A 1,153,433-nucleotide genomic window follows, 5' to 3' on the forward strand; every position below is an offset into this window, starting at 1 on the left:
GTGTGCAATGTTGGTTTCCCGCCTCATGAACTGCCTTTATTTAAAATGTATAACTATCTCCTGATTGCCACCCACCAGGTGGTTCCTGCTATTGTCTTTTTCTCAGCATCCTAGTTATTCTTGGAAGAAAATTTGGATTTTCTACCAACAGAGTCATTTAGGCTCTCAGAGGCATGGGTGAAGTTTAAGCTACCAGCCTATGTGTAATTTATTGCCTCAGAAGGTGCTATAATGTTTGAGATCAAGAAATTCAAATGTTGATAGGATTCATCAATCAAGGAATTACAGTAAGTCATTAGAGGCATCTGCATTTCTATACAACAGCTAGTTCACCTATACCCTCTAACCAGTGTTATCAGTGTAATCAGAAAAAATACATTGTACCTCCCTCTCTCCTATGTGGTGCCATCTCATGAAGCATGCATGATGATTGGTTCATTCTTCGGTACTCTTGCTAAAGAGCAAATTCACTCAGAGGCTTCTGGCAGGGCCTTTGGCACCTGTATAAGTGTGTGAGAGGGAGGGATATGTAGTGGGAATGTGGGCACGTTATTGCAGCTATTGTGTCCATAGCCTACCTCTATCCTACCCCTTGAGTCAGACCCACTTGGTGCTTTGTAAGCCTATGGCTTAAATTATAAAAGGTTTGGTCTGAATATGGGGGAAGGTTATGAAGAATATTCTTATAACCTTGAATTGCATCAAGGTGCTTCTTTGAGTTCCTAACTGCTGAAGGGAAGTATTTATTTATTTATTTGTTTATTTATTTATCTATCTATCTATTTATTTATTTATTCTTGTGCTATGTGTTTTTAAACATCAATTATTGGTTTTAATTTAACTTTTATGGTTCACAAGTAGCTATTGCATTTAAGCAAACAAATGAAAAACACCTTGAACACCTAAAATTTAGGCTTAGCTTATAATAGGGTGACCATGTCAGAGGACTGGCCACTGAGCTAGGAAGAGTGGCCCACGTAGTAGACTTTAAGAGGAATGACTCCATCCTCTCACTTACAAGATGGAAACTTGGAATTTTAAAGCTAAAAGGATCTTTAGCAGAAATCTAGATTAGTTCTCTTATTTTCAGAGACCTGTAACTGAGGCCCAAAGATGTTAAAAGACTATTGCAATGAGTTTAGGAGGTTGGGTTGAGGTGGTATGGTATATATGGAATTTCTATTTGTCCTACAATATAAAAAAATAAAAGACCAAGGAAAAAAGAAACTATTGGACATTTTGAACTATATGTCTGTAACCTTCTTAAACTCAACATGCCCCAAACAGATGCCATTATCTTTTCTCCCTAAATAATTTCCTCTTCTGAACTTCCCTATTTCTTTCAAGGGTACCACTGTTCTTTTAGCCATCCATTTCAAAACCTGAGTATTGTCCTCAGTTGCTTGCTTAACATCACTAAATTCTCTGCAGTTTGGCTTTGGCTACATCATTTGGCAGAAGCTACTCTCTATAAAATTACCAATAATCTCTTAATTGCCAAATCTAATGGCTTTTTCTCAATCTTCATCCATCTTGACCTCTCTGAAGAATTTGACATTGTCAAGTAACTTCCCCTCCTGGATACACTTACCCTTATGGGTTTTTGTGACACTGTTCTCTCTTGGTTTTCCTCTTATCTGTTTGACCACTCCTCAGTCTACTTTGCTGTATCTTCATTCTTCCCTAACACATTAACTGTGGTTATCTCCTAAAGCTCTGTCCTAAATCTAGTTTTCTTTTTTCTCTATACTTTCTCACTTAGTGATCTCATTAATTTGATGGGTTAAGTGATCATCTTTTTGCACACACACACACACACACACACACACAGATGTGATTTTTCTCCTGAATTCTGTTCAGCATCATACCTACCCATTGGACATTTTGCACTGAATATCCTAAAAGCACTTCAAATTCAATATATCCAAATAAGAATTTGTCTTTCCCTCCCAACCCACCTCTCTTCTGAACTTTTCTATTACTGTCTAGGGCCTAACTTCTTAAACTATGGTTTCTGACCCCATATGGGGTGCCATAACTGAATGTGGGGGATGTGAAAAATTTGGCAACAGTAAAAGGTTATGTATACCTATTTATATACTTATATACCCAGGGCTGCATAAAATTTTCACAGGTGAAAAGGGGTCAAGAGTGGAAAAAAGTTTAAGAAGCCCTAGTCTAGGGCATCACCATCCTTTTAGTCACTCAGGTTCACAATATCAATGTCAGCTCCTCACACTTGCTTACCCCATATATCCAATCAAGCTGTTAGTGCCTTCATCTCTAAGACGAGCTTCCTGTCTTGTTATGTACCAGTTTGTGTTTATCTTGTCCTCCCCACTACAATGTATGCTTCTTTAGGACAGTTATTGTTTTTGCTCTTTTTTCTTTGTATCTCCAACACTTAGCATGGTCCCAACAAATGATAAATGTTTAATAAATTCTTGATGATTGATTGAGGGTCAGGAGTAAAATTTAGGTTTCTTTATTTTTGCTCTAATGCTTTTTTCCACTATTCTATTCCTGCTTATGAAAAATTGGGTTTTGAAAGAAAAAGAAAGTTATTATTTAAAAAATCAGTTTTCATCACCTATCTTTTTTTTTAATATGAGCATAAGTGGGGGAAAGAAGGATGGAGAAAAGAATGGGAAAGGTTTACTAGGAGATGCCAGCTGGTCCACAACAGCTAATGTGACTTCAAAAGTTATCTCACTCTTCCCAACAAAACTCTTAACCTGATAATTGGACACATGGGATTATTTATTGGATTTTGATACCTTTTTCTTTATTTCAATTTTATTAAAATAAAACAATAATTTACAAGTAAATGAAGGAAAAAGTGTCCAGGCATGAAAACCTTTCTCCTTTCAAGAAAGGCCTGACTTCAAAATGTGTGTGTTTTTCTTCCTCCATAATGATAAAAATATCAAAAAGCCCAAGTTTTGAGGCCAGACAAAAGGGAAAAACATTCCAGAGTACCATGTCTTCTAAGGAAAAAGTTATTTGCTGATCCCAATGGCCCTTTGATAAATAGCAAGGATGCTTTGGATAAGCAATAGTAGCTGGGCACATTTGATGAAGAAAACTTAAAAATAACCAGGTTTAGTAAGTAGGACAAGAGGTTAAGGATGATCAGACTTTTGTTCAATTATTCACCATGATTGTAACACCAACTGGATGTGTGTCCTTCTTGAGGAAGTCACTCCATCTCCGTAACTAAATCTGACATTATTATAGTAGAAACTTTACATATATATATATATATATATGAATATATATATGACTCATTAAATGGATTCAGAAATATCAGGAGCCAAATTGTAGCTCCCCAAATGTAACACTTGACACAATTAGAAATATGATTTAATAAGATTTAATATAAGGTAGATGCTAGCTTTAACTTCTGACATCAGCAACATTAAGGGTATTTTAAACTATTGGGCCTTCTGTCTTATATATTGTGAGTAATACTCATGGTTCTTTAGCTAGATCTTTAAAAATCTTTACTAATCCTTTATGTCCTTATTTCCTCTGGTTTTACAAATAGGAAATCATCCAAGTAACAAAGTACTGCCACTTCCTCTATTGTCAACCTTACTAATTTACTGCATCTGTAGGTAGCCATGTTGAAGGTTCAAGATTGATTTTTACAGATGAAATACTACCATTTTTTAGCATAGATTGGATCAATTTCAGTGATAGATTCATTTTTTAAAGGAGAAAGTGGCTTTCATACATATTGGGATTTTCCTTGCCTGTATTCTAGGATTGGTATTTCGATAGGGAATCTAACTTATACATCACTATGCTGTGTGCTACAATTGTTCCTGACCATCAGTTTTGATTGAATGAATCAGACTTATATAGGATTGTGTAAATAAAGTGATGAATTTTTCCAGGTTTCTTCATACTCTACCAACATCTATAGAGGGCCATAAAATGTTGGACTGACAGAAAGTTACAGCTGAAATAGTTTAGGAAGGGTTCTTTTTTTAAATTAAATTAATTTTTTAAAATTAACATTTTTTTCCTCTCCCACCCCCTGTAAGCAATTTGAACAAAGAAAACGAAAAGGGAAAGTAAAAGAAAACTCTTGTAATAAATATGAAATCAAGCAAAGTAAATCCTCACATTGGATATGTTCAAAAATGTATATTTTATTTGGCATCTTGAGCTCATTACTTCTCTGACAAGTTGTTGGTATGTTTCTTCACTCTTCTAGAATAATGGTATATTTTTGCATTTATCAGAATCCTCAAGTGTTCCCATTTTTTATAATGCGGTTAAAGTGTTCTGCTCTCTTCATTCTGCATCAATTCATGGAGGTCTCAGATTTCTCTAAATCCATCAATTTCATAATCTCTTTTGACACAATATTATATTACATTCATATACCACAATTTATTTAGTCATTCCCCAATACATGGGAACCTTTTTGTTTCTAATTTTTGATACTTCAAAAAGAGCTACTATACATATTTTTGTATATATGAGTCCTTTTTTCTTTCTCTTATCTCTTTAAAATATAGGGCTAGTAACAGTATTGCTAGGTCAAAAGGTATGCACAGATTAATGGGTTTTGAGACATAGTTGCCAAATACTTTCCAGAATGGCTGAACTAGTTCACAACTCCAACCAACTATTCACTAATATGCCTATGTTGTCACATCCACTCCAACAATGGTAATTTTCCTTTTTTGTCATCTTTGCCAATCTGATGAGTGTGGGATGGAACCTTAGAGGTGCTTTAATTTTTATTTCCCCAAGTAATAGTAATTTGGAGAATTGTCATAAGGCTATTGATTGCTTAGATCCTTCTTTTAAAAACTTTCTGTTTGATCATTTATCTGTTAGATAATAGTTCATGTTCTTATAAATTATAATCAGTTCCTTATAAATCTTAGATATAAGGCTCTTGTCACAGAAACTTGCTGCAAAAGTTTTTTCCAGTTACTTTATCCCTTTTAATTTTAAATATATTAGTTTTTAAAAGAAAAACCTTTAAATGTTATGTAATCAATCCATCCATTTTATCATCTTTGATCTCCTTCATCCCTTATTTTTAGCAATAAACTTTTCTTGGGAAAGATTCTAATATCAAACATATATAAATAATCTTAGACAAATGCTTCCTTATTCCGGCAAGCAACCCAGGGATATACTGATAAACATTTAAAAACTAGCCTTCCAGAGCTGGAGACAAGATGGTAGAGTAGAAAAGCACTCATCTCCCACATTCACCTCCAAAGAACTATTAAACAATACCTCAAATTGAATTCTGGAGTGTTAGAACCAATAAAGGGTCAGGTAAAAAAAATTTCCATCCCAAGACAATTTAGGAGATTGGCAGTGTAAGGAATTAATTGTGATTTGGGGTTTCTATGACCCCATCTTTGCTTCATTATGGTCAGACTGAAAGGGTATAACCTTGAAAAAGCCCCACCTAGGAGTTGCCCCATGCCCACATGGGCCTGGCCAAATTATAATGAGGACAGCCCAGGGGGTATGTTGAACCAATTGGATACTCAGCATAGCTAAGAACCTGCCTTCTGGTGGAGGAGGCAGGAAGGAAGGAGGAGAGATGCTGGTGTGGTGGACCTTCAGACCAAGCCAGGGGACACTGCATAGCTGATTCTCCTTGAAACGGAGAATTCTGGGTGGTGGTGAGTTTTTGTTGTTGAAGCCCTTTGGGCTAGCCAAGCTGGAGGCAAGTTTAAGGTTTGAGTTGGTTTTTGTTCTAGCCAGGCTTGTTCGGGGTGCCTGAGGCCTTTTTGCCCTAGAGATTTAGATTATAATCATCTGGGAAATGGGTCGTATCTTTCCTTTGTCTATCTCCTTTTTCATTGTCCCTGGCTCTATTAAACTTCACCTGTGTAGTAGATTTGTTCCCATTAATAAAACCTGATTTGTTTGTGGAAAAGAGGCTGTTAATCTTCTTTCTTACCCCAATATTACAGCAAGCCACCCAATTAACTCTCCCCATACTAAATTTGGCCCTTACAGAAGTAAAGATTTGTCTTGCCAGGGTGTAGGGGACCCTTGGGAGCTTTAGCACAAGGAGCACAGGCCCCACATTAGAAGTGACTGCAGTATCTTTGGGAGCTCTCAGCCCAGTGATGGTATAGGGATCAGACAACTGGTTGGAAGGAGATTTAAGAGGACCCTTTTCTGGTACTGAGTTCAACACCTTGTTACACTGCCAATATGTAGCTTGTAGGGGATAAAGGGCTGTGGTTGAAAGGAGTGCTTGTTGTCATTCACAGGTGAATAGGGCCCCCAATCTCAATTCCAAGGTAGAACAGAACACTAGCAATTGTGGCTACAGGAGAGTGGGGACCTGGTCACAGTCCCAGGTCTAAGAAGACTGTTAGCACTGGTGGCTACAGGGGAATAAAATCTCATCCTGGGTAAAGAACAGGGCACAGGCCAGGAAAACAGTGACAACACTTTTCCTTAGAGCATACAACCTTGGAAGCACTGAAAACCTACAGACTCCTAGAGCTAGCTTTGAAAACAGCAGCAAGAAAGGCCTGAAACTTGGAACAGTGCCTAGGTAGTATGCAGAATGAAATGATCAGTAGTGCCAGGAAAACAATTTTTAGGACAACAATATTATAAGGAAAAACAACTTTGAAAGACCTAAGAACTCTGATCAGCTCAATGACCAACCATGTCTACAGAAACCATATGATAAAGCATGTTACCCACCTCCAGACAGTTGGATATACGGTGCATTTTTAGAAATGGCTACTGTGTGGACTTATTTTCCTGGATCACTCTTTTTTTTGAGGGCTTCGATCACTCTTATTTGTTTCAAGTGTTCTCCTCCTCCTTTTCCTCTTCCTCTCCTCCTCCTTCTTCTTCTCCTTCTCTCTTTGTCTGTTTTTCTTGTCTGCCAGTCTCTCTGTCTTTGTCTCTCTGTGTCACTGTCTTTTTGTCTGTCTCCCTCTCTCCCTTAGTTGTGTTTTTTTAGTGAGGCAATTGGGGTTAAATGACTTGCCCAGTGTCACACAGCTAGTAAATGTTAGGTGTCTGAGGCTGAATTTGAACTCAAGTACTCCTGAATCCAGGGACAGTGCTCTATCCACTGCACCACCTAGCTGCCCCTCTCCCTTAGTTTTTAATGGGGGAAAATTTTGGAAAGAGTTGTCAGTTTTAATGACCCTCTCCCATCCCCCAAAAAAGAAGACCACTGAAACATTTTTGGACAGCACACAAAGATAATCTAACAGAGTTTATTCGAGGTTTTGTTTAGGTTTCATTTTTTTAAAATAAATGACTGGGATATGAAAAAAAGTCACCATATTGAAGGTTCAGACTAAATTGTCTCAGAAAAACATAATCATTACAGATTTATTTGTATCAGATGCTGCTCATTCCTCACCTTTCCTCCTCCAGCCAATAGGAAGGTATTAGACCTAGAGCCAACATGGAGATACCCAGAAAAAGGTAAAACAGAACATGTAGGTCCCTTGGCAATCCCCACCACCATGGGTAAACATAAGACACAAAGAAACATACCTATATCAGGGAAGCTTCCCAAAAATACAAAAGAGGGAAGTTGTACCCTTCCCTCACCTGTATATTTACTTCGGTTAGAATTACACTCTGTGAAGAACTTTATCTCTCAAAACTCTTCTTTTTTTCTTTTGAATACCTTTTTTTTCCAATTACATATGAAAAAAATGATGTTTGTTTTTTAAACTTTTGAGTTCCAAATTCTCTTCCTCCCTACCCTACCCCCCCCATAGAGAAGGCAAACAATTTGATATAGGCCAAACTCTTCTTAATACCACCCAGGCTCTTCTCTCTTAAATTTCCCCTGTTAAATGCTGCCACTACCATTACCATCACCCTTAATAGTAGACATCTTCTCATATACCTTATTTATGAGAAATAGTAAGTTGCACCTTCTTCCTCCTTTCAGTGTAGCCCAACTTCAATGATTTCCTTAGCTGCAGTGTTAAGTAAGCTAGCTTTCCGTCAGGTCACTGCTAACCCCTAGCCATTGTGCTGATGGGGTGAGTGCAGTACTCACTGACAGAATTCCAGAATTTATCCCTTCAAGGAAACATGAGTCTCTATCTATTTGCAATTAGGAAAGATACTGTTATATCCTTTGGAAAGAAATTGTGACAAAAACAAAGGCTTAAATTATTACTTTTAGATGGAATCAACAAGATCTAAGAACCTAGATTTCTAATTATAGTTGATGAAAGGAGCTAACTCACCCCTAATGTTGAATAATATTTCATCAACATTTCTTAAAGCTCTCCAAAGCAGAGGTGCATGTCTGCAACATTTTTCCATGCGGTGAATCTTTTTACCTTCTTTTTTGTAGGTGTGTGTGGAGGGGATAGGGTATGGTTTTGTATGTGTGTGTATATATATATTTGTGATTAGCCCATATTGCAGAATCTTGTCCCATTTTTCAACCTTGTTTGGGTCACATAATGGTCTATACTCAGTAAGATACTGCTGATGACTATTATTAGTACACAATTCTCTTTGACTACCCCTGTGACTTTGGCTCAGAATATATTCTTTATTCTCCAAGCTAAAATCTGGCAACTCTCAGCTACATACTCATTTCCTTTACTCAAGTCTTGCTGCTTTTTAGCACTTACCAGAAAATAATAAATGTAAGAACAAAAGTAAGAATGTTTTGTATAGAGACATCTATATATAATATAAATAGCCTGATTGCAGATAATCATCCAATCATCAGGATTGCAAATGGAGGACCTTTTTTCTTTTTTAAAAAATACTGCCATCTGCTGTATTAGACACAAATTGCAAAGACTGTGCTATTCTCATTTTATTGTAAAAGTAGGAATCAGAAAAATTCTCTTATCACTGCTGTTATTAAATTGTTGGAAATAGCTTTAAATAAAAATGAAATACTCTCTTCCAACAGGAGCGACATAGTTCAAGATAAAATTTAATTTCCATTTTAACAGCCATATTTTACATGCATTAATAAGACAGAAATGGTCTATGTTTTTTTGTTCAAGTTGTTGAGTTAATTAGTGTTTATGTCTCCCGACTTAGAATTGACTTTTCTGACATAGGTATTCTTCTACTTTAGAAGAAAAAGTATCCTTAGTGTATTGTTTCAGTAAGAACTTCAATGTCGTGATTCACTAAGGAGTAATTATCTTGAGAGGTATAGCTAAACTCAATTTAAAGTGGGAGAACATAAAGATTTAGTTAAGGTAAGTGATCTGTTTTCTGGCTTTCAGAGTACTTGATATTCTCAGTTCCAAGGAGGCAGAATAGTAATAATGCATGAAGTTAGTTTATCTCTACCCATAGATCTGTATTAAGGAAGAATGTGCCTTTTAAAAGAAACATCTAATTCACTGACTCTTAACACTCTTTTCACATTTTGTTTCAATTCGTGTTTTTGGCAAAGAAAATTTTATGAGAGTATTATCTTCAGATCCTCTATTACTCTTGGATCATAAAGAAGTGACCTTGGCTGAATAAATGAAATAAAATGAATGTATTTTCTCTGTTGAATCTCCATCTTTCTAAGAATAAATGCTTCTGAAACCTCTTTCATATTAATGTTTGTCTTTCACTGTAGTAAGATATGTTAATTTAAAATTTCAGTTATTGTCCAAAAATATACAATAACTGAAAGATTTCAGAATTCACATTCATAAAAAAGTATAAGAATAGCTAACAATAGCTTTGCATGTATTATCTCATTTGAACCTCACAATAATCCTGTTAGGTGAGTATTATATGTTGTATCATCCTTATTTTACAAATAAACTGAGACTCAAGTTGTGTCTTGCCCATTGTTGCACAGCTACTAAATGTCAGAAATGATGTTTAATTCCAGGTCTCTTCTAACTCTAAGCATTGCATTCAGAGAGTCACAGAATCTCAGTGTTCAAGACACCTGAAACATCTAATGCAACCTTTACCTAAGCAAAAATCTCCCTTATAACATATGGGAATAAGAGTAGCAACCTCCCAAGACTAACTATTCCATTTTTAGATAGCTCTCATTGCTAAGAAGTTTTTCCTCTGGTCAATTCTAATTTTGTCTATGTGTAATTTTAGCTAATCAACATTTATTAAGCACCTAACATGTGCTAGTCATGAGGAATACCAAAAACAAGAAAACAAAATAATATCTTCTCTCCCAGTGGTTGTTTTGTCTCAGGGGAGACAACATACACACATAAAAATATATGCAATGTATATGTGTATGTATGTGTAATGTATGTATGTATATGTTTTGTGTATATATACATGTACATGCATACATACATACATAAACACCTACATATTCAAATATACAAGGTGATTTCAGGGGTAGAGGACTAGCAGCTAGGGAATTCAGGAAATATTTCAAAGAGGAGGTGATATTTGAGCTGACTTTGAAGACAAGTACAATTCAAAAAGATAGATGTTAGGAGAAAATATTTTCCAAGAAAATTTGGAGAGAAGAGATGAAATGTATGTGAAGAATAGTAAGAGAGTCAATTTGGCTAGACTAAAAAGTTCATAAATGGGGGCAAATGTATAATATGGCCAGAAAGGTAAGTTGGAGTCAGATTGTGAAGAGTTTTAAACATCAAACATAGAAGTTTTTATTTGATCCTAAAGATAATAGAAAGTGACTAGACTTTGTTGAAAAGTTCCACTGGGGAGTCAATAGAGATTTTTGAGCAAGGGAGTGACATGATCAAATCCATGCTTTGGGAATAACACCTTAATAGCTGTGTGAGGGTTGTATTGGAAAGTAGAGAGAAAAGGCAGGGAGAGCAATTAGGAGTATATCGCAAAAGTCTAGGCAAGAAGTGGTAAGATCTTGAAGTAGGATGGTGACTGTGTGAGTTGTTGGGGTGACAAAATGAAATAGACTCTTTCCTCACAGTAGTTGTATTCTCAGGAGAGAGAATGTATATACATAAAAGTATATACAGAATATACACATATTTTGTATGTATATATGGCTTACATATACATATTTGTATGTGTATACAACTATGTGTACTATTTATTTTGTTTACGTTTATGTGTATATGTATATATGTGTGTGTATATATATATATGTGTGTGTGTGTGTTTGTATACACTCAAATGTACAATGTGATGTCACGTAGGGACTAGCAGTTAAGGAGATCAGGAAAAACTTCAAAAGGAAAGTGATGTTTGAGCTGAACTTTGAAGGCAAATAGTGTTCTTAAGTGGTAGAGGTTAGGAAGGAGCATTTTCCTGGAAAAGCATAGATGAGATGGAGAGATGAAATGTTTTGACTTAATAGTTGCTTACCTATGTAGGGTAAGTGAGAATGAAGTCAGAGATGACTCCAAAGTTGCAAACCTAGATTACAAAAGCATATTAGTGACCTTGATAAAAATTAATGAGTTAATAGGAGGGGGTCGGTTTTACAGAAAATACAATGAATTTTGTTTTAGATATGTTGATGAATATGGAACAACCAGTCAAAAAAGTCTAATAAGTAATTTGCAATGTAGACAACCTTGGGCTGGCTATATGGATATGTGAGTCATCTGCATAGAGATGACAACTAAACTCATGTGAGCTGTTTAGATCACTGCGAGAGGTCATAGGGGAGAAAAATGGAAAAGCTGATTATGTCCCTAAGTTACCCATTTCCATTGATGATACTGCCATTCACCTATTCTCCCAGACCAAAACTTTGGAGCTGCAGCTGACTCTTTCACTTTCTTTTACTGTTCATATTCAATCATCTGTCAATCATATTTCTGTTTCTGAAATATCTCTACATGCTCTCTCCTCTTTTCAGCTCTTCTTACTACCACCTTAGTTGAAGTCATCATTACCTCTATTCTAGACTATTATAATAGCTTTCTAACTGTAGGAATACTTCCAGTATCTCTTCTCCAAACCAACTTTCTCATGACTGCCAAAGAAATCTTAAGGCCTGACCATGTCTCCCCCTTGCTAAAAAACTTTCAAGGGCTTCCCATTATTTACTGCATAAAATATAAATTCCTTTATCTGACCTTCAAAGCCTTCTACACTGACTCCCATACAACCTTCCAAATATTTCATATTGTTCTCTCCTAAATTCAACAACTTACTGTACCCTAATCTTGTCCTGCCCTCTTCTTCCTCTGAATTTATACATTCTATGACATACTTTAAATGAATTTTCCTCCCAACTATGTAAGTGCTTCTCTCATTCCAAGATTTCTCTCTTCTACTTCCCACCCCATGCTGGAAATGACTGCCTCCCTCTTAGAATCTCTGAAGCTATTATTTTTTTTATCTTTCTTATTTACTTAATATTGTAACTTTAATTATTAGAACTATTTGCATACATGACTTATTACCACAGCAGAGTAAATTGTAAGTTCCTCGAAGGCCAAAACTTCACAGTTTTTCATCCTCAATGTCTAGCACAATGTCTTGCATATAGTGGGTATCTAATAAGTGTTTGTTGAGTTTGACCTTGATATTGAAGGTAAGAGAGTCCCTTGATATTGAAAGTAAGGGAGATTCACTGAAGTTGATAATTGAATAATGAGATTATGGTGCTTTGAAAGTATTTCTATATTTTAAAGTAATTTTATATTTGGGAGGTATCATGATATAGTGAGCAAAAACTCTGGATTTAAAGCCAAAGAACTTGTGTCCATGTCATGATTGCCACTTTCTACTTATACGACCATGGGAAAATCACTTCTCCTTCTGGGCATAAGTTTCCTCACTTATAAAATAAGAACTAATATCTTTCTAAATCTATGTTCCTATGATGTGTGGGAAAAGAAATCTGGTCATTACCTTCTTTGACAATTCTCTGGTCTCTAAGTTTCTTTATTTTAATCAAAGGTATCAGATTTCATAGTCTGAATCAAAAGTGAAAAGTTTGTAAGTAAATAATTTATAATTCATCATAATAAGTGGAGAGTGGCAAAACCTTTCTTATTCCCTAGGAAAACAAATTATTTTTCAGTTCCCTAAAAATTCAAATTTTTGTTGCCAAATGCATAAGCTTTGATCCTGTTAATAGGTTCTTATAGCTGACCTTAATATAATTCCCCTGGAAATTCAGCTGACTTTCATCTAGAAGCAGAAGATTAAGGTGAGTGGTTTCACTTGCCATGGTTGAGAGCTCATAGAGAAACTTGAAAAATGTAATGCAACCATTATGAGATCTGTGCTTTGGGTGGGAGGAAAGCCATAGGTATGTGAAAGGATTTCCTGCAGACTGATGCTGCTGGAATAACTAAGCAACAGAAAACGGCTACATGGAAAGGATCTGAAACAATACCAGGGAACAAAAGGTTAGAGAAAGCAGAAAATGAAAAATGTTTGAAGCAAGAAAACAAATCTATTATATAGATAATGTGACTGGGTTCCTGGTGTCAGGAGGAAGAATCTACAAATGACCCAAGATTTATGAATTGTCTTCAACAAGGGCTCCGTAATATCTGAGTAAAATCATGACATAGTTGAACAGAATCGATGTGGATCCCAGGCATAGGACTGTATGATGGGAACCAGATGTTTTGGTCAGGGACAGACTAATACATGCAAGGAGTGGTTTCTGTTTCTTTGGGCATTTAAGAACGTCAATTAATCAAGAAGCACAAGCTGTGGTGAGTTTCAACAACAAAATCCAGAAAAGAAAAGAATCAGGGTAGTGTAGGAGCTAGAATGTTAGACTTGGTATCAGGAACATGTGGGTTCAAATCCTGTTTCAAATGTGTACTCTAGACAAGTCATTTAACTTCTCTGAGCCACAGTTTTCTTATCTATAAAATGAGGAGGTTAGACTCAATGAGCTCTAAGGACACTTCAAGTTCTATACCTGTGAACTTAGGAGGAAACCAAAGTGGTCTTGCTAATCCAAACACTATAACTTAAAAGATCAGAATATCCTTTTAAATGAATTCAGCACCGTTTTGGATATCTCTTTATTTAGACATGTTGAGTTATCCTTGATCATTCCTGGTCAGGGAATCTTATGTCTTTCAATCCAGATGCTACCAATCTGATGACTATGTTGGACAGGAATCTTACCTCTGGCACCTGAATGCTTTCTAGTTTCATGAAAATTGAACCTTTGATTTTGTAGGACTTAATCTATTCTGGGATCCTACTAATTGATATGTCAAAGTCAAGCTATTCCAGTCTTCAGACCTTAGACAATACAAATCCTGGCTTTACCCATGGATGGGGGTAAGAGGAAGACTACATGTGGGTGGTGTTTGTTCCATTTTTCATGTAAACATCAATGTCAGAGACAGAGTCAATGAAAATTTATAAAGCAACTGTTATGTTCTACCTATGCTACCATGTACTACCTATGCTAAGTGTTGAGGACACAGGAAAAAAGACATTAGAGCCTCAGCCCTCAAGGGGCTTACAATCTACAGGGGGAAGAGAACACATTAAAAGAAGCTGAAAAGTAGGTGGCAAGGGAAGTACAGATAAAGGGGCATTATGAAGATCTGTAGAGCCAAAGTAGGAAATGATGAGGTCAATGCCCTGAGAAATGATGGAGGATCTAAGAGGTACTCTCTAATGTCTACTCCATACCCTCGCCAATCAGAGGGAGGGAGCAAGGGGTCCTAGGGGCAAGGAGTATTGAAGATGTGTGAATTTCAGAGTTGATTTCATCTCAAAAAATGATAAGTTTCTAGAGATCATGAAATCTAGGATTCAATGAAAAATAAATTGACTTGATTCCCTAAAGAGACATACAATGATCATATTAGGGTGACCATTTGACTTTGAAGTGGTCCCTGTTGATGAGCCTGAAAGATTTTTTTCCTTCACTTTTATAAATTGGCACGTCTGATTAATTTGACAGATTTTACTTTCACCATGATCTCATGAATACCCAACAACCTGTCTGGTCACTTCCATAATCATTTACATATCCCTCCCAAATCATGGTTTCCATATATTGCATATAAGCATAAGAAACTAATGTAAATGGGAATTTGGGGGGATTTTTGTGGAAGCCACAGTATTTTTACTTCACATTGACCTACATATAGCCAATGTCCAAATGCTTAACCCAAATTTTACAATAAGGTATTGTAAATACCCCATAAAAGATAAAGAAAAAAATTCAGATTACTTTGGTATAAAGGGATGGCTGAAAAATTTTACACAGACTTTCCAGATCACAGGGGGCCCATAGCCCTAATCCCCATGATATGGAGGGGATAACTATATCGGTTTATGTAGGTAAAGCCAAGTCAATAGGCATTTATTAAGCACCTATTGCATGCCAAGCACCATATGTTAAGTTTTGAGTTTACAAAAGGCAAGGTTGGGGGGAGGCAAAAATAGTGCCCACGTTCAAGGAACTCAGTCTAATAAGAAAGCCAACATATAGACAACTATGTACAAACAGTATATATACAGATAATGTAGAACTAATTTTAGAGGGAAGACACATGTAACTTGTCTGAAGTCATACATGTAGAACATAGAGCCAGTAGTAATCAATGCAGGTCCAGTGATTTAAAATACAATACTTCTATACCAATAGTATGACTGAGCCTTATGCATAATTAAAGTTAGTCAATCAATAAGTTATTAATTAAGTATATACTATATGCCAGGTACTGTGCTAAGTGCTGGAGATGCAAAAAAAAATTCCATGTTCTCAAGATACTCATAATAAAATTGGGGAGACAACATGCAAAACCCCTGCATACAAATAAGATATATACAGGATAAATTAGAAATAATCACAGAGAGGAGCCACTGCCATTAAAGGGGAATGAGAAAGGCTTCTTGTAGGAGGTGGGATTTTAGCTGAGGCTTAAAGGAAGCCAGGGAGATCAGTAGGAAGAAAATTCTATGCATGGGAGACAGTGAAACTCTACAGAATCAGAAGATTAAATGCCCTGTCCAAAAGGCTTAGAAATTATGATTTTGACCCATTGCTTGAATTGCCAAGATAGTTTAATTGAATGCAAACTTTAACAAGTAGGTAGCTTGGTATAATCAATACAGCATTGGAGTTGGAACCAAGAATACTTGAATTCAAATTATACCCCACATATTTACTAGATACATGGCCCTGGGCAAGTCATTTAAGCTTTCTTTAACCTCCATTTCCCTATTTTTAAAATTTCTACTCACATGTGATAAGATGAGATTATATACATATATAAATAAATATCTACATCTATATAGCTAAATATGGCTCCACAAACCATAATATGGTAGCTATCATTATTATTGTGAGATTGCTTTAATTGTGTTTTCCTTTGCCCAAGGAACCTTAGCTTTCATGTATCTTCTACTTCAAAAGAAAGTCCACTTATATCTAGAGGTCTGTGAATGAATCCAGCATTCTTTCCATATTAAACTTTGGCATTTTCACTGAGAAACCAGCAAATGGTATTTTACTTAATGCTTCAATTTATATCCTGAAAGATATTAGTTCTTGCATGTGCTGTGGATAGTAAATGGTTGAGTTATAAATAGAAGAAAATGTAAATGAATATATAAAATCTTTGTGGTACAAAGTCTTATTTTATTAAGAGCATTGTAGTTATAGCTTCATAACATTTTTCAGGCCACAATAATATGGCTGCACACATCCTGGGAGAGTCAGTTGGATTTTATATAGTAGCTGTAATAATCAGTAATATTTTATAACTATATGATGCATGTTATGAATATTAACTACTCTAACCAAACCTTCTTGGACTGCTACTTCTGCTAACTCACCATTCTTTTGGTTACGTAATAAACATTTTACATGGAAGTTTATGTTATTTATATAAAGGAAATATTTAGCCTCATTTATAATGGCTCATAATTACAAAGCACTTTAAAGTTTACAAAATTCCCTCTTCACCATAGTCCCAAGAGAAAGAGAGCAAGTATGATTATCTATTTTACAGGTGTGGAAACAGTCTCAATGTGTTTTCCCCTAGTTAAAGACCTGAAAATATCAAGTCTTTGGGCACTAGATCAATGCTGGTTCCACTATACCACACTGCCTCTAGGAAACTTTTGGCTTTACTGTAATTCTTTCTTTTTTTCAAATGAATGGAAATAATTGGAGGTAATTGTTTTAGAGATAGAAGCCTAATTTTTGTCAATGCAAAATTCATGTATTCTTTAAATAGGCCAATTTTTGAATATACAGTCTAAATATTTGTTTGCAGGAATTTTCAAAGAAAAAATATTTTAGTAGAAAAGAGGCTCGTCCATAAAATAAACTGGCTCAGATATTTTTGGCAGACAAAATGAAACTATAAAATGAAAATTTTTTTTAAATTAATGTCTAAAGTGTGATGTGCTAGAATTCTAGTTATTTAAGCAATCACATTTATTGAGGAACCTATTATACTTTGAGGTAAAACCTCTATTAATAAACATGCTACAATAGCATGCTTTATTGTCAGAAATTTTCTTTTCAGAGAGAGAAATAGGATCAGAGACATAGGCATGCATAAGCAACAAGGTGGCAGCAGAACCAGACCTGGAGTCAGGAACACCTGAGTTAAAATTTTGCCTCAGATGCTTACTAGTTGTATGACCTTGGAAAAGTCACTTAAACACTCCCTGCCTCAGTTTCCTCATCTGTAAAATGAGGATAATAATAGAACCTACCTCTCAGGACTTTTGTGAAGATAAAATGAGATAATTGTAAAGCATTTTGCAAACCTTAAAGTGTTATATAAATGCTAGCTATTTTACTTATTTTTCCCAAGTTATCAGATGGGGAAAGAGAGAAAGGTTTTAAGTTCATGAATGAAATACTAATTAAGAATATGAAGGGGCAGCTAGATGGCAAAGTGGATAGAGCACTGGCCCTGGAGTCAGGAGTACCTGAGTTCAAATCTGGCCTCAGACATTTAACACTAGCTATGTGACCCTGGGCAAGTCACTTAACCCCAATTGCCTCACTTAAAAAAAAAGAATATGAAATTATGTGTGTGAGAAGAGTATAAACATCTGGGAGCCTTCTAGCTCTAGGTAGAGAAGGAAGAAACATGAAAAGAATAGTGTTAGAGTATTTTTTCTTTAGTAGCAGAAATTGAGTAGGGAAAATGGTGTGATGGATAGGTTTGTAAAGAAAGGAAGAAGGAAGGAAGAGAGGGAGGGAGGGAGGGAGGAAAAATGGAAGGAAGGCTAGAAGGAATCAAAGATAAGCAAGAATACTTTGAAAATAACTTGTTAAGGGGCAGCTAGGTGGTGCAGTAGATAAAGCACCAGCCCTGGATTCAGGAGGACCTGAATTCAAATACGACCTCAGACACTTAACACTTACTAGCTGTGTGACCCTGGGCAAGTCACTTAAACCCAATTGCCTCACCCAAAAAAAAAGATTAAAAAAAATAACTTGTTAAATGTATTAGATACTTGAAAGAAAAAGTAAATTGTATATGATATGATTTGCCATTTCACATGAAGCATTCTCTGTTCTGTGTATACAGAAATGCTTACTTTAGTTGATGTTTGTTAAGTTCAAATTTTTTAAATATGAAAAGTAATTTAAAATAAGTTTAGAAAAGAGTAGAGGATTATTTTGGTAAAAATATAATTTATTGAAAACTTTTGTTTTATAGCACCCTCATTTTCCAACATATACTTTACCCCCCCTCCCTCCTAGAAAACCATATCTTATAATAAAGAATAACATAATGGAAAACACTAAATAACATATGGGGGAAAGTCTTACATTAAATGCAATGTTCCATACCCCCAAACCTCCATCTCTCAAAAGGAATAAGAAGAGGTGGCTTCTCATTCTCTTCTTTTTGGGCCAACTTGGTCATTATAATTTCACTGCATTGAGCTTCAATTATTTTTCTTGTTCTTTCACCTATATTGTTGTAGTCATTTTCCTGGTTTCATTTACTTCACTTTATATCAATTCACATAAATCTTCTTATGCTTCTCTGTATTCATCATATTCATCATGCAAAGGAATATGTCATCATATTGAGCTATTCCTCAATCAATGGAAATTTGCTTTGTTTCCAGTTCTGTGCTACTATAAAAAAGAGTTCTTTCATGAACAATTTGTTGCATGTGAAGCCTTTTTATTGTGCTTGACCACTTTGGCATATATGACTAGAAAGGATATCTTAGGGTCAAAGATTTTACCTACTTTGCACAATTCCAAATCGCTTTTCAAACAAATGCATTATTGTATCAGTCTTTCCACAACATGCCCCCACCACTGACTGTTTATATATTTTTGTCATCTTTTCCAGTTTTCTTTTATTAGTCATTTGAAGAATTCTTCATTAATAACCTGCAATTCTTCTTTTGAGAACTGTTTATTCACATCTTTTGACCACATGGGTATGGGGATAGGCTTTAAGACACACAGATCCCTGTCAATCCCTATACATACATATATACATACACACACACACACACACACACACACATATATACATACACATATGAACATACACAAATATATATATTAGACCTTTATCAGAGAAGTTTGATGCAAATATTTTTCCCAGTTGATCTCTTTTCTTCTTATCCTAGTTGCATTAATTTTTTATTCATGCTAAAGCCTTTCAAATTCATGTAATCAAAATATCTCTTTATCTTTGGTAATTGACTCTATCCTTCATTTGGTTAACAATTCACGGGTGATAGGCAGTTCTATGTTAGTTGATTCAGTTCTCTAGACCTTTAGAAGACCACTCTTGATAGGCCCTATCAATTATCCTGGATTCAGGATTTAAAAAATAATCCTAAATGTAATGACCTTATCTGCTAGAAAGCCATCAGTACTTCAGAATGAAGTTTATGGAATTTTTAGGAAGCTCTTATCATAAAGTATTCTTGTGTTGGGACACAGAAAGAGTGAGTGATGCTTTGATAGTTTCCATAAAAGTGTTCCTCCAATCAGATGAATTAGTGCTAATTAAAATATTTTAAAAGGGACTGAATGAAATAAGTATAAGTACATAGCATTTTAAGGTTTGCAAATTGCTTTACATATATTATCTCATTTGATCTTTATAACAAATTCGAAAGGTAGGTACTATTGTTATCCACATTTCATAGATGAAGAAACTAATAAGGGAGGAACACTGACTTGTCTGAGATTATGCAGATAGCATCAGAGGCATGATTTGAATCCAGGTCTTCATGACTCTGAGTCCAGTGCTTTACCAACTATGCCATATAACAACCTCTTAAAAGATCACTTTATTCCTTTTTTAAAGAGTCTATTAAGGGGGGCAGCTAGGTGGTGCAGTGGATAGAGCACTGGCTCTGGATTCAGGAGTACCTGAGTTCAAATCCGACCTCAGACACTTAACACTTACTAGCTGTGTGACTGTGGGCAAGTCACTTAACCCCTATTGCCTCACTAAAAAAAAAAAAAGTCTATTAAGTATTTTTTCCTCTTTCTTTCACCCCCATTGGACAAAAGAGAAAAATATCTTAAACAAATATGAATAGTTAAAGCAAATTTCTATATTTTCCATGTTCAGAATTCTGCATATTAGTCTCTCACCTCTGTCAGGAGATGGGTAGCAATCTTCATAAATTATGGTCTCTGGAATAATGGCTGATATTTGCATTGATCAGAGTTTTAAAGTCTTTTCAAGTTGATGACTGTTACAATTTTGTTGTCAGTACAAGTTGCTCTCCTGGTTCTGCACACTTCACTGTGCATTAGTTCAGACAAGTCTTTTCAAACTTCTGTGATACCATTTTCACCATTCTTCACAGCACAATAATTTTTCAGAATTTTTTAAAGCTATTCCCCAATTAATGGGTACCCCTTAGCTTCTTGTTAACTGCCCCCACAAAGAAAGAGGTAGTCTGTGAAATACAGGTCATATTAAACAAATGATATCAAAAAAAATTTTAAACAATTAAAATTAAAACTATTTTCTGTTAACTATATCATTTATGTGACTCAGCATGTGATCAATTTGTGTATTCTTGGAATGTTTGAAAAAATATTGATTATTTGACTTTATGTTCCCATAGTATATATTTTTTATCTAGTTTGTTTAGCACTCCACTCAACTCTGTAATTTCTTTTTGTTTGATTCATCAAATTCTGAGAGTTGAGTATTAAAATCTTCCATCACAATTGATTTTTTTATAATTTTTTCTTGTCATATAATGGGTTTATTTAGTGAATTTTATTGCAGAATTATACATACCTACATTTTAATAAATATAGTATCATCTAATAGAATTTTTACCACAATAGGACATCTTTAACTCATTTAGTATTTTCTTGTTAAAATCCAACTTTGATCAAAATAATCAGAGCTACTCATTCTTTTCATGGATTTTTTTCTGAAATTTAATAGATTTAAACTGAAAACTGGTCTAAAATGTCTTATGACAAGATCAAGTCATTAAAAGCATGAGTGAAAAAAAGAAAAAAATTTTAAAAATTTTTAAAAAGAAAAGCAGGAGTGGCACTATTTATTTTGGGCAAAGTTGGTTGGATTTTCTATTTTATCCAATCTATAATTATTTTTTCTATCATATAGTTTAGTCTATATATATTTTAAATATGGTTTATATTTTAATCTATCCATATTTTAGAAGGTAAAAAATATATTATGATTATGATTTCTATGTACAATAATTATTATTTCTATGAACTATCTTTAATTCTGTCTTCCCTAAGTAATGATGTCATTTTCTTTAATTTTGCCTTCTCTTTTCATCAAAAGTGGTTACATTGATTTGGAATTACTCTGTCCCCAACTCTTTCCCTTCTTTGTTCACTCTCCATCTCTAGTCCCACCCTTTTTTGTGCTTATTCATCTTCACACCTTTTTGAAATCTCATATGCTTTAAAAAAAGACAATAATGGATTTCTGACATATGGTTAGCAAACAATTTGTCTTGATTTCAAAAGTATGAATTATTTTAAATACTTAGATTTTTTACTTTGAAGACTGACTATTTTTTGAAGACTTCCTTGAAGTACTCTGTATCTTAAAAACTTTTTAAAGCTTAAATACTTTCACTCATCTCTTGGTTCAACTTAGCAAAATTTGGTGGCTCATGAAATATTACTTAATTTTTTCATATATTATATTCCAATTGTTACCTTCTTTGTGTCAGCTATGATAACTCATTTTTCTTTCTTTTTTTTCTTTTTTTTTTTTTGAGTTGAGGCAATTAGAGTTAAGTAACTTGCCCAGGGTCACACAGCTAGTAAGTGTTAAATGTCTGAGGTCAGATTTGAACTCGGGTCCTCCTGACTCGAGGGCTGGTGCTTTATCCACTGCGCCACCTAGCTGCCCCTATTTTTTATTTCTTAATAATTTATTACTGCCTTTAATTTTGCAACATGAAGCATTGTTCTTTACCCCCTTGTCCTCATAGCACTAGAATTTAACTAATTATTTGTCTGTAAGAGTTCAATATTGGGTTCTTCCTTCTTGGAATTCTGTGGTTTCTTTCTATCTCTATTTTTTGTTATGTGAGTGAGATTTTCCCCATCCCTTAGTTATAAGAGATTTACTATAGTTATAAGTGATTTGATTAAGATAATAATCAATATATTAACTAAAAAATGTGATTTATTCTATTTCATATAGATTGCATAAGGTTAAAAGGTTAAGTCTTTTCCCATATTTCTTAATTTTCCAATGACAAGCATTAGGTAATATCACAAGATATAGTAGTCAGCAATACTATATTTTAATAATCACGAGTGCCTATAAGAGTTCATGCTGTTGACTAGTGGCCTAACAATGATCCACCCTATTGTTATCATAATGCTGTCATTTATAGTCATTTAGATAGTTCCTTATATTTCCTAAGAATATGTTTTAATTTTAGAATGTAACTAATGATATAATACTGTACAAGTGTAACTTTGGAAGGGTATATAAACCCATGAATTTTGTAATTCTTGGTCTTTCAGGCCCAATGCCTGAATGACCGGATTTATTGGGAGGCTAAAACCCTCTTAATAAACCTATTGGTTTTGTTGGGGGACGAACCCTCTCTCAATAAACCTATTTGCTTCAGCCTGGAAACTTTGTTATTTTCGTTCTTCCGTCGGACTTAAAAATTTTTCCTGACAGTTAACTCTAACATGTTTTCTTTGTCAATTTCATGTCATATATCAAGTTCTTTTGCTTTTCTATACTTTCTGAGATGTCAATAGTACTGAGATTATTATATCTTAACATTCTCCAAGTCTGTCATTGAAATCTGCATATTTTCCAATGTTTTGACAATTCAGTAATTTTCTGAAGCTCTCTTTCCCAGTTTATCTGCATTGTCTGTAATTCTGTTTTCCACTGGAGTAAGTCTGTTATTGATTGGTTCTATTGATTCTTTCAGGTTTCTATTATTATATGTTCTATATTAGTTATTTTTTTAAAAATTCTTCCTGAACTTACTGATGGTTTTTAATTCTAGCTTTAGTCCTTCTATGGTTTTTTCAACTTACTACAAATTCTTCTTTCATTTGACCTTGTAAATTTCTTCCCTGTGTAATTTCTTATATAATTTTTAAAATGTACATTGTCCATTTAAGAATATTTCTTGAGATGTCTTGCATGATCTCACTTTCTATAGTCGTTGCTTTTGCACACTATCTATATTAAATTTTTTCTGTGTATGTTTATATGTTTTAATGGTTTCAGGGTTGTCTTTAAGCTATTTAATCTCAATGTTTAAATTTCATATTTTGGGTTTTTTTAAAAGGTATATGTGAGAAAGCTCACTTTCTTCAAGTCTCTCCTTTCACCAATGTGATTAGAAAAGTTCTCTACTTTTTTCTTACCTCCCCAATGCCATTGAACAATATTTTTGTAGGTAGATAATTTTGGATTCTTGGATAGTACTTTCCTTCTCAAACTACCTGTTTTGAACTACTTTGTTTTATATGTATATATATATATATATATATATACACACACACACACATACACACATATATAATATATGTATGTGTGAGTATGTATGTATATGCACACACATACATATATACATAGGTCTTCTGACTCCAAGCCCATGTTCTTTACCCTATATTCTTCTTTTTAACCAGAAGGGAGAGGAGACTTTCTTTTCTCTTCTAGCATTTTAAATCTTCCTTCCTCTAGTCTAAGAACATAATCAACATTGTTTCTATGGGAATTAATGGTTGAGGGAAAAGGAATGTAAAAGCATTTATTAAGTACCTACCATGTAAAAAGCATTGGGTTAAATGTTGAAGATGTTGTTATTTATTTTGTTCTTCATTCTGGAAGAGGACTATGACATTCAGGTGATGTCATAACTTGCAGTCAACTGGATTTAAGTGAGGTTAAAGTATACAAGATCACCAACCTCACTTCTCCAGAGCCATTTGGGTTCAGTGGCAAGATAAATATCAGGACAACAAGAGATGGCCCCAGATATTTAAAGCAATTGGGGTTAAGTGACTTGCCCAGGGTCACACAGGTACCTGAGATTTGAACGCAAGTCCTCCCAACTTCAGGGCCAGTGCTCTATCCACTGTGCCATTTAGCTGCCCCATGAAAGTATTAATACAAAAGCAAGATAGTTTCTCCTCTCAGGGAGCTCATATTCCAGTAGAAAAATGGGTTCTAAATTCTAGCTTATTGTCTTAAAGAATTCCAGGAGCGCAACCCATTTGAACATAATAGACTGATGCAATTAATGTCTATATACTAACTAGTATTGTCTTTTCTGCTTTGTTGTTTTGTAGCTCTTGAGAAAGAAGGATGACCATTCAAAGAGTACTTATGAGGCATTTTTTAAACAAATAAATGCATATTTTTCATTTTTTGTGTGTGTTTCATTCAAAAGTTGTAAATTTTTTGGTGATTCCTAAACAAGCATGTGGTGGTATTTAATTAAATGTAAAAATCTATGCATTGTGTCAGGACTCCTACATCCAAAGCTTCCAAGAAAAATATGAATTGATCTCAGGCCACAGAGGCACTCAAAAAGGATTTTAAAGATAAAGTAAGAGAGGCAGAGGAAGAAATGGAAAGATAAATGAGAGTGAGGTAGGAAAGTCATGAGAAAAAAGTCAACAGTTTGAAAAGCAAAATGGAAAAGGAGATAAAAAAGCTCTCTGAAGAAAATAATTGCCTAAAAATTAGGATTGAACAAATGGAAGCTAGTGACTTTATGAGAAACCAAGACACAATAAATCAAATCCAAATGAATAAAAAATAGGGGGTGAGCTGAAATATATTCTTGGAGAAATTGCTGACATGGAAAATAGATCAAGGAGAGATAGTTTGAAAATTATTGGACTACCTGAAAATCATCATCAAAATAAGAGCTTAGACATCATCTTCCAAGAGATTGTCAGGGAAATTTGCCCTGTTATTCTAGAATCAGAAGGTAAAATAGAAATTGAACGAATCCACCTCCTGATCACCTGCTGAAAGAGATCCCAAAATGATAACTTCCAGGAATATTATAGCCAACTTACAAAGCTCCCAGGTCAAAGAGAAAATAATGCAAACAGCCAAAAAGAAATAATTAAAATACTGTGGAGCCATGGTAAGAATAGCACAGTATCTAGCAGCTTCTACATTAAAGAATCAGTGAGTATAGAATACGATATTCTGGAGGGCAAAGGAATTGGGATTACAACCAAAAATCATCTATCCAGCAAAACTGAGTATAATCTTTCAGGGGAGAAAATGAGACTTCAATGTATGAGATGACTTTCAGGTATTCATGATGAAAAGACATGAACTGAATAGAAAATTTGACTTTCAAATACAAGATCCTACAGAAGCATAAAAATGAACCAGGAAAAATAAATTAAGAGGGATTTTAAAAGTTAAACCATTTACATTCCTACATGGGAAGATGATACTTCTAACTCATAAGAACTTTCTTAGTATTAGGGCAGATAATAGTAATAAATTTAGACAGAGGGCACAATTGTGAATTGATTATGATGGGATGATGCCTATAAAACATTTATTTTTTGTTTATCTTTTTTGTGGGATGGCCAGGGCTGGTGAGTGTCTTGTGTCTGAGGCAGGATTTGGACTTGGGTCCTCCTGAGTCCAGGGAAGGTGCTTTGTCCATTGTGTCACCTAGCTCCCCCATGATGACATGTTTAGGGTAAAATTGAGGGGGGGAGAGGAATGCACTGGGAGAGGGGAAAGGGGTGAGGTAGAATGGGGTAAAATCTCACTTGAAAGAAGCAAGAAAGGCCTTAAAGAGTGGGGGGAAAGATGGGGGAGAAGTGGGGAAGTGAATGAGCCTTCCACTCATCAGAATTAACTCAAAGACCTTAATCTCATCAGAGTTGGCTCAAGGAGGGAATAACATACACACTTGATGGGGTGGAATAATATATCTAAACCTGTAGGAAAGTAGGAGGGTAAGGGTATAAAGATAGATGTGTGAAAGAAGGGAAGACAGAGCAGGGGAGAGGGCAGTCAGAAGCAAAACACTTTTGAGGAGGGATAGGGTAAAGGAATATAGAAAATAGAGTAAATATCATGGGAAGGGAATAGAATGGAGGGAAACAGTTAAAATAGTAATTGTGAAAAAAATTTTGTAGCAGAGGTAAGAGTAATATAAGATTATGATGAATGATTGATGATGATGGATTGATTGATGGATTGATGATGATTGGAGGAAGATGAGGATTGATTGATGAGGAAGACTGATGAGGAGGATTGAATGAAGATGAGGATTGATTTACAATGATGAGGATTGACTGAGGATAATGATGAGGATTAATGGATAATGGTTGATGGATTGATGATTGGTTATTGATGATGGCAAAATGCATTATATTTTTCTGTGATTTTGTGAAGAAAATTCTTTGTCAAATTTAAGATACTATGTAAAAGTTATCTATTACTGTGGTCACAATAATCAACCTCATGAGTTTATTGAAAGAATTCTCTCTTTACAGTACCATATAAATGTAGATTACTATAAAAATAATGATGAGCAGGATGCAATCCATCTACAAATAGAACTGATGGTACTTGAATACATATTGAAACACTTTTTTGTTAGTTCCTTTATCAAAAACAAAACAAAAAAATGATGAGCAGGATTCGACTAGAAAAACCTGGAAAGACCTACATGAACTGATGCAGAGTGAAATGTACTGTATACAAAATAACAGCAATATTGCAAGATGATCTGCTGTGAATGACTTGGTTATTTTCAGCAATGCAACAATCCAAAATATCTCTGAAGGACTTATGAAAATTGCAATCCATCCATTGAGAAAGAACTGATGGTATCATAAAACAGATTGAAGCATAATTTTTGATAGTTCCTTAATCTGAAGTTTTGTTTTTGTCTGTTTTCTTTCACAACCTGGCTAATGTGGAGATGTTTTGTATGACTACTCATGTATAACTTATATTGAATTGCTTGAGTTCTTGGGGAGGGGGAGGGAGGAAGAGAAGTTGGAACACAAAGTTTTAAAAAATTGATGTCAAAATTTGTTTTTACATCTATTTGGAAAATAAAATTCTAAATAAACAGAAAAAATAAATAAATGAACAAATTAATGAATTAATAGATAGATAGATAATAGATAAATAAATGAAACTATTTCTTTAGGTGAACATCCATATGATAGTCAATTTGTTAATACTAGCTATTATAGTTATCTTTCATCAAAGCAGTGCTGTAGGGAAATTTAAAGGGAATAAAAGACACTTCTGTTATCAAAGCATATGGCAGGATAATATCAAAAAAAGAAATACAGAAATACTTTGTAAAAATGTAGGTGACATATATAGAGTGTTTTAAGGCTTATAAATCGCTTTCTTTAGTACTATATTATATTAAAAGTAATTAATGAAAAGAATAGGAAGATTATTCCATGTGGGCAGAAGGTATAGCTCATAAGTGGGAGTGGAAGTGAGTGGTTTGTGCAAGGCAAATGGCAAATATGTTTGTCTGGTTAGACTGAAGTGCTTGCATTAGTATATAGAAGATGAAAGTAAGTGAATAAGACCTATAAACTGGTGGCAGAGATTTGAATCTCATCATTTGTAGTGTTAATAGAATTTCAGAATCAAGTAAGAGCTATGTAAGATAATGTTATGCATAGAATGATGCTTTGAGGAAACAAATTAAAATTAAGTTTAGCAGCTCAAAACAGAGAGGTCAGCAAGGAACTACTTGTAATCAAGTATAATCCCAACTGAGTTCTTACTTTTATTTCTCTTCTATCTCTACCCCTTCTCAGTTCTTGGTTCCTCCCCATTTTGCCATGCTCTTTACTCATCCTTAATGAGATATTTTTTCCAACTTCTGATTCATGAACTCATAGAACTTTAGAACCAGAAGTCACTTTTCTATCATGTATCCCACCTTCAGCCCTTATCTTATATTTAAGAAAATCAAGCCCTGGAAATTTCAGGTGATTTTCCCAAGGTCAAATGACTGTAAGCAGTAGAACTGGGGTTTGATTCAAAATCTTGAATCCAGGTATCTTGTCTCCGAGTCTTGTTTTCTTTTTTAATTGATTAATTGATTGATTGATTGATTTACAATTTTTCCCACCTTACATGGAAAAACAAATTGTAACATCGATTTTTAACACTTTGTGTTCCAAATCCTCTTCCTTCCTCCCTATCCCACTTAAGAACTCAAGCAATTCCATATGTTATACATGTGCAGTCATACAAACCATAGGAGACAAAAAAATCTTTAGAAAAAGGAGCTAACAGCAGCAACAACAAAATATATTTCCATTTGTGTTCAAATACCATCAGTTCTTTCTTTGTAGATGGACTGCATTTTTCATAAGTCCTCCAGACTGGTCTTGGATCATTGTATTGCTGAAAATAACTAAGTCAATCACAACAGATCATCTTAAAATATTGTTATTATTTTGTATATAGTGCATTTCACTTTGCATCAGCTCATGTAAATCTTTACAGGTTTTCCTGGTAGCATCCTCCTCATTTTTTTTTTCTTAAATAGTAAACTACATTTATATAGTGCTTTAAAGGGATATTTCCTTACAGAACATCCATGAGGTTGATTATTGCAACAACAATAATAGCTAACATTTATCTAGTACCTTATACCTGACAAAGCATTTTCTTCATAATAGCCCAGCAAAGTAAGCACCACCACACCATCATCCTCATCATCCTCATTTATATTGCTCTTGCCTCACTTCAAAGTTTTCCCCAGTTACTATTGCCATGTTTCCTTCTATCCTATTCACTCCCCATAGAATTTACTCTATATTCTTTCTTTTTTTACCCCTTCCCTCTTCAAAAGTGTTTTGCTTCTGACTGTCCCTCCCTTCCTTCACCTCTCCCTCCTTATCTCCTTCCCCTCCCACTTTCCTACAGGGCAAAATATATTAGTCTACCCACTTGAGGGTATATGTTATTCCCTCTTTGAGCCAATTCTGATGAGAATAAGGCTCATTCACTCCTCTGCTCCTCCCCCATCTTCCCTTCTACTCCATAAGCTTTTTCTTGCTTCTTTTATGTGAGATACTTTACTCCATTCAACCTTTCCCTTTACCTTTCTCCCAGAGCAATTCTCTCACCACTTAATTTTATTTTAAAGATGTCATCATGGGACAGCTATGTGACACAGTGAACAAAGCATCCGCCCAGGACCCAGGAGCATCCAAGCCCAAATCTGGCCTCAGACACAAGACACTCACCAGCTGCTCAACCCTGGGCAGGCCATCCCACCCTAACTACCTGCCCCAAAAGATAAACAACAAATAAATGCTTTACAGATATCATCCCTTCATAATCAACTTCCACCTGTGCCCTCTGTCTAAATTTATTCCTTTTAGCTGCTCTAATACTGAGAAAATTCTTGAGTTAAAATTATCATCTTCCCATGTAGGAATGTAACCTTTTAACCTCACTCATGATTTCTTTTTCCTGTTTACCTTTTTATGCTCTCTAGGGTCTTGTATTTGAAAATCAAATCTTCTATTCAGTTCAGGTCTTTTCATCATGAATGCCTGAAAGTCCTCTTTTTCATTGAAGTCCCATTTTCCCCCCTGAAAGATTATACTCAAATTTTCAGGGTAGGTGATTTTTGGTTATAGTCCCAATTCCTTTGCCCTCCAGAATATCATATTCCATGCCCTCCAATCCTCTAATGTAGAAGCTGCCAGATATTGTGTTATCCTGACTGTGGCTCCACAGTACTTCAATTGTTTCTTTTTGGCTGCTTGCAATATTTCTCCTTGACCTAGGAGCTCCGGAATTTGTCTATAATATTCCTGGAAGTTTTCATTTGGGGATCTCTTTAAGGAGGTGATCAGGAGGTAGATTCTTTCAATTTCTATTTTACCTTCTGCTTCTAGAATATCAGGGTAATTTTCCCTGATAATCTCTTGGAAGATGATATCTAAGCTCTTATTTTGATCATGGTTTTCAGGTAGTCCAATAATTTTCAAGTTATCTCCTCTGGATCTATTTTCCAGGTCAGCTGTTTTTCCAAGGAGATATTTCATATTTCCCTCTATTTTTTCATTCATTTGGCCTGTGCTCTGGTCTGTAAATAACCCCAGGCCTACTTGCTCTTTAATTGAGAAACAAAAATCTGTTTTGCTGTGGTTTCAAGCTCTGGGTGACCCTGTGCCCCTCCCTTACCTGGGCCCACCACTCAAGACTACTTCCTGGTTCCTAGCATAGGTAAAACAACAGAGTTCTGCCTCAACACAAGCAGAGACCCCTGTTATCTCCCCCTGTTCAGCCTCTCAACCCTCTCACCAGACCATGAGCTGAATTCCAGAAGAAGCCAGCACTGCAGCTGATTCAGAGATTCTGGGGGGCCTCTTTCTCTGGCATGGCCAGCCTGAGGCTGGATTTACATGTGTGGCCACAGGGCTGTGCTTCACTCTCACCCAGGTACAATAGACCCTTCCTGCTGACCATCTAAGCTATCTTTGGCTGGAAAATGATCCCCTTTTGTGGGTTCTGCTGCTCCAGGAATTGTCTTATAACATTATTTGAAGGTTTTTGGAGTGATCATGTGGGGAGTTCTGAGAAGTTACGGCCTTTCCTCTACCATGTTGGCTTCCCAAGTCTAGTTTTCTTTCTGCATCACCATACTTGCCCGCTACAATAGGTAGTTTGTTAATTTTTTAAAAATTTCTTTTAGCATAACTTCCTCTTCATATATGGTGGCTGAGATGCTTTCAAAGGGAGAGTTAGTGCAAGTCTCTTAGGCTGACTAGTGAAGATATTTTTCCCAGGTTTCTGAGTGGAGGCCAAAACCAATAGAAGTATGACACTCCTGAAAGGTAACTCAGATCCTTCATGTTATAGAGTCAGTTTTAAATTAATTCAATTCAACAAACTAGTAGTAACCATCTACAGTATGCAAGTATTACCTAAGCAATGTATATATAGAGACAAATAAAACACTCCTTACCTTCAAGTTTATATTCTACCGAAGGGAAATTACATGTACTCAAGTGAATACAAAGTATATGCAGAATTATACAGAGTAATTTCAAAAGGAAGAAAACATTAATAGTCAGGAAAGACCTTGTACAAGAGGCAGCACCTGAGTTCTATGAGGAAGGAGAGGAAAGAATACATTCCTGACATGAGGGACCACTTTTTCAAAAGGCACAGAGCCATGAGCTGGAATGTCTTATACAGGGAACAACTAGCAAACTAGAACAATTCTGACACAAGAGTTGCACAGAGCTTTGGAGTCATCATAAAGAACACATTTTTGTATTATCCTTTTGTAAGTGAAATTAACATTATTTGAAGTAAAATGTTATAGTGCTAACAGGGTCTCTGGGGTATTGTATTTTAAGCTCTATTTATTTATTATTTAAAGCCATAGTCATACTTTATATAATTAGGGATTGGCTCCCACCTGAACTTCCATGGTTGCCTCTGTACTTTAATGTGGAGTGATGAGTGAACACTCATTAGAGCAGGGAACAGAATAGGAGCTCTCAATCTGTTACTTCAGTGATCATAAAATAAAGAAGAAAGTCATATATGTGCCTAAAGATCCTGTACTCTAGTTAATAAAAACAGTTGTCAACACCAAAATTTTATAATCTTAATATCTGATGCTTCCATTGGGTCTCATGTTTTTTTAAATATATGTGTGTGTGTGTGTGTGTGTGTGTGTGTGTATGTATGTATATTCATTAGACACAGAGAAGTAGGTTTTGTATTCGAAGGTCACATCTATTTGTGGCTGATTAATAGTACTTTTTGAAATCATTTGGTCTATCTTGACCTAATTTTTCCAGATCTCTCACTTTTTTTAGTTAGATGTTACATCCTAGATAAAAAATGAAAGGAAGAGGAGAGACAGAAATATAGAGGAGTAAATTCACTGCATTTTGCTTTATTGTGTAAAAAACATTAACAGCTATTTCTGTTTCCCAGGACTATCCTTGTGTCCTAAAAATCATTCTAGCCAGGTAACTGGATGAAAATGTTTTTCTTTCTTTGGATTCTTTTTCTTCATTTTTTTATTTGATGAAAATAAAGGGAGACTTCTATTTCTGTTTTGTGTTTTTTCAAGTCCCAGGACTGGCCATGTAATCAGTTATTCTGACCATGTGTCTTTATTAGAATTCAGCATGTCAGTCTGAGCTCCTATAAATCTGAGTCAGATGCCAGCAGGCAGCTGCATCAAACGGCTTCTCCTATTTACTCAATAAATGATAAAGAATGTGCCCCTTCAAATAGCCCCATAATTCACAAAGAAAATATCATTTGCTCTCCTATGTGCTTTTATGGGAAGAAGGTTTCTCATTTCCGAAATTGTGATGCAGTAAACATTCTGATGCTGCACATATTAATCTATCAGCTTCTTTGACAATGAGCTACCTTGCTGCTTAGACTGATAAACTAGGTTTATTCATAAGCAGAAAATGGATCCCAACTATACTCTACAGATCCTGCAAAAACACTTTTATTCATGATCCTGTGGGTGTAAAAGTCAAAATGGATGTGACTATCACTTTATCTGGTTAGTTAATAGTCAGAAATGCTGTTGAGCTTTTCTTCATTTAATCTGCCCTCCAATGCTAGAGCTTTTTTAAAACAACCAGCTTTTCCTTCATCTAGACTACTGTAAAGCAAAGTGTATGGTGTTAAGGATGACAGAAATTTTTCTCATATCATGGACATTCAAGTATACTATAGAGCTTGTGCACCGTGCCTGAGTGTATGTTCTGACTTCATTAACCTTTTCTCTTCGATGGTTGTTGCAGTGTCACTGTTTGAGGTATCTTTAACTGAGACATATTTTATATTTCTCTAATTACAGCACTATCTTGACAATGACAGTTGCTGACTGTAATTACTCACACCAGTTTCCCTCAGTATCTAAAAAAACACATTATCAAGGCTGACAGTCTATTCTAACATTTTTTTAAAATCATTGGTTCACCTGAAAAATTTCCTCTTTTTTTTAACCTCTCTTCACCTCCCTGACCCCCTGACTCTGAAGAACCTCTTTGCCCAAACATTTCCACTTCCAGAGCAAATACTACTATACATTAGCTTTCCTATGTGTTCCACCATTCTCCAGATTATAGAGCTGAGTTTGTCTTACAGTCTTGCATATATATTTATATATTTGAAGCCATCCTTCAAGTCAAAATGCATTCTATGAGAGGCTGGGACAAGGAGAACAGGTTGGAAATTTACCAAGACTTTAGACTCTGAGACAAAAGATTTCTGTTCTGTAAGATTCGATAGTGTTCCTGTGAAAATTAATTAACAGACTAATTAATTGTCTGTGAAGCACACTCAAGAGAAAAAGTAAAATGCTTAGGAGTGATGATTATTGTATTTTGTGGGTCTCTGTAGGAGAAAAAAAAATTTCTTACATATAAATAAGCAATTGGATCAAAAATTTTAAAACCCACTCATGAAAAAAACTACTGAAGTTAGTGAATTCTTTATCAGCTTTGACTTAGACTTTGAATAAAAGAGAAGATAGAGATCTGTTGCCAAAAGTTTTGGAAATATTTGTAATTCTCAGTTCATATGGGGTACTAAAGCAAGGAATTCAATCATCAGTCATCTTTCTTGTGCAATTTCTCTTTGTTCTTAAAATTTTCTGCGTCCTTAAAATATTTCTGATTTTTTGTTTGCTTCAACATGGCATAATTTCAATCACAACCAATATGTGGGATACAGATTGGACCTGTGATTTACATAGATATAGGAACTACTAATGCAAGTTGACACTTTCTTGTCAAGCTATAGTTTTAGAGAATCACTTAGGTCACTGATTAATTCATGGATTTGTCCAGGGTCACATAGTCAGTATGTATTAGAAATAAGACTTGAGACCTAGATATAAAGAGAAATATTGCAAGAAAATTTGAAGAACATGGAACATATTACCTATCAGACTTATGGATAGAAAATTTATGACTAAACAAGAGATAGAGACCAGTACAAAGTGCAAAATGGAAAATTTTACATTAAATTTACATTAAATTTAAAAGATTTGTACAAATAAAACAAATGTTGCTAGGATCAGAAGGAAAGCAGAAAATGGGGGCGGGAATTTTATAGACAGTTTCTCATATATCTCAATATATAATATCTCAAATATATAAAGAACTGTCAAATCTATAAGAATACAAACCATTCCCCACTTGATAAATAGTCAAAGGATATGAACAGGAAGTTTTCTAATGAAAAATAAAAATAATTTATAGTCAAATGAAAAAATGTTCTAAATCATTGATTAGAGAAATGCAACTTCAAACAACCTTGAGATGTCATTTTAAACTGATCAGATTGACTAAAATGATTGAAGAGGAAAGCTACAAATGTTAGGAAGGATATGGAAAAATTAAGACACTAATTCACTGTTGATCAAACTGTGAAGTGACCCATCTCTCCCAATTTTGGAGAACAATATAAAATTAGGTCCAAAGAGTTATTAAATCACCTATACCCTTTGACCTAGCAATGCTACCACAAGGTCTGTTTCCAAAGATGACTGGAAAAAAGGAAAAGAAGCTGTGTTTGCACAAACAAAACCAATGTAACCAAGATTACAAGGGAAGCAGAAAATGTGGAAAGAATTTTTGAAATAAATATCTCTGATAAAGGCCTCATTTCTCCATATAGAGAAGTGAGTCAAATTTATAAAAATACAAGTCATTCCCCCATTGACAAATGGTCAAAAGATATGAACAGACAGTTTTCAGACAAAGAAATTAAAGCTTTCTATAATCATATGAAAAAATCTTCTGGATCACTATTAATTAGGGAAATACAGGAGCCAAGATGGCAGAGGAAAGGCAGTGAGCTCCCAAACTCATGACATGATCTCTCCAAAAAATATCCAAATGATGCCATAGGAAAATGCCTGGAGCAACAAAATTCACAGAAGAATGCGCTGAAATCATCTTCTAACCAAGAATGGCTTGGAAGGTCAGAAGGAGGGAGCCACTGTGCTGATACAGGAATCAAGCCCAATCCCACAGTCACCCTGACACAGTTCCAGTCCCAGGAAGGCCTCACCAGAGAAGGAGACCCACAGAGCCTCTAAATCAGCTGAAGCACCAGTGTCATCTGGAACTAAGCTCAGTCTGGTGAGAGGGCTGAACCCTGGGCAGGGGGGAGACTACAGGGGTCTATGCTGGTGCTAAGGCAGAACTTGGATTTTACACTCCTGCTGAGAACCAGGAGGTAGGCTCGAGTAGCAGTGGCCCAGGTGGGGGAGAGGCACAGGCTCGTTGGATCCAATAACCACAACACACAAAGCTGGTTGATTAGCAAGTTGGTCTGGGGTCATCTAGGACCACGAAACAGGACAGGTGAGAGAAGAACCTGATTCTCCTTAAATCATACCACCTGAGACTTCTTAAGCTTGGGATACTGCAGCCTGGAAACAGTGCCCCAGTTTAAGGAGCTAAAAGTCAAGTAAAAGAAAGGCAAGATGAGCCAACAGAGAAAGGTGAGGACCATAGAAAGTTTCTTCAGTAACGAGGAAGACTGAGGGGCACCCTCAGAGGAAGATGTCAACATCAGGGCCCCTATATCTAAAGCTTCCAAGAAAAATATGAATTGGTCTCAGGCCATAGAGGTGCTCAAAAAGGACTTTGAAGATAAAATTAGAGAGGTAGAGAAAAAATGGAAAGAGAAAGGAGGGTGATGCAGGAAAGACATGAGAAAAAACTCAACAGCTTGAAAAGTCAAATTGGCCAAATGGAAAATGAGGTACAAAAGCTCTCTGATGAAAACAATTGCCTAAGAATTAGGATTGAACAAATGGAAGCCAGTAACTTTATGAAAAACCCAGACACAATAAAGCAAGTCCAAATGAATACAAAAAATAGAGGGCGGGGCAGCTAGGTGGCACAGTGGATAGAGCACCGGCCCTGGAGTCAGGAATACCTGAGTTCAAATCCGGCCTCAGACACTTAACACTTACTAGCTGTGTGACTGTGGGCAAGTCACTTAACCCCACTTGCCTCACTAAAAAAAAAAAAAAAATAGAGGGCAATGTGAAATATCTTCTGGGAAAAACTGCTGACCTGGAAAATAGGTCCAGAAGAGATAATTTGAAAATTATTGGTTTACCTGAAAACCATGATCAAGGAAAGAGCTTAGACACCATCTTCTATTCTCAGGGAAAATTGCCCTGAAATTCTAGAAGAAGAAGCTAAAATAGAAATTGAAAGAATCCACTGATCATCTCCAGAAAGAGATTCCAAAAGGAAAACTCCTAGGAATATTATAGCCAAATTCCAGAGCTCTCAGGTCAAGGAGAAAATATTGCAAGCTGCCAAAAAGAAAGAATTCAAGTACTGTGGAGCCCCAGTCAGGATAGCACAAGATCTAGCCGCTTCTACATTAAAGGACTGGGGGACATGGAATATGATATTCCAAAGGGCAAAGGAAATGGGATTACAACCAAGAATCACCTACCCAGCAAAGCTCAACATAATCTTTCAGTGGAAAAAATGGGACTTTAATGAAAAAGAAGACTTTCAGATATTTGTGATGAAAAGACCTGAACTGAATGGCAAATTTGACTTTCAAATACAAGACCCTAGAGAACCATAAAAAATTGGAGCTGGGAGACATACCTGGGGTCATACAGCAGGTGACTGTGTTGTGTCTAAGGCCGGGTTTTGGCTGGGATACCCCTGGGTCCAGGGGGGATGCTTTGTCCACTGTGTCACTTAGCTAGGTAATGACATCTTTAGGGTTAAATTGAGGGGTGAAGGTAATTCACTGGGGGAGGGGGAAGCGCAGAGGTGAAATCCTACATGAAAGAAACAGGAAAAGGCTTATTATAGAGTGGGGGAAGAGATGGGAGAGGATCAGGGCAGTAAATGAATTTTACACTCATCAGAAAAGGCTCAAAGACCTTAAACTCATCAGAGCTGCCTCAAGGAGGGACTAACAGACACACCCAACTGGGTAGAGTAATCTATTTAATCTGGGCAGTAAATGAGCCTAACACTCATCAGAATTGGCTCAAAGACCTCAATATCATTAGAATTGGCTCAAGGAGGGAATAATGTACACACTCATTTAGGTGGAGTCAACTCTCTAACCCTGCAGGAAAATAGGAGGGGAAGGGGATAAAGAGAAAGGGGCAACAGAAGGAAGGACAGAGTGGGAGAGGGGACAGACAGAAGCAATCTCTTTTGAAGAGTGATAGGATGAAAGAAGATGGATAATAGAATAAATATCATGGGGAAGGGAATAGGAAGGAAGGGAAACAGTTTACAATAGTAATCATGAAAAAGAGAAAAGGGGGGAAAATTGTACAAGAAATATTTGTAGCAACTTTTGGTGGAGGCTGAGAATTTAGAATCAAGGGAATGTCCATCAATTGAGGAATGATGGGAAAAGCTGTGCTATATGATTGCAGTGGAATGGTCTTGTGCTACAGGAAATGGCAAACAGGATGATCCCCGAAAAACCTGGAAAGACTAATGAACATCGATGTATAGTGAAGTCAGCAGAGTTGGGAGGACATTGTGCATGGTGACAGCAGTATTGTTCAATGATCAGTTGTGAATGACTTAACTACTCTCAGCAATGAAATGATCCAAGACAATCCCAAGGAACTAATGAGGAAGCTTGCTATGCACCCCTATAGAAAGAACTGATAAAAAGAACACTTGTGGATTGTACATATATAACCTGGTTGCATTCTTGTGGAGAGAGGAGGAAAGGGAGGAAGGGAGAAAAATTTGGAACTCTAAATCTTATGAAAATGAATGTTGAAAACTACCCTTACATGTAACTGGACAATAAAATAAATAAATTATTTTAAATTTAAAAATCAAAATTAATTCATTTGATCATAAATATATTTGTAAAGATTCAATTACAAAATGCTCCTTTAAAAAAAAACAAACAAAAAAATTAGGGAAATACAAATTAAAACAACTCTGAGGAATCACCTCATACCTATCAGAGTGGCAAATATAACAAAAATGGAAAATATTGGATATTGGAGGGGATGTGGGAAAGCTGGGACGCTAATCCACCCTTGGTGGAATTGTGAAAAGGTCCAACCATCCTGGAGAGCAATTTGGAACTATGCCCAAGGGGATATAGAACTGTGCATACCCCTTGATCCAACAATACCACTGCTAGGTTTATATCCCAAAGACATCCCCCCAAAAAGAAAAAGACCACAATTTGTACGAAAGTATTTATAGCATCTCTTTCTGTGGTGACTTAGAATTGGAAATCAAAAGAATGCCCATCAATTGGGGAATGGCTAAACAAGCTGTGGTATGTGATGGTGATGGAATATTATAGTGCTATAAGAAATGACAAGCAGGACGATTTCAGAAAGGCCTGGAAAGACTTGTATGAACTGATGTATAATAAAGTGAGCAGAACAAAGAGAACATTGTGCACAGAGACAGCAATATTGTTTGATGAAGAACTGTGAATGACTTAACTATTCTTAACAATACAATGATCCAAGACAATCCCAAAGGACTATTGATGAAATATACTATCCAACTCCAAAGAAAGAAATGATATTGATGGGACACAGACTGAAGCATCCTATTTTTCACTTTCTTTCATTTTTTTCTTTTATTCAAGTTTTCTTATACAAAATGACTAATATGGCAATGTTTTATATAATTGTACATGCATAATGCATATCTGATTGCTTGCCAGCTCAGGGAGGGGATGGAGGGAGAGGGAAGGAGGGATAAAAATTGGAACCCAAAACTATAAATAAAAATATTTATTACTAAAAGAAAAACACCAAAATTTGGCTCAATTCATTTTTCAAAATGCTATCCATTGAGTATACTGGAGATGAAGCATTAGAAATTAGTTCCTATAAATTAATTTATTTGATAAATTTAATAAATTTAAATAAATATTTTTAAAAGAAGCTATATGTTCTAAAACATTTATAGCAGCTCTCTTTGTGGTGTCAAAGAACTGGAAATTGTGGATACCCTTTAATTGGGAATGGCTGAACAAGTTGTGGTATATTATTGAGATGGAATACTACTATGTTATAAGAAATGATGATCTCAATGATCTTAGAAAAACATGGATAGACTTGCATGAAATAATGAAGAATAAAATGAGTAGATCCAAGAGATCATATATAGTAATAGCAATATTATTTTAAGAACAACTTTGAGTAACTGTCATTTTGACTGTTATAAATACCCAAATTAACTACAAAGGATCTATGAAGGAAGACCCTATCTGCATCCAGAGAAAGAACTGATAAATAGAAGTATGCATAGAATGATTTTACATATATGTATGTACATATACACATATGTATATGTTTATATGTGTATGTCACTCAGGGAGGGGGGAAAGAACAAAAGGGAAAAAAGAAAGATAACTTTAACATATATATATACATATACATATACATATACATGTATTTAAAAGGAATAGCAAGTTGTACATAATAGAGTTGTAATTTCCTTGCATTTGTTTTTTTCTATTCAATTATTTTATGGAAATACTTGTTTTATTTCTTAAGTTCAGAATAAAATGAAAAGAGAGGGGGAAATCAGTCATAGGTTCTTGGAATTTAAATCTGAAAGGGGCCATAGAGATCATTCAGTCCAATCCCTAAGACCCAGAGCAGGGAAGGATTTTGTCCAAAATCCACATAGTTGCAAGCACCAGATCCAGGATGAGGTCTTCCTAAAACCCTGTAATATGTATTCCTTCTTTTCTTGTACATAGTAGAACTTTAATAAATTTTTGTTTCCATGGGGGAAAAAAAATAAGATTTGAACCTAAGTTTTTCTTGCTCCTAGATAGCCATTTCTTTTTTTTAATTAATAAAGTATTTTATTTTTTCCTATTACATGTAAAGATAGTTCTCAACTTTTGTTTATATAGGCTTTCCATAGATAGCCATTTCTGTTACCACAATTGTCATAACTGCAATTAAAGAAAAAAATGTAAATGTTTTGGTACAGACACATTTGAAATATAATGTATGTAAAGCTTAACCCAATCAATCAAGTGACTACTGTGTACTAAGCCTGTGGATACAAAAACAAAAATTAAAGGTCCTTGATCTCAAGGAACTTGCATTCAATTAGAGGAGAAAATATGTATATAAGTATATACAGGGGCAGCTAGATGGCGCAGTGGATAGAGCACCAGCCCTGGAGTCAGGAGTACCTGAGTTCAAATCCAGCCTCAGACACTTAACACTTACTAGCTGTGTGACCCTGGGCAAGTCACTTAACCCCAATGGCCTCAGTAAAAAAACAAACAAACAAACAAAAAAACAAGTATATACAAAATAAATAAAGTTAATGAGGGGGAGACATTTATCATTTATTCATTTGACACTCATTCATCACCTACCCCATTCAAGGCACTATGTAGAATCTCTAAGTAAGGAATTCTTAACCTATTTTGCATCGTGGACTTAACAACAATCTAATGATGTCTGTGGATCCTTTCTCAGAATGATGTTTTTAAATGCATAAAATAAAATACATACAAATTACAAAGGAAGCCAATTATGTTGAATTGTTTTCTTTTAAAATGTCACAGACCCCCCAGGTTAGGAACTTCTGCTTTAGTTTTTAAAATAACTAAAATACAGTACTGGATTACAAAATGAGAGAGGGCAGGAGGTGGGAGGGAGGGAAGAAAGGAGAGGAATAATAGGAAGTATATGCAACTAGATAGAAGTTGAATGTCAAAGTGTGTTAGAAAACTACAACCAAGGGCAGCTAGGTGGCGCAGTGGATAAAGCACCAGACCTGGATTGAGGAGGACCTGAGCTCAAATGCAGCCTCAGACACTTGACACATACTAGCTGTGTGACCCTGAGCAACTCACTTAACCCTCATTGCCCTGCAAAAACAAAAACAAACAAAAAAGAACGAAAAAGAAAACTACAACCAAAATGATACAAGAGGTTAGAAGTAACTTCTAGCTACAGGCAGAAAGCCAAAGAAAGTTTCATGGAGGAGATGGCATTTGAGATGGTCTTAAAAGATAGAGAGTATTTCAATAGACAAAAATTGAGATGAAGGTCTCCGGGCATATGGAATGATATGGGAAAGAGTATAATACCTTACACTGATGTGTCACATTACCATTTGCAAAGTACTTTACTCACTACAAATGTGTGAGATAGATTATTACTTTTATTTAATGACAAGGGAATAATGGCTAAGAAATATTGGTGACCAAAAAAAAAATATATTGGTGAGTTACCTAAAGTTATATGGCTAGTAAGTTAGAAAAGAGAGATACAAATTCAAGTCATCCAAACTGGACCTAACTCAGGCCAGTTTAGTGGTTCAGAATCAGATATGGAATGAAACAAAACACTTAAAACTACATGTTATTTAACTATCTAATACTTAATATTAAATATTTAAAGGAAACTTACTCAATAATAGCATGGAAAGAACATTAAGTAAAGCTATAATGTTGGCTTATATGGGCATAACTCACCTTGGCATTTAATGTAATGGTATGCTGGATTAGAGGGTTGATTGACTCAGTGGGAAGTCTGTCCAGCCTAAAAAAGATTTATGGGACTGTGATTTTATATCTTAAGTAATTGGGAAGCTGTATCAACAATTCAAGTCTTAGTCTCCTTGCCCAGTTAAATCTAGAGGACAGAAAGTTTCATTTCATTTTTACGGAAAAACTAGCCTAAGTAGCAGGGACTTTCCAATCTTACTGCCATGGGTCCTATTCAGATTAGTAGTAGATGTTGTTCCTACTACACCAGTCTTCTCACTCCAAATCAATGCTCTTTCTATTATGCCATACTGTTTAGAGTACATGAAGTAGAGTACAAGGTCTGAAGTAATGCTGTAAAGATTGGTTACGCCAGATTGTGTAGGGCTTTAGGAAATTGTTTTGATTTTATTTCAAACATGTTATGTATTCCTCCTCTTCAGTTATTCTGTGGACAGACCAAAAAGGTCTTCTTGTTCCAGGTGGCATAAATGCTGATAGAGATATTGGGCCAGCCTCAGACTCCGAATCATATTTTACATTCCATCTGATCATCCATCTTGCCATCTACCTACCGTTGTTTTTTTCAAACCACAGGACTTCCTGAGACCATGCCCAGAGTGATTCAGTCCTTTAAGCTTTATAACCACTCTCCTCAGACCTTGATGGCCTGATGTGAGTTAACCAGCACCAATGCATACAGGCCTCTCTATCTAGCTGGTTTCAGACCCTTGACCATGATCCACATTTCAAAATACAATCCACTCTGGCCATCTGCTTTCCACCTGTAGGACTACCATATTCTTACCACCATCTATTGCTCTGCTTTGCACCTATTTCTCTGACAACAGTAATCAAATCAAATCAACACTTTATTAGAAAGGGCAAGTAAGTCCATAGGCACCCATGTTTCCATTCACTATACCTGTGCCTTCCCATACCCAAATGCCTTTTCCTGTACTCCACTCCCTTATATGTATTTTCTCCTCCTCCTACTACATATGTTTCTTGAGGGCAGGAATTGTGATGCTTTTGTATTTGTATTTCCAAAATTTAGCTCAGTGCTTAAACATATAGTAAGCACATAAATGATTTTTATTCATGTCTTCATCCATTCTCACACCAAACATTCAATGTCCTGCCTCTGTGCCTTGGCACAGCCCATCTCCTATGGCTAGAATGCTCTCCTCACCACTGCCCCTCAGTATTCCTAGTATCCCTTAAAAGCTTAGCTTAAGTGCCACATTCTAAATGAAACCTTTCCAGATTTCCCACCCTCCCAACTAGTTCCTTTGTCTCATATATTGCTTTGCATTTATTTTGTACATAAGTTGTATATATTTATCAATGTACATATTGTCTCGCCACTTAAAATGTGAGTTCCTTGAAGGCTGAGGCTGTTTCTTTTTTTCTTTTTAGTCTTTGTATGTCCAGGCCCTAGTATAGCACCTGTCACTGTAGGTGCTTAAGAAGTGTTTCTTGAATGATTGATATTCAGTGAGGAACCAAAGGTATGGAAAAGGGAGACTTCATAATTAAAAGTTGTGCAATAGGAATATTACTATAGGATGATATGTAGGATGGTTTGAAAAAACAAAACCTAAAGGTGGGGAAAACTAGTTAGGAGAATAAAACAAGAACAAACACTCTCCTCTTTTTCTCTTTGTAATTCAGTGATGAAGGTTGCCTAGATGAAAATTCCTGATACTGTGCCATTCACTGTTCCTATATCAACAACCACCTCAGCCCAGTCTCTCCTACAATTTGTGCCTGCCTTTACATTGTGTGCTATGGAACTCCCATTCTCTTTCTTTAACAAATTACCCTTCATGTTGGACATTATCCTCTCACACTTCTACCATCTCTTTGTAAACACAGACACTTGACTCCCCTCAGAAGATACTGCATTTCTTTACATTCCTCCACCCACTGCCTATGCTTACCTCTAACCTGACTCAGCTCCTGACTCTCCAAAATACTTTTCCATTGGCCTTCTCATCCTGAAGTTCCTTCCACTCCTCTGGCTTCTTCTTCCAATTGGTGAGTTGAATTCCTCTTCAAAACCTCTGTTTGAGAAAGTATACATACCATCCATGCTCACCTCTAACCCAGCTCAGCTCCTGACTCTGTAGACAACTTTTTTTTTTATTTTGACACTACATGGGCATCTTTCTCCATATCCCTGACTCTTCAGCTCCCTTTTATGTGATGCCATCCCCCATTAGAATGTAAGCTCCTTAAAAGCAGGAACTATCTTTTTGTCCATCACATAGTTAGTACTTATTGCTTTATCTATCTCCATCTTTCTATTTGTTTGCCCTCTTCAGTAATGAAAGCACCTTCTCTTATAATCTCTAAAAATGGGCTAGAAGGAATAGACCTACTTCTCATTCATCCCTGCTTAATCCAGATTCTCATTACCATTACTCAGCAACCTTTCCTTTGAGGATCATTCCATCCCTCTCCATCATCCTATACAAATTCTTTTGCAGTAATCTACCAATTCCTATCCCAGGTCATGATCTGTACTTTCTCAAAAAAATCAATACTTTTTCATGATCTTCTATTTTACCTAAATCTCTGTTCTTATATTTGAGTAATTTAATATTTATTGTGATATCCCCTCACCTCCATTCTATCTTAGCCTCACACAAGGGTGTTGATACTGTGGTAAAAAGTTTTAACAGTAGGTTAGATAATGGAGAGATGCCAGTTTTTTTTTTTAGGACCACCCTTTTGGGGAGGAGACCAACAGCATGAGCTACGCACACCAGTCCGCCTGCGACGCACGCCAGATCGCCTGCTGAACACTTGACTTCCGGGGTGCGAGCTTAAAAGGCAAGGAGAGAACAGAAGTGGGGCCTTTTTTTCCTGCTCCGCTGATCTCCTGGCTGTGCTGCTCAGACAGACGCTGACTGAAGTTCGACTCAGCCCGGTTCTTGGTTAACAGCACGCGCTTGACTCGGTCTCTCTCTCTCTCCCCAAAGGTGGCCTTGGGTTTTGGTGAGTTTTATACGGAATATAGACTAAGCCTAGACTTAAGACGATTTGTATTGTATTTCTACTTTCCTATCCTTCTAATCAACATCACCTTGTGACTACCATACAATAAAAGCTCTAACTAGAAAACCAGAAGCTTCTTCCATTTACTAGTCTGGGAGATAAATTAAGGGAAAGGTTAAGTAGGGGAGATTTATGATCTAATATCCAATTTTAAATCTCACAATACCTTGAATTCATTGTCATACACATGTTCTATCTCAGTGATCTCAAACCTTGAAATTTCTCTATCTGACCATAAGATTCTGTCCTTCATCTTTCCCTATGTCCCATCCTTCCTAAATGTGTCAGTTTACAATTTGGAGGTTGCCAGTGCAACCTCCATTTAATTAGTCTTTCTCTGTTTTTCAAAGTTATCACAATTGTTTTGGCTTCATTTTCCTTCCTTTGAAATCTTGATACAACAATAGTTAACCAAATCAATTTTATTCTGTCCTATGATGGACAAACTCTGACCCCTGCTAAATCCAAAGGCTTTTCTCAGTTCTCATCCTTCATGACCGCTCTGTATCTTTTGATATTGCTGAACATTTCCTCCTCCCAGGCACTCTCTTCAACCTGTTTTTTATGACATTGTACTCCCTAGGTCCTCTTCCTGAATATCTGACTGATCCTTCTCAAAGAATCTTTTGCTCCATCAGCATCTACATTGAATTCCCTATTAGTGCGTGAACCACCAGTATTCTTTCCTGGGCCCACTTATTTTTACTCTCTACATTTTTTCTCTTGATCATCTCATGAGCTCCCATAGGTTTAATCATCATCTCTGTGAATATGATTCTTCAAATATAAAAATACAGTCTTCAGGGAGGTAGCTAGGTGGTGCGGTGGATAAAGCACCAGACCTGGATTCAGGAGGACCTAAGTTCAAATCCAGCCTCAGACACTTGAGCAGTGTGACCTTGGAAAAGTCACCTTACCCTCATTGCCCCACAAAAACATCCAGTATTTATCTCTTTCCTGAGCTTCAAGTCTCATCTCCAATGGCCTTCTGGATATCTGCACCTTACTGTCCTTTGAGGTACCTCAAAATTAACATGTCAAAAATAGTTCTTATCATTCTATTTCAACCCACTTCTTTTTCCTAGTTTCACTATTTCTGTCAAGGTATTACTATTCATCTAGAACCCAAGTTCACAGCCTGGGAGTCCTCCTTGACTCTCCCCTCATCTCATATCTCCATATCCATCAGTGCCAAGTTCTCCACAACATCTTTAATATCTACCCTCTTCTTTTTTCAATTCGTATAACCACTACCATAGCTCAAGTCCTCATCACCTCTTACCTAGATAATTGGAACAGCCTTCCAATTTATCTCCCTGCAGACAGCCTCTGCTCTAACCCCAATCCCCCATCCATACAATTGCAAAATTGGTATACCTTAAATATAGATATGAACATATTACTCTCTTGCTCAAGAAGTTCTAATTTTTTTGCCTCTAGGATAAAAGACACACTGTTTTGTTTGGCAATTAAAGCCCTTCAAAGTCCAGCTCCAATTTATATTTCCATACTAATCTTACATTTTCTAGTTCATGAATTATATGTTGCAGCCAAATCACCTTACTTTACCATATACAGCATTCTGTCTTCCACATCTCTCTTTTTGCTTTCTGCATAGACTCTATCCTATTCTTGGAATACTCTTCCTCCTCACCTCTGCCTTAGGATCATATAATCAGAGAGATTCAGAGATGAAAGAGCCCTTAGGAGGTATCTACTCCACCTCTTTCATTTTACAGATAAGTAAATTGCATCTTGAGAGGTTCAATATTTTGCCCAAAGTCACGCATTTATTAAGTATCAGAGATGAGATTTGAACCCAAGTGCTCAGGCTTCAGAGCCAATGTTTTTCTACTCTACAATGACTTGTACGATCCTGGCCTTCCTTCAGAGCACAACTCAGGTGTCATACTCAACAGGGCCTTTTCTTATAATCCTTGATTGTTGGTGCTGTTCTTTCACTGTAAAATTACTTTTTATCTGCTTTGTCGATGCTTTGTATATAATTATCTCTGGTGTATTGTTTTTCCATGATAGAATGTAAGTATCTTGAGGACAGAATTTGTTTCAATCTTATCATTTTGTCCTCTGAAATTAGCATAATATCTGGCAAATAATAGGTGCTCAGTAGAAATTTAATGAATAGAAGCCTCCTGCGGTGGTACAAGATAAGACAATGAATGTCTGAATTAGTATGATGACAATGGAAATGCAAAATACAGCATAGGTATTATAGACCTATAGAATCAATAGGATTTGTCTACAGGGCCAACTTTTACTTAAAGAAGTATTTACTAAGTATGTATCATTTAGATAGAGGGGTGGAGCCAAGATGGTGGAGAAAAGACTGACTCTCTGAGCTCCCAACAAACCCATCCACAAACCTCCAAAAAAAAATGCTATAAGACAACTCCTGGAGCAGCAAAACCCAAAAAAGAACAGAGTGAGGCTATTTTCCAGCAGAAATTGCTTAAATAGGCAGCAGGGGTATTCTGCTGAATGAGGTAAAAGAGGAGTATAGCTTGTGGAATAGATCCAGCCCCAGGCAGGCCACACCTCTGGAGGCTCATAATCTTCAGCGTCAGCTGATGCTTCTGAAACTTGGCTCACAGACCAGTGAGGGGGTTCAGCAGTTAGCCAGGGAGAAATAGTAGGGGGTCTCTACTGAAGCAGAGGTGGGAGCACCGTGGGGTTACTCAGGAAGCAGACTTGAGTGGCAGTCACCCAGTGGGGGAAGGGCACAGGCAAGCCAAGCTTTTGACCATAGAGAATCAGATTTCAATAATATTTCTGCTTCTGGGTTAAAGAGCAAGCAGACCCATGGTTACTTACAGGCCAGGCAGGCTGAGAATGAGCCTAAATAGTACCACCTGGAAGCCCCTGTAACTTGGGACAGTGCAATCTGGAAGGAGCACTACATGTTAAGAAGGAGTTAAAAGCCAAGATATAGGCAGCCAAGATGAGCAGGCAGAGAAAGCAGCAGACCATTGAAAGTTTCTTTGGTGGAAAGGTAGATAAAAATACACCCTCAGAAGAAGATAACAAAGTCAAAGCTTCTACATCCAAAGCGTCCAGACCATGGAAGTGAACTTTGAAGATAAAATAAGAGAGGTAGAGGGAAAAGTTAGAGAAGTACAGGAAAAAATGGAAAGAGAAATGAGAGTGATGCAGGAGGGTCATGAAAAAAAAGTCAACAGTTTGAAAAGCCAAATTGACCAAATGGAAAAGGAGATACATAAACTTTCTGAAGAAAATCATTGCTTAAGAATTAGGATAGAGCAAATAGAAGCTAATGACTTTATAAGAAAGCAAGACAAAATAAAGCAAATCTAAATGAGTTTTTAAAATAGAGGGCAATATGAAATATCTCCTTGAAAAAAACAGCTGACCTGGAATATATATCCAGGAGAGATAATTTGAAAATCATTGGACTACCTGAAAACCATGATCAGAATAAGAGCTTAGACATCATCTTCCAAGAAACTGTCAGGGAAAATTTCCCTGTTATTCTAGAATCAGAAGGCAAAATAGAAATTGAAGAATACACCCTCCAGAAAGAAATCCCAAAATGAAACTTCCAAGAATATTATAGCCAAATTCCAGAGATCCCAGGTCAAGGAGAAAATATAACAAGCAGCTAGGAAAAAAAAGAATTCAAATACTGTGGAGCTACAGTCAGGATAACACAAGATCTAATAGCTTCTATATTATAGGATTGGAGGGCATGGATTATGATACTCCAGAGGGCAAAGGAACTGCAATTACAACCAAAAATCACCTACCCAGCAAAACCGAGTATAATCTTGCAGGGGGGAAATGAGACTGCAATGAAAAAGAGGACTTTCAGGCATTTATATTGAAAAGACTTGAACTGAATAGAAAATTTGACTCTCAAATACAAGACCCTAGAGAAGCATAAAAAGATAAACAGGAAAACAGAAATCATGAGGGATATTAAAATTTTAAACTGTTCGTTTACATTCCTACGTGGGAAGATGATGCTTCTAACTCATAAGAACTTTCTCAGTATTAGGGCAGCTAAAAGGAATATACTTAGACAGAGGGCACAGGTGTGAATTGAATATGAAGGGATGGTATCTGTAAAGCATTTATTTTTTTGTTTATCCTTGTTTTTTTATGGGGCAGGCAGGGTGAGGTGGCTTATGTCTGGGGCTGCATTTGGGCTCAGAGCCTCCTGGGTCCAGAGCTGGTGCTTCATCCACTGTGCCACCGAGCTGACCCATGATGACATCTTTAAAATAAAGTTAAGGGGTAAGAGGAATGCACTGGAAGAAAGGGAAAGGGAGAGGTGGAATGTGGTAAAGTAGCTCACATAAAAGAAACAAGAAAAAGCTTATGGAGTGGAGGGGAAGATGGGGAAGGAGCAGGGGAGTGAGTGAACCTTACTCTCATCAAAATTGGCTCAAAGAGGGAATAACATATACACTCAATTGGGTATAGTAATATATTTTTGCCCTGAAGGAAAGTGGGAGGGGAAAGGGATAAGGGGGGAGAGGCTAAAGAAGGGAGGACAGATTGCAGGAGTGGGTCATAAAAAGCAAAACAATTTTGAGGAGGGATAGGGTGGAAGAAGATAGAAAATAGAGTAAATATCAAGTGGAAGGAATAGGATGGAAGGTAATATATTTAGCAATAGTAATTGTGAAATAAATGATGAGAAGGATGTATGAAAAATGCAAGCCATCAATAGAGAAAGAATTGATGGTATCTGAATACAGATTGAAGTATAATTTTATTTGTTACTTCCTCTTTCTAAAGTTATTTTGTCTGTTTTCTTTCACAAACTGAATAATGTAAAGATGTTTTGCATAACTGAACATGTATGACTTATATTGAATTGCTGGATTTCTTAGGGAGGGGTGAGGAGAGAGGAAGGAAGAAAATTTGGAACACAAAGTTTCAAATCAATGTGAGGGGGCAGCCAGGTGGTGCAGTGGATAAAGCACTGGCCCTGGATTCAGGAGGACCTGAGTTCAAATCTGGCCTCAGACACTTGACACTTACTAGCTGTGACCCTGGGAAAGTCACTTAACCTTCATTGCCCCACAAAACAAAAAACAAAACAAAAACAAAACAGAAAAAAATCAATGTGAAAAAATCTGTTGTTTTTTTTTTTACATGTAACTTGGGGAAATTTTCTAAATAAATAAATAAAATTTTTAAAGTATGTATCATATGCCCAGTCTTTATTCTATACATTTTAGGGAATACTAACAAAAGTATGCTATTCTCCAAATATTTTCAATCTTTTGGGGGTGAGAGAAAAACAAGATTTAAATTTATGAAATAATTAGGAGACAATATATACTAAAAATATAATTAAATGCTTGAATGTGAGGTGATTAATATGTATCACAGGAGATAAGGAAGAGTAGGACTAACTTTAGGCTGGACCAATCAGTGAAAACTTCCTGAAGCAAGTGGGTCTTTAGCTGACCTTTACAGGACAGGTCAGTTTCAGATAGATAGAGAAAAGGGAGGAGAGTATTCTGAGTGGAAAAGCATAGCAGAAATAAGTTGCAAAGATTTCCAAAATAACCAGACTGACCATTTTATGGTCTGTTTATTTTCATCATCTTAAGCTACTCAATTGAATCAACTGTGTGGCAGTCTGATGGAGTGCTTGATGATTGACCTGCTATCAGATGATTCAGCTGGTTGACTATATTGATCCAGACCATTTTTTTCTTCTTTTTTTTCTTTCCTCTTCTTTTTATAAACTTGCTATTTATGTACAATCAAATAATTGTAGCCCTTCATTAAAGAACTGATGATCCTTGGGAAAAGGAAAATTGAAAATGGCTCCTTGTCCCATACTTTGTTATCTTGGAAACCTCAAATTGGACCCCTTTCAAAGTGATAGCTTATACCTCCTTCCTGCCCAGTTGTTAGTACATCCCTACATATTTTAGAGGAATGGAAAACTTTTCTAATCCAAATTCTCACTTTATGTACTGAATGAGTAAGCCTTGGCATTCCATGTTTCTTTGGTTATTCCCAAAGCTTTGGCTACATATTGCCTTGTCGTTGCCACCACTTATACTAACTTCCATCGAAGCTGATCTCATGTGCTACCTTCTACATAAAGGCTTTCTTGGTATCCCTAATTGTTAGTGGTGTCTTTGTCCTTAAATAAAAAATGGATGTGTTTATCTGTATAGTTTTTTTCCCTCCTAATAGACTGTACATTCCTTAAGAAGAGGAAATGTTTTAAATTTTGTTTTTGAATCCTCAGTGCCTAACATAGAACCCTGCATATTGGCCTAATAAATGCTTGTTGGATTGTACTGGATTAATAACTCTTCCCAATCTACTTCACAAGAATTTAAATTACAATTTGAATATTCTAGTAATAAATATTTTTACAAGAGAATATCCGACAAAATATTTTCAAACCCCAACAACAGGGTTACTGTATTGCAAATAACATTTGCTAGAAGGTTCCAGTAGAACCAAAGTATTTGAGTCAACTTGTTGAGTTCAACATCACAGCACTTGATCTGTCAATAGACAAGAAAAGCACAAGGAGTGTGTTGGCCTTAAAATACTATATAAATATAGAGTTATCCCTAATTTCTTAGGATAGCTTCACTGGAGAATTGAGGTAAACCATATTCTTATCCATTAAGGATGCTACTTCAAACCTCATTTTTGAAGTTCATAGCTTTAAACTATAGCTTTAGTGCAAACCTAGAGATTGTCTTTAAATCCAACTTCAACTCTTTTTAAAGACAATGGGGTGGTTGTTGTTTTTTATGATCAACGAATGAAAATTTGCTGAATTCCTGAAATCCTCACTAATACTAAGCATAAACTATCATGAAGACTTAGCTGGAGGTGAAAAAATAGTTCTGAATATTTAAGAGAGGAAAGAATGTCTGTTTTGCTAGACTTTTTTGCCAGCAGAGTCTTAGCAAAAATCTGTCATGTCTTTAAAGATGCAACTAAGAATTTTAGTAATTCTAGCAATGGGGTCAATTCAGCTGGGGGAGGGGGGGTTGCAATTGGGGCAGTTTCTAAGCTATGACTATACTTCTGACTAATTCAGGTAGACCAATCATGGAGTTAAAGTTAAGGAACTGGGAAGCCAGGGGAGTTGAAGGCAAGCAAGAGCTGGTGGGGAGAAGACTATGAGCTACATGTTTACCTTACTGGGGAGAAGGGAGAATGACATAGGGAACCACAGAAGACATAAGAAAGGTTTGGACAAGATGAAATGCATTTTAAAGAACTAGTTTCTGAGTGATAGTTGTAGGAAGGGAAAAGTTTGAAAGTCACAGTGGGAATTAAGAAGCATGCTAATGTTTTTCCCTTGCCCTGTATGTCAGGGGTTATGAGAGAAGGAAGAGCAAGCCTTAAAATGGATGCCAAGAAATGTTGCATCCTCAAGAGAAAGATGAGTTTTATCAAAAATTAGAAGGAAGATGAGAGGAGAAAGTCTATGATGAAAGATATTTTCCAGTTCTTATATTTAAACAATAGAGGAGGGTCTTAAAAGACATAATGGAAAGGGAGGGAAGAATAGGATAAGGACAAAGGAGAGGTTGGAATGAGCTGACCAGGGATGAGAATGTGGAGAGAAGTAGCAAGAGGAAGAGGCTTTTATTTAGATAGACTGCAATTCTGAATCATAGGAATTAGACGAGCAGAAGATAGGAATTTGCTAGCCCAAATACATGAGAAGTACTCTATATAGAGCAGTTAAATTACTTTCAAGGTGGCTTCCCCTCAGCTGATTACAAGGAGACTGGATGTGTAGTTCATTTGTTTGACAGGAAGCAAATGATAAGTCATAATACTTGACAAACATTTTGAGTTCTCCCTCTACACAGGGCATTACACTTGGTTCTAGGGACACCAAGGGAGAGGTGAGAGACAAAGTCTCCACTCTTGAAGAATTTACAGTTGAGAAAGAGAGTGGAAACCAGCATTTGCCACTCTTGCCACTGACCTCTCCATTGATCCTGTGCTAATCCTGGGCAGCCCATGGGGCATGAGCCCCAAAGCCAAGGGGATTCATAGGAAGGCAAACCATCAGAGAGGATCATATCTGCCATGGGACCCACAATTAGCAGTGTGGGCCTGGATGAAGAAGCAAGGATATTTATGTGGGCTGGAAGGTATTCCACTGGGGGAATAAAGTATGCCCCCCAGATATTGATAATGTATGGCAAAAGTCAAGTTGCATTATACTAATTCTGGTTCTTTATTTTAAAAAAATACTAAGTTTGGCACATTGACTTATTCTTTAGTGTCTCTGAACAGTATTTTCTAGTCAACAGTTTTTCTCTTGAATTATAATAATATTTTATTGATTTATTTTTAACTGTTGTTTGATTTTTTTTAAGTTATATATATATTATAGGTTTTTGTTTGATCTTTTCAGTAATTCAAAGTCCTTGGTGTTCCAGATCCAAAACAAACAGAATTAAAGAAGATAATATAATCATTCTGATATGAAGTCACAATTTGATTCAACTCAGTTTCTCCCAAGAATTTTGAGGTTTTCAAGAAGAAATAATATTTAAGAATCAAATACATCTTAGGAAAATAGAAGTTGTCTTACTAATGATCAAAGTTTTGATTCTCAATTATAGCCTTGGAAAATGCTCAACTTTAGTTTTAGAATTATTTCTCTGGTTTATAATTGAAGATTTTGGTGACTAACCACATCAAGGAAGTTGTTAAAAATTAAAGACTGACATGGATCAGAGGTGCTGGCTTGCTTTGTTTTTATTCAATACTTGCAATGTATTGGGATGGTTTAAACTCTCTTTAACACATGAGTAGCTAAATTTATGTTTTAGTGATTATTACATTTAGGAATTATTGTATTAGTTTGTAATCTTATAAGTTTAACAACTGAATTCAATTCAGTATGGTACCTGAACTTTAATTAGATTCATATTCAGAGAACTAACACAAAGAAATTCTCTGGTTTTAATTGGAGTCTTAAAAGGTAAAGAATTAATTTTGAGATTTTAATTCTTATGTAATGATGAAAAACAAGCTATTCCTCTCCACACAACACACACACATACACATACACACACACACACACACACGTACAAAATCTAATATTCTATTTGAGGAAACATAGTGATGGATCTCGGTAAAAATTGGGAAGGAGTAAGCAGCACTTCAGGGTTCATTTCATTCAACAGACATTTATTAGCCTGGAGCTATGTACTAAGAATTGGAGAAGATAGAAAGTTCCTTTACTCATGAAATTTCTAGACTAGTAAGGGAATGTGGCATGTGTATGATAACCATAGATAACCAGCATACAAGTTCCTTAGAGAGGTGTAAATAAAATCAGTTGAAAGGTGGGAAAAAGTCCTTACTAACTTGGGAGGGAGAATATCTGGGAAGATATCTTGAAAGAGTTAGTATTTGGGAGGGGATTTCAAGAATAAGTAAGAATTCAGGTCAGGAGGACAGTATCATAGGTTTAAAGCTGGCAGAGATGTTAGAGATGAAACTCGACAATCTTGTATTAAAATCGTGGAGTGTATGGGGTGTTCAGGGAGGACTAGTACCTCTGATGTGAGGGCTTTCAAGGCTACTCATCCACCTTTGGTGTCCACCTGTGACCCAGTTCTCACCAGTGTCTCCAAGAAGTTGTAACATTTGTAGCAGCAACACCCTGGGACAACTGCCTTAGCAGCTGGGCTAAAACAGATTGAGGAGGGGCAGCTAGGTGGCACAGTGGATAGAGCACTGGCCCTGGATTCAGGAGAACCTGAGTTCAAATCCGGCCTCAGACACTTGACACTTACCAGCTGTGTGATCCTGGGCAAGTCACTTAACCCCAATTGCCTCACCAACCCTCCCCCCCACCAAAAAAGCAATAAAACAGGTTGAGGGTAACTGATGAGCCTCAAACCCATCGATAAATATCGGGGGGGGGTGTAGCTATCTATCCAAAGCAAGTGAAGACTTCCCCCAGCAGAATGGGTAGATGAGAACAATTTGTTCCAAGGGCTATAAATGCCACTGAGGCAGGTGCTGCAGAGCTCTTAGAGCTTGGTCAGAAATTTAAGATGCCAAAGTCATCCACTGCATCCCAGGCCATAGCTACTCATCCTGACATTTGTCTTGCCACTGGGCTTTGGTGATTCCAAAAGAGAGTCCAATTCACACGCAAGTCAAAACATAGCCCCCATTGGTCCTCTTCAAAAATGAAGGACCAACAACAACATTGTACTAGGTTTTATGGATACAGACACAAAAATAAATTATCCCCTACCTTCCCATGGCTTCCACATACCCCCCCATTAATAGAAGTTAGAGGAGCTAGCTTGTAAGTAACAGTTTGTTCTCCATCCATCTCAGGGTTAGGGCAACTCCCTAGGAGATCAAAATTGGAGACACTAGTTTTTTGCCAGTGTACATTGTCTCCAGTGGTATATTTCTAAGTTATATGAATTTAAAGAAAAAAATATAACACCTAACCCTGAAATATGGTATTCTCTACCTTACATAACTAGTCTCTACCCTCAGATAACACATTCTTCTATTGTTTTGTGTCTGTCAACACATTAAATTAGTGGGCACAGTAAACTCCCCAAAGCAAAAAGTTGTAAAGAAGGTATCAACCTTGTTGGGAAGAACATGTTGCCTTGATCTGTAGTTTTCTGTACCAATAATGTCAAATTGAAATAGAAAGGTATATTGACTTAGAAAACCATAAATTCACATTATCTTATGTTTTATTGTGTTTTCCCAATTATGTTTTAATCTGCTTCTGGCCCCACTGGAGTTTTTTGGTTTTGGGGGTTTTTTTGTTTGGTTTTGGTTTGGGGTTTTTTGTTTGTTTGTTTTTTTGTTTTGTTGTTTTGTTTTGTTTTGGGTTTTTTTTTTTTTGCAACATTGGGGCCTGCTGGCTGGGAGTTTGACACCTTTGCTCTATACCAATGAAATCGTAGGTCCAATCCCTATTTCTATCCCTGTAGAAATACCAGGTCATCACTTTATTTAGCAGCTATAATGTCCAGGGAGGAATTCAGGAGGTCAAACAGAAAGTCAACACCAGATTTTCTCATTCACTAAACAAATCTTTTAATCTGAATGACAGAAGGGAATCCTAATATGTGTCAAGAGGTTGGAAGGTAGAAAAGTAAGAATAGAAGAATAATGATGATATGAATCAGCAAAAACCAGTTGTCAAACTGTTATGGCATCAGCCTCCCACCTTATGCTAACACTAATAAACTCAGGGACTAGCATTTTATTGGATGGCACAGAGTTAAGTTCCTTTTGTCCCTGCCCTTCATTCTTGATTACTCATTCCAGGGCAGTGAGGTGGTGCAGTGGATAGAGCACCAGGCCTGGAATCAGGAAGACCTGAGTTCAAATCCAGCTTCATACACTTAGTAGCTGTGTGATCCTGGACAAATCACTTAACCCTGTTTGCTTCAGTTTCCTCATCAGTGAAATGAGCTGGAGCAGGAAATGGCAAACCACTCCAGTATCTTTGCCAAGAAAACGCCAAATAGGATTATGAGGAGTCATATACCACTAAAACAACTGAACAATAATAACAACAACAAAATGAAATGCAATTAAAATTCCTCATTCCTTATAAGGCAATTTAGAAAATATCCTCATTTTTCTGGTCTCTTCTCTACTACTATCTTCCTTTATGGGGCAGTATCCTGTTAGTGACCGTTAGCTCTTTGTCTAAAACTCTGTGTAAGTTTGAATCCTGAAGAGCTCTGGGCCTTTGACTACAGTTCAAAAATTATTGCACTGTTCCATGTCAGGAGTCACCCCACTGTGTGCTCCCCTTGCAATGAGAGCAAAGGGACCACACACTGTTACCCACTGGCATCTCCTCCTCCCTAGTGAATAGCAATAAATCCTTAACTGTCAGCCATATGTGGTGCTGCTGCTCTTCTTCTGAACTCTCCTGCACCACACTGAGTTCTTTTATTTACCTACTACCTGTGTGACCCAGAAAGTTACTTCTCTTCTGTGGGTCTCATTGTATTCCTCTAAAAGAATGGAATTAGAGTAAATCTCTAAGGTCTCTTGCAGCTCTAAATCTTTGATCCTATGATCATGTTATTGTACAACACACAGTGGCTCAGCTTAGACATTTACAGGAGCTGCCCACCTAAAGTAACTCTTCACAGAACCCTCACCCCATATACATCCCAAACAAGATGTCAGAAATGTTGAATCATTTAACCAAATAAATTCCAGATTTACCAGTATCTCTATTTGATACATCTCATTGCACAAACTAAATTGATATTTTATATACATACACATTTTTCCCCATCAATGTCCCTGCACAATGAGAAAGGAACAGATATTCTACTCATTCAAGCTGCTGGAGGGTACCCTCATATAGGTTAAGAATAATCTCTCAGGGAAAGAGATGGGGGGAGAGAAGAGGGGAAGGAAGGGCAGCTTGGGGGAGGGAGCAATAAAAAGTAAAACACTTTCAAGGAAGGTGAAGATGTTCTGCATAACTGCCCATGTATGACATATTTTTTTTAAGTGAGGCAATTAGGGTTAAGTGACTTGCCCAGGGTCACACAGCTAGTAAGTGTTAAGTGTCTGAAGCCGGATTTGAACTCAGGTACTCCTGACTCCAGGGCCGGTGCTCTATCCACTGTGCCACCTAGCTGCCCCACATGTATGACATATTGAATTGCTTGATTTCATAGGGAGGGTTGAGGAGGGAGAGAGGAAAAAAGATTAGAACAAAGAATTAGCTCAAAGACCTTAATCTCATCAGAGTAGGCTCAAGGAGGGAATAACATACGCACCCAATTGGGAGGAGTAATCTATTTAATCCTATGGGAAAGTAGGAAGGGAAGAGGATAAAGATGGAAGGGTAAAATAAGGGAGGGCAGAGCAGGGGAGGGGGAAGTCAGAAGCAAAACACTTTTGAAAAGGAATAGGGTAAAAGAACATAGTAAATAGAGTAAATATCATGGGAAGGGAATAGGATGGAGGGAAATAGTTATGATGATTGACTATAATGGCAAAACATATGGTACCTATTTTGCTGGGCTATTGTGAAGAAAATTCTTTGTCAAGTTTAAGGTACTATATAAAAGTTATGATGAAAAACCTGCAAAAACCCACATGAACTGAAGCAGAGTGAAATGTACTGTATACAAAATAACAGCACTAGTTTAAGATGATCTGGTGGGAAGGATGTGGTTATTTTCAGCAATGCAATGATATCCAATATAACTCTGAAGGACTTATGAAAATTGCAGTCCATTTACAGAGAAGGAACTGATGGTATCTGAAAACAGATTGAAGCATATTTTTTGGCAGTTCCTTAATCTGAAGTTTTGTTTTCATCTGTTTTCTCTCATAACCTAGGTAAAGTGGGGATGTTTTCCATGACTACTCATGTATAACTTATATTGAATTGCTTGAGTTCTTGGGGGTAGGGGGTGAGAAGGGAGGAAGGAAGAGAAGTTGGAACACAAAGTTTTTAAAAATTGATGTCAAAATTTGTTTTTACATGTATTTTGGAAAATAAAATTCTAAACAGAAAAAAAGAATAATCTCTCACTTTGTGGTTCATCTTGCAGTAGTCATCATTAACTTAAATTTGAACAGTCAAATAGAGTTCCATTTCCCTTGGGAAGAAGCATCATCTTGGAAAGTGTCACATAAAACATTTTTTTTCCTTTTGTCAAATTTTAGAAATGTGTACCCTGGCACCTCCAATATCCAAATCCTCAAATAATATATACAAACCCTAATACCATTAGATATTTCCCTGCTTATTCTTTAATTTGTCTAGGAAGTTCCTGGAAAATAGAGTTGTTGGAACAGCCATTTAATCTTTTTTTGACTAATAATTTCATCTTGATACTTCCTGATTTCCTTTAAGGTCCAAAGTAGAAATATTTTTCTCTATGAGTAAAAACTTGAGCCCTATAGGAATAGATTTTTCCCTTACCAGACTGATTTCCCTGACCTGTAATTTCCCTTGTCCTCATGTTCCCATAGATAGCACTTGGGATCCCTTTGCCCTTATTTTGACAGACAGTTCTTTCTGCTTAGTCATTACCCATTATTGAAATTTCTCCCAATCTCAGATTGAGACTAATGTTTCTTTAGCAGATACTGGAAATTTCCTTTTTCTCCCTTCTCCCATTTAAGGTGGGGGAGAATAAGTTGTTCTGGGGGAATGTATGGTAATTTGTGAAACTGATACCTGGTGGGCATTGAAAGGGGAAAAAAAGTTGAAGAAAGAGGAGAGTAGGAGCACCTAGAGAGAGGGAAAAGGTACTATATGTTTTTGTCTCAACCTGCATAGGGGTAATTGAACTAAAAGTTTGGAGAACTCAAGAGCCTGCTCATAACCCTCCTTATAAAACTGCGCAGAAAATTTGGAAGAATAAGAAAGAAAGGGCTACCTTCCCATCTCTGTCACCTCCTCCTTGGACCAGGAGAGCATATCAAGTGAAGACAGGACTTATGGGAGGCCTCTACCAGAAAAACCTCATATTATAGACTGGAAATGATCCTAAGTCCCCTGTCCCTGTTTACTTAACTGAACTGAATGATTATTTGCTCAAGGGTCTCTATTTTGCCTGCTTCCTTCCTTTAACAAATCTTTCCCCTAATCCTATGAACTATATGACTTCAAATGGGGGATCAGTTTCATCTTACATTTCCCTAGTTTCCTGGTTGAGTGCTACAAGGCAAAATCAATGAAAAATTTCCTTAATAAGGAGTTCTTAACCTTCTTTGTGTCATGGATTCCTTTGGCAGTCTGGTGAAATTTATGAAATTCTTCTCAGAAGAGAATTTTAAATGAATAAAAGAAAGATCATTAAAAAGAGACCAATTAATTGAAATATAGTTATCACAATATTTTAAAATAACAAATTCATGGAACCAAACTTAAGAATCCTTATTCTAAAGATTATTTAGTTCTCATTTTGAGCCTCTATATACTGATTGTGAGGTTTTGTTTGTTTGGGATTTGGGGGGGGGGCATGTTTTCAGTTTTACTTTACTAGATGTACAAGAAGGCTTTTGCAAAAATGAGAACCTTTCTTCCCACTGCCTGTAGAGAAATAGGCCAAGGCCCTCCCAAATGACTGGTCCTAGATTGAACTGGTATTCCATAGTATTGACAACATACTGGTCAAGTAACGTGATCATGCTTTTTTCTTGTCACTTATATCCCTCTTTTAGTAAACCAGATTTGCATGCATCGTAGTGAAAAGTAAGAAAATAACATTTAGGTAGTTGGTCTCTGAAAGCATAAGGAGAACAGATATTGTCAAAAGCCAGAGTATAAGCCTAGTAATTCAAGGTCACCTGTAGGTGGTATATTAAAGCAGGGAGAAAGTGGGCCTATAGGCTAGTGTTCCTAAACAAATTCTTATCCTATGGCCACTGAGCAGCATGTGTTGACAGGAGGCAGAGCAAGAGAGCCAGGTAAGACCTCATTATTATAGAACCATGTAACTCTGGGGTGTCTGATTACCTGAGTATCTGTTCTTGTGTTCCTCTAGGTTATCTGTGACCCTGGAAAATTCTTGTACATTGGGCAGTGCAACAAAGCATCTGAAGTCTTAGATATAGCATACAACAAAGGACTAGGCAATGTCACAGAATCTGTGGTAATGGCTATATGCTTGACAATACTTCCTAAATCCCTTTCTCATTCACTTATGTTTGCATGCATCAGTGGTCATGGGACTCTAACAAGAATTAAAATTTTATTCCTTCAGTAGTGATTATGGGCCAATAGGACCCCAGAAAGATATCCTTTCCTCCTAGATAAATAGAATACATAATATACCACCATGGGCTATCAGTAGCTATTTCAGCTCCAGGGTAGGACACATAGGACTCATAATAATAGGAATGAAGAACAGCATAACCAGACATTTGGGAAGTAGAGATATGACAGTTAACAAATCCTGAAATGATCTTTTCTCAGGAAATATAAAGATATAAATTCTGAAATAACCTGTAGCATGCTATGGTTGTTCTAGTATATATAATCAGCAGTGGTTGATGCTTCCCTACTAGTTTGTATGATTTGCAACTGTTTGTACCATGACTTGGTTAGATGGGCCCACCAACTTGTCTCAGGAGTCTTCAGAAGCAACAGCTTGGTCTCTAAAAGTGTTTCTCTTCTTGCAGCTTCAGTTTCTGGGGGTGAGGATGGGGATGGGGGTAGGGGCAGGATGAGGAAGAAGCAATGGTATCATTATCAACACCATGATCAGACACCTGATTCTATCAATGACATTAAGCTCCAGATACCTGTAGCTGACCCAGAGTAATCTTTGAATAAGGACAGTGGGAAAAGTATATCATTGGCTGTACTCATTAATCAAAATACTCATTTTTCAATTCTACTCACCAACTATACAAAGGTTTTTGTTTGATTTCAGTCAAATTCCATCTTTTTATGTCAACTTTTTATGTTCTTGCTAATTAATCAGAAAGTGTTGCATTCTTATATTTTTTAACAAATGAATTTTTAAGTCATTGAAACTCTTTGGAAAAATTTTAAACAGGTTAGAAAATTGTTTCCATGTCAGTAAAGTGTGCAGATATGAGTTTTTAAACATGATATGTTGGTTGTTTTCAGAAGCCCAGAGAGGAGAAAGCATACAGGTTAAGGTTAATTTGAATGGACAACTTTCAGTTGAATGAAGAGTCAAGGATAATGAGGAATTTGAGAACTTAGGGGACTAGACAGTATCCTCTACAAGAAAAGAGAATTTTATAATGGCAGGAGAGAGTCAAAAAGAAAAATAATGTAATGAGATTTGCAATGCAGATACCAATCTATCCTGTGTCTTCTCATCCTGTTGTTTACTCTGTTCCACTGAAATAAAAAGGGTAAGGATTAGGACTCCTGCTCATCAGTCGCTGTCCAGGGTATAGATCCCTTCACTAGTGGCATCTACATCAGTTACATAGTGATCTAGTGGGAACGTAGGGGTATACTGAGAAGGGGAGCATTTTACCTTTGAAGTTGCTGTTGGTGGGTACCCAGCTCATGGGTAAATTGTAACCACCCTCAGCCAAAGCCTGTTATAGAAAGGGAAAGATTTTACAACCATGTAAGGATAGTAACAGAAGGAGGTAGAGTGAGGGAATGTTGCTTATTAACAGGTGAAGAGGGTGGTGCAGTTGTGTTAAGAGAAGCCCTATCTTTGGCTAACCATCTCAGCAAGGGTAGAATGACCTATTTTCTGACATTTTGATTGATTACCCTTGTGGTCATGCCATGCCTATTGGGAAGTTCCAGATACCACTATGGAGACCTTCCCTCCAAATCTAGATGATACTTGGTCTTAATTAAATCCAAAGAACCCTTCTTTCTTACTTACATATTCCTTGAAAAACTTATTTATCTCCCAATTGTGAAACATTCCTTTTATATCTTAGGAATCCCATTTCAGTTGTTTAGGCTAAACACAACTCTGCATTTTCTGAAGTTACCCTATTCAGAGAACCAAAATATTGGTGACTCTGTTTAAATTAAGGCAACTAACATCACAGAAAATACTTAGTGACTGGCTAAGTTTTTCAATTATGGCCCTCGAGCCTATATAAAAATCAAGGTATCTAGAACTAAGTAGTCCATTAATTCAATCCAGAATTGGAGAAGGAACACAACCCTCCAGAGGAGGTTGTTCTTGGGAGGAAGGAGGGAGTTTCTGTGTCTTCTCTATTCCCCTAGGGAGGAGGGAATTTATACTTTCTCCTTATTTCCCATTAGTCAGATAGCGTCAAAGAGAAGCTACTTAACCAGTAAAAAACACCACATTCAACAGGAAGCAGAAACAGCAAATACAAAGAGGTATTCACTCCAGGGCAGAAGCAGTTTCCAGGAGTAGAACCTTTAGAAAGAGAGACAAGAGCTGGCAATTGAGAATTAGGTTGTATTTCTGAGTCATGTGACCAATAAAATGAAGACTAGATGTTTTCTCCAGTCCACACTAACTCTCAAAAAATAAAATAAAATAAAAGGAATTATGTGCCAGAGATAGAACAATTACAGCTCTTCCCAAAGGACAAGAAAGCAAGAAGCTCAACAAACTAACAGCCTTATGAATTTTCAGTGAATGGTAATAATCCCTGCCTTTATCACTAAGTACACTCCTCCTCACTAGTCTACAGCCTCTGGCAGAGCATCCAAACTGTCCCAATAGTTTTGGTTTGGGGATCCACTCAAGGAATTCTCTCTTGTTGTACTTTCTGCTAACATTTTCCACCCCTAATGTTCCCTCAGCATCCAGTTACAACAGAGTCCTTCAACTTTGTCCAGCCATGTGCAGAGGTGGACTATGTTTTGCATGGCAACCACAAGGAGGCAAAAACTCTGTCCTGAAACACACATTCCACCTTCCTCAAAGCCTGTAAAAAGGGGCAGATATTGACTCAGTCCATTTAGAGAAATAAAGAAAAGAGGAATCTGAGACAGAGGCCAGCATGAAGGGTCACACAAGGTCTGAAGGGGAGCTAGCACCCAGAATGGGATAGCCCCATTTTCCCATTAGTTACTTGGGATAAGGACTAAGCCCTATGAAAAGTAGATTCATCAATTTGAGAAGAAGTTGAAACAACCTTCAGGTCTAGCTCTGGGGATAAACCCAATATCAAAGGAGGAAAAGTCAGAAAGTGAGCAACAGGGACACATAATAAAAAAGTCCAAAACCATCAGGTGGTTTCTTCAGGGGGAAATTTAGTTTAAAACCTAGAGCATAGAGACATGGTCAAAGGATATGAACAGGCAGTTTTCTGATGAAGAAATCAAAGCTATCTATTCCCATATGAAAAAATGCTCTAAGTCACTATTGATAAGAGAAATGAAAATTAAAACAACTCTGAGGTACCACCTGACACCTATCAGATTGGCTAAAATGACAAAAAAGGAAAATAAATGTTGGAGAAGCTGTGGAAAAATTGGAACACTGATGCATTGTTGGTAGAACTGTGAACTGATCCAACCATTCTGGAGAGCAATTTGGAATTATGCCCAAAGGGCTATAAAGCTGTGCATACCCTTTGACCCAGCAATACCACTTTTGGGTCTTTTTCCCAAAGAGATCACGGAAAAGGAAAAAGGACCCACATGTACAAAAATATTTATAGCTGCTCTTTTTGTGGTGGCAAGGAATTGGAAGTTGAGGGGATGCCCATCAATTGGGGAATGGCTGGACAAGTTGTGGTATATGAATGTAATGGAATACTATTGTGCTGTAAGAAATGATGAGCAGGAGGAGTTCTGAGAAACCCGAAGGGTCTTGCATAGACTGATGATGAGTGAGATGAGCAGAACCAGGAGAACACTGTGCACAGTATCATCAACATTGTGTGTTGATCAACTGTGATAGACTAGATTCTTCTCACCAATCCAATGGTACAAGAAAGTTCCAAAGGACTCATGATGAAAAAGGCTCTCCAAATCCAGAAAAAAAAAGAAACCGTGGAATATGGACACTGATTGGACCATACTATCTCTTTTGTTTCTGGTGCTGTTGTTTTTCTTTTTTTGAGGTTTTCCTTCTTGCTCTGATTCTTCTTGAATAACATGACTAATGCAGAAATATGTTTAATGTTATATATCAGATTACCTGCTGTCTAGGGGAGGGGGCCAGGGAGGGGAGGGAGGGAGAAAAATTTGAAATTGTAAATCTTATCTAAACAAAGGTTGAAAACTTAAATTAAAAAAAAAAACCTAGAGCATAGGTAGATATATCAACAAAACAGATCCTAAAAATAGGAAGGAAAGTGAGTAATGACATCTAAAAAAATTTTAATGTCCCTAAACAGATACTGAAAGACAAAGGAAATTGAACCAACACAGAATCACAGCACCCTTTAGATATCCAAGAGGGCATGTAATTTAATATGGATGTTCCAGAATTTGTTAAGAGAGAATCGTAATCTTGACAGAAGTAGTTATCTAGGAACAAATGACAGGATTTATAGCCTGTACAGAAGAAATGAATAGCAAAACAGAAAACAATAATACTAGAATCAATGGGATAAATTTCTCCAAAGAAGTGAGAGGGAAAACAACAGCTTTGGAAAATATATTACTAAAGTGAAGGACAATTTAGAAGAAAAGAAGCAAAAGGTAATAACATATATATGATCTCAATACAAGCAATGAAGATTGATCTCAAAGACATAGTGATATTGTTGTTGTTTGTTCTTCATTCTCAAAGAAGATTGTAACATTGGGAGGTGATGTCATAACTTGCACTGAACTGGATTTAAGTGAGGGACAGCTGCGCAAGGTCACCAACCTCACTCTTTCCTCCACAGTCATCTGGGTCCAGTAGCAAAATGTATATCAGGACAACAGAATATGGCCCTGGATATTTAATGTAATTGGGGTTGTGATTTGCCCAAGGCCAAAGCTAGTAACTGTCTGAGGTGAGATTTGAACTCAGGTCCTCTTAACTTCAGGGCCAGTGCTCTACAGTGCCACCTAGCTGCCCCTGCATATTGATAACGTAAGGATCATAGGCCTACCAGAAGAAAATGACAAATCAAAAAACTTGAACACTTATAACACAAGAAATAATATAAGAAAACTGCCTAGAACATGTAAGTGAAAGAAAAAGAAACAATCAAAATAATTGATAGATCACCTCCAGAAAAAAAATTATCTTCAAGTTGTAAATGGTTAAATATAATGATCCAATGAAAACAAGAAATTCTGTAAGGAACCAGGGAAAGATTTTCAAATATAAAAGAAAGAAATTTTTACTATGAGACTATTCTGCACCAACCAGAAACCACATAAGGAAGTAGAATAACATATTTTTTAAAGGCAAAAAAGAATCAAGATACAGCCTAAAATGATATACCCTGAAAACCTGAGGCTAATCATCAATGAAAATAATAAGGATGCTCAATAAGAGAGGCTTTTGAAGCATCCCTGCCCCAAGACCCAGATGTGAGCACATTATTTGATTTGCAAACACCCCCAAAAAGTAGAAACACAAGAAAAGTAAATAAATACAACTAGCAAAGAAAGCACAATTAAATAAGTCATTATATCTCTAGAGCATATGGAAAAAAATTTTAAGCCATCCATTGGATTAAAGAGATAATAGCAGATAACAAGGATATTTTCTGAGTACTACTTGTGAGTTTTATTTTATTCTAAATTTACCTCTACTTTTCCCACAGATGCCATGTATATTTTTGAAGAGAGTACCTGAGATTTCAGCAGTGGAGGGAGGAGGAAATGTTTTGTTTCATTATTCTTACTATGCCAATATAGCAACTTTTTTTGCAAAGAGGTAATTGTGTCTGGTTGAGTATGAATAACAAGTACATTGTTGGGGGCTTGTGAGTTATAATGTTAGGAATACATCCCTAAACCTAAGAGTACTAGCCACATTTGGGGGGATATAACCCACTGTTTATACCTAAACATATATATATATATATATATATTTACATATATACATGTGTGCATAGATATGCATGTGCAAACACATGTGTATATGTATATATAAGTATGCGTGCATTCAAATACATATATGCAAATGTGAATAAATATGCCTAAATCCATGGTATGCATGTCTATGAGTGTGTGTGTGTACACACACATTTATACATATATACACACATAAATGTGTATGTATATGGTATATATTGTGATGTTTAAAATCTAAATGTGTGGTCGCCTTAAATTAGAAGCTTTAGCACCAGTCTTCGGGCATTAAGCATTTATTAAAGCACACCAGGTATTCACATGGAGTTCAGAAAGTTAAGAAAAGGTCTATCTAGCCTAGAGTTCCAGCCTGGTCAGGTTCTTCCTCAAGTCCTCTGCCACAAGCCTGCTTCAATCACGAATGCCCTCAAACTGAGTAAGGAAGCTTTTTTATAGGTCTGGAGCAGAGGCAATCCTTACACACTGCTTCAAGTTGATTAGCTAGCATTATCCAAATCCATTGGTTCACTGTATTTGAAGGGGGTCTTGAGTTGAGTTCAAAGTCCTTTGCTTCTGAGAACAATACCTTTCTTAAGGGCTAGCCAGGTATGGTTATAATCTAGTTAACTTGAAGTAGGCTAATCAGCAGTCAATCACTCTCACTTAATTCAATCAGTTTAGATTAATCTCTAGGTGGACCTTTGAGTATCTGCCAAATCCCATTATTTTCTCACTATGTGTGTGTGTGTGTGTGTGTGTATTTATGATAGACTTTTTCCTCTCCAACTGGCCCTAAATTGGACCAGTATCCCTACAGTATCTTTGTATTATGTTATTGGTACAACATAACCAAACTGACTTCTATCTTGCACTCATGATTATTTATAAGTACTGTGACACATGCTAAAGCATGCTAAGTTCTCTTTCCCCCAATGCTGATTTCATGCTACCACATAGTATGAACTTCTGTGGACTTTATTTGCATGAGTTTGGAATGGTATTTTCAAAGAAGATGGTCTTTCTTAAGGAACCTGTAATCAGCACCCTGAAAATCATAGCTGGAACCTTTATAACCTCAATAAGTCTAAATTATCTACATGTATTGGAGAATATATACTATGCTCTCCAAACCCTGTATAGGCAGTACATTTAGAATTTCTTCCTTTAATTTCTGTGACACATGGTGATCTCACCCCAGTAGTAAGATCTTATATTGGTTCATTAAAAATATCAAATATAGTTCAGTCCAAAAATACCATAGAAAGACTATCACAAAGTCAACACACTCTAATTCTGCAATGTCTCATCTAAAAAATCCAAAAATTGTAGTGTTGAAAAATATAGTGCAGCTCTGTAATAGGAGGAATAATGCTCTCATTAGTCTGTTCGGGAAAGTACTTGGTGAACCTTAATGAACTATATGATTTTATTGTTATAATTATTAATTCTGCTTATAAAAGTCAAATCTTTGAATTCCTGATGGTCCTAAGTAAGAAGTACATTATTAACAATAATTCAGGGGGGCAGCTAGGTGGTGCAGTGGATAAAGCACCAGCCCTGGAGTCAGGAGTACCTGAGTTCAAATCCGGCCTCAGACACTTGACACTTACTGGCTATGTGACCCTAGGCAAGTCACTTAACCCCCCATAGCCCTTGCAAAACAAAACAAAACAAAACAAAAAACAAACAAAAAAATCAATAATTCAGGCTCTTTAAACATGTTAGGCTTCAATTCAATTTAGTTTAAGAAATTTCATTAAGCACTTGACATAATAGGTAGATTACTATACCTTGACACAGAAAGACCTGGATTCATATTCTTCCTCTACCAATCACAAGCTATGTGATCATGAAAAGCCATTTAGATGCCTCAATTAGGTCATGGGGGGAAAACTTTTTTCTTCCTCTTTCATTTTCTAGGTAGGAAAAGGAGAGGACTATATTTGGAAATTATGATAATGTAAAAACAAAAAATGTCAATTTTTTTTTTTTAAAGAGAGGTCCAGCAAAGTGTTCTAAGAAAATTTGAGAATGGAAAGATCATTTCAATGGGTTAGGGAGTGGGAGGAGGGAAATTAGGGGAAGAGTGTCACCAAAGTTTTATAGAGGAGATGGCATTTGAATCGAGCCTCAAAAAAGAGAAAGATTTCAACTTGAAAGAAGAGAATGATTTTGAGAGTTGAAGATTCAAAGGGAGTCTCTTTTAGAGACACATAATAAGCTACGTGAATACAAGATGAAACCAAATGGGTGAATTTTGCCTAGGACAGCAGAAGGAAAATGTGATAGAGTTAAAATAGCATCAGACTTGAAGCCAGGGGAGATCTTCGGTTAGTTCAATAACTTTGGGCAGTTTATGCATGAATAGGAATAGGGCTACTTGTATTGCTTTACCTTACAGAGTTGTTGCAAGAAAAGTGTTATATCAATTTGAGTTAACACTTTTATGAGAACATAATAAAATAAGGCTGGGAAGTCAGGTTGAGGGACAGATGGTGAGAGAGGGGGACATTAAATGCCAGATTAAAAGGCATGTATTTAATCCTATAGGCAATAAAGAGCCACTGAATTTTTTTTGTTGTTTTTTGTTTTTTGTTTTTTTTTAGCATAGTCATTACATTGAGAGTTCTAGGAGAGCAAAAACCAGTTTTGCCTTTCTTGGTATAGGCATATCTCATTTTATTGTGCTTTGCTTTATTGCTTTTTAAAAAATGAAGGTAGGGGGCAGCTAGGTGGCACAGTGGATAAAGCACTGGCCCTGAATTCAGGAGGACCTGAATTCAAATCTGGCCTCAGACACTTGACACTAGCTGTGTGACCTTGGGCAAGTCACTTAACCCTCATTGCCCCACAAACAAAAAACAAAAACAAACAAATAAAAAAATGAAGGTTTGTGACAACCCTAAGTCAAGCAAGTCTATTGGTGTCATTTTTGTTTTTTGCAGGGCAATGAGGGTTAAGTGACTTTCACAGGGTCACAAAGCTAGTAAGTGTTAAGTGTCTGAGGCTGTATTTGAATTTAGGTCCTCCTGAATCCAGGGCCAGTGCTTTATCCACTGTGCCACCTAGCTGCCCCGCATTGGTGTTATTTTTAAAATACCACGTACTTATATCATGTCTCTTTGTCACACTTTGGTCATTCTCGCAATATTTCAAACTTTTTCATCATTATTAAATCTGTTATGGTGATCTGTGAACAATGATCTTTGACGTTACTATTTGTAATTGTTTTAGGGCACCACAAACCACACCAATATAAAGCAGCAAACTTAATTGATAAACTAATTTATTAATTGTTGCATATGTTCTGGCTGCTCCACTAGCAGTCCCCTTATTTCTCTCCCTTTCTTCCAACCTCCCTGTTCCCTGAGACAGCAATATTGACATTAGGCAATTTAATAACTCTACAATGGCCTCTAAGTGTTCAGGTGAAAGGAAGAGTAAATCAATATAGCAAACTTCATTGCTGTCTTATTTTAAGAAATTGCCACACCCAACTTTCAGTAAACACCCCCTCAATCAGTCAGCCACTATCAATATCAGGGTAAAACCAGGCAGACTTCAGAAAAACCTGGAAAGACTTAAGTGTACTGATGCTAAGTGAAGTGAGCAGAACCAGGAGAACATTGTACATAGTAACAGTAACATTGTGTGATGATCAACTGTGATAGACTTAGCTCTTCTCAGCAATAGTGATCCAAGATAGTTCCAAAGGATTCATGATAAAAAATGTTCTCCACATCCAGAAAAAGGAATTGTTGAAGCTGAATGTAGATTGAACCATACTCTTTCTACTTTTAATTTTTTTTAATTTTAAAAAAAATTTTTGAGGTTTTTCCTTTTTGTTCTGATACTTCTATCACACCATGACTAATGCAGAAATATGCTTAATGTGATTGATTGTACATATATAACATATTGTTTTCTGTCTTGGCAGGGAGGGAAGGGAAGGAGGGAGAAAAATTTGGAATACAAAATCTTATAAAGACAAATGTTAAAAACTATCTTTACATGTAACTGGAAAATAAAATACTTTTAAGGCATTGTTTTCTTCAGTGAGATTATGCACCTTTTTTTCCATTTGGCCAGATGAATTTTTTAAGGAATTGTTTTCTTCACTCAATCTTCGTGCTTCCTTTTCCAAGCTGCTAATTCTTTTTTCATAATTTTCTTGTGTTGCTTTCATTTCTCTCCTCATTTTTTCTTCTACCTCTTTCAATTGATTTTGAAAATCCTTTTTGAGCTCCCTTCCAATTTTTTCTTCTACCTCTCTCAATTGATTTTTTTTTCTTTTGCAGGGCAATGAGGATTAGGTGACTTACCCAGGGTCACACAGCTAGTAAGTGTCAAATGTCTGAGGCCAGATTTGAATTCAGATACTCCTGAATCCAGGGCCGGTGCTTTATCTACTGTGCCAACTAGCTGCCCCCTCAATTGATTTTTTCTTTTTGGTGGGGCAATGGGGGTTAAGTGACTTGCCCAGGGTCACATAGCTAGTAAGTGTTAAGTGTCTGATGCTGGATTTGAACTCAGGTACTCCTGAATCCAGGGCCAGCGCTTTAACCACTGCGCCATCTAGCTGCCCCCCTCAATTGATTTTTAAAATCATTTTTGAGCTCTTCCAAGAAGTCTTTTTGTTCTTGAGACCAATTCATCTTCCCTCTTGAAGCTTCACATGTAGGCAATTTGAGAGTATTGTCCTCATCTGAGTTTGTGTTTGCCTCTTCCCTGTTGACACAGAAGCTCTCAATGGTAAGAGCTCTTTCTTTTTTGTTTCTTACTCATATTGCAGCTTATTTTTTTTTTAAGTTGAGGTCTGCTCTGGGGGCACTAGGGTCCCTGTTTCAAGCTTCTTGTGCTGGGGTATAGGGACTGTGTCACTAGCTTTCTACACTGAGGCCTCTGTGGCCTGTGGATTTCTCACTGCCCTGGGCTTGTTCCCAGCTAGCTGGAATGGCCCAGCCTGGTCACACCTATCCTGTGGGTGGCCCTCCAGCTGGCGGCCTGCCTTCTCGGCTGGTGCTGGTGGGTTTCATCACTGGCCTGTTGCACCACCAGCTTGTTGAGCCAGGATTCAGGGGCCTCAGTTGCTTGGCTGTGGCCTTCAGCTTCCTGCTGACTTGACCCAACCCCCTCCATGCTGTTCTGCGCCTCCCTTTTGCCCGAGTGAGACCAACCTTTCCCGAAGTCTTCTAAATTATCTCTGGTTGGGAAGACTGTGTCTCTCTGTCTCTTTGCAGGTTCTGTAGTTTCAGAATCCATCCAGAGGCTTGATTTAATGTTTTGAGGGAACTGAGGGAGAGCTCAGGCAACTCCCTGGCTTCTCTCTGACATCTTGGCTCTGCCCCACCTGAAAATAAAATACTTTTAAGATTAATAAAATATCAAGGCAAGGCCATCAGCAAAAAGACTATGACTTGCTGAAGGCTCATATGATGATTAGCACTTTTAGTAATAAAATGTTTTAAAATTAAGTTATGTATGTTTTTTCACATAATACTACTACATACTTAGACTACAGTATAATATAAACATAACTCTTGTACACACTGGAAAACAAACAAAAAAATAATAATGTGACTGCTTTATTGCAATGGCTCCTTTATTCTGGTGACCTGGAACCAAACCTACAATATCTACAAGGTATGCTTATATGCCCATAACTTAGCACAGTGCCTGGTACAAACTAGGTGCTTAATAAAATTTTTGATAATTTGATTTGGTCAGATTTATGCTTTATGAAGATTATTTTGTCAGCTAAATGAAGGATGAATCAGAGGAGAATGTGGAGACAAAGAGATGGACCAGGAAACTTACAATAATGTAGTAAATAAGTTGGTGAGGGCTATACCTACTATTCTAATAGTGTCAGTGGAAAAGAAAGAGATGTCAGAGACATTGAGACACTAGAATTAACAAGATTTGACTAATTTCAGATAAAGAAGGGGCTAACACAGAAATAAGATCTTTCATGACAGGTTCGGGTCCCACAAACTGTCAGGAACATAGCACCCATCTGTTTTACAGTGATCTATTTTTTGTTTGCTTTAGGACAAAAAGAAAGCCTCTCAGTATATGAAAGACAGCGCCTGGCACACATAAACTTTTCAATATATGCCAAGGCTACATTAATCAAAGGGTCTTCTCAGATTCTAAGATGGAGGGAATTATTTACAACCGGAAAAAAAAAACTGAGTGTGGAATTATACTACCTGTGATGAATAGCACGTCATCCTCATTAGTAGGCAGGATGTTGTGTTAAATAGCAATAAAAATAGGCAAGGGACAAACTGTTAAACACGAGAATACTTTATTTCTGCAAGACTATTTTGGGTTAGCTCCACTTTGAATAACTACAATATATAGACTATAGGAACTCAAAGACTACAAAGCTTACATTGAACCACAGTGCCCCCTGGCCTTCATAACAGAAAAGCCAAATCTTCCTATGGTTACTTCTCTCATCTTCAGAAGTTTTCTGCTCATTTAGTCTTATTTCTGTAATAGCAATTTGTAGTTTCGATGATGGATATGGTGAATGACAAAAAAGATGATGTCTTTTATATAAATTAAGCTTTTAAAAATGTAGTGCTTGGAGATCCTTAGATCATTTCTTCTATCCTGACTTGAAGAATGTTCTGACATTTGAAAAGCAATATCATGTAGTGGATGAGGCAGTCAGGAAGATATATGCTTTGGCTCACTCTTCAGGAGTTGAGCAATATGCTAAACATCTCCCCCTCAAGAGTTCTAGGATAACCTGAAGAATTTAGGCTTCTCTATTTCCATCAGCTAAGCCCACCATGATTGTGTCCTTCCCATTGTTAGTTACCAATAACATGTGACTAATTTGATTTAATCATGTAACATCAATTAGCTTTTACAAAGTGATATTTGCTTCCAAAAAAGAAATTACAGACATTTCCCTTTAACATCTCCAATGAACTTTCTTCCATATATTGCCCCAGTCTCTGGGGAGAGTAGGCTCACCTTAGCTCAGTTGCTACATAGCATTGGTATCATTAAAGTTTGTGTCCAAAGAAAGCATCTCTGCCAAATGAGTCCTTGTCTAAGTTATTTCTAGGCTAGAATCCCAAAGGTCACTCCTTGATCCTGAGGGCACCACAGATGTCCTGGTTCTGGAACTCAGACTCTGGTATCCCAGGATGCCCATGTCCTCCTGACTTTTCAAACTTAGAAAGTTGGAGGCTTCAACACTCTTCACTTAAGAGGAAGAAAGAATAGATACAGAGATATCAGATAGAGATGCCTTTTTACAGGGTTATATTGCCTCAGAAAGAAGAAGGCACTATTGCCTCACTGATAGCACTAGCTTCACTAAAGACTATGAGCAAGAGTCACCAAATGAGGCCAAGAGCCTGAGTCAAAAACTAACAGGACTTTTGAATATATTTGCAGTTAATTAACAAGCCTCCTCTTCATCATGTGGTTGGCCAACCAGAACCAGTTACACATTGACCATGCATGCTTCAGTCTCTCCAAGGCACTTTAATTCCACATCATTATGGCTCTCCCACAGGCAATCTGCCTAGGTTACAGATTCCCTTAAGATGTCAGCTGAAGTACTCTGGGTGTTTGTCAGATCTCCATTACAACAACCAAGGTTCAGATCATACTTCAAATATTGACTAGGAGTTGACTGTGGGCTAGTCACTGTACCTCTCTGGGCTTCGGCTTGCCCCTAATTTCCTGTCCAGTTATAAACATGTGATCCCAAGCTTGAATTTTTTTTTGTCATTGTTCCAGATTGTTTTAGTATAGGGAAGCTGTGTTAAGATACCTCCTATCAGTGTAGATTAGTAACTTTTCTGCAATTTATAGACTCCGAGAGCTGCCTGGAGAACCAAGTAATTAAGTGACTTGCCTATGATTACATGATCAGAAGTAATATTTGAGGGGCAACTAGGTGGTGCAGTGGATAGAACTATGGCCCTGGAGTCAGGAGGACCTGGGTTCAAATCTGGCATCAGACTCTTGACACTTACTTAGCTGTGTGACCCTGGGCGGGTCACTTGACCCCAATTGTCTCACCAAAAATAAAAAAAGAAATAAAAATTTAAAAAAGAAGTAATATTTGAACTTAGGTCTGCCTACTTCTGTGGCTGGCCTTCTATTAACTCTGTCATGTTGCCTTTTATTGACATTCTTAAGTATAAAGACTTCACTTAGGATTATAATGGTGACTACCACATTCCTATCCATGGCATATAACTGATTAGTTATCCAGAGGTATGGCAAAACAAAAACAAACAAACCCAACACTTTAGAGCTAGAAGGGACATGGGATTATTTAGTTAAAGTATATCATTTTAAAGATAAAAGGCTGAGATTTGGAAGGGGAAAATAATTTACTCAACCATTGCTATAAAGTGTTAGGGTCATGGCCTAGGACCAGGTCTCATGATTCACAATCCAGGGTTCTTTCAATTGCAACATGCTGATACTCAAGTTCTTCCTTAAAGTTGATTTCTTGAGGGTGAGATTTAATTTAGTAAATTATATATTTCTTTATCCCTTCAGTAATGATTATCAATATAGTTAGCTTCTTTCTTGATAGATTTTTTGGAAAAATAGGACTATGACATATGAAACATTCAAGTTTGCTATACAATAAAAAAGAGGAAATTTCAAAATACCTTACTACTATCATTGCCTTTTATTGGCAAAAAAATTTGGTCAAGTGGAGTTCAAGAGTTTTGGGAAATAATAATTAAATGAATGCCTCGTATAATTTATAAATATGCAAAAATCAGTAACTAAGCATAGCTATAACTTGCTTATGAAACGAAAGCGTTCCTAAACCAACTTTGAATAAATCAAGTTTGAAACTCAATCATATTTTATATACATTAGCAAAGTCTTCTATTTGAAAGAATCTATAGTGAAAACTTTCTTCAAGTAGAGACAAAAGAAATAATACAATAACCAACTAAAATCAATTTATCTTGTAAATATGTATAACTGGGCATGTGCAGAGAGCCCTTCCTTCTTCTGGCTTACCATGTGTTAGCTCAGCACATGGGAGCTTTGAGATGATGAATACCCTGGCTACTTCCAGCCAGGCCATGAGTGAATGGATTCCGAAAGACTGATACTTTTGGAATGATGAAGCAATCCCCTTATCAGTAACTGAGCAGAAAAGAGAGCCACTGATTCAGTGGAAAGCTAAATGGAAGTGCCTTGCCCTCACTTGTCTCTTCTCTACTTGGCTGGAAATCATGTGAGTTCTCTTCCATTATACTGCTGGAGGAGGGAAAGGAGAAGGCAGTTATCTTCTCCCAACTCTAGCAGAGATGGGGACTGTTCTTTTGTGGCAATGAAAGTAGGCCCTGCCTGCCTTTTCTTCTTTCCTTTCCTGAGCATAGATGACTGAACACAGTTCCTGAGATAGATAATTACAATCTAGAGAGGTGGGAGATTCTGGATCCCTTGGTCAGAGTTGAGGCAGTTTCTGCATCAAAGAGGATAGCACCAAAAGTGAAGGAGCTCAGTCCCTGGCCTGGCTTGACAAAAGAAAGGTACTTTGAGGGATTCAGTGGAGGGTAACAAGAGATATGAAATGCTTATTCAGCAGTCAAGTAAATTGCTTTGTATCTTGATGTTTAAAGCCTCAAACTCCTAGGAAATAGAACAGTAGTTAACAGTTCTGCTTGTTTAAAGTTTTTCTTGTCAGTGTACACTTGGAAAAGCCTTTTTGTGTTTGTTTGTTTTTTCATAAAAATCTTTTATTATTTTCCAGTTACATGTAGAGATAGTTTTCAAAATTTGTTTTTATAAGATTTCTAGTTTAAAATTTTCTCCCTCCCTCCACTCCCTCACCCGTCCCCAAGACAGCAAGCAATCTGATATAGGTTATATATGTACAATCACATTAAACATATTTATAAAAGCCTTTTGTTTTCAGCATTTCATTTGTGTAGAGAAAATAAATACCTGTCCCATACTTGGTTTATATTGTATATTGCATACCTTTCTACACTACACCTTGGGGAGACCTTAGACAGGAGCCAAATCTAAGTCATTTCCCCCTAAAGCACTGGGAGAAAGTCTCATGATCCAAAGAGGGAGAAAACATTACTCTAGCATTTATATGTGTTCCATCTTGACCCCTGGTGCACAACATTCATGAATGCAGAGGTAAGAGAACCCCACCATGGAAAGGAAGAGGGCATATAGTGCCCTGGTCCCTTGTGACCAGTAACAATCCTAATGTGAACAATGATAACAGCAACAACAGTAACAATAATATTTATATGGTGCTTTACAAATGTTATCTCATTGTATCCTGTTATGGTAATAACCCTAGGAGGTAGATATTATTATTATCCCAGTTTCACAGCTGAAGAAGCTAAAGCAGAGAGAGGTAAAATGACTTGCCCAGATTTACAAAGCTAATGAGTGTCAGAGTCTGGATTTGAACTCAGATCTTCTTATTCCAGCCTTCTTCTACCTACTGTGCCACCTCATTGCCTCTTGATATGGTACCTTGTTAGATATGAATACTGTTATCTGTATCTGCACATTTGTGTTGCCATGATCAAATATTTAGAGCTATAAGGAATCTTAGAAGCCATCTAGACGAGTAAACTGAAGCATACAGAGGCAAGGTAACTTTCCCAGGGTCACAGAGCTAGTAAGTATCTGAAGCTGGATTTGAACTCAGATGACTCCAAGTCATCCATTGACTGACATCCAAGTCAGACTCGATCTACTATGCCATGATGTCTTTCAATAATTTGTGTATGTGTGTATAACACATGTGTATCCATATGTATGAGTTTACACACGTGTGTACATATGCCTGCATATACACATATAAGACCATGTATATGTGTGTGTATATCATATATGTCTATATGTGATCACAGAATTTGAGAAAGGACCTTAAAAGCCAATTAGTCTAATCTATGCCTGAAGAGAAATCCTCTCCACAATACCTCTGACAAGTAGCTATATACTATTACAATATGCTCTGCCTGGAATCAACCCCTGTGGAGGCTTGGGGAGCCTTCTTTCAGAAATATATGATGAAAAGGCCCTTCCCCTACCGACTTTAGATGATGTTCCTTTAGGAACGAGTAACCTACAAACTTTGCCAATATGATTCTGTTGCCTTCTCACCCTGGAATATCTTCCTGCTACACTGGCCCCCTTTTCCCATTCTAGTGCCTTTATTTTGGGGAGAGAAAACCAACATTTACTCTTCCTCGCCTTGTTTCTGACTCTACAGACTTTGCCACCACACCCATTCCAAAAGGTTTATTTTCTCCCCCACCTTGTTACCCTTTTATATGTTGTCTTTCCCCTTTAGAATGAAGGCTCCTTGAGGGAGGACACTATCTTTGCTTGGATCTTTATTTCCAGAGCTTAGCACAATGCCTTGCACATAGTAAATGCTCCAAAAATACTTTTTATTAGGTCTGCCTTCCTACCTGCCTACCTAAGAGAGAACCTACTGCTTCTTGGGTCAGCTCATCCTATTTTGGTATAGTTCCAATTGGTAACAATAACTTTTTCATTTGTACTCATCCCACCTATCCAATCTTCTATCACATCTTGTCATTTCTACCTTCCCAACCTTTCCTGTATAAGTTCCCTTCCCTCCACTCACACAGGACCGTGCTGGTAGAGGCTCTCATCGTCTCACACTTGTACTCCTGCAATAATTTTCTATTTGGTCTCCCTGTCTCAAGTCTCTCTTCAATCCAATCCATCCTTTATTCAACCACCAAAGTGATTTTCCTAAAGTAAAGTTTTGGCCATGTAAGTTCTGCCTTTCCATTCACACACACACACACACACACACACACACACACACACACACACACACACCACCCCCAATAAATACCAAAAGCTTCCTATTATTTCCAGGATCAAATATAAACTCCTCTCTTTGGCATCTGAAATTCCTGACAACTTGGTACTTTCCTATCTTTCTAAGTTTCTTACTGTTTATTCCTTTCTGCAGCACTATACTAAGCAACTAAGCAGTTCTCAAACTTTTTGGACTTAAGACCACTTTAGACTCTTTTCCCTTGTTTTTTATTCATTTTAAACTTAAATACAAAATGGGAAAAGAAAAAAGAACATTTCCACGTACACAACAGAACATAAAGATTCAATAGAAACAATAAGTTTCCATTTCAAACTGTTTACTTTTTTTCAAACCTATATAATAAATACTACACATTGTTTTCAAAGTTTTTCTGGGCTTCCTAAGTTTTCTTTTGTCCTCTGTTGTGCATTTCTTATTTTTTTTCTCTCTCCCTCCACCCCACTCTAGAAAAGGCTACAATTAAACATGTTTACATATATATAATGTATATATACACATATATACATATATGTAAGACCATGCTGTACATATTTCTATTTGTTAGTTCTTACTCTGGAGATGGATAGCATCTTCCTTCACAGCTGCAAGTCTTTCAATGTTTTTCTAAAATCAATCAGTTCATTATTTCTTATATCACAGTAGTACTCCATCATAATCATATACTATATTTTGTTTAGCCATTGACTAAATCTAACAAAGTTGCTTATGTGTTTGAGAAATGAGACCTTTATCTGAGAGATTGTCTCTGAAAGCTTTTCCCAATTTTCTTATTTCCTTCTCATCTTGGCTAACTTGGTCTTATTTGTACAAGAATTTTAAAATTTAATATAATCTAAAGTATCTATTTTATACCTCAAATGCTCTTATCTCTTGTTTCTTTATATGTTGTTCTCCTAACCATGAGTCTGATAGGTAAATGTTCCATGTTCTAATTTTCTTGTGATATCTCCCTTTACATTTAGGTCATGTCTCCAAGTTGATCTTATCTTGGTACATTGTTTAATATATTGGCCTATGCCCTATTTCTGCCAGACTGCTTTCCAGCTTTCCCAACAATTTTTCCAAATAATTAATTCTTATTCCCTAAAACTCAAATCTTTACATTTGTCAAACATAAGGTTTCTATAGCCCTTTACTACTATGAATTATATGTCTACCCTGTTCTACTCATCCACCTTTCTAGTTTTTAGTTGGTACCAGATAGCTTTGATATTTACTGCCTTATAATTTAGTTTAAGGTCTGATACTGCTGGATCTCCTTCCTTTACATTTTTTCACTAGTTTCTCTGAAATTCTTTAACTTTTGTTGTTTCAAATGAATTCTGTTATTATTTTTCTCAGTAAAATACCCTTTTAGTAATTTAATTGGATGTATTGAATAAGTATATTACTTAGATAAAATTGCCATTTTTATTATATTGGCTTTGTTTACCCATGAACAATTAATATTTCTCCAGTTATTTAAATCTTACTTTATTTGTATAAAATGTTTTATAATTATGGTCATATGCTTTCTGGGTTTGTTTTGTCAGGTATCCTCTCTAGTATTTTATACTGCCTATAATTATTTCATGTGTACTAAAAAATATTGAATAATATTGGAGACATAAATGTAGTTTCTCTGTTTATCTCTTTTAATTAAATCTATTTTACCTTTAACTTTGTCTGAGATCATGATTGCTACCCCTGCTTTTTTACATTAGTTGAAGTATAATAAATTCTACTTTTTTATTGTTTTTCTTGTAAGCAGCATATTGTCAAATTCAGAGTTTTAATCCATTCTGCTGTTATCATTTTATGGGTAAATTAATCTAATTATCATTCAAAGTTATAATTACTCATCGTGTATTTCTCTCTATCCTATTTTTCCTCACTATCCTTCTTGCCCTATTTATCCTATTCCTCATTCCTCATCTAATTAACTTCTACCCACTACCTTGCACTCCTATTTCCTAATCTACCTACTCTTCTAAGAGTCCCTCCTTTATGCTATCCCTTCACTTCCTTATTTCTTTCTAAATTTAAAAGACTTTTCTACCCTTCTAGATGTATATGTTCCAGTACTACCAGCCCTTTCCCCACTAGCTTCTTCTGTATCAGTTTCTTTCACACCTCATTTATGAGATAATTGCTCCTTTTTACCTCTCCCTACCCAGTTTTATTTTTTAGAATCACCCCTTCATACTCAGTTCATCCAAAGCCTTTCTTTCAACTACCCAAGTAATGACAGTCATAAGAGTGCTATAACATTTTCACATATAAGAAGCAAATAGTTTGACCTTATTGAATCCCTTTTAATTGGTCTTTAGAGTTTGCCTTATATTTCTTCTGGATCTTATATGTTGAATTTTCCATTAAGTTCTGGTCTTTTTGTCACAAATACCTGAATGTCTTTCAGTTTGTTAAATGTTGTAGGGACCAATTTTTAATAGGGGAGTGTTAGCTAGGTGGCTCACCTCAATATTGGTCCAAGGAAGGAGACCAACAGCCTCCCTCAAGACCGAGCAGGATTTATTTAACAAGAATGAATTTAGGGGCAGCTAGGTAGCACAGTGGATAGAGCACCAGCCCTGGAGTCATGAGTACCTGAGTTCAAATCCGGCCTCAGACACTTGACACTTACTAGCTGTGTGACCCTGGGCAAGTCACTTAACCCCAACTGCCTCATTAAAAAAAAAAAAAAAGAATGAACTTAAAAAAAAACACAAACAGGATCAGTAGGATTAAGGGAAAGGAAATAAAATGGGGAAAGGGAAATAATACAACCTGAATCACACCACCGCCCAGGAATCAGCTGAGAATACAAAGCAGCAACCTGTCACCTTCCAGCTTCAAGCTAGAATGGCAAAAAAAACTCCCTTCTTCCCAGCAGACCCCAGGCTGACCACATACAGCCCCAAGCCAATTGGCTGGCTGCTCTGACAGTCACATGACTGCTCTCACTGGGCTTACAGTCATTATAATTTTGCCAGGCCCATGTAGGTGTCAGCAAATAGTGATGACGTGAGGTGCCAGCACCATGGCAACTTGGCTACAACCAGTGGGTGGAGCACCATGCAGTTTGTAGAGGTGCTGAGTCTGAGCCCCAGGCCAATGTGCATGCTAGGGTTTTAAAAATTCTAACCAAAAGATGGGGTCATAAAAACTTCAAATAACAATTAATTCTTTACATCCCCCCCTCTTTGTTTCATTAAGAAACATACAGTGTTTCCTTGATGGAACAATAAATAATAAACAATAAATAAATTAAAAAAAATAACAGAATATCATAACCCATGCTAGCAAACAATATACTAATAACAATATAGGAAAGGGAAAATACATATTACAGATGATGTATATAGTAACAGAATGAAAAACAAAAAACAAAATGTCCATTTAAAGTCCTTAAAATCTTGTCTTCAAAGGAGGGTTGAGATGTCATCAGGGGAACTGGACTCTGGTCTGGATTCTGGCTGTCTCTGGATTCTGGTTGTCTCTGGAACTGCTGGATTTTCATTGATCCTTAGCATAGCATTGTCCAAAAATGTTCAAATTAAATAATGAAAGTTCTTCAAAATATACAAAACAAATTTCGACTTGATATATACAGCATATCGGAGCCCCCCCCCTTTGGAGCATACTCATATCCATATGCAATACAAAATTGACACAATTATGACATTACTAACACAATTATAATACAATGTCCCCATGAAGTGGAGGCCCTCTTACTATGCCATAGAACACAAACCTTTTCAGATCAAAGGCTGGCTAAGTATGAAGTAACCCTGCTAGGTCATGAGAATATCACTTTAAAACACTGTACAGTCCTTAACCCAGCAACACTGCTCCCTAACTTACCACTCTTGGGGGAGCCATTGCATGACTGTACCTCTTTAGTTGATATGGCTGAGAAATCCCATGATGATCTTTTGGATACACCTTTAGAGAACCCTGATATTGTCCTCTATATGGATGGTTCTTCGTTTATGAAAGATGGGACCCATTTCACTGGGGCCGCTGTAGTTCCTGATTATGATATTATCTGGGCAGCTTCTTTGCCTTCACATTTTAGTGCACAAGCTACTGAACTTGTGGCTCTTACACAAGCCTGTAACATAGCCAAAGGGGGGAATGTAAAGAAATTCGCTAGGTTAATCAACTCCTAGCTGGCTTGCCAAAACTGTATTTTGTTGTTGTTGTTGTTCAGGATTATACCTGACTTTGCTGGGTAAGTCACCCTTGGTTGCAACCCCAGCTCGTTTGCTCTTTGAAATACATTGTTCTAAGACATACAGTCCTTCAATGTAAAAGCTGCTAAGTCTTGTATGATCCTGATTGTAGTTCCACCATATTTACATTTTTTTTTCTTGCAACATTTTCTCCTCAATTTGGGACCTTTGAAACTTGACTATGATATTCCTGTAGGTTTTCTTCCTGGTAACTCTTTCAGGCAGTGATTGGTGGGTTTTTTCTACTTCTGTTTTACCTTCTTGTTCTAGAACTTCAGGACAATTTTCCTTAATAATTTCTTGCACTAATATATCAAGATTCTTTTTTTTATTATAACTTTCAGGTAGTCCAATAATTCTTATATAGTCTCTCCTCAAACTGTTCTCCAGATCTAATGTTTTTCTATTCTATTTTTTATTCTTTTAATTTTGTTTTATTATTTTTGGCATCTCATAATATCATTAGCTTCACTTTGCTCAATTCTAGTTTTCAAGGAGATATTTTTACTTAAATTTTTAAATCTCTTTTCCATTGGTCAATTTTCTTTTCATAATTTTCTTGGATTGCTCTTTTTCCCCATAATTTTTCCTCAATAACTCTTATTTGATTTTCGAAGTCCTTTTTGAGGTCTTCCTGTGATGGGCCTCTGCCATCTTCCCAGAATCTTTAGACTCTTAAAAATTATTGGACTCCTCACCCCAAAGCTTTTGTTTATGTAGTTTATCTATTGATATTTACCTTATTAGGAATGAAAATGTTCTAATATTATGATGAAAACAAGTCTGACCTCATGGATTCCCTGAAAGGGTCTGGGAGTACCCCCAGGCATGCCCAGACCACATTTTGTGAACTTACAATCCAGCTACACTGGCCAAACTTGCTGTTTTTCTCCTGATTCTGTGACTTTGTATTGATAATGTCATCTAGAACATTCTCACTCTTTACCTCTACCTCTCAACTTCTTTGGTTTCATTCAAGAGAGTTCAAATTTCATTGTCTTCAGTAGGCCTTTCTCAGTCCTCCCCTCTCCAGTGTCCTTAATTTGAGAGTACCTTCCATCTACTCTCTCTATATTTTATGTACATTGTTATTTACATGTTGTCTCCTTGACATTCCTTGAGAGCAGGGACTGTGCTTTATTTATTTCTTTATATCCCCAATATTTGGCATAATGCCTGGCATATACTTAGTACTTAATAAATATCCTGAGATGGTCTTGGTGCCAGGAAGACTTGGGTTCAAGTACTACCTACTGAAACATTCTGACTGTGTAACCATGCATAACTCACTCTCAGTGCTCTAAGCAATTAAGAGTATACGTTAAAGAGAATCTGTAAACCTGTACTGGTTGAGTTCCTTCATCTATGAGTTACCTATATCAAACCTAGGATTGCAACTGAAATCTGTTTATACTATATCTATTCATTCAACAATAACTTACTGAAAGTTTACTGTGATACAAGAAGTTTTGCTATTGAGAACCTACATTGAGGAAATAAGATATAATACATATGTGAAAAAAATATGTAAGAATTCTGAAGCATCATCTAAGGAAATCTGAGGTTTTGTATATATGTATATGCAAAAGAATTTAGATAGATTATTATGAGTATAGGAAATGTACCAGTATTTCTGCAGCTAATGAGATGATGGAGCACAAATATCAGTTAACATACCTTCACAAGAAATTTTTAAACTTTACCATGTGAAATATTTTTACCATATGGCATAAAACACTTTCTTTCCTTCACATTCCTTTACCTGTTAATTCAAAATAATATTCAATTGTTAAATCAAATAATCAACGAATATTTATTAAAGCAGCCGGGTGACTTGAAGTCAGGAGAGCCCAAGTGAAAATCCTGCCTCAGGCACTTAACTAGCTCTGTGTGTGTGACCCTGGACAAGTCACTTAACCTGTTTGACTTAGTTTCCTCATTTCTAAAATGGGGATAATAATAGCACCTAATTCTCAGGGTCATTGTCTAGATGAAATGAGATAATATTTACAAGGTGTGTTGCAAACCTTAAATTGTTATGAAAATGCCATTATTAATAACCTTCTGTTATATGTCAGATATTGCACCTTAAATATTATTTATCTGACTGTGAATAAACTCATGAATATATACTGCTCTAAGTATTATGTCTTCTTAAAAGTTTATTCAATTAACCTTTAATATGTTTTTTCTAAAAATGTCATTTTGAAAACTTAAAAAGAATTGAGAAAATAATCCAGCTAGCCATTGAAGTGGAAAACTTAACAAAATTATATTTTTTAACCTAATACAATCTTAATTTCATTCTTGTATTGAATATTTTCTATTTCACCATATGAATCACTTCACTGGAAATATTTTTATTATATTTCATTATTACTTCATCATTCCTTTCTAGTATGCCTTTTTAAAACAACTCTACCTTATTTTATTTTCTGAAATAATTTTAATTGAGCTATCTTAAAATATTAGTGTACTTCAAAGTTGCATTTCAAAAATTTTCTACATTTTTTTCATGTAGTGAAGATTGGTAGAGACAGATGTTCTACAGGCAGAGAGAAAAAAGTTCCCAAGGTTTTATTGCATGGGCTTCTGGGAAATGTAGTCTCAAAGAGATTTGTTTAGGAGATATAAAGGGAAACACAGAAAGAGAAGAAATGTTGAATGTAATTCAAAGGGAGTCATGTAAGCAAAGGTGAGGTACAGGGATGCAGTCTGGAGAGAAAGAGTAAAATACATATGACCATGTGGCTATTGTTCAGACTACTGTTAGCACAGCCACCATCACCCAGTAGGGTCTAGTAAAAAGACAGAGGATTCATACCCAAAGCATCTGACTCTTTCCCTTCACCCTTACCCTTCAGCAAGGACAGATACACAATTTTGTTGTTCTTTAAGTAGTTTACTTGTTGTTTTAACCAGTACCAAAGCTAACTGATTAGGTGTAATTGTTCCTGGTTGTATGGTTCATTATCATGAGCCTCAAGGCCCATTTGATGAGGCTTTCCTCATTGGTAGTGATTGATGGATCAGTGTTCAAAGCCTGTGTGAGAGATGGAGTTGATGAGAACTGAAGAAGAGAGATCTTAGTCTTCTGGCTTTCATCTTCAAAAAAGATGTGACATTCCAATCTCCCTTCAACCTAAAGGCAGGGAAAGACTCTGGGAAGAAGCTGCCCTGTAGAGGAGGCAACACTTAGATCTTGTCCCAATTTCCAGTTACACTAGAGACTTTGGGGAATTTCCCCTTGGATAAGATCTGGGACTCCTCTTGGATGAGTTGATACCTCACTCCCAATGAGAGAGTTCCTTCATTCAGTGTATTGTATGTCTCATACGATATATAGTCTCATTTCTCTGATTTCTGTTTCTTTCAATAAATGGGCTTATTTGCTATTTGCTATCTATGTTCATTGTGGAACTGACATCTGATGAGAATGGGGTCACTTTGAGCACAGCTTGATCTTAAAAATTACATCACCCAAACTAGCAATATTTAAGGGAGCAGATATAATTCTAGACTGGTACCCCGTCTCGCTGAGGAGAGTAGGGAGGTTAGTCACTGACCCCCAATCTCCTGCTTCCCCTCTTTACAGGGATCAAAGTATCTCCTGGAGAAGGAAAAGGGGAGAAAACTCCATAGATATCTATTCTTGCCTCCTGGAGAGCCACATCTAGACAAACCCAGGTGGGCAAAACAAAACAGTGCACTTACACATATCCTCTACATGAGTAAGAGTGGGGAAAAGAAAAAGGAGGCAGTGAATGGCTTATGTACCCCCCTACATAGTACTGGACAAGCGGTCATCCAATATATGGTTGAATATCTCCAGTGAGTTATAATAACTCAACTATCTCTCAAGGTAGCCCATTCCACCTGTGTATAGCTTTAATTGCCAGGAAGTTGTTTTTCTTTAAACTTAAATTGAAATGAAATCTTACTTTCTGGAACTTTCAATCAGTTACCCACCAGGGCCAAGCAAAAGAAGATTAATATATCTTTTCCATAAACAGCCCTACTTGAATTGAATCATTTTGTTCCACTATGTTCTATAGGTTAAATTACTCCCAGTTCCTCAGTCTATGGATGACATAGTCATAAGCACCTTCATTGTCTTATGGATAACTTTCTAAAGTTCCCAAGAAATACTTGATGCCTTTCCTAAATCTGCTACTCAGAGCTGAATACAATACTCCAAAGGTCAACTGAATAGGGGAAACTATAGCAGGATTCTCACCTCCCATGTTCTGTCCAAAATTTCCCTTGGCAATAAATGCAGCTTAAATTTTCTTCAGTGTTTTTGGCTGCCATGTCACACTGTTGACTCATATTAACTTTGTGGTCCACTAAAATTATTCAGATCTTTTATCCTCACACACCAATTGTTTTCCAGTGATGTCTCCTTTATATTGTGTTTATCAGATTGACTATTTTTTAACACAAGTGTGGGAATTTACATTTGTCACTATTAAATTTAATTTTATTTTATTTGGTACATCTTCATAGCCTATCAAGATCTTTTGGGGATCCTGTAACTTTTTTCCCCTCTTTTTAAAGTGCATGTAATTAATTACATAAGCCCCCATCCAGTGTGTTCTTCTCCCTTCAATATTGATCAATTAGTTGATATTGATTAGATTTTACAATGGGATATTTTCTGAGAAGATAAAGCAAGTGGGAAGGATTTCTGGGAGCTCTCAGTGATGGGGAGGGAGGGACAGCAGCAAGCTCTTTTCCTTCACCCATCTGCTCCATGTGCATCAATACATGGAGCATCAGTTCCTGTTCTGTTTTGTTTTTCTTCATCTTTGGTGAAGGAGTATCCTGATATGGATAGTTTTCTCCTGTTTGCATTCCTGACTCTCAAGACTTTTCTACCTCTTCTTTCATCGTCTTTCTGAACATGGGGATGCCTGAACCCTTGCAGTGCCCTTCTCTGATTGGTGAGCTCCTGCCTGGAATCATCATTTAAGGAAGTGTCCAATCCATTCATGATCACTTACCCCCTGGCTCCACTCCTGACTCTCTAGACCTTTTCACCTTGCCCTCACATATGTATCCTTTCCCCCACCTCACCCACCCTGATTTCCAACTTTCTTTTATGTATTACATTTCTTCATTAGAATGTAAGCTCTTGGGGCAGCTAGGTGGTGCAGTGGATAAAGCACTGGCCCTGGATTCAGGAGGACCTGAGTTCAAATGTGGCCTCAGACACTTGACACTTACTAGCTGTGTGACCCTGGGCAAGTCACTTAACCCACATTGCCCTGCCAAAAAAAATGTAAGCTCCTTAAGAGAAGGAGCTGTAACCTTTTTTTTTTGGTTTATATTTGTATTTCTAGTACTAGGCACATTGCCTGATGTTTAGTAAACACTTAATAAATCTTCTTTCTTTTCTTTCTTCTTTTCCTTCTTTTTTCCTCCCTTTCAGTCCAGCAAACTGGTGAGACTAGGAAATCTACCAAAGTATCCAAAGTCCCAAAAACAAGAGGTCACTTCAGCATAGCAGCCAAGCAACCTACTTGACCCAGCCAACAATGGATTGACCAGTCAGCGGAGATACCTTGTGAAGTGGCCTTTGGTTCTACATGTTATCTATATGTGTTCCTCAATACTCTTGTGCTTCAAGTTTGTCCTGACTCTTCCTATGGAAGAATGAGCCATTGGTTTGAGAGATAATCTAAAAATTCTCTCCTTGCTATATCTTCTCAGAAAATATCCGTTTGTAAATTCTAATCAATATCAATTAACTGATCAATATTGAAGGGAAAAGAATACATTGCATGGGGGCTCATGAGCAAGAACATTAGAAGCCACAACCTTTCAGGGTTATTCATACATGGGGGGGGGGGGGGTGGAGTGGAGAGTAATCAGTCATCATCAGGGAATCCAGCATGTCAGTATGAGGGAGTGGGGGATTGGAAGAATGAGTACAGAGGGGGTGCTACAATTAGTTTTGTGCAGTAGAAAAAATAGACATTAAAATTCAATAAAATTCATATGCAAAGTCACTTGGTCAGCTATTAAGGGCGCCAAAAATGCCCTGTGGTATAATTACCTGTATAAGGCCCTTATAACTAACATCCAGGTATTATTCCAGTCCAAGGTCAGATATGCTGCTGCTCTTGTCATTGGAATAGGAAAAGAATGCCCTGCAAGACTGGTCCAAAGCTTTATACAACAAGCAGCTAGTTACATTGTGGCATCTGAAGAATGACACAAAGTATGACACTTAGTAACCTTCCAGAAAGCCTAAAATAGCATTTGATAGTTACTATTTTGTGTTAAGGTATTATCTCTGGGAGGCAGGCCACTGGTAAAATGGCAATGTAGTAAACAGGAAAGAGGGCCTAGCCCTCTCCAGATAACAATGCATTTTATCAGAGTAGCTATCTACAACCATGGAAATCAAAGAAGAGAACCCTGATTTGAACATGTCAGCTACAAAATAAATACTTAATGGATACTTGTTGATTGATAAACTGATGGAATGTGACACAAATCAGGGGACGACTAGGAAGAAATGAAGAGGCTCTAGAAGTTGAAATGTTACCTGAGGAGGCCAGGAACAGATGAGGAACTACGGTGGTAGGCCATGTCTGCTAGTTGGGGTAATAGTACTTCAAAAATAATACAAGCAGAAAGGAGCCTTAAAAAAGTGATTCCAATTTCCTCATGGCCAGAGGAGGAACCAAAATCGAGAATCATTATGTGACTTGCTCATTTAGCTGGTTATTAACATGAGCCAGCACTTAAGCTCAAGTCTCTTGATGCCAAATCAAACATTTCCCCCGCTAAATCATGAGGTAAGATGAGGGCACGTAGAATTCTGGTAGAGAACAATGAAGATGGATTCTGCCTATTTCATTGTTTTTCCAATGGCTAGCTCTGTATACTGTTGAAGCATTAGATTATATTTCTACTTCTAAAATTATAAGATCTTAGATAAATGTAGGATTCCAAATTGAGAGCAGGAAAAGGCCTATGAGGCCATCTTGTCTGACCCCTTCATTTTACAGATGGAGACTGAGGCCCAGAGAAGTTAAGAGAACTGGCTAAGGTAACCCAAATAATGAGTGGCAAAACTGGGATTCAAGCCCAGGCACTGTCTCCAAATCCAGCCCTCCTTCCTTGGCACTGTGCTGCCACTTGCCATTCTCATATGTGCTGAGGAATTTGTTATTACAAGCCCACACTGCAACAGAAGTGTGGAGAGCTCCACCTCAGTCAGGAGTAAACCAAAGAGTGTATGAGGACAGTCCTCCCATGGCCATGTTGCTACTGCAGCTGCAGCACTGCCATCACCACTGCAGAGGCACATGGGGAGGAGTCTTACAACTGACAGGTTGGGAAAAAATACTAACTAGGGGCCGGAGGAGATGACATACTCACATTTCATGGTTCAGCCAGGACAGAGCATAGGATTTAACACACTTTTGTAGGACTTCACTATATTAAGATTATAAAAATAACTTATATAGATAACTAGCACTTTTCAAATTACTAAAATTCTGGATTTTAAGCTAAGTTCTTTTTTTGCATCATCAAAAGAGTAGACTATTTATTTTGCTTATTTTGTCCTTAAAAAGAAACAAACAGGGGCAGCTAGATGGCGCAGTGGTTAAGCACCGGCCCTGGATTCAGGAGTACCTGAGTTCAAATCCGGCCTCAGACACTTGACACTTACTAGTTGTGTGACCGTGGGCAAGTCACTTTACCTCCGTTGCCTGCAAAAAAAAAAAAAAGAAAATTAAAAAAAAAAAAGAAACAAACAAACAAATCAATTCCTTAGAAGACATACAAGGTGTCACCTAGGTGGTGCAGTGGATAAAGCACTGACCTTGGATTCAAGAGGACCTGAGTTCAAATCCAGCCTCAAACACTTGACACTTACTAGCTGTGTGACCTTGAGCAAGTCACTTAACCCTCATTGCCCCACAAAAGTAAAAAAAAAAGAAGACATACTAAACCAAAACTGCTTTTTAGTTAGAAATGTCACTAATGCTTTCATTTAGCTAGAATGAAATTGAATTTCATTTAGGGAAGGAGAAGGGAATAAGCTTTTGCACTGTGTCTACTATGAGCAAGGCCATGTGCTAAGCACTCTACAATATCATCTTATTTCATTTATAGAGAAAAATGTGAAGCTTTTTATACTTTACTTATTCTGGTAGCATATCTACTCATCTTACTGGATATCATATTTTAAATACCAATAAATTAAATTAATATTTATAGAAAACCTAAAAACAGTGATTGTAGCAACCCCCACAGTAGAAATAAAAGAGCAACAATGAGGACCAGGCCACTTTTAAATTTTCTTTGATTCACTGACTGTCATTGCCTATTGGTGAGGAGTCTCTATTCTTAGTGAGGCTCATGCTCTGAAAGTGGACAGTGTCTTTGCTGGTACCATGCTTGAGAACTCCCTAGCATGGAAAAAAAAAACTGCCAAACCTAATGATGTTCCACTGGGGTAGTTATGTCCATGCCAGAATGAGACATTCTCTGTTACAGATAAAGACACAATAAAAAAGTAAACCAGTCACAATAAAATTAATCAGTTTAGTAATCTAGATAGTGATCTATAGGATCTATTTTAAAAAGATGTAGACCTAGATTGAGACTTTAACATTTTAAATTAATAAACTTAATATTCATCAACAAAAAACAAAAAATAAAATCTTACATAAAACACGCAACATAGAATATCACACATTATAACAAAACAAAAACAAAAGCACCAAACGAAAACTTTTACTCAATCTCCTCTTCTAAGCCTATCTGAAAATTCCAGACCCTTTGGCTTTTTTCTTTTTTTATATAAATGAAGTTTTGTGTATACTGTTCGGGTTTTGTTCATCTTGCTTTGCCTCATTTTATAGGGGTCTTTCCATATTGACTTGTCTTCTTCATATTTATCATTTTATGGTATTATAATATTTACCTAATTTAATTACCATAATTTAGTTAGCTGTGATTCAATTGTTTGATATATAGGTTGTTTCTTGGTTTTTACTGTTGCAAATAAAATAGCTATGAATATTGTGCATAGGTAGGTACCTTTTAACTTTTTATGATTCTTTTAGGACTGAGTCCTAGCAACTGAAACACTAGGTCAGGGGGAAGAATCATTTTGGGGACACATATTGCTCTGCAAAGTTTTTCACCAGTTTAGAGTCTGACTAAAAATTTAACAGAATAAGCTTTTTCCTCAGGCCTCCACCAATAATGAATTTTATCCATTTGCTGTAACAAACTAAATGCCTTTAAATAAACCAACATATAATAAGCACAGTAGGATCTTGTACTCACTACATCATTCAACTGGTTATATGGTCATAAAGATGTAATATGCTATGTAATATTGCTTATAAAAGCCATCCTGGTCCCTTTTCATCACGGATACCCTTGCTGTATGGGTATATACATTAATTTCATAACCATATATATAGGAAATGCAAGGAAGTCAAGAATTGTTTTCTCATGTGGCTTTTTCTTGGGGAGAAGTAATAAGGTCTGAGATGTTTTCCATGTCTTTAATATCTTCCCCTCCTTCAATTGCCTTGAGAATCACTCAATTGGTGCCCTCACAACCACATGAAATTACTGTAATTGGTGTTGATGCTTTTTCTTTCATTGGAAACTTCTTTAAATTGGTTAGATTAGAGTTAATTGCATACCATATATTTTTTCTTATTTTATTCATTTTCTTAACTCTCATTAATTTTGACCTTTTCTCTAATATATCTTACACAGATGATTCACAAATGACTCCTACATCAAGAATAAGTAATCTCCTGTCTATTAAAATATGATATGATAAATATTTATTAAATGCTTACTAGTTGTCAGGCACTGGGTATGCAATTGAGAAAAAGACAGTCCTTGCCCTCAAGGAACTTACAGTCTAATGAAGACAATACATAAAAGGAAGATGAAAAGGGGAAGCTGGGGGAGGGCATGAGAAGGTACCTGGTAAGGGACATGATTAAGATAATGTAGAATAGAAACCAAACGGAACAGCTGGTGGCAGATGAAAAGATATCTGGGATTTTGAGCCCCCTATCAAGAATGGCTATTGAAAGAGTTTTTTATTCCATCCTCCAATCAAAGGGGCAGAAGTAACTGAGGATACCGATGGGGTGTGATTACCAAAGCTGAAGCAATCTCTATGATGATGAAATTCCTGGGGATGATCCTGGTGGAGTCAAAACAAGAGCACCTAGTGGCAGATGAAGGATAATATAAAATAGAATCAATTTAATTTTTGTGCTGTTATTCAGTGATTGCCACGTCTAGTGCCTTCTGATTATTGAAATAAGTAATCATGATGTATAGGCATGAAATATCCATATAGTATTCTATCTATAAGTCTTCATCTCTTTAATTTCTTATTCCTGATTCATATTTTCTAATGTTTGTCATCATTATTGTTATACTCACCTTTGCACAAAATATATTTTGCACAGAAGTATATTTTGATTTAACTTGTATATTTTTATTGAGTTCTTCAGGGAATTTTACTTCCTCTTCATTCTTTTCAACAGATTTTGGTGCATAAGCTTCAATTATTTCAATTGTGGTCTTTTTGCAAGTGCTTATCATGAGTAAATGTCTGATGAAATAATGTTTCTTATTGTCATTGCATGCACAATAAAACCAACTCTAATTCTTCTTAGCTATAATTATTTTTATTTTGTTTCACTTCTAGAAAAAATGTCAAGATTGACATCATTCAGTTCCTATAGTACACAGATATTTGACCTGGGTTCCATGGATAGGGAATCCATGAACTTGGATAGGAAAAACTACATTTTCATTTTTGTCAACCTTTAACTTATCTAACATTTCATTCAATCATTCTGAGAAAGTTTCCATAGACTTTACCAGACTGTCAGAGTCCTTGACACAAAAACAGTTAAGGAGACTTCTTCAAGTAGTTTGTCCATTCACTAGTCACCACTGTTCAAGTATCTCACATTTGGGGCAGGTAGGAGGCACAATAAATAGACCACTGGCCCTGGAGTCAAGAGAACTGAGTTCAAATCTCACCTCAGATACTAGCTGTGTGAACCTGGGCAAGTCACTTAACCTCAATTACCTTAAACATCTCCATTTGCCCTGATATATATCTTGCCACTGGTCCTGGATGACTCTGGAGGAGAGAGTGAGATTGGTGATGCTGCACAGCCATCCCTCACTTAAATTAAATTCATAGAATGTCATGACATCATCCAGATGTCATGTTCCTCTTCAAGAATGAAGGACAGACAACAATCTCACATTTAGAGTAACAACAGCTAAATTTCTGTTGATAGATAATCCAAAAAATGTGTGATTCTTGGAGCTCTCTGTCCCCCTCTTTTATTACTCTGCTAATTACTAAAGAAGCAAAAAAGGCCCACACAGTCCTGAAAACCATTTTGTATTTGTTTCAAGATTGTCAAAAGAAGTCATCATCAAGTGGACAAACTAGTGGTAATAAACCTTACTGAATTTAACTATGTTTCTTTCTGGAAAAGAAGAAGCAGTCCATTACCTGTTACCTATTTAAAGGTTTAAAAGTTACCTTTTAAAGGCTACTAGGTAGTGAAGTAGATAAGAGTACTGGATCTGAAGTCAGGAAAACCTCAGTGCAAATCTGGTCTCAGACACTTACTAGTTGTGTGGTCTTGGACAAGTCACTTAATTTCTGTTTGCTTCAGTTCCCTCAACTGTAAAACGGGGAGCCACCTGCCTATCTAGCACCTACCTCCCAAGATTGTTGTGAGGATCAAATAATATAATATTTGTAAACCACCTGGTACATATTGCTATATAAGTGTTAAAAATAATATTAGTTATTATCATTACCTTTGAACAAAATAGAACCAAGTAGAACTTATGTTTTGCTGGAAAATTCTTCAAAAACCAATAAACATTCAAAACATGACAAGGTAACTCTTAAATGTCTAAAACTCTAACTAAAAAAAAAGAAAAAGAAAGGAAAAAAAAACCTTTTTCAAGTTGAAGTTTTCTTTGGAAATTTGCAGTGTTTTCAATAATTCCAAGTTGCCTGCTACCACAAAACTCATCTCTTTGATGCCAATTTTCTCCCAAGGATGATATATATAGCCATGTAAGAATCGATTGGGATTCGGGACCCCATCTTTGGATGAAATTAGAAAGCCTTGGGCATGCCCCACAAGGCTCCCTTCCCCCCCAGGCACACAAGCCTCAGGCACCCCTGCACTGCTCCCTCTGCCCAATGGGGATGTACACAGAAAACCCTGTTCCCCAGCCGGCCTTGGGTGCCACCCCAAGGGGTGCCAACAAATTAGCTTGAGGTGTGTGGGTGGTCGGTCCAGGATTCCTGTGAGAGAAGGGTTTTTTATTCTGGGGGGGTCGAGAGAGTGAGGGAGGAGCCATGTAGAGAGTAGAGACAAGGAGAGGAGATGTAGTGAGCAACCAAGGAGACAGGAAGGAGACATGGAGAGTAAAGGAGGAGGAGACAAGACAAGAGAGAAGGGCTCATGGTGGCAGGCGAGAAAGTTAAACACAGACAGGTCGTATGTCCTACTTTGTTCTTATTTCTAAATTTGTTCACACATCAATAAACCTTATTTTCGTTGTTTATTTGAAAAGAGGTGGGGGGTTTTTTGTTTTTTAGTGAGGCAATTGAGGTTAAGTGACTTGACTAGGATCACACAGCTAGTAAGTGTTAAGTGTCTGAGGCCAGATTTGAACTCAGGTCCTCCTGACTCCAGGGCCTATCCTCCATCTACTGTGCCACCTAGCTTCCCCAAAAAGAGGTTTTTTAATCTTGTTTCTTATCAGTCTGGGAGGAACAGTTGGGGAGGGGGCAGCTCTTCCCATATTAAATTTGGCCCTTACAGATAAATAGCCTATATGGGACTTAATGAACCTGGGGGATCTTTTAAACTGCCCCCCTTACATTCCCCAAATAATTAAAAATTTTTAAAAATATTAAAATTACAAATGACTTAAAGCTAATGGTGGATACACACAGTATATGTAGCTTGTTACTTGTCAGTGAGAAAGTAGAGGAAAGACAATATCAAGGATGTATATGACTAGAAAAGGAACTGGAAGGGTAATAAGAAGGACACTGTGCTATTATGTAAAGAACACTGGCTTAGAAATATGGATATGTGAACTCTAGGCCCAACTGTATTATTATTGCCATGATGATAAGAGCAAGTCATTTAACACCAGTTCTTATTTCACACTGAATCTCCATGAACACATATAGCCAGATTTGGCCACATAACTATTCCTTTAACAGGATTCTATCAGGGGCATATATTTATATTGTCAACAAATAGTTTGCATTTGGGTGGCTCTTTAGGATCATCAAATGGACCAGGGATTTATATTTCAAATTAGCAACATGATTCAGGTAGAATTCACCTTCTGTTCCCAACCTTATGGTATGTTTATTGCTCAATTAAGTTAGGAGCTTATTAGTCCCAGGATACTAATACATTAAAATAGCTTTTCCACTGGCATTTAATTATTTTCAAATAAACAATTAGTTCCCAAGCCCATTTTAATTCACTATCACCTAATAATTTAAGACTAAAGCCATTAAGTTTGGAAGAAGAGGTTAACACATCAGAGTATCTAGGAAATACTACTATAGTGACATTAACAATTAAAATAACTAAATAAGTCAATTTAACTTACTTTTTTGTAATTAGTTTCCTTTTTGGTGCTTGAGTACTATTATATCCAATTCAATTCAACAAATATTTATTAAGCACTTATGTGCAGGACACTGTGGTGGCTAGAGATACAACAATAATACATGTTTTCTACTCACAAATAGTTAGGGTATAAGCCACAAACAAGGATAGATATGACCTACAATATTAAATGATGAGTATACCAAAGAGTTGCAAAAACAACAAACTATTTTGCAAAGTCTGTAGGAGGTCATTGCCAACTTGAGGGATAGAAGTCTTCACAGAAGAGGAAACAGTATTTGAGCTGGCCTTTAAAGGATACATATCAATCAACAGATGAATGGTTTCTATATATTGTGGGGAGTAGGGGAAGAAAGGATTCCCTCTATGAACAAAGCGATGGATGTAGGAAGAATATGTTTTGGGTGAAAGAACAGACTGATTTAACTGGAGTATGGGGAAGAATAATATGTGATAAAGATGGAAGGTTAATGTGACAGTAGCTTGTGAAGGATATTTAGTGCTAAGCAAAGACATTTTAACTTTATTCAGAAAGAAATACAGTGCTGCTGAAGATTTTTGGAACTGATTTATGGACAAGAAGGATTATTCTGAGTAACATGAAGCATGAATCAGAAAAGGAAGAGAAAGGAATCCAAAAAACCTAGTAGGAAGCTATGATAATGGTCCATGTGGGTGATAGTAGAGGGAATGGAGAGGAGATTGAGGGCAAGAAATGCTACAGAGGTGAAATGGGCAGGATTTAGTAATTGAATGGACCTGAAAGGTAATAGAGAAGAGCTGGCATTTATTGAGTAGGAGGCTGATATGGTTAGATCTACACTTTAGAAAATTTACTTGGGCAGCTGAATGGAGGATACATTCTAGTAGAGAGACACATGAAGCAGAGATATCAATTAAAAAGCTATTGTAATAGTCTGGGTAAGAGGTGATAAGAAGTTGAACTAGAATGGTAGCAATGTGATTAGAAAGAAGAGGAGGTACATAAAAATAATAGTAATAACTGACATTTATGTAGGGCTTTAAGGTTTACGAATTGTTTTATATATGTTGAAGCATTTGACTCTCATAAGAATCCTGGGAAGTAGGTTATATTATTACTCCCATTTTACAGAGAATCAAATTGATATACACAGAGGTGTGGCTTGCCCAGGGTCACAAAGATTTATCTTTGAGGCAGGATTTGAAGTTATGTCTTCCTGACTCCAAGTCCTGGGTTCTACCAAATCTCACACTTAGTGGTCTATATGAGAGATTTTATGAAGTTCTGGTAGTTCTGGTAGTTGATTGGATATGTGGGAAAAGAACATGAGCTAAGGATGAAACGAAGATGGCAAGCCTAGGTGACTGACAGCAGTAGTGCCCTTGACAGAAAAAGGGGAGAGTTTGGTGGTGAGGAGGGAGATAATGAGTTCTATTTTGGATATGTTGAATTTGAGATATCTGTGAGACATTCCATTTGAGATGTCCACGGGACAATTGAGGATGTAGGACTAGAACTCAGGAGGAGGATTAAGGCCAGCTATATAGATCTGAGAACCATCTACACAGAGATAACAGAATCTGTGGGACCTGATGAGATCAACAAATGAGAGAATAGAGAGAAAAGAGGGGGCCAATGCAGAGTCCTGAGAGACAGCAATGGTTAATGACCATGACCGACATGAAGAACCAGAATAAGAGTTTGAGGAATAGTCAAATAGGTAGAAGAAAGGAAAAAGCAGTGTGATTTTTAAAAGGCAGTTTTAGAAAAACCTAATAAGGGTGTCTAGGGGAATCAGATGGGATCAATAATATAAAATGTAAAAGGTTAAAAAGGATGAGATTTGATAAATGGTCATTAAAGTGACAATTAAGATATCATCAGTAATTTTGGAGAAGTCATTTTCATTTGAATGATTAGGTCAGAAGCCAGATAGCAGAATGCTATCTGTGAAGTGAGTGAGAGGAGAAAAGACATCCAAGAAAAAAGGAAAAGGACCTATTTGTACAAAAATATTTATAGCAGCTCTTTTTGTGGTGGCTAAGAATTGGAAATCAAAGGGATGCCCATCAATTGGGGAATGGCTAAACAAGCTGTGGTATATGATTGTAATGGAATAATTGTGCTATAAGAAATGACAAATAGGATGATTTCAGAAAAACTTGGAAAGACAACATGAACTGATATATAGTGATATGAATAGAACCAGGACATTGTACACAGTAAGAGCAATATTGTAAAATGAAGTGCTGTGAGTTACTTAGCTATTCCCAGCAATACAATGATCTAAAACAATCCCAAAAGGACTAATGATGAAGCATACTATCCACCTCCAGAGAAAGAACAGATATTGTTTGAATAAACTGAAGCATGCTACTTTTCACTCTTTCTTTTTCTTTTTTTTTGTCTTACTGTACAAAATGACTAATATGGAAATGTTACATAATCGTACATGTATAACCTATATATGATTGCTTACTATCTCAAGGAGGGGGGATGAAAGGGAGAGATAGAATTTGCAACTCAAAACTTTAAATAAAATATTTTAAAATTTAAAAAAAGAAGTGAGGGGAGAGGAAAGAGAGGCACCTAGTATAGAAAAATTTCTAAGGTTAGCGGAGAAGGGAAGAAGAGATATAGAATAATTGCTAGTAGGAACAATCAAATGAAAATTTGTTAAGAATGTGGAGACATGGGCCTATTTGTATGCATTAAGAGCAAGTAGATAGGGAAAGAATGAAATTAAAGAGAATAGAGATAATAGTGGAGGCAATTTACTGGAAAATGGATAATCCCCCTAACTTTAGCCAAAACCTGTACAATCCCCAATCTCGCTTCCAGCTCAGCTAATTCAAAAGAGTTGGGCTTGTTTATTAATTCACCATCTGGGGTCCATAGCTTCAATGGGAAACAGCTATGCAGCCAGGGCCTACAGGACAAACTTCCAAGAAAAACCTCTCTCTCTCTCTGGCTTCCGCCAGCTCACTTGACTGGAAAGAGACCGAGACTCCCCTCAGCGAGGGTTTACTCTCCCTCCCCTAAAAGGGGAGGTCCTTCAAACTGCCTGTGAAGAGTGGTTTCTCCTGCTGACATCAGCAGCATATATCACTCAGGACAGGACAGGTGTGGCCCATCCCAATCCATCTGCCAAATTCCATTATTTTACCACATTCTCCCCTCTGTTTCTTCAAGGAACAGGGAGTGTTTCATTGATGAAACAAGACTATAGGGGATGAGAATCTAGGGTGCTTATAGAGAGGCACTGGCCTTGGCAAGAAGGGCCACCTCTTCATTTGAGATCAAGGTAAACAACATAGTAGGTGAAGATGATGTGACAAGAGGAAGAGAGAAGAAGGAGGGGCATTCCTTGATTGGTCTTCTTTTTTCAGTGAAGCATGAGGGAAGGTCAGCTGAGTGGCTGTGAGGAAAGGCTCACAAGGGGAGCTTAAGGTTTGGAACAGATTCTGTAGAGACAGTGAAAGGGATATTAAAGGAAATAGAATCTTTAAAAAATATGTGCAAACTGCTTGAATAAATTACTTGCTTTTCCAAAGGATTATACTTTTTTGTTTGGGGATCATTAATATATCTAAATTGTCAATATAAATCTAAACAGATTTCACCCATTTTAGCAGTTAAGAAGCACACCAGTAAGAAGTTAAATAACTTTGACATAATGTATTAAATAAGAGTCTAATAGCCATAAAATATTGTCAGTAATAAAGTTTGATTCCACAATATTCCTTTTTGTAAAATTTTTTACCAGGCTGGTGGTATAGGGGCTGTGCAGGAGCTTAGTCCCACTGTGACTAGCACAAGAACTTTAACCTGCTCAGTTTCCACCCTAGCATAGTTTACTTCTCCTTCTGCAATCCTTCCCTTTATGGAAAGCTTACCACATTAATGCCAAACTTAACCCCATGGCTTAGCTTACTGTAGCTCAAAAAAATCAACAGTCCCAGCCTCCTGGGAACTAGAATTTATAGGAATTTGCCACCTCCCTCAAGTTAGTCATACCATTCTTTTTTTTTTCAGTCATACCATTCTTTAAAAAAAAATTCATTCATTTTATCATCAGCTCCAAATTATTTTACTTCAATTTCCCTTCTCCTTCTTGTTGGGAAGACATGGAAAATAAAGCCCATGACAAAGATGTATGTTTGTTATGAAAAACAAACATGGTTATATAGTGTAACAATTGGAGTGACGCCACCTGCTGGAGAGTTACTGTAGGAAAGCCCTCAGACGCCTTCTCCTCATGGTGGAGCTTTCCTACAGTAACTCTCCAGCAGGTGGCGTCACTCCAATTGTTACAATAGCAATGCACTATGCCTCTTCAAAAAAAAAGAAAAGAAAAGAAAAGAAAATATGCTTCAATCTACCCGAGTCAAAGATCTCTTGCTCTCTGTAGGTGGATAGCATGCATGTTTCATCAGGAGTCCTTTGGAATTCTGGTTGGTCATTGTATTAAGCTCCTAAATTGACTATCTTTATAATATTGTTGTTATCACATAATTTGTTCTGGTTCTGCTCACTTCACTTTGCATCAGCTCATACAAGTCTTCCTCTTCATCATTTCTTACAAAACAGTAGTATACCATCCTATTCATATACCCTTAAGTTGTTTAGGCATTCCCCAATTGTTAGGCAATTTCTCAGTTTCCAATTCTTTGATAGAACAAAAAGACCTAAAATAAATATATTTATACACATAGGTCCATTTTCTTTTTGATTTCTTGGGGGTACATGGTTATTCATTTAAAGGTGATACTAATGACTCATCATCACTAAAACATATACTTCAGATGAAATGAGTGTTTCTAGAAAGCAGGGGCTGTTTCTTTCTTTTTTTTTTTCCCCTTCATCTTCTGTATCTCCAGTATCTAGCATAGTGTTTGACATTAGAACTTAATAAATACTTATTGACTGATTGAAGTGATTTTTAGCAATTTTAGTGGACTGACTATAATTTTAGGCATGCTAATACTTGCTTTTATAATCAAGAAAACACTACAAATCAATATTAACATACTTTTGCTATTGCAAAGAACAAATTATACTCAAATTAAAGCTCATGTTATTTACCGAAACTGGGGTATAGAGAAATTAGGTTTGAAATAAGGGAACCTGGTATTGAATTGTGTCTGTGCTAGAATGTGAGACATTTAAGTAATTAACTCTTCTCAGTCATGACAATTTGGAAAAAAACACAACTGGAGCCAAGTTTCCTTGAAAATGAAATATATAGGGTCTGCCAAAAGTCATGATGTTTTAATAACATTTTGAAAATTATATTTTCTCTATTTTTCACCACTTATGAGATTTGAATTGTCACATGTAAGGTAAATTCATTTCATATATATAATGTATATGATGCTATGATATTGTAAATGAAAAGCAAAACATAAAGGAGTTATTGAATATTGAAACTCCTTTGTGACTTTTGGCCCATCCTATAGTTATCCCTCTATTTTATCTTCTTTTGGGATTAGCTATCCCATCCCTAAATTTAGCTGTTTTACAAGCTCTTTAATGTCTGCTTTGCATGCTTACATCAATGATAATGATAGCTATCACATAATATTTTAAGGTTTGCAAAGAGCTTTCCATATCTTCTCTCATTTGATTCCCATCACAATCCTTTTAGGTGCTATCATCTCCATTTTACAGATGGGGAAGCTAAGGCTCAGTGTTTTACCCTGGGTCACATAATCTGTTACAGACAAGCAGTGAAGCTATGCCACTTAATATGGTCATTCAAATTTGAGTCCTCTGAACTACTGCTAGACTTTTATAAATGATGCCAACAGCTTTCTTCACCTTGATCCATAAAATTGATATTTTACCAGTCTTAGTAAGCTATCTACTTTTTTTTTTCAGAGCAACAGGGGTTAAGTGACTTGCCCAGGGTCACACAGCTAGTAAGTGTCAAGTGTCTGAGGCCGGATTTGAACTCAAGTACTCCTGAATCCAGGGCTAGTGCTTTATCCACTGTGCCATCTAGCTGCCCCCAGCTATCTACTTGTTGACAGAAATGATGGGCTCAAAATGAAGAATGAGAGGTATTTTGGCCAAGGAGAGAATCTGCATTGCTTTACAATGAACACATAACAAGGGTTGTTTTTTGTTTGTTTTTGGCTGGCTTTCTAAAATTTCTTGCAGTGTAACTGGACAGGGGTAGAGGGATTAAAATGAATGCCCTACGTTTTTCACTGGTGGTTCCCCCATGCCTAGAATTCTCTCTTTCCTCACTACCTATTACAGTATTGCCTTCCTTATGTTCCATCAAGTCCAAATCCCACCCAGCTTCTTCAAGGCGGCCTCCCTCCCCCTCCCTCAACATTAACCTACCATTATCTAGATATCTTGTATAACCATAGATTTTTTGTTTTTGCATGTTTTCTCCCTCATTTAAATGTGAGTTCCTTAAGGGCTGAGACCACCTTTCTTTATATCCCCAGCTCTAAGAACGGTACCAGGTACATGTTAAGCCTTATTGTTTGTGTACTGACCTGCTAATTGGGAAAATAATACAATTACATTTAAAAATAAAGGAATGAAACATACATTTAAATGCTACCTATATGCCAGGCACTGTGCTACACAGACGTATACAATTTAATATATAATTTACTAGCCCTTCAGGATGGTGTGTGTGTATAGATATTTAGGTATCTGTGTGTACACAGGAGTCTGAGATTCCATTCAAGCCCGAGTCGTCACTCTATTTCCTGGGGAAGATCTACCCTCTTTGACACCTGGCTGTCTACATGTAACAGGTCCACCTCGCAGGATTCCCGCCCCCGCCTCCTCCTATCCAGAGGCTGCGAGGCCCAGGAGGGACTGGGCGTGGCCCGAGGCTGCCGGATTCAGTGAAGGCCCACCTAAGGGGTGCCCCCACCAGGTACCCTTAACTCTCTCCCCGACCAGCCTCCAGAGGGCCAGGGAAGGCTCTCGGCACCCTCTCTTTTCTCTCCTCCCCTCCCTATCTCCTCTTTCTCCCACTGTTACAAAGAGATAATCAAACACCTCTGGAGGCGGAGTCTGAAGTGGTTCCCGCCCCGCGCGCCCTCCCTAAGGACGCTGGACGGCGACGACGCCGGCGCGATGGCGTCACGACCCCGACGTGCTGGCGTCAGGCCGTAGAGGCTGCTGAAGTCGTGGGAGGTTGGACCGGGGCTTTTAAGTGTCGAGCTGGTGCCCGATAGCTTTTAAGCTTTCGGGTCTGTGCCGCGGGTTTTGGGGCAACCGGTTAAAGGCCCTCAAAACAGTCCGCTGGTTCCCCCACCCCGCCCTTGGCTTATCTTCACCCTCAGCCGCGATGCTTCCTCTGGAGAACGTGGTGCTTTGTCGCGAAGCCCAAGTGTCTGCTTTGATGGCCTTGTTCGGAGAGGTATTGTTCGATAAATGTTTTCCTTCAAACTTTAATTTTCAGACTTTTCTTTTGCTTTTTTATCAGGCGAAATGGATAGAGCGCCGGACTCAGGGTTAGGAGGACACGAGTTCGAATTTTGCCCAAGGCATCCATTAGCTTTGTGACCCTGGGCTCTCAGCCTTAGTTTCCTCATCTGCCAAAAAAGTGGGGATAACAGTAGCAGCTACGTCACAAGGTCGTTGTGAGATCAACCGCAGAGAGCTTTGCAAACTTTAGAGCTCTGTATAAATGCTGTTATTTTCTCCTCTCCCTTCATCCCCATATCCACCAGCTTCCCAAATTGAACATATACCTAAGAGATTCTGGGGGGAGTCATGCCATAGTTGGGCTAGGTTAAGGAAGGAAATAGCCCTTGTGAAAGTTTATTTGTAGAGCACTTAGAAGCCTTGACTGCTTCCCCCCCCCAATCTTAATAGTATTTTATTTGTTTTCCAGTTACATATAGAGATCGTTTTCAACATTTATTTTTATAAGATTTCTAGTTCCAAATTTTTCTCCCTCCCTTCCTTCCCTCTCCCCTCCCCAGGACAGCAAGCAATCTGATATAGGTTATATATGTACGATAACATTAAACATTTCTTCATTTAGTCATGTTGTGAAAAAAAGGATCAGAACAAAAGGGAAAAACCTCAAAAAAAGAAAAAAAAAGTAGGAGTCGTGTGGTTCTATCTGTATTCAGAATCCACAGTTCTTTTTTTCTGGATGTGGAGAGCATTTTCCATTATGAGTCCTTTGGAATTGTCTTGGACCATTGTATTAACTGAGAAGAGTTAAGTCTATCATCCCACAATGTTGCTGTTACTGTGTACAATGTTCTCCTTATTCTGCTCACTTCACTCAGCATCAGTCCACTTAAGTCTTTCCAGGTTTTTCTGAAATCTGCCTGCTCATCATTTCTTACAGCACACTAGTACTCCATTACATTCATATACCACAGCTTGTTCAGCCATTCCCAAATTGATGAGCATCTCCTCGATTTCCAATTCTTTGCCACCACAAAGAGAGCTTCTATAAATAATTTTGTACATGTGGGTCCGGTTCTCTTTTTTATGATCCCTTTGGGATACAGACCTAGCAGTGGTATTACTGGGTCAAAGGGTATGCACAGCCTCATAGCCCTTTGGGCATAGTTCCAAATTGCTCTTCAGAATAGAAGCTTTGATTTCTAACCTTTATCCCAAAGTAAAAAGCCTGCAGGGAACAGCAGTTTTGCAAAGCACTTTGATGACTGGGGGTTTCAGCTGGAAACTCTAGTTGCAATTTATCATTATCAAGAATCTCTGAAAAGTTGAATTAACTTATTGGGGTTGGATTCATTTATCAGCATGTAGCACAAAACTGTTTGTCCAATAAACATCATTTGTGTAATGGGTGCCTTTGTGAGGTGTTGTGTATTTGTTTATTCAGGTTTCAATGAGATCAGCAGTGGTATTAAGCATAAGGAAACTGAGGTGTTGGGAAATAGTGCTTCAAGCATAGGACTCCTGAAACTTGCTCTCTAAAATACTTAATTTCCCACTAGAACAGTTACTTGAAAGGCCCAATGGCCAGGAGAAGACTCTTAGGGAGCATGGAAACATTCCATCACCTCCATTTTCCACCCTGCCCCAACCCTAGCAAATCTTGATAAATGAAATAATAGTGCAAATAAATGAAATAATAGTGCAAAGTGAGATGCTAATATCTCAAATAATTTTCTACCCATAGTGTTGTGTTTTTGTTTTTGTTTTTTGTTTGTTTGTTTTTTTAGTGAGGCAGTTGGGGTCAAGTGACTTGCCCAGGGTCACACAGCTATTAAGTGTTAAGTGTCTGAGGCCGGATTTGAACTCAGGTCCTCCTGACTCCAGGGCCAGTGCTCTATCCACTGTGCCACCTAGCTGCCCCCATAGTGTTGTTTTTACTCAAAATGTAGTCATCCTACTTGGTTCATAGAAAGTCATATTTGAAAGGGACACTTAGAGACCCAGTATATACAATTTCCACTATACAACATCCATTCTGAATACCAATTAGGTATAGTGATGTGATGTTTAAAATCTAATGAGTGGTCGCCATAAATTATAAGCTTTAGCAAGAGTTTAAACTTCTAAGTATTTATTAAGGAGCATAAGAATTTGGTGAGGAGAGAGAAAGAGGCCAAGATGCCTTCATCTATCTATCTAAGGGAGCCAGCATCTCTGCTCCACTCCACACGAGGTCCAGGAGAAAGAGAGAGCCAACTCGCCCTTCCTCCTCCCAGAAACCTCTCCAACAGGAAACAGGGCCGTCCACACACCCATAGCTCCAAGCTAATTGGCTGGTAGCTCTAATTGACAAGTCCCACAGGTGGTTCTGTAGATGTAACTTCTGGATGCTAAAGTTGCATGGTCTCTAAATCATATGCTTTCTCCTCATGGTGGAGCTTCCCTACAGTATCTCTCCAGCAGGGGTGCCATTCCAATTCTCACAGTGGAAAGAATATTGGATTGAAAGCCAAGGAGACATGGGTTTCAGTCCCAGCCCTGCCACCAATATGTATGATACTGGTCATCCTTTAGCCTCGTGGGGCCTCTGTTTCTTTAGCTGCAGAAATGGAGTTCAATTTAGATGATTCCCCAAGGTACCCTTTCATCTGACATTCAGTTTAGCATATGGTGATGGGGAATTCACTGTATCACAAGGCAGCTCATTCTATCTTTGGATATCTCTAACTGTTCGTCCTCGTTTTTAGACAAAGTTTTCCTCTCTTTAACATCTACCCAATTGGTCCAAGATCTGCCATGTGGAGCCACACAGAGTAAGTCTGGTCGTTTTCTGCATGGCAGCGTATTATAATTTTGCGAACCACCATCCTATCTTCTTTTCTCTAGCCTAGTCTTGACATATATTTCCTTCAACTTTTCCTCATGTGCCATCATCACCTCACTGCCACCATCCTGTAGATCTGTTCTAGCTTGTCCAGGGTCACAGAGTTAATATACCAGAGACAGGATTTGTGTAAGGAGTAGCTCTTTGCGTAGAGGATAGAGAAAACATAATGAGTTCATTTGTTCAGTAAACATTTATTAAGTATGTGCTAGACACTGTGCTAAATTTGGGGATTACAAAAACAGGCCACAGACAGTTCCTGCCTTTAAGGAGCTCCCAATCCAATGACAACATGCAAACAAATAGACAAAACAAGCTATATACAGGATAAATAGGAAATAATTAAAAGAGGGAAACACTGGAGTTAAGGGAAGACTTCCTGGAGAAGGTGGGATTTTAGCTGGAACTTAAAGGAAGCCAGTTTGCTGGTTTAGAAGTTAAATCCTAATTGATGAGGATGCAGGCCCTTATCCCCCAAAACAAACAAACAAAAAAATGAAAAGGCCCCTGCCCTTCTAGGAGTTCACTTTCTGCTCAGATGCATCACTTCTGTGGTTCTCATTTAACTAGGATACTAGCTGAATTACTTGGAAAGCAAGTAGTAAAGTTATATATGGTAAGTAGGTGATAACTGTCACCATTTTAACTAATAGTGATGCCAAAGGACTCTGACATCTCTTTCCTCCTTAACAGAAAATGAGAATAAAAGAAAAATAAGAGGTAAAGTAGCTTCCTGGGGCAACCTAGGGCAATCCTAGGTAGACCTAGGATACAACACCTGGGAAAATGAACTGGCTATATTGGGGTGGGGGCCAAAGGAAGACAGCCATAGTTTACTATTCAGTCACCATATGGTATGGTTGATCAGTATGGTGAAGGTTTTACTGTGCCTCATTGGAATAAATTATCTTGAGTAACCATGGCAGGCCTTTCTAGCCTCTATTCATCACTTAGCTTCCCACATATTATGGTCTAGCCAAAGTGTCCTTGCTGTTTCTCACAATCAGCATTTCATTTCCCATTGTCTTTGCACTAGCTTTCCCATATGCCTAGAGTGCATGCCCTCTGCACCTCCACATCTTAGGCTACTTAATTTCAGAGTTCAGCTCAGGTGCCAACTTCTACAAGAAACCTTTCTGATCACCCTAGCTATTGATGGGCTCTTCCTTCAATTAAGTACACTTATTAGTGTATATCTTGTATTCCTTGGTAAGCTCTTTGAGGGCAGTGACTTTTAAAATTTTTGTCTTTCCTTCCCTCTTGTCTTGGTCATAGTAGGTATTTTAACAATTGACTTGTTGAATTGAAATTATGGCTCCAGTGCAGTACTACAAGGTAATATATGATTATGCCAAATTAATTATATAAACAGTAAGTGCTTTAGGGTTTCAGAGAATGAGATCAACCTGGTCTGCTATGATAAGGGTCTTAAGGAGTAGATAGAATTTGAATGTGGAGGAGCTGATCAGTATGAGTGCATTATTGGTTCTACTCTAAAATCCTTAAGCAAACATTCAGAACATATCCTTGTCTATATTTAGAAACACATGTATTGAAATATCTGATATAGTTTTCATTTCATTAAAAATCAATTCATGATGTGAGATTTTAATATTTAAGCAGTTATCTTGATTATGTTATTGTTCTAATAATTAGCACATGTAGTTTATATAGAATGTGGCACAGTAGATGGAGTGGAGTTGGGGACCTGAAATCTGGAAGACTCATCTTCCTGAGTTCAAATCTGTTCTCAGACACTTAATAACTGTGTGACCCTGGGCAAGTCACTTAACCCTGTTTGTCTCAGTTTCCTCATCTATAAAATGAGCTGGAGAAGGAAACAACAAACCACTTCAGTATCTTTGCCAAGAAAACCCCAAATGGGGTCATGAAAAATTGGACATCACTGAAATGTTTGAACACCAACAAAAATCTAGCTATAAAACAGGTATAAATTTTTTATTTTTTCTGAAGAACAACTTCATTTCAACTTAGATGTAGGGTAACTTATCCTGGGACATGGTTGTTGCTTGTTTGTTTGTTTGTTTATTTTGTGGGGCAGTGAGGGTTAAGTGACTTGCCCTGGGTCACACAGCTAGTACATGTCAAGTGTCTGAGGCTGTATTTGAACTCGGGTCCTCCTGAATACAGGGCCAGTGCTTTAACTACTGCCATCTAGCTGCCTCGGGACATGTTTTTGATTTAACAACAATTTAACAATCATTAAATGTTTCTTGATGATTGTAATGATAATAACAAAGATATTCTAAGTGCCTAATTTCTCACTAGAATAATATTTATGTGTTGATTGAATGAATAGGAATCTCTGAAAATATTTTTTTCTAAGCTACTGCTGATTCTATGAACTGTAAGAGGAACACATAGACATTTAAAATATATATATTTGTTGAATTGAATAACATAGACAAATCTTATCACTGATTTGCTTTAATAAGTGTCTGGGATGACTGACTAGTACTCTTTCTGTTGGTCGGAGCCTTGAACCTAGCACACTTTTGAAATCCCTCTGAGTCTTGCAGTCATTTTTATTCAGCAACAAAGCATTGCTCTTTTTGTTGTAATGTTTTGGATTGATTAGAAAAAAACAGGCTAAATAAAGTTTGGTAAAGTTGAAGTTTAGTACATTTGTAAATTTTGTAAATGTAAATTGATCACTGCTTTTCTCCCTTAGCGTCATCATTTCAGCTTCCCATCCATCTTTATCTATGGACATAGAGCTAGTGGAAAGACCTATGTAATGGAAACTTTGTTGAAAACTTCAGAGGTAAGAGTAATATTAAACTCATTGTAAGTTGATTTAAAATGTTAATGGTGTGTGTGTGGGGGAAATACATCCAGTAGGAAATCATGTTAGAAATACTAAAAAGAACTATTGGGATTTTTTAAAAAAATCCTATATTTGGTGTTATAACTGAAAATTTTGTAACCACTCCAGTAACTAGATTAAGAATTTATTAAACACTTCTGTAGCAGATTTACCGTTGTGACTTTTTCTGGAGGCAAGAATATATTCCAGTACCTTTACTAAGTCTCTCTTAGAATGTGCTAGTAGCAAAATGTGTAAATAAAATCATTGTAGTTTAGGATATATAGAAGGCCTTGGAAAGTAGGCTACATCCCATTACTGCCTGTACTTCTGTTATGAGAAAATGTCAATTTGACCATTTATGAAATCGGTAGCACTATGTAAATAACAATGTAATCCTATCATTGTTGCCCTATATTTCAAGAGGCAGAGAGCTTTTTTTTAGGAGGAAGTAGCTTGGCTATGAAAGCCATAGGAGGCTGGTGCCTCAAGTATTAATGATTCTTATATCTGCAGGTTATATTTATAACCTAGCACTTCTTGAAGTATGTGTAGGGAATGCAACTATATGGTTACTTTCTTATTAAACTAAGGGGATCTAAATTCTTTGTAAGTAGCTCATTCAAGATAAGAATTTTAAAGTAGACTTTTTCAGGCTTGTGTCAGATACTTCATTTTTATATATTCTAAGTAGTCTATATAAAATATACAGGAAAATTTAAATATAAATGTTTTCTGTAACAATGTAGATATAAACTGTGTAGTCATTGGGTTTCTATGTTCTTAATACAGTTTTGAATTGTCTAAAATAAAAATTAAACTATCAGAATTTACCTTTTAAATTCTAATTATATAATACAGAATTAGTTTAAATGTATCAAAACTATCTTTAGAAATGCTAAATGTGTGTAACTTTAATATCTGATGATCTATGGAAGCAGTTTGGCACAGTGGATCGTGTTCTGGGTTTGGAGTCAAAAAGACAGGTTCAGCTTCTACTTTTTTTTTTTTTTAAGTGAGGCAATTGGGGTTAAGTGACTTGCCCAGGGTCACACAGCTAGTAAGTGTGAAGTGTCTGAGGCCAGATTTGAACTCAGGTACTCCTGACTCCAGGGCTGGTGCTCTATCCACTGTGCCACCTAGCTGCCCCAGCTTCTACTTCTTATAGTGGCTATGTGACCTTGGACAAGTCCTTCAAGCTCCATGTTCCTATAGATTCTCCTGTTAAGGGCTAAAATTCTAGCTAGTCTGTCTAAAATATCTAATGAGTGGTCGCCAATAAATTATAAGCTTTAGCAAGAGTTAGACTTTTTTAAGCATTTATTAAGGAGAATAAGAATTTGGTAAAGAGAGAAGAAAAGGCCTAGATTCCTATCTATTAAAGGGAGAGGACATTTCTAGCTCTGCTCTCCACCAGAGTCCAAAGGAAAGAGAGAGAAACAGAGCACCCGGCTCCCCCTTCCTCCTCCCATCAGCAAACATCACTTCCTGACGCCAAAGAAAAGACACATGTTCTTGCCCTCAAAGACCTTCACTTCATGGGCGGAACTCTTCTACAGTAAGTCTCCAGCAGGTGGCATCATTCCAATCGTTACACTCCCTAGGACTTACTACTATGCATATGATCATGTTGATCTGTATTGGTCTAGAGAATTTTTTTACTTTCAAAAGAACAGATTATTTGCATAGTAACATCTTCTCATATACAGTATTCATATCACAGGTTGCTAGTGTTATTATTAGTTATTATTAGTATTCATCAGGGTATTCATAAGTGCATTTCCAAAAGCCTGGTTAATAGGATAGGTAGAAGAATTTTAAATGATTTAAGTATAAAATGTTCTAAGTTCAACTATTTCAACCTTCTAAATTCTGCCCTTTTTTCTAATTAGAGTACTTTTGCATTTTTTCACTTGTTTTATTGCTTCCTTTCCAAAGTTTTTACTTTTAAATAATTAATATTCATCATTGTAATTGATCGTATCTCCTGCTTTTCATAAAAGCCCTAATATAAATGCTTCTTCTTAATATATATTTTTATAAGTATTCCTGAATTTATATTTAGAATTTTCCCCCAAAGAACTACTGTTGATGCCTTATAGCTACATAGAGGAAATCTGTGCCAGAAGACTACAAGCTTTGGAAGGTCCAACCAAACTGGGAAGCCTTTAACTTTAGTTAAGCAGTGGGTTATATACCCGTCCTCCAAGGACTAATTCAGGGAGGAGGCTCAAGTTGGCTATAGGGTGGTGAATTTCTTAGCCACAGCAACTCTTTTTTTTTTTTTAAGTGAGGCAATTGGGGTTAAGTGACTTGCCCAGGGTCACACAGCTAGTAAGTCTTAAGTGTCTGAGGCCGGATTTGAACTCAGATACTCCTGACTCCAGGGCCAGTGCTCTATCCACTGTGCCACCTAGCTGCCCCACAGCAACTCTTTCAGAATGGAGGCTTCTGATCTGTTGGGTGAAATAAATCCTGAAATAGCAGATGCTTAAAATGTCGACTTACATTAGACATTAAAATACAACATTCTACTTTTTAATTAAATTGTCCTTTATCTTTTTCTTATTTGAAAAAAAAATCATTTCTGGATAAATTCCCCTCTTGCCCACTAGAATTAAGTAAAACCACATGACAGACAGAAGCCTCCTCTACATAATTCTACATCAGTGAGTGTTCCCTTCACCCCCCCTTCCAAGGATGGCACCTTTCATCACTTATTCTTTGAAACTAGACATTTTACTATTGTGTTCCACCATGAGAAACTTTTCCAATGGTAGGTGCCAAATACAGTCAAATATATGGTCTTGTGTTTATTTCCAAACCTATGACATATGGTCTGTTGCTTTTAGAATTATAGCATGTTAGAACAGAAAGGGATAATGGAGTCTATCTCAAACTCATTTTATAAATAAGGCGGTTTATTTAATAAAGTGACTTAACCAAGGCCACACTGCAAATTACTGTCAAACCTGGGACTAGAGCTCAAGCTTTCACTTGGCCCCAAATTTTAAAAATAATAATAATTATTATTATTGTTATTGTTATTATTATTGTTTTGGTTTGGTTTTTTGTGGGGCAGTGAGGGTTAGGCGACTTGCCCAGGGTCACACAGCTAGTGTCAAGTGTCAAGTGTCAAGTGTCTGAGGTCAGATTTAACTCAGGCCTTCCTGAATCCATTGCTGGTGCTTTATCCTCTGTACTACCTAGCTGCCCCTAAAATTATTAATATTTTTAAAGAAATTGGGTGTTTCAACAACCATACAGATTGTTAAATAAACAAGACTGGGGGTGGCTAGGTGGCACAGAGGATAGAGCACCGGCCCTGGAGTCAGAAGTACCTGAGTTCAAATCCAGCCTCAGACACTTAACGCTTACTAGCTGTGTGACCCTGGACAAGTCACTTAACCCCAATTGCCTCACTAAAAAAAACAAAAAAAACCAAGACTGATGATTGGTTTTGTAACAGCTTTTAGGAAAAAAAGTCAAATTTGATATGTGTATTTTCTTTCTTTTTAGCTTCCACATGTTATTGTGAACTGTATCGAATGTTTTACCTCAAGGATACTGTTGGAGCAAATTTTAAACCACTTGAATTGTCTCAACTCTTCAAAAGATGAAAGCACTTCTCATATAGCCTGTGATTCATTTAATGATTTTGTTCGTTTGTTTAAGAAAGTAACTCAAGACCAGGGTGTGGATGATCAGACTGTATATATTGTAAGTAATTTAACGATGTTCTTTTTTTTAAGACCCATTTATTAGATTCATTACTTCTTAGTGTTCCAGGTTGCTTTTATATGTAATCTATATAGATTTATAAGTTACACTTATAAATACACTTCTTCATGGATATCTCAATATTTACATATGCATAGAGAAACCCTCTCCTCTTTCTAAATTCTTTATTATTGACTGGGGCAGGCTTCTTAAACTTCTTCCATTTGCGACTCCTTTTCACTGGAGAAATTTTTATGCAACCCTGGGTATATAGGTATATAAAATAGGTGTACAAATCAAACATTTACTGCCAAATTTTTTGCTACCCCCACATTCATTTACATGGTCTCATATGGGGTCATGACCCACAGTGTAAGAAGCTTTGGTCTAGGGTAGCACTATCCTCCCATTCCACTCAGGCTCACAGCCTAGGTTTCTCCTCATTCTTTGTATTTGTTTCTGTCTCTCTCTTGCACATGCATGCATGCATGCACAACCTGCCCTCATAGTCAGTCTCTTGCCAAGGCCTGTTAGTGTTACTTTTGCAACCTCTCAATCCCCTTCTCTCCTTTAAGGCTGCCACCAACCTGTTGGCCAAGAAAGGGGTATTTTAGTTTGGAAAGTTCTAGAAGTGATGAGTGAAGTCATAGAAAGGTAGATTGATGAATAATGGAGGACATCCCTAAACTGATGAGATTATAGATCTTTGACATATATGAGTCAACATGGTAAGAGCTTTTAGGAGCATTCAGGATTCTCCGATTCTGGAGTCAGAGGACATGCATTCAGATCCTGTCTTTTTGTGATCCTGTACCTCTGTGACCTTGGGCAAGTCATTTAAACTCCTGGGTCTGTTTCCTCACCTGTAACATGAGAGACTTGGAGCAGATGATCTTTGAGGCCCCTTCTGGTTCTAAATCTATACTCCTAGCATTAAAAGGTATCTGGGTTCATAACTAATATAAATTTAATATTTTATAGCCTTATCATAAATTTGACCCTTTTAATACAAGTGGTTATAGTATGATGCTAATGAAGCTTAAGTTACAAGTGTAGTCTTTGAATAAGATAATTAATGTGGAGAACTTGATTCAAACTTGCCTTTTTTCTCACAAGGGCTATTGGTTACGTGAAAAATGGATCCATCAGTCCATTTGGTTTTCATTACTGAAAAGAGAAATCACATATGATAACAAACACTTTGTGACTGAATGTTTTTCTGACAATAGATAGGTATTCATAAATGAAGAACTACACATATGCACACTCAAGTTGTGAGATTTAAAATTGGATATATGAGCATTAAACTCCCCCTTTTAACTTTTCCCTTATATATCTCCCAGACCACTAGGAAAAAGAAGCCTCTGAGCTTTAATCAATGAGGGATTAGTTTTTATTGTTTGGGAATTAATTAGACAACAAAAGGTGATATCAATTAGGGAAATAGGAAAGTAGAAATACAAATGAATAATCTTAGATCTAAGATTAGTCTATATTTCTTTAGAAAACTCACCGAATCACAAACTGCCTGCCAGGCTGAGAACCAGCATCAAACACCAAAAGTGTGCGCCGCCAGGGCTAAGCTGAAACACCAGAGAGAGAGCCCGAACTTTGTTCCACCCTCAGTTTTTGGGGTTTTCTTGTTGTTGTTTTTGTTTTTGGCAGGGCAATAGGGGTTAAGTGACTTGCCCAGGGTCACACAGTTTAGTAAGTGTCAAGTGTCTGAGGCCGGATTTGAACTGAGCTACTCCTGAATCCAGGGCCAGTGCTTTATCCACTGCACCACCTAGCTGCCCCTCCACCCTCAGTTTTAAGCTGATGTCCTGGAAGTTCATCGCAGTCTCCACCCCAAAAGGGCGGTCCTTCAAAAGCCGCTTCAGTAGCATGCGCTCAACTTTCAAATGATTCAGCTAAAACTTCCATTTTTTACCACATTATTTAACATTGGGAGATACGGATGCCCTTAAATTCACTTTCAAGATAATTAAAACTTTTCTCTAAGTACCCAGAATGGTTTATTGTAACTAAATTAATAGAGATCTTTTAAATATTTATTGCTTAAATAGAGGATACTGAATGTAATAAAATTTCAGTGACTTTGTATTGTTATCTTGAACATCCATTTTTGCATTGTTTCAGCTTTTTCATTTTTCCTCTCCTTCCCTTGCTGTCATTTGATATTTCCCTCTAATATTCCCCTGCTGTCCTTTTGGTTTCCTGGTTCTAAGTTGCTGTGGGGTAGGGAACCAGATCCTCTCCTCTCTTGCCCTTTTTTACTGTCTTATTTTCTACTACCCCATCCTGTCTTCCCTCCCTTCCTAGGCAGATTCTTCTCTCCACTAATAGAGAACATAACCTCTTTGTTGTAAAGTAGGCCTGACCTATGCTTGTCTGGTGACTCAGACTTGTATTGAAGAAAATAAGGCATCTGGAGACAAGCCAACATTTAATGGCAGAGAACTTTACTTATTAAGAAGAGCAGAGAAAGTATATAGAACTGGTTCAAGTAGACTCTACCCCCTTCATCTTAATGTGGAAACATTCAAGTAGAGATAGTTGTGGTGACTTGAGAATACATGACATTCTTTAAGTCGGAGGGCCAGTGACTTTTGGTATGTTGGCCAGTGCCCCAGAGTTTCAGTGGCCCAAGCCCTGGTTCCCTGGACCAGTCAATTCTTTGAGAATACCTTCCCTGACTTTGGGATCCTAGTAGATGTTATTTCTACCATACCTGCTATATCTTTCTATCCTATGTGATTCTCTTCCATGTTCTGTAAATTTTCTGTATATGACCCTCACAATTCTGAGATCTTCCTCTCATTCTTTTAATATCTCAAGGTATTTTAAACTGAATTATAGCAGGGTGAAATCCTGATTGTGCTATACTTTTGTTTTTATTGAGCCATTGGTGGACTTGTGGAATAAAGGTCTAAAGATAGTAAGAAATATGGTGTAGGAGTGATTAAATATGAAGGTTTGAAAAGTCAGAGTTGTTTATACATTTTAAAAGCTTGTTTTAAATGACAAGATCTTTAGGGAAAATTAGTTTAACTGATATTGAAAACATGTGAAATTGAGAGTATAGAATCAGTAGATAAAAAGTCATGCAGGTTTCATATTCAGTGAAAGAAAAAAACATGAATAAACCGAAAATTCAAATAAGGAGTGTGCTTAATTTAAAAAAAAACCTGATAAAATAAGTTTGTGAGTAAAATAAGTAATGTAAAAGCTGAATAACAGAGAATTTGGGCAATTTTATTAGGTGTTTGTTCATCATAATGACATAGACTGAATTTCTAGGCAGATGATTTTCTCTTTTATTTGTATTAATGTATATTGTTGGATTTAATTTAATAAGTGAAGAGTTTTTCTTACCTGGCATTAATTTTTTGGTTGTTATTCAGTCTTTTCAGTTGTGTCCAACTCTTTGTGATCCCATTTGGGTTTTCTTGGCAAAGGTACTGGAATAGTTTAACATTTCCTTCTCCAGCTCATTTTACAGATGAGGAAACTAAGGCAAATAGGGTTAGGTGACTTCCCAGGTTGACACAGCCTAGTAAGTGTTTGGGGCCAGATTTGAACTGACAAAGAGGAGTCTTCCTGATTCCAGGCCCAGCACTCTATCCACCGCACCACCTAACTACACCATGCTATTATTATTTACCTACCTATATACACACACATATACACAGACACCTATATACACACACACATACATATACATACACCTATATCTATATGTATACCTATACCTATATATATATAGTTCTTTCTTTTTTTAAACTTAAAAGTTAATATCCAAAAAAACTTAATGGGACAAGTAGCTACTGAATGTATGCTTTTCAGTACATTAATATAAATTCACAGGACCCTCAAACATTGTCTATAAATTGGTGATTTTGCAAAACAGTTAAGGATTATTAATTAAAAATCTGGTCAGAAGTGTATTAAGAGGGGGACAGCTAGGTGGTGCAGTGGAGAGAGCACCGGCCCTGGATTCAGGAGGACCTGAGTTCAAATCCGGCCTCAGACACTTAACAATTACTAACTGTGTGACCCTAGGCAAGTCACTTAACCCCAATTGCCTCAACGCCCCCTCCCCCCCCAAAAAAAGTGTATTAAGAGTTAACAGATTAGCTTTCAAATTGTAAAGTGAAGAATAATTTCTAAGGGGACATGATAAAAAGAACATGTGTGTTTGTTAATGTTTCTACCTTTCTGGATATTAATTATTTATCAGTTGGTTATAAAGGAATACAAGGCATTAAATACTACACTATTGTCAATTGTACCACACAGATTAAAATACTTGTGTTAAATGAGTGTTCCAGTGCTGTTCTACATAATAATGGGTGTAAAGAAAACCATCAGTTTATTTGAGGTAACCTGTGTTTTCTGGGTGAGAGGCTTTAAATTTAGATTGAAAGGGAAAATATACCTTGCCAATATAGTTGAAAAAGTAATTAATTTCATTTTGAGCAGTAAATTACTTAAAATATTTCATTCCTAATTAGTTTAGATAAGATTGAGACAAATGGCTACTGTTGTTCATTGACTTTTACATGTTTTTAAATTATAAAACAAGTATGAAACATTTAAAAATAAAAGGAAACACTTTTTAACCTATATTTAATTGTACCATACATTTAGTTTATTAAAGTTTATAAACTTATTCATACAAATTTCAAGTTTTTCTTTTTTCTTTTAATTTTTTTTAAAGAATGATAGGAAATAGGGGCAGCTAGGTGGCGCAGTGTATAGAGCACCGGCCCTGGAGTCAGGAGTACCTGGGTTCAAATCCGGCCTCAGACACTTAACACTTACTAGCTGTGTGACCCTGGGCAAGTCACTTAACCCCAATTGTCTCACTTAAAAAAAAAAAAAGAATGATAGGAAATACTGTTGCTCCTTGAGCAGTAAATTATCCAAAGATTTTCATTATTGCTTTGAAAAAAGCAAAATTATCTTAGGGATTTTTTTGTTGGTTTATTTTGGAGATTATCACCCTTATTGGAAAGGCCTTTGTCTGAAAGACCGTATGATGTCATAGGACATTTTAAGAACTTATATTTTTCCATAATTGTAGGTGATCACCTTGAACTTTTTCACTATTCAGTAAAATAATTAAAGCTAGATAAATTGCATGTGATTAAATGCAGAAGTTTTATATTTGAACTTTTCATGGGTGAAGAGTGCATTATTTTTTTTTATTTGTACTATCTGAAGATATTTTATTTTATTTTATTTTTTGAGCTTTTATTTATTTATTTATTTTTAATGTATGAGGTATTTTATTTTTTCCATTACATGTAAAGATAGTTCTCAACTTTTGTTTATACATGCTTTACAATTTCAGATTTTTCTCCCTCCCTCCCCTCCCGCCCCTCCCTCCCCCCTCCCCTAGACAGCAGGTAATCTGACATAGGTTATATCTATATATCTCTATACATATACATATAGATATATATATATACACACACACATATATATACACACACACATATATATACACATAATAACATTAATCCTATTTCTGCATTAATCCTGTTACAAGAGAAAGAATCAGAGCAGTGATGCAAAACCTCAAAATAGAAAAAAAAAAAACCAACGGCACCCAAAACAAAAGAAATAATATGGTTCAATCAGCATCTATACTCCACAGTTCTTTCTTTCTTTTTTTTTTCTTGGATTTGGAGATCCTCTTCTATCATGAGTTCCCTGGAACTCTTCTGTACCATTGCATTGGTGAGAAGAATATAGTCCATCACAGTAGGTCAACACTCAATGTTGATGATACTGTGTACAATGTTCTTCTGGTTCTGCTCATCTCACTCATCATCAGTTCACGTAAGACCCTCCAGGTTTCTCTGAACTCTTCCTGCTCATCATTTCTTACAGCACAATAGTATTCCATTGTATTCATATACCACAACTTGTCCAGCCATTCCCCAATTGATGGGCACCCCCTCAACTTCCAATTCCTTGCTACCACGTAAAGAGCAGCTATAAATATTTTTGTACATGTGGGTCCCTTTCCCCCTTCCATGATTTCTTTGGGCAAAAGACCTAAAAGTGGGATTGCTGGGTCAAAGGGTATGCAGAGTGCATTATTTTTAAACATTTGAAATATAGAGACTTCAGAGAAGCAATACAAATTGTACATTTCCATGTTTATTTTTCCAACTAAGCACATGTTTACTCATATAGCATCTAGAAAAGTAATCTTTTTGGAAAGAGGTGCTATGTTTTTATGTTAACACCATTACCTTTCTTCAGAGAAGTTGGATTGAGCATGACTAGTAGAATGCCTTCATTTACTTGAATATCTCTGTGATAGTAGTGATATGATTATTCAGTTTGCTATTCCAGACAGTTCTTCCTTTCTTTCCCATATCCTGTGTCATTCCTTTCTTTAGCCTTCAGGAAATCTAGTCAGTCTTTTGAGGACTTCTGGTTCTTTTAATTATCTTAAGGTTACCAGTAAATTATTCAGTCTGTGCATCTATTGTCCTTTGTTCTCACTGTATGATTGACCCACCTCCTTTCCTAGATATTTATGTTTTTTATGATGATCTTTACATCATTTATTTCATGTAGGTCTTGATTTAAAATGTGTCCTGTCCTAGATCCAGGCTGATTCCACCCTGACCTAGAAGTCAGGATAGCCTGCCACTGGCACATACTAGCCAGGTGAGCCCAGAAGAGTCACTCAACATCTCAGTAGCCCAGGTAGTTTTCTAGAGAGTCGTGTTGCCTCACAGTTGTTGAACTCTATTGGCAGAGGGAGTTTGCTCACAAAGGGACAATTCCTATCAGTTAAATTATAGCTCTATAGCCCTCCCCCCCTCCCCCCCAAAAAAGGCACTGAACTCTGTGCCCTAGCATATTGGAAGGCAGGCCTAGCCCTTAAGGAATTTATACGGACAACTAAGGTGGGGCTCAGGAGTGATTTTCTGAAGCAGGTGTTACTGGAGGTGAGGAGGGTATGAATTCTAGGGATATGGAATAGTTTGTGCAAAATAATAAATACAGGATTTGGAATACTGTCTAGAGAATAGAGTTGGCCAGTTTGACTGGAACATAGCTTCAAAAGGGGAGAAATATGAAATAATCCTGGAAAAGTAGATGACAGTTTGTGAAAAGCTATAAATGCTGAGCCGAGTTTTATATTTTGTTTAGGAGGTTAGTAGGGAGCTAATGAAGATTCGCGAATAGGGAGTGACATGGTTAGGGTTGTGCTTTAATAAGAAAGCTTTGTGAGCTGTGCAAAGCCTAGATTGGAATAGGATATTTGAAGTTGAACTAGAACCCAAGATTTAATAGAGGTTTTGAAAATGAAAACATCAGGTCTCTCTCTATACTATAGCGTTTTGATTGACTAAGTTGATTTTTACTCCGTTCAAATTTATTACCTTTTTTTTTTTTTTAAAGGTGCTGGATAAAGCAGAATATCTAAGGGAAATGGAAGCAAATCTATTGCCTGCGTTTCTTAGGTTACAGGAACTGGTGAGTGATTAAGTAAAATAGTAGAGGGCCTTCTTTCAGGAAAATGAGATAAAAACTTAGATTTACAAAATAGGAAAATTGGTGTAATAACAAAAAAAATCGGTCCAGTTTCACTTGTTCTTACATATAGTTTTTCAAGTACATGTTAGCTGTATACAGAAAAGTATAGTTATAACATTTTGGATTTGTGTCTGCTTAGAAACATTTTACTTTTATTTAACATATTGACATAAATTCTTCCCTTATCCTTCTTACCCTTATTTCTGCCAGCATTGATTTTCTATAAAGCAAGCAGCACATGTTAACTGAATGCAATATTTTATCACTTTGAATTCTTTTAAATACTATCTCATGAAACAAAGTACTTAGGGGATCACGATAAATGCAGCAGCTAGTTTGAAAGTGAAATAGACAGTATTGTTGAACAAAGAGCCTCTTGAGACACTTAGGTATATATGAAAATAGAACCACTAAAGTGTGGCAAATGGTTGAGTTGGATATTCAGGCCATGACTGTCATTCAGAGTTGGCCAGAGTAACTGAAAGCTTTTCTCAGAAATCTCTTGTGGAGGGGGAAAGTAATTTCTACAGAGCTGGCTTATTCAGAAAATCTCAGAAAAATATCTTGATCCCTGTACGCGTCAATGTTTCCTCCAATTTTTTATATTCATATATGGAATGAATTTCATAACCTACTATTTTTACTTATTGTATCAAAAATATTAACATAGTTTTTCTTCAGTGTGTCTAGCCTGCCCTTTCTGTTCCCTGTTGCCTTTATAGTATGCCCATTGATTTCCTGCTTTCAAAACATTTTCCTATATAAAAAAATTATCTCTCGTATTATCATCTACACTTTGACTAAAATTTATTTCACATTATTGTGTTACCTCTCCAAATTATATTTGTATTTTAAAATAACTTAAATCTAATTATATAATGACAAGTATTTTTTTCTGGTAAACAATAATAGGTAGGTGAGGGGAGGTTTTGGGAATGAGATAAGTGACTACAGATAGACAGCACAGGCATCTGTTTAGACTGCAAAATGAAAGGGAACCAGATTTTCACATCTGTCTAGGGTATAAATGTATGGTTGGGGAATTTTCAATGTCTATAAAATGTTCCTATGGCTAAGGTTGGGCATGTAGGTTGTTAACCTATTTTAATTGTTTCAGAGGTTGGGTTGATTTCAAAGAACAATAGTTGACCTAACTCTTTTTACTTCCAGCCCTGTTCTGCTTATGAATAGAAACCTAGACACGGTTGCTAGAATTCTTTTTTGTCCAAGTTACTGTATAGGGGAGATTTCCCATCATCACTGGCTTCTTGTAGCATTGAGATTTGAAGTCTGATCTGCCTGAACATAGGTCTTCTTAACTAGCTGACATTTCCTTTTGCCTTTCTCAGCCTTTAAAACACTCTTCTTCCACTAGATTTTCAGATGCTAGGATCCAGACTCCATTATCAGTAAATCTTCTTTCCAGTATCTTTAATTTTCCAGTGCTTCTGTGTTATGGTGTTCCTGCTATTCCTCTCTCTGCCCTCTCTTCATACCAATGTTTACTAAACAGGCTATTGATAGATTCATGGCCCAAACGTTGTATTGCATTGAGGCTTTTGGCATTCAGGTATGAAAGCAGCTGGATGTACTACTTAAAAACCTTTTTGGAAAGCAAAAAATAAAGGCACTAGGACACAGGAGCCCCAGGTTTTCAGGGAGTCAAATTTGGGGGAAAAGAAGACTATTCCCCTCCATGCCAACAAAGAAAATATATTTCCTAGGACTTTCCATAAAGCAAGAAAAATATATTAGGCCTGAGAAAACTTCCTCCTGAAGTAGGGATGGATATTAATTGATCAAATTGATCGTGAGGCATCCCAAAGAATTGCAAGACTCAGTGACTCAGTTTCCTAAGTTTTATTAGAATACTGTGATGCCACAGGGAGCATACCAAAGGAAAAAAGGGAAAGCTATCCCGAATAGGAAGAGGAAAATGGTTATATTTATAGTGAAAAAAGTAGGTTATTTCCTCATCTTAATCTCCTCCTTGTGGAAGGTTCACATTCTATTTTGGTCTTCCTGGGTCCAGACATCCTCAAAGGTGGGTCATTTTTTCCCTGGGGATGTGTTTTTGGGGTTTAAACATGATAAGGTGAACCTAAGGACACATTTGGTCTTTCTGCACATGTTTGTAAAGACATGCCTAAACTTTTCAGAGCCAGAGTGTCTCTCTGTTTATGATATCTTTTTTTTGGCAACAAATAAGTTTTCAACATTCATTTTCATAAGATTTAGAGTTTATGTTATCTGTTTACTTTAAGATCTCATTTCTAGGTGTCCTGTCATCCAGGAATATTAATGGCTATGTTAAGGGCTAAAATTCTAGCTGAACTGTCTAAAATATCTAATGAGTGGTCGCCAATAAATTATAAGCTTTAGCAAGAGTTAGACTTTTAAGCATTTATTAAGGAGAATAAGAATTTGGTAAAGAGAGAAAGAAAGGCCTAGATTCCTATCTATTAAAGGGAGAGCACATTTCTAGCTCCGCTCTCCACCAGAGTCCAAAGGAAAGACAGTGAGACCGAGAGCGAGCGCCAGTCTCTTCCTTCCTCCTCCCACTAGCCCGCGTCACTTCCTGACTCCTGGTCTTGCCCTCAAAGACCTTCGCTTCATGGGCAGAACTCTTCTACAGTAAGTCTCCAGCAGGTGGCGTCATTCCAATCGTTACAGCTAGTAACAATTAATGATCCCTGGTTACCTTCCCTATGCTTCTGTTGATAGTATTGGTTGATAGAGACTGGAGCGCTCTAGTTACAGTTGATAAAAACTCAAACTTTAATTTCTCTGTTAACCCTTTTAGCTACTGTTGATAAGGTTATTTGTTAACGCCTTTTCACCTCCTCCATCACTCCCAAGTGAACCCTCCACCATTCTTTTTTGTATTAATATTTTATCTTTGCTCTTCTCATGAGACTACAAATAAGAATTTCAGTAATGATAAAATAATTTTATACCGGATACTCTGCCAGATAAATAGATGGATGTTTTCCAATTATAAATCATTTTTAGACAAGAAATATATTTTACTGTTCTTTCAAGGTACTGCCCCCCCAATAGCTTTTTAATCCGATTTTAATAAGTCCTCTTTTTTTAAAAAACTCATTAATCATTTTTAAATGCTAAAAGCTTAGTGCTTTTTAATTAGGACTGCTTTCAGAATTTACATATACCTTTCTTCCCTAAAAGAATAAATTCAGACTTTTTTGTAAACCACTTGATGGAGGAGGTAAAGAAGGGGTTAACAGACACACCTAAGACCTAAGCTCTAATTTAGATCTGAGTTCTGAAAGCAGTTAATGAATATCTTAAGACTTGGGCCCTCATCAAAGTTAGGGCCTAGGTTCTTGTTAACTGGTACCTGGAAGTCTGGTTGCTATTAATTACCCCCATTAATCACCACTCATAACAAAAACATAAAGAGGCAGGTCACAGAGACCCTAACTGATCAATGTTAATACCCAGAAATTAAGCCTGAAAAAGAAAGAGATCAAAAACACCAAGACATTCTGACCTTGACAAGTTGAAGTATGTTTTTTATGAACATGTGCAGAAAAGGCCAAATTTGTCCCCAGATTCACCTTATGACATGTAAACTCCCAAAACCTCCATGGGAAAAAAGGTACGCACCTCAGGGGTTGGCTTAGGACCCCAGGAAGTCCAAATTAGGATAAACCCTTCCCTGTACTTCCCTAAGGTGGAGATTATTATGAGACTGATAATCAATTTGTCCATAATATAAATAAAAACAAATATAACTTTTCTTTCCATATGCGAGAGATACCTTTCCATTTTTCTGGCATTCTCCCTGTGGTCAGCAGTCTTTCAATAAAACTTAGGAAACAGAGTCACTGAGTCTTGTAATTCTTTGGAATGCCTCATGATCAGTGAGATCACCTTAATCCCATACCACTTCACACTGAGTTTCTAGGATAGATGGAAAGAGGCATTGGGAGGTGATTATCTTTTTCTTTATATGATGCATCCAATAGGCCCTTTATGAAATGATTACTAATTTTTTGAAATGTGTTGTCTTTGTCTTGCAAGAGAATTATGAAGACTTATCATTAAAATAGGGCTAGAATCCTTTGAAAATTTCATCTTTTTTTACTTAATGCTTCTAAAGTTGGATGAACTGTAATTCTTATATGTAATCTGACTTTGTAATCTTCCTGGGTTTTCTATTTTACTTTAAAAGAAGAAAAATTGTAGAAAGTAACATTTTTCACATTATTCATAACTAAAACATCGTTTTTTAAAAAATAATCAGTTTTGTTATAGAAAGATGCATTTGTTTTTGGAGGGGGACATTCTTTCCTAAGAACATTTTTATAAAAAGCTCTAATCTTAGTCAAGGGATGTATTTTCTTAATTTAGTGTAAAATAATACTTTTTGTGAGATACATGTTTCATTACAAGTAACTGAATAACAAAATGACTAGAGTTTTATAGAAATTCTGGATAATTATGAAAATCTGCAAATGTATGAGTTCCTTGATTAGAATGTCTAAAGATATCTTATTAATATGTAAATACTTTATAATAAGTTGGAAATTTGATAATTTTCTGAATGAAAAATCCAAATGGAATCACCATTCTGATTACAGCTTCAATATACAAGGTCACCTTTTATCCCTTTTTCTTTTATAGACCAAGAGAAATGTGACTGTTATCTTTCTCAGTCAGATTGTTTGGGAAAAATTTCGACCAAATACTGGGTGTTTTGAACCATTCATCATGTATTTCCCTGATTATAGCATAGGTAAATCTTCATTTTTTTAAAAAAAATTTCTTTCATAAGTGAGGTTTTTAAATGGAAACATTTATAATTATCTGTGTTTGAAAGATGGTATTAACATGTTTGAATGAGGACATAATTTTAAAAGTAACCTTTTAAAGGGAAATGAAATATCACTGTGGAGTGTAGAAATCTGGCAGTAGTGGAAGCATTTCAAGTGATACAAGATCCTTGTATCAATACTTATATATGTCCAGATGTGGAAAGTGTGTTCTTTGCAAACATTTAAATGTCATTTTTTAATCTTTGAGATTCTTCTCTGTTAGTGAAAATAATTATTAATAATCAATTTCTTGGGAGACCCAGGGATCAGTCCTTTCTCTCCCCACCCCCCACCGCCGCCCCCATCAGATCTCATCTGGGATACACCCAAGGGAACAAAAGGAATGGAGATAGATTCTTTTGTCTAGATTGTTAAAGGGATGGGATTAAACCACACCTAGATAATGGACTTTACCTTTATAAATTAGGAGCTTCAGCAACAGTTTAGGCATTAAGCATTTATTAAAGAGTAAAGAGAGAACATGTGTCTCTGAAAGAGTGGAAAAATCCAGCTCTGATCTATGCTCAAGAGAGAGAAAAAGCACTCTCTCAAAGAGCAAGAGCCTCACTCAATTCCACTGGAAGTTCCCGGTGGGACTGGAAGAGGCACAGTCCTCACACGCAGCTCCAAGATAATTGGCTGATAGCATTCAAGTCCATTGATTGACAAGACTTAAAGGTGGTCCATGAATTGTGAGGCAACTTCCCAGTAGCCAATTCGACCTCAGAAAGGTTACCTCATGCTTTCTCCGCAGGGGGCCCTGAAGAGTAATATTCTCACAACTTTTAAACAGATAATCAGGGTTTTTCTTTTTCTTTTTTTTAACCTAATTATGTCTACTTAGAATACCTAACATGATAGAAAAATCAACCCTCCAGTTCTTTAGATTTTTTTAAGTTGATAAATACTTTTCCAAGATAAACAAGGCTTTTGAGATCTACCTTAGAAGTAATTCTTGGTGCTTTTTTTTTCATGCTTACCACTTAATTAATTTTGTAGCACTAAGGCAAAGACACAGCTCTACCTCCCATGATCCCCCATCTAGGTTTCAAAATTTAATGTTTCTTTCCTATTCTAATTAGTTTACAATTATAATTTTTCATGACTGTGTGTTGTTTCAAAGTTGTATAATAAATTGTTATATAAAATGCATGTCTTATGTGCTTTATGAATCATTAAAAAACAAATTTGTTTTTATGGACCAGGACATCTTCAAAAGATTTTGTCCCATGATCATCCTCCAGAATATTCCGCTGATTTCTATGCTGCCTACATTAATATTCTTCTTGGTGTTTTCTACACTGTCTGCAGAGACCTGAAAGAGCTCAGATATCTGGTGAGTGATCTTGTTATTTTGTTGGAAATTTTATTTCACCAAAAATATTAAAAATATAACATAGTCTATGGGCTAAGGATTTATTCTTGTATCACATTATTTTCATTTATTTAAATATTTCTATCTTTTTGTGTGTGCTAAAACCTATGACCCATAGGTTATTGGTCAGTAAATATTAAGTGCCTATTATCTGTAAAGTACTGTGCAAAGTGTTAGGGATACAAAGACAAAATGAAATAGTCCCTCCCCTCAGTGAACTTCCATGCTTTTGGAGGAAACCTGTACATAAATAAATCTACTCTATTTCTGTATACATACACAAATCAATGTATGTTATATATGCCCAATCATACATATACACATATACACACGTATGTGTATATAAATACAAAATAGGGAGGAGAGGGTAAAAGTAGTTGGTGGAATCAGCAAAGGCTTTGTGTAGAAGGTGGTGCTTGTGTTAAGGAAGTAAGTAATTCTTTAAAGAGGGAGTGCATTCTAGGCACAAGGGATGGCCAGTACAGAGACATACAGGTGGTAAATGGAGTATTATATGTGATGAGTGGCAAGAAGACCAGTTTGGTGGGACAGTAGTGTGGGAAGGAGACTAATATACAGTGACACTAAAGAAGGATCAGGTTGTAAAAGGCCTTTAAAAACCAGTTTATATTTGATCATAGAGGCAATATGAAGTCATTGAAATTTATTAAGGAGGGGAGTGGCATGGTTAGAAAAATCATTTTGTCAGCTGTGTGGAAGATAAATTGAAGCAGGAAGAGACTTAATAGGGAGAGCAATTTGGAAGCCATTGCAGTAATTTAGGTTAGAGTTTACCAGGGCCTTAACAAAGGTGTGACTGACTAGTGGGAAGGGAATGGTTGTGAGAAATGTCATAGAGAATGTATCTGTGTGATCTGAATCTATGGTTTAGTAAATATTTTGACTTGATCTCTTAACTTTCAACTTTACTCAATTTTCCATAGATCATTCCAAGAATAAGTTTTTTGTTTTCTTTTGTTTGTTTTTTTAACTAATTTCTGCCTATCTACCTGTAGAGAATGATAGAAAGATGATATATAATTTAGTAACTACAAGTTTAGGTTTTCTTCTTGGTTTATTTTGTGTTTCTTTAGTATATGCTAACTTTTTAATCTAAATAGAAGGAAACATACTTAAATCAGAAGCTCTGAATTCCAGTTCTCTTTAGTCATTGCTTATATTCCTTGAATATGTCAGTTTCTGTTTTAAAACACTTTTTAAAGAAAAAGTATCTGTATCCTTCATAAATTTTTGGAAATTTATATATTAAATATTTAGAACCCAATTAAACCCCAAATTGGAAATGCTAAAAGGCAAATAGAGGTAACAAAATTTGAAGTATAAAAATATTGAATTTAAAAATAGAAACTGATTTTGGGAGTCAATAAAATAGATAAGCCAGTGGGTTTTTTGACTTATAAAAAAAAGAGGAAAATCAGTATCAAAAATTTAAAAGGAAAATTAATAACATGAAAAAATAAGGAAAATTATTTGAAACTTTTGTCCAATTACATGTCAATAGAATTGACAAACTAAATGAAATGGATGATTATTTACCAAAAAATAAATAAAACACCCAGATTGAAGAATAAGAAGGATACTGTAAATAATCCAATCTCAGAAAAGGAAATTGTAATGAGCCACAAATGAATTAAAAGAAGGAAAAAAAACAATTGCTATACCTTTAGCTCACTTGAGGTCATCTCTCCATGGAATTGGAGGCATACTAGGGTATGCCCTTTACTAAATTTCTGAAATTACTATATCACCTCCTCTGGAAAACAAAAAACAATAACAACAACAAAAACTTGGATGCAGGTCTGTATTCATGTATATCTTTATTAAATTATCTCAAAATTTTCTGCCCTTTTCCTAAAATGATATGGTGGGAGGGAGACATAGCTTCCTTGATTTTTCTCAGAATAACTAAGGGAGGGGGCAGCTAGGTGGCACAGTGAATAAATCACCAGCCCTGGATTCAGGAGGACTTGAATTCAAATCTGGTCTTAGGTACTTGACACTTACTAGTCGTGTGACCCTGGGCAAGTCACTTAATCCTCATTGCCCTCAAAACAAAACAAAGTAAAATAACTAAGGGAGACTAGGTAAGGGAAACAGAGAAACAATTAAATAAATTACCTCATAAAGTATTTTTATTTCTGGAGAAAGGAAGTTTTACTTAGATCTAGATCATAACGTCTTTGGTATATAACTTCAAAGTATATTTTCATGTCAGTGATACTAATAATATTCAGAAGTTCCATTAGTGAATGAAAAAGGTATTTTTAAAAAGGAAGAGGTATTATAGGTTAATTATCATTTTTGAATTATCATCACAGACCATAAGAGAGAAAAGATATCTTTATCCTTTCTTTTTTTCTTTCTCCTTCAAAGGGATACTTTGGGGGGGGGGGGCAATGGGGGTTAAGTGACTTGCCCAGGGTCACACAGCTAGTAAGTGTCAAGTGTCTGAGGCCGGATTTGAACTCAGGTACTCCTGAATCCAAGACCAGTGCCTTATCCACTGTGCCACCTAGCTGCCCCCCACAAAGGGATACTTTTGATGAAAGGAAAAATCTTTTTGTCAAAATTATTTCATTAGCTTTATAAAATTGCAAATGGAAAATTTTGGGATAATTTAATAAAGATATATATGAATATAGACCTGCATCTAGGTTTTTGTTGTTGTTGTTTTTTGTTTTCCAGAGGAGGTGATTTAGTAAGTTGGGGTAGTGTAGGATTATAGTACAGTTCCTCTATGTATTTGTCAAGGGTTACCAATTCTTTTATTATTAAATTGTTTAACTGTATGGAGTCCTTTAGGATTACTCTCTTGAGTCTTATGTTTGAACGTTATATTTTCTATCCATCTCTGGTCTTTTCATCAGGAATGCTTGAAAGACTTCTATTTCATTAAATATCCATTCCCCCCCCCCCGAAATATTATATTCAGTTTTTCTGGGTAGGTTATTCTTGGTTGTAATCCCTGCTCTTTTGCCTTCTGGAATATCATATTCCAAGCCTTCCACTACTTTAATGTGGTAGCTATTAGATCTTGTATGATCTGACTGTGGTTCAACAATATTTGAATAGTTGCTCTCTTCCTGCTTGACCTCGGAGCTCTGGAATTTGACTATAATATTCATTGGGAGTTTTCATTTTGGGATCTCTGAGTTGGTGATAAGTGGATTCTTTCAGTTTTTACTTTACCCTTTTATTGTAGTATATTGGAACAGTTTTCACTGATGATTTTTTTAAATATGATCTCTAGGCTCTTTCTTTGGTCATGGCTTTTAGATAGTCCAGTAATTCTTTAATTATCTCTCCTTGATTTATTTTTTATTTTTTTTCAGATCAGTTACTTTTTCCAGTGATATAGTTCACATTTTTCTTCTATTTTTTTCATTCTTTTGACTTTGATTGTTTCTTGATTTCTCATGGAGTTATTATCTTCACATTTTAATTTGAGGCTTTGCTTGCAGAAGTTTTGACTAAATATTGTCTTCTGAATTTGTGGCTTGATCTTCCCCATTACCATAGTAGCTTTGTATGGTCACCTTCCTTTTTTTGTTGTTTGCTCATTTTTCCACCTGTTTTCTTGATTTGGAACTTTATGTTAGGCCCTGTTCCTGGCACAGGTTAGGGGTGGGAGATGGGGGAGGAACTCATGCTTGAAGCTTTTTCTGCACTGCTGTTTTCAGAGCTAGTTCTATGGGGTTGGAAGTTTTCAGTGTTTCCAAGGTGGTGTGATCTGGGGAGAGATGTTATAGTCATTCCTCTCTTGATCTACACTCTGGTCCTGATCCATTGGAATTGCAATCTGTACTGCTCCTCATGGTTCCTCTCCGCTTTGAGACCAGAAATGGTACTGTTCTAAGGGTTCCTGATCAGTTGGGGCCAGAAGATAACTCCTTAAGATTTATTGCTCCTTAGGGCTTCCATTCCTGCTTGGCTGAAAGTGTTCCTTTCTACCTTTGAACTATGACACAGAAGTGGGCATAGGCAATGGAATTGCCAAATAGTGTCTGGTCTTATGTGCAGTTCTATCATAAGTATACCCTATAATCTCTTTCTGACCATTGCTAGGTTATCTTACCATCTCTGGTTTGAGAGCTCCTGAAGCTACTGCTGATTGTGATTTCATCCATGTGGGCTCTGAGACAGCCTCTTTCTTCTGGGTCACAGATCTCTTTTTCCACCTCCTAAGTTGTCTTGGGCTGATAGTATGTCTCACTCTGACCTTTTGTTGACTCTGCCACTTCAGAGTTCAAGGAGGAGTTACTGTAAAGTTGTTTGGAGGGGAATTTTGGGAAGGCTCTGCTTTCTCTGCTTTGCTGTCCTAGCTCCACCCCAGAAGTCCCTCCTAGATGACCTCTGAGATTTTTTCTAACTTAAGTTTCTATTATTCTAATTAGGTTGTTATATTGAGTAGGGTAACAATACCCATTGAATGTGAAAGAGGAAATTAGAGGGATTTAGATGAAAGATTATTATACATAAAATTGAATTACCAACAGAATTTATAATCTCTGAAGATTTTACAAAACAAGATAGCTTTTAATCTGTTTGGAATGGTTTAGGTATTGTCCTACCTGAAGAAACATGATTTTTCAAGGTTTCCTCTGGCCCACAGGTCTTATTAGCAGTCAATTAGTCAATATTTTAAAAAATCCTACTATGTGCTAGACATTGTATTAAGCACCAAAGATATAGAAAGAGGCAAAAGACTGTCTCTGCCCCCAAGGAGCTCCCAATATGATGGGTTAGACAACCAACCAAGTATTGTTGGCTCCTCTAGTACCAGCTCTGCAACTGCCTGCATGACTTGGTAGCAAGCATTACCTGCCATATTTCTGATGTTTCAACTAAAATTTTTTTTTTAATTTTAAGAATTCACTAGTTACTATTCACATTCAGACAATTGTTTATTAATGAGTCCATTTCTTAGACCTAAAGATAAAAAGCCTAGCCAGGGTTGCTCCAGGAATATCCTCTGGGGGGAATATTAGTATTAGATATTGTCGAAACATGTTTTACCCTAAACAGGTACTTAAAAAAAATTTAGTCCAGATATTTTATTGAAGTATGACTGGAGATATGGAGTCAATATATTTATTTTGTCATTATGTTTATTTTCAGTGCTAGTTCATCATATTCATTTTGTCATACATTTGACTAACATGTTGACTTTCCACATATTTTTCTTCATATCACTAGTACCGGGCATGTAGTCTGCACTTGATAAAGGCTTCTTGGTTGATTGATGTATGTAGGCCACATTATTTCGTTATTTCAACGTGAAATTTCTGAAAGCAAATTAGCATTATTATACATACCTGACATCCAACTAAAGGAATTTTTAAATTCCTTTCCTTTTAAATGAGAATCATGTTTATCAATGGTGTAATTATCCATTGATTAACAATAGCTAGTTTGACAGATTTTATGGATTTTGCTACTGTAAATTACTTTGTAAAATTGTTCAATATTTGGGACTATGAAGAAGTGTTTTACAAATCACCGTTTCAAAGTGCTAGATCTATTCTGTAGTCTAAAAATCTTTGTTTTCCCTAAAAGTACTTGTTTTTGAAAGTATAGCTAAGGAACAATCTTCTAACAGGATTTGGCTTATTAAAAATTTCCTTGAGCATTTAAAAATATATGATAATTAATGAATTTTCTTTACCTTAGCTTTTTATAATAAATAACTTTTCTTTCTTTTTTTTTTAACTATAGGCAGCTCTTAACTTTTCTAAATATTGCGAACCTGTGGTAAAAGGAGAAGGTAAATGTCTTATTTTTATGTTAATTGTATTATTGTGTAGCAGTTTTCTAGGATTTATGTTACTAAAGTTTGGGTTTTTGTTGTATGTGTGTGTTTATGTATTTTTTCTTGATGTAGCTAATGAACGTGATACCCGTAAATTGTGGAGAAATATTGAACCTCATTTGAAGAAGGCTATGCATACTGTTTATCTCAGGGAGATATCAAGGTAAGGTAACTTTTTGCCAAAGTGCTAGGGAGTATTCAGTATGAATTATCTAGATATTTATTATGCTAAAATATGTATCTTATTCTTCACTTTCATATTAGGAGTAAGCTAATATTTGTAACCTGCTGGAAAGAAAGAGAAATTATTATTAAGTAACCTATTCCAAAATTATTAGATAGGAATGTGATATTCAGAGAAATTAGAGGATGTTTTTAAACAAGATTTGCTTTTCATACTCTTTAAAACATTTTAATTTTACATTAAAAAACAAACACACAGTATACCATATAAATCAAGAGGAAAAAGTTTGTTATTCTTCTGTTAAAATGGTTATATGACCTAGAGCACCTAGGTAGTAAAAACCACAATTAGGAATTTTCTTTAATCAATTTTATCCAAAAAGCTTTCTCAAATTCATTTCTTTACCCAAAAGATTGGTTAAAATATGAAAATTAATAAGTCTGGGGATATACTTAGAAATATTTCCTTACATTTAAACGTGTAAAAGAAAAGTGACTATTTTATTTGGGGAAGTGGCACAAAATTGTTTTTTTAAATTTTTATATTATGCTTTTACCAGTTAGTGTTCTTATCACATTAGTTTTAATTAATTTAAACTATTCATCTAATGTAATCTGATGATTATAACAACGAAGTGTTAATCATTATGTCAACTAAATGAAATTCTGAATCATAAGATGCTTTCAGAGAATAAAATAAGGTAAGCCACATTAGCTAAACTTTTAATTTACTAGCAACTGGTCCTCTCTGAGTTGAAAAATGAGATGAAAGTGTTTGCATTTTAAATTTAATCAGATTGAGATGGATAAGTTTCATTTGTCTATAACAGTATATATTAAGATGAATTACATAAACTACTTTGAGATGTATCTATTTTCCCAGTAAACACAACCCAGTGATTTATCTAAAGAAATATTCCTGAAATCTCAAATGAAAAAAGGAGAAATAAGTACTAATGAAATTAATATAGAGAATAAATAATTCTCTACAAACATACATTACTCAAACTGATTGTTATTCAGTTGTTTTTAGTCGTGTCCAATTTTTTGTCACCTCATTTGGTGTTTTCTTGGCAAAATTACTAGAGTTGGTTTGCCATTTCCTTCTCCAACTTATTTTACAGATGAGGAAACTAAGTCAAACAGGGCTAAATGCCTTACTAAAGGTCACAGCTAGTAAGTGTCTGAAGCCAAATTTGAACTCAGGAAGATGAGTCTTCCACTACTCTATTCATTGCATTACCTCACTGCTCACTCAAACTGATAGAACAAGGGGAAAAAAATTGGAAGAAGAAATTAATTGCCCTCCCTTCAAAAGAGGGAGACCCTCTTCAATGCGGAGACAGAAGTACCCACTCTCACTGCTTATGTTTGGTACGGTTTGCTACTAACAATTTACATTGTCAGAAAAAAAAAGGATCTGGAACTGGAAGAGACCTCAGAGGCCATCTACTTCAGCCCTCTCTTTTTCACTGTTGAGGAAACTGAGGTCTAGAAAAGTTAATTGACTTGCTAGTAAGTGTCTAAGGTGAAATTTGAACTCAGGTCCTCTCAACTTCAGGGTCAGTGCACTGCGCCACCTAGCTGCCCTACTTACCGGGTTATTGTGAAGATCAAATGTTAATGATATTTGTAAAACACTTTGCACACTCTAAAGTGCTGTATAAAATGCAAACTGTTCATAACAGTAATACCAATAATAATTTAAATTCCTTTGAAAAAATTGATTTGAAAAGCCTGTAGAACATTGTTTCGAATATGCTGAGGTGGGAAATCTTTGTCTTTTGAGGAGGAGATTTGTTTTTGTAAATAGGGTGAGGAAGCTGGATAATGTCCCTAGTACTTAGCACAATTCCTTGAATATAGGAGTAGTATTTCAATAAATATTTGTTCAATTGAATGAATGTAAGTTTTGAGTCAAAAACAAAGTGTGACTAAAAGTACCAAAATCATTTTTTAATATTTGGCTTTTAAACTGCTTATAATAATGTATTGATTTTAAAATCTCTTATTCATAGACTAATTGACATTGTATACATCTGTATTCCTCTAGAATTGTACAGTTTTCTTAAGGATATTTTTTCAAGTACATTGAGCTAATTTATCATATTCTTTTCTTGAACTTTTAGTTCACAATGGGAAAAATTACAGCAAGATGACACAGAAATGGGACAATTGAAAGGTAGCAAAAGCAATAAAATAAGTTATCAGAAATGTTTATAACTAAGTCCAAATGTTTAATTAAAATGTGGATATTAATTATTAAGAAACTATGTGGAATAGTTAATGGACTTTTCCTGCTATTCAGGTACCTCAGTGAATTTTTTGAGAAAAGATTGTTTATGAAATCCTGTTTTCCTTCATTTTTTTCCACTGGCTTTGCTGTTAACTGCCAGGCTCTGGGGGCATGGTGCTTGTGGTTTTCACTAACATACATTGATCCATGTGTTGGTCCACCCTAGGAGAAAGCTGTGGAGAGCTGAAAGATGCAACAAACATTTATTAAGCATTTGCTTTGTGCCAGGCACTTTGCTAAATGTTGAAATAGTTCTTGGTGGGATGGAAATATATTGAAATGGGCAGAGAATTTCTAATTTTCTTACTTTAGACATAGAATATTGGAAAGGGAAATAGCTTCTTTTGGTAATAAAGTGTAGAGTCATAATGACTTTTTTTTTTTGGATAGAGGTATAACTTGGTATAGCAATTTGTCTTTTCAATGCCTGATTTTGTTAGATTTTAACTTCATCATTTCACTAGGTGAATACTCATGTCATGGTCCATACTTTACATAAAGTAAGAGATGTTCATGTGATCCCTTATCGAAATGAAGCTGACCAGTCATCCTTAGCCTGATATTTTCCTGATAGTCCTGCTCTACCATATTTCCCATCAACAAAAGTGACCAAAACTTGATGTTACTATTTTAGAAAATGATTCTGTGTGCAACTTAGAAGGATAAATCTTAAGAGTCTAGGTAGGGTGATTTTGGGAAGTTGATGTTCTATTTAAACTAAAATTTAGTTGTTGTCAAAACACAATGGTTATAATTGAATGAACAAATAAATGCTTTGTCACTTAAACAGGCCTATTTTTACATGTCAGCAGGAAATACAGTCTTCACCAGCTACGGCTAAAGTTAGCATTTGGGTAGAAGATAGACTGTTCTGAATTTGTCCTTATTAATTTAAACAAATTATAAACTGAACATACTATCTTTAAGTGTGATGTGTAGGCTGATGCCATTTCTGCTAGTTTTCATTGACACTTAAAAGTACAAAGTCAATATTACCTAAAATCCTATTTTATTATACATGATAGTACTTTATAATTTACTTTATATTTTATGCATGTATTTTCACTTCTTTTTTCATTAAAAATGTTATTGGTAATCCATACCCTTTGGCAATAGTCATTTATGAGAGGAATAGCCCTTATCCTAATATCCCTCAATGCCGGTACCTTCTGTCTGTCTATTATCTTCAGCATATCTTGTATATATTTGGTGGTATATAGTTGTTTGCATGTTGTCTCCACCATTAGACTATGAGCTCCTTGAGAGCAGGAATTGTTTTTTGCAGTTCTTTGTATTCCTAGCACTTAGCACAGTGCTTGGCACTTAACAGGTACCTAATAAATGCTTTTTGACTGACTGACATCCATATTTAACTTGAAGAAAAGTAGATACTTAATAAATGTTTGTTGGTTAATTGAAAATTTATTTGTAAAAATGTGTCAGAACAGAGCTGTTTTTCTATGGTGATGCTTAAGAATACAATATTGTATATATTCCAGTTTACCTTGTTTCATATAACTCCCCTAAAGAAAGCAAATAGCTGCTGCTAGTTAAAACAGGCAATAATGCATTTAAAATAATAGTTACCCTTTAAAAAATAAAATTTGTTTTAGTAATAAGAAATTTTAAAATTAAGTAACTAAGAATTCAGTATGAGTGGGGAAAATATTTTCAACATTATCATTTTCATAATCAGGTCATAGTTTAAACGCAACACATTTTGTGAGTATTTGTAAAAAATGACAATTTTGTCAATTTTTATTCAATTTTATCCAAAAATTTAGTGAGTATAATAATACTGTGGAACAAAAAAGAAAAAAATGCATAACCTCTTCCACAAAATCCACAGTTTTGTGATGATAATAGGGTTTTAGCCTAACTTGACAATTTTTTTTTCATTTTCATATTTTTTAAAATAAAATACAGATTTTCATGTTTGGAGTAATTTTTAAATGATAAGAATTCTTATATTTCTTTTATTACGTTGTTATTATCGTCCCAAGAAAAACACTACCTTGTCAAATGGAAAAACTCTTAATCTGGGATTTCACTAGCCTGAGAAGTCCTAGATAAGTGGACTCACTCTACCAATGCATGTTGTCACCTTCTCTGTGGCTTGTAGTCCTTAGAAAGTTGCCTGCAATACAGAGTTTCAAGTGACCTCAAGGTCACATGGCCAGTATATTATGTGTCAGAGGCTGGACTTGAATTCAGATCTTCTTGAGTCTGAGGGCCAGATTTCTGTCACTCCCCGACATTGCTTCTATTCTAGCTCTTTCCCCCTCCCATGGAATTACAGTTTCATTTAAAATTTCTTATTAACTAGAAAACTGATATGGGAATCAGTTCTGCCTTCCAAGAATGTGGGTTTTGAAACATACTTGAGTCATAATGTTAGATTAAATTAAGATGATGAGAAGACTTGAAATCAGTCATCCATGTATTCCCATTGAAGAAGTTGGACTGCTTTGGCTTAGGGAAGAAAAGGATTGGAGGGGGAATGATAGGGATTTTTAAATATATGAAGAGTAGTAACAGTGACAATATAGTAGACATATTTTACTGGGCCCTAGAAGGTGGCACTAAAACCAGTGGATGCAGAGAGGTTCAACATAAAGAAACAATTCCCAGTAGTTATCCAAAAGTGGCAATAGATTCTCTATTACTGAAAGTCTTCAAACAAAAGCTGGATTACCAGTCTTCAGGAATGTTTTTAGTCAGGTTGGGTGAATTGACTTCTAAGGACCTTTTCATCTCTGAGGCATAGAATCTGACACTTGTTTTATCAATTGCACAGGTTTGTGGTAAGAAAAAGGATTTGTTTACTGCAAAGTGCTAAGTCAGTGTTACTTGTTTTATTATTAATGAGCTTTTTTATAAAAAAATATTTTCCATAGGTCTTTCTGCACATGCTCACGTAGAACTTCCATATTATTCCAAATTTATTCTAATTGCTGCATACTTGGCTTCATACAATCCAACGAGAACAGATAAAAGATTTTTCCTAAAGGTAATTTCTACATGCTTCCTATACTTCATTTTGAGCTATTTTTTCCTAAAGATTACAAGTGTGTTAATAGAATTAAATACTTTTGCAAAAGCTGTAAATTATTGAGAGAAGTAGGGTAAAGTGAAGAAAGTAGAATTCTTTTTTGTATGTATTTTGATTTTCTCCCATTAACGTTTTGCATTAAAGTTACAGTCTGGAATTTTGGTGCATTATATGGAAGCCAGTTAAGATCTAGGTGGTAATTCAGCACGTAATGTATTAACTCTGAATTTTTTGTAAATCAAATCTTGATTGACATGTGGTACATCAGAAGCTTCTCAAGTGCAGTAGCTGTTTTTCTGGCTTTTTTGCCTTGGTAAAATTCTTCTTATAATATATCCTGTATCTTGTGGATTATGAACCAGAACTCTTATTTTTTTTCCTGTTGAAATAATAACCTAAAATATCCCATTTTTAGACTCTTCTAGAAAGAAAAAATATGCATCTTTGATTTACCAGTAAAGACATTCCTCTAACTGAGGAATATTTAGTTAGAAACTCTGGATTTATTGTGAAGTCTAGAAAAGCTACCCTCTGGGAAGGAATTAAAAATAGTTTTTTAATTTTTATAAAATTCAAATATGAGACTGAATTGAAAATTAAGAAAGAATCCCTTGGGAAGGATAGTGTCAATCAAAAGTTATATTCTTTCATAATCTAGTATTCACTAGTTTTATCATGAGATAATGATAAAATTATTTTTCAATGAATATAAAAGAAAGCAGTGCCATGTCCTTTCTGTATTAAAAGAATTGCAGAATAGTTTTACTAGAACTGTCAACAAATCTGTGTTCTTGTCATCACATTTCAGCTATCGTGTATGGGTATTGTTGGGGTATGACTGTTAAATAAGTAACACAGCAAAATTATATTGGGGGAAAATTATATGGATTATTCCTTAAGGGTTTTTTTTTTTTATTTGAGCCCAAGGAACATAAAGAAATGGTCTGTAGTAGAATTTTGCCAAGGCTCATGAATAAATAGGTATATAAAATAAAATTGAGTCACATAGGTTTACTTTTAGTCTCAATATAAACTGTCACATTCAGAGTTAAAACACAATTATTCCCAACCTTAAATCTTTTTTTTTCTATTTTTTTTTCTTTTTATGCAGCCTAGATCTCATAACTGAATGTTTAACTCAGAGTTAGGAGAATAATGAAAGGGAGATAGTGAAGGCCACCAGAAATGTTTATCAGCCTAGTAGTATTCCATAAGTAGAGCTTTGGAGAATATTACTTTATAAAATAAATTATAGAGCATTTAGTCCTCTGGCTCTAATTTACCCTCATCATATTCATGAACATTTTAGAAAATTTAGGAAAATTAGGATTATGCCTTAAGATTCCAGACAGGTTAAGAAAAATAAGTGGTTTTAAGTGAAATGTCTCCTATACCAAGCTTGATAGAGGGCCAGCTTCAGTCAGAAAGGCCTTCCTTCAAATTCTGCCTTGGACACGTACTGGCTTATTCGGGCAACTTTGCATTTCTCTGAGCATGATGCTCTAGGTACACACTAGACACTTAATAAAGGTCTTTGTTGTTAAACGAATATAGAAAAGTTAGGTTTTCTCCAATTTCAGTATCATCACCTTTATCTTAAAAGTTTGAGGGTCATATTTTTCTTTTGCTAATCTGTTCTTAACCATTTATTCCTTTTCTACCCTTGATCTGGGCTCTAAGCTGTTAGCCAGGAATGAGTCGGAGCCTGAAAAGAAGGGGCATGTTTTTGAGAGTGTTTATCGATACAAATACTTGTACTTTAGATCATTCATTGCTTTGTACTGTACTTATCTTTGGTCCTCCGTATTGCATTGTTTTACAACTGAGAGACAGTAGCAGTGAATAAAATTGGCAAGAGTATTGGGTAAGTGATTTTTGGTTTTTTTAATGTGTGAATGCCAGATATGTATTTTGCTAAATGAGGAATCAAAACCAGACTACTTTGTAAATATGCCAAGGGTCATTTATACAGCACAGCTGAACAAATACAATTAATTTTAAAAGTATGAAATCTCAAATGCTTAAATGTATTTGTGATCTCATCAGTTCAGGAGTTCCTTCAGTGATACAGATCAGAACCCGTTCTGTGACTTTTTCCCATGTCCTCACAACATTTCACCACAAGGGGTCTTCTTTGCCTTTCTTTTGCTTTTCTTCCCTTCTCCTTTCCTCCTTTCCCTTCCTGTCCCTTCCTTCTTTCTTCCTCCTCTCCCCTCCCATCTTACCCCATCACCTACCCTATCACCCAGGCATCAGAACCATACACATAGCTGAATGGTCTCTCATATACAAGTCAAGAAATGCAAATGCAAAGGACACACACAGGGAATCTAAGAGATGGAAACTAGGATGTGGCAAACTATCTCTCTAAGAAATACCTCTTTATAAGTAAATGCCTCTATATAAATACAATAGAACAAAGATAATTGAATATAAAATTGAATGAGAATAGATCCCAGGTTTCCTATAAACAAATGAGCAGCCATCTTTTTATAATCCTACAGTTCATTTGTGTGTATATAAAATATATGAGAAAAAAATTCCTATTCAATTTTATCTCCTACCAGTGTCTAATACACTGGCCAAATTGTTCTCCTTTTTGTTCCCATATCATTTAAGTAACTTTGCTATGTTCTTCCTGAATATGGAATGTTATCTTTCTAACCAAATTCAGGGATCACTTTAAGTGGGCCCTGAAGAATTTTAGAACTGAAGAGAAATTTAGGGTTTTTGTTGATTCTCATTACTATAATCTCCTATAACATTTAGTGTCTTGTTATTTGTTGTCATCTACTTTTTTTTAAAGACTTACTTTGCCAGTAAAATTATGTATAATATACTCTTTGAGGTCAGAGATTGTGCCAAATTTGTTTAGTATCCCCCTTGATATTAAGTACATAATAGGCCTTGGATATTTGTTTTAAATTTAACTGAAAACTGCTTTTCCTTGTTTTATGGAAATTCATATTCAGTGTGTGCTGGATTTTGAAACATTGTTGAGAGTAGTAATAAAATTTGTTAAATTAGTATTCTTATGATCAGAGTAAAGAATTAAGTCTGAGTTTGGCCAATTTCCACTGTTTTCCTAAGTATAAATATGTAATATATTCGTTTCATTGCCTTTTTTCTTCCATTTATTTAGCTGTTTACACCATTAAAATAGAAGCCTATTATTTGAAAGTATCTTTTTGGCATTGCAATTTGCAGGAGAGCAGTTAATAGCCATAATTTTATGTTTTGTGAAATTCCTTTTGTCTAGTCATAAAATCAATTACAATATAATAGTACAGAATTTCATCTATGACTGACTTGTCACTATTGTAAATGCTGTTAGATATATTCTTATTTAACTTTTTAAAGCAAAGATTATTTGAATAGACAGCAAAATTACAAGTAACAGATACTCATAGCATCCATACACTAATAATAATAATTTGATTATTGCAACCTTTATAACAGTGTAATTACAAATAATACACATATTCTAATGACTGTAATCCTCCATGCACTAAAATAATTTGATTATTATAACATTAACGATGAATAATCTTAATATAATCACTGAGTTCCCTGATTCCGATTTTGCTTAATGAAATCACTTTGGAAAATTGTTGTTTTTATTCTTTTAAATCAACTTATTCAGTTAAGAGATCTGTGAAAATCATTTTAGGAATAGTATTTTTCACATTTCAATTTCACATGTGATTCAAGTTTTTAGTGAGCTTCAAAACAGCAATTTGACTTTAGGGTTTATTGAAATGGCCATTGTATGTAAATAGGTTTTTAATGAATTTTAAAATTTGTCCTTTGTTGAATTAGCTGTTCTCTTTACCTCACGGAACATGTGACTTCTTGGCTAGTTTGTTATGAACTCAAGCTTTTGTTTACAAATGCATGTTAATATCATATTGTAGTTACATTTTCAAAATTGCTTTAAAAGAGTGGATGGTGCAGTGGATAGAGCACCGGCCCTGAATTAAGGAGTGCCTGAGTTCAAATCCGGCCTCAGACGCTTAACACTTACTAGCTGTGTGACCCTGGGCAAGTCACTTAACCCCAAGTGCCCTGCAAAAAAAAAAAAAAAAAGAGTAAATCAGTAAGCAGATTTTTTTGTGGAGATGGAGGAAAAACTTAACCTACAAAGCTACATAAGGATTACTTTTGTTAGAGGTATTCTGCAAGCTTGAAAAGAGCTGTTACTTGATCAGGGTGGGTACATTCTCTTCTGATGCAGATCACAAACCATTCGTGCCTTAATTGAAAATCTATGTGAGGTATTGGAACCAAAAATTAAGCTGAAAACAGACCTTTTGGTGATAAGCTCTTCCAAACTAGACTGGCCATTAAATGACAGATGATTCCATTTCTAGTTTTTGAAACATTTCTAGCTTGGTCTCAGCAGTAGGCTGGACATTGATAATTTTTTTGGTCGTGACAGCCAATGAAATTTATAAAAGTACAAACTAGCCCCTTGCTATTAGTAAATTTCCTTCAGCTTCTAAAGTGACATATCACAGTAGTGGAAAAAGGGAAGCAGAAAATGCTAGGAATCTCATAGTTTTTAAAGCAGTTATAAACTTTAACTTAGCATTTGGCACTTTAACTGTGAGGTACTTGTACAGCGACCAGTAAGTAGAGATATTACTGATTGAACTGAATCATTTCAGTCTTAACATTCTCACTGTAAAGGAAACTAGAATATAGAGGAAGTGGTAGCTAAATGGAGACATGAATAGGCTGCAATCCCTTGGAAAGAAGTAGTTAAAAATGAGAACTTGAATAAAGGATGTCCTTAAATAATTGTATGAGTAATAAAGAAAACAGGTTGGTTGTGTTGAAAGAGTAATAAATAACCATTGGACAGCCTGTGTGTTTTTCTGGAATCCTTATGCTATCAAATGGCAAGAAAGTTTTCAGCACCATGGATGGACTCCCTGTCTTGAGTTTATATTGGAGAATGTGGACAAGAATTACAGAGGTTATGCAGGCATGGATTGGTTGTCATTTGCTTTATTGGAAGAAAAAAAACATATCAATGAGATTATTAGTTGCTTTGAATGTTAGTGTTCTAACTTTGTGGGACCTGTTAATGCCTTTATCTTATTGGCATTTCCTATAAGAAACCAAGGGGACATCCTTACCATAATAAAGTATTTGAGTAGGATTTTGGTAGAGGTTGTTAAATGCTCAGTGGGGGAAAAAAAAGGGCTTCCAAGTTGAGATGATGGAATAAGAGGTTTAAAAAGGAATCAGACTTTTTGCATACCCATCAAAAACAATCAAAAGAATTACCAATAAGGAAAAATAGTATTTAAAAACTACATAAATAAAAATTAGCTGATTGCAGCTGATGATAAAAAACTCTCTGAAGGGGCAATGAAATAACTAAAGTACCAGGAGCTTCACAGATAGAAAAACCACGTAAGACTTCCGGAGAGACATGCTCAGATGGAAAAGTGATAAATTAATTAAAATAATGAATTAAATTATGCAAATTAAATAATAATTGAACCTGGTAAAAATCACAGGAACAAATAAAACCTTTTCAGAAACAAACAAAAAAGCATAAGGGGAATGATGAGCTGGAGTTAGAATAAACTATGCTTTAAAAAAAGATAAAGAAGAAATATTTAAAAAATAATTATATTACTAATGTAATAGAAAATGAGTCCCACAGGACACGATATAGGATTCAGCAACCTGGGTCCCTGCCCTGAATAACCTCAGAGGGGAAAGAACTGTCTTAGCTGGGTTTCAGCTTCCTTTCCCTCAGGCTACGTGCAGCAGTCCTATCTGGCAACCCCTCCTGCTACCTCCCTCAGCTCTCTTTCTTTCTTTCACATGACTGAGCCAAATCGGCATCTGCCAGTGCTTGCAGAATGTAGGTTGGTATGGATGATTACTCAGTTGTTTCAATAGTAGAGTCCCTCTCCTAGAGCCATGTTCTGCACAGTCGTAGTATCAAGAGTTCTCTATTTTTAATTTATAAAGAATTTTTACCTACTTTTGTCTTCTATGGATTTAGTTGTAATCATTCTACATCTAGCACATAGTTCCTTTTTTGGTTTGTTAGAGAGCTCTGAAGGACACAGGTTGATGAATCTTGTCTCTCAATGTTAGGAATCTAAAAGAGCCTTACAGCCCAGCTTCAGTAGTCTACTTACCAGTAAAGCAGAGGGGTCAAAAAATAAGTGGCAGGAGAATTAAAGGGGAAAAAACCCCAACAACACAACAACTAAAACCAAGAACCTCAAAGATATAAAGAGTAAAAGACTCAATAAAGATCCAGAACCCAGATAGCTAAAACAGGAGAGAAGATCCTAAAAGCAGAAGGAAGAATGAGGTAGACCTCAGAGAGAATACAAAGAAAACAAAAACTAAAAAGAAAAATGAACCAGTAGTGCTTGATGGAAAATAGACTCCTAAAGATTCCCTAGAAAGTATGGAAGAATAAAATAGTTCAAAAGTTTAATAAAGCTTATTAACAGAAGGAACGAACCAAGTCAGAAATTGTAACTTTGAAAGCAAAATTAAACACATATTTGAAAACAAATTAAATCCTTGTTGGAGAATCTAAAGGGAAAGAAATGAACAGATATAGAACACATCTAGAAGGAAGCAAAGAAAAGCTGGGTAGCTTTGAAAACAGTGCATCGTATTTATTAAATAGGTTTTCTTGAAATGGAAATTCATTGTTTTATATTGAATCCTGTCTTGTTTTGTTGTGTACCTGGAAATGTTCTTTTTCTTTTCTTGTTTTGAAGTTAAGTTGAAAATTAATAAAAAATTTACAAAAAAAAAGAACACATATTAAAATGGAAGACAATTTAGAACAAAATGAAAATGCAACAGTATTAAAAGAACACATGAATTCTGTAGAGGTCAAGGTAAATTATTTTGATGATAGTATGTGAGTAATCAATCAAAAAAATGAATATCATAATGCAGGAAAGGAAATATAAGAAAACTTTTGAGAGCTTCTGAATACATGCAATGAATGATTTATTGAAGGAGTCCATATATCAGTGGTGGGGAGAAAAAAACATGCTTCATATTTCCAAGGTACCTAATGGTTAAATTAATAATTTCATTGACAGTATATGTTGCATGAAAGTAGAACAAAGATCTTCAAGTATGAAGAAAAGGTCGTTTGAATAATGCAAGTTTGTTTTATTATTCTAAAGTATATATATATATATATTTTTTTTTCTTTACCACGCCCCAGTATTTTTACTCCTTCGTTTCTTTGTTTAGGCTGTGGTACAGAAGTCAAAATCCTCTTCACAGGTACAATCTTCTTAACCAGTTTTTCCCTTAAATTTTTTTTTTTCACTAAAGCTCTCATTTTCAACAAACTGCAGAAGTAGAAAAAGACATCATCCTTCCTCTCCTCACTACCAAGGTGTTTAGATTTCTGTGTATGTATTTTTACAAGCCTTAACTTGACCACAGTAGGGAAGGAATTTCCTTCCATGAGGGCATAGACATCAGGTCCAAGAGTACTATTCCTGGCCCTGGTCAGAGGCTCATGGATCTAAGGGCAAACAGGAAGGGAATTCCATCACCAAGGCAAGGGTTCAAACCCTAGCCCCTGTTCTTTTTGGTGAAGGCAGGAAATCCTTCTCAAAAAAATGAGGCTCCTAGGCAAGCCCTCCAGGACTCAAACAGCTAAATCAGCAGAGAATAGCAGAAGGAGAAAAGAGCAAGATTTGGACCAGGGGAGGGCAGGAGTTCCTAATCACTGGGCCTCTGGGCTGAAACTCTCAAGGTCTTCATTAAAACTGCATTACAGGGGCAGCTAGGTGGTGCAGTAGATAGAGCACCGGCCCTGGAGTCAGGAGTACCTGAATTTAAATCTGACCTCAGACACTTAACACTTCCTAGCTGTGTGACCCTGGGCAAGTCACTTAACCCCAATTGCCTCACTAAAAAAAAACAACAAAAAAACTGCATTACAAGTCAGAATTATGAAATGGAGTTTAAGAAACACTGAAGAGGGGCAGCTAGGTGGCACAGTGGATAGAGCACCGGCCCTGGAGTCAGGAGTACCTGAGGTTCAAATTCAGCCTCAGACACTTGACACTTACTAGCCGTGTGACCTTGGGCAAGTCACTTCACCCCAATTGCCTTATAAACAAAAAAAAGAAAAGAAACACTGAAGGATCAAACATCAATGCATATTTCCACTATAACCCAAGACTTCATCATCATTATTAAAGTTTGACAAGTTATTTCTAACAGTGACACCTCCCCACCCCAAATAGGATCATAGATATAGAGTTAGAAGGGACATTAGAGGCTATCTAGTTCAACTCTTTTTCACATGAGGATACTGAGACCAAGGGAAATGTTTCCATATGAATCACTAGGAGTGGTACAGGTCGTCAGATTTGATCATTTGTTAGAAATGTTGTAGAGGGCATTCTTGGTCATTTATAGATTGGACCAAATGGCCTTTAATATCCTTTTCAGCTCTTAATATCTGTGATTTTTGAATATTTAACTTCTTGATGGATTTTATCTGAGAAATGTTTTAAGGTAGGGGAAAAAGCCATTTAACATACACAGTCGTTAGAGTTGGACAATTAGCTGCAACAAATATTTCTAAGCAAGAGTTCATCAGTCTACTTCAAGAACTAGATGAGATTAATTTGAAATTAGCAGCATCCACCTTAATTTTCATATAAATAGATTGCTTTAAGTATTTAAAAGTATTTCATGCTCCATTACTTAGAGAATCCTTTGTTCATACGTAATATAAAAATAAATTTCAACCTTTTCCAGGTTCTAATTCAGATCTATTCAATTCACATCAACAAGATTTAAAATATACAAATCAAGTCAACAAATACTTAATAAGTGTTTATTGACTGACTAACACACATTTGGAAAAGGCTTTTCACCAAAAGGCTGGTCAACAAGCAATGAAATATTATGGTCATTGCAACTCAAAATTCTACCAAGGTGTATAAGGGTTGTGCTCTTGCATCAAACTAGATAATACCGACACTGATTTTGATGTATTGAAATATAGGAATAAAGTAAAGCAAACAAAATTAGAAGAGGATACCACAAATGATACAAATAACATAACATATGATTTAACAGTTAAAATCAGTGAAACATCCTTTTCGTTTGGAACTCTTTTATAATTAGTCAAGTTCTGCGTTTCCTTTTAATCCTCTTTTTAGCCTCCTTGTACATTACTCCCCCTCTCCCACTTTGAGATCCATCCAAACTGGCCTTCTCTTTATTACATTACACTGCTATCTCCTATCACTTACCTTTGCAACAGTTTTCTCCTATGGTGGGAATGCACTCCTGCCTTTACTCTCTACCTTGTAGAATCCCTCTCTTTCTTCAAGGCCTAACTCAAATACCACCTTCCATATGAAACCTTTCCTCTTTAACTGCTAGTGTCCTTCCTCCAGGGTTGTGCTGGTCAATGTTTAACTGACTGGAAAAAAAATGCTTAGACACTTTTAAATTTAGTCTGCATTACTAAGATTTTCTATATCACTTAAGTCTAAGCAATTAACAAAACAATAAATCAAACTGTGCTTTGTCATTTGCTGATTTCCAAGGTACAAATGCTTACACTGAAAATTTAACAGTTGGATGGTTTGAGAAGGCACTATCACACCCTTGCTTTCTTCTCAAACTACCTTATAGTTAATTAATTTTATATTTATTCTATGTATGCACACATGTAATAGACACATTGCATTCTTTCTAATTGTGTCCCCATTGCCTAGTACATCATGGGTACTTAAGTGTTGGTTGGTTGATTGATTATTGATCTTTTTTTCAGCTTTATTTTTTTAATTCATTTTCAGCATCATGGAAAAATCAAGAAAGCTAGTTTTATGAAAAAACATGAAAAGGTATTTACATTTTCCTTATTTTCCTTAGAAAAATATTGCTGTGTGCTTCATAGGAGAGACATCTATTAATAGTTTAGATTTCTATTTCTTTTTTTTTAATTAATAAAGTATTTTATTTTTTTTCCCATTACATGTAAAGATAGTTCTCAACTTTTGTTTATACAAGCTTTCCAATTTCAGATTTTTCTCCCTCCCTCCCCCCTCCCCTAGACAGCAGGTAATCTGATATGGGATATATGTGTGTGTACACATAATAACATTATGCATATTTCTGCATTAGTCATGTTATAAGAGAAAAATCAGAGCAATGACAAAAAACCTCAAAATAGAAAAACATCAGCACCAAAAACAAAAGAAATAGTATGATTCATTCAGCATCTATACTCCACAGTTGTTTCCCCCCCCCCCCCCCCTGGATTTGGAGATCCTCTTCTATCCTTCTGTACCATTGCACTGGTGAGAAGAATATAGTCCATCACAGTAGATCAACACTCAATGTTGATGATACTGTGTACAGTGTTCTGGTTCTGCTCATCTCACTCATCATCAGCCCATGCAAGACTCTCCAGGTTTCTCTGAACTCCTCCTGCTCATCGTTTCCTACAGCACAATAGTATTCCATTGTATTCATATACCACAACTTGTCCAGCCATTCCCCAATTGATGGGCATCTCCTCAACTTCCAATTCCTTGCCACCACATAAAGAGCAGCTATAAATATTTTTGTACATGTGGGTCCCTTTCCCCTTTCCATGATTTCTTGGGCAGAAGACCCAAAAGTGGTATTCCTGGGTCAAAGGGTATGCACAGCTTTATTGTCCTTTGGGCATAATTCCAAATTGCTCTCCAGAATGGTTGGATCAGTTCACAGCTGCACCAACAATGCATTAGTGTTCCAATTTTTCCACAGCTTCTCCAACATTTATTATTTTCCTTTTTTGTCATTTTAGCCAATCTGATAGGTGTCAGGTGGTACCTCAGATTTGTCTTAATTTGCATCTCTCTAATCATTAGAGATTTAGAGCATTTTTTCATATGGGAATAGATAGCTTTGGTTTCTTCATCAGAAAACTGCCTGTTCATATCCTTTGACTATTTCTCAATTGGGGAATGACTTGTATTCTTATAAATTTGATTTAGTTCCCTATATATTTTAGAAATGAGGCCTTTATCAGAAGTACTGGCCATAAAAATTGTTTCCAAGCTTTCTGCCTCCCTTCTAATTTTGGATGCATTGCTTCTGTTTGTACACAAATTTTTTAATTTAATGTAATCAAAATCATCCATTTTGCATTTTATAATATACTCTATCTCTTGTTTGGTTATAAACTGTTTTCCTTTCCAAAGATCTGATAGGTAGACTATTCCTTTCTCTCCTAATTTACCTATGATATCACCTCTTATGTCTAAATCATGTATCCATTTTGACCTTATTTTAGTATAAGGTGTAAGATGTTGGTCTATGCCTAATTTCTGCCATATTATCTTAGATTTGTATTTCACTGAAGTGATGGGCCTAGAAAGTTTTTTGAAAACCTTATTCCATTGCCTAAAAAGAATGTGATTGAGTTCTTAAAGGCTTTAATCAGAAGAGTTCTGATAATGCCAGGTGCTTCCAAGAGTGGAAATGATGGGGCAGCTAGGTGGCGCAGTGGATAAAGCACCGGCCCTGGATTCAGGAGTACCTGAGTTCAAATCCAGCCTCAGACACTTGGCACTTACTAGCTGTGTGACTCTGGGCAAGTCACTTAACCCCCATTGCCCTGCAAAAAGAAAAAGAAAAAAAGAGTGGAAATGCTTTGTTTATGGTCCCATACAGATTGTAAATCTCTTTCTTGAATTAGGACCATTCTAATTAAGTACAGGGAAGTTCTTCACCAGAAAGCTTGCTTCATATAACTTTTTTTGACCAGAGCAACTTATTATACTTTAAGTTACAAAAGGTTTGACTTTTGTGAGGCAGTACCCCAGTACCCTGAGAGGGTATATACCCAGCTAGCTTTCTGTTCTCTTGGATTGTTCCACAACATCACAGAATCCAAGTTACTCTTATACCTCAAATGTAGGAGGTTGGGAGTTTATATTTAAAATACACATGGCTGGTGATCAAAGTATCAAGTATAAAGAAAAACAAAAGACATACCATTTAGATGACATTTATATTTTCATTTTGACATTAGAAGTGTGTTTTATGTCAGAGTTTGGAGTTTTACATAAAATCAAATCACATTTCTGAATGTACAAAACCTTTTAAGTTCACATTTAGAAGAATAGAAAAATGTGAGAAATTATTTTTGCAACCAAACATTACCAAAATTACTTTAATAATATTCAACAAAGCTAAAAATAAAAATGCTGAATAGAAAAGTATTACTGTGATAAAAATTCTTCAAAGCATGATCATTTCCCCTACTGCTTTGTTCCCTCAAAAAATACCTGTCAACAAAATACAAATATTTTGAACGTCTTTTTTACTAACTTCAAAGCACCCTAATGTCTCCAGATCTAAAGATAACTCATGAATTACAGGTTTACTTCCCCATCTGCCTCATCAAATCGTTGGAACCTTTAAGCCTGATATACTAGCTTGATATACTATCATATTTTGTGGATGGCCTGAGCTCAAGGAACTCACATTCTAATGAGGGAAACAACGTGCAAACAACTATGTGTATATATAATATAAACAGGATAAATTCAAGACAATCAACAGAGAGAAGATATTGGAATTAAGTGGCATTAGGAATAGTAGAAGGTGGAATTTTAACTGGGATTTGAAGGAAGCTGAGGAAGCCTGGAAGTGGAGATGAGAAAGAACATTCCAGACCCAGGTGACTGCCAGTGGTGATACCTGGAGTGGGGACATAGAGTATCTGGTGGGAGGAGCAGCGAGGAGGCCACCGTCACTGGAGAGCAGAGTGTAAAGGTAGAGAGGGGTGAAAGGTACAAGAAGATTGGAAAAGTAAGGAGAGGAACCAAGTTAGGAAGGACTGAATGCTGTAGGATTTTGTATTTGATCCTGGAGGTGTTAGGGAGTCACTGGAGTTTATTAAGTAGGGGAGTGGGGAATGACATGGTTAGACCTCTGATTTAGGTAAGCCACTTTTTCAACTGAACGGAGAGTAGGCTGGAGTGGGGAGAGACCTATGGCAGGGAGACCAGCTACCAAGTTATTGCAATAGTCCAGGCACGGTTGATAAGGATCTACATCGGGGTAGTGGAAGCATAAAAGGCTAAAGGGGGCGTATTTCAGAGAGGGGGAAATCAATAGGTCTCGGTAACAGATTGGATGTGGAGAGTAAGAGTAAGGAGTTGAGGGTGATGCCTAGGTTGTATGCCTGTGAGCCTGGGAGGACAGGGATACCTTTGACTGCAATAGGGAAGTTAGGAAGACAGAAGGGTTTTTACTGGAAAGATGATGAGTTTATTTTGGATTGTGTTAAATTTGAGATATCCAAGAGGCAATTAAAGATGCAAGACTGGCGGTTAGCAGAGAGGTTAGGACTAAGTAGTATGTTTGAGAATCATCAGCAGAGAGATGATAATTGAATCCAGGGATGCTGCTGAAGATCATAAAAACTAATATTCAAAGTCTTTTCAGGTTACAAAAATCATTCAGAGCTTATCAAATCAAATTTGATGTCCTGGGACAGAGCCTTAGGAAAACAGTATTCCCTCCATACCATAATGAAGGCTTCATCAAGAAGTAGCTTTAAAGATCTGGGAGCCCAGGTGGCATAATGTATAGACAGCTGGGCCTGAAGTCAAGAAGACTCATCTTCCTGAGTTCAAATGTAGCCTCAGACACTTCCTAACAGTGTGACCCTGGGCAAGTCAATTTTAGTTTCCTTTATATATAAATTGAGCTGGAGAAGGAAATGGTATGCTACTCTAGTATCTTTGCCAAGAAAACCCCAGAGGAGGTCACGAAGAGTTGGACATGACTGAACATGAGCTTTAAAGATCATCTAAGTTTGGTCGACTCGTTTTTCAAATAAGGAAAAAGATCTGAAGAGATTCTGAAAAAAGATCTGGAGAAGAAAAAAAAAATCTGAAGCTTTTCCCTGTAGTAAGTTTGAGCTAGGACTCAAATCCAGATCCTTCTAATCCATATCTTTCCACTGTAGCAAGTTACTTCTCCTTATCTTAACTTTTTTGGGGGGGCGGGGAGGGGGTGGGCAATGAGAGTTAAATAACTTGCCCAGGGTCACACAGCTAGTAAGTGGCAAGTGTCTGAGGTCGGATTTGAAGGCAGGTCCTCCTGAATCCAGTCCTGGTGCTTTCTCTACTGTGCCACCTAGCTGCCCCCTTAACTTTCTAAAAAATATTAATCTTTATACATTAAATTATCTTCTAATTACTGACAAATGTATTGGGTAAAAAGCTCTTTTTCTCAAAGCGATGAAATTTGTATGTTTTTTACTTGTAAATAAATACAGTTTTCCAGGCCATGGCTCAAGATTTTTACAAATCTGCCATCACCATATTTTCAGGCCGCTAGCATCTTCTCCACAGATCATAAAATATTCATTATAATTTATTTTAGGTGAGCCGTCTCTAAGCTGCTAACTGATATCTGAGAACAATATGATCACCCCTGATGTTTATTATCATTGAATTTGAGAAATAGTGAAGAAAAATAGCTTATTTTCCTGTCAATATGCTAGTATCGAAAGAGGGAATAGAAGGAAATTCAGAAAATGTTAGGTGAAAACATATTTTGAAAAATCTTGACCATAAAGACTCTTGCAAAGTTTTGACTTACCGTCCTTAGTCATATTTGTTAGAGATTTTAAGTTGAATAGTTTTTAGGGTTTTCCTTCAGGGACTATGTAAAGTATAAATATATTGCTTTTAGGATTTTACAGTGCAATCAATAAGAACGCTCAGTTCCTAGGAAAAATCTATTTAATTGATCTTTCTTACAGACTAGCAATCATCTTCTTGGACCAAAGCCATTTCCTCTGGACAGATTATTAGCAATATTATACAGTATTGTGGACAGCAGAGTTGCTCCAACTGCAAATATCTTCTCCCAGGTGAGTAAAGATTTTATATTATCTCACTTTCCCATCTTCTTTTGGGAGCTTCTCAAAATGTTACACTTTATCTGATAAAAATCACACTTTTAAAAAGGTATGGTGTTAATTAATGTGAAGGAAGAAAATGTCTTATGTGTGTGTTTAAAAAAAAAATGAACTGCTTCTCACCAGTTTAAAGTTTTAGGTCTAGACTGGGAGAGGGGGTATTGTAATTGATCCAATACAACAAGCATTTATTAAGTGACTACTGTGTTCCAGGAACTGTGTTAAGTAATAGAGATACAATTAATAAAAAGAAAAACAGTCCCAGCCAACATGTAGCTTTATAGTCTAAAGGGAGAAACAACAGACAAAAGGAGGCAGAAAATGTCAAAGGGAAAGAACAGATACCAGGGCATATTTTATTCTGTGCAGTTGAACCCAGGTAGGGGAGCACATGTGAAGTGGATGTACAGCTTTTATAATATCTTTCATTGTAGTGCAAAGAAAATTCTGGGCCATATATATTGGGAAATTTTTATTTCTGTTTTGAGAACATAGTACAAGGGCTTCTGTATGCCAAAATTCTTCTGTTTGGGTATTTTTTTTTTTGTTGTTGAAAAAAATGTGGTTTGGTTTTAACTGCTATTATTAGAATAATAAGAAAGATGTTCTTTTCCTGTCAGTGTCTCAGAATTAAGAAGTCAAAATTCAGGAAAAGTTAATCATGTTGAGAAAAATTGTGAACACAAGCAGGAAAATTGTTAACCTTTAAGCCAAATAAGTATTTATTAAAGGCTTTAGCTTGATTAATTTTCAATTTTTTACATGATGGGACTTTATTTCTAAAGTTTAAATAATTCAGATCAGAAATAATCATGTTCATCAGAAACAATGACCATAGTGAAGTTTGGGAATTTTAAGATCCTAGAGCTGGACTCGGAAGGCCTAGATCTAGAATTCAGAGGCCATCTAGTCCAGCACCCTCATTTTACAGAAGGAAATGGAGGCCAAAGGTCATTTATTTAGTCGTTTTCAAAGGTAAAATTTGAATCCAGGTTCTCTGACTCCAGAGATTTTTTTCCATTGTATAAATTATTGAGTTTCAATGTGACCAATTAATAAGTTTATCAACAAGCGTTCCTTAAAAACTTGACTGTGTGCCAGATACTGTGCTATGCCCTAAAGATACAAATACCAGCAAAACTGCCCCTGTGCCCTCAAGGGGCTCATCCTAATTGGGGAGAGAACATACAAACAACTATGAACAGACGATGGAGGTAATCCTAGAAGGATAGCAGTAGTGTTAAGTTGTGTAGAAGGTAGGATTTTATCTGGGACTTGAAGGGAGCCAGAAAGTAGAGATGAGGAAAAACATGCTAGGGATGGGGGACATCTGGTGAAAGGGCAGAGCTGGGATAGCATGTCTTGTGTTCAGAACATCCTGTGTTGTCAGTGTTGCTAGGTCATAGAATATGTGGAGGGGAATAAAAAGTAAACTTTTGGAATGGTATGAAAAACTTGGGTTTTGAAGGGGTTTAATGCCAAACTGATTGTTTTTTATTTGATTCTAGAGGTAATAGGGAGCCCCTGGATTTTTAATAGCGAGGTGGCTTGGTCAGAACTACATAAGAGGAGGATCACTTTGATGGCAGAGTGAAGGGTGAACTGCAGTGAGGAAGGACTTGATGCAGGGAAGTTATTTTTTCTGTAACATTGTTTGGGGAAAATGAATATATATATATTTCCCCAGTAATTATAGAGAGTGTTATCCATTATGTTTTGCCTAATGGAAGTTCTATTAGAAAGTCAGCCATTCTCAAATTTTTTAGTTAATTTCTGTTTCAAAAATAATTCACTAGGTGGCAGCAGTTCTATAGAAATAAAGACATATATGTGCCTTAACAAGTGAGGCTATATATTTTTTTAAGTGACCTTCATTTTTAGGAGGAATATTAGTATCATAATCTGGTTGCTTTTATAAATGGATACCTGAAGAGACCAGGGGTAGGGGGTGACTTTTTAGCTCTCAGTTACTGAAGGGAAACTTCCAGTCAGAAATTTCATTTCATTTATGTAATCGGGATAAGAATTACATAAATAGGTTGCAAATTTTAATTAGTAAGCTAGATCTAAAAGATGGATACAGAAACCACCTCAGACTAAGTTGTTTATGATCACACAGCTAGATAAATGTTGGGAATCAGAACTCAAAACTAAGTGTCATGATGCAAAAGCCCCTTCAAATACACACATATTGTCTCTCACATACTGTTAATGTGACAGGGTAAATCTATTAAGTTTACATGTACCTTAAGGCCTGTCCTTCAATAAGGATAAAATTAGTTGGTAATATGTGAGCCATTTCTCGAATTATCCACGCTATCCATTACGTACATACATGCATATATACACACATGGGTACGCCTGCACACAAGGGGCAAAGATAATTTTAAATTTTTATTATTTTATAAAATGTTTATATAATGATTTTAAATTATTTTAAAAAGTTATGTTCCATTTTGGAAAGTGTTACAGTTTGGGGGTTTCTATTTATCAGAATTGACTTTTTTTAGACCAATATTAAAAAAAACAAATCTGTGCTCCCAGAACCTACAACTGATAACATCCTAACGGATCTGGATTCAAACAACCAGGGTTTGAATCCTAGCCCTGCCACTTACTATTTGTTGTGACCTTTAGCTAAGAGGTCACACAGGTGGTAGACTTCAACTTATAGTCATCTCTGAAATGAAAGAATTGGACTAGACCTCAGAGTTCTTTTCTAGCTTAAAATATAAGCTGATACTATGATATCAAGAGAGTACTGGGGGGCAGCTAGGTGGCGCAGTGGGTAGAGCCCCGGCCCTGGAGTCAGGAGGACCTGAGTTCAAATCCAGCCTCAGACACTTGACAACTTACTAGCTGTGTGACCCTGGGCAAGTCACTTAACTCCAATTGCCTTACCAAAAAAAAAAGAGAGAGAGAGTACTGTACAAGAAATTAGTCCATGTGCTGTGGTATATTGGAGGTAAGATACATGGTTTCTGCTTTCAAGGAACTACTTGGAGGAGAAAAGAAACTAAAAAAGGCTATAAATAAATAAGTCTCAATTTCACAGTAGAAATTTCAGAGGATAGAGTTCCATATTGGAACAAGGAGGGGCACCTTTGAGGTGGATGGGCTAAAGGTTAGCGAATTACATCAGGGAGGCATCTGGAGATGTGGTGGAACTGAGCAAAGGCATAGAGAAAATCAGGAAAGTGATAGGGTATGTGTTGTGGGGAATTAAGACTAGGTCATCTTCTTTAGAATGGAGAGTTTATATGAGTTAAAGATAGAGAGGCAGATAGAGATCAACTTGAAAAGATCTTTAAATGCTAAATTAAGAGCTTTGGCATTTTACTGATAGCAGTAGGGGAATTGCTTTTGTTTTGTTTTTAAGAGCTACTTTGAGAAGAGTTCCTAGAAGTAAACTTTAGTAGTGGTTCTGAGGTATTTGCTTCTCATAGCATTTATCTCTGGACTTGGATTATTGTAGATAAAATGTAAAATTGGTAGTGTCCTTGAAGATCTTTTAGTAAGTCAAATAATTTGAGTAAAACATTTCTGTTTTAAAATTGAGGCTCTCCTCCTCCCCCTCCCCCTCGCCAGTTCAGCCTTTTCAGGAAATAGTTTTCAGTAATGACCAACTTTGTTAGTTTGGAAATCTAAAAAAGTACATACAAATGAATTTTTGAAGGTATATATGAAGTTTAAAAGTTTTTTGAAGCATATTTTCATAAATACTTCTGGATAGCTTTTACCACTTCTTGGTAGATCTAGTTTCTTTTTTTTTTTTTTTTAGTAAGGCAATTGGGGTTAAGTGACCTGCCCAGGGTCACACAGCTAGCAAGTGCCAAGTGTCTGAGGCCGGACCCGAACTGAGGTACTGCTGACTCCAGGACCGGTGCTCTATCCACTGTGCCATCTAGCTGCCCCCTAGATCTAGTTTCAATGAAAGCTATCCAGTCATTTTTATTCTTCCTAACTAACAAGATCAAGCAAATATTTTTTGTGCCAGGACAAAAAGAGAGAGCCCCAGTCTCTTCCCTGAGCACTGGGTACTTCATCTTCAGTTGCCCATTGTACATCACAGACTGGAAGTCCCTGGGACATTTTGTATATGGTCAGTCAAATAATATTCCATGATCCAGCCAAGCTAGATCTCATAGCTGGCATTCCATCTTCCCTCTTTTTGCCTCATGCCTGGATTCCTTCCTCACCTCCTCCTCAGAGAGTCCCTCACTTTCTACAAGACAACTCAGATATCACCTTCTACATGAAGCCTTTCCAACAACTGCTAATGCCCTTGCTTCCTAACTACTATATTTGTTCTCTTTTTGATTCTTTGTATTTATTTACCTGGTGCCTAACATATAGTGGGTGCTTGGTAAAGGCCTGTTCATTCAGTGAGTGGTGGTGGTGGTGGTGGTGGTGATCTTGGTTATCGTTGTCATTGCTGTCATTATCGTCATAGTAGTACAAGGCCTGTGAGTAATTAGCATGTACCTTCTTACTTTCCAGTGTCAAAGGAGACATTAAGGAAAAAGTAGAAAACAAAAGAAACAAATCAGAAATCCTGAAACAAATTCAGAAATCACTTGAAAATGTTTTAAAGGTTTTCTTAGCTTAGACTTATATGGTATGGCTTAATTAGCAGAATGAGTATACTTAGTCTGTGTATACTTTCTAATCTCTTGAACACTCAATAGGGATAAAGAATGCACCTGTGATTTTACGGGAGATGCTCCTTTTTTCCTAGTGAAGAACTCAATCTCTTTTGTAGGTCAGGACCTTTTTTGAAATTTCTCATCTTAGCAAGTTGCCTAAAGCCTTGTAAGATTAAGTAATTTTCCCAGGATCAAAAAGCAAGTATGTGTCAGAAGTATGACTTGAACCCAGATAGTTCTGGTTCCTGGGGCCAACTCATTATCCCTTACTCATGGTAGCCTCTCTTGGAAAAGAATGCTTAATACATTTAAAAATAATAACTATGTGCACTAGGTGGCAGCATTGTTACAGTAATGATTTAAAACATTCACATTCTCACTATTACCAATCTTTGTTCATCAAATCTACTGTATTTAGAAAAAGGCCTTATTTGGTTTAGAAAATATAATTTGACTGAGGAAAGAACATTAATATTGATATAAATCATCTTTCATGATATTCATTTCTTATGCCAAAAAAATTTATGCCCAAAAAAACCCCTGGAGACCATCTTTGCAGAGATGTTAAATGTATTCTCTACCTTAAAGTAAATCGTACGCCTTTTTAAAAAGTTTATAGCAACAATAATTTGACTTCCTCTAATTCATATGTGTGTGTGTATGTGTACATATATATTAAAAAACTCACTATTTACCTTTAGGAAAAGGTGAAGAGTAGTAAAAAAAAAAATTAGTTGGCTTTAAATCTGCCTTCTAATGATGTGTTTTATATATAATATATTAAGACATTATAATTTAGTGCATTATCTGCTTTTAGGCTTTATTTTACATTCTTTACCCTGCATTTTTTTTCAGGTTCTAGTCTCTAATTTCTTTGCCTTCTATGTTTCAAATTTACTATTTTATTTTTCCCCAATTACATGTTAAAAACAATTTAAACATTTTTTTTCATATTTTGAATTCCAAATTCTCTCTCTCCCTTTCTTCCCTCTCCCCTTGTTGGGAAGGCAAGTAATTTGAAATATACCCTAAATTTTTTCAACTTTCTATATGGAATTTACATAGAAATTCTCTTGTTTTTAGAATTTCTTCGGCAAGTAATGAGAAGAGATTTTGATTTTTGGTTATTTTTTTACATTTATTAAGCCTCTTATTTTTTTTTTAAACATTTGTACCTTTGAGCTACAATTAGAGGATTCATCTCATCATCAACAATTACCAACACTGGTAATTTTTTTTAAAATTTAGATAAAAATGAATATATGTTTCCTCATTGTTTGTCTTTGTAGTTGACAAGGCTTTAATTCTTGGAGCTGTTGTTTTTCTTCTTTTCATTTTCTTCTCCATCCACAAAATGTAAACTGTATAAATTGTATAAATTAAATATCTCCTAAGTGCCATCTACTATAATTACCTTTTAAAGTTTGTCTCTTTTGTTTGTATTTTTACAGGCATAGTTCTAGTTATGTGACTTTTTTTAAAAGGGAATTAGTATCAGGTTTTTTCAGGGTAGTATTGAAGTAGACTACTATACCTCAGCATTCAAGTATAATGTCTACAAGGATATTGGAAGTCCTATTATGATTCTAAATTATCTTGTAAACTTACTTAAAGTTCCTATTTCCTCTCCAGTTGTAAACTGTTTATAATTAAAAGAAGGTTATTACCAAAAGAAGAAATATCAATGTTTTAGAATTAACAAGTATTATTCTTGAAGGCTTCATGTTTTCATGGGGAAAAAGAACTTCTGAAAGTTTTAATTTTTAAATTATGATAAGTCAAGCTTCTGAAGAAAATTATGAGAAGCAACTTTTGGGGGGAAATTATATTATCTTAGAGGAAGAATGTTATTCTTGAACAATTATGCAAAATACACTCAGGTATACAGGTATGTTGAATAAGTTTTTCTGATCATTTTGGTATCACTTGATAAGTAGCATTTTGAATAATTAACAGTTAAAGAAGAAATGTTGTTTATATTTCTTTCATTTTAGTAGTATACTTAAAAAACTCTAAAATATCACAGCCATGAGGTATGATAAGCAGTTTTTGGAAAGCGTAATTTTTTTAGTGACTTAAATACAGTGAGCAGAGCCCTTTTAAATAGTTAACATTGAAGCATTACAATTATATTAGTGTTTTCTGCAGTGATTTTTAAATAATTTATAATATATGATTTTATGAATCAATACTCTATTTATCTGATCTAATGCTTTTCTGTACCTAATTACCATTTTGAATATATCTACATTATGTAGGCATTAGTTTAAATCCCAAATTTAAACTATTATTTCAATCCATTTAAATTGCTTTCATGAATAATCAATACTGTTTTGTCCTACCAACGCAATATTATTTTCTATAACATTGAGATACATTCTTTAACAATTCAGAAGTAGAGATTCATGACAGTGAATCTATTGAAAAATAAATTGTAGCTTAAATACCACAGAATCATCAAAGTAAAATAATCAGTTTCTTTTTATATTTTTTGTTACTTAGAAAATAAGCATTTGTAGTCTGGTGTATTATGAAATTAGGAGCTTATGACAATATTTTAGGGTTCAATTATAATTCATTAAATTCATACACCATATTTGTTCAGCCGTTCTCCAACTAATGGGTACCTAGTTTATTTCTGGTTTTGGTTAATATAAATAGTGTTCCTAGAATTCTTTTATGGGAGTAAGGGGAGGGAATAGGCTTTTTTATTCCTTTTCATTAATGTCTCTGGAGGTTAGAAGGTAAAAGAGTATGTACATATTCTTTACTTATTATCTAATTAATTCTATATTGGTTTCTAAAAAATGTTATACAAACTTACAATTGTTAAACAGTTTTTTACCTATTTTATCATAGCCACATGAGCACTGGATTTTTTTGTCTTATGTCATCTTTAACAATTTAATGGATATTAGGTGGAATCAGCTATTTTTATGTACGTTTCCTTGGTGGTTAAAAATTTTGACAGTTTTAGAAATGTGATTCTTGTTCATGCTTATATTTTCTATTGAGACCTGCCTTTTCATATCCTTTCACCACTTATATGTTGCAATGTAGTTCTTTTACACATTTGTATCCATTTGATATACATTTTGGATGTCAAATTTTTTCATAGTTATTTGCTGCAAAAGATTTATTTTCCAAGTTTTTATAAGTAATCTTCCATATTTTTCTGTGTAAGGGGTTTGGAGATTGACTAATCATGTGAAAATGAATCAGGATACCACTGAAAGTGTTGGTAGTGGGGGGGTTTCTTAGTTGTTTGTAAACAGTCAATCATTATATATTGCCTTCAATTATGCCGTTAAAAAAAACACCTACACCTATCTATTCTTTGCAGTACTTGTCTATTTTTTTTTTTTATGGGGCAATGGGGATTAAGTGACTTGCCCAGGGTCACACAGCTAGCAAGTGTCAAGTGTCTGAGGTCGGATTTGAACTCAGGTACTCCTGAATCCAGGGCCGGTGCTTTATCCACTGCGCCACCTAGCTGCCCCCTTGTCTATTTCTTCCTATAACTTTACTACAAGGTATCCACCCAATTTTCTCGGGACCTTCCTTACTTTCTTTTGGCAAGGTGAGAATAATAGAGTAACACACTTGATGAGCTCATCCTTTCAATTATATATTTCATTGATGAAACCCTTTATCTTAATTATCCAGAGTAACTCCTTATTTGTAATGTGTTTTATCCTGACCACATGTAGCATTTCCCTTTCTATTGTCCTATGAGATCCTTACTTTTAATTCCTTGGAGATTGTGGTAATTTAGAACTTGGAGCCCTATAAAATACTGGAAGACTTTTGGTTTTAAAAAGATGAATTTTTGTTTAAGGTCATTAAAAGAACTGTTTAAAATTTCTCAAATTCCAACTCATTTCCCTCCTTCTGTTCAACACGTGATTCAGCTTAATGTCTATTTGAAACATCTGCATGTCTGTGTGTGTGTGTGTGTGTGTGTGTGTGTGTGTGTGTGTGTGTGTGTGTGTGTACACGTTGGTGGGAAGGTATTTATGATGTTCATCCATTTGTTTGTCACAGTCTAAACAATAGGCATTCTTCATCCTCTTGGGTTTTCCTGTGTGAATGGTCAGGTCATATTTTTTTTTTGAATGGTTATGGTTTTTATCCAGATTTTTTCATTCTGATGTGACCAGATCAATGTTATCTGCACATTGGACCATCTGGATAATGTCACCATCTATAAGGGAACATCCCTTCACTGTATCTCTTCCATGACAGTGAGTAGACACTGTTGCCAAGCACACATATTGGTTTAATTCTTCACCTGCTGGTAATGATCTGAGGACCAGCAAACAAGGTGACCTTGTTGTTTGGGGGTATACACACATACGTATGTGTATATGTACCATGCATATGTGTATATATGTTTGTATGGACAGGAGGAATCTTAGTTTATGTGTACACAGGCTTATTTATACACATCTACATGCATATATGCATGCAAACAAATTATCTAAGATTGTTTATATATTACTATGATTTCAGTATTATTGAGAAATTCTTCTGTAGGAAATATTTCCAATGATACAGATCAGCAACTCATCATGCATGTATATTCCATGTATTCTATGTTTGTATGTACTCCTTGTATGTATATATGTTTATATGGAATCACACATAATTCAATGTTTGCATGGTATATTCTTTGTTGAAAGAGACCCTTTAGGGGAGTAATTTGCTCTCTGTGATCATATACATTTTTATATTTAAAAAACAAACAGCACAGCATCTTGTATTTTCTACATCTTTTAGGCAGTTATATGACCATAAAGCTGTGGTATACTTTAGAATATCACTTTCATAATCCTGCTTTTTCCTTATATTATGCCCTAGATAGAAAATTATTTTGGGTATAACCTATGTACCTTTATAAATTTTCTTGGTGTCTCTAGAGTTTCCTCACACTGTGTCAGGATGATTTGATCTGATATTTCTCTGGAGGTGTCCTGTAAATTCTATTGATTTGTAGTTTGTCTCTTGTTCTTATTAGACCTGAGAAATTTTCTTGAAAATTTGTGATTATTCTCTTTATTTGAGTTTTTTGGTAATCTAAAGATTCTTGGATCACTCCAACCCTGATCTTCTACTAGTGTATGTTAACCTTTTTATACCTTTTTCCATTGAATTGTCTTATTATCATGTTTTGCTGCATGTTCTACCACTTTAGATTTGGTTTCCAATAAATTTTACTTCATTTTGACTTTATTTCTTTATTCAGATTTTCCCATCTTTCTTTAACAATTTGTCTTCTTCTGTTTTGAATGATGATCAACGTTTCATTCCAGATGTTTGATCTTTCTTCATGAACACTAGATCCCTCATTTTATTTTACTTTTTATTATATAATATTATGTGCCTTGTGTTAAATTCAGCTGTTGCTGAAGTTAATTTGCTCCTTTTTTCCTTCTGATGACTTCTTCCAGACCTTTTGGTGCAGTGGATAGATTGCTGGGCCTGGAGTCAGGAAGATTTAAGTTCACATTCAGCTTCAGACACTTATATGTGTGTCCCTGGGCAAGTCACATAACCTCAATTTGCCTCAGTTTCCTCATCTGTAATATGGGGGTCATTCTAGTACCCTTGCAGGGTTGTTATGATGATAAAATAAGATAATGATTGTGAAGCACTTAACACAGTGCCTAGCACTTAATAAGCACTATATAAATGTTACCTATGATTATTATTTTACTCTCTTGCCTGCTCATTTCCTTGTTTGTTTATTTTTATTAACTGTGAGGCTCTTCTCTCTTTTTAGGTTGTATTGAGACTGTTTGATTTTAGTGCCATAATCATTTCCTGATGTACCCTGCTTCATTAAACTCTTCCTTCTAAGGAGGAATAACAGTTAAGCAGCTGAGACCAACAAAACAACTGACAATATGTACAACACTCTATTCATAAAGTGTTTTGTTTTTAATACTTTAATACATCTATTTAAGTAAGAATTTAAGAAAAATAAATCTTTATCATCAAATCATGTAACTTAGGCGATGTGGTATAATGAATGCATAGAAGGCTAATATTAGAGTCAGAAAGGACCTGGATGAAAAGCCTACTTCTGATACTTAGCTCTATGATTTATGCAAGTCACTTACCCTCTCGGTGTCTAGGAAACTTCTGAGGACTATGTCTGATAGATGAATTGATGCTCTGTATCAGTGGAAGAATTTTCCACATAAGAATTTCTCTACACCACTGAAATCATAGGTTTGGAACAGGAGGAAGATGATTTTTAATGCCTTTTTTACCCTTGACACTTACTAGCTGTGTGACCCTGGGCAATTCACTTAACCCCCTGCCCCCCCCCCAAAAAAAATGCAAGAACTCACTTTCATGAACTAAAAAAGAAATTGCTGTTAAAAATTATACTCCCAAACAGGGTTGTTATGAAAATCAAGTGAGACAACATATCAAAAGTTGGGTAAATTGTAAAATTCTTAGCAATATATAACATAGCATGTTATCATTCTTATGTGAATTGATTTGCATTTAAATATTACATTAACATGTTTATTCAATTATCATCAGCTTGGAGGAAGCTTTCTCTCCAAACCAATCCCATATTTAATGTCATTTTTAAATCGTATCGTTGTCACTGTTCTTTTTCTTTGTGGATCTTTAGACTTCTTTTTATTTATATACATACACACCCACATGCATGCAGTATTTCTGCGTCTCCAAAATACCCAGCCAAAAACTTGATTCTGTTAAAAATATAAATCTTAGAAGGTTATGATATTTTCCAGTCACTTGATCATTTTTGCCCCTTTACCATAACTGAGGTTATTAGGGGGGGTTCCATTTCAAAAACATAAAAGGAATCTGATCTTCATTGATGAGCAGATAAAAATGAATGCTACTTGATAGACACACACTTTCTTCAGTATGTAAAGAGCATCACCAAAACAATGCTGTCTCCAGTGGTGCAGTAAATTAAATTTCCAAATTTCTGAACTACACCTGGTTTTGCTCTATATTACTGTGCTACTACTAGAACAATCCTGCTAGGTAAAGTGCCTGTTTCCAGTTTTTTTTTAGCTCATTTTAGAATGCTTTATGAGTAAGAGTACAAAGGATTGACCTGTCTCCCTACATGGTATCACTATTTTAAGGAATACTTAGAATACTGATATCAACTATTCCAACAAATCATTTAGTATCACCATTTATTGTATCCCATTAGCTAAGGGGAAAAAAAGGTTTTTGTTTTGTTTTAAAGAATATTTATACCCATTTTTATAGCCTTTTCTGAATTAAATGTTAAGATCCTTCAGGTATAGCAGCTTTCCCTTTGCGATTGTGATAGTGCATCAAGGCTTTTTCCAGTGTTGTTTTTTGCTTGAGTCTAGAAAATGGACCCATAACTCAAAGGTGACATGTAAGATAATGCCTTAGGGATGGAAAAAAAGTTACATAAATTATGCTTTCAGCTTCACTGTAACAATACTATATCAGTAACTATTCTTTCCCTTAGGCAGTATTTTATAGCTGCCACTCTCAAAGCCAAGGATTGTTTCTAACAAATATACCAAATATATTGTTCACATATATAAATATACATTCGTTACTTTATGGGAAATGTATTCAGTGCTAGTAAATTTTATTTTGCTTGGCACATTTTGTCTTGCAAGCATATGATAGAGTTTAAAAATAAGAGATTTGGCTGTAGTAAGATGGTGATGTGTTCTGCAGATATGTAATGTAAGCCATTACAGTAAATATAACATTAACATCAAACTGTTTAAATGATTAATATATACTGGAAAATCAGTAATTTTAAGTAAAGGTGCGACTAAAAAAATCTGTACTGTTGCCATAGGTAAGATTCAGAAGCCTTAAGAATGCAGGAAAATACAAGATACATTTTTTTTTTTTTTGGTGAGGCAATTGGGGTTAAGTGATTTGCCCAGGGTCACACAGCTAGTAAGTGTCAAGCTTCTGAGGCCAGATTTGAACTGAGGTCCTCCTGACTCCAGGGCCGGTGCTCTATCCACTGTGCTCCCTAGCTGCCCCACATTTTATTTTTTAAAGATAACTTTCCCAGATTTTATAAATAAGTTTTGCTACATAATGTGAATTTGTCTAGAAAGTTCCAGATAGTTTATTTATAGTACTTTATATCCCAGCAGTGCTAGATCACATTAGTATCTCTTTGAGAAACAATCAGGACTTGAAATTTAATGTTGAAATTTAATAGGGAAATTAGCAAAAAAAAAAAAAAAAAGACAAAAAACATTCAAAAAGGAAAATAAACAGGGACATTTTACCATTTTATATTTACTATACTCCTTAAAAAGCTGTAACAAGGGCAGCTAGATGACACAGTGGATAGAGCACCAGCCCTGGATTCAGGAAGACCTGAGTTCAAATCCGACCTCAGACACTTAACACTTAGTAGCTGTGTGACTTTGGGCAAGTCACTTAATCCCAATTGCCTCATCCAAAAAAAAAAAAAAGCTATAACAAAACTTACAGTTCCATATACAATTCCTTTTTTGTTCATTGTATACTCAAATGCCAGTGCTTGGTTAAGAAAAAATTGGGAAACGTCTGCAATCACATCATTACTTAGTTGTACCAGAGTGCAGAGGACATGCCAGAAGGCATGCCTAATAGATTCCTATGGGATGGAACAGCTAGGGGAACAAAAAGGTTTTTGTTTTGTTTTACAGAATATTTGTACCCATTTTTATAGCATTTTCTGAAGTAGATGTTAAGATCCTTCAGGTATAGCAGCTTTCTCTTTGTGATTGTGATAGTGCATCATAAATGCATCAGAAGAACAAACATTCCTCCTTGTTTTCCTTTTTTGTTGTTGTTGTTGTTTGCAGGACAGTGAGGGTTAAGTGACTTGCCCAGGGTCACACAGCTAATAAATGTCAAGTGTCTGAGGCCAGATTTGAACTCAGGTCCTCCTGACTCCAGGGCCAGTGCTCTATCCACTGAGCTACCTAGCTGCCCCTTTCTGATTTTTTTTCTCTTTTTTTGGTGAGGCAATTGGGGTTAAAGTGACTTGCCCAGGGTCACACAGCTAGTAAGTGCCAAGTGTCTGAGGCTGGATTTGAACTCAGGTCCTCCAGAATCCAGGACCGGTGCTGTATCCACTGTGCCACCTAGCTGCCCCCTTTCTGATCATTTTTAATCAATTTAGGAGATCCCTGGAGTCTGATCTTTCCTTCAGAACCTTAAGCCAACCCTCTCTCTAGGATCACTCTATATACTTATGTGTGTTTGTAGGCAGCAAAGAAAGAACCAGTAGATGGGGAAAACTGAGGATCAGAAGACAGGGAGGGAATGGAATCAAAGATGGAAGGAAAGAAGTTAGCACTGACAAACAAGAGAGACTACCTTTTCTTCCAGCGCTATATGAAAAGACGAGGAGATGGATGATGAGATTGAGAAGTTTCAGTGCCTAAAATCAGGATGAAGAGAGACCTCAGGGAAGACAGCTTCAATTTTATCAATAAATTAGGAAGTGAGATCCTCTCCTAAGATACAGAGGTGAAGGGTACGTTAGGGGCTGTACGAAAGAAGTTTAGAACCAACATTGTAGAGGACATGATTGAGGATCAATTAGAGTAAAAGTCTTATCCTGTAGCAGTGGAGAGCCAAGTGCATTTAAATAACATGGATTTATAGTGCATTCCATTTGTACAGTTGTGTGACTTTCCCAGAAGCTTGTGGGAAAGCAGAAGCAGCAGATGTGGATGAAAAGTAGAGTTAAACCTGGTGGAGAATTTGTACTATGTGTGAATGACAAAGGACAAGAGGCCAAAGGTGGAAGAGTTCCACAGCATAGTCAAACTAGTTAACAATAAAGCCAAGGCAGAAGGAAGGGCTTTAAAGTCAGAGCAGAGGACACGGACTAGGAGAGCACTCAAAAATGCAGACAAGTGATAGGTTTGGGACCAGTGAGGTGAATGAGAACTTCATAGGTGATATTGAGGTCTGGCATGTGACCAAACCTGTGATTGACTAAGGTACAGTGGAATTGGAGGTCATTGGAGTTGTGGAGTTTGATGGACCATTAAGCCAGAATGTTTGATGCAACATGAGCATGAGAATTAAGTCCCTCAATTATGAGAGCAGGAGGAGGCAAGGAGTGACCAGCATTGAAGCGGGGAGTATAGGGAAGAAAGGAGAAGTGATCTTCCAGAAAAAGTTAGGTTTCCTAAGTACAAGAGATTATATGAGAACAGTAGCAGGGTTGATGGTAATGTTTGTGGGCAGGGTATGTGATGGAGGCCACTAATCTGAGTTAGGAGGGTCATATGGTTAAAGAAACCTCTGGTTCTGGGCAGCACATGGCCTTTTCACCATTCCTCTCTGTCACAGTTCCAGTGAGGAGCCAGCGTTTTGGCAGAAACCTGGGCTGCTTTGGTGTTAGCAGTAACTCCTCACTTCTCTGTGTGGATGGCCTCCACAAACTTGGACCTATATGGTGATAAAGGACTGAGAGGAGAGGAGCTTGATTGTTGGTAAATACAGAGAGATGGCTTTTGTTAATGAAAAATGTAACTTCCACTTCCACAGTGGCTCACCAGTATAGCCACCTCCTGAGGGTGGCTGAGGCTGGAGCTATCACCCATCTGATTCTACTGTGCCAGTGGGTAATTAAGTGCACCTTGAGCTCCCTACATCAGTGACCCCGACATACAATATCTTCCTACTCACTTCCCTCCACCACCAGTTGTTGATAAGTCTCTATGGATAGGTATGATATGCTGTCAGATGCTGAAATTAGATCAGGTGTAGTTTCTTTGGGTTATGTAGATTTTTATAAAATACTGTATTTTATTTAAATCATACAACATAGGAATTTTCTACGTATTTCAGAGTTTAGTATATGGTAAGTATACATGGTTATGATGAAAAAACTTGTCTTAACATACTAACATGAAAATACAGAAATGAGTGTATAAAAAATTAATTACAGTTGAAAATTGATTTGCTTCTGTTAACAGAAGGAGCATCATTTATTAGTCCAGGAGCAGGTTCACACTGTGTTTACAACAAGCATTTCCAGCTGAAGCTTGTTAGTGATTGCCTCTCAGATTAAGGGGGAAAAAATCCTCACTGTGGCACATGAACTCCTATTGTTTAGAGATAACTAATCAGCTCATCCCCTACTTAGATGAGAACAAAGAACATAATAGTACATCTGGTATATCTGTTAATAGAGCAAAGATTAATTAAGCAAATATTGCATAGCATTTAAACATTGACTGTAAAAATATTCTGCATAGAAGAAGAGTTTTGATTTATTTATAAATCATTGAATAGTGACATCAAGGTCACTTTTCACAGAAAAATGTATTGTTTGAATTAATGTTAAATAAAGTGCATTTGATTAAACATACATATACATCTATCCGTCCATACATATATATGCATACATAAATACATACATACATACATACATACACACACACACACACACACACACACACACACACACACACACCCCTTCTGTAGAGTCAAAGTTGTTTTTCAGTTCTTTTTTGCCATGCAAAAATATAGAGTTCCTATCCTGAAAATTGCATAGAAATATGACTGGAAAAAATGGAATGAAAGAAAATGAAATTCAGGATATAAGTAATTTTTTTTTACTTGCTTCTTGTTTAGTCCTGCTTCTAGATTCCTACTTTGAACAAGATAATCCACCCCCCCTGCATTGCTTTTCAGTCATTTGAATTGGAAGCAGCAGAGCCTGGCATAGATTAATAGGCAAGTAAAGCAGCTGTGGAAAGCAGTGTTCACTCCCTTAAAATTTGAAAATTATTGACAAAAGAATAAATTTTCATAGGATAAAAATACTAAAGAAAGAATATCATAATGGATTTCCAGCAAAATTAGAAAACTTGCATTTATTTCTGATAGTCCTAATTCTTCAATAAATAGGCACAGAACATTTTGACAATTATGCTTTTTGTTTTTTAGTATTGGATTCTTTAATAGTTCAATTATTAGAGGGGTTTTTTTAGTATTTATGCTAAAGAATTTTCAGAAAATTCTCTTTTATCTCATAGGTTGTGAATATTTCCTTGGTATACACTATTTATTGCAAGTATGTTAAAGCATAACTTTTTAAATTCTAAAAAAAATTCCTCAATTTAGAAGTCAGAGAGGTTTTTTGTAATCTTTTTTTTAATAGTATTTTTCCAGTTACATGTAAAGATAGTTTTTAACATTTATTTTATAAGATTTTGAGTTCCAAATTTTTCTCCCTCCCTCCCCATTTAATATCTTTTTTTTTTTTTTTAAGTGAGGCAATTGGGGTTAAGTGACTTGCCCAGGGTCACAGAGCTAGTAAGTATCAAGTGTCTGAGACCGGATTTGAACTCAGGTACTCCTGACTCCAGGGCCAGTGCTCTATCCACTGCGCCACCTAGCTGCCCCTAATGTCTTTTAAATTGAAACTTTAGAAATTCCTTTAAAAGTTACCTTTCAGGGGGCAGCTAGGTGGTGCAGTAGATAAAGCACTGGTCCTGGATTCAGGAGGACCTCAGTTCAAATTTGGCCTACACTTGACACTTACTAGCTTTGTGACCCTGGGCAAGTCACTTAACCCTCATTGCCCTGCCCACTTATTTTCACCAAATGTTTCTGATAAAAGTTTTATATCCATGTTATATATGACCAAGAGTGAGTCCCCAATGGATGTGGTCAAAAGATATGAATGGTTTTCAGAAGACATGCAGATGAGCAATCATCATATAAAAATGCTACAAATCACTAATGAGAGACATGAAAATTAAAACTTGGGTTCCATTAGCTTAGCAAAGATGATAAAATATGGGAATAGTTGATGTTGGGAGAGGTTGTGGGGAGATGGACACTGACACACTGTTGCTAGAGCTGTGAATTAGTCCAGCCATTCTGGGAAAAATTTTGGAACAAAAAGTCTCTAAACTGTTTATAACTTTTGGCCCAGCAATCCCACTATATATACACCAAGGAGGTCAAAGGAAAAAAAAAAGTCTTTTTTTCTAACATTTTTTCTGTTAGCAAAACACTGGAAACAAAGTGAGCATCCATCAATGGGTGAGTGACTGAACAAACTTTGGTATATTCCTATAATAGAATTCAGAAAAATTTGGGAAGATTTGTTTTTTTAATGCAGAACTAGGAAAACAATATGTACAATGGCTATGATAAATGAAAATAACAATAAAAGGCAATCAGAGTTAAATTAATTTCTCTGACCAGTATAGGCCCCAGAGACCAGATGATGAAACACACTTTACTCACTTCATTAAAAAGGTGGGGGACAGTGGTATGGAAAGTTGCTTACAACTCAGTCATTGCTTTGTCAGTTTTTCTTTGTTACCAGGGAGTTGCCTTAAAATGACTAAATCTGAAGTTCTATGATTAATTATTTAAGTAATTCAAACTTGATAAAAGTTGATGTGAAGTTTTAAGTGCTACTAAAATTCTACTTTTGTCAGTTTCTGCATCAAGAGTTGGATCTCTACTTAGAAGAATTAAATCTGTCCCAGATTTTGATATTTGTATTATTTTTTAATTCCAAAGGTTGAACTGATCCATACATAGATAATAGCAGTCAAGCTTTTGTAATGTGAACATAATTCTTTAGTCTTTATCAAGTCACCTGTCTCTAAAGCTTTTCAAGATGCTCAAATTTCAACTTAAGTTCAATATGGTGAAGTTAAAATTATGTTTTCCCCCCATGATTCTTCCTTAGAGTTAGTTAGCTTCCCTGTTGTAGGTGCATCTGTTGAATGCTAATTAACACTCTTTTTCTCTCTCTCCTCCCCCCCCCCATTCTGTTTCTTTGTATAGCAGATGTTGGACAGCTAGACAAAATTTACCTAGTGCACTAAAAGAGTGCACTACTCACCACATCAGATCAGGCCTCCCAACTCAGGTCTCCAAAGAACTCTTTGCCATTATATTCATGAGTCAGATTCCTTAGTCCTCTGATTTTTTTTTACTCTGTCCATCAGTTAACTAAATAGTCTTCTGGTGTTTTTCAGTCTGTTCACTTGACCAGACCATTCTCTATACCAGTCACTATCACTTGTTTTATTTTGTATGTGTAGCATGTAGAGTGATATGTTTGTTGAGTCAGCCTAGTAACATTAAAAATACTCTAATATACTAACATTAGCAGAAATGAAAGGGAGAGCTACTACACACAGGGATAAAAATGTGCCTAATGCTACAGAGTAGCCAGGGCCTTTGAAGGAGACAACTAGGTAGAGCTAACTCAATAGCAGAAGAGAGTTCTTATTCTCAAAGCTAGGATTCTGGGACATAGTTTGCTATTTGCTACTCCCTTAAGGATATTATCATCTGCTCTTATTAGTCTCACCCTAACAACAAATTCCCATTGTGTCTCTACCTTGAAATGCCATCATCATAGACAATATTCTCATTCTGGCAAAAGTGTATAAAAAGTATTCCCCTTCTTCCTAACACCTTACTGTAATATAGTAGAAAGAGTACTTAATTTGGTCAAAGAACCTGGCTTTGATTTCACATTCTGCCAGTTCATACCTATTAGTTACTTTGGACGAGTCACAAGCCTTTGAATCTCATTGCCTGTAAAATGAACAGTTTTGAATAGATGGCTTCTGGGGTTCTTCCAGCTCCGAATCTATGATTCCTTAATCCTTTTCCCCATTCAGCCCCCTCAGAAACTCTATGTTGTGGGTCATGAGAGGACTTTAGAGAGATGCTTGGGCTTATATTAAACCCAAGCTCACCCCTTAGAAAAACAGTTCCAGTTCTGTTACTACCATGACGACATTGGTAAAGACTCTTTCTACTTTTTTTTTTGGCTACATGTCCAATCTATCTTTTTCCTTTTATTGATAGAACTATTTAGAAATATATTTTCCCCCTAAAGATTGTTTCAGTTATGTCTCCGAAGTTTTGAAATATTACCTTATTGGCATCATATTCTCTAGAATGGAATTCTCTATCATTTCTGTGGTTTCCTCTTTGACCCATATTCTTTAATATCCATTTAAATTTGAATCTTTTCTTCAACTTCCCCTTATTGGTTATAATTTTATTATAAAGGATGTGTGTATCATTTCTGTTTTTCTGCATTTGTGAGGTTTTATTTATATGCTCTAACACATGGTCAGTTTTTATAACAGTTTGATGCAAAATTTTGAAAAAATGGATACTCCCTTTGATTTCTATTCAGTAATTACCAGAGAGGAATTATATCTAGTTTTCTAAAATTCTTTTTAGATACTAAATATCTTTCTGGTTTATCTTTTTGTTATATTTAGTTAGATGTAAAAGGGGCGGGCGGCTAGGTGGCGCAGTGGATAAAGCACCGGCCCTGGATTCAGGAGTACCTGAGTTCAAATCCGGCCTCAGACACTTGACACTTAGTAGCTGTGTGACCCTGGGCAAGTCACTTAACCCCCATTGCCCCGCAAAAAAAAAAAAAAAAAAAAAAAAAGATGTAAAAGGGGCATATTAAGGTTCCAATCTTTAATAATTTGATGTTTCTTTGTCCCTGTAATTCACTTAGCTTTTCCTTTAGTTAGACACTAGGTCATTAGGTATGTGTGTGTATACACACACACACATATATATATATATATTTATATGTAGTATTAGTATTATGTCCCTGCTTGTCTTTTTTTTTTTACAGTTTTTGTAATGGTTTCATACACAATTTTAAAACTATGTACACTTCCTCTAATTTCCATTCAGTAATTACCAGATATTTTGCCTTATCTGAGATCATTATTGCCATCTCTGCTTTTTTTTAACTTAACTGAAGCATAATAATTTCTGCTCCATACCCTCATTTTTTAACACTGTGAGTCTTGGGGTTTCAAATGTATTTCCTTATAGATAGCATATTGTTGGATTCTGTTTTCTAATGCCTTCTGCTCTTCTCTTTTTTTATGAGTGAATTCATCCTGTTCACATGAATTGATATGATTATTGTGAGGTTTTTTCTCTAACTTTTTTTGCCTTTTTTTCTCTCCTTATTCCCCTCCCCCAACTTATTACAAAGAAAAACAAGGTGGTGAACAAACAAGAATAGTATAATCACTACTTGTCTATAAAAGATCCTATCCTCTTTACCCAATCAAGATCCATCTTTTAAACTTTCTTTCCTTTTAAATCTGCCCTCTGAATATGAAGTTTGTTTTTCTTGGGACTATTCCCTCCCTAATTTTATTATCTACTTTTCTTGTCCTAGCCTTTATCTTCGCAGGGGTGTGTGTGTGTGTGTGTGTGTGTGTGTGTGTGTGTGTGTGTGTGTGTGTGTGTGTGTGTGTGTCCATTCGTCTGTTGGTCCTTTGTTCAGATTGAAGTGAAGTTAATGAGATACCTATTTCTCTCCTCCTTCCCCTCTATTTTTTAAATATTCTTTTCTAATGTACTCCTTTTTATTAAAACCATCTGAAAAGAACAAAACCGCCCCAGGCCCTGTGTTTGTCTTTCTTAACTCTGTCTAGCAGTTGAATACTAGGATTCTGAAGAAACAACTGTGTCTTTCCTGCTTATTAGAATCTAAGCATTAGATTGTCATTTGCATTCACCTTTCTAGGTTTCTCTTCCTTGTTTGCATTTCAGAAATTCTATCTAGCTTTCATCTTTGCATCAAGAGTGCTTGAAAATCCTTTATTCTCTTAAAGGTCTATTTTTTTCTGGCCTTTTATCTTTTTCTTTTGGGAATATTGTATTCATATCACTGCTCTACACAAAATCCTTCAGTGGTTTCCTATAAGGTCCTTTTCCTGGCATTCAAGGCCTTCCACACTCTGGCACCATTCTTCCTTTCTGGCCTTCTCACATTACGCATCACTATGTAGTCTACAATTCATCTAAACTGGACTACAACTATACATGTTCTACATATTCTCTTATACCTTTGCTCAAATTCCTCTTTGCAAAGAATGCCCTCCTTTGCTCCAATGAATTGCTGGACATTCTTTTAAAGACATTTCATATGTTTTTTTCTCCAAGAAGACTTTGTTGATGTGCCTCTTTCCCTTGTAGTTTTCACTTTTTCTAATGAACTTTTCATTTATTTTAAACTGTAGTTATACATGCCATATTCCCCTTACATTCTATGAAGACATGGTCTGTGATTTATTTAAACTTTATAATTCAGTAAATAGCAATGCCATAAGTGCTTAATGTTTGTTGAGTTGGACTGACAACCACGCTCTGCCTCATCTTTTTAGAATTTGCTTTCCCAACCTTTTGCTATGGGTATAGGACTTCATAGCTTTGGACAGATACATTTCCTACATTTCCTCCACTCTTTCTTTATATTTTACAATCTTGTCCTATTCTGCTAGCTATAAACCTAGAGTTTCCCTTCTAGTTCCCAGGCAACCTTTACAAGACAGCGTGGATTCATTAGAATAAGTCATACTAGACTAATCTCAGTTCTTTATTTTTAATGCAATAAACATGGTGTACCTGAAGTTCACTTTCTTGATCTATCATGTTATTGATTATTCACTTTTTGAGAAATAGGCTCTTGAAATTCCTCCCCAAAAATGGTTAGAAAAATATATTTATTGTTTCTACAATGGTGGTTATTCTCATTTTTATTGTTCATTTTAAATTTTGGCATTAAATTGATTCTGAAAGTTTGCATATATGTGCATATATGAGTAAATACAAAATATATACACAGTAATTGAGGAGAATACTAACATTTTATTCTGATTAGATATTCATGACTGAATCCCATACATGTCCATTTTCTTATATTTATACAACATGTATTTGTAAAACTGAAAAATCTTGAGCTGTAAATTAGAATAGAAAATGGGTCTGTGATTTCAGTGGTATAGGGAACTCCTGAATGAGGAAACCCTTTACCAAAGGAGATTGCTACTTGCTCAGCAGATTACATTCTTAGTTGTCTAGAATATTGAAAGGTTAAGTGACTTGCCCAGGCATTCATACTTAACTGAGGAAAATATGCTTTCCTGATTCACTTAATCCTCCTTTTCTTTGTGAATAGCCATTTTCTTGCCTTGAACTAAATGGGAAGTAAAATCTACAAAGGAAAAGTTCAGTGAAAAGAATTAATCTGTAAAGTGAAAATGCAATTTTCATTCAAGAAAAATTGCCAGTAGAGCAATAGAGAAGATAGCAATAAAGTGACCACATGTTAGCTGTTACATGTTGGTTTTATTTACAGTTTGATTAATAAACTGTTGTCAACTTCAGTAATTAATATCTTAGTTATAATTTGATTTACAAAACTCTTTAAAGTAGATGTTAAACTTAGCTATGTTAAACTGGCATTTTAATTTCTGAGCTGCAGTTCTCATGAGGAAGCTCATCAAACTTTTCTCATATTCTTGATCCTATAATAAACATTTTGGCCCCAACTTAATGGAGTTCAGATGCTACATTAAGCCAAAACCAGTTTTTTTAAATCAATTTTACATGTAAAATGAAATAAAAAATATTTTGTTTGAGGAACAGTATCAAAATAGAGAACAGAAGGCATCAACAAAAAGAAACCAAAAAAAATCAAGTGATCTTGTTCATGTTTAGTTTAATCTACTGTTTAAGCACAAAAGTGACTTTAGTATTCCAAATTATCTTAGAAATAAAAGTTTTGGAAGGGAGCCAAGATGGTGGAGAGAAGCCAGGAAGTTGCTTGAGCTCTCCTAAGTTTCCCTCAGAAACAACATTAAACGGATTCTGGAGCTACAGAACCTGAAAAAAGACAGAAACACAATATTCCAACTGGATATTATTTAGAAGACTTCAGGAAAGGTCTGTCTCACTTGGTCAAAAGGGGAGTGCAGCGCAGTTCATTGCAGCCTAGAGGAAGGCTGGACAAGTCAGTAGGAGACTCTTATCCACAACACATATCAGCAGCTGAAGCCCCTTGGCCCTGGCTTAGCAGGCTGGTGGTGCATCAGGCCAGTTGTGAGACCTGCCAGCCCCAGCTGAGAGGACAATCTGCCAGCTAGATAACCACCCACAGGACAGGCTCAACTAGGCCAAGCCATCCCACTGCAGGGAGCAAGCATAGGGAGTAAGCCTAGGGTGGTGAAGTATCCATGAGCCACTGGGTTCTCAGAGCAGAAACTCAGTGACCAGGCCCCTATCTCCCAGCACATGAATCTTGCAGTAGTGGCCCCTGTGCCCCAAGAGCAGCCCTCAATGTTAGAAGTCAAAAATAGTCTAAAATATGAGTAAGAAACAAAAAAGGACCCTTACCATTGAGAACTTATATGGCGGGGCAGCTAGGTGGCGCAGTGGATAAAGCACCAGCCCTGGATTCAGGAGGACCTGAGTTCAAATCCGGCCTCAGACACTTTACACTTACTAGCAGTGTGAACCTCGGCAAGTCACCTAACCCTCATTGCCCTGGAGAAAAGAGAGAGAAACAGAGACAGAGAGAGAAGGAACTTCTATGGTGACAGGGAACACCTGAAAACAATCTGAGATGAGGACAATACTGTCAAAATGCCTATATGTGAAGCTGAGGCTTGAGAGGGGGAAGATGAATTGGTCTCAAGACCAAAAAGCCTTCTTGGAAGTGCTCAGAAAGGATTTTAAAAATCAAATAAGAGGGGCAGCTAGGTGGCACAGTGGATAGAGCACTGGCCCTGGAGTCAGGAGTACCTGAGTTCAAATCCGGCCTCAGACACTTAACACTTACTAGCTATGTGACCCTGGGCAAGTCACTTAACCCCAATTGCCTCACTTAAAAAAAAAAAATCAAATAAGAGAGGTGGAAGAAAAAATGGGAAAAGAAACAAGAGAAATGAACGTTATGCAAGAAAATTATGAAAAAACAATCAACGGCTTGGAAAAGTAAGCACAAAAATTAACTGAAGAAAGCAGTTACTTAAAAAAAAAAATACAATTGACCAGGGGGTAGCTAAAGCACCAGCCCCGGATTCAAGAGGACCCAAGTTCATATCTTGCCTCAAACACTTGATACTTACTAGCTGTGTGAAAAAATAAATAAATACAGTTGGCCAAATTGCGGGGGGGGGGGGGGGCATCCACTGAAGAAGTCAATTCATTCCTTCAAAAGTAAAGTGGGCCAAATGGGAAAGGAGGTGCTTTTGCTTATTGAGGAAAATAATGCCTTAAAATTAGAATTGGGTAAATGGAAGCTAGTTGCTCCATGTGAGACACCTGGAATTAGTCAAACAGAATCAAAAAATAAAAAATAGAAGATAACGTGAAATACCTTGTCGTAAAAACAACTGACCTGAAAAAAGAGATACAGGAGAGATAATTTAAGAATTATTGGACTACTTGAAAGCCATGATCAAAAAAAGAGTAAACACCATATTCCAGGAAATTATCAAGGAGAATTTCCCTGATACAGAATCAGAGTATAAAATAGTCATTGAAAGAATCCACTGATCACCTCCTGAAAGAGACCCCAGAAGGAAAACTCCAAGGAATATTGTAGCCAAATTTCAGAATTTTCAGGGGAAGGAGAAAATATTGTAGACAGAGAGAAACAATTTAAATATGGAGTCACACTCAGGATTACACAGCACCTGACACTTGAACTTGGAAGACTTGCAGTGTGATATTCTGGAAGGCAAAGTATCTTGGATTGCAACCAAAAATCAACTGCCCAGCAAAATTGAGTTATTATCTTTCAGAGGAAAATATGGTCATTCAGTGAAATAGGGGACTTTCAGAGTGTCCTGATAAAAAGACCAGAACTGAACAGAAAATTTGATCTTCAAATACAGGACTCAAGAGAAGTATAAAAAGGTAAACGGGAAAAAAAGCTATTCAATAAGGTTAAACTGTTTATATCCCTATATGGGAATATAATACTTGTAACTCTTGAGAACTATATCTCTATTTGGGCAGATAGATATGTAGAGGGTATAGGTATAAATTGACTTTGATGTGATGATATACAGAAAATTAAGGGGCGAAAAAAGGAGTATCCAGAGAGAAGAGGAAAGGGGAGGTGGAATGGGGTAAATTACATCACATGAAGAAGTGCCAAAACCCTGTTATAAAAGAGAGAAGATGTGAGCATTGTTTTCATTTTCACCCTTACACTCACCAGATTTGGCTCAGAGGGAATAACATATATACTCATTTGGATAAAGAAATTTAGTTTACCCTTTGGGAAAGTAAAAAGCTAAGGGAAAAGGAAGGGCACTGATAGAAGGGAGGGCAAAAGCAGGTGAGGAGAGGGTAAAGAAAAGGGAGGGCAGACTGAGGGAGGTTGTGGTCAGAAATAAAATGCTAGTGAGAAGCAATAGGGTGAAAGAAGAAAAAATACAAAGGGGAAAATAGGATAGAGGGAAATACACAGTTAGTAATCATAACTGTGAATGTGAATGAGATCAACTCTCCCATAAAACAGAAGCAAATAACAGAGTGGATTAAACACTAGAATCCTACAATATGTTGCTTACAAGAAGCACATTTGAAGCAGAAAGATACATACAGAGTAAAGATAAAAGCTTGAAGTGTAAATGCTTCAGCTGAAGTTAAAAAAAAAAAAAGCAGGGTTAGCTATTCTTATTTTGGACAAAACAAGCAAAAATAGATTTAATTGAAAGAAATAAGGAAGGAAACTACATCTTGCTAAAAGGTACCATAGACAATGAAATAATATCAATACTAAACATATTTGTACCAAGCGGTGTAGCATCCAAATTCTTTTTTTTTTTTTTTTTTTTGCAGGCAGTGGGGGTTAAGTGACTTGCCCAGGGTCACACAGCTAGTAAGTGTCAAGTGTCTGAAGCCGGATTTGAACTCAGGTACTCCTGAATCCAGGGCTGGTGCTTTAACCACTGCGCCATCTAGCTGCCCCACAGCATCCAAATTCTTAGAGAAATTAAATGAGTTACAAGAGGAAATAGCAAAGCTATACTATACTAGTAGGAGATCTTAACCTTCCCCTCTCAGAACTAGATAAATCTAACCACAAAATAAGAAAGAAATTAAAGAGGTGAATAGAAACAAAAGTGATGCTCATATTTTCTCATTTTAGTTTACCCATTGGTTTCTAACTTCATCTTTCAGCAGAGTCAATAATGTATCACAGGGGCAGCTTGGTGGCACAGTGGATAGAGCACCAGCCCTGGAGTCAGGAGGACCTGAGTTCAAATCCAACCTCAGACACTTAACACTTACCAGCTGTGTGACCCTGGGCAAGTCACTTAACCCCAATTGCCTCACTAAAAATAAAAAACAACAACAAAAAATAATGTATCACATATTTTAAATATGATTTAAATATTTGCTATCATATGTACAATAGGTGGTGCTTATTTAGGAAATACTACTCAGCAACACAGAGCTGTAATGCAGTCATCATATTCGTTTTCCAAATCCTGGTGATATTGGAATTTGTGAACCAGAATCTTATTAAAAATAAATACTACCCTCAGAGAAAAAAGTTAACTCAATAATCTAAATTTTCTGTATTAACTAACTAGGTGAATATTACCTTTTGCATTTAAAGGAAGATCACAGAAACCAAATTAAAATGTCCTATTATGGGGGCAGCAAGGTGTTGAAGTGGACTAAGCACCAGCCCTGGATTCAGGAAGACCTGAGTTCAAATATGACCTCAGACACTTAACACTTGCTAGCTGTGTGACCCTGGGCAAGTCACTTAATCCCCATTGCCCCCCCCCCAAAAAAAATGTCCTATTATGTTTGAAGAATAGCATTTTTCCCCCTAAAATACTGTTTTTTTGATGATTTATCTAACAGTAGACTCATTTTAAAACAATGAAATGATTATAAGTTCTGTAACAACTAGCCATTGTTAATTATTTATTATGTTCTGGCCTAATTAAAGTCATATACTGTTATATAAAGACCAGATTTAAAGGGGGAAAATTCAAAAAAGAGAATTCTGAATACATATTTATGTATTATATGTATTAATATTTTATCATCATTTTAATGTTGGTGTCTTCCCCCCCCAAGTAAATATATAGTAAACTTTGTGAAACAATTTTCAGTTAAGACCAATATAAGTGTATGTTGCTTAACATAATAAATGTTTTCCTAAAATTGTGTTTAGGTTTTATGTCTGTTCATTGTATCATGCTTTAAGTGCCATAAGGGAATTCAGTTTTTAAAGAATTCTTAAAGAGAATCATTTTTATCATGTGAATGGATACCCCCTTAATTTATCTTCTTTTGTTAAATTTATATTTTCATACATTGGCTATTCCTAACTTAGGGCTTATTTATTTATTTGTTTGCTTGCTTGTTTATTTATTTACTTGCTTATTTGCCAGGGTGTCACGAAAAGAAAAACATTTATTCCTAAGAACTTTGTAACTTGTTTTGGGAGTTACTGAGACTCATGAAATGAGACTTGAAAAAATTAAATGATCACTCATCCAAACAGTTTTATATTTTTGCAGCATTATTCTGCTCTCTACCATTGTTTGTTCCAAAATATTTTATGACTTCAAAATAGTTTGTACTAATTTATCTGCCAAGTTTTCTCCATTTTCTTATTCAAAACTTATATTACTTTTCATTTTGTGTAAAACAGTGATGTAAGACTAATATAGAAAAGGATTCTTGCTGGCTTAGAAAACCACAAATTAACATTCTTTGTGTTGTATTGTATAACTTAGGGGTGTTGTATATTTTCCAATTACATTTTACTCTGGTTTGGGCTGCACTCAGAAATTTTAGTGTAAAAGACCTTCCCTTTCAGTAATTAATTGAATCCATGAGTTTATTGATGTACTTCCTCCATTGATTAGTTCTAGTAGAGCCTTCAACCCAGGTCTTCACATCTTGTGTGGTTCTAGTCCATAAACTTCTATAAATATTCCACAGACAATCTACCCAACTTCTTTGAGGTCTTTCTCTGGGTCTTTTAAAGATACTCATTCCCTGTCAAATAATTTTTCCTGCTTAGAGTGGTAGATGAATAGCTTTTGAATTACCATCACTTCATTGAGAATTCCTTGTAATCTTCAAACTGGAATATCTGGAGGATCTCACTGTTTATGGGTAATTCTTTTTCTTTAGATTCTGTATCAGAAACCTTCCCCGTCCCGCCCCCCCCCCCCACCGCCATGACGGTGTTATACCCTTTGGTAAGTATGTTGCTTTCTTTGCTTTTATTGATAATAGAGATCCATCGACCAAAGTTAACTCTGGCCACATATAACCAGGACTTTTGTGTAAGTTTAATACATGTGTGGTAAACACACTGAAGGAGAGTTAACTTAAAGGTTGTATTCTGCTCTACTGAGTGAATCTTTTTTTTTTTTTAAACAAACAGAATCTTTTATTTTCCCCATATTTCATTCAGTGTGATTGTAGAGTTGTCTACAAAAGCCTATCAGTTTGCTTATGCATTCCTCTAGGAATCCCTAAATGTGTACATAGAACATTCTTATAAAGAAATTATAGGAATGAAAAAGCAAGCATATGAGTCAGTATTTGCTGTTTTTTTCTCAATTCTATATTTTGAGTTATATATCATCTGTGATTCCCCCCCCTCCACAATTCGTTCAGTATCTTCCCTTTGAAATATTAAAAACTGAGCACCAAGTGCTTGCAAAATTGTATCATGAAATATATAAAGTGCATATTTTTTTGCATGTGTTTAATCTAATCCAGCTTCTCTTCACAATTTTATCTTCTTAAGTGCCATTTGCGTTTCCTCATGTTTGATTCCAAGTGTGATAACTCCATTCTCTTCAATTATGAGAATATCACTATAGAAACTCTGCCAAAGCTGTTTTCCTTCCAGTTTTATCTATAAATACTCTGGATAATATGATTTATTTGAGTCTCTTATCAAACTTTCCGTACCATTGTCCTTCTTGCCTTCACCCCTTTCAGTCTAGAGCCAGAAACTAGGGCTGGGATATAGGACTTTGTTTTAGGGCTGAAATTTGCCCCAGTGCTGAAAAAGTCTTGATGACAGCATTTGGATTCTTTTAAAAAAGGAAATGGTAGTGTGTGATTTCAGAACAGAACTGATGAAAAGATGGCGGACTGGAGCGGGGGCAGTCTTTCATTGAAGTTCTTGTTGCTATGCCTTTCTTCAGCTTGCAGGGTTCCACTAGCAAAAGGGGAGAGAGAATAAAGGCTGTGGCTGACAGACCCTGGCCCTGGCTCAGGCACCAGTTGCATCTTCAGTGAGTGCCTACCTTCCAGCTGGGGAGAGAGGGCAGAATAGCTGCTGAGACTGTCAATGACCAGTGCTCAAAAATGGCTCTGCCTATGATTAGCATAAAGAGAAGAGGACCATTCAAGCCCATACAGCTGCCTGCTTGGCCCCTGCTGGTGGAGGGTCCTGCCTTTCTGGGAAGTTTCTTCCACCTCCTCCAACCTGGGAACCCTTTTTTCCCTAAATTTTCCCTAAATCTACACACACACACACACACACACATACACACACAAACCTCAGTTATATATAACCTAGAATCCCAAAAGAGGATTTATGCATAAAACACTGGATATTTTTTCTCCATTATCACTTGATTATATGCATAATGTTTTAGTGGTCCCCTTGACTTCTTCTTTCTGTTGTTTTTTTTCTTTCCTTCAAAAGGCTCCCCACTGCTTCTCAAACTTTCTTACAAACAAGACCCTGGGGTACAAACAACTAAGAGCAGCTGAGGTAGAAACAAAGGTGTGCCTGAAAGCATCTTGCCAGTGAAAGATTTGGTTAGCTAGGTGGCAGAGTGGATAGAACTATGGGCTTAAAACCAAGAAGACTCGTCTCCCTAAATTAAAATCTGGCCTCAGACATTTATTAGCTGGGCAAGTCACTTAAGCCTGTTTGCCTTCGTTTCTTCAGCTACAAAATGAGCTGAAGAAATGTAAAACTACTCCAATATCTTTGCCCCCAAAATACCCCAAAATGGAATCACATAGAGCCAGACATGACTGAAACAACTCAATAACAACAAAAGTGAAAGATTGGCAATTAAGATATCCCTGGTGACTTTGGAGAAAGCAATTTCCCTTGAAACATGAAGTTATTTTTCCAGGTGGTATAAGATAATTAAAATAATGAAAGTACCTGTGGACCCATCTGGTCAATATCACCTTTCTTAAACTCAGAGGTTTATAGCAATTTATCTATGCTGTTTCCACTGCCATAATCCAAGGCAGATACAAATTTACCAGGTGGTGGGAATCTAGAGGTATTTGTAGAGCCACTGAGCTAACAGGCCTGGCACACACTTTTATTTCACACCACAGAACTCTAACCTTATGAGACATTGGGTGGCTATTTAATGTTTACTCTAGAACAATTTCAGAAAAGGTCTGCAGATGAAACATTTCCATTAAAATGATATAATGGGGGGGCAGCTAGGTGGCGCAGTGGATAGAGCACCGGCCCTGGAGTCAGGAGTACCTGAGTTCAAATCCGGCCTCAGACACTTAACACCTGGGCAAGTCACTTAACCCCAATTGCCTCACTAAAAAAAAAAAAAAAAGATATAATGGGGATGCGTAGATTATGATTATTCTTTACGACTTTAACATTCACAAACTCTTATTTTGATCTGCTTTGCCATTGTAACTTATTTTAAAGCTGCCCTGCCATCTTTATGCCTTTGGCCAAATGCTATATAATTGTGACCCCAGAGTTTCAACTAAATTCCCTTTCATTCATTACTTACTATTATTTGTCACAAGATAAAAACAAACAGTGCTTATATTTTACAAGTATCTATTCTCTCAAATTCTCCAACAGGATTCCAGCTTCACATACTACTTTTAAGACATTAATAGTTGTCCTAAATGTACAGTGTTTATTTTGAATGTAAGCTCCCTAAGAACAGGGACTTTGGCATTTTTGTCTTTGTATACAGGTACTAGCAGAGTGTCTAGCACATAATAATTGATTGATTAAGCATAAAAAGAATTAGCTTCTAGTAGTCATTTTAAAGGACATTTAATTCATGAACTTACCAATTAATGTTCCTTGCTTGAGGACAGTAGCCCCAGTTCAGTCATTAATCATGACATATTTATGTTATAAATCTGGAAACAAGATCACATTGGGTACAAAGACTTTAAAACTGTGTGACTTTTTCTTTTTTCTTTTTTTAAGAGGAAGGGGATATGTTAAGTTTGTTACCAAGAATCAGAAGTTAAAATAACATATTGTCTATGGGGTTTTCTTGACAAAGATAGTGGAATGGTTTACACTTTCTCCTGTGGGTTAAGGCAAACAGTGATTAAATGAGTTGCCCAGCATCACACAACTAGTAAGTGTCTAAGGCCGGATTTGAACTCTGGTCTTCCTCATTCTAAGCCTAGTGCTCTATTCACCGTGCCATCTAACTGTGCCCAATAGTATATTAGACTGTACAAAGCAACTTGTTACTTTTTTCTTTTTCATTTATCTGACATCAACAGATATGAACATTTCAGTATACAAAGAGAAGGATTGAACTGTGCATGTTACATTCAGCACTATAGTAACAAAACTGTTCTGTTTATGTCTCCTTTGGAACTTTTTCATATTTTTCTGCACATTTAATATTTTAATAATTGTCTTTTCTTTCTTTTGCATCTCTGCCATCACCTACTAACTCCCACCTTCTCTTTCAGTCCTCCCTTTGAACAAATAAGTTAAACAAAACAAATGATCATGTTGGCAGTGTCTGCAAATGTATCTCCTTTGCAGCTCTAGTCCATTGCCTCTGTGTAGGTATGGGTGGCATGCTTCATCATCTATCTTCTGAAATCACTACTGGTTACTGCATTGATCATAATTCTATAGTTTTTTAAAGTTATCTTTACATTATGGTTTTTGTCTAAGTTGCTATCCTGCCTCTGTCCCTTTTTATTATACATTAGTTTATACACGTATTCTCAGGTTTCTCTGAATCTATCGGTCATTATTTCTTATAGAAAATAATATTCCCTTCTGTTTGTATACTACAGTTTGTTCAGCCATGTCACAGTTGCTGGGCACCTGCTTTGTTTCCAGTTCTTTGCTACAACAAAAAGAGCTGCTGTAAACATTTTTGTGGACATGTGTTCTGTGATCCCTTTGAAGACTATACTCTGTAGAAGTATCACTGAGTTGAAAGATGCACACTGTTTAGTGACTTGAGATATCATTACGAATTTCTTTATAGTTCACTTGGACCAATTGGAAGCTCTACCAACAGCGCATCTCTGTGCCTGACTTTCTATAGCATCTCTAATAGTTGCCATTTTCATCTTTGTATATGTGGCTGTTCCACTGCACATAACGATGTGAAGGGAGCGGAATAAATTCACTTTTATACTCAAGTTTGAGTGGCTTATTCCTTCCTCATTGGGAAGATTGGTCCTACCATTCTGTTAATTTTGAGCAAATATCTGTGAGATTGAGTAATTTTAATAATTTTAATAATCTCACGTAATTTTGCATTCAGGGCAAAGCCAAATATTAGAACCTAGGCTTTCTGTTACAGTTCTATGAACTTTGTGGGCAATTAATTAGTAAATACATGTGGAATGACCAATTTTTGTCAAATGCTAATTTACTAATAAAATATTGAGGTCAGAGTTCCAGTCTGGGTTCTTTCTTTAGCTGTGTAGTTGTTGGATGTTAGGTAAGTCATTTTACCTTAATGTAAAATTTTCTTAACTAATGTCAGGGGCCCTAGACTTAGATGATTTCTAAGCTCCCTTCCATTCAACATGATCACATCATGGATCCTTGTTATTTTTCCTCATGGATGACAAGAGATAAAGGCACAACTAAAGATAGTACACATGAAGGATTTCTGCTTTATCTTCAATCTCTAGCTTAGAGAAGACCCTCTAAATTCAGGGATATACAAGGAAGCTTTAAGTAACTTATATTCAAAATTTCCATGATTTTCATGGCAAAGTAAATATGGAAACAAGAACAGGATGATTAAAAATGGGGAGGAAAAACCTCTTACTATGAAATCGCTAGATAAGAATGACTCGGTTTCAATAACTGGCCCCATTGGTAAGTAGTCAGTTAAAAGCTTTATCATGGGTTCATATGGTTCACATGAATTAACCTGGTCAGAAGGAGCACCACTTTTTCTTCTTTTGTCTTTACTGATTTCTCAAAGAGTAAAATATAAAGAATTTATTTCTCTCAGGACAGCTTTTTTTTTTAATGTTAACATAATTTGTTCTGGGGTCATTGAATTTAACTCCATGAGATTAGTCCTGGATGGTAATTTTGCACAAAATGTGTTTTCTAAATGACATCTGGTTTTCAGACTGCCCTTGGTTACATTGCTGTGTAACATCTGTACGCATTTAACTACCAGTAGCAGAGGGCTTTAGACAAGTGTAGGCAACTAAGTTAAATTTGTGTGCAAATGTTTCATATGGTGCTGCTTGTTTGTTATAAATTAATAAAACAGCAAGAGGATTTACCTAGTATTTAACTCAATTAAAATATGGAGATTCACACTCTGCATTTAATTTCAAGACTTATGTTGTGATATTAAAGCATAGAAATCAAAATATTGATCTACTATTGAAAATGTAATATAAACATTAATAATCAGACTTATAGTATACATTTTTCTAAATATAAAAACTGCTTCAGAATTTAGCAAGTATGGAATGTTATGGATATGGAACACTACAATGATATATACCTTCTATTTGTCTGCAGATTCGTCAGTAAAATTTTGCAAGTTGGTAAAAGCATTTTACCTTTTTTTTTTTTCTTTCTTTCTTTGGGGGGGGGAGTGGGTGGGGCAATGCAGATTAAGTGACTTGCCCAGGGTCACACAGTAAGTGTCAAATGTCTGAGGCCATATTTGAACTTGAGTCTTCCTGAATCCAGGGCCAGTGCTTTATCCATTGTGCCACCTAACTGCCTCAGCATTTCACCTTTTTAACAGTAAATTTATAGTGAAATTACTACTATACATAGGATGTTGTGAGAAGTTCGAATCCAAAAATACTCCACAGATAAAGAGTGCTGGAAATGTTAAACACTATATTTTAGTATTTAATCAAGAATAAGATAGATATCCTGGGAATCAGCCCATAACCTACTTATGCCAAGAATAGTTCAACGATTCTGAATATTTGTATTCTTATTTTTAAACGTATGCATTGATGATTTATTGTAACTTATATGGAAGTTTAACCTCAGTTCAAAATTTTTTTTCTTAAAATGATTGCAGAGCAATTTCAAAAATAGTGCTCGGGGCAGCTAGGTGGCCCAGTGGATAGAGCACCGGCCCTGGAGTCAGGAGTACCTGAGTTCAAATTCGGCCTCAGACACTTAACACTTACTAGCTGTGTGACCCTGGGCAAGTCACTTAACCCCAACTGCCGCACTAAAAAAATTAAATAAATAAATAAAATTTTAAAAAAAAATAGTGCTCAATGTATTTGGAGGAAGAAAGTATAATTAGTTATAATCTAGTATATGTAATTAGGTGTTTACTCTAATAAAATTTACTTCTCATCAATGACTTCCAATTGCTAACTAACCATGTAAGGTCCTCCATCATCTGGTTCAGTCTACTTTTCCAGCATTATTTCATAGTACTCTCTCTCCTTTGTGCACTCTTTGTTTTAGTCAGTCTGGACTATTGGAAAGCACTTAGCACAGTACCTGGCATGTAGTAGGCTCTTCATAAATGCTTGTTCCCTTCCCTGTCCTCCACCATTTTTAAATTTCTTGATCTTTCTTTCTTCTTCCTGCTGTACCTCTGCTTACACTATCAGTAGGTCTTGGAGGGACATCTTTCCCTCCCCCTCCCTTCTCACCTCATTTCTAGCTTTTGAAATCATCTTCCTTCATAGCATATCTCAGGGGTCACCTCCATGTCAAGATGTAGGATTCCCTTACTGGATGTGATCATTGGCTCTAAGAATCTGTTTATGTTTGATAGAGTTTAGCTAGAAATGTTTATTACGATGATGATTAGTTTGTATATCCAAAGTTGCTGGTAGGTAAAAATGCCTGTTCTGAAAAAGAACATTTATAATCAGTCACTTGGTTAAGAATCAGAAGACCTAAAGTGTAGAAAGTCTCACTCGTGCCACTAATTTGCTGCGTGACCTTGGACGAGTCATTTAATTCCTAGGCTTTAATTTACTTGGCTTTAAAATGAAGATGAACTAGATAATCCAAAGTCCTTTCCAGATTTGATGCAGAAATTTATGATTTCATTTTCTCATCAATATAAAAATAATTTTGATGGAATACTATATTGCATATTAAATTAAAACTACTTTCTGCCTCTCTTTAAAATAGTCTTAGTCTTATAGCTCTTAAATGCTGAATATTCATTGTTTTTACCTTTTGTTTGATATATATTTTTTGTTTTGTTTTGTTTTTGCAGGGCAATGAGGGTTAAGTGACTTGCCTAGGGTCATACAGCTAGTAAGTGTCAAGTGTCTGAGGCCAAATTTGAACTCAGGTCCTCCTGAATCCTGTGCTGGTGCTTTATCTACTGTGCCACATAGCTTCCCCCATATATGTATATGTTAACACAATAACAAAACATTTATAATGGAACAAGGTGTTAAAAATTATGTATTCTGTTTAGATGAGGCCTCACTAAGAGCCATCTAAACTTATGATGTTTTCATTGGAAGCTTTTATGAACCTCATACCCATTTTTTCTAGGGGATACAACTTTGTTTCATTGGTAGTTCCTGAATATAAGAAGTCAGCCCAGCAGTAAGCACATCCAGCAGAATGATTAGCCAGCAATGGTATAAAAGAGCAGCAGTAATAACAAATTATTGTGCTTCTTCATTGGCTGAATAGAGATTTCATTTAATAGAGATCATATAGGTCATATTTCCCTCTTATAAAACTAAATTGAATAAAAAGACAAGTGAATTTGTTGTTGTTAAATCAAAACTAAAGAAAGTTCAAAATAGAACTTAGTAGGGTTGGTAAGTTGTTAAAACTCCTAAATTCCTTTAACTAAAACAAGTTGCTCTGTTAATTGTTCCTGAACATCTATCTCTAAAATGTTAGTGCTGGGCTACTAAGTGAGTAGTATTAGTTCCCAATTTAGATGAATAGGCTAATGGAATTTTTACCAGTTCTTTCCTGTGCTGAATTGTTTGTTATAGGGAGGTCTTGGAGGAGATCACATGGCAGATCATCAAAGTTATGCATTCCCACTTCTTTCCACTGCCTTTTTCTATCTCCTGCTGTTCCACAGCATGGTAACATTGGGCGTGAGTATAGAATGAGCCTGAGCTAAGCCTTTTAGTGCTTGGAGCACCTATCATTCCTAGATTTTTAATCCTGGAGTCTTAATCCTTCAGATGATGGTCCTGTGAGATGGGAGTTGTTATACTACTTGGTTTTGACTTGACAAACTTTAATCTGTCTTGGCAAATCCAGGCCTCCAGCTATTTTCCTGACTCATTGGTCAGTGTTTAGTTTTAAAGCAACACCAACCCAGGGAAAAGGGACAGAACAGGTTACTTAGCTATTGCTGCTTTTTTCACTTCCCTGCCTGTTTCTAGCTCTGAATCTGAGAGAGAAAAAAAAAATTCAAAGACCACACATTGCTTGATTCCCAAGGAGTGTAGATTTTTCATCTTTTGCTGTATTTGGATAAGAACTTCAAAAAACATTTCTGTGTTTTGGGAAAGTGTTTTGATTACTCTTATTTTAAAAGGGCAGAGCTTGTACTTCTGAGTCATTAGTGAAACAAAGAATTTTGTTCAGTGGAAAAGAAAGAGTATTCTCCAAGGATAAAATCCTTAAAGACGCTTGTTGTTATGTTGGTTAAATAGGTCTCTGGATGTATGTCTTATACAAATTTCAAAGCACTTGTATTCTCTTTGTAATTCCCTTTGCAGTTTTAGATTCTTTATTAAAGGATCTTTAAAATTATTATATTGGATTATGAGTGTAAATTATGACATAATGCATCTTTGCATAAGCAGTTTAAACTTTTATGCTTTCTCATTTCTAGATTACTTCTCTTGTGACCCTTCAGCTGTTAACATTGGTTGGCCACGATGACCAGCTTGATGGACCAAAGTACAAATGCACTGTGTCTTTAGACTTCGTCAGAGCTATTGCAAGGTCAGCCCAAAATAGACTTTAATGTAGTAGTCTGTAAGTTATGTAAGTGGTGTGATAAATTTAAAAGTAATAGTATTTGTTACTCAGGAAGAAATGTTCATTTGACTCCCAGGAATGGAAAAGAACCACTCAAGTGGGAGTCCATTCCTCTTTTGGAAATGCCCTCAGAGTCCATAGTACATTCTTTTTTCTTTTGGCTCTCCTCAGATTGGTGAATCCATTCATCCTTTGGAAGTTGAGAGATTGTATTTGATTTATATTTGATTTTTGAAAATAGCTAAAAGCTAAGTCATTCAGAGCCAACTTTAATGAACAAGGTGAGCAATCAAGATGGGTAATGCTGGTTTAATTGGAAATGAAATGTGATTCTAAAATAGTTTTTGTTTGTGTTTGGCTTGCAAATTGCTCCCGAAAGCATTTCCAAAAGAGAAGCACAAGGATATTTTGACTAATGCCAGCATCACTGGAATATATTATAGGTCACAGTTTTTTGTTTTTTTTAATTAGTTTCCCCCCTTCCCCCAACCCTTCAGTTATAAGTGCTGGTACAGGGGCAGCTAGGTGGCACAGTGGATAAAGCACCAGCCCTGGATTCAGGAGGACCTGAGTTCAAATCCGGCCTCAGACACTTGACACTTACTAGCTGTATGACCCTGTGCAAGTCGCTTAACCCTCATTTTGCCCCCCCCCCCCAAAAAAAAAGTGCTGGTACATTTCTTTTTAAAAAATTGTACTTACTTTAAAATCACTCTATCTTTTAATTTGTGGCATGTCATATAAGAAGATGATTCTACCACTGACCTCAGTATAAAACAAATTAGTCCTTATAAGCATTTTTTATACTTTACATAGCCATGCTTTTTTTTTGGGGGGGGGGTAGTAGCATCTTATTTTAAAAGTTGTAAAAAACATTCCTCTTGCCCAATTCCCTTTCCATTCTTTCAACATTTTTACATATCTTGCGGCTTAATTTATTACTTAGGTTTCATGGTATGTTCCAACTTTAAATTGAAATTCATGGTATAGGAATATATTAGCTAGGATTTGCATAATTTTAAGCTGCATTAATCAGTATTTATCAGTTATATACCTGCCCATAACAATGAAATACATTTTTTTTTATGAAAATGTGATAGGATTTCAGAATTAGGGTCTTATGACCAGAAGAAAGAAATTAACAATTATATAATTATAAAAATATCTAATTTATGTAGCTGTAGCACTTTAAGTTTTGCAAACATCATCTTATTGGATCCTCACAAATTCTCTATAATAGATGTTGTTACTCCCATTTTACAGATGAGTAAACTGAGGAAACATGCCCAAGGTCACATAGTTAATAAGTGCAGATTTTGAACCCAGGTCTTTCTGACTCCAGGTTTCAACGTTGTCCACTGTGCTACAATGCCTTATTTTAGATACTTGTCACTGCCAGAATCAGACCCTTGTTTCTAAACCTTTATTGTTAAGGCCATTCAGTTCTTCAAAGGACACTTTCTATATCAACTTCTTTAAACTTAAAAAAAAAAAAAACCCTGCAAATCTCACCATTAAATAAGTGAAATGGAATGTCTTTTCTTTTTAACTGGTTTCTCATATAGTCTTAGAATCTCACTTATTTGGCCAGGGAAAGTATTAATCTCTGTGAAGTAAGTCATTCTTCTTCATCCTGTAATCATTGGAAAGGGGGGAGGGGAGATTGAAAATACTCAGTAAGGTGCAACAGAGCAATTAAGTATTAGAGCTATAATTGATCTTAGAAATTATCCCCTCCTTGTTCCCTTCATTAGAGATAAGGAAACAGTCTTATAGAAGCTAAATGACTTGGCCAAGGTCACAGAGAACTAGCCAGTGACCAATTTAGAACTAAAATCCTAGGTTCTTCATAATCTTGTAGTTTTTCCATTACACATATTCCCTGATTGAACTGGAAGTCTTTTTGTATATATTTTTTTCTGACTTTTATACATTGTTAGGTGTACAGTCGCCCTTTTTAAAAATTGTTAATATCCTAAGTCCTCTTCACCACACACCCCCCAAAAGGAGAATACTTTAATTGAAATTATTTTTTTAGATCTGCTTTGTAAATGTTTTTTAATGGATTCAAAAATTTTGACAGCTCTTTTTCTAACTTTAGCAATGGTGTGACTTTGTATAGTATTAAAGTTCTGTTTGTATTTGCTTCCATTAAGAGTTCATTTAGTTAAACAGTTTTCAAAATTTTCCCTAATTAGGGAAAGAGAATCTTTTTTTAAAAAAATTTTAAGGGGAAAGTTACATCACAGGAAAACTTTAAAGTTTTTACATAGACTTAACGTAGGAAGATAGTAGAATAGAGATTATTTAGTAATGTTGGATTGCCTCTGCATAATTATGGTTATGAAAAAAAAGAAAAACATTATTGTTATTTGAAAATTAACAGCTTATAACCCATTATACATACAACTATAAATTAGCCACCAAAATGTTTACCTAGAATATAAGACACATAAATGAATGAAATTATGATGCTATCCTTAAAGCAGTCTATAGGACCTACAGTCCTTTCAGACATATGATAAGTGGCAATGGAAGAATTTGATTCAGTATTATTTTCACAGTTAGAAAGTTTCAGATTAATAACAGATGAACCATTTTTTTAAAACTTGATAATCTGCATATAGAGGAAAAAAGAAATAAAACAAGAGATCCTGGGAGGAAGACATTACTTTTAAAAAGAAAAAAAGACACAAAGAGGTTTGGAGTATAAAGAAAAAATACTAAATTAATATCCCAAAACTTTATATTCAGCTCATCTTAAAGTCATTTAAATTCTGGTTTTGAAAATTGTACTCGGCAAATCAACAATAAAACTGTTTGCCTTTTTTTCTCTATCATACTCATGCCCTGTTTCTTTTATGATGTTTGCTTTAAAAAAGAAATCAATCATTAAAAAAATCAATATGTGTTGCGTTCTTCAGGGGAGAAACAGTTGTGCTTAGTGAATTTGATAGATGTGAAAAGCTAAGAAGTTAGAGAAAGTACTTGCAAAGCACATTTTCTCCTTTACAAATCAAAACTTTCTCCAAGAATAAATTGATCTAAGGTTTGTTAATCCAGCATTCTTATAAGAGTAAAGTCGTTATAGCGTGCTATGATTTTGACTGCCTTATATCATCCTTGATGCTGCCAAGGTGGCATACTATTAAATTCTCCTATAGTTGCCAATACCCTGGAAGATGATCTGCTGGGATCAATTGGCAGATCGCCTGCAGTAGAGGAAATTAGGAATTTCAGTTACCTTGACAAATGTGTGTTTCTTAAGGGAATGGATTTAGCTGCTCATTCTCTGCTAACATTTATTTTCTGTTAACATTCAAACATTTCCTTAAGATTTAAATTGTTTTCACCAATTAATACATTAAAATTGGTTTTCTTTCTTTTTTTATCATCTGAAGATTGTTTTGCTCAACATGTATTTAAAAGCACATAAACCTAAAATTAATTCCACTTTACTACTGGTTCTTGAAACTGGAAATTAGTTTATAATTTTACGGATCCGAATGTGCTAACATGAATTCCCTTTCTGTTTATAATAAAAAAGCACCTGCCATGCCCTGGATATCTCAGAAAACCATTCTTTCTCACTCTACCAAAAAGAGTAATTCAGTTATTACCTGAATCTTTTCTATCCATACTCTTCTTTCCAACTTTTCTGGGTTCTAAAAGCTATAGAGAAGAAGATATATCTAAAAAGGGGGTGAAAATTTAAGTTGCATAATCAAATTTTTTATTCCTATATCATTAAAATATTTTATTTGTTAACTTTTTTAACAACTGTTTTAGTGTCAGTTTTACGAGAATTATTTTTGGTCATGATTCTTCTTTTTGGTAAGGTTCAAATTCCTTAGAGTAGCAGCATTGTAGTCAGATGATTAAGGTACTTTTGTTCTTCCTTGTCCCCCATCAGATGCCACTGTCACCCTGACCCCTCACTTAAGCTATTGCTAAATAGTTTTTCACAAATAGTTTTTATTATTGGCTATTTTAAGAATTTTAAACTATCTTTTGTGTTAATAATGTGCCAGAAACTTTTTTTTTAAGTTACAAAATGATGGCCAAAAACATCCAATGATGATGGTTTAATAAATAAGAGATGCAATTAGAAAATCTTTAACATGCCGCTCTCATATGGATGATTATTTTTGCAGCATTCAATGTTAGGCCTTTCATTTTATACTTATTGCTAGATCATTATATCTAATTATTTTGATCATTTATTCAAATAATAAAACTCTAAGTCTGAATATGTGTAGTGAAGAATGAGTTTAGAGAAAAGAAAATAATTATATGTCTCTCTCCACTGCTATTTTATTCTGCCTACCATCAGAGTACAAAAATACACATTCACATCATCTATCTGTTGAATCTCATTCTTGGATTTTACAGATTTAGCTACAATGCATACACAGGTCAACTAGTGTTAAAAGACTGAAAGAATGAACACCATAAATGAGGACAGATGAGCTATGCAGTATGTAATGCTTAAACAGGTGGTTGGGATGATAAACAATGTTCAGCAACACAAAAGATTGAAATACTTTTGCATCTCTAATTACTTTATCCTGTTTATTAGACAAAAAGCAAGTAGCTGGCAAACTAAATTTCAACTTTCTATGGCAGAGTTGAATTAGAGTCTTTACACAGTTAGAGCTAACTTTATTTCTTTAAATAACTCCAAAAAACTTAATGCCTGGCAAAAACTTTATCCAGATATTGTTTTGCTAATAGCATTTCAAAGAATTGGCATCAAGCTTGTCAGTGTTATGTGCAGTCATAGCACCAGCGGATTGTGAAGTATTAATTATAAGTATTCCAATGTGCTTTTCCCCCAAACACACATTGCTCTGAGCAGTCCAGGAGTGGTGATACTAACAGGTTTTGTGTTTTTGTTTATAGGACGGTGAACTTCGACATCATAAAATACTTGTATGATTTCTTGTGAAAACAAGCTTCCCAGCTTCACATATGGACACTGTGACAGTGACTAAGCCAAGCTGTGTTCATCCATCACTTAGCTGGCCAGGGAGAGGAGTGTTTTGGCTCTATTGGATTTGTCCAAACAGGTGCTGGCCCAGCATGGCATCCGATGAAAATACTCTGATTGGTCTGGGTGGATCTGAGCAGAGGACTATTTACCAGAGACCCTGGAGTATTTGGAAGCAATGTGTTAATTATAAACAGCAGGGTTTGAGCACAATCTGTTCTACTCTTAATGATGTTATCTTAACACTGAAATTGCCTGAAACCCATTTACTTAGGACTGCATTTTGCTCTGTGAACTATCCCCTGCGCTTTGAACGTGCCAGCAGCCCTTGTTTATATGCCCAGTTTTTTCACTTCCTCTCTGCAGGAGTCTTTGCAATTGCCTGCCAAAGCAGCTTTTTCCTAAGGCCACCATTTTAAGAGATTGGAATTGTGAAATGTAATAAATATAAGGTTATATCTAAATCCAAATGGGTATACATATATATATACATATATATATGTATATGTATATGTGTGTGTGTATGTATGTATGTATGTTTATTTGTATAGATCGTAACTTCCTCAAAATAGAAGGTAATTTTGATCAGACATAGATCAATCCTGCATCTCTGACCAGTTGTGGTAACTGCCAACCTGGAAAGTGCTTATGTGATACTTATGTGGACACGCACTTGCAATTAACTGTCCGAACTAGAGCTTTATTAATGTGATTAACTTTTGTTTTTAACCACTAGCTATTAACATTTTTATAATTAAAACTGTGCCTGTTATGTCAACTTTAGACCTTGGTTCTAATTTTCTTGTCTAACTTGGTTTTCTGAAGGTACTTCCAGGTTAACATTTGAATATTTGAAAATTGTTTTAAACTCATTTAGAATGCTTAATAAAAGGGCCTAGTTTAAATTTCAGTACAAATGGAATTTTCATATACTTCATTTTGAAGAAAAACTCAAATTATGCACTCCCAGATAAGAAATCCTGGTGTACAATAATTGCTTGTCACATAGGAACTATAACTTAACTAACACAAAGTACAGATTAAATAAGTAATTATTTATTTGATACATACCCTGTATTTAGCAGGTAAGGAGAAAGAAGAGGAAAATAAATTATACCCTGCTCTTGGTGGAAGAGAATAAGGAAAGATTTTCCTCTCCAAAAAAGAGTTCTATTCACAGTGAGTGTTAGTATATTCCTTCTATAATGGCCTCACCCCAACCATTAGTAGGGGTACACTGGTAATGTCAAGGCAGGATCAATGTTCTACACATGGAGAAAATCATGAGATTCCCATGCCAGAATTCCCAAGCTTCAACAAAAATGAAGGCATTTTTATACAGCCACTTCAATTAAGAGAAACACCAAGTGGCAGGGCTTCTTAATCCTTAATAGTCTGACTTAATCTAATAGATTGGTATTGGTACTAACATGTAAGAGATGGAACTAGTAACAGAGTATGTTTTTCAGTGCCTGCCTCCTCCTCTCCCCCTACACAAATTTTGCCATCATTATACCCAATAGTGTTGGGTGCCCACAGTTTTATTGTATTTTCATTTATTTTATTCAATATTTCGATTACATTTTTTTTGGTGGGGCAACTGGGGTTAAGTGATTTGCCCAGGGTCACACAGCTAGTAAGTGTCAAGTGTCTGAGGCCGGATTTGAACTCAGGTCTTTCTGAATCCAGGGCCACTTTATCCACTGCACCACCTTGTTTAGATCACACATAGGAGTGTTGTGAGCCACATAATTGACACCTGTGATCTAGGTCATCCACTCTTCTTCAGGCCTACCCAATTATGCCTGTCTTTAGTCTCCTTTCCGGGTTTTGACAAGTTATAAGTCTTGTGATTTAAAGTTAATGAGTATTTAATGTGTTCCCCTTCATGGGATATTTACAGATAGCAATAATAAGATTTTCTACTACTGGGAATTTTAAACACTTGTGGCAGGTCAGTAATTAAGATTTCTTTTAAGGAGTTGGGCCTTTGTACTATAATAGAAAGAGTTCTGGTTCTGGAGTCAGAGGACTTGAGTTCAAATCCCACCCCTCATATTAATTACCTTGTGACCTTGGAAATCTCTGTGTTTTACTACATGGTTAGTTTTTGTATAAATATATATGTATACGTATATATTCTTTAGCAGTACTATTTAGAAGATGCCATGTCTTTTAGCTTTAGTTCCCCCAGCAATTTGTTCAGTTCTTTATTTTCCTTTTTGTTTATCTTTCTATTATAATTATCCAAAACTGAAAGACATTGAATAATCTGCCACTATTGTATTGCTGCTTATGTCTTCTCCTAATTCCGTTAAATGCAAAAGAATTTAGAGCACACAAGTTTAATCTTGATGCTGGTCTCTTTATGTTTTCTTTCAACATAGGGCAGTTTCCTGTTTATCTCTTTTTCTTATGAATTTTTTTTTGCTTTGTCTGAAAGCATGATGGCAGTGCTTGCCTTTTGAGATTCACCTAATGCTCTTCCATCTCATTTTTATTCTGGGAATGTCTTTGTATTTTAGGTATATTTCTTCTAAGCAATAGATTGTGGAGTTTTGTTTTCATATTCCATCTGGAACTCTTTTTTATTTTGTTGGATTGCTTAATCCATTCACTCCCTACCCCCCTTCCTAACCCCCCCCCCCGGGGGGCAATGATGGTTAAGTGACTTTCCCAGGGTCACACAACTAGTAGGTGTCAAGGGTCTGAGGCTGGATTTTAACTCAGGTCCTCCTGAATCCGGGGCCAGTGCTTTATCCACTGCACCACCTAGCTGCCCCATATCCATTCACATTTAAGTTGAACAGTGAGGCTCATATTTTCCTTTTGTGACCCTGGGGAAGTCACTGAATCTCCCTGGGCTTTGTTTTTTTCATTTGTAAAATGAAGAATTTTAATTGGAAAACCTCTGAGGTCCCTTTCAGTGCCAAATTTTTTCTTAGGGTAAAGAAAGATTTCAAATCACACCTGAAATATGACCTGAATTCTGCAAACATTTATGAAACACCTACTATGTGTCATTCACTGTTATAGACTTTAGGGAATACAAAGACAAAAATGAAATCGTCTCTGACCCCAAGAACTTTGCCTAAAAGTACATCTGATTATGTGTCAGAGTATTAAAGAAAATTGGATGGTAATGTTGCTGATCTGTAGGGTGAGAGATTAATGACTTGTTAGTCACTTTTGGGGAAGTCAGTTTCTTCCTAATATCACGGCTTAGCCTAAGGAAATATGAACAGCCAAGTATGGTCTCATTGAATCTGGTACCCATAGCTCAAACAGACAACAACTGGAAGTGGTGCCATGTAGCTAAGTATTGGACTTTGATTTTTATAAAACACGAGGAAATCGAAGCTATGGCCACAACTAGAAGGCCATAAGAATTGCTTGCATAAATGGGTCTTTTTTTCTTCTCAGGGAACCATCTGTGTAATTGCCATTACTGAGTTTCAACCCATACAAAAAATAAATTAATCTTTTGATTCCCAAGTGGCATATATGCCAGTCTCATGTGAGACAGTCAACAAGGTGAGCAGAAGAGCCGAACAATAACTGGAGAACACATACAGTACCTGAGAACTCACATCTTTCACTTAGGCTATTTGTTCTGAGTCTTCACCTAATCTTCTAAGATAGCTACGGCACAGGCATTATTATCCCATTTTACAGATGAGGAGACTGAGGGCCAGAAGGATTATGACTTGCCCACAGTCACACAGCTTATAGGATTTAGAGGCAAAATCACTTTCCTGATTCTAGGCCCAGCACTCCATTTACTGTGCCAGGCTGCTTCAGGATGTCATTAGTTAGCATCCTCTCACCAGGTAACTCCAACTATTTGAAATAGTCATAGTTTTATGGGCAAGATATGCATAAATCATGGGGTGAGAGCAAGTCTCACCAAAGAAAGAAAAGGAGTAAATGGGTTTTAGTGACACCACCAACTATATAAGACTAGTATTTTCTAAGTAGATGGCATACCCAGTAGGCTCAAGCAGCAGTGGATATAGCTCAGAAATAGTTCTAATTATGTAAACTAGAGAATTGTTATAATGTTACCTGAAAGCTCCCTAATCTAACCTTTTTTTTTCCCCTCCATATTTTAGATCATTTGAAGTAATTAAACTGGAGGTTGGTACTCAGCCATCTCCTAGCTTTTGAATGCTTCATCTACCCCTGAATATGACTGCCTATCTTATGAGCATAAATTTAGCTAATTTTGTATGTAATTTTAATCTGCTGACACAATTTTCTTTAGAAATGCTTAGTAGAGCTCAAAGACATCTTTCATATTGAGATATCAAATTTTCAATCAAATTTCCAGTTAAATACATTGAATATACAGTTGATGTTCACTTTCCAGCAGGGACATTCATGAAGCACAGTATGAGGAAAGAATAATTCAGTAGAGCAGAGAAAATCATCATCAAGACATTCATTCCTTTAACCTGAAAGCTCTCCTGCAACAACATTCCCCAGCATGTTGATGCACAATAATGATGGGAAAGTTAGGAAGGCATTCGACTCTCAGTAAATATCAGGTACAACAGCTGCATTATCTGACATCAACTCTCTAGGTTTTGGGGACACTCCCCTGCCTCAGATTATCCATAAGATGATCTATGATTCTCAATACCTTCACTGGTCTGTCTTTAAAGGAATTTAGGAACCTATTCATAGGCACTAAATATTATCATTACCTTTTTTTTTTTTTTTTTTTTTTTTTTTTTAGGCAATGGGGGTTAAGTGACTTGCCCAGAGTCACACAGCTAGCAAGTGTCAAGTGTCTGAGGCCGGATTTGAACTCAGGTACTCCTGAATCCAGGGCCGGTGCTTTAACCACTATGCCATCTAGCTGCCCCCATCATTACCTTTTGATCCTCACTAAAAGTACAAATAATTACTTGTTATTACAAAAAAGTTCTCTCCACTAAAAGTACAAGTGTTACCATTTTGGGTTTTAAGAGGCACCGTAGATCTCTTTTTCAAATGTTCATTTAAATATAGGGAGTTTTCTAGGTCCAAATTTAGTAAAAAACAAAAACAAAAATAAAACCCCTGAAATTGACTTAACTGGGTGATTCTGTCACTTGAAGGATTTTTATAGGTATAGCACAAATGGAATCCTTAAGTGGGAAACAGAACAGGAAAACCTAGGAGGCCCAGTGTAAAATGTAGCTTGGAGGGAGTACACATTAGGTCATGTGATAACAGTTATAAGTTGGATGGGGCAACCAAAGGGTGCCAAAATCTTCAATTATTATATAGAAAATTCACTTTTGACAGCCTTTGTATTCCTTCAGTAGTACAGAAGCAGTTGAGCTTAGCACCTGACTAAGAGTATTAATTAGTTAAAATGGAAAGCTACAGGGCAGCTAGGTGATGCAGTGGATACAGCACTGGCCCTCGATTCAGGAGGACCTAAGTTCAAATCTGGCCTCAGACACTTGACACTTACTAGCTGTGTGACCCTGGGTAAGTCACTTAACCCTCATTGCCCCACAAAACACACACACACACACACACACACACACACACACACACACAAGGAAAGCTACCAAATCCTGTGTCTTTCCAACTCACAGCTAAACCACAGGTGAACCTTTTTCTGGGTCTGCTCAGCTGACAGCCACCCCACCCTGCCCATGTATTTCACACACCTCATGTCCAACAACATGCTATCCTGCCTTGGATCGGCCTAGTACCCCTGTCCAACTGAATTTGTCTTACATGTTTCTTGTATTCTCACATTTTTAATTATATAAATTGATTTGAGTATGTATTATATGCTACTTTCTTTGAATGCCAAAAATTCTATCCAACTCCATATAGTAGGAATGCCTAAGGTAGTGCTAAAAGTCTTTCACAGATCCAAGGCATAAAGAAATGATTCTGGGTCGTCCAGCAAAGACTCCATTATGAAAAATTATGACAAAGCCCTACTTCCTTTAGAGTGGGTGTTCTTTAGCCTTTTTGTGTCATGGAATCCTTTGGCAATCTAGAGAAGTAAAACAACATTTTTAAATTCACAAAATTAAATATGTAAGGCTACAAAGGAAATCAGTTACATTGGAATACAGTTATCAAAATATAAAATAGCTCCAGTGACCTCATAAAAAAGCAGAAATATTAAAAGTAGGAATATTAAACGTCCTTTACAGACTTCAGTGTAATAAAAGTGAAAATTAAAGGATGCTTGAAGAAAGGTTCCCGACTTACATAGAAACAGAATAATACAATATTCAAGAATGAGTAGGTCAAAGAACAAATCGTAGAAACATTTTATCAAAATTTTAAACCAAAACCACATATCAAAACTTTAGGGATATAGCTAAAGTGGTGCTTTAAAATGTATGTGTTGAAATACTATCAGCAATTACTATAAGAAAAAAATATCAATAAACTGGGTGTGCAAGTAAAAAACTTTCACAAATCAAGAAATTAGAAGCCCCCCATACCATAAAAAGAAAAGTTATAAAAATCAAAAAGGATAAAATTGAAAAAACTATTATTATAAATAAAAGGTTGTTCAGTCACATCTGATTGTTGACCATAGCCTGCTAACACTTGTCCATGGAGTTTTCTTGGCAAAGAATACAGTGGTTTGTCATTTCCTTCTCCATGGATTAAAGCAAACAGGTTAAGTGACTTGCCCAGAGTCACACAGCTAGAGTGTCTGAGACCAAATTTTAACCCAGTTCTTCCTCACCCCGGGCCTAGCTGATCCACCTAGCAATCCCCACTAGCAAAACTAGGAACTGGCTAAAAATAAAATAAAACTAAAAAAATAAACTAGTAGTTAATTTGATTAAGATGACAATCAAAATACCAAAATCAAAAGGTGAAATCAAAACAAAGGAGTAATTATCAGAATTTATCAGAAATCCCCAACTACAATTACATGCTAATAAAACCCAGAATTTAAAAGAAGGGAGAGTACATACAAATAAATAAATAAATGGTACAATGAAATGCAATGTGTCAAATCCCTACATAAGTCTTTCAAAGTATTTAGGAGAGGGGGCAGCTAGATGGCGCAGTTGATAAAGCACCGGCCCTGGATTCAGGAGGACCTGAGTTCAAATTTGGCCTCAGACACTTGACACTTACTAGCTGTGTGACCTTGGGCAAGTTACTTAACCCTCATTGCCCTGCCCCCCCCCAAAAAAAAAGGTATTTAGGAGAATACTTAGAGAATGGAGTTTATGGAGGAAGGACCCCCATAAGCCAAATGATGAATAAAGCATTCAGCTGTTAAATTTGTGTCTGAATAGGAAAGACTGTCTGAAAATCTGTGTGTGTGTGTGTGTGTGTGTGTGTGTGTGTGTGTGTGTGTGTGTGTGTGTGTGTAGTTGCATCTGTTCTCACTTTGAGCAGACGAAAAACAAGTGAAACTTTTTAGAGAGGTACCTGCCTATTTCATGTTTGACTATGCCAGGTACAGTGTTATGAACGGGGAATACAAAGACAAAAGACAATCCCTGCTCTCAAGTACTTAGTTCATCGTGAGAGAGAGAACATGCAAATAACTATTCACCAAAAAAGATATATACAGTATAAATTGAAGACAATCAACAGAAGGAAGCACTAGCATTAAAGGGTGTCAGGAAAGACTTCCCTCTAGAAGGAGGAATTATAGCTGGGGCTAGAAGAAAGCCAGGGATGCCAACAGTTGGAGATCAGGAGGAAGAGAATACCAGGCATGGGGATGGCCAGTGAAAATACTGTGAGTCAGAAGATGGAATTTGTTGGAGGAAGTCAGTGTCACCGGATAGCAGAGTATGGGGGGGCTGGGATGCGTAGAAGGAATATAAGATACAAGGAGAATGGAAATGGAGGGAAAGGACAGGTTATAAAGGGCTTTGAATGCCAAACAAAAGATTTTATATTTGATCAGAGAAATTATAGGGAGCTACAATACTACAGGGATTATGTAACAGTAGGAAATCAGTGTCCAACTATAGTTCTCTGGACAATAAGGAGATGGACCTGAGTTATTTCTGTAATAAAGTTCTGTGGATGGGTCAAAGAAGCCAAGATGGACAATTTGATAAGAAAGAAGGCTGAGGGAAAGATGCTTGTTTGCAGAGGGTGGAAAAAGCTTTAAATCCATATTGTATTATTGGAGAAAGGGCACTAGTAGCTGGGGGGAATGTGAAAGGCAATTGTCACTTGAGCTGTTCTTTGAAGAAAGTGAAGGATTCTAAGAGATCAGGGTAAGAGAAACATTCTGTGGTTGGGACAGCATAAGCAAAGGCACAGAGATGGGGGGAACTGGAATGTGGTGGATGGGGAAGAATAAGAATCATGATTTGTCTGGTGTCAGGGCTAGTGGGGTATAATAAGCCTAGAAGAATAGGCTACATTTTTTTGGTTTTTTTGCGGGGCAGTGAGGGTTAAGTGACTTGCCCAGGGTCACACAGCTAGTAAGTGTCAAGTATCTGAGGCCAGATTTGAACTCAGGTCCTCCTGAATCCAGGGATGGTGCTTTATCCACTGTGCCACCTAGCTGCCCCAGTAGGCTACATTTTGAAAGGCTTCAGATGCCTTTCAGAGAACAGATTAAGTACACAACATACAGAAGTAAGCAAAGCTAGTGACCTAGTGTTCAGCCAAAGACCCCCAGCTACTAAGGTTAAGACTCACTATTTGACGACTGCTGCTGGAAACACTGGAAAGCAGACTGACAAAAAAAAAAAAATGACTTAGACCAACACCATCCGCCATTTATTAAGATTAGCTCCAAATCAATACGTGCAGATATAAACGATCGCATAAGAAACAAATAGAAGAACAAGGAAGAAATTGCCTTTCAGATCTATGGATGGGAAAGAGTTCTTGACTAAATAAGGGATAGATAGGATCACAGAAAATAAAATAGACAATTTCTTTTCCATATAATTTAAGTTTTCATACAAACAAAACCAGTTAAGATTTGAAGGAAAACCTTTAACTTAGGGGATGATTTGCAGTTTACTCTGATAAAGATCTGATTTCCAAGATGTATAAAATTGATTCACATGTAAAAAGTGAGTTCTTTCTCAATCAATAGTCAAAAAATATGAGCAAGTAGTTCTCAAAGGAAGACATCCAAGCTATCTCCAATCATATGAAAAAAAAAATATTTCAGATCACTAATTAGAGAAATGCAAATTAAAACAACTCTTAGATTCCATCTCCCACTGATTAGATTGGCAAAGTTGACAAAAAAGGAAAATGACAAATGCTGGAGGATCTGTAGGAAAAGATACATTGTGCTGTTGATGAATCTGTGAACTGATCCAGCCCTTCTGGAAAACAGATTGGAATTGTGACCCAAAGGATAGTAAACTATGAATAAATACTCTGGCTCATCAATACCGCTAGAGGCTTCTAGATCTTTACCCACAAAGACATGAAAGAAAGTGGGAAAGGATACATGTACAAAAAAATATTGCAACTCTTTCTAATGTCTGTGACTAGGGGGAGCAATTAATATGAAAACAGCTGGACAAATTAAGATCTGCATGATATAATACTACTGTACTTTAAGGAATGATAAAGGGGATGGTTTCAGAGAAAACTGGAAATACTTATATGACCAGATATAAATGCATTGAGTAGAACCCAAACCATTTATACAGTAAAGACATTGTAAAGATTTTGAAAGACTTAAGTACCCCAATGAACAAAATGACCAAACATGATTTTAGAGGATTCATGAGGAATCGTGCTACCCTGCTTCTGAGACTCATGACAGACTCATGATCCAAATTGAGGAATATTTTTTGGATATAACCAATGCAAGAATTTTTTTTCACTTGATTGTGCATATTTGTTATAAGGGTATTATTTCTCTTTTTCAATGGGGAAGGAGAGGTGGAAAATAGAGGTTGATTTTCATTAATTATTTTTTAAAAGCTTTATACCTTTGCGAAAATCAAAGGTAGTAAAGTTTTGGGGTTTTTTAAGATAAATAAAATCATAAGGCTTATCTATAGGACATTGGGCAGAGCTACCAAAAAAGGAAATGGAAAGTGAATGGAGTGGGAAAGAGAATTAGAAAGAAGTTCTGACTACAGCTGTGCTTGGGGTCTGGTCTTGACTTCTGCCCTCAACTCTGTGAAGTCATGGTAACCCATCCCTGGCAAGAGCCCTTAGCACAAAACAAGCATAACTCTTACCACTGTACTTGAAAAAACATTGGTTAGAATATAGAAATCACAACAGGAAGATTCTAGCTACAACACATCTGGCTGTTTGAAGGCACTACTTAGAGTTCATATTAGAGAAGTCGCTCATTTTGAACATATTAATCTGCTAAAGAGAGTGACCAGTACACTCATGGAATTGGATAGTCGTTTTAGGTTATAAGTCACCCCTAAAAATAGCAATGATATCTATCAATCAGTCTGTCTATTGAAAGACATGTTCGGTCATTTCAGTCATGTCTAACTCTTCATGGCCCCATTTGAGGTTATCTTGGCAAAGATCCTGGAGTGGTTTGTCATTTCTTTCTCCAGTTAATTTTACAGATGAGGAAACTGAGGCAAACAGGGTTAAATGACTTGCCCAAGGTCACTTAGCTAGTAAGTATCTGAGGTCAGATTTAAATTCAAGTCTTTCTGACTCCAGGCCTGGCACTCTATCCCCTGCACTACCTAGTTACCCATATATAGACAGAGAAAGGAATATATCGGCTAATAAAACAACTAGGATAAACATTCAAAATGACAGGAAAACCCCATTATAATGCGCAGACTACTTATAGTGAGGATCAAGTCATGATGTCTCCCGTGTACAGACTGATGTGTTATGAATCTCTTGCAGGTGTAATCCTTGTTCCCTAAATCCAGCATGATAATGAGGTTATGCTGAATATATATTGGAGGGGGGGGGGAAATCCATGGAAAACACTAATGCCAGAAGATAGGATGGTGATAATGATAGCAAATTGGTCTTAAGAATATAAAATACTATGACAGCAGGCCAAGAGAAAGTTGCCATGCAGAGCGAGAAGATGGGAATACATCTGGGTGTGGACTACAATGGGCTAAGGGAATTGGTATCCCACACACCCACGTGAATGGAAGAAGCCATGCCAAATAAAACCATGCATTGCTTGCTTACTCTCAGGTCCCATAATTTCTTTTATGATACAGGGATGTCCCTAAAAGATGCTTTGAATTTGCAAGAACTGTGGGCCAAAATTCCAGGGAAGTAAACCAGAAGATATTGTCTCTATTTCCTAGAGGCTAGTTAGCAAGGCCTTTCTGGGTTTATTACTGCCTTAAATAAACCTTTTACTGCCTTTCTTAGGCCAAATGCTTGCAAAGGATTTAGCTGAGGCCTAGCTAGATTCTGATGTTTATAGAAATGACTGTAGGTGGGACTGGGTTGGGGGGAAGTAGGAGTTGAGCCTTCAAGATTATTATTTGTGAAAGATCCTGGAGATTGGACCTGATTTGTGATGTCAAAGATCAGAATCTGACAAATTACTTTACAAAAGCATTCCATTCTGTTAATGTATCACATATTTTTGTTTCTTTGTTTTTGGTTTTTTACCTATTCTCTAATTGTTGGACCATTTTGATTGTTTTTAGTGCAGGTTTTTTATTGTAAATTTGAAAGGTAATGTTGCTATAAATATCTTTGAATAGATGGCCTTTTTCTTTCTGATAATGTTCTTAAGGTATGTGCCAAATCATGTGATTATTGAATTAGAGTATGATTATTTTTGCTACAAATCACTTTACAAGAAAAGATTCCATCAGTTTTCTAACATTTCACCCACCACCCACCCCCAGTTGCTAGTGCTTTCCCCTCCAGGGCTACTTTCCATCAACTCTATTTATCTTGTATATTCTGATTTATGTATATATTTTCTCCCCCATCACAATGATGGCAAGGTTTCAGCACACTGCCTGGCACATGGTAAGTACTGTTGATTGATTTTCTCTTGCTTTTCAATGACAATTTAAAATATTATTACATATAATCCTTTTGTTGCATCTAGTTGTTTTTCTTCCATGTGCCTAAAACTTTCCATCTTAGCTAAGCCACCTTAGCTTTTTCAGGGCCTGGAACAAAAGCAGTTTGTGAAACAATATTTTATGATATTTCAGCCTTATATACTATAAATAACCTATTCTGCTTGGCCTACATGTCATGTTTCTGCATGATGGTCCCTGACTATGGGACATTTTCATTTATGGGTTTCTTTCCTATCAAAGATATTAAAATATATTAAAATTTAAAGACCCAAGAGTGGTTAGGGTATTCATATGTTCTTGTATCTATCTGAATCTTCTAAGTTTGGATATCAGAGAACAAAAAGTAGCTAAAATGTTCATGAAGGATTCACCATCAGGCAAGTACTTCTCTTTTCCTCTTTCCTTAATGCCTCCCTCCTCCCCAATCAACATCTTGAAATTTTACCCCCTACGGGTTTTCTAGAAGTTTGCTATCTTTCTTGCTACAAAATATCCAAGGCTGAGGAAACCCTAGCCTATGCCACTCTCAGAGTCCCTGTCTCTAGACAGCATTTAAAAGTTTCAAATCTGTTTTTCCCCACTGTTTACATTATTAAAATCTGTGTGCTTTTATTCTCTTCCCTTGTCTTCCACAGAAGTCCTTGATTCTACCCCCTAGCCAGCAAGTCCAAAGCTGCCTTCATAAGATAACCCCAGACTGAGATTTCCTTAGCCTCATTTTCAAGGGGTTCTTTCAGTCTGCCCCATGTAAACCTCTTCTTTGATTTCTTATTATTATTTCTCTTGACCCTGTGGTTCCTTTTACTCTTCTCCATTGATTTTTTTTTCTGTTTCAGTTTTGCTTTTTCTCCACCATGCTCATAGGAGAGAATCTTCCCAAGCAACTTCCTCAAAACTCAATACTCCTAATTATTCAAACTGTTCTACTGATTGTCCTTGAATGTATATTTCTCAGCATTTATTCTATTGCAACCATCTTAACACCCCCCCCTTTTTTTTTGAGAGATGGCTACTGACCTGTAATTTAATGGATGTGAAGAACTCCCAATTGTGGTATTCCTCGCTACTGATGTGCTTATGCTGCAGTCTTAGAGAAGTGGATTGTTTGGGAGTTTGGGGGCTTGCATTCATTCATTCATTCATTCATTCATTCATTCATTCATTCATTCATTCATTCATTCATTCATTTTGCTTAACACAAAGTGCTTTCCCAGTTCTTAGCGTAGTTCTTGGCAGCTAGCAGGTGCTTAATAAATGCTAGTTGGCTGAATGACTGAGAATTACTTGGGGCATCGAGAGGCCAAATGATTTGCCAGTAGCCACAAAGTCAGTATGTGTCAGAGGCAGAACTATTCCCAAGTCTTTCTGAGTCTAATGCAGACCTCTAATGGTCAGACCATTTTGATTTTATCTCGTGCAGGATTTTTTGTTGTTCTTTTGTTTTGTTGTAAATTTTAGAGACAATATTGCTGTAAATGTCTTTGAATAGATGGCTCTTTTTTCTGTTTGATAATGTTCTGAAGGAATATATCATATGATGAGATTATCAAATTAGAATGTGATTATTTTTGCTATGTCATTTTCCCCAAAAAAGGTTCCATCAACTTTCTAGCACTCTACCCCCAGCTGCTAGTGCTTTCTTCTCTAAGGCTACTTTCCATCTATCCTGTATGTATCTTGTACATTCTGATTTATGTATATATTTTTCCCCCATCACAGTGATGAGCAGGACAAGGAAGGTTTAAACACATACTTCCTGGCAAATGGTAAGCACTAAATAAATGACTGTTGAAGGATTGATTGATTAATTAATCAATTAATTTTTCTCTCACTTTTCAATGATAATTTAAAAGGTTATGTACAATCCTTTTGTTGAATCCAGTTACATACTACAAAATGCTACATCTCTGCAACACTTCCAGTCAATCAGTAAACATTAGGTACTAAGTGCTAAGCACTGAGGATATAGTAAGAGGCAAAAGATAATCCCTGTCCTGACGGAGCTAACAATCCAATGGGGCAAAAAAACAAGTGAACAAATATGTACTAACTATATACAGCTATATAACAAGCTATATACACTGACAACTAATGATAATAGGGAAATGAGGTCGAATGGTCCTCTCACAATAATTTTTCTAGCATAGAGCATTCAAATCTGGACCTCAGAAAACTAGAGATGGCTATACCTCATCAATGAAAGAGAGGGATGATCCAGAACACTAGAAGAAAGTAAATGTCTAGGTCTTATCTCTCATTCAAATTGGGTTTAGGATGGCACAATGGAAGAAGTTCACTGTTGCTTATAATAGATTCTGTTATGGCTGATATCATTATCACATGTATTCATGTATACAGTAAATTCAGTTGAGTCCCCAAAATAAAATTATGAGTAAAAGCCTTCCTATATTAGGTTAGCCCAGCCAGTTAGCCCATCTGAAGGTGTTTAATATTTAAAGTATTTAAATAAACAAAAGCAAATAGATTTTTTTAAAATGCCCTAACATAAAATGAGATTGAGCAAGAAGTAGAGAAATGTAATGAAGACTGATTTTTTTTTCCAGAAATTATTATTATTGGTCTTCTCTTCAAGGTCTCTAGAATTATCTCAGAATTCTCAAGCAAAGTGCTGGAATAGCTGAGCTTTTAGGGAGGCACCGAGAACCCCTGAGACCTACATGCTATAGTGAAAACAAACCAAGTAAATAATTTTCTAGAAATTTGATCTGAAAAAAAACCACATTGATATCTGTTATTATTACCACCTTGCTCCTTTGCTTTTCTTGGGTTAAACACCCGATTTTTAGATCTGCCTGTTCCTCCAGGAATTTACAGATGCCATGGAAAAAGCTTTCTTTTGTAATATATTGACTCCTAGTAACATTCTGATAGTTTTCTTTCTGTTTACAACCTGCAGTTCCCTACAGAGGCCATTCTCCACCAACTGTCTTTGCCAAGTTGTTGTCATAGCATTAATTAAATTGGAAGAATAAAGGCATTGCATGTCATTTTCTATATTGGATGCCTTCATATTACAGACATATCTCCATGGAGAAGTTCTCTACATAAACAGAAAATAAATGCCTAGTAACATTACCAAAGCTCAATCAAGGTATTGTTTAAAAAAAGGGGATGGGAGGGAATAATGGAGCGCATGGCATTTATCATATTGGGTAAGAACTTTCCAAGGGCCTGAGTTTTGTTTTTTAACTTTTATATTTCTAGGAATTCCACCCCATCCCTCCAAAAATCTAGAAATCAAGATGGTATTGCTACTCCCTTTTTGCAGTTTTACAAATTACATTATGCCATACTCTAAAATAAATATTAGGTACAGTTGGAAAATTCTTGTATATAAATTAAATGTCTTTCCTCTGTATAAAATCTGTTGTGCAGTATGAAAATGCATTTTTAGATTTGTATTAAGCATTCCCATGTGTTGTGCATAAAAATTGTATTGTACGTATCACAGTTTTCAAAATGCTTTTTGTCTGCTTTGGGTTTGTTTTGTTTTGTTTTGTTTTAGTGAGGCAATTGAGGTTAAGAGACTTGCCCAGGGTCACACAGCTAGTAAGTGTTAAGTGTCTGAGGCCGGATTTGAACTCAGGTACTCCTGACTCCAGGGCCGGTGCTCTATCCACTGCGCCATCTAGCTGCCCGTCTGCTTTGTTTTAAAAGCAGAGAGTAAAATTATTTTTTACAAACAGGGATAGGGATGAGATCTATGATTCATTGGTTTGGAAAATTCTCCGAAGAGGAAACTCTCTGCCAATTCAAGTTGGCACCTGGTTTAAGTGACTTATGGCTCGTCTGGGGTAACACAAGCAAGTATTGGTCAGAGGCCAGATGTGACAACCAGGTTTTCCTGACTCTGAGGTCAGCTAGTTATCCACTAGTGCAAGGATCTTAACTTTTTTATGTGTGCCCTTGAGCTTTTGGGCATCCTGGTGAAGTCTTAAGGACCTCTGGAATGCACCCATTAAAATACATAAGATTACAAGTTAAACCAATTAAATTGAAGTTCACTTATCAAGTTGCCTTGCCTTTTAGCTCCTTAGAGAATCTTTCCACCACAGAAGAGCAAGGGAATTGTCTTGTGCCATGCCCCCATATCACTAAAGTGGCTTATGTCAAACTATTGCCTGTCCAATTTCTAAAGAGGACCCCTGTTTCCAATTGCTTGAAGTGTACCAAGTGCTCTCACACTAGTTAATCAGGCCAAGCTGGAGAATAAAGGACAAGGGAGAATGTAGTAACATGAACTCCAAAAAGCATTGTTCCTCTTTGTCCTTAATTTCCCTCTACCCACGCCCCATTTCCTTCTCCAGCTCATTTTACAAATGAAGAGCTGAGGCAAACAGGGTTAAGTGAGTTGTCCAGGGTCACACAGCAAATAAGTGTCTGAGGCTAAAGAAACTCAGGTCTTTTTCTGACTCCAGCCCCAGCACTCTATCCACTGAGCCACCTAGCTGCCCCTCAATCAGTTTCTAAGTCCTGTCAAATGGACCTCCAAGACATCTCTATCATATACCCTTTCTCACACCTATATAGCCTTTCCTAAGCTACTAGAATACTCTCCTAATTGATCTCCCCACTTCTAGTTTTTGCTGGACTCCAATCCACACAACCAGCAAAAAAAAAAATCTTCCTAAGGCACAGGCCCGATTCTATCACTCTCCTATTGAAACCTGGAGTGGTTCCCTATTGCCTCTACTGAAAACACAGGTACTTAACCTGGCATTCAAGGCCTTTCATTATCAATCACTTACCTAACTTTCTTCCTTATTTCACAGTTTTCCATCTCATGAGCTCTTTGTTCTAGCCCAATTAAAATATTAGCTGTTCCCTGAATTGGACATCACAGAATCATGAAATTCCAATTTCTGCTTCTACTCATATCCAAGTAATTCTTCCATTACTGAGATATATTACCCGAGGCAGCCAGGTGGAAGACCTGAATTCAAATCGAGCCTCTACCGACTAGTTGTGTGAACTTGGGCAAGTCACTTAACCATGTCTGCTTCAGTTTCCTCAACTGTAAAATACAAATAATAATAGCACCTACTTCTCAGGTTGTTGGGAGAATCAAATGGTATAATATTTGTGAAGCATTTGGTACCTAAGTGCTTATTTCCTTCCTTTCTATAAGAGGCTTTGCCTGAAGCCCCCTCTCAATGATTTATATGTGGACATGGTGTCTCCCACCGCATGTAAGCTCCTTGAGAACAAGGCTCATTTCATCTTTGCCTTTGTGTCTGTGTCGATTGACTGATTCTCATTTCGACATTTCAGGAAGATCTTCCTTCAAGGCGTGGCCCAGGTTACACCACCTTTGGGAAGACTTCTCAGATCCCTCCCTAGATCTTAAGTGTTCTCAAATTGCCTTGTATTTTCTTTCATCTGTCCATGCTTTATCATCCTGCTCCGCAAGAATGAAAGCTTCTGCAGGGCAGGGACTGTTTTGGTTTTGTCTTTGTAATGTGGCAGGAGAACAGTGCCATTTTTAAAATGTTTTATGTGACTATTAGGACCTTCATTCTGACCATGGAATGCTGACAACGTCACCCACCCCAAATCAGCCTGGTTTGGACTTTCCATCACTAAGCAATATCCCCGTGACCCCTAGATGTGGAAGGTGCTATAGCTTCAAGTAATAACTCTTCCAAATACTAAATGCCAATGATTGCCTATGTATTCCAAGTGAGTCACAAAAGGTAGAGAAACCAAATCTATAACCTAAGAAAAGTAATGACTTTCCCCCCTTTTATTGTGACCCCTCACTTTATCTGACCTCCAGTCTTGGAGATTGGCTGGTGGGAAATACTTCCAGGAGGACCAGCTCCCTGCTGACTGAGATATTCCCCAATGGTATTCCTAACATCTTAACATGCTGTTTGGCACATAAAAACAGATGCCTGTGATTTCATCAGGAACCTTAGTCTGTGAGAGTGGCCTGAGAGGTTGTGACTTACCCAGGGTCACACAGCCGGCATGTGTCAAAGGTTAGACTTAAGTCCATGTCTTCCTGACCATAGGAGGCACTTTAAAATGCTTGTCCATTTGACCCATGCAATTAATTCTGTCCTACAATTCCTGCAAGAAATTAGCCAAAAAGACAGATAACCCACATGATATGTCATATATAAAAACATACGTTCTGTATATTTCATTCAAAGATAGCATATATTTAATAGTTTGCACCTTCTCCACGAGTGCTTATACCAGTAATCCAGGTGTTTATCAGAACTCCCCAGGTAGCAGTCACAAGGAGAAAGTTTTTAATCGGACATTTAAACATGCCCTTACCTGCAGTTAGCAATACAGATGTTAAAGCTCTTTTAGAACCTGCAGTTGGGCCCTCCTGTGTCCTCCTTCCCCCCATCAGGCTAGTGGATGCAAGCAACTGACTAATTAATAACAAAATATTCTAACACCTCTTACCTGAGACTTGCAAGTGTTGACATAGCCAGCAGGCTATTGGCAGCCAGCAACATCAAGCTTTATCCAATATGGAAATCAGAGCACCACCTGCTTTAGTTTTATGTTAAATGAGCATACAGCTAAGTGAGGTTGACCTATTTAACACGTTACTGCCATTGATGTCAATTACAAGTTGCAGCATCTTAGAGCACAGCCCCACCTACGGTACATTGCAAAAATCTACCCTGAGGATGGCTTTCTAAGCAAGAGGGGTGAGAGGGAGGGAAGGGGGGGTGGGAACCACAACCTGTGCTAAATTGATTGTCTGAATTGAGCTTCAGCCAGTTTACTCTCATACATGACTTCCATTTAGCCAAGTGGTTGGTGGGTAAGATACAGAAACTACCTTGTCAGAATCAGATAAAAAAGAAATACAGTATGGATTATTCTTGGCATATCGATGAGGCTGGAAGCCAAGTGCTCTGGCTGGTGTTTTGAATTGTCTCTTATTTATCCTGAATATAATGGGGGCCTCTGGCATCCTCTGAGTGGACAGGCAATCACCACAAACCACCTTTTAGGGTTTTTTTCTAGGAAGGAAGGGAGCTCCTCCAGATAAGACAAAACCTGACCTCTATCCTCTCCAGCATAACACCTCTGACTGATCAGTGCTTAGCTCCATAAATAAATTAACCAGACTCAATTAGATCACAGACATGGCTTGATACAACTGGAAAAAAATAAGAAATGAAAAATAATGTTAAATTAAGATTAAATAAATGAAAAAGAAGAAATTAGGCTGCTCTTCTTTGGTTACCATCCCATCCCAGCCAACTCTTATTCTCTTTTATAATGCTAGACATCTCCCACTACTCCCCTCCCCCCAATCCCACCCTTTCTGTCATATTTCCAAACCCTAATGATAACCAGTGGGCAGTTAGGTGGTACCATGAATAGAGGGCTTGGTCTGAAGTCAGGAAAACTCATCTCCCAGAGTTCAAATGTGGCCTCAGGGTCTTACTAGCTGTGTGACCCTACGCAAGTCGCTTCACCCTGTTTGCCTCAATTTCCTTATCTGTTAAATGAGATGGAGAAGGAAATGTCAAACCACTTCAATATCTCTGCCACAAAAACCCCAAATGGGGTCACGAAGAGTCAAACACGACTGAAATGACTGGACATCAACAATAACAATGATAACCATATACACTAGCGCTGCCTGCTCTAGACTAATGTGCCTTGTGACCTTGCACAAATTATTTAATTTTCTTCAGCTTTGTAGGAACCTAGATTTGGAGCTGGCCAACCCCCTTGTTTTATACATAAAGTCAAGAGAGTTGCCCAGGCTCATATGGCACAAGTGTCAGAGGCTAGATTGGAAATTTCATCCATTACACCAGGAATGTCAGACTCAGAAATGGTGTTTACCAATTTGTAAATCAGGATCCCTATGGGCTATCTACTGACTTAGTTTTAAAAGATCATTTTTTTTGTTTTTTTGTTTTGTTTTGTTTTGTTTTTAATTTTTTGCAGGGCAATGGGGGTTAAGTGACTTGCCCAGGGTCACACAGCTAGTAAGTGTTTGAGGCCGGATTTGAACTCAGGTACTCCTGAATCCAGGGCCGGTGCTTTATCCACTTCACCACCTAGCTGCCCCCTTAAAAGATCATTTTAAACTAATAGACAGCAAGGTGGTACAGTGGAGAGAGCACTGGCCCTAGAGTCAGGAGGACCTGTGTTCAGACCTGGCCTCAGATACTTACTAGCTGTGTGACCTTGGGCAAGTCACTTAACCCTGATTGTCTCTCCCTGCCATAAATAATAAGATGTATTATTATCTCTGTTCTACTGTATTTTAAAAATTTTGTTAAATATTTCCCAATTATGTTATAATCTGGATCTGGCAGTATTCAGGAGTATTGTGGGCCCATGTAGCCAGCAGGTTTGATCTTCCTGAACTATATTATAATGCTGTTTCTAAATGGTATTAGTCAGAAAATTAAGCCTTCTAATAATGATGATGATCATTTTTAAATGTTAGTTGACACTTAACCCTCATTGCCCCACCAAAAAAAAAAATGTTAGTTGAATTAGTTGAAATGTTAGTGGAGGCAATTGATAAAGCCCAGGGCCTGGAGTCAGGAAGACCTGAGTTCAGATTTTGCTTCAGACTCTTACTAGCTGTATGACCCTGAGCAAGTCATTTAACCTCTGCCTCAGATTTCTTAAATGTAGGGGGCAGGGGCGGCTAGGTGGCGCAGTGGATAAAGCACCAGCCCTGAATTCAGGAGTACCTGAGTTCAAGTCCGGCCTCAGACACTTAACACTTACTAGCTGTGTGACCCTGGGCAAGTCACTTAACCCCAATTGCCTCACTAAAAAAAAAAATAATAATAAATGTAGGGGGCAACTAGGTAGCTCAGTGGATAAAGCACTGGCCCTGGATTCAGGAGGACCTGAGTTCAAATCTGACCTCAGACACTTGACACTTACTAGCTGTATGACCCTGGGCAAGTCACTTCACCTCTGTTTACTTCAGATTTCTTAAATGTAAAATTGTAATAACAATACCTACCTCCCAGGGCAGCTAGGTGACTCAGTAGATAGAGTGCATGGGGCCTAGAATCAGGAAGATCTAAGTTCAAATCCAGCCTCAGACATAAAGTCACTTCAGTTCCACATCTATAATATGGGCACACACTGGAGAAAGAAATGACAAACTCTTCAGTATCTTTTCCAAGAAAGCCCCATAGATTTGTCCACTGGGGTCACAAAGAGTCAGACCCAATGGAACAACAGCCTTTCAGGGGCATTAGGAGGATGTTACTCAGAAGCAAGACAAAATGGAAGTCTCTCAAAAGACTGGTGACACCTTTTTTTTTCCTTGTTCTGCCTTTTCTATAGCTCAACAGACACTGGAAATATTTTACTATCTCAATAAAAAAATGAAACGTACTAACAAAGATAGCTTCTTTTCTGCTTCATCCTGAAGGGATGGTGACTGGACCTGTGACTTTCCTTGGATAGAGAACTCCCAGCGAAGGAAATGCCCTCCTTTACCAGTGCAGGTCAGCACCTTGGCTGGAGTCACCCAGGGTGACATGCAGAACTTGAACCCAGGTTTTGCTGGTTTTAAGGCCAGTGTCAATGACCTCTATGCCATACTGCTCCATGGGCTAAGAGCATAGAAAAACACCCCCAGTGCTGAGATTCTAATCATATTTAGAATTGCTTCCCAGTAACCCTTTCCTTTGTCTTAATTTTTCTTTTTGTTAATGTTTAATTAAAATACCTCCCAAATTATTTACATATCCTCTATGCCAGCCTTCCTTTAAAAACAAATCTAATTGCTTGGGTAGCTTAGCTAATCAAAGCATTCTATGCTCTTACTAATGGGCTGAAGGAAGGAGGCATTCAGCCTTCATTTCTGCCTGTGAGCTGGAATCTCATTCAAGTTGCCAGTAGTGTACTACATGAGTGACATTTCCACATTATTGACACCCTAAAATGTTGCCACACTAACTATGGAGAAAAAAAAATAATTCTGTCTTCCATCACTGGGCTTGAGGCCTGCCAGAGACTGAAAAGTGATTTGTGTGTCTGATTAATTGACTTTAATAATAATAATTTTATTTATATAGAGCCCCTGCCAAGGCATTCAGGGAGCTGTAGTGTGACTCATAATCCATGATTAAAGCATTATAAAAGCAATATATAACAAACCTCCCTCCCTACCCTAAGACAAAGGGACTAAATGAATAGGGCTGAGAAGTTAGGCATTAGAGAGCAGGGCTCTGGGTATAGTGCTGGTAGGGATGATAAAATGCATCTCTAGGGAAAGAGGGAGTTTTCTAGGGACAGAAAATGACATATAATTTAACAAGGTTAGATGGAAACAGGAAATTGTTGGGGGAGGAATGCTGCCTGACACAGCAAAGATTACACTCATTTGCTCCACCCCATGACCTAATGGTGAGGAGAATATAATGGGATCAAAGATGTAGAACTGGAAAGGACCCTAAAGGTCATTTTGGCTAACCACCTGCATTTTAAAGATAAGGTAATTGAGGCCCAGAGAGATCATGAGTTGCCCAAGGCCACACAAGTAGCAACAGACCTGAACTTCAAGTCCATTTCTGTTTCCATGTGTCCCACAGGCTACCTTCCAGTCATGACATTTTTCAAAAGAGCCCAAACAACAGATGTAGAATGTAGAGTTTTATTTTTTTTAATTTAATAGTATTTTATTTTTTCCAATTACATATGAAAACATTTTTTTTAATTTTTATTTTTTGTGGGGCAATGAGGGTTAAATGACTTGCCCAGGGTCACCGAGCTAGTAAGTGTCAAGTGTCTGATGTGGGATTTGAACTCAGGTCCTCTTGAATCAAGGGCCGGTGCTTTATCCACTGCGCCACCTAGCTGCCCCCTAAAGACAATTTTCAACATTTTTTTTAATAATAAACGTTTTTATTTAAAGTTTTAAATTCCAAATTTTATCCCTCCTTTCCCTCCCTGTCCCCTAGCTGAGGCAGTAAGCAGATATAGGTTATACAAATGCAGTTATGTAAAGCATTACCATGTTAGTCCTTTTGCATAAGAAAACTTGAATAAAAGAAAAAAATGAAAGAAATAGCATGCTTCAGTCTTTGTTCAATCAATATCAGTTCTTTCTTTGAAGGTGGATAGTATGCTTCATCTTTAGTCCTTTGGGGTTGTCTTGAGTCATTGTATTCATCATTCTTTTTTGAAAGATTTTGAGTTCCAAATTTTCCTCCTTTCCTCTTCCCACCCCACCCAAGACAGCAAGCAATCTGATATAGGTTATACATGTGAAATCATGTAAAACATATTTCCACATTAGTCATGTTGTGAAAGAAGAAATAGGACAAAAGGGGAAAACCAGATGTAGAAACTTAACTAAGAAAATATAAATTATTCTTTATTTCTTACCAATGTCAAAGCTATAGGCAATGTTTCGTATGATTTTAGTGAAATCTGGAGAATAAAACTGTTTATCTGGTAGCAGTGCACACAAATAGAAACTTTGTAGAGGACAGCAACACAGATAAAGGTGGTGGAAACCATGGACAGCTTCCAATTCAGCATAACTCCTCAGCTACCTTATTGACCTTTCAAAGTATGGGTGATTTGGCCCCTGCCAACACACTCTTCTCACCAGCATAGAATCATACTCGTTATCTTGAAGATGGTTAGAGTTCTAAAGTACCTTAGACATCATGTAGTCTACACTAGGGAAACTGAGACCCAAAAGGAATGAGGAAGTAAATTACTCAAATCAGTAAGCAAGACAGCAGCAGACCAGGGATTAGAACCTAGGGCTCTGGGATTTCCCACAACAGGGTATTGTACGATTTACATTTTTCAATGCTTTTTTTGATCATTTCCTCCATGTTCCTTTCCTATGTGGTTCATTCAATAGGCAAAATACACTGCCCTGTTGCACCTTACCTCTCTTTGAACCCCATTCTTTGATTACAAATGTAGTACATATAAGGTTGGCTATATACTTTCTTGTTCTCTCCATTTAATTTTCCTTCCTTTGTCTAAAATAAAGGTACCATTTCTCTTCATTATTTCCTATCTATCTTTCAGTCTTAGTTCTTGAGTAGTCCAAAGAAATTTCCTTCAATCAATCAACAAGCATTGAATTAGTCATTGTACTCAAAGAGTTTATTTTTGTGAGGTAAACAAGAAGTATACATGTATATATATGAAATATAATATATTCCTATAAATATATAATTGCTATAAATATAATAAATAATGTATATTTATATGTGTACAACATGTTTATGGGGAAACGACAGGTACACATATAATATGCAAAATACATTCATATAATATGACATACATGTAATACGATTTGTATAACACGATATTCATGTAATATGATTCATATAATAGAAATGTATTTTATACATTATTATGTGTACCTGTTGTTTCTCCCATAAGCATGTAGTGTGTATATATACGTTATATACTTATATGTTATATAAATAATTTATATATTCACATAAACAGTCATAATGAATATATAAATAATTTATAAGATCTGTTTAGAGTAAATGCAAAGTAATTTCTGCAGCAGTGCAGAGCTTTACTGCTGTAACCCAAGGCGCAAGTGTAAGCATTTGTCTCCTCGTTGATAGAAAGAATGATTACTGCCTGCTTGAGGGTGAAGGGTGGAACTGGTGAGAACTTGGCAAATGAGATTCTCTTTTCTTTTTTTCTGGCTTCCAGCTTTGAGAGAAGACACATATGGTACAAGATTCTCCTAAGAGAGGGAAAGAGGTCCACAAAGAGACTCTAGGAAGAATCTGACAACACCCTAAAGCTTAAGCCTGACTTTTGACCCAAAGATGTTGGTCAGAAACCTCAATTCTCAACTTATGATAAACATTTCTTATACTGTGAGGTTTAAATTGATGAGGGTTTGATTGTACCTAATCATTGTCCATATAGGGGCTACTCATGGAATCATGGATCTAGAAGAAAATTGAGAGATCATCTCCTCCAACTCTCTTATTTTATAGATGAGAAAATCAGACCAGATAGGTTGAATGAATTACTTAATGTAGGATTTGAACCCAGCCGTTCTGACTTCAAATTCAGTGTTTTTTAAAACTATGCCAGGATTCCAGGATGTCCCATTTCTCAATTTCAAATCCTCTCCATTTTCTCATGTAGATGAATGAGCAGGGGAAAGGAACTGAGAGGAAAGTAGTCTCAAGGGGAAGAGTTTCTGAAACTGCCTAGCTGATCACATTCTTGGCCTTTCACATAAATAGACAGTCATTCAAAGCCTGAAAAATACTTTGAATTCACCTTTATATCTAATTTTGTAGGTTTTATCCAATGACTCAATGGCAGCTTTGGAATGGTGGAAAGAAAAGCGAGAAAATGTGGCTTTGGGCAAGTTACTTACTTTTCAATGTCCTAGGCTACCTCTCACTAACACTAAAAATTGCAGAGTAGGTGCCAACCTGCCTTGGTAGAGACAATTTCCCTATTTTGAAGTTCCTTATGATAAGCCTAAGGCTTTCCTAATCTCAGCCCAAAGGTAGGGTCCCCAAATCAAAATAAATTTCCACAGTATTAAGTACCTTTATCCTCACTTGGGCCAACTGAGACTATCTTCCTTCGCTTATGAACAACCACAGCCTCTTTGCAAGGAAGAATTCCTTTTATGCAATGTTCTGCAGTGTTCTAGAATATTCTGGACTTTCCTTCTCAAGGACATCTGCTATTGCTATTGCCTGACGTGACAAGATACAATTTCCCACTAAGGCTTGTATTGTATCCCAACAGTTACACACAGGATCATAGGTTCCTTATCTATAAATACTTGGGCAAATATATGTGTATACACACACATATATTTACATACATATATATTCTTAATATATAGACATTATATACTTAGACATATTATATATATATATATTATATATTTACATAGTACTTTTCCCCTTTTTTACATTAATACATATTTATGGAGTAAAACAAGCATTTCCATAACATAGTACAATAAAAATGATTGTAAATGAAACTGTAAATCTACTAAGCACAACTTGCTATTTCTTTCAAATATACAACACAATTATCATGCAAATTTCTTTTTTCTACCCTGCCCCCACCCACCCTAGAGATGGCTACCATTAGACACAAATAGATGTGTAAAATTATTCTATCCATTCTTCTATTTATCACTTCTTTCTCTGGATGCAGATCACATCTTTCTTCATCTGTCCTTTAGTTAATCTGGGTATTTATAATAGCCAAAATAACTTATTCACTCAAAGTTGTTCTTAAAGCAATATTGTTGTTACTGTATACAATGTTCTCTTAGTTCTGCTCATTTCACTCTTCATTATTTCATGCAAGTCTTTCCATGGTTTTTTTCCCCAAAAAATCATTGAGTTCATCATTTCTTAAAGCAAAATGATATTCCATCACAATCATATACCACAACTTTTTCAGCCATTCCCCAATTGATGGGCATCCCTGTGATTTCCAGTTCTTTGCCACCACAAAGAGAGCTGCTAAAAACATTTTAGAACATAGAGGTTCTTTTCCTTTTTCCCAAATCACCTTTGGAAATAGACCTTTAAGGTCTGCAAAGTGCTCTCTCTCTCTCTCTCTCTCTCTCTCTCTCTCTCTCTCTCTCTCTTCTTGCTCTAGTTCTCTCTCTCTCCAATATATAACATATTTTAATAAAATATCTATTTATTTACATGGCAATTTAAGTTTTCCAAAACTCTTTCTATATAGATTATACATAATATATCTATCTATAGAGAGAGAGCTTTACACACAAAGCACCATGTAAATCCTAACTTGTATATATATATAAACTTGATCTTCACAACAACCCTGGGATATAGGGGTTATTATTCTTTTCATTTTACAGTTGAGGAAATTGCGGTTGAGAGAGGTTAAGTGATTTGTATAGGGTTAAACAGCTAGTAAATATCTGAGACTGAATTTGAACTCAGGTCTTCCTGACCACAAGTCCCATACTGTTATCCACTTTTTCAATTTACTGCCTCAGTATTTGCCCTACAGAATACAGAGTACATATTTACACTTATTAATTATACACATAGAGTCAACTCTTAAAAAGTGGCATGAGAGATGGAGATAATGGTACAGGTAATCCAAACAGCAGCTAATACAAAAATCCCCATGTAGATCACAAGGTTGCTGAGAGGAAACCACTTTGTACATTGTAGCGTGATACATAATGGGAGTTATTCTCATCATTGAGTTTGGAATATATTATTTGATTTGGGGAAAGTACCCTGTTTACTTCAGCACTTAGGGATTTCACTTTAATCATGTTTTGCCTGGGCTCATATTAAAATGTGTTCATTCTCTTAACACAAACTAGCTGAAGGAGAAGGGAGAGGTCCCCGAAGTATCTTGAGTGACAGAAATAAAGGAGTTTAGGATTAAAACTTTCTTCAAGTAATTCACAGAATCAGAGCTCAACAAATGGGCATTGAATTGCATGCAATAATTAAATCATACACAAATGATCAGCAGCAGACTGTCCATACTTATGACACTTACCCAGGAATATTGCTATTTTTATAAAGGAGTATTGACTATGTAATGGAATTCAGTTTAAATACAATCTACTTAGTCTTTACCCAAGGTGATTTAGTCATTACAGTAGCATATTAGCAAAAAAGACCACACTGTTAGTCAAGGTCACTTCTAAACCTATATTAACATGTAAGCTGTTTGTCAGTAGTTCTGCTTTGTACTTCTATTTCTAGGACTTAGACCAATGACTAACACATAGGAGGTATTTAATAATTATTTGATTGGTTGATCCTGAAGCCACTGGCCTCTCATCAGGCTATTTCTATAGCTATGCATACATGCATGCATGTTTATGATATGTGGAGATATGTACATGTGTGTATGCATATGTGTGTACATAAACACATCCATCCATTTATTTATTTGAAATTTATCCAAGAATTTCCATTGCCCTTTGAGGGGTTAACAGAAGCTAATTTTCTAACATTTAAAAATATTTATTATTTTTATTTTATTATTTTTCAAGTAAGAAGTATGTTATATTAAAATGTCCATCCCACTCTCCCCCAGAAACCCCTGTTGAACAAAAACAACAAAAAAAACCCCACAAAAAACCCAAACCCTCAATTTATAGCTACATATAATGTAAAAAAAAATCCCCACATTAACCATGTCTGAAAATGTGTCTCTTTCTGTTTTTTAAGTTCATTGCTTCTCAGAAAAGCAAGTAGCAAATTTAATCTTCATTCTTTTGAACTTGTGGTACATCACTGGGCTGATCTGAGTTCTAAAGTCTTTCAAAGTTGTTTTTCACTATAATGATGTTATCATTGTATAAATTGTTCCCCAAGTTCTTGCTTTACTCTGCATAAATTCATTAAGGTCCTCCCAGTTTACCCTAAAGATGTCTATTTCATCATTTTTTATGGCACAATACTATTCCATTACACATATATGTCACAAATTGTTTAGTCATTCCCCAATTGATATACTTATGTTTTTTAATGAATTTAAGAACTCGGTAAAGGATGGCTAGGGAGCAGCAATTATATATTGATCAGTTATTTAAACGAAGACATGGCATTCAAGCAATTTTCATTTTATTGAAGAAACCAGAAATCACAGAATTTGAGAAGTGTAAGGGAGCTCAGTGGTTATCTAGGCCAAAGCTTCTTAAACTGTATGGGTCAGGACCCCATATGTGGTTGCATAATTGAATGTAGGGGTCATGAAAAATTGGGCAACACTGAAAGGTTATGTATACCTTTTTATATACATATGTACCTGGGGTTGTGTAAAAATTTCTTGGGTGAAAAGGGGTCATGAGTGGAAAAAGTTTAAGAAGCCCTGATCTAGTCCAGCCCATACACCAAAGAAATCCCTACTATATTATACTAGACAAGTGGTCTGATAATTCCATTTTTGAAGTCTAGGCAAGCATTATGAAAACAATGTTATCTCTATGTGGCAGGACAATTATAGGTCTAAAATAACATGTATTATATATTACATTATAATGTAGGCACACATGTGTGAGCATACGCACACACAGATGAGAACCGAACCTGTGATTTCGGTTTTATTAGGAGCTCCTAGATGAAAAACCTCAAGGTACAAGTTGACACTTTCTCTGTACCTTATTGTGTTTAAATTGATAAGATACCCAGCCCACACTACTACCAAGGGCAGGCTGAAACAAATCAAAATGTAATTATGAAATATCTAACAAAAATTAAAATATGATAAAACATTCTGCTCATCTGTTTTTCTAAGTCAATATGTGGACTGCAGGAATCTTTACATAAAGTTTAGTGGCCCCATTTCTATTGGAATTTGATCCCACTGGCTTAGAGCAGGAGGTTAAATGACTTGACCAGGGTCACAGTCAGTATTTGTGAGAGGCAGGTACTGAACCCTAGCTTTCCTAGCTTATAGAATTCTTCTCTATCCATTATACCATGCTGTTGATTGTATGCATATACATACACACATATGTATTCCATAAATATATATGTTCCAAGAGTTGAGTTTGCAAAATTCCTCCTTTTTCTGCAGTGATCATTTACTGAATTCCTTAAGCAATCAGACTCTCATAAAAGCTCTCCTAAAGAAGAATTTTAAGATTATATTCAAGGAGCACAGATTGAGTGGTTGTTGCCTTCTGAATTTCCATTGGCCAGAAACTCACCTTTCAGTCTCTTCCTTACCTTCTGACTTGCTTGAGCTATGTAGTACTCTTTAATAATCAGCAATCAAATTTCTTTAAAAAGAAAAAAAAGGATACTCGCAAGATTATCCCTTTTTTATTTAAACTGCTGATTAAAAAGCATTAGATGCTGATATGAAGAGCAGTGCAGATTACTTAGAAACAAACATCTTTATTCATGAACATCTTTTGAAATTCAGCCTTGCGTGTGTTTCATTTCTCTTCCCCACTACTGAAGTTCCTGAAGGAGAAGAATGAATGTGCTGCATCTTCAGTCCTTTGGAAAGACTTACATAGCATCATTTAAAAATGACTGCCCATGGAGGAGTCACTGGGTAGTGAAGAGTCTTCTTCAATGGGCACTTGCCAATCTCCCTCTTTGGGAAACAAAAGAAGGCTGGGAACACAACTCCACTCACCTAAAAGTCTCATCATTTTCCAGGATGTGATGAAAAACCACTGCTCATTTGTAGTGCTCAGAGTGTTCATCGCTAGCAGTTTGTAATAAGTGAAAAAAGAACCCTTTGTTTTGTTTTGTTTTGTTTTCCCAGAAAGTTAGAAAGGGTTTTCCCCCCCTACCCTAATTCTTTCATTTCAAAAGCCTGCTTCAGTTTTGCCAAGTTTTCTTTTGCTTTTTCATTTCAGAAAATCCCAAGGCCACTTAGGCCTTGAGATGAAGAGTTAGCTCCTAGGGCCTTCAGAGATGTCAGTTTTCTGTACTGTTGAAACAATACCTTTGAAGAGTCTATATTTCCAAACATGACTAATAGGTTGGTTTTTCTTAACTACACTTATTTATTACAAGGGGAAGTTGTTTTTCAGGGCAGGAGATTAGTTGATAATTATAGAGATGCAAAGAAAGAATAAAGAACATCAACAAAACATTTTAAAATGAACAGAAGAAAACAAAGTTCAGAAGGGAATAGGGCAATTTTGTGACTAACTTGTTATACTTAATACATGTATCTTTGAAAGCTTGTACCCGCTAGATTGCACTGGGCAGCTAGGTGGCAGAGTGAATAGAGTTCTGGGCCTGGAGTTGAAAAGACTTGTCTTTCTGAATTCAAATCTGGTCTCAGACACTTATTAGCTATACAACTGTGGGCAAGTCACTGTACCCTTTTTGGCTCAGTTTCATCTGTAAAATGAGCTGGAGAAGGATATGGCAAACCATTCTATTATCTCTACCAAGAAAATTCCAAATGGGGACATGACTCAACAACATAATAACAAGTTCACGGTTCACACAATCTTTTTAAAAAGGTTTTATACTGAAATATTTGTGTGTGCTGATGTTTATGTTCATAATACAAAATATTTTTAAAGCATCTCCAGAAAATAAAATCTGAATCATAAAACATAGCTGATAAGTCATCCCTTTGGCTTTTGAGGAATAGCTAATATGTATGTGACACACATTCTAAAAAATACTAGCATTGAAATTGTTACTAGACCAGTAGTTAACAAGAACAGGACCTTGATGAATACAATTGCTATAGATATTGGCAGCCTCTGATTCAGTTTATCCAATGCCCTTATGCCTTAGAGTACTTCCCGCTTAGTTCTTGGTAGAAAACGCTTTGAGTACCACAATGTATTTTCTATTTACCTTTCCTCATACGAATGCAAGTCAAGACAACAAGCGTTTATTAAGCACATGGGGACACAAATGGCAGCAGAAAGAACGCATCTCTTGCCACTAAGGAGCTAACAGTCTAACAGGAAAGACAACCCATAAAAGGAAGTTGAAGGGATGGGAGGAGATGGTGCCTCTACTCTGGGGCATGGTGGAGGAAGGAAGAGTGGAGAGGCAGATGTGGATCCTGGAGAGGAATAAAGACTGTCTGGCTGAAAGCTTTTCTGTAAATGGAGTTTCTAGGAAGAATCAACCAATCAGACTGAGCTTCCAGGGTGAGAAATGAACTTCAGGGTGAGAAATCTGCTGTGACAGACTTTCCTTTGTAATCCTATATGTTTTACTTTGTGTATTTAAAACATTATTAGAAGAAGGGTCCATAAGCTTCATCATGCTATCAAAGGGGTCTATGACACAAAAAGTTTAAGAATCCCAGTTCAAGACTTATTCTTTGTCTTTATCATGACCTTCAGGACCTCTTTGTCTTCCCCATTTTATGACTTCACTTTTCCTCTTTCAAGGTCTCCATTATATAGTTGCCTAGTTTAAATATCTACTATTTTCTGACCTTGTTGTCCTACCATTGCTCATACCTTGCCAAACCTCAACCCTCTTTACTCACATAATTCCTACTACTCTGTAGTTAAATGTTGATGGGAGGGGCAGCTAGGTGGCACAGTGGATAGAGCACCAGCCCTGGATTCAGGAGGACCTGAGTTCAAATCCAGCTTTAGAGACTTAACACGTACTAACTGCATGACCCTGGGCAAGTCACTTAACCCCAATTGCCTCACCAAAAAAAATGTTGATGGGAAAAGTCATACAACAATAACAATTGGGTCACTAAAAATTCATGTTTTTAGTCTCAATGAGATGGCTACTCTTTTCTCCTTCCCTAAAACATTACCATGTTTCCCAGGGAAACTCTCCAAACCTTCTGTCTTCTCAGGCCCTTTATGCCATCCATCACAATTCCCTGTCTCTCAGAAAATGACCTCTACTTCTACTTAAATAAGAAAACAGAGGCCATCCTCTCTGAGTTCCCTCTGTTCCACATATCAGAACTCCATTACACATTTACTCATTCTCTGACCCTTCGTCCCAGCCTCTGAACAAGAAGCCAATCTCTCTATTTGAAGCTTAGATCCCATCTCCTCCTTTGTCAGCTTGCCACGTCTATCACTCTCCGTATCTGTCTCAGTTTCTCAGTTTCTCTCTGTTGCTTTCTCTATTTTTAATCTCTCCTTTAAAAAAACACACAACCTGACCCTGACCCTGCCATGCCCTCAAGATACCATCCTATATCTCTTCCTTTCCAAGATAAAGCCATCTATCTACACTTACTATCCCCTCTTGATCACTGCCTGCTTACATTTCACTCCTCACAATCTGGCTTCGTAACCACCATACTAAATAGAAATCAAGCTCATTAGTCTATAGCATGAGAAATCTATCTTCTTACCCCTTTAAAAACCAGGGCAGTGTTTGCCTCTTGTCAGTTCAAATGCAGCTCTACCAATCCTCTGGTCATCTGTGCAAGTTCTTTCAGTATCCTTCCAGTTGTAATCCATTAGGACCAGGTGATTTGAGTTCATTTCCAACTGATCAGTGCTTTGACTATCTACTCACTTGTTTTAGGTTTCAGTTTCCTGTTAACCATTTTGGGTCTATTGTTTCCAACCTGAAGGAATATTGGATAAAGGAGCTAGCCAGATTTTAAGCTCCTTAAGGATTGAGAACATATCTTATTTATCTTTTGTATCTCAGTTTAGTGTTTGCCACAAGTTGTTCTATGTACCAAGTATTTAATGTTTGATGAATGAATCAATGGATGGATGGATGGGTGGTAGCTTCAGATTGCATAGGTCCTCATAGAGACGAAAGATAGTCAACAAGCCTTTATTATTCAATAGTGAATATTTAGTAAACTCTACTTGTGTGCCAGATACAAGTAAGAAAAAGAAAGACAGTCCCTGCCCTCAAGAAGTTTACATTCTAATGGAGTAGGGCAACATACAAAGGCAAGTTAAGGTGAATAGGGTTAGCCAGAGGAGGGGGACAATGATTCTTGGGGAGTCTATACAAAGCAGAGCAACTGATGGAAAATGAAGTTAGCTGGAGTAGCTCTCTATGAATAGGGAGGAGTTATTGGTCCTCCGATCAGAGGGGAGAGGCTACTAAGGGTACTGAGGAGGTGTTGAGTGCCAAAGCTGAATCAAAATGAGTCAAAATCTATGTTGATTACAGTGCAATTAAACACCTACTCTGTGGCAGGAACTGTGCTAAGCAATAGGAATATAAAGCAAGACAAAATCATTGTCTGTGTGCTACAGGATCTCATAATCTAATGGAGGACACAGCATGCAAAGAACATATACACACAGCATATATACAGTGTGAATTGAAGGGTAATTCAGAGGGAAGGCACTGGGAGAGGAAAGGAACCAGAAAAGGTAGCTACTACAAAGGCCTGTAAGTCTCCCCTCTTTACTGGAGACCTATCAGTATCTGGGTGTAGGTTGTTAATACTTATAGTCCATTCTATCTATACATATTTATAGTTTTGAGTAAGACTGTAGGTAGAGAAGTGACAGTGAAAGTAGGCTCTAGGTTGGGGTAACCAAGTAAGGCATTCTTTTTTCTTTTCTTTTTTTTTTTTTTGCAGGGCAATGAGGGTCAAGTGACTTGCCCAGGGTCACACAGCTAATTAAGTATCAAATGTCTGAGTCTGGATTTGAACTCAGGTCCTCCTGAATCCAAGGCTGGTGCTTTATCCACTGGTAACTCTTAAGAACTGAAATTCACAACTGGGTAAGTAAAAATGGACTCTTTTTAAATTACAGTTGAGATGACTCAGTTTATTGACAATCTGCCTCTAAGAGTTAGGGTTATTGGACAAAATACCCACACAAGGCACACATAACCAAAATCTATCCTCATGGATTGATCTATGAGTGATAGTGAAGAAACTGCCCATTGAGGATGTCCTTAACCAACCTACTGCCCTATGTCCATAAACTCTTTTAAACAACTCAAACTTCTTTGTTTCAAGAAGCTTCCTCTGATGTACCTTTCCTTGGTCTGATAGCTGTGCTTTTCCTGGGCACCTAAGGAGCTGGGAGGCAATAATGATACAGCATTAGCTAAGAAAAAAGGTCTTGCTTCAAATCCTACCTGTGACCTACCTTTGTGACTTGTGGACTACCATCATGACCGGGGCCTATCGCTTTAACCTCCATCATTGGTAAAATGAGAAAATGGGATTAACTGGCTTCTGAGGTTTCTTCCAGCTCTGAATAGATGATTCTTCTTAGATCAGGGCTTTTAATATGGGGGTCTATGAAGTTTTAAAGAATATTTTGATAACAGCATTTCACTGTAATTAGTTTCTTCTCTAGTTGATTTTTATGGTCAGGTCCTTATTTTTAAAAGGAGGGGTTTAGACTAAATTATCTCTGTGTGTCCATGCATGTGGAATGTATATGTGGGAGTAATAAAAAGCAAAATAAATTTATACTAAGGACAGTTTCTGTTGCCAAAAGGGTATAATCTATTCAGAGAAATATAATGCATGTATTGATAACAAAATGTAAAGCATGGAGGCAGCTAGGTGGCTCAGTGGATAAAGCACCGGCCCTAGATTCATGAAGAACCTGAGTTCAAATACAGTCAAAAGATTTAGAACTGGGAAGGCTTACAGAGATAATTTAGTCTAAACCCCTCCTTTTAAAAATAAGGAAACTGAGTCCTACAGAAATGAAATGTACAACTCTTCAACCATCCCTTCCTCATCCCACCCCTCCCCCCACTCTTGTCCTCCCTTCCGCTTGTCTTTGCTCATATCATTCTCCATGTCTAGAATGAACTCTTTCACCTTCTCCATTGTCTCATCTGTTGAAGTGTTCTTTCAAGGATGGCTTTGGGCAACCTGTCCCCCAATAATCCTTCCATGAACCTCTTTCCCTTCCCATTCCCCATTCCCAACACCTTTCAGGTGAAAGTGATCTGTGCCTTCTAAAATGTATCATAAATTGCCTGGATTTCTACTAGTCTCAGTTCACTCTGACCTAATAATTTCTATACTTGTCCTTCTCTCTACTAGATCATAAACTATTTGAGTTTAAGTCCTCTGTTGGAACTATATTTTTCTATGTCCAAGGCTTGGTACAGAACACAAAACATAGTACATGATTATTAGTTAATAATCATTTAATTTACTTAAATTGATTTGCCTTCATTTAATTGACTTGTGCAAATTCACATACTAGAAAAATCAGTCAGTGCTCTTTCTACTATACCAGCAGCATTATAGTGTCGTGGACTCCTTCCCTTTCTTTTTGGATTTCGCCCATGACTCTGGTGTTGATCCCTTTGTGCTTTGTTCCATATTAAGAAGTCAATCTCCTCTCCTTCCTGGAGGATAGCTCGAGGGGCTCTGGCTGACAATAAATCATTATTTATTATTAATTATTAATTATTAATTATTAATTATTATTATATGGTGCTAAAGCAGACAAGTTTCCTGGCTAGATGCTGACCAGAAGAAAATTTCTAGAGAATATAAGGCTATGGGTAGAGCAGGATTAGGCAAAGTTAGGAAGGAAGTAAAAGTAAGCTTGTCTTTAGTACCCCCATTCTTCTGCTCTATAGCTATCTTTTGGGATTCTAGTTCCTCTTCCCTTAACGGTTAGAGTGGATAGAGTCTTGGACCAGAAATAAGGAAGAACTGAGTTCAACCTTTTAAGATACTTACTAGCTATATGACCTGGGCAAGTCATTCAAATTTTCACAACTTTAGTTTCCTTATCTGCAAAATAGGGATAGTAATAGCACCTATCCCATGAAGTTGTTGTAAACATCAAATAAAATAAAAAACAAAAATGCTATATAACTACTCATTATTATTGTTAACATCTAATAATAGTGGTGGCCTCTCCTTGACTTTTGAGCATCACTACCCTTGAGCCCTCTCTTCTTTCCACTAGAAAAACTTGATCCCAGAACACTATCTGTGAGATAAAGGAAAGAGCACTGGTTTTAAAATCAGAGGATTGGGGCAGCTAGGTGGTGCAGTGGATAGAGCACTGGCACTGGATTCAGGAGGACCTGAGTCCAAATCCTGCCTCAGACACTTGACACTTACTAACTGTGTGACCCTGAGCAAGTCACTTAACCCTCATTACCCTGCAAAAAAAAATCTTAAAAAAAAAAATTTAAAAATCAGGGGATCTCAGTTCACATTGGACTTCTGCTAACTAGTTGCCCATAATATTTTTAAATATTATTTATTTATTTTCAACATTCTTTTAAAATACAATTCCTAATGACTCATGATGAAAAATGCTATCCACTTCCAGAGAGAGAACAGATGAACTCTACCATATTGAAGCATATTTTTTCACTTTTAAAAGCTTTTTCTTGCTTATTTTTTGCAACATGGCTAAAGTAAAAATATATTTTTCATGGTTTCACATGTATAATTGATATATTGTTTGGCTTCTTAATGAGTGGAGGAGGGGCTTGAGAGGGGGAGAGAATTTTCTTAGAGGCTTTGATTTTAGCTATCTTCACATTGTTGTCTTCTGTTGAATTTATGTCTTGATTTTCCCTGTTACCATAGTTGATTTTTATGGTCAGGTTCTTTTTTGTTGTTTTCTGATTTCTCCAACCTATTTCTTGACTTTTAACTTTACGTTAAGCTTTGTGAGCTCTGCTAATATGGGTGCTATAGCAATCACCTCCAAAGCCAACCACTGTTGTGGTTTCCACAAGTATTCCAGGTTATCCCCTATCCTGGTGTCACAGACCTTTCTTTCCAACCTTCTAAGTTATCTTAGATTGGAAAAATGCCATATCCCAACCTTTTATTGGCTATGCTGCTCCAGAATTCAACTTGACATATTATTTAAAGTTGTTTAGAAGGGAATGTTGTTAGAATTAATCTGGGTTGCTGCCTCTACTCTGCCATCTTGCTTTTGCCCACTGTCTATATAATCGTGCTGTTGTTGTAACCAGCAAGGTACCAAAAGCTCACAGTGAATAAAAAATGAGGGTGGAAGAGACTTCCATTCTTTCTTCAAAGACCTTTGCCTCTATGAACCTTAGTTTTCTCATCTGTAAAACAAAAGGACTGGACTAAATTCAGTTCAACTCAAAAGTAGTCAAGGGTTTCTAGTACCAGGCATATCATGGATAAAAAGAAAAAAATGAAAAGCCTCTGCCGTCAAGGAGCGTACATTCTATGGGAGGTACAATTATAAATTCTCTCTAAATCCTATGATTTTGAATTCATCCCAACAAAGGTATAATTAATAATGGCTATTCCCAAAGGTGTTTGCATTTTAGTGGGCCAGCCCTAGAATGAAGGTCACAGAATGAAAGTCCTAAGAATCATGAATTTCAGATTTGATCGGGATTCCAGAAACCATCTATTCCAATCCCTTCAAGCTTTAGCCAGCAGTGAGATAAAATATTGTATGGGTATTGGGGGCTTCCACTGTCCCCTGAAATCAAACCAACCAGGTCATGGCCTACTCTATTTATGTGTAACTCTACTCCCCTTCATGGAGACCACTAACTGAAACCCAGTCCAAATCAATGTCAGCAGGGATAGTGGCTGCCTGCTATCTCTTTGGTCTTATTGTAGATGAGGGGGTGATTTATTTCATTTCCTATTTCTTGTGCAAGGATGCCCAAGTCACAAACTCCCCATGGCAGTTCTGTCACTAATTAACACCCCTGTTGGAACTCAGACACAAAGGACTGAATAGGACAAGGAGAAAAGCCTCTCCCTCCTGAGTGGTCCTTTTACAGAAATGTTGACACATCCTGGGGGGGTAAGATAAAAGAGATTTGAAATAGAACCCTTAAAGCCATGTCCCTCTGCTGGAGATTAATAGGGTAAGTATTTAAATTCACTGGAATTTTTTTAGCATATCTAGAAAGCTGGGTATTGAACATAACATGAACTTAGAGATACAATTCCAAGGAGAGCCTGTCGGCTCCAGTGTCATCCTTTTGATTTACAGTTGCAATAGCAGGAGCTGCATGAATTTCAAATGATGTGATCATATTCTATCAATTCCTTGGGCTCTAGGACAAGTGAATCCCGGGTAGATCATTTGCAGTGTCTTACAATGATGAACACTCCAGCTTGTGAGAGATGCTGAGTGTCACACTAAAGGCTTCTGACCTGTCATCCTGCCCTGAATCAACCATAATCACCTATACCATGGTGAGTGTTCATTTGGTTTCAGGTAATAACTAGAGATATCTGCAGCTAGTGAACAGGAACTAGAGGCTAAATGTACCAAGTCCCTTACATATGCCTAAAGAGTTCCTAATATAGAACATTATTTAAAAGGAAACTTTAAGGCTATTTACTCTGGGCAGAATTTCAATAAATAAAGCCTCTATTCAAACAAAGAATTTCATATTAATGTCCTCTCATTCTGTCCTATTTAATGGTGATCTCTACCCAGTTCATTTTGTTCTGTACCTCAGCTCATGCTGAGTTTTAAGGCTGTTTGCTTTCCACAAATACCCAAGATATCCTCCCTCCTAGCCCTGCACCTGCAGCAGCTGAGGCTGATTAATTTATCTCACCTATAGGCTCAGCCTTCTCCTAGGCTCTCAGATCAATTCTAGCATCCCAACCTAGAAATGCTGATGATTTTGCCCTACCCTTGTTCAATACTTCCTTCTCCATATCTTCACTGCATGTCTTCAACCCTCTTTCCACAAAAGCCCTGTCCTTGGCAGCCTGTTACTGGAGGTCTAAAATGGAACTGATCTCCTTTCTAGTGACTCAATCCTTGATTTCTCTTATGCTGGCTGCCCTTGAGACAGCTGTCATACAGAAGAAAAAAGCACTAAATTTGGTGCCAAAGGACCTGGCTTCAAATCCTGTCTTTGACCTTGGGAAAGTCACTTTATCTTTCTGAGTCTTAGATCTCTTACTCTAATCTTTGCTAATCACTTACCTCTTGTGAGAATGTCTAAGGTTAGAGGCTGAACCAAGCTGTTCACATATTCAGAGGATCATATATATCTCACAAGAGGTCAGTTTCATACTGGGACACAATAGGGAGGTGGAAGCAGACAGAAATTAGCATTCACAAGTGATCAAGGGGCATGGCCATGGGAAGAGTAGGAGGTGGAGCCAGGGGAGGGGGAGGAGGTGGGGTCCTGAGAGGAGGGGCAGGACCATCTCTCCCATGTGCTGCACAGTCACAGCACTTACATTCAAACATGTCAGCTTAGCTGGGGAGGGATCAGGGCAATTTGATGTTCTAGCCTGTGAAGCAGACTCGGATTTGAGCTCAGGTTTGGATTCCCCTCTGCCCCCCCCCCCAGCTGCTAGGGAGATAAAGAGTTCTAGAAGAGAAACCCTTAGTGTTAGAATTTGAAAAAAGCTGGCATCTCCTCCTGTATAAACTCCTTGCTCGCTTTATTCCATAGTTCCCAATAAATTAAATCTTCGGTGGGACTTAAAGTACAGGATTATTTGCAGAGTTTTCAATGTTAAGTAGTTAAAAGATCCATTCTCTAACCATTTGTTTTCCAGTAAGCTAAAATATTTTTTATGCCACATAAAACACAGTTTGATAAGCCTTGCTTTTTTCATACCTAGCTGAATCAATAGCTGATGAGAGTCCCATTCTGTGATTATTTTCTCTAGGGGAGACCCCTGTATTATATGGTATGTCCTGGTATTTATAGGGCTTTTGGTGTTTTTAATCTCTATAGTATAGTATAATATAGTATAGTATAGTACCTTTTATATTAAAAAATTTCCTCACTATAACACAAAGAAAAGTAAGAATAAAATTAAAATAGGAATAGGATATTCAAATTCATAAGGACCAAGGGTTAACACGATTTCAATCCTGGCCTGGGTGAATAACCAGGAAAATACCTCAAGAGGCTAAGATCCATTGGAAAAAGTAAAGGGAGAGACATGTGGAAATCGGAGGCTAAAATTATAAAAAGGGTACTTAGAAGGTACTTAGCTGCTAACTTGGAATTAAATGGGACAGCACATAGAAAATAGGGGAAAATTTCTTACCCAATTGGAAGATTGGAAGATCAGAAGATCAGGGTTCAACATTCTATTTCATGGTGGCCAAACTGTGAAGCTTTAAAAACCTAACTGTGATATCTAAAAATCTAATGTGTGGTCACCTTAAATTAGAAACATATAACACCAATATTTGGGCATTAAGTATTTATTAAAGTATATTAAGGGTTAGTAAAGAGAACACATGGAGAAAGAAATAAAAGACCCTCGCTCCCTGCACCTACAGCCGCTCCTCTCGCCACCTCCAAAAGAAAGGCATGATCCCCCATTCTCTCAAGCAGATGCCCCCCACGGGCCTGGTAGCAGTGATTGACATGACTAACAAGTGTTTCTATGAAGAGATGTAACTGTTCAGATGCTAATCACATGCTTTTTCCTCAGGGCGGAGCTACCCTGGTTCTCACAATGTCTTTCTCAGCAGGGTGGTGGCATTCTGATTCTCCCACTAGCTGCAAAGTATGGTTAGGTTTGAAGGTGGTTTGGGGCTTGGTATGGTTTCTTAGTTGTCCAACATTTTATAGTCTAATTATAAAAAAGGTGGAATTTTCCTAAGATCAGCCAAGATTGCACTGTTATTCACTCATTTCAGTCATGTCCAACTCTTTGCGACCCCATTTGGCATTTTCCTGGCAAAGATACTGGAATGGGTTATGTGTCTTGCCCAGGGTCATACAGCTACTGTCTGAGGCCAGATTTGAACTCAAGGAGATGAGTCTTCCTGATTCCAAGCCCAGTGCTCTATCTACTGCCCCATCTAGTTGCCTCTAAGGTTGCACTAAAACATCTCAGGGACAGAAATCTACCCTATTTCAAAGTCTCCAGAGATGGAGCTTCCCTGCCCTGGAGCAAATTAATTATCATACTTACACTGAGCAGGTATGATTGAGATATACCTTTGTGAAGTACACAGAGTTCTGGGAAAACCTGAGTTCAAATCCTCTCTCAAAAATGTACCAAATTCATGACCCTGGGCAAGTCATTTGTGTTATCTGATCCTTAGTTTCTTCTTATAAAATGATGGGATTGGACCAAATGACCTCAAAGGTACCTTCCTGACCTAAATGTATGATCCGATGATTGTTTTGGTTCAATTAATCAAATATTTAGTCAGCATTTATGAGTCAGTTGAACAAACATTTATTAAATTCCTACTGTGTTCAAGGTAGATACTGTGTTAAACACTGGGAAACAAACAAATTAACAATCCCTGACCTTTAGGGATAAATATTCTACTGTATCTACAGGATACTGTAAGAATTGTGGGAGGTGTCTAAGAAACTGCCTTCAAGGAACTTACTATTTGGGAAGATGAGACCTATACACAGAAAAAGACAACAGTACAATGTAGCCCATTTCCCCCCTCTGTAGGACTGTCAAAGCCTATGCCTCCTGATATAGTCTCCCTTTGCTCAAGCAGAGGACACTGTGAAAAAGGAAGTTCTGGGGGCGGCTAGGTGGCGCAGTGGATAAAGCACCGACCCTGGATTCAGGAGTACCTGAGTTCAAATCCGGCCTCAGATACTTGACACTTACTAGCTGTGTGACCCTGGGCAAGTCACTTAACCCCCATTGCCCCACAAAAAAACAAAAAACAAAAAAAAAAGAAAGAAAGAAAAAGGAAGTTCTGAGAGCTTCTATCTGGGCTCAGATATTATGAGGAATGCAATGAGATGGATAGGTCAGATGTAAAGAATATCAATGGTACAGATGTAGAAGGTCTAATAGTGGAGAGATGATGGAAAGTTGCAGTGGTCATTGAAGGATTCAGGGAGGAAGCAGGATGTGAAATTTGTCTTGAAGCTTCAGGTAATGAATGGCATACTCAGTGGAACACAGTTGCCTGATGCTTCCCTGAGTTACCAAGTAGAGCTATTGCTGCTCACTGTGTCTCAAGGTCAAGGTGCTGCAATACCAGATTATGTTGCTTGTGTGGGTCGAAGAATTCACCTTCTAGCACATCCTTGAAAGCAAAGGAATGCAGCTATCTTGCTTTTTCCCTGTGAGGAGAGGAAGAATTTCCAAGAGGAAAATTGAGCTAAATATGTATGGGGAAGGGTGGTCTCCAGTAAGCTCAAATAAGCTTTGAATAGCTGCTATCTCTCTGGAGAGAGGTGGGCCAGTTGATCATTTTTCATCTTTTCTGCTAAAGTAATTTGCACAGCAGCTCATGGTATATCACCAGTTAAATGAAATAGGAACTCATCAGAACTCCAGGCTAGTGTAAATATCACTTTACAATTGCAATAGAAGATGGAGGGGATAAATGGAACAAAATTTTCAACAAAGGCATTGGTACATTCATTCATTCACTTACATATGTGTTGAATTCATTAACCCGACTTTTTAAAAAATCGATGTTTTTTTAAAAATACATTAAGTTAATGCAATTAGGAGATAAAGGCTTTCTTTTTTCTTTTTTAAAAACATTTTTGTTGCCTTTTGTTTTTACAACACTGTTGTTTCACCTTAAATTATCCTCACATTGGACCCTTTCTTATAACAAAAGAAGATATTCAAATAAAATCAAGCATTGCAGCAATTGATATTATATGCTACATTCTATACCTACAGTCTTCCTCCTTTCTGCTGATAAGAGAGAGTTGTATTTTGTGATCATTTCTAAGGGGAATCATGGATTTAAATCTGTATTAGGCAAGTCATTCCTCAGTTGATAAATGATCAAAGGATATGAACAGGTAGTTTTCAGACAAAGAAATCAAAACTATCTATAATCATATAAAAATGATATAAATCACTATTGATGAGAGAAATGTACATTAAAACAATTCTGGGATGCCATCTCATAGCAGAAGGTTGGCTAATATGAGAAAAAGGAAAATATTGGATGTTGGAGCAAATGTGGGAAAGCTGGTATACTAACGCATTGTTGGTGGAGTTGTGAATTGAGTCAACTACTCTGGAGAGCAATTTGGAACTATGCCCAAAGGGCTATAAAATTGTGCATACTCTTTGACCCAGCAGTACCACTGCTAGGTATATTTCCCAATGACATCCAAAAAAGGGGAAATGACCTATTTATATAAAAAATATTTACAGCAGCTTTTTTTGGTGGCTAAGAATTAGAAATTGAGGGGGTTTCCATCAATTGGAAAATGGCTAAACAAACTATGCTATATAATTGCAATGGAATATTATTGAGCTATAAGAAATGACAAGCAGGGTAATTTCAGAAAAAAACCTGGAAAGATTTACATGAACTGGTGCATAGTGAAGTAACCAGAACCAGGAGAATACTGTACATAATGTGAGAATTGGAGTGACGCCCCCTGCTGGAGAGATACTGTAGGAAAGCTCTGTCATGAGGAGAAGGCATCTGAGGGCAAGCTATGTGGCTTGGAAGGTCAGTTCCTTGGCATCAGGAAGTGACATTTGCTCATGGGTACTGTCGATCAAAGCTACCAGCCAATTAGCTTGGAGCTGTGTGTGTGTGTGTGTGTGTGTGTGTGTGTGTGTGTGTGTGTGTGTGTATGGGCTGTTTCTGGTTTTCACAGGAAGCTTGTGGGACAAAGAAGGAGCGAGGTGCGCTCTCTCTCGCGCTCTCTCTCTCTCTCTCTCTCTCTCTCTCTCTCTCTCTCTCTCTCTCTCTGTTTTCACTGGGCACCTTGGGGAGAGTGGAGTTGGAAATGCTAGCTCCCTTAGATAGATAAATGAAGGCAATCTAGGCATCTTTCTCTCTTCTCACTAAATTCTTTTTTTATTTTTGGTGAGGCAATGAGGGTTAAGTGACTTGCCCAGGGTCACACTGCTAGTAAATGTCAAGTGTCTGAGGCTGGATTTGAACTCAGGTCCTCCTGAATCCAGGGCCAGCGCTTTATCCACTGCGCCTCCTCACCAAATTCTTATGCTCCTTAATAAATGCTTAAAAGTCTAAACTCTTGCTAAAGCTTCTAATTTATTGGCGACCACTCATTAGAATTTTAGCCACATTACAGACAGCAACTATTCACATAGTAATACCATTTGTTTTTATGAAGAACTGTGAATGACTTAGCTATTCTTAGCAATACAGTGATGCAAGACAATCACAAAGGACTAATGGTGAAGCATGTTATCCACCTCCAGAGGAAGAACTGATATTGCTTGGATAGAGACTGAATGAAGCATTCTATTTTTCACTTTTATTTGAGTCTTCTTGTACAAAATGACTAATATGGAAATGTTTTACATAATTACACATATATAACCTATATCTGATTGCTTACTATCTGAGGGAGGGCTGAAGGGAAGAAGAGAGGAATGTATAGAATTTGGAACTCAAAAGTTTAAATAAAAATGTTTTGTAAAAGTTGTGTTAGGACTTCTAAGGTCATTAATTGAATCCCACAGAGGTTAAGTGACTTGCTTAAGACCACATATGTAATAAATATTAGGGTCAAGATTTCATCCCACTTCCTCCAATTTTAAATCTAGAATTATTTTTATTGAATCATATTTCCTGGATGGAGACTCTTTGGGATTTTAACTGGAATTTAGCATTTGTATAATTTACATTATTGTAGTCCTTGTACATACTATTCTCTTAGTTCAGCTTTTTCTTTTTCACCATTCCATATAAGTTTAACTTTGTATCCTGCTTGACCCAAAGGACAGAAGCAGTGCACACATTCCTCCCTGAGAGACTCTTCTATTCTGGGCTGGGTTCCATCTGAAGGTGCCTAACTACCTGGAAAAGGAGCCAGGCTACTTTTTTCTTATAATCTTTGACTCATTAGGTCCCCTATATCTTGAGCATTGTTTTATGTCTAGGCTATGCCTAAAGCAGTGAGTAGAGAGGTACTCAGTGCATAATATAATCCAGGTATTGGAAGATATTTATTTCCTACACACAAAAGAAATGCTAACGGTACAAAACACCCACATCTATTCAAGTTCAAAGCAAGGAAGGAAGGAAGGAAGGAAGGAAGGAAGGAAGGAAGGAAGGAAGGAAGGAAGGAAGGAAGGAAGGGACAAGGAAAGAAAGAGACAAAGAAAGAAAAGGAAAGAAGGAAAGAAAGGAAAGGAAAGAAGAAAAGTAAAAAGGGAAAGAAGAAAAGAAAGCAAGAAGGAAAGAAAGAACAAAATCCTTAAAATGGCAGTAGTAACTCCACTGAGAAACTGATACTTAAAACCATCTATGCATGAGAAAATCTTCAGGACTCCTGATAACACATTTATATTTCATTTTGGTTCTGCATTGTCTCTCTCCAGTTCATGTCTTCTGGCAAAAAAAGGCCAAGTTGGGACCCATCCTCTTGTTGGTGTATAATTCCTCTGAGAGGGCTGGAGTGGTTTCTGGGGACTCCTTTCCTGGAGTAAGTCTGAACAAAAAGGCACAGGACCTCTGAGCCTCTACAACTCACAAGGTCACCTCCAAATCTAGACATGTCCATCTTGGGACAGATATCCTTTAACTTAAGATCAGGGAAGAACAAAAACAAAAGATGTAGTACAAAACCCAGACAGAATAAACCAGAAAGGACGTGCTATGTTTGCCATGTGTTCACCGCCACATGACAGTTGGAGTCTAGATGGCACAAGCTATCCTTCTACCCTGAAATCAGTAACTTGAAACATTTCTGACACTGTAACTAAGGGGGGAAAAGAACTCTAAGGGTATAGTTATTCCTTTGAATGTATCTATTGAGTCATCAGTTCTTCCTGTTCAGAGAACAATAAGAGATCTATTTTATCATCTCAAAGCACCATCTCCCTGACAGGTATATATGGTCAGCAAAAGACAGGAAGGTCAAGTTTGTACATGCTCTGTTCCACAGTCTTCCATGTTCCTCTGGATTCTTCATATTTGTACTATCATTTTTAGACTGGACCTTTGATTTCATCAATGTAGAGAGCTCTGGGTGATGAACCCTCTTTACCATATTAAGACCTGATTTGCTGCTTATAGTCTCAGAGAGTTAACTGGGGTGCTGAAAGACAATCAGTATATGTCAAAAGCTAGACTAGAATCCAAGTCTTTCTGACTAAGGCCACCTTTCTATCTACATGTCACGATGCCTCTCCCATTCTTTATAGTACCATAATGTTCCATAACTAATTCCCACACTTCATTCCCCTATCAATGAGCAACCATTTAAAAAATGCTTTTCTCTCCAATAGTCTTAACCTTTTTTGTTTGTTTGGACGGGGCAGTGAGGGTTAAGTGACTTGCCCAGGGTCACACAACTAGTAAATGTCAAGTGTCTGAGAACATATTTGAACTCAGGTCCTTCTGAATCCGGGGCCAGTGCTCTATCCACTGCGCCACCTAGCTGCCCCCAGTCTTAACCTTTTATAAAAAGGAGAGGGGAAATTACACAGTGTATAAAGAATGGGCCTCAGAATCAGGAAGATTTGGGTTCGTTTGCCTCTAATTTCTCCGAGCTGTGTGACCCTAGGCAAGTCACTTTTCCTGTGACTCCAAGAAATTCTCTAAGGCTGAGTAAATTTCAGAATAGTTGAAGATTTTGCATTGGCAGAATTTCCTTCCTGCAAACTCCCTACACTGATGAAATCACAAGTTCAGATCAGTCCTATCGACCAAAATAAAAACCAAGTAAACACAAAATAAAAAGGGATAAAACTCTTCATTCAGGGAATCTGTATTCTCCCTTCCTTTTTTTTTTTTTTGTCCATACAGATACATGCACATGATCTTTTGGTGCTTTTAGCAAGAGTTCATAGTATTCCCATTAGCCCTGCAGATAGGCTGCATTTCCCAGTGCATTTCTTTCTCCAACCAGAGAGGGGAAAACAAGCACTAAGCTACCCTGTGTATACCTTTTATGTAATGGGGAATGAAACCACTGGTGGTCTTGCTCACAGATTGTAATATGCTAGGTTGGAACTCACTTGGATGATGCTTTGAGCACTGAGCTTTTTCAAACATGGGGCAATTTGTTGATCCAAAGAATTCCCTGAGGTGAATGACTTTAAAGATGATTATTCTTCCGGCAATACCTGCAACTGTCATTCATCTGAGCCCTGACATGGGATCAAAGTCCTGTTTCCTCCAGGATTAATAATTTTCTCCTTTATCTGGATCAAAGCCCTCTGACAAGGCAAAACTTCCTTTTCAGTTAAACTTACTGTATGTTTAGAAGATGGTGACTTGAGATTCTGGTCAGTATTGGTAAATATTGACTAGAAAGGTATTGCATACCCAAGGGAAAGGGGTTATTTTAGTAAAATCCTTATATGTAGATTTCTAACAACACCCCCACTTATAGGGAAAAGAAAAAGAAAAGCAGTAGTCTCCAAACTGAAAGGGAAATTAGTCCAAAATGTCTTCATTTTACTTTCCTCCTATCCCCATTAAAAATATTGTAAAAATTTCTCTGTTCTAATATATATTAACATATATGTAACATGTGGGTATAGTAAGTCTATAATCCATATAAAATCTGAAAAATAAAAAACACAGTGAAATGAAACTGGGGTCAAATAAAGATCAATAGGTTGCTTCCTTCAGCAGCAATTTCAAACACCATTGTTTAATACTACATACACACATATCTACCCTAACCTTATGTAGTACACATGATAAATATATTTCCAAACCACAGTTCAAATATTTACAGTCTCAATGGAGTGAATACATTTTGTCTATATGTAAAACCTTCCTAATTAAAATAAAAAGGACCCCCAGTTTAAGAACTTCATATATTTATAACAGGATAATAAATCAAAGTTACCTGGTTATCCTTTCCTTCCACACCTTGGGTGAAGGATTTTGTTTTTTAAACACAAAGAATAGGGCTAAGGTGGGTGTGGGTTTATATCCTGTTCATAGCAGACTGCCAAGTGAGGCAGTAGAAACAAGGATGATTTTTTTTCTACACTACCTACATGGCAGATAGGATAAGAACAGAGTAGGTGGAATTGTCTACTGTTTGCAAGATTCTCTGAAAATCTCTACATGCCCGAAAATATTTCTTCTGCCATCCTGCTGAACATTTCTATAGCTTGGTCATACAACAAATAACAATAGCTTACATTTATATAGTGCTTTAAGCTCCACAAAGGACTATCCATATCTTATAGGATGGGATGTTACAATGAAAAAAACATTGGCTGTGGAGTTAGAAGACAATGCTGTATAATAAACATTTGTCAAGTGCCTACTATGTGCCAGATACTGTGCTAAGTCCTAGGGATACAAATAAAAAAGGAATAGCCCCCAGCTTCAAAGAACTTACACTCTAATTTGGGAAGACAGCACACAAAATAGAAACTGAAATGGTAGAGGGAGGAGGCGGGAGATGGTACCCATTGTAGGGCCATAATGATTATAGAGTAGAATCCAAGAATAGAGCTTATGGGAAATGAATGATACACTAGGTTCCCAAGGGTTCTTTATATGGAGGCTTTGGAAAGAGGTTTTTGGTCATCCCTCCAGTCAGAGGGGCAGAGACTACTGAGGGTACTACTGAGGTGTGAGTAACAAAGGACCTTGGTTCAAATCCCTACCCTCATACTTAATACCTGTGTAATCTTGAGCAAGTCATTTAATTTTCCTAAGGGTAACTAGGGGGCACAGTGGATAGAGTTTCAGTCCTGAATTCAAGAAGACTTATCTTCCTGAATTCAAATCTGGCCTCCAACACTTAATGGTTGTGTTATCCTGGGCAAGTTGCTTAACCCCGTTTGCTTCACTTTCCTCATCTGTAAAATGAACTGAAGAAGGAAATGTCAAATCGCTCCAGTATATTTGCCAAGAAAACCCCAAATGGGGTTACAAAGAGTGGGAAATGACTGAAAAATAACTGAACAGTAACACAATCTTGGTTTCCTTGAGCATAAAAAGAGAGTTGAAAGAAATGTCCTATGAAGTCCCTTTCAGGCTTTGATCTATAATTTCATTTGATACTAACAACCCTGTAAGATAGGTGCTATTATAATCCAATTTTAGGCATAAAGTAAATGTGTTCTGGGAGGTTCAGTAATTTTACCAGCATTATTCAGTAAGCATCAGAAATTCGCACCCATAATTTTCTGACACCAAATTCAGCATATCTATACCATGAATCTTTAAAAGAATGAGGGTGGACAAAGAAAGAGAATTGGCTCCAAAGTCATTATCAGGATTTGCCAGGTCGATACTAATGGCAGAGAAAGTGATGGACTTGAAATCAGAAGATGTGAGGTTGAATTTTGCCTCAGATATGATGTGGCCCTGGGCAAGTCACTTAACCTCTCTTTGCCTCAGTTTCTCCCTCTGTAATATGGGGATAATAATGGCACCTACTTCATAGGATTCTTGTAAGGTTCAAATGAGATAATATATACATATATTATGTGTAAATATATTATAAATGAGGTAATATAGTAAATATGTAATATATGTTTGTCAAACCTTAAAGTGGCCATAGAAATGTTAGTAATTATTATTATTTCTTAGGTAACACCTTAGGCCCTGAAGTTGAGACAACAGACCACTGAAGAATTGGTGCAGATATGAGTAAGTGGTTCAGAAATTACCCTTGGGATGCTCCAGGGGCTCCATTGGTTATAGGAAACAGATGAAGATGTGTACACTAATTACAATGGCATTTCTGCAAATATATTTAGGGAATCCAGATAGTAAGAATGAATCTGCTGTGTTTCATGTCAGTCCAACCTATCTGGGGTATTGAGCAAAAGATAGAATGATGAAAATGGCCCAAGAGCAGGCAGAGAAGCATAGGGGTGCATATAAAGTGTGCCTGGTTTTTCCTTATCCCCTAATGTCTCAAAAATGGTGTTTTGTTTCTCACTTTTGTTTGAATTTTTTAAATTAAAATTTAGTAGTTTCTAAATGAAGCTGTTTTAGTTTCCTGAAAATAAAAATATCATCTTTGTAAGTGAGTAATAAATATGTACTTGCCTTAAAATAAAATATCTTTAGTGAACTCTAATGACATCTGGAATCTGAGAAGAGAGGTACAGTTATAGTACCTCTCTAAGTTATTTCACCAAGTCCAAGCCATTGGAAGTTGGCAAGAGAGGTGCAGGTATGGCACCTGTGTCATATGGTCCTGGGTCTTTATTGTATATGATCTTTGGTCCTCCTATGAATTTATAATAGTGAATAGTGATGTTGATCAGTCCACTGATCATGAGAAACATATTGCTCCAAAGTCTATATACTTTGGCATGCAGCAGGAATGGAGGGGTGAGGTCACAAATATTAACTTCATCCAAAGTTTAGGCAATAAACAAAAGGAACTAAAGGAGACAAATCTGACTTAATGGGTATCACTGAGACTTGGTGGGGTAAAACCCTTGACATTGTTCTGAATGGGAATAACTTATTCAAATATCTTTATAATTCCCTAATATTAATTCAACCCTGAATTCCTAATATAATTTCAACCTGGTTTTAATACATAAGCTTTGTGTTATGTTGCTGTAGCCTCTTTGGTAATGTATTCAAAAAATTACATCGATGTTCTTTAGATTCATTAGTTAACAGTTTTCTTTTTCTATTTTGACTCTCCTTGGTTTAGGTTTCAAGACCTTATTTTTATCACAGAAAGTGTATCTTATTAAAAGGAAACAGGTGTGATAAAATAATGAGATTTAGCAGATACTCAAAGACCCACCTGGAGATTAATCTAGACTGATTGAATCAAGTGAGAGTGATTAGCTGCTGATTAGCCTACTTCAAGTTAACTGGATTGTAATCACACCTTGAGAACACCTTCAGAACCAATGGATTTGGATGATGCCAACCAATCTGCTTGAAGCAGTGTGTAAGGACCGCCTCTGTTCCAGACCTATAAAAAGCTTCCACAATCAGTTTGCTGGAGAGAGTTCCTGATTTAAGCAGGCTTGTGGAGGAGGACTTGAGGAAGAACCCAACCAGGCTGGAACTCTAGGCTAGGTAGGACTTCTTTTTCTTAACTTTCTGAACTCCTTGTAAATATCTGTATGCTTTAATAAATGTTTAATGCCCAAAGACTGGTACTGAAGCTTTTTAATTTAAGGTGACCACAATTTAGATTTTAAACATCACACAGGATAGGCAAAAGGTGGGTGGGTGGTACTGCATATTAAGAAAGTATACTTGTGAAGAAATCCAGAAACCAGAGAAGGCAAACATGATGTAAAGCATTTGGGTAAAAATAAATGGAAGAAGAAATAAAAGATTTTGTCCTTGGAATATACTATAGACTAGTGGTGTCAAGCTCAAATAGAAACAAGGACCACTAAACTGTGCATGAGGATCCTCATGAGCCACACATTGACTCAGAAAACCCTTTTTAACATTATCTATGTTCTATTATATTTCAAATTATTTTCATAACATCTCCTGTGAACAGAAATGCCCCAGGGAGAAATGGGAAATAGTCAAGACTCAAATTCTCAAAACAAAGGAAAACAATTCCAATGCACAGAAAAAAAGGTATATTTTTCTGAAGTGACCATGTGAATACACAAGGAACTCAATTTAGATTTTTAAAAGGAATGTACAAAAGATGAAACATGCTAGGAAAAAGAGAGAAACTAAGGTACCGTTCTGTAAAACGTGTCAGGAATGCTAATGTTCAAAATGAGCCAAAGCTGGCTAGGGAAACAAATATAGGGACTAGACCTGGGATGTCTGTCATTGGAATGGGGAACTCCTAGATGTGAAAACTCCTTCCAATAATGCAGCACCTGCTACTTCTAGTTTTGAATAGTCAACTAAAGTGCTGATTAAATTAATTGCCCAAGGTCACAGAGCTAGTGTGTGTCAGAGGCAGAATTTGAACCAAGGTCTTCCTCATTCTGAGGCAGGGTTTTCTTTTTAATCTGCTATGTTAAGTTTCCTCTCAGGTAAGGAAAGCTAAGATAACAAAAGGACTGAAAGTGGGGGTGCTGTTATATTGGGAGAAAGGGCTAGGACCCTTACTTGGGATGGAAGGAACAACGCTAATTGACAATAGAAAGAAGGTGGAGCTGTTCACCCCTTAATTTGCTTCTTTTTTCTTTGCCAAGGAGAATAAATTTTAGCGTAGAAGGTTCACACCAAAAATGCCTAAAAAGGAACTGAAATTTAACTTAAGTAAGGAGATAAGAGAGAACTGAATTGCCCCAGAGGAATTCAAGTCACCCTGCCAAAATGAACTACATCCTAGGTTATATGAAGAATGGCCAAATGTTATTTCTATATCATGGTCATTGCTATTTGAAAAGCCTTCAACAGTGGGAGGGGTACCAAAAAACTGGAGAAGGGGCAAATAATGTCCTGATTTTAAGAAAGGAAAGACAGGGGACTTCATTTTAATCCCTGGGAAAATTCTTGAAAGAATGATTAAAGAGATGGTGGGTTGATGTTTAGAAAGGGAAGCAGTGATTCTTACAAAGAGCTTGGATAACTTCAAAAAGAAAGTTAATGAACAAAACAAACCAGTAAAAACTTAGACTATTCCAGTATAACTTCATTTCTTTTTTTGACAGCATTACTTTATTAATAGATTAAGGGAATCCTGTGGATATAGTTTATCTAGATTTCATTAAAATTGAAAATAAAGAAATGTGGATTTTGTTTGTTATTGTTGTTGTTGTTTTCCTGACATCAATTAGATGCCAAATTGGCTACATGGACAGACTCAAAATGTAGTTTCTAGTGCTTAAATGTCAACATGTAAGAGGTCTCCAGTGGAATACCCCATGGATCTGTGCTTGCTCCTCTGCTGTTAAATATATATATTTTTTTATCAAACACATGGATAAAGGCAGAGATGGTGTGCTTGTCAAGTTTTCATATAATAAACTGTGGGAAGGACAGATATAGAATCAGGAGTAAAAAGGATTAGAGCTAGAGAGGCTAGAGCAGTGGGTTGAAAGAAAGAATATGAAATTCAATAGGGATAAATTTAAAGTCTTACATTTGGGCATAAGAAATAAACTTCACAAGTACAAGATGGGGGAGCCTGGTTTGCCAGAAATTGTTTTAAAAATCTGGGGGTTTTTAATGGAATGCAAGTTCATATGATTCAGCATTGTGACATAATAGCCAAAAAAGCTCTTGCAACCAAAGGAGTGCATTAAGAGAGACAAAGATTCCAGGAATAAGTGATAATCCCATTGCATTGTGCCCTCAGCAGACTTTGTTTGAAATACTGTGTTCAATCCTGAGTTCCTGAGTGTAAGAAGGGCCTTGATAAATTAGAGAATGTTCAGCAGAGAGCAACCAGAATGGTAAAGAGTCTTTAGTTCATTGCACATGAGGATGGGTTAAAGGAATCAGCTGTTTAGTTTAAAGAAGAGAAGTCTGGGTGAAGGGGAGAGGAACTGGAGATGGGAAAGTGATAGCTCTGGAATTATTTATTTGAAGGGCTATCCTATGGAGGAGGAGCTAGCCAAACTTTAATTTGGCCCTAGAGTGAAAAACCAGGAGTATTGGATGGAAGTTGCAAAAAGTTCAATTTAAGTTTGATGTCAGGAAAACAACAACAACAATAACAAACAAAAGCAAAGACAACACCCTCCCCTCACAACTTGCTAACAATTAGAGTTGTCCAAAATTTAAACAGGAGACAATGAGAGGAGGTAGGTTCCTCCTGTCCTGGGCCAGCTAGGTGGTATAATGCATAGAGTGATGGGCCCAGAGTCAAGGAGACCTGAATTCAAATCTAGCCTTAGATACCTCCTAGTTATATGACCCTGGGCAAGTCTGACCTATGACTGCCTCAGTTTTCTCAGCTTTAAAATGGGGATAATAGTGCCTACCTTGAAGGATTTTTGTGAGGATTAAATGAAATAATATTTATAAAGTACTTAGCACAGTGCCTAGCACACAGTAGGCTCTATATAAAAGTTTCCTTTCTTCTTCCTTATAGATCTTCAAGAAGAATCTGAAAAGTTGCTTAAATCTGTTTTAGTGGTTTATTCTTTTTTTCATATGGGTTGGAGTATATGCTAACTGAGGGTCTTTCCAGCTCTGGATCTGTGATTCTGTGGAAGTAAGAGATTGGCCAGGTTGTCAATTCCAGTAGGCTAACAGGGGAAAGGAGCATACCATTCATTTCCTGGGTGAACTAGTCCAGCAAGGTGAATTGGAGACTAAGAAATATGTCATTCATTACCAGATGTCATGATGAAATAGATGGTCTGGAAGCCAAGAAAACAAGACAGGTGTTAAATGTCACATCCTTAACCCTATTGTGGGCATTTGTCAGGGAATAACTAATGAATAACGGGAAGAGAAATTCAAGAAGCTTGTGGAAATAGGGCAGGAAGTATGGTCCAAATACAGTGCTCCATTCAAGGGACCAAAGGTGCAATCCAAGGTCAAGTCCAGGATGAAAAAGGGGATCAGTGCTTTCTATCTCTGCATAGAGATAGCAGAGTCAGTATAAAGCACTGTAACAACTAGGGCTTCAGCAGCAATAGGATGCACCAGACTGGGAAAAGACAAGACAGTGAGTGGCAAGAGATCATAAGGTCAAGTGGCCTACAAGGTCTAAACATGGATGCATGCTGAGGAAGTTGTTCATCTAGGGATGAGCATCCAAGGGTGTGTCCAGAAAGTAGATACAAGACTAAGAGGCTTATCAATGGAGAAAGGACAGGAAGCTGAAGCCAAAGTCCATTTAAAAATCTGGGTTGGTTCTCATTTGGGGGAGGAGATCTACCAAGGTCCAAATGGCTGGTATTTGTCATTCATTAAGAAAATATGGCAGGGGCAGCTAGGTGGTGCAGTGGATAGAGCACTGGCTCTGGAGTGAGGAGGACCTGAGTTCAAATCCAGCCTCAGACACTCAACAATTACTAGCTGTGTGACCCTGGACAAGTCACTTAACCCCAGTTGCCTCACCAAAAAAATAAACTAAAAAAATTTTTTTAAATGAAAGAAAATATGGCAGTCATTAAAAAATATGGTGTCAGGGGTCCAAACCTAGGGAAAAAAGGCTAATGGGACAACAATAAAGGACAAGACAAAGAACCACAGGGTGATGAGGGATTAAAGATATGATTTTAATTTCTAGAAGATTGGATTGCCAAAGTAAGAAAAGGAAGCAAAGAAATGCTAACTAGATTCTGAGTCACAGAAAAACCATGGTAGCTCTCTCTACATTCTCCTATTTATAATCAAGATTAGTCCCAGATTAAGGTGTGGGATTAAACCTGCAGATGGGGGTGCCTCCTCTTTGCTATTCTCCTATGGGTATCCCCTAAGATTTCTCTTCCTTATAATGATTTTATGAAGAAAACTTTGTCATTTCAAGTAATTGGTTTCCAAAGATAACTCATAGAAGGAAGAGGTGAGCTGACAATTGTCTGTCATATCCCTTTGAATATCATATCATAAAATATATAATTTAAAAAAATGAAATATCTAAAGGAACAAGTTGATTAAAATGTGTTGCATGTATTTATTCCTTTTCCTGAGGAGGGGAAAAAACCTGTATGACTTTGGGTTTCACCGCTCATAAATTATCAAGTCATTTCACACTTGTGGAATAAATACCAGCCTAGGACACACACCTACACATCAGCTGAGTCTGAAGAGAGCTAAATTTACAAAACATTAAATCAATAAGCATGTGTAAATGGGTAAACTGTGTGATATACAATAGGTTAAGTAAGGCAGCAGAATTGCTGCTAATCATCTGTTTTTCAACTTTTCCATAAGCCCAGGTGAGGGTCTTCTGTAAATCAATAGAAAAGGGTTGAGACATACTATGCCATATTGGAGGGCCTAATCTTTCTCCAATATGCTGTCTTTGCCCTAGCCCTGTCTTCTCCCCCTGCATACTACTCCATCTTTCTTTTCTTGCCTCTTTTCTGGGATCTTTTATGCTTGGAACCATCTAAACTAGATATCGCCAGTTTCATAGCTATTTGGTTCTCCCCCTACCTGTGACATTAGAAGCAGGAAATCAATCAGACATACCTGTCTGTGTAGGACCCCATTTCTCCCTATAAAATCTTCACCCTCTTCAGTTTTCCTGAGCTGGATATAATAATTATAGATCCAGGAGGCCCACTTATGCCACTGCTAAGACTATTTGGTACTATATTTTACTAATAAACAAATTAACTTTAGTAATTTTTTAAACAATAATTATTTTTTGAGACTGATTCTCCTCTCACCCAAGGTTAATGGCTCTAATCCCACTATTTTACATGTGCTGGTTTACCCCCATCTTAGGTAATATGGTACCCCACTCCCTTCTCCCAGGGCAGGAGAGAAGTGTTCATCATTTTGGTACTGGACTTAGTATGGATGCTGAATCAATTTTATTTATTTATTTGTTTTTATTTATTCATTGATCCTTCTATCTAGCTACCTATCTACCCATCCATTCATCCATCCATCCATTAAAATGGACACTGGATCAGTTTTACTTATTTATTGATTTATTTGTTTGTTTTTATTCATTCATTGATCCATCCATCTACTCACCCACCCACTCATCCATCCATCCATTTATCTATCATCTATCTATTTAACTATCTATTAGTTTTAAGCTTTCTGCAGTTCAAAACTCTAGAACCCAAGTGATACACACCCCACGCCCAGTCTCCCTGGCAGCATGGATTACTGGTGTAGACCACTATTCATGACCAACCCCAGTCACCCTAAGGAAGAAAAGCAAATGAAAAATTCCTGAGAGTTTTAGTAAATTACAAGCTCAATATGAGTCAGCAATATGACATGATAGCCAAATTAAAAAAAAAAACAACTAATGCAAGCTTAGACCTCTTTAGCAGAAGTCTAGCATGCAGAGCAAGGAGGGTGGAGATGGCCTTCTATACTCTGCCCTACTTAGACCCACATTTGGAGTGCTAGATCTAGTTCTGAGCTGGGATGATTTCAGAGGTGGGTGAACACTCATGAAGGGCCCAGAGAAGATGCCATAAAAGGATCGGTTGAAAGAACCTAGACTCTTTATTCTAGATAATCAATCAATCAATCAATCAACAAGTCTTTACCAAGGACCTAATTTACTCCAGAAGAGAAGCTTTAGAAAGAGGAGGATTGATCACTATCTATAAATATCTGAAGGCTTGTTATATAGCAGAAGGTTTACTCTTGCTCTGCTAGAACCATGACTTCCGAGGTCACTCTAAGGCTCTGTGATCACAAAACTTCCTAAGTTACAAGAACCCGAGCTGCAACTTCATTTTCCAAAGAAATGTAGGGACCCCAGTGTGTTCTTTTAATGCTGAGATGAAGACTGAGGACTTCCTACTGTGTACAGCTGCTCAGATCTAGAAGTGCCATTGAAATTCACGTAAGTTCTCTGCAGGCACAGGAATTGCTAATGCATTTAGTAATCATCAGAACAATGGTTCATACTTTACTTTCAATGACATCCCAGCACTTCACAAATAAGACTTCACTTGGCCTTCAGGAAAGTTCAATATTTTTTTCTGCCTTTCGCATGCTGTTGTCTGAGTGTCTGAGAACTAATTCATGTTTGATCATTTATAATAAGTGAGGAATAATTTTTTTAAAAGCATATTGGCTGAAGTGATCATCAGTAATTCTGTGAGTAAAGAGTAAAGATCTTGGCATCCCAGGATCATTGTGCATTCTCTTAAGATGGCTCCCAGGCCAACATTTTCTTTCCAGCTCATCTAAAGAGCTCCATCCTATCCAATCATATCAATCTGGAATGCCAAATTCCATTCCATCTAGCAAAATAGGTTTCCCACCCAAGTTTCCACTGAGGCAATAATGGGACATATGATCCATCGCCCCTGAATGTTAGCATTAGAAGGGAACTGATACAAATTCACTCTTACTGGCGTTACATCATTCCCAGTGCACATTCTTTTAAACAATAATTTTACAGGACTGCTGATTCTACTGAATGGAAGTTAATACTAATGAATTTTTAAGTTCCTGCTGTACATGTGGACATGTGGATTGATTATGTCTTTTGTTGTTCATTTGTTTCAGTCATGTCTGACTCTTTATGACCCCATTTGGGGTTTTCTTGGCAGAGATAGTGGAGTGGTTTGCCATTTCCTTCTCTAACTCTTTTTACAGATGAGGAAAATGAGGCAAGCGGGGTTAAGTAACTTGCCTCGGGTTATACAACTAGTATATATATGAATCTGGATTTGATCTTAGATCTGCCTGACTTCTGGCAATTTATCCACTGAGCCACCTAGTTGGTATGTCTTCATGAGACCAAATCAACAAGTTAATTGATTGATACAAGGATGGAAACTTTGTCAACTATTTTGCTATCTGTATAGGCACAACCTTAATCCATTTATGAAGAACATAGAATAATGTCTTAATTGCTGAACACTGATCTTCCTAAGGTCATAGATTTAGAGAAAAATGAATTTAAAGGCATTTATCTTGTCCAGGAGTCTGCAGACTACTCTCACTTAGTCTACTACCTGTTTTTTGTACTACCAGTGCAGCTGAGATTTTTTTTTTTCATTTTTGAGTATCACAAAACTTTATTTAAAAAATAATTAAAAAGAAACATTCTGGGGGCAGCTAGGTGGTGCTGTGGATAGAGCACTGGCTCTGGATTCAGAAGGACCTGAGTTCAAATCTGGACTCAGACCCTTGACATTTACTAGCTGTGTGACCCTGGGCAAGTCACTTAACCCCAATTGCCTCACCAAAAAAACCAAAACAAAACAAAATAAAACCTATTCTGAGTTGGGGCCCAAGGGTGGGATATAGTTTGCTGACCTTGATAGTACAACCTCCTCAGCTTAATCAATCAAAATGCATTTATTTAGTATTTAATATCTGCCAATTAGTGACCCTCAGCATGCAAAGGTAAAAACCATTCTGCTTTAGAGAGTTCACATTATAATGGGGGAAGTCACATGTAAATCAGAGACATTAAGAGATTTGCCCAAGATGGAACCCGAAGTAAATTTACAGGGTCAGAATTTGAACACAGAGCCTCTTTCCATTGTGTCTCACAAATCCCCCTTTTGGTTATTATAGAATCACCAGACTGACTGGAAACACAAGTCATCACTGAGTTCATTCCACTGCCTACCTTCACTCAGTCTGTAAAAACATTTATTAAATGCTACAAGCAAATTCATACATTGGAAAAGGGGGTTGGATCTCTTTGCTTTCGATTCTAAGATTATACAATGCTCCCTCTCTTTAAGTTTGAGATGGACACAAGCAGTGGTATCCTGATAAATGTTTAACAACCAGCTCTCTGAAAAAAATGTATGACACAATTAAGTTTAATCTGCAATATTGATGCTTTCTCCATTACTTTCTCAAGTTTACCCAACTAATAAAACAATATTTCAAGCCTTGATTTCTAGCTTTTGCCAATTTCTAAGGTATAAATGGTCACATTGAAAATTTTGGGAGCATCTGGCTCCAGTACCATTCTGGCTGTTTTTCTTTTCACAGATGGTGCTAATCTATAACACTTTCCCCCCTTTTCTTTTCTTTCTTTTTTTTTTTTTGCCACTGGACATCTTATAAAATAATAGGGTATTAGAACTTGAAAGGACCTTTGAGGTCATGCAGTCTAATGTAACTTTATCTACTACTCCCATTTTACAAATCTAAAGGAATGAAGAGACTTGCCTAGAGTACAACTCTTCAGAATGATGAGAAAGAAACAGGGCCAGTTTTTTTTTTTTTTTTTGGTTTTGGTGGGGCAATGAAGGTTGAGTGACTTGCCCAAAGTCACAGAGCTAGTAAGTGTCAAGTGACTGAGGCCGGATTTGAACTCAGGTCCTCCTGAATCCAGGGCCGGTGCTTTATCCACTGCACCACCTAGCTGCCCCCACAGGGCCACTTTTATGAGGGGGCAAAGTAGTCATGTGGCGTGTGATATGGGGGATCTTTGGCAGAGAATACTTGGCCAAAATATAAATTCACTTCTACTACCTGTCATTCTTCCACCAGAGATTCATTCCTTCAAATCTTGAAAGCTTTTTACCTGCCAAAATCACTTAGGAGTATGTAAATATTCTTGAGAGTCTTCCTGTCTCTAGCTTCTCACAACTCAAATCATCCTTTATGCTGCTGCCCAATTAATCTTCTAATGCGCTATTCTGATCTTACCATTCTTATGCTCAAAAACCTTCAGTGGCTGCCCATTGCCAACTGATCCAAGCAAGAACTCCTTATTGTAGTATTCAAGATTGTCCACAATCTCTCTCTAATATTCCTTCCACATGACTTTGTTTCACATGTTCTCTTTTCTAGTCAAACTGGATTATTCACTCTTCTCACTTTCTATTCTTCTGCTTGTTATTGTTGTTGAGTCATTCAGTCGTGTCTGACTCTTCATGACCTCAGAAACCATGCCTGGCCCTTGACCTAAGGTGCTCATCTTGTGATGCTATACATTTTAATACTGTTGTAAGGGCCTATAATTCTAGCTGCGATGTCTAATATCTAATGAGTGGTTGCCTTAAATTAGAAAATGTATAGCACCAAGTAAGTATTTATTAAAGTATATTAGGGGTTAGTAAAGAGAAACATGTGGATAAAGTATGAGATTTGACAACTCTCCCTATCCTGCCTGTCTCTGCTGCCAAGCCCTTGTCTGGAAATGAAAAGGCCTCTTTCCTCCCGCACTTCTCCCAGAAGCCTCCTATGAAACAGGAAACAGGGCTGTCTACACACACACACACACACACACACACACACACACACACACACACACAACTCCAACTCCAAGTTAATTGGCTGGTATCACTGATTGACAGGACCCACGGGCATCAGACATCACTTCCTGATGCTGATCTGACCTTCAAAACCCCAGAAAGGTCACTTCTGGATGCCAAAGTCACATGGTTTCTTTTCAGGCCAGAGCTCACAATGTCCCTCCCAGCAGGGGTTGTCATTCCAATTCTCACACTGTCCATTAGATTTTATTTTTAATAGTATTTTATTTTTCCAATTACCAATCTTCCAATTTCTAATAAAGACAATTTTTAACATTCATTTAAAAAATTCTAGTTCAATTTTTTTTCTCCCTCTCTCCCCCCTGCCTAATATGGTAAGCAATTTGATATAGGTTATATATGTGCAATCATGTAAAACATGATTTCCATATTAGTCATGGTGTGAAAAAAGAAACAAACCAAAAGAAAAAACAAACAGGAAAAAATAAAGACATTGGAAATAGTATGCTTCAAAGTACATCCAGACTCTTAGTTTTTTCTATGGATGTGGATAGCATTTTTCATCATGAGCCTTTCAGAAATGTCTCAGATCATTGTATTGCTAAGAATACCAAGTCATTGATAGTTGATCACTGTACAATGTTGTTGTTATCATGTACAATGTTCTGGTTCTGCCCACTTCACTTTGGATCAGTTCATGAAAGCCTTTCCAGGTTTTTCTGAAATCTGCCTGCTCAGCAATATTCCAGTATATTCATGTGCCACATTCTGTTTGGTCATTCCCCACCTGATGAACATCCTCTGTGAGGTTTTCTTGGCAAATATACTAGAGTGTATTGCCATTTTCTTATCCAGTGGATCCCTTTTTGTCAGAACTCTCCACTATGACCTGTCTGTCTTGGGTAACTGCAGGACATAGTGTGTTAAAAAAAGTTCTCATCCTACCCTCTCTCATTTCCATGCTTTTGTGATCACCTTCCTATATATCTAGAAAAGAAGTTTGATGTTTGTAGGGACTTTTTGTTTGAATCTTCAATGCTAGTAATGATAATTAGCATTTATATAGAGTTGTAAGGCTTATAAGGTGCTTTACAAACATCTCATTTGCTTTTTACATCGGGTGTTTTTATATCCTTATTTTACAAATGATGAAACTGAATCTGACTCTATCCAATGTGTCACCCACCTGCCCCACATAGCAAGGGCTTAATCAGATGTATGTTGAAGGAATGACATTCCCTCCCACTAACCACTTTCACCTGTTTAAATCCCTCCCTTCCTTGAAGACTCAACTCAGACTCAGATGCCACCTGGGCCAAGTTGTACTCCATATCCCCAACTGAAAGTGATCTCTCACTCCTCCAATTTCTCATAACACTTTCTTTGAACTTTTGCTTTGCCCTTCTCACATTCTGCTTACACTGTAATTATTTTTGTACTTGCCTTATCTCCCCTATTATACTGTAACCTCTTTAAACAGCGACTGTGTCAGTTTTCACTTCTCTCTTCCTAAGCCCTGGCAGCACAGTGCCTTGTACATAGTTAGCACTTTAAAAATGACTTTGAATTGGGTTGCATTGAGCCTCAGCCAGCAGAGATGATATTCTGGATGAGAACAAAACTCCACAATGCGCGGTACAAGTTCTTCCCAAATTTTCTTGCACATAGCTATTACTCACTCAATACTTTTGGAAAGTTTTGAGAGACAGAGGAATTTCATCAAAAGTTTGGAAAAGGTAACTAAGAGTTTCTTCACACTATATGCTTTTACAATTTTCAGGGTCTACCCTGAAAGCAGAGAGCAGATTGTCAGAAAACATTCTCATACAATTTTTTTCTTCAAAAATCAACCAAAATTATGCAGGAAACATAGGTCTGCATTTTCTATTTCAGATGTATTTGTGTCTACCCAATTTTAAAATATTTTCAGAAGACTTTATATCTTCCTTTGGTAAACTGACTCCAGTGTTCCATGACTTGGCAGGGTGAACCTACTCTGCCATTTACCTAGGTAACTCTAGCCAATCAGCTAATCAATCAGCAAGCAGTTATTAATTGCCTCGGATGTGCCAGGCACTGTCCTAGATGCTGATGAAATAAGCACAAAGAACTAAACAATTGATACACACAAGGAACTTACATTCTAATGGGAGAGGCAACAAGCGAATGTATAAATATATGCAGAATAAATATGTCACATGGTCTCTCAGTATCTCAACTTCCTTATTTGTAAAGTGAGGGAGTTGGACTGAAACTTCTAAGATCCTTTCCAACTCTAAATCTACAAAGCTATGACTCTTCTGAATGGTAAGTTTTTTATGTCTAATATAAAAAAAAATCTTCTTGTTGCCATTTAAGCCCATTTCATCTTGTTTCCATGTGAATGAAATTAAAGGGCATAGATGGCTCCAAGGATGTAGGACCAGTGAGGCTTGATGCATCTTAAGGAATGTAATTATTGTTAGTTGATAATGAGGGATTCATATCATCCTATTAGTATTGACTCCAAATGATTATCACATCAACTTTTTAGATAATTGAAATATAATGAGACTGTTCTATTTCCCAAGGTTTCATATCATGAGTGCTCCTACGAATTTTGATGTCTTTTTTGGGGTTAATTAGGTATACTGTGATTGTAATCCTTATGTGAAGATTTGCTAGTGGAAAGACATTACCAAGGGTGAAGTTGTAGATGCACAGATTTGTATAAAGAACCACAAAAAATTATCCCAAGGAAATGTAGCATCATACCTCATAGTTACAGTGACCTCTGAGATCTGATAGTTGATAGACGATGATCAACTACCAAAGTAGGCATCATCTAGGTTAGACCTATGGAAAGGCATATACTGTGTGCCCTAGGCAAGGTTTGAAACTTGCATTAAAGATAGAATATGATTTTATCTATTTGGTATCCTCTATCCCTATAACTCCCCCCTCATTGTTATTCAGGCATTTAGTTATATCCAACTCTTAGTGACCCTGGGGACCGTATTGTCCATGGGGTTTTCTTGCAAAGATACTGCAGTGGTTTGTTATTTCCTTCTCCAATGGATTATGGATATCTATAGCTATACATACATATATGTATACATATATGTGTGTATGCATTTAAAATACAAGATGTACCAAAATTCTTTAATAGCTTAATACTCTGGAGATTTTATATATATTTATATATATATATATGCGTCTCTCTCCACACACACATACACACATATATACATATACACATATATAAATATATGAGTGTGTGAGAGTCTGTATATGTGTGTGTGTGTGTGTCTCTAGAGAGAAAGACACATATACATACACACATATGTGTATATGGACTTGAATATATGTCTTCCTGATTTGAAAGTGGACTCTCCACCCAGTATACCATCTTGCCTCTTAAAATATATATGTGCATTTTTTAATGATAACTGATGTTACTCTTTATATAACCTAGCAGGCTGTATCTTGAGGCAGCTAGGTAAATAGAGCACTGGACCTGGAATCAGAAATACTGAGTTCACATCTGGTTTCAGACAACTACTAGCTTTATAGTAACCTTAAAGACCAGTCCAACTTCCTGCCTTATCTCATGGAAAAAAAACTTTAGTTCTCTCTTTTAGAATTATTTCATGGATTCTTAAATGAAGTTGAGAGACAATATATCTAGATGGCCATCTTTATATCCCTTTCTTGCTATCTAACTTTCCATTAGGATATTAGAATAGATTGATGAATTAGTTAACAACTATTTACAGTAAGACAAAAAAAAAACCATGTTTGAGGGACTTACTGTGTGCCAGGCTCCACTGTGAAAGTAGAAGTGTGCTACATAGCCTCAGCCCTCAAATTGCTTAGCTTTATCTAGGGAGACCATATAAAATCCCTGAAACAATGAGAAAGTCAATTAAGGATAAAACTGTGTGATTCTAATGCTAAATGAAATGAGTTCAGAGTATCGAGAGAGTAAGCAGGACATATAAGATAGGTGAGAGAATGCAAGTAAGGAGACAAGTCAGACTCTGATGGAGTTGTTCAAGTGCAAAATGATAAGAAACTATCGTGGTGGTGATAGTATGGAGGGAAGAAGGACCTACTATGTTCCAAGCATGGTGCTAGGCACTGAGACTACAAAAATAAAAAAAGCAAGACAATCCCTGTCCAAAAGGAGTTTATATTTCACTGGAGGAAGGGGAAAATGTGCACAGATGAGTAAAGCACACAAAATAAATATGAAGTAATTTTGCAGGGGAGTGTTGAGGGAGCAGGAAAAGCCTCTTCTAGAAGGTATCATTTGATCAGAGCCTTGAAAGGAGAAAGGAATTCCTGGAGGTGAACATGAGGAGTGAGAGCATTCCAAGCATTGGGGATAAACTGAGCAAAGGAGCAGAGATAAGAGAAGGAACAGCAAATAAGTCGGTATGGCTGGAGTGAGAGTACATAAAAGGGAATAATGAGGGGTCGATATAGAAAATGAGGTGGGAGCCAGACTGTGAAGGACTTTAAATATCAAGCAGGTGAGTTTGTATTTTATCACAGAGGTAAAAGGTAGCCATAGAAGCTTGTTACTCAGGGAAGTGATGTAGTTAGACATCAGATAGATACATATTTTAGGGAATATCATTTGGGGAGCTATGTGGAGGATGTTTTTCAGAGAGAAGAAACTTGGGAATTAGGTTTTACTGGGGTTGGGCATAACCTTAATAAGCCCTGGATGATCATAGGGTTTAGAACTAAGAGTTTCAAGGTACCTTAAAGAGATCATCTAGTCCACCCCACTTATACAAAAGACAACTAGGACAAGGCAGGGTCACAAGTAGAAAATTACAGAACAAGGATTCAAACCCAGTTCCTCTGGGTCCAAATTCAGAACTCTTTCTACTAGCAGACTGCTTAAGTGACTCTCCTACAGTGAAGCTCTTGCACGCGTATCACTTGGTTGGTTGGTTGTCCTTCATCTAATATCCTAATGACATCATTATGTTGCAGTCAAGGTACAGTGAGTCCAACTGTGGCTGATCAGACCAATAGAAGCTCAGATGGCTCTGCCACAAGTGGGGCACAAATAGTCCACATGAACATTTGGGGTGAAGATGATTCTAAATTTATACATCTCACATTTCTTTTGTTATTTTATTTATTTATTTATTTTGGTCAGGGCAATGAGGGTTAAGTGATTTGCCCAGGGTCACACAGCTAGTAAGTGTCAAGTGTGTGAGGCCGTATTTGAACTCAGGTCCTCCTGAATCCAGGGCCGGTGCTTTATCTACTGTGCCACCTAGCTGCTCCTCACATTTCTTTTTTTTCTTTTCTTTTTTTTTTTTTTTGCGGGGCAATGGGGATTAAGTGACTTGCCCAGGGTCACACAGCCAGTAAGTGTCAAGTATCTGAGGCGGGATTTGAACTCAGGAACTCCTGAATCCAGGGCCGGTGCTTTATCCACTGCGCCACCTAGCCGCCCCCCACATTTCTTTTGAGCTACTACAATTCTGCTTAGTTTATAGAGTACAGGGCTTTTTTGATGTGGGCATGCCATGCTGGGTGGTCCTTTGCCAGTCAAAATCAATTCCAAAGCTTTTCAGAGAGATCTTGAGAGTTTCCTTGTATAAGCTTCTTCTGGCCATCATGTGACCAATTATTCAACAAGTGTTTATTAAGTACCTACTATGTGCCAGGCATTGTACTAACTGTTAGAGATACAAAGAAGAAAAGAAATAGTCTCTGATCTCAAAGTTCTTAGAGTTTATCAGGTGAGAAAATGTAAATAAGAAGATATCATCCATATGCAATAAACACTATGTGCTAGCCACTGTGCTAAGTGCTGGGGATACCAAAAAAAAAAAAAAAAGACAATTCCTGCCTTCAAGGACCTCACAATCTAATAAGGGAGGGGAGAAAACAACCCAACAAATATTTACAAACAAGCTATAGATAAGATAAATAAATACAGGATGGGGATTGGCCTGGTGATTTCATTGGCATTGGGGGACTTCCAGATAAGGAAATCTCCTCTACTAAATGGAGGCCAAGAGACCAGTACCTTCTCTGCATCTTAGTCATATAGAATTGATTAGAGCACTCACAAGTTAAGTGACTTGCCCAGGGTCAAACAGCAAGCATGTATCAGAGGTAAGCATTGCACCTGTGTGGCTTCAAGACCAGCTTTCGATCCCTCTATCCATTATACCACATTGTCTTTTTCATGTAAGATAAGTGAGCATATTATATAATATACATGTACGTGTATATATACACACATATAAGTGAGCATATACCATACACACACACACACACACACACACACACACATCAAACATCAGGAAAATGTGAAGTGTTTTGCAAATATTTCATTTCATCCTCACCACAACCCGGGGGGTGGGGAGGTGGGGTGTTTTTATTGTTGTTCAGTTGTTCCAGTTGTGTCCAACTCTTTATGACCCCATTTGGTATTTTCTTGGCAGAGATACTGGAGTGGTTTGCCATTTTCTTCTCCAATTCATTTTACAGATGAGGAACTGAGGCAAGCAGGGTTAAGTGACTTGCCCAGGGCTACACGGCTAATAAGTGTCTGAGGCTGGATTTGAACTCAGAAGGATGATTCTTCCTGACTTCAGGCCTGGTGCTCCATGCACTGCACCACCCAACTGCCCCAAAGCTTTGTAAATCTAAAGTACTTTACAGATATCTCATATATCCTCAGTTATCTTACATATCTCACATATCCTCACAACAACCCTGGAGGGGTGGGTTCTATTAGTTCCCAATGTACAGTTGAGGAAACTGAGGTAGAGGTAGAAGACCTGCCCAGGGTCACAAGCTAGTGTCTGTGGCTGAATTTGAATTCAAGCCTTCCTGACTCTAGACCTAGTGCTTAATCTACTGTGCCAGCTACCTCTCAATAAATTTTCTACTATAGACTGAAAGCTGCAAGGGACCTCAGGGACAACTGTTGCTTTGTGGTTGAGGAAACTTAAGCTGAGTGAGGTTAATAGTACTTTTACTGTTTACTTTCTGACCTGGTTCCAGATCCCCTTTGGAACAAATATGCCAGCACAGAATAAAAATGAAGGTTTCATTTGGACACCAAAGAGAAAGGAATTGATTGCAGAAAGGATTTTTGAACACAAACTCATAATACAAAGAATTTTGCTTGAATTCCTGAGAAATAGGTAAATCTAAATTCTACTTATGAAATAGAAGAGTTTCACACTTAAGGTTGGAAGACCTTGAGAGTAAATTTCCCAGAAAAGGAATAGTCAATTCTCTTGCTGCTGCCATCTGGTGGCCGTTGTGTGACAGTAAGATCAGTTGTGAGAACAACCTTCAAAGAAACATGTTGAATTGATTACATTTTTTTTTAAAGAAGAAAGTTGTATGTAACAGAGATTCATGGTTTCATATATAGCCCTCCTTAACTGTTCTAATTTATATATGGAAAAAATTCTCTCACTTTTGGTGTTAGAATCAGAATAAAAAATAATTTAAAAGAGATCCATTATAAAAACAATGGCTCATGTCCCTGTTTTTGAATGATAAATCTTCTTTCTTCTAACTGCAGTCTTTGATGAGATTTTCCTGGTTAAAATATTCAGACATACCCCTAAATTGGATTTGGCCAAGTGCCAAATTAATAAGTATTTTTATGAGGCTGTGCAAAAAAAAAAGATTCCTATGCTAAAATAATTGAAGGCTGAAAGAGATGGGGCTGCTCAAGAAATAAGAAAAATGTGGAAATGCATCATAAAACAAATACTTAGCTGTCAGATTCTTTGCTTACCTCTTTCCCCTCAATCCCTTGCCTATCATTACAGAGAGCTGTTAAGGACCACTAGTCAACAATAAGCCAGAAATACAAAAGGAACAAAAGAAGATGACTCAGTAGCTAAAGGAGCATATGAGCAGCTTCTCAGGAATCAAAGAATTTTTCCAGCTTGTAGTTAAGTCACCTTAGAGATCCCAGGCTAGATGTTTCCCAGGTTGTAGAAAGAGCACATGGTACTGGATCAGAAAATGTTTGGAATTCTCCTTTGAGTGACCCTATTGCTGATGCTTTAGAGGTAGAGGAATCTTTGGAAGTTATCGAACTCAAACTCCTTATAGTTTGCAGATGAGGAAACTGAGGTCCTGAAATGTTAGATGACTTGTTCAAGGTCAAACAGGTTTCAAGTAGTACAGCTAGGATTCAGACATAGTCCTTCTAATTTCAAATCAAGGAATCTTTCCCATTTTGTCATTCAGTTGTTTCATTCATGTCCAACTCTTTGTGACCCTATTTGCAGTTTTCTTGGCAAAAGATACTGGAGTAGTTTGCCATTTCCTTCTCCTGCTCTTTTTGCAAATGAGGAAACTGAGGCAAACAGGGTTAAGTGACTTTCCTAGGGTCACACAGTTAGTGTCTGAGGCCAGATTTGAACTCAGGAAGTGAGTCTTCCTGACTTCAAGCTCAGTGCTCTATCTATTGTGCCACCTAACTGCCTGTTATCTTTCCTATATCATGCTGTTTTCAGTTGCAAACCTATAATGAAATCTCCCGAAGGTACCTTCAGCTTCTTATTTCAGTTTCTTGTCCATTAAAAGTATGCTATGGTACTCACTAACCCTTCACAGAGGACTATTGTCATTAGGGGGAAATTCCCACCATCTGGTAATAATTTAATAGATAAGGTCAAAGGCAATAGAGGCTAAGTTGGGGGCACAGAGCCAGTTCATGTCAGAGGTGTGATCTGAACTAAGATCTTCCTGTTTCCAAGCCCACACATTATTCACTGTGCCAAATTGCCTCAATTATTTTACTATTAATGTGAGAGGGAGCATTTAAAAAATGTCAACAACAAATGGCAATTTCTATAAATCAGAAATAATGAAATGATACATGGGGACGGAATATCATGTAACATGAGGACTGTTCTCACATTGTTACATGAGTAGTCAGTCTGTCAATTAGCAGTATAAATCTGTAGAAGGTTTACTCCCTGCCTATCTTCTCACTCCTTGATTTGCTACTAAGACCAGAACCCATGCCCTTGAGGCATCAACCCTTTCCAGAATGCTTTCCCTACCCCACCTTTTTTTTTTCTTTTTTTGGTGACTGTTTTTTAACCTGCCTCCCTATTTCAGGGGGTTCTGAACCATACATACTTCACTTTGTTCCTCAGATATCTTCTTGGAATGTGAACCTCCCATTATCCCCCTCAACGAGTTCTGGAACCATAACCAAGTCATTATTGCCATGTCTCCATTCAATATCTCCACAATGTTCCAAATCAAAACAATGCTCCTTATTCTCTTATAGGTGTCTTCTCCATTAGAATTTCAGCTCTATGGGCAGCTAGGTGGCACAGTGGATAATGCACCAACCCTGGATTCAGGAGTACCTGAGTTCAAATCCGACCTCAGACACTTGACACTTACTAACTGTGTGACCCTGGGCAAGTCACTTAACCTTCGTTGCCCCATAAAAAGAAAAAAGGAAGGAAGGAAGGAAGGAAGGAAGGAAGGAAGGAAGGAAGGAAGGAAGAAAGAAAGAATTTCAGCTCCTTAGGATCAGGGACTGTTTTACTTTTGTAATTTTAATCCCAGGTATTAGCATAGTGCTTGGTAGCTGTTAAGAGGCTAATAAGTACTTCCTTCCTTCCTTCCTTCCTTCTTTCATTCATTCATTCATTCATTCATTCATTCATTCATTCATTCATTCATTCATAGTTTTGAGCTCTTCTCAAGCATTATATTCTAATAGTGAGACCCCTGGTTCCTAGTCTGACCCCCTAAACTGTGCTGGTTCATGTCCCTCTCCTCAACCAGGTTATATTCTCAGGTGCTTTGCTACTCATTGAAGTGTTTTTAGTTCAAAAAAGAAATCTTCGGGGCAGCTAGGTGGCGCAGTGGATAAAGCACCAACCCTGGATTCAGGAGTACCTGAGTTCAAATGCGGCCTCAGACTCTTAGCATTTACTAGCTGTGTGACCCAGGGCAAGTCACTTAACCCCCATTGCCCCACAAAAAAAAAAAAAACAACCCCAAAAAACTCACGAAAAAAGAAATCTTCAAGATGACAGATCACTATTGGTGTTGAAAAGAACCTTAGTGGTGAGTTTTCTCCCAATTAAAGATTCTCCTTTATTATATCCCAGACAAGACAGTCATTCAATCTGCTTGAACTCTTTTTATGACAGGGATCTTATTATTTCCTTAACAACCAATTTTCATCCCACAACTGGATTATACTAATTATTAGAACATCCTTCCTTACACTAAGCCAAAATCTGCAGCTAGATCTCCCCTTTAGAATAGCAGTTTCCTACATTGAGGAGGTCTTGACTTGACTCAAGGTTTGTGATCAACTAATAAGATAGATGGGAGAGATGGGCCACAATTCACTCCTGTCCTCCCCCTCCATTCATAGCTTGTTTATAACACTACTACATATCCCCTAAAACACTCCTCATTCTGTCCCTCCCATGTCCCTTTCCTTCTCCTCTTCTGGGGCTGCCCCGGACATGGGGTATTTCTGTAGGCACCCACATCAGTTCAGGCTAAATCCCAGCCCCCCTTCCCAGTGTCCCCACTTGTCCCTCATCACTATTGCAGTGTCCAAAGAGGAAGGCCTTCTCTTTCCATTTTTTGGCTAAGAGAAAAGAAAGATTGAGTACCATGGTATGAGCAGGCATGAACAGGTTTTAGTTACACTATTTTCCCTAGTAAATTTACTCTTCCTCTGAACTTTCCTATTCCCATTCCCAAGGACATCATCCTTTCAGTCTCCCAGGTCATCAGTCTTTGTATTTCCCTTGATTCTTCATTCAACTGAAATGACTTTCTTCAAAATTACCAGTTTTCTCTTAATTCCTAAATCTAACAGCCTTTTCTTAATCTTTCTCCTTCTTGACATCTCTGCAGCATTTGATACTACCCATCATCTTTTCTTCTCTCCTCTCTCCTCTCTCGGCTGTCTTGATATTTGTCTTTCCTGGTTCTTGTCCAATATGCTTGATGACTCTATCAGTTTCCTTTGATGAATCATCATTCATAACATGCTCTCCAACTGTGTGGGTAGTTCTTTTCTTCCTTTTTTATACTATCTTACTTAGTGATTTCATCAACTCCCATGGCCTCATTATCAATCCTCCCTTTTTATAGGCTGGCTCTAATGCCTGAATGCCTTTCCTGCCTCTTAGAATCATTTTCAGAACACAGCTCAGGCACCAATTTCTGCTTGCAACCTCTCTTGGTTTGTCCAGCAGCTAGTGGCTTCTTCCAGATGGTTACTTTATCTATGTTTTACATATATTTTATATAAACAAAACATGTTGTCTTCCCTTTCCAGATAGAAGTACCTTGAGGGAAGAACAGTATTACTTTTGTCTTTGTATCCTCAGCACCTTGTACCAAGACCTGGAACATAGTAGGTGCTTAAAAATGCCTGTTGATTGATTGTTTAGGAACATGTTTCTATTTTTGCCCAGTTGGCCACATCCTCCAGATTCTTCTTATTTTTTTGAAGGTGAGGTAATTGGGGTTAAGTAACTTGTCCAGGGTCAAACAGCTAGTAAGTGTTAAGTGTCTGAGGCTGGATTTGAAATCAGTTTCTCCTGACTCCAGGGTCGGTGCTTTATCCACTGTGCCACCTAGCTGCCCCCCCCATTACATTTAAATCCACTTTGGGGAACACTCAGCATGTTTGACACCTTTGAACTCAAAGATAATACAATTAAGTGGAGTCAAAATTAGTTAAATGACTGGCAAATAGTAATCAATAATGGTTTGGTGTCAAGGTGAAGTCAGTGTCTCCATAGAATACCCCAGGAATCTGTGCTTTGTCTGTTGCTACTTAACATATTTTATCACTGATTTGAGTGAAGACATTATGCTTAGCAAATATGTATCTGACACAAAACTGGGAAAGATGCTTGTCATATTGGATGATTGGATTCCAAACATCTGAACATGGTAGAGGAAGGTGGCCAAATCAAAAAAGATAAATTTTAAGGAGAATATTCAAGACATAAGGAAAAATAGAGGCAAGAGAGTTCTGGGATTGATTTGGGGATTTTAGATGAATCAGTTTGGAAAATTGTTGACTACATGGAGAGGAATAATATGCTTCAAGGCTGGAAAAGTAAGGACTTTGAAAATTATGCTAAGTTGTTTGAACTTTATTTGGTAAGAAATAGGAAATGACTGAAATACAGGAATGACATGACCATATCTGAACATAAAGATTAGTTTGGCAGTGAATGGACAGATGGATTAGAGGGGGGAGATAGTGGAGTTAGGAAGGCCTGTGAGGTGGCTATTATAGAAGACCAGATCAGGGATTAATGAAAGCATTTACTAAACTAAGGTGGTATGAATGAGGAAACAGAGTGGGAGCCAAATGTGAGAAAGATTTCAAAGGCAGAATTTTCAGGACATGATAATTAAATAGATATGACAGCTGAAGGAGAGGGAGACTGGTCAAAGATAAAAAGCCAAGGCATGGGAGATGAGTTGAATGATGATATCATCCAAGTCAGAGTCACAGAGATAATAGTTTGGAGCATATTGAGTTCAAGGTGCTAGTCAGATGGAGCAGCTATGTAGTGTAGTGGAAAGAGCGCTAGCGCTGTAGTTGGGAGAACCTGAGTTCAAATCTCACCTCAGACACATACTAGCTATGTGACCCTGGGCACGTCACTTAATCCAATTGCCTTAAACATCTGGGGCCATGTCCAGTCATCCTGATGCATGTCTTGACACTGGACCCGGATGGCTCTGGAGGAGAAAGTGAGGCTGGTGACTTTGCACAACCCTGGCTCACTTAATTGAAGTCAAGACATCACCAGATGTCATGGTCCTCTTCGAGAATAAAGGACCACCGGGGCAGCTAGATGGTGCAGTGGATAGAGCACCGGCCCTGGAGTCAGGAGTACCTGAGTTCAAATCTGGCCTCACACACTTAACACTTACTAGCTGTGTGACCCTGGGCAAGTCACTTAACCCCAATTGCCTCACTAAAAAAAAAGAAAAAAAGGAAAGAGAATAAAGGACCACCACCAGATATCTGTGAGGACATATCTTAAAGGCAGTTGGAAATATGGGTGAAGAACTCAGAGGTCAGGGATGGAGAAACATATTTGGACATCTTCTGGTTAGAGGTGGTAACTGAAGTTGGAGAAGCATGGTAGAATAATTGACGGTGTTTTTAATTTGGAATCAGGTCCTGGGTTTGAATCCTAGTTCTACCCCAGCTGTGTGACCTTGGGCAAGTCTCTTCAGTTCTCTTAGCTTTAGTTTCCTCACTATAAAATAAAGGAGTTGGAATAGATTACTTCTCAGTTCCTTTCCAGCTGAAAATGGATGACTGTACAACCCCGAACATGATGAGAGTGAATGAGAATGACAGTATCAAGAGAGAAAAGAGAGGGGGCAGCTAGGTGTTGCAGTGGATAAAGCACTGAGTTCAAATCCGGCTTCAGACACTTTATACTTACTATCTGTACGACCCTGGGCAAGTCAATTAACCCTCATTGCCCTGAAAAAGAGAGACAGACAGACAGACAAAGGAATATAAACATTAAGAGGTCAGGAAGAGAACAAAAAGTCAGTAAGAAACAAAAAAAAAGAGCAATTAGAGCAGTAGGAGACTACCAGGAAAGTAGAGTCGCAGAAGCCAATGGGAGAGAGTATCCAGTAATAAGGGATGGCCAGTAGTGTTAAAATAAATTACAGAGCTAGCAAGAAAGACCAAAAAAAAAAGACATATGAATTCGTGTAATAAAATATCATTGATCATCTTTATGACCGCAGTTTCAGTAAAATGGAGATCACAGAAATCTGACTACAAAAGGATAGGGAGAGATTAGGCTATAAGGAAATGGAGGCATTCAAGATAAACAACATTTTAAATACATGTAGCAATGAAAGGAAAGAAGGGAGATGGGACGGTAGTTGGATGGAATGGAAGGGTCAAAGGCAAGGTTGTTTTGGCATTAGGAAGACAGAAGAAAATGAGCCAGTGAAGAAGGAATGAATTCAGAAGAGAGTTCAATGGTCAGCCAGTCTGTCTCCTACCTGTACAAGAATCTATGACATACCAGACCAGTGCTCATTCATTTTTTCCTAGAAGAGCTGCGGTAAGAGATAATCTATCACCTCCATTAGCAGCTCATTCCACTTTTGAATGGCTTATTTGGAACTTTTCCTTTCCATGAAACATCTATTTTTCTTCAATTCCTATCAATTCATGGCTATTGATACCCATTCTATTATGTTACCTATCACGGTTGTCATTAACTGGTCATTCTCTTATCAGTGACCTTCCTAAAATATGGTGCTGAACAATGAGTCACAACACTTCATATGAAGTCTTATGAAGGCGAAGTAAAGAGGGACTTTCACCTCCAAACTCTTGGAAACTATTCTTCTCTTAATATAACCCATGATTGCATTAGATTTATTTGATATCATATAGTATCACCAAATCATACTTAGCTCCCAGTCCACTAAAAACCCCAGAGATTTTTTTGGATAACTGCATTTTGTATGGCCATGCCTCTTCCATCTTATACTTAGAAAGCCAATCTTTAAGAATTCACTTATATGGTATTATTTTTATTCCCCCTAAATTTTACTATTTTTGATTTGATTCCCCCATACTCTGCTATGTTCAGATCTTTGGGACCCTGTTATCTAATATGATACCTATTTTTCCCAGCTTTGTGTCATCTGCATATTTCATAAGCATGCCATCAATGATTTCATTCAAACTAATGATAAAATAATTAAAGAGTAGAGGGCTAAGCATAGATCCCCAGGATACTCCACTAGACATTACCTTTCAATTTGACACTAAATCATTAATAATCACTCATTGGACCAGTCATTTAACCCTTTTTTCTTCACTTAACCCACCTAGCCCACACCACTACATCCTTCCCACAAGAATAGTCAGGGTAACCCTGTAAAATGCTTTGATAAAATCAGGATAAGATATGTCTGCAACCAAAAAGGAAATGAGTTTAGTTAAATGTGGCTCATTTTTATAATGCCGTAGTTGTTCCTCAGTATCATTCTTTCCTTTTTTTCAGTTTTCACTAATCATCCTTTATAATCTCTAGAATTGTTGCCAGGATTTAAGTCAAGCTTGGTGGCCTACAGAGTCTGTGCTCTTCCTTTTTTAAAAAATCAGGACAATAATTACTCTTCTTCATTCTTTTGTATCCTTTTTTTTTTTTTTTAAGTGAGGCAATAGGGGTTAAGTGACTTGCCCAGGGTCACACAGCTAGTAAGTGTTAAGTGTCTGAGGCCGGATTTGAACTCAGGTACTCCTGACTCCAGGGTCAGGGCTCTCTTCACTGTGCCATCTAGCTGCCCCTCTTTTGTATCCTTTTTATTTTGCATGAACGTTTAAAGATTAATTCCAATGAGTGGCTCACCCATCAGTTCTATCAGTACGCGAATATAGTTCATATGTGCCTTGTGACTTGATTTCACTAACCTTCCTCCTAGCTCCTTATCCCCTACTGTGTGCCCTCAACCCTCTAGAACCAAAACAAACCCTTAACCACTTCACTACACCCCTATCCAGCCCTCAAACAGTGCCATATTAACCATTAGCCATTCTGATTAAGAAACAGCATGCATAGTGGATAGAGAATTGGCCTTGAAACCAGAAAGATCTGGATTCAAATTCTGCCTTTGACACATACTGGTTGTATAACCCTGGGCAAGTCCCTTGATCCCCAGTGCTCTATATTCAGTAATCTCTAAACCTTTAAGTTACAGAGGAGGCACTTTCTGACCTACATTGGAAAAGGGAGTTTCCTAGCCTAGAAGTTCCCTGTACCAATGAAATCATGGGCTAAATTGCTCTCCAAATTGCTAAATTGCAATCCAAAGATTGTTCTCCTAGTCCAAGAAAACAGAAGCCAAAAAAGACTTGATCGGTTTTCTTTTCTTTTTCTTATTGCACCATACACCTTAAGAAGTAGTCTTATCCATTCTTTGACCTTGCTTTTGTCCTCAATATAGCTTTTAAAAAATGATCCTTTTCCCCTTATCCTTTTGTTTCCTTACCAGCCCCAGTTAATTCTGAGCTATGGCACTCCCTACTCTTTAAGAGATCAGGCCGGATTGCATTTGTGAAGCTGCACATCACTTTTAATGATCCCAGACTGCTCTTTGCTGCCAAACCCCATATTTTTTAACACAGATATTCTCTATTTGTGGCTGTGAATCACCTCCATGATCTCAGAAGACTCAGATTTTCAGATGACCCACAGGGCAGAGTAAGACGCACAGTGAGTACAAGCAGGCCGAAACTTATTACCAGGAAGTGGTACGCAGGTTCTCATCAGGGACATGGAAAGCACATGGGCTAGGCAATATAGTGGAGAAAAAGGAATAACAAATGTACTGCTCAATTGTTGCAATGGTATCCTTGAAATATTAAAGAACTAGTACATCCTCTAGGTAAATGTCGAGTAGATTCTCTTTGATGCATTTTTGTAAGGCCAAAGGCTTGAAATGCCTAGGATGCAAAGATAATGCCAGAGTTAGATGTAGTTTATACTCGAAGGGAGAGTGCCTATATTGATGAGAACCCTCAAAGCATCAACACACATACTTACACCTCTATATTCTAGTCATTATTTGAATTTCTTTCTTTTCTTTTCTTTCTTTTTTTTTTTTTGCTAGGCAATTGGGGTTAAGTGACTTGCCCAGGGTCACACAGCTAGTAAGTGTCAAATATCTGAGGCCGAATTTGAACTCGGGTCCTCCTGACTCCAGGGCCGGTGCTCTATCCACTGCACCACCTAGCTGCCCCCCATTATTTGAAATTCACTAAGTCTTGGAGATACCTATAAATTGGTGTTAAAGTTTCCACTTCACTTTTTACTTCCATACTTTGGGCCTTGTTGTCTAGACCTCTGAGCCTGAAGGGACTGCTCCTTACTGTGTTCCCTACCCTTTCTTTCTGGGAATTATTGGGAACCCCCTCCACTTTGATAATTGTTTTTGTTTCATACCAGTCACCCTCCATAGTATTCAGCTTTACAGTTTTAGCTGAGTAATTTTTTCCTTCTTTTTCAAATTTCAGTTTAAGACTTTTTGATAAGGTAAAAAAAAATCTCCTAAAACACATTTTTCTTAGTCTTCATGAGAAACAGTTCCTCCCTTGCACATCATTCAAATAGAAGAAAGAATGAAAACACAACCTATGCTAAGGCCTTCAAAGAGGCAATGTGGAATAGTGGATGGGGTGCTAGACTTGACACCAGTATGACCTGGGTTCAAATTCTGTCTGACACTTACTAGCTGTGCATACATGGACAATTCATTTCAACCAATCAACAAATATTTCTTAAGTGCTTACTATATGCCAAACAATGTGCTAAGTGTGGGGGAATAAAAAGAAAAGCAGGGGCAGCTAGGTGGCAAATGGATAAAGCACCAGCCCTGGAGTCAGGAGGACCTGAATTCAAATCCTGCCTCAGACGCTTGACATTAACTAGCTGTGTGACCCTGGGAAAGTCACTTAACCCCAATTGCCTCACCAAAAAAAATAGAAGCAAAAATAGTCTCTCATCTGAAGGATCCGACATTATAATGGGGTTGTTGTTGTTCAGCCATTTCAGTCACGTCCAAATCTTCATGACTATATTTGGGGGGTTTTTGGTAAAGATACTGGAGTAGTTTGTCATTTCTTTCTCCAGCTCATTCTACAGATGAGGAACCTGAGGCCAAGAGGGTTAAGTGACTTGCCCAGGGTCACACAGAGGCCAGATTTGAAATCAGGTCCTTCAGACTCCAAGCTTGGCACTCTATCCACTTTACTCTATCCACCTAGCTGTCCTATAATGGGGTAGATAGTATATAAATTATTAAGTATATACTAGATATGTGCAAGAAGGTTCAAGTGACTAAGGGGAAGAGGAAAAGCCTCCTGTTGAAGATGATGTTTGAGATAAGTCTTGAAGCAAGCCAGGAATGCTTGATTCCTTTGAACCTCAGTTTCCCTGTCTGTAAAGTGGAGATAATAATCCCTGTGAGTCCTCAAAGGGTTGTTGCAAGGGCCAAATGAAATATTACTTAAACAAAATGTGAAGTAATGTATAAAGTTTCCTATCAGGATTTTGAATAACTAGAAATCCAGTCCAGATTTCTAATGACTGTCATTTAATCGTGATCAGAGGTAGTTGGTGCTTCATGGATTTGCTGAATCCTGAAAGACTCTTTGTCCTTGTCTCAGATACATGCTGCAGTCCAGAAGCTCATCTTTCAAATAGCTATGTCAGTTCTACATATGTCTACCTATGTACTCCTCAGTAGGGAGGTAGCATTCCACAAGGATGCCTCTCATTACTTTTGACTGTGTTGGGATGACTGTGAGATGCTGCTGTTTCTGTAGAAGGTCCAAATTACTGCTTCATGGTCAGGACTTCATGTGGGGAAGATAATTTCTTCTCTTCTTCCTACCTACCAGTCTTTCAATCACTAACCTTTTGACACCAACTTTGATTTTTCTCTCCTTTCTTGTGTTGTTTTTTTTTTCTTTCTGGCTTCTTTTTTCATGGATTAATTCTTCTCTCCAGCCTAGCTGGTCTTTATTTTCTCTTTGAAACTATAGGGGATTAGACCTGTAAAATGTGAGAGCTACAAGGGAACTTAGTGGTAATTATTCTTCTATAAGTAGTGGCCTAGGAAATGACAAAATGGATGGTTTCAAAGGAAACTGAGAAGACTTTTGCGAACTGATGCAAGTGTGAAGTGAGCAGAATGAGGAAACCAATTTTTACAAAGAGAGAAAAATGAATGTGGGAGATTTTAGAACTTAGATGAACAAAATAAAAAAAACAGGAGTCCAAAAGATGAAAGTTATAACATTTCTCTCACCTCCTGTCAGAGAGGTGGTAAATTTACAAGTAAGAAACATACATTTTCAGATACAGCCAATGTGGAAATTTGTTTTTTCTGGGCTACTAATCTATGCAACAAGGGATATTTTAAGTTGTTAATTTGCTTGGTGGCCAGGGGTGGAAGAGATGGGGTGGAATGAGAGGGAGAGATTAATAAAACAACAAAAAAAGGAATGTTCTGTAAGAAGGTGTGTTAGCCTGGTTCCAAAATTCAAGGAACAGAAACATAGGCTCAATCTTTTTGAATTTACCTGTGTGGTACACACAGACCACAAAGGCTATAAGGATGTACATGCTAATCAGCCTTATTGGCCACTCAATTTCTTAACTATCCATTCTGGCCTCAGAGGCAAAATAACTGATAAGGCAATTTTGAGAAAATAAATTTGGTCCAGAAGTTCAGACAGGGTCCAAGTGGCCATTTAGCTAGGATGCAGCACTGGAGTGTCCAGGGAGCACTGGCACATCTGGCATGAAGGCTACTCATCCACCTTTGGTGTCCACTTTTTACCCAACTCTCACCTGTAGTTCCAACAAGTTGTAGTATGCACGGTGGCTACACCCTGGCAAAACCATCTCAGCAGACAGACTAAACTAGGTTAAGGGTATCCAAGAGTCCTCAAACCCTTTGGTGAGTTAAGGGGATTGGAGACTTTCCCTAGAAGAACAGGTGGGTGAGAACAATTTGTTTCAATGTTCATGAAGGCGGCTAAAGTAGGTGCTGTGGAGATCTTAGATCTTGGTCAGGCATCAAAGACACCACGGTCATTGCATTCTGACCATCACCAGTGGTCCTGACTTTTGTGCTGCCACTGGACTTCCATGACACAGGAAGAGAGAGTGAGGCTGACGACCTTGTGCAACTCTGCCTCACTTAAATCCAATTCATGTGCACTTCAGGACATCACCCCGTGATGTCATCTGTCCTCTATGGAAAGGAAGGATGAACAACAAGAGCAGCACAACATTTTTAAACTTGGGGAACAAAAGGAGCTGATATCTTTTTCAAATATAGCAATCTAGCTAGGATGAGCATCTTTTAAGAATGCCAGTCTTAAGCTACATAAGGATATACCCCCAAATTGGTAAAATTACTTGTCATTTAGGGGCAGCACTAATCATTCATTCTAATTGTCTGCTTCTCCCTTCCTCTTTATGGGTGATATATAAGTAGGGACAGATTCCTTAAGAAGGTCTGGGCCTGGCTTTGAGTTTTGATGCTATCACTTATTAGCTGTGTGACTTTGGGAAAATCACTCGAGCTCTCTGAGCCTCATTTATAAAATGGGGATGATACTTGTATTACTTAGCTCACAGGATTGATCTGAGAATCAAATGAGATTTCTATAGGTAAAAGGGATACTTTATTGTCACCTATTATTATCTAGCTCAAATTCCTCCCACTCCCCACCCTTCATTTTATAGATGAGGTTTGGTGTTTTGCCCAAGATCACATGGCTAGTCAGTAGCAGGGCCAGCACTTGAACCCAGACCTTCCTGACTCCTGGTGCGGTGTTTTCCACTGTTCTTGGATATTCCTCAAACCCTTTTAGCATCTCCTTTAGCAGGGAAATCAGATTACATCTGCTGCACACATAATGCGTAATCACATCAGGCAGGATGACCTATATAATACATTCCCTAAAGATCAGTGCAACACATTTCTACATAGTATTACTTTTTTTCCCCCACATATTAGGATGAATTGCTTCATTTGTGGCCTTCTCCTAGAAATCCACTCTGAAAACTGCTCCTGAGTGGTGACTCCCTCCAGGAAAAGCAACTTTTATATTCAGTGGACCTCATGCAGCCCACTCACTATTAGCTGTGTGTTACCCATCAATAAGATGTCAGTGTTTCCTTCCTATGGACTCAAAACAGAAAATTATTTTCCTATAGAACTATACCTTAATGACATCCTGATTGTGAAACCATTAGCTACCACTTTGTCAATGAACATTATTTGAAAAGGATTCTGATTAGAGAAGGAAGAGTTCAATATTTCCACCTAAGACAAATGGTAACATATTGGGAGCCTTCTTAGTTATGTGTTTGGAGTGATGATAATATTCAAGAAAAAAAAAGTCTTTCATACCCAGTTCATACTGAGCATTGTCACCCAGGCAAGGCCGGCTTTTCACATAGGCAGAGTAGGCAAACACCAATGTGGTTTGATTTCTGTGACAGCAAGAACCTGTCAGTCACTCAGTCACTCAGTCACTCAGTCAATGAGCGTTTACTACAGTATAGGGGAGAGTGTTAGGGAACAAGAGAGAAGAGAATACATGTATATGTGATGCCAAACCTGTCCTCAAAAAGTTTTAGACTCAGAGATATCACTTGTAATCTGACCTGCTGTTATATGCAGGTGTGAGGTCTTCCATAACCCCAGAGGAATTTTCAGGTGTGACTACTCTCCAATTTTCTTCTAAAGGCTGACTTGATGGTAGATTATCAAATGAATAACATGATGACAGGCAAATAACCTGTTTCTGCTCCAGTAAGTTTTTTTAGCTTCCTGATTTGTATCTAATCTTATGTTCAAATTGGATTCTTTCTTTGAACCTGACATCCAATGTTCCCTAAACTAGGCAATAATTCTATTTTGCAGCCAATACTGACATTTTCTGGCTTATTAGTCATCTGGTCTGGGGTATAATTCTACCAGATAAAACACTATTATTACCAATTATGTCACTCCATTTCCTAATTCAACATTTGCACTTGAAAGCATCCCAATACCACCACTAATATTTTTTAATGTTTTTAGAAGACTGGCCTATATCGTAGTTTTTCTACCTTTGATTTATTTTCCCCCTTCCCACCAATCTAATCGGACATCCACACTAACTCTGGTAGTAGTTTGCTTAGGTATATAGAGAAGACATCAGATTTATGACTAGAAGAGATTTTAGAGGCCTCCTAGGCCAGCCCCCTCATTTTGTGTATGAAAAATTAAGGTCAAGAGAGGTTAAATGACTTGTGTGATATATAACAGGTAGTAAGTGGCAGAGGTAAGATTTGAGCCCAGATCCTCTGACTCTTATCCAGGGTCCATCCACGTTGTGCCATGGTAGCTTTTGTTTGTATTTTGTTTGTTTATGACCTAGATCTAAATGACCCTTGCCTGTGGTCATATGGAAAGGCAAGCTTCTTTTCAGATCAGCTTGGCAGAGCACCTGTAAAGCTGTGTATACCAGTGACCCAGAACTGAACACTGGCATGATAACTGATGATGGAAATCTGGCATAGGCATCCACAGTGACTACAGAGCCTGCCCTTCCATAAATAGATGGTGAGCTCTGTTGTGTCTCAGAAGAAAAAGCGATCATAAATTATCTCACTAGTGGTAGCGCATCAAATTCAATCCCTACTTTTCTTTAGATAGAAATAACTCATCACTGCTATTGTGTACTTTTAGTACGGCTTCCCGCATATTGGTAAGGCACTTTTACACTTGGTTATATCCACTGTTTCCCATAACGGCCCAATAAAATCTGGCTCATGTAATGGTTCATGTCTTTCTTTGTATCACACTCCTGGACTTTGCCACCCATTAATAATGACCCTTCTTTCTTGCCATTGTCCCTCGAGCTCCTCAGAGTTGTGAGGCTATCCATCTCCACCAAAGTACAGAAACTCATCATTATCATCACGGCCACCACCATCACCATCACTCTCTGGAAGAGGAGGAGGAGGATGACAATGACCATAGTGGTGAGCCATCATAGTTAGAATTTGATGATGCATGAGAAGAAGGGTGGAAAGAGTGCTGGGTCTGGAGTCAGGCTAGACCTGGGTTAAAATTAACTCTGTGATCCTAGCCAAGCCACTTACCTGCCTCATTGGGTTGCTGTGAGGATAAGTAAAGCATGTTGCAAAGCTCAAAGTGCTGTGTAAAGTGAGCTGAAATCATCATTATTGGGGGCAGCTAGGTGGTGCAGAGGATGAAGCACTGGCCCTGGATTCAGGAGGACCTGAGTTCAAATCTGGCCTCAGACACTTGACACTTACTAGCTGTGTGACCCTGAGCAAATCACTTAACCCTCATTGCTCTGCTAAAAAAAAACAATCATCGTTATTATAATTAGGGCCTTACAGGAGGAGGATGGGCTACCTTGATTGTACTGGAAAGGATATTTTTGCTCAGATTGTGTTGAATTACCTGTCCCCTTGGAGAACTGTCTCTCCTTTTAAAGTCATTTTAAAGTGTTTCCCCCCAAATCCCACCATGATTTTACGGTTGTAGGGAGGGGGACCAAAGGACCACATGCGTATATACATACATACATACATACATACATACATACATACACACATATACACACGTACACACACATATATAATACTGACATTGTTTCATTGAGTTTTTTCATCATAAAACTATATTACTTTCCAGTTACATATAGAGATAGTTTTCAACATTTATTTTCATAAGATGTTTAATTCCAAATTTTTCTCCTCCCTCCCTTCCCTCCCCCCTCCCCAAGACAGCAAGCAATCTGATATGTTATACATGTACAATCACATTAAGCATATTTATGTATTAGTCACTTTGTGACAGAAGAATCAGACATTGTTTCATTGTTAATGAAACTTTTTAGTATATTATGGTTTCCCTCCTTATCTCTTATAGCACCTTCCACTTTTGATTCAGTTTTGTCCCAAATCATGTCAACTGGTTTTGTGGGATCCATATGTTATATCTACTACAGGTGTGGTATGTTTTATTCTGGCCTCTGTTTCTAAATTTGTACATATATGTTTTATGTAAACAGTCTGTGGTTGGATCATGCTTTATACTTTAATCAGTCATTAAGCAATTTTAAAGCATCTTTTATGTGCAAGGCACAAAGACCAAAGTCAGATAGCCCCTGCCTTTAAGGAAGTTATATACTACTTTGTAGATAAAATAATTCCAACATAAGAAAGTAGAGATTATATAAAAATATAGACACAGTGATCTTGGGAGTGGGCACTAATCACTGGGAGAATCTGGAAAGTTCTTTTGAAAGGGGTGGCACATGAAGACAGGTAGAGATTCTGAGGACCAAAGAGGGAGAACATCCCAATCATAGGAGACAGCCTATGTAAGGCTGCAGATGGAATGCCATAAATAGAACATAGAGCACAGCAAGAATGATCATTTGAGGGGGCAGCTAGGTGGTGCAGTGGATAAAGCACCGGCCCTGGATTCAGGAGGACCTGAGTTCAAATCCGGCCTCAGACATTTGACACTTTCTAGCTGTGTTCCTGGGCAAGTCACTTAACCCTCATTGCCCTGGGGAAAACAAAACAAAAAAAAAATGACCATTTGCCTGGAACATAGACTGTACACAGGGGAGTAATACACAATCAACTCAAAAAGTTAAGCTGAAGCCCGATTTTGAAGATTAAGTGCCCAAAATACTCTGACCTTCTCATCCTGGGCAGCTAGGTGCCATGGTGGATAGGGTGTTGGCTATCCACATGACCACTTGCTGTCTTGCTGTCACATATATCTAGGGTGTTCTTACCTTCATATCTTTCTTTGTGCCTTTTCTTATTCCTGTTCCTTCCTCTGTCCTAGCCTAAACTTCTACATCACTTTTGATCTAATTTTATTTGTAGCACCTGATAACCTTCTCACATATAGGCACCCAGAAAATTATCCCAGTTTAGAGGTAACTCTATGAGCTAGTACCCACTCAAAACTATAGCTCAAGAGCCCCAACCAGTGTTTACTTTTGTAAAACATGTGTGAAGGAACATGTGTAAAGGGAGTGTGTATATATGTGTGCATATGTGCAAGAAATAAATAAGGAGAGCACACAGGGAAAACATGTAGCTCAGGCACATGCATGGAGGGCATGCACATAGGGATCTAAGTGGCCAAGGCATACCCATAGTGACTCACACCACTGATACCATAGAGCCACTGATGACCTCTGGTCATAGGAGCATTTGGTTCTCTGCTGGACATTATGTATCTCTTCTCCATTGGGTATCATGCAGTCGTTTTTATCTGTTTCCATGATTCTTTTGCTGTAGTATTCTTTAAGTCGCTCTTCACTACCATGAACCTAGAATTCAGCTATTTAGTAGTTGAAAAATGGCTCTCTCTGAACCATCTGCTATACTCTGCTACCATCTGCTGGAGTAAGGCAGCTAGTAAGCCATTCCTTTGAAAAGGAGAATCAAAAGTTTTTTGGGTTTTTTTTTTTCTTTTTCTCCAACCAGTACCACCTAAGGCTATGACAGCAGCACCCAACCTGGTACCTGAACAAGTCAGTTGATGTCCTCAGAGCAACAATATCTTTTTCTTGGGCTACCTTTCTGATGCTTTTATTCAAAGTCTCTAACTCCAGCTGATTTTCAGACAGTGTTCAACAAATTCCTTTCATTTTTTCGCAAATCCTTGATTGTTCCTCTATAGCTCCTTTGGGTACTCCACCTGAGGAAAACATCTAAGAGTTGAAAGGACAACTATAAAGTGGTTCCCAAGGGATGTTGTTCTTTTTTTGTTTTGTTTTGTTTTTTTCAAAGAGGAACAATGACATCACTATCATGGGTGATGTTTTGACTTACACATAGGTTGTATTTAAGTGAGGCAGAGTTACATTGAGTTGTCAGCTTCACTCTCTCTTCCTAAATCATGGAAGTCCAGTGGCAGGACAAAATTCAAAATGACTGTAGATGGTCCAGGATTAGCATAGAAATAAATCTGGAGCAGGGAACAAAAGAGTTAGGTGAAGTCCTCTAGGTTTTTGCTTGAAGCATTTGTTCCTTTGTTTTACATTCCTCACTTTTTTATTTGTATTTTCTCTAGATTTTTTCATCTGGCCCCTTCCCCAACTCAAAACCTTCTTCCTTCTCCCCCTTTCAACTTATCTTTATGTATTGTCTTCCCCATTTAGAACATAGGCTCCTGGAGGGAAGGAGCTGTCTTTCTACCCATATTTGTATTCTATTGAGGATGATTTTATGGAAAACACAGTGATCAGGAGTTAGAGAACTTGAATTTGTATCCTGATTCTTTTGTTTATTACCTATGTGATCACAGGCAAGCCACTTCATCTCACTGATCCTCAATTTCTTCATTAAAAAAGGAAAAGAAAAGAAAATTCTTATTTGTAAAGTAAGAAGGTTGGACTAAGTTATATCTAAGGTTCCTTCCAAATCTAAATCATATGATCCTCTGTCCTTCCTTTCCCTCTTGTTTTCACATCCATCCATTAGATAAATATCCCATGGATTCCAGCTATCCCCCCTTTTCAGCTTCTTATATATCTTTTTTTTGAGGGGGTGAGGCAATTGGGGTTAAGTGACTTGCCCAGGGTCACACAGCTAGTAAGTGTCAAGTGTCTGAGGAAGGATTTGAACTCAGGTCCTCCTGAACCCAGGGCCGGTGCTTTATCCACTGTGCCACCTAGCTGCCCCTCAGCTTCTTGAGTGCAGGGATTTTTAAATTTTTTGTATTTGTAGCTTAGCATAGTGCCTGGCAGTGGTAGTAGGTGCTTACTGACTATTCACCATTAAAGTTCAACTCAAATTTCATCTCTTCCATGAAGTCTTTCCTGATCATTTCAATCCATAGGGATGTATCTACCTTCTCTCCCTCCACCATTCCCAGTGTATTCTCACAAAACATTTTGGTTCACAATCTAATTTAATTATCATGTAATATTGTTTTATAGTTCTCTGTGTTGGTCTTATCCCTCTACTAGAATTCAACTTCCATAAGTTTTCTCTAATTTCTGTTCCTCTTACAATCTCACATAGTTTTCTGCACACCATAGATGTTTACTTAACAATGAATGAGTAAATGAATGAATGTTCAAAGGAGAATAAAGGCAATGTATTGTCTTTCAACAGTGCCCTAGGTTCAAAGAATCTTGGATTCTGTTCCTGTCTGAGGACAGCATAATCTTGGGTCATGACTCCCTTAGGTTCTTTGTGACTTATTTCTGCCCACTTCATAAATTGGACCTGTGAACTTGAGGTAAGAATGACTGCTTAGCATATTCTATCCTAAGATAAATGTCTTAAAAAACACCCCACATGTCACTTAATAAACTCCACTTGCCAAAATAAATGCACAAAGTACGATTTGTAAAGCTGTCTGCTTGATTTTTAGAAATCGATTTTGCCTGCTTGCTATCTAATCCATCATATTCAGTCTCACAGTAAGCTGTCCATCATTAGTGAGAATTAGTTCAAGTCTAGTCAGAAGTGCATTTCAGGAGAAAAAGAAAGAAAAACAGAGAGAGAGAGAGAGAGAGAGGAGAGAGAGAGAAATGGGGGTGGGCTGGGGTAGTTACCTCTATTACAATATAAACCACTTTTAAAACTAAGGCATAAACTGAATTTTAGTTGCTAAGGGCCCTTGAAAAGTTTTCAAATGAGACATATCCTCCTTCTCTGCCTTGGGCCATAGAATGAAAGAGCTGCATGATCCCTTTAATTTTCACCTAAATCCTGAAGTCCAAATCTTACATTCTCTCAGACCCCCAAAGGCAAGGGACAGCCTGGTGTTCATAAAAGCCTCTTGGAACCAGTCTTCTAAGGGCTTTAAAAGTTAAAAGCAAAAATCCCCACAACAACAAAAAACAAACTAAAGCTTAAAGTGTTCCTCATAGAAACCTAGCCAGGCCCCTCTGTGCTTCCCCAGTGGCTGAACCTTCCCCTTTCTCCACTAACTCCCTATGGCAGATCTGTACCTTCTAGAAAACATCCCCCTACCACCCCATCCCACCCCCACAAGTCCTTGCTATTAATCTTCTCTTCATACCCTTGAGCCAGATGCAACATTTCTAATCAGTATGGTATTTTGCTAAATTCATCTCTTTCTTAGTCTTCCAATTTGTTAACATTTTTATATAATTGTTCATACCTGGTGACAGGTGGTGAGGCCATAGGTCTTGTGAAGGTTGATACCAAGTTGGATCTCATTATTGAGGGCAACCTGGGCCTAAGAGAGGTCTATACAAACCTAGGCTTCAAGATGATTACCAGAGCTTTCAGAATCATAGTAGTATAACACTGGCCTTCCCAAAATAAGAATCATAGAATGTTAAGGCTGGATAGGCTCTTGGAGCATGAAAGAGGAGGAGGAGGAGAAGGAAAAAGAGAAGAGAAGGGAGAAAAGGAAGAGGAGTAGAAGGAGGAGAAAGAGAAAGAAGAGGAGGAGAAGCAGGAGGAAGAAGAGAAGGAGGAGGAAGAGGAGAAGAACTTATATAGCACTTTAATGTTTGTAAATGCATTGCAAGTATCTCATTTGATGCTCACAATAGTCCTGTCTTTATTATCCCCATTTCACACTTGAGGACACGGATGCGGATAGAGATAAGGTGACTTGCTAGTGTGCCTAGAGTGCCTGAGACTGAATTTGAACTCAGGTCCAGTGGTCTATTCACTTAGTGTATCTCCTCTTACTCACCTTCATGCACTCTAGGATCCCAGTACACTGGTCTACTTTCAGTTCTTCAAATACTATACTCCATCTCATGTCCCATAACTGTTCCCTATGCCTGAAATGTGCTGCCTGTTAGTTTCCTTGCCTTCCTTCAAGAGCCAGCTCAAATCTCACTTTCTTCAGGGAGGCCTTTTCCTACCTAACCACTTATAGTACTTCCCTTTCTCAAAGCATCTCCCATTTAATGAGTATATTTTGTTGTACCTAGCACAATAGAGACCAGATTTTAAGAGGAACTTGATGGACCAACCTGCATCTTTTATACTTTTTTTGGCCTGTGCCCCCAAATAGCAGAAATATCTAGTACATTGCTAGACACCTTGTTGCAGAATAAGTATTTTTGTTTTGATTTGTTAATGCTTTTACTGGCCCTGTGATTTCATTCGTGTAAGCAACTCCCTCTACGTACAATGTACTCTTGGTTCTACTCTCTTCACTATATATCATTTCATACAAGTCTTTCCAGGCCTTTCTGAAGTCATCCTGCTTGTCATTTCTTATAGCACAATAATATTCCATCGCCATCATATACCACAGCTTGTGTAGCCATTCCCCAATTGATGGACATTCCTTTGGTTTCCAATTCTTAGCCACCACAAAAAGAGCTGCTAGAAATATTTTTGTACAAATAGGTCTTTTTTTCTCTTTTGGGGGATGTCTTTGGGATATAAACCTAGCACTGGTATTGCTGGATCAAAAAGTATGCACATTTCTATAGCCCTTTGGGCATAGTTCGAAATTGCTCTCCAGAATGGTTGAATCTTTTTATAACTCAACCAACAGTGGATTAGCATTCCAGCCTTTCCACATCCTCTCCAACATCCAATATTTTCTATTCCTATTATATTTGCCACTCTTATAGGTGTGAGGTGATACCTCAGAGTTGTTTTAATTTGCATTTTTCTGATCAATAGTGATCTCTATAGAGCATTGTTTTTTCACATGATTATAGATAGCTTTGATTTCTTTGTCTGAAAACTGTCTGTTCATATCATCTCACCATTTATCAATTGGGGAATGACTTGTATTTTAATAAATTTGACTCAGTTCTCTCTATATTTGAGAAATGAGCCCTTTATCAGAGATATTTGTTTCAAAAATTCTTTCCCAGTTTTCTGCTTCCCTTATAATCTTGGTTACATTAGTTTTCTTTGAGCAAAACCTTTTAAATTTTATATAATAAAAATTATATATTTTATATTTTGTTTTACTCTCTATATCTTCTCTGGTCCTAAATTCTTCCTCTGCCCATAAATCTGACAGATAAATGATTCCATACCCTCTTTGTCAAATTTATTGGCATACAGTTGAGCAAAATAGCTTCTAATTACTGCTTTAATTTCCACTTCATTGGTGGTGAATTCACCCCTTTTCATTTTTTGATATGGGTAATTTGGTTTTCTTCTTTCTTTTTTTTAAAAATGAAATTAACCAAAGGTTTATCTATTTTATTGATTTTTTTCATAAAACCAGCTCTTAGTTTTATTAATTCTATAGTTTTCTTTCTTTCAATTTTATTAATTTCTCCTTTGATTTTCAGTATTTCTAATTTACTATTTAATTGGGGATTTTTAATTTGTCCTTTTTCTAGCTTTTTTAGTTACATGCCCAATTCATTGTTCTCCTCTTTCTCTTTTTTATTTATGTAAGTACTTAGAAATTTAAAATTTCCCCTTGGCACTGCTTTGGCTGCATCCCATATGTTTTGGTATGTTGTCTCATTATTGTCATTTTCTTTGATGGTTGTTTCTATAATTTGTTGTTTGACCCACTCATTCTTTAGGATGAGATTATTTAGTTTCCAATTAATGTTCAGTCTACCTTTCCATGGCTATTTATTACATGTAATTTTTATTGCATCATAACCTGAGAAGGACACATTTACTATTTCTGCCTTTCTACATTTGCCTATGAGGTTTTTGTGCCCTAATACATGGTCAATTTTTGAGTATGTTCCATGTACCACTGAGAAAAAGGTATATTCCTTTCTATCTCCATTCAGTTTTCTTCAGATATCTATCATATCTCACTTTTCTAACATTCTATTCACCTCTTTAACTTCTTTTTTATTTATTTTGTGGTTAGATTTATCTGGTTCTGAGAGGGGAAGGTTAGGATCCCCCACCAGTATAGTTTTGCTGTCTATTTCCTCTTGTAAGTCACTTAACTTCTCCTCTATGAATTTGGATGCTATACTACTTAGTACATATATGTTTAGGATTGATATTACTTCATTGTCTATACTTCCTTTTAGCAAGATGTAGTTTCCTTCCTTATCTCTTTTAATTAGATCTATTTTTGTTTTTGCTTTATCTGAGATAAGGATTGCTACCCCTGCTTCTTTTACTTTAGCTGAAGCATAATATATTCTGCTCCAACTTAATACCTTTATTCTGTGTGTATCTTTCTGCTTCAAATGTATTTTTGTAAACAACATATTGTAGGATTCTGTTTTTTAATCTACTCTACTATTCACTTCTGCTTTACTGGAGAGTTCATGCCATTCACATTCACAGTTATGATTACTAACTGTCTTTTTCCCTCCATCCCATTTCCCCCTTTGTACTTTTTCCCCTCTTTCACTCTATTCCTCCTCACCAGGGTTTTATTTATGACCACTGCCTCTCTCAATCTACCCTCCCTTTTATCAGCCACCCTCCTTTTTCTTTCCCCTTTCATCCCCTGTTTCTGTCCTCCCTTCTATCCTTCCCCCTTTTTCCCCTTGACCTTTTACTTCTCTAAAGGTTAAGCTAAATTTCTTTATACAAATGAGTGTAGATGTTTCTCCCTCTTTGAACCAAATGCTCAACCCTCCCTTCTTTCCCTCTATTGTAATAGGTTTTTTGCACCTCTTCATATGATGTAATTAACCCTATTCCACCTCCCTTTTCCTCTTCTCCCCATGCACTCCTTTTTTCACCCCTTAATTTTCTGTATATCATCACATCAAAGTCAATTTATACCTATACCCTCTACATATACTCTTTCTATCTGCCCAAATAGAGATATAGTTCTCAAGAGTTACAAGTATTATATTCCCATATAGGGATATAAACAGTTTAACCTTATTGAATAACTTTTTTTCCTGTTTACCTTTTTATACTTCTTTTGAGTCTTGTATTTGAAGATCAAATTTTCTGTTCAGTTCTGGACTTTTCATCAGGAAATGATGAAAGTCCCCTATTTCATTGAATGTCCCATCTTTTCCCCTGAAAGATAATGATCAATTTTGCTGGGTAGTTGATTCTTCACTGCAATTCAAGCTCCTTTGCCTTCTGGAATATCATATTCCAAGCCTTCTGATTCTTTAGTATTGAAGCTGCCAGGACCTGTGTACTCCTGATTGTGGTTTCATGATATTTAAATTGTTTCTTTCGGACTGTTTGCAGTAGTTTCTCCTTTACTCAATAATTCTGGAATGTGGCTACAATATTCCTTAGAGTTTTCCTAGGTTAGACCAGATGGTGAATAGATGAGGGTATAAGATGGTATGTATACATGTTAGTTGACCTAGGATAAACATCCCTCCCAGCCTGGGCTATTTTGCCTGTCATTTGATTTTTTAAATCCTTTTTGAGCACTTCCAAGAAGGCTTTTTGGTCTTGAGACCAATTCATCTTCCCCCCTGAGGCTTCACATCTGAGTTTTTGTTTTGATCTTTCCTGTCGCCATAGAAGTTGTCAATGGTAAGGACCCTTTTCTGTTTCTTACTTGTGTGGTAGCCTATTTTTTGACATAAAATTGAGGTCTGATCCTGGAGCACAGGGACTACTGTTGCAAGCTTCTTGTGCTGGAGGATAGGGGTCTGGTCACTTTCTTTCTGTTCTGTGCCCTCTGTGGCTTATGGATTCCTCACCCCCTAGGCTTGCTCCCTGTACTGGAATGGCTTGGACAAGTCATGCCTGTCCTGTGGGTGGGTCTCTAGCTGGCAGTTTACCCTCTCAGCTGGGACTGGTAAGTCTCACAACTGGCCTATTGCACCACTAGCCTTCTGAGCCAGGACTAAGGGGCCTCAGCTGTTGATCTTTTCTGTGACCAAGAGCCTCCTGCTGACTTGCCCAGATCCCCTCAGTGCTATGCTGAACTGCACTACACTCCCCTTTCACCCAAGTGAGACTGACCTTTCCTGAAGTCTTCTAAATTATCTCAATTTGGAAGATTGTGTCTCTCTGTCTTTTTGAGGGTTCTGTAGCTCCAGAATCTGTTTAAAGGCTTGATTTAATTTTGTTTTTGAGGGAAACTTGGGAGACCTAAGATAACTTCCTGGCTTTTCTCCACCATCCAATTCCATACTCTCTTAATTTGCTTAGGGTGACACCCTTTATGTGTAAATCATGCACCCATTTTGACCTTATTTTATTTATTTTTTGAAATTGTTTTAGTATGTGGTGTGAGATGTTGGTCTACACCTAGTTTCTGCCATAATGTTTTCCAGTTTTTCCAGAAGTTTTTGTCAAATAATGAGTTTTGTTCCAAACACTGGATCTTTGGGTTTATCATATATTAGATTACTTGAAGAAGACCTGTGAAAGACTTAACTATTCGCAACAATACAATGATCCAAGACAATCCCAAAGGACTTTCAATGAAACATACTATACACCTCCTAAGAAAGAACTGATATTGATGGAACACAGACTGAAGCATGCTATTTTTCACTTTCATTTTTTTCTTTTATTCAAGTTTCTTGTATAAAGATGACTAATATGGTAATGTTTTACATAATCGTACTTGTATAGCATATATCTGATTGCTTGCTGCCTCAGGGAGGGGGAAGAGAGGGAAGGAAGGATAAAAATTGGAACCCAAAACTATAAATAAAAATGTTTATTACTTTAAACAAACAACAACAACAAAAAAGAAACTCATTCTATCAAATGCAAAGGCAGGTTGGCATCTGCTCTGAAACTTATTGTCTTAGAGAGATACCTGGGGAACAAAAAGGATAAATAACATGGAGTCAATAACTGTCAGGGTTAGAAAATGAACCAAATTCTTCTAGACTCCCTGTCCACAAAGCCAAACTGCATTGCAGAATAAAAGTGAACTAAATAAATTAATTAACCCTGCTAACCCACATTAAGTCAGCTTAGGAATAGACTCATGTTTTTAGGTAATTAGGTACCTTCTCTCTCTGAATTTTGTAGATGTAATATTCGAAATGAAAATAAAATATAAGTATCAACCTTTCTATTCACATTACTGCATTCTAGATGTGGTTTTATAATGTCTGTTGTGCTTAACATTTATGATAAGTGAGGTTTCATCCTTACAAACAAATATTTCTCCAAAGAAGCAACTTGTGACTCAAGAAAACCAAGGCCAGGATAATAAACATGAATCCTTGAATTTCTGGTCTATTTCTAAATGTACTGATCCATTTCCACTGCCCCATAACAGAACAAAGAGGATGAGGTACTGTGAAAAAAAATCATTGCCATAAAATTCTAAAACTTCTTTGTCAGAAGTTTTGGCTACAAATTGAAATTAAGCGTGAACACTTATTTAAGCCTATGGTGAAATATGTTATCTAAATATAAATATTTGGAAAACAGTAGAAGACATAACCACTCATTGACTGCACAGAGATAGAGCATATAATAAACAATAGGCCACACTGGAACATATTAGTACTCCCTATGGGAAAGATCTCACTGCTCATATCCTGAATTACTAGATATTTCCTCAGGAAGAGGAGTAATATATTTGACTACAGTTATCTATTGTCTCTCCAGTGAATGTTCTGTTTATCCAAGTTCTACAGTACATAAACAGTCTTTTTTAAAAAAGTTACAATGGACTCATTAAGAATGTCTCACAGTTGTTTTTTCCTTATTTTTCTATCTTTTAAATTTTTTTGATGATTATGCATTTTTTGTAAAGAAAAGAAAATGGAAAAGTAAAGAAAAATGTTATGATTTCACTAGAAAATGCCTTCAGTGATGATAGTTTTATACTTCTCTTTCTTGATCTTTCTGTTACTTTTTATGAACAAGTTTTCAGTCCAAGACATTTTACCCTGAGATCAATGTATGTGCTGAAAGGAATTACTTAAAATTTTTTTTTAATTTTATTTGTGATATATAATTATATTTTATACAAATATCAAACATAGATATACTATACACAGACACATATGACATACATAATGTAAATTCTCTACATTGTTACATTTAGATATACCTAGATATATTCTAATACATATAACTTAGTATTTTAATTACTTAAATAACTGTTTTATAAATCACAAATACATATCAACTTATATAAATAATTTATATGACAAATTTGTTTAAATATAATTACTATATAAGTAATACCTAAATAACCCATAAGTGCACAATATGTATGTGTATAAATACATATATACCCCCTGTATCCTTCCCAGCACACCCCTCTCTCACCTTTGCAGATTAAACACTTTTATTTATATTTTTCCATTCCAATCTCTATCCTTCCCTTGCCCCCTCCCTTCACCCCTCCTGAGGTGGTAAATAATCCAATATGGGTTATACATATATGATCATGGAAAACATCGTCATATTTGTCACTTAATGAAAGAATGTGAAAAATAGCATGCCCCAATCTGTTCCATCAATATCAGTTCTTTCCCTGGAGGTGGATAGGATGTTTCATCAATATTCCTTTGGGATTGACTTAGGTCATCAAGTCATTCACAGTTCTTTTTGTTTGTTTGGTTTTTGCTGGGCAATGAGGGTTAAGTGACTTGCCCAAGGTCACGCAGCTAGTGAGTGTCAAGTGTCTGAGAACGGATTTGAACTCAGGTCCTCCTCAATCCAAGGCCAGTGCTTTATCCACTGTACTACCTAGCTGCTCTCCCCCCCCCCCCAGCGTTTAAATTTATTCCTATCATCTGCCCTAATACTCAGAAAGCTCTAATGATTTAGACATATCATCTTCCCATGTAGGAATGTAAACAGTTTAACCTTTTAACATCTCTCATGATTTCTTTTTCCTGTTTACCTTCTTATGCTTCTCTAGGGCCCTGTGTTTGAAACCCAAATTTTCTATTCAGTTCAAGTCGTTGCATCACGAATGTCTGAAAGTCCTCTTTTTCATTGAAGTCCCATTGTTTCCTCCTGAAAGATTATACTCAATTTTGCTGGGTAGGTGATTTTTGGTTGTAATCCCAGTTCCTTTGCCCTCTGAAATATCATATTCCATGCCCTCTGATCCTTTAGTGTAGAAGCTGGTAGATCCTTTGCTATCCTTGACCTGGGAGATCTGGAATTTAGCTATAATATTCCTGGGAGTTTTCATTTTGGAATCTCTTTAAAGAGGTAATCGATGCATTCTTTCAATTTCTATTTTACCTTCTGCTTCTAGAATATCATAAGAGCAATTTTTCCTGTCAATCTCTTGGAAGATGATATATAAGCTCTTATTTTGATAATGGTTTTCAGGTAGTCCAATAATTTTCAAATTATCTCTCCTGGATCTATTTTCCAAGTCAGCCATTTTTCCAAGAAGATATTTCACATTGCCCTCTATATTTTTTTATTCATTTGGATTTGCTTTACTGTGTCTTGGTTTCTCAAAAGTCACTAGCTTCCATTTATTCACTCCTAATTAGGCAATTATTTTTTTCAGAGAGCTTTTGTATCTCCTTTTCCATTTGGGTTTTCAAGCTGTTGACTTTTTTCCTATGACTTTCCTGCATCACTCTCATTCCTCTTTCCATTTTTTCCTCTACCTCTCTTACTTTGCCTTCAAAGTCCTTTTTGAGTGCCCCTATGGCCCAAGACCAAGTCATATTTTTCTTGGAAGCTTTGGATGTAGGAGCCCTGATGTTGCTATACTCTTGTGAGGGTGCACCTCAATCATCCTTGTCATTAAAGAAACTTTCTATGGTTCTCAGCTTTCTCTGTCTGCTCATCTTGCCTGCCTATTTCTTGACTTTAATTCCTTAAAGTGGGGCTCTGCTTCCAGACTGCACTGCCCCAAGCTTCAGGGGGTCCCAGGTAGTACAATTTAAGGAGGGGCAGGTTCTTCACTTGCCTCACCTATGCTCTGGTCTGTAAATAACCCCAGGCCAACTTGCTAATTAACCAGGCAACAACATTTTGTTTGCTGTGGTTGTTAGCTCTTATGAGCCTGCCCTGCTCCCCAACCTGGGCCTCTGCCACTCAAGATTTCTTCCTGGTTCCTGGCTGGGGTAGAACAACTGAATTCCTCCTCAGCTTCCACAGACAACCCTGTATTTTCCCCCTGGCCAGCCATTCAGCCCTTTCACCAGACTGTGAACTTAGTTCCAGAAGACACCAGAGTTGCAGCTGATTCAGAGGCTTGGGGGTAAGTTTCTCTGGTGCAGCCTGCATGGAGCTGGATCTGTGTCAGCAAGATTACAGGGTTGGACTCCACTCCCAGCCTGGGACAGCAGACCTTCCTGCCAAACTTCTAAGATGGCTTTGACTGGAAAATAATTTCAGCCCACGTTTTTGTATGTTCTGCTGCTTCAGGGGTTGTCTTATGGCTGTGTTTGGAATTTTTTGAAATAATTGTGTCAGGAGCTCTGATTGCTTAATGCTTTTCCTCCACCATCTTGGCCTTCCCCCCCCCACCACCCCCCTGACCTGGTATGCTGATAATTTCTTGAAAGATATTGTTCAGGATTTTTTTTTGGTCATATCTTTCAGGTAGTCCAATAATTCTTATATTATCTTTCCTGGATCTATTCTCTAGGTCCATTGTTTTTTCAATGAGAAATTCTACATTTTCTTCTATTTATTTATTTATTTATTTGCTTTTTTAATTTTAAAGAATTATTTTCTTCATTTACTTTTTTTGTAATTCCCTTTCCATTTAGCCAAATCTGTTCCTTAGGGAATTATTTCCCTCAGTATTTTTTTTTATATTTTTATATTATTATTTGTATTCCTTTTTTTGTGGTTCTGCTGCATCACTTCCAATCTTTCCTCAAGCTCTTTAATTCAACTTTTTTTTGTTTTTTTGTGGAGCTATGAGGGGTTAAGTGACTTGCCCAGGGTCACACAGCTAGTAAGTGTCAAATGTCCAAGTCTGGTTTTGAACTCAGGTCCTCCTGAATCCAGGGCCAGTGCTTTATCCACTGCACCACCTAGCTGCCCCCTCTAATTAAATTTTCAAAGTCCTTTTTAAGCTTTTCCAGGAATTTATTTTGGGCCTGAGACCAATTTGTACTTCTCTTTGAAGGTTCACCTGTAGTCATTTTGTTACTGTCCTCTTCTATATTTATGTCTTGAGATTTCCTTTTATTGAAGTAGCTGTCAATAGTCAATTTTTTTCATTATTATTTTTCATTGTTTTTTTACTCATTTTGTGTCAGCCAGGCCCTGGAGGAGTAATCCCTTTTATCTTCAGGCCCTGTGTGGCAACCTGCTGCTGGGTTGTTATGGTAACCTGTTAGTCTGTTAGCAAGCTTTTGAACAGTAATTTTGTTGTGATCTGCTAAATCCCTGGTGCTGGTTTTGCTCTTGAAATAGTATCTCTTCTGGGAGGTCACACAGGTGGGAATCTGTTGCTGACCTGCTCGGGTGGGGCTTCACTACTGTTCATCAGGCTCAGAGGTCTGTCGTAGGCCTCTACTGTGAGCCCAGAAGCTGTTTCTGTTGCTGCTGCTCCTGGACCTCACTTCCCTCCCACCCAGGTAAGACAGACCTTTCCTGCTGGACTGGTAGATTGTTTCCCTGTTCCTTGATGAGTTCAAAGGAAGTTTTATTTGGTTTAGAGGGGAAATCTGGAAGAGCTGCAGTGGGTTGCTTCCTCACTCAGCTATCTTGGCTAAGAACCCCCTAGGAATTTTCAAGAATGTGTTTAATTCAAATTTTAGATTTTTTCTTTAAAGTTCTTTGAAAAATATTTAACTCTGACTTTTTTTCTTTTTCTATATTTTATAAAGATGGATATTATGATGAAGAAGATCCATCAGAGAGACCAAAATGAAGACAGATTCCCTGTGGACATGAAGATTCTTCAGATGCTCCTATTTTGGGGTGATACAACATTGGTTTCACCAAGCAGAACACTACAGAACCTACTGGAAGAGATAAGTAACCACTGAAAAAAGTTCCCTGAAAATCCATACAGGAAAGACCTCATGGGTGAAAAGTGAAGAGAATTAGGAGGTCCAAGCAAGAACACTGGCCCTGAAGTTGAGAGAAGCTGAGTTCAAATCTCACCTCAGACACTTACTAGCTGTGTGACCTTGGGCAAGTCACTAAAGCCCAGTTGATTTAAAGATTCATGGCCATCTTCAGTAGTCCTGATATTATATCTTGCCATTGGACCAGATGGCTCTGGAGGAGAGAGTGAAGCTGGTGACTTTGCACAGTGCTTCCTCACTTAAATCAAATTTACTGCAAGTCATGACATCACCCTGATTTCATGGTCCTCTTCAAGAATGAAGGACAAACAAAAACAAGAAGTTGATCCCATAATTTAACAAGAAAAGAAAGCTTTTCCCAGAAGAAAAAGGTCTATTTTTTATTACCAACTTTGTCAGTATTGTTGGATGGCTTCAGGACATGGGACACAAACATCTCCAAAATATTGAAAATGAAAATCATACTCAGAGCAATGGAGAGATAGATGATGGGTGTGAGCAGGCTATAACATATAATCCAATGAAGAACTTCAAAGAACAAAAGTAAAAAGTCATTAAGGCAATGTATGATAGGAAAAGAAAGATGGGCTAGTCATATGGTAAGGGCAAAGGATAATAGGTGGACAGAATACTCTACTAGTATTCTCATGTAAGGAGAAAGTGAGGAAGCCCCTCCACCCCCAACAATGGATGGATCCTCGGTGGCAAATTTATAGAAGAGGTGGACAAGAATAACACAGGATGAGCAAGCAGTGTTGTTTGAGATCTACATAGTTTAAAGAACATCCAAATGGATGACATCATAGATCCATTTAGCACTGAATCATTATGTATATAGTACTTTTGATTCTTTATTCACTGTGCATCAGTCCACACAAATATTCCCTTTCCCCCTAAATTTCTTACATTCACCATTTCTTTTAGCACAATAATATTCTGTTATAACCACATCCCAGAATTTATTCATACACTCATTCTCCAATTGATGGGCACCCAGATTTTTGCTACTATAAAACATGTACTGATTATTTTGCCATATAAGAGACCTTTTTTTTCTGTCTTTGACCTTCTTGGGATATGTACTCGGTAGTAAAATTTCTGGGCTATTAGATCATTTTTTTTCAGATATTAACTCTCTAAGAAGCAGTGCAGTATAGTGCATATATACTGAACTTAGAGTCAGGAAGAACTAAGTTCAAATCCTGCCCCCAGGCACTTATTATATATGTGATCTTGAGCAAGTCATTTGACCTATCTGTCCCTCAATTTCATCATCTGTAAAAAAATGAGGGATTGGATTCAAAGATCTCTGATATTACTTCCCAGTCTAAATCTATGATCTATGAGTGAGACATAGAACAAGTGAGTGCTGATAGGAATAAAGATGGGGACCATTAGTAAAAGGGACTCACCCTAATGAATGTTAACACAGTATGTCTTCTAATAATCCTAGTTTTCCATTTCCTTACCCTTCCTGTACTTCAATAGTATCATTCTTAAAACCACCCCCAGCTTAATGTTCTTTTTAATTTTTTTTTTTTTTAGTGAGGCAATTGGGGTTAAGTGACTTGCCCAGGGTCACACAACTAGTAAGTGTTAAGTGCCTGAGGCCGGATTTGAACTCAGGTACTCCTGACTCCAGGGCCGGTGCTCTATCCACTGCGCCCCAGCTTAATGTTCTTTATATTCTTTTTACTTTCCCTTTATCAAAAACTTTCTCCAGGAAAGATACAAAGAATTAATGATATATTAATGATCCATCAGCAAATGGGTAGTTAACACTCAGACTTAAGGTAAATGTTTTAGAAGATACAGAAGTATACAAATCATGGTTCCCATTCCCAAGAAAGTTGAGATGTAGCTAGAAAATACAAATGAAAGTGAAGCAATATTTAACTATCACAAACACTATAGCACTTTGGGCTAAATTATGAAGTGCTATATTATGGAATTTTGATGCTGTAAGAATTTTGGATGTGAAGCACATGTCAGCACTGAAATAGTCATGGAACCTAGAATAAGTCTTTGAAGACTTGGATAATATTCTCAAAATGGAAAAGCTAAGGGCATTTTAGGCAAGATAATTATAATTTATTTTAAACATTTTCCTTTTCTTTATACAAAATACATTAATCCATTAAATTTGATATGGTACAAACATAATCCTAATTCAACAAATTCATATAATGCTATTTACCTATTTCCACAATGCTATTTTTTTACCTTTTTCTTGTTTTAATTTCTTTTTTTTTCTTTTCTTTTCTTTCTTTCTTTTTTTTTTTGCAGGGCAATGGGGGTTAAGTGACTTGCCCGGGGTCACACAGCTAGTGTCAAGTGTCCAAGGCCTTTGAACTCAGGTACTCCTGAATCCAGGACCGGTGCTTAATCCACTGCACTGCTTAGCTGCCCCTTAATTTCTTAATAATAATAGGAAAAAGAGATTGGGAGCTGATATTTATCTACTGCTAAGTATATCAGGTGAATATACTCCATTTTGTCAATGTCTTTCCTAAAGTATGGTGCCTAGAACTAAATATACTACTCTAATATGGTCTGTTCAAGGCAGAGTTTGGTGGTACTATCATTTCTTTTATTCTGCATGCCATGACTCTTAATCCATTCTAAAATGATAACTTATATTGCTGTTATATAATATTGTTGACACATATTGAGTTTATACTTAAAGAAAACTCTAAGATCTTTGTCCTCACATATGATGTTGTCTAGGACATATGGACCATCCCCATATACGTTGTTGTCTTGGATGCCTCCTCCAAATTTCTTTTGTTTTTACTGAGAAATATTTACTTTAAAGGTATAGCAAGAAGAAATATATAAGCCTTTCTCCCCAACATCAGATGGGGCATAATTTCTTCTACACAGTCCTCATCTTAAGTCAGTTTCTATTTAGCCTTGGTCTCACCAAGTTGTGTATACAAAGTACATCTGTCTTCACTCTAGGCTTATGACTAGAGGCCCTGGTTCCTTAGGACTGCCATGCTAGGTTTGTTGCAGCAATCTGGCTTGGAATGTTCCTGTCTTCAAGTCTCTTACCTCAAGATTTGTTTTTTGGGTTTTTTTTGTTTGTTTGTTTGTTTTTTGGTGAGGCAATTGGGGTTAAGTGACTTGCTCAGGGTCACACAGCTGGTGAGTGTTAAGTGTCTGAGGCCGGATTTGAACTCAGGTACTCCTGACTCCAGGGCCGGTGCTCTATCCACTGCACCATCTAGCTGCCCCCTCGTACCTCAAGATTTGAACTCCCAGACTGGGGATTCCACTTTGTGGACCTAGAACTCAAAAAAATAAATAAAACAAGGCTAAAACCCCAAGCCTTTTATTCAGCCCCACCTGACATAGGGGAAAGAGGAAGATGACCCTCAGGTTCTTTCCCAGCTAATTGTATGGTGTTACTCAGGGAGTAAATGAATGAGTCTTTCACCTTAGGACACCATAGGAAAGAGAAAGTGGTGGTACCTCAATTAGGTGTATTTAAAGATTAAGGCTACTCTGGAAACAGTCAATGGAAAGAGAAGCTGGACTAGGCCAAGTATAAAATTAGGAGGTCCAAGCAAGATACAACTTTACAAGATTACATTTACAAGATATTTGAAAGAGGGGAGGATAACCAAAATTTGGGTAAAAAAATATAAGAACTTAAATTTTTTTTAAAAAGATTTGAAAAATATAGCTACCAATTCATATCTCTACTTTTCCGTCTCTATACATTTCTTTTTTTCTTTTTTGGGGGGTGGGCAGGGCAATGGGGGTTAAGCGACTTACACATGGTCACACAGCTAGTAAGTGTCAAGTGTCTGAGGTTGGATTTAAACTCAGGTCCTCCTGAATCCAGGGTTGATGCTTTATCCACTGTGCCACCTAGCTGCCACCTCTCTACACATTTCTTACAAAAATAACCTACACATGTATTGAAGGAACCCACGATGAATAGAAACAGGCAGGCTTTCCCAAGTGATAGTTTACCATAGACCACATCTTAACAATTACACTGTCTAAAAGATTCAGAGAATATTTGAAACCCTACTGTCATAATTTGTTGACTATTAAAAAGCATTTGAATTGGTAGAACAAAATTCTGTATAAAATGTTCCCTTCTAGTAAAGTGTCTCTTGACAAGCAAGCCTCCTTGGAAGATGGAAAAAGAAAAAAGACTTTATTTAATAACCTTCAAATTATTTATATCATGTGAGATAGAAAACAGGGGGCAGGAGGCATATGTGTACCAAAGTGTTTGCCATTTTCACATGGAGTATGTCTAGCACAGGGCTAGGTGGTGAAGTGGATGGAGTGCCAGGCCTGGAGTCAGGAAAACTAATCTACCTGAGTTCAAATGTGAACTCAGACATTTACTAGAAGTGTGACCCTAGGCAAGTCACTTAAATCTATTTAACTTAGTTTCTTCATTGGCAAAATGACCTGGAGAAAAAAATGGCAAACCACTCCAGTGTCTTTGCCAAGAAAACCCCAAATGGGATCACAAAGAGTCGGGCATGACAGAACAACAAAACCTCGATGTCTAGTACAAATTCCAAATGGAAGAAGGATTTCATGTATGTAAAATATTCTATTTGCTGATATTGTGCTGATTTCATCAAGCTCCAGAACACTGTAGAGCCTCCTAAGTAAGATCCATAATTACTCAAAAGTTCAACCTAATTTCTCCACAGGGAAAAAAAGTGGACAAAGAATGCCTGTTGGCTAGACTAACTGAATTAACTAGCCCTAGAACTGGTCCATTAGCATTTATATCTTGGACAAACCCAATGGGTAGGTCATTAGGTGGGTTCGAATGGAATAGGAGAAGGAGGGTACTTTTCAGATCTTTTTACAGTGCTTTCAATGAGCCCAAGCTTCTCCCTGAACCAAAGGCTCATCTTTTTAAAAATTATTTTAATGATCCTGAGTGGATATGAGTCATGGAATAACAGAGTCTCCAAAGAACTAACATGGCAGATCATCCAAAGGACAGTGAAAGACCCAAATAGGCTTCAATGCATTACCAACAAGGAATGGCATAGAAGTAGTCTCACAAAGATTATCAGAGAGATATGGGAAGAAAAAAGATGCCATAAATGTATTAGAGGCAAGGAATGACAAGAATAGCTTATATGCTCCCCCAGTAGTTGTAGAAAGGTTGATAGATCTTGAGGAAAGCACTCAACATATTGCGTGGATCACTTGTGGAAGAAAGATAGGAGGATGGGAATAAGAGTCACATCGGGCAAGAAGGCCCAGATGGGTCTCAACATGCCCTATTGAAGTGAGGATCTACATTCATGAACTCCCAAATAAATCAAAGGAATGAAGTAAGTCTCATTTTACTAGATTTGGCCCAACGTTCGATCTTTTTAATATCTGTCTGGATACTAACTCAGTCAATCCAATATGGTAAGTAATCTCTTCCCAGCTGTGTGTCATCTGCAAATCTGATAAGCATCTCAACATCATCAACAGAAAAGTTGAACAGACCTCAAGGTTGAAGAGGCTCAGGAAGACTTTTTAGAACAGTTCTTTAGAGACATTCCTCCAGTTTGATGTTGAGCTATCAATAACCACTTTTTGTGTCTAGTGATTTAATTAATTCCAAATCTTCTTAAATAAACTATCATCCAGTCTCATCTCTACATCTTGACAAGGAGGATAAATGAGAGATTAATCTGATGATAAGTGGGTTATAACACCATAGCACAGGCTTTGGAGCCACTCTCAGTCCCCATAGCCCAGTTGCCTTGTCTCCACTCAGCTTTTTAGGGCTGGACCTGAGGGGTTGTAAGGAGAAGGGTTTCTTATACTATAGCCAGGGTTGTTGTGTGGACCAAATGAGATATTATAGGTATGGTGTAAACCTTATTATAAAAGCCTATTATAAAGATGCTGGATTCTATTATTATTATAGTTAAGCTAGAAAGCACTGAGTATGGCTCCAGTGATGTGTCTGTTGTCTGAAGGCCAGTATAGTTCAGCTTGGTGAATCTTATCATGACAATGCAGTTCACCACAAGATAAATATTTCTAGGCATGGTAACATGAAACTACCTTATAACTTACCAAGAGGCCAGAACTGGCATCTGCAGAGGAAATACTTATCCTGATAAAATCACAGATCCTTTAGGAATTGAGGCATAATCAAATATTTACCTTTCAAAAAACTCAGATTAAGATATTCAGCCCTCAGGGCAGCTAGATGCAGTGGATAGAGCACAGGCCCTGGAGTCAGGAGTACCTGAGTTCAAATCTGGCCTCAGACACTTAACACTTACTAGCTGTGTGACCCTGGGCAAATCACTTAACCCCAATTGCCTCACTAAAAAAAAAAAAAAAGAAACAAAAATATTCAGCCCTCATTCACATCTCTTAAAATTATTCTTGTGAGGATGACAATTATTATAGATTTAATTTTTTAATAAAAATCTGAATTGTCTTCAGCGTAATTTTTCTTGTTTCTGATCTAGCTTTTGGGGGAGGGGGAAGAATCTATTTGGCCCTGTTCCCATTCCCTTCTAATTCCCTAATTCACTTCTGAAATACTATTTCACTGTCCGAAATTATTAGAAGAAAGCAAATATTACTGATTCTTCTGATTTTATTTTTTGTGAATATTTATGTAACAGACACCATTACACAATGGTATTAAAGCAAATGTTTCCAAGATGAGAGAGGATTTATACCTCATATGTTTTGATATAATAGACAAACCTCTCTGGTACTTAGTTATTCCAAATGTAAAATAAAGGGGTTAGGCTAATTGCTAAATTTCCTTCCAGTTCTCACCTTCTGTGACTCTTTAAATCTTGGTGACCCAAAGGCTTCTAAGACAAAAGAGCTGGTGGATGTGAGGATACTATCATACTATGTGATTGTGTATTGATTGGTTGGCCATCTACAACCAACAACAGTTAAGCATGTTGTGAAATGAAAACAAGAACCCACGTGTTATTTTTAAAATATCATGCCCTAACCAAAGGCCATCTTTTGCCTCGAGGAAGACAAACTTTTAGTTCCTTAAGGTTATTTTTGCATCAAAATGCGTTTTAATAGTTTCTAATAATCAAATTGTTTGTGGCTCTCCCTTCTTCATTCCCCCCTTTTTTTCCCATTCCCTTTTGACCTGGAAACCATGGGGCATTCATTCCATCGAGGTGAGACCTCTATTTAGTCTGCTCAAGAGACTGAGTTGCTTCTCTCTCAAAATCAGAAAAAGAAGGCTCAATGATTAACCAAATCCAAAAGAGGGGACAGTGCTGCTGTCTGTTGACATGCAAATAGAGTTTAGGGCTTTAGCTTCAACCTGCAAAGCTCTTGATCCCTCCTAACCCGCCAAGGTTCTGACATCCTAATATATGAATCAGTTTGTCTTTTCAGGTCAGAGAGCGTGGATCCTTTAGTTAAAGGGGTGTGTCAGGCTAGGCCCCATCTTTAGAGTTTAGGGTCCTGGCCTCTGGGGTCACTTGCCTTCTGAACTGTAAGACATTTCAGACTTCGGGTAATTTCAAAGAGGTTTTCACACTGCCTTATTCTCTTAGGACAAATCATCACTTGGGTGCTTTACAGGACCCTTTGTGGGGGACAGCTGGAGTTTTCTTGGGTGATATCAAATGGAGTTTGGCAGAAAAGAGATTCTCCTCCAAGTTACAGGTTTAGGAAATCAGCTTAAAGATTATTATATAGACTTTATATTTGAGGGGTAGGCCTTAAGTTCACTGAGAGCTGGTTTTCTAAAAGTACTTAAGTGTCTTCAAGAACTCTTTCACTGCCATAGAAATTTGAAGGCATGCAACAAAAGTCACTTTGTTGACTTCCTAGCCTGAGGGCATTCAATCAACAACTTAATTCAGCAGAAAGGACAATTTTTGCATACTTGGTATTTGAATGTTGCCTTCCATGAAAAACAATTAAAATCATCCTAAACTCTTAACTACTTGCAATTTAAGGTTATTCTAGGAGAGATTGTGATGTGATGAGACAGATTTGTTTGTAAAATGGATTGGGTATTTTTGTAGCCACCAGTATTTGCTAGATAGAGGCTATCCAGTATAAATATTTGCAAGTTCATACAAACTGGAAGCTTCAGTTTGTAGGCAAACAGCTCTGGCCAGCAGCTATTAATTTTACCCAGAAATGGGGAGGGCTATCATAATTCTGAGACTAGACTGATAATCCTGATTTCAAAGTAAAAACAAAATGAAGGCAGACATGCAAGGTTCAGTATTATTAGAGTTCACTACAGCTCTGAATAAATGCATGGGAATAAAGGACGTTGATTTGGAAACAGATAAATTGGTATTATTCCCATTAGCTATAGATTGAGTAGAACTGTTCTTGGTACATGTATTATTTTTCATGAAACAGTATTCGGAAACACTCTGAACTAATCAGAACAACATAGTTAGAGTAGTCTTTATTTTAATTTACTTATTTATTTTAAGTATATCTTATTGCTGCCTCTTTTTTTCTTTTAAATTTCAAAATCATATGCCCTATCCCCACTGGACCATCTCTGGTAGCAAAGAACTATTAAGCAAAAACTTAAGTCAAACACTGACTCCATCTGACAGGTCTGCAGGATTCTGCTCTTCAAGCTCCCACCTCTCTAAAGAAAGGGAGGTGCCTTTCATTATTTGTTCTCCTGGACAAAGATTCCTCACTGCAATTATTCAGCATTCTTTTCCAACACTTCAGTTTTTTAAAGCTGTGGCTTTTTTTCTCTCAGAGGATATATTATATTCACATTATTTAGAGTGACACTTTTTGAACTAGTGGATTTTTTAAAACTGTTAAATGATAACACACTCACTCACAATTCCTAACTTATCTACATTTCATAATAATGTAGCTGTAGAATTAATCTTGTCATAAAAGCCTTAAGGTCTCACTTTTTAATGTAAAACTTGTGATATTTAGCACCTCCATTACTAAGCCATATAGTTCATGGTATATCTTAGTTGAATTTATTTTTTTCTTTAGTTTCTGTGACATCAGTAACAAATCTGTGAAACCAATTCTTAACACTGATCAATTTTATAACTCTTAGTGTGTTAGGCTCAACATCACAAGAAATATCTTGTTGATATTCCTTCCTACAGTTTTAGCTCTTTAATGTTAATTTATGACAGTAAAATATTAAGGAGATATAGTATGTATTAGTGAATGCGAAATGCTGAGAAAACTATATCTTCAAATCTAATTGTCCGATCTGTTACAGACATTGAGTAATAATCACATTATATCCAGCCACTCAAAAATGAAAGACAAAAAAAATTCCATCGTATTCACTGTGCAAAAATTAAAATCTCGTAATACCATAGGCATGGAATTTGCTTATCATTTCACATTTGGGACTTTGTTTGAAAATGGCTTATGACCCATTTGAAATCAAAGTTCATGTAACTGGCAAGGAATGATTGCATTATTGTGTGCCTCTGGCACACAAAAAAGGAATTCATAAAGACAGATTACATGGCATGAAAAAACTCTTCTACGTCTTAAAAATATTTGAAATAAAAAAGAGTCTATGGTGAGTGAGAAAAATAAATGGTGAAAGGAACCCAGTTCTATTTTTTTAAAAAAGAGATCTCTTGCTCTCCTTCATCTTTCTTATTTTCAAGGTAAGTTTCATATCTTGTGACCAAAGCTGTGTCCCATAGGGGATTTTTCACAAGGAAAACTTGAAAGAAACTCTCTTACAGCCATAGAATTGGCTTTGGAATCAGAGGACCTGAGTTCAAATTCTGTTTCTGTCACTTATTACCTTTGTAACCTTGGGCAAGTCAATTAACTTTTCTGGTAATCAGGTTCCTTAACTATAAAATGATGGTGTCAGACTAGATCAACTCTAAAGTCCCATCTGGTTCCATCTAATTCTAAACTTCTATGAGGATTCTAGTTTGCTAAGTTTGGACTGTTTGCACTGTTATCCAACATGATGGGGTGCAGAATTGGAAGTCATGGATGCTTGTTTCTATTTCCAAAAATCACCTTGTTTTTATTGTCGTCTTCAACAATTCTTTTCTCTGGCTTGTTCCAGTTTCCTTTTTTTTCCTTTTAATATTTTTTCTCCAATTACATGCAAAACCAATTTTTCACATTGATTGGCATTTTTTTTTAAGTTCTGAGTTTCAAATTCTACACCTCCCTCCTTTCCCCACTCACTGAGAAGGTAAGCAGTTTCCTTGAAACCATGAAATGCTATTACATTCAGTTTCTTTTCAATGTCTATATTAAATTTAACAAATTATCCTGTTTATGTACCCCCTTGACCTTTTTGTTTTCCTCTGTGTATTTTCAATGTCATTTTCTTTCACAAAAACCTGTTTAATAATCTCTTATAAAATTGTTTTTCTGGGAAAATGTGTTTGGGAGTTGGTACTAAGGATGTTGAAAATTAGAGACCCCTGTAAGCTCTGCACAATTAGAATTGCTTCTGATTCACACCTGTTTGTTATATACAACTAACAAGGGGAAACTGGAGGAGAGATCTCTCACAGAGTAAATTCAATCAGTATCAAGATTCAAATCCATGAACAGATTATCTCTGTGTTTAACCCCTTTCACCTGACCCCCAGGCCTTCAGACCAGAAAAAGAAAGTAGGGAGGGCAAGGGACTACGTCTTGGACCTTATTGCAAGGTAAGGATACAATGAAGATGTGTCTTTTAAAGAAAGAGAGGGCAGAGCTGGCCTAGGTAAAATTTCAACCTAATCAAAATTTATTCTTGGTGCTGTTCCATCTTCTTTTCCTGAATCCTCCCTCTGAGCCCCCAAGGCACCTACAATCTTCATACTGACCTCTGACCTACCCAACCCTACTCTCACTGAGTGTTTTACCTAAATCTGCTTTCTCCTAAGGTTCTCAAGGCTCCAAAATTGTCCTTTCTTTCTAAGACCTGCACACACATCTCTACCCCCATCCAGTCAAAACTTCAATTGCCTTAATGCCTCTCATCCTAATTTAGGAAATCAATCTGTAGCACTAGGATATAAATGACTGACTCCCTTAATTTCCCTAGAGCACCTAGGTGGCTGAGAAGGTTGAGGGCTGGACCTAGAATCAGAAAGCCGAGTTCAAATTTGGCCTGAGACACTAACTATGTGACCCTGGGCAGATCGCTTTAACCCGGTTTGCCTCAGTTTCCTCATCTGTATAATGAGTTGGAGAAGGAAATAGCAAACCACTCCAGTATCTCTGCAAAGAAAAAATGGATTCATGGAGAGTTGGAGATGACTGGATAACAACAAAATTTCTCCTAGAGTATTTTTTATTTTTTTAAGGGAACATGAATTATATTCTTTTAGGATTTCAGGTAGTTTAAAGGGGAGAGGGTTTTTGTTTTGTTTTGTTTTGGGTATTGTTGTGGTTGTTTTGTTTTGTTTTTAGGGGAATGGATTCTTAGGCACTACAAGGAAACAAATGGGTTCCATTGTCTGATTCCCTTTGATTTATCGAGCTCAAAGTTTTCAGCACAATCTCAGAGGATCTTCCTGTCATATCTTGTTTTTCCTTGCCCTCCTCCCCACTGAGCCCAACAATGTTCTGAAAATCTCAATTTTTACTGACTTCTAAACTTGCACTCAGGGGCTCAGCCCCTGCTTTGTCTTTTATTCCTTTGGTGGTGATGGTCTGTGACTTGAATATAGTAGATGCTCAATAAATGTTTCTTAGAAATAATAATGAGAAAGAGAATGATGAAGACTCCAGTTTTCTGATCCTGATCTACTGTGAGTCTAATAAAACCTGTTAGAAGGTTGGATAGAGTCAGAGGACCTTATTTGTTAATATAGCTTGTCCCTCCACCACTCTACTAATTCTTGAGTATGTTTACTCCCTTTGAGCTTCATTTTTCTCTCTTCTAAAACAGGGATAATAATTTTTATATTGCCAGCTCAGGACAATGGATAGACTTGGAGTTGGGAAAACCTGGGTTCAATTTCCATTTCTACCATTGGTGAGACCACCTTAGCCTCTCTGAGTCCCAGTGTGTTCATTTTAAAAATGGAGAAATAATGCTTATAGGTACATCCTTCACAGGCTTCTTGTTAGGCTCATATGAATCTTAAATGTAAAGCATTTTCTATACATACTATTATAATTAACAATTTTAAGGCTGTTGTAAGGATCAAATTAGAAAATATGCTTGTGAAGTACTTTGTAACTAGAATATGCTACGGAAATCTGACATTATTAGTAGTAATTAGTGTTTATTAATAGCTTGTTGTACTGTGGGAGGAAATGGATGATAGCATCTATAACTTTTGTGTTTTCCTGTTGCAGGAAAATTTCCTTTCTGAACAGCATTAATAGGAGTTGCTATCTGATATAGTTGAAAGACCTACATTTATAGAAGATCCTCAGTGGATCCATCGGAGTTCTCAAACGACATGATGCAAAAGGTACCACAGGAAATGTTTTTTGAGACTCAGAGGTTGGGATACAAATGTTTGCTTCATGTACAGAACATTTATATATGTATATACACATATATATGTGTATATATATGTATACATACACACACACACACACACACACACACACATATATGTGTATGCGCCATGGGGTGATGAAATACTAGGACTGGTTAAAAAGTCTTCCTTGATCTTTCTTGGAGACCCTGAACATTAGTTATTTATTGACAGAGATCCCCGCTGCCTATATACATCCATAACTCTCCTATGTCATTACAGGATTATGGAGGGGGGGGGTCTTAATAAACTTTTTCTACCTCCTTCCTATGTCAGGAAAGTTCTCAGCTCCTGCTCTCCTTATCCCTAAATAGAGAAGCTCGCTCATGTCTTGAATGTGTGTGTATGTATGGAGAGGGGCAGAGCTGGGGTGAGAGAGGGAGGAGGAGGAGGAGTCCTCAGGTTAGCACTTTAGGGAACACCCATGTTGAATAGACCGAATGATTGTTAAGGGAAGGACATTGAAAAGCGAAACAGCTTGTTGTCATCATGAAAGAGGGGCCCAGAACTGCAGCGGTTTGCCAGATGCAATATGTTCTGCAGGGAACCAGGTGCTGTTATTACCAGAAGAGAGAAAGGCTGTGAGGATGAGCTCAAGTGTTTTTTTTATTGACAATCAAGCAGGAATTCCAAATGGCACAATGGAAGGAGAGGGCAGAGGAGCTTGTGAACATTTGGGATGGGGTAGGAATGAGATGGCTAAGGAAGAGAGTGCGGTAAAAGCAGGGAGAAAAAGAAAAGATTTTCCTCTTAGCAGATGTTGATTCTGAATCACGGATGTGCACAAAATGAGGCTATCTATACGGAAAGCTTGAGTTTGGGTTGATATAACCCTAGGAATATAAGTATCATTGATAAATACGGAGTGTATTTTCTGAAGGATGAAACATCTCGAATTTATTTTCTAATGTCTCCGAACAATAGCGCTCCTCCTCCCCACTTCTTTCTAAATCCACATATCACAATCTTCTCTGACTTCTGAACTCCACTTCTGTCACCAACTGCCTGCTGGGATACCTTCACCCAGAAGTCCATAGGCATCTCCAATTCAACATGTCCAAAATGGTACTAATTATCTTTCCCTTCCCCGATAAGCTTTCCCCTCCAAACTAGTGAGCAAGGTGCTCAACTATGATTTTCTCTTTGACTCTTCCCTTTCCCTTACTACTTACATACAATTAGCTTCAAATCAGATAAAATCTGTAATCCATTCATTTATTTAGCCACTTTCTTAGTTCAAGTCCTTATCCCATCTCACCTAGACTATTACAAAGGCCTTCAAATTGGTCACTTGTTTAGGTTTGAATCACCAGAACTCAGCCCAGTGCCTGGCATATAGTAAGCATGTAATAAATGTTTAATCTGTAACTCTCTCTAATCCATCTTCTGCACAATTGCCAAATTAATATATTCTGAGATTTTACTAAAAAAAATCTCTAGGACAAAATATTCCCTTCTTGGTTTGACCTTTAAATCCCCATACAATCTAGCTCTCATTCACTTTTCCTAACTTATTCCATATTATGTTGCAGCCAAACTGGCCTCAGCCACTTTGTGAACAGCTTTTTATTTCTCATTTTCCCTTCTATGCACAGGCTGTCCCTCATGTCTAAAATATATTCCCTCATCTGCTTCAACTCTTAGAATCCATAGCTTCCCATGAACTATGAAACTACTTTGAATTTAAAAAAATAACCTATCAGGGTATGTGCATGGATAGCTTGAGTTGTAGTTTATGAAAGTCCAGGAACATAAACATTATTGATGACATGCAGTCTATCTTCTCAGGGATTACATTTCTTGAATAATTTTTCTAATGTCTCACAACATGGCTACAAGGCCCAATCCATCCATATTAAGCAAATCCTTCTTTAATTTTTCCTATAAACATTTATAGAATGATGTGTTCTAATGTCTATTTGGTGCTTCATTGTTTACATAATAAGTGCAATACCTGAATAGAAAATATACAACAATATTTGAGCTTCAAGAATCTCCATGCCACAACTGTGTTTATTCAATCCTCTCCTTCCCTCTGCTGCATTCAGGAATGAAATGCACAGCTTACCCATCAATAAGCAATGAATATTGATCAACACTTTGCCAGACTTAACAAATAGAACAGTCAATTCAGGGAAATCTAATAATTTACTCATGTTTACTTAATGGTACCTGGCTATCAGAAAATTACATGTTCCATTAGTCATTGGCATGAAATTCTATTGCTAAGCAATGATTAGAAATTTGAGTACTTACCTTTTATGTACTGTTAGCTTTTCTAATCAACATATATTACTGCAATACTACTATAGAGAACTAAACAGGTGCAATCTATAGAAATGTCTGGGAAATAAGTCAACAATGGAGGCTTCCTGGTATAGCAGAAAGAGCACTAGCTCTGGAGTAGGAAGACATGGATTTAAATCCTACCTCTTTCACTTTATAATTATGTGACATTGCAGAAGTCTTTGAAGCTCCCTGGGCCTCAGTTTCCTCAACTGTTAGATGAGGGAGTTTGGAATACATAGCCTATAAGATTTCTCTCCACTTCTATATCTTTGATCTTAAGTTCAAACAGTAATAGGAAAAGTACACCAAAACATATAATGATAGGTTTTAGAGCTGAAAGTGGTTGTAGTTCAGTTCTAATTATTGCTCTGAGTGACCTAAGAAAGGACCTCAGTATGTAAAGACTCCAATATGGTGAAGTTATACAAGGATGTGGACAAGAGTGATATAGGATAGATATGAGTTGGAATTTATATCACCGGACATAATATTCACATTGAGATAACAGATCCATTGGATTATATTTCCAAGGCATTGTATTAGGTAATAGTGATAGGGTAATAAGGAGAATTATAGGACGGGCCTGACTCGGGCCAGTCCACTAGTAGCTTACTTAGGGTCTGTTTAACAATTAACAGAAGGTTTATTTAGCCATAATATGGAAGGATATTCAGTGAGCCCATAGTCCTGATTCATCTGAGCTCAGTTTCTCAATACTATTCATGCTGTTGGATTAGTCAAGCCGACAAGCCTTTATTAAGTGCTTGCCTTGTGCCATGCACTGTGCTAAGAGATGGGGATTCAAATATAAACACAATGAAAGACATTATCTGCTTTCAAGGCACTTACCTTATTATGGGAGAAGACGACACATAAATAAGAACTGAAAAATATGTTTGTGTATGTGATGGGAAGGGAGACTAGGAAAGGTACCTGTGCATGGGCGATGGCGTAAAATCCTGGAGAATCAGGAAGGTTCTTCCCCCAAATGGAGGTTCTCTGAAGGAACCCCTCCCCCACCCCTGCAATGGGAGAGGGGACCCGCAGGAGCAGCTGAGGAAAGGTGGCCAAGTCAGGAGAATTAGGGCTGACTGGTCTGGGGCCCTTTCCCCAAAATAGAGTGGTCAGGTACCTCCTCAAGGGAGTTGAAATTTCCTTTTGACCTTTTGCACTCAGGAAACAAGAAAGCCACACCAGGGGCCAGAGCTTTAATCCCCTGAGCCAATCAGTTCTCAAGGACAATTTTAATATCTTTTAATGAAAAGAAATAGCACTCACTAAATTTCATGGGATAGGGCCTAAAGAGAAACTAGCTTAACCTAGGTGGTAAGGCCCTAGGAAATATGGTTCCTATATCATAGATAGTCAGACTGGCATAATGAAATTATCTTCTGGTTGATTTCCTCCTGTACAATCAATCAGGAAACATTTATTAAATACCTACTATGTGCCAGGCACTGTGCTAAGTTCTGGGCACTGAGTCAGAAGAGTCTTAGTTGGAATCCATTCTCTGACATAAACAAACTATTTGTGTGATCATGGTCAAGTTACTTAATTTCACCAAACCTCAGCAATAATATTTTTTTCATACCGACTTCATAAGGCTATGGTGAGGATCAAATGAGGTGAAAAAGTAAAGTGTTTTGCAAATCTTAAATGGCAGATGGAACATTTATTAAACACTTACAATGTGCCAGGCACTGTGCTAAGAGATTGGAATACAAATTTAATCAAGCAAGCCAGTCCCCAAATTCTAGAAATTCAAAAGAAGATAAAGGTGACCTGAAAGGGCTATGTGGGGAGGCCAGCATGTGGTATAGTAGAGGCTTGATTACCAGCCAGATAAGAAGAAAACTCACCTATCATAACCAGGCCAGTCCAAGGTTATAATAGGGAAGAAATGAGGATAATTAATGGCCAAGACACAGGCATTGTTGTAAGGATATAGCCAGGAAATTATTACAAAAACAGATACTAGAAAAACCCTGTTTTATTAAGGATCTTACAGTCTAATGGAGTAAAGATAACATATAGACAAGTAACTAAGCAGGAGTCTAAGAAGTGAATAGATAGTGAGGAAGCATAGCAAGTCAGAATATTTTACTGTTTTCAAAGTTTGTCAGTGAAGGGAAGGAGAGAAATAGGTATATAATTAAGGAATTTTTGTTTTGTTTGTTTTTTGTCTCACAATTCTACTGAAATTTTTATCACAAGAGTCATCAATAACCTCTTTTTTTGTGGAACAATGAGAGTTAAGTGACTTGCCCAGCATCACACAGCTAGTAAGTGTCAAGTGTCTGAGGCTGGATTTGAACTCAGGTCCTACTGAATCCAGAGCCGGTGCTTTATCCACTGTGCCACCTAGCTGCCCCCAATCAATAACCTCTTGATTGTCAGATCCAATGACCTCTATTCAGTCTTCCTCATTCTTAACCCCCTAAAGTATAGCTGAAGGACATATATTTTATTCTTGAGGCATGGAGCCCCTGAAGACAAATGAATAGGAAAGTGACATAGTTAGACCTATTTCTTAAGAATATTAATTTGGCAACTGTATGAAGGATCAATTGGAGAGGAGAGAACCTGGAAGCAGAGAGACAAATTAGGAGACTTGAAATAATCCATCTGAGAGATGATGAAGATCTAAAGTAACATTGTGACCAAGTGAGAGGAAGGAAGGTGATGGATATGAGAGATGCTGGGGTGGTAGACTTAGCAACTGATTGACTATAGGAACAAGGGAGAGGGAAGAGTCAAAGATAACTTGAGGATTGGGAACCAGAGTGAATGGATGGATGGCAGTTCTCCTCTTAGCTGTCTGACTATACCTTCTCAATTTATTTGCAGGATTATCATGTGCTTTCCAATAACTAAACATGGGCTTCCCTTGAGACTGTCCTGGAACCACTTCTTTCTTTATATGTTCCCTATTTTAGTTATCTCATTTTATATTTATAGTAAATATATATTTATATTAAATATACACTATATTTATAACATTTTATATTTTAGTCATCTCTGTGGCTCACACATGTATAAATTCATTTATCTTTATCATAAATTCCAGGTCCCTATTATCAACTACCTGCTGGATATCTCTACCAGGATTCCTATTGATGTCTCAAATTAAACATGCCCCAAACTGTACTTTTAATCTTCTTCCCCAAAAAAATACCCCTTCTCCAAACTTTCCTATTTCTATTGAGCACAATTATTTGTCATAGGCACCACGAGAAGAGGAAGTATCTAGAAGGAGACTAGTTGTGTTTAAAGTTGCAGAAAGATGAAGTAATGTATAGATGGAGAAAGGGCCATTGAATTTAACAGTTAAGAGATCATTGGTAACCTTGGGGAAAGAAGTTTCAGTTGAGAGGTAGGGTTGGAAGCTCAAGTACTCATGTGTGTGTGTGTGTGTGGGGGCAATTGGGGTTAAGTGACTTGCCCAGGGTCACACAGCTAGTAAGTGTTAAGTGACTGAGGCTGGATTTGAATTCAGGTCCTCCTGACTCCAGGGCCAGTGCTCTATCCACTGCACCACCTAGCTGCTCCCCAAGTACTCTTTACACCTACCACTTTAATGAGGATATGCCCTAGCTGTATCTCACACCAAAGTCTACTTTCTGCTTAGTATGAGAGCCAGTGTTTTAAAGGGAAAGATGCCATTTCTGGCAAGCTCATCTGAATGGTTTCTCATATTTGATGTCCCATGAAGGGAAACACTAATTAGCAATTTTGGCTATAAAGGTTGTATTTATTTATTTTTTTTAAAGGCTAAAATAAGAGCTTCAAGAGAAGGGAGAGATGGATTTCAGTCAGAAGCGAATGTACTTAAGAGAAGAGACAGATTGTTATAAGAAAAAGTTAGATATCCCAAAACAGAGAGTTTTTTTGGACTACTAGACTACCAAATCTTTATCTCCAGCATTGACTTTATTCCTGAGTCTTATAATTCCATTTCTAATTGGCTACTGGATATCTCTACTCAGATGTGCCCCAGTTCTGTTAACAATATAAGCTCACCATTTCCAAGACTGAAATAATAATCTTTCATACTGTTCCTCTACCTGACTCTCTTATGTAATCACATGGGTAATTGCCATTCTCCCACTCATGTTTGATTGCAACTTTGAAGTCATCTTTATTCCTTGTCCCATAGCTACTGTTAGTTACTACTAAGTCTTATACGTCTATCTCTTTAGTACTCTTATTAGCCTCATAGCCACTATCCTACTTCATTCATTTATTACCTGTCAGCTGAGCTTCTTCAATAGTGTTCTAACTTGTTCATGAAAGGTTGGCTGTATGTGGAGAAACTGAAAGTTAGAGGTACTTATTCCCTCCTCTGGCTCCCACCTTTGGAATGTAGGTATGTTTATTCTTTCCAAATTCTTCTTTTATTTGACCCTTAGTAGTGACTTTTCTTGTTCCTTACGAGGGACAGATCATCTTCAAAAGAAAAAGAGGGATTAGGGGTGTGAGTTTGCCTGAGGCTAATTGCTTCTGAGGAGAGTGTCTTGCCTTTACCAAGCTCCTTATATATTTACTCATGACTCCTACATAATTTAGGGTAATGGTGAGTCCTGAGGTCCGTGGTTCAATTTTTTTTGGTACTAGGAAGATTATGAGTTATTCAAAACATCTCATCCCACAAAAATCTTCTGCATATGGTTCACTGTTAAGGTATGTTTAGAATCTTCTTCCCTACCACCCACCCAAATTAAGACAGAGCACGTGTTCTTTGCCTTCTCTGTATTCTAATCATGACCCATTGACTGACTTTTTCCCTTGAAGCCTTTCAGTTTGCACTTAGGAATATATATAAATCATAAAGAAGTTATGACCAGTTATAATTTTATATCAGTGGTAAGACAGCTTTTAAGTCACTATGAAAAACAGAATCATGAACAACTTAAAGAACAGAAAAATCTGTTGGTTATGTCTGCCATCTGCAGGCAGAGGGGGGAGGGTAATTAAAATTTTCAGATCTCCCATAGCAAGGCAGAGGCAGCAGCTGATGTTGAGGGGTTATCTCTTTTGTTCATGGAACATAGCTAAGAATTCTTATCTAACCTGCAGCTGCCATTCTCCATATTTATTTCTCCTTTGTAGGGGAGGCAACAAAAGTTACTTTGGCATTCAAGGTCATCCACATTTTATCTCTAACCTATATTTCCAGTATACTTTTTTTTTTTAAATTTGCAGGGCTATGGGGGTTAAGTGACTTGCCCAGGGTCACACAGCTAGTAAATGTCAAGAGTCTGAGGCCGGCTTTGAACTCGGTACTCCTGAATCCAGGGCTGGTGTTATATCTACTATATGTTATATCTACTGCGCCACCTATCTGCCCCTTCTAACCTATATTTCCAGCATAATTTCACAAAATCACAGAAGTTCAGAGTTGGAAACTATCTCAGAATCTACTTCTTTCAATCTATGTATAGAGAGAAGTTTATCCTCATCAAATGGTTATCCAGGTTTTACTTGAAGATCTCTAGTGAGGAGGAACTCCCTGCTTCATGAAAAAGGCCCTTCCATTATTATTTTTTTTTCCGTATAGCTCAGATTTTGAGGAAGTTTCTGTTTACATTGAACTTAGCTATGCCTTTCTGCAACTTCCTCATATTGCTCCTAATTGTGCCCTATAGGGCTAAGCAGAACTAGTTTAATCACCCTTCCATTTAATAACCTTTCAAATGTTTGAAGAAAACTATTATATCACCCCTAAGTCTTCTCCAGCATAAATACCCATAAGCCCTTTACTTATCCTTGTATGTTAGGCTTTCTATTCCTCCCACCATTATAGTCTCTTTCTCCTAAGTTTTCTTCAGTTTGTCAAAAGTTTTCCTCCCCCCCCCCTCAAAAAGTTGTGGTTCCCCAAACAACAAAATATTATAGATTTGGATTAAATAGGACTGATTACATTTCTCCAATACTTCCTATATTCTGGACACTACCACTCTTCATGCTGTAAGATACTTCTCTTCATAAAGTAAGATTGCATTACCTTTCTTAGTGCAATGCTGGGTTATATTGAACTTCCAATTCATTAAACTCTAGATTTTTTCCATATTGATTTGTGGAATAGCCACACCTTGCCTGATGTGTACTTGTGAAACTAATTTGTTTTATCTCTATATAGGATTTTACATTTATCTCTATTGAATTTAATCTGATTATGTCTAACTCTGAGATATTTTTGAATCTTGATTCTGTCATCTAGTGTGCTAACTTCTAGAAATTCGAAAACCCAAAGAGCATATTATCTATGCCTTCATTTGTCATTTATAAGCATAGCACCAAAGACAGATTCCTGAGGCACTCAACTTGAGACCTTTCTCCAGTGACATCAGCCTGATTATGACTACTTTACCACACTTTGGGTCTGATTCACTAAACCACATTTGAATATAGCTATACCATTTTATAGCCCACGCCTGTCTATCTTGTCTACTATGATAACATTCAAGACTTTGTCAAATGCTTTCCTAAAATGTATGTAAACTATGTGTAGGGCATTCTCTTAATCTAGCAGCCTATGCATTCTGGAAAATAAAAAGGAAATGTATTGGGGACAGCTAGGTGGCACAGTGGATAAAGCACCAGCCCTGGATTCAGAAGGACTTGAGTTCAAATCCGGGCTCAGACACTGGACACTTAGTAGCTGTGTGACCCTGGGCAAGTCACTTAACCCTCAGTGCCCTGCAAAAAAAAATGTGGTTAGCAATCCATTCTTTATGAAGCTATCCCAACTCTTGGTGATAATAGCTTTTCTATTTAAATTTTCATAACGCATCCCCTTCATTATCAGTCCTACAATGTTTGCAGGGAATTATTTGATCCCATGCTCTCTTCCCTTAAGAAAAAGAGGACATCACTTATGCTTCTTCAGCTTTGTAGCCTCTCCTATTTTCCATGATCTTTCTCACTTACAACAAATCAGGAATTAGATCCATCATTTTTTTTAAAATTATTATTATGGTCATCTAGGACTGGTGACTTAAAACGTAGGAGCTTTCTTACTACTTTTCACTTAACTTGAGTTTCATCTCCCTATTAACTGTTTTTATTCTGCCTTTTCCAGTTTACAGATCATATACCCAGACAGAGAAAAACCAAAGTGAAATATAAATGGAACACATTTGCCTTCTCTTTATTGCCCCTTATTATTGCTTCACTCATCCTGAACAGTGATCCTATCACCAATGTGATCCTCCTCTTTTTGTCAACATAGATTTCTAAAAAAAATTCCCTTTGTGTTTATCATATTTGCTGCCAACCTCTGAGCTTCAGTGCTTCTGCCCTGTTCTTAAAGGATTAAGCCACACCTTCATAGTTATCCTTCATTATTTGCTCTTGCTGCCATCTATCACACAATTTTAAAATTCCTAGATTTTTCATAGTTTCTCTGTGCTCCCACACTAATGTCATATTCCATTGCATTTATTCTGCTCTCAATTCAATATCAGACTCAGCATTGTATCTATAACATATCCCACATTTTCCCACCTCTTCCCCTTCCTTAACTTATATCTTTCACTAAACCTACAGTACTCCTTTCCCTCTACCCCTTCCTTTTTGTCCTCTTGCCATTTCTTTCATGAGCCTTTTCCTTATTTTCCTCTATCCTCTCATTATCTCTCCCTTATATTATCATATAGTACTTTTTATATTAATACATAGTCTATAGCATCTTTATCTGTGTTCATATATAATCTCCAAAAGATTATAAGCTTCCTGAGAGCAGTGGTCATGGCATTCTTTTCATCACTTGTGCAACTGCTACTTGAAAACTGCAAATAATAGATGGTTAATAAATATTTATAGGCTGAAAAACTACTCATGTGATTTACCTGATTTCATAGACTATATGTTTGACTTTGTATAGAAATAGGAAGTGATGAAACTTGTCTCTCATATATTTCACAACTTCAAATAATACCCTCTTCAAAAAGAGTAGGTAAGGATTCACACAGGATATTTTTAAATTAAATTTTATTTTGACTATCTTTTAATTTTCTAACACACAATCTCTCATAGATCTAAAGGTATAGATATAATGTGTGAATAAGTCAAATGTTCTTCAAATCATTTCATAATTTTTGAGTCCATGCTAAAAAACATTGGGTAATTTGTTGACTACTTGTCTTTCGTGTGTGTGTGTGTGTGTGTGTGTGTGTGTGTGTGTGTGTGTATGTATGTATGTATTTGTATTCAGGAAGAAATGAGTTTATAGTCAGAATATGAGATCAGAAAACTTCTAATTGTTTAATTACCTGTTGATCTCAACAGATTTTTCTCCCCCTCCCTTCCATAAATTTGATCATTCATCTCTTTTTTTTTCTTTTTGGAAATGTCATTTTAAAGAAAGCCATTTGACAATCATTTCTGTTTAGTTTGTTTTAAAAATCAGACCACAATAGCCTTGTCAGTTCTGACAAACAGAAAATGCTTTTTCAAAAGGTGTTTATCATGGTACATTGAGTGGAAAGGAAGGTCTAAAGGTTAGCCCAGTAGATTGCTACTTGGGAGTCTTATATTTTAACCTAGCTTTGTCATTAACTATTTTTGTGTGTGACTTCAACCTTAATGGGCAAGGTGGTACTACCTATATCTTATCAATTCTCCAGTTTTTAATAAAGTATTTTAAACAAATTCATTAATTAGATTGGATTAAACAGAGCTTTACCTTGATTTTGAGTCAGCATCTCTATCGGAGTTTAGATTAAAATTAAAAGGAAATAACACTGATGTTATTAAGCCAAAGGGCTTGAAAATGAGGTATAGCAACTCCTCCACCCCCCATCCAGTCCAGTTCAACACAACTCAGGGGTGCTATTTAAACATTCTTTATACTTGTTAATGAAAAACTCTGTATGGCTGCAAAAACAATTGGAAACAGTAGTCCAGAAGTGAACCTCAATTTATCAGTCCTCTGAGAACTATTTATTTCCCAGAACACTTTCTCCTCCCTATACGCATTTTCTTCTCATAAGCAATTAAGGTACTGTGAGCAATAACATAAGAAGTTCAGTCTCGTGATGTCTTATAAAGCTCTTTCTGATTACAAAATACTTGACGTATATTTTCTTATTTGATTTTTAAAATCAGTCCTGTGTAAAGGGTACAGTTATTCCTTCCACATTGTGGGAGTTAGGGGCACAACACACCCTCTATCGGGAAAATTGGCATAAAAGTTTTTGGCCCTCCCTTCATAGCAGAGAAGAAGTCTGAATTATTATGGCACTGGAAGATTATATATATATATATATACATATATATATATATATATATATATATATATATATTTTTTTTTTTTGGCGGGGCAATGAGGGTTAAGTGACTTGCCTAGGGCCACACAGCTAGTAAGTGTCAAGTGTCTGAAGTCATATTTGAACTCAGGTCCTCCTGAATCCAGGGCCGGTGCTTAATCCACTGTGCCACGTAGCTGCCCCCCTAAAATATATTTATACTATACAATGCCAGACACATTTTATGAATTTCCGAGTTTCTCAACTTTTTCTGTGTCATCTGTGCCTTCTTAAAAACTTCCCACAATTGCAACTGAATTTCTTACACTGAGCCCTGATAAATCTAAATTATGATGGGGAAAGTCCCAAAGTGGAAGGGATAACTGTAATGCATTTTTACCCCCATTTTAGAAATGGGGCAAGTGAAGTGTAGGAATGTTGAATGCCATAACCAAGGTCATTCAGTTAGCAAGTGAGAGGATCACTTGAACCCAGGTTTTCTGACTCCTCGATATGGTGTGGTGTTTTGTTTTGGTTTTGTGGGGCAATGAGGGTTAAGTGACTTGCCCAGGGCCACACAGCTAGTAAGTGTCAAGTGTCTGAGACTGGATTTGATCTCTGGTCCTCCTGAATCCAGGGCTGGTGCTTTATCCACTGTACTACCTAGCTGCCGCCAACATGATGTTTTTATTACATTGTGGTCTTTATGTGTTTAAAGATTAATTTCTATCCTTTACTAATGTTAGGGTTTGTAAATGTAACATAGTATTATATATTTAGAGTTAAAAAAAGGGCCTTAAAGACCATATGGTCAAGAGCTCAGAAGAGAGGAAATGACTGAAATGATAACTTCAGGAATCATCTCTCTAGAAGTGGTAGTTGAAAATCTGTGCGTCTCCAACTACCACAATGAAAAGTGTGCTGGATTTGGAGTCAAAGGACCTGGGTTCAAATTCCAATGCTGTAATTTACTACCTGTATGGTCTTGGGTAAGTCACTAAATCTGAATCTCTTTTAGCTACCGATGTATGGTCTTATATCATGTTCCAAAAATCAACCCACAAATGAATGATAGGGGATCAAGAAATGACTTACAAACACCGTTAAACTCAGCATGATATTTAATAATAATAAAAAACCCAGATAGATCTATTTTGACCAGCACTAAAGTCGGCACCACCAACCTTAAATCAATACTCAGGCTAAAAAGTAAACATGAAAATCAATGTCCCTTTGAAAATAGCTCTGCAGTTTGGTTGAACTGATTAGAAAGACTATGCAGTAGTAGACAAATAGAAGGATTACAGAAATCCACACAGCCGACTGTTTCAAGGATTAGATCACAGAAGGGAATTCTGGACCATTCTAAGTTCATATCACTAAACCATCAGGCACACACAAGCTGGCACAGTTAGGCATAGCTGGCAGTATCTATATATGAAAGACTATGCATAAAAACTATAAGGCTATGGGAAGTCGGGAATATGCACTATCCTGGCAGAGATTCATGAGGGAGCTTGCACATTATTTGGTGAGAATGGCTTTTCCAGCAGTCAGGGATGTGCCTTAATCATAAGAGCTAAAATTCATGCAAACAAACAATTCTTCTAAAAGGCATGGGAACTTAAGAAGGATAAAGTGGAAAACCAAAGTGATCGCACATGTGCATGGTTTAAGAGGATTGGAGAGCTCACACACCTCCTCTGTATCAAGCTCCCCCATTTTTGTAGTCTTTTAAGATGGAATTTTATAAAATTCAGGTTCTTCTTACCTGCAGCCTAAAATTACATGGGTTTTATGCCCAACAAACCAGACAGGAGATGGTAATGAGTTTATTAGTAGTAACAGGTAAGTTTCTTTTAGGTCTAGTTTGCCTAGCTTAAGAAAAAGTTTAGCTAAGGCATAGTCTCTCCTCTATGACACTTCTCCTGATTTCTTCTTTCTCCCTCAGCTGCTAGTGACTCCCTGGCCTCCAGCCCCCAGAAACTACCTTCTATCTACTTGATGGATATTGTATATTTACTTATGTGTGTGAGACTGTATGCCCTCTCCCTATACCTCACTCTCCCCCCCCCCCCACCCCCAGTAGAGTTTAAGGTCCTTGGGAACCATGACTTTTGTTTTTCTCTTTGTAACTCCAGCATGTGGTACAGGGCCTGAGACATAGTAGGTACTTAATAAATGCACATTTTTTTTCATTGAAATACTGATAAATTAATTTGATGCAGGAAATTCATCTAACTATGTATATGAGCAGTGAGCTGCAGAGGCTTGAAGGATGGTGAAGGTGTTAAAGATGGGTCTCTTTCTCCTTGTTTTGTTTTTATTTTTCTGCCTGAAAAGGGCAGGAGGGATGAGAAAGGAAAAAGCCCTTCCCTTTGGCAAAGATATAAATATAAAAGGCTCCCCTTGGATCATGCCTTTTGCACTTCAAAAAACCCCGAAAAAAACAAAAAACAAAAAACCCCACTACTAGGTATGGCATCCCTTCCAATTTCAGCATTTACTAATTTTTGTGGTGGGTTTATATGGGTTTGGTGCCAAGCCAAATGGGGGTGGGGAGAGGCATTAACATCTAGCAATTCAGCTCCCCCCCACCCTTCTCTCTTGATACTGCAGTCAGTGCTCCTGCCAGCCATCCTCTGTTAAAAACGTGTTTTATGAATTATTCCACTTCCCCACGGCTTCGCGTTCAGCTGCTCATTACCACCCCTTTCAATCACTGTTGCCAGCTCCTTTCCCTGAATGGGCTCCTCACCCCCACCCCCACTTCAGTGACATTTGTCAGAACTGATACGCTACTTAAAGGAAAATAAACACTAATAATCATAAACAAAAACCCACCACCCTCCTCTTTAAAAAATAAAAACAAGAAACAGTAAATTTCAGTCCAAAGAAGTCATTGCTACATTCTAGCTACATCCTCCCCTAACCACACATTTCCCCTCCACCGTGGAATCACAAATCATCATTTCCAGGCAACACTTGAAGCTGCCAATTCTACTTTCGTTTAATCTCATTTTTAATCTGGATACAGATGAGGTTCTGGATCTACAGAGAAGAGTGGGGTGGGGATGCTAGAGATAATGAGAGGACTGCGAGGAAAGGAAGCTCAAGTGAACCCTGAGAAGGCTCTAGGTGTCTCCTCTCAGGTTGAGGTTCCGCGGGCAGTTTATCAGAACAAGTCTTAGCTAACAGCCTGAGAGTCTGGGAGGCTGGAAGAGCAACCAATACAGACAAAGAAAGCGAAGCGGGGCCCGAGTGTCCCAACCAGCTTTCTCCCCGTCTCCAGTGCATGCATGCATCCATTTCTCCCTTTCTCTTCCCTGCTCCTCAACCCCCTTTTTCAGCTGAAAGAGATAAGATATTTTATGATCTCTTCTTTTGCCAAGACACCTGGGGAAAAATAAATCATCATATCTAGCACTGTTTCTCTTTCTCCCGATCTCTCCCTCCCGCCCCCCCCCCCCCATATCCCCAATCAGCAAGCACAGCCTTGCTTTGCAGCCCCTCCCTCCACCACTCCGCTCCCTCTTTTCTCGCAATCTCGGACCCCTGAACCCAGCTGAGCGTCTGCCCAGTTCCTCCCAAGTTGCCAGAAAGAGACCGAGAGAGGGAGAGAGGGAGGGACCGACAAGAGGAGGGAGGGGAGGGGAGGAGGGAGGGAACGAGAGCCCGGAGAGCTGGGAGGAAGCGAGGGCGGGCACAGCCGGGCCGGGGACACGTGTGGTGTTGGGGGGGAGGACTCGCTGCCCGGGGCTTTAAGAAGGTGTGGAGAGGAGGCGGGAGCTTTTCCCACTCCTGGACCTGGGTGTCCGCACCGAGGCAGCCGAGACGCAGCCGTCCGCTGCCTGCCTTCCCCAGCAGCTCGCTGTCCCCCAGCCCCACGAGCGACCGCAAACTTCGGATCCTCGCTGCCTTCTCCTGCTGCTGCTCTTCCTCCATCGGCGGCGGCGGGGGCCGCCTGAACTTTCCGGGAGAGGGGCTTGCCCCGGCCCCCCTCACCTCCTTCCCTTCATCCCAGCATCTCCTGTCTCCCCAACTGAATGAGCTCGGCGCGGGGCCGGCGACCACGGGAGCAGCAGCAGCGGCAGCGGCAGCATGGAGCGGAGTTGCGCTAAGCGGTGGACTTTTCTCCTGGCCCTGTGGCTGGGGGCGATGCTGAGGGTGAGGGGGGCGGTGGGCTACTACCCCCGCTTCTCGCCCTTCTTTTTCCTGTGCACCCACCATGGGGAGCTGGAAGGGGATGGGGAGCAGGGCGAAGTTCTCATTTCCCTGCACATTGCGGGAAACCCAAGCTACTATGTACCTGGACAAGAATACCATGGTAGGTACCAAAGCGTGCGCACGTTCACAGACCGTATGTGTTCTAGGACCAGCACCTATTTTTTTTCTTTCCTGGTTAATTCCCCGAATAGTTTTTGTGTGTTTATTTTTGTAAATTACAGCTGCCACCTTCCCGTGCCCTCCCCCAACTCCCAAAGCGCACATCTCAGTCTAAGGGGAAAGAACAAAGTTAGTCGAGAACAAAGTAGGGAACTGGGATTTAGTTCTAAAGAGGGGGAAGCAATCCCGAACAGCTCCCTATCTCCTCACCCCCCCAGCTCTCTTCAGCCAGCGGGTCCTCCGCTCCAAATGTCCGCTCATTCTGCCAGTTAGGGTAGCAGTTCTTCTCGGCACCCTCCCCTTTCTTCCCTCGCCTTTTGCCTCCTGGCTTGTTGAAATGACCAGGAGCGTGCTGTCTCCTTCACCTCAGTCCTTAGCTTTTCAGACCTTTGTGTCGCTAGCTCCCAGCCACCCCGGAAAGGTCTCCCTCGGTAGCCGTAGGGGTAGGCTGCTAACATGGCCTTTTAATGTTTTACATAGAGTGGGGCTGACAGGCTGAGCCACATCAGTTTGCATATGCCCGGCGCTGCAAAGTTCCCGCTGTGAACTAGCCAGGGGTCCGTCATATTTCCCATTCGCTATCAACCAACCCTAATTCATACAGTCTGACTGCCTCCCAGAGCTGCTTAGTGATATTGTGTATCTCTGCCAATGCTCTTTTATTCTTTTCTCAGGCTAATTATTTTTTCCAGTTTCATAAATAAAAGATTGATTTTTAAAAGACCAATTCTTCTGACGTTTCCTATATTGTTTTAGGCTAATCTATTAGTGCCATTGCCTGTTATGTATCTACACAGCTTCCAAAACCAGGTGGGAGCTTGAGTACTTTATAATATAAACCTACCTTTTTAAGGGTAATAATTTCCTATGGTCTCTAATCACAGCTATGTGTTATAGCACTAAATAACATTTAGCCATAATGTTTATAATGTCATCAAAAGTTCCTTTCGAATACATTAAGCCCTCAAATTCAGCAATATGAAAAAAGTATAACATTGCCTTTCTTTTCTGTACTCCTGCTGGGACTTTTGAATATTTCACTGCCATAGAGCCTGCAAGTCTTTGACAGACTCTATTATATTGATTTAATTATCATTTTTAACGATATGAAAATACTGGTGCCCAATCTGATTGCAACTGTTTTCTGATAAGACCTCTTTATGCTTTCATTTTCTAATATCACTTTGATGTCTGAAATGTCAGGATGATAAACTACGGGGGATGTCATGTGGGATAGAAATGCAAATAAACAAAGAAAAAATTATTAAAATCCTTGGGAGTTTTCCTTTAGAAAACACCCTTCTTTTCAGCTTTACAATGACGAGTGTAAAGAAAGGCCTTTAAAAAATACTTAAAACAATGCTGTGACAACTTCTCTGGGGCACAGTTGGTAGCTTTCTCTATGAAGCTCAATGCTCCTTTGGTAGAATTTCAGACTTCTGAAAATTCATTTTCCTATATGGAGCCTATTCTATGATAAACACTCCAATTGCTATATGGTTCTATTCAGAGATCACCAATACTTTAAGTAGACTTTAATTGGATCAACCAATAACACTGTAACAGACCTGGAGGAAGGAGTGATTGACTTTTGCCAGACCCTTAGAGGTGTTTGCTTACAACATCTGAAAGTGAGGGTGTCAAGTCAAATATATCCGCAGCTTTGCTAAAAGGTAGATTTGTCTTGCTGTCTGTAATAGAAAAGATCTGAGCTTGATTCCCAACAATAATTTCAAAAGTGAATGAGTATAATGGGAAATTAAAATGTTATCCCTGAACAAAAAAAAAAAAAAAAGGATTGGCATTCTCATTGAAGGAACTGAGGTATTTGGAACAATGTAAAATCTCTGTTCCCAATTCTTCTTTTAAGAAGAATGTGAATGAGCAAAACCTTAATATTTGCTAAATGTTATCATGACTGCCTTAATACCATGTAGGAGAGTGGTTTTAAACTTATCATACTATTGACCTTTTCCCTCATTTCTCCTTTTCTTTGTTTCTTTGGGGTTAGGGGTGTTGGCAGCTTTGAGCCTGGGACATTGAGAGCCTAATAAAAATACTATCTGCTTCTCTCTTGTAATGGCAATTTAGCCAATGTCAGCTCAAGGCTGATATCCTATAGTCAAGTTCCTGTGTGTGAAATGGAGCTAAGCACAGGCAAAGGGTTAGAATGGAGTTGAATACTTAAAGTATGACATTTTAGAAGACAGCTGAATTGACACACAACTTTATTGCTGGGAAATTTCCTCAATTGTTTTAATTTCCAATTACCTAAATAAAGTAATTTCATTATGGAGAATTGCAAAATATTGAATTGGTGTGGAGTTTGAGGTCAGCTTATCATTTGAACTGTCTTTAGATAAATATGGTTTTCTTTTAGGATTTTGGAGCTGCTTACTAATAAGTCTAATAAGTAAACATATTTTCTCAGTCATTACAAATGATGTGTTCATGAAATAAGTCTGAAAAAGAGGCAACAGGTATATTTTTGTTGTCCCCTCCCCCAACACCTGAATCATATGATAGTTAATAGAGGGTAACTCCACCAAAATCCTCTGAAGCTGAGAGGCCATTTTCTAAATTCTCATATTGACTTATTTCTAATGTATAAATCTTTAAAACATAGCATTTGTAACGGGAAAAACCACTCAGATGACTGGTTAAGGCTAACCTGAAGTTATTTAACTAAAAAAGGAGGTGTGGTAATCTAAACTTGCTCTTTTAAAGATCTTCATGATAGAGGTAACTAAATCTACCTGAAACCAATGGTATTTGACCTATTTAAGGGAGAAAAATAGCTATGAAAATATGTTCTGAAGTTTATGACTCACTGGGGCTTGTTTTTATAACCCTATTATTTATTTATTTTTTACCAAAAGATAAATGAGACTTGAAAACCTGGAGAAATTTTAGGACTCCAAAATTTTAAACCCTGCCCATCTCTTCCCAACATTTGTACCTCTTTGACTATTAACAAATGTAGCTATGGACAATGCATCAAGCTGCATGGCTTATCTCAAGGATATTAATGTTCTCTCAAACTATTTATACTGAATCGACCACTTTGTGCTCTTGTCACATTGTGTTGAGGACTATATATAGGACCATAGACCAGAGCTGAAATGGTTTGTAATGGTCTTTTAGTTCAACCTAATTTTGTAGAAGAAAATAAGGCTCAGATTGGGTGTGCTTGATTGGGGTTACATAGATAGTAAGTAACATAGACAAGGTTGAAACCCAGGTCTTCTGATTCCCAATCTCGCCATCTTTTTTGCAAAACCATACTGCTGTTTGTAGTTTTGTCGTACTTATTTTTAATGGACCTGTGGTTTTATCTATGTAGGGAGAACCAATGCAGATGAGTAACTTCTCAAAAATAGAGTCTTAGAGTTGTTTGGTCACCTAGAAATATCAAGTTACCCAGGCTCACACAACCAGTGCTTGTTAAAAACATGATTTGCTGTCATCTTTGCAACTCTCAGAGCAGTTCTCTAACTACTAAACCTTACTGCCTCCCTGTTAGTAGCAAAGAGTATACTACCTTCAGGAAGATTGTTAGTAAATAGTGTATTGAGATAGAAGGGTTAAAAATATGACAAAAGAAACTGTTTCTGAATATTCTTCTTGACCAGATTCCATTAGCTCTCTTTTAAAAAAATGTCACATATTGTTCTCATACTTCCTTCACCATCCATTCCCTTCAACCCCATCACCATAGTAGTTTTATTGGTGATGTCATAGGAAATAGAAGTTTGGCTGCTGCTATCAATTTGGTTCCATGTAGTATTTCATCTCTTTGTGTCAGGGACACTCCTAGGCAAAACTGGTGAACTAGATGAAGGTTGCTTTTGTTGCTCCTAGCATATTTTTATTTCTCTCTATGACTTCCACTTATTTTTCCCCTGTCATACTCCCTGTCCCTACATTTTCTTCTCATCTAAGCATAATGTCAGGAAGGGGCCTTCTGACAGAATTAATTTATGTCACAAGGTGAATTGAAATCAGTTACCTCTCGTATGGGCTATTTATAGTTTTGAGTTTCATTTCAGATTCTGGTTTTGTTCTTTATTAAAAGAATTTTAGATTGTTGAATTAAATGGGGAACATATATTGAGATTGTAGGAGGTACTCTTGACATTTCTGAAATTACAAAAATGGGTAACTGCCTGCTCTTCCTACTCATAAATATGGCTTTACTCAGGCATACAAACATAAGTTTGTTATGAATGTTTGAGTTGAATTCAGTCAATGAAAAAACCCGTTAGATATTGAAGAGGTTCTGATGAGAGATCCCACTTTGCAGTTTTCAAATGACAGTTTTGTCTAATTTCTAAATACACTAAACTTTGTTGCAACCCTTGTCTTAGAAGGCTTAACATGTTACAATGAAAGATTTTCTATCACTGTGTATATGACAGATTTTTCCCCCATAGGATAGATGAATTCTGACATCTTATGCTCTGTATTAGGGTTGTAGTGTATGTATTTAATGATGCAACAATTGCCAGTTATTTCCAAGGAAATTTTGTTCCATTTTTAATCTAGTTATAAGGGAGACATGGGGTAATGGACAGATGACTGTCCTTGAAATAAGGAAGACCTGTTTCAAGTTCTGCTCTGACACATACTAGCTGTACAAGCATGAGCAAGTCACATAATCTCTCTCAGTATCCCTTACAGTTAAGTTACTGATCTGTGGAGGGAAATTCCACACTGTGAGTTCTCTACAAATATAGTCACAGGTTTGTGAGTAACAAAGGGTATTAACATATATGTGAGTGTATATGTGTGTTTATATATGTGTGTGTATAATTTACATATTATTTTATATGTATGTACATAATATATAGGAAAACAAAATGAATTTCCCATAAAAAATGTCATTTAAACCCAAAGGGGAGGATAATTTAATGTTCTTCTAGTTATATCAGTTGTTATTGTCACATATACAAACACTCTAGAATCAACTGGTTGGTAAGAGTCAGAAGCAAAGGTAATGCAAAATAAGGAGCTTTTAAAATACAGGATTGATAAATATCATAGGTCTAATTTCTAAAGACATATATTAGGAACTAAATTATTCTCTGATGGAAAGACAGTTATTTAAGCTAGAATAATATGCAATTAATAAATTAACCCATCTATTGAACAGGTCATGGATTAATTAGTTCATTATATGACTACAGCATTTCCAATTTCTGAAAACAGCACATTTGAACCTCCCAAATAATTTGTCAAATAAATTCTGCAAATGACTTGCCGCTCTGTTCCAACAGTATGTGACTATGAAAGATGAATACTTTTTAGGAATTTTACTCTATTTGCCATATATTTCATCTTTTTTTTCTTGAAAAATTTTTTCAAATATCCTTAACTGGTTTTCTCCAAGCTCATTGCTTAAATGATATAACTCCTACATTGTATAATTTATATTCTCCTTGTGATTTCCAATTCCAGATATAAACTGGTTAATTATATCTTCAGAATTATAATTTGAAACAGTGCCTTTAAACAGAAATTCTTTCATTAGTTATGGTAGTCCTTTATTAATAATTCCTTTTGTCAATTTTTGACATTCTTTTTAATTATAGAGAAAAAGAAATGTTGATGTAGTAATATTTAGAGGTTTCTAACAAATATAGTTATTTGAAATATACTTTAAATTCCTTTTGATAATGAAAAATATGGCAGCCTTGCAATGAACATTTCAACTCAATGTTTGAAAGTCTGATTTTCTTCTCAAATTTGTTTGATTCAGAAGAAAATATTTCCTTTCCATTAGAAATTTTTGAAGTTGATCAGGCTTCATGAATTTTCTAAATGCTGCCAAAAGGCTAATACCTGATAACATCAGTTCTTGGTAGTAATTTTTTCCTTGGATGTTACATATTATGTTAGAATTGATGCTTTACTCAAAGCTGTTTTTGTCACTTATTCTTGAATTTTCACATATAATCTAAGAGCTAACCACTTTACTTTAAATTTATACAATTGTAAATAAAATAAATAATATCTGACATTTCTCACTAAATAAAATGGCTTCTACTTTTAATTCCTCGAGGCTTTTAAAAGCAGAGTAATTTTCATTACATGTAAAACAGAAATATTATATTTAATATATTATGTAATATTACACATTATATATTATGTTATATATTTTTAAATATAAAATGCATATACGTATAGGTATCAGTAGACAAAAATATTGTGTAGACATAAATGAAAAGATCACTTTTTTAAAATATCAAAGGATTGAAGAAATAGAAATACTATATATTCTCAAATCCCAATATGTGTGTATGTATTCTTCATTTCCAGATATTTGATTTCCTCAATATAAGACCTGCTACTGTAGAATTTCTGTCCACTGATTCAGATAGGCAGGTGGTCTATAACTTATAGTCTTAAGGGGTAGCCTTGGGTATTGAGAGATAAAGTGAGTCATCCATTATCATATAGTTAGTATATTTCAGAAGCAATGCTTGAATCCACATCTTCTCAGTTCCAAGGCCAACCTTATGTCCACTGTTCCATGATGCCTCTCAAATCTATATCTCTCTATCTCTTCCTATATACACACCCACATATCATGCATATATGCACACACATGTATATACACATATATGTACACACACAAAATTTATAGATATACAAACATATATGTAAACAAACATAAATGCACATGTATAGATATACAAACATACATATACACGTGTATATATAAACAAACATATATGCACACATATATACAGATACAAATATCTATTTTAAAATCCTAGGGTCAAATGGAAAAATATACTAAGTTTTTACCTGAGACAAAAAAAAAACAACAACAACAAACAAAAGGAAGAGAATGCATAGGTATGAAAGAATTTCTTTATATATTTAGGGTGTCTATGATGGACTTAATCTATATTATGCTAAAACAAACAAATGAAAAGTGAAAAAACCTCAATAGATTATCCACATTTTAAAAAATTTATGAAGCACCGGCATGACTATTATTATACAAATAATATATTTCAACCAATTGGAATTGAGTTTAACTTGATGTAAATGGTCAAATCAATAGTTTGTCAAGCGTGTAAGTCAACCTTGGCTCTCAACAAATAGCCTATGAGTTGTTGATAATTCAACAGATGATAGGATCATAAATGTCAAACTGGAAGGGGATTCAGAGACCTTCTAAACCAATTTCTTTATTTTACAGATAAGGAAACTGAGACTTGGAGAAGTTAAGTGACTTGCCCATGATGTTCTTAGTGATAGCAAGGGTGTGCAAGGCAGAGAATAATTTCCACTTTGGTGTGCTGCTGGCTTGTACTAATTATAGCAGATCATCTGAAGACTTGACAAAAACAACCAAAGAGTTATGCAAAGTGGTGAACTCTGCTATTCCTGAAGTTATTTTTAGTCAGCTTTTTGGGGGTCTGTTTCTCATTAATTATTATTTCCACTATGACCGAAGTGAAGAAAATATCTGGATTTTTTTTGGGGGGTGGCGGGATGGGGAGAGAGGGTATAGTACTGATGGTGATAAGGAAAGACTCAGAACAATGAAATAATTGCATCCAAATATAGCCTTTAGGCCTCATGGAATAATTGAAATAATCTCTCAAAGTCTGAGTCACTAAACATTTATTAAGCACCCACAATGTGCCAGGTACTGTGCTAAGTGCTAGACAGAGGCAGAGTAATCAGATAGGTTTTAAATATAAAACAAAAGTTCTCAACCTTTTTGTGTATGCCATGGACTCTCTTGGTAGTCTGCTGAAGCCTGTGAACTCTTTCTTCGAAGGATGTTTTTAAAATACACAAGACTGCAAAGAAAACCAATTGCATTGAAGTGTATTTATCAAAATATTTTAAAAATCCAAATTCCTGGACCCCAGGTTAAGAAGCCTGTTGTAAAATAATTACCTTCTTGAGTTCCAGAGTAAATTTCTAAAAGTGATTTCCTGGTGGCATGATGAAAAGAGGTCACCTGCCTTTTAGTTCCACTTCTACTACTAACTCTTAACGTGACCTTGAATAAGTCCTATTGCTTCTTCTGATCTCAGTTTTCCTATCTATAACTTGGATGAATCTGGATTAGATAATCTCTCTCTCTCTCTCTCTCTCTCTCTCTCTCTCTCTCTCTCTCTCTCTCTCTCTCTCTCTCTCTCTCTCTCTCTTTCTCTTTTTTGGCAGGGCAATAAGAGTTAAATGACCTGCCCAGGGTCACACAACTAGTAAGTGTTAAGTGTCTGAGGTTGGATTTGATCTCAGGTCCTCCTGAATCCAGGGCCAGTGCTTTATCCACTGTGCCACCTGGCTGCCCCCTGGATTAGATAATCTCTTAAAATTCCCTTTAGTTCTAATTTCCTAAACTGCAAAACTTTAAGATTTACATTGAAAAGAAATATTAAATATAAACTTTGAAAATCAAAACCTTTTCTTTTTTTCTTTTTCTTTTTTTGTGAGGCAATGGGAATTAAGTGACTTGCCCAGGACCACACAGCTAGTAAGTGTCAAGTGTTTGAGGTCAGATTTGAACTCAGGTCTTCCTGAATCTGGGGACAGTGTTCTATCCACTGAGCCACCTAGCTGCCCCTCAAATTCTTTTCTACTGCAAAAGGACTATTTTAAAAGACAAATTGCTGATCAGTATTTCAAATGCTGTAATAAAAAAGGGGAGGAGGGTAACTCATATTGCCAGCCAAATGAATTAAAGAAAAGGACAAAAGCAGTTAAGCAGTTTGCCTCTAGCTAAACCATTCACCGTAAGACCTACTTTAACATTCTGTGATTTCCTTTCCCACTTTTTCCTATTGCTGTCCTCTTCCCTTCTCCCTTGTTTCCTCACCTGATCTTTTCCTCTTTTCTCCTCTCTTCCCTCCTTACCTCATCCCTATCATTCCAATATTGATCATTCTCCCTTCCTATTTCCCTCTTTTCCTCTTTACTTAGCTTCCTCTGTCATCTTTTCATTTCTCCTCTGCTTGTGTCATTGCCTTTTCTTTCTTTTCTCATCATTTTTCTTTACCACTCCATTTTTCTTATCTCCATCTCATCCCTTAGTCATCTCCCCTTTTCCTTTCTCCTTTTTGTTTTTCTTTCACCCATTCCATTTGCAATTTTACTCTTCTAAAATTTATTTTGCTTCTGTGTAGGCTTAATTCCCTCCCCTCCCCTTCCATAAATTATTGTCTCCTCCCCCTTGGAAAAAATTCCCAACTCACAGACTAGAAAATCTTTTGACATTAGTGCCATGTCCATAAATCATTTCATGGCTGTGTGTTAGCAGTTTGGTCTTTTATAGATATGGGAAAACAATACAAAAACTGTGATTAAAAGAAGTGCAGAAGTATATATAATTGATATAGAAGTAGTAGCAAATTATAAAACTGTTATATTGAATGGTTTGAATTTACTAGGTGTCTCATGTTTGCCTTCTTTAAAAAGTTTTTTTTTAATTTTTGTTGATATATTTTACTTTCATGTCATCTTCATTTTCTATTATCTCTTCTGGAGGCAGAAGATGGTCCAGTGGCCAGAGCACTGGTCCTACAATCAGGTAGACCTGAGTTCAGATACAGCCTCAGACATTTACTAACTGTGCCACCTTGAGCAAGTCACTTCTGTTTGCCTCAGTTTCCTCAACTGTAAAATGGAAAAACAATCAGCACTAACCTCACAGGGTTGTTGTGATGATTGAATGAGGTAATATTTGTAAAAGCACTTAGCACAGTGCCTGGTATATAGCAGGCACTAGATAAATGCCAGTCTCCCACCACCACCATCACTAGTGAGCCAGCCTATTTAACAAAAAAAAAAAGTAAAAAAGAGAGAGAAAAAGATATTCAGTTCAGCAAAATTAATCAACACATCAACCAATCAACACATCAACTGATTCTTCTGTGACTTCTAAAATAGAGTGTTATTTGCAGATGCCTTATAACATTTCTCAAGGTGCAGAAATACTCTTCCTTTTGAGCATCATATTTATTACTATCATTAACTCGTTTGCATACTGTTTTCTTTAAATAAAACTTTGTATACGTTTATATCATGTGTGTGTGTGTATGCGCGTGCGTGCGTGTGCATGTGTGTGTGTAACACGCCTACATATCTCTATATGGTAATATGATCTTTCAGGAGTAGGAGACTTTGCCTAGAGGCAGAGACTGTGACAGGAGAAACAGCATGATGTAGTGGGAAGAGCACCAAGATGGGAGACGGGACACCAGGGTCTAGTTCCACCTCAGTGACAAAATAACTATGTAACTAAGTTTGGGCAAATGTCTTCCTACCTCTGGGCCTCCTCATTTTATCCTTGTGGAGTCGGATTAGATAATCTCTAAAATCCCTTTGATCTGAAATATTCATGTCTTTAAGACAGTAAAGCCCAGCTACAACTTTCCTACAAAGGAAACCTATCTAGTCCATTCTCTTGTTTCGAGGTATGGATTACAATTACATAATAAATAGGAGTAATTCATTTACCTAGACATTTGCTTTCAGGCCCTATCAACGTGTAGCATATTTTAGGAGGAACTCTCAACAGAATTTGTTGAGGTAGAGGTGGCTAGCATGTTTAAGATGAAACACTATGCATGTGTGTGTCTGCATATATATAGTAGGTTTATGTACCTATATGGGACAATGCATGCCTCAACACAAAAGATTGTTCAAGACCAAAAAAAAAATTGTCCCTCATATAGACACGTCTTACTTATGCCTCAGGATTGATTGTTTTAATAACTGATAATGTAATAACAATTAGTTAATTCCATCAAAAACCAAACTCAATTTTAAAAATATTTTGCTATATTGAATGGTTATTTGAAGCCTGATCTTTTAAAAACAATTTGTCTAGGTAACAGTTATCTGATGATGTGTTTAGATATAGCTCTAGTAGGCCCCCATAGTAATAAATATTGGCATGAGCTTAATGACTTTTCTCTTGTCTATTACCATCATGTGTATGTCTGAACCTCCAATGAGAATAATTGCTAAATAAAATCGCCTACTTAGTTACTTTCGCTGAACTGTTTATCTTACAAGTCCATTCTTTAAAATGCCATTTTAATATATGAAAATCCTGTTGATGGGTTAAAATACCTGCATATAAAACAGGGACATAAATGTGAAATATGCCCAACTTTAACCTTATTAATTATATCTGGCTCATGCACTAGGACCAATTCCAGATTTGTCATTTCTCTTGCTGGTTATATAGTTAGCAAAGGAAACAGGCAGCTCAATTTTACTTCCAGGAACACATTACCTTCCTTTAGTGATAAAGCCACATTTGTTATGTGTTGAAATATCCTATGATCCTAGTTCCACTCTTTTTCATACTTCCTTTCTTTGCATAAACACTTCCTGCTTTCTCATCCTGCCAAAAAAAAAAAGCATATACCCAGTGCTTGAAGTGAAAGAACATAAAGAAATTCTCTTCATTTTAGGCTTTTTAAGACAGAAGGATATAATTCCATTGTATTTATCTAAAATACAAATAACTCAACAAATAACTAAAAACACGGATTATAAATAAATATCAATAAGTATTAAGAATAGATATTACTAGAGGACATAGAACACAGTAACTTGAGGGGGGAAAGCTATTTTTGTTTTTGAAATAAATATTTAGAAATTGATTTCAAAGGCTGAGAAGTCCTAGACATGAACTCAGTAGGATAATATGTTCTCTTTTATGGATTTACACTTTTAGATAATGTATTCAACAAATGATTTCATACAATACACTGTTAGACTGAAAAATCAAAAGACTACCAAGATAAACATATTTAAAAAATCAAGTAAAGACTGTTGAGACTTTTTAATCAAACTAAAATTATTGGAAGTCACAGTGCTAGAAGAAATCAAGGGGGAAATAATTCTTCAATAGATTTGTGATCTCATTAAAGTGGGTATGCCCTCTAATAAGTAGAGGTCACAGTCCCTCCATGCCTAGATGTTCTCCATAACTTATAGGAGCCACTAAACATGCTGGAGGTCTTTTTTTATGTCTGTTAATATTGTGAACATACCTGTACAGTACTCGGGCTGTTCATTTGTATGTATATCTTATTCTCATTACATTTGAGGCTCCATTTTTCTGATCACACTTCACCTGGAAAATTTCTGACAGCACTTTTTGCATTGAGGCCATTATTGTTAAAAAGCTACCCCTTTCTTACTTCTACCATACATCTCTGCATTGACCTTTGGGTCACTGACAATTTTCAAAACTTGCAGACTGGAGGCTGCCATGACGTGGAGCTTTATAACATCTCTGGAAGAATATTGATCATTCAAAAAAATGTTTTCTTTCAAGAAAACCCCAAAGGTCATTATAGCCTCTATGTAGTTCCCCAAGTGCAGTTGAGACCATTCTCTTCTTGTTCAATTCTGGGCCCTACTCATCATACATGTACAAAATAGATACGCTGACAAGCATAGCCCAATAGCTGTCTGTCCAATTATAAATCCTAGACTCATCAGTAGACATTCTTTATGAATTATTAGGCTGAATTCTTTGGGAGTCGTTGTTACAGAGGTTACGGAATATTCTAGGGTTTGAAGCAATGGGTATAATTCAATATGCAAACAAGAGCATCCGGAAGACCCTTACCATTTTTAGAGACTGTCTTTCATTTGGACTTTTCTCAGGACATACCCCATATCAGAGGTGAGAGCCTTTGACAAGCATACACCAAGATGCCTTGTTTGATATTAATGAGAGACTTGTAACAAGCTATCTCTGTAGTTATATGCATCAAGGAATCTTGTATGGCAATTTGTAATTTGGAGATAATTTGCTGGAGGGGAAACTTTAAGGCTATATTTTATTCTGCTGAATAAAATGTCTTTTTATAAGTAAAAGTATAGTGAGATCATGCATTCTTTTTTTTTTTTTGCGGGGCAATGAGGGTCAAGTGACTTGCCCAGGGTCACACAACTAGTATCTAGTGTCTGAAGTCGGGTTTGAACTCAGGTCCTCCTGAATCCAGGGCCTTTGCTTTATCCACCGTGCCACCTAGCTGCCTTGAGATCACATATTCTTTAAAATTCTCAATCAGTTGTGTTATTTCAAAGCCATATGCCTACCTTTTCTCTTCTCATTATCATCAAGGATACCCTCAGTGTGTCTGTAGATAATTTTATAAGGATCCTCTAACTACAAGAAATTAATCATATAGGTTAGTAGTTATTGATATCCTATTGATTGCTCTTGTTGTTTGATATGGATGGGGATAGGCATAGAGATAAGGACCAGACCTGTGATTCCGCTGTTCCAGGGAAATCCTTAATGAAGAAATTATCAGTGCAAGTCACAACCTTCTCTGAAAATTATAGTGTTAGCTAACTAGAGTACTATAAATTAAGCGATTTACACAGAATCATACAGCCGGTTTGTGACTTAAGCTGGAACTGAACCCAGGTCTTCCTAGCTCTGGGACTCGCTCTCAGAGGGAAGCATACCATGCTCTCTCTTTCAGTAGAGGTACTACACATTATTTCCCCAATTCCTTGGTATCTTCCCATTTTCAAAAATCTTAAGGATTATCCCTCAACAATCTCTAAATTGTGTCCCCTCTCAGATGGATTAATCTATGAAGACTCAGTCTGTTCCAATTGCTCTTTCAGTCTTCTGTAGTGCCATTTCCCCCTCCTCACATGATCACATCAAGAGTCCACTGTCACTGATGAAGAAAATAGTTTATTATATGAAGGCTAACAGACCTTTTCCATTTGGGGATGATGGGGATATTTGTTGTCCTTCCACCAGTTTCATCTTTAAATGATCTTAGGTTGATCTTGTTTAAGCGATCTACATGTCAAGATTTATGCAAATTCCTTTTTTCTCTTCTGTTTCCTAATGTGTTGTGAGGCTAGCCTGGTATCAGTTTTCCTCATTTCCACATTGTACCCTTATCCAAAAAGTTTTCAATTTGTTGATAAATTTGGTTTTAAATTACCTTCATTTCTCTATGTATACTTCTCCCTTTCTCTACCCAAAGAACCATTCCCTTTAACAAGGAATGTAGAAAACCAGCAATTCAGTAAAACTTAACCAACCCATCCAGTGTATATTGCATCTATGCAAGGAAGGCAGGGAGGTCAATTTTTTCATTTCTTTCTTAGGACCAAGCATGGGTTTCATAATTTCACTGGAGTCAGGGTTATTTGCTGTTGTTTGGTCTATTCACATTGATACAGCTATTGTGAATCTCATTTTTCTGACACTGCTTATATGATGTGGTGTCAGTTTATATGTCCTTCCATACTTCCCTGTATTTGTTATCCTCATGTTTTCTTAAAGCACAGTAACATCCCATTAGATTCAAATCCTATAATTTTTCTTAGCTATCTCCCTATTGATGGGTATTGATTTTGTTTCTATTTCTTTCCTACTATAAATATTTGGTGTATAAGGGGGCCTTTCTGTCTTTGACCTCTATGGAATATATGCTTAGCAGTGAAATCTTTAGGTCAGAAGGATTGAACATTTTATTGACTTTCTTATCATAATTACAAATTTCTTTCCAGAATTATTATACCTTCTCCCAGCTCCAGAAATTATGTGTTAGTGTGCCTGTATTTCCATAACTGTTTCCATCTGTAGGGTGTTGGAAATAACTTTTTGTTATATACTAATTTTGCAGTTATCTGCCTTGTCTCTCTGTTAGCCAAGGAGATAATGGATTTTCTGGCTAATCTTGTTTCTGCACTCTTGTTGCCTCCTTGTGGTGACTGTGCTACATCAATTAAATTTCTTTAGGAAATGGTGATAGTATTTGCCATTGTCTTTTCCTTTATCCGTTTTCCATTCTCTCCATAGTATTCTTATTTGGTGTTAATTTTTAATTGTGTTCTAATGAATCAGTGTTTGACTGCATACTGGCAGATGATTCAGAAATGAAACCTACATTAGTAGCTGGTCCTTGGACATTTTGCTTTTTGTTTATGTTTATTGTTTATCACACCTTGTACCTTCTTGAAAAAAAGTCTTTGTGAGGTTTTTGTGTATTCAATAAAGTTTTGGTCTTCTTCATTTTTTAATCCTGAAACATACTTTCTAATATTTCTCGCCATCCTCTCCGACAACTATTAATAAAGTCACTAAATATCATAGTATGTATTAACTTAGTTTTGAGGTTCTTATCTAGTGCTTCAAGAAATTTCTTTATTCAATACTTGGCAGCTAGAGTGTTTGTAAAAGTCCCAATTATTTTTATGGTTATCTTTTTGCTTATGCTTATCATGAACATTATCAAGTGAGATGATCAATTGTCCCATCAAATGATATGTGACACATAATGGACACATAATGAAACCAACCCTGCCACTTGTTAATTTTTTTTCTATGTTAGTGTCTAAGTCATTCCTCTATTTAGTTCCACCTTCCATATACTTTCTGGCATCGTTTCTAGTGAGAATATAAATTATAAGATGGTTTGGTTATTCAACCAATGTGGCTTTTTGTTGGTCTTTGGGAAAGGATTTGAAATTTTGAGTACCAACAGTTAAATGAAAATTTATAGGTTCTTCAAAAACAGTGATTCTAAAGCCCTTTGCCCCCTTTTCTGCCACTCTACTACTGTCACCATGGAAATGGAAGGGAACTGCACAGGACTGAGAGTTGTTTTGCATTTTTCTCTGCCTTATGGGTTCCCCTGGCCAATGAATTCAACATTTGGTAGTCAGCCTCCTGATAATGAGACTCTCCATACTTTGGCAGGCTGGTTCTCAGAGAGTAGACACAGTATGCTACCAGGTCATACTTGAAGACTTTTCTAGCCAGGAAAACCTTTCAGGTGAACTCTGGCAGCTTAGCCTTTGAAAATTCAAGGCTAACTTTATGCTGAAATGAAACATAGGAGCACAATTTATGTGGGGGGAATAATGCAATTAAAAAAAAATTCATGATAATGTCTTTTGTAAGGAGGTCGGCTGGTCATGAATAAAAGCATGATAATAGACACCCTACATGTTGTAAGGGTGGTCATGGTATGTTAAAAAGGTATAGAAGAGTGTTGCTAGAATATAAGGCAAATTTTTATAAAGACTTTATCGGACATTGACCAGAATAATGGAGGGCAAGAAGGCATGGATAGATTATTCTTTGTATGCTGGAAGGAGTACCTACACTGATGAGCTCCTTGATGCAAAGAAATATTAAATAAAGGTCCATTTATCTTGATATTTTTTTTTTGTGGGGCAGTGAGGGTTAAGTGACTACCCCAGTGTCACACAGCTAGTAAGTGTCAAGTGTCTGAGGCCGGATTTCAACTCAGGTCCTTCTGAATCCAGGGCCAGTGCTTTATCCACTGTGCCACCTAGCTGCTCCCTAGATTTTTTAATCAAAGAATTTTTCCAAATATCAATCAATCAATCAGTCCTTTGGTAAAATTAATAAAATGTCTTAATAATGATGATTATACTTATAACTAGTATTTAGCACTTTAAGGTCTGCAAAACACTTTAAATATATTATCTCATTTGATCCTCACATCAACCTCATGCTATTATTATCCCTATTTTATTGATAAGGAAATTGAGGTTAAGAAAGGTTAAGCAGGGGGTGGCGCAGTGGATAGAGCACTGGCCCTGGATTTAGGAGGACCTGAGTTCAAATCAGGCCTCAGACACTTGACACTTACTAGCTGTGTGACCCTGGGCAAGTCACTTAACCCTCACTGCCCTGCAAAAAAAAAGAAAGAAAGAAAGAAAGGTTAAGCAACTTGCCCTGGGTCACTCAACTAGTTAAGTGGTCACAGCTAGGATTTTAATACAGGTCTTCCTTGCCAACCTTGTCCAACATCTGAGTCTGAAGAGGACCATATGGAACATAATGCTCTTAACTATTTTTCTCCCATTTATTAACAATGACCTACTAAAAAGTATGGAGCAGCTAGTTGGTTCAGCGGACAAAGTACCAGGCCTGGAGTCATGAAAGCTCATCTTTCTGAGTTCAAATCTCTCTTAGATACTTATTAGCTGTGTGATCCTGGGCAATTTGCTTAACCCTATTTGCCTTAGCTCCTCATCTGTAAAATGAGCTGGAGAAGAAAATGGCAAACCATTCCAGTATCTTGGCCAAGAAAACTCAAAAACTAAAAAGAATAGTTAGACACCAGTACCTTTCCTCTGAAAGTGAAACTGCTTTGTGTTTTCCATACTTCCTGGTATATTCATGATCATTACACAAATTAGCCCCTTATAAAGGCCGGTTTTTTTTTTTTTTTGGCAGGTCAAGTGACTTGCCCAGTGTCACACAGCTAGTAAGTGCCAAGTGTCTGAGGCCCGATTTGAACTCAGTTCATTCTGAATCCAAGGCTGGTGCTTTATCCACTACACCACCTAGCTGCTCCCCAAATGTCCTTTTTATAATATTATTAACTAACGAAGACATTTGAAGGATGAAATAAGTTTTAAAGGACAGACACGTTGATTCCAGTGATCCACTGAGTCCCAATCATCTCTGAAACTATAAACTAGTTCACCATTCTTAAACATATCTCAAGTATTCTTTGTATCTTACAGCAAACTTTTCAAGGAAAAATTGATTCTTGATTTATTTCCAAGGGACATTATTTATCACCTTCAATTTTCTAGTTGCTACCTTGAGATACTGATGTGTGTACTGGTGACATACCATGTTTCACCTCCTGTGTACTTCCACAGGAAGAAGGAATCTACTTTCAGTTAGGCTTAATCTCTACAAATGTAATCAGCCAATATTCCACAACATGGCAGATGTACAATATAGTAAGATTAAGAAAATATATAGCATAGCCATTAAGAGTATCAAAGTCTTTGTCACTGAGTTCTTCCAGACTATATCTTTTTCTTTTTCTTCTTTGGTGAGGCAATTGGGATTAAGTGACTTGTCCAGGTTCACATGGCTAGTAAGTGTTAACCATCAGAGGTCGGATTTGAACTCAGGTCCTCCTGAATCCAGGGCCAGTGTTCTATGCACTGTGCCACCTAGCTGCCCCTCCCAGACTATATTTTTAAGTAGAACTATACTATGAAACCTAAAGATAGCTGACCATCTCCCAATATTTAACATGATTTTCTCCCACAGTGCTTTCTGGATAATTTTGCCAAAATTTATTATGATCTGTAAAAAATAAAATATTTCTCCAAATATCATACACACATATGTGTGTACATATATATACACCCCCACCCCCCCACCCCCAAACCCCCACCCCCCCACATATAAATATGTATATATATATATATATATATGTGTATATATATATATATATATATAACTTTAGAAAATGTACCATCTCACAATTTTGAGTAGGGAACAAAAGGAAACCCGTTTGCTTTCTTCTTTATGGTAACTACTTTCATTCTGGTTCATCTTCTCTGTAACACTGCTTGACTTAGACCACTATTATCAGCTGTGGTAGAAACATTTAGCTCTGGGTAAGGAGGAACTGGTTAGGCTGAGGTGGGTGTAGGTGGAGAGGGATATTTGTTTCCCTGCTGCATGACTTATATTTAGAAAATTTTTGTTATGGGACATTTTCCCATTCATTGTGGGAGGGCACAGAGCTTGTACCTTTGTGAATGCAAAAAAGAGAATGGGTCATGTAGAGATCAGCTCTTTTTCTATGCTACTTGCAGCCACCATGTAAGATTACATCTATTTGATGGTGTGTTGATCCAATACAATTTTCACATAATCAAAAAATCTAGGACTTGGGAGGGAACTCAGTCCAATCCATACAAGAACCCCCTTTAAATAATCTCAACAAGTGGTCATCCAGCCTTTTCTTGAAAACCTCTAATGAAGGAAAATACACTACTGACCACAGTAGTCTAGTTCACTTTGGAAATCTCTACAAGGAGTTTTTTCTTACATCAAACCAAAATCAAGCAGAAAGTCTAATCTTTCTTTTATAACATAGAGATCCAAATACCAAAAACAGATATCACATGGCCCATAAGTCTTCTTTCTACTGAAAACAAATATCTCCAATTTCTTCAACCAATATTCATATACTATGACCTTAAGACTTGTGACCATATTTGTATCTTACCAATGTCCTTTCTAAAATGTAGAGTCTAGCACTAAAAGTAATACTTGAGATGTTCTGAACAGAGGGGAGTACAGTAGATATGTTGTTTCATTTGATCTGAACACTATTCTCTCTTAACATAGTCTAAGTATGATAACTTTTTTGGCTGCCATATTTTACATTCTACTAAAACTCATAGCTCTTTTCCAGGAAAATTGTTATCTTACCATGCCTTCCCCACGTTATACTTATGAAAGTGCATTTTGAAACCAAATGTAAGATTACATTCATCCTTATTAAATGACATCTTGTTAAATTTGGCCCAATGTTTTAGCCTGTCAATATATTTTTGAATGCCAGATCTGTCATCCAATGTGTTACCAATCTCTGCTAGTTTTGAGTTTTCCAAAAATGTAATAAGCACGTGATGAATATCTTTTTTCAAGTCGTTTATAATAACTTTTAATAGTACAGGGCCAAATACATATTCCTGGGGTCCTCCTGTAAGTATCTCTTTCCAAGTTGACATTGAACAATTAATGGCTATTCTTTGAGTTTGGACATTCAATCAATCCTCAGTTGACTTAACTATGAATTCATCTTGACCACATCTCTCTATCTTGTCCAGAGGAATAGCATAAAATGCTTCTTTAAATGCTTTGACAAAAATGACAAATGACATCTACAACAGTCCTCTGTTATATATGTTGAATAACCCTGTCAGAAAAGGAAATGGGGTTAGTTTGGTATGACTATTCCTTTGTTTTTATAGATGTCCATTTAATCATCTTTTTGATAATATTATTTATAATTTTATTAGGACTCGAAGTCAAACTCACTGGCTGCTATTTTTCAGATGGGGCTCAAAGAAGCAAAATAATTTGCCCATGGTTACAACACTAGTGTCATATGAAACACTCAAACCCAACTTTTTACTGACTCACCACTATAACATTTTGCCATATGTCAGTGAGTGAAATATATAAATGTTTTTGCTTGGGAATGTTTTTCATGAAACAAATATTTACAGTTAGAATTTCAGGATGGTTGTTGGAATTCCACCAAATTAAAAGGAATTACTAACCATTTGAGTATTGTAATGTCTTATTTAATAACATTGGAAAAATTGATTCAGTGCAATGTTGTGATGGGTTCCATTGACAGTCACAAATCTGTATTGCTTTGGAATATTGGGGAATCGGCAGGGTTCTGTGTTGTCTTCATAAGGCATGCTAGATCCATCACATAATCTTTTCAGACTAAGCCTATCATTGTGTGTATTGTAAAGAATAAGTCTACACTGAAATTTTCAAATTTTTATAAAATTATGTCAAATTTATAATTCTATTCTGCAAGCATCACAGACTTAGAGATGTATGGTGCTGTGGGGATTCCAAAATTAGACTCATTATAAACATCCATAAGATAATGCTTGCCTTCCCTTCCCACCTATTCTTAATGGTCTGGAATGAACTTTCATAGGTAAAATAACGATTCTCTTCCTGTGCCCTTAGGTAGGAATACAAGAACATCATCATTACTGTGGACACATTCATATAGAAAAAAGAATGGTAGGGATGAAAAGGACCCTACAGGTCCTCAAATCTAACTCCCTCATTTTAATGTGAAGAAACTGACAAAGAAATCAGGTGACTTACCTACCATAATACAATTAGTGGCAAAGATGGAATTTTATCCAAAGTTCACCTGATTTCTAGTTTAGGGTTCCTTCACCTCCATTGCAGAGTCTCCGATGATGTCTTTGGTGTGACTTGCTATTGCTAAAACATTTATGAACTGATGACTCATTTTTTGGTTATGAGTTTTTCCATGTATAAATAGGTTGGTCCTCTGCTGACTAATACACAGCCCATATGCAAAGCCTTTTCAACAAGGTAGCTTTCATTCTATCATTCATTGTATTTAAATCTCTGCAACCTATCACAAAACTTGGCATTAAGTAGGCACTTAAAAATACTTGATTGTTGATTGACTAGTTGATCTTGCAGACAAATGCTCTGAAAATGCAGGATTACCTCTACACCATAAAAAGGTGCCAGAATAAGGCTTTAGTGGAGAAATATTCTATCATTTTAAGAAAAAAAAATAAAAGATATTTCAAAAATGGAAGTGGGGATACCTATATGATCTCTTATTATGCTAAAATTAAATGTCTAAAAATGTCAATTCCCAAATGATTCAGAGTTATTTATGATCATATACTTAAAATGAGAATTTTTCCAAGGGAAAAATGATAGGAAAAAAGTCTAAATTCTATGCTTCCATTTTCCCACCCTCTAAACTTTCAAAGTTCTCATATGTCTTCTAGGATACTCTAAAAATCTATTTATAGTAGTTTATTAGGTTATCTGCATTTTTGCAATGTGGAAGGGTGCCAACAAAAGTTCGCATAGCAATTAGTGACTGTAATTATTAATAGTAGTAATAATACATTTTATTTTAAGTTACAGTTCCCAGGAGTCACTTGATGCTGTACCATAAATAAATTTTAAGCAATCATAAGAAAGGGGCAGCCAATTTCTTTCTTTCTTTCTTTTCTTTCTTTCTTTTTTTTTTTTTAAGTGAGGCAATTGGGGTTAAGTGACTTGCCCAGGGTCACACAGCTACTAAGTGTTAAGTGTGTGAGGCCGGATTTGAACTCAGGTTCTCCTGACTCCAGGGTAGGTGCTCTATCCACTGCGCCATCTAACTGCCCCAAAACAGGAAGAATTCTAATCAAATTAGCTTATTTTTCAATTTTTAACGTTTTTATTTAAAGTTTTGAGTTCCAAGTTCTGTCCCTTCTTTCCCTCCATCCCCATGACTCTCCCTGAGACAGTAAGCAATCAGATATAGGTTATACATATGCAATCAATGATGTAAAACATTTCCAAATTAGCCATTTTGTAAAAGAAGACTCCAATAACAAATGAAAAAAAGTTGAAAAATTGCACGCTTCCACCTGTATTCAGTCAATATCAATTCTTCCTCTGGAGGTGGATCTTTCAGCACTAGGAATAGCCCTTTGGTATTGTCTTGGATCATTTAATTGCTGAGAATAGCTAAGTCACCCAGTTCTTCATTGAACAATATTGCTGTTAATTGTGTACAACATTCTCCTGGGTCAGTTCACAACACCATGTATCAGTCTATGTAAGTCCAGATTTTTCTGAAATGATCTTGCTTGTCATTGCTTATAGCACAATATATTTTTTTTTCATTATAATCCTATACCACAGCTTGTTTAGTCATTCCCCAATTGATGGGCATCCCTTTGATTCCCAATTCTTAGCTACCACAAAAAGAGCTACTATAAATATTTATGTACAAATAGGTCTTCCCCCCTTTTGGGGATGTCTTTGGGATATATACCTAGCAGTGGTGTTTCCAGATCAAAGAGTATGCACAATTTTATAGTCCTTTGCCCGTAGTTCCACACTATTCTCTAGAATGGATGGATCAATTCACAACTCCACCAACAGTGCATTAGTGTCTCAGTTTTCCCATACCTCCTCCAACATCCAACATTTTCCTTTTTGGTCACATTAGCCACTCCGATAGGTGTGAGGCAGTACCTTAGAATTATTTAAATCTGCATTTCTCTGATCAATAGTAATTTAGAGCAAAATAGCCTATTTAAAAAACTCAGTACTAGATAGGTAGAGCATTTATTAAGTACTTAATGTGTAGTAGGCGCAGCGAATATAAATATAAGCAAAAAGATAATCCTTGCCTGAAAAGAATTTATATTCTAATGGGGAAGACAGCAAAAGGGAGATGAAAACTTGGTAGAGATGGGAGTGCAAAGTCAAAAAGTAATCTAAAGAGTCATGAGCTGAACTAGGTTTGGAGTAAGGATGGCTTTGATGGATGCTTTCTCCTTTTTTTCTTGGTAGTATTTTATTTTATTTTCCAATTATATATAAAGATTGTTTTCAACATTCATTTTTGTAATATTTTGAGTTCCAAATTTTTCTCTCTCCCTCCCTTCCCTCCCCCTTCTCCAAGACACCAAGCAATCAGATATAGATTATTTATATACAATCATGTTATACATATTTATATATTAGTCATGTTGTAAAAGAAGAATCAGAATGAAAGGGAAACACGAGAAAGAAAAAATAACAAAGGGAAAATGGTATACTTTGACCTGCATTCAGACTCCAGTTCTTTTTCTGGATGTGGAGAGCATTTTCTATCATAAGTCTTTTGAAGTTACCTTGAATCATTGTATTTCTGAGAAGAGCTAAGTCTTCACAGTTAATCATTACACAATGTTGCTGTTATTGTAAAGGATGTTATCCTGGTTCTGCTCACTTCACTCAGCATCAGTTCATGTCTTTCCAGGTTTTTCTGAAATCTGCCTGCTCATCATTTCTTATAGCACAATAGTATTCCATTACATTCATATACCATAATTGTTCAGCCTTTCCCCAATTGATGGGCATCCCCTCAATTTCCAATTCTTTGCCATCACAAAAAGAGCGGCTGTAAATATTTTTGTACATATGGGTCCTTTTCCCCTTCCTGGATCTCTTTTGGATACAGAACTAGTAGTGTTATTGCTGGTTCAAAGGGTATGTACAGTTTTATTTCCCTTTGGGCATGGTTCCAGATTGCTCTCAGTTCACGACTCCACCAACAATATATTAGTGTTCTAATTTTCCCATATCTTCTTCAATACTTATCATTTTCCCTTTTTTGTCATATTAGCTAACTGGTAGGTGTGAGGTGGTACCTCAGAGTTGTTTTAATTTGCATTTCTCTAATCAATATTGATTTAGAGTAATTTTTTCATATGAGTATATTTAGCTTTAATTTTTTCATCTGAAAACTGCCCATTCATATCCTTTCACCATTTCTCAATTGGAGAATCACTTGTATTCCTCTAAATTGGATTCAATTCTCTATATATTTTAGAAATGAGATCTTTATCAGACACACTGGCTGTAAAAATATCTATCTCCCAGCTTTCTGCTTTCTTTCTAAACCTAATTGCCTTGGTTTTCTTTGTGCAAAAACTTTTTAAATTTATTGTAATCAAATCGATCCATTTTGCATTTCATAATTGTCAGAAAAATATTGATTCGAAAATGATGGACATTAGTTTAAGTAGAAGCTTGGGATATCAAAAGAATTCTGTAGTTTCCTAAAGGAAAACTAAACCACTCTGTCCTTTCTGCTTATATCTAGCTCTATGTACTCATGAATGAAAATTACTGGTTGTCAAACCAATTACATATCATAGCCAAGACAATAAGCCTTCTTCATCCACTTATTTTTTTCCCTGTGGGGATAGTTGGGCCAAACTTTTCTGAGTGATTACAAATCTTATTTAGGAGGTTCTACAATGTACTGGGTACAGTGTCCCTGGCAAATAGGAGAATGTGTAGAAGCTTACCCATCAATATAAAATTCCCCTTTGATTAGCACTCCAAATTATACGAGTCACAAAATAATTAGGAGCAACTGTCCATTTCACCTTCCTGCTGTTGTGATTGGAAAGCCCATGATATTGGTTTCTTATCTAAATTTATCTCCATTTTGATGGGCAAATTTCAGTGTTTTTTTTTTGTTGTTGTTGTTTTTTGCAGGGCAATGAGGGTTAAATGACCTGTCCAGGGTCACACAGCTAGTAAGTGTCAAGTGTCTGAGGTCAGATTTGAACTCGGGTCCTCCTGAATCCAGGGCCAGTGCTTTATCCACTGCACCACCTAGGTGCCCCTAAATTTCAGTTTTCTTTAAGAACATGATACTAGGGGGGCAGCTAGGTGGCACAGTAGATAAAGCACCGGCTTTGGATTCAGGAGGACCCAAGTTCAAATCCAGCCTCAGACACTTGACGCTAGCTAGCTGTGTGACCCTGGGCAAGTCACTTAACCCTCATTGCCCTGCAAAAAAACCAAAAACAAACAAACAAAAATAACATGAGACTAAAGTATTGTTAACACATGCAAAACACAAGTATATTCTAGTCTGTGACAGTTTTGTCCCTATAGATCTATGTATCTTTATTTGTGAAACTTCAAAATAAGGAAACAATTTATTATGTAGTACAGAGATTAAATAGATGTCAGTTACTTTGTGTCATATAGAGAGCTCAACAGAATTCCAGTTAGGTTTGTTGTTGTTGTTGTTATAGATTTACAGAAACTAGATCATATTTTATACACATTAACAGGCATCCAAGTTATGCATCTTTTGATGTGAAAGAATTTTCACATGGGAGTCACAAAGCTGCTCACTGTTGTTACACTGAAACTGTCAGTTTTGGCACTTGTTTTGTGCTCTTTTTTCTTGGCTAGTTGGGTACATACAATATCCTTTAAGAGTTGTGTCATAGCACATCATGCACCATATGGAGCACATTAATCAGACTGACTTCCATGGCAGATGCCACCACATGCCTTTAAATTTGACTGTAGAGAACCTTTATTTTTTTAATGAAACATATAGTGGCTCATTTTGCATAGCAGATTTTATTGTGGAAAACTTTTTTTGGGAGATCCACATCTTCACTTTGTGAGTTGTGAATGGTCCAGAGAGACCACTGCTGTCATCATGGTCTTTATTCATTCTACTGATGATGCATTTTTGAAATCCTGCCTTTATCACATCTATGTGATTTGGAGCAAGCACATACACAAATAGTATACAAAGCATTCACCTTATTTCTTATTTTTTTAAATTTTATTTATTTTTTGTGGGGCAATGAGGTTTAAGTGACTTGCCCGGGGTCACACCACTAGTAAGTGTTGAGTGGCCAAGGCAGGATTTGAACTCAGGTCCTCCTGAATCCAGGGCCATCTCGTGTAGTTTCAGTAGATTAACTCTAGGGATGATTGCTATAGAGAATTGCACTGGTTGAGAAGACACTGGAGCGTTGTGATCTTTCTGAATTCATGCGATCAGGGAGAATACTCACAATTTTACTTCATTACGTTGTTTTAAGGTTTGGCTAATCAGAAAAAAAATATCAAGATAAAAAAGTTATTTCATGAAGCTGTCCCATTACAGATGCCCCCACACCTAGCTGCTTCACACCATGGCCAGCCTCAGGCCTGTGCTGACATCCTGCATCTGGAGTGACTCAGATATTCCATCCCTACCAAAGGAGGGGGGTGTCTTCTGTAACTGAATTATGGTCTCCTCAGAACTGGGGGCTGTGGGGGGGCGAGGGGGCAGGAGAGCCTGTGGAAACGGAACATGGGGCCAGCCCAGAGAGGGCTCAGAAGCGGTGAGTCACCCAGGAGTCTCCACTCCACCTTTGATTTCTACCTTGTTTGGAGCTTAGGCTATTCTTTTGGATGTTTGCCTTCTGATCTTCAGCTGATTTTAACCTCCCTAGGTCTCAATTTCTTCATCTCTAAAATCACAGGGTTGAATTAGACGACATCTTAGGTCCTTTCTGGCTCTGGCTCCATCTTATTACAACAATAATCATACAAGTCCTCCCTCTAACTTTCTTGTCCTAATCATATCAATTACTGATTTATCCTTTCTCAGTCTAATGTGCTTGAACCTTTAAATCACTGAAAATCTGAAGAATAACACACTTTCCCCCAAACTGAATTCCCTTGATTAAACCCAATAATCGCCACTTGAAACATTATGTCTGCAAATTTTATGTGCCCCACATTTTCTTCTCTAGATTCTCCAGAAAAAAAAAAAAAAGATTTGAGTTGGAAAAAAATGTTGATATGTGAAGTCTTATGGGATGCCAAATAATTTAAGCCCTAGAAATTGGTTCTTTCATCCTATTTATACAGTGTCATAATGGAAATTATGGTTAAAGACCTAAATATTGTGTTCTTTCCTTTTGTCGATACTCTGGGATATTGTCTGATTTTTCTCATATGCATTGATAGCATTTTGATATTCCTAAAGATTAACTTGGTTGAGCAGGAGAAAGATACGGGTCTCCACAGGAGAAATATTTCTAAAGGATAAATCAATTCCATTTCAAAATTTATCAAATATGTTATTTTTAAAGTCACAACAGTGGCTTTTACTATACTCTGGAATTATAGCATGTTCCATGTCATCTATTACTGTTTTGTTCTAGCACCATTATTGCCATACTTTTTACTATTATCTCAGTTTGATCTTTTTTGATGGACTACAGATAAGTCTTCTTGGGGCACATGACTATCTTGATATTTTTCTTTTATATATAATAACTCATGTATTACTCTATAGATGGATAAAACAATTGTTTTTGGTAGTAGAATTAAAATATTAGACAAAAACTCATTCTCTTTAGGTTCCCTGAAAGCATCTTTAGTAAAAATCTATTAGCAGTCAGGAAAATTGGGATGATGAGTATTTTCATTTTGTTCTCATATGATTTTTATTTCCTTTCCTAGGTAATGCTGCTGTTTTTGTCATCTGTTTTGCTATGACATGTAATTTCTGGAGTTTGGGTTATGAATATTTTCAATGACCTCAGTGTCTTTAGCTTTTCCTTCTTCAGATTTTAGTAACTATTCAGTTTCAACTCATTTCATCTAATCAAGTTTAGTGGTAAAGCTGGGTTTTTTTTTGTGGTTTCCTTGCATTGGTCAACAGAATATTGTATGTGCTTTGGAGTTGAGAATATCACTGACAAAAATCTATATAGGGCTGCTGCCTCTAATTGGTGAAAACTCCAATTTTGGTTTGATACTGACATATAATGAATATTTCCTGGTCTTCAGTTCATTTTACTTGTACTTATGATCTGTCTTTTATGGCTGGTGATATTTGTACTGAAGGTAGAATATCGGTATTTTTGTTATGTTCCAATATATCATGATTTCTTGTGGTACCAGAACATAATGGAGTGACATTCTCTTTACTGTCCTTTGTATTAAGTTGATTTTCATGATGATTTCAAGTAAGACTAACTGACCTGAAATCCTGTGACAAAAATTTGCTTATTACATTTTTCAGGATCAATTTCTCTTTCTTTCTTTCTTTCTTTCTTTCTTTCTTTCTTTCTTTCTTTCTTTCTTTCTTTCTTTCTTTCTTTCTTTCTTTCTTTCTTCCTTCCTTCCTTCCTTCCTTCCTTCCTTCCTTCCTTCCTTCCTTCCTTCCTTCCTTCCTTCCTTCCTTCCTTCCTTCCTTCCTTCCTTCCTTCCTTCCTTCCTTCCTTCCTTCCTTCCTTCCTTCCTTCCTTTCTTTCTTTCTTTCTTTCTTTCTTTCTTTCTTTCTTTCTTTCTTTCTTCTTTCCTTCCTTTCTTCCTTTCTTCCTTCCTTTTAAAAATAAAAGTATTTTATTTTTTTCCAGTTACATGTAGAGATAGTTCTCAACATTTGTTTATATAAGATTTCCAATTTCAAATTTTTCTCCCTCCCTCCCCTCCCTCCCCCACTTCCCTAGACAACAGGTAATCTGATATAGGTTATATATACATAATAACATTAAACATATTTCTGCATTAGTCATATTATAAGAGAAGAATCAGAGCAAAAATTAAAAACCTCAAAAAAGAAAAACAATAGCACCAAAACCAAAAGAAATACTATGGTCCAATCAGCATCCATATTCGACAGTTCCTTTTTTTTTTCTGGATTTGGAGAGCCTTTTCCATCATGAGTCCTTTGGAACTTTCTTGTACCGTTGGATTGGTGAGAAGAATTTAGTCTATCACAGTTGATCAACACATAATGTTGATGATACTTTGTATAATGTTCTTCTGGTTCTGCTCATCTCACTCATTATCAGTTTATGCAATCAGGACCAATTTCTTCACACTGGCCAGGATGCTGTGCCAATCAGTACTCTTGTTTGTTGTTGTCATTGTTATCATTGTCATTAGGTCCTGAAAGCACTAGACCATTATGCCTACCTTGATCCCCTACAAAACAAAGGGAATTAAGTACTCTAAACAACGTTGTTTGCCAGAACAGTGGAAATGCAGAGAACTTAGTTCTTCTAGCATACCATGCCACTGAATAGGTCACTTCTCTCCCAAATTGGGCAATAGAGTTTTGAATGAACAGACAGTATGCAACTGTAATTAGGAAAATGATTATTTTAGCTAAAGTGGTTTGGGTGCATGGAGCTTTATAACAGGAGAAATTTTATTTGCTATAAGCTGAAATTTATATTTGGAAGTAAATAATGAGTCTGTTGATTTAGGAGTTGAATAGTATGTATTTCACTGTGGAGATTTTATGTCAAGAGCTAGGCTTATTATTTTTATTTTTTAAGTTAAGAACATTATGCCCAAATTAAATGAATTTTAAAAGATGAATTTAGGAAAGAAAATAAATATTTGTCATTTCTTGGGGGCAATTTTTAGTTTCAAAGGGAAGAAAGCATTGTTATGATCCCATTGGAACTGTATATGATGAGTATTGTATTTTCCATTTTTTGCTGGGCTAGTATACCAAATGATGCTCATATTGGTTTGATTCATGAGGTGCAAAGGGATTTGTAATTCTGTCCTTCAGATTGCCTTAAAGGACTTTAGAAATGTACTTTCAAAATCCCCACAGAAGTGTTTTTCCTAAAACTGGGATATGATTGATTAGAAACTGCAATATTATACTTGAGGTTAATGATTCATTATTAAAAATTTCAATTGATGCTTTAGTTTTTAATAGGAATGAAGCTGATACAAAATTGGATATAATATGAAACTGGATATAGATGCGCCATAAAATGAGGATGAATCTTCCCTTTTGTCATCACAATATCTGCTGAAGATTTAATATACCTGCTATTTTTATTTAGAAAATAATCATTGTTTCATATTAAATTCTTTTGAATTTTATAGTACTCAGGTTCACAAATGCAAGTAATTTTTGTTTTGTATATAAATATAATTTGATTAATAACATTTCTAACTATTTTAGATAACCAATTAAAATGTCCATTTTCGAATTCTCCATTTTCTTTTTTGACATTCTCCATTTAATGATATAGTTTCAGATAATTATGCTTATAAACTGATTTCAGTGGGATGAAAAGCTAACTAGGTTAAATTAGATTTGAAAATGGATACATTAAGACCTATTACCTCTCTGATTGTAAGCTCCCTTACTTCTTTCTTTTCCTCTTCTTTTTTTTTTTTGGCAACCTCCTTATTTTTTAAAGTTCTCCATGTTCCTTTTATCACCTTCCTTTTCTCTTATTTTCTCTCAACATCTCACTTTATTTATTTTTAAAAATTTTCCTTCCACTTCATACTATTTGGGTCCTTTTCTTACCTTATGAAAACAAACTTTTGGATCAACTAAATTGGGAAGGAAAATCTTCCATCTGCACATAAAGAAAGGGCACAAGAAATGCAAACTCTCTTCACAATATCTTCTTACTATGCCATTATCATATATAGCAGGCAGTTTTTAGTGGAACAGAATGGTTTTCTTTTGTGGTTTACTCTGAGGTTATTTTCTCCTGGGACACGACAATGATGCCTATAAGGATTGCTTCTATTGTACTTCTTGCTTTGTCATACAAGAGATCGCTTTGCTATTCATTTGATTCACATGGACCACTGACCCATGTGAACAATCTCTGGTGATTACTGACCTGGTTGTCAAACTAATTGATAATAAGGTACTGAGTGTTCCCATAAACATCTTTTGAATTACCCATGGCATTTGACTTCTAGTTCTTTTATTTCTTGACTCGTTACAAATATAATTTCTGTCTAATCCCTTTATTTACATCTTTGCTTGAAAACATATATTATTATGAGTAACATTTAACTTTTTTCATTTTGTGGGAAAGGATTTTTGTCAATCAGCCAATAAATATTTATTATGAGTCCATTATATGTTGGGTCGAATGCTTGGTTCTGTGGGAGAAATAAAGAGTGTTAAATGTGGTTGTTTTATTCAAGAAGTTTACAGTCTAGCTGGGGAAGATAAAAATATGTACACAGGAAAAGAAAACTAATAAAAGAATAAATGATAAGCACCTGGTGAGTGGTATTTTCGCACACAAAACTAATAATACAAACCCATAACATAAACCTAATATGTGGCATGTTTTTCTTTAGGAAAATTAGAAGGGGAATCTAACCCAGTGCCCAGTACATTAGACATTGAATAAATGTTGGTTGGATTGAATGGATTTGGATGGTTGTAATCAGGGAGAGTTTCATAAGCTACTTGGGATTTGCCATGGGTAATTCACTATGAGTAGGATTTTTTTGTTTTGCAGGGCAATGAGGGTTAAATGACTTGCCCAGGGTCACACAGCTAGTAAGTGTCAAGTGTCTGAGACAAAACTTGAACTCAGGCCCTCCTGAATCCAGTGCTGGTGCTTTATCCACTGTGCCACCTAGCTGCCCCCATGAGTAGGATTTTGATAAATGGAAAGGAAGGGCATACTAGGAAGGTAGAGGTGGTTAGTGCACATGGGAATGTGCGAGGTGTCTACAGGGAACGTTAAATAGAGGAGGTTAGACTAGAATACTTCTGCAGAAGGACTAATTAGGGAAAAGACTAAAATGATAGTTTGCGGACTGAATACAGAGGTATTAAATTCAGATTTTATCCTGTAGGCACTGAAGAAGATTTGAAGGGTTTGTTTTTGGTGGTCTGGGGGGTGGGAGGTAAAATGATGGCATAGTAGTAATATTTTCAAAAGATTAAGTTGGCATTGATATGAAGGAAGAATTGGAATTGGGAACATTCTATAAAGGTTTAGAATCCAGAAGAAGAAGAGACTTAAAAGATCACCATATATTTTATATCTCTTACATTTGAAATGAAACTTAAAAGGTTAGTGACTTATTTTTTAATTGTTTTTTTTCTTAGTGAGGCAATTGAGGTTAAGTGACTTGCCCAGGGTCACACAGCTAGTAAGTGTTAAGTGTCTGAGGCTGGATTTGAACTCAGGTACTCATGAATCCAGGGCCGGCCATCTAGCTGCCCCAGGTTAGTGACTTATTAAAGGTCATACAGCTTGTAAAGTGTAAGAGTCATGATGGAAACCAAGTCTTCTAGGTCATAGAGTTGCTAGAGCACTGGGCCTAAAGTTAGGAAAATTTGCACTCAAATCTGGCCTCAGATATTTCCTAGGTGTGTGACTGGGCAAGTCATTTAACCTGATTGCCTCAGCTTCCTCACCTGCAAGTTAGAAATAAAAATAGCACCTGCCTCCCAGGATTGTTGTGAGAAAGAAATGAGATAATATATGTAAAATACTTAGCACAGTGCAGGAGCTTAATTAATTGTTCCTTTCTTTTCTCTTCTGATACTAAGAGTAGTAGTCATTTCACTACCTCTTGCCCTGTTTCTTCACTATATACTACGCTATGTGTTATGGTAAGGGCCAGAATTATCGGGAAGCCTGTGAAAATGAATGGGTATGAGCACTTGATCAGTACATTGTAGAATGAATTGGGGGGAATATAGGTTGGATTAAATAGCTACTGAAACCCCTCCCAATTATGAAATTTTGTGATTTTTGTGAATCGAGAGATGTAAGAGGAATTAGAAAAAATAGATGAGACTAAGAGTAAGCCAAGACTCGGAGGCAGCTAGGTGGCGCCATGGATAAAGCACCGGCCTTGGATTCAGGAAGACCTGAGTTTAAATCTAGACTCAGATACTTGACACTTAATAGCTGTGTGACCCTGGGCAAGTCACTCAACCCTCATTGCCCTGCAAAAAGAAAAAGAGCAAGGCAAGACTCAAACATAATACCAAGGTTTGGAAAAGGTAGCATGAGAGGGAAAATGATGGTAAGAGTAAGATAAATATGGGGATCATGATGACATTTTAGAGGGATAAAAAGACATTTAATTTTCCCCTTTAGATTCTAATTTCAGTCTGTTTTTCATACTTAAGAAGGCATGGAAGGGGGCAGCTAGGTGGCGCAGTGGATAGAGCACTGGCCCTGAAGTCAGGAGTACCTGAGTTCAAATCCGGCCTCAGACACTTAACACTTACTAGCTGTGTGACCCTGGGCAAGTCACTTAACCCCAACTGCCTCACTAAAAAAAAAAAAAAAAAAAAAAGAAGGCATGGAAGGATTGCATTACTTGTTCATAGAGTGTCTGTGTCCATTAAATTGTAGATCTACTAAAGTGTGTCTGAATTAAGAATCACCCATAGTTTTGCACAATTATCTTTGTAACTCGATATCTCAGAAAAGTGCTTATTTTGTTACTTTGATGCTTCTCTTTGGAGATATGAGAAAACAAAGGAAAATTCTAGAGTATTATTTCAGGTCTGTGCTTTTACTAGATTCATCACAGATTTAGATGTAAATCATTCTTGCTTATTTTGTTCAAGCATTAGATGATTTAATCTATTTTATATTCACATTGTCATCACTGTGTGATGAAATTAAATAACTTGTTTATGTCTAAGAGCTAATGTATCTTTAGGGAAATTTTAGTTCTAAGGTTGTGAACTGATAAGCATATTACATAAATGTTAATATAGACTTAACAGTTGATATTAAGGGTTAGAAAGGAAAGTCTAGTAATCTTGATCAAATGAGTTTTCATGTTGGTATTTGAAATAAAAATTATTGTTAACTGCTTTTATTATCAAATATGTGTGTAAGAAATAAGAGAGATTATTGAGTGGTAAATAACATTTGCATTAATCCTTTAGATTTATAATGTAATTTATGTCTTAAAACAGAGGATGTTGCTTTGTTGGCTAAAAAAAAATGAGTTAAGAATGAGTTTTATCTAACCAGGTGAATAGGAGAGATATGTGAAATAAAAAGCAAATTTATGGCCATTAATGTCATGATTATTTTTTCTTAGCACAAACCCATTAGAATAAAGGCTCAATTCTAGCTCAAAGATAATGGTAGACTTAGAATCAAAACAAGGAGATGGATTCATCAAGTATGGATTCAATACTATAAATTTCTCACAGAAGACATAATTTTGTTAGTATATTATCTATATTTTAAAAGTTATTAATTTTTTCCCTAAAATTTGGAATAATTTGGCATTTTGTTCATGTGGGAAAAGGCACTCATGTATCTCCTAAGTTATTAGACTTTTCCAGGATTTGCTTTGATTTATTAATTTTAAATATTATGTTCATTTATTTATCATTCTTGAGTACACCCAGTGCCTGTTGTACTATCAGCATATTTGCAAGTATAACAGCAGCAACAACAAAACAAAATAAAATTCCCTGTCATTTTGATTTATAATCTTGTAGATTTTATAAGCCCAGAATAATAACATGTTTAACATACATTAGAGAAACAAGATAAATGCAAACACTTCAGTTCTTCAAGGATATGTCATTTCATCTCTGTGGTAATCCTTAAATGCATGTATCTTGCAACAATTTTCTCATTTAAAATAAGGTTTTAAAAGTTGCTCTGGGGGCAGCTAGGTGAAGCAGTGGATAAAGCACTGGCCCTGGATTCACAAGGACCTGAGTTCAAAGCCATCCTCAGACACTTGACATTTACTAGCTGTGTGACCCTGGGCAAGTCACTTAACCCTCATTGGCCCGCAAAAACATTGATCTTTTTGTGGCCAACCTGGTTGTGATTCTAAATTAGGCTTGTAATTGCCATTGTCACTTTCACTCCATCAAAAGATCCATACTTAAAGCTGGTCCAGCTTGAGATAACCCAGCAGAGATTTCACTATGCTGGTACCGCTCTCAGAAATTTGTGGTAGTTACCTATATACTACAAAAAATAAGACTTTAGTGGAGAAAAAGACAAATAGTACAATAAAATATGTTCAAGTTCCTAAAAATCTACAAAAGGAAATAGAGGATTGTTGCCAACTATTTCAAACAGCTCTTTATCTTTCCAGAATATGGCCCTCACTACATCCCCACGTTTTATGTTACTATTGTGAGAGCCAGACACAATTGAAAATGACCGAACAACAGCAAAAATTGTATTATCTATATTTTAAAGTTGAGGAAGCTGAAGCTCACAGGTGAAACCACTTGTCTATCAAGGAATTTTTCAGAGGAAAGATTAAATTTATGAGGTCCTTACACTTAAACTCATAGCAACATACTTATTTACTTAAAGTATGAAAAGCTACCATGGTGCTGCAGTCTCCTGTAGAGGAAGGATGAAATATATTGGATATAAATGAAAAATATGATCTTGAAAATTTGATGCACAGAAAGGAAATTAAGTATGAAAAATTCTATATTTTCTTTCTTTTTTTTTTTTTTTGGCCATATTTTGCTCTTGGTGGCTCCTATGGAAAGAACTCTAGGCTTGGAGTCAGAAAACCTGAGTTTGCATCATGACCTTGCTACTTCCCAGATATGACCTATTAGACAAATCACTTAACTTTTCTGAGCCTCAGTTTCCTCATCTCTAAAGCCCTATCTTATAGGGTTGTTGTGAAGATCAAATGAGAATATATGCATGTAAAGTGTTTTATAACCCCAAAACACTATGGAAGTATAAGCTGTGACCTGTCATTAGTGTAGGTACTTACACAGTAGATCACATTATAACTTCACGTCATGATTATTGGTCTAAGCAGCCAATGTTCTAGCAATATGCCACTGCACACTTAGCTAGAATGGTCCTCAGATGGCACAAGCTGTCTCCTCCCATACCACACTCCACCTCTGGTCTCTGTACCTTTGCAGGGTGCCAGCCCCTACCCTGGCAATACATTTCCTCTCCACCTCTGCCTCACAAAATCACTATCTTCCCATATGATGCAGCTCAGGTACCACCTGAGGTGATTTCTTTTTCTTTAGAATATAAACTCCTTATACACTGAGCAAGGAACATTTCATTTATTGCAGTTGTGTGCCCAGTACCTGGGACAGTTCCTGATACATAGAAAGTGCTTAATAAATATTTCCTTAACACATATTATAAAAAATAAAAATGTGTTGATTGTAGAAAAATTTCAAGTTTAGAGCTAACAGGATCTATAAAAGATTTTCACTCTGTCAGAATCATATTCAAGAATCCTGGGTCTATAATATTTATGGAGCATTAGAGTCAGTGGGACTTTTATTTCAGTCCATTATATGCTGTACTTTAGTATGAATTGTTGTTATCACTACTAATAATCTTTTCCTTATTTTAGTAATGTTCAGATATAAATAGCCTTGGGACAAGTAACTATCCAACTATTATTCTTTTGTATTTAATGTTATGTGTACTATTGCATGGATGGATAAAAATGATTGCCTTTTGTAAATGAATAAAAGTGTTAGGATGTAATCTCATCTTCTGTAAGTACACTGAAGTTATATTGGAACTAAAATCAGTTGCAGATAGGTTGATTGATTATTTATCTAATTTTATTCCCATATTACTTTGATTTCTTCTCCTAGGTATCTGTATTTTGAAAACTTTAGAGTTTGGAGATTGAGTACTGGTATTCCAAGATCTATTAACAACATTTTATTATTATTCCTAAATTTTTGTGTATTTCTGTTGTGTTTTGGAGATCGTGGGAAATAGGCTTTTGTGTGATAGTAGCCTGATTTCAGTGCAATTTATTTGCAGTTGAATTTTCAAATATATCTTGAAGTTTCTGTTTATAGTATGAAGAGTTTCCATTTGTTAGTTTATTTAGCAGAGTAAGTCTCTTATAATTATATTTGCCAGGTAATGTCTCACTAGGTATTTGGTAGGTGCTAAATTTCTGTAGCCTGCAGTGATGTGTTGCATAGTTTCTACCATTTACTTTTCTAATGTGTATTTATCTATAAACCTCAGATTCTGAAGGATTTCTGGTAATGTTGACACGGTTCCCAATTACCATCATAATCCTTATCTTTTAAAAATCAGTTCTTATACTCAGCCATTCTTATATTTCCTTGAAATCATATTGTTAATTTACTTTATGTGTCCTGAGTCTGAATCCTTCTATAAACATTTACTGGCTGTGTGACCATGGACTAGTCACAACCTCTCTCATAGAAACAGAAATAATAACACCTTCCTTACAATGTCTTTATAACAACCAAGTGATATAACATATGTAAGGTGCTTTGCAAGACTTAAAGTACTCTAAAAATATTACCTATTACTATATCAACACCATCATCATCAATTTAAAAAATATGGTTATTATCCATTAAAAGGACTTCTCATTCTTATCTTAGATTTTAACAGTTCCATGAGTACCATCTATCAAAAAACCACTTTTGGCTACATTGAACAAATCTAATAGCAAGCACCTATCATCAACACTTATTATTACTCAGTGATGTGCTGTCTACTTGTTATAAAAGTAATTAAGTTTTAAACACATTTATCCTCTGAGGACATCTCTTGTTATTATTCATCTTTAAGAGATGAGTCTTTGACAGTTATTGTATGTTATTGAACCAGAATCAAAGTTTCATGGAAATATAAACTAATACCAGTCTCATTTTTTTTGCTGTAATATGGAATATGGTGAAACAATCTGTTACTGTATCTGAGGCTTAAAATATTAGTTTTTCCACTGGCTACAAAATAGTCTCAACAGTCTGTTAGTTTACATAATTGTATGAGACTTACTCATTCTTGTGATTGGCACAGATGATACAGATAAGCTGATGTTATACCAGATTGTAGAATTTAGAAAATGTGGCTGACTATCCCTGTCAGAAAGCTTTCTTCAAGGAGGAATGATATTACTATATCACATGGGTTCTTTCATCCCTTTTGCCTATCTGTAGTTCATATGGATGAATTGGGTCTGGTTTTCCTACCAGGCAGTTTGGTGAAATTAGGGGATTTTTTGTTTTGCCATCAGAAAGATGACTGTTGGTTTTATTTGGTTCTCACTCTAACGTTCCCTGTCTCCCTTGGATGAAGGCTTAGTACTCAAGCCAGAATAGACTCCCCAAAATGGTTAACTTTGCTGCATAGACACAGTCACCCAACTTTCTTCTGTCACCCCAGAAAACCTCCATAACTGGAGTGGAATAGATGTGTGAAGATAAAGTCCCCTTTGAAAGGTAGAATGGAGTCAGAAGAGTTTTTACTTTGCATCATACATATGATATTCATTAACTATGTGACCATGGTCAAATCACTTAAACTCAGTTTCCTGAACTGGAAAATGAGAATAATACTACATGTCTACCTCAATGGGCTGAAAGAATCAAACACATGACTGTATATAAAGCAGATTGTATACTTGAAAGCAGTATATATAGGCCAACTATTGTTCTATAGGATTTAATGCCCATATATACCTACTTTTTATGTTTCTATATTTATACAAAGTAATATGATATAGAATTGGCATAGCATAGTGAATAGAGGCCAAGGTTGGAGTCAGTCAAGTCTTGCCTCTGACCACATATTGGGTGGTTGACCTTGGACAAGTTAGCTTAACCTTTTAGCATTCCTAATCTCTTATATATGCCTCCTTCTCTCTACTCATATAGCCACCTCCTATTTTAGATCATCACTTCCCACCCTTCTAATTTCTTTCCCTGCCTCAAACATCTTCTTACTCCAATCCATCTTTTACACAAATGACAAAATTATTTTCCTAAAGCATGGGTCTGATCATGCCATCTTCTTGGCTTTAGGATCAATTGTAAACTCCTTTGTTTGACATTTAAAACTCATTACAACCTAGCACCTTCCTACCTTTCTGACTGTACACATTATACTCTATGATCCACACTCTATGGTACAGCCATATTGACCTACTTGCTGCTTTCAGTATAGATCTTTCCATCTCCCATTTTCATATACTCACAGTGGCTATTTATTATGTCTAGAATTCTCTCCCTATTCACCTCACCATCTTGGAATCCCTGGCTTCCTTCAAGACTCAGTTCAGATGTCATGTTTGCTATGTGGCTTTTTTTGGATGCCCAGCTTCTAGTGTATTCCATCTATTTTGCATGTAGCTTAAGTTTACCCAGATATATACATTTTTTTTCCTCATTAGAAGGCATACTCGTTGAAGGCAGGGATAATTTTTTTTCCTTTGGGTCCTTAGTAGTTAACATTATGACTGTCACATGGCAAGAGCTTAATAAGTGCTTGTTGACTGATAAGTTAGAGAGCACACGACAATCTGAATTTGAAGTTTCCTCATTAGGAGGAAAGTAATCACAGGTCTATGTCTACATCTTCATCTACTTTCTAACTCAAAGCATCTGCTGGGTACATTATAGCAAAGACAGCATTTTTTTCTTTTAAAATATGGAGGCAAGTTATCCTATAGGAAGAATATTTACCTTCTAATTATCATCATTCCTACCTTCCCTGAGTCTTCCATTTGTGATCCCTTCAGCCTTTGGCATGCAAAAGAACACCATCCCCCTCATCTGCTCATCTCTATTGCTTATATAGGGGAAAATGACCTGACCTCCAAATCCTAAGAACATCAAGACAGGACTAACTCTTCCCTTTTCTAGATAAAGCTGTGAGGGTAAGACTGTTTTCCCCAACAATTATTACTTCTTTCCTTCAATAAAAAAGCATTTATTACATCTCCAGTATGTACCAGGCATTGTGTTGAAGGGTTAGAGATACAAAGGCAAAAGTAAAACAGCTCCTAGAAGGAGTTATCATTAAATTAGGAGAAAATGCACACACCTACATAGGCACATACAAAATATGTACCAGCTATTGGGGGATACTAGCAGTTGGGGGGAGAAGGAAAAGCTTTCCAAAGAAAGTGGCCCTTGAACTAAGGTTTGAAAGAAATGAAGGGTTCTGAATGGTATAGGTGAAGAGAGAGTGCATTCCAGTCAGGATGGGATAGGGCAGTAGGCAGAGGAATGTCTTGAATGAAGAATAGTTAGAAAGCCATTTTGACCTCTTCCAAGCTCATGAAGGGGAGGATAGTATCTTCAACCTAGAAAGCTCAGTTGGGGCCCCATTGTGAAGGGTTTCACCTGTCAGAGTTTTTATTTGATCTTTGAAGTAATAAGAATACAATGGACTTGATAGAGTAGGGGAAGGACATGATAAGACATGATTGGTTTAGGAAAATTATTTTGACAGCTACATGGAGGATTGATTAGAATGTGAAAGACTTCAAGCAAGGCAGACAGTTAGGATATGACATTAGTCCAGGTGAGGTATGAGGAGGGCCAGAGTTTTAGTGCTGACTACCATTTGAGTGGAGAGTAGGGGCTTGCACAAGAATTCTTGTGGAAATGGATATGATGGATTTTAACATCTTGGATAAATGGGCTAAGAGAGATGGAGGATTTATGGATAATATTGAGGCTGTGAACCTGGATGACAGAAAAAGGCATGTTTTAAATAGAGGTGGCTTGGGTGAGGGGAAATCATAAGTTTTGTTTTGGACATGTTGAGTTCAAGATCCCTTTGAGACATTCAGTTCAAAATGTCTAATACCCAATTGTAATGAGGGACTGAAGTTCAGGAGAAGGACTAGGACATCTCCCTCTCTCTCCCCCTCCCTCTCCCTCCCTCTCCCTCCCCCCCCTCTCTCTCTCTTTGCAAGTCATCAACATAGAGATGATAATTAAACCTATTAGAATTGATGTCATCAAGGAAAAGGTAGCAAGTAAGAAAAATAAGACTCTGGATAGAGTCCTTGTTTTATTATAGAGCTAATAATTACCGATAAATAAATCAAATAAAAAACCCACAAAGGGTAAAATCTTCCTCCAATCTCCAAGACATCACAAAGAAGAGCCAGAAGAATTAACAAAGGACAAATAAACAAGTGGTTTGCTTCATACCATAAAGCTTTCTGATTTTTGAAGGTTTTTCACTGTCAAATGAATTAGACATAATGATTTACCTTATAATCATATTGAAAGCATGATAGGTTTTACTCCAGCATATTTCCTGAATGCTTTGATTTTCTCAAAAATATTCCTTAACAATTAAACTCATTTTGCTAGACTGATATATTTTAGTAGTAACAGTTTTTTGTAGGTAATCAATGCCACTTACTTCCTTTACTCTTTCTTTATGAGTTCTGATAACAGTTTTCCAAAGAAGTTGTGGGGTGCTTTTTTTTCCTGAAATACCTTTCAGGTTACTCCTTTGGGAGTTGTCCTGTTTTCTTCTTTAATATTCTTTGTATTCCTTTGCAGTTTGTGCATTCTCCAGGGCTGAACACTCCTAGTTAGGTGCCTCCGGGCAGCTCCTTTATGTGCAGGCCACCTGTATGTGGCACAAATCTGTCTGTGCAGCCACCTAACTCATTCATCCTGGTAGGGGTTGGGAAGGCAAACAAGAAGCATGAATATCAAAAAGAGAATAGGTAGAGGGGAAAGCAAGGAGAAGATGTCAGAAAGGAGGAAAGGGATAATGAGGTAAGAGGATGAAAGAGAGCAGATGAGAGGAAAATAGATATATCAAGTAAAAGAAGACACTATTATATAGCTAAAGTAGTTCAGTGAGATGAAGGTGCTGCACAGTCCTGAGACAGTGTGATAGAGATGAATTTATGGGGTTTCCCAAAGTCTTAGTGCCCTTTCCAGCTATTAAAGCTTATGCAAGCTATTCAAGCTGAAAATTGCACTGAGACCCTTGGGATGCCTATATTACTTGGTATATGTGAAATGTTGTTGACTAGATGGTTTACTTAAAATAATTCCAAAAAGAGGGAAAGAAAACCAAACAACAATAAAGGGAGAACAACTGGGAAAATTAACATTTTTAAAGTCACAGGGACTAAAGATTCAGAAGGTACCCCAAAGGCCATCTTGTCTAACCTGTATCTGTTTAGGAATTCCCTCCAAAACAAGTCTCATGAGCCATCAGGTAGTTTTAATTTAAAAGAAATCCAGTGAAGGAGAACTTACTGACTCCCTAGCCAGCTGAGCCCACATTTGTCCTGTTCTTATTTTTAGGACTTTTTCCTTATACTGGACTTGAATATTCTTCTATCCCATCCATTGCTTCTGGGTCTTCCCTCTGAGGTCAAATAGAACAAATCCAATCCCTCTTCCACACAACAGTAGTTCAAACACAAAGACAGCTACTTATGTACTCTCTAAGTATTTTCTTTTCTTTCTTCCTTTCTTCCTTTCTTCCTTTCTTCCTTCCTTCCTTTCTTTCTTTCTTTCTTTCTTTCTTTCTTTCTTTCTTTCTTTCTTTCTTCTTTCTTTCTTTCTTTCTTTCTTTCTTTCTTTCTTTCTTTCTTTCTTTCTTTCTTTCTTTCTTTCTTTCTTTCTTTCTTTCTTTCTTTCTTTCTTTCTTTCTTTCTTTCTTTCTTTCTTTCTTTCTTTCTTTCTTTCTTTCTTTCTTTCTTTCTTTCTTTCTTTCTTTCTTTCTTTCTTTCTTTCTTTCTTTCTTTCTGGCAATTGGGGTTAAGTGACTTGCCCAGGGTTGCACAGCTAGTAAGTGTTAAGTGTCTGAGGCTGGATTTGAACTCAGTTCCTCCTGAATCCAGGGCCATTACTTTATCTACTGTGCCACCTAGCTGCCCCCTTAAGTCTTTTCTTTTCTAGGCCAAACATCCCCAGTTGCTTTAACTCATACTCACATGGCATGGTCTCCAGTTCTCTCCTAGTCTTAGAAGACATTCCCTGGATTTCCTCAGGTTTCTCAGTATCCTTCCTAAAATGAGGGGGGAAACTGGCTCCTGGCCCTGCAACCTGCTTCTGGACACTATCCCTCTATTAATACAGTCCAAGACTGTTGGGTTTTTGTTTTTGGCTGCCTTGGCATATTGTTGAGTCATAGTAAGCTTGAAGTTCACTGAAAGTCTCAGCTCTTTCTTTTACTGATTAGCAACATTTCCCTTTTGCTATGTAGCTAACTTTTTCTTCTTAGTTTACATGTAGAACATGGCATTTTTCTTTGTTTTTTCTTCTTCCAAGATTTAGTCCAGTATTCTAGCCTGTCAAGATTTTTCATTGATTTGGAATACATGAAATATTAAAAGTAATTCTCCATAAAAGGTTATAAAACCTTTACCTGAGATGTTATATGACCCCCATTTTTCTCTCCTCCCCACCTTTCCCTTCCTCTCCTCCCCCTTTTCCTCCTTCCCACTCTTCCCTCCCCTCCCTTTCCTTTCTTCCTTCTCACTTTCTTTTCCCCTTCCCTCTCTCCTCTCCCTTCCCCACATCTCCCCTCCCTGCCCCATCCTTCCCCTTTCCTTTTCTCCCTTCCCCATGTCTCCTCTATCCTCCTCTCACTTTCTGCCCTTCCCCACCTCCCCTCCTCTCCTCCACCTTTCATTTTCTCCCTTTTCCACCTCTCCCTTGCCCACTTCTCTTCTCCCTTTCCCATCCTTCCCTTTTCCTCCACAGTCTCTTCCCTTCCCCATCTTCCTTCCACTCTCCTCCTCTCCCTCCTTTATTCTTCTCCTCTGTCCTCTCCTCTCTTCTTCTATTCTTTCTTCTATGCCATTCCAGATCCTTATAGGTCCTAGACGCCATCTTAAGAATTCATATTGAGGGGCAGCTAGGTGGTGCAGTGGATAGAGCACCAGCCCTGGAGTCAGGAGTACCTGAGTTCAAATCCGGCCTCAGACACTTAACACTTACTAGCTGTGTGACCCTAGGCAAGTCACTTAACCCCAATTGCCTCACCAAAATAAAAAAAAAAGCAAAAAAAAAAAAGAATTAATATTGAGACCAAAGCCTCTCTAGTGATTTCTTTCTAGATCAGGGCCTCTATTTCAGATTATACTTAGGTAGGCAGGTTGGTTCTAGAGTACCCCTAGAGCAGTGGTCTCCCCACAAAGTGTGGGCTGTGGCCTGACCTCAAGGGGTGTGTTATCAAACAATTGGCGAGTAAGGAGATAGGTCGCACCTGCTGATGATCTTAGTCTTTCTACCTTCCTTATTATTGCCAATCATGGGGCATGTCCAACACAAACATACTTACCCTTATCTCCTCTTTATTGTGGGGCAATGAGGGTTAAGTGACTTGCCCAGGGTCACACAGCTAGTAAGTGTCAAGTGTCTGAGGCCGGATTTGAACTCAGGTACTCCTGATTCCGGGGCCGGTGCTCTATCCACTGCACCATCTAGCTGCCCCGTCATTTGCTTTTTATAGAACTAATCTAGAACCCAAAGGGCTCCTTAGTTTATTTGATAATCATCAATTGTGTGATATGGTGTCAGCTTTCTAAACAAGGTGCAAACTGGGAATTTTCTGAAATCATTAGAGCCCAAAGGAAAGTTGCTTGGAGGTTAAGAATGAAAACTTACACCTCTGTATTTCTTTCTGAATACTTTATTTTTGAAAGAACAGCTTTAACTAGGATCAGTAGCAACAAATTATATATTTGCTCCAATTTCAATCTGCTTTGCTCCTTAGCTTCTTAGCATATGTAGCCAACTCTTAATTATTTAGAAATGAATTACCATTTAGTAGATTATCCCTAGGTCTAGTTTCTCCTCACTTGTTTGGGAATACTCTTGGCCATTCCATTATTTATCAGCACTGCTATTAAGGCAGATGGCTCAAGAAAAAAATGAAATTAAAATTAGTAATTTTCTAATATTATTTCTAAGTTTTAATTTAATCTCTATATGGATAAAAAGAAAACAGATTGAACTATTTTTCAGATTATTATAAAGAGTAAATATCAAATGATTTTTGAATCCTTTAAAATGTTGGATATATTTTTCTTGTTATTTATCTAGTGACATAAAAACTGAATTCCAAAGACTTGAAGCAAAAAACAGTTTAGGTCTTCATTGGGATTTGGGAGAGTAAATGTAGAGCATCATTTAAATTTTTTTTCTTTCTGTCACAGTTGCCTATTCATCCACTTTTACATGAGCACTTACCCAGGGGGATATGGTCCTGTAACAGACATGTCCTATATTCTTCTGTTTCTTGCACAAGCAACATTTTCAATTCCCCCTTCCCATTAGCACTTTGCTGACAGACCATATAGTCCACATTCATGCTTAACAAAACTCATCTGCCCAAGAATTTACATATCCCTCTTGTCCGCACAACACCAGTTATTCATCACCACTTGCTGGGGCTTGTTAAGGATGTCTGAATTGGGGAGTTACCTTTTGGCTGGGGAAAATATATTGAAGCAATATTCTTCCTTTATGATGAAGCGAGTTAGCCATTGTGCTTCTTTATATTTGGGGCTTTATTTCTCTCCCTAGAATAGGGGTTCTTAACCTCCGGTCTGCAAACTTATCTTTTAAAAATAATTTGTCAAATATATTTCAAAATCATTGGTTTCCTTTGTAACTCCATGTATTTTATTTAATGAATGTAAAACTATGATTTGGGGAATGGTTCCATAGACTTTACCAGGTTGCCACAGGGCTCCACAACACAAGAGAGATTAAGAAGCCCTGCTGCAGGAGAGCTAGCTTTAGCCAAATGGTTAATTTTTGCTTATGGTTCTTTTTGAAAAAGAAAATGTAAAAAATCAAGGTAAGAGCAATTTAACATTGTGTTCAACTTTTTACAGTTAGCACATTTGGTTGTCTTTAGAGAGGCTATGCATGGGTTTCTTCCTTTTCTAGGTAAAACGGCATTGTTTGAATAGGTCTATACTACCAGGAAAAACAGAATTTAAAACATTCTCTGGCTAGTTCAGGAAAAGAAATCGGATCAGAGAAGCAATGCATTATAGTGGAAAGGAATCAAGACATTGATTCTGCCATTTAACTAGCTACATGACCTTGCCAAATCATTTATCCTACTTGGACTTCACTTTCCTCACCTATAAAATGAAAGGGTTAGATTTGATAAGCTCTAAGGTCCCGTCCACCTATAAAATGCTAAGCCTACTACTTGATTTTTCCGCATTCTCTTTCAGGAAAATACAGGCACTTTTTTTCTTTTTATCTTTTAAAAAAATATGGAATGCTTCATGAATTTGTGTGTCATCCTTGCACAGGGGCCATGCTAATCTTTTCTGTATCGTTCCAATTTTAGTAGATGTGCTGCCGAAGCAAGCTCAAGCAAAGACTGTTTTACTGCGATTCCAAGTTTTATGCTGCCTAGACTAAAGGGTGCTTCCCTAGCTACAATTCCTCACTCATCATACCCATCCATGTCCCCATTCGTCCCACATCCATGATCCATTCTTAACTGCCTTTCCATTGTGCCCCCGGAAACTCCTTTCTGTTGTTAACAAATTTTTCTTCATATTATAGATGAGCCTTCTCCACGGAAGTTCCTTGGCATATAGTTAATGTTTAATTGGGGGTAAATGTTGTTTACCTTTAATGGAATGTAAATTACTTGAGGTTTAGGACTGCTTTGTTTTTGCCTTTGTATCTCAAAGCACCTACTAGTGCCTGTCTCATAGCAGGCACTTATTAAATACCGGTTGAATCATGTTGCATTGCATTGAATCAAATCATTGACATTTTTTTTGTAAATGAACTGCTAATAGCCTGTAACACTTACCCTCTAACATCGTTTGCATTTGTTGTAAGACTGAAATAATGATCTTGATATGGAACTAGAATGGGTTTCAGAGGACACCTTGGGCACTCCCCCCCCCATCTTATAGATGAGAAACTGAGGACCAAGGAGGTTAAGTAACTTGTCTAAGGTCACACAGTTAGCAAATATCAGAAGTACAGTTTGAATTCACATTACATACCCGTTTTTGTGTCAGGAAGAAATGCCTCAGATACATACTAGCTATGTGACCCTGGACAAGTCATCTCACTTCTGTCAATCTCAGGTTTCTTATATGTAAGATAGAAATAACAATAGTACCTATGCCACAGAGATGTTATAAGAATGTGAAATGATGTATGTAAAGCACTTTACAAACCTTTAAGTGCTATATTCATACTTACTATTATTACTGCTGTGGTTGGAGAAAAAGTCATGTAGAAAACAATGAGCATAGGCTATTTACATTCTTTTTTTAGATTTTTTTTTGTGGGACTTGCCCAAGGTCACACAGCTATTAAGCGTCAAGTGTCTGAGGTAGGATTTGAACTCAGGTCCTCCTGAATCCAGGGCCAGTGCTTTATCCACTGTGCCACCTGGTTGCTCCCCAGTTTACATTCTTGTTGGAAGCAACACAAGTGTCATGAGGTCATGGGTAAGGTCTATGAATTTTTCTCAGTTTTACAGACAATCTGTGGCAAACCAAATCTAAATTCTTTCTTCAGGAACTTTTTTAGTCACTGATCTGATGACATTTTTCTGAAATCATTGAAAACTCCACACCTAGTCTGCACCAAGACTGACAAGGTTTAAGATGCCATAAGGAATGCTATTCCCTGTTTGTGTCTGGAACACCAATGCATTATGTGTAGGGTTAACAACATCTAAAGGAGCCAACAATAGCAGTGTCAAGCTTTCAGAGCTGTCAGAACTGTGAACTTTGCCTGAAGTATGTGCTGTTTTTAAACTTGCCTAATATTTTACTTGGAGAGAAATGATCTATATGTTATTATCTTCCAATACATTCCTAATGCATTTTCAAATCTGGCATTAAATTAGTGATTTTTTCCTTCATGTGGATTTTCTGTGAATTTAATCCTCTTTCTGTGGCATACAAACATGTGAATATTAGCCAGTGACCCATTAATAAATGACTGCAAGCTAACAGAGTTCAAAAATATTTAAATCAATTCAAAAGATCACATACACATTTACTTTAGTTGGTAGTTCTTGGTACAATTTGGGGAGCTCTCAACAGAAGCAGAAAAATAGTTTATTTTTCCTAGTGGACCTGTAAGACAGTCTTTTAAAAGTTCCATAAAATAGACCAATTTAGTGCTTATTATATTGAAAATCTACCAATATATCATAAATAAAAATAAGTTTATTTGAACTTACATAAAAATTTAATGATGATCTCCAAATTTTGGGAAATGTTCTCAGGACATTCTCATGGGGGGGGGAACAAATGTTAATCATTAGTTATCCCTCTTTTTTAATATGAAGAAAATAAGTCATAGAAAGATTAAGTAACGTAGCTGAAATTTATACATTGAGAGAACTCTAATGCCCTGGCTATTCATCTTCAACATCTTTATCTAAGTCTTTTCTGTATACTATCATTTAACTTTCTCATTTTAGAATTCTTGGCCTTCTCTTGCCTGAATTTAGAATCCTGGTACCAGATATGAAGTGTTAATCTTGTCCTTGGCTAAGAGAGTTCCAAGACACCAAAATATCCATTCATCTCTTTTCTCTTTTCTTCTTCTTTGACTATCAGTTCTAAACAGAAGTTGTAAAGTTGCCAGGACAGTGCTTTCATCAATAAAAGCTCCACTGACTCTATCCTTAAGTACTTTTATTCAGGCTAACAATAGTTGTAATCAACAGCTTCATCCTTAATGTATTTACATCATTTTGGAGCCCACGCTAATATTTTTTTCTTTTAAGCCTCCAACTTCCTTGCTAATAAACTCTATTGGGAGAAGATATATTCAGAGCTCTTCAATCCAAACACATGTTCAGAGATTTTTTTTTTCTATTTGACTAGGTTTTTGTCCAAGAATCAGAGTATGATTTTTCATCTTCTACAATTGACTGAAATCTGAACCAATGGAGAAATGTTCCATTTCATAAAATTATCTTTTCACTTCTGAAATTAGTCAGTAAGAGTACACCTTACTGTTTTGATAATTCAAAATCATAGCTATTCTTAAATCTTTCTGGTAGGCTTTATCTTAAGGAGTAGTTTTTTTCCATAAAATTATTTTACTATTTTCCAGTTACATGAAGAGATAGTTTTCAACATTTGGTTTTTATAAGATTTCTAGGTTCAAATTATTCTCCTTTCCTCCCCTCCCTTCCCCCTCCTCAAGAAAGCAAGTAATCTGATAGGTTATATATGTACAATTACATTAAACATATTTCTGCATTAGTCATGCTGTGAAAGAAGAATCAGAGCAAAAAAGAAAAACAACAACAAAAACAATAGAAATAGTATGGTTCAATCTTCATCTAGATTCCATAAATTTTTTCTGTATTTGGAGAGCATTTTCCTTCATGAGTTCCTTGGAACTATCTTGGACCATTGTATTGCTGAGAAGAGTCAAATCTATCACAGTTGATCAACACACAATGTTGTTGACACTGTGTACAATGTTCTCCTGCTTCTGCTCATCTCACTCAGCATCATTAAGGAGCAGTTTAACAAAAAATTTCTCCATTATTACAAGAATTTTATTTTTTATACTTAGTGAAATATTTTTATAGAAAATATCATTTTACTGTTGTCCTGATGTCATTGACATTTATTCTAGTTGTTGAGGTATGTTTCGGTCATAGTCCTCAATGGAGGTACTAAAGAAAATATGAAGTATTTTGAATAAAAAGAGTTAATGCCATGCAATGGTAAGAGTTCTGGGTTGGCAGTCACTTGAGTTGATATTGTGGATCTGAGATATGCTACCTTCATGACTTTGTACAAGTCACTTAACCTCTCTAGGCATTAGTTTTTTCATCTGTAAAATGAGAATGTTAGACTAGATGGCTTCTAAGATTTTTCACTTGTCTCATTCTATGGACCCATCATTTTATGCACTAAGAGAGTGTTATTTCTACAGTATGGTGTTGTAAATAGAGAGAGGCCTTGAATCAAGGAACATATGAATTTAAGTCTTCTCTCTAACATCTTAAATTACCATAGGCAGCTGCATGACCCTGGACAAGTCACTTAACCCCCATGGCCCCACAAAAAAAAAATTACCTTAGGCAATGGTTTTCCAAGACCGAAAGTTGTAGAAGAATTATTCATCAGATGATGGAGTTTCCAATCTACGGGTTTACAATACTTTCCCAAAGGTAGCATGCTAAGGTAAATATATTCAACATCACCTTTTCCACAAAATATAGTGTATATACTATATTTGCTTTACAAAATTTAAGTGACATTATCATATAAATATAAAGCTAGGAGCAATTCCAGGACCAGCTGACTATGGGATTGAGTTTTAATTCTGTGACACTGATTTAAGCAATTATTAAATTATTATTAAAATCAGCTCACTTTTCTATCTCTGAGATTGATGCATTGGGTACTTAGTCTCTAGGTCATGGAGTTGTGGGACAACACAAGTTCCTTTAATAAACAGAATTGGCTAACAGATGTTAACTGTTCTTCAAGGAAGAACTTTTTCACCTGAAAATCTGAGTTCATATTTTCCCTTTATATATTCAAGTGTCATATTTGGTCTCATAAACACTTAAAAATAGTGCCTGCTTTTATTGTTGTTCTGTTCTTTTTGGGGGGGGCATGGCAATTGGGGTTAAGTGACTTGCCCAAGGTCACACAGCTAGTAAGTGTCAAGAGTCTGAGGCCGAATTTGAACTCAAGTCCTCCTGACTCCAGGGCCAGTGCTCTATCCACCACGCCACCTAGCTGCCTTAGTGCCTGCTTTTATTAATCCTAAGACACGTGAAAACATTTGTTTCTGTCTTTGTGCCTTTGACATATTGAGGATTTATCTTTTATTTCAGATGGATAACTGTTCATCTTTTCTGTTTGAGGCTCCATAAAACAAACTTAGAGACCATAAACTTTGATATTTAACTCAGTTGTCATCTAATTATATAATCATTTACTCATGTCTGAATTTTACATACAGATTTGTCATATTCTATATTAGCATTGGTTCACAAAGACTTTGACATTGTAGCATATCATTCATGCTTTGTTATATAGTGCTATCAATTAGACCTTTATTTCCAACCATTGTATACTGTTGGAATATGATTGATCCTCACTGTGAATGGGCAGAGGGAATGGATGAAGAAAAGCTGTGGAAGTTTGATAGCAATAAAAAAAAGTGAGAAAGAAGCATATGCCACAAATATACTTCATTTAAAAAGTATGTATACAGCAATTCATCACAAGGATAATACACTATGAGTATGTGGGATTTATACTAAGAATGCAAGGCTGGTTAAACATTAGGAAAATTATCAATATAATCAACCACATCAATAATAAAACTAAACAAAATCATAAGATTATCTCAATAGATGCAGAGAATTTTTTTTGACAAAATACAGCACTCATTCCTATTAAAAACACTAGCGAGCATAGGAATAAGTGGAGCTTTCCTTAAAATAATAAGCAGTATCTACCTAAAACCATCAGCAAACACTATATGTGATGGGGTTAAGTTAGAGGCATTCCCAATAAGATCAGGGATGAAACAGGGATGTCCATTATCTCCTATTTAATATTGTACTAGAAATGTTAGCTTTAGCAATCAGAGAAGAAAAAGGAAATAGAATAGGCAATGAGGAAACAAAACTATCACACTTTGCAGATGATATGATGGTATACTTATAGAATAAACTAAAAAAACCTACTTGAAACAATTAATAACTTTAGCAAAGTTGCAGGATATAAAATAAATCCACATAAATCATCAGCATTTCTATACATGACCAACAAAGCTCAGTAGCAAGTGATAGAAAGAGAAATTCCATTTAAAGTGACTGTAGATAATATAAAATACTTGGGAGTCTACCTGACAAGAAAAACCCAGGAACTCTATGAACACAATTACAAAACACTTTTCATACAAATAAAATCAGATATTAATAATTGGAAAAATATCAATTGTTCATGGATAGGCCAAGCTAATACAATAAAAATGACAATTCTATCTAAATTAATTTACTTTATTCAGCGCCATACCAAGCAGTCTACCTAAAAAATTTTATAGAGATAGAAAAAAATAACAAAATTCATCTGGAAGAACAAAAGGTCAAGAATATGAAGGGAACTAATGAAAAAATGCCCACGAAGGTGGGCTAGCTGTATGAAATCTGAAGTTATACTATAAAGCAGCAGTCATCAAAACTATTTGGTACTGGCTAAGAAATAGAGTGGAGGATCAATGTAATAGGATAGGCACAGGAGACACAGTAGTAAATGACTATAGTAATGTACTGTTTGATAAACCCAAAGACTACAACTTCTGGGATAGGAACTCAGTATTTGACAAAAACTTCTGGGAAAACTGAAAGATAGTATGGCAGAAACTAGGCATAGACCAACATCTTACACCGTATTTTAAAATAAGGTCAAAATGGGTACATGATTTGGACATAAAGGGTAATACCATAGGTAAATTAGGAGAGGAAGGAATAGTTTACCTCTCAGATCTATGGAGAGGAGAACAATTTATGACCAAACAAGAGATAGAGAATATTATAAAATGCAAAATGGTTGATTTTTATTAAATTAAATTAGAAAGGTTTTGTACAAACAGAAGCAGTGCAGCCAAAATTAGAAGAGAAGCAGAAAGGTGGGAAACAATTTTTACAGCCAGTGTTCCTGATAAAGACCTCATTTCTAAAATATATAGGGAACTAAATAAAATTTATGAGAATGCAAATTATTCCCCAATTGAGAAATGGTCAAAGGATATGAACAGGCAGTTTTCAGATGAAGAAATCAAAGCTATCTCTTGACTTATGAAAAAATGCTCTAAATCACTATTGATTAAATAAATGCAAATTACAACAACTCTGAGGGACCACCTCACACCTATCAGATTGGCTAATATGACAAAAAAGGGAAAAATAATAAATGTTGGAGAAGCTGTGGAAAAAATTGGAACACTAATGCATTGTTTGTAGAGTTGTGAACTGATCCAGCCATCTGGAGAACAATTTTGAATTATGCCCAAAGGGCTATGGGACTGTGCATACCCTTTGATCCAGTAATACCACTACTAAGTCTGTATCCCAAAGAGATCATAAAAATGGAAAAGGATACACATGTGCAAAAATATTTATAGTAGCTCTCTTTGTGGTGGCAAAGAATTGGAAATTGAGGGAATGCCCATCTATTGGGGAATGGCTGAACAAGTTGTGGTATATGAATGTGATAGAATACTATTGTAGGCTATAAGAAATGATAAGCAGGCAGATTTCAGAAAAATCTGGACTTAAGGAGACTGATGCTAAGTGAAGTGAGCAGAACCAGGAGAACCAGTAACAGCAACATTGAGTGATGATCAATTGTTATAGACTTAGCTCTTCTCAGCAGTGCAAAGATCCAAGACAATTCCAAAGGACTTATGATGGAAAATGTTATCCACACCCAGAATAAAGAACTGTGGATTCTGAATGCAGATTGAACAATACTTTTTCTACTTTTGTTTTTGTTTGTTGTTGGTTTTTTTTGATGTTTTTTCCTTTTGTTCTGATTCTTCTTTCACAACATGACTAATGCAGAAATATGTTTAATGTGATTGTACATATATAACTTATATCAGATTGCTTTCTGTCTTGGGGAATGGGGAGGAAAGAGAGAGGGGGAAGAAAAATTTTGAACTAAAAATCTTATGAAAACAAATGTTGTGGAAAAAGTATGTAGTTGGTTTCTTATTATACCTAGTAGATACCTGCAAGGGAGAGACAAAAGGAGAATAAAAATCAAGATAATTAATTTGCCTGCTAATTTTCCCCCTGGGAAATTGGAATTCCATAAAATTCCAAATAAAGTGGAATTCATATATATGTATATATATAATACATATATATGCACACATATATTCCTATATACCTACATATACATGAATGTACATCCATGTATATGTACTTTGTATCTTTAACTTCCTTGGGGTATATATTAGTGGTGAAATCACTGGATTAAGCAATATGGATGGAAAATGTAGTCAATTTCCTTACAAAATTCTATGTTGCTATATAGAACAGATGGACCAAGTCATAGCTCTATCAACAATCCACTAATTTTTTTAAAAGCTTTTAAAAACAGGATGTCATTATACTTCCAAGAGTTCTTCAAGTGCAAACCTATCTCTTGCCTTGGCCTGTGCTCCTGTGGCAGCTATCTGCAAGCAAATATTGCTTTGAAATCTGTAGGAAGCTTCAAGCTGAGATCAACACCACAGGGTATGGAGGAAGAAGGAAAATTGGTCCTTGATGATTAATCCCCATCAGAAGTCACGATTGGTGGTGGTTGTAGTGATTATGACATCACAGAGAAGTATGACTTCATCTAAAGACTGATCAGCAGGGGTAGATGAGCTCTTTTTATAAGCCAAGATCCAGTTTTCATATTAAGATAACTGGGGTTTTTTCCTGACTGTTGAAAATGTAGGAAGAAGGAAGTGCTAGAGTATTTTAAGAGTGGAATTTTTGAAAGATATATTGAGATGATTTCCTTTTCCTTTCTAAGTTTGGTGTTAGAGAGACTTCACTATTGCTTAATATCCTTAGCAATTCTTAAAACAGTCTAATGATTTGTTTCTAATCTTCCAAGCACATTTTAATTGGAAATCAGCTTCTAAATATACCTTTGTTATATACATTTTCATAATCTTTTGAGTAAAGACACCAAGCTCCATTTCCCTTGCTTCTTTATTGGGACTTACATTCTTCTGAGTCATTTCAAGAGTATTATTTTCTGTCTCCAGAGACATTCCAATAATATCAAGATTACATCATGAGTATATATGTGTAAAGTGGGATTTTATGGAAATATTATTATATCATGAGAAATATCATTATATCAGTAGGAGACTAGGAAGTGATAAAGCTGAGCTGTTAACCTGTGATTGGCTTAGGGGCCAAACTTGAAAAAATGAAAACTACATTAATTTACGAATGAGACAGGGAAGTAGAACAATAAAATGAAGATTTTAGGTTTCACCTAGTTCTTTAACTGAAATTTTACAGTGTAGGAAACTAACCTATTTAGACTAAGGTATATACTATTTAATACAATTTTATTTTCCCCTTCAAAATATCAAATTCTAATTTAGCAAAAATGTGTCTTATTCTTTTGATAGCTGGATAATTCATCAGGTTTGTTTTTTTAAATAAATGGAATTACATTACTATTTTCAGAATGGAAACTTTTAAAATATGCCACTACATAATCAGATTTACCTAAAATTTGAGGTTAATTGGAAAAAGGTTGCTAAACAGGTTAATCACTTAGCTAGCTGTAGAAAGTTTTAGGGTTTTACTAGATTTGATAGCCATGAGAAAAAATATAAAACACAAAAACATTGCAAGGAAAAAAGCTATAATTATTATGGAAGAATGTTAGGAATTTGCATTTGCTTGACAGTGTGTCTACCATTTTTCTTTCCAAAATTATTTACATTCATATTTTGAGTAATATTTCAATAACCCCTGAAGTAGAAGTAGAAAGAGGAATAGATAGCCATGTCTCTGTATTTAGTGGAGGAAGAGTTTTAATCACCAAATCTTCATTTTTAGATACACATAACATTAAAAGCACACTTTCAGGAGATGGATTTTTAAATTTCTTTTTTCATTTATTAAATATTCAATTCAAAGCCCTCTTTGGGGAGATGTAAGAGAAGGTATTTCAGGTTGTCAACTGATTGCCAAGACTGGGGGAGGGGACAGGGGGACAGGGGGACAGGGGGATGGGGACAATGGAATGAAGAGAAGAGAGCTACTTATTTTTAAACTTTTTATGAAACTTTGTGACCAGAACAATTTTAATACATACCCTAATAAGATAATTCTGGAAAACATCTTTTAAAACTGTATAAGATGGGCAGTTAAGTGGCGCAGTGGATACAGCACTGGTCCTGGATTCAGGAGTACCTGAGTTCAAATCCGGTCTCAGATGCTTGACACTTACTAGCTGTGTGACCCTGGAAAAGTCACTTAGCCCCAATTACCTCACCAAAAAAACCAAAACAAACCAAAACAAAAAAAAAACCTGTATAAGATAATCAGGTACTATTCAACATATCTAAACTTGAAAAAACTGATTTTAGAAACAAGAAAATTCATTTTGGATTAATTTTTTTTTTGCAGGGCAATGGGGGTTAAGTGACTTGCCCAGGGTCACACAGCTAGTAAGTGTCAAGTGTCTGAGGCCGGATTTGAACTCAGGTACTCCTGAATCCAGGGCCGGTGTTTTATCCACTGCGCCACCTAGTTGCCCCCAGATTAATTTATTATTAAGAACATGTTCTTCCATACCAAGACTTCTTAATACTTTATAAGTAACAGATTTCTATAACATCATAGAAACCCATTTAAACACAATTAACATAAATTTAACTACAAAAGAGAAAATAAAATTGTCTGAAACATGTAATATCTATCTTATATGTATATGCATACACAGTAGCATGTAGTTTGATTATAATATACATGTTATATACAGTCAACAAACATTTATTAAGCACTCAGTAATTTCTAGAAATTATGCTAAGTTCTGGGGATACAAAGAAAGACAAAAACAGTCCCTGTCCTTAAGGAGTTTATAATCTAATGGTAGATATGATATGCAAATAACTATTTACAAATAATTTATTTGTTCAGTCATTTTTCAGTCATGTCTTACTCTTCTTGACCCCAATTAGGGTTTTCTTGTTCAAATTACTGGAGCAGTTTGTCCCTTCCTTCTCCAGCACATTTTATAGATGAGAAAACTGAAGCATACAGGGTTGTGACTTGCTCAAGGTCACACAGTTAGTAAATATCTGAGGCCAGATTTGAGCAGTCTTCCTGACTCCAGGACCAGTGCTCTATCCATTGTGCCACCTAGCCAGGTTAAATTGGATGCAATTTTGAAAAAAATGTAGGGAAAAGTTTCTTTAAGAAGATGGGTTTTTAGCAGAAACTTGAAGGAAACCAGTGAAGTCAGGAATGAGAGATGGGGAGGGAGAACTTTCCAAGCATGGGAAGAGAGAGTGAAAATACCTGCAGCCTGGAAATAGTGTCATGTGCAAGGACAGTGTCAGTGTATCATAGAGTATGTGGGGGAAAGATGGAGTAAAGCATAAGAAGGCTGGAAAGTGAGTCAGTAAGCCAATAAACATCCTTTTGCTTCTTTGATTACACTAATGCCTTTGTGCGGGTCACAACAAATTGTGGCAAGTCCTCAAAACCATCGTCTTACTTGTCTCCTGAGGAACTTTTATGTAGGTTAAGAAGCAACTAATAGAACCAAATATTGAACTCATTGGATCAAGATTGGGAAAGGAGTATGACAATACTATATATTGTCAGCTTATTTATTTAAATTATCTGAAGCCAGAATTAAGAAATATCAACAATCTCAGATACGCAGATGGTACCACTCTGATGGCAGAAAGTGAAGAATCAAGAAGCCTCTTGATGAAGGCGAAAGAGAGTGAGAAAACTGCCTTCAAGTTTAACATAAAAAACTAAGATCATGGCATCTGGTCCCATTACTTTCTGGCAAAATAGAGGGAAAAGAAATGGAAGTAGTGTCAGATTTTATATTCTTGGGCTCAAAGATCACTGCAGATGGTGACTGCAGCCATGAAATCAAAAGATGCTCCTTGGAAGGAAAACTATGGCAAATCTAGAGAGCACAATAAAAAGCAGAGACATCACCTTTCCAACAAAGGTCCACATAGTCAAAGGGATGGTTTTCCCATCCCATTCCAGTAGTAATGTATGGCTGAGAGAGTTGGATTTTAAGGAAATCTGAGTGCTACAGAATTAATGCTTTCAAATCGTGCTGCTAAAGAAGACTTCTGAGAGTTCCTTGGACAGCAAGGAGATCAAATCAATCAATACTTAAAGAGATTAACTGTGACTATTCATTGGAAGGACAAATACTGAAACTGAAGCTTAAATACTTTAGCCACATAATAAGAATACAGGACTCATGGGAAAAGACTGCTAGGAAAGATTGAAGGCAAAATAAGAAGAGGACGGCAGAGTATGAAAGAGATAGTGTCATGGGAACAATGAACATGAGCTTGGACAGACTTTGGGATATAGTGGAGGATAGAAGGACATGGCATTCTATAGTCCATGGGGTCACAAAGAGTCAGAAACAACTGAAATACTGAAGAGCAACAGCAAGTGTTCCAAACATTGTACTGTGTATGAGGAATTCAAAGAAAGACAAGAGACATTTCTTCCTCTCTAGGAAGTCACATGGGGAATAAAATAGGCAAACTACTACATACAAACAGGGTACATACACAATGTTTTGGAAATAATAAACAGATGGAAAGCACTAAAATTAAGTGACTCTAGGAAAAACTTCTGGTAGAAGATAGAATGTTAGTGCAGATTTTCCTTTAACTAGAGAAGCCGGGAGATAGCGATGAGAAGGGGGGGGGGGCTTTCAGGGCATGAGGGACAGCCAGCAAAAACTTTTGATGTTGGGAGATGGAATAACTTTTTCAAGGAACAGCAAGGAAGCCAAGGTTTCTGGGTCACAGACTATGTGGAAAAGAGTAAAGTGTAAGAACATTGGAAAGGTAGGAAGAGATACATTGTAAATGCTTTGAGTAACAAAAAGGATTTTATATTTGGTATGTGATGTGACAGCCAGTCACTGGAGTTTGAGTAGGGGGATGGGGTGGTCAGACCTGCATTTTGGTGTTGCTAGATCATAAGGTTAAGAGAGGGAATTAAGTGTAAGAATAATGGAAAGATAGAAACAAGCAAAGTTGTGAAGGGATTTAAAAGGCAAACTTGATTTTATGTTTGATCCTGGAAGTAATGGAAAGTTGCTGGAGTTTATTGAATAGGGAGGTGCGATATGGTCAGACCTGTGCTTTAGGAAAATCATTTTCCCAAATGGTGAAATACTTGAGGAAGGAAAACAAGCCGGAAGGCTATACAAATCTGGATGTGAGGTGATAATAGCCTACACTAGAGTAGTATCTGTGCTGTTGGAGAAGATACACATATGAAAGATTTGGGGAAATAGAAAAAGCAAGACTTAGCAACAGACTTAGATATATGGAGTGAGTGCAAGTGAAATGTTGAAGATGATAATCCAAGTTGTGAGCCTGGGTATTGGGAGAATATTGGTCCCTTATACAACAATAAGGGAGTTTAGAAAAGAGAAGGGATTGGAGGAGGGAAAGATCATGAATTCTATTTGGCCATGCTGAATTTGAATTTGAAGTGTCTAAAAGCTAGCTGGGAATGTGGGAATGGAAGTCAGTATGGTAAAAAAAAAAACAGTTATCCAAACTGAGGGACTTGAAATGGATAATTAATAAGAAGGATAGTAAGTATGAATATTGAGGTTCTTGTATATGATGGCCAGGGTGGGAGGGGTAGAGAAAAGATTGCAAGCTAGGTATGGAAGCCTAGAGGGTAGATTATGATGGCAACAATGATTCAGTTCAATCCAACTAATTCCAATCCCCTTTTATTAGGTCATAAGCTTCCGTGAAGGCAGAAAATATGCCATGTTGTATTTTTTTCTGTGTACCTCTGTCCCTATTGAGGGAAATTAGGAAGGAAAGGAGAATCATTGATTTTGTAAGGAATTTTCTTCATTTTATTAGAATTATTTGCAGGATTTCATTAAGTTCTCCTAAAACATCTAAAATATGGTTCTAATCACAATAATTATCATTTAAGAATAAGTGTCACTTCTGTGTAAAGTTTTATATTGTATACTTAAAATTTTAATATATGCTAGTTATCTATAATATTTTCATTCCATGATATAATTAATAGCATGGTGATCAAAACCATATGACCAAGGCTAGTGTGAGATTCAAAATTGAACATACGGAGCATTAAACTCCCCCTTTTAACTTTTCCCTTTTATATATATATATATATATATATATCTCCTAGACCACTAAGAAAAAGAAGCCTCTGAGCTTTAATCTGTGAGGAATTAGTTTTTATTGCTTGGGAATTAATTAGACAACAAAAGGTGATACCAATTAGGGAAATAGGGAAGTAGAAATACAGATGAATGACCTTAGATCTAAACTTAGTCTATTTTCCTTTATAAAACTCACCGAATCGCAAACTGCCCACGAGGCCGAGAACCATCACACCCACAGCCGAACAGCAACCACGTGTTTCTCAACTCTTCTCACCCTCGTGCACTGCCACGGCTAAGTTTAGCAGCCAGAGAATGCCAACTTCCATTCTTCCCCTCACTTTTAAGTCCGCATACAGGAAGTTCCTCACATTCTCCTCCCCCAAAAAAGAGGTCCTTCAAAAGCCGCTTCAGTATCATGCGCAATCTCTCAAATGATTCAGCTAAAACTTCCGATATATATCTTTACCACAAATAATTTTTACCACACTAGAAACATAGTGGACACCTAATGAGTAATTGCTGATCAATTAAAATATATTTATATCGTCCTCTGTGTGTGTATATATATATATACTTTAAAAAGCCTGTGATTTCTATGTAGTTTTCAGTCTCTCAGTGTCTTAGTACAATAGTTTCAAATTCAAATAGAAATAGAGACAACTAAACCATACATAAGGATCTCTGTAGGCCACATATTGACTTAAAAACCACATATAATTACATATTTCTTTTTATTAATAGGCAAATGCATTAAAATCTTATAGGAATTGCTTTTTTGATCTGGCTTGGAATATACCTGGGAGTGTCATGGGCTTTGTCCAGCCTGCAGGCCATATGTTTGACACCTCTGCCTAAGTCATAGATTGATGGAACCACCTGGTGATCAACTTTCTGGGACAAACCCTTTTGGAATTAAATTGGCTGGTCCTGCAGTTTAGTCTTTCAGCCCATGTGAAACATCTTTTCACCTTGAGAAGATTCACTAGGTCATATATTGGCATAGTCTTTAAGTATTTAAAGGCATCTCCATTCTGTGATAGGGAACAGAATAAGGTGTTAGTGAATAGTGTGTATCTATATTATATTAAAATCCTGAGCTCTAGTTATTCACCTGGTGGGAATAAATTTTTATGTGTTATTTAGGTTGTATATGTGCTGTATGTAGACAGGAAATTCTACATTGTATCTGGAAAAATAAAGCTACTTTAACATATTGTCACATAGAGAAGTCTGAAATTTCAAAACAATGGAGTCTACAGTAACCATAAGTCAGCCATGTTACACGGACTGTATAGTGAATAAAATTTAACAATGTGAAGTATACAATAATGGCACACATCAATAATTTATGCACACCATATTCAAACTACAGTTGCACCGAGAAAATAGCATTTCCTTTTTTTTTTGTTTGGGATATTTCTATTAGAAAGTACAATATTGAATTTATATCATATTATTATTTTAGTTTTCATACAAAAATGTTTACTTTTTTGATGGAGGTAAATTAATTTCACATTTCACAAGAAATAATGAATTATCGTTAATTTCCTTGATATTCTTATGATAATAGAGTCTATATAAGAATGAAACATTATTGCTATTATTATATTTTTAAGTGCCAACATCGCTTTTTTAAAAAGTCTGCAATGATTTTCAATGAATTAATTGGTTGACAGGGATATTATTCTGTTTCCACAGCTGGTGTTTTGAAGATTTCCTATGCTAACATGCAAGCACTAATATGCTGTGATGTACAAAATGCCTTTAGCATACCACTTCCATTTGTCTAGGAGATTTTGTGAAAGCCTGGTTTTGAGTAAGCCTGCATAAGTAATCCATCATGAAGGAAAGACTCACACACTGCAAATACTTACTTTTGCTTAATATGATGGTGGTTGATGCTGTTATACATTTGGCATCTGAGTTAAGTAGGTGTTGAGAATTTTCATCAGCACTCTAATGCACTACAATCACGGTTCCCTGCAAAGTATAGGTCACCACAGATTCAATAACTACAATTCTTAGCTATTATCTGTCATCAGCTCTATTGTTATTAATTTGGTTAGAGACATTGTAAAGTTTCATAATTCTAGGGGACTGTGGAAGCACTCCTATTAAATATTAAACATTTAAATGAGCAGGCACTGATTAATTCATAATATTTTAGAATAGCTCATGAATGTTTCATATCTATATTTTGCCTTGATTGGATATAATTTAACTGGGCTCTTTATCTCTCTGTGTCTGTGACTACCGTATTGCCATTCACTTACCTTTTATTTCCAGGCCTCATTTAAAATAGGATTCTTTTTATTGTAGGTTAATCAATCTTTGAACTTCTCATGGTTTTTGGTTCATTGTTTCATAAACTACAGTACAGAATGAATAATTAAAGGAAGGCTGACAACAGCTGTTAGACATTTCTTCAAACCATTATTATCCTTAAAGGAAATAGCTGAGGTTAAGTTTTCACTGGATTAACAAAGTAATAATAACTTCATGGTAATATGAATAGTTTCATTTCCAGATATTCTTCACACAAATAACTCCCAACACATTCCATTCATTTAAAAAAGTAAAGATGACAGGATTAAAAAGTCAAAGAAACCTATTAGTTTTCTTAATAGACTGTTTTTGCTCTGTTTTCACCTGTAACTTACAATCCATAATTGATTATTGAGTTATTATTATCCAGGCAATAAGTACTGATTGATGTCAAAAATATAATAAAGGAATAGGTTCTAATAATCAAATTTCAACTGATAATTAAATTCTAAAGCCTAGTGTTATTGTTGCTGATTACCAAAACTAACCTCAAGCAGATTCATGAAGTGCAGTTTATCTGCATTCTATATCTGCTTCTCTTCTCTGAACCCCTCAATTGTCCCATGCCCAAATGTTCTTTCCACCCTATTGAAACCTGATATGAGTAATGAAACCAATAAATTAAGGTTTAAATGACTCAGAATGCTTAATGTCATATTTCTCCAAGGAGTGTTTCCAGGGCCCTTGGAGTCAAACTAGGTAGGTGGCTACTGAATCTACTTACTTATGAATCCTTTCTCTTTGATGGGGATTTTGTATTAACAAATATATATATTTTTTTAATTTTAGAATTTATTTATAATTTTGCCAAACATAAATTGTAATTGAACAGACATTAAGCAACTATTATGTACAATACCATTTCTATTGCTCGTTTTTCTCATCAGTTTACTTTTTACAATAATCCACTAATTGTGTTGGTTGTATATTATAGCTTTTTCTCATTATTATTTTTTGATCTTTACTATTACTAAATTACTAATGAAGGTGACTTCAGTAGTAATGATTTCATGCAGAATTTAAACCAATATATATATATATATATATATATATATATATATATATATATATATATATATATATATATATATATATATATATATATTGTTAAGAGAACTAAAGGAGCATGGAAATTGCTCTCATCAGGAAACACCAGATTTACCTGCCAAATGGAGAGAGATGGCTGCCAAAGGCACCACCATAGTGAGAATACAAACTCATTTGTAAAAATCTTATGAAGATGGATTATGGGTGATTTTGAGCAGTATTGCCTCATAAAACAGAGAGAAGCAGTAAAGCATAAGATCAGTTTAAAGGAAGCTTGGCAAGGCATCCAGATAAGTAAAGCCATCCAAAGTGCATTTAAAGACTAAAATGAAGAGGGAACAGTTGCATTCAGAAGAAAAATCTAAAAGATCTGGAAGGATAATTATAACATAATTTTTCCCCACCAATGATTGTGGAAACATCACACTTGGATCTTAACATAACGGTTCTGGTTGTGTTTGTAGGAGAGAACAAAGAAAGATGAAAAAAGCTACTGCATTGATCTAAATATATAGAGAGGAGATCCATGATTGATATGAAACCATTTTGAGGAAGGTGAGGAATTGATATAAAATGTACCTGAAGTAAGGAAAGGTACCAAAGACTTGAGAAAATTTTCATACCTTATTAGTCCCAAGAAAAGGAATCAGAGAGAACATCACGGATTTCTCTGTCTATTCTTCTGTATGTACAAAACTTTTTATGAGTAATGAATACATTAATTGAGAGCATACTCGATGAGGTTATTAGAAGGGAACACAAGTTCTTTTAAGTGGCATTTAATAACAGACAACATCATTAGCATTTCACAGTTGACTGATAAATGTAGACAACAAAAGATTCCACTCTGGGCAGCTAAGTAGCACAGTGGATAGAGTGCCCAGCCTGAAGTTAGGAAGACTCATCCTCCTGAGTTCAAATCTGGCCAAAGACACTTACTAGCTGTGTGACTTTGGGCAAGTCACTTAACCCTGTTTGCCTCAGTTCCTCATCTGTAAAATGAGTTGAAGAAGGAAATGACAAGCTATTCCAATACCTTTGCTAAGAAAACCGCAAATGGGGTCACAAAGAGTCTGACCCCACTGAAACAAATGAACAAAAAAGATTCCACTCAGATTACTATGTGTTAATTGTATAATTATATCTAAAAATACATTAGATCCCATAGGGTAAAACATGACTCTGTAGGCTCTTTTACAGCAAGGTATGTCCCACACAAGCATCAAAATCATTCAAGATTCCTTGAAAGATAAAACAACAGAAATCACTGTTCAGTGACCCTCTAAAAATAAACATCAGTTGAAGCATAAAACAAGGAAATGTGTGCATGCCAAGAGTTTGACACTGTGATGGAAGAGATCCAGGGAAGAATCCAAGTTAGAGAAGGATCCTTTGTGGATGTTGAGATACTGCAAACACTCCTGTTTGCAGATGACATTGTGCTGACTTGAAAATGAATGTCATATGGGGGCACTGGAAAGGCTCAGGGTGGGTGTGAACAAGCTGCATTACATAAACAAAAGGAACTCTGAAAAACAAGAATAAAAGCTGTCATCAAGGAATTGTATGATAGGAAGAGAAGATGTCCTGGTCAAGGAATGAAAGGTTGACAGCTAAAGTGCTCCACTGGCATTCTTTCAATGTAAAGAGAAGTCAAGGAAGGCCTCCAGCATGTAGGATGAACCTTCTATGTTGAACTTATGGGAAAACATTGACCAGAGTTGCACAGGATGGGCACTTTGGAGGGACTTTCTAAATCAATGTGATTACAGATACACTTAAAAAGGTGCCATGTTAAAGGCACTGTGCTAGATACCAAGGAAAAAGAGAAAATTGGGATAGTTCCTGTTCTCAGGGTGCTTACATTCTCCAAGGAGAGCAAAATATGTCCACAAGGAAGTAAATACAAAGTATACACAAAGCAAGCAAAGTAATTTTAAGAAGCAAAATGCATGGGGGGGGAGGGGCAGCTAGGTGGTGCTGTGGATAAAGCACCAGCCTTGCATTCTGGAGGACCTGAGTTCAAATAGGGCCTCAGACACTTACTAGCTGCGTGACCCTGGGCAAGTCACTTAACCCTCATTGCCCCACAAAAAAAAAATAAATAGAATAAAATTAAATTTAAAAAAATAAGCGAAAATGCATTAACAGCTAAGGGAATGATTAGAAAAAGCCTCAAGAATGTCACTTTAGTTGTCCTTGTGTGATAATAAAAATGTAAACTTGAAAATTTCCAGCAAACATGCCACATTGAAGTGAGGAAATGAGTTATTCTGTTAAAGCAACATCAACCTGACACTTCTTATTTAGACACAAAATAAAGTGAAAATTTTAAGCAATCATCCAGATGATTAAATTGCAAAAAAAAGCTTCTTACTGAGCAAAAATACAATTGATTTTTTGTGAATTAACATTTAACATTTAATAAAGTTCCTTTATTGAGTTAATTGGGTAATAATGTCACTTTTTTCATTTTGCCTTAATCATTCGAGTTGAAAATAGGATAAATGGCCTGACATCATTACCTCCCATATACTTAACTGACTGCTTGTTTGATAAATTTGGCTAAGTTAAAGAGCATCTTTTGAACTAGATAGGAATAGCCACTGACAATATCCACACTGTAACAAGTGTCAGTTTATAGGATACATAGAGTTCATTGTATATAATTTAGAAGAACAGCATTATCACCAACAAATTGTTTTTATTTAGTATCAACCCGCGAAGTATTAAATTAATCCAGTGATTCTGAGTAATTTAGATACATAAAAGCTGTGATACTTTGATTTTAGATTCCTTGTTTAAGGAATGATAGCTAAAGACATAGGTAATATAGGGTATACATAACTTTACACAATGGATATACTGGAAAGTTTATGTAAGTCAAATCATATTTAAAATACATGAGGAGAATTGGACATTTAATGGGACTTTATGGTCAGCTTTTTAAAAATTAAGAATCCTTTCACAAAATGATTTATCTGTTTTTATTAACACATTTTTCATGTATTCAGTTTATTTTACTGGGTATGCCTCTATGGCACAAGGGCTTCTCCATCCTTGCTCCTCCAATTTACTGATCTATTCATCTTTGAACCTACTGGCTCACTTCCTGTTGTTCTGAGTAAATTAGCATGTAAAAAAGGTATAAAGAAATTTTCTTGTCCACTCTGAAAGCAAAAGCAATTAAAGGAAGGAATTAGAGGTATCAGGAGAAGACCAGAACTATAAATAACTCTCACCCAGCAAGCTGCTCCAGATTCTTAGCCTTAGCTTTTCGCCTGCTCCAAAATATAACCATCTAAAACAGGGGTAAATTAAGCTGAAGGGGCATTAGTTTCTTATTCCTGTTTTCTCTTTTCTTTTATTACTATATATAGTCTTTCCTCCTGCATAGCTTCCAGAACTTTGTGCAAACCAAGATAGTGAAAGAGCCTTATGTTACTATGACAGTGGTCCTATTTCCTGAGAAACACATGTTGGTGATTAAAGTCTACAAGGGATTCACACTTCGAGACAATGAGGCTATCTCATTTTTGACCAGTGAGCAAGATGGGCTAATCACCCACCTGTGGTTTGACAGAAGTAGGCAGAGAACAGTTTTGGAGAGAAATACTTTTTTATGGATAGAACAGAAATTAGGCATATGGTCTGTGCAATTCCCATTACACTAACACAATGCAGCATCACTACCCTGGGTTTCAAAAGATCCTGAAACACCAGGTACACTGGAATTCTACTTGAGGTAGCTGTAGGTGGTGTGCAGCATGGCACAGTGCAAAGAGCACTGGCTTTAGTCTCCCCGACTTCCACCTCAGAAATGTGGCTCTGATTACTGATATTCTTTTCTGTTAGCAAAGCCAACCTGCCAGCACTCTTAAAAACTACCAGAAGATGACATGATTAGATGAGATTCATCTAAAAGACTGTCAAAAATACAGGTCAGACTTTTTTTATCACTCCAAAAGACAAACAATATGACCAATGGGTAGAAGTTACAGAGAGACAGAGTTTTGATTCAGTGTGAGGAAGAATTTATTCCTAGTTGGAACTGTCTTAGAAGAGAAAGGCTATCTGAGGTGATGGTGAATTCTCGACTACTACTGATATTTGTTTGGCTGTTAGATGACTATTTGTTGTAGAAGAGATTCATATTTCCACTAGGAGCTAGACTAGAATGGAATTGGTTTAAAAGAGTGGAAGTGATTTAAAGTAAAAACAAAGAAAGGAATCTAAAGAGCCAGGAAACCTTGGTTTCTATTAGAAGGATAAAAAATGGGACACAAGAGGAAAGGAAGAACAATTGAACAATTAGAGTGAAATGAAGGAGTGTGTGTGTGTGGATTATATTTTTAGAGTAAGAAGCAATTGCTTAAACTCCAAGAGATGATGAAATAGATCCCTAGGAGCCATCATGGATGAGATCATGGAAAGGGAGATGAGTATTGTGAAGTCTCTGCTTTTGGTTTCTTAATTTTATTTGTTAACTATTGTTAATTAACAATAGAGCTGCCTGCTGTCTTTTTAGAGTATATATGGGGGCAGCTAAGTGGTGCAGTGGATAAAGCATTGGCCCTGGATTCAGGAGGACCTGAGTTCAAAGCTGGCCTCAGAAACTTAACACTTACTAGCTGTGTGACCCTGGGCAAGTCACTTAATCCCCACTGCCTCTCAAAAACAAACAAAAAAAAATAGAGTATATATGTAAGATGTCATAGACTCTTGAAGGCTCTAGAAATTAATAATTCTAGAATATGTATTATATAAATGATGCTTAGTGAACATCTGGAGAAGAAAGTAATAATCATGAAGAGCCACCATAGATTCATCAAAAACTGGTTATGCAAGACTATCATTTTTATAGTTATTAGACTACCAGATCAAGGGGATGTTGTTGATATACTTTACCTAGATTTTAGCAAAATAACAGTTGAATTTTTCCACGTTGTTCTTGTGGATAATTTGGATAAATATGGGCTAGACAGTAGTAGAATTATATGGATTCAGGACTGGTTGAATAGTTACATCCAAAGGGTGTTTTTTTATTGATCAATATCATCTGTGAAAACTGTTTAGTGGAGGGCCCTAGGAATGTCAAGATATTGGATCTTCACCATTCTGATTGCTTTCCTGCAGCCATTCTCAAGCTTGTTAAAGCTTTCTAAAATGTGGTTCCCAGAACTGAACACAACATTCCACATATGCTATGAGCAGGAAAGAGTAGAACAACATCACCACCCTTGTCCTGGGCATTAAGCCCCCTTTAATACTGTCGAAAATCCCAATGGAGTTGTGGGCTGCCATATCATATTCTGGTGAGTCTGCAGTCCTTTAAAACCTCTACATCTTTTTCACACAAAGGTGATGTCAACCCATCCCCTCTCCTCATGTACTTTGAAGTTGACTTTTAGATCCTTTTAATACTTTATCCCCTTTAAAATTCATCTTATTAAACCAACAGTTTAGCCTATCAAGACCTTTTAGAATTCAATCTGTCATCCAATGCATTATGTATCTTTCCTACTTTTGAGTCAATTGCAAATTTGATGAATGTGTCAATAATGCTTTTTTCCAAGTCACTGATAAAAATGTTAAATGGTACAGGGCAAAGGATACATCTCCAGGGCCCTCCACTAAACAGTTTTCAAAGATTATATTGACCGATAAAAAACTACCAGATCAAGGGAATGTTGTTGATATACTTTACCTAGATTTTAGCAAAATAAGTCGGATTTTTCCATGTTGTTCTTGTGGATAATTTGGATAAATAGGGTGCAGGGTGAGGAGAGAATATTTAACCTGGAAAAGAGAAGACTTGATGGATATAAGACAGCTACCTTCTGGGTAGGGATGGGGTCTGTGAAATTGAATGAGAAAAGTTATCTTCATTCAAATTAGTTAGTTTTCCTTGTGTTCTTATGCATTTTTGGTGCATGTTCAAACATTGTTCTGAAAAGGGGTCCATAGGTTTCACCAGACTGCCTAAACTGTCCATGGCACAGAAAAATAGTTAAGAAGCCCAGATTTATACTGATACTTTCCCTATGCTCTTCTTTTCTCTAAATAATTGCCGTATTGTGGATCTTTGAGGGTCTTAATCTGACTCCATTACACTTTGCCATCTAAAACTTTTTTGATACAATTCAATATCATGAGTTTAGTGTTGCCCATTATGCACTTGTCTTTTGAAAATCTTTCCTTACAATACTGGTAAAGCTGTGGGTTTTTTTCATGGAATGGAGAAATTGTTAAGTATTCCTTCAGATTTACTTTAGAAAGAATAGTTTGCTTTGGGCACCTTTGGGATATGTGGGCTTGATTCTGACTACATTTAGACAAAGCATACATCTTTCCTGCTGACTTGGAAATAAAATAATTATTAGATACCAAATCCCATTCAAGTTGTGGTATTGCTTTAAAGCAAGTGGCCTCCCAGGACCATTTCTATACTTATAGAACAAGAAAATATAAGAGATCCCTGAGGGCTGCCAGAGGTAGAGAGAGAATGGAAGGAAGACATTGAATGAATTGTTCTTCCTCTACCCTTCCTACCCCAATCAATCAATAATTCAATCAACAAACATTTATTACATTCCTACTGTGTGACAGGACATATTGTAGACACTGGGGAATACAAAGACAAGTGCTTCAAGGAGATTACATTTGAATGGGAGAAGAGGTTGACTGGAATACTACAGATGAATGCAAAGTAAAGGTAACCTTTGGGGTTGGGGGAAGGTACTAGTGGCTGGGGGAACCTAGGAAATCTTTGTGTTTGACTGAACTGAATTTTTTAGGAAACCGTAATTCTGAGAGGCAGTGATGAGTAGCGTGAGTATACTAGGAATAGGAAACTGCCAGGGAACAATGGTAGGAAATGGATAGTCTGGTATTACAACCAACAAAGTAGATAGACATGAAATTTGACAAGTGGTTGGATATTTGGAGTAAATAAGAGTGAGGAGGGGATGATAACAATGAACCTAGAAGGTTATTAGAAGGATGGTGGTGCTATTTGCAGAAATGGGGAAATTTGGAAAAAGTGAAATGTTTTAGGGGGGAAATAGTGAGTTCATTTTCAGACATAATGAGTTTAAGATGCCTTTGATATGTCCAGTCCAAAATATACAAGAGGTTATTGGTGATCTAGAACTGCAGCCCAAAAGAGAAACTAAGGCTGTGTGTTTATGTATGTATAAAATCTCTATGCATATGATTCCAAGAGATACATATATTTATCACTTGGAGTCATCTGCATAGAGATGAATCCATGGGAGTTGATGAGGTCATCAAGTGAGAGAAAATAGATAGTGGGTGGATTGGGGAAAGGCTATGCCAGGAGAGATGTGGGGCACACATACTGTTAGGAGTGACATGGAATATTCTCTACCCAAGGTGGTTGAGGGGAAGTCAGGAAGGTGGGAGGAGAATCAAAAAAGAACAAAGCAACAATAACTCAGAGAGAAGAGGTTATCTAGAAAGAAAGTATTTTAGCGTCACCTGCTACAGAGAGGTCAGAAGGAAGATGACTGAAAAAAGCTAGTTGATTTAATGATTAAAGGCTCATTGGAAACTGGAGAGAAGAAACTTCAGTTTTATTAAAGTAAAATAAGTACCCAATGGGAAATTTTTAAAAATCCCTAGCTATTTATAATCTTATACAAAGATTACATGAGAAGCTAAGATTTTAAGTGATATCACATCATCCAAAAATCTTACTAGCAAAGCTTAGTCATGAAGAAATATTTAGTAAGGCTGTTTTAATGATCAAATTAGAAGTATTGTGATTGAATGTTGCTTAAATTGAACACAGTTTTAAAAAATATGAAATTGAATTTTTTTCAAGAAAGTAAATCTTCTTCTTAGGGAGCCAGCACAACTTTTTCTGTTGCAAGGTTTTTAGAGCCTAGGATCATGAAGTAAGCACATTATTACCCTTTGGAAGCATCATGGTATGTCTAAGGAACCACTGGAATGACAGGAGACCTTTCTCATTGTGGTTCTGTCCTTAATTAGATATATTTCCTTGGGCAAGTCATTCCACCTTTTTGGACCTCAGTTTCCTCAACTATAAAAGGAAGCATCTAGACTATCAATATTGTCATTGATACTGACATAACATGACAATCAACTACCTTTTGGCTCTGTTCAAAATCCTTAAAACTCCTCAGACCAAAATTCTCTGGTTCTTTTTATCCCAATATGTTGCCACGTATTCAAATGCCCTTCTTTTCTGAGGACTGCTCAACTTCAGTTTGAAAGATGAATCGAAAGCATTTTCACTCTTTTTCCTTCTTTGCTTTGTCAAGCTTGCCCCTATTTGGATCTGCTATTCCAGTCTTGGGTGACTCCAGAGCAGAGGCTGCCAGTGGTGACAGATTGTCTTGTGTTTTGCATGAAATGGACAAATGTCTGCAAGCTGTGAGCCTATTAGGATGAGACCATCAGATTGATTTTAACATGTGAGGCTTAATCCGTGTGTTAGAATCCAGATCTCCAGATGTGATAGGCATTAGTATATCCATCAACTTCCTTTCTACTGTGCAGATAAATTCTCTATTTATCAGAATAATCTCTTCACCTCATAGTGCCCAGATACTTATAAGAGGCATGAATTGTGAGCTTTAACATGCTGGACATGTCAACCAGTAAAATTTTAACATGAATCAAATATGACTTACTTTTTCCCCCTTCATAATGTTATTTGATAAAGGAATGTATTTTCATTCATTGCCTTGGTTAGGTAGGATGATGAAGGCTAGGATTTCCATGTGATAAGGAATCTGATCTCAATCTTTCTCTCTCCTTACTATCTTATATCTTTTTTTTTTAGTGAGGCAATTGGGGTTAAGTGACTTGCCCAGGGTCACACAGCTAGTAAGTGTTAAGTGTCTGAGGCCGGATTTGAACTCAGGTACTCCTAACTCCAGGGCCAGTGCTCTCTCCACTGTGCCACCTAGCTCCCCCTATCTTATATCTTTTAATAAACCCTTAAAGCCTAAACTCTTGGTGAATTTATCAATGATTTTAGCCAGTTTTCCTCCCCCGCCCAAAACTGGGGGGACAGATTGGAACCCACATTTAGAATTTTAAAATACACAAGGAAAAGACTTCTTAAAGGAAATGTCTTGTAATTGGCACAAAACAGCAAACTACTTGGAGCCAATGAGTCAACTGAAAGGGGGTTCTAGATTCTAGAGCTTAGAATTCCAGAATCCTGAGGGGTAATAGCTCTTGAAGGGAGAAGATACTACATCCTTCTTCTTCTTCTAGCCTCTCCATTGGCCCTCTTTGACAGAGTGACTGAATTAATAAGATAACTACATCCAACTCAGGAGTAGAGAGAGACAAATCAAGGGTAAACAGAAGATCTGAGAAAAACTGATTATGTAGAAAAGGAATTGACCAAGTAAAGATCTTGTGATCTTTGAACAATGGTGTGCTAGTAAATGTTTAGTAAGCAGATCTCTTAAAAATGCCTATAACATAGTTTTAATCTTAATCTACATGATTAAGTTTTCTTCATAACTTTCATAAGTCTAAACAATCAATGAAACAATAAATCAAGCTCTTTGGCCTCCTAACTAACTGATTGCTGTCATTATGGTGCTGACAGGCGGTTAGTGTCCTTGGTTTCCCTTTGAACCTCTAATTCAGAGGTTCCAGTGTAGAGGAGTGTCCGCTGCTATAGTTGTTTCTCCTACAGAGGCTAGTTAGGCTTTATAAGTGATGAAAGAGACTACTGTATTCACCACTATTGGCATTGTGCTTAACTTGTTCTCCCTAGAAAACACAAGCTGACATGCTGTCTCAGCAGAAGAGCTCATCTAAGCCTGATGATGGTGCTACTATGTTCACTTCTGTTATTGGGGTGATTGGCAGAAGTGGCAGCAGCAGTGCCAGTGTATGCTTTTGAAGCTACGGGTACTTGGCACCAAAAGGAGTCTGTTAGTGCTAATCATTAACTGGTAGCAGTTCCTGGCCTAGGAGTAGTTACATTATCAAAGCTGAATTGTTGTAGTGGGTGCTGGCTACTTTTTCCTTGGAGTAAGATTTGTTAAGGACCTGCTGCTATCACTTGATCTGTCCATCCATCTGCACATAAGTTTTAAATGTGAATATTCAGTGCCTGGAGAAGACCCAGAAGATATTAGGAATGAATGATATGCCAAAAGGTATATGCAGAGTCTGGAGGGGAAGTGAAATTCTTGGCACATTCCATATGCATGGGGACTTCCATATCCCTTCTGGAAGCTGTGACTTGGAGGTTGGGGAGATGACATTGGCAAAGAAAGGAGGATATGGGAAGTAAACAACTGTCAACTTGGATGGCATCAAAGAATAGGATTTGCTTTTCTAGAACACGTTTTATGATACCAGAACTCCTGGCAAGGGCCAAGAATGTATTTTGTAAAGATAGCAAAGAATGAGTTTGACATGAAATTTCCTGATCTGATTAAGAGGGCTTTAAGCTACAATTTTGGGTGTAGGTAGTGAAATCCTCTGATAAAATTAGATGATATGGAAAATTATATGTGTGTGTTATTTAGATTGCAGAACAATAGTGGAAGTGGGGTCTAATAATTCTCAGAATGAATTCATAGACAAGAGGGACAGAAATAATACACAGACACTAATATTTGTATAACAGTATAAATATAATCTAGCAAACTTAAAATGATGACAAAACAAAATAAATGTGATTTTGAGAGATATCATAAAGACATGTTGAGATGGGACTCACTATTGGAATATGAGTTAGATATGCCTTGTTTAAAAGATATACCTTGCTTAAAAATATAACAAAGGTAAATGGAGGTAAGTTTTCCAGGCAAGATAACAGTGTTAACAGTAAGTCATATAACTTGATAAAATGGGTCAAACTGAACCCCTTTTAGTGAGTCAGTGACTAGAATGGAATTGAAAAGACATATTTATTGAGACCCCCAAAGTGGTGGCAGGGTTGGATAGTAGAAAAGCTTTATGATTATCTGCAGCTGTTGATACCAAAATGCCATCATCCCTCTATCCATGTTCATATATGTATTCACAGGTTTTAAAAAATGATTATTTTTTTTTCCTTTTTTTGGGGGGGGAGGGCAGGGCAATGAGAGTTAATTGACTTGCCCAGGGTCACACAGCTAGTAAGTGACAAGTGTCTGAGCCCGGATTTGAACTCGAGTCCTCTTCAATCCAGGGCTGGTGCACTATCCACTTTGCCACCTAGCTGCTCCCTCTCTAGTGGTCTTAACGAGGAAAACAGAACCACCCCAATCACTATCCCCATTCTTCCCTTTCTAAGGGAAATAAACCCTAACTTTTTATTGTTTTGTGTTTTTTTTTTTTTAGTGAGGCAATTGGGGTTAAGTGACTTGCCCAGGGTCACACAGCTAGTAAGTGTTAAATGTCTGAGGCCGGATTTGAACTCAGGTACTCCTGACTCCAGGGCTGGTGCTCTATCCACTGCACCACCTAGCTGCCCCTATTGTATTTTATTATTTTTATTTTCTAGTTACATGTAGAGATAGTTTTCAACACTTGTGTTTATAAGATTTCTAATTCCAAATTTTTCTCCCTCCCTCCCCTTCCTCTCCCATCCCCAAAACAGCAAGCAATCTGATATAGGTTATAAGTGTTCAATAACACTAAACATATTTCTGTGTATCATCCTGTGAAAGAAGAACCAGAACAAAAGGGGAAAAAAAACCCTCAAAAAAGAAAAACAAAAAAGTAGAAATAGTATGGTTCAATCTGCATCTAGATTCCATAGTTCTTTTTGGGGGATGTGGAGAGCATTTTCCATCATGAGTCCTTTGGAACTATCATGGACCATTGTATTGCTGAGAAGTCATAAATTACAGTTGATCAACACACAATAATCAACCCTAACTTTGACCAAATCGACCCTACCTTTGAGGAAGAAGGTCAAGGACAAAAAAGCCATCCCCTAAGAAGGGTCCTAGCCCAAGCCATTTCTCTCTTTATGGGGTAAACAGAATTGAGGGTCCCGCTGTACACTGGTTAGCAAGCAAATGCCTTGGGAGTCTAGGAGTGATCTTATTCCTTAACTGTGCCTTTAGTTTGGACTGGGAGAAATTTCATTTTGACCTAAGCTGAAAAAATGGGATTTGACAAAATGGGGAATAGAATAGGATACAGAGTAATACTGGATATTAAATAATATAGCATAATATTAATTTTCCTGAGAAATAGATCACCTATTGCCCTCTATCTGAACTCTTAGTCACTCATCTCTTTATTTGGAGGTGGGAGGTATGTTTCATAATGAATCCTCTGGAATCGTGTTTGGTCATTGTTTTGATCTGAGTTCCTAAGACTTTCAAAGTTATTTTCTAAACTTGTTTTTAAAATCCTTTTGATATCTGTATTTTAATACATTTGTAATCCTTTATGTTTTATTTTATGTGTTTAAAAACATTATCCTGAGAAGGGATTCATATGATTCACTAGAAGACTAAAGGGGTCTATGACCCCAAAAAGGTTAAGAACACTTGCCTACGGCAGAGGGGTCAAATACCCAGCCTATGGGTCATATGGCCCACAGTATTCCTAGGTTCACCCAAACAAGATTATAATTTAATCGGAAAATATTTAACAAAATAAAGAAAAATACAATAAACAAATAAATTTCATTTTAAAATTAAGTCACTTTGTGGCCTGCAAGAATCCTTATGAACAATTTAGAGACTCCTGTTTCAATTTGTTTGACACCACTGGCCTAAAGGAAAGTCAAAATAGTGAAGGGTCTGAAAACTCTATTATATGAGGAACGAGTGAAGAATCTGAAGATATTTCATTTGGAGAAATGGAGATTTTAGGGAGATTAGGGATGATGGTTGTCCGGGTTCTTTAAATAGGGAGATCTCCTAGGGCATTTTAAGTAGGGCTTGATTTGTCATCATTTTATTTACCCTTAATAGTGGAGAGACATGTTGATTGCATCAAGGAAGGTTTAGCCATACTAGAAGTGCAAGGTCCTAGACCAGGATTCTGAAACACAGTCATTACTTTATTACTCACTTCATTTGATTTGTGACTAATGGTCATGATAAACTCTTTTTTAAAAATTTATTTAGGGGCAGCTAGGTGGCACAGTGGATAGAGCACCGGCCCTGGAGTCAAGAGTACCTGAGTTCAAATCCGGCCTCAGACACTTAACACTTACTAGCTGTGTGACCCTGGGCAAGTCACTTAACCCCAATTGCCTCATTAAAAAAAATTTATTTAAAATTTTGAGTTCCAAATTCTATCCTTCCCTCCCTCCCTTGGCCCCTTCCTACAATGGTAAGTAATCAGATATAGGTTACACATGTACAATTATGTAAAACATTTTCATAACAGTCATTTTGCATAAGGAGATGGGGGGAGGGAGAGGGAGGGAGGGAGGGAGGGAGAGAGAAATGTCATGCTTCTGTCTGTATTCAATCAATATCAGTTCTGTCTCTGGAGGTTGATAGCATACTCCATTGTTAGTTCTTTATGATTGTCTTGGGTCCTTGTATTGCTGAGAATAGCTAAGTCATTCACAGTTCTTCATCGAATTGTATTTCTGTTACAGTGTAAGACATTCTCTTGGTCTTATTCACTTCACCACACATCAGTTCATGTAAATATTTCCAGGTTTTTCTGAAATCATCCTGCTTGTCATTTCTTATAGCACAATAATATTCCATTACAATCATATACCACAGCCATTCCCCAATTGATGGGCATCCCTTTGATCTCCAGTTCTTAACCACCACAAAGAGAGCTACTATAAATATTTTAATATACTCTTTTTAACAATAAAATTAGGTTGCAAAATTGGACTGAACAAAGATTAAAATATAATCAAATTTAGAGACTATATGTTGAATTTGCTTTTAAGGTTATAAGTAAATACAAACACATATACCATCGGAATCCTTCTCTGATGGGAATATTAGTTTTAGTAAAATTGCCTTTGTAGGGATTTAAGGTATTAGCAAAATATTTAAGAAATAGAATATGTTAGTATATTAATTACATGTCATTTTAGTTCTGTATCCATAATTGTTGTTATGATCATGAGCACATTTCTCATGGTATTAGTGTCAAGGTGCTGGATCACTGATGTATTTAATACCAGTTTGGGCTATTAAGAGACATTTGCCAAAATCAGTAAATGTTTGACACTTTACTTGATATTAGTTCACAGCTAGGACATACGGTGCTCTCTACCTACCTTGCCAATGACTTCCCAATTGGGCTTTGACATCTCTTTAATATTTACCCTTGTATCCATTTCAACTTTGGCATGCTGATCCTGATTCCAGATTTGCTTTATTCCTTGTCAGAACAAAATTGTTGGCATACCCGAGGTTTCCTAAGAACAGGTGTCCCATTATATTCTCGTTTTGTTAAGCTTCATTTGCACTGGGAAGAAACTGAAAGTATAGAAAGAGAGAGAAAGAAATCTTTCCCTCTACTTGGATTCATAAATTAGTTTTTAATCTAAGGGACAGCCTTTGTTGATTTTCATTTGTTTGTTTTATTATATGTATGTATGTATGAATTAAATGAATGAATGAATGAAAAAGCATCTATTAAGTACTTAGTAAGTATCAGGCACTATGCCAAGGACTAGGGATACAAATGAAAAAGTGAGATATTCCCTGTTATCAAAAAACTTCCATTCTAATTGGGGGATAAAACATTTTTGTGGGAGTCATAACCAAAGAAGAGAATATCTGGGGAGTCACAGGAATTCTTACTTGATCCAAAGGAAATCAAAGGATACACCTTTTCAAGTAACTATGGTATTATTGATTTCATTACTGAAGCTTGAAGAGGAAGATGGTAATTGGGAAGGAAAGGCAAGGTACACTAACTAATAAGGGAGGCTAGATAAGTCAGTCAATCAACTGACAATTATTACTTACCTAAGCACTCTGCTGGTCACTAAGATAGAACAAGTGTCTAGTTCTCAACATAAGCATGTAAAGGCAAAACCAGTTTCTATTTTTTCCAGTTCCTGAAAAAAACTTTTAAACTAATTTTAATCATTTATGTACCAACTTGAACCTGACATTTGAAAGCAATAAGTCAGAAAATAAGAAATTGCACAGTAGTGAAGTACAATTAGCCCTCAGTAACTTACCCTCATTTGAAAACTATTTAATAATTAACTAACAACTTAAAACCTTTTCTCATCCTATATTATAAAATTTTCCTAGTAATTAGTCATTCCCGAGGTTTTTATTTGTACTTACCATTCTTGTAATCATATTTTTGTGGTTATAGTAAAAAAAATGCAGTTTTATATCTCACTGAAAAAAACTATTATGTTAATATGATTTTTTAAGGTTCACATTTCTTAGTACAAGGTTGAATTATATAACTAATATAAAATAAATGAAGTGTGTCCCATGTTACATCTAGGAGAAATTATGGTCATCTTGTAATACGAATTAGCTTTGCAATTATTCCTTGCAGAACAATTTTCTGAATGAGTCCCAGGTGCCATCTCTCAATGTAAGGGTTAGTTCAGGTTACCTTTTTATTTAGTGATTATTTTAATCTCAAAAGAAACTAAATTGACTGTAACTTGTTAAAGCGATAGTACCTGGAAAGCTCACTGATGTATCTTTTATTAGACTGCCTCATGGGTTGTCAATATTTTCATTCTGGATTTTTATTCTGGATTGGTGTTAATTTTTGAAGTTTTTTATGTCTTTTAAAAAAATTTAAATCCTAGTCTTTTAAAATATAAATACTCTTTACCTGTCCCCCTCCATTGCCCTTTCCCTCTTGTATCAATAAAAGCAACAACAATTAAGCAAAATGGACAGAACATGCAACGAGAATATCTGTATCTTTAGTCCTCCAATTCTTTAATGAAGAAGAGAGGTGCATTTCATCTTCCCTAGATCTGAGATAGTGCATTGCAGAAACACAGCTTTCAATTTTATTTTAGTGTTCTTTTCTTTTGTGGGGGCTGGGGCAGGGCAATGTGGGTTAAGTGACTTGCCCAGGGTCACACAGCCAGTAAGTTTCAAGTGTCTGAGGCTGGATTTGAACTCAGGTCCTCCTGAATCCAGGGCTGGTGCCTTATCTACTGCGCCACCTAGCTGACCTGTTCTTTTCAATTATCATATTTATGTATATACATACATATATTTGTTCAAATCTCCTCATGTTTTTTCTACATTTTGCATAATATCACATTATAGTCACATATTATTAGTTGGGCCATTCATGAAGAGTGGGACATGACTGAACAACAACAATAACAAGTTTTTTACCTGTTGATTCCCCATTAAAATGTGAACCCCATGAGGACTACTTTTGTTTTGCTTTGTATCCCCAAAGCCCAGCAAAATGCTGGGCACATAGTAAATGGTTTTTTGTTGTGGGTTTCTTTTTTTTGTTTTTTGTAAATATTTTTTAAGTGACTGATAGGACTTGAATATTTTAACAAAGTGTCTTACTGCAAGTATGGAATGAAAAGAATGTTTGTTTACAAACATAGACTGTGAATATGTGCATCTATAAAGCACTCATGTACAGTATGCATGGTTTAATGTGATATTGGATGGATATGTAAATACATAGCTAGATGTATAAAGATGGTATTAATATAGGAAAGAAGCAAATAAAAACATAATGGAACATTCATCTTTAAATGGTAATATATTTAGTGGCCTATTCCATTTACCTTTTGTATCCTTGAGAGTTCTGTCAATCCTGGATGCATGTAAACAATTTCCATCCAATGAAGTTCCCTCATAATACTAACTGACCACACTACCATGTTACATAACTGATCTTCCAAATGAATAGTCTCTGCATATATTTTGGGGAGAATTTTTAATAAACTTTTCAATTATGAACTTTAACTGGGAAATTTATAGTGATTATATTATAAAATATTGGTTGAAATGGAAGAAAATATTTCTTACTCTTCAGCACATTGGGATCCCATTGATAGCTGTCATCTGTGAAGTTTGAGGTCAAAGTTTTTATGTCTCCTGAGTCAATATTATCTTTTTTTGTTTGTTTTACTTAAAAACAAAAAAAAAATTTACTGAAAAAAATCAGTCCTTTTTCATTTGAGTAACATCTTCAGCCATCTGAAAAATTGCCACAGGCAGTATTCTCTTTTGTAAATTTTCATGTTGATCCATATTACATATTTCTACCTTTATGTTTACGGATCAGAATCACTATTCATGGATGCATTCTTTTAACCTGAGGAAGCCTATTCAAGAATAATGCCCTTACCACAAAATTTTCTTTAAAATGCATGTAAATAATGGACTCTTAAAATCCTTATAAGGGTTGTCCTTAATATTTTAAAAGTTGTAATGAGTTACAGTAAGGTAGACTTCTTGAAAAACAATACTGTAAAATAAAAGGATAAGAATTGCTGAAAATTCTGAATCCTACATTCCTATTCATATCTCTTTAATAATTTATTTAGTGCAGGGCCAACAATATGAAATTTTCATGTATGAGTATCATCCAGCCTCATATAAAGCTAAAAGACATGAAAAATAAGGTTAGACTTAACGTTTAGAGGTCAGTATCTCTGGGCTATGGTTCTCTAGATTATAATAATGAAATGTCATTTATAATAATGAGGAAATGAAGCTTTTTTTTTCTTTGAGAAACTAAATCTTGTCATTGTCTTTAGAACTTAAACTCCCTAAATTTAATATTGTGAAAAACAAAAGAGGGATGTGATTAAAAATTCATCCCTGTCTTACTGCTTTAGGGAAGAGAAAGAGTGTAAAGCATTGTATAAAGGTGTTTATACAGATCCTTGTTTGAGAAGATCTGGTTGGAAGGAAGCTAGCTAGCATTGTGTTGCTTTTACTCCTAATTGGAACCCACTTTCATGCTATTTATGTCAACGTGATTTTCATTGTCTTTGATAAAAATTTCACTCGCATAAAAATTCTGAAGTTTTTTTTTCCTAGGGAGTTTCTCTCTTTGTCAAAGTGTGTGTGTGTGTGTGTGTGTGTGTGTGTGTGTGTGTGTGTGTGTGTGTGTGTAAAATTGAGAATGGGAGAAAAAGAAGAGAGAAGGGGAACGAAGGACAGGGAAAAAGGTAGTAGTAAATTTAGTTTTCAATCACTTAAGTTTGAAATTTGGTGGTATTATGAAAGAATTTAATTTTAAAATGTAGTCACATTGACTTGAATTTGGTCCATTTATTTACTCAGTACTTTAATGGCTAAAACAATTTAGTAGACCCACTTTATGTAACTGCTATCAGTAGGTATCACCAATACTAACCTTGGCATATTTGAAGGTGTAATAAATGCCTATGAGTGGTTCACATATATGCTGAATCCCTCTTTTTGCCAGCAAAGATCAGTTTTCCCAGCACTTAGGAAATGTTTTGATACGTAATTAAAATGTTCATGTAATGACATCTCCTAATCTGTCATAATTATTTTGAGTTCACTTTATGCCTGGATCGTGGCCCAGCTTTTCTTTTTCTTTTTCCAGTTTTCTACTGCTTATTAGAACTGACAGTGGAAGAAAATAGGCAGGAGGGCACTTATCCAGTGCTCTTTCCCTACTCTCAGGAATGGACAGATAGTATGAGTCTTTGATCTTTTTATCTTTGATCTCTAGGTCAATCCTCCATCACATTGCATTTGGTGCTTTCTCCCAAGAGGTCATCCCTTTTGCCTCTTTTGTGCCCCCAAGGAATGGTGCTGATTTGTGTGAAGTTCAAAATAATAATTTTAAAGGGTTATAATAATAATTGTCAAAATTGATACTGTAAATGCAGTCTACACTGAGGTGTAATCAGCATGAATGACATTCTCAGAAGGATGCTAGCAACCTACCTTCTCCAATATGACAGGAATCACTTTACTCTGTGCCATGTTCTCATTTTCTGCCAGACCAATGTCCCATTGAAGAAAAGAGTGATTCTTAGACCACTGGGGAGAAATATTAGTAAATTTAGACGAATCCTATCGAGGGCAAGGGTTACCTCTCTCTTCTGATACATTTATTCATTAAGCAAGTATTTATTTCTTTAAGGGATATATTGATGCCTTCTTACCACTTCAGTCCTTTCCTGAGATAGAGCCACTGCCCACCCCAGACCTCCCTTGTAACAAACTAAAAATGGTTAAACAGAGTTTACCTTCTGTGAGAATTGGAATGACACTCCCTGCTGGGAGGGACATTGTGAGCTCTGGCCTGAAAAGAGACCATGTGACTTTAGCATCTGGAAGTGACCCTTTCTGGGGTTTTGAAGGTCAGATCAGCATCAGGAAGTGATGTTTCCCGCCCTGTGGGTCCTTTCAATCAATGCTACTAACCAATTAGCTTGGAGCTGTGTGTTTGGACAGCTCTGTTTCCTGTTTCACAGGAGGCTTCTGGGAGGAGCAAGCCTTTTTGTTTCGGGACCTCAGCTTGGCAGGAGGAAAGATGCTGGGCTCTCTTAGATAGTTAGATGAAGTTTGCTTTTTACCTCTCTCTTTCTCTTCACTAACTTCTGATGCACTGTAATAAATACTAAAAAGTCTAAACTCTTGCTAAAGCTCTTAATTTAAGGCGACCACTCATTAGATTTTAGACATCATAGCTAGAATTTTAGGCTCGTACACTACAAAAAGACTTCAATTGACAATTACGTGTGATATTCTACACCTGTGGTTTCTCACTGCTACTGACAGGAATGAAGTACAACAGATTCTTAAATTTCCCTTTTTCTATTCTGAATTTGATTAATACCAGCCCCACACCATTCCTTCATACAAAGTAGAAAATAACAATAGCATCTTAGGCAAAACCACAAATCTCTATTATGTACAGCTTTTTTAAAAATAAAAATATGGTAAATTGAATATGATACTTTGAATGATATCTTGCTTACAACAAGCATTTATTAAGTACCTTTTATGTTCCAGCTAAGGCAGCTAGGTGGTGTAGTCAGGAAGACATCTTTATGAGTTCAAATCCAGCCATAGGGCACTTACTAGTTAGTTGTGTGACCCTGGGCAAGTCACTTAATCCTGTTTGCTTGAGTTGTTGTTGTTCAGTCATTTCAGTTGTGTCCATCTCTTTGTGACCCCATTTGGGGTTTTCTTGAAAAAATACTGGAGTAGTTTGCTGTCTCCTTCTCCAGCTCATTTTACAGATGAGGGAACCGAGGCAAATGGGGGGAAGTGTCTTGTCCAGCTTCACACAGCTAGTAAGCCATATTTGAACTCAGGAAAAAAGAGTTTTCCTAACCACAGGCCCAGCACTCTATCAACTGCATCACCTAGATGCCTTTACCTCAGTTACTCATCTGTAAAATCAACTGGAGAAGAAAATGGCAAACCACTCCAGCATCTTTGCCAAAAGAAACAGGGGTCACAGAGTTGGACAGGACTGAAAAATTACTGAATGATAACATGTACCAGCTACTGAGCTAGACACTGAAGAAACAAAGACAGAAAAAAAAATATTCTTTTCCCCTAAGGGGCTTATATTCAAATTCTTTTGGGCTTCAGTGTGCCAAGAGTAGCAATACACATGTAGTAACTACTCAAAAAATGCTTGCTGCACGAGGGCCTAGTGACTCCCGAGGACTAATAGGATATCCAGCCATGTGGAAAGTAAACTGTTCAAATGCCTACCTGCCCATTCCTTCCTGCCCCATCTCCTCTGTCCTTCTGGCTATGCCTGCTTTATCAATGCTTGACTTTAAAAAGGGAAGGAATGATCCTTTCTAAACGAATTACTAGACACTGTTCATAGTCTTTTTTTGTGTGTGTGGGGGGCAATGGGAGTTAAGTGACTTGCCCAGGGGCACACAGCTAGTAGGTGTCAAGTGTCTGAGGCCAGATTTGAACTCAGGTACTCCTGAATCCAGGGTTGGTGCTTTATCCACTACACCACCTAGCTGCCCCCATAGTCTATTGATTTAAAGTCATTGGGTCCACACGAGTAGTAAAGATTCATGTCTTTTCTCAGTGGTTTTTGGTTTCAGGTCTTTTCTGTTGTTGTTAACTTGGATGATTTCCTCTCTTGCTGCTGAGATTCTATTACTAAAACACTTAAACTCACATTTGAAAACTACATAAACACAAATGTTAACCGTAATAATGCCTGTAATGAGAAATAGTTGAGGGGTCATGATTTTCCGTGGTTTGAAAATGTGAATTGTAATGGACTTCAGTTTGTGTTCTGGCTGCTGGCGCTTGTGGCAATTTGACTGACTGGTGGCAGTGGCAGGCCTACCTTTTGTGGAGTAAATCTGGCAGTAAATAAATTCAGTTTATTTCATTTCCACAGTAATATGTTTATTCCTCAGGCTATTTAAACTTCTTGCTATTCAAAAGGCAGATAAGATTCAGCATTCAGAAGGCAAACAAAGTACAGTAAGGGTTGGTTGGTTTGTTTTTTGTTTTTGTCTTTTTTACATTGACAATCTGGAATTGTGCTAATGGTTTTCAGATTCAAAATTCCAAGTTCTGGATTGAAAATCGATCAATGGAAAGTTGTGATAGTCAAAGCACTATTGAAGTAAAACTTATTTGAACTACTATTTTTACTTCCATCTTGTCATCAGATATGCAGACACACACTTGTGTGTGTAATTCTACATATTGTATCAGCACATTCTATTATTTTTTTTGTTGTTTTTTTGTGGGGCAATGAGGGTTAAGTGACTTGCCCAGGGTCACTCAGCTAGTAAGTGTCAAGTGTCTGAGGCCACATTTGAACTCAGGTCCTCCTGAATCCAGGACCAATGCTTTATCCACTGTGCCACCTAGCTGCCCCCACACATTCTATTATTTAAAGAAACATCATCATGCCATGCCATCACTCAGAGTTTTCAATTTTGTAGTGTTTCTATACGTGTTAATGGCCTTTTCTGCAAAGCAATATAGAAATATCCTTGAAATGATTTCAATTTGTTAGAAAATATAGTTTTCATGAGCAAGAAGCCATAGAGCAAAATACAAACTTTAAATATCTAAATTATTTTCCCACTAAATTTTCATCTTATGGTGTTCCCCACCCCCATACTCACTGCCCCAGAATGCTACCAGTGCCTTGTTGTGAACATTAAATAGAAATTAAAATGGATAATACTGGCTTTATAATTAGTCATTTCCAGACAAAGATGACTCTTCTCTTTGCACCACTGAAAAGAATTGAATTGTGTCTCTACATCATGTTTCTGGTTTGCTGTCACAACCCGGCAATCTATATTCATAATCTTCCAGTGTTAAGCTCATTGGCAGCTTAACATAGACACTGAAAAAAATACATGCAATAAGCTCAGCTTTTTGATACTTTCCTATTTTTCTATTTGAATAACTGATAGAATGACTTCATAGAGTGGATAATAGTCTAAGGTGTCTATATGACTAGTTTATTAAAAGAGAAAGGCAGGGTTTCGCTATATGTATACCATTCTGTCACTATAGGTACGGAGACATATGCATTATTTATACAAACACCCATGATCATGTTAGAAGACAAAACAGGCCCATTTTCCCCTAATGCCTTTAGAGCTTTGTAGCTTTATGAACAAAATAATAGTCAAGTCAGCTGAAGACATCTCAGAAAATCAACATTGTTTTCAGCAGCAATATATAAAATTCTGCATGCTATTTTTCCATGCACCATTTCACAGGAAACCTTTCCGTTCCACAAATTCACCACCCCTAACATACCATTTTTTTCTGAGAAGAAAAATTCAATTTCAAGAATTCATGTTACATTTCTGAGACTTCTAACAAGTACTTGTATTTTAAGTCCTTGCTTCTGCATAAGTCTGACTTCTATTTCTTAAACCCCAAAACCAGGTATTTCCATGTAGTTAAGATAGTTTTGCCTCCTGGTTGTAACACACATGCCATTTAAGCATTTGATACTATTTTTTTTTCCCACGGGGCAATGGGGGTTAAGTGACTTGCCCAGGGTCACACAGCTAGTAAGTGTCAAGTGTCTGAGGCTGGATTTGAACTCAGGTACTCCTGAATCCAGGGCCGGTGCTCTATCCACTGCGCCACCTAGCCGCCCCCTGCATTTGACACTATTGATCAATGCCTCCTCCCCATCATAGCTTTTGTCATTTTGAATTCTGTTACTACACGCTGTTGGTTTTCCCTATGTTCCTGTTTTCTCTTCCTTTGTCTCCCATTTTCATATTCCGAACTGCCTATGTATTTTCAAAAGATTCAGTCTTTATCCCTTGCCTTTCTTTATATCTTTTTCCTAAGCTCTAGATTTTTATATCTATTGGACATTTTCATCTGTAGGTCTCACCAACACCTTAAGTCCAATATGTCTAAAATAGAATGTATCATATTTCCTTCTAACCCTGATAGTCTTTTTGACTTTCCTATGTGGGTCAATAGCAGTATCATTTTGCCAGTTAATCAGGTTTCCAAAGTCATGGTCATCTTTGACATTTTCCTCTTTGTTTCTTCTAACATCTAGTCAGCAAACAAGTTTGCTTGTTTCTATCTTTGCAATATTTCTCACATTCCTTGCTATTTTCACAGCTACTCCCTAATCTAAGTCCTTGCTACTTCTCACTTTTATTATTGCAACCAATCCCCCTGACTTTAGGCTCTCTGCCTAAATGTGGCGTTTTCATCACGTCATTTCCCTGAACAAAAGGCTTTAAAAGATGCCCAATGCCTACTGCATCAAGTTAAAATGACTATCCACAATCTAAGTCTAATATATATATATATGTGTGTGTGTGTGTGTGTGTGACATATATTATCTATATTAGCCTTATACAATAGTACTCTTCTGTAGCTCCTCTCCACTGTAGTCGATCTGTGATATTTGCTCCCTAAGCACAGTCTACACTTTCTTCTTGTCAATTTCTGCCTGTTGACATTTTATTCATTTTTTAAGGCTGAGATCACCTGCCACATCAGTTGACCAGTTATTTAACAAGTTTTTCTTAAGCATTCACTATTGGCCAGGAATTGCACTAGACAATGGGGAGTTAGATATAAAAATGTGACTCTTCTTGTTCCCAAGGAGCTTACATCCTATTGGGTAGAGTCAACATGTTCACAGATGAATAAATGCAGAATATATACCCCCCAAAAAATGGTTGGGGAGACACTAATAACTGGGGGATTTTGATTCAGAAATGCAAAAAATATAAATCTTGAATATGAAAAAATGAACTCCTTAGACATATTGTAATAAAAACTTAGAAATCAAGACTGGAAATTTTCTTATAGTAGTAGGGTTACTTATTTCTGGCTTTTTAGCATTTGTATTTTTTAACTTATCATTTAACTTATTATTTATTATTATTATTATTAACTTATTATTAACTTTATCATTTTTTATCATTTAACTTATTATTAGTTGACTTTACATAAAACTTTGAGGCAAGATCATAATCTGCATATATTACAATTTGTCCACTGCTGCTAACAAAAAAAAAAAAAAAGACTGTGCATAGGGACATGGGAAGCAAAAATGCTGTTGTTGTTTAGTATCCAGCCATGAGAAAGTCAGTGAAAGCTTAAAAAGTAGGCTGACTGCTCATGGCCAACCTTAGTAAACTCATGGAACTCTGAGTGCAAGCAGACAGTTTGTTTCCCCTGAGCTTAATCCTCTGTTTCAGGTATATTTAGATAGAGATATTTATAGCTATCATAGTTGGTAAACATTTATTAAGTGCCTGCTACATACCAGGTACTGTGCTAAATGTTGGGTATATGGTGAAAGGCAAAAGGTAGTCCTAACCCTCAAGGAACTCACAATGTACTGGGAAGAGACACATAAAAAAAGAAGCTGAAAAGTCAAGGGGAGCTGGAAGGGGTAAGAGCAACCACCCTAGAGTCATCATGGAGTCCATAAGAGTGAATATAGGGAAGAAATGAGGAGCTGGGGGCAACTAGGTGGCACAGTGGATAAAGCACTGGCCTTGGATTCAGGAGGACCTGAGTTCAAATCCAGCCTCAGACACTTGACACTTACTAGCTGTGTGACCCTGGGCAAGTCACTTAACCCTCATTGCCCCTCCCCAAAAAAATTTTTAAAAAATAAAAAGAAATGAGGAGCTGAATCCTGGGTGTACTTTTTAAATGAAGATCTGAGAGGGGCTCTCTATTCTCTTCCCTCCACCCTCTAGGCCTCTTTAAAATTGATTGACCCTTTGGTTGTTTCAGAAAACTATGTTTAATATTTGCTTCTCCAAATCTTTTTAAGGATAATTTTTTAGCAGATCCTCATTTGACTTGTAACACAACATATACCCAAATATACATACACACATATACATTTATAATACATGTACATATATTTGTGTGTGTGTGTGTGTGTGATGCTAAGTGTGGCGGGGGCATTAAGTTAGTGTTGTTTAAACTGAGATCTCTAACTCAGAGTTTGGGAAATGTCAAGGAAAATATGAACATTCTTCCTTATCCCTAGGGAATCCTGTACTACCCTGACCCAGGCCCTGATACTGACAGAAACTCTGGGAACATATTACCCTCTGAGAACATCTTACATCAGAAAACATGGTCCTACCCATCTGACATAGATACAAAAGGATTCTGGGCAGATAAGAATGAGCCTTTTCCCTAAGAAAGTCATATTCTGTAATAACAAAGCAAAGAAACTTTAAACTCTAGGTAGTTTTACTTGGGAATAGCACCACATAGGCAGACCTCCTGCTCTAGGAATAAAAGGAACTTTTAAATAATGACTTTGCTACCAGGGAGCTGTCCAGTGTTCTGGCATCTGAAATCATATGATCATTATACCTGGCTCTCATTTCCAGAATTCCTGCCCCTGTGTCCTGACTACTTTAAACCTTAAGCACCTTTACTTATCTGCCTACTCTATTGCAGGCTTTTATGGGTTGTCTTATACTCTCCTGAAAGGGTGTTTTTATATTTATCATTCATCAGTTTATATAAACATTTGGGAAAATGAATTACGTCTGCTATCTACTTATCAGGGAAAAAATGCTTTCATTTACCCTAAAACTTCCTTCAAGCTTCAGCAATCAATCTTTATCTAGGTTATCTTTTTTCCCTTGTTCTTTTATCCAGATTCCTTGGGATCCTGCTTGAAATAATCAATTAGCAACATATATAACATTGTGCTTCTACTGTTTTTTTTCTTATTCCCATTAATCGGTTTTCTCCCTTTGGCATAATTATTTTCACTCTTCTGCCATGCCCTTTTCTCTCTGGGGATAACAGCTTTTTGAATATATATGATGAGGTTAATGCCAAACTCAAATTCATGTTAAAACTACCTGTTTAATATTAACATTAGGTGGTGAGATCTAGATGTCTATCAAGGACACTAACTGGGTTAAGAGAGAGGTCATATAAACACTTTAAATGATAATAATGACCAAACTTTTATGGTATTAGTTCGATAATAACACTATGATAAATTTCATTTCTTTCAAAATTAAAAATTAAAAAATGTTAACAATAACATCTACTTATCCAAAGATGGTTATGTTACAGGGATACTATAAAAGGAAGTATTTATTCAGATAGGGAGTATACTACATGGTATTTAATGTTCCCTCCAATTCCAAGATTCTCTAGTTTTTTAATCCTGTGAAAATTAATTATAACTTTTTGAAGGAGATAAACATGATAATTATTACTCATATTTATATAGTGATTTAATGTTTACAAAGCACGTTCCTTAAAATAACTCTACAATATAGGAGGTTATATTATTATTACTATTATTTTCTTTTTTGGTGGAATATAAATTGAAACAAGCCTGGGAGAAGTCATTCTTTTAGTAGGATTCTTTTGCAGTCAGTATTTCTGTAGATGATCACACAGGTATATAAAATAACATCTTTTCAAAACTGAATAAAAGTATTAGGACATGAGTCCATTTTCTGTAGGCTTGCTGAATGCATCTTCAGTAAGACAACTTCAGTAGCTGACATTCTGATAACCTTGTCCTATTCCCATATGATTTTGACTTCCTTCATTCAATATCTCAATCTTTTGAAACCTTTCCATTCCACATAGTTTATAGACTAATAATGTATGTTATCACAGCAACTATTAATACTTTTCTCAAATTTTTAAGGATCAACATTATATCAGGCAATTGTGAGCAACTCTTTTATTTGCAATAATCCTCTAGTTCTTTCAGTGCAGTTTATTTGTTGAATTCTCAAGAAAAATTTGGAGTATTTATTTGTACTACTGAGATTTTTGTTTTGTTACTTTATGAAGGAGAATAACTTTCTATTGTAGAAGTCTTTCCACTTGATCATGTCTTTCTAGGTATTTGGTAGGTGTCAAATGTTTGTGACCTACAGTGATTCATAGCATAACTTTTGTTTCCTTGCACAATGTGATAATGATGATGGTAATGGTGGTGGTGGCAGTGGTATTGGTGATATTGATGATAATGATGAAGATCGAGACCTATAATTTCATTTATATTGAAAGCTCCTTCTATCACTTGAGATTGGCAATTTGTAACATGTGCCTAGGGCTTTGAGAAGTTAATTGTCTATGGTCACACAGCGAGTGAATCTGACTCTACTATACACTGCTGCATTTTCATTTTATTGTTATCACCATTTATAGATGATTAAATAATTTACCCCAGGTCAGAATGCTGGTGAATGTCAGAGTTGGGACTTGAAGACAGATCTTCTGAACTCTAGGACCAATAGTCTTACCACTACATCATACTGATTCTCCTAGCTTTGTGATATTTATTTTAGAAATGAAAAGTACTAAAGTATCATTAGACATTCATAAAAGGAATAATAAAATCATTATAAATATTTCCTGAAATAAATTAAATAACTGACTTACTTTAACCAATGTTGTGTCTCTTGGTACAACTAGTTTTATGTGCCCTGTGATACAAAAAATCTCTATTTCTTTTGTAAATTGGTTTGCTTGCTGGATAAAATATTGTAGTTACCTTGTTACTTATGTTTTTAACCCATTTTATAACCTTGAGCATTTTAAATCTTACTTCCTGGGCATTCGGAAATATGGACCTTGAATTATTTGATATTCATTTGTTTTGTCAATGCATCAGTGAGCCATATATTCATAATGTATAGTAAACCTTTCTCAGTTGATTTTTTTAAAAAAGTTTATTTATTTATTTATTTATTTAAAGTTTTGAGTTCCAGATTCTATCCCTCTCTCATTCCCTCCCTCCCTGCCCATACCACTCCCTGGGGTGGTAAGCAATCAGATATTGGTTATACATGTGCAATTATGTAAAACATTACCATATTAGTCATTTAATATAAAAAGACTAAAAAAAAAAGAAAATGAAAAATAGCATGCTTGAGTATGTGTTCATTCAATATCAGTTCTTTCTCTGGAGTTGGATAGTATGCTTTATCATTAGTCCTTAGGGATTTTCTTGGATCATTGTATTACTGAAAATAGTTAAGTCATTCACAATTGCTCATAGAACAATAATGCTGTCACTGTACACAACGTTCTCCTGGTTCTGCTCACTTCACTATACATCAGTTCATATAAATCTTTCCAGGTTTTTCTGAAATGATCCTGCTTGTTATTTATTATAGCTCAATAATATTCCATTATAATCATACCACAGTTTGTTTAGTCATTCCCCATTTGATGGGCATTCCTTTGATTTTCAATTCTTAGCAACCACAAAGAGTTACTATAAATATTTTTATATGATTTTTTTCCTTTTCTCCTTTTCACAGTTCCTATTGTTAACTGTTTCCCTCCATCCTATTCCCTTCTCCATGATATTTACTCTTCTTTTGATCTTCTTTCACTCTATCCCTTCTTAAAGGGGATTTGCTTCTGACTGCACCCTTCCCGAATCTGACCTGCCTTCTTTCACCCCTCCCTCCTTATACCCTTCCCCTCCTACTTTACTAAAAGGTTAGATAGATTACTCCACCCAGTTGAGTGTATATGTTATTCCCTCCTAAATCAATTCTGATGAGATTAAGGTATTTAAGCCAATTCTGATGAGTCTAAGGCACATTTACTGCCCATTTTAGATAGATTACTCCACCCAATTGAGTGTGTATGTTAATCCCTCCTTCAGTCAACTCTCATGAGATTAAGGCCTTTGAATCAATTCAGATGTCTGTAAGGTTCACTGCCCTGCTCCTCCCCCATCACTCCCCCAACTCCATAAGCCCTTTCCTGTTTCTTTCATGTGGGATTTCACCCCATTCTACCTCTCCCCTTTCTCCTCCTCCAGTGCAGTGCTCTCACCCCTCAATTTTACCCTAAAGATGGCATTACGGGGAAGCTAGGTGACACAGTGGACAAAGCACCCACCCTGGACCGAGGAGGATCCAAGCCCAAATCTGACCCCAGTCACAAGACACTCACCCACTGCTTGTCCCCAGACATGTCACCCAAATCCAACCACCCCACAAAAAAGATAAAAAATAAATGCTTTTTCATCATCAACTCCCACCTGTGCCCTCTGTCTAAATTTATCTCTTTCATCTGCCCTAATACTGAGAAATTTCTTATGAGTTAGATGTATCATCTTCTCGTGTAGGAATGTAAGCAGTTTAGCTTTTTAACATCCTTCTTAATTTCTTTTTCCTGTTTACCTTTTTATGCTAGGGTCTTGTATTTGAAAGTCAAATTTTCTATTCAATTAATGTCTTTTCATCATGAATACCTGAAAGTCCTCTTTTTCACTGAAGTCCCATTTTTCCCCTGAAAGATTATGAACAGTTTTGCTGGGTGGGTGATTTTTGGTTGTAATCCCAATTTCTTTGCCCTCTGTAATATCATATTCCATGCCCTATGATCCTTTAATGTAGAAGTTACTAGATCTTATGCTATCCTGGCTGTGGCTCCACAGTATTTGAATTATTTCTTTCTGGCTGCTTTCAATATTTTCTCCATGACCTATGATATTCCTGGGAGTTTTCATTTTGGGATCTCTTTCAGGAGGTGATGGGTGGATTCTTTCAATTTCAATTTCAATTTTACCTTCTGCTTCTAGAATATCAGGGCAATTTTCCCTGACAATTTCCTAGAAGATGATGCCTATGCTCTTTCCTTGATGATGGTTTTCAGGTAGTCCAATAATTTTCAAATTATTTCTCCTGGATCTATTTTCCAGGTCAGCTTTTTTTCCCAAGGAGATATTTCACATTTCCCTCTATTTTTTATTCATTTGTATTTGCTTTATTCTGTCTTGATTTCTCATAAAGTCATTAACTTCTATTTGCTCTATACTAATTCTCAAGCATTAATTTTCTTCAGAGAGTTTATGTATCTTCTTTTCCATTTGGCCAATTTGGCTTTTCAAGCTGTTGACTTTTTTCATGACCTTCCTGCTTCACTCTAATTTCTCTTTCCATTTTTCCTCTACCTCCCTTACATTATCTTCAAAGTGTTTTTTGAGCACTTCTATGGTATGAGCCCCAATACACATTTTTCTCAGAAGCTTTGTACAAAGGAATCCTGATGTTGCCATCTTTTTCTGAGGGTGTACCTCAATCTTCCTTGTCACTAAAGAAACTTTCTATGGTCCTCATCTTTCTCTGTCTGCTCATCTTGACAGTCTTTTACTTGTTTTTTAACTCCTTCTTAAAGTGGAGCACCACTTCCAAGATGTACTGTCCTAAGGTCCGGGGGGTCTAAGGTGGTTAAGGAGGGACAGGTTCTTCACTTGCCTGGCCTGTTCCCTGGTCTGTCGATAACTCCAGGTCAACTTTCTAATTAACCAGGCAGCAAAACTTTGTGTGCTGTGGTTGTTAGCTCAAATGAGCCTGCTCCCCTCCCCCATCTGGGCCTATGCCACTCAAGCCTACTCCCTGGTTCCCAGTAGGAGTGAAACACCCAAGTTCCACCTCATTGCCAGAAGAGACCCCCTATAATCTCCCCCAGGCCTTCTGCTCAGCTCTCTCACCAGACTGTGAGCTTAGTTCCATACAACACTGGCAATGCAGCTGATTCAGAGGCTCTGGGGTGGGTGTGGGGGGAGGGAATCTCTTTCTCTGGTGAGGGCTGCGCAGGACTGGATCTATGTCAACGTGACTTTAGGGTTGGGCTCCACTCCTGCCCCAGCACAGCAGCCCCCTTCTGTGAACTTCTAAGTTGTCTTTGGCTGGAAAATTATCTGAGCCCATTCTTTTGTGGGTTCTGCTGCTCCAGGAATTGTCCGATGGCATTATTTGGAGGTTTTTTGGAGAGAACATGTCATGAATTATGAGAGCTTACTGCCTTTCCCCATGCTTTTTGGGTAGAGGTTATATCAGGTAACATTAGAGATCTTTTCCATCTCTTCTCAGTTTTAATCAGCATTAGGGTATGACTATTTCTGGTAAATGTTTAGGTTGCAAAGTAGGACTGGACACAAAACTGTGGAAATTTTTGTGTGTGAGGCAATTGGGGTTAAGTGACTTGCCCAGGGTCACACAGCTAGTAAGTATTAAGTATCTGAGGCCGGATTTGAACTCAGGTCCTCCTGATTCCAGGGCCAGTGCTCTACCCACTGCACCACCTAGCTGCCCCAAAATTGTGGAAATTAAAGGAAGGTCTAAAGGGCATGCCGGCTATCATGGGATCAAAGGAAGTTATAAGTGGATTGACAAGTCAAATTGAAGATCAGAGCAAACTATGGATTAGAAGTCAAGTAGATAGACAAAGAATAGAAGCATACACATGCTGGCACAGAGGGCAAAACAGCAGATATTCAGTTAGAAACTAGAAGAGCTGTGGGAATCACAGGTTTGGAGAGATTTCTAGACCAATGGTAAGAGAAAGGAACCACAGTAGTTGAAGAGATGAATCAAAGGGATGAGGTCAAACAGGTAGGAGAACAGATGAGAGCTGCCTTAATAAGTGCTGCAAACTTTTATTTTGATTAAGTATTTTATATAGGCTTCCTGCTTAGGTCAGTAGACAGTCTCTAAGTGCAACCTAGCTTATTGCCTACAGATAGAATCATGTGAATGGAATGAGGAGGAAGGAGAGAGAGAGAGAGAGAGAGAGAGAGAGAGAGAGAGAGAGAGAGAGCATGAGCTAGCACACGCAAACAAAAGAGCATGAGCAAGGGGCAGCTAGGTGGTGCAGTGGATAAAGCACCAGCCCTGGATTCAGGAGTACCTGAGTTCAAATCCAGCCTCAGATACTTGACACTTACTAGCTGTGTGACCCTGGGCAAGTCACTTAACCCCCATTGCCCCGCCTAAAAAAAAAAATTCATGAGCAAGTGAGAGAGCCAGAAAGAAGCAAATTGTGATATAGATTAGGAATTTAAAATGTCATGATTTCTTATGCTATGAATAAATATGCAGTGGTGGACTGGGACTGAGGGCTCTATTGGTGGAAAAGAACTTAAGGCATTGGGAAGCTTCCCATGGACTTGATGAGAACTCCACAATTATCTTGAATGTTCTTCTTTGTTAAATATGAATCTATTAGATACTCATATAAAAGGAAGATTGGTGATCAGAAAGATTTATCCTAAATTCAGTTTGATGATTTGCAATATTCCTTCTTCCCCCACAAGAAATTAAGTTGTTCACAGCTGGGTTTTGTAGTATATGTTTTTTGTTTGTTTTTGTTTTGTTTTGTTTTTGCCAGGCAATGAGGGTTAAGTGACTAGCCCAGGGTCACACAGCTAGTAAGTATCAAGTTGTTAATTATCTGAGGCCAAATTTGAACTCAGGTCCTCCTGAATCTAGGGCTAGTGCTTCATCTACTGTGCCACCTAGCTGCTCCTGTAGTATGTGTATTTAAGAAAGAAAAAGGTGTAAATGTCCCTCAGAGCAAGAAATGAAAATAGTGGTAGATACTTAGTATGAGGCTCTCTCACTCAATATCTTTTTTTATATTTCATTAAATATTTTACTTACAAAAAACGTTTAACATTTCTAATTGGCACACCATAATAGATCTTTAGCCATTTAACATAAAACAAAAGGACTTTTGAAATTGCAACAGGTTCAACAAATACTTGTTAGGTGCCTGCTTTGCAAGGTATTGTGTTAGATTATTATGGACATATAAATTTTACAAATTCATGGACCTTGAATAGATAACACTCTAATAAAATTTTACAGAAGATGAACAAATGGCAAAGTACAGATCTAGGCAAAATGATATGAAAAAAATCTCAAAAGACAAAAATCCCTAACTAAAGTGTTGGGAGAGGGGGAATAAATCAAGCGAATCTTCCTGGAAGAGGTGGTACCTGAGTTGGGCTTTAGAATGTTGAAGGAATATCTTGAACAGATCCATGGTGGTGGATAAATGTGCAAAAATACTGGGGAACAATTAGTAATTAATCCGCTTTTGGTGACAAGTATGAGTGTGTGGAAATTAGTAGTGTGAAAAAAGTCTGGAAAGTTAGGTTGTAGTCAGATGGGAAAAACTTAAATGCTGGGCTAGGGAATGGGGATTTCATGCTAGAGGAAGTTTCAAAGCACTGAAGGGTTTTGAGTCAGGGAACGACCTAGTCAGAAATGTGCCTTAAGTTGTTCGTTCTAAGTCTATCTATAAAAGTTAGATTAGGGAAAAGACTGGAAGATGAAAGGTCATTGCCATTGCCTAGGTGATGATTTGAATTAGGCTGGTGGCAGTCTGATTTGTAAGTAGGAGATGGCTATAAGATCTATTGTATCAAATTTGACAGCTGATTGGCTGTGGAGAGCAGAGGAGAGGAGAAGGAAAAAAGACTTTAGAGAAGACTAAGATTGAAGGGGCGAGTGACAGGAAGAAAGGTGGTACCCTTAACAGAAATGGGGAAAATAGAAGGGAGTTTATGGGAGAAAAATGATATGGTTGATTCTGATGAGTTGGTTGAGTTTGAGGTTCTGGGGAGAGGTGGGCATCCAGGTGGAGATGTTTAGCAGGAAGTTAGAAATAAGTCAGTACTAGACTTAAATGGAAAGATTGGAGATAATGATATAGTGGAAAGATCATTGGATTTGAAGTTGGAAAGACATAACTTTTAATTTAACTCTTAATCAAGCATATTATATTTGCTAGTTGTGTAGCCATGGGTAAGACACCTTACCTCTCTGAGTCTCAGTTTCTTTATCTGTAAAATGGCTATAACAGTATATGTAGTATCTAACTCAGGCTTTGTGTGGATCAAATTGTATATTGTTAATGGGAGCTTGAAAGGGATGTGTATAAAGCTGCCCTTTATAATTTTGTCAAGTATACTAGTTGGACACTTGGGCCCTTTGAATAAGAATATCTTAAGGACATCTAAGCCATCTTTTACTAATAATTCTTGGGCCTTTCAGGTGACAAAGCTTCCCTTTATTGGCTACTGAGCAGGACCTTCAGTGGTGTGACTTCAAAAAAGGAGTGGCTTCATGAGTTCAATTTGGACATGTTGAATTTTAGATATTCATGGAATATACAAGTACAAATGTCGTGTAGGCTGCTGCTGATGTAAGACTGGATATCAGGAGATAGATTATGGGTAGATTTGGAAATCATCTGCATAGAAATAATGGTTGGACTCAAGGGAGCTGATGAAACCTCCAATAAAGATTATATAGAAAAAGAAAATGGAAGGCTTAGGGAAGGATTCAGGTGTACAACCATGCATAGCTGTAATTGGATCGCAAGTTTTTAACTCAAAGAGATCTTACAGGTAATCTCTTATCTTACAAATGAGGAATCTTAGGCATAGATACATTAAGCAGCATGTCCAAGGTTGTACAAGTAATAAGTAGAAGCACCAGGATATAAACTCATATACACTGGTTCTAAATCCATGATGCTTTCTGTTTGTACCACACTACCTCTTAGGGGTTGGGACATGAATGATCCCAGAAAGGCAACTGAAAGGGATTGATCAGACACCTGTGAAGAGAGTCATGGCAGAGCAATATCTCCAAAATATAGGGAGGAAAGAGTATACAGAAAGGAAGAAGCGGAAGTTGACTCTGTCAAATGTTACAGAGATGTCAGAATAGTTCACATTTATATGGTACTTAATAGTCATAAAATGCTTTCCTCACGATATCCTGAGGAAGGAAAGTTTTGCCAATATCATTATTCCCATTTTACTGAGGCTGAGGAATGAATCCACATGCTCAGGACCATAAAGGTCATAAATAGTGGGATTAGAAAACAAATCCATGAGCTCTGGCTAGAAGTCCAGTGCTCTTTAGACTGCATATGCTATTTTCCTCCTTGAGTTGAATACACCATGTCACGTTAGTTTATTGGGATCCTGGGTTTATCTGGATGTGGAGCAATATGGATACTTCTGACTGTTCTGATAGATCCAATGGGCATCCTGGAGTTTAATTTACAAAGTCTCATCCAAGCTGCCAGTGTGACACTTGCCTTCATCCATGCATTTTTTGTTGCTTTTGCCAAAAATAATGACAAGCCCTCATTGTATACTGCTAAGTGAACATTAGAACCTTTTGTTCAATTTATGTACCATGGCACCTTTTACCTTTCATCATGAGGTGGGAAATTTGAAGCCTAATGGAGTAGAAAACATTGTAATTTAATAGAGGAAGTCCTTCATAATTACTTGCTGCAATAGCAAGTAAAAAGGACACTTCAGGTAGCAAAACATGAATAATTAAGGAATAAATGTAATTAGCTCTATTTCCTGACTACAGTATTATTGAGGTCTTGGTAACAGGACTTTCTATTCAATGCCTTTCAGGTGACAAAGCTTCCCTTTATTGGCTACTGAGATACCACATACAGGCTATACGCATATACATACATATACACACACATATGTGTAATTAATACTTACATAATTTATCACATTATGTATATGTGTATACATTTATGAGACGTTATTTAAGGACATTACAAGTAATGAGTTGATCTTTTTTTGTCTTTGCTCACAAGAGGAAAAGGCCTAGCCATCGTCATCCGAATTAATTTGCCTTGGTTGAAAAATGTCAGGAAGCACTGCTGCAAACTGTAGACTCGCGTAAAGAAATCCAGGACGTATTGCCCTCCTTCCTTGTGTCAGTGAAGGGTTGTTTCTCGCCGTTTGGAGTGCTTTAAAAAAGTGTACTCATTACAATGCCAGATCTCCAGCAATGCTTTTGAAATCGTGGCTCAGAGGGGGGAACTTTTTCTCTTGAACACTATATTGTTTTCAGTTGATTTTTCACATAGAGATTGAATTTGTGTATGAATGGAGAAAGGCAGAAGTGGTTGTCTTAACCATAGAACAAAGCATCATAAACTTTGAAGTTTGGTCTTTCTTAGATGGTCTTGACCTAACAATTTATCATCTCATCTCCATAATAAGGGTAATATTGATATCAATAATGGACATAGTAAAATGATTATTGAAGGAGTAATAAATATGTCATGTTGACAGATACTTAGCATGTCATAATAAATAGGTATAAAATTAAATGTTTTAATGACTAGCATTTATTTTTTATTTTATTTCAGTAACTATTTCCACAAGTACCTTTTTCGATGGCTTGCTGGTTACAGGACTCTACACATCTACTAGTGTCCAGGCTTCACAAAGCATTGGAGGTGCTAATGCTTTTGGATTTGGTAAGTTCAGTGTGGTCAAAAACCCAATTAATATGTATGTTTTCTAGAGTTCTTATCATTGCTTTAAAAATCTATTTAAGAACTCTTCCATATTCTTCTTTATTCAAGATTCTAATGTGACTTACTTAATTTTTTTTAATTTTAAGAGGAATGGAAGAATGTAGGGGTTGGGGAGGGGAGGTGGCTAGGGTAGGAGAATGAAAGTAATTGGTATAAGCATGTCATGCCCAGCATGATATCTTATCTAATATCTGTTTAATGGAGCTATCATACTTTGTTCTGGGGCCTGCATGCAGATATTTCATTTTCTGTCATTTAGGTTGCTGAAATGCATTTTAATTTTCATGCATCAATCAGGAGCCAATCTTATAACCATTTTAAAGTATCATCAAATATTTGATATGTGAAAACTGGCCCTTTAAATTTGACCTGGATGAACAAATAAAGTCCATCAAACAACTAGGTCATTGCATAAACAACCTGCCCAAAATAGGGGCCCCCAATTCTGGCATGGCAGAATATCTTTTTGACAAGCACACCCATGGAGACAATGACAAGGAGAGCTAAGCCACACCTGTCTTCCCCCACACTGGGGAACTGTGGGCGTGACTCCTACTGTCTTTCATTGCATGCATATTTTAGTTATTTGCCCTTTTCATAATATGTATCAAAAAACTACTACCATTTACATTCCGATAAAGTAACTTGGTACTGATTGAGAGGAAAAGGTACAAAAACAGTAATTTTGCAAAATTTTGTGAAATTATTTTGCTCAATTGATTTTTTTATAGATTCAACTGCATGTTGAAAATAAAATTAGAAAGTCATTTATTTTAAATCATAGGAACAGTTAATCTACTAAGTGACATTACAAAGCCATCACATTAGATTATTAGTCAGTCACTAATGCAGAGGCGACAAGATGTAAAAAATCTCTTCATTCCCTATTCTCTTAAATATTCCAAACTCAGTATTATTTTAGTATACAATAGAAAGAACAAAAGTAAATTAATATCTCCTAAAATATTAATAGATTTTCCATGGTGAGTGAAGTGGGGTTGTTTTATTATATAGATTGTAATAGTTTACATTTACATAGTACGTTACAGACCTTATAATTTCATACTTTGAAAACAGCTAATATAGGTAGTGCATATTTTAGAAAGAGGTAGTGGAGTGGAGTGACATGTTCCTGAGCTTATATCTGGCTTCAGACATGGATTTGCTGTGTGGCCCTGGGTAAGTCACTTAATGCTGTTTGCCTCAGTTTTCTCATCTGTAAAATGAGCTGGAGAAGGAAATGGAAAACCAGTCTAGTATTTATGCCAAGAAAATGACAAATAGGGCCAGAAAGAGTTGGATACAACTGAAATCATCTGAACAACAAAAACAACAATGTGGTATGTTGTATAGAGTACTGGCCTTGGAGTTAGTAAGACACGAATTCAAATCCAGCCTCATATACGTACTGGTTGTATAACCTTGGACAAGTCCCTTACTGGTTGCCTGCCTCATTTTCTTTATCTGTAAAAGGGTGGTAATAATAGCACTTACCTCCTAGGGTTGTTGTGAGGATAAAATGATATAATATTTGTAAAGCACTTTACAAACTTTAAAGTGTCATTAAGGGATCTATGATCTAATTACTGAGCACGTTACCTCCATCAATCCAGATGATATACAAGTCTTTTCATCCTATATGATTCTTGTCTATGTTTCCTCATAAACCCACCAGAGGAGAACTGACTTAATATGCTTCCATTTAGGGCACTTTAATTTTCATGGGTGCTACTGAAACAATTGGACTATGTATCCATCTGACCTTGTGTGTCATTTTTCACCTCTCCCTTTTTTATTTACATGTTTCCCTGATAAGAAGTGACCCCTTTATATGCCTCATCTCATTCAAGTATTGTTATTTTTGCATGTGTTTATTTATTGACAGAATTGCCTTTTTCAAAAAGGGAGCAAGTTTTATCAGCATGATTTTTATGTAGCAAGGCTTTCTGTTTGGATTCACATTGTTACTGTCAGACAAAATGCCAAAATGGCACGGCAAATGGAAGGATGCTAAGCCTCAGGAAGCAGTTGGAGCAGTCAAGAGTTATAATCAATCTGGTGAGCTTGAGTCAGGATTTTCACATATGTCAAGGGCAAAGATAGCTACAGAAGCCAAGCACATAGAGGAAACAAGAAGAACATAGTTACTAAAGGAATAGACAAAGTGAATGATCAGAAATTAAGGCAAATAGTCAAGAATCAGGAACGGTAAAGAATCTAAAGATGAAAGGCATGGCAAGTAAGATAAGATAAGCAAGGAGTCAGAAATTAAGTCAATCTTAATAACTGAGAGGATTCTAACTCATTCCATGGACTCATTTTATTTTTCCTGTAAATGAAGAAAACAATTCCTAAGTGAATTTAACAAGGCGATAGCATCTGGCTATTAGTGCTGAGTGAGGAACTGGAAATTAAAAAAAAAATGTTATTTACCCATTCAACTGTTGAATCTGGAACAAAACCCATATATTTATGTAGTTTTACAGTTTGCAAATTTATTTTCTCATAACAACGATGCAAGTTAACTATTACAAATATGTAATTTTTCTCATTTCCCCTTGAATATCTCATTGGGTATTTGCTTACTTTTGTTCAGACATACATTGTAAAGAATCCTGGTTTGTCAAAAAATGATGGAATTAGTTCTATTTGTGTAATAGTCTAAGAATAATCATGCTTCTTAATTTGAGACTCAGAGGCTTTAAGTGGTTTACCCATGACCACACAGGAAATGTTACAAACAGGACATGAATATGAATTTGGAGGTTTTTGAGTGCTAATTCTGTGCTCTTTTTCCTATATGAGGCTACTCCTGGAGGAAGAGAGGGGGGAGCCATTGAGACTTCCAAAGAAAGAACTGATATTGATTGAACACAGACTGAAGCATGCTATTTTTCACTTTCTTTCTTTTTTACTTTTTCTTTAGTTTTAAACAAACTTACTAATATGGTAATATTTTACATAATTGCACATGTATAACCTGTATTTGATTGCTTACCACCTCAGGGAGGGGGTAGAGAGGAAGAGAGAGAGAGAGAATTTGGAACTGAAAGCTTTAAATAAAAATGTTTACTAAAAAAAAGAATAAAAAGAATTGAAAAATCCTAAAGTTTAAATAAAACATTATGGGTCATTCAAAACAAACTATGTTTATAGATCGATAATTTTGTAGAGGACTGATAGTAACATGAATGGCAAATTACCTCTGACTTAAGCTTTTTTAAAAAAAAGAAACACAAAAATAAATCCATTAATTAAAATCATTTCAATCAAGCAAACATTATAAGGACCTACTATGGATAGAGCACTGTGATGATATTGTGGTTATTTTCAAATAGTATTAGATAGCACTTTAGTATTGGAATGGCCCATCCAGGCATCCACGGGTACATCTCTCTAACATTCAGCAGGTAGATTTCGATTTATAACTTTGTACTTACACCTCTCCCATACATGATTCTTCTACAGACATCAAGATTCCTTTATACTAAGGTCTAATTATATTCTAATACTGCTCTCCTATGCTTTTTACAAGTCAATATGTACACATGACAGAAAAAAAAACACAAAAGAAAAACATCAGAATCTTATAATGGCTCAATAGTGTCAGAAAAGATTATTTCTTTTTTCTTAAAGTATTTTGAAAATTATCAATATCTTTTGTTTCCTATCACCTTAATTTCAAAACATATCTCTCTCCTTTTCCAATTACTAGAGAGCCAGCCCCTGGAACAAAGACTAATAAATAAATAGGAAAAAAAAAGCACTTCTGCAAAACTAAGCAACACATTAACCAAGTCAGTTAGTATATTCAGTGTCCGACATTAGGTAGTTCTCACTTTCTGCAAATAAGGGAGAAAATTTATTTTCTCCTCTTTTGTGGGGGGATTAAACTTGATCATTGGAATATTATAAACCATCTATTTAATTATTTTTCCTATTTAAAAATAAGGAAACTAAGTGTTTTAATGTGAAATATTTCTATCACTTTTAGAGATATATTAAATTATTTGTTTGGGATCTCCATTTAATTTACTCTTTGTGATCAAGAGACATCAGAGAGAATTTGTGTGGCTGAGGATGGGAAAGAAAAGGGGGGAAAAGACAGAGAAGAGGGAGGGGAGGACTGGAAAGGGAGGGAATTTTTGCAAAATAAAGTATATTATCACCTTTACAATATGTTTGTCACAATCAGCATAACATTTTATAAACTAAGCAATAGTTACTACATCTTCATGATCTTAAGAGGTTATGGGTAATGAAGATCATGCCAAGATTATGCGGCATGCCTTGCCTATTGAATGGAAGATGCCTTGAATATTTAATTTACTCTGAGGCTTTGACTTTTCAATGAAGTGTTAAGCAAACAGAAGGCTCTTGGCATTTTTCTAACATGTTCTAGTGGTACATAGCATATGCTATGTTTAACTAGCTCTGATAAATGAGGGCTAAGTAAAGCATTTAATTCCATCTGAAGAGGTGATTTTATTTATGAAAGTTTGTGCATGGCCTCTCTATAGTTCGTCTCATTGTATTAATTGCCTTAAAGCTGTAGAAACTGTACCATGACCATAAACTAGACAAATGAGTAATCAAAATAAGGATTGTGATTATCCTTCAAGTATTATTTTATAAGTAATTGTGCCACAATAACATGAGCCTTTTATGAAAAACGAAGATTCGTTAAAATGCATGAATGGCCATTGTCATATTCAATGGCCAGAATTAAATGATAACAAGAGATATGCAAAGGATGACTGAAGCCAGAAATATAGAGCTTGGAATACTTCATTTTACTGGTCAATATGAAAACATATTTACTTGTGAATATGAAAACATGAAGCCCTAGAGAGGTCTGATATTTAATTATAGATTGTCCTATTGTTCTATTTTTACACTCCAACATCTACCCTTACCTTTGAGTAGCAATTTAGTCATGAAGTCTTCAAGTCTCATTGGAATAGCTATTTAAACTATATATTTTTCCAAGGGATGCTTAATCATGTGAAGTAATATGCACTTGCTTTAATTTGAAATATTTAGTACATATTTTAAGTTAAAGTCTATACTGTACATGTCATGTTGAAGATACTAGTTTATTAATCCATAAACTCATAGTTTGAAGAAACTTCAGATACCACCTAGTTCTTCCTCTCCATATTGAAGATGTAGAAACTGAGGATTGGAGAGGTTAAATAACTTGTTACTGATCTCACAGGTTGAAAGTCTCTGAGAGAATTTGAATCCCGGAGTGCAGACAGACTCTCGGTCTTTAGTGTCTCTAGAGGGGAAAACCAATTAGACTTTCAATGATGTCTGTGGACATGTTTCTTTACAGAGATAATCATGTAAATTTTAAGGAATAATACTTTTTCATTAAGTCATGAGTAGTCATTAGTGGATAAAGAATACAAATGGCTGGCAGGTCTCCCCAAACTATAAAGGCTTTGGATATCAACCTGTCAATTGGCTTCCTTCCTATGGCTTCCTACAAGCAAATGACCTGTCAGGGGCTAAATTTGGGGATGTTCATGAAAGTCATAGATTAAGGTAGGGCAGAGAACAGTGTTGAAAGTCTGTCTTAGTGAATCAAGTCCCCATCATCCATGTAATTAGAGCTCCTTTATGCACTGAAGTATAGTAAGTGACACTTGTTCAGATTCAACTGTTTTTTACATGCTTGAATTTCATAGTAGGGGCTTTAGGTTCATTTGACAATTTCCTCTAATAACACTTGCACTCAAGGAGCAGGTACTTTATTAAGCCAACAAATGATTAGTCTCTAGAGATAGAAGATTAAATAGAACTATGATTTGTGGATTTGCTACTAGGATATTAGCCAGTGTTCATTTGAGGTACACTATCTGAATATGGAGATATACCTATTTTTTCAAATTTACATATATGTATACATATATATGTGTGTGTGTATACACACTCACACACACACACACACACACACACACACACACATATATATATATATATATATATATATATATATATATATATATATATATATATATATTTCGGGCAGGTGGGGCCTAGGGGAAGGAAAACCCTGATTTTAATCCTCCGCTGCCTTGTGGCTATAACCATATATGGGAAAGGCTTCGGGAGTTAACCCCGAGGAAAAATCAGGAGTCAGAGTCCCTTAGGCAGTTGGATGTTGGACACCACATCCCTCTGGCAACTCCTGTGGTGGCACTGGTGCCAAACTGTATTGACTCTGCCTTTCCTTTGGATCCACCAATGTCACGGTGAGGGAAAACCTGCTGCATAGGCAACAGCTTGTTTTCCATATTGATCTGCCCAGGCCAGCGCCCTGGAGAGGACACTCCAGCTATTCCTCACGGGGCAGATACAACACACAGCCACACTGTGGTCTGTGGCTCTTCAAGGCACTAATCCATGGTTGTCAGCGACTGGTGGAGGCCTACTACACACACACACACACACACACACACACACACACACACACACACACACACATACATGCATGTGTGTCATACCCATTAGGTGGTGCAGTAGATAGAGCACTGGCCCTGAAGTTGGGAGGACCTGAGTTCGTATCTGACCTCAGACACTTACTAGTTGTGTGACCCTGGGCAAGTCACTTAACCCCAATTGTCTTAAACATCCAGGGCTATCTCCAGTGATCCTAATCTATACCTTGCCACTGGACCCAGATGGCTTTGGAGGAAAGGGTGAGTTGGTGATTTTGCACAGCTCTCCCCCACTTACATCCAATTCACTGCAAGTCATAACATCACCCCAATGTCATGGTCCTCTTTGAGAACGAAGGACAAACAATAGCAAAGCCTGTCATATGTATCTATATGCATATGTACATATTTATGGCTAAAGATTTGGACTGATATATAAACAAAAGAAAGTTTTTAATAAATTTATTGCTTAGCAGCTTGTTTATAATGCTGTGGTAAAATACTCATTTATTAGCTTAAATGGGGCCATGTGATTTGCAGAGAACATTCATTATGTGAAAACATTGATTTTTGGGGGTCTCTACTAAGAAATGCATCTATTAAATTCACATGTGAAACACAAATATCATCCTACTCACAGATAACAAATTATTGTAATTAACTGAAGAAAACTTGTTTTGAACAAATCTTTTTAGTTAACAGTAAAAGTGTAAACTATTCACCAGTTTATAAAATTGCTAATGGATACTCGCTTTTTAATTTTTTCATTACTTCAATGGATTCAACTGCAAAATCTCCATACCTTGATGGATGTGTGACCAAAATAAGTCTCTGGACAAAATAAATTCAATAAAAATGTAGCCTACATTTTAGTGTTGTATCTTTTCAAATTTAGCTTGTCTTGTCTTTGGAGGCCAGTGTATGGAGGGCCCATAATCAGACCCAGATTGGTGGGACCTCTCTGAGCTTTCACTATACTGATATAACCTCTGAGAACCCAGTGTCTCAAAAAGAAGCAGAACTTGCTAGAAAAATCATTTACTGTTTACAGTATATTTACTCAAAGCTGTTATTTTATTCTAAACCCAACTATTTATTCAACAAATATCTCTTACATGAAAAGCATTGTTCAAGGAGACACAACTTTGCCCTGAGGAGTTTATAGTCTAGTCTACTAGAGAAGAAAAAATGTACACAAATAACTATAATATAAATAGAATTTATGTGCCTGAGAGAATCAAACAAAGGACTACGGGAGTTCATAGGATTTAGAGTTGAAATGGACCTTAGAGATAATGTAGCCCAACCCCATCATTTTATGAGGACAGTGTGATATACAGATTTGAACCTAGGTCTTCTAATTCCAAATCACTGTTCATCCTATACTATATCATACTCTCTCATTTTGAAAGAAAGAGGGAGGGGGGTGCAGCTAGTTGGTGCAGTGGATAAAGCATCAGCCCTGGATTCAGGAAGACCTGAGTTCAAATCTGGCCTCAGACCTGGACAAGTCACTTAACCCTCATTGCCCCATAAAAAAAGGAAAGAAGAGGAAAAAGAAAGAAAGAGGGAGGTGAGAGAGAGAGAGAGAGAGAGAGAGAGAGAGAGAGAGAGAGAGAGAGAGAGAGAGAGATCTATTCTAGTAATGTATGCTATTATTCACTTACGGGAAAACTTTTTAAAAAATATTTTTTAATCATTTGTTCTCTCTCTCTTCCTAATCTTCCAAATGAACAATTAAAAATAAATCTATCAAAACAAATATGCATAGTCCAGCAAAACAAATTCCCACATTGGCCATGTCTAAAAACATATGTCCCATTATTCACTTTAATTTCATCCCTATTTTGTCAGGATGATGAGTATTGTGCTTTATCTTTGGTTCTCTGGAATCATTGTTTACCATCATATGGATCAGATTCCTTATCTTTCAATGTTGCTTTTCTTTAAAATGTTGTTGTCATTATGTAAATTGTTCTCCTGCTCACTTCACTTCATATCAGTTCATAGAGGTCTTTATAGAAGAACTTCTATTTATAATATTGAGAGAGGATCAAGGCACATTTCTTAACTGCCCAATAAAATCTCTCAAAGAGATCATAGAATTTTCAATTAAAATGTTTATGGCATTACAACAGACTATATAATACTTGTATTGTATCAACAACAATATGATAAATGTGGAGTATAGTATTCATTATTGGAGGAGATCTATAAAAACTAAGAATGATAATAGACATAGTCATAAAATCTCAGATTTGGGAGGGAACTTCAGAGGTCATCCTGAACAGTAATATCTTCTATAACATTCCTGAAAAGAACCATATGTCTTTCATTTGAATGCTTCCAATGATGAGAAACTTCCTGATTCCTGAAGGATGTTATAAATTACCTAACAATATTAACTCTCTGTTTTTCAGTTATCTTGATGTAAATTTTCCCTTTCTGCAGCTGACATCTTTTGCATCTAACTCAACTTAATCCCCCTTATATCTGATAGCCTTTAAAATTCTTGAAGACACTAACCATATTCCCTCTAAGTTTTCCTTAATCTAGACCGAACATCCCTGGTTCCTTCAGTCAGTTTTTGTATGACATGGTATAATATCCCCTTGAAATTCTGCTAATCCTTTTCTCCCATAGAACTGTGGTACCTAGAACTGCACCTAATACTTTAGATGTAATATTACCAAAGCAGGGTAATAGTTCCCTAGTTCTGGAAACTGTACTTTTTAAAACACAACCTAAATTTTTATTAACTTTTAGTTTGTTGACTCATATTTAACTGCCAATAGATTCAAATATTTTTGATACAGATTGTTTTTTAATCTAACTCAGTGCCTGTTATAAGAAACACTTAACAATAAATATTAATTGTCTAACATGGACACTTAATAAATACTAATTAATATTTGCCTGCCTAGCATTATGCAATTGAATTTTAAAACCCAAATGCAGCATTTTATATTTATTGGTACCATTTTTTCCAATGGGATTAATGCATAATTGGTTTTAGTAGACATTACCAATAAAAATTATAATGCTGTAAAAGAAAGGATACTATTAGAGAGATATGAATATAAAAGGAAGTGAATTGGTCATATTTTGAGAGGAAGAGATGATTGGTAGGCAATTCAGGTGATTTATTGGTACCTGTTTGATGTCAAGAAATCTAAAGGAAGGCTTCAAGGACATAAGGATGGGATGTACACTACTGGAAAGAGTGACCCCATCTATGAGATCACTGGTCCAGCAGAATACAGAACTTCCATTGTACTAAGCTTAACCCATTATTATAACTTACCAAAATTTTTCAAGTTCAAGATTTTATAATTTTTAAAGTTACCTGTCTTTCCCATCTTTACATTATCCAAATATTTAATAAGCATTTCATCTATGTCTTCATTTAAAACATTTGTGAAATGTTGATCTGATTAGATCTAAGAAGGTATTCCTAGAATACTGCATGGAATCAGATTTACATTTGTGTTTTCCTGTCCAGCCCATATCTCTCTGCTTCATGCACAATGGTATTATAAATTGTCATTAAATGACTTTTTAAATACAAGTGTATGGTGTATTGCAGTAGTGGTATATGACATTTGAGATATTGAAACATAATATATTACTGACATTCTTCTAATCTACTTTGCTAAAACCTGTCAGAAACAGAAATGAAGCTAGTTTGGGTTGGTTTATTCAAAACAAAATCATTCTGGTTCATAGTGATGGTCATTTTCCTGGACAGTTAACTCTTATCCTTCATTTCAGTTTTTCCTCTATCTCTCTAACTTTATCTTCAAAGTCCTGTTTGAGTGTTTCTATGGCCTGAGACCAATCCATATTTTTCTTAGAAGCTTTAGATGGAGGGAAACAGTTAATAATAGAACACTTGTGGAGTATACATATATAATCTATATGAGATTGGTTGATGTTTTGTGGAGGGGAGAGGAAAGAGAGGGAGGAAGAAAAATTTGGAACTCTAAATCTTATGAAAATGAATGTTGAAAACTACCTTTACATGTGACTGGAAAAAAATAAAATAAATGTTTGTTGCAAAGAAAAGTTTGAAGAGGAAAGAAAATTTGAGATATCATTTAATCCTACACCTCTATTTTACTTAGAGGGAAATTGAGTCCTAGAGAAGTTAAGCTACTTGTTCAAGGGAGCACAGCTGTTGTTGAGTTGTTTCAATCATGTCCATTTCTTCATGACCCTATTTGCAGTTTTTTTTTGCCAAGATCCTGGAGTGGCTTGCCATTTCTGTCTCCAGCTCATTTTAAAGATAAGGAAACTGAGGCAAATGGGGCTAAGTGACTTGTTCAGGTTTGCATGGCTAGTAAGTGTCTGAGGCTGGATTTGAAATCAGGAAGACGAGTCTTCCTAATTCCAGGCCTTGTGCTCTATCCACTGCACTACAGAGAGAGTACCAGGCACCACGAACCCTTAGTCCTTGGACAGTAATCTGATTTTTAAAAGGAATCAGTCAACAAGTAACCATTTATTAAGTTGTTACTATGTTTCAGGCACTAGGGGGTACAAAGAAAGGGAAACAAACCCCCTCTCCCCTCAAGGAGCTTAAATTCCAATGGAAGAGACAATATGCACACAACTATGTAAATAAAAGATACCTGCAAAGTAGGGAAAGGGGGGAGGCGTTAGGGGAGGAAGGACCAAGGAAAAGCCTCCTGCAGAAAGTGGGATTTAAACTGAATCTGTAAGAAAGCCAAGAGAGGCAGGTAGCAAATGTGAGAAGGAAGAACATTCCATGCATGCCGGTTAGTATCCTAGGACAGAGAAAAAGAAAGGATATGAAACCACAAGACTCTTGTATCTATTCACCAGCAACTCCAGAATCACTGGAGACCAAAGGAGTTTATCCTTATCTACTCCTATCTCACACCAGGTCAGCTTTAAAATGGAAACCCTGGGGGGCAGCTAGGAAGCACAGTGGATAAAGCACCAGCCCTAAATTCAGGAGGACCTGAGTTTAAATGCGGCCTCTGACACTTGACACTTACTAGCTGTGTGACCCTGAGCAAGTAACTTAACCCTCATTGCCCCGCAAAAACATAAAATAAATTTTTTAAAAAGTAAAATGGAAACTCTGGGTCAAATCCCTGTAATGATTGTGTTCTATCTCCTCTTTTCCCCTCTTCTCTCTTTTGCCAAAATAAGGTGACTCCTACAAATAAATAACTCATTCAAATAATGACAAACTGTCCCAAGCCTATGGTTGAACTGCTACCCCAGGGGGCATTTGGCCAGTTGCCCAGTAGGCTGAGTAGTCTGTGGTTTTCAGGAAAAAGAGATTCCATTGGGAGCATCTGCCAGGCTCCACCTCCACCCTTGTTCTCTCATGACATTATGGATGTGATTGTTTATCCTCTCGGTATCCTTGGAAGCTTTATCCCCAGAAGCCTGGCTCCCTGGAAACTTCAGGCAATGGCCAGGCTTCATGGGAATCAGCCTGACCTACTGGCTAGAAGCTGGCCGATACATAGACACTGTCGTCCCTTTCCAGGTCTGCTAGATCTCTCAAGCCATTCTGTTTTCTCTTTCTAATTTCCCTGGAAAGGCCTCAACATTTGTGGGGTTAGGAATGTAGTGTTTAGGAAATCCTGGGGGGAGGAGTGGGGGAGAAGTAAAGCCAAGAATAAAAGCAAGGAGAGGCATTAAAAGCAGACACAGAATGGGACCGAGAAGCATTAGGGAAAGAAATCGGCTTTTTTGTGTATATTGCTTTAGCTAGCTATTGTTGGAAGATGAACTTGAATTCCACCCTAAATCCTAATTAGCTGTGTGACTCTTGCTTGACAAATCCCTTAACTTCTAGCAGTCTCAGTTTGCTTATCTATAAAATGAAGATAATAATAGCTCTTCTTCAAAGAGTTATTATAAGATGATATAAATAAAACCCTTTGCCCACTAAAAAGTACTACATACATATTATATACACACACTCATGCACACTCATATATACATACACATATACATATGTGTGTATACATATATATATATATATATATCAGAAGCAGCATTATTATGACTTGAAAATATAAAATAGAAGTCACATATATGCTTCTGTTTCAATGGGTCTTGGATCTTATCTGGGCAGATGACAACTCTTCAACATCATTTCAACCTGTCAGAATTTTGTTCAAGTCTTTCCAGACTGGGAAGGGGAAGGTGTTCTTGATTCGCTAATGGAATGATAGCTAATGGTGGCTAAAATGTATGGGCAGCTAGCTGGTGCAGTGGATGGAGCACGGGCTTAGAATCAGGCAGTCTAATTTTCCTGAGTTCAAATCCATCCTCAGACAGGCACCAGCTGTGTGACTTCAAGCAAGTCACTTAACCATGTCTGCCTCAGTTTTCTCATTTCTAAAATGATCTGGAGAAGGAAATGATGAACCACTCCAGGATCTTTGCCAAGAAAATCCCAAAATGGGCTCATGGAGAGTCAGACGTGACTAAACAACAACAAGCTAGGGCAGCTAGGTGGTGCAGTGGATAAGCCATCGGCCCTGGATTCAGGAGGACCTGAGTTCAAATGTGGCCTCAGACACTTGACACTTAGTAGCTGTGTGGCTCTGGGCAAGTCCCTTAACCCTCATTGCCCCCCCCCAAGCTAAAATTTATTTTGCATTTTAAAATTCTCAAAGTACTTTACTTACAGTATCCTATATTTAGGATTTTAAAGATAACAATGTACTTAACTCCCAACAATCCTATGAGGTTGTGAGTACAAGCATTATTATCTTCTTTTACAGATGAGGTACTCTGAGAAATAACTTGGCAAAGGTCATACAAGTAATAAGTTTCATTTATTATTATTATTATTATCATTTTAAAATTTTATTTATTTTCTATTTAAAAAAATTATAGAGGCAGCTAGGTGGTGCAGTGGATGGAGCACCGGCTCTGGAGTCAGGAGTGCCTGAGTTTAGATCCGGCCTCAGACGATTGACACTTACTAGCTGTGTGACCCTGGGCAAGTCACTTGACCCCAATTGCCTCATCAAAAAAAAAAAAAAACAATTTTAGCTAATAAGTTTGAAGGACAAGAGTTGAACCCAGGATTCCTGACTGCAATTATTGTGTTCTTTTTACTATACCACATTTCCTCTTAGTTATTTTCCATAAGAATGAATCTGGGGGCAGCTAGGTGGCGCAGTGGATAGAGCACCGGCCCTGGAGTCAGGAGTACCTGAGTTCAAATCCGGCCTCAGACACTTAACACTTAGTAGCTGTGTGACCCTGGGCAAGTCACTTAACCCCAATTGCCTCACTAAAAAAAAAAAAAAAAAAAAAAAGAATGAATCTGACCATGTAACTTTTTACTCAACTAACTCCAGTGTCTTCCTATTGTCTCTAGAAGAAAAGAAAAGAAAAGAAGCTTCTTTGTTTAGATTTTAAAGCCCTTAACAACCTGGCCCTTAAGTGCCTTTCTAGCCTCATTAGGCATTAATCAATCCTTTTTCCCATAATCTGTGATTCATCCTAACTGGTCCCTCTGTTCCATACTCCCCATATTCTTTTTCTATGCCTTTGCAATGGTGGTCCTGCCTGGTTGGAACACAGTCCCTCCTTTGCTGTGCCTCATAGAGTTCCTCTCTTAGCTTCAGATGCAGCTCAGACACTGTGTTCTGAATAAAGCCTTTCCTATTCCCCCCTCCCCCAATTGCTAGTGCCCTCCCACTCATTATCATGGGAGTACCTTGAATTGTACTACTTTGTGTGTGTATGGTAAATCTTCAACTAAGTTGTTACAGATATGCTACATATTATATATCTACTTTGCTACATATATATATCTATATTACAGAGATGTATTTAACTATTTTGTATACACACATACAGCTACTTTGTATATGTATATGTGTGTTTTAACTGTATTTATTCTATTTTTACCTGTGCTTTTTGACTTCTTCAGTAGAATATAAGCTCATTGTAAGTAAGGATCATTTCATTTGTTCTTTTTGTATCCTAAAAGCCTAGCACGGTCCCTGGAACATATTAGGAGCTTAATAAATATTTGTTGCTTTGTTAATTATACATGAAGAAAGTATGTGATAGTTCTGCTTCTCACTATGGGTATTCCTGTGAAAAGCTGAGTGATAGCTGGTAGGAACAAGGTCATAGCAAGCAGGGATTAAACTTGACGGAAACCTCAGAGCTTCTGCCGGATAATTTGGGCCTAGCTAAAGGGATTGGGTTGAATCTTCATGAGTGCTAAGAATTTTAGGTGAATTGTGGTTAGGCATTTCCTGTTAATGAAGGCTTATCCTTCACTAGACGTAATTGGAATCAGGAATACTTTCCCTCTGTGTGTTTGAATTAAAGAAAGCTTAGGAATGGTGGGTCTCTGCTGATAAGAAATCCTGTTTTCTAGGAATGTGACACTTTCACAGTATGCCAGGTAGTAGTCCAGTGTGACAAGATACAGCATAGAAGGATATGCTTAAGGGAGAGAACATCAAAGGTTGACTCAAACCTTAACAGTCATTTCACCTGTGGTGTGCTTTTTCTTGAGGTTTTCAGTTCCTTTTTGATTGCCAGGCAAATGAAATATGGGTTAATATATTTGATCCACATGGTGAATGATTTATAAATATTATTGGATGAAGTTGGAATTCCTTTTACTTGCAGTAGTCAGGCAATAGCTTAATGCAGAATGATCTAAAATTATTGTATGGAAAATCATTAGTTGCTCTTGAAGCAGATTTTTTTCTGTCCAAAAATAGCAATAAAATACTTTTCAAATAAAGATAGGGGGGAAAATCCCTTCTGTTCACCTGCTACAAAGCTTTGTTTTTCTCTTTAAATGTAGAATGCATATATTTTAAAGTGGGTAGAAGGGTCATAGACAGAAGGACATTTTTACCAAAGATAGCATTGCTTTTTCAACAATGTGTGCTGTGTGCATGTGTGTAAACTGCTGCTACTGATTTTTATATTTAGTTTAATAGATGTAGGAGTTGCCTCATGAGGCAAGAGAACACAGCTAAATACTGTTTTCAGATCTCTGGATGTCTGGGTGAAAAGATACTTGTTGATGTGGGAGTCACATTTTTTGAAAACAGAATACCCAAATCTGTTAATACTCTTGTAAAAGTTGATGTTGCACCATACTCCTCCCTGCTATCCTGCCCACCACAGTTCTCCATTTATCTTCCTACATGTTCTCTGGGGTCAAAACAGCAGGACTATTTCTAGGCAATTATGTTATTTTGAGGAGCCCACTTCAGGAAAGCCCCTGTATTGTCATTGCAATAAACAACACATTTAAAGGAGGGAGTATAACTATCAGAGATCAGAGATTGGCAAAATATTGTAGAATTAGAAGACAACTGGTTCTTTAACTTGTTTTTCAACCTCTTTGATAATAGTTCTAATAGGAATAACAATATCAGCTAAGAAAGAAATGTAAATTACCCCACCCTATCCCTACCCCCACCCCCAAAACTTATAATAGAACTGATCCAGTAACCTTTAGAAGACTGGATGTGGCACAGGAATGAAAGCATTTGACATTGCTGGAACTGGAAAATCACCAAGCATTTATTAATGATTGTTACATGACAAGCACTGTGCTAAGCCAAGGGTAAGGCCAAACAAAAAGTCAGAAGGAACCTCTGGAATCATCTAATCCAAGGGTTCTTAACCTAGAGTCTGGGAATATATTAATACGTGTGTATGTGTGTGTGTTTATGTTTGCATGTATGCATGTCAACATATGCATATATGTATATCAATAGTGTGTATATGTATGTGTGTAGCTTGCCTCATCAGGCAACCTTTGATTCTATTAAACTATATGTGAAAATCAGATCAGTAAGAGCAGCTTCCACACAAAACAAAATTGTGAAAAGAAAAATGGTATCTTTGGTATGTATATATGTATACATATGTATGTGTGGATATGTATTATATGTGTGTATATTTTTCATTACAATTGGTTTCCTTTGCAATTCTATGCATTTAAAAACATTCCATCGGCAGTTAGGTGGCACAGTGGATAAAGCACCAGCCCTAGGTTCGGGGAGACCTGAGTTCAAATATGACTTCAGACACTTGATACTTACTAGCTGTGTGAGCCTGGGCAAGTCACTTAACCCTCATTGCCCTGCAAAATAAATAGATAGATAGATAGATTAAAATATAAATAAATAGATAAATGAATGAATGAATGAATAAATAAAAACATTCCAAAAAGAGAACCACCAGCTTCACCAGAAGGGTCCCCGATAAGAACGTCAGATACAATTCAACCTATTTATTTTACAGATAAGGAAACTGAGGGCCTGACTCAGGTTAAATTGTTTGCTTGAGGTCACATTATAGGCTTGAATAGAGTGTGGACCTCGATCTAGTGTGTGGCAAACATTAGCCTTTGTTCTCTGAGGTAAAGGACATAGTTGTCATGATCTCTTTCTAAGGGGAACATGGTTATATGGAAACCAAATTTCCTTGGGATTCCAGCACTGAGAAAAATGGTGAAGTGGTGAAAATCAATCTCTGTCTCACTGTCTCTGTCTCTCTCTATCTCTGCTTCTCTATGTATGTGTGTCTCTCTCTGCCTCTTTCTCTTGTCTCTGCCTCTCTGTGTATGTGTATCTCTGTCTGAAATTCTGTCTGTTTCTGTCTGTCTCTGTCTCCCTCTGACTCTCTGTGTATGTGTGTCTCTCTCTGCCTCTCTCTCTGTCTCTGTCCCTCTGTCTGTTTCTGTCTCTGTCTCTCTATCTCTCTCGTTTTCCTTCCACTTGGTTTCTTTTATTACTTCTGCAGGGGAAAAGCTACTATCAGTCACTGATAACCCTAGTGTGAATAGTACTGAACTTTGCTCATGTATTTGTGTTTTAATCTTCATTTCTGATTGTGGATCTGATTTTGAAATAAAAGGCTTTGTTTGCTGTTAAAGAATGTTAAGAATCGGAGAACAACTGTGGAAGTGTATTTTGTTTGTTTTCTTTTGTTTTGTTTGATGGAGAAATAACATTGCCTAATGGTTACTTATTGCATCTCTGCAGAAGTCTGTCCCTGTTGAATGGTGCCATATTATAATGATAGACACTTGGCTTGGTTTTTATATACTGTGACAACTTGTAGGTACCCATGTGATAAAGATTTTCTGTTTCTAAAGAATGAAATACTCAAAGGACCTTGGTTCTAATCCTGAAGTTCAGGAACCTCATCTGTAAAATAAGGGAGTTGGTTTAGATGATCTCAAATATTCCTTTCAATTTTAACATTCTGTAAGATGCAGTCAAGGTCATGTAGGATCTGTTTTTATAGTTGCTTTAAGTGTAGAAGCTAAGGGAAATATAGAATTCTTAATCACCACAAGAAATAGGGTAGGGGGAATAATTTTCTATATTCCATGGATGTTTTCTTTAAATTTTCTTATAAGACATTTATTCTTTAATGATTATTACAGCCTTAAAAAGACAAAATCCACAAAGCTTTCCATTGGACACTACATTTTTGGACTTAAAAGTTTTCAATTCTGTATGTGTGACCTTTTGATTCTAATGTGCTGTTTTATAAACTAGTGAAATTGCTTCAGATCCCTGGATTACTCTGTGATAAGCCAAATGGGCTTCAGGACACTCCCTTCACACTACAGACCCATGCCAGAAACCAAACAGATGGTAAACTAGGAAGAAATGACCCTCGGCATTCTCATTAGAACAGTCGGCGAAATTTTAATGGGCCCCCATTTGCCTTGTGCTGTATCTAATACCCTTTGAACTGCCACTTTTTTTTTCTGTTACAAGTCAACAACCACCATGTATATTTTAATAGGGATTATCAAACACAATTTGCCCAGAAGATGTACCAGCCCTCCACTGCTAATTAGCCAAGTTTAAATAATCACTGAGTTCTGGAATAATTGGAAAGAAACACTGTTTTTCTTGCCAGTGCATAATTACTAATTAACAGGAAGATAAAATATCTGTGTAGCAGTCATATCTAGAAGAATCTGTTAACAGTTAATTAACTTGTGAATTAGTGCCAAGTTGATTTTGGTCAAGAAAGTTTATAGAAAAGCCTCATCTATTTAAAAAAACTCTTGACTATAAATAGAAAGAACTTTTGTGGATCAAATAAGGTAGTGGTGGCTTCTGTTTAGTATCATAGAGCCAAAGCTCACATTTATGATACTGAAAGTATTGATGTATGCTTTGAGTGTTAAAGACATATGATGGTGGCCTTGCCACGCTGTGGGCTTCACAGGAGACGTGAAGCTTCATTAATTGGCTGGTCTCTTGATCCTGATAATTGTATGGGCTTTCTCAACCTTAAAATTTCCACATGAAATTGGGCCATAGATTCCTCTGTGTTTTCTGCTTATTGACATTTAGAACTTAAGTGCAGCTGGTGACTTAAAAAGAAGCAAAAATTAACTGTCATTTTTACTTTGTTTTTGTTACTGGGAGACCTTGCCATTACATTCTTTCCCTGTCAATATTTGTAAACATACAAAGTCAGACACTGAAAACAGTTGTTAAGAAATGACCTTTTTCAAAAAAGTAACATTTTATTTATAATTTTGTGTTTCAATTTTTATCCCTCCTTCCCTCCCTCCCCTCCCCCTTCCCTGAAGCAGTAAGCAGATATAGGTTATAAGTGTATGATTATGTAAAATATTACAATATTAGTTATTTTGTACAAGAAAACTTGAATAAAAGAAAAAATGAAAGAAAGTGAAAAGTAGCATGCTTCAGTCTGTGTTCAATTGATATCAGTTCTTCCTTTGGAGGTGGATAGTATATTTCATCAATAGACCTTTGGGATTGTCTTGGATTGTTGTATTGTTGAGAATTGTTAAGTCATTCACAGTTCTTCATCAAACAATATTGCTGTCTCTGTTCTCTTGGTTCTGTTCACTTCACTATACATCAGTTCACAGAAGTTGTTATAGGCCTTTCTGAAATCATCCTGCTTGTCATTTCTTAGAGCACAATAATATTCCATCACCATCATATACCACACCTTGTTTAGCCATTCCCCACTTGATGGACATTCCTTTGATTTTCAATTCTTAGCCACCACAAAAGGAGCTGCTAGGGCAGCTGGGTGGCGCAGTGGGTAGAGCACTGGCCCTGGAGTCAGGAGGACCTGATATCAAACCCTGCACCAGACACTTAACACTTACTAGCTGTGTGACCCTGGGCAAGTCACTTAACCCCAATTGCCTCACCAAAAAAATAATAAATAAATAAAAAGAAAAGAAAAAAGAAAATATATAAAAATATATAAAATATACAAAAAGAGCTGTTAGAAATATTTTTGTATAAATAGGTTTTTTTCTCTTCTTGGGGATGTCTTTGGGATATAAACCTAGCAGTTGTATTGCTGGACTAAAGGGTATACACAGTTTTATAACCCTTTGGGTGTATTTCCAAATTGCTTTCCAGAATGGTTAGATCTTTTCACAACTCCACCAGTAGTGGATTAGCATCTCAGCTTTCCCACATCCCCTCCAAAACCCAATGTTTTCTGTTTTTGTTATATTTGCCACTCTGATAGGTGTGAAGTGATACTTCAGAGTTGTTTTCATTTGCATTTCTCTGATCAATAGTGATCTAGAGCATTGTTTTTTCAGATGATTATAGATAGCTTTGATTTCTTTGTCTGAAAACTGCCTGTTCATATCCTTTGACCATTTATCAATTGGTTAATGAATTGTATTTTTTATAAATTTGACTCAATTCTCTATATAATTGAGAAATGAGAATCAATGAGAAAGTACAAAAGAAGGTGGTCTAGTAGTACCAGATCGCAAACTGTATTATGAAGTGGTAATTATCAAAACAATCTGGTACTGGCTAAGAAATAGAGAGCTGGATCAGTGGTATAAAAGAGGTACAAATTACACTATAGTAAACGACTATAGTAATCTAGTATGTGATAAACCCAAAGATCCAAGTTTTTGGAATAAAAAACTCATTATTTGACAAAGACTGCTGGGAAAACTGGAAAACAGTATGGCAGAAACTAGATATGGACCAACTTCTCATACCATACACCAAATTAAGGTCAAAATGGGTGCCTGACTTATACATAAAGGATGATACCATAAGAAAATTAAGGGAACATGGAATCATTTATCTGTCAGATTTATGGGCAGAGGAAGAATTTAGGACTAAAGAAGAAATAGAGAGTAAAACAAAATGTAAAATAGATCATTTTGATTATATAAAATTAAAACATTTTTGCACAAACAAAACTCATGTAACCAAGATTACAAGTGAAGCAGAAAACTGGGAAAGACTTTTTGAAACAACCTTTGAAAAATATAGTGGCAAGATGTCAACATGGTAAGCACTGAACAAAAGTAATGAGTAGCTCATATTGCAGAACCAGGAGAACATTGTACATAGTAACAGCAACATTGTGTAATGAACAATGGTGATAGACTTGGCTCTTCTCGGCAGTGCAATGATCCAAAACAGTTTCAAAGAACTCATGATAGAAACTGTTCGTGATATCCAGAAAAAAGAACTGTGAATTATGAACACAGATTGAACCATACTGTTTCTGCTTTTGGACTGTTTTTCCTTCTTCTTTGAGGTTTTTCCCTTGTGTTCTGATTCTTCTTTCACAAGATGACTAATGTAGAAATATATTTAATGTGATTGTACATATACAACCTATATCAGACTGCATTCCATCTTGGGGAGGAGGGAGAGAAGGAAGGGTGGAAGAAAACAATTTGGAACTAAAAATCCTGTGAAAACAATTGTTGAAAACTATCCTTATATGTAACTGGAAATAATAAAATACTTTTAAAAAGAATAGCCCATATTTACATGGTGCTTTCAGATTTACAAATACTTTACATATATTCTGACTAACTCAGGGTCACACCAGCTAATAATTATCTGAGGCTGGATTCAAAGTTAGTCTCTCTAACTCCACATCTAGTGATCTATTCACTACTTCTCAAATTGCCTACATCTTTTCAGACTGAGCATAATGTTTAGAATCATCTCCCTGGGTATTTTTAGACCACTGACTTTTTGGAACAGAACTTAAAAGCAACACCAAATTTGAGAAAAGGATAAGTACATAATGTTCCTTTAATTATAAAAACTACAGCCTGACATTGTGGCTTTGGAAATGGGAAATTAATAAAGAAAATATTGATTCTAATTATCAATATATCCCACAGATACTGAACATAGATAGATCAATGGGTACAAAGAAGAAACCAAAAGAAGTTGAAAATTTTCTCAGTGAGCAAGCCCTTGATCTTCAAATGAAATCATAATTGTAAAGCACTTAGCACCATGCCTGTCATATAGGAACTTATTAAGGCTTGTTTTTGCTCCCCCTCCCTTTTTCAACCAGACATTGTATTCAAAGGTCCAACTGGTTTAAAATCAAAATTTGTAAAATGTTACAGGTTGGAGAATGGTAGAATTTAGCCATATGGGCATAGTCAATAAACTTTTATTGTGCCAAGTGTTGGGGATACAGATATGAAAAAAAAGGAGATAGTACCTGCCCTTAAGGAGCTTACAAATTCCTGGAGGAAGACAGCACACACGAGAAACATGGAAGGGGAGTAGGAGGGAGAGTCAAAGAAATCCAAAATGACTGCAACCCAGTGGGAAATGAGGAGATATCTGAGATTTCTGTGCTATCTCCCCTTATTAAATGGAGATTTTAGAGTTCATTAGCTCCACTCTCCAGTCAAAGGGGCAGAGGTATTACTGACGTGTGATTATATGTTGCAAGATGATGAGATTTCCCAAAGATGAGTTTACTGGTGGCATAGTGGAGGTCAGAGGCCTAATGTGAGTGTAGCCAGGTAGGAATTGAAATGTCTGAGGAGGACATATTGGAGCACGTTTTTGTTCAACAAAACATCAAAGATCAATGGTGGTGAAAATAAGTTTGCAGATATGAGACCTAATTAAGCTAGACCATCTCAATAGAATTTATAAATTAACCTGGGAGGGAGACAACAAATACAAAAATAGGGAAGAGATTTGTCAGCATTTCTATAATGAATTTTTTCTCATCACTGATGATAATGGTAACACCATGGACTACTAACACCTTAGAATTCAATGTGTTAAATGAGGAAATGAAAATAACATGAGAAAAGATAGATCTAGTAAGAGTAACTAGGCTAGACCAAGTACACACAGAAGAAATTTCCCCTGGAGAAGGCACAATTTTGAAAACATTAATGGATTGTCAATATTTCTTAAAGAAGGAAACATATCAAACCTGAGGAGGGATGAAGAGACAATCCCAATGATGATGATGGTGGTGGTGGTGGTGCTGGTGATGGTGGTGGAGAAGGAGGAAGGAGGAAGGAGTTTAAGGGCTTTGTTGAACTGCCCTCCTTGGCCCTCTTTTCATTTGTCTATAGGAAATTGCCAAGCTGAATTGAGCCTAGAGAGTGAGAAACAACATAGGCTAGAGTTGTACTCCTGTAGTTTTATACAGTACAGTCAAAACTATTCAGAAGCAACAGTAGAGACTGGAGGCAACTGCATGTTTTTACATAGTGCCACACTGTGTCACTGGATGGAGGTGAGCAGATGGTTCCTGCCTCTGTGGCTAAATTAATTAACTCAAAGGGTGGTAAGATATAATACCAAAAAGTAAATAGGATGTCTGAACAAAACATAGTGACTTTTCTGTTTTTGTTTTTCCCCCTGTGGAATTTTGAGGAAGAGAAAATAGTTAATTGAGTAAAGGTAAAGAGGAGCTAGCTAGGCAGGATTCTCAAAAAAGTATACAGAGTATCATAAACTCACACTGTGGGGTTGCAGAGTGTGAGAATGACAATGATTTGAGTGACGAATTTCCTTCCAAGAAAATCAGGACTTAGGTGGAATTTCAAAGTTTTAAAGCCAATTTTTGCTTTAGAGTGGAGCTTCTTAATGTTGGTTTTGTTTTTTTGTTTTTGTTTTTGTAATATGGACTCATTTGGCACTGAGCTAAAGTCTGTGGATTCTTTCTCAGAATGTGTAAAATCAAATATATAGGCTTACAAAGGAAACATTTTATTGAAATACAGTTACCAAAATATTAGTAAAAAATAAGTTTATGGGTCTCAGGGTAAGAATTCCTGCTTTAAAGAGACAAGGAACATTGGGATCTCATGTATACCCCTATTCCCTATAGAGGATTCAACCCTTATAGGATTAAATATTTGAGATTTTTTAGATCCTATAAGAGAGGGTTTAGTTAATGAAGTTAACAAAAGGAATCCAGTCTAAAATTCCGCTCCAGTGTTGTGTGTTATATCTCTGCTTCTTGAACTGCTTGATTAGAGGGTCTTGCTTGACTGGAAAGATAAGAGAAAGAAACAGAAACTCCACTTCTAAATTCCACTGGTAAGCATGAATAGGAGCAAAGGAAAGCATGAAAAGAGGAAGAAAGACAAATGCATATGGAAGGAAAGAGAAAAAAAATAAAGAAAGGTAGTTTTAGAGGGTCACAAATAATGGCGAAAGGGGCCAGAGATTCCTTGGGCTAGATCTAAGGTAAAGAAAAGACTACAATGACATCATGGCAATCTGAGAAAAGGGACATGCATTAAACAAAGGATGTAATGAGGTAATTTCTTTGTCTGAGTTATATGATAGTAAAATTAAAATTTCTAGTAGTATTAGTTTAGAAAGATTAAATCCTGACCTAGTTTAATTCAAGGTTGGACTATGATGGGGACAAATGGTCCTAGCATCAGGCCACTAGACATTTTAGGGGTAACATTTTCAAAGTAAAATATATTATGAAATATACAATTTGATAGTTTAAGCCTTGTTGATAGTTTCAGGAAACCTACTAACCCAGCAAAGCCATTACTAACCAATCTTCATATAGTTATCTTCCTTCTTAGTTTCTGTGTCTCTATTTTCTATGTTTTGTTTTTGCCTTGATCTGTGTTGGGCAGAACACAAAGATTTTGTGTCTGTTGATGAAATATGATTCTACCCTAGCTTTTCTGTTCTCATTTGTTTTGGAACTGTCAATGACAAAATAATTGGGGTTCCCAGAGTGAAGATCTCCTTATTGTTTCAAGTCTAATTTCTTTTTCACTAAGCAATCTAGTTTCTCACCAGCATGAGTTTGTATATAGCTTCACATTATCCCTGTGAGCTATATAGGTAGTTCTGCTGATGGATAAGCTATGAATGAGTTTATAAGGTTATATACAGAATTCATGGATAGAGTTCTCCAAAAAGGAGATAGGAAACCTTTAAGTACTATTGGTACTTAAAGTGAATTATATAGTGTGTAAATCTACTGAGGTAAAAGGAATAGATAAACGGTTTTATGTTCTCTTTCTAGTACTGTTTCTTGTAATTCAACTGCCTGTGGAAGCTTTCTAAAGGTCAGAATTTCTAATGGTATTTTGTCTGAAAATTCCCAGTATTTTACATATGTATACTACATGAGTTATAACAAATTCTGTTTATTTTAGAACTTCTTTTCAGTCTCTGATTTCCATGCTTAGAACATGTTGAAAGGGAGTTTATGCTAGCAGTGAGAAATATAAAAGTCTGATGCATACCAAGCATCAATGGTGATTTGGGTACTAGTAGGACAAACATGAACATCAGAAATTCAGGACTTCCGTAGGCATCAGAGTTCTCAAAAGACACTACAGCAAGAGGGAGGTAGGAACAAAAGAGATCAACAAACCCCAAGATGAAATGGAGGAGACAAAGAATGAGCAAATAATAATGTTCAATACTTTATCTGATACTGATGAAAACATAGTGGCTTGGTCATAAGATTTAATGATGGCATGAAGCGGGGAGGGATAAACTATTTGATGATAAACATGGGATGAAAAAATATCTCAACAAATTGGGAGTGTGGGCTGGATTTAATTTTTAAAGAAATTTAATAGGGTTAAAAAGTCAAGTCTACAAGTATATAACAGTTCTTGTGAAGAGTACCTGATGGGTTTTTAGTGAACCTCATTGCGTCAACAGTGTGATGCAGCCTTCAATTCAGTTCAATACGGGTCTATGTATATTACCATGGTACTAGGGATATAAAAACAAAAGTAAGTAGTCTGTCCATTTAAGAAGCATGCATTTTATTAGGGGAATACAACAATTACACAAATGAGTAAAAACATATGAAGATTGGAGAAGGGAGAGAGTGCTAACAGATGTGGTCAATAAGAACAATTCATGGGGGAGTTGGTACCCAAGCCTTACCTTGGAAGCAAGATGTTGGACTGAGCTACATTGACAGAAGTATACTGTAAATAATGAGGGAGATCAAAGTCCCATTGCTCTCTATCCTGTTTGAGAGTACCACATTTTAGGAAAAAGATTGAAAACCTATAACAATCCAGAAGAAGAAGCCTAGGATGATGAGGAGCCTCAGTGTTTAGCCTGGAGAAGAGACTTGATGGGGGGAAAGGAATAAGATGGGATAACTATCTTCTATTATTGGAAGGTCTGTCCAGTAGAAGAGAAATGTTTTGTTAGATCTCAGATGGATTCCTTTGGGGCAATGAATGAACATAGATATGCAGATTTCAGCTTGATATAATGAACAAACAAATGAAAAAAAAATGATAAAGTGGCTACTCTGTGCCTAGCACTGTGTTAAGTGCTAGGGATGCCAAGACAAAAATAAAGACCGCTTCTATCCTGAAGGAGCCTGCATTTTAATATGGGGAGATAAGACATTTCAGATAATGGTGGCCTAGGAAGGATACTTTGTTTTGGAAAGTTTTAGGGCTGATAAGTGGAGTCAGAGTGTAATAGATGGATTTATGCTATCAAGGTACAAATTACAGAGTTGGTTTGATTATATCTTCAGAACTAGCAAGAGGTGGGGCGAGTTGGGAAGAGAGGATATTGTATTTAGGTAAAGAGGATCAGCAGGAGCTTGTTTCTGACTATACAATTTTATAACATTAGTGTTTTCTCTCTTCATGGTCTTATTTTCTACAGCCACATACATTTTCTTCCTCATGTAGGCTGGAAGTAAGGCCTACATGTTGGGCTGGAAATTTTAGTTTCAATATACCTAGGTGGGAAATTTTAGGATCAGGAGGAACAGCTTGATATGTACCATATGCTTGAAGTCAGAAGTGTCCTCTAAGAGAGGATCAGGGTGTCAGTTTAGTAGTTAGACAGGATATGTGTTCTGAGATGGTCATTTCCTTTTTGAGAGACTGAAAAGCAGGTTCAGTCATTTTAGTCAGGTCCAACTCTTTGTGATCACTGGAATGGATTCCATTTCCTTCTCTAGCTCATTTTTAAAGACGAGGAAACTGAGGTAAGTAGGGTTAAATGACTTGCCCAGGGTCACACAGTTAGTACACATCTGAGGACCAGATTTTAATTAAGGAAGATGAGTCTTCCTGACTCCAAGTTCATTGCTCTATCCACTGTACCACCATATGCCATTAAACTAATGTCCTGATTATGGAGGACTTTGCCCTTTTATGTTTATGTGTAAAACCTGAGGGAAGCTATTATGCAGCTGCCTAATGGATCAGATAGGTAAGAAAACAAACTTGGTAGAAGCATTATGCAAATAATAATAATAAAGCAAGAACAAGAAAAAAGAAAGTGAGCCTCGAGTGCTGGAAGTAACAAATGTAGTAAACCATCAAAATGCTCATTCCTTTGTGTACCAAAAAAAGAAACAACAAAATAACAACATTTCAATCTGGGTTGAGTGAATTCTCCACACACTTCCACACCCCAACCACCCCCCCCACACACACACACAATGAAACATCCTTTTGATATGGATCCTTCCCAGACCAGAATGTGATTGATTTTTTCAACCTCTTCCTCCAAGAACCCCCTACTTCCAACATCCCTCCCTTTCTATCCATCCTATATTCTGGAGCCAGATTCATGTCACATCCCTCTATGAGTTCCTTCTGTGACTCTATCTTGCCAATGGATCAAGTTCAAACATCTCTCTTTTGGGTTTAGGGACATTTTGTTTTACTAAATGCTCCCAGCTTTAAAAATAACATTATCTTTACTCAAACTAGTCATGAATATTCCACACTTCCCCTCTTCAACATCCATTTTTCTTCACAATACTAATGGGAAGTTCTATCCTGCCCATCAAATTATACTTTTCTAGACTTTTTGAATCAAGTGTGAAAATCCAGGAAACCTCTTAATCTAAACTTACCATGCTATCACATTGCATTTGATTAACCTATGTCCTTCTATGTATTTGTGAAAACAAGGATAGTGTTAACATGAATATAAGTTCCTATGCTTCATAGGGTTGAAAGTTATTGAAAGGACCAAATGTGGAGCCTGGTAGTAGGTTCCAAACTCTGAATCTCTTACTTTTACTAATGTTTTTCACTCTGGCACTCTCCGTGCCATCTTGTATCAATTCTAAATAGACATCCTTTTGATGTGTCATTGTTACATTCTGGAGTTGGAAGGGTGAGTAGAGAAACAGGAATAAAAGTCAACTATAGAGATTAGTTATAAGAATTATGATGGCAAAATGCAGCTCTTCTGCCTCCCCTTGTAGTAATCTGGATATTAATAGGGCTTGCGCAGAATAGAAAACATCTTATGTTGGTCCTGATGTCAGTGTATATCTGTTATTTACATTTTGTGTTATTCATGTATAATCCTGTCTATAGTGATATATTTATGTATATGTGTGTGTTTATTTGCACATTTGCCTATTTTGTATCTATAGTAAGTTGTTAGCTTTTGAGGTCAAGAATAATAGCATCCTAAAACTATCTAAATCCATATAACAATTTCAGGTATATGTCCAGTGCTAAATTAATATTGGCAATGAAATATATCTATATGATAATGCGTAAATATGACATTTCATTAGGAATTGGTAAATTTGGCAGACTCTTTTGCTATTGTTCATTCCTTTTCCTAAAGCTGTTTTCCAGATAAGATTATAGCATTTTAGGGTGAGTTCAACTGGAATTAATTCTTTTCTGTCTGAAATATCGGAATGTTTTTCATGTTCCTATGAAACTGATAATTCACCATAGCACAATGTGAATTAATTTTTACATGAAAGGTAATCCTTTGTTTGAAGAAGGCTAATTGAGGTTAACTTCTGTTAATATAAAGCCAGGAAATCAACTTTGATAGATTTTAGCACATGGATGCCCCTACCTCCCCAAACTTCCCATGATGCAGAATATCTTCTAAATGCATATCCTTTAAAGAATTTAGATGTATAAAGGAAAATCTTATCAGGAATAAATACTCTGTCCTTTCCCCCCTTCATATGGGCAGTAAACTCCCTATCCTATTAACAGAAGTTGAACCTCTGTATATTGAAGAAAAGATAAGGCTCCAATTTACTTTCCCATGCCTCCCCTGCTATCCTTTGGTGTATCTACTCAATTCATTTGAAGATATTTTTGTTTCCTGAGACAGAAACTAGAATTTCATAATGTTTACCTAAAAGAATATTCTAAGCATATGACTATAGACATTATTTATCATATTTCTTGTACAGATTACCTAAAACAAAATATTCAAACAAAAGAGCTTTTGAGTTGGCCAATTATAAGCAATTAATTTTAAAATCTATTCAACTCCATTCTTAAAAAACACACTTTCTCTTTCCAAATAACATATTGAAATAAGTATTCTCCTTTCTAAAAGAATTCCTAAACTTTATTGTAATTTCTGTGTGTTTATTGCAAATATCTAGAATTTTAGAACTGCATCAATAGGCTACACAATAAGGCTACAGATAGGACACACTCAGCATATTTTAAATGGAAAATTTAAGGGTTTTTTGACAGCATTAACTCGTCCATATTAGAAGTAAAAGAATTTGGAAAGTTTTTTCAACACTGCATGTATAAGACAGAGTGCCTAGACTACAGTGATGACAATGAGAATAGAAGGGAAAAGATGCATGGCAAGTACGTTTTTAAAGCAAAAATTACTAAGATAGAACCTTTGAACTAAGACTTGGTGACTAACTGAATATGAGGAATAGGGAAAATGGAAATATCCAAAGATGATGGGGGAAATGATGAGATCAGAAAGCCAGGAGGGATTATTCTCTAAAACTCTTCTACTCTATTATGGAAATGTTTGTTTCATTTAAGTTCAGAATAAAATAAATACTTAAAAAAGAGATGAGTCATACACAGAGTGATAATGGATAAACTCCTGGACTTAGAGTCAAATCATGTTGTCAACACTTTCTAGCTGGCTATGGGAAATTGGGAAGGCTATCCCTCTGAATCCCAGTTTCCTCATATGTAAAATAGAAAGTTGTTTTCCTGACTAGTGTTCCCTCCTGACTTTTTATCTCATCATTTCCCTCATCATCTCTGGATATTTCCATTTTCCCTATTCATCTTATTCAGTCACCAAGTCTTAGTTCAAAAGTTCTATCTTGGTAATTCTTGCTTAAAAATACACTTGCATTTATCTGTTCCCTTCTGTCCTCAATGTTATTGTTAAAAAAGCTTTCCAAATTTTTTAGTTCTAATTCGAATGAGATAATGCTGTCAAAAGAGCCTTAAACTTTTCATTTCAAATCATAGGTGTGTCCTGGTGGTGGGATTTTTTTCCCGAACTGTCACAGAATCTCAAAAGGGAAGGAATCCAAGTTTTTGTTTCTAGTAAAAGATAATGTAACTCCCTTTGCATTCTATTTTTGGACAGCTCTAATTTTTGGAACTTTTCACCTACAACAAGCCTAAATTTGCAATTTCTACTCATTCCTCCTAAATTTGACCTCTGCTACCATAGAATTATTCTATCAAAAGCTTCTTAAACTGTGGTTTGCAACCCATATGGAGTCACATAACTGCATGTTGGGGTCATGAAAAATTTGGTAACAGTAAAAGGTCATGTATATCTATTTGATATACCTTAGCTAACTGGGGTCATATAAAAATTTCTCGGGCAAAAAAGGAGTTGTGAGAGGAAAAAGTTTAAGAAGTTCTGGTCTAATCCTCTTTCCACATGACAGCCCTTCAAATACTTGTAGACATTTAGAGTAGAAATATACACCACAGAATAGGTTTCATGAAATTACCCAAGAGAGGTTGATGGGAGATACTTGGCAAAAAGAAAATGATCTGTAAATGTTTTATAACCAGAAAGTTTGCTGACAGTCTTTTCAAATAAAAAAGCTCTTCTAAATTACACTTAGAATGCGTGAGCATCCTTCTTAGATGTGTTATATCACACTTTGGCTCATCAGGTAGATGTTAAAATCACCTGCTTTAGAGCCATCTGTTTGCAGGCTAGAAGTAACACTGATATAGAACAAATGAATACTTTGCATTAACTTGGGAACTTCTAAAAAAATAGCAAATTGCTGAATTTTAGGGAGTTTTAAATTTCAGATTGTTCTTTATACTTGAATTGTAAAACCTCCCATCATGATTTAAACTAATTTTAAAAACATAATGACATATTCCTCATGCAGCCAAAAGCATATTTACTAGTGTTTTATCTTTGTACCTATAAAAAGGTATCTAATATTTAAAGCTTGATGTCACTATAATCACGTCCTTTTAAAGCTGGAAGGAACTAATCCAAGTCCCTCATCTATTCAATGTTTTCTTATGTTTTAAATACATCCTTCTTGGTATATCTGAGTAAACAAATTTTCATCAAAGTCCCACCGCAAAATTTGATTCCTCCTAATTATAAATCAAATGAAAGAAAAATCAAAGTTAATAGAATTATCCCAACTAGCCTACCTAATGATTTTAAGCTTCTGATCTTTTATTCTTGGTTAAACAAAGAACATTTATTTAGTCACTAAAATAGGACAGAGATGCCTATAATGTTTTTAGCGCAAACTTTACTATGTTTAAAAATGATTATACATTTATAATTACTACAGAAAAGGGTGTGAACATCTTATTTGAAACTAATTATAGATTTAAAACCCAGCTTCTAAAAACTGTATAAAACATGTCATTTCTTTGCTAAACACAGCCCTGATATCTAAGAGAGTAGAGAAGAAAAAAACAGCTCAAGGGAAAAGGAGTAAATAGAATTTGGGAGGAAGCCAGCTATATGATTACATTTGTGTGGGAGAATACTCTTTAGACAAGAATTCTTTTTTTCCCACAAATGGCCAAAACATCATTTAAAAAAATTAGAAATATATTTAAGAGAAAATACAATTGGCCTACAGAAGAAGTAACAGAAAAGGTTATCATAACATTAGCAAACATTCAGCTCTCCCACCTACCTTCAGCACCTGTGATAAGCAACAAAGTGATGAAAATGCATATGGTCTTCAGCCCTGCCATCTGTCAGGGCTAGAATTGGCCTGGTCAGTGTTTGAAAGGGAAAGACCTTTCAGAGAAATTCAGGTGTTTCAGGAAGCATCGTTGGTGGTGTTTTGGCAGGTCGCCCTCCTCCTCAATCAAAATGAAACTAATGTCCTACCGTAGTGCTGGTATCTGGCATAGTGTGCCAAGCTATGTTGGGAACTTTTGGATGAGATGTGGCAGTGGTATTGAGGATGTGTATTTGTGTTGAGTGAACCTGGAGCAATTTTCCCAATAATAGCTATAAAATTATTGGCAGTGTTGATATCTTACAGCCTGGGAAAATTGTTTTCCCTTTGCTGAAAGCCAGTGATCTCAGTGATACTTATTCAGGTTCTTAGGTATATTCAAAATTCACCAAACATATATTAAGTGTTTACCATGTGGAAAATGTTATTCTAGGCAAGAGGGATGTTAGGATGACAAATGATAAAAGCTTTCTCTCTCTCTCTCTCTCTCTCTCTCTCTCTCTCTATATATATATATATACATATGTAAAACTATACATATATATATTATTTTATTGATATTGGAAGCTCCTTAATGAATACTATCTGACAATACAGGTTAATACCTTGTCTGCAACTTATCGTGTTAAAGAATTTCTGACTTTAAGAGTAGAGATGAGACAGGATGCTAGCTAGATGGAAGGGAGTATAAGGATCCAGGGAAGATTTTTTTTAAGTTAGGAAAATTCAGCACATTGTTAGGAAAATGAGGGAGAGAAGGAGGGAGGGAGAGGAAGAGAGAACACAGTACATAGACAGAGAAGTTAACCTTGACCAGGAAGAAGGCCATCCTATTTCCAAAACTGGATAGGAGAATAAGGAAATGGTTGAATATAGAGGGATTTTTATATATGAAAGTGGGGAGTTGAATCAGCTCATGATTCAATCATGAGCCTCAATCTTTTCATTAAAGTAGGATGTGAGGTCATTTGCTGGCAGAGATGTGACTAGGGATAGATTTGGGGGTTTAAGGAAAAAGGAGATTTTGTAATAGCATTGGTGGGGAGTTAGTGAGGATTTTGTGTTCTGACCTATGCTTTGGTCTTTTGGTCTTTAATAACTTCAGTTCAAACTTGATTGTGGTCTGCCTATAGTCAGCAATATGAGTAAATAACACATTTAAAAAAATAAAGATCATAAGGTTATATCCCATGATGAAAAATGCTACCTATCTCCAGGGAATTGATGAACTCTGAGTGTAGATTAAAGCATAATTTTTCCACTTTATTTTTCATGCTTTTTTTTTTGCTTCCCCTCCTCCAATATTACTGATATGGCCATAAAAATAAATAAATAAATAAAGGAAGCCTGATTAAAGACTTAAAAAAAACAAATTGTAGGGTCACAGATTTGGAGCTTAAAGGGACCTCAGGTAGATAATCTGGTCAAAATTCCTCATTTTACAAAAGAAGACACTGAGCCCTAAGAAGATTAAAGAACTTGCCCATGGCCCCACAGTTAGGAAATCTCAAAAGGGGAATTTGAATCAATGTCCTTTGGATCTAGAATCAATACTGTTTCTCTTGTATAAGTTTGTCTTTCTAGATCATAAAGATGTTTCATATTTTGGTCAAATATGCTATATAGGGATGTGTGCCTTTAGTATTTGATGGTTCTTACAAGATTTATCCTTTTGTTACTAATGCCTAGGGCCTTCTCTGTTCAGGCAAAAATTTATCATACTAATGCATACCATCTGTGAGGTAAGTATATCTTTACCTATAATTATCATCCATCCATCTAATCTAATCTAATCTATCTATCCATCATCCATCCATCTATCTATCTATCTATCTATCCATCCATCCATCTATCCATCCATCCATCCATCCATCCATCCATCCATCCATCCATCCATCCATCCATCCATCCATCCATCTATCTATCTATCTATCTATCTATCTATCTATCTATCTATCTATCTATCTATCTATCTATCTATCTAATTTTTCATTGACATCTAAAGCCTAATAGCATTAGTGAACACTTATCTAGAGTACTGTTCTGTCAGATGTACAGCAAGGGTGAAGGGAAGAGAATAAGTATTAACATAGTATCTACCATGTGCTATGCAGTATGCTAAGGGCTTTGCAACAACAAACTAATTACAATACCTATAATTTATATAAAATTTTAAACTTTGCAAAGCACTTTACATACATTTTCTCCTTTCACAACAACCCTTAGAGGCAGATGCTATTGTTATTCCTATTTTAATGATTAGGAAATTGAGGCTGAGAGGTTAAGCAAGCATCACAGAGCTAGTAAAAGACCAAGGAAGGATTTGAATTCAAATGTTCCTGACTCCAACCCCAGTGCTCCGATCAAAAAAATAATATAGTTGGGAAGACAAATTATACACACTCGAAATGACCTTAGGGTTGCAAAGCAAAGCGTTAACAAGTAGAGAGTTTTATAAAATTTGAATATGTAGGTGTTGAGCCAGTAAAATACTAAAGGGGAAGAATTAATTAGGAAAAGCTTCCTGTTGTAGGTAAATTAAGAGCCACATCTTGAAAGAGGTTATAGGGTATAATTTATCAGAGATTAAGTAGCAAAAAATGGGCTCAGTAAAACAAACCATGCACAGGGAAATTGTCCACTAGTGTGCTGAGAAAGTCAGGTTCATAAAGCCCTATGGCTTTATTTATTTTTGAGCTGGGGGACACCTTTGAAGTCATCTAGTGCAAACCCTACCATATTCTAATATCTTTAGCGTCATCTACTGCAATTTTGGAGTTTAAAACAGTACAGCACATGTAACTAATATATACATCTCTAGGCCAATAAGAAGGACAGGATAATCCACTGGTTCCTTAAAGAATCTGAAACAGTTTCTAGAAATCCATCAATGTCACTCAATTTTTTTCAGCCTCACCAGATACAACCTGAGGAATTTTCCTATTTCTGTTTTAACCAGTCATATGAATTGTCTTTATATTGGCAAGATGTATTTGTTTGAGAGATGAAAAAAATTATTTTCAGGATCTTAGACTGTTCTTTTTGTTTTTTAAATTTAGAATATTTTAGGGGTAGCTAGGTGGTGTAGTGGATAAAGCACTGGCCCTGGATTCAAGAGGACCTGAGTTCAAATCCAGCCTCAGACACTTGACTCTTACTAGCTGTGTGACCCTGAGCAAGTCATTTAATCCTCATTGCCCTACCACAAACAAACAAACAAACATAAATTTAAAATATTTTAAAGTGGTTTGGGAGGTGTATTTGGGAAGAAGGGGAATATGAGAGTCATTTCAGTCTCTTTTTTAAAATAAACTCTAGTGAATTTTTAAAATGTCTGTCATATACACAGGCATAACTTGAATGTGTCAAATTCAGAGCCACATTTTTTGAAACTGGAATTTTAAAACTATGTTCTGATCCAAGCTTTCCTCTTGGACAAGAAGTAGTTTGCATTGTTCAGCTTGAATAGTTCTACTGAACCAAATCATGGCCATCCCTAGTTTCCTTGTCTACCCCATATGGAAGATCTGAGCCCTCAGTGATGACAATGTAGGTGTATGTACCTTAACTACACCTTTTTCTTACTACTCCCAGCTTATTTTTAGTTCAGGAAGGTGAGGAACAGGCTAAGTTCATTCAGTTCTCTTGGACAGGCTAAATAAGACTCCTAATCTAATTGCCTTTTAACTTTACTCAGTCTAAGACAGATCTTGTTTCTGATTCCTAAACAGTTAAAGGAAACAGATGGTTATAATAAGCATTACTACTTCAAATCCATGTCTTATAACTCTCAGACCATGTTGGTTCTGCACAGTGAATGGTTTGATATTATATACTTAGTAGTAGTAATTGATATTATTGAATTATTATTGTATATTTCAAGCAAAAATTTACATTGTTGTGTGTGAGTGGGTGGGAGACAAGATAGTTATATTCAAATATTTGAAAGATTGTGACATGAAAGAGTGATAAAGTTTATTCTTTTTTTTACCCCAGAGGTATTTTAGTAGACTTCAAGCTTATCATAAGCTACTGTTGTATTAAAATTAGCAGAGACGACAAGAAATATAGTTGTGAGAGCCTCACTGTACTCTGTCCTTATTCAGACCTTATCTGTAGTATTGAGTTCAGATTGAGTTCAGTTCTAGGCACCACAGTTTAGTAAAGATATTGATAAGCTAGAAGTTGTCCAAAGAAAGGAAGTCAGAATGGTAAAGGACCTTGAGTCCATAACATATGAAGATCAATTGAAAGAACTAGGTGTGTTTGCCATTACAGTGTTGCTGTTATTGTATGAATTGTTCTCTTGGTTCTCATCTGCATCTCATTCTGCATCAGTTCATTCAAATCTTCCCATGTTTCTCTGAAAACCTTTCCTTCATCATTTCTTACAGCACAGTGGTAGAATTCAGCATGCTTATCCTGTAGAAGATAAGACAATAGCTTTGTTCACCTTTTGAAGAAAATAATTAGACTAGTTTTATTTGGTCCCGTAGGACAAAGCAAAGTTAGTGGCTAGAAGTGGCAAAAGGCCAATGCAGGCTGGATGTCAGGAAAAACTTGATAACAATTAGATCTATTGAGAAACAGAATGGTTTGTTTTTGAATTAAAAAGTGGTGCTCCCCTCTCTCTAACCCTCCCTCCACCCACCTCCAACCCTCCAGAGGTCTTCAGCCAGAGGCTAGACAACTACTTGTTGGATATTCTGTACTATAAACTCTGTTCATGTCTTTACTGGATGAGATGACCTCTAGGGTTCCTTCCAGTTGTCAAATTCTGCAAGTCTGTGAGAGCAAGATTAGAAGCAATAGTTAGAATTTGTAGGGGAAAACGGATTTAATTAAACATAAGGAAAAACTTGAAATGATTACATTTCCCAGCTTTTTTAGATAGGATTCCTCTTCAGCTACAAAATGCCCTAGGTGACCTCTGAGTTCCCTTGAAATTCAGAGGTCTTTTCATTCTGGGAATTTGATTCTGGACATAACATCCTCCCATAAAGAGAACTGCATTTGGAAAATCATCAGATTGAAGGGCACCATAATTTTCTCTCTGATATCCACTGAGAAGATACATGACTGAAAAAGGAGAACCAGTTACCTACTAAGAGCATCAGATACTGATACAGACTGAATGCTCCTTTAGTAGACATATAGTGTCAAAAGATGTAAAGGAAGGTGGATCCCCTGTGGAGAATTTATTGGAGAATATGGATGAGTTCCACAGGAAGGGCAGATCTGGAGGTGTTGCCATCTGCATTCTTGGAGCGAAGACAAATATCAGTTAGATCACAGATCCATTGATGTGTCAAAATCTATTATGGTAAATTCATTAATCTTTGACCTTGTTCCTTTGATCTTTACATTTTAAAAAGTATTTGCAAGTAAAGGTGAATGTACTAAGATCCTATCAGTCTTTTTTAGTATATTTTCAAAAAGAAAAAAACTTTAATAAAATCATAAGATTTTTGAGCTGTAGGAGACCTTTGACATAAGCCAGGCCATTTTACAGATGATAAAACTGAATCCCAATGAGGTTGTTACTTGACCAATATTTAGTTATTGACAGCTTCTTAAAATTTTGACCACTATATTGATTTCTTTAAGTTTAGATTATCTTTAGTCATTAAACTAGCAATTATTAAGGACCTACTATATACCAGTCAGTCACTCTACTAGCAGTAGGGATACACCCCCCCCCAAAAAAAATTCCCCGTTCTCAATAAGCTCAAAATCTAATGGACAACATGTAAGCAGTTATGTACAAACTATCCCTATCCCTATCCCTATCCTTATCCATCCACCAGCCAGCCAGCCATCTCTCTCTCTCTCTCTCTCTCTCTCTCTCTCTCTCTCTCTCTCTCTCTCTCTCTCTCTCTCTCTCTTTCTATCTATCTATCTATCATCTATCTCCCTACACACACATGAAATAAATGGAGGTAGTCTCAATGAGAAGGCACTGAGACTAAGGAGGATTGTATGTGGCAGACAGGTATTTATATTACTTTCTCACCTCTTTTGTAGGCAAGGAAACAAAGGCAAGAGAAAGATCAAGTGAATTATTGAAGATCACACAATAGTTAATGATAGGGTCAGAACTGGAACCTGTGCCTCTTGACTCCCATCCTAGGTATTTTTCAGAGACCCATCCAAGGGGACTACTTGAGGAAATCACTGAGGAAGCATAATTTAAAGAAAAAACACTATCAGATTAAAGGATCATTTAAAGCAGCACAGCTCAGAGTGATCACTATAAAACAAAGAAGATTGAGAAAAGGGAACTAAGCATGCCTAAGTATGGAAATTGAGGAAAGCAAGAAGCTTCAGTCCAGTATTTGGGGGGATAACTAGCTAATTGGTGACCTCTCACACATAAATTCACATAATTGTTGAATTGGAAGGGACTTTAAGGTTAATCTCATTTACTCTGGGGCATAATTATTTCTCTTTACAAAAAGAACCCTCTATTTAGAAGATATATATATATATATATATATATATATACACATGTATGTATGTATGTATGTATGTATGAATGAGCTGAAATCTAATTTGCCAGAACGTTCACCTGTTGTTCTAGCTCTCCCTTCTAATAGGAGTAAAATTAATCTAATCTCTCTTCTGTATGAGAGTCACTGAAATATTTGAAAGCCAGGATCATGTTCGCCTTAAATCTTCTCTTCCTTGTTAAACATCCCAGCTTCACTAAAGACAAATCCTTGTATGACATGATTTTGAGTCTTATCACTCTCTAGCTTGCCCTCCTCTAGAAGGAATCCACTTGTCAATATGTCCCCCAAAGTATGAGTCCTAATGTTTAATATAACATTCCATATAGGTAAGAATATATAGTAACTTTTATCTCCTTTATTCTGGGGTAAGGTGGAGAAGGAAATAAGCATTTATATAGCACGGACTGTGTACCAATCATGGTGTTAAGTAGTTTACAAACATTATCTCTCTTGATACTCTTAATCAGCCTTGGAGGTAGTTGCTATTAGCATGTCTATTTTAAGGTTGAAGAAAATGAGGCTTATAGAGGTTAAGTGACTTTCCCAGGGTCATACAGCTAGTGAGCATCTGAGGCCCAGTTTGAGCTCAGATCTTCTTGACTCCAGGCCTGGTGCTCTACCCATTGTACCACCTAGATGCCTCTATTCTAAACACTATATTTCTACTAATGTTGGAAAAAAATAATTAGTTTTTTTAGGTTTCTGTATAATAGCATTGGCTCATATGGAACTTGCTATGTAGTAAAACTCTTCTTTCACTTTTAATTTTTTTTCCAAATTAACCACAATCCAGCTATTGGCATTTTTGAACCTGTTGTGTTTATCTCTGTTAAATTCTATCTTAATAGATTTAGCTGTTCTAGTTTGTCGATTCAAAATTCCATAATGCAGGATCTTCAGTCTCTCGTCTTCTATTAGCACTTCCTATGCTACCTATCAACATGTCCAAGTGTCCTTTGTCCTAGAAACAAACAAAAGGACCATCCTCTCTTGACTCTACCATGCCTTAAACCTGTCCTTCTATATATTTCCTACTTTTCATAGCAAATCTGGTAGAAAAAACTATTCATACTCATTACCTCTTCATTTGTCTATCACATGTATCAATTCCTTCCCAGGTGACTTCATCACTCAACTTTTAGTTACCAAAAATTATGGCCTTTTTCTTTTCTTTTTTTTTTTGTGGGGGCAATGGGGGTTAAGTGACTTGTCCAAGGTCACACAGCTAGTAAGTGTCAAGTGTCTGAGGCCGGATGTGAACTCAAGTCTTCCTGAAAACTGGGCCAGTGCTTTATCCACTGTGCCACCTAGCTGCCCCTAATGATGGACTTTTTCAATGTTTTCATCCTCATTGACTTTTCTGCCACATTTGACACTGTTGACCATTCTTTCTTCCTTGATACTGTCTTTCCTAGAATTTTATATTACTTTCTCACAGTCATCTCCTCCTCCTCCTTTCTCCTTCTCTCTCCTTCTCCCTCTCTCACTAACCCTTTCTCCCTCTCTCCTCTCCATCTCTCCCTCTCTCCCTCCCTCCCTTCTTCTTCCCATTCTTCCTCTCCCTCTTTCCTCTCCTCCTCTTTCCTTCCCTCCTCTCCACTCTCTTTTCTATCTCCCATTCTCCCTCTCTATTTCTTTCTTTCCCTTCCTCCCTCCCTACTTCTGTCTACTTCACAGGGTTGTTGTGAAGAAAACATTTAAAGTGTCATGTAAATATGAGTTGTAATCATACAAAAATTGGAAAAAGAAGATAGAATCAGTGAAATTTAGGTCAATGAACCCTTAATAATTCCTTTCAGGGGGCAGCTAGGTAGCGCAGAAGATAGAGCACTGGCCCTGGAGTCAGGATTACCTGAGTTCAAATCCAGCCTCAGATACTTAACATGCACTTACTAGCTGTGTGACCCTGGGCAAGTCACTTAACCCCAATTGCCTCACTAAAAAAATAAAAAATAATAATAATTCCTTTCAGATAAACTAAGAACTAGTTATTTTTCATCAAGAGCATAGTCATATTTTTGTGGAATTCATGTTTTTATAGCATTATTAAATTGTTACTTAAGAGTAGGAGTAGGCAATCCAACTGTGGCATTTACATTTTGGTTTATTGAATTTGGGAGGTGGTTTCTCCTATATGTATATATCTGAATTCCTACCTAGATCTCTAGTGAATGGCTTGGAAATCACTTTACTTAGAAAAATGTTCATTTTCCAAGTCACATGGTCAATCATGACAGACAGACATAGAATTGAGAATCCTACTGATTTAAATTTCCTGACCTTATTGGGGTGGGGAGGAGATCTCAAATCCAGTGTCTATTTTCTCTAATTATAAAGGAATAATTCCATTTTCTTTGGAGTTTTAATGAGAGATCTTAATAAAACAGGTTTAACTTCCATCATTGTGATGGATGTCTACACTCATCTTTTGAGGGTGATACACAATAATTAATTCTCTATGAAGCCTACAGTACAGGTACAATATAGGATGGTATCTAAAAATGTAGTTTGCCGATTCTTTGTTTTTTTGTGTGAGGCAATTGGGGTTATGTGACTTGCCCAGGGTCACACAGCTAGTAAGTGTTAAGTGTCTGAGGCCGGATTTGAACTCAGGTCGTCCTGACTCCAGGGCTGGTGCTCTATCTACTGCACCACCTAGCTGCCCCTTGCCAACTCTTTTGAAAGGTATTGTGTTCTTCTGCAATATCTCACTTGATAGTCTGATGAGACCATTTCGACAGGCTTCCTTTTTTCCTCCTCATGCTCCCCAACACAGACAACCCCTATCACAAGTGAATACATAAATCACTATTTGCTACACAAAAGGAAGGCAAATCTAGCTTTAAATTAGAAAATGTATATGTGTTTAAACAATTTTAGTATTTTGAGGTATGTGTTATATGGATGGTAAGTGAATTGTTGCCTTAGAACCTAAATTCCATGAAATCCCTCCCTTCTCCCTCCCCCACCTTACCCCAGGGTTTTCAATAAATATTAATCGAGAATAATCAGTTTAAAGGATGTGGCTGGGGTTTGGAACAGAACTGACCTTACATAGATCAGAGTAGAGAATTACCTATGTAATGTAATTTGGGAGGTGGACATCCCCTGAGCCTCTATGTAAGGGAAAGTGCTATGGTGGAAAGAGAGTATGTGCCCAGAAAACCTAGGTTCCAATATTACCTCTGATATTTACTAAGCTGTATGACTATGAACAACTCATTTAACCAGACATATCTACTTCACAACATTGTTATGAGATTCAAGTTTATCATATTTTGCACGCCTTAAAGCAATTGTGACTCCAATGATTTTCAAGCACCCTGCCTATCCCTGATGTCTGAAATCCCACCTTTCTTTTGGACATATTTGCTTCCGTGTTCCGTTCCATGGTCCCACACTTTCTCCAACCCTGATCATCATTAAATAAATAAATGGATGCCACTTTCAAAAGGATGCTAAGGGATTATATTTTACTCCAATGCCCCTAGGAAGGATAATAGATCAGGCTACTTTTAATCATTAATGCTACAGTGTGAATTTATTTATTGGACTCCATTCAACTAGAGCCTATTGAACATTTTGACAAATGGGGAAAACAAAAAGAACCTGGACACATGATTGAGGAGGAATCCAAAAGATACTGAAATGGGAAGTGGAAAAAGCACAGAATGTAAAATTTAGATTACTTCAGATTTTGTCTAGGAACTTCCTAGTATTGAATGAGAATCAGATGGTATTACAGTAAATGTAGAATTTCTTTTAAAAATCATATAAAGATAATTGTTATATTTCTATATTCAGTTTTCCTAAAGAAAACTCTATATCCCCTTCAGTATTCAGGATTTAGAGTTGGAAAGAAACATAAAATCCAGCCCAACTCACTAATTTTGTTTCATTTTAGAATTTATTGGTGGTTTTTTATTTTTATTTTTGTAGCAGTCAATTCCCCATATACCCCATTCCTTCCCTGAATCCCCATGTTGATCCCTCCATTTTAACAAAGGAAAACAGCACAAGAATGGAATCTGACAGCTTATGCAGCCTTCATCACCTAGAAAGCACCATCTTTTTTCTGATGAAGGAGGTTTGTTTCCTAGTCTGTTTCTGTAACTGAGATTTGTACATCCTAATTTTGTCAACACAGAGACTGAAGTCCAGAGACTCAAGTGCTTTGCCCTAGGACATCTACGGAGTGAGTAGCAAAGGCTGCTTGTCTGGGACTGTAATGCCAGGACCCTTTACACTCAGCTGGATGAAGCCATACCAAGTGGAGATCCTCCTGAACTCAAATAAAGATCAATTATGGGCTGATGGCAGTGAAAAATGTAGACTAGGAGCAATAATAAAAAAAATGGAATGCATGTCTAAAAGGTCTCATCTATAAAATACCAGAGGGTAGATTTTGGGGTGCAAGGCCTACTGCTACCTATGAACAGAATGAATTAGAAATTTTAATTAAAGCAGTTTGTATTTCTCCCTTCCCTCCCTTGGAAATGCCAATGACATTTGAAACTTAGGTTTCTGATGGCATTCTCTTCCTGACGCTTTTCTTATAAAAAATAATCTAAGTCCTACATGAGGCTAAACAACTTTCATACAGTAGATTTTAAATGGTATATAAAATATAATCTGAAACAAAAAAGTTGCTTAGAGTCTTCTCAGACTTCATATTTCCATGCCCAAAGGAAACATAACAAATCCTGTTTTGTTTCGTTTTTTCAGTAAGGCAATATAATGAAGTAATCTTTCTCTTAAGGGTTGACATTTGGGGAAATATTATCAAACTGGGAAATATAAATGGTCTGGATGATGGAGTTTCCCTTTTAAATGAAAGCACTGTATCATGGCTTGTCTGCATTGCATGCAAAAAAAAGGACTGCATAAATAACATTTACATGGTCACAAGATCCACATAGAAATTTTTGTTTAGTTGTTTTAAGTAAATATTAACTGACACTTGTTAATGTATTGAAATTCTCAGTATATGGTATGTTTTTCGGGAGTGTTTGGGATGTATATTTTGAGTTTTAATTGGGAAATGGAAGAAATATACTTTCAATTTCAATTCAATTTGTCATTTATCATGTACCTGCTATGAGCAAGATGGTGCTAGAATTTCTCATTTTGGGCCAGAGCTATAATTAAATTGATTCACTAAAAAATTTTATGCTTCCCTTAAAATCTACTAGATGGAATTAGTTCATCCTTATTTAAGGCAGAAATTAGTGAGTGTTAATTATTCCTTCCTTAATTGTTGCTTATGAGTAATGCATAAAGTACTATCTGGATTATGACACTGTCCCTTTGGAGATAAAATATGAAAAAGTGGTGATCTGCTGATGCCTGTTTTTGATTCTCTAAGCCTTCTATAGAGACTGAAAGTATTGTCACAAGAATGTTCCCATAGTACTGGGATTTTTTTCCTGTATTAGGTCCTCAAAACTTGGGTCACTTGGGCTGCATTCTTCTGTAGAAAGGAAACTAGTTATGCATTGCTATTAAGCACTCTTTATAGCAATTCTTGGAAATACACACCTTAAATCTGACCTGTGAAAGTCATTAAGGAAATGTAATTCTTTTTTTTAATGAACTAATTGTGTTAGGCATGCAATAAATGTCTCAGCATTTCCTTACCAATTTTTTAACATTTATTTTTAATTCAGTTCCAAATTCTCTCCCTCCCTCCAGCCCCACCCCCACCCATTAAAGAAGGCAAGTGGTTTGGTACCCACTATATATGTAAAGTCATCAGACAAAGTAAATTTTTAAAAAATAAAAATAAGCAGGAATGTTTAAAACTGAGAATTAAGCTTATTTCAATACATATTGGTTGGAGGGAATAACATCATACACAAGAGAGCTGGTTCATTATTTTACTTCCATTGACAGGCTGAGAAATCCAAACTGGTTTCTAGGATCAAAGCTTCAAAAGAGATTCATTAAAATGCTCAATATCAAATATCAAAGGGGCATCACAACCTTCATTATATCAACTTTTCCCTTTTATAAGACTGAAACAAAGCACATTTTCAAGTGAAGCAGCATAGCATTTTCTTTTTTTTACTATTTAAGCCTTCAACCTCTGGGCTGTATGGCACTTAAGACATTGCTGATGTTCCATCTGAGATTTCTTTCTGTAGTATTTACAAAGATAAAAGCTCCACTGACTATTTAAAAGCCAAGAGAAAAACAAGCTCCACCTTCAAAACTTTCTGGGGTGAGAGCTGTGTTGTCATTTGGAGCATGGAGACAGATGATGCTGTTGAGGATATCAAGGTTGTGTGGGTGTTTGAAAAGTACAGTCACTGTACTGTCAATGATCGAAAGCAGTGGATACATTAAGATTGTCATTCATTTTGAGGGGATAGCAACTATTTTTAGCACCTGTCACTCTTTGTGACTCTGCCTTTCAGATTCCTGTCCTTTTTGACACCTTTGCTCAAAATGAACCACCTCATGTTTAATCGTTGGGGTTTGATTGTTGCTGGCTGTTCAATCTATTAAGTCTTCTCAGTACCTGGTGCTATGCTTGAGTATATGAAAGTTCACTATATTCATAAAACATTTTTTTTTGTTTTTTTATTCATCCTGTTTGGATCATTTCAGGTCAGTAACTGCCTAGCAAATTATAGTTACAAGGGGCTTTTACATTGATTTGTGAGAGCAAGCAAGAGTTAATGGAAAGAGTGCTCAATTTGGTATTAGGAGACCTCAGATTGTGTCCTGACTCCAACACTTATTATGTATGTGGAAGGGAGGAAGGAACACAGTAGGCACCAGGCACTGTGCTAAACACTTTACAAATATCACCTCATACAACAACCATGGGAGGTAGATGCTATTGTTATCCCATCCACACAGTTTCAAAAAGCTGAGGCAGAAAGAGATGAAGTTGGTGTCACGCAACTAATAAGTGTCTGAGGTTGGATTTCAGCTCAGGTCTTCTTGACTCTAGGCCCATATCTATATGCCTCTCTCTGAGCACAAGCAAGTCAGCAACCATTCTCAGCTTCAGTTTCCTCATCTATAAAATGGGGGTGATATTTTTTTTGTGAAGAAAGCATAAAGTAACTTTAAAGCACTATCAAAATGCAAGATATTACTTCAAACTCAGGTCTTGGTAATTCAAAGTATAATGTTCTTCCTTTTATGAAATATTTCTCTGTGTGTGGTTTTTTTTACCATATTTTCCTACATATAACATTCATTTTGGGTGCCATCCAAGGACCCATAAAACAGCAGGAGCACATTTACTGACTTACTGCATCTAATAATTGACTTCCTGCACATAATAATTAAAATAAAACCTTAAATGCTTTAATCCCCTAGGGGGTGTTGTAAGAAGGGTTAATGTACTTGCCTCTAGAATTCCCTAAGATGGTGAATATAAAGTGTTCTAAGTTCCTATATATAAAGGGCAATGAATACAAATTCAAAAGTACAATGGTAGTTATTATAAAGGGGCAGTTTTTTCAGTTATATCATCATTAATTACATGACATTATTGATGGAAGCAGCTGGAGAATATTAAGGTTTTTCTTTTTGTGGTCTTGATATAATATACAGCTTATACCCACTTCAGATTTAATACAACTGTGCTTGCAATGCTTATACTAGTAAAGAAGGCAACCATAGTGATCTAACTTTGAGGAAGTTAGTGTTTTGCCTTTGTTGTTTTCCCAGGAGGGTTTTTTTTTCCTATTTTGCTCTTCAGGTATTGAGGAATATAACAATTATTTTTGAAAATTCTTATTTAGTTGTCATTCTGACTAAATTTCTACCTATCAATCATCTCTCTGTCAATTTATCTATTGTTTATATATTTTGCCTTGGTTATTACTTTGTAGTTGCTCTAGTGTATTATATTGTGGGAATTTCTCTTCCTTGTGAAATATTCTTTTTTCAGTGGCCATGTTGATAATAGCTGCAAATTATATTCTATGATCTGATTATTTAAGATATAGTCCTGATTAAAACAAAAACAATGTGATGTATCAGACTTTCTATGGCAGAAGTTCATATGTGAAAGTGCTGCTTCATCATTGCTATGTAAGGAAATCAGAGACTTGATCCTTGTCACACATTATAGTGCTGCTACATGTGTGTATATATATATATATATATATATATATATATATATATATATATATATATATTAGTGAGGCAATTGAGGTTAAGTGACTTGCCCAGGGTCACACAGCTAGTAAGTGTCAAGTGTCTGAGGCCGGATTTGAACTCAGGTACTCCTGACTCCAGGGCCGGTACTCTATCCACTGCGCCACCTAGCTGCCCCCACACACACCTAATTTTTAATGACAAAAAAAATCCCATCACCTAGTGTCGCAACTTTTGCTTTTGAGCCTCTCTGAACTTATTAGCCTAAGGTAGCCCCCATTTCTCAGTCTGCCACAAGGCACTAGGGACTTGGTAGCTTGGTAGGATTTGTCAAAGCTTTTTCTTCACTAGCATGAACTTTGAAAACCTTGGATTGTCTACGTGTAATGTTGAGTAGCTTGTGTTGAATTTTACCAGTTAAAACATTGTTTCTAGTTTTATTATTATGGCCACAATGTTTTTTAGGTTGACTATCCTTATTTCATAGAACTACTACTCTTTGCAATAGTTCACATAAGATAAAAGTGAGTAGCTTTGCTACTGCTAGAATTATACCTCAAGAAAACCATTGATAAGAAGGAAGACCCATGAATATAAAACAATTTACTTTTTATATTAGCTAAGAGTAAAAAATAAAGTAGACACCCATAGATTGGGAAATGGTTAAACAAATGGAGGTAGCTGAATGTAATATTACAGAATTGTAAGAAACAGTGAATATGATAAATGCTTATGTGACAAGTAATCTAATGTGTGTGTCCTTACCTGTCCCCCCTTCCCTCCCTGCCCCCAGTGTGGGGGAAAACTAGCTAAGATTTACTTATAAGTTAGAAATGTCAGCACCAGTTTTTGACATTAAGCATTTATTAAAGAGTAAAGACAACACATGGAGTATAGTAAAGCAAGAAAAGCCTATCTCCTTTCCTCTCTCTCTGCCATCAACCTGAAGCCCAGGAACAAAAAAGGCTGACCCAGGTAGCCAGCCTCACCTTCTTACTTCCTGTCTCCCTCCCCAGAAGGGAAGGTCCTTCAAACTGATTGGTTGAGGGTGGTCTAGTGTTGATGTTGTAGTCCACAGCCTCTGAGAACAACACCCCACTCAGGGCCAACCAGGTGTGGTCTCAATTTAATCAACCTTAAGTATTTTCTCAATGAGTCTCTGTCTCACCCAATTCAATCAATTCCAAATCAATCTTCCTGTGAGGTCCATGGGCATCTGCCAAATCCCATTATTTTCTCACACTGAGAAGCATGGAAAGTTCTATCCATATGAACTGATGAAGAGCCAAGAAAACAATACATACGACTATAACAATGGAAATGGGGAAAAAACCTCAAAAATTAAAAGTGAATGTTTAAAAATTACAAAGGACATTCTACCACGCCCCTTTGTAAAGGTAGGAAGTCAACTGGTGTGGTGCATTGCACATATTTTCAGACTTTTGATGTATTGCTCAGTTTTGTTGACTTTTCTTTTTTGTCTCTAAAAAGATTTGTTACATGGTATGGGATCTTATATGGAAGTGGGCAAGGGAGAGGTACTGAAGAAATTTTTGATCATATAAAAAATTTCAGACAGTAATAAAAATTTATTTTTTAAAAAAGAAAGTAAGTAGCTAGTTGGAAATTTTTGTACCTGTGCAAATAGATTCAGAGTGGAAGCTACAGAAATAATTTGAAATGAGTGAAGTATTTGTAGAACTAGCGTAAGAAATGTTACTATGGCCTTACAATCATATTTTATCTATTATGAGAGCCACATTTTAGAAAAGGACTTGCACAAGTGAATTTATAGGCTCTTAGGATGCATTAAGAGACTCTCAATGTCCAGAATGTGAAAAGCTAGACTCCCTCCACATTTTGCCTTTGTCAAACCCATCTGTACTACTGGGTCATTTATGGTGGCCTCATTTTGGAAAGAATATGGATGATCCAGAGAAGATCCAGTATACAACCAGGATGGCGAGGGGCCTAAATACCACTTCATATAAGAAACTGGGGGCATTTACCCACTGAAGACTTAAGGAGTGCCCTGTGAACCATCTTAAAGTTTTTAAAGCATTGGCCTGTGGAAAAGGGGATTCAGCTTTTGCTTTTTTTTTTTTTTACCCCCAAGGGACAGAATAAATAGCAATGGGTAGAAATTACAAAGACGTAGACTAAAATTTCAGGAAAGAGAAAAATTAAGAAGTAAAGCAATCCCAAAGTGCAGTGTTCTGTCTTTGGGTCAGTCAACGGTCAGTTAATTAGCTTTTATTAGGTACTAATGTGTGCTAGTCACAGGGCTTAAATGCTAGAAATACAAAGAAAGGCAGAAAAAAAAATTCCTGCCCTCAAGGAGTTCACCATCTAATGGATACCTTCACACAGTGGCCAGATTTTCTGGAGTGCTCTCAAGGGTTCACTTTGTCATCTGCGGGTTAGATTAGATGACTTCTGAGGTCACTCTATATGTGGGATTCTGTCATTTGTATATATACTGAATGAGAGTTGTGAAATGTATAAAGTACTACATTAACTCTCTGTCTGTATCTGTCTGCCAGCTTGCCTGTCTGTCTGTCTGTCTATATATCTATCATGTATCAATCTATCAATCTATTATCTATCATCTATCTATCAATCTATTATCATCATCACCTGTCATCTATCTACCTATCTATCAGCTATCAAGCTGTCATAATCACCTATCTGTCATCTATCTACCTATCATCAATCTATCATCTATCTATCAAATAATGTAATCTTGACTATTCTGCCCCCTCCTATTTGAGGGCCAGGTATGTTACATTTCATCCCTCCCAAGTGGTTCCCAGGTCACCTCAGGATGTGGGGGAGTCTAGTCTCTGCCATTGGCTCAAGCCCCTACTGATTGTATTCTTTCAGTTTTAGGTGCCCTAGCATGAATTAACCAGTTAACAGATTAGCTTTTACAAACGTATATTGACAAAACAAAACAAATGTACGTTGACTCCAAATACATAGCAAGAACATATAAACATTCCCCTCATCATATGCTTCAATCTGGTGATACTGACTACTTTGCTATTGCACAAACACCATCTCTAGGCTCTGGCAATTTTTATCTCCATCTCCTGGCTTCCTCCACATCCGAACAAAAATACCATTTTCTAAAAGAAAGCCTTGCCCCACTCCTCTTCATTGTAGTGCTCCCCTCTGTTAATTATGTCCGATTTATCCTGTGTCCAGGTTGTTTGTACATATCTGTTCACTTGTTGCTTCACCATTTGATTGTAAGTTCCTTAAGGGCAAGGGCTGTCTTTTGGGTCTATTTGTATCTTCAGCCCTTAATACAATGGCTTGGGGTTTAATAAATGCTTACTGACTGACTGATTGAAAAGCTGGTTTCCTGATTTCCAGTCCAGTGCTGTTTCTATATCAACCTTCTTGTTGGCTGAAATACAGTACAGACATTTATTAATAGCACCACCATTGAGTATTTGGTTTTAGTTTCTGATTTTTGCTTTACGCTTTGATTTTCTGCTTGTTTTTTAAACTTCTAATTCAAACTAATTGCCTTGCCACTTACTACTCCCCATTATCCCTAGGTCTGGAAGAAAGCTGTCTATTAGGTTAGCTTGATATTCTTTTAACAAAGACTGTTGGCTCATGAAACACACTTTCAGTGTATGTTTTCTCTGACAAATAGACATCCTTATCCTAAAGTTTTTGAATGTAAATGTAAAAGATTTTGAATTAGGAAGGATTTTGGAAAAATTAAAGAATTAGAAAAAGTACAAAGATTGAAACAAAAAAGGGAAGGGAAATTCTGGGTGTTGCTTTAAAGAGATGAGTGTAGATCTGGAAAAATAAAATTCAAGTGAGGACTTTAGAAGAACTATAGCTAAAAATGGGATGGAAAGGTACCAATAAGGTAGGTGGTAGAAATAAATGTGAATAAGAAAAATGAATGAAAGCCTCTCTGGAAAGACTCAAAGTCTAATTTTCCTTAGCCTCTCATGGCTTGCTTTTCTGGGGTAGAACAACTTATTAGCATTTTGTATTTCTGTTGTTAAATGCCAGGCCTGTTTCCTATTACTAAATTTGCTTGATTTGAGGCATTTAGACCAGTGCTTGGCTGTTCTCTAAGGATCACTTAGACATCAGCTGTAAATCATCTGTTCATCGTCACTGACAATGAATACCCTTAAACTGCCTAGTGCATTGTGCCCCAACCACTGTGCACAAACCGTATTGTGGGAAGAATTGTGTTTCAGCCTCTAGGGGAAAGATGCAAATTGGAGGGTGGATTCCCATCTCCCTGTGCAAGACCTTACATGTGTTCATTCTATTATGAGTAATTGAAATTGTGTTAATAAATCTCCATACATTCAGGTAAAACTAGGCTTTATTCCTCTATGTAAAGGAGGGGCAAAGAAAGCCTATATATGCCAGATCAATTTCATCTAATTTAAATAAAGGTTGTGGGTAAAATTGTGAATAGTATGTTAGTAAATACAATGTTTAATAAAATGTAAACATGGTTTTTAGGGGAAAAAGTCCTTTTTATTAGATAAAATAACTCATGTGAATCTAGATTATAATTCTGCCTCTAGTTTGGTAACCTATGTGATCTTGGGCCTTAGTTTATTCAACAGTAAAATGAATAATCTCAACTTAATGATTTCTAATTTCTCATCTAGTCCAAATCCTATCTTATGATCCTAGTTCTACCTAACTTTGGCTGACTAATCTTAAATGTTTTGGTAATTGTAGATTTTGAAAAAAAATCCTCAAAGTTTGATATGTTGATATTCATCTACTTGATGATAGTGATAATTTGGGGATAGTGATATTACAAATTTCTACTCTTCTAAGGTTTATAGTAGATAGGGATTTTGAAGCCATATTAAGAATTTCAGGGGGCAGCTAGGTGGCATAGTGCATAAAGCAGCGGCCCAGAATTCAGGAGGACCTGAGTTCAAATCCAGCCTCAGACACTTGACACTTACTAGCTGTGTAACCCTGGGCAAGTCACTTAACCCTCATTGCCCCGCAAATAAAAAAAAATCAGTGTCTCTATTAATGATATTGTTAATGAAAAAATACTAGTAGATTCAAAATTTCATGAAAAACTTTGAGGAAAGACTATTGGAGTCAATAAATTTCCTTTAGCAGAATGCACAATGTTCAGAACAATCTTGAAAGTCAGGTGGTATTATTGTCATGGTTTCAGTTGAGGAAACTGAGGCAGATAGAGGCTAAATGACTATCCAAAGGGTCACACAGCTAGTAAACGTCTGAGAACCAACTGGCATTCAGGAAATGGAGTCCTCCTGACTTCAGGTCCTGGATTCAATCCACTATGCACTAAGCTGCTAGGTATTTAAAAACAAACAAACAAAAACATTACCACCACCAATAAAATGCTACAGTTCCTGCCATGAAATGTGCATTTGATTACATGTAAGGATCTCCTTCAAAGGTTGTATGCCTTCTTCCGGTCTTTGTAAAATATCTCATCTAATAAAATATTTAAAACATAATAGAATGCACTTAGCCAGTGATCCATGATTTTATTAGAGTAGGCATTCCCTTCACCAATGAAAGTGACCAACCTTCTCCACATTAATTGATGCTCATCATGAGTTTCTGCAGCTGAAAAATTCATTACCTGTTTTGGGGAGGTTCTAAGCCCAGGTATTAGGGTGGCACAAATGACTGATGTCCCATAAAAGCAGAATAAAAAGTTACTGTGCTTATAAGACTGCACTGGCCAGACAGTGGGAAATGATACGTGTTGATTGTTCTGGTTCTGGTTCTGTTGAACTCCAAACCTCCATTTTATCTCCCATTTTCTCCATGGAGATGATACTTGAGTAGTGGTGAGTAGAACTTATAAAGAGTAGAAAAATTGGGGAAGCTAGGTGGCGCAGTGGATAGAGCACTGGCCCTGGATTCAGGAGGACCTGAGTTCAAATACAGCATCAGACACTTAACACTTACTAGCTGTGTGACCCTGGGCAAGTTACTTAACCCCAATTGCCTCACAAAAAAAAAAATAGAAAAATCTTTCAGTTCTGAGGAAGCAGAGTGCCCTTCTCCCTGTGCTTTTAATTTGTTCAATTAACAAGCATTTATTGTCTTTCATTCCTGCCCACTCAATCCTTTGATTAAAAAAAAACACTTTATAACAAATGTACAATATCAAGCAAAACACAATCACAAATTGACCAAGTCCAAAGCCATATTTCTCATTCTGCATTTTGAGTGTATTCCCTCTGGGTCAGGAGATGGGTAGTATGCATTGTCATTTGGTCCTCTGGGATTGTGGTTGGTCATTTTATATGCTCATGCCTAGAATGATAAAGGTCATGTTACTAGTGAAAATCCTTCTGTGTTATGCATGAAACAAAAACATCTTTGTGCTTTAGCTGCCTAGGTGACAGGAATTACTAGTCAACAATACCCCTCTTATTTCAACATTTTGTAATCTTATCTGTTATACAACCAAGAGACCTCTTCCTTGAAATTCTATTTACATCATAGGGTCTGCTCAGACTCGGGTAATGTTTAGTCTAACATAACCACAGCTCTGGGCGTAGCTTGTCAGCTTCACAGGTACTAGGTTTATTGTTCATCACCAATTGAGTACTTTGAGGCCTTTTCAACATGGTAGAACTCATTCCTTGTCTTTCATGGGCATAGTGTCAAGTAGGTATATTTTTTTTAAATGGCCATTGTTCATCTTGGAAATTCCCCCTTAGCTATACCTTATTTTATCCTACTATGTGCAAGATACTTTTATGTGCTATATTTTCACTTTACTATTTATCTCCCAATACTCAGGAAAGGGTTAGATTAAAAAGTGCAGATAGACTACTCCTTACAGGTCAGTGATTCAGCCTCCAGGCAGATCCATGCTGGGGCCTTCAATAGAATCTCAGATGAGCTGTGAAAATGGCTTCTATTTCCTTTTAGATAGGAAAGAATTAGACTCCTGATATAACCTTAAAAAAACATGCTTGCTCTATGTGTGACTTGCTATCAAAGAAACACTTCAAGAAATAGCTTCTAACTTTAGGTCCTAATTTACGCAAAGTAACTGCTAATAGGTTGAATTTTTGTCTACAGTAATTCATAGGAACAAAGAAAATATCAGTGTACAAGTGCAAATACTTTCCTTTGAAAATGTTTTTAGCCAGTGATCCATTTAATCCTTATTTTTTCTTATTTTCCTCACTTTACTTTTCCCTGACCTCACACATTCACTGGATAGAGATACAGCAACATCAGCCAATTTTCTTGGCTTCTTCCCATCTCTCATTCTGGGAGAGAGAAAGAGGTTAATCAAGAAAATGAGATCAGTGAGACATTCACATAGCTCACTTAAACATTATTTTCTCAGAAGGTTAGAAAGAATGAGACTGTAGTATGTCAGGCAAACTGAATAGAACACTGCTAAAGCCAAATTGGGTAGATGAGGATGGCCCAAAGCAGTGACTTCAGTGCTGTTTGAGCAAATGAGTGTCAGTGTCTTTCTTAGGATGAATAAGGATCTCAATAATATTGTTTTTCTTTGTAAATATGCATGTGAGTAAAGTTCCATTATTGATAACAGTTTAAATGAATTCTGCAAAAAGTTCTACTTTGATGTCTCATTGATTTAGAGATATGATCCTTGATCTGAGAGAAGACTATATCATTGGAGCACAAGTTTTGGCAAGTGCTAGCAAGTCAGATAAATTTTTAGCCTAGACCCAATGATAAGCTAGGTTGGCTGCTTGATAACCAGCTAGATAACTATAGATTCATCATTAGAAGATTGATCCCAGATGATTATTTTTTTTTGGCCTTTCATGGCAGCCTATAAAACATTGAAATGCAAAATTTTTGTTTGCAAACCTTTTTTGCTTTTGCATCAACAATGATAGATTAGTGGGAAAGAAGTAAGGACATGCTATGAATCATATAGATTTTAGTCCATATTAATTTGATTATTGGTCTATTTATTGAGGAATCATTGTTCAACAATCAATAAGTTGACAGTCAGGAAGACCTAAGTTCAAATCTAGCTTCAGACACTCACTAGCTGTATGACCCTGGACAAGTGACATAACTTTCGCTTCTGGAGAAGGAAATGGCACTCCAGTTTATTTCCCAAGAAAACCCCAAGGAAAATATTGGTGTGATATAGCTCATGGGGTCACAAGAGTCAGACATGACTGAACAACAAAATAGGCAAAAAATAACTGGTTCTTGAGTAATTTTTCAATCAGTCATCTGTACAATCAGATTATCAATTAGTTGGAGCAAAGTCAAAATCAACACCAAATTCTGAGAAAGAATAGAGAAGCATATAATTACAAACTGACATATTTAAACAAGCTATTAAGTCAGGAAAAGGGGAAATATATAAAAGTAACCACACTGAGTATGTTTCTCCCCCATTTCTTAGGGAAGTTTAAGAGTAGTACATACCATAACATCACTGAAAATGCCTTCATCACCAAACACATCAGCTCTTTGATGAGAGAAGAAATGGGGAGAATAAAGAAACAGCTTTTGTTTGGAGTTCAAACTCATTTGCAAAATATTATGAATGACTGGGTATAGTAGCATCCACCTACAATCCCTGCAATGCGGAAGTTGAGGCTGATGGAGTTCTGAAATGTTGTAGTAATAAGTTGATTGTGTCTCTTTTTGGCACCATTTGGCACCATCTGGCACTGTTTGGCATTATTACGGTGAGCCCCTGGGAGCAGAGGACCAGCACACTGACTAAGAAGAAGCAAAATAACTACAGTCAGAAACAGAGCTGGTCAAAGTTTCTGTGCTGATGAATGGGGCTGTGCGCATGAGTAGCCCCTGCCCTTCTAACCTTGATGAGAAGGGGAGACCCTGTCTTAAAAAAATGGAGGAGGAAGAGGATAGAAGATTACAGTGTCATCTCATAAAACAGTGAAGAGCAGTGGAATCAAAAACAGTTTGCAGAATGTTTCATACGAGACCCAACTAAACCAGATAATCCCACAAACATTATGTGTGAAACTAGAAAGAAGACAACAAATGAACGTAAAATGAAGTTGATAGACAACATTTCTCTAGCTCTTTCCTCACTGTTAATGACAGCGGAACAACCACCTTTAGTTGTAGCCTCAGTATCCAGTGTGCTATATATGTATATTTGCACACATAGCCTTTAAGATTGGGAAGAGCTGGACTTGGGCACCTAAGTTCATACCTTGAAATTCACTAACTGTTGCCTTGAGTAAGTTACTTAACCTTGATTATTTTCATTTGTAAAATAAGGGCATTGAACTAGTTAACTGTGGCATCTTCTTCCAACTAGAAACTAAGGTACACATGGAAGAAATCTTTATTGGAAGTTTCTGATCTCTATAAAATCAAAAGAAGTGGTTCATGTCTCTTTTGTGCCCTTTGTTTGACTTTTTGCTCTTGGACACATTTGTCTCTGTACTTCTGCATCCTGTAGATGAGTCAGGGCAAACTTTTGGAACCTGTCTGGGAAACTAGGTTGTGTATCTGGGATATAACCAAAGCCAGTCACAGGAGCAGGCAGGGAGCAAAGTTAAATCCAGCCACTGGTTTTAAAGGCAAATTAGATTCAGGAAAAACATTGGGTGGGACTAGCATCTGGTATCGGATGGGAAGAGAGTTGAAGACAAGCATAGGCAAGAGGCCAGGTACACTGTGTCAGAGAAAATCAGCAGAAACAGTACAGTTCTCTGGATAGCCCCCAGGGAGAGAAGTTGTTAAAACAAAGTCTAACACCCTTCTGAGATCTCTCATCCTCAAAGTCCTCAGGTCTAACTAATTGGCTACTCCTCAAAGAGGGAAGGAAGAAAGGAGAGAGAGAGAAACAAGCATTTATTAAGTGCTTAATATATGCCAGGCATTCTGCCAAGCAATTTACAAATATCTTATTTGAGCCTCATAACCCTGAGTGGTAGGTGCTATTATCCCATTCTTGGGGGTATTTTTACAGTTAGGGAAACTGAGGCTGAGAGAGGTTAATTTACTTGTCACACAGTAAGTGTCTGAGGTCAGATTTGACTTCAAGTCTTCCTGACCCTAGGACAAGAACTTTATACTCTGCATCATATAAGCCAGACACTATTAATAGGATGAATTTCAGGCTTTATGTAGGTAGGTCCTTTCCACATAGGGAATGATATAGGTAGACATGAAATAGGCCCCCCAAACATTTTGTCTATTACTTTCATATCTGAATTTTTTTTTGAGCAGGGGTCATTTAAACCTATGATTTCATTAACAAGAAGTCCAAACGAGCTACTAAAAGCACTAAAACATGATTTGTCTGACATTTTTGCCCCTTAATGTTTTTAGATCTGAGACCACTTATCCCCAAACCAAAGCTTTAGGAAACCAAAAGCAACACAGAGAAGGAGAGGGAGATAGTTACTCATAATCATGTTATATTACTTGGGAGCTGCTTTTTCATAACCATTACCACTAGCACAGTACTTCAAGAGATAAGCTGAAACAGGGATGTTTTCTATGATTACTTTTCAACGCAAAAAATGTGGTTGGTTTTGTGCAATGTTTGAGTACACTAACCTGCCAGAGGCCACATTCTCTGAGTAAATAGAAGACATTCACTTTAGATTTCAATGAGAAGCTTAGAATAGAATAGAAAATATGGACCTCATTTCTCCTGTCCACTTAGAATATACCTATCCTTTGTGGAATTTTCAGAATTGTTTTTAAGACTCTAATAAAGGTCTTTTAAAATCCTTTTAAAGAGACTAAAATGGATTTCAATCAAATGAAATGGCAATCCTTTCAGATGATTTAAATTTATTGCATTAATATGTTTATATAAATGTATACAAACATACACATACACACATATACACACAATATAATATACAATATGTTTACATATAATAAAACCCCCAAGTTTTTTAGTATTACTTACCATACTTCCTACAATATCTTTCTGAAGACTTGAAATAACACATAAAACTAAACAGACGTTTTTATTTTCAGACTTCATTTTTCATGTCAACACCTCAATTTCCAAAGGTTAGACCTCTGAAATCCCAGTATACTTTTATCTGGTTTGACAACTTCCTACTTGCAGATGTTTTAGTTCCTGCATTCCATGGAAAATAACAAATGGAGGAATGTTTTGTCCTGACCATGGAAAATCCTTTTTCAGAAAAAATAAAATTGATTAACCTGTATATTGAAACTACTTTGCAGAGAATATATATATCACACAAATGAATTATGTTCTTCTCAGGGAGGCCATAGTGTGTGATAAAATTGCAGCGTGTTTCTTGGAAGTGAGATATTTGAATTTTTCTTGGGAGAACCTATGTTTCCTTTTTGAGATGTGGTATGCTGCCAATCCAAGTTATAGTTATGTGGTTTTAAGGTGTGTGTGTTAAGAGCATAGGAAAGTTATCCCTGAGGAAAATGGAGTTCATGCAAGGTTTAGTCACAAACTTAAAATAACTGAAGACTTGTCAAGGAAAATGATATCCCGGAAGACACAGAAATATGTATCACTGTCTTAAAAGGAATCATGCAATAGATCAATTAAAGACATCATCCAGCTAATCTTCTAGAAATTCAACACTGGCAAAGAAAAACTTCCATTTTGACTTATTCTTTGTGTGACCATTAATGAGATTAAGGAGACAAGAAATGTTTATTTGCTACTCAGCAAAACCTGAATTACTAAATTTCCAGATAATTTTTGTCTTTAAAGCATTTTTTGAAATGTGAAGTAGAAAGATAAAGATAAATTACAAGGACTTACTTTATTTTTAAGTGGCCTTGAGAAAAAAATGAAATATGAAAAAACCCAACACCTTTACCATGTAATTGATGCAAATCTGACCAAAATGGAAATAGTTATCACTTCTCGTGGAATCTGAGTGCTTATCAAAGACATTCTGCTTCCTTTCCCAGAGGAATCAAATGACAAATATAGTCCAGGAGAACCATAGTACATTAGTTGATATTCCCCCCATGATATTTTCAGCACATGAAATTTACTCTCTTTGTTATTATTTGGCTAACTGGAACTCTTAGAAAACACAATTTTAACTTAAAGTTCTCATTTATGCAATACCTCTAAAGTCTTCATCTCTTTCTCAGTTAATCTGGGAAAGCTATTGCACATGAAAATTTGCTATTTAAAATAATTGGCACTGAATTTGAGAACGATCACTTAACTAAATTGAAAACCATATTATAGCTATATATATATAAAGTCTCTACATATGTAGAGAGATAGTCTGAAACTTTTCAGTCCTTTTGATTCTTCTTTCTCACTCAACTTTCATATCTAGTCATTTACTAAGCCATGTGTATTCTTCCTCCCCTATCGCCTATTCTCTCTTCCCTTTGCCCCCAGCCTTGTAATAACATTCAGATACTCAAACTATATGGATTGTAACCTATCTATGTTTGTCCTCCCTGTTTGACTCTCATCCATGTCCATTCATAAGTTTACCATGGGAGAACCTCAATGTTCTGGGAGGCTTTCTCACTTTCCTTTGACATCATTAGCTCAAAGCGAAGATAAGTGGAACATCAGCCCATCTTCTTGTTGATCATACATTTCTTTGATGACACCTTTACTCTGGCTCTTCTTTTCTTTTCTTTAGTATACCTGCTATGAACCACTCCTTTTACAATCTTTGATATATGTATATATTTTGTGTAAGTGTGCATACATACATACACACAGACACACACTACATAGACTCACCTTCTCTGGTGACTGAGGATTCTAAGAGCCATAGAATGATAATAGAATGACAGGAAGTCTCACCCACCACTACTAAGTAGAGGGGGGGGGGCAAGACAGTACCCACTGGATTCCTCCCTAGTTCAACCTTCTCAAAACCCATCCAGGCTGAATTTATCTTTTAAAATAGTGTTACCCGGGGCAGCTAGGTGGCGCAGTGGATAGAGCACCGGCCCTGAAGTCAGGAGTACCTGAGTTCAAATCCGGCCTCAGAACATTGACACTTACTAGCTGTGTGACCCTGGGCAAGTCACTTAACCCCAATTGCCTCACTAAAAAAAAAAAAAATAGTGTTACCCTTAGCTATTATATCTCTCTATTTGGCACATAGATCAAGTATTTGATGACTAAAGAGCACTTTTAAAGGTTTTTTCGTCTCTTCTTCATGACAACTGATTTAGATCTGTTCAACCTCTATATGAAATTATTGAAATCAATGTTGATCTCCTTTCTTCCCATCATATCCCTGTTTCATCACCAATAACTGGCTTTCTTATTTTTAGTCTTTCTCTTGGCTTTGTCTTGATTTGTATCTTAGGTCTAACAAGTTGGTGATCTGATTTTACTGATAGCTTATTGAAGAACATCTCCCATATCAGTAATGAGTCATTTCTTATTTGTAAAAAAATAACTAAATTTCATTTTTGTTATGTTATTTGTTGCATTTCCTATCCTGCTTCTTTTTATATTTTTACTGGAGAAAGTATACATAAGTTTGAGACTTCTAGACTACAAGTCATTGGGTACTCTCATTCTTTATTCCTAATATATACACATATACATATCATATATGTATATAAACATATACATGTATATGTGTGTATATACATACATATACATACACACACACACATATATATATATATATGTATACACCTACATCCCTACCTTAAAGTGACTGAGCAGATAGGGAGGGAGGGAGGGAGGGAGAGAGAGAGAGAGAGAGAGAGAGAGAGAGATCCAATTTAGAGATTCTTATCAAGTTTTTTTGTAGAATTTCTCTATCCCCCTTATCTCTAGCAACATAAAAGTTGGTTAAGCCTTATATTTTTCCATAGTTGTCTTTTTTCTAGTAATTATCTTGAGCAGTACATTTATAGAAAAGCAAATATCCCTCAAGATGTTTCTCATTGCCTTTTCATGCACAATGTTCATACCTTTACTGAAGCTTTCTGTCCACTTGAATGACTTCCTTTTTTCTACTTATATTAATCCTATTTATCCTTCAAGGTCTAGCTTAAAGATAATTTCCTCTATTGAGCACAAATAGTTCATTTGAGTGCACACTGACTTATTCCTCTCTCTTTATACTTTTGTGCATTTATATCCAACATTACAGTTAGTCCTCAGTTTTTCTTTCATTCATCAATATGTATTTTCTCAATCCTAAGGTGTAATCACCTTAAGAACAGAAACTATGTCATACTTTTTTTTGTATTCCGCCACAGTGATTATCACAAAATCTTTGTCCAATAAATACCTATTGATTGATTTATTGATTGTTAATAGTAAGACATTTCATTTTCTAATGGTTTATGGCTTGGTAGATTAGTATTCTCATTTTTAAAAAAGCATTGTCATAGGAATAATATGGTTTCCAAGAGTACTTTGGTAATATAGACAGTATGTATTTTTTCTAAGAGAATATTGTGGTTAGTTTGGTTGTTTCTATGGTTAGTGGTTTAAAGAATTAGACCCACTCCAAATTTGGGGTTTGAGGATTTAAACTTTCACCACTGGCTACATACCAATTCCTGGGACAAGTTTGTTAGAAGTTTGATAGAATAGTGATGCAAATACTTTTACCTTTGGTTCCTTGTTCAACTGAATTATGAACTACAATCTGGACTACAGTATTTGTTTTGTTTTGTTTCTGTTTGTTTTTTTCCACAGTATTTGTAATAGAAGTTCCCACTCACCTGCTCCCACAGAGAGATGATCTCTGACTTAGCTATGATAGGAAGTAAGTTAATAGGATGATCCATAAGAATTTTTTTCTAAACATCCTGGCTAGACATTAACTCACTTTCTCAGAAGTGTTTTGAAGAATGTGAGAGATATTTTGAACGTAACTCAGGTTGCCAATATTCTTTTTAAAAAAACAACAGTAAACTCATTCTGCCGTTTCTATTCAATTTACTATCCACAAAAAAGTGGTTGGAATGTTGATTTTTGTTTTAACCCAGGATCTCCTCTTTGGTTAATGTAATTTCTCTTACATTGAAACTGTGATTTAGGACTGACTCATAGAGAAGTGACAACCACTGAGTCACCAGCTGCTGGTCCTCCTGCTACACCCTGGGTTTTCCTTGTGGGTGTCTCATCTACCCTAAGCCTGTGGTTTCTGTGGCTTGACAAGTTAAATCTCAGTATGTGCCTGAAAATAACTTGGTTGAATTCACAGGGTCATTAGAGTGTATTAAAATATAGAGTTGTTGCATTTTAAATTTGTCTCTATTTTAGGGTAGTATTTTAAACTTCTGAACAATTTGCTAAAGTAGTTTTTTGTTACTGTTAAAATAGCCTCCACATTATTATCTTTCCTACTTTTTATAATAGATTTTTTTCTCTTATGAGGCTGATATTTAGAACTTTAGATATTGTATAGTCTAACTCTCTCATTTTACAGTTGAAGAAATTGAGGCCCAGATAGATTAAGTGATTTGTCTTTCATCTTGTAAAAAGCAAAATATTTTAACAACTGACATAAATAGTGCTTATAGATTTGTAAGAGCTTTTGTTTTCTTTCATTGCAACTCACAATAAACCTGAGAAATAGGCACTACAGTTGTGTATTTTATATTTACACATGAAGAAACTGAGGCTTAGAGAACTAAAGAAGCTTGTCCTTGGTCACATAGTTGATAAGGACTGGAGACAATATTTGAATTGAGGTAATCCTGACGCTAAGTCTAGCACTCTGCCATGTTGCATTTCTACATTATTTCAAAGACCTAGAAATATTCAACAACTACATTTTAATCACAACTCATGGATCTCCACTGTTTTTGGTCTTGAAAAAAAATGTAAGACATAATAATTATACACACAAAACATTATTCAATTCAACAAACATTATTTTTTCTACTTCAAATAACAATGCAGATAATTATTACTATTTCCATTTATATCCCCCTCAGTTTCTCTTCATGTGAAAAAAGCTGTAACATTATATTTTCTTTACCCTAGTGCCCTATCAGGCTGCTCTGATGATGAAATGAGATTGTATGTATAAAGCACTTTGGAAAGCATAGAGTGCTAGATAAATGTCAATTATTCCTATTATTATTTCAATCAAAACTTATCCCAGATATGTATGGCCATTTCTCTGTGCTGTTTTGACTTCCTCTATAATACCATCCAGGAACCATATAAAGTCTACTCCAATAAGATATATTTCACTGTAGCTAAACTAGATATGATGTAGAAGACTCCACAAGTTCAAAAGCGTACTTATCTGTAATATGATACTGAAAGCTGAAAAAGACATTCATTGCTTTTAGGATTTTGTTATTCACATAAAGTTGGATAAAATAATGTTAGATATTTTTCTTTATTTCTTCTTAATTTGATGTGAATTCTCCATTTACATTTTTATACCAGTAATAAAATCTAATATCCTGTCATAAAACACGATTTTGGTAACATTACACATCTATTAATTCAACATTCCAAAGATTTTAAATCTAATAAACAATCCGTCCCTTCCAAAAGACTTACCCAAAGCCAGATGGGTGGTAAGCATTAGATATAGAATTTGTTTTGCTTTGTTTTTTTTTTTTTTTTAGTGAGGCAATTGGGGTTAAGTGACTTGCCCAGGGTCACACAGCTGGTAAGGGTCTGAGGTCGGATTTGAACTCAGGTCCTCCTGACTCCAGGGCTGGTGCTCTATCCACTGCGCCACCGAACTGCACCTAGATATAGAATTTGAACCAAGATCTCATGACTCTGGAATTGCTCCTTTTCCCTTGCACTATCTCTCCATGGTTCTTTCTCCTACATCAATATGACAGGTTGTGTAGGTTCCTTCCAACTCTAAATGTATGAACCTATGAATCCCTAATTAGCCCAGCACAGTTATACTTGACCTCAAATACCCAAAAGCATTAAACGAAAGGACAAGCTATTTAAGTGATAAATGTTTAAGGAAAGTTTATGTAGAATTGGTAGCGTTCTTTTGAATGAGATCAATTCAGGGCTAGAACTGTATGTTTGCTGAATCCATTGATATTAGGAAACCTGTTCTTTCATCCCAAGAGGAAGCATGATGTTGAACAGTGAATAGTAACCAAGAAGTCAGGAGGTCTGGGGTCTAATATTGGTCCTTCCACTTACTCCACTTCACTCTGTTTAGTGTTATAGAATCTGCTTTAGCAGAATATTGTCTCTAATGATTTAATGAGAAAATGGAGGCCTATTCATTTGGCATCTCTTGATATGATATGAAGTATTAGTATAAACTCAAAGTCTGTCTCAAACTACTTTCCTTTTTTCCCCAGAAGATTTTGTAGAATGGTGAATTTTTACTCCAGTAGCTGTAATCTTTGGAATTATTGAGCTCGATGCTCCAAAGATCCTTTTCTTTTGCATGTAATCACTAGGCATTTACAAAGTGCTTACTCTGTAACATGGTCTCTACTAAGAACTAAGGATATATATGAGGAACAAAAATAGTTACTGCCCTCAAGGAGCTTAAATTCTAATGGCAGATGTATAAAGTAGAATATATCCAATATATACAGAATAGATGTAAGGTCAGTTTATAGGGAATGCCCAGGGATTCTAAGAGACCAAGGCTGGGAAAGAGCAATCTGGGCAAGAAGAATAGCCAGAAAAAAATTAAAAAGAAAAAGAAAAAAGAAAAACCAACAAAAAACCAAAACCAAATTAAAATTAAAAAAATAATTAAAAAGAGGAATAGCCAGTAAATGCTCAGAGATAGGAAGTAGAGGGATATGTGCAAGGAACATCAAGTAAACCAGTATGGCTGTATTATTAGAGAACATGATGGGAGTAGAATATAAGATTGGAAAGGTAGGAAAGGACCAGGTTTTAGATAGCTTTAGATGCCAAAGAAAGCGCTTTATATTTCATCCTGGAAGTAAGATGGAGCCATTGGAGTTTGTTGAGCATATAGGTTATCAGGTCAAACTTACATTTTAGAAAGATTATTTGGGAAGCTGAATAGAAGATGGAGTAGCAAACAGAACTGAAGCAGGGAAAACAATTAGAAGGTTATCACACTATTCTATGTGAGAGGTGATGAAGACCTAGATTAGGATTTGAGTTTGGTCTGTGTAGAGAAGGGTTTGTGTGTAAGAGATGTAGAGAAAGAAACTATAAGATTTTGGCACATGTTTAGACTTATGGGGTGAGCAAGAGAGAGGAGTCGAAAATTACACTGAGGCTGTGAACCTGTATGACTAGAAGCATGGTGAGTTACTTGACAGTAATAGAAAAATTCAGAAGAGGGGACAATTTAGGGGGAAAGAAAATAAGCCTTATTTCATACATGTTGAGTTTGAGATGCCTATGGGACATTCAATTCAATATGTCAACAGGCTAGTTGGTGACACAGGACTGGAGCTTAGGAGAGAGAGTAGGACTGGATACATAGATATGGGTATAATCTTCAAAGAGAGAATTCAAATCATGGGAGCTGATGAGGCCACCAAATGGAAGAACATAGAGAGAAAAGAGAGGACATTTGGGGAATACCCATAGTTATTGGGGTTTTTTTCTTTGTTGGGGTTTTTATTTTGTTTTGTTTTGTTTTTTTGCAGGGCAATGAGTGACTTGCTCAGGGTCACACAGCTAGAAAGTGTCAAGTGTCTGAGGTCATATTTGAACTCAGGTCCTCCAGAATCCAGGCATGGTGCTTTATCCACTGCACCACCTAGCTGCCCCCTAGTAACTGGTCTCTCAGCCAAAATAAAACTATGAAGAAGAGGTCAAAGAGGCAGGAGGAGAAACAAGATAAAAGAGTCATGGAAATCCAGAAAGGAGCCTTTCTTCATCTATAAAACAGAGATGTTAATATCTTCCCTACCTACCTCCTATGCTTCTTATGAAGATTAAATTCATTATTGTTTATATGCCTAGCACATTCCCTGATACATAGTAGGCTCTTAATAAATGATGATTAATTGATTGATTGCCTAATCAAGCAAGATAAAGTATATGAAAAAACTTTTAAAATTATAAAGTCCTATACAAATGCAAGATTTTCTTTTAAATAGCAAAAATGTGGCTTTTCCACATTCCATCAGTTTATTAAAGATTGTTTAAATAATTGATTTCTTTATTGTTATAGAAAGTGGTGCTTTATAAAAGGTTTGCTATTATGTGACTAATGGAAAAACCAAAGTCACTTTCCGGTGATGAAAGAAAAAAAATGTCATGAATATATTGTTTAAAAATTATAAAAACATTTGGTTATGTTAACATTATAATGTTCTTCTCTTCCCCTTTAGGAATTATGTCAGATCACCAGTTTGGAAACCAGTTTATGTGCAGTGTAGTAGCCTCACACGTGAGTCATCTGCCAACGACCAATCTCAGTTTTGTTTGGATTGCTCCACCTGCTGGCACAGGCTGTGTCAACTTCATGTGAGTCCTAAGATTTACTATTCTAGGTGGTGAGAGGTGGTCTAGCCTTGTCAATATGTCAGTTACCTTACCTTCCCCTTGCATGAAACAGAGTTTAATGTCATATCTTCTCATAGCTTTGTGTCATGTAAATTGCTTAGCATCACACATGATTGATTCCCTACCACCTCATTATGAGTTTCTGATTCTATCCTTTTGACAGGAAATCTCCCTTCTTTTGGTAGAATTAAATTTTCAAATATAATGATAGAGTTAACATCCGAACAGATTTACTAAGCCTTCCCAAGTTGTTGGGGCACTAGAACTATATGTCAATTTCAAGTGGTAGAAAGTCAAGGCAAATTATCCTTTGATAACATGACCTCTACCTCCATTCATTTTCCAATTATTTATATATACATATATTCATACATAAATATATGTAATACATAAAGATGTTACATATATGTATACATACATATATATGTGTGTGTGTGTGTACGTGTGTGTTATGTTAATTGCTCCAAGATAGCATTCAATGAAAAAAAACCTAACATAATATTTTCAAGGTGAATATACCTACAATTTCATAACTATTTCCTATTAATTTAGTAAATTATTTCTTATACCCAAGGGTGGGGAATATGTTGTTTTTGTTATCATCATTGCTGTTATTCAGTTGCATTAAATGTTAGCCAGGCTTAAAAGGAGACACATATAACATAGAAGAAAGTACCTTCTGCCTGATAATAGGAAGATCTGAATTATAGAATCATAACATTTCAGAGTTGGAAGGGATCTAAGAGGTCATCTAATCCAACACTTACCTAAAGCATGAATCCAATCACCAGCATCCCAAACAAGTGACTATTTAGAGTTCACCTGATGACCTCCAATCATATGGAACTGTCTCATGGTATGCAATATCAGACAGGTCTAATTATTTTCATTTTATTTAGCCCAAATCTACCTTCTTATAATTTATATCCATTGGTCCTATCTTTGCTTTCTGGAGCCAATCAGAAATAATGTAGTCCTTCTTCCACATGCCAGACTTTCAAATTTATATGCACTAATGTTGTACCCCTCCTCCCTCCCAAGTTCTTTGTACTCCAGATTAAAAATGTCCATGTTTTTTAATGGATCCTATTATAGAATGGTTTCAAATCTCTTCACTCAGACTGCAATTTCTCCTTGCCCTTTTATTCTTTCAACTAATTCATGCCAGTCATCATAGAGGCAACATATTTTACTACAAAGAGTGCTGAGCCTGGAGTTAGGAGATATTTGGATTTTAATCCTGTCTCTGACATTTCCTAGCTGTGTAGCTTAAATAATTTAAAAATTTTTACTTCCTCATCTGTAAAATGGGGATAGTGCCTACCTTATAGAGTTTCAAGAAGACTATTTTTTAAGCTTATAGAATTCTTTCATAATGTTAATGTGCTTTGTAAATATTAGCTATTGTTCCACACAATCACTTTTGTTTTTCCTTTACTACCAGGCTAAAGGATCAGTGGTACCACAACCACAAAAGTGGTTTAGTGCCATGTGCTGATGTCTTAAAGACTAATTTGCATTGGTCCAAGAATTCATATTCCCTGAAATATATGAGGATTGCTCAAGCTTATAAAAGCTTGTATCATTGTATTTCTGTATATCTTATTCTCATAATCATTTATATAGGTAAGAAAATATATGTCAGTAATTGTTGCATTTCTTTTTATTATCTTTTTTGAGAATTAACAGAGTATCAGTCTTTTGGTATGACTTCAGTATCTTAGGCATCTTCAGGCATTTTGTGCAGTGACCCTTCAGTTCTCTTAAACTTGTGTCATTTCTCTTACATGATTCTTCTTTGGGTACACTTTGTCTAATCCAGCAAATTTTCTCATCTTCATTCTTTGTTATTTCTGCTTTCTCTATAAGCGCATGAATGGCTATGATATTGGAGTTCAAGAGTGGTGGCTTTATTATTTTTAGAAAACAAAAAATTATTGTAAAAATTGTTGCAAATCTTTTCCCTTTCATCTGTTTGTCATCCTCTTTCCAACACATTTTAAAACACTCTCAGGAAGAAATCACTGAATACTAAAATATATATTGATTTAATTTATGTGTTCTTATTAAGTAATTAATAGAATTCTGCTGCCCCTTCATCTTCTACAAAAGACACATATAGTGCAATAATTTCATAGAAATATTTAAAATGGTATATTTTGGTTTCAGATCACATTTATATATTAATATATTTCTTTCTTTTTTGTTTGTTTTTTGTTTTTGTGTGGCAATGAGGGTTAAGTGATTTGCTCAGGGTGTCAAGTGCCTGAGGCCGGATTTGAACTCTGGTCCTCCTGAATCCAGGGCCAGTGCTTTATCCACTGTGCCATATAGCTTTCCCCAATATATTTCTTTCTATCCTATACTCTATTCCTTATACCAAAGATTTTTTAAAATTTTAAAATTCATCATAACCAATCAACACATTAACTACTTCTGACATCATATACTTCGTTCCATTCTAGTTTCTTGTCTCTCCTATGAATGGAGAGAAGCATATTTTTTCATCTCTTCTATGACCTCAACCTTTATAATTACTGTTACATTATATTCATTTTGATTTTTTATTCTTTCTATTCATATTGTTTATAATTATATGAATGTATATATAGTTTTCCTTGTTCTGTCTACCTCACTTTCTATTAATTTATATAGACCTTCCCATATTTCTCTAAATTCATCATATTTTTCTTTTCTTATGGTACTATGGTATCTTATGGCTTTGATATTATAGACAAATATTACATTGTGATCATAACTCAGTTTGTTTAAACATTCCCCTATCAAGGAGCAAACAAATTTACTTTTTGCAAATACCTAGCATGAGCATTGCAATATGAGATGAAGCAATATCCCATGAAATGATGTTACTTATTGCCTTTAGATGAATGATAAAACCAACTCTGTCAAGCCTTTTATTTGCTTGTCCAAGGAAAACCTTCAAACCATCTTTCCATTTAACTTCAACTTCCTTCTCTCTGCTTGGTTTGTTTATAATAAGAATGTCAGGATTCATATCCTTCATTTCTCCAATAATGTGTTCTCAAATGAGGATATCACATTTTTAATACTAATAGCTAACCAATGTTTTATAGATGGCTTAGAGATTGTGTGATTCTTAGCATACTCTGCCCCATATTTTTGTCACTCTACTACCATTACAACAAGTAAAGTAAAAAGTGGCCAGGCAAAACTGAGTCCCATTTTGTCACTTTGTTTCATGGATTTCTTTGGCCAGAGAATTCCTCTTCAAGTGGTCAGAGGTAATGAACCTCTATGTAGTGAGTCTGGCTCATTCTTAGAAAGCAAATTCCAATGTATTGCTTCATACTCAAAACCTTTCCACTATAACCTGAGCTTCCTAAAATGAATTAGAGACATGAAAATTAATAAGGAGTCATTGTAGGACAGAGACAAAAAAAAATAGAAAGAAGGGCAAACAAAACAGGGAGTTGTTATGTAGAAAAGCAACCTTGACCTGTTTTCCCCAGTGGTTCTGTGAGTTATGTGAACTATACAGTTACCAGGGAACAAGAGAACTCTAACTTAGACAGCACGATAAATCAAGAGGACTATATAAGACCCAGAGGAGGAGAACGATCAGAGAAAAACTATTTACTGACCAATGTGAAAATACTTCATATTGTTATTAAATTAAATCAAACCAATTACATCCATATTTTTGTTTACCCCAGTGCTTGCTTTCATAAGGCCTTTAAGGCACAGGTCAAATTCTAATGTTCCCAGGTAAAATCATAGGTGAGATTATGAGCCATCATCATCATTCAGTCATTTCCAGTCATATCGGACTCTTCATAACTCCATTTGGGATTTTCTTGGCAAAGATATGAAAGTGGTTTGCCATTTCCTTCTCCAGCTCATTTTGCAGATGAGGAAACTGAGGCAAACATGGTTAAATGACTTTTCCAGCATCACATAGGTAGTAAGTATCTGAAGCCAGATTTGAATTCAGGAAGATGAATCTTTCTGAGTCATTGTTACTTACACTTGTACTTGTATTTTCTCTCTCCAAGTTTATAAGCTCCTTGAGGGGAAGAATTAAATGTTAACCATTGGATTTCCCACATTGTTTGGCATTTTTCTATATAGGTTGTTGGCTCTTTATAAATATTTGTTAGATAAATTAACTAAAAATAGAATTGATTTATACACTACCTGCTTCTAAGTGGGGCACAAAATTTAAAGAACTAGTGAATGAGCCTATTGGCGAGATTTTTATCTTGTCCTATGCAGCTTTTAAAAATGTCTTGCCTCTATTAATTGTGTCTAAGAAAGGGAGGCATTATCAATGGAGAGTGGAATAGAAATGCCAAAGAAGCCTTATTTTGCTTGTAGGCTAAATCTTTGTGAGTACAAATTTAAAAGTTATACATATTCACAATATTTCATTAGTGAATTCAATATATTTGATTTTATATCTAGTATACTTTTTTAATAGTTAAGTTATAAGATTACATCCATATAATAATAGTATCATGGCATTTAGAGCTAGGGAAGACCAGCTTGATTTATACTTTTCATATTGGAGAATTATTTCATAACCTAAAATTTAAAATAAAGTTGAATGGCATCAACATACAGTTCAAGGGAGGCTAAATTACTGTAATTCTTCAATATCATTCTCTTGTTGGGAAAGAGTTCTAGAACTCTCTTGATTCTGGTAAATTTTATATATTTCTGTAAGGGATTCACATTTCTTTCTGTCTGGGGCAGTTTCTGAGAGTTGGAAAGTGCATTAATACTGTATATGAAACAGTAATGTTATATTAGCCCGCCAACATATCATGTGCAGGCTGTGATTTTAAAACCTAGTTACCTATTTTAAAACCTCCTTGGAAATCCCATAGTAAGAATTATGGAAACGTTGAACCAAAATCTGAGGCAATTATACAGTCTACTAAGAGTGTCTTTCCCAATGAAGAGTAAGTGAAATAATGTCTGAACAAACCACATTTTATTGGTAAACCACTTAGCTAAGCAGTCATTTGGGACAGTCTGTTTACTGCCTTCCTTGGTTAAAAATAATCAAAGGAGAAACATGGGAATAAAATTGTTTGTTAAAAGCAGAAAGACTTGAAGGTGAGCATGCTGTTGTTTTCAGCATAGGTATTTAAAATTTTTGTTACCAAAAAAATAATTCTTATTGGTTTGTTTTATTTTCCTTCCTTTTTCACTTCCTTCTCCCTCTTTCCATTAATTTCTTCCTCCATCCCTCTGTCCCTTCCTACCTTCCTTTTTTCTTCCTTTTCCTTCCTTTTATCTTTCCTTTCTTCTTTTCTTCCTCCTCGTTTTCCTCTTTTCCCCCTCCCTTCCTTCCTTCCATTGAGATTCAATCTCCCAATTTTGTCCAAGTTTGAATTACAGCAGCCATTCATAGACCCAACACCAAGGCTGACTGGCCCAAAAGTTTTGACCTGCTCTGTTTTGAATCTAGACCAATTTGCTCATCCTTAAGCAGTCTTATGGCCCCTCTCTCCCAGGGGTCACCATATTCATGCTGGACTTAGTCATTGCAGACACCTGATTGGATTTAGTCCTATAGAAGCTCAAAATTACTGAACTCAAGTGATCCACCAGCCTTAACCCCCCTATTAACATGGATTACAAATGTGTGCCATAATACCCAGTGCTATATTTAATATTAAAAATTTAAATATTCATTTATATAACTTAGATAATAGTTTCCAGGTATTATGGTTGACTTGTATGACTGTAATTTTACTTTTAATTTCATAATAATTAGTAACATGAGGTAGCATGACATAATGGATAGAAATTTGGCCTGAGAGTCAGGAAGACCTGTGTTCAAGTCCTACTTTTGACATATATGGGCTGAGTGACCCTTCAAGTCACATAACTTCTCAGTGTTCCCAAACAACTCTCCAAGACTTAATTTGCAGAGAACATGCAGCTCTACACTGGTAGAAGTAACTTCCTCACTGGGAAGTTCCTATACCTGTGAAATGTCAGGTACAGTCTGAGAAGTAGGGAAGAAATGATAACTAAACCTTAAGAAGATGAAAGATTTAAATAAGCATCTGAATTTCTTGAATTCAGTTCCAATGAACAAAATGAAAATAGTTCAACAAGAGATAGGTAATAGGATCTACTATAGATGTGGAATATTAAATATACTTTCAGATGTAGTTTTACTTGATTGTTTTGCTTTGTTACGAGAACTGTCACAGAGTAGGAATAATCTAGAAACATTTAGACTATAAAACAAAACATATCAAAAAACTTTTTTAATTAAAAAAAGAATTGTCATTTTGCACTTGAAGTTGTGAGAACTAGGAAAACTATAAAATAATTGCTTATTTATTTAGTTTGAATCAAAGTAAAACCCTAGAAAATATTGACATTAATTGATTAGATCATGAAACATAATGAATGACATTTATTGAGTTTGCCACTTCTTCATACTAACCTTTATTCAAACAAAAGAAAGCCTCTATAGAAAAGGAGTTTAACTCTTATGCACAGATTTTGCTCCTGACACAGAGTGCTTACTTGATTATCACTTCCATATAGAACCTGTAAATATCAGGATCTGGACCTCTCCTAGAATAGCCAACAGTCTCCTTACAAGTGAAAAGATAGTTTAAACTGAAAACATAAGTTTTATTTATAAATTAATGTCTTTGAAAGGACTCACATCTAAGCCCCAACAAAATCAAGTAACTTTGTTTCTGAAGACTTACACAGTAGCTTTTATTTCCAGTACTTCTGTAGAGGCATCTTCAAGTAGAAAGACTAATATTTTCTCCTCATCTCCATCCATGCCCTTCCTTTCCTCTTCCCACCTCTTGCAGTTCCCCTTAACTCTCAGCAGGCAGTGGTTCAGTGTTTACATCTTCACTGGTATTCATGGCTCAGCATCCTTTAGTATAGGTCTCACCACCTATGGGGCCCTGAACCCTATATTTGGAAGCCACCATCATTGTTGTCGTCATGACTAGAATTTATTTTGTGCCTATTATATGCCAGGCACTGTGCTAAGCATTTTCTTTACAAATATCTCATTTGACCCTTACAACAGCCCTGGGAGGCAGATGTTATTTTTATCTCCATTTTCCAATTGAGGAAATTGAGGTAAAAAGAGGTTGTGATTTGTCCAATGTCACACGGCTGTTAATTGTGTGTGGCTGGATTTAAACTTAGGTTTTCAACTGGCCTGGCTCCAAGCCCAGCACTTTATCCAATGTAACACCTTCCCTGTGGGGCCACCTCCCCATCAGTTGGCCCATGTGGATGGCCCACTCTGTGGTCTCACTCACTTTTGTTACACTTCTAGGCCAGAATTCCTTAGTTCTTTTAAAAAATATTTTTGTACGTTTGGATCCCATAGCGCCTGATGTCTTACTCTGTGTATTTCAGGATGCTAACACCACTTGAGTAATGCTGCATTTCCCAGTGGCTGCTGGCTTGTGGTGGGTGTGGTCCTATTTGCTTCCTCTTTTCCCCAGACCTTGGGCATTGTGAATATTGTACACATTCTTTGCACAAGCAACTTTCATTATATCTTGAGGTTGAAAAGGACAACATACATTCTCCCCACTTATTTGTCTCTCCTCCATTTTACCACTAGGCATCTGAAACAGTAAGACAAGTACTAGGGGAGAATTAAAGGAGGATCCAACTGGTCTTCTTACAAGTTCTTGTGTCGATAGCACATTCTTGTGCTATGGGAGAGGGACTTTTTTGAAGTCCCCGTTCGACTCAACAAGAAGCATTTTTTTTTTTTAGTCAGGCAATTGGGGCTAAGTGACTTGCCCAGGGTCACACAGCTAGTAAGTGTTAAGTGTCTGAGGCCAGATTTGAACTCAGGTACTCCTGACTCCAGGGCCGGTGCCCTATCCACTGCGCCACCTAGCTGCCCCAAAGCATTTATTTTTTGAGTCTACTCTATGTATTAAGCACAGTGGCACATGTTGAGGATACAAAGAAAGGCAACAATGGTCCCTATTCACAGAACTCACAGTCTAATGGAGGAGACAACATGAAATCCCTATGTACAAACTAAATATATATGGGATAAATCTGAGAAAATCTCAGAGGAAAGGCACTAGTTCTTTGAGAAATTGAGAAAGACTTCTTGTAGAAGGTAGGATTTTAGCTGAGCTTTAAAGGACCCAGATTTCCAGGTATGGGAGACAGACAGATGTGTCATTGGGAGATGGATTATAACAAGAGGGCCATTGTGACCAAATTGTAAATACATGGAGGGCAGTAAGGTGGAAGAAAACTGGAGAAGTCTATTAACTAATTCACCGTAATGTTGAGATAAGTACTTAATGCTTATAGAGCATTTGAAAATTCTCCAGTAGATCTTTTCTAAGCGCACAACACTGAGAGAGAACAGTGGGAGTTGGAAGAAATGGGAAATAATCTGACCTCTGCCACTAATTTATTGTTTGACAGTGGGCAAGTCATCTGAGTTCTCTGATTTTAGATTCCTTATCCAAAAATGAAGGGGAACAGATGTAAAATAGATATTCTCTGTAGTTCCCCCAACTTTAACATTCACTAGCTCTTTCAGAATTAGAGATAGCTAAGCAGCTAGAAGGCACAGTACTGGGCTTGGAGTCAGAAAGACCCGAGTTCAGGGGCAGCTAGGTAGTACAGTGGATAGAGCACTGGCCCTGGAGTCAGGAGGACCTGAGTTCAAATCTGGACTCAGACACTTGACACTTAATAGCTGTGTGACCCTGGGCAAGTCACTTAACCCCAATTGCCTTACCAAAAAAAAAAAAAGACCCAAGTTCAAATCTATCCTCAAAGACTTACTAGCTATGTGACACTGGGCAAGTCTCATAACTTCTGTTTATCTCAGTTGCAAAATGGGGACGATAATAGCACCTGAATCTCAGTATTATTGTGAGTCTCAAATGAAATACTCTATAAAAAGCACTTAAGTGCCTGATACATAGTAGATGCTGTTTAAATGCTTATTGCCTTCTCCCATAAGACTATGTGATAAGATCTCTAAAGCTTTATCTAGTGCTAAAGCTCTCTGCAGTCATAGTTCTGTGACTATGAACCTTCAGAACCAGTGCTTAAGGTTGTGGGGTTGATCTGTCCCTGGGCCAAATTGCTTCATTCCATGACCATAGCCCTAGTCAAACCTCTTGCATGTGCAACAGATTAGCTACATGTGCATGTGTTGGATACAAGGGTGAGCAAGTGAGAATGGGTGGACAGATCAGCTGAAATCCATCCCTGTAAACTAAAACATATGTATTGTTTGTTTCCATCATGTCTGACTCTTTGTGACTCCACTTGGGGTTTTCTCAGGAAAGATATTAGAGTGGTTTACCATTTCCCTCTCCAGCTCATTTTACAGATGAGGAAACTGAGGCAAACATGTTCAAGTGACTTGCCTGTGGTCACACAGCTAGAAAGTATCAGAGACCAGATTTGAACTCAGGAAGATTAGTTTTCCTGATTCCAGTCCCAACACTCTACTGTACCACCTAATTTCCCAACGTAAAACGCATACCCTATTCTTGGTGGATCATTGCAGTAATTTTTATGTAATCATTTTGAAATTGGAAGGGACTTTGGAGGCCATCTTATCTAATCTCCATTTTTCATATAGAAAACTAAGAACCGGGGGCGGCTAGGTGGCGCAGTGGATAAAGCACCAGCCCTGGATTCAGGAGTACCTGAGTTTCAAATCTAGTCTCAGACACTTGACACTTAACTAGCTGTGTGACCCTGGGCAAGTCACTTAACCCCCATTGCCCCGCAAAAAAAAAACAAAAACAAAAACAAAAACAAAAACAAACAAAAAAGAAAACTAAGAACCAAAGTCTCCCAAGTGAAGTGACTCACCCAAGGTCTCACAACAAGTCATGAAAAAGCCAAGTTTCTTGAACACGAGTTCAAGGTCCTTCTCGCCACAGTGCACTATTTCCTTTGACACAGATGCAGAATATTACAAACTGAACTCTGTGTGGAATTGAAGATTTATTTGAACATCATCATAATAATAATACTGGTTAAATATTTGCAAAATAGAAGAATAAGGCACATTGGTGTATCACTGGTGATTTTGGCAAATGAGATAGATAGGAAAGTTAAATTTGCACCTGTGCCAAAAATGACTTATTTATAATTGAAGTCTCCCCAAAATGATAGATGGTAGAATAAACCAAGCAATGTTCCAGTGAAGATATTGAGTGACCACAAAGTGAAGACACAGATTACCAAGCAGGAAAGAGGTGGATTGTATTGAGCATTTGGTACTTTAGAGCAGATATCTCCTAGAGGAATTATTTTTCAAAACTACACTAAAAAATACAGAAAATCCATTTTAAAAATTGAAGGCACTAGCAGTTTCTGTGCATCCTATGGGCTTGAAATTCTACAGATGCTGTGATCTGAAGTGCTACCGAGGGTATAGCTCAGAAGCCTTTAATTTTTGATGAGAGTCAGCCTAATTTGTCTGGAGAATTCATCTGGAGAGAGAGTCTCATTGCACTTTTCTTTCTGTCCATCATAAGAAAACATTGCAATTGTACTTGCCTTGACATTTAAACATTTGAAATAAGATATGTGAGTAGCTATTGGGTGGGGTTTTTTTTATTGTGAGCACATTCATATCTAAAGATAAGCTTGCCAAAATTTGATATATATCCAAATTATTTTACTTTGTGAGCTATGCATATCTCACAGAGAAAGTAAATGACTTTTCATGTAAGTTTGAAATACTGGGATCCAAATTGTTAGATAAAATTGGATATGATATTCTCCAGGAAGCACTTTTATCTTTCCTGTCTCCCAAGCTCCACATTTTGTTATTGGTTGAATTTTCTGGTTCCTAACTGGAATATCAAGTGATATCAAGTACTGCTGAAATACTGTTGTTGTAATGTTAGGGCCTAATAACATGTATATATAATTTCCCCAGGAGTATAACTAACAGTTCAGATAATTACTCATGCTTCTGTTTTTCTTCACTGTCAAGTGACCAATTAAATTTTGGAGGGAGAAAGGTCCTAAATTTAAGAAATTTCACTGTTTTATTTTGTGTCAGCTTTTTAGGAAATGATATCAGGTAGTAGAATACTTCCTGATGGTTTTTATTTATTTCTGTGTTGTGTGATGATAAAATGACATTTTTTACATTTGTTCATAGGAGATTATGAAGATATTTCTGGGTATTTAAACATTGGTTGTTTTTATAGTTAAAATATGTATAAAACATTTTTAAGCAGATGAACAAAAAGCAAAGCCCTTTAAACAAACCTCAGGCTTGATGTAGATACTAGGAAAGAAATAAAATAAGTTTATGTGGCTTGAGGTATGGCAGGAGTTATAAAATGCTTCAAATATATTTGTTGGAAGGAGGGTGAACTAGGAACTAAGTCATATTGCATAAGGAGGGAGAGAAGCAGGAACAGTCATAACAGAAATATGATGAGTCTTCTTGGAAGAGAAACATAGTCTTGGGTGGAGTATGAAGTATGTGGTTTCCATGTTACACTTAGATTTACTTTTAGTTAACATAGGGAACACAGAAAAAGAATGGTCTTTATTTTCCCAACTTCACCTGGAAAAACAAGCAGAAGTCAGGTATCAATAAGTTTGTGTTGAAGCAGTTAGACTGATTTAAAATGTTTTGTGCCTAAATACACCAGTTTCATAACAAGATCCAATGCCCAGTAACCCTCAAACCTTTAGTTAGATGGTAATGGCTTATGGTAGACAGGCATAGACCATACATTACAGTATATCAAAGTATATGGGTTCTAACTGAGCCAGAACAACATCTGAGTTTGATTATATAAATAATGTTCACAGACAGAAAAATACTGGACACTAGTGTTTGTCATTTCAGGTTCAAGTTGTTTGTACAATAAGACTAGTTATGAAAGAAAAGATAAAAATCAGTATCAAAACAGAAGTATAAAAATGAGACAATATGGCATGCATTTGAAACATTACCTCCATATCTATTTAAATATGCTATTAAAATAATGGGAAATAGATAAAAGAACCAATAAGGATAAAGGCTATCACAGTTTTCCTAGATAGTTTAACTGATTTAAACCCACCACTACAGCAAGGTCAAAGAGACTAGAAACTGCCTCAGCATATAATCTCTTTACCCAAATCATGATATCACAGAATTTTTAAAAATAGTAATCATATAATCCATATCATACCTGAAATGAATTCTACTGTATTATGCCTGACAAGTGTTCGACCAGCTTTTGCTTTTGCCCTCCCAAGGCAGTCCATTGCACTTTTAAATAGCTCTGATTGTTTTTTTCCTGACATCAAACCTAAGCTTTCATCCTTACAAATTGAACTAATTACTGCTAGTTCTGACCAAAAAAGAACACATTCACCAAAGAATTAAAATTGTGGCTAACCTAAAGGACAATGTAGTAGTAGATGGTGGGTGTAAGTAGACATTTCTAATATGTAGTTGCTCAGAAGAAGCAGCTTAATACATATGATCAGAGAGATGTATGACTAGGGAAGAAAGTAAGTCAGGCAAATAATTAGAGTGACAGATAACCAATGGATATCACACATGCTCCAATGGTACCCATTCAATGTTAGAGACCTAGAGGAAGAATCTTACCACATCGGGTGGAAAAAATATGGAAATGTTATGGGAGATCATGGGCAAGAGTTGCAAAGAATGAGAAAGCGTGGATGAGTTGTGGTTAGCCTCCCTGGAGGAAGTACTCACATCATTTAGATTATGGTTACATTCAAGTACAATCAAAAGGATTAAAATTATGCTTCAATTTCCTAAACAGCTGTTTCTTATTTATTTATATCTTATAGATAATAGTTACCTAATTCATGCTACTATTTCAATAAAATGTATGTTTTTATTTTTTAAAGTACCATTGGCTTGATTGCAGTCCAGATACCTAATTCATGTTATCCATAACTATAATAAGTCTACTTGTTGGTTCTCAATTGCCATAATCAATACTCAACATTCCCCTCATGGCAGCTATACAATTTCCAGGCATTGTATCTCAAGAGGAAATAAATTAGACTTTAGAGGAAATTTCCTTGCAAATAAAAAAAAACTGTCCTACTATGTTCACATTAAAGTGGAAAAAACTCAATTCCTTGAAGAGTTGTGCCACAAAATACATTTTAAAAAATAAGCCTTTTTATTTAAAGATTTGAGTTCCAAATTTTATCCCTCTTTCTCTCCCTCTCCTTCTTACTGAGGTGGTAAGCAATCAGATATAGGTTATACATCTGCAATTATGTAAAATATTATCATATTAGTCATTTTGTATAAGAAGACTTGAATGAAAGAAAAAAGTGAAAATGAAAAATAGCATGCTTCAGTCTGTGTTCCATCAATATTAGTTCTTTCTTTGGAGGTGGATATTGGAATTGTCTTGGATCATTGTATTGCTGAGAATAGTTAAGTCATTCACAAACAATATTGCTGTCACTGTGCACAACATTCTCCTGGTTCTGCTCACTTCACTATACATCAGTTCATATAAGGCTTTCCAGACCTTTCTGAAATCACCCTGCTTGTCATGTCTTATAGTATAATAATGTTCCATTACCATCACATACAACATCTTGTTTAGCCATTCCCCAAGGCATGGACATTCCTTTGATTTCCAATACTTAGCTAACACAAAAAGACCTGCTATAAATATTTTGTACAAATAGGTCTTTTTCTCTTTGGGGGGATATCTTTGGGATAAAAACCTGCAGCGGTACTGCAGGATCAAAGGGTATGCAGAGTTCTATAGTCTTTTGGGCATAGTTCTAAATGGATCTCCAGAATGATTGGATCTTTTCACAACTCCACCAACAGTGGATTAACATCCGATTTTCCCACATCCCCTCCAACATTAAATCCTTTTTTTGTTCTATTTTCCACCCTGAGAGGTGGGAGGTGATACCTCAGAGTCAAAATACAATTTTTAATGGATAAAGTGATACAAGTACAAACAGAATTGTAACAGGATTCTACCAGCTAGCTAAGTGAAATCTTCTGATCTGAGAGTATATTTAAGAAAAATTCTAAGAAATAGGTAATATTTATATAGGACTTGACATATTGTCTGATTATGTCCTCTCAGAAGCCTTGCAAGATAGCATAACCGACATTATTATCTCCCTATTAAAGATGAGGAAGCTGGAGCTCAGAGAGGTCATCTTTCACTCATTGTCACATCCCTAAAAATTGTCAGAGCACAAGTCACTCCCAATTCCACATCCAGTATTCTTTTCACTATGCCACTTTGCAGAGTGAGAGATTAGATTCTTTTATTTAGACAATTTCCCTTTTATCTACCAGAGGATGTATATAAAAATAACACTGGATTTAGTCAACTCTGCTATTCACTGCCTGTGTGACCTCTAGCAGATCATTCTAATTTTTCTACCTTCTTCATAACCTCATCTTTAATTTTTTTAAATTTTTTTTTCGTGAGAGAATTGGGGTTAAGTAACTCCAGAGGCAGTGCTCTATCCACTGTGCCACCTAACTGCCCCATAACCTCATCTTTTTTTTTTTTTTTAAACGGGGCAATGGGGTTAAGTGACTTGCCCAGGGTCACACAGCTAGTAAGTGTCAAGTGTCTGAGGCCGGATTTGAACTCAGGAACTCCTGAATCCAGGGTCAGTGCTTTATCCACTGTGCCACCTAGCCGCCCCATAACCTCATCTTTAAAATGAGATGGTTCGACTTGATAATCTCTCAACAAATCCCAACTAGTGCTAAGTACTCTAAAATGTCTTTTATGAGAAAAGTAGCCAAATTCTGAGGTAGTCATTTTTAAAATTGTAACTAGTGCACTGAGATTTCTCTTTTTTCCCCTTGGTGCCTCTGATGAATATTGGGGTAGGTGGATCACAAGAAGCAGGGGAGCAAAAGCCTTTCTCTAGGAGAGGTGGCTGAATATCTCACCTGAGGATGAAAATGAGACAAAGAAACACTTAGCTTAAGTTGACAAATTTGGAGTTACTTACTGATACACTGTCTTGTCCTTCAGATTGACGATATTAACCAAGAGAGGGCTTCATTTGAGTGTTAATTAAAATGAAAACCAACTAAAGATTCTCTGAAGGGTTTGGAGGGTTTAGAGGCTTCGAGGAAGTATATAGTTAGGCAAGGAAGAAAGTTTGGTGAAGACTATTAAGGTGACTAACTATTCACCTTGACGTAGTTCACTCTGTTGGACCACATATTATGTCTTGCATTTGTTTAGACTCTTTGAAGGAAAATTGGCTAAATCAAGTAAGCCCTGGAATCCCATGAAAACATACTTACTCATGGGGAATTCTAGCACCTCGTGGTTTTGGCTGCTTTGCTTTCTCTGTTATGGCCCTTCTTACACCAAATGCTTGAAGGTTTGTGGAAGCAAAAAAGCAAAGAGACAAAAAAAAAAGAGAAAATCCAAATCTTTATAAATTCCTGAGGTTCTTCAAATTTGTTGGAAATTTCCCTTTGAGGGATTGGCAGAGGCTCAGTTCAGTTTTCTATTATGAGAATCAATTGTCCCATTTTTAAAAATCCATAAGGATATTTTTTCCCCAAAAAATGTATCATAAGGTGCAAAAATAGAAATGACAGAGTTGTCTGGGAAACAGGTGGATAAGTTTCTCAGTACAGGAAAAACTCCTTGACTTGCCAATATTTATGTCACTTAGATAATATATAGTAGCAGCAGAATGTTATTCAGCTCTTCTTGTAGGTTCCTGCTGAAAATTGTGGCATTTTTCTTACAGAGGATGGAAGCATTTTCAATATGACATGAAAAATGATCACTTTTGATTGCTTTTTCAAAATAAGGATTTTTTGTTAAAAAAAGAAAAATCTATCCTAACTCCCACAATTTATCTAAAACTTTATAAAATTCACCTTACTGACATACATTCATATATATTCTGCTACTTTCTAAATATAATAATTGAGAGATTATAAAATCATACTAATATCTTGAATAATTAACTGTTTTCCCTAGAATTCTACCTAATATTTATGGAGGAAACCTAGGCTTGCATAGAGTATTTACAGGGTATACACAGGTGTGATGGGACACTTTCTAATGGATATTTCCTTTTGCCCTTTCCATTCCCCTCAGGAACATAACTGCTAGCTCTTGTTAATCATCATTTCTTTCTCTCTCTCTCTCTCTCTCTCTCTCTCTCTCTCTCTCTCTCTCTCTCTCTCTCTCTCTCGGCAGTTGGGGTTAACTGACTTGCCCAGGGTCACACAGCTAATAAGTGTCAACTGTCTGAGGCTGGATTTGAATTCAGGTCCTCCTGACTCCAGGGCCAGTGCTCTATCCACTGCACCATCTAGCTGCCCATTTTCTTTCTTTTTTCTTTCTTTCTTTTTTTTTTTTTTTTTGCTGAAAAAATAACCAACTTGAACCTAGCCCTTTCCTTCAGGGGAAGGTGCAATAGAAATATTTACCCCAAAGTTTGCTAACATATCCTACCCATAATTTATATTTGTAGTAGAGAGTCTGAATGAGTGTAAATAAGGAAATATAATGGTAACTGTGTTCAAATATTTAAAATTTCATCTGGTGTGCTTAAAATTTTTTAATTTGGAACCTAGCTAAATAAAATACTCTTCACTTAACAATATGTTCACTTTAATTAAGAATTCTAATATGCTTTTAAGTAATGGTGCATAAGAAAACTATATGAACCAGGACAAGTATACCTTGTTGGAAAATGAAACCTAATGAGTATATTATTTTAAATGATTATGTATAAGAATGTAGCAATCATTTGAACCACATAAATCTTTTTGGATTATTTGTGGTTCAAAAAATAAGTGGGCCACAGTTTAATATGAAAATAAATGTTTATAAAATTAAACTAAGTTTTCCAATCATATAATGAATGTAGGAAGATTTTTCAATTGACCAATCAATTTGGGGACTTCTGAACAGTGAGGCTGGAGGAATAAAAGACAATTGAAATTAAAAAGGTTATTATTCTACAACTTTTCATTTTCCTCCAAGAGTCCATTTTTATGATTCATCTCTAGGATCACCTCTAGGTATAATTGTAAAGTCAGCAAAATTTGACTTCGTTCTCTCTTCCTCTTCTTTTTGCTCCCCCTAAGCCATTAATTGTATCATTTGCACCTATCCAGTGGGGTCAGTGACCCATGATCTAGAACCTTTTCAAAATTTCCCCTTTGACCATATAAGCTTAAATGATATATATCCTCTTCTTTAAAATGGATAATCTGATCATTTACTTGGTACTAATGTACTATTGGGTGATAATGGATGATAATATTCTATTGCTCCCAGATAATATACATTTTATCTAGGACATCCTGGAGTCATTACCTAAACTCCAAATGACGATAATAAAATAAAATTCAGACATGCTGACTGACTGATAATAGTCGTAGGAAGGAAGGCTATTTGGCCTCCTCAAATCACAGCTACTCAGCAGGCAAGACTTGCCCTTTTTTCAAGTCTGTAAGAGCTATAGATAATAATCAAATTAATACAATGTAAAATCATTTTGAAAAGTAAGAGAAGTGTCCTTTAAATAAATGCAAAGCATTGTTCTATATTTATTAAGGCAACAACATAAAAGAATTAAAAATTCTTACCAGGAAGAGAAAAAAAAGAGTTATTTTTTTTCTGTTTTTACAACACTGAAACACTAATGAGATGTATAAATTTATTTTTTAAAATGTCAAATGACTTTTCTTTGGAGCATGGTCATAAACTAATGAGACTGGTGTGTCTAGCTCAATCCATTATAGTAACTACCATATTTCTTATGATAAATAAAAGCCTTTCTTCTTGAATTCTACATTATTTAGCTAAAATGTATTACTATCTAAATGATAACTTATAATACTTCCCTAAATTTAATTAATTCTAAATTATTAAGTATGTTGACTACCTATTCTCCTACACACATACCTAAAAGAAAAAAGGATGCACCTATGAAATGTTGATGGGAAATGTTAATTATCATTGTTCCCAGAACCAACCCTTGCAGAACCTCTTGTGTCCTCCCAGAATTTTTTATGTTTTAATTTATTGCTGCAGCACCTGCACTAAATGAAATTTGAGATTCTTAGAGTGAGATTTGAAATGCCTGGCATAAATCGGTGATAGCTAGCTACCAAGAACATTTGACAAAATCTGGAATTAAATGACCTATTCTGTCATTTGATAATTCATTTATATAATAATTTATGATTTATAGGTAAATTGAAATAATTTGTTTTGCATCTAGTTACCCTATCAATTCAAATGGAATGTCACAGAGCCCATCTGCGTAATGTTAATGCAATGGGAATGTGCTAACACTACAATGAAACAGATACTTCTGAGTTTTTATTAAGCCAAATAGAATTCTGATTTCTATTTTGACAAGAATAATATATAATGTTTAATGTTCCTAAGCACTCCATTTAATTTGAATAATATTGATTGAAACCTTGGCAAAAAACAAATAAATGTCAAGGTTGTTCTTAAAATTGAATGTGATGATTTCTTGATTTTGAGATGAACCCTATAAATGCACTTGGGCTCCTATTCAGAAAAAGATTTATGTATTGGGATGGAATGCAGAAAATACAAAGTCACTCATTTCCATTTCAGCATCTCACAAATTTAAGGTCAAATTTTGGCTACCCAGTGACGCATCTTAATCTGGAAACAAAAATGTGCTGTGTAAATCTCACCGAGTTCTTATCTGCATTGGGTGTTTATAGAAAGGATTATGAATAACATGAGCAAATTACTTAACAAGACCTACTTAAATATTTCAAAGAGCAATGTCCTAGATGTCCTAACATGTTATATGAAAGATAAACAGTGGAAATGCTTCCAATTAATAATGCACACTGTATGTTGCAAAGTAGCAAAGATGGTAGGCCTCTTATCCAAACTACGGTTTTAACTTAAGCAAATATATAGAAAATATGACTGTAGAGTTAAGCCTTATTAAGTCTTTCTTCTAAATCCACATGCAGGCATTAAGTCCCCTATTGGAGATGGACTGCTTATTTGCTAAGTGCAAAGATGGTTACAAAAGGGGTTTTCTGACTTTGAGGATGAAAGCTGAAGTACTCTTTAATTTTGGTTACTGCAGGGCTCATTTCAGCAGCCACAATAGTTATTTGGCTCAAAACCAAAAAAAAGTAGCAATACAGTACTTACATGTCTGTGGATCAAAATTAGATGAAAAATTGCTGTTTCTCATCTCCAAAGCTATTTGCTGCACATTTTATAACCCTCAAGATGCCTTTTGTAATATGTGATAACAGAGCCAACCGAAGCATCTGCCTGGAAAGAGATTACGTTAATTATGGACTCAATGTCCTATTTTCTGCAAGTGATCCCCAGAGAGTATCTTCCTGTTGGATGAGAGGTGTTATGATGCACATTAAAACCTACAAGTCACGCACAAAGAGGTTGTAAAAGTGAGACAAGGACACCTATAAAAATTCACCATTCTGGTAATCAGTTGTGGAAAAACCTACAGTAATATATTTTAAATTATTCTAACACCTGTTACAATGGACTTTTCTGTTTGCAAAGGACAAAATGAAGCTTGTAAAACAGCAAGATCCTGCTTGTGCTTCCATAACTGATGCAATGAAGGCATGATTATCTTTTTTAAAGTCTTGAGACATACTTCCCAGGAAAGTTTTCCTCCCAAACTTAAAAAAAAAAACTTTATCACCTACTATTGTAATAGTATTCTTGAAGTGTAGCTAAGTGGTTTTCCTGTCAACCATTGTTCTTGATAACACATCAAGTGCCTCATCATTAAGAATTCATTTGCCATTCAGTGTAATAGGGCTGCTCATAATGAATTCATTTAGTATTAATGTGAATGTCATGTGTATTTCCATGGAAATTCTTTGTAATTTAACATTGATTTAACATTATTAATGGACACTTAAAGCAAATTTTACCTTGTTCTTATTAATTCCAGAATTAGACCCCTTGATTAATAGCTTTTGAAGTAGAACTTTTTTTTTGAAATGCCACAGAACATAGAAGCACAAGATGCTGAGATGTTAGATGATTGCCTTGAAAAAACTATAATCATTTTTTAAAGAGACAGAGGATTACAGAGGAGTCACTACTGAATTTTATTTTAAACTTCAAAAGAGGAATTCTAGAGGATTTAGAATGTGACATTTTTTTATGTTGAGAAGGGAAGAAGGGATCAGAAAGAAATGCAATTACTTACATAATTTTTCTGCAAGTATCTTGTCTTTTAAACATTAAGCCAAGTATGGTATCCACTGATAACTTGATATTAGGATGAACCATTGCAAGATATTCTTAGACTCTTTTATGAAGACAGTGAAACATTAATAATATGCTTAAAATAACCCTAAAGTATAATATTGAGTTCTAGAAAAATCATCAAAACTTCAGGGGGCAAGCATTTTAGTAAATTGTAATTGATTTCTTTCTGTTTCTATATTGAAAAACAGCTTTCCAAGTTATAAAATTCCTAGTTTTTTTCTTAGATATAAAATTTGATCTCTTCTCAAATTGAAAGTTTTTTCAGGTATTTTTCTTAACTTTTGTTGTATGTTCTTTATATGAACATTTTAAACCATTTGCATACCTTAAAGTGAAGTATGAGTTCCTATTATAATTTGTCCCAAGAAGTCTCAAGATTTATAGATAATTTAATGTAAAAATATATATATTTCAGTATAATATTTATGAAAAAGATTACGCCTATCCATATCATAAGTTAGAGAAGCTTTAAGATTTCTGCTCCTTCTACCTGGAAATTCTCCATTTTTCTCATATTCCTAGTAGAAACATCAACAGGCTTGTAACCTTCTTTGTGACTTTGGATAATTCACTGAACATTTCCAGGCCTCAGATTCCTCAACTATCAAGGGTAGAGAATACGTTTACACAGAGTCTTTATGAAGAGAACACTTTGTAAACCTGAAAATGCTAAAGAAATGTGAATTTACAAGAAAAAAGCAATCCCAGGCATAATTTGTATTCTTGGAATGCTGTCTTAGACATTATTTCTAGGATGAGCCACATTTAACAATTTACAAATGACCTATAGGAATTAAATTCTCACCTTACAGATCACAAAAGGATTTTAAAGATAGTGGAATGTCAAATAGCTTTGGAATTCTAGGCATGTTTACAAGAGCATAGAAAAATGGCAAATGAGTTTTAAAATGGACATGTGTGCTTTCTGGTCTCCACCTTCACCACAGGAGAAGCAGGACTAGCGTGTCTGAGTCACCATCATGCCGCTGTCTGTCCACGCACAAGCTCTGCACACCCTCAAGGTGACCAGGCAGGAGACCATTGCCCAGATCAAGGCCCCTGTGCCATCCCTAGAGGTCATCACCCCCGAGGATCAGGTCCTGCTTCTAGGGGGCTCCCTGCTGGAGAATGATGCCATCTTGGGGTAGTGTGGATTGGAGCTGCTGTCCACTCTGGAAGTGGCTGGCCAAATGCTAGGAGTTAATGTCCATGGATCTCTGGCCCAAGCTGGAAAAGTGAGGGGTCAGACTCCCAAGGCAGCCAAGCAGGAGAAGAAGAAGAAGATAGGGTGGGCCAAGAGGAGGATGCAGTACAACAGATGATTTGTCAATGTGCTACCCACCTTTGGCAAGAAGGGCCCCAATGCCAACTCCTAGGCCTGGGTAGTCAGTATGTCCCCAATAAAGCCACTACAACCCTACAAAAGAAATGGACATGTGTATGGTAACGCAAACTTGAGACATTGAGCTTGAAGCTATGAGTATCAAGCCAGGAGAGGATCCTTAGACTGTTAAGGGTTAAAATTCTAGCTAAACTGTCTAAAATATCTAATGAGTGGTCGCCAATAAATTATAAGCTTTAGCAAGAGTTAGACTTTTAAGCATTTATTAAGGAGAATAAGAATTTGGTAAAGAGAGAGAAAAAGGCCTAGATTCCTATCTATTAAAGGGAGAGCACATTTCTAGCTCCCTTCTCCGCCAGAGTCCAGAGGAAAAAGAGTGAGACCGAGCGCCAGTCTCTTCCTTCCTCCTCCCACTAGTCCGCGTCACTTCCTGAAGCCTGGTCTTGCCCTCAAAGACCTTTGCTTCATGGGCAGAACTCTTCTACAGTAAGTATCCAGCAGGTGGCGTCATTCCAATCGTTACAGTCCCCCCTGTTGTTCCTCAAGAAACAAAATGTTTCCTTGACGGAACAGTAAAAACAATATAATAACTATTGCTAACTAATAATATGTGAACAACAATATAGAAAAGGAAGAGAGGAAAGTTTTGTCCAGAGGGGCGATTTTTTTTTTTTTTGTCCTCATGAACCGACGCTTTGACATTAGTCTTGCAAAGGGAGGGCCTCTGCAGAGAATACACGTTACAGATGGTGTATATTATAACAGAAAGAGAAAAGAGAAAAAAAAAAAAACAACAAAACAAAACTGTTCATTTAAAGTCTCTGAAAGTCTTTTCTCAGATGTCCTCTAGGTGTAGTCGTAGAATGGAAGTCTTTTCAGGGGTTGATGTGTGGATGCTGGTAATCAGCCAGGAAATTTCCTACAAAATTGAGCTTAACACAACTTTAAAATAGCTTTGTCAATAATAAAATCAAACAATGAAAGTTCTCAAAAACATGTCTAAGGGAATTCAGAATCTTAGTTGTTACACATGAAACATATAATAAAACAAAAATTGAAACATTCTTTAAAATTATAATCTTACTATAGTCCCCCCTCATGGAGGGTAATTGAGAAGACAATTGCTGCAATATTAATTAATAAAAATAATTTTTATCTTTGTTTTATCACTTTTTGCATCATCTGCCTAATTATCCTCATGCCATTATGAGAAATTTAAAAATCTAATATAATTGGTAACAGGTGTCAAGGCCAAATTCAACACTGTATTTATCATGACACCTGAGATAATTATGGGGGTTACCATAAAAGAACAGAGAAATGATGGGATATGAGCATTCCCACACTTGAGCAATATATACTGCCCATACAGTATGCCAGGCTTAAAATAGGTGGATGGAATATACGTCCATGCCACCGAACATATTGGAGGAAACTGAGTCAGACTTAATCAGATGCATGGGATTGAGATGTCCATGGCATCAGGCATATAGGAGGGAGCATAGAAGCCAGGTGTAGAAGTGAGATGGGTGGGATCAATACTTCCAGCCATCTGTACAATATTGTGGGGAAAAAAGAGTATAAAATATTAAACCAAGAGAATCCAACCTCAACATTTGTCAAAAGCCGTTCCCTCGGCCATACCTTGACTTCATGCATGTCTCCCCTCATGTGACAGTTCAGTGTCTGCTCCTTGAGCAATATGTATTCCTCTTGTGATTGGATGGCACCTTGGCCAACTGGCATCTGATAACTCAGAATAAAGGCAATTAATGTCTTAAATGATAAGTTCCCATAATCCAAGTCTCATATGGATTTAAAATTGAGGATAATAAATGATTGCAAAAAATGTGAATACATCTTGACTCAAAATATAATATATAATTATGCAACAATTTCAAATAATACCCTTTTTTTTTTACTTAGTATACAATTACTTTTGTGAAAAATCAGAACATACTTAAATACAAGTTAAAGCACAACAGAATCTCAAAGAACTTTTTTTTTGAAAAAAGAAAACTTTTACAAATGTTCCCCTCTTTTTTTTTTTGAATATGCTTATCAAAAATAATACTTCTAGAATCAATTTACACTTGCCATGGCAACCAATTTGCCAGGGAAATGCTTTGAAGAGTTTGATCAAATAATCAGTTGAGAAAAAATAACAAAAACAAACAACTCAGAATATGGGAGCACAATACTCCTAGAATTAACATTGTATTATGAAATCAAAACCATCTTGCAATTTTTTAAAATTAGATAAATGTATAGAAGAAAATACACATGGAACAATAAAAGACAGTGAAATTCAAACTAAGGAAATCTAAATGAGCATGAACTTAATATTAATGAGTATTACAAAATATAAACTTGATCGCATGACTATAAAAAGCTTTTACAAATATTCTCCTTGTTTTAGAAACTAAGTATAAGACACAATCTCAAAAGCATTAAAATCTCTATGAAAATAAACCTATACCATTAATTCCAAAATGTATATGTAATAGCATAGAAATCCTATGTAACCTCTGAACTGACATTAATAATCTGAGTGAATTCAGAACACTCTTGATTCCGATATCTAAAATCCCCAATACTCATATCAATACCTTGCTGCTTACTTCTACATTTCTGTAAAATATATACCCTTCCATGGCAAAAGAAGCAGAGTCTTGAACTATGTTGATTGTCATTCTTATTCAGCTTAAGTTTTTCTTCTTTAACCCCTCTATATTGTCTGTCGGGCTTTTCACCATACAAATGCTTTATAAGATTACTAATTAAAGACAAAAGCAGGTTAGCAAAATTATGAACAAAACGAGCATATCTGGAATTTAAAGAGTTTTCTAAGATTGTCTCAAAAGCACAGCCAGGCCAGGGAAGGGCTGAGCCTGAAGCTGCAAATGCAGGTAGAAAAAGTTGAGCATGCGCATCAGATCTCTGGACTTCCCAGGCAGGGGAAGCCATGGGCTTGGCCATAGGAGGAGTAGAGGGTGGGGTCTGGAGAGGAGGGGAGGGACCAGAGCAATTTGAATCAGACTTGATTTTGAACTCAGGCCTGGATTCCTCTTCCCCCACTTTGCCTCCAGGTGCTAGGGGATTAAAAGCTTCTAGAGGGTGGGTCATTGCCTCCAGGCATGCAAAATTAGAGCAACAATTAGTGTTAGAATTGGGAAAAGCTGCAGGAATCTCTTCAGGTTTCTCTGAAAAAGCATGGTTGGGAGAGGGAGTGATATTTCCTTGTGTGAGTAAGTTGCTGGCTCTTTTAACAAAAATAAAAAGAAAAATAGAAAATCCACAAAAACAAAGCATTAACATGATCTTATCTCCCATTTGTCTGGTTAAACAGACTAAAATCAAAAATAGGGTAATTAGGGAGTTTAAAAGGTCCATTCGAAAAAATTTAAAGGAAAACACAGCCAGTGCGCCAGTACTTAGCAGTTAAAGGGAGAGGGAGGGGAAATTTCTTACCCAACCAGCAGATCAGAAGACTGAGGGTTAGCTTTCCTCTTCGTGGTCAGCCATCTGTTAAGGGTTAAAATTCTAGCTAAACTGTCTAAAATATCTAATGAGTGGTCGCCAATAAATTATAAGCTTTAGCAAGAGTTAGACTTTTAAGCATTTATTAAGGAGAATAAGAATTTGGTAAAGAGAGAGAAAAAGGCCTAGATTCCTATCTATTAAAGGGAGAGCACATTTCTAGCTCCCTTCTCCGCCAGAGTCCAGAGGAAAAAGAGTGAGACCGAGCGCCAGTCTCTTCCTTCCTCCTCCCACTAGTCCGCGTCACTTCCTGAAGCCTGGTCTTGCCCTCAAAGACCTTTGCTTCATGGGCAGAACTCTTCTACAGTAAGTATCCAGCAGGTGGCGTCATTCCAATCGTTACAAGACTCACCATAGACCTGGAGGCCGCTTAATCTGGAGTACTGTTCTGACTCAAAAGCCAACCAAAATGTCAGGTATCATCAGCAATTACACCAGAAACCAAGCAGAAAACACTTGTTTCACCCTTATACAATGGCATGATGTAGCCATAACTGGAATATAGTAGGAGACTTTCACTGGTTTAACTCAGTGTAGAGCTAGAAATGGTCCAGAACATGTTTTGGAAAATAAAGAATTTTGCGTTCAAAAGTTTATTTTATTTATTTATATAAAAATTGAGATGTTTGTCAGTAAAAATGAAGAATGAGGCAATATGAGGATGTATTAAAATCATTTAGGATATGAAAGGAATATGCATGGCATAGGCTAGAACTAGGGAACTGGACATGTGCTTTCACTGATAGAGAGAAATCCCAGGTGAGGGCATTCCTTCTTCCAAAGCAGGTCTACACCTTCTCTGCAATTTCTGCCTTAATAGTTGCCTCAAGCATTGAGAAGTCACCCACACCAGTTAACTAGGATGCACTAGAGAAGGTACTTAAAGCAAAGTTGGACAAAAGGAAACCTATTTTTTGGCAGAAATGTCTTGAAGATCCAAAGAGTAAAATTTAGGGTGAATTCAAAGGAATACTATTCAGGATTTTGTTGTTCATTTGTTTTTCAGTTGCATCAGACTCTTTGTGACTCCATTTGGGGTGTTCTTGGCAAAGATACTAGAGCGGTTTGTCATTTCCTTCTTCAACTCATTTTACAGAAGAGGAAACTGAGGCAAACGGGGTTAAGTGACTTGTTCAGGGTCACACAGCTAGTACATGTCTGGGGCCAGATTTGAACTCTGGGAGATGAGTCTTCCTGACTTCAGGCCAAACACTCTATCTACCTAGCAGCCCCATACAGAGCACCTACTTACTGTTACTCATACATACCATTCCATCACTTGACTCTAGGCCATTACACAATTTACTCCCTTTACTGGAATATTCTCCCTACACACCTCTACCTCTTAGAACCCCTACTTCCTTTCAAGGCTCAGCTTTTAGTACCATATACTATAAGAGACCTTTTTTTTAAATTTCCCAGTTTATCACTATTACTATGCTGCCCTGCAGTTATTCTATATTTATTTTGTCTATAGCACATATTTATTTATCTACGTATGTGTTGTGGCCCCAGTAAAATGTAAGCTGTTTGAGGACAATGTCCTCTCCCTCCTTATTCTGTTGCTGCTTCTGGGCCTTATCTGCTGCTGCTGCTGCTACTTTTGTCCTTCTCTGTCCCTCTCCTTCTCCTCCTCCTTTTCCTCCTCCTCCTTCTCCTTCTTCCTCAGTGTCCTAGAACACAGTAGATAATATACTCCTCCTTGAGAAATATTCATGCAATAGAATTGAGATGTCATTAAGCCAGAACAACTATTGCTTGATTTTGATTCTTACCTTCTTCTCATCTCTTTAACTTCTCTGCAATCCAGTTTCCTCATCTGAAATAGGCTAATAATTTTACAGTTATCATTTTACAAAATGAGTTTAGGAACATTAAGTTAATGGCCCAAGGTCACAGAGATATTTTGTGCCAGAATGGAGTTGAAAAATCACTGGTTTTCAGGTGAGTAGTCTGTTGTTTTTTCCACTATCCCATTCTGTCCCTGGATTTTCTCTGCAGTGTGGTCTTTGCCTTTAGGTATCTCGATTTTAGACATTATCCAGGAAGATATTGAAAGGCAAAGACCCCATTATAGTCACTAATCCAGAAGAGATTCCACCTCTCAGAAGTAGTAGTCCTAGGTAATAAAAGGATAGAAAATGAGCACCATCTTCCTTCTGTAGAAAATAGTTAGTTGGAAACTCTTTCTTCAATGGCATTTCATTTTCTTCAGGTTGACTAGGACATAATTCATTACATGTTACTTGCCTTCCCATATTTTATGGTCCAGCCATACTGGCCTTCTTGCTAGTCCTCATACACAATGAACTATTTCCTGTCTCCTTGCCTTTGCAATGATCATCCCCCATGTCTGGAATGCACTTTCCCTCCATCCCTTAGATTCCCTTATTCCTTTTGAGACTCAGCTTCAGTATCACAATGGACATGACATCTTTCCTAATTCCACCATCTTCAAACAACTTCCTTCCCCAAGCTACCACATATTAATTTTGCTTTGGGCTTGTCTCAAGTCTCTCCATCTCCAAAATCTTATATAAAATCTTATGTTTAGCTTTTAAATCTCTTGGCAACCCGTCCCCTTCCTACTTTTCCACTTTTCTGATGCTTTACTCCCTCCCATGTCCTTTTTGATCCAATGATATTGGCCTTTTGCTTGTCCTTGTACAAGACACTCCATCTCCCAAACCTGGGCCCTTTCATTGGCTTCCCTGTACCCCCGCCTGAAATTCTCTCTCTCCTAATTTCTGCCTCCTGGCTTTCTTCAAGTCTCAAATAACCGCCCCCCTTCTGTAAGTGACTTTTTCTCTCCACCCCTCAATGCTAGTGCTTTCCCTTTGAAATGACCTACAAAATATATATATAATTTTTTATGTACAGAATATGCTTTCTCTTCTATTCAAAAGTCAGCTCCTTGTGAACAGGCTTTTACCTTTTTTTGAATCCCCAGTTCTTGGCATAGTGCCTGGCACATAATAAACATTCAGTAAATGTTTCTTCATTTGATGTAATTTCGGATTTGAGTCACTCGGTTACCAAATCCTGCTTAAAGTAAGAGATGAGATGCTACCCTAATACCTTTGTAGGGTAGCAATCAATAAATCAGAGATGTGCATAAGCCCTAGACATCCTTATGAATCAAGCAATGAATCATAGGCTAAGTTGGAAATGTCTTTGGCTAGTTTAGATATCCTTGAAAGCCATTGGATGAAGTGAAATGATGCCATCTGGGCAATATCTTCAGTTCTATTGAGGAGATTGGTCATACCCTTTGGAATTTGTAGAAAATACGAAATCCAAAGATCTTAAAATTTGGGGAATTAATTATTGGTGGAAGCTTCCAGCCAAGCTTTCCTGAAAATGAATTACTTTGGGGTCTGAAGTCAAAGCAAAGGAGTGTTTAATGTTTGTTTTCCCCATTGGCTCAAGGAGGACCTTGTCAGTGGAGTCCCAGTAACATTCTGGAATAGTATAGTTGACAGTAGTGTCTTCAGAAGACCTAAGAATAGCCTAGAGATGATGAAGAAGGACAGAATCAAGGCTATGTACACAAAACCTAGCAGAAAAGCTAGACCATTGAGTTCTCAAGCCAATGTACTTACAGAAGCTGTGATTTGTGCTTTTATTCCATAAACCTAAGCCCCTTTCCCCCTGAACTTGGTAGATGTGGGTGGGAAGGTGTGTCTTTGGGATTTAAATATTTTATACCTCCAGTTCTAACTATATCATCTCAGTAAATATGCCTTTCAGGAAACTATGCCTGGCTAATTAATTCATATCAACTAATAATAAAAGAGGAATAAACCCTGGTAGGGGCTTATAAGCTATTATACTAGAAAAGCTACCCAAGGCTCTCATAGTAATCCTCAGACCCTGAGGTAAAGTCGTAACCTTTCTCTGGAGATCTGGTTTGCCAATGTAAGCAATGATGAGAACATTGAATCTAGAGACTGTGCTACATATATATGTGTGTGTGTGTGTGTGTGTGTGTGTATGCATGCATATATGTATATACACACATATATGTGTGTGCTGTATATGTTTATGTATGTATAAATATGTATACGTTTTTATATGTGTGTATATATACACACACACACATAAGTGTTATCTGCTCAATAGAATGTTTATTTTTTGGCTTTGTTTCCCCACTGACTAACACAATGCCTGGCACATAGTAGAGCTAAATAAATCCTTGAATTTATTGCTTAGTTGATATAATTAATAATAATAATAATAACTGGCATTTATATAGCACTTCCTGTGTGCCAGGTACTGTGCTAAGTACTTTATTATCTCATTTGATCCTCACAGCAATACTGGGAAGTAGACGCTATTGTTATCTATTTTACAGATGAGGAAACTGAGGCAAACAGAGGTTAGGTGACTTAATCAGGGTCATATAGCTGATAAATGTGTGAGGTCAGATTTGAACCTGGGTCTTTTTTATTCCAGGCTCAGTATTCTATCCACTGAACCACCAACAATTAAAAGTTTTCATTTTTTTCAAATCTGGAGGGAAGACAAAGTTTTCACATATTTTAATTTAGACAAATAAGATTATGTGGGACACAATGAAATCATGTTGGATATTGGGATGATACACTGAGAACTTGATATAGTTTTTTCTGTCTTTCTTAGTAAACTAAGGGGCAGCTAGGTGGCACAGTGAATAAAGCACCGGCCTTGGATTCAGTATTACCTGAGTTCCAGGCTCAGACACTTGACACTTTCAGCTGTGTGACCTTGGGCAAGTCACTTAACCCTCATTGCCCTGCAAAAAAAAAATAATCTAAGTGAAAATTATGTTTATGTGTTTGTTTTCTTTAATCTTTAAGTAACAGAAGATCCCTAGAAAATCTGTAAATTTTTGGCATGTTCTGCCCCAGCAAACTGAGTATAAAAAATTGGAGACATTCTAGAATATGCAGATTGTGCCCATTTTAAGTAAAATCAATATGTAGAATCTTAACTTACAGAACATTTTAAGAGTTACTTGTCTTACAAATGGATTCTTCATTTTAAAGAAAGTTTCCCCAAGACGTTCCCTTAAAAATAGGCTTCCTAATTAATATAAAATGTAATTTTATTGACAAGAAAGAAAAATAGGTACTGTTTCACTGAAGCAAATTAGACCTGTACAGAGATTTCTAACCACATGCAATAAATTACAATGAATTATGTATCTTTTATAATTCTTTTAAAATTATTTGGACCTTTGGCAAGTAACATACTTCATTTTACCAGTTAAAGAAATTTTGGGGTGAAGTATTTAGTATTCAAAGTGAGTATTACTTTTAATGGGTCAGTACTTTGTGTTTGTATAGTGGTCCTTTGAATTATTAGAAATTCTTTGCATTCATTTACGTGAGATTATAATGAAGACTTTTGAAAACTTCTGATTTAATGAATATATACAAACTACTTTTAAATTACCATTTTCACTGTTTCCTGGGTTCTATTTGATAAAAAATATGACGGTAAAATCAGTATTTTTAAAGAGTTACAGTACAAAGATTATGCATTTAAATTTTGCATAAAGAAATTATTATTAACTTATACAACAAGACTATGAATAAAATTTTAGACTTTATGATAAATCTGAGGAAAATGACACCTCAAATGCTAGGCACCTATCTATCTGTCTTGCAACTGTGATCACTACTACAGTGAGGATTTATTCTCTTTGGCTAGGGAAAAACATAAAAGTTCTCTCTGTGAAAATTGTCAAATTTTATTGAGTGAAGTTTGAACTGGAATGTGATTTTTGCAGCTGAGATTTGAATATCTAAAAATATAAAGTTGTAATGGACATTTTTGAAATACATAGCAAGCAAAAAAGAAAAAATAGAATTGTAATAATAATACCTTTAATTATATTTTTAAAGTGCTTTAATGAGACTTAAATAAGGTAGCATTTTTGTGGGTTTCTAAGAGATTTCAGAGACCATGTGGTCAGACTCCCATATGTCCTCAGTATTGATTTTTCTTTGCTTCCTTTTATCTTACTATTTTCTAGCTTTCTGTAGGGAACACATGATTCTAAAAGTTTTACTTTATGTATATGATGTAAATTCGGGAAGTGATTGTGGATCCCATTTAAAATAAGAATTTTTGTTTTTATCAACTGAAAATGGAACTTCGGTTCAATTCATATCATCCTTGGACCTCACGAAGATGATTGTCTGTAAAATTAAGCAGCATATTAAGAAGAATAGCAGGATACACTGTCAGCAGGAAGAAATAAGTGAGAGAAGACAATAGAACTATAAAAAGCAGGCATAAGAATTATGAAATTAGTTGTGTGGGGCAGCTAGGTGGCACTGTGGATAAAGTGCTGGCCCTGGATTCAGGAGGACCTGAGTTCAAATCCAGCCTCAGACACTTGACACTTACTAGCTATGTGACCTTGGGCAAGTCACTTAACCCTCATTGCCTCACAAAAAAAAAGAAAGAAAGAAAGAAAAGAAAAAGAAAAGAAATTACAATTGTCAGATGTTGCTCATTTTGGGGGCAAAGAAAAATAGCACTATGTACCTTTCAATCACGATAGCCCTTGAGGTATTTAACCAAATAACATAAAAATTGATGTTCATAATGGTGATCTTGAGACATGAGGACAAAGTTGAATTACATTCAGTGTTCTCTCTTTAAGGAAATATTAATTATATTAATAAATATATTCTTTGAACATAAAGATTATTTTTCTGAGAAATTCACCCATGGGGAAAACCTCATTCCTCTAATGATTACAAAACAAATGGAATGTTTCAAGAGGTGTTCTGAGGTGCAAATGAGATAATGGATATAAAGAACTTTGGCAAGCCTGCAGTTTACTTAAGACTTCATTTTCTGAGGCTTTCCTGCTGATCTCAAGGCAATGTTATGGAGTGATATATGAGTATGCCGATAAATGTTTAACCACTGGGCTCACTGGGGGAAAAAGTATATGTACATATACTTCTTTTTTGGGGGGGAGGGCAATGAGAATTAAGTGACTTGCCCAGGGTCACACAGCTAGTAAGTGTCAAGTGTCTAAGGCCAGATTTGAACTCAGGTTCTCCTGAATCCAGGGCAGGTGCTTTATCCACTACACCACCTAGCTGCCCCAGCATTATCTTTGAATACCAGAATCACTACCCTGCCATGATCAGGTACCAGAATTGTGCCCTCCCTGTTAAATGTCTTGACTAAGTACTAAACTGTCTAAATATAGAGAGGTTCATCACAAGATTGTCTGTAAGGTAATGTTTGTTGGATTTTTTTTATTGATCTTGTTTTTTTTTTTTTTAACTATAGATGTTAAGGACTAGATACTGTGTCCCAAAGGGAGCACAAATTGTATTTGCAGAGGTAATACACCCAACAACAAAAGCACAGAACTTCGAAGCACTGAAAACATTCGTTCACACAATGTTTATTGAATGCCTGATATGCATACAGCATTGGTGCTAAATTCTGTGAGATATACAAGGTGCCCCCAAAGTCTTAACGCATTCTTTAATCACTAAGACTTTTGGGACAGCTTGTATAAAGGTGAAAATAAGTCACAGTTATTAATGTCAAGGGGATTTCATTCTTTCAGGAGAGTCTAGTCTCTATCTGAAAGTAGAGAAATTTCTGGTTGATTGATGAGAAATATTGACAAGAACACAATGTGTATTACACATGGATATTCTTGGTCCTTGTGACTAGGCATTTGTTTCATTCTTTGTATTGCTAACTCCTAGCACACAGTAGTTGCTTAACAGATGTTTGTTGATTGATAAATTGTTGGAGAGGAATTATGCTCTTACCTAGTCTTTTTCCTTCATTTTTTTATTAGACCTATAATTTCATTGGTATAGGGAACTCTTGGTGGGGAAATTCCCTCCAACAAGTCAGATAACTACCTGCTCTGCAACTTCTTAGTCTCAGAGAGTGGGTTAGTACACTGAGGGGTAGAGTTATTTGCTCAGGGTCAAACAGCCAGTATGTGGCAGTGGCAGGCCTTTCTAAGGTCTTTGTGGTTCTGAGGCCATGTCTATACCCAAGATGCCATGCTGCCTCTCATAAAATCTTAGTCGGATAATTAAACTAAATTGACAAGGATGTGGACATGTTTGCACTAGTGAAAACTGAAGGACTATAGAGAGTAATTAGCAATGTGGCTAGTTAAGAGGGCTTCTAGTGGGCTTCCAGAGAGACTAGTGTACAATCTAGATTTAACATCCTCATTAATGATCTAAAAGAAGATAAACATAAAGTTAATTAAATTATCAGAGATGTTCAGAGAAAAGATGTTGCAAAATAGTAGTCAGGATTGAGAGATATATATTTTTTTAAAGTCCCTTGAGAATGTTAGTGATATGGGCAAGAAATAAAATCCAGCTTGGAAATGCAGGGTAATGTATCTAGAGGGAAAGTAATTTTAAACTCTAATATTAGATAAGATGGAATTAGAATACAGTGATTCTGAAAGAGGCCTAGGGTGATGGGAAGCAGCAAATTAAATATGAGCTTGAAATATAACATGGTAGCAATGTTACTGTACTTAGGGCAGTATAAACTCAGGCACTGCATAATAGAGAAGATAAATAAATGCTTCTCTCAACTGGTGAAACCATGATTTCAGTTCTTTGCTAAACTACTAGGTAATGAAAGGATCATTTAAACCTAAATAAAACTAGAGAACAAAAGGTTTGATAGAATTAAAACCCTTGCACTAAGAGGAAAGGAGGGTTGATTAGTGAGCCTTTGTGTATACATATATTTAGAGACATATGTAGGCCTGTGTGTATGTGTGTGTGTATATATGTGTGTGTGTGCGTGTGTGTGTTTGTATATATGCATGTGTGTACATCCACAAACACATGTCTATATTCACACTAAGACTTTTGTTTTGTGTGTGTAAGTATGAGAGAGTGTGTGTGCACGCATACGTGTGTGTGTGTATGTGTGTATGTGTAATAGCAATAACTTCCATTAAGTAAATCCATTGACTTATAAAAAATACAGTATACTCATGTGGACACTCCAATGGTAGGATTTAAGGAATGTTGAAAGGTTTTTCCTGTCCATAAATGCCTCTCCCCACCCCCAACCTGCTTGCTGTGATTCCTGATATTCTTACCATTAGAACCACTCCTTTCATTTAAATCATTGTCCCAGAAAAGCTCCCCTGGAGCAAAGCACTTATTACCTGTGGAGGAAAATAGCATCAAAATGGATTAATTTGTGAGATGACTTAGCTGTTAGCTTTTGGAAAGCAGAGCCCTGAGGGGATAGTACACAGCACAGGTAAATTTTTATGTCTTCAGCGAAGGGCATGAAAGCCGTAAGTACTATCTCTGAGAGCATGGGGATGGGGGACCACTGACAAAGGAGGACGGGATGATGGAGTTGGGGAGATTTGTTAGTATGGAGGAGCCACACACAGATTTGTTCTACTTTGTGTTTTTCTCCCGTGTATGATATTATATATAAAAAAAAAATTACCTTAATTACTTCTTTCCACGAGGCCATATGTTCTAAGGCAAAAATACTCAGGTAACGAGCCACTTTCTTATTGTTTAGATGGATGTTATTAGTAGCTTATTCCAGTGCCTTGTGATGAGTTCCTTATCTCAATCAGTGACTGAGACCATAACATGGACCCTAAGAGAAGCCGGTTGTGATTGAATATCTGAACCCAGTTCTGGTTAAAATGGCAAAAGTGCTTTGTGTTATTTTTCAACTATATCCATTTAGGTCAGCCAAGGCAGACACCAAAGAAATGAATTCTAATCAATGCATTTTACCTTTATAAAAATGTTTGTATGTCAGATGTTTTCTGTTTCCCACATTATATCAAAATGGTCTCTTTCTACAATCTGGTCCACATGTAGCCTGGGCTTCTTAGCATAACTTACAGGGAATTAATGACTTGTTATTTATTGCTCAACCACTCTGCTGAAGTGATTTATATGGTCATGCCATACACTGGTTCTTGCTTTGCATTCTCTGTGCTAGATGTCTCATCAATATCATTAAAGGAATTCTCAGTGACACCACTCTGCTACTGTAGGTTTTGATATAAGGGATAACCGAACATAAATCAGGAATTATGTTTAATTCATAAGATGTACCAATCTCTCATGGAGGCGTGAGTTAGGTTAGGAGGTGTCACTGAGATGTTTTACAGCACCTCTTGTGATTAAACCGAGGACCCCTTTATATGCTTGTGCTCCAGGTGAAAATAACAAGTAGCTACATGCTTTGCAGTTTTTCAAATAAATTCAATTTGTTTTTATTTATGTAGGTACAGTGGGTTTCCATTATTGCCCCACAAGCAGAATATATATTTTTCAAGCACTTTTAACAGTATACAGAATAGTCACATACAGAATACACATTGACTCACATTTTATAATTCCTCCATATCTTTTTGACAGATTCTATAAGTATGAACTCCTAATAACTATAGCATATAACATACAATGCATTTAGTACTTTTCTAAGTTGTATGTAAGGGTAAAACATTATTGCCATTATAGCTTACTAACAAAATAAAATTATTATTTTTGTGACAAATGTTGAAAGAAATTCACCACTAATTGAACTGATTCTAATTTAAAAGGTTAAATTTTGCCACTAATTGAGCTGATTCTAATTTTTAAAGTGTTAAAAAAAAAACCACTTGACCCATGATTTTATTTGTATTGGGAACTTCTGATAAGGAAACTCCCTTGACTAATGCAGACTGTCACCTGCTCTTGCATCTTATATCATAAAAATTTGCCCAGGGGACTAATAGGTTAAGTAGCTTACCCAGCATTACACACCTGGTATGTGTCAGGGGTAAGACTTCAATTCCATTGTCTCTGAACTCTGAGGCTATCTCTCTATTCACTACACCATACATCTCATGATTAAAAGAGTACTTATATTAAAAGATTTATTCAAAATTATTTCTAATAATAATTTAAGAATAAAATTCTTCTATAGGTATAGTAGCTTACCTTTCCTGATTGCTGGCTTCCTCAAGAACATGTTAACAGCTTATAAGAGCAAGGTAATTTGCTTCCTTTGGAAGCCAACAGCTGTAAAGAAAAAATAGCAATTATAATCAAGAATTATAATGATTATAATTAATAAAGGAAAATGAGTGTTTATGTTCCAATTCCACGGGAAAAAAACATTTCTGTTAGAGCTTAGGTACAACCTTCATTAAAAAAGTGTTTTTGTCAATAAACATTCAGGGCTATTATTATCTTTGTTGTTGTTACCACTGTCATGATTATTAATTATTCTTTGAAATAAACTATATGCTGACTGCTCTGTCATCCATGTAGAGGACTTGAGTTTCTTCCCAGAGGGATGGATAATCTAGACCAAGCAGCACAGTGCCATAGTGCATAGAGATAATGGCTGAGGTTGCCAGGTTGTCTTTCCCCATCACTTGACTGTTACTTCCTTCTGTGATCAGCTGTATGGACTGTCAGAAAGGGAGAATGTGACATGTCTCTGATGAAGAAAATAATTCTAGCATATGCAGAAAACTGTCAGGAATATCTTCTCCTTGGTCTCCTGGTTTCATTTAATTAAGCCTACCTTTAGATTGGGCCTTTCTTTTTAAAAATTTCTATTTATTTGGTCCTTGTTATGAAAAGAAGATGGATGAGCTTCTGTCTTCCAAAATTCAAGTGACAAAAAAAAATGAGAAGGAAATGACATTACTTAGTGTAATAGGCAATTGATTTCATAAAGCTTGAGGTAAGGGGCAGAACAAAAGTGCAAAAAAGAGCTAAGGATCCATCAGCATATTCAATATGGAGGAATGCAAACATATAAGTATTAAAGAAGAAAATTACCCCCAATAGTGAGAGAAACAGTGGTAGTAATAGAGTAACAGGAAGAAGAGGTGGTTTGGATTCTTAATACTTTGAACTGTAAGAATCAGATTTTATTAGGAATGTAAAATTTGTGGCAAAATTAATTTTTTTAAATTATGTGGTAATTATTGATCATTGATATTTGCTAAATGGAATGTCTTTCTTTACCTTACCCATATTTAACCTTTCCTGCAAATGGCAGACTCTACTAAGCTGAAAGCCATTCGTCACTCTGATAGAATGTCCTTTAGACATTTTCTACATTGATTCTTCCTTCATAGCTCGTGGGGCAGAGAAGCCAAGGAGCCAAATGAGAAACTGTCCATCCCAATGAAGGGATAAGAGGAATTATTTGCTTCATGGGAATGGGCTGTGAGAAGGCCCCTCCTGGCTTGACAACAGGTCTGAGATTTGGTTTAGGATTTATTGAGAAGTAACCAAATGGCCTGGACTGGGCTATCAAATATAACCTACAAATGCAGTATCATGACCTTTTAGTGACGTTCTCAGTATACCATGTTCTAGAATGTCCTTCCCTTTAGCTGTCCGCTGAACCTGGATGTCAGGATTCTAAACTTTTCTGAGATTATGTTGTTTCTACAGTTTTAGTTTTAGAACAACATGGGGTTTCAGACCCCCCCCCAAAATATGCCTGAGCAAGAAAGCAATTTCCTTTTAAAAATCAACAAGTTGCTTTTCTTCTCTTGTAGTATAAAAAGATGACTTTTTAAATTTCAATTTTGATAGAAGTATCTTAAAGGAATTGCTTTCCCCAAAAACTACCATTTATTTATTAATTGCAGTCATGATTATTTTTAATCATTGAAGTAGACATCAACTGAAAAGTATTCTCCCTGACTCCTCCCTTTAAAATATCATCTATCTTTCAACAATAAAGATTCATGGAATTGCATTTGGAACTAGTACAGGCTACGTTTTTCCTGATTCTTGAATATGCTTGCCTTTCCACCTAAAAAAAACCAATAGAGGCAGCTAGGTGGCGCAATGGATGGAGCACTGGCCCTGGAGTCGGGAGGACCTGAGTTCAAATCTAACCTCAGACACTTAACACTTACTAGCTGTATGACCCTGGGCAAGTCACTTAACCCCAATTACCTCACCAAAAAAAAAAAAGTAAAAAAAAACAATAGCCTTGCTCTGTAATTCTTTAGACATAGGCAATTTTTCTCATGCTTATTATGCAGGATACCTATAGAGTATGTAATCACTGCAAATAATTTTAAATTCTGGGTTTCTCCATCCTAGGAAATAAAAAATATGTGCATACCAGTCTGTCAAATTCTCCTCTTTTTTAAACTAATTATTTTTTTTGTTTGTTTGTTTTTGGTTTTTTTTTTTTTTTTTAGTGAGGCAATTGGGGTTAAGTGACTTGCCTAGGGTCACACAGCTAGTAAGTATTAAGTGTCTGAGGCCGGATTTGAACTCAGGTACTCCTGACTCCAGGGCCGGTGCCCTATCCACTGCGCCATCTAGCTGCCCCAAACTAATTATTTTTAAAACATCCTTATGAGGTAATTTTCATCCCCATAGAATAGCCAGTTTAAAAAAAATAAAAAACATTCCCATGTACCTTCATCGTTTTTTATTAGTTACCCACATTTTTAGACATGTCTGTGACCTTATACCATAAGATGCTTAAGTCCTTGTTAGGAATTCTTTTGGTTTGAATCCATTTTTAAATTAATTGCTGCTGAGCACATCTTACAATAACAGGAAAATGGAACCGAGAACTCTGAAAAACATTTTTGGACATGATTACTACATTGTCATGATGTGTTGCTGAAACCTCATCGTCTATCCAGCTCTATCCAACCTTATAGGCTTAGGTCGGGGGGGGGGGCAGGGGTGGTAAAGGAAGCTATCCCACCTCTGTCCGAATTCCCATCCAAAGCACCCAGAAGCTGTTCATCCTTGAGCACTATCAGTCCACAGCCACCTCTTCTTCCACCTCCTTGAATCTAGAGTGTCTCAGTCAATGTCTCAGCTCAACACTCTACCCAGAGAGCCTCAGTGATCATTTTCTCCATTCTAAATCCAAGAAATTCCATTTGGATCCTCAAAATTAAACTCTTATCCTGAATTTCTTAAGGTATTCTATATACTCTCAGGCATCAATGTATAGAGATATAATAAAATTGTCAGTGATCTAGTTAAAGCAGGGTATTTGCAATGGAGACATAGTTCATACACTGAGGAGACTGTATGGACCTGTATTTTGAAAAATGATAAATCATATGAACCTGTCTCATTAAATAAACTTGATCTAAACACCGAGGTGCATGCATACACAAGATGAAATTTATAGCCCCAGGGAACCTTAGACACCTTAGTCCAAATCCTGGCTTTTCTAGTGAGGTAACTAAAGGCCAGAGAAGTTGAGTGACTTTCCCAAGGTCAAAGGAGGAATAGGTAGCACAGCTGAGATTTACAGCATCTTGGAGCCACAAAATCTCTGAGTTATCATTGATTAGTCATTGGATGAGCATTTAAAAAGTGCCAACTATGTACCAGGCACTGTGCTAGATGATGGGGCCCCAAAGACTGAAAAAAAAATAGTTCCTGCCTTCAAAGAGATTATATTCTATTGGTGGAAAAACCATATGTATGTACCCAAGTAAACACAAAATATGGACAAAGCAAAAAGCAGGGTAATTTTGGGGGGGAGGGTTATGCTTGTTGTTGTTTGCCTTTCATTCTCAAAGAGGACCATGGCATTCAGGTGATGCCATGATTTTCAGTGAATTGGATTTAAGTGAGGGAGGGCTGTATATGGTCACCAACGTCACTCTCTCCTCCAGAGTCATCTGGATCCAGTGGCAAGATATACATCAGGACTACTGGAGATGGCCCCGGATGTTTAAGGCAATAGAGGCTAAGTGATTTGCCTAGGGTTACACAGCTAGTATGAGGTGAGATTTGAACTCAGGCCTTCCCAACTTCAGGGCCAGCACTCTATCCACTGCACCCCCCAGTTGCTCTAGGGGTGTTATACTAGGGGAATCAGGAAAAGCATCATGTAGAAGGGAGGAAGGAAGGAAGGAGGAAAAACATTTATTAAGCACCTACTATGTCCCAGTCACTATGCTCAGTGTGTTATGATATCTCTTTTGATCCACACAAAGTAGATGCTATTAGTATCCCTACTTTACAGCTGAGGAAACTGAGACAGAGGTTAAGTGAATTGCCAAGGGTCACATAGCTAGCAAGTAACTGAGGCTAGGTTTGAATTCCTGAGACAGGAAGACCTGAGTTCAAATATGACCTCAGATACCATCCAAATGATAAGTTGATAGAATCCTAAATATGGACTTAGCAAGGGCCATCTAATCCAATATCTTCATTTTAAAGATGAAACAGAAACCTAGAAACGTGACTGACCCAAAGTAAAACAGGTAGAATCAGAAGGATTTGAACTCCAATCCTGGGCTTCCTGAGCAAATGATTTTTTTCCCTTGCATTCTTTTCTTGATTTCAGTAACACTATAGTGGACTGGGTTTAACATTTAATTAAAGCCTACAAAATGTTGAAAGAGAATGAACCCAGGAAGAAATGAGCTTTAGTCAGCAGTCTGGAAAGGCAGCCTACTCCCCATGTATAATGAAAGGGACAACCGCAAAGGAAAGATTGAAAGATTTAGTACATGATAATTAGGGTTGGGGGAGCATTGTGTGTGTGTGTTTAATTGGACTGATAAATTCAAATTAAATACATACACAAAAGAGAGAAGACACTGTTCACTGAATTAAAACTTGTCATCTGTGCTTGTTTTCCTGATTTTTTTCAAGATTAGGGTTTTGACTGTCTACTATAGCCCATTCAAACACATTTCTGCATTCTTTCTGAGAACCAATTTGTGTCCCTTTACCAGATCTGCCCAGCGGGTTTTACTCCTTGGGACTAACTTGTAAATGCTTGGGAATAATACTTAGGTACAATGTTGGTAGAAGTTACTTATATTTACGCTGCCATCCTATCCAAGTAATTTTTATATAAATGCAATATTTTAGTGTTTATATATATATACATATATACAATATATATGTACATATCTGATAAAAACAATTTGTACTCCCATAGTACCCCCAATTTTCCAAAGTTTTAGAGCATAAATGAAGTAATCTCTTTTTTTAAACAAACCACCCTTAAGTATTGAATTAGGAAAGATAGTCACCTTTCTTTTTTTTTTCCATTTTTTTTATTATTATGGTGTTACTACACTAACCAGGTAGAGCATAGTAGATAAAATTTTCTACTTGGAATCAGGAAGACCTGGGGACACCCTAGGCAAGTCATTGAACTCTCTGAACCTTGGTTCGTTTCTTCATCTATAAAGTAGAGATGCGTATAAGGTCAAATGAAAAAATGTATGGGAATTTCTTTGTAAACCTTAAAACACTCTATAACTTTCAGCTATTTTCATCATGACACTGTGGTAAATACCACAAAATAACTTACAATTATTTGACTTAGGAAAACCAGTTTCTAGGTTTTAAAAAAGATGGATTATAAATACAAATGTGTAGATTTTTTAAAAGGCTGAATTAAAGTCATCTGCACATTTAATCAGACAAATGGCTTGGTATAGCAGAAAGAGCAATGAATCAGGACCTGGGTTCAGATTTTAGACCTGCTACAAACAGACTGCATGACCGAGGGCAAAACATTTCACCTCTTTAAGCTCCAGTTTCATCATCTATAAAATGAGAGAGCTGTATCTTTATGATCTTATGGTCAATTGTGCTGATGGGTTACATAGTTTATATAGTGTATATATAATATACATATATTTATATACACACATATATATGAGAGTCTTGTTCTCAAAATAATCTCTTCTTTTAGGATCCTGAGCCAAATAATTCCTTGTATAGTTATAAAAGGGCTAATACAAGCATCAAAAATTAAAAAAAAACATATGACCAATTTTTAAAGGTTCTAGCAGTGAGGTTTTGCCCTCATGCCTGCAGGGAATAAAGAACTGATATTCTGAGGATTCTCCCTGAACAATAGTGCAGGTGGAGCCAATTACATGAGAGATTTCTCCTTTTAGAATATGTAGCGTTTCAAAATCCTAAACACAGAACTCAAATCTTTTCCTGTGCTTTCCAGGGAGATTTAAAAATTTTGATTTTATGTTAAAATGTAACCTTTTTAAAAATAGCTGGTGAATCCGATATCTAAAACATTTCCATCAACTCAGATCTACTACTAAGAAAAGAGCAGAGAAAGAATGACAACCCCCACAAGGTCTATAACCTTGCTGATTTCTGTTGTCCTGGAAATGGCAAAAGTCAAGGCTGTTTTTTTGTTTGTTTGTTTTTGCAGGGCAAGGGGGGTTAAGTGACTTGCCCAGGGTCACACAGCTAATAAGTGTCAAGTGTCTGAGGCTGGATTTGAACTCAGGTACCCCTGAATCCAGGACCAGTGCTTTATCCACTGCACCACCTAGCTGCCCCCTTGTTTTCTATTCTTATAGTATTTCACATATAATCAATCCATTAAGCTGTAGGTGAAGACACTTTGAAAACTTTTAAAGTATTATTTAAAAGCTGTTATTATAATTTTTAGCATTATTTAAGATTCTCTTAATATCTGATGCTGTATAAAATGAGGAATCTTTGTCCTCTAGGAGTTTTAAGGTTTTATACATATACATACATACATATATATATGCATATATATGTATGTATGCATGTATGTATGACAAGAGGGCAAATAAAGAAACAATACATGAATTCATTGAGTGATAGGTATAGAAGGAAGGAAGGAAAGAGGGAAGGAGGGAGGGAGGGAGGGAGGGAAGATTATACCTTTACTAAAGGCTGTGTGCCAGTCACTGTGCTGACAGGTGGGGATATGAATGCAAACATATAGTGCCTGCCCTGAGGGAATTTATATTCTAATGGGAAAGAAAACATATAAAGGGTCAGTGGAAAAGAGAGGTAGGGGAGAAGCAGCATGGTTTGGAAATGACCTAAAAAATAGCATGGAACCCTGGTTCTGGACAGATAAGGTAAAACCCCACCCATTAGAGTCTGCCATCTTAGAGTATCCTAAGAATGCTACTCTCCAGTTGGAGAGGTAGAGTGGGCAGGGAGATGAGAATGAAATGGCCACAGTGGAGGGAGCATGGCATGGCAATGGCTTTGTAGCTAAGCTTGGTTGGTTGTTGTCTTTCCTTCTTGAAGAAGACCACAATGACATAACTGTGTTAGGGTCAAGATACAGTGTGTCCGAATGTGGCTGATCAGATCAATATGATCTCAGAAGGCTCTACCACAGATGGTTCATATGAGGAGAGGAGAGGCAATGTCTCTAAATTTGTCCATCTCATTTCTTTTGAGCTATAGTTCTGCTTTGCTCATAGAGCACAACTCCTTCTTTGACGTGGGCATGCCGCACTGGGCATGTGCCTCCCATGTCTCACCATAGATTCCAAAGTTTTGCAGAGAGACCTTGAGAGGATCCTTGTATTGTTTCTGCTGACCTCTTCTCCCGACACATTTGCCTAAAAGACTATAATGCCAAATGACCTTGAAGGTAAGGTACATGAAAATAAAAAATACAAATTTGTGTTATTTTATCTTAATTTGTTTAGCCATTTTATAAAACACAAAATTTACAAAAAACTCTTTCATATGAATTATCTTATGTGACTTTCACAACAATTCTAATATGTAGGCATTACTATCCCAATTTTATAGCTAAGGAAACAGAAGCTGTGTAAATATGAGTTATTATTGTTTCTTCACAAAAGAATAATTAAAGGAACAACATAAATAATAGATTGATCATCATAAGTTTTTCAAAGTGACTTACCTGTATTACCCTTTTTGAATTCCTTAAAAACCTTGTCAGGACCTGCAGGTTCTTATCTCCATTTGATAAATAAGAAAATTGATATTCAGGGATTCAGTATATTGCCCATAATACACAGCTAATAGAAGTGCCAGAGTCAAGATATGAATCCAGATCTTCTTGCCTCCATCCACTGAACCATGACCCAATTGCACAGGCTGTCTTGTCTGTTCCCTATTCCCTCCTCATCTCATTCCTTTGTTATTGTTATTTTTAGTCATATCCAACTCTTCTTGAAGCCATTTGGGGTTTTCTTTGCAAAGATACTGGAATGGTTTGCCTTTTCCTTCTCCACTTCATTTTACAGATGGAGAACTAAGGCAAATGGGGTAAAGTGATTGCCCAGGGCCGCACAGCTATTAAGTATCTGAGCAGATTTGAACTCAGGATGATGAGTCTTTCTGACTCCAGGCGCAGCACTCTCCACATTCCTAGCTTCCTTCTAAGTTCTGTTCAGATGCCACCACTGAAGCCTTTCCTGATTCTTCCATCTGCTAGGACCTGCCCCCCCCCGCAATAACCTTATAATTTTGTATGTACTTATATATGTGCACATGATCATTTACATGTAGAAGGTAACTCAAAGGTTATAGAGTTCAAACCTTTTTTTATAGTTGAAGAAACTGGGACCTTAGGAAACGGAATGACTTCTCCAAATGAAGATAGGTAACAAGTGTCATAGGTGTGATTTGAACCTAAATCCTCTGATTCCACAACCAGTGTTTTTCTACCGTACTAAAGTCACTCCTTTTCTACCTCATACTTTCTTCTCCTGTAGATTGTAAACTTCTTTAAGTCAAGCTTCATTTCATTTTTTGTCCGTATTCCCCAGAACCTAGCACAGACTCTGGTACATACATAGTAGGAGCTGAATAGAAGATTGTTGATTTAAACAAAAAAGCAACACATTTCCAATCGTAGGACCGGGACTAGAATGATAGCTCAACTATCTATTGCTTGCATCATTTTAGACATCTCACTTAAACGAGATGTACAAATTCTAGAACTAATTTTCCTTGTGTGTAAAATGAGCGTTCTAAAAGCCATGGTTTTAAGAAAATTAGGAATAAGTATATGAAGGTGCATGCTGTGACCGATATACCAGTGTGTGTCTGTTCAATTATTTCAGTTGTGTCTAACTTTTTGTGAACTTCTTTAGCATTTTCTTGGCAAAGATATTGGAAAGGTTTGCCATTTCCTTTACCAGGTTATTTTACAGATGAGGAACTGAGGCAAATAGGGTTAAGTGATTTGCTCAGGGTCACACAGCTGTTAAGTGTCAGCGCTCTATCCACTGCGCCACCTAGCTGCCCCAGAGAATATACCACTCTGCATAACTCACTAAAGTTTCAAGTAAATCAATACATAAACTAGTTGTAGGTCTGTAAAACTATATTTTTATTTTAGACAAACTGTAAGCTTCCACTTTGCTTTATACTGGGGAGGGAAATGTAGGAATGTCTAAAGCCAAGCTTTATGAAAGATATATATGTTTCAAATCTGTCTTTGAGTGTTTCAGATGCCTTTAAATAAATAAAACTAGACCCGTACCAAGTAATGATATTTAGCATATTTTCTTGAGGACTTTTGAAACCCTGTGATATTACTGTTCCTTAGCATTGTTCAGATATAGCTGCCTTTGGAGGTCATTTAAAATGTCATATTTAGAGCATGTTGAATATTATGTGGCTTTCTTAATACAGTTAATTTTGAGGTGGCTATAATAGCTAGCACTTTAAAGTTTGCAAAGTGCTTTATAGATGTTATCTCTTGCTTTCTATAAATAGGGAAATATGACAATTCATTTTTCTATCATCAGTCAGTAACAAAAAAAGAGTATTGACTAAATCCCTTCTCTCTTCTGACACTGCTGCCACTCTAAGTACAGGCCCCATTACCTCACACCCACACTATTACAATAGCCTGATGGTGGGTCTGCCTGCCTTAAGTATCTCCCCATACCAATCCTTCCTCTCTTCATGCACTAAAGTAATTTTCTTAAAATGCAGGTGCAACCATCCCTACTCAGTAAACTCTGGTGCCTGCAGGAGCAAATGGAAAATACTCTCTGGCATTTAAAACCCTTCATAACCTTACCTGATCCTGCTTTCCAGTCTTCTTACATATCAGTCCGCAAGACAGGACTCTGATCTAGTGACGCTGGCCTCCTAGCTGTTATATGAACAAGGCATTTCATCTCTCAATTCTGGGCATTTTCTCTGGCTGTCCCTTGTGCCTGGAATGTTCCCCCTCTTCTGTTATGACTACTGACATCCTTGGCTTCCTTTAAGTCCCAACTAAAATCCCATCTTCTACAGGAAGCCTTCCCTAACGCCTCTTGATTGCAGTGCCTTCCCTCTGGTAATTATTTCCTATTTATATTGGATTTAACTTGCTTTATATACATATTTGTTTGCATGTTTCTCCCCTCCACCCCAATCTTCTCATCCCCTTCCACATTAACTTATAAACTCCTTGAGGGCAGGGACTGTCTTTTGCCTCTTTTTATATCCCCAGTGCCTAGCACATAGTAGGTACTTAATAGGTGTTCATTGATTGATTGTTGAAGGCTATATACTATACAGACTATAAACTATGCTAGGCACTAGAGATACAAAGACTAAAGCAAAGTAGTCCCTGCCCTTAAGGAGCTTACATTCTAACCCTGGAGACATCACATGTATATGTATGTATGTGTGTGTATATATATATATATACACACACACACACACACACACATATATATGTGTGTACATGTATATATGTGTATGTATATGTGTATGTGTGTGTATGTGTGTATATATGTGTGCATATATCTATATAGATATATAGATACATGCAAAATACAGATAAAACATATACAAGTTGAGCTCTGGGAAGAAAATACTATCTGGGAGAAATCAGAAAAGGTCTTATGCAGAAGGTGGAACTTGAGCTACGTTTTAAAGGAAACCAAATAAGAGGTGGATTTTAGAACCTAAATTTCAACCCTGTCAGAATTTCCCCTAGGATCAAGGGTTCTGCAATTTAAATAGATTAAAACCTCATAAATTGGGTACATTGAGAACACGGGGAAGAGGCAGACTTAATGAAAAGTCTGAATATTAGATTACCAGACCAGAAAATGCAGCTTTGAATACGATGCATAATATAAAATATAACTGCTTCTTAATAAGTAAAATAAGGCAATTTAGTGAACAAATTTTCATCTGCCATGACCCACATCACTCAATAAAATGAATATAATGGTCTTTAATATATAAGATCCAAACATTGAAGCCTTCCATGAGTTTAGTTTCTCTAAGTATTAGTGGGGTTTTTTTAAGTAGCAGGTCTATACATGAGTAAAATAATAGGCTCACAGCTGAACATGACCTTTCAGATCATCACATAAGCCTTTCATTTTATTATAAGGAAACTGGCCAGGTGAGGTTAAGTACTTTAGGAAACATGACATAAGCAAAGTCAGTATCACAACCCACATCTCCAGATCCCTTGTCTTCCTTCTGCTGGATCACACTGTGTAATCTCAATTATGTGAGAAAGTCTTCACTAAAAGTTCCTCGATATTAACCTGGAATAAGATTTTTTTTTTTGGTGAGGTAATTGGGGTTAAGTGACTTGCCCAGGGTCACACAGCTAGTAAGTGTTGTGTCTGAGACCGGATTTGAACTCAGGTCCTCCTGAATCCAAGGCCAGTTCTCTATCCACTGCGCCACCTAGCTGCCCATAAGATTATTTTTAAAAAGTGATGAATTGGGCAGCTAGATGGCGCAGTGGATAGAGAACTGGCCTTGGATTCAGGAGGACCTGAGTTCAAATCCGGTCTCAGACACAACACTTACTAGCTGTGTGACCCTGGGCAAGTCACTTAACCCCAATTGCCTTACTAAAAAAAAAAAGTGATGAATTAAGTCCCATTAATTAGGTTTTAAATAGTCTTCAGTGTTATGGAATTATATTCCCTTTTCAAGGGAATTAAAAAAAACTAAAGGATTTAAGATTTTCTTGTTTCTTTAAAAATATAATATATCTGACACAACTATTGTCAAATTCAGAATCTAATCTATTATTACTTTGTCATGGAGTACAAATACATGGTTTTCTTCTGGTGTTTTCCTACATATTCCTGGAGAGTAAGAAGTAATCAAGTCTCTGAAGCTGTCTGGAACCTCTCAAAACACATCTTTTCAATTCATGTTTAATAATAAGCAAACAAGACAGCAGCCTTGTTTATTATTATAAACTAGACTGCATATAAACTTAATGTTACAAGGTCTAATAAACTATCATAATGAAGGTAATTTTTCTTTAGTGGAAAGTGATTTAGATCAGATTAACAGTAAATCACATTTATATAAGGCTTTGAGATTTGCAAAGAGATTACAAGTATTGTATGGCTATTGTCCTAGGTTCTACCCTGAATTCTCTCTTTTCTCTTCTCTTCTCTTCTCTTCTCTTCTCTTCTCTTCTCTTCTCTTCTCTTCTCTTCTCTTCTCTTCTCTTCTCTTCTCTTCTCTTCTCTTCTCTTCTCTTCTCTTCTCTTCTCTTCTCTTCTCTTCTCTTCTCTTCTCTTCTCTTCTCTTCTCTTCTCTTCTCTTCTCTTCTCTTCTCTTCTCCTCTTCTCTTCTCTTCTCTTCTCTCCCTTCCCTTCCCTTCCCTTCTCATCCTCCTCCTCCTCTTCCTCCTCCTCCTCTTCCTCTTTTTCCTCCTCTTCTTGCTCCATCTTCTCCTCTCCTCCTCTCTTCCCCTTACCCTTCTTCCTTGCCCTTCTCTTCCCCATCCCCCTTCCTCCCCCTCTCTCTCTCTCACTCTCTCTCTGTAACCTCACCAACTCCCCCTGACTTTTGCTATCATCTCTGTGTAGATAGCTCCTAGAACTACATATCCAACCCTACTCTTTTCCCTGGGCTTCAATCCCTGTATCCCCAACTGCTTGTTAGACGTTTTAAACTGGATTGTCAGAGACTACTTAAATTCAATATGTTTAAAATTGAAGTCAATATTTCCCTCCCTGCTCAGTTCCTCCCTGCGTCCAAACTTCCCTATTTTTACCCAGTCATCCTTCCAGTAGCTTCAGGTTCTCAGCATTATTCTGGACTCTGTCCTCTCCCTCATTCCATATATTTCATCAGTTAACAAATCTTGCTGTTTCTACCTTCACAAAATCTCTAGTATCTAATCCCTTCTCTCTACTCCTACAGCTACCACCATCTTTCAGGCTGTCATCACCTCTCATCTTGATTATTGCAATAACCTCCTATTCTCCCTGACTCATCAGTCACCACTCCACTCTATCCTACGCAATGCTACCAAAGTGATTTTCCTTAAGCATAGATCCAACCATGTGACCCCCATGTGGGAGGAAAGGGGGTCTTAACCAATTCCAGTGGCTTCCTATTGATTCAATGATAAAATATTAACTTATCTATTAACTTATCTTTCAAAGCCCTATACAACCTGGCTCCAACCTATTTTCCAGCACCAGTGAATGCTTATTCTCCCTCCTGAACTCTATGATATAGGTAAACTAGCTGTTTCTCAGCTTCTCATCCATAACACTCTATATCCTCCATCTCTGTGCCTTGGTACTGGTTGTTCACTGTTTCTGAAATGCTTTCCTTCCTTGCCTCCATGTCTTAGAGTTCTGCTGTTTGTAAGGGGGCAATTCTGGCATCATCTTCTACATGGAAGCCCCTCTTGATCCCCTTAACTTCCAGTGCTCTTCCTTCCAAACAACCTTGTATTTGACTACTTTGAAAATATTCTTATTTATTAACTTTTTTACTTTTGCTGTATCAATTTTTATAGGTATTTGTCTCCATTGCAAGTAGGAGTTGTTTCATTCTTTGTACCTTTACCATTAGTGGTTAATAGTGCCTGGAACATAGTAGTGCTTAATAAATACTTGCTAATTGATTTCTTGCTCATGGTCCAGGGGGTCTCTTCCCACAAGTGGCTCTGGCATAGGGATCATATGAATTGATTCATCTTGAGGACATCTGATCCCAAGTCAAGAAGTCAGGTTTCTTACTCCTGTTCATTGCCCCTACTCTGAAGTAACTGAGGAAATCTTTAAAACAAAGCCTAGAAGGCCCTAGAAATAACATGGGTTGGAAAAAGTTTCTTGTATGTAGAAAGTTGGATTTTCACTGGGATTTGAAGGAAGCCAATGAACATAGGGTACAAAGATGAAAATGGAGAGCTTTATAGACAGGGAGAATAGGAAGTGAAAATGCCCAGAGGGGCAGGTAGTTTGTGTGGTGAATAGAGCATGGCCCTCGAGTTAGGAGGACCTGAGTTCAAATCCCACCTCAGACATTTAACTGTGTGGCCCTGGGCAAGGCACTTAACCCCAATTGCCTCAAAAATGCCCAGAACTAGGAGTTAGTGTGTGTTGTTCATGAAACAGCAAGGAGACCAGTATCACTGGGATTGAAGAGTACAGGGGGAGGTATAAGTGGTGTAAGGTTTAAGAAAACTGATAAGGTTGTGACAGGGAGGGAGGGAGGGCCAAAGGTTATGAAGTTCAGATGGTCCAGATATCCTGCCTAGCAATAGCTCAGCTTGTTCCTTTCTTTACAGCTTTATACCCTAGAATACTACAGATAGTGAAGCTTCTGTGGCCTCTCAGTTGACATGGTGCCAACAAGTAGGTCTACCCTTCCCAATAAATAGGGCAATTTAGTTTTTAAATTCTTTATCTAATTTTAATATCCCTGGAGTTATAAACAGCAAATTCTTTAAAAAAAACACTTGAGATTTCAGAAATCACTTCCCTGAGTCAAACTGGAGATCCCTCCTACTCATACAGATAGCTGATGGCTCTGAAATCATCCATTTCTGAGCATTGCTAAACACTGACTTGTATTTAAGAAAGAAAACACAAAGCAAACTAAAGGCGTCCGGGATTCAGCTATCATGGCTATGGGGAAAGGGCAAAAGAAATCCCCTCCCTGCCTCTTATGGGAAAGAAAGCACTGGCTGCATACAGACAAGGAACCATTTATTTCATAGGTTTTCTTATAGCCCACAGATTGGGTGGTTCTTCCCAGCTCAGTCACCCATCATCTTTAGCACCACCTCCCAGTCATGGACCATTAAACAGTTGCTGTGTCTTCTCAAAATGCATATTCTTCAGTGCTAAGCCAGAACATATATACAGCTCCATGGGAAATGTCACTTTCTAAGTTAGGTCTTCACCCTGTAGTTTTATCAAATGTGTTAGTAGACTCAGTGAATTACCTTCACTACATATTATCAACCCCATTTTTAAAGGAAGAAATTAATATCCTACAAAGTTAAATAACTTGGCCATGATCACATACATAGTAATCTGAGGCAGTATGCAAACCCAGGTTTTCTGATTCCAAGAATAATGCTCTAGCCACTACATCACAATTCTGAATATCCCCCTTCCAGCATCCTACCACCTTCACCAGCATCTCTTAACATCCTTCCTGTCAGATGTCCAAAACTTCACTATTGCCCATTTCCGTCCTATCACTTAAGAAGTGGTATCATAAACTAATTTACAATGAGGTGTTAGTCCATTGAGACATTACTTGTCCCAAGAATATTTTCATTTTAAAAGAGTACCATTTAGAAAAAGTAGTTCATGCCCCAAAGAATAAATCTCCCTTGGTATGCTTTCAGGCACAGTGGTTGGTAAGATACCCAAGTATTATTCAAGTCATGCTCTCTGAAGAGTCCACCTTTGCCTAAACCTGGACCTGTAGCAATATAGTCTTTCCTTCTCCAGATTTCAATAATAGGTCTTTCTATAGATTGACTTCCTTATTTTGGAATTTTGAGAGTATGTGTCTTCATTAAAAAGGTTATTTCTTCTCAGCATCATGAGAATAAATTGTTTGATTGGGTAATTTGAATTAGATACACATTAATTTATGTGTTTGATGGATACATTAGTTGAATTAAGGTTTACTAAAATGGCACTGTTTTTAAACATTTAAAAAGTTAATTTGGGTTTTCAGTGCCCATACAGGACTTATTTTCCCCGTTAATCCCCTGTTGGTAGCATAGGTATCGCTCCTTTTTATGTGACTTAATTTAAAGGGACAAGTATGTAAGTGCACACCCTGCACTCAAGTGTTTTTTTTTTTTTAAGAATTTGCTGTTTTTAACTCCAGGGATATTAAAATTAGATAAAGAATTTTTAAACTAAATTTCCCTATTGGGAAAGGTAGACCTACTTGTTGGCACCATGTCAACTGAGAGGCCATAGAAGCTTGTTCTATTATTTATGCTAATTGACTGGCTGTGCATTTGCTGCAGTAATAAGCTGCGATGAAGTGCCAAAAAATGAAAATGTGATTTTCTTTAACATTATGTGTGTAACATTATAGTCAGGGCAAAGCAGGAAATAGCATTTTAAGAACGCTAGCTGTGTAAGAATGCTTTTCTTCTTTGCTGCCTTAACCAGCATGGATTTCTAATAGTATATTCTTACTGATATGGACTTATACAGTGACAAAATATCATTTTCATATGACTGGATAGACTTTTTAAAATGTATTGCTCCAGTGGAATCTAGAGTACTAATTTTATGCTATATTTATTTTTTTAATAAAAAGTAAAATGCATTCTCCTTGAGAGCAAGGGTTCTTGGCTTTTTGTTTTTATATGCTTTCATGTAGTATGCCTTACTCAATGTTTCTTGAATTACCACCCAACTGCATTTATAATCAAAGCTTCCTTTTAATTAGCTGAAGTATCCTCAAATTAAATACTGAGACCATTCCATTCCTGAAAAGGATAACAGAGGCAATAAAGGGATATTTTGTTCACTTGTTTTAACTCAACTAATTGTGCCAACTATCCAAGAGGACCCAAGAAGGCCTCTATGTTATGTTCTTGACTTTGAGCCTTAGTACTTATAACTTGGTTCTCTTTCAACTCCCAAGTATATGTGAATTTTCTGTAAGAGACTTATCTTTAACTCTAGGAAGGACCTTTTTAAATTTTGTTTTTGTTTTCTCTCTCAAATGTATATAATGGTTGGTTTGGGGGGGGGTTGTTTGTTTTTTTGGTTTAGAAAGGAAGGACCTTTTTAACAAAAACAAGGAAACATTATTTTCTATATTACATGGATCATCTGGGCATTTTCTCTGGCTATTCCCCATGCCTGGAAGATTTTCCCCTCAACTCTGCTTACTGACCTCTCTAGCTTCCTTTAAGTCTTTACTAAAACCCCTTCTTTTACTAGAAACCTTCCCTAACCCTCTTAATTCTGATGCTGCTCCTTGTTAATTATTTCCTATTTATCTTGTAGATAATTTGCTTTGTATACATGTGTTTGCATGTTGTTTCCCTCACTAGATTGCAAGCTCCTTGAGGGCAGAGAATGTTGTTTGCCGCCTTTTGTAGCCTTAGGTCTTAGCACAGTGTTTGGAACATAGCAGGAACTTAATAAATATTGATTACTTCATTCTTTAATCATTAATATTTGCCTGGGCTGCTTAAAGGAAATAATCCAACCCTGGGTCTTTTTTGATCTTAGGGAATTGGACCTTTAGTTGTATATGGGGGAAAGGGGGAAAGAGGGAGGAAAACCTGGCTCTAAACAACATTCTATTCATCCATCACTGTTCATTTTAATGGGAATGACCCCCAATCTACTATTTTATGGTTCAAAAGAGCCCAAGTTTAATTACCCTTAGGCTTCTTTATGATGGTCCTTTGTTCTTTCACAAAGAGAAATTTAAAGGGCCTTTCAATTGATCCTAAATCAATAGTTTAATGCTGTGATTTTTTTCTAGGTATATATGTCTGAAGGTACTTCTACAAGAAAGATGCCTTATAAATTGGGGGAAAAAACTCTTCATCTCAGGGAACTATTTATTTATAAATTAAACCTTGAGAATCTCCTTGGAATTTTTGTTTTGGGCTTTAGCTACCTTTCCTATGTTGAGGCCAGAAGAGCAGCATAAGAAATATTGGACTAGATCAGGTACATTGGCCCCTCTAGTTCAGGACTGACAGTGTCACCAAGGGGAGTCTTGTGATAGGGCATGACTGCCAATGTTGATGTCAAACTCCAAAAGATATGTGATGCTTCCTACTTATTTAAATTCTCAAAGGGAAGGGACAATTTTTTGTGGGTTTTTCTGTTCTTTATAGCCTTGGCAATTAAGACAGTGCCTCAAACATAATAAGCCCTTAATAAATGCTTGTTCAATAGTTGATTGATTGAGATCTAATTAAACAAGGCTAACTTAAGTAAGCCCAGTTTGAATTATTTTCCCCTAAATATATCATTAAATGCTTGCCCACATCAATGCTAGTCTGACAATTCTGTCTTGGGAGATCTTGTAATCTATCTAAATCAGCTTTAACTACACAAAAGAGTGAGAGCATCTGCAAATGTGAAATCAGTCAATTAATCAAAGAACATTTATTAAGGACCTATTATATGCCAGTCACTTTGAAGATTTCTTGATCATTTAAAAGAATACTACCAAAGAGCTGAGCAGTAAAAGCCTCCACTTCTCCAACCAGGAAAGGGTCTATTAATCACTACCTTTTATTACCTTTCTCTGTCTTCCTATGTTTAGATAGCTATCACCCCAGATCCCATGGTTATTATGCATCCAATCCAGTCTCCCTGAACAGAAATCCTCTCTCTGCCATCTTAGACCAATGATCATCCAGACTTTTCTTGAAGACCTCCAGAGAGGAAATCCTTGGAGTTCAAGTTTCTCAGTGATTTATTCAAAGTCAAGATGAATCGAATCCACTACTTTCCTTTACCCACATATTTGTTTACTTCACAGAAACCTTTCTCCAGTAGATCACATTCCGTTCATTAGTGATCCTGAACTTTGCTGTTTTGCTTTTCCACCAGCAGTCACATCATGTTGCTAATTCAAAGGAAGGAAGAATATTTTGAGCTCTTTGATAATTATAATAATGGTCGACATGTATATATCATGTTACTCTTTTGCAAATCCCTTTACATATTTTGTCTCAGTTGAATCTCACAGCCACCTTGTGAGGTAGGTTTTGTTATTATTCCTATTTTGCAGAAAGCAAAACTGAAATTGAGAGGTTAAGTGACTTGCGGAGAGTCAGACAATTAGTAAATATTCAAGGATTCAAATTCATCTTCCTCAGTTCAGTGCTCTGTTGATTTTTTTTTTCAATTCAGTACACATTCCTTAAGTGCCTACTATGTGCTAGGCATTGTACTAACTGCTAGGTCTTCATTATCTACTGAACCTAAAAAGATATAACCCCTTAATGTCCAAAGAAGTTCACGCTAATTTTTTAATCTAATTATAAGACCAAAGATCATTTATTATAAGACCTTAGCATCTCTCAGCTACTCTCCCATACCCTCATTTCACAGATGAGGAAATGGAAACCAAAGAAGTAGAATTACTTTGTTAGAAGCTTGGACGCTGATGGGGTGCAGGTAGAATGGATGGATATCTATGTGGATAGCCATAAGTCTTCCTTTGAGTCACGTTCAGTCACTTGGCCAACTCTGCAGTAGACATTTGCCCAGAGAGAAACACCTATGAGTGCTAAGTACTGTATTCACATTTGCTGTTCAACATGGCAGATAGGAACCAAACCCACCCACCAATGAGACTGATGTAATACAAAAACCATTAGAGTAGAGTTAGGGCTTATTGATTATCCTACAGGATTCTTCCAGTCTGGGAGCCCAGAGCCTAAATTACCTTATCAGACTTACTTTGTGGTCATGCTGTTGTACTACCTTGACCCTTTCTTGGCAGCTCCTAGCAATCTTCCCTTTTCCCTTCCCTTGTATAAAGTATATGTTCTTTGCCCAGGGTCTGGGGTTTTGGTCATTTGCCCAGGAACTGGGTGGTCTTGTCAGCAGCCCAAGAGTGATGGTGTTTAATTGTGGACTCTTACATGTCTGTATGTTCTGTCAAGGGTGTGAGGTCAAATGGGAATACTTCTTACATAGTGGTAACAACTAACACAGATCGACTGTCTGAGATGGGACTTAGAGCCAAGATTGCTGTCTTGGAATTTAAACTGAAATCATACCTTTCGCATAGACATGAAGATATAAGAAGAGGCAGCTAATGATGGCTGCCACATTTGACTTGGGTCAACACAGCTAAATCATGGAATGACCAGCCCTGGAAGCTAGGTCTTCTGACTTCAAGTCCATTGCTTTTTATGTTCTACCATATTGATCTCTGCCACATTGGGCTCAGAGTGAAGTATTGCACATGAAAAAAACATGTTTAAAAATGTGTTTACACTAACAAATGCACAAACCCCTATTAATTCACTAGCAAGCCAGTAAGATCCTTTTTACTTTACATCTCTCTAAGGTCACCTTTGGAATTAGTGTGCTATTTTAGCGTACTGTTTTTGTCTTGCCTAAGGATACCTCTGAGGCAGCCTCACACATGCTTACCACTTAATAGAAAGGTATTTAAAACAGCAAAACCATTCAAGAGGTTTTCCTTGAGGAATTCCAGTGTTCTAAAAAGTTACTTCTAAAAAGTACATTTTATTTTGCTTGGTTTGGGGTAAGACATACCTAGACTACTAATTTACTTAAGAATAACCTGACTGCTGGATCATAAATATCCTTAGGAATAGTCAAGCAACAATATTCAGAGAATCATAAATTCAAGGCTGAAAAAGACCTTGAGAAATCATCCAGTTCTACATCTTCACTTTATAGATGGGGGAACTAAGGTCTAGAGAGGCTGAGGAATTGACCCTAGGTCACATAGATGAGAAATAGCAGAGCAGAGCTTTGAACCTAGGTCTTTTGGCTCCAGATTATTGCTTTACCCTTTATCGAGGCAGCTAGGTGGTACAGTGCCCTGGACCTAGAGTCAGGAATACTTAAGTTCAAATCCAACCTCAGGTACATGTTGTGTGACATCTAGGCAAGTAATTTAACCTCTTTGCCTCAGTTTTGTCAACTGTAAAATGGAGATAACAGCAGTACCTACCTTGCAGGGTTGTTTTGAGGATCAAATGAGATAATATTGTAAAACAATACAGTGCCTGGCACATTGTTCTGATGTTGTGGGCAGCTATGTAGTACAGGGGATAGAATGCTAGGCACGGAGTCAGAAAGATTCCTCTTCCTGAGTTCAAATCTGCCTTCAGACTAGCTGTGTGACCCCCTGGCAAGTCACTTAACCCATTTACCTCAGTTTCTTCATCTTTAAAATGAGCTGGAGGAGGAAATGACAAACTACTTTATTATCTTTGCCAAGAAAACCCCAAATGGGTGATGAAGTCAGAGTTGACTGAAAAACAACATAGTGCATACAATAGGCACTATATTAATGTTGATTCCTTTTCCCAATACAACCTGATGGTTTGATTATTTTTATACTTTTTCATATTATGTGTCATTCTTTAACATTAAGGTAAAAGACATAAAAGTATATGCTGCAAGACACTGCAGTCCCTGAAATGTGTATGAGATGTCCAGCCTTGGATTTAGGAATGGGTTCGAGTTCCTCCCTCTGACAAGTGATCATATCTGTGAGCACTGGCAAGTTGCTTTATCTTTCACTAACTCAGGCAGTTAAATCTAAAAATTACAGATGCATTGCAAACTCTATCCATGGAGAATGTTTCCATTCCAGGAGTTTGTCACATAGATGAAATCACAACTGATTTGGACCCAAAATCATACATACTCCTACTTAATAAATATGTATGTGAATATAGGTGTATATCAATCAATAGGCATTTATTAAGTGCTTATTGTATGCTAGAATAGAGTTACAAAGACAGGCAAAAACAGAGTCCCTGTTCTCAACTAGTGGGGGAGGGGAGAAAAGGGAAAAGGAAGAGAAGGATCAGTTATTAAGCCCCTACTATGTGCTGTGTACTGTGCTAAACACTTTACAAATATTGTCTCATGTGACAATGGGAGAAATAACATGTAAGTAAATAAATAGGTTCCTACAGGATATACACAAGGTAGATAGAAAGTAATCCTAAGAGGGGATGCCTCTAGTGGCTGGTAGGACCACAAAAGGCCTCCTTATAGAAGGTGGCTTTTTTTAAAAAGCTATTTATATATACTCACATATAAATATTCATGTGTAGATATATGGTTTCACTGTACTTACATTTTTCTGCGAAAAGAGCTTCCAAGTGACTTCCTGAAGGTCATTTGTTCTGCCAAGATGCAAAAGCAGGAAGTTGGAGGGGAAAAGCATTGAAATACCAATATTGAGGGGAAACAGAGAAATTTTTAAAGGAAGAAATAGTAAGAGATAAATAAGAGTAAGAAAAGAAAAATACAGTAATGTGGCCTTATAATTCTGATAATATAGGGACAAGGAACATGCCTGGGTTATAGCTCTCTACTAAGAAATACATCATGAAGAACATAGTTTGGCCTATAGTATAAATCAATATGTGGAAATAACAAAATACTCCATATAAGAATTTTGATATATGTGTAATCAATGAGCAGCTTTTAATAAAAGAAAAATTGTCTAAATAGTGCACAATATAAGATGTTCTAGATCATGTTTGGTTTTTTTTTTCCCCAAAAGCTTTTCAGAGCCAACCAATCATTCAGTAAATTAATATTTATTAAGCACCTACTTTGTTCCAAGTATTATGGGTGCACAGAAAGGTGAAAGACAGTCCTGCTCTCAAAGAGCTCACAGCAAACAACATATAAACAATAATAATCAAACAACGTATGGACTGGCTAAATTTAAAATAATCAACAGTTTTAAAATTCCATAAAAATGACTACTTAATGTGTATGTGAATTCAGATTTTTAAATGAACTCATGAGGTCCTAGAAATCTTGGGTTTGATTCAAACTTGTAAAACAAATCATGTACAAGTAAATATTTTGTTAGAATTAGGTTACTTTGAGACATAATACTAAAAGCTATATTTATGTAATGCTTGAAGATTTACAAAGTATTTATATATGCTATTTCATTTGATCTTCACAACCACTCTAGGAGGTAGATACTATTATTATCCTCATCTTATAAATAAAGAAACAGAGAGTGACAGAGGTTGTGACTCGTCCAAAATTCCATAGCTAGCTAGTGTCTGAGGCCAGGTTTGAACTCAAGTCTTCCTGATTCCAGGTCTAGAATTCTATACCCTTTACCTTCTATAATAATCCATCCATGCCTTCTCAAGTAACTATGACCACAAATATTCATTCATATTGCTAACCCTCTGTGAATAAGACTCTTTACACTTGGAAAATATTTGAGCATCAGTAGCATAATCTGACACTAAAACCTTTCAAAATAGGAAAAGCATTTTATTTATAATTTTAAATGATGATTTGAACAATCAGAAAGTATTTATTAAATGCCTACCAAATTATATGCAAGAATCATTTCTTGCTCTTTTTTAGGTTACTTGCATAGTAGGCGTTAAGGAAAGGACCACATATTCAAATGTAACTATTTAATCAATTTACTTACTCTTAATCAATTCTCTTTGGGTTAAGGCACTGTGTCTTCAGGAAATGCCTGTTAAAATGTATTTCTTAGGAGGAAGAACATCCATTAACACTTCAGCATGTGGTCTTGCTCACCCCTGAGAAAGATAAAGATTTATATATTAATATTTTCCAGAGGTAGAGGTAGCATTGTGCAGTAGATAGGACTTGCAGTTAGGACCACATGGATTCATCCTGCCTTTTTTATCACAACCTTGGGCAAGTCACTTAATCTCTATATGGCTCAGGCAACTCGCTGTGCCTTATTTATTAAGTTTAGACCACTTGCAGACTGCCTCAGTGCAGGGAGTGTTCCCCACTCTGATGAAATCATAGATCCTACACTATGCAGTAGGTTTTCTAAAATAAAATGTCTTTATTTTGTTCATTTAGTGGAATCTTTCACAGTCTTCTCTCCATTCACAGCCATCATTCTTATTCAGGATCCCCAAACCTCTTTTCTGGACTATTGCAATAATCTTCTAATTGTTCTTACATCAAGCCTTTCCCTACTTCAATTCATCCACCCACGAAGCTGCCAAAATAATTTTTCCCAAAGCATAGGTCTGTCTATGTCAATAAATGCCAATGGCTCCCTATTACCTCCATAATCAAATATAAACAATTTTGTTTTGGATTTAATTTTTGTTCAGTCATTTCGATTATGGTTGTCTCTTCATGAAGAGTCCCAGGATGTGATTTTTAGTTAATATATAATACAGTTACCATTATGCTTCTTTGATCCATGGTATATGGAACAGTCTGTAAGTGAATTCTGGTTCTACTCTGCAGTCTTACTTCTTGCTTTTGTTACTTTGGGTTTTTTTTCTTGTTTTTTTTTGGGGGGGGGGTAAGTGACTTGCCCAGGGTCACACACCTAGTAAGTGTCAAGTGTCTGAGGTCAGATTTGAACTCAGGTCCTCCTGAAGCCAGGGCCGGTGCTTGCTTTTGTTATTTTGGCAGGCAGCTAGGTGATGCAGTGGATAGAGTGCTGGACCTGGAGTCAGGAGGGTCTGAGTTTCCAATACAACATCAAACACTTACTAGCTGTGTGACCCTGGGCAAGTTTCTTAATATCTATTTGCTTGGTTTCCCCAGATGTCAAGTGGGAACCCTGGAGAAGGAAGGAGCAAACCTTTCCAGTATCTTTGCCAAGAAAACACCACTGGGGTCACAATGAGTCAGACGTGACTAAAAAGGACTTAAAAACAAACTGCTACTTTATACTGGCTACTTATGTACTTAGTATACTAACTAGACAGGGCAGAGGTAGTTGGGGAACCAGGACAAGATATCATTTTAAGACAGAGTTTCTTCATCTTGAAATCTCTACTTCTAGTCTCCAACCATACCTAAATTTAACCTCCATTGAAAGCCTACTTCAAAGTTTCATAATGGTGTAGAATGAATTTTGGATTCTCAAAGGCTACTTCAGGACCTTGCAAGCTCTGTGGTAGGTCTCATTACATGGAAAAAATCATCAAGTATTCACTTCTTTAAGTTACAGAGAGCTCTTCATCAAAGATATCAACAATTTCTCCTTTTTCTTTAGATATGTTCTATTTTCAGTCAGAGAAAGAAAACCCATATCAATGAAATCACAGAAATGTTGGAGCAGTAAGGCATTTTAATCTAAAATTTAATTTTACCGTGAAACTCATCACAAAGTTTAGTTTGAACTCTTTCCTCTTTGTCTCCAGGGCTACAGCTACTCACAGAGGCCAAGTGATATTCAAGGATGCCTTAGCTCAGCAGTTGTGTGAACAAGGAGGTAAGAGTTGCATTTTATTGCATTTTAATGTATTTCATCTGTTTTGTCTGTGTCCACATTATTCATGGAAGGTGCTACAATATTTGCACAGAGTGAACATGTTGTTAATATTCTCAGTGGTGATGTTAGAAAGTGGTATTAGGGGGAAAAATTATTAAAAAAAAAAGAAAGTGTTATTAGGGCCTTTAACATGCTATATATTATGGATTTAATTTCTTTTCTTTTACTAATTACACATAATAAATATATGATATGTATATATGTATGTATATTTATACATATATATATAAATAAACTTAATTGAAAACTTTTTCATGCTTCTAATGTCATCCAACATCTGATGAGAAATCAGTTTTGAAATTTTATAGATTTCTGAGCAACTCAGACTATAAAAAAGTTAAATATGCAGATCATAACATAAGAAAGAAATAATCATTCATAATGTAAAAGATGCAATAAACTTCTGATGAAGTATTTTGTTATGTTGGAAAGGGGAATTTTAACACAATCCTTTTTTTAAAATCATATCAAGACAGAACTAATTTTTAATTTATCACTCAAATTTCATCACAACCCTGTAATTTGCTAAAATTTTATCATTATACATTTATTTATAGTTGTAGCTGTTAGGTTTGTTTTATCCATGCTATCTCAATTTTGTGCTAATGTATTTTATGGGTTATAGTTACCTAATTTCTATATAAATGTGATAATGTACCATGAGTCTGTAATAGGTGTGCATTTGACACTATCTGCCTTGAATGTGATATCAAATATGTACATAGACATATGAACACAGACACATATCTTAAAAAGAAACATTGATTAACAGAGAAATGCAAGAATCTATTTCAATTCAGTGCTATACATAGCCACTAACTCATAAAATATCCTAACTGGACCATCTTTAGATGTGATTATATTTCTAGTGGATGTCTAGTGAATTGACATGATTTGGAATGACCAAAAATATTTAAATTTTTGTTGATATGTGATATGCATAAGCCAATGCTTGAATTTATTATAGTGGCAAACAAAAAGGAACGATATCATTGACGATTGAAAACCTTCCTAATTATACTTTTCCTCTTAGAGGAAACAGATTTGGATTAGGAAAGTACAAAAAATAAATTAATGTAGTTTTCAAGGGGTCAAAGAAAGCAAAAATTGAATAGTGGAAGCAATAAATGCAAAAAATAAATATTTTGGTGTCAATGCAGTAAAACTTGGTGGTTATCTCTAATATCTTTACCATATTCTTATCTATATCCATGTGTAACCACAATCTTACAATTCTGTTCATATTTCATGGGTATAGTGTTTTTGGCAATGCTTTTTATTTTTTTTTTACAGTTTTCTTCTGTTATTTGTAATAAAACAATGTTAGATTGCTTTTAAGATAGTCTCAAAATATTCTAACAGAATATAAAATTATCTTTAACATGCACAATTTTCTAACTTATTAAAATCAGTGATATCTCAGATGTCAGAGAATATTAGACACCTGAAAAGGGTTTGATTCAGTTCTAATAATAAGGATTTCACCTTCAAAAAGTACTTTGCAGTTCACAAAGTACTCTTCTCATAATAACTCTGTAAATAAGAAGTTCAAATATTATTCTGGTTTTACATATAAGATTATTAAAGCATAGATGACATGAATAATTTTTCTAGGGTCCTATGGCTAATTATGCACAATAAGCACTGGAATCCAAATTTACGTCCTTCTTTACTCCAACTGTGCCCCAAATCCAACTTGGCTCTGACTCTCCATATCGACTATATAAACACCAATATTCCCATATCAATTCATTACAAGGACTGTCACTGAAGATACAGAATTAAATACAACCCAAACCCTGCTCACAAGGATTTTACTTCCTGAGAGAGGAGCCTATATATAATTAACTATGGCAAAAGAAATATGTGGAAAGTTCAAAATTATCCAGGCAAAATTATGTGAAAAATTTTAGGAGGCAGATCTTGTTTACAGTTTGAGTTGAATGAAGGGTCAGGGAAAAATTAATGAAAAAGGTAGTATTTCATTTTATTTGATCTAATCTGATTTGATTTGAGCAGAGAAGGGGTGGGGACACCAGTCTGCCTAAAGCCAAATTAGCCCAGATTGAAGATGGAATAGGTCAAAGCTTCTGTGACAATCAGCATTGAAAGAGGTTGGGCCTGTGATTGTTGTACCTTGAGTCTAAGATAGGTAGACCCAGTCAAAAAAAATAGGGGGCAGCTATGTGGCACAGTGGATAGAGCACCGGCCCTGGATTCAGGAGGACCTGAGTTCAAATCCAGCCTCAGACACGTTACACACTTACTAGCTGTGTGACCCTAGACAAATCACTTAACCCCAATTGCCTCACCAAAAAAAAAAAAAAAAAATTATTGCATATGTTACTCCAGTCTCAAAACTCATTGGTATGAGACACTCTCCTTATTGATAGAAATTAATGCCTTACCCTGAGTCTTTTCTTTTACCTATTTGAAGTGGAGTTGGCCTAGTCCATCTTTCCTGTGGAAGCTGGAGGCCCAGTGTGCCTGAAAGGGACTTAACGCTTGAAGAGGACTTACTCCAAGACTACTAAACAAATCCTCTCTCTAGGCTTTTTGTTCCTTCCCTCACTCAAAGTAGAACATTCATCCCCATCAGTAAGGAGAGATCTCCTTACTTTGAACTTGAGGGCTTGTTCTATAACTAATGTTGAAGTTGGGATTACTTTAAAAGTAGCATGGTATAATTGATAGGTCACTGGACCAGAAGGATAGCAGTTCAAAATCCCGCCTCAGACCCTGGAAAAATAGGTTCTCTGTGCCTCAGTTTCCTTGTCTATAAAATAGGGGGTGTGGACTTGATGGCCTGCAAGGTCTTTTCTAGCTCTAAATTGGTGATTTATTTTCCTATGTAAAAAAAAAAATCAATGGGCAAAATATTTTGACCAGTGAAAAAAATATTTCTCTCCTTGAGGTGTCTTGTAGTTTGCATTGTGATGATAATAGGCAAAGTAACACGTGACACACATTATTATGAAGACAGCATAGACCAGAAACAGCAGTTACACTCTCCTCAGGTTTGTGGTGGTACCAGGTAGATGTAATTCCAATGATGCCTCAGCTGAGATGAAGAAATCATTTTGTATTAAAGGAGATAATACTTTCCTGGATTCAAGGATTCCATATAATAAAAATGTTATGATATATTTTAAGATAAGCATGATTTTTTATAATAGCCCTAACAATTTTTACTAAGGTATTCAATATATTTTCAAATGGAGTACTATAATCCTTTTAGGTCAAAATATTTTTCTGTTATAAAAGAGTTGTGTCAAACTCAATTAAAAATAGGAGCCACTAGGGGCAGCTAGGTGGCATAGTGGATAGAGCACTGGCCCTGGATTGAGGAGGACCTGAGTTCAAATCTGGACTCAGACAGTTGATACTTACTAGCTGTGTGACTTAACCCTCATTTCCCTGCAAAAAAAATAGGAGACACTAAAGCATGCATAAGGGACCTCATCAGACCATATATTGACTTATTTTTTAAATGTTATATTATTTTATTTATTTTCTTACATTTTTACCAGTTACATTTTAATCTAGTTCAGGCTGCCGTTGGGAGTGTTGTGAGCTTTATGCATCCCCTCATGTGCTTGAAACCTGTTATAGAAAAGGAATAAAACTTATATGAATAAATTAATGAATGAAAATGAATGTATCTCCCCAGATGTGTCTATACAGAGCTTTTTACATTAGAAAAACTTGTGCTCATTCAAGAGAAAGGTCAAATGAGAATAAAACTGACTGTTTGCCAAAAATGGAAAACTGTATTTCCTTATATTGGTCCCAAGCTGCAAATGTCTATAGGAAAAAGAAAAGAACCAACACTGAAAAAACATACAGAGTGTTCTTCTAATATATGTAGGCTTCAGGAATTGTACTTTCCTAAAACTAGGAAATAATAATAACTCATATTCATAGGGAGATGTTAATGACAACTATGTTGGCTAGGTAGCATATTTTACAGATAAGTAAACTGAGGCTCAGAGATTTCACCTCGTGTATTTCAGTGTGAGTCTGAATTTAAATATAAGCCTCTGGACTTGAACTCTTTCCTTTATATCACACTGGTCTAAAAGGGTCCAAGATCAGTGGCTTAAGCTGGAAATCTGGATCCACAAGCAAATGGTTTAGAAAGGATCTTTCAACATCTTTTTTTTGGGGGGGGGCAATGGGGGTTAAGTGACTTGCCCAAGGTCACACAGCTAGTAAGTGTCTGAGGCCGAATTTGAACTCAGGTACTCCTGAATCCAGGGCCGGTGCTTTACCACTGCGCCATCTAGCTGCCCCTCAACATCTTTTTTAACAGCAAAATAACAGATCTCTAGCAGAGTAGAGCCTCTAAAGAGAATGTTGGTTAGACAATATTCACATCAAAGTACCAGAGGTTTACAACTTGTACATCACCCAGAAAGATGATGGTCTAAAAACTTTTTATTGTAAATATTTATGTGAATTCATATTAAATATCCATAATCATATAAGCCCTAAACTCCTGATTTTTCTGGTTCCCAGTACAGTTTTCTAGGAATTATCCCTATATGTTCCCAATTGAAAATAGATACCTAAGTCTGATTCACATTTTCAGGGAAAAAAGGAAAGAGATGAACGTTTTTTAAAAAAAGTAATTGTGAAAGCAGAAAAGGTGAGGTATTGTGGCATATCCTTTATCAATAGACTTTTTGCAAAATATTCAAGACAAAGGGGACTACTACACTGACTCTCAGATTAGAATGAAAAATTCAAAAGGACATGAATGAAATATGCCGTATTAGAGAATGACTACACTATTTTTAATAGATAATGGGAAGAAAAGAAAAGCATAACCCTATGCCTTGGAATGATATAAAGCCAGTGTCCTTAAAAATGCATTGCAGTAAAAACTGTGTTATTAAAAATATATGTAGTAAAACATATATTGAGATAGACCAATGATGTTATAGCTATTCACTATTCTTCTATGATGATAGAATCACAGAATTTTACATCCAAAAGGGACCTCAGAGAACTCTAGCTCATTTTCCAGTGAGGAAACTTTGAAGCTCAAAGAGTGACTTAACTGTTCATATGACAACCAAGGTTTTCTAAATCCTACCTAGTCCAAAGAACATAATAAATGGCATGTATATACCTAGCCGTTAGTGAGTGAGCTTCTTGGCACATATCACAACTACACATATAGATGGCTTCACAAGGCCAGATGGTGGGCACCATGACCTGACAGCCATAGTGTCCTGCAGAGCCCTCAAGGGCTGCTTCTCATTTGCAAATGGCTCTAGAATCCTTTGTCATTGAGAGAGTGAAAGTGGATAGAAAGAGAAGCAAGAGTGGTAGCCAACTCATTAATCGAAAATGTTGACTTCTGTCTGTAACCTGAACTAAACTCTTTGACTTTGTCCTGTCACAAGCACAATAATGAGCAAAAGGCTCGATAATTATAGACTGTGTATGCCAACTAAAGTTCATTGGATCATAGTGATAGATAGATGAGAGATTATATACGTATATATATATATATGTTATATATACAATGCATGTATATGTGTGTATATAAACATATACATAAATGTATGAACCTCTTTCATATATTACTGCTTTGGATTTTATCATTTGGAAAGGGAAAGATAAATTTTATTCTCATAGTAACTATGTTAAACGGGCTTGATAGACAAATTGGTAACATGAACAAGATGGTGCTGGGGACTTTTTAAACTTTGTAATTCCAACAGACTAAAAGGACCATTTATATAATGTGAGTTAAATATAATTACTTTTTGCCAAACAATTTGGCATAATCTTTATTTGGAACCATTTGGTTAGTCAGTAATTTCTGCAACTACCTTCCCTTGAACATTCTTAGGACAACAGATACTTTTTCCAAATTAAGCTTCATCTTCCCTCAGTTTTTCAGAAGTGGATTTTACTGTGCCTACTTTCATTGTTAAATTGATGCACCATAGTTTCTCAATTTCTGAGAAAATTTTTTAAATAGATATGGGCAAGAAAATACATGTTTTTCCCTACTTCTTCAAAGTTTACAACTTCAAAAATAGAGGGTAGTGAATCAGAAAAATTCACTTCAACTCGGCAAACACTTTCAAAGCATGTACTCTCTGAGGATTCTAGAAGCAAGCAAGAAAGAAAGGAAATAAGTATTTACTAAGCCCTTATTATATGCCAAATACTGTACTGAGCTCTCTACAAATATCCTTATGACAACCATGAGAGTTAGGTGTTATTATTACCCCCATTTTGCAGTTTAGGAAACTGAAGCAGACAGAGGCTAAGTGATTTGCCCAGGTTCATATACTTACTAAATGTCCGAGCCTGAATTTGAACTCAGGCCTTCCTAATTCCAGGCTCAGGCTTCCTGTGGTTCCTAATTCTACTGCATCATCTAACCATATCTCAGAGTTACAAAAATGTAATAAGACACAAACCCTACTCTTCAAGGTACTTATCATCTAATAGAGGGGATAAGACCTGTGAGATTTAAAATTGGATACTAGAGCATTAACCTCCCCTTTTAATCTTTCCCTTATTTATCTCCCAGACTAGTAAGTGGAAGAAGCCTCTGGTCTCTAGTTAGAGCTTTTATTGTTTGGAAATTACAAGGTGATGTTGATTAAAGAGATAAGAAAGTAGAAATACAAACAAATAGTCTTAAATCTAAGCTTAGTCTATATTCTGTATAAAACTCACCAAAAACCCATATAGGAATCACCAAAAAACCCAAGGCCACCTCTGAAGCTGAGAGCCACGTCAAGCACGTGCTGTTACGGCAAACTGGGCCAAGTAAAACCTTAGTGAGCGTCTGTGTGTGCAGCGCCAGTCAGTGGACGAGGAGTGAGGACAAAAGACCTCACTTCTGTTCTCTCCTTGCCTTTTAAGCTCACACCCTGGAAGTGGAGTGTCTAACAGACGGAGGTGGAGTGCATGGCCATTCGTCACGGTCTCTTCCCCGAAAGGGTGGTCCTTCAAAAAACTGGCGTCTTTCCGTTATCGCTAACTGACTGTTAAAAACTTTCACTTTTTACCACAGACCTATACCTAAACATCTGTGATTTAGTGCAGAAAATTGTTCCAGTCCATTTTAGTGAGTTTGTAAAAATGTAGGTTTTCATAAAACAGACAATAATGCAGTGGATAATAGCATATATTTTAATTCATTCCAATAAGTTGCTTTCAACATTTATTAAGGACCTCCTGTGTCTAGGACACAGGGTTAAAAAAGACAACAATGAAACAGTGTTCAAAGGGCTTATATAACTCATACAAAGAAAGACATAACATCTAAGTTGAGAGGCCCAGGGAGATGAAGAAGGGGAGCATGGAAAGAGAAATCCAAGGCAAAGGATATAGTGGGGTTATCAGCACCAGATAGGCAAAGATATAACCTAGTCTCTTGAAGGGATGGGATAGATCCATGAATTAACCAACAGAGAGGTCCCAGAAGGACTTTGATTAGATCACCTTCAGGCTTTGGCAGAAGGAGGAAGGGGATCTGTGATTGTTTGAGAGGCTCTCCCTGACTCGATCAAGAATGCTGGCTCCAGTCTCACACAACAGCCCCGCTTCATGATGTAGATGAAGTTTAGTGACTTTTCTTTGGAGAGAGAGGCTCTTGGGAACATCTGATTGCTTTCCCACTTCTAGTGTCACAGGAAAGGAGAGACTGCTTGGCAATATCACATGGGGTATGAGGAATTTCTAGCAGGGAAGTTTCCAGGCATGGATTTCAGAAAGGGATAGAGTAAGAAATATCTAGAGCAGAAACATCTTGTATCCCCACTGTACCCTACCCACCTCCCAAATAAAAGCTAAGTACAGAAAAATGTTCTGGGATATCACAAATGTGTGAAATGCAAAAGGAAGGTGGGATAGCACTATGAAAATTTCAAGAAAGTAGAAAAATAAAACTGAAGAAAGTGTACAATTCTTCAAAGAAAATGAGGAAGGCATCGGCATGGATTTTAATAGAGACATAGAAAGGCTTGGGTAAAGAAGAGGCTGGCATGAGAATGGACAATTGAGAATAGTCCAGTTTGGCATAATGTATAGCAAGTGAAAGGATTCATTCAGGTCAACATATGTGAGTAAAAAGAGTAAGATCTCTCAATAACTAATGTGGAAGATGCTATTATTGGCCCCTAGCAAACTAGGTACTTAATGTACAGAGTAGACAAAAGATGGCATTTGGGTCGGTGTTATTTATCCTAAGGTGATTTAACATATAATTAGACAATCTTCAGTTCCAAAGACTAACTACGTTTTACCTTGACAGCTTAATGTAGTCTAACAGTCAAAACCCTGAGATTTATACCTGAAAAGAATTCAACATTGTATTCTTTGAAATATAGAATCAGATGGTCTCCATGTAAGCTATTATGATATTTGCTTGATTCTCCAATATTCTGAAGGGTTAAGTGTATATTTATTTCTATGCAGGTATATGGGCAACAGAAATATTAGAAAGACATTAAAAATCATGATCATTTGATCTGGTTTGTGAAGACAAACTTCTGGAATATATAAAAGAACAATTTATTTCAGTATAATTATTATTGAATATTTGCATATTTATGGTCCAGAATTATGTTAGCTAATATTCATCAAGAGTATACTGTGCCGCTCCCACGCTTGACTAGATTTTTAAATATCCTGGGGTTAATGTAAACTTTGGATAGTCCATCTCTTTTCTCTTTCTTACTGAATGACCAGCAAACCTTATTTTCTGGTCATATGTGTCCTTGACAATACTCTTTATGCCACTTCTCACTTAAAAGTCATCACTAGCAACATGCTACAGCCTGCTCAGAACCACTGTGTGTCTTTCCATTGCCTTTTATTTCATTTGTAAATTTTTATTCTTCTGTTTGCAACCAAGGGATATCACTAGGAAAATACTGATGTTAAAGAAATAACCCTTTGAGGAAGTGAGTAGCTTGGAATCACTGAAATCACTTCATCAGTGCCCAGAGTGATCCAATTCTCTCCCTTCTATTTACTCAGTTCTGGACCCAGTAGACAAGCCTTTGTCCTTTTTAATTTCTTGGTCCTGATTGATGTATAATTGATCCCAAGGCTGCCTCTCTACATACTAAGCCAAGATGACCTTAAGAATGTCCAAATTAAATTAATATTTGTGGATTAAGAATTGGATGATAGGGCAGCTAGGTGGCACAGTAGATAAAGCACCAGCCCTGGATTCAGGAGGACCTGAGTTCAAATCCGACCTCAGACACTTGACACTTACTAGCTGTGTGACCCTGGGCAAGTCACTTAACCCCAATTGCCTCACCAAAAAAAAAAAAGAGAGAGAGAATTGAATGATACTTTACTTCTTCAAGTTCTTTTTCAGCACTTTACTGTGTCTGTGAAAACCAAAGGGTCATGCCTGAGAGTCATGTTGTGCTTTTTGTCCCTTTCACAAGTTTCTATATTGCCCGACTGCCAGTTCTTCACCTGGTGGCAGCCCTTCTGGTGATGAGCCCAACCGTATTTACTCAGTCTGGTTCTTGAACAACAGATAAACAGCCAGTTATGAGGTCATCTTCAAACCCTTTACAACTTTGTAGAACCCCCTTAGGCTTGTTCTCCATTGGCAAAGACTTCGAGAACACTTAGTCTTCTAGTACCAAGGGAGTTGAAATTCTGGAAGTGAGACCAAGTCAAAGGTGGGGATTATGTGGTGGCAGAGAGAAATCAGAATGAGAATAAGGAAAGAAGAGCCCAAGTTTATTACTAGGGAAGAAAAGAGAAGGCATGATAAATAGGTAGGTCCAAAGAGGCAAATACAGGAGATTATGAATTCCTTGAGGGCAAGATCCAATGAGGTTCCCGGACATTGGTTTACTCCTAGAAGTCTTCCATTAAATGTTAGTGAATTAAATCCAAATGTGTCTTTCACTTTTCCATCAAGTGTAGTCAAGCTGCAAATTTGGCCTCTCTTTCACCAGCCTGTCTTTGAGGAGTTATGATCAGAAGGTCAAGAGTAGATGACACCCTATCCCATAAGGAGAACTTTTTTTCACCCCAGGGGCAGCCAACCCAATCACCAGCAGTGCTTGTGCTTATCTGAGCGGCTTTCCCTCACTGCTCTGACAGTTACTAGCCGGCCATATGTTACATGGGCTTCGGACTGGGCTCCAGCTGCTGCTCCTCCTCCTTCACTCTGGCCCTCAGCACCAGGTCCTGTCTTCTTAAAACTCCCAAAGGTCCAGGCAGCATTTTAGAAAAGGGAATCAGTGGTTCATTGCCCACAGATCATATATTCTAAAGATTTATTTTGGTTCTAGTTTAATTCTACCCATTTGAAACTATGAGATGATCATTACACCAAGTGACAAAAATCCAGTGTGGCAAAAAAAAAAACAAAAAAACCTCATCCCAACCTTAATCCATGGCCCTGTCTATAATTGAACTTGTATTAAATATTAAGCAATCTTTCATACTAATCATAAGTATATTCTTGAACACATCGAAAACTATTTCTACTCAAAATTTATAACATTTTGGAGGCTTAATTATCATACTTGAAGGTCAAACTGTGCTGTATTGCAATAAAATACAAAAAAAGTAATAAAGGAATTATTCCTGGGGAGATGAAAGTCTAGGTTCATAGCTCATTAAATGGTAACTTCACAGACCGTGTCTAATTTGTCATATTTAGCTCGGGAAGTTTAATGCATTTGAATTACAAATGAGGCAAAAGGATACCTGAGGCAAAAAATACCTTGGGTCTTCAAATACTATAGAAATTTGGAAGCTATAGCTCCTTTAACATGTTACCTTTATTTGTAAGATTTGCCTGTTAGTCACATTATACTAGCCTAACTCTAAGGCTGAGCCTGGGTAAGTAATTAGCAATAATAACACAAAAGCTGGTTAACAGCTTCTTCTTTGATCTGAGAATCAATTAGCCATTATAACTCCCCTCTTGTTTTTTGCAGTGTATAGCCAAGACCTCTATCATTTTTATTGACGACCAGTTTGCTAAATTTTAGCAGTATTATTATAGAATACATATCTATGTAGAGTAAAATTTTCTTTATGATAAGTCAGCTCAAAGAAAAACTCATATTATTTAGAAATTTTCATATGACTAGAAATAATGCTGGGTTTGAGGATCCTTAGACAGGTTGTCATGTCTTCTTTGAGGTGCCTGTATGCTGCCTTATGAAGGCACATAAATATACTCACACATGCGCACACACATATATTATACATATATACACATACATATTTAAATCAATTAAGCTTTATTCCATTTTTAGCATATGGTTTTGCCCTTGGGTACAAGTTGAAAATGAGAAGAATTTCATCCATATCATTTATTTACTTTAGAATTTTGTTTGTGATTTAGCCCATCAGGAAAAAAAAAAGTGTGAAAAAATATACTTTTTTTTTTTGCGGGGCAGTGGGGGTTAAGTGACTTGCCCAGGGTCACACAGCTAGTAAATGTCAAGTGTATGAGGCCAGATTTAAACTCAGATCCTCCTGAATCCAGGGCTGGTGCTTTATCCACTGCGCCACCTAGCTGCCCCTAAAATATACTATTCTTCATAATAGTATTTGCACAGGGGATTGACTAGTGAAAGGTACAAAAGCCACATAATTATAACCTCTAATATCCAAATGAAATAATAGAAGCAAACCATTGTGGAATCACAATCTTTTTAGACTTTTCTTCCCCTATCTTCAAAACAAAGCCACCATCTTTTTACCCCATGACTTACATAGAGTTTTTGGTTTTGGTTTTGGTTTTCTTTTTTGTGGGACAATGAGTATTAAGTGACTTGCCCAGGGTCACACAGCTAGTAAGTGTCAAGTGTCTGAGACTAGATTTGAACTCAGTTCTTCCTGAATCCAGGGCCAGTGCTTTATCCACAGCCCCACCTAGCTTCCCTCTTAAATAGAGTTTTAAAGACAATTGATTTACATTTTGAGATCCTGGAGAAAAGGTCTTCTTCCATAAATGCAAGCTGTTATTAAAAAATTAAAATAAATAATTTAGTTATCTTAAAGCATCCTGGATCATATTCTAAGTGTTGACCTTAAAGGGAGGGATCATCGGATCATAAATTTAGAGCTGGAGGTTACCCTAGAGGTCATTTGGTACAACCTTTTCATTTTACAGATAAGGAAACTGAGGACCAGAAAGGTGGGATAACTTGCCCAGGGTCAGAGGTGTAGTAACTAACATTTTAACCCAGATCCTTTTGTCTCCAAATCTATTACCTTTTCAAATATATTATGCTGCTTCCATATATCACGATTCTCACTGTAATAAGATTTAGATTAAGTTACATACATTGAAATAGGAATAGAAGGTGTTTTTATATATAGTGGTTGTAATATCATTTAATAGTATGCTATAAAATGGTATTTGCAATTGGGCTATCAAAAACTTTGATGAAAAACTTTTGCCCCTTGTGTTTTTTTTAATTGGGCAGTGATTTTTTAAAATTAATATTCACCTTAATTTTTTGCTTCATTTATACCTGTCAATGACTAATAATTCTCACATTCCTTTGACCTTACATTTAAACTATTGACTGTGAAACCTTTTTTAAAGAGATCAGAAAAGGACACATCCTGCTCTGGAAAATTTTGATTCTCAACTCACATTCCCTCTTTTACCTTATTTACTCTGTCTTTTGGACATAAAACATTTGTGTTTGGTCTTTTCATATCTGCTTCACTTAATAATCCTCATTCTTATTCTTTCCCTACTAAATTACCTTTTGAAAATACCTTTTTTTTAAAAAAGGCTCCTTTTTTTTAAAAGATATCTTGTAATGTTTTGTGAATCCTTTGGAGAACAGTACAGCTGCATGAAGAATAAGTGTTGTTGCCACTTACTTTTCAAAACAAATTCTAAAGTGTTTTCTAAAACCAAGAATTCATTGTTTCATCTAATCCCCAACTGCATTGTGCTTTTTTAAATCCCTTTTTATGTGTTGGATAGGAAAATGTAAGCCTGATCCTTGAGTCATTGCATTGTCCATCAACAATTCAATGTTGTGAAAATGTTTATCTCTAGCCAAGACTTGAATCAAACTGAGCTCCAGGTAAAATGCCCATCTCTGTTTGTTGGAATCCCTAATTCTGTTCAAATTCACATAGCCACTTGCCATCTGAGGCCCTTTCCTGAGCCCTCTATTTATTAGTGCTTCCTCCCAAATATTTTATATTCATTTTGTAGAATTGTGTATTTACTTATCACAGTAGGCATTGCTTCTCCTTAATAGAGTGTAAGTTCCTTGAGGGCAGGAACAGTTTTTGTTTCTTCTGAGCATCTCTGGTGTCTCCTATGGTATCTGATGCTTGTGACAACTGTCTGCAGGATCTCTGTTGTCTTTGTTGCTAATGCCAATAGGCTTTTTTTTCTGACTTCATCCATCTTGAGATCTCTGCCATTTTTGATACAACAGGGCAGCCCTCCTTTTCGTTACTCTCTCCTCCCTGGATTTTCATGGCACTTCTCTGTTGTGATTCTCTACATGTGGTCAGACTTCATGGTAACTTTCCTGTTCTCTTTCTATATTCTCTCCCATTGTGATCTAAACAATTTGCATAGGGTCAAGTATCATCTGTAGTCCACATCTACACATACAGCTCTCATCTGTCCTCACCTCTAGTTCTTCATCTCCAACCATGTGTTAAATATCTCCATCTCAATGTCTCATAGGCTATCAAACTGAACATGTCTAAACTGAATTTATTATACATATTTTTTTCTCTCCAAACCAAACCTTTTTCCTCATTTCCCTATTTTTATATAAACATCAGCATTCTCCCATTCACCCAGCATTTATTACATACCTGGGGACAAGGACAATAATGAAACAGTCTTTGCCTTCACAAAGTAACATTCTTTTCAGGGAAGTGATGAAAAATGTTACCCAGCTCCTAACAGAAATGTGATGGATTCAGGGTATAGTTTCTGACATGGGGATTAGGATAATTCAGAAGTTTCTCCTGTGAGATGCAAAACCAAAGATGACCAGAAAACAGGACAAATGGATCAATGAATTAAGGGACTATTAAAGTTTAGCTTGGCCAACTAGATATCAGGACAGACATACATAAGAAGTAAGGGGAGATAAAATTCTATAGCAGGAAAGTAAGTTGAGTGTGGCTACTACCTGACCAGAGCTAGGAGACAGACATAACCCCAAAGGTCAGGACCATCATTTCAAAAAAATCCCCCTCACTCTCAGGAATATGAAAAGCAGCTGGGCTTTCCCCACCCCAAAAAGGAAATTTCCATTTTTAGGTGGATACTCCATCCATCCTCTATAAAAGATTTTGGCTTCCTTCTGTTCTGGGAGGAGGATGTTTCTAAACTACCTTCTCCCAGGGGTGGTCTTTGACTTCCCATTCAATCACTTTCTCTAGCACCAAATAAAAGACCACTTTAATTCTAACTGGACTGTGTGTGAGAATGTACTTCTTTTTTTTTGTTTTTGTTTTTGTTTTTGTTTTTGCAGGCAATGGGGGTTAAGTGACTTGCCCAGGGTCACACAGCTAGTAAGTGTCAAGTGTCTGAGGCCGGATTTGAACTCAGGTACTCCTGAATTCAGGGCCGGTGCTTTAACCACTGCGCCATCTAGCTGCCCCCGAGAATGTACTTCTTTACAGAGCAATAATTAAGGACCCCCCTTTTCCCCTGGGAGAGTTTCAGACATATATTTTTGGATGTAGACAATGAAGAAATTAATTTTTCTTGACTACACATGTTGCTTACATTTTATTTACATTATATTTTGTTTCCCTTGTTTTTGTATGGGGAGGGGATAGTATGGAGAAAAATAAATATTTCTTAATTTAAAAAATTAAATTAAATTAAAAATAAAAACATTCTTTTGGGGAAATTTTGTACATAATATAAATACAAGATAATTTGGGAGAGGGAGGCACTAGCAGCTATTGTGATCAGAAAGACTTCCTAGAGAAAGTTGTTCTTGAGATGGATTCTAAGAGGGAATAAATTCTAGCCTCAAAGGAAAGCCAATGCAAAAACTGCAAATTGCATGTTCACTGATGAAGAACTTTCCTTATCAAGAATTCTCTTCTTCAAATCAATCTTATGCCTCTCCTTCCCCATATCCCTCCAATAAAACGTAACCTCCTTGAGGTCAAGGATTGTCTTTTGCATTTCCAATTCCTGGCACACAGAATTCTATTACTAGATGTTTGTTGATTGCGATTAGTAAAGAATAAACAGAAACTAAGGTACTATAGGAGTTCTGAGAAGGAAAAGATCAATGTGTAAACACTCCTAGAAATTAGAGATCCAAAGTGGCTAACTGGTACCTGAATCACCACATTCATCAAAAACAAAAGTGCAGTGATGAGGCTGTAAATGTTTTGTTTACTCACCTATATTCATAAACAGAGTTCTATGGGATACTTGCCACCAGTCTTTCTGCATTTAATTTCATTCATTTTAATTTCTCAAGTCTTTGTAGTTTCATCCCCCTGGGTATCTATTAATAATTTACTTCCTTTCACTATTTACCCTATAAATAAAGGAGAACCCATTCATAGCATCAACATTCAAGGATAGGATAACAAACAAGTTATGTAGTATGTTAATTCAAGATTTTAATATATAATATATTATGTATTGATTTATTTACTATATGAAGCTCATGTTTCAGAAGATCTGATCTGACCAGATATGGATTTGTCATGATGAACAATTTCATGTCAAGAATCTGTTATCTTTACCATAAACAATTTCTTTTAGATAAAATGCAAAAATTATGTGTACAAATATTTTAGGCTACTTTATCACTTTCACCTAAATTCTCTTTAAAAGTTACAGGGAAGGGGGCAGATAGGTGGCACAGTGGATAGAGCACTGGACCTGGATTCAGGAGGACCTGAGTTCAAATCCGGCCTCATACACTTGACACTTACTAGCTGGGTGACCCTGGGCAAGTCACTTAACCCTCATTGCCCTGCAAAAACGAACAAAACAAAAAAATTCCAGGGAATTTACTTATTGGTAGCCACCAACCTGGATTGTTTCATTATCTTTATACTTATTATAAAATTAAGCTTTTCTTTTGCTAGTCATCTTTAACTTTATTTTTTTTCTTCTCTTTTCTTGTTTCAGCTCCAACAGAGGCCACTCTGCATCCACATCTTGGTAAGTGTTTAAGAGCTACATATTATTAACTTTATTACACATGTTATTCGGTAAGATACATCTCTAAATTTTTGTTTTCTTTCTACATCCTCCTTTCTCTTCTCTGAATCTCTGTAGGATAATGCCTGTGTTATACAGTGCAGTAGTTGATTGTGTATTGTCTGATATTGTTCTCTAGTTGTTTCATTTATTTTAAGTCTTACCTCCTGAGTAGATGGCCCATCCTGACGAAGGCCATAATGTGCCACTTGATGTCTCTTCCTTAATTCTTACAGCTCTTACCCAGATTCTCCATAGAGAACCTCCCAGGTGTTAGCCGGCAGTCCTGGATAAAGCAGGTGTATACCCACTCTCAGAAATCTTTAGAAACGTTTGAAGTAAGAAACATCATCTTAGAAACCCTGGAGAATTAAAAGATGCATGAATTTGGAGCTATGCAGCTAGATGCCTCAGTGTCTGGAAAGCCAGACCTAGAGTCAGAAAGAACTGAGTTCAGATCTGGATTCAAACACTTACTAGCTCTGGGGAAGTCACTTAATCCTGCTTGCCTCACTTTCCTCATCTGTCAAATGAACTAGAGAAGGAAATGGCAAACTACTCCAATATCTTCACCAAGAAAACCCCAAATGGGGTCACAGAGAGGCTGGATATGACTGAAAGGACTGAACAACCAAAAATTCATGTCATGTTTTGGTCCCAGATGTGCTCTAGAATGGGGTGGAAAATGGACAACTTTCACCATTGCCCACCACAGTGTCTAAACGTGAAATTAAACAGGGTTCTCCATGGTGGAGAGATATATTCAACTAAGAAGTGAATTCTTAAGAGAAGAATTAATGTGGCCATTTCTTTGAAAGAGAAAGTGAAACAATGGAAAGGTCCTCTTAGCAGTGCCTTGTTAAACAACTAAATCTTCTCATTTTTATTATACTCTTTTAGTCCCAACATGGACTCATTGCCCTTTTTAGCAGAAGGAAAAATAACAGTTTAAGCATGAACCACTGAACTTTGTAAAATAAAAGACATTCTTGGTGAGCTAAAAACTTGATTTAGTGTTAGCCATTTTCAGAATAGCTTCCTACATTATCCAACTTTAGAGGAGATGAAAGCTCTAGTCCTGATGGGTTTACTTCTCCTTAGGTAGCCACCACTATGGGATTTTAGCATGGGTCAGTTATTTGCCTTTAGGGCTTTTGCTTTGAACCTTTGAGTCCAATTAATTTATTTTTTTTTTCTTTTTGGAAAAGCTGCCTCTGGAAGCACTACTTTTATGTATGCTATAGCTTTGGGGCTTATTTAATTTGGCAGACAAACTTAGATGCTTGGAAGCCCTGCTTCTTGGCAACAAGAGAAATATAGTGACCCTGAGAGGCCCAGCATCAGCTTTGCTGTGTTGGATATTGGAGAGAGCCGAAGACTCGGGGTACTTCATTCAACTTCCCTTATTGCTGAGAGACATGATTAATCCATTCCCCTGTGCAGAATAAATCATTATTTGCTGCCAGCATAAATCCCCATTCTACCTGTTCCTTTACCTCCAAGCATTCATCTCAATACAGGCTGAAACACTGGTTGCCAATTCCTTCATTACATGTTAACTTGCTGAAATGCCCACAGTAAAAGCAAAGAGTGTTTTGAGAAGTATATCCACAGTGATTTAAATAGGAAAATATTGCCCAATGAGTTTGAACTATGCCTCCTGGTATTCAATAATTATTCCCCATTTCTAGTGATTTTTATGGAGTTATTGGTAAATAAGCAATCATTTTATAGTATATAAAAAGAAAAAAAAACATCATTTTCTACTGTTTTAATTCAAAGTTCAAAAGATTAAGGAAGTTTCCTTTAACAAAGACTTAGGCTCATAAAATCAGCATAACTGAAATAAATGAATGATTTTGGGGCAGCTAGATGGCACAGTGGATAAAAGACCATCCCTGGGTTCAGAAGGACCTGAGTTCAAATGGAGCCTCAGACACTTGACACTTACTAGCTGTGTGACCCTGGGCAAGTCACTTAACCCTCATTGCCCTGCCCTGCCCTTCCCACCCCCTGCAAAAAACAAAAAGGAAAAAAAGAATCATTTTTTTAAAACCTGCGAATACATATGTGAATATGGATAGAGGGATGATGGCATTTTGGTATCAACAAGACCTAGGTTTGAGTATTTCCCTGTGACACATGCTGGCTGTGTCATAGCCCCTCAGTGCTCTAGGCAATTCTCTAAGATAGATCATAGATGAGTGACTGATGTCCACAATAGAAGTTTCCTACACTTCCTTGAATAGTATATGTCCAGACTGCTGTCTCTTTTTATAAAAATAAACACTGGACCTGTGACTTCCTTGTTACAGGGAAGTCCCAAGTGAAAAAATTTCCCCAACCAACCTACAAGCCTCTTCTCTGCAATATGTCATTTTAGAGAATTGCTTGGTACACTGAGAGCTGAAATGATTCCCTACACAGAGTTAGTATTTTGTATCAAGGGCAGGGCTTAGGGGGGATATGTGTATATGTGTGAGTATATATGTATGTATACATTTGTATACATATACACACATATGTGTGGGTTTTATTTATATATATACATACACACACACACACACACACATATATGTATAGCTAGCAATGGATAAAGTTCCAGGGTTGGAGTTGGGAAGACTCATCTTCATGAGTTCAAATCTGAACCCTGAGGAAGTCACTTAACCCTGTTTACCTCAGGTTTCTCAGCTATAAAATGAACTGGAAAAGGAAATGGCATATCACTCCAGTATCTGCCAAGAAAACCCGAAATGGGGTCATGAAGAGTCAGATATGACTGAAAAAAAAAAACTGAACAACCACACACATATATCTACATATACATATGCAATGCATATATACACACACCTGTAAAGCTATGTATTTGTATATACATACATTTCGTGTGTATATGCATATACATATACACATATTCCTCTGAGTTCAAAAGAAAAAATGCATTATATTAAGTCAATATTATTTTTTGGTTTGGATCTGTGAGCAAAGATAGGGAACCATAGGGAATAATGAACAAATAGAGTACTTATGTGAAAATCACATGTATATGTATGCTATACTATAAGTAACCTACAGAACCCTTTTTCCAGAGCTTAGATATTTAGATACATAACAATTACAGTGATATCTAATGAGATCCAAAATGGAAAAAAGCCCCAACAACCCAGAAATAATATATAAAAGCTAAATCTTATGTGGTGGGGATTATTTTCACCAGAAATTACATACACAGGTTCAAACAAAGCTATAGATAGACATATATGTGTGTCTATATATATTTTTATTTATACGTGTGTGTGAGCATATGTGTATTTTTTCATATAACCCATTTTTCTCTGACAGCTGAAAGGAATATATTATAGCAATAATGTTTGACCTTACAAGAACTCATGCCTTTTAAACCATCTTAATAAAAAGGAAATAAGGAATCTCAAATTGTAAGGAAGAAAATAAAAAGAAATCAAAGGTGGACAGTAAAAGCAGAATGTTACAGTGGAAAGAGCACTGGATCAGGAATCTAAGGATCCAGGTTCAAATCTCACTTTGGATAATTACTACTTGTCTAATTTGGGGCAAATCATTTGAGCCATAGTTGCTCATCTGTAAAATGGAGGATTGGACTAGACATCATCCTAGTTTCTTTCCAGTTATAGATCTATGAATTTAGTTGAAAATGAATAGTTGGAGGGCAGCTAGGTAGCACAGTGGATAAAGCACTGACCCTGGATTCAGGAAGACCTGAGTTCAAATCTGGCCTCAGAAACTTGACACTTACTAGCTGTGTGACCATGGGCAAGTCACTTAACCCCTGTTGCCCTGCCCCCCCCCAAAAAAAAAGAATAGTTGGAGGATGAAGCCTTCCAGTTGACAGCTTTGAGATTGAGTGCCTCCTGCTGTACACTCCTGGAACTGTTAGTTCCAGTAAATGAGTTAAAACAGGGTTATGAGGGGTTTGGTAACATTGACTTCTTCCTACCCTTGACTTCTGCGTGATGCTAATTTGGAAGTTGATTTTTTTAAAACTCATTTGTTTTGTTCATTATAAGTTTCCCCCAATATCTTAGTTACGCTGCATCCAGAGTGACTGAATCAGAGAGACATCTGTGTTCCTGGGAACTCCTGGTGTAGTGACAGCACAAAATTAACCTATTATTATTTATTTGTTGTACATGTCCTTTTACTTGCAATTAAGAAATGCATTTAATTTTAGCAATGGAAACAGCACACTGTCAGTTTTGCTTAGCAAAGTAGATCGACATAGCATAACAACTCTCAATACCACTTTATTATTTTTTTTTTAGCTGAAATACATAGTGACAGTGTTATCTTGCGAGACGACTTTGACTCATACCACCAGCTGGAGCTGAATCCAAATATATGGTAAGTTACACAATTGTGATTCAATTTGTTTTGTTTTCCATTAAGAAAGATACTGAAGACTTAATTCAATTCAACAAATATGCCCATGATACATGTCCTTTTTTAAAAGCATCTATTCAGGGGGCAGCTAGGTGGCACAGTGGATAAAGCACCAGCCCTGGATTCAGGAGGACCTGAGTTCAAATCCACCCTCAGACACTTGACACTAACTGCAAGTCACTTAACCCTCATTGCCCACTCCCAAAATGAGCACCTATTCAAAAACCAATTCCTCTTCAGAATCACTGAGAGCTGTGGTGGCCATAGAGCTAACATAGATTATGTGGTGTTTTTTACATTGACATCTTTAAATATGCCATAGAAACGCAACTGGGATAATAATCTTCATATAGCTAGTATTTATATGATGCTTTAAAATTTATATAAAATACTTTTAAAATATTCTCATCAAATACAACCACCCCAGGAGATAATTTTACAGATGAGAAACTGAGGCTGAGAGGAATTAAGTGACTTTCTCAGGGGTCATACAGCTGAGAAGTGTCTGATCAGGATTTGAACTCAGATCTTTCTGACTCTAAACTATCACTTTTAGGCACTGTACCACTTAGCTGCCTTTGACATTAATAGGGAAATTAGGAAGAGGGGAGGATCAGGGGAGAAAAATAGTGAGCTGAGTTCTTTTGGATGATATGTTTAATTTAAGATGTCTATAGGGCATTTAGTTCAAGACAACCAATACGCAAGTTAAGAGATAATTAATAGAAGTTAAAAATCAGTAGAATTTGTTTAATGATGTCATTTTACTTTATTATTATCTTCTGAAAGGATTTTTTAAATAAGTTTTAAAAATTCTCATTGAAAAAAAGTAAGGAAGATTTCTAGGTACATCTTTTATTCATGCAGGATTCTGCAATTCTCTTGGAATCTTGATATTTTCTTTTATAGTCCATATATTATCATAGGATTTGTTCCTTTCGAGACAGGTTCATTTTAGTAAGGGTAATTTGTTTTGGTGAATGTTGGGGTTTTCTTGGACAAATACAAATTGACTCTAGTGATGGGAATTCAGTTTTTTATCTATGAAGTGCAATTGATTTTCTTTCATCTATGTTTATGATCGATTCTGATATATCTCCTGACCAACATTATGGATTTTGTGCCTTTTTTGCCTAAGCCATGATTTTTTTTCAAATTCTTTGCCCTAGCCTCCCCTCCCAGTCCGCCCACCAAAACCTCTGATATTTGAAATTACAGTATTCCTGTCTTTAGTATCACATATGCTTTGTGATACATTTTCTAATGACAAATTACCCTTTATCACCCAAACATCCCTTTCCCATCTTTAAGGTCACTATAGAAACCAGCAAAATTCTTAGTCTTTGAAATATTATTTAGTTTGATAGGTCTGTGATGAGAAGTAGAACTATGCAGGATGAGGAACTTGTTACCTCTCAGCCTAAGTGTAAGTGAAAATCATTTCCTTTGCTCATTCATTTAAATATGTCTGGTGTCCTCCTGAACTATAACAGACAGATTAATGTGAAAGAAGTTTTAGAATGGAAAGCATGAAAAGAATACTAAATCAGGGCAAAATTATGTAAGGGAAAAGAAGAAAGCAAACTATCCAAAATTCCTTAATAAAGTCTTATTTTAACTCATTTTGGATGTAATATGCAGTCTAACCTGGAATTGACACCATAAACTTTCTAAGGTCAACAAAAACATTTCTCAAAGTTGGGCATTTTTCAGCAAAGTGCCATCAAATCTCTATAGAACCAAGCAAAAGATGGTCCCTGCCCTCAAGGAATTTACAATTTATCAGAGGAGACTATATACAAACAAATATATACAAAGCAAGCTATATACAGGATTAGCAAGAAATAATTAAAAGATAGGATTAACAGAGGTTAGGGAAGGCTTTGCGCAGAAAGTGGGATATTAGTTGGGACTTAAAGGAAGTCTGAAAACCTAGAGAGGAGAGAGTAACAATGTGGAGAGAGGTTTCAACAATGTTAAAGACTATAGAGAGGTCAAGGAGAATGAGATTTGAGAAAAGGGCATTGGATTTAACAACTAAGTTACTTTGGAGGGACCAGTTTTGGTGGAATGATAAGGTTTAAGGGTTTAAGAAGTTTAAGAGTTTAAGGGATTAAGAAGAGTGAGAGGAGAGAAAACACAGGCACCTATTGTAAATGGTCTTTTTGGAGGAGTTTAGCTACAAAGGACATAAGTGTAGGATGATAACAGGAATTGAAGGATCAAGTAAGGGTGTCTGTTTTTTTTTTCGGGATGGAGAGACAAGGGCATGCTTGTAGGCAGTAGGAAATGAGTCACTAGAGAGGGAGAGATTGGAAATAAAATAAAAAGTGGGGATGACAAAGCAGGTGATCTGTTGGAGGAGACAGATGGAATGGGATCACTTGAATAAGTCAACGTTAGCCTTGTTAAAGAGTAAGGGCATTTCATCATGTGAAACAGGGGTGACAGAATAGGAGGCAGAAAGCACCTTGATAAGTGAAAGGAGATAAAGAAGAGGGAGTTTGTGATGAATAGACTTATTTTTATTTTTTTTTGGCAGGGCAATGGGGGTTAAGTGACTTGCCCAGGGTCACACAGCTAGTAAGTGTCAAGTGTCTGAGGCCGGATTTGAACTCAGGTACTCCTGAATCCAGGGCCGGTGCTCTATCCACTGCGCCACCTAGCCGCCCCCTAGACTTAATTTTTTTCTGTGAAATATGAGGCAAGGTTGTCAGCTGAGAGAGTGGTGGTAGGAAGAGTCACAGGAGATGTGAGAAGGGATGAAAAGGCTTGTAAGAGCCACTGTGGACAGTGGGGTAATGAGTTGATAAAGGAGGTATATAGTAGGATTGCCTAGCAGCAGTGAGGGCTCAGCTGAAATTATGTGACATAAATCTGTAGTGGACCTACTCAGAACAGTTACATGATTTTCTCCACCTTCATTCAGCAGGACCTGTGTAGGCACTATTTTAACTTGGTTTATTCCACAGCTCACATGTTTCAATCCTTTAACACATAGTTGATTCTCCCAATCAAAGTGTACTGAAGAGTTTCATTCCATTGATTGACAGAGTAGGAAAAATTGATTCCCTTTAGTTTAGAAGTAGAATGGCTTTGTATGTGACCCCTCTACCTGAGCCACACTATTCAAAACAGAAGCTAAGTGCTTGGTTTTGGTAATGGCCAAACACTCATACCTTTAATCACAAGGGGAAAATATATATGTATGTATGTATGTGTGTGTATGTGTGTACATGTATATACACACATACACATATCTATACATATATACATACACACGCATATACATATAAATATTTTGCATGACAATGAGAGTTAAGTGACTTGTTCAGGGTCACACAGCTAGTAAGTGTCAAGTGTCTGAGGCTGAATTTGAACTCAGGTCCTCCTGAATCCTGGGCCAATGTTTTATCCACTGCACCACCTAGCTCTTCTACAGAAGAGAAAAATATCATATTAAAATGCCAATTTGGGGAAGTAACATCAAGAAGCTGAGGTTATATCTACATATTACCAAAAGGGTCTGCTAATATATTTCTCAGTTCAACAATACAGCTCATTACATTGCCTCCTATTCACACAGTCTAATGTCTATAAAAGTTGATTTCCTAAGTCTTCAAAACTTACAGAATCCAAACAACAGTCTTATGTACATAGTAGACACTTAGTAAATGTTTGTTGATTGATTGCTTAAGGCTTTGTACTATATTAAACTGTATTGTTCAAAGTTACTGAACAGAAGAAATGTTACTAGTTTAAAAAACATACCTGTCATTCTTCTACAAACTCCTTCCTCCCCTCCCCTCTCCCCCCACCATTCGCCCCCTTTTTTCCCCTCCCTTCCCATCACTTCTTCTGACCAAATGACCCATAAATGGTCCACAGACATAAACTCTACTCCTAACTAGCTGGTGCTTTCACTCCACTGAATGTGCCAGTAGTAAGAGAAGGGGAAAAGAGGGAATAAGCATTAGGTATCTCCTCTGTGCCAGGCTCTTTGTTAAGCACTTTACAAATATTATCTGAGCTCATCCTCACAACAACCTTCAGAAGTAGGTGGCTTTTATCCCCATTTTACAGTTAAAGAAACTGAGATAGTTAAGTGACTGAGCAGTTAAGTGACTTGCCCATGGTCACACAATTGGTGTCTTAGGCTGTATTTGAGCTCAGCTCTTCCTAACTCCAAGCACAGTGCCCTATCCACTGTGCCCCCTCAGTGCTGCAGAGAGTGGCAGTGGATATCCACAAATCTTTCACCACTTTTGGAAAATAATTACCTTTTTCTTTTTCCTTATTTTCTCCTAACCAAGGAGCATTTATTGAGAAGACACTAAGTCTAAGCCACTGTACTTATGCCCTTTGGTATCTTCATAGTTATATAGTAGCAAGCAAAGAATAATCAGTGGGAAGATGAAAACCTGAGACATCTCAATTCAGTTCAATTCAATGAGTTCAGTTCACCAAACATTTAAGCACTTATGCTGCGTGAGGCATTGTACTCAGCTCTGGAATTTAAGGAATAGTACCTCTTTTATTGGCATTGATGTTTCATTCATTCTCAGTAATGTTGATTTGAATGTATACTTAAATCATGTCCAAAATCTCAATACTTAAATACTTTTTAAAATACCTTATGCAGCACCAATAATTTGACAAAAATAAAACCATTGGGTCATAGACTCAAAGCTACAAAGAATCTTATCGGTCATCTACCTCAAACCTTTCATTTTTCATATGAAGAAACTGAGGCCCAGAGGAACTGACTTGCTGAGATTCATATAGACAGAAAATAACAAAACCTGATTTTGAACCAGGGACTCTGATGCCAAATTCAGTGTTCCTTCCACTTAATGAAAGATTGATCATGGCATGTGAAGAACAAAGTTTAGATCAAGAGTTCTTAACTTTTTTATGTGTATCATGGGCCCCCTTGGCAGGTGGGTAATGCTTATTAACCCTTTCTCAAAATAATATTTTAAATATATAAAATAAAGTACCTAAGGTTACAGAGGAAATCAAAGGTTAGTAAAAGATACAATTTCTATGTAGTTTTTTCCTCATCTGAGGTCAATACTCTCATGGAATTTGTCCATAGACCTCTAGGATTTCTGTGGAACCCTTGGCTGAGGACACACAATGATATTTACAAGGACTAGGAAGCAAATTAATCTTTGAAAGAAATTAAACAAAAAGGCCTTTATTTTCCAGGCATCTCTGAAGTCAAGGATAAAAATTTTCTTTGTTTAAACAACTAAAATGTTTATCCCCTTTAATGCTTACCATATGAGGATCACAGGGGGCATCTGGAACTATAATATTACTAGACTAGGATGTTCTAGTAGGAAACAAGGGACTGTTGGAAAAATAAGATGACAAATGATGACTAGATAACAACAGATGTTTCCCCTCCAGCACAATAATAGCATGATCATAACAGAGAGGTAGCATTCAGGAGAGAGCAAAGGAGAACAGTAGCAACCTCTCAAAAAGTAGCTCTAAATGAATGTGATGTGACGCCAGTAGGGACATGATACATCAAAAATGAGGAGAAAGATGAAGACATCTCATGTACTGTAGGCAAATGAAGACTTCAATCAATCTGCTTAGAGAATGGAATGCCAGACAACTAGGAGGATGAAAATTACTGCAAGTATTGCCTAGGATAGAGAAAATTAGCATAATTGCTCAAATCAAGGAGAGAAAGTCTACTAAGGACTGGAACAATTCCATTTCAAGATGTAAAGGTGATAATTATAGGGTTAGGGAAATACAAATCGAGGACTGTGCTCTCTGTAGCATTTGAGCACTTAAATCCATGGAAGCAGTTAATCTCAAAGAGCAAGATTAGGGATCCGACCGACTTACCACATTCCTTGAATTTGGGAGAAAAAAATAAAATAGGAGAGACAGAGATGATATGGAAAGAGCAAGGGAAGGAATTATGAAGGGGGAAAGATAGAAAGATTTAATATAAGGGCATTCATTATTATGTGATCATTTTTTAAAATTACTAATCATATTCCATACTCTCTGACTTCCTTATTTCTGATATGGTCCCATTGTTCTCTCAAAGACCCATTCCAAAATCTCATTTGCCTTCAGTTCTAACCTCCCTCAGTTCTGACATCCATTCAGGTGAGCCTTATTTCTAGCTCTCAAATGTCTTGAATATCCATCCTCTCTTTTCCACTCATGCTTTTTCCATCCTAGTTCAAGCCCTTATTACTGCTTATCTGGATGGCTATGATAGTGACTGTTCTTCCCTGCCTCAAGTCTTTCCATTCCATCCTTCAGAATATTGCTAAAGTTAAGTCCCAATGTACAACTCTAATCACCTAATTTGCCTTCTCAAAAACTATGAGTGACTTTCCATTGCTTACAAAATATAGAATCTTTATCCTGGTATTCAAGGATGGCCACAATCTGGCTCTAGCCACCCTTCCCAGACTTCGTGCACACTACTCCCTTTTCAAGCATTCTCTAGCCAGCTGAATTGGATCTTTGGTAATTCCCAGATCTCTTTCTGCCTTTTTCTACCTCTATGCATATGTACCCTAACTATATCCCTACTTATTGAAATCCTTCCTTCATGAGTCACCTTCTTCACAAAGACTTCTTTGGTACCTTATATAGAAGTAATGACTTGCTCTTCTGAGCTGTCCTGCCTCTCTGACATGTGCACTTTTCATATTTTAAACTGCATCTTAATTACCAATGAACATGCCTTTACTTCCTGACTAGATTATAAATTTAAGAGAGGGACAATACAGTTTTATGTATTTGCACCTCTAGAACTATCAGAGCAAAGTGGTTTTTTTTCCAAATTGTAGATAAAATATGTTTGTTGAATTGATTTCAGTCTTCTCTGTATGTAGTTCCTGACTTGGCTCACAAAAGGGAGAGAGGAAGAGATAAAGCAACCATAACAATTTAACAAATATGAGTCATAGCAGTAGTAGTAACAATAACATTTAATTAGTACTTTAAGGTTTACAAAGTGCTTTACAAATATTATTTCATTTTTATTCTCATAACTAAGAGCAAATTGCTCTTGTTCCCATTTTACGGATGAAGAAATTGAGACAAATAATGATTCATTGACTCTCTCAGCGTCACACAGGGTCTCAGTATCTGAAAATAAATTTGATCTCACCTCTTCCTAATTCAGGGCAGCTAGGTGATGCAGTGGATAGAGTGCCAGGAACGAAGTCAGGAGGATCTGAGTTCAAATCCCACCTCTGACAAGTACTGGTTGTGTGATCCTAGGTGGATCATTTAACCCCTATTTGCCCCAGTTGTCATTTGTAAAATAGCAGTACACTGGAGAAGAAAACTCCAGACCACTCCAGTATCTTTGTCATAAAAATAAAACAAAAGCCCATAAGCAACATCAATGGGATTATGTAGAGTCAGACACTGAATGACTGAACAATAACAACTTCCTAACTCCAGGTAGCACTATATTTACTAAGACACATAGCCCCATCATTTAGTAAATGCCTACTATGTGCAAGGCACCATGCTAGGGTCTTAATATACAAAGAGGAAAAATGGTTCCTTCCCTCTAGAAGTATATCATTTTATAGGGAAGAGGATTTATAGGGAAGACTATTCTAAATTAGAATGATTTTTTTGTACATAGAAGGGTTCAAGGTAATTAAAAGAGATAGTTATTTTTGTGGTTCCATAACTCTCTATAAACTACTTCCATTACCCAAGAGGCGAACAACAACAAATATAGCAGCATCTCAACCATTAGAAATTTGAGGGTGAGAATGAGGATGGAAATAGAACTTCCAGGCAATCAGGGCTATGACAGATTAGGAACATTCCTAGGAAAGAAATGAAAGGAAAAATATTTCAGTGACTATCTAGCTACAATCAAAGGGTAAGAGAAATTGAGAACCAGCACTCCTGTAGTGAGAAATAGAAGTACAAAGTGTCCAAGAAATGGTCTGCTCCATAGTTGGAAATAATTCATGATGTCCAGTGCCTTAGAGATATCACCACCACCATCACCACCACCACTACCACCATCTTCAATCCTCATCATCATTGTGTTTATGAAGAACTACTAGCTAGAGTTATATCATAAAATATATGTTTATGTTTTATAATGCCAGGCAATAGTTTATTGCATAGATTATTAATTAATATCATTGACACCAATGATGACCACTTCCAGATATAAGATATCATTGGTAGATAGAGTGCCATTCTCAGGCGTGGTGACAAATTTCATTTTTCTCATGCTCAGGAAAGAATGATGATTAGATAATACATAATTGTCCATGTGTTTCCAGTTGATTAACTTGTCTGGGCAACAGATCTGACCAAAGGCTGAGTGACTTCATTTTGACCCAAGAAGAGCAGTGATCATCGTCAAAGACATTACTCTTGAAAAAAAGCCTCTCAGTTGTTTATTTATTGTCTGTCATTGGTGTGATGTAACTGCAAACTATTCATAAATCTCCAGTTTGCGCAAAGAGTTCAAACGGATATAATTTCCCCATTAATCCTCCTCCTCCTTTTCCTCTTTCCTGCCTGCTGAAAGCCATGTATATGAATCACTCCAATTATTATATGTGTGGGCCCACAGACTTCAGTGACATTTAAATTTCAAATTCTACATTGTATTTCAGAGATTCCTCTGTGTCTGCTGAATGGTACCTCAGCAGAGTCTTCCTCTGACTTATTTCCATACCTAACAATTTTGAAAGGATGTATTAACCACCTAACTATGGCTTTAAAAACTCACTCTTTCCAACTCGGATACACATGCCTTGTGATTATTTGTTACAAAACAAACACCAAAATAATCAAGAGAAGAAACAAAGATCTGCCATCAAAATAATGAAATTTCCACCTGTCAGGAGAATTGTTGCCATAAAATAAAAAGGCTCATTTAGAAGCATGTTGATATTGTTTGACTTTAACTTTGTTGGTCAACAAGAACACTCTCAGTGATTGAGGATTCCTGATTTGATTGAAGCTAAAAATATAATTTTGTATTAAGTAGATTGTGATAAATAAACATTAATCCATTAACATTTCCACAGGATATAAAATAAACCCACATAAATCATCAGCATTTCTATACATGACCAACAAAGCTCAGCAGCAAGAGGTAGAATGAGAAATTCTATTTAAAGTAATGGCAGACAATATAAAATACTTGGGAGTCTACCTGCCAAGACAAACACAGGAATTCTAATCACAAAACACTTATCACACAAATAAAATCAGATCTATGTAATTGGAAAAATATCAATTGTTCATGGATAGGCTGAGCTAATATAATAAAAATGACAATTCAACCTAAATTAATTTACCTATTCAGGGCCATAGCAATCAGACTACCTAAAATTATTTTATAGAGTTAGAAAAAATAACAAAATTCATCTGGAAGAACAAAAAGTCAGGAATATCAAGGGAACTAATAAAAAAATGCACAGGAAGTTGGGCTAGCCATACCAAATTTGAAGCTATACTGTAAAGCGGCAGTCATCAAAACTATTTGGTACTGGCTAAGAAATAGAGTGGTGGATCAATGGAATAAGTTAGGCACAGGAGGAGGAGTAGTAAATGACTATAGTAATCTACTGTTTGAGAAACTCAAAGACTCCAGCTTCTGGGATAGGAACTCAGTATTTGACAAAAACTGCTGGGAAAACTGGAAGATAGTATGGTAGAAACTAGGCATAAACCAACATCTTATAACTTTAACAAAAATAAGGTCAAAATGAGTTCAAGATTTAGACATAAATGGTGATACCATAGATAAATTAGGAGAAGAAGCAATAGTTTACCTCTCAGATCTATGGAGAGGAAAACAATTTATGTCCAAACAAGAGATAGGGAATATTATAAAATGCAAGATGAAAGACTTTGATTACATTAAATTAAAAAGGTTTTGTACAAACAGAAGCAATGCAGCCAAAATTAGAAGGGAGGCAGAAAGCTGGGAAACAACTTTTACAGCCAGTATTTCTGATAAAGGCCTAATTTCTAAAATATATAGGGAACTAAATCAAATTTATAAGAAACCAAGTCATTCCCCAGTTGAGAAATGGTCAGAGGATATGAACAGGCAATTTTCTGATGAAGAAAACAAAGCTATCTATTGCCATATGAAAAAATACTCTAAATCACTATTGATTAGAGAAATGCGAATTAAAACAACTCTGAGGTTCCACCTCACACCTATTAGATTGGCTAATGTGACAAAAAAAGAAAATAATAAATGTTGGAGCAGCTGTGGAAAAAAATGAAACACTAATGCATTGTTGGTGGAGTTGTGAACTGGAGAGCAATTTGGCACTATGTCCAAAGGGCCATGGGACTGTTCATACCCCTTTACCCAATGGTACCATGGCTAGGTCTGTATCCCAAAATGTTCATAGAAGAGGGAAAAGGATCCACTTGTACAAAAATATTTATAGCAGCTCTCTTTGTGGTGGTAAAGAATTGGAAAATGAGGGAATGCCTATCAATTGGGGAATGGCTAAACAAGTTGTGGTATATGAATGTCATGGAATACTATTGTGTTGTAAGAAATGATGAGCAGGAGGAGTTCAGAGAAACCTGGAAGGACTTACATGAACTGATGCTGACCGAGAGGAGCAAAAGCAGGAGGACATTGTACACAGTAACAGCAACATTGTGTGATGAACAATGGAGATAGACTTGGCTCTACTTAGCAGTGCAACAATCCAAAACAATTTTAAAGAACTCATGATAGAAAATGTTCTCAATATCCAGAAAAAAAGAACTGCGGATTATGAATGCAGATTGAACCATACTGTTTCTACTTTGGGGCTATTTTTTTCCTTCTTTTTTGAGGTTTTTCCCTTGAGCCCTCATTCTTCTTTTACAAGATGACTAGTACAGAAATATGTTTAATGTGATTGCACAAAAAAGCATTAACATTTTCATGAATTCATTTCATAAAATTCATGAATTCATTTCATAAAAAACTGGAAACTGATTGCTACATGAGTATTTCAGTCTAACATATTAACTACTGGTATATCTACTGGTTATAACTTGCTGGTTTTAATATACTCTTATCATTAAGAAAGCAGATTTCTGACCCTTTAAATTAAAAATATAAATTGTCTAAAGCAGTTTAGAGAGAATTCCAAAATTTACATATAGTTGTAAACTTCTGAGGACAAAAATAATAACATAATTATAAGATTTTTGAGAAAGGAATACTATTCCTTCAATGTCTACATGTTTTATACACAGTAAATAACTGGAACCAAGCACATGATGTAATGGGGGGGGGGGAAGATTAGATCAATAGCCAAAGAAACCTGCCACAAAATATCACTATCAGCAGGAAATAGAATACTATTCTGACTCATATAGTAATTGTCATGTCCTTATGGTCTACATTTCATATTTAAAAAGAGAAAATATAGAAAGTTATCCTAGATTGGAGATGGAGTTAGTATCAGATTCTTTACTAGATCTCTTTAGAAACCCCATAATCCAGAGACCAGATTAAAATTCCTTTTTAGATGATTGAAAGGACACTTTAACTGGGATTTATTTAAAAACTAGTCTTTAACAACAGCTCTACTCTCTGAAGACAATTTAATTTAAGCAAACTCAATTGGGGTGGGGGGGCGTGGAAGAAATCCAACTGTAAAACAAAGAAGCTAAACTATTGGAAACAACAAGACCAAAGAACATTCTGTTACAAGTTATCTGACACGCTGAGCTAACATCCTTGGGTACCTGTGATACGTTCCATAGGGTTAGAGTTAAATATCATGCTATTTGCAATATTCTTGAAGAGTGCCATCTAACTTCAAGTGCTCAACTCACAAAGATTAATCTGTTAGAGGAAAACATTTTGAAAAAGGGAAGAGGCCTCTCCATGTGATTCATAATGTTAGAAATTAAATAAAAGGAATGTGTGCATCAGACAGAAGCAAACCTAGATTTTGTTGATTTGGTTTTCTGCTCTTCTGATACAGATTATACCCCATCCAGACCTTTTTCTCCTGTGAATACTCACTTCTTTTTCAATTTTACTAGTGTACTACTTGGCCTTTCCATCTATTTTCTCTGTCTGTGTCTCCGTGTCTCTGTCTTTCTCTCTGTCTCACTCTCATGCTCTCTCTGGCTTCATGACCATTTAACCTCAATTTCTGCTTTTATATATCCAAAACAATGTATTTCATACCACTTCTTTAACATGAGTCATTATGGGGAAACATGCTCTATTTCTCTCATTGTATACTATTCCTTTGCCCTTTCTTTAGCACATTTGTGATTTTAACTCTTTTGAGATTGTGGTATTTCAGGATTTATAGTCATCATATATCTAGGATGATTTTAGTGAGAAGCCATTTTTTAAAACTTCTCTACATTTTAGTATTCAGCAACATATTTTGTCACATAAGTGACATTCATATTCCTCATGGTGGTCTGCTTTTGTCAATGTTGTACACAGTCATTAAAGGAGAAGGGGCTTGTTAATCAGAAGAATATTATGAAAATTTTAAGAGAAATTGACTGAGTCTAAGGAAATGATAGTTCTTGTTTTGTTTTGGTAGTCAGTAAATTAGCATTTATTAATCATTAATGAGGGAGAGAGCATGCAAACAACTATTTACAAAAAACATATATGCAGTGTAAATTGGGGATCATATCAGATGGAATGCACTAAGATTAAGGAGGATTAGGAAAGGCTTCCTGCAGAAAGTGAGACTTTAGCTGAGACTTGAAGGAAGTCAGGGAAGATAAGAGGTGGTGATAAGGAGGGAGAACATTCCAGGCATGGGGGACATCCAATAAAAAGGAACAGAATTGGGAGTTGGAGTGTCTTGGCCGATAGGTTGCTCAGTGCATAGGGTCAGAAAAACCTTAGTCCAAATCCAGTATCAGACACTGTGTGTGACCCCAAGCAAGTTGCTTAATCTTTGTCTGACTCAGTTTTCTCATCTGCAAAATTAGCATGGTGAGAGCATCTACCTCTAGAAATGGTTGTGAGGATAAAATGCAATATTTGTAAAGTACTTTGCAAATCTTGAAGGCTAATATAAATGCTAAATATTTTTACTGTGCCCAGAAGAGCAAGGAGACCAGTGTCCCTAGCTCACAGAATATTTGTAGAGTACAGAATAAGAAACACTGGAAAGATAGGGACCAAGTAACGAAGGGTTTTAAAAGTTAAACAGAGAGGATTAATTTATATTTTATCTGGGACTTGATATTTAACAAACTGGACTTTATTGAATGGGGGATAGATGATTATGGTCATGATTTAGGTATTAGGAAGATCAATTTGGCAACTGAGAAGGGGATGGATTAGAATGGAGGAGTTGAGGGAGGGAGACCAATCAGCAAGTTATTGCTACTGTCCAGGTGTGAAGAGATAAAAACCTTTGCCAGGAAGATGAATGGGGTATATAAAAGAGATATTAAAAAGATAGAATCACAGGGCAGCTCAGTGGTGCAGTGGATAAAGCACCAGCCCTGGATTCAGGAGTACCTGAGTTCAAATTCGGCCTCAGACACTTGGCACTTACAAGCTGTGTTACCCTGAGCAAGTCATTTAACCCCCATTGCCTCACACAAAAAACAACAATAAAAATTAAAAATTAAAAAAAAATTAAAAGACAGAATCAAAAGACCTTGACAACATATTGGATATGAGGGTGAAAGTGAATGAAGAATGTGAAAATGACACTTAGGTTACAAGCGTGGGTAGCTGGAAGGATGGGGTACCCTTGGCGGTTTCCTAGGGAACCTGGGAAAGGGGGAGGTTTTAGGAGGAAAGATCATGAGTTCAGTTTTTCGGACATGTTGAATTTAATGTATCTATGGGACATTCAATATATCTCATAGGCAGTTGCAGATACAAGACTGGATGGAGGTCAGGAGAGTGCTTAGGGCTAGATGAGTAGATCTGAGAACCATCTAGAGATAATTTTTAAAATGTATTATTTACTTATTTTTAACCTTAAAACAATTTGAGTTCCAAATTCATTCCCTCCCTCCAGCTCCTCCCCCATCCTCTGAGAAGGCAAGCCATATGAGATCAATTATACACGCAAAATCATGCAAAGCATATTTCCATATTAGCCCAAGTAGAGATAATAATTAAAACCATGGGAGCATGAGATCACCAAGTAAAGAGGTATAGAGAGAGAAGAGAGCCTGGGACAGACATGTGGGGTACCCCCCCCAGTTAGTGGGCATAATTTAAATGAAGATCCAGCAAAGGAAACAGAGAAAGAGATTGGCCCAGTAGGAGGAAAACCAGGAGAAATCAGTATGACAAAAACCTAGTGGGAAGGGAATACCAAGGAGATCAAAGGTATTCAAGGTTGAAAGAAATCAGAGAATGAGGATTGGGGGAAAGCCATTGGATTTGGTAAATAAAAGATCATCAGTAAGTTTGGAGAGACTAGTTTTGGTGGAATGCTGAGGACAGAAGCCAGGCTACAAAGACTTAAGATGAAAGTGAGAGGAAAAGAAGTGGGGGCACCTAATGAAAATGGCTTTCTCAAGGAATTGAGTCACAAAAGGGAGGAGAGAGATAGGAAAGTAGAGACAGGGCATGGACAGGATCCCAAATGGAATCAAGGCTACTAAGTTTCTTGTTTAGTTTATAGCAAGGCCGTGACAAATATGATTCGCTTCTCCAAAGAGAGAATGAGCTCATGATTTAAGAACCTTGTATTTATTTTGTACTTATTGTACATATACTCTCTCTAGATTTGCATAGGTATATGTTGTTTCTCTTAACATAATGTAAGCCTCTTGAGAGCAGAGATTCTTTTTTTTGTCTTTGTATGCTCAGTAACTGTCAAAGTATCTGGAACATAGTGGGTGCTTTAAAAATGCTTGTTGATAGATTGTTGCTTGGCTTTTGGAAAGAGATATACAATATAGTCATTTTCATGCTTCAGTGGATTTAGGTTCTCATTAATATTAGTACTCCCACCAGCGATGCAGATCATAATCCATCCATGACTGCCTACCTTGTGCTTTTTACAATGGGAATGACATAACATGGCGGGTAATTTCTTGTGGCTCACTTGACATTGTGTAGATATTAACTGAGTGAATGAGCTAGCCAAAGGTTATCCCTCAATCTCACTATATGACTGACCCAGCAATGCATTTCTCTGCTAAAACAATTTATAATACTTCTGCACAGTTATTTATTTGTGCTGTATTACAGCCTACTCATGGATAACGTACACGTAGTCTTTGTCCTTTTTTGGGTGACCCTCCCCTTCAGCATTTGGATATCCCCAAATTCACAGGCATCAAGCATCGCCAGGAGAAGATTGTTGCTGAAGAAAGGGATCTTCACTTAAGAGAGAAATTCAAAACCATCAAACACATTTAACAATTTCCCAAAGACAACCGAGCCCCTTCTCCTCCTCCTCTTCAACTCCAAGTCCATCTCACCATCTATTTGTAATATCTTTCCAAGACACACACATGTGTAGATATGTATATGTGGGCCTAACTACCTTTATGCACAGATACATATAACATGTCTATATAACTCTATAGCATAATCTAGAACATAGCCATTCTTGAGTTATTTTTTTTCTGTGCCACTACTTAGGCCAAACTCTTGAGTGATTCTGAATCCCCTTCAGGAGACTACAGTGTTCTAGGACTTTGTCCCTTCAGTTCAATGTCCTGAGCAAATAGGAGCTTCTGTAGGACCTCACTATTCACAGGAAATATCTTTTGCTGTGTGGTTTCTCTGCTAGGTAGCCTCCAGTAGAGTGGAGACTCCCTTTGTTCAACATAGGTCTATTCATGTTATGCTAAAGAGGAGGCTTGAACTTGAGTCTTCTTGGACCCAGGGAGCCCAGCATTCTATTGATTAGGTTTCTGCCTGTTGCCACAATGATCCTTCATTAGCAAAATCTCTGGGAGTGGTAATTACTGGGGAGGTGATACCATGATCAGTCAAATCATTTTAATATACAGTTTTATGAGGTGCAGTGGTGAAAATCTCAGGCAGTTTTCATGTATCCAACTAAAGGTTCACAAACCTGTATAATCAGGGAATCCTAGGAGGCAGCATGTCACATAACATGTTGGCCTCAGTTTCCTCGACTGCAAAATGGGAATAATAATAATAGCACCTACCGCACAAGATTGTGGTGAGGATCAAATGAAATAATATTTGTAAAGCACTTAGCACAGTGCCTGGCACATAGCAGTCCCTGGATAAGTGCTTGTTTCCCTCCCCCAATAAGCTCATAATTCTCTCCACCCCTCCCTGATAAGAGGTGGCATGATTTAGGGAAGGAGTAGGGAAATAAGCATTTATGTGGCAAGTACTAGGTGCCAGACACTGTACTAAGCACTGGTTTGTAGAATATAGCAGATAGAGTACTGAATCGGGAATAATGGAGACTGGCTTAAATGCCAACTCTGAGACTTACTGTGTGATTCCTGGATATGTTATTTAACTTTTGGGTGTGTCAGGAAATCTAGGATTTATTTAATAACACCGCAACATAAAGTCGCTATCTGTGTCAGTGAAGGAATTTCTGATACTGAGAATGTCCCACACTTACAAAAAAACATCAGCACACTAAAGCTTGCAGACAGCTTTACATATAATAATAATAATAATAATAATAATAATAATAATACAACTAACATTTATGTAGTGCTTATTGTGTACCAGACACCTGCTAAGTACTTTACAATTATTCTCTCATTTGATCCTCACAACAACCCAGGGAAGTAAGTGCTAATATTATCCCCATTTTACAGTTGAGGAAACTGAGACAAACAGAGGTTAAGCGACTTGCCCAGGGTCACACAGCTAGTAAGTGCCCCACTGTGATATACACAGTAATCTTATGACAAAGATACCACAGGTGATCCCCATATTAGAGATGAAATAGAAATGGAGACCCCCAAGCCATACACGAGGATCCCTGTAGCTGCATACTGACTTAGAAAACCTATTGCATCTTTAGTTATTTTGTTAAATATCTCCCAATTATGTTTTTTATTGTTGTTGTTGTTGTTTTATTTGTTTTGTTTGGGATTTGTGTGGGGCAATGAGGGTTAAGGGACTTGCCCAGGGTCACACAGCTAGTAAGTGTCAAGTGTCTGAGGCTGGATTTGAACTCAGGTTCTCCTGAATCCAGGGCTGGTGCTTTATACACTGTACTGCCTAGCTGCTCCCTCCTAATTATGTTTTAATCTGCTTCAGAGGGAGCTCAGGAGTATTAGCACCTCTATTGCAGACAAATAAACCAAGGATCAGAGAGCTGAGATGGCTTGACTGTGGTTGCCCAACTAATAAACATCAGAAGTACAATTCAATCCCAGGTGTCCCCTATTCATTAGATAATGCTGTTCCTTTGACTCCTCATGTTACTCATGGTGTTCTCAGATTGTTGTTGCCTATACTTGCCCACCTTGGGTCATTTCACACTATCACACACACCAAACCATCTTGATAGCGCCCTTGTAACAAGGAGGTTTTGTATTTCCTTTTTCTTTTATTATACTCAATGACCACAATTTCAAGAGAGACAGCCTGCATCATTTAAAATTATCATAATAAAATTGTACAATGCATGTCAAATGTCAAAGTAATTTTCCCAAGGTTGTAGGTTGCCTATGCAGAAGACCTCCACAAAGCAGGGAAGAAGTAGACACCAATGGAAGAAATCCCCCCAAATCCAGAACACAGTTGAGATGTAGGCTTTAGAGTAAGAATTTTTTAAAGTGTACTCCATATATATTTTTCTGCTGCCAGAGTCAGGAACAATTAAGTGGCACAGTGGATAGATTGCCAAACCTGGAGTTAGGAAGACTCATTTTTTCTACATTTCAAATCTGGCCTCAGAAACTTACTAGCTGGGTGACCCTGAGCAAGTCACTTGACCCTGTTTGCCTCCATTTCCTCATCTGTAAAATGAGTTTAAGAAGGAAATGGCAAAACCCTCCAGTATCTTTGCCAAGAAAACCCTAACTGGAGTCATAAAGAGTCATACAGGAATGAAACTAAAAGGGCCAGGGTATTTCCCCAGATTCTTATTCTTTTTTATTTGTTTGTATGTTTTACTTATTTTTTTGTGGGGGGTAATGAGGGTTAAATGACTTGCCCAAAGTCACACAGCTAGTAAGTATCAAGTGTCTGGGGCTGGATTTGAACTCAGGTCTTGAATCCAGGGCCGGTGCTCTATCCACTGTGCCACCTAGCTGCCCCCTATTCTAATTCTTAAAAGAGTGAAATTTTTCTACAAAAGTTCCATGATTTCAATGATACAATAACTGTTTAATACCTGCCTAAGACATTATGCTACATTTGTTCAAATTTGGATAGTCTTGGTTTCATTGTCCTTGGCTATGAACTTAGATGACAGGCTTTTCCCCCCATGAAATACACCATGTAGCAGCGAATCCTTTGGTGTATACCTATTATTTATTGTTCATATTTCTTGCTTCTTCTTCCAAGGTTGCTAAGAGGAATATGTCTCAGAATTTTTTGCTGCCTACCTAGCCACTTTGTCTCCGACATAAGCAAATAGCTGAAAGGGCACAAGACAAAGGTCTCTGAAATTAAGGGCACAGTGCCCTTTCCAGTGTTTAGCACCTGGGATGTGAGTCTTCAAAAATGTTCTTTCTTTATGAAATACAGCTCTCATGGGGGTACAAAGTGCTAGAAGGGAAATCATAGGTCTCCCCCCACTACTTCCTGGGTATATACAATACCCAGAATGATAAATTAAAATACCATGAGCAAAAGTATTATAAATACTTTGATAAGCATGCAAAATAGTCTTTAAAAATATATCATTCGGTCATTTCAGTTGTGTCCAATTCTCCATGACCCCACTGGATATTTTCTTGGTAAAGATACTGGAATGGTTTGCCATTTCCTTCTCCATCTCATTCCAGATGAGGAAACTGAGGCAAACATGGTTAAATGACTTGCTCAGAGTCATACATCTAGTAAGTGTCTGAGACTGAATTTTAACTCAAGTCTTCCTGCCTCCAGGCTCAGCATTCTGTTCATTGTACCACCTAACTGCCCCCAAGAACTATAGTTAGTTTCCCTAATGTTCCTACATGAAAATAGAAAACCAAAACAAGTAAGTCATTCTGAGGGGGGCATCCTAAGATCCAGCCCATCATTTTGTAAGGAAGAATAAGTGTTGTAAGTAAATAAACATGTTTATATAAAATAAAAATATATGTCAACTTTTGCTGGTCACAGCCACCTTTAAACATGTTTATATAAAAATGATAATCAGCTGCCTCATTTTGTCTGTGAAATTTTAATAACCTTAATAAGTTATTAATTTATTGATTTTAATAATTAGCTCTTGCTTTTATTCATTAGCATTTAATATTAAAACAATGGGTCCAATTCAATTGAATGCCATTTTTTGGTATTATAAAATACTATTCGTACTGAAAACAGCTCAAAGAAGAAAGAATTAAGATTTATAAGAATGTCATTTCCCTTCAGATGTATTCTGCTTTTGTTTACAATTGTTGCTTATGTAAGAGGTTTACTTGGAACAGGGCGAAGAGGAAGTATATGGTGTATGTGTTAGAGGCATCTCCCTTCTTTGAAATGTCATAGTACAGTTGTAATAGTTTGGAACCACACAAAGACTTTTGAGACCCCTTGTATATTAGGATTGTTAAATTATAGAATTAAAGAGGAAAGGATCTTAGAGGTTATCTAGTCCAATATTTTCATTTCATAGCTCATGTGTTAAGACCCAGAAAGGTTAGCTTGGTGACTTTCCCAGGGCCACACAGGTAGTAAGTAATGGAGCCAAAATTCCTATCCATGTCCTCTGATTCTACATTCAACCTCCTTTTGCACTGAACCACTCTGCCTCTCAGGCAACTAGGTGACACAGTATAAATAGAGGGCAGGATTCTGGCCTCAGACACTTCCTAGCTGTGTAAACCTGGGCAAGTCACCCATTTGCCTCAGTTTCTTCATCTGTAAAATGAGCTGGAGAAGGAAATGGCAAACCACTCCACTATCTTCACCAAGAAAAACCCAAACGGTATCATGAGAGTTGGACATGACTTAACAACAACTCTGCCTCTTAAAGTGTTAGAATAACTAAAATCTATGCAATCTGGACTTTGTCAGCCATAGTATTTTCTTTCCTAAATTAGTCATCTTATAAAACTCTAGCTCTCATACTTGAAATCAATTTCCATGTTCTTGCAGGATTGAATGTAACAACTGTGAGATTGGAGAACAGTGTGGTGTAATTATGCATGGCAACGCTGTGACGTTCTGTGAGCCATATGGTCCAAGAGAACTGGTAAGGGCATGCTGCTTACTGACATAATTCTAGATGTATAAGATTTCTTTAAAATCTATTTTGTTTGTTTCTTGGGGTTGGGGGGGGGGTTTAGATGATGAGAGATTTTATTATCCTATTTAAGCTTACTAAGATGTTATAGTACTAATAGCTTCATATTTTATTTCTGAGGGAGAAGGAGACATTTCAAAGGTGTAAAAAGAAAAGAATAAAAAACTGGCAAAGCCTCAAATGAATCTATGCAGTACTGTTATTAGATCACTGAATAACATTTCAGTTAATTATTTTTAATCCTTAGGATCAGCATAATTTTTATATTTTTTTCAAAATGTTTATATGCAAACCTCAATATTCACATGAAAGATTCTTCACTTTGAAATTTCCATTATACTTTTAAGTATACCAGAAATTTTTGATGAATGATTTTCTCAAACTATTCTGAAATTTGGCTCATACAATGTATGCTAAGTGCTTTAAAAACCTTAACGTGAAATATAAATAACTTTTTATTGTCATTATTGATAGTTATCATTGCAATGGCCAAGAAAAAATAAGCTTAAAATAAGTGAACTGATTTTTAAGATTTGTTTAAAATCATTTATTTCAGATTCTTAAAAGAGGAATTACATTTCCTTTTATTTGCACTAATATAACTTTCCTACTGGAAAATTATTGTCATGGGAGCAGCTAGGTGGTTCAGTGGATAAAGCACAGGCCCTGGATTCAGGAGGACCAGAGTTTAAATCTGGCCTCAGACACTTGACACTTATTAGCTGTGTGACCCTGGGCAAATCACTTAACCCACATTGCCCTGACCCCCCCCCAAAAAAAGAAAAGTAAAGAAAAGAAAATTATTGTCATGGGCTGCTTTGATCATTTACAAAAGAAAATGAAAAATTTTGGATCATAAGTAGAGATCATAAGACTTTATGTAACCACTAGCCATGAGTATGTGGTTAATTATCTTTTGAGTTACTTGGCCCAAGTTGACAGAACTTGAAACTCAATTTTACAAAACTGAGGTTACTCGAGCTTATATTATTTGTTGTCTCCTCTCTGCCCCCCTTTTCTTTGATGGTAATCTACTTGTTACAGCTTTGTGGGATTTTATCTATCCTGCTGTAGGACTCTTGGTCTTACTTGATCCTCATCCTTCATGTTGCATACATCTTTCTTATTCCATTGTCTTTTGTAGCAGATCTGGACATTTTTTTTCTCTTACCACTGTAAACTCATATCCCATTTCAACATCATTAGTTTAATAGGTTCCTAAAAGACTGTGTTCCATTTTTTAAAGAAAGAAAAATGCTATAGCAATTAAAAGAAGATTTAGTTATCAAGAAGTGATAGCCAATTAATTTTATGTAACAAGGTTCTTTTTCCTACTGCATGAGTACCTCTTTCATGGCAACAGATACATTTAATTTGTTGAAGAGAGGAGCTTCAAAACATTGATAAATTGAGGAGTTTCTTGTTGAAATTGGAGCTCATACAACAGAATTAATTGGATGCAAATTAAAATAATAGGTTCTCATAACTCAAGTCTGGGAAGGTGCTGTATTATTCCCTAAGATGGATGTGACTCGAGGACTGCACCTCTCCTTAACGAAGCCACTAAATCAAAGCTGGGCTAGTATTTTTAAATAGTGTATAACACTCTTGATTTTTCCCACTAAGAACTAAATTATTTCTAAATCTTTAGGAAAAAAAATGTCAATCTCATGACAGAAGACAATTTGAACAGAGAATCATTTCCTTTCGTGAGTGCCTTAGATTCAGTAGTACTTTGAGAGATGTTTATTAAATTTTTCTTTTCCATCAGTCAAAAGGAAATAAACTATTACTCCAAAAAGAGCCCTTATGCTCATAATCACCCAACATAAGACCTAAGCTATTTATTTTCCTGACTATTCACATTTTCGATTAGGGTTAGCTTGATTAATCAAGCCTTTTGATTTGTATAATATTATTAATAGTGTTGATTAAACATTAACTCAAAAAGGAATACTTAAAAATAATTTTCTGTTTTAAATCCATGATATTTTAAAAGAATGCATTGAAAGGTGAGAATATATATGTATAGGATCATATTCTCATCCTGAAAAACTTCTTAAGAAGGTTTTACATTATTTGAACCAGAGTGAAATATTACAGACAGTTTAAGAATTATGCTTTTATTCTAGGCATTTTTCCCCAGCAAGATTGGATTCAAGCCTGCAATATTTTGACTGAAGTTCTAAATCTATTCCTAGAACTCATGTAGATGAAAATATAAAGGAAAATCTTTACATATTTTACTCCCAGGCATCTGTGCCATTTTCTTGTTTTTGTTAATGGCTGATAATATTGGTTTCATGGCTGAATATGGTATTCCTAAAATCTAATTTTTATATTTTTGTGTTAAGTTTACATGATGACTAAACAAAAGGCTAAATGCTGAAAAAGCCACAAAAGCCACTAGTCTGCCATCACATAGAATACTTTATTTTACTACTTTCAAAAATGGTTGTTTTAACTGTGTTCAATGAAGACAGATTATTTAGGGAAACTTTAGGTGAATAAACTCCTAAGTGTCAGAAATATTCCATGCAACCTGAATCTGTTATCCCTGGGAAGGATAAGAAGGGGTCCACTGAAGGCCAGCATTTTTTGTTTTGACCACAAATTTACATTTTGAATATATTTCATTATTGTTAATAGTAGTTCTTACTAAAGTGATTATCAAATTAGCCACAGTCAGAGCAACTGTCGAGTCAAAGGCTTGACCTACAAAATGACCAAATAACAGCTCTCTTTGATCAGTGAAGTCAACTTGTCATTCGGTGCAGTGGAAAAACCATAGTTAGACCATTTGCTTGCATTCATGTATAAGCAGCAAAGATAATATTTTACCATTTACATGGCATCATATCATCTAGATAGAGCTAGAATGGACTTTAGAGGCTGTCTAATACAATTCCTTCATTTTCTATGTGAGGAAGGTAAAGACTGACTTGAGGTATTAATATGTCAGAGCCAGAATCTACTTTCTACTGTGATATCCTTATATTTAGGACAGATACAATAGCACTTTACTGCCCTGTGCTTTTGTCCTTTTTAGTAGTGTAAAATAAGGAAAAAATCACTTTGCTTTTTCACCTATTTACTCTTATTATGTGGAGAGAAATGACCAACAGGAGTTGGGTGTGAAATTAACTCTTATGCCATCCTTTAATTACTCTCCAAAAAATTATTTACAAAAGGATACTCTGATACTTTGGGAAATTTATTCTGCTCTGTAGATGAATTCAAGCTATGCAAAACTCAAACCCAATAAAAATGGGGCTGGGGAACAAAAGAGCATGAAAAATGACATTGAATAGGGCACAAACATCTTTCTACATAAGCTTCTCCAAGGGTTAATGGCCTGACCATGAGCAATAAATTCTTCAGACTCAGACAGCTATAAATCTTCATGTTTTACATGCTTCAGTCTATTCAGGGATATTAAAGCTCAGGCATTTTGTAGCAAGACCTCTATGTAAATTTTTCCTAGCTCATATATATTATTGCTCAAAATCCCTTTTGAGAACGCCTTTAATTTCCATATTGTCAGAGATAAAGAACTACTAATTTTTCAGGGTAAAATTATATTGGTATTTTAGGTAAAGATGAATTGAAGATTTATAATCACCAAATTCAAATGTAATTGATTACAAATATAATTATAAATGTAATTGAATACAAATATATAGTTCATGGGTTAAGTATGCCCCATGTTTCTGGGAGTTCGTCTTCATTTCCCCTTCTCTCATTTGATAATTGTTTCAGAATGCTAAATGGGAAAAGGGAAGAAGTGAAAGGAAAATAAATTATCTCACAGCCCCTTAGTCACGCTGGTATCAAAAAAAAAAAGTGTTGACCAATCAATAGTCATCAGTCTTTGATTATCTATGGTATTCTGCTCTCCATGCTGTGTACATGTAATTTAGGAGTTAGCAGTGTGATTTCATAAACAGGGGCTACTGCTGCTGAGTTGGAATTGTGAGGGACAAAACTATACGTGTTTGTAAACCTCTATGGGTTATTTTTTTTGCCTTCGTTGATAGTTGCCAGGGTGATCCTCCTATAAACTTCCATTGAATTTAATCTGATAAAAGTAATAATCACACTTTGCATTTATCTTTATTTCAAAGAATTTATATTCCAAAGTTTTCCAAAAAAATTTTCTTACATTTCTTCAGGTTTAAGGAATAGGAGGGGAAAGCTCCTAGTGTGCATTTATTCATATGTTCTTTAGTACCTTCGAAGACCAATGATTTCTTTGATGTATATTCTTCCTCTACCCACAAAGACTACAATGTCTTTTTGCTTAGTATTTGTGAGGTGCACAGCTTTAAAAAATTATCACCTAGTGACCAACTGTATAACAGCTAACATTTACATAGTGCTTTATATTTTGCAAAATGCTCTTTATGTTATTCCATTTCCTTTCACAACAACCCTGAGAGGTAGCTGCTTTTATCACACTCACACACACACACACACACACACACACACACACACACACACACACACACACACACACCATCCCATTGTACAGATAAGGAAATTGAGGCTTAAAAGTGTTTAAGTGAAACTCTGTGTCATAAACTAGTAAGTTCACATGGGAAGATTTGAACTCATTTCTTCCTGACTCCAAGTGTAACACCTTATCTGCTATGCCACCAAGAAATGAGCCTTTCTTTCCTCAAAGTAACTGAGTCTGACTTCAAACAACACAAAATTTATCACTGGCCATTCTTGATTCCATTACACCATAGAAAGAACTATTAAAGCTTCTACCCTGCTGGCAAAGCCTCCAAAAACCTAGGCTCATCACCCACTGTGATGAGGCATCAGAGAAGGATATTAGTGAGGGAAGGTAGCATACTCACATGGTGTAGAAATAATCAATTATCTATCTTCTTGGTATTTTTTTCTATTAGTAATGATCTTCTCTATGGTTTACAACCAAGAATTTATCATAAAATATCTTATGTTTGAATTAGGAATGTTCATTCAAAACTTTATGAATAAGTTGGGATTCCTGACTGGAATAGATTGTATGGAATGAATGAATTGTAACAATTTTTGTACCACTTACAGTAGTCCTGTAGTTGTAGTAATAATCAAAATCTTGATAGTTTCAAACAAATTATGGTGATGTATCTCTTCTCAAAGAATTTTGGGTCATGTTAGCTACTTGTGGTCTATCAACTATTGCTATTTACAATTTATGACCTGTTTTTATTACTAGAGGAACCTAAGTTACATACAGGCTGTTCCAAAATTCTTGGTATAATATTAAGCTCTAATATTGTACTATAATGTTAATATAATATAATATTGTACTATATTATAATATAATTCTGACATTAAAAATGATGGACTAGGGGCAGCTAGGTGGCACAGTGAATAGTGCACCAGCCCTGGAGTCAGGAGGCCCTGAGTTCAAATCCAATCTCAGACACGTGACACTTACTAGCTGTGTGACCCTGGGCAAGTCACTTAACCCCAATTGCCTCACACACACACACACAAAAATGGATTAACTTCTGCAAACCTTTTGAAGCAGGTTAGCATGTCATCAGTGTGGGATGGTGTTAACTATTCTTTCATGAAGTTGGGGAGAATTAAAGATACTTTTAAGTACATTTCTAAAGGTGTTTTTAAAGGAAAAAATATCCATCCCATTGCCCATTATTCTGTTTGTGTTCATTGACATAATTTTCTATATACGGTCCTTTTTGCATCATCCCCTTTGCTGTTCAGTAGGTCTCAATAGCACCAAAACACGCAGTAATAGACCAGAGAAAATGATTAATGTTCCTAAGTCCAGTGTTCGTATAGCTGTTTCTCCCAGGGTAACATGGAATAACTCTGTGTTCCTAAGCTTGACCATAAACCACTTTTGAAAGAAAGAAACAGATGGTGAGAGAAAAATGCTTAAATATAGTTCTAATAATGATTTCTTTCTCTCCATATTCTTCTCTATTTCTTGTCTCGTTGCTTTCTTTTTCTCCCTCACTCATTTTCCCCTCCCTTTCTCTGTGTCCTTTTCTATTTATCTCTAATCTTTGTATGTTCCTTTCTCTAGACTACTGCTGGCCTTAATACAACAACAGCTTCTGTCCTTCAGTTTTCTATTGGTAAGTATTTATGTCAATTTAGCTTTTGAAAACTTGGGGGGTTTTTGTAGCCTATCAGTCCTAATGGAGAGAGACCATGATGCATCCTAGTAGTAGTAGTTGTTGTTGTTCATCTTGCATTCTTGAAGAGGACCAATGACATTATAAGGGTGATGTTGAAACTTAAGCAGTAAAACTTTATTAAGGAAAATCATATTATGAGTAGTTATTTATTATAAACTGACACTTCTTGGTAGAAGCTGAATGAAAGAATGGCACAAGGATTCTAAAGTGCTACATAATCTGAATGTACTCTATTAAATGTTTTCATCAACAAAAATGTAGTTACTTTCCTAGGTATTTTGTTTAGATTAATATTTAAGTATTTTACAGTCCTTAAGCATACAGTTACAAGAAGTGGGGAAGAGAGATGCTAGGAGGTAGAAATAAGACAATTTAAATTTACTTTGTAGCCATAATTATTAACAAAGCATATAATTAACCTGTAGTTAATTAAGTGATAACTAGATTATGGTATTTCTTGAGATTATCTGATGAGGGTTTTTTTGTGAAAAATGCTTCCTTGATTGATCAAGAAACTCCTACATGAACTACGAGAATCATTTTGGAAATTACTTTCAAAGTCACTTAATTATTTCATTTCTTTTGCTTATCTTTTCTATTAGCCAGTCAGTATCAAATTCATTATTATTACTTGAATTTATTGTAAAATTAATTTGGTTGATAGCACTTAAATTTCCCTGCTGTATCCCTCTCCTTGCTCCCTCCCTGAGAGCTAGCCCTTCTAAGAAAGTATTTTTATGAAAAAGAGGAAAAGAAAAAATTGAGTAAAACCAATCAATTTCAAAAAATGACATTATATAGTCCTTTCTAGCCCAGAACCCTAGCACTATCCCTAGCAAAGGAGTAAAGGGAAGCATGTTCTCATATCTCTTTTTGTAAGCTAGCCTTGTTCTTTATAATTTTACAATATTCATTTTATTTTTTTAATTAATAAAGTATTTTATTTTTTCCGTTACATGTAAAGATAGTTCTCATCTTTTGTTTACAACATTCATTTTCAATTGTTTTGTAGTGGTTATTTTGAAATAAATTGTTGCAGACAGTATGTATATTGTTTTCTTGAATCTGCTTACTCCATTCTGTATCAGTTCATGCAGGTCTTTCCATGGTTCTCTGTATTCCTCTGTAGCACAATAATATTCCATTACATTCAGTTGCTACAATTTGTCTACCCAGCCTTCAATCTATGGACATCTACTTTATTTTCATTTCCTTAATACAACAAAAAATGATCTATAGATATTTTGGGGTATAGAGAGTTTTCTTTTTGTCTGTAACCTCCTTGGGGGGGGGTATTACCTAGCAGTGGAATCTCTGAATCAAAAGGTATAGGCATTTTAGGCACTTTATTTGAAGAATTCCAAATTGCTTTCCAAAATGTTTATGCTAATTCACAGCTCCTCCAACAATACATTTGTTTACCTATCTTTCCACAATCTGTGCAATATTAGTTATGTCTTTTGCCACCTTTGCCAATTTGCTAGGTGTGATGTGAATGAAACCTCAGGGTTGTTTGATTTTAACTTCCCTATTAGTGATTTGAAGAATTCTTTCTTATGGTAATTTTTTTTGTATTGCTTTATTAATTCTCTCATTTCTTGAATATCTCTGTAAAGTCTGGATTTTAGAGGGGGATATCCATATCAATGAGATCACAGATTTTACTGTGACATTGGCATTTATTAATGGGCATTTTATATGTGATTTTCTCAGTGAATCTGCAGGAGCATACAGTTATTAACTTCCAGATAGGGTACATATTTGTTTACTTAGGTCATATTGTTTTGAAGACCTCTCAAAGTAGGAAGAAAACAACCCCACTCTTGATTTCCAAGTTGGTACTATGCAAGAGGACGAGTATTGAGGAAGTTCTAGACCCCTTTCCCTATACCTCTGCTATACAGAGGATTGGTAGATTGCTAGAGAATAACTTTAACCTGCAGATGTACACTTTCCAAAATAGGGTTTTACATCTTAAGAGCTGAGATCCTTTCCTATAGGTGGCTAAAAGGCCTCAGATACATGGGTGGCAATTTCTTGATGAGGCTGAAGAACCGCTTTATTTTGCTGATTTATTTTACTGAATTGTTTCATATTGGAGGGTCTGCTTCTGAGAGAATAGATGAATCAGGGGCTGATAAGGGACAGATTGAGGTGGGACTTGAAGAAAGGCTCAGGGGAAGGAGGGCGCTATCATTTTTTTGTTGGTTTTTTGTGTGTTTTGGGGTTGTTGGTGTTTTTTTTGGGTTTTTTATGAGGCAATTGGGGTTAAGTGACTTGCCCAGGGTCACACAGCTAGTAAGTGTCAAGTGTCTGAGGCTGGATTTGAACTCAGGATTTTGAACTCTTGAATCCAGGGCTGGTGCTTTATCCACTGTGCCACGTAGCTGCCTGGGTGCCATCATTTTACTAAGCTATAAGGCAGACTGTTTTGTTTAAAATATTGGTTTAAATCATAAGGCTAAGTAAGAATAATTAACACAAGAACACTGAGAGAAAAAAATCGATTCAAATGAATTTTAAAAGCCCTATTCTATTAAGAGCTTCAGAAGAAAAATAGGTATCTGCCCTGGCTATTCCTATTAATGAGACAACAAAAAATATTGCATTTTATTAATCTAAGATTTTCTTAACTGTTGGGTGAGGCATTGGGTTAAACTGTTTCTTAAAATAAAAATTTAACAGTTCAGATGAAGTAGGTGGGTGGAGAAAAAAATTGCACCATACATTGTTATTAGTGAGCCATATTGTAAATGTAGCATGATAAACAACATTTCCCCCAGAATGCTTTATTTAACTAAAATACCCAGAATATCATCATTGTGCTCATATGTATATTAATTCTAGTAAGACTAGACTGATGCAAATACCCCAATTCCAGAGTTGCTATAATTACATTTTCATATTCATTTATAAACCTTAAGTGTCCTACATAACTAAATACCAAAATAGCAACAATAATTAGTCATTGCTATGTTTATATTCTTCAGCTTGGAGATTTATATAAAAAGCATGTGTAGGAGGATTGGATATAGCCATTAAAATATTTCTATTTCCTGGCTTAATTTGGAATAATTCAATTCCATGCAAATGACCAGGGATTGAATATGACCATTTACATGTGTTAGAGCTTTCATTTACTGTGACTTCTTATGAGATGTCTTTGCACTTAACAATGTTTAATATATATTTTTCATGATGCACATATATATGTGGATAATTACATGGGAGATTATAAAAGTAGCCTGCAAAATGAAATATGCACAAGATAAAATTATGCACAGAGAACCACAAGTCAAAATCTTTACTGAGTTGTTATTGTATTGGAAAAATGAATATCCTATAAGTTTTGCACCATGACTATAAATACTTTCACTTTAATTTTTAATTGTACCTTTAATCCACAAAGGCCCCCCCATGCCTTCCAGATATGTGTCCAGAAAATGCTTGACCTGTTACTGAAATGTATCTTTTAAGTGAACTTTTTAAAATATGTTTTTAAATGAACCCTTTTATTTTCTACTAGTTTCAAATGCTCTTGCAACTGTTTTTTTAAATGAGTATTGTGCAATATCTCAATGAAATTTAGGAGAAAAGGTATTTAAGATACTTTTTGAAAGTTGAAATTCCCTACATTACATATAGTGCCTATAATGTGCCCTGCACTGCTACAGGAACTTAGACATGATTCCTGACCTTAGAGAATTTACAACCAACTTAAGTAAAACTTATGCAAAAAAAAAAAAACCCTTTGGGGTAGCTAGGTGGCACAGTGGATAGAGCACAGGCCCTGGAGTCAGGAGTACCTGAGTTCAAATCCAGCCTCAGACACTTAACACTTACTAGCTGTGTGACCCTGGGCAAGTCACATAACCCCAATTGCCTCACTAAAAAACAACAACAACAACAACAACAAAAAACCTTTTTTATGGTCCTTAGGAAATTGCCTCAACCCATGCATGTAGACAACTCTTCTATAAGTTATAATTTTAAGGAGTTGCTTAAGAATACTGAGAAATGAAGTGCCCAATCACATGGTTTATATATGTCAGAATCAGGACTTTAACACACATCATCCTGACTCTGAGACTTCCTCTCTATTGATGGTATACCATGCCGACTCTCAAAAGAGCCATGTAGAATAATATATAATCAAATGCTGAAAGATGTGATATAGGCTTAGTAAGTGTTGTTCAGAAGATAAAGATGAGGAGATGATTACAATGCTCACAATCATATTATAGCTTACATTTAAGTATCATTTTAAGTATATCATATCACTTAATCTTCTTTGTTTGGAGGTGGGTAACTAGGATAATGAAATACTGGAAATCACAGAATACATGGATAACATAAAGAAACTGAGAATGTTTTGCTTGGAGAAGAGATTTGTGGGGGAGAGACAGGATAGATGTCATCCAAGTATGAAGAGTCCTCATGTGAAAGAGGAATTAAAGGGTTTTTTCCACCTCCCTTCTCCACCCCCTCCCTACCTCCCCACCTGTGTAGAAGACCAAACTAGAAACAACTGTAGAAGTTACAATGGGAACTATTCTAGCACAATATATAGAAAACCATCCTAACCTTGAGAGCTGTCAAAAGTACTGCCTCAGGGGTGATTTCCCCATTACTGGAGGTCCTTAAGGATAGGCTAGATGACGACTCATCAGAGGGCATCCCTGATTCAGGAAGGGTTGAATTAAGAGATGTTTGAATTTTGAGATATTTTATAACACTGAAATTCTTTAAATTTGCAACCATTTGAGGTAGATAATAACCTCATTTTCTCTCCCGTTTATTCTCATTTTAAAGATAAGGATTATTAGAGAAGTTAAATGACTTATACAAAGTCACATGGCTGGACTGATATAAATTGATTGGAGTAAACACAGAACTTATAGAAATCAAGATGTGATTACAATATTCACAAGATGTGATTACAAAATTCTTACAAGTTAGAAATTGAACACAGGTCTGATTCCAATCTGTTGCACAGTTTATTAAATTTTGCTCTATTTTGAAAAAGGATAATAAAAGCCCTGGAAGGTTTTCTGGACTTTAGTCAAATACAAAAGTTACCAGGGAAGGAAAATTATTGGGAGATACATATCTAATAAATAATTCTTACTTTGAGGTCAGCAGAGTTAAAAACTGCCTGTAACATTCATGAGTTTGTTGACTCATGATTTTTAAATCTAGTAAATCATTAGTATTTATCTAGTGTTTGTCTGCAACTTGTAGAAATAGAGAGTAATTTTTATTTTCTGGACTTTAACCTCAGTTATTCCAGACACTTAGATTTTTCTTTGGTGGGTTAATGAAGAGGCAGAATTTCTATGGTTTTCACATCTTCAGAGATGAAATGAGTATTTCTTTCTTTGTCTCTGAATTGTCTTAGAAAAAAAATTGTGTATACTCCACTAAGAAGTCACTGAGAAGACTTAGAATTAATCAGTACATATTAAATATCCAGAAAGTTTAAAAAAAAACCTAAAAGGTTAAAAAGTTGAAATAACATTTTTTGGATTCGAAATAGCATTTTCTGTGTCTGTCTGTCTGTGTCTCCCTCCCCCCTTTCTTCCCTCTCCCCTTCTTTTTCTCTTCCCCTGCCTCTCCTTTCTTCTTTTCTCCACCCCCTATTTTCCCTCTGCATCCCTCCTTCCCCCTTTCTCTTCCTCTTTTTCTCCTCTCCCTCTTTCGTTCATTCCCTTTCCCTGTTCCTTCCTCTGTCTCCCTTTCCCCCTCCCCTCATCTTCCTCCTCCACACTTCTCTCCCTTTACCTCCCTCCCCCTCTCTTTCATTTCCCCTTTCCCTCTCCTTCTCCCTCCCCCTCTTTCTCTGACCCTCCCCCTTTCTCTTCCCTCTCTCCATACACACACACCTAGGGAAATTGAACTTTCATTTTCAGTTTACCGTATTGAATGTCCTGTCTATTATAAATGATATTTTTTCATGCAGTGCTTACAGCAGAGCCTCCTCTGAGCCTCATTCATAAACAATTTAATTACTTAGACCTTTATTCAATAGAGCAAAACTCTCTCAATTCTTTAAATATAGATAATTCAGGGAGAAAGAAGAGGAAATGTTGACTACTCCTTGACATAGTGTGAATTACTACCCATTTCCTCTGTGGATCCATAGAAATCTATTTCAAAGGTTGACGTCCATTTTTTTTTTAAAAAAAACACCAACTTTCCATGCTGAGTGAGCAGTTCCTTGGAGGATTTATGATGAAATAGTAGAAATTTTTCCTAGAAACATGAAAATCCATCAGTAAGAGATGGACCAAAACCCCCATGGCTCGAGTTCAAACTAAATCTAAATCAAACTTCTGAAGGTTCACAAATTTTTAATGGCAAAATTAGTTTGAAACATATGTTTTGAGAAGTTAAATAAATATTTTATTTGAACATAAGATTCTTGAACATAAAATATATCAAAGTAAAATTCCTTTAAATCTAAATATTCTGATCTTCAAAGAAATATGTTAACAAAAAGTAATAATTGCTCTCAACAATATAAAAAGATAACACTATTGAGTTATTTAGTAGAAGATATGTTGGCTTTAGAACCAGGTGACCAGAGTCCAAAGCACCTGTATAACCTTGGGCAAATCAATTTCCTTCTCTGAAAGAAAAAAGATGTTGATAACCTCGAAGGACCTTTCTAGTCTCAAATCTGTGGTTTATAAATAAAAGATTGCAACAAATTAAAATCAAGTATTCCCTTCTTCTTCATCATCCTGAAGTTAATCCATTATATGCTTCCTTTTTTAGGATGATTTATAAAAGAGAAAATAACACAGTTATCATTTTGTAATTCTGTACTCTAAAGCTCAGTCATTTTCTGTGGCATGTAGAATTAAGGAATAGTGGAAAGAGACCTAATTTTGGAGTCAGAGAACCTGGGTTCTCCTAAGTTCTCAGGGTTTTCATTTCTATTCTTTTTTTGTGAGGCAGTCGGGGTTAAGTGACTTGCTAGTGTCAATTGTCTGAGGCTAGATTTGAACTCAAGTCCTCCTGAATCCAGGACCAGCGCTTTATCTACTGTGCCACCTAGCTGCCCCTCATTTCTATTCTTTTAATGAGGAGCTTGGACTAAATGGGCTTTTGGATCTTATCCAGCTATAAACTTGTGATTCATGATGTGAGTAGTCACATCTTCCATGGCTGCAGAATGTAATTCTACCATGACTTAGTAAATAGTTTTGTGGAGTGCCATAGAATTGACTGGTGTCTGTCCCTCTGCTAATGGGCCTCTAGTTAAGAGGGTCATAAATATATCAGCCACCAAGAGGAATGTTTTTAAAGCTTTTACCAGATACTTTAAATCCACTAGGATAGCTTTAAGATAAGAGATTATCTTCAACACAATAAGCCATCAAATTAGGACTTTAGTTAAGGATGTAGAGGTTTTTAGTGCTCATTATATACAATAATATTTTAGTGTTGATATTAAAAGATTGGGCAGCTAGGAAGCACAGTGGATAAGGCACCCAGCCTAGAGTCAGAAAGACCCAAGTTAAAAATCTGGCCTCAGACACTATCTATATGACCCTGGGCAAATCACTTACCCTTGTTTGCCTCACTTCTCATCTTTAAAATGAGTTGGCGAAGGAAATGGCAAACCACTCCAGTGTCTTCACCAATAAAACCCCAAATGGGGCCATAAAGAGTCAGAAATGACTGAACAACAACAAGGAGAAATTATATTCAAGTTATAGAGGATGGTAAGTGTGAAGTTATAGGCTAGGGAGATTGGAATGTCCTGTGTGAAGAACAGAGAGAGGAGCTATTTGGCTGGACTTCAGAGTACAGAAATGAGAGTAATGTATAATAGGAATGCAAATATTGGTTGGGGTCAGATAATAAAAGAATTTAAAGGCCAAACAGAAGTATTATGAAGTGATATGCTAAGACATGTGATTTAAAGAAATTACTATGGCAGCTGTGTGGGGTGAGGAGAGACTCAAAACAAGGAGACCTCCATTAGAGTGCCATTGTAATAATCTAGCCAAGAGATAGTGAAGGCCTGAACCAAGATGGAAGCAAGGCTATTAGGGAGAAGAAGCCGGATAGAAGAGATTTTGTGGAAGGAGGAACTGTAAGATTTGGTAACTTACTGGTAATGTGTGATAAGTTACAAACCTGGTAGACTGGAAGAGTAGTGATGTAAAATAGAAGGAAATGAGGTTTCTTCAGTAAAAATAGATAAATTTGGAAGAGACATAGTTTGGGGGGAAAAGATGATGAAGTCTCTTTTGGATAAACTGAGTTTGCAGTGTCTCTCAGACATCCAGTCTGAAATATCAAAAAGGCAATCGATTCAGAGTTAGACAGATAAGGAAATATTCTACATACAGAATACAACCAAACCCGTATCTTAAAATAGAGATGCACAATAAAAAAAACTTGGGGTTTTGAGAAGAGAAATAAGTTCTGGCTAGGAAAGTCAAAGAAGGCTTCATGGAGGAAGGAAGATTTGAGCAGGCAAGAAGAAGAGGGTGAGTAAAATGACTGAGACAAGAGAATGCAAAGTAGTAATTGATGATTCTTAAAGGAGTATAGTAAGAGAAGACTGAAATGTTAGTTTGAGAGGCTGATTACGGAGTAGATGAAAAGTTGTGGTAAGGAGATTGTAATGGTGTCCTGAAAACAGTGACAATGACACAATAAAAGCCTTATTTGAAAAAGATTAAGCTGGCAGTGTTATATAGGTTGATTGATGGTCAAGAGGCATATTAAGAGGGAAAAGTGTGAAGTGGTAAAAGCCTGAGTTAAGGTGTTAGCATTGGGAATGGAAAGGAAGGAATCTCCATGAGACATTGTAGTGGGATTTGGAAATTGACTAAATGGTGAAATGAAGAGATAAAAAGGGGAACAGGAGAAGTTAAAAATTATTGAAGTTTTCAACCTAGGTTTGAAAATGAGCAAATGTTGGTACCATTAACAGTAAAGCCAAGACTTAGAACTGATGTTTAAAGGAAATTGATCAACTTGGTTTTAGATATTTTATACTGGGTGGATCTCAATCTGAAATACCTAAGGGCTAGCTTGAGATGCAGACTGGAATTCAGGAGAAAGTAATGATTGAAGCTATGAGAGTAGAAAAAGAGAGAATATAAGAAAAGAGAGGAATGAAGACTGAAAATTAGGAAATGTCTACATAAACAAGGTAAAAGAAAGAACAGTCACCCAAGGGGGGACCACAAAATTTTATTATCAATAAATGCCAAAACAGAAATGAGTTTTAAGGAGAAAATGGACAAAATGTTTAAATGCTGGAGAAAGAAAGCCCTAATCCTGTTATTTGGATTGCTGATAAGGAAATTTTATAGAATTAAATGGTTCATATTTTCATTCTGAGGAGCACATACTTTGATGGAGATACTGCAGCTGAGTATTAATCCATAGTAAATCACCCAAAAGTCAAGAATTTTGAGGCAGTTTGGAGCACAGTTTGGAAGAGTCATACACTGAAGAAAAATTGGTCCCTGAAGAAGGGGACCATTGGCTGTAACTGGAAGTGGAAATGACTATGTGAAATAAAATGCTTTGCTTTTTTGAAATGTGTTTTTGGAGGTTGAAGCTTTCACACATGTTGGATGTTTGAGGACCAAGAAGTAGGTGAGAAGGAAGAGGAGCATGAGTACATTGGTTGATTTTAGATCCTCTAAGTACAATTTGTCACAAATCCAAAGATCTAACTGAGTAAGTTTGATTTTTTTTTGCTAGGAAAGCACCTGAGTGATACAGAATTAAATATAAGATGACTATTCATGGGTGCATGATTCAAATGTCAAATTTCTAAGACCTAACTGTGGCAAGAGATGTTTATGAAGTTATTAAATTAAACGTGTCACTAAACAATTTTTTCTGCTTCACTACCTTACTCTTGATGGATTTCACCAGTAATATTTTTATGCCTCTAATAATATATGATCTTATACTTCTAATAGTAATAATGATTAGCATTTCTATAGCACCTTAAGGTTTCCAAAGCATTTTACAAATATTCTCTCATTTTATCCTCACAACAACTCTGAGAGGTAGGGACTAGTATTATACTTACTTTACAGAAGAGGAAGCTGAGGCAGAAAAAGATGAAGTGACTTGACCATAATCACAAAGCTAGTAAATGGCTATGGTCACATGCAAACTCAGGTCTTCATGACTTTAGATCTAGCACTATAACCACTGAGCCACCTACCTGCCTTTTGCTATCCAACTCTTGGTTATATTCTATTGTAAACAATGGAAAATGGAAAAAAATTTCTGAATGCTAAAAATTTTGTAACTTCTTGACTTAAAAAGTCAACAAATGCAGAAACATCTCACTACTGCTGCCTTGCTTTAAAAAAAATAGGATGGATAGTAATGGTTTTTGAAAACTGGAATTTATAACATATATAATATTATTTTAAAATGAAAAGGGAAGTATGTTTTGGTATAGTGCTGTTATTTTATGGTTTTTGCAGTTCTTCTCCATTTGAAGTCTTTAGATCCTTGAAACCAATTTACAATGAAAGGTTTCAACTAAGGTTTCATTACCTTACTATGATCCTCTTTTCAAAAACATGACCTTTCATTCTTTTTTCTTTAGTTATGAATTTGTTGAATTTTCCCAATCGACTCCCCCTCACCTGCCCATGAGCATTAAGTATTGCTGTAGGCATAAACACCAAATTGCCACATGCAAGTAACACCAACTGGTACTTTTATAATTTGGACTGATGAAAAACTATGGACGTATTGCTTCCTGCAAATGGCCGATTCTTGCTAAAGTAACAGTGATTTGTTTCAACCTGATCATATTTTGTAGCCTGCTCTAAAGTTGAATTCATTTCCTATTGACAGATCAAAGAACCATTCTCAGATTTCCTCTCATGTGGAATGGAGTTATTCTTTGTGAAAGTGGTGTCTTTGGGCTCCTTTCAGCTAGAATTCCCAACTTGCCACATGGGACTAAGAAGCATCCTGAAACTGCAAAGCCATGCTGCCACAAAGCATTAGCATGATTCAGTAACCAATTTTTCCCCCCATTTCTCACCCATGAACTCAGATTGCTGCCTTGTAGCCATATCCTCTGAATTTCAACAAAGAAACACGTGCTGTCTCTGTGTGTTCTGTGAATCTGACTGTTGTTGGATCTGGGGCCAAAGTAGTCATATACTGAAATTGCAGCGTTTGTACCGTGGACATGGTTTTACCCAGAAAGAGCAGTGATAGAGAGTTGGGCGCGCGGGCGGCAGCGGGTTGGGGAGGGGTAGAATTTCTACTGTTAGCAATTAGCATCTATCTTCTTTTGCCTCAGGATATGATCTGACATAAGACTAAGCACAAAATTTCCTATTGGACACATTCCTTTCCTTTTGGAGAGTGTTTGCCACCAAACACAGGTAAATTCTTTCAGTGGAACATACTAAGATCTATTCTGCTCAAATATAGATTGCTTCTATCAAAATGAGGAACTCAATTCACCAGCACAGATTATGACCCATCTATAAATTCATAGATAATTGATAGGGAGTTGTGCTCATAGGATCATCTAATCATGAGATTTTTGACTGGAAAGGGACTTTACAATCTATGTATGGGTAAAATCGGCCTTTGGGGACACATTCCCTTGGACTTTTTCCATAGCTCTTAGATTGTCAAACTGGTAGGCACCTGATTACATGGTTATAATATTAGCCATCTAATCCTGCCATCCTCCTTCCTCTACCATTTTATACATAAGGAAACCAAGATCCAGAAAATTGAAACAACTTTGCTTTTAATTATGTTCCTAATTCATAGAAGAGTAGGAGGAAAATCTAGATTTACTGACTCTCTGGCCTTTCTTCTTTTCACTATACCACCATTTGAACTCAGTAGTTCTAAAATTGTCTATTTTAATACAATATTGAGGAAAGGGCAAGAAGGAAAAAAGTCATGTCAATCATTTAAAGAAGAAATAATGAATCACTTATTGTTCTGTGGTTTTGATTGTGTCCGACTCTTTATGACCTCATTTAGGCAAAGATGCTGGGGTGGTTTGCCGTTTCTTTCTCCAGCTCATTTTACAGATGAGAAAACTGAGGCAAATAGAGTTAAATGACTTGCCCAGGGTCACACAGCTAGTAAGTGTCTGAGACTGAATTTGAACTCAGGAAGATGAGTCTTCCTGCCTTCAGGTCTGGTACTCTAGCTACTATGTCACCCAGCTGGCATTAATCATTTAATCAATAAGTATTTTTAGGTACCTACTATGTAACAATTAGTATGTTAGGTGCTGGAAATTAAATGGTAAAGAATGAAACAATACCTCTTATCAATGACCTTATATTCTTATGGGGGAGATAATAAGCACCTATATTATATATAGGTATGCATTTATATATGTCTATAAAATATAAAGTTTATATATGTGCATCATTTGTATATCCCCTATTAGGAAGGAAGCTTATATTTAATACAAAGTAATTGGGTACAAGATGATTTGGAGGAGAGGGCACTGTCATTTGGGGGGATCAGGGAAGGGGATCAGAAGATGGTAACTAAACTGAATCCTAAGAAAGAGACTTAATGAAGTAGAGATAAAGAGGAAGTGTGCCCCGAGGCATGCATTCCAGTACCAAGAAACAGGTTGTTGTATGTAAAGAACAGAAAAGGCCACTTTAGCTGGCTCATACAAGGGTTATGGTAGCAGGAGTACTTTCTAATACATTGGGAAAGCTAGGTTGGAGGCAATTTGTGCAGGGCTCTGAGAGCTAAACATAGAAGCTTATATGTTATCTATAGGCAAAAGGAAGCTACCAAAGTTAGTTGAGTAAGAGAGAAACGGTGCTCAAATTAAATTACTTTGGCATAAGTATGTAGGGTGGACTGGGTAGGGAAGGTGGTAAGGAAGGAAAGAGATTTTGAGTCAAAGAAACCAGTTAGGATATTGGAAAAGTCTGAGAGAGAAATGCTAGGGACACGAACTGAGGTGGTAGCTGTGTGAATAAAGAGAAAGAATATATTTGAATGCAAAGGATAATGTGTGAAAAAATAGCAGTATATATCGATGGATCGAATGTGAGGTTAGGGAGAGTGGGGAGTCCAGGATAAAGCCAAGGTTAAGAAGCTGACACCCTGGATGTAAGGAGAGGGCCACACTTGACAGAAAGAATGACATTTGGAAGAGGAGAGGGGTTGGGGGAAAGATAATGAGTTCTGTTTTGGACATGTGGAGTTTGAGATATCTTTGAAACATCCAATAGCAATAACGATCAAAATCAACAAATTTAAGTGTCTAGTATGTGCAAGAGACTGTGCTAGGTACTGAAGAATCAAAGACAAAAAATAAGAGTCCTTGCCTACAAAGAGCTTACAATCTACTGGGTGGAGCATAATGTGTCTACTGTATAACAAGTTGAACTAGAGTCGTTACAATGGGATGCCAACCCAGCCTCTCCTCTCTTTAATAAAACATCAGGGACCACAGTTAATATATTCCTCCATAACAATTGACAACAAGGTTTACGATGTTTTGCATACATTATCTCACTTTGATCCTCACAACAACCCCCTGAGACACATGTTAAAAATATTATTATGAGGGGCAGCTAGATGGCACAGTGGATAGAGCACCAGCCCTGGAGTCAGGAGGACCTGAGTTCAAATCCGACCTCAGACACTTAGCACTTACTAGCTGTGTGACCCTGAGCAAGTCACTTAACCCCAATTGCCTCACCAAAAATTTAAAAAATTTAAAAATAAAAAAATATTATTATGCTTCATTTTACAGATGAGGAAGCTGAGGCTTGAAGAGATTAAATTACTTTCTCGTGGTCACATGGCAAATAAATATCAGAGGTTGGCTTTGAACACCAGTCTTTCTGATCTCCAAGCCCAGTGCTCATTCTGTCCTGCCACGCTGCCCCTAAAGTTGCACACATTGGAAGGTTGTATGGCTGCCTCTGATACATACTGACTTTGTGTCCTTGGGAAAGTTTTTTAACCTCTCAGTGACCCAGTCAACCATCTCAAACTATCTGGTACAGAGCAGGTAGGCATCTGCATTGGTTGAAGGAATTTCCTCATCAGAAGTTCCCAAGACCAATGAAATAATAGGTCTCTACCACCAAAAACAATCTAATTGTCATATCTAGCTTTTAAACCGATACCTTCAGGCTGTCCAGCTCAGCCTTTTTGTTGTTGTTGTTAAATATTAACATAAGAGCAACTCAGTCCTCCATCTTCTGGAGGAGCACACAATATCCCATGAATGTCGACAAGCTTTGCTTTTTTAAGTTTCTCAGGAGGGTTCTCCCACCGTTTGCCCAATTTCAGCTTCCCTCTTTCCATTTCCTATCAACTTAAGTTAAATGCATTGTCCCCTATTTGTATGCCTTGAAAAGATGGAAGAATGTGTGAATCCTTTGAGAATTTGAGACTGTAGTAAGTGGAAGTTCCAAGTTGGCTGATAACCTCCATCTTCTAAGTTTATGATCATCATATATCATACTCTGTCTTTTCTTGCACTTCAAACACTATCTGTATCTCTGAGGTCTAAGAGTTGAGTGATGACGGAAGTAGTGCTTATGATTCTAGAATTCCCAGCAGGGCTCTTTCCAGCCTCTCTCTGAGTCTTTGGTAGTTATTGACTCTTCTATTACATCCAGGGATGTGATTTCTGGGAGCGTTTCCCCCCTTCTATAAATTCTACCTGATCGGTTTCTTCCTTCTTCAGAGACTCAGGGGTATGGGTTGAGTGGAGAGGGAGAAAGAAGAGTTATTTTTGAGAGACAGCTATGAAGAAAGAGCTTCCTCCAGGCAACACTTGAATACTTGTGAGCCCCCAGGAGGGAAATATTTCCTTGGATTGTTTCTGCTCCAGTTTGTTGAAAAGAGGCCTGTGCTTAGTACAAAAGAATGCCTTCAAATCAAGATGAAATAATGCATACATCTCTAGAAAACTTCAGATGCCATTCATTAGCTCTTTTTCTTTATTAATAGAGGGGATCAGAAGCAAATACCGGAATAATAACAATCCCATGGGACATTGGACAAGCCGATCTCTCTAGGTTTAGTTTCTTTATCTGAAAAAATGAATTGGATTAGATTTTACAATCACATGATGCCATTATTTCAATATGCAGGAATAGGGGGTAAATATTAAATTCTCAGTACATTTTATTTGTTAGTTTCAGACCCAGACCTTTGATCTCATGCTCAATAAAGTGTCTTCCGCTTATTTCTTTCTTTATGTGGTAGAATTTTAGGGAAGGAAACATTCTGTTTATGAACTTTGAGAAACTTCCTGGCATGTATTTTCACTGAATTCTATAATGGATATTATGGTTAAATAGTCAATTGCATAATTATCCAATAAGTAGATTTTCAATATGCTTAACATTGAATTCGTTTGATTAACACATAATTAGGACGCATTCATTTGTGTGTGAATTCTTGACATTATGCTCTGTAATCTCTCTAAAGGGCTATCACGGAAGGCTCTGCTTAGAGGCATTTCAGCTAAGGAATCATTGGCATAATAAGCTATCATTCTGTTCTTGAACCCCTGAGGTTCATAAGGGTCAAAGGAGATGCCACTCAGGTTGTCTTCTATCTAGTTCACAAATCAACAAGCCATTTCTTGACTTAAATAAACAAATTCTTTTAACCAATTTTCTCCTAATTTGGTCTCATTGAGTAACTGTGATTCTATTCCAACAAAAAGGTTTTGATACTTGAAGAAAAGCATGAAATTCTCCTTGATAGTATAAATATTACATTTCTATGTGTTGACTTACTGTCAAAAAGCTTTTATTAATCAACAAGTGGTTTACAATATTATGTTGCAATAGTATGTACAAAATGAATTAAAATGAAACCTGTCCCCTAGGAACTTACAATTTAAACAGACAGGTACAAAATTATACTGACACACAAACAGTACAATGAAAATATCAAATGAATACCTTAATATATAATGACATGTAGTATGTGTTATTCATTTCCAACTTATTACAAAGAATAATTATTTTTATCTTCGGATCATAAGATCACAGATTTGGAGCTCGAAGGGACCTTAGAAGTCATCTAGTCCTGGGGCAGCTAGGTGGTGAAGTAGATAAAGCACCAGCCCTGGATTCAGGAGGACCTGAGTTCAAATCCGACCTCAGACACTTGATACTTACTAGCAGTGTGACTCTGGGCAAGTCACTTAACCCTCATTGCCCCCACAAAACAAAACAAACAAAAAAATAAGTCATCTAGTCCAACTTCCTCATTTTACAGTTGGGGAAATTAAGACTTTCAGTGCTTAAGTGCCATGACCAGGGATATATTCCAGAAACAAGTCGCTATCCTGCTATTAATCTATTCTATTTGGATTTAATTTTCTGTGGACTATTGCACATGTGGATAAAATAACTACTTCTGTAATTGCATAAACTCCTTTCTTCTCTAGGCTTACTGAAAGCATCCTAATGGCCACTTTCAGTGGCAGATAGGATGAGGATAATATGTACCTCATCTTTTTCCCAAAAGATCTTGATTTGTCTATTAGGTATTTGTATTTTGAAAGCTTTTCAATCCACATAGCTTTCCATGTGAGATTATTTACTATAACAAATTCCTAAGGTTTTATGGATCAATGATGTGTCCAAGTAATGAAAATGATGATGTGGGTTGTTCTTGCTATTATTTGGAGTCCAAGGAGAAAGCATGGCATAATGGAAAGAATAATAAACTTGGAGTCCTGACCCTGCCATGTACTAACTGTGTGGCCTCTAGACAGTCAGTTGTGAGGATGGGAGAGAAAATCAATTTTTGTTCATTGAAAGAAATTAATTTTCAACAAGTCATTTCATCTCTGTGGGCTGCAGTTTCCTTCTCTATATGACAAGGTTGTACTAGATGGTCTGTCTCTCTGGTCTCTTTCAGTGGTAAATCCTATGATCATATGACATTATGCTAGTGAATTTTAATATCATTTTCTTAGGTCCCTATGCCCTGTTAGGACTCTTACAGGCATGTTTCCTACCACTTAAGTCAAGTCCACCTCTCCCTTGTCTATGTTTTAATAACTTCACCCATTTTGTTAGGAGGTACATTGTGTAAGAACCAGGTCTGTCATTATGCTAGTCAAATCACCTTGCATGCTTCCATTTGGTAAATAATAGGTAGTAATTTATGCAAAATAATGTTTGTTATTCTCTTGGTATTTTAAGCATCCCTGAGGATTTTTTTTCAGGGCAGTGAGTGTTAAGTGACTTGCCCAAGGTCATACAACTAGTCTGTGTCAAGTGTCTGAAGCCAGATTTGAACTCAGGTCCTCCTGAATCCAGGGCTGGTGCCTTACCCACCTAGCTGCCCCCATCCCTAGGGATTTTTCCAAAATTTTCCTAATATTAAAGCATGCCTTCATGTCTTTTCCACACATTAGTTGACAAAGTCTTTTATCTATTGACAAAAAAGGGAATGGAAAAATTCTAGAAGAATGATGAAAATAAGGGATACACTGTTATGAATCATTAACCAGGGATTAATCTTGACAGAAAAGATGGGTATTAAGTTATTTGCATGTTGCAGTTAATTAAGGTGGCTCATAGAGAAAAGTTCTAGTTGTCATGTCTTAACACATCTAATTGTAGCAATTTATACTTGTAGCTTTTTTTGGCACCAGAAAAAGGTGCCAAAAGTACAAGAACAAAGATGCAAATATGTACAGAAGTTAGTACTGGCAGCACTACTGTGATCCTGCTTCCACAATATTCCTCAAAAGTGACCTAAGTGACGAGAATTTCTGTCCATTTAGTTCTAATCTGCTTCCTGGTTAAGCACCTTTTTGTACTTTTAAGGAAGTTTTTAATAGAAAAAAGAAAAAAAGAAATATGGTACTTCCAAACTTAAAAAAAAAAAACCTACCTTCCTTTACGTTAACTGATGCTTCTAAGGCAAGTTCTACAAAAAGATATATCTATGTCACAATCCCTGCCCTCAGGTAGCTTACAATTTAGTTGAGAAAAGGCAACATAAACACATTGAAAGCTAAGTAATAGAAACGAAAACAGAAAAGTTGTAACAGAGCAATGCAAGATTACTAATCACTGAGAAAATGGGAGAATAGTATAGCTAGTAAGCTGTATGATCTTGGAAAAGGGAGAAATTGCAGCTGGGCAGAATAAGCTAGGAAAGTTTCAGGGAAGAGGAAAGATTTGAGTACACTATTAAAGGATAGGCAGGATTTGACTAGAGAGGAAAAAGAGAAAGGAGTATTTAAGACATTTAGAATAACATGAGCCAAGGCATGGTTATGGTAAACTTTTATTTTTGTTAGGAACCAATGATGTCTCTTAGAAAAGGAAGAGCAAAGAAAAAGGAATATTAACTCTGAGTAAGATTATCATTTCTTATGTTTGTTGTTGTTTAGTCATTTTTCCTCATGTCTGACTCTTTGTGATCCCATTCAGGGTTTTCTTTGCAATACTGAGGTGGTTTGCCATTTCCTTCTCAACTTCCTTTTACAGATGGGGAAATTGAGGCAAACAGGGTTAAATGACTTCACATAGTCACACAGGTAGTAAATGTCTGAAGCTAGAATTCAGATCTTCCTGACTCCAGGCCTGGCACTCTATCCACTATGCAACCTTTCTTATGTATAACCCTGTTAACGTGTATTTATAAGGATATACATTTTTATTTCTTCTTATTTCTTTCTTTTCCATCTTGGTAAATCCTAATTTTGTTTGCATGATATACCTGTAATTTCTATCAGGAGATAAATGATCAATTGGGTTTTTTAAGAATTTATTGATATCTTTGATTCATTTCCCAATACATTCCTCCCCTACCACTCCTGAGTGATCTTATTTAAAAAAAAATTTTAAAGGGAGAAAAGCAGTTCAACAGAACTAGCTAATACATTGAAATAATGTATTCCAGGGGCAGCTAGATGGTGCAGTGTATAAAGCACCAGCCCTGGATTCAGAAAGACCTGAGTTCAAATGTGACCTCAGACACTCGACACTTAATAGCTGTGTGCTTGACACTTAATAGCTGTGGGACCCTGGGCACGTCACTTAACCCTCATTGCCCTGCCCCCCCCCAAAAAAAAGAAAGAAAAGAAAAAGAAAAAATGAAAAATGTATTCCACATTGATAGATCCTCATCTATGCAAAAAAAATGGGGTGGGGGGAGATGTGTCTTCTCATATCTCTCCTATGGAGCCAAGCTTGATCATTATGGTTTTCAGCATTCAGTTTCAATCATTTTTGTTGTTCTTTCCATTTATATTGTTGTAGTCATTATGTACATTGTTTCCCTGATTGTATTAACTTCTGATTACTTCTTCCTCTGTATTTGTTTTTATCATTTTCCTCATTTCTCATTACAGCATATATTCATATTACCATAGTCCTCATTCCAGCACAGTAATATTCCATTACATTAGCCATTCCTTTATCAATGAACACCTAATTTATTTTCAGTTCTTTTCTGCTACAAAAGATGTTGCTGTCAATATTTTGAAGTAGATTGGGGCCCTTTTATTTGTACCTTTTAGTTTTAAGACATTATTTTTTTTTGCCTGTGTTGACTTCAAATAGATTAAATTCAGGTCTGTGTGTGAGACCTGTAACAAAGAAAAAAAGGTATTCTATATACCTGGAGAAGACGACAGATAAATAACAGAGGAATCTCTTATATGGTACCTATCACTTATCTAACCACATTGAGTCCTCAAAAAAGGTTGTGGGCTGTGATAATTGCTGAAAGTTCTTTGTAGTATGTACTTATTTAAACTGACACAATGCTCCCTCACCTGGGATCCAATAAAGAGAAATAGAGGTATTCATGTAGCTCCTGAAGACCTAGAGATCTTTGGGGAAGAGTGTGTGGGCTCTTTCCTACCAGGATTTGAAAGATAACAGAATTTAAATGAACTCAGCCTGAGAAGAGGAGAACAACCATCAGTTTCCTAAGAACAAACCTTCTCAAATTAATATTATTTTTTCCTATAGACTCATAAATCAGGCGAATGCTACAAATGTAGTCCATCTGTATTTCAGCATTTGTCAGAATCTGTCACAATATTCTCATGGAGAAGACAAATATATTTGGGTGCATGATAGTGCAGTTAATTGATTTCATAACTTTGAAGGAATGACATCAGACTAGGAGTCTACGGGTCTTAGTCTTCAACTCAGTTATGTTTGTTAAGTTAGAAAATGATACAAAGCTGGGAGAAATGGCTAGTTTGTTGGCAGAGAATGGGATTTGAAAAGGATCATGACACGTGAGAACTATGGATAGATGTAAGAAGGTTGCATTTTTTAATGTAAAATAGAAACCCTCAGTTTAAAAAAAAAATCAACAGTGCAAGCACAAACTGGACAAGATATGACGAGACAAGTTTTAAGTGACTTAAAAATGAGGCAGCTAGGTGGTGCAGTAGAGTGCTGGACCTGGACTCAGGAAAATGTAAGTTCAAATTCAGCCTTAGATGCTACCTACCTATGTGACCCTGGGCAAGTCACTTACCTCACAGGGTTGTTGTTATCAGGATAAAGTGAGATAATGTGTGGGAAGCACTTTGCAAATTATACAAGCACTATAGAATTGGTAGCTACTATTATTCAAAGTAGGAGTCAGCAGTGTGAGGTGGTTGCCAAAAAACTAATGTAAACTCAGACTGCATTAGGAAAAATAGGTTGTGCAAAACAAGGGAAATTAGAGTCAGTGTACTTTCTCTGTTGAGTCAGACAACATGTAGAGTATTGTGGTCAGTTCTGCAGTTTGACACTTATAAGCTAAAGAATACTCAAATCCAAAACAGTGAAGATTCTTAAAACTACTTCACATAGGGATCAGTTGAAGGAACTATGGATATTTTGCCTGGAGAAGAGAAAACAGAAAAGCAAAGTATAGGATTGTCAGAAATTCAGTGTTATATGGAAGAAGGATTAAAAGTATCCCTTGTGCCCCCTTCTTTGTAGAGGCCAAAAAGAATGAGTATGAAACAGTAAAGATGTTGTTGTTCAGTCAGGTCTGGTTCTCTGTGACCTCATTTGGGTTTTTCTTGGCAAAGATGTTGGAGTGGTTTTCCATTGCCTTCTCCGCTCATGTTACAGATGAGGAACTGAGGCAAACAGAGTTAAGTGACTTACTCACACATAGCCAGTAAGTGTCTGGGGCCAGATTAGAGCTCAGGAAGATGAGTCTTCCTGACTCCAGGCCCAGCACTCTATTTACTGCCCCTGGACTTTTTCAATAGATTGTCTGGTTTTCCTGAACTGTTTTTCTTTCTCTTTTCCCTTTATTGTAATGAATGGCGCTTGCTCTCGCTTGCGCTAGCTCTCCCTCATGCTCGCTCTCGCTTTCTCGCGCTCTCTCCACTCTCACCTCTCTCACCCTGTCTCTCTAGCTCTCTCTCGCTCCCTCTCTCCTCTCTCGCTCTCTCCTCTCTCTCTCTCGCTCTCTCCTCTCTCTCTCGCTCTCTCCTCTCTCTCTCGCTCTCTCCTCTCTCTCTCTCGCTCTCTCCTCTCTCTCTCGCTCTCTCCTCTCTCTCTCGCTCTCTCCTCTCTCTCTCGCTCTCTCCTCTCTCTCTCGCTCTCGCCTCTCTCTCTCGCTCTCGCCTCTCTCTCTCGCTCTCGCCTCTCTCTCTCGCTCTCGCCTCTCTCTCTCGCTCTCGCCTCTCTCTCTCGCTCTCGCCTCTCTCTCTCGCCTCTCGCCTCTCTCTCGCGCCTCTCGCCTCTCTCTTCTCTCTCCTCGCTCTCTCTCTCGCTCTCTCTCTCGCTCTCTCTCTCGCTCTCTCTCTCGCTCTCTCTCTCCTCTCTCTCGCTCTTGGAGAGGGAAGAAGGAAATTTTGGTAATGTAAAAATAAAAGTAATCAACAAAAATTTATTTAAAAAATAATTACTACTCTGAATGATTCCAATGTATGGAATTTGTATTAACAGGTAGAATTTATAGCAAGATAAGTTTCTTGATAGCATAAGGAAAAACCTCTAAACCATGATACCTGCCCTAAATTGGAATCAGCTGTCTGGGTAATCACTTTCCCCTCACTGTAAGTATTTAGGAAAAGGCTGAATGACCTCTAGCCAGGGAATTTATTAAAGGGATTTGTTCATGGCCAAGTGGTTAGACTAGATGACCTCTAAGTTCATTTCCTGCTCTGATTCTCCAAATCAATAACCTTTATTACAGGTATCTCTAGGACAAAGGTTACATGTGACTGATTCATTGATTATCTTGTTACATTTCACATATAAGAAGTAGAAAGGTTAGATGGTGTCAATTGGTTTTACTGAATTACACAAGGAACACCTGTTCACTTAGAACTAGGATTAAAAGTTAATACCCATTGAAGTTGTCATTTTAATGGAGTTTAGCAAAGTGATTTCTATGGTTTGATAGTTCGCACAAGGTTATAGTGAATTTATGCTTCTCTGCAATTGCAGGAAGACAAGCCCATTAACAATCTTTTGATAACTTCTTTTTTTTTCTAGAACAAATGCTAGGGTGTTGTTTTAGGACAGTAAATATTAATGATTTCTTTATAGAATATATTTAGAAAGCAGATTCACAAACCATTATAGAATTAGTTGTTTCAGATATTAAATGTGGATTACATTTAATCCTGCTTGCAACATGTTATTAGGATAACATTTTTCATATGATTGAAATTGTCCTACTTTAGGAAATGCTCAGTATATTATTTGGTCCAGAATACAGCTATTTTAAGGGACTTCTCTTTCAAATAACATCTATAGATTTTTTTAAAAGGAAAACACTTACAAAACAAAGCCCTAGACAAAAGTTATTCCTGTGTATCTAGTATAGAACAAAGTATATTCCACTTTAGTATTAATGGTTATAATTTTAAAAACAAAAATAGAAGTAGAAAAGAAAATTGATAGAAGTGACATTTTGTTCATTCTTTTTCTGTTGTTTTTGTTTTTATTTTTTTTTGGACAATGAGGGTTAAGTGACCTGCCCAGGGTCACACAGCTAGTAAGTGTCAAGTGTCTGAGACTAGATTTGAAACTCAGCTCCTCCTGAATCCAGGGCCAGTGCTTTATCCACTGCATTATCCACTGCCCCTTTGTTCATTCTTCTTTGAAGATGGTAACTGAGAATAGATTAAGGAAGAAATACACAAGTTAATAGAAAAGTTTTCCTTGGTACATTATTACTTTGTTTCACTTACTTGTAATTTTATTTAATGATTTTTCCATACCTTTCTAATAAATACTTTTTAAAGTCTTCATTTCAACAGTCGCATAGAAAATGTGTTTTTCATTTTTGAAAATGATTGGCCTAGGGGCAGCTAGGTGGTGCTGTGGATAAAGCACTGGCCCTGGAGTCAGGAGTACCTGAGTTCAAATCTAGTCTCAGACACTTGACACTTACTAGCTGTGTGACCCTGGGCAGGTCACTTAACCCTCATTGCCTCACCAAAAAAAGAAAAAAAAAGAAAATGATTGGCCTAATTCTTTAAATATTTTAAATTCTCTACAATTGGACCACAATTTCCAAATCCTTTCCAATGCTGTAAAGGTGTGTCTTTGTATGTGAAACTGATATCCACAAAATAAATACATATATTATTTTAATGTCTATGAACAAAGTACATGCAATACTACGTCTATCCTAATTTCTTAGATCATTTATTTACTGTAGTTTATGCAGCCAGCCCAAATTTTTAGCATTAAAATGACTTAAGCTTCAATAAATAGAAATGTGAAATGGTCCATTGTCTATAGTGATAAAGCATGGACAAGGTTGAGGGTACTGACTACAATGGCTTTTCAATTATTTGTTGTTATTTCAACCATCAATGCTTCACCCCAGTGCAGTTTAAGAGTGACTTGCCAAGAATATAGAAATAACTTCAAGAGATTGAAAATATCATATACCTAAAGATCTCCAGTTATGCGGACCACTTCGTACTGGTGTATGACTGGGGAAGGTTATGTCTCCTCTCCTTCCTTCTATACTACTCAGATAATTATTTCTTCCTAGGGCAGATTTCACCTCAGTATATCTTTTCCTATTGATACTTTTTTTTTCATTCACAAATTGAGAAAAAAATATTTCTTTGTTTCCCCTCTCTCTACCAATAAGTAATAAAATAAACCAAAGCCAGGGTGCCAATAGAGGAAAAGGAGAATACAAAGTACTTTGTAAAACCTTGGCCTTAGCATAGTATTCAACCCCTGAACAATCAAAACTTCATAGTGGACTGTTATTGATATTCCTTGACTAACAACTCAGTATTTCTTCTAGGATGAATGATTTTATTAAATTAATGAAATGCTATTTAAGGTTTCTCCTGTCACAAGAAATTGGAGTAAAAAATGCTTTAAATTAGTAGCAATGCTAATATTCATCTACATTAGCATGAAGAGTTGTCTCCTTCACAAAAATTTAATGTAATCCATTTCAGATTAAGTGTTTAAGTCACATTCTGTAATATATCTAACTAGCAAAGAAATTTTAAAAGTGAGCCATCATATAGTAATCAGGGGTGGGGGGGAGATGTTTAAGTGTGGTCTATATACTGCAGCTTGTTGGACAGTTTTTTGAACATGAAGTAATGTTTTCCTTTTGAATACTTTATTAATTTACTTTAAGACTTTAAATTACATAATAAATAAGATTACTTAAAGAGGCAGCGTGAGATCCCAGAGTGAAAAGCAAAATTTGCCTTGCATATGCCTTTGCAGGTTGTATTTGTGAATTTTTCAATTTTGCCCATACAAAATTATGTCTGAAGGGATTTTTTAAATGCAGTTGATAATGACTATCAATTGAGAGGACAAAAGACTATATTGAGAGATTTAATCATACGTAGGTTATTGCCATTTTATATGACTGTGATATCTCAAATTACATATTTTTAATTAAGCTGTGCTATTATTTTGAGACTTTCTTAATAAGTAAAATAACTCATCTGGCTCAGTATTGTGCCTTTGCTGTGCCAAATAGAAGGCAAATTCGCCATTTTACTTAACAATTTCCCCTCCTATTTTGACTCCAAATCTCAAAATGTTAACAGGATTACATAACCATCTGAATCCTGGTCAGCAACCTTAACAGACTGTCAATCCCATCAGGGAAGGTAAAAATTACCTAACTTTTCTATATCTTCTAGCCTAGTACAGTGTTGTGAGCGCATTAGATAATTAATAAACGCTTATTGAGTTTCACTGAATTGAATTGTCATCAGTCTTTGAGACTCTTTCTCCTGTTACTTATGGAAAAATGAAGAAATTAATCAGTGGTAAAGTTAATTGGAATATAGAGTTCCTAAAATGTATCTCTTCCTTCAGTAATTCCTCAAGGTTTGGAGGGGGGGAGGTGAGAGGAGGGTAGGGAGAACAGCATTTAAAGTGAAGAATTGCATTATGGATGCTTTAATGAGCCTGTTTCTGAACGAGTGTAGCCAGTGGTTTACAAATGATTGAAGCAGGATATCTATATTTAGGACTATATTTTCTTGATTGTTAGGTTTGGGTCTTTAAGCATCTTTGATTCTAGGAGAAGTGTGCTTGGCCATGCTTCTGAATGCTTTTGCTCATTGTTGGTGTTCTCATAAATTTGGAGATGCACTTGAGACCTGATAGCCCTTTAGCTTCCTCCCCAGGGGAAGTAAAAAGGAAACCAGTGTAAGGAGACGTGAGTGAGATGCAATTGTGCACAAGGTAGAAGATTGGATATTTCCTAGCTCTTTTCCCTGGTCATTGGCAATCCAGTTTTAAATTATTCACTGCCTGCCCCAGCAAGAGAAAAATGCATTCTACTTAAAGAAGTCTCCATTGACAGTGAGTTAACAGCTTTCAAGCAACATAACAGTCATGTATTGGGTGGGTGGGATAGCATAGTTATGTGGGAAATTAATTTCCCCAAAAAATACATTGAATGAAAATATATGGGAGGAACCTGAGAAGCAGACTAAATATGGCATAGTTAGACTTATTGAGTCTTCTGTTCTGTGAGGCAGTGTTGGGTCATGTATTTCTATCTCCAGTTACCAAAAGGAAACGATTAGTATGAAGATTGCCTTCAAGAAATTCTAAATGCAAGCATACTCCACCTAATGTCATTGGTTTAGTACAGTGTTAGGTAGCTCATAAGTAAAGGGGTCAGTTGAAACTTGGAACAATGCTGTGCTGGAAACAGGCTCATTTTGAGATGATACTCCTAGGTATAAACGTTTATTGCCCGACTGGTATAAAGTACTTCTTTGGGATCTCCAGAATGCACATTATATGAATTTGCCATGAACAGTCAAACATTATAGCAGCATTTCTTAACATTATGGTAGGATCTGGTTAGAATGTATTAATGAAGTAGAGCCAATGTGGTAGAGCAGATGAAGTACTGGCATTGGAGTCAAGACCTGAGTTCCAATTGGGCCTCTGATTTTTAGTATATCCTTGAGGTGAAGAACTGTATTTTTTTTTGGTTTGGTTGGTTTTGTGGGGTGGCTTTCTTTGTGTTAGCAGAACTTAGTACAGTGCCTGGAACATAGTAATTGCTTAAGAAATGCTTGTTGACTTGACTATTTGATTATGGGCAAATTTCTTAAAATCACTAAGTTTCACATTACTCTGATTTTTCTGCTAAGTTATAGATCTTATCAATGGAGAGATTTCTCTCACCATTGAAATAAGACCCATGATACATTAAATTGCAGTGCTGTGAACCACTCTCACTATTTAGCCTATGCCTTTTTTCTGTCTTTTTAGCTGAGGATAGAAAAGATTAAAGGATATAGTTGTTTTTTTCTTTTAATTTCCCAAGTATTCCTAAGTTCTGATCAGTTTGCCCTGTTTGTTATTTTGTGTGTATATGACAGATAAGACCTTTGTAATAGCTGTTTCTGACATATTAAGTAACTCAGATCAGGTGATTGAACCTTTCTGTATTCTTCCCTTATCTCATTTTTAAAATGTCAATAATACCATGCATTACACAGGACTATTTTGAGGATCAGCTATGTTTTGAAGCAATTTGCAAAATATAAAGTCATCCTTAAATAAAAGCTACCTAGAACTCACCATTATAATTCAGTTCAATTCATTTTTTAAAAAATCTGTTAAGCAAAGAATTGTGTTTGGAACTGGGAACACAAAAATGAAAAATGACATAGATGCTGAATTCAACGAGTTCAAGGTCTAATGGGGGTGTGAGGAATGGGCAAAGACATGCTCAAAATAAGTTCTTTCAGAGGCAGCTTTGGTATAACAACAAAAAAAACCTTTATTGCATTCTTATGAGAATGCAATGGTGATTGAGTGCAAATGCTGAAAGGAAGCACCTTGTATTTATCCTGCACCCTGCCACAATCAGTCCCTCCCCTGAGCCACCATAGGTTACTAGGCACAGGTTCAAAATCTTCCCAGAAGAGTTCTAGCTAAATCTTTCTTGCTATGTTACCCCTCCCATACACATACACCTTCATGCAACTCATGTTCAAAAATGGAGTGGAGCTTTCAGACAGGGAAGGAGAAGTTAATATTAATGTCTCTTAAGCAAGCGCAGTAGAGACTAGGGTTAACCTTTTACCTATTTTTTCTAGGACACCAGCAAGAGCCAGCTCAAACTGGTTTCTATCTCTAACCCTGAAAAACTGACTTCTCTTTCTTGAGTTGACATAATTCACTAGATAATATTGCCCTGCTATTCCCTATAGGGGCATGCTTTCCTTGAGAAGATCCCCTCATGTATCAAGCTATCCCTGAGAAGATTCCACCATATGTCAAACTATTACTGTTTCTCACAGGGGTAAATACATATAAAGAAATGAGTTTGAAGAAACGTATATAATGGAAATGAAAGATCTCTTCAAACTCCTTATAAGAAACTTTGAATAAAAAGAGATAACTTTAAACTTGTTCACACTTGGTCTCAAGATCATTCCAGTAGAAGATAATTAAATGGTAGCTAATTGAAGAAATGGGAAAACAAGTTAAAGTGTATTAAAAATCATGGATCTTTACATTGGAAAGGTGGCAATAGTTTGTCATGGATATTGGGTTTGAAAGAACTGCTGAAAATTAAGAGTTTAATTCTAATCCTACATTTGCTACTAACTTGGAACAAGACTGGATGAATGGAAGACTGGTGATACTGTCAACATAAGTGGGGAAGTTAAGACCATTAGGTTTTGAAAATAAGATAAGAAATTTAGTTTGAGATATGTTGCTCATAGTACCACAAAACTAGAGCTGAAAAGTGCCTTATGGGATATTTATTCCCTTTCATTTTGCAGATGAGGAAAAGAGATGCAGAGTTAAGTGACTTGCCCAAGGTCACACAGGTAGTAAAAACAAAGAATCTTGTTTGATCCCAGGTTCCCTGACTCCAAGATCAGGGCTCTTTCCATTGCACCATGTTGCCTTCTAAAATGGAAAAAACCCAGATCTCAGAGGAGAAGATGTAAATGAATCTGTAGGTTTGAGAGTTACTTTCATTAAATTGCAAGTTGAAGCTATAGGACTGGTTATGAGAAAGAATATAGAAAAGGAAGAAAAGGAGATGGGAGAGAAGACAAGATAGGAGTGGGAAGAAGGGAAGGAAAGGAAGAGAGAAGGAAGGAGGGGAAGAGAGGAGAGAAACAAGGACAGGACCTTGGAGGACACTTGTGGCATACACTTGGGGAGTGAAACTCACAACTCCTGAAACTTTATGGACTAGAGGACCTTCTTGTGTCCATAGTCAGAACTCTCTTCTAGTACAAGGAGTCATGCTCCTTGAAGATGCCTTCCTCCTTTGGGAACTGAATTTCTGCATCTGAATTGTCCTTGATGTACCACTCTTCTCCTGGCTGGCTGTATTGCTTCCTACCGGTCCAGTCTTTCTCATCCCAGCTGGATTGTTCTCTGCTATTGGCTGAGTCTCTCTGATGACATGGTGAATTCTGAGGGTGAGGGCAGGGACAGGATGGAGAAACCCTCCTTTCTCCAAAAACGATCCCTTCTCAGGGGCTTAGCACCAAATCTGTAACTGGAATCTGGGAGTCCTCTGGCACTAGGCCATTTTATTACTTCACTGTCTATTTTTATACAAATATCAAATGACTAGGGTAGATCTCAGTCATTTTGTATTCCTTTATCCCTTGACTCCATCAAAGAGGTTCATACTTCATAAGGAAATCCCATGTTATAAACCATTTTAATTTACACATTTCAAACTTAAGCACCTATGACCACTATTACATTAATACCAGGTGATTATATAAAAATGATGGAGGAAGAGAATCTCTATACCTTATATACACAAAGGAGTTTTTAGTGGCTTAATTCTGGATGCTCTTTTGTCTTATCTAAAACTTCCCTCTTATTCTGGTCCTTCTCATTTTCTCTTTTTTTCATTTTTTTAAATTTATGGAATAAAACAAGCATTTTCATAACATGATAAAAAAGATGATTGAACAGGAAGCTGCCAATCAATTATGTACAACTTGCTATTCTTTTAAAATATATAATAAAGTTATTCTGTAATTTCCCCTTTTTCCTCCTCCACCCTGGGAGATAGCTACCATTATTCTTCTTCTTTCCACATGGGTACCTCACTACCATTGTTCTCTAAGTTTAAATCTGCTATTTCCCTTCACTCTGTGTGGATTTATATGAGAATATATCCCAGGTTTGGGGGGGAAGGATGTTTTCTACCACCTGATCTTACTTTACCAAAGTACCTTTGCTCAAAAGTTAATTAAATCTATCAATAAATAGCTGGGATGGAGGGTTTTGAGTGACAGTACTAGAAACCTAGCCCTTTAGAGTTTGTTCTAGAACCCAAATTGGAAGTAGTAGTTACCCCATTTGGGGGCCCAAGCTGCCAGGGGCAGTAGGAATTGGGAGGAGTGTACCCCAAAGAAGGTAACACGTTCATAGGCTGTATTCAAAGAGGCTTAGGATATAGAATAAAGTGATAATCCCTCTGATTTCTTCCTCCTTTTAGACTTCAGCTAAAGTATTATGTTCAATGCTATGTACTACATTTTAGGAAGGATGTTGACAAACTAGATGGTGAGAACTCAGAAGCTCTTAGGATGTTGGAGACAGTGACATATAGAGATGGTTAAAGAACTAAAGATGTTTAGCCTTGAGAAGAGATGATTTAGGGAGCACATGATAGATATAATCAACTATTGGATGAGGGGTTAGATTTATAGCACCTCATCTTTTGGATTAAAACTAGGAGTAGTAAATGGGTGAAATTACAGAGGAACAATTTAATATCAACATAAAAAAGAAACTCCTTGGCAGTACAACTCCCCCCAAATTAAATGGACTACTTAAAAATAGGTTCATCTTTAATGAAGTGCTTAAGAGTCTGGATAACAATATGCCTGGCATTTTGTTGAAAGGATTCCTGTCCTGAATTGGACTAGGTTACGTGAGAGTTCCCTTCGGATTCTGTGGTCCTATAATTCTATCTTGCTTCTGTTGCATTTTAAACCATATGATATACTGACATTTTCACCAGAACAACTTGGTATATATTTTAAGCAATGGATCATGAAAGGCAGAATTTAACAAATAATTAAAACTGTCCAAAATGGGTTTCTTTTAGAGCTACACTGCTAGATAATTATCCTTTGAATATAATTCTTCCATCTTATATTTATCACATGTATCCCACCCTTTGGTAATATAAAACAGAATGCTGCTGTTTGGCCCTTTATCAAGATGCCAGTTTTGATGATTGTTGACTAGCTGACTTTGAACTGAGTTCCAGAGACATAAAATAAATGAGTATGATTAAAATTTGGAGCCCTTGAGCCCTACAAATGTAAAAACTGTCAACAGATGCCATTCACAGAAACATCATCATCTAGTACAGCAGATGGATGAAAATCAAACATAAATTGTACTATTTTGCCTTTTTTGCTTCATTTGTTTTTAATATAGTGCGAAGAAATTCCTGCCATGGCAGTTAAAATAAACTACTGGCAAAGGCTTTGCTATCATTCATTTCCCACACATATTTGGGAATTCTAAATTGATCTTTGCAATTATAGTGCTTTATTACATGAACTGTTTGGACCATGTGGTAGAAGCAGAATCTTGTCATGACTTAGAATCTACTTTTACTTTCAAGTTTACAAGTTTGATCAAAAAGGCTTCATCAAACATTGGAAATGTGGCTAAAAATCCTTTATTTCTCCAAATGAATAGTATTATTTTTATTTCAATAACAAAACAATTTCATCTCTTCTTAAATTGCATGCTATGTAATATTTTCAATGCCATATGATAAAACCATTATGATGTAAAGTAAATTTATTGGAAGCGTTGATATTGATTATTCTCCAATAGTTAGAGTTGGTTCTTCAGAAGTATATAATATGCTGGTTTTATTTTGCAAGGTGGGAGAGGAGAAACGGGTTATTCTCTGTTGGGAAATCTATGAAATTAATGATCTGCAGTTTATTGCTTTTTAAATCATTCCTTTTTAGTAAGGACAAAAATTTCTATTAATCTTTAACAGATCACAAACAATTACAATACAAACCCAGAGACAATTAAAAGACAAAACAATTAGATGCAATCTAACCATCAAAAATATTGATAGGAAAGGATGACATATGATCTCATTGGTTTCTAACTCTAACATCTATTACTCTTTCACAGGGTCAGGTTCGTGCCGCTTTAGTTATTCAGATCCCAGCATCGTTGTGTCCTATACCAAGAATAACACTGCAGATTGGATTCAGCTAGAGAAAATTAGGTTTGTTATAACTTCAAGGAACTGCATGAACCTTACATACATTCTTCCCGATCCCCAGTTTTCTTTCCTTAACTAAACCTATTCTTTGTGGATTGAAAAATGCATTTTGTCTAATGGTCATATGTACATAGATAAATTTACTTATTTACCTTTTCAATTTGAAGAGTATAAAGTTTATTGCATTACTTCCCAATCTGGGTTTAAATCCAAGTATTTATGGTTGTGATAGTTTATGTAGAGCCGTCCAAACTCTTATCTATATCCTTCTTCTGATTCTGGAAGCCAGACTGAAACAATTGATCAGAAGGTATGAAAAGTGATTTTGTATTCTATCTCTTACCATTAGACAGCTGTAATGGCAAAATATGACTTGCATTTGGAAGGTAAGACTGACAATCCACTATAAAATGAGATAGTTACCCATCTGTCTAAATGGGTACAGTTCTGCCTATGGGCTTGGGTATAAACTAGATGACCTCCTGAAGCCCCTTCTGGACTATGATTCTCTGATAGCAGACACTGGGCCTACAGGAGCTAAATGAAATATTAATTTTTTTCCATTTTTTCAAACACTTTTAACAAGAAATGAGGTAGGATGCTTTCGGGAGAGAAAACTGGTTCTTTGCTATTAAAATGGGTTTGGCAAAGTTAAATAGCACATAACATTTCAGTCTGGGTTTGATTGTCTTGACTTTTTTTCCCATGCATGTCCTAAATAATAGAAAGTACAATTAAAATTCGAATAGATGTTCAAGAATTTTTAAATTTTAATTTTGGCCACTTTAGAGTTCTAACCAGCATAATGCAAACAAAACTTTTCATATCTGTTTGGTGATTGATTCCATTAATAATATGGCATTTACTTTAACTACAGTTGCCATGCTGAAAAAGTGTGATTTATACTGTCAAGGCAGAATTAGTGTCAGATTCTTAATGTAAGCTACTAGTCTTTAGCAGTAAACAAATTTGTCCAAAGTTTCCAGTGGCATTTCTGTCCTGTGGATTTTCACCAGTTTTCTTCTAGCCAAGAGCTAGAGAAGAGTGGGTGTAATTCATGAATTTCAATATTGTGTTTCCCTCATGACAAGATAAAATAAAAATGAATGTGCTCTTACTACAAGCTGAGTTCTGACACTCTGACCATATATATTATAGTGTTAACCTTTGTTACTCTTTCTCGTTTCTAGTAGATGTAAGAAAAATGCACATGGGCTAATTACTTATTTCTACATGTCTTTAACTGAAAAATGTCAATCTAAAAGCAATTATAAATTAAGCAAATTATTGTGCTTGTATTATGACAAATTATTTTTCTTAATGCTATATGTTATAATTTAGGGAAATTATAACTCAGTAAAAACTTGGTTGTAGTGTTATATTTATGACTATGATGTTAATTAGAAAACTAGATATTTTTCTTTCTATAATACTATATCTTTACTATTAATTACAATATTCAAAATCAGCTGCTTTTACTGAATAGAATTTTGAGTTTCTAAGTCATACATCAAACTGCAATATTTATTAAAACAAACTCTTATTACCCTGTTTGTCTGAACTAGACAATTATTTTATTTATTACTTTAAATGAAAGTGTCCCTTTTATCTGTTTTAATTCCTTTTGGATGCTAGAAAAATATAACCACCATGAATTTTTTTAAACAAAACTCCAATTGATTATAATAAATGTAAGATAAACCATCTATAACCATCACTGACACTTTTACCGATAGATATTCTTCATCGAAGAGTGAAAAATGAGTCTGCCCTAGACTTTTTCATGGTTGATTTATAGCAAGTCAAAAGTACAACTAGTTTGCATTTTAGCACCACTTTTAATCTTGACTAAGATCATAATTTTCAGTAGGGCAGGTTGCTACTTTAGGAGAATAAAATATTCAAAAAATATTTTATTATATGGAATAAAGTCCTGGTTTTTAACAGAAGCAACATAAAAATTATGTTAAATTATAGTGTTTAAAAATTGGTTTACTCTAAAATGATAAAAAATGTTAACTTTCTAATTGCAGTTTTTATATTGTAAACAGAAAAAGTAATTTATGTGATTCCCCAAAGTAGATAATATGATCTAAAATATGACTGTGAAGTTTAATACATCACGAATTCTTATACTTATTTTCAAAATAAAATTAGAAATCAATGAAATAACTTTGTCGTGTGTGCTTTAACTTTTTTTCTTATATCAAATGAAAACCACAGCACTTATTCAGAGCAATACAATATGTGAAATTCTCTAATATAGTTGACATTCACATACTCTGACTTTTCCAGAATTTGAGTATGTGTCATTTTTTCATCACATCTATACACATTTCTTGGAATATTCACCATTTGTAATAGCTTATGTTAAATGATCAGGTATAAGCATGTTGTATGTATTATAATTAGCAATAATTACAGTAATAGCTTAAATTTGTATAGTGCTTGACATTTAGTTGCAAAGCATTTTATACTATCTAGTATTGAGCATCCTTGATGACTAAGGGGAATATAATATATTGATATGACCAAACATCCTTGAAGTGTCTCATACACAAATTCACCATATTTTACAGAGCCCCATCAAATATCAGCACAATCATCCATATCCTCTACCTTCCTGAAGATGCCAAAGGAGAGAATGTTCAATTTCAATGGAAACAGGAATACATTCATGCGGGTGATGTGTATGAAGCATGCTGGGCTTTAGACAATATTTTGATCATCAATTCAGCTCACAGACAAATTATCTTAGAAGACAATCTGGATCCAGTGGACACTGGCAACTGGCTTTTCTTCCCAGGGGCTACAGTTAAGGTTTGTTTATTATTTGGTGTTTTTTTCCCTAAAGAAGCATTTCACCCAATTGAGAAACACTCATTCTCCTTCCCCATAACCACCATTATCTTGGTGAAGAGAATTATTCTTCTTTACCTTAACTTATCCCTTGATATAAGGATAAACATAAAGGTTTTTAACTATTAATTTTAACTTCACAGAACACATGTGTTAATACATATTGATCCATGAAATATATGGAAAAATATTCATCACATATTTTTAAGTAAGATCCCATTTTATCTAAAGTACACTGTGGAATTAAAACTCAAAGAGATGAGATGGTCCTGTATAATAACAAGAAGAGATAGAAGGGAAAATCTACATCAAAAAGGAAAAGCACTTTTTTAATGTAAACCAATCTTAAGAAAGAAAATACGAATTTTCCAAATAGATAAAATCCTCTGTGTATGCAAGTGTTTTACTGCATATTTTTGAACTCGTTTTTTCTCACTTTTCATCTACAGATCAGAATTTGATAACCAAGTGAACCTTTCTTCATCCAAGTACAATTTTGTAGTAAAACAGCTATAATGAGACCATGAAAAAATGACATGGAACCCTCAATATCCTCAGGGTTATTATATCTCCTCTTTTCTGAAAACTATGTACCTACACAAGTTTGGGAACAAAAATCTAGGACCCTGTGCCTATAACTAGAAACAGAGTTTGCAGAATGGGTTTAGGAAATGGTAGGCCCAGAATTACATTTAAAAGTCCCAAGAAGAAACTCCTAAATTCAACAAAATGAATTCCAGAATAAATGAAGGTGCTTCAACCTAGAAGAATGGTTTCATTACAAAAATAACTTGTTTAAACAACAAATTGAAATTTTTTCTGGTTGGCTTTCCAAAATCTTGGCCCCTTTAAAAAATTGACATGTTGATACTAAAAAGTACCTTTGATTGTTGAGTTACTTGTCACAGTCACATTGCTGCTTGACAAAAGAGAGATTTCTGGTATTACTTTTCATCATTGGCAGATAGACAAATAAACAGAGGAAACACATGTAGTCCCCAGGGGTCTTGGATTTGCATCCTTTTCCCATAATGACATGCCTATCATTTGGTCTCAGTTATAACAGAAGTCCTCCTTGCGGCAAAAATATATGTTTTCTGCCTCATTTTACAAGCTATTACACTAATCCAATTAGATACTCTGTTCTTTAATGCATGCACTTCAGAACAGTACATGATAAAAATGCATCAAGTGTAGTTTTGCTTCAGTAATGATATCTAAATTAAATTGCAACTTTGTAGATTAGACTTTGGAGTATTATATGGATCTTCCAACTTATCATTTTAATGGATGTAAGTTTAACAAGTTAACCCTAGTTTACAGAGCAAAATAGGTTGCAGTAAAGATAACTAAAATGCCAACTCTCAGTTTGGCTGACTGGCAAGAATTTTTCCCAAAGTCTAATGCTTCCATTTAAAAATGCATATAACTTGTTCTCTTTCAAAAGACTTGGCTCAAATCCCACCAGTACTACTGACCTTATTATTATTATTCTCCTGATCCTGAGTACAACACTTAACCTCTGCAGAAATCAGTGTCCTTGTCTCCAAAAGGATAGTATTGGACTATATGAATTCTGGGGACTAAGAGGTCTTCTAGATCTAAATTTAGGATTATCACCCTAAATTATTTTTCATTTAAGCTCATTTGACTAATTTGATTTTATGGAAAAACCATATAGTGAAGAAGTAATGACTTGCACTTGAAAGAAGTTTTCTCATTTGAGAGTTCCTTCCACCAACTGATTCACAGTTCAGTTTCTATTCCTTTTCTTGACTCACTAGCTAGAGTTGTTCTCATCTGATTGAGCTGGAGTTTTGTCTAGAAAAAGCCATAGTTGGTTTGTATTCTATATAATTTTTTTAGTAAAAACAACCTTTACCCAATGTGAAAATAATGTAATGTGATGTCTCTTTTTCCTCTTTATTTCTGACCTCCTGAAGGGTCCTTTCCTTTGTAAATTGGCAGTAAAAAAAAATCACTTCTTTGAACAATTTATTGCCAGACATTATAAAAACTGTCATTTAAATGATTGTTGGTTTCCCTTAATTTTTAAAAAAATCTTCTTCCAGTTTCATAATATAAAATCTGTGTGTTCTTTTTTTGGACAACTAATGTGAAATCAATCACTTTCCTTAATCTCAAACTGTAAGCAAGTTTTTTTCCTCTTTGCAAAGTTAATTATCTACCAGTTTATCCTGTTTATTGTTTTATTTCTATTTTGGTTGAGGGTGGAGGATATTGAAATATTTTCATCATTAATTTTTATGTCATATCTAGGGTTTTTCACCAAATGAAGTCAATAAGTACTTGTTAGTCAGTATAGGAATTGCAAAAGGAAGATATAATGTGGTTCCTATGGGAAGATTATATCATTAAAGGGAAAAAACTTGAGTTCTACTTATGGTTCTGCCACAAACCAGCCCCTAGAAATCACTTCACAGCTATGGGACTGTGGTACCTCATTGGTAAAATGAAAGGGCGAACTTCTAATCTCTGAGGTTTCTTTCAGCCCTTTCAGCTGAGAACTGAATGATTCTAGTAGAGTGACGTCCAACTCAAATAGAAACAGGAGCCATTAAACTTTATATCAAATCCCTGTGAACAGCATACTGACTCAGAAAATCTATTCACATTATCTGTGTTAGAAAATGAGTTATTTTGTTTACCATTTCCCAATTATGCTTTAATCTGGCCCAGGCTGCACTCAGGTGTTGCAGGCAGCATTCTGACTGTGTATCTGACACAGATATGAGTCCTTTCCCTTGAGGAATCTAGAATCTGGCTAGAAGAATGAGTTTAGGGAAGCAATGTAGATGTGGAAGTCATAAATGTAAAAGTGATAGTAGAAACCAAGATGATGAACAAGAGAGTGAGCAGAAGATAAGCAGAGAACCCAAAACTATGTTTCCAGGAGAATACTTCCAAGGAGAAGGAAGCAGAAGATTGCTGGGGAGATCTAAATCCACTCATGACGCAAATATTTTATGTGCCCATAAAAAGTAAGCAGAAAGCAAATTGTAAAAAAAAAAAATATGATTTGCTTTAATATTATCTCAGCTTCAAGGATCTATAACTTTGTGGGGTCTCCCTCCACCAAAAACACATCACAGTCCCTCTGCATTTTGATAGATGGCCTTTGAGAATTGCTCTGGTTAAAAGAAATCAGCACTTTGAACATTTGTTTGAACACTTTGTTTGAACTTAGCTAGGCTGATCCTCAGGTAATATATATTCAGTCCACCACTGGACCAGTACTTCATGAATTCACACAGCATCAATATGAGCCCACAGCCAAAAATTTTTTTTAAATTGTACTGTTGTACCCAAGTATTTCCCTCCCAAAGGGAAGTTAAGAGGATAAAGTATTAACTTCTACTTAAGCTAAGAAAATGCTTTTCCTTAGCTGTTAGATGATCTTATTGTAATGGTGATAGTTCACAGTCACTATGATTGACATGAGTGATTTTATTAAATTAACTGCTACCTATAAAATTAGGGGCATGTGTAAGCTGCCAGGATGCACAGTTTTAATATGAAAACTTCAAGGGAGGAAAGTCAAATAGGAAAGCATAAAAGGAAAGTGGAAAAATGCATATGCATACACATATCTTGATAGATAACTTGTTTCTATCTCTCTTCAGTTGATCTTGTGTTGCTTTGTTTTTTTAACCAAAAGAAAATGCCATAAGATCAAATTGGATAATTAGGGGGTTTATGTGACCATTTATGTCCACCCACAGTATGTAATTAAAGAAAGACACTATAATATTTAGTAATTTATGTTATTTAGTAATTAATATGAAACATACAGGTTATGCATATATCAGCAGCCAATGAGGGCCTATAAGATATTGTGTTTCTTATGCTTTTTATATGAGTGGTAGGTATATGATCTAAGTAATAAGGCATTGGGAATAATTAATATTTCCTCCTTTTCTTTTCATCTTTCCTTATTTGTTTCTTTGCTTTTTTGGTCTTCTCAGACCTTTTTGAAATCTCCTCTCCCATAATGGGCCTGTTTAATATCCTGTTGGGAGGCAAATCCACCATAGGATAAAAAGTTTAACCATCCAAAATCTAACTCCTATCACTGTGTATATGTTTCACATGAAGTACTAAACAACTATTAGCACAGTCTGGAAAGCAGTGCAGCTACAACCTGGGGGCAGGACGGAAGAGGTGCCAGGTTATGCCAGGAAGTTAACCAGTGTTTCTAGAGTGGCAATACCTCTAATCAACCAGCATATTTAATTTTCAGGGAGCAATTTGTATTTCTAATATTAATCTTGAGACTAGTCCTCTTGATTCTGCCAATAAATATGTATTTGCTTGGGGATGAGTACCTGGGTTGTACTCTAAGGAGAAAACAAATCTTCAAAGGTCTAGAAATTCCAAAGGTGTTTTGTGTTTGCATTGTGGCCCATCTCAAGTCACTCCTCTGAGAGTATAAAGGAAAAATTTTCTTGCTTAAAGACCTCAACTACTAGGTACTCCATTGACCTCAGTTATTGTTGCAACATTTGAGAGAGGATGCCAACTAGAAGCAACCCGAGGTCTTAAAGTGTCCCTAATTTCAAATAAAGAAATTATCAAAAAGAAGTTCAAGAAGATTTAGTTATCCCTTATGCTGTCATCTATCAGGGTTAAGTATAAATGAGAAGTACCAAGAGTATCAAATATCCAAAATACAACCCAGGGATCAATGACTTGTAAGTGAACTTTGTTCACTTGAGAGAGCTCTTTCTGTTCTTTTAATGATACCTTAGGTGGAAACAGATGGTGGCAGACTCTTAAAATGGAGCAGCTGTCAACTATGTGCTACATATTTATCAAACATGTGTTTCAGTTTCCAAATTTGTTTCATCCTTGGTGATAGCACAGATTTTCCTCCTGGGTGGATCCATCACCCAACATTCATGAGAGACAGAGAATCTTTGGATGGATAGATAATAGATGTACACACATAGACTTGAAGGAAGAAGAAAGAGAAAGAACAAAAGAGAAAAAGGGAAATAGACAGAGACAGACTTGATTGCCATTAACAGTTTTTTATCTCCCCTGATACTGCAGTTAGACCTAGCTCTCAGGGGTATAAATCACTGACTTCTGTCAGCTGTGGAATTGACCCACAGATTAAATGCAGATCGCTGGGAGATAGATACTGTACTACATTTTTAAGAGGATTCTGCCCTGTTTTGATTGCTGTTTCTACATCTGCTGCTCCTTCTACCTTCTTGTCCTATATTATTATATAAACGTCAAGTAAAAAATATTGGTCCATAGACCAGTTTTTCCACTCTGCTCATGCATATTAATCTACCTTTAGATAGAGATTAAAAGTACAAACTGGTTTTATGTTAAGCAGCTTTTAGAATGGGCAGAGCAGTATGTATATCTCATTTAATAGAAATTCCTTGAACATAATTTCTAAATTCATGAGCTAAATAATTATCTCAAATTCTTTAAGAAATATGGTTTCCTGACTTTATAGAATTTGAAAGTTTCTCATCATCATCATCTTGTCTCAACTCCTGTTGTCAACTTCAGCAGCTGATTTCCCTTTTGCTTGTGTGTTATGGTTAAATATCCAACAATAATCAATTGTTACTCCAGGTTCAATATAGATAGAATCAATATAGATAATAAAAACTGCAAATTCTACATCACAGGGTTGTTACTGGGTCAAATGAGGTAATGCCTATTAACAATTGTTTAGTCATTTTTTTAGTTGTTTCCAATTCTCTGTGAGCCCATTTGCAATTTTCTTGGTATAGTGAAGCAGTTTGCCATTTCTCTCTCTACCTTATTTTACAGATGAAAAAACGGAGGCATACCGGAGTTCAAATCAGGCTTTATACACTTACTAGCTGTGTGACCCTGGGCAAGTCACTTAAACCGGTTTGCCTCCGTTTTTTCATCTATAAAATAAGGTAGAAAGAGAAATGGCAAACTGCTTCACTATCTTTACCAAGAAAATTGCAAATGGGCTCACAGAGAATTGGAAACAACTAAAAAAATGACTAAACAATTGTTAATAGGCATTACCTCATTTGACCCAGTAACAACCCTGTGATGTAGAATTTGCAGTTTTTATTATCTATATTTTTCAGATGAAGTAATTAGGGCTCAGAGATTCAAAGTTATTTTTTTCATATTCATACATCTAGCAAATAGTAGAGTTCAGATTTGATCCTAGGTTCTCATACTCAAAATCCACTGCTCTTTCTCTCATGGTGCTGCCGCCTCACAAGCCAAGGAAGTAGTCACTAGACCAGTGTTCTGACTGTTAATGGATATTAAGTAGTTGGAAAACATGTACCCTGGGACATTGGGAGCATACTTCCTCTCCCAGCAAGAATTAGAACTTTTCATCATATTTTCTCTTCCAAGGGTTCTTAGCTGTTAGATGACCTTATTGTAATGGTGATAGTTAACAGCCACTATTTGATGAAGACCCACAATGAACTTCTTTTCAGAATGATTGTATTAAATATATCAAATAAAATACACAGGATTACAAAGGAAACAATTATCTTAAAATACAGTTATCAAAATATTAAAAAGAAAAAAAAAAACAACCAGGTTCACAGACTCCAGTTTAATAGCCCCTGCTCCTGTTGCCTCCTATGCATGCTAGAACAAATTGGTTATGTGGTACTGGGGCAGGAAGGTTGGAGAAGTAGGTGGAATATCAAATGGAAGAACATTAAGTTCAAGTGTCAGAAAAATGCAGGAAATTTTGTCAAAGTTTTACTTTGAATAAAAAGTTAAAGCATTAAAGAAATCTGAAACTAATGAAACAAGAGAACAAATTGAGGAGACTTAAAAAATTGTTACCTTTCTGGTAACACAGATAGATGTTCAGAAGGACAGCATGTCAGGAAAAAAAACCTAATAGACCCAAACCTAATATACTTCTAGACTGAAATGAGATGCAGACTGTCCAAGATTAGGAAAATGATTGTTCTACTGTTCTTTGCCACGGGCAGACCACATATAGAGTATTATATTCATTTCCTGGCACCACATTTTAGGAATTTTAGGAAGAATATTGATTTTCTTTGCTAAAGGAAGGTGACCAGAATGGCAAAGGTCCCTGAGAACATTAAATATTGATTATGAATTATTGATTATTCAAATATTTATGTGAAAGAACATGAGGAGAAATTAACATCTTCATATATTTGATAGCAGTCATAGAGCAGCCAGAATGAATTTATACTGCTTGAACCTTGGAGGACAGAACTAGAAGCAAAAACTTCTAGCCATTCAAAAATGGATTAAGTAACCCCAGGAAGTAAATGCCCTTCTTCCTTTCCTAGCCAAGAGGTGTTCCAACACATCTTGCATGATCATTTGTCAAAGAGGTTTTTGAAGATTCTCCTGTCCATGTCCAGTTTCTTGAGATGGCCTTACGGATCCACTCCAACTCTGAGATTCTGTGATTCTAAGTCAATTTTGTAGGACCACAGGATCAGAGATTTAGAGCCAGAAGGGAATGTCAAGGTAAAATGGTCTAATACTTTCATTTTACAGATGAGGAAACTGAGACCCAGAGAAGTGGCAAAGACAAGGTTCAAACTCAGGGCATCTGATACCAAAACCTTTAGTGGTTCACTTTTAAAAGCAGACACTAAAACAGTTTCCAGAAAACAGTGATTTATGGAAGCTATAAGCATAAACTTATCTACCCAACTTTTCATATGTTGTACTCCCCCAAAAATGATTTTCTCCTTACTGGCTTTCCTTTTATTTATTAACCAACTTCTTTTTTATGTGCAAAAAATTTACCATCCCAGACAATCCTCTGCCTCTCACTGGAAGGCATCTGCTGTGTTTCTAATGAAAACTAATGGAAAAATAGGATTCACTAAAAAGAAAATATGCTTCATAGCAAACTTGGCTGAGCAATCTCTTCTCTTCTCCCTCTATACTACTTAACTTGGTGATTTCATCAGCGCCTGTGGATTTAATTACCATCTCTGTGCTGATGATTCTCAAATCTAACTGTTCTGACCCGAACTCTCTGCTGACCTCCATTCTCACATCTTCAGCTGCCTTTCAAACATCTTGAACTGGATGTCCAGTAAGACATTGTGAACTCAATATGTCAAAATAGAATTCACCTTCTACTGTAAAACTCCCTGTGCCCTAACTTCCCTCTTATTGTAGAAGGTAACACTATCTTCCGAGTCCCTCGGGCTTGAAACCTAGGAGTCCCATCCTGAATTATTCGTCATCTCCACCACTGCAACCACCATAGCTGGTCTATTGCCCAGGCCTGTCAGTTTCACCTTTACAACATCTTTCCAGTATGCCTCCTCTTCTGGTGCACTACCGCCATTTTGATGGGGGCCCTCACTGCCTCACACCTTTATTGTTATAATAGCATGCTGGTGGATCTGCCTGCCTCAAGTCTTTCCCCACTCCAATCTATCCTCCATTCAGCCACTAAAGTGATTTTCCTAAAACACTGGTATGATCATGTCACCCTACCATTCAGTGAACTTCAATGACTTCCTGTTGCCTCCAGGAGAAAATACAAAATGCTCTATTTGGCATTCAGGGCTCTTTATAACTTAATCCCCTCCTACCTTTCTAGTCTCCTTACTCCCCAACACATACTCTATGATCTACTGACAATGGCCTTCTGACTGTTCCACAAACAAGTCAATTCGTCTCTCAGTTCAGGGACATTCCCTCTAGCTGACCCCCAAGCCTGAAAAACCCTCTGTCCTCCACTCAGACTATTGACCTCTCTGGCTTCCTTTCTTTTTTTTTGAGGCAATTTGGGTTAAGTGACTTGCCCAGGGTTACACAGCTAGTAAGTGTTAAGGGTCCGAGGCCGGATTTGAACTCAGGTCCTCCTTAATCCAGGGCCAGTGCTCAATCCACTGTGCCACCTAGCTGCCTCCCTAGCTTTCTTTAAATCCCAACCAAAATCTCACTTTTGCACATAACCATCCCCAACCCTTCTTCATTCCATTGCCTTCTTCTGATAATAATTCTTGATTGATCCTGCATATAGCTTGTTTTTTATATATTTCTTTCCATGCTGTCTCTCTCATTATACTGTTATCCCCTTGAGGGAAGGGTCTGTCTTTTGCCTCTTTTTGCATCCCCAGTGCTTAGCATAGTGCCTGGTATATAGTAGGTGCTTAATAAATGTTTACTGATTGATTGCTTTGGACGAAGGCTATATCTTGTAACAATATTCTTCACAACTTATTAAAATCTCTCTGCCATCCACTTTTCCCTGAATAAATTCTAATAGAAAACAAAGGTATGGTCACACCCACTATCTAGCTATTCCCAAATGGTAGAAATGAGCTCAGATTCTGGTAGGCATTCAGAGACAGAGAACTTCTAACAGGGAAGACTGAGATGTGTTTTATTGATAAGGTGATATTGGCTTTGCTGGATTCAATAGCTTGAGTTCCCTGTTGGGGATTCCCCACTTCCAGGACTCCTTCATACCATGGTCACCTAGAGATGAAATATAAAAATATAGCTTTGGGGTATTCTGATATTTGAAACAATAATAGAAAAGAAAGAGAAGAGCGGAGTTCAAACTTTTTGAAGTATGCAATCAAAGAGAAGCAGCTGAGGGGAAATAAGACAGACATGTGCAAGAAACACTGATGCCAAGGGAAACTTCTGAGCTGGTAGAGTGTTGAAAATATTATCAAGGAAAATTTAGCTTCTTATAGGGAAACCCACCTATTAACCCTGCTTGTTCATCAGTATGAGGGCTGGACCGATGATTCATTGTCATAGGGAAATCCCTTGTGAGATTTAAAATTGGATACTAGAGCATTAATGGAGTGCTTAGCAGCCGGGTTGGCTTGCATAACCCAGGCACGGCTGTCGGTCTCCTCCCTGAAAGGGTGGTCCTTCAAAAACTGGCGTACTTTCTATATTCACTAACCGACTGTTAAAAACTTTTTACCACACCCTCATGAAATAATTCCTTCTATTAAGTCAGGTCAGCTCTTTTACTTCACCCATCATCTTAAAGAGTAAGTTAGAGCATTGAAAAGTTAAATGACTTGTCCAGGGTCACACAGCTGGTATGTCTCAGAAACAGGACTTGAACCCAAGTCTTCTTGGTGTCAAGGCCAGTTCTCTGTCCATATCATGCTGCCCCTTGGATATTATACTTAGTTATTGCAAGAGCAAACATATCTTCTCAGGCAGATCACTGCCACCAACTGGCACTGCATTGATGCACGAGCTTTCAGCTAAATACACGGGGGAATTTTATTTTCTGTCGAAACATACCTCTGGTTTTATAATGAGAAACAATGGGCAAATAAGACTTCCTTTACAGATCAGCCTGCTAGAAGACGTTTGTTTTATAAAGTGAGGAATATCTTTGCTGTCTTTCCATTGAAAGGACTTGTGTGTTTTTCTTTAAGTTCCCATGTCTTTTTCCATTAAGAAAAGGAATGTTAAATGTGGTCCCCTGGACCAATTCCAGCTTGGGCAATTGCATTCTGTCTCCTTACATTCCCTCTGCTTGGTGGAATTCTTCTCACTTTGGTTATCATCACTACAACTGTCATGTTCCTCCCCAGAGGTAGCTGCATATTAGTGTAGGATGAAACAACTGGGCTCTAATTTGTTAAGCTAATAAAGTGCTTTGGGGATGAAAGGTACATTTTGCACAAAGAAAAATGGGCCTTCATGATCTTATGTTTCTCCATGTGGTGAATTTGTACTATAATTAACATGAAATAGCATTAGCAAAAAATGGAAGACAGCCCAATTTCAATGTTAAGAATAGACTATAGAATAGGGAAAATAAGTAATTTTTTACTAAAAGCAAAGAAAATAACTTCCAAATAAATCCCTTGTGTTAATTTATTTCACTCTTTTTTCCCCTGAAGAAGGCAGATACATATAATTACCAACTGGAGTTATTTTTAATGTTTTAATAAGTGAACTTTAGTTGTAAACTAAAGGAATATAGATTACTCTACATGGCTGTTAAGAACTCAATGACATTTTTCTTCAGAATAATGTCTTGCCTGGTGTCCTTGATGAAACTCATGTGAAAAGACTGATCTGAAAGCCAAGTTGAGTCTCACAGCTAAGATTATTAATCACCTGATGGAATCTTACATTGTTATTTCCCCCTCATTATTCTAACTCAAATCTGTCACCATAGCTATTTTGTTCTGTAGTTGCAGTAACTATTGCCAAATAATTATATACTTGTCACAAAATCAACCATAAATTGAATCTCTATGATTCATAGTGCGGAGCTTTTAAAGTGTGAGCCCCTAATGATTACAGAAAACAATGAGACAAAACATACTTTTTTCAGCAATCTGAGATCCATTCACCATTACTGAATCTATTGTTTTGAATAGGGAAAAGTGCACTGTGGTCCTTTTTTGCACCTGGGCTGTATACTTAGCCAAGTTTTTTGCTTTTTTCACTGGCATTAAATTACCTAGAAATTGAATGTGTGGAAAATGATAGAAATTTGGTTTGCCTCCTGAGAGAGAGCTTTCTGTTAGCACTCTGAATTTTTGTAGTCCAAAACTCTGTACCCTTCAGGCTGATCCTGTAATCTCTGAGCCAGAATCTTGAAAGTGGCCCACAAAAGTTACTGTGGTGGAATAGAAGGCACAGGAAACAGGATGTTATGTAGGCAATCACTCAGTCTCTTTCAGATCAATCAGTCACATATCTCACTTAGAATCTAGAAATTCTGGTACCAATATATTTCACTCCCAGCAAGACACAGTCTAATTTATGGCTCTGCTGACAATGCCGCTTTAATTAATTTTATTCATCCTATTTCTCTTTCCTCTACTCCTCATATCTCATCTGTTTGCATTGCCTAGATTTTAATTAAAAAACCTCTCCTCTCTAAGGAGCAATCTGAAGTGGCAAAAATAATCACTTAAAATATTACAGTCATTAAAAAATTGGCTGTGGTTGAAGCCATGCATTTTCAATTTTCCTACAAATGATGTTTTAGCTCCCTTTTAAAGTGCACTTTGTATCCGAATAGTCTACCACCAGCCAGCCTGGCTATCAAAAATGGTCTTCCAGCTGGGTGGGCTGAGTGACAACTCCTTAATGGAGGAAATTGATGACTTTCTGCTCATGTAGAGGTGAAGGCATACTGGGCAGATTTCTTTCCATCTGCCACCAGCCCTTTGCAAGCTGGCATTGCCCAAATGCCCAATATACTCATTCCAACAAAAAGGATGTCGCCAAAAAATAAATTGTGAGGCTACAGCTGTCTGAAAGAATCATCAAGGCCATTAGGCCCCAGGGAGATAATATGAAGAGGTGCATCAGTGTTCATCTTTGATGAAAACCTAATTAAACGATGGTAGAGGTGATTGTGAAGACTTTAAAAGCACAGAGGTGAAGTCATTAACATTTGCAGCATCGTATAGGGAGCAACCTCAGGAAGATGTTACCCTGAACTGGAGCCAAGGACCTGATACGTGGAGGAATGTGCACTGATGTTTCCTGTTGATGTTTTTGTGAATGGCAAAATCTTGTCACTTAGCTACACTGTGTTCTGCTTGTCAAGCAAAGGAAATCCATTCAGCAGCAATAATGGGAAAATATATTTGATTGACACTGGAGATATAAATAGGAATGATAATTGAGAGTGGTAAACAAGGAAATAGAGTATTTAAAAGTGTAAAATATGTGGCATATACAGAAAAGTAAGATACATAGTGCATCAAACATATGGGAGAGGTGAGTGATAAAGTAATATTCCAATAAACGTCTGTTTGGAAGGCTAAGAAAAGGAAAACTTTGTCATGTGCTAAGTTGTGGGCCTGAGATTTAATCTAATACAGATGCATATTCAACTGGTATCTACATCTTGGCAGTCAGTCAAAGGCTAATATAATTCCAGTAGCCACATATGGTTTTAAACCATGTACTTGATGGTTTTGGACAGTTCTCAAAGTGAAAATAGTTTTTGTATTGCAAAATTTCCTTGATTTCACCATTCCTTCCATCTTATTTATATACCTAATAGCATTTTGTAATTATCAATTGTAATATTATAAAAATATGACATGGGTTTGAAAATATGGTTTACAAAAATATAAATTGAAAAAGCATTCATCACCATTTCTATTTGCTGTAGAAATTTTCATTTAAATACATTGTTATTAATATTTATTATTATTTTCTGGATTTTATGTTTTCATCTGTACAGGGAGCCTCTAGTTCAGAAGCTACCTCTATTGATTCAGACTGGCAAGTTGTCTGTAATATAATCTTAGAGAGATCTCTGGTGATGACTTGCCCATAGTCATACACTAATAATTATAATTAGCCTACTGTACTGTACTATACTATACTACATTATACTATAATACAATATGATATAATAATATAACATTTCTTATTCAGTCATTTCAGTTACATCTAATTCTGTGACTTTATTTGGTGTTTTCTTGGCAAAGATACTAGAGTGATTTGACATTTTGTTTTCCCAGCTCATTTTACAGATGAGGAAACTGAGGTCAATAGGGTTAAGTGACTTGCCCAGGGTCACACTGCTAGTCAGTGTCTGGGGCCAGATTTTAACTCAGGAAGATGAGTCTTCCTGACTCCAGGCCTGACACTCTGTCCACTGTTTCACCTAGCTTCCCCTATAATATAACATACTAGCATTTATATAGCATATCTCATTTCATCTCATGATAACCTTGTAAGGTGGATGCTACTTTAATCCCCATTGTTCAGATACAGAAAATAAGCCCAAAAGTGACTTCCCCAGGGTCACAGAGCTATTATTTGAGGCAGGATTTAAACTTATGTCTTCCCAACTCCAAGGTCTGCCATCTTTTATGCGATATTGCCCTGCAAGTCATGTTTTTTATGTATCATTATGTCATTTTAAAGTTTTTAAATTGTTTTCTTTCTAACACTCTTGTGAGGTACATACCACAAGTATTATTGACTCCATTTTGTAAATGAGGAACCTGAATCTCACAGACTTACTAATGGCCATATTACTAGTTGGTGTAAGATTTGGAATTTGGTTTTTGGTTTTTTTGTTGGGTTTTTCTGTGGGGCAATTGGGGTTAAGTGACTTGCCTAGGGTCACACAGCTAGTAAGTGTTAAGTGTCTGAGGCCTGATTTGAACTCAGGTACTCCTGAATCCAGGGCCAGTGCTCTATCCACTGTGCCATCTAGCTGCCCCAAGATTTGGAATTTGAACCTAGATCTCTTCTCACTTCAAGTCTAGGCATCTTTCCATTATAACAGTGTCTCTCAGTTGTTTTCAATGTTGTTTTCATTCTCTTCTTTAATATAGCAGAACCACCAAATCTCTAGTATCTTGAAGTATAATTTGAACTCAAGTCTTCCTGCCTGCGGACTAAGAACTCTCTATCCACTATACTACCTAAACTCCTTGATGAAAGAAAGCATCTGAGTCAGTATTTTTTTCACCTAACTCCAGAGGGTTATAAAATCTCTCTCCCCCTAAAGGGAAAGCCTTTGAGTCTTTTCATGCTCGGGTTTGTCATCCTGACTGCTGCTATAAATTTGCGGTTAAACAACAATGATGTTCACCTTGGCTACTTGTTGTAGAACTCCTTTGAACCCACTAACGAAGCTCAGAATTGGTGTATTCAGATTGCTTTCTTCATGTTTGCTATTTCAAACATTACTTGAGACAGTTCAGAAATGTCCTAACATTTAATATACTATGTTTATGTCTACATAATGAATAGGGCAGCTTGGTGGCATAGTAGATAGAGTGTTGGGCCTGGAGTCAGGAAGATTCCTCTTCCTGACTTCAAATCTGGCATCGGATACTTACTAGCTGTGTGACCCCAGACAAGTCACTTTAACTCTGTTTGCCTCAGTTTCCTCCTCTGTAAACTGAGCTGGAGAAGGAAATGCCAAACCACTCCAGTGTCTTTGCCAAGAAAATCCCACATGGAGTCACAGAGTCAGACACAACTGAACAGCTGAACAACAACAATATTATGTGTGTTCCCACTGGATATGTATAGTATATAAATAGATGGTATTTTTATTTACATACAAATATATTTAATAGTATATTTTCCTCAGTCTTGTAGAGAGAAATGATACATTTGACTCCTAAACGTGTACTTTGGATTTGCAATGAACAAATTACTGCAAAGCCCCACTAAAAACCTTTATGCCCCAATTCCGCTATGGCGGTCCATTTTTTATTAGTGTCTGTTTTTATGGAACATGAATAGCCTCAGAGTGTTTTACACTATTTCTCGTTGTCCGAGTTTACTGATAAAAGAATTTTCCATCCCGGGTGATAGACTGAAAATAAGGAGCAATGTGAACTTTAAGAAAAGGATGATGACCTGTTTTTTCCTTCATTAGAACTATTCAAAAAAATATAAAATAAAAGATAGACGATACTCCAAGAGTCTTTAAGAAAAATATGAAGCTGAGTAAATGTTTTAAATGTAATAAAGCTGGAGTATTTGAATTAGCATTTAACTACAAGATCTTTATATCATATATTTCATTGGGTTTTTTAGTCAGATACATATCTTTTTAAAAGCATGAGCGATCTTTTCTTTTCAAACATGTTCATATTGTACATGGCCCATTTTCTCTGACAATGATTTAGTGTGTCGTGTGGTACTTTCTTTAATCATTCAACCATTAAGATGCATTGGTGGCAGAGTTCTTATTATTTCTAGGGTAAATATAGCCCGTGGCTGATCAGAATTCCAGAATCTCATGATAATTGCTCTGACCTTTATCTAGGATTAAGTGTATTCATAGCATTTTACCAAGTTTATAACTAAAGATCTCTTTATCTTTCTGGTGTATAATGTTTGTCTTTGAATGATGCGCAGCTCTGTCCATGTTTCTGTATGTTTCTAGTAACTTTTATGGACACTGGGTCCTTCTGCTTTTGAATTGAATATCAGGAATTTATTAAGTTTGGAGTGGCCAAATATACATAATATGAACAAGATTATAGGGCAGTTGTCTCATACTGTATTACTAGAGAATTATCTATGGTGACAAAATGGTAGCCATGTTGTAGGAGTGCCTCATTGCTCAATGGTACAGTGCTGTACCATTGAAATTAAACAGATTACCTCCTTATACAACTCTCAAGTTAAATTCTCATACTACACAGGCTCCACTTCCTTGGATAGTAGAAGAAATGAGTGTAAACTTCTTGAGGGAAAGGTCTATTTGGGATTTTTGTCTTTGTATTCCCAACGCCTTTCCTAGTCTTAGGACACTAAATTAATTCATTGAATTGAATCTTGAAACTGCATTATGTATTTTAAAATGTAATAAATATGCACATACCCAAATTTTAACATATTCCACAGTTCAGTTCCTGATCCTTTCCCCCTCTTCCTTCTCTTTCTTGAAAGTCTTCTAAATCTAATATCTTCATCTAAAAGTCAATTTCAATTTCTTCCTGAGACCCAGATGCAAGTAGGCATTTCCATTTCTTTTTTGGTGGTTTTTTTAAAAAGATATTTCATTCTTTATAACAGAAACAGACATATATATATGTGTATATATTATGTATGTATATGTATATGATATACACACTACACACACACACACACACACACCATGCAAATATACAGATGTACCAAAAGTCTTACTGCACTTTTAAGCTACTAAAGTTGTTGGGACACCATGTATACACACATGCATATATATGTCTGTGTGTGTATGTATGTATATGTATATATGTATGTATTTATACACATACCTATATATACATACATATGCATATGTATAGATATGCATGATATACACGATACATATACATATATAAGCTTCAGTAGCTTAAAACTGCACTAAGGCTTTGGGACATCCTGATTATACATATATGTATATGTATATGAATGCATGTATACACATACACACACACACATATATATATACATATGTATATACTAAGACATATGCCATGTCTTATGTCCTATACCTCTTGCATTCCTCATAGTGCCTAGAATCATATTACAATCATAGTTGACAATTAATATATGTTCATTAATGAACGAAAAATCAGATTCCAGATGTTATTTGCTATCAAATCTCTTTTTTTTGTCTTTAGTTTTTTAAAAGATAATAGGTTCAGGGGCAGCTAGGTGGCACAGTGGATAGAGCACTGGCCCTGGAGTCAGGAGTACCTGAGTTCAAATCCAGCCTCAAACACTTAACATTTACTAGCTGTGTGACCCTGGGCAAGTCACTTAACCCCAATAGCCTCACTAAAAAAATAATAATAATAGGTTGAAAGATCTGGAACTAGAAGGAACTTCAGAGGCCACCTATTCCAACACCTAAATTTTACAGATGAAGAAACTGAGGCATGGACATGTTAAATCATTTGCCCGAAATCATAGAAGTATTAAGGATCTGGTTTTGCATTTGAACACAGGTCTTCTGGTTGCAGGAAGACTCATATTCCTGAGTTCAAAAATCCAGCCTCAGAAACTTTCTAGCTGTGTGACCCTAGGCAAGTCACTTAACACTGTTTGCCTCAGTTCCTCATCTGTAAAATGAACTGGAGAAGGAAACAGAAAACCAGTCCAGTATATCTGCTAAGAAAACCCCAAATGGGGTCATAAAGAGATAGACATGACTGAACAACTGAACAACAACCACCTCTGTTTGCAGTACCATTGCTCAAGATTTTCATTTGACTCCATAGAGGATATCAGAAAGACATTAATATAGCTCAAAATATGTTTAAGGCCAAAGGAAAATGCTTACTTTATCTAGTCAAGAAGTTAGAGGAATTTCATCCATTATTAGATGAAAGAAGTAATCCATTCTAAACCTGAGGAACAGTGTAGAGAAGGAGGTTTAAAACTGACCTCAGGGAGAGAATTCTGAATTTGACTCCTGCCTTTAATGCCTTCTAAATACGTGTCATGGACCAGACACAAACTCCCAAGTACCTCTAGACAACTCTCTATGGCTGTAAGTTATAGAATGTTGATAAGAGTAGCTGGAAATTCTTGACACCATGAAAGCACAGATCTGGACCATGAAAATATGTGAAAGAGCTATCCTGAGAAATCATTTCCTTTTAGTCTTTTCATACCCCATATTCAGTTGAGGAATGCTAAAGAGAATGATCTTATATCTTTTGACCTCAGATGAAAATCAACATTGGGCAAACCTTAGCTCCTTCAAGCACCTCTGTCAAGATGGCAGAATGAAAAGATAGAGTCATACTTGGGATAACCTTGACCTTTTCTGTGTTCCATGTTTTGATTAACTAGCCATTCTGCTCATATCCCATTTTCAGACTCATTGAGAAGGGCTTGAATGGCAAACCAGCAAAGTATAGAATATTGAAAAGGTCAGTGTGATTTAGCCCATAACCATAAAGCTGGAAATATGTGAAAACTCATTTTTGTACCTCATGCCCACAAACAAGGACTGTGATAAGAATAGGAAATCATTCTAATTAACAAACTTCTATTCCATTATTAAGGTATTATTAATAAGGTATTCCTCAGAATGCTTTACTGAGAAGGTCAAAACTTTTGGCCTCTCATCTATAGGTAATTAATAAAAAATAGATTCAGCTTGTAATAAGGTGAAACAAGAGGACAAATGTTTTAGTGGCAATTCAAGAAAGGTTTAAAAAAATGAATGAACTGACTTCTTAGTTGTTGGTTTGATGAACCATTTAATGTTTGAAAACTCCCAATGTAAATGAGAATTGACACCAGCTATAAAACTCACCTGAAAGCAACTTCCTTTACTTTTTCTTTATCTATAGCATAGCTGCCAATCAGATGGGAACGCCATTTATTTTCATGGAACTGAAGGCAGTGAGTTCAATTTTGCTACCACCCGGGATGTAGATCTTTCAACTGAGGATATCCAGGAGCAATGGTCTGAGGAGTTTGAGGACCTGCCTACAGGGTGAGTAATTTTCTTTAGTAGCCCATGTTATTATGTGCATTGGCAGGCACTAAGTGGTACAATGGATAAAGCACCAGTCCTGGATTCAGTAGGACTTGAGTTCAAATCCAGCCTCAGACACTTGACACTAGCAGTGTGACCCTGGGCAAGTCACTTAACCCTCCCCCCCTCAAAAAAAAGTACAATGGGCATCATTTGTCAAGAGAACAAAAACATTTCACCTAAGAATTAGATTCAGTCCAATAGACATAGTTTCAATACAGTGCACTTTTAAAAGGCCCCAGAAAAAAACTTCAACAGTGATACTTTGATAATTTTAGCTTTCAAAAGCTAGATGGCTCATGCCATTCCTAATCTTTCTATTATGTTGCTATGCCTTTATACACACTAGAAAAACAAAATTCCAAATGTTCTTTAAAGACGATTTAAATAGGAATCACTCATAATTTTAGTGAATTGAAACTTAAAAATTAACTTTTATTTGAAGTAATTTTTCTTTCATTATTTTCCTTTATTTTATTTTATTCAGACTCTTAAATGTTTACTGGTCCAAAGGAATGAATATAGTCTCTGGATATTGTAGCATCAGTTCTGTATGATTTGACTCGTTAAAATAACTTTTGAACTAAAATTTGTCTTTGAAAACCTTATAGACAAGAGAAAATTTTGAGTGAGAATTAAGGAGAAAGGATTTGGGAGATAATTTTCTTTATTGATTAGCTTGACCTGTGTCCCTTGCTCTGGTGAATATGTCACTTAAATAGCTTCTTTACTTTGAGTAGCATTTGCAAAAGTCCACATTGGCAAGATTTCTAACAGGGCCAACATTAATATGATAATAAGAGTTGAGAGGAAAAAGTTGGCATTTATTTCCTAATAGCTTCCTATATCTCTTCTGGTTACTTTTTATATATGCATATATACATACATATACACACATATATATGTAAGCAGGTGATGAGATATTTGCACTACAGATTATGTTGTTTGGTATTTCAATAGACACTTAAAATTAATGTCATATAATTTCATAGCAAAAATATTATTGACCAAAAATTTAATATTGCTTCTTTTTTCTCAATGAAACTCAAAGTTCCTGATATAATTCTCTTCCTCACAATAGACTAAGGGAAGGAGATAAAACTTAACATGTCCCAAAAAAATCCCACTTTGCTTATATCACTGAGGTCTTGAGAATGCAAGAAATGCTAGGTTAGACCACTCCTCCACCCAGGCCAATGAATCAGTAGTTTTTCATCTAAGGAATGTTTGATAGTATGGTAGTTGTTTTCCATAAATGAGACTAATACAGAAATTATTGTGGTAGTAGAAGTACATATTTAAAAACATTTTAGAAAATACATAAATATCTTAATATTTAGTCATCAAAATAGACTGATTCAAGGCCATAAAGGGACTAACAAACCTGAATTAAGAAATTTGACATCTTGATAGAATTAAATAATCTCAGCATCTGAAGTACCTTTTAAAAGGCCAACTAGTCCCAATCCTATATGAAACATTATTCTCCTCCCACATCCTGGTTCAGTGATCATCCATCCCTTGCCTAAAGATCTCCAGGGCCAAGTTGCTGCATAGGAGTGACAAGGCACTAGATACTTCAAAGGATAAAATTTTGGCTAACTCTAATTGTTAGAAAGTCTTTCCATACATCAAGTGGAAATCAGGAAGGCTTCTTGAAAATTCCTTCCATTGGTCCTAGTTCTGGTATCTGTGCTGAATTGACATTATGTTTTATCTAACAAGAGGTACACTGTGAATGCACAAAACCTAGCTTATACATCCAGTTAAACCTCCATGAATGTAGAGCACTTTCTTCATCTTTCCTGATCTTGTGCTTGGAGAATAGACCTCTCTATTAGTGTATTAACCATTAGTGTCAACTTCCCCCTGCCTTTCTGCCTTTTACAACCATCTCTAGGAAAACAATATGTGCAAATATAGTGTTTTAAGGTTTAAAGTCATAGCTGGCATTTATATGCACCTTAAATTTTGCAGAATGCTTTATCCTCACAATCACCCTTTGAGGTATTCCCTTTTATAAATGAGGATAAGAGAGATCCATTGACTTGCTCAAGGTCCATAACACAGCACTGAGTGCCTGAATTAAGATTTAAACTCAGGTCTTCCTGACTCCAAGTCAAGCTTTCTATCAAATCACACCACTAGCTGCCTTACCTGCCAGCATTTTCCTGGCAAACTTTTGAGCTAGGTAATGTATTTTTGTCTCCATCTTACAAATAAGAAAACTGAGGGACAGCTCAGTGACTCAGCTAGGATCTTGGGATCACAATATCATAGTTTCAGAGCTAAAAGACTTGAAAGGTCATCAAATTGAGCTGAGCAACTGAGGTTCAGAGAGGGTCAAAATGCTAGTAAGTGTCTGAGGTGGGATTTGAGGTATCTGAGCTGTACTAGAGTCCCAGGTCTTCCTTTAAGCCCAGAACTTTTCCTAACACTCATTATTTATGCCACCTCTCAGTGTAATAATGGTTTATAATGATGATAATAACATGGACCATCATAATTTAACTTTTTTTCATTCCTTCCCTTATTATTTAGAGTAAAGAAGGAAGGAGAGAAGGGGATGCTGTTGTAATCAATTTTCTCTCAGCTTCTGAAAGCATCCCACTGCTAGATTAATGTGAAGCATTTTATTTTGTGTGTTGACAGAGAGGAAGATATTAGGAATTCTGGTCGTGAGCATCCTGCTGCATTCTTAGTTTTCCTGCCCAAGTTTATTGAGCATTTGTCTCATTCTGTTCCCCAACCACCACCACCCACACAGACAATCTCTCATTATAAACTCATCAGTAAAACTGATCCAGCAGAAACGGCATCCGTGTCTGGTGAATCGCTTTCTGAATATACAAGAGAGTTTCCAAAAGGAGAATTGGTGCTTTTACTGCTAACTTCATGGTCACTTTTGCCTCTTTTATTACTTTTCTATTCCTAGGAGTTACTGAAGCAAAGCAGGGTAGGGGAGGAGGTACCATATGAGCAGCTAGTTGGCACAGTGAATAGAGTGCCAAGCCTGAAGTCAAGAAGACCCAAGTTCAAATCTGGCCTCATTTATTAGCTGTGTGACCCTGGGCAAGTCACTTAACGCTATTTGACTCAGTTTCCTCTTCTGGAAAATGAACTGGAAAAGGAAATGGCAAACCTCTCTAGTATCTTTGCAAGGAAAACCCTAAATAAGATCATGAAGAATAGGACACGTACAAAAACACGCAGAGGGGAGTATAGATTGTCAATCTCAAATGCTGTTAATAAAAGAATTTGAATGGCAGTTTCAAAAGCAGAAAGAAAAAACTCCCAAGATCACAGATAATTTTTATTGACAATTCTATAGTTCTAATGGATAATGTACAAAATCTTAGGTGTATGAACTAGTTCACTGTCAAAGCCTACTTAACATCAAAGTGCACAGTGTTAGTACCCAGGTGGAAAGAGTAGAATAAACAGCCTCTCTTCATGAGAATTGTAATGCAAGATGAAACAGTTGGTTCATCTAGAGATGTCCCCATATCAAACCTTGTTATGTTTATTTTTTAAAGTGGAATCAATTTTTAAATTTTTTTCAAAACAATTTTTTTAATTTGTTATCTCAGCATTGAGGAAACTTTAATAGATACATTGATAATTTATGTGTGTGTTTCTGAAGTCTGGCTTCAACTTATACAACACATCATCTAATTAGCAGCTACCATATCTCACCCAGTTGAGACTGTCTGAGAGAAATATATATATATATATATATACATATATTTTGTAAAAAACAACAAAAAAAAACAACAAATAGCTGTGATACGGATTTTTCTATACTTGTTTTTCAGGCCAAGTGTAAGATTTGGACTGTTTTATAATTCAAACTAGCTATTTGATCTGTTTGTGAGAGTTATTTATTCTCTAGATTTAGAACTCTATTTTTAAAAGGTATTTTAATGAAAAGATTATAAGATGAGGGAAAACATCAAGTTGCTAACTCTCTCTATATATAAAATATACATTTATATACATACATGCATGTGATAAGATAACTTGAACTCCTTTGATTTTTAGATCTGATTTTTTTCATCCATTGGAGAATTTAAAAGATAGAGATGATTTGATAACACTGAAATTACTCTAGATTGTCCCTATTTAATATGAACGCTTTGCATTTTTATAACATGGCACATGATATATTTCTCAACCATTATTTGTTGACCCACCTTCGTGTGTATTCGGCTGTAACGGAGCCCATGATGGCCTCATCTAAGCCTTAGAATACAAAACACTGCATCCTAGCCTGTGGGTGATAGTACTACAAAACGGAACCAGTTACAAGTTAAATCTAGCAGGTCAATTGTTAGGTTAGGCTATAGGACTGATCTTGAGACATGATTTTATTTTATTTTATTTTATTTTTTAGTGAGGCAGTTGGGGTTAAGTGACTTGCCCAAGGTCACACAGCTAGTAAGTGTCAAGTGTCTGAGGCCGGATTTGAACTCAGGTACTCCTGACTCCAGGGCCGGTGCTTTAACCACTGCGCCACCTAGCTGCCCCCGAGACATGATTTTAAAAGGAGACAACATAGTAGTGTAGTGGCAGGTGGGCTAGATGAGGAGGTGGAAGAATAATCTTTAATAGTACTAACATTTCTATAGTGCTGTAAGGTTTTCAACTGTTCAATATGTGTTATCTTATTTGATTCTCACAACAATGCTGTGAGGTAGGTGCCGTTATCATACCCACTTTACAGATCAAGAAACCTAGGCTGAGAAGTTAACTGACTAGCCCAAAGTCATACAGCTACTAAGGGTCGGAGGAAGAATTCAAATTCGGGTCTTCTTGATTCCATATTCACTGCTCCATCTATCACCTAGCTAATCCCTTAACTAAGAATCATTCAACAAGAATGTATTAAATGTCTTCTGTGTACCAGATACTATACTAAGTACTAGAAAAGCAAAAGAGAAATTAATAAACCCTGTCTTCAAATCAAGTCAACAAGGGTTGCTAAAGCACCTACTAGGAGCTTATATTATTGATGACACAACACGTACCTATACACTGTGTGCTTGAATGTATATATGTAAACATATAAATGTGTAAGTATGTACATATGCACATGTAAATGTGTACATGTGTGCACATATGTGTATGTAAATGCAAACTAATTATGAGAAAAGGAAGGAACAATAGTTGGGGCCATCAGGAAAGGCCTCTTGTAGAAGATCATGTTCAAGATAGATAGATAAATGAATAAGTGAATAAATGAATGATTGAATGAAATTTTTTTAAAAAGATCGTGTTCGACCTGACCTTTCCATTAAGCTAGGGATTCTAAGACACCTGGATTTGTGTCTCCCTGAGACACTTATTAACTACATTTCCTTAATCAAGTTACTTCTCTCAAAGTCTCAGTTCCTTCATCCATGAAATAGCGATAATAATAATACTCAGACCATTAACTTCATGACATTGCTTTCTTGCAATATTGGTGACATGGAATGAGGCTGGATTTGAAGTTAGAAAAGGTGGGTTTGAATCCTTGTTCTGTCATTTGCTTCTATAAATGGGCAAATTAGTTAACCTTCCTGCACCTTCATCTCCATAATTATCAATCTATAAAATGAGTGGGCAGACTAGATGGTATATGCTATTGTGCTTTTCCAAAGTGTTAACAATCTCAGTAACCTTGGAAAAGATGACCTCATGTATGCAGGAGAGCCTGGGTCCTCACCACCCTGGTGTAAACACTTTCTCCTATTTTATTAAATACAATATTTTTGTTTCACTATAAAAGCTAGGTGGCACAGTGGAAAGAATGTCAGGCCTGGAATCAGGAAGACTCATCTTCCTGAATTCAAATCTGGCCTCAGACACTTACTAGCTGTGTGACTCTGGGCAAGTCACTTAATCCTGTTTGCCTCAGTTTTTCCTCATGTGTAAAATGAAGTGGAGAAGGAAATGGCAAACCACTCTGGTATAACTTCCAAGAAAACTTCAAATGGGGTCATGAAGAGTTAGGACTGAAATAATTGAACAATAACAAATGAAAATTGGGAAAATGTACCCTGAAAACACTGATGGGAAGAGTGACATAGATTACTATGTTAAAATATAAACCTTAAACAGTTAAGCATAGCAGAATTTTACAAAATACAATTAATAGTAATCATATTTGACTATTAGTTATATTTCAACCCTCAATCTTTGTCAGTCTTTATGGCTACATTTTAAAGCCTTTCTCTATAGTTTATAAATCTGAGAACTATAAAAATCATTGTCATGAAGCTACAACATGCAAAATTGGGTTGTGTAACTGAGTACATTATGTTTCTACTCATTAATTCAGAGTAACAAATTGGAAAGGTTGTACACAGGTACCTATAAATCCTTATTAACTGGGATCGAGATTAATGCATCTTGTTTATTGCCTCTTAATCTTTCTTATCCTCTCTGAACTACTTGATATTTTTATTTAACTTAACATCTTTTTCAAAACATAGCTTGTTGCATATATTATCCTTTTATAGAATCTCATATGGTCATTTTTCTATAAATGCTAGAATGACAGATGGTATTAGTATCCTTATATTCATTATCTAATAATGAAATACTGTAGTCACTTCCCAATATGCCTTATATACTTTTAACATTTTAAACAATTTCATCATTTAAATGAAAATGAATTCTCTCATAATTGTCTATATTGAGAGTAAAGGGAGAAGTTTGAAAAACAATATATGCAATACTGTGTCCCAAATATCCTTCATATGCCCTAAGTTAGCTATTTGTATGTATTCATCACATAACTGACATTCTAGCAAAAGATATGAACTTGGGTCTGCTCTAAGACACACATGCATTACATTAGCTTTGCTGTTGTTGTTGTTGTTTTAATTGGACTGTGAAATTTCTCTTTGAACAATTTTTTAAATTGTAGACTAAGTAGGCCTGGGTATTCTCCTAGAATATGTGAACTTGTCTATTCCCAGATCATCCCAGCAGATTTCTGATATGCAGTGAATATTCTAGAAAATGTTTATCATTCAAAAGGACTTTCCGGGTGTAACATAGTATGTGTTTAGGGAAAGAATGCTAGACTTCAAGCCAGAAAACCTTGAAGTCTAACTGTGGTTACACCAATTATTAGCTGTGTGACCTGGTTCAAGTCATTTAACCAGTTAGCTGTTTGTACTCACCTGTGAAATGAATGTTTTAATAATTTAATTACCTGCATTCATGAGAGATCAAATGAACCGTGTGCAAAGTCCTTTGTAAACACTCTAGGCCAATGTAAATGTAAACATAAGAGAATGGCAGTGTTTTGTCAAAATCTTTATTTTAAGGGTTCTTAATCTGTAGTCTGTTAACTTATTCCTTTAATATTTTGAAAACTATATTTCAATACAATTGGTTTCCTCTGAGATCTTTTTATTTTATTTTATACATTTGATTAAAGGTCCATATAATTCAGTCAATCCACAAGTATGCTTTAAGCATGTACTATATGCTAGGCAGTGTGCTAAGATTGAAGAATCCAAAAAAAGGCATAACAATGTCCCTGACCTCAAGAAGCCCATATTCTAATGAGAACCAAAGGATTCAACTATGTATATAGTTAGGTCCCTGAACTTGGTGAAGCTGTAGCATATATTCAAATTCACATTATTTGAAGATAGATATACATATATATATTCAAATTCACATTATTTGAAGTTATAATTATGTAAAGTATCTTAATTGATTCCAGTATGTTCAAATAATGAGAATTTTTTTTTGCACTAATCAGGACCCAGCTATACAATGAGGATATATACAGTGTGAATAAGTGACAATATCAAAGGGAAAGCATTGAAACTGGTGGGACTGGGAAAGATCTCTTGAAAAGGCAGGAATTGAACTGAGTCTTAAAGGAAGTTGAGAGTCCATGACACATAAAAGAGGTCAGAACCCTGCTTAATTTGGTAGGAATATTCAAGTATATTGAGACAGAGTTCTGATCTCTGTGCTATATTTCCTTCCTTTGCAAAACATAGCTAAAACAAGGGTTATTGCCTGTTAGAAGAAGCTTGTCAATCAAGGAGCATTTGTTAAGAATCTCTCATGTGACAGGCATTTTGCTAGGCTTTGAGGATATATAGAGTCCCTGCCTTAAGTTGTTTACATAGTCTTGAACAATGCGCTGATCTGATTATTATATATGGTCTTAAAGAATTTAGACAGCATCTCAAAAAACTCGTTTCAACCACTCTCTGACTCTATAGCTGTGTTTCTGTACTTAAACATTTAAAATCTGGGGACAAAAACCATTCCACCTTGAATATCATCAAAATATGTCTGTGAATTAACAGTAATTTGTTGGCAAATTATGCCATTAGCATGTCCTTGATAATATTCATGGTGCTGTTTACCTGAGGAACTGCAGGATTGATCATTAATAACTGTGCTGAATATGTAATGAACAAAGTTCTTAAAACCTCAGTGGTAAAGGTTATGAATCCCCTAATGCTGCTTCTTGGCAATAAGAATATTTTAATGTTTTTCTGTTACAGGGTATAGAGTTGAAAAACAAAAGTTTATTGGAGGAAGAATCCTAATAAGTCACTAATGTGTTCTCAGAAAGCATTTATAAGACATTGTCTAATTAAATTCATAATACTGGAGAAGAATATGACTCAGGGACAGGCCTAGACTTCAAACATTAATTAGGAATCATATATTATTAGAAATGAAAGAGGGGAAAGTACATTCTTAGGAAACAGGAAAATTCAATCAATCCAAAAGATTGCTTTCTTAAGGGATGCTTATTAATTATATTAGCAAACATGGTGATTTATAAATAATTAATATAGAAAATTATCACAATCCCCTTTCGTTTTCATCTTAGAGGATATGACTTGGGGCAATAGATTACAGGTGCACCTCAGCTGATAATTATATGCGCCTCCAGATCCTAGGTCATATCTTAGCTTGTTGTCAAACTTAGCTTGTTGGTTTAATGATATTTAGTGCCATTTATGTCAAGCTCAGTAGGGAGCAAAATCTAATTTAAATATCTGCCCCATATCTCCAACATCCAGACTTCCTATTTTCTTCTCAACCCACAAATGAGAATACCCTTGCAGGCTGGATTTGTGGGATCTCAGACTCACAGGCTGCCTCCCCACCAGGCTGCTTGCAGCCCCCCCAAGGTATATTATACAGCCTGTTGTTCTTTTATTCAGATGAATATGTAATCGGATTAACCAGCCTTTGTGAAGGGGGAGGAAGATTTAGATCTTTATAGAACAAATAGATGAGTATTACAAACTTAAACCAAACATGAAATTTGAGCTTCAGAGTGCTCCAATTTGGTAGAAGTCATTCAGAAACTTCTGCTGTGTTTAGTGAAAATAAACAACAGGGATCCTTCACACCAACAAAATGGCCAGGTAAATATATACGTTTAAAATAGAAATAATTCATGTAGCAAATGAATAGATTAAACTATGGACTTGCATTTTTAAAATTCAAAATCAAAATAAAGTAGGTAACCTTTTAACTTGGAAGCTTTGTTGATAAAGAGGAAAAGGTGGTATTATTTCACTGAAGATTGTACTAACCTTTTCTCTGTGACCCAATTTCTCCTCAAGCTAGTAAGCAGAAAATGTGGAGTATATAGAGTGAGTCTTTTGATGAGAAGAATTATAGTTATCTTTGGACCAGTGAAAGTTGGAGTAAATATAAATATAAATACTACCTATGGATGACAGAGGAGCCTACAAGAGGAGGAAGAAGCCCCTCTCTACTAGAGATTCATTTGTTTACAGTTAATAAAAAGTGGAAGGAGAAGGGACCTCATTTATTATATGACTTTGTAGTTTCATTTAAGAAGTTGTTAGGGCAACCTTAAGGAGGGGGGAGGGGAGGGAGGGAGAGAGGGATAGAATTTGGAACTCAAAACTTTAAATAAATAGATATTAAAGATGAAAAGATGTTGGTAGGGTTTTCCTTTTAGTTCTCTTGAAAATGAGAAGTAGCATGATTGTTCAGGGGAAGAAAGTAGTCATCAGTGTCAAATGCTTCAGAGAAGTTAAAAAATACTAATGCCACTTATCTAGCACTTTAAGATTGCAAAGTAGTTTATAAGTATTACCTTATTTTATCCTCATAATGATGAGGAAACTAAGATAGAGGTTAAGTGACTTACCCAGGGTTGCACAGCTATTGAATATCTGAGACTGAATTTAAACTTAGGTCTTCCTCACTCTACCTCTAGCACTCTATCCACTGTGATACCTCACTGGTTTTAAAGGATGGTTATTGCAAAAAAGCCACTAGATTTGGGAATTATGATGTCATTGGTAATTTTGAAGAAATCAGTTCAATCCAATAATGAGATCAGAAGGCAGAATGTAGAGGGTTTAGAAGAGAGGGAAAGGAGAAAGGAAGTGGAAGTAGAAGCATCAAATGAAATTGACATTTCCAAGGATTTTAGCTGGAATAGGGACAAGAGGCATAAAATTATTGGGCAGGCATGGTAGTATCTAGGGAGGTCAACTTAGAACCTCATAGAACTATCTGGGCTATTGGGAGGTTAGGTGATTTGCCCATGGTCACAGTTTTTCAGAGATGTGTCTTGATCCCATGTTTCTGATTCCAAGGCTGCTTCTCTATTCACTATACACACTAACTTCCATCATTCCCTTTAAGTGCCTAAATAAATATTTCTTTTAATTAAATTGAAGAAAAATATTTTTGACATTGAAAATATGGAATTGGCCAACTTTGCGTTACGTCAGTAAGGCAAATATGATGTGTATCTGACATGAGGGTGTCCCTACATGTGATTGTGCTATTTAGATTAGTCTAGTATCTTCAGAAATAGAAGAGAGAGATCAACAACTATAACCTTTAGAGGTCATTAACTATAACAAATTTCATATAGAGATGAGGAAACTGAGCCCAGAGAATTTAATTACAATAGGAATATCTGGAATTGGTATTTAAAGACCTGGACTCAAATCCTGTTTTGTTTTTATTATCTATGTTACCTGGGGAAAATCACTTAATCACCTTATGTCTCAGGTAATCTTCATCTGGAAAATGAAAGGGATGGTCTTGATAACCTCTATGGCTCTTTCCATCTCTAAATCAATGATCTTATGATCCAAAGTGTCTTGCCAATGGTCAATGAGCTAATTAACAGCACAACCAAAGCTAAAACAGAAGTCTTCTGAATCCCAGTCAAGTGTTAGGTCTGTCACAGTACCCTTGTTCTGTAAAATATCCAAAGTTATATAATGATAGGTGTGTAATAGTAGACCTGAATATTTAGTACATTTCAAAGTCCTGTCATTTCAAGAGTAGGTGTTTCCTCAGGATTTTTTTTTTTTGCTTATAGAGTTCCCTTGCTTATTTCTCACTAAAGAGAGCTTCATAGCTCACATAATATTTATAAACATTTATGTTTCCTAGGAATGCAATTTTGTTTATGATTTTTTAATCAGCCAACAGTAACAGAAAGAACAATAAAGACTGATTTTTGAAGCAAAGAGTAGCTTTACGCAACTTTCAAATAGTCTGCAAAATGTATAATGTGCCTGTGGTAATGTTGCAAAATATATTTTATGTAAACTTATTCTCAAAAGTTATTAATATGTACAAGTAAAAATTAAGGGACAAAGATTACCAACCCTGTCCCTCAGCTATGTCTTACATTCTCCTATACACAATTTCATCATTTTCATTTTTAAAAATACTCTAAAAGAGGCCAACGCCTAGAAAGAGACATAATCTGCATCATTTATAAGACCTGTTTCTTTCGTGGATCACTAGGCTGAGTGTTTTAATTGAGATAAATGGAGCATAGAAAAGATCAATGAACCAGTATGCATTTACCTTTTATGAGCAAAAAGAAAGGCTATTTTTTGGTAGTGTGGTGGCATGTTGAAAAGTCATTCAGTTTTCTTCTTCAAACTGTTATTTTCCAATGGGGGAATCCTTACAAAATATGAACATCAAAAAAATACTGTTAAAGATAAAATAAAATATCCAAAATGTCCTTGCATTTTGGATCTAGCTTTAGTAAAGGCATATCTAAAAGGCTCTGTTATTTAACTAGTAGTTAAATGCTGATCTAAAAATCAGGAGATCTATAATCGTGCATGTAGTCTTGGGAAATAACTAAAAATTTGCGTGTTCCTGTTTCTCCCATCTGCAGAAGATTCCATGCACATAGTGATTATCACATTGGCCCTGGCCAAGATGAAATGATAAAAAGAAGAAGGAATTTCAATGACTTTTGAAGCTCATGTAATTAATAAAAACTGTGTCTTTGAAAGAACTAAAGTAGAGCTCTTACATAGCTTTAGTCATGGGATATAGGTACTTTATAAATGTTTCTTGCTTAAGTGATTGATTTAATAGAACTAGCACCCATCGATTGGGTATCTAAATTGATAGGTTAAACACACTAAAATTAATCTTAATTTGTCATTGGCTTTGACTAGAGGAGAAGGATGAAGAGGGTGTGTTGAGAAATAGTACAAAACAATTCAGTTTCCTAATGGGAAAAATATCTCCATGCAATAGGAGAACTTTAAAAATTAAGTAACTAGCAAGTAGTTATTTACATAAACCCTTTCCTTTACTGTAAAATTACCCAATGGCACAACTACACCTGCAAAGCAAAATATTTTAAATAGGAAAATGAGCTACTCATCCATATTGACAAACCAAATATAAAACATCAATTTAAGAAGACATATTTCTTTGATAGCAATAATAGCTAGCATTTATACAACCCTTTAAGATTTGCAAAGAGCCTTACAAATATTGAATATACTGTCTGCCTTTTCAAAGTTGGTAGGGGAGGGAAGGACAGAATTTAGAAGTCAAAATTAAAATTTAAAAGTGCTTTAAATTGTTATTACGTGTAATTGGGAATTTTATATATAAGGGGATACATAGTAAAAAAAAAAACTAAGACAAAACATCCCTTCCAAACCAAGGCATATTTTGGCATAAATACATACAGAGTACAAGGGAAAGTAGATACTAGCTTAGAAAGCACTTGTGGCAAAGGAATAATTCAGAACTCCTAGTTGCTAGAAATTCTTTTTTCACTTTTAGAAGTCATAATGAAGTTTCCATTAGGAAAGCTGGTAAAGTCAGTAACTACATTTCCTCAGTATCTCTAATTTGTCTACAAATCATGGTTATACCTAGGACCAGCTAAGAGGGAAAGCCCAAATGCTCTCGTCATTTGAAGTTTGCAAAGTCGTTTTCCTTGGGGGGAGAGGAGGGAGATGTGACAAAGATGCTGTCCTCCCAACCTCCCAACCTCCAAGTGATTCCCTTTCAGAGGCTTAGATATAACTGCTCTACCTATAGACTGAGCTTCTATTAGAATTTCAGCTTCTGAATAGCCTTGCTGTTGTATCCAAGACCTACCAGTTCTTTTTCAACAGTCCCACCAACAGTTCATTTCATCCAATGGTTTGAAGCACATCCCTTCTTCCCAGTTTGATCAACCAGGTTGTTTGTACCAAGTTTCTGCTTTTGATTGTTTCAACAGTGGTATAAAGGAATTGTTTACATCTATTTTATATATTAGACTATTGTACATCATCAGAGAATTCTGACTTGATAAAGATCAGAGTATATTGTAGTTATTTTTATAGGGGTAGAGGTCATTGATTCAATGGGAATTTCTAGGTGAAAGCTAGGTGGTGCAGTGGATAAAGCAACAGTCTTGGATGTAGGAGGACCTGAGTTCAAATCCAGCCTCAGACATTTGACACTTAAACTAGCTTGTGACCCTGGGCAAGTCACTTAACCCTCATTGCCCCACCAAAAACAAAAAACAAAAAAACAAAAAAAAAACATGGAAATTTCTAGGCTTTCTGAGCTCTACTGAGGTAAAGTAAAATTCCACCTACACCCCACCCTTACACTTCAAATTACTGGTTGTACCTTTTCTCATGCCCTTGACTCACTTGCTTCACATTACTATTTCCAGACCTTCCTCTATATCCATTCTACAACCTCTCTTCCTTGAGGGCTGATTCTATACAAATTTACCACCCAGTCTAAATCCTAGTGTTTTTCAAACAGAGCATTCTTTCTCCTTTTTCAAAAAGTTCAGGACCTGACTCACACTCATCTTTTCCACTACAACTCCTGTTCTCATACCCTGACACTTCAACCTACCCCACAGGAATACTGGGAGGCTTAAATGAGATTATATATGTGAGACATTTTACAGACTTTAAAGCACTCATCTTGGAATTAAAATTTAATTACTGTGATTGAATACTGTTGTGCTAAGAGAAATTATGAGCAGGACGGTTTCTTAGGAAAACAGGAAGAGTTTATATGAACTGATGCAAAGTGAAGTGAGAAGAGTCAGGAGAACATTGTACACAGTAAAAAGCGATATTGTAATGATGATCAACTGTAAAAGGTTTAACTCTAATCAAGACAGTAACTCAAGACGATTACAAAGACCCCATCATAAAAAAAGAGATAGTAGAGGATAGAAGGGCTTGGCATACTATGGTCCATGGGGCCACAAAGAATCTGCCGTGACTGAACAACAACAACATAATGAAAAATGCTATCAACCTCCAGAAAAAATAACTGATGAACTCTGAGTGTAGATTAAAGCATAGTTTGGGGTTTTTTTTACTTTATTTTTCTTGGGGTTTTTTGTCTTCATTTTCTTTTGAAACATGGCTAATATGGAAATATGTTTTACTTGACTTCACATGTATGATCAATGTAATATTAATGTTTCCTCAAAGGATGGGATAGGAGCAGGAGGCAGGAAGCAAATTTGAAACTCAAACATTTTAAAATTAATATTTAAAAATTTTACATGTATTTGGGAAATATTTAGTGAAATAAAAATGTATTTTACAAAATCAATTACAAAAGTACATGATGAGGAAATTATGCATAGAAAGTGATTATTGGATAGAAAATATAGGGGATTTAGTGGATGACAAGCTTAATGTGCATTAGTAATATGATATGACAGCCCAAAAAGCTGGCTGAAGGCCAGAGAAATCCAGTGACTTGCCAGTAGTCATGGAGCATATGTCAGAGGTGAAATCTAAACCTAGAACTTCCAGACTCCAAGCCCAGCACTCCATCCAATCTGTCATACCTGACTTGAAGTCAAGAAATTCTGAGTTCTTGTCACACCTGTGATAATTATTAATGGCATGACAATTGGAAAGTCATTTAATCTCTCTAAAACTCAGGAAAAATTTTAAGATGTAAACAGGATTTTAGCTACTCTAGTGGTGTACAGTACCACTCTGAGAAAATGATCAGAGATCAACATATCTTGGTGCCCCTAGATACATTGTGGTGTAGATCAGTCTTCTTTATCACAGTCAGTCAGTATACATTTTTAAGTGTCTTTGATTCCATGCAGTTGCTCCCTAACACTATTAGCTTCTTATCAAGCTCTCCCGCTTTTGTCCCAGGGTCCTGCACACCTGATTGATCAAAGATCTTCAAGTACCGCCCCCCAGATCTAGTACAATGCAATCTAATCTTTTTTTCAATGCATATGTAGGTAAATCCCCCATTTCTCTCTCTCTCTCTCTCTCTCTCTCTCTCTCTCTCGCTCTCGCTCTCGCTCTCGCTCTCGCTCTCGCTCTCGCTCTCTCTCTCTCTCTCTCTCAATAAGCCCTTAATGAATGATTTTTCATTCATTCATTCATACTGGCATGTTATTTTTAACCTGTAGAGAGATTTTGGAGTCTACATTTTTCTCATGCAATAAATGCATTAGCTATTTTCCTCAGCCAGCTTTGTGACATTTGCACTTTGATAAGCCATATGTGACTTTATGTCATCTAGAAGAGTAATTAAATTTAATCTTCCTGACTCCAAAGGGCAGGGAACCAGTGAATGAAAGTTTCAAAGAATGAGATTTTTAGCTCAATATGAAGAAAATTTTCCTAATAATCAAAATGTCCCAGAAGTGGATTTAGTTAATTCAGAGCATGTAAAGCTTTTAAAAGAAGACTGACTGTCCAGTCTTCCATTGTTTGGATTTCATAGAATTCTCAAGTTATAATTTGATCTAGATGACCTCTGAGAACCCTTCAAGGCAACCCTAAGATTCGATGATTCTGCAATTCTATACAATGGGATACAAGAACCCAGTCACTTGATGTCTGAAATATAAGAAATAAAACTCAACTATCAAGAGCTTGGAGTCACCAATATTTTTTCTCACACCTTAAAGTTTATATTAACAGCTTTATTACTTTTGAGATGACCCATTAAGAAGGGAGCTGTCCTTGCTTAAGTAAGGTAGGTAATTATATTTATTTAGACTTATCTCACCCATCTTAGTCTTGTTCTATTTCAGGTGGGATATCTTGGGAGCTGTCGTTGGCAATGAATGTGGAACCCTAGAATCAGGTTTATCCATGATCTTCCTAAAAGAAGGAGAGAGAAAAATATGTACTCCTTACATGGACACCACAGAGTATGGAAATCTGAGGTTTTATTTCACTATGGGTAAGTAAATGCATTTTTGTAAACATTCTACCTCAACCAGATCTTGTGTTAGAATTCATCCCTGGGGAAATTTGATTGTTTAGGAGTATCTGTAGTAGGAAAGGAAATACTCATAAAATCTGAGCCACAGACCTAGTGGTCAAAAGAGGAGACTGGGATGATTACACAAGTGTAATATTAACTCATCTACAAAGAATATTAGCCATGGTGTATTCATCATCCTGCTAAGAAGCAAAATTCCTTAATAGCCCTTTCATGCAATGGTCATAGCATAAATGATGACAAAAGTTGCAGAAAAATGAAAGCAGTCTATTATGACCAACCCCGCAAGATTCCCAAAGGATTTCTTTCCATTAGGATGAGGCATTTGTTTTCATGCATATAGTTCTATTACATATCCTTTTCTGAGATGAAAAGTTCTGAAGATTTTATGGTATATTACAGCACTCTATATTTTTTATTCTTTTCCAATGCTATAAAATTTGGGGATCAAACTTGTTTTTTTCTATGGTACAATGGAAAAACACTGGCTCTGGCGTCAGGAGGGCCTAGGTTCAGAAGCCATTTTCATGCTTTCCACCTGTGTGATATTGGGCAAATCACTTAACTTCCTTGGACCTCAGTTTCTTCATCTGTCAAATTAAGGGTTTGGATGACACAGCCTTTCAGGTCCCTTCTAGCTTTAGAGCTATGATCCTAAGATCTTTATTCTCTTAAACATATATAAATATCAAGTATTGGGGAAAATCCACAGAGGAAGTAGGTATTGTAATTAGGGACATATTAAAGTCATTGTTTCAAACAGTAAGTGACAAAATTATGTGTTCTGTCAGTGGAAGTCATTCCAGAGTGGTATACAATTGTCACATGCTTCAAATGACCAGGAAACAGGAATGAACTTTTCCAAGCTTTTTGAATCATGGCAACACTTGGAAGAGTAACAGGAAATAAATTTTGGCCACCTTCTGAACTTATGTTAGTTTTTATTCTAACAGGACAAACAGGCCTGTTGTCTCACCATCAGCATAGCCTCTCCAGCAGTCTCATCCATTTCATCTCCACCTCTCCAGGCGTTCTCTGTTTTATAAAATGAAGGCTGTGTATAAGCTAAAGCAAAATGTAAAAATGAAGTTTTAACTGCCTCCATTCAAAAACAGCACACAGCTTTGACTCAGAAATGATTTATACATTAAAATGTCATTTATAGGGGCAGCTAGGTGGCACAGTGGATAGAGCACCGGCCCTGGAGTCAGGAGGACCTGAGTTCAAATCCGGCCTCAGACACTTAACATTTACTAGCTGTGTGACCCTGGGCAAGTCACTTAACCCCAATTGCCTCACTAAAAAAAAAATGTCATTTATTGAATTTAAAAATCCAGATTTCAACTTAAGTATAATTTTATTCAATATAGTTCCTAGGAAACCTTGGAAAGGTCATTTCTATTATACATTACCAAACATCCTAGTTGTATTTGTTTTCACCCCATTTTGAACAACACTGTTATTGTGTAATAATTTGATTTCTATTTCTCATATCATAATACTATCATATATACAAATTCTTCATATAGTAGGTTGCTGAGTAAGAAAGATCAATCCAAATTAGATGAAATTAATCTAAACAAGGGAGATCATCAGGAAAATCTAGTACTTAACAGTCATCTGAGTTCCTCAAAGTCTTGTACTGAAAAAAAATTAAATTCCCACTTACAGTGGGGAAAGAGGGAGAGTGGAATGCGAGATGATAGCCGTCTTCAGATATTTATAGGATGGCTTTACAGAACTAAGGGGTAGAATTTGGGGGGAAGTAGATAGGAGTTATTGTAAGAAACACTCAAGAATCAGAAACATCGTTCTAAAAATGAAATGTACAGCCATGGGGAACCATGAGTTCTAGGTGACTAGGTGACTAGTCAGAGATTCACATCTGAGTAGGGCTTGGACACCATGAATTCTGATGTCCCTTCCATACGTAAGAGCATATTATTCTGCTAAATTTCAGAGAAAAGATCAGTTCAGATTTAATCCACTACAGACACACATTGGCCTTCAATACTTTTTTCACATGAATATTCTTCTAACATATGGCCAATTTAGTCAAGCAGGTCTCACTGTTCATTCCTCCACCTACTCTGTTGTGTCTGGGTACTTACTATACCTTGGTCCATGCTGTTTTAACCACTTGCAGTGAACTTCTTGTTCCTTTCCATTTAATCTAAATTCATCCCACTTGTAAACACCCAGCTCGGTTTTTTTTTTTCTTTTTTAATGCATCCTTTTCTGACCATTCTAGTCCACACTGATCTCCTCCTATCAACCACTAGTGTACCTGGAGCCACACCTACCCAATATGGCCCTGCATCACTCTCTCATTGTTTTGTGTACAGTTGTATATGTTTGTGGTATGACTCTAGTAAATTCTATGCTCCTTCAGTCCAGGGACCATTTTTGTCTAAGATTCATTTTGTTTATCCCACAGTATTCAGAAGATTAGTAGGCATTTACCTTTGGCACAAAGCAAGAATATGAGACTTGTATTTTTATCTCATCTAACCCTGTCAGATTATCAACTCCTTGAGGGAAAGTATTATGTTTCCTTCAAATCATCATTTCAGTTCGACAAACGTTTATTGAGCACTTACCAAACATAAATAATTGTTCAAGGTATGGAGGATCCCAAGACAAAAAGTGATGGAACTCCTCCCTTCCAGAGTTTATGATATGGTAGAGGGACAAGACATGCCTACAAAAAAACTATAAAATAGCCTAGAGTTTTTGAGTACATTTTGTCATTGTTGTTCAGTTGTTTCAGTCCCGTCTGATTCTTCATGACCCTATTTGGGGTTTTCTTGGCAAAGATACTGGAGTGGTTTTCTATTTCCTTCTTCAGCTCATTTTACACATGAGGAAACTGAGGCAAACAGGGTTAAGAAACTTGTCCAAGGTCACACAATTAAGTGTCTGAGGCCAGATTTGAACTCAAGTCTTCCTGACTCTAGGCCCTGAATTCTGTCCACTGTGCCAGCCCTGTTCAAGTATATAGGCAATATTAGAGAAAGGGAAAGAGATGGGGCTTGTGATCTGGGCCTTGAAAGGAGAGATTGATTTTAAAAAGCAGATATACAGAGAAAGTCTGTTTCAGACTTGGAACATGGAGTGTGTAAATGCTCAGAGATGGGAAATGCCAATGAAATGTAAGTGGCTAATAGTCCAATTTTCCTTGAATGTAGACTATGTCAATCAATCAGTATTTAAGTACGTCTCTATGCCTGGCCATAGGCTATGTGCTGGGGATATAAGTACAAAGAATGAAACAATCTCTACTCACAATAAGCTCATATTATGAAGGAAAAGAATATTATAGAAGGCTAGAAAGGGAGGTTGGAGGCAGATTGCAAATGTTTTGAATGCCAGAATTTTCTATTTAATCGTATAATCACGGGGAAGAGCCTAAATATTTTTGAGCAGGTCAGTCCTGTGATCTTGGCATTAGGAAGATGTCTTTGGTTGTGCTTTGCAGGATGGATCAGAGAAAGGAGAGCCCCACACAGGGGAGAACAGTTAAGAAGGTGTTTCCATAGTCCAAGTGAGATGTCATTGTATGTAGTGTTTGATTAGAAAGAAAAGAAAATGGGCATGCAATATGGCAGAAGTAGAATTAAAGGGAATTAGCAAGTGACTAGATATAGAGAGTATACAGAAAGGCAAGAGTCAAAGATGATGAAGCTCAAGTGACTGGGAGAATAATTGTGTCATCAAAAGAAATAGAGGAGCAGCTAGGTAGCACAGTGGATAGAACACCGGCCCAGGAGTCAGGAGGACCTGAGTTCAAATCTGACCTCAGACACTTGACACTTACTAGCTGTGTGACCCTGGGCAAGTCACTTAATCCTCATTACCCTGCAAAAAAAATTCAGCAGACAGTTGGAAATATGGGACTGAAGCTCAGGGAAGAATATCAATTTGGTAACTGCAAAAGAGATTGTTTTAGAAAAAGACCAGAAGCAGGTGGACAGATTGAATGCCTATGGCAGTGGTCTAGTGAGAGCTGATGAGGACCTGAATTAGGGCTTCTGCTATCTGATTGGAGAAGATGTGAGAGGTATTATGGAGGCAGAATCAACAAGACTGACAAATGATTCAGTGGGGGATGGGGGAATGGAGATCTGGATGAGGGAGAATGAAGAACTAAGGATGACTGAAATTTGTGAGCCTGATTAACTAAAAAGACAAGTGGGCTCTCAAGAGTAATAGGAAAGCTTGTAGAAGCAAGACATTTGATTTGTGTTTTGAGATGCCTATGGTACATGTACCACTACCACCCCAACTCATATTCCTGTTTTTATTATGTATATCTGAGCAACAAAGCCTGAATTGTTTTGATGTTATATTTTTCCCCTCCTCCCCACCAAAATCTAGCTCATTACAGTTTCAAATGGTCTTTGGTTTCACCAATGGTGGTGCTTCCTTTGTTGATATAGATTATAGCCCTTTTATGTAGAATTTCAGTTGGAAGGATCTTCCATCATCATCTAGTCCAACACATACCAGAAAGGGAGTCCACTACTTGCCAAGGGCTCCTATTCCATTTGAGGATAGCTCTAATTGTTATAAAGTTTGTGCTTACCTCAGGCCTAAATCGTTTTCTTTGCAACTTTCACCCTTGCTCCTAATTCTTCCCTCAGGGGATCGAACACGTGTAAATCTAATATCTAATCTCTCTCCCTCTCTCTCTCTCTCTCTCTCTCTCTCTCTCTCTCTCTCTCTCTCTCTCTCTCTCTCTCTCTCTCTCTTTTTGGTGGGGCAATGGGGATTAAGTGACTTGCCCAGGGTCACACAGCTAGTATGTGTCAAGTTTCTGAAGCCGGATTTGAACTCAGGTCCTCCTGAATCCAGGGCTGGTGCTTTATCCACTGCACCACCTAGCTGCCCCTTTTCTTTTTTTCTTTCTTTTTTTTGCGTGTGTAAATCTAATCTCTTGCCCACATGACAATCTCTTAAATATATGAAGACAACTGTCATGTTCCTGCTGTTCTCTAAGCTAAATGTCCCCATATCCTCCACCTGATCCTCATACGGTGAGGATATATGGCCTCTCATCCTTCTTGTTGCTTTTCTTTGGATGTTTTCCAGTTTATTAATGTGCTTCCTAAAACTTTCCCAGAACAAACACAGTATGCCACATGCGGTGTGGCCAAAGAAGAAATATCTGTTCTCTCTCTCATCCTGATTCCTAGAAGCTCTGTCTTTTTTATTGGAACCCAATATCCCATTAAGGTTTTCTTGGCTGCCAGATCACAGTTGTTTGCTCATTTTGAGTTTGTCTTCCACTAAAACCATCAGATCTTTTTTGGACAAAATTACACCCAACCTTCTCTCCCCTGTTTTATACTTATGAGACTGATTTTTTTTAAATCTAAATATAAAACATAACATTTATAGCCATTACAATTTGATTCAATGCAGCGTTCTAACCCATCAAAGTTTTTCTCAGTTCTGAATCTGTCATCCAGTACCTTAATGATCTCTGCCATCTGCAAATTTCCTAAGGATGCAGTCTATGCTTTTATCTGAGACACTGATAAAAGTGTTAAACAGCACAGTGCCAAGCACATATCCTTGGGCCATTGGACAGGAGATCTTCTTTAATGACAACATGAAAGCATTAATGATCCAGCAAGTTTAGAATTGAACTAAGTAATGAGAGACTTTCCCCAAAAATCATCCATAGAGGATATAACCATCAGATTGGTGGCCTTTTGGTTATCTTGAGGGAACCAAGGTTTTATTGTCTCTCATTCTTATCACATAAATAGCTCATCTTGATTTTTGGTCTTTTATAAGCTTAAAAATGCTCTTTACCTCCCTTCTGTAATATGAATGATGTTTGGTAACATGCTGCAGCCTGGTCATATAGCCAGTACAAGCAAGATTATTACCATTTTACAGATGGGGAAACTGAGTCAGAGAATATAAACAGCATCCAAAGCCATACAGTAGTATGTCAGAATTATTATAAATAATAAACAAATAGCTGCAAAATTTAATTAAAGAATATGTACTAAAAAAATCTTTGTTGATTGGTTTTCTTGATATAAACCAAACTCCTGAAGTTTTCCTTAAAACTATTTCTCACCTTTAAAAACTTTTCATCTAGATGCTTTTCAATTTGGAATCTAAGAGCTTGAAATTACCCTGTGAAAGATCCTCTGGTCTTCACTTTTTCTTCCTTGCACATTATAGTCATATGAACAATGAGAAAAAGAATTTAACTTTCAATAGGAACTCATGTCACTGCACCTTCCCAAGAATGATGAATCCACCCCTGAGGAGTTCTTTAGATGAATTCCATAGTGTTTTTAATGTCACTGTTACCAATGGTCTTTCCTCTTCTGTCACTTTTTAGGGCAAAGGGGAGCTCCCAGGTGTCTTTGAGACCTTTTAATTATTAGTTCTTTCTGAAAGAAAAATGTAGCAAAAAAGAAAAAATGTAGCAGCCAAAATATGTTCATGAACAAGCAGAAAATGAAGAAAATAGAGATCTAATTCATGGGCTGAGTTTTTTTTTTTCATAAGCACTTGCATTGATGCTATTAACATAGTCTTAATTTAATTGTAACCTTTGTCTTTCTCAATGCTCATCTATTGATAATGGTTTATTATGGACTTCATGCTGAATTACATTTCTGAAAAGAACATTTTGTTTTAGTTTGAATTTTTCCCCAGGAACCATCATTTAGAATTGTCTTTATGAGCCGTACTCATCATTAGCAAAAAATATACTCTATCTTGCTCTGAGTATAGGCCATTTGCCTAAAATGAGACTACTTTGAAAAAATACAGGTACAAATAAAATGAGTTATGCAAAGCCTTATTATAATTTTAACACATTTATTTCAAATAAGTTAGTTAAAATAATAAGTTTCCCATCATTGTGTAACTGAAGATATTATTGCCTCTTTTGATGCATGATAGACTTTTCTCAGGTTTTCTACAAACAAGTTTTGAGGGAGAAAGTATACATTATATTTCCTCACCAATGTTGTTATTAGGATTTGAAGAATAAAGCTCAGAATAACGTGTAAAATTGAGATGAATCACCAAAGGCCACTTCACAATAGATCAGTTCTCAAAGAAACAAATTTTTCAAAAGATTGAGTATTAATGACTACAATAAAATGTGCAATCGTGCACAGCTCCAAACTTCCAGCTGAAATGAAAGATCTATAAAGACATGATAAGATCCAGTAGACTCTTTGGGTCTTGAACCACAAAACATCTATTTTGGGAGGGATTCAAGAGGATTACATGCGCCATAGTAGAACAGGTTCCCTGATAGAAAGTCTTAAATAGCACCTTGTAATAACATTACCGGTACTTTCACAAACACAGCTACATTGGGATAAGAGTCTAGCCAAGAGATGTATATTAATGGCGCACCTAAGTAGCCACTATATGCAAACCATTTTCAGATGACTGCAAAGCAGGATGGACAGAAGAGTCATTGTGAAAGAAGGTGGAACTTCGTGTCATTCTGAAATGCAAGGAAACATAGCCAGCATGAAGGCTGATCAGGATATGGTGGTTCCATGAGAAGAAAGATATAAGACAAGCCAGAGGTTTAGCTGTAAACAAAAACTACTACAGCAAACTAAGGGACTTTTTCATTCTTCCATAGAAAGAAACACTATCAGTAATTCTGTTTTTGAAAAAAAAAAAAAAGGACATGTTTATATGATAATTGTGTAACGTTGCACTAAGATTTGAGGGACATTCCATGTACACATATACATGTGTGTGTCTATCTGTGTGGTGCTACCTGTTTGTGAAAGTCCTATCAAGGGTTACAAAATATTAGTTCTGACTAACATAATTTGGTAATCATCATAATTTTACAGAAAAGGAAACTGAGGCCCATAAAGGGAAAGTGATTTATTCAAAGTGACACATGTAAGTGGCAACACTAGTGGACTGGAACTCAAACTCAAGTCTTTCAAGTGTTTAACTCCAAGCCCAGGGCTCTTTTCCTCTATTCAAGGCTTCTACCCTGCTGAAGTACAGCTACAATTTAAGGACATTCAGACCAATTAGCATAATTAGCTAACAAGGCCCTGTCCTTTTTTCCTCTTTTTCAAAGTTATCAAAATAAATTCCTCAAAGCTGATAGATTTTGTAATTATCTTTTAATGGATACATTGTTTGGCTTATTTTGTTTACCTCAACTAAACTTAAAGATCATTTTCTATTTGCATTCCTAACAAGTTTATTTCAAAGTATTTTGATACTTCAGTTGATATTGAATAACTTTAAAAGATTCTCTACATTTGGGCAGAGTCCATATGGCCAATCACATGGACAATCCATCTTCAAATGGGCAGTACATCTGTCTCCTAGTAGAAAATAAAGAAAATTATTTTCTAAGATACTTATACTCCAGACAAATTGTCCTGTATTCAGAAGCAAAATTATTTCCCAACAAGAACTCTATTTTTCTGCCAGCAGCACCAATTAGGAATGTATCTAAGTTACAGTTGCTATGGTAACAAGACTTCTTCAGTAGACCTGGTATCAAAGTGATTGACCATCAGAAAGGATACCATTGACATCAGATGCCCTCTAAACCCGAGGTCCCACAGATGCATAGCTGGCAGTGACCTCTGACACCCAATAAGGAAATAAAGTATTCAACTCTTGATTATTAGCAAGGATCTTTCCTTTGGGTGATTGATAGAAGCATAATTTTAATGCCATATTAACCTTCCTTTATCACCCAGTATACTTCTGAGTTACTTCCCCTTCCTTAGAGTTAATATGTACTTAGTAATGCAAAATAATTTCAATATAAAACTGAGAAAAACAGAGTGTGACAAAACAATTCAAATCATACATGTATAGAAATAGTCTGATACTTTGGATTTATTGACTATTTCCTATTATCTATATGATTGTTCCACCCTCATTGATCCAAATAATTAAAAATAGAAATAATTCTATTTATGAATATTAATTAAAGATCTAAAAAGGTTTTTATAGAAAATGAAAGGCAATTATGAAAGAATCCGAAGAACAATGATAAATTATAGCACTAAAGAGTAACAGATTTATGAAAACCAAAAGAAGTATATGGACATTTCTTCCCATGCAGTTATGTTATCAGTATAATTTATCATGGTAAAGAAATATTCATTAATAAGAAATAGACTTCAGCTTTGAAAACAAAGTTCCTATAATCACCTGGGAACCAGTAGGATGTGGCAGGGAATGTTGAACAAAAGATATAGCAGAAATAGCACGTGAATGTATTGGAATATTATTATGCCTAGAGGAATGACAAATATGACTCATTCAGAGAAAGATAAGAAGACTTGTATGCATTGATGTAAAGTGAAATGAGCAGAACCAGTAGGACAATTTAGAAGATAATAGTAACATGAAAGAAAAGTTTGAAAGACCCTAGAACTCTAATCAAAGCTATTAACAATAGCAGCTTCAAAAGATTGATGATGAAACATGCCTTCTACCTCTAGACAGAGGTAGTGAACTAGAGGTGTGAATTTTCAAGCATGACCAATGTGTCAATTTATTTTGTTGCACTCTACATATTTGTTGCAAGGAAAGATTTCTATCATGAGGGGTGTGGGGCTTGGTAGGTAGGTAGGTAGGTAGGTGCTGAACCTCTGGCAGCCAATATACAAAACTCATTTCCCATCTTCAACTAAACGCTTCCTCATATTTGTCCACCTTAACTCAACCTTCCCAATATACCATTCCAGACTCCCTGCCTCTTTCATTGTATCCTTTGGAATGCCTGCTCCATAATTAATAAATCTCCTTTCATCTTAAACTCTTTGTATCACGCCTTCCATTTTCTAACCCTCACAGAACTGCTTCCATGAGCATGCTTTCCTGTACTGGCTATAATTTCATAATCTTCCTAACTCACTGGTCATTAGCAGTTCTTGCTCCCCATTGCCACTTCCAGACCCCCACTACCACCTTCACTAAGAAACCCCATCTTCTTTTGTGGTTCATACAATCAAAATTTACCACCCAATCTAAATCTTACTGATTGTTATCCATCAACCAGCAGGTCATTTGCGTTTCTTCTCCAATGAGTTCAGTTCACCTTATAATCCTTCTCTCCTCCACTTCTCCTACCCTTATAGTTGGGGACTTCAAAGTACACAATGATGCCCCTTCAAATACCCTAACATCCAAATTCCTCAATCTACTAAACTGCCACAACCTGCTCTTCCACTCCATATCTAGTATCCACAAAGAAGACCATACCTTTGACCTCTCCATCACCAGCATGTGTTCAATTTCCCTGTTCATGAACTTGGCAACCCTCTTATCCGATCGTAATCCTTTTTCATTCCATCTTTTCTTTTACTGACTTATCATTCCCTCCATTTCTCAGTTCTTTCTCAGACTATTACTTCTGTACCATATATATTCTTTTGATTTCCCAGTTCCAGTCCTTTGGTAAATCAACTCAACTCTTTACCATCCTCCACCTTTGATTTTCTTGGCCCCTTGTTCAATTGCCAATCATGTTTTTCCAATCCTCCAACTCTGGATTACATCCGGAATCTACCTATTTCTCTCCTGTTCATATGCTGCTGAATGGAAGTGGAGGAAAATTACAACACTGCGCTGACAGGACTTTCTAACTTTTGTACTTTCAAACTTTAACTGAAACAAGGCTCATCACTAGCCTATATTGTATAATGTCAACTCCTTCTGTATTATTTAATCTCATACTCATTTCAGCAGGGCAAATATTATATTCCTCCTTAATTGATTCTCTATTCTACTCTCAATGGTTCATCCAAATGTTCTCTCTCCTTCAATTTCCCAGTGTACCTTCTTCCCCTATCCAGTCAGCTGAGAACCTCATTTCATATTTCACTTTTTTAAAAATTGAGATTTTTCTCCTATCTTCCCCAACTCAAATCACTTAAACATTCTCTTCTACTCTCTCCTCCACTCCTATCTCACTTGATCTTTATTCTTTGGCAAGGCAAACTACATACTCTTGATCACATTCCTTCCCAGCTTCTCTAGCAAGTTGCTCCCACTATCATCCTCACTGTCTTATCTTCAATCAATATTAAATCTCTATATGAGATTTCCCTGCTGCCTACAACTGTTCCAATGTCTCTAATATCTTTTAAAAACCCTCACCTGATCCAACAATCCCTGCTAGCTCTAACCCTATAAGTTTCTTCCCCTTAATAGATAAATTTGAAAAAGCCATTCAAAATCTTTTGACTTTGCCTCTATTTCTTCTCCTCTTCCTATCTTTTCTAGCTATACTCTTCTATATCCCTTGCCCCTAATGGCTAAACTCCCATAAAAAAACACTCAAAACCCTTTTGATATTTGCCTACATTGCTTTCTTCTCCTTCTCTTCTTATCTATCTATAATCTGGTTCCTGACTTTATCATAAAACTGAAACTGTTCTCTCCAAAGTTACTAATGATCTCTTAATTGCCAAGTATATTGGTCTTTTCTAACTCCTGATGCTCCTTGATCTTTGTAGCATTTGACATTGTCCATCACCTTCCTCTTGTAGATACTCTCTCCTCATTTTTTTTTGGTGAGGCAATTGGGGTTAAGTGACTTGCCCAGGGTCACACAGCTAGTAAGTGTCAAGTGTCTGAGGTCAGATTTGAACTCAGGTCCTCCAGAATCCAGGGCCGGTGCTCTATCCACTGTGCCACCTATGTGCCCCTCTCTCCTAAATTTTTAACACTCCTCTCTTCTGGTTCTTTTCCTATCTGTTCAACTACACCTTCTGTTTTCTTTGCTGGTTCTTCATTCATGCCACACCCTCTAACCATTCATCCCCTGATGTCATGTCCTTGGCTGATCCCTTTGTCTTTTTACTTTATACTACCTTATTTAGTTATCTAAGAAGCTCATAGGTTCAATTTTCACTTCTCTATATATGATTCCTAGATCTATATATCCATCCCAAGTATTTCTGCTATCCCACATTTATGAATCTTGGACATCTCAGATTGGATCTCTCATAAATACCTCAAAATTCAACATGTCTAAAACAGAATTTATTATCTCCTCAAACCTTTACAAATTTCTCTGTCAAAGAGGAGGCCACCAACAGCCTCCCAGTTACCCAGACCCACAAACCTCAGTGACATCCCCAACTCTTCATTCTCATACACTTCATGCATCTAATGCATCCATTCTCAACTCTTCCTGTTTCTACTTTTGCAACTTTTCTCATGTATGTCCTTTCCCCTCTGGGATATCATTGCCTCTCTAAAGGCAGGATTATTAAAGCAATCTTCTAAATCCACTGAGCTCATTTCTCCCTACTCTAATCCATACTCCACTCAGCTACCAAAGTGATTTTTATTACAAATCATCATCATCACCATCATATTTGCATAGCACTTTTCAGGTTTATAAAGCATTTTACAAATATCAACTCATTTTATCCTCCCAAAAAGCCTAGGCGGTAGGTACTGTTATTCTCCCTTTATAAATGAGGAAACTGAGGCATGCTATGGTTAAATTACTTTCCAGGGTCATGCAGCTAGTAAATGTTTGAGTACAGATTTGAACTCAGATCTTCTTGACTTGAGGTCCAGTGCTCTATTCTCTCTGCCACCTTGTGGCCCCTTTTTAAAGCACAGATCTGAACATATCACCTGGAGCTCCAGTGGCTCCCTATTACTTCCAGGATCAATCAGATAGAATCTCTTGTTTGGCATTTAAATTACTTCATAACCTGGCCCTTTCCTGCCTTTCTATCCTTCTTATTCCTTACTCTCTTCTACATATTCCATAATCCAGCTAATACTGACTTCCTTGCAGTGCATTGAATCTGACATTTAATCTCCCATCACCATGCCTTTGCACTGGCTTTCCCTCATTCTTCAAATGTTCTGAACTTTTATCTCCTCCTCTTGGTTTTCCTACAAATACATCTCCAATCTCACCTTCTGAAAGAGGCTTTTCCAGGTTCCCCTAGATGCCAATGTTTTCCCCTTTCGGATTGCACATACACAGATATATGTATATGTAAATAGATTTTTTTTATGTACCAAGTTATTTACATGTTGTTACTCCCATTCAGATGTGTGCTTCTTGAGAACAAGAACTGGGCGATTTTTTGCCTTTCTTTGTATTTCCAGCACTTAGCACAGTGCCCAGCACATAGAAGCACGTAATAAATACTTGTTAACTGACTGAAAAAAACAAACCCAAAAAGAGCATCAATAAAACATTTTTAAATGCATGGAAGAAAACAAAAACATTTAGAAGTGAACACAAATAGTATGGTGTTCAGCCTGCCTTCTTAAATTTAATATGAACACAAAAAACCCTAATAAAATTCATTTCCTTATAGATCTTTTTCATATTCTTCTCTGAATATTTAAAAATCTGTTTGTTGATGATTGTTAAGTTCATAATTAAAAAGAATTAAGATAGGGGCAGCTAGGTGGCTCGGTGGATAGAACACTGGCCCTGGATTCAGGAGTACCTGAGTTCAAATCCAGCCTCAGACACTTAATACTTACTACCTATGTGACCCTGGGCAAGTCGCTTAACTCCAATTGCCTCACTAAAAAAAAAAAAAAAAAGAATTAAGATAAATTATATAAGTCTAGGAGCTGAGGGCGTCTAGGTGTTGCAGTGGACAGAGTGGCAAACCTGGACTCAAGAAGACTTATCTTACTGAGTTGAAATCCTGCCTCAGACACTTACTAGCTGTGTGACCCTAGGCAAGTCACTTAACCCTGTTTGCCTCAGTTTTCTCATCTGTAAAATGAGCTGGAAAAGGAAATGGCAAATCACTTTAATATCTTTGCCAAGAAAACCCCAAATGGGGTCACGAAAAGTCAGACACAACTGAAAAGACTAAACAACAAAACAAAAGAGTTAGGAGCCCTGGTATCTAGTCCAGGCTTTTGTACTAAGACTGGACTGTGATGTCTTTGGAAGAGACAATGAGGCCAAAGCCTTTGTGCTGCAACTCTGTCTCACTTAAATCCAATTCATCTACAAATCAGGAAATCACCCCATAATGTCATTGGTCCTATTTGAAAATGAAGGACAAACAATAACAACAATATAAGTCCTACTGATCTCTCCAGGAATATTAGATATTGCTCTCCTTGCCCTCAACAGTCTTACCAAATAGGTCTACTTACTAATTTCACATACACAACATTACATCTTCTTTCTTTATGTCCTGTCTCAAACTGTTTCTTCCAGGTTGAGGATGTGCTGTCTTAATTACTGTTTTCTGTGTATATATTTCATATTTACTTGTGTACGTATATATTGTTTCTCCTTATTGAATAGAATATAAACTACTTAAGAGCAAAGACTAGATTTTTCATCTGTTTGCCTAGCTAAAAGAAAAATGTCTGGCATACAGTAGGCACTTAATAAATGGTTATCAATTGGTTTTTTGTTGTTGTTGGGTTTTTTGTTTTTTTGTGGGGCAATGGGGGTTAAGTGACTTGCCCAGGGTCGCACAGATAGTACATGTCAAGTGTCTGAGGCCAGATTTGAACTCAGGTCCTCCTAAACCCAGGGCCAGTGCTTTATCCACTGTGCCACCTTGCTGCCCCCTATCAATTGTTTTTGAGACACTATGTGTCTGTAGGAAGTCACTTAATCCCTCTCACCCTCCATCTTCTCTTTTGTAAATAGAATGACAGATTTTACCTGCTCTTCTTATACTTACTTCATGGGATTATAGTGAGGATTAGATGATACAAAAGCTACCTCAAGGTTCTATGATATCACGTAGAAGCTCCCTCCACCAAAGCAAATTGCAGCTATCTGTGACTCATTTGCTGTCACACAACTAATCAGTTTCACAGCATTTGGACTTCGGTTTTCCTGACTATATTATATATCTAATGATAACAATTTGATTTATATAGTGATTTATGTATTTTACTTATATGCTATACATTTATATAATTTTTACAAAGCACTTCTCTAACTACCACCTTGTGGGATGATAATATGAGAATTCTTTAAAAACTTAAAAGTCATTATTAGTAAATGAATTATCCAGTATGCCGCCAAATGTAAAAGTTTATGGTAAGCATTTTGAGGGACAGTTAATGTTTATGTGAGTCTTTGAAAGTGAAAAACAAGTGGAAGATTTTGCTAATACTGGGCTTTGAACTTTAACAGGAAAAATCTGAAATATAACCCCCAAAAATGGTTTAATAAAAAGTTAAACAGGTCCTTTTCACATGGGTTGAAAGATGAAGATAAAAACATTAATTCCTCATAACAGATTATTCTTTCACTCTCATTAAGCAAATAGTTATTTGGGACAAGTCTTTGATCTTTGTTGCAGCCTGTTTTGAGCCAATATTAAATGGTCTTTTCCCTGCCTGTTTTGATTTAGGTCATAGTTTAATCACATCCTGATCTAATTATTTTTATAATCCTGGAACTTAATATTGTACTTAGGTGGTGATTGATGCAAATGAGTGTTAATAACCTAACAATCATCTATTGTGCAGGAGGAGTTTGTGACCCTGGAGAATCCCATGAAAATGATGTCATTCTCTACGCAAAGACTGAAGGAAGAAAAGAGCACATTACTCTGGATACACTTTCCTATTCATCCTACAAGGTAAACATAACCAGCCTAGAAAACTGGCCCTTCTCAGGCTGTATATTGATCGAAATTACCCCAGATACAAAGGGGAAAGTGTCTTCTGCCACCCACCCCATAGGAATGAAGCTGCTTGATTTAAATGAGATACTGTGCTATAGTTTATGGCTACGCCCTTATTGGACCCTTTTCATTCTTATACTTTTGAATTAGGGACTTACTAGAAAGGGGTGAAAAACTATCAGAGAAAAGAAGGCAGAGCCCGATACCCTAAGTGACAATTGGTCTTGTCCCCTTGAAAGCCCTGAAAGAATCTCTAATTATGCAGCCCCACAGGAGTGCCATCAGGCATAATTAATATTTATCCAGCATTTTGAGATTCCCCAGACGGGAAGCATTGTAGAAATGCAGATCATTATTACTGTTGCTTTCTTCTTGGCTAATTAGAACTGCTGAGGTCGACCTTTTTGCTTTGCCCTTTGGATTTAGGACAGGTGTTGACTCTAGTTGTTTGCAAACATCTTCAAAATTATGTGAGATGCTTGTCATGGGTTTGGGGGTGGGGGGTTCTTCTAATTGTACATTTATTTGTGCTGACAAAATCATTATTAGTTAGCTTTCGTTCAGCACTGATGCTACCCTGTAAAGAGCCTGAGGACAGTTTTTGCCCAGTGGGCTCGTAGTTGAGATTTGAAAGGGACAGTATAAACAGAGAGGACAGAATGGGAGATACCAACAGAAGGATGAAGAACAAACATGACCCACATGTTGTGGTCTGGGGTGCTCAGAAGGGAAGCTGTCACTAGCAATAGCTCAATAAGTTTTTCAGGCCAACTGAAACAAGCCTTGAGCATATTCTGAAGGTGTGAACAATTCAATTTTCCTTTTCTTAGTATGATACACGATTAGGCATTTGCCTAATTGTTTGCATTCAGACGCCCATTGTAGGTCTTTCTGGGTTGGAAAAACATTTTGTGCTGCTTAAAACAGACCATATTTTAGCAACTTTCGATGATATCAAATACCATCTGTGTGACTTAAGCTAAACAGAATGCAAACTCATATAATAAGGCATTTGGGAAACACACTTACTTTGAAACTGTCACAGTAGTACTAGTTAAGGCAGTAGTAGTTAAGCAAACATTAAGTTAAGTAGTACTAGCTAAATAAAGATATAAAAATTAGTTTGTATGAAGCAGGGAAGAATTCTACCAATATTTGAATGGGAAGATTTATGAATCAAATGTAATTATTATTATCTCCTTAGGGGTATGACCTTAGTCTAATTGAGTAAGCATTTATTAAATATATACTCTGTGCCAGGCATTATGATAGGTTGTGAGGATACAAGGACAAAAATAAAAGAGTGCCTACCCTCAAGGAGTTTATATTCTACTGCAGGGAAATAACATGCATATCAAGCTAAACAAAATGAAAGACAAAATACATAGAAAACAAATACAAATTTTGAGGTATCATTTGGAGCATTATCAACTAGAGGAGTTAAGAAAGGTTTCCTGTAGGAGGGGCTACTTGAACTATAAGCCTTTAAGGGAACTAGGGATCCCAAGAGATGGAGGTGAGGAGGGAGAGCATTTCACATATTTGGGCAGCCTGGGAGAGAGCCCAGATATCATGTACAGAGAACAGCAAGTAGTCCTGGAATGCAGAATATGTGAGGGGAAATAATATGAAGTCAACCTGGAAAGAATGTTTGAAGTTAGACTGTGAAGGGCTCTCAATTCCAAACACAGGGACTTCTATTTTATCCCAGAGACAACAGAAAAACATTAAGGTTTCTGAAGTAGAAGCGGTATGGGTAGATTGGTGTCTGAAGAATATCAGTTTGATACCAATGCAGAAGATGGATTTGAGAGCAGGAAGGCTATTGCAAGGAGAAGAATTGGGAGACTATTAGACCAGTCCTGATTAGAGGTGATGAGGGAATGAACTCACACAGTAGCCATAGGAGTGGAGATTAGAGGGTAGAACCTAAAAGATTTCATTTTGTTCAGTCATTTCAGTTCTTTCCCACTCTTCGTGACCCCATTTGGGGGTTTCTTGGCAAAGATACTGGATTGGCTTGCCATTTCCTTCTCCAGCTCATTTTAGAGATGAGAAAACTGAGATAAACAGAGTTAAGTGACTTGCCCAGGGTCATACAGCTAATGTGTGAGACCAAATCTGAACTCAGGCATTCTATCCACCATGCCACCTACCTGCCTCAAAAAATTTCATACCTGATTGCATATATAGAATGTGAGGGAGAGTAAAGGGGATAGCTCTTAAACAACAAAACCAGGTGACTAGAAGGATAGTGGCACGCTCAACAGAAAAATGAATGTTAGGAACAGGGGCAAATTTGGGGGGAAAGATAAACTAATTCTTCCTTAAACATGGTAAGCTTAAACACAAGATACTTGTGGAACATCCAGGTGAAGATATCTAGCAGGCAATTAGAGAGAGATGCCAGAGATGTTGAACTAGACCTCAGGTGAGAAGTATGGACTGCATATATATATATAGACCTGGGAATCATCTACATTAAGATAATGGTTGAATCCATCAGAGTTGATGAAATCACCAAGGGCAAAGTGTGGAAACTTTGATCTTCTTTTGTGTCCCCCATAATGCTATGCTCTGGGTACATAAATGGTCTCTTATTTATTATTGTTATTGCAAAGGATTTGTTCATTTTAAAGGTTCCATCTTTGGTTTCTGTTGTCATCAACCCTGAGCTTCAGACTCCTGCCACCAAGTTTTGTCTCAGACAAAAGAATCACCACGGAAATAATAGGAATGTCTGGGCAATAGATTTTTTCCATGTTTTGCCTGTTCTACCTTCAACAGTATCCCACATGATACAGTTTTCTATCAACCTCGGATGTGGAACCCATCAGCCTGGTAACAGGTATGAAGGCTAAGATTTTGGTCCAATATTAAATGAGAAAATAGATTTGGCTACTAGAAATAAAAATGAGTTGTCAGGTTGTGTGTGTGTGTGTGTGTGTGTGTGTGTGTGTATTACCTATAAAATCTTTTGGGCTTTAGAACTAAAACATTTTCATCCTTGTACAAAATTAGGTCACTTTAATAATAAACAAGCCTAAAAAAATAAAAAATAATAAACAAGCCTAATATTAATTTTCTATTATACACGTTTCCCAAATATATATGTATAACGTTACTATGAAAATTCAAATTGTCTTGCAAGTATCCTTGTTTTCTTGATCCTGATACCTTGGCCTCAGTTATGCCAAAAGATATCAGTCATGCTTTGAAATAGCAATATAAGCTGTGGAAGCCATCCACTGGAAGACAGAGCTTAGAGTGAAGGGAAAATAAATAATCTAAGAAAAACTTGACCCCATGTCAATATAGCGACCCCTACCCCTAATAACAGTCACTAAAATCAGTTAGCAATTGGAAGGCCAGGCATGACTTCTCATTCTTGATCACTAATGTTGCTTTTGTCCTGTCTCTAGCTTAGAATATGTCACTCTAGTTTTAGCATGATAAAATGGCAATGTGAGACGAGGTAATTGCCTTCCAATCTATCAATTTCAAGTGCTCTAACTCAGGTTATTATTTGCCACCTTGAAAATATTGAATTTCTCTTTGCACAAGTAGTGTGGCCATTTGTCAATCAAGAGCAGTTTGTGTATCAAGGAAAAGGAAAATAACTATTTGGGAAAAACCTCTTTAAGAGTTTTCTCTGTCCTACAAATACTGGCATTGTGTTCGGTCAGGTATGAATTGTTTTACTTTTCTTGTCTTTGGCCCATCTTCATCACTGATTCTTTTATTGATGGCAGTGTCAGCTTAGAATTTTCAACCAACCACGGGCGCTCCTGGTCTCTGCTTCACACCGAATGCTTACCAGAGATATGTTCTGGGCCACATCTCCCTCATAGTACTGTCTATTCTTCAGAAAATTATAGTGGGTAAGTATTTCCTTTCTGAAAATACTGGAAGATTTGAAACTTTTGACATGCCAAAGAATAAAAGTCTCCTCTTTTATGTCTGGCTGCCCTAAAATAAAGGGCAGGAACTATAGTGATTCTTTAAATACTCTAGAAAAGTGGCCTGGAAAAATAAAGAAAAATACTTTTGTTAATCTGGTCATAAATCCCCATCTTATCTTTTTTAATTATAGTTCAACAATGATTTTATCTTTAGAAGTGCCCGTTTATTGGATTCCAATTGCTTGTAATATAGTTTGTCAATTTTTTTGACACAAGTTAAAGTATAAGAAGGGAGATTTGTACTTTTTTCTCCCTTCAACTGCTTTTTTATTTTAAAAAATATTCTGAACTAAACATTAAAAAAATAACATTTTCAAATACAGAACAAAATGCAAAAAGAATTCCATGTGAAACCATGAATCTATTTCATACTATTTCCATACCACATACATACATACATATATGCATGTACACATATATGTACACACATATCTATATAAACAAATTCCATAGGCTATTCTCCAAACTTCCCTGCTCATCTGTGCCTTCCTCTGAACTACCCTATCATCTCTTTTGTGTGTATTTTACAATGTTTAAATGACCCTCTCTCTTTTGACATCACTTTTCCTAACCACTTCTTTTAAATCTTCTCCCAATTAAAAAAAATAGAGCCAAATAAAGCATATATATCCCATAGCCACGGCCAAAAATATGTTTCTTTCTATTCCTTATGTCCATCATGTCTCTGTTAGAAATTGAGTAACATGTTTATCATGGATCCTCTGCAGATGTGGTTGGTCATTGCTTTGATCTGAGTTCTTAAGCCTTTCAAAGCTGTTTTTCTTTACAATTTTGTTATCCTTTTACAAATTATTACCCTGCTTCCATTCACTTATCTCTGCATTAGCTCCTACTAAGATTCTTTGAAATTATCTATTTCCTCATCTCTCATGACAAGATAATATTCCAGTACATTCATATACCACAATTTGTTATCCATTCCCCCAATTGAAATATACCCCTTAGACTGTAGTTCTTTCATTTTTTATCCTCACTTGTTTCTCTACTGAGTCTCATGTATTTCAACACCAAACTGTTTGTATGTATGTGTTTAACCCTCCTTTGAACATTTCACATAAGAGTGAGGTTCATGTGATCTCCTCCTTCCTCCAAATTTATATACTTTTCACACACCCCAATCGTGAGAAATAACAAATTCTAGCCTCATCTTCCTCTTTGTATACTAACACATTCCTTTACCTCTCATCTCACTTCCCTCTTAAAATCCTCAGAACAGAAGCAATTCACCCACATATCTGTTTTTGTTTTACTCCCTCAGTAACTTTTATAGAATTTAAAGTTCTGAAGAGAAATTTGTTTCTTCTTCTATTAAAATGAGGGTGCCAAATCATCATATAGCCATTTCTAATTTCTCAAATAAATTTGCCTTTCTAGATTTCTCTTGACTCTTGTGTTTATATTCTAGAGTTCCTACTTACTGCTGGGGGTTTTATCAGAAATTCTTCTTTCTGGATACTTGAAATATTTTTTTCTTTGAAATTGGAGCTCTTGGCTTGGGCTATGATGTTACTGGCCTTTTCTTTTGAGGGATCCTTACAAGAAGTAAATTGTTTCTATCTTAATTTTGCCCTCTGATACTGATAGATATGGGCAATTTTCATTTATGATTTCTTTTAAATATATTAACCAGACTTTTTAATCACTATTTTAAATGATTCCAGTAGTTCTTAAATTATTTATCCTCAACTTGTAGTTCAGTGTTCTAATATCAAATATCTCACATTTTCTTATATTTTTTCATTTTTTTATTTTGTTCTAATATTTTCTTGCTACCTCATGCAATAATTGATTTCTCTTTGGTCTGTTCTGGTTTTCAGGTATTCATTTTAGGGATAAAGTTTACTTTTTTCTTTTCTAAGTTAATTCTCCTTCTAGTTTTTTCTTCCAGAGTTTTTATGTTGTTGTTTTTTTTTTTAATCTCTTGCTTCACTTCTAGATACTCATGTAATTTTTATGGGAAATACATTTCTTCCTTTGAGTCTCTGTTTACATTTGTTTTGGAGCTGCTCTCTCCTTCTTGGATGGACTTTGAGTCACCTTTAGAATTATAATAGGGGCAGCTAGGTGGCACAGTGAATGGAGCACTGGCCCTGGATTCAGGAGGGACCTGAGTTCAAATCTGGCCTCAGATACTTGATACTTACTAGCTGTGTGACCTTGGGCAAGTCACTTAACCCCAATTGCCTCCAAAAAAAAGGATAGAATTATAATAATGTTTTATATTGATCATTGTCTACTTTGGTTTACTCACTCCTCTAGTTCCTGAATTGGAGCTATGTCTCAGGACTAAACTCTGTTTCCTATTACACTTTCTGGTGGGTTGCTCCACCCTGGATCACTTGAGTTCTTGCACTGATCTTCACCTCCCATGATTAGCTTCCCCTCCCCTCTGTCTTTGAGATTCTGGGAGCTGGATCTGCAGGGCCCTGTATGGCTTCTTAAGACATTGACATCAGAGCCCTTCAGTGCCTGGAATGTTATCTTCAAAGTGCTGTAACACTCTTGGTCACTGCCTCTCCTGCTAATTTTCAGCATATCCACTGTGGGTTAACTACCACCATGGGGTGTTCCAACTACATTAAGCCTTTCTAAGAGGTGCATTCAGCTCTCTTAAGTCCAGCCACAGATTCCTGTAGATTACAATTGTCTCTGGGTGTGCTCAGAGGTTGACAGCTTTTTTCCTTAAAGTGAAAAAGACTTCTGCAACAGCTTCTTCTTTATTGCCCATGAACTTCTAACCAACAATTTTTTTTCCGTAGTTCTGGACTGAAAGAGATTTACTGTTGTTTCCTCTCATTGAATTGCTTGATCATCATTTAGTCTAGTACTAATTTCAGGTATTTTACTGAAGTAGGAGTAGCTAGGTCCCAATTAGAGCACACAATGAATCCCATGAAATAGTCACATTATTTGAATTCAGTTATAATTATATGCAAAATATAGTCATTGTTTCCAACTCAATGGAAATATGTAATGGAAAAGATTTTAAATAAGGTTTTTATGTTTGCTAACATAATACATATAGCAAAAAATTTAAATTATACTTCTGATTAAAGTTTATTACAAAATAATAGATATAGAAAGCAAAATGTAAAACATTTAAAAATTGCTAAAAATAAATTTACACTGGGGCAGCTAGGTGGCACAGTGGATAGAGCACTGGCCCTGGATTCAGGAGGACCTGAGTTCAAATCTGGCCTCAGACACTTGACACTTACTAGCTGTATGACCCTGGGCAAGTCACTTAACCCCAAATGCCTCATCCAAATAAATAAATAAAAATAAGCTTACACTTAGCATATGATGAAAATGTCGTTATTGTAATTTAAAATATTTTAGCAGTATAGACTGAACTACCTTTTCCCCTGTGAATCTTCACACATAAGCTGGTAGATACAGAGAGCTTATCTATATGTCAGTAAATTTTGCATGCTCACCTTCTCACACAAGTGTAGTTTACTGACTTGGAGCATTATCTAAAATCAATAGTGCTGTCTGTCAATGCAGGATTGTTGTCCTTGTGGTATTTTGCAACAGCTGGGCTAAAATATCTTGAGAACCCATCTTTGAAAACTGCTTTCATTGCCCGTGCTTTATTATTTGACCCCCAAAGAACTGTAAATGATCAGTGGCCTCTCAGAGCATAAGGATTTAAAGGTCTAGAAGTATTTGGTTGTGAATTACAATCCCTTATGCATTACCTCCCCCCCAAATTTCCAGGTGACCTTAGACATTGTAAGTCAAGTTTAAGGTGTTTTATGTCTTAGAAATATAAATTTTCTTACTAGCTGTGTGACCATGAGCAAGTCACTTAACCCTCATTGCTCTGCAAAAAAAGAAAGAAATATAAATTCTAAAAGTCTTTTTTTTGCCGAAAGAGCCTATTTCATCCACATTAAAATTTTGTTGGTCAGTGTACCCGCTTTCTTCACTTATTTTCTTCAAAACAACATCTCAAAGTGTCTTCATCTGCACTGACCACCTCTTTGGTCATTTTAATATTATGCAATTGAACTCAATTTTAAAAGTGATCAAACCAATCAGTACTTTCAGCAGAAGTATCTAAGGAAACTGAGGCAAACAGGGTTAAGGGATTTGCCCAGGATTACACAGCTAGTAAGTGTCTGAGACTGGATTTGAACTCATGAAGATGAGTCTTCCTGACTTCAGGCCTAGCTGCCCACTTACCAGCCTTCCAAAGGAAGGAAGCCAAGGTTAGTCATACAGATGGATTATTTCCTAGCTTTTGTTTACTATGCTTTACCCTGAGAAGGATGATGCGAGCTATGATACAGCACTCTCCTCACATAGGTGGTAAGTAGATATCCTGTCTCTGAACAGCAGCTGTAGAGCAATCTATCTAAGGATTTCACACCAACTTTAAAAAATAAAGAATGTGTTTGAACCAAGTGCAAAGTTCAACAAGACAAAACTGAGAATTGGAAAGAATATTACCTTATTAACACGAAACACATTTTAGCAAGTATGTGTCAGTTTACAATTATCCCTAATAACAAGTTCAGCTGCATAGTAATTTAGGTCAGTAGATAGGTCATAATAAGTTAATAGATTGTTGGATCAGGCATGTGTCCGTCAAAAATTATCCCTAATAAATTTGGATGCATAATAATTTAGTCAAAGGTTAATGTTGTTGGAGCTAAAGGGACGTTAGAAATCAAATATTCCAGCCTTCTAATTCTCTATATGGGGAAACTGAAGCCCAGAGGCTGTGAGTCGCCCAGGATAACAAAGGTAACTAATAGCAGATCTGAGAATGAGATTCTAGAATCTTGATTTCTAATCCAGAGTTATTTTTACTATGCTACAGAGTTTGAATATGAGTACAAGTGAATTAAAGAGAGATTAGCAAAATAGAAATGGCAAACCACTCTAGTGTCTTTGCCATCAAAATCCCAAAGGATTTCATGAAGAGTTGGACAAGACTGAAACAACTGAACAACAATACATGCAGAATATCTTGTGGAAAAAGTAATTGATGAGAATTTGAACTTAGCAATGAAGTTACTTTTGTGTTTTCAATTTCTTGCAGGTGGAACCGAATAACTATCCCCCTCCCTAATGCAGCACTAACTAAGGACACTAGGATTCGCTGGAGACAAATGGGACCAATCGTTGGAAACATGTGGGCGATTGATAATAGTTAGTATTTATGCCTATTATAATCACATACCATTGATGTAAACTCTTCCTGCACTTTTGTTGGTTCAGCACAGACTTCATCACATTTGTAAGTTATGGCCTGCAATTCATTAAACACTCTTTCTTCCTTTGTGCCTGTGCTTTCTGTTAGGAAGCCCAGGGATGAGCAATCAGAAAAGGCAGTGGAGTCAGCAATAAAAGGTCCCGGTATTTTGCAACATACATAATTAAAATGTTTTAAAAGCCCTGAAATTCAAACTCCTGGGCTTGATGACAAGGGATAGCCTAGCATTCCCTTCAACTGTTTACATCGAATTAACATAAATATATTCCATGCTGCGCTATTAAAATAAGGCCTATTCTTCTCTTAGTAGCTGCCACAACATCTGGGATGCTCATATGCTAAACACAGAAGACCTTCATAAAGAAACACCATCACTGTAACAAAATGCAAAGCCTAAATGATTCATGAGAGTGTAAATATGCCATCTATACTATCTGCAACATCTGTCACAAATGTTCCTTCCTTTCTTTTTCCATTGCCACCACTCTAGTGTAGACCAGATGTACTATTGCAATAGACTATTAATAGGACTTCCTGCCTTCCCTCCCACAACCCTTCCATTCTTTCCTTAATATTGCTGCATGACTTCCCTTTCTCATATGTAGTTCTGGGCTTCCCACCACAATGTTCAACCTTCATTGGCTCCCTATTACCTACCAACTAAAGTTCAATCTTTTTTTCCCAGCAGTCCCAGCATCCCACAATATAATGCCAACTCATCTTCCCTACTTTATCTCATATTGCTCTCCTTCATTAATTTTGTGTTCCAAGCAAACTATATCAGTCTGTCTCCTCCAAATACATGTTGAACTTTCCTGCCTCCATACCTTGGCTCATGCTTTTACCTATGCTTGCAATATCCTTATTCTAATCCACCTATCACATTTCTACTTGTCTTTTAAAATCCAGCTCAAATGTTTCTTCTACCATGAAGCCTTTTCTGATTGGTAACAACCTCAACCTCGAGACTCATGGCACGGAGTTTTGCAAACCTCAAGCACACTGACCAAGTACTAGTGTGTTTTAGTTTCTATATATGCTTCTGTCCCCCTTACTAGACTATAACCTCCATGAGAATGACAGCCTTTTCTTTTTTTTTCTTTTTTCTTTTTTTTGGTGAGGCAATTGGGGTTAAGTGAATTGCCTAGGGTCACACAGCTAGTAAGTGTTAAGTGTCTGAGGCTGGATTTGAACTCAAGTCCTCCTGACTCCAGGTCCCATGCTCTATTCACTGTGCCACCTAGCTGCCCCTGACAGCCTTTTCTTATCTAAACAGTTTGTGGCACAGTGTGCTGCATGCCTTAGACACAAGATAAATGTTTGCTGAACTGAATCGAATTCATGAACTTCTCTGAAGATGAATTTATTAAATTACATGAAGAAATTCCAAATACAAGGAAGTCAGGGTAATTCTTTGGGAAAGATACTGTAGTGTCCTGCTTATAGTCAGTATTTGTTAAGTATCTAATCTGCCCCCATCAGTATATGATACATCATCAGTGTAAGGTTAAACAAATGAAATGACAGTAGTTGATAGTGTTGCCATAATGCAAACCTGGAAGCAGGAAAATCTTAAATTCTGTCCTCAACCAAGGCAGAGAACTGCCTCAGGGCTCAACCTGAGCAACTCCCTCAAAAGAACAACAATAAGCAGCTCTCTGTCTTATGTGCAAGATGGAGAACATGACACTTGCCTCCTTCAGGGAAATCTGTGAGAATTCACTAATGAAGGATTTCTTTTTCCTTCCTGATTCCTTCTGAATCCGAGTCCTTTCTGAAAATAGAAAATCATATGTTAAGATACTATAATTGTGAAGAAAAGCAAACTGGTAGATGTCAGTGGATGTCAGAATTCTGTTAGGGATATATACGTGTGTGTGTGTGTGTGTGTGTGTGTGTGTGTGTGTGTGTGTGTGTGTGTGTGTGAGAGAGAGAGAGAGAGAGAGAGAGAGATCTATTATTATGGAGTCAGATTCAGTGTTTATGCTGCTTAATTACAATTCACGCTTCTAGAAAATTTTAAGGTTTATAAATCACTGTCTGCAACCCTGTAAAAACATTATGCAAGAATTATAACTTCAATTTTACAGACAAGAAAATTGAAATTCTAGGAGAGATGAGATTGAAGCCCAGGTGTCTTGACCTTAAGTCTAAATTCTTTTTGTCTGGATTGCCACAGTGCCTTTCATAAGGAAAGAACCTTTGGAAACTTCCTTATGGTACTTAACTTAAAATTAGCATGTAGTTTACAAAGAGGAAAAAATCACTATTGTTTGTTATTTTTAAGTTTTGCATAAGGGGGTTGTCATTCTTCTGAAAAAAAAGATGAAAGTGGTCACACAGGGGGAAAATATACTTTTTTTTCCATTCACTCAAGGGAAAAAAAGAAATTATTTGTTCATCACCAAGAAAATTTGTAACCTAGGATTATTCTTTAATCTATTAAAACTCTTGGTTAGAAAATTATGGTGACAAAGAACACTTTTCTTAAAACTAAATTTTAGTCGGTGCCTTGGAGGTATCACTTTTTCATTCTGATGGAGACTTTTTTATCGCTCAAATCAATGACTTTTTGAACTCTTTATGCCTAGTTTAGTAGGTTTGGGGAACTACCTGGCATCACCTCTAGGCTGTGCTGAACCACAGAACAAATGAGCCCATCTGAAAAACATAAGGCATGTATGCCTGGAGCCATTGAATTAGGTTTTCTCTGGGGAGAAAAATGGTATCCATTTACATCCTAAAAATGGTTATTTCCTTGGCTTTACTTTCCTGAGTGCTAATTACATATATTGCATAGTCCATGGGAGCAGCCAAGGGCTGCTTATGCTTGATATAAGTACCGTATTTGTCATCAGCTTCATCTGTCCAAAAGCATGCACAAAAACCTATGCCAATGTGTCATTGATCCTGTTCTATCCTGAGGCAAGGCCAAAGTAGGACCATACCATGAACAGACTAGAAAGCCTTTTTTGGCACACAGGTTGGAGAATGAGAAAAGGCAAAAGCTGGAACATTCCTATTTGGGAAGTATATGGGCAGAATGGCCAGATTGACTATGAACTTCCAATAGAGAGTGGGCAACATGGGATGCTCAGCTGCAAGAGATGCTAGGGCCAGATGAGAAGGCTATGTCTAGATAAGAAGCAGAACCAGACTCAAGCAAAACATGAAGAGCATGTAAAAAAAAAAAACATGGTCTTGGGGTTTGATACTGAGAAAACAAAAAGCATCCAAGTTTCATGTAGTTTGTAACTTAAAATCCCCAGTTTCTTAGGGACACTGGTATATTCTTCGTTCCCCATGTTGAGAAGTAACATGACATAATGAATAGAGAGCACAGCATCTGGGAGGCTTAAATTTCAATTGAGTCGCCAACTAGCTTTGTGGCACTTGGCAAGTGACTTAACCTGTCTTTAGGTCATTTTTCTGAAGAAGTTGGATTTCATGACATCAAAAGTACCATTCAGTTCTAAATTTACGATCTGAATTTGGATTTGTAACTTCATACAATTAGTGGGGTACTGTAATTTTTTTGTGGGGCAATGGGGGTTAAGTGACTTGCCCAGGGTCACACAGCTAGTAAGTGTCAAGTGTCTGAGGCTGGATTTGAACCCAGGTACTCCTGAATTCAGGGCCAGTGCTCTATCCACTGCGCCACCTAGCTTCCCCGGGGTACTGTAATTTTTAAAAAAGAATATGTTGTTATATCAACATCCTTGGGGAAATAGGCCTTTTTAAACTGTTCAAGAGATTTGTTGTTCTCTCCAAGTTGATTAAAATTCAGAAATATGTTTAAGAACTGTAAGTAATTGGTCATCCCAATTATGTTAACATATAGAGTTGGAAATTTCAAGAAAGATTGTCTAGCCTGATCCTTTGTTGACATATCCAGATACTCCTTTGTGACATTCTTTTTTCCCCAAGAAAGAATATGAACCTTATAAAATATAATGACTCTTGATAAAATATTTTCTTTTTAAGTAGTTTGAGGAAAATAGATTGCACAAAGGAGATTCATAATCACATGTCCTCTATTCTACTCTATTCAATATATGCCAAAATCTTGAAAAAAATTATCTGTGCACTCTAGCAAGTTTGTAACTTAAGCAATTAACTTGTCATAGAAGACACCATATGTCACCCTCAGTTTCCCTGAACTTCCCCAATTGGAGACCATATGCTAAACATCTAAAGTACAATATTTCATATTTTGTTTCATAAAATTATTCCATGTGTGGGTGATAGTTTTAGTTTTTCCAATAACCTAGCCTTTATTTACGTAAACCTTTGTTTTCCTTCGGCAGTTTATATTGGTCCATCATGCCTCAAATTCTGCTCTGGAAGAGGACAATGTACTCGAAATGGCTGCAAGTAAGCACTCTAATAATAATATTTGAGGGTTTTTTTAATGTGTTTTGTGTTGCAGGCCACAGGTGGTTGTGCTTTTTCGTGTTAGGTTGGTTAGGTTCTACCAAGGACAAATGCAAAATCTATTGAACATAAAATCAATGCTATAAAATTAACATCATCATCATTATTATATTCCTTATAAGTAGAGTTTCATAATTTTCTAGGTAAACCTAAAAAAATTAGACCAGTCTTTCCATTTTGTAATCTACTGATTAGATACTTTACCATGTATTTTCTGCACACCAATCCAAAATGTTATGTTGTCCTTCCACTAACTTGGGCTTTACTCTGAGTGTTATTATTTTTATAAATGAAAATGAAAATGTTTTCTAAATTAGCTACAAAACCAGCCACTTACTCATGTATACAGGAAACAAAATAATTCAGGATAGACAGAACAGGTATAATTTAGCAACTCTAATGAGAAAACTAATACTTCACCTCATCTGTAAGTCGCTTTTCCTTTTGAGGAAACTTGTTTGTGAGATTTTGAATATACTTTCTGCCTCATGCAAGTGTTTAACCAATGAGGGTTAAATGACTTGCCCAGGGTCACACAGCTAGTAAGTGTCAAGTGTCTGAGGCTGGATTTGAACTCAGGTCCTCCTGGATCCAGGACCAGTGCTTTATCCACTGAGCCACCTAGCTGCCCCCTTATTATCTTCATTGTACAGATGAGGAAACTGAGGCCAAGAGGGTTTAGGTGAATTGTGCTCACACAGCTAGTAAAAATATAAAGAAGGATTCAAACTGTGGTCTTCCTTAATCTAAATCCAAAATTAACCACTATGCTAATGAACTCTTGTGAGTCATTTTGTTGAGATACTGGTTTCTTTATGAAGTTCTTCCATATTTGCCCTATAAACTTTGATGTTTTATTAGACCTATTATCTCATCGATGTGGCCTATAGTAATGGAGATTGCAACCTCTATTTCTCCTCTCAACCTGTGCAACTCTTGTATAAGCCCCTCCAGAAAATCTCATGAGGTGTCTGCCCAATTTACAGAGCACCTTCTTCTGGCATCCAAGATACCATAATCTAAATAATAGCACATTGGGAATTTGATAGATAATTTCTGGTGGTCCATATCGGTATTTGAAATGAAAAGAAATCTACAAAGCTCAAATTAATTTATTACCTAGTACCTAAGCCACATGTAATTGTGTATTAATGCAATGTATAGGTTCAACAAGCATTTGCTAAATTTCTAATCTTTGTCTTTGACCTATATACATTTCTATTTTGGTCTATATGAACATCCATTCTGCTTTCCCTCATCCTTCCTACACACATGTCCCCAAAATAGAGAATAATTTAATGGACATTCATTATGGATATTCAGGAGCATCATTGCATGTCTTAGACATGACATTTATGAGAATGGACAAGCCAATGTCAACGTTTGAAAATCTTTTAAGGCATCCAGCTTCCAATCAAGAGAGTTCTGTGAATGGAATATTTAGAAATACAAGAAAAATTGCAAAGATGTGAAGAAATTTTCAGAGCAGACAAACATGGTTTAATTAAAAGAATGCTGGTCTTAGAGTCTGAGGACTTGGATTTGAATCCTGGGCAAACACTTCACTTCTCTTGGCCTCAGTTTCTCTTTCGGTAAAATGAAGGGATTGGATTCAAAGATATATAAATTCCCTTATAATGCTAAATGTATGATCATTGTTTTTCAGGGAGAAAAGCAAAGTTTTCTCCATAATATTTTCACCAAATTTCATCTCAAATGCCTTGGCAAATAAAGTGGATTCTTCACATCTAAAAGTGATTGCCTAAATAACTTTCTCAGGTTTCCTTTATGCTCCACTTCTACATGGTTGATGCCTTTTCTTTATGTTTCCCATAATGCTACAAAATATTAATTTAATATTTTCTTTGTTCTATAGCTCCTGAAAGATATTAATTTTGAGTCTAAAATTAATGTTTTTATCCAATATGCTTTCTGAAAGGAAATATTTATAAAGTAGTATCAAGGAACGTTTTTCTTCAAAAGCTTCTACATAGTATCAGCTGAATTTTATTAAGATAAATATCAATGTCAACAATAATTGTTTCAAAAATAGATGTGAGAAGTCATTTTAAACCTTTACTATTTAATCTATATAATCATTCATATTATATAGTGCTTTAGGGTTTGCAAAATTTTTCCCCAAGACCAACTCTATCAGATAGATATTCCAAGTACTACTATCCATAGATGAGGAAACTAAGGCTCAGGAGGCTGTTTCTTACCCAAGGTCACAGAGCTGGAAAATGACATGAGCATGTTTGAAATTCATGTTTGAGTATTCCTGAATATCCTTCCATCAGTTCTCTGGAGTGGGGTGGAAAAATGGGCTGGCTAAGGTGTCAGCCATGCATGTATATCCATAATCAGAAAGGTATTTTTTATTTAATGTGCACTTCCTATTCAACTACTGCGTGCATATTCTCTCCACTAGGGAAGCTACAAATAAAATAGAATGCAGGATCTACGTCTACCCAGAATGCACTGGTAGGAGTGCAAAATGCAAACTTAGAGGCAATGTGGCATAGTAGAAAAGCTCCAAGATTTGGAGTCAAGTGACCTCTGGGTTCAAATTCAACCCTTGACCTGACTATATGACAATGGGTAAATTATTTAGACTCTCTCCCCAGTTTCTTCATCTACAAAATGGAAATGATATTTGTAATCCTTACCTTATTAGGATTTTTATGAAGATCAAATATTGCTGTATTCACTAAATTCTTTGAAAACTTTAAAGCACCATACAAAATCCAGTTATAATATACAGTATTTTGAAATGAACGAGTTCAAGATTCCATATGAGGTCTGAATAAGAAGGTAAAAAATAACTACAGGGATCAAAAAATCTTCCTAAAAGAGGTGGCATTTGAGTTGCACTTTAAGGAATGGGAAATGATTCTATAGGTGAAGCTTGGAAGGACATTCTAGGCATAGGGAAGAGTACAAGTAAAGGCAGAGAGGTTTTTTTAAAAAGTGTAGTTTACTGGAATGTAGAGTAATTGAGGAAAGGTGAGAATATAAGGATAAGTCCATGTCAGATAATGGAGGGACTGGAATGACAGGCAAAAGAGTTTGCAACGAATGCTACCATTTGGGGTGTTTGGGGCTATGTAGATTCAGGAAAGATAGTCAGTTTCTTTGGAAACTACTCATAATCTGGTAGCCAACTATGGCATTATCCTTTGGCCAATGCCGTAGGAATGTTTTCTTTTTTTAAGTTCCTTTTGATTATGAAATATTTTTTAGATACATTAGTGACTTGAACAGGATATTATGAAGAGTCACTTTCTCCCAAATTTCATTCTGTAGTAAACTAGATTACATTGAGATTTCAGTGTTCTTATAGGAAAGGGAAAAAAGATAGGGGGAAAAAAGCAAAGAAGATGGTATCAAATAGAAAAAAATACACAAATGAGTTCCTGGTTAAATCACAAAGTCTTTGATTTCATTGTTCTAGAGAATTGCCAGAAGGGGGCGGGGGGATGAGGGGAGGGAAAGAGAATTGCCACTGAGAAGCTCCATTTACCAATGCATACTGGCTCCTGGCCTCCAACTTATAATGTTAGTTGCCTGAGGTACTATGTATAGTAATTTGCTCAGGGTCACGCAGCATTAAGTGTAAGAGGCAGAACTCCATCCCAGGTCTTCTTGACTCCAGGCCAACTAAATGTTTACTGTACCACACCTCTCTCTTAAAGATAATACCCTTCAAATTGTTGCTATTATTCCCAGTGTTAAATTAAAGATACATTTAATGGTTTCTTCACTTGAGTTTGTCTCAAGTGCCCTAGTCAGTTCATATCAAAACAGAACATGCCCGCAAACAAAATATTTTTTCTTGGAGCTCTACCAAACAGGGATCCTAATTTCTAATAAGGGAATCCATATGGATTAAGAGTTAGTATTTTTCTGACAGCAAGGTGGTATAGTGAATAAAGTAACTGCCCTGGATTCAGGAGGACCTGAGTTCAAATTTGTCCTCAAACACTTGACACTTACTAGCTGTGTGACCCTAGGCAAGTCACTTAACACTCATTGCCCCACAAAAGAAAAGAAAAGAAATAAAAGAGTTACTATTTTTCCATAATAATGTTGGTAGTCTGTGGATTTTAAGGAGTCAAAACAAGGAAACTAAAGAACGGAATGCAATTGTATTTTCCAATTCAAAGTAATAGAATTTTATCTCCTGAACACATTTCAAGTTAAAGCATAATCATTGCATTTTACTTAGCTGAAAATACACCATTTGCATTTAAAACATCATCCACAGACTTTCAATTTTTAAAAAATATACCTCAGAAAGAAGTCTCCTGTTGATGGAATTTGTTATGTAGTTTTGATGATCATCACCTTGAAGCAAATTATATACTTTGCAGACTGCACCTTTATTGAGTAACTTCAGGATAAAACTATTCATGAATATAGGTATCCATGTAGGTGAAATATGTAGAATTTGTTGAAGATGCACAATGAATTATTGTTTTAATCATAACCGTTTTTATAGCACTGCTCTGCCAAGAATACATCTGTTGAAGATATTTACAATTATCCAGACCCTGCTGACTCTTCAAATTCAGAACTCTCCAAAGGCTAATAAGCTCCATTTACTATTCAGTCAAATACTTGACTTTATTCTCCCAAAAGGAGATTCAGAAAAATCTCTGAAAAAGCAAAAGATTAAAATTGAAAGCAACATGGTTTAATAATTAATTTTGCTGTATTTCTCTGACAGGTGTGACCCTGGATTTTCAGGTCCAGCTTGTGAAATGGCATCCCAAACATTCCCAATGTTCATCTCTGAAAGCTTTGGAAATTCCAGGCTCTCCTCTTACCACAACTTTTACTCTATCCGTGGTGCTGAAGTTAGTTTTGGCTGTGGTGTCTTAGCCAGTGGAAAGGCATTGGTTTTCAACAAAGATGGGAGGCGTCAGCTCATTACATCCTTTCTTGACAGCTCACAGTCCAGGTGATCTAAGAAATGAATGGCAAAGTGATATAACTAATTTAATTTTCTGATCTATGTATTTTCAAATTTTCTCTTATTTCCATAAAATGTTACTTTAACCTTTCTCTAAATTATAATTAAGGTTGGAAACAAGGGTTAATTTGGGGTTAATCTTTTTTTTTTAGTGATTCAAGTGCTTAGCAAATGACTTTAGGGTATTTATTACCAGCCAGATGGAAAAATATGAAATGTTAGCATCAAAAAATGTGTGCCAGAGCCAAGTGCTAATTAATTATTTATATTGTTTTATTTATTTGACAGCTTGTGGTGGCTGATTATATCCATTCCATGCCTTCCCTTCCCCCAGTACCTAATAAATAATTCAATACCATGATGACTGGCACTTTAAATGTGTATGTGTCATATATACATATTTTGTGTGCAAGTATATTTTTGTGAATTCAAATAAAATATACATTCCCTTCTATTACATATGTTTACATGTGTGTGTACATAGACATACATGTATGTGTGTGTATGAATACACTTTCCACACTGACATTAAAAGGAGGGAAAGTCATTTACAAAGCAGCATGGGAGGTTCAGCTAAACTTGCCTGTAAGTCTTTTTGAAAGCAGTAATGAGTACAGTATTTTGAAATGCTTATGCATGATCACTAATCTATATAAATTAATTTTTATTTAGGTTTCTCCAGTTTACACTAAGACTAGGAAGCAAATCTGTTTTGAGTACATGCAAAGCCCCCAACCAGCCTGGGGAAGGTGTTTTATTGCATTATTCTTATGATAATGGAATTACATGGAAACTACTTGAACATTATTCTTATCTCAACTACCATGAACCAAGGTATGTTGGATAGAGTTATGAAAAAGAGATGTAATGATATCAGCTTCTTTTCAGAATCATAATTTGTAATGATAGACTGAAAATAGTCTCCCATTGAGTTTTAGCCAGGACAAAGACTAATGTGTCCTGGAATGATAAATTAACCATGTTTTCTTTAGCAAATTCCATCATAGCTGAGTTTCTACTTTATAAAGAAAGTGATTTTTTTTACATTAAAAATATTTCATTCAGAGAAAGCTGAAATTGGCATGATTGTGAAGTTAAACATGTGTATAATGTAACAGTGAATTTTCTTTTACAATTAAAATTGAGTCCATTGAAAATTCAAATATAGACCTAAAATACTAATTTTCCTTTCAAGTTTTTGCTAACAAAATAACAATTCCAGAAGCATCTTAGATCAAACAACGTTATAGATTCTATTGATAGATATTATTATTGTATTTATTATACTATTTTATAAATAGATTTTTAACAAGTAGTAGTTCAGAAGACTGAAGATAAAAATGTATTTAGCACTCTACTTTTTAACCATTAAAACCTTGTTGGTGGGGCAGCTAGGTGGCAAAGTGGATAGAGCACTGGCCCTGGAGTCAGGAGTACCTGAGTTCAAATCCGGACTCAGACACTTAACACTTACTAGCTGTGTGACCTTGGGCAAGTCACTTAACCCCAATTGCCTCGCTTAAAAAAAAAAAAAGCCTTGTTGGTGAGAAGGCTGCTATTTATTTAAACATACCTGAGTCTTTAATTACAGTTATAGAGTATAAAATGTCCTTGTAGTGTGACCAAGTGTGCCTTACAGAGGTGATTTCAGAGATATTGGGAATTATTTCTTCACTTTTCAAAAAATACTTCATCAGTCTGCTCACAGACACTTGAAATTTGTTTAACACAGAACAAAATCTTCATTCCAAACTCAGGACTGGGGATTGATACACAAAAACCATTAGGGGAGAAAACATTGTGGCTTAATCCACACCAATGAATAAATGACCATAAATCCTTTTCCAAAGGAACATTTCAGTAAGAGAACTGTACTTGTCCTCTGAGAAGGGTGAGAATAAATATAGAGAAGGGAGGAAGAAAAAAAAGAATAGTTCAGGAGCAAATTTCTTCACTTGAAAATTTTATTTAAGTCCTGCTTTTACAAATAAAACATTTATAACTCATATCAGATGGAGTTGTATCTGATTGGACTGATGGATGGATGGATGGAAGGGTGAATGGATAGATGATGGATAGATAATGGATAGATGGATGGATAGATGGATGTATGCAATCTAATAGGTTTAAGAATACACTGGATATAAGGGTTTTTTTTTTACTCTTTGAGATGAAAATAATTTGAATCTACATTACCAGTAAGAGTAAAGCTAAATTCCATTGTTTTGGGGGAGAAACACTTGGTTCAAAAAAAAAATAACTAGCATAGTATCTCTATGCCAAAAGTCTATAAAAAGAATAGACAAATATCATAGTTACAGTAATAATTATTAAAATATAAAGAATCAGTCCCATATATTATCCCCAAACACTAACATTTTTGTAACAAGAATGGTCGCTTACAAAATTCTATCAGTCTATATCTAGAAATTTAATGAATCTTTGATGTCATGAAAAATTACACATTTAATGTTCTACTACAAAGGTGCATTTATTCTTGCCTCCCATTTGACAGCAACAGTTTTCTTCTAAGAAAACCATGATGATATTTTTAGTATTAAGTATGTGCATAGTTTGAAAGATTAAGATCATAGAAGAGGTTTCTCAGAAAGTTAAACACAATGATATGTAATAATATTAAAAATAAAATTTCTCTTTAAATTGAATTATATTAGAATTCTTCCTCCATTCCAGCCAACACATACTCATGCTTTCTCTTGCAAATCAATATCATGAAAGAGACATTGCAAATTACTCCAAAATACATAATTTAGCATGTGTTCTACATACTGTAGTAATTTGCTTTGTCTTTAATAAACAGTTCATATTGTGCAAATTCTAACTAGCAGAATTAAAGATATCTTGATGCTTTTAACCACTTACTGTACCCTTTTCAGTTAAAATGACTGACTATAATTGACATAGAAACCATATCGTTGCTTATTGTGATGATGTTCATTTGTTTGGAAATAAAGTATGCCCTATAAATTAAATAAGTTGGTTGGTTTATCACTATAACCTTTAACTAATTTTTATCAGTTCATCTGTATTCTGTGATTTCTAAAATAAAGATGTATATTTGCCAACTTTTTACAAAAATTAATGTCTGAAAATAGATGTAAGCATGAACAGTTTACAGTTTTAAGTTATTCTTTTATTCATGCTGATTGATATGTTTTAGGGACTAATTAGTACTTTTATGAATATAAAACATTGAATCAATCTCTGGAGATGCTGAGCTTTTTTACCTTTTGTTACATATGGGATTACTTAAGAACTTTTTGGTAATTTTAGTTTAGCTTTTTTGTCATAATTATATTATTTGGTCTATTTATAGTATCTTGGCAATAGAAATCCACTTCCATAAAAAGTTATAAGAAATTTTTTAAAAAGTTATAAGGAATAATTACTAATAACCACATATCTAGTCTTTGTTCCTCAGAGAAATTCAGGACAGAAAACTGAGGTGGAAAACCAACAGATAATTCTGAAGTGGTCTCTAATGATATAATGATCCCAGAGTGAATCTTACCAAACTTTTGATAAAAATAATGACCTTTTTTTGCAGAATAGCAATGAATTAAACAAAGATACTTCAAATGTTGGTGACTTTTTGCCATGACTGGTTTGCCTGACTTTCCAGAATTAAATGTTCTCTGGAAAAAATGCCAATAAACTGATTTTTCATAGACAAAAGTCACATTGGGCACTGATACTGATTTTCATAATGAAACTTTGCTGCCCAGGTGAAAAATGACTCCAAGACATAATAAAATTATAATTTGATCAGGAAGTTTTATTCATAGGAAAACAATCTTTTTTAAAAACACACACAAATAATAATCAAAATAAGTTACATAATGTGACTATGTTGTACCTAAGATTATGTTCAGACTTAGCAAAAAAAAACATAGCTTAAAAGATAAAGAAAAATGATAATTTAAATAGCATAGACTGCTCCCCACATAAAATCCACTCTCTTCTCATCTCTGCTTCATAGAATCCTTAATTTTTAAAAAAATAGCTTGTTGCTTCCTATGGGAAGCTTATCCTGATTCCACCATTTGCTAGTTTACCCTCCCTTCACCCCAGGATTTTTTTTTTTTTGCAAAATTTTGCCTTTAATTTTCTCTACCATTGTGTTTCCCTGCCACCACTTCCAAAAGAATACAAGTTTCTTAAGTGCAGTAGTTGGTTTTTACTTTGTCTTCCCAGAGCCTAATGTAGTGTCTGGCACATAGTAGTCATATAAGTGATGGGCATTGGATCTAGGATTTCACTGGCATAGAGAATTCCTAAATGAAAGGACTCTCTCGACCAATGTAGGTTGGCACCTTCTCTATTACTTATAATTTTAGAGAATCAGGGCCCAGAGAGGTACATTACTTACAAGAGTCACAAAGCCAGTATATGTCACATAATAACAATAATTAAAGTTTAATAGTTGTGCATAACCCTATGAATTACCTTCCATAGTATTCAACAGTAGTATATCATTACAATATTCATTTAATCATTAAAGAAACTCATAAATTTGCTGCTATATGACAAGTGGTTGCATTCTGTTTCCTAACTTTTGGAAAATTTTTGATGGTTAATTCCTTGAAGGCAGGAACCATTTACAAAATCATCCTGCATAAATTAAGCACTAAATATTTGTTTAATGAATGGTTTAATGAACATGTGAAGTGAACAGGTTGCTCTGTAGTGAAAGAAAATTTTAAAAAATAAATTCTGTGTGGGGTAGCTAGGTGGCGCAGTAGATAGAGCACTGGCCTTGGATTCAGGAGGACCTGAGTTCAAATCCAACCTCAGACACTTGACACTTACTAGCTGTGTGACCCTGAGAAAGTCACTTAACCCCAATTGCCTCAGGAAAAAAGTAATAATAATAAAATTAAAATTCTGTGATTTAGCATGTAGTGATGAATTAACAAGTAAGGAAACACATCTACCATAACAAACAACAGTAACTAAGATTATGGGAGATCCCATTTATTGAAATATATGTCTGGGGCGGCTAAGTGGCGCAGTGGATAGAGCACTGGCCCTGGAGTCAGGAGTACCTGAGTTCAAATCCAGCCTCAGACACTTAACACTTACTAGCTGTGTGACCCTGGGCAAGTCACTTAACCACAATTGCCTCACTAAAAAAAAAAAAAAGAAAAGAAAAGAAAGGAAATATATGTCCAAAAGAAACTAAACTTTTACATAGGGAGTTCACAGGGTTTTTTTCTCTATCTCATCCCTGCTGAATCTTTTCTTTACCTTCATCATGTACTCTTGCTACATAATCGTTCCCTATTTTCTCAGGCTGTCATTTCTGTTCTGTGTTCATTGACATGAATGGTCATTTCAACAGCACTTTCACCTATCAATTCAATTAAATAATATGTATTATTATTAAATTATTTATTATTGTTGTTAGATGCCTATTATCTTCCAGGAACCGTGTTAGCTGCTGCCCTTAGGGAGACCATAAGGAGAGGGAAGGGGAGAGAATTTGATGATAATATGTAACAATATAAAATGTATACTAAATGCAATATAATTTGAGAAATTAATAGCTACAAAGAATAAGGAAAAGCCTCATAAAATAAGTATCACTTATTTGGAGCCTTGAAAGAAGATAGGGAATATAAGGTGCTGAGATGAGAAGAGAGAGACATTCTGACAGGAGAGATGTCCTGTCCAAAGGCATGCAGTTAGGAGAATGTCATTTATAAGTAACAGCAAGGAAGCCAGTGTGGCTGATGTGTATGAGAAATGGAATAATGTATAGTCAGCTTGGAAATATAAACTAGAGCCAGATGGCAAAGGACATTAAGTACCAAATAAGAGTTATAGTTTTGTCCTAGATATACTAGGGAGCCACTGAAGCTTCTTGAGTAGGGGAGTGACATGATCAGGCTAATGCTTTAGGAATATCAATTTGACAGCTATTTGGAGGATGGATTGGAAAGGAGAGAGTCTTGAGACAGGTGTACTCATTATCTAGGTGAAAGATGATGAGGACCTGAACTGGGCTGGTGGCAAGGTATTAGGGAAATAATACAAGAGTCGCTGTGATGGTAGAATCAACAAGGTTTGGCCATTGATTGGATATAAGAGATAAGCTTATAAGTGAGAATGAGTAAAGAATGACTCCAAGATTATGAACCTAAATGATTAAATGGATGATGGTGCCTTCAACAAAAACAAGGAGCTTAGAGGGAGAAACAGACTTAAGTAGAAATGTGATCTGTTTTGCACAAGCTGAGGTTGAAATTGTGGGCATCCCACTTAGATGCTCAGCAAACAATTGTAAGGTGAGGCTAAAACTCAGAAAAGTGGCAAGAGCCAGATATATAGCTTTTTCAGAACCTTAGCATAAAAATAATACTTATGTTCATGGGAATTGATGGAATCACTCAGAGAAAATGTTGAGAGAGCAAGGGCCTATGACAGAACCCTGGAGTATGCACATACCTAGGTTGCCTAAATAATGATCCTGTAGGTGGAATCTGAGGAATAGTTACATAGTAGAAAGAGAATCAGGAGAGAGGAATATCATGAAAATCCAGAGGGTAGAAAGTATTCCAGAATAAGTGAAAAGCAGTGGCAAACATTGTGGAAGTTCAAAAATGAAGATTAAGAAAATGCCACTGAATTCATGTCATTGCCGATTTAGGAGAGGATAGTTTCAGTTGAGTAGAGGCATCAGAAAGTAGATTGCAAGGGGTTAAGAAGTAAGGAACATAGATAGCTTTTTTTGTGGGGCAATGAGGGTTAAGTGACTTGCCCAGGGTCACACAGATAGTGTCAAGTGTCTGAGGCTGGATTTGAACTCATGTCCTCCCAAATCCAGGGCCAGTGCTTCATCCACTGTGCCACCTAGCTGCCCCCATAGATAGCTTTTTACTAGGAGTCTGGCTATGAATGGCTGGAGAAATAGAGGATTATTGCCTAAGCAGATTGTGTGAAGTAAAAGGGTTTGTTTTTTTTTTTAAGATGAGGAAGACCTAGGCATGTCTTAAGTAATAGGGAATGAAACTGTTGATTTAAAAATATAATTAAACATGAGTGAGAAGCAAGAGAGGATCAAAAGAGCAAATTATTGAAGGGGATGAGATCAAGGGAGTAAAGACAGGGGTTGGTATTGGCAAGAAGAGTCACCTCTTCCTCGGAGACTATAGAAAAGGGGAAAGAATGGGAATAGTGACATGAAGGGGTTTGAAATAAAGACCTGAAAAGAGTGAGTTCACTGTCATGGTCTCCTTTTTCTCAGTAAAGTATGAGGTGAAATTCTCAGTGAAAGGGGAAAATGTGAATATTCTTCAACTTACCACTTACTTAAGTCTACATGAAAACTCCATATCCCCTTACCTTATTAATCATAGGATTTAGAGATGGAAGGGACTTTCAAGTCTTCAATTTGATAGAGTTCTGGCTTGGCAATCAGCAAGTTCTGAGTTCAAGTCTTGCATTTGACAAATATTTTAGCTGTGTGACAAGCAATAATTCCCCAAGACTGAGTTGTAGGGAAGTTGTTAATCTGCCTTTGCAGATCAACTTTCCTCAATGGGGGTTTCCTACAACAGTAAAATCATGAGTCTGGTCCAAATAAAATAAAAATTAAACCTTCATTTTTTCACCACAAAATAAATTTCTTTCAGTTCATTTTGAACATAGTGAAAAGAAATTTGGAATCATTAAGTATTTGATGTAGCTGGCACTTATGCTAGTTCATTTTTTTAATTATAGATTTTTCTTTTTTCTTTTTTTTAACCTGCTTTCTTCCTAAAATATTCTAAGTAATAGTATAACACCATGTGTCAATACCTTGTAAATTATCTACTAATTATTTTTCCTTGTTAATGAAAAATGAATGTGGTCATTTTATTTTAACCTGTTTCTATATAACCATGGGTTTTTTAAATTATTTTTGCTTTTAATATAAAATATTCATTGTATAATTTTAACTCTTTACTTATTGATATCTAAAGATATAGCTTGATTTAATATGAATAAGACTGAATTTAAATAGTTCAATTCCTTATTCCAACCAGAAAATCTGAAACCCTTTTTCCAATATACACATACACACACACATACACTTACACATATACAAACACATACACATAGAATCTACTTCTCGGTCATCTAACTTGTCATTTTATTTTATGGGTTTTTTTCCCTCATTACATATACAAGGAGGAAAAAATCCCCACACTTCAGTATGCATTTAGTGAAACGCCTCTCTTGGTATTTAATTGTACACTGATGGAGACAAATGTTCCACTTGCCATTTGCTTCACATCTCACCTTGTGAATATATGTGAGCAGCATGGAACTGTGATTTATGGAGCTTTCAAACAGATGTCATTGCAGTGGCAATTAATGTATGGTCCCTGCTCCTGGAAATTAGATATTATTCTTAATTTCCCTTACCGTTCGTCAGGTACAGGTTTGTTATCATAGCCGCCATGACAGATCAGGTGACCTTGGCATGTGGTGCTAAACTCATGGGACTGAAGAATTTTGACAGTTCCAGTAGCACAAAATTATGTGCATAACATGAAACTCGTGTTGCTTTACCAAGACAATATGAATGCCTCTCACTTTGAAAAGCTGCAGCTTTAGTCTTGGGCTTTGTAAGAGGAGCTGGATGGTCATGTAGATATATTACAATACTCCTGATTTAATTCCATTCAATTTGACAAACATTTATTAAGCACCTACAGTAGGTACCACAGAAGACAGTGTTGCATAGTAAATTGTCCTGAGAACAAGGAAATCCTGCTTCTAATATATATTCACTCTGTGGCCTTGGATAAATCATATAACCTCACAGTAATCCAGACAACTCTCCAAGACTTTAAGTTGCCAATCAGGTGCCAGCTTAATAGAGGAAGTTATTTTCTGTAGGCTCTATATACCAATGAAATCACAAGTGTTATTTTATCTCCCCCCGCCCCTGCCCTGTGCAAGACTTTGAGAAAGATACAAAAATAAATATGATAGAGTCCCTGCCTTCCTGGAACTTACACATGTTGCTTTTTGTTTGATAAAAGAGGAAATAATACAAGACAGAAGAGGGCATTGGCAATAAACTGCAAAAAAAATACTTTAATGGGGCAGCTAGGTGGCGCAGTGGATAGAGCACTGGCCCTGGATTCAGGAGGACCTGAGTTCAAATCCAGCCTCAGACACTTAACACTTACTAGCTGTGTGACCCTGGGCAAGTCACTTAACCCCAATTGCCTCACTAAAAAAAAAAAAGAAATACTTTAATGCATTCTATTCCCTTCACTTAAATAATAATGTTATATTAATGTTGGTATTTTTAGATTACTGAAGTATCCTGAATGTGTATTTTTTTTCTTCTCCCTCCCTTTCCTAAATTCCCTCTCCCTACAGAATTATTTCTGTGGAATTACCAGCTGATGCACAACAGTTTGGAATTCAGTTCAGATGGTGGCAACCATATCATTCCTCTCAGGGGGAAGATGTATGGGCCATTGATGAGATCATCATGACTTCAATACTTTTCAACAGCATTAGTCTTGACTTCACTAATCTAGTGGAGGTCACTCAGTCTCTGGGATTCTACCTGGGAAATGTTCAACCCTATTGTGGCCATGACTGGACTCTTTGGTAAGGATATAAATGCTTTATTGTAATTATATAATCAACTTCAGCAATTTAAAGATGCATTGTGAAGGATTTCTAATGGAGCAGATTTGTACAAAACAAGAATGGATTAGCAGGAGAGGTTATGGGCATGTCCTTTGGAAATTTTTAAGTAAAATTATTTGTATCATCTTACTAGGAAGTAGAAGGATGGGTTCTTTCAGCTCTCTGACTCTTTAAACATAATTAGAAAATATAGTTCTGAGAGAATTTTACTTACTTTACTACCGAGTCCAGGGCAGGCCTATTTGATTTCTCCAGATGAATCTCTTTGGTTGTTATTCCTTGTAATTGTCTCCAGAGTGCATATCACCAAATGTCCAATCAATGACCTAATCATAATTAGAGGTAAATTTTATACTCCAGTGCACAGAGAATTACCTTTGACGGAATTGTGCATGTACAGTGATTTCCCACACACAGCAGGATAAAATTTTTGCTTCAAAATTACTGCTAATGGAAATGAAAGTACAGCTGATCACTTTTGCTATGAGCTCTTTCAACCCAGACAGAATGAAAGAGATCTATGAAAAGGTCATATTCTGTGTTTTCTGAGTTGACTCTTTCACAGCTAGTTTGTGTATCATTTTTTAAAGTCTTGTTAGAAGAGGGAGGAAAATTATTGGATTTAAATGAGGAGATAAACAAAAAATTGATCCTTTGAATTTTATATATTACCAGATGTTTTAAAAGCTAATTCAGTTTAGTTATATACCTATAAACCACAAACTGAAATGCTTAAGTTTGTACAGTAGTTGTTTGAGTACTTTGTGACATAACAATGATAACATATTATGAATGCAAGTACTAAATGAAAGTGTTCATATTTTAGAACTGGTTTACATCTTATTTTTTAATGGTTAACATCTGCTGAAGTAAATTCTGAATTTGCTGAGTATGTCAATTTGACATGAGTTGAATGCATGATAACAGTTTAATTTCTGTGCTTTGATCAAAACCCTAAGAACAATAACCTTTCCTACAAGTCTGATGAGTATTTTGAACCTACTGCCGCTTTAATTTATACAGATACATTTACTCTGAGAAAGTACAATCATAGTAATTATAGAAAAAAGTAAGGAAATATAAATAATTGTACAATCCCCATGGGCACCTCAAACAGCACCATAGGAGTTTTATTAACAAGTACATTTGAGCAATCTGATTTGACTTTCTGATCATCTCTGAAAGCAAAGGAAGTTGACTTGATTCTACAAATAACAGAGAGTATGTTCAGGCAGTGATAATGAGGACATAGAAACACATTAACCACTTTAATAAGGACAAGAAAAGTGCTCACTGCTCATTAAACTGAAACAACATGGTATATCTCAAACTGTTCACATTTTCTTAGCCAGTGAGTTAGAATAAAAACCCCTTTAACGATATTGTTTCCTCAGCTGTTACTGACTAGCACATCATCTAGGACTGTGTCTCAAGAATCAATGTCAATGTACAACTTTAGCAATACTTTTTCGGAAACACTTGTTACAGTATTGAAAATAAAATTGCCACATTGGAATAACTTAAAATCGGTGTGTCAGTCATAACTTCCTAGTTAGAAAAAAACAAGCCGATCTATTTCTTGATAGAAACCCATTAGAGTATATTATCTTATTATGTAAACATTCTTTAGGACACATTCTGAGATGTGAACTATACCCTTCACTGACCTTGTTTGTCTCCTGGGAAATTTTTTAAGTTCCACAAGATCTGTACAAATGGCTGGTGTTAAATTAATTATTGTTGGCTTTTCCCAGCTGTGAGTTCATTTGGTTCTCATTTTCTAACTCATGACTTTCCACAAGCATGGATTGCTAAGGCACAGAGAGTGTTCTCCAGGGAAAACTTAGACAATTGCTTTTTCATTAGGAGAACTATAGTCAATATGCTATAAATCACTCTACAGCATGTCATCACAGAGCACTTTTTCAGCAGAGGAAGGAATTGCTTATAATTATCTGTGATGCTTTCATTTCTTACTGAGAATCCATAAATCAAAGCCTATATCAGCTTTAAGCTGTAGAACAGCATTCTTGATAACCTTTCACATATACATTTTAAACAAAATATTACGAAGTTAATTATTTCCTTTGGAATTTATTTGAGATTAAAACCCCAAAGATGCAGCCAAATAATAATAACCCTAAGAGATACCACAAATAAGAAGCCATATTCTCAGATAATTCTGTATCTGAGGACTCAGAATCAGTGCTTCTGTATAAGGAGAGTTAGGGTGGCATTTTAGAAATAGTGTCTGTTTTTGGTGGATGTAAGAAGATACTGGAAAATGCATCACTGACTAACTGAGGGGAACAAAATATGGTATCTCTTTTACTGTTTTGAAGTTGGGTTTTTTTGGTTTTGTTTTTTGGGGTTTTTTGGTGAGGCAATTGGGGTTAAGTGACTTGCCCAGGATCACACAGCTAGTAAGCATTAAGTGTCTGAGGCCGGATTTGGACTCAGGTCCTCCTGACTCCAGGGCCCGTGCTCTATCCACTGCGACACCTAGCTGCCCCTTGTTCTGAAGTTATTTTAGAACCAAATTAAACACCAAAATCAAACTTGTCTTCTTCCATTCTAGAAAGACAACAAACAGTATTTTGACTGGGTGATATTCCCTAAAATGGGAGCATATTCATTTGATTTTAAAGAACAAGATAAAAATATTTCAGGAGAAGGCATATGTGTGTGTATATGTATATACTTAAGAGCTTGGGAGCATATATATATATACACATACACATACTATCTGTATGTATGTGGGTATATAAACATATATACATATATATATGGGGGCTTGGGGGCATTCCTTGTTTTTACATAATACACACTGATTCTGAACATTTGTCCCCTTTTTTCAGTATCAGCAAATAGGTTATTTTTCAGAATTTCATTTGGAAGTCAATTGTAGGGAATTTAGAAGAAATTTTCTAAAAACAATGTTCGGATGGTATTTAGGTTCCTGGAGCCTCAAAACCTTATTTAATGTCTGACTAGTGTAACTAAAATACTGCACATGTACAATTTTATATATTGTAATATATATATGTATATATATTACATACACATATATATATAGTTCCAGTACTAATATATTACATACATATATATATATATTTCCAATACTAATTGTTACCAAAACAAAATTGATAGCACTGATATATAATGGTTTTTAAGTTATATTTTGAATACCTCTTGAAAAAAAATAGATTTAATTCAAGAAGACATACATCATCAAGGTTTTCAAGGAAATTTGGAGGCATTTTTAGAGGCTTCAAAGGTTGATAGCACTGGATTTTTAATCTAATTTTCTTGATATCTTTCCTTTTCCCCCTCAATACCAGTATACTATTTTTGTATATATTAGTCATACGTAGGGTCATATTTTGAGTAACAAAAGGAGTGGGGAGGGAGGCAAAGGAGAAAGATTTTTCTGAGGTATTTGGGCAAGATTTGAAAAAAGCCTAGGAAAAGGGGGAGATTAAAGATAATTGCACACATGTGAGAAACAGACTGAGGTGAAATTCAGTGTAAGTGATGAAAGACAAGAAAATGGGGAAACTTGGCATATGCACAGTCCCCCCAGGGGAAAGGAAAAGATGTTGTGAAGTTCTTGGGTCAAAGAGTTTCATATATGGCCCACCACGTAACACGGCAGACCTAGACCATGTTGGATGCTGTCCAGAACAAGGAAGGGATTGGAGAGTTGGTCCAGGCTGTTGGGAGGGGAAGGAATAAAACAGCTTCTAAGAGATGTCAAGAATAAGGCAGTATGCAGTCAATGGTTTATGGGTACAGGTCATTCACTTATAGAATGTTCTCAACTTTGGGAGTTCTATGAGAATAAGGAAGCATTTGCATGGAGAATTAAAAAATCATGTTAGAGGACAGCTAGGTGGCGCAGTGGATAAAGCACCAGCCCTGGATTCAGGAGGATCTGGGTTCAAATCTGGCCTCAGACACTTGACACTTACTAGCTGTGTGACCCTGGGCAAGTCACTTAACCTTCATTTCCCCGAAAAAACCAACAAACAAAAAAATCATGTTGGGAGAAAATGGTAATATCATGATTCTGATATGGCAGTTGAGAAGTCTTTTGGTGTCATAGAATAAACAGTTTGCCCTGAAATGATGATGACCTTCTTTAAAGTCTTGCTTCTGATATGTACTCAGTGTGGAACCCAGTGCAGTTCACCACATCAGTACACCTTGGCAACTCTTGAAAGATATTTTTCAGAGAAGGAGCTGATCTGTTCTGGGATTATAATTTCTTCATCAGGATATCCCTATATTGATGAAACCACAGGCCTAGTAGGATAGAGATAGATATATCCATATATATGTGTAGAAAGAGAAAGATGTATATATCTATATGTATCTTACTACATATGTGTGTATACATATACACACATCTAAATTCAGTTTTCTATTTGAGTTTTTAATATGGACAGAAATATACCAGTCAAACACATTTTTTTAGTGAGGCAATTGGGGTTAAGTGACTTGCCCAGGGTCACACAGCTAGTAAGTGTCTGAGGCCGGATTTGAACTCAGGTACTCCTGAATCCAGGGCCAGTGCTCTATCCACTGCACCACCCAGCTGCCCCCAGTCAGACACATTTTGAAGAGAAAAGACAAGGAAAGAAATGTTGAGAATCTGGGAGACTCAAAGGATGGTGATGGACTTGACAGAAATAAGGAAATTCAAAAGAGGGATGGGTTTTGAAGAAACCATGATGCTAAGATTTACAATGTATTGAAATATATGGTTGTGTATGTGTATGTATATATATATATACATATATATATAGTCAAATGATTTAGGTTTAGTAAATAAATTTAGGGTATGAAAATATCTACCTTGAAATTATAAGATAGATGATAGATGATAGCTAGCTAGGTAGGTAGATACTCAGTTACAAAAACAATTAGAAATTGGTATCTCTCTATGCTAATGACTGTCTAATGTGACTTCTATAAAATTTACCAACTAAGCATGAGAAAGCCTTGATTCATTTGTGCACAATTCAAGCACAGAGAAAAAGATAGACAAAGAACAAGATATTCTCCCACATCTACTGATCTATAACATAAAAATCATCATCAGAATAATATTATATTGAAATCTACTTCCCCTTTAATTAGCTTTTTTAATAGCAGTTTTTGCTTGGGAAACATATTTGCTATTTTTGAGGTTATTTCCCATTGGAAGATACTTGGGTTTATCTGTAGTAGGGTTCCTGAAAGTAGCAAAATAAACAAACCTAAATGAAGGAATAGAGTGATAATGGCAAAGTTGAATTTCAAATATCAACTTTGTGACCTGCTAAAGAATTAGATAAGACCCAATATATTAAAAGACCCTAAATTTTAAAAGAGCATACAAAAGGAATCTCCAATATAATATATCTGACAAGTAGTCATCAAGTCTCTGCCAGAAGACTTCCAAAGCATCCCTTTGCATTTTTTGGACAGCTCTAATTGTTAGAAAATTCTTCCTGAATTCAAGCACATATTTACCTCTTTGTAGATTCCACCCATTGTTCCTAGTTCTGTCCATGAAGACCAAATAGAACGAATCTAATCCCTCTTCAATACAACAGGCCAGAAAACACTTTAAGTACAACTATTATATTTCCCCTGAGTCTTATCTTCTCCAAATTAAACATCCCCAGTTCCATCAAATTATCACCATATGATGTGAACTCAAGGCCAGTCACGGTTCTTATTGCCCTGCTCTGGACCCTTTTACTTAGCACTGTCCTGCTTACACTATGGTGCCAAGAACTGAACAAAATACACCATTTGAGCTATCATGAGGGCAGAGTAGAGTAGAACTATCACCACTCTATTACTGGAAGCTCAGCTTCTCTTAATGCAGCCCAATATCGCTTGTGCTTTTGCTTTTTTAACTGCTACATCACACTTCTGACTCATAATAACCTTGAAGTCCACTGAAATTCCCAGATCATTTGTGAAGTTGGTTTCTGTGTTCTCAAGTGTAAGACTTTATATTTTTGCATATTGAATTTCATCTCATTAGAAACAGCCCAACACTCTAGCCCCATATTTTCCAGAGAGTCAAGGTCCCAGTAGATAACCAATAAAAAGGTCAGCATCTCACACTCCCCGTTGACAGCAAACTATGACAACCATGCCACGCCTGTCACCCATTAATAAACAACTTCACCTTGCTGTTGATATCCCAGAGCTGTGCAAGCTTTTAACTTCCTCCATTTTGTTCCAACTGTTGACCCTACAGGGGAGATTTAACTGGACTTCTGTTGGAGTTTCTGCACCAGCACTTGTATAGGCAAACTCTCCCCCACACATGTATTCTGCCTCTCATATGACTACCTGGCTGCAAGATACACCCTCTTTGGGGCACAGGGTAGTGGCTAATAAGACCTCTTCCTTCCCTTTTATTTTCATTGAGGCAAAAGTGAGCTACACGTGATGAGTAGACATGGATGGGGCTGCAAAACATTGTAAATCTTTTTTATCATCATTTCTCCAAAACCCATCCCTCTTCTGAACTTTCTTATTTCTATCTAGTCCTTTTGAGTCTCCCATATTCTCAACATCTTTTTTTCTTTGACTTCTCTCTTGAAAATGTGCCTGACTAGTATATTTCTGTCCACATTAGATAATTCAAATATAAATTTGAATTGTCCACAAGTTTGGTTTGTCTTGTGAGTTGATTCTACAATCAAACAGTCATCAAGCATTTTGATGTACTTGCTGTGCAGCAGGCCCTAGAGGTACAAAGACAAAAGTTACAGAGTTTTTATCTCAAAGAGCTGATATTCTGTCAGGGGAGATAACAAATAAATGTGTATCTGTGTGTGTGTGTGCACGTGCGTGCATGCACACATGCAAAATAGATACAAAGTGATTTAGGAGGAGCAGGGTTTTAGCAGTTGGATGGATCAGGAAAGGCTTCCAATGGAAGGTGGCATTTTAGCTGAGTCTTGAAAGGCCAGGTATTCTAAGTGTTCAGGTGAGGAGGGCCCATGGTATGCATTCTTTAAATAATGGGATGCTAACCTTTCCTTATTAAAAAATGGAAAATAATGGAAAGGGTCTTAGATGGGATTTGGGCAGATCATGAAAGGCATCTTATAGAAAGCTGAGTTTTGAAGGATTCCAGGAGATTGAGATGAGGACCACAATCTGGATTTATTTTTTTTATTTTAATAAGGGTGCTACTCTTTCCCTATTAGCCATTGTGAAATAGCAGAAAGAGTCTTGGTTGAGCTCTAGAAAGGCTCTTACAAGTTAGTACTTTTTATGTAACTAGAAAGGACTCTAAAAAACTATACCTTCCTTTCCTACCTCTATCCCCTTGCAGCAACTGGAAGGAACTATAATGTGTAGCCATTAAGAACTGTCCTTCATTATTGGTATAACCTCTCTCCCCCATAGTGCCATAAGTCTCAGGGGATGCTAAGACAAGTAGCAGGAAATGTATAGCTTATAGCTGCTGCTGTTGTTGTTTGCCCTTCATTCTTTTTTTTAAAGTTCCAGAAACTGGTTCACTTTCTTTCTTTTTTTTTAGTGAGGCAATTGGGGTTAAGTGACTTGCCCAGGGTCACACAGCTAGTAAGTGTTAAGTGTCTGAGGCCGGATTTGAACCCAGGTCCTCCTGACTCCAGGGCCAGTGCTTTAACCACTGCGCCACCTAGCTGCTCCTTTTTTTTTAAATGAGCCCTTCATTCTTGAAAAGGACCATGACATTGGGGTGATGTCATGACTTGAAATGGATTGGATTTAAGTGAGGGAGGTCTGTGCAAAGTCACCAACCTCACTCTCTCCTCCACAGCCATCCGCATTCAGTGGCAAGATATACATCAGGATGACTGGAGATGGCCCTGTACGTTTAAGGCAGTTGGGGTTAAGTGACTTGCCCAGGGCCACACAGCTAGTAGCTACCTGAGGTCAGATTTTAATTCAGGTCCTCCCAACTTCAAGGCCATTGCTCTATCTACTGCACCATCTACCTACCCCAGAGAAAAGAGTGCTTTGAAAGAGGCACAGAAGAGTTTTAGTATTAGCATTTTAACATATAGATACCCCCAAAACTGTTTTGTCCATTAATTAAGCAATTACATTGAATTCCAATCAAATTTTTTTCATGCTACCATATTGGTGCACATAAAGAGGAAATAGTTAGAAGTAAAAGATATAAATTTGAAAAAAATCCACTGTGGTGACATAGCCTTAATCTCCAAATCTTCTGTACTTATACTTTTTCTATTTTTTCTCCTGTAAATTAGGAGTTTTTAATAGTGCTATCAGATCCTTGAGTCAAAAATTTATGCAAATGCTAAATATATCTAGTACTATTCTTTAGAGAGGTACTATTTTCTGCAAAAGCTGAATAAACAGAGCAGCAAAATAATTGACTGTCTTAATTTTTATGGGATGAAAATTCATCTAAATAGAAGTAAACTTCCATATCAGAATGGGGAAGTCTGAGTCCAAGTTTCTAGACATATTCTGGAAATGGAATGAAGAATAAAGAACCTAAAGAGAATAGCCCACATACCCAAAGATTAAAGGCAATGGGGAAAAAACAATAGATAGAAAAAGGCATTAAAAGCTCTTGAATTTGTTAGTCCTCAAGGAGATGCATAAAAGTCCTACTCCAAAGTAATTCAGATGTTGAATTCACCTTTGAAATCTTTAGTGAAAGAAATAAAGGGGAGAAACAGCATAGTCACTTAGGAACTTATAAAAAGTCTTTCAAAGAGAGTAGTGAGCAAAATGTATGAAGAAATGCCTTATATGAAATAATTCCAAATTTCCCTGAGCAGTAAGTATGTTGAGGTGACATACTTTACAGGACCTATTCTACAAAACTACAAAATGAACTGGCTAAACAAATGGTGGAGGCAATAAAGGTTTTTATTAATTTTTATCAGATACAACATTAAACATTAATACAGATGACTGTACCTACTTAATAACAATTTATATTTAATTTCTTTCAATGCATAAAGTATTAAAAGACTTTTTTCATTTTCATAGGGTGATAACATGAGATCTGGAAGGGACCTGGGGAATTAGCTAATTCAGCTCCTTCATTTTATGAACCAGGAAAATATAGTCCAAGGACCTTAAATGACTTGCCCAGTCACAATGACCACCAGAGGCAAGATTTAAACCTCTGTCCTTGGAATCCCAAACCAGAACTCTTTGCATAGTATTATCATGCCCATTTCTCCCTCAAGCCTTCATCAGACATTTCAGCTCCTTTATTCTCATTCATTCCTTAAACTACTAACTTTTCCTCATATAAATAAACTTTAACAGTATTATTAACAAAGAGAAAAGCATCTGTTTGATGCTTCTTTTTGAAGCAACATTATAGTCAATTATAAAAAATAGAAGGAAAAAAGGCAAAACCTGGAAGCAACCTAAATGTCCAACAATAGGGGAATGTTTAAATAAATCTTGGCAATGGAATTCTATAAAGCAGTTAAGATGGACATGTTTAGACTACAAAGAAACCTATAATAAAGTTTCAAAGATAGTTACAAGTGGTATTACTGCTTACCAAATTAATCTGAATTGGTGAAAATAAGAAAATGGAAACTGAAGGAAAGCATTTCAGCAAATGGTTTACGGTTATCCTCGTGTCTTTAGCTACTAATGGAAATGTCAGTTTGGTTTGAAAAAAAAACATATTTGAAGTCTGAGAGGGTGTGCTCACTAATTACACACTGTGTACAAACTAAGTGCTGGGGAGCAGGCAGTAAAGAAAATGTATATGACGTAAAACTGCCTTCAAAAAGCTTTACATTTGAAAGTCTAAGGTAAGCTAGGCTCCTGTGTGACACTGAGCCAACAGAACATGGTGTAGGTCTTCTGTTTTCCTGAAAATGAAACTTCACACATCTATGAAAGTTTTCTTCACAACTGTAGAGGAAAAAAAGTTGTGAATTTTAAGATTGACAAAAAATAAGGAGACAGTATGATGGAGCAAAAGGTATGTTGAATCTGGAATCAGAGAAGCTAGATTGGAATCTCATCTTAGCCACTGGTCTGACCTTGGCAAGCTGAAGAATCTTTATGGGCCTGTTCCCTTATCTGTTAAAAAAAAAAGTGTTGGACCATGTGACCTCTGACATCCCTTCTCACTCTAATTGATGAGCCTAAATCCTTGGAAATGTTCTTCTCTATATCGGTAAATTTGTATTTTAGAATTCATTGAGATTGAAGAATTCATCAGAATTCTCTTTAAGGTACTGAGACTTTGTGTGAAATGTATATCTTTCCATGAAATGAATGGAGGTGCACAGTTAGTTATCAAGGAATGCTCCCCACCCAAGGACAATGGCAGTTTTATACAAATTTGCTTTAAAGAGACTCACTGTGATTTCAAATATTTCCTTCTCAGTTGCTTGTGTGTCTCCCTCTTTCAAGTTGCCTCAAGAGTTTTATTGCTTTGCTTTTGTTTGTGGTGATGTTGGTGTCCTGGTGGAAAGGACAGGTGGCTCCTATTCAATGTCTTTTAAAGGATATACCCTCAGAACCTGCAGCCTAAGAGCTTTCAGTTCTGTAAAAGCAGATGTTTATGGCTTTCATGTCAAATAAGATACATTGCTAGTCTCTCCCCAAAACAGTGAACAAAGTCACACTATTATTATTTCATTAGGCCTCATAGCAGGAAGAGAAGATAGTATTGTTGTAATAATACTTGTTATTATAATAACAACACAATATTGTCGTATTATTATTCCCCCCTTTTTGGTGACCCAGTTGTAGTTCTTAAGACCTCTCTGTTTCTGTTACAGAAACAGGAGCATCCTTAAGCCTTCCAATTTCAAATTAATTATGTAACCAGCCTCTTGCCTTCTGTATGTTCTCTCTCTCTCTCTCTCTCTCTCTCTCTCTCTCTCTCTCTCTCTCTCTCTCTCTCTCTCACACACACACACACACACACACACACACACACACACACACACACACACACACACACACACACACACACCCTGGTCCCTGAAGGGGCTCTCCTCTATGCCTGTGGCTGTGGAAAAGGGAAGTTAATTTTCGTTTTTGCCTATCAGAGTATACCCTATCTCAGACAATCAATAACAAAGAGTTGTTTAATCATTTCTCAATCATGTCCTACTCTTTGTGATTCTTCTTTGGGGTTTTCTTGGCAAAGGTACTGCAGTGGTTTGCCATTCCCTTCTCCAGATCATTTTACAAATGAAGAACTGAGGCAAACAGGGCTAAGTATTTACCCAGGGTCAGTGTCTAAGACCAGATTTTAATTCAGGTCTTCCTGACTCCAAACCTGGTGCTCTATCCACTGCTGCATGACTCTCATTCTATGAAAATCTTGAGTTTAGTTCAGTAAAAGAATTGGGTTGGGGCAGCTAGGTGGCGCAGTGCATAGAGCACTGGCCCTGGAGTCAGGAGGACCTGAGTTCAAATCCAGCCTCAGACACTTAACACTTATTAGCTGTGTGACCCTGGGCAAGTCACTTAACCCCAATTGCCTCACCAAAATAAAAATTTTAAAAATAATTGGGTCGGAGGTATTTAAAAGATCATGGGAGGGGTCATTTTGCTGGACTAGAGGAGGGCAAATGTCATTATTTTTAAAAGGTCAAAAGGAATGAAGTCTATAAACTATAAACCAATTAAGTGATTTTGATTCTTAGTAAAATTTTATGATATATTCTTATGGGGATGGTTACTGACCATTTAGAAAAAGAAACAGTCATTCCAAAGATCTAATGTGGCTGCTGGGGGCAGCTAGGTGGCACAGTGGATTCAGGAGGACCTGAGTTCAAATTTGACCTCAGACACTTGACACTTACTAGCTATGTGGCCCTGGGAAAGTCACTTAACTCTCATTGCCCTGCACACACACACACACACACACACACACACAAGTTTACTAGACTGCTATATCAAGGGAATCCTATAGATAATACCTAAATTTTAACAAAATACTCAATAAAGTCTCTCATGCTATTTGTGCATTCAAGATGGAGATATGTGGACTAAATAACAATATGGTGAATTTGGAACTGATTGAATAGCTGAGTCCAAAAACTAGTTAACTTAGGAAGTAGTCTCTAGAGAAGTTCCCTAGTGATCTCTTCTTGGCCCTGTGCTGTTTGATAACTTTGCCAATAACTTACGTAAAGGTATGGATGACATATTTGTCAAATTTGCAGGTGTTAAGAGGGTAGGCTAGCTTACTGGAGGTCAACATCAAGATCCAAAAATATGTCAAGAGGCTAGAGCAATTGGCCAAATATGATCAGATGAATTTTAATAGAGACACATTTGAGTTTTTAACTTGAACTTAATAAATCAACCTATTGGCTGTGAAACCAATGAACTATGTCTAGACAGCAGTTTTTCTGAAACACATCTGGGCTGTTTTGTGAACTAGAAGTGCTACAATGATAAGATTTTTTTAAATTTCCTATAAGGGTGATATGATTTTATCTGTATTAAGTGTCCAGGATTATCAAGGTGATAGTTCCGTTGTACTCCATCCTAATTATCCTCCATTTTAAGTATTTTTGTTCAATTCTGGGACATTTATAAAGGAAGAATAGAGGTAGACCAGCATTGTTAAGGTCCTCAAGATTGATAGGAAAATACTAATAAATATTTAACAACCATTAGGTGGGAAGATACATTTAATCTGCATTATTAACACTTTCTTAAGTCTAGACAATTCACAAAACAATAAATCAAGTCCTGATTTGTAGTTTGCCCATTTCAGAGGTATAAATGCTCACACTGATAATTTAATAATTGACTGGATCCCATTCAAGTTGGCATTAGTACACCTATGCATATGCAGATCAACTGAAGCAACCAGGAATGTTTAGCTTAAGTAGATTGATGGAAAGGCTGTTTTCAAAAATCTGAAGGACTATACCTTGGGTAAGGGGTTAGATTTGTTTGCTTGTCCTCAGAGGACAGAAGCAGAAGCAATGGAAAGTTGCAAAGAAACACCAAATTAAGGTTTAATCTAAGGGATAGCCAAAGGTGGATTTTGGCTGCCTCATAAGGTACTGGGTTCTCCTTTGTTAGAGATCTTCAACCAAAGACTGTATGACCACTTATTCAGTATTTTATATAAATAATTCTTCTTACATTATAAATTGGTATAATTGACTTTTGAGTTCTTCTGCACCTCTGCAATGAGACTCAGGTTCTGGTTGAGGCATTAGCCTTAGCAGAGCAAAGATTACTCTTCCCTTGGCAAGATAATTCATTAGAACTGGATAGAAAATCATTCCTTAACACAATCAACTCATTTAATTTTACTCCCCTACTAATTCTTTCACACAGACACAGACACACACACACACACACACACACGTGTTTTTTTTAAATTTTATCAAAGTACAAATCACTGCACAAGGACTATTTATTAAACACAGCAAACTTGTTTGCAATAGCTAATGACCTTATACAGGTGCTTAGTAGGGCTATTTACATGAATTTTGTACTAAAGAGATCCCAGAAACAGTTGCAGACCACACAAAAATTTAATTAGCGAGAGGTCCATATGGTACTCAAATACTAGCAAACAGGGTAATGCCCATCAAGTGCCCCAGTATGATTCCATTATATCTTCATCCAAGCAATTTTTGTGATAGAATAAAAGCACAGATTATGGAGTCAGAGAACCTGGGTTCCTATGCCTGCTCCTCTGCTTTCTAACCTGTGTGAAGTTACACAACTATCCTGACCCTCAGTTTCCTCATCTGTAAAATGCAATGGGGACTATCTGTCCAGCTCCAAATCCATGATCCTCTCATCCCATGAATTAGAAGAGGCATGAGAAGGGCTCATTCCTTTCCAGAATTCTCCCCACCAGCAGTTTAAGATCAGTCAGGAGAACATAATTCTCAAATGAGTTTGGACATAGTTTCTTACAAAAACAAAAACAAAAAAATATGTTGTCCACAGCTGGGGAAAGTTTAATCTATTTCCCTCAGAGGAAGAAAAAAATGGGAAAGTATTGGGCTACTTTACAATGTATGGGAGCAGTAAATGACTGCAGCTACCTGGTACTTTGGCGGGGGAGGGGGGAACATGGAAAAATAAGGAAAGTCATGGGGAAGTGATTTAGAACTTGCAGAAAAAGATGTAAAAGTAGAAAAGAAACTCATCTGGTTTTCTCCTACCCTCTCTTCCTTTATATTGAGAAGTGGCTAAGTAGAGCAATTAATTTGATGACTCTTTGTGAATGGGGCTGTCACTGGATTCTTTGCTTCTTGTCTTTGAGTCAGCCATGCCCACCTCAATTTCATTGTTTGCTAGTCCAAAGCATCAGGGTCCCTCAGATAACTTGGTGTTCTAGTTTACACCTCATCTCTTAGGTAGGCAAGCAGTGCAGCTCCATTATGGTATCAGGTGTTTATAAAGATCAATTCCAAGTTTTTATAATTCAGATTTTGACTTCCCAAGAACTCATCTTCCATCTATACTACTATTGTTGAAAATAACTATGCCCTATAACCCAGGTGCCAAGCATTGCCCTCACAGGTGAGGCCTGAACCTGATTAAGATATGATTGAGAAATGTTTAACAAAATAATTTTTTGAAAAATACAATACAACATAAATAATGTTACTTTGTGGTTTTCTAAGTCAATATGTGACCTTCAGAGATCCATTTCTTTTTGAGCTTCACGCTTCTGCTCTATAACATTGTTTTATCCAAAGTTGTTTTGCTGTATCTATTAACAGTGTCAAGTGTGTCTGAGAAAAACACATTACAATGATTTTTAAATAATTTTATTATCTATACCAAGGTTATCCTCAGTATGGTTAATCAGAAGTTGACTGTACTGACTTCAAAAATTTATTTTTAAATTATTCTCTCATATAAGTATTTCTGCTATTCTGAGAATTTAATACTTCAAACAAAAATATGTAGATGTATAGGAGACCTGGAGAAATATGAGCTGTGAAGCTTTGTTTAGCTGACCTATCCTGCCTCCCCACTCATCTTATCACAATAACTATTCTATGCTGGTAATAGATGGCATTATCTCTTCACTTGATGTAAAGTGCCAATTTATACAGTATCTCTTTCTCTGCATGCCTTCTTATATTTCTAACTCATACCTTTCCAAGAGGTCATAATAATAATTGGGATTTTTAAAGCCTTTTTCCTCCACTCGCTCTTATTGAAAACAGTAAGTTGATAAGGGACTTATGAATACTGCATACTATTAAAAGATTTACTAAAGAACAATTTCCATAGGAATAATTGAGTTGACCATATAGCTGGGCTGAGTACATTTTTATATGCCTCATCTCATCCATCGGTAAACTGTAAACTCTTTGAGAGCAATGACTTCATAAATATATTTTTGTAACTCCATAGCACACAGTTTGATCTCAGTACTTGTTGATGCAGTGGATAGAGTACCAAGCCTGGAGTCAAGAAAACTCATATTCATTAATTCAAATCCAGACTCAGACACTTATGGGCCGTGTGATCCTGGGCAAGTCACTTAACCTGTTTGCCTCAGTTCCTTATCTGTAAAATGATCTGGAGAAGGAAATGGCAAACCACTCCAGTATCTTTGCCAAGAAAATCCCAAATGAGGTCATGAGGAGTCAGACGAGACTGGAAAACATCTGAACAACCTCTTAGGGGTATAGCCATCAATGCAACAGTTGTAATATTACCTTTGAGGTGTTTCTCCATTAAGCTTCAGATGCATCTTCTGTGTCTTTCAGTTTTACAGGAGACTCTAAACTTGCCTCAAGCATGCGTTATGTGGAAACACAGTCTATGCAGATTGGAGCTTCATATATGATACAGTTCAGTCTAGTGATGGGGTGTGGCCAGAAATATACCCCCCATATGGACAACCAGGTGAAACTTGACTACTCTACCAACCATGGTCTTACGTGGCACCTTGTACAGGAGGTAAGGCTTGGTGATTGAGTCCTTTCTTTAAAATCTTCTGATAGTAAATTTTCTCACAGGAATTGAAGAAGTAACTTACAAAAAATTTAGAATTGTTTGAAAAGAAATGGCAAAATTGGTTGATTCACTTTGAGTGTCCCTTGTTCAGCTGTCTTGATCAAAGAGCTAGATAGAAGGCCTGTAGTTAGATCCTATATGTTGCAAAAGTCTTTTAAATAGTATTTGTCTTGGGGCAGCTAGGTGGTGTGGTGGATAGAACACCTGCTTCTGCTATGTGGTACAGTGGATAAAGCACCAGCCCTGGATTCAGGAGGGCCTGAGTTTAAATCCGGCCTCAGACACTTGACACTTACTAGCTGTGTGACCCAGGGCAAGTCACCTAACCCTCATTGCCCCATATATCTCTGCCCTTTCACAATGAATTTAATTTTTTTCTTACTACTTAACAACAAAAACTTTAGAAATCCCATTCAACTAGTGTTAACTTGTATTAACTAGTATTTTATTGACTACCTTGCATGCTCCAGGCACTGCACTAGGTGCTGAAGACTAAAAGGCAAAAGACAAAAGTCTCTGCCTTAAAGGATTTTTATACTTCTAATCATTAAATATTTGGCAAATACCAGAAATGTCCAGTTACAGGTGAAGGGAAGTAGAAAGGAAGCCTGGGGAAATGAGGCCACAAGAAAGAGAGAACACTATTACCTTGGGGGCAGGAGACCGGGAAAAGTTTCAAGGAAGAATAAGTGTTTCAACAGGAAGAAATGAAGAGAATGTGTATATTCCAAGCAACCAAGGGGGAAAAAAATCCTGTAAATTCTCAGGGGACAAAGAATGGAGGGAGGATTTGAATAGTATAGAGTGCTTTTTCTCTCCCTACCTATTTCCACACCTAAATTGGACAAAAGAAAAAAAAATAACAAATATGTATCATCATGCATTAACTTCCCATGTTGATCATGTACAAAAATGTATTCTCTTTCTACAGCTTAAGTTCCTCACCTTTATTTTAAGAGATGAATAGCATTTTTCATCATCACTTCTCTAAAATCATGTTTGAGAATTTGATCTAATTCTTAAGTCATTAAAAGTTGTTTTTCTTGTTGTATTAATTGCTCTACTCACTTAACTCTCCATCAGTTCATACAAATCTCTCCAACATTCTCTGAAATAATTCGTTACTTCTTATGACATAGAAGTACTCTATTATATCTATTTGGAACCATTTGTTAAGCCATTTCACAATTGATGGGTTTCCTCTTACTTTAGGGAGTATTTCTTGTAATCTAGAGAAATCCATTGAATATTTTTGATTGGGATTAGTAGCCTAGTCAGACACGTATCTTGGGAAGATTATTTTGACTGTTATATCTAGGATAGATTAGAGAGGCAAGAGACCAAAAGAAGGGAGGCAAATTAGCATACTATAGTATTTTAGGGGAGAGATGGTATGGACCTTAATTAGGGGTGATATAGAGAAGAGGATGGGTGTGAGAGGCCATAGTAGTAGACTTGATAGATAAGACTTGTAAGCTGAATGAATATACAGAATGAGAAAAAGTCAAGGAAAACTTCAAGGTTGTGAAGCTGAAGAAGATACTCAGAAACTGAAAAAATGATTGTGCCCTCAACAAGAATAGGCAAGTCAGTAGAAGGGGACATATTTAGCAGGGAAGAGAACAGATTCTATTTCAGATCTGTTGAGTTCAAAGTGCCTGGAGGATGTACAGGAAGAAATGGCCAGGTGGCAGTTTATATAATGTTGGAATTGAGGACAGAGAGTAAAACCAAATGCATAGATATAGTAGCCATTTTAGCAGAGTGCCTGGAAACCAGGAGGCACTATGTAAGTGCTCATTCCCTTCCCTTACCTATCTATATAGTTACAATAATTGAAGGTGGGAGAGTAGATAAGATTTCCAAAGGAGTGTGTGGAGAAAGAAAAGGGGCAGACAGCTCTGGTGGACAACCACATTAGAGAAAGGAAGGCAGAAAATGAACCAACCAAGAAAAATGAGAAGGATGGATCAGATGGAGAAAAGAACCAGGAGAGATGAAGGTCATAGAATGCCAAAGGAAGAGAGGGTGTTGTGAAGGATCTAAAGTCAATAGTGTCATATGTGCAGAAACTTTAAGAGGGGTGAGGACTGAGAAAAATTCACTGAATTGTTCAATTCAGGATCATTGGTGACTTTGAAAAAAAGTAGTTTCAGTACAGTGATGGGGTTAGAAAGTCTGATATGTGGGCATTCCTTTTCTTTGGCTATACATATTTGTTTCCAAGGACTTTGTTTTTCTTTCTTTCTTTCAATGGTCAGGGGAGGTGGGAGGGTTTTCCCCAAAAGGAAAAAAAACAGAAGAAAACAGAAGGAAGGTCAAAAGGAATCACAGACATCAGGAAAGCTTTGTAAGTCACTTGTTGAATTTATTATATACTTTATCTGAAAAAAAGAGCAAACTTTACACAATAAAGATTTAGATATAATCATCTGTTTCCCAAAGTATATGAAAATGTTCCTTTTATTTGGTGTTTATTAAGTTCAAAAAATAAAAATTAATTGTGCATAGGTGAGAGTGATATGATTAAGTAGATAGTGAGAAAGTAGAGGCAATAAGAATAGAAGCTTAACAGTGAAGGGAAGAGAGATATAGGATCATATGAAGTAGCAAGATTAATGGAAGGTATTTTGGAATAGGGAAGACTTTGGCCTACTTGAAGGCAGAGGAGAAAGTCAATAAATATGTAAAGATTGACAATCAGAGGGGAGAGATGGAACAAAGAGTGATGAGAGTAGATGGTCAAGTTCACAAATGGAATCATTAGCCTTGGCCAAGAGGAGGGCTACTTTGACCTGGAAAGAAGTGTAATAGATGGGTCATCCATTTAAGAGTAGAACAGGAAACAGGAGGAAGAATATTTATAGCTTCAATCTTTTCAGTTAGGTGGATGATATATTCTTATGCCTATGAAAGTCCAATTGTGAGTTTGAGCAGAAAGGAGAAGATTTAGACCAATATCTGTATGGAGTTTGATAGTTAATAAGAGATATATAAAAGAAATGTCATTAATAGTAAGGACCCAACTGAAGGAAGCATGAATTGACTGGACAATGCTTCCCTGACATCATTTAAAAATATTCAAGTTTAAGAGCTGAGGAGGCAAATGAAAGGAATATCCAATATTGGTCATTAGAAGGGCAGGAAGAGGGGAACAGCTTGACAACTAGCTGATGCAGTCAATAAGAATGCCAGGCCTAGGACAAGGAAGATTCATCTTCGTGAGTTCAAATCTGACCTCAGATACATCTTAGCTGTGTAACCCTTAACCTTGTTTCCTCATCTACAAAATGAGCTGGAGAAAGAAATGACAGACCACTCTTGTATCATTGTCAAGAAAACCCCAAATAAGGTCATGAAAAGTTGGACACGACTGAAATGACTGAACAACAACAAATGTCAAAATTCCAGTGTCAGAAAGGAATATGGAGAATCTTCTTTATTGCTGCAGTGTTGAAATGTGTCAACTACAGGAGTGTCAAGACTGAAGAGAAGTAATTGAAGTCAGGACAGAAAAGATAAACTAAAATCAAAATCTTGGATTTATATTGCATAAGGCACATTGAGGGTAAAAAGCAAGATAAGGGAAGTATAGGAGTAGTGGAAGGAAAGAAAAGAGAGAAACCTCAAGATACACAATACAATGAACACTGTAAGTGACTAAGGTAGAATGGATATGGTGTTAGTAGAAGTTTGATGAACTAACAGTTTTAGGGTGTTAGAAGGATTATCAATTTTAGTACTTATGTTTCCAAGGATAATTGGAAACAATTGAGGAAGACTTTAAGAATTACATATTGTTGGGGGCAGCTAGATGGCGCAGTGGGTAAAGCACCAGCCCTAGATTCAGGAGTATCTGAGTTCAAATCCCACCTCAGATACTTGACACTTACTAGCTGTGTGACTCTGGGAAAGTCACAACCCCCATAGCCCCACAAAAAAAATAAATAAATAAATAAAAGAATTATATATCGTTACTATGGGACAAAAGTTAGGATAACAGGTCAATAAAGTTAGCCTAAATCCCTTAAAATGGTGTGTGTGTGTGTGTGTGTGTGTGTGTGATATATATATGTATATGTATATGTATGTATGTGTGAACTTAATTTGTTTAATTACATTTAAGCTTATACTTGTGAATATTTCCAAAATATTCTAGTCTGACCAAAAAAAAGTCTTACATCCTGATCTCAGATTGGTTTCATTTACAACCTAGAAACTTCTAAGATATTGTTCATTTCTAGAATGAGGAAAATTCGACATGTGGAGAAAAAAATTCAAGATAATCTTGATTTTTTAATGGCTTTTATTTAGGAATGCCTTCCTGGAATGCCCAGCTGTCAAGAATTTACATCTGCAAGCATCTACCATTCCAGTGAATTTACACAGTGGAGAAGAATCACTGTTCTTCTTCCTCAGAAAACTTGGTAAGAGATGTCATTTTGAAATATCATCATTACCTTGGTGTACCCCAGATTTGCTGCATTACTATTTCTATGGACATATTTAGATTATAAAGTATTAGTTAAGTACAATGAGGAGCTCTTTTTTGTTTTCACTTATAGAATTGAAGGTTCTTGTCTATTTTAAGGGTATCATTGAAAATTTGGTGTTAGCAAGAAAAAATAAACTTTTAATTTCATCTAAGAGTCGTGTTTCATAAAATAAATTCCCTCTCCTCTTTTCCTAAAATGTTCTTCTCACCTACACACAATTCTGTGGACTGCATTGGACTGGGAACCAGAAGACCTGGGTGGTCCCTCATCGGTCTTGAATGATCTTTGTGATCTTGAACAGACCTTTAAAACTCTGTGAACTTCATTTATTCATCTGTAAGGTGAAGAGATTGACTAAATAACTCCTAAATTCCCTTGGAGCAAAATATATAATACTATACTATATATTTTGCTCCAAGAAGGAACTTCATGCCCAGAATAAGAACATAGAGCTTAAAATCAGATCACTCTTAAATTGCTTACCTTACAATACCATATTCTGAAAATTGGAAAAACTAAACAAATTCCCAATTGGAAATTTTACATCATTTAGTATGAAGATTTGATTTTATGTTCAAATATTTGGATGAGTCATTTCTAGGTTCATTTCTAGCTTTTGTTTTTCCAAAGATAAAATTATTTCATTATAATAGAATAACTTTGTCTTTTTTGTGGGGCAATGAGGGTTGTGACTTGCCCAGGGTCAAGTGTTTGAGGCTGGATTTGAACTCGGGTCCTCCTGAATCCAGGGCCAGTGCTTTATCCATTGTGCCACTTAGCTGCTGCCCCCAACTTTGTCTTTAAGGATGAGGCTTTATGTTAGTTGAAATTAAAAATCGCAAAATTCTTTTTCCACTAATTTTCCATATCTTCATTCAATTTTTTAACTTCTTTTCCCATGCTTTTCACTAATGTATCTCCACTTTGCCTAACCCTCTCCATTTTTGTATTTCTGTAGCTCAGTTTATAATTAGACCTTTTTAAAAAATATTTCAAGTAGAATTTTTAATGTGATATACTTCATTGAAAGAATATTGAGTGAAAATATAATGATTATTTAATAATCAAGTTTATAATTAATATAGAAGATATTTCCAAATTGTATAATGAAAAGATTAACAATTATTTGTTGTTTTTCAGTCATATCTGAGCTAGAGAAGGAAATAGTAAAATACTCCAGTATCTTTGCCAAGAAAACTCCAAATGGGATCATGAAGAGTCAGACATGGCTGAAAAACATCTGAACAACAAGGTTTAGAATTAGTAAAAGAGGGCAGCTAGGTGGTACAGTGGATAGAGCACCGGCCCTGGAGTCAGGAGTACCTGAGTTCAAATCCAACCTCAGACACTTAAAACTTACTAGCTGTGTGACCCTGGGCAAGTCACTTAACCCCAATTGCCTCACTAAAAAAACAAACAAACAAACAAACAAACAAACAAAAAAGAATTAGTAAAAGATAGGGGAATGGAAAGTAGGTTATGATTGCACACAGTAGAATTTTAGAGCAAATTAGAGAGTCGAACTTTAGTCCCATGTTAGTGGAATAGAACTGAGAGATGGTGAGGTCAGAGATCTGACTATGGCTAAAGTGAAGTGTTGTCACTGAAATTGAAGAAGATTAAGGAATTGTGTGGTTCAACTGTTAAAAAACAATTCTCAACATGGATCTTGTCACCAGTGGAGATGGCAGAAAATAGTGAGCAAAATCATTTTCAGCAATGAGTGTGTGAGAAAATTTGGAGGGTGACCTTCCAAACAGTGTATAACAACAAGGCCAAAACTTTTATTCATTAGGCCTTTGAGTGCAGAAGTGTCAAACCCAAATGGGAGGTAGGGGAAAGATGGGAGGGAGAGAGGTAAGTGGGTCACTCTTTGAGCCCCAGGTATTACAGAGTGGGACCTGAGCCAGATCAAAATGTAAATTTAAGGGGGCAGTTAGGTGGCACAGTGGATAAAGCACTGGCCTTGGATTCAGGAGGACCTGAGTTCAAATCCAGCCTCAGACACTTGACTAGCTGTGTGACCCTCAGCAAGTCACTTAACCCTCATTGCCCCACCAAAAAAAAATTGTAAATTTAATAAAATAAGTAAAACTATAGTGGCATAGATAATGTCAATTTGTAGTTTTCTAAATCAATATGCTGTCCCCAGGATCCATTTCCATTTGAGTTTGACATCACTGCTTCAGGCTGTGTTTATATACCAAGTGACATTGCCAGGCACCTGATCATGTTGAACAAAAGGTATCTGGGTCCTAGAGATTTCTATAAGCCATGCTCGATGGGGTGCTGAGTGCCCTAACTCCCTCAAGGAGGAAGCAATGAATCCTTGTCAGAGAACATGTGGATTTACCCAATAACAATTAAATTCTCAAGCCCTCGCTTAACAGTGAGTCCTCATCTTTTTAACTCGCTTTATCCTAGTAAGATGGAATTGACTCTGCTCAGAAGACAGATGTGCTTGGAATACAGTAGTTTTACTTTTAGCATAAATTGAATAAACAAATAAACGATGCATGACAATCAGCACCCAGTGTCTAAACAAATAATAAAAACATTTATCCAGCAGCTAGTATCCTGTTGGTCTCCTAAATCCCCAAAGCTCCCTCTATAGAACAGAAATTGCTTCAGCCCAGGAATTATAGGAAATAAAATTTGACTTTGTTTGGTTTACCATGTTTTCTCCCCTACAAGTGAATAAAGGATTGCCTTACTCAATCTCAATTCAAATATCCAGTAGGGACTGTGTTTACACAAAGACATAGAAACTCTGAAGGAACTCTTAACCTGGGAGTCAGAACACATGGAATGACCTTTAGAGAAAACTAAACCAACCAGTGCAGTTGGTTTTCTTGGTCTTGGATCCCTTATCTTTACAGGGATCCCAACTTCTTCTACCCGCAGTTAGTCCATCACAGAGCTAAATAGATGGACTCAAGGACTAGCCCCATGAAAAGAAAAATCTGCTGTCCCCTCTGCCTGGCCTAGCATCCCTCTTGGACTTTGAATCTAGCACCCCTTGTCCTCAACAGCTTCATTTCTATCCTCACTTCCAATCGATCAATCAATCTAGCTAGCTAGCTAGCTAGATGTGTGTGTGTGTGTGTGCGCGTGTATATATATATATATATATATATATATATATATATATATATATATATATATATATCCCCAACCAAACCTAGCTCCCCCAAAGCTAGATGGGGTCTCTGCAGAGTAATAGGGATGCTACATATGCATTAACCCCTTCAGGCCAAGAGACTGTCAAATTGTTCGCTGGACTTTGAAAATGCTTTCTAAAAGGTACCTTAATTTTACCTAATTGGGTTAAGAGCCCAATACCTTAGTTCCCCTGATGTTCTACATTAAAAGTAGATCTTAAATTATTTAATTTAGATTTTTCCCAGAAGTAATAATAAGAGAGGACAGTCCAGACACCTTAGTAAAGTATTTACTTTAGCATTCCAATTAATCAATATGGAAACCAAATATTGTCATAGCTTCAGAAAAAAACAGGTGTTCCAACTGCTGTTTTTATAATGCTTAGAGTTGTATTATTTTTTTAAAAAACTGGAACGTAGGGATGAAATACATTTATTGTCCTCAGTGCTCTTAAGTTGGTCCTTTTAGTTCCTCTTACAACTTTTGAAGGTTTTGCTAAAGATTCAGAATGGATAGGGAGTACAACTTCAAGCTAGACTCATCTTCCGCAAATCTCCCCCCAGTGTCCTGGTGTTGTTATTCAAACATATGAAACCATAAGTGTAGAGCAATAAGACAAATGTGGTTTTCCAGGGTCCTTGTGTATATGAATATCTGTTAGGAAAATGTGTTAGATGGGACCAGCTAGTGGGGGAAACCGTGAATATATACACCTGCTCAGAGAAATTGTGTTGTATAAGAATCGAACATTTGTTATCCGATGAAAATTAATTTCAGTTTTATGAGGGGCATTTACATAAGAACAGGACTTAATGAGATCCAAACAGCTGTCAGTTGCTGACTTCATAAACAAATCAACACTTAATGACTGAATAAGAGTTTCAGAATAATTGAGTAAATGTAATTACACCAACTCTGAAGGTGGCAAGTACAATTTTGTCAGCTTGCATTTACCTTGATTCCTCAGGTTCCCTGACTATCAAGAGAGGACATGACATTATTTCAGATACTGAAATCTATAGGATAAAAATCAAATCAAAAGGGTATTGAGTTTATTTCTGGTGCCCAATCTGCCCCTGGGAATCCAGACTACCTGGCTGGAAATCCATAAGGCATATTCATATCCCACAGTAATTGTTTAACTTTCTGAGTGAATCCAGTGTAGGCATGAAATAAATACATGATTATCCTCCAAAGTACACTCCTTAGTATTTCAAAGTAAAAATGGTCAAGGGGCAGAGGAATGGAAAGTTTAAGCATTTTGAAAGCTGAAAATCAGTGAGATCTCACTTTGTATTCTCACATGTGGCCAAACAGAGATTGCTCAAGAAGACCAGGTGTGTTTTTTTAATCACTGAAAATATGGCCAACGTCCAACCTTTTTCCATTTCCTTTCTCGTAATTAACATGGTCACATTCAAGTATGTATGACAGTCTTTAATAAAATAATCCACTTTAAGCTGCTTTTATCTTAGGGAAGTATTATAGCTTTAGAGTGCTCACAATAGGCATGAATCAACGAGAAAAGGAAGAGAAAAATAATCAAACATGTGTCTGTATATAAATATTTAGACAAATAAATTGAGAGTAACAACAGTAACCTTAGAGACCATGTTGTATTGCCATATAAAGGTAAAATTGCATTATCTTTAAATTCTCCAAATACTTCCACTAATATACTGACATATGTGTTATATTATAATTTATTTAATCAATAAGCACCCAATATATGCAGGGCACTGTGCTAGGCATGGAAGAGCCAAAGTCAAATAAAAAAACCTCTAACACTCTAAGAGGTTATAGTCTATTGAGGGCTTACAATCTTTATAACGATAAGGGCAAAACAATTTGGAGAAAGGGGGTAGGGAAGAAAGAGAAGAGAAGGGATTGGAGGGGAGGAGAATTGAGTTATTAGGGGCAGCTAGGTGGCTGAGTGGATAGAGTGCCAGCCCTAGAGTCAGGAGGACCCAAATTCAAATGTGTCCTCAGACACTTATTAGCTGTGTGACCCTGGCTAAATCACTTAATCCTGTTTGTCCCCATTTCCTCACCTATAAATTGAGCTGTAGAAGGAAATGGCAAATCATTCCAGTATCTCTACCAAGAAAACCCAAATTGAGTCACAAAGAGTCAGACACAACTAACCAACCAAAAAAATTAGTTATTTAGATGTTGTCTCCCCCATTCGAATATGAATTCTTTGAAGGCAAAGACTGTTTTTGCTTCTCTTTGCATTCCCAGGGCATAGCACATTAACTATTTAATAGATGTTTACTGACTGAGATGTTAAGAAATTAAGTAACTGGCCAAATGGCTAGTTATACTTCTGAGTCAGAACCTGAACCCAGTTTTTTCCTGACTAAGGCTGAGGTCTCCACACATTGTGATGTCACACTTACCCTCATACAGGGTTTTTATGAGGCTCAAATTAGATCTGTGAAACATTCGCATATTTTTTGACTAAAGTACTATTGAAAAGCCAGCTATTATATAATTATATATATATATCATGTCTATTATGCTATTTATTATACATAATTATGTATATTGTATAATTCTACTTTTTAAGGATTTCTTCTTTCTCAATGTTTCTCTTGTATTACTCCTCAAATTCTATTCCCTTAGTTTGAGCAATTCTTAGTCTTTCCTCTTCCTAGTTGTACATTAACATGTGTTCTGAGGAAATGGGACAGCCAAGATATCAGTCATAATACACCTAAGTATCTTCTCAGATTCACGGATAGAGAAGTCATGTTTCTGGGACCTTTCTTTGTTTATCTTGACAACTCTTTGGGGTAAACTACCTTATGGAATCTTTTCAAAGATGTGCTGAATCATCACCTATCCCCATTGCTGAAGCATCCAAATTAAAACCTCTAATACCAATTCATGCAATAGGCATCATGCTATTATGTAACTGGACAGAAAGTAAAGGACTCCTACAAATGGCCATTTCAGTGCAGAAATCATAGGGTGTTAGTCTTAGATCCAGCTTCCTCATTTGACAGAAGTGGAAATTGAGACCTGCAGAGAAGTTCAGTGACATTTTGTTCAAGGTCATGCAGCTCATTAGTACCAAAATTGGATCTAGAGCCCTACTTCTAACTTCCTCCCTAGGGCTGTTCTTTTTTTTTCATTATACTATAGGATGCCTTATTTTTAAAAAAAGATAGATTAGAATAGAAGCTTCTATTCTGTTGCATAGGGTAAGTCATTTATAAAATAATGTTACCCAAGCTCTCAAAATTATGTAGAAAGAATTGTCAATAGGTAGAATAAAATTTTATTTACCTTAATCACTTTTACTAATTTTTTTTAAACAGGGCAATGGGGTTAAGTGACTTGCCCAGGGTCACACAGCTAGTAAGTCAAAGTGTCTGAGGCTGGATTTGAACTCAGGTACTCCTGAATCCAGGGCCGGTGCTTTATCCACTGCACCACCTAGCCACCCCATTAATTTTACTTATAATGCATACTTTACTATATACCTTCATTATGATACAGGAAAAGTAGTTTTATGGCATCAACTTAATAATAACTTTATTGTATTTATGGAGTAAATATATTAAAAAATATTACTGATTTCACCTCAGTTATTAAACAAATAATTTTTAATATCACTAACCTGCTTCCCATACATTTTGGGTTTTTTGGGTTTTTTTTTAGTGAGGCAATGGGGGTTAAATGACTTGCCCAGGGTCACACAGCTAGTAAGTGTTAAGTGTCTGAGGTCGGATTTGAACTCAGGTACTCCTGACTCCAGGGCCGGTGCTCTATCCACTGCACCATCTAGCTGCCCCTCCCATACATTTTGGCATAATTCATGCCCTTGAGTAGTTTCTGATAAAAATAAAAATATTAAACTAGTAAAAAGACCTTTTCTTATTATGGAAAACTATTACCTTTTCTGAAAGCTGTTTCTTAATGCAATCATGAAAATTTCAGCAGCCTTTTTGTTTGAAAACAAAAACTGTTATTCCAATGGAGGTGAGCATAAACTCATTGGAAGTACCACTGGGGATCCCTAATGTGCAAGAAGACATCCTTCTGCTAGATGCACCTCAATGAATTTAGGAAACACTCCCCCAGAACTGGAAATGCAACCCATTATCCAAAGATATGGATAAAAGAAAAATAATAAAGGCTTACTCTGAATTTTAACAGTCTGCTGTGTACTTAGGGAGTACTTAACATGTGGATAATTGATGAAGTAGGCTTTAAGGGTTCTTGCAGAGCCCTCAAGCTCTGTTTCTATCATTGGATGCTGTACTTAGAACATGGGATTCAGTCTGTGGCTCTGGGCATGCCCATTCATTTCTACAATATCATTCCCAAATTATTACTGCAGAATAGCAATTATCAGCCCTCCCTACCAAGAAACCCTCAGGGGGAAAAATTCAAACTCCCAGAGGTTTAAAAAATACTTTGTGGCATTCAATAAATGAAAGTGGTTCTTTAAAAAATACTTTTTGGTTACCAGTTGAATATATGACTAAACTGCTGCTGCAGAAATGTCAATATGCCTTTTCTTCTTCAGACCTCATGCCTAATTCACAAGCAAGCTCCCTAGGATTTCTCAGTGTCTTCTGCACTACTTAATTGTTTGTTTCCATTTAATATCAACTTGTCTTTGAAAAAGAAGCAATTTAATTTTTCAGTAAGAATAAACAGGGGCAGCTAGATGGCGCAGTGGATAGAACACCGGCCTTGAAGTCAGGAGGACCTGAGTTCAAATCCGGCCTCAGACACTTAACACTTACTAGCTGTGTGACCCTGGGCAAGTCACTTAACCCCAATTGCCTCACTAAAAAAAAAAAAAGAATAAACAGATCTGTGTTTTTGGACATTCTTGTTTATCTTATTAGGTCATGTAACAATGTTATATGTTTTATGTATAGTATTATATTGTAGTGGTCTTCTCTATTCATCGTCCAATAATTCTATTATCCTTTGTTTTATTTTGAGAATCAAATTGAAGGTGGTATTCCTATAATTTGATACAATATTTTCAGGATTTAACCATCAACCAATATGTGTTTTTTTAGAAAAATATATTTCCGGGCAGCTAGGTGGTGCAGTGGATAGAGCACCAGCCCTGGATTCAGGAGGACCTGAGTTCAAATCTGGCCTCACACTTAGTTACTACTTACTAACTGTGTGACCCTGGGCAAGTCACTTAACCCCAATTGCCCTCCAAAATTTAAAAAGAAAAAGAAAAATATATTTTCCCTTTAGGCTTATTTCACTAACATTGAACATTAATGTATAATATATTAATGTTTGATATTTAATTTGCTTCATTTTTCTAAAATTCAACCATTTTAATAATTTAAATACACAAAAAAGAGGCAGAACTCCTTTTGACTTTCAAAATGACTTATAACAGTTGTATTTCCCATTTTAACATTTCAGGAAAACTAGGTTCAATGTGTAGAAAAATGGTTGACAATCAAATTAAAATTCCAGAGAGCATGTAATCTAAAAAGAAAATTATGAGAGAATGTACACCTTTAACATCCCTTAACAATGTAGTTCAAAGATTGATATTTTATTTTTCTTCTTAATATATTTCCAGGTCCAGTGCTACTCGCTTCCGTTGGAGTCAGACCTATTACACAGCACAAGATGAATGGGCCTTAGACAATATTTATATAGGACAGCAATGCCCGAACATGTGCAATGGGCATGGCTGGTGTGAGCGTGGACTATGCAAGTACGTATTAAAAAAAAGTGGAGGGAGTCTCTCCTGCTTGAGAATTCTCTTTATGAACATTACCCCAGCAATGGTCAAAATTGTTATATGAATGCATTATTATATTGTTGGCCTTGGTGTTTGTCCTTTATTCTTTTCTTGTGGGGCAATGAGGGTCAAGTGACTTGCCCAGGGTCACACAGCTAGTAAGTGTCAAGTGTCTGAGGCCAGATTTGAACTCAGGCTCTCCTGAATCCAGGGCCAGTGCTTTATCTACTGTGCCACCTAGCTGCCCTGTCCTTCATTCTTAAAGAGGACCATGACATTGGGGTGATATCATGACTTACAGTGAATTGGATTTAAGTGAGAGAGGCCTATGCAAAGTCACCAACTTTACTCTCTTCTCCAGAGTCATCTGGGTCCAATGGCAAGATATAGATCAGGATAACTAGAAATGGCCCCAGATATTTAAGGCAATTGGGGTTAAGTGACTTGCCCATGGTCCCACAGCTAGTAAGTGTCTGAGGTCAGGTTTGAAATCAGGTCCTCCCAACTTCAGGGCCAGTGTTCTATCCACTTCACCAGCTAGCTTCCCTGCATTATTATATATGTAGTAACCAAAAGGAAATGCCCGTTCTTACCCTTGGTTCAGGTACATGGAACACAGTATTTATACTACTGGACTATCTATCTATTTAGATTTTACTTCTCAAAAATCAAACCTCCAGAAAAGTCCATCCTGAAAATGAGCAAGTTCAGGAGGATATGTAGAAGTGGTTTGAAGAGGCCTAGAAACTGTGAAGACAAATTCAGTCAACTTTACGATTTTGTGCTTCATACGAACTTGAAGGGGGGTGTCCATTTCTAAAAGTTTCAGAGAAAGATAAGAAAAAAATTATAACAAATTTTGTTTAGAAAGAAAATTTGTACCTGAAAAGATAGGAAGGCTGCAGAGATGGCAAGAGACTAAACAGAGACAAGGATGATGAGACTGATCACTTTTCACATCTTTATATTACATTTACGTTATTCCCCAGAAAGTCACATACTGTAATCTTGGGAATTGAATCAAATTACATTGAGTACTATGCTAGAAAAAGATAGGCAATAGAAGAATTAGTAATTTTGCAAGAAGCAATTTACAATGTCTATGACAGTACACCTGTTGTAGGTTTTTTTTTTACTTCATGTTGTGAAAAAGTTGATCAAGTGGCCTCCAAGTCATTCCTCCCTAATGTCAAAACATACAGGCACACTTCAGAGATATTGTGGGTTTGGTTCCAGACCACCGCAGTAAAGCAAGTATCACAATAAAGTGAGTCACACAAATTCTTTTGGTTTCCCAGTGCAAATAAAAGTTATGTTTACATTATACTATAGTCGATTAAGTGTGCAATAGTATTGTCTTTTTAAAAATCCAATACACATACCTTAAATAAAAAATACCTTATTGTGGAAAAAAATACTAATTGTCATCTGAGCCTTCAGCAAGTCATGATCTTTTTGCTGGTGGAGGATCTTACTATGATATTGATGGCTGCTAAGTGATCAAGGTTGTGGTTGCTGAAGGCTGGCGGGGAGGGGAGCTGTGGTAGTTTCTTAAAATAAGGCAACAATGAAGTTTGCCACATGGATTGATTTTTCCTTTCACTTGAACATTTAGAAGCCATTGTAGGGTTAGTAATTGGCCTGATTTCAATATTGTTGTGTCTCAGGGAATAGGAAGGCCAAAGGAGAGGGAAAGAGGTAGGGGAATGGCCAGTCAGAGCAGTCAAAACAAATAAAACATTTATCAGTTAAGTTTGCCATCTTATATGGGGGGTGGTTCGTGGTACTCCAAAACAATTACAATAATAGCATCAAAGATCACTGATCGTAGATCACCATAACAGATGTTATAATAATAATGAAAAGTCTTGAAATATTAAGAAAATTACCAAAATGTGACATAGAGACATGATGTGAGCACATGCTATTGGGGGGAAAATGGCACTGATAGACTTGCTCAACACATGGTTGCCACAACCCTTCAATTTGTTAAATTTTTTAAAAATGCAATATCTGCAAAGCACAATAAAGCAAAGCACAAGAAAAAGAGATGAGCCTGCCTTCAATTTAATGGGGAAAACCACATTCCATGTAACATGCAACTCACTGTTCTTTATTGATGTATTTCTGAAGTAGATTTGAAACAATGAGAAATGACAAAAGGAAAAGGCTATAATTATGAAATTCATTCTTGTTTTGACTTACTAATCTTTTCTTTAGGTGTGACCAAGGGTATCAAGGTACTGAGTGCCAGCCAGAAGCTTCCCTTCCATCTACTATAATGTCAGATTTTGAGAGCCAGAATGGATGGGAGACTGACTGGCAAGAAGTCATAGGGGGAGAAATCGTCAAAGCAGAACAAGGATGTGGGGTCATCTCTTCTGGATCATCTCTGTATTTCAGTAAGGTAGGGAAAAATACCAAGATAAGTTATCAAGGACTTAAATAGATGTGCTATAATGCCATGGTGCTGGTATGTGGCAGAGTCTGTCTAGGCAGAAATCCAAGGCAGGATAATTTATGCAAATGCAAAAATAGATATGCTTTTTGTTCAGATGCAGGTGCAGAACAAAGAAAATGTGATCTTTTAGCAAGTAAACAAGATTGAGAAAACAGCAAATAAGGGTGGATTAAATTTAACTAGGTTTCACATCCATCAACACTTAAGTCGTCCCTCATCATTATCATCAAATGTAATTAATAAGTGGCCTTATGTGCATTGCATGATGGTAGATTCCATGCACATTCATGCCAAGATGAGTGTCCTTTATCCAGCAGAAGTTAACATTTTCAGAAGGCAACGTGAATCTAACAGTACATTTTCATATACTTAAACATGATTTTAAATAGGCTATATGTATGCAACCATGCAAACCATATCTCTATTTTAGTCATGTTGTGAAAGAAAATGCAGACCCAAAGGAAACAAATTAAAAAATGAATAAAGTGAAAAATAGTATGCCTCAACCTGCATTCAGAATCCATCGGTTCTTCCTCTGGAGGTGGAGAGTATTTTCCCTCATGAATCTTTTTGGAATTGCCTTGGATCATCATATTGCTGAGAAGAGCTAAGTCATTCCCAGTTGACCAACTTACAATATTGTTGTACAGTGTACAATGTTCTCCTGAATCTGCTCACTTCAATAACTAAGCAATTTTCAAATAGAATAGAAGAGGAACAAAATAAAAGTAAAAAGACTTTACCAAATTTAAATAGACCAAAGTAGCTTTTAGAAAAATATCCAGGGATTGACATAAAGGAAGTTAGGAAGCTGTGGAAGAATTTAAAGAAAAATGTTCTGTTAATGAATTAATAGACTAGAATGAATTTTAACTACCTTGTACTGAAGCTAAAACTAGAAATGGAGGTTAGAAATAATGTTCACTGAAATGTATAATGTAACAAGAGGTAGTATTATTGTGGGCTTGGAAAATGCTATCTATAAAGACCTGCTCTTTGTAGTTTTGTTCTAATTCTATTCTACTCAATTTGAACACTTGGACCAAAGTACCATTTTGAAAAGAACAGAGGAACACTATTTTTGAGAGCCTGTATTATTAAAAAATGTTTTTGACTTAAATCCTACAAAAATACATTGATTCCTACATTTTAAAAAATATATATTATAACTATACACCAAATTGAAAAGGTTTATATTGGAAAAACAAATTCTTGGTTTAGCTGTTTCCTTTTCCTTTTCTTCTTTAAAAAGAATGTAGCGTTTTGCATAGTTAAAGAAAAGGAGGGGGAACAAGTAGATTTTGGAGAGTAGAATGCCAAGCTAAGCAAAGATTTGATATATTTTTCATCATTTACAAAAATCCTACACAACACTTTTAGAAAACCTCTGTGGACTAACACCAAAGTATCTTGGGAGGAAAAAATAGCACTAGACTGTGAATTTCCTGATAAACCAATCATTACAACTAGCTAATTGTGATAATTGGATTTTTTTATAATTGTCTTCACTGTTAGATCTTCCTCCTTCTGGCTCATTTCCTCATGCCAAGTTTCTCAAAGTAGTTTGCTAAATTGGAATTAACCTGCTAAGTTCTGCAGAGTTTTTTCTCTCATAAATGGTCTTCCTTTAGTGATTCAGAAGTTAGAAAATATTATTTGGCTGAGCTATATTACAGTGATCCCTAAGGTACTTTTCATTTGTGTTATTTCCAAACCAATGAAAGAAAAACAAAAAGTACAAGTAGGAAGGTGTGGTTTTGTGTGTGTGTGTATTTATGGGGCAGGGGTATCCTGTGTGGGTGGAATGGGGTGGGGGGAGAGTGAAAAAGTGAACATGCTAGGTGGCACAATAGATAAAGTGACAAGCCTGGAATCAGGAAAAGTCATTTTCAGAGTTCAAATCTGGCCTCAGATACTTATGAGCTGTGTGACCATGGCCAAGTCACTTAGTCCTATTTGCCTCAGTTTCCTCATCTGTAGAATGAGCTAGAGAAGGAAATGGTAAAGCACTCCAGTATTTCTTTGGGAGGGGGGTGAGGCAGTTGGGGTTGAGTGACTTGCCCAGAGTCACACAGCTAGTAAGTGTCAAGTGTCTGAGGCCGGATTTGAATTCAGGTCCTCCTGAATCCAGGGCTGTGCTTTATCCACTGTGCCACCTAGCTGCCCCAGCACTCCAGTATTTCTGCCAAGAAAATGCAAAATGTGGTCACAAGGGGTCAGACATGACTGAAAAATAACTGAATGATGACAACATTTGTAGAGATATAGATATATATATATATACATATACATATAGTTTTCAAAGAAGCTGCCAGACTACAAATAATCTACACCTGAACAGACCATTCAAAATAATGGATAGACTTTTTAAGATTTCATGGCTTCCCTCATATATGATACATAAAGACATGTGTGTGCATGTGTATGTATGCCATTATATGACTTACTACATACATGTGTGTTTGTATATATAATGTGTGTGTATATAGATATGCGTGTATATCTCTACCTCTATCTCATCTATCTATATATACCATTATATCATTTGCTTCCTTAGCACTGAGTTCCAAAGAACAATGTCTAGACAAAGGCTTCACTTTAGCTGTTTTGTTTACTGCTGCATTTATGCTTTCAATCTTTTTTTAATCCATTTAACTATATTTGCAAGGTTGCACACTTTTAATTAGCCAACAGCATTTTCTTTGTGATTTTCCATAACTAGAGACTTTCTTCATTAACTTAATAAAGTAGAATTAGTTTTGATTTCTAGGTGATAGATTTGTTTTCCTTTGTGCTAAATAGAGTATCTTTATTTTTCATACAGTGTTTTTATTGAGATTCTTGGGGGTTAGAGAGCTCTGTGACAAATTGAAGGGCCTTTCGTAGCTCTGCCCCCAGCAGAATCTGCTTTTGGCTATAGGATTTCATAAGGAAGACATTTTTTCATAATCCCATTACCATGAAATCATTCACTAACAACAGGAATGATGACAAACCATTTCAATTTCTGTCCAACACTTCACAGCATGACCATGACATGAGATAGACACACTGAGCCTTCTGGTAGAAGGAAAGGAAATTGCTGGATTTGAAGATATTCTTAACTCTTATAGGGCCTAAGATGCTTTTCAGATTCCAGGAAATTTTTATTATCTTTATCTTTCCCCCCACCCACAGTGAAAATGACTAAGATGCTGTCCCCTTTTATCAATTAGTTTCAGCTGTGCCTGGCTTTACTTCTAACCCCAGGCAGTCTATAAAAAAAGGGGGAAAGGAGGTTTGTGAATAATTTTCCTCCCAGGAAGGAAGGTATCAGCTGTGATATAGGACTTGTTCACCTGACCATTCCATATCTGATTTAGCACTTCATAATCATGTATAATCAACCATCCCCAAAAGAAATTCATATGAAATTTGTGTTTGTCATGAAATCAATATAGTTTAATTTTGCCCTAAAATGTTTTTAATGTTCATAGTATTTTTCTATATAGTTGATGATAACAATGTTTCTGTATCACATTAAAATAAACAAAATGCTTTATGTAGGTTACATCACAGCAACCCAATGATAGAAGTCTTGCAGGTTTCATAGATGAGGAAACTGAGAGTCACAAAGGTTGACTGGCTTTCCCATGATCACATAGCTAAAAAGTGTCAGAAGTGGGTTTTTAAACCCAAGTTTTGCTCACTCCAAGTCCAGTGCTTTATCTACTAGATCATTGGTCTAGGGATTTATAAAAGTGATCAAAGAAGAAAAATCAAAAAATGAGTGCACAAAATAGAAGTTACCATCACCAAATCAAAACTGACCAAATTGAAGGCTGTTTTCCTCTTAGCCACAAGGAAAGAATCTTATGTACCCACAGCAACCATAATTTGACACCATTTTCTTTTTTCATTTTTTTTATTTTGCTTTATCATATCTAAATGTCTCATAGAGTGATTAGTTTCCACTTGTTCTATTATAATTTTAAGGAAATATTTTCTTCAGTGACCCTTTGTATTTCCTTTTCTATTTGGCTAATACTGTTTTTTATGGAGTAATTTTCCTCGACAAATTTTTGTATTTCTTTTCCCATGCTATCGACTCCTTTTTTTCATGATTCTCTTGCATTACTCTCATTTTTCCCCAAGATTTTTCTTCTATTTTCTAACTTTATTTTTAAAAATCCTTTTTTTAAAGTTCTCCCAGAAGTTCTTTTTGGTCTTGAGACCACATTATTTTTTTCCCCCAAAGCTTATCCTGTAGCCATTTTGGCACTATTGCCCTCCTCTAAGTTTATGCCTTGATCCTCCTTATCACCATACTAACTTTCTATAGTCACGCTTTTTCTTTTCTTTATTTTTTTTTGCTCATTATTATTAATGCCCCTTTTGTGTGACTTGGTGTTTTTATATGAGAGTTTGGTTCTAGTCCTGCACTGTCCCAAGTTTTTTGTATGGGGGCTCTGGGAGGGGCTTCACTACTAGTCAGAAGTGGGATTAAGGACTCCCAGATGTGACATCCTTTTATATATGGAGTGCTAGTTGAAACTTAAGGAGGTAAAGCCAAAAAAAAGCCACAGGACTCTATATTATTATATGTAATTTTTTTAAATCTTCCCTGTTTTGATAGGCTGGAAAAAGACAACTGGTGAGCTGGGATATGGATACTTCTTGGGTGGATTTTGTCCAGTTTTACATTCAGATAGGTGGAGAAAGCACATCCTGCAACAAACCAGACAGTAGAGAAGAGGGTGTCCTGCTTCAATACAGCAACAATGGGGGAATCCATTGGCACCTCCTGGCAGAAATGTACTTCTCTGACTTCAGCAAACCCAGGTATTAATATTCCCATCAGACTTTTGCTAGACACAGAAAACTCCAGGAGTACAAAAGTTATATTTTTTAAATCTGATCATAATTTAAAGTGTCTTGCCTGAAATATGTGAAAGGGTTTTGGAAAATATGGCATAAAAATGAGTTGCCAGACTACAGACAAACATGCTACATCTACCCAGACCATTTAGGAAAAATGGATAGACTATTTCATTGCTTTACTCATATAGGATTTGCTCAGCTTTTTAACTTCTTAATTAAGAACTTTAACTTCATCTAGAACTAGTCCTACACATGGGCAGTATAGGTTGCCCTCTATATACAGAATGATTTTAGGAAGATTCTCAACCAGCTTGTCTTTTTTTGCACTGGACCAGTCTGGCCTCATCTTTATCCATTATGGCCATCTATGGATCAAAGGTTATGACTAATGATTATAAGAATCATTATTTTAGAAAAATGGCAACTTTTCATTATTATCATTTTTTAAATTAAGTGACTTTATCTTAAATCTGCTTAAATTTACTTCTTCTGGAGATGTATAATTGTGTAAAATATCTAACAATGTACATACTAATCTACCTAGTTATGTCTGTTTTAAATAACTTTATTTCTTCCATTTTTGGAAGAAATCATAATAAAATTTATTATTATTTGTTATAAAATATAGACTAGAAATCCTGTTTAAGTGTATGACATGTCAGTGCTTCCCATGTGCGACCTTTTTAAACATGCAGCTTACATCATACAGTGATGAAATACCAAAAATCAGGTTTAAATTAAAAAAATTTTTAATGCACATGAGTTTACAATTTAAAGGTAACCCATGTCAAAACACTTTGTAAAGTTAAGAATGTGTGTGTGTGCTAATCTAGATATTTTTACATATTGAGTTTCCTTAAAGTGAGGTAAACTTGTTTCTCTTATGAGTCTTGTTGCAAATTTCTTGAGGTTCCATTCCATACCACACAGAATCTCAACCACCTTTTCCCATAAATCATAACTTTTCTTTTGAGATGACTTTTGTCATGGCAAGCAAAATAAATAACCTTGGGCCATGATGAAATATATTTCTTTTCTTCTTTAAAAGATACTATCTTGGGGCAGCTAGGTGGTGCAGTGGGATAGAGCACCGGCCCTGGAGTCAGGAGAACCTGAGTTCAAATCAGACCTCAGACACTTAACACTTACTGGCTGTGTGACCCTAGGCAAGTCACTTAACCCCAATTGCCTCACCAAAAAAAGAAAAAGATACTATCTTTGCGACTCTTGGGAAGTATATTAACTTCTCTGAATCTTAGATTCCTCACTTGTAAAATGAGGTATTTCACCCCAATGGACTCTTCAGTCACTTCAAGTATCTTCTTTCTCTGCATTCTTTAACTTTCATTCCAACATGGCCAAACCCTGAAGCTCTTCCTTACTTCTATAATAGACTGCATATTATATTTTCCCAGTGATTTGCCTTGCTATTAATAGTGAAGAGAAATATTACTTTTCACTTTTCTTATGTGTGGATAACTGGCTTTTCTTTAGGTTTGTCTACCTAGAGCTTCCAGCAGCTGCAAAGACGCCTTGTACTAGATTCCGCTGGTGGCAGCCAGTTTTCTCAGGGGAAGACTATGATCAGTGGGCAATTGATGACATCATCATTTTGTCTGAAAAACAGAAGCAGATCATCCCAGTTGTCAACCCAACTTTACCTCAGGTAATTATGTCATGTCAAAAGTGAACTCCAGAACTAAAAGGAATTTCAAATATAAAGGACTGAGGGCTTTATCTCTTAAAGAGTTCTTTATCCAACACTGAACAAATAAACTATTTTAAATTCTCTTTGGCTCCACTAAATTGTTGGTATTATGGTAATACTACCTTACTCACAAATTGTCTTCAGATGTGAAGTTTCTGAAGATAAGCAGAGCCCTCAACTGAAGTAAAGTCAATGCTTGGAAAATATTTATGCATTTAGCGGAAAGATATAATCACAATAGTGTAGAAGCATATTTGTAATGGCATTGACCATAGATTGATATAAGTTCATTTTTTAAAGTTTGAGTGTTGCTGTGTACAGTATTTTTGTTTGTTTCTACTAGAACTTTTATGAAAAACCAGCTTTTGATTACCCCATGAATCAGATGAGTGTGTGGCTGATGTTGGCTAATGAAGGAATGGTTAAAAATGAATCTTTCTGTTCTGCCACCCCTTCGGCCATGATATTTGGGAAATCGGATGGAGATCGATTTGCAGTAACTAGGGATTTAACTCTGAAACCTGGATATGTCCTGCAGTTCAAGGTATTTGTGCACAGTTTCTGTTTCAGACTCCTTGTAGTGAGTGAAAGGCGGTGTCATATAGTGGATAAAGAGCTAATCTCAGAACCAGAAAAACTCAGACTCAAGTCCTCTGACAGACTGTGTGATCCTGGGCAAGTCATTTAACCTCTCAGTGTCCCATACAGGTGTATAACACTGTACATTGCAAAGAAAATTTTAACTCAAATTGGTAAAGAGAGTTTACTCATCTGGGAATTCCCAATAGCAGCGAAAAATCAGGTCCTGTCCCTGTCTAGTTATCCCTATTAGTCTATCTAGTCCTTAGGTCCAATCTCTTCCCCTTCTAGCAAGTCAAGGAACAAAATATGTCCCCATTCCTTGGAAGTCAGAGAGATAAAGACTAGAAATGTGTTCTTTATATTTTATTAAAGAAGGACCTCGCTTGAAGAATGCGTAGTTAACTATAGAAGGGCAAAGCTTTTAGTTCTACCCAAAAGGCAACAGCTTGTCAGTTTTTAATGAGCTTCCTAAGTAGTGACTATGTCATTATATTTCAATGAGTACACATGCAACTTGATGAGAGTTTAAAAGAAAATTAACTTAGTACTTTATCCCACTTGTGATTTAATGAATGTCATAGTTCCATATGGGAATGGATGAACTTTCTTATTTCACATAGAAGTGCTTTAAAACTTCACAAGCTATTTTATGTTTTCATTGTAGGGATTTTATTCTTTTTCCAAATAATTGTACTTCCTTAAGTCAGTAAATTTTGGCTCCAATTATGATTTTTCTCTTAAAAGCTTGTTGCACCAAATTTTTCAGCATTGTGACAACATGTCAACATGTATAGTAAGTATTTGCTTTGACAAGCTGTTGTTTCGGGATCCTAATCAAAATTTTATTGAGTTTATAATGAAATCCCATTGGTGAATTCTAGGGGTCGAAAGCAATGCAGTTTTAATGAGCTAGCACAACTACATGGTCCTTACATAATTGGTGGGTAGAAATGCTAAATAATTTACAAATAGAATTATTAAAGAAACCAGATGTTTACAGGTAACTCTTCAAATATAATTCCCATAGTTCTATAAATAGGGAAACTAGTCTTTTTTTTTAAACTAGTCTTTTAAAAAACTAGTTAGCATTATCATTACCAATTTCAGTTTTTAGTATTAGACTTCAAGTTAAATATTCACTGTCAGTAGAGGAATTTATATTCATATGCTAGCACTTCCCAAAATGGTAAGTTAAAAACTTTAATATGTAAATGCATCTCCCAAAATATATACATATGTTTTATTATCTTAACACCTTTTCTATTTAATGAGTGACAAAATCACGACACTGTAGGTGTTGTACTCAACATAATTCCATACCTGATATAACATCTAAATAAGGAGATGATTAACAATATTTAAAACATTGTCAATTCTTCAAATGATTGGCAAAATAACATCACATTAAAAAAGCTTTAATTCATCTATCACAGTAGCAACATTTACCCTATATTTCTGCATTGACTCAATACTATCCATATTATATAATGGCAAAATTATAATGATATAATAATATTATATTATATATTGTCATTCATTTTCTATTCCTTTAAAAGGAAATAAATGGACTAAAAATTAATTAATGGCCACTTGAAATCAATAAAAATGTTTTTTGTGCAAATTGTTCATGTGGAAGTTTGAAAAACACAATACTTCTTTAAAATGAACTCTACATTACGGCTGCATTTAGTAGCTCTCAGAGTGTGTGTCTACATAATGATAATACTAATAGCATTTATACAGTGCCTTAAGATTTGAAAAGTGCTTTACATATGTTATCTTATGTGAGCCTCATAAGAACTTTATGAAGTAGGTGCTATTTTAACCCCATTTTACAAATAAAGAAACTGAGGCTGACTAAATGACTTGCCCAGAGTCATACAGGCAGTGTCTAAGGAAGGATTTGAACCCAAGTCTCTCCAACTCCAACATTCTATCCACAATGCTACCTAGCTGCCTGTATGTGATTGACCTGATGCAATTTCTAATTTCTAAAGCATAGCTTGTGCATTACATGTGAAAGATCAGATGGTTATGTTATGTTGAAAACCTTGGCTAATACACTGTCTGCTGTTTTACGAATCCAATTAAATTCATTTCAATAAACATTTTTAAGCCTCTCCTGTAAGCAGTTCCCCATGCTTGGCTCTGGGGGAGATTCTAAGTTTTGATAAAACATTATCCCAGACCTCTTGGAGTTTATAGCAGAGTAGTGGGGAATAACATTTACATAAATAACTATGATATAGAAAAATGCATGTGTTCTCTCTTTTTCCCTGAACCCTCCATCTCTCAGCCACTCTGTACTCATTTTTTCTAAGCTCCTACAATTAAAATTCTCTGCATTGACTCACACTCAGACTTCCAAGAATGCCACAGAAATGTCAGTTATCTATTCATGCTCCTTCCTTCATACTTGGGCCAGTTTCCAGCCACTCCAAGACCAAGACTAGACCTTATGCTCCTTTGTGATACCTAGAGGGCTTGGTGTGGCACCTGGGCACCTCACAGATTCATGCACACAGCTGTTCTTCCTTTCCCTGAGCCCTCAACATTTTGACAGAAGAAATGTGAAGGCTAGAAATAAAGATTTTATGAGTCACCTGCATAGATAAATGTGAAAATTAAAACTATGGCAGGGAATGAGATTGCCAAGATAAGTATGCCCAGGAGGGCCTTTAATAAAAACTACCTGAAACAGTCCAGCCAGTGAAGGAGGTGGAATGTTTAAGAAGGTATAAGAACCAGAAGAGGATAGTACCTCAGGAGCCAAGAGATAAGAACAAAATAAAATAAAAGACGTATGGTAGTCATCAGTGCCAAATACTACAGCGTAATCAAGGAGGATAAGAATTAAAAGATGCAGGGGCAGCTAGGTAGCACAGTGGATAAAGCACCAGCCCTAGATTCTGGAGGACCTGAGTTCAAATCCAGCCTCAGACGCTTGACACTTACTAGCTGTGTGATCCTGGGCAAGTCACTTAACCCTCATTGCCCCACCCCCCCCAAAAAAAGATGCCACTGAAGTTGGTTGTAAACAGAGTTTCTCACTATATACCAGTCAAGCATTCTTCTTAATCATTTCATATAAAGGAAAATGTGTTCGAATGAAACTAATTATATTAACTTCATGCTATAGACTTAAAAAGAACACATCCTGGGGCAGCTAGGTGGCGCAGTGGATAGAGCACCAGCCCTGGAGTCAGGAGTACCTGAGTTCAAATCCGGCTTCAGACACTTAACACTTACTAGCTGTGTGACCCTGGGCAAGTCACTTAACTCCAATTGCCTCACTTAAAAAAAAATCCTCAAAAAAAAAAAAAAAGAACACATCCTATTGCGATCTGTATAGGTTAATTTTAAAATCCTTTCCAAGGGATGAATTCTGTCTTTGAAAACAAAACTAAGGGAGACTGGAATTTCTCACTCAACCTCCCTTAAAACAACGGAGGTGACTCAGTTCTCATAAGTGTGAACCAGCAGTAGATGGTGTCTTGAGGGTCCTTACACCTCTGGTCTTTATTTCTGGAGATACTCTTTTATATAGTAAGGGGGGAAGGGAGAGTGGAGGAGAACTAGACATGGTGGCAAATAAACTGAGTTGAAAAAATCTTGAGAGCATCTCACCCAACCCTCCTCATTTTATAAATAAGAAAGATTCAGCGTAAAGTTAACTGAGCACAATCCTGCAGAGTATGAATAACAGAGACGGGATCCTGAGATCCTCTGATTAAAAATCACCACATAAGGTCACATGGATAAGTAAGTGTGGGACAGGGTTAAAACCCAGGACTCTTGATGCCAAATCCAATTCTTTAGGTTCCACTAGGTTACCCTGAGCAAATTAATGGTAAAGCACTGCACTTTAAGACCACTCAAAAGTACAGCAGTGTTTTTGTTTCTTGATTTTATGTTACCCTGGGCATTAACTACCCCTGCAAAATAAATAGCTTAGTCCTTTTACATAAATGGACAGTTTTCTCGCTGAACTTTGTATTTTCTTCTGGCGAGAAAATAGATTTGAGGTGCTTGGTTTTGTTTTGTTTTGTTTTTAAACAAAAACCTAAAAGAAGATAATTGTCTCTAAGATAATCCTTATGTTTAACAAGACCTTTCCAATGTTGCTGCTTTTCCCTCTCCTGGGCTCTTAACTTTTCTTTAAAATGGGGAAATAAATCAGATTTTTAACTTCTCTTTCTCAGTCCATGGCCATGTTCCTACTGACACTTTCATTTGGCTCATTCTCTGAATTTCAAGAAACCAACCAATATGGCTCTGATAATAATAATTACAATAAAAAGCCACCAAATATAAAAAACAAAATAACAATAAGATGATGACTTGTTCCCCCAAGCCATTTCCATTTGAACTACATCAAATATAAGATGTTTTTTTCTTTCTTTTTTTTTTGAGGGGCAATGAGGGTTAAGTGACTTGCCCAGGGTCACACATCTAGCAAGTGTCAAGTGCCTGAAGCTGGATTTGAACTCAGGTCCTCCTGTATCCAGGGTTGGTGCTTTATCCACTGTTCCACCTAGCTGCCCCAAAAATATAAGATGTTATGGAGAAAAACTTAAATAATAATGAAGATATAATTTTATCCAAGAGTAACAGTCTATACCAGTGATGTCAAACTTGAATAGAAAGCGGGGCCACCAATCTGTATGTAAGGATCTCTTTGGGCTTCATATTGACTTCATTTTAAATGTAGTATTATCTATGTTTTATCATATTTTTATTTCATTAGATATTTCACAATTCCATTTTACTCTGGTTAGGGCCACACTTAGGAGGGCCTGCATGTTTGACACCTCTGACCTCTAATGAACATTAAACATAAAAGATGAGTGCTAAGATAGGCCCTTGTCCCAGGACCATTTCTATCTCAACTTCTTCCAATATAAGAACAATGAGGATAATGGAAATATAAGAGAGGCAGCATATTGTAGAATGAGACAGAGAGTTTGCCTTGAAGTCAGGAAGACCTGGATTCACAGTCTACCTCAGAGGTATAGTGGCTAAAACTATAAGGTGCAAATCTTCATTGGTAGAGAGCATTTTCTCATGGGAGGTTCCTTAAGCCTGTGAATGCTTAAGCCAATGAAATCACTTAGTATCAACTTAGTATGCTTAGTATCAACTACAACTACCATTTTATACGGTGCTTTAAGGTTTGCAAAATTCTTTCTGTACAATTATCTCATTTGAAAAATCTTGTGAGGTAAGTTATTGTTATTGTTATCCCCATCTTACAGATGAGGAGACTGACCCTCAGAGAACTTAAGCAACTCACCCAGCCACACAACTAGTAAATTTCAAAGGCAGGATTTGAACCCAAGTCTACCTACCTCTATACCTAGCATTCTGTTCCCTACTTGGTGCTTTAAAAGAGTTTCAGAAGTTGTGAAAGTGTCTTGGGTCTGTGATTAGGATTCATTTATATAATGTTAAGGATTACAAATTGATCACAATGGAACAATAACTGAAAGGGTGTGGGGGGGGGGTGTGGGTGTGGGTGTGGGTGTCTTTCTGCTGACCACCACAGAATGTATTGTATGTCAGGCATGTGAACGGTTAGCATTCAATAAATCTTTGCCTGCCTTGTTGATTGATTTGAACCAAAATCTTCTTGTAATCTCATCCTTCCTTTTCCAGTTGAACATAGGCTGCACTAATCAGTTCAGCAGTTCTGCACCAGTCCTTCTGCAGTATTCCCATGATGCTGGCCTCTTCTGGTCCCTGGTGAAGGAAGGTTGCTACCCAGCATCCCCTGGAGGCAAAGGATGTGAAGGGAGCTCCAGGGAACTGAGTGAACCCACTGTGTATTATACTGGGGACTTTGAAGAATGGACAAGAATTACCATTGTTATTCCAAGATCTCTTGCATCCAGGTAATGCAGACCACTTTCATTTTTCTGCATGGTGCCTCCGAAACCTATTTCTTATGGCTTTTGTACACACCAACCTAAGAATTAGTTGTTATTCAGCCATTCCTGTCTCTCTGTGTTCCCATCTTGGGGTTTTCTTGGCAAAGATAACAGAATGATTTGCCATTCCTTCTCCAGATCATTTTACAAGTGAGGAAATTGAGGCAAGCAGGGTTAAAGTAACCTGCCCAGGGTCACACAGCTATAAAGTATCTGAGGTCAGGTTTGAACTCTGGGATGAATTTTCCTTCCTCTAGGCCTGGCACTCTGTGCACTATGGCGCCCCCTACCCAACCCCATAGGAATTAGTAGAGACTAACCAGAGCCAAGAGCCCATTGTTTGCCAAGTGAAATCCATATATAGAGTACCCAAAAAGGGAAAGTTTTGAGTTTTGGTTTTTGGTTTTTCATCTAGGTTTGTGAGTCTCTGTGAGGTCTTTTTTATCTGTGCACCTCATAAATATAGTGCTCATTCACAACTTCCTTTAGGAAGCTTTCCCTGATTCCTCCAGTTATTAGGGTTCCCTTTACTCTATGGATATGGGTACTTTTCCCAGAGGAACATAAACTCTCTGAGGGCAGGAACTCTTTTGGTTTTGCATTTGTTTCCCCAGGGTATAGCAGATTGCATTTCACTGGATGGGTGCTGAATCAAAGTTTGTTAAAATTTAACTAAAATGGGGGGCAGCTAGGTGATGCAGTAAAGCACCAGCCCTGGATTCAGGAGGACCTGAGTTCAAATCCAGCCTCAGACACTTGACACTTACTGTGTGACCCTGGGCAAGTCACTTAAACCTTATTGCCCTGCCCCAGATAGATAGATAGATAGATAGATAGATAGATAGATAGATAGATAGATAGATAGATAGATAGATAGATAGATAGATAGATAAAGTGAATACAAGTGGAGCCACTTAACATAGGCACCAAAGGACAGCTTTAAGGACTACCTTGAAAGCTGTGCTATGAGTTTTACTGCAGATAGTTATTATGTATCCTTCTCTCTATCATTGTTATGTTTTGTTGGACATAATTTAAAACATGTTACACCTGAATGCCGACATGAGTTTTGTGCTTCTTTACATGACTGCTGCCATCCTTCTTCCCTTGGTCTCCTCCCCAAAAGGGCCTTCTACAAGACCAAAGTCAAAGCTGGAAGATTTCTATGTAAATCTCCCAGAAAACTAAGGTGGGGAGATGAGAAAGCATGGAGGAGGTTGGATTTCACTCCACCACAGGGCTCTGTGATTATCAGCCTACCTCTATGTTTGTCTCTGCCAAGAACCTCAGCACAAGGAGTTTGTCAGTCAGCCATTTGCGCGATCTCTTCCATGACCTACAAAGTATTCTGATGTCTGCCTAGTTTAATCTATGTGTCTACCAACCAAAATCTCTTCATTTATCGTCAGACACTTAATAGCTGTGTGACTCTGGGCATGTCACTTAACCCTGATCACCTACAAAAAACAAAAAGCCCTTCATTTAACCACTCATCTACTTAGTCACTTCCCAACTCTCAATCAAAAGCCAAAGAATCATTATCTGCAATATGCAATTTAGTCAAACATGATAAAAGGGTAGTGGGCTTTGCCCTCCAACTAGGACAGAGCCTCACTCCCACTGGTATCTACTGGGCAGGTGGGTATTGGGTGAAATAAACAGAAAATGCAGGTGTTTAAGCAACCAATTGACTCCTATGATACAGGCAGAAGCTGGGGTTGAGCTATTTATATAGTTCACTGCTGAATATCACTTCACTGCCTCTTTAACAGAGGCAGCTAAATGGTTCAGTGGATAGAACGCTGGGCCTAAAGTCAGGAAGACCTGGCCTCAGATATTCACTAGCTGTGTGACCCTAGGCAAATCATTTAACCTCTGTCTGCCTTAATCCACTGGAAAAGGAAAATGGCAAACCACCCCAGGCATTTTTGCCAAGAAAACCCCAAACAGGGTCTCAAATAGTCAGACCCAACTGAACAACCAAATGGATCAAATGGGAACCATCCCTGAAGTGAGATGCAAGACCACTACATATCCCTGTATTTCAGCAGTACTCACTTGTGTTTGTTGGGTTATGAAAAGTGGCAATATGTGTATTCCCCATTTCCTCTAATCTCCAAATAGTGTACAGACTTTAAATATAACTCTGTGCAGGTAAAAAAAAAAAGCCACCAAAAGAGCTAGTACATTGCTATGACTGATGAGGAGAAATAAAAGTCACCTAGTAAAAAAGGGATTGCCTAAAGTCATACAGTCAAGAAGGTATTGGAGTTCAAAAGTTTTCCCAAACTTTTTTGGAACAGATCATATTGATCCCTTTACACCAAAGCTATTTGATTTGGCCAGGGACTTGGGTGCTTTACTTTTCCCCCCCTCCCTCAGCTCACCTGTGCCCTCACTGTACCTCAAGCCACATTTCCTGGAAGGCTTTAGGAGCAGCGTATAGATGCACTCTAAAGCTCTTTTCCCACTTGCCCAAGATATGACAAAAGATATCTCTGTGTGTGGAACTTTCAGCAGATAGGGATAATGGCCAAGGGATGCCCTCTGTTGCATTAGAAAAGCCAGAAGAATCAAGCACTGGAGCAAATGTATTCAGTTAGTCAATAAATATCTCTAAGTGCTTACTATTTGACAGATACTGTGCTAATTGCTGGGAATGCAAAGAGGCAAAAGGTAGTCCCTGCCCTGAAGAAGCTCCAATCTAATTAGGTCTCATCATAGCCTAACTGATGAGGAATAGTATTATCCAACTGAGTCCAGGAAGGGTAATAGAGAACAGCTATAGGGTAGGGTCAGGATGCCTGCCACTATTGAAGTGGGTTTTTATTGTTGTTGTTCATTCATTCAGACTTTATATTGTTCAGACTTGCCCAGGGTGAGTGAGTGTCTGAGGTCTGATTTGAACTCAGGTCTTCCTCACTCCAGGCCCACGGCTCCATCCAGCTCACTGCCTAGCTGCCACCCCTCCCCACCCCACCCCCACAATGTGCAGGTTCATTTTAATCTAGCCCCAAAGAAAAATCTTGGACTCTTCTAACAAAATTTTCTGCTTTGTCATGGGCGATGTGGCTCTTACTTATGCTTTCTGCCTTACTTTCCCTGTTCCTTTCTGGAAGGTTCCCACCCTTTTACTACACTGGGTCGCAGTGGCATGCCACAGTTAAGAACACATCATATGCTTGTCTTTTTTTAACTGTGAGATCAGTGTGCTGGAAGTACTCTGCAGCTAGCCAGTAAAAGCCACGTGAAGCAACAAAGCTTCAGCCAAGGACCACAGATCTGGAGCTAGCTCCTTTCACTTTCCCAAAGCCAACTAGTAACAGTTGAATGGGAAACAACAGAGTCTTTTCAATGTTGCTTGGAGTAACTTGATCAGAAAAGCTGCCTATTGGAAATAACAGAAGTTCATCACAGATTGGGCTAGTACTATGAGATTTCTAATATGGCAATATCATTTTGGGGGGGAGTTGGACCATCGGAAGATCATCTTTTCCTGTTGGAATCCCATTTCTTTGGGTTATTTTTAACGCTGTCCAAGCTGTTTGATAGTGCTTTTTTGTTGTTTTGATTTGTGTTGTTTGGGTTTTTTTTTTTACAAAGAATTGGCTACAAAAAAACTCTAAACATATTTGCATTTCAGCCTGGGTAGATGGCCTATTTTTGTACTGTCTGTGGCATATGCAGAAGAACCCAGATTCCTCCAGATGGGCTGTTAGAAAACTGAGAGTTTTGGGTGTTAAGCATTTGGAATTATTTTGCCACAAGGCAGTGTAGTGTGCTTACAATGGCTACTACAACATTGGTTTTCGCAGAAATAATGCTAAGCTCATTTTCACAAAGGTGGAGACTATTTGTCTAAATGTTCCTGATTCTGCATTCTGCCAAGGGAAGAAGTGGGCTGTCACAAATATGTGCTGGCAGATCGCTTCTCCACCAACTGAGATATACACAAAAGAGCTCCAATACCACACAAAGCCTGTGCAGGACCCCTCCACAGAACACAAAGACATAATGGTGTGCTCCTGGGCACACGTGAATACTGCTCCACACATTGGCTCGGTATTTTTCAGGGCATTCACTCCCGCACCTGTGCATAGAACAACAAATGTGGGCATGAAAGTGAACAGAAGCTGGAGAAAATCAGCTTTTCTTCTCTGCATCAAGGCATTTGCCTGGGAATGAGGCTATATCTTGAAGGGGAATAGGGTTAGGAGAAGGCAACTGAAGGAGAAGCATCCCTTGAGAAGAAATATTTTATGAGGTGTTTTACCTGAGTGCTATATTTGACTTGACTTGAGGATTGGAAGCAAGAGGAAAAAAAGGAGTGACCCTTTCAATATGACTTCCTACAGCAGAGAAAGAGCATTTTTACTGAGAAATCCATCTACACCAGGAGTCTGTGAACTTGTGATAGGTAAGGTAGGTAAATAGGTAGATGATGATGAATGATGAGAGAGAGAGAGAGAGAGAGAGAGAGAGAGAGAGAGAGAGAGAGAGAAAAAGAAAGAAAAGAAAGGGGGCTGCTAGGTGGCGCAGTGGATAGAGCACCAGCCCTGGAGTCAGGAGTACCTGAGTTCAAATCCGGCCTCAGACACTTAACACTTACTAGCTGTGTGACCCTGGGCAAGTCACTTAACCCCAATTGCCTCACTAAAAAAAGAAAGAAAGAAAGAAAAAAAAAGAAAAGGAAGAAAGAGAAACAAAGAAAGAAAGAGATGATGGATGGATGATAGGTAGGTAAGTAGGTAGGTAGACAGTCAGACATGTACATGTGTATATGTGTGTGTGTATATATATATATATAACTGCATTTAAGTTTTACTAGTTATAAAATATTGAAAAAATTCAAATTTCAATGTAATTGAAATACAGTTATCAAAAGTCCTACCAGACTGCCAGAATAGTCCATGAAATAAAAATGATTAAGAGTCTCTTATGTAGACAATGAGTCAATAGCAGGGCATAAGAGAGATTTGTGGTGGGTGCTGTCTAGCTATTTTTCAGTTGTGTCTGATTGACTTTATGACCCCATTTGGGGTTTTTCTTGGCAAAGATATTGGATTGGTTTGTCATTTCCCTCTCCAGCTCATTTTACAGGTGAGGAAACTGAGGCAAACAGGGTTAAGTGACTTGCCCAGGGTCACACAACTAGTAAGTGTCTGAGGCTGAATTTTAACTTGAGTCTTCCTGACTCCTGGCATGGAGCCACCTAGCTACCCTGTGGCTAAATATCCCAGATCAACACACCACACAGACTACTACATGAATGCTATAATAAAAAGAACACTGAAGTCAAAGTCACAGAATTCAAGTCCAGTTCAGACTCTGTAACTTATTTTCTGTTTGATTTTGCGCAAGTTATTTAGCTTCTCTTGACTTCAATATTCTCCTCTATAAAATGAGAAGGCTGAGCTAGATTGACCTATAAGCTTCCCCATAGCTCTACAACTATGGTCCCATGAAACACTCACTTTTTCAATATAATCATTATTATTACCTCTTAACCAAAACTTCCTAGGACTTTTAAATCCAACAGGCATCTCTCTTAATATACTTTGCTTCCTGAAGACAAAGGTCTCAGAATGAATTATATTTTTCTTTTGGGCTACGTTAATGTTTTAAAGGGCAGCTAAGCAGCACACTGGATAGAGCACTGGGCCTAGAGTCAGGAGGGCCTCAGACACTTAGAAGCTGTGTGACCTTGAGCAAATCACTTAGCCCTGTTTGCCTCAGTTTCCGCATCTGTAAAATGAGTTGGAGAAAGAAATAGCAAACCACTCCAGTATCTTTGCCAAGAAAACTCCAAATAGGGTGACAGATACTAGAACATCATTGAAATGACTCAACAGCAACAATGTTCTAAAGTGATACCTGTTCACTTTCTAAAATTTTCTCCACTGGAGAGAAAATGTATATACCTTTTCCCATCTAGGTGCCTAAACAGGAACTTACATGGTATCTGTCTGAAGCATTTATAGGCAGCAGGACAGGCTTTTCAAAAGTCAATCTGAATCCCTTGAAATTTTTGAAGCTAGTAAACAACAGGTGTTTTTAAATTCAGCCTATTTGCCAAGACTAGATGATTTAGAATAACAATAAAAAAAGATTTGCACTTCACTGATTGTTAAGTGGCTAAAACTCTTTAAGAATCAGAAACATAATCGTGTGGCTATATTTACATACATAATTTCTCCATTTTTTCCTGCTATTTTCACTCCTGCGATGGGAAAGGATGAAAATTATTTGAACATCTAAGTCCTCATCTCCTGCCGTAAGTGGCAGCCTTCATTAATCTGTCATATTTTCTCCTCTTATTTACTAAAGAACAATACTCAAAGGATGAGACTTTGGCAAATGCTTTTCTTGAACATTTCCCTGGTCTGGGAATCCTGTCAAAAAATAAAATTAGTTTATGTTGGCACGACCTATTCTTACCAAAGCCTCCCTGATTCTTCGTGATGACTACTTATTTTTCTAGACAAAGACTATTTCTAGGCACAGATTACACAGACCTGTCTTTATAATCATACATTACTGAATTTTTCCTGAAATCAACATCGAATTCACTGACCTAAAGCTTCCCTTCGTTGTTTACCCTTATTCCATTGGTATGAAATAATCATTAGGACAAATCAAGAAATTATTTTCCTGGAAAATAGTAAGAATTTGGGACAGCTAGGTGGCTCAATAGATAAAACACCAGTCCTGGATTCAGGAGGACCTGAGTTCAAATCTGGCCTCAGACACTTGACACTTACTAGCTATGTGACCTTGGGCAAGTCACTTAACCCTCATTGCCCTGCAAAAAAAAAAAAAAGAGAGAGAGAGAGAGAGAAATTCCTTTTTTATTCATTCATTCCTTTTTGGCAGAGGGAAAGAAATTCAACAAGTGTTTTAGAAAATCAAAGTTCCCCATCAATACTAAATAATGATACCATGCCAGGATCATGATCCATTTCTCCTTTCTGTCCAAAGTGATCTGTTGTATTCATTGATGAAAATAGCTTTCTTGTTATCTGCACCCAAATGCTTTATAGCATGTTTTCCCACTAACCATTATTAGGGTTCTTGGATTTCCACATATAATTATATCTTCATAATATGCAATGCTATTTTGCCCCACCTCCCCCCACCATAATCCCTGTTTCTTTTCTTTCTTTCTTTCTTTCTTTCTTTCTTTCTTTCTTTCTTTCTTTCTTTCTTTCTTTCTTTCTTTTTGTGGAGCAGTGAGGGTTAAGTGACTTGCCCAAGTTCACACAGCTAGTAAGTGTCAAGTGTCTGAGGCCAGATTTGAACTCAGATCCTCCTGATTCTGGGGCCGGTACTTTATCCACTGTGCCACCTAGCTGCCCCCATCCCTGCTTCTTTTGAATAAAGTATACCCTTCCTCTGCCATATTCTCACCATGGAACTTCCTTCCCAGTTCTTCCACTTCCTACCTGTTTGAACTTGTACAAGTTCCTCTGCCTTTATGTCTGTTCTCTTTTTTGTAAATTGAGGGAGTTAGACTAGATGACCTCTCGATGACCTATGATCCTATACTCCTAAGCTTCACTGATGTCTTTAATGTCAAATTTGCCTCTTCATGTTGGGATTTCTGGTTTGCCCTGTTGGCTGGCCATCCTATGTTCATTGGTATATAGACACCTGAAGCCATGAGTTTTGTGGAAATCTCTTGTTTGGATTTTGTCTTCCTATGTTGTAGCTTCTCTCTGTGTTTATATAGATTGGTGGATATACATAAGGAATTTCTTCCTCTCTTTTTTTCAGTTTAAAACATTTTGATGACATTTGCAAGGCTCTAGGAAGATACATTCTCACCAGTCCAAATTGAATGCACTCTATCCCTGTCCAGGAGCCTCTTATTCCTCCATATTAAGTCAGAATCCTTTTCTTAAGCACCATCTTTTTGACCACTTCCCAAATCTTCCTTTCACCTTTGAAGCCCGAACTATGAGGAAAATACAAGTTGTGACTTTAATGCCTTCAGGTTATTACCTAAGACATCGTTTCCATAGCAAAGCTTTCTGGATTGCTTTTAAGCAATCTAAGATAATATCAAGAATGATTATGGGTGATTAGGCAGATCACTAGAAAAAGGGTAGCAGTCATCAGATTTGACAAGGCTTGTAAGGTTCTGCACTGTGGGCTAGTTCCATGCCCAGGGAAGATTATATGGTCTTTTTCTACTTTTGTTGTCAAGCTGCCAATTAACTGCCCCAGTTCCTCTAATAAGGGAATCACCGAACACCGCCAATACTTATCTCTTCTTCCTCTAGTCTTCCCTAAATGATCTCTCCCTGTGGATCAATGTCATCATTCCTTGGAAAACAAGCAGCTGCTGCTTCCTATGGCTCCCTCTCCCTCCTCTTCAGGAAGAGGCCCATCTCTGCTACTGAACACAGTGTTTAGTGATCCTTATTCCCCTTCTCTTTGTGTCATAGCACCCACAAACCTAACAGGGTCAAGATGACCCTGTATTTTGTCAACTCACTTCCTTTCTTTGTTTTCACTTTAAAAAACAATTCATTCTCCCAAATAACCTAGAGAGTGGAGATGAGTTCTCAATCCCCTTTACTTTCTCTTCCAGGACCAAGAGTGGCCTGTACTTGAGGCAGTGATTCTATGCAATTAAGCACTGTGGAGGCAGTGTGTTGGGAAATGGGGATACAAAAATTTTAAATGTCTGTCTTCAAGACACATGTATATATAATAATCAAATATAAAAGGAGGGAGGGAGAGAGAGAGAATGAATGGGAAAGAAAGGAGGGATAGGGAGGGAGAGAGAGATGGACAGAGGGAGAGGAAGAGAGAGAGAGAGAATGTATTAAGCATTTACTATTATGCTAGACACTGCTATAAATAAAAAGTCAGTTCAGGTGGGAGAGGGTTAGGGACTACCATCTGGAGAAATTAGGAAAGGCTTTTTGAAGGACATGATGCAATATCTTCAATCTTTTGTCATTCTTGCTAGTATCTCTTGTAGCCAGGTTCTCTGATAAATTATTCTCATTTTGTCAGTTCCTGTTAGTGCTTTCACATCCCCACACAACTTCTTTTCCTTGTTTCACCAACTTCTTTCTGTCGTGAAAATTTCTAAGTCTAACAAAGAACAGAAACAGTGAAGTCTCCAAGCCATAGAAAATTAGGTTTATTGAGAGAAGGATCCAAACTCACAGTAAAGCCGGTCTTAGGTCTGGGACCCAAAGACTCCAATAACCTCCAGAAGGTGGTATTTATACCACTCTAATAAGGCTCAAATTCACTATACCCTGCTCCTTTAGGACCAACTCTTTAGAACATATTGCAAGATGGAACAGAAAAGGAATACACTGAAACCTAATCAGCGTCAAATAAAACATAAACATGAACTTTAGAGGTGCCCATCTTGGTTGGCAGCTTGCCAGCTCCAAACAAATGGGGCACAGCCTAACAATTTTTATAAATACTATCTTTCTAAAGTAACATTGTCATGAGTCTCAATGACGATTGGTTCCTTCAGCTTGGATGATACTATTTTTAGTGTTGTGGTTTAACTATAATGGACGAAGGGACATCCCAACAATGCTGGTCCATAACCCATATTGAACAGCTGAAATAGAGTCAAGGGACATTGGTTATGGTGATGAAAGGACAAGGTTGAAATATAACATGCACAGGGAGAAACAGATTACATAACTTAAGAAACTAGAGTATATTAAACATATTGAATCACCATTTGTCTCATTATACTGATTATTACTACAGTTAAATCACTTACATCTAAGGGGTGGGGAAACTCACTCACATTTCTCTTTACCTTGTTCCTACTCTCTCCTTCTCTGGCCCTTCTGCTCCTCTTTCAGCCCTTCTGCTCATCTTCTTCATGAATCCTTCTGCTTCTCTTTCTTAAATTCAAGTCTTTCCCATCATTCTTCTTTTACTGCTTGAATCCTCCCAAATTTTCCTCCCCAGATTCAATCTCTGACCTTCATGATTGCAAAACCATCCAAATAGAATTTCAATCAGCACTCTTCCTCCTCCTTCTCCTTTTTTCACCTCAGAGTTTTCTCTATCTTGTTTTCCCACTCAACCTCATCCCCCTGAACCTTCTCCCACGAACCCTCTCCCACTGAATCCAAAGCTTCAATTATCACCTTTAAGCAGATGACTCCCAAGTCTATATCACCACCTTCAACCTCCCCACAAAGCTATACTTTTATATTTCTGAATAATGTTAGATATCTGAATGACACCTCTAACTCAACATGCCCCCTGTGAATTCTTCCTGTTCATTCCAATATCTTCTTTCTCTCTGCAATCCAAATTTCTGTAAATAGAGCCTCTATACTTCTAGTCATTCATTCATATCCTTGGAATAATAATTTCTTTCTTTCTTTCTCTTCTCCTCTCCTCCTCTTTCCTTTCTTTCCTCCCTCCTCTTCTCACTTATCCTAGTCCTCTTATCAATTGTAAAGAATGCCAAAAACCAATGATTCCATCTCCACAATCTTCCTTATATCCATCCTCTACTTGACATTCTCAGTGCAATTAGTTTTTTTTTTTTAATCTCTTCTTGCCTGGCTTATCATAACAGACTCCTTAATGGTCTCCTTCCTACAGCCTCTCTCTTCTCCAAATTATCTTTCATTCTACTTCCCATGTAACTGATACTCTTTTGTTCAGACCACTCCTCCACTTACACACACACACACACACACACACACACACACACACACACACAGCCTTCAGTGACATGCTATTGACTACCAAATAAAAGTATAAACTGCTAACAGAGTTAATTTACCTTCACAGTTTACCTTCCACTATGTCTTTCCAGGTTTTAATTCAGGTTTAATTCAGATTTTAATTCCAGGTATAATTCATACTATTCTCATTTACCTACTCTACATTCTAGCCAAGGGGAATTTCCCTTCATCTCTCATTCTTCTTTTTCAGTGCCTTTGCTTACACCACGTCTAATATCTAGAATAGATTCTTCCCATTTCCATCCTTTTAAGTCCTTCTCTTCTGTCAAGATGCCACATCCTCCCTGAAGCCTTCCCAGCATTCCCCACAAATGAAAATTAACTTTACATCTACAAGTTTCTCATAGTACTTTACCTAGATCTGTACTTTGTCTTATTTTTTTCTTATGTCATAATTATCTGTCTACAATCCCTCCCAAAAATTTGTTGTAAAGTCCTTGAGCAGAGTTCATTTCCTACATATTTTTGTACCCTAAATGCCCATTACAGTATCTCAGCAGAGCCTTAATAAATATTTTTTTAGTGAATGAATGAGAAAGATGTAGGGAATGAGGTAGGTAGATAGGGATAGGGAGTGTGTATACAATTAAAACATATTAAATATGATATGGTCATGATCACATTAATGTGACCATATGGTCTAATATCACATCCAATTGCTATTCACTTTTCCTCTTTCCACTCTCAATTACCCAACTGAATGGCCATCAGTCCATATTTGTGAGACAGAGTATTTGTCTCTCGGCCTCCATCCCTTCCACTCATTGCCCCCTACCTACCATCTTTCTCCATACAGTGGGCTGCACTGAGTTGGGAAGTATAAGGAGAGTGGTATGATGAGGTAGTCAGAGCATATCAGTTTGTCTTGAATTTGCCAGACCTATCTAAGAACTAATTTTTGGTGTGTGTAACAATTAGCCAGTTCACAAATGAAATAAATTATAAGCAAACAAGCTGGCAAACAAATTTTTAAAAGTGGATGGACGGGGGCAGCTAGGTGGCGCAGTGGATAGAGCACCGGCCCTGGATTCAGGAGTACCTGAGTTCAAATCCGGCCTCAGACACTTAACACTTACTAGCTGTGTGACCCTGGGCAAGTCACTTAACCCCAATTGCCTCACTTAAAAAAAATGGATGGACAAATGAATGAATAAATAAAATAATAATAGGAATAGGAATTAATAGAGTAAATTAAAATAAATTATAAATATATAAATAATGCCAAAAAATGTCTTTTTTCTCCAACAGCAAAACCAGATTCCGCTGGATCCAGGAGAGTAGTTCCCAGAAAAATGCTCCCCCATTTGGGTTAGATGGAGTTTATATCTCTGAACCTTGTCCCAGTTACTGCAGTGGCCATGGGGACTGTGTTTCAGGGGTTTGTTTCTGTGATCTGGGCTATACAGGTAAGAATAGTTTTGTGGTTGCTGTTGTTATTGGGTAGGGAGCCAGGGACAGGTATGTGTTTTAATAATAATCCAGTCCTTATTAATTCAAGTTCAGATTTTACTATTCTTTTCTAAAACTAAGAATCATGGATTGTGTAACACCTCAGGGAGGGGGGAGAGGAGGGAGGGAAAGGGGAAAAAATGGGAACCCCAGACTATAAAAATGGTTATTACTTTAAACAAAAAAAGAATCATGGAAACCAGGGCAATGAGGTGAACAACAAGATCCTCTGAATCTGATCAATATTGTCATTCTGGGCAGAGAGAAGAGAAGGCTAAAAAAATTTAAAAATTTACATTTAAGGGGGTGGCTAGGTGGCGCAGTGGATAGAGCACTGGCCCTGGATTCAGGAGGACCTGAGTTCAAATCTGGCCTCAGACACTTTACACTTACTAGCTGTGTGACCCTGGGCAAGTCACTTAACCCCCATTGCCCTGCAAAACAAACAAACAAACAAAAAAACAAAAAACAAACAAAATAACAAATTTTTTTAAAAAAAGAGAAACCTGATGACACAAATCCCATTGGGGAAAAAAGATATTTTTTCAAGACAACTACAACTGAAGGATCAATATAGCTAGTACTGCTGAAAGGGGATGTTCCAAGAGAACATATAAGAGGGGTGTATTGTGGCTATAAGTTTAGATATTAATTTAGGGGAAAAATGGGGAAAGTAGCTGAGATTACAGAGGAGGATAGGGGAAAAATAATAAACTTTAAAAGAGTGCTGTAGAAGATATTTGGAGGGGCTTCAGAAGGATTTCTTTGGTTCTTAGTCCCCTAGCCTAGAGATGGCATGTGACCAAAAACAAACATATGTTGTGACAGAGCTTCTACAGAGGATGCTGTTTGCTTGTGCTTTCAAGGATGGTAGGGGTTTTGGGGGGATTATTTTTTTTCTTTAAAGCTGTGATTGACACAACCAATTACATTTGCCACCCTGATGAATCTTCTCTTTAAGGAGAGCAGCAACTCAGCGTGTTTAATTGTTATACACACCCCAAATTTAACCTATTTCTCCCCAATTTACAAAAAAAAATCATATCATAGCAACATGACCTGAGAAAGCTAAGTTCCTTCTGTCTCTCCTCACAATAAAACAAGATCTGGAGGTAGAAATAACCTCCTTGATCATAGTAGTGTGTAATTTAAGATTCTAAATGTGGATTCTAATCTGTTCCCCCAGTTTTGGGGGAAACTGACTAAAATCACTGATAAAACAAGTTTAGGTTTTTAAGGGTTTATTGGAAAATAGAAAGAAAAAGATTGAGAACAGAATTCCAACAGCCTGGCATTCCTATCTTTCCTCAAATTTCCTGTGAAGTCCTCTGCCGCCGCCGCCACCACCATCAAGTCAGGAACCCAAAAGCCCGAGAGCTCTCCGCGCAGGCTCCCTCTCCTCCTTCCTGTCTCCTCCCAGAAAATAGCAGGCTCCTCAAGTTGATTGGCTGGTAGCCTTGATAGACAGCACCCATGAGTAAATGTCATTTCCTGACGCCAAGGAAAAGCCATAATGCCTCTGAGGTATTTTCCTCATGGCGGAGCTTTCCCACAGCAAGTCTCCAGTAGGTGGCATCATTCCAATCATTACAGTAGCCATGATAATGATGACTCTTGGCGATGATTTAGAAGAATGAATTTGTATTTTTATATCATTTCCATGATAATGCTATGCAAAAATAAAAGTACCTTTCTGTCATATCCTGAATCTACCTCTAACATTTCACAACTTCAACAAAGCATTTCCTATGGATTTCTTTTTTTTCTTTTTTGTTTTGAAGCTGCACATGGAACCTGTGTATCTAATGTACCAAATCACAGCGAGATGTTCGACAGGTTTGAGGGGAAACTCAGCCCTCTCTGGTACAAGATAACTGGAGGACAGGTGGGAACAGGCTGTGGAACACTCAGTGATGGGAAATCTCTTTACTTCAATGGGCCTGGAAAGAGGGAGGCAAGAACTATTCCTCTGGATACAACAAATATCAGGTTAATAGAAAATTAATAGTGCTCCTCAACCTACATAGCATTCGCCACATAACAGACTGTCCAATTCTGTACTATACTCTGTTCTCAAGATCCCAGGGAACTGTTTGATTCAAGGCGTGATAATATGTCGGCCAGGGATCTACACAACTTAGAACATGGGTTCTTAACCTGGGATCCATGAATGTGTTATGGGTTTGGGAGCTGTTGCTTTATTATTTTTTTAACATTTTGATAACTACATTTCAATATAATTAATTTGCTTTGTAAGCCCATTTATTTTATTTGATGCATTTAAAAACAGTTTTCTGGTAAGGGGGCCATGAGCTTCATCAGATTCCCAGAGAGATCCAGGCCTTAGATGAATAAGAAAGGCAGACATAGAAAGCCACCCAGATAACCAGACCTGACAAACTTGCTGTTCCAGAGTGAGGTTTTACCTGGCTTTGTTGCATTGCCTCTTGCCAAAGTACTTAACTTTATGGCCACAGCACAAAGCCTAGTGTAGAGAATACCCATCCAGTGACTTGGACCATCTCTGTTTTTATAGTCTGCCTTTATAGTCTCACATCACGAGGCTGGTACCTTCATTAGGATTATTGGCACCAACTACTGCTTTCCTGATCTTATTCTCAGCTTCTCTGCCTCCCTCATTGTGGCAACAAAACCTCATAAATGGAAGAGTTCTATCAAGATTCCACCAAATATATATATGTGTGTGTGTGTGTATATATATATATATATATATATATATATATATATATATATATCCCAGTAAACACTAACAGCTATTTCCCAGGGTGCCCATGAATGTACTTTGTAAGAAAAGGGGAGGATGAGATTTCTAACTTTTCTTTTACAATAAACTGAATATTGTGGTATGAATGATACTTTAATGAAATAGCCACAGGGCTTGGCAACATCAGATTCTAAACTGGACACCATTAATTCTGAGATCTCTTGGGGGAAAAAACAACAGCTACTTGAAACTGCCCCATGTGATATAAAATGCCTGCAGTGACACCTACTGGCAAAATAGTTAATTTAATTAAAAGCTAAATGGTAGTTTTCTATTAATTTAACTAAAAGCTAAATGGTAGTCTTCTATTAAGGAACAGAATACAGAAATAAAAAGAAAACCAAAGATATCTGTATCTATTGTTTACAATATATACCTATATATTGTTTACAATATATGTTGTAAAAATAAGACAATACAATATATGTATTGTTTATAATTCTAGTTTTACACCCTTCCAGAAATCTAAATGACATATTATTCAGTTCAAAGATCACTCCCCTTCTCTAAATGAAGTCAAAGGAGGGGGAGAAGTATAAAGAACTGGTGCATGAAATCACTGAGGTATGAAAGGTAAATCTGCATGCTTTTTGTTACAAGGGTATTGGTCCCAATTTACAACTTGTATTATTTCTCTGAGTCACCAAAACTCACATCAAGTTATATAGAAACTAATCTAGGGGCAGCTAGGTGGTGCAGTGGATAAAGCACTGGCCCTGGGTTCAGGAGGACCTGAGTTCAAATCTGGCCTCAGACACTTGACACTTACTAGCTGTGTGACCCTGGACAAGTCGCTTAACCCCCATTGCCTCTCAAAAAAAAAAAAAAGTAATCTAGGGGCAGCTAGGTGGCACAGTGGATAGAGCACCAGCCCTGGATTCAGGAGGAACTGAGTTCAAATCCTGTCTCAGACACTTTACACTAGCTGTGTGACCCTGGGCAAGTCACTTAACCCTAATGGCCCCACCCCCGGGAAAAAGAAAAAAAAACAAAGAAAGAAAGTAATCTGGACTAAAGCAGGTGTAACATTCAACTTTCCAGTATCAGAACTAGAAAAAATAACATCTTGTTTCCTCAGACCTCATTAACTGTGGATTTTACAAATTTTTATTTGAGCCTGCAAAGTTAAGTAAACCAAGAAGATAGTCTATTTAAAGAACTATTATTGATAAACTCAAAACTGTCTTTACTTGTTTTTCATTTAGGTTCATTTTACTTAAGGATATAACATAACAGCAGTTTGAAATATGCTAAAAGGCTACAGAATTGGACTTGTTACAGTCCAGGCATTTTCTAGTGCTCATGAGCACTTGGGTTTTAAAAATATTTAAAACTTAAAGAAAGTATTGAAAGGTAGAAATATAAAAGACAGTAAATTCTAGTCCCACCTGGTCTTGAGTAAACTTTGTTTGTTTTTCCCAGACTTGTTCAATTTTATATACAGATTGGAAGCAAAACTCCTGGTGCCACCTGCAGCAAACCAAGAGCTAGAAATGAAGGTAATTTTTTTCAATACTAGTAAATTGATGAATACTTTTTTAAAAAATAAAATTAAGATTAGATATTGGTAGTTTGGATCTTCTATTTTTATTTGATTATTGTTTCTGTTCAATTAGCTCTAAATACTGTGAATATTCTACAAATAACTGCCTGTTTAACCATATGCTGTTGTACACATCTCATAATCATCATTGGGCATTTCCCACTTGTCAGAAATACAATTATAAGAATACTTACTTAAACTACTTACCCCTGATACGAACAAGCTTGAAATACCACAGAAGTCAATTAAGCTATTGTTTGAAGAATGACTTAAACTAAAAAAAATTTATCTTAGGGAGAAAGGAAGCAGCAATGATTTTAAAACTATAGGCATGATATTTCAGGTAGTATAGAACTGAATTCAAACCAGAACACACTTCTAGCCTATTTAAAAAAAAAAAAAACCTAATACTACCAGTAGAAATCTCTGGAAAATCCTTGCAAGTGAGTAGAACAATTCTTATTCCTTTCTTGCCCCATGACCCTCCCTTCCTACATGACACCTTTTGCCTCCTTTAAATGGTCATTGGATTGTAAACAGATTACAAGAAGTTTGAATTGAACTTGTTCCCTACCAGTCCCTTAGAGAGCCTTGGAAATTACCTGATATTCATCTAGGTGTCCTTCAGTTATTTTGAGTTTCCAAGACCTACCTCCATCACAACCCAAGTCTCTTAAGTGGTTTTGGAAGTTTTCAAAACAGGAGAATTCTGATGGTTATATCAAATTGCAAACTGCCAGGAGAGAGAAAAAAATGTTTGTGCTCATTCCCCCTCTGCATTTGACCACAGCTTTAATCATATAATAAAATCAACTCCTCTGGAACAATTTTTATACAGTTCTTTCTTTTACCTTTCCATCAGCTGATCCAAGTTCTGCGAGCTATTAGAATAAAAAGTGTGGATATCTAGACAAGTTAATTTAAGATTTAATATACCAGGGGGCAGCTAGGTGGTGTGTAGTGGATAGAGCACTGGCCCTGGATTCAGGAGGACCTGAGTTCAAATCTAGCTCAGACACTTGACACTTCCTAGCTGTGTGACTCTAGGCAAGTCACCTAACCCTCATTGCCCTGCAAAAAAAAAAAAGAAAGAAAGAAAGAAAGAAAATTACAATGTAATTAGAGATACAAAATTAACATAAACTTAGAAAAACAAGAAAATGCTAAACTGTAAACTCTTTGCCATGGGTTTAAGAAAACTTCGGATTAGGACAAGGTCATTATGTTCTGGAATAGCTAGAAAGGCTTTCATAAAGGTGATAGACTTGTTGGGTTAGACAAAAATAATATAAAAATGTAAAAGAATTCAAAATTAGTGTACTATTGATAACTTGGAAAGGGTAAAGGAGGGAGTGGGAGAGAATAGCAACAAACAAACAGTCCTGGTATATAGTAATCTAACCAACTTTGATAGTTCCAACAGAGAAAGCTAACCAATCAGTAAACACAGCAGTAGAGAAAGGCCCATTGGGTAATCTTTGTCTAAGGCCAAGTTAATCATCAGTTCCCCCAAGCTTTGGTCTTTTCCTGACTTCTCAAATGCCTAAGCCGCTATTGCCTTTTTATTGCGAATTGCAGTAGCTTGCCCATGAGTCTGCTTACTTTGTCTTTCCTCACTGCAGTCTACCCTCTACTCGACTGTCAAATTAGTTTTCCTAAACCTCAAATTTGATCATTTCATACAGACCACCCCCATTCAATAAATTCCAGTGGCTCCCTATCACCTCCAGAATCATATATAAAATCCTCTTTGGGGCATTGAAAATCCTTCCCAACCTGCCCCTCAAATTTCTTTCCAATCTTCTTCAGCCTTCTTCCCCACCATGTACTCTGCAATCCACTGACACTGGACACATGTTCCTTGTACAAGACACTCCATCTCCCTCCTCCCTCCTGCCATCCCTGAATTCCTTCAAGGTCCAGCTAAAATTGTATAACTCTAGTGTCTTCCCTCCATTGATTAGCTCCTATTTGTCTTATATAATTTTTTTATACATAGCTGTTTGCATGTTGTCTCTTACATTGCACTCTGAGTCCCTTAAGAGCAGGAACTGACTCTTCGGTCTTTCTTTGTATTCTCAGGGCTTAGAACAGTACTCATAGGAGCATAATAAATGCTTATTGATTGACTGACTTTACTAACAACACCATTATTATGCCAGTCACCAGAAGGGGAAACTATAGCATCTTCTTTGAGGTTTCTTTTCTTCTCCTTTCATCCAGATCCTATAAATTCCTTCCATCCTTCATATCCAGTCTGATCTCTAAAATCTTACTTGATAGCATCTCTCCCATCCCTTTTTATTCTCATTTGATGAGCCCGATGATTTTAGATATGCTTGGACTGCTAGAACAGCTTTCCAATTGGTCTCTGTGCCTCCAACTTCTTCTCCATACATTCTAACCTTCACAGTGCCACTAAACAAATCTTCCTGATATATGGTTTCTTTCCTATCGCTCCACCATTCCAAAACTTCAATAGTTCCCAATAGGACGAGATAGGATTTGATCCATGATTTCACTGTGATCAGACATTCCCAGTAAGGAAATTGCCCCTACCAATGAAAATTGGCACTTTCTGTGAAACACATCATAGAGGCTCAGGGTATTGAGTGGTTAATTAACTTGCCTGGGGTTGTGTAGCTAGAATGTGTCATAGGTAGAACCCAAATCTTTCTGACTCCTCAACTGGCTCTCTATCCCCCATGCCATATTTCCTCTGATGATTTACAGAATAAAGTCCAAAATCCTTGTCCTGCCATTTGAGATTTTGTACAATCCACCCAAATGAATCTTTTCCGCTTTATTTCCCAGTACAAAACCCCTTCTGGCCATGTTCACTCTCTTCTGAACATGTCTTGTGCTCTGCCCTATTTCGTTCTCCATTCTCCACAGATATGCCTTCTTCCTATCTACCTATCCAGATCCCACCTGTCTCTTAAGATCTAACTGCAGTCCCATCTCCTCCACGGAGCTGCCTCGGTGCATTCAGGCTTAAAGTGATCCCTCTTTGTTTTTGTTTTTGTCACTTATCATTCATTACCTTGCATATTTGATGATCTTTTCATGTCTATAGCTCACTAACTATATAATATAATCTCCTTGAGGGCAGGGACCATGTTTTATATTTCTTTGTATTCCTCAAAGCATTCAATGTTGTGTCTTACTGATAATACCTCCATTGTATGAAGAGAATAAGAGCTATGTAGCAGCTGCTCAGCCAGTATCTCTTAACTGATTGATGCTGTGAATTCAAATAAATTCAGTAGCCTCTTCTTCAGACAGGAAGAACAGTATATATTTATGTTTGTTTTTTAATCTTTCTTCTTCAATGTTCCATTTAAATAATGGAAACATAATTCATAATTGTTCTTAAACAACAGACTTTAGGTGAAGAATTCTTAGTCAGGAAGAGAGAGCAGAAGTATCCTCTAGTAAAAAGGACCCCTGTATAGTGTGGGTCTCAACGCTATAGCTACCTCTGATATAGTAGCAGGTGTGATCGAAACTGTAGGGAATACTGCCTGAAGGAGAAGGTTGGAAGCAAGCAACTTTTTCTCAACCAGTCTCAAATCCCTGTACTCCAAGCCTCTTCCCTCTGTGTAATTTGCATCCTGCAGTCACTTCTCAGTCTTTTGTGGAAAACTGGCTGTTAAAATGTAAATCTGCTAAATCCAAGGGCAAATCTCTTACAGGGATGAAAGTAAAGATTTTTGGCTTACTCAAGCTAAAGCATCAATCTGCATATTTGGAATTAAAATCAGAATTGGGCTATTTTCATTAAGACTGGGCAGAACACAGATGCAGTTGCAGTGTAAAAAGAGATGTTTTACATGTCTTAAAACAGTCGATAGATGAGCTAAAATTGCTTGGTTTCTTCCGACATACAATGTGTTCAATGACACAGCTAATGAGGATCAGCAAATGGGATAAAATGAATATTGCCATTTCCCTCCCTTGTGTTTTATCCACACATTGACACTTAGCAGAGTGTGGCTTCTTTGATTATGCCCTATAACGGGCTGGTTTATTTCTGCAGGGCTTTGCTGCTGCCTAAGGTTGAATATGATGCTCCTGAAAGGGTTAATTTAGTAAGAGACAACTTTTAGGACTGTCCTAGAGCACTTTGCCCTAGAGAATGAAATAGCCAGTGAGATTTCTATGCTTATTAATCAACATTTATTTTCCATGTTATTACCTGGATTATTTATCCACTGATAACTCTTTCCTGTTGTTTTTATTTCATTTTTCTAAAATGTATTACAATCTAAAGAGTCCTAAGGCAGGCCAAACTTTCACTGAAAAATGTTACTGTGTCAAACATGGGCATGGTGGCACACTTCTGTAATACATACTTTTGAGGTAAGCTGTGCCTGACAAAGGACTCTTGAGTCCATGATTTTTGAATTTTGGTGGAATAGGCCAATCTGGCTAAGTTTGGCATTTATATGGTGAGCCTGCAAGAGCATGGGGCTGCCAGCCTCCCTAAGGAATGGAAAACTATCCCAGGTCAGAAATGGACTAGGTCAAAGCTTCCATGCCAGCCAGGGTGGGATCAGGTCTATACTTCCAGCCTCCGATATGGAGGCCAAATCTTGCTGAAAAAAGAAGGAGAAAGAAAGAAAGGAAGAAAGAAAAAGAAAGGAAGGAAGGAAGGAAGGAAGGAAGGAAGGAAGGAAGGAAGGAAGGAAGAAAGAAAGAAAGAAAGAAAGAAAGAAAGAAAGAAAGAAAGAAAGAAAAAAAGAAAGAAAGAAAGAAAGAAAGAAAGAAAGAAAGAAAGAAAGAAAGAGCCATAAGGATGAAGATAGGAGAGAGAAAGAGAGGGGAGGGGGGAGAGGAAGGGAGACAGAGACAGAGAAACAGAGAGAAGGAAGGAACTGATACATTAGAAGGAAGGAACTGATACATTCAACCAAACTGCCATAACTGGTAAAACTCAAGACATAGTTTGAGCCGAGATTAGGATTGGATACTGAAGCTTTTGCTAGGTAGCCTAGCCCAGGTATGTTTCCTTGATCTGATGGAAAAAGGATAGAAGTCAGATTCACTTCTGGTTTTCTGTGTGTTTCATCCTGGTTCTGCTCCCTTAGAATATGATTTTCACTTTATCCTTGAGAATCCTGTCAATGTCACAGCCATAGGAGTAGAGCGATCTTATTCCTTACCTATTCTCTAGCATTCTAGAAGATACCTTTATCTCTTTTGTGATTTTGATGATGATGGTTGCCTCAATTTTTAATGAATCAAGTTCAATCTTCCTAAGGCTAGTAAGTGTTAGTACCCCAGTTATTCTTACTAGCACCAATTCATGTATAGAGAGGTTGGGTTTTTTCCCCATGAGAAACACAAAAGGGATAAATAGGATGATATGCTAAATCAAGAGAGCCACAGTTGCATAGTAAGTGACTATCTGCCATGGGAGAGGGCTTTTCCTATGTCAGTAAAATTGCAGGTACAATCCAAAATACAACCACAACAATAAAATATACTTTGCCAAAGCAATCATCTGATATGCTATTGACATCTTATTAGAATGTACTAGATGAAAACAGAGAAATTATTTATTGCAAACATTTTCATTTTATAGATGAGGAAATTCGAGCACAGATGAGTGAAATTATTTGCTAAAAACAAACAAACAAACAAAAAAGCCAATAGCTTGAAGATTGCAGGGCCAAGTTGTGAAGCCAGGTTATCAAGTTTCCTGACTCTGAATACTCTGCTCTTTCTCCTATACCATGCCACAGGATGCAAGATCTTGTCATTCAGTTCGATAAGTAGTCTCGATATTTCCTAAATACAAATTATAGTAAATTCTGCCAAGCTGAATAAAAATGTTTTGTTTTGATGAGCTAAATGGCCAGGCTCATACAGAGCTCTCATATATGTCATTTGTTGGTTATCCATTTTAAAAATTACAATATAGTTAGAACACTGTTATACAGGACTAGTGACATGTTGTGATCTGTCATTGGAGGTTGCTAAATTCAGTCTGCTCAACATCATGTGACCATGGTCACAGGACCATCAGGTTTTTTTACTCCACAGCAATTCCCAAAGACTGTATTTGGAGATATAGATGGACTACAATCTGTGTCAGTTGAGAAAGTAAGCATGTTGACCAAATCACAGATCCTTGAAGTAATATACTTTTTTTCTAAGGATTCAGAAGCAACCTCAGAATTTCAAATTTCCCTTAGGGACAGAATTGTAATTAGGAACAGTTTTGCATATAGGCAGAGCAGGTGGTCACCTTTGTGATTTGATTCAAGGGGTAGTAAGAGGCTCATCTACTCAAAAATATCTCCCCAGCTGAAATTTCTCTGTGAATGATGCATTCGTTTATATTCATCATTACCCTCTCCTTGTCTATCATACTCAGGATCATGACTCTAGAGATGAAAGAAACCTCAGATTCTTTTTAAAAATACAGATATTTCTGGAAATCGAAGTTCCTAACCACTTAATGTAAAGAATTTTTTCATGTTACTTTCCTCAAAAGGCAATAGTACTCAATTACCTAAATGGATCCATGATCCTATAGATTAGAAGTTCCCTCCAATGACACTGATCGCAAACCATCCAGGCCTTTCCCATCCTGTGCCACTCTTGTCCACTCCTTTCCATAGGTTTACCATAGGGAGCCAACCCTATGTGCTGGAGGTTTGCTTCTTTTTTTTCTGATATCATGAAGGTACCAGGAAAATATTCTGGTTTCCATACCAAGATAAAAATAACATAATTCCTGTGCTCAAGAAGCTTACATTCTTTTGTGGAATTATAACATGTACATAGGCAAGTATAATATAAAGTGCAATAGAATGAGGGCAAAGCAGAAATCAAAGTTCTCTGGGAAAATTCAAGGAGGAAAAAAACACTGAACTAAGAGGACCAGGGAAGGCTTAAAGAAGATGGTGGTATTTTAAAGAAGATAGGGATTCTGAAAAGCAAAGATGAAGAGAGAATTAATTCTAAATATGGGGGGGAGGGGGGAGGCAACTTGAGCCAATGCACAGAAACATAAAATGGAATGTAATCATTTTGTTAGACCATGGATTGAGCAAAATTAGTCTGAAAAGTATTATCATAGAAATTAAAGTAAACTGTGAAAGGAAATATTAAATGTAGTTTGATTAAGTCTTAGCAAAATAGAATTAAAGTCTATTTTCAATTTTACAAAAGGTTAGTTAGAACAGAATTATGGGGAGCTTCTAAAGGTGGCATAGTCAATATTATTTTGGCCTCTTTGTGAAGAAGGATAGATTAGAAATGGGAGAAAAAAGAAGCAGAGAAAACAATTAGAACTAAAAGTCCAAGCAAGAAGAAAATATCCAGGCAAAGTTATGATCAAGGTGGTGGCTGGGTAAACATCCAAGTAACTAGATTTATCTCTTTTCTTTTATCCAGGACTTGTAGTTCAGTATTCAAATGATAATGGAATACTATGGCATTTACTGCGAGAGCTGGACTTCATGTCTTTTCTAGAACCACAGATCATTTCCATAGATTTGCCACGGGAGGCCAAGACATCTGCTACAGCTTTTCGATGGTGGCAACCCCAACATGGTAGGCTACAATGCACCAAAAGTTTGATTGGTCCTTTTTAATTCATCTAAGAATTTATATCTATCAGTAATGGCAATTTATATTCTATATTGCTAGAAAAGTGACCTAATTATATCAACAATCATGCATTTCTTATTTCCGTGTCATTTCAAGACAATATGATCTTCATATTTATGAGATATATTAAATAAGGCTATGCAATGGCATTCTACTAACTGTCCATTTTTATCTAATTTCAGGAAAGCACTCAGCACAGTGGGCCTTGGATGATGTCCTTATAGGAATGAATGACAGCTCTCAAACCGGTTTTAAGGATAAATTTGATGGTTCTATAGATTTACAAGCCAATTGGTATAGAATTCAAGGAGGTCAAGTAGATATTGACTGTCTCTCTATGGATACTGCTCTGACATTCAGTGAAAGCATAGGTAAAGGGAGAATATGGGATTCACCACAGGGACTGTGTCTTAATAGGATTTAAACAGAAATTACATATTGCAGAGCTTTATGCCCAACTGCCTGGAGCAAAGTGTACTTCTAAGACCCAGTTTGAATATTACAATAGCTTGCTCATCGTGTTGTTTGTCTTTCACAAGAAATGGAATGGCATGACTAAGTCTTTTTAAAATATAGAACAAATATCATAAGATCATAGACCTAGAACTGGACCACTTAGTGCAACCCCTTTATTTTACATATGAGGAAACTGAGGCCTTGAGACATTAAATTCCTTGCCCAAGATCACTCATGTAGTAATCATCAAAGGTGATATTTGTACCCAGGTCCTCTAGTTCCTGGACCAGTGATATTTCTACTCTGCCATAATTGCCTCCTTTAAATCTATTCAAAAACCTCCATTTTTAACTTGTAGAATTACTAACTTGAGGCCTGCTATTGTCTATAATATTAGAAGTAAAGCATTTTAAATTAGCAACTCATACCACTGTGCTCTTGGCATACAAATAAAATATGAGTTGATGAGAATTGGGGGGCGGAAATCAAAACAAATATGATATACTTAAGAATATAATTTTCCTATTTTCTAGCTGAAAATTTAGCTACAAACATAGAGTTTCAATAAGCAGACTGAAAAGTATTGATTCCTTTCCCCCCACTTTTTTTTTTAAGGAAAACTTCGATATGCTGAGACCTGGGATTTTCACGTGATGGCTTCCACTTTTATCCAGTTTGAGCTGAGCATGGGCTGCTCCAAACCTTTCAGTGACTCCCACGGTGTCCAACTCCAGTATTCCCTAAACAATGGGAGAGACTGGCATCTTGTCACTGAAGAGTGTGTTCCTCCAACTATTGGCTGTCTGCACTACACAGAAAGTTCAATTTACACCTCGGAAAGATTCCAGAATTGGAAGCGAGTCACTGTCTACCTTCCACTCTCTACCATGTGAGAATTATCATGTTGGCTACATGTCAGAACTTTAAGCTGCACTCATCTAATTTGAAAAAAAAATGTGACCCCCTGGGGAAATCTATGAATCTTTCTTGATAATTACATATGGAATATGCTCAGTGGGTGGGAGAAGGGGGTGCACAGCAATTTAGATTGCATTACTAAATGGATTTAAATGTAATGCAATCAACTAAAGGATTTCGAAAATTCCACTTCCTTAAGCCTTCCTGTTGACATGGATGACTGCAGATTGAACATTCTTTTAATGCCAAGTTATTGTCAAAAGCAAAGATGCAAATGAGTATTGCCCACATCCCAGGCTGACACTTAACGTATCTCTCTCATACATAGTAAAGCACAACGTAGAGGAAAGTAGACGTAATCTCTTTTAGTCTCTGATACCACTTCTTAAAGGCTAGAGCCCGTCAAGAGACAACTGTCTCTTTTTTTCTCTCCTCACATATATTCCAGACTGATTGCTTAGCACAACTCCTGACATACAAAAGGTGCTTAATAAATGCTTACTGACTGACTGACCAACTACCCCTAGCTAATCATATTATTTCTGGCTACTTGTACTTATTCCCAGAGTCTAGGTCAATGAGCATCTCTTGGTTTAGGATGCTGGTGGATTACAGGTGCATCAACCAAGTTGCAGAAATGAATTGGCAAAACCAAACTTTTTATTATTAAATTTGAAATCTTTCCTGGTTTCATCCATGGTGTAGGGCTGAAATGTTAACAAGGATGTAATTCCAAAAATGTTAACAATGACCCTAATAAGTGGTATAAGGTTTAAATGAAATGTCATACTTTAATACTATATCAAAGAGAACTTTGCACCTAACCTAGCACATCATGCGGTAGTACTAACATGCCTGAATGTGACCACAACATAGGAAATGATGCCTCTGTCCATAAAGTCAGGTAGCATTTGCTCATGCTAGCAAGATAATTTCATAACATTAAGAACCACATTTCTGATTTTTGTGTCAGCATCGAGACAATCTGATCTTGTGTCACACAGAATCAAAACCCATCCCAGAGAATCTCATGGTAGGAAGAAGCCTTAGAAATCAGCTCTTCCACCCACTTCACTTTACTCTCCTAGAGTGCTGGAATGACTTTCTCAAAGCCATACAACTGCTTGCTAGCAAAGAAGAACTAGAACTCAGGTCCACTGACTCTCAACTCAGGATTTTTTTTCTATTCTACTTCTCCAGCTCCCAAACAGGGCACTGGAGACAAAACAATGGATTTTGAGTCAGAGGACCTAGGTACAAATACTTCACCGTTTATTAGCTTTGTGACATTGGGTCTGTTCACCTGTCTGAGCCTCAGTTCCTCATCTGTAAATGTAGGGGGTTAGGTTCAATGGCCTCTAAGGTCCTTTCCAGCTCTAAATCTATAACCATACAATTCCATGATCATATATATATATATATATATATATATAATATAAATTATTTAAAGTTAAAATCCATACTTACTAGCCATGTGACCCTGGGCAAGTCACTTAACCTTAGATAGATAGATAGATAGATACGAAGGAAGGAAGGAAGGAAGGAAGGAAGGAAGGAAGGAAGGAAGGAAGGAAGGAAGGAAGGAAGGAAGGAAGGAAGGAAGGAAGGAAGGAAGGAAGGAAGGAAGGAAGGAAGGAAGGAAGGAAGGAAGGGAGGGAAGGAAGGAAGGAAGGAAGGAAGGAAGGAAGGAAGGAAATCCAAATGGGCAAGTACCTATTGTGAGGAAGAGTCAGCTGCCACCACTGGCATTTTAGATTACAATCTTGGGACAACAGCCCCTTTACCCTGCATGCCTGCTTAGGAATTAATGTGTTTTCATGCTATCACACACAATGCAGTTGGTTGCAGTACACTAGTGGAATTCTTATGATTCTCTAGGATACTAACTACAAACAGGTAATAGTTATATAAACATACAAAACTTTCTTTGAGAGCCCAGCTGTGTATGGCTTAGGATGTGTCTTATTTAAACATCCCTTGGATCTGGGCCTCTTCGTCCAGCACCCTGAGTACATATTCTTCCCTACCCAAGTCCTTCTCAGCCTGCTTTTCTTGTATTTGTATTTGTATTTACTATCTTCCTTCTTGTTGTTGTTGAGTTATTTCAGTCATGTCTGACTCTTTGTGACACCATTTGGGTTGTTTTTTTTTAATTTGGGGGTTTCTTGGTAAAGATACTGGAGTGGTTTGCCATTTCCTTCTCAGCTCATTTTACAGATGAGGAAACTGAGGCAAACAGGGTTAAGTGACTTTCCCAGGGTCATAGAGCTAGTAAGTATCTAAACCTGGATTTGAATTCAGTTCTTCTTGACTCTCCAAGCCTGGCAATCTATCTATCCACTATACCATCTAGCTGCCTTCCTACTTTACACCTACTTCCTCCAATTAAGCCTAGAGCTTCTCTGGTCACTGAAGAAGCTGAATCTCTTCTATCTGAGTCTATAAACCTTACCCCCCAGTTCAAGATGAACTACACTCCAGAAGACTCTTTGAAAATGGAGCATAGTACATTTATGGTTCCATCACCCTCTTCCACCTCTAGTTTTAGAGAGTCCCCTTTATACTCTTTTTTGGATGCTACAGCTTAACACTATCTTCAGACTAACTTTTCATGTCTCCCATTCTTCAGTTGCATATCTGGTCATGTTCCCGTCTCTGTCTTTTTAATGTTCATGTATCTTCCTGCTCCCTCCTCTTACCTGGTTATTGTTCTTCCTATTGGAAACTTGGTTTCCCCTAAATCCATTCTATCATTTCTGAAGGAATCCTATCTAATAAAATGTTATAAAATCCTTTTCTCATTTGAGTAGGACAATCCTAAGTATATGATTACTCAACAAGTGAGGACAATCTTTTTATTCCCCAATTCACACCTGCCTGGGAAGTGATTGGCCAAGAGAGATGTCTTCTCCTATACTAATAATAATAGCTAACATTTGTATGGCTCTTACAATGTGCCAGGCACTGTGCTGAATGCTTTACAATTATTATCTCATTTGATCCTCACAACATCCTTAGGAGGTAGATGCTGTTATTATTCCCATTTTTTCAGATGAGGAAACTGAGGCAAGCAGGGGTTTAAGAAACTTGCCCAGGGTCACACAGCTAAGAAGTGTCTGAGGAGGATGCCTTTGCACTGATGGTCCTCCATCCCTGGAACATATTCCCTTCTTACTGCTGCCTCTTAGACTCCCTTATTGCCTTCAAAATTCAGTTACCACCTTCTACAAGAAGAATTTCCTGATTGAACCATCCAGCTCCTGGTTCTTATACTTTTTACAAACACATATATTTTTATTTTATAACTATTTATACATGTACATGTTGTCTCCCCCTAAAAAACATGTTACTTGAGAACAAGGGCTATTTATTTTTTGATTTTCTATCCCCAGTGCCTAGCATAATATCTGACACATAATATATATTTAATAAAAGATCGGTTGATTGATTATGTGGTAACCAATAAAACAAAGGTAATCTTAAAGTGACAGCTAGGTAGCTTAGTGAATAGAGCACTGGACCTGGAGTCAGGAAGACCTGAGTTCAAATCCATCCTCAGACACATACTGCTGCATGACCCTAGGCAAGTCACTTAACCTCTGTTTGAGAAGGAGATGGCAAACTGCTCCAGTATCTTTGCCAGGAAAACACCATGGACAGTATTAGGGTAGACAGGGTCACAAAGAGTCAGATATGAATCAACAATTGAACAATGATCTTGGAGGCAGAGTATACAGAACTAGGGAGATGATAATTTTCCTGAACTCTGCCCTGGTCTGAACACATCTGAAATATCATGTTTGATTGGTTCTGGACAACACCTTTTACGAATGTCATTGTTCAACTGGAGACCATCCAGATGATTGCAGTCATTATAATAAAGGGCCTTAGTATCATAATGCACTGTAATATGGCAAAGTTGTTTCACATACTCATTTGAGTACACATCTTCAACCATGTTAGGTAGGTAGCATAGATTATACTATCCCCATATTACAGATGAAGAAAATGAGGCTCAGTGGCAAAATGAGCATCAAAGTTAGGATTAGCAGCCAGGATTTCAAGTATCTTATAATTCTAACATTCTATCCACCACATCATTTTGCTATAGGAGGATTTTTATCCCAGATAAGAGAAGATAGAACAACAACAGTAGCTAGCACTTCCATAGCACTTTAAGGTTTACACAGCACTTTATATATGGTAACTATTTTGATCTTCACAACACCACTGTGAAGCAGGTACTGTCAGTCTCATGTTAAAGATCATGAAGTGGAGTCAGGTTAAGTGACTTGCCCAGGTTCACACAGCTAGAGAATGTCTGAGGTAGGATTTAAACTCAGTTCTTACTGAATTCAAGTCCTGCATTCTAGCCACTGTTGTTCAGGCATTTTTCAGGCATGTCTTACTCTCCATGACCCTATTTGGGGTTTTCTTGGCTAAGGTACTGGAGTAGTTTGCCATTTACTTCTGCGATTCATTTTATAGATGAGGAAACTGAGGCAGACAGGGTTAAGTGACTTTCCCAGGCTCACAGAGCTAGTAAATGTCTGAGACCAGATTTGAACTCAGGAAGATCTGTCTTCCTGACTCCAGGCCCAGCACTCTATCTACTGTACCACCTCTAGCCACTGTACCATTTGTATTTTAAGGATAATCGTATGAAAGAAAAGTTATACTTCTTGTGCTTGGCCCTAAAGGTAAAAACTAACTAGGAGTAATGGGTGGAAGTTACAAAAAGGCAAATTTGGGGAAAATATCCTGCTTTCGCATACCCTTCTAATGTAAAAAATAGGGAAAATATATATTTATTAGCACGATACTGTAGGCACATTTTGAGTTAAATAACTTTTTAGGGACTGCTCTGGGTAACTACCATTTACAAAATCATTTCTCTGGGAAAATATCTTGTGAGTTCTAAATATCCAGTTTATAAATATATTTCTGGATTATTAGTCATTTGAGAGGATAGTCTGTATTCCTTTACAGTAGTTCACTCCCTGGTCATAACTTATCTCATAAGAATGCATGCATGTGGGGTAGCTAGGTCGTGCAGTGGATAAAGCACTGGCCTTGGATTCAGGAGGACCTGAGTTCAAATCCAGCCTCAGACACTTGACACTTACTAGCTGTGTGACCCTGGGCAAGTCACTTAACCTTCATTGCCCTGGGGGAAAAAAAGTGCATGCGTGTGTTTCTGGTAAAGACTAAATGAAGTAATTACTTTGTGTTTTCACTTGATATAGCTAGGATGAAACATAGAAAAAATTCTGCTATTTCTTAAGGAATTTACTTTTAATTGGAGCAATTAAAACTATAGAGAGTGTCAGGTTAAGGAGAGAACTTTATTAAAGTCATTGTTGTTATAGATATGACTTTCATTAAGCTGAATGAGCACTCTTCTCTGCCTAGCTCTCCCAGAACAAGGTTCAGATGGATTCAGTCAAACTATACACCTGGCGCTGATTTCTGGGCTATTGATAATGTTGTACTGGCATCTGGGTGTCCTTGGATGTGCTCAGGGCATGGAATCTGTGAATTGGGACACTGTGTGTAAGTAGTCAAAAATATTTTTGTTCCTATTGCAAAAACCAGATTGAGGCATATAAATGTTTACTTTTCTCAGCAATAATACTTTTTCCTAATTATTTTTTTTTCCTTAGGTGTGATAGAGGCTTCGGTGGGCCTTACTGTGTTCCTATTGCTCCTTTGCCTTCGGTTCTTAAAGATGACTTCAATGGTAACTTACATCCTGATCTTTGGCCTGAAGTCTATGGTGCAGAGAGAGGAAATCTAAATGGAGAAACCATTAAATCTGGAACTTCGCTCATCTTTAAAGGGGTCAGATAAGATTCTAGTTATGCATTTTAATGTTTCTAATTATGACTTTTTCCTTCTTCATTCACAAGAATGTGTTTTTTAATGATTTCGGGCAATGGTATGCATTACTTTTCACTTTATTATCCTCTTCTATCCTAGGCCATGTTTTTCTTTGTGTTAAACACATTCATTTTTTTATAAGGACTTAAACATGCTACTTTTCTCTGCTTTCAACAATTAGAGCTTTCACATTCACTACTGAAGAAAAAGAATATATTTGTTTTTAATCTAGATTATCTCCTGGGATATAACATTTTACATGTTATATATATATTTAATTTATAATGCAAACTATTTTCTTGTGAAAGTTCTCTGACTTTTTTTTAATTGTTTCCTTATTTGAGAGAAAGTAATTTTCCCAGAATGAAATGTCTTATAGTTTATTTTAGTAAGGAAGTTTCAGGAAATTCAAGTCAGGTCAAGAAGAAATAAGTTCAAATCCAGCCTTAGAGACTTACTGGTTGTGTGATTCTAAGCCAGTCACTTAACTTCTGTTTCCCTTAGTTTCTTCATCTATAAAATGAGGATAATAGGCATCCCAGGGTTGTTGTGAGGATAAAATATGATATTTATAAAATGTTTTGCAAACCTTAAAGCACTATATAATTGCAAGCATTATTGTTGTTGATGTTATCATTTCAGGAATGAATAAAAAACAAATATTTAAGGCGAGTTCCAAGAAATTTTAAAATCTTATTATATATTTGTGTTTCAACAAAGTTGTATGATTACTGTATTATATTTGTGTGAGGCACTTTTGTTAACCTGATAAAACTTCCTCTTTGAACTCTTGCTGTATCTGATCTCTCAGCATGTGGAAAGCTGTTAATCTAGGTGTGCAAATGAAATCTTTAAAAAAAAAATCTTCCAAATTCTATACTACCTTAGATGATTAACACCTACAACTTAGAAAATTAGACACCCTAGAACTTTTTCAATTATAAGAAGTTCATGCCTATAATAATCCTTGTTTGTGTCCAGAATTTTTCCAAGGTGTTTAATGATGAGAAGGAAACATGTTTAGCACCCTGGAGTGTAAAAATCCCTAAGGGCCAAGTAGGAGAGAAGGATGTGTTTAAAAGTGAAAACTGCTGTTATATTTTCAGTCTTGCTAAGGAAGCTTTTAATTAACATTTCTAGTGAGCCTTTCCTGATTTTTCTTTGTGAAGAAATTGACAAGAAAATAGAAGTGTAAGCTTCTGTTTTTATCATGATCCGAATCTCTTAACTTTATTAAAAAACCAAAGTGAAGAAGGACAAACCTCTATATTTTCACTTTATTATCCTCTTCTGTCCTAGGCCAAGTTTTTCTTTGTGTTAAACACATTCATTTTTGTAAGGATTTAAACATGCCACAGCTATCCTTCCTTCAGCTATCCATGTACAAGAACAACCAAGTATTTTCCATGTAAATTCTATTATCAGCTTTGTAGAATTTAGTGAGGTCTGCAAATATGGTCTCCATATGTTAAATATGTAGACATGGAAATGTATACTTTTTTAATTTATTCTTTAAGAATGAAAAGATCATATAATTTCTTTTTACTTTTAATAGTGGTTTAAATAATTAAAACAATCTATTTTTTGCTTAGGTTTGAACCAAATGAATTAATTGTGAACAGGTTGTCCCCAAAGTCTTAGTGTTTATTAGTATAATTAGTATTATTAGTATAATTAATAAGCACTAAGATTTGGGGGACAACCTGTTTTATAAATGAGATAAGAAAAAGAGAAATGTAGTCACAGAGAGTGTAACATATGTCCTCTCTTAATATCCTAATTTGGTAAAGGTGACACTGTAGTTGAAAATATATGATTTCCTATTTCACTGGTATAGGGAATTCATAATTTGGAAACTCTCTCCATTGATGCTGATGAGCTGCACATTTGTAACTCACAGGTCTAGAGGATATCATAAAAATGAAGTCTTCTATTTATATAATATCCTCAAGTTTGCAAAGTTTCCTCAAAACAATGATGGAAGGTGGCTAGTAACAAATAATATCCTTGTTTATGGATTAAGAAAATAAGGCTCATGGAAATTATATGACTTGCTAAGGTCATGTAAATATGTATGTATAATATGCCTATAGTATGCCAAGCATAGTATGCCTATACAGCACATGATGTGATTGATATTACCAAGATGGAAAAGCTTTTAGTATGACCCAGCAACAGACTTTGGAAAGATATCCCCATGTAAAGATTGGTTTATCCCCAATAGTTGATGAAGATTGTTAATTCAGTTGCGAAAAGGTCACAATCTGTGTCCAAGGAAGTAGTACCCATGTCAACATTAAAGTACAAAATATAATGGTACATAAGGGATTGGAAAGACTCAGCTGGACCAGCTTAGATATTAAGCTGTCATATGGAAGCACTGGATAGAAAGACTGTTGGTTTCGGAGTCAGAGATCCTGTTTTTAAATCCTTCTTCTGCATCTTACTACATATGTGACCCGAGACAAATCCCTTAACTTCTCTGGACTTGAGCTCCTTATCATAAAATTATGATCTCTAAGGTCCCTTGTGGCTTTCAATCTACAATCCCCTGATATTATTTTAAGTAAGTACATGATACTGAACTTCAAGTACAAAGAAGGTTCTTTCTCTGGCATAGTAAGTCTCTAATTTTTTTATAAAATTGATTCCTGGAAACTTCCGCATAAAATGGATCCTTATAAAACTAATATTGTTCAATGTGATAACTGGAGATTATGTTCCTTACCAAGGACATCATCGTATTAATCAGACATGACCAACAATATGTTGTAAAAGTCAAGATAAAATAGCTACAAAAATGTAAGTTCTACCCTGCTGTTTTATCATGATATGGGGGCAACTCTAGGTTCCTGAAGACTATAGCCAATGAACATAACGTTTTGTTTATTTGTTTGCCGGGCACTGAGGGTTAAGTGACTTGCCCAGGGTCACACAGCTAGTAAGTGTCAAGTGTCTAAGGCCGGATTTGAACTCAGGTCCTCCTGACTCCAGGGCCGGTGCTCTATCCACTGCGCCACCTAGCTGCCCCAAGGGGGATTATTTTTTTAGGAATGATAGTCCTGACCTCTGGAGTTATCTCTGTCTCCTGGCTCCAATCAGGTAGTAGCCATGCCTAATTGACTTTTGTGGTACAGAATTTATCACCCCTTACTTTTTAGGTATGTCTGTCCTGATATCTAATTGGCCAAGCTAAACTTCAAAAGTCCCTTAATTCCTCCACTGGTCTGTCTTGTTATCTGGTCACCTTTGGCTTTGCTTCTTAAAGGAGAAAGGTCTTCTGAGTTATCCTAAGCTCATATCAATAAGCACTTAATAAATGCTTAATTTATCTATCCAACTAGAGAAGATGAGAAGAGAACAGGCTTCTAGTAAGTGTAGATTACATACTTGGCACTTTGCAAATATTACCTCATTTGATCCTCATAACAATCCCCAAGGTAGGTGTTTTTATTACCTCAGTTTTACAGTTGAGGAAACTTAGAGACTGAGTGACTTGACCAAGGCCAAATAGCTATTGTGTCTGAGGCCATATTTGAACTCATGTCTTCCTGACTCCAAGTCCAGCACTCTGTCCACTACTGTATTATCCATCTTTCTCATAAAATGCAAGGCCACATATTTTTATAGCAATAATATGCCAAGCCTCCCACTAAGGTTACCAATTTGCAGATTTTTTAGCAGAAAGTACTCATATACTAGCTAGCCAAAAAATGCTCGAGTATCTCTTTCATCTAAACCACTGAATCACTGAATAGCCTCTTAGTGCAGTTGTGGCCAAAAGCTATAGACTGTACAGAATAAAGAAATGTGGTTCTATAAGAACCAAAAAGGGATTATGTTATTATAACTCCCATTGTAAGGAGTTTATATTTTGGGATACAGTTTTTTTGGTCTTCACAACTATCCCATGGACCTGGAAAGAAATCACCCTTTAATATTGTCAGGCCCAGGTAACCAAAAATAGTAAATTAGCTGAAAAATTACTTGAGCTAATTTAATCTCTTTCTGGTAGTCCAAAACTTCTCTGCATGAATTACTAAAGCCTAGGCATAAGAATTTAACCTTAATTATGCCTTATTTAACTTGAAGAAGTAGGGGTTTATTCAGTCAGCCAGAATGCATGCCCCAGGGGTTGTCTGAAGGAGCCAAAGCATAGTACTTAGCTTGTAGGAATTCTTGGAACCCTGGGAAAAAAAGTTACCTATTAGCTTCAGGCATCCAGCAGAAGTACTTGGCACATTTCCCTTCTCCTAGCATGTTACTCCTTTCACATCTAGCTGTGTTCAAAAGAGTTTATGCTTAACTATTCCTGCAGATAATAATAGTAGCTCAGATTTAGATGGTGCCTTGAGGTTTGCAAAGCATTTTATATATATATATATATATATATATATATATATATATATGTGTGTGTGTGTGTGTGTGTGTATACATCTATATATACACACATATATATGTATATGTATACGTGTGTGTGTGTGTGTATATATATATATATATATATGATTATTTCACGTGATGCCCATAGCAGCCTTAAGAGCTAGGTACTATTACCAGCCTTATCTTACAGATATTTAAGGCTACCATTTTTGTATTGCTTTTTGAAATTCATAGCAAGTAGGTGATTTTTCATTGAGACAATAGATTTATTTGAGTAAAAGGAAATTTTAGCCATTATGAGAAAAAGAGTTTTGTGGGCCAAAATTTTTTAAACCCCACTTATCCAAATAAAATGGTTGAAATAAATACTTATCGGATTTGTAATTCACTACATGCTTGGGGGTTTTTGATCTTTTCAGGACCTTCTTAGTATACCTCTAAGTAAAACAACTTGGAGGAAAGTAAATATAGAAAATGACATAAGTTTATCCTACATTTTTCTGTTTTCAGGAAGGACTGAGGATGCTCATTTCCAGAGACTTAGATTGTTCTAATAGCTTATATGTCCAATTTTCACTTCGATTTATTGCCAAAGGTAAGCTATATAGCTGGAACCATGTCTTTATATCCTCCCCCTGCAATTGCCCATTAAAGAACTCCTCCCCCCAATAAGAATGAAGGGCTTTATAGCCCATACACCATGGTTAGAGTGAAAATTTGACATTATTAGTCTCTTAAGTATTCACAAATGTTATTGTTTATTTTAGCATTACTTTTAGTATGTAATATGTTCCTCCTCTATCAGATGAGGATCTCATGTAGGGTTTTTTTTTCCAGGATTGATCTTATAAACTTATAATGATAATTCTAGCTCTGCTATAGCTCATTTTTGTCACCATTTCCATATGCTTTTCCACTGACACTTTCTATTTTGAAGGATTTGTCACTTTACTCTAAAATGCATCTTGGACAGTCATTCTTGAGCTATTCTAAACAAATCTTTACAAATCTTCCCAAAACTCTTCCCTATTACATTCTGATTTTTATGTTAATGAATTAGGTTTTATGAAATATGATGCTACCTTTTTCCATTTAACCTACTTATCCATAGGCTCCTTGAGGGCAGGGACCACACTTTATCTAAACTTTGTATCTCCCCAGTGTCTTCCACAGTGCTCTATGTACAGCACATGCAGGAGTCGGACTAGACCTCTAACGATCCTTCTAGCTCTAAATTATATGAGCTTTGGGAATAACTTTCTGTATCACAGGATTTGGGTAAATGTTTTGAAAATGGTTGCTGTCTTTCTAATGAGCCAAAAATCTTTGGGGTTTTTTGTTTGGTTTTGCTTGAGTAAGTTTTTATGTGTGGTTACTGTGTGCTCTTGGTCAAAACTTATTGCTCATTGTGTACTCTCTGGTCTATACTTTAGGATAACTTATTGATAAAGAGAGACTTACCTACCAAGAAACTTGGTTTTGAAGTGTGTGTGTGTGTGTGTGTGTGTGTGTGTGTGTTGTGGGGCGGGGAGAGAGAAGGCGGTTTCCTGTGTTGGTGCAAAAAAAAGAAAGAAAAGAAAAGAAAAGAAATTACCTTAGTCCATGTTGCTTCTCCTCTTCTGTGACATATTAATGCCTATGTCCTCTTCATTCTAGGTACCCCTGAGAGATCTCACTCCATTTTATTACAGTACTCCATCAGTGGGGGCATCATTTGGCACTTGATGGATGAGTTTTACTTTACTCAAACAACCAATGTCCTCTTTATTAATGTTCCCCTGCCATATACTGCACAAACCAATGCCACACGTTTCCGGCTCTGGCAACCCTACAATAACGGTAAAAATAAACCTCTTTTCCTATGATCATGAATTGATCATTTATTTGGGATACATATTTAAATGAGACATTTGTCTTTGTTAAGATGATGGTGCAAGATTCAAACTAAATGAGGGTGTTTCGTGATCAGATTATTAACTCTTCAGTATGGCTGAGGTGATTTGGATTTGAAAATATAATACCTTGTCACTATTCTAATTCATTGTTTCAAAAGCTTTGGTTTCCTTTTGTGAGATGAATGTGGCTATGGTAAATGCCAAAGAAGAACCCATAGAGCATATTCCAAAATACGGACTTCAGTTGCACTGAAATGTTACTTTTTAGCACTATCTCACTTTTTGCTGAAATAATTATGTATGCATATGAGTATTTTTCTCAAAGTGTGAAATTTCATTCAAGATGTGAAACAATATTATAGGCACATAGTTTGACAGAAAAGAAAGTTATTGAGACTAAGTGTTGCAGTTGCCTGTTTTAAAAAGTGAAATGTGAATTGCATCCTATTTTGCATTGTCTTGTTTCTTCAGTGAGATGTCACAGAAAGAAATACAGTTTAATGGAGGTTTGAAATGGTGGTTCAAAATGCTCCTGCAAATTGATGGTATTTTCCTACTTTGCTCCTATTGTCTATTTTACGAAAAGGAAGATTTCAGTAACATTTCACTTTTTTCATTGCCTTCAAATGACAAAAACACAATTTTATTACACAGGTTTCTAGAAAAATAAATAGTCTAGAATGCTAAAGGAAGTGTTAAAGTATCATCTATGAAATAGAGTCTCTTAATGTGATTTTTATAACAAATGAGGCTAGAATTAAAACAAGCATTTAAAAAAATTACAGGGGCAGCTAGGTGGCGCAGTGGATAGAGCACTGGCCCTGGAGTCAGGAGTACCTGAGTTCAAATCTGGCTTCAGACACTTAACACTTACTAGGGGTGTGACCCTGGGCAAGTCACTTAACCCCAATTGCCTCACTAAAAAAAAAAATTACACTGCAAATAGAAGAATGTCTAGGATCCTTAACCTTTTTGTGTGTCATGAACCCCCCCTGGCAATTTGGAGAAGTGTGTGGATCAATTGTCAGAATAATGTCTTTGAATGGATACAATATACAGGATTATATAAAGGAAACCAAATATGTTGAAACAGTCATCAAAACTTTTAAAAAAAAAATAAGTTCAAAGGCCCCATGATCTAGAACATGTGTCAAACTCAAATAAAAAAGAGGACCACTAGCCTGCACCATAAAGATTCCTGTGAGCCACTTACTGATTAAGTTTAAAAATGTAATATCTATGTCTTATTGTATCTTTTTTTTATTTTGTTAAATATTTCCCAATCACCTTTCAGTCTGATTGGGTAGCACTGGAGAGTGAGCTGCATGCAGTCTGCATGTTTGACACCTCTGATCTAGAGTATTAAATCTATTGGAATAAGCAAAGAGTTGATGAAAGATCAATGAAGGATATTCTTTATGACTGGCTTGACATGCTTGACAAGAATAGCACAGGATGAGAGAGTATGCATGGATTGTAACTTGCACCAGTGAAGGGAATGCCCACATTAATAAGATCAAGGTTTCACTAGGTTATTGGGGTTTCACACACCTAAACAGTTCTGCCAAAGAATCCAAAAAGTATAACAATTATTAGGGAAAGAAAAGTTTTATGTAACATGAAGGAATTTTCTTCTGTGTAATTTTTTATGACAACATAATTAAAGATATTATTTCCACATGTTAGTAGACTATTGGCACCACTTGCTAAAACAGCGTGTTGATGAGTTTAATCACTGGTGACTCTACTAGTTATCTCACTTCATTTCCTATGGTCATAAACTACATTCCTAAATTTATTGAGAAATTTTACAAAAGTGGGCATTGATCACTGTGGGGACAAGAAAATGAGGATGAACAACTCAAAGGTCATACCTGCCTACACTTGGTGGGTCAATAACATCCTTTTCTTAAATGAAAGACAACATTTTTTTTTCAAAATGTGTTTTCTATCACAAGAATTCTGAAATTAGTGAGTCCTTTTTGTGCTATGTCAACTTAAAATGGTTATGAGATTCTCAACATATTTTGCTCATAATCATTGCAAATAAGCTGTCATGCATGTTATGCTGTGGTATGTTCTTTTTTAATTCTGGAAGCATATGTTTAACTTACTGAATTCTTTCCAAGGGGCAAAACTAATTTTTCACTTTTGAAATTTTTCTTCATCTGAAAATCATTTAGGCAAGAAAGAAGAAATTTGGATTGTTGATGACTTTATTATTGATGGGAATAATATAAACAATCCTGTAATCCTCCTGGATACCTTTGACTTTGGACCCAAAGAAGATAATTGGTTTTTCTATCCTGGTGGTAACATTGGCCTTTATTGTCCATATTCTTCAAAGGGGGCACCGTAAGTATTTATTTTAAAGACTTGGAACTTTTAAAAATCATTTCTCCATTATAAATTGATTTTCCCCCCTCTCCTTTTTTTTTTATTTAGTCCAACCTCTAATCTCATCAATATAGGGAACTGTGATTGTGGAAACTCTCCTTGCTGTTGCAAATCAGGAACTCATCGGTAATTTATGGTCTTAGAAACTTGCCTGGGGCACTGAATGGTTAAGTGACTTACCCATAATCATGTTACTAGTATATGTCAGAGGGAAGATTTGAGCCCATGTGTCCATGACTTCAACTATGCCACATTTCCTCTTATAGAAATTGCTGCTGTATTTTAAATATATGAATACAATGTTGTTTTTCTTTCTTGATAGTGAGGAAGATTCAGCTATGGTATTTGTTTCAAATGAAGTTGGTGAGCACTCCATCACAACTCGGGATCTGAATGTGAATGAGAACACAATTATCCAGTTTGAGGTATTCTGTTTTCTTCAATTATAATTTGAGAGGTTGCTTCTAGAAAAATAAAAGTCACAAATAATTTCATGTAATATGATCAAAAATTTTTCTGCAAGGATGTATCAGGTTTGGGGAGGTTTATTTTGGGGTTTGGGTGGTTTTGGTTTTTTACCCATGATCTATTTTTTCTAAAATGCAGAACCATCTTCTTATAAAGGTCAATTTTAGGTCAAATTTTAGAAATTTAAATCTTGGTATTGTGAAATGTTCCCCCTACCTATTGGAGAAAGAAGTTGCTAGAAGAAGTAACTAGAGATACTATAGAAATTTCATGAAAAACTTAATTCTAATATCGCCTTATTACTCTTTATAGTTAGAGTCTGGAACAATTTATTGTAACTATAGCCTTTATGATGTTAGAAATGTATATAATATTAACCATTTTAAGCCTTTCGTTTTCCAAGCAAAGTGGCTCTACATTTAATTTCATAGTATTTAAAGTATCTTTGCCAAGTATATTTCATTAACATTCATGCATTTTTTTTCCATTTTTCATGAAAGGAAATTCATACTTTATAGTAAATCAGGATTTTTTTAAAAATCTGGTTTAGTCTTTGTAACCACAGACTGTCGCATTTTACTATCAGTCTTCATTATTAACAGCATAAAACATACATGTTCCATAGCAAAGGGAGGTTGACTTAAAATATATCCTAATCATGGAAATGTGGCTTTCATTGATGCCTATTTTAAATTAATTAATTTCTGTAAACCATAATAAAATGTTAGATTTCATTGAAAAATTTAAGGAGCAGAACCTGTGGGAAAACTAGACTGCAATATTAAAAAAAAATTAACTGCTGTCGTCTTTCCATTTATAAGGTGTTTTTTAAATATTCACAAAAGGAAAAAAGATTAGGTTCTTTTAAAAGTTCTGTCAATACTAGGCTACCCCAAGCTAGAAACAAGGGCTTGAGATGGATTTTAAAACTATCCCCTTGATCATAAATGTATAGAAAAAAATCTAGCTAACATGTGAATCAAACATTGACCCTGACTAAGGGAGGAATCAGCTCAGGAAAAGAAGTGTAGCATATGTAATTTGTTAAGTTTTCATTAAATTCAGTGGAAATCTCTCCCACAAAAAGAGCAGAAGGGCTTCCTCTTTTCCAGAGATACCTATCCTGAAAGAAGACAACTCAAGAGAGATGATTCTATTGACCTTCGGCTATATTTACCATAGAATCATGAAATTTTGGAGCTGGGGCATATATTACAAAGAAAGATACCGAGACCAAAGAGACCAAGGTTACACACACACACACACACACACACACACACACATATATATATGTGCGTGTGTGTGTGTATATATTTCAGTTCAGGTCCTCCTAACTTGAGGGCCAACACTTTGTCTACTGTGCCATCAAGGTGCAAATAAGAATGGAAAGAAGAACAACTAATCAGTTGGAGGCTAAGTATAGTAGTTAAGAATTTCACTCTACTAGTGTTCTAAGTCTGGAGAAAGAAAAGTACCTCAAATAGGAGAGAATGAATGTTGCCCTCTCACACTACCATTACAGAGACCTTGGAATAGAATAGAGACTCAGTAAAAAGACAAGATGATTCAGAAGTTCTAGATTTAGTTAAATAGAACTGATGGCAAATAATCCCAAACGAAATACCACACTGAACTAGGCATGCTATTTCTTCTTAAAATTCTGAGTATTTTTTCTTTCTCTCTTGCTTATAATTAGTGATTCCATCTAATTGTGAACAGACAGCAAGGTATAACCAAGGAAAAACTCTTAATTAAAAAAAAGAAATTTTTGATAAAATTTCTTTTTTTTAGAACAGAATCTGAATTTTGTATTTATCTTAAATATGAGCTATACACAATGAAGAGATATTGCTGCCTGGTTTTACACTGTAATAAAGTAAGGGCTCAGTTTGGTGGCATCTACTATAATTTATACACATTAAGTCCATGAATCAATGAATGAAAAACATTTATTTTATAGTAAAGGCCAATCACTAAGACACAAGTACAAAATTAGAGACTCTGCATTCAAGGAAGTTGTATTCTAAAAGGGAGAAATAATACACATAGGGAAATGATAGCCATAAAAACTTTGGTTTTGGAAGTCATTGGTATAGGGAATAGAGTCAGAGAGAGTTGATTGACATACCCTTTGCAGAAATATTGGCAGTATTGATATGACTATGATTCCAAAGCTAGAGAAGTATGGTAGAAAGGGGGAGGGTAAGGCAGATCATAAAAAGATGTGAAATACAACTGGGGCCTTAAAAACAAATCAAACTGGGGCAGCTAGGTGGCACAGTGGATAGAGCACCAGCCCTGAAGTCAGGAGGACCTGAGTTCAAACCTGGCCTCAGACATTTAACACTTACTAGCTGTGTGACCCTAGGCAAGTCACTTAACCCCAATTGCCTCACAAAAAAAAAAAACTTCTAGGGGTCATTTCTAGCCAAATTAACCCCATTTTACTGATAAGGATCATTCTAGTATCTCCTGCATAAGAAAATGTGGGAAAACTCTAAAATCCAGAAAAACGATTAAACGATTGGACATTCTATTATATAAATTTACTTACCTTTACACCTTTCTTCTGCTTCAGTTAGCTCAAATCACTAATTTTATTTCTTTATAGCTTTACATGTATTCTTCCCTCCACCCCAACCTCTCTCTATGTTCTTTTAAACTCTATCTTCCCTCTCCTTTTCTCGTCTTGTATTCAACAGATCTTTAATTCTGACCAAAAGTTCAATAAAAATGGCCCCTCCTCCCCCATAACAATCAGAATCTCTTTATGCCAGACGATCACAGAAATAAGACTATATACAATGAAAAAAGGCTATATAAAAATTTCCAAACTCTTTATCTCAATACAGTATGCACACACACACACACACACACACACCTACCTCTGTATCTAACAACCTAGAAATGGCCTCCAAATTGAGTAGTAGTTATTTAGGGTATGCAACCAGGCAATAGTGTCTCTAATACTGCTAAATGAGATTTAAAATAAACAAAGAATTCCAATTTTGTTCTCTCAACACAAATTCTTCAGCAAATGCAAACATAGGAATTAATTAATTACCAATAAGAGATCTTCTAATAGAGATGTAAGCTCTGGAGAGACAGTGTATTCAAAAAACCCAAGCTTAGAATACGATCCTACCTCATAGAATCACAGAATGTTAGAACGAGAAATTACCTCACTGATACCTGGACCAACCTAATTTTATAGGTAAGGAAAGAAGAGTGAAGAGCAATACAATGACTTATCCAAAATGACAGAGACAGTTTGTGATAAAGTTCACACTAGAACCCAGGTCTCCTAACTTGTGTCTCAGTATTCTTTTCACTGTACTAAGCTATTTCCCTAATGAGCGAGAAAAACTCATTGTCAGAGTAAGGGGAATGAATGAGTCACAATTTTCATTTGTATTTACTTGGGTCATAGTCCAGCTTCTAAAGAAGACCAAAAGTGAAACACTGGGCTCCCTTCCATATGCTCTGCTTTTTTTTCCTATGGGATAAGGAGAGAAGTGACTTTTTCATGAAGCACTGAGGTGCTTTCTGAGAGATTGTCATATAAAGGTAGTGTACTATATTATTCATAAACAGAATTTTGTATTCCTAAATTATTCAAGAAGACATTTTCCAGGCAATGGGCTCTCTGGGAAATAGTAAAGTGGTGAATCATCTCAAGGTTTGCTAGTCTATGGTAATTTGTATTTTTTCCCCCAAGATCAACATTGGATGCTCAACTGATAGCTCATCTGCTGATCCAGTAAGGCTGGAATTTTCAAGGGACTTTGGGGCCACGTGGCACCTGCTACTTCCATTGTGTTACAGTAGTAGCAGCCACATCAGCTCTTTATGCTCCACTGAACATCACCCAAGCAGTACCTATTATGCTGGTACAACTCAGGGCTGGAGAAGGGAGGTCATTCACTTTGGGAAGCTTCACCTCTGTGGGTAAGTAAGGTTCTTGATGCTTCTTCCAGGCTTTTTCAAAGTTATCTTTCTTGAAATTTCCATTCCTGAAGTTATTTCAGCTTTCTTGCTTTTGTGAAGAGGACAGAATCCTACCTTTCATTTCTTACTGAATTCTTATTTAAATCAGATAAAATATTTATATTTTAAAACAATAGGGAACTGTGCTGACAGCCTTCTGTGACAGACAGTTGCTAAAAAGGTGCGTGGATGAATTGCTATATTGCAATATTCACTTCCTGGGTTGGAATATGTGATTCAGACAATTTGCATCTAAGAAGAATCTAATTTACCCTGAAATGTTATGACCCCCACACACCATACCATACACACCCATACTTATTTAATAAATTCATTGGAGAATTTTCCTATTTCTGCAATTCAAATCTCTCTATCTTGCTTTTGAAGACATGGAATTATAGGATCATAGAGTTTTAGAGCTAGAATGGACTTTAATGACAATCTAATCCCAACCCCCTCATGTTACAGATAAGGAAACTGAGGCTCACAGAGAGGTGATGGGATTCAACCACTATTACATAGTGTCAAGAGCCAGAACTGGATAATTAGTCTTCAAATTCCATATCCAGAGCTCCAGAATCCTACTTTCTTAGAAGAAAGCTCTAGTACTTTCCCACAGGCATTTCTGTTCTCTTCTTCTTCCTTCTGCACTTCTGCTACATCTCCTGAATTTTTTTTTAATGAAAGGTCATTTGAGGGGAGATGGTAATAGCTCACATTAAAATGATGTTTTGAAGATTACAGAGTAGTTTCCTCACACCAACCCTAATGGGATAGATACTGAAAATATTATTATCCCCATTATGCTGATAAGGAAATGTAAAAATAAAATGAAAAACTGTAGGTTTAAAAAAATGGTAAGATAAAGAAGAAAGCAACAAGGCACACTAGCCTCTCTTGGATGACATTTTAATTTTGTCTTTCTTTGTCTTTTATTATGAAGATCAATAATTAAAAAGAAGAAAGTAGTTTGTAAATATAAAATATAGCACTTGCCCCCACCCCCTCCACACTAAACAGACTTAAAGATGCCTAATGGCTTCTCTTGCTTTCAGGGTGGTCTTCAGCCAACCACAAGCTAGCTTCATGGGGAGGTACTTTAATCTCTTCAGCTTGGTGACCATGGGGGCCATCTTTAGATCTTTTATAATTTAAATTCTCTCAGACAATTGTCAGATACCAATGGCACCCAACTAACTAGTTAGCCAGAGAACCTCTTGGACATCTTTAAATCTCTCTTTTCACTGTTTTTTCCCATATATTTTGGAAACTCCAGTCTTTTACCACAATTATTCTAAGAAAATTCTTTTTGACACCTTTAATACTCATGATCCAGATAAATCATTCTCAAGGGCCCCAGTTAGCAAAACTGCAAAAGAGCCAGGTGAAACTGTAGTGATTAGACTCTTCCTGAGTCTCTCCACCACCATACCCTGTTACCATGATCCATGCAAATAAACATACTTCTCCTCATCTCCACCTCCTCACTTCTCTGGCTTCTTTCAAGTCCCAGATAAAATTCCACCTTCTGGGGGCAGCTAGGTGGTACAGAGGATAAAGCCCCAGCCCTGAGTTCAAATCCAGCCTCAGACACTTGATACTTGCTAGCTGTGTGACCCTGGGCAAGTCACTTAACCCTCTGTCCCACCAAAAAAAAAAATTTCACCTTCTACAAGGAGCCTTTCCAGATTCCCTAAGGCTGATGTCTTCTCTCTCTCTCTGTCGATTTCCCAATTTATTTTGTTTTGTTTTTTTAGTGAGGCAATTGGGGTTAAGTGACTTGCCCAGGGTCACACAGCTAGTAAGTGTTAAGTGTCTGAGGCCGGATTTGAACTCAGGTACTCCTGACTCCAGGGCCGGTGCTCTATCCACTGTGCCACCTAGCTGCCCCTCCCAATTTATTTTGAATATATTTTATTTGTGCATAATTGTTTGCATCTTGTCCCTCCCATTACACTGTGAGTTCCTTGAGTTCTTTCCATGTTTTTTGCCTTTCTTTGTATGCCCAGTGCTTAGCACAGTGCCTACAGAGTAGATAGCAGGTTAACAAAAGCTTGTTGACTTGACTTGACACAAATATGTAAATATGTACATATATATACATGCAAATATACAGAGTAATCTGTCCTCACCAATAAGTGTGAAATTGACCTCATGACTTTAATTTTTATGATGTAGGCCTCAACCAAACTAGGCCTAAACTCAATTGAAGCCTAGCATTTTGTGCTATGGGATGATTCATTTATTCAACAAAGTTGGCTTTCATTTTTAAATCCCTTTACGGGGGGGGGGGGGGGCAGCTAGGTGGTGCAGTGGATAAAGCACCAGCCTTGGATACAGGAGGACCCAAGTTCAAATCCAGCCTCAGACACTTCACACTTACTAGGTGTATGACCCTGGGCAAGTCACTTAACCCTCATTGCCCCACAAAAAGACCCAAAAACCAAACAAACAAAAATCCTTTTAGTTACTCTACTCTAATATTCTTGCTGAAAACCCAAAAATCTAAAAAAGTAAAGGCCACTAAGAGTAACTTCATCAGGGTTTTTCCCAGCCAGGTGACGAAGGAAATAGGATGCATCCAAGTTTCATTAGTGGTAAGACAGTTGGTTCTTATATATCATAAATAATGGAATTGTATAGCTAGAATGGACTTTCGAGATGTTGTAGTACAACCACCTGGTTTCACAAATGAAGAAACAGAGACCCAGACAGCTGCTATTGAGGGAAGCTTGCCAGAACAGCAGCGGCATGTTATAGTAGAAAGAGCCAGGAATAAAATTCCACCTCCCTTACTTACTACCTGGGTGACCTTGGGCAAATCCAAGCCTGTTTCTTCATCTGTAAAATGAGAATGCTGAGCTAGATGATCTTTTACATCCCTTCAGATTCTAAATCTATGATCTATGATCCTTTGATGATGACCTCTGAAAGTGCCTTGGTCCTAATGCAATATTCAGCACAAAAAGGTTCCACACTTTCTAATTGTCTTTGAATTTTTCCTAATAGACCTCCTAAGAAACTCATCTAAATCTAAGAGTGGATGTAGAGGTTAGTAGCAACTTCCACAAGAAGCCCAGCTATTGTTCCTGGATTGTGCTGGTGACAATATGATGTGCTTTTTTGGCACATCCCCACACAGGAAGTTATTCCATCTGTTGTGTATGAAATAAGGTTGCAAAGGTTTACCTTCCCCAATGAGGCTACCCAAAACACAGTTTTGGAGGCTGACTCAGTTTACTAACTAGTAATATCTCTTCAGTCTATGCCTTTTGCTCCAGGAGGACCTATATTATCTGTAAGTGTGAACAAAAGATATATAGGCATCTATAAATCTAACCACTCTTGCTTAATGATAAATTAAAAGGCAATTTTTAAAAATACAAATTTATAATAGTCAAAATACTAGCCTTAGACTGTCACTTATATTTTAACCATTGCTATGAAAGAGAAATAAATTTGAAGAAAAGGATATGTATCCACTTCTCAAATGGTATCCTATATAAGCTGTAAGCTGTCTTCCAATACTTTTGAAAAAACATCACTGTTTGATCCTTATTTAAGAACCAGCATTGCCAATACACTCCAAACTAGATATGCTAATAAATGTCTAACAACCATCTCTCTTTAAAAAAAAGTATACACAATGCACTTTTAAATTTAAAATTTGCATTATTAATGCTTTTTTTATTTGGTGGGGCAATGAGGGTTAAGTGACTTGCCGAGGGTCACACAGCTAGTAAGTTTCAAGTGTCTGAGGCAAGACTTGAACTCAGGTCCTCCTGAATCCAGGGCCGGTACTTTATCCACTGTGCCACTTAGCTGCCCCCTTTAATGCTTTCTTAAGTTTAGAGTAAGCATCAAAAAATATATATATATCAAGCCATGATTTGTGTGAATGCTCACACTGAAAATTTAACACTGAGAACTGAATACAGACCCCTGCTGCAAAGCCACAATTGCCTCTAAGTGACCTCTTGTTTATTCCACAATCAATTCAGGATGTGAGTTCATAACACATCCCAACTGGTTCATGTGACAGGTGTTTTAAAGTCAGATTTTTTTTATCCCTTCATTATACCTAATTGAACATCATCCATAATTATCCATAAACATGAATATTTTAAATATAAATTACAGGGATGACCAGTGGGATCTGATTTCCACAGACGGTCACACTGGGCTCAGAGCATAAATATTTGTTTCCTATTCATTCCTATTTCCTATTTATTTCCCATTCACATCATTTTTGTACTTGTGTATTCTTTTCTATGTTCTGTTTCTTTTTAAAACTTCCCAAGTTCTTTTTTATAACTTTATGCAGTTTCATAATGAGTCAGCCAAAAGAAATCTGTTTAATGAAGGCAGTACTGTGTGCTTGAATTTTTAAGTCTATGCTTTAAATAACAGGTTCCTTTGAATACCACTGATGTGGGAGAATAGATGCTGACACTCACTAAGGAGCATGGCAGCAAGGATTTTTAAATGATATTTCAGCAGAAGGAAACCACAATGAAACTAGACCTTTCAGTCCATTTATCATGGTACTTGCAGTTTCTGTGTCAAGACAGGTGAAATAATAATAAATATCCAACCAAGGTAGCTCATTTGTATTCCTAACATTTGAATAAATAAAAAGCTCAAAAAATTCTATGTAGGCTTTTGTTCAAAGTAGAACTCCAAGCATTTCCCTCAGCTCAGCAGTCTGAAAGTTCAAAAGGAAAAAAAAGTGTTCTTTGCCAAAACTAAATTGTGAAATATATTTGAAAGTAAAGTTTAATTTCACATTGGGAATTCTTTTGCTCAGGAGGAGGAGATAGCTTATAGATAATAATAATCTTAATTTAAAGAAATGATAATAGGGTTTAAATTATGGGTGAGAACTTTGCTTCAATCGTTTTAATAGCTACTGAGCTTAAAGAACCTAGCAAATATTCCAACTTAAAGTTTTGACTTTTTATATCAGCTTTTCATACCTAAAATTTAGCAAACATTACATAAGAAGTAAGAGCAAGTCAATGGGCAGATTCACAATGTATAGAAAGAATAGTAATAATGATAAATACTCATGTAGCATTTGAATTGCAAAGTGTTACATACATATTTTCCTTTGGTCATATGCCATCAATTTTCATGGCTAGGGTCCCTATCCTATCTCTTACCCATCTGGTAGCCATCCCTTTCCAACCCATGCCATGAAAATACAGAGGAGCATTTTATTCCTACTCTGCTTCTCAAGAAAGCATAATTGAGGGGCAGCTAGATGGCGCAGTGGATAGAGCACCAGCCCTGGAGTCAGAAGGACCTGAGTTCAAATCCGGCCTCAGACACTTAACACTTACTAGCTGTGTGACTCTGGGCAAGTCACTTAGCCCCAATTGCCTCACTAAAAAAAAAAGAAGAAGAAGAAAAAGAAAGCATAATTGATCCCAAGGAATGCCAACATTATTCTCAAATATAAAGAACAATAAAAAAAAACACAGGGTAGATGGTTAATTTAAAAAGCTTCCATGCTGGAAGAAAGGAAAAAATAATGACCTATTATTATTGACTATTTTGACTAGCAAAGAGGAAGTCTGAGAAATGACTTTAGGAGTCAGACTTTGATCTAGGGGAGATGAATAGAATATCCTAGTTTCTTTCCCCTTGTTCTTGCACTGATTTTTTTTTTGTGGGACTTCCATAAAATTGACTATTGGTAGGCAAAGTGAAATTGGTGACATTAAACACCATAAGTAGATCATTAGTAATAGAATTTTAGGGACAGAAGGGATCTTAGAGATCATCCAGTCCAATCCCCTTCTTTTATAGATGAGGAAACTCATGTTTTTCTAACACGGTTTTTTCAAGATTGGAGAATAGAATGTTTTAGCATCCATTCTTTGATGAAAACAGGGAGAAGTCAATGCATTTAATTGTTCAGAAACCTTATGTTTTGCTTGTGTTTTTTCTACAAAATGAGTATGGTTTCTTTAAAATAGGGCCATCTATATCGAAAACAAGACAATTAAGTAGCACAGTAAGTAGAGCCCCAAGGCTGGAGTCAGGAAGACATGAGTCCAAATTTTACCTCAGACACTAGCTGTGTGACCCTAGGCAAGTCACTTGACCCTGTTTGCCTCGGTTTCCTTATTGGTAAAATAAGCTGGAAAAGGAAATGGGAAACCACTAAAGAAAACCCTAAATGGTGTCACAAAGTCTTATAAGTCTTTTAAATCTTTTGATAAGAGGGCGAGTCGTTTACAAATGTCTAGATACCTCAAGTTTCTAGAAGCTAGGGAAGGCTAGTTTTGAACCAAAAACCAACAGGGAAGATGTGGATTGGGGAAAGATTATCATGGAATTTTTGGTAGACTGGCCACCCAGGCTACCATTTGATTTTTCTTCAGCTTTATACTGGATCATGAGAAGAGATAGAAAGTTGGAAAGAAAGCAGGGCAGGGTATTTGCTCATGCATTTCTTTCTCCTGGGAATGTCTGTCTGTTTCCAGCTCTGCCTCATCCAATTTCAAAGAAGTTCTTATTCTACTGGATAGAGGAAACAGGAAGTCCTATGTTCAAATCGCACCTCAGACACTTACTAGCTGGATGAATTACCTATCCTTTCTTGGCCTCAGTTTCCTCGTGGGTAAAATAGGGATAATAAAAGCACTCTCCCAGGGTGTTCAAATAACTTTCCAGGTTTTCTCAGTAAATATTTGTTGAATGAATACACTGTTGAATGAGTTCCAAAGAACTGTTGAATTTTTTGAATGAGTACCCTATTAACAGCTGGTTGAAAGTCCCTCCTGTAAGAGAAAGAAAAAAGACATTGAAATCAAATTACACTTTTGGAATCATATGGATTTTGCCTGAAATCTGCATTTGATGCACTGCAATTAATTGGAGTGGTAGACAAATCCCAAGAGCTCTATCTCCAAGTTAGGGGATTCAGGGTATTAGTTCTTCTCAAGTCAAGTAAAGTCAAGTTAGATTTAAAAGGAATTTAGATTATTTAAAAGAAAACTAACTTAACTGTACCTGATTGTATTTAAATCTTGATTATAATTGCAAACATATTTACAATTGTAAATACATTTAAACATACCGTTGTTTAATTTTTAAGCTGAGCTTAACTTTTATGCATAGTGTTTAGCAATACCTTTTTGTTTGTTTTTTTGGAGGGCAAGGCAATGAAGGTTAAGTGACTTCCCTAGGGTCACACAGATAGTAAGTGTCAAGTGTCTGAAGCTGGACTTGAACTCAGGTCCTCCCGAATCCAGGGCTGGCGCTTTATCTACTGCACCACCTAGCTGCCCCTGCTTAGCAACACTTATTGACATTTTATGAAGAGTTTTCTTTTTATGGGAGAAAGGGATAATTGATTAAAAAGGAGAACTACTCTTTCATTTAGTTAAACATGCCTGGGGAAACAGCTCTTCAGCCCAAGAAAGCATAGCCCAGGCACTATCTCTTGCCACCTTGCACAAATTACAGGCAAAGTACTTAAGATGATGTATTTAAAATAGCCTCTGGCTTCCTCATCTTGCAAACCCAAACCTATAAAGTGATGACAAAAGTTAAAACATATGGTAAGTCTATATGCTTTCATTGTTAACATTGACTTGCCCATGAAATGTGAGAAGTCAGGAGCTGCTCGTTGTTACCAGAGACTGTTATTGATCAGCTATATTCTGTTATCTTTCTCCAATGATTACTGTATGGATGACGTTTACCTCTTTTCCAGATCTGTACGATTCAGATGGTATCAGGGATTTTATCCTGCAAGCTCTCAGCCAGTGACTTGGGCCATTGATAATGTCTATATCGGCCCACAATGTGAGGAGATGTGTAATGGGCATGGGAGTTGTATCAATGGAACCAAGTGTATATGTGATCCTGGGTACTCAGGCCCAACTTGTAAAATAAGTACCAAAAATGCTGATTTTCTCAAGGATGATTTTGAAGGTGATTTTTTTTTCTTTAATCATAAATCCTATGTATATTTGTTTTATAAAGGAATTTGAATGTTGAGGGATAAGATACATTTTAGCAATTTACAAGTAAACATAATGAACTATGAAACTTTCTAAAAAGTTATTATTGTAATTCTTAGTAACCAAGAAAATCTTTGACATCTACCTTACTTTCAAAACAATAGGCTATTAGGAAGAATGCTTCCTTAATTATGAACTGTTCAGATTCTTTTATACCCTTTCACAGAATCAGAGAGCTTAATGATCATCTAGTCCTACCCCTACAAAATAAAAGAGTTCTTTCCATAATGCCTCTGATAATCTAGCCTCCTTTTAATAGGTAGCCTATTATATTATTGACTACTCTAATTGTTAGAAATTCTTCACTTATTATGTCTCCTTCTGTTCACTAATCATTCTCCTGCCCTTTAAAGCAACACAGAATAAATCTACTTATTTCAGAGTTAAAGTATTTGAAGGCAGCTATGATTTCCTCCCTAAATCCTTTTTCCAGACTATATAGAACTGGTTCACTTAACCTTTCCTCAGATGATAAGCTTTCTAAATTTATTATCATTATGGTTTGCTCTTCTCTGGATACATCCTAATTGTTCAACATACTCATTAAAGTATGGTATCTAAATATGAATACCCTTCTGTCCTGACCAGCAGAAGTTTCTGATCAGAGGATCTGTTATGTCATTTAATCCTGACACTACAGAATCATTGTCTATCACAAAAGGTAGAATATACATTTTCTCATATTTCTCATTTCAATTATCCGTTATCACTATTTCTAGATTATTAGCATAAGTAATGTAAGTTTCTCTGCAATGCTGCTCAACAATTAGAGACTTATCTCTGCCAGGCTTCTACATATGTCAAGTATAATTTTTCATTAACAAAAATTTTTACCAAATGGAGATTGAGAGTCATCTAGTAGGAGGGAAAAGGAGTGAACAAAGTCCCAGAAATGTAAGCACTTGTCTCTGGGCCATTACCAATCCATTAAACAGCATTGAGTCAATCATTGTTTATATACCTTGGTTTCTACATTTGAAAACTAGACAAGTTTTTGAAAAAAAAATCAGATCCAGTGATAATGGACAACATTTACTCACTAGGAAACATTAAAGTTAGTCAATTTCCCTTTCAACCTGTGGTATAGATTTCTGTATGTACCAGAACTACCTCTAGGGAATTTGTGTATTTGTCGGGGTATGAGGAGGGGTAGAGGAAAAAAGAGAAAAAGAGAAGTCCAGCCCTAACTGTAATAAAAATGGAGAATGGAAAATAATAAAGGAACATCACTCCATACTGTTATTTTTGGCTTCAACCAATTTTTCAAGTGTCTTTATAACAGTCATATCTAGTAGAAGACAGAAAGTATCTTATTTAAGCTACAGGATCCCTTGAGTTAAGAGCACATCAGCCTTGTATACTTACAAATTATAGCATGATGAGCAATTTGATAGGGATAGGGAAGTTGTGATTTCATTGGAATTGGGAAGTCCAGGTTTGGAAAATTCCCATTACCAATGCAGATCAGCACTTTCTTTCCAGTTTATGGTATTTAAAAAGGTGCATAAAATATGCCAGTAATATTTATGACTTAGGCACATTTTGATTTTTTTTTGGTTTTATGAGATATTTTATTTTTTCCGTTACATGTAAAGATAGTTCTCAACTTTTGTTTATACATGCTTTACAATTTCAGATTTTTCTCCCTCCCTCCCCCCTCCCCTAGACAGCAGGTAACCTGATATAGGTTATATCTATATATCTCTATACATATACATATAGATATATATATATACACACATATATATACACATAATAACATTAATCCTATTTCTGCATTAATCCTGTTACAAGAGAAAGAATCAGAGCAGTGATGCAAAACCTCAAAATAGAAAAAAAAACAACAGCACCCAAAACAAAAGAAATAATATGGTTCAATCAGCATCTATACTCCACAGTTCTTTTTTTTTTCTTGGATTTGGAGATCCTCTTCTATCATGAGTTCCCTGGAACTCTTCTGTACCATTGCATTGGTGAGAAGAATATAGTCCATCACAGTAGGTCAACACTCAATGTTGATGATACTGTGTACAATGTTCTTCTGGTTCTGCTCATCTCACTCATCATCAGCTCACGTAAGACCCTCCAGGTTTCTCTGAACTCTTCCTGCTCATCATTTCTTACAGCACAATAGTATTCCATTGTATTCATATACCACAACTTGTCCAGCCATTCCCCAATTGATGGGCACCCCCTCAACTTCCAATTCCTTGCTACCACGTAAAGAGCAGCTATAAATATTTTTGTACATGTGGGTCCCTTTCCCCCTTCCATGATTTCTTTGGGCAAAAGACCTAAAAGTGGGATTGCTGGGTCAAAGGGTATGCACAGCTTTATAGCCCTTTGGGCATAATTCCAAATTGCTCTCCAGAATGGTTGGATCAGCTCACAGCTCCACCAACAATGCATTAGTGTTCCAATTTTCCCACAGCCTCTCCAACATTTATTATCTTCCTTTTTTGTCATTTTAGCCAATCTGATAGGTGTCAGGTGGTACCTCAGAGTTGTTTTAATTTGCATCTCTCCACATTTTGATTTTTAAAATTCAAAGGCCCACTGCCTAAAAAGTTGAAAATGTATTTGCATTGCTTCCTAATATAGATAATACAATTCTGTTTTTGGAATATGAATAAAGATGTATGCATCTTCCATTTTTTCAGGTCAACTGGAGTCTGATAGATTCTTGTTAGTGAGTGGTGGAAAGCCATCTAGGAAATGTGGAATCCTTTCCAGTGGAAACAACCTCTTTTTCAATGAAGATGGCTTACGCATGTTAATGACTCGGGATTTGGATTTGTCTCAGGCTAGGTAAAGTGCTATGATGAATTATTTGAGAATTATTATTATACCTTGCATCATATTTTTCAAATAGAATTTAACTAAACCAAGATGAGGAGGGGAATTGCCAGGATAAGTCCTTCCTGGGAAATGACTTGTCTATTTTTAAGAATCTATTAGAATACAACCTACCTTAATTTCTGTTCTGGTACCAAAGGAGATCTATGAAGTAACTGGATCAGAAATCAGAAATGGCTTCATTGATTAAAGTTACTATGTTGTATTAACAAAAGAAATTAATATGAAACGAAATCATTTAATTCATTCTTGGTCATCCTCCTGAAGTTTAATCAAGCAGCTATAATTACATATCCTTATATGGTTTGTGCTGCTTTCATAATAAACAGATTTCCATCTGACTTGGATTTTTTTCACTCTGTACAATATGCTTAATGTAAAATTTTGTTGAAATGTGATATATCATCAAACTACATTCATAGCCAATTTAGCATTGGCAGTTTAAGTTAAAAACATCTGAAATTCAACTTCATCGTTTACAACCATTTGTTTCAAATGATCTTACAAATCCTAACCAGTCATTTTCTAAATGGAACACAACTGTTCAGAAACAAACATTAAAACTTGCGTGGAGGATTATGTCTGACATGATGTTCATCCCTTGATCACTTAATGCGCCAGGAATTTAACAAGTAAAATTTAAAGGCAGTTTTAACATGTATAAAATGTAATCATATATGCTGTCATTGAAAATGAATGAAAAACCCAATTTAAAATTTATTCTAGGATTTCATAAGTCTCTTAAAGTATATCAATGCATTTCTTCTATTTTGCCTAAGGTTTCTGCTGATTGTATTATAAACTTCCTTGTGCCTCTCAGAATACATAATTTTGTCTTTGAATTAATAAGAACAATTGATAGGAAGCAAGTTTTCCTACTTTTTTCATTTTTACTTGATTTTCATGTCACATTATCATTCCCTACTGAGAACTCTAAATTATAAATCATCACACTTTTCCAAGGAATTAATGCAGTAATGATTCACAAATAGGCTACCATTAAGTTAATATAATTTCCCCTATCTTTATTATGTTCTATTTCTTTTACAAGCACTGACTACAAAACCTATTTTCAATAAAACACTTATATTTATAAATATAAAAGATTCTAAGTAAACCAACCAGTATTTGTCCACTGTGAAAACTTCATCTCATCTCAATAGCAAACTTTGATAAGATTTCCATATATTTTACCCTACACATTAAAAACCCAGTTTTGTTAGGGTCGACAAAACAATTAGGTGTCCAATCAGTTTTTAAAATAAATAAATATTAAACAAATAAATAAACAAATAATGCAATTTGGTTTCATGCAAAGATACTAAAACGATTCCTAAATTCCTGTGTTATGCATATGTTTGTATTTGTGTGTATGTATATCTCACACATTCAATATAATAAGCACAGGTAGATACAGGTATATAATACATATATAGATACAGCGTGTAATAAAGAGATGGGTACAGTATATAACAAACACAGGTAGATATATCTGATATGTTGTGTGTATGTGTATATAGACATACACAACACACATATATAATTACATATTATATATATATATACACCTGTGTGTATTGAATATTGTGTTGAATATATGATATTTTATTGAATATAACATACATAGTATATGCTAGGAAGTCCTTAGGTCAAATCCTTTTGAATTCTTTTTAACTATATAACAAATCATAAAGTCAAAACCATGTTAGAACTGGAAGGCACCTGAAAAGCTGTTTGAATGAGACTGAAGTCTAGATAGAGGTTAAGTAGCTTTCTTAAGTTTACATCTTTAAAATTCTGATTTCATCAGTATATGGAAACACCTTCTGCCACAAAAATTCACGCCATCATCACATCTCACTTAGTCTACTACAATGGTGTCCTATTTACTCTTCTAGCCTCTAGTCTCCCCACACATTCTCCACACAACTACCAAAATAATGTTCCTAAAGTTCAGGTCTGACTATGTCACCTCTACTTAACAAACCTAAGTGGTTCCCTAATCAAATACAAAATCATCAAGGAGGGGTGGCTAGGTGGCGTAGTGGATAAAGCACTGGCCCTGGATTCAGGAGGACCTGAATTCAAATCCAGCCTCAGACACTTGACACTTGCTAGCTGTAAGACCCTGGGCAAGTCACTTAACCCCCATTGCCCTACAAAGCACCCCCCCAAAAAAAAAGTCCTCAAGGAGGACTTCTCAATCGCTTTACCCCTCCAGGCTTATCATATAAGGCTTTGCTTCGAGCACTCTGTGATCTAACCACACTAACCTCCCTCACATAACTTTCCAATTCCTGTCTCCATGCTTTTGTAGAAGCAGGGAATGCACTCCCTCCTCAATTCCTCCTCTTAAAGTCTCTACTTTTCCTTCAACCCTCCACTCAAATACCAGAAGCTTTGCCTGATCATCCATATTACTATATATTTGTTTTGTATATATTTTCTATGAGAGGCAATATGGCTAGCACATGATAACAAGCTGGCCCCAATTCAGGAAAACCTAGGTTCAAGTCCTGTCTCTGCCAGAAACTGGCTATGTGACCTTGTGTTGTTGACCAGTCATCTTTCAATCATGTCTGACTCTTCATGGCCCCATCTAGGGTTTTCTTGGCAAAGATACTGGTGTGGTTTGTTATATCCTTCTTCAGCTCTTTTTACAGATGAGGAAACTGAGGCATACAGGTCCACACAGCCAGTAAGTGTCTGAGGCCAGATGTGAACTCGGGAAGATGAGTCTTCCTAACTCCATGACTTGTACACTAAGCCACCTAGCTGACCTATGTAACTCTATATAAGTCACCTAACCTCTTGTGCTCTAGGCAACTCTTTAAGACTATAAGTTGCAGGGGCAGCTAAGTGGCGCAGTGGATAGAGCACCAGCCCTGGATTCAGGAGTACCTGAGTTCAAATCTGGCCTCAGACACTTGACCCTTACTAACTGTGTGACCCTGGGCAAGTCACTTAACCCTCATTGCCCCGCAAAAAAAAAAAAAAAAAAAGTCTATAAGTTACAGAAAAAGTTCTGGCCTGTATTGATACAAAGAATTTCCCTGCCTGGGAGTTCCCTACATCAATGAAGTCACAAGTCCTTCTCATTATTGCTATATTTAAATATAAGGATAGGGGTAAAGAAGCAGATAGAGTATTGAGGTGGATAGAGTATTGAGCTTGAAGTTAGGAAATGTGCTGCCTTTAAGACCGTAGGCAAATCATTTAATCTTTGTGGGCCTTAGTTTTCTCATCTCCAACATCAGGATAATAACAGCACCTACCTCCCAGAGGTGTTATGAGGGTCAGATGAGATAACAAGTAAAAAACTATAAAGCATTATATAAATGTTAACTTATAATCTGTTTATAATACACATCTGTCCAGATAGAATCTAAGATCCTAAAAGGTAGGAAGGAAAATGTTATATGTTGTCTTCCCATCCCTGTCACCTAGCCCAGTGCTTAGCATATACTTGGTGTTTAATAGATGCTTGTTTGGTTTGTTGGTGCAAATTGCCAGCTTATCCATAAATTATAATCCTAGAGAGTTACCTAGAGAAATTGAGAGACTATAATTAACTTGCCCATGGTAGCAAAAGTAGTATTTATCACGACTTTAATCTAAGTCTTCCTGACTCTAGATCTGGTCCTCTATCTATTGTACCATGTTTACATACACACATGTGCAGTCATATATACATGTCTATGTATATACATATTTATATATATACATATTTATATATATACTCATGAATATAAACATATTTAGATATATGTAGAACATTAAGTATATGTTTCTCTATTCAGGAATTCTTAGCATTTTTTCATATCTTGAGCCCCTTTGGCAGGCTGGTGAAGCCTATAGACCCCTTCTCAGAATAATGTTTTTAAGTACATAAAATAAAAAACACAGGAATACAAAGAATATCAATTCTATTGAAACACAATTATCAAAGCATGTACACACATGTATATATAATTTCATGGACACCAGAGTAAAATATTATACTATACTAAATAAAAAGGTGCTACAAATACATAAAAATAATATATCTCATCTTAATTAGTTAACATAATGTCTAATTAATAAGGGGTTCGGGGGGGGGGGGCAGCCAGGTAGCGCAGTGGATAGAGCACCAGCCCTGGAGTCAGGAGGACCTGAGTTCAAATCCAGCCTCAGACACTTGACACTTACTAGCTGTGTGACCCTGGGCAAGTCACTTAACTCTCATTGCCCAGCAAAAAAAATAATAATAATAAAGGGTCAGGAATATACAGAAGACCTGCCAAGATGATTTCAGCAAGGTTGGATTAGGTACTGAAGTCCATTGAGACTCTACAATTCTGTTATCCTCTTCTACTTTATTATTCTAACATGTGGGTTATGTTTACTGGCATGCTAGCCAGTTGTCACTCTGCTTATCTTCCTGCCTCTTGAGAAGGCTGCCATTGGTTGGCCACCAAATCTCTCCCATGAGAGGTAGTAACCTGTATGTATTCTTTTTCCCAGTCCTCGTAGAGAGACTTGGAAACCAGTTTACATTCACCAGAATGTAAAGGGCCTATATAACAGCAGTATGTCATTCCTGAATAGTTTCTGACCTCTTGCCTACGTTCAAAAATAATTTGTATCTTATAATCATGGAATTTTAGATTCAGGTTATCTCTTAGACATCACCTATCTTCATTTCGTGATATGCTGTAGCATATTCACTCTTAACTAAAGATGTAATATATGAAAACACCACGTTGGAAGTTTTAGGATGCGTAGCTGATGATTTATGTTCTCGATTCCAAATGGCAAAAGAAAAAATTCTCATCTCAGCCAAATAGCAGCACATGGTCCCAAACTTCCACATCCCTTGGATAATTACCCTATTTATAAAGAACTACAAAAGGGAAAAATGAAGTATGACCTCCTTTTAAATCTTTCTTCTGCTTAGGGAGGGAAGGAAGGCCATGAAAGGGAAAGGAATTGCCATTATTTTCTGGCATATCTTTCAGTAGTCATCAAAATTCATTTTTGTAGGAGTATGCCATTTTGTAGAATTCACATTTTTCTGAAACTACAGAGGCCCATGTTTATCAAAAAACAAAAATTTGATTGTTCCTCAAAGTATTTTAGCTGACAGACCTGTACTCACTTGTGAGTCAGATGATGACGGTATGTCAGATGTCAGCCAAGACATGTTAAAAGACTTTTTTCCTTAAAAAAGAAAATTAATCTTAGAAGAGAATGATTAGGGTTACAAATTAAAAGATCCCATTCATTAGCAGTATCCTTTCTTTCCATCTCATTCTTCCCCATTTCCCTATTCTGTTGATTATGTGGATTTGTCTTTGAAGAAATATATAATTGTCATTTTTATTGATGTCAGATTTGTCCAGTTCTTCATGAGACTTGGATGTGGGAAAGGCGTTCCAGATCCCAGAAGCCAACCTGTGCTGCTACAATACTCACTCAATGGAGGCCTCTCCTGGAGCCTCATGCAAGAATTCCTGTTCAGTAATTCCAGCAATGTCGGCAGGTACATTGCCCTGGAGATACCTTTGAAGGCTCGGTCTAGCTCCACTCGTCTTCGATGGTGGCAGCCTTCAGAAAATGGACACTTCTACAGTCCCTGGGTCATTGATCAGGTCAGTTTCTACAGGTTTAATTGTTCTATTTAATTACACTAGAAGCAGAGAATTGAACATTTTTAGATCTGGAAAGAGCCTTATAAACTATTGAGCCCCACCCTCTCATTTTCTACATAAGGCCATGAAAAGGTTAAGAGACTTTCCCAAAATCATAAAGCTAGTTAATGCCAGAAAACTTAGCCATGCATTTTTAGATGTAATTCTCTAATGATTTTCCTGACTGCCTAAAGCCTAGAAAATCAAACTGCAGCAGAAGGCCCAAGTCCTGCTCATAGAAGACTATCCCATGTGGATGCAGGCAATTTATCAATTGGGCTATGAGGGTATAAAAGGAAAACATGCAAATTAGAATTGGCTGCCACATGCAGTGATTCCCAAATCCTCTTCCTCCCTTTGGAAAAAAAAATATGTATGTATTGGATGGATGGATGGATGGATGGATGTGTGTATGTATCTCCAAAGCTCTTCATTGTGGACAATGTTCATACCTAATAAATTATATCTAATGGACCTCACAGAAGTTATTAACACATGGTATAGTCTGTGCAAAGAATTGGAACTGAAGAGCCTCAGGGCACAACTACATTTAAATAGTAATTTTATGTGGAAAATAATCACTCCATGAGCCAAATTCTGACTTCCCAGCCTGGTTCCATGGAGTTTCCAAAGGCATAATTTGGCTTATGGAGCCTCTAAGTAGTTTTGCCATTCCTTTGATTTGTTTTCAGTAGCTGTTTGCCAGATGGGCAACCAGACCACAAAAACAAAAACATTATTAACATTCCCCTAACACCATGTGTACATTACAATGCCAGTTTTGAAGAGGCTAGCCAAAAAAACACACACACACAAAAATGATTCTGTTCTATTTTAATGTTTGGTTTCTTTTTATATAATATTTCAGATTCTTATTGGGGGAAATATTTCTGGTAATACAGTCTTGGAAGATGACTTCACCACCCTGGATAGTAGAAAATGGCTACTTCACCCTGGGGGTACAAAGATGCCAGTGTGTGGCTCCACTGGAGATGCTCTAGTATTCATTGAAAAGGCAAGCACACGTTATGTAGTCACCACAGACATTGCTGTGAATGAAGATTCCTTCCTGCAAATAGACTTTGCAGCCTCTTGCTCTGTCACAGATTCTTGTTATGGTAAGTACTTCTTTATTAGAGACCAAAAGCTGAAAGGAATTCTGGATGTATTTCAAGAATACGGCAACCTCTTTCCTAAATAAAACTCCTGTACTGTTGGGAATTCATAAAAGGAAAGAGGTCAATTTATACTTAGTATTAACATATACTATGCTCATAATACACATCTCCCCTGATAGATTAACTTGTGTCATGTTTGTGTGTGTGTATGTGTGTGTTATTTTAAATTATTGGATGTAAAGAGGGAGTTGGCCATGAAGAAGAGCAAGCAGGCTTCAAATTACAGAGGACTTTGTTTGAAGTCCCATCTCTGACCCATGATGGCTCAGCGTACTAGGCAGCTCTCTAAGACTAAATTGCAAAGGAGCTGCTAATATACATTACTAGAACAGGTTTCCTCACTGAGACTTCTCTATATCAATAAAATCAGGACCAGAAAAAAAACCTGTATTTGACATGTAATGATAATATTCCAGACAGAGAGAATAGCAAAGGTGTGGGCAAAGAGTATGGGGAATGAAAAGTATGGAGGCTGCTATCCCCAAGATGTTTTTTTCATATATTATTTTATATTCATTTCTCATTTAATTACAAAGTAAATTACTCATATTTTCATATCTGAGAACATCATTCCTTATTGAATTTGCTAATCAAATTCACCCCAAAATATGAGTTTCCAAATTTTAATACAATGACTTTTTGAAAGAAAAAATGAATTTATTCTTTATCACTTGAATAAGATCATGCTACAAGAATATTTCATTTAAGTTGCTTGGATTGAATATCTCTTGCTTTAAATGTCTTACGAAAATTCATTATGGTTCTGCTGTGCTCTTATTTTAAAGAGTAATTTTTAATAAATCAGCTTCATATATCAGGTGGATTTGAATACATTCAACTTGAAGGGGGAAAGTTAGTTTAGTAACCTAGAAGGAAAAGTTTATATATTAGTAATGTTAATAATTCTACATTAATGTGAAATTAATAATGCAAATAATGTTCAGAATAAAATTAGAAATGGTTTAGAAACTATGAATTATATTGAAAACATAAAATATTTACATTTTACAAGTTGCCAGCAAAGCCTCCTCAGGTTGCACATTCTAGAGTACACAAATAATAACATTAAGTAAAATTTTGTGATATCAAAATATATTAAACTATTGTAAATCATTAGTCCAAGGATATATAGTTATCTCCAAGACAGTAGTGACATCCAAAATGTTGATTCATTAAATATATTGCCATTTTTAGCTATTGAACTGGAATATTCAGTAGACCTTGGATTGTCATGGCATCCAGTGCTAAGAGATTGCCTACCTACAAATGTGGAATGCAATCGATATCATCTCCAGCGAATTCTTATATCAGATACTTTCAACAAGTGGACCAGAATTACTTTGCCTCTTCCATCTTATACCAGGTACGATTGATTCCTGTTCATTGTGAATTTTAATTTGATGGAATTGCCATACCAGGATTTGAGGAAGTTGAAAGCTAATGTCTTTGGTGAAATCAGATTGTGTTTTCCTTAAGTTCTGTTGTATGCTAAAACAGTGTATTTACATCAATATGATTTTCTTTTTACCTTGAACTAGTTCTTGAGTAATATGGGGAAGGGAGCATGGAGAAGAGAATAGTATTCACAGCAAACATCCTCTTCTGGGGCTTCTTAGCAGTAGGTTCTTGGAGGCTATACCACTAGGTCATGAATTCTGAAAGGCTCTAACAAGCTATAAAGGTTCCAGGTACAGTGTCAGTAACAGAATAGACCAATTTAAAATATTACTTTTTCTTTCAACTCTTAATGTGAGATCTTTATCCAAATGATCAACACATAGATATATTACTTGAAGAACCAAACCACATCCATATTGATATTCTCACCATAAATTAAATCATGGCATTTAAAAATATTGATAAATGTTTAAAATACCTCTCAGATTTTTCACAGAAAAGTGAATAAAGTAGCTGGAAGAACTGGTGTTGTCATGCATCCAAAACCAACCAAAAAAAGAAAAACATTTCATGAGACACTTGATCACCTCACCTTATACTGCTTATTGTGACCACAATTGAAATAATTGCCACTCATGAAGCATCTTTTGCTGAGAAGGAAGAATAAAAATATATATGAATTTGACACAATTCTTCATACCATATTATCCCCACTCTCTTGTTATTACTTGAGTTATATTACTATCAATGTGGATAGATGAATATCAAATATGGATGTAGTTTATTATCATGTCTTCATAATCTGTGCTCAATGTGAAGGTGGACATGGAGGGATGGAAGACATACGTTGGAAAATATGATTAAAAATTGAGAATTGAAGGAGATCAGATGCCCTGTGGATTAGCTAGAAACCTTATTATTATATATCATTAATTTTTTCCAGAAGGCAGCAAAAACAGCACTGGATATGGCAAGCACCAAATAACATCATATAAATGTAAAATAATTATATTTTAATAGATAAGAAATGATTGATTACCAATGTGGGAGTCATTTCAGAATCATTAGTCAATTATCAATAGACTAAAGCAAAGAAATTAAAACAAAATTTAATGTAATGACAACTGCTCCAAACTATTATTGAAATAAGCTGTTGACTCAACATGGTAAATAGATAAAAGTAAAGACATTAATTCTGATTGTCCCCATTTCTTAGACAATTTTAATTGGTGTAAGATAATTGCCAAAAATGGAGATCAAAAAGTACCTAGAGGGACGGCTAGGTGGCACAGTGGATAGAGCACTGGCCCTGGATTCAGGAGTACCTGAGTTCAAATCCAGCCTCAGACACTTGACATTTACTAGCTTTGTGACCCTGGGCAAGTCACTTAACTCCCATTGCCCCGCCAAAAAAAAAAAAAAAGTACCTAAAAACCCCCTCAACCAACAAGCACAATCTTTTATCTAGGTAAAGGACTGTAGCAAATGAGGACAGCAGCAACAGTTTAGAGCAAGGAATGGTAAACTATGATCTGCAGACCAAATTCAGCCCACCTTAAAAAATAGGCAGCAGGACAGATTTGGCTATATGCTATTCAGCTTGTCAACCTCTTCTTTAGAATTGCGAGATCATTAAAAAAATATTACAAAAAATATTATCTCATTAAATAATGAAAAAAGGTTGAACCTTCAGAGAGTTTGGTATAAAACCAACTTAAGTTAGATCATCAGATGAATTTGAAGATGAAACTGAAAAGACAACAGATAGACATGAAATGTAATATACTTCACTGTTGACCCTATAGAATCTATTGTCCAAGTGAGTATAGACAGCTTCTGCAATAACTTTGGCTAAGAAAGGGAGGAGAGGAGAGGAGAGCTAAAGGGTATGGTACAGTCTAGGTAGGGAAGGCTTGGTTTTGATTTGGTTTTAAGGATGGGGGACACATGGGCGTGCTTGAAGGCAGTAGGAAAAGAAACAATAGATAGGAAGAGGTTGAAGATTTTAAGGGGGAGTGTGAACTATTAAGGTTAAAATTTGCTAGATAAGACAGAAGGGAATGGGGTCAAAGTCATGTTGAGGGATTGACCTTTACAAAGAGAAAGACCAGAGACTTGGGGAGGTACAGTGAAACTAGTGAAGAGAGTGAGGGACAATGTCAAGAGGTTTTGAGGGGCAGCTAGGTGGCACAGTGGATAGAGCACCAGCCCTGGATTCAGGAGGACCTGAGTTCAAATCTGGCCTCAGATACTTAACACTTACTAGCTGTGTGACCCTGGGCAAGTCACTTAACCCCAATTGCCCAGCAAAAAAAAAAAAAAAAAAAAAGAGGTTTTGAGATAGAGAAGAGAAAAGGGAGCTCACCTCAAATGGCTTCAATGTCATGGGTAAAGAGGCCAGATGCTAATTAAATGAGGCTTGAAATACTGGTGGGAATGGTTCTGGAATCCAGAAATACAGCTCAGTTTCTGCCATGAAGAGCAGCAGCCATGCTAGGGGCATACAAAACACAAGCAGCATCTCATTTTTATATACTCCTCTAAGGAGGACAAAGCTCTTTCCTCACAGCAACTTTCGGGCATAGATATTGCCACTAATATGTTCATTTTATAGATGACAGAACTGAGGGTCAGAAAGGTTACAAAATGTGTTCATGCTCACCCAGCCAGGACCAAACTCCTGACACCAAATCCAGCTCTCTTTTTACAGCACCATGATTGTGCTTTGGGTTCCCCCTTATTCTGTTTCCTTCCAGTGAACAAAACAACAACAGCAACAGCAACAACAAAGGAACTTGTGCATTGTTCTAACAAGCAGCCATAAAATTTGACTACTTATCTAGGGGGCAGCTTTTTTCTGGAACTATCCTAAATGGAATGGTGTCAGTTACTAAAAGCCCAGGGCTGCTATTCAGTTGCTGGCCCCAAAGTTTCATTACCGTATTAACTGTCAGCAGAGATGCCAACTTTAAATGAGATACAGTGAGGTTTTGTTGCTCATTAGCAGTATTGCCACACATGAATTATTAAGGCATTTTAATAAGTAAAATACAAAAAAAAATTCCACCGAAGCATTAATCTTTTAGATTTATGTGGATTTCTGGTGGTAATTGCATAGCTATGTAGTAGTTTTTTAGTAAATAATGTAACATGATGATATTTGAACTTGTATTCATAATTTGGATTCCTTATCTCAAGAAAACAATTTATTCCTGATCTCTTCACCCACCTCTGACACTCCTTTTCCGCATAGCTGCAAGAATTTTGATCATTTGCTACTACTTAAGAAAAGCACAAAAACAATCATCGTCTCTTAATTATGTATTAAAAATAGGCTGCAATGTATTTATTTTTACAATAATTGAGGCTGAAATTGTGAAACAACCATAAGGGTGCAACCATCTTAGAACAAGCAGGGCATAGTGGAGAAAGCACTGACTGGAGCTAAAGGAACTCTGATGCTTACAACCTCTATGACTTTGGGCAAATAAATCATTTAACCTCCTGGACCTCAGTTTTCTCAACTGTAAAATGAGAAGATGAAACTAGATGGCCTTGGAAGTCCCTGCGAATCATGTACCAAATAGCTTTCCAATGAGGTTCACATCACCAAACATGTTAAGGTTGATTGTTTTAATTATTCATTGGGGGAGCGGGCAGCTAGGTGGCGCAGTAGATAAAGCACTGGCCTTGGATTCAGGAGGACCTGAATTCAAATTTGGCCTCACACACTTGACACTAGCTATGTGACCCTGAGCAAGTCACTTAACCCTCATTGCCCCGCAAAAAATAAAAAATGTAATTTAATTTAAAAAATAAAAATAAGCACATCTTTGGTACACTCTTCAGAACAACTCAAGTAACAGACAAGATGGCAGGGATGATATATGTCTGTGTATGCACATACATGTATATGCATATATATATATATATACATATATATATATACACCTCATTCTCTTCCTACATTATTTATTTCATTATAAGTAATACAAAAAATGTTTTATAATTAAGAAAGACAGTGTAGTATGAGCAGAAGATCTGAGTTCAGGTCCTGTCTCTGGCACACCCTGGCTTTGTAACTCTGGACAAGTCAATTAACCTCTCAGTGCTCTTAACAATTCCCTCCCATTATAAGTTTCAAAAAAGTGCCAACATGCCCTGCTAGGAGGAGTTTCTTCATTTAAGAGTTCTCTATGTAGGGGGCAGCTCAGTGGCGCAGTGGATAGAGCACCGGCCCTGGAGTCAGGAGTACCTGAGTTCAAATCCGACCTCAGACACTTAACACTTACTAGCTGTGTGACCCTGGGCAAGTCACTTAACCCCAATTGCCTCACTAAAAAAAAAAGGGTTCTCTATGCAAATGAGATGACTAGTTCAGTCTCTGTCCCTAATTTCTAATTATGATTATATTATCTTTATTAATTGATTACATTTATGTGATTCTTAAAAAGTTTACAAACAACTTTACTCACAACAGCTCTGGGAGGTAGATGGTAGGAAATTTCCAGGGACTGCTAGCACTTGGAAATGGGAAATATCATAACTTTATATTAATTATGAACAAATTAAAAATCAAAGAAAATTTGAGTGGTAAGAGTTGTTCTCTATTCCTTATCTCATGTATCAGTTAGGTAAGGATATATTTCCTGGAAGAATTTTGTGATTTATTATGCAAATAATAAATTTAATTCAAATTTAGACCTCAGGGACTTGACTCTTCTACCTAAATCATCTTAGTCACATTTTCTCTGAATCAACATTTGAGTTCATAATGTTAAGGGTTAAAATTCTAGCTAGTCTGTCTAAAATATCTAATGAGTGGTCGCCAATAAATTATAAGCTTTAGCAAGAGTTAGACTTTTAAGCATTTATTAAGGAGAATAAGAATTTGGTAAAGAGAGAGAGAAAGGCCTAGATTCCTATCTATTAAAGGGAGAGCACATTTCTAGCTCCGCTCTCCGCCAGAGTCCAGAGGAAAGAGAGCGAGACTGAGCGCCAGTCTCTTCCTTCCTCCTCCCACTAGCCCGCGTCACTTCCTGACTCCTGGTCTTGCCCTCAAAGACCTTCCCTTCATGGGCAGAACTCCTCTACAGTAAGTATCCAGCAGGTGGCGTTATTCCAATCGTTACAGTCCCCCCTGTTGTTCCTCAAGAAACAAAATGTTTCCTTGACGGAACAGTAAAAACAATATGATAACTATTGCTAACTAATAATATGTGAACAACAATATAGAAAAGGAAGAGAGGAAAGTTTTGTCCAGAGGGGCGATTTTTTTTTTGTCCTCATGAACCGACGCTTTGACATTAGTCTTGCAAAGGGAGGGCCTCTGCAGAGAATACATGTTACAGATGGTGTATATTATAACAGAAAGAGAAAAAAACCAACAAAAAGAACAAATCAAAACTGTTCATTTAAAGTCTCTGAAAGTCTTTTCTCAGATGTCCTCTAGGTGTAGTCGTGGAATGGAAGTCTTTTCAGGGGTTGATGTGTGGATGCTGGTAATCAGCCAGGAAAATTTCCTACAAAATTGAGCTTAACACAACTTTAAAATAGCTTTGTCAATAATCAAATCAAACAATGAAAGTTCTCAAAAACATGTCTAAGGGAATTCAGAATCTTAGTTGTTACACATGAAACATATAATAAAACAAAAATTGAACCATTCTTTAAAGTTATAATATTACTATAGTCCCCCCCTTATGGAGGGTAATTGAGAAGACAATTGCTGCGATATTAATTATTAAAAATAATTTTTTATCTTTGTTTCATCACTTTTTGCATCATCTGCCTAATTATCCTCATGCCATTATGAGAAATTAAAAAATCTAATATAATTGGTAACAGGTGTCAAGGCCAAATTCAACACTGTATTTATCATGACACCTGAGATAATTATGGGGGTTACCATAAAAGAACAGAGAAATGATGGGATATGAGCATTCCCACACTTGAGCGATATGTACTGCCCATACAGTATGCCAGGCTTAAAATAGGTGGATGGAATATATGTCCATGCCACCAAACATATTGGAAGAAACTGAGTCAGACTTAATCAGATGCATGGGATTGAGATGTCCATGGCATCAGGCATATAGGAGGGAGCATAGAAGCCAGGTGTAGAAGTGAGATGGGTGGGATGAATACTTCCAGCCATCTGTACAATATTGTGGGGAAAAAGAGAATAAAATATTAAACCAAGAGAATCCAACCTCAACATTTGTCAAAAGCCGTTCCCTCGGCCATACCTTGACTTCATGCATGTCTCCCCTCATGTGACAGTTCAGTGTCTGCTCTTGCATGTATTCCTCTTGTGATTGGATGGCATCTTGGCCAACTGGCATCTGATAACTCAGAATAAAGGCAATTAATTGTCTTAAATGATAAGTTCCCATAATCCAAGTCTCATATGGATTTAAAATTGAGGATAATAAATGATTGCAAAAAATGTGAATACATCTTGACTCAAAATATAATATATAATTATGCAACAATTTCAAATAATACCCTTTTTTTTTACTTAGTATACAATTACTTTTGTGAAAAATCAGAACATACTTAAATACAAGTTAAAGCACAACAGAATCTCAAAGAACTTTTTTTTTTTGAAAAAAGAAAACTTTTACAAATGTTCCCCTCATTTTTTTTTTTTTTTTTTGGAATATGCTTATCAAAAATAATACTTCTAGAATCAATTTACACTTGCCATGGCAACCAATTTGCCAGGGAAATGCTTTAAAGAGTTTGATCAAATAATCAGTTGAGAAAAAATAACAAAAACAAACAACTCAGAATATGGGAGCACAATACTCCTAGAATTAACATTGTATTATGAAATCAAAACCATCTTGCCATGTTTCAAAATTAGATAGACAAATGAATAGAAGAAAATACAAATGGAACAATAAAAGACAGTGAAATTCAAACTAAGGAAATCTAAATGAATATGAACTTAATATCAATAAGAGTATTATAAAATATAAACTTGATCACATGACTATAAAAAGCTTTTACAAATATTCTCCTTGTTTTAAAAACTAAGTATAAGACACAATCTCAAAAGCATGAAAATCTCTATGAAAATAAACCCATACCATTAATTTCAAAATGTATATATAATAGCATAGAAATCCTATGTAACCTCTGAACTGACATTAATACTCTGAGTGAATTCAGAACACTTTTGATTCCGATATCTAAAATCCCCAACACTCGTATCAATACCTTGCTGCTTACTTCTACATTTCTCTAAAATATATACCCTTCCATGGCAAAAGAAGCAGAGTCTTGAACTATGTTGATGGTTGTCATTCTTATTCAGTTTAAGTTTTTCTTCTTTAACCCCTTTATATTGTCTGTCAGTCTTTTCACCATACAAATGCTTTATAAGATTACTAATTAAAGACAAAAGCAGGTTAGCAAAATTATGAACAAAACAAGCATATCTGGAATTTAAAGAGTTTTCTAAGATTGTCTCAAAAGCACAGCCAGGCCGGGGAAGGGCTGAGCCTGAAGCTGCAAATGCAGGTAGAAAAAGTTGAGCATGCGCATCAGATCTCTGGACTTCCCAGGCAGGGGAAGCAATGGGCTTGGCCATAGGAGGAGTAGAGGGTGGGGTCTGGAGAGGAGGGGAGGGACCAGAGCAATTTGAATCAGACTTGATTTTGAACTCAGGCCTGGATTCCTCTTCCCCCACTTTGCCTCCAGGTGCTAGGGGATTAAAAGCTTCTAGAGGGTGGGTCATTGCCTCCAGGCATGCAAAATTAGAGCAACAATTAGTGTTAGAACTGGGAAAAGCTGCGGGAATCTCTTCAGGTTTCTCTGAAAAAGCATGGTTGGGAGAGGGAGAGATATTTCCTTGTGTGAGTAAGTTGCTGGCTCTTTTAACAAAAAGAAAAAGAAAAATAGAAAATCCACAAAAACAAAGCATTAACATGATCTTATCTCCCATTTGTCTGGTTAAACAGACCAAAATCAAAAATAGGATAATTAGGGAGTTTAAAAGGTCCATTCGAAAAAATTCAAAGGAAAAACACAGCCAGTACACCAGTACTTAGCAGTTAAAGGGAGAGGGAGGGGAAATTTCTTACCCAACCAGCAGATCAGAAGAAGACTGAGGGTTAGCTTTCCTCTTCGTGGTCAGCCATCTGTTAAGGGTTAAAATTCTAGCTAGTCTGTCTAAAATATCTAATGAGTGGTCGCCAATAAATTATAAGCTTTAGCAAGAGTTAGACTTTTAAGCATTTATTAAGGAGAATAAGAATTTGGTAAAGAGAGAGAGAAAGGCCTAGATTCCTATCTATTAAAGGGAGAGCACATTTCTAGCTCCGCTCTCCGCCAGAGTCCAGAGGAAAGAGAGCGAGACTGAGCGCCAGTCTCTTCCTTCCTCCTCCCACTAGCCCGCGTCACTTCCTGACTCCTGGTCTTGCCCTCAAAGACCTTCCCTTCATGGGCAGAACTCCTCTACAGTAAGTATCCAGCAGGTGGCGTTATTCCAATCGTTACAATAATATGAATATAATAATTAATGCACTGACTTAAGGACTACCCATATACTCAAACCTCAATTCTTGTCAAAGAAAGTAAGACTTCTACACATAAAAACATTTTTTTAAAAAAAATCAAAACAATGTATATTTAAGAACTAAACTGTGATGTGTAGATTGTAAATGTTATAGGAGTCCAGAGAAGAAAGGTCTCAGTGAGGGCTTTGGATAGGGAGAAGTTCATGGAGGGAGTGATACTTGAATTGGGTTTTGAAAAATGGCTATGAATTGACATGGTGATGAGAAATGTAATGAACAAAAAGCAAAGAGGTGGGAACTGTAATAACGAGAGAGAGAAAGATTAGTATGATTGAAACATAGAGCATGTTTGGAAAAATAAATTTGCAAAAGTAGAGAGTAATAATAGATAATGGAGGATGTTGAAAGCCAGGTAGAGTATTGTAGACCAGGGAATGTTATAATTGAAAAAGACTATCTAATAAAGCACTTAGTTCAGCTTCCTCTCTCATTTTACATAAGAAGAAACTGAAACCTAGGAAACTTAATTAACTTAGCCAAGAATATACAACTAGCTAATGACAAAAGTGGGATTAGACTCTAGGTTTACTGATTGCAAGTCTGATATTCTTTCTCCTTTACCTCATACTCTTCATCCTCTTTTGGTAGCATTCCATTTTGTCAGCATTATTTAAAATATAGTGCCCAGAAATAGAAATAATCTGCTTCATATAATGTGACCATCATAGAAAACAATGAAACTCTTACTTCTCTTGAGCCGGATATTATATTTTATGATTTTAGCTAAAATTGCATTACCTATTTTAATATCAATATCACTATTGGCTCATATTGACATTATGGTCAAAAAATCACTGTTTTGTTTTGTTTTCACATTAAAATACTATCAAAGGGGCAGCTAGGTGACACAGTGGATAAAGCACTGGCCCTAGATTCAGGACTTCCTGAGTTCAAATCCGGCCTCAGACACTTGACGCTTAACTAGCTGTGTGACCCTGGGCAAGTCACTTAACACTCATTGTCCTGCAAAAAAAAAAAAAAAATACTATCAAAGCACTTATTTATTTGACTTAGATTTAAATTGTTTTTTTTTCTTTGCAAACAAAATTCATTGTGCTTTATTTGTATCCCTATTCATTTTCATTATACTGACGTCCCATCGCTCTTTGGATCTTAATTGTATCATCGGATGTAGTGACTAGTCCTCCCAGTTTTGTATCATCTGAAAAGTTCATAAAAATTTTTGTAAGCATACCAGTGAGATAGGAAACTCACAGTAGATTCTGAGACAGAGAAATGACACAATGAAAGGTATATTTGTGTTCATTTGTTTTGAGCTATGAATAATATAGGCATGAGGTGTTAAGTGTCTTGAACTGAAATGGTACGACTGGAATGGAATGAAAGAGTTAAATATCAAAAATATTTCACAGATGGAATTAACAGGTATTCATAATTACTAGTAACAGTGGAAAGAGAGGGATGTGTCAAAGATGACTCAATATTCACTCCTTTCAACAAACATTCATTGAGTACCTACTGTACACAATGGACTATGCTAACACTGGATGAAAAACAGTTGTTATTTATAGTCTCTATTTCAAGAAGTTCATAATATAATAGTGATGATGGGACAGGTAAACACAATATCAGTTATAATGTGATAAGTGCATTGAGTTGGTTTGTTTTAAACAGTTTCATTAAAATTGTGGGGAAGGGAGACACTGCAGAAAATTATAGAAGAAATATGAGGAATTGAAAGGAATTTGTGCTGTTCACTCTTGAGAAATTTGACAGACAAATAAAGAGGAAAAGATAGTAGTTAAATGGAGAGAGAAGATAAAGCAAAGAGATTTTCAAGATGGGAGAGATGTGTACATTTAAAAGCAACAGAGAAGTTGCTACTGGAAGAGATTAAAGAAATTTGAGAGGGAAACATTAAGTATGAGAGAAAGGTCCTTCAGGAATTGAGATAGGATGCTATCCAAAATAAAATTGGATCCATATAAATAATTAATTTAATCTTAGAAGCTCCATAAATTTTTTTAAAGTTTCAAAAATGTGTTTTAATTGTAATAGTCTTTCAACTCAATAAAAAGCAATTTTAAATTAATTTGATCATTTCTTAAGTCATGAATCAAGCATTTCTCTGTATTTGGGCAATTCTCATCTGTCAACTTACAAATGAGTTATCCAAATTGAAAATATATAATGACTTTCATTTGTACAGTAATAGCTCTATTAATATAGTAGCCAAACTTCTAGAAATCTCAGCTGTCATCCTGCTTTGAATCTGGAAGAAAATAAAAATCCTTCTGAACTGTGATGAAACTATCATACAGACCACAAATCTCTCTGTAAGAGAAGCAAGGACCCTTCAGATTTGAACCTGATAACTTAGAATTATGTATAAATTAAAAGCAAAAGATATAGTTGCCTATTTTCCCATTCATTCCAACTAGTTTAAGAGCTTGGTCAAGAATCAAAGGAAATTGCCTTTCACACCTCAATTCAATAAATGACTAAGCTGTATCAATTATCCTTGGTTTAATGAGATAGAGTGGTATATAATTTCTTAAATATTGTAGGAGAAATAGTTAAAATATAAAAATAAAGTCAACACTTAAAGTAGACAAGTATTACCCGAGAAACTCACTATTTTCTCAGTTCCCTAATGATATCAGTTAAATAAGATAAATCATATGTATATACCCAAGAAGATTACCCAACCTACTAAGCTGCCATTTCAAGACTGACTTCAATACCCCATGCAGCTGTCTAAGACTGTATGCTACAACTGCTAGTTGATGGTCTGCATTGGTAGAGAATTTCCTCATGAGAGATCCCTATCCCCATGACAACACAGTGGAGGAAAAAAAGAAAAAATTCAAATAACTTGGTAGAATTAATGTCTTATTAAATAAAATCTTAGCAGTATTTTAACAGATGAAATAAAGTGTAAAGACACTGTGAATGAAGGAAGGTATAAATTATAATATGCTTGTCCATTTTGCAGATGACAGAAGGCTTAGAGAGATAGCTAACATACTGGGCAGGCAACAGAACAAAAATCCAAAGAGATCTTGACAGTATAGAACTTTGGGCTGAATCTAATATGGTGAAATTTAATAGGAATAAATAGTAAGAGTTTTACATGAGTTCAGAAAAATCACCTTTACAAATGCATGATGACCCAGAGATCCTAATGGACTACACAATATGAGTCAAGAATATGCTATGGCATTCAAAAGAACCTAATGTAATCTCAAACTACAGTGAGATTAGGAATATTGTCTAAGAACAGAAAGGTTATAGTCCTGCCTGCTGTATTCTACCTGGTCAGATCACATCTGGAATTTTGTGTTCGATCTAAGAAGTTATATTTGTAATGATTGGAGTGACGCCACCTGCTGGAGAGTTACTGTAGGAAAGCTCTGCCATGAGGAGAAGGTGTCTGAGGGCAAGCCATGCGGCTTTTCCTTGGCATCAGGAAGTGATGTTTGCTTGTGGGTACTGTCTATCAAAGCTACCAGCCAATTAGCTTGGAGCTGTGTGGATGTGTGGATGGGATGTTTCTAGTTTCACAGGAGGCTTGTGGGATGAAGAAGGCATGGTTCTCCCTCTTTCATCAGGACTCTCCTGGAGAGTGGAGCTAAAATGTCCTCTCCCTTTGATAGATGAATCTAGGTCTCTTTCTCTCTCTCTTCACCAAATTCTTATTCTCCTTAATAAATGCTTAAAAGTCAATATTCTTGCTAAAGCTTCTAATTTATTGGCGACCACTCATTAGATATTTTAGACAGACTAGCTAGAATTTTAGCCCCTGACATATTGTAGGAAGGATGTGAGAAAGCTGCAAAGTATCTAGACTCTTTACCAACAGAATGGTGAAGGGCCTCAAGATTATGCCACATCAGTATCCTCCATCAAAGGAAATGGTGATGTTTAATCTGGAAAATAGAAGAACTTGGGATGAGGTTGGAGCTATATTAGCTTCAGTCAAGTGTTTGAAGATCTGTTATGTGGAAGGGGGATTATTAGACTATATCTCTATATATACATATATAGATATATACACATATGTGTACATTTAAATAATATGTGTGTGTGTGTGTGTGTGTGTGTATATAAGTTAGCTTTATCCCAGAAGGCAGAATTAAGAACAATGGATGGAAGTTATAGAGAGGAAATTTAGGCTTCATGTAAGGGGAAAAACCTTCCCAACAATTAAAGGAAGCCCACAGTAGAAAAGGTTGCCTTGGGAGGTAGTAGTTGTTCCCCATCGATGGATATCTTCAAGTAGAAGCTTATCACCTGTCAGATACATGAACCTAAATAAAGTATTGTTCTAATAGATGTTTGACCAGAAGTCCCTTCCAACTCAGAGATTATGTGGTTCCAACTCTGTAGACACACAGTGTGTTGGCAAAAAGGTGTGAAGCCAAGAATGAGAACAGGATTATAAAAGGGGAGTTGAGGATCAGTGTGGTTCAGTGAAAAGAGGGCAGAATTTGGAGTCAGAGGACTTGGTTTCAAATCTTGTCTCTGTCATTACTGTATTACCCTAGTTAAGTCCCCTTGCCTTCCTGAACCTTTGATCATCTATAAAAATGAAGGTGGATTGGTTCTAAAATCCCATCTAAGTCTATGAACGATAGTATCAGACTCAAACTTGACCCACTTGACAATCTCTCCTGGGGTGGTACCTGAGCAAAGGGTCTACCTCACCCCACTTGCTACAATAAGTCATGAAAATAACAGGTTACTCAGTCAACCTGAGTGCTATAAATGTCACCTGAGCACCAGGGTAACCTGGTCCATGGGTGGGTGACCAAGTAACCCAACCCCATAGAGAAGGATGGGGCTTCAAGAGGAAAGCTTAGGTGTGCCTTGGCTATTTTAAGCCACACTCTGATGCTTATCTGTTTTTTCCCACCAACCCTAGGGACAGAGCTGATAAGACAGTCTCTAACGATTAAATACAACACTTCAGGAGTCAGGCAATTTTGCACCCAGCATGGGAATTATATAAAGTTTGCAGAAAGCTGTGGGAAAAGAGATTGAAGAAAAAAGGCAGGAAATTACGAAAAAGGGGGGAAATTAAGGGGAAAGCCAAGTAAGGTAGGTCTAAATGGACTTTAAAATTTCATTTCTGGGGGCAGCTAGATGGCGCAGTGGATAAAGCACTGGCCCTGGATTCAGGAGGACCTGAGTTCAAATTTGACCTCAGACACTTGACACTTACTAGCTGTGTGACCCTGGGCAAGTCACATAGACCTCATTGCCCCACCCAAAAAATAATAATGATTTCTGTCTACCATAGATGTAAGCAGAAGAAAATATCACACTCAATGTTGACTTGAAACTAACCATAAATTTATGAACATGTTCTTTAAGGAATACCCAAAGTAACACTGTAGATCATCATCATGAATGTCCACAGACTTTTAAAAGCAGACTCTAAAATGTCCATAACCTCTTTTTTTCTTTCTCCATGCTTCCAACATGAGAGGCAGTCTGGTGTAGTAGAGAGAGAAAAATAGCCTCAGAATCAGGGAGACCAGAATTTAAGTCTCACATGTGATACATACTATGTGACCTCCTAGACAAGTCACTTCACCTCTGTGTATCCATGCAACTCTCTAAGACTTCAAATTGCAGAAGAGTCACAGCTCTGCATTAGTTGAAAGTTTCCTACACCAAAAAAATCTCAAGTCTGGTCAAACAAACCAAATGATAAGTTTGTTCATTTATGTTATTTCATTTGATCCTCACAAAAAACTCCTCTGAGTTACAGAAGACAGATAAACCTCAGGGAGAATAAATAATTTTTCCTAGGTCACATATTGGACAAATTACAGAGGTGAGCCCAAAATCAAGTCTTACGAATTTTAGAAAAATTATCCTCTTGGGAAGGCTGTCTCTATTTTAATTGTTTTTGTGGTTGCTGAATTTTGACAGGGCTCTACAAGTTTGTCTAGTTTAACTTACATTGTAAGCAAAAGAAAAAGAAAAGCAGACTTTTTAGGAAGAGGGTCATAGATATGATCATGCTACAGGGAAGCTGAGACTGCTATATTGCTTCAGCTCCCGAGTTCTGAGCTACAATGGGCTAAGCTAAACTGACCCAGATCAGCAATGGAGCAGGCCAAAGCTCCAGAGTTGATAAGTAATGGAATCAGGTTGGTGAGTGGCCTTTGCACTTCCATCCCTGAACAAGAGAGGAAAAGCCCATTTCTAGATAGATAGACAGATGGATGGGGGGGAAAGGAAAGAAGGAAGGAAGGAAGGAAGGAAGGAAGGAAGGAAGGAAGGAAGGAAGGAAGGAAGGAAGGAAGGAAGGAAGGAAGGAAGGAAGGAAGGAAGGAAGGAAGGAAGGAAGGAAGGAAGGAAGGAAGGAAGGAAGGAAGGAAGGATACCCAGAAGATTGAACATAGTTAATGCCTTTATTTTGAGTAGATTCATAATCTGGATATTTTACCTGATCCATCACTCATATAACAGCAGGACCAAACCTGAACAAGATTATAAAATAGTAAAAGTTTGTTTCCAGTATCCATCTTCCTTATCGATGCGCCTTCTTTGCAAGCATCACAAAGAGTCGGACACAACAGAATGACTGAACAACATTAAACTTGTCAATCACCCATCCCAGGAACCCTATCACTGAGCTGGTCCTCTTTGACCTGTGCCTTATCTTGCCTCCATCCCTCTACTGACAAAATTTTGTCACCATTATGTCCTAAAATCACCCCCTACCCCCACACTGAAACTTAACTATCCTGTTTTTCATTTCCTCAAGCTCTCTGGGCCTAAGATAGCATTTCAATCATCTAAAATACTAACCTGTGCTGATGGATTAATGGGTGAGGGCTAAGGGAGAAAGGTTTACAGCCTAAAGACTCTTTTCCCTTGTTACCTGAAAAAAATGAGAGCAATAGACTGGATGAGCTTCCTCCCAGCTCTAAAAGGCCATAATTCTGTAATTGTCTTTTTCAGGAAGGTCACGTGACTTGTAAGCGTGACTTTCCTGAGATGATGCCCCTCTTTTTGTTGTCTCTCTAGGAGAGTTAGGAATCGTGGAAATTTCAAACTTAGGAGCAATGAATGCTGATGCCTGTTAGTGTCAGGAGTGGGATTTTTGTGACAAGGAAGTCCTTGCTGAGCCCCCTTAAGCCCATTTTCTGACAGGAAGGTGAACTAAATATGCAGAATGAGTCGCACACTTGAGACATGGTCAAGGTGGGAATTTGTGATACTTGACTGAGTGTATGCATAACAAGGTTCTTGTTTTTCCTTTTTTTGTAGTAGGGGAGGTAGAAAGGAGAGAAAATAAATGCTTGTTAATTGAAAAAAAATTAGTTAACCTAACTTAAGTTAGTTTTGAAGTAGGCTTAAAAAAAGATAGAAAGTGGGCTGGTGAAATAAAAGTAAATACAATACAATTCCATATGTGAATACACTTACAACAAAAACACTGCAAACCACAACTGCAGTGGGAATAGAAGAACTCAAGTGTCTGGTTTCAAATACTAGAGTTGATAGAGCACAGGAGATGGACCACCAGGCCTTGAAGTCAGGAAGATCTGAGTTCAAATCCAGCCTCAAACACTTACTAGTTGTGTGGCCTTGGGTAAGTCACTTAACTACTTTTTTGCCTCGATTTTCTCATCTGTAAACTGGGAATAATAATCAAATGAGATAATAATTGTGAAGCACTTAGTATAGTACCTGGCATATAGTTGATGCTCTAGAAATTTTAGCCATTGCTATTATTAGTTATTATTATTATTGAAAATGTCAAAAGATTAAGAATAGTATCATTAGGTGGATTTGGAACTGGCAAAAGTTATGTCCACTTGTAAGAAAGATTCTAGTGGCATGCTCTAGTGAGATCTGTGCTTGTTCCCATGCTATAACTTTAACAGGTTTGGTCTTTTTTTTTTTTTCAGTTGGTCAGATAAAGCCATGAGAGTGTGATTATTAAAATTACAAATGACACAAATCTGGAAAATAATGTATGATATAGTCAAGATCTAAAATAATAATAACTTTTATTTAATGTTTTAAATGGGTTTTGTTATTTAATGTTTTAAAGGTAATAAAGCACTTTCCAAATATTATCTCATTTAATCTTCACAGCAACCCTGGGAGATAAGTGCCTTTGTTATACCCATTTTGTAGGTAAATAACTTGCCTATAGTCACACAGCTACTAAATATCTGAAGCAAATTTCAAATGTGAAACTTCTGGAATTCATGTCTGACCCTCTATCCACTAGGCTGCCTAGGTGCTTTAATCAGTATTTATTGGTCCTACTATGTGCCAGATGCCAGGGATAAAATGGTAGAAATGACTCAGTTCCTCCCCTAAGAGGCATGTTACATTCTGTTATGAAAGAAAGCATGATGGGAGACCATGTCCATACCCAGTTACTGGGTGCTATCACCACTCATCTTGACTTATGTCTTGCCACTGAACTCTGATGACTGGAGGAGAAAGTGAGGCTGATGACATTGCACAGCCCTACCTCTCTTAAATACCTATTAAGTACCTACAGTGTGTTAGGCATTATGCTAAGTACTGGGGATACAAAGAAAGACAAAAGACAGTCTCTTATCTCAAGGAGGTCACATTTAAAGCAGGACTTCAAGGAATCTGAGAGGTAGGGATGAAGAGAGAAAATATTCCAGGCATGGGAGACAACCAGTGAAAATGCCCAGAGTTGGGAGATGGAGTGAGTATCTTTGGACTGAATCTAGTAAGATGAAATTTTTAATAGATTTAATAGAGATTCATATAAAAAATCTTATATTTGAATTAAAAAGCTAACAGCACAACTACAAGATGGGAGGGGCTTAAGTATACCACAGATCCCCTGAAAAAGATAGAGGAGTTTTAACTAGCTGAAAATAAGCCAAGAGTGTAATACGACACCAAAAAAGCAGATGCAATCTTGGGCTCCATCAAGAGAGGTGCAGTTTTAAGGACTAGGAAGGTGATAGTCCTTCTATGGTCAGGCCATGTCTAAAATATTGGGTTCAAATTCAGAGTCATATTTTATGAAGAACGTTGGTAAACTGAAGACCATCCAGAGCAGAGCCACAAGGATGATGAATGAGCTTAAAATCATGCCACAGGAAGGTTGAAAGTAGTAGTTCTTAATCAAGGGTCCTTGGCCCAGTAAGATGTCTGTGGTTTCAGGAGTCTGTGAAGTTAGATGGGGAAATTAAATCTGTACTTCATTGTAATTGGTTTGAATTGTAATCCTATAAATTTTATTTTATGCATTATAAAATATTATTCTTAGATGGAGTCCATAGGCTTCAGCCAATTTTCAAAGGGGTTCATGACACACACAAAAAGGTGAAAACTTCAGAATGAAAGGACTTGGGGATATTTAGTCTGAAGAAAAGAACCCAAGGGTTGGAGGGGAGTGGGGAAGAGAAACACAATAGGTATCTTCAAGTATATGATCATCTGTTAGGGAAGAAAAGCAAGGTGGTCTGATGGAAGAAGGCATTGAGCTTGAAGTATCAGGAATCAAAGAAGCTTTGAATCCTGGCTCTGCCTCCTATGAACTGTGTGATAATGCCCAAATCACTACAACTCCTTGAGCTTCCGTTCCCACATCTGTAAAATGAAGGGTTTGAGTTAGATGACCTATAAAATTCCATTCCAGATCTAAATCTATCATTCTAATCCGAGAAGGGATTAGATTTATTCGATTTGGTCTCAGAGGGAAGAGCTAGAACAAAGGGGAGAAATTTCAAAGAAGAAAACTTGGGTTTGATATAAAGAAAAACTTCCTAACAATCTGACCTGTCTAAAAGTAGAACAGACTGTTGGGAAGTAGTGGGTTGTCTCTCAATAAAAGTCTTCAAGCAAAGGTCAGGTGGCCAACTGTGCGTGCTGTAGAGCCCAGCTTCTTAAACTGTGGGCTGTGGTGAAAAATTTGGCAACAGTAAAAGGCTATGTATACCCATTTTATATACCTGTATACCTGGGGTCACATAAAAATGTCTCAGGCAAAAGGAGATTGCGAGTGGAAAAAAGTTTAAGAAGCTGTATTATTCAGATTTGGGTTGGACTAGATGACCTCTTAAATCTCTCTCAACAATGAGATTTTGTGAAAGGTTAAGTAAAGGATATGTGGCAGCACCAACTGGACACACAAAAATTCTGATGGTGATATTGAAGACTGAAATATAAATGGAAAATAACTAGAAGTTGCTGACGCATTTTGAAAAAAAAGTGTTGACATGAATAAAAGCAGTAGGTGGAAAAGAATATTTTTGTAGTAGGTTTTTTTTTAAGCCCTGGAAACAGTATTAATTTACACATAAGATTCCAGGAGCCTGGATGAAGCATATCTTGTATGATAGAAACAAAAAGATAGATTTTTGGATATAGGAAAAAATGGAGATGACTGCTTGGAACACCAGCTGGTGATTGGTAGCAATCATTAGAAAGAATCTTCAATCATCATCTTTGCAGGGAGACTTTTGCCAAGGAAGTCATAGACCTTGGTAAAGAGGAACTAATTAATTTTCACTGTACCCTAGAGAAAGAGCAAGTGTCATTCTCTCCTCTTGTATAGAGAAGGTGAAGCATATAACCTTTAAGTGATTTAGGCAGCATCACAAATATACTTGTGGCAGGAATGGAAATAATAGGTCCCAGTAATTCCAACTTCCAGACTCTCAAGTAATGTGCTGTGACAAAAAGTATGTGGATGAACTTTTCTCATAAATTACTTTTAAATACAAAGGAATGTTTTTTTAAAATATGTGGAAGATAGAACTAATAATGGGATCATATGGGTTCCATAAGATGGGACCGCATAAATTAGCTATGCTGTATTGGACCTTTTATTGGATATAGTGATTTCACAGGATGTGATTGGACCCTCCTTATATCATCATCACCATAACCAACAAACAGTGAACTGCTACAATAGGCAAGATCCCAAGTTAAGTGTTAAGGATAAAAAGAGATTCTGAGAAGTTAATTATAATATAGGATACAGCAAAGATACATTTTTTAAAAACTAATAATATGAATCTGGGAAGTGAAATTATAGGTTAAAGAAAGTTTCTGCCATGCTGGTAAAATTATATAGTGCAATATTCTACTCCATGGTAAAATCAACTTTGCCACTGCTTGTGTAAAAGGTGAGTCAATCTGCTCCCCTTTGGTTCTCTTCATAATCCCAGTATATAACACATGCCCCAGTCTACCCTCCCTTCTTCCATTTGCACTGGTAGGTAGGATCCCCAGACACTAGATATTGCTTCTCTCTTCAGTCATCTAAGGGTCTGGCTGTGTGGTGGTTTTTCTAATGCTATGGCTGTGTGCCCCCACACACACACACACCATGATTATTGGTCTTATATTAATTAGTCAGTAAGACAATTAACTTTTAGAAATAGCTGTTTTCTTTTATTCCTTTTTTTCTGTGTCACTTCATTTTTATTTTATTTTTAAATTAATTTGTTTTCCATGCATTTACAATGTCGTTCCCACTGCTGCCACCCCACCCCCCATTGAGTGAGTAATGTCTACTGTGGTAAGGTTGGTACTGGTGGTATAAAACATCCCCAACCCCCAAAACACTATTACTCGATACTTACAGAGTTTGTGTGAAAGTGTAAGTGTAAGTTGAGTGGAAATCTATAAAATGCTCAAATCTCTCAGTTCTAAACCAGCTTCCTGTTTTATAGATGACCCTCAGGGTCACCAGCTTTCCTCAACCAAACTGAACATATGTCTTATTCAGCATCACTCTGGTTCATCCGATAGTTTTCAAAGACTTTTAAATTGACTCAAATCAGTCCAAAATCTATAATTGGTTCATTCAAGGCCTTGTTTACACCTACTTTTTTTTCCTGGTTTTCATTCATTTCATTAAAGCTAGAATATTAATTAAATTACTGTGATATGAGATAAGATCTAGGGACCTATAATTTATTTGTTTCCTTTAAGTATACAAGGTAGGAAATGGTACAAACTCTACAATATATCAAATATACAATATATGCAGAAAAATTGGTAATAACTACCAAACACACATAAAAGCATCGTCAAGTAGCCAGAATTACATAGCAAATCAATAGTTCATAAACTATCAAGACAAAGTGCCATACTTCAAATAAAAACCTCAAAATATTCTTGAGATTTCAACAAATAAACTATTAGTACTGGATCACAATCACAAATAAAACTAATATGGTAATAACAATCATTATTGTTCTTGTTATAAAACTATTGCCAGCAATTATCCAAACAGAGCACTAATGCACATAAATTTTAAAAGAGCCTTTTCAATAGCTGTTGCTATACCAAATACTTAGAACCTCTAAACAATGTGGAATGGAAAGCTCTCAAAATAGAGAGACATCATAGAAGAAGATGAAATCATGTGGGAATGATTCTTTAAATAGTCCTCCTTGGTCTTTATATACTAAAATGTTGTATTTGTTGATAATTGCCAGTTTTGTCATTTTTAAGTTAAAAATAAATTAAAATGTTAGATTTTATTATGATGGAGTTTTCATCATATCTGCAAGTGTGCATATTGGGGTTTTTGTTTATGCATTTGGGGGATTTTAGCAACCTTTATAATGGAGGGAAAATTTTTAGCATTATTTCATCTACAATTATCATTGATTACAAATATCCTTTAGTAAAGTGGTATACCATTCCTTGGTGCTAAAAAAAATGGTATTAATTACTGAGCACCTAAATTGTTCTGGTAAGCATTCTCCAGTATTATCCTCAATATGGTATAATAGAAGAAGGATGAACTTTGGAGTCAGAGTTCCTTGGGTTCAAATCCTATCTGTGATGCTCACTACTTGTGTGACTTTTAGAACTGAAGGCTTTGGACAAGGTAGCCCATCCAGTTCTATATCCATGATCCTTCCAGAGAAGTCTCTTCATATTCAATTTACACAAGCCCATAAATCACTATAAAGGTTTATGCTGCCACCTAGTGCTTAAGAGGAAAAATAGAAGGTTGTCTTTTCCATCTGAAGTTGATTACACCTGCTCATTCAAGAAATATTTTTTCAATAACTAATGTTCAAACCACTAAGATGCTATATGAGATCCAGAGAATAAAAATTATGCAGCCTCATCTTGATGTGACTTAATACCCTAATCCTTTCTGATGTGTAAATGTGAAATTGTGCATTGGCTTCTAGAATACTATATCAATTCAGCCACTCCTCTTATGTCTGAATAATGTTCTTTAGATTATTTTAAAATCTTTTTAAAGTATGACTATGATTTCTTTCATTGTGTCCTTACTCCCTTTGTTTCCGTTGTTCAATTAGCTTTTCTCTTTTTGTCATCTCTTTTTAGTTCTGTCATTACTTCTTAAAGCTTTCTGCCTACACTATGCTTACCATCACCTACACCTAAGACCCAGATCTCCTCACTATTGTGGTATTGTGGCTTCCCAGTCAACTAAATTGTTATATTTTAGAAACATTATACTAAAACAAAAACTATTCATGTGCAACAAGTTATTCTCTCTTCCCTGTCCTTGTCCCTGTCCTTCTCTGCCGCCCCCCTACAATTTAAACCAAAATATCACATAAATTTCTTCCAAATAAAAAATGCATTCTCTTCTTTGGGTGCACATATGTGGTTAAATATACAAACAGGAGACACACTTTTTCAGCAGTACTTGGCTGGAAATGTACCCTTCATTCTGTTTTCTTTTGTCAAAGGTCTCAAGCCACTCGTTTCCGGTGGCATCAGCCAGCTCCATTTGACAAGCAGCAAACATGGGCAATAGACAATGTCTATATTGGAGATGGCTGCATAGATATGTGCAGTGGCCATGGAAGATGTGTACAAGGAAATTGTGTGTAAGTATGTTTTATTCTTTCTAAAGAACGCTTTTCATTTACATTCCAGCTGGCTGTCTTCTCAGAAACTGGTTTCTGAATCACCCCAAAGCTCCCATTAGGTCCTGTGATTTTTGTATGTGTGAGTTTTTTCCCTTAGATGAGATCTTGAACTAACTATGAATTTTCTAGGTTATGTTTCCTATCTAAAAATCAAGAACATGTTAAGAGAAGAATTCATAATAATTAGCAATATTTATATTTCCTTTGGTATTCTTATTTAACTCAGTTTAATTCAATTCATCAAATATTTATTAAGTATATAATATGTGCTAGGTAATGAGTATACAAAGATAAAATAAGATATAGTTTCTGCCTTCAAAAAGCATACACTATAGTAGAATGGATAAGGCATAGTCAACAAGGAGTTTATTAATTATTGTTAATTAACCTGGTCATTGAAGAAGTGGCCCTCACTGACATTGCTGCCTACATTGCTTCTCTAAGCAGTTAACAAAAGACATTAGAGATGGAAAAGAAATCTGTGTAGGAGGAGGTGTCTGAAATTTTGGACAAAGATTAAAAGTTTGAAGATGTTCCTAAGAGATACAACGTTGTGTTGGGACCTGAGAAAATCATTTTAAAATATTCAGGACTTTTCTACATTAGGACCAAATTTAGCTCAAAATATGTTGCATAATATGCAACTCTTCTGTTATTAACTGTGCTAAATTACATAAGTAAATCAATATTTATTGCATATTTTATAAATTGCATGGGCATGTAAAAAGGTAAATATATGCAGATCAAATGTCTAGATTTTGTAGAGATATCTATAAAATATATCTATATAGCTAGCCAGTTTTGCTGTACTATTTATATAGATATATCTGTGCATTGCCCATTGACTACGTTTATTCTGATAAAGAGCTTTCTCTATAAATACTGTAAAGAGCTTCATGTATGAGTCCTGTGGAGCTTCTTTAGAAACAGTGTGCTTGTAGGATTGGGGAGATGGAGGGCATCATGCTCCATTTTCAAAAATTATGCTACCCAGTAATGAATTATGATCTGTGTATTCAGGTTTGGCTGTAGAGGCCAACAGAGATCCACTAAACAAATGTGAAATCTCCTTGATTGAAGACTACAGGTAACTAAAAGTCCAAGCATCAGTCTCTTCCATATTGAACATGTGAAATATGAAATCAAACCATTGATTAATAATGGTAGCCAGTTGTGGGCAGCTCGGTGGTACAGTGGATAAAGCACCAGCCCTGGATTCAGAAGGAACTGAGTTCAAATTCGGCCTCAAAAACTTGACACTTACTAGCTGTGTGACCCTGGGCAAGTCACTTAACCCTCATTGCCCTGCAAAAAAACAAAACAAAACAAAATAATGGTAGCCAGTACCAGAAGTGTCTTTTGATGTTTGCCATGAGGTTCCAAGGCTTCTACTTTTGCCCAAAGTATTTTTCTTTTAAGATCAACAGTACTTATTTACAGCATTACAACAAGAAGGTTTGTCAGCTGGGCTTGTTTCCCCAGCCGTCTTCCTTACTTGACTTCAGTGAATGCTTAAAAGATTTTCTCTTTTCTGATCCTTCATTAGTCCTATAACCCTGAAAAAAAGAAATACAAAGGATTTCCTACATTTTCTTGTCAGAAATCAGTTCAAATAGAGTCACTATATTACCAAAGACATTGTACATTGAAGTACAAGGAAAATTGCTTGCTTACAGTAAACTTCCTTTTAAAATATAGGGTTAATTCATCCAAAGTTTATTTCTAACTTGAAACACTTTAAAGAAGGTTATTTGTTTAAGTCTGTTACTCCATGAAGTCAAGTAACTTGTCCTAATTCTGGATGGGGAAAAAAATGGTAATAGACTCTTCTTCTCTGAACTGATTTTTCTCCTTTCTTTTTTTCTTATTTCTAGCTGTGATGAGCAGTGGAGTGGCTTGTATTGTGATGAGCCAGAGATCACCCTACCAACACAACTCAAAGACAACTTCAACAGAGCTCCATCCAACCAGAACTGGTTGACTGTGAACGGTGGAAAATTGAGTACTGTGTGTGGTGCTGTTGCTTCTGGGATGGCTCTTCACTTCAGTGGCGTTAGTTCTTAGCTTTCAGTCACTTTTTTTAAAATGTTAATTAATCATGTTATTAATTTATTATTGAAAACCCACACCAGGAACTCAACTTGCCTAGTAGCTTTTGACATTTAAATCAAAGGACTTTAACTTTTTTGTGTCATGGACCCTTTCTAAGTCTAATAAAACCTATAGACCCCTACTCGGGATCTTATTTTAAATGCCTAAAACAAAATACATAGAACTACAAAGGAAATGAAAGCTTAGTGAAAATAAAGGTGTAATTTTATTCCCATCCAAGTTTACAAACCTCCTGAAAGATGTCCATAGGTTCTAGGTTAAGAACCCCTGACTTAAACTAATTTCAGTGTATAAAATATCCTAATATTTCAGTCCCACTCTACAAATCCCTATCAGGATTCTCTGTCTACTTATTCTCATTCCCTTGTCCTGTTGTGGAGTCATGGTTAGTTTATATTCTATTCTCCTGGTTCTGTTCTTTCACATTGCTTTGATTATTTTGTAAAAGTCTTTCTAGATTCTTCTGTACTCCTCATATCTGTCCATCTTAATTTCATTATAGTACTCCATTACACTAATGTATCATATATTGATTAACCATTTTCCTATCATTGGACGTTGGAGTTGCTTCTAGGTTTTTGGAGTTATATAGAATGCTAAGATGAAAACCCTTGAATAGGTCATTCTTTTACATTTGATACCCTTTCAGGGCACATTCCCAAGGCTGCAATTCTTGGGTCAGTCAGTCATTTTAGTCAACTAGCATTTATTAAGTACTTATTGTGTGCCAGGCACTGTTCAAATCCCTGGGAATATAACTAAGTGGAAAGAAAGAGTGTCCCTTTCCTCAGGGAGCTCATGTTCAAATGGGGAAGATGACACATAAAAGGAAAATGAAAAGGGGTAGACAGAGACAAAGTTGTCCACCTGGCTTGGGGGTATGGTAAAAGAAGTCTGGAGTACGTGAAAGGCTATGATTCTTCTTGTGATTTCTGTTTCACTCATGAGATACAGACTAGATAGTGGATAAAGAGCTAGCTCCAAAGCCAGGAAAACCTGGGACCAAGTCCTGGCTGTGTGACCCTGGGAAGGTCCCTTCATTGCTATGTGCTCTAGACAAATAAGACTAAGAGTTGTTCAGAGGGTACTAATGTGCATGGGTTCCAGAAGTTTCTTCACCTAGTCCCTTATACTGATGCAATTGCAGGTCCAGTCCCTATCCTTATTTCAATCATTTCTTCATCCATTAACTTCACTGAAGCACTTCATTCTTCAGTAAGTTTACTTAAAAGTTTAATAAGAAATTAGGTCATTGGCATCATGTTTATACAAATCTCTGGTCAGACTGTGACATTTCAAAAAGCAAAAATACAAAAATTGTCCATGTTTTCTTATCAAAAATCAGGATTTGGTTTAGCTTAATTATACAGGGTAGTATTATCCCAGGTCACATCAAAGTTCACATAAAAATTATTTAAATTAATACAGTCTCCATCAGGGAAGAATATTTGCATAGTTTTTGGAGATCTGCGATCTGGATGGCATTTTAATTGAAAACTCTTGAATTTATCACAGATTTGGAATTTAAAAGCCAAAACTCTGTAAAGTGAGCTTCAATGGCTCCTGAATTTATTAATGATAATCAATCCTTTTTGGTAATTACCAATAAGTACCAGACACATGCTCATAGCCATACATACTTGTTCACCATGACAAAATTTAAACTAGAAAATCTTTTCCTTGAAGTACCTCAGATTCCAATCCCCTTCAGAATCATTCCACATTTGAAGTAAAAAACTGGCTTTTGTTTTTTAAAAATACCATGACTTAAGGATCAAACACTCAAATTTCCTTCATTCTCAAAGGAGCTGTGATTTCCATAGCAAAGAGAATTCCTAGTGTGAGAATTCCCTCCACCAAGGCAGATCAACACAATCATAATTGTAGAAAAATCCCAGGAACTTAAGGAATTATCCAAGTCACAAAAAAGTGATTCACCTAATATCAAACAGCTACTAAGTATCAGAGATAGGATTTCAATAATCAATCAACAAGCACCTACCAGCAATTAGGCACCTGCAAGAACCAGGCACTGTGTAGTCACTGGGAATACAAAATGAAAAAGACAGGGGGCAGCTAGGTGGCACAGTGAATAAAGCACTGGCCCTGGATTCAGGAGGACCTGAGTTCAAATCCAGCCTCAGACACTTGACACTTACAAGCTTTGTGACCCTGGGAAAGTTACTTAACCCTCATTGCCCCGCCCCCCCAAAAAAACTGAAAGACCCTGCACTCAGTGAATATACATTCTATCTGGGATTTGAACCCAGCTCCCTAACTCTAAGCCAGTGAACTCTATCCATTATACCATGCTGTCACCCCTTACCTTTATCAGTGAGCTAAATTATTTTTTTATTTATTCATTATCTACCATATTCCTCCTTGAATTGCCCTCACTGCCTTGGAGCTTGTTGCCTTGGATAAACAGAGCATATTACTGAAATTCTTGATGTATTTTCTTTTTTTCTTTTTTTTTTTTTTTAGTGAGGCAATTGGGGTTAAGTGACTTGCCCAGGGTCACACAGCTAGTAAGTGTTAAGTGTCTGAGGCCGTATTTGACCTCAGGTACTCCTGACTCCAGGGCCAGTGCTCTATCCACTGCGCCACCTAGCTGCCCCATGATATATTTTCTTATGATAATTATGTCTTACTCTAAGACCATCAAGGACACATTAAGCACTCAAGGGTTGGCATAATTACAAGAATTAACTGGGAATCAGGAGATGAGATCCGAGCTCTGCTAGTGATTATGGATGCTTTGGTCAAATCCTTTGTCCTAATTTCACTCATCTGTTAAACTGAAGCAAAATAATTTCTGTGTTATCTGTGCTGCCCAAATAAGTAATGAATGAGTTATTTAATTTTTTCATGTGCCTATAATTCTTCAATGGCAAGGCAACAAGTATATATTAAGCACTTACTGTGTGCCAGGCACTGGGCTAAGCTGTTATAAAAAGACAGATATTGTTCCTAGTCTATCTAGTGTTAATTTAGACAAAGAATTTTCCAGATGTAGTCATAAGCAAATTCCATTCATTTAAAACTATCATTATCACATAAAAAATAATTCTCAGCTCAACGTCTGATTAGCAACTAGTGCCTTTAAAAAAAAAACAACCGATAACATTAAATGTAGTAATTAGCCAATAATTTAAATTTAAAAATACAGGGTTGTTTATGCTCCAAGATATGTAGATAAGAAAGATCATCCTCTGGTTCTGTAATTACTAAATAACAGTGAAATTCTTAACCAGCTACCTCAGTAAATAATGCATACTGATGGTTTTACTAATATTGTTTTCCATTCTGCTTTTATTTGTCTTTTAGGGCTGTAGTCGCTTATTAGTCACAGTGGACCTGAACCTCACCAATGCTGAATTCATCCAGTTTTATTTTATGTATGGATGCTTGATAACCCCAAACAACCGCAACCAAGGAGTTCTTCTGGAATATTCTGTCAATGGAGGCATTACCTGGAACCTTCTCATGGAAATTTTCTATGACCAATATAGTAAACCTGGGTTTGTAATTTTCTCACGATAACTCCTGTTATTGAGGAAGTTTCATAGTGAGACCAATTGAAAACAATGAGAGATTTTAGTAATCCACACCCAGTTCCTGGTAAAAGGAACTTTAGCAATTATCTAATCCAACTTCACACCCAATGCAGCAATCCCTTCTTCAACTTTCCTTGACTGAGCTAAAATGTAGAGATGAGGTTTTTGACTAAAACAAGTATCCATAGCCTAGAACCTAGCTTTAAAACACAAACAGAAAAGAAATATGCTACACTTGTTCCTGATTAGTTAAAGGGATATAGGAAAAAAAGAAGGATCAAAAATGTTCATCAAGTAAGTACTCACTTTTAGAAAAGTTCAAAAATTCACTAGAAAAAAACTTTGTTGAAAACCCAAAATATACATGATTCATCTACCAAGAACTTATCTTATCTTAGAACAAAGATCCTGTTTGACTTTCTAACAAAACAAAAAAAAGATTGCAGAGACAAGAGTACTTTTTAAAGCATGGCCCTACCAAGAAGTACAGTTAAGTCTATAAAATAAGCCAGATCAAGTGGAAATTAATCTAGCTAAGCTAGAAGATAGGGCAGCTAGGTGGCACAATGAATATAGCACTCACCTTAGAGTCAGGAAGACCAGAGTTCAAATTTGACCTGAAACACTTATTAGCTGTATGACCCTTGGCAAGTCACTTAACCTTGTTTGCCCCAATTCCTTCAACTGTAAAATGAGCTGGAGAAGAAAATGGCAAATCACTCTAATATCTTTGCCTAGAAAACCCTAAATGGGGTCATGGAAAGTTGGACAGGACTGAAAAGACTCAACAATAACAAAGCCAGAAGATAATTTTAAGAACACACTGTAGAGTATTTGAAAACCAATGAAAGGGGCAGCTAGGTGGCACAGTGAATAGAGCACCAGCCCTGGAGTCAGGAGTACCTGAGTTCAAATCCAGCCTCAGACACTTAACACTTACTAGCTGTGTGACCCTGGGCAAGTCACTTAACCCCAATTGCCTCACTAAAATAAAAAAAAAGAAAACCAATGAAAGCTTCATTAAATACTTTAAAGGCAGAAATCCCCTTGTGATAGATCAAACATTGCTTAATTCAACAACCATTGTTGGTGCATCATGGTGCATCACGTAAAAGATGTGCTCCAACAGGGAAAGGATATAAGAAAGGGATTAAGATAAATATTATCTTACTCTTTACTATGAAAGGAAGACTCTAGGGTAAACTCTTTAATGTAGTATCACTAAACACTTAAGGAAATTTATTGGGGGAAGAAAAGGTTTCTTTTAAGAGAATCATACTTGACCACTATACTTTAGCTCATTGACTAGAAGGGATAAATTGGCATATCTGTAATCTGTGGGTGTAATTTGGACTTTTTTTTTCCTTTTTTTGTGAGGTAAATGGGGTTAAGTGACTTGCCTAGGGTCACACAACTAGTAAGTGTAAAGTGTCTGAGGCTGGATTTGAACTCAGGTACTCCTGACTCCAGGGCTGGTGCTCTATCCACTGTGCCACCTAGCTGCCCCTGTAATTTGGACTTTTAAAAAGCTTTGAAGAGGTTCAAAACCAATGGCTATTTATAAAAATCAAGTCAGTTGGGATGAGGAAGAATATAAACAGAGAACTGGTGCTGAAATGAGTATCATTTAATGTCAAATGGAAGTCAAATGCTCCAGGCTTAAAACCTGGATTACATTCCTGTCTTTATAAATGCTAATAAATATACCAGAGGGAATTCACAGTGAAATTCCCTAGTTTGTTTGTGACACTAAGCTCCTCCTAAGGGTAAATTGCTAAATCAATAGGGATAATAAAAGGAATATCCATAGGGCTATGAGAATGGACCAGAAAGTGGCAGTTCAAGATAGGCAAGCATAAAGAACTTGATGAATTATTAAAATTATATGTATAGAATGATCAACTCTGAGCTGTCCTTTACAACCCGGTCTACGAACTCTAAGGAGATATAGTCAGTCCTTAAGTATCTGAAATTAACATTAGGAACCTCATCTATTTCTTCCATTGTTTACTCAGAGAGAAAATACTTGGCCTTATAGAACATGAATCTGAGGGTGTGTTTCTTGTTAATTTTATAAGAATATAAAGTACATAGTTAATATTAAGAAAATAGGCGACTAATGAGTAATAATAATTCACATTTCTATAATACCTTAAGATTTGCCAAACACTTTCCTCAGCCCTGTGTGGTGAGCAGTACATTTTCAGTCCCATCTGACAAATAAGAAACAGAGAAGTTAAGTGACTTGTCTAGGTTCACACCATTGATGTCAGATACCATATTGAAACCTATCTCTTCTAACTCTATTACTAATTTTTTCCCACTACACCAGGTGGCCCCAGGGGCAGAGAGAGACCTCCAGAGAGGGGAGGGAGGGAGAGAGGGGGGAAAGGGGGAGGGAGGGAGGGAGAGAGGGAGAGAAAGAAAATACATATATATATATACACACACACATGCATATACTCATACATACAAACATGCATATATATATATATACATACACACATACACACACATATACATATGTGTGTGTTTGTTGGCACCCTGGATGCATCCTGACTATAGGTCAGCTTAAGCAATGTGCCTGTAAGCTCAGAGTTTAGTTTCCCAGAACCACCTGCATGACATGTCCCATCACTTACATGTAGTTGCCCACCCAGCATTCATCTATCTCCAAAATCTCCCAGGAGTATTTTATAGGATTTTTATATACAGGAGGAATCTTATAACTGAATTAATCCAATCCTTTCATTTTAAAGATAAGACTGAAGGCCCACAAGGTTAAATGACTTGAACGAACATATGAATAAATAAAAGGAAAAACACAAATTGTTTACTCTGGACCAAGCACTGTGCTATATTTATACAAATATAAAAATGAAGACAACCCTAGCCCTTAAGGAATTTAAATTCTACTCAGGAAATCTACAGTCAGACAATAAGCATTTACTAAGTACCTACTATGTGCAAAGTACCTACACTGTGCAAAGCACTAGGCATATAAAAAGAGGTAAAAGAGCCCTACTTTCAAGGAGTTCACAATCTAATGGGGGAGACAACAACTAAACAAGTATTTATTTACAAACAAGCCATATATAGGATAAATAGGAAATACTAAAAGAGGTAGAGCACTAGAATTAAGAGAGGTTGGGAAAGGCTTCCTGTAAAAGAAAGGATTTTACTTAGGACTTGAAGGAAGTCAAAGAAGCCAAGAGCATGAAATGAAGAGAAAGAACATTCCAGACATGGGAAAACACCCAGAGAAAATGCTTTAAGCCAAGAAATGGTGCGTTTTATTTGTATATGAGCAAGGAGACCAATGCCACTGGATTGAAGATTATGTGGCAAAGAGTGTAAGGCATAAGAAAATGGGAAAGGTGGAGAAGGGGGCCTAAGTTATGAAGGGCTTTGAATGCCAAAAAGAAGATTGTGTCTTTGATGTATAGGGGAGTGATGGCTAGAGAGGGGTATTTTGTTTGGAAAGTTACAAGGATAGTGAAGAGAAAGTAAATGTACACAGCCTGCCCATTAGCAATGGCAGATCATGGTTCATTAACTGGAAGGAGGAGAACAAAAGGGTACAGACATGGCAGCAAGGGAGCTGGCAAGCTGCCATCAAAAATGGTCAAGGAATAAAGTGAACCATGGCCAGGGTTGATCTACATGCAGTAGGCTGTGTGAGGCACAGACCAGTCAGGATAGCAGGGTCTCATAGCAGGCATTTCAGAGGGTGAAAGGATTCAATTCTCCAGACAATGTGCTCCCTGGTCCAAGTGGCAAGGGGAGGTATCTTGCCTGAAGTCACACAGGTAGTTGAGTGGCAGATTGGCATTTGAACCTACATCATCTGACTCTAAATGTAGTGCTCCTTTCAATTACACCATGCAGCCTGGTTTTAGAGATTCCCATAAGATACAGAGAGAATCCTGAGTTATCCAGAAAATTATCCAAAGTTGCCCCACTTTGGGAATCCTGAGTTCTTGTTTGTTCTCTCTCTCTCTCTCTCTATCTCTCTGTCTCCAGGCTGATTTCAGGAAAATCTAGGAGCCATTCTCATGACTAGGGATGTAAACATAAAACAGAGTTCAAGTATGATTCGATGAAGGCTAAATTGGTTATGACTCCTTTGTAGGCACCTAGCTGGCTCAGTGATAGAATGCTGGGCCTGGAATCAGGAAGATCTGAGCTTATGACTCTCACAGCTCTGTGATCCTAGGCAAGTCATTTAGCCTCTATTTGCCTAATCCACTGAAGAAGAAAATGGCAAACCACTTCAGTATCTTTGCCAAGAAAACCCCATATGGAGTCACAAAGAGTCAAACACAACTCAACAACAATAGCAGTCATTTAATATCAAATGTCATCATTTGATATCAAAAATCTCTCCTAAATTTCCCCCAACAACTCTGCCACATGCTAAGTTATGACTTTGTTTCTTGTTATGATTGATTGTTCTTTTGCTGGAAGTTTGACTCAAGTTTTATTTTTTCTTCTCCCCCATCACTGCTTATTTAGGTTTGTAAACCTCCTCCTTCCTCCTGATGCTAAAGAGGCAGCCACACGTTTCCGCTGGTGGCAGCCTCGGCACGATGGTCTGGACCAGAATGACTGGGCTATCGATAATGTCTTAATCTCAGGCTCTGCGGACCAGAGAACTGTCATGTTAGACACTTTCAGCAGTGCTCCTGTACCCCAGCATGAGCGATCCCCTGCTGACGCTGGGCCTGTGGGGAGGATTGCTTTTGACATATTCATGGAGGACAAAACCACAGGTACGATTTATGGGAGCCAGAGAAAGAAACCAGGGGACACACAGCTGGGTCATCTAAGCAGAATACAAAATGTAACAGGGTGGGGTTCATGGCATGTAGGGCTAGAAGGAACTTGGAAATACTTTCAGCCATGTCTTTAGAAATATGCTAGGTCATATGCATGACTAGAAAGTCTACTCTCTCAGTCATCAGAGAGGGCATGACTGATTTTCCTAATGTCAATGTCAGATGACATTATATAATTTTTATTAATTATATAATTAGGCATTATGCAATATACATATATTTATATGTCAAAATATCCTTTAATAGTTCTCTCCTTTTTGCATATATATAACCTATATAAAATTGTTTGCCATCTTAGGGAGGGAGGGAGAAAATTTGGAACTCAAAATTTTATTTAAAATGATTGTTAAAATTTGTCTTTACCGGGGCAGCTAGGTGGCGCAGTGGATAGAGCACTGGCCCTGGATTCAGGAGTACCTGAGTTCAAATGACTCAGACACTTAACACTTACGAGCTATGTGACCCTGGGCAAGTCACTTAACCCCAATTGCCTCACTAAAAAAAAAAAAAATTATCTTTACCTATAATTAGAAAAAATAAAATACTATTTAAAGATACTTCTAGGGGGCAGCTAGATGGCGCAGTGGATAGAGCACCAGCCCTGGAGTCAGGAGTACCTGAGTTCAAATCCAGCCTCAGACACTTAACACTTACTAGCTGTGTGACCCTGGGCAAGTCACTTAACCCCAATTGCCTCACTAAAAAAAAAAAGAAATGTAAAGATACTTCTATCCTTTAGTAGACTGGGGTTGCAGATGATGGCTTATTGTCCACGCTTATAGGAATAAGCACAGTTTAAATAATTCTTCCCTGTCTCTGCCAGAGGTATGCTGGAAAATGTTTAAAAACCAGTTCTTTGGGAGGAGAGTGTATGTGCAACACATTTTTAAGTTTAATCTACATTATTCACATTTTATCCATCAGTTTCTTAAGTCTACAGCATCAACAAAATGATAAATCAAGTTCTTGATTGGTACTGTTTTCCAATTTCTAAGGTATAAATAAATGTTCACCCTGAAAATTTAATAATCAGATCTCTTGAGCTGGTTAATGATAGCTCCAGCACACCCTCTGTATAAATCTCATCGGTCATTTTATGGTGCATTCATATAACTTTGTGAAATCTGAAGTTATCACTCAGGTGGAAGAAAGGGATTTAAACCCAAGTCCACTGACTTTAAATTCAGTGCCCTTTCCACTACACCATCTCATTTTATAAATGAGGCCACTGAGGGTCAGAGGAGTGAAGTTACTAGCCAGTGCCTGACCCTAGGTCTTGTGCAGAGGGGAGTTTATTTAAATTGGTCAATTTTATTTAAATTGCCCAGGCTTACACAGGTAGTAAATAATAGATAACCTGGTTTTGTATCTCATCTCTGGCTCCAAATCTAGCCCTTTTTCTACTATGCAGCGCTGGCCTTGGTACTTAAATAGTACTAATGTCAGCAGTACCTTATACTCACTATTTCATGTTCAAATTTACTCCTCTAAACTGTAAATAAAGTTTTCCTTCCCTGTACCAAATAAGTAGATTACCGTAATAAAGGTAATTTTATTTATAAGGTATTTTTATTCATTGCTGTTTCCCTTCTGTTTTGTGTAGAATGTCAGGTATTTCTTTGAAACTTCAGTTTCCATATCCAATAAAAGTGAATTGATTTTTACTAAATTTCATATGCAGTTGTAATGACATTGCATGTTTCAGATATTGGATTAGTTCTTGAAGTATCACCCCAGGGTTTAGGCTAAGCATATTTTATAGTCATTCTAGTAAGTAGGAAATATATCCACAGGTTATATGCATTGGGGTGGGGGGGATGTCTGATTATATTTTGACTTCACAATGCCATTGCAGAGAAAAAACAATGTAAAATATAAAATTCATCTGGGTGCCACAACTAAGTCAGATTCAGAGCATTCAAGGAACAGACACATTTAACCAAGCTAAGTGCAAGGCTTATTGTGTAGTAGTATGAAAACTAATAGTGGAAAAATTATCCATACAAAAAAAGAGTACAATGCCTGTGTTTTCTCCATTTCACTGCATCTTACTCCTTTGGTCTGGTGTGGAGAATTAAAGCTTTTGATGTATGTACCTGAATCCCAGGAAGCAGTTTGATCCAGACAACTGACTGGTTCTAGATGGTCCATAGATTTTAAGGGCTACAGGGGACTAATGGAAGTGTACCCCCTCTATAAATGCATCACTTCTAGAGTAATCAGATAAGGGAAAGGGCTCACAAAATTCTTCTGGAACCATAGTCTAGAATTCTGGATGTTCATCATTTTCTATCAATATCCCTGCAAACCTCTCAGGGCCAAATGGTCCTGGTCTAACTGGCAAGCATCTCACCTTTACAAAGCATTTAACTGTACCACAAATTTGATTATTTATATTTCACTGCTTTGATAACTCTGATATGTTTATGCAGGCATTCTCCCCATTAGTACAGATTGCAATCCATCCATTTCTTCTCATTCTGTGCAATTTTATGCATATTCTCCCATAGATCCTCCACAATGTGGCACTAATTTGGTTATACCACAGAAAATCAATACAGCAAAAAGCGAATGACAATTAAATTGCTTAGTCTATGGTTTGGCTCCACTGAACGTGGACCACTAGTTCCCTGATGAATCATGGCCTCAGGTTTCAATTAGTTATCTTTGCTGTGAATATTTTTGCTTACCTTGAAAATGTTCAAAGGCAGTCTGGAGTGACAACATGGAGACCGATTAGGAAATTAAACCTATAACTCACATTTCTGTAAGGACTTGAAGCTTTGCTAAGGGCTTAGCTCCAAACAGCCCTGTGAGGTAGGTAGTTCATACTTAGTTTATCCCCATTTTATAATTCAAGAAAGAAACTGAGGTTCTGAGAGATTCCCTGATTGGCCTGTAATCTCATAGGTCATAAGTATCTGAGACAGAATCTGAATCTTGCTTTCAAGGTCTATACTCTCACCACCATACCATGTGGCCTCTCAAATTAAATGTGTTCCTATTAGATTTACTTTTTTAAAAGTCATTTCAGAATCATGGAATCCCAAAGTTGGAAAAGAGCTCAGAAGCTCTCTAGCCCTACCCCATACTTAAAATGCAAATGATCTTTACAAAACTGACATGTAGCAATTCAACCTTTCACGGAAGGTCTCTGGGTCCAGAGAACACCCTTCCTCCTGAGGCATCCCATTCCACTTTTAGATGACTCTGGTTATTAGGAAAGCTTCCCTTCCATCAAATCTAAATTTGCCTCTTTGCAATTTCAACCCATTACTTCTAGTTCTGCCTTCTGGAGCCAAATAAAATAAGTTGAATCTATTTTCCATGGACCATGCTTTGAAAATGTAAAGACTGAAATCATACTCAACCTTTAAGTTTTCTCTTCTTTGGGTGAAATGCCTCTACTACTTTCAGTGGTTCTTAAATCAGGTTATAGGTTTTAAAAGTTAGAAGGGGTCTTAGAGATGACTAGGATGGGAGGTTTTTTTTGTTTGGTTGGTTTTGGGGTTTTGTGGGGCAATGAGGGTAAGTGACTTGCCCAGGGTCACACAGCTAGTAAGTGTTAAGTGTCTGATGCTGGATTTGAACTCAGGTCTCCTAAATCCAGGGCTGGTGCTTTGTCCACTGCACCATCTAGCTGCCCCCAGGATGGGAGTTTTTAACCTTTTTTTGTGCCATAGACCCTTTTGGCATTTTGGACTCAAGAGAATAATGTTTTCCAATGTATAAAACACCTGAGATTACTAAGGAAATAATTTTATTTAAATGCAGTATCATAATAGTTTTAAAAACAAATTTCTGTTTCTTTCATTTTTTATATCTGTAAAATGGGGATAATAATGGTACCTACCTATGAAGGTTATTATGAGGATCAAATGAGATATTTCTGAAGCATTTAGTACAGTGCCTGGCACATAGCAGGTACTATATAATTGCTAGTTTTTGTCATTTAAAGAAGCAGCCTAGTACAGTGGAAAGGGTCATTGAACCTAGAAACAAGAGAGACCTGAGCAAGTTATTCTCAGCTTTTTGAACCTCTGTTGTTTGTTTTTTGTTTTTCATTTGTAAAATGACATTATAACATTTGATCCCAGGGTTGCTGGAAGGACCATTTCAATGAGATGAAACTTAAAAGTACTATACAAATGTCAGTTATAATTATTGACAATTATCTTCTACTTTGCTGTAAACTCTGTTGATTTTTTTCTTAAGTGAATGAGCACTGGCTGTTCCATGATGATTGTACTGTGGAAAGGTTCTGTGATTCCCCTGATGGTGTAATGATCTGTGGTAGTCATGATGGCAGAGAAGTTTACGCAGTTACCCATGACCTAACTCCTACTGAAGGCTGGATAATGCAATTCAAGGTGAGAGCTTCCTTGCCTGAATTATATAAGTAATCATTTAGCATCATTTCAATGCAATTCATAAGATAACATTATAAAGAGAGACAATCGACTCTTTCATTTACTTAGTATCTAATGTATACTTCTTATTCTTTTAAAATTCCTTTCTGAATATGAATTTAAATATCAACACACACAAACACTAATACAAAAATAATTGTATATAAAACCATAAAAATTCATTCATTCATGTCTGTGTCCCATTCTTCACTTCTTTCTGTTGTCTGCATATTTTTAAATGTTTCATCAATGCTCTTTTCTTTCATTTCTTCCCTTTTGGCACTATAGAACTACTTACCAATTCACTCTTTCCAATTTTTAGTTTTCCTTTTATTCCTATGTCCCTCCTGTTTTCCCCATTTTTTAAAATGAAAACTAAAGCCATCAATACATATATGCATAGTAGTATATACATGCATAGCAAAACAAATTCCCACATTTGCCATGTCCAAAAATGTATACCTCTTTCAACAGTCTAAGTCTCACTTCTCTGGCACTGGCCAGTGGCATGTTTCATCTTCATTCTTTCATGCTCAAGGTTTCTTCAATGTATGATTTTTTTAAAAAAAATAAACAAATGAGATAATGCTTTAGTAATAAATTGAGAGCACTATTTTGTTAAACCCATGGCATAATCTTCAAAGGCATTTTCTTTCTCTACTATTCCTTCTTAAAAAATTTTATAAGGAAGGGGCAGCTAGATGGCACAGTGGATAGAGCACCAGCCCTGGAGTCAGGAGTACCTGAGTTCAAATCTGGCCTCAGACACTTAACACTTACTAGCTGTGTGACCCTGGGCAAGTCACTTAACCCCAATTGCCTCACTAAAAAAAAATTTATAAGAAGAAAGATTCCTTCTTAGTGGTTAAAGTCAGGTACTGGTAGGAGCTGTGGATAATGATTCTAGCTATTTCCTCTAACTTATTAACTGGACTAGGCAAACCCTCTTCTTTGAAGAAGGAATCTTTTGGCAATGGGGAGAAATTTTTTCTTATATTGTTTTGATGTTACTAGAAGAGAAAAATTGCAGAAGAGAAAAATCTTCATTAGTGGTAACTTCAACAGTCATTGCTGTTAGTTGGTCAATTCCAGTTCAAGTAATGTAATATTTCACCTAGTTTCCCTCTGCAAGGAGAAATGCTTCCTTCCATTATCAAATAAAAGATTCTATCCCCTATTAAAAGAAGCTTCACACTTCATTGCATGTTAGTGGTGGGTAAAGTAATGTCAAAAATTGTACTGCTAAATAGTAACACTTGTAAAAATAATAATTCTCCTTGGTGAAAAACTATGCCAAATAGAAATGCCAGACCATTAACACCACAATCACTGATCTGGAAGAGTGGGCAAAGGCTTTCCAAGTCAGAGAGCCAGCCAGAAAAGCATAGCAAGAAGTAACCACTACAGCCTCACTCCCTGAGCCCACCACCTGCACAGTACCTTTGGCATGGATCACAACTGTCATCTTTGGCAGCATCTCTATTGCCACTCCCCAGCCCTCCCCATGAAGAAAATGAAACTATACATAACACGATGAATGTGCCATAGCTTCTATTCAGCAGTCCCCAACTTTCTTTAGAAGAATTTCAGAATAGAAATTCTTACAGGTTTATTTTTTAAACTTTTATGTTTTGTCTTTCTCTAACTATTAGATTTCTGTTGGCTGTAAAGTATCTGACAGAATTGCACAGAATCAAGTCCATGTGCAGTATTCTACTGATTTTGGAGTGAGCTGGAGCTATCTGGTACCCCAGTGTTTACCTGCTGACCCAAAATGCTCTGGAAGTGTCTCGCAGCCATCAGTATTCTTTCCAACAAAAGGATGGAAACGAATCACCTACCCCCTTCCTGACAGCTTAGTTGGCAAGTAAGTAAGAAATGAAGATAAAGCTTGGTTCAGTGGAATTCATTGAAAATTCTATTATTAAATGGTTTATAAAAAGCAGTATGCTGTCCTTCTTCCCACCCTAATGTTGAGTGCACTGTAATTGTTGTCTTCCATGAGAAAACATTTCTCTTCAAAATGTCTGAGCTATGTAATCCCCTTGCACTTGGCCAGATGGCTTTGGCAGGCCACTTGTATTTTCAAAGTCTCAATGTCATTATTCACCAAATGGGGATAAAACTGACTGAGGAAGCCATCAGAACAGATAGTTACTATCTCATCACTCTTCTTGAGCATGGACCCTTAAAGAGACTTGCTCTTTCCACATGACCCACCTTAATCAGGCAATGGCACATGCCAGTAAGGGGCCAAACTCTTAGAATATTTGCTAGCTGTACATAATGGTATTTTCTAGGTTTAATTTTTCTTTTAACTGGAGCATGATGTTCTGCACCTGCAAAGAAAAACAATTAGCCTGATGTAATGGTGAGCCAAAGTGATTAAACTGCTTTCAAGGAAGCCCATGGCTATATTCACTTCAGCCAATTTCAAGAGCTTAGGGCTTTCACTCCATCTTTATAACTTGGCGAAACTGCTGTGTTGATTAAAATAGCCACTACCAAAAAATCTATCATTTTGTTAGGTAATTATTTTAAAGTTCCCAAAGATTTGTGAATTTGTTGTTATGGTTACTCTCTCCAATGATGCAGATCACACTTCCTCCACACCTTAGCAGTCCATGTTTAATGAACTTCTGGGGCAAAAACAAACACCTGGTGCTCAGTCTTGTGAGATTTAAAATTGGATATTAGATCATAAATCTCCCCTACTTAACCTTTCCCTTAATTTATCTCCCAAACTAGTAAATGGAAGCAGGTTTTGGTTTTCTAGATAGACCTTTTTATTTATAGTTATGATAGTCACAAGGTGATGTTGGTTAGAAGGATAGGAAAGTAGAAACACAATACAAATCGTCTTAAGTCTAAGCTTAGTCTATATTCCTTATAACAACTCACCAAACCGACAAGGCCACCAACCGACAAGGCCACCAACCGACAAGGCCACCTTTGGAGAGAGAGAGTCCGTGCCGCGCCGTCAGGAGTCCCGCCAAGCAGGCAAAAAAGGCCTCTCTCCTTTTCTCCACCCCGGAAGTCAAAAAAAAACCCGGCAGGCAGTCTGACATGCGCAGCAGGCGCACTGTACCTGGCAGGCAGTCTGACATGCGCAGCAGGCGGACTGTACCCGGCAGGCAGTCTGACATGCGCAGCAGGCGGACTGTTCATCTCCTCCCCAAAAGGGTGGTCCTTGAAAAACTGGCGTCTTTCAGTTATCCTAACCGACTGTTAAAAACTTTCATATTTTACCACATTTCCCCCCTTTGCTTCCTCAAGAAACGGAATGTTTCCTTGATGGAACAGTAAAAAGAATATAATAACTTTTGCTGACTAATAATATGCGAACAACAATACAGAAAAGGAAGAGAGGAAAGTTTTGTCCAGAGGGGCGATTTTTTTTTTTCCTCATGAACCGACGCTTTGACATTAGTCTTGCAAAGGGAGAGCCTCTGCAGAGAGTACATGTTACAGATAGTATATAACAGAAAGGAGATAGTAAAAGCTAATAAAGCAAAACAGTTCATATAAAGTCTCTGAGTTCTCTTGTCTTCTTGAAGTGGTAAGATGTCATCAGGAGGAAACTGGATTCTGGTCTGGAAAACTGGATTCTGGACTCTGGTCTGGAAAGCTGGATTATCTTCTTTAACTGTTTGAATTGCTGTATTTTTAAAACCTTAGCATAGCATTGTCAATGATCAAATTAATAAATTCCATTACATTCCCTCCTTTATATGGTTAGACTTGTAATAGAGGGTTGAGGTAGTTATGCAATGTGTAACACTTTTTACCACCATGTGTCTGGATCAAAGCCAAATTTAGTATGTGTTCATGACACCTGAAAATGTTATGGAAAGGTTATCATACCATATCTCATGGTTCTGAGACAGCCAGTGATTGTGCTAGGCCACAGGTGAATTCAACTGAGTGAGATAAAAAGATAAATAAGTTCAGTTAAATTAGGTTAAATTAGGAGGGAGAGAGGATGAATACTGGACTGTGCCTAGTAATTGTGCTCTACATAGTCACCATCATAAGCAAACCATGGACTTACGTATACCTGTCTCTCCTTTTGTTGCACATATATTCTCTCCAGGGCCTGCGTCAGAGTTCACAGCAAGTTAGTCTCTGAAATGATAAGTTTCCATATTTCTGAAATCTCATTAATTTCACCAAAGACAATATGATGGTAAAAATGTGTGCTATGCTGCATAACTGAGAATATATTAGTGATATATACAATAATTCCAAACCATACCCAGAGTATAATGACATATAAATAATAAACGAATGTAAATAGCTGATTATATTAGACATTGTTACATAATCTTCTTTTAGACATTATTACATAATCTTCTTTTAGCAAGTAGACCACATCATCTTATACATGAATTCTCTGGTATAACAGTAGCAGATACTTAAAGTGGTGATTAATTCATCAAAAAGAAATAAGACTTCAATTAGCAAGATTCAATATTCAATGTTTTCAGTGAGGTATCAAGCAATTTCTGGTACTTTTTAGTTAAACAGAACAACATACAAGAGAAAGGAGAAAAATAAATAAATAAAACAAAACTCATTAGAACTCATGGTTCTCTCAAAAAGAAAGAGTAAATAAAAAAAAAGAAGAATTCTGGTAGCTTCTGAGGCCCGATAGCCTCACCCACAGCATATACTTAAAATGTCTTTGAATAATCACTTAGTTTACAAAATTTAGTTTTAAAGAAAAGCAAAAGAAACAAAAGTAAAAAAAAAAAACCAAAGCAAAACCAAAAATAAAAAATAAAAAGCAAAAGATTCGCTAAGCACCCTTTTGTGCTCTTAAAGAACTTAAAGGTGCAGTCAATTCCAGGTCTTTTCAGTGCCTTTCAAAAGTCAAAACAAAAACAAAAAAAACCCAAAAATTAATAAAAAAAAAATAGTTGAGGTAGGCCAGAAAACTAGGCCATGTACTTCAGTGCTTTTGCCTGTAGAAGGAAATGCTTGTTAAATTATAAGGTATTTAAGCTGCTAGAGTTTGGGGTATGCCACATTGTTTTAACTGGTTCCCCAATTCTCTGCATGCCAAAGTGGCAGGGGTTTCTGAATTGTCATTGATCTTTCTAATGCTGTCATAATGTTCTTTATGGTAGAAAATGTGGAGTTCTGTAGCATCAGTTTTGTCTGTGCCACTGATTTTCAATAAAGGCTGATTTAATTGATGAACCACAACATTCAGCTGATGCTGCTTAGCAAATGCTACAATTGTATCATTTCCTCCCCACTTTCCAAATTTCTTTAATTCATCAACATATTCTTCAAAAGGGGAGTCATTTACTATAAAAGACTCAAACTCTTGTCTATGGTTAATCATATAAGAAGCAGCTTCTTGTCTGTGTCTGAGATGATTTCTACAGTGACCTTCTAGCTGGTCTGCTAAAGCCCTAAACCTTAAATTTCTTTTTCCACTTTTCTACTTCAGAATCGTCATAGGTTAGGTTGGAAGGAATATCCTCAGAAGGTGAAAGGTTAAATACATGTTCAGGAGCTTCTAATGCAGCAAGCTTGGCTGCAGAATCGGCTCGTGCATTTCCCTTTGAAACAGGGTCACTATTCCCTGTGTGGGCAGGGCAATGTACAACGGCTAGGGAAGAAGGCAGTTTTAGGGCATCTAAGAGGTCCTTGATAAGGTCCCCATTGGCAATAGCCTTGCCCGAGGATGTTAGAAAGCCTCGTTGACGCCAAATCATACCAATAAAGTGGCATATGCCAAAGCCATATTTCGAGTCAGTAAAAATGGTGGCACTCTTATCTTTAGCTATATTACAGGCCTGTGTAAGAGCCACAAGTTCAGCAGCCTGTGCACTAAAATGGGAAGGCAGAGAAGCTGCCCAGAGGGTGTCATAATCAGAAACTACAGCAGCTCCAGTAAAACGGGTTCCCTCTCTCATAAATGAGGAACCATCTGTATAGAGGACAAGATCAGGATTTTCTAAAGGTGTATCAAAAAGATCATCACGGGGTTTTTCAGCCATATCAACTAAAGAAGCACAGTCATGCAACGGTTCCCCCGAGAATGGTAAATTAGGGAGTAGTGTTGCTGGATTAAGAACTGTGCAGCGTTTTAAAGTGATATTCTCATTACCTAACAGGGTTATTTCATACTTAGCCAGCCTTTGATCTGAAAAGGCTTGTGTCCTGTGACGTAGTAAGAGAGCCTCCACTTCGTGAGGGCATTGCACAGTTAGAGGGTTACCTAGGACCAAATCAGAGGCTTTTTCTACCAAAAGCGCTGTGGCCGTCACTGCTCTAAGGCAAGGTGGCACTCCAGCCGCTACAGGGTCCAGCTGAATTGAATAGTAGGCTATAGGACGCTGGTTAGGCCCCAGTGACTGAGTCAGGACTCCAGAAGCCACCCCCCTTTGTTCATGCACAAAGAGAGTGAAAGGCTTACTATAATCTGGCAGTCCTAGGGCAGGTGCTGATAACAAGGCCCGTTTTAATTCTTTTATGGCTGAGAGATGCTGGGGATCCAACTGTAAAATGTCTGGAACAGAACTTTTTGTAAGAGCTATGAGGGGTTTAGTAATTTCACCAAAAGAGGGTATCCATTGTCTACAGTACCCAGCTGCTCCCAGAATGGCTCTCAACTGCCTCTTAGTAGTGGGGGCAGAGAGTTGTTGAATGGCCTGGACTCGCTTAGAAGAGACAGAGCGAGTTCCAGCAGCCAAAATAAATCCTAAATATTCTACCTGGGGCAAACACCATTGTACCTTTGTCTTGGAAACCTTGTGTCCTCTCTTGTGCAGCTCCAGCAGTAAGTGACGGCTATCTTCCTGACAAATTTCAGCATTAGGAGAGGCCAAAAGTAAGTCATCAACATATTGTACTAGTGTGGAGGCTTTAAAGGTAATAGAGGCCAGATCCTGCTGTAAAATTTGGGAAAATAATGTGGGACTGTCTACAAATCCCTGTGGGAGTCTAGTCCAGGTCCACTGTCTATTTTTCCAGGTAAAAGCAAATAAATATTGGAAGTCCTCATGTACTGGTATGGAGAAAAAGGCAGAGCAAAGGTCTACCACTGTGAAACATGTAGATTCATAGGGAATTGAGGAAATTATCATAGCCGGATTTGCGACTATAGAATGTCTAGGAATAACATAATTATTAATCGCTCTAAGATCTTGCACAAAGCGATAAACAGGTTTACCATCTGGCCCAGGCTTGGGTTTTTTAACTGGCAAAATGGGAGTATTGCATGGAGAGTGATGACATGGAATAATAATACCCTGGCTTTTCAAAGCCTCAATTATAGGGGTGATCCCTTCTATTGCTTCCCTAGACAATGGATACTGTGGAATGGAGGGGGGTGGTCCCCCCTTAACTTTAAAGGTAACAGGCATGGCAGACTTAAGGAGCCCCACCTCATTAGGGGATGAGGCCCATAAAGACTCAGGAATGTCAGAGGGGATTTTGGATACCTCCCCTGCTGTTCCTTGAGCTTCTGTAAGTAAAATTGGTAATAAATGAACAGTATCCTCTGGCAATTGTAAGGAGACAGCCCCATCTGGAGCACAAGATATGGTTGCTCTAAGCTTGCAAAGGAGATCACGACCTAATAAATTTACAGGGGCATCAGGCATGAGTAAAAATGAATGTTCTACTGTTAAGGGCCCCATAGATACCATGCGAGGATTCAATTTTGCCACTCTCTGGCTCTTTCCTGAGACTCCCACTACATTCAAATATCCTACAGGTCTACACCCAGCATCTGGTTTGCTTACTAATACTGATTTAGAGGCTCCTGTGTCTAGCAGACAATCATAATAAGTCTCCCCCACTTTTAAGGTGACATGTGGTTCATTACTCTGGGGAGGTGAATGGACTGGCACAAGTGCATTCAAAAAATCCGGATCTGGGAATATATGGCTTTCATTATCTATGTTCCATTCCTCCCCAAGACACCATCATTCCTGTGTCCTCTTCTGAGGGGGGTCTTGGTTACCATTATTCTGGTACTGCCTTTCTGTATTCCTCCAAAAAGATCTATTTCTATTTTGATTTCGCCTGTAATTAGAATTAGAATTTCTTCTCCAAGTCCTACATTCTCTCAATTCATGCCCCTCCTTACGACAGTAACAACACACCTTAGTGTCCTTGCTCCGGTATCCACATGGCTGACTAGTAATCGCTGGTGCCAGAATGCTCTGTTTAGGGTGATCTGGATCTTCCTCACGTGAGTCAAAGACATAATTTGCAAGTTCCTTAATTCTATCTACTGAGAGATTTCTCCAGTCTGGACATTGTTTCAGAAAGTATCTGCGTATTTCTGGCAGTGAATTATAAACAAATGTGTTGAGAATGATACAGGAATCTCTTAAATCTACTGGATCCAATCTGGTGTACTGTCTAGCGGCCTCACAAAGTCTATCATAAAATCTGTTTGGTCTTTCATTAGCCTCCTGAGGTAGGCTTAAAAATTTCTGCCAGTTTTCTGGTTTTCTAGAGCAAGATTCCATTCCCTTCAGAAGTGTTTCTCTAGCATCTTTTAATCTTTGGAAATCCCTATCATCATTATAATTCCACTCTGGATCCTTTAGAGGCCATTCCACATCGGCCTTACCTTTTGCAACAAGGGCATTTCCTGCTGAGATAACATCTGTAATCTCAGTTGGGGACAGTAAAGTTTCCAAAAGGCAAGTAACATCAGCCCAACTGGGTTGATATGCATTAAATATAGTCCTTAACTGTGAAATTACAGTGTTAGGATTTTTCTCAAAACTAGGGATGATTGATTTCCATGCGCTCAAGTCACTTGGTCTAAAGGGGCTATATTTTCTGACTTGAATTGGCACTCCCTTCTTACTATGTTCTATAGCTTCCTGCAGAGGGAGTAGTTTCTGCTGATCTGATTCTGAACTTGGATCATCTCTAGTAGAAACAGCCATTTTGAGGTCTCTCTCCATATGTGAGAATTTCATTTCGAGGTCTCTCTCCATATGTGAGAATTTCCCCCATATCATAACAATGATAATAACAAAAACAATGATAATAACAAAAACAAAAAAAAAACCAAAAAAAAATAAAATCCTTAGTCGTATGAACTATGGATGTGGTATTAAAAGGTATTTCAATTGCAGGCATAAAATTTCTACTTATATTAAACGTATTTTCCCAAAGATTCTCACGTATACTATTATACAAAAAACTTTTTGCTGCCTGAATGAGGAAAAAACCAATAATGTTATGAAGGACCATTGAGTAAACTATTCCTCTAAGTCGGGATGTTATGCTGTCCCAATACATTCCGATGAGAAAAATCAAAGGGATAGTAGAATATTCGAGCATCTTGCCCTTTAAACTGGGCTGGCTTTTCTGTTTAAAGCAAGACTCTTAGAGGCTTAAAGTCTTTAAGGGAGATTAGACAAAGGGAAAGTCCGTGGGGGGGGGGGTAATTTGGAAAATCCACCGAATTGGCCGGCTTATGGCCAAACTAGGGAGGGTGGGAGGGTCCTTAAGGTCCCTTCGGGGTCGCCAAAACTGTGAGATTTAAAATTGGATATTAGATCATAAATCTCCCCTACTTAACCTTTCCCTTAATTTATCTCCCAAACTAGTAAATGGAAGCAGGTTTTGGTTTTCTAGATAGACCTTTTTATTTATAGTTATGATAGTCACAAGGTGATGTTGGTTAGAAGGATAGGAAAGTAGAAACACAATACAAATCGTCTTAAGTCTAAGCTTAGTCTATATTCCTTATAACAACTCACCAAACCGACAAGGCCACCAACCGACAAGGCCACCAACCGACAAGGCCACCTTTGGAGAGAGAGAGTCCGTGCCGCGCCGTCAGGAGTCCCGCCAAGCAGGCAAAAAAGGCCTCTCTCCTTTTCTCCACCCCGGAAGTCAAAAAAAACCCGGCAGGCAGTCTGACATGCGCAGCAGGCGCACTGTACCTGGCAGGCAGTCTGACATGCGCAGCAGGCGGACTGTACCCGGCAGGCAGTCTGACATGCGCAGCAGGCGGACTGTTCATCTCCTCCCCAAAAGGGTGGTCCTTGAAAAACTGGCGTCTTTCAGTTATCCTAACCGACTGTTAAAAACTTTCATATTTTACCACAGTCTTCTGGTGGTGAGCCTCTCTGAACCCAATGAGGTTGGTCCTCAGATGATCAGCACACCATCTGTTATCAGACCTATTCCAGCTTTATAAGACCTACCAGAGCCTGCATACTAGATTCAAACATCTAGAGTCACCTCTGTGCCATGATAAAGCATCAAGGTGGATTTTGGTAGAGGTCACTAATTAAATAAATGAACATATAAATATCTAATCTAGGAACCTTACTCCAACACAAATTATGACCTGAGATGACCTCAAGAGTAACCTGAAATACCAGGATGTTGAGGGATTAGCCTAAAACCATTGATGTGTCTGAAGCAGAATTTGAACCCAACTCTTCCTGACTTGAAGCACAGCACTATTCACCAGGCCAGGCCGCCTGTGGATTCATTAACTATTCAAGTTAAATAATTAACCATCTTACAAAATTAAGCCAGATATTTAGTTGGGATAGTTAAAAATATCTGAGTAAGATTCTCACTTATATATGGGAAATTATCTTTTCAAAGGAACGTAGCCAATACCTAGTAAACTATATCTTTCAAAAACCTCCCCAATTTTCTGGTAATATTTTTAAAGAGTCCATTTAACATTTGTGAGCACCCTATTCTAAGACATCAGAGCTGTTTCAATGATAGATAAACTATGAAAACTTTTTTTTTTTACACAAGACAAATATTAATGATGGTATAATCTAAGGAGGATTGATTGTCAAACTACTTGAATAGCTATTTCATAGCACTTTTAGTTCAAAGTGAATATTCATTTGCTGTTTCTTAGCGTGGAGTTGTTAATAAAGATTTCATTATAGTATTTGTGTCAGAAAAAAGTAAAGGGCTTTCACTTAACCTTTCTAAAAAAAAACTTCCTATTAAATTTGCTAGCTGGCATAGTCACTTTGAAGATATTGACATTCTCCTAGGAAATCATGAACTGTTCCTTTCCAGCTGAGTGAGAACAGCAAGAGTCTTAATGAGCCTCTTTTCAAGGGATTTTATTGTACTTTGTACATTTTCAGAAATAATAGTATTAGATGAGTCATACTTGTGTAAGTGGGCATAACAATGACCAGCTACCAGTTCATAAAAACTCAATTTATGATATACTGAAGAAGGCTCCAATTATTTTAAATGTAAGATGTATGACCTGATCTCCTTGTTCAGCAAGTTTGTTCTTTACAAAATGTAAATGGCTCAAGCATTAACAGGAAGTACTAGACATGGAGTTGGATAACTTGGTTCAGTTCTCAGCTCTGCCCCTTCATTTCTCTGGGCCTCAGGTTGCTCAGCTATAAAATGAGGGGGAGGGTTGAACTAGATTGGGGATTCTTAACCTTTTTTGTTTCATGTGTTTTTTTGGCAGTGTGCTGAAGCCTATTTTATGCATCCCTTCTCAGAATATTTTCAATGCAAAAATTAAAATACATAGGATTACAAAGTAAACCAATTATATTTAAATTAAATACAATTTTCAAAATATTTTTAAAAACAAAATGTTTTTACAAATAAAACCAAGTATATTGAAATATAATTATCAAAATAGTGGTTAACATTTATTTATATCTGAGTTCAAAGCCCTCTGTTTAAGAAAACCTGGACTAGATGATCCCAAAGGATTCTTCTAGTTCTAAATCTATGACCAACATTGTACAAATATGAATTGATAGATGAGCCAGTTGTAAGGAAAGATTTTTCATTAACACATTTCCTCCTACAGAGAATATCGTGAATACTTCTTTTCAGAAATGAGTGAGTATAATGGAAAATGGTTCTGAATAAACAGCTAACTTTTGTCCTTTCTGTGTGTGTGTGTGTGTGTGTGTGTGTGTGTGTGTGTGTGTGTGTGTGTGTTGCCAATAGTCCCGTGAGGTTTAGGTTCTATCAGATGTACTCAGATATGCAGTGGGCCATCGATAATTTCTATCTGGGACCTGGATGCTTGGATAACTGCAGGGGCCATGGTGATTGCCTGAAAGAACAGTGCATCTGTGACCCAGGATACTCTGGTTCAAATTGCTACTTGACTCATACTCTGAAGGTAAATTTTTGTGTTTGTGTAATTCTACTTAGAAGTTGGTTATAGGGGGCAGCTAGGGGGCAGCTAGGTGGCACAGTGGATAAAGCACTGGCCCTGGATTCAGGAAGACCTGAGTTCAAATAAGGCCTCAGACTTTTGACACTTACTAGCTGTCTGACCCTGGGCAAGTCACTTAACCCTCATTGCCCCACACTCATACCCAAAAAAGAAGTTGGTTATAAAGGAACTATTCTATTAATAATATAATGTTGTCCATGGAAAACCATCTTATAGAAAAGGTTATTCCTTGATGACATCCTTTAGGTACTTCATTTATTTCAGTAAGAACAGAGATGTATCTTCTTTATAATTAATTACAATCCGCAGAGTTATTATAATGTTCCAATGTTTCACTGAAATTATAAACTTAAAAAATGTTAATGCATGATTTGGGTACATATGTCTATAATTCTCTTTCTGTGGGTTTTTTTTCTCTCCTAATTTGAAAACTGCATTAAGGTTTTCTTTTCCTCATCTTCCTAGTAGATATATCATGTAAAGAGAGTGGTACTGTTGTTGCTCTTAATGGATTGAGACCACTAGATATGTTATCATGAAAGGTTATATTTTCACCATCTTTATTGAACTAAATGTAGTTTTATATGGAGGGACCATTTTTTCAATACTAGTATAATTGATAAATATGTAAACCAAAACCAGTTAATACATACTATTTTATCTATGACACTGAATGGAGGACACTTATCTTTGTGATAATAGAAAATTGCTAAAATGATCAAGACAGATGATTAAAACCATGAATGTGCAAGGGACCTAACAAAAGAAAAACATGTTCCCTCATTCTTGCTTTCTAAAGTAGTTCTAAAATTGATAGATTACATTAATAAAAAGCTAAGGCAAGATTCATTTATCATAAAAGATTTTGATTTAAGATTTTGATACATCTCCCATGATGAGAAAAAACAACCTACATGAGCATTTATATATATATATGTACATATATATATATGTATATAATAAAAATACATTTTAAATCATCATATGTCTTTAACTTTAATCAGTTGCCAAAGGCAATTTAGCATTCCCCAGTGGGTTTGAAGAATTTTATGAGTGGCTATTAAAATAGGTTTCTTATAACCTTTCTAATGAGAATCTGTGCATCTCTTCTGACTTTTATATGTTTATCTATGAACATACACTTCAGTGATTTCATGGTTCTGTAATCTCATTGGTTTAGCACTCTCCATTGGTACAGATTTTAACTCATCCAGGTCTCATCCTATTTATTGCATTCTTGTTGATGTTCTCCAATAAATCCTCCACAGAAAAACTAGCCAATATGCTAGGAGTTCTTAACCTGAGGTCCATTCATTTATTTTAACTATTTTGATAACCATATTTCAATCCTTTGTGACCCCATGTATTTTATTTTGTGCATTTAAAATTATTATCCTGAGCAGAGGTTCATAGTCTTCACCAGACTATGCCAAAGGGGAATATTACACACAAAAAGGTTAAGAATACCTGCTCTACTTATTTTCACATTTTGTGAATATTCAAGGTGCAGATCTGTAATCCTTCACTCTCACCCACCTCCTCTTCTGATTATACATTTCCTAAATATTAGGGGGAGTATTTTTTCTTTATTTTTTTTTACCACTTCTTGTGTGTAAATCATTGTTGACAATATGCTTTAACATTCATGCACCCACTATATATATATGTGTGTGTGTGTGTGTGTGTGTGTGTGTGTGTATATATATATCTATATATAGATATAGATATAGATATAGATATAGATATAGATATAGATATAGATATAGATATAGATATAGATATAGATAGATATATATATATAAAATCTCCATTGCTTTTTGGGTGATCAATAATTATAATTTTTTGGAGACTGTAGTATTCCATGATTCAGAGCCACAAAACATCACTAGGAAGGAATTGATGTTAAAAAGATGGCTTTTAAGGCAAGTACCAGTTCAAGTAGTTTACAGAGCCATAAATTGCCAAATTCAATCCAGTCCATTGTCTTTATCTTACATGATTCTGAACATAGATAGCTTCTTGTACATCTGTAGTGCCTTTCCAAAATACATGTGCTAATACATTAAATCAATGGATTGTCTGTCTAACTGTATTTTATGGTCTTCATAGTGGGAGTTTTTCATCTATTTTGTTTTTCCTAAATGACTGATGGGACAAATGTTTTTTAATCTGGTGGATATCATTGAGGAGAATTATAATATTCAAAGGCTTGATGCAGTTTTGTAGAATGTTATCTGCAAACACAATCATCTAGAAAACCTCACATAGGGGAATCTCTATTGCATTTGGACTTTACATAGGAGATCCTCCAAGTCACTTTTTATGAACATACTTTACCTTATTTTATATTGATTGATGGTTGTTGAGCAAAGTTATCTCTTTGGGTTTTTTATGTAAAGGAATCTTGTATGATCTCTTTTTAATTATGAAAGTATTTTATTATTTTCCAGTTACATATAGAGATCCCTCCCTCCCCCCTCCCCAAGACAGCAAGTAATCTGATATGTTATATATGTATGATAACATTAAACATAATTCTGCATTAGTCATAAGAGAAGAATCAGAGCAAAAAGTAAAAACCTCAAAAAAGAAAAACAAGAAACAACAAAAATAGAAATAGTATGGTTCAATCTGCATCCAGATTCAACAGTTCTTTTTTTTTTCTGGATTTGGAGAGCATTTTCCAACAAACAGAAGAGATAGTAGGATCTTGCATTTTTAATAACTTTCACTTAATTATGTAACTGTGAAAATATGCCCTACTCTAGAAAATTACCCATGAAAGCCTTCCTGATCCCTGCTTGTGTTTTCATCTAGGATTCTCTCTTAATAGACATATGGATCATTCTCAAAATAATATACCATTGAGAAAGTAGGCAGATAGACTGGCTACCTCTGACCTCAGCCACCATTTTCACTAATAATACTGTTATGCATTTTTTTCTAATCTAGTTTTTATACCTTATTCTAATTTGGTATTGATTTTTACCTCTGTTGTCATAATCACTCCTTGGTACTTACTGAGTAGCAGCCCCTATAATGGTTTTGTCCTACTCATTTTTCTAGACTTTCCTGAAAGAACGTTTTGACAGTGAAGAAATAAAACCTGACTTATGGATGTCTCTGGAAGGTGGAAGTACTTGTACAGAGTGTGGGATTCTTGCAGAAGATACTGCACTATATTTTGGAGGATCCACTGTCAGACAAGCTATCACCCAAGATTTGGATTTACGGGGTGCAAAGTATGTCATCCTATTGGATTTCACAATTTTATGTAGGGAATGGGAACCAAAGCCTGGAGGAGGAAGGGTGACAATGTTATTTTTAATGCTTCATCAGAACATTAGTTCTAGAAAAAAATAAAGGCCTATTCCATAACCATTCTAATGAACAATTGCTATCATTTCCATTTAGATTTCTGCAATACTGGGGACGAATCGGTAGTGAAAATAACATGACCTCTTGTCACCGACCAACCTGCAGGAAGGAAGGAGTACTACTGGATTATTCCATTGATGGAGGCAAGTTTCAATATGCTCTGAACAATGCTTTTACTGAAAACAATTATCACAAAGCTTCATAGTCCCATGGACCCCCCACAGAGAGACATATATGTGGGGAGCTTTTCAAAGTACATAGGTGATACCAGATCAGATAACCACAAATCTATAACTCAAACTGAGTATTAGATCAGGTCCCTGCTATGTCATAAGCCATGAACAAATGTGTTACCAAAACTATGCAGGTTGAGAGAAAATACTTTTTAAAATCATATATTTTATGAAGAGAGAAAACAGCAGTTTTTAATATGCTCATCTAAGTAAAAATTTTTAAATCATGAAAAAGCTTAACTGCTATGCAGTGAAAAATGCATACTTAAAGATATACACTAAAAATGACACTAATTGAAGCTAATAAGGTGAAGGGAAACCTGAGTTTGTTAAAGACCTGAGCTATTGCATAATTTTATTGAAACATAGCATTGTTACTTTCAAGTATTTAAAAGAACTCAATACAATATTGCCTAATAGAAGTCTACATGTTAATGAACGGATAAGAATGACTACTTAGGAAACTGGTTGGTCACCATCCCTCTCCTACTTTCATTCTTCCTTAGGGAAATTATATCCTTCCTTTGCAGGACTAACACCTCCATTTGTGCTCTTGATTCCTCCTTAAGGACCTTCCTCAATCCATTTTCTCTCTCTTGAATCTTTAATTTCATAATAATAATCATGGGACTGAGCATTGAAAGGGATCTTTGGGATCATCTAGTCTACCCCTCTCACTGAATAACTACTGAAGCCAAGAGAAATTAAGTAACTCATCCAAGGTCACAAAGTTAGCAAATATCAAATCTCAGATTTAGACATTGCACTTCTGGCTTCAAATCCATCGCTCTGTTTAAGACACCTCACTCTTTCCAATGGCCTAGTCATTTCCACCTGCCAGCGTGCCCTGACCTTCCCTATTTACAGACACAACATTTTCCCTCAAACCTATCGCCTCCCCTCCATCACCAAACTTATAAGTGTAGACGGTTCTCAGTGCTGCCATTCACTACCCTTGCTTCTTGAAATTTTGTTTCTCTTTCATTCTCTATCTTGAAACTGCTCTCCAAAAGGTAACCAATGACCTTTTAGCCACTAAATCCAATTGCTCTTTTTTCAGCCTTCTATTCCTTGACCTTTCTGCTACATTTGATGCTTTGGATTGAAATTCTCTCTTCCCTTGGCTTAACTATGAACTACCCTCATCTCCATCTTATCTTTCTGCGCCATCTTTCCTTAGATTCCCTTCTTCCTCTCACTTCTAAATGTCTACATCTACGAAGGTTCTGATCTTGCCCTTCTCTCATCTCTCTACACTCTCTTCCTTGGTGACACCACGGGCAGTACTCCCACAATTTCAACTATCACTTCTATGTTAATGATTCCTAAATCTTTATCTAGGGCCCTGACTTCTCTTCCAAATTTCAAATCTGCATGGCTATCCTTTTAGTACTTTAAATTCACCATGGACAAAACTTTCCCTTCCTCCTGATCTGCTTGTTCATCTCTGTTAATTTGCCTTCATACTCTGTCCATCACTCAGGCTCAAGAACCTTCTTGTTACCTTTAACAAGAGAGTCTCCTCTCTCCAGGCATTCAACAAGTTCCTAAGTTTTATTGATTTTTCCCTCAAAACGTCCCTCACATTCATTTCCTTCTTTCCATTGCCATTGCCAAGTTGCTAAAGATAACTCAAGTTCAGGCCCTCATTGCCCCTTGCATATATTATGATAAAAAGTCTCCAGGCTCCAAATCTTTACCCCTCTAATTTTATAGACAAATTCCAGATTAATTTCACTACATAGTTTATGTCATCCCCAATTCTGTTTGAAAAAATTTCAGTGACTCCTTATTCCCTGACAGATTCCAATCTCCTTATCCTAGCATTCAGTTCTTTTCATAATTTGGACCCAGTGTACCTTTTCATCATTATCTCCCACTGCTTTACTTTGAATATCCTGTGCTACTTGCACAGGCTAGGACACAAAGTGTCTTATGCTTTCTCAACTCTGTGCCTTGGTTCACATTGTTCCATTTACTTGAAATTCTCATTCCTAATACCTATCCATTCTTCAAATTCAACCTTTTTTGCCAGCTGGACAATGAGGGATTCCCTGGTTTAGCATAGGCATAAATAATATATACCTAAGGGCAACTAGGTGGCGCAGTGGATAAAGCACCGGCCCTGGAGTCAGGAGGACCCGAGTTCAAATCCAACATCAGACACTTAACACTTACTAGCTGTGTGACCCTGGGCAAGTCACTTAACCCCAATTGCCTCACTAAAAACAAATTAATAAATAATAATATATACCTAATTTGAACATAAGAGCTTGTTAGAACCTCTCACCACTTTCACATTATTCCTTCTTATATTCTACCTAATTACAAGTATAAGCATATTTTTTCGTCATTTTTATATCACCAGTAGTCAAGTGCCTTGCAAATAAAAACAAAAAAGTATTTGCTTAATGACTGAATATTTAAGTACTTATAAAATACTCTAGTGCCCTGATCTTGTCTTTTTGAGATGCCACATTTTTCAGAAACACTGGACCCAGAGTATGCAGGAGGCCTTGAGTGTGTCAAGGACAAACCCCTCCCCCCCAGAACTTAATAATTTGTTGTTTGTACCCCAAGCTGAACTCCCTGTGTGTCCTTGGGAGTCAAGACAGGTGCCAGTCAGTCTGCACTAGGCTGGGAAGTTGTTTGTGCATCTGGGACCCTTGTAGATAAGCAGACCATCCTATCTTCATAGTCTAGCACTTCCCAAGGAAGAAAAATACTGCTTTTGCCATCTTAATTATTCATGATTTCTCCTCCCCTGCTACTCTCATTTAGGTGGGAACTTTTGTTTTCCTCCTCTCTTTGCTGCAATTTCATAAATATACAAGCTTCTGTTTGAATTGTGAACTCTTTGCCCTGGCTTGGGGTTCCACATGCATGTTCATTTCTCTTGTAATAGATCTAGTTGCAATATACTGTCTCAGACTTGTGATATTACTTTTGGTTAACACTTTTCAGTGACTTAAAAATTCTTTCTCCAATTATTGTATCATTCATCTCTTCAATAAATGATCACTTAATTGATTATGTAGAGATAAACTTCATCTTGGTCTCTAGCTGAATAATCACAAATTCTGATAAGGCTGTGCATATTAATGAAATATTATTTTATTTTAGAAGAATCTAGAAGTTATATTTATATAAAATCTTATAAATTACTACTGTAGTCTTATTTCTGATCAAATATAACTGGAACTCTAATGTATAAAAAGAAATAATACAATAGCCTTTGGGGTATTTTCCTTTTCTTTAAGTTCTATTTAAACAATTTTTTAAATTACTCTAACAGTTCCATGACCTTGATATCAAAATAGCTCAAATAGGGGGGTGGCTAGGTGGTGCAGTGGATAAAGCACCGGCCCTGGACTCAGGAGTACCTGAGTTCAAATCCGGCCTCAGACACTTGACACTTACTAGCTGTGTGACCCTGGGCAAGTCACTTAACCCCCATTACCCCACCAAAAAAAAGCTCAAATAAACATCTGGATTTTTTTTGTGTGGCAATGAGGGTTAAGTGACTTGCCCAGGGTCACACAGCTAGTAAGTGTCAAGTGTCTGAGGCCGGATTTGAACTCAGATCCTCCTGAATCCAGAACTGGTGCTTTATCCACTGTGCCACCTAGCTGCCCCCCTGGATTTTTTTAATTAAATTGCATGTTAAGGTAGAAACCACTGAGCTAATGAAAACACTTAGTACCACTTCTTTTGTATTCTGGTTGAGAACCTCATATCAGAACCTTAGACTAATTATACTATAAGAAATGTTCTTATTTTTGCCAGTGCGAAAACAAGTACTTCATTTATTTGTTTGTTTTTGTTGCAGGAATTACCTGGACCTTGCTCCATGAAATGGATTACCAGAAGTACATTTCTGTTAGACATGACTACATACTTCTTCCAGAACATGCCCTAACCAATACAACACGTCTTCGATGGTGGCAGCCTTTTGTAATCAGCAATGGGATAGTGGTTTCAGGTGTTGAGCGTGCTCAGTGGGCATTAGACAACATATTGATTGGAGGAGCAGAAATCAATCCCAGTCAATTAGTAGATACTTTTGATGATGGTAAGAAAGGAAACACCAAGTGTTGTCTCCACTGTGAACCTTCTCTGCCCTATGATTTATCAAACTTTAATTGTTGAATTGATTATATTCTTCTTAACATATTTTCAAACTTTAAATAGACTTTAACATTGTAACACTGTTCCTAGCTTCTAAAAACTAATTTTAGAAGCTAAAGGTGATCAGTTTCTCTTTATTATTCCCCAGTATTTAGCAACAAATGCTAAGTCAATGGTGTTGGGCTTAGTGTTACAACCATGCCACTAAAAAGTGAAAGCAGAGCCCATAATATAACTTCTATATCTAAGTAGGGTTTACTGAGCGATATAAAATTACCAGCTAAGTAAGTCTGAGGATGATGAAAGTTGTTGTAACATGGCTACCTCCAAAGTCAGGCGTGTGCTGAGTCTTCACATCTCCACACTCAAATCTGTGAAGGGTTAGAAATAATAAAACTTTGGGGAAATTGTATCACTGCAATTCAAGAAAAAGAGCTTTGCTTGCTATGCTATCATCAGTAAAATGTTTGCTTTTGATGTTACCCTGAAGCAGATTTAAGAAGCACTGATTGGCTAGGGTATAGGTGAATGGATGTGTGAAGTCTTTTGGACTCACAATTGGTCTTTTGGGCACTTTGGCTGTAACATATATTTAATGCCTTTAGCAGCCTTAGACACAGGGGCCTGTTGTATGGATGAGAAGCCTATACCATGCAATTTCTCATAATTATCTAGGATGACACATATGTAGTAAATCTGGGGAGCAACTGTTACCTAAAGATGGGCAGCTTGCACATTGCAAATTCCAATAATTATCCTGAGAGTTCCCTTAAAGCTTCTAACAAAAGTTACAAAGGAAGAAAAAATATTTAACTTTTAACAGACAAAGTAAGAAGGTATAAGAGGTTACAATTCACTCCAAAGAAAGCTATTACCTTAACAAACAAGCAAAAAGGATTACAATGCATTCTATTTAATAAGTGATTCATGTATTGGGGAAAGTAAGTGAATGAAATGGGGATTGTCCTGTCAGTGTCAGCATATAATAGGAAATGAATGGATCTCACCCCACACAAGGGCTTAATTCACCATTTCAGCTTACTCTTGCAAGCAGAAATAAATTAATAGCATACTTTGCAATTCCAGGTGCCATCACAGTCATGAAAGACATTCACCAAGAAAAAGGCTAACTATAACAAATGCACTGCTGTAACATACTTAGCTCACTATCACAGTTATATCTCTGTTACTTTATAAAAGATTATCAAGCATAATTCTATGATAGTGAGAAAATGTTGACACCTAAGTGTTATGTAATCATTGCATTAGAACCTAAATTTTTTTCTTTGACCTGACTTCTTGCCATGACACTATACATTGTATGAGCCAAACTAAATATAAATTTCCTAGAGTATTGACTCTTGGTTTCTCCCCCCAAAAAAAACCCCCATCATATCAACCCCTTCCCTTTAAGAGCTTACATTATACTAATAGGGATATTACTTATACATAAGAATATATAATACAATGAATTTTAAGGGGATCAGAGAAGGCTTCGTGGAGGAAATGACGCTTTTGCCAATTCTCAAAGAAAAAGGAGATAAGAGGAGGGTGCACTCTGCACATCAGATTTGGCCTGCTTGTATGCACAGACATAGAAATGAAATGTATATTTGGGGGACTAGAGTGTAGAAATCATGAAGGAGAGAAATATGAAATAAGTCTAGAAAGACATGCCAAGCTGGGGAGTTTCCTTTTTATCCTAAAGATATGTCAAAGAAGGATTATTTTGACAACTGTGTGGAAGATAAATTGGAGAGTAAAGAATAGAATCAGGAAAAACCAATTAGAAGCCTATTACAGGGCCACTAGGTGGCACAGTGGATAAAGCACCAACCCTGGATTCAGGAGGACCTGAGTTCAAATCTGGCCTCAGATACTTGACACTTACTAGCTGTATGACCCTGGGCAGGTCACCACCACCAAAAAAAAAGAAGAAGAAGCCTCTTACACTAGTCTAGGATAGAGGTAATGAGGTCCTGAAATTGTCTGCTAGTCATGTAAGTGGAGAGAAAGGAATGGATGCTAGTGCTGTGGAAGTAGAAGCAATAAGACATGGTAACTGATTGTATATTGGGGGTGAGGGAGGGGGAGTCAAGGATAACTTCAGTTACTAACCTTGATATCTAGGGAACTTGGAGGAGGGGTGGATGGGAGTGATCAGTTCTCTTTTCAGCTTTGAGGTAATTTATTTCCAATTTTCCATAACAGAAGGCATTTCCCATGAGGAAAACTGGAGTTTTTACCCTAATGCAGTGAGAACAGCAGGATTCTGTGGAAATCCATCATTCCACCTCTACTGGCCAAATAAGAAAAAGGACAAGACTCACAACATCCTCTCCTCTCGAGAGCTCATTATACAGCCAGGCTACATGATACAGTTTAAAGTAAGAGAATGTTGTTCCTCAAAATACTTTATGTCATTATATCACTTATAAGGCCCATATGCTATTGAAAATAGAAGTAAATTCATCCACTCATTCTTCAAAAAGACATGTTCCCTGGGGCAGCTAGGTGGTGCAGTGGATAGAGCGCCAGCCCTGGAGTCAGGAGGACCGAAGTTCAAATCCGGCCTTAGACACTTGATACTTACCAGCTGTTTGACCCCTGGGCAAGTCACTTAACCCCAATTGCCTCACCAAAAAAAAAAAAAAAGATATGTTTCCATGGGCATAATTACTAAATTTTGAAGACACTTTTATTGAATAAGCACAATTATTTCTACAAAGAAACAGCATTGCAGAGTGAATAGAGAGAGCAAGCCTCGGAGTCAGGAAGACCTTCATTCAGGTGTTGCCTTGGATATTGATACTGGCTGCATGATCCTGGTCAAGTCTCTTAACCCATCAGTGCATTCCCACTCCCACCCCTGCTCCCCTCCTCAGCTATTAAGACAGTAAATTGCAGAGCAGCTCATGATCTGTACTGATATAGAACTCCTGCTCAGGAAATTCCCTCTATTTCAGTGAAATTGCAGATCCAGCCCCTTACCCAAAAAATAGTTTAGTGAGATACCATCTCTGGGATCAGTTTGAAAGTGTCAAAAAATATGAACTGGCTTACCATTAAGAAATGCATGCTGTGCCTACTTAGTAAATTTTATATTTGTAAACTGGAATACCATTTTCTATACTTGCATATGTAAAATCTTAGTAGATACTTTTGTCTTCCTCTATAAACTTTTTAAAAATTTTCTGCTTTTCTTGGCCTCCATTTTTCTCTGTGTTTTAATCTCTCTCCTCTTCTTTCTCTTTATGTCTTTTCCTATGCCCATCTCATGGGCTCAACTTTTTTTTCCTAGCAGTTAGGAAGACCTGAGTTCAAATATGGCCTTAGACACATAATAGCTGTGTGACTCTGGACAAGTCACTTCACCTGAGTTTCCTCATCTATAAAATGAGAATAATAGCACCTCCTTCCCAGGGCTATTGTGAGAATCAAATTGTAGATTTGTAAAGTGCTTTTCAAACATAAAATAAATATACAAATTTTGTTATTTTCTGCACCTCTAGCTTTCATGTATGCTTATGTCCAAAAGTCCTGTACTGGCTTACAAATATGTTTTTAAAAGTCCTAGTAACAGGGCAGCTAGGTGACACAGTGGCTAGAGCACAGGCCCTGGAGTCAGGAGGACCTGAGTTCAAATCCAGCCTCAGACACTTAACACTTACTAGCTGTGTGACCCTAGGCAAGTCACTTAACCCCAGTTGTCTCACACACACACACACACACACACACACAAGTCCTAGTAAGTCTGCATATACATATTTAAAGCAGATGGAAGGTTGGATGGATGAGTAAATGGTCACATGGTTGGTATCAGAACGAGGTAGTATTCTGGTCCAAACCTAAACCCTCAACCTGCACTTTGAGTTTTATTCCTTCTTGTTTCCCCTTTGCTTCAGCAGTCATTTGTTCCTCTGCAATCTTCTCCCCTCATAGCTTTCTTTCCCTAATCTATAAAACATACTATTTCCCCCATCCTTAAGGAGGGGAAAAAAAACCTCTTTACCTCTTACTACTTCAAGTTATTGTTTTATACTTCCTTCCCTTTACCACCAAACTTCTAGAAAGAGTAGCCCACACTCTAATTCTATTTCTTCATGCAGTCCTCAGCTCTACCCCCCTGTCTTAAAACAACTCTCTCCTTGTCAGTAAATCCAATGACTTTTCTCTTCTCATCCTGTTCACTGCTTCTCCCTGTGGCACTGACCACCGGTACTTAATATCCTCTCCTCCCTTAACAGCAAGGACACTGTATTTTCATAATTCTTATATCTTTCTTATCACTTTCTCTTTGAATAGCATTACTTTCTTTAAGTCTACTTCATTCCCTCTCCCAAATTCCTGAAAGGTGGGGGAGGCATGTTAATTAAATAACCGGAACTAGTAATTTTTGAAAAACCTATCTCTGGTCTTTCTATTCCAAAGTTGCATTTATTTAATAAGATTGATAATTATGGATTTTTTTTTGTTTCCTAGAAGGCTACTGCTGTTTTCTAAATCTTTATATTGGGGTATATTGTGGTATGTCATTCATGATATTAAGTGTCCCATTCACATTTGTTTCAGATTGTAGTGGGATGTGAAGCCAGTTCCTGTGGTGACCTCCACTCTGTAATGTTAGAATATACTAAGGATACAAGGTTAGTGACATATTTCATTATCCAATTTAAAATCAGCCTACGGAATAAAAATTTTCTTCTAAGTTTAATAGAATGTCTTACAAACTATATTCATTAATTCATTTAATAAATGTTTGTTGAGTGTGTACAGTTTAACAGGCACATTGTAGATATTGGGAATACAAAGACAAAAACAAAGAAAGCCCCTACCTCCAAGGAGCCTGTAATCTATTGAAAGCAAACAAGAACATGGATAGATATATAAAATATATACATACACATAAACAGAGTAAATGCAAAGTAATTTCCAGGGTGGGTTGCCACCATAAACTGGAGGGATCAGAATAGCACCTAAGGTTAGCCTTGAATTAATCTGGAGATTCTCTAAGTTAAAGGTAAGGAAGAAGAGGATTCCAGGCATGAAATTTGGGAAAGCCTGGATAAAGACACGGTGCTAGGAAATGGATGATGGATATGTATGAGTGAGAGAGCAAGAATTATAGTTTGGCTAGAATGTAAAATGCATGAAAAAGGGTAAAGTGCAACATGCCTTAAAACTGAGCTGTAGGGGGCAGCTAGGTGGCACAGTGGATAAAGCACTGACCTTGGATTTAGGAGTACCTGAGTTCAAATCCGGCCTCAGACACTTACTAGCTGTATGACCCTGGGCAAGTCACTTAACCCTCATTGCCCTGCAAAAAAAAACAAAAACAAAAACAAAAAAAAATCCTGAACTGTACTCAGATTTTAAAGGGTTTAAAGGGTAAAGAGGAGTCTGTATTTATCCTACAGTGACTTAGCCACCACTGGAGCTTCCTGAGCTAGGCGGTGACATGGCAAAGTTGGATAGATGGGAAAGATGAGAGGTAGATCTATTAGGTTTTTGCAGTAGTCAAGGAGAAAGGTGGTGGTACCCTCTAGAAGAAGGAGGAAGCAAGGAAAAGGTAAGAGTTGAGGGAATAATGAATTCTATTTTGGACAAATTGATGTTATGATTCCTATGAGACAGTTAAAAATGTAGTAGGTTGTTGGTGTAAACTAAAACTCAGGATAATGATGTTGGCTGTATATGGAGATGCAAAAGTTATTTTCCTAGATAGATGGTCAAATCCAAACAGAACAGCAAGGGGAGAGATTAGAGAGAGAAAAGAGGCAAGGGCAATGTGATAAACTATTCTCACATGTAGGGACTGAGACATAACCAAGGGGAGTGAGAAAAATGCGCAGAAAAATGGGAGGAGAAATAGAAGGGATAAGTGTCTTGAAAACCCAAAGAGTATCACAGAGAATGGTGTGGTCAACAGTGTCGTTTTTGCAGAGTGGTCTAGAATGATGAGGACTGTGGCCACAAATTTGGTAACTTTGGAGTTTCCATTTGAGTGATGGTCAGATTTCAAAGACACTGAAAGGTTGGTGGAAAGTAGAGGAGTTTATTTATATATATTATATATATATTTATATGTATGTACATATGTGTACATGTGTATATATGTATATATATTTTACCCATGTGTCTTATTTAGAACTCAATGCTAAGATGAGTTAATTAAATTTTATTTTAAAAATAAGAATTTTTGTTTATGATTACTGTAGTCCTGTTTTTACATAGTTTCTCATTATATATGCATTGGGATATTCCTGAGGTCAAAAACCACAATCATATTAATGTCTAGCAAAAATCTGTCATCACTTTGTCAATCTGTAACCTACCTGTTAGTCCCATATACCAACCCAGCTCTAGGAAGGAGTTCTGCTGCATGAAATGTTTTCTGAAGGAGACTTTTGATTATAGGCTTAAATATATTTAGACTGGAAAGGTCAGGTGAAAGCTATCATGAGTAGTAGTAGTAGCAGTAGGCCTCCACCAGTCGCAGACAATCATGGATCAGCGCCTTGAAGAGCCACAGTGTGGCTGTGCAGTCTGATACGGGAGGCGCAGCTCCTGAGTGACTTTTAACCAGTAACTGCCGCATCCCATGTTGTATCTACCCCTAAGGAGTAGCTGGAGTGTCCTCTCCAGGGAGCTGGCCTGGGTGGATCAATTGGAAAACAAGCTGTTGCCCATGCATCAGGTTTTCCCTCTCCACAACACTGGTGGATCCAAAGGAGAGGCAGAGCCAATACAGTTTGGCACCAGAGCCGCCGCAGGAGTTGCCAGAGGGATGTGATGTCCAACATCCAACTGCCTAAGGGACTCTGACTCCTGATTTTTCCTCGGGGTTAACTCCTGAAGCCTTTCCCTTATAAGGGTATAGCCGCAAGGCAGCGGAGGTTTAAAATCAGGGTTCCTTCCCCAGGCAGGTTGCCTGCCAAGGCTAACGAGTCCCATTTGCCCGAAGCGACTGGTTTTAAGGCGCCAGTGACTCATGAGTAATGTCATAACAATCTACTGAAATAAAATAAATAAAATAAAATAAGTTGTAATCTTTTCTATAGCCTTATACTTGAAATGTACGGTAACTAAATTATAAACATTTTAAATCATCTTAATCCCAAACTTACCACTAATATTAGTCAGGCTTACTGCCTTTCTCCTTTTTAAGATTATTGTAATGTATTTTTGTTGGTTTGTTGTTTTTTGGTAGATCCGATTCCTGGCAGCTTGTCCAGACACAATGCCTTCCTTCTTCTTCAAACAGCATTGGCTGTTCTCCCTTCCAGTTCCATGAAGCCACTATCTATAATTCTGTCAACAGCTCCAGCTGGAAGAGGATAACCATCCAGTTGCCCGATCATGTGTCTTCCAGGTAGGCTCCATAACTTCAGCTTCCCATGGAACTGTCAGAGCATCTCTGAAGAGCTCATCTGAATAGCTCATCTGAAGCAAGTCTGAAAAAGCAAAAGATAGTTTTAATTTTCAAACAACAGTATGAAATGATTGACAGGTGGCCTCTAGGCTGTGTAACCCTGGGTATGTCACTTATGCCTAAAGAGACCAAGACCGCTCTCTCACATTACGCCTCATGTAGTCCACATGCCAACCTACAAGTGGGAGAGGAAATTTCCTTCCCCGGAAGTTCTTTGTACCAATGAAATCACAAGACCAGTCCCTATCCTACCAAGACCAAAAAGCTGGTAATATTATTTTTCAGAAATGTTTTACTTTAAGCAATAAATAGCCATGGAGGACGTGGGAACTTAGATGCATAAATGCATACTGGTCCAGAAACTTAGACGTCAAATTTTATTTTGTATAAGTGACATGGCACCAGACAATGCTACCTAGCGATTATCATACCAAAACACATATTTGGAAGCCATGTCAGCAGTAATGTGAGAGATTTCCTCTGGGAAAACTGACTTTGTTACTACATCATGATTCTGTGTGATAATAGTCCCTTTGTTTCCTTTATAGTGCAACACAGTTCCGCTGGATCCAGAAAGGAGAAGAGGCTGAAAAGCAAAGCTGGGGAATTGATCATGTCTACATAGGAGAAGCCTGCCCCAAACTCTGCAGTGGCCATGGATACTGTACAACTGGAGCTGTCTGTATCTGTGATGAAAGTTTCCAAGGTCAGAACTCCCAAATTTCCTTCCCAGTACAGTTTGTTGTCTAAATTCATGCCTTCCTAACATCTGTACAAGAATGAGTGACTAAATTTAAAAAAGCAGTTATTGAGTACTTACCATATGGTAGGCATTCTACTAAGTTCTCAGCATACAGACAGTCCTTGCCCCTAGGGTGCATATATTCCAATGGGGGGCAGAGAAACACATAAAGGAGTGGCCATCAGGGAGGGTCTTTTGATTTAGAATGTTATAAGGATGGCAAGTATGTAGGGAGTAAGGAGCACAGCATACTTACCCTTGAAAGAAAAGAGATAATGGATGCTGCTGGGAGGCAATGCAATGATTCCTTTATCTGGGAGTTAGGAGTTCTGAGGTCTCAGATTTGCTGACACTGAGTTTCTATAAGAACTTGAGCAAACCTTTTAACTTCTTGGAACTCAATTTCTTATTTGCAAAGTGATGGATTAAGAGGTAGAGAAGCAGGGGTTTGGGTTCCTAACTCTAAGGTTCCTTCCACATCACCACCATACCAGGTATTTTGCCTCCATAGTCAAAGGGGGAAGTGAGAGCTGGATGAGAACCATAGGGAAGGACAGCCTGACTAGGAAAGAATCCTTTAAGTACCAAGTGATGTGCAGCTAAAAAAGGAAATGTGGATGGTAAGGGCTGATTAATCTAAGGTCCCCTTCTGTCTACTTGGTATATATCTTGGATGTTCCTATTTATTTACATCTTATATTTCACCCATTAGAGTGTAAGCTCCTTGAGGGAGCTTATTTTCATCTTTATTCATAATCCCCGAGTTTAAAAGAGTGCCTGGCATACATACTAGGCATTTAATCAAATTAAGTCTTTCCTGGAGGACTCTTTGGAACCCACCACGATGCTGGAAAATAAATGAATCAAAAATATCCCTATTTTTCTACAATTTAAATCAAGGCAGAACTCTCATGCAGAGGTAACTATTATTCAAGCAGATATACCCCAGTTCTTCTGCACTACCTATCACCAAGCACAACAGATAAAAATTCCAGTGATATATTTCAAATGCATTTTACTTGAGCAATAGGTGCATCTTAAAAATGCTTTGGCAACTACCTATTTTAGAAAATATTGACATAGAGATTAAGAATTGTCACAGCCCCAAGAGTGTCCTGAATAAAGCAGAACCAAAGCTTCACATTTTGTCATTCTAGTCATAACCATAATGTACTTAATCATAATTTTGTTTGTTACTGCTCTCTAGTGATTCTCCCAGCTTGCTCTTACCAGCTTTAATTTTATTTTTTTTTAATTTTTTTTTTGTGGGGCAATGAGGGTTAAGTGACTTGCCCAGGGTCATACAGCTAGTTAAGTGTCAAGTGTCTGAGGCTGGATTTGAACTCGGGCACTCCTGAATCCAGGACTGGTGCTTTATCCACTACACCACCTAGCTACCCCTTATCAGATTTAATTTTTTTTCCAGCTTGCTCTTACAATGATTATTTTTTCCCCTCCAGGAGATGACTGTTCTGTTTTTAGTCATGACCTTCCCAGTTACATTAAGGACAATTTTGAGTCAGAAAGAGTCACTGAAGTAAATTGGGAAACCATACAAGGTGGTGTAATTGGAAATGGATGTGGACAGCTGTCACCCTACGCCCATGGAGACTCACTTTACTTTAATGGATGTCAGATAAGGCAAGCTGTTACAAAACCACTGGACCTCACCCGAGCAAGGTAATAAATGACTACATTCAGGTCTGAAAATGTGTTGAGCATACATAGAGCCATTTCTCCACTAATCACAGTAAGAGAGTGGATTTCTAGTACACATGATCAAAACAGAGATAATCCAAATATGGCTGGACTTTAGGATATCTTCACAGCCTACCTGGCTTCCCAATTACTTTACTTAAATTGCTAATAGAATCTGTTTACAATTCTCAGCCCACGTTGGCTAAGGGGTAGAGATTTAGGAGTGAAGATATTTTCATTTCATTGTCCTGTTACCATCCTCAATGACCTGTTTGACTCATGTAGCCTTTTAGAAAATACAAAGTATAGAGAATTGAAGCATTTCAGTAAAGATTAAATCACCATGTATAACAAAAACATAGATTTGAGAATCAATTTTTTCTTAAAATAATTGTTAAATTTCTATTTAATATTTTAAATCTCAGAAATAGCAGTATTAACATGTATGTCAAAACTGGATTCTTCTCTTTTATGCAGATTTTAATACTTTATTACTTTAATATTTATTATTATTTTAATACTTCCTGTCATTTTCTTTAAAATTATTTCCCCTGGGTTTGTTTTTTTTACAGCAAAATAATGTTTGTTTTACAAATTGGGAGCACTTCACAGACAGACAGCTGCAATACCAATCTGAGTGACCCCAACACCGTAGACAAGGCAGTTTTACTCCAATATAGTGTAAATAATGGCATCACTTGGCAAGTCATCGCACAGCATCAGCCAAAGGACTTTATACAAGCTCAGAGAGTGTCCTATAATGTTCCACTGTAAGTACTGGGTTTCTAAAGACATTATCACAAACACCTATTGTAATCTTCTGTTGAAGGGATGGGCAGAGATGAATAAATGAAAAATAAAAGCTATCAGTTGTTTTCTAACACTGACCAGGAAATAAAGAATGTTCATTAAGGGGGAAATAATTACATTGCTATTTGGTTGTTTGTGATTACTATTTGCATATTAGCTTTTGTCTGCCTTTTCTAATTATTCAGTCAACATTATTAAGCATCTCATGAATCAAGTGACACTGTACTAGTTTCTATGAGGGAAATGTAAAGGTTATAAGATTTTGAGCTGGAAGGGACCTTTAAGGTCAAACAGAGTAAACCTATCATTTTATAGATGAGAAAAAAGCTGAGGAGCATATAGATGAAATGATGTGGCCAAGGGCACTATCAAATAGAGTCAGGATAAGAAACCAGGTCCTCTGATTTCATACCCAATAGTATTCTGTTCACTATACTATATTAGCATGGTACCTCAACTAGCTTCTAAATCTTTGGGAGTGTGGGGACCAATTTTTAATTGGGGAGTGTTAGCTAAGTGGCTCACCACAATATTGGGGCAAGGAAGGAGACAGCCTCCCTCAAAACAGAGCAGGATTTATTTATCAAGAATGAATTTAAAAAACCAAACAGGATCAGTAGGATTAAGAGAAAGGAAATAAAATGGGGAAAGGGAAATTATACAACCTGAACAACACCACCGCCCAGGAATCAGCTGAGAACACACAGCAGCGTCCTGTCACCTTCCAGCTTCAAGCTAGAAAACCCTCCCTTCTTCCCAGAAGACCCCAGGCTGACCACACACAGCCCCCAGCCAATTGGCTGGCCACTCTGACAGTCACATGACTGCCCTCACTAGGCTTCCAATCATTATAATTTTGCAAGGCCCATGTAGGCATCGGCGAGTGGTGATGATGTGAGGTGCCAGTGCACACACTGAGGTTTTGTTTTGTTTTGTTTTAATTCTAGCCAAAAGATGGGGTCATAAAAACCTCAAATAACAATTAATTCTTTACAGGAGTATTTATAGTAGTGCACGTTATTCCACCTAATCCAAATCCTATATTTTTGAGATCATGTTTCCATTTCAGAAATTAAGCCTCAGAAAGTTTTTCTTTTCCACATTTAATTTGCCTTATCCTTCTGTTTATAACCCTAGGGAGGCACGAATGAAAGGAGTTTTACTTCGCTGGTGGCAGCCGCGCCACAATGGAACAGGTCATGATCAATGGGCTTTGGACCATGTCGAAGTCGTCCTGTGAGTATCTGAATCATGTCATACCATGTCCATTTCAGAGGGCTTTTGAAATTCCTTCAATATGTCATGATCCTTAACTCAACTAGAATTGTTCCTGAATAATGCTCTCTGCTAGATCACTTTGGCTTGCACCCTTCAATGATGGCAAAAAATCTATAATTATAGTCAATCACTGAAGAAGAAAAAACAATGAAATAGAATGGTAGTCTGTGCGCCTTATAAATTTCCATAAGGAATATATTCATATTAAAGTTTTACAATATTTGTTAAGTTGGTTAAGAGCAGGAATCTCTAGAAGAAAAACAATGTACCATGACTGTTTCCCAATGAGGTGATTTGCACTTATTATGTTCACTTAATAGTGAACTATCTAGCTCTCTATACTGAATATCACTAATGGAAATATCCAAAAATATGTAATAGCCACTGGTGCCTTAAGCATTTTGTCCTTTACTGGGAAGAATACAGCTCAGAGAAGCTTTCACTTTATCAATTTTCATTCTCAAGTCTTTTCCACAGCTTTCAAATTGTGTGTCTTCACTTCATCATTTCTACCATAAAATGATGATAGGGGTCTCATCACTCTCAATTAGCCCAATTAACTATGTTCCCTCACAGAGAGATGACTTGCTTTTTCTCTAACAATCTAGTTCCTGTAGAACTGAAATGCTTATGTCTCGACGGGTTCGGACTGATGGCTCCCCGAGGTTGACAAGGAGAGGCGAATCTTCCCGGTAGATAGGTTCAAATGTTCATTCTGTTTACCGAAAAACAAAAACACTGAAATCAGTCTTTTTTCACTGATTTCAGTCATTTTGAAAGTAAAATTTAAATGATCAATTGGTAGGAATGCCAACAGATTTGTTTTCTTTCCATCATAGCCATGAACCCAATTATTTAATCTTGAGTTAGCTCTTGACTTAGTTTTCACTGAGGCACCTGCTTGCATGGCATCCATATCAACCCCCAAACCAAAGAGCAAAACAGTCTCCACACCAGTCCCCACTGTGCGCTCTGCTGCTTCTACACAACTTGCTGGGCTCTGCCTCCATGACATAAAGGTGAAGTTGAAAGAAATGGAGGGAGGGTCAATGATTTCCAGACTGGCCTTGAAATGAAACATGAGGCTGACCTTTTATTGTTCAGACAGTGATTTCACTAAAGTATCCTGAAGTGAATCTTTAAGATAAAAGAATTTTAGAGCAACCCCGTTAGGATTAAACAAATCTCCCTAAAACATCAGTCCACTTCTATGCTTTCAAGCCATATGGCTCTTGCCAAGAAAAACTTGCATCCACATTGTTTCTTATCCCTAGAATATCTGAGTCAGCTCCTATAGAAACATCAGTTTTGGGCAGTCTCAGAAAGAACACACTATTTTGACCTTACCCTTGTGGACCCCAACAATCGTTAACAGAAGATATTTGATGTGTTCTTTTCTTCCCAGCTACCCAGTGAAATCGCAATTGCTTTTTTAAAACTTGTATCACTAAGAAGCCCCAAATCACTATGATTCCTATTCCCTTGGACTTAAAAGACAGAGGGAGAGGAAATGTATATGTCCAAGGTACAAAGTAATCCAAGTATAGAACTGAAAATGGAGTTCAATGTTCCTCATTCTAAGTCCAGGGTATTAAATTGGCCCCAGTGTATCAGAAAGTTCACAAACTGTTATCATTTGTATCACACAACTCTTGGGAATTATGTCATCTCACTTTTTTGACCGAGTCATTAAGTAAAGGCCAGTAGAGAGTTATTGCATTTTTGGAACTATCAATATACATTGGGTTATTATTAGTGACAGTTCAGATAATATAATGCTTATTTATTTCACTGGTGCGGCTGTGATCTGGATTTTCAAGGTAACTACATTTTTACCCCCAGGTCAAACAATTTTCAGAACTCAAAGCACTGATCATTTGACAACCCTAGAAATTTTCTATGGGTTCTGTATACACTCAACCTACATTGTTGCCTCTGGCTGTTAGGTACACTTTAAAAAGAGAAAGAGTTTCATCCAGTTTCTTTCTTAGGTAAATCATTCTAAAAATCTGTACTGTTATTGATGCTTTTTCAAGAAGTCTAATAGCTTAACATTCAAACATTATTTTTTCCACTACATGAATTACTTCTACTTTCCCCTTTCTTTTACCTCTTTGGGAAAAAAAATAACAAAGTTAGGATCAGGGAATTAGTTTTGCTAAGAAACCTTTATATCACAAAAGCATTTCAGTTCAGTCATGCATTCAGCACATCTGGGAATGTATGATTTAAGTTATTAGACTAGACAGTTTAGTACGTAAGGTGTAATTCACAACAGCTCATCTTAAATATTCCCCAATAAACACATCTTCCCAGCAGATTTCCAAAAGCTTCAATATAATCAAGGAGAGATATTTATTTTCACCTTCAAAGTAAATCATTCTCTTTCTAATGCACTTTAGACTGCTTTTCCCTTCAAAAGTTTAACTTTTAAGAAAATTACATTTTCAGAACCATATTTTTGATGTTTTCCATTTGTCTTACTATTTAACATTTCTATGCCACTATATATTTTCCAAGTATATTTTTAGCATTTGTCAGTTAATTGTATTAATCTGATAGTTTAGGAAGCTAACTTCATCCATTCATTCATTTTGTGTGTCTAAAATAAATAGAAAACACTATAATATTAAAAACAACAGTTTAAAGCAAAGGGGATCAAAATGCCTAAATAGCTCTTATGCTGCCTTCCAAAGCTCTCATCAATTACTTATGCAGCAGCCATTGGTTGCTTAGGAATAGAAAAGTACACATAGAAAGCCCCATTGATTGAAAGTGTTCTCTGAACACTTGGACATAGGGATGACATCTCAAAAGAGTAAACTCCCTAATTGTGCACCTAGAAATGTAGCTATAAACACGTTATTAAAATTAAGGGTCCAGGACGTTTACTGATGCTAAGGTATTTTTTAGAATGTGTCTGATTGTATTTTAAATCAAGACTGACCGCAGAGGGTTTTTTTGTTTTTACTTTGTGGGTTTTGTTTTTTGGGGGGGTTTTGGTCTGCCTCTTAGGTAATAAATTAGTGGTCAAGCATGGTATCTTATGCTGAGTTCAATCTCAGCCACTGCCCTCAATATTAACCACAAAGCAATAGTTAGTTGATGAACAATTTTAGTTGAAATGTCAAGATAGTTTGAAAACTTATGAATGCATCATAAATGAAGTGATAGGGACTGAAGCTTTGATTTTCACTGGTGAAGGGCACTCCCAGAGAAGGAAACTCTATCAAAGTAGGTTGACACCTCCTCTGTAATTTGTACCTAGAGCGCTGAACAGTTAAGTGACTGTCCCAGGGTCACAAAGCCAATAGATTCCATTCACTATGCCACATTGCCTCTCCTCAAATGGCTACAATACCTAATAACTATTTGTATGAGGCTTATTTGGGGTAGTTCTGTTTGACTTAAAACACATTTTGCAACAAGGATTTCAGTTTTCTAAATAGGGGTATACATACATAATTAAGACAAATTTAAACATGTTGTGGACATTTAACTCACCTGTTTAATGTCCAATAGCTGCTCGGGGGGAAAAACTTCCATTTCTGATACTTCTCAATAACAACTGAACAAAAAGGTGCTTCGGAATGAAATTAGTCCCTAATATACTAAACTGTCCCCACCGCAGCCTCATTAGCTCTTCAAGTAAGCAAATGTTTCACATTGTAAAGTCAGAATGACATGGGATGGAACAGCAATCAAGCAATTGAGGGGAAGGGGAGAATGTCTGGATTTCTTAGCTAGAGTAGAATATTTTCTCTCCAAGAAACGTTTGTGAATACATTTTGGGCAGATCCCTCACAAGATCCATGCTGGTGGTGGTTCTTCTTAGGATAAAAGAGTATGTCCTACCAGTTTAAGAGCATTTTTTTTGCAGGGGACTCCTGCTTATATCCTAAGAACTTCCCACACCTAACTCTGCATTTCATTTGCACATTTCATTATCCTTTGTCCTAGAGTCCAAGTCACAACCTGTCATCAAGTGGCACAATTTTTGCATGTGTATATTGAAAGCAATTTATTTGTAAAATAGTGGACCTTTTAAACTGTTTCAAAATCATTCAGATTTCCTAAGAGAAAAATAAAGTACTATCAACTACAGTCCAAAAAAGCATTTATCATGTTTTGATAAGTCTATTAGTCCCACCATTGCCATCACATCATGCTATTCATTCTCAAGATAATGTCACATTTTTGGCACAAATGATTTGTTTAAAAAAAAAAGAATATACTAGACTTTCTGCAAAGTATCTTTGTCCTATATTTAAATCTAAACTCTATTATCTAGTTTAATGGGCCTTTCTATTGCCCATTACTTAGTATCTCTAGAAATGAGCATTTTGTAAAATAATGAACGAATTAATTAAAACAGCAGTTGTTACATTATTACCTTAACATTTGTACTTTATTCACAACATTTATGCCAAATGTAGTACTATGGCTATTTGTATTTTGACATATGTTTATGAGCAAATAGTGCATGTTCAATCATATAGAAAAGATTATTTATATACACTGGTTTAAAAAGAATATGAAATAATTTTTTTCCATTTTTATTTTCAAAAGAGATGAAAAATCCTATATTGCCTCTAAGCCTCATCAGACTTTTATGACTAATCACAGTGCTGCATGCATTGAAAGGCATTTTTTAACTTGTGTTATATTTCATTATTTGCTGTCATTGGTTTTACACTAGAGTAAGGTAAGTGCTATTACTGAATGTTGGGAAATGCTTAGTAGTGAAGCTTCTTCAATTTCACCTATTAAGAGTGGGGGGGAACAGGATGACTTTGTCATTGAAGAATGTCTATCCAATGAATGAGATTACTAACAATCTTTAAATATCTGTCCATGTGAAGTAAGAAATGGCAGTCAAGGTAATTAAACTATCTATAACTTAACACCATACTTCTACATACCATACCTTACTGGTTTTGAATAAAGGATGCCCCCAAATATACAACACAATCCTAAAATGAGTTCTCTTGTAAAAGAAAAAAAGAACAGTTAGATATACACTAAAAAAATAATGATTATGGGTCTTTGGGGTTTTATACAAGCTAGATATGTTTGGCTTTTTTTAAGCAGAGTCTACATTTTAATCATTACAGCATATTCAGGGCATGGTCAATCTAGCACCATTGGCCCTATACAAATCTTCAGAAGGAAACATGAAGAGGAAAAGCTATATTTCAAATTATTTTAAGTCTGTGTTTAAAACTAAACTCTTGAGGAAGAGGGTGAAAGGGACAGTAATATTTCATTATAAACAGAGCCTTTCATTCATAATATTGGTAAATTCTAGTTCCTATTTTTGGATCAAGTTGGCCACTCTCAGTATACACTCATATATACCAAAAAATTGATTTTTATATTTTAAAGTTGAAAAGTGAAGGTATGAATTTTACATAAGGAATAGTATAGTAAGCAGAGGACTCAAAATTGCTTCTATTACTTGGACCACAGAGAATACAGTAGTATTTCATTGGTGAAATGAATGGTACCCCAGATGATATTAAAGTCCATATGGTTCACCATGCTACCTGACAATTAAGTGATTTATCTTTGTTTCCAATTCAATGTTTTTCTTTTTTACTATGGACACAGCATTTACTTCAGTTGTGAAGTTAATGACTGATCATTAAAGTCTCTAAACTTAAAAAGTTTATGTTACTTCCCCAATCTGCATTATTCTCCACCTGATTTATCTTCCTGAGTTCAAATTCAGCCTTAGACATTTACTAATTATGTGGCCCTGAGCAAGTCACTTAACCCTGTTTGCCTCAGTTCCTCATTTTTGAAATGAGCTGGAGAAAAATGGCAAACCACTGTAGTATCTTTGCCAAGAAAACCCTAATGAACTGAAAAAAATGACTAAACAATAAATTACATACTTCCTCTGAATTTGTAATGAAATATGGTCACCATTATAATCTCAGTGAAAGATTGAATCCTTATAGTTTCCTTTAGACCTAGTACTGTTTCCATTTTAAGATTCTCTCATTGTATTTATCAGAAAGATAAGCCTATAGATCTGTTTCAAAGATACGTTGAAGCACAAAAGCAATCTGGATCGCTGCTCTCAAAAGAAGACTGTTATTTTTAAACTTATTAAAATCTCCTAACTACCCAGATAGTAAGTTAGGAACTTGAAAGCTGCTGTAAGTTTTGCAGTGACTGTACTAGCTTACTAAATAGTTTTCTAGAAAATAGAAAAAGGTTTACTGCAATTTCAGAAATGCTTGACTTACAACCTAAGTGTACTTGGAGATTATTAGAAAACCCTAGTGCATTAGAATTATATGTAATTGGAGCAGCTAGGTGGCACAGCGGATAGAACACCGGCCCTGGAGTCAGGAGGACCTGAATTCAAATCCAGCCTCAGACACTTAACACTAGCTGTGTGACCCTGGGCAAGTCACTTAACCCCAAATGCCTCACCGAAAGAAAAAAAAAAAAGAATTATATGTAATTTACTCCAGAGACTATTAATGTTGCCACATCCCAGAGTAAACATTTTATCAAAATACAGATTGGGTCAGTATTTTGTCCACTAGAAAAGGTGACTGAGTAAACCCTATACATCATTGTAGGAACTTCATTTATATACATTTCTTAATTTGTACTTTAAAGCAAATATCTGTTAAACTTTTATTAAGCCCCTGTTATATACCAGGCAGTAGAAATACACAAACAGAAAACAGTTCCTTCATTCAAGGGGCTTATATTCTATTGAAGAGGCAACTTACACAACACATATATACATATTTGCAATATCATCTTTAAGGTAATTTTGAAACAGAAGTTATGGCAGGAAAAGCCACATGTGGGTAATATAGGAGTTGTCTTGAAGAAGACGAGGGGTTTTCAGAGACAGAGGTGAAGAAGGGGAGGGCCAACAGCACAAAGGCACAGAAATTACTTACCATGTACAAGTAATAAGGAAGATGACCAGTTTGGCTGGGCCATAAAGAATATAAAGAGGAGTGATAAGATTGGAAAGGTAGGTTAAGCCTAGGCTGTGAGGGATTTAAGTGTTGAACAGAGGAGTTTATATTGGGTTTAATAAGTATTCCCAGGAGTTATTGAGAAGGGGAGTAACATGATCAAACTTAGACTGAAAGAAAATCAATATGGGGCAGCTAGGTGGTGCAGTGGATAAAGCACCCGCCCTGGATTCAGGAGTACCTGAGTTCAAATCCGGCCTCAGACACTTGAAACTTACTAGCTGTGTGACCCTGGGCAAGTCATTTAACTCCCATTGCCCCGCAAAAAAAAAAAGAAAAGAAAAGAAAATCAATATGGCAACTGTAAGAAGGATGGATTCAAATGAGGAAGCTAGTGCAATGGTCTGGGTAAGAGGTAATAAGGACCTGAACTGGGGTGGTGGCCATGGGAGTAAAAAGAAAAAAAAAAGACATGTGAGAGAAATGTTGTGCTATAAATGGCATGTCATGGTTACATAAGTTTGTTCATGGAAGTATGTTTAAAACATAAAAATTAGAATGAGAATTAAAAGATTCTGACATTAGACTGGTGGCTCTAACATTATGGCTTGTCTTCTCAAATAAATGTTGATTGAATAAGGAGGGAATTTGAAGTAATACTATTATAATTACATAATCAGTCAGGAAAATTGCTTTAGCATCAATGAATAATGTATCAAACTAAGAAAATCAATACTAAACATAACTTTGTTCTTTTTCCGTTAAGGCATCACACGAACCTTGTACTTTATATGTGTTAATTATTCTTAATTCTAAATTTACAGCCTTATTTTTTGCCTCAATTTAGGGCACTTGAACCACTTTAACTATATTTTTTCATCATTGTTCACTAGCTTTTCAGTAATGCCTGACTCTTTGTAACCCCCATCTGGGGTTTTCTTGGCAAAAATACTGGAATGGAATTTCCATGTCCCTCTCCAGCTCATTTTATAGGATGAGAAAACTGAAGCAAATAGGGTTAAGTGACTTGCCCAGGGTCACACAGCTAGTAAGAGTCTGAGGCTAGATTAGAACTCAGAAAGACTCCAGCCCTGGCACTCTAGCTACCCTCTAATTACATTTTACTTAACAAATATTTTTAATGTAGTAATTATAATTCTTTTAGCCTTTTGGTAGTAATGAATAATGGTTATCAATAAGAAGTTAATCAACAAATATTTATTAAGAACCTACACTGCAGCCGTGGATACAAATAACAATACAAGACAATACCATAAGAATGGTGTAGACAGTAAGTACTATAGTGTAAGAGTTCAGAGAAGTAACAAATCACTTCTGGTTGTATTGACTAGGAAAGGAAAGGTGGGGTTTGAAGTGTGCATTGAAGGATGTATAAATTTTCAATAAGCAAAGATTTTTTTGACGAGGGCTCTCCAGAAGGGAATGGCTTGAGCAAAAGTTCAGAAAACATAAGACAGAATGGGGACAGAACAAAATGGTTTTGCTTAGAGCAAAGGGTAATGGGAATGGTAGGACATTTTGGGTGGCTGCCTGGCTAAGGAATCTAGAAGTTTTCTGTTGGCCAGGAGGATATACACTCATAGTTTTTGAGTCAGAGAATGATGCAATGAAAGCAGTGTTTTAGTAGCTCAGCAGGATGGAGGGAGAAATACTGGAGAGACACTAGAGACCTATAGCAGGATATGACAAAAGGAATGGAAAAGAAGGAATATGAACTAGGTATTTGAAAAAGAAAAAGTTTCCTATGCAAGAAGCCTACTTCATATAAACAATCAATAGTCACCAAAAAGTGTTTAAAAATAATTTTACTAATGACAAATATCTCGTATCAATCATAATTGTTCACTGGCAGGTGCATGTAACAGACATATCTTAGATGTTGAAAAAATTTTTGATTAGTCAGTTCTGTCATTTTATCTGTGTACAAAGATATAGGTGAAGAACTTTCTTTACCCAAGTAGATCAATATTTTCTCTGCAAGCCCCATGGAGCTTTGCATAATGCCCCCAACAGAGCAGGTATTCAATAAATATTTTTAACTGGCTGGCTTTCTATTTCTATAGTAAAGAGCTATGTCATTCAATCAAAAATCAGTCTCCTACCATTTCATGTCCTACCACATTCATGATACATATATGTGTGGCATACAATCATAAACTTGGAGTTGGAAAGTGACATTAGAGGCTACTAAGTCCAGCACTATCATTTTACATATCAAGAAGCTAAGGCACAGAGAGGTAAAATGAATTGTCCAACACACAGTAAAGGGTGTGAGGCAGGATTTTTTTTTTCTTTTTAGTGAGGCAATTGGGGTTAAGTGACTTGCCCAGGGTCACACAGCTAGTAAGTGTTAAGAGTCTGAGGCCGGATTTGAACTCAGGTACTCCTGACTCCAGGGCCAGTGCTCTATCCACTGCGCCACCTAGCTGCCCCGTGAGGCAGGATTTTTAATTCATTCACATCTTCCTGATTCAAAGTCTAGCACTTATCTTCTCACATCACAATTATATTACTCTATACACTTGGCACTTTCTATGTCACCATAAAATGATGTTACAAATGGCCTCAGGACCATGACAACCTTCAACAAAACCAGTGATTTTTTAGAAGACAGATACTTTTGGCAATTGCAAAAGAGAAGTTAGTAGCTGTTAGTAGTATTGTGTGCTTGAGAGTTGCATTTCCTTCTAGTGATTCTTATAAAGAATATTCCATTGAAAAGTATATTGGGGAGGGCAGCTAGGTAGTACAGCGGATAGAGCACAGGCCCTGGAGTCAGGAGGACCCGAGTTCAAATCCGGCCCCAGACACTTACTAGCTGTGTGACCTTGGGCAAGTCACTTAACCCCCAGTTCCTCACCAAAAAATGAAAGAAAGAAAGAAAAGTACCTAAGGTTACACATGTAGTTTAAGGAGAGAATGAATAGGTCATGTGGTAGTTTCAACTGTCATCTTACCTGCACATAAGTACTTAATAAATGTGTATTAATTTTTATCAATATGCCCTGAGATCCACTTGCAATTTGTTTCTGCTTCTTGAAAAGAATATTCTCTGTGTAATGACATTTTTTCTAGTATCTCCTCAGCTGCTTCTTCTGTCTGATATTCTGGTCAACCATCTATTCGTTTCTAATGTGAATCTTTTTAGTACTATATCAGTATTATAAAGTAAAACCACAAGCTTTTAATGTGGGGACTTCCACATTAAAGACTACGATGAGTCTTTAGATAGAGAAAGAGAGAATGTGACCTCAACTGCTTACTATTTAAGGAGGGCAGCATCACAGCACAGTCCAACATTCTGAAAATGGGCTACTTCCACATTTCTCCACGAGTGTGCAAAACAGGGAGGCTAACACAATTCAGCCCCTAGCAGCTAAAAAAGAAATAAAAATACAAGTTTTGTAATATAAGAAAAGGTAAAGGAGTCCGATCAAGGGTATAGGATATGCTTCTTCCCAGTCTTCAAATAATTCAAGTGTAGACAATTTAAGAGTAGAGTAGTTTCAATTCATTTGTGCTAGGGAATATAATATCTTTACCAGTTTGGATAACTGGTTATAACAGATTACAAGAGATAAGAATTCCCGTTAGACTTAAGAACCACAAATGTCTTTTGTTCCTCTTTCCCTGAATGGTAATGTCCAGGTAATCCAACTGCCCTACAAAATTTCAAAATAAATCAACAAGTCAATTCAGCAAACGTTATTAAGCAAGCACCTGTGTGCCAGGCACTGGGTAGACAAAGAACTCAGAGTCCAATAGAGGAGACCACAAGCAAAGAACTATGTTCAAACAAAATGTATACAGGATAAATTGGAGGTAATATCAGAGGGATGGCCACAGCAGGAAGGGGGACAAGGAAAAACTCCTTGTAAGTGGGATTTTTAGCTGAGACTTGAAGCCAGGAAGGTCAGGAAGTAATCACAAGGTAATAACTTAGGACCCAAGACAGATTTTGCTTTAAATGATATTTACAATTCTTTCTCCCCACCCTACTTCCTTTTAACAGCACTCGCAAACAAAATTACATGATGAATTTTTCACGACAACATGGGCTCAGGCATTTCTACAACAGAAGACGAAGGTCACTTAGACGATACCCATGAAGAAACAAATTGTTTTATTTTTCCTCCCAACATGTGATGTGTTGCTTTCCAATCTTCTAAATCTAGCACTGCATCTGGTATCAGGACTTTTCTGCGAAAGGCTTGATGAGTAACTGAAAGCTTTTCTCCAGACAGAGTGTACACCACTTTTTCACACTGTGAACTAATGAGAAGTGACTTATTTTCTCATAGCTAAATGTTTTCATGTCGATGTGTCTGTGAAAATTGTGATCTGTTGTAATATCAGTTACAGTGGCAGTATTGGAAGTAAGCAACTAACTGTTTAACAGGAAAAAAAACTTTAAGCACAAAAACTTAAGAGATTTTATGTTTTAAAATGACATTTAATACAGTATTTAACATTCTTGGTCACATAGCTATTTAAGTGGACTGTATTTCAGCTATGTATCATATTTTATATGATTAAGTTATCATTGTTTGTCCTTTATGTATTCTCTTCTACAACATAACACATTGGCACTGTATTGACTTGTTATGTTGTTGTAATATTTTGCTGCTGATTTTTTTGGGCTACTTACACTCTGATATCATGCAGGAAGTAAACAGAAATTTATGATTGAGAAGACACTTGTAAAGACATTGCTATCTCCTTTAATATTACTCTTCGATATGTCTGTGGGTTAGCGTTGTTTTGTGGATAAGAATGACCTAAATTTTTTTTCTACTAAAGGACTGTGGATAAAGCACAACCCCTCTCACCCCACCCCCCAAAATTCCCCATTTCCTTATCTAAAGGTAAATACCATTTTCTGTGGCTGATTTACTAACAGTAACTGCCATTTTGTGTTTGTGGTAACAGAGTGATTTGTAAAACAGTGGATGTTTTCATTGTGTTCTCTTTGTGACTTGTTTCTCTTGCGGGTCATATTTGTATCTTCTGATAAAGTTGTACCTACACCAGCAACAGTATGATGGTTGTATAGCCCTGAATTGTCTATCATCATAAATGCAATTTAACTCTAGGGTGAAATAAACTAAAGTTCCATGCTTCAATAAAGATTATGTCAAGTAAATTCCACTTGCCTGTTGTCAGTTTTATACATATATATATTTTTTTTTTCAAAAAGGGTTGATGGATTTGGTCAGGTTTGCAAAGACAAATGGCAAAGATGTCTGTTTTTTGCTTATTCCTATTAATGCTAACAACAACGAAACTATATGGGTATGGGCAACACTTGAACCTTACTCTTATCAGAATTGACTCAAAGAGGAAATAACATACATTCAGTTGGGTATTTTTTTAAAACCAGTGTTACTTTATAGGGAAGGGGAGGACTAATAGAAGGGAGGGCAGATAGGGAAGGTGATGGTCAGAAGCAAAGAAGTGGGAAGGAGGGACACAGTTGTAGGAGAGGGAGATGAGAGGAGAGAGAAGGTAAAAAGTGGTAACAGCTAGTAATTGTAACCATGAATGTGATGGGATGAATTCACCCATAAAATGGAAGCAGAACAGATTAAAAACCAGAATCCAACAATAAGGAACACATTTGAAACAGAGAGAGACACACACACACACACACACACACACACAGAGTAAAGGTAAAAAGCTGGAGAAGAATCTATTATATTTTAGCTGAAATTTTAAAAGCAGAAGTTAGCAATCATGATCTCATACAAAGCAAAAGCAAAAATAGATTTAATTAAAAGAGATAAGGAAGGAAACCATATCTTGCTAAACACTACCACAAAGTAATATCAATGCTAAATACATATGCACGAAATGATGGAGTATCCAAATTTTTTTAAAGTTTGATGAGTTATAGAAGGAAATACACAGTAAAACTATACTAGTGGGGGATCTCAACTTTCCCCTCTCAGAATTAGAGAAATCTAACCATAAAATAACAAAGAAGTTAAGGAGGTAAATAGAATTTTCGAAAAGTTAGATATGATAGGCCTGAATAGGGATGGAAAAAACTGAATAGGCATAAAAAGGAATATACCTTTTTTTCATAGTACATGGCACCGACACAAAAACCAACCACATATTAGAGCATAAAAACCAATGCCGGGGCAGCTAGGTGGCACAGTGGATAGAGCACCGGCCCTGGAGTCAGGAGTACCTGAGTTCAAATCCAGCCTCAGACACTTAACACTTACTAGCTGTGTGACCCTGGGCAAGTCACTTAATCCCAATTGACTCACCAAAAAAAACAACAACAACAACAAAAACCACAATGCAAACACGCAGAAATAGAAATGCATCCTTCTCAGATGATGCAATAAAAATTATATTCAATAAAAGGCCATTGAAAGATTAAAAATTAATTGAAAACTAAATAATCTAATCTCAAAGAATGAGTGGATCAAAGAATAAATAATTTCATTAAAGAGAATGACATCACTGAGACATACCAAAATTTGAGGAATGCAGCCAAAGCAGTACTCAGGGGAAATTTCATATCTCTAAATTCTTACACCAATAAAAAAGCAGATCAATGAATTGGGCATGCAACTAAAAAAAATTAGAAAAAAAACAAATTTCAAATCCCTAACTAAATGCCAAGTTGGAGTCCAGAAAATTCAAAGTAGAAAGTAAGAAAATTGAAAGTAAGAAAACCATTGAATTAATAAATGAAGTCAGTTTTATGGGGGGGAAAACAAAAAAAGATAAACAAACCATAGGTTAATTTGATTTTTTTAAAAGAAGAAAACCAAATTATCAGTATCAAAAATAAAAAGGGTGAATTCACCACCAATGAAATCTGACAAAGTAAATGGATGAATATTTACAAAAATGTAAATTGCCCAGATTAATAGAATAGGAAATAGAATACTTAAATAATCCCATCTTGGAAAAAGTGGTTGAACAAGCCATCGATGAACTCCCTAAGAAAAAATTCCCAGGGTCAGATGGATTCACAAGGGAATACTACCAAACATTTAAAGAACAATAAATTCCAATACTATATAAACTATTTGGGAAAGTATTCAAAGAAGGAGTCCTGTCAAATTCCTTTTACCATACAAATATGGTGCTGATACCTAAACCAGGAAGAATCAAAACAGAGAAAGAAAACTATGGATCAATTTCCCTTATGAATATTGATACAAAAATGTCAAATAAAGTACTAGCAATAATAAGATTACAACAATATATCAGAAGGATCATATACTCCTTGACCAGGTAGAAATTATACCAAGAATTATACCAGGAATGCAGGGCTGGTTCAATATTAGGAAAACTATCAGTATAATTGACCATATCAATAACTAAGCCAACAGAAATCATATGATTATCTAAATAGATACAGAAAAAATGTTTGACAAAATGAAACACCCATTTCTATTAAAAATACTAGAGAGGGGCAGCTAGGTGGCGCAGTGGATAGAGCACCGGCCCTGGAGTCAGGAGTACCTGAGTTCAAATCCGGCCTCAGACACTTAACACTTACTAGCTGTGTGACCCTGGGCAAGTCACTTAACCCCAATGGCCTCACTAAAAAAAACAACAAAAAAAAAACAACACTAGAGAACATAGGAATGACTGGAGCTTTCCTTAAAATGATAAGCAGTATCTACCTATGACCATCAGGAAGCATATCTATAATGGCAATAAGCTAAAAGCCTTCCCAAAAATATAAGGTATGATGCAGGGATACCCATTATCATCACTATTATTCAATATTGTACTAGACATGTTATCTATAGCAATAAGAGAAAAAAAGTGAAGGAAATAGAAAAGGCAATGAGGCAACAAAACTCTCACTCTGCAGATAATATGAGGGTATAGAGAATCTTAGAGAATTTGGCAGTTAGGTGGTACAATAAATACAGCACTGGCCCTAAAGACAGGAGGACCTGAGTTCAAATCCATCCTCAAACACTTACTAGCTATATGACCCTAGGCAAGTCACTTAACCCTATGGTCTCCCCCAAAAAAGAGAGAGAATGCTAGAGAATTAACTAAAAAAAAAAACTAGCTCAAATAATTAACAACTTTAGCAAAGTCATAGGATTATAAAATAAACCCACATACTCAGCATTACTATATATAACCAACAGAACCCAGCAGCAAAACACAGAAAAATAAATTCCATTTAAAATAACTGTAGACAATGGAACCTAAAATTTGGAATGTTAAAAAATGCCTTTAGATATAATTGGGGAGAAAATAAAATATTTAGGCTCAAAAAATAATGAGAGGGGCAGCTAGATGGCGCAGTGGATAAAGCACCGGCCCTGGATTCAGGAGTACCTGAGTTCAAATGTGGCCTCAGACACTTAACACTTACTAGCTGTGTGACCCTGGGAAAGTCACTTAACCCCAATTGCCTTACTAAAAAAAAATAATAATAATAATGAGACTCTACTTTGTATTTAGACATGCAACTTTTTCTCTCAACCTATCATTTTATGGTGTAGATTATTTTATGGTCAATTAGATAAATTTTCTAGGAATTTGTTAATATTCTGATAGCATGATAATGAAAGTCTCAGGAAATATGTTTGATAACTAGGCTCAGAATTGTGCAGGTATGTCACTCAAAGTTTTTTTAATTTTATTGATTGATTTGCCAATAGCAAAAATTATCTTAATTGAATTGAAATGGATTTTTCTAGAGCATTTGAAGTTAATAAAGATGTACCAAAATTCAAATACAAGAGATGATCATTTTTTCCCTTGTACTGGCCATGAAATCTCAGATTACTTGATTGGAGACCTTGTGTCCCCTTTTTTAGTACCAAAATGCTATAGAAATTTCATTCCAAAGGATCATGTCCAGGCAGTCCCACCGGGTAGAGAAGAACGACAAGGTGAAAGTGCCAGTTCATGACAAAGGCAAATATTCATTTGCTGAAAAATCAAACATGTCTCTTTCCTTTTTTTCTTAAAGTAGACTTAGATCCTTAGATAATTGCATAGATTCTACTCAACTCTCCCAAGTAATTACTTTTTGTTTCAAGGGACAGCTTAAGAAATATAATAACAAGAAACCAACCATTAGATACGTAGATAGAAAGATAGATGATAAAGTAAAGAATTCGAATTTCCTGGTAAGAATTTTTTAAATCTATCTGGCAAAATCAAGTCACTTAAATTTTCTGAGCTATTCAATTTCCCTTTACATCAAATAAAGCAACTGGATAATAGCTGGGGGTTCTTACATCTCTAAAATTCCTTGATTCCATAAATTTTAACAATGACCCCTTTGCAGAATAACTAAAAATTATCCTGATTAGCATATAGGAATAAACTCAAGTTAACTTTTTAGACATGAAAAATTCACTAGCTATCAAAGGCTCTTCAGTTCAGAGGTAATTCAGGGATGGATTTTTTATAGTTATTATACCTTCCATGCAGTTCTTTGGGGTCTTATTACAAATGAATTTTTATGCTCTAGTTTAAAAAATAGTTCCAATATGAATGGAAATTAAGACTAATTTAATTATCACTGGAGACCTTAAAGTAACAGAGGTCTCTCTAATTGTCTAATCATTCTTCAGTGACCTTATTACCCAGATTCCATTCTCCAGAAACTCAAATGGGACACAAACTCAAAATCTGCTCTTAGGACAGTAGAGTACAGAAAATGAAGCTATCCTGCCATCTATTAAAAATGTTTTGTGTGTAGAGAAAATATTGGTAATAGTGTGTCATTGTTAAAATAACATGCCTAAAGGCACAAAAGCCCATGTAAGAAAAATGTTATCACAATAAGACAAGCAGAGAAACATATCTTGCAGTATTCAGATACACTGAAAAATTGTTCAATGAATGATTAGTAAAAATAAATTATTTTTGTGCTCAAAGAGTAAAAAAATTCTTCCTTGATATTAGTATGTCTTAACATGTTATTCCTGCATGCTTACATATTAATTTCGGATCAGGCAAATTTCCCATTTCTGCTTTCAGTGCTCTTTATCCTAAAGTCTGCCCACCTCATACTATAAGACACTTTCGTGTGTCCTATTTCCACAAAGTCTTGCTCCCAGAAAGCTAACTAATCCCCACTAGTTTCAGGTGAAAGTGTTGCCTCTTCTGAAGAATATATATTCCAATTCCATGGACTCTTAAAGACATCTAATGAGATAAATCCCAAATGGTAAAATTGCAGTTACCTGTAATAAGCCATAGGAATGATATTTAAGCATATGTAGCCCTGCATAATGCCCCTCAAATAATACCATACAAACTACCAAACACTGGTAAAACTAAACCCAACTCTTTCATAAAGGCTTGAAGTAAATTATCAAAAATTTCACACTTACAAGGTACTATGCTAAGCACTAGAGAAAGAAAAGCAAAATTACTGATCTTGTTCTCAAGGAGCTCCCCTTCTAATAGCAGAGATAAAACATGTGTATAACTAGGCACATGCAAGATTATACAAAGAACAGATAAAAGTCAATTTCACAGGGAAGGCACAAGCAGCTAGAAGATCAGCAAAGGCCTCCTGCAAAAGGTGGGATTTCAGTAGAGTCTTGAAGTAAGCCATGGAAGCTAAGAGGCAGATGGGAGAAGGAAGAATATCACAGGCTCAGGGGACAGTTAGTGCAAAGGAACTAAAATGGAAGATGGGGTCTGGTAACAAAAAGATAGACCATTGTAGTTGAGATTTGCAAAGTATTACATATATTATCTCTTTGGCAGATGAGTGAAAAATGGATTGAAGTAGAAAGAGACAGGAAAGGGGCAGCTAGGTGGCGCAGTGGATAAAGCACCGGCCCTAGATTCAGGAGTTCCTGAGTTCAAATCTGGCCTCAGACACTTGACACTTACTAGCTGTGTGACCCTGGGAAAGTAACTTAACCCCCATTGCCCTGCAAAAATAAATTAATTAATTAATTTTTTTTAAAAAAGAAAGAGACAGGAAAGGAAGGAAAATCTTTTAGAAGGGTATGACAACAGTCCAATCAATCAATAAGCATTTATGAAATGCCTACTATGTGCCAAGCACTGTGCTAAGCACTGGGAATACAAAAGAAAGAATAATCCTTACCCTCAAGGACCTCACAATCTAATGGAGGAGACAATATGCAAACAAACATATTCAAAAAAAGCTATATAGTGGATAAATAGGAATTAACTAACAAAAGGAAGGCACTAGAATTAAGAGGGGTCACAAAAAGTTTACTGTAAAAAATAGGATAGGAGTTGGAACTCAAAGAAAGCTAGGGAAGTCAAAAGACAATGATGTTAAGGAGTGGAGAGCATTTCAGGAATCAAAAACAGCCAGAAAAAAAATGCACAATGTCAAGGGATGGTGCATACTGTTCATGAAACAAGCAGGAAGCCAAAGTCACCTAATAGAATAGTATGTGGAAGGGGGTAAGGTGTAAAAGGACTGCAAAGGTAGGAGGGGGCTAGGTTGTAAGGGGCTTTGAATACTAAAGAGGATTTTGTATTTGATCCTGGAGACGATGATAGGGAGTCAATGGAGTTTGAGTGGTTGAGCCAACCACTGGGGTTGGTATGATATAGTTGGACCTATACTTTAGGAAATTCACTTTGGTGACTGAATAGAATATGGATTGGAGTTGGGAAGAAACTTGAGGTAGGTAGAGCCAGCAGCAGATTACTGCAATAGTCCAGGAGTGAGGTGATAAAGGCCTGCCCTAGAATGACAGCAGTGTCAAAGAAGATAAGGGGACATATTCAGATGTGGCAAAGGTAAAAGTGACAGACCTTGACAACAGATTGGATGGGGATGGGTGACAATAATGAGGAGACAAAAAGGACTCCTAGATTAAGAGCCTTATGGCTCTCCATAGGAGCTGATAAAAAATCACCAAGTGAGGGGCAGCTAGATGGCGCAGTGGATAGAGCACCGGCCCTGGAGTCAGGAGTACCTGAGTTCAAATCCGGCCTCAGACACTTAACACTCACTAGCTGTGTGACCCTGGGCAAGTCACTTAACCCCAACTGCCTCACTAAAAAAACAAAACAAAACAAAAATCACCAAGTGAAGGAGTATAGAGGAAAAAGAAAAGAGGACCCACCACAGAACCCCAAGAGACAACTAAGCTTAGAGGACATGATCTGGATGGGAATCCAGCAAAGGAGGCCAAGATGGAGCAGTTAGATACATAGGAGAAGAACAGTAAAGAATGTTGTCCTAAAAAAACTAAAGAAAAGAGTATTGAGAAGGTCTGTCGTTGTTTGTTGTTCAGTCATTTCAGTTGTGTCTGACTCTGTGACCCCATTTGGGGTTTTCCTAGCAAAGATACTGGAGCAGTTTGATATTTCCTTCTCTAGATCATTTTACAAATAGGAAAATGAGGCAAACAAGATTAAAGAACTTGCCCAGGGTCACACAGCTAGTATCTAAGGCCACATTTGAATAAAGGTCTTCCTTGATATGGGGCACCTAGGTAGTACAATGGGTAGAGCACTGGGCCTGGAGACACAAAGATTTCTCTTCCTAAATTTGAAAATAAGAGTTTTGGTGGAATAATAAATTCAGAAGCCATATTTTAAGGGGTTAAGAAAAGTGAAAGAAGAGAAAAGTGGAGTCACTGCTTGTTGAAACCAAGCAGAGTTGCTGATGGAAAATGGAGAGCTACACAGAAAGTGTTGAGCCCTCTTTAAATGAAATCTCTGGGCGGAGTATACTGCTTTGCCTCCGAGCCCTCCAATCAGAGGGGAGAGGCAACTGAAAGAGTTGAGAAGGTATTGAGTATCAAAAACTTGAGTCAATCTGCATGGTGATGAAATTTCAAGTGATCAGCTTATCCTGGAGGTGACATGATATTCTTGTGAAGAAGAAACCAACAAGAGCCACCAATGGAAAATGGAGGATATCTTCTTAGATATCAATGACTGGAGTATGCTTTGGGGTATATGGTCTTTTTATTTACTACTAGAAGTCTAAGGAGATGTTCAATGTCTGCAAAAATAAGTGACCTATAAATAAACTGTAAATGAGTTAACATGGCATACTTGATAGAACACTGGGATTCAAGTCAAAAAGATGTAGGTTTATATCCTGTCTCATGCATTCATACCACCTGTGAGACCCTTAGGAAGTTATATAACTTTACGTGAATTTGGTAACTCCTTATACTTAGGACCTCATTCATAGATTGATGGTAGGAGTTCTGATGTAATCCCAGATCCTTCAGTTATTTGTATAAGAAAATGTTCATCATTATGGTTGGCCATAAATAGGTAATAATAGGTAATTCTTGAATGTAGTGCTGCACTTTAAGTTCTAATCCCATATACCAAATTGACAATAAGTTCAGGCATACCTATTCTTCAACCAAAGTTATTATGACTACATAGCAAGGTACTCACATATATTATTTCATTTGCCTTATGTTAAGCTCATTTTACAGATGAATGTTGAAGAAGTGATTTGCTCTTGGTTGCACAAAAAATAAGTGGCTAAGACACTTCTTATGGCTTCAAGTCTTGCATTTTTCACCAAGACAGCCATTCCTAATTATCATTAGGGAAATGTATGTAAAATGAAAGATTGCCAAGACATGTACTAGGGGCAGCTAGGCGGCACAGTGGATAAAGTACTGGCCATGGATTCAGAAGGACTTGAATTCAAATCTGGCCTCAGATACTTGACACTTACTAGCTGTGCAACCCTGGGCAAGACACTTAACCCTCATTGTCCCGCAAAAAAAAAAAAAGGTACTGCATTTTTCTTGGAAAAAATTATGGGGGGGCAGAGCCAAGACGGCAGAGAGTAGCCCGCAAATCGCATGAACTCTCCTTCTGTTCCCTCAAAAAGAACATTAAATCAAGCCTCTAAACAGATTCTGAAACTACAGAACCTGAAAAGAGACAGAGAAACACAATCTTCCAACCAGAGACAATTTAGAAGACTTCAGAAAAGGTCGGTCTCACTCAGGCAAAAGGGAGGCTCAGGTCACTGCAGTGCAGCATACAGGAGAGGGTGGGGCAAGTCAGCAGGAAGCTGTGGGACACAGCTGAGCAACTGAGGCCCTTGGATCCTGGCACAACAAGCCGGTGGCACAGCAGAACAATGGCGAAACCCACTTGCACCAGTCAAGAAGGCAGGTTGCCAGCTGGAGGGATACCCACAGGACAGGTGCCAGAAGGTCTACTGATCCCAGTGCACTCAGACAGGAAGCCCAGGATGGTGAAAAATCTACAAGCCATAGAGACCTCAGTGTAGAGAGCCCATGACACAGGCCCTATACCCCAGCACAAGAAGCTTGAAACAGGGACCCTGGTGCCCCCAGAGAAAACCTCAACTTTAAAAAAATTAAAAATAAAATAAGCTGCATTATGAGAAAAAAACAAAAAAGAACTCTCACCATTGAGAGCTTCTGTGTTGACAGAGAAGAGACAAACACAAACTCAGATGAGGACAATACTCCAAAATTGCCTACATGTGAAGCCTCGAGAGGGAAGGTGAATTGGTCTCATGAACAAAAAGCCTTCCTGGAATAGCTCAAAAAGGATTTTTTAAATCAATTGAGAGAAATGAAAGCAACACAAGAAAATTATGAAAAAAGAATCAGCAGCTTGGAAAAGGAAGCACAAAGATTGACTGAAGAAAACAATTCCTTAAAAAATTCACCTGGCCAAATGGAAAAAAAGGTGAATAATCTCATTGAAGAAAACAATTCCTTAAAAAATTCATCTGGGGGCAGCTAGGTGGTGCAGTGGATAGAGCACCGGCCCTGGAATCAGGAGTACCTGATTTCAAATCCGGCCTCAGACACTTAACACTTACTAGCTGTGTGACCTTGGGCAAGTCACTTAACCCCAATTGCCTCACTAAAAAAAATTTTAAAAAAATAAAAAAATTCATCTGGCCAAATGGAAAAAAGGTGCATAATCTCACTGAAGAAAACAATGCCTTAAAAATTAAAATTGGACAGTTGGAAGACAAGGAATGCATGAGACACCAGGAATCAGTCAAGCAAAATCAAAAGAATGAAAAAATAGAAGAAAATGTGAAATACCTCATTGGAAAGACAACTGATCTGGAAAACAGATCGAGGAGAGACAATTTGAGAATCATTGGACTGCCTGAAAGCCATGACCAGAAAAAGAATGTAGACACCATATTCCAGGAAATTATTAAGAAGAACTGCCTTGATATCATAGAATCAGAGGATAAAATCATCATTGAAAGAATCCACCGATCACCTCCTGAAAGAGACCCCAAAAAGAAAACTCCAAGAAATATTGTAGTCAAATTACAGAATTGTCAGGTGAAGGAGAAAATATTCCAAGCAGCCAGAAAGAAGCAATTTAAATATCATGGAGCCACAGTCAGGATTGCTCAGGACCTGGCAGCTTCAACATTAAAGGACCGCAAGGCTTGGAATATGATATTCCAGAAGGCAAAGGAGCTTGGATTGCTGCCAAGAATCTATTACCCAGCAAAAATGTTTATTCTCTTTCAGGGGAAAAGATGGACATTCAATGACATTGGGGACTTTCAATGTTTCCTGATGAAAAGGCCAGAACTGAATAGAAAATTCGATTTTAACATACAACACTCAAGAGAAGTTTAAAAAGGTAAACGGGGGGGGGGGGGGGGAGAAGAGTTTCTCAATTAGGTTAAACTGTTTACATCCCTACACGGGAAGATAATACTCATAACTCTTAAGAACTGTAAATGTATTTGGGCAGAGAGAAGGACTATAACACAGAGGGTATAAATATAAATTGTCTTTGTGATGATACAAAGAAAATTAAGAGGTTAAAAAGGGAGTCTATGGGGAGGAGAGGAAAGGGAAGGTGGAATGGGGTGAATTATATCATATGAAGAGGTGAAAAAAAACTATTATAATAGAGGGAAAGAAAGGAGCGGGGAACATTGTTTCAACCCTACTCTCATTAGATTTGATTCAAAGAGGGAATAACATATACATTCATTGGGATAAAGAAACTTAGCTCATTCTTTAGGGAAGCAAAAGGGGAAGGGAAGGGGGGGGACTGATAGAAGGGAGGACAAAAGCAAGGGGAAAAAGGGTAAAGAAAAGGGAGGGGGTGATAAAAAGGAAGGGCAGATTGGGGGAGGCAGGGGTAAGAAGCAAAACGTCGGTGAGGAGGAATAGGGTGAAAGAAGGGGGGGAAAAGTACAAAGGGGGTAAATAGAATGGAGGGGAATAGACAGTAATAATAACTGTGAATATGAATGGGATGAACTCTGCTATAAAATGGAAGCGAATTGCAGAGTGGATTAAAAACCAGAATCCTACAATAAGCTGTTTACAAGAAACACATTTGAAGCAGAGAGATACACACAGAGTAAAGGTAAAAGGCTGGAGCAGAATATATTATGCTTCAGCTAAAGTAAAAAAAGCAGAGGTAGCAATCCTTATCTCAGACAAAGCACAGACAAAAATAGATCTCATTAAAAGAGATAAGGAAGAAAACTACATCTTGCTAAAAGGTACAATAGATAATGAAGTAATATCAATATTAAATATGTACACGCCAAGTGGTATAGCATCCAAACTCTTAGAGTAGAAGTTAAATGAGTTACAAGAGGAATTAGACAGTAATACTATACTAGTGGGGCTTCTGAATCTCCCCCTCTCAGAATTAGATAAATCTAGCTGAAAAATAAATAAGAAAGAAGTGAAAGAGGTGAATAGATTACGAGAAAAGTTAGACATGATAGATGTCTGGAGAAAATTGAATGGGGATGGAAAGGAATATACCTTTTTCTCAGCAGTATATGGCACATTTTCTTTTTTTTTTCTTTTTTTTTTTTTTTAGTGAGGCAATTGGGGTTAAGTGACTTGCCCAAGGTCACACAGCTAGTAAGTGTTAAGTGCCTGAGGCCAGATTTAAACTCAGGTACTCCTGACTCCAGGGCCAGTGCTCTATCCACTGCGCCACATAGCCGCCCCACATGGCACATTTTCAAAAATTGACCATGTATTAGGGCACAAAAACATCATAGTCAAATGTAGAAAGGCAGAAATAGTAAATGCATCCTTCTCAGATCATGATGCAATAAAAATTACATGTAAGAAAGAGCCAGGGAAAAGTAGAATGAAAATCAGTTGGAAACTAAATAATTTCATTCTAAAGAATGAATGGGCCAAACAACAAATCACAGAAACAATCAATAACTATACCCATGAGAATGACAATAATGAGACAACATACCAAAATCTATGGGATGCAGCCAAAGCAGTGCTTAGGGGAAAATTTATAGCTCTAAATGCTTACATGAATAAAAAAGAGAAAGAGGAGATTAATGAATTGGGCATGCAACTTAAAAAGCTAGCAAAAGAACAAATTAGAAATCCCCAATTAGATACTAAACTAGAGATCCTGAAAATTAAAGGAGAAATTAATAAGATTGAAAGCAAAAAAACTATAGAATTAATCAATAAAACAAAGAGCTGGTTTTATGAAAAAACCAATAAAATAGATAAAATATTGGTTAATTTGATTTAAAAAAAGAAAGAAGAAAACCAAATTACCAGTATCAAAAATGAAAAGGGTGATGTTACAAACTGCCCAGGTAAACTGAAGAGGAAATAAAATCCTTAAATAAACCCATATTAGAAAAAGAAATTGAACAAGCCATTAATGAACTCCCTAAGAAAAAATCCCCAGGGCCAGATGGGTTTACAGGTGAATTTTACCAAACATTTAAAGAACAATTAATTCCAATATTATACAAATTATTTGGAAAAAATAGCTGAATAAGGAGTTCTACCAAATTCGTTTCGACATTAGGAAAACTATTAACATAATCAACCACATCAATAAGAAAACTAACCAAAATCATATGATTATCTCAATAGATGCAGAGAAAGCTTTTGACAAAATGCAGCACCCATTCCTAATAAAAACACTAGAGAGTATAGGAATAGGTGGAGCTTTCCTTAAAATAATAAACAGTATCTACCTAAAACCATCAGTAAGCATTATATGCAATGGAGATAAATTAGAGGCCTTCCCAATAAGATCAGGGGTGAAACAGGGATGTCCATTATCACCCCTATTATTTAATATTGTACTAGAAATGTTAGCTTTAGCAATCAGAGAAGAAAAAGGAATTAAAGGAATTAGAATAGGCAAGGAGGAAACAAAACTATCACTCTTTGCAGATGATATGATGGTATACTTAAAGAATCCTAGAGAATCAACTCAAAAATTACTTGAAACAATTAACAACTTCAGCAAAGTAGCAGGACATAAAATAAATCCACATAAATCATCAGTGTTTCTATACATGACCAACAAAGTCCAGCAGCAAGAAATAGAAAGAGAAATTCCATTTAAAGTAACGGTAGATAATATAAAATACTTGGGAGTCTACTTGCCAAGACAAACCCAGGAATTCTATGAACACAACTACCAAACACTCTTTTTTTTTTAAGTGAGGCAATTGGGGTTAAGTGACTTGCCCAGGGTCACACAGCTACTAAGTGTTAAGTGTCTGAGGCCAGATTTGAACTCAGGTACTCCTGACTCCAGGGCCAGTGTTCTATCCACTGCACCACCTAGCTGCCCCTCCAAACACTCTTCACATAAATCGAATCAGATCTAAATAATTGGAAAGATATCAATTGTTCATGGATAGGCAGAGCTAATATAGGAAAAATGACAATACTACCTAAATTAATTTATTTATTCAGTGCCATACCAATCAGACTACCTAAAAATTATTTTATAGAGCTAGAAAAAATAATAACAAAATTCATCTGGAAAAACAAAAAATCAAGAATATCCAGGGAAATAATGAAAAAAAATTCACAGGAAGGTGGGTTAGCAGTACCAAACCTGGAGCTTAACTATAAAGCGGCAGTCATCAAAACTATCTGGTAATGGCTAAGAAATAGAGTGGAGGATCAATGGAATAGGCTAGGCACAGGAAACATAGTAGTAAATGACACTAGTAATGTAGTGTTTGATAAACCCAAAGACTCCAGCTTCTGGGATAGGAACTCAGTATTTGACAAAAACTGCTGGGAAAACTGGAAGATAGTATGGCAGAAATTAGGCATAGACCAACATCTTACACCTTATACTAAAATAAGGTCAAAATGGGTACATGATTTAGACATAAGAGATGATACCATACATAAATTAGGAGAGGAAGGAATAGTGTACCTTTCAGATCTTTGGAAAGGAAAACAGTTTATGATGAAACAAGAGATAGAGAATATTATAAAATGCAAAATGGATGATTTTGATTACATTAAATTAAAATTTTGTACTAACAGAAGCAATGCATCCCAAATTAAAAGGGAGGCTTTCTGCCTCCCTTTTCTGTTTGGAGGGGCAGCTAGGTGGCGCAGTGGATAGAACACTGGCCCTGGAGTCAGGAGTACCTGAGTTCAAATCTGGCCTCAGACGCTGGGAAACAATTTTTATGGCCAGTACTTCTGATAAAGGCCTCATTTCTAAAATATATAGGGAACTTGGGGCACCTAGATGGCACAGTGGATAAAGAACCGGCCCTGGATTCAGGAGTACCTGAGTTCAAATCCGGCATCAGACACTTGACACTTACTAGCTGTGTGACCCTGGGTAAGTCACTTAACCCCTATTGCCCCGCAAAATAATAATAATAATAATAAATATATATGTATAGGGAACTAAATCAAATTTATAAGAATCCAAGTCATTCCCCAATTTAGAAATGGTCAAAGGATATGAACAGGCAGTTTTCTGATGAAGAAACCAAAGCTATCTATTCCCATATGAAAAAATGCTCTAAATCTCTGATTAGAAAGATGCAAATTAAAACAACTCTGAGGTACCACCTGAATTCTATCAGGTTGACTAAAATGACAAAAAAGGAAAATAATAAATGTTGGAGAAGCTGTGGAAAAATTGGAACACTAATGCATTGTTGGTGGAGCTGTGAACTGATCCAACCATTCTGGAGAGCAATTTGGAATTATGCCCAAAGGGCTATAAAGCTGTGCATACCCTTTGACCCAGCAATACCACTCTCGGGTATTTTTCCCAAAGAGATCATGAAAAGGGGAGAGGGACCCACATGTACAAAACTATTTATAGCTGCTCTTTTTGTGGTGGCAAGGAATTGGAAGTTGAGGGGATGCCCATCAATTGGGGAATGGCTGGACAAGTTGTGGTATATGAATGCAATGGAATACTATTGTGCTGTAAGAAACGATGAGCAGGAGGAGTTCAGAGAAACCTGAAGGGTCTTTCATGGGCTGATGATGAGTGAGATGAGCAGAACCAGAAGAACATTGTACATAGTATCATCAACATTGTGTGTTGATCTACTGTGATGGACTATATTCTTCTCACCAATGCAATGGTACAGAAGAGTTCCAGGGAACTCATGATAGAAGAGGATCTCCAAATCCAGGGGGGAAAAAAAGAATTGTGGAGTATAGATGCTGAATGAACCATACTATTTCTTTTGTTTTGGGTGCTGTTGTTTTTCTATTTTGAGGTTTTGCATCATTGCTCTGATTTTTCTCTTATAACATGACTAATGCAGAAATATGTTTAATGTTATTATGTGTGTGTATGTATGTATGTGTGTGTGTGTGTGTGTGTGTGTGTGTGTGTATATATATATATATATACATATATATATATATATATATATAAAACCTATATCAGATTACCTGCTGTCTAGGAGAGGGGGGAGGAAGGGGAGGGAGGGAGAAAAATCTGAAATTGGAAAGCTTGTATAAACAAAAGTTGAGAACTATCTTTACATGTAACGGGGAAAAAAATGCTTTAAAAAAAAAAAGAATGAATGGGTCAAACAACAAATCACAGAAACAATCAATAACTATATCCAAGAGAATGACAATGAGACAAAATACCAAAATCTATAGGATGCAGCCAAAGCAGTGCTTAGGGGAAAATTTATAGCTCTAAATGCTTACGTGAATAAAAAGGAGAGAGGAGATTAATGAATTGGGCATGTAACTTAAAAAGCTAGAAAAAAGAACAAATTAGAAATCCCCAATTAGATACTAAACTAGAGATCCTGAAAATTAAAGGAGAAATTAATAAGATTGAAAGCAAAAAAAACTATAGAATTAATCAATAAAACAAAGAGCTGGTTTTATGAAAAAAACCAATAAAATAGATAAAATATTGGTTACTTTGATTTAAAAAAGAAAGAAGAAAACCAAGAACTGTGGAGTATAGATGCTGATTGAACCATACTATTTCTTTTGTTTTTGGTGCTGTTGTTTTTCTCTTTTGAGGTTTTTCCTCATTGCTCTGATTTTTCTCTTATAACATGACTAATGCAGAAATATGTTTAATGTTATTATATATAACCTATATCAGATTACCTGCTGTCTAAGGGAGGGGAGGGAGGGAAGGGAGGGAGAAAAATCTGAAATTGGAAAGCTTATATAAACAAAAGTTGAGAACTATCATTACATGTAACTGGAAAAAAATAAAATACATTATTAAAAAAATTATGACTATGTTGGGAAAATGATTAGTATGCTATAATGTCTCACATCTCTTCTGGTTTCACTTGAGTAGAAGTCATATGGGCAGTCACTTCATTTCCTCCAATTTTCAGTAAAATTTCTATTATCCACCTGAGTAGAGTGGAGAGTCAATGCTTTGGAATAGTCTTTTTTTTTTTTTTGGTCCAAATCAGTGAAAAATGCCCTAGGAATTAATAAAGTATCATACAAAGTATTGAAACCACACATTGAAAACACCATCTCAACAGCACTCTCTCTTATCTTGGAAAAGGAGCTTGATGGAATGATGGAAAGATGATTGATTCCCAGTTTTACTACAGTATGACTCTGGGACAAGTCACTTCACTCCTTTGGAACTCCGTTTTCTCATCTGTAAAACAATAATAATTGCTATACCTTACCTGCAGTATGATTGGCGGGGGCAAGGAGGAAAGCACTGTGTAAAAAATAAAGTTGGCATAAAAATGTGAGCTATTATTATTATCTTTCTTATAGTTTTCCCTGGGAGAAACAAAGGCCCTTCTACCATCTCTACCCAACCAGAATAAACAGATAGTATTAAGGAGAACAAGTAATCATGTCATCAAGAACTTGAAAGTAAAATTAGGCTAAACATACTGATATAATGTAGTCTAATTTATTCTTGGGTTTTAAAAACTTTTTTCAGTTTGTTTTTTTTAACCTAGGTAAGAAAAACAAAGTCTCTAAGTCATTAACTACTTTAAGGTTAATTTTTCTTAAGATGGAGGTTTTGTTAATAGACAAAAACAAAGGAAAATAATGATTTTCCTGAGGACTATGTCAATAAAATAGCATTGCATTAATTTGAAAAGTGAAAACTGAGATTCAGCCTTTTTCAATATACAAAATAATCACTAGGGTGGTGTTTTAAAGGAAATTAAATCAAATATTTGACTACCAGAATGACCTTATAAAACCACATGAAGAGGATGTTATTAAATAAGCTTGGCAATAACTATCAGATCCTGGGTCACTGTCACAGGTTCAGGGAACATTCATAGATATCTAGTAGAAACTTACAGCCCAATCCCCTGGTTGCTAAAAGCTGAAATCTAAGAAAAATTATTCTAGGACACAGGGACAGCCACTAACTATCAAGGGAGAAATAGAAAAATGGGTGAAATTTTCCTTTGGTCACTCCTGCTTTCCTTTCTGCCAATCTATGCAAAGAGTATGCCTGCCTCTAGAAGTATTGAGTTCCCCTTCAGTAGAGGTTTTCATGTGAAATCTGGATGTCCATTTATATAATAGCCAAATTCCAGAGATCTCAGGTCAAGGAGAAAATATTGTAAGCAGCTAGAAAGAAGGAATTCAAATACTGTGGAGCTACAGTAAGGATAACACAAGATTCAGCAGCATCTACATTAAAGGACCAAAGAGCATGGGATATGACATTCTGTAGGACAAAGGAACTGGGACTACAGCCCAAAATCATCTACCCATCAAAACTGAGTATAATCTTTCAGGGGGGAAATGGGACTTCAGTGAAAAAGAGAACTTTCAGGCATTTGTGATGAAAAGACCTAAACTGAATAGAACATTTGACTTTCAAATATAAGACCCTAGAGAAGCATAAAAAGGGTAAACAGGAAAAATTAATCATGAGGGATATTAAAAGATTAAACTGTTTACATTCCTACATGGGAAGATAATACTTCAAAATCATAAGATCTTTCTCAGTATTAGAGCAGATGAAAGGAATACACTTAGAGGGCACAGGTGTGAATTGAATTTGAAGGCATGGTATCTGTAAAGCTTTTATTTTTTGTTTATCCTTGTATTGTGGGATAGGCAGGGTGGGGTGGCTTATATCTGAGGCCAGATTTGGGCTCAGGGCCTCCTGGGTCCAAGGCTGGTACCAGGTAAGGGAAATGCACTGGAAGAAAGGGAAAGGGAGAGGTGGACTGGGGAAAAGTATCTCACATAAAAGAAACAAGAAAAAGCTTATGGAGTGGAGGGGAAGGTGGAGAAGGAGCAGGGGAGGGAGTGAAACTTACTCTCATAAAAATTGGCTTAAAGAGGGAATAACATACTGTAATGATTGGAATGACGCCACCTGCTGGAGACTTACTGTAGAAGAGTTCCGCCCATGAAACGAAGGTCTTTGAGGGCAAGACCAGGAGTCTTTTCTTTGGCATCAGGAAGTGACACGGGCGAGGAGGAGGAAGGAAGAGACTGGCGCTCGGACTCACTCTTTCCTTTGGACTCTGGTGGAGAGCGGAGCTAGAAATGTGCTCTCCCTTTAATAGATAGGAATCTAGGCCTTTCTCTCTCTCTTTACCAAATTCTTATTCTCCTTAATAAATGCTTAAAAGTCTAAAATATTCTCCTTAATAAATGCTTAAAAGTCTAACTCTTGCTAAAGCTTATAATTTATTGGCAACCACTCATTAGATATTTTAGACAGTTTAGCTAGAATTTTAGCCCTTAACAATACACACTCAAGTGTATATCGGAACATATTGTGCCCTGAGGGGAAATGGAAGGGGAAGGAGATGGGGGGGGGGGAGAGGAAGGAAGGAAGGAAGGACAGATTGGGGGAGGGGGAGTAAAAAGCAAAACACTTGAGGAGGGATAGGGTGAAGGAAGAGAAAATAGAGCAAATATCAAGGGGAGGGAATAAGATGGAGGGTAATACAGTTAGCAATAGTAACTGTGAAAGAAATGATGAGCAGGATGATATGTATGAAAAATGCAAACCATCAACAGAGAAAGAACTGATGGTATCTGAATGCAGATTGAAATATAATTTTCTTTGTTAGCTTCTCTTTCTAAAGCTATTTTGTGTATTTTCTTTCACAACCAGACTCACGAGAAGATGTTTTGCATGGCTGCACATGTATGACTTATATTGAATTGCTGGATTTCATAGGGAGGGATGAGGAGGGAAGGAGGAAGACAATTTAGAACACAAAGATTTTTTTAAAATCAATGTGAAAAGTAATGATGAGCAGGAGGAGTTCAGAGCAACCTGGAAGGACTTACATGAAATGATGCCGACTGAGAGGAGCAGAACCAGGAGAACATTGTACATAGTAACAACAACATTGTGTGATGAACAATGCTGATAGACTAGACTCTATTTAGCAATGCAATGGTCCAAAACAATTTCAAAGAACTTCATGTTAAAAAATGTTCTCAACATCCAGAAAAAAAGAACTGTGGTTTATGAATGCAGATTGAACCATATTGTTTCTACTTGGGATCTCATTTTTCCCTTCTTTTTTGAGGTTTTTCCCTTGTGCTCTGACTCTTCTTTTACAATATGACTAATACAGAAATATGTTTAATGTGATTGCACATATATAACCTATATTAGATTGCTTTCTGTCTTGGGGAGGAGGGAGGGAAGGGAGGATGGGTAAAAAGATTTGGAACTAAAATGGTATGAAAACAAATGTTGAAAACTATCCTTATTTGTAACTGAAAAATAATAAAATATTGAACTATAAAAATAATAATAATAAAGCTTTATCAAGAAATATGACTGAATCACTTTACAAAAATGTAAAGTGGAAAAGATATATAAGCTCGATTATTATTGGTTTTAAAAAATTCTATTGGGGGCAGCTAGGTGGCACAGTGGATAAAGCACTGGCCCTGGATTCAGGTGGACCTGAGTTCACAGCTGGCCTCAGACACTTAACACTTACTAGCTGTGTGACCCTGGGCAAGTCACTTAACCCTCATTGCCTCTAAAAAAAAATCTATTGTACATGAATTACTAGTAAAGCACTTTAATAGCTTCCTCCAATACAGAGGCATTATCTTATCATTTAAAGACAGCATTACATATCTATTGCCAGAAGACAAAAATACCAATGACCTCTACAACAGGACAATTTAATATTTATGTGCTTTATACAAAGAATTCACAAATTATATCACTCTCCCCCCCCCAAGAAAAAACTATAAATATGAGAATGAAAAAGATCAATAGAGAAGCAAAAGAGGTGTGCCAAAAATTCCCAAATGTATGAAGAACTTATTACTGACTTGGTAATTCTTGAACTAGCTGATCAAATGCATGTATATGCTATCTTTGTCAATTATTCAAATGTTTTGATTCATTTCCACACTCCTGGCTAATTCACAAACCTCAAACATATAAATTAGACCCATGTACAGTGAGACTATGAGAGTATTTGATAACCATATGAAAATCTGTTTTTTATTCAAAATATGTCTCTAATGTTGACAATGATGTCAAAAATGATTTTTTACAAATATGGCATTATTCAGGGAAACGCTTTTAAGCTTTTATGAATTTGCATAGTCTTAATTCCATTATCAACTCTCCTATGTAGAATTAAACATGGCCTTCAAATTAAAGGAGTCAAAAAACATCTTATTTAGCCATTTATTTATATATACAGATGACATTAAGCTATATGTTTACACCAAGAAACAAGTTCAATAGTTGTTCCTTCATCTTTTGGAATCTTTCTCCAATGTTATCAATTTGGACTTGATAAGTATTCATATAAATATACACACACATACCAAATGGAAACTTTGAGCTGTAAGCTGAAAGTCACATTGAATCTATAAATGAAAAGAGTCCTACAGATATCTTGTTCTCTTCAATGCAAAACATATGAAACAAAAAGGTATATAGGAGAATACTGTGGCTGAATGCTAAGAGATTTGGGTTTTCTAAAATCAAAATTGAATAGGGAAAATGGGCTTAAATCATTTAAAAATCTACGTAATAGTAGTCTTGATGTGCACATACTTTTAGAACTACAAAACGTTGATAACATATTTGGAAAGTACCCTATATAACTTGGAAAAGTACCCTATATAATAGGAAAACAAACCTATGCTGGAGGGTGAATCATAAAGTGAGTATTAAAAGTAAAGAAAGTACAAGGCCAGAACACAGTGATTCTAAGTGAAAGGGGGAGGGACAAAGGATTAGAAGCAGACCATTTCATTAACAGATTGCTAATATTAATCACATTCCTTCTCTTTTACTACCTCTTCTTTCTTTGGGGGAGTGGGGGGGGCAAAGTGAGCAAAAAGTAAAACAGGAAATGGTAGAAGGAAATAAAGAATAAATATTCCTGTAAACAAGAATGGGATAGGAGCAGCTAGGTGGCACAGTGATAGAGCACCAGCCCTGGATTCAGGAGGACCTGAATTCAAATCTGGCCTCAGACTCTTAACACTTACTAGCTGTGTGACCCTTGGCAAGTCACTTAACCCCAATTGCCTCAGCAAAAAAAAGAAAAAAGAACAAGAATGGGATAGACATCTTTAAATTGGAGGGAAATAGCAAAATGCATTAAAAATAGAATCCAACAACATGTTGTTCACAAGAAACACACTGGTAGACTAGAAGCTCCTGCAGCATAGAGTCAATTTTATTTTTAACTATGAAATATAAATAACTATTGATATAGCCAATGAAATAACCATTGGTAAATAGTTCAAATGAAGAACTGGAGCAGAATTTGCTATGCCTCAGGATAATTTTTTCAAAAGACTACTTGCCAATAAAAAATCAGATAAGTCAACAATAAAAGCAGACATGGTTAAGAAAGATAAGCAAGAAAGCTTAAAGGTAAATTAAGCCCAAAATAATATGAACTCAATACATATTCACTTGATGGTACTGCATTTAAGTACTTAAAAGAAAAATTAATTGAACCGCAGGGAGAAATATACAGTAAAACCATGACAGTTGGAGTCATCAATTTTACAGCTGAAGAAGCCAAGGCAAACAGTGATTAAGTGATTTTCCCAGGGTCACACAGCTAGTAAGTGATTGAGGGCACATTTGAACTCGGGTCTTCCTGAAAACCATGACAGTTGGAGTCATCAATTTTACAGCTGAAGAAGCCAAGGCAAACAGTGATTAAGTGATTTTCCCAGGGTCACACAGCTAGTAAGTGATTGAGGGCACATTTGAACTCGGGTCTTCCTGTGTACTGTCACCTTTTTATTTAACTTATATGCCAAGTACATCATGAAAATGCCAGGTCGAAAGAATCAAGGGCTGGAATTAAGTTTGCCAGGAGAAATATCAACAAATATCAACAACATACAGGTGATATCACTCTGATGGCAGAAAATGAAGAATTAAGAAGTCTCTTGATGAGAGTATAAAAGCTGGCTTGAAGCTTACCATTAATAAAAATAAGACCGGGGGGCGGCTAGGTGGCAGAGGATAAAGCACCAGCCCTGGATTCAGGAGTACCTGAGTTCAAATCCGGCCTCAGACACTTGACACTTACTAGCTGTGTGACCTTGGGCAAGTCACTTAACCCCCATTGCCCCACAAAAAAATAAAATAAAATAAAAAAATAAGACCAACAACAACAAAAAAAAATAAGACCATGGCAACTGGTTCCATTACATTCAGGCAAATAGAAGAAGTGTCAGATTTTATATTAGGCTCAAAGATCACTACAGATGGCAACTGCATTGTGAAAATAAAAGATGCTTGCTCCTTAAAAGGAGATCCCTGGCAAATCTGGACAACATACTAAAAAGCAGAGAGCATCATGCCAACCAAAGTCTGCATAGTCAAAGCTATAATTTTTCCAGTAGTAATGTATGGCTGTGAGCACTGGATTAAAAGGAAAGCCGAGAGGCTCATAATCCTTACCTTAGAATTGTGTTGCTGAAAATTTTTGAGTCCCTTGGACTCTCAGAGACTAAATCAGTCAGTGCTTAAAGAACTTAATTCATACTATTCATTGGAAGGACGAATGCTGAAGTTTACATACTTTGGCCTAATAATGAGAAGACAAGACTCGATGAAAAAGAAGCTGATGCTGGGAAAAATTGAAGGCAAAAGGAAAACAGGACAGCAGAGGATGAGAAGGATAGATAATGTCATGGAAGCAATGAAGATGAGCTTAGACAGACTTCTGGAGATAATGGAGGATAGAAAGGCCTGGCATGCAATGGTTCATAAGGTCACAAAAAGTTGGTAGGACTGAATGACAACTTCCTGACACCAAGTTCGATACTCTATCCACTGCACCAACCTGCTTCATGTAGAGATTGATCTCTGATGCTTACTAAACAGGATTATACACAGTCTGAGCTATTTATAACAGCTTTATAAAAACTGACCACATTTTGGGGCATAAAAACTCCTTGAACAAATCCAAAAATGTTAAACACATCCTTTACTGACCACATTGTAATAAAAATATAATTAATAAAGATCATTCCAATTTAAATGGAGACTAATGTAATCTTAAATAATACGTGGGTCAAAGAATCACAAAAACAAAAGATAATTTTATCAATGAAACTCACAACAGTTAGACAACATACCAAAATTTGTTGGCTATAGCCAAGGAGTTCTAATGGGAACATTACACAAGCAACTAAAAACAATAAATAAATTTTTCAAAACTGTAAAAAATGAAATTCTGAAAATCAAATGACACAAAACAAAAACTACTGAATTGCTATATAGAATTAGAATATGTTTTTGAACAAATCAACAATAGTTAAACTGCTGGGTAATTTGAAACCCAAAAGAGAGGTAAATCAAATCACAAAAATGAAAAGGGAGAATTCATAACAAATGATAAAAAAAAGAAATAATTTTTCCCAATCATATGCCAACAGAACTGAAAATAGAATGGATGATTATTTACAATATATACATATATATATAATACCAAGATTAAAAAAAAACAAAAAAGATGTAGATAAAACGATCTCATAAACCTAAATTAAACAAGCCATTAAAAAAGTCCCAAAGACAGACTCAGGACCAAATGGTTTTAGAATGCATTCACTATTAAACATCCACAGGAAAAAAAATAATTCTAACATAACATCAATTGTTTCCAGAAATAGAAAGAATCCTAATTGCTTTCCCTGAGATAAATATATTCCTGATAGCTAAATCAATGAGACAAGCAAAGAAATAAAACTATAGACAACATCCTTAATGAATATTAACCCACAAATGTTGTATAAAATATTAATAAATACATATATAATATATTAAAACAATTATACATTAGTATCAGGCTGGATATATATAAGAAATGCATGGCTGGCTCAATATTTGGAAAATTATAAACATCATATTAATGACAAAATTATTTTTAAAAGCACCTGACTACCAACAGATGCAGGAAAAGCTTTTTGACAGAATGCAAAACCCATCTATGTTTTTAAAAAACTGAAAAGGCATAAGAATAGACTTGGGGCAGCTAGGTGGCGCGATGGATAAAGCACCGGCCCTGGATTCAGGAGGACCTGAGTTCAAATCCAGCCTCAGACACCATACACCAAAGTCAAGTCAAATTGGGTACACGATCTAGACATAATGGGTGATACCATAGGCAAATTAGAAAAGAGAGGAATAGTTTACTTGTCAGAAAGATGGAGAGGAGAAGAATTTATGACCAAAAATGAAATAGAGAATATTATGAAATGCAAAATGGATCATTTTGATTACATTAAATTAAAAAGGTTTTGCACAAACAAAACCAATGCAAACAAAATTAGAAGGAAAGCAGAAAGCTGGGAAACAATTTTTACCACCAGTGTTTCTGATAAAGGCCTCATATCTAAAATATATAGAAAACTGCATCAAATATATAAGAATACAAGTCATGGGGCAGCTAGGTGGTACAGTGGATAGAGCACTGACCCTGGATTCAGGAGGACCTGAGTTCAAATCCAGCCTCAGACACTTATCACTTACTAGCTGTGTGACCCTGGCCAAGTCACTTAACCCCAATTGCCTCACTAAAAGAAAAAAAAAATACAAGTCATTCCCCAATTGAGAAATTGTCAAAGGATACGAACAGGCAGTTTTCAGATGAAGAAATTTTATTTTTCTAGACAAATTTAGTTGTCTAGCTCTGTAAAGTAATCCTTTGGTAGTATGATTGATAGTACATTGATTCTGTCAGTTACATTTATTTATTTTTAAATTTTTATTTTTAAATTTATTTTTAAATTTTATTTTTAAAATTTATTTTAAATTTATTTTTAAAATTTATTTTAAATTTATTTTTAAAATTTATTTTAAATTTTTTTCCAATTACATATAAAGATATTTTTTGAGTTCCAAATTTTTCTCCCACTCTCCCTTCCCTCCCCACTCCTGAAGCCAACAAGCAGTCTGATATAGGTTGTAAATTACAATCATGTTAAACATACTTCCACATTAGTTATGTTGTAAGAGAAGAATCAGAACAAAAGGGAAAAGGCCGGATTTGAACACAGGCCCTCCTGAATCCAGGGCCACTGTCTATCCACTGCACCAACTAGCTACCCCCTGTATCAATATTTATTAGGGAGATTGGTCTATAATTTTCCTTCCCTGTTTTTGCTCTTCCTGGTTTAGGTATGCAAGTTCAATTTAGGTAGCATTTTCATTTCTATTATGGCTCAGCCATGAGCATTTTCTCTAATTATGGAGATACTTTTTTCTATAAAGTGTTTTATAGTTGCGTCCATTCCTTATGTGTCTTGATAGATGGACTCTCGAGGTATATCAAAATAAAGTTGATCAGTAGAATAATTCATACATACAAGACCTAGGGGAAATTGAAAAGAGTAGTATGGTATTCATTAAACCCAAAGACTTACTACTGGGACAAGAACTCACTAATCTTTTTAAAAAGCACTGGGAAAAATTAAGTTTTAAGGAAATATCTCACATTATGTACAAGTTTCAAATGGGCTCGTGACCTAGACATAAGAAGCCACATCATAAAAATTAGACAAGGAAAGGAGATATTTCTCAGCTCTATGAACAGGGAAAGAGTTCTTGACCAAACAAATGATAGAGGTGATCAGAGATAAAGTGGGAATTTTTGATTATATAAAATTAAAAAGCAATATCTGCACCAACAAATTCAATCAAGTTAGAAGAGAAACCGTTAACTGAGTAAAAAAAATCTTTGCAGCAAATTTCTCTATGGAAAGGCACAAATATCATCATGATTTTACATTTCTACTTGCTCCATCATACATACATACACATATGTATATATTATAGATGTACATACGTATGATGTACCAAAAATCTTGGTTCAATTTTAAACTATTAAAGCTTAATAAATGTACAATAAAACTTATCAAAACACAGAGAGAGAACAAAACAGTAAATAGGTACAAAATTGAACAAGAGGATAGTGAAATGCATTGCCTTTGGGAAACTGCAGTCCCTTTAATGCCTACACATTCTAAATATAAGGCCCATTTTAATAACAATATTCTTCTAGTGGTGTAGTGTAAGTACAAGCTATGGAACATCACCTCTCTGAAGAATTAAAATTGAGAGTTACTTAAATGGAAATAGTGAAGTAAATAGTGGGCATAAAGTAATGAAGACAGGCAGGAGAAGGGGTATAAGAATGTGGACTAGTCCCATAAAAAAAGAGTGAGAAGGGGCAGTTGGTGGCACAGTAGATAGAGCACCAGCCCTGGAGTCAAGAGTACCTGAGTACAGGGGCAGCTAGGTGGCGCTGTGGATAAAGCACCGGCCCTGGATTCAGGAGTACCTGAGTTCAAATCTGGCCTCAGACACTTGACACTTACTAGCTGTGTGACCCTGGGCAAGTCACTTAACCCCCATTGCCCCGCAAAAAAAAAAAAAAGAGTACCCGAGTACAAATCCGGCCTCAGACACATAACACCTACTAGCTGTGTGACCCTGGGCAAGTCACTTAACCCCAATTGCCTCACTAAAAAAAAGAAAAAATAAAAATAAAAAAGAGTGAGAGATAACCAATGGTGGCTATAACCGGTGTTCTCCACCGATATTGGCACACTCTGTAATGATCTACAGGCAAGTTCTCAGCCCATGGGGTAGACCATCTATGGAGTGTTTGTGGGAAGAAATGAACAGGACAAATGCCCACACAGATAAGCCTCATTCATGTGATAAAGTTTATATTCTATGATCCCTTTGCAAAGTCTCTCACTCTCACAAGGCTATCTGGGTTAAGTGACTTGCCCAGGGTCACACAGCTAGTGTCTAAGGCTGAATTTTGAACTCAGGTCCTCCCGACTCCAGGGCTGATGTTCTGTTCACCACCAATTAACTGTCTCTTTCCACACCCACATCTACCACCCCTTTTAGATTTTATGATATATTATTGTATATGATTTCATTTAGTCCTCACAGTAACTCTATGAAGTAGCTAGCACAAGTATTTGTGTGTGTGTGGGGGGGGGGGGGTTCGCATTCTTTTTTTTTTTTTGGTAGGGCAATGGGGGTTAAGTGACTTGCCCAGGGTCACACAGCTAGTAAGTGTCAAGTGTCTGAGTCCAGATTTGAACTCAGATCCTCCTGAATCCAAGGAGGGTGCTTTATCCACTGTGCCACCTAGCTGCCCCTAGCACAAGTATTTTTAATCCCCACATATCCAATACAGAAAATGAAGCTCCTAGAGATTAAATGACTTCTTGAGTGACTACTGTTAAGTGGAGGAAATGGGATCTGAACCCAGGGTTTCTAACTCCAGGCCCCATAGTCTTTTTATTAGACCTTCCTGAGAGAAGAACCTGTTGTTCAGTCCTTTCAAATGCCCTGTGAGAATACCTAGTATTTATTTAGCACATTAACGTTTGGGGAAGTGCTTTACACCGATTATCTCATTTTTTTCTCACAATAACCCTGGGTGGGTGGGACTATCATCATCTACATTTTACAGATGGCTTTCTATCCTCTGCACAACCTCCATGACTCAGAATAGTTCCGGTAGTGTTGTTGCAAAGTGTATTGGAAGTGAAGGGAAGAGAGAGAGAAAAGACGCTAGAAGACCAATTAGAAGGCATGAGAACTAGAACGGTAACAGGAGTAACCCCACTCCACTGGAAATGGAGTGGAAGGGCAGAGTGGAAGACTGTGGAAAGGAATAATACACAGGCCTCCGAACCTAAACAATTGTGGGAGATCCCAGAGAGCCTCAGGGGCCAAATTAACTTTAATCCGGGCAGCTAGGTGGCGCAGTGGATAAAGCACCGGCCCTGGATTCAGGAGGACCCAAGTTCAAATCCGACCACAGACACTTGACACTTTCTAGCAGTGTGACCCTGGGCAAGTCACTTAACCCTCACTGCCCCACAAAAACAAACAAACAAATAAAACCCTTTAATGTTTAGAGTGTAGCCAATAGGGAAACTGATGGGATGAAAAGAATTCAAGACGTTAGGAAGAGAAGCCGTTTTGGAAGGAAATACGAGAAGTTGGATTTTCAACATGTTGAGTTTGAGGTACAAAGCTACTTAAAATGGTAAAGGGTGTAAGATGTTTAATTTCGAGGCATCCAAGTCATAGGAAATAAGTTCAGGAAAGGAAATAGAGGAAGAAGGAAAGATCACAGGTTAGACCTGAGAAGGATCTAGTCCAGCCCCCTCTTTTTGCTGACGAGAAAACTAAGGCATGGAGATAGATGTTGAGCGACAGTCACACGGGTAATAATGACAGAGTTAATACTAGAAACCAGGTCCTATCTCCAAAGGTAAAAAAGAGAAAACCAAACACTCAGGCTGGGAGATTTGAGGAACGAGGGTTACAAAGCATTGGGACCTTACGGTTCACTTGGCAGGGGGTTCGTTCTGCTCCTGAAGTCGAAGGACTGTGGCTCCCCTCGGCTTTGCCACTCGCCGGGAGAAACGGGGTTTGAGCCCCGGAGAAGGGGCTGAGACCCAGCCCGTGAACTTCGAGCGCAGGGCTGGAGTGCAAACACGTGTCAGCTGGTGGATCGTGGCCGCTGCCTGCTCCGCGCGGGCCGCAAAGGGCGGGGAGGAGAGGAACCACGCCTCCCAGGTGCGTCCTCACCTTTACGGGTGGCTTGTGTTACCCGCTAGAGAGCCTCAGCCCCCAGCGTTGGCCGCAGTACCGAGAGTGACTGAGCGCCTGCGGGGCGGGGCGTAGCGTAGAGTAGAGGTACCAGAAACTTGCATCGCTGATAGCCGATACAGGACAGAAGGACGGGAGCGGGAGCCGGGAGGCTACGGCGGCGGCTGCAGCTCCCGGGCTCCCGCTGCTTCGCCGCGAGCTGCAGGGGGTGAGTCCGGTCCCACGGGGACCACCGGGCTGTGTTGTTCTGCAGGGGCGGCGGGGATGCGGGGCGCGGATACGTATCCTCTCTGCTCCGAGAGGCTTTGCGTTTCAGAGGGTGGGAGGCTCTCCTGAAGCCCTTCCGTTGCCCCTTCAGGGTTCTCAAAAACTTTTGTCTGGAGCACGCAAGCTCTTGCTGGTCCTTCTGAGCCAGAACGGCTTCAGGTGCACTCCCGGGGGTAGACTGTATTCGGAGCGCCAATCCAGCTGAATGCAAAAATCGTCTTCACCTGACTGGGAAATGGCTACAGCAACTATTAGAAATCAGAGAGTCGGAGATTTGGAGCTGGTTGAGCCCTTAGAAGCTATTAAGGCAAATCCCCTCATTTTACAGATGAGGAAACTGAGGCCTGGAGAGGTTGAGTGACTTGCAGTAAGTGTCTAAAGCTTGGTTTAAGCCCAAGTGTCCCAGTCTCATAGGCACGTGGAGAGTTGTCTCCAGTCTTGATAGAGGCAGTGACTCATCTGTCAAATCGCAGAACCTGTAATAGGACAGGAAAGGAGAAAAAAGCAATCGGTGTCTGTTTCTTGCACTAGGCAAAGAAATAGTTTAGTGATAGAGAGAGTGATTGCTTTGGTTTTTGACTCATGGCCTGGAAATTTGTTTCCCTCCCTAAAGCTTAAAACAAGACAACAAAAGGAAACAGAGGTTCGGAAGAGGTAGTAGCAGTGTGCTTGTTCCTGTTTTTGTCTTTGAAGGACTCTGAGCTCTTCCTCTTTGAATTTTTTGCAATACAAGTAGAGTTTTGATCAAAATGAATGCCCAATAAATATTTGTGGAACAGATGAATGGTGAACATTGTAATTATGGAATCCTAGAGCTGTAAAGGACCTCACAATTCAACTAAAACAACCGTCTCATTTTGTAGATGGGGAAATGGGGGCCTGTCTGAGGTTTAATTGACTTGGCCAAAGTCACACAGGTAGTAAGCATCAGAGGCTGAATTTGAACCCAGGCCTCCTTCTCCAAAGTTACTGGTGCTTTTCCCACTTTTCTCTACTTCTTCCTCGGCATAGATTCCAATGATCTAGTGATAGAATTTGAGAGAAAAACGAGCTTTCTCTCCTTTGACACAATTTCTCTTGTCCTCTGTATTCCTATTAGGTGAGGTCTTTCTACTAAGCTTTTCTTTTTTGGGGGGTGGGGGGCGGGAAGCTTACAGTCAACTTAAATTTCACTCTGACCTATTGTAATTCACAAGAACAAAAAGCTGCTCCTATGATCCTGAGTCAGTTTTTTTAATCTTCATTTTTTTTTATTTTTCATTCTGAAGTTTCTCCACCATCACCTTTAAAACAACCAATTTTTTTCTTTCTCTCTCTTTTTTTTTTTTTTTGGTCTTCTCCCCAAACCCAGGTACTCTTCACTCTTCACCTCCCAGGTTACTTCTTCCAGCTCAGCCTTAGTTATATAAGTAATGAGCTTAGGCACATTTGACCCTACAGTGTAACCCAGAGTATCACATATGAGGAAACAGAAGGTTCCAGAAAGGGTTCTGCCACTAACCATGACTGTGGGCAAATCCCAGCTTCTGAGTGTCAAAGTTCCTACTTGTAAAATAAAGGGTTACTCTAGCCACTTGCTTAGGTCCATTCAGCTCTAAATTTGTAGTCTGGTGCTGTCATTCACCATTTAATTTTTTTTGTAGTGTTTTCACAACGTGAAATACATTTCTCAAATTTATAGCTCTTAAATATTATAGTAAAAGTAATTTACATTTAGTAAAGGCTAAAAGTGGTGGTAAACGAGTGGTGTTTTTGAAAAGCTACTCAAATAAGCAACAAATGAGTGTGTAGTGAAAATACCACGAGTTTTGGAGTTAGTTAATCCTGTTATAAAAGTGAGTTTAAGTTAAGAAACAAATTTAGGAGTATCTGGATCATGTCTGATGCTCTGGAGGAGGGAAGGAGGAATTCTTTTGAACAAGGTTGCAATCAAATGCATCTCTGTGGTGAGAAAGTTTTGGGGGGTTTTGGTTTGTTTTTAATGGTGCCGAGATGCCTAGAACTGAAAGATAAAGATAAATTGCAGGAAAAGTTATATTTCAGCATCTTCATTCTCCTTGAACTGGAACTGGGTTAACAAATTTACTTTGAAATACCTAAATGTTCTCTTTAAATTCTGGGTTAAGACTGGGACAAGTCTTTAAATCTTTCTGCCTTAAAGTTTCTGTGTCAAATGCAACTTTATTACCTAAGTTAGATACGTTTAAAATTATTACAAATCCTGGTATATACTTGCACACCCTTAACAGTAGCTTAATGAAGAAGTAGAAGTAGGCTAGCCAGGCAGGATAAACCTTTGTAAAATGAAATTTGTAAAGATTCAAGTTTCCTTATTTCCCTGTCCTAGCTGTTCACACTAAGCACTCTTTCTAATTACTGCAGTGTAGATTTATATCTGGAGACTTCCTTGGGGGGAAAAATCCTCACTAATTTGCATTAGAAACAAACTTAAAGAATTAACAGGTAGGGTTGCTACCAACAGATCTCCTAAGTGCTTTTCTGGAAAGCATTCTGCTTATTAACACCTGAAGCTTGACTTGTGTTGGGGTTTTTTCCCCCTTGGAACTAACTACTCTGAAACTACCCAGAGTTTCACGTTCCTCATTTATTTATGAACAACACTAAAACGAAACCAGGTGAAAAACCAGGTGTAGCTCTTCATTCATGCTGAGAGGCCTCAATGGATGATTCTCTGATTTACAAAATAATTTTATTTCTAGCAGTGAACTGACTTACCAATACTTTCTGTATATTCCACTTAATTCAAAATCAAATATTTGAGTATTTAATACCATTCTAAGTGCCATATATTTTTATTCATGTCCAGTCACTTTGCAAGTATCCTCTGCACTGGGCTTTAAAAGCTTTATTATGTATTTTATGGGCTTCAGAGCAAAAAAATAAGAAAACTTATTGGGCTCTATAGAGAATCTGTCCATTATACCTGATGTTGATCTTGCTTCATCTCTGAGTTTATGAAGAAAAAATAACTTCATGGAAAATGGGACCAAGGTGATTTTTCCCCTTTGTTTTAGCAGTTCTTGATGGCCTTTTATATCAACTCTATATTTCAACATGGATAAGGTCCTCAATGATTTTTAACATCTCATTTTATCCTAACCCCACCTGCTAGAGAATAGTTCATGGTTTCCATCATCAATCTTTTCCTTGTGACTACTAACATGTATCAGTTATTGATTTTACTTTTGCATCCTTTCCCTCCTCTTTCTCACACTTTAGTGCAAAGACAACTGAGCCATAAACTAGCCAATGGACAAGTAGCAGGAGAGAAACTGAAGTAAAATAAAGGACCTGGATGATTCAAAAACTGAATAACTATTCCCTCAATAAAGTCTGTTGATTACAAATCATTTACATGCAAGTTTAATTAATGCTTTGAGGTTGTTTGGTCTTTTTAGTAAATGATCTTTCAAGTGTATCAAACAGACTAGTTCATAAGAGATGAAGATCCATAATGAGACAAATATATTTCCAACTTAAATTCCTCAGGATCATGTTTTGTCTTTTATATTCTGATTCCCTCTCCACTTCATTTTTTAAAATTCTATTTTATTTTCATGACCACATTATCTCCTTCCCACCTCCCTCTTCCAACGTTGAGAAAATAAGAAAAACAGAAACCCTTAATGAAAATATGTAGTCAAGCAAAATAAATTCCCAGATTACTTATATCCAAAATATGTGTGTTGTGGTTAGTCATTGTGCTGACAGTTCCTATCTTTTAAAATTGTTTGTTTTTACAATATTGTTGTTGTTGTATAAAATGTTCTCCTAGATCTGCTTACTTTATTTTGCATTAGTTTGCATTAGTTCTCAGAAATCATCGACTTTACCATTTCCTGTAGCACAATAGTATTCTATCACATTCATACACCATAACTTGCTTAGCATTTGCCCAACTGATGAGCACCCTGCTAGATCCCAATATTTGGCAACCACAGAAAGAGATGCCATAAATATTATTGTAACATGTGAGTCTTTTTCCTCTTTCATCTCTTTGGGGTATAGACCTAGTAGTGGTATCACTGAGTCAAAGGCTTTCTAATAGCTTTGGGGGGATTGTTCTAAATTACTTTTAGAATGACTAGACTAGTTTACAGATCTACCAGCAGTGCATTAATCATCTTTCTTTCTTTCTTGTAGTGTGCTATAATGGAAGGGTGTAGAGGCAGAGGACCTGGGTTCAAATCCCTACTCTGCTACTTCATATCTTGGTCAAGTCACAGCCTCTCTAGACCTCAATTTCTTCATCTATAAAATGTAAGGGTTAGACTGGATTACCTGATGGGTTTATCTCTCTTTATCAAGGCAAAAGGTTTTGGATTTTTTTTTTTAATATTGAAGTTATGAGCCACAGTTCTGGTGTGTTTTCTTTCCAGCTTCAGTTCCTCATTGTCATCAAATCTTTTGAAGTATTGACACTGACAAATGTCTGTAAGACTAGCAAATAGCCTACAGCCTAATAAACTCAAAATTGCAAATCTATAGAATTAAGCCACATACCTAATCATTTTCTTTTTTAAAAAGTTATTTTCATTTGATTTCACTGGCATCTTGAGACTTCCTATTCTGTGAACTAAACTTCAGTATAAGTTTAGAAAGGTTGCACTTAAATGTGGGATGAGGGTGATGTTTCGCACAATACGTGATAATAATAATTGAAGTTTGTATAGTCAACAAGCATTTATTAAGCAATAGTACTGGGGCTGTTAGGTGGCACAGTGGATGAAGCACTGGCTCTGGATTCAGGAGTACCTGAGTTCAAATCCGGCCTCAGACACTTGACACTATCTGTGTGACCCTGGGCAAGTCACTTAACCCCCATTGCCCAGCCCCCCCCCCAAAAAAAAAAGAAATACTGTTTAGGGGCAGCTAGGTGGCGCAGTGGATAAAGCACCGGCCCTGGATTCAGGAGTACCCGAGTTCAAATCTGGCCTCGGACACTTGACACTTACTAGCTGTGTGACCCTGGGCAAGTCACTTAACCCCCATTGCCCCACAAAAAAAAAAATAGTTTATAGTACTTTGCACTCCTTATCTCATTTGGTCCTCAATGAGGTAACTGCCATACATACCTATTTTCCACCTTTCACAGAATAGGAAATTGAGGCTGAGGGAAGTTAAAGGATCTGCCCAAGCTCATATCTTGTAAGCATCTGAGACAGGATTTGAACTTGGCCTCTCCTAGTTCCAAGTCCAGTTCTTTGCTGTGATACAGTGATGAATGAGTGAAATTGACAAAAAACAAAAACCAAGTCTTCAGGTTCTATCAGTGGACTCTGTAACAAAACAAAGCTATAATTTGACTTTTTTGTTGTTCATCCTGCACAGAGGGCAGAAGAGCACAGAACCTCTTGGAGCCACTTCAGACCCCTGAATCAAAGCAGCACCAAGTCACATTGGATTCCACCATCGGCAAGCCTGTAGTGCTGCTTCCATTGTTTTGGGTTTTTTTTTCTGATTTGGGTAAGTAGTAAATAACTAATATTTGCTTTAGGCCATATCATCATTGTATTGAGTCTTGTCTGCATTAAAGTAGAACCTACAACATCCAGAAACCTGAACTAAACACTGGGGTTGTTGTTTTTTTATAGAAAAGGAAGATCAGAGAGAATGACATACTCTCACTTTTCTTCATTTGGATCAGGGCATGATTTAACTGGTCCTTGGGGAGAGTGAACTTTGAATGTCCTTTGTTCTTATTAGGCAGCTGGCAGGCTGGTCAGTCACAGGAACCAACAACCTTGTCTGATAACATAGACCACCAGTCCTAGAATGTCATTGATATAATCTTCTAGGGAACAGAGATCAGGTCTGTGGCATTCTCTTTGTGTAGTGCCCAGTGTGGTACCATAAGCCACTGGACACATCACAACTTTTGTTGATGAGGATGAAACCAGAATCTTATATGACTTTATATATATATATATGTGTGTGTGTGTGTGTGTGTTTATGTATATATACACACACACATATATATGTATATATACATATACATATATATGCATGTGTGTTATATGTCATATACTATATATAATATATGCTATATAGATATACATTAAATGAATCCTGATTTTCTAAGAAGAAACTCAGATCAAATACAGTGAACACATTCTATTGATATACATATGGACAATATAACTTTTAACCTTAGGTATTTGGGGGGGGTTATGCTGCTGCCCAAATTCTCCTGCTTTCTTGAAATTTATTGATTGTAAAAACGAATTTTTTTTTAAAAAACAACACTTTTCTAGCCCTGTTACATCATTTGTAACTCCTCTAACCAATTTTTTAACATGAAAACCATTTCCAAAGCTAAAGACAGATTAACCTCTGCAGAAACCTAAGACACATTGTTGAGAATTCCATCTGGCCATCTGGGACTTTAAGGTAATGTAGCTGTTGAAAATTGTCTGTAAAATTTGGCCTTTTGGCTGCTTTTAAGTCAGAAGTTCTAAATAATCTACATGCTACACAGCCTTGTCCATGTAGATTTAGGTTATGCACTTAAATATTCACAGTATTCCTCATTCCCTTAATAAGATTAAAAGAAAGAATGGAAAATCCTCTATTTTATGCTTCCTAACTTTGTCAAGGTACAGCATCCTATCCTTTGATGTATCCCACAATACCTAGCATAATACTTAGCATCCGATAAATAGTGGCAGATTGACTGACCAAGTTAAGTATAACCCTGCCCATTATAGACAACTTGAAGACTCTTGAGTATGCTATAACCTCCAGTGTTTAACAGCCTTTTGAAATTTTCTCCATGTGGTCTATGAGTTGTGGGGGAGGGAGAATAAGCAAGTGAGGTGAGGATGACTACTTTGGTCACTGCTGAAATGTGAGCTTCCTCATTCAATATGAGATAAAAAATGATCCTCACACCTTATCAACACTTGTAGACTATTGGATTACCAGAAACAGGGTAGGAAAAAAGAGGACATTGCCTATTTAATCTGCTGCTTGGATCTGCATACTCTATCCATCACTTTGTATCTGTTGTAGGTGTTCACACTTTGAAAAAAAAATTATCACTTGCATTTAAAGATTTCACATATGAGTTTGTTCTGTGTTCATCTGCTTCCTACTTTCCTCCATTTCTCAAGTCATCCATGCAAAGCAAAGTACAAAGTATATGCATATTAACACCATTTAGAAGATGCAAACAGGGGCAGCTATGTGGCGCAGTGGATAGAGCACTGGCCCTGGAGTCAGGAGTACCTGAGTTCAAATCAGGCCTCAGACACTTAACACTTACTAGCTGTGTGACCCTGGGCAAGTCACTTAACCCCAATTGCCTCACTAAAAAAAAAAGAAGAAGAAGATGATGCAAACAAAAGAAGACATGGGGTAGGGCTGAGGGGAGCTAGAGAACGAAAGAACAGACACCGTTCTTCAGTCACATCCTGAGTTTTAGCTGGCGTATTGCTCTAAGAATTGGGGATCTCCAAAAGGTACTACCTGCTGTTAGAGGTCTCTGATATAGCCTGGATGCCATCAATAAGAGCCTCCTTTATGACTGACTCAGGACAACTTTCCCACCAAGGGGTAAATTCACCCTCCAGGCCTTTATTAGATTGTAGACTTCCTGCCTGCCAATGGTTACACTCTACTAACTTTCTACTTCAGTGACTCCCCCTGTTCATATTTGCCCAGAGATCTCCCTTGGTTCCATAGCATGTAGATAATAATGCGTATTTGCACCTTACTCCTTAGTCTTCTGGAGAACAGGAGCAACTCCTGAGTACAATTATAGATTCTTTTTTAAAAAATTTTTTTATTTTTTGGTGGGGCAATGAGGGTTAAGTGACTTGCCCAGGGTCACACAGCTAGAAAGTGTCAAGGGTCTGAGGCCGGATTTGAACTCGGGTCCTCCTGCATCCAGGGCCGGTGCTTTAATCCACTGTGCCATCCTGCTGCCCCTCCTGAGTACAATTAAAACTCCCCTCTCTTATACCCTAAGAAGATAAATCAGCATATGCCATAAAATTTATTATTAAAGATAGGGATTTGAACTTGACTTATTATTTCATAATAATATTAATGCTAATTAGCATTTACAGATTGATTTAAGTTTTACAAAACATCATAAGGTTTCTCCTTTGATCCTCACAACTACTTTACAGATGAGGAAACTGAGGCTGTGAGGTTAAATGACTTCCTCAGCTAGTAAGTATCTGAGGAAAGATTTAAACTCAGGTCTTTTGCCTTTCCATACAATTTCACTGGTTTTGAGAATTCCTAGGTGAGGAAACTCTCTCAATACAAGTCAGAACTTTCTCTTCAATTTATAACCTGAATTACCTGGAACATTTAGAGATTAAGTGAATTGCCCAAGATCACACAAAGCCAACTCTCTATACCATGTTGCCTCTTAACTATAACTTGTTAACAAATTAGCAGTGACACTCATGGAACCTAAATTATTCTTCTTAATGTTCCAGGAGCTCTCTTAATCCAATCCAATAAACATTAGTTAAGTGCCTACTATGTACCAAGCACTGTGCTAAAACTGGAATAAAAAGATAGTCTGCCTTCAAGGAGCTTACAATCTAATGGATAGCAACTAGAGGTATCATTCTCCTTTGCTAGAGGGAGTATTCTCTTGTAGGAATTCTCTGTATCACTGAAACCACAGATTTAGTCTCTATCCTTCTTCCCTATAATATATAGGACCTCCCTCCATCTCTGATTTTTCCAACCAGACATCCAGGTCTTTGTCTGTAAATGTATTGCCTTGTGGGGTTTGGGTGTTTTTTTTTCAGTTTTTTAACTTCCCTATATTACTAAAATATTACTATTTTAGCTGGCCTATCTCTCCTATTCTCACCCACATTAAATCATCCCAGAATATCCCCCTTGCATATCTTACTTTTCTCTTTCATAATCAACTTTGGTGTAGCATAATAAATAAAGAGATGATCACAAATCCAGGAAGACCTGGCCTCAAGCCCTGACATATACTTGCTATGTGACCCTGGGCAAGTCACTTAAGCTGGCTAATCATGTTCCCTCAGGTTTTTTTTTTAAATCTCAACAAGTGACCATTATGAATGAACAGACAACCATGATATATGAGAAAACCCCTATCTAGGGAGGGCACTGAGACTTTGCCTTGGGTAAACCTTATATTCCTTTGTCAGGTAGAAGTAGCTAAGAGTTGTTCTATACAACTCTCTTTTAAGACTATGCTGAGAAGGTGCTGACCTGCTCTGGTAGAGGGAGTTTCCCTTGGGAATTTTCTGTACCAATGAAATGGCAGATATAGCCCTCATCCTTATTCCTTTCCCTCTTTAGCCCAATTTACATCTTTCAGTGGCAAGTGAGTCATAACAGCTAACACTATAAAATTGCACAACTTTATATGCATCATCTTATTTGATCCTTATAATATTCCCATTGTAGATACTATTATTATCCCTACTTTACAGATGAGAAAACTGAGGCTGAGAGAGTAAATGATTTGTTCAGGATTAAAGCTGGTATCTGAGGCAGTATTCAAACTCAGGTTTTCCTTACTCTAAGACCATCATTCTATTCACTAAGCCATACTGTCTGTCCCTGCACAGCCTGAATCTAAGGATATTTTATTTTATTAGATGATAAACCACTCAAGTGGACCACAAATGCCACTTATTGGGATATTTACCCTTCTAAGGCTGTGGAGCCATGGAAGCTAAGTACTCAGGATCTCTGAAATATTGCTAAATAGAAAATAGATGGTGTACCTTTTAAAGACAGCATTATTATAGGAGAATAATACATAAAGAGATTGAATGTGTTAAATAAACTTGCATAATTCTTCAGTACCCCACTTATTTTGACCTTTGGGTATCTGGTAGGTGAGGCTTTAGAATATAAACAATTCGAACATATAGTATCAAATATCAAATCCTCTGCCTGATTTTCAAGGCCATCCATAATGGTATTTCCTATTATTTTTCAACATGTGCCTGTTGTTTTTGTCAGGCTAGTCTCTTCCATGATCCTTCCATGATCCAACCCATATTTATTCTTTCCTCTGTGCCTTTATCTTTTCCAATGTGAAAAGCCTATCTATCCAAAGTTGATTCAAAACCTGCATCTCACATGAAATCTTCTTTGGCCAATTATGTTCCTTCTGCCTTTTTTAAAATCTAAACAAGCAACCCCTGTGAATGAGCAAACATCCATGATCTGTGAGAAGTGCCATAACTAGAGAGGGAAGCTGAGGCTTGACCAAGAGGGCTGAAAATACTTCTATTCCTTTGGCAGGTAGAAGTGGCTAAGCTTAGCGCCTAGTTACAGAGATGATTAGTTCAAATGAATAGCTAACAGATGACCTCATTCCCTTCCCATACACCAATGACCACTCAAAGTGGGATCATCTGCCTTTCATGCCAGATGTACTAGCAGTAACATCTCCAGAAACAGCCTTGCAGTTTCTGGGTATCTCCCTGAGTTTGCTGCCCCCTCCCCCAAGACTGAATTTGTCTTTTAAAAGTTTTAAAGAGGTTCCTTTAATGCTGCTTGACCTAGTATCACTTTGTGGTACTTACTGTAGACACCAGAATTGCTAGTTATATAGTTCTGTCTAAGAACAATAAACTATGAAGGCAAAACTTAAAACAAAAATTAATCTGACATCTTTAATGATAGAGAATCCTTATGCTTCATGAAAATTAGAGGAAAATAGTAAACAGTTCACAAAAAATAACAGTAATTAGCATTACCTTTCCACAATGAAAGCCAGTTTTAGTTTCTTATTTTCTCACTTTTAGTTCTCTAGTATTGGTATAGTTTCTTCGATACCACTTTCCATTTGATCACCATCATCTCACACAATCACATAAATGTACATTAAAAGACAAAGGTGGGGCAGCTAGGTGGCGCAGTGGATAAGGCACCAGCCCTGGATTCAGGAAGACCTGAGTTCAAATCCGAATTCAGACACTTGACACTGACTAGCTGTGTGACCCTGGGCAAGTCACTTAACCCTCATTGCCCCACAATAAAACAAAATAAAATAAGACAAAGGTAATTCAGGAGGACCTGAGTTCAAATCCAACCTTAGACACTTGACACTTAGTAGCTGTGTGACCCTGCACAAGTCACTTAACCCTCATTGCCCCACCAAAAAAAAAGACAATGGTATTAGATTTTACATCCCAACAGCTGCTGTTCTCTTGCCTTCTCACTTCCTATCCTTTCCTTTATCATCCCCAATTCTGACATTTTCTAGATTCAGCTCATGCTTTCCCATTTCACCAGTCGTCATCTGTGGTTCCTTCCTCACTTCATGACCATCGTGACTACTGGGGGTGGGGAGTCATTAAGCAGTTTTTGCCTGTGTTACCTTAACCCCAAACCGGGTACCTTGGGTGCAAAAAGACCTGAATTACCAGAAACTCTGAGCCTGTGAGATTTTGGGTTGCCTGCCCTTGGAGTGACAGCATAATCATTATGTTTTAGATGAAAGGGTTTGCTGGATATATGTCAGGGCAGTCTGTGAACTTGGATGGGAAAGAATTTAAATTGTTCTTTTCACTTGCCTCTAACCGAAATTTAGCATTTCCTTTAACTGTTTAAAACCAGTATTCTGAAGGAAAAAAAGGATGCATAGACTTTATCAGACTTCCAAAGGGGTATGTGACCCTAAAAAAGATTAAGAATCTCTGCCTTAGAGGGTTGGAAAGAAGAAACACAAACCAAGAAGAGAAAGCAAAATGGCACAGTCATAGTGGGCTCTTGGATTCTTGGCCAGAGCAATGGGAGAAAAGTGGTTAAAATTAAAAAAAAAACACAGGAGATTAACAAATGTAGGAAAACATCCTGCTCTCCTTTTTAATCCATTCCCCCTACAACACCCTAGAGTATCTATAAGGGCAGTTTTAGGTGTTATGATTTAAAACACAATGAAAAACACCTTATATCACCAAAAATTTCCCTCCTTCTCACTCTCTTACCACTCTCATCTTCTTATCAAAAACTATGTTTTTCATTCCCCAATTACAGGTAAAAATTAAATATCAGTTCATTTCAACAAGCAGCTCCAGCACCTGCATGTGCATTCCTGTACACAGCAACATGGGTACTATGGGAAGCAACATGGCCTAGTGAAGAGAGAGACAATTCTTGAATCAAACCTGGGTTCAAGTTTTATCTCTGACCCTTACATGACCATGGAAAAGTCATTAAACTTCTAAGGCCTCCAAGGAAATACCTTAAGACTATAATTTGCAGAACAGTTGTAATTCTTCATTGGTTGAAGGAGATCTCTATACAATAAAATCATATGTCCAGTCAAAAGAATTTTACTATATAGTAAGCATATTAATAAATATCACCTGCATCCTTTAGCATCCAGCAGTTAGAGGTGTTCACTTGTGTTTATGACCAATATTGTAGTATAAGTATAAGAAATAAAGAATGGTATTCATAAATACACAAAGGTTTCATGAATTCTTCAGTGTGTAGGACTCCAGTGGAATATATGCCAATAAAACCAACAACATAAATGACATGGATGAATATTTATAAAAATACTCATATTTAGAGAACAAGAAATTGAGAACTTAACTCAATACTGGACTCAAAAATTGAAATATCATAGATGAACTAATAAAAATGAAAAGCCTAGGGGGCAGCTAGGTGGCACAGTGGATAAAGCACTGGCCCTGGATTCAGGAGGACCTGAGTTCAAATCCAGCCTCAGACACTTGACCCTTACTAACTGTGTGATCCTGAGCAAGTCACTTAACCCTCATTGTACTGCAAAAAAAATGAAAAGCCTAGGAATAGATAAATTAATAAATTAATTCTATCAAATATTCAAAGAACATTTAATTCCAATATTATATAAACTCTTTCCTAAAAGGGAAAAAGAGAGGATCCTACCAAATTCTTTTTATAAAAACAACTATTGTCTTGATACTGTAAGGATTGGAGTGACACCACCTGCTGGGGGGTTACTGTAAGAAAGCTCTGCCATGAGGAGAAGGCATCTGAGGGCAAGCCATGTGGTTTTCCTTGGTGTCAGGAAGTGACATTTGCTCGTGGGTACTGTCTATAAAAGAAGCAAAGCTTGCTCCCTCACTCTCTTTCTGGAGGACCTCAGGGGGGAGAGGAGCTGGAGACATTGGCTCACTGATTGATTGATTCACAGCTGAATCTAGGCCTCTCTCTCTCTCTTCACCAAATTCTTATCCTCCTTAATAGATGCTTAAAAGTCTAAACTCTTGCTAAAGCTTATAATTTATTGGCAACCACTCATTAGATATTTTAGACAGACTAGCTAGAATTTTAGCCTCTTACAATACCTAAACCAGGAATAATTAAAAAGAAAAAGGAAAACTACTCCCAGTGTGGGAGTGGACTCCCCACATGGGAGATTCTTCCATCACTTCAGATCTACCATGACTTAATGTCCTAGACCCAAGTCACAAAGAGGTTAAGTTACTAGCCCAAGGTCATATGGCTACTTAAGTCTCATAGGTAGGATTTAAAACCATGTTCTTGTTTACAAGCACAACACCCCATCTGCTACTTCCTGTGAGTTAGTCATTGAAAAAGAATAGTCTCAAATGTAAAAAAACTATGCATACATAAAGGAAAAACATTTTAAATGATTCCCAGTTGTAGACATTAACGGTTAGTATGCAATGTGTGAGTTACAAATGAACGCTTACATTTCTGAATGGATCCTACCCAATTATCTTATTACAGTATGGAGATGACCCTGATTTTTAAAAGGTTCTTCTACCATCTCTTACAGAATAAATCTGGCAACAGAATATCTATCTGTTGATAGCTCCAATCAGTCTAGCTGTGAAGAGCCTAATCATCAGAAACTCACCCACCTGGTGATGAATTTTTTTTCAACCACGGAATCTCATGTCTGGTACTGTCTACTTAGGCATGGAGGAGTTAGAATCTTATCAGCAGAAGGAATATAGATTCCTATTAAACTGTAGGTCTTTTGAAGTATTGAGGAAGGGAATGTACTGACCCAGAGTTCTGTCTGGCATTTGAAGGTTTGGGAATTAGTGGATCATATCTTGGATCAGAGTTTGGAGGGTAAGTGGAAGCAAGGAAATGAGTTAGGAGGTTGTTTGAATATTCTGGGAGATGATATTGAGGGATTGATGTAGAGTAGTTCTGAGACTGAACAAAGATGTTGGAGATGACATGACAGTAGAGTCAAAAAGACTTGACAAGTAAGGATGAGGGAAGAGTCAAGGATGATTTCAAGATGAAGTACTTGAGTGACTGGAAGAATGGTACCTTCAACAGAACTTTGTTGTTCAGTCATTTTGCAGTTGTGTCCAACTCTTTGTGACCCCATATGGGGTTTTCTTTGCAAAGCTGAAGGAGTGGTTTGCCATTTCCTTCTCCAGATCATTTTACAGATGAGGAAACTGGGGCAAACAGGATTATGTGACTTGCCCAGGGTCACACAGCTAGTACATGTCAAGTATCTGAGGCCATATTTGAACTCAGGTCCTCCTGAATCCAGGGCCAGTGCTTTATCCACTGCACCACCTAGCTGCCCCCCCCACCCCCGCAAGTACTTTAAAATTATTATCTCATTTGATCCTCCCAACAACCCTGGGAGGTAAGTGCTGTTATTATCCTTATTTTACAGATGGAGAAACTGAAGTAAACAGCTAGTAAGTATCTATGGTTATATTTGAATTCAGGTTTTCCTGACTTCAAGCCCGGGGTTCTATCCCCTGTACCATTTAGCTGCCCTAATTTTTTTTTAAAAAGAAGTTAAAATTTCTAGGACCCTTTGACTTCTTCCCTGAAATATTTAATGATGAAAACATTTTGTACTGATGTTGGGTATGTGTCTTGATTTTGTATCAGGATCAGACCAGAAATTTGGCTATCTCACAAAAGCCACAATCTCTTCTAAGTTATTTTTTAAACACCATGGTGATATATAATTGCAGTCAACCCTGTGAAGGCCCTATGATGAGTTAGATAAAAATCTTGTTATTCAATACCTCAAGTTCTTTAACTACTTTGCCACCCAGCCTAGTTGATAACAGAGTACTGATAGTCTTTGGTGTTTAATTATTAAATCACTATTGTTAAGCATGAAAATTATTCAGCATGAACATTTCATTTATCTCTCTTTTTTTCTGTCTGTCCTCCTCCTCAGTAACAATCATTACTTTATTCCAGTTGACAGATCTCAGAAAGGAAAGGGGGGAAAATCTTTTAACTGATATACACAGTATCCTAATGCTACAAAAGACACTACTTCCATATCCCTTTTTTTCTCTATTTTCATCCTTTATCTATTGATAGTACAAATTTTAACCCTTTCTTTAAGCCTACCTGTGGTGAAAGGGAAGGAAAAGATATGAGTTCATCTGAGGCTTCACCTAATTTAAATCTAATTTAAACTAATTTAAACTGTGAAGTGGAAAGTGTGCTGCACTTGGAATCATTAGAGACCTGGGTTCAAATCCTGCCTCTAGCATTTATTAGCTATGTGACCACAGGCAAGTCACTTAAGCCAAGTTTTTTCATCTGCAAAATGAGGAAATAATACTTGTAGTCCTACCTCAGAGCCAATTTGAAAATCAAATGAGATAATGTAGGTCCAAGCATTTTGCAAATGTCAAAGGGCCATGTAAACATCAGTTATTATTTTTTGTTATTATCATTATTCTGTTTGAGCTCAAATACCAACTTCTCGGCTGAAGCTTTACCTGTACCTTCCAGCTGCTAGTTTTCTCCCTTCCAAACTATTTTATATTTAACTACTTTGTATGTGTATAGATTCTCTTTCTATTTCTTCTGTATCTCTGTGTGTGTGTGTGTGTGTGTTGTTGTTGTTGTTGTTGTCTCCCTGCTATTCTCTCTTGAGAAGAGAGATTATTTCATTCATACCCCTGCAGGGCAAAAGTTCCGAATTTCTTGCTCAGAAATTTATAATATCATATTAAACTGAAATACATAATTTTTGAGCTTCAAGGCTCCTCTGTTGACTCCCCCCCCACCCAATTTACCTTTCTCATTCTTCAAATACTCCAGCCAAAGGACCTCTTTAAATGCCACAGGTAACTTCTTTACCTTTTCCTCCATACCTTTACATGTGCCATTGTCCTCATTTAGAATACACTCCCTATTCCTCTTTATCAATTCATTTCTTTTATCTCTTTCAAGTCACAATTCACAGTTCAATTACTACAGGAAGTCCTCCTTGATTGAACTCATCTAACTATTAATCTCTCATTTAAATCTTACTCATATAATTATTGCTTGCTCCAAATGTAAGTCTTGTGTTTTCTTATATTATCTTCCTACCTTCCTAATTGGCTTTTAACTTCCTTAAGTGCAGTAAATGTTTTTCAGAGGGGGGGGGTGGTTTTTTTGGGGGGGGAAGGGGGAGGCGTTCAGCAAACTATGGCCAGAGAGCCAAATCCTGCTGCCTGTTGTTGTACAGAGCCCAAGCATTGTTTTCACATTTTTTAATACAATAAAACTTTCTCTTAAAATGTAAAAATCTTGAGGACTGTACAAAAACTGGAAGGAGGCTGAATTTGTCCTACAGGCTGTGGTTTGCCCTTCCCCCCCTGTAGGATCTAAGGAAGCCCGACTCGTCTAAAACCTCTGTTTGCCTTAATCCACTGGAGGAGGAAATGACAAACTACTCCTGTAATTTTGCCAACAAAAGCCCATTCAGGATCATGAAGAGTCAGATTTCCATCTGAACGATGGAACAACAATGCTCTAGAATCTGGGGACAAAAATTAGAAGTTTCATCATAGATTAATTTGGAAACATGATACTGATAGAAGCAAGCTGGGTAGCTTTTTTTTTTTTTTTTTTTTTTGCAGGGCAATGGGGGTTAAGTGACTTGCCCAGGGTCACACAGCTAGTAAGTGTCAAGTGTCTGAGGCCGGATTTGAACTCAGGTACTCCTGAATTCAGGGCCAGAGCTTTATCCACTGCGCCACCTAGCTGCCCCCTGGGTAGCTTTTTAAGGGATTGTGATGTCTGGATAAAAAAACTGAAGGCCTTAGGGGTGCAGGTGATATTATTATCACTGTTGTCAGTTAAGCATTGGAACTTCAGAAAAGAGGAGAAATTTTCAGCATGTTATTATTAAAGGGGTGATTTATAAGCATCTTGAAGAGGACACACCAGGGATGTGCCAACCTAATCTCATTTAGGTGAGGTTGGAGAGGGTTACTAGACTATCAATTAATCAATAAATATTATGTGCCTACTATGTGTCACTGTGCTGGGCACCAGGATACAAAAACAACAAATGAAACAGTTACTGCCTTCAAAGAAGCTATATTCTACTGGGGAAAACATTGTGCAAACAAATAATTATATACAAAGTATATCCAAAGCAAATACAAGGTGACCTTGATGGAAAGTTACTAGTAGTTAGATGTGCAGGGAAGATCTCATGCAGAAGGTGGTTCTTGGGCTGAATCTTGAAAGAAACTAGGGCTTCTCTTTGGTGAGAGTGAGGAGGAAGTATAATATAGACATGGGGGACAGCCAGTGCAAAGTCAAGGAGGTGACTGGACCATAGAACATATGGAGGGGAACAATATAAAATAAGGTTAAGTTGTGAAGAGTTTTAAATGCCAGACACAGGAGCTTATGTTTGATCCTAGTGATAATGGAGAATCATTGGAATTTATTGAGAAGATTGGGGTGGCAAGTAAAACTTTATGAGCCCTATGATTTAAGAAAATCACTTTGACAGCTGTGTAGAAGATAGTGAGAATAAGGAATGAGAAGAGACTAAGAGATCAAGCAAATGGCAAAGATAAATTAAGTATTCTGAAATTCAAATTTCAAAGTATAAAATGAAATCCCTCGTTATCCTGGTGGACATGATGGAGGAATGTGAGCTAGATAATAAAGTTTAAATAGATCTGGAACTTGTTGGGTGGGCCCAAAGCTGTTATTAATGGGTCATTTCAATTTGGAGGTAGGTCTCTAGTGGAACAACATAGAGATCTATCCTTGGCCCTAAACTGTTCAAATTTTTTATCAATGATTTATATGAAGGTAATGATGGCATACCTATCAGATTTTCAGGCGACCTGAAACTGAGAGGGATAGATAACATGCTCGATAATAGAGCTAAGAGCCGAAAAGTTTTTAATGGACTGTAGTAACCAAATAAGATTGATGGTTGTGGTTGTTTTGTTTTGTTTTTGGGGGAAATGAGGGTTAAGTGACTTGCCCAGAGTCACACAGCTAGTAAGTATCAAGTGCCTGAGGCTGGATTTGAACTCAGGTCCTCCTGAATCCAGGGCTGGTGCTTTATCCACTGCGCCACCTAACTGCCCCCAAATAAGATGAAATTTAATAGAAACAGTTGCAAAGTGTTCTTGAGTTAAAAAAAAAAAAATCAACTGCTTGAGGCAACCAAACCAATCTCCTTCACTAGAGATCTTAAGACAGAATCTCAAAAAAAAAACACATATGGCTTTCAAGACCCCAGCACCACCTGATAAAGCATGCAGAGAATACTTTAGTAGTGGATATATACATACTATATGTGTGTATCTTATATTAATAGACCCATTTCTGCTTTTCTAACTGCCTACTGAACATATCAATGTTGATGTCCTTCAGGCGCTTCAAAGTTAGGATGCTCAAGACTAACTCGGTCATCTCCCTGTCTCCCCTACAATCTCTTCCCTATTTCATCTTCACAATAATTTCATGTTCAAAACCCTAGAACCACTTTTGCTTCTTCCTTCTCCATTACCTCTCTATCTAATTTGCAGCCAAATCCTGTCAACTCTGTCTCTATAATATTTCTTGAATTTTTTCCATCTTTGCTCCCATAGCTATTTGTTAAGCCTAGTCTCTCTGCCTCTGGTTTCTTCTTCACACAGCTGCCAAAATAATCTTAAAGCTCAAGTCACTTCTTTGTCACTTCCTTACTCAAAAATCCAAGTTAACTCCCTACTTCCTCTAGGATAAAGCACAAACTTCCTAGACTGATGCTTAAGGCCCTTGGAAGTCTGGCTCCAATCTACTTTTTTAGCCTCAGGTCATATTATTCCCTTTCACAGACACTATCCTTTAGCCAAACTGGTTCCCTGATCTTCTGTAGCGTGCTATCCCTTGCCTCTCATGGCTATCCCAGGCTGTCTCTCATGGCTATAATGGACTCCTCCGCACCAGGCTCTGCTGTTTGAAATTTTTCTCTTCCTTCAAGGCTCAGCTCAAAGACAATCTCTTTCATGAAGCCTTCCTCCAGCTAAAAGTCTTCTCTCTTTCCAGAAATTTTCCTAGTATAGTCTGACACTCTTTCTTTTTTTTCCCCCCATTTTCTAAATGCTTGTTGAATAGTTAATATGGAAATGTTCTACATGACTTCATGTGTATAATGTGTATCACAATGCTTGACTTCTCAATTGGTTGGGGAGGGGGGAGAGGGAGGAAAATAATTTAGACCTGAAAATTTTTTAATGAATGTTTTAAAAAAAAAAAACACCTTAAAACATTGGGGCAGTTAGGTAGTGCAGTGGATAGAGCACCAGCCCTGGAGTCAGGAGTACCTGAGTTCAAATCTGGCCTCAGACACTTAACACTTACTAGCTGTGTGACCCTGGGCAAGTCACTTAACTCCAATTGCCTCACTAAAAAAAAAAAAAAAAAAACCTTAAACATTTGTTTAAAAAAATAATAAATGCTTGTTAACATGTAGACTTTCTCCCTCTTATATTCTACCTTGCATTGTATATATTTATGTACTTCTTGTTTCCCTTTTAATAAACCATCAACTCCTCAAGGACAGGCCTATGTCATTTTTCATTTTTGTATCCTCAGGGTCAGCACCCTACATAAAGCAGGTGCTCAAATTGTTTAGCTGAATTAAACAGGTATCACAGCCTGATTGGTACCGTAACCTCTTTCCATGGGTTTTCTTTGGACTTCCTGGTGTAGGAGAACTTTACATTACTTGTATGCTTTTTAACATGATACATTATTGTAAGATCATCCCTATGCAGAAAAGTAGAGGAAATGGAATAGAAAAATAGATTTAGAGATTAATCCAGAATCCATTTAGGTTGTTGCAGAAGTACTATATTAAATGGACTGCATTTGTGATCTAAGTATCTTTGCTTCACTTATTACTGAAAAGTAAATTGGTACCAAGTACAAATGTAATTTCACAATCCATGTGACTAATTAAAATATTTGAATAATGAACCAAATTCTCCCAGTGCCCAAGTTGGTTTAGGTCAGGCATAGTCATCTTGGAACAAAAAAGTAATATTCAAAATAACATCAACAAATTAGAGAAATGAACCTTCAACATCAAAATTATAACCTGTAGTTCCATATATCAGGAAGAAAAACATAAAGGAAAAACAAAGTAAAAGTATACGTTGGCTAGAGACAAAATACAGCAAAAAAAAGGTGGAGCAGGATGGTGGGGTGTGTAGGAAAAAGATCTCGAGATCATAGTAATCCAAGAGCTGACTAAATTAGACTTGTAAGCATACATCAGTAGATGGAGCACCAGGCCTGGACTCAGGAAGTTCCAAATTCAAATCTAGCCTCCAACACTTACTAGCCATATGACCCAGGGCAAGTCATTTAACTTACTTCAGTTTCCCTATCTGTAAAATGGGGGTAATAATAACATCTACTTCCCAGGATTGTTGCAAGGATAAAATGAGGTAATATTTATAAAGTAGCACAATTTCTGGCCTGTAGTAGGTATTATACAAATATTACTTATTAGTAATATTATTCACTAACTCTTACCCTAATACCCAGTTTACTTTAAGGCTATAGAGAAATTAGAAAGGGAAAATTGCCAAAGCAAGGGAATAGAGAATAGAATTTGTAATGAAACATTGAAATAAATTGGAATCGATAAAATTTATAAAAACAGTCATTCTCAAATTATTAAGTGGTCAAAGGATATGAACAGTGAGTTCTCAAAAGAAGAAATATAAACTATGAACAATCATGTAAAAATGCTCCAAATAATTACTAATAGAAATGAAAATTAAAACAATTCTGAGGTTTCATCTCACATCTATCAGATTGACAAAGAAGAATCCCCCCAAAGAATGATAGTTGTTGGAGTAAATGTAGGACAGACACACCCAATGCACTATTGGTAGAGCTGTAGGTTGGCCTAATCATTCCTAAAAGCAATTTAAATTTATACTAAAAAAAAAAAGTCATTAAACTGTGCTAACCAGCTGTTTTCTATGTCATCAAAGAAGTGGGCAATTGGGAGAGGTATGAAATAAAGTTACTGAAAAGCTCCCTGACCAAACAAACAAACAAAAAAAAACTGTCAAATACTGGAACAGGCTGACTAGAGGGGAGATGGAATTACCTCCTCTAGAGTGCTTTAGGAAGATGAAGTATAAATGTATTTCTTATTCTGCTAGGTGCATTTGTATTTGAGAGTTGTCCTGGATGACTTCCTGGGGTTCCTCCCAATTTTTCTAATTTTATGTTCACACATACACAATCATCTAAATTCCTTTTTTTTCCCCTTCACAGTGATACTCAAGCTAAGCTTGTCTACTATCAACCATGAATAACTTCCAGGATACTATGGATCACACACAAGAAAATGAAATTCTTGTAGCAACCCAAACATATTGTGTGGAGCGACCTATCTATAGCTATCCAGCTCTACATGGGAAGCTACACAAGAAGGACAAGGTTTCGGACCCTATCGGAGATAAGATAAAACGGGCTTTAAGGTAGTATGTTTGCATGTTGGGTATGGGGAAAGAGGGCTATAGTATTTTGTATAGTCTGTAATAAGCCTTTGGGAGATACAAGACCTGTGGTCTAGAGAAGTTCTCTTTGTTGGGATAAAAACAGATGAATAGTGGACACTCGTCACTTAGAAAGCCATTCATACCATTCCTGCCAGTATTGGATTGTAACGATTGGAATGACGCCACCTGCTGGAAACTTACTATAGGAAAGCTCCAACATGAGGAGAGGGCCTCTGAGGGCAGGACCACATGGCTTTTCTTTGGCGTCAGGAAGTGACATTGGCTTGTGGAAGGAAGAAGGGAGGCTGGTGCTCTGGCTCGCTCTCTTTCCTGAGGACTCTGGTGGAGAAGGGAGCTAGAAATGCGCTCTCCCTTTAATAGATAGATGAATCTAGACCTTTCTCTCTTTACCAAATTCTTATTCTCCTTAATAAATGCTTAAAAGTCTAACTCTTGCTAAAGCTTATAATTTATTGGCGACCACTCATTAGATATTTTAGACAGTATAGCTAGAATTTCAGCCCCTTATAGGATGTATGAGCATGTAATTAATGGCATACAGAAACATAAGAACATAGATTGAGATCTTAAAGGGGCTTTATAAGGGATTTGTCCAACCCCATCATTGTACAGTTGAGGACATTGAAATTGAGAAGAATTAAGTGACTCCTTTTAGCAGATGTCATCTTGAATAAAGATAGTGGCATTGGAAGCCCATCATAACTTAGCCCCCTCCTATCTTTCCAGTTACTTCTCACCATGTAATCTTCAAACTAGTGCCACTGGGGTGGCAGCTTGGTGGTGCAGGGGATAAAGCACAAACCTTGGATTCAGGAGGACCTGAGTTCAAATATAGCCTCAGACACTTGACACTTACTAGCTGTGTGACCCTGGGCAAGTCACTTAACCCTCATTGCCCAGCAAAAAAAGAAAAAAGAAAATGAGAATTTATAAGGTATATATTAACATGGTATGAGGAAGATACTAGGAAAACAAACTAGTGACACTGGCCTCCTTGTTGTACCACTAATTAGATACTGTATCTCTTGGTTCTGGGTATTTTCTCTAGCTGTCTCCCATTCCTGGAATGCTATCCTTCCTCATCTCTGCCTATGGCTTCTCTGGCTATCCCAACTGATATCTCATCTTCTACAGGAAGGCTCTCCCAAACCCTCTTAATTCTAGTTTCTTCACTCACAATTTTCCTCATTTGTACATATTAATTTTCTTGTCCCTCCATTAAATTGTGAGCATCTTGAGGGCAGGAACTAGCTTTGGCCTCTTTTTGTATCCCTAGCACTTACCACAGTACCTAGGACATAGTAGGTTCTTAATCAATGTTTATTGACTGCCTGAGTGACTAGTGATAGGGACTAGGCCTGTGATTTCATTGATGTAGGGAATTTCCAGGTGAAGAAACTTTTTCCTACCAATGTAGTTCAGCATCTTTTCTGCAAATTATACTCTAAGAAAGTTGCCTAGAGCACTGAAAGCTTAAACTTGCCAAAAATCCAACTGCCATTCTGTGTCAGAGACAAATTGAATAATCATCTCGACTATGACTGTTTATCAAGTGCTTACTACATCTTGCCTACATGCAAGAATCTGTAAACAACTGGCTCTGGACTTTCCAGCTATCAAAGTAACTATCTGCTGCCTTTCTCCCTAGAATTTCCCTGCTAAGTCTGTTTTCCCATCCTTTCCCTAACTTCTTCACCCTTTGGAAGCATCCTTGGGTTTTTATCAAAGAACCCCAGAATAAAAAGAACACTCATTTGGGGAAGCACTTTACCTAGGCCTGAAGATACTAGCATAACCTTTCACAAATTTTGTCCTTAAAAAAATTATTATATGATATCACAAAATGTGACTATATTTCCTCCTAGTTTGATTGATGATCAGTGTTTACATCTTCGATTACAGACCTACATTCACTATTGAAAAGTAGGGATGAGTCAAGCAGGCAAGATTCAGCTTCCCTGGAGTGTTTCTGTTAGCTCCAAGACTTGCCCCAAATAATACATGTTGGTATATTATTACAAAAATAAACCCAGACAATATCTAGGAAAATAAACAAGCAAAAAGAAACAGTTCATCGCCAAAATAATAATAAATTTTAGTCTTTTGCTGACACCTTATTAAGCCAAAATCTGTTTCTCAAGCCTCAAATTGGTTCCAATGGGATAACTACTAACTAATCTTCATGCTAAAAAGACCTGACTGTTGTTGAGAAGTAAAAGACAGGTTTGAGAACAGTTATCTCTGATTCTATTTTCTTACTGTTTTAATGGTCCTGCATCTCAAGGGCCCACCAGATCTCTCATTACCTCAAAAATCAGTACTAGGAGACTTGTTCCTGTTGCTGTGAGTGGTAAGGAATATAATTTTAATTGGTTTTTTTACATAGGGATACTTCATTAATAGAAATACATAATTAATTCTAAAGGAAATATTATATTTTAATACTTTTTAGCTTCTTTTAGAAATGGAAAGGGGGGGGCAGCTAGATGGCGCTGTGGATAGAGCACCGGCCCTGGATTCAGGAGTACCTGAGTTCAAATCCGGCCTCAGACACTTAACACTTACTAGCTGTGTGACCCTGGGCAAGTCACTTAACCCCAATTGCCCCGCAAAAGAAAAAAGAAGAAAAAAAAGAAATGGAAAAGAAAGTATAAGAAAATTATGTAGATTTTGTATTCGTAATAAATATCAGTCTTAATCCTATTAGTGAAAGGATTTAGGATCCTTTTAAACTTTCATAAAGGAGACAAGCACAACCAAAATAAGAAGAGAAGGGGCAGCTAGGTGGCGCAGTGGATAGAGCACCAGCCCTGGAATCAGGAGTACCTGAGTTCAAATCCGGCCTCAGACACTTAACACTTGCTAGCTGTGTGACCCTGGGCAAGTCACTTAACCCCAATTGCCTCACTAAAAAAAAAAAATAAGAAGAGAAATAGAAATACATATGATTTATATTTTTCTTGTTTCTGTTCAATCAAATTCACAGATCCTAATAAAATGATAGACAGCCAGTTATATTAAAAGTAACACTGTACTAAGAGGTAGGAGACTTGGGTTCTGGAAGTGATGTTTTAAAAAGTTTTTGATGAAGTAAAAAAAAAGACCATGAGAATGATATAAAATATTATTTACACAATGAATATGAATAATGGGACATAGAGGAAAAAGGGGGAAAGTAATGAATTCAAAGGATAGAGATTTTCTATCTATTTTAGAGATTTCTGACCCTTCAGCATCACAATAATATAGGGTCATATACAACATATTAAAAACATGAAAAAAATAAAAACAAAAAACATGAAAGAGAAACAGCTTACAAATATAAATTGGCACCATATATATATATATATATATATATATATACACACATATATACATATTTGGCTAGACGTACATATAGCAAGGTAGGAATGGAGATAAGGTCAGACTTAGTAACTGTGTGATCCTGGATAAGCCATTTTTACCTCTGTGCTCCTTAGTTATCTCATTTGTAAAATGGAGATAATAAATATCCTCCTGTGTGAAGACAAATGCTAGATCAGATGATCTCTTGAGTTCCTTTACACTCAGATCTAGGATTCTAGGTTAGTGGTTTTTTTCCAGATGTTTTATTCAATTAATAGACATAGTTAACCACTAGAGGGCACACTATACAAAACACAATTCACACAACCATCAAAATATCATGCCTTTTCTACATAAGAATAGTATCAACACATCAACCAAATGGGACATGGGTTTTAAGTCTTATAATGATGGTGACTGGTCCTTACACATTCCTGTGCTTGATTCCTTTTAGAACCAATACAATCTTGACTTAAACAGAGCAAGCCCCATACCTACTTCACAAATTCACCTAGGATGCATTCTACTTAGGACAATAGATTAGGTTTCCTGCTCTTACACCTTAGCCAACCTCCTTTAGTCTTGTGTCCTCATCTCATGTCACCAAACTATCTTTGACATCCTTTTCTACCTTTCCTCCTGAGTGGAAAAATATGCATCATGTCTGTCTCTAGCTTAGCTTACTCAAGTGTTGAGTTCAGTTTACCAGGCTTCTCTTGTGGTATTTCTCATCTACTTCTAAATGAACTTCTACTCTTTTTCAGAGTCAGCTATAGATCATTGGTCATGGCACTAACTCAGCTTCCCTCACAAAGAAAATGGTTCTAAAAGACAAATCTTTTGGTTCCATAACTTGTTCAGGATGGGAATGTTATCCAGAGCATAAACTTTGTGACCACTTTATTATAATAGAATAATTACAGGGCAGGAAAGGTCTGGTGTTATGAATATTACTGTTATATACTACTAATTTGTCTGTCTTCCTTTGTCTTTTCCAGCTGTACTCCTAAGAAAATAAGGAATATTATCTATATGTTCTTGCCCATATGCAAATGGTTGCCAGCTTATAAACCAAGGGAATATGTATTTGGAGACTTCGTCTCAGGTATAAGTACAGGGGTCTTACATCTTCCTCAAGGTTAGTAAAACACAATTCATGTTTATTCTGCTATCTCAAATATCTTCCTGCTTTTAAAATACATGACTCCCAGGGTCACACAGCCAGTAAGTGTCAAGTGTTTAAGGCCAGATTTGAACCCAGGTCCTCCTGAATCCAGGGCCAGTGCTTTATCCACTGTGCCACCTAGCTGCCCCCATTAGTATTTGTACTCATGTAAAAAACATATTTTATATCATTCTTATGACTTCTTTTAACTACTCCTAAAAACTTCCCTGAAAATCACTTTGTGAAGAAAGAATGATGAAAATAGAACATGACATAGTGGATGGGGAGGCAACCTCAGAATCAGGGATGAATGAATGAATGAATAGGCATTTACTAAGCTCTTACTATGCACAAAACACTGTACTCAATATTGGGCATGCAAATAAAAAGAGTAAGTTAGCCACCACTTTCAGTTAACTCATAATCTAATAAAGGGAGACAACACACATGAGATGCTTCATCTGCAAGTCATATAGAAAGACCCAGTGGTCCTTAGGGTTCCGTGGCAATCCAGATAGTAATATATGTACTTTTGTGTTGTTTCTGTTGATAAAACCATATCTATTTCTGATGGTTAACAGACTGACAATGCCAATGACTTTGGGGATCTTTGAGGTCTTTTTCAACTCTCTGGGGCAAATTTTTTTTTTAATCTGATATAGTATAAAGAAAATGTTATTCTAGTTTGCAGTATTCATGAGACCCCAAGGATTATTTAACAAGCAAATAAAAATGTAGCTGAATGAACAGAGAATGTTTTCAAGGTTTCAGGAATGGAACTAGATTATAATCTAGTTAATAGAATAATCTCAGTGGTTCAGAGATAATAAGATCAACAGAAGGAATTCTAAAGAAGGCGGTCTAGATGCTTTTAGAATATGAAAAGGAAAGAGTAAAACCTGAGAGGATTTGAAGATTCCATTTGTAAGTGTAACAGAAAAAGTCTAACAAGAAGGAGAAAGAAGTTGGTAAAACCAGGGATGAAAGGTAAAAGTGTGTCTATCTAGATACCAATAGGCTGAGAGGTTATTATAAGAGGTGAGAATTCCAGAGTTGAAACACCCCAACCAGACAATTTCTACAGCATTTCTCCAACAGAGTTAGACCCAAGATCTACAGGAAAGAATGACAAAAGACTGAGGATCTTCTAGAAAGTGTGGAGAGTAGGTATAATTATTCAGTGAGCTAGATAGTGCGTACAATGTTTATTTTTATGCCTTAGCCAAGTAATTCTTTCTTAGAAGAGAAGGCAGGGGCAGCCAGGTGGCACAGTGGATAAGGCAGTGGCCCTGGATTCAGGAGGACCTGAGTTCAAATCCTGCCTCAGACACTTGACACTTACTAGCTGTGTGACTCTGGGCAAGTCACTTAACCTTCATTGCCCTGCAGCAAGAGAGAGAGAGAGAGAGAGAGAGAGAGAGAGAGAGAGAGAGAGCGAGCGAGAGAGCGAGCGAGAGAGAGAGCATGAGGGCACGCAAGCAAATAGACTTGAGGAATGGCTCTCCATTTCCCAGATTATCAGGAGAAATGAGATACTCCTGAAAAAAAGTGGAATAAAAGCTTCAATATAATAAAAGAAAAAGGAGGAGGAGGAGGAGGAGGAGGAGGAGGAGGCAGCAGCAATTAAGATAGCTAAAAGAGATTGTTATATAATACAAAGAGCAGAGAACCTGAGTTCTAATTCTGACTCTACCACTTGCTCCCTTGCTACCCTTTAATCCCCACCTCATGATAAGAAAATTTGTTTTGCTTTCAACTATTTCCCCTTCCATATTATTTTTCCATTTAACCCTGACCCTCCTTATCACTACTTGTTTTCCTATTTCATTTAATGGATTTTTACACCAAATTTGTTTGTTATTATGTAGGTGTGTGTGTCCAACCATCTTTTGTCTCTTTCATGTAAGAATTAAATTCATGTGATGTCCTTTCCTCCACCCTTTCCTTTCTGTTTATATAGTCTTTCCACATCCCCCAGTTATGAGATATAACAAGTTCTGTACCATACTGCCTACCCTCTACACTCCTGTGTTTCTCTTTATTCTTCTTCTTTCTCCTCTTCAAACCCTCAGAACAGAACCAACTCTACTCCAGTAGCTTTTTTTTTTCTTAACTCCAATACCCTTTGAATATACATTAAGATTTTAAAGGGATGGGCAGCTAGGTGGCACAGTGGATAGAGCACTGGCCCTGGACTCAGGAGGACCTGAGTTCAAATTCTGCCTAAGACACCTAACAATTACTAGCTGTGTGACCCTGGGCAAGTCACTTAACCCCAATTGCCTCATCAAAAAAAAATAGAAAGATTTTAAAGGGACATATTTCTATTTCCCCTTACAATGTTGTCACTGCATTATCATATAGCTCCTTCCTCCTCATTTGAGCCTGGGATCAAATAAATTTACCTCCGTGTGATTGTCTTGATTCATGTTTATATTTCAATTCTCCTTTGTCCAGTTCTGATGAGAGTAAAATTTCATATGATGCCCCATACCCATCTTCCATTTTTATAAGTTTCTTCCTTCTCATGTACCCCAATTATATAAGAAAATTGTTCTCACTTATTTCTTCCCTAGGGTACTCATTTTTTCCTTACCTATTCTTTCCTGTATTAAGAACATCAAAACAGAATAAAACCATCCTCAATCCCTCTTTTTGTCTTGTTTAATAATCTTTGTGATTCTTGAAATCGTTAGGATTGTAATGAGATACCTGTCTCTTCTCCTTCTATTAGAATGTAAAAATTTCAAAATCATGTAGGCCCTGCCAAAAGTTCAAGTGTATTTGACTTTCTAGGTTTCTCTGGGCTCTTGTGTTTGTATTTTAAAACTCTTAGTGTGTGTGTGTGTGTGTGTGTGTGTGTGTGTGTGTGTGTGTGTATGTGTGTGTGTTTCATCAGGAAAGTTTGAAAGCCCTCTTTTTTCCCATTAAAAGTTAATTTTTTTCTATAACATTATACTCAGTCATTTAAGGTAAGTTAGTCTTGGTTATTACTTTTTGTCTTTTGTCTTTTGGAATAGTGTATTCCAAGATTTTCTCTCTTTTATACTAATAGCTACCAGGTTTTGTATGACAAAGTTGTCAACAGTATGGATGCAGCTCACTGCATTCTTTCCTGTGACATAAACCAGATTGAAATGTAATTGGAAAATATTTAGCAACATAAAAATACAATAAAGCATAGATAATATTATATTTTAAAACTAAGTCAAGGATCTTTATACACAGATTAGTGGCTTTCTTTTCTCTTTGTGTTTTACACCAGTGTCCTATGATCCTAAATGTTGTTCCTCAGTACTTGAACACTTTCTTTCTGGCTGCTTGCTTTATTATTTTCCTTTGACCTGAAAGTTTTAGATTTTTGTCAAGAAAATTGAGAATTTTCATCGTGAGCTTTTTTTGGATATGACTAGTAGATTCTTTCTATTTTGACTTTGCCATCTAGTCCTAATCAATCTGGGCAGTTTTAATTTATGATTTCTAAAAATGTGCTATACAGCCTTTGCTGTTAGTAATGGTTTTCAGGTAGTCCAATAATTTTCAAACCACCTCTCCTTGATATATTTTCCAGGTTGAGTATTTTTAATAGTATATATCTCATGTTTTCTCTTACTTTTTCAATCTTTTTATTTTTTCCTAATATTTTTTGTTTTCCCATGAAGTCATTGAGGTCCATTGGGTTCATTCTCATTTCAATGGAATTCATTATTTGAACATTACTTTCCATCCCTCTCTTATTCAGAGTTCTTATTCTCCTTCCTCCAGAGCTCTTATTTAAGTTATGTGTCTTTCTCCTAGGTATATAGTCCTTGACACTAAGCTATTGTTTGCTCTGTCTCAACCTATAGTTGTTGTGAAGTTACTTTCTTCTTCTGAGTTTCTCTTTTAGCCAACTCTTGAGCTATAATGCTTCATAGCTTGGCCAGACACACACACACACACACACAGTTTTGATGAACTACAAGATTAATGTGAAAAAGCAGTCAAAAATCGAATGCAATCAGGTTGCATTCGAAGTTGACTAGGGAGATGACAGTAATGTTCTCTTCCACTCTGGTCAAATTACATCTGGTATATGTTCAATTCACACCGCCACATTTTTTTCAATCTTAATAGTATTTTATTTTTTTTCCAGTTACATATAAAGATAGTTTTCAACTTTTTTCTTATAAAATTTTGAATTCCGAATTTTTCTCCCTCTCTCTCTTCCCTCCCGCCCCAAGACAGAAAGCAATCTGATATGTTATATATGTACAATCACATTAAACATATTTCTGCAATAGTTGTGTTCTGAAAGAAGAATCAGAAGAAAAGGGGAAAACCTCAGAAAAGAAAAAAAAAACAAAAGTAGAAAGAGTATGGTTCAATCTTCATTCAGATTCTACAGTTCTTTTTTCTGGATGTGGAGAGCATTTTCCATCATGAGTCCTTTGGAATTGTCTTGGATCATGGTATTGTTGAGAAGAGCTAAGTCTATCCCAGTTGATGATGACACAATGTTGTTGTTACTTTATATGATATTTTCCTGGTTCTGCTCACTTCTGTCAGAATTCAAGTCTTTCCAGGTTTTTCTGAAATCTGCCTGCTCATCATTTCTTATAACACAATAGTATTCCATTACATTTATAAACCATAACTTATTCAGCCATTCACCAATTGATGGACATCCCCTCGATTTCCAATTCTTTGCTACCACAAAGAGAGCTTCTATAAGTATTTTTGTATATGTGGGTCCTCTTCCCTTGTTTATGATCTCATTGGGATTCAGACCTAGTACACTGTCACATTTTTACCAAGGATATCGATGACCTGGAGAGTATCCAGAGGAGAGTAACAAACATAATAAATGACCTTGCAAATCATTCTCTATGAGGGTCCTTTGAATTCATTAGCAATATATACCCAGGAGGAACAATGGATAAAAGTTATAAAGACAGAAACTTGGGCCAGATTTAAGGAAAAAATTTCTAACAATTTGAGCTATCCTAAAGTAGTATGGGGTGCCCCTGGAAATAAAGGGCTTCCCCTCACCCAGAGATGTTCTAGCAAATGCTGTGTGACCATTTATATAATAAAAGTGATATCATACAGAGGATTCTTCTCCCTCTTTGTTGGTTTCTTAAGTGCTAATTCTGAGATTATGTGCATGAATTCCAACATTAATATAAGCACAGGAACAAAGTGTTTCTGTATTGAAATATGGTGAGCAGTAAGTTATACTCTTTTTTTTTCCTTAGAATTTTTTCTTCTTGAGAACTAAAATCTGTCGGTATTTGGCAGAGCAGTGGTCTATTTTAATCATCTTGACAACTGTCTTCAAGGCCTAAATCATAGCATTGTACAAGGGGAACTAACTTTCCAAAATATATATCTTCCCAAAAAGTTGTATTCAGGTTTTTTTTCTTTGTAAGCTTAATAAATTAAAATAGACCAGTGGACCTCATTGTTCAAAAGAATATTATACTGGGTTATTTTGAAAAAAATGATCCCCTAAAGTATTTGTTTGGTTTGGGGGGGGGATTTGGTTTTGGTTTTGGTGAGCCAATTGGGGTTAAGTGACTTGCCTAGGGTCACACAGCTAGTAAGTTTTAAGTGTCTGCAGCCAGATTTGAACTCAGTTCCTCCTGACTCCAGGGCCAGTGCTCTATCCACTGTAGTATTTGGTTTTAATATTTTAATTGTATAGAGATTTTTTTTCAACTGGACACTCATGAACTGTTTAGATTTTTAAGACTTGAATTTTCAGGGCAGCTAGGTGGTGCAGTAGAAAGAGCATCGGCCCTGGATTCAGGAGTACCTGAGTTCAAACACGGCCTCAGACACTTAACACTTACTATCTGTGTGACACTGGGCAAGTCACTTAACCCCAATTGCCTCACCAAAAAAAAAAAAAAAAGACTTGAATTTTCTGGTTACTTACCACTATAATTATTTCATTAGAGATAAAGAACCTTTAAATGTGAGTTCGTTCACTATATTTAATGACTATTTTTTTTCTTTCTTTCTTTTTTTTTTTTTTGGTGCTCCCTAGGTTTAGCTTTTGCAATGTTGGCAGCTGTGCCTCCAGTATTTGGACTGTATTCTTCATTTTATCCTGTTATCCTGTATTGTTTTTTTGGCACGTCCAGACATGTCTCCATAGGTAATGGTTTACATTTGATCATTGAGAAATTTTATTTTCTTTATTATAAGTATGCTACATCATCAATAAGATTATTGTCAGTTTTTAATTGAATACCTCTATTAATGAAGACTCAGCAAACCTAGTATAGTACTTTGGTTGGAAACTTTCCTAAGGTCTCAAAACTCAACCAAATATTCTCACTGTCTGAAAAATTCAGGGTGAATTTCATCATGTAATAGAACAATTTGTTGAAATATATAAAAATAAGATAAAAGTTTAATTTCATGATACAAATTTTTCATACATATGAATTTTTAAATTAAAATCATTATGATAAACCATAGCTCCTAATTATCATCAGAATGTAAAATCATTGCTAGTTTCATCCACCAGAGAGAGGTTAGACAAGAGTCCATGTCTAGTGAAAGGTCCCTGTCAACTTAAGGATTCTATCATTCTATATTTCTATGTTATAGGCCCTGATATGAGTCAGTCAGTAAGCATTTATTAAACACCTACTCTGTGCATATATGGACATACATTTGTGTATGTATGTACACACATACATATTCCTTCTATAATTGACTTAAGGTTAAGGAAAAAAGCCTAGATAGGAAAGGTTTTCAGAATAATTTATACTACCATCCCATCTCTTTCCTTTCTCTTTCTTTCTTTCTTGTTCTCTGTCTCTGTCTGTCTGTCTGTCTCTCTCTCTCTCTCACACTCACACACACACACACACACACACACACACACACACAGCATTTCTTAAAATACAAGGCTGGTGGTTAAGGTAACTATAGCTGCACCATGACATAAAAAGGATGTTTCTTGACAATAATATTTTTTTAATCTTAATAATTTTATAATTTATTTACTATCACAAATTTATAATCTTTAATTTTATAATCTTTTACGTAAAAGTAGATGAGATTAGAATTTAAAACCATTTCCTCGGACTTAGGGGAAGTAAATTTATATTAACCCCTGGGTATATCATTATTTTAGGGCCCTTTGCTGTGATTAGCCTAATGATTGGCGGAGTGGCTGTCCGATTAGTTCCTGATGATATGTACGTTGGTGGAGGAGGTGCTAATTCAACCAATGGCACAGAAGAAAGAGATGCCATGAGAGTAAAAGTTGCTATGTCCGTAACTTTGCTTTCAGGAATCATTCAGGTAAAATTCTCATTGATGGGGCAATTGGTTTGGATGTAAGATGTCAACGTGTTGAGCACTAATGATAGAAGCAAAGTCTATCAGTATATCACATATCCATTTAATAAGTAAATATTCATGAATTACCTCCTACGTTCAGAGCCTCTGCCACATACTGGTTATGTAATCCTGGGTCAGTCACTTCGATTCTCATTGGCTCTAGACAGTTCTCTTAGACCACGTTTTAAAAGAGTTATCTTTATGCATCAGCAAAAGAACAATTCTCATCAGGAGTCCCCTGTACCAGTGGAATCTTTGGTCCAGACAAAGAAAATGTCCGGGTCACAGAACTAAGTGCTAGAGATGCACAAAATAGAACACTAATCTTGCCCCCAAGCAACTTACAATCTAATGCAAAGGGTGGTTGCACATAAATAAGTGGTCCTAAGTAATGCTTCAAGGGGAATGTATGATACATTTACACTCTTAAACACACAGAGTTACACACAATCACACAATAATCCAGCACTAATTGGACAACTAGTGACTTCAGTTACTGTACTCAGCAGGTAGAATTTCATCACATTCTTTAGGAAAAGCAGTAGGATACTGATTGAGCGATTGAGCTTAACGATTGAGCCTTGGACCTCCAATCAGAAGACTTGAGTTTGAGTTCTGGATCAGTGTGACTGGGGACAAAGCACATAATCTCTCTAAGCTTTAATTTCCTTTTCTGTGAAATGGGTACATACCACTAACTCTACCTCACAGAGTTGTTACCAAGATGAAAAGAGATAATGTCTACAAAGTGTTTTGTAACCATAAAATATCTGCCCTAGCTATGTCTGTATGTCTGTATAAGTATGTATAAGAATGTGAGCCATTATTTTTAAATGATAATTTAATGATATATTTCCTGTTAATGATATGTCTCTCTTTGCCATTGAAAACTAGTTTTGTTTGGGTGTCCTGAGGTTTGGGTTTGTGGCCATATACCTAACCGAGCCCTTGGTCCGTGGTTTCACGACTGCAGCAGCAGTACATGTCTTCACTTCCATGTTAAAATACCTGTTTGGCGTGAAGACAAAGCGACACAGTGGACCCTTTTCAGTTGTCTATGTAAGTAAGCTGCTTCAATTCTTCTCAGCCATCATCTTTCCTCCTTTTTTTATTTCTAAGAGTCTTTACAGTCAGGGGGGAAATCATAGTAAAACTTTTCTGAGAAAAACACAGTAAGGAAAAATGGGTCTTTAAAATTCCACTGAAGCCTGTATAGAGGTGGAGCATAGAGTTCTGTTTAGCTTGATGGTTCACCTTTAGCCTGACTGTGTCCAAATACACAGACCAAAATTATTAGAGCTGTTGATACAAAGTGTTTTCTCCTTATGAATTGCAAGTTAAAATATGCAGCTATTCAAGAGTCTTCTCTGAGTAAATGAAAGAGATTCATTAAAGTTGTTCTATGGCCTTTATTGAAATTGTTAACTAGGCATTTACTTTAAACCTGATTGACAGGATTTATTAAATACATACTACTGTGTACAGTATTTGAGGTATTATGGGCAGTGAGGGCCTTGCCCTCAAAGAATTTACACAGATATAAAAGTGTTTTTGTGTATAACACTGATACAGATAGTAGATAATAGAGATATGTACATGTTTGTGTGTATATGTGTGGTTGTGTATATATATATGTATATACATATATATGGATATTTCAAAAACATGTTTGTGTGTATATATATGCATGTTTCAAAAACAGTCACATATATCTAAGTAAGTGTATAAATCTGTGCATTAATCCTAAATCACAAGACAGAAACAAGTAAATCTTTCTATAACCTATTTTGCAACAGGTCAGAGATTAGATTAAATCAGAAGTGACAAATTTGCTGGCCCACAAAAATTCCTAAGTGTGGCCCAACCAGATCAAAATGTAATTGGGAAATGTTTAGCAAAAATCAATTAAAATACGATACAACGAAGGTAATGTTAATTTGTGGTTTTCTAAGGCAATAAATATGAAGCCCACTGAGATTGCCTTCCATTTCAATTTGACTGCCACTGGATTAGATGCCTCTTTTTAACTCTTAACATTCTGTTACCTATAGCTAACTGCAGGGCTTTGGGAGCACTCTGTAAACAACCACAAAAAGAACAACTAAATGATGGTGAATTCGTTTTCAGTCCTTAAGTATCATCATAGAGATAAGTGAATACAGATTTCATTGGTTGTGAAAAACAAAGTTTTCTAGTGAAATAAGTAAGATATTTAAGGAATCCCACATTTCAGCAAGGGACTATTACAAAATAATAGCACATGATGTTAATGAGCCATAGTTTGATATACTTGCCAGGTATTTCCCCAATATCTTGTGTGTATTATTCAAATTATTAAATCAAAGCTTTTAATATTCTTAAGTGTTAAAACAAAATGCTATAATAAAACAAAATGCTGAGTCAACTTCTCTTTGTTCTTAGGATGTTCTTTTCTAACTTTGGAAGCTGCCCTAAGTTTCTCAGGCCTCTAAGATAACATTAGTCAAGGCAATAATTTATTGAACCCTAATTATCTGAAGAAATTATTGCAGTTTTTAGCACTGTCTAACCAACTGTTAGATGAGAACACCAAATTTTTTTAAGAAAGTACAGGAGAAAAGAAAAAGAAAGTACAGGAGGATTTCAAATATAATGGTATTGAGAAGAATTTTAAGTGCAACATGCTTAAAGCAGTTCCATTACAAAGACTATCTAGGACTAATTGCCCTTGTGCTTTTAGGAAAATAATTAATGAGGCTTCATCATCATGTCAACTCCCAGCATCAATTTATTTACTAGCATCTTAAATTCATCACTATCCATATCCCCAGTATTTATTTCTTTTTTTTTCTGAATGGAATATAAATTAGATGAATGCCTATTTGTGAATTTGTTTTGCCATGCTTATCTCCCAGGAAACTGGGAGAACTTTGTCCCCTAAGACTTAATTTAAAAGAAAATTCTCATTTGTAAGTATGTGTGTATTATTAATTTATGATCTTTAATGCTCAAAGGGGCTTGTTTATTTGGTAGCCTCAGAGATCTCCAAGACCTAAAAATGCAACATTTAAAAGAATTTAATTTAAACAATGAATAATTTAACCAGGATATGCAGGATATCTTATCTCAAGCTAAATATATTTCAGGCTGGATCTGCATTCTAGAACCTCAGAATAAAAAGCAAGAGGCCCAGTCATCCAGTTGCTTCATCTGTGCAATGTTAAATATTTATGGTAGTTCTGACTTCTAGTTGTTTGGAATCATGAGCTGATTAAATATTCTATTTTAACCCCAATATTTTGTCATAGTGGTCAGAGCCTTAGACTTTTATTAGAAAAATAAGTGAAAGATATCATATTTTGGTTTTATTCTAGGAACTCTTTTTAAAATTTTTATTTAATTTGGTTACTTTTAATTTTTTTTAAGTAGAGGATCTTATAATAAACTCCCACTTTATTTCAGAGAGGACTAAACTACAATCCTGGAACCTATTGAGACCTTTCCTTCTTACCTTAGACACTTGATAGTTTTTTGTTTTGTTTCGTTTTAGTTTTTGTGGGGCATTTGGGGTTAAGTGACTTGCCCAGGGTCACACAGCTAGTGTTGAGTATCTGAGGTCGGATTTGAACTCAGGTCCTCCTGAATCCAGTGCTGGTGCTTTATCTACTGTGCCACCTGGCTACCCCCGATAGTTTTTGATACTATATAATAAAGTCACTTAATCCTTTGGGTCTCAATATATTCATCTATAAAATGAGAAGATTGGACTCACTGATTCCTTCCAGCCCTAAATCTAAATTTTTAGTGATTGAGTGGCCCTGAGTAAAGATGTAGAAACTATTATTCTATGTAACTACAATTTATTTTAATTACTGGTCATATATTTCATCTTTGAATTTATTTTTTAAATCCTTTGTCACAAAGCTGTCATATTATGACTTTAGTTTTTACAAATAACACTCCTAACAGCATTTATTCACCTCTGAGAAGGATGCTACTGAAAGCTGGGTGTGCTGCTGTCAAGTCCCAAAATAAATCAGAGTGATGATTTGAGGAAGAAAGCATCTTTCGTTGAGATAACAAGGTAGCAAACCTGCCACCTGGGGGATATCCCATGAGTTCAGAGCACAATGGATTTCCCAACTCCAAACCCCATACAAAAGCTTCTTAGACCTTTAGGAGGAAAGGGGGAGGAGTTAGTATGAGGTGGCAAGACCTGGTCATGAGACCCCAGTGGCCCTTGGCAATCTAGGCAGGGAAAACCACTTCTTTCTGGGTATTTTGCCTTTCATGCCATGAATCCCAAGGGAAAGGGGAAGGACATTAGAATCTGAAATCCAGGGGCAGCTAGGTGATGCAGTGGATAGAGCACCGGCCCTGACTCTCAGGAGGACCTGAGTTCAAATCCAGCCTCAGACACTTAACACTTAAAGGAAATGAATGACAAACTTTTGATATTTTATATATCGAATTAATTTAAATGCAAACTGCTACTAATCAAATATAATTGGCTGCAATAGCTGTGTGACCCTGGGCAAGTCACTTAACCCCAATTGCCTCACTTAAAAAAAAAAAAGAATCTGAAATCCAACTTAAGCTAATTTCCTTTATAAGATAAAATATGCAGGGGGAATGGGGTGGGGGGAGTTTCTCCCCATTAGGGTGTGATTCAGCTCAACCTAATCAAGAGTTAATATTTTTAGAGTGAGAATATAAAAACCTTACCAAAATTCTGGCACTACTAGGATCGTTAAGGAGTGGCAAGTAACATTTGGTGTTAACAGTTTTCTGTCACTATATTAACAATTATATTAACAATATTCTGTCACTATCAATAGGTATCTGGATAGTATGTGGCTAATGTATGTGAAGCTGATATTGGACAGCTAGGTGGCATGGTTAATAGAATGCCTGGGTCTGGAGTCAGGAAGACTCATCTTTCTGAGTTCAATAGTTGTTTGACCCTGGGCAAGTCAGTTCACCCTGTTTTCCTCAGTTCCTCAACTATAAAATGGGCTGGAGAAGGAAATGCCAAACCACTCTAGTATCTCTGCCAAGAAAACCCCAAATGGGGTCACAAAGAGTCGAACATGACTAAAACAACTGAACAACAAAAAAGCTAATGTTTAGTAAATCTCTGCTCAAGGACTTGGACTTATAATGATGAGTTTCCCATACCTCTTTAGATTAAAAATAGATTTCATTAAGACAGCAGATTATTGAGGGGCAGCTAGGTGGCGCAGTGGATAGAGCACTGGCCCTGGATTCAGGAGGATCTGAGTTCAAATCCAACCTCAGACACTTGATAATTACTAGCTGTGTGACCCTGGGCAAGTCACTTAACCCTCATTGCCCCACAAAAAAAAAAAGCAGGTTATTTATTTTACATTTTTACTTAAAACTCCACATTGTATATTATTGCAGCCAATTATATTTGATTAGTAGCAGTTTGCATTTAAATTAATTCGATATATAAAATATCAAAAGTTTGTCATTCATTTCCTTTAAGTTCCCATGAGGAGTCTTTGTTCATTCTTATTTATCCTCTTACATAGTTGTAGTTGGTGCATTTTCTTCTGATTCTGTTTTGTTTTTGTTTTTTAAGCTTTGCGATATTTCTTCTCCTCACACTTTGACAACTGCAATAGCCCGCTAGTTGGTCTGCCTGACACATCTCTCTTCACTTCAATCCATCCTCCACTCCTTAACCAAAGTGATCTTCCCAGAGCACACAGCTGACCATGTCATCCTCCTACTCAATAAACTCCAGAGGATCATGATCACTTTAAAGATCATTACAGTCCTCTATTTGCCATTCAAACCCTTCATAACATACCACCCCCCACCACCTTTCCTACCATCTTATACTTTACACTCTTCCCCCATGTATTCTTTGATCTGATGACACTGGCCTCCTTGCTTTTCCTCATACAAGGTAGGTCATCTCCTGACTCCAGGCATTTTTAGTAGCTGCAGCCCACACTTGTAATACCATCCCTCATCATTTCCTCCTCCTAGCTTTTCTGGCTTCCTTCAAGTCTCAACTAAAATCCCCCCTTCTGCAGGAAGCCTATGCCAGTCCCCCTTAATTTTAGTGCCTTCCCTCAGTCTATTATTTCCTACTTATACTTAAGGTAGTTTATTTATACGTTGTCTTCCTTGTTAAATTGCTAGCTCTTTGAAGGCAGGGACTATCTTTTGCCTTACTTTGTATTACCAGCACAGAGCTTGGCAAATAGGTGGATCTTAATAAATGTTTATTTACTGAGTGACTAAAGTTCCTTTCAGATTTCTTTGTCTTCCATAACACATTCCACGGTTTATTTAACCATTGCCTTATCCAGATTGGGGCAATTTCATATAATGCTGCTTTAAAAATATTTGAACAGGGGGTGGCTAGGTGGCACAATGGATAGAGCACCGGCCCTGGATTCAGAAGGACCTGAGTTCAAAGCCAGCTTCAAACACTTGACACTACCTGTGCGACCCTGGGCAAGTCACTTAACCCCCATTGCCCCGCAAAAAACAAAACAAAACAAAAAATATTTGAACAGAGAGACTATTTTGTTTTTGATAACACTTTCAAAGGATAGTCCCAACGTTGTTGACTCAAAGGGTATAATTATTTTTGTAACCTTTCCTACGAATTTCCAGTTTGTTCTCAAAAAATTCTATAGTTTACCAGGCAGCAGAAATTCTTGCATTAATGAATGAAGTATATGTTTTTCCACAACTCCACTAGCACTGACTTTGTTGCCTTTAATTATTTCTGCCAATTTTATGGGTGTAAGGTGGTACCTCAAAGTTGTTTTAATTTGTGTTTCTGACTATTAGTGACAGTGAGCATTTTAAAGTCATTATTAACAATCTGTTGTTTTTCCTTTTGAAAATTGTTCATATTGTTGGATCATTTATCCATTGTGGACTAGGAATCACAGTTTCTCATATACATACAAGCATGCATACATACATACATATTTACATGCATACTTACATACTTATATACATACATGATGTGAATAAAATAGCAAATATTAAATAAATATTTGTTAACAAAGCTGATAATACTTTTAGAACATACTGTTAAAATAAACTCCAAAATATAATTAGCTTTTTTTTCACTAAGTCTTAAGTATTCTCATTCCTAACTTTTTCCTATTTTTCCCTCTATTCAGAATCTTAAAGACTTTAGACTTCTCTCTCTCTCATTTTTGTAATTTTGATATCCAAACCTTGTACTCAGTTCTCTAACTCTTGGGGCTTTAGTTGATCTTAGAGCTCCAATAACTTCTTTCTCGGGGGCCAACTATGATTATGATTTCTTTCCCAGTCTCTACTTCTGTTAACCATTCTTTTTTTTTTTTTTTGGCAGGGCAATGAGGGTTAAGTGACTTGCCCAGGGTCACACAGCTAGTAAGTGTCAAGTGTCTAAGGCCAGATTTGAACTCAGGTCCTCCTGAATCCAGGGCTGGTGCTTTATACATATATATACATACATATTTATACATACATATGCACCACCTAGCTGCCCCAACCATTCTTTTTTAAATGTTTTTCTTAATTCAGTCATCAATAATCACAAACATCTCAAGATGCAAAGAACCAAAACCAAGATTCTGCCATGTAAAATAGATATATGTAATTTACATCATATATAATACCTATTCTCTCTCTCTCTCTCTCTCTCTCTTTCGCTCTCTCACTCTCTCTCCCACACACACACACACACACACACACACACACACACATATCTCACACACACATATCTCACACACATACATTAAAATCACCAAACATTTATTAAGTGCCTACTATGTGCCAGGCATTGTGCTAAGGGCTGGGAATATAAAAAGAGACAAAAGACAGTGCCTGCCCTCAAGGAGCTTGCAAGTGAAGGAAGGAAGATAACATACATACAAACAAATATATACAAACAAGCTATATACAGAATAAAGAGGAAGTAATTAAAAGAGGGAAGGCACTGGAATTAAGAGGGGTTGGTAAATGCTTCCTTTAAAAGATGAAATTTTAGTTGGGACTTAAAAGAATCCAGGAAAGCCATTATGTAGAGTTAAGAAGAGACATTGCTCCAGCCACGGGGGACAGTCAAAGAAACTGCCAAGATTCTAGAGGAGTGTCTTGTTTGAAGAACATCAAGGAAACCAGTGTCGCTGAATCAAGGAGTATATATGGCAATGAGATGTAAAAAGACTGGAAGGTTAGAAGGGGATTAGGTCATGAAAGGCTTTGAATGTCAAAAAGAGAATTTTGTATTTGACACTCGAGGCAAGAGGGAGCCACTGGAGATTATTGAGTAGGGGAGTGACTTGGTCAGACCTGTGCTTTAGGAAAATCACTTTGGTGATGGTGGCTGGATGGAGGATGGATTGGAGTATGGAGAAACTTGAGGCAGGCATACCCACTAGCAGGCTTTTGAAGTAATCCAGGTGTGTGGTGATAAGGACCAGCACCAGAGACAAGACAATATCAATAGAGAGAAAGGGATGTATTTGAAAGATGTTGAAAAGGTAAAATGGACAGTCTTTGGCAACAAATTGGATATATATATATATATATATATATACACACACACACACACACACACACACACACACATACTTATCCAAGTAGTAACAAATTGATTTTTGGGGGGATGAGACAATTGGGGTTAACTGACTTGCCTAGAGTCACACAGCTAGTAAGTGTTAAGTGTCTGAGGTCAGATTTGAACTCAGGTCCTCCTGACTCCAGGGCCAGTGCTCTATCCACTGCACCACCTAGCTGCCCCAAATTGACATATTTTTTGATCCCTTCTACACTTACCCACACTTCCCTCTCTGTAGCTTTTTTAATGATTTTTTATGATATTTTCTTCCATATCTATCATTGCCTGCCTTTCACCTAGCCTTTCTTTATAATAAATACATATAGTGGAAGGAAACAAATCAAGATATTGGCCATGTGTGAGATTGCCTATATCCATCTTCACTCTAACAAAAGGTAGAAGATATGCTTTATTATCAGTCTTTTGAGGTCAGTGTTTTAGTGAGAATTCTGAGGTCTTTCAGCCTTGTTTCCCTTCACATTAGTATAATCAGCATGCAATTTTTTTTCTGTTTCTACTCACTTTATTCTGCATCAGTTCATTCAGATTTTTCCATATTTATCTGAATTTGTCATATTCTACATTTCTGAAGGTCCAACAAATTTTCATTGCATTCATAAGCCTCATTTATACAGCAGTTTTCTCCTTGATAGGCACTTATTTTATCTCTAGGTTTTTCTTTTTACCACAATCAAAAAGTACTTTTATAAATATTTTTGTACATATAAGTCCTTTTCTTCTGTCCATGACCTCCTTGGGGTACATGCATAATAGTAGGGTCTCTTAATCAAAGAGTAGATTTATATATAATTTAGTGGCTTTTAAAATATGATTTCAAATTATTTTCCATAACTAATCATCCTTTCACAACCCAATAATTTCTATTTTCATCTTTTCTAATCTGATAGGTATTTAAATGGAAACTCGATGTTATTTAGATTCGCATTTCTCTAGTTTTGATGACTCAGCATTTTATGTGGGTTTTGATAGCTTGAAATTCTTTATTTGACAATGCTTTTTTCATATATTTTCCACTTCTCTATTGGGGAATATCTTTTAATACTATATATTGAATAAATTCTTCATATAAATTTGTATAACTTGGTCATTAGACCCCTTTATCAAAGAAATTTTTTGTGGAAATCTTTTTCCCAAATTGCTTCCATTTTAATCCTAATTGCATTAATTTTGCCCACGCAGAAACTTTTCAATTCCATGTATACTCTCTGTGTCTTAACACTAGAGATGCAACCCTAAGGACAAATCATTTTCTACTGCCTCTGAGGACACTACACTACCCAAGTGTTTTACTGTTTCTCTGAGCAACGGATTAAGCAGCTTTGTAAGATAAACTAGACATTTTCAAGAACCTTCCCAACAACACAATGTGATGATTCTGGGATTTGGGCAATGATAATCAGTTGGTAGAATGTATCATGAGGCACATTTTTTCACATCATAAAAAATTTCTAACAATTAGAATTGTCCACTTATTGAATTGATCTTCCTGAAGTATGGAACTCCCTGTCACTAAAAGTATTCAAACAGAGGCTATCAATCAGGCATGTGCTGGTAAATATTTAACAACTGGATCTCTGGAGGAAAAAAAATGTGCACAACACATTTTTAAGTGTAACCCATATTAACATTTTCTCCATCATTTTATTAAGTCTAGACAATCAACAGAACAGCAAATCAAACCCTGATTTGTAGTTTTTGCTATTTTCTGAGGTATAAATGCTCATACTGAAAATGTATTGTTTGATTCTCAAAAGCTAGTTTGAGCTGATTCCATGACATCCCTACCCAAGGGTATATTGTAAAAGGAACCCCAAAACTGGAGAAAAGGTTGGACTGAATGAACTTAAGTTCATCCACTCAAACTATAAGGTTTTATGATACTATGTAATAGTCTTAGGATGCCCTCCTTCCTGAGAATATCAACATGTTTTGGTTTATATTTATGAATTATTTCAGTAGCAGAATTTGGCTATTGAATCATTACCCTTATGTGGACTTTTTCTTGATGTTAAACATTCAATGTCTTACAGAGTACTCTTGCTGTGATAGCAAATGTCAAAAAACTCAACATATGCTCCCTCGTCGTTGGATTGATGTGTTTTGCTTTGCTACTGGGTGGCAAGGAGTTTAATGAAAGATTTAAAAATAAATTGCCTGCACCTATTCCTTTAGAGATTGTCGCAGTAAGTCAACTTTTGAGGTTTTTTCTTTTCTTTTCTTTTCTTTTTTTGCAGGGCAATGAGGGTTAAGTGATTTGCCCAGGGTCACACAGCTAGTAAGTGTCAAGTGTCTGAGGCTGGATTTGAATTCAGGTCCTCCTGAATCCAGAGCCGGTGCTTTATCCACTGGTTTTTTCTTTTCAAAATAAATTTTTGTTGATTTACTTTAACATTGCCTAGATTCCCCCTTCTATCCCTCCTGCTCCCTCTCAAAGAGCCATGCTTTATAATAAAGACTTTTTAAAGAGGGTGAAGGGAAAAAAATCAACAAAATCTATGAATACATCCAAAAAATGGCAACACGTGTAATGTTCCACACCTGTATACCCTCCACCATTTCTTCAAAGGAGTAGGAGATGTTCTCTCTTATCTTTTCTTTGTTCTTTGTCCTTTTGCAACATTCACTTTTGTTTGTTTCATGGTGTGATTGTTCTTTCCATTTGTATTGTTGTGGTCATTATGTATATTGTTTCTCAGGCTCTGATTATCTCATTTTGCATCAGGTCATGTGTTTCCATGCTTCTTTGTATTCATCGAATTTGTCATTTCTTACAGCACAGTAATATTCCATTCTATTCATATATCAGGATTCACTTATAGCCATTATCTAATCATTGGGCATCTGTTTTGTTTCCACTAATTTGCTAACAAAAGAAATGCTGCTATAAATATTTTGGTATATATGGAACCTTTATTTTTAACAATGGCCTCCTTAAAGTGGCATGAAAAGATTCCCCTGGCAGTGGAATCTCTTGGTATAGACATTTTAGCTGCTTTATTTTTATAATTCCATATGCGTTCCAGAAGGGTTTTGCTAATTCATAGCCCTACCAACAGTGCTTTAATGGACCCATCTTACAACTTCTACATTGACTATTCTCATTTTTTTGTCATCTTTGCCCAATTTTAACCCAGTTTTCTAGGTGTTCGAGCGTGGGTTTTTTTGAGGCAATTGGTGTTAAATGACTTGCCCAGGGTCACACAGCTAGTAAATGTCAAGTGGCTGAGGCTGGATTTGAACTCAAGTCCTCCTGACTCCAAGGCTGGTGCTTTATCCACTGTGCCACCTAGTTGCCCCTAAGCACACTTAGGGGTTTTTTAAATAAATGTTTCTTTCATATTAGTGATTTGGAACATTCTTTTACATGGTTATGTATAGTCTGCATTCTTTGGGGAACTATTTGTTTATATCCTTTGACCACTTATCTATTGGGGAATGACTTTTGGTCCTACATTTCTTGGATACCAAATCCTTCTCTGAGAAATCTGATACAAAGTTGTTAGGCTGTTTTTTTCCCATTCGATTAATTATTTTGGCTTGTTTTTGATGCATTTTGTTTTTATATTAAAAAGTCATTTTTTGATATATCCCTTCACATGTTGCATCCTCCCTTGTAATAGAGAAATGTTTAAACAAAACCAACTGACTACAGAGACTGTTTTGTAATGGCATATGTAATATCCTCTGCCTCTAATACAGGAAGAAAAGAGATCTGTTCTATGGTCTTTTCTTTGGAACTTAGATTAGTCATTGAAACTCATCAAAGTTCAACTGGTGGTGTTTTTTTTTTTTTGCTGCTGTTTTGATTTGTATTCTTGTAGTCATTTGCATATATTGTTTTCTTGGTTCTGCTTACTTCATTCTGCATTTTTTCACATATGTCAGCAAGTTAATTTTAAAGAAATGGCCATGCTTAATGCATTTGACAACCATTTGTCCTGCACTCATATTTAAAATTTTGCACAGAGGTCATTAAGTATCAATGTCTATGTTGTCTTGATGTGGGATAGGTTGTCAACTTCTAGTTCTTTTTCTTTTCTTTTCTGCCTTACCCCTCACCAAATGTGACACTCAACTTTCAGCAATTCTATGTTAAAACAATGTTTTATTATGAAAAATACAGATGTGAGTTGGTATTAGAACAAGACTTAAGGAAAAGGGTGGCCTGTGTCAAACACTTTTTAAGTCCCCACAGAATTCCACTTCCAGCCCTGCCTCTGTGGCTGGAGGTGGTGAGATGGGTAAGTCTGCCGACGTGAAGACTCTAATAGGATCCCTCTTTCCCCTCAGTGCTTCTCCCCAATAACTAGTGTTAGGTGAGGCATGAAACTCAAGAGTCTATGGACAGAAAATTGTAGCACCGAAGGGCTCCTTTTTATCACATTCTGATACCAAAACACAGTAAGAATGAGCCCAGCTCCTACGCTCCAGATTACTGATTTTCACAGTTGGTACTTAGAGTTTCCTGATAAGAGTTTCACGTCATTTACTTTACATGGTACCTTGTTTCTGAAAAAGAACTGGCTTGGGGAGGGACCCCCCCCACCACCACCTTCCTTTGCGTATATTCTACCTTTCCTTATATCTGTGAAGTTTATATGTGTGATTTCCGCTCAAAAGGAGGGACTGTTTTTGTCTTTGTGTCTTCATCTGCCAGCATAATACCTGGCACATGTTGGCATTTTCATCAATTTTGCTTCCTTCTCTTTGTTTGATTGCTTGTTTACCTGATTGATATAATTGACCCAGGCATTCCCCCACCATAATATAGAGTGAAAATTTTTTTTAAAAGGCCACTATTATATGTAAAAACAGTAAAGTGAATCTTATTTACTTATAGTAGAAAAATTAGAAGGTACAATGGCTTAGCTGTATTTATTCTTTTAAGAGTTTTTGGAATGAGAATAGAATTGGTCAGACACAAGTTTTGAGGGTTTGTTTCTGCAGCTCTGTATTTTTAACTTTGGAGGTAAACTTAAATTTGTTCCATTTTTAGGTGATAATAGGAACTGGCATTTCAGCAGGATTTAATTTAGAAGAATCATACAAAGTGGATGTTGTTGGATCACTCCCGCTGGGGTAAGACATATACATTTTTTTTGAGCTGGAATGGTCAAAATATTGTTTACCTATTCTATTGCCTACTAATATACCCTTACAACAGTTACATAGCATTTCTTTCCTATATTTTAAATAGCTTGATTTGAACATAGTACACTTTCATTGAAGGGGAAATGCTAGGACTTGTTTTGATCATTTTGTGAGTTTTAGAGCTATATAAATTCTCTAAAATCATCGATTGTCTTTTATCTACCACTTTTCTATGCATTTGTTGCCTTATTTCCTCCTCACTTAATGTGCAGAGCCCATTATTCTCTTGTATTCTTTTTTCTTCTTGAGAAGAAGTCTCTGAAATACAGAGCAGTAGATTTTCTTTGCTGTTAAATCCCAGTGGTCCCTTAAGCATCTGGCGGTCTCATTCATCCCCATCTGTTTGATGCCATACAAGGATACCCTAAGGTATATGGATACAGAGATGATATTTTTGTTGCCCAAATTCATTGTTACTCATGGTCACGGTCCCCAAACCTATTACTACAATGGTCTTAATATCCCTGATACAGACAAACTTGAGAGAAGGACTCATAAAATGCTGGCAAGGATTCAGTTGTCACTGACTTAATGGCAATCATCATCACTCTATCCTTTAGTGTCCTGAGTTCCCAAAATCTTACACAACCTGCAACACAACTTGACACAAAAGATGCCCCTAGAGACGTATACATTACAAAGAACACTGACACGCTGGGAAAACTACATAGGAACAACAAATCCTCCAACCCCTCCAAGAAAGTCTTAGTGCTCTGTCACAAAGAGAACTCACCTAATTTTTTCTTTTCTTTCTTCCCAATCATCTCTACAACTATAATATAATAGGCAACTTCCTGGGAGCCAATGTCCTTCTTAGGACCCTGGCCAGCAGCTGTTGTCTTCTTACTCACATATATCAAATAACTACTTGTGCTAGCTTTCATTTTCTACTAAGAATCAGGAAAGTGGCCTGCTGTCTACTCTAGAATGACACAAAGCACCAAATTAGCTTTTCTAATATAACTGGGTCTTACATAGAAAGAACTTCTTTTCACACTTGGTAAGGAATAGCCTTCTTTTTGCAAAACTAAATTAACAGTGTACTTCAAAGATTTTATTTATGTGATATGGAAATATTCGTGGATTTGTTGATAGAGACTGCTGCCAATCATACAGTTCAATAACTGGTTTACAGTTCAATATATGCTTGAAGCATAGGCTCATGATGTCTAAATGACCAGCAAACTCTGAATTGAATTTTCAGAGTTTCTTATATAGTTTTTAGTTACATCAGCAAGTATATAATTGGCATTTTACAGCACCAAAAGGAAAGGAAAACATTTACATTTCAAAGGTAAATTTGTAAATTTTATAGCAAGTCAAAGGAGAGGGAAGAGGTTTACATATGTGTAATTTAAAATTCTAAATGTGGGTTCTAATCTGTCCTCCCAGTTTTGGGGGGAAACTGACTAAAATCAGTGATAAATGAGTTTAGGTTTTTTAAGGGTTTATTGAAAAATAGTAAAAAAAAAAAAAGAGAGAGAGAGAGAGAGAGAGAAAGATTGAGAACAGATTTCCTATAACCTGGCAATCCTAGCCTTCCTAATCTCCCATTTCTGAAGTTCTCTGCCACCATGTCTCGCAGCCAAAGAGGAAGAACCCTCCCCCAGAGTCTGCTTCCTGCTTCATGCTCCCCTCAAAGAAATGGGAAGTTCCTCAAGCTGATTGGCTAGTGTCATTCAAATTCATTAAGTACCCTTAAGTATTAGCCAGATGTGCTTACAATCTAGTATGCCAATCAGTCGCTCTTCCCCAACTCAATCAGACCAGATCAATTTCCAGGTGAACCCCTAAATTCCATTATCTTGACAAACATATCAAAACAGCAGAGGGGAAAATTTTATATCAGGTCAATTTGTAAATTTATTAACAAACTTTAGGACATCTACTCTAGAATTTACAACTGACAACATAAAGTTAATAAAGTCAGAGTCAGAATTTCTTTTATCCCTAATCAGTTAATCACTTGGGTTAAATTTTAGAAGTCTCGGCTCAATTCAACACTAAAAGAAAAGTTATCAAGAAGTTATATAATTTTCTTTAACAATAAAATGGCCATGCTAGAGCTAAGAGAAAAAAAATTTTAATCTTAAAAGAAATGAAAACTTTTATGAATAGTGCTTCTCTGTGTTCAGAGGGTTTCCTCCCATGTTATCACATTCATATTAAAATAAATTCCTGCTTTCAGGTTATTAGCTCCAGCTACCCCAGATTCCAGTCTCTTCCACCTTGTCTATGTTGATGCTATTGCAATTGCAATTGTTGGATTTTCAGTGACCATCTCAATGGCCAAAATCTTCGCAGTTAAACATGGCTACCAGGTTGATGGGAATCAGGTAAAATTATAACATTTCTATAGAATTGCTCACCAAAAAGCAATGAGATATTTTATTGTTTTCAATTACAAAATTAGATGGACTTTTAAAATATTTTGGTCCAAAGAGTTTGATAGGAAAGCAGTCTTTCTTGCTTTCTCCCCATAATTAATATTTAATAATCATCAGCACATATTTAGACAATACTGGAATTTATGTTATACTTCTGTCTTTAATAACATATGTGAATTAATTGTTATTGATAACCTCATTTCATCAAATTAGACTCAAAAGCACAGACTTGGGTAGACACACATAGGGACAGGATTAGGAAAGTGGAACCACTAAAGTAGAATCCATTGCATAAGATGCCCCTTCTTTATCCTGAAAGCTTGAAAAATACATTCAAACTATGGCAGAATTTACTCAAGGAGTCACTGACTATCATGGATTGAAAGGGCTTTTCCCCAAAACTTTTTTAATCTCTGCCAGACAGTTCACAGTTTATCCATATTGACCTCTGTGGTATTTGATTTTTAGCTATTCACTCATCAGATAATTCTCCAGTTGTCTTTGTTTTCAACTTTTTGAATATCATACTTGCTGTTAAGGTATTTACCTCTTACATGAAAGGACAGATAGCAATAAGGACAGCTGGTATTAATATGGATATTGCAACATACTATGCTCTTCATGAGAAGATTCAGATATATACAAGTTACAGTTAGCAAAACATGGATTACAAATGTGATCCTTTAAAAGGGACCCACCTGGCAACCCTAAGGATATTCCTTTGGAATAAAGTCATTGTGACATAAAGTCATTGTTGGAATTTAAGTGAGCATAGAGATTTTATATACATTTACTAAAATAAAGAATTTTGTGAAATGATTCTCTGTTTGAACTTGGGAGTTCAGGAGGAGACAGAATGGTGATGTGTGCCTCTAACACAAGTGTGTTATAACACACTTTTTTTCACCCTCTCAAAGATATGCAAAGATCTTTTGAACTCACACTAAACAACTATAGTACCGATAAGATAGAGGTTTATTGACTAAGCTAATATATTTGTTTCTAGAAGAGATTCATAAGTTTTCTTTGTCTTGTTTTCACATGATAAAGGAACTCATTGCCCTAGGCATATGCAATTCCATTGGATCACTTTTCCAAACTTTCTCCATTTCATGTTCCTTGTCTCGGAGTCTTGTTCAAGAGAGTACTGGAGGAAACACTCAGGTGTGTATGGACATGGACTTTAAGGAGAGGTGATTGGGGTGGTAATTATGCATTTTAACCTCTCGGTTCTCTCCTGAGCCCCAGAAAAGCTACTCTGCATGCAGAGCCACTGGGTGCTCCATGGAGTTCTACATCTCTAATCAACTTTTTGGGGAGAAGGGATTTAGGGAGTTTACAATGAATCATATAGTTCTGCAGAGGACGGTGTAATTAGTTGAACTGAACTGAACTGCAGAAAGCTAGATCTGTAAAGAGGAGCTACTGCCCTCAACTAAATTAGATGTTTGTACAATACTCTGATTCTAGCACCTGTGCACCCAAAACTTCAGACGTGGGAAACTGCCATGTGCTGTGATGAAAACTTACCCCTGCAGGCAGTGACTAAATATGGGAGGGATGTCAGCAGCTCTAACACCCATCCAAACTATCCCAACCTCTCATGTGTCTCCAGGCCTGCACCGGACATCTCATGAGGATGGGCTTTCAACTTCCCGTCACCCACTTCGGGCAAGGGTATTTGAAATGGTCAGGGTATTTGAGCATTTCTATATCTAACCAGGACCCATAAGAGCAACTGAAAATTTTAGACAGGGGGAGGGGGCAGTGGGACTAGGTGATGATTTGAGTGGTTTCTGAATCTGTACTTGTTTCATTATCTTTACCAGTAATTTTCAAGGTATCAGACAAATGAGACCCTACCTGTTAGCCTGCTTTTCTAGAAACCCCTTCAGTGCATTTTGTCTTATTCAGCTTGCAGGTTGCTTAGCCTCTTTATTGATTCTGTTGGTCATATTGGCCATTGGCTTTCTCTTCGAATCGTTGCCCCAGGTATGTATCTTGAATTTGGCTTGGAGTTTTGTGCATGTACAGGAAGTTTGCTGTTGGAATGCAGACCCAGCCCTCCAAGCCTAGATTAGCTAACTAAAAATCTCTCATCACTGTGTGAGAAGTGAGACGGAAATGGGAATGGGGATGAGCAGCATGAGGGAAAAGTGGTGATGACAAAGTCGTGCACCTTGGACACCAGAAAAGGGGAATGCCTGGTTGTGGTGTGTTTCAGGCAGTGCTATCAGCCATCGTGATTGTGAACTTGAAAGGAATGTTCATGCAGTTCTCAGATCTCCCCTTTTTCTGGAGGACCAGCAAAATAGAACTGGTAAGTGAACATAGACAAATGCATCTTAGACAATCTACCCTGCAGCTTAATATGATATTGGCATTGGGGCAGCTAGGTGGCGCAGTGGATAAAGCACCAGCCCTGGAGTCAGGAGTACCTGAGTTCAAATCTGACCTCAGACACTTAACACTTACTAGTTGTGTGACCCTGGGCAAGTCACTTAACCCCAATTGCCTCACTAAAAAAACCCAACAAACAACAACAACAAAATATATATATATATGATATTGGTATATTAAGAACATTTGAATCTAAGGAGCAGCTAGGTGGCGCAGTGGATAAGACACCGGCCCTGGATTCAGGAGTACCTGAGTTCAAATTCGACCTCCGACACTTAACACTTACTAGCTGTGTGACCCTGGGCAAGTCACTTAACCCCAATTGCCCTACCAAAAAAACAAAAACAAACAAACAAAAAGAACATTTGAATGCAATAAAAACCAGTTAGTTATGTAAAACTGTTGGACATGTACCCAAACAGTAATCCAAATCCTCAAGGTGGAGCTCAGAAGTAGCAACTGATTCAACAACCTCAGAATAATAATAATTATTGACAGAAAATGCCAATACTTTCAAATCTGTGAAGGTGGTGACTTCAAAGTCTGATGACATATATAAAACCAATTTGCTACAATTATCTGCATTTAATTCTAAATCAAACAGAAGATTCTTATATTTTCTCCAGGTAAAATGATGTTTGCCCGACTATTTTCTTCTAATTGTAGTGTCTTGACAACTCATTAATTTGACATTTTCTCTAAAAGAATTATTGCTTTCAGTTACTCAGAACTTAAAAAATCAGGTCCTACAACATATGCAATCTTCTTTTGTCCTTTGGTATGTCCCTCATCAATTGCAAACATGGCTTGTACTTAACGCTTCAGATTTCTTTACACATTTCTTCCATTTTTAAAATTTTCTTTGACTGATTCCTGGTGTCTCATAGAGCAATTAGCTTCTACCTGCCCAATTCTAATTTTTTAGGCATTCTTTTTTCCAGGTTTTTCTGAAATCTGCCTGTTCGTCATTTCTTATAGCACAATAGTATTTCATTACATTCATATACCATTTGTTAAGGCATTCCCCAATTGATGGGCATCCCCTCAATTTCTTATTCTTTGCCACCCCAAAGAGAGCTGCTATAAATATTTTTGTACATATGGGTCCTTTTCCCTTTTCTATGATCTCTTTGGGACATAGTCCAATATGTTTGCATTAGCTTAAGATCATACTTCTGGAGCTGGAAGAGACCTCAGAGACTATATAATTCAACCCTCTCATTTTACAGTTGAGGGCCCAAGAGGCAAAGTGACTTGCCCAAGGTCACACAACTAGTAAGCATCAGAGGGAAGATCTGTGAAATGATAACTGCTATCTGCCTATCTGAAAGACTATAGCTGGACCCAGACTGATAAGAAAAAAGATTTAAGGGTTTATTGATATGGAATAAACTTAGAAATAAACCTAGAAAAGAAATTCGACCTGTGAACTTCAGTATGTGGACTCTGCCACTTCCTATCTCCCTGCGCGTCTCTGGCCTGCCACCATGAACTCTCAGTTGCTCCCTCTCTGTGGGTGTGCCTGACTGCTGTCACTGCCAACCCCCTTCACTCTAGCTTCCCTGTGTCTCCTTCACTCTACTTTCCCCCTGTCACTACTTCCACTGCTTTTTAAAAACTTTTCTCTCTCAGAAACCTCTGGCCAAGCAGTGCATGGGGTTTTTCGTGCATATCCTGGCTGGTGGGAGGAAGCCGTGCATATCCCTGCTGAGTGGGGCATGACTCTCCAAGGCTTGGGGGCAGGGGGGGTGGCGGGCAGGGTGCTGGGTGGAATGCCCCTGAGGCTTTCCAATTTTAGCCAAAAATGGGGGTCCCCAAATCAATTCTTAGAATCCTAACTCAGGTCCTCAGATTCCAGATCCAGCATTCCTTTGACTGCTCTACATTGCTTTTGAAGTTCTACAAAGACTAGAAATTAGAAGAATAGTAGTAGAATTTGTTTCATAAACCAGTTTTTCATACAGTTATACTCTGGTTCACCTTTGAAGCATTCCAAATGCTTCTATTGATATCTCACACAGAACCACATCATTTGGACTTTTTTCCTCCTGTGATCCTCTTGAAATTGATTTTTTAAATCTCCATCTCAGACTCTTAAATGAATTTGTTAACTGGGTGTATTTGATGAATTTTAAGTAAGATTGCATTATCCTTCAGAACTCTGACCTTTTTTTTTTTCATATAATCTCCCTATAAGAGAGAATAAGATATAGGAAAAATTACTATTCATTTGTGTGTGTACATGTTTGTGTGTGGGTATGTGTATACTTAATAAATGTTATTGCCTGACTAAGAGAAGAAAAATATTCCATGCCATTCTAAATCTACCTGCACAACATTTGGAAATTCTCTCTAAAACACCTCCGTGAAGTCCCAGAAGAGAAACCTCCTAACTTTGAAAGTACATAAGCTACACTGTTCAAGGTATACCCATCAAAGATGAGACTTTGAAAATACCACACCATATTTTCAAATTGATATCTGTGCAAAAACATTTTAAATGATTGTTAAGTGAGTATATAATAAAGGTAATTAGGGAATGCTATTATGATACAATGAGAAACATAACTGATTTATGAATGTGCTATCTAGGTAAGTATGTTAAATTATCTGATCACCCATCTATTAGTTACTTTTTAATAATTATTGTTTTTAAAATAACACCTGTTTTAATACAAGGCTTTCTTGTTTTGGTTTAGACTATTTGGCTGACCACTTTTGTTTCCTCCCTGTTCCTTGGATTAGACTATGGTCTAATTACTGCAGTGATAATTGCTCTGATGACTGTTATTTACAGAACACAAAGGTGAGTTGGGGAGGGGGTCTGTGTGTGGATATTTAAAGTTAAACTGTTGGTCTTATATATGGAGTGAAATCTGAGCCCTTTAATTATTTTAATTCAGTTTGAACAAAAAGCAGAAGTGCATAGGACTGGATATATGTGGACAAAGAGGGGCAGAAGAGCAAAGGACATCTTAGATTTCAAATCAGTTCAACAAATAGTTGAGTACTTGTTATATACAAGAAACCATGCTAAGGTCTTCAGGGAGTACATTAATAGGTAGGATATGATATTCACCCTCAAGCAGTTTATAATAGGAATTTATTATCTGCTAGGGGTGGTAAAAACAAGTACATATATAACTAGAACATGAGCAAATATTATTAATCGCCATAAGAAAAAGTACAAAGAATTTATGGGGGTTCACATAACACAGATAATTGTGGGGCACGGAGAAAGCTTTATGAAAGAGTTGGCTAAATCTTGCAGAATAAGTAGAATGCTGAAAGGTAGAAATTGGAGAAGGACAGTCCAGGCAGGATGAAGAGTATGCACAAAAGTTTGGAATTGGTAAAGCAGGGGTCATGTTTGTGAAACAGTGAGAAGCATAGTTTAGCTGGAACATAGGTACATGCAGGGAAGTTAAAGATAAAGATGAAAATATAGGTTAAAATAAAAATATCAAAAGCCTTTAAAACCAGGATGAGAAATAAAGTGTAGATTTCAATTGTTAAGCAATGGTGACCTATTTAAGGTTTGTTGTTGCTTCACATGGTGGGGGCAAGGTGGGGGTGGGGGGGGTTCATGATTACAATAGAGCTTCAGGGAAGCTAATCTATCAGATATAGCTAAAGCAGATTAAGGAAGGAAGGAAGGATAGATTAGATTAAGGGAAGAAGGGAGGGAGGGATAGAGAAAGGAAAGAAAAGAGGGAGGGAGGGAGGAAACAAGCATTTATTAAGCCTACTACTATGATAAGTGATTTACAAATATTATCTCATTTGATCTCACAACACCTCTGGGATATAGGTGCTATTGTTATCCCCATTTTCAGGAGGCAGAGGTTAAGTGACTTGACCAGGGTCATATAGCCAGTAAACTTCTAAGGCTGTATATGAACTCAGGTCTCCCTAACTCCATCCAGGCTCAGTACTCTATCCACTGCACCTTGAGGGGCATTAGCAATTTCAAGAAAAGAAAGCATGCATTTAATGAGACTTTGCTGAAGGAATGATCTTTGTTAGACCACATATCCCAATATTTAGTTTAGAAAATATGCTTACCTCTTCACTTTACTAGACTTTTGCAGTAGATACAGACAGCTAATGAGGACCTTAACTAGGGCAGCAGTGATGGGAATGTCAGCAATAAGATGAATTTGAGACATGATGGGATAGAATTTGGCAGATTAGTGAGAGAAGTCAAAGATGATACTATGGTTAAAAAAAAAAATACCAACCTAGGTTACATGAAGAATGATGGGGCCACTAATAGAAGTGTGGATGACAGGAGGAAGAACATATTTAGGAGAAAGATGATAAGATTTATTTGAACATGTTAAATTTGAGTTTCTGACAAGAGCAGTGGTCCAGCAGGCAGTTGGAAATGGGAAATTGGTACTGAAAGAAAGATCAGTTTTGAAGATGTATTGGGAAGATGTATTCTCATCTGCATAGAGATGAGAAGTAGTGAAGGTAAGAGTTTGGAGTGCCAAAAACAAAACAAAAAATGAATTTCAAAAAAGATGGCCTAATTTTTCTGGATATTCTATTTCATACCATCTTTAGTTTCCTTCTGTTTCTTATCAAAAAAACCCTAGTTAAGAACAAAATAGCTGTCATCATTAGCAAGCTAGTCGTAGCCCTAGAATGTACTGATTCAGTCTTAACTTAGACACTAATTATTACCATTTGCTTTGATTCTTCTAATTCCTGATAGGAAAAGAAGTAACATAGATGATCTTGCCAAGTATTTCCAGGTCTTTCACACACACACACACACACACACACACACACACACACACACAAGCACGCACACACATGCACACTTTCTCACACCTCCTTTAATCTGTACTTCTTGGCAGTCATTTAAAGCTATATCTTCATAGTGACACATGCATTAACCCACATATTATCCATAATACATTCACCAATAAATTCATTCATTCAACTGAAAGTGATCTTTTTTTTCTCTCTCTCTCTCCCCTTCTCTTCCTCCCTCCCTTTTCACCCCCCCCCCCCAATACACTAGGAATTCTTTATCTGGATGTCTTCTTTGCCTCTATTATATGTTGCCTTATATCATGTGTCAAGTACTAGTTCAGTTGAATCACTGAGTGATTTCAAGTGAATTCATAATGATCACCCACTCAACAGAAAGTTCCATGAGGACATGAGCCATGGCATGCTAATCATGGCACGTATAAAAATAACTATTGCATAGGACAAGGCACCATCAATGTACAAGAAACATACCAAGTGTTGTTTGGTATCTGGTGGGGGACAGGGAGATCATTACCAATGGAGATGGCCAAGGAAGTTTCTATGTAGAAGTTGGCACTCTGGCTAACCTTTAAGGAGGGATAGCCTCTCAGTAAGTAGAAATAGCATGAGCAAAGATCTGGAGATGGAAAAGACGTTGTGTCTATAGAGAACACCAAGTAGTCATAGGACTTTGAGCTGGAGAAGACCTTAAAGGTCATCTGAATGAACATTGTTATTTTCTTTCTTTTTCTTTTTTTTCGGGGGCAATGAGGATTAAGTGACTTGCCCAGGGTCACACAGGTAGTAAGTGTCAAGTGTCTGAGTCTGGATTTGAACTCGGATCCTCCTGAATCCAGGGCCGGTGCTTCATTCACTGCGCCACTTAGCTGCCCCCAAACCTTGTTATTTTAAAGATGAACACACTAAAGTCTAGATGGGAAGTAGTAGATTTTACTTCTTGAGAAATATGTATATTCTATGTTCTTCATGTTCAGTAGGATACCAAAAGAGTATAATAACCATCCCTGCTTTTCAGGAGCATTTAATCTCCTCAGGAACACAGAGTACAAACACCATTAAATAATAATAATGTAATGCAAAATAATTTTTCCAGTGCACAATTCTGATGATATGGCCCTGTTCAAACATTTTCGATGACTCCCCTTGGCCTGTGGGATAAAAGACAAAGGCCTTAGCTCAGCATTTGTCTCTCTAGCAGTCTGGTTCCAACCTACTCATCCAACATCACTTTACACTATACCTCTTCATGGAGTCTGTGTTTCATTAGAACTGTACCAGTAGCTTTCCTCTGAACTCTGCCTACATTTGTCCGTCTCTTGGAATTCACAAAAAGTATGTCCCATGTCTGGAATTCATTACCTCCATATCTCCACCTTTTGAATCCATTTCTTTCTTCAAGGCCCAGGTACAGTAGAACCTTTGTGAAGCCTTTTCTCAACCCCATCCTCTATCCCATCACTCCTGAAAATGTTATCTTTCCTTTCATATTTTCTTATAGCACTTTTCTGGATCACACCTTAACCTATATCATTCTATCCTTTGAATCATACTCTTTCTCATTTCCAAGATAGGGAGAAACTCAAAGGCAGTGTTGCCGGTTTGCAGAGCATGGTGGGTGGGGTGGTAGAGTAGACAAAGGTAGCAAAGGACCAGGTGATGGAGGACTTTGAATATCAACAAAGAATTTTACATTTGAATCTGGAGGTGATTGGGAGTCCCTGGAGTTTATTCGATGGGGTTTGGGATTACATGGTTAAACCTGTGATTTAAGGAGATGAATTTGTTAGCTGGGTCAAGAGTGAACTGGAATTCAAGGCAGAGAAACCCACCAGAAAACCACTGCTGGACTACTTTCCAGCTGTGAAGTGGTGGGCAGTATACACAGTGATGACAGCAGCAGCAGCAGAGGAAAGAAGGAAGATTTTACAAGAGATGTTATGAAGCTGAAATCTACAGGACTTGGTGACTTAGCTATGTGACTAAAAAGTACATTTACAGAAATAAGAAAGATAGGAAGAGGAGGTAGTTTAAGGTGGTGAATTCCATTTAAGGTGGGTGTCTAAAGTGACAAAGAGAATCCAATTAGAGATGTCCTTGGGTCAACTGATAATGCAGGGCTGGTCCTGGAGTAAAAAGTCAGCACTGGAGGTAACAGTTTGGAGATTTGGGTCTTACTGATTTCAGGTCCAGGGTTTTATCTATCTAGCTGCCTCCGGAATGAGAAAAAGAGAAGTAGGGGATATTATTGGGTTTCAGCACCTCCTCACTTGTCTTCCTCCTACTACAATTTTTACTTCCCTTTCCAGATCTATTACCAGAGACTTTGTGACTCAGTTATATTCAAGATTCTTTATACTGTTTCTCCCTATCTTGGAAATGAGAAAGACACAACCCTAATGGAAGGGAATTCTAAAGGGACTAATATTCCTTTTTTTGGACATTTTTCATCCCTTTACTCTTTCAAGCAAGACCCTAGTTTTTGCATTTTATTAGTAATTTTTATTGAATAGTTCTTCAGCATCCAGCCTAGGATAGACTCATTTATGAAAAGGGATGGGGGTTTCAAAATATACAAAACCAGGTTATAACTTTTTAAAAATACATTTTAACAGATTTTAATAAAAATTTTAAGGACAACTTTCTTCTACATTTTTGGCTGATTTGTTTGTTTGTTTGTTTTCATTTTCCTGTGGAGCCTTGTTTGGAGGGAGGCATAAGTAGACCTTGAAGATAGGTAAGAGTTTGGCTAGATGAACAGAAGATGAGAAATGATTGGAAGTAGGGGGAACATCACGAGAAAAAACTTGGAATGCAGAACGAACAGAGGTGATGACAGGACAATAAAATTGGCCTGGCCAGAGGAGAGGAGTGTTTCTATTGAGGAAAAGTGGGAGAAAAGGTTGTATGGCTAGGGAGAAGTCAGGTTATGCCAAGTTTGGAGTTTCTCCTTGGAGCAGCAAGTAGCCACTAGAGGTTGTTTGCTGGTTTTGTTTTTAGCAAGGAAGTATCACAATTGTGTTTTGCAAGTTTAATTCAGTGTTAATTCAGTTAATTCAGTGTCAATATATAGAATGAATTAGAGGGAAACTGAGACTAAAAGAAACATTCTTGCTCTGTTAAAAGGATTCCCTCTCCTTGATCTGTGTTAAGTAGAACAGGAGGGAAGAATGGGGTCCTTAATCTTTTTTTATGTCACCATGTAGTGCAGTGGTGAAAACTATGGATTCCTGAATAATGATTTTAAAGGCATGGGATTACAAAGGAAAACAATTTTATTAAAATACTGTTACCAAAAAAAATTTAAGACAAGTTTACAGCCCCCAGGTTTTGAAAACCTGGCCTATGACAAAGAGTATGGACTAGGGAGTCAGGAGAACTGGAATTATACCCTGGACAAATCTGACCTCCACATGACTGTGAACTTCTCTCTGCCTCATATTTCTCTTGCCTTTGAAGTGTTTGCTTCCTGTTTGGGGGGAGATGGTAAGAACCTCTGTGTTAGTGAGCTAGAAAATGCACAGTGTTGTAGATATTCTATGAAAAGATCAAAGAGAGTTTGTTGTAGCAGATAATAAAGGTGTCGGGTCTAGAGGACCCAGATTCAGGTCCTGCCTCTGACTCACACTTGTTGTGTGACCCTGGGTAAATCACTGAAACTCTACAATTATAAGTTAGGTGGCACAATGGATAGGGCACCAGCCCCAGATTCAGGAGGACCTGAGTTCAAATCCGGCCTCAGACACTTGATATTTAGTAGCTGTGTGACCTTGGTCAACTCACTTAACCATCATTGCCCCACCCAAAAAAAAAAGTTACTGATGAATTACAGATCTGTATTGGGAAAGAGATTTACCATACATTGAATATTCCCTAACCAATGAAATCCTAGCTTTTAGACTCAAAAAAGGAGGGAAAAAGTATGTAATTATGAGGTATTGCTGGGTTTGTTGACACTGTGATCCATATGTATAAAAACTGTTTAAACTAGAAACTTTCCTTTTCTTCACTAGAATGATACTGTAATATTCTTTCTCTTTTGTCCAGTCCAACCTACACAGTTCTCGGTCAGCTTCCTGACACGGATGTATATATTGATATAGATGCATATGAAGAGGTAGGAACTTCTTCTCCCCCTTTCCTGCTGTACACCCTCCCCTGCTATAGATCACAACTCCTCTAAGCTTTCATGGATGGTCCTTTTGAGTTGATGCGGCCAAAATATAATTCATCATCTGGTGGCCAACAGAGCCCCTATAAATTTAGTGAAGCTGGTTCTGCAGAGAATAGACACAGTATACATTGTAAGGCTTGGACTCAAAGCCTTTCCTGCTGAATAAGACCCGCCAGAATTTTTACTCTGCTAAACTTTAAGGAATCCAAGATAGCACTTTCAACACCACAGTGAGGCATCCGATCAGAAACCCCAAATTTTAAATGATTAATAATAGATTTATAATAACATTATATTTAAATCTTAAGATTTACAGAGTACAATTCCCACAGCAGACTTATAAAGCAGATAAGCTGGAGAGCCATAAAAGCCGGATTTCAAACTTAGCCCACCAAGTCCAGAAGTCTTTTCAGCACACCAATAGTAATGTACCTGGCTACCAAATGTTGATTTATTATCATATTTGCTGATATGGTCACTGAAAATGAATTGAGGAAATGATGAAAGGATTCAGCCAAAGGGTAGATATTGATAGATATCTGGAAACATCCCATGGATTGTTCCCTAAATGATCTTGACAATTATTTGATATACATCTGTAGGAGGAATATGTTGGTAATGATCCCTAGGAGTGGGTATTTTTTTTAAAGTGTGTCCACAGATTTGTTTTCAGATGTTATTTGTTCAATGAAAAATAATGTTACAAGTTTTGGCTTTAAAGATACTTAGTCCAGTGATTTTATTGACTGAACATTACTACCATTTTGGACAAGGGATGGGTGGTCTGTAGGTCAGAGTGAGGAACTTGAACTTCCCTTTCCATTCCTAACTTGTCTATACCTCAATTTCTGCTCCTTTAAAATGACAACAAATATAATGTTGATGATTATTCCCAACAAGCTGAGATTGGATGGGAAACTATTATGTATTTGTGTGTCTTTGTTTTTTTGACTTCAGATTATTGCTATAATATTATTTTGTAGCTGCATCATCATTTATGGTAACACTTATGCTATGGAACTTTATATTCTTTTTCCCTTCCATTTTAATAGTTAATTATGATGGCTTCAAATTTCCTTGAATTTGAAAATCTCCTTTCTTCTGAAGATCCCAAAGTCCTTTGCAATATGTTCTTTAGAACAATGTTTTATGGCTGACATACAGTAAAGCTCTTGGAATGTCTTTATAGAAAACCTCAGGAAAAAAATATCAGGTATTAGAGAATAGCATTGGTCTTTATAATTGTTCATCATATCCATATAATATAGAAAAGGCCCAAGAATTATTAGTTATATTCCTAGCTACTAAATTGTGTCCCAAGGTACAATAAGGCACCTTTAGGGGCTCCATAAAACTAGTATGACATCACCGAATGGTTTTTGTGTCTGCCCCTTCACCTTTATGCAAATTATGTCACACCAAGATTTGGGATTTTGAGCCATGAAAAGCAAATCAGAAGGGTCCCATGGCCTTTTAAAGGTTTGAAAACACAGGTCAGAGAAATATATATTTCTTTGGGGAAGTGTTATTATTCTTAGAACTATGCGAGACAAAACCATTATGTATGTACATATAGAGAAAAAAATATCTAGTATAATAGCAGTTAACCTTGATATAGTCTATTCAGGGCCCTTCCCTCACATTCTTCTCATTCTTATCTACTTTGAATCAAGGCAGTTTCTCAGTTCTTCTTTTTCTTAGCTTAAAGTCGACTTTCACAACCATCTCACAACTTCTTCCTCCTGTTCTACTTTTCTTTCTTTCTCCTATATTCAATTCCTCAATTATATTTTTGAGAGAAAGAACAAAATGAAAAAGATATGAGGAAAATCAACCCTTTCAACCATTTCTAAGCCTTTCATTTTTCTCAGTGTTAATTTCTCTCAAATATGAATTGAGCAAGGAGAGATTTTGAACTTAACCAAATAATGAGCATGATACCAAGACAGTTAACTGTTCTGGGTAGAGTTGGGAGAGGGAGAAACTGTCATTATTAATTCTGAAATGAGTATCATTAAGTATAATAATATCTTATTCCTCAGGTGAGAGAGCATGCTGGGATAAAAATATTCCAAATAAATGCCCCAATTTATTATGCCAATAGTGACTTGTACAATAATGCACTAAGGAGAAAGGTGAGTAAAATAATCTTTTTAGAAGTTTTTGTTCTTGAAATAGAATTTTCTCTTTTTGCTTATATGAAAACTTTATCTAGGGGGCAGCTAGATGGCGCAGTGGTAAAGCACCGGCCCTGGAGTCAGGAGTACCTGAGTTCAAATCCGGCCTCAGACACTTGACACTTACTAGCTGTGTGACCCTGGGCAAGTCACTCAGCCCTCATTGCCCTGCAACAAACAAACAAAAAAAAAAACCCACTTTATCTAGTATTTCCCAGTATGCAGAATAACAACCACATGCTTAAAGGAGATACATTCTAGAGATTCTCCTGATCTAGCAAAATCTTATATAGATAATAAAGACTTATGCACAAAAGGAATTTGTACCTAATAGAAAATATTTCAGACAGCTGCCAAAGTTTTTCTCCAAAGCTTTCTCTTCCTCAACACTATTTCAGTTCCTATGATTATATCAGGAAGAGAATCTCTATTAATTACTAATCTCTGGTTTTATACCTCATGCCAATTGGTTTCAAAGGAGTGGGTGTGGCCAGAGCTCAGGTTGGGAATCAGAACACAGTTGAACCTATGAAGAGTTGTTAAAATGAGAGTAAAAACTATGAATCCACAAATCTGAAGAATTTCCATATATAAAATAAGGTACCTTTTTACCTTTGTTGTTGTTCAGTTGTTCACTTGGGTCTGATTCTTCATGATCTCATGGACCACAGCACTCCAGTGCTGTCCATGGGGTTTCCTTGGCAAAGATATTGGTTTGCCATATCCTTCTCCACAGGATTAGGGCAAACAGTGCTTAAGTGACTTGTCTAGGGTTACACAGTTAGTAAGTATCTGTGGCTACATTTGAACTCAGGTCTTCCTGACTCCAGGTCCAGCATTCTATTTACTGAGCCACCTTCCTGCCTCCTTTTACCTCACTGTCCCTGAGTCCCACCCACTCCCCCCAACTCAATTATGCCTTCACCTTCCTCGGAAGTGATGGTAGCCATTTATTATACACTAATGCTACATGGTGAGACGGAGGCCAACAAGAGACACACGAATCATTTTTAATAGCTTTCTAAATGCACCTGAAGGACAATCTGTCTCTTTTTTTCATTACCAACATAATCTTCACCCTGTGAAGGAAAGTTGCACAGGCCTGGGGTCAGGAAGACCTGGATTCAGATTTGGCCTCAGATACTTCCTAGCTGTGTGACTGTGTGCAAGTCACTTTACCCTGTTTGCCTCAGTTTCCTCATCTATAAAATGAGTTGGAGAAAGAAATGGCAACCCACTCTGGTATCTTTGCCAAGAAAACCCAAAGGGGGGGGCAGCTAGGTGGTACAGTGGATAAAGCACCAGCCCCAGATTCAGGAGGACCCGAGTTAAAATCCGGCCTCAGACACTTGACATTTACTAGCTGTGTGACTCTGGGCAAGTCACTTGACCCTCATTGCCCCACCAAAAAAAAAAAAAAGAAAGAAAAAGAAAACCCAAAAGAGTGCCCAAAGAGTCAGACATGTCTGAAATGACCGAACAACACCAACGTTGTAAATGAAGTTCCCTTTGAGGAATGTTAGAATGGTGAATCTGGGTGGGCCTTGGGGTAGCCTGGAAGGAGATTTGCATATATACATTTAATTTTTCATTTCCTTAAAGACTGGAGTTAACCCAGCCCTTATAATGGCAGCAAGGAGAAAAGTTCTGAAGAAGCATGCCAAGGAATTAGGGACCAAAGGCAAACCCAAATCTTCAGTTGTAAAAGTTGTGAGTAGTCGTTAATAAATTATTTTCTCCTTTCTTGATCTGAAATGTTTCTTTACTTTATTAAGGTACACAACATACAGCTTCTTTTAAAAAGGGACAAGAAAATTTTATCTTTTTATAGTAAAGATACTTGATCCTCCAATTAAGAAATGGTCAAAGGATATGAACAGGAAGTTTTCAGATGAAGAAATCAAAGTTATCTATTACCATATGAAAAAATGTTCTTAATCACTATTGATTCAAGAAATGCAAATTAAAACAACTCTAAGGTCCCACCTCACACCTATCAGATTGGCTAATATGACAAAAAAGGAAAAAAATAAATGTTGGAGAAGCTGTGGAAAAATTGGAAAACTAATGCGTTGTTGTAGCTATGTGACCGTGGCAAATCACTTAACCCCAACTGCCTCACCAAAAAACAAAACAAAACAAAAACCCTAATGCATTGTTAATGGAGCTGTAAACTGATCCAACCATTCTGGAAAGCAATTTGGAACTATACCCAAGGGCTATAAAACTGTACATACCCTTTGACCCAGCAATACCACTATTGGGTCTATATCCCAAAGAGATCATAAAAAAGGGAAAAGGACCCACTTGTACAAAAATATTTATAGCTGTTCTTTTGTGGTGGCAAAGACTTGGAAATTGAGGGGATGCCCATCAATTGGGGAATAGCTAAACAAGTTATGGTATATGAATGTAATGGAATATTATTGTGCTGTAAGAAATGATAAGCTAGTGGATTTCAGAAAAATATGTAAAGACATAAATTGATATTGAGTGAAATGAGCAAAATCAGGAGAACGTACACAATATCCACAACATTGTGTGATGATCAACTGAGATAGACTTAACTCTCCTCAGCAATATAATGGTCCAAGATAATTCCAAAGGACTCATGATGGAAAATGCTCTCCACATCCAGAAAAAAAGAACTGTGGAATCTGGATGCATATTGAACCATACTGTTTCTCCTTTTTTTGTTTTTTTTTCTTTTTTGAGGTTTTTCCCTTTTGTTCTGATTCTTCTTTCACAATGTGACTAATGCAGAAATATCCGATTGCTTACTGTCTGGGGTGGGGGGAGGGGGGGTGCAGAAAGGAGGGAGAGAGAAAAATTTGGAACTAAGAATCTTATAAAAACAAATGTTATGGGGCAGCTAGGTGGCACAGTGGATAGAGCACCGGCCCTGAAGTCAGAAGGACGTGAGTTCAAATCCAGCCTCAGACACTTAACACTTACTAGCTGTGTGACCCTAGACAAGTCACTTAACCCCCATTGCCTCACACACACAAAAAAATGTTATGGAGCAGCAGGGTGGTACAGTGGATAAAGCACCAGCCCGGGATTCAGGAGGACCTGAATTCAAATCCAGCCTCAGACACTTGACATTTACTAGCTGTGTGACGCTGGGCAAGTCACTTAACCCTCATTGCCTCACAAAAACAAAAACAAGAACAAATGTTAAAAACTATCTCTATATGTAACTGGAAAATAATAAAATACTTTTATGATTTATAAAAATAAATACTTGATAAAGGTGGTTAAATAAGAAATGAGATTAAGCTTTTTACACATGCTTTTTAAATTCCCATCCATCAACATGTGACTTAAGTGTCACCTTACCAGTGTTAAGGCTAAAATTCTAGCTAGTCTGTCTAAAATATCTAATGAGTGGTTGCCAATAAATTATAAGCTTTAGCAAGAGTTAGGCTTTTAAGCATTTATTAAGGAGAATAAGAATTTGGTAAAGAGAGAAAGGCCTACATTCATCTATCTATTAAAGGGAGAGCACATTTCTAGCTCTGCTCTCCACCAGAATCCAAAGGAAAGAGCCCCAGTCAGAGCGCCAGGTTCCTCCCTTCTTCCTCCCACAAGCCAACATCACTTTCTGATGCCAAAGAAAAGACTCCTGGTCTTGCCCTCAAAGACCTTCACTTCATGGCAGAGCTTTTCTACAGTAAGTCTCCAGCAGGTGGCGTCATTCCGATCATTACACCAGGATGTATTGTCTGAGGACCTTGCTTCACCTTAGGACCACAAACACTATATTACTTGCTCTTCTCTGATGGACTTAGGTATTATTTTAAATTATAGGTATTTGTGCATCTCTCACTGTACCATAAGCTCCATGAAGGCAGAGACCTTATCTGCCCCAATGACTAGCACAATGTTCTGCACATATGAGCTACTTAATAATTTTTTTATTCAGACTATTTTTGAAGTGATATCACTAAACTGTGGAAGAGTTATTCCTTTTTAAAGAAAAGCACCTCAGTCATTTTAAGCATTCATCCCTTGTTCTGAGTTTACTCAGTTGGAGAAACAAAAGACCCAACGGGCTCTTCATCCATTTGGACTTTCAGTTATCTAGTTATTCATCTTTATTCTCCTAAGTTACTCATTAATTAATTTAACAAATATAGTGAATCAATATTACATAAAAGGCACTGTTCTTGGGAGGGACAAATAGATGTGACTGACAAAGAATAAAAATCAAGTCTTAATGAGTTGCTAGGCATTATTGTTCCAGCTGAAGAAAGCTAGTAATAAGAATTCGGGGGGCAGCTAGGTGGTGCAGTGGATAAAGCACCGGCCCTGGATTCAGGAGGACCTGAGTTCAAATCCGGCCTCAGACACTTGACACTTACTAGCTGTGTGACCCTGGGCAGGTCACTTAACCCACATTGCCTCACAAAAAAAAAAAAAAAAAGAATTCAAGCACATTGCCTAAGACTTTCAGCATCACAGTGTCATTTGCATGAGGGACATAGGTAGCATGGAAACATTTTCTATTACAAATCATACCCAGAATCAAAACTATAAGTCACGTGTTCACCAAATGGGAGAATTGTGATAGAACTCTGGTCTGTTCTGATTCCAGGACGCGGATGCAGAAGCAGGTGGGGAAGAAGATACAAAACAAGAAGAACAGATTGAGGAAAATGCAAAACCGATGACACTTGATTCACTAGTTCAAAAAACATTTCCAGAAGAACTGGAAAGGTTTTTGCCCCCAGGGCCTAATGTTCACACTATGATTTTGGATTTCTCACAAGTCAATTTTATTGATTCAGTTGGAGTAAAAACTGTATCGGGGGTAAGTCTCTCTCCTCCTATCCCTTCTCAACAAGATGGCAATATTTGGTTTTATCACCTGATAAATCACTGCTTTCACATCTTTGCTCCTTTTTGATAATAGTCTATACCTTTTGGCTGTAGAACTGATATGATGACAATATCATGACAATTTGTGCTGCTAAATCATTTACTTTTCCCTTTTCCCTACCTCCCCAAAGCCAGTGTATATAAGCCCCCCCAAAAAAATGCAGTAATGCTATAAAAGAGCATCTCAGCTAAGACTATTTATTGGAGACAAATAGAGCAAGTGAAGGGATTTGTACACCCTAAGTACTGAAGTCACCATTCAGTACAAGTATCTCACATCCCTTCTCCTATCCTTAGAAAGTCCTCGCTTGACCCTACTATGCCCCTTCTCATTCCCTCCCCCATTCCACCTGCAATCTGGATTCTGACTGACCTCTTCACTCAAAATGAAACCGCTCCCTCCAAAGTTATCAGTGATATCTTTCTTATATGACACATCTAATAATTCTCTCTCAATCTTCAGGCTTCTTGACCTCTCTGTAGCAGCTGACAGCACTGACCTCCCCTTTCTCCCATGTCCTCCCAATTCTCTAAATGTGCATGATATTTCCGTCTTCTGACCACTTCCTTTTCTGACCACTCTTCAGGCTCTTTTCTTAGATCATCATATCAGGCCCCCTAAATTCGTGTTTAGCCCAAGGCTTTTTCCTGGGTCCCCTTTCTCCTCTTCCTCTACACATTTCCCCTTGTTGACTTCAATGATGCCCATGGTTGTAATGTTCATCTCTAGCAGATGATTACCAGATTGAAGTATCCAGCTCTCATCTCTCTTTTGAACTCCAGTCCTAATCACCAACTGCCTATTATGTATTTTCAGTTAGATACCTTATAGGCATATCAAATTCACCATGTCCAAGACAGAACCTCATCAGCTTTGCCCCAAAGCCCACCCCTCTTCCAAACTTCTCTACTCCTGTTGATTACACCACCATGCTTCCAATCATCCAGGATTACAAGTCCTTGATTCTTCTCCCTCCCTCAAGTCAGTTGGTTGCCAAGTCTTATTGATTCTACTTCCACGTCTCTTATATCCAATTCTTTTTCTCTACTCAAATGGCTACCATCCCAGTGCCAGCCCTTATCATCAGTTGCCTGGACTATTTGAATACCCTTCCAATTGATTTCACTGCCTTGTTTTTTTCCCTCTCCAAAACTTCCTTCATACGACTACCAAAGGGATCTTTCTAAAGTCAGGTGTGACTATGCCACTCCTGTAAATTCTAGTAACTTCCTATTACCTTTAGGATCAAATACATATTTGTCTGCCATTAAAATTCTTCACAACTTGGCTCCTCCAAACTATCTTTCTAGCTTTATTATACATTACTCCCCTTCAAGAGTACAGCACAGGGCGGGGGCGGCTAGGTGGCGCAGTGGATAAAGCACCGGCCCTGGATTCAGGAGTACCTGAGTTCAAATCCGGCCTCAGACACTCACTAGCTGTGTGACCCTGGGCAAGTCACTTAACCCCCATTGCCCTGCAAAAAAAAAAAAAAGAGTACAGCACAGTTCAGGCAGACTGGCCTTCTTGCTGTCTGTCCCTCACACACTACATTGTCCCTTTGTACTAAACATCCTCCCTGCCAAGAATGTGATATTCACCCTCTCTTCACCTCTTAGAATCCTGAGTTTTCCTTCAGGATATCACTTTCCTGCATGAGGACTTTTCTAAACGTCTCTCCCCAGATGCTAGGGCCTTCCCCCAAAACATTACCTTGAATTTATTTGGCATGTTTTGTATATGTATGTAGGCACAAATACTAACATTAGTGTACTTGTTGTCCCCCTTAATTCAACAGTAAGTACCTGGAAGGCAAGGACTGTGTCACTTTCTCTGTATCTCGGTGCCTGGTACATAGTAGTAATCAGTAAATACTGATTGATTGACATAGAAACATATCAGTAGAAACTAAAAAATTTTTAATACTATTACAGATCCTAAAAGAATATGGAGATGTTGGCATATATGTATATTTAGCTACATGCAGTGGTAAGTAGGGGAGAAATTTTAGCATGTTTTTTTGTTCTTTTGTTTAACAAATGTTTTGAAAACTTTATTAGCTTTTTAAAGTTTTCTAATAGCAAGTCATTTACCAAAAACCACCCTTAAAACCAGATTTGAAAATTAACCACTCAGAGGTTAAAACTCAACTATTTACCTGTGAGTAGATACCTCCTAAAAGCTGGGTTGGGAAAAATACGAACTAACTCATATTTGTTCTGTGCTGGCAAAGCTATAGGAGTTATTTAAAGATGGTCATGAAAATAAAATGGTTTCCTGTGTTTATGACAGTAATAATTGTATTTTTCTATTCAAAAGACTCAGAATCTTTTACCTATTGATTACCCTTTGTGTTTTGCATCATATATATCCTATGTATAGATATGCACTTATATATTGTTTTTCATATATACATACATATACATACGTGTATATATATGTATACACACACATACACACACCACATACATATTTTGAAATGATGCTTAAACATGAAACCTAAGGGAAGAATTTGCTTTTTTTTTCCTACAGTCCAAGTTGTGAATGACCTCACTCGAAACAGATTTTTTGAAAATCCTTGTGTAAAGGAGCTGCTCTTCCACAGCATTCATGACGCAGTTTTAGGCGCTAAAGTCCGAGAAGCCCTTGCACAGCAAGAAGCATTAGCCCCACCACCAGAGGAGGACTCGGAGCCAATCGTTGACCCGGAGACGTAGAGGAGGCATTAGAAACACCTAGCCTTATAAAATCTCTTGTGAAATTAGGTAGACATTTTGAAATGCCAGACATTAAGGATTTTCACTTTTGTAGGTAAATTCTATTAGTTTGAGAACTGCTTGATTTGGAGGGTGAATGAAGCATCCCAAGATGTGTCACTTACTTGTATTTTTTCTGTCCTATTATTTCCCCCCAAAATTACTTAATCTCTTCTTCAGCTTTGTGCATAGAATTTACATCTACTCCTGTATACAGTTAGTGTATACAATGTTCTTTTCTAATAAGAATGAGCTCCTGCCAGGTGAGTTGATTTTTCAACCTGATCAGATAGCCTTCTAATCTGAAGGGCAGAGAAAAGCATACTTTTCTACTTGTCTTTTTTAAAACAAAAACAGAACACTCCATTACACAACAAAGCATACATAATAAAGAGTGAAGTAGGTAGGTACAATTTGGTACCTTTCTCGGCAATATAAGTAATCAGTCATGGCTTAATTTAACCCTGGTTTGTCCTTGGGTTTTCAACACTTCTTTCAAAACTCATCCTGAATCTTTATACTCAAAGTAGAGATTCCTTTCTGGCATGTTAGTAGCTGGGCTTCTTCAGGCTGCTTTGTCATCAAAAGCCCTTACTGTTGCACTTATTACTGTGATAAGACCTGCCTGCTTGTTGGCATCAAATAGAGAAAAGGAAGCCCATTTCCTGGCAACAATGTGTTTTCCTTTTCTAATTCTCTGGTGTCTCCCTTTCTTGGCCAGCCTAATAAAAAATGCCAGAGGAAGAGCTGACTGTCCTTTGGTTCTTAACTTCCCTACTTCTTCAGATTAGTACATAGCAATGTGATACTGCTGGGTCTATGTGAAATCTTAAATCTTCTCCCTTTATTTCAAATCAAAAGATTTCTCAGCCACTTTACTATTGTTACTTCCGCCTGCCCTAATCAAATTTCCCTTGGTCTCTCTTTGCGTTGTTGTTCCCTTAGTAACCATCCATCATACACAAGATCAGATACATCTGCATTCTGATACAGACTACCTTCTGAAAGAGCATGTAGTTACAAAATTTCAGTTGATTCTAGAAACTATTTTCTAAAAGGTCTGTCAATCTTTTTCAGTATCGGTTATTTAAACAGAACTTAATGAGGATTTTAAACAGAGGTAGAATGTGGTTTGGACCACATATGCTTTAGCACCAATAAGGTCTTAAAGCAGTACCTTGCACAATTGTAGGTGCTAAGTATTTGTTGATTAGTTAACTACTTCATCCCCTATCTTACAATATTTTAACCTTTTCTGTATTTTTTCTTTATCGTATTTCTGTTCTTTGTTTTTAACAGAACTCTAATATGTATATAAAAACTGCTGAAGAAAGTCCTGTGTGAGGGAAGGGGAATATATTTTACTAAAATCAGTTATTTTTGTTTCTTCAAATCTGTCACACCCAAAAATCAAGGTCCCTTTTGGGTAAAATGGATATGCAGCATCACAGGATGTATTAAAATTACCTGTTTTTACAGCAAGTGGGATTTGGGAATGTTACTATACAAGGCCCTTTATTTTCTTAATTGCTTTGGTACCCCCAGACATTTAAGTTGCTATTTCTATGGCTTTCCACACTTTATATCATTCTGTCTTCAGATTCAGAAAGTCATAGATGATTTTCAGGTTAATATTGCCCAATTTCTGTTCCAAGCAATTTATTAATGCGCTTGGTGCCTTTCCCTTGCATTACAATCTTTTGTTACAATCTGGAGGATCCTTGTAATAAGGACAGACCTGTAAAGAAAAAAAGCAGTCCTCCAATACAGCCTGCCCAAGTCCTATTCCAAGTAAGCTTACCATTGCTGATCTATACAGAAGTATGGGTATGATGTGAGTGTATGAATGCATGTTTGACTTTCAGCAAGTCTCAGGCAATTCTCAGTACCAGACAGACTCTACCTCTACACAGACTTGCAGGTAGCTCATGGGAGGGTTACCATCAGTAATCATCGATTCACACACACACATATATATATATATATATATATATATATATATATATATATATATATATATATATATAGTGCTTTACAGTTTACAAAGTGCTTTCCTTATAACTTAATGAGGTAGGGGGGCAGCTAGGTGGCGCAGTGGATAAAGCACAGGCCCTGGATTCAGGAGGACCTGAGTTCAAATCCGGACTCAGACACTTGACATTTACTAGCTGTGTGACCCTGGGCAAGTCACTTAACCCTCCCTGCCCCGCAAAAACAAAACAAACAAAAAACCTTGAAGAGGTAGTGAATTTTCCCCATTTTACAGATGAGGAAACTGAAGTCAAGAGGTCTGTTGAAGCACTGATATCATGGAAATGGTGCTCAGCTTGGAAACACAATAGAGATGGGCTCAAACTGCAGCTCTGACACTAGCTGTGATCATGGGCAAGTTGCTTAAGATCTCTTGAATGTCAGTTTCCTCAGATGAAAAAAAAATGTCTAAGACCTGTAGTACTCCCTCCGCTGGGTTGTTGTAAGGATAAAATAACAGATTCAAAGCACTCTGCAGACCTTAAAGTGCCACATAAATAAATGTCAGCTCTTAAAGTTAATTGCTTACCACACAGCTAGTATGTGGCAGAACATGTTTTGACCTAAGTCTAATACCCTCCACACTATCCATGCTGCCTCTCAGAGCTCAAGCACACAAGGATGGATACAGTTCCTCTCTGGGCCCTCCTATCCTATGTGCAGCTTATTCCCGTAGGCTTTATTCTAAGTACCACCTCCTGTGTGCTACCTTATTCCTGTCACTGCCTCTATGGAAATGAGGTGTCTATTTCTCTATGTAATAACTGACATTTTTGGTGTGGGGAGTATATCGTCTTCCCAGGTATGTGTGTTTGAGAATGGATAGGAAGACTGAAAGGAGGCAAGAAATTAAATTTGGCCCCAGGAATTGGGGGGGGAGGGGTTTGTGTCTCTGTGTGTGCTGGGGGGGGGGGGGGAGGGTGGTTTGTGTGATTTTGTGTGGGGATTGGGGGAAGGGGTTTGTATATACTTCTGTGTGCCCCTATGTGGGGATGGGATAAAATGTCTGCCCAATTAAGGGGTGGGAGTGTGTGTCTGCCCCTTTAAAGATAATAATGCAATTTCAATTCTGAAATCATACAAGACTGGATGACATTTGACCATGTCTGCCATAACCAATACAATAACACAATAGGCCTTCTTAATATCTGTATACTTTCAACAATATACTTAGGAGGAATAATTGTTATATCTAGATTCCTGCTAATTTAAGCAAGAGCTGATGACAGATGAAAGTACTACAAACAGAGGCAGCTAGGTGGTGCAGTGGACAGAGCACCAGCCCTAGAGTCAGGAGGACCTAAGTTCAAATCCAACCTCAGACACTTGACACTAGCTGTGTGACCTTGGGCAAGTCACTTAACCCTCATTGCCCAACCAAAAAGAAAGTACTACAAGCAATTTAAAATACAGCAAATTATAATAGTTATAATACTGTTTTGAAATACCTCAAGTCAAAACAATATAAAATTGTTAAAACATTCAGAAGTCAGCAATATTCCAAGTAGCCTACCTGCTCAATCATTTCTCAAAGCAGGGTTTACATTATCCAAATGACTTGGCATAATCTATGCTCACAAAACCATATGGAGATAAGAATGGCTTGGTAATTCTTCCAATGTACCTTATGCTTTGTATAAGAAATGTTTCAAAAAATGTATAAAACAATTTTTTATAAACCCACCACATTTCAAAAGTATTAAAGAGGGGGCAGCTAGGTGGCGCAGTGGATAAAGCACTGGCTCTGGATTCAGGAGTACCTGAGTTCAAATCTGACCTCAGACATTTGACACTTACTAGCTGTGTGATCCTGGGCAAGTCACTTAACCCCCATTGCCCCGCAAAAAAAAAAAAATAGTATTAAAGAAAATGTAGTATTTAAAGGGATCTATAATGACTTTTTCTTTTGAAGCAAAATTTAATTTTGTATTTTAAATTAACATTCACTAATTTTTATGGACTTCGAGATGTGGATTTTCATACATCATTTTTTAGTGGGATATACCTGTACTGTTTTGAGACATTCACCTATGTTGGTTGGTATTTTTTTAAACTGCTCATTCTTGGGCAGCTAGGTGGCACAGTGGATAAAGCACCAGCCCTGGATTCAGGAGGACCCGAGTGCAAATCTGACTTCAGACACTTGACACTTACTAGCTGTGTGACCCTGGGCAAGTCACTTAACCCTCATTGCCCGGCAAAGAAAAAAAAAGAGGAGGGGGTAAAAAGAATTTAAAATGTAAACTGCTCATTCTTGAGTATTTACAGGTAGTTCCTACTTTTCATAGTAATATGTTCTTAGAAACAGTCCACAAAATAAATCAAATATTCCCATAGGAAGAGTTTTTCAAAATTAGGTGTAACATATCTGACCAGAGGCAGCTTTAATTAAATCTTATCAATGGCCAGCTGCATGTCATAAAAGAAAAGCTACAATAAATGCAAAATATTACTTGTTAAGCTATTAACTCTTGTTTAGTATAAACAACCAAGCTCTTAAAATAATCAGTCGTCTCCTTGATATCAGAGAAGTTGAATTTCTACTTTGTAACTGAAGACAAAAATTGTTCAGAACCTATTTCAACTTTGCTCTTTCCAGTACAAACAAAAGCTTCCTTATAACATCTCCAGACTGGAGTTTATGCTGACTTTTTCATTTATTATTAGAATTTAATATCCTATAGCTATATGTGAAAGTGAAAAGATGGTTGAAATATGCCCTAATCATAATTAAATTTATTTAAATCAGAGCACTACAAAGCTCAAGTATTCTGATTATTCCAAACACTTCTTGGGTCATCTGTGATTTTATTTTCAATTTAAACTGCTATTGGCTTAATTCAAGAAAGGTACAGGGCAAGGGGAATGACTAGAAGCAGGAAAAAGAAAAGTAGGACTTGTCTGATTCAATTTGTATGTGAAGTATCAAGAATGAAAATTATGGTTGAGCTTCAAGTTGTCAGTGTTTGATACCTTCTTAATTTTCAAACCTATGTATAAAGTAATTTCCCTTTTTTTTCTATTTCTTTTTTCCTTGTGAATTTAAAATAGACTTGGCTACTGAATATCTGTGGTGTTGGTGGTTTTTTCCCCCCATAGTTCATAGGTTCATAGATTTGGAGCTGAAAGGAACCTTAAGGGTCAACTCTTTGAAACCCAAACTCACCCCTCCACCCCATTTTACAGAGAAGAAACTGAGGACCAAAAAGACTAGGAAATTTGACCATGTTCAAACAGGTAGATCTGAAATTCAAATTTAGGTCCTAAATTATGTACAATTAAAATATTTGTCCTCTCTTTTTCTTGCTGAATAGGCTAGTTGCAAAAATTACTTTCAGATAACTAATTAAGGGTTTTCAAGGGTCTATTTGAAGTGCCAGCAAGCTCTCTAAAATGAATTCTAATTGTTAAACTAGCATCATAGACTCTTAAGAGCTGCAAGGGCCAAGAAGTCCAACCAGACCTGAACAATAATTCCTTCTACATCCCTAACAAGTGATCATCCAAAAAAGAGGGAAATTCTTCTCTTTCCTAAGACAGTCCAGTGTACTTTGGGACCACTTTGACAGGAAATTTTTCCTTATGTGGAACTGAAATCTACCTCTAAAGCTGCCATCCAGGTACCAGAACAGCAGGATAGCTTGGGGGGGTAGGAAAAAACACCTAATTCACCAGAGAAGGGTTGGCCCTGGGGAGACCTCCAGCTCTGAGCAACAGTAGTTGCAGAGTCTGACACTTTGAGACTCCATCACTTGCAAAGTTATTTATACAGTCAACTGTGGATTATTCAAAGCTGAATGATACTGGTAGGGATCTTATCCCAGGCTGTATTTCATTTTTCTTGTTCTGCCTTGTCACTCTAGTCATTCCATAGCCTATCAACACCAACTGTAGTTCTTCATTGAATATAATCAAATGCCAAAGAAAGCCACTCGATATCAAGTATTCCCTTGATATAAAAAGAATAAAAAAACCAACAACCCTGTTCAGAGTATTGAGAGAAAACCTTGACAAAATCTACAAAGTATTTCTTATTTTTATATCCTGATGACACCAAGACCCTAAGTGGTTGTGGTATCAAAAAAACCCAGAAAACAACCTTCTAATAATCTTTCTGTGAACTTCCCCCCTTTTATTTTACTACACAAAGAACGAGTCTAATAAAAGGAAAAAAACAAACTTTAGAAAAAGTTTATTTGTATATTAAGTACTAATTATGATGGTTAAACAGGTCTATGTAACTGAGATTTTTCTTTATAAGAACAAGTTATTCCAATTGAGAAGAAGCAATTTACTTTGGAAATTTCCAATGATTAGTTGTATGTCATGTATCGGGGAGTAGCACTGAATTTGGCGTATGATTTAATGACCTTATTCACAGCTTCCAAGAAATCCTTCTCAGTGGCAATTTTTCGTCGTGCTCTGATTGCAAACATCCCTGCTTCAGTGCAAACACTTCTAATTTCAGCACCTTTCAAACAGAAAAAAAGGCAACTCTATTCAGACACTGAATAAATGCAAAGTGGATAGAATGATCAAGCAATTAGCAAGACTATTCACTTACCAGTGCTGTTGGGACACAGACGTGCTAACAACTCAAATCTTATATCTCTCTCAACGCTCATTGAACGAGCATGAATCTTGAAAATATGTGTCCGACCCTAAAAACAGAAAGAAACATTGGGGGAGAGGCACAAGTATTTCTAAAGTAAAAATAAATTCTATGGGGCAGCTAGGTGGCACAGTGGATAAAGCACTGGCCCCGGACTCAGAAGTACCCGAGTTCAGACACTTGACACTAGCTGCGCACAAGTCACTTAACCCTCACTGCCCCACAAAAAATAAAATAAAATAAAATAAAAATTCTTACCTCCAGATCGGGTAAGCTAAATTCAATCTTTCTATCTAGTCTCCCAGGCCTCATCAATGCTGGGTCCAAAGTATCAGGTCTGTTGGTGGCCATCAGTACTTTAATATTACCTCGAGGATCAAATCCATCCAGCTGATTGATAAGTTCCAACATGGTTCGTTGCACCTCATTGTCACCCCCAGCTCCATCATCAAAACGAGCACCTTAAAAATGGTGAAAATTGTTAGGCTATATTATGGCAGTTCAGAAAGCAGAAACGGTATCTCATAAGCAGATACTATTATAAAATTTGATGATGTTTGGTTTCTATATTCACTACACTAGAAAAAGGAATGCAAGAAAAACAGCACTCAATTTACCAACTAAAAATCTTATAAAGTATGTATTCTCTATAGCAAATACATTCCAAAGCCTGTAAATAATTTAGCCTATTCCTGTGTTTTTGCTTCATTGCTCTTTTCTTCTCAAGGATAGGGCTGGGACCCCACACATTCTAAAGAAATTACTCAAAAGTCACCATGGAACATCATGCTTAATATTCAAATACAGCAAAACTTTAATAAAGGAATAATAGGTCAATTTCTTCCCTGCTTCTCCCCCACTAAAGAACATATCCAGCTACATCTCTTTTAAAGCAAATCTTATTTCAACATAAAGCTTTATTCAACATAAAATTCCTAGAACTAGGTGCATCTGAAATAGCCTCATAAATAAAATATTTTATTGTAGAACACCTGAATATATACCTGGATAACATTAGAGCATGGAAATCCCATATAAACCATACTAACATGTAGGACTGATGTATTGCTTCCCTAAATTAAGTGAACATCTCCAGTGTGGGACAGTGGAAAGAGTTCTAACTCTTCAACTTTGTTGTCAGTACAAATACAGGAGTCAAGCTAAATGGTCTTCCAGGTCCCTCCTAGCTCTAAATCTATGATCTCATGATCTTGTAATATTTCTAATGCAATACAACACTGTTATCACACAACTTAGGACTGTATAAATCTGGATACACCCCACCTTAAGTCAGATGTGGCCCTTTCCCATCATAATAAATAACTCTCTAAAGCTCTCTAATTTCTATATGTAATATACTAACCTCTACATGGAACAGAGTAACAATGTAACTTTTTAAAATTAACAGTGAGTGAAAAAGTAGCTTAAATCACAGAAGTATATAGCTATACATACTAGAATTAAATCCTGTCCTTTGAAATATAACTACATGGGGCAGCTAGATGGCACAGTGGACAAAGCACCGGCCCTGGATTCAGGAGTACCTGAGTTCAAATCCGGCCTCAGACACTTAATACTAGCTGTGTGATCCTGGGCAAGTCACTTAACCCCAATTGCCTCACGTCCCCACCCCCCCACCCCAAAAAAAGAAAATAAATATATTTCTCTTAACTACATATAAAATTAATTTGTAAGTTGGACATGAGTAGAACTGTGCCCAACACTAACAGAACACAGACATCCCTTTGTTAATTTAAGTCACTCTCACCATTAAATCACATTGGAATGGTACATGGTATACTAATCCAAATATTAAAGAGCCTCATATAATGGGGGGGAAAGGGCTTTCTCTATTAGTTGTTTCAAGAAGCTCATCCAAATACATTATATTTATTCTATTTTTGCTTATATAATTCTCTTAAAATATTAGTTTTCACAGAGTTATGGATCTCAAATATGTGAGAGCTGATAAAGAAGTTAGAATACAGCACAGTTACCACACTGTAAAAATCTCTTTATTTTTACCTTAAAACTCTTACAAATTTTGAACCCAAAATAGCTTTCTTAAATGTTACTCATACCTCCAATAGCATCAATTTCATCAAAGAATATAAGGCAGGCCTTTTTGGTTCTGGCCATTTCAAAGAGCTCACGGACCATTCGAGCCCCCTAGTGAGAAAAAGATGAGTTGAGAAAAATAACTGAGTCAGCTTAATCAAACTTTAAGCTTAACCCAACAAAAGCAGTGCTTCTATTTTTGCAATGCTACACAAAAAACCATCTATTAAAACATTCAGCTTCTTTAATGCCCAAGTGTGACATTTCCTTTCCAGGATTCATCTACTCATCCACACAACAAAACTGTTTTCATGATCATGTCACCTATTAAAGGCAGGCAATACTTTTTTTAAAGACTTTTATTTTCCAAATTACATGTAAAAGCAAATTTTGACATCAATTTTTTAAAAAAACTTTGTGTTCCAACTTTTCTTCCTCCTTCCCCTCCCACCCCCACCCCAAGAACTCAAACAATTCAACATAAATTATACATGAATAGTCATCTGAAACAGGTAATTTTTTTAAAAAGCTCAAACCCTGCCCAAAAGTCCACTTGTGAAATATGATCTTTTGTACATAAAAATTCCAACAAATAAACTAAACTCCTATTTGGTGTTCACTGTTATGTTACTTTACCTATGGTGATCAATGATAGAAGCAGTTTTCCTTCCTATTATTCTCAATCCCCACGTAAGGTCTAAGTTTCTGAATTCACAAATTCAGCACTGCCACACAGGCCACTCAAAGAACCAATGTTAAAGAACAGAGCCCAGGCTGTTTCATACAGCTAGAATTTTTAACATTGTATATAAATAATACGATTGCCTGGAATGAAACAGTACTTTGCCCTTGTAATTGTATTGCATTTCTGGTATGTTTGCTCTAAATACCAGAATTACAGAAAGAAGCATCCTCCAACTGGTTCCAAGGGAGCATGTGCTGCTCCAAAGTTATTGGAAAGTACAGTTAATAAAGCAGTGTAGTTTCTGAGCTGCTCAACTACCACAATGCAATCATCAATCTTTCAATAACTGTCTTGTCCCAGGGCCCCAGGAGTGACCCAGGAAAATAGTTTTTCCTTTTTTATACTCTGTATTATACATTTCCAGCCACATCTGCTGCTGCTTTGTTCATAATAAAATAACTTTACCTCTCCAACATATTTCTGTACAAGTTCAGATCCAATAACTCGGATGAAGCAGGCATCTGTCCGGTTAGCAACAGCACGAGCACAAAGAGTTTTGCCTGTGCCTGGGGGGCCAAAAAGAAGCACACCTTTGGGGGGTTCAATTCCAAGGTTAACAAACCTCTCTGGCTGCAAAGACAAAAATTTAATACTACTGCATAAGGGAGAATTTTGTATATACTTATTTAACACCAAAATTTAAAAAATGAAATCTTATGTACTAGATCTAAATGAGAAATTTTATCTGCTCTCTGGACTCAGATATAAAGAATTACCATATATTATTATATAATGTATTTAACATCATAATATTCTCACTGTTCACAAGGTCATGGTGAAGGCAGTTTAAAAACATCCACATTTCATGTTAATTTTGATAAAATTTTAACAGAAAAGTTAGTACCTTTTCCTTATTTTAAGTAGTTACCATTAAAATAGCCAAGCTTCATATAACGTCCAGTTCTCTAATTTACAATTATTTTACGACATCTAACAATCCAATTTAATTTAAACCCATTTCCTATTGTTATCTTTAGACAAGTTACTGGGTCCTGCTTCCACAATAATGCTTCAATACAATGAAACTTACAATCTTAGTTTCTCATCTTCAAATAATTCTTTTAATTTTTCATCATATACCCCCTTCTCAAAAGTTCTAAACCCTTCTCCTTACTTTCATCTGGACCATGTCAACCTTCTTTTCTTCCCTACTTCAAAAGGATGTTGTTTTTTTTTTAAATTGCTTATACCATGAAGAAAGAAATCATTAAATTACAGGTGCCCCAAAAATGCTTATATTGAATCATCACTTCTTACAAAGCAATTTAAAGCTGAATAAAAATACCACTTACGTGAAGCAGTGGGGTTTCAACTACTTCTCTTAGCTTCTCAATCTGTTCTTTGCAACCACCAACATCACTGTATGTGACATCAGGTTTTTCTTCCACCTATGAAGGAAAAATACAGAATATATTTTAGAATTTTAGTTCTGTGCCCTATCTACAAAAGCAACACTTGAAGCAAGTAAGGACTTTAATAAAAATGAAATGTAGTCCACTGCCTTGGAATTCCCAAACAATCTAAATTTTACAGGGCTGTCAGGAGTAGAAAAATATGTAAGCTGAGCAATACTTTGCAATGCATCATTTTATGAACTACTTTGCAAGACTATTAACCCATTGTGGTAAAAAATGAAAGTTCTTGGGCAGCTAGGTGGCGCAGTGGATAAAGCACCGACCCTGGAGTCAGGAGTACCTGAGTTCAAATCCAGCCTCAGACACTTAACACTTACTAGCTGTGTGACCCTGGGCAAGTCACTTAACCCCAATTGCCTCACTAAAAAAAAAAAAAGAAAGAAAGTAAGTTCTTTAACTAAAATTTAAGAGTTGAATGCACATTACTGAAGGACCACCAGTTTTTGAAGGACCGCCTTTTCAGGGAGGAGACCATGACGAACAGCCGTGCGCCTGCTGATGCTCGGGAGAGCATAACCAAGCACTCCACTTCCGGGGTGCAAGCTTAAAAATGAGGAGAGAACGAAAGTGGGCTCTCTCGCTCTCAGCACACACACGCTGGCTCAGGTTTGACAGGTGTTCGGGTGATCGGCTCTGGTCCTCGGTGGCAGCACGTGCTTGACGCTGTTTCTCAGCCTGAGAGGTAGCTTTGGGATTCGGTGAGTTTTATAAAAGAATATAGACTAAGCTTAGATCTAAGACTATTTATTTGTATTTCTACTTTCCTATTTCCCAAATCAGTATCACCTGTTTGTTGGTTAATTAATTCCCAAACAATAAAAGCTAAGTAATCCATCTCTAATTAAAGCTCAGAGGTTTCTTTCTCTTACTGGTCTGGGAGATATATAAGGGAAAGGTTAAAGGGGAGTTTAATGCTCTTATATCCAATTTTAAATCTCACACCATTTAAGAAAAGGTTCACAGGTTTTATTTGATGCATTAATGTATATATGTGAATGACTATTCACCAGTCACAAACTTCAAAAATTTTCATGATGGATGTAATTGTATTTTAAAGAAAATGGCACTCTTTTTTCTCACCCCATAGTAACTTACCTGCATCATGGTAACTGTTGGGTCGATCTTGGGAGGCAGAGGAATATGAATTTGATACTTATTTCTGTCCACACTGAGGAGGGAAAAGAAAAGGCCTCAATCAGACATTCTCTAGTAAAGACAGAGAGATGGGTCAGAAAAGATGCCAACATGCTCATACTGAGCTATAACGTGGTTTGGTAGACTAAATACAGATGAAGAAAAGAAGCATGAGTCAATATTAAATGGTTCTATGGCCCTGTGCAAGTCAATGAAATTTCCATTTGTCTACTTATTTGACAGTCACAATCCTAACCATATATATTGTGTTTGTTATAAATTATGACTCAAAGTTTATGTTGGAATATATTTTCCAAATATTTTCCTAATGAGTAATTCAAAAGGACAAATACAAGTTGATATTTTTAAAACCTTAATATCATTTTACTTCTGTATACTTTTTCTGTATACTGTATACTTTAGAAACTTTTAATAAGGACTTATCATCTAATATTTCATCTCATTTTTACAATAATCCTTTAAGAAAATTAAGGCAGAGAGAAAAAAAATTAAATGGCCTTCCTAAAATCACTCAATTACTTAGTGACAGTCCTGGTACTGGAATTCATTCACAACTAACTACCAAGTCATATGAGCACCTAACTCCTTCTATCTTGGCTAGTTCAAACTATTTAAGTAGCTTGGCACACTAAATTACAAAGTCCTTATCCTTAAACTTTGTACCTATATTGACTTTTTGATATCTAGAGCCATCACTGAGATGTAACCAAGCAGCTTGGGGTAGAGGAATGGGAGTAAGTATAGGGATTCAATTGAACAAATATTTATTAACTACCTACTGTGTGCTAGGTGGGTATGCAAAGATGAAAAACAGTACAGCCCCTGCCCTCAAGGTCCTTATCATTCCAGTGGTAGGGTATGATGGAAAGGAGAATATAACATGTCTACTATAAAGCACAATGTTGTTGTTGGTCCTTCATTCTTGAAGAGGACTGTGATATATTGCAGTGAATTGGACTGAAGTGAGGGAGGGCTACGCAAAGTCACCAACCTCACTCTCTTCTCCAGAGCCATCTGGGTCCAGTGGCAAGATATACATCAGGATGACTGGAGATGGCCCGGATGTTTGAGGTAATCAGGGTTCAGTGACTTGCCCAGGGTCCCACAGCTAGTAAATGTCAAGTGTCTGAGGCCTCAGGTCTTCCTGACTCCAGTACCAATACTTTAATCACTGTACCACCTAGCTCCCCAAAGCACAATGTAAAATCAAAGGAAAGATCCAGGCAAAGTGCTGTAGGAATACTTGTGAGGGGAAAGGAAGGAAATAAGCCTTTAGTAAGTGCCTACTACATGTCAAGCACTGTGCTAAGCACTTTTCAAATATCTATCTTATTTGATCTTCACAAGCATCTTGGGAAATAGGTGCTATTATATGATCCCCATTTTACAATTGAAAAAACTAAGGCAAATAGCTGTCAAATGACTTTCTCAGGGTTACACAGTCAAATTGGAGTTCAGGTTGCTGTGACTCAAGGGCCAGAGTTCAATCTCTTCTATCACCTAGCTTTATCAGAAGGAGGATAAAGGAAGCCTCTTAGAAGAGGTAGGACTTAAGTCAGGATTTGAAAGAGAAGGATTTCAAGAGGCAGAAACAAGTGTGCTTACCATTGGCATGGGATAGAACTTGTACAAATACATAAAGACAACAAGATACAGAAGAAAACTGGGAAACTTTCCAGTCTAGGTAGAAAATGGTGCATGTAGGAGAATAGTATAAAATGTGAATAAATAGGTAGGTTGAAGTCAGAATATGAAGATCTTCTATGCCAGGAAAAGAAGGTTGTATTTTAGAGAGGAAACAGAGTCATTAAAGGCATTTCAGCAAGGACATGATACGGTCAGACCTGTGCTGATCTTGGAAAAGTGACACTGTAGAGAAAGAATCAGAAGATTTAACAACTAACTGGATGTAGGGAGCAAAGAAGAAGAGTGAAAGCTTATTCTGATGTTTTGAGCCCAGGTGATGGGAGTATCTGCAACAGAAATTAGCAAAGCTGGGAGATGAGTTCAGGTTTAAGCAAGTCAAATTTCAGTTGCCAGCATGACTTGTAAGTAAAAATGTCCAACAGCTGAAGATGTGGCACTCTCAAAGGAAAAACTAAAGCTGGATATCCAGATTCTAAAGCCATCTTCATAGGAGTAATTAGGTATAGAAAAGAGAGATGCAGAGAGAGCCTTCAGACACAACCAAACGAGTGGGAAAAAAACCTACAAACCATCAAAGAAAACAGATCAAATGATCAGAATGGAAGGAGACAGTGAACTTTTGAACGTCAAGGGGCACAGTGGATAAAGCACCAGCCCTGGAATCAGGAGGACCTGAGTTCAAATCTGGTCTCAGACACTTAACACTTACTAGCTGTGTGACCCTGGGCAAGTCACTTAACCCTCATTGCCCTGCAAAAAAAAAAGAAAAAGAAAAAAGAAAGAAAGAAAAGAAAGTCAAGGGGCTGGTTAATGGTGTCAAATGCTACAGGTCATAGATGATAAGAACTGAGAAAAGCTTATTTGATTTGGCAGTTAGAAGAGCACTGGTCCACTGAAATCATACTCATATTAATCAGTTCTCATAAGCTGTCAGTTATTTGTTTTCACAGTATTGTTGTTACTATATAAATTATTCTCCTGGTTATGTTCATTTCATTCTTTAGCCATTTATAAAAGTTTTCCAAATTGTTCAAAATTATAATACTAATATTATAATATAATATAAACTGTTCGATGATGAAACGTGATCCATTACAGAGAGGTGAAGAATTAGGGTTCAGAATACATACACACACACACACACACACACACACACACACACACACACACGTGTGTTTCTCTATATAAACATCAGGGATATGTGTTTATATTAGGCTTATATTATAATATGTTTATATTACAAGAATTTTATTTTTCTTTTGTTTTCCTAATAGAATGGGGAGTGGGAAGAAAATATATTTCTGCTACTTTAAAAAAAAGTATTGATGGGGAAGTGTTGCCACAGATTTGAAATACTGCATGCACTTTCAGATAAGGTCACTGTATTATTAGTTTTACTTAACCGTTTTGGTTATGAGAGACCTCTCATGAAAGAGGTGATCTGTAAATGTTTGCAATGTAAAAAACCAAACACATCAATAACACATTTTTTTAAAGCAAAGGTCACTGGTGACCATGGAAAGAACAGTTTCAGTAGAATGGTGGGGATCTACAGCAGACTGCAGGGGTTTAAGGAGTCTGTGGTGAAGAAGTGGAAGCAGCAGCAAGGGAAGGGAGAGATCCAACTGTAGCACTTCATTGATAATAGTATTTGGTCTACAATGGTATTGAATAAAGTCATTCAAAATAAAATGTGCACTGTGTCACAGTATCTTTAATGAAAGAAGAGTATAGTAAACAGATATCTTACCCAACTCTCATTCCTTCTTCAATGTCAGTAGGTGCTACCTGATCACTGAGGTCCACCACAAATTTGGCAAACTGCTTCACATTGATAATGTATTTTGGGTCCTCTGAATCAGCATTGATTATCTTTGTACACCTAGCACAAAAAATACTTGGTATTACAGTAAGAAAAGGATACCATACTGCAAGAAGGTAATTGGATTCTATACTGTGGATGTACCACACAAAAGTAAATTGAAACCTGAAGATTCAACCACTGCTCAAGCTAATATTACTGAAAAGTAAAATTGTAGAGTTAAATAAAGCAAATAAGATCAAAGGAATAATTTTTTCAAAATACCTCATTACAGATAATGTGAAACACAAGGTTGCATATCCTATCGGCACCAGTTTTAAGAGCCTGAAACATCTCAAACTGCTTTATGTATATTATGTCACTTGGGCCTTATAGCAACTCTGGAAGTAAGTATTCCACTGATTATTATCCTCAATTTACAGATGAAGTTAATATCAGAGAGGCTAAGTGATGTGCCCATTATCATACAGATAGCATCAGAGGTGGAAATGAAATCTAGGCGCGCCTCTCTCCTCTCTACAGTAGCCAACACTGCCTCTTTTCAATGGCACATTGCTGCCCTTTGTGACAGAAGAAATCATTATATATATATTTATAATAACTAATAAAGGACATGCTATAGTCCCAACAATTCCCTATATCCAGACAGGATGGTTAAACATAAACACAAACTTTACAAAACAAAACAAAAGCCACTGTATAGAGAAAACAACCACTTAACTAGTTCACCTAACCAACAAATCAAAGAAATACTTGTGTAAAGAATTAATTTTCTATCCTATTTTACTAAAAAGCTTCATTGTACAAAGTTTCTCAAGACTGCTAAATCACACAAAAACAATTCCTTTGTGTCAACAATTCCCAAGTGTCAACTCCAAAGAAATTTTGTAGAAAGCTTAACTTGCTTGAAATTTAGAATGAAAAATTTTTAATAGGTACCATTGTTATGTGTCTGAGACTCTGTGAAGTCCAATAGATTTATCTTTAGACAAAATTAGTCAGAAACACTTCAAAGGTAGCATCAATACCTTGCAACCTGTAGTGGCTGTTCACTCTGAAGGGTCTGTTTATCTGCAGCCAAATCCCAAAGAGCTGGGGGAGCCAGGCCAGTGTCTGACTCTTTAATGCCTAGAAAAGAAATATTAAAGTCACTGAAAAGTGTCATTAACCTCCTCTGAAACAAGTATCAATCCACATTTTTGAGTCCAATTCAAAATTTGTAATTGTAATATTTATTACATTTCAAATATCTTCACAATAAAACTCCATCAAATAAAAATATTTCCATACCTTAGACAATAGTCTATTTACTATAATAAAACCAAAGTTCAGCCACTTAAGTCTACTACACTGCAATTTGGTCTAGAAAATGCCTATCTTAAGAAAGTAGCTATATCATAAATACATAAGCATTGTAAATAGTTATGTAGGACAATGAAATAAACTGCTAGTTAAATGAGACTCAATTTGTTCAAAGAAACAAGAATCCAGAAAATATGTATTTAATGAAAATAAATTCTGAGTTCAAATTTTTACACACACATCATTTCTGAAGAAAGGGAAACAAGGAAACATACCAGTGAGCTCATTGATTTTCTTAAGAAGTTGCTGGATGTCATCTTCTACCTGTTTGATCTGTCTAGAATAAGTGCTCTGGCCCTGGAAGAGAAAAGTAATTCTAATTAGGACAAACAACTATAACATAAACCATAGCTAAAAACCCAATTTGGGTTGGGGAGATCTATGATTTTATTATTTATTACTGCCTCCAAGGTTATAAGACTGATAATATAATATCTGTATCATTTTCATACCATTCCTTCCAGTCAAACCCTCTATTATTCAAGGTTATAAGAAATGCATGGCATTATCTATCAAAAACTATAGACATACTAGGCAAAGATTCACAACATATGGTAAAATGTCATATTTTTCACTCATCTCTATATTATTAACGTAGAAATCGACACCTGCTATGTAAATTATTTCAAATAACATTAAATGCAGAAACATATAGCCTTGATTATGTCTAGCAGGAAGTAATTTATGTAATAAATTTTAAAAGAAGACAAGCAATTTTTATTCTTAGCTAGTTATAAAATCTCAATACTTTACTCTCATGATATCATTGGCATCAAACTCATAAATGTATACATGTATTCCTATCCTCTTCTTTCCCAAAGCCCCACTTCCATGAAAGGCCTAATGGTCAAAAGGCAGGCCAAACCAAAGGCATGATTAATTCACATACTAAATAATATAATCTCAGGTAATGATGTTATCACCATGGTTAAGGATTAAGTGATGGATTAGTTCCAACATGGCAATCAACAATATTTCTAGTTTTCATATAAGAACAGAAAAATTGCCACGTGTCATCTATATGTGGCTCTTCTAGTTCAATGATTCTCAAATTATGGTATGAGGAATGATAGGAATCCCCAAGGCCCTTTTAAGAGATCTACAAAGGGGGCAGCTAGATGGCGCAGTGGATAGAGCACCGGCCCTGGATTCAGGAGTACCTAAGTACCTAAGTTCGAATCCGGCCTCAGACACTTAACACTTACTAGCTGTGTGACCCTGGGCAAGTCACTTAACCCCAATTGCCTCACAAAAAAAAAGAAAAGAACTGAAGAGATCTACAAAGTCAAAACTACTGTCATAATAATGCTAAGGCATTATTTGACTCTCTTTTGTAACTATCTATCTGTGAAAGGTCAGATTTTTCTCATATGCTTCAACCAAAATGGCATATAACAACAGGTTAAATGCAGAAGTAAATATGAGAATTCCATTTTCTCTTATGAAGCCAGATATTTAAGAGATTTACAAAAATATGTAAAACAGTGCCACTCTATTAACTTCATTTTTATCTTGGAAAAGTGATTCTTCAGAGAAAGTGTTACGTTAACATGGAGTGGGTTTATTATTTTTTAATGAATTAATATTATAAATTGTATCAATTTTAATTTCTAATACAGTAAAGATTGATAATTATAACTCATATAAACAAAAAAGCTCTTTGAGGTCAACAATTTTTTTAAATTTAAAGAGGTCCTGAGACTAAACAGTTTGAGAAATACAGATCTTGCCCAATGTTCTTTGAAACAGACATCAAATATATTGAAGCACAGAAAGATGATCTCAAAGGTCAACACTGGAGGTTAAGAATATTGTTATTTTCTCTAATAGCCCCATTATGAGAATATTTCTGTTATTTATCTTTGGTCCCTACACTATAAACTTTCTTAGAATCTCTATTTTTCATTTGTACTACCTCTTATGACAGAGTTCCACACATTTATTAGCCTACATGTGAAGCAATACTATCTTTTTTTGGTCTCTTTCAAACTTCAACATATTCTTGTGTTCTAATAGTCTTGGACTCAGTGACCATCACCAATTTTACTTTACCTCCATTCTCAATTCTCCACTCCCTCATGATCTCATAGCCTTAAATCACATCCCTCCTCTATTTTTGTTCTTTCAGACTGAAAAGTCTCAAAACTTGTTAGCCTATCAACATATGGCAGTCATTTATGGCCTCTTAAACCCTTAATCTTGCCCCTGGCATTTCATTACCAGGAAGAGAGCTTAGTGTTACCTGGAAACTAAGGGGTTTCACCATGCATTCTCTTCTCCAGTTCATCTATACTTCATGTATCTCTAATTTTGTCAGTGGTGAAGACTACTCTCCCCACCAAAAAAGATCACATATAAAGTGCTGCTACAGCCAAAAAATCCATTATTCTGAGACTGACCTGATGATGAGCCTCTCCAAGCTTAGCTAAAGCTGGCCCTCAGACAATACACCTATGAGCCATTACCAAGCCTATACATAAAACCTGTCTAGCTTGGTAAGCCCTGCCAAAGCTTGCATTCTGCTGGCATGGCCTACAAAGACCTAATGAGATCTTATAACAAGCATCAGAGTAGGACTTGAGTGAGATCTAATTAATTTAGAAAGGCACTAATTAAACTAATCCTGGAATTGAAACCTAGAAGATCAGCTCTCCTTTTCTACATATAGAGAAATATTAATTCCTTAGACTTTGTTTACTATCCCAAAGCCTCTTTTTTTTTTTTTAGTGAGGCAATTGGGGTTAAGTGACTTGCCCAGGGTCACACAGCTAGTAAGTGTTAAGTGTCTGAGGCCGGATTTGAACTCAGGTACTCCTGACTCCAGGGTCGGTGCTCTATCCACTGCGCCACCTAGCTGCCCCTCCAAAGCCTCTTTAATCTCCAAAATAATACTGTGCCTCAAATGTTCTGATGTAGAATTTTGGCAAAGGCTTTTTGGAAATTTATATTATATCTTCTTGCATATAATCCCCGGCTTCAAAAAAATTCTAATCAGTTAGCTAGGCATTTGAATATCATGCCATTCCTCCTGGATTATTTTCGATTAAGAATTTAGTAATCATCAGGGGCAGCTAGGTGGCGCAGTGGATAAAGCACCGACCCTGGAGTCAGGAGTACCTGAGTTCAAATCCGGCCTCAGACACTTAACACTTACTAGCTGAGTGACCCTGGGCAAGTCACTTAACCCCAATTGCCTCACTAAAAAAAAAAAAAAAAAGAATTTAGTAATCATATCTGTTATTAAAGCGTTCATCACTTTTTAAATTCTTTGTTACAAAGGATGATTCACTAAGAGGGAGAATACATGTGGAAGGGAGATTATAACAAAAGATTCCAAGACCACTTTTTTAAAGAGTTTGCAAGTTCCCAGGATGCCATCTGGAAACCTTTTCCTCATCGTTAACTTAGAAACAAAGTAAGTAATGGTAAGGAATGTTTGCCAGAATGCAAATCAGACAAGAATTCTGTTCTTCTAGGGGACAATCTATTGTTATAATAAGCTTAGTCTGCTAAAATGGTTGAGATCTGACTTAAGACACTTTCCAAATTTTTTAAAAAATAGAATACCCTCTCTGATATAACAGACTAAGAACATATTAAATGAAATTCTTTTCAAGACTTACCATGAGCTACACGCAAGTTTACTTTGCTCTATACTAAAAAATATATAAAGTTTTTGTCTACAATGTCATAGAAAATATCCAAAAATTATTAATACTTTCAAACACAAAACAGAAAAATTAATTTCCTTTCCCTATTATCCACATGCTAATTATACTTCCTGAGGGACAGTACCAATTACAATTCTGAGTAACAACACTTAACATCCTTACAGTAATACAAATAACTTACGTAAGTTTTCAACAAGGCAATATCACCCTCATCCAGTGCTGAAAGGACAGAGACAATATGTTAGTTTTAAGATCAAAAAACAATAGCTGTCTTTTTTTTTTTTTAGAACTCATGCCAAGAAAAAAAATCCTTGGCATTTTACTGGGAATTTCATGAAACAACTTGATACAACAGATCTAAGTATAATTTTCCACTTCAAATATGATCCACATACATAAAACATTGGTTATAGTTATCATTCAACACGAGCACAGTAAATGAATATAACTAGGGGTACCAAACCCAAAGAATAAAACCGCAAGCTAGCTGATCAATTCCAGGACACACGCCTCTATAACAAAGTTTTCCAATAGGTGTCCTGGAAACTTCTTGGGTTAGATTCGAAGATGCTTCGAAGAAGAGAAAGCAGGAAATATGAAACAGGAGCTGGAAGAAGCACTACTTCTTTTAAAAAGTGCTAGAACTTGCAGGTACTTAAAGGCAAAGTTGATAAGGCTGGGGTGGAAGATAGGTACACATGACAAATACAGTTTGTGAGGCAAGAGTTGAGTGGAAACATTTTAATCAAACTCAAAACCTGGAGAAAACAAAATAAGGAAGTTATTGCCACAACTGTATATTATGCCCAAGGTAAGAGAGAACATAATCATTCCTGGTTTCAAAGAACTTCATAAATTCCCAAAGAAAAGAAGTACCCCAGCTCTACCACTTAGTGTGAGGCACTGGGCAAGTCATTTAACCTCTCTGGGAGCTTACTCCCCAAATTCCTAGACTTGGGGAAGGGATTGGGGGGGAGGGGTGCGGAATGGTAATACAGGACTTCTAAGGTCCCTTTCATCTTTAAACTGCAGGATCCTAGCCAGACAACAAATCCACTTTGACAGGAAAAAAGACCACAAAGAAAATGAGAAAGAAACTAAAAATCCCCCAAACACTTCCACGAAAGATGTTTTTTGGAACAGACAACCTGGTTAAAATGAGAAGAGATCGGACCTCGACTAAGGACAGAAGATTTCCGAGAAAAGCCCCTTGCTCCCCTTACCCCCAGCCCCAGCCGTAACATTTCCCGTCCCGTCCCCCCCACCCCGCTGATAGGGTTGTGCTGGTCAGGCACTCCCGGGTCCGGGTCATCCCGCGCCGCAGGCCACGAGGGCCGTCCGGGACGGTGGGCGTTGTAGCCCTCCCCCTTTCTAAGGGTTCCGCGGCCAGGAGCCGCTCGGTTAATGTTCGCTGAGTAGAAATGGGTTAATGATGATCCCGGAGCTGGAAGGGACCTCAGAGATAGCAGGAATCCCCCTTCCTTAAAACCGGGGTAGGCCGGGCCCCTCCCAACGGGTCAGGGAGGGAGGCGGGGTCCGGGGCTAAGCGGAGCGGAGGCAGCGGCGGCCGCGGCCTGGGCCCCAAAACTCCCGGACTCTCTCCCTTCCTCCTCTTCCCCTCCCCGGGCCGACCGGAGACAGGCCCCTGCCATCCCCCGTTTTTCCTGCCCGCGCCGCGCCGCTGACCTCGGATGGGCTTATCGTCCTTCTCCTCCTCTTTGGTTTTCCGCTGATCGGCTCCTAGGTAATCCGGCATTTTGGGATTCGTAGCTACCTCAGATCTTAGGAGCGATTACACAGCAGCTTCCTCCCTACTTCCGGCGGTCCCACCGCATTTCCGGTCCCCCTGTGGAACTGGTGCCGCAACTCATCGGCCCGACGCACTGCTTGCGCCGGGCTCTGGAGGGTTGCGAGGGGGAAGGTGCAGGGAGAAGTCACAGCAGGCTCGGCCTGAGTTGGCCTCCTGCTCCCGGCATCTACCAGGGGCCTCCCATTCTCTCAGTCTGGGGTCGGTCAGCCCTTGCCCCAGGGGCATTAGTACCAGGCTTGGTGTTTACAAGAGAAGCTCTTTATGACCCCATGTCAAAACCACCTTCCTAACACTCAGGGCTACCCCACTGGACTATCTCTATAGGTAGTGAGTTCCCCATTATTGTAGATCTTCAAGCAAAGTGTGAATGGTCATATGTCGTCAGTCAACTAGCATTTATTAAGATACTATTGGGGGCGGCTAGGTGGCGCAGTGGATAAAGCACTGGCCTTGGATTCAGGAGGACCTGAGTTCAAATCCAGCACTTGACACTAGCTGTGTGACCTTGGGCAAGTCACTTAACCCTCATTGCCCTACAAAAACAAAAAAAAAATAAAGATACTATTATGTGCCATGCACTGTGATAAGCATTAGGGATACAAAGAATGGCCAGGGAAAAAACAGTCCTAGCTCAGTCTAATGGGAGAGAGGGGGTAGTAAGGGAGAAGAAATAAGTCAATCAACAAACATTTACAAAGTAGGAAATAAAAAGATAAAAATGAAACATTTCCTGCCCTCAAGGAACTTAAGTTGTAAAGCAGGATTTTTATTCACATACCAGTGGGCCAGATGACACTTGAGGCCCTTTCCAGCTCTGACAGGCTATGATTTTTTAAAATCAGCCTGTGAGCAATGTGAGGCAGCTAGGCTAGAGCCATTCTGGAATCAGGAAGACTCATCTGGCCTCAGAATGTTACCCAGGTGTGACCCTGGACAAGTCACTTAACCCTGTTGGCCTGAGTTTCCTCATCTATAAAATGAGCTGGAGAAGGAAATCGCAAGGAAGGAGAGATTTCCAGGTAAGGCAACAGTCTGGGAAAATACATAGAGTTGGGACTGTCTAGTTCAAGAAACAGCAAGGAGCCCGTATCACTGGTTCAAAGAATGTATAGAAAGGGATAAGTTGTATTTAAAAAAAAAAAAAAAAAGAAAAAACTAGAAAGGTAGGAACCAGCCAGGTTATAAAGGGCTTGAAAAACTAAATAGGATTTTATATTTGGTCCTGGAGGTGATAGAGAGCCACTGGAATTTATTGATTAGGGAGGGGTGAGATGGGCATACCTACACTTTAGATGGATTTGACATCCCGGTGGAAGATGCACTGGAGTGGAGACAGAGAGTCAAAGAAGCCAACCAGAAGGATATTGCAGTATTGTCAAATATCACTTGGGATAATCAAGAGTAAAGAAAATAGGTAAAACCTTTGTATTGTAAGTATGGGAAAAACATCTTCTCCCTAGAAGAAATAACCTTAGAGATCAAAGAAACCGAGTTATAAACTTGTGTAAATAGAAACCCTTGGCAGTCAAGGACAGGATGAGTCTTAATAATTTCTCTCTTGGAGGAGGATTTCTCTGTCTTAAGAGATAGATCACTTACCTCACCAGGATACTCTAATGAGATTAACTACAGAGAAAACATCTTCACTGGACCAAACCTGATCTTTGGCAACTCTTGAGACCTTAAGGTTACCACATTCTTTCCAAAATCACCTGACTTTCGGTCCCTGTTACCCAGCCTCTCAAATTAGAAAATAGATAGGTTCCTTTTGCCTCCCTTAATGTCACCCTAAGGCTGTGTAAACCCCAAATCTATGTGTGTATGTGTGTGTGTATCTCCCTTTGTTCTGTGCATAGCTTTCCCATCTGGCAACCACCCAACAGTTAATAATGCTAATTAAACCTTTAATTTTCCAGCCTTGGCTTCCACTAAATGGACTGAGGTGGGAGGAGGAAACACTTTCCAGGAGGTTCTTAGGATCGCAGGGTTGAGGAATTCTCCAACACAAGCAATACACTTTGAACTTTTCTTTGTAGGCCATAGTAGCTGCTACAGAGGCTTACTATAGAAAGGGCAAATCCTACAAATTGAGGATAGAAGCCAAATTGCAGAATGATTCCTTAATTCAGTAGATTTATTGAGCCCTTACTATGTACCAGGTGCTAGTGGAGGTCTACCTGGTGACATATACTATATAACATGATGTTTTTCCTATCCTCCACTGTTCTGAGGACTCCATCTATAAATTATATCCATCAATACATCTCATTTGAATACAATTTGTGTGTGAACGCTCCCCACCCCCATCTCTTCCTAGTATGGATGATAGGGGTATTTGGGATACCCCCAAATGATAGAATTAATATAGACAGGAGAGAGTGATTCCCTATGCCCTGCCATTTTACAGGAAAAATACTATGCACCTGGAGAGAGAGAGAGAGCCCTAATTTAGTACTTTATTCATTAGGCAGTATGTAACAATCTCCACTAAAATCTTCTCTGATGCCTCATATTGACACAGAAGTGATTCTGGTTTCTTAAAGGCAATGGCTACAAAGGGCCACCTCTGTCAGTTCTTAGCCAAGTTGAAAAGGCTTCAAGTACTGGCCCAATGGTAGACTGTTTAGGACCAGCCTCATTAGCTAAATTGGGAAAGGCACATTTGCTAAAGGGTGATGAATTTTTCCTACTAAGACATCTCTCAAAGACCATCTGTGAAATCAAAGAGGAGTTGTGCTGTGTCTCTGGACAAAGTACCCATACTGATGAAATCAAAGAACTACTGAAGAATATCTGCTGAAACATTTTGAGGAGAGTGACATAAAAAGGGCCATGCTTTGGGAGGGTTAATTTAGCAGGCTGTATATAGGATGTTGGTGGGGCTGGGGAGGGGGGAGGAAGAGGCAGAGAGATAAAGAGGAGGGATAGGAAGCAGAGAGAAAAGGAGGAAGAGGAGAGAAAGGGAGGGAAAGAGAAAGAAAATCATTCATGTGTGAAATTACGTGGTAAACACAAACCAGTGGCAATGAAAAGGAAAACAGGTGTGAAGAATTATGCCCCCAAAACAATGAGCAGAGCTTAGCAACCTAAAGCTGATGCTGAGAAACATAGAGAAGTAAAAGGTGACAGATTTAAGAGCCTCATTACTGGGAGAATGGTGTCACTGTTAATAAAGATTAGGGATGTCAGGAGGAGGAACTGATCTGAGAAATAAAGGGGAAAAGATTATTAATTTTGTTTTAGACATTTGAATTAATAGCAAAATCTGGGGGAGAGAAAATAGGAACAGCAAATGTACATGCCAGATAAAGAGATTTAGAAATGAAAGCTCTGTGAGGACAGAGGTTGTCTTTTTTTGTAAGGAAGAATAAGGAATGTGAAGTTATATCTAGGATGGTTAGATAAGTTCTTAAATGAGATCCTGCATAGTCAAAATTACCCTTAAATCGCCCACAAAGTAGGACAGTACCCTTAAATAAGCTTAGCTAGAAAGAACCTAGGCCTATTTAAAAAAAGGTAGTCTGTATCAGAGAGCAGATGGAGCTGAGATGGTTTCTATGGAAACATTTGGATGAGAAATTTTATTTTTCCTTCTACCGAGTGAAAATATCCATTGGGGGCTTAGGGGGAACAATCAGGATTCTTGTTTAAATATAAGATAAGAAAAAGAGAGGCTAAGACTGGGGGATAGTAGTAGTGCTCAGTTTTCTTCAGTCGTGTCAGACTCTTTGTGACCCCATTTGGGGTTTTCTTGGCAAAGATACTGGAGTGCTTTGCCATTTTCTTCTCCAGATCACGTTATAGATAAGGAAACTGAGGCAAACAGGGTGAAGTGACTTGCCCAGGGGCCCACAGCTGGTGTCTGGAACCAGATTTGAACTCAGGAAGATGAGTCTTCCTGACTCCAGGCTGGCACTCTATCCTTTGCACCACCTAGCACTTATGTAGCATTCAAGGTTTGCAAAGTGTTTTACTTATGTATATGTTATCTCATTTAGCTCTTGAAGCAACCCTGTGGGGTAGGTGCTATTATTATCCCCATTTTGCAATAGAGAAAACTAAGGCCGATGAGGATGATCTAGTGACTTGCCCAGCATTTTGTGACTAGGAAATATATGAGGCAAGATTCAAACTCAGGTCTTGCTGAATCTAGTACTCTATCCACTGCCCCACCCAGCTGTATCACTTGAGTTTGGGAGTTCTAAGATGCAACAGGGTTACGTCCAACACCACTATGGTAAGCCCCCAAGTAGCAGTGGAGTGGAATCCACAGAGGCTGCCTCAGGAGGGGTAAACTGTCCCAGGTTGTAAAAATCAAGCAGATCAAAGTTCCCTGTGGGGATCAGGATTAGGATTGGCTCCTGAGCTAGCTGCTACATCCAGTTCCCAGGTTGAGAAGAGGAAACTCAGGTTCAAAACAACAACAAAAAACAGATTAAGGTGGGGGAGACTAACTTTTGAAAGGGCTTCATACATTAAGTGTGATTCTGTTAGAGGGTGTTTTACACAACCACATAACAGTTTCTTCCTCCTGCTTCCCCAATGTGCAAGAGAGGATGTGAGGAAGTTAAAGTGTACATAGCAATGAGCACCTATTCCGAATGGCAAGAAGGCTAAGGCTGTTCTATCTTTAGCTCTGCCCAGTCTAGGCCCATGTACAGGCTATCTGTGAGTTTGAAGGAAAAGGAGATCATGCTCAGCAACAGAAAAACAGAAGATCCTTTGGCATATGGTCACCATAGGTAGGTGGGATCCACACTCCTTAAATGGTTTCTTCTCTCTTTGGTGGTTGTTGTTATTGTCTAGATGAATCCATTTAGCTTAAGATATGAGTATCATGTGACTCAATAGTCTTACAAGATCGGCTCTGAACTTGGGGTCTGGAAACCTAGGCTTTAGACTGACCTCCTCTTCTATCTGTCTGTGATTATCAGCCAATCATTTTGCATCTAAGCTTCTTCTTTTTAAAATGAGATAATATTTACCTATCTCACAGTGTGGTTGTGATGAAGGTGCTTTGTTAACTGTTAAGTGATATAGAAATAGTGTAATTATTTCTTTGTGATATTTATAAGGTGCTTTCCAAACTTTAAACCATTAGTTATTATTGATAGATGTTATTATTTGTTGCTACTGATAATAATTAAAATCCATTAACCAATCATAATTACATAAAATATACAATAAACAAATAAGACATTGGCTTAGTAACTGTTAATCTTTCCATGATGTAATTATCAGCTATTATTAACTCATAATTGTTGGTTATCTATTGACTAATAATAGTATTAGTCATTATTAGGATACATACATATGTATCATGTATGTAAGATGTGCAATACAATATGCCCAGGGCCTTACACTAGTTGGCAGTCATTTGTTGAAGGAATGACAGAAGAGTAAAATAAATTCCTAATGGGCAGGATTCATGTTTTATACATAATTACAGCCTTTTCACCTTGACTAACCTGAAGTATGTGCTCCATCAAAGTAAACTGGAGTTGTAGCACACATGCCCATGAGCACACTACTTACAGGTGAGCCCTGGTAGCTATCTCTTATTCATCCAGTGAATCTTCCAGTTCACTCAGATCTAGAGCTGAAAAAGGAAAATTAAGATAAGGTTATAAAGGTAGTAAATGTCAGAGGGGGATACTGGAATGGTTTGTCATTTCCTTCTCCAGCTCATGTTACAAATGAACTGAGGCAAAGAAGGTTAAGTGACTTGCCTAGGGTGGCAGAGCTAGTAAGTGTCTAAGGCCCGATTTGAACCCAGGTCTCCCTAACTCTATTCACTGTGCTCTCACCACTGTGCGATCTATGCCCAGCAGTCAGCGGTGAGATGGGAACCCAGGCCCAAATATTCCAAAGACTTTCTCCTTTGATGTCCGGCTCTTCAGAGGTTCTGGCCTCTCATTCCAGGTCTCAGTTCAGGTGGGAAGGATGCTGTGTGAGCCGCCTAAGTCCAGAGTAGTTATCACAGTTCCTGGAACGGGGTTTCTGGACACTAGGCATTCAGTGAGTGAAGTGAATTTGCTGTGGCACAGATTTTTTTTTAATGGTGCCTATAATAAAGTATAGCATTAGGCCAGTCTTCCTGACCTCAGGAGGGAGGTCACAGTGATGTAGGAAAGGTTTTCATGTGAATTTATATCTGTATAATTACCATATTGTGACTTCCCCGAGGCCAGGGGCTGTTCTTGATTCACTTTTGTATACTCATTGGTACACATTAGTGGCTTTATATTCGTCAAAGGAATCTATGGTCTCGGCTCCAAATTCTACCTCATAAATGAAGGATAAGGGAGGGGAAGCAAGCAGTCTGTTCCCACCAGGGTGGCCCCCAAAATCATAGGGTTTGAGTGGAGACTGTCGTCCGCCTCGGGTTGCCTGTCCCTTTCTTCCTTCCACTGCGATGGCCTTCTTTCTAAGCTTGCCTTCCCTTTACACTGCACGATGTACACAGTGACTTGTGTATGGGCACTCCCCTCAGAATGAGAACTCTTTGACGACAAGGATCGAATTGGTTAGTGTTTTCCTTCATGTTTTCCGCCCTTATGCCCCCCCAAGTGCCGAGCACCGTGCGGGCGAAGCGCTTAATACACGTCAGGTGCTTGGGATCCGAAGCAAATGCGCCGAGCGCGGAGACGTCCGCAAAGGCAGTGATCGGGTGTCCCGCTGAGCTCGGAAGGAGCGGGCCGTCTAGGAACCTTCGGTGAGGTTTCGGTGTCTGGCCGGCCCGGAGTCAGGGCCAGGCGCTGTCTGTACGTACAACGATGGGGGGCAGGAGAGAGCGTCGCACCCAGAGGGCAATGGCCCGGAAGCAGTTGTGGCCTGTCTCCATGCGCCGGTTCCTGGGCTCTGGAGAGCGAGCGGAGGCGCGAGAGACCCGCCGGGAAGCTGGAGAGGCACCGCGAGGCGTCCCCGACCCGGGAGAGGAACCGCCGCTCGGACCAGCGCCATCATGTTGCTGCTGCCCGGCGCGCCGGATGGCGAGGGGACCGCCGTCACCCGAGCTCTGTCGGCGGGTAAGTTGCCGGACCCGATCGGTGCCCCCGCCCTCCCCCCGCCCGTGCTTCCTCAGTCCGCGCTCCCCTGCCCCTGCCCCCCGCCCGCCCGGACCTCCCCGCCGGCCGCTGGCCCCGCCCTGTGACCCGGCGGCGCCCGGAGGCACGAGGGGCCAAAGGGCGCCGCCGGCGAGCTCCGGATTGTGGGGACCGCCGGCCGGGCGGGAGCCCCCGGAGCGTCCCCGCGGGGGGTCTGCGAGCAGAGAGCCGAATCATAAGCCGGGCGCGGGCCGTGTTCCCGGGCCCCTCCGGCGCCCCATCCCGTTCGTCCTGGCGGGCAGAGCAAAACCCGAGGTCCCCTCGAGGCGGGGAGAAGCCGGGGCTGCGCCCCCCACGTGCCGCTGGCAATCCATACAAAACCATCCTGGTGCCCGGCACACCGTGCCCCGCGATCCTCGGGGGCCGACTCCGGTGCCCCTTCAGTCCCCTGGTCACTAAAAGCCTGTGGCTGTCAGCCTGGTAGCCGCGGCTTCTCCCTAGATCGGCGTTGGTACGCCCTTAGCGGAGGTCATTTCTGTGTAAAGTTCGTTGTTCAGAAGTCCTGCTGCTGTGGAAACTTCAGTTTGCAAGCTTCCCCTACCAGCTTGCATAGGGGCCAGTTCTTGGGAACAATTCCTAGGGTGTTATCCGGATTGTGTTGTGTTTATGGGTGTGCTGGTGGGTACTTAGCTAATCTTGCCTTCCACTGAAGACCTACGCTAAGACTCCTTTCTTCCCAGTGGGGTGGTGACCCTGAGTTGCTGAAGTCTGCCCATAAAGGACCAGAATTATTAGGTCCTATCTAGCCACAAAGGTTTGAGCATTCCCGAAGGAAAGAAAGACTCACTGCCAGAATGTTGGCTACCAGAGGAATTTTTTTGGATCACAGCAGCTGGTGAGGGTGATTTGCTGAAGGCTTGGACATGTTGCAGTGCATAGCAGGAAATAAAATCTGATAAAACTGGGATTTTTGAAATATTAAAGTGATCATCTTAAAGGAGAAGGAAATGTCAGGAGTAATGTTTCAAATGCCCCAGCTGCGTTGTGCTGATAGAATGTGTTTCAGCTTGATTCTGCCATAGCAGAGTGAGAGTCTTGGATTCCTGAAGCAAGGAAAATGTGAGCAGGTATTCCATTTCCTTCAACATTTGTGGAGGTCATTTATGAGACAAAAGTGTTGCTTTTTAGTTATTTTTAATCAAGCAGTAACAGTTTGCCTTTTTACATGTAGTAACCCTTAATTTAGTCCAATTTACATCCTCCTCTCCTAAATTTTTCTTTTATTGTAGTTTTTCCTGAATTAGAGCAATTTACCTTCATTTCTCAAGAATTCCTGCTAAACATCCATTAGTTGATTCAAGAAGGACCTTGAAAAACACATTTAGGGGCAGCTAGGTGGCGCAGTGGGTAGAGCACCGGCCCTGGATTCAGGAGGACCTGAGTTCAAATCCAGCCTCAGACACTTAACACTTATTAGCTGTGTGACTCTGGGCAAGTCACTTAACCCCAATTGCCTCACAAAAAAAAAAACAAACCACATTTAAACATGCTGATAATGCATTCACTTTAGAAATGTGTAACCAGTGTTTTGAATAGTGGTGTTTGTGTACACTGTTAATAACTGTTTAGCATCTTTTGAGATGACCCTTGAGGAGGTCATGTGTTGAGTAAATTTCATAATTATCACTTTCCTTAGTCTCTGCAAAAATCATTGTTATCATAGTAAAAAATAGTTTGCAGAATTTCTCCTCTTTCCTGACTACTTCACAATTTCCCAGGAAAAGTCACTAATAATTTACCTGGGATATGAAGTTGTTTAGTTCGTGACTGTTGATACAACTTTGGAATATGTGGCTATTGTGTTTTGCTGGGATTTAATTGTGTATTACTAATGCTTCTGGTAGCTTGATTAGTACAACTTTTCATAAATGATGTTTTTATACTGTAAAGTGCATTGAAGCTTCTCAATACTTTTCAATTATAGCTTCTGTAATCTGTCAAGTTGAACCTGTGGGAAGATGGTATGAAGCATTTATTAAGAGGCGAAACAGGAATATTTCAGCCTCTTTTCAGGAACTGGAAGATAAGAAAGAATTATCTGAGGAGTCAGAAGATGAAGAATTACAATTAGAGGAGTTTCCTATGCTGAAAACACTTGATCCTAAAGACTGGAAGGTATTGAATATACATATCATTTTAAGTTACATTGTAGTCATCTTTTACTTGAAATTGTTAGATGGTATCTCTAAGGGTTTTTAACTCTTGAAGTGTATTCTCAAGCAAGCATAAGGTTCTAAGATCTTCCTGCCTGTAATCCCTTTTTTTTGTTGTTCTTAGAATTATTGCACTTATTAATTCATCTGACTTGACAGCGCATCATGTAGGTTGAACCACGAGAACTGTTTCTAATTGCTGTTCCTGTTGTCAATTAAAAAAAGAAATGTGCCCATATTCTAAATAACAGTATGTTGTATAGCCTTATGAAAAGCCCTTTTGCACAAAAGGTCATGAGCATTTCCTACCAATATGACCATTAAAAAAAATTAGAACCTTTCCGGCTTTTTCTGCCCAGTGTAATCCTAGGTTTCTGAATTTTCTAGGCAGGTAGGGACAGAAAGGAGAGGCTAGGCAGAGAAGGAAGCCTGGCCTCCAGAGGAACATCCATAGCCCTACAAGGAAGGAAAAGAATCTTAGGTTTGAAAAAGACATGGTTTGAATTTTGGCTCTGCTCCTTACTGCCTATGTCATCTTGGCGTGTAACTAGGCCTCAGTTTCTTTATCTATAAAATTAGGGGGTTGGACTGGATGGGCTTCTAGCTCCCAACCACCAGCGTCATGATCCTGTCATAGATGGTCACTGCTCCTTTTCCATCCCCCCATCGTTGCAGCCCTTTATAGTTTCTTTGAGTCAGACCAGTCCATTAGAGTTCCACAGGGACTATCCTGGGGGTTACCCTAGGAGCCTCTGCACAGAAAATCAGACTCTTCCATGGAAAAACCGTATTCACCCTAACTTTATCTGTTCCCTAGAGTGTCTCTAGCCTTGTCATTCATCATCTTTACACCTGACCCAACCCCTCTTCTAGTCTAAGCAGACTGTTGGGCTGTGTTCTTCGTTTTAGCCCTCTTATTTAGAGAACCAGCCTGCTCCCGTGAGGAGCTGGGGATAAGTTTTTTCTTAGTAAAAGCATGTCTCGTCATCACCCTTGGGACCTAAGGAGTTAATTCAACAGCCACACAAAATAGTCTGCAGTTTGAATAAGTTGAAAGGCACACTGCTTTCCTTAGTTGTTATACAAGTTCATGGAATCTCAAATGTGGCAGCCTATCAATTAATAGGCATTTCCTAAGCTCCTAAAATGTGCCAGGCACTATGCTATATGCTAGACATTCAGAGATAAAAAATGAAACCATCCTCCTGTCAAGCTTATCTGCCACTGATAGTACGTGAGAGATCCCAAGAGACAGTCTTTTTGTGGCTAACAGGTCCCACTCAGAGGATTGTGTCTCCTGTTTTGGTATAAGCCTAGAGGCAGGAGCCATTCAGTTATCCTTTTACACCCAAGATTTGATCCTAGCCATGCTCTGAAGAAGGCTATCTTAGCCGTGCACTGATATGCGTGACAAGAGATGAGAGGTGTATTTTTACTGAACTTAAATTTTTTTGTATCTTTTTCAGAATCAAGATCATTATGCAGTTCTTGGACTTGGCCATATAAGATACAGGGCTACTCAGAAACAAATCAAAGCAGCCCGTAAGTATTTTATATTGGTTACTATTTTGGAATTCTTCATTATGACATAGGAATACAATTATTCTTTTTAAAGGGTGTGAAAAAGCTCTAGATTTAACTATGCCTTTGTAAAATTGCAGAGGAAAAAACACCTTGTGGTTAGGGCATACTTGGACCAACAGAACCAGAAAACTTATGCCTTTGTAAAATTGCAGAGGAAAAAACACCTTGTGGTTAGGGCATACTTGGACCAACAGAACCAGAAAACAGATTATCAATATGTATTTTCTCATTGGTCTACTTCCTCATTAAGGATGTAAAAAGATCAGACTGTGGCGTGAATTTTCCCTTTAATGTAAAAAGCATTCTTAAGATGGTCGGCTTTTAAAAATAAGCTAAGCTTCTGGTCTCTTTGATAATGAGTTGTACCTAAATTTAGTGAGAGTTACTGTTCTCTCTTAGAAGGAAGCTAGGCCTGGAGTCACAAAGACCTGAGTTCAAATTCGATCTCAAGTATTTACTATCTGTGTGACCCTGGGCAAGTCAATTAACCTCTTTTTGCCTCAATCCACTAGAGAAAGTTTGCCATTGCAAATCATTTCAGTATCTTCGTTAAGAAAACTTCAAATGGGGTCACAAAAAGTCAGGCAAGACTGAAGGACTGGACAGGACAGGAGTTCTCGTGTGTGGTTTTTGTTGGTTTTTTTGTTTTGTTTTGTTTTGTTATTTTTTTGTGGGGCAGTGAGGGTTAAGTGACATGCCCAGGGTCACACAGCAAGTAAGTATCAAATGTTTGAGGTCAGATTTGAACTCAGGTCCTCCTGAATCCAGGTCTGGTGCTTTATCCACTGCACCACCTAGCTGCCCCAGGTGTCAACACTTAGGACCTATATTTTCACTGTACCTTAGCCACACACAAGGTAGTCAGACCCATGCCCCCAAAAAATCTGATTACCAGTGATACCTAATCATCATCCTTTTCTTAGTCCTTGAACTCAGTTATCTCAGCAGCTTTTTATACTTTTGATGTACCTTCCTATTTAATATTCTCTCCTCTCCTGGCTTCTGTGAATCTGCATTTTTTATCCCTGTTTAAACCTCTGCTTCCTTTCCTGACTTTTCTTGCTTCTATTCCTTAAGATTCTGTCCTCAGCATTCTTCTTTCTAAACATTCTAAGCCTTGGCCATCTGTCTTCCATGATTTCAGTTGCTATATCTCTAGCTCATCTTCTCCCTGGTTCTACACTCACACTTCTAATTGTTTGGACATCTGGATTTCCCATTATTATCTCAAACTTGTCATGAGCAAAATTTAAACTTTATAATGCCCTCCCAATCTGTTCCTTTTTGCGACTATCCTAGTGGTTCCATAATCTGTTTTGTTTTTTCTTGTTCCACATTTAGTCATCAAGTCCTATAAAATCTAATTCCAAAACTTCACATAAATCATTCCCAGAGCTGCCATACTAGTTCAGTATCTAATTATCTCTTGCTTAGAAGAATACATTAACCCCCTAACTAGTTTTTGTGTCTCTAGTGTTTTTTCTCTTTACATCAGATCCATCTCTAAGGCAATGCTCTAATCATGTTAATTGTTTGCTCACAGACCTTCAATTTCTCCCCATTGCCTACCAGATAAAGTCTGAATTCTTTAGTATCACATTCAAAATCCTTCATAATTTGATCCAGGGTACTTTATAGTGTGATCTCCGTGTGTGTGTGTGTGTGTGTGTGTGTGCGCGCGCGCGCGTGCACATATGCGCACGCCTTTCTTAACATGCTCTTCCTCTTTCTGCCCACTATATTTTTACCTCATCTTTACCATTCACATTTCTATCCATCTTTAAAGACTGCTTATATATTACCTCTTTTATGAAGGTTTTTCTAAATCCCCTAAATGAAAGCAGTATTTCCTTCCTCTAAAATCCCATATCAATTTCTTTTTTTTTTTTTTTTTAGTGAGGCAATTGGGGTTAAGTGACTTGCCCAGGGGCACACAGCTAGTAAGTGTTATGTGTCTGAGGTCGGATTTGAACTCAGGTACTCCTGACTCCAGGGCCGGTGCTCTATCCACTGCGCCACCTAGCTGCCCCCCATATCAATTTATTGATGCCCTTTTTATTACATTTCTCAAATCCTCATATTACAATTATTTCTATATGTGTCATTTTCACCTAGAGTATAACGTCTTTGAAGACACATTATTTCTTATGTCTCTTTATAGCTTTCATAGTCCTTAGCACAGTATCTTTTGCAAAATAGATGTTCAGTAAATACTTGGATGGATGTATAAGTGAATGGATGAGTTTGTGCCATAGTAGAACGTTGGAAGTCAGGGCTAGCCTCTATACTATTCAAGTAAATAAAGGGTTGGAATCACAGGGCTCGACTGAAAAGGGCCTATGTGGTGGTCTTCGAAAGCAAAGTAAAAGAGATAGCTTTCAAACCCTAGTGTCCTCATTAGCCCTTGTACTCCAAAGTGTTGTTCTAGAGGAAGTAGTTGGTATAGTTAACTGTAGATACCATGACTTCTTCTATCACTTTAAAATATATCCGTTGTGGTCTCTTTGTGGAAAAATCTAATCCAAGATCAGTTTGGGTTTTAAAAGTTTGATTTATGAGTATACAATACTGTGTGTAATTCTACTTACATTAAACTTTATAATGATAAGCACTGAAAAGTCTGTGACTAGAAATTTGAAAATACTTTTTTTGAAACTTTCATTGCTGCCTCTCTGCCGTGTTATTTTTGGAATCAGGGTGGAGATGGTAACATTGGAAGGATTTAGGTCTGCCTGTTCATCTTGTCTTATTCCATGAATTCACAACATGAAATTTATATGGTAATAGATATTAGCCAGTTTGTTACATAATTTATTAGAACAAAGACATATAAACCAAACATTAATTTTTGTCTAACAATAAAAGACAAACTCAAGTATTGAGGTACAGTAAGCATCAAAGTAGTTTAAATCCTATGAAAGAAACATTTGGATGTAAAAAACAAAACATAAAGGGTTTATTGCATTGAAGCAAAGCTTCTTAAACTGTGGGTCAACCCCATATGGAGTTTCATAACTGAATGTGGGGGTTGTGAAAAATTTGGCAACAGTAAAAAGTTATGTATACCTATTTTATATACCTATATACCAAGGGTCATGTAAAAGTTTCTTGGGCGAAAAGAGGTCAAGAGTGGAAAAAGTTTAAGAAGCCCTGCATTAAAGCATAGTACTAGAAAATGAGAAGAATGTTTTACTCATAGAACACCATATTTCCTTTTCCAGCTGCTATATTTTTGGCCGTTCTCTTACTGTTAGGAAGTGGCAGTGGGATAAGGAAAGTTTGTAATTGATGAACTGGCAGGATTCACGGGCAAACAAGAACACTTTTATGTTTTTATTCTATTATATCCTCCTCCCTTCTGGAAATGACTTAGCTATCCAAATTAATCCTGTGATAGGCAGTAAATGCATTAGATGAGTTCAGTGTATGTAATAAAATGTTTTCATGCTTACATAGTGTAATTTTTATTGGGGCTTTATGGAAAATAAACTAAAACTAAAAAGTATTGAGAGGGCAGAGAGTAATTCTTTTGACTATGCTGTTGTCTTTTTTAATAATTATAGAAAGAAACATGTGTCTGGTCAAGGGCCAACATAGGGATGATGGACACCTGACAGACTATAGATTGAGTGATACAAAACACACTTCTATTGGGAAGACTTAAGATTGAAGGCAATAACCTGTAAAATTGATTGCAAAGTTATTCTACATATATGCACTAGGATAGTTGAAACATGCATTTTGACAATTAATTGGCAATAATACTAGACATTATCTCTTCCTTAATAAAATATCTTCCTTAACAAAATTTCTTTTCCTTCCCTCCATTCCTTTAGACTCTTTTGGTTATATGATTGATTCTCTTGTTAGAATCACTGTAGGGGACCAGGAATGAGGCATTATGGCATTTTTGTTTCTCTTCTAAGTACAGATGTAATGATAAAGTAACATTATGACTATTTAACTACCTGGATGAGGAAAAACAGTGGCTAGAGATCAGCCTAAGAGCCAGGAAGATCTGGATATAAAGCCCCACCTCTGATACTTTAGGACTATCTAAACCTGGACATCATTTAACCTCTGGGTTAAAGGAAGTTTCCTTATCTGAGAGTTATGGTGAAATCACAAGTCCAGGCCTTTGTCCATATCCAGCAAAGAATTAAAAACAATAAATATTCATTACAATATATGTACAGAAATATCTTTTAACTTTTTTGTTAAATCAAGTACATGAAATAAAAAGGATTACTTTAAAAACCTTGTTTATTTACAAACTTCATTGTTCATTTTATGTATGATGTGTTTATGATGCAAAATTTAAGTTAACATTCTGGATTTTGGCAGTAGATTAGTTGAGGATCTGATTTAGTTGAGGAAGTTTCCTCACTGGGAATTCCTTATACGAGTGAAATCTCAGATTCAGTCAAAAAAAAAAAGATTCTGGTAGAAAGCTGAATTTTCTCCTTGTTCAGATTATCTTAAAATATTAATAGTAACTAACATTTATGTAGTTCTTTAATGTTTGCAAATCACTTTCTTCAGAAAATTCCTTTGAAGTAGGGTAAATATTGTCCCTTTCATATAAAAAAAATGAATATTTGAGAGGTTAGATGACCTGCTCATGTTTGCACAACTAATAAGTGTTGGGGGTAAGATATAAACCCAGATTCTGTGACCATAAGTATGGAGCCCTTTCCACCATACCATGTTGGCGAGAGAGATGTGTAGTTTTTATTTTTGTGGATGTGGAGTCTTTGGTAATTAAAATTGTCTACCTTCTATTGGCAAAGCATCCAAAAAGATTTTAGTTTATACATTTAGATGGGGGGAAGGGGAATCTGTTCCATGACCAAGTATTTGTCATGACATTCAAAACTACCTTTAAGATTCCAGAAATGAATCATTTTAACTTATTTTTATTTTCAAATACAAAACATTAAGTGACAGAACTTATCCAAACCTGACTCATTTGGTAGATAAAGTGATGGTTTTGAAACATCATCCAGACAAACGAAAAGCAGCAGGCGAACCAATAGCAGAAGGGGAAAATGACTACTTTACTTGCATAACTAAAGGTAAGAAAATACTTTCAGTGGTAGGTATTTCTAGTGTTTAATAGATTAATGTAGCTCTTTCTGTAGGCTAATATTAATATCTTAAGCAGTATATTTCACTGTACTGTGTGGTAACATTAACAAACCATTTTCAGTTAAAGAAAATTATTTATAATAATAGCAGAATTGATTTAGATTTTTTCTATTTCATAATGACAATTATGACCCACTGGTTTTCTGTTCCATTTCAAATGATAGTCTGAATTAACATATGACATCATGTTACCACCTGAACTCAGTCAAAAGAAAAATAAATACTTTTCCTGGCAGTTTACCAGTTAAACAAACTAGTTTAAACTAAAATAAGAAGTTGATTCTGTATTTTAATGCATTGCATATAATATTATGTGCAAGAAGCTTTATATTAAACATAGGTATATTCATACATTTATTAAGGAAAATGACATATTATTTCCAAATGGTCCTTAATCTTAAAAAGTGTGTGGTTGAAAATGAATAACACATTTTTGGGACCAAAATGAAGTCTTAGATGCCCACTGACTCCTATCATTCCTGTATTGTAAGTGTCCTTACTTGCTACCTTTGCCTAAGACTGATTTTTTTAGTTATTTAAACTATTGCTTAATAAATGGATATTTAAAATATTGCTTAATCTTTGTAGCAGAAGGCAACAGTTCATTATTGTTAACTGTGAAAATAAAAACCTACTTTAACTTGAATACTCCTAACGCTAGTAAAGTAAGCATTTTCTCATAGAAACATGTAAATTCAGGTCATATTTGCTGATGTTTTATGACCTTGTAACTTTTTTTCCTCAGCTTATGAAATGTTGTCTGACCCCGTGAAAAGACGAGCATTTAATAGTATAGATCCTACTTTTGATAACTCAGTTCCTTCTAAAAATGAAGCAAAGGACAATTTCTTTGAAGTGTTTTCACCAGTGTTTGAAAGAAATTCCAGGTGAGCTATGGCATCATCTTTTGAACTTAGAGCCCTGTTGCATGCATATAGAGGTCTTCCTTATTTTCTCCTTTTTCTTCTTATAGCACAAGGAAGGAGAAAAAGAATATTTATCTCTTCTTCCCTTGTAAAAGGATCTAGCAGGCTCAGTTTTCTCCATTGTTTCATTGGCTAAAACAAGATCCCTATTTTGACACATTCTAGAACCCATCTTATATTTTCCTTACTTTCACAGTGCCTTATGTAAATGTGATGGTGACTCATTCTGATGTAGATACATTATTTGCTTGAAACTTCATTTCTTTCTCTTTTTTCCTACCATTTTACTCTTTTGCTGATTAGTACTTTTTCCTCCCTTTTGCCCAGTATTCGTTGAGAAAAAAAATCATTCTTTTCTCTGAGCAACTGATTACCATAAGGCTTCTCTGGATAAGAGTGGGTTTACATTTGAGATTGTTTTTTTATACCTTTACAATTTTTTAAACTTTTATTGAGTCCACTTTTTTTAGTTATTATAATGTCTTCCCTCCTTATGGTTCAGCCTTCCTACCTTTATGGCTTTATGTGCAACTTCTTTTCCCCCTCTTATTCCTCACCTAAGGCACCTACTATCACCATTTGTGTCTTTTCGGGGCTCAGAAACCAGGTAATGAAAGGATATGGTATATTAGATAGTGATCATTTTTCCACTCCAGTAACATACTGCCAGTTCTTTAATAGACGTGAAGACCTAGTTCAGAAACCACCTAGTCCAATTAGTCTGGTTATAAGTCAGGATCTTTCCATTCAAAGGGTGTGGGAGGAGGAAAACTTATTTTTCTAAATCTTGTCTTTCAGGTGGGGTTTCTAGTCTCGCAACCTACTTGTCTAATGTCCCGATGATTTCCCTAATTTCTAAGCTCAATTTCTGTATCTACTAGTTATTATTTTCACTGTAAGGGAGTATCCCCCCCCAAAAAAAAGTTAAAGTAGACATTAGGCTTGCCATACAAATTGCCTCCCCCTTACATAGCATCATAAACTCATAGTTAAATCTAAAGGAGCTAAATGGTTTACTTCATCCAAACCCACCCACTTTACACATGAAGAACCTGAAGCTCTAAGAGATTGTGATTTGCTCAGGGTCATCTATAGAGTAAACAGTGGGATGGATTTTGAAGCCAGATCCAGTATTCTTCACACTGACCATATGGCCTCTGTCAATGCGTCATCAGTGAGTGATTAAATGTTTGGGAGAAGAACCTGCTTCCTGCTTCTCATGTTTTGGAGAGGACGGCCAAAGACTCCAATTTCTCTATCTGTCCTTGTCCCAGGAGCATTGATGCTCCCCACTAACCAGGCTTGCACTTTGGAATCTTGCTTTACATGTAGGGTTAGGCATGGGAAAGAGGGACTTTACAACCAGCTAAGAAAATTAGGAATTACACTCTACTTTTATGGCTGTTAGTGTCCTAGCTTTTTAGCAAGTCTTATAAAAATAATAAGGGAAGATATCCAACCAACTGCTCACATTATGTTTGAAGGTAGATCCTATTAGGCATAAAGGGTTAAAAAGTTGCCCATGTTACAAATTATGGTGTCCATTCGAGTTGCATACCAGGTTTTATGACTGGTTTGCTTTTAATTTTAATATTTCAGATGGTCAAATAAGAAAAATGTTCCTAAGCTTGGTGACATGAATTCATCATTTGAAGACGTAGATGCATTTTACTCTTTTTGGTAAGCTAATGATATGCTTATGTAAATACTGTTTCCATCTTTAAAGGATCTTAAACATATGTTGATTGAGACTGATTCTCAGAAACTTTCATAATAAACTTACTGAAGCACCCATCATGTAGAATTTATTGAAAGTTTTTTGCTTGAAACGGTTTTTTCTTTCAGCTGTTTGACCTTTTCTGAACAAACTATTCCAATCTATTCCCTGTTGGTACAGGTCTCTAGTTATATTAAAAGCACTATGATGAGAGTAATTGAAACTTGCATTGACTTGTATTATTTAATCCAAATAGATAAGAAAAGATTCTTATGTTTGTGTTCCCATCTAATCAAGGACATGGGTATTGATTTTTCATGAACAATTTACTAATTTTTATTTATACCAGATTTTACACAAAAGTAAAAATTGGGTGAATTTTGTAATACAGAAAACTTTTATTTTCTTGGTTAATCTCAAGTGAATACTAAGGGGAGGGAAAGAAGATGCAAATACAAAAGACACTAAAATGGTTCCTGACCTCAAGTAATTTATAAGAACAATAAAATTCAGTTTTACAAATTAATCATTTTTACTTACCATAACATTTGTTAGAGTAGGAAAATGATTAGCTGTTATGATTGCCTAAACCTGGTCACAAAGTTAAAAACCTGGGCAGCAAAGAAGGGATAAGAACCAATTAGGTGGGGGGAAAAATCTGTGACAAATCTCAAGAAATTAAAGAACCTGTAGTAGTTGGGGAGTGGGGATGTGCAATAACATTTTATGCCTAAATCTATTTAAAGTGAAAACAACCTAAGATATTCATTGTTGACAGAAAATTAAGTAGATACCAGTTAATCCAGTTACTATTTTCATCTTTTTTACTAAAGTTTATCATTATGCACATAACAGCTTAGAAATTTGAAATTATTTTATTGCTATAATATTATGTTTATCAATTTTCTATCTCAGGTATAACTTTGATTCTTGGAGAGAATTTTCTTATTTAGATGAAGAAGAAAAAGAAAAAGCAGAATGGTAAGTAAAGTCATTAACAAATAAAGTGGGTTAGCTCATTTTAAAATGGAAGGATTTATTTAATTGTAAGTATTTTGAAAGTTCTAAACCATTCCTGAGGCTTGTTTCATAATGAGGAATTTAAAAAAAAATTTTTTTTTTGCGGTACAATGAGGGTTAAGTGACTTGCCCAGGGTCACACAGCTAGTAAGCATTAAGTGTCTGAGGCCGGATTTGAACTCAGGTCCTCCTGAATCCAGGGCCAGTGCTTTATCCACTGTGCCACCTAGCTGCCCCCTACAATGAGGAAATATTCATGAATTAATGTTATTCATCAGATAGTAGTGGCAGTTCTCTTTATGATATGGTGGTATCACACCCCTGTACCTTTAAACTATTAGATGTTTCCAAATTATATCTTATGGACTTAATGGGTAGAGGGTACTTACACATATTTTTAAAAAGGATATATTACTGTTAGGAAGTAAAAACCCTAAATCCAGAGCCAAGAATAAATGTCCCTGGTACATAGAATTCTTAGTGTACCATTGGTAGGAGGACAATGTCAACATCCTTATGTAGTGATTTCTCTTACATTGTGCTCCTGAGGTTCTATAACATTAATAACAGTTAAGAACTCTGTGCCATTTACCAACCACATGACTCAATAGGGATACAATACCATGCATTGAGACAGGAAGACTCATCTTCCTGAGTTTAAATCTTACCCCAGACACTTAGTGAGGTGGAGAAGGAAATGGCAAAACCACTCCCAGTATCTTTGTAAACAAAACCCTAAATGGGATCAAGAAGAGTTGGGCACAACTGAAAAAAGACCCAGCAACAACAACAAACCACTTAGCATTTACCCTGTAAATTCACTCTGAATGGGAATTTGACAGACCTTACATTCTATTAGGGATAGGGGGAATAAATGAATGGCTGACTGAGCATCGTGCTAAACACTGGGGATACAAATACAAAACAAAAACAGTCTCTATTCTCCAGAAGCTTTAAATTCTAACTGGGGGAGAGAACACATAAAAGGGAATGGGGACTAGGGTTGGGAAAGTAAAGGATGGTGAGTGAAGCCATAAGGAAATACAAATTGATACATCTTTTCTAGTAGCAATGTCAGTATTGATTATGGTTCCAGAACCAGAAAGAGAGTATTAAGGAAAACAGGTACAGCAGATGCTATCTATGGCATCCCAGTGGCTGGTGAGATAATTGGGTGGGGAGTAAAGTGAAGCATGGCTGGAATGGGCAAATAGCCCAATAGAGTAGGTGACTTGATATGCTTGCCAGTCAGGACAGTGGGGCCAGGGCAGGGTTCCAGAGGAATTGGTCTTTGGTCCTTTGGAGGCAGTAAAGTAAAAAGAACTCCAGAGGCAGTCATCACTGTTGGGGTTTTGGGGGGATTTTGTTGTTGTTGTTTGATTTTATTTTAATAGCCCTGGAATGACAGAGTGGATAGAGTCCCCTGTGCAATTAGGTTTTTTGGGCATCCAGAAAATTTCATCAAAGGTTCTTACCCTCTGAGCACAGAACTGAACCAAACAATAGGAAAAAGAGGGTCATAGCAACAAGTTCCAAAGATAACTTGATTATATCTGAGCCAGTTGTAATAAGACAAGAAAAAAGAAATAGAGGGAATAAAAAATAGGAATAAATAGGTAGAAACAAGACTATCATTTTTTGCACATGTTATGATGGTCTAGTATCTAGGGAAACCTAAAAGAATTAGCTAAAATTTAATTGAAACAACATAATCGGGGGCAGCTAGGTGGCACAGTGGATAAAGCACCCACCCTGGATTCAGGAGGACCTGAGTTCAAATATGGCTTCAGACACTTGACACTTACTAGCTGTGTGACCCTGGGCAAGTCACTTAACCCTCATTGCCCCGCCCCGCAAAAAACCAAAACAATATATTCAGCAACATTGCAGGATGTAAAACAAAGCTACTTAAGTTATTAGCTTTTCTGTGTATTACCAACAAAACCTAGCAGGAAGAGATAGGGGAAAAAATCCATTCAAAATAACTACAGTATATATGAAATACTTGGGAGCTTACCTACTAAAACACACACAGGAACTATACGAATGAAACTATAAAACATCTTTCACAGAAATAGAACTAAACATTTGGAGAAATATTTATTGCTCACAGGTAGGCTTTACCAATATTGTTAAAATGACAGTACTACTGGATTTACTCATTCAGTGCCATAGCAGTCAAACTACAAAATGATTATTTTATAAAGCTGGGGGAAAAATGAAATTCACGTGGAGCAATAAAAGGTCAAAGTCAACATTCTTAAGGGAAATAATGGGGGGAGGAGGAGAGAAGGGGGCCTAGTGGTAAGTAAACTATATTACAAAGGAGTAATCATAAAAATGACTTGGTACTGGTTAAAAAATAGAGAGGTTGAGCATTGTAATAGATTAAGTATATAATATAAATAAGCAAATGAAGACAAGAGTGCTTTTTGTTTTTGTTTTTGCAGGGCAATGAGTATTAAGTGACTTGCCCAGGGTCACACAGCTAGTAAGTGTCAAGTGTCTGAGGCCAGATTTGAACTCAGGTCCTCCCAAATCCAAGGCTGCCCCAAGAGTGCTGTTTGTTAAACCTAGTCTCCAATTTAGATAGCTAGGTGCTTCGTGGATAGTGTTGGGTCTGGATTTAGGAAGATATGAGTACAAATGTGACTGCTGTCATTTACTAGTTGTGTGACTTTGGGCAAGTCACTTAGCCTCTGTTTGCTTCAGTTTCCTCCTCTGTCAAATGGGAACAATAATAGCACCTTCTTTCCGGAGTTGTCTGAGGATTGAATGAGCTGATTGTAAAGAGCTTAGCACAGTGTCTGGCACATAGTAAATGCTGTATAAACATTAGTTACTGCTTAGCTGCTGGGATGTCTCACAGAAAATAGGTATAAACCAATATATACTGTATACCAGGATAAGCACCAAATGAATACATACGATATAAAGGTTAAAATTACCAACATTAGAGGAGCAAGGAAGAAACTACCCAAAAATCTCTGGATAGGGGAACAATTCATGACCAAACAAGATATAGAGAAGATTATAGAAGACAAAGTCAACAATTTTTATTATATAAAATTTTAAAGTGTTTGTGCAAACAAAACCAATCCAGTTAAAATTAGAAGGGAAAGAGGTAACTGGGCAAAAAAAATCTTTGTAGTGAGTTTCCCTAAAAAATAAATGGTCAAAAGATATGAACAGGCAATTTTCGTAAAGCAGGGCTCTTAAGAGAATTCCTAGAAGTCTTCATCTTACTCTAAACTCCTTGTGGGCTGAAGATCCAGGGGCATAGAGTCTTTTGCATTTATGTCCTGTTGTTCCCCACATGTATTAGAGGAGTGTTTTGGGTACTCCCTGTCAATGTGAACAGAAGAAACCACTCATGCACTACAATTCCACTCAGCTAACAATCTTAGATTGCAGAAACTTAGCTCCTCACAACCTCCATCTCCTTCCATAGTCATCAGTTGTGATGTTGTGACTACAATAATTCTTCAAGGCCTTCCTTATATGGACAGAAGGGCTTCTGCAATAGAATGTGTGCATAATGGGTCTTGATGTAGAGACCAGTTCACCTCAGACTATACCTGGTCACATCTTAACCAGATGTTTGTGAATGTCTTTGAAGGATGCTTCTCTACACTATGACCTCCTCTGACTTCACTAACTTAATATTAAGCATCATCCTTTTAAAGGTAGTAATTTGTAACATTTTAACCTTAGAAATCATTGTTTCTAAGCATGGAACTTTAGAAAATACTACATTTTTCAATGCTTACCATTTTATAGTCGTGATGAGAGGAGGTGGATTGAAAAACAAAACAGAGCAGCCAGGGCACAAAGGAAAAAAGAAGAAATGAACAGAATAAGAACATTAGTTGGTAAGTATACATTGTTTTTCTTTAAAAAAATAAAAGTATTTTATTATTTTCCAGTTACATGTAGAAATAGTTTTCAACACTTGTTTATATAAGATTTCCAATTTCAAGTTTTTCTCCCTCCCTCCCCCCCTCCCCTAGACAGCAGGTAATCTGATAAAGGTTATATATATATATATATATAAATATATAATAACATTAAACATATTTCTGCATTAGTCATGTTATAAGAGAAGAATCAGAGCAAAAAGGAAAAACCTCAAAAAAGAAAAACAACAGCACTAAAAACAAAAGAAATAGTATGGTCCAATCAGCATCCATATTCCACAGTTCCTTTTTTTTTTTTTTTCCCCTGGATCTGGAGAGCCTTTTTTATCATGAGTCCTTTGGAACTTTCTTGTACCATTGGATTGGTGAGAAAAATCTAGTCTATCACAGTTGATCAGCACATAATGTTGATGATAACTGTATAATCTCCTGATTCTGCTCATCTCACTCATTAGTTCATGCAAGTCCTTCCAGATTTCTCTGAACTCTTCCTGCTCTTCCATCGTTTCTTACAGCACAATAGAATTCCATTACATTCATATACCACAGCTTGTTCAGCCATTCCCCAGTTGATGGGCAACCTCTCAATTTCCAGTTCCTTGCCACCACAAATATAAATTTTTTTGTACATGTGGGTCCCTTTCCCTTTTCTATGATCTCTTTGGGAAAAAGACCCAAAAGTGGTATTGTTGGGTCAAAGGGTATGCACAGCTTTATAGCCCTTTGGACATAATTCCAAATTGTTTTCCAGTATACATTGCTTTTCAAAGGATTTAATTAATTAATTGGGGAACTAAATATTCAGTGTTTTCTTCCTCCTGATAGACAACGCATATAGCTGTGATCCTAGGATAAAAAAATTTAAGGAAGAAGAAAAAGCCAAGAAGGAAGCAGAGAAGAAAGCAAAAGTAGAAGCAAAGAGAAAGGAGCAAGAGGCAAAAGAAAAAGTAAGATGAAAATTTTCAAAGTTGGCTGGTGGAATGAATTTATTTAGTCAATCAGTAAACATTTATTAAATACCTACTATGTGCTAGGCACTGTGCTAAGTGCCAGAATTACAAAAAGGAAAAGACATTCCCTGCCCTCAAGAAGCTTACAATCTAATGAGGGAAACAGCATTCAAACAAATACATACAAAGTAGGCTATATATAGGATAAATAGGAAATAATTAACAGAGGGAAGGCACTAGAATTAAGAGGGGTTGGGGAAGGCTTCCTATAGAAGGTAGGGTTTTAGTTGGGATTTGATGGAAGATAAGGAGGTGAGGAGGGAGAGCATTCCAGGCACAAGGAACAGCCAGAGAAATGGACTTTAACAAGACAGTGAAACAACCAGGATCAAAGAATATATGTTAGGGAGTAAGGTATAAGAAGAGTGGAAAGGTAGGAGGGGGCTAGATTATGAAGGGCTTTGAACATCAAACAGCATTTTTTTATTTGCTCCTGGGGTTTACAAAAATGTACCTACCACGAGATAACAATCCCTCTTTAGTCTACAAGCCTATTAAAAATATAGAACCTAGGGACTTAAACTTTCAAAGTGTTGTTATTGCTAATAGATAATTCGCATGATTAGTAGCAAGAGGAATCTTAATTATAAACACTTACCAAGCATTTACTGAGAATATATTGGATGCTGCAGATAGTGAAGATATAATGGCACCATTCTAATTGCTTCAATATCATAGTAGCATCTAATAGTATTTTCCTGTTGAAATAAGACATATTTGAAGGAATTTATTCTCCTGACCATACTGTGGTTATTCTTTGTTCTTCAAGGAAATGATTTTGATCTCACCTGTTTGCTGAACCAAAATATTCATTAAAGTATTGGATTACTTGCTTAAGGTCATTGAATAATGGCACATTCCATTTCCAATGCATAACAGTTTCTCATTTCTCTGATTATAGCAAAGACAAGCTGAATTAGAAGCAGCTCGGTTAGCGAAGGAAAAAGAAGAAGAGGAAGTTAGACAACAAGCATTACTGGCAAAGAAAGAAAAGGAAATTCAGAAAAAAGCTATTAAAAAAGAAAGGCAAAAACTTCGAACTTCATGCAAGGTATGTCAATCTTGTGAAGCAAAAAAAATCTTTTCTTCACATACCAAATAGGATCATAGTTCTACAACAGGAAGGGACCTCAGGCCAGCTTGTCCAAACCCCTTTATGAGGAAAATGAGGCCCAGAGAGGTTAGGTGACCTAGGCAAAAATCATATAAGTAGTATCAAATGCAGGATTTGGATGTACATGTTTTCATTCCAGACCAGTGCTTTTCTCTGTATAGAAAGCATTATCAGGTGCTTTATTATATGCTGGGCATCTGCATCTACTAGGCAAAATGTATCCAAAAATAAAAACCAAAGTCTCTCCCCAGTAGGATATATATACATAAAATACATGCAAAATTATTTCATTTGGGGCATGGGAAGGCACTGGCAACTGGAGAGGTCAGGATAGGTCTTGGGTAGGAAGTGGCCTATTGAGATAAGCCCTGAATGAAGCTAGGGATTCTAAGAGGCAAAAGTTAGGGCAGAGAATACATTCCAGACATGGAAGTAAGCCTGGGGAGCAGCATAGAAACAGGAAGTTTATGATATCCGCCTTTGATAGAGGAGACATTCAAAGTATTTTTTAAAATGACCTTTCAATCCTTGCTTCCTAGTTAGACTTTTCTCCCCTCTTCCCTAGTTATAATTAAAGATTTACACATCTTTCACTATCTCCATACATTTTATTATACTAACTAGTTTCCAGTTGCCCTTGTGTAATTGGTATATGATACGGTATTCATTAGTTTTAAATATTAATTAAATGTGATTTTGTTGTTGTTTAACAGTACCTCCTATTTCTCAAGGTGATAATGCTTTTACTGTAATATAAACTTTCTGGCAGTAGATGTTTATACGTAGGAATAGACTGAGTAGCACACCCACCTCAATGAATGAAGGAAAATTCTATGGGGATCACACTCCTTTTTTATCCATAAACAATTTCTTGGGGACTTGAATTGCCTCATAACGGCCATAAGGTTCATTTACTCTGCGTCCATAGCCAAGAAAAGATGACTTTTACAGCTGTGAAGAACTTGGCCACAAGTAGGATTTGCAGGATCTGTAGGATTTGACTAAAGGTCAGAAGCTAGGACATCAATTAAACTGCTAAGATTTTCAAACATTCATGTATAAATCTGTTTAGCTATTAAATTGGTCTTGTAAATCAACAGTAATTTGCATCAATATGTACACAACAAAATTATATGTTTGTGCTTTCTAGAATTGGAATTATTTTTCAGACAGTGAGGCAGAGTGTGTTAAAATGATGGAAGAGATTGAAAAGCTTTGTGATCGTCTTGAACTAACAAGGTATGATCACCATCTTACTGTAGATTTCTATAAAGAAAGCAGCTTTTTCTCTTTTTCGTTTAAAATTATAACCATATACTTACTTATTGTATTAATTTATTAAACTCTAAAACAGTTAATTTTGCTTTCTAAATGCCTCTGAGAGAAACTTAGGCCGTATATCATGATTATGATCTTAATCAGTATTAATCATTCAAATGTGTATGTTATCTACTTGTTTTACACATACATGTACAAATATATAAAAATAAATTTCAAGAAAGAAAAACAGCTAATACTGAGATTTGAACTATAGTTGAACCAATCTAAAGACTCAAATTACATGGTGAATATTGGGCAGTTATAGATTGACTTCTACATTATGGAAGTGAGATGCGTATATAAATAGCAACCTTTCATATATATTGGTACTTACATTTGTAATAATAGCAGCTTTCCTAGGCTGTAAAATTGCAATAAGAACTTACATAAAATTAAATCTTCACATTTAATAACATAAAGGTATGGGCTCTTGTGGTGCAATATAAAAAGGTGGTTCCTCTGTGTGAAACTCAACATCCTTAAACACAAAAAAGCCAACTTTATCTATTATGTTTGGATAAAATTTCATGCTTCTTTCAAAAATTTAGCTTGCAGTGCCTGAATGACATTCTTACATCTACTACAAAAGAAGAAGGGAAGGCTGCTGTGGAAAAGCAGGTAATGTTCATTTAGCATATGCATTATTACGTTCTGTATGATGTGTTGAACTAATTGGCTATAGTTCATACACAAGTATTGAATTTACTTCCTAAATATGAATATACATTTAGAAAATTTAGAACTGACAGCAACCAATCAAGAGCATCTAATCCAGTTCTCCCTTACTTTACAGATGAGGATGAAACTGAAGTCTAGAGAGGTTAACCCTTAGAACCATAATGAAATTTTCATTAAATCTTGTACTTTGCAGAATTACTTTTCCCAGCTCTGTTCTAGCTGTTGAGCTAAGCCAAAAAGACAGTGGGATTTCTTTTTTCCCTTAAGGATCATTCCAAGATGAGTTGGTAGGTGAAAGAGATGAAGATGTAAAGACAATAAAGTACAGCTAGATTTCTTCACCTTAACTTACCTGATCTGATTATACATTATGATTTTTTCATATAGGGGTTTTACATTTTATCTTGTATTTCATGATGCCAACAAATGTATTTTATGCAGATTTTCATCACTTAGATAAAACAGAAAATTAGAATAATGGTTTATTTCATTTTTTAAGAATCAGACTTAATTGAGCATCAGCATGTCTATCAAAGAGTGTACTACAATATAAATTTACTAAAAATAGCAAGACTTGCCTGGTTGTGTTTATGCTATTCTTGGTGTAAAGGTCATGTACTACATAGAATTTTTTCATTTAACTAGTGGGAAAGTAGATGTATGTAGTGTTTATTTTTTTGCATTTGTTTTTCATTTACATTAACTAAAGCCAAACTGAGCTTAGTTGGCACACCTAAAATCTAGAAAATTTTAAGGGGTAGTTTGATTGGCAATACTTTCTGGCTATATATAGCCAGAAATAAACCATTATTCTAATTTTCTGTTTTATATAAGTGATGAAAATATAAATATACAAATTATTTATTTTATTTTGCTGGGTAATGAGGGTTAAGTGACTTGCCTAGGGTCACACAACTAGTAAGTGTCAAGTGTCTAAGGCTGGATTTGAACTCAGGTCCTCCTGAATCCAGGGCTAGTGCTTTATCCACTGTGCCACCTAGCTGCCCCCTGACTTTCAGTTTAACTTGCCAAGTATTCCATATCAGTTAGGTACCTTGGAAATAACCATAACAATAGTTGACATTTACAGAATACTTCCATAAAAACAATCTTGTGAGGTAGTCATTAAAAATATCATTATTTCCTTTTTACAGACAAGCTTGGCCAGTTGGTAATTAATCTTTTGGCCATGGCAATCAACAAATCCAGAATGCCCCTGAGTTTTACTTCTGTGGTGATGGTAGCAGAAAAGGGAGAGAAGGTATAAAGAATCATAGTTTTTAGACTATGATTATAAATAAACATTGTCAACTTTGACACTCAATTTTTTTCACCTTATGGCTCACTATTTCCTTTTAATTGTACACAGTAATACTGCCCTCTGAGGAATACTAGGACTTAGTGTTCAAACAAAGCCTGTCATGAAGCATATATATTTTAAAGGTTTTGGGATTAGTAAACTTGCACCGAGGCTGCCCTAGGATTGTTGAGCTTGGCAAATTTGAGGTCAATAGGTTTAGCCTTAGAATTATTAAGCTTGGTGAGGTTGGTGCCAGTAGACTTAGTGGGCTTGGTAAATTTAGGGTCAGTGGTTGTGGCAACCTTATAGTCATGCTTAGTGATCTTGGGACCTAGATGTTTTGCAGCAGTAGTGGAACTAGTGCATCAAGTGGTAGCTTTAGGGGGGCTGTAAACTTGGCAGTCCTGGGCCTGATCTTGGTCTTGGGACCTTGAAGGTAAGGAACATAAGAAAAGCAGCCAAAAAAATAAGTTGGAAAACACTGTTCAGGACTAAGAAATGGCAAAAGCTTACAGACTATATAAGAGTTTCATACCTATATACCATGAATATTTCCTTCAAGAAGAGTTCAGTGTGGGACCAATAGGGTGAGCACCAAATAACATCACACACACACACACACACACACACGCAAAAAAAACATTAAATGAATGAATACCTTAGAGAAAATGACTAGTTAGTGATGTGTCATTTCTGAATCAGCTGTTTGTTTAGTCAAATCATTGACTCATTAGAGCAAAACTCAAAATCGATACCAAGTTAGAATAATCAAAACAAGGGGGCAGCTAGGTGGCGCAGTGGATAAAGCACCGGCCCTGGATTCAGGAGTACCTGAGTTCAAATCCGACCTCAGACACTTGACACTTACTAGCTGTGTGACCCTGGGCAAGTCACTTAACCCCCATTGCCCTGCAAAAAAAAAAACAAAAAACAAAAAAGAATAATCAAAACAAGAAGATAGGGTCTCTTCTTTCTTGAGTGAACTCCAGCTGGACATATCGAAACAAATTATCAATACTGAAAAATGCAAAGTCGTTAAAAGAACAAATGTGAATACCGACTATCATTCTATTCTTGAGGAAGTTTAATCAATACAAATCAGTTGCCCAAGGATACCAAGAGTACCTGGAAATACCTCAGCCAGAAGATAAGTGAGATAGAGGGAAGCAAAAGGCAACAATGGTTCCTACACCGTGGAATTTGGTGAAATATCACCCTAGGAGGATGATAAACCGAGTCACCTCTTTAGGGTGGTGAGTAGGGACACAACCAAGCTAGATAATCCCTGGGGCATTTCAGAATGAAAAGAGAGAAAGACAAACACAAGTTGGAAAAGGTGTGTTACAAAGATTTCTGTGACCACATTCAGACTCTTAATATCACAGCCCCTACAGTGATGGGTAAGTAAAAAGTAACACTAAAGAAAATTAAATAAAAAAGAAATAAACCAGTTATGTACAGGGGAAGTCTATGAAAGAAGCAATATTTTTGAGGGTAGCACAGTATTTTAAAGCTCACAGGGACTCAAGGGGGTATTTCCCCTATCTTAAAGTAAACCCTAACTAGTGTTCATCTGGCTTCTGCCTTAAGACCTCTAATGAGGCAGGGAAAGAAGGGTAGAGGTAATGAACCTACTGCTTTTCAAGGGAGTCTGTTTTGCTTTTGAATAACGGTAAATGTAAGCAAGTTTTTCCTGAAGTCAAGCCTAAAACAGCCTCTTTGCCACTTCTACCTGCTCACTACTGTTTCTTCATAACAACAAAGAGAACAAGTCTAATCCCACTTCCATATAAGTCTTTCAGATACTTGAACGTGATACTCACGTACCTCCTGAAATCTTCTCTTCTGTAGGCTAAACATCCCTCCAGCTTTATGCAAACTACAATAGGCATACCTACCTTAATTCAGGTTTTTGTTGAAATTGTGAAAGCACCAGGCCAAGGACAAAACCCTGAAACACTTCAGTGGAAGACTTGCCAAGTTAACATTAAGCATTTAATGACTAGTCTTTTGAGTCTGGGGATTCTGCCACTTCAGAATTTAATTATATTCTTGTCTAGTCAACATCTCTCCATCTTTTCTAAGAGAATAATGAGATCGTTTGTCAGATGCTTTGCTAAACTCTATAAATTATATCTGTCAGTCAGTTATTAAACCGTGTGAAAGGCACTGTGCTGAGACACAAAGAAAAAGCAAAAATACAGCATGTAAAAACTATATCGATGTATACATACTTGAAACAATTGTGTGCACCTTTATAGGAATATAATCATAGAAAGGGAAGGCACTAACACTTGGGTGGGGGAAAGGCCTTTGAGGAGGTGGTCCTTGGATTAAGCCTTGGAAGAAGACAGGATCAGAAATGAGGAAATAAAGTATTCTAGGTGTTGGAATAGCCAGGGCAAAAGCACTATGAAAGGAAATAGAATGTTGGTGTAAAAAAAATACAGCAAATAGACTAAAATGAGTGAGCCATAAAGGCATAAATGAGGAGAGTAATATGTAAGAAGACTGTTTAGGGGCCCCTGACCTATTGGTTTGGTAACAATCAAAAGAAGAAATTCATTTAGTCTAGCATGATCTGTTTTTGATGAAGTCAGGCCAGCTCTTTGTAATTGCTGCTTTTTCTAGGTATTCACTGAAGATACTCATTGGCCTTTAGTTTGTGAACTGTTGTTTTTGTTTGTTTGTTTGTTTAAAATTGGAGCCGTATTTACCCTTTTCTACTCTCAATACCACTTCCATTCTTGACAGTCTTTCAGATATCAGTGTGATTTTTTTATATATCCAAAGATGTGGTTCATTTGGACCAGGTAATTTGAATTCATCTAGACTCTTACAGTATCCTTATTTATCTTAGATATCAATACCTTGTTAGCTATTTTTATTCTGTCATTTCCAGTGCAAAGATGATTTTGCTTGGCAGAGAAAGCAGAAGTAAATTTAGAATCCAATTTTCAAATGCTTGGCAAAAATCATGAACTTGATTATTACCCAAAAATAGCTGATTGAGAAAATACCAATAACTGCTCATCCAAATTAATTTCCCATCTCTACAAAATCTTTCAGAACACATTCATGAAAGGCATCTTTGGTGAAAAGGATAAAATGCTGTCTTAAAGGCTAACAAGGCACCCCCTTGCACGTAGCAAAATCATGAGATTCTTTTAAAGATTTAACAGTGGAGATAACTTTGTTCATTGACCCTCCAAAACAGGGGAAGAAGAGACATATGTTTGTCACAGGTGTTTTCCAATAGCATGTAGGATGTCTCATTCAAAAAGGGATGGAGCAGTCCTCCAAATGTTCCCTTTTTTGCAGATGACATAGTGCGAATTTCATCAAAACTAAAACATCATCATCACCATCCTTTAACTCTGGAATGTAGTAGACTGTCCTAACTATGTATGTACATATGTGTGTGCATGCATGCATATACAAATGCACACATACATTTATATGGTACAATTTGCTCTACAGTACTACATGAGGAAGTAAAAGTAAACACATCAGCTGAAATAAAATAAGTTGTATACAAGGAAAGTCTGATAGAAACAACATCTATATAAAAAAATGTGTGTGTGTGTGTGTGTGTGTGTGTGTGTGCACATACATAAGCAAATACTTGCCAATACAAGATTTTATGTATGTGTAGAAACATACACGTGTGTGTGCGCACGCATGCACATCTAAGTCATTTCATATAAATGACTTAGAATTCAACTGTCTACATGGAAAAAAATTAATAACGGTGTGTTGTCCAGATAAAAATTACTTAATATTTACATCAAGTAATTTAATATTTCACATTAAATTCATTTAATATTTCATTAAGTATAGGTATACACACACACATACACAATCTTGTATACATAAGTATATATGGGGAAAAAGTGGACCCAGAATGCAATATAAGTGGGCTGGACTACCTTTGGGAAGTTTTAATTAACCTGTTAATCTCCCTGAATCAGTTCCATATTTTTAAACATAAATACTCTTCTGGTGATTTCAAAACTGAGGTGGTTTGCAATTCCTAAACACGAACCTGTATTTTTTACCAAAAGAAAATCTTATAAAACTAGACAGCAAGTTAGGTATGAAAGTTGACCATGCTGTTTATTGAGACAAGTCATGCAGGTGTTGAGACATTTGCTGAAACAAGTTGCTCTAGGGATCTTGTGTTTTAAGTGAAGAAGTCTCTGTTCACTGAGCTTGGAAGCTGTTTGGCTTATTGGGTGTAGACGAGGAATTCTTGTTTGGCTTCTGACTGGCTGGATAAGAGGGCCTCTGGTCACTTCCATCTTTGATTTTAGTGATGCTGTGTAGCTAGTAGTCATGAAATACCATGGTATTCAAAGAATTAAAGCAGAGGGTCACCCAAATGGCAGTTGAAGAGGATGAGGGGGGGGAGTAAGACCATAGGTAGGTGGCCGTCTGCTGCCAACAAAGAATTTTACAGAAACAGCAATATGGAAGGGACATCCAAAAGATCTGTCTGGTACCCTCCTCTCTTCCTAATTTTACCCCCTCCCCCCAGACACAGTGGGGAGGATTTTTTGGATGACAGAATAGAGTTTCACAGGATAAAGTGTGGGTTGTAATCTGAACCATTAAACCCTCATCTGGTAGATCAGAGCCATCAAAGTATTTACAGGAGAATAAATAGGGTTAGAAAAGTGAAGTGATTTGCCCACAGTTGTGAATTCAGGTCTTTTGATTTTTAATCTAGTGCTTTCCCCACAATGCCACAATGGCCCAAAAGAAGTACCTAAAACTATCCTAGACATTAAAGAGTTTATTATATATTCTTGCTAGGAAAATCAAATATTTTGGAAAAAATTTCTAATCCAGGCCTGTTCTTTCATTGACTGCAAAGACACCCCTCCACCTATGCATCTCAACTACTCAGTTTATAATCTTAGAAAGTTGCGTGGGGGCATTACAAAATGTATTGTTAACCTGGAAATTAAGGAAACAATCAACATAGGAGAAACAAGGTCTTTAATTGGGGCAGAGGAACTATAGCTTGTGGTATCGCAAAGCTAGGAAGCTAGGAATACCCAAAGGTGGGAACAGAGGACAGGGTTTTTATGGGGTAACTGAACAAAAAGGGAACCAAAAGATGACTCCAGAGTCACTTACTACTAACTACTTAATGTAAATGAACCTTTAACAAAAGAAACAATAAAACTCCTAAATTAAGTATAGAGGCTACTAACTCTAACTAGAAACTACTTAACGTAGATGGACTCTTTCACCTAACATAAAGTCTGGAGAGTAAGGTGGGGAAACATTGGGAGGGAATAAATTGCTTGGGGGAAGGTCCATAAATCCATCTAGAGTCTGGAATTGACAAAGATTGGTTAGCCCCAGGCAATTCATTTGTCTGGGAAGGGGAATCAGTTCTCAGAAAATTTTGTAGTTATCAGTAAGTATACTCACAAACTGTTTCATTTTGGTCTTTTCATGCTCAGTGCTTGGTATAGTGCTGGCCCCTCGGTGCATAATAAATACTTGTTTGAGAGACTAACTTGCCTAGAATGTGCCAGAGACAACCTGAACTGAAGTCTGACTCCAAGGCTGGCTCTCATTCTGCCCATTTGTATCGAAAACAATACAAAACAGTACAATAAGTACTGTATTTCTTTAGCCAGAGCCAGAAAATTGGTGAAGGTTTAACAGAGAAATTGGAAGGCTGTTTTTTGAGAAGACTAAGGTAGAGTAGGTTTTAAAGATGGAGGAGGGACCTACCACACCCTGGAGCAGAGGTGGGAGTGAACCGAGGGCAGTGAGAATGGCTTGATTAGAGTTGAGGTTCTGGAGTATTGTGAAATGAGGCTGATTAGAGGAGATAAAGCTAGGTATGAAAGAGCCTTGAACTGCAATAAAGAACCTGTGGTAGTGGTTAGTGGGGGTGGCAGGATTCAGGCTTTAGAAAGGTGAATCAAAGCAATATGCAGAATATGTGCATTTTTAAAAGGGCTAATGGAGAGGCTTTCCCTTTGAGAAAGGACTGGATTAATTGCACAAGTACTAGGATTAGTTTTAATGGGGATTAAGGGACTTTTCTCCGACTCTAGAGGAGCAATTGGGAAGACCACACAATTGAATTGCCTTTATCTCAGGCAAGTATGAGGTGGTTATTTTAGAATAAGATTGTAGAGATAGATAGGGAGAGGGATGAATGACAGCGGACTGAGCACAGCACTGATAAGTAGCTAGGAGCAAATTTGCATAAATTCCCTTTAGCCTGGGAGCAAGTATATTGAAAGCCAACGGTGGGTGTTTCCAGGTTGGAAATCAGCGCTGTAAATGATCATGGAAACCAGGGATAATGGTTCAAGTCCACACTAGAAACTGTCTGGTATAACTATTGTTTTAAGCAATTGATCTTTACCTATCCTTTATGTAGATAGAAGAAATAAATGAGCAAATAAGGAAAGAGAAGGAAGAAGCTGAGGCTCGAATACGGCAAGCATCTAAGAGCGCTGAGAAATCAACTGGTGGAGGCGGCAGTAGCAGTAAAAATTGGTCAGAAGATGACCTCCAGTTACTAATTAAAGCTGTGAATCTTTTCCCTGCTGGAACAAATTCAAGGTACCTCTTTTACTAAAATACTATTCAAAATACACGAATAAGAACCTAGGGATTAGATTCCATCCGTATAGGTGTAGAACAAGAACATTCAAGCAGTCTAAGTCACATGACCCTAGACCTACCCACCCTGTACTGTAGTCTATTCCACAAGTAGTGTTCTCATGAACAAAATTCCAGTGTGACTTCTCAACTTGCTTTGTTAAAATGTCTTAAATATTTAAGTATTTCATACTAATTTCTCAGAAGACTAAAATTCATAAGATTTTTAGTATACCACAATACAACTGAAACCTTTTGTTTTATTTACTTTGTTTTCTCTTCAGTAGTAAGAGACTTATCCATTCAGTGCTATTTCACTTCTCAAAACTAGACAGGCTTTCTTTACAGCTGGCCTCTAGTCAATTCTGTTCAGATTGTAAATGAAATTATATACTTATGATGATAACATAGACAAGTGTAGTATATTTACATAATAGTAATACATAGTAACTTAAGATTTTGTTAAGCACTCAAACATAATTGGATGAGGTTTGGTAGAACATAAAAATCAAAACCTTTGAGTGGCAGTAGTTACAAGTAGTAGTTGATTTAAGCCAGATTGTCCAATTCGGTCTAATCTTGTAAATAGGTTTTACCACAAGAAAAACTTGCTGTTTTGTTTTTGTTTTTAATCTTGTAATAGGTGGGAAGTTATTGCCAATTATATGAACCTGCACTCGTCTTCTGGAATAAAGAGAACTGCAAAAGATGTCATTGGCAAGGCAAAGAGTCTTCAGAAACTGGGTATTTAAAACTTCTGGTGAAATCATTTTAAAGGAAAAAAAAACTGATTTGGGTTATCAAGTACATTTTAGTAAATTAAAATCTAGGTGAGAATTCATTGTTGCATGACCATTGAATGTGAAATATCACCGGATGTAAAAATAAAGCTTTTCTTTTTTCTCAGACCCTCACCAAAAAGATGACATAAACAAAAAAGCTTTTGATAAATTTAAAAAGGAACACGGAGTTGTACCTCAGTCAGATAGTGCAGCACCTTCAGAGCGGTTTGAAGGTAAGTTGTTTTGGTTTTTTTTTTTTCCTCTTTAATTATGTGGGGCAGGGGGGAATTGATGTGTACAACTCCAGGACCTTTAGTTACTATATTATTTTTAGTTCTTGGTTTTCTAGAGAGAGGGAATTGGATATAAGCAGACTGATTTGTTATCCTTTCCTTTTAAATGAGTTTTATTTTTATAATAGGTTATTTTAACACTAAAAAAATTATTATAGCTTCCAGTGTAAGATTATGCTAGACTTATTGTTGTTGTTTTGGGTTTATTTTTTGTTTTTTGTTTTTGTTTTTGTGGGACAATGAGGGTTAAGTGACTTGCCCAGAGCCACACAGCTGGTACACACAGCTAGTAAGTGTCAAGTGTCTGAGGCTGGATTTGAACTCAGGTCCTCCTGAATTCAGGGCCCATGCTTTATCCACTGTTCCACCTAGCTGCCCCTTTATATGTGTTTTGTTTTTGTTTTTTGTGGGGCAGTGAGGGTTAAGTTGCCCAGGGTCACACAGCTAGTAAGTGTCAAGTGTCTGAGATTCAGGTCCTCCTGAATCCAGGGCGGCTGCTTTATCTACTACTCCACCTAGCTGCCCCCATGCCAGACTTATAAATTACTTTTTTCACAATAGTCATTGGGTCACAGAGTTTAAGAGTTCTAATTTTTTCTATCCTCCATACTTACATAAAAAAGGCACTTAATATTTTCCCCTACTATGTATTTGGAGAAAAAAAGATTTTTTTCTTCTCTATTACATCAAAAAAACCTTTTTGATTGTCTCCCTCTGTCAATTTGAGACAAATTGCTTTGTAATGAACACTGATAAAATTCTTTAATCAGTTTCTAATATAGTTCAGGTAAAAAACTTAACAATGGAATTCATTCTAGTGGGGCTGGGGTTTTTTTGTTTGTTTTTTTCTTAGCAGTTGCCTGTATAAAAACAGGCAAGTAATTTTATTGCCTTTTGTTTTAGTTTCTTTAATTTTAGGGATAGGGCAGAGATATGTGAAATAAAACTCACTATCTAAACCAAGCCAAAAGTAAGGTTATGTTTTTATTTATAATTGCATGTATATAAAAATGTAAATAATATCCTTTCAAAAAATAAAAAAATTAATCCAGGCAATAAGAATCTTTGACCATATATATATATATAATATATAACATAATCTTTGACCATGTAAGGTTTTTCAAATAACTTTTTTTTCCCCTTTAGGTCCATGTACAGATTTCACACCTTGGACAACTGAAGAACAAAAACTTCTAGAACAAGCTCTGAAGACATATCCTGTGAATACACCTGAGAGATGGGAAAAAATAGCTTCTGCAGTGCCTGGACGATCAAAAAAGGACTGTATGAAACGATATAAGGTAGTATATTTATGTCTATATGTAATTCAGCAATTCACAAGTATATTCTGAGTTAAATTGAATACTGTTATCTTTCCTGTTGGTTAGGCTTCAGAGTACTAAAAACAAAAAGTCATTACAAAGATTTGTCATTTACAGTAAAGTAAACTCAACAGACTTTTGGGGCTTGTTGAGGAAGAACCATTTTTCTAAGCAATATTTGAAGATTTTAAAGTGCTACTACAGTTTCTTACTGTGACAGAAAAGGTAACCCTAACTTCTCAAAGACCCCCATAGCATAAACTTTGGTTGGTATTATGAAGAGGAATAGCTTTAAATGTGGCTTTAAGTTAGATGGCTTTCCAAGGAATGGCCTAAGCTCAAAGTGGTCACTGTCACTCAAGGTGCCTTCTTTAAAGCCACAGTGGGACTGTTAAAATAGGCATTTAAATAATTATTTTTGGGGGGCAGCTAAGTGGCTCAGTGGATAAAGCACCGGCCCTGGATTCAGGAGGACCTGAGTTCAAATGTGACCCCAGACATTTGACACTTACTAGCTATATGTGACCCTGGGAAAGTCACTTAACCCTCATTGCCCCACCAAAAACAAACAAAAAACAAAAAAACCCAAAAATTATTTCTTGAAGTTTATTAGAAAAAGGATGTTTTTATGCTGTAGACCAAAACTTATTTTTACCCATAAACAGGAATAGAACAGTAAATTCATTAAATCTAAACTTTACTTGTACCAACCCAGATCCCTCTATTTGCATTTCCTCTAATGATCATTTTGGAGGTCATGAACAATAAATGTAAAGTATAAAACTATATTCTCCCCAGAAATAGGTAAGCAAAATCTCCCTGAAATTCTTAAGTAGAAGCAGAGTTTTAAAGTTTAAACTTTTAATTAACCTTTCTTATTTTTTCCCTAGGAACTTGTTGAAATGGTAAAAGCAAAAAAGGCTGCTCAAGAACAAGTTCTGAATGCTAGTCGAGCCAAGAAATGACTCAAGTGGACAATCTTTGTTGTGTTTGTTTTTATAATAAAACTGCAAATACTGTATAAATTTTCATTCTTAAACTTAGAAAAACTATTGGTGTTTTGAATCTGTTTTTAGCTTCCTAACAACTCCTCTAACAGAAACAGCAGCTACTGATAACTACACTTACCTTTCCTTTACTTTACCTTTTACCAAAAACCCCACAGCCTCTGATTGATAGTCGGAAAGGTTTGCTTATTTGTAATTACCCTTTAAAAGCCTGATACAGATACCACCTCACATTTTTTCCTACTAGGTTCCAAAAATTTTTTGATTTCTTTTTGGATGATCAGCCTTATAAATACCCCAGGTTTTTTTTTTATAAATAATATTTTCAAAATCATTTGATTAAAATCTTCTTATTCGCGAAGCCAATACATGCCACTGCAGATTTTGTTATAATCTGGTAGTTGCTCAATGGGACCTAAAGATTTAAAAGAAATAAATAACAGTTAAGATACAATTAATACCAGTTACCTCTCCAGGAAAAAAAAAATGGTGAAGAAAGGCTTACCAACAGCAGCTACAGCAGGGTGTTTATTATAAATATATTTTGTGCATACATCTCGTATATTCTGAGCATCAACAGCCTAAAAGAGGAAGAAAACCTGGCATGATAAAACATATTTGGATTTGCCTATAGTAAAAACAAAAAATGCCTGCTTTGAAGTTGAACTCTAACACAGAACTTATCTATAAAATTCTTAATCTCCTTATTAAGGGACCCTGACCAATGAGATAATATACTAGATTTCAAAATAGTAATCAAAATTGTTTTAGGCAAACAACATTCTTTATGCTAAATCCAAGAACTTACATCAATTCTTGCTTCAAGCTCAGGAATGGGAATTCTCCGATTGTAACATAACATTTGCCTACCAATATCTTCACAGATTGGAGTTGAACCTAATTAAAGAATAAAAATCTAGTTAACCAAAACACACACCCCAAATAAAAATAAAACTCTAGCCTTTAGCCTTACCATCAAGCTGTAGCAGCATATTTGTTTTCAAAAGATTTTTAGCTCGGGCAACTTCACTGTCGGTGACACTTGTACAGAGCCGTATCCTAAACAGTGAATAAATAACAGATCAGTTGTTATATCATCCTGAAATGCTTTTCATCCTGTCAGTGTCTTATAAAACAGCTAATAAAAGAATATGCTGTCACTGGACATAAGCTGTATTTTAATATCTACTGAATATCCATTTTAAAAATCCTATTTCCAGGATAGCTGGTCTGATATGCTGACTGGGAGGGAACCTTGCCAGCCTTAGGAAACCCATTCCCCAATTTTGGTGATTCAAGTGAGCCAAATGTTATTTACAGAAGGAATCTTGAAAACACTGCTAAAGGAAACAAAATCTGAGGCAAGAGAACTGAAGCCCTTATTGTTTTCATCACTGCTGCCTTCTTCAGGAGAAAGGCAGATTTGGGAATGAAAAGATGGACTGGTTATGTGAAAACAGGATTTGGATTCCTGGACCACTAAAATAAAGGAATGACAAGCTTCTGGCCGGAGATGGAGTACACTTAATGAACACAGCTAATAAAACTGCCCAGAGGCTTGGAAATCTAATCAAAAGAATGCAGCAGAGATACCTGGAAATTTAATAAATCCCAGAACCATGATGGAAAGCATTTGGGAGAAGATGAAAGAAAAAGAAGTGACAGGCATATGAGTACTACTATATATAGTACATAGAACACTGAATCAGGAAGACCTGAGTTCAAATTTTACCTCTTACACTAGTAAGTCACCAAATCACTTACTTTCTCAGTTTCCTCATCTGTCAAATGTGGATAATAACCAGAGTCTAGTATTTTAAATTACAGTGGGCTAGCTAGCAGCCAGGAAGTAGTTTTTTTTCTAGTTAAAAGGGCACTGAGCCGGGAAGTTAAAAGGACCAGGTTAGACTTGAGCCTTATAGTCAGCTATATGATCTTGGGTCATTCACCTCGGTCTGAGTTTTCTCACTTATAAATTGAGAGGCTGGACTAGAACAGAAGGTCTTAACCATTTATGTCACAAGTCCCTTTGGCAGTCTGGTAAAACTTATGGACCCCTTTTCAGAATGTTATCAGACACAAAATCAATGATATGAAATCAAGTTATCAAAATATCTATTCAGAAAGCCCAGGTTAAGCACCTCTGACCTAGACATAAAAAGGAGATAGGCAGTAGTTCAGGAAAAAGAGCAAGCCTGAGACAGGCCAATTAGCCTGTTATACAGACATCCAGATAACCAAAAGTCCCTTCTTTTGCATTCTCTCATAAGCAGAGTAGCTAATAATTTTTTTTTATTTGCTGTGATGATAATTTCATATTAGAAAGGGTGAATGAACTAACAAGAGGAACCACTCTTCCAGCTCTAATTCTCACCAAAGAAGGAGAAACTGATTACTAGAGCAGGAATAAGGGCACCCTGGGGAAAGTGACTGCTCCATTTTAGAATGTGTGATAAAGGAGAGTAAAGTTGGGCAGACTCTGCCATGCGCCCTTGTCTTTTAGAAACCAACTTTGAAAGGGTTCAAGGAAAGGATGGGAAGGATCCCATGATTTACAATTCTACAAAGGAATTCAACCCTGGAGGGGTGGGGGAGGTTCACAAAAACTCTGAAGGTACAAACAGACAAGAAGAAAGAATTGTCTCAAGAGGCTGATATGGTTGTACAGAGATCAATGTAGATTTTAAAATGTACAAAAGATGGAAGCAAGGGTGGGCAAAGCCCTGGCACAGTCCTTAAAAACAGCAGGTGCACCAAAACTCAGCATGAGGGGAGGTAGGCAACAAGACCTAAGAACACAAAAAAGAGAATTTTTTTGGTGATGGAAATGAATGATGGATGGGATAGAATAATACAGACAAAAAAAAGGCAGAATAACAATTATTATTTTACTTGGTTTTTTTCTGCCAAGGAGAATAAAAAGAGTTGTTTCCCAAGAAAAGTAGCAATACAGCTACTGTATTACTGTAATAGCTATATAATTACTGTAATTACTGTACTGTAATAGCTGCCATAAATTTAACTCACTAGGCCCAAATGGACTACTACGTCCTAAGACACTGAAAGAATTTGTAGATGTCACTGCTGAGGAACTGTTAGCTATCCCTATAAGACATTAGAAAATCCAAGATGTAGTATAGGAGTGGTGGATATTGTCCAGGTGAAAAAAAGAGAAGACAAGGGGGCAGCTAGGTAGCGCAGTGGATAAAGCACTGGCCTTGGATTCAGGAGGACCTGAGTTCAAATCCAGCCTCAGACACTTGACACTTAACTAGCTGTGTGACCCTGGGCAAGTCACTTAACCCTCATTGCCCTGCAAAAACAAAAAAAACAAAACAAAACAAAAAAGAGAAGACAGAGGAATAAGCAAACTATAGGACAATGAGCTTAATTTGAATTCCTGGCTAAATTCTAAACTATATCATTAAAGGGAAAGTTAGTAAACATGTAGAAAAGGAAGGAAAGCTCAAAAAGTGCCAGTATGACTTCTGCAAGAACAAGTCATGCCATACTAATTTTATGACTGGCAGGTCACGATAGATCACTCTTCTTTTTTTTTTTTTAACTCTGTTTTTATATCACTTTCATTTTAAAATATATTCCTTCTTCCCTTCTCCAAAAGCTTTACCTTATACTACAGAATAAAAGATAAAGACCCAAAAAAGCTCTTGAAGAAAACTAACCAAAAGAAGTCTAACAGTTTAGATTATGCTTCACAGCTACAGTTCCCCACTTCTTCAGATCACCTGGATTTTAACAAGGCCTCTCTCTCCTGTTATATTTGTAGACAAGGTGAAGGGATGGGAGCTAGACTAAAAATGATTAGGTATAGTCAGAGCTAGATGAACACAAATAGTAGTAATTAACTGCTGTTTGATGTCAATTTAAAAGGATGTATCTAGTGGACTTCCAGGGAGCTGTCTTTGGCCCTCTGCAATTTAGTATGTTTGTCATTTACTTAAAGGCATAAACAGCATACTTGTTTGTAGATGACATGAAGATAGGAGGGGTGTTAACATACTGGATGCACATCTTTAAGGTGTAGAACAGTACTTCAAAGATAAGTTTCACAAGAGAGTAAAAATTGTTGTGATCTGGCATGTTTGAGGAACGGATGGGAATGACAGGAGTGGATAGGGAGAAGGTTTTTTTCATGGTAATGTGCCTCCTATGCCATATGTTTTCCCCAATTCCAAAGATCACTGGCAAATCAAGCTTAGAAATATTTTAAAGATATGTTTAGATCATTGTAACTCAAAGGTTTTATTTTGAAACCTCTGGGTCTCCTAAAAGTAGGTTAATGCTGCTATCTTTAAAAGCACTTTAGGGGCAGCTAGATGGCGCAGTGGATAGAGCACTGGCCCTGGAGTCAGGACCACCTGAGTTCAAATCAGGCCTCAGACACTTTTAACACTTACTAGCTGTGTGACCCTGGGCAAGTCACTTAACTCCAACTGCCTCACTAAAAAGAAAAAAAGAAAAAAAAGCACTTTAAAAGAGTTTGAGAAAATAATAACCAATAAGTGACATTTTAGTGTATGAGTATAGGGAGAAAAATATGGAGATGAAGGAAAAATGAAACAAATATAGGTGACCTATCTCTAATCAAATACCTACTCCCCTCCCCACAAGATCTAAATAGTCCAGACCTGGAAAGATAAAAGAGAGAGTGCATAAATTACTTTTTAAATTATCTGAAAAGTGGTTCATTTTTAAGAAAAATTAAGTGTTGCCTAGAGAAACAAAAGGTAATTCTTAAAATCTGGCTTAGATCTCCCTACCAAATCTAGTGCTTGACTCAACAAATTATTGAAATGTAACACTACATTGAAATGTAATAAGACAGTAAATGAAAAACTTTAAACCTAACTGATAAACCCCAACAAGATTTAAATTGATGTTTCTGGTATTATTTTCTCACCATTCTCTTTGAACAAAGTGTATCATATCTCCAACAGTAGCTGGCTCACAAACCATATAGAGTCCCCACAGTCCTGTATCTGTGTAGGAAGTGTTGAAGGACTGGAAGCTATGACAGAGGTTTCCATGACAGGTGATCTGGGCAAGCTTGCTAGACAAATTCTGTAGGAAGAAATAACACTAGAATTACTGAAAGGCTACAAAGAGCTTTGTAAGTATTAAATTAAAAAATATTTTTCCTTGACCCCACCTATACCCTTTACACCTACCATCTTCTTCCTCCTTTACTGTCAAACTTCTAAAAAGAATAGTTTGTATTCTGTGCTTCCACTTCTTTACAAACTATAGTACTCACTCCTAAACTCCTTAAAATCTCTGGTTTCCACCTACTAAAACTATTCTCTCAAAGGTCACCAGTGATTCCCTTTATCTTCAAATTCAACGGGGCTTTTTAGAGTCTCCTTCCTACCATTTGATACTGTTGACAACGTATTCCTAGAATTCTCTCCTTTCATTTCCATGACTCTCCTGGATCTCCTCCTAGTTCTCTAATTGTTCTTTTTCTGGTTCCCCTTCTTTCTTCTGAATGGTAAATTCAATTAAATTAACCAAGGTTTATCTATTTTATTGCTTTTTCCATAAAACCATCTTGTAGTTTTATTTATTAGTTCAATGGTTTTCTTACTTTCAATTTTATTAATCTCCCCTTTGATTTTCAGAATTTCCAATTTGGTGCTTAAATGGGGGTTCTTAGTTTGTTCTTTCTTAGTTTTTTTAGTTGCATGTTCAATTCATATATCTGTTCTTTCTCTCTTTTATTAATGTAAACAATTAAAGATATAAATGTTCCCCTAGGCAATGCTTTAGCTGCATCCCATAAATTTTGATGTTTCCTCATTGTTGTCATTTTCTTTAATGAAAATACTGTTTTCATGATTTGATCTTTGACTCATTTATTTTTTTAGATTAGAATATTTAATTCCCAATTAATTTTTAATCTATCTTTCTATTGCCCATTATTGAATAATTTTTATTGCATTATGATCTTAAAAAGATGCAGTATTTACTATTTCTACTTTTCTGCATTTGGTTGTGAGGTTTTTATGCCCTAGTACATGGTGAATTTTTATGTAGTTGCCATGGACTGCTGAGAAAAAGATATATTCCTTTCTATTCCCATTCAATTTTCTCCAGAGATTTGTCATATCTAACTTTTTCAGAATTTTATTCACCTCCTTACCTTCTTTCTTGTTTGTTTTTTGGTTAGATTGATCTAGTTCTGAGAAGGGAAAATTGAGGTCCCTCACAAGTATAGTTTTACTGTCTACTTCCTCCTGTAACTCATTCAACTTCTTAAAAAATTTAGATGCTATATTATTTGGTGCAAATATGCTTAGTGTTGATATTAGTTCATTGTCTATGGTATCTTTCAGCAAGATATAGTTTCCTTCCTTATCTCTTTTAATTAGATCTACTCTTGCTTTTGCTTTGTCTGAGACCATGATTCCCACCCCTGCTTTCTTTGCCTCAGCAGAAGCATAATAGATTATGCTCCAGAGCCTTGTGTGTCTCTGCTTAAAGTGTGTTTCTCTTCTTTTCTTTTTTTTTGGGGGGGGGTGCGGGGGGGGGGGTGGACAATGAGGGTGAAGTGACTTGCCCAGGGTCACACAGCTGATAAGTGTCAAGTGTCCGAGGTCACATTTGAACTCAGGTCCTCCTGAATCCAGGGCCGGTGCTTTATCCACTGCACCACCTAGCTGTTCCCTAAAGTGTGTTTCTTGTAAACAACATATTATAGGATCCTGGTTTTTAAGCCACTCTGTTAGACACTTTGATTTTATGGGTGAATTCATCCCATTTGCATTCACATTTATGATTACTGTATATTTTCCTCCATCCTACTCTTTTCTCAGTTATCCTTCTCTTTCTTTCCTTTTCCCATTTCTCCTTACAAGTATTTTGCTTCTGACCACAACCGCCCCCAATCTGCCCTTCCTTTTATCATCTCCCTCTCCTTGTCTTATCCTTCTTCCTTTGTCCTTCCCTGGAGGGTATGATAGATTTCTATACCCAAATGAGTGTGTATGTTATTCCCTCTTTGAGCAAATTCCAATGAGAGTAAAGTTCAAGAGTTGCCTGCTACCCAATCTTTCCCTCCACTGTAAAAACTCTTTTGCACTTTAAATGTGAATTTGCCCTCATTCTATTTCTCCCTTCCTCCATTTCCCAATGTATCATCCTTTTTTCTCATTCCTTAATTTTATTTTATTTTTGCCTATCACAGTCAACTCATACCTATGTCCTCTCTCTGTGTATATTCCTAACTGTTCTGATAACGATAAAGTTCTTAGGATTTACAAATATCATTTTTCCATGTAGAAATGTAAACAGTTTAACTTTATTGCATCTCTTGATTTCTTTCCTGTTTCCCTTTTTATGCTTCTCTTTAGTCTTCTATCTGAAAATCACACTTTCTATTTAGCTCTGATCTTCTCATCAGGAAAAGTCCTGTTTTATTAAATGTCCATTTTTTTCCTCTGAAGGATTATATACAATTTTGCTGGGTAGGTGATTCTTGGTTATAATCCTAGCTCCTGGGGCAGGTAGGTGGCACAGTGGATAAAGCACCAACCCTGGATTCAGGAGAGCCTGAGTTCAAATCTGGCCTCAGACACTTGATACTTACTAGCTATGTGACCCTGGGCAAGTCACTTAACCCTCATCCCCCACACCCCGCCCCCCCCCCCCAATAGCCCTATAATCCTAGTTCCTTTGCCCTCTGGGATATCATTTTCCAAGCCTTCCAAGCCTTTAGTAGAAGCTATTAAATTCTGTGTTATACCTTCACTCTGGCTCCAAGATACATGAATTATTTCTTTCTGGCTTCTTGTAATATTTTCTCCTTGACCTGGGAGCTCTAGAATTTAGCTATAATATTCCTGGGAGTTTTCACTTTGGGACCTCTTCCAAAAGGTGACTGATAGATTCTTTCAATTTCTGTTTTACCTTCTGATTCTAGAATACCAGGTCAGTTTGCTTTGACAATTTCTCAAAAGATGGTACCTAGGCTCTTTTTTATGAACTTGGCTTTTAGACAGTCTAATAATTCTTAAAATTATCTCTCCTGGATCTATTTTCCAGGTCAGTTGTTTTTCCAATGAGATATTTCATATTTTCTTTAATTTTCTATTATTTCTTGATGTCTCATGGAGTCATTTAGCTTCCACTTACCCAATTTTGATTTTTAAGGAGTCATTTTCTTCAGTGGGATTTTATGCCTCTTTTTTCATTTGGCCAATTCAGCTTTTTTTTAGTGAATTTTTGTATCTTCTTTTCCATTTGGCCAATCTTCTCTTCAGTGGATTTTTGTGCCTCTTTTACCATTTAGCCTATTGTTTTTTAAGGTGGTTTTATGTGTGTGTGTGTGTGTGTGTGTGTGTTTTGTGCCTCCTTTACCAAACAGCTTACTCTTTTCATGACTTTCTCACTTTTTATTTCTTTTCCCCTTTTACTTGATTTTTTTTGTTGTTGTTGAGGCAATTGGGATTAAGTGACTTGCCTAGGGTCACACAGCTAGTAAGTGTTAAGTGTCTGAGGCCAGATTTGAACTCAGGTCCTCCTGATTCCAGGGCCGGTGCTCTATCCACTGTGTCACCTAGCTGCCCCTTTACTTGATTCATTTTTTTTTTTTTTTTGGTGAGGCAATTGGGGTTAAGTGACTTGCCTAGGGTCACACTGCTAGTAAGTGTTAAGTGTCTGAGGCCGGATTTGAACTCAGGTCCTCCTGACTCCAGGGCTGGTGCTCTATCCACTGTGCCACTTAGCTGCCCCTACTTGATTTTTAAAATCCTTTTGGAGCACTTCCCAAGGTCTGAAACCAATTCACATTCTACTTTGAAGATTTGCATGTAACTGCTTTGATTTTGTTGTCTTCTTCTGAGTATATGTTTTGATCCTCTCTGGCACCAGAGAAACTTTCTACAGGCAGATTTTTGTTATGTGCTAATTTTTCTAGCCTTTTCTTGACTTTTAACTTTCTGTTAAAGTTGGGCTCTGCTCCCAGGGTGGAGAGGGCACTGTCCCAAGCTTTAGGTTTTTCATGCTCCTCTGTTCAGGAAAGAGGTGAGTATGTAAATTTTCAATTCTTCCCAAGTGGTATGATCTAAAGAGAGGTATGGTTATTGCTCTCGGGGCCCATGCTCTGGTCTATGAGTAACCACTAGCTGTGTGACCCTGGAACTGTGACCAAGGCCCACCCTCCTCTTAGTGTTCCTCCCTGTCCTGGGACTGTGACCTGGAACCACTTATGGGCAATGCAACAGAGTCCTGCTTCTAGTGACACCGAAGGGTTGCCTGTAATCTTCTGACCAGTTGTCTGAATACCTTACTGCCTGTTGGCTGAGAGCTCCTGAAGCCACTGCAGCCCCCAATTCAGTTATCCCCAAGGCCTGCCGCAGGCTTGCTAGAGCACAGCCTATGCTGGGCTGTGCTCCATTCCTACCCCTGTTAAGACAGCCCTTTCCTGCCAATATTCTATCTTGTTTTGTGTTGAAAAATTGTTTCACTGTCTTTTTGCTGGTTCTGCTACTCCAGAATTAATTTTGAGGCATTATTTTGCTGTTGTCTGGAGAATTTGGGAGAGCTCAGGTGAGTCCCCTGCCTTGACTCTGCCTTCTTGGCTTCACCCCTTACCCCTCAATCATACTTTTTAACTAAATAACATGTTATGATAGTAAAAGAAAATTTGGATTCAAATATGTGGTCAAGTCTTGCAAATCAAAATGTCTGATAGGCAAGGTCATGTGGTAGATAGAGGGCCAACACTGAAGTCATGAAATCCTGGTTTTAGGTCTTGTCTTTAACGCATATGATGATAGGCAAGATATTTAACCTCTCAGAGCCTCTAGGCAATTCTCTAAGGTTATAAATTATAGACTGACTGCCAGCATGTATTGTTTGAGCAAATTTCCATATCAGGAGTCCCTAAAGCTAAAGAACCTAGAGATCTAGACAAAAATCTCCTACTTTTTGTCAGGAACATGAAATCACCATCTTTGAAACTCTCATTCCTCAAATAAGCTTTAAATGTATATAACACAGCAGAAATAAGTTGTAATATAATATGCTCCTTGAAGCAACCCCTAACACAGTATTTTGTACAGAGTAAATTCTTTCTTCCTTTTTTTTTTTTTGGTGTGAGGCAATTGAGGTTAAGTGATTTGCCCAGGGTCACACAGCTAGTAAGTGTTAAGTGTCTGAGGCCGGATTTGAACTCAGGTCCTCCTGAATACAGGGTCAGTACTCTATCCACTGCACCACCTAGCTGCCCCCTAAATTATTATTATTTTTTTAATTATTTATTTATTTTGGTGAGGCAATTGGGGTTAAGTGACTTGCAATTGGGGTTAAGTGACTTGCCCAGGGTCACACAGCTAGTAAGTGTTAAGTGTCTGAGGCCGGATTTGAACTCAGGTACTCCTGACTCCAGCCCCTAAATTCTTAATAAATATGTCACATTCAACTGCAATTTATTATTTTGAATTGTTAGTTATTACCTTTCCTTTGCAGAAAGTACTTTCCATTCATCTAAAAGTAACAGTTCCAGACTCTTTTAAATAACTAATGGCTCAGAAGTATAAAAGTAGCAAATAGATCTTCACAGCTCACAGGTCTAACTTTTTAACTGCCAAAATTCGTAATATCTATTCTACCATACAAAAAAAGTAAAGGGCTGACCTTTAGAAGAATAGTCTTTTCAATTAATCTTATCTAAAATGGAAAATAATCTTTAGAATCACTCACCATTCCTCCTCCAAAAGAGCGATCCCAGTTGCCAATCAGAGTGTTTGCAACCATAAGAGAAATTGTATCTGGGTGAGACCAACCAACTGCTTCAATAGCAACTGCAATGTGTGCCAAAGGCATCTTGTCATCCCTCACACGAATCTAGTTAAGGTTAAGAAAAAACAATTCTAGCTAAGAAATTGTAAAATGCAAATACAAATGTGAAAAAGCTTTATAATAAACTTTTAATACTTCAAAAGTTCCATGATTTCAGCAGATGTATGTCTTCCCAGGCCAGGCAAAGCTGGCTCGGAGCAAGAGTTCCAAGCTCCAACCAGGGTCCAGAACTTATCCCAAGGCATGTGCTTTTCATTCAGGTTCTTCTGATATTCCAGCCCTTACCCCTCTCCTTCCCATTGTGTGTTGCCTCTTCTCTCCCCTGTATTTTATGAGTTATTTCATTGTTACTATGTTAGGAAACATGCATATTGTAAGAATTAATGTTTTGTTATAAAGAATCATATGCAGAACAGTGTATTTTCAGCAATCTCTAGCAAAAGATTAGTTTTTCGTGGTCATGGGAACCTAACACCCCAATTTCCCATGGGTTCCATGTATCAATATGTACATTTTTTATTTTTGTGCCATTTTCTAGGAATGTTACCTCTGTGAAAGTTGAGGACTGATTTTTGTATCTGTGTCTGTATACATATATATGTATGTACATGTATATATGTACACACAAATATGTATCCGAGTATCACCTCACACTCACCTTGTCCACTTTTAGCTATCAAATGAGAGCAAAGTTCCCCAAAACACACTATTTTATAGCAGCCATCTAGGACTGGAAAAGCATGCTAATCTCCATTTAAGCTGACCAAGAGAAAAAGATTAAGCTTTCTGCCATGGTCCTCAACTAAACCTGGTTCCTACCACTGTATCAAGAGTGGATACTGGAAGGATATCTTTTAAAAACCTGTTTGCTACTGCTATGAGTACAAACCAAAAGCAAAGCTCTGTGATAAAGAGAGCTCAGTTGCCAGCAAAGATGATGTATAAATGAATTGCAATATAGGAAAAGACTTTGCAAATCTTAAATGGTCAACTTATACTCTAGAAAATATAAAACAGTTCTGATCAAAGATTTGAAAAAAAAAAAAGGCTTTGTTATAAATGGTTTCACACTGCTACTATAGCTAAAAGCAACAAGCAAGTCGGTATTATTGCCTACCCTGAAGCTTTCCACCCACGCCATTCTAGCTGTCTCCTCCTGGCTGTGCTTCAGTCTTTCCAGATTTCACTACAATGGCTAATCTGCAATGTCACCCTGGAACACCTATTATTTCCTGTGGCCTTCTTACTCTGGCCTATCCCTCTGCTATGTTGGCCCCAATCTCCCACTGGTGAGTTCTTCCTGGGACCTCCACTTTTGGGAGGGACCCAAGCCAGCCAACTTTCATCCCTCTCCTTGTGCTATGCTTCTGATTTTCCAGACTTCAACAACATGCCACCATGCACCCACACTGGATACCTTTACATTCCTCCTCCCTACGCCCCCAACCCTATTTTCAGCTCCCTCTTATTTGTTGTTTTCTCCCATTAAATTGTAAGCTCCTTGAGGGCAGGAACTGTTTTTTTGCTTATATTTGTAACCTCAGCACTTAGCATAGTGCCTGGCCTGTAGTAAGCATTTAATAACTGCTTCTTGCCAATCTGGGATTTAAGTACCCATCTATCATTCCTATTAGAAACACTTATATAGCTCTAGCTAACTACCTAGCTATATTATGCACATGTATCAATTGACATAAGAAAACAAATGCAAAATTATACTTTAGGTAGCTTGTGAATTTACCTCACTTCCTGTAAATTTGCAGGCAGGCAAAGTTGGTATTTCTCCTTCATGTGCTGATAAAGAATTACCAAAATGAAATTTTGCTAAGTCAAGCAGTTCATCATGAGACACTCCTAAAATGAAAAGAAAATATCTCTATATGTATACAGTTTAAGTCATACAATTAAATACTAATTTTTTTTGCTTTACCATAAATTCTGTATAGAATATATTTCAAAGGCATCTAAGACCAAGTAGAAATTATGTTTAATCTTAATTCAGTCTACATACAACTTTTCATTAATATCTATTAGGAAATATAACTCAGCATACAATTGTTTTAAAAATTGTAACCTGAGATATTACAAAAACAATCAATTTACATACTAAACCACAGAGAAATGGGAGACTAAATGTGATACAAGACACTCAGGAAGAGCCCGAAGAGTTGTTTGCATTTACATAGTTCTCAACAGATAAAGACACATATATCAAAATCAGCATTCTTAAATGAATGTACTAGACCCTCTTCACCACTTATTTGCTCCAATCTGAAGATAGAGAAAAGTTAGTAAGTTACAGTTATACCAAGACCCTGGTAAAAAACAGAAAAGGTCATCATCAGAAGGTTAGATTAGGTACTGAGTTTTTTGACCACAGTAACTCATAGAAACCACCTACCCACACCGATATAAAGCATGAGCTTTAATCTTTATCCCAAACTCTAATCCCATATCAATAGCCTTATGGACATTGTCCGATGGGAATCTCAACCTCAACATTTCCAAGGATCATCTCTCCCTCTAAATAAATACCTCCTTAATACTATTTCATCACTATCAATGGCAATAACAACCAGTCAGTCACCCAAGTATGTAACCTCTTTGTCACCACTATTAGATAACCAGTAGGCAATTCTTGTAGATTCTACCTCTACAAGATCTCTTCTATCCATCCCCTTTTCTCCACTCACATGTAACCACCACCCTAGTTCAGGCTCTCATCTCCACTCATTTAGACCACTTTAACAACCCCCTAATTGGTCTTCCTATTTCCAGTCTATCTCCCTTCCAATACCTACTTCACACAAAAGATGGGTGATTTCATAGGTAGGGAGACTCAGTTCAATTCAACAGCTCACTACATGCGAGGCTACAAAGGATACAAAGAGAAAAATCCCTGCCAATTAGTAAATATTTATTAAGTTCCTACTATGTGCCAATATAGCTCTGGGGATACAAATAGGAAAAAGACAGTCTTTGAACTAAAGTTTATAATCTAATGGGAAAAGACAACATATAAAAGGAAGCTGAAAGGGGTGGGTGGGAAGGGATGATACCCAGCCAAGTGCCAGTCATCTTCCTAGGGTACAGTTCTAACCATATCATTCCCTTGCTCATAACCATTTAGTGACTTTCCACTTGACTTCAAAATAAAACGCAGATTTTTCAATTTGGCATTAAAGCTTTCCATGATCTAACTAGAATCTTTCCAGTCTCTTTTTTTTTTAACTGGGGTTTCTTTTTTGTTTTTGTTTTTGTTTTTTGGTTAGTGTTGGTGTTAACACTTATCTTAGACTTCAGAGTTTATACATGCAAAAATTGATGGAATAAAAGGCAATTCAATTCTTTTAAGTATATAACAGAAAGAGTTTTTTCTTCATAAAATTATTTTATTATTTTCTAGTTACATATAAAGATAGTTTTCAACATTTGTTTTATAAGATTTCTAGTTCCAAATTTTTCTCCCTCCCTCCCCTTCTTCCCCCCTCCCCAAGGCAGCAAGCAATCTGATATAGGTTATATCTGTACAATCACATTAAACATATTTCTGAATTAATCATGCTGTGAAAGAAGAATCAGAACAAAAGGGAAAAACCTCCAAAAAGAAGAAACAGTATGGCTCAATCCGCATCTAGATTCCAGTTCTTTTTTTCTGGATTTAGAGAGCATTTGCCATGAGTCCTCTGGAATTATCTTGAACCATTGTACTGCTGAGAAGAGTCAAGTCTATCACAGTTGATCAACACATAATGTTGTTGATATTGTGTACAATGTTCTCCTGGTTCTGCTCATCTCACTCAGCATCAGTTCACGTAAGTCCTTCCAGGTTTCTCTGAAATCCGCCTGCTTGTCATTTCTTTTTTTCTTTCTTTCTTTTTTTTTTTTGGCGGAGCAATGAGGGTTAAGTGACTTGCCCAGGGTCACACAGCTAGTAAGTGTCAAGTGTCTGAGGCCTGATTTGAACTCAGGTCCTCCTGAATCCAGGGCCAGTGCTTTATCCACTGTGCCATCTAGCTGCCCCCATGCACATCATTTCTTATAGCACAACAGTATTCCATTACACTCATATACCACAACTTGTTCAGCCATTCCCCAATTGATGGGCAGCCCTTCAATTTCTAATTCCTTGCCACCACAAAAAGAGCAGCTACAAATATTTTTGTACATATGGGTCCTTTTCCCTTTTTTATGATTTCTTTGGGAAAAAGACCTAATAGTGGTATTGCTGGGTCAAAGGGTAAGCACAGCTTTATAGCCCTTTGGGCATAGTTCCAAATTGCTCTACAGAATGGTTGGATCAGTTCACAGCTCCACCAACAATGCATTAGTGTTCTAATTTTTCCACAGCTTCTTCAACATTTATTATTTTCCTTTTTTTGTCATATTAGCCAATCTGATAGGTGTGAGGTGTACTTCATAGTTGTTTTAATTTGTATTTCTCTAATCAATAGTGATTTAGAGCATTTTTTCATATGGCAATAGATAGCTTTGATTTCTTCATCTGAAAACTGCCTGTTCATCTCCTTTAACCATTTCTCAATTGGGGAATGACTTTCATTCTTATAAATTTTAGTTCCCTCTATATTTTAAAAATGAGGCCTTTATCAGAAATACTGCCTGTAAAAATTATTTCCCAGCTTTCTGCCTCCCTTCTAATTTTGGATGCATTGCTTCTGTTTGTACAAAACCTTTTTAATTTAATGTAATCAAAATCATTCTTTTTGCATTTCATAATATTCTCTATCTCTTGTTTGGTCATAAACTGTTCTCCTTTCCAAAAATATGAGAGGTAAACTATTCCTTCCTCTCCTAATTTACCTATGGTATCACCTTTTATGTCTAAATCATTTACCCATTTTGACCTTATTTTAGTATAAGTTGTAAGATGTTGGTCTATGCCTAGTTTCTGCCATACTACCTTCCAGTTTTCCCAGCAGTTTTTGTCACATACTAAGTTCCTATCCCAGAAGCTGGAGTCTTTGGGTTTATCAAACAGTACATTACTAAAGTCATTTACTGCTGTGTCTCCTGTGCCTAACCTATTCCAGAAAGACAGTTTTTATAAACATTTTAAAATACCTCAAAACTGTGTTTTAGAGACCAAGGACTAATTCAATTCCATTATTCAGCTTTCTGACAGCTACATACTGTTATCAGGCCACAAGAGTGTTAGTGAGTTAACATTATATTACAATATTTGGACATATATTGAGGATATTATTTCTCCCTCCCTAAAATAAAACCAAAGTAAACTACAATGACTACTAGTTCTTGCTTGAATGTCTAAGGTATCACAGTACATATTTTTTTAAAAGTGATTTAACAAAAATAAAGAGAACATATCTGAAAATATACATCAGAGGGAATGAAAACATCAAGTATTTTCTCAACACCTTATACAAAATAACTTATTCAGACTTGTCTAGGAAACATGCTATAGTTCCATGTATTGGAATGCTTTAATCCACATCTTTTATACACAATGTGTCATCTCCTTCAAAAGGTGGCATTTCCTCAGTTATAGCTGCATTAGTTTCTCCAGTAGTTTAATCACCTTAAATTCCAAGACCAAGTCTGGTCATCCTGTAGATCCAGCTGGCATGTATCTGGGGATCTTCCAAACTGAACCCAGAAGACAATAGTGCAGTCTCGTACAATAAAATGACCGGGGGCAGCTAGGTGGTGCAATGGATAAGGCACTGGCCCTGGATTCAGGAGGACCTGAGTTCAAATCTGACCTCAGACACTTGACACTTACTAGCTGTGTGACCCATGGGCAAGTCACTTAACCCTCATTGCCCCACCAAAAAAAAAAAACCAAAAACACAACCCCCCCCACACACACACACACAAACAGTAAGATGACCAGATCTTTCACTGATCTATCATTCTTGTCAGCCCCTGCCTTTTGCCATAGTTTCAATAATGGAATGGCCAGGGTTTATTTCCAAGTGTTTCTTTGTTGCCATGTAACCCATTGTTGAGTTGTTTCTTAGTACCTGAGCTTTCATTATTCTTTCTATGTTTGCTATCCAGCCATACATGCTTGTGATAATGCAGAATGGGGAAACCTTTCCAACTTTCTCTTGTAGGATATCTTTCATAATTCTGCAAAGGTTTTCATCCTTTGCCTTTTTTCTTTTCTGTTTTGTTTTTTTTTTTCATCTCCATCTTCTGGGACTTCCAAACCCTCTTTGGTTACAGATGCTAAAGTCTTGCCCTCAAATTCCTTTAGCTGTGCACACAATACTCATCAACAGGTTCAATCACATATATTACTTCTACCCCTTCTTCTGAAGATGCTTGACAAAAACTGAATTAGCCACTTGGTCCTTGGTTTCACCAGTAAAACACACACGTATATATGTGTGTGTGATTATATATATATATATATACACACACATATATGTATAAATAAAAATAGATGTTTCTGGTTCTCCTTAATCCTCATGCAATAATCCTTAAGAGAAACCATCTTATCACCAGAAGCAGAAGTTTGGTATCTTAGCAATTTTGAAAGTTTTTTTCAGTTCTGGGAGTCTTAATATTTTCTGAGCTTAATGTTTTAGAAAACTGCTCATAAAACTTTCCAAGCACCTTTTGCCAAATTCTTTCTAATCACTTTCAGAATCTTGCTTTGCTGCAGCATTTCATGTGAAATTTTTAGAGGAAGATCTTTAGAATCCACCATGCCTCTGATGAAATTTAGATAGTCTTCACAGTAATCCATGATGAAAACCCTGTACACATAAAATCTGATGTTATTCTTTTTCTTTCTACCTTCAAACAGGTCAAAAGGGGCACATCTTGGAACAAAGAGAAGGGCTTGGAATTCAGTTAAATTACTTCCCCAGTCATTTGTCAAACTCTTAGAGAATTCTCCACATTCTGCATTAGTAATATCATGATTTCTGGTCTAAATTGGCTTTGTTTTGTTAAACTCTTCTTGACCAACATATTTTTCTTTTGTTTTGTTTTTGATCAATGTATTTTTCTTTAATCTTTTTCTTCATTGGAGCCAACATCTTCTATCTCTGGCTTATCCTCAGATTCGTTTTTTCTTCTCCTGTTTCTCTTCTTTTTATTCTGCTTCATCATCACTGACTTCTTTATCCCATTCTTTTCCCACAAAAAGTGTAATTGGATAGGCAATAAATTGAGAGTGCATCTTTTTTTTTTTTTTTGCGGGGCAGTGGGGGTTAAGTGACTTGCCCAGGGTCACACAGCTAGTAAGTGTTAAGTGTCTGAGGCCAGATTTGAACTCAGGTACTCCTGAATCCAGAGCTGGTGCTTTAACCACTGCGCCATCTAGCTGCCCCTGAGAGTGCATCTTTTAATATTACTCTTCTTTATGAACTCTTCTTTTTTTCTTTTTTCTTTTTTGGTGAGGCAATTGGGGTTAAGTGACTTGCCCAGAGTGACAGAGCTAGTAAGTGTCAAGTGTCTGAGGCTGGATTTGAACTCAGGTCTTCCTGACTCCACGGCTGGTGCTCTATCCACTGCCCCACCTAGCTGCCCCTTGTTTTTCTTTTCTTTTCTTTTTATGAACTCTTTCAACTGAACTAGATTACCAGCTGTTCCCTGAAGTTAGCATCCATTTCTTGCCTCTGTCCCCAATACCAGAAATGCCTACCTGCCTGTCAGAATTCTTGTCTTCCTTCAAGGTTCAGTTTAGGTACTAACTCTTCAGTGAAGACATCCCTGATCCTCCCAGTTATTAGTGCTCTTTCCCTCTTCAAATTACCTTGAATTTATTTTTTATTTATGTACATTATATACCCTTCAGTATTAGTTAACACCAGAACCTCCATGAAGAAGGGCACTTAGGCCAACCATCTCTTCATTTGCCCCCAGGCTGCATTCCTTTAGATTTCTCCATATCCCCTCACTGGATACCCTCCCTTCCCATCCCCCTTTCCACCTTCCTTTTGTGTGCTGTCTTCCTCCATTAGATTGTGAACTCTCTGAAGGCAAGGGATGTCTTTCTTTATCATATTTCTATCCCCAGAGCTTAGCCCAGTGCCAGACACACAGTACACTTAAGAAATGTTTACTGACTGGTAGGGGATATATTTTTTTTGTCTTTATATCTTTTGTAGCCTGACACAGTGCCTTGCATATAGTAGGCTGCTGAATTGAACTGAGTCTCCTTCCCAATTAAATCACCAATCTTTTGAAGTACTGAAGTATATACAACATTACATGATAAGCATCAGGAACACAAAGATGAACTGAGACATACTTCTAACCCCCAAGAAAAAGACAAACTAGAATGAATAAGGAAAACTGGAAAAACTTCAAAAGGAGAAACAAAGCATCTTGATAGTTAAAACAGGCAGGGGAAAAGAATGTAACAGGGAGCCTTTTGCACTACAGTGATTCAATGTTTTCTGTCCCTATGCTACCAAACTAATGGCACCAAACTTTGGGGAGCTTTATTGTCATGTCTGAGCAATCAGCTGCCTGTTTCCAATAAAAACTTCAAGTACTTTCCACCCAGATACCCCCATGATATGTTGGCCAGCTCCACATTTTGTTGAGAACAGGTTTAGTAGAAATGTAGGGAGTTTTCATTCAAAAGAAGTCAAAAGCTGATGATCAAAAAATATTTGTTAGAGAAATAAACTTTAAAGTGTTCAGAGATTAGACTACCTTCCAAGCAAAAATGTATCCCACTATATCTCTGGTTCTTAACTTTACTACCTGGAAACAGTTCATAATTTGTTCTATAACTGAAGCTTATATTTAAGCCACAAAAAGTTTCTATCTTTCAAAATGAATGAGATATGTACTCCATTTCCCCTTCTCTCTACCATAGGTTTTTACAGACTTAATAACTTAGCTATTAAATGAGGAGCTACATGGGGGTACCTCTCAACCAGTTTAAACTAATGTAAGAAGCCATGGAAAACAGCCCTAATGATATGAACATAAATTTTGTTTTGTTTTTGTTTTTTTGCTTTTTTGCAGGGCAATGAGGGTTAAGTGACTGGCCCAGGGTCATACAGCCAGTAAGTGTCAAGAGTCTGGGTCCACATTTGAACTCAGGTCCTCCTGAATTCAGGGCCGGTGCTTTATCCACTGTGCCATCTAGTTGCCCCCTAATGATATGAACATAAAACATAACAAATACTTTGCATTTCTTATCACCTACCTCCAGCAGCAGCGAGCACAATCCTTGGACCTTTATAATGTGCTGTTATGTATTCCACTAAGTCTTTACGATTTATAGATCTGAAAGTGGAAAAAGAAAGGTAGTTAAAGGGGAAAAGAAAGAAATATGCCCAATATGCCCATGAAGGTGTCCTATAATAAAATGTGCCATATGTAGAAAGAAGCATCTCAAATGTCATACTTCATACTAAAAAAGGCATCTGTTATGTCTCATCTATAGCCAAGAGTAACCTTGACTCAAAGAGAAGCCCTACCCAATAACCGATTCTCCCAAATTTTAAGGGCTTGTAAACTTAAGTGCCAATTCAACAAATATTTATTAAGGAATGATGTAGGATTAAATGCAGCAAACTAATATATAGTAATGTTTTCATGTTTATAAGAATCTCTAAGTTTACACTCCTAAGCATAGAAGAAACAAGGCTCTCTCATGGAAGCCCATGATTGATGATTTACCAAATTACTTCTGATCATCACACAATCCTTAGCAGTAGAAAATATACTCACTTTATATTTTCTGTTGGTCCTAAAATTGTCCGTCCAAGGGCAGTATTTTGATAGGCTGTAGCATGAAGATAATCAAAAACAACTTCTTGTAAATTGGTTTCAACTTCCTGCATCTCTCGGAGGATAACTCCACGTTCACGTTCAATCTCAGCTTCTCCCAACGTACTATTTTGTATTATATCAGCAAGAATTTCTACAGCTATAACAACAACAACAACAACAACAAAACAAAGAAAAATTCAAGAATTACAATTTTTATGTCAATAGAGCATGGCATAGTTTTTTTGAGAGCTGCTCTAAGAATCAGTTAAGACGTAGATTCAAATTTTGTCTCTAAAATATATTAGCTGTGTGATGTTGTGCAAGTTACTTAACCCCTGAGTTCCCTAAGTCACTCTGTAAGACTCTAAGTTGCAAGACAATATACTTTGGTAGAATGATTCCTCACTGGAGTTTTCTATAGAATTAGTTGTCTTGTAAGGTAGTGAGTTCTTCATGTAAATGACTATCAGGAATGTTGTAAAGAATTCATTCATTTAAAAGGTGGGACTAGAAGACTAAGGTCTTTTCCAACTTTACAATTCTATTCTTCTAAAGATCTCATGAGAAAATGGAAAGTAATATATATGAACCCCAAAAGAAATATAATACCCTTCAAGAAATATTTTCAGAATTTTATAAATACAAAAAATAGTTACCTCTTGGCAAATCTTTTGAGAAGGCCTTGGCATAATATACTGTTTGCTCTCTGGATGTGTAGGCATTGAGGTGAGCTCCCATGTTCTCAATCTCAAGTTCCAGATCTAATTGAGATCTTTTCTTGGTGCCCTGAAACAAAAGGGAGAGAGGCGTGGGTGAGACAGAGAGTTGGTTAAGCCCACTGTTTAGCTCTCAATTGAACAAAAAACAACAATTTTTTAAAATTAAATTTTATTTTCAGTTCCAATTCACTTCCTCCCTCCTTTCACTGTCCCAACCAAAATGAACAAAGGGAAAATAAACAAACAAAAAAGATTACAAATATGAATAGTTATGCAAAACAAATTCCCACATTAGCCATGTTCAAGAAAAAAAATTTGCTTCAATCTGCACTGAGTTTTATCAATAAGTCCTTTGGAACTGTGATCAGTCATTATGTTGATCAGTGCTACAAAGTCTTTCAAAACTGATTATCCTTACAATATTGCTGTTATTGTGTAAAGTGTTTTCCTGATTCTGCTTACTTCACTTTGCAAGTCTTTCCCAGTTTTTCTGAAACCATTTCCATAATTTCTTACAGCATAATAGTATTCTATCACATTCATATACCATAACTTGTTCAGCCATTCCCCAACTGATGGGTACCCCTCAGTTTCCAATTCTTTGCCATCACAAAAAGAGCTGCTACAAATATTTTTGTACATATAGATTCTCTTCCTCTTTCTTTTATCTCTTAAGTAAGATCAAGTAGCAGCAGGCACAGTTTAATAGCTTTTTGGAAAAAATCTCAAATTGCTTTCCAGAATGGTTGGACCAGTCCACAGTTTTACCAATAGTGTATTAAGGTACCTGTTTTCCCACAACCCATCTAGCATTTGTCATTTTCCTTTTTTATCTACCTGGCCATTTGATAGCTGTGAGGTGATGCTTCAAAGAATAACAATTCTTCTTAAGTGCCTATTATGTTCAGAGCACTGCACCTAGGCTCCAACTAAGGTACACAGTTTATATGAGGTTTCCTGCCTTTATGGAGCTTAAAGTGAAGAGGGAGAGATAACATACAACTACTACAAATAAATCATACATAGTGGATACATAAGAGAGGTGCTCTCAACATCACATATAAGGACTAAAAATAACACGAGCAAGGTTACTTTCAGATAAAGTGCTTATGGAATGCTGGGCTTAGGGTCAAAAGACTGGAGCTTGAATACAGTATCAGATACTTATTAGCTATGTGACTCTGGGCAAGTCCCTTAACCAGTTTGCCTCAGCTTCTTCAACAAATGTGGTAACCATAATAGCAGCTACCTCCCAGGTTTGTTGTGAGGATTAATGAGACAATATTTGCAAAGTGCTTAGCATAGTGCCTCACACATAGCAGGTGCTTATTAAATCCATTCTTTCTTCCTTTCTTTCCTTCTTTCCTGAGAGGTACCAATTCAGATTATTCTTAGATCACAACCCCCCGCCCTTTTTTTGGTGGGGCAATGAAGGTTAAGTGACTTGCCCAGGGTCACACAGCTAGTAAGTGTCAAGTGTCTGAGGCCGCATTTGAACTCAGGTCCTCCTGAATCCAGGGCCAGTGCTTTATCTACTGCACCATCTAGCTGCCCCCAAACCCTTTATTTTTCATTTTAAATTCAAGTATCACCAATGTCTTGAGGATGCCACTGAAGACCAGCAAAGACAAAGGAAGTCCCGTAGAAATGGACAACATGTATTCCACCACAGAAAAGTAATCAGTATTACAGTTTAATGACTTAATATTTACCATCTCATAAAGAAAATATATTTAAACAAATCTGACAACTTGCCTTAAAAGCCATATGTTCCAAAAAATGAGCTGTTCCATTATTCTTCTCATTTTCATATCGACTTCCAGCATCAATCCAAAGTCCAACCTTATTAAAATACCAAAGAACAAAACCAAAAAATAAGAAAACACCATCCATTTTGATTTGTGACCTCCCCCCTCCTCTTGAAATATCTCATCTAATATTAATACAAAGCACTCATTTATGGTACGGAACAGGATTCAAGATGTGGGGTCATCAAGGCTGTTACAAGATGCTACAAAATTACCCTTGCTACCATGACAAAAATATGTTATAAGAGCCCAAAGGAGACACTAAAAAGGATGCTTGGTAACCTTTTACACTCCGGGTACATGGCCATTATTAAAAACCAAAGACACAGCTGCTGGGAATCTATCAAGCAAAGGACTTAAGTCCTGAAGATAAGTAGATGTACAGTCAATAGCTGTGGTCTTCAAATGAATGCTCACCCCAAAAAAGGTTGTCTATGTTACCTACTGTGCATGTTGAGAGGCCAGAGTCTTCAGAGGCTACCCTGAGTCCATTTTCCAAAGTTGTTACTCTTGTCTCAGGAACATTTAAAACTACTTGTGCAGCTGCCTGTGTGCTTCTTAATCTGTTCACTCCAAAATTTATGGGCTGGAAAAAAAAATTGCAACAAATATTACACTCTAACATTCATGTTGTTTTTTTCTTGGTTTTTTTTTGGGGGGGGGGCAGGGCAATGAGGGTTAAGTGACTTGCCCAGGGTCACACAGCTAGTCAAGTGTCTGAGGCTGGATTTGAACTCAGGTCCTCCTGAATCCAGGTCCAGTGCTTTATCCACTGCACCACCTAGTTACCCCCTAACCAAAGTATTTTGTATTTGATCCTGGAGGCCACAGGGAGTCGCTGGAGGTTTCCAGGTAGGAAGGTGGCATGAATTTATGCTTTAGGAAAATCACTTTGATGGTTGAATGGAGTATGGACTGGATTGGGAAGACCTGTGATAGGGCGATCCATCAGCACCCTATTGCAATAGTTCAAGTGTGAAGTGCTAACACAAGAGTGGTGGCAGTATAAAAGAAAAACATGTATTTGAGAAATGTTACAAAGGTGAAATCAACAGGGCTTGGGAAAAGGTTGGACAGGAGGAAGTAATATATTGAGGAGTTGAGGATAACTCCTGGGTATAGAGCCCAAGGGACTAGGAGGATGTTGATACCCTCAACAGAATTAAGGAAGTAGCAGGGTGAGAGGAAGGGTTTAGGGGAAAAGGTAACGAATTCAAATTTTGTTCTTGTTGAGTTTAAAATGTTTTACTAATGTCCAGTTTGAGATGTCTGAAAGGCAGTTGAAGATGAGAGATTGGAGGTCAACAGTAAGGCTGGGGTTAAATCTCCTGACTCTAGCCAATTAATGTTTTAAAATTATCTTGGGTAGGGGCAGCTAGATGGCGCAGTGAATAAAGCACCGGCCCTGGATTCAGGAGTACCTGAGCTCAGATCCGGCCTCAGACACTTGACACTTACTAGCTGTGTGACCCTGGGCAAGTCACTTAACCCCAACTGCCTCACCAAAAATTAAATAAATAAATAAATAAAATTATCTTGGGTAAATCACAACCTCACTTGAGTACTTGTACTACCTGCCTCACAATGTTGTTGTAAAAATCAAATCAGATTACAGATTCAAAGCACTTTGTACTATATAAGTATGAGCCATTAAAATTAAAATATGAAGTTATTATACAACTACAAATATAAAAGAGAGGAAACACACAAGCAGATATCTAGAATTCGGCCATAAAAGAGAGGCAAAAGTGAGCATAATTGGATTTCAGCTTTTAGACTGTTTGTTAGGATTTAGAAGGAATGTGTTAACTGCCAATTAAAGACAGCAGAGCAAAAATCTTCCAGGGCAAGAGAACATAGTTAATAAATTAAATTTCACTGGGTTAACTTCTTTCTCACCCAAACCCCTCATCCCGCATATCTTGCCACAGGAAAGAGGTTTGGAAAACAGGGGGTTAGCCAGAGGGATTAACTAGTAAAGTTACTTATAGAAACTAGAATCAGTGCTTAAAGTAAGTATGGGTAATAAAAAAACCCTATAAAGTAATCTGTCAAGAGTGTGCTTTGTTTGTGTTTCTGCTGGTACCAAAATAATACCTATGTATAACAAAGTATGAGTTGGTCTCCATCAGTGAAGATAAAAGGTTTCAAAAATGCAATCTCTTCTCTCCAATTCAGAGAAAATGAAATGTAGGATCATAGATTTTTAGAGCTAGAAGGGAGGTTGGAGGTCATCTAATCTAACCATCACGTTTTAAAAATGAGGAAACTGAGGCATTCCAAGCAAGAATGGAAAGGGCATTAGAAGGTATGGAGACTGAAAGGTAGAAGACTCTGACAAGAAGTAGGAAATAAGGGCCTGAAAACATTTGGAGCAAAGGTAGGGAGTTCTGGAATCTGACCCATTCAAGAAGAAGTAGTTTCCTCCATTCCAAGGAATGATGACACAAACACACAGGCACCATCAGGTGAGAGGTCACCCAGAAATAGTCAAAGGAGGAAGAGACAAGGCAAAGTGGCTGGTGAACCCCAAGTGAGAGATACCAGACTAGCCATGAGTCAGACTGATAGGAAAAACAGAGAGCCCTTAAGTCTTTCCAGTTTCTGTATTGGATGGTTTTTATTAGCACAAATGAGCTATCAGAAGAACATAAGCACTGCTAAGGATTCTGAAATCCTAGGCAAAAATCTAATGACCTCAGGGGCACGCACAAGTGATGTTTCATCACTACTGAAGAATGAAGGAGTGAGTTCAGAAAGCGAGAGTTTGTTAAGAACAAAGTGTCTAAGAATGGGTTCTAGGTTTCTTGACCATGTCTTAAAATATAAACACCATCCACTGTCCTGACAGACAGTATCCAATGAAATCCAAGGTCTTAGCTATCTATAAACAAGTGGACAAGGTATAGATGAAACAGGCAGAACTCATGATTCTGAAGAAAAGAGGCAAATTTGACCTCACTACTATCACTGAGACTTGATAGAACAGGACTCATGACTGACCTATAAAATGGTCTTACTTAAGGGAAACAGAATAGATCAAAGAAGTGATTGCACAGCACTGTAAATTGAGAAAAACTCATTTTGGGAAAGGCAGGAATCAATGGGAGGAAATATGGTAAACATTTGTGTGAAGATTGTTAAAAAAAATACTACATTGAAAAAATTACAGATCACCTTGACAGGATGAATTATATAAATCTGAGAAACAGACCAAGAATCAAGTATGAAGCATGATATTCTAGTAATCTAGAACACCACAGTCTAGGCATCTGCAAGACTTCTTTCCGACCAAATAACTTCATCTTTCAAAACGTAGAAAAAGCCTCAAATGGAACTACTATTCTGAACCTCTTTCTGACCAGCAAAGAACTGCTTATGGAAGTAGAAATGACAGCAAATGACCATTTAAAGATATAACTTATAATTTTTTAAAAAGAGAGGAAAGATTAGTATTTAGGTTGAGGTACCTATATTTTGGGGAAAATGGATTTCAAAAGGTTTAGAGAAAAGATGGGTGGGATCCACATTGACAAGCCTAAAAAGGAAACTCACCAACCAGCTCATATTTTTAAAAGATACTACAAAAGATAGAAAGGAAAGTAACTTAAGATGAATATAAAGCACTATAGTTCTTTTTTTTTTTTTTTTTAGTGAGGCAATTGGGGTTAAGTGACTTTCCCAGGGTCACACAACTAGTAAGTGTTAAGTGTCTGAGGCCAGATTTGAACTCAGGTACTCCTGACTCCAGGGCCGGTGCTCTATCCACTGCGCCATCTAGCTGCCCCTATAGTTCTTTTTTAAAAAAATTTTTAGAATTTTACTTTCCAAATTACATGTAAAAGCAAATTTTGACAAAAAAATTTTTTTTTTTAATTTTGTGTTCCAACTTCTCTTCCTCCCTTCCTTCCCACCCCCACCCCCACCCCCAAGAATTCAAGCAATTCAATATAAATTATACATGAGTAGTCATGGAAAACAACTCTACATTAGCTAGGTTGTGAGAGAACACAGATAAAAACAAAATTTCAGATTAAGGAATTGTCAAAAAAAGAAATGTGTTTCAATCTGTTTTCAGATACCATCAGTTCTTTCTCTGTAGGTGTACCGCAATTTTCATAAGTTCTTCAGAGTTATATTGGCCTTGCTGAAAATAACTACGTGCTTCCCAGCAGATCATCTTACACTATTGCTGTTATTCTGTATACAGTCCATTTCTCTCTGCCTCAGTTCATGCGGGTCTTTCCAGGTTTTTCTGATAGCATCCTGTTCATCATAATCTTTATATAATACCTTAAACTTGACAAAGAATTTTCTTCACAATAGCCCAGCAGAGTAGGTACCATACGCTTTGGCACTGTAGTCAATCATCATAACTATTTCCCTCCATCCTATTCCCTTCCAATGATATTTACTCTATTTTCTATTTTATTTTGCCCTATTCCTCTTCAAAAGTGTCTTGCTACTGACTGCCCCCTCCCCTGCTCTACCCTCCCTTCATTTATCCTTCCCTCCTTATCCTCTTCCCCTCCTACTTTCATGTAGGGTTAAATAGATTACTCCTCCCAATTGGGTGTGTGTATTATTCCTTCCTTGAGTTCCCTCCGATGAGGTTAAGGTCTTTGAGCTAATTCTGTTTTCTAAATTTTTCTTCCTCCCTCCTCCTCAACTCTCCCTATGAAATCAAGCAATTCATATTATTTATATATACGTATATATATATATATAATCATATATTATAATATGCCGTAAAGTAGTACAGTTCTACCAGAATGTCAGAAGTATTAAAGCCCAGAATGATAGACCATGAATGTTAAGGATGACTTTGCAAAAAGGAGTTTTTAACTTTTGTATGTTGGAGTCAAAAGGGGGATCAAAGAAAGGGTAGGACAATAATTAAGATGTGATGGCAAGGAGAATCCTTATTACTTCTGTTTTCTCTTGCAAGAAGAATGGGTTTTGGATAGGGAATAGAACAAAAATAGTTAACAAAGGAGCTGAGAACCAAAGATAAGTAAAAGTTTAAAAAAAAAAACAAGTAGTAAAAAGCAAAAAAGCAAAAACAACCAAACCCTCCAAAACCCCACTTATCTGTTCTCAAGGAGTTGAAGTAAGCCAGCCCTGATGAACTATATCTTAGGGTACTGAAAAAACTGAGAGATGTGAATGCTGAGTCACTCTGCTGGCAGTCTTTGAAAAATTATGGATAATGGGAGGGATGTTACAAAACTAGAGTAAGGGAACTGTTGTCTTGATTTTTAGAAGGGGAAAAAGTTTAAAACTGTAGTGGGTGGGTTAGTGACCTTGACTTTGCAAAGTCTTAGAAAATATACATATAAGCATTTATAAAGGGAACCATCAATTCCTAAAAGTCAGCATGACCCCATCAAGATCAAGTTACATCAAAATAACATCATCTCCCTTTTTGACAAGGCAACTAGACTGGTAGAAGAGGAGAGTGTCAAATAATATATTTTAGTAAAGAATTTAGTAAAAATTTTGACAAAGTCTCTAACAGAGTCATAGACTAAAAGCTGGAAAAAAGCTTAGAAGTCATCTAGACCAGTGGTGTCAAACTCAAATAAAAATATGCAAGAGCATATTGAATTTAAAAATAGGTTATCATTAACTATTTTTGCTAGGCATCTAGGTGGCACAATGGAAAGAGCACTGGGCCTGGAGTCAGGGAGACCTGAATTCAAATTCAGTCTCAGACACTAGTTGTGTGATCCTGGGCAAGTCACTTAATCTCTGTTTGCCTTACTACACTGGAAAAGAAAATGGCAAACCACTCCAGTATCTTTGACAAGAAAATTGCATATGGGATAATGAATAACAACAATACTGTGGGGCAGCTAGGTGGAGCAGTGGATAAAGCACCAGCCCTGGATTCTGGAGGACCTGAGTTCAAATCTCACCCCAGACACTTGACACTAGCTGTGTGACCCTGGGCAAGTCACTTAACCCTCACTGCCCCCCCCACACAAAAAAATTAAAAAACAAAACAATACTGTGTACCAGGTACTAAGATAGATGTTTTTACAAATACTATCCCATTTGATCCTCATGACAACCCTGGAAGGTAGGTGCTATCATGATCTTTACTTTATAGTTAAGGAAACTGAAGGCAAAAACTGTGTGACTTGCCCAGAGTCACATAGCTAGTGTATGAGGATGGATTTAAATTCAGGTCTTTCTAACTCCGGGCCCAACTCTCTATTTACTACCCCACTCTAGTGGGAAGCAAAGAATATACTCCCTCCTTTCTCCTTGACCCTGAGTCAGGGAGAGTGCAAGAAGTTATTTAACCTCACTGAGCCTCAGTTTCTTATCTGTAGAATGAAGATACTACCTTATTTGTGTACCTCACTGAGTATTGTAAGAAAATTCTTTGTAAACCTTAAAGCACTACATAAATGAGTCATTATGATTATAGTTATTCCTGTACCCAGCTGTGAACTGTCCTCCCATAAGGAGGAAAAAGAAATCAGGCACTGTCACTAGGAATCACTGAATCCAGAGACCACCATTCCTGCCTAGGCCGCATGACCATCCTCTGGAGAAGCAACTCCTGTGAAAAAGGGGCCCGCCATCCCCACCCACTGCCAGCTAATTGTCTCGCGTAGAACAGGAAGGTCTGCCTAGTCATAGCAGCAGGGCACTGTGAAGGAAAGAGGAGGCAGCCATGCCAGGTAAGTTAAAACAACCCCTACCACCTTAACCAACAAGAACTGAGTTTTGACTTTCCTCCCTCCACCTTACCCTCTTTTTCAGCTTCCTTTTCTATGTTGTCTTCTCCCATTAGGTTGTAATCTTCTTGAGGGTAAGAACTGTCTTTCTTTTTTGTATTTGTATCCCTAAAGCTTAGCACTGTGCATGGCACCTTGAAAGCACTTAATCAGTTTACTGACTAACTGAATTCGTTGCTCTGCCCCCCCCAAGAACCCACATACCTCAGGGACAAGCCTAGAACCCTGAGAAGCTCATCCTTCTCATCTTTCCCCCCAGTATAACTAGTTATTAAAACTTCCCTCTTTGGGAAGCAGAAAGCTGGGAAACAATCCTGTATACTTCTTGTTTGTACAGTTGTCCCAATGTTGTCTCGTTAGATTGTGAGTTCCTTGAAGGTAGGGTCTTAGCACAGTGCATACAGTAAACACTTAATAAATGCTTCATTCATTCAAGTCCCTGAAAAAGTCTTGTAGATGGCACCAACTCCTCCCTTCTGAGGCACACAACGAATTCAGTTTTGTACCTAGCAAGCTTTGAGGTGTCAGCAGGCCACCTAGGAGAAGTTTCAAGATAATTTTGTTGTTTTTGTTTTGTTTTGTTGTTTTGTTGAGGAGCAATGAAGATTAAGTGACTTGCCCAGGGTCACACAGCTAGTAAGTGTCAAGTGTCTGAGGCCGAGTTTGAACTCGGGTCCTCCTGAATCCAGGGCCAGTGCTTTATCTACTGCGCCACCTAGCTGCTCTTCAAGATAATTTTTAATACAAGTTTCAATAGGGTATGATACTGTAGAAGACACACAAGGGATTACAGCAATATAAACTGCATATTCCAAGAAATGTGTTTAGCATTTTTTGATTGAAGATTTTTACCAGCGTCGTTCACTCACAAGATACAATTTATCTATCTAGTGCACACTCATCCTAGAGTGGAAGGGTAGATTTGAAATAAAGAGGCCCTGGGTTTGACGGGAAGAAGGGGCAGTTGCTTAACTTCCCCTGGCCTCCACTGACTGGCCTAGATGACCACCAAAGTCCTTTTCTAGCTCTAGGAGTCCATGTGCATGATTCCTATGACACTAAACGTCAGCCTTCAACTTATCCAATGAGGAGCTGGACCAGGATCAGGCTCGCCGCAATGCTCGCCGGGACTTGTAGTCTCCAGGCTCGCCCGAGGGCCGCTCAGTTACGCTGGGTCCCGCTCCCCCCCCTCCCCCCCAGTGGTGCTGTTTTCGCCACCTCAGGCCAAGGTAGCTTCTCGGTCCCCGACTGAGAACCAAGAGCCTACCTTCCCTTTTATCTCAACACTGATTCCGTCCCTCCTAGTTTTGGACCCGCGGCCGAATGGCCGGCGCGGCACTCACCCTCCGTGGCAGGAATTTGTTCGACAATCCCCAGAGACGCCTGGGCCCCGGTAGCAGTAAGGAACGGAGAGCGGCAGACGTCGCCATGTTGATTAGGCCTGTACCCACAGCGAGAAGCGGTGAGGGGGGCGGGACTTCCGGAGTCTTATGGAAATATGCTGTTTTGAGGGTGACGCGAAGCCGCGGGTGCCACCTTGTGGCCATGATGGAAAATGACACATGCCTCTTGTAAAGGGAAGGGAGGAATAAATAATAGTTTAACAAAATGATCAAGCTTTTAAAATATATATATTTTTATAATTATTCCATTAGGTTTTTCCCACTGTATTCCCATATGTTTTGTTTTATGCATTTAAAGACTTTCTTCTGGTGGGATAATAACGGTTAAAGGTCACACAGCCAGTAAGTGTCAAGTGTCTGAGGCCGGATTTGAACTCAGGTCTTCCTGAATCCAGGGCCAATGCTTTATCCAACGCACCACCTAGCTGCCCCCTTGACATTATTCTTTTTTAAAATAGTTATCTCATTTGATCCTCACAACATCCTAATTTCACAGTTGAGGAAACTGAGGCAAACAAGTGAGTTGCCCAAGGTTACACACATCTAGGAGGTGTCTGAGGCCAAATATGAACCAAGCCTTCCTTATTCCATCCTAGCACCACCAGCTGTCTCTACAGAAGAACGTGCAAGACAGGAAGGTTAAAGAAAGGGGCATCTCTTTTTAGCCCTTGCTCCATAGCATAGTAAGCCCAGTAAGGAGGAATCGGACAGCAGAAGATAGAGATCTCAAGGGGATAGAAAGAAAACAACCAGTAGCAAAGGTTAACAGCTTCAGGGCTCTTCAGAATCAAGTTTTGGTTTTGGTTTTTTTGTGGGGCAATGAGGGTTAAGTGACTTGCTCAGGGTCACACAGTTAGTAAGTGTCAAGTGTCTGAGGCCAGATTTGGACTCAGGTCCTCCTGAATCCAGGGCCAGTGTTTTATTCACTGCACCACCTAGCTGCCCCCAAGGATCATGTATTTATTTACAGGGTGGCTTCAGTATTTTGTTTGTGGTCTCTTTACACCCCATAACACCAGAATGACCCAGATCTAGAAGTAGAAATGTTCCAAAACCAAAACATATCACTCATCTATCTGTGGTATAGAGGAAAGAACACTATTAGAGTCAGGAAAGCTGGCTTTTTAGTTTTAGTCTTTCCCCCCAGTATAACTAGTTATTAAAATTTCCCTCTTTGGGAAGCAGAAAGCTGGGAAACAATTTTTACAGCCAGTGTTTCTGATAAAGGCCTCATTTCTAAAACATATAGGGAACTAAATCAAGTTTATAAGAATATAAGTTATTGCCCAATTGAGAAATGGTCAAAGGATATGAACAGGCAGTTTTCAGATGAAGAAATCAAAGCTATCTATTGCCATATGAAAAAATGCTCTAAATTACTTTTGGTTAAAGAAATGCAAATTAAAACAATTCTGAGGTACCACCTCACACATATCAGATTGACTAATATGACAAAAAGGAAAAATAATAATGGTGGAGAAGCTGTGGAAAAATTGGAATACTAATGCATTGTTGGTGGAGCTGTGAACTGATCCAACGATTCTGGATTTGTTTTTTTCAGGCAATGGGGTTTAAGTGACTTGCCCAGGGTCACACAGCTAGTAAGTGTCAAGTGTCTGAGGCCGGATTTGAACTCAGGTCCTCTTGAATCTAGAGCCGGTGCTTTAACCACTTCACCATCTAGCTGCCCCCTGATCCAACGATTCTGGAGAGCAATTTGGAACTATGCCCAAAGGTGCTATGAGACTGGGTATACCCTTTGACCCATAATACCACTACTAGGTCTGTATCCCAAAGAGATCATAGAAAAGGGAAAAGGATCCACATGTACAAAAATATGTATAGCAGCTCTCTTTGTGGTGGCAAAGACTTGGAAACTGAGGGGATGCCCATCATTTGGGGAATGGCTGAACAAGTTGTGGTATATGAATGTAAAGGAATATTATTGTATTGTAAGAAATGATGAGCTGTCAGTTTCAGAAAAACCTAGAAAGACTTAAGTGAGTGAAGTGAACAGAACCAGGAGAATATTGTACACAGTAATAGCAACATCGTGTGATGATCAACAGTGATACACTTAACTCTTCTCAGCAGTGCAATGATCCAAGACAATTCCAAAGAACTCATGATGGAAAATGCTCTCCACATCCAGAAAAAGAACTGTGGAATCTGAATGCACATTGAATCATACTGTTTCTACTTTTGTTTTTGTTTTTTCTTTTCTTTTTCTTTTTTGAGGTTTTTCCCTTTGTTCTGATTATTCTTTCACAACAGCAGAAATGTTTAGTGTTATTGTACATATATAACCTATATCAAATTGCTTTCTATCTTAGAGAGAAGGGAGGGAAGGGAGAGAGGGAGAAAAATTTGGAACTCAAAATCTTATAAAAACAAATGTTGAAAACTATCTTTACATGTAACTAGAAAATAATAAAATACTTTTATGATTAACCCCCCCTCCAACTTCCCTCTTTGGACATCTATTTCCTTACCTATTATTCTATGACCAACCTGTTCATATGTACAAATACCCTCATCCTTTTTTAAGCTACCAAAAATATTTAGTATATAGTGGAAAGAGCATTTAAGGAAGCCAGACAAGCAGAATTTGAGGCCCAGCTCTGTTGTTTTTATGAATCTGAATGAGTCAATTCATCTAAGAGTCAGTTTTTTCATTCATAAAATTCAGATTATGGTATAAATGCTGCATTGGAAACAAAGCTGTCGTAAAGAAAGTGTTTTATAAATATTTGGTGGGGGGGAGGTTTGTTTGTTGCAAACCTTTAATTTAATCACTGAGCGTTAAGAAAAATCCTTCTACCAGTGAAGATCCCTAACTGCTTTGCAACTTAGAAAGCTGCCTGGTTTACTGAAAGGTTAATGACTTGCCCAGAATCACACAGCCTGTGTCAGAGATGAGATTTGAACCCAAATCTTGATTAAAGAATCAGTTTTTTATCCATCAGATCATGCTACCTCTTGAAAACTTTAGGGCACTATATCCATTCTCCATGTAACGATTGGAATGACACCACCTGCTGGAGAGCTACTGTAGAAAAGCTCCACCATGAGGAGAAGGCATCTGAGGGCAAGCCATGTGGTCAAGGTCCTTGGTGTCAGGAAGTGACATTTGCTCGTGGGTACTGTCTATCAAGGCTACCAGCCAATCAACTTGAGGAGCCTTCCATTTCTGAGAGGAGGATACGAAGTAGGAAGTGGACACTGGCAGAGGGCTTTTTCCTCTTTTGGTTCCTGACCTTGACATGGCCGGTCGATGATGGGGTCTCTTAGAAACAATTAGATATTTACCTTTCTCTCTGATCCTAATGCTCTTTAATAAATACTTAAACGTTTAAATACTCTTGCTAAAGCTTATAATTTATTGGTGACCACTCATTAGATTTTAGATAGTATAGCTAGAATTTTAGCCCCTTACATCCATGAGAAGCAAGAGGGACTTTGAGGTGCTTGGCTAGTAAAGTACAATGGGAGTTTTTACTCAGCTAAATCAACACAAGAGATTTTCAAGAAGGAGCCTATCTTTGTTGAATGTCCTTCTCCTGGGTAAACAAATATTTTGTTAATTGTTGAATGACCTAAAAGTATCTCATTTTGTTCCAATATTGAAACTAAACTACCAAGACAGTGGCCTAAGTTAGGTCTAGCCCAAAACATTTCTCATGCTCATCCCTCTTTATAACTTCCCTATTCTGTAAAGAGTGTTACTATTTCAGTCACGTGGAAGACCACATTCTCAGTTCCTCACTTTTTCTTACCCCATATAGTCAATTCATTGCCAAATATTATCGTGGCGTTTTTTTTGTTTTCTTTTGTTTTGCGGGGCAATGAGGGTTAAGTGACTTGCCCAGGGTCACACAGCTAGTAAGTGTCAAGTGTCTGAGGTCAAATTTGAACTCAGGTCCTCCTGAATCCAAGGCTGGAGCTTTATCCATTGCACGACCTAGCTGCCCTGCCAAATATTGTCAACACTACCTCCCCAATATCCTTTATATCTACTCTCTTCCTTCTACTTACACATCCATCATTCTAGTTCACCCGTTTTACCTTCTTCTGTTTGAACTATTGTCATAGCCTTCTTCTTCTTCTTGTTATTTAATTTAATTTAAAAAATGTTTTTCCCAATTACATGTAAAGTTTTTTTTTGAGTTCTGAATTTTTCTCCTCCCTTCCCTTCCCTCCCCACTTCCTGAAGCCAGCAAACAAACTGATAGAGGTTATACATTACAATTATGTTAAACATGTTTTTGCATTAGTCATGTTGTAAGAGAAGAATAAGAACAAAAGAGAAAAAAACACAAGAAAGAATAAACAACAACAATGACAAAAAGCAACAACAAAAGTAGAAATAGTATGCTTCAATCTGTATTCAGACTCTGTAGTTCTTTTTCTGAATGTGGAGAGCATTGTCCACCATGAGTCTTTTGGCATTGTCTTGGATTGTTGTATTGTTGACATAGCCTTCTAATTACTCTTTCTGCCTCCATGCTGTCCCCTTTCTAATCCATCCTCCATAGCTGCCAAAATGATATTTCTCTTTCTTTCTTTTTTTTCTTTCCTTTTTTTTTTTTTTTGCAGGGCAATGAGGGTTAAGTGACTTGCCCAGGGTCACACAGCTAGTAAGTGTCAAGTGTCTAAGGCCAGATTTGAACTCAGGTCCTCCTGAATCCAGGGCCAGTGCTTTATCTACTGTACCACCTAGCTGCCCCCAAAGTGATTTTTCTCAATGGCATGTCTGATCACATCATTCTCCTGCTCAAGCTGCTTCAATTGCTCCCTATTCTTTATGGAAAAAATATGAATCCCTACATTTGCCTTTTAAAGTCACTGTCAGCCTCCAGCTTGTCCTAATAGAGGGTCTTCACATTACTCCCCAGTCACAAACTGCATGTTCCAGACCAACTGGCTTACTTACTATTTCCCATATATGATGTTCCATCTCCGGCATTCATTCCTTTGCACAGACTGGTTCATCATGCCTAGTATGTCCTTCTTCTTTCCTCTCTTGGAAACTCTTCTTCCCCCTGCCCTTTTTTTTTTCTTATATGGGTCAGATTTGTGCTAGGCATTGGGATTACGAAAATTAAAATGAATATTCCTAAGAAGCTTATATTATTTTAGAAGAAATAAGATGTCCACATAAAAGTCAATTCAAAGTATAAATATATATAAATATATATATATATATATATATATATATATATGTGTATGTACGTCTATATGTGTGTGGAAAGAGAATAAGAGAGAGCTTTCCCCTTTCATCTGTGGACTTCGTGGTTATTGAAAGGGGCAGAAAAAGAACATTAGTGCACAGAACACTGATAAAAATCATTTGGAAAAGAAACATATCCCCTCAGATAAAAATGTTGAGGAGAGTTACAGAATGTTCTCAGATCAATGTCATTCTGTTCTAGCAGCCCATCTGCCTATAACTGTTTTCAGAGTTTTGAATGTTCTGAGAAATTATCAGTCTAGTCACTGGGAACCATGAGAAGGAATGTAGGGATCATACCTGACAGCACGATGGATTTTTTTCTTATAAGGAGGCCTTGATTTGAGACTTTAGAAGCCAGAGAGGAGATATAGGAGAATGAGATGAAAATGCACACAGAGAGGAAGCTGATATTTGATGGAGGGTTCAAAGATGGTCCTGATTCAGGCCAGTCCCCTGGTAGTTTATGTTCCAGATTAGAGTGAAATGGGACACTCACAGGTCATTCAACAGTTAACAAAAGGAGATATACTAGGACATATTAAGAGAAGAACATCCAACAAGGATAGACATTGAGAATATCCCAAGTTGATTCAATGGAGCCAAGTTCTTTTGCTTGAGTTACCATCATTTTCTACCTGACAAGGATTGGAGGACAACTGGAACTCCTCTTAGATGTTTTATATGCAGGTGACTACGTGACTCAGTGGACAGAACAATGAGCCTGGAATCAGGAAGATCTGAGTTCAAATTTTGCTTCAGCCACTCACTAGCTGTGTGATCCTGGGCAAATTATTTAACCTCTGTTTGTCTTAATCCCCTGGAGAAGGAAATGGTAAACTCCTCTAATGTCTTTGTCAAGGAAATACTATATGGAAGCACCTAGGTGGTACAATGGATAAAGCCCTGGATTCAGGAGGACCTGAGTTCAAATGCAGCCTCAGACACTTGATACGTACTAGCTGTGTGGCTTTGGGCAAGTCACTTAACCCTCATTGTGCCACAAAAAACAAATAACAAAAAAAGAAAATACCATATGAGGTCACAAAGAGTTGGACACAACTGAACAACAATGGCCAGAAAGTGATGTCAATAGCATGTCCCTGAAATCAATCAACTATCAAGGATGGCTTCAATACCTTTTATGGGAAAATTTTCATGAAGCAAGGGTGAGGGGATTGCTTCCACTACACACCACCCCTTGGTGGAAAGGTCCTTAAAGTCTTCTAGAAGACCAGCACTACTTAAATGACTGTAGGGCTGTTACTAGTCAACCCTGACCTTTGGTTTTCAAGAAGCATAATATAGGCAGCATGAAGGAAGAATGGTCCAGACAACATCCACTGCCTTGTTTCACTGATGACAGAACACCCTCCTATTAGTGACACATCAGCTCTTTGTCTAAAATTATATAGACGTTTATGTGTTTAAAACTACATATGAGTCCAGAGTGACTTTGGAGCCTTGATTTGGAAATAACATCCTGCTGCATGTCTGAGCCAGGTCAGGACCATGAAGGCTGCACACCCGTATTCTCTCCCATTGGCATCTGTTCTCCTATAACTGTCACACGTGTATGACGGTGTTATTCTTCTAGAACAGTCCCCTCCCTTCTTGTGCCACAGGGGCCCCACAAACCCACATGGCCCATTTAGGTAACCACAGAGCCCTCCCTGACAGAAGGAACACAGACTGGATGGAGATACAACATGCCAGAGAAGAAAGGAGCAAGGAACTGAGTTATTAAAATCATAGAACAACAAAATGTGGAGAATCGATGACAAGAAACAAGCTTGGATCTTTGCCCCTTACTGGTATTATATGACATGTAGGGGCAGTTAGGTGGCACAGTGGATAGAGTGCCAGGTGTCAGAAAGACCTGAATTCAAATAGAGCCTCAGATACTTCCTAGTTGGGTTAACCTGGGTAAGTCCCTTAACCCTATTTGCCTCAGTTTCCTTATCTGTAAAATTAGCTGGAGAAGGAAATGGCAAACTACTTCAGTATCTTTGCCAAGAAAACCCCAAAAAGGTGTCATGAAGTCAGACACGAATGAACAATAACATGTCATGGGAAGTGTACAACTCTAGCAGAAAAGGGAAGGTGACTTTTTCTTGACCCCATGTTCTTTCCCTCTTGGAAGAACTTCAACCCCTGAGTGGTGTGACAAGTCTGGGGGATTATATAGGTGACTTGGGAAGCCAGGACTCACCAGAGTATATGATGATGACACTCTAGCAATCTTGATTCTTTTCTCCTTTGTGCAGTGACTCTATCCAGGGTAGTACAGTAAGTCAGAAAGACTTTATAGGTTGGGGTAGCTAGGTTGTGCAATGGATAAAGCACCAGCCCAAAATTCAGGAGGACCTGAGTTTAAATCCAGCTTCAGACATTTGACACTAGCTGTGTCACCCTGGGCAAGTCACTTAACTCTCATTGCCTTGCCCTCCCCCCCCAAAAAAAAAGACTTTATAGGTTTCTGGGGGATAGGACCCTCAGAATAAGGGGTTGCTTAACTTTAGCAATCCTGAGCCAAAGGCACTAATGTAAATTTAGAAGACATTTTAGGTTTCTGAGGAAGGTAGAGTCCTACCATGGAGAGAAACAGAGTTGTCTTGACTATTTATTGACTTAGATAAGCATCCTTTGCAATAGATATTAGGAGAAATAAAATCTGTATGAATGCTTCTATGGGCCTTACAATCCATTTTTCTTTTACTGTGCAGAATTAGAGAGGAGCCGTATTTTCATGTTCACCAGATGTGATAGGATGTGATCCACCAGGGTCCCCCTCCCCTTCTTACAATATGAGTTAGACTAGATTTTCCCTAAAAGGCAACAAAGCCAAGGCTTGCTTGGCCCAGGGCCTCATTGGCAAAGTTCAAGTTGTAGCTCCCTTGACATAGGGTCCTCACCTTTGATTATACTGACCTTTCCCTAAACAATTGTATTTTCATATGGAATGGGGGAGGGTTAAGCCTAAGTGCTGTTATATTCTTTTTTTTTTTTTATCCTTGCTATGTTAGGGCTAAACAGACCTCCTTTTGTTAGCTATTTAATGGCCTATGAGTGCCTCATTTCTTCCCAAATTGAACCTAAACACACAGGATGCCATCATCAGGCCCACCCTGGGTCAGAGGAATTTTAGATGGGGGCAAAATGAGCAAAATTCTGATGTCACCAAGGAAAATCCTGGGTGGGTTCATGGACCAAAAAGAGATTTCATAAAACCCCAAGACTACATTTTTAGAGTTTTGATATCGGACCAGACAACAGGTTACATTTGTAGAGTTTATCTGGTTATCTTGTCACTCATTTTTTTGTTTATTTAATTTGTTACTGTTATGGGGGGAAAATGGGGTATGGGGTTTGGGTTAGGGGTAGGGGTTCTTAGGAATTCCTTTTTAAAGAATTACACCCTCTTGCACACAAAAGCAGTTAGAGTAAGATGGTAGTTTATTTAGGGGCAAGGGAAGGGAAGGGAAACCAAGAGAAATCCTTGGACTTCTCTTGGGGAGAAAGGCACAAAGCACATGGCTCTGAGGTACCAATCTCCTCGAGCAGAAGGCTGGTAGGTACTTTTATAGGGGACTGATGGGAGTGACCATCTACCTGTGGAAATTTCCTTTAGTGAGGGAGGACCATCCCCCACTGGTGGTGGCTAGAGGAATTGGGTGAGGGGTGGCTACAGATCTCTCAAGCCATCTCTCTCTCTCTCTTTTTTTTTTTTAGTGAGGCAATTGGGGTTAAGTGACTTGCCCAGGGTCACACAGCTAGTAAGTGTTAAGTGTCTGAGGCCTGATTTGAATTCAGGTACTCCTGACTCCAGGGCCGGTGCTCTATCCACTGCACACCTAGCTGCCCACATCTCTCTCTTCAAGACACAAAGGCCGCAGCCACACGCAAAGTTATCTCCCCAGGAGTAAGGGAGATCAGAATGAAGCTTATCTCTCTAGGTTATCTGTCCTCTGGTTTAGTTTCTCAAGGAGAAGATGCCTTGATGTATCCCAGAGAACTTCTGGGGTACTCTGGGGTCCACAACAGTTACTTTTTAAAAAATCTAAACTTGGGGCAGCTAGATGGCGAAGTGGATAGAGCACCGGCCCTGGAGTCAGGAGTACCTGAGTTCAAATCCGGCCTCAGACACTTAACACTCACTAGCTTGTGTGACCCTGGGCAAGTCACTTAACCCCAATTGCCTCACTAAAAAAACCAAAAAACCAAAATCTAAACTTATTTCACTACCATCCAGAAAACCTAAATAAGAATAGTAATAAACCTGAATATAATAATATACAAAACTCCTCCCCCTAAACAAAATAAAATGGTTTTGTTTCTTTTTGCTTATTTTTTCTTTTGTGTTTTTTCTTTTTAATACTTAGGCTTTCTGTACTAACAGTGACTGAATTTAGGTAGCCCTATTTAAAGTAACAAAACAAGCATGATCCTAGAGGGCATTAAAAAATGATGTTGGGGTGAGAGAAAGCACCAGTCATTGAACTAGTTTCAAATCCATTTAACTGTCATGTAATGTGTGCATCTCTCCATCTTGTCCACAAGGTGGACATGAGAGACTTTGTCAGATGCTCTAGGGAGATCCAGACAAACCACATCTGTAGCATTTAGTCTCATCTATAAGTCTTCTTACCCTGTCCAAAAAAAAAAAAAATGTGGTTGGTTGGTCTGATATGACTTCTTTCGTGATAAAGTTATGCTAGCCTTTAGTGATTACCATATCCCTTTATAAAAAAGTTCCCAAATAATCTTTTTAATAATGTTAGAAAATTTAACTAAGAATCACAATTTTTATTTTCTCTTGTTCTTTTTAAAATTTTATTTTTTAAATTGTGAACTTAAGAAACATCAAATAAAATTACATTTTTCATATATGTCACAGGGGGAAATAGGTGGTGGGGGATCCTTAAGTATTCCTTTTTGAAGAATTATACCCTCTTGCACACAATTCAATTAGAATAAAAGAGTCTTTTATTTGGGCGCTAGAGAAAGTAAGAGAAGAGATGGCACAGAGACATGATTCTCTGTGATACCTATCTCCTCAAACAGAAGAAAGGCAAAAGCTTTTATAGATGGTAGATTGGGGAACCACCACTTGACAATGGAAAGTTCCCTTTGGAGGTGGGGAAAGCTTGAGTGGAGTGGTGGTCTTGACTTCTGGAGTTATTTCTGTCCCTTGGAACCAATCAAGCAGTAGCCATGCGTAATGGGCTTATCTCCCTTACTTCTCAACATGTGTCCATCCTTTTGCTAGTAGGCCACTTTAAATTTTAATAGTTCCAAATTTCTTGATATGTCCCAACGCATATCAATATACATTGTAGAACAGGAGAAGGCCATATATGGAATTTCAAATCTCTACTATGTAGTGTTTGCTTTTCTTTTTAAGTATAAAATAAATTCAGGATGTAATATTCCTAGCTGTCTTGCTTCTCCATGATTCCAAGTATTATGGGCCCAGGGTACCTCAGAAGTTTTTTGGGGGTAAATCAAAGAACCTTCTCCTTGAGAAACTAAACCAAAAGACAGACACACCTAAAGAGATAAGCGGCACTGGATTGGGACTGAGTTAGCTCCAGGACCACCACCCTTCATTCCAGTCTCCCCCACCCCTCAGGGACATAAGATTGGGTGTGGCTGCTGCCTTTGTGGGATGAGGGGGACAGAGATGGCTTGAGAGATTGGAGCTGCCCCTCACCCAACTTCCTCTAGACACCACCAGTGAGGGAAGGTCCTCCCCCAATAAGGGAACTTTCCACAGTCAGACCACCATCAGTCCTCTATAAAAGTATCTGCCTGTCTCCTGCTCAAAGAGAAAAAGTATCTCAGAGAGCCATGCCTTCTCCCCATGAGAGAAGTCCGGGACTTCTCTCTTGGTTTCCTTTCCCTAGCGCCTAAATAAACGATTATTTTATTCCAATTGGATTTGTGTGCAAGAAGGTGTAATTCTTTAAAGCAGAATTCCTAAGGACCCCTACCCCAAACCCCCATCAATTTCCCCCCAGAACATAATAATCAAAGTCAAGCTCACTGGCCTATGGTTTTAATGTAATGCAATACTATAAGTAAACATTTATTAAGCTTTTTCATGTTGTTGTGAAGTCTGCTTTTCCCCCCTTTTTTTTTGAAAATTAGGGCATATTTTCCCTTTCATCAGTTCTGGGGTTCTCTTCTATTCTCCATGACTTTTTGAAAATTTATGACAGTGATTCAATAATCACATCTGCTGATTATTTTAGAACTCTGGAATGTAATTTATCTGGGCTTTATAATAAATTCATTGATGGCAACTGGATGCTAACTGACAATCTTATATTAAGTTTCAACTACTCAACAATTTTTTGTTCTCAACTTCTCGGTACAAAGGTTTGAGAGAAATGATTATTTCTCTCTTGTATTTAATGTCTTGTTTTTGAGGACCAAGGGTTTTCCCCTTTTCTACTTCCTCATTCAGAAATCAGTCCTGTAGGTTATTCAGGCAAGTTTTGGATTGCAGGGTTAATGATGAAAGGAAGAACTCAAATCTGTTCAAAAGATAAAGTTAGGTGAATTGATGGATTCCTGCTCATTGTGTTTACTCAGACAGGTCTGGGAAAATATGGATTTTCCCTTTGGCCAGATGGGTGAGATGGATATTGATAAATCTCTTTGATCAAGATTGGGTGCTCAGTGTCACCCACCCCAAGACCCTCATTGGAATAAGCTCACCTTGATGTGGGATAGAATTTGGGATCCAATTGATTGTGAGTCGTCCCAAAAGAATTACAAGACTCGGTGACTCAGTTTCCCAAGTTTTATTGCAATACTGTGGGTGACCACAGGGAGAGAACCAGAATATTGGAAAAGGTATCTCTCAAATAGGGAAAGGAAAGACAGTTATCTTTATAGTATGGATAAATTGATTATCAGTCTCATTATAATAATCTCCACCTTGGGGAGGTACAAGGGAGGGCCTGTCCTACTCATTATAATATTCTCCACCTACGGGTGTTACAAGGGAGGGCTTAAACTAATTTGGAGTTCCTGGGGTCCAAAGCCAACCCCCGAGGCGGGTACCTTTTTCAGTGGAGGTGTGTTTTGGGGGTTTACACGTCATAAGGTGAATCTGGGGACAAATTTGTCCTTTTCTGCGCATGTCTCTTTCTGATTCCCATGCCTAGTTTCAAAACATAGTCATTTTTCATTAGAATTTCTATAGGTTGTCTTTTTCCTTTATTGTTATTTTGACCTGACCCGTTCTGGTCCATTATGGATGTTGATCACTATGGTTATGAGAACCTAACATAAGTTATCCATTAACTGGGATCTGACTCCCTTTTAAAGCTAATATCTGAATTAAAGCTTGGGTCTTAGGTTTTTTCTGTTAACCCCTTTTTGCCTCCTACATCAACCTCACATTATAATATTCTCTCTTCTTACTTGATAATCAGAGTTATTTTCACCCTCAGGTGCACCCCCCCCCTTTTTTTTTTGGCAGGGCAATAAGGGTTAAGTGACTTGCCCAGGGTCACACAGCCAGTAAATGTCAAGTGTCTGAGGCCGGATTTGAACTCAGGTCCTCCTGAATCCAAAGCCAGTGCTCTATCCACTGTGCCACCTAGCTGCCCCCAAGTACACCCCCTTTTTGAAAGACTATAAATATTGACAGTTCTATAGGCTCAGCCCCTTTGTTCACTAAGCGTCCAATGAGCTGATTGTGTTGAGTGCTTTCTAGAGGTAGTTAATAAAATTGATTATAATTTACTTAGAAACTCTCAGAAATTTCTGATCATCACAGGTTACTCTTTTTGTAAGAGAAAAGCTTGGGGCAGCTAGGTGGTGCAGTGGATAGAGTACCGGTCCTGGATTCAGGAGGACCTGAGTTCAAATCTGGCCTCAGACACTTAATACTTACTAGCTGTGAGACCCTGGGCAAGTCACTTAACCCCAATTGCCTCACTAAAAAATAAATAAATAAATAAAAGAGAGAGAAGCTCACTGTTCCTTCTCTTATAGAGCCTTACGCACAGGACCAAGGGCAGAGCAGTTATGATATGCTCCTTATTCCCCACTGCAGCTATCTCCCAGCAATTGCCCCTCCTTCACTCTGTCCTCTCCATTAATAAAAACCAAGAAAACCAACCAAAACCCTAAGAAACTTTAAATGGGATTCATTATCAGCTTATAACTACAATTGCTGTCTTCTGAGAGGCTTATATTTAAACACACAGATCAGCTCACTGGACTGTTAATTAGGTGTTTTACATTTTGTCTTTGCTCTGCACTTAAATAATTCCTGGTACATGTCTGCCAGTAAAATGACCAGGCTTGGACCAAGGCCATCCTCTGTAATGCAGGTGCTTCCCTTGACATTAATCAGCTCCAATCAGGGGCATGCTGGTAAACTTTAGCAACTATCTCTCTTTAAATACACACACATACATTTACATACATACATACTGTGAGAAAATGTGTAGTTGTCTCCTCTCAATGAGGATATAACAGTCAGTCATACTCCTCCTGACCTGTTTTTAGGACAAAGGTCTCACATCCCCTCCTTCCCCTCTTGGCTGACAAAATCACATGGTTCAAGGAGCCCCAGTCTCAATAAGGTCTGCTCCTGAGTTGTGTCCATATAAGGAAGAATAAGGGCCACTCCTGAGTTATGCCCATATAAGGAAGAACTAATTAGGGATGGGAATACTGTGTATCGATTAGCTAGTTTTTGCATGTAGATTATAATGCTTGAGTAATCAGACCAAAGGTGAAAAAGGGGAGGGTCCATTCACATTAGGGACTAGGGTTTAAAACAGGGCCTGCCAACCCCCATTTGTTGCACCCACCAGCTGCATACTAGGGTGCCTCCTCATGAGAAGGAAATAAAAGAGCCTTTGTCACATAGCTGCTGAGTTCCCGAGAATTATTGAGAAGAATATTGTTTCCTCTCACACATACATACGTATATAATTATATATACACATGTACATGTATATAATGTAAAATATGTGTATACATGTATAATATGTAAAACATGCATGTGCATATGTATAATATATAAATACTTGTCTATATCATATGTAAACATATATATGATATGTATATATGTAAAATGTGTGTATTCATGACATAAATTGTTGAAAAACTAAATATAGTTTTCATGCCCATCCTCCTACAAGATAATAAACAGATCAGAGAAGGCTATTTCTGCCTCTCTTACCAGAAGTAGGTACCTCACAGAAATCAGATCAGAGAATGGATAGGAAAAACATAATAACAAATTATTTTTGTCCCAAGAAGAAAGAACCATGATCATGTTGGAGACCCCCCTCCTCAGAAGGGAACTCAGAGAAACTCTCCTTCTAAGGGTTTTTAAGGTTTCTTTGCCCAGGGGTTACAGGGCCTTGTCAGTTTCAATAGTAAGATACAGAAGCAAAGGCAGTTTAACAATTTCAGTTATAACAAGTATGAGGGAAATACCGAACCATCATGATAAGATTACAGGATTTCAAAAAATGGTTTGGCAAGGATGAGGATGCCCAGATTTCCCCATAAGACAGATATTTATTATCATGAGGAAAGAAGTCACCAGGTAGAGACTTTTATTAGCGAGCTCTCTGGGTTCAGTTTGGAGTTCAGTTGAAGGACATTTTGCTCCTATTAACCCAGAGTTTCATAAAAAAAATACTTTTGGATGATAAGGTACCTCTATCAAATCCAGGTGATCCATATATTCATATTAACAAAATATATGTATGATATGTAAACTGTATGGATGTATAGTATATGTCCTTGGAGGCCTTGCTCCAAATAGGTGTAACAGTGGTGGTAGAAAGAAAGAGCACATTCTACTCTTTCTACACCTTTTTTAAAAATCTAGAAACAGAGTATATCATTTCCCATATGGGAGAGTTGCAACCAAGAGACTGAGCCAGAAGATGTCTCTTCTTTTCACTGAAGTAGCATTGTACTCCCACTACTGTGACTAGATGGGAGGATATACAAACCACAAAGGGCTTGTCATTCATAAAAAATGTCGTCTTCTTAATGCTGCGCCATCACACGGCCAGAAGCAGACCCCAAAGTACTTATGGTAGACTAGGACCAGGAAGAGCAACATTAAGCATGGGAGAGCCCCTTGCTACATATGTGTGTGTGTGTGTGTGTGTGTGTGTAGCTGAGAAAACTAAAGCAACTCCATTTTGCTTCAGTTCCTCCAACTTGCCCCCTGACCCTGTTCATACTGTAGTCCCAACCCAGTCTTTGACCTTCCTTATGACTGAAGTAACAAGGACAGTCCTATGTATTAGGGCCAGGTGAGAAGAGATAGCTCACCTGAAGAAGACCATTTTCTGTTACTAGGCCCAGCAATGAGCTATATCCAATCCTGAGGCACCCCATACCCAATTTATCTCCTGTCTAAATTGAAACCTATATAAGCTTTGTCCCTGTGGTCCTGAGGGGAGTCTCTGCCTTTGCTGGTAGGGCTCCTTTGTTGGCAAACTCAACAAACCTTCATTGGTTCCTAAATTTCTGGATTGAGTCTAATTTTGGTTTTGGTTCTGATTTGTTCTAGCACTGACAAGTTTACCATATATGTGTGTGTTGGTGTGTATATGTATGTATCATACATGTATCTATATAACCTAGATATAAACACATGTGTGTATGCATACATATATTCACATATAATATATTTTGTCTGTCTGCATATTTATCTATCATCTGTCCTTCTTACATATCACTTAACATGGTTTTACAGTAATACAGGGATGGTCTACAGTAAAAAAAACCAAACAAGTAAACTGCCCATGTATTATTGAAAAACCTATAGTTATTTCACAAGGCAATAAAAAGATATTGCTTCTGTGGCACTGTAAGAAAATTGCTCTCACATCTGGACTGGTAAAGCTTTAGAGAGTCCTCCGCTAAGATTCTTGTACAGCCTCCAGGTCTCTAGCTTACATCTCTCTAGAGCCTCACATTGGTTGAGTTTCAAGGTCAGGCATCTCACAGGTCAGTGACCTCTGGCTAAATGGCTTCAAAAGAGTCTACCTGGAGATCGAAACAATACCCATCTATTCCTTTGAAATATTTCACTTTGCCTTTAGAATTGTAGCATCACAGATTTAAAGCACAATTGTTGATGTTTCATGTCATGCTTACTGAATAGATTTGTTGGAGGCAATGAGAGCCACTCAGATGAATGATTCCCTGCTGACAGACTCCAACCCATCAAGGAGTTTGTATGTTGGAGGATGGGGTGTTTAAGGAATGCCTGGGTAGTAGTCATTCATTAGTCAGATTTAGTATTTGAAGGTTACAAGCAAAGCAGCAATAGAATATATGTGATAAGAACTAAGCATTGTTAACCCATATGCTTCACCTAGTCATTACAGTGTCTGGTTATTTTAATTCTTATATCAGAATATGACTCCTGATATAGGGATTTGGGCATATTTTGGGGGGGGTGCCTTTCAAAAATTTAATTTGTGCTCCCACCAAGAGAAGCCCTGGGAACTTTCATATCTTACCTTTTTTCTTCCCCAAAAGAGCTCTCAGGTCCTCTGCAAGCACTTATGAAGCAATGAGGGTTAAAAGACTTGCCCAGGGTCACACAGCTAGTGTCAAGTGTCTGGGACTGGATTTGAATTCAGGTCCTCCTGAATCCAGGGTTGGTGCTTTATCCACTGCGCCACCTAGCTGCCCCAAGCACTTACTTCTTCTTCTTCTTCTTCTTTTTTTTAATAGCATTTCTTTAACAAGGTTTTGCTGTGCACAGCTAAATCATCAAAACACCCATGTGTGAGGTGGCATGGATCTGCTTCTGGGGGAAAGCACCCTGTGTTCCCTTCTACATGGGTGAGAGAATGGCTACTTAGCCAGAATGAGATATGTCATTAAAAATACGAGGGCGGGACAGTCTTGCACTCTCTTTCCCGTGGCAGTGATGGGATGAAGGTCCTGTTCACCTCCAGTATGGGCACCATGCACTGAGCTGAGGGTAAGAGGTGGGAGTCAGCCTCCTCCCCTCTCCTTTAGGCCCTGAGAATCAGGCCTGGGAGTTGATGTGGTTTGTCCTTTCCTGTTCTAGGAGCAGGCAGTGAAGTTCTCAAAATTGGCAACTGGAGCCATGGCAACCTTGGAGCCAAGATCCCAGGCCAAATGTTGTGGTCAGCCAAGCAGGAAGTCCTGAGGAGCCAGGGTGCCAGGATTCAAATCCGGGAGGGCCTTGGACTTAGAACTTGGTGGGACTATGTTATATAGGAATTGAGCTGTAAATAGAGACTGAGGTGGTATGAGGGAGGGATTATGCCCCACCCCCTCACCCCCAGGTAATATTGGAGGGGTAATATTCGCATGCTTGTTCTTATTATGTCTTTTGGTGGAGCAGTTAAGTGACTTGTTCAGGGTCACACAGCTAGTAGGTGTCAACTGTCTGAGGTCATATTTGAACTCAGGTCCTCTTGAATCCAGGGCACCTAGCTGCCCCTTCTTATTATATCTTTGAAGTAAATATTTACTTATAACAGTTAATCTGACTATTAAGGGGTTAAGTGGAAATGAAGTACAGAGGACCCCTAAATTGGTGTGGGATGGAATTAAGGTGATCAAATTGATTGAGCCGTCTCAAAGTGATATAGGAGGTGAAAAAAAATGGCTTAACAGAAAAAACTAAAACCCAAGCTCTAATTCAGATATTAGCTCCAAAAGGGAGTTAGACCCCAGTTAAAGGATAACTTATGCTAGGTTCTTGTACCCACAGTGATCAGTACCCATAACAGACCAAAATGGGGCAGGTCAAAATAAAAATAAAGGAAATGACAAGGCTATAGAAATTCTAAAGAAAAATGATTATATTTTGAAACTAGCCATGGGAATCAGAAAGAGACATGCGCAGAAAAGGCCAAATTTGTCCCCAGGTTCACCTTATGACATGTAAACCCCCAAAACTGAAAAAGGTACCCACCTTGGGGGTTGGCTTAGGACCCCAGGAACTCCAAAGTAGGACAGGCCCTCCCTTGTACCTCCCCAAGGTGGAGATTATTATAATGAGACTGATAAATCAATGTATCTATAACTATAACTGTCTTTTCTTTCACTATTTGAGAGATACCTTTCCACTTTTCTAGTTCTCTCCCTGTGATCACTCACAGCATTGCAATAAAACTTGGTAAACTGAGTCACTGAGTCTTGTAATTCTTTTGGGATGACTCACGATCAATTTGACCCCAGATTTCCTGCCCACATCATTATTTGGTTCCCACATCAAAAGGAATTACAAGACTCAGTGACTCAGTTTCTCAAGTTTTACTGCAATACTGTGAGTGACCACAGGGAGAGCACCATGGAGGTGTCTCTCCAATAGGGAAAAAAGAGGGTTATATTTATACTATGGATAAATTGATAATCAGTCTCATTATAATAATCTCTACCTTAGGGAGGTACATGGGGGTTCATATCCTAATTTGGATTTCCTGGGGTCCTAAGCCAAACCTCAAGGCAGGTACCTTTTTCCAGGTGTGTTTTGGGGTTTATGCATCATAAGGTGAATCTGGGGACAAATTTGGCCTTTGATGTGCATGTTCCTAAAGGCATATTTCAACTTTCCAAGGTCAGAGTGTCTCTGTGTTTTTGATCTCTTTTTTTCTTAGGCCTGGTTTCTGGGTATAAACATTTACCAATTAGGGCCTCTGTGACCTGTCTCCTGTTTATGTTGTGGGTGGTAATTAATGCAAATCAGACCTCCAGGTAACAATTAACAAGAACCTAGGCCCTGGCTTATATTGATGAGGGCCCAAGTCTTAAATTATCTATTAATCCCTTTCAGAACTAGGGTCTACAAGTTATCTATTAGCCCTTCTTGGAGCTCAGATCTAAATCAGGGCTTGGGTCTCAGGTTTATGTGTTAACCCCTTCTTTACCTATTCCATCAAAATCAGGGGAACAGAATTGGTAGGGGCTTGAGCCAGTGGTAGAGACAAGACACCCAACTCCCCTGAGGCTACCAGAGAACCATAGAGGGGAAGTAAAATATAACCTATTTGGCCTTTGGGCATCTTAATGTAATTCCAAGTTACTTTATAGAGCTCTTAATACCTCTTCCACATATGAATTTAACTACAATTTGGGTCCCTAGTCTATCAAGAACACTCTCCATCCCTACCCACCCCATTTCCCACAGAGACCTGACTTAAAAATAATAACAGCTGACATTATATAAGACTTTAAAGTTTCTAAAGCCTGTTCATACATTATCTCAAGATATAATAAGCCTATGAGGTAGATTGTACAGATATCATTATCCCCATTTTAAGAGACCAAATATCTTGACCAAGTCTCAGACCTAGTTCATCTTTGTAAACTGAGGCAAACTTCTCTTAAGTGGAATTTAGATCTCTCATTCCCCAAAGGGGAAGATCGGAGAATGCAAAGACCAGTTCTTGAGATTTAAATCCCCTTCTTCCCAAAAGGGAAGGAAAACCAGAGAAAGACAATGCCTGTAAAATTAAAGAAAAGTTTTTATTAAGCAGAGAAGAAAAACCTAGTATGATCATGGCTGCTATTCAGCCTATTGCTGAGGGTTTATATACAGTTTAAACAAAGACAGGTAAGGAATTTGGAGGAAAGGAGGGCTTAGAAAGAGACACTCCCGGGGCAGCTAGGTGGTGCTGTGGTTAAAGCACCAGCCCTGGATTCAGGAGTACCTGAGTTCAAATCTGGCCTCAGACACTTGACATTTACTAGCTGTGTGACCGTGGGCAAGTCACTTAACCCCCATTGCCTAAAAAAAAAAAAAAAAAAAAAAAAAAAGAGAGACACTCCCAAAGTGAGGGGAAGTGTGTGAAAAATTCCAGGAGTGTAGGATGTGGCCTTTGATACACATATCAGAAGGCTTGATTATGCAGAAAAGGATTGTTCCAAAGTTAGAGAATAACTGAAGATAAGGTCCGTATCCACAGTCACATATTCTGCAGTCAGATAAGTCTTTGATTGGTTTCAAGGTTACTGATTCCCTGAATGTCCAGCTGGGTTTATTCTTGGCCAGCAAAGGACAAAGGATTGTTAGTGAAGACTGTTCTGGTTACCTGGATAAATGGGGGGCTCGAGCAAATCAAGGTACTCATTTTCACATCTTAGAGGTGGTAGTTGAACCCAGGTTCATTATCTATTACGCCACACCACCTTTTCTTGTATTACCCTATGTGGTTCAAGGTTGTGAGGAAATCAACCGCCTGACCCCATGACCTCCACAATGCATATGACTCACAATACCAGTGGTGGTAAGATCTAGGTTTGCTCTCCCATAACATGACTAGAAGGCTCAGTGGTCCAAGGGTCTTGTCTCTTTTCCAGTATTCAATTGGCCAGTTCCCTGTTGTGTCAATCCTTATCTCCTCCCCCATCCTCTTTTTTATTTTTTGGTGTTTCTGTCCTTAATTTAGCACCTCTATTTTCCTGGCTGCTTCCCTTTGGAGACTGCTAGATGGCAACAGCCTTCAGCACATGCCTTTCTCTACCATGAAGCTTGGCATCTCTATCTGGCATCCACTCCTATATCCAAACCTACAAATTGTCTCATCTTGTCCATGTGTCCCTTCCATGGCCTCCTGGTCCCTCTTACCCAGAAGCAACTTCCCTGTTGCTCTTGTTCTTAGATGCTGGAAAGGAAGGTCTTATCCAACTCCTTTTTGTGCATGCTCAAACTGTGAGATTTAAAATTGGATATTAGATCATAAATCTCCCCTACTTAACCTTTCCCTTAATTTATCTCCCAGACTAGTAAATGGAAGAAGCTTCTGGTTTTCTAGTTAGAGCTTTTATTGTATGGTAGTCACAAGGTGATGTTGATTAGAAGGATAGGAAAGTAGAAATACAATACAAATCGTCTTAAGTCTAGGCTTAGTCTATATTCCCTATAAAACTCACCAAAACCCAAGGCCACCTTTGGGGAGAGAGAGAGAGACCAAGTCAAGCGCTTGCTGTTAACTGAGAGCTGGGCCAAGTCGAACTCCAGTCAGCGTCTGTCTGTGCAGCGCAGCCAGGAGACCAGCGGAGCAGGAAAAATTGTTATTTTTCGTCACTACCTTTTCTAAAATGGTATAGTCATTTCCTCCTAAGGTTCACATAATTTCTGCTCCACTCATTGGTTCCTTAAAAAAAACCAAACTAGTTATGATGTAGGATGGTAGATAGTTGATCAGATTGATCGTGAGGCATCCCAAAAGAATTACAAGACTCTGACTCAGTTTCCTAAGTTTTATTGAAAGACTATGATGACCACAGGGAGAATACCAGAAAAATGAGAAAGGGATCTCAAATAGAAAAGTAAAGATGGTTATATTTGGCTATAATTTTTCCTTGGAGGTGTGTTTTTGGGGTTTGCACATCATAAGGTGAACCAAAGGACACATTTGACTTCTGCATGCATGTTCCTAAAGACATGCTTAAACTTGTCAGACCCAGAGGGTCTCTGTGTTTATGATATCTCTTTACTTAAGATCTGGTTTCTAGGTGTCCTGTCATCTAGGAATATTGATGGCTATTAATGGTTAATGGTCCCTAGTTACTGTCTCTGTTGATGGTATTGGTTGATAGGGACTTGAACCCTCTAGCTTATGTTAAGAACACAAACCTGAGTTTCTCTGTTAATCCTTTTAGGTACTATTAATCTTAGGTTATCTGTTAACCCTTTTAGCTTCCTCCATCAGTTACAAACAAAACATGTTCCATGTCTCACATGTACCCCTTGTTACTAAGATTATAATATATCACCCACAACAAAAACCTTGTGTATCTTGCTTTATTGTTGAAAAGGCTTTTTACATTGAAGGAAAAATTTGACCCTATAATGACTCCTAGCTATAGTTGACTATGGCTTGTGGGTTTCAAATTAAGAAGATATATTTATTTGTAAATCATATATAAGCTTTTGTCTCCTTTACATTTGTTTTTATGCTTTTGGAAAGCCCCTGAGGCATACTAACAAGAATCTTAATTTTCCCTTAAACGTGATCAAGTAATTTGGGCCTCTTCCCTATCATCTTCATCTCTGACAGGAAGCAACAGCTGACAACTGGAGAAATAATACAATATCGAATGCAACAGATATCTTTGATTTATACATATATCAGGACACCAAAAGGGAATTATTTTTCATTTCTAGGTTCAAAATATTCTTTATTCTATGTTGAATATAGGTCTTGAGTATAACATTAGATTGACTATTTCAAGGTGATGATAAAGTCTCTGATGTAAACTTGATTCAAAATGTTAATCCTTAACTCTCCAGTGATTTAGCATAAGACATAGGTTGTGAAGAGGGTGCCATTAAAAGAAAATCTTTGTTAAGACCTTTGCCCTTAATAATGAAGCAAACTCAGAGAAAATTAAAAGGAATTTATTGTGACAATTTCAAACAGCCCATTGCTTTAATAGACAACTTTTCATAATAAGAACAAGACAATCTTGATAAGTACCAAAAGGGAATTTCATCTCATCTTTTTCCCTATTGCAGCATCATAGGGAAATGTAGATTAGAGATAAGGTGGATGGGATGAAAGGGCATAAGGCTATGTGCTATCAGGTAATACAAAGGACAAGGGGATGGGGTTGTGGAGGCCTAAAAAAAAAACCTAGGAAGCCTGCAGGAATGGTCTTTTTAGGATAGCATGGGTCTGGTAGGTCTTCTGGGTCTTAGAAGACCCTTCTGAGTATTTTGGTGCCTTTCTCCTGCTTGGCTAACTGGCATGCTGAAGCTCTCTCTCTCTCCCTGCTTTCTCTACCACGAGAACTGAGACCATGAGAAGTTAGGGAGACATATGGTCAGTCCTTTAGTTATATAATATTGAATAAATTGATAATATGCTCACACCAAACTGGTATAAATAGAAATACCAATACTAATACCAATATTAATTATTTTAAAAACGCATATAATGCTTTAAGGGTTAGGTCTCAACATTCAATAGATAGTAACTTAAGTGACACGAGTGAATTTTCCTTTGAACTGTATAGAAAATCCTAAATTAATATAATGTTGACTATCTTAATTTATCTCTTGAGCCCAATTCAGTTTAGTCAACACTCACTATAAGGTTGTAGTGAGGATTAAATAAGATAACATTAAAACATTTTGCAATACTTAAATTGCTATACAAATGATAGGTATGATTATAATTTGTAAAATGGGAAATGCCCACAAATTGGGAAATGGCCAAATACATCATGACATATGAATGCAATGGAATTTTATTGCATCATAAGAAATAATGATTAAGATAGATTCACAGAAAAGAAAGACTTCTATGTACTCATAAACAGTGAAGTGAGCAGACCCAGGAGAAATACCACGTCCTGGAGGAAGCTGAGGGTCTTGTCTTCTCAGTGGCAAGAAATCTTTACTGTCCTCTAGGCACATGGTGAAGGGGAACAGAACAGGAGCAGAATTTCTGCAAGGGTTTATGGCATCCAGGAGAGCCCTACATCTGTGGAGTTGGGAGGATCTGAGTTCAAATCTCACCTCAGACACTTTCTAGCAGTGTGACCTTGGGCAAGTCACTTAACCCCAATTGCCTTAAAAGCATCTGGGGTCATCTCCAGTAATCCTGATATATATCTTGCCACTGGACCCAGATGGCTCTGGAGAAGAGAGTGAGGCAGGTGACTTTGTACAACTGATCCTCACTTAAATCCAATTCATTGCAAGTCAAAACTTTATCCCAATGCCAAGATCCTCTTTGAGAATGAAGGACAAACAACAACAACAACACCACCCGCGGACAGTCTGTGATATTTGACACTACTATTTCTTTTTCCATTTGTAAACTAAGAGGTAGCATAGCTGATGAAGCGGAATGCCTAGTGTCATACCATGTTATGATGTAAGAAGCCATCACCCAAGGACAAGACAGTTATTCTAATACTGGATAGATGCCAACTCTACCCACAGACAGTCATTCTATTAGGATTGTTATCTAGTAAAAAATCTGGTTTTGAAAATGTGTATAACTAGATGGCATTCCCTCCTATAAATGAAACCTCTCCAAGAACAGTTCTTTCTTTTGATGAGGCTTCTTGCTTCAACCAATGCTAGGGTAAGAGTATTTTGTTTTTTAAAAATTTACATCTTTCTACAACATTTTTCTTTTCTTTTGCTATAGCTAGTTTATAGAAGGTGCATTATAATTAAATGTCTATATCTTTTGTTTTCTTTTATAGAAATTAGGGGCCATTATCAAGGTGGGATAGAGGAATTAGACAAATCAGTTAGTTGTCAGAGTAGCATTTGCTAAATATCTACCTCTGTATGAAAGTATCTATACTTAATAAGACTTGGTATTCCCATCTCTTAGTACATAAAACCGAAGATGGCCAGTGTATACAAGATTATAGATGTATCATAGATGTATGCCTGGAAGGCATCTTAGAGTTTATCTAGTCCAGTCATCTCACTATAGAGATGAGGAAACAGAGACCCAGATCAGTGAAAAGACTTGGTCATATAGGTATTAAGTGGCAAAGGTATGCTTTGAACCTAAGACTTCTGGTTGCAAATTGAGGGTTCTTTCTACTGTACTATGATACAGGTTTATTTTCCAATTCATAGTATTTCTGTTATTTTGATAAGGTTTTTGTTTGTTTTTGTGCCTTGCAATACATAGTGAGATCAGAGGGTTGATGAAAGAGAAGAGAAGGGGCAAAAGAAAAGATAGAACCATTTGGAGGATATAATTTCATTGTTGAGCCAAAGAAATTACTAGGAATCTAAATACTCATAGGCACTATCTTTTACCATGAAGAACTCTATAAAAATCAATTTCATTCATTTTGACTGTGCTACAGGATGGATATTTGAGTTATTTGGAGAAACTATTTAAGAAAGCATTTTAATTTGAAGTATTAGGTATTGGTTTTAGGATTAGGAGAAACCTGGGTTTAAATCCTACCTTTGACATTTAGTTCTGTAGACATGGCCAGTTCACTTAATCTCTCTGAACTTTTGGTTCAAACATCATTGATTCTTGCCTGTATTCATCTTTTCCTTTGCATTTGAAAATTTCTTTTTCTTTTTCTTTCTTTTTTCTTTCGCTTTCTTTATTGTGCATACCCTTTGACCCAGCAATACCACCACTAGGTCTGTACCCCAAAGATATCAAAGAAAAAGGAAAAGGATCAATATGTACAAAAATATTGATAGCAGCTCTTTTTGTGGTAGCAAAGAATTGGAAATTGAGGGGATGCCCATTAACTGGGGAATGGCTGAACAAGTTGTGGTATGTGATTGTGATGTGGTATGTGATAGCACTCCTGTGCTATAAGAAATGATGAGGTGTTCTGGAAGTAGAGCCAAGACCGAGGAATGAAACCAGGAAGCTGTCTAAGCTCTCCCAAATTTTGCACAGAAACAATGTTAAATTTTGTCTCTCAACAGATTCTGGAGATGCAAAGCCTGCAAAAAAAAAATGGAGTGAAACAATCTTCTGGCTTAAGATAACCTAGAAGATCTTCAGGAAAGGTTCTGTTTCATCTGGGGTAAAAGGGGAGCACAGCTCAGTGCAGAGGGTGTCTGGGCAAGCCAGCAAAAGGATCTTAGCCACAGCACAGATCAGCAGCTGAGGACCCAAGGTCCTAGCTCAGCAAGCTAGTGACACAGCAGGCAAGTTTTGAGGCCTCCAGCCCCAGCACAGAAAGCAATCTGCCAGCTGGGTAATCTGCTACCCAACAGGCCCATCTAGGTTGGGCCACTCCAGTACAGTGAGCAAGTTGCAAGCTGCTGAGGCCTCAGAGCAGAAAGCTAGTAACTAGGCCCCGGCCCCCAGTAAAAGAAGCTTGGGACAGTGCATGCTATACACCAGGAACAGAATTCAACCTTAAAATGGAGGGAAAAACCCCCTCTCTTCTCCTCCCTAGAAAAACCCTAGGCCGTCCACACACAGCCCCAAGCTAATAGACTGGCAGCCCTGATTGACAGTCACATGACTGCCCTCACTAGGCTTCTAGTCATTATAATTTGGCCAGGCCCATGTAGGTGTCCGCTCGTGGTGATGATGTGAGCTGCAGCACCATAGTGACAGCTACAGCCAGTGGGCAAAAAAACCTCAAATCACAATTAATTCTTTACAGTATCAATTCTTTACATCTTTTAGCTAATAGACCTTTGTCAGAGAATTTGATGTGAAGATTTTTCTCAATTACTCATTTCCTTTCTGATTCTAATTGCATTTAATTATCTTATTCAGAAGCTTTTCTATTTTATATAATAAAAAATATTAATTTTATCTCTTGGGATTATTTATATCTTTTGTTCAGGTATGACTTTCCCCCCTAGCCATAGTTGTAAAAAGTATCTCCTTTCTTTATTCTCTAATTTAAAATGATATTACCTTTCACATTTAAGTCTCATAGCCATTTTAAGTTATTATGGTAAAATATATAGATATATTGGTCAAAATCTAATTATTACTATGGTCTTACATTTTGTTTTGTTTTTTAGATAAATAGAGTGCTGTATTTTAAAAAGCTTTTTATGGTATTCTACTGATATAGATTTATATAATTTTAAATTATTTTATTATTAATATGGTCTATTATGTTTATAATTTTCCTGATGTTGAAAGATCCTTCATTACTTCTATGAATCCAGCTTTATTATAGGGAATAATCTTTTGAATATGTTGCTGTAGCTTCTTTGCTAATACTTTTTATCAATAGTTTTATGTCTATATTATTAGAGATAGCTATTGTAGCTTTTCTTATCTTCTTCTGCTTTCTGGACATAGAACAGTTTAAAAAACAGTTTCTCATTGGGCAGTACTCCTTTGGATTTCTTCATTATGCCTGTGCTAAGGTACTTCCTGCTCTGTCGTTTGAAATTATATTGGGGTGCCCTATCTCTGTCCCAAGTTTTAGGGAATTTAGCTGGGGTTTCTAATATATTTTTACTTAGAAATTAGAGGTATAGCCCAGTTTGGGGCATTAAGCATTTATTAAGCATATTAAATATTAGTAAAGAGGGAGCACATGGCTCAGAAAGTTCAGAGGGGAAAGATAGTAAAAGCATGTCTGCTCCCTCCAACATTCCCAGGCCAAGAGATCGAGAGTGAGCATAAGCTACCTGAGGGGTCCGGAGGAGAGGTGGCCCTTCCACACTGCTCAAAGCTAATTGACTAGCATCATTCAAATCTATTGGTTTACTGGACTTGAGAGTGGTCCATGAGCAGTATGTGCTGAGGTCAGAGTCAGAGGACAGACCTTCTGGAGGGGAAAGGCTTTCAGGTAGGTGTGGTTTTAACCTCTATTGTCTCTATTCACAGTTCCAAGGTCCAATTTGACGACCCTGGGTGGGTCTTTTTTTTGTCTTCTTCGTTTTTTTTGGTGGGGCAATGAGGGTTAAGTGACTTGCCCAGGGTCACACAGCTAGTTGTGTCAAGTGACTGAGGCCAGATTTGAACTCAGGTCCTCCTGAATCCAGGGCCAGTGCTTTATCCACTGTGCCACCTAGCTGCCCCCTGGGCGGGTCTTAAAAGGTCAGGCAGTTAGGCCCTCAAGTGAGGGGGCTCTGGGATCCCAAAACCCATTATTTTCTCAAAACTGCCCCCCCATTTAGTCAATAACAGTCAATAGTCAATTAACATTAATGGCAATGTGTGCCAGGTGCTGTGTAAACAATGGCAAAAGAAGATCTCACAGTCTAATGTAGAAGACAATATGCAAAAACCCCATACAAACAGGCTACATACAGGAAAAACAGGAATTAATCATAGCGGGAAGGCACTAAAATTAGGAGGGATTGGGAAAGATTTCCTGTAGAAGGTGGAATTTTAGCTGGGATTTGAAGGAAGCCAGGGAAGCCAGAGGATGGAGTTGCAGAGGGAGAACATTCCATGCATGTGGGCCTGCTAGAGAAAATGTCCAGAAAGAAAATGAAGAAAATTAAAAGGCACTTTAGGGAGAAAAAAAAATTATTTCTGCACAATCAATCATAAGCATTTCTGATCTGTCCTTTTCCATTGCTGTCCTCTCTTAGACAGGGTTTGAGTAATTCAATGTCTAAAATGTGCTATGAAACATGTACTGTAGTAGCTGTGCACTTTTGGTTGATATGCTGGTGGTCTTCATGCCTTACCTGGATTCATTAAAGTTCTTCAGTGGATTCCTATTTTATCTTTTGCTCTTAATGGAGGTTATATGCAGTGTGAAGTAGGCTGGGGGTTTGTATGTGGAATCACGAGGAGACTAGCCGAACTGATCACTGGGGAATGGTTCATGCCCTCTATCTCTACTGACAAAGTCTTTCCTGTGCATTTTCTCTAGTTTCGAATTCATTTGTAAATACAAAGTTGGCTGGTTTAATCTTGAAAACTAGGTGGATAGTTAACTTTTTTTTTTTGTGGGGCAATGAGGGTTAAGTGACTTGCCCAGGGTCACACAGCTAGTAAGTGTCAAGTGTCTAAAGTAGGATTTGAACTCAGGTTCTCCTGAATCTAGAGCTGGGGCTTTATCCACTGTGCCACCTAGCTGCCCCCAGAATTTTATTTATTTATTTTTGTTATTGACAGTTAACTCTTTTTTTTTTTTAGTGAGGCAATTGGGGTTAAGTGACTTGCCCAGGGTCACACAGCTAGTAAGTGTTAAGTGTCTGAGGCCAGATTTGAACTCAGGTACTCCTGACTCCAGGGCTGGTGCTCTATCCACTGTGCCACCTAGCTGCCCCTGACAGTTAACTCTTAATGAGAGGGTAGTTTTGTTTTATCCAAGCCTGTACCAGACCAAAGGTAAAGAACAATAACCTTAATGTAATATGCATAATCCCTCACTGTAACATAATTTCTCAAATTCCCTCTTTTTTCCCTTATTCACATTGATGCATTTTAAAATTGCTTCTACTAATGATAAAAATAATACCAATAATAGCTATCATGTATGTAGGGCTTTAATATTTGCAACACAGTTTGCTTATATTCTCATTTAATATCATTCACCACCAATTAGGCAAGTGATTCAATTGATAAAGGGAAGGCACTTTCATCTGAATTCCAAGTTACTTTACAGAGTTCCTCATACCTCTTCCACAGAAAGTTAACTACAATTTGACACTACAAATATTTAATAAATGCCTTCTATGTGTTGAGCACTGTTGGGGGAGGGAAGAAGATTAAAAGATTAAATCTGATTTTTTGTCTCACCTGATTACTCACATTGTTCTTCTTTTGTTGATCCCAGATTACAGCTATCTTTTTTGTTCACCAAGGTCCTTGAATTAATTAAATACTTCCCCATCTATCCAGCCTCACCTTTTATTTTTCTCTCATTTATTTATCTAGTTCTCCTTAATTGGCTCAGAATTCTGTATACTCACAATTGCTGGCACTGGACTTCATTAAATCACTAGTTCATTTAACATTTAGGGAGGATTCACCTTCATTAACATATGTACTGTTACAACATCTCAGACAGAGTCCCCAAACTGCCCCAGTGTGCTTAATCTACCCTTGTCCACACTGGTTCCCTATCATAATGTAAACCTTAATGGGGCCAATATGCTATTTAAGAGAAGAGTCCATGAAGCCTTGGGACTTGGCAATGACTAAGTGAAGCAATTGTTTGTTTGTTTTTTGGGTTGTTGGTTTTGTTTTGTTTTTGCAGGCAATGGGGGTTAAGTGACTTGCCCAGGGTCACACAGCTAGTAAGTGTCAAGTGTCTGAGGCTGGATTTGAACTCAGGTACTCCTGAATCCAGGGTCAGCGCTTTAACCACTGCGCCATCTAGCTGTCCCAGTGAAGCAATTGTTGAGGCAGTATTTCTTTCCTATGTGGAAAAAACTTGAATAAAGATAAAATTTCTCTTCATAAAAATGATGGTACTGGGGCTCAATCAAATTTCCAGCATTGGTAAATGACCTTGAACCTAAGATGTTATTCTCCTATGTAGTAACTAAACCATAGGATTCCTAAATGAAATGGACTTATGTTATGTCAGAATAAAGAAAATGAGTAGTTACATCCAGAGAATGATTTATTCAACATAAGCAGTTGTAAACAAAACAAAATAACAACAATGATCAGGTAGGCAAGTTAAAATTTGGTCTTGGAAATTTATTAGCTGTATAACCTTAAGCAAGTTACTTCAACTCTGTTATAATCTGAGTTTCCTAAATTGTAGAGAATTAATGATGATGAGGAGCACAACGATGATGAATAACAATGATGATGATAGCACCTGCCTTCCAGGGTTGCTGTGCTGCCCAAAGGGAGAGCAATCTGGGAACTGCTATAGGTGGATGGATATCTGTCCCTGAGAATAGTTGAAGGGATGACCATTGTGTAGGCTAAAGTAAAATCCTCTTGACTCAGTTTCCCATTGTGCTATTTCCTTTTTGAACAGGAAAATTTCCCACCTAGGTAATTCTGAGCCTGGCTTTTGATATCCTACGAATAAATGTAGAACTTTGTGACATGATTGGCTGTTAAATATGACTCATGCCTGGAATCAAACAGAGTTAAAGGAGGCTTTCCCTTGTTATGGCTTATGTCAGGTCAGTCTGTGTCCTTGAGGAGAGAGTCTTGATATTGTTATAACTATGCCCCTCCTTTTCCTTTCATAACAAATTTCTATAATTAGGGCACTGAACTGTAGAAGTCTTTGTTTTTGTTATACTAAATCTATTAATTAATAGATTAATACTAAAACATCTCTGAATTACTATAATAGGATATAAGCATGAAAGATCTTACTGTTTTCATTCTGAACTTGTAGTCAATTCCATAGCCTGTGTAACTAGGTAAATCAGTTCTTAGCTTTCCATCCCTTTGCTACTAGTTATATATTTGTGTTTCAGATTAGGTCCTTGAAGTATTTCATTCTTTCAGGGTTTTATGGGGATAATATCCTCAAGAGGGGAAAATGAGACAAAAATGTAAAAGTTTTAATTAAATGGAGTAACAAATTGAGAAAGCAATAGGATCAGGACGTTTCTCTAAGTACTAGGATATATATTTATATATATATATATATATCTATACACACACACACATATATATGAATATGTACATATACATATATAGGGGCAGCTAGGTGGCGCAGTAGATAGAGCACCTACCCTGGATCAGGAGGACCTGAGTTCAAATTCGGCCCGTCAGACACTCTACACTTTACTAGCTGTGTGTCCCGGGCAAGTCACTTAACCCAACTGCCTCACCAAAAAACAAAACAAACAAGATATCCATATTAAATATATATGCACACATACATACACATATACACATAATACATATATTGGTTTCCAAATGTTTCTAATGAACTATATAGGTCTTTAAGTATATTTTAGTAACAAGTTCTCAAAATTGGATAAGGATTTTACATATAAAATTTGCATTGATAATTGATAAAGAAAGTACAATAATCTTTCTTATTTTGAAGTCTTTCTCTGATAATTTTTACAGATTAAAGGGCTACATTTTCCAAGTTAGGCCTTCATGGATTTTTTATTTTAAGATTCTTCCTTCAGCTTGTAATGGCAGCATCTACATCAGCTACCACAGTTAGGCAGCACATGAAATGTACTGATTTAAGTGGACATTGGGAGTGTGTGTGTTATCAGGTTACAAGGAGACTTGATTTTATTTCATGATCTTTATGTTTGTTGAGTTTACTTGGTTACCTTGGTGACATGTAAATATCCCCTCTCAGATTATCCATGATGAGTCCTGTTAAGTAGTTTGATCTATAACCTGATTTAAATCACCTAAGAGTCTGTTTAACAAAGTTATCTCCTTAGGTGGTATATTAAAATATACCTCCTCTGCTTGTACTCTTTGGGCCTCTCACCCTATTCTTTGGTGCCGCTTAAGGTAGAAGGGTAGGGGCACTAGGTGGCTCAGTGGATAGAGTACCAGCCCTGGATTCAGGAGACATAAGTTCAAATCCAGCCTCAGACACTTAACACTTACTAGCTGTGTGACTCTGGGCAAGTCACTTAACTTCAATTGTCCTGCCAAAAAAACAAACAAACAAAGGTAGAAGGGTAGACTATCACTTGATCCAAAAATCCCTAATAGATAGTGTTTAAATAAGTGATCCTGGCCATTAGGAACCTCAGGATCAAAGGGGGGGGAATATTTAAATTTAAAATTACCATTAGTAACCCAATTTTGCTTTTATCCACTATTTTGTCAAGTTAAATTTCAACTCCATGTAAGTCACCTGATTTAGAGGGCTTCAGGAGAGTAGTTCCCCTTCCTACTGTCCCCTTACTTAAAGAACCACAAGAATACTCTTCTCCTTCTTACTTCAGTGTCTCCTGACACACACACGCTCCACCAATGACAAACCAGATGTCTTGGGGGCAGCTAGGTGGCACAGTGAATAAAGCACGGGCCCTGGATTCAGGAGGACCTGTGTTCAAATCCAGCATCAGACACCTGACACTAGGTGTGTGACCCTGGGCAAGTCACTAACCCTAATTGCCCTGCAACACCCCCCCACACACACACACAACAAACCAGATGTCTTAATCCCTATAATCTTGTGTTTCTGTTTTTTAAAAGCATCTAGGTAACCACATTATCTGAATGGGAGAAACATAATTCACTGTAATGAGATGATATAATGATTTAGTTTTAGAACAAACTCACAATTTGAGTGCCACTATGTACATGACTCTGTGAGAGGATCTGAGAATACAGAGATGAAAAATGACTCTATCCCTGCATCAAGGAGCTTACATTCTGCTAGGGGTGATAGATGTTCCATGCACATAGGTAGCTCCTGGGGGCATTCCTTAACTCACCGAGTAGATCTTCCTGAAAGGCTAACCCAGGTTCAAGGTACTCATTGGGTCTATATCTATTGAAAGCAGAGCTCATAAACCTCTACTGATGTGTATGCTTTTAAAAGTCAGTATGAGGGCGCAATTAGTTCAAAGCAAAGAACATTTAGTGAAATAGCACAGGAAGAAAAGTGGCAATAAAAGAATTTACCCCTAGGGTACAGTCTCCCACATATACAAATACCATTAGTGGAAAGAGTGGACAGATGGAGGAAACATGTGTGGAGAGGCACATGCTTAGGGATCAGAAGTGTCAACAAAAGGCACCAGGGACAAGCAGCATAAAAAGTATCCTGACATTGGTACCCTCGAACATGATGCAAATGCTCCCCCTGGGGTTGGAAGATAGGATAGTAAGTTCCTACTATACTATTTCTTGCTAACTAGGTGCTAAATTCAGGGTTCCTATGCTATTAAAAGAACCTAAGAGCTATTGGCACTTTAGATCTCAGCACTGTTGCACATTGCCTAAGCCTAGTTATAACTTTGGCAACAACTAAACTTATTCTAAATTTCAAACCAGAACAAAGCTCTTGTCTGAATTTGGACACAAAGCAGGCTTATCCACGGTGACTTAGAGATGATAGATCAATGTTACCCTGAAAGTAAGGGAAACAGAGAAAAGTGAAAATAATATTTGCTTTTGTAACAATTATAATAAAGTATTGAATAGAGAACTGGCTTTAAATCTCCTTTTGTCAAACTGTGGCTGCTTTACTTGCACTATACCAAGAAATAGCTGCTTGGTGTATAGAATACTGGCAGGAAGAGTTGAATTCAAATCCTACACCAATACCTCCACCCCACCCCCACACTTACTAGATGTGGGATATCAGCATGGGCAAGTCATTTAAGTGCTATCTACCTCAGTGTCCATTTCTTTTCTTTCTTTCTTTCTTTTTTTTTTTTGCGGGGCAATGGGGGTTAAGTGACTTGCCCAGGGTCACATAGCTAGTAAGTGTCAAGTGTCTGAGGCTGAATTTGAACTCAGTTCCTTCTGAATCCAGGGCCAGTGCTTTATCCACTGCGCTACCTAGCTGCCCCTCAGTTTCCATTTCTATAAAATGGGGGCTAATAATGTCACTTACCTCTCAAAGTTGTTGTGAGGATAAATGAAATAATATATGTAAAGCACTTTGCAACGCTTGGAGCACTATATTAATGTTAGCTATTATTATTGATAATGTTTTTGTGTAATCTTATTTGGAAATATTCTAATAAATTATATAATGCAGTGTTTGATGAATATTTTTAGCAGTTTCTCTCCAAAATGTGTGTGTATGTAAGAATGGGACAGGAGGACTTTAAAAAGGAGCAAGAAAACAAAACCCAGCAGTTTTCCACGAATAAAATTGCATTATAAATTATTTCTAATGTATACAAGTAGTGTTTTCAAAGTTTGCGCTTCTTACATGTATGTCCATTAGTGGTATTTAAATTGCATTTCTTTTTTATATATCTAACTTGCTTTGGGCAAATTAGGTAGAAAATGAAGTTTAAGTGGTTTTTTTTTTCTTTTTGTTTTTTCCCATGATTAATCACCCGGCAATAGCCTTCAGGGTCTTCAGAGCATTAAGTTTGATTCTTTGTGCTCCTGAGTTGTAAGGAAATCTGGTTAAGTAAAACATAATGATTTGGGATTGTAATGTTGCTCATTAGCAGAGCTTCAGCTTTTGATGTTGATTAGGGTTTTCCTTCAGGGTCAAGCTGAAAGGTCTATACACTGTTTTTCTGCTCCCAGACATTAACAACCAGGGTATTACACACACACACACACACACACACACACACACACACACACACACACACACACACACACACATTTAAGTATCAAACCATTCAGAGACAGATGCCACAACCTTTCTCAGGCCTATAAAGAAAATGTCTTTGATTAGTGAAACTTCCTTGTATCCCACTGAACACTTTAAAAAGAAAGAAATTAAAAGTTTAATTTAAATGCAGCAAATAATATGGGGCTTGCATGAGAGAATTTGTATGCATAGTATGTGCATATTTTAAAGAAGGGAGAGATGACATTTAGTTTGTTGTAATATAAAATGTGTTCTAAGTAGGTACTATTTGCAAGATGCTGCTCAAAGCTCTCCCATTATTTTTCTGGTCATATGCAGAATACATTATTATACTCTCATGAGCAGCTGGAAAAAAGCACTTTATAACTACCTCTAATGAATCCCTTAGTTAATGAAATCCATCAATCCATCAACAAATATTTATGAAGTACCTACTAAGTGTAGGCACTGTGCTAGTAGCTGGGGATACATATACAATGAATAAAATAATCCTTATTTGTAAGGAGCTATAGTCTAATGAGGGTGACCACAAGGGACACATATAAGTATGTACAGAATAAATTGGTACAGTTTGTAGAGTTCTGGGCCTGGAGTCAAGAAAGCCTGAGTTCAAATTCAGTCTCAGACTTAACTAGCTGTGTGACTCTGCGTAAGTCACTTAACCTCTGCTTCAGTATCTTCATCTGTAAAACGGAGATAATAATAGCACTTACTTCCCAGGTTTGTTGTGAGGATAAAATGAGGTATTTGTAAGGTGTTTTGAAAACCTATACAAATGCTAGTTATTACTACTATTAATAATAATAAAATCATGGGTAGCTAGGTGGTGCAGTAGATAGAGCACTGGCCCTGGAGTCAGGAGGACCCAAGTTCAAATCCAGCCTCAGACACTTGATACTAGCTGTGTGACCCTGGGCAAGTCACTTAAACCCTCATATGCCCTGCAACAAAAAAATATAATAATAATAATAATAATAAAATAAAACATATACACGGTACTTAAATGCAACATAATTGCAAAGAAGATTGGTATCTCCATTGAAAGAGTTTTCTCTCTTGGAACTCCTCTATACCAATGAAATCACAAGTCTATTCCATATCCTATTCATATTGAAAGAATTACTTTGAAAACAACTCAGTGGTTATTATTTTTTGTGTTTCTCCTCTCTTCTCCTCTCATAGGATTGATTTTTATAGTAGAAGGTGGTGCTTGAGATGCATATGGAGGGAAGGCACTAGCATCTTGGAGTATCAGGAAAGCCTTCCTACAGAAGGAAGTATTTGAAATGGATCTTTGAGAAAGAAAGAGATTCTGTTATTAAAGACATGAAAAACAGCAAAGGAGAGGCTAAGACAGAGCATAGAAAAGAGTCATATCATGAAAGCCCAGAGAGTAGAGCATCCAAGAGGAGGTTAGTTGACATTGTCAGATGCAGCAGACATGAAGTGAATTTGCTGAGGAATGAAAAAAAACCTCATCAGATTATGAATGAGAAAAGTGATAATGTAAAATAGTATAACTGTGTATTCATGTGTATAGGAATATAGAGTAATGTATACCTGTGTATATATATATATATACATGTATATAAATGCATACTGTATATATTATATATATGTGTATACACACACCTCTACTTCTTTCATGATGGAGTGATCCAGAGTTCTCAAAGGATCACCAGTGGATTTTACTAAGGTGTATATGTTTTGAGTATGTACCCACAGACTATATATTCTTTTTTTTTTTTGCCAGGACCAGCTTAGCAAAGTGCAGAAAGGTTCATCAAATTAATAGATTCTTTCAGGCAGAACAACCTTTTCTTTCTTTTTCTTTTCAGAACAACTTTTGAAGGCCATTTACTAATGAAGGTGGTTTATGATCTGCAAACTTCGAGGAAGAACTCATGAGGGAAGAATACCAATGAATGTACAGATTCTCAAAGTATTGAAATATGCATTTATATGTATATGTATATATTGCATGTGTACATATATTTTGTGTATACACACATACACAAACATAAACATACATAAAATACATATATGCATGTGTATATATGTGTGTTTGCATGTGTACACACACACACACACACACATACATATATATATATTTCTTGAGTTCCAGGATCTGACTGACATTAGGTAAGTCATTTAATCACACAATACTCTAGGCAACCCTCTAACACTATAAGTTGCAAAGAAGAACAGCACTCTTATTTTTTTAAATTTTACATATAAGGTATTTTATTTTTTCTGTTACATGTAAAGATAGTTCTCAACTTTTGTTTATACAAGCTTTACAATTTTCAGATTTTTTCTCCCTCCCTCCCCCTCCCCTAGACAGCAGGTAATCTGATAGAGGTTATATCTATATATCTATATCTATATACATATAGATGTATATATATACACATAATAACATTAATCCTATTTCTGCATTAGTCCGAACAGCATCTCTATTAATAGAGAGAGTTTTCTCTCTTGGAGCTCCTCTATACCAATGAAATCATAAGTCTATTCCCTATCCCTATTCATATTGAGAGAATTACTTTGAAAACAACTCAGTGGTATTATTTTTGTGTTTCTCCTCTTCTTCTCCTCTCATAGGATTGATTTTTATAGTAGAAGGTGGTGCTTGAGATGCATAAGGAGGGAAAAGATGAATTCCATGAGGCAGCTGTGAGGATGAAATATGTTCCAGGCATGAAGGATGGTCACTGCAAAGGCATGGAGACAACAGATGGGTTATCTATTTGTGTATGAGGAACAGAGGAGACCCAATTTGGCTAGCTCACAGAGTACAGGTGGGAGAGCCTAGACAAAAGACAGATTGGGACAAGGGAATTTAAAAGCCAAACAGATGGGTTTATATTAGAGTGTCTGATTGAGGAATGGAGGGGCATGGTTCATTTTTTAAAAATTTAAGTGCTATAATATAAAACCTTAAATCATATTTGAAACAAACCATATCTATTTTGGGAATTGTATACAATGTTTGTCTAATATAAACCTAATAATTTTATCATGATTTAAAATTGATGCCTATTTATTTTATGCTGCTATTTGGGGGGGGCAGGGCAATGAGGGTTTAAGTGACTTGCCCAGGGTCACCAGCTAGCTAGCGTCAAGTGACTGAGGTCGAATTTTAACTCAGGTCCTCCAGAATCCAGGCCAGTGCTTTATCCCCTACACCACCTAGCTGTCCCTGATGCTATATATTTTTAAAACTGATTTTTGTAAAATGATTTTATTGAAGTAACTTTAATGTGTCTGTATCATGAATTATTTAAGATTTTATACTATGCCTACACAAACCCAAAGAACAAATAGACACATATATTCTCTTCCTTTTTCTCTTTTGTAATTTTAGCCAAGGTTTTTCCTCTAAAATCAATAATGGGAAAGAGTATATTTGTATTTTTTTTAATATACTCTTTCTCTTTTCCAAATTGAAATTCCATTTGCCTTTAATTTTAAAGTTTTTCTTTGCACTCATCTTTTGCTTTGCTTCCATCAGTTTCCACATAGACTGTGTCATATTTAGAAGGGAAGTTTGTAAACAATTACTTAGGTACTATAGAAAATGTTGTTTAATGATTCAAGTGACGTTCTTTCCTTTAACAAGTATCCCATACAATATCCTATGGCACTATGCTTATAGAAGCTGTGTTCCATTTCTATACTTAGAAAAAATGAAAGTGTTTGCATTGCTTTGTGGTCAGCCAGTATTATAGCTTGTTGCTGTTTACATGTAGATCATATAAGCAGGAATTTGGAAACAAAGATTTGAGGTGAATAATATGGGAGGCAATTTATTTAATTAGATCCACTTAATTATATTTACTCCGTTGCTTTTCCCTAGCCCAATCATTTGCATGGGAGACCAAAAATATCAGCATAAGAAATCGGTATTGAGAAAAGAAGGGGGTCTCAAACCCAGAGAGCCCTTAGCAGTTTGTTGAAAAGGAATCCCTAAAATTATTACTGAATTGATGCTGTCAACACAAATTGAGAGAATGTTAGGAGTTTCTTGTTCAAAGTCATGTAAGGACAGATAGCTTGACCTTGTTAAGCAGGAAATGGAGATTAAAAAAAAGAATAGACAATGTCTATGGGTTCTTCTTAGCTGACTAGCTGTTCTGTGTTTCAAAGAGCTGACTTTGGAGTGGAAAAGCATATCAGTGCCACAGTTCTGAGAACAAACAGATTCTCCTTATGGGGGAGGAATACAACTAAGTTGCTTTTCCCCTTCAAGTCTAATACTGGATATTTGAATGCTGGCTTTTCTGAAAGAGCTGAAGCTTAATCCTCTGATTTTGAACTAAAAAAAAGAGATGACAAAGTCCATTCCTCTCCTGAAAAAACAGGCCGGGGGGAGTTACCTGAAGACTCCAGTGGAGTCACACTTGGTAAGGAAAACTGGCAACCATAAGGCAGATGAACATCATCAAACCAGAAGAGGACAATACCCTATAAAAATTACATACCACACCCTTCACATGCTGGGCACATTAACTATAAAACAGTGGTTGAAATTCAGCCAGCACAAATGCTTATGTATGGCATACATAAGCATTCCTGCTGGCTGCATATTGACTAAGAAAAAAAACAGGTTAACATTATCTATGTTCTATTGGCTTTTTTATTTTATTAAATATTTCCAAATTTCATTTAAATGTGGTTTAGTCACACCTGGGAGAGTTGCAGGCCATACTGAGGCCTTGTGTCTGACCCCTCTACCCATAAAAGAGCAGTGAGAACTAGCCTAGAAGCATTAACTATGAGCTCCTTGAGGGCAAGGATTATTTTTTTGGTATTCTTTGTTTCTTCAGTGCTTCACACAGCACTTGGCACATAGTAGGCACTTAATACTTATTGACTTGCCTGGACAGGACGATGACATTACCAGAAGATTCTGGTGGCCTTGAAGTATCAGAAGGGTGAGTTGGCCCTCTCCTTGTGTGTTTAGATCATGTGTAGGTTTCTATTTTGAAGTCTTTCCACATGTGTTCTCCTCCAATGAGTGTTCTGAGGTGTGCCACACTCTTCTCACTGAAAATATTTGTAAACGTGGGAGACTGTGCCTCAGGAGGAAATATTCTGTCGTTATTTTTCTTCCAGTTCTTTAATTATCTTTGCTTTGCACTAATTGTCCCTTCTTGCTGATTAGTAAAAGTAAACACATCATCTGGGCTCATAAACAAAAGTTCTGAGGGGATGAAGCCCAGTGGATAGAGTGCTGGACCTGGAGTCAAGAAGACTCAAGAAGATCATCTTTCTGAATTCACATCTGGCCTCAGACACTTACTAGCTGTGGTGACCCTGGCAAGCCACTTAATGCTGTTTACCTCAGTTTCATCATCTGTAAATGAGCTAAGAGAAGGAAATGGCAAACCACTCTAGTATCTCTGCCAAGGAAAACCCCAAATGGGGGGTTAAAAAATTTAGACACAACTGAAAAATGGACTGACAGTTAAAGAGCTATTAAGGTCCTAGGTAGTATTAGGAGAAGCATAGCTTCCAGGAATACGGAAATAATAGTCCCGCTATACTCTTCCTTGGTACTTCCTCATGTTGCATACTGTGTTCAGTTCTGGGTACCATATTTCAAAAATGTCACTGAAGCCAGAAAGTGTCAAATGGAAGGAACCAGAAAGGTGTAGGGATTTCAGTCTCAGATGTAAGAGGCTGGGTTGAAGGAAGTGGTGTGTTTAGCCTGGAAAAGAGAGAGTTCCAGGGGAACATGACAATTTTCTTCAAGTCCTTCAAGTATGAAGTTATCATATGGAAAAGGGATTAGACTTCACTTGTTTGGCACCAGAGGGCAGAACCAGGGAAAGTGGGAAGAAACTGTAAAAAGGGAGATTTAGGCTGGATCTTAGGGAAGACTTTGTACCTGTCAGAGCCATCCATAAGTGAAATGATCTACTTTCAGAAGTAGTGGGCTCCTCTTTGGAGGTCATCAAGTGAAGACTGGATGGCCACTTATTGGCAATCTTGTAGTGAGGATTCTTTAGGGGCTATATATGAGACTAGATGGCTACTGAGGTCTCTTCTAACTCTGAAACTCTGTGATTCTTCAGAGGGGTAACATAAAGAGACACCTGTTTGGGGAATATTATTTTGGCAGATCTGTGGAAGATGGTTTGGAGAAGGACCTGGATGCAGGTTGACCACTTAGGAGGCTACTGTAACAATCTAGGTGAGAGATGATGGTTTAAATTCAAAAGATGACTATGTGAGTGGAGAGAAGAGAATGGATACAAGAGGTGCTGTGAAGGTAGGCTCTACGAGATTTAGCAATTGGTTGGATATTTGGAGTAAGGGATGACTCTGAATTTGCAAAACCTAGGTGACTAGAAGGATGCTGGTGTTCTCAATAGGCAATTAGGCAGCTAGGTGGAGTGCTAGGCCTGAAGTAAGAAAGACTGAGTTCAAATCTGCTCTCAGACACTTACTAGCTATGTGACCTTGGACAAATCACTTAACTTCTCTTTGCCTCAGTTTCCTCATCTGTAAAATTGGAAAAATAACAGCACCTACCTCCCAGGGTTGTTGTTGTGAGGATCAAATGAGATAATTGTAAAGCACTTAGTATAGTGACTGACATACAGTACTATATAAATGTTAATTATTATTATTAAAATAATAATTATTTTAGTTAGCTAATTATAGCTATTATAAATAATAACTATTCAAAATAGGCAAACTTTGTATTAAGCATACATGCCTAATCCCTCCCACAAGGTTTGAGTATATCAGTTTTTGATCAGTTTTTTCTTTTTCTTTTTTAAATAAGCCTAAATGAACTACAATAAAGATTAAAAAAAAAAAGAATGGTCCTGGTAATGATTTTCCAAGCTAATCTCTCACCCTTACCTTCCAAGCAACCAGGTAGCAGGACTAGAATAGCTAACCTTTTCTCTTCCCCAAATTTGAAAATCTCATATTGACTTTATTACTATATTAGTGCCATTTCAAATATGGCTACTGTTCATCCTTATAAAAGACCCTATATAGAATTTTCCAAAGGAGAATAATGTTAAACTTTGAAGTTCTTAAAATTCTTTGCCATTTGTCTATTGTTTAAAGTTCTATTTCCTGAAATTCATTTGTGCACTGACAGCTTTATTTTCTTATTTTTCATCTCATCCAGAAGCTTTCCCCAACTAACACAGCGAAGAAAGGTTGGCTTATGATTCTGTTGCATGCCAGAAATCCTGCCAGAACTCTGAACACTATTATTGGCAATTATGAGCTCAATAAATATTTTCAACAACGATAAGGTAATAATACCAGTACAATCACTCATCTGCTGTCAGATTCAGGTAATAGTACCATATATTAAAAATCCACTTCCTTGTCTACATTACTACCACCATAGGAAAATACAGATACAGGAATCAAGTAGTTTTATGAGCAAGAATGAGCTGATGTTTGGAGCAATTTTACCAATTTAGTGGCCAGCAAAGCAGAAGGAAATATTTAAGACATGTTTACTTCTAGGCCTCCAACTATACCCACCAATGCTAATTAGTTAAATGACCTGCTAGTAAATAGGCATGAGATCCTGGGCAAGTCACTTAATTTATTAGTATCTTGGTTTTTATAAATAAGTTGTTCCAAATGATCTATTTGTCCCATGCAATGATAACATTGTATAAGCCAATATGTTTTTCAAGACCTAGTAATATATAACAAAGATAATAATAATAATTTGTGTTGTTTTAATGTTTCCAAAGTCATTGACATATACCATTTTATATACATTTACATGTACAATGCATCTCTTACATACATTTTTTCAAATATATTTATTTGATCCTCAGAGTAACTGTGTGATTTAGATGCTATCATTATTACCATTTTATGGTTGAGGAGACTGAGATTCAGAAAAATTACATGAGTTTCCCAGTGTCACAGACCTATAAAGTATCTGAAGTGGAAACGCCAGTCTTCTGGAAACCAAGTCCAGTGAACTAGCCAGTAATCTAACTACTACGTCACAGAATCTCCCAGATCAGCAACATGAACTGGCTCTCCCCCAAACCTATCTTTTATGCATTAGATTGGCCATGGAACATGGCTACCCTACCTGTTTTTGACCAGTGCTAATGGACACCAATAAAGCAGTTCCTTTATTGGCTACCAAGCAGGAAAAGCTTATAGATCTTCAAAAGATCTCAAATAGATATTGAAGAGGGAATCACTTTACTTAAAGGTCTTTTCTCTTTCTGGCTATAGATTAGGCCTATTCATAGAATCACAGGTTTAGAGATAGTAGGGACCTTAGAAGTTATCTTGTCCAATTCCCTCAAAAAGGTGACATAATTAGCTCAGATTCACTCATGAGATAGGTGGCAGGTTCAAGATTTGGGCCAAGGTTCTCTGATTTTAGATCTCTAAGTTCTCTTTCCACTGTACTGCACAGGTTAAATAACCTGTCCAAGATGATAAGTGGTAAATGGAAGAACAGGATTTGAATTCAGGTCCTGTAACTCCTCATTAAGGTCCTTCCCACTGTACCATATTGCCTCTCACTTATAATAGGAGCATTTGGATAATTAGTTGTTTCCCTAAATAGTATTTTATTTTTTCCAATTACGTACAAAGACAATTTTCAACAATTTTGAGTTCCACATTTTTCTTCCTCCCTCCCCTCCCTCCTTTCTAAAATGGTGCGCAATAATTAGTTATTTTCATTGTTCTAGTGTTGCTGCTGTTGTTCAGTTGTCTTACTCTTTGTGACCCTATTTGTAGTTTTCTTGGCAAAGATACTGGAATGGTTTTCCATTTGCTTCTCCAGCTCATTTTATAGATGAGTAAATTGAGGCAGAGTTGTGACTTGTCCAGGGTCACACAGCTGAGGCCACATTTGAACTCAGGAAGTGTGATGAAATAATGGGATTTAGCAGATACTCAAAGACCCACCTGGAGATTAATCTAGACTGATTGAATCAAGTGAGAGTGATTGACTGCTGATTAGCCTACTTCAAGTTACCTAGATTGTAATCACACCTGACTAGCCCTTAAGAAGGTATTGTTCTCAGAAGCTAGACTGTGAATTCAACTTGAGAACACCTTCAAAACCAATGGATTTGGATGATGCCAACCAATCAGCTTGAAGCAGTGTGTAAGGACCACCTCTGTTCCAGACCTATAAAAAGCTTCCACAATCAGCTTGCTGGAGAGTTCCTGATTAAAGCAGGCTTGTGGAGGAGGACTTGAGGAAGAACCCAACTGGGCTGGAACTCTAGGCTACATAGGCCTTTTTCTTAACTTTCTGAACTCCTTGTGAATATCTGTATGCTTTAATAAATGTTTAATGCCCAAGGACTGGTGCTGAATCTTCTAATTTAAGGTGATCACACAATATAGATTTTTAAACATCACAGAAGAAGAGTCTTCCTGACTCCAGGCCAGGTGCTCTATCAACTGTGCCATCATTCTATTGAAACAACCTTAATTTTGAATGGATTAAAAATTGTATTCATTTGCAGAAGAAAATGTGAAGTGTAATACTGCAAAAGATGTATATAATGTAAATATGACTACTCAGTGACCACTTTTCTGAAGATCTGAATTCCCAATAGCCTTGAAATCACCAAATGTTATAGTTAAGATCTTAGAGATTTTACAAATGAGGAAACGAAAGCCCAAAGAATTGAGGGGTCTTATCTATGATCTTACTCACCCAATGCCAGAGCTGAGACAAGAAGAACCCAATTCTCCTGATGCCCATTCTACTCTCTCTTTTGAAATTTAGGTTGGCATGAGATAGGGTGAGTTACCAATGACATCTTGGGTCCTTTAACTTTGGGCACTCCACAAGAGCTTCTTCTTGAACTAGATTTGCCTGTTCTAATTACAAGTGACGTGGATAGTGGGGGAAGGAAGAGAAGTCCCTGTTATAGCTCCCTAGATCTACCTGCAACTATATATAATTCTACTTGAGACCCTCTCTTCTTGAGGTTAATAACATGACTAATGGTTTCTCAGAAGCCATATAGGAAGAATCTCTTCTCCTACCAAAGTAGAGGTTGCCTCTCTAAATTAATCTATCTGGAAGCCCAGTAATTTATACAATTACCAATGAAATAAATATTAATTTTCTATCCTGGCTGACTTTATTGTGTTATAGCCAAAAAGAAAGCTTATTTCCTAAGAGTAGGTTACTTTCCAGGTTAATTTATGAAGTATGGGGCAGCTAGGTGGCGCAGTGGATAGAGCACCGGCCCTGGATTCTGGAGTACCTGAGTTCAAATCCTGCTTCAGACACTTAATACCTACTAGCTGTGTGACCCTGGGCAAGTCACTTAACCCCAATTGCCTCACTAAAAAAAAAAAATTATGAAGTAATATGTTACCAAGTATAATCAAAGCATTTTCATGAATTTTCATGAATTTCATGAAAAGATCCTCAGTTTATTTTCTATCAAGAAAGTAAGTTTTGCATATATTGAATATTCAGAAGAAGTAATTTGGTAAAATCATGATCTTTTGAAAATAAATTTTATTAACATCTTTTATTTTTACATTGCTGAAATTCCTCTTCTCGCCCTATCTTCCTTTCTCTCCTTCTCAAAGAGCCATCCCTTATGTCTGGCCTGACACCGATACCCTGTTAATTTAGTTTTGATGTTAGGATGAAATGATGTTTTTGTAAGTTATTGAACAGTTAACAAAAGGAAGTCTAGTCAGCCCAAATATAGCAAGGATATTGTGACAATAAGAAAGAAAAAAAAACAGTTGGAAAAAAGGAAACGAAAAGAAAAAACAAATAGTTGAAAGGAGAAAATTCAGCAAAACTGAGCAATATACTTTAGAAAAAATTGGACATTTTATGCAGTGCAATGAGCCACACCCATGGAAATCTCCCCTTAGCCTTCTGCCTCTGTAAAGGAGTGGGGGACCAAGTTTGATCTTTGTAATTTTACAATATTCATTTTTTAATTGTTTTATGGTGGTTGTTCTTTCTAATTATGTTGTTGTAGTCAATATGTATGTTGCTTTCTTGACTTTGATGCCTTCATCTTGCATCAGGTTATGTAAGTCTTTCAATGCTTTGCTTATGTATTCATATTTGCTATTTTGTACAGCACAGCAATATTCGATTATATTTGTATATCTCAATTTGTTTAGACCTCCAATTGATAGCTATCTGTTTCCAATTTTTTGCTATAACAAAAAGTGCTGTTATAAATATTTTGGTGTTTATGTGACTTTTCCTTTTATCAAAGACCTTCTCAGAGTATATTCCTAGAAGTAAATTCTCTGTATTTTTAGATATTTTACCTACTTTATACAATTCCAAATTGCTTTCCAGAATGGTTGTATTAATTCACAGCTCCACCAACAATTCATTAGTTTGTCAGTGTTGGAGAGGTTTGGGAAAGACAATTTCCTTCTTTTCTCATCTTTACCAAATGTCTGGATGTGAGGTAAGATTTCAAGATTGTTTTGCTTTGCATTTCTTATTTTTTTCCCATTCTTTTTTTTTTTTTTTGAGGGCAATGAGGCTTAAGTGACTTGCCCAGGGTCACACAGCTAGTAAGTGTCAAGTGTCTCAGGCAGATTTGAACTCAGGTCCTCCTGAATCCAGGGCCACTGCTTTATCCACTGAACCATCTAGCTGCCCCTGCATTTCTCTTTTTATTAGTGATTTGGAATATTCTTTCATATAGTTGATGAGTTTAAAATTGTTTTGAAAAATATTTATTTATATCCACTTGTCTATTGTTGAATGAATTTTATATATTTCTGTTGTCTATCTATATACCTTAGATACTAAGCCTTTATCTGAGAAATTTAAAACAATTTTTTCCCATTTGATTACTTCCTTTCTTATCCTAGATGAATTAATTTTGTTTATGCAGAACCTTTTTAATGTCATATAATCAAAATTACCTTTTGTAATGGCCTCTACTCCTTATTGGGTATGGGGAAGGAGTTGACCTTCCCAACAGGGATACATTACAATTGCCCCCCAGTGGCAATGAGAGCAGTTACTTGGCTAAGGGAGCCAAAGCTAGGTCTTGAGGCCTCCATTTGCCTTTTCTGTTCAGTGGCTCCTTTTCTGAGTACATGTGACCCAACAGCATCTGACCTTGGAGGCAACTTTGCCAGTTTGGAAGATTGGAGACGCTTAGTCCTTTAGTCTAAGCTGACTGGAAATATGGGGAATTGTTGCACTGGAGAGGATACTATTGATAGGAAGGTATCTCATCCCCTGCCCTGGCTTTTGCCAGAAGACACAGACCTGAAGGGAATTGTTTGGACAAGGTAGTGCTAAAATGAAATGTAAAATGCCTATTCAATAATCCCACAAACTGCTTCATGTTCTGACGTTTCAGTCTCACCCTTCTGGGGAAGCATAACAGTACTTATAAATGACTGAATTCCATCTTATGCTTTTCTGTCAATGGGGGCTTGTGAGTGCTAAGCAATTCTTTTGTGTGGAGGAAGTAAAAGCCTGTCTCATGAGCAATTTACACTGAATACCTCCCTCCTCCCAACCTTCCTTTCCCAGTTGTGCTTCTGCCTCTCTGGCCTTTGTCACCATTACTTGTCTGCCCTGGAACTTTTGCCAGCCCTGGGGGGGATTCCCCTTTCTCTCATTGGGGCCAGAGTTCCTTGGGGGAGAAGAGATTCATTTTAGGGGATGGGCCAAGACCAGCCATTCTTCATTCCTCTCTTGGCTGTGTTTCTGACTCTAGAAAGTACCACCAGGCTCACTCCAGTACCTTTGCTCCTCCATTGTCCCATCCCTCACAGTGCCTGGCACATAAATAAATAAATACTTGGGGAGTGAATTGTGGGAAGATGGCAGAATAAGGCAAGAAATTACCTAACTCTCCCAAAATCTCCTCCCCCAATATCTTAAAATAATGCCTCAAAGTGAATTTTAGAGCAGCAGGAATAATTAAAAGTCAGACTAAAGCAGTCATCCAGACTAAGACAACTGGGGAGGATGTATGGAAAGACCTGACCTACCAGGTAGTGTATGGCCTGAGCAAAGTGCAAACCACAGAATCAACAAACAGCAAGTCCTAAGGGTAGCTGTGTCTCAGCAGCTTTGTTGTGGGGATCAGGTGGTAAATCAAGGTAAGACTGGGGTGCAGGGAGAGATGTCCTGTGCTGGTGCTGGGTGTGGGGTCCATGCACATTGGCCGGACAGTCCCAGGCTATGCCAGTGAGAAGGGAGAAGAGAATACATGAGGTGGGTGTGGTCACAGAGGGGAGGGGTCCTGCTGGTTGTGGTCACTCATAGGAGAGCAGAGTCCCTGGTTTCAGGACAGAGGGGCAAAATGCCATTTGTGGCTGCAGGAGGCTGGTGATGCATTGTTTGAGGACTTCAGGGAGTGAGAACATTTGCAGTGGCAGTGGTGGGGGCACTGGTCCTTGCTCAGGAATGAAGAGTACTTCTTGAGGTCACTCATATATGTAGGTGAGAACCAGAGGAGCAGTGGCCACACCAGGGCTTTCATTGTAGTACACTGAAAGAGCCCCAAACATCAAAGACCTCCAGTTAGAGCTCTGGAAACAAAAGCATGAAAAAACTGAAGCCTGAGACATTATGCCCCACACCCCAGGAACAGAGCCTGATCCTAACATAAAATTCACAGTGAAGAAATAGACTCTTAAAAAATGAGTAAAAAAGTAGAGAAAGAACCTGACCATAGATAGTTACTATGGTGGTAGAGAAGATCAGGGTTCAAACTCAGAAGAGGACAATGAAGTAAAAACAGCTACTTGTGAAGCTTCAAAGAAAAATATAAAATAGTCACAGTTCCAGAAAAAGTTATTGGAAGAGCTTAAAAAAGACTTTAAAAATCAAATAAGAGACATAGAGGAAAAATTGGAGAAAGAAATGAGTAATGCAAGAAAATCAAGAAAATTATGAAAATAAAGTCAACCAATTGGAAAAAGAGGCCCAAAAAACTTACTGAAGAAAAAACTTCTTAAAAATTAGAATTGGGCAAGGGAAAGAGTTCACAAGACATCAAGAAATAATAAAAATGAGAAAAAATGAAAAAAATAGAGAATATGAACTGTTTCATTTGAAAAACAATTGACCTAGAAAGCAGAGATATTTCTATATGTCACCAACAAAGCCCTGCAAAAAGAGATTGCAAGTGGTATTTCACTTAAAATAACCTCAGATAGGGGGCAGCTAGGTGGCACAGTGGATAAAGCACCATCCCTGGATTGAGGAGGACTTGAGTTCAAATCCATCCTCTGACCCTTCACACTTACTAGCTGTATGACCCTGGGCAAGTCACTTAACCCTCATTGCCCCACAAAAAAAAAAAACCAAAAAAATAATAAATTAACCTCAGATAATATAGAATATCTGGGAATATTCCTGCCAAGACAAACCCAGGAACTACATGAACATAATTATAAAAACACGTTTTCATACAAATTAAGTCAGATTTTTTTAATTGGAGGAATACTAATTGTTCATAGGTAGGCTGACCCATTACAATAAGAATGACAATTTTATCTAACAATCTATTCAGTTTCATTTCAAATAACAAAAAACATTTTTTTTGAGCTAGAAGAAAAGGTCAAAAATATCAAAAGAATTAATGGGAAAAAAAGCAAAGGAAGGAAGCCTACCAGTACCAGATCTTAAACTCCATTTTAAGGTGATAATTATCAAAACTATCTAGTACTGGATAAAAAATAGAATCAGTGGAATACACTAGGTATACAATACACAGTACCAAATGATTATGGTAACCTTGTATTTGATAAACATAAAGATCTAAGATTTTGGGATAGGAACTCATTATTTGGTAAAAAAAAAAATTACTGGAAAAACTGGAAAGCAGTCTGGCAGAAACTAGGTATAGACCAATATCTCATACCATTTACCAAAATAAGGTCAAAATGAATATATGATTCAGATATAAAGGGAGATATAAGTAAATTAAAAGAACATAAAACATATTACCTATCAGCTTTCTGGCTATGAGAAGAATTTATGAATAAACAAGAGATAGAGAACATTATTGGATATAAAATGGATAATTTTTAATACATTAAAGATTTTGTACAAATAATACCAATGTAGCCAAGATTAGAAGGAAAGCAGAAAATTCGAAAAAAAAAAAATAAAGTTTCTCAGGTAAAGGCCTCATTTCAAATACATATAGAACTTAATCAAATTTATAAGAATATGAGTCATTCCCCAATTGACAAATGGTCAGAGAACATGAACAGGTAATTTTTAGAAGAAGAAATAAAAGCTATATGTAGTCATATGAAAAAGTATCTAAATCATTATCAATTAGAGAAATGTTCTATCTCACATCTATGAGACTGGCTAAAATGATAGAAGGGGAAAATGACAAATGTTGGAGGAGATGTAAAATAATTTAAACACTAATATACTCTCCAGTCATTTTGGAGAGCAATCTGAAATTATGTCCAAAGAGTTATAAAACAATGTATATACTTTTTGATCCAGGAATACCACTATTAGGCCTGTTTCCCAAGGTGGTCCTGGAAAAGGGAAAAGAACCTATGTATTCTAAAATATTTATTGCTGTTGTTCAGCCATTTTTCAGTCATGTCTGACTCTTCATAATCCCAATTGGGGTTTTCTTGGCAAAGATACTGGAGTAGTTTGCCATTTCCTTTTCCAGGTCATTTTACAAATTAGCAAAAAGGATTAAATGACTTTCCCAGGGTCACATAACTAGTAAGTGTCTGAGGCTAGATTTGAATTCAGGAAAATTAGTCTTTCTGATTCCAGGCCTGGCATTCTATACACTGTAACACCTAGCTGCCCAATAAAAATAATTATATCCTCTATCTTTGTGTTGTCAAAGAACTGGAAATGGAGGGGATGCCCATCAATTGAGAAATGGCTGAATAAGTTATACTATATGATTGTAATGGAATACTGCTGTGTTGTAAGAAATAACAAGCAGTTTGATTTTAGAAAAAACATGGAAAGACTTACATGAAATGGGCAGAAGCAGTATTGAAGAAAGAAAGGGACATATCTGAGAAATATTGAAAAGGTGAAACTGACAGGTCTTGGCAACAGATTAGATACAAGAGATCAGAGACAGTGAGGAGTCAAGCATGACACCTAGGTTGTGAACCTTGGGTACTGGGAAGATGATAGTGCCCTTGATAGTAATAAGGAAGTCTGGATGTGGAGAGAGTTTGGGGAAAAGACAATGAATTCAGTTTTGTACATTTTGATTTTAAGATGTCTATTGGACATCTAATTCAAGATGTCTGAAAGGCAACAGAGGAGGACAGCAGAGAGTTTTGGAGGGGGTGAAGTTTAGAGGCAGTATAGGGAGTGAGAATCATCATCATAGAGATGGTAATTAAACCTATGGGAGCTGATGAGATCACCAGATGAAATAGTACAGAGGGAAATGGGAAAAAATGTCCAGGACAAAGCCCTATTAGTGGGTGTGACCTGGCTGAGGATCCAGCAAATGAGACAGAGAGGGAGCCACCTGATAGTTAGGAGAAGGACAAAGAGAGAGGGGTCACCTAAAAACCTAGAGAGAAGAGAGTATCAAGGAGAAGAGAGGGGCAGACAGTGTCAAAGGCTGCAAAGAGGTCAAGAAGAATGAAGATTGAGAAAAGTCCATTGGATTCAGCAATTAGGAGATCATTGGTAACTTTTGAGAGAGGAGTTACAGTGGAATGATGAGGTCATAAGCTTATAGTAGGAAAAGCACTGTTTTCAGCTGAATGTAGGATGGGCTGGATTGGGGAGAGACTCGTGGCAGATCTACCAGAAGTCTATTGCAATAGTCTAGATGTTAGGTGATGCCCCAGGGTTGTGGCAATATAGAGGAAAGGGGGGACATATTTGAGAGACGCTGAAAGGGTGAAATAGATAGGCCTTAGCAAGGGTAAGAAGAGAGTGAGAGGAGAGGAAGTGAGACTCTGTTGTGGAAGGCCTACCCAAGTAGCTTAGCCACTAAAAGCAGAAGACACAAAGGATGGTAGTTAGCAGGAATAGAAGAATCAAATGTGGGTGGTTTTTTTAAAGGATAAGTGAGACATTAGACTGTATGCGTAGGGAAGAGTCAGTACACAGGGAGAATTTAAAGATAAAAGAGAGTGAGGATGACAGAGGGACAGACTGTTAGAGGAGATGGGATGGAATGGGATTCTTAATCAGATATAGGGTAGACTAGCATTTCAGATCTCTTTCAATTTTCTGATGAACAATTTATTAGGCAATATGTAATTTTTCATCTAAAACTAAGAAACAAAAACAAAACAACCCAACAACCCATGAACTTAATCTCCAGATAATTTTTCATTATAATGAAAGACAATATGTAACATGGCTGAGAAGCAACATGACACAGTGGATAGAGAAGACTAATCTCAAAGTCTTTGTATTTGTTGTATGACCTAGGATAAGTCAGTGAGCCTTTTAGTGTTCCAGGTAACTTGGGTGAAGTTAAATTGTAGAGAAGGTACCAACCTTCATAGGCAGAAGAAATTCTTTTCAGAGAGTTCCCTCTACCAATAAAACCCACTCCTTACTCCTATTTAACATGATTAGTAGGAACAGATTAATAAAAGTTGTCTTTTCTAAAACTTTATAAAAGTTTAAAGTTCCTTCTCCTCCCAATAACCTTGTTTAGAACAAACTATAATTTTTTTTGGGGGGGGGGCATGGTAATGAAGGTTAAGTGACTTGCCCAGGGATACATAGCTAGTAAGTGTCAAGTGTCTGAGATTTGAACTCAGGTCCTCCTGAATCAAGGGCCTGTGCTTTATCCACTATGCCACCTATCTGCCCCTTATAATTTGTTTTTAATTAATTATTTTTTGTGTGTGTGAGGCAATTGGGGTTAAGTGACTTGCCCAGGGTCACACAGCTAGTAAGTGTTAAGTGTCTGAGGCCAAATTTGAACTCAGGTCCTCCTGACTCCAGCGCCGGTACTCTATCTGCTGTGCCACCTAGCTGCCCCTTATAATTTGTTTTTTTTTTTTAAAAGGTCTAATCATCTTCCTTCAGAAGGTTTGATGCTGCAAGGCACAGGAAATATATTGTAACTATGATTTAGTTTAAAAAAACCTTACTTGGACACTAAATATACATTACTTAATAATGATGGTCCGTTTTAGGTAATCACTTTAGACAAATGTCTATTTTAAATTACTTTAGACAAATTGCTAGGAAAAATTTCTCTAAATTTTTACTGGAAGTTTTGTAAATTCCTTTTTTTCTAGCAACAGAGATTGTATTTGTTGACTTTACACAGTAACTCTATCTTTGACAGACTATAATCATGGACAATGAGCAGGGCCCAGAATTGAATAAAAGGATAAAAGTGACCTGGATTATCTTGTTTTGGGGGGGGCAGGACAATGAGGGTTAAAAGTGACTTGCCCAGGGTCACACAGGTAGTAAGTTTCAAGTGTCTGAGACTGGATTTGAACTCAGGTCCTCCTGAATCCAGGACTGGTGCTTTATCCACAGTCTGGATTATATTTAAGAATTTGTGCCATGCTTGTAATTACTAACCCAGTTTCTCCCTGAAATAAAGAAATAGTGTTTTAACAATAATTTTCTTTTGGTGACATTGAGCTGTGAGTCATGGGATAAAACAGTTTCTGAAAAAAATTAAGTGGAGGATAAACTAAGAAACAATGGAAGTACACATAGTGAGTGGGTGTTAGTAAACTGTAATAGATTACCAAATGAGAACCATACAAGTGAAGTTTGCATATATGACCAGAAAGGGAGATGGAATGAGTGAAGAATGGTTAACAGACTGAACTGGTATCAGTTAAAGTCAGGAGAACTGGAGGGAAGGTCCCCACTATGTTGGATAGACCCTTTGTGAAGGATTTACAGGAAAATATGGACAAAAGTCACATAAGGTGAAAGGATACAGATGGGTTGAGAGCTGTATAGTTTGAGGGAATACTCACGTAAGTTCTATTCCATTCCATTCCATTCTGTTCCACACCATTCCATTTCTTAAGTAGTTATTAAAGCTCCTATCATGTACAAGTGACCATTCTTGTTATTGAGAATACCAACAAAAAATTTAAAAGTCCTTGCCCTCAAGGTGCTTACATCCTACTGGATAAGATCATAGATACATCCTAATATCTAAGATTCTAAGAGTTTTGCATTAATTAACAAGTAGTTGCCTATGGCACTGAGCTAGTCACTATATAATACAAGCAAACTAACTTGGTACCTGACCTCTAGATGTGTATGTACTAAATTCTAAACTGATACAGACATACAGCATTAAAGAACAATATGACACATACATCACAGAGGATGAAAATGTACATCACAGAGGATGATGCCTGACTGAAAAAGATTTACATTGTATGGAGACTTTAGTGTTAGAATTATGAAGGGTAAGAGTCAGTCACTCTTTTAGTAGGTTAGAAATATACCTAAACAAGCTAGAATTCTGGTCTTTGTAACAGGAGAAGGAAGACACCTAGAGCATTTGAAAATGGAGATCATCCTGGGAATAAAGAATGGAAAACGCGCATGCCCAGGAAGGAAAACTGGATAAAGGTAATGGTATTAATGTGTTATTTATTTACCCAGAACAGTCAACCAGCAACTGTATAATTGTGAACTGTGCTGCTTCTGCCCGGAGCCACAGTAGGGCCCAAAGCTCTGGCTGGAGCTTTGTGGCTACTGGTACCTGTGTCATTTCAGCATTTTTTTTTTTTAGTAAGGCAATTGGGGTTAAGTGACTTGCCCAGGGTCACACAGCTAGTAAGTGTTAAGTGTCTGAGGCCTGATTTGAACTCAGGTACTCCTGAATCCAGGGCCAGTGCTCTATCCCCTGTGCCATCTAGCTGCCCCCCATTTCAGCATTTTTAACCAAAATATTCCTGTGATCCCAGAAAATGTACACTAAGAACACCACTTAAAAATTGATCTTAAGGTAAGGTCAGTGTGGCAGGGAAATGACCTCCCCTATGATAATTTGAGCACAGCCTGGACACTAATTACTACGCAAATCAGACTAATGTTCTATAGCTCCAGCACCCACACTCTGATTACCATAACATACTGGACTCTTAAACATAAAAAGACCCCTATGCTCCTGAAATGAAATGTGGGACAGGGAAATATGGTTAGTCCCAACTCACAGTCATATATTCGGGGCCCTTAAAGGTAAGTTATTCCAATGTCACACACAGAAGAAGAAAATGGTCATTTAAGAGTGGCAAAATAATTCTGAAGTCACACAACTTGCTAGTGGCTGAGCTAGGACTAGATCTCAGATACCTTCCTGTATACCCACCACTCTTTCCACTATCCCTCAAATGTCAAAAATAGCCCCTGAAGAGTTTTGGGGCCCAGAGACGAAATGGACTTCTAAATACCACCCCCAAATTCACATTATGGTGCCTGAAACAATCTAATGAATGATTCTGCTAAATCCATCAAGGATATTTATGGAATATAATCATGTCTAGAAGGTCCTATTAATTTTTTTTTTTTTACAAACAGTAACCTTTAACTAAAAGCTTTCCTGAAGCATGTACCTATTTACCAAATATCATTTAATCAATTTATGCTGCCCTTTCAGTGATTTCTTTTTTGATTAACGTGGGGAGAGTACAAAAATGTCCTTGTTTTTTATTTATCATAATATTATGATGAAGATTCATTAAAAAGTTGTGTTTGTCTTTTTGTAATGAATAAAAGGAAAGAGATTCAGTCTGAATTGTTGTTAACTAAACCACTGACATGACTCATCCACATAGCAGAGCAGTTATGATTGGCTGGAAGCTGAAAGTAAGACTTGGACTTGATTTTTCAAAAATATCTTTGGGTTATAAAATGAGCTAACATGAACTAGCTGGACAGTGATTTCATACCTTTCTTTTAATTTAATTTGCCTGTGGCACATGTGCCTATATTTGTGAAGCTTGCAACTCAAAGCTACACTCATTGCTACATACGTCAGCCTAAACAGCAAAGGTAAAATGACTTGTATAAAGAAAAACACAGCCAGTCAAATAGAATGATGCCCAAGGGCAGTGAGTCACCTTCACCTGGTGATGAGATACCGGTGTGGAATTTTGGTGGAGATCCTTTTCCTATAATCAGATAAATGGCAGGCCAAAAGGAAAATAACTGAATCCTCTCCAAAGCAGCTCAAACTTTCATAACATAGATCACCCAGATCAATAGACGAGATAAAGGATTCTTTTTTTGGTAAAACATAGCTCCCCACCCTTTGAATCCTTATTGAAAAAATTTTTTGATATTAGAAAAATAAAGATCCGATTTGCCCATCTCTTAACATAATATGACAGGAAAAGAAACTAAAGAGATGGTCCCCCAAATCTGAAGAGATTATTGCAGTACAGTGCTTTTTTCCAACATGTATGACTTAAACAATCACCAAATCTTAGAGCTGGAAGAGACCTTGGAAGTTGTCTGGTGCAATATCCTATTCCTTGTATGACTTCCTCTCCAGTATCCTCGTGTACTCAGCTAATTCTTTCTTGAATAGCTCAAATGACAAGTGATTTCCCAACTTGGAGGCAACCCTTTCCATCTTTGTACTACTCTAATTATGAAGTTCTTCCTTATACAGAGCTGAAATTTATTCCCTGTAACTTTCACACACTAGTCCTCCTTCTGCTCTTTGCAGCCAAGTAGAATAAATCAAATCTCTCATATGCTTTCCATGTGTCACCCCCTCTCAAATATATTGTGACCCCTCTTTTGCCATCTCTTTTCTCTCCATTCTTCTTCCTCACCTAATTCTTTTCTGCAAAAGAGGCTTAATCCCAAATGCTAAGGTTTCAAGTTCTTTACAAAACCAAACTCATCTTTCCCCCTAAATTCTTCCTACGTCTTACCTTACCTTTTACTGTAGAGGGCAATACCATTCTCCCAGTCCCTCAGGTTCACAACCTAGGAGTCACCCTGGACTCCTCACTCCCTCTCACCCATCTTTGCAACATGGCTGGACTATACATCCTCCTCCCTACTCTGACACTGCCACTACTCCAGTGTGGGTTCTCATTATCTCATGCTTAGAGTATCGCTATAGCCTTCTGGTGGGTCTGCTTGCCTAAAGTCTCTCTCCTCACTCCCCATCCTTTATTCAGTCACTAACGTGATTTTCCTAAAGCACGAGTCCAACTATGTCACTCCTTACTCAATAAACTACAGGGGCTCCTTATCACCTCCAAGATAAATACAAAACCCTCTGGTGTTCAAAACCTAGCCTCCTTCAACCTTTGTAGTCTTCTTACATCCTACTCCCTGCCACATAACTCTCTCTTCTCATCTCTATCTCCTCCTGGCTTCCCTGGCTTCTTTGAAGTCCCAACTAAAATCCCATCTTCAAGAGGAAGAATTTCCCAACCCCCCTTAATTCTAGTGCTTTCTCTGTAATTTCTCTTTATCCTGCATATAGATTGTTTATACACATTTGTTTGCATACTGTCTCTTCCATTAGATTGTGAGATCCTTGAGGGCAGGGACTATCTCTTGCCTCTTAGCAGAGTGCTTGGTACATAGTAGGTGCTTAATAAGTATTTGTTGATTCATTGACTCTCATTTCTTCATCCTCAGCTTGCAAAATGCTGGTACCCAATGCCAAACTCAATATTCCATATATGTTCTGATCAGAGAAATATTGCTTCCTTTATTCTAGACGCCATACATTTATTATTACAACTTAAGGTAAAATAAGACTTTCTTTCTTTCTTTTTTTTGGTTGCCACTTCACACTGTTGATTTATTAAACTTGAAGTCAACTCAAAGTCTCATTTATTTTCCCATCACCTTTAGTCTAGCGATGTCTACCCTAGTTGATTTTGTAAACCCAATGTAAGACTTTACATTTATACCTTTCAAATTTCACTTCTTAGTTCTGAGTCATCCTTCCAGCCTGTTCACACCTTTTGGGGGTGGGATTTATCTAGGACTGAAACATTGAGGTCCCCTATTATTATACATTTATTATCTATTTATCTTTATAATTCATCTAGTTTTTCTTGATGTATTTAGATGTGATGTCATTCCTTATCTTTGATACCTTTCAGTAAAATGTACTTTTTGCTATTTATCTCTTTTAATTAAGTCTATTTTTGCTATTGACTTGTCTGAAATCATAATTGCAACCCCTGCTTTTCTGTGTTCAGCTGAGCCATGATAGATTTTGCTCTAACATCTTATTTTAACTTTATATGAATCTTTATTTTTAAAGTGTAAACTGAATATTGTTGGATTTTGCTTTCTAATCCCTTCTACTATCTCCCATTATATGAGTTCTAAATCACATTCATAGTTTTGATAGCTAATCATTTATTCCCCTCTATTCTATTCTCTTATACTTTTTCTTCTCTTTACTCTTTTTAATATAGATTTTTGCTTTTCTTTCTTTCCCTCTAACCCCTCTTTACACTCTTTCCAAGCTTAGAGTTTTACTTATGATTAATCCCTCTCTAAATCTATCCTCCTTATCATATACTTTCTTTTCCTATCTTCTTGTATCCTTGCTGAATTGAATGCATCTCACACCACACTTTATAGTTGTATTTCTGTGGTTAAGCAGTATAGATGAAAGTGACATTCAAATGATGTATGCAACACCACTATTCCCACTACTTCCACATTTGTATATTTTTCTAATTGCACACCCTGATTATATGAGATGATAGGTTACCCTACACTTCTTCCCATTTTCATCCTGAGTTTATCCTTTCCTCCACTTCCCCATTTCTTTCCTCTTTCAGGATTGTCAAACATATCAAAAACGATTTCCATGTCTTCTGGCTCATTTGACTACCTCTATGATCACATATATTTAGGATTCTAAAAAAACTCTTGAAGTATCATCCATCTTCCCCCATTAGAATGTAAAGAGTTCATCTTTATAAAGCTCCTTCTGATTGATCACTTATTTACCTTTTGATTTTTCTTTTGACTCTTGTATTTGCATTTCAAAGTTCCATCTCAGCTCTGGGTTTTTTGTTTTTGTTTTTTCCAGCAAGACTGTTTGAAAGTCCTCTTTTTCACTGAAGATCCATTTTTTTCCCTTGGAGGCTTATTTTTACTAAGTTATTCTTAGTTATAGACCCGTATCTTTTGTCTTTTGAAATAACATGTCAGGGGGCAGCTAGGTGGCACAGTGGATAAAGCACCGGCCCTGGGTTCAGGAGGACCTGAGTTCAAATCCAGACACTTGACACTTAACTAGCTGTGTGACCCTGGGCAAGTCACTTAACCCTCATTGCCCCCCCCCCCAACCAAAAAAAGAAATAACATGTCAAATCAACAAGTCTGGAACATAGTGAGTGTGTAATAAAGGCTTGGTGACTTGAAATTAACTTTCAGAATATAACATTCCACCTCTTCTATTCATTAAGGGTGGTAGTTGGTATATCTTGTGTGATCCTGATTATGGTTCCTTGAATTTTTATATTCTAGTTGCTAGTAGTTGGTTTTGTGGTTTTTTTTTTTTCATTGATCTGGAAGCTCTAGATTTTGGCAATGAAATTCCAGTGAGTTTTCATTTTGGAATTTCTTTCAGCCTAGTTAATTTTCTTTCTTTCTTTTTTTTTTTTTGCTGGGCAATGGGGGTTAAGTGACTTGCCCAGGGTCACACAGCTAGTAAGTCAAGTGTCTGAGGCCGGATTTGAACTCAGGTACTTCTGAATCCAAGGCCGGTGCTTTATCCACTG

The 1,153,433-nt window shown here is 36.9% G+C and overlaps 6 protein-coding genes, 1 long non-coding RNA gene, 1 other non-coding gene and 1 pseudogene across 21 annotated transcripts; 5 read left to right on the forward strand and 4 right to left on the reverse strand.

The window, feature by feature from the left end:
* The first annotated feature begins 103,258 nt into the window (after positions 1-103,258).
* On the forward strand, positions 103,259-198,136 carry ORC5 (origin recognition complex subunit 5). 5 transcript variants are annotated; one of them, XM_043968298.1, is made up of 16 exons: positions 103,259-103,525; positions 106,278-106,343; positions 109,107-109,199; positions 112,761-112,961; positions 120,393-120,467; positions 125,178-125,289; positions 126,574-126,704; positions 132,480-132,528; positions 132,646-132,736; positions 134,886-134,938; positions 137,950-138,062; positions 145,359-145,391; positions 147,941-147,988; positions 152,917-153,027; positions 190,628-190,740; positions 195,679-198,136. In XM_043968298.1, the coding sequence occupies exons 3-16, from the start codon at positions 109,173-109,175 to the stop codon at positions 195,722-195,724; spliced, it is 1,203 nt and encodes a 400-aa protein (XP_043824233.1). In that variant the 5' UTR covers positions 103,259-103,525; positions 106,278-106,343; positions 109,107-109,172; the 3' UTR covers positions 195,725-198,136. The 5 variants fall into 5 exon arrangements, with proteins under 5 accessions (XP_043824233.1, XP_043824229.1, XP_043824230.1 ...); XM_043968294.1 differs by lacking the exon at positions 106,278-106,343 and having other exon boundaries at positions 195,679-198,134; XM_043968295.1 differs by lacking the exons at positions 106,278-106,343; positions 195,679-198,136 and adding an exon at positions 190,948-191,058.
* A 124,790-nt stretch (positions 198,137-322,926) lies between these two features.
* Positions 322,927-900,921, forward strand: RELN (reelin). Of its 4 annotated transcripts, none has more exons than XM_043965756.1 (65): positions 322,927-323,502; positions 422,658-422,768; positions 488,395-488,530; positions 549,635-549,705; positions 565,898-565,930; positions 570,271-570,349; positions 590,610-590,706; positions 596,825-596,876; positions 628,562-628,658; positions 631,235-631,475; positions 650,291-650,436; positions 666,824-666,975; positions 682,504-682,616; positions 685,301-685,509; positions 686,414-686,542; positions 691,695-691,804; positions 696,176-696,242; positions 701,032-701,265; positions 701,950-702,111; positions 710,677-710,913; positions 726,693-726,885; positions 731,257-731,369; positions 740,176-740,313; positions 742,561-742,747; positions 747,417-747,622; positions 749,156-749,327; positions 749,713-749,913; positions 755,607-755,842; positions 767,878-768,035; positions 769,860-770,067; positions 772,286-772,362; positions 779,814-779,972; positions 780,212-780,400; positions 781,101-781,374; positions 786,816-786,956; positions 787,067-787,244; positions 792,177-792,261; positions 793,323-793,505; positions 795,745-795,916; positions 796,281-796,383; positions 800,145-800,374; positions 808,140-808,360; positions 811,110-811,257; positions 816,677-816,935; positions 817,843-818,092; positions 819,347-819,515; positions 841,812-841,952; positions 843,869-844,046; positions 847,434-847,627; positions 852,179-852,435; positions 856,717-856,871; positions 858,563-858,777; positions 868,869-869,046; positions 872,170-872,345; positions 872,518-872,624; positions 876,544-876,786; positions 879,054-879,229; positions 881,415-881,488; positions 884,053-884,214; positions 884,823-884,980; positions 886,477-886,696; positions 887,287-887,484; positions 888,662-888,760; positions 893,502-893,507; positions 899,786-900,921. In XM_043965756.1, the coding sequence occupies exons 1-65, from the start codon at positions 323,277-323,279 to the stop codon at positions 899,880-899,882; spliced, it is 10,386 nt and encodes a 3,461-aa protein (XP_043821691.1). In that variant the 5' UTR covers positions 322,927-323,276; the 3' UTR covers positions 899,883-900,921. The 4 variants fall into 4 exon arrangements, with proteins under 4 accessions (XP_043821691.1, XP_043821689.1, XP_043821692.1 ...); XM_043965754.1 differs by lacking the exon at positions 899,786-900,921 and adding an exon at positions 889,411-889,494 and having other exon boundaries at positions 893,372-893,507; XM_043965757.1 differs by lacking the exon at positions 893,502-893,507.
* Positions 369,244-369,350, reverse strand: LOC122730300. Its single transcript, XR_006353485.1, has one exon. It is a non-coding gene; the product is annotated as a U6 spliceosomal RNA (small nuclear RNA).
* Positions 509,835-510,230, forward strand: LOC122727863 (annotated as a pseudogene).
* A 34,855-nt stretch (positions 900,922-935,776) lies between the features above and the next one.
* Positions 935,777-1,001,305, forward strand: SLC26A5 (solute carrier family 26 member 5). The gene is made up of 19 exons (XM_043967168.1): positions 935,777-935,829; positions 951,877-952,082; positions 956,468-956,607; positions 962,666-962,776; positions 963,767-963,936; positions 964,870-965,034; positions 974,611-974,763; positions 977,577-977,659; positions 979,920-980,067; positions 981,169-981,282; positions 982,033-982,110; positions 982,343-982,438; positions 985,218-985,324; positions 991,348-991,417; positions 993,517-993,609; positions 995,254-995,361; positions 998,249-998,464; positions 1,000,468-1,000,522; positions 1,001,066-1,001,305. Exons 2-19 carry the CDS (start codon positions 951,910-951,912, stop codon positions 1,001,248-1,001,250), a joined length of 2,265 nt encoding a protein of 754 aa, XP_043823103.1. The 5' UTR covers positions 935,777-935,829; positions 951,877-951,909; the 3' UTR covers positions 1,001,251-1,001,305.
* Positions 1,001,306-1,007,497: 6,192 nt separating this feature from the next.
* Positions 1,007,498-1,023,632, reverse strand: PSMC2 (proteasome 26S subunit, ATPase 2). Its single transcript, XM_043968947.1, has 12 exons — positions 1,023,494-1,023,632; positions 1,021,989-1,022,026; positions 1,018,352-1,018,433; positions 1,017,803-1,017,902; positions 1,016,703-1,016,834; positions 1,013,246-1,013,318; positions 1,012,028-1,012,123; positions 1,011,141-1,011,305; positions 1,010,014-1,010,101; positions 1,008,191-1,008,393; positions 1,007,885-1,007,981; positions 1,007,498-1,007,791 (listed from the first exon to the last, which is right to left on the reverse strand). The coding sequence occupies exons 1-12, from the start codon at positions 1,023,561-1,023,563 to the stop codon at positions 1,007,634-1,007,636; spliced, it is 1,302 nt and encodes a 433-aa protein (XP_043824882.1). The 5' UTR covers positions 1,023,564-1,023,632; the 3' UTR covers positions 1,007,498-1,007,633.
* Positions 1,023,633-1,028,340: 4,708 nt separating this feature from the next.
* DNAJC2 (DnaJ heat shock protein family (Hsp40) member C2) lies at positions 1,028,341-1,062,686 on the forward strand. Of its 5 annotated transcripts, none has more exons than XM_043965201.1 (17): positions 1,028,341-1,028,359; positions 1,032,648-1,032,838; positions 1,034,343-1,034,418; positions 1,039,437-1,039,535; positions 1,040,354-1,040,495; positions 1,042,134-1,042,214; positions 1,043,167-1,043,232; positions 1,047,052-1,047,143; positions 1,048,014-1,048,135; positions 1,049,100-1,049,249; positions 1,050,463-1,050,551; positions 1,051,181-1,051,250; positions 1,059,023-1,059,207; positions 1,059,890-1,059,990; positions 1,060,154-1,060,261; positions 1,061,468-1,061,622; positions 1,062,534-1,062,686. In XM_043965201.1, exons 1-17 carry the CDS (start codon positions 1,028,347-1,028,349, stop codon positions 1,062,606-1,062,608), a joined length of 1,815 nt encoding a protein of 604 aa, XP_043821136.1. In that variant the 5' UTR covers positions 1,028,341-1,028,346; the 3' UTR covers positions 1,062,609-1,062,686. The 5 variants fall into 5 exon arrangements, with proteins under 5 accessions (XP_043821136.1, XP_043821135.1, XP_043821137.1 ...); XM_043965200.1 differs by lacking the exon at positions 1,028,341-1,028,359 and adding an exon at positions 1,030,446-1,030,645; XM_043965202.1 differs by lacking the exon at positions 1,028,341-1,028,359 and adding an exon at positions 1,030,824-1,031,790.
* On the reverse strand, positions 1,046,360-1,053,498 carry LOC122727593. Of its 3 annotated transcripts, XR_006353162.1 has the most exons (5): positions 1,053,269-1,053,498; positions 1,050,123-1,050,300; positions 1,049,294-1,049,388; positions 1,048,797-1,048,896; positions 1,046,635-1,047,036 (listed from the first exon to the last, which is right to left on the reverse strand). It is a non-coding gene; the product is annotated as an uncharacterized LOC122727593 (long non-coding RNA). The 3 variants fall into 3 exon arrangements; XR_006353160.1 differs by lacking the exons at positions 1,046,635-1,047,036; positions 1,053,269-1,053,498 and adding an exon at positions 1,046,360-1,046,612 and having other exon boundaries at positions 1,050,123-1,050,498; XR_006353161.1 differs by lacking the exon at positions 1,053,269-1,053,498 and having other exon boundaries at positions 1,050,123-1,050,498.
* A 249-nt stretch (positions 1,062,687-1,062,935) lies between the features above and the next one.
* Positions 1,062,936-1,093,973, reverse strand: PMPCB (peptidase, mitochondrial processing subunit beta). The gene is made up of 13 exons (XM_043965205.1): positions 1,093,817-1,093,973; positions 1,086,170-1,086,310; positions 1,085,672-1,085,758; positions 1,083,854-1,083,983; positions 1,083,156-1,083,354; positions 1,082,629-1,082,708; positions 1,075,213-1,075,325; positions 1,073,373-1,073,516; positions 1,067,572-1,067,732; positions 1,063,624-1,063,709; positions 1,063,459-1,063,547; positions 1,063,156-1,063,231; positions 1,062,936-1,063,065 (listed from the first exon to the last, which is right to left on the reverse strand). Exons 1-13 carry the CDS (start codon positions 1,093,901-1,093,903, stop codon positions 1,063,001-1,063,003), a joined length of 1,458 nt encoding a protein of 485 aa, XP_043821140.1. The 5' UTR covers positions 1,093,904-1,093,973; the 3' UTR covers positions 1,062,936-1,063,000.
* Between the last annotated feature and the right edge of the window lie 59,460 nt (positions 1,093,974-1,153,433).

Source organism: Dromiciops gliroides, chromosome 5, assembly GCF_019393635.1.
Source record: "Dromiciops gliroides isolate mDroGli1 chromosome 5, mDroGli1.pri, whole genome shotgun sequence".
Lineage (NCBI taxonomy): Eukaryota > Metazoa > Chordata > Mammalia > Microbiotheria > Microbiotheriidae > Dromiciops > Dromiciops gliroides.

Bases quoted from the DNA above. Each gene is read 5' to 3' on its own strand.
- ORC5 (XM_043968294.1), top strand. From the start codon at position 103,454: ATGCTTCCTCTGGAGAACGTGGTGCTTTGTCGCGAAGCCCAAGTGTCT. The intron at 126,705-132,479 runs GTGAGTGATCTT...TTTTAACTATAG, and splicing joins TGAAAGAGCTCAGATATCTG to GCAGCTCTTAACTTTTCTAA. The intron at 190,741-195,678 runs GTCAGCCCAAAA...TTTTGTTTATAG, and splicing joins TTCGTCAGAGCTATTGCAAG to GACGGTGAACTTCGACATCA.
- RELN (XM_043965754.1), top strand. From the start codon at position 323,277: ATGGAGCGGAGTTGCGCTAAGCGGTGGACTTTTCTCCTGGCCCTGTGG. The intron at 323,503-422,657 runs GTAGGTACCAAA...ATTTTATTTCAG, and splicing joins ACCTGGACAAGAATACCATG to TAACTATTTCCACAAGTACC. The intron at 650,437-666,823 runs GTGAGTAATTTT...GTTCTATTTCAG, and splicing joins TTTGAGGACCTGCCTACAGG to GTGGGATATCTTGGGAGCTG.
- SLC26A5 (XM_043967168.1), top strand. From the start codon at position 951,910: ATGAATAACTTCCAGGATACTATGGATCACACACAAGAAAATGAAATT. The intron at 963,937-964,869 runs GTAAAATTCTCA...ATTGAAAACTAG, and splicing joins TGCTTTCAGGAATCATTCAG to TTTTGTTTGGGTGTCCTGAG. The intron at 982,439-985,217 runs GTAAGTGAACAT...GTTTTGGTTTAG, and splicing joins GGACCAGCAAAATAGAACTG to ACTATTTGGCTGACCACTTT.
- PSMC2 (XM_043968947.1), bottom strand. From the start codon at position 1,023,563: ATGCCGGATTACCTAGGAGCCGATCAGCGGAAAACCAAAGAGGAGGAG. The intron at 1,013,319-1,016,702 runs GTAAGATATCTG...TTCCCTCCTCAG, and splicing joins GAAGAAGGAATGAGAGTTGG to TGTGGACAGAAATAAGTATC. The intron at 1,008,394-1,010,013 runs GTATGAGTAACA...ACCATTTTTAAG, and splicing joins TGAAATTGATGCTATTGGAG to GTGCTCGTTTTGATGATGGA.
- DNAJC2 (XM_043965200.1), top strand. From the start codon at position 1,030,582: ATGTTGCTGCTGCCCGGCGCGCCGGATGGCGAGGGGACCGCCGTCACC. The intron at 1,032,839-1,034,342 runs GTATTGAATATA...TATCTTTTTCAG, and splicing joins TTGATCCTAAAGACTGGAAG to AATCAAGATCATTATGCAGT. The intron at 1,047,144-1,048,013 runs GTAAGTATACAT...TCCTCCTGATAG, and splicing joins CAGAATAAGAACATTAGTTG to ACAACGCATATAGCTGTGAT.
- PMPCB (XM_043965205.1), bottom strand. From the start codon at position 1,093,903: ATGGCGACGTCTGCCGCTCTCCGTTCCTTACTGCTACCGGGGCCCAGG. The intron at 1,082,709-1,083,155 runs GTGAGTATATTT...TTCCACTTTCAG, and splicing joins GGACCAACAGAAAATATAAA to ATCTATAAATCGTAAAGACT. The intron at 1,075,326-1,082,628 runs GTAGGTGATAAG...TTTTCATTTTAG, and splicing joins TGTGCTCGCTGCTGCTGGAG to GAGTGTCTCATGATGAACTG.